Source organism: Panthera leo, chromosome A1 (genome assembly GCF_018350215.1).
Source record: "Panthera leo isolate Ple1 chromosome A1, P.leo_Ple1_pat1.1, whole genome shotgun sequence".
NCBI lineage: Eukaryota > Metazoa > Chordata > Mammalia > Carnivora > Felidae > Panthera > Panthera leo.
This window is the reverse complement of record NC_056679.1, coordinates 54,523,014-55,676,446: the sequence shown is the minus strand read 5'-3', so window position 1 is coordinate 55,676,446 and position 1,153,433 is coordinate 54,523,014. Positions and strand designations below refer to the sequence as shown.

Here is a 1,153,433-nt window from a genome sequence, read left to right as displayed (position 1 = left end):
CTCAAAAAGAAAAGGGATATCACCCAAAGAGATAAAATCATGAATGAAAATAGAATTATTACAACCAATCCCTCAGAGATACAAGCAATTACCAGGGAACACTATGAAAAATTATATGCCAACAAACTGGACAACCTGGAAGAAATGGACAAATTCCTATACACCCACACTCTTCCAAAACTCAGGCAGGAGGAAATAGAAAGCTTGAACAGACCCATAACCAGCGAAGAAATTGAATCAGTCATCAAAAATCTCCCAACAAATAAGAGTCCAGGACCAGATGGCTTCCCAGGGGAGTTCTACCAGACATTTAAAGCAGAGATAATCCCTAACCTTCTCAAGCTATTCCAAAAAATAGAAAGGGAAGGAAAACTTCCAGACTCATTCTATGAAGCCAGTATTACTTTGATTCCTAAACCAGACAGAGACCCAATAAAAAAAGAGAACTACAGGCCAATATCCCTGATGAATATGGATGCAAAAATTCACAATAAGATACTAGCAAATTGAATTCAACAGCATATAAAAAGAATTGTTCACCATGATCAAGTGGGATTCATAACTGGGATGCAGGGCTGGTTCAACATTCGCAAATCAAACAATGTGATATATCACATTAATAAAAGAAAAGATAAGAACCATAAGATCCTGTCAATCGATGCAGAAAAGGCCTTTGACAAAATTCAGCAACCTTTCTTAATAAAAACCCTTGAGAGAGTCGGGATAGAAGGAACATACTTAGAGATCATAAAAGCCATTTATGAAAAGCCCACAGCTAACATCATCCTCAACGGGGAAAAACTGAGAACTTTTTCCCTGAGATCAGGAACACGACAGGGATGTCCACTCTCACTGCTGTTGTTTAACATAGTGTTGGAAGTTCTAGCATCAGCAATCAGACAACAAAAGGAAATCAAAGGCATCAAAATTGGCAAAGATGAAGTCAAGCTTTCACTTTTTGCAGATGACATGATATTATACATGGAAAATCTGATAGACTCCACCAGAAGTCTGCTAGAACTGATACATGAATTCAGCAAAGTTGCAGGATACAAAATCAATGTACAGAAATCAGTTGTATTCTTATACACTAATAATGAAGCAACAGAAAGACAAATGAAGAAACTGATCCCATTCACAATTGCACCAAGAAGCAAAAAATACCTAGGAATAAATCTAACCAAAGATGTAAAAGATCTGTATGCTGAAAACTATAGAAAGCTTATGAAGGAAATTGAAGAAGATATAAAGAAATGGAGAAACATTCAGTGCTCATGGATTGGAAAAATAAATATTGTCAAAATGTCAATACTACCCAAAGCTATCTACACATTCAATGCAATCCCAATCAAAAATGCACCAGCATTCTTCTTGAAACTAGAACAAGCAATCCTAAAATTCATATGGAACCACAAAAGACCCCAAATAGCCAAAGTAATTTAGAAGAAGAAGACCAAAGCAGGAGGCATCACAATCCCAGACTTTAGCCTCTACTACAAAGCTGTCATCATCAAGACAGCATGGTATTGGCACAAAAACAGACACATAGACCAATGGAATAGAATAGAAACCCCAGAACCAGACCCACAAACGTATGGCCAACTAATCTTTGACAAAGCAGGAAAGAACATCCAATGAAAAAAAGACAGTCTCTTTAACAAATGGTGCTGGGAGGACTGGAGAGCAACATGCAGAAGATTGAAACTAGACTGCTTTCTCACACCATTCACAAAAATAAACTCAAAATGGATAAAGGACCTGAATGTGAGACAGGAAACCATCAAAACCCTAGAGAAGAAAGCAGGAGAAGACCTCTCTGACCGCAGCCGTAGCAATTTCTTATTTGACACATCCCCAAAGGCAAGGGAATTAAAAACAAAAATGAACTGTTGGGACCTCATGAAGATAAAAAGCTTCTGCACAGCAAAGGAAACAACTAACAAAACTAAAAGGCAACCAACGGAATAGGAAAAGATATTTGCAAATGACATATCGGACAAAGGGCTAGTATCCAAAATCTATAAAGAGCTCACCAAACTCCACACCCAAAAAATAAATAACCCAGTGAAGAAATGGGCAGAAAACATGAATAGACACTTCTCTAAAGAAGACATCCGGATGGCCAACAGGCGCATGAAAAGATGCTCAACGTCGCTCCTCATCAGGGAAATACAAATCAAAACCACACTCAGATATCACCTCATGCCACTCAGAGTGGCCAAAAGGAACAAATCAGGAGACTATAGATGCTGGAGAGGATGTGGAAAAATGGGAACCCTCTTGCACTGTTGGTGGGAATGCAAATTGGTGCAGCCACTCTGGAAAACAGTGTGGAGGTTCTTCAAAAATTAAAAATAGACCTACCCTATGACCCAGCAATAGCACTGCTAGGAATTTACCCAAGGGATACACGAGTACTGATGCATAGGGGCACTTGTACCCCAATGTTTATAGCAGCACTCTCAACAATAGCCAAATTATGGAAAGAGCCTAAATGTCCATCAACTGATGAATGGATAAAGAAATTGTGGTTTATATACACAATGGAGTACTACGTGGCAATGAGAAAGAATGAAATATGGCCTTTTGTAGCAACGTGGATGGAACTGGAGAGTGTGATGCTAAGTGAAATAAGCCATACAGAGAAAGACAGATACCATATGTTTTCACTCTTATGTGGATCCTGAGAAACTTAACAGAAACCCATGGGGGAGCGGAAGGGAAAAAAAAAAGAGTTTAGAGTGGGAGAGAGCCAAAGCGTAAGAGACTCTGAAAAAACTGAGAACAAACTGAGGGTTGACGGGGGGTGGGAGGGAGGGGAGGGTGGGTGATAGGTATTGAGGAGGGCACCTTTTGGGATGAGCACTGGGTGTTGTATGGAAACCAATTTGACAATAAACTTTATATATTGAAAAAATAAAATAAAAATAAAAACAATAAACCAAAGACTGTAACAAGAGATGAAGAAGGCATTATGTCATAATTAGGAGGCCTATCCATCAAGAAGATCTAATATTTGTAAAGTAAATGTTTATGCCTCCAACTTGAGAGCACCCAAATATATAAATCGATTAATAACAAGCATAAAGAAACTCATTGGTAATCATACAATAATAGTAGGGGACTTTAACACCCCACTTACAACAATAGACAGATAATCTAAGCAGAAAAGCAACAAGGAAACAGTGGTTTTGAATGACACACTGGACCAGATGGACTTCCTAAAGCAGAATACACATTCTTTTGATTGTACATGGACCATCCTCCAGAACAGATCACATACTGGGTCACAAATCAGTCCTCAACAGGTACAAAAAGATTAAGATCATGCCATGCATATTTTTAGACCACAACACCGTGAAACTTGAAGTCAACCACAATAAAATTTTTGGAAAGAATACAAATACATTGAGGTTAAAGAATATCCTACTAAAGAATAAATGGGTTAACCAGGAAATTAATAAAATTTTAAAAAGCACATGGAAGCAAATCAAAATGAAAACACAAAGGCCCAAAACCTTTGAGATGCAGCAGAGGCAGTCCTAAGAGGGAAGTATATTGCAATAGAGGCCCAGCTCAAAACGCAAGTAAAGTCTCAAATATGCAACCTAAGCTTACAATTAAAGGAGGTAGAAAAGGGGAAAGCTTTCATTTTTTTACCATTTAGTATGATTTTTTCTGTGAAGTTTTGGAAGACACCCTTTATCAAGATTCAGGAAGTTTTATTCTATTCTTAATTTTTTGAATGTTTTTAATCATGTAAATGTGTCTTGTCCAATGTTTTTACTATATCAATACAGATAACATGAGGGTTGTGTATTTTATTTTATTAAAATGGTTTATTAGAGTGATTGTTTTGCATATGTTGAAACAATTTACATACATGACACTCGGCCATGACATACAATTTTTTATTAACTTACTCATTTTAACTAGTATTTTGGTGAAGATTTCTGCATATATATTAATAAAGGATATTGGTCTATATTTGTTTCTCTTGTATCGTCTTTGGTTTTTGTAACACTAACATCACAGATGTATTCTTTTCTATTTTTTTAGATGCAATTGTAAAAGACTGCTGTTAATTCTTTAAATAATTGGTAAGAATTACTGAGTGAAACTATCTAGATCTTGTCTATTTTTTCTTTTTTTTTTTATCAAAAGTTTTGTAACTAATAGTTGTGACTAATAGTTGTTACAAGTCTTTTCAAATTTAATCTTAAGTCAGTTTCAGTAGTTTGCTTCTAGTAATTTGTCAATTTCTTTAGGTTAACTAATGTATTGGCAGTTGTATGTTTATAGTATTGTTAATTATACCCCCCCCCTTTTTTTCTGGAAGATGAGTTAATGTTCACTCTTTAATTTTTAGTTTTAGTATTTGAGTTTCTTCTGCTTTCATCTTGGTCAGTCTCATTAAAAATTTGTTAATAGTGTTGACAGTTTCAAAAAGCAACTGTTTATTTCATTGATACCTCTATTTTTTGTATATTCCCCAACTTTATTCACTTTCCTCTATGCTTCATTTTTTACTTCCTTCTGCTTCAGCTTAGTCTTTCTTTTTCTAGTTTCTTAAGATGAAAAGATAAGCTGTTGATTTGAGATCTTTCTTATTTTTTAAAATAGGAATTTAAAGCTATAAAGTTCCCTTTAAGCACTACTTTTACTATATCCCTAAAGCTTTATGTTGTTTTCATTTACATTCATCTTGAAGTATTTTCAAATTTCATATTTATTTCTTTTTGATCTTGATTATTTAGACTTTTAATGCTTGATTTTTACATATTTGTGGGTTTCCAAAATTTCCTTCTGTTATATCCATGCATGTCTCAGAGAATATACTTTTCTTTGCAATCCTTTACATATAGTAAAGCTTGTTTTATATGTTTTATGGCCTAACACATTAGTCTTTCCTACATAATTTTTCATGGGCACTTGAGAAGAATGTACATTCTGCTGTTGTTGGGTGGAATATACAGATATCTTGCATATATATGCATCTATTAAGTATATAGTGCTGTTCAGATATCTATTGCTGATCTTTAGTCTAGTTGTTATATTATTACTGGAAAAGGGGTCTCAAAATCTCCAACCATTAATGTTAGTTTGTTACTGTCTCCCTTCAATTCTATGTTTTTCCTTCATATATCTAGATAGATAGATAGATAGATAGATAGATAGATAGATAGATCTATCTATATATATATTCTCCACCCCCAGGCTGCTAATCCTAGCACACTGTTTCATATTTTGGGGGTTCTATTATTAGGTACACATATTTTAATAATTTTATATCATCTTGGTATATTGAGCTTATCTTTATACTGTCATAATAATATTAGTATTATAAAATGTTGCAAAGCTTCCACTAAGATCAGGAACAGGACAAGGATGTTGTTACCTCTCACCACTTCTATTCAATATAGTACTAGAAGTCCTAGCAACAGCTATTAGAAAACATAAAGAAATGGTGGTTCCTGGGTGTCTCAGTCGATTGAACAACTGACTCTTGACTTCAGTTCAGGTCATGGTGCCAGGGTCATGGGATTGGGCCCACATCAGGTTCTGTTCTGAGTGCTCAGGCTGCTTAAGATTCTCTCTCCCCCTCTCTCTCTCTGCCTCTTCCCTGCTTATGGTCTCTCTCTCTCTCAAAAAGAAAGAGAAAGAAAGAAAGAAAGAAAAAGAGAGAAAGAAAGAAAGAGAGAAAGAAAGAAAGAAAAAGACAAGAAAATGTAAAAAAAAGGCATTCAAACTGGTAAGGAAGAAGTAAAACTCCCACTATTTGCAGATGACATGATGCTATAAACAGAAAAATCTGCATCAAAAAACTACTAGAAATGATAAATAAACTCAGTAAAGTTGCAGGATATAAAATCAATGTGCAGAAATGTGTTGCTTTCCTATACACTGTGAACTAATAATGAAGCAACAGAAAGGGAAATTAAGAAAACAATTCCAGGGGCACCTGGGTGGCTTAGTTGGTAAAGCATCTGACTTCAGCTCAGGTCATGATTTCACAGTCCATGAATTCAAGCCCTGCGTCAGGCTCTGTGCTGACAGCTCAGAGCCTGAAGCCTGCTTCATATTCTGTGTCTCCCTCTCTCTCTGTCCCTTCCCTACTCGTGTTCTGTCTCTCTCTCTCTCTTAAAAATAAACATTAAAAAAAATTAAAAAATACTTCATTTACAATTGCACCAAACAATAAAATATGTAGGAATAAACTTAACCAAAGAGGTGAAAGATCTGTACTCTGAAAACTATAAGACACTGACAAAAGAAACTCAGGACAAAACAAAGAACTGGAAAGACATTCCATGCTCATGGGTTGGAAGAACAAATATTGTTAAAATGTCTATACTATCCAAGGCGATCTACAGATTTAATGCAATTTCTATTGAAATACTAAACAGCATTTTTTAACAGAATTAGAACAAGTAATACTAAAGACCTCAAATAGCCAAAGTAATCTTTGGGGGAAAAAAAACAGGTATCACAATTCCAGATTTCAAGTTACACTACAAAGTGACACTTATTAAAACAATATATTACTGTGTTACTGGCATAAAAATAGACACATGGAATGGTGAAAAAGAACAGAAGACCCTAGGGCCCCTGGATGGCTCAGTCGGTTAAGCATCTGACTTCAGCTCAGATCATGATCTCGCGGTTGATGAGTTCTAGCCCCACGTCAGGCTCTGTGCTGACAGCTCAGAGCTTGGAGCCTGCTTTGGATTCTGTGTGTGTGTCTCTCTCTCTGCCCATCCCCCGCTCATGCTCTGTCTTCCTCTGTCTCAATAAAATAAACAAAAAAAAAAAATTAAGAAAAAAAGAACAACAAAAAATCCGGAAATAAACCCATGATTATATGGTTAATAAAACTTCAACAAAGGAGGAATTAATGCACAATAAGAAAAAGATAGTCTCTTCAACAAAAGAGAAAATTGGGTAGCCACATGAAAAAGAATGAACTGGACTATTTTCTTTCACCATATAGAAAATAAAAACAAAATGGCTAAAGACCTAAATGTCTTTAAAAATCCTAGACGGGGGTACAGGCAGTAAATTCTCTGACACTGGACATAGCAAAATTTTTCTAGATATGTCTCCTGAGGCAACATAAATAAAAGTAAAAAATATTAGGTCTATAGGAAAAGTTTCTGCACAGCAAAGGCAACAATCAACCAAAACTAAAAGGCAACTTAGAGAATGGGAGAAGATATTTGCAAAGTCCATCTAGGATAAAAGATTAGAAGCCAAAGTATATAAAGAACTGATACTTGGGGTGCCTGGGTGGCTCCATTCGGTTGGGCATCCAACTTTGGCTCAGGTCATGATCTTACGGTTTGTGGGTTCACTCCCTACACTGGGCTCTGTGCTGACATCCCAGAGCCTGGAGCTTGCTTTGGATTCTGTGTCTCCTTCTCTCTCTGCCCCTCCCCCACTTACGCTCTGTCTCTGTCTCTTAAAAATGAATAAATGTTAAAAAGAATTAAAAAAAAAAGAACTGATACAACTCAACAGTCAAAAACAAATAATCCAATTAAAAAAATAGGCAGAAGACATGAACAGACCTTTCTACAAAGAAGACATCCAGATGGCCAACAGACACAGGAAAAGATGCTCAATATCACTCATCATCAGGAAAATTAAAATCAAAACTCTAATGAAATAATCACTTCACACTTGTCAGAGTGTCTAAAATCAACAACACAAGAAACTGTAAGCTTTGGTGAGGATGGGGAGAAAAAGGAACCTTCTTGCACTGTTGGTGAGAATCAAACTGATGCAACCACTGTGAAAAATAGTATAGAGAGTCCCCGAAAAATTAAAAAATAGAACTACCCTATGATTCAATAATCACACTATTCACTATTTACCTGAAAAGTAGAGAAACACTAATTCTAAGGGTTACATGCACCATTGTATTTATTGCAGCATTATTTATGATAGCCAAATTATGGAAGCAGCCCAAGTGTTCATTTTTTAAAAAGTTTTATTTATTTAAGTAATGTCCATATCCAACGTGGGGTTTGAATTCATGACCCCACAATCAATAGTTGCATGCTCCTCTGAGCCAGCCATGTGTCTCCCAAGTGTCTATTGATAGAGAAATGGATAAAGAAGAGGCGGTGTATATATATACAATGGAATATTATTCAGCCATAAGAAAGAATGAAATCTTAACATTGGTAGTAACAGGGATAGAACTGGAGAGTATAATGCTAAATGAAATGAGTCAGTCAGAGAAAGACAAATACCATATGATCACACTCATATGTGGAATTCAAGAATGAAACAAATTAGGAATGAAAAACAAAAAAGAGAGATAGATAGAGACAGAATGAGAGAGACAAACCAAGAAACAGACTCTTAACTAGAGAGAACAAAATGATGATTACCAGAGGGGAGGTGGGTGGAAGGATGGCTGAAATGGGTGATAGAGTTCAAAGAATGCACTTATTATGATGGAAAAATAATAAAATAAAGAAAAAGAGGGGAAAAGGAGCTGCAAAAATATTCAACCCCTTTCGGCTCAGAATATACTCCTGAGTTATACCCTGAAGATATCACTAAAAAAGACAAAAGTTAAGTGCATGAAAATACGCATTACATTTTAAAATATATAAAAGCTGAAAATTAATAATATATTACAGAATCTTTGAAATGGATCCTATGGCACCTCTTTGGAAAAACAGAATATTTATGAGAATACATAATATTAACTGGATAATTAAACAAAAAATAATCTGATGAATCTAGGTGAACAGTATACAAGTGATCTCTTTTATCATTGTTTCAAACTTCTGACTAAACCACAAATGTATAATAAGTGATTATTTATAAGCTACAAAACTATTATCATATCAAGTAATAAGAGTAATAATGATAGTAAAACAGATCATGTGTCATAATTTCAATGAGAGTATAAAAATAATTCACTTCTTAGTGAAGATTAAAAAACAGTAAAAAAGTGCTGCCATACTTTTGTTACTACTTACAGTTCTGAAAATACTGATTCTAACAATTTTTGCCCTTATTCTCATTGCTTTATGGAGATTTTTCTCAAGGTCCTTACTCCATCATTCCCACTGATTTAACCAAAATACACTCTACTTTTAAAGAGATTACATGAGACATATTTAACAATGAGTAGGAAATCTGTGTCATGAGAGTAAAAACACTACACACTATCTTTATTATAAAAAAATTTTGGAGGGGGAAGCTAGGAAGGCAGTGTAGTAGGAGGATGCTAGGCTTGTCTTGTCTTTTGAACACAACTAGATAACTATCAAATCATTCTGAATACCAAAGAAATCAACCTGAAGACTGACAGAACGAACTCCACAACTAGAGGGTCAGAAGAAACCACATTGAGGAAGAAGTCATAGCTTAGGGGGAAAGGAACTAGAAGCGCTGTGCAAGGGAGCAAGCCCTGGTTGCAGAGAGAGAGAGAGAGAGAGAGAGAGAGAGAGAGGCACACAGGGGAATGCATAAAGAGAACACTTCCCCAAAGCCATTGGCTGGCAAAATAAGAGGAGCTGATTTTTGTGGTTTATTTTGCAACCAGAGAGGCTTGAAGACTGGAGTTTTAAAGGTTAGCAGGCATGGCTGGGATAGAGCCCAGATGACACTGCACTCCTCCTGGAGAGAAGGCAGGCAATGGTCTGGAGGCAGACAGTGTGAAAGTAGTGATTTGGGGGGCACCTGGGACACACAGCAGGAAGGTTGTTCCCTCATGTCAGGTTTTTGGAGACCCCTCTCCAGGGAGAAAGGGGCTGGCTGGCACCATTTCCCTCCTCCACCTCTGAGAATAAACACAGAACCATCTTTGCTTTGACACTGGCACTGGCTGCCTACCCTGCTTATGCCATGTCCCACACTTTTGCACTCTGAAAGTACTGCCCTTCTGGGTCAAGTTTGCCTCAGTCCCAGCACAAAGGGCCCCATCCCCAGAAGGCTAGTAGAAACCCCTGCCCACAACACATCTCCCAAACGAGTTCTGCAGAGCTTCAGTTATAGTGGAAGTAGCATCAGGTCTCATTTAACAAGCCGACCAGAGAACACCTAGTTAAAACTCACCACACTCTGGCCAAGGACCAAACACTGCCCACTGCAACCAAGGAGAACCTCTGCAGATGACTGGCCCGGAGGATACAGCAGCCAAAACACAGCAGCATAGTGCACACAGCACACACCAGAAACACTCCATGAAGTGCCAGACCCTGGACATTATATGACCTCTACTTCATAAAGCCATTACTCTCAGGAGCAGGAAACATACAGGCTTTTCTAACACACAGAATATGACAGAGACTTAAACAAAATGCCAAGATGAATGAATTCATCCTAAGTGAAAGACCAAGATAAGGTCACGACCAAAGATCTAATTGAAATAGATATAAGTAACATGCTTGATAGAGAATTTAAAGCAATAATCATAAGGATACTTTCTGGGCTTGAGAAAAGAATAGAAGACTTTAGTGAGAAGTATACCCAAAGTTCTACCCAAAGGAATTTACAGATTCAATGCAATCCCTATCAAATTACCAACAGCATTTTTCACAGAACTAGAACAAAGAATCCTAAAATTTGTATGGAACTGCATAAGAACCCAAATAGCTAAAAGAATCTTGAAAAAGAAAAACACAACTGGAAGTCTCAAAAAATTCCTGCTTTCACGTTATGCTACAAAGCTATAGTACTCAAAACACTATGGTACTGGCACTAAAACAAAGAAAGATCAATGGGACAGAACAGAAAGCCCAGAAATAACCCAAAATTATGTAAATTAATCTTTTACAAAGGAAGCAAGAATATGCAATGGGAAAAAGACAGCCTCTTCAACAAGTGGTGTTGGAAAACTAGATACCTACATACAAAAAAAAATGTACCATTTTCTTTCACCACACACAAAAATAAACTCAAAATGGATTAAAGATTTAAATGTAAGACCTGAAACAATAAAAATCCTAGTAGAGAGTACAGATATCAGCTATAATTTCTGACATCAGCTGTAACATTTTCCCAGATCTCTCTCTTTTTTTTAAGTTTATTTATTTATTTTGGGAGAGACACAGAGAGAGTGCAAGCAGGGGAGGGCCAGAGAAAGAGAGGAACAGAGGGTCCAAAGTGGGCTCTGTGCTGATGGCAGAGAGCCTGATGCAGAGCTAGAACTCACAAACTATGAGATCACGATCTAAGCCAAAGTCAGATGCTTAATGACTGAGCCAACCAAGCACCCCTCTGGTTGTATCTCTGGAGGCAAGGGAAACAAAAGCAAAAATAAACTATTGAGACTTTATCAAAATAAAAAGCTTCCACACAGAACAACAACAACAACAACAATAACAAAAAAACTATAAGGCAACCTACAGAATTGGGGACGATATTTGCAAATGACATATCTGATGAAGGCTTAGTATCCAACATATATAAAGAACTTTTACAACTCAACACTCAAAAAACAAACATAATAATCCAATTAAAATGGGAAGAAGACATGAGCAAATATTTCTACAAAGAAGACATATAGATGACCAACAGACATATGAAGAGATGCTCAACATATCTCATCATCAGGGAAAGGCAAATTAAAACTACCCAATGATCCAGTGATCACACTACTGGGTATTTACCCAAAGAGTACAAAAACACTAATTTAAAAGAATATATGTACCTCTATGTTTATTGCAGCATTATTTACAATAGCCAAATTATGGAAGCAACCTAAGTGCTCACTGATAGAGGAATGGATAAAGAAGAGGTGGTATATATAAACGATGGAGTATTATTCAGCAAAAAAAAAAAGAATAAAACCTTGTCATTTGCAATGGCATGGATGGAGCTAGAGAGTATAATGCTAAGTGAAATAAGTCAGAGAAAGACAAATACCATATGATTTCACTCATATGTGGAATTTACAAAGCAAAACAAATACACAAAGCAAAAAAAAAAAAAAAAGAGAGCAAGAGAGAGAGACAGGCAAACCAAAAAACAGACTTTTAACTATAGAGAACAGATGGTTACTAGAGGGGAGGCAGGTGGGAGGACAGGTGAAATAAGTGAAGGGGATTAAGAGTAACACTTATCTTCATGAGCACTAAGTAAGAATTGTATAGAATTGCTGAGTCACTGGATTGTATACCTGAAACTAATGTAAGATTGTATGTTAACTCTACTGGAATAAAATTAAAATAAAAATGGTAAAAAATAAAAAAAATTAGAAAATTTAAAAAACTTGTACGTTTAAATACAATATAGTTCTATGAAGTAATGTGAGACATTGATTTCACAACAATTGGCAATTTATATTTATATAAATTTATTTAAATTTATATAGTATATTTATATTTATATAAAGTTATAAATATATATATTTTTTAGTTCCAATATTTAGGAACTGGTTACTCTTAAAATTATTAAGATTAAACATCAACTTAAACTTAATGTACAAATATAACGCACACCCCACTACTTAATAACTGTGCTGTTTCCTCATTTGGTAATGGGTATGAGAAAGGATTCTACTTTCTAGGATTGTCATGAGGATTAACAGAAATAACTTAGCATCAGAGTAATGCAAAAATTTTATCTATTAACATTATGTCAGTGAGAATCTTGGCGATACCAATCTCTAAATGTCCATATCTGTGCAATGCTTTACTTTTTATTGAAGGTTTATTTATTTATTTTGAGAGAGAGAGAGAGAGTGAGAATGAGGGGAAGAAGAGCACATAGGGAGAGAGGGAATCCCAAGCAGGCCCCTCACTCTAAGCACAGAGCCCAATGTGGGGCTTGAACTCATGAATCGTGAGATCATGACTCAAGCTGAGATCAAGTCGGATGTTTTAACCGATTGAGCCACTCAACGTGGCTTTTTTTTTTAATGTTTATTTATTTCTGAGAGAAAGAGGGAGACAGAGCATGAGTGGGGGAGGTGCAGAGAGAATGGGAGACAGAATCTGAAGCAGGCTCCAGGCTCTGGGCGGTCAGCACAGAGCCCAATGCGGGGCTCGAACTGATAGACCATGAGATCATGACCTGAGCTGATGCAGGTTGCTTAACCAACTGAGCCACCCAGGCGCCCCTCCAAAGTTTTACTTTTTATGCAATCTGTGGGAAGTCGTGTAGAAGCAAAGGATATACTTTTTCCATTTTTATTCCTAAAGTCTCAGCTTTTCCAGGAATCTACTGCACACATACTTTCAAACCTGCCAATACACACCTGGCTACAGATTAACCAGGCTATTTATCTCAATTCATCCTCAAGTCAAATTATTGTTCTAAATACATATTTGACTTTAGAGGAAGTCATACAAATCCCTGAGGAGCCACCTGATTTTTGAAAATACCCCATGCTCTCTCCTACTTTCAGCCTTTAAAATGCTATCTTACCATTTGTCTTCTAAAACTCACAGGATCTACCACCAAGCGCCTGCCCTGTTCTTTATTTGGGCCCCAAAGGTCACTGATACAGACTCAAAGGCAACAAGAAATGACAAAACACTCCATGATAATGATGTTAGTCTCCAGGCAAACAAAACATGTCTTCAAGAGAAATATTTTTCCTCTCCTATATTTATCAAAGAGCCTCTTATTCCTCTGATTCTTTCCTTGTAATTTTTTTAAATATCAGACTTAGTACACCAAATCTAAATTTTGCTAATGAAATATTACATGCAAAATTTGCAAATGTCAGGCAACTTTGAACAAGAAAATATACACAGAAAAGTTATTTTAGTCTCTTCCAAGTGAGACATTTAAAAAACATCTCTTTTCTGGGGTGTCTGGGTGGTGCAGTTAGTTTGAGCATCTGACTCTTGATTTGGGCTCAGGTCATGATCCCGGGGTTGTGAGACAGAGCCCTGCATTGGGATCCACACTGAGCATACAGCCTGTTTAAGATTCCCTCTCTTTCCTTCTCTCTGTCTCCCCCAGTGCGTTCCCACTCTTTCTAAAGCAAACAAACAAATAAACAATCAAACAAAACATTTTTCTTTATCATTGGAAATCTTTATACCAGAATATTTATTATATTCCACTAAAACTAGAGATAGTGGGTTGTGTTGAAAAAATATTCCACATTATTTTGCTAAATGAGGTAACTCAAAAACCATATTCATCATCTCTCAGATTCTAATGAATCCTAAGAACATAAAAAAATAGAAAACATGATATTTACTAATGCTAGACAATATTTCAGTTTACATTTATTAATTTTTAATATATTCACAGCAAAACTGTGAGGCAGGGACTACTATTCCATTTTACTGAAGAGAAAACTCTCTTACAAGGGATTAACTCCCTTTTGACACTCAGCTGCTAACACATGGCAGAAGCAATATTTGAACCTGTGCAGTTTGACTCCAAACTGCCTTGCTTCATTTTACACTCTTTTCACTGATTTGCATTTCCAGGTTTTCTCTGAACAAAGCTGAAACAATTTCTTTTTTTTTTTTTTTTTTTTTTTTTTTTTTTTTTTTTTTTAATTTTTTTTTTTATTTTATTTTTTAATATATGAAATTTACTGTCAAATTGGTTTCCATACAACACCCAGTGCTCATCCCAAAAGGTGCCCTCCTCAATACCCATCACCCACCCTGCCCTCCCTCCCACCCCCCATCAACCCTCAGTTTGTTCTCAGTTTTTAAGAGTCTCTAATGCTTTGGCTCTCTCCCACTCTAACCTCTTTTTTTTTTTTTTTTTTTTTTTTTCCTTCCCCTCCCCCATGGGTTTCTGTTATGTTTCTCAGGATCCACATAAGAGTGAAACCATATGGTATCTGTCTTTCTCTGTATGGCTTATTTCACTTAGCATCACACTCTCCAGTTCCATCCATGTTGCTACAAAAGGCCATATTTCATTTTTTCTCATTGCCACGTAGTATTCCATTGTGTATATAAACCACAATTTCTTTATCCATTCATCAGTTGATGGACATTTAGGCTCTTTCCATAATTTGGCTATTGTTGAGAGTGCCGCTATAAACATTGGGGTACAGGTGCCCCTATGCATCAGTACTCCTGTATCCCTTGGATAAATTCCTAGCAGTGCTATTGCTGGGTCATAGGGTAGGTCTATTTTTAATTTTCTGAGGAACCTCCACACTGCTTTCCAGAGCGGCTGCACCAATTTGCATTCCCACCAACAGTGCAAGAGGGTTCCTGTTTCTCCACATCCTCTCCAGCATCTATAGTCTCCTGATTTCTTCATTTTGGCCACTCTGACTGGCGTGAGGTGGTATCTGAGTGTGGTTTTGATTTGTATTTCCCTGATAAGGAGCGACGTTGAACATCTTTTCATGTGCCTGTTGGCCATCCGGATGTCTTCTTTAGAGAAGTGTCTATTCATGTTTTCTGCCCATTTCTTCACTGGGTTATTTGTTTTTCGGGTGTGGAGTTTGATGAGCTCTTTATAGATTTTGGATACTAGCCCTTTGTCCGATGTGTCATTTGCAAATATCTTTTCCCATTCCGTTGGTTGCCTTTTAGTTTTGTTGGTTGTTTCCTTTGCTGTGCAGAAGCTTTTTATCTTCATAAGGTCCCAGTAATTCACTTTTGCTTTTAATTCCCTTGCCTTTGGGGATGTGCCGAGTAAGAGATTGCTACGGCTGAGGTCAGAGAGGTCTTTTCCTGCTTTCTCCTCTAAGGTTTTGATGGTTTCCTGTCTCACATTCAGGTCCTTTATCCATTTTGAGTTTATTTTTGTGAATGGTGTGAGAAAGTGGTCTAGTTTCAACCTTCTGCATGTTGCTGTCCAGTTCTCCCAGCACCATTTGTTAAAGAGACTGTCTTTTTTCCATTGGATGTTCTTTCCTGCTTTGTCAAAGATGAGTTGGCCATACGTTTGTGGGTCTAGTTCTGGGGTTTCTATTCTATTCCATTGGTCTATGTGTCTGTTTTTATGCCAATACCATGCTGTCTTGATGATGACAGCTTTGTAGTAGAGGCTAAAGTCTGGGATTGTGATGCCTCCTGCTTTGGTCTTCTTCTTCAAAATGACTTTGGCTATTCGGGGCCTTTTGTGGTTCCATATGAATTTTAGGATTGCTTGTTCTAGTTTCGAGAAGAATGCTGGTGCAATTTTGATTGGGATTGCATTGAATGTGTAGATAGCTTTGGGTAGTATTGACATTTTGACAATATTTATTCTTCCAATCCATGAGCAGGGAATGTCTTTCCATTTCTTTATATCTTCTTCAATTACCTGCATAAGCTTTCTATAGTTTTCAGCATACAGATCTTTTACATCTTTGGTTAGATTTATTCCTAGGTATTTTATGCTTCTTGGTGCAATTGTGAATGGGATCAGTTTCTTCATTTGTCTTTCTGTTGCTTCATTGTTAGTGTATAAGAATGCAACTGATTTCTGCACATTGATTTTGTATCCTGCAACTTTGCTGAATTCATGTATCAGTTCTAGCAGACTTTTGGTGGAGTCTATCGGATTTTCCATGTATAATATCATGTCATCTGCAAAAAGTGAAAGCTTGACTTCATCTTTGCCAATTTTGATGCCTTTGATTTCCTTTTGTTGTCTGATTGCTGATGCTAGAACTTCCAGCACTATATTGAACAGCAGCGGTGACAGTGGGCATCCCTGTCGTGTTCCTGATCTCAGGGAAAAAGCTCTCAGTTTTTCCCCGTTGAGGATGATGTTAGCTGTGGGCTTTTCATAAATGGCCTTTATGATCTTTAAGTATGTTCCTTCTATCCCGACTTTCTCAAGGGTTTTTATTAAGAAAGGGTGCTGGATTTTGTCAAAGGCCTTTTCTGCATCGATTGACAGGATCATATGGTTCTTCTCTTTTTTTTTGTTAATGTGATGTATCACGTTGATCGATTTGCGAATGTTGAACCAGCCCTGCATCCCAGGAATGAATCCCACTTGATCATGGTGAATAATTCTTTTTATATGCTGTTGAATTCGATTTGCTAGTATCTTATTAAGAATTTTTGCATCCATATTCATCAGGGATATTGGCCTGTAGTTCTCTTTTTTTACTGGGTCTCTGTCTGGTTTAGGAATCAAAGTAATACTGGCTTCATAGAATGAGTCTGGAAGTTTTCCTTCCCTTTCTATTTCTTGGAATAGCTTGAGAAGGATAGGTATTATCTCTGCTTTAAATGTCTGGTAGAACTCCCCTGGGAAGCCATCTGGTCCTGGACTCTTATTTGTTGGGAGATTTTTGATAACCGATTCAATTTCTTCGCTGGTTATGGGTCTGTTCAAGCTTTCTATTTCCTCCTGATTGAGTTTTGGAAGCGTGTGGGTGTTTAGAAATTTGTCCATTTCTTCCAGGTTGTCCAATTTGCTGGCATATAATTTTTCATAGTATTCCCTGATAATTGTTTGTATCTCTGAGGGATTGGTTGTAATCATTCCATTTTCATTCATGATTTTATCTATTTGGGTCATCTCCCTTTTCTTTTTGAGAAGCCTGGCTAGAGGTTTGTCAATTTTGTTTATTTTTTCAAAAAACCAACTCTTGGTTTCGTTGATCTGCTCTACAGTTTTTTTAGATTCTATATTGTTTATTTCTGCTCTGATCTTTATGATTTCTCTTCTTCTGCTGGGTTTAGGCTGCCTTTGCTGTTCTGCTTCTATTTCCTTTAGGTGTGCTGTTAGATTTTGTATTTGGGATTTTTCTTGTTTCTTGAGATAGGCCTGGATTGCAATGTATTTTCCTCTCAGGACTGCCTTCGCTGCATCCCAAAGCGTTTGGATTGTTGTATTTTCATTTTCGTTTGTTTCCATATATGTTTTAATTTCTTCTCTAATTGCCTGGTTGACCCACTCATTCGTTAGTAGGGTGTTCTTTAACCTCCATGCTTTTGGAGGTTTTCCAGACTTTTTCCTGTGGTTGATTTCAAGCTTCATAGCATTGTGGTCTGAAAGTATGCATGGTATAATTTCAATTCTTGTAAACTTATGAAGGGCTGTTTTGTGACCCAGTATATGATCTATCTTGGAGAATGTTCCATGTGCACTCGAGAAGAAAGTATATTCTGTTGCTTTGGGGTGCAGAGTTCTAAATATATCTGTCAAGTCCATCTGATCCAATGTATCATTCAGGGCCCTTGTTTCTTTATTGACTGTGTGTCTAGATGATCTATCCATTTCTGTAAGTGGGGTGTTAAAGTCCCCTGCAATGACCACATTCTTATCGATAAGGTTGCTTATGTTTATGAGTAATTGTTTTATATATCTGGGGGCTCGGGTATTTGGCGCATAGACATTTATAATAGTTAGCTCTTCCTGGTGGATAGACCCTGTGATTATTATATAATGCCCTTCTTCATCTCTTGTTACAGCCTTTAATTTAAAGTCTAGTTTGTCTGATATAAGTATGGCTACTCCAGCTTTCTTTTGGCTTCCAGGAGCATGATAAATAGTTCTCCATCCCCTCACTCTCAATCTAAAGGTGTCCTCAGCTCTAAAATGAGTCTCTTGTAGACAGCAAATAGATGGGTCTTGTTTTTTTATCCATTCTGATACCCTATGTCTTTTAGTTGGCGCATTTAATCCATTTACATTCAGTGTTATTATAGAAAGATATGGGTTTAGAGTCATTGTGATGTCTGTATGTTTTATGCTTGTAGTGATGTCTCTGGTACTTTGTCTCACAGGATCCCCCTTAGGATCTCTTGTAGGGCTGGTTTCGTGGTGACAAATTCCTTCAGTTTTTGTTTGTTTGGGAAGACCTTTATCTCTCCTTCTATTCTAAATGACAGACTTGCTGGATAAAGGATTCTCGGCTGCATATTTTTTCTGTTTAGCACACTGTAGATATCGTGCCAAGCCTTTCTGGCCTGCCAAGTTTCAAAGGAGAGATCAGTCACGAGTCTTATAGGTCTCCCTTTATATGTGAGGGCACGTTTATCCCTTGCTGCTTTCAGAATTTTCTCTTTATCCTTGTATTTTGCCAGTTTCACTATGATATGTCGTGCAGAAGATCGATTCAAGTTACGTCTGAAGGGAGTTCTCTGTGCCTCTTGGATTTCAATGCCTTTTTCCTTCCCCAGTTCAGGGAAGTTCTCAGCTATAATTTGTTCAAGTACCCCTTCAGCACCCTTCCCTCTCTCTTCCTCCTCTGGGATACCAATTATGCGTATATTATTTTTTTTTAGTGTATCACTTAGTTCTCTAATTTTCCCCTCATACTCCTGGATTTTTTTATCTCTCTTTCTTTCAGCTTCCTCTTTCTCCATAACTTTATCTTCTAGTTCACCTATTCTCTCCTCTGCCTCTTCAAGCCGAGCCATCGTGGATTCCATTTTGTTTTGCAATTCGTTTAAAGCGTTTTTCAACTCCTCGTGACTGTTCCTTAGTCCCTCGATCTTTGTGGCAAGAGATTCTCTGCTGTCCTGTATACTGTTTTCAAGCCCAGCGATTAATTTTATGACTATTATTCTAAATTCACTTTCTGTTATATTATTTAAATCCTTTTTGATCAGTTCATTAGCTGTTGTTATTTCCTGGAGATTCTTCTGAGGGGAATTCTTCCGTTTGGTCATTTTGGAGAGTCCCTGGCGTGGTGAGGACCTGCAGTGCACTTCCCCTGTGCTGAGGTGTATAACTGGAGTTAGTGGGCGGGGCCACAGTCCGACCCGATGTCTGCCCCTAGCCCACTGCTGGGGCCACAGTCTGACTGGTGTGTGCCTTCTCTTCCCCTCTCCTAGGGGCGGGATTCACTGTGGGGTGGCGTGTCCCGTCTGGGCTACTTGCACACTGCCAGGCTTGTGTTGCTGGGGATCTGGCGTATTAGCTGGGGTGGGTGGGCAAGGTGCACGGGGGCTGGAGGGGCAGGCTTAGCTCGCTTCTCCTTAGGTGATCCACTTCAGGAGGAGCCCTGTGGCAGCGGGAGGGAGTCAGATCCGCTGCCGGAGGTTTGGCTCCGCAGAAGCACAGAGTTGGGTGTTTGCGCGGAGCGAGCAAGTTCCCTGGCAGGAACTGGTTCCCTTTGGGATTTTGGCTGGGGGATGGGCGGGGGAGATGGCGCTGGCGCCTTTGTTCCCCGCCAAGCTGAGCTCTGCCGTCTGGGGGCTCAGCAGCTCTCCCTCCCTTTGTCCTCCAGCCTTCCCGCTTTCCGAGCAGAGCTGTTAACTTATGACCTCCCAGACGCTAAGTCGCGCTTGCTGTCGGAACACAGTCTGTCCGGCCCCTCCGCTTTTGCCAGCCAGACTCGGGGGCTCCGCTTGGCCGGCGAGCCGCCCCTCCGCCCCGGCTCCCTCCCGCCAGTCCGTGGAGCGCGCACCGCCTCGCCGCCCTTCCTACCCTCTTCCGTGGGCCTCTAGTCTGCGCTTGACTCCGGAGACTCCCTTCTGCTAATCCTCTGGCGGTTTTCTGGGTTCTTTAGGCAGGTGTAGGTGGAATCTAAGTGATCGGCAGGACGCGCTGTGAGCCCCGCGTCCTCCTACGCCGCCATCTTCCGGAACCTCTCTGAAACAATTTCTAAAATATGGTATTGACAACTAAAAGCCAGAGAGAATAAAATCATACAACTTGAAATGTTTTTAAAAACATTAAAAACTTGATTTCATTAAATCTTACAAGATTAAAACAAATCAGTAAAATATGTGCTTACTTCCATTTTTATTTTTTCTTGATAGAATCCTAATGCATTTCCTAGTATTTTGAAATTCATAAAATGATTATTAGATTTTTATGCATATAATCTGAAGATAATTCCCTTTCTTCACATAACAAATTTCAAATTAATTTCTATAATCATATCCCAGGAGGGGCAGAGCCAGAGAGAGAGAGGGAAAGAGAAAGAGAAAGACAGAGAGGCAGAGCTTACCCAAAGTGGGGCTCACCTGAAGCAGGCCTTGAGCTCACCTAATGTGGGGCTTGAACACACGAACTGTGAGATCATAACCTGAGCCAAAGTCAGATGCTTAACAACTGAGCCGTCCAGGCACCCCTTCAGTACTTTCTAGATTAATGGGGAATTCTAAGGAACAATTAATTATACATGGTTGTGAAACAAAACTATAGCAAATACCAGATGATAAATTAGTATTTACTGTATTGCCATGTAGTAACAAGTATAAGTGCCCAATATTTCTCGTAAAGACACTCAGTATTAATCAATTAATGGGAGACATTTAAGTTGGAAGAATATATATGTGAGCCAGAACAGTTATTAAAAACTGCAGAGAATGTTGTGAGTGAACAGAATTTTTAAAGAATATGTGCATTAAAGGACTAAAAGCTACATTCAGACTATAGAAAAACAAGAATATAAGAAAGAGGTGACCCTAGGCTGAAGGATAACAATAAAGAGACAAGTCAGACTCAGTTGAAGTAATCCTTTTGGAAGTAGTAAAAGGTTAATGTAAAACAAGGAATTTTGAAATCCTGACAAAGAGTTAACATAGCAAACAACAAGAAGCTATTGCCAATGCAAGTCTTTTAAATCTTTTGACAACTTCATATTTGTATTAGTAGGTTCAAACCAAAGATCTGACACATAGTAAGTGAATAATTTTGGACAATATACCTAACCCACAGCATACTTCACACACACACACACACACACACACACACACACACACACACACACACACCTAAATCCATGGATGTTTTGAGAGCATTAACTGAGATAATAATACAAGTGTTTAGTGAACAAATAGTTATTATTAATATAGGTTTTATTTAAAGTTCCATGGAATTTTTATTTTTAAAAAGACATTTAAAATAATCTCGGGGCACCTGGGTGGCTCAGTCGATTAAGCGTTCAACTTCGGCTCAGGTCACAATCTCACAGTTTGTGAGTTCGAGCCCTGCATCGGGCTCTGTGCTGACAGCTCAGAGCCTGGAGCCTGCTTCGGATTCTGTGTCTCATTCTCTCTCTGCCCCTCCCCCACTTGTGCTCTGTCTCTCAAAAATAAATAAAAATGTAAAAAAATTTAATAAAAAATATAATAATCTCAAGATCTTTTATTATGTAGAACTCTCCCTTCTCTCCCCTTCTCCTTTTTCAATCTGTGACAAGACTCATCAGAAGAGGCTTGGCAATAACTATAAAAACCCTATAGCTGAAGAGTTTTATGGGGTTTATTTGGTAGGATTACATTGTTTCTGTTATACTAGTTATGTGAAAAAATAGTACTCAGAACAATTAAAAACAATCAAAACAAGCCAAAGAAGACTTCTTAAAAATATTATAATCTAACCACTCAAATAAAACACCATCAGCATGTCGTCCTATTCTTCTATTTCCTTGACATTTTTCCATCTCTACAACTCAAACATGTAGAGGGACATTAATAACTAACAAGCAGTAGAATGATTAGTGAGAGTAAAAGTGTACCAAGTGTCCATGTGTTGTTTGTATTTGTTTACTTTTTTATATGTGGATAAAAGTGACCAAACAATGCACTATATATGACACAGGAGCCTAGAAACAGAGGTGACATTAAATACATAATCCTGTTTAAATTTAGACAACTATCTGGGACAACTTTAGTTTTCTACAGGATGTTGATTTGGTGAGATTATTGGAATTTAATAGGTCGCTGATTTGAAAACCAATCTGCAGTTAACACTTAAGATTCCTGATTATCTGTGTGACAGTATGTTTGTGTGTATCACTTTATGGGCAAGTACATTTTTTCCTACAAAGAATGTAATAATTTAACTATTTATAAATGTTACTTTATATACATTTTGATGCCATATATTTGCAGTTAAATAATTTAAAATAACAAACTTTCCATTATTGGGCCTCTTATAAAGTATTCATCAATACATTAAGGTATCCACTATTTCAAGTAACCTGCGCAAGCAACATGGATGAACTGGAGGGTACCATGGTAAGTGAAATAAGTCAGTCAGAGAAAGACAGATATGATTTCACTCATATGTGGAATCTGAGAAACTTAACAGAAGACCATAGGGGAAGGGAAGGAAAAAGAAGTTACAAACAGAGCGGGAGGCAAACCATAAGAGACTATTAAATACAGGGAACAAACTGAGGGTTGATGGGGATGGAGGTTTCGGGGGTGGTGGGGGAAGTGAGTGATAGGCATTGAGGACAGTATTTGTTGGGATGAGCACTGGGTGTTGTATGTAAGTGATGAATCTCAGGAATCTACTCCTGAAGCCAAGACTACAGTGTATGTTAGCTAACTTGACAATAAATTTAAAAAATAAAACACATTAAAAAAATAATCTGCACAATAATAGTATGGGTGTCAAACAGCATTTGCTAATACTAGGTGACAAATAAAATGCTAAGGGAGACTTTCGTTTTTCGTAGCTAATATACAAAGTAAGGGTAGGAATAATATTAGTGTAAACCTCTGAGTCCAAAGTTCATTTGATTATATCACCTACATTGTTATAAAGAAATTTAACAAAAATGAAGTTAAGTATACATAGCATTTCACATAAGATTAGTATTTCACGTAATAGGAGTCATTAATCAAAAATATAACTTTATTGTATGGCTAGAATATATATTCTTCAGAAAGGTACTGGAAGTGCGGCGCCTGGGTGGCTCAGTCAGTTAAGCGGCCGACTTCAGCTCAGGTCATGATCTCGCGGTCCGTGAGTTCGAGCCCCGCGTCGGGCTCTGTGCTGACAGCTCAGAGCCTGGAGCCTTTTTCAGATTCTGTGTCTCCCTCTCTCTGACCCTCCCCCATTCATGCTCTGTCTCTCTCTGTCTCAAAAATAAATAAACATTAAAAAAATAATAATAATAATAAAAAAGAAAGGTACTGGAAGAGACATCTAAAAAAAGAAAAATATAATCTTACTTTTGGAAATTCTACCATTAATACTGATGAAGTGACTTAACAATACCAAAGCAATAAATACAATATAAATTCTGCTTATGATAACAGCAGGATGACAGATTAAAAACAACTGAAAAGAGAATTATGGAGGTGAGTGTCAGAAGAAAACATTCTGACTTAAGCAAGAAAAGACAAAAGTAAGAAATGTACAAAAGGGAGTGGAGGGTACAACGTGAAGATCTAATATGTGAGATATTAATGAAACAGTGCTAAGAAACTCCCACAATTGATTAAAGCATTCGGATGACACAGTAAAGAATTCTCAATAGGGGTGCCTGGGTGGCTGAGCTGGTTAAGCATTCATCTTCTGCTCAGGTCATGATCTTGCCATTAGTGAGTTCAAGCCCACATTGAACTTTGGATCCTCTGTCCCTCTCTCTCTGCCCCTCCCCTGCTCGTGCCCTCTCTCTCTCTCTGTCTCTCTAAAAAATAAATAAACTTTAAAAAAATAAATAAACGCACACACAAACATACACACACAATTGCTTAAAGCAGGAAACAAAGAAAAAACTTCATGAGAGAGACAGAGAGAGACAGGGAGACAGAGAGAACATGAGAGAAGACTTCCTGATGAAACAATGGATTCTAGAAGATAAGACAATAATGTCTGCAAAACCAATGAAAGAAAAAACAACTGCCAAACTAGAATTATTCACCAAATTAAAACATCATTCTGAGATAAAAATGAAGTAAAGATGTTTTGAGACAAATAAAAACCAATTAATAAGCCACAGTCGATTCTGCACTAAAAGAATGCAAACTAGTATCTTCAAACAAAATGAACATAATCCAAGATTTAAGCTCAGGGATGAATTACCAAAGGTAGAAAAATTTATGAAATAAAATATAATTCAATAAGGGAAATGTATAGGCTAATTTTACATAGATTAAAAAAATCTAAAAAAAATAAATAGAAGACAATTCATATACAGAAGAGTAGAGTATATATAAAATAATAATACTTATTTACTATTATAAATTTGTTTTAATACAGAGTTAATTTAATATTTGAAAATTAATGACAATAATTTTCACATTTGCATAATAAAAGAATATCATATAGTCATTTAAATAAATAAAGTAGACTATTTCATTCTATATACATTCTTGATAAACAGCTTTTATCTAGGAACATAACACAACTGATTAAACTGATTATGTTTTCAAAAGTATGGTGACATAATGAATAATGCTACAAATAATATACTTTTTTTTAATGTTTATTATTTTTGAGAGAGAGAGACGGAGCATGAGCAGGGTTAGGGCAGAAAGACAAGGAGACACAGAATCTGAAGCAGGCTCCAGGCTCTGCGCTGTCAGCACCCCACAAATAATATACCTTTAAGATTGGAATAGACACAGGTATTTCTATTGTCATCTATTCCACTACAATCCTACCAGAAGTCATACTCCACAAAATAAGCCAATAAAATAAAATCTATAAGAATTAAAAAGGAAAAACAAAGCTTTATTAAGAGATGATAACTGTGTTCACAGAAAATACAAGAGTATGGACTATATGTAAGAATAAATAACTGAATTTAATACACTTCCTGAAAGAATGTAATTTACACAATCAATTCTATATGCCTTTCTCAGGCATTAACAAATAACATTAAAGAAAAAGATATTCTCAATCCCTTGAATAAGTTTAACAAATGAAGGTCAATAGTTTTATAAGGAAAAATATGAAATGTTGCTGTTTATAATTGTAAAAAACCTCAATAAAGTAATACATGACATTCACTAATAAGTCAATATTTTAATGATGTTAATTCTCCACAAACTATGCACATTTTCTCTAGATATCAATTCACCTTTGAAATGATAACCATATCATTTTGTCAGTATCAATTTTTTCCCCCATTATAACTTGACATGGTGATCTTTAAAACTATATGAACATGCAAAGTTCTAAGAATATCTAAAATCAATCTTGGCGAAAAAGAACAAAAGGAGAAATACTGATAGATCAGATATGAAGTCTTATTATAGAACATCATTTAATTAAGAGATCATGGCATTTGTGTAAGACGAATAGACCAAACAAAGGAAATTGGGAATCCAAACAACAAAACCCACCAATACTGGCATGAGACATAGTATAAAGACATCCTCATACAGAGAAATGAAGAAAAGGGTGTTCTTTTTAAAATGTTTGTAAAATCAATTTGATATTCATATAAGGAAAGAAGACGAATGTAGCCTGTATATCACAGGATACACAAAAATCATCTCAGGAGAATTGCAGATCTAAATATTTGTGAAAGGTGAACAATAAAATTCTTAGAAAAAAATATATATGGGGGAGAGAGAAAGTTGATTTAATATTTGAAAATATATAGAAATATAGAAAATATATATATAAATTCCTAGAAAAAATATCTATAGATATATAGGTATACCTTCATAACCTTGGGTTTGAAAAGATTTACAGGCCAGGGAATAAAAACATAAACCGTAAAAGAAAAAAATAAATTGTATTACATTAAAATTAAGATACCATTAAGAGACTGAAAACCAAGTCGTAGTGTTAAAGATTATACTTGCCAAATATAAAACTGACAAAGAGCTTATTACAAAAATATAAAAAAAAGTCTACAAATCAATAAGGAAATGAAAAACACACAAGTATGAGCAAGAAATGTGAATAGGCTCTTCATAACACATATTTCAAAATTACTGAAAAGAGGGTACTCAATTTCATTATTAATCAACGAAATGCAAATTAAAAGCACAGTATGACACTGCTATGCATTCATCAGAATGACTCAAAAAGACTGATGCATGTGTTGACAAGGGTATGAAGCAACAAGAACCACAATACTTTTTAGGGGGAGTGTCAGAACAATCATTTTGAGAAATGGTCTAGTATTATCTATTAAGAGTGAAGATATCGGGGCGCCTGGGTGGCTCAGTCGGTTAAGCGTCTGACTACAGCTCAGGTCACGATCTCACGGTCCGTGAGTTCGAGCCCTGCGTAGGGCTCTGGGCTGATGGCTCAGAGCCTGGAGCCTGCTTCCGATTCTGTGTCTCCCTCTCTCTCTGCCCCTCCCCCGTTCATGCTCTGTCTCTCTCTGTCTCAAAAATAAATAAACGTTAAAAAAAATTAAAAAAAAAAGAGTGAAGATATCTATATAGTCTATCATATCAATGCTACTTATACCTGAATATCTTACAGAAATGGGTATGTGGACATGTGCACCAAGAGATAATATATGGCTATGTTCACAGAAGAGCATTTATTATTTCCTGAAAATGGAAACCATCCAAATTACCATTAACTCATAAAGAGTAAATAAAGTGTGGCATCCTCCTATTACTGAGCAATAATAATGATTAAAATACAGCTACCAAAAAGGAGAAAATAATTTGATGGACATACATTTCATCAAAACAAAAAAAAACCCAGAAAAATATAAATGATCAATTAAATTCAAGGTATAAAAAATGTAAAAATTATGGTAATAGGTGATGCATTTTAGGTGGAAAAATCTTAGAGAAGAGTAAGACATTTATTACTAAAATGAGTTAAACTTTTGGTTAATCTGTAGGGGAGGAGGAAGAAATGATCAATGTTTGAAGTGTTTATACTGTTCTATGTCTTAAATTGGGTTACAACAGTATTTGCATTGAAATAAATCACTGAGCACTGCCTTCATTTTTATGTTGCTGTTCACTGGATATGCAATAATGAAATAAGGCTAAAATAATTAAAGAATGAAATAAAAGAACCATTTCAGGGGCAGTTTCAGGGGAGTTTCAGGGGCATCTGAGTGGCTCAGTCAGTTAAGCATCCTACTCTTGATTTTGGCTTAGATCACGATCTCAAGGTTGGTGAGATTGAGCCCTGTGTTGGGTTCTGAGCTGACAGCATGGAACCTGATTGGGATTCTCTCTCTCCTCTTTCTTCCCCTCCCCCTGCTCGCGTGTGTGCTCCTTTTCTCTCAAAATAAATAAACATTAAAAAAAGACATGCATTTTATTTGTATTATGAGAAAAAGACAATATTGTCATTAAATTCATTTAATACATTTTTAGTTCTAATTTAAAAATGGGGTCTTCCATATATTTGTAACTTTTTAAAGGTTATTTATGTATTTCTGGAGAGACAGAGAGGATACGTCTGGGAGGGGCAGAGAGAGAGAAGGAGAGAGATCCCAAGCAGGCTCCATATTTTCAGTGCAGAGCCCCATGCGGGGCTTGAACTCATGAATGGGGAGATTATGACCCCAGCCAAAACCAAGAGAAATGAAACCAAGAGTCAGACACTTAACTGACTGAGCCACCCAGTCTCCCCATTTGTAACTTTAAAAAAAGCTATTCATTTATATATTTCTTTCCTGTCTCTGTGTAATAGATTTTAGTTTTCTTGACCTCACTGTATAAATAACACAGTTATAATGAATATAATCACTTGGATATAATCATGATTTTTTTTCTAACAGAGTGCTTCCTTCAGTCAAGAATTGGCATAAGAACTGAATTTAGAATCACTCTTAATGCTATCACAACATATTATACTACTAAGTGTTAATGTAGAAATGGGAAGATCAAATATCCTATTAGAAACATTATTATAGGGGAAAATTATTTAATTCAATAGCCATTATAATATGCTATAATCCTTTCCCCCATGACACAACTCACTCATATGCTAACATTCCTGAACACAATTTTGTCAATTACAGTAACATTAACATCTAAGTTTTCTTTTTTTTTCCCCATGCTGGAAAGGAAAATTTCTTTATTCACTCACCACATTTAACTCGGATTCTCGTATTCACAGAGCATTTTTACTGCTGGAAATCAATGTAAAATTATTATTATTATTATTATTATTATTATTATTATTATTGGAAACTGCTAAACTTTATAGGAAAATAGACCAATCAAAATTTGGCTCTGGATATAGAGCCCTTGTTTTTGCTACTCTGTGACTGGGAAGAGATCATAACCAAAGACTATACATATTTTGGGAGACCCAGAACCAAATACTTCACTTGAGGCTAATGGTCTTAAACTAAAACTAACTTGTGCAGCAACATCCACATTTCAAGTACTCCATGACCCCACTGGTAGTGTAGTATTGTAGAACATTTCCATTACTGCAGTTCTATGGGACAACACTGGTAAGAACTTCATGACCCATACATGAATTTGAGATAGAAGTGTTTTTTTGTTTTTTTTTTTCCATTTACTGGTGGTTTTGGCAGAAAAGAAACTGCTTGCCTAAGGAAAGCTATAGAGATAATTGAAATTAGTCCTGCACCTTACTCAATGAAAAGACCAGAAATACGCCTTCCATCCAGAAAAAAACTATTAATGTAAAAGCCTATAAAGGCTTGCAAATTCAGATATCATTGAGCAGAGTAAGGTAAGCCTGAGTCATCAGAAACACACAATGAGGGAGATCTAGCTGAAATGTAAGATTCTCATCTTCCTTCTTGTCGGATTTCCGATTAGCATTAGTATTCCAAATTCAGGTTTGGTATCAGTCAGTTGTGGCAGTCCAATTTGTTTTTCCTAAGATTTTAACCTAAATTTTCATATTAAAAAAATACCAAATGTGGTAATTTTAAATAGGGTACAACTTTAATTAAAATGAATTAACACAGGGGCGCCTGGATGGCTCAGTCGGTTGAGCGCCCGACTTTGGCTCAGGTCAGGATCTCGCGGTCCGTGAGTTCGAGCCCCGCGTCAGGCTCTGGGCTGATGGCTCAGAGCCTGGAGCCTGCTTCCGATTCTGTGTCTCCCTCTCTCTCTGCCCCTCCCCCGTTCATGCTCTGTCTCTCTCTGTCTCAAAAATAAATAAATGTTAAAAAAAAATAAAAATAAGAAATAAAAAAAATGAATTATCACAGATTTATGTTAACCTAGTAAGTGTAACCTATACAAACTTCCAATGAAATACAATTCTGAGATGCAAATAAATAAATAATGAGTCAAAATTTTATTTTTTTGTAGATAATATAATTGCCTACATAGAAAATATTAGTAATCTTCCAGGAAATTTTTGAAAAACAATCACAGCATTTTGCTACAGACTATTAAATCAATATCAGTATTAAAACAGAGAAAGAATCTAACAAAATTCCTCAAGATTTGTATGTTGTTGACTGTTTGCTTGTTGTTGACTTGTTTTTTTTTGAGAAACTAAGTTAGAAATCTTAATTTAAGAAAATACATAAAATAAAGAAGCAAAATAAAAGTACATAATTTATACTGATAATGGAAAATATCTAAGAAAATGTAGAAAACCTGTGTTACAACACTAAAAGATTACTCAAAGACATAAAAGAAGACCTAAATAAATTGTGGTGTGAATTGTGATGAACAAGAAAATCTGAATACTCTTCAAATTAATTTATATGTTGAATCCAATTGTCACCAAAACCCCAATAGGATTACTCACAAAAGTAGTCAAAAGTTCACAAGAAAATTCATAGTAAAAGAATAAAGAAAAGCAGGTATGAATAAGAACCAGAAGCAGAAATTCTATCTGGTTCTACAAGATGCCAAGATACATGACAAGTAAGTAATAATTAAGACAGAGAAATATTGTTGTAGGAATAATTCAACAAAATACAGAAATAGATTCCATAGATCATGAATATAGGTATGCATATATGGAAAGTTGGTATATAATATAGCTAGCATTTCATATTAATGGAGAAATGCAGAAAAAAAAGAGTAATGTTGGATCACAGAAGCAAATATGTTAAAAATGTAAAATTATTTTCTATTTCAAACCATTTGAAAAAGTAAATTCAAAACAAATCAACATCAAATAAAAAAGCTAGATATGAGAAGCAAAACATTATAATGTTAAAATACAGGAAAGCACTTTTTTTTTACCTCAAGGAAACCCCCCCAAAACAAATAAGCAAAACACTAAGAATTTATAGTCTAGATAGAAAACTGTGTGTAGTATGAAAACTGATACCAATATAGTAAAATTAAGACTTTATGAAGAACAAAACTCTCTGCATAAAATAATACCCAAACATACAGTAAAAGATGTCATTTCTAAGACATATAAAATTAAGTTTTAATATCTAAAAAATATGAAGAATTCCTACACATCTATATGAGAAAGACAGCCAATCTAATAGAAAAACAGGCATTGCCTTTGCAAAGACATTTCACAGAAGAAATAATCTGAAGTCCATTAAATTCATTTTTAAAGATACTTAAGATGATCACTATTCAAGTAAATGAAGTAAAAATCAACAATTTACCACTTTCACTATTCAGTTATAAAGAATCACCCTGGGATATAATAGTCTGGGATTAACTTGTTTGGAGTGTGACGTGACATATTTACTCTCATACACTCTTGGTGTCAGTTGTAATTGGCATGGCAATTTTAAAGAGCAATATTGGAGTAAATTCAACTATGATGCTTATTGAGCCGACCAGAGGTACAATAAAGCAAGGTTTAGGAAAACTACCCTGATATTCACATATGAAGTTGAGATATGATGGTTGGGACTCTATATAGGTAACTAACTAGGAGGACGTATTATCATTCTATTGGGATTTAATTGCTTGATTTACAGGGCTACACATGGAAATGGAAATGTACTGGATACTAGATTTCTTACAATAATGTAATAAGGTAATTTGGTGCCTGATTATGGTTTGCAAAGAAATAAATTAGAAGGGTTATATTCTTTCTTCACCAGTGGAAGACTATCAACTAGACAAGACTAACATTAAGAACGTTTTACCCTCTATGCTTGTTTTTCCAGAATGGTAACAGAGTCTTCATTTTTAAAAGAGGCTAAATTTTTTTGTTGCCCATCATGGGAAATGCAGTGCCAGAGGTATAATTAACATATGTTTCTACATGTGGTAATTTCAACATTTTAAACTCAAATGCGAAAACACAGTTACTCTTTTTGTTTCAGAAATTACTTAAGTCTGAATATGGATTTTAACAATTCACATTTATTTAAGGAAAATATATCATCCATACTATAAATTAAAGTATCAAAAATGTCAGCTTAAAAAACATTACCTTTTTTCAAATACATATAGTTTTTATTGTGTTAATTTATATGATTAGTAAAACATAGGCAATATTTCTAAAGATAAACTTCAATTCTATGGCTGTGATACCAATTGCATTATTTTCAATGTTTTAATCTCTTCTTTCTTTCTTTCTTTCTTTCTTTCTTTCTTTCTTTCTTTCTTTCTTTCTTTTCTGAATCTTACAATTTGGATATAAAATGCAAAAACGATATTATGAAAAAGCCCAAAAAGAATGTAGTACATAGCCAATTTTGTTTCAAGAAAAGAACCCAAAGACTGCACTTTTTAGGGAACTCTGCCAAGACGAACCTTTCTGAAGGTTTCTTTGTGAGACAGGACTTCAGGCAGAGAAAACTCTCATTTGTGTGCCAGCAGCTGATGATGTGAGATGTGCGAGGTTAACACCACACACTTTCTGTCCTGTGCGTTGTGATTTGCTGTTAACTAATGACTGCTCTCTGCCCAGCAGCTCTGCTGCCGCTTCTTTTAAATTCAATCCTATCAAAGTAAACTCAGTTTGCTGCCTTAGGAGGTTTCCTTTACTTATAACCAGGAAAGTCAAGTGAAATCTTTATGTTGTGTGTTCCTTTTTGTAGAGCTTGAGAAAGGTTGACATGGAGCTTTTATTAAGCAAGAAGATGTTATCTTTCCTTCTTTTTTTTTTTTTTTTTTTTTTTTTGCTCCTTTCCTTTTTTACTTCTTTCTTTCCTTCCTTCCTTCTTTCTCTTTTTTCCTTTTTTTTCCATTCCTCCTTTCCTCTTTCCCTCCTTTTTTCCTTCCTTCCTTCCTTCCTTCCAATTGTTTATTTCTTTCATTTCCCTCTTCTCTCTCTCTCTCTCTCTCTCCCTCTCTCTCTTTGCCAACATGGTCTTAGAATGAAGGGCCCCATCCTTTGAAAAGATTAGTTCAAGACATACAGGTTTTCAAAAGATCTCAAGCTAAGGATTCCTTTCATCAGAAGTAGAAGGAAAACTTCCCCTGTTCTTGGCATTCCTGCCCTTTCTGTAAGCCACTGATACTCCTGTACATTCATCTACAAGTGTAGCCTAGAACAGACCCAGTCTACAGTAGGGACTGTGAACTCATGAACTTAGACTAATAGTGATTCTATTCATCTAGCATATAACAATAGCAACAAAAACAGAAAAAGATAATATTTAGCAATTTAAACACTTTAAAGCCAGGTCAGAATACCAAGAATGTTTCCTATTGCATCTAGAATTAGAAAGTGCCAGTTAAATATGTTATATTTGGAATTACTTTAAAAGTACAATGATTCTAAGGGAACCTGGATGGCTCAGTCAGTTAAACGTCCAACACTTGGTTTCAGTTCAGGTCATGATCTCACGGTTCATGGGTTTGAGCTCCACATTGGGCTCTGTGCTGACAGTAAGGAGCCTGCTTGTGATTCTCTCTCTCTCTCTCTCTCTCTCTCTCTCTCTCTGCGCCTCCCCTGCTCATGAGCTTGCTCGCTCTCTCTCTCAAAATGAGTAAATAAACTTTAAAAAAGAGTAAAACGATCTGATAACTTTCAAGTATATAAAGTTGATTAAAAATATAATTCTGTAAGACAAAAATACAGATATATATAGGCATTCATTCATCAGAATACATTGGTTGTCACATACACTATTTTAGGAAGCTTAAACAAAATGAAATTACTGAGTGGATACATGGTAGTTCATAAGATTGAAGGAAAAGCAGACATGGGCATAAAATAGGATAACTCCTGTGATACCAGCTGGGAACTCATAGTTTGTCATTTTAAGCTGATAGCAGAAAATATACATACACAAAAAGAAAGCAAAAACTTGAGTACAAACTTCTTTCTGCCCATAAAATATTTTGTTGAAGATTCAATTCCCAGGAGAAATATGAGTCTAGCTTAACCTAAAATCCCTTGGCCATCACTGATTAAGATCTCTTTCAGAAACAGATTAAATGGATGTGAGAGTTATTTCCCTAATGGAAATGTGAGGAGCTGTAACATACAAAGGGTATTTTTTTCCCACAAGCAAGATAAGCAGGTACCTACTATGAGCAGCACCCCCCCACACACACACACTCTGTGCACTGCTTCCTACCACACAGGCACACTCATACTATACTTCTATACATAGAATTCTACAGTATGTCTACTAAACATATATTGTTATTGTAATACACAATCTAAGCATAACATAAATGGAGAATAATTATAACATTACAGATAACTATGATTTTAAAATTTACATAAAATATAGTATACATAAACTAAATTTAGTTATGTAAAAATGCTTGGGTAAAGGAATAGTCATAATAGGGGAGATTAGACATGAGTATTTGGGGGCATGCAGGAGAACAAATTATTTTAAAATTACATCTGCTTCCCTAAATACTTTCCATTCCGAAATTTAATGGGTTTGAAAATGTCCAAATAATCATTAGCTATAACACAAAATATTTGTATTTAGAAGAATGACATTCTATTCATGCTTTTTCCATTTAATAGCTGTATTCCTAATAGAAAATTATTTAAACTCTGTCTTCCAGACAGAAAAAGAATAAAGCCTATCTTACATTCTTTTCTTAAAGTAAAAATAAAAGAATCAATATATTAGTGATTTTGATGCTGACAATATGATTAAATGGTATATTCTGATAAAAATCCAAAGTAATGAACCAGGACTGGAAAGTGAATATTTAGTTCATTTTAAGTTGACATTAAGATAGTCAGAGGAGTAGGAGTGGAAGGTGTTTTAATTATATTGAAGAAAAAGTCTGATTATGAACCTTTTTGATAATCAAATGAAATCAGCATGCTTGCCACCTAGAAGAGTGCTCAAAAGTACATATATTTTAAGTCTCTATATAACGTATTTTATTGCTTTATGACTTTATTTTTTGACAGAATTTGACTGAAATTCATAATTTTAAGTATTATGCTCAAAAACACTTAACATTTTGAATATCTGGTAAGTCAGAGAGAGCTTGAATTGATTGAGCACTGGCCATATGCAAGATATATTTCTAGATATTGGAAAACGATAGTAACCAACACAGAAAAAATTGTTCTTTTGGATTTATCATTCCATTGGAGAGGGAAACAGGCAGGCATAATAAATAGTAAATATGAAAATTATGTAGTTTTAAAAAATAATATAAAAATTGGAACTAATAACGAGATAAGAAAATCTGTGGAAGATGATTGAAATTCTAAATAGATTGGTCTTGGTGGTGTAGGGCAACCCAGTTGGGTGGGGGCGCCCCACAGGCAGTGAAAGAATTCACCCAAGGTAGAACAAAGGAGATAGAGGTTTATTGAATACAGGGCAAGGGAGCAGCAGAAAAGACAGCAAAGGAAAGGCTGTGTGCCAGCAGGCAGTGGTGGGGGGCTGTAATTAAGGGGGGGAAGGTGAGGAGGTATGGGAATGTATGGAAATTTCCTGTTTTGTTACAGCACCCAGTTGTAAGAAGGGTTGTATGTAGCTGATTAGTCAGCTAGGGCTTATGAATATTTTGAGGTGGTCACCTAATGGGTCTGTTTGCATTCAGTGTGGTGGTCACCCTATCACCTTACTCAGCTTTCTATTGCTCAAGTGTTGCCTAAAGGCGGCCTCTACAAGTAGCACTTATTTAGGAAATGAAAAAAGTTGCAAGAATTAGCTCCGTTGATATCCAGATGAAGAATGTGTGTGGCAGAGGTAGCTGCAGTGCAAAGGTCCTGAGTTGAACACGGCTGTCCAAGGCTTACAGAAAGGGTAATAATGTCAAGAAGCAGAGAAATTTCTCTTTTATTCACTTCTGAATAAAAGGAAACCTTATCTCATAGAGATCTCCTGGACACTTTTATATTTATGTATTGAACTAACCTTTCGCAAGGGATGGGGCCCTCCATTTTACCTGGTGTGTTTGGTGACCAATAAGGAGAATAGCATGACTTAGAAAGCAGTTAAGAAATATGCAGAAGCAGTCAGCACGCTGGGGCAAGGAAGGGACAATTTTATTTTAGTGGGAAACACTGAACACTCAATAGAAAGTAACTTGCCCAAGATTATTCAGCTGGTAAATGGACTGAATTCTTAACTTTTTTTCATCTTATTCTAGGTATTTTGTTTGTCATTGGAGATTTACATGTAAACAGCACACTCATTTTAGTTTTCCTACTGTGTCAGAAATAGTACTTTGAAATCTAGAGACAAAAAATTAGATATGCATTAGTATTTTGGAGAAAAACACCTTTAAAAATGTTTAAGTAGAATTAAAAAGAAGAGAGAAGGATAAAATGAGGAAGGGATCAAAAGAATAAGCAAGCTTTAACATTCAAGAGTTAGAAAATGAATTTTATTGAGAGGATCCACAATCCTCTGTAGTGATAGATTTATATTTTATGTCAAGTATAAATGCATGCACAGGTAATGAACAAGGATAAATGTCACAGGGATTGAGCCATTTCTGTACTATGAATAGTCAGGCAGATAAATTTAAGTTCCCACTGAAAAGAACTAAAGAACTGCTGGATTAAAATTTTCTAAAAACAGCAGCAAAAACAATGACACTTTTGTATTAAAGAGCTGGCAAGCAACTGTAGATTAATCAGTATTTAAAAATCTAGATAATACAGAATATAAATGGAATCCTAAAGCTGATTTTGAACAAGGAGAATTTGTCAAGGTGACAGACAGCCCAGCCTCTGGCCACTGACAACAGAGGATTAAGCAGGAAATCCCCAACAGTAAAATCAGGACCAGCGGGTTAAATCTGCAGTTTAAGGGTAAACCGGAAGGAAACATCCCCCACTTCCACAGGTTCATTAAACTACAAGAGGAACTGCATTATTGAACACTACCCACAGGAGAAGCAAAAACAAAAATAAAGCCTGAGAAGTAGTGACCAGCTTGGCCTAACCCAGGCTTGTAGTCCAAGTTCAAAGTAACCAGGTAAATTTTAAAAAGCCTCAGTGAAGAATTAAGTTTAAAATTGTCATAATCTGTGGCTGAGAGGCTGAACAGGAGAGAAAGCAAATCACCTCTGGAAGCATGTACCAACAACATACTCCCAAATTATATCCTTATGCCACTGTTACATCAGCATCTCTGTGAGGGAATGAGGACTAGGGCCTCCCTATCTGTCATCTTGCTGATGCTACTCCAAGGGACTTGATTTTTATTGGTGAGTTATAACATTCATTAATTAGGCTGTATAACATTTTGTTCTATGAATATTCCCTAAGCAGGGCTCACTGTGCCTAAACTTTGTGTGAAAATAATAGGGTGTATGCTTTCCTTATGAGAGACTAGAATTTTGGTACATGCTAGGCAAAGAATGATGATATGATCAGTCTTCAATAAAAACCTTGAGCATTTTGTCTCTAATAAACTTCACTGCACAATATTTCTACTTTTGATAGAGGTTGTTTCAATTTTTCATATTAAGTAATATGTATTTTATATTCATTATTAGTTTATAAACTCAGAGAAGACATATGACAAGGCTAAGGGTTTTGATCTTCTAAATATTTTTAAGCAGGCTTCATGCCCAGCATGGAGCCCAACATGGGGCTTGGGCTCATGACCTTGAGATCCAGACCTAAGCTGAGATCAAGAGTCAGATGCTTAAATGACCTAACCACCTATGCACCACAAGGGTTTTGATTTCTAAGACCTTAATTAAGCCCACCAAAGAATTCTTCCTTAATAGTCTAAATTTGGGGGGGAAATATTATTTTAAAAAGTAGTCTTTGCTTAGCACTATCATCCTCATCCAAGAATCACAATAATTTCTATGGGTATGAAGGGGTTGTATAATAATAAGAGGTGGAAAGACTTTTACTACCACATAAATAGCAGTAAAGTTACCATGAGGATGTAATACATTTTTAATAACAAGAGCTACATTAGATCTGATTTTATTAAACTTGGCAACTATTTCTGGACTGTTTCCAAAGTGCATATGCACATTAATTTAAGAAATGATTTATTGCTAAATAATCTGTGTTTACTACCAAGTGTATTAATCCTTGTGGAGGAAAGAAAAGTGCTGATTCCTTCCTAGTGTCTACTCAAAAGCCATAGTAAGGGGAACAAGAAGTGGTTTGGGTAATATAAATAATAATATGATAGTCTTCCAGCTAGGTCCTATGTCAGGCTGTTTAGAATCTGCTTTACTCTTCTTCCCCAACTTTTCATAATTTTTTCCTCAGAGATGATTAAATATATTATAACAAGAAAGTAGGTTATTTGGATCAAGATCCCCTTAGAAATTTTTTTTGAAAGTTTGTATTTGATAATCAATTTTACCATAGCATTCTTAGTTCTTTAATTCTTATAATTACTCAAATCTGAGTTATACAATCAAAATAGAAAAAAGAATGGAGTACACATGTTTAAAGAAGAATGCTGACTGCTTCTTTGTATTAAATTGCTCCAATAAAGAATGAATTGGCAGTTTATAGTCATTTAATTAGGAAAAGAGTATTTTATTTTTATCTCTTATATCACAACTTACAAAATAGTGACTTTAATGGTTTTGCTCACTTAATTATGTCAACAATTAAGAGACTGTTAAACACAAAGCTGTCACTTGTCTTGTTGAGTTTGATTCATTTTACTGGCCTACTTATATTTCAACTGATTCCTTTATGTATTTGGATACAAGCAAGTATTTGCTATAATGAAACAAAATGATATGGATGCTGTTATTTTGATTGGGTAGACTGTAATTTAATTTAACAATAAGAGTAAAAAATAAAATGTAAAATATAATTTAAATATACCTAATTAATCCTATTTATATAATACTTCTGATGATTCAAGATTATTACAGTGAACTTAGTCTTTGTCTTCAGTTATCATTTTTATTCTTTTTCTGGCATCTGTGAACACAATGCCCTGGGGCATTTTCTTAATCTCTTTACACCACAATGTCATCACTATTAAAGGGAGGATTCATCATATAATACGAGCTACTGCTTAAAATTGTGTCCTAGATTAATGAGATTAAAACATATTAATGAGATAAAACCCACAGAATGCATATCATTGACAAATTAATTATACCATAAAAGTTAGCCTTAATTATAATATAAAATTTTTCCTCTTTTATCATTATTTGTCAGTCCCCTTGTATCCACACTGCCTTCCCATCAGTCACTAAATAATGGGTTTTCTCAAATCTTGGCTTTTTTTCCTTTTTTTCATTTTCATTGTATATCTTTCCCCTTGACAATCTTATCCACATATGTGTACATTTAATGTCTGTATATTTATGATGGATCTGAAAATAAACTTAAACTACATATCATTACTCCAAACTGCATAATATTTCCAAATGATTATGTAATATAATTATATGGATATTTCAATACCCATTCATCAAACTTTTAGATTTAAACATATAAATTCTTTTTAAATATACTCATTTTTTCTTAATCTCTGATGCACTTTTATATTTCAAAACTTTACCCTCTCCCATTAAAACTATTATCACTTTCTAGCTAAAATCTCCACATGCATTCAACCTCCAGATTCTACTTCACCTGCTCTTAGTATTAGAGCTGAAGTAACCTTAATAAAACACAAATGTAATCATACCAACCTTCTGCTTAAATCCGTGCAATCTGTTTTCACTGGGAGAGAGTTGTTGGAATATGAATTTAGTGGTATGGACATGGGTCTGATATATCTGTTAGGAACATTTGACAGTAATAAAAACAGTAATGATATTTGCCAGAGTTTTTGAGTATTTGCTATAAGGTAGGCACTGAACTAAGTATATGACAGGCATTAATTATCTCATTCAATACCCACAGAAGTCTCATTCAATAGCCACAAAATTTCAATAATGAAGAAACGAAAATGTTAAGCAAGTTGACCAAGTACTATAAACAGAAACCCTAAAGACTTCAAAGGAAAAACAAAAACAAAAGCAAAAACAAAACTCTTAGAACAAATAAGCAGATTCAATAAAGTTGCAGGATACAAAATCAACATGCAAAATTCAGTTGTGTTTCTATACACTAATAATTCTCTGAAAAATAAATTAGGAAAACAATCTCATTTACAGTGTCACAAAAAGAATCAAATAGGAAAAACTTAACTAAGGAGGTAAAGACTTGTACATGGAGAACTAAACAAAATTGATGAAAGAAATTAAAAACACAAACATATCATGCCATATATGACAGCATGGATGAATCTGGAGGCCATGATGCTAAGTGAAATAAGGTACTCACACACACACACACACACACACACACACACACACACACACACACACACAATACTGCATGATTCCACTTATATGAGGTATCTAAAATGGTCAGATCCATAGAATCCAAAAACGGGATAGTGGTTATAAGGGCTGGGGGCAGTGGGGGGGAATGAAAAGATACTATGAATGAGCATGGTGTCTCAGTTAAGCAAGTTGAATAGGCTCTAGATATATGCTGCACAATGGTGTACCCATAGTCATCAATAATTTTGATACACTGAAAAATTTAAGAGGATATATCTCACTTTAAACTTCCATGTAACAATAAAAAAACTATAAAAATTGGTAAAAGTCCCTTTGTTAAGTGACGCAGCATGGACACCGGACTAGTGTATTTTTATTTAATCCCTAGCTTTTTTTAAAAATTTTTTTAAATGTCTATTTATTTTTGAGACAGAGAGAGACAGAGCATGAATAGGGGAGGGTCAGAGAGAGGGAGACAGAGAATCTGAAGCAGGCCAGGCTCCGAGCTGTCAGCACAGAGCCTGACGCAGAGCTGGAACTCATGGACTGTGAGATCATGACCTGAGCCTAAGTCGGGCGCTTAACCGACTGAGCCACCCATGCACCTCTTAATCCCTAGCTTTTGAAAAATACTTACAGTAGGGTGATTTTTGCTTACAAAGGAGAATGGATTGGCTTTATTCATAAATAACTATATTCAAATACAATCAAATAGAGAATATACAGAAAATAGTTGCCATGATTTGGCCAAGGTGGGGGTGGGAAAACTAAACAACTGTTTAATGTGGTACCATGTATTAACAAGAAGCATGTATTTTCTCATTTCGTACACACAATGTACTGAATATAATACAACACACATATTTTTCTGGGATAAACACAAATTAGACACATTTCAGAAATTAAAGCTACAGTGTCAAGATAAGCTATATCTAGATGGCTTATGGTGGATAGAAACTGAATGCAGGATTTAGGGTCTGAAGTTATAATTCCAAACAAGAATGGGTGATAATTCTTTACTCTCTTTAATGGCTGGGAGCTGGAGGTAAGCATAAAAGTGTTAAGTATTCATCTGTGAATGAGTAGAAGATTTAAAAAGGAGGGGACATCATGTTGTCTCTCCTTCCACCCATAAACACACCCTCTTGACATAATACCATATCTCTGGTTAAACTTTTGTGTTTCCAGCTGAAGCCAAAGGGAAACAATCCTTAAAAAATTTTAACAACCAAGTGTCTAAAGGTTTTCTTTGAAAAGAGCTTCAGCCAAAAATGTGTTCATAGTAAAAAATTATAAACCACACTGCCAGCAGAAAGGTAATCAACATTCCAAAACTATAGGTCAACCTTAAATAATGACTATTACTAGCGCAGTAGAATGAGTATCTGTAACCTAGAGCCTAAGGTTAACAAGGTGAAGGAACAGTCACTAATAATTCCCATTTTCTGGTCTGGTTAATTGGGTGGATGATGATACATCCACCAAGGTGAAGAATGCAAAAGAAAATGTTGGGGGAAAACATGTGTTTAGTTTGGCACATTTGGATTTGGAGATGCCTGTGGCATACTGTCTTAGTCAACCTGGCTACCATAACAAAATATCACAGAGTAAAAATAAATAGAAATTTATTTTCTCACAGTTCTGGAGGTTGGGAAATTTAAGACCAAGGTGACAACCAATTTGATTCCTAAGAGAGTTCTCCTTCCGGGTTGCAGATAGTTGCCTTCTTGCTGTATTCTCACGTGGTCTTTCCCTGGTGTGTGTGGGTATAGAAAAACAGAAAGAGAGGGAGAAAGAGAGAGAATGCTCTGATGTCTTTTCTTATGTAAGCACTAATCCCTTCATGAAGGCCCCACAATAATGACATCATCTAATCCTAATTGCCTCTCAAGGGCCCCATCTCCAAATATGATCACATTAGGAGTTAGGACTTCAAAATATGAATTTTAGGGGGATACAAACATTCAGTTCATAACATGGCTATTCATTTTCCTAGCAGAGATAATATGTTCATTTGAGATGATTTTATGTCATTAATCAATAATTGTTGATTCCATTTATTAATATTTATTAATAAAAGATAATTTGGAGTCCACATAAACCCCAAAATTTATCTTGTATTAAATCATTCACTTAACAGGAATTTGAGTGCCTATTATGGGCCAGTCACTGTCAAAAGCACTTGGAATGCATGAGTGAATGAAATAAAGATCCCTGGCCTGAAGTGGCTTTCCTTATAAGAAGAGAAATGGTAAATAAATACAATAGACAAATAAATTAAAGGATATGTTAACAGGTGGTATAATATGGAAAATTTCTACTTGAGTGTGTAGTGATAATGGGGCAAAATGATTGTCTCTCTTTCTTATCTGTATCCTTTACTATCTTGAAGGTTATCTTGAAGGTCTGCTCCTCATAAAATATCTGTTTCCCTACACCTTGAATTTGACCTTGCCTTGAGACTTGCTTTAAGTAGTAAAATGGAGTGGTACTGAAGTGTGTCAGTTCTAAGCCTAGACCTCAAGCACTGCATACTTTCACTTTTAGAATCTTTCCTTCCACCATGTGAATCAAAATGGGCTATTCTGTGAAGGATGAGAGACCACATGTACCAGAACTCAGACATCCCAATTGGCACCTGAAAGTGTGCCTGAAGTGTGCACCATGGAAGAGAGTCCACCCAAGATCAGCAAAAGTCAACTTCCTTACTCACATCTGACCATAGGTGCCACAGAAGACCAGTAGAGACAATATGCACACACACACACATGGCATATATGGACATATACATATATGTATAGGTATATATGGTGAAAACTTGTGAAATAATCTACAAGTGTAGAAAGTTATTATTCAAATAATATGTACACATTAAAGCACCTTGCTAACAAAGATTCTGTTTTAGACCATTTTCCAAGCATGTAGCATCTCTTTTCATCTACTGTCTTTGAGGTCTATAGGTTTTTCATTCTCTTGTAGAATGATGCACTTTATTCCAAAAATCATTGTGTTCCTTTTGAATTTTATTAAGCACTGAAAATCAGGAGCAAAAGAGTGCAGCCACAGCAAATATGGATTGCATGCTTATTGGTTCTCTTCCATATGTTTTAACAGTATTAATTTAATTCATCCAATCTTCACAGTGATTCTATGGCACGTGTACAATTATTGCATCCATTTACATACAAGAGAAAAGAAGCACATAGAGGTTAACTATCCCTGGGCCACACAACTGGGTCAGAATTTGACCCAGGTAATTTGATTCCCAAATCCCACTGTTATTAGTATGCTAAAGTGCCTATCATAATCTAGCCCTGCTTTATATATGTGAGTCTTCTAATACTGTACCTATATATTTTATGCATAACTGGCTATAAGGAAACTTTTTCCCTAAAATTGTCATTCAGAAAAGAGAGAGGCTTTTTACATTTGTGTTCCTTCACAGTATTTTTTTGAGTGTTCTCTCAATGGTTTTACTTAAACATTAAAATGTTATTTTGCATATAACCACATAATGGCCACTATTGGATATTTCACAAACAAATCTATTAAAATCCACTTAGAAAACAATTCACTAAGTAGTTAATTAGTGAATATTGAAGATAATTATAAGAATAAAAAACCCACAATTACTTTAATTTTAAGTGAATAAATATCTGAAGCTTCAGCTCAAATCTCCATTAAGATATCACACATGTATTTAAAACTTCTATACTTTAGGGGTGCCTGGGTGGCTTAGTTGGTTAAGCATCAGACTCTTGATTTTGGCTCAGGTCATGATCTCAATGGTTGTGAGATCGAGCTCCATGTCAGGCTCTGCACTGTGTATGGAGTCTGCTTAAGATTCTCTCTCTCCCTCTCCCTCTCCCCCTCCCTCGTTTGCATGCTCTCTCTCTTTCAAAAATAAAAAAGTAAATAAAAAATACAACCCTCTATATTTCAAATAACAGCAAAAGTGAAGGTTAACTTCTCAGGATAGTTATACTATATAACAAAAAACCTCATTTATTACTATAATATAAAGACTGAAGAGAAACATAAAAAGTCTAGATGCATTTTTTAAATAAAAAAAAGAAAGTAGAAAATATATAATTGATTTAGTACATTTCATTAAAGCTTGCTGTTTAGTATTGCATTGACTAAATGATAATGTGCAAAATAAATTAATACACTTAATATTGTAAGTAAACATCTGACAATTGCATCTGTAGTACTGTAAGTAATCAGCCATAGGCAACATTTTGGTACACATAGTATTAATAGTCAGTATCTACTTTAATTATTTGGTATGCATGCACTACCCTTGGCTTTTTTTACTTTCTAACTTCTGTTTGCTTATTTTCTTTCTTGTTTGTTTCGATTTGGACCTTCTATCTAGAAAAACAAAAAAGGACAAAACCTTGCCTTAAAAGTGCCTTGTACAAATACATCTGAAATGGAAAAATAAATAAATAAATAATTTTTAAAATGATTTTTATTAATTTTGTGTTTCAAAAATGCATTTACACACCAGTAAATAAAGATGTACAAGATCATTTAAAGTTCATAATAGTATGCTGTTGAATATTTATGCTATATTAGGACAATCTACTATTATATAAAACTTTATTTTATGTACTTACTTGTATAAACGGTGCTATTATATTCATATTTTCAGGTGTATGTGTGTGTATATAGAGAGAGTTAATAGAAGAGTTAATAGAAGACACAAAGAAAGATGGTATATGCATTGGTGGATTTGTCTGGTTTTGGTAATAATGGGGCAACCGAATGAAGATATATAGTATACAGTTGGGAGTCTGGAGCCCATAAAACACATCTTTGAAGTGTACTTTACTAGGCTATTTTATGGATGAAAGTGTAAAGAAGTTAAGGCAATTGTCCAATTAAAAGGTGGTGAGTATCAGAGACAATATTTGGATCTCTAAATTATCTGACTTCAAAATCTATATAATCAACCAGTATCTATTTTTAAAAATCTTATTATGCTCATACTAAATTTTATGTAAGGAGTAATCTATTTCCAAAAATAGGTGAAGAAAAGAGCAATAAATTGGAGACAAAACAGACAATGTGAACAAGCGCAGAAGACATGAGTATAGAACTGCCATTACCTGGTTTTGTTTCCTAATGCCACATTACTGATAACAATGTCAATGAGAACCATTGTTAAATGTTTACCATGCAATCATGGATTTCACAATATTTATTATTATCATTATTATTATTTCCATTTTATCTATCCTAAGTTACACTAAAAATGTTTTCAGTTAATTTATAAATAAATCCCTACTGATAAAACCAAACAGAATTTCTCAATATTCATTTATTTTGACTGCATTATACAAAAAAATGCACTTCTAATTTTATTCATGTAAAAGGTAAATAATTGAATTATCTTATGTCCCCTTGTTTCTAATGCAAAATGATCATGTGAAATATAAAAACTTTTGAGGCATAAGTATTATAAAATGCATTTATTTTATGAATCTGTTACATTACATTGGCACCTGCAAATTTATTCTAAAATAAAGTTATTCTTTTTACTTTGACATCATGTTTTCACATTTTTTACCCCATTTATCTCTTTTTCTTTTAATTTCCCCATTAAATTTCACTTTGTTGAAAATTAGAGCACTTGGTACATGAATAACATTGCCAAATATGAAAGGCACAGTCTCAGCAGAATAAATTGGATTTACCTTGATACATAACAAGCACTCGCCAAATATTCAAACATTCTTAGGAGCTAAAAATTAGCATTTTCAAATATTGAATATAACTCTGACATTTGGAGCTTTCAAAGTGTGGAAATAGGTCAGATATTCTCAGAACAGCAATCCAAATCAGAGTAAGATTTCATATTTTAGAAATATGTCAATTAAATGATTTTGAGAGCCATGGTTTCTTGTTTCATCTCCGATGCATTTAATCCTTTAGCTTCCATTTTGTTGAATACTGTATTCCATCTTATTGGTGTAGACTTATGTTCAAGTTAGCTATGTATTTTATTATTTTAATAATTAAGTGAAGAATAATGGCCACTGAAGTTAGGTTAGGGTCATATGACATGCCTCAAAATTAAATAGCTAATTGAATTTACCAGATGGAAATATCATACATAGCTTCACATGTAGCTTCTCTAGCCATATATTTTTTGGTCAGTATCAACATGATTTGACTTCATACAATGGAGAAAAGAATATGTACTTCCTATAATAGTAAATATCTCAAGTAGGATATATAAACTTCAAATTAATTACAAAAATAATGCAGAACTATCCCTTTAATAATATCACATGTTACTCTAAGTGTTAAACTGAGGTCTTTACAAAATTAAAGTACAAAGGCATATTTAAATACTTATATCAAATTTAGCATGGGACTTTATTTAAAATATTTCATTTGAAGCATATTGTTTCTATTTCTTCTTTCCATATGCACATTGGATATATAGAGTATGCGAACATTGGTTTAATTAAGCAGATTATTTTGAGCAGCTGAGTCATAAACTGAGATATTTGGAAAGAAAAATGAGCAGTACACAGTTTGGTATGTCAGGCTATTTAAATCAACTTCAAAAATTTTTCCCTTTGAAATTTCTCCCAATTCTTGTCCAAAGCTATAAGGCAAATTGATACAACAAATGTTCAGGAAGACGCATCCCTCCTTATTCCTACCTAATAAATAAATTATATTCTCTATAAAGAACTTCCTTCCAAGCAAGGCAAACATAAGATGTTGAAAGAACCAAAAATTTGAGAAACTAGTGAGTGTCCTTAGACCATGAAAAATGAAAGGAAAACTGCAGCTGTAAAAATGTTTATGTATTACTCTGAAAAACTATGTTTAAGAGGAAAATTGAAGAATCCACAAGTTCTTTTGGCTGAACCAATGCTAAACATAATTTCAGAGGAAGAAGCATAGATAAAAGAAGACAGAAGTTGGACAATAATTTGACTTTTGTTAAATGATTCTTGTTCCGCCTATACGAAGTATCAATGGGCAAAAAAAAAGGAACTGCAAAATTGGCATATTATGTAAGAATTTAGTCTTCGTAAAAAATATATTAAAATATTTTTTTGCTTAATTTGAACTAGATTACTGATACAATTTTATTTGGATATGTCATATAGAGATTCACTCAATTGTTTCATATTGGTGATTTGCTTTTTAGTTTTAATTATTTATGGAGTAGTGTCTTTATTTAGAGAAACACAATTCAGGTAAATACTTTCTATTGGACACACATTTTATGGAACTCCATTTACCACAACACTTACCAGATTTGCCTGATTATTATCATTGGCACAAATGCTAAGATTTTACAAGATTAGATAAAAATCACTAAATGTTCATAATTATGTAATTATTTTATAAAATGTAATTTCCATTTTGTCTTTTTCACTACTGTAACTCATAAGTTGGCATGGTGTCTACCTAAAGTCTGTTTTAAATAAATGTAAGTCAGTAAGAGAAAGAGATATTATATGTTTTCACTCATATGTGGATCTTGAGAAACTTAACAGAAGACCATGGGGGAATGGAAGGGGGAAAAAATAGAGGGAGGGAAGCAAGCCATAAGATACTCTTAAATACTGAGAACAAACTGAGGGTTGATGGGGAGTGAGGGGGGACAGGAAAATGGGTGATGGGCATTGAGGAGGGCACTTGTTGGGATGAGCACTGGGTGTTGTATGTAAGTCAATTTGACAGTAAAGTATATTATAAATAAATAAATAAATAAATAAATAAATAAATAAATAAATAAATGTAAGTATAAGGCATATCACCTCCATTTGCAGTACAAAGCTAGATTCTATTAAATAGTACAATAGAAAATTAGATGTTCCTTAGTTACTGTTCTGCAAGGTAGTTTCTTCTGTGCCTTTTATTCATATTGCATTCTATGTAACTGAAAGCATGCACACTCACATGCACATATACTATCATGATAAATTTTACAGTCTTTTAATAGACCAAAAATGAACTAAATTGAAAATAAGTTGTATGATGTACATAAAGATATTAAAAGAGAAAAACAAAACAATTCATGTAAGTACTAAAAGCAAGTCCTTTTGATATGGGATTACTATAATTATAGGATCAAATAAAAAATATCTAAAATAAAAATAACATTATTTTCTGTTTTTAGAGAGAGGAAATAAAACAGATGACATAAAAATATGCTCTTTCCAGGAGAGGAAAAATAAAAAAACTAAATACAAAATGTATCTAAAAATGAGGATTCTTACAAGAAAACAACTAATATCTATATGCATTTGAGTAGAGAACTTTAAGATGGAATAAAATAAGGTAGATAGAAACAGAACTCTCATAAGAAAGCAAAAGTAGTCAGAGGATATAAGTGAAAATTTAAACTCCATTAAGTATAGCATAGCCCTAAAATGACTACATGTTTGATTTCAATGATGACAGTAAAGAGAAATGCTAATTTAACCATGTGAAAAGTAAGATAAGGTCAAACATATAAAGCCCTCATGAAGATTATAAAGAATAATAAATATAATTGTTTTAAAATGTCAAATATCTATAATTGTGACTTACTGAAATTTAGAGAAATTTTTAGAAAAATAATTCTCCAAAATAAATGTGTGAATAAAAAAATGTTTTGACAGGAATACTTCGAACTGTCACCTTTCTAAATACAGATTTATAGATCAATGTCTTAAAGGGTAATATGTTTATTTCATTTGAAAATGATCCTTAAACTAAAATAAGGTACAAAATACATTTATAATTAAAAAGTAGAATAAAATTAGAATATAAAAGGGAAATTAAGAAGTCACGTTGTCATAATAACATAGATTTGGTAATAACTTTGTGATGTTATACCTTTAGAAGTATTTGAAAGTCCTCTATGAAGAAACAAAAAGATTTTGTATATAACAATGGGGCATTATGTCATTTATGAAATAATATGGTTACCACATGATGTAGGGATGGTGGTGGGCCTTTCCCCCATCTTTAAATATGTCTGTTGAACAGAAGATTGAAAATAATGGAAAATGCACTCACCCTTAATCTCCACTTTAAGTTGGAAGAGGAATAAGTGTATATAATGTATGGGTCTCTTGATTCAAATAGATATGGGTATGAATCCTACTTTATCACCTCCTAGCTTTGGCAAATGATATAGTCTTTCTGGGTTCTTGGATATAATAAATGAGATAATGAGAGAAAAAGGGCTTGGAACAGGTCTTTTTACATCTAATTACTTACTATCTATTAGCCATTATTCAGAGAGTCCATTAAATATTGAGAGGCCTGGGGCACCTGGGTGGCTCACTCAGTTAAGCGCCCAGCTTTGGCTCAGGTCATGATCTCAAGGTTCATGAGTTTGAGCCCTGCACTGGGCTCTCTGCTGTCAGCATGGAGCCCACTTCAGATCCTCTGCTCCCTCTCTCTCTGCCACTCCCCTGGTGGTTCTCTCTCTCTCTCTCTCTCTCTCTCTCTCTCAAATAAACTTAAAAAACAACAACAGAAGTATAGAGAGGGCTAGCATTTACGAATTTTTGTACATCGTTTACAGGAAAATAATATGAAGTTTGGTACAAAATTTTATTTAGAAGGAGAATGAATGATAAGAAATTATATACAGTATTTTAAAAGTACACAATACTGTCAACACCACAAAATCAGGAAAATGGCATAATACTTCTAATATAAACTACCTCGTGTATCCTATATTGTATTTTTTCATTGTTTATTTATTTTTGAGAGACAGAGCATAAGCAGGGGAGGGGCAGAGAAAGAGGGGGACAAAAGATCCAAATTGGGCTCTGAGCTGACAGCAATGAGCCCGATGCAGGGCTCAAACTCACAAACCATGAGGTCATGATGTGAGCCAAAGTCAGACGGTCAACTGACTGAACCACCCAGGCGCCCCATCATATAATATATTTTTTCCTAAATTTGTTTCTTTATACTTTTGGATTGCCCGTTCATACATCAATGGTTTGCATATTATCATTACCTATACAGAGAATAAAAATATAATTTAATCATTTCCTTGACTAATCAAATTTAAATTTAATCTTTAATATTTTGGTATCAATATTTATTTTGGTATCAATATTTTAACTAGTTTCAATAATTATCTGCTTTTCATCCCCCATCTTATATTTACTCTATGTTACTTTATAGAAGTGCATATTTACAAAAAAATCTTTGTTATTAACTATGCTAATATATTTGAGGAATAATTTTAGCAAAAAAATTTACAGAGAACATGGTTAAATGAAGACATTTATTTTTGCACATTCTTGAAATTTTACTAAAATACGAATAAAGTGACTTAAAAAGGGTATAAATACACAAACTCAATGACAAAAGAGAAAAGAATAGCAAGAAAAGTTTGGATCCTAAAAAGCAATTGGATGGATGCTAAATGATTTAGCAGACCTGGAAAGTTTCATCCTAATCTGGCTATTGGCTAGAGTAAAAATCATTTTAAATTACACAACAAAAATTCCCAAAGGCGTAAGAATTGGTGACACCAAGGACCTTGGAACCAGAAGTGAATTTAAGGGCATGTAAAAGCTCAAACAAAGAAGACTGGTGGAAAATCTGTTTTAAAGATAATTACCTGAGTTGTAAAAACAATGCTAAATCATTAATAATGAACCCCTAATGATAAAGCAGTAAAATGGCCATAAAGTAAAAACAATAAAACATTTCTTAACATATTCACATTGGCATGTTCGCTATGGTTTCTGGCATATTTAACTCTTTCTAAAATTTCTTTAAAATTCAAACTTATCTTTCTAATCCATCACTTCTCAAACTACTTTGGTTTTGTTTCTGGTCCCTTTAAATTCTGAAACATCACTGACTTGGACTACGGAGTATTTCCACATCACTAAAATCAATGGACATTTCCATTGTTATTTTACTGCACTATCCTTGGAAAGCTCATAGGTACCCACAGATTTAAGAACCATCTTTGAGCAGATAAATTATGTATATTTATTGATAGGGGTTAATTATAAACTATTAATACCTTCAAATAATTTTTAGAATTATTGTTAATACATATTATTAAATATATCAAAAACTAACAAATATCTTCCTACAATCTGGTATTTTGTTTTATTTCTCAGTAAGTGGTTTTATTGTCTATTGTATTTTGTAAGTTATCAGTGAGTAACCCATATTACCACCACCTTATACCTAATTCTTCTTAGTTAATCCATCATGAAATCCATCAATTTTACCTCCAAAGTAGCTCTCACAGTCATTACTATCTCTCTCTACTGCTACTTACCATGATATTATTCAAAAATTAAAACTGTAATAACTAAACACTCTACCTAGAATATTTCTCTATTTTAAAACTCTAGTTACTTTTTCAGACTTGTAGTTTGGGAAAATAATGGTAGCTGCTTGATTGTGAAAATCTCCCACACTCTTCCTCAAAAAATCAAACAAAACAAAACAAAAAAGAATCTATCATCTATCTATCTATCTATCTATGAATGAATATAAGAGAAAAATCATACATGGCCCATGAATTTAGCATTCCTAGAAGACAGAAAATACTGCAACATTCAAATTACCCATGAATAAGGAAAATATATTCCAAAAGATCTCTGATTTTCAACTCACTATTCTGTTTACTCAGTAGAAAAATAGGAGGCTCGGGAGACTCTCAATAAGAGTAAAGAAGAGCTTAAAATGTACCTGGAGCAATCTAGAAAGGGAAAGTCCAGTATTCATGCCCAAATGCCATCCTGGTGATACACAACACAGGTTTCAGGGAAAGGACTTGAAAGTGAGTGGGACCAAAACTAGAAGCTACAGAAAAGCATTGCATATGAAGAAAAATAAATAATATAGAGAGAGGTTATTCTACTTGTAGATAAGGAAGTGAAGGGCTGCTAAATTTCTTATTAAAAATAAAAACAAAAAAGTTAGAAAAGTACTAAAGTAAAGAGGGATGAGTTGGTAGTAGACATAGTCTTCACAGATTTTAAGTCTATAAAGCTTCTAAAATTCAAATATTGGGCTGCAGATACATGAAGAAGACAAAAAACTAAAGACATATGATAAAAACCATAGAATTAGATCTATCTTAACACACACAAAAAAGTAAATGATAAGATGTTATCTCAAATCTCTGTGTCAAAGATGGCATTTTAAACAAAAGATTTTCAGACAACTGGATAGCCATTTAGAAAAAAAAAAGGTAAAATTTGATAAATTCCTCACCACCACGTACAGGAATGAAATTTCTAACATCAGAAATTTACTTATAAAAAAGTAAAATATAGAAGTACTAAAAAAAAATTAAGTAGTTTATCAGTATCATGGATATATAGAAATATACAATTATTATATGAAATCAAGTTCCAGATACAAAATAATAGTACTACTACTACTACTAATATAATAAAATGTGTCCACATAAAATGACAGAATAATCATAGCCTTTAGGGAGAGGGCATCATGACTAAACTTAAGAGATAAATTAAAGACTAAAAAAGTACTTGCAATATATATCACAGATAAAGGGCCAATATCAGTGGTATAATAGGAAACATTAAAAATTGAAGAAAAAGAGCAAAAATCCTGTAAGAAAATGGGCAGAGACACAGTTGCCAAAACAGAAATATCTTGTGAAATTTATATTTCCCAGAAGTATTAAAAATTGTTCAACTTTACTCAAAATAATTACACTATGACTTATTTTATATCAATAAAATAATTCCAAAAGAAGTTCAATATGAAAAGCCAAATATTTTGAAAATATAGATATTTAGCAAGCATACAGTAGATTTGAAAAACACTATCAAGTAGCAACGTGACACACAAAACATTCTACCAAATGACTGCAGAATACACATTTTTTTTTGTCAAGCCCAAATATAATTAATACTTCCACAATAGACACAACAAAACAAGTTCCAATGAACTTAAAAGGACTGTTATAATGAAAGTACTTTCTGAATACAATAAAATTAAATTTGGCATCAACAACAGAAGGAAATTTAGGAAATCTTCAATTATTTGGAAATGAAAAGCCAGACTTTTAAATAACATATTGGTCAAAGAAGAAATTATAATGGGAACTTGAAAATATTTAGAACAGAATGAAAACAAAACTGCACAGCACATCAAAATGTAGGGGATGGAACTATAACAGTACTGAGAGGAAAATATATAGCTCTAAAAATTAATATCAGAAAAAAAGAACTTCTACCCAATAACTTAAGTTTCTAACAATATACTAGAAAAAGAAAAGCACAAATAAATACATAACATGATGCTACGTGACACAAAATGTTTTGGTAAAAAACATAAGAAGAGTTTTATATTTGATGATAAAAAATTCACTGACATTATACACATAGTTTAAGCAGCCATGAAATAAAAGTGAATGAAAAACAAGAAATATAACTCCACTTTTTAATGTTTTATTTATAAAACTGAAAGTGGGAGAGGGGCAGAGAGGGACAGAGGATCTGAAGTAGAGTCTGCACTGACAGCAGAGAGCCTGATATGGGGCTTGAACTCACATACCATGAGATCAGGACCTGAGCCTAAATTGGATGTTCAGCCAACTAAGCCACCCAGATGTCCCAACCTCATTCTTTTTTTAAAGTACTTTTAGTTAACCTATTGGGATTGCATACTCCACACAAATAAAAAAAAAAAACTTTATATTATTTAAAAATTAAAAACAACTAGATGTCAAACATCTCAAAGTTCATTAATGTTTTTATTTTATCATTTGAATATTACTTATTAAGCAACTTCTGTGTGATAGGCCCTTTCCAAACATGGGGATATATTGATGAACCAAATATATCATGGAACTTCATAGGTTATGATATGGGGAAATGACTGAAGTCATGTCATTGAAAAAATCTGAATTGTATGAGAAAAAAAAGTCATGATATAATTTTGTAGTATCATTTACTTTAAGAAACTTGGTGTTCTCAAGTTTCTGTGTGCCCACCTCCTCATACCACAAAACTACACACAAACTTCACACTGTGGTAGACATGAGGATAATTTACATGATTTTGTATATTTTCTGCTTATTAAAAACTAATTTTATATGAATATATTTTTATTATCATCTCAAGAGTTCAATGTAATAGTATCACTAACAGAGGTTTGCAGTAATAAAATGTAAATATATGAAATTAGAAATTAGTTTTTCTGCAACATTCACACTGAATTACAATTTATAGCTGAACCATAGCATATAAATTTATGCATACAATGTCACTTTCTATTTGTGTGATGAAATATTTTATTTTCATGCATAAAATTGATAAACATGTAAAACAAAATTAGCCTCTGTACTGTCAGTTTTGAGAGGTTGGTTTTATGACTTTTATATTTTCTAGAAATATCAAATTATTCTCTCCCCCAACATAAGTGTGTCTATATTTCTGGAAATATATCAGCATATGCAAAATCAATGTATCTATAGATCTATTTGACAGTATATTTTGGAAAAAAAGGTTAGCAATATATGACTATATAAATTTCTATTATTAATCTTTATGTTATGGCATAATTGATTCAACGTTTTTTTTTTTAAATCAAAGTAAATGAAACAATTAAAAAGGAAAGAAAAAATCAGGTTATAAAAAGGAGAATATTATCTTACATGATCACATATTCCATTCTAACACTGAATAACATTATATTCAACGTCATATTGGTTAATTCAACTACATATAAACTTAAATAAATTTATAAAGAACTGAGGATTCGTGTTGACAAGAAATATTTTGATTATTCTTTTTTTTTTAATTGGGTCTTCCTGTAATATCAAACAGTAGAAGCAAATGTATGGGACTGCACAGAGATAATGGAGACAAGAAAAAGTTTTAGGCTGAGTAGCAAAATCCTTCCACTTCTTTCCCGAATTTATTTTAATATCCTTTAAGTTTTTCTTTCTTTCTTTTTTTTTTTAATTTAAATTCCAGGTATTGAACATACAGTGTAATATTAGTTTTAAGTGTATGATATAGTGATTGAACACTTCCATACCTCACCTGGTGCTCATCACAAGTGCACTCCTTAATTCCCATTACCCATTTAACGCATCCCCCTGCCGACCTCCCCTCTGATAACTATCAGTTTGTTCTGTATAGGTAAGAGTCTGTTTGCCTCTCTCTTCTTTTTCCCTTTTGCTTGTTTGTTTAGTTTCTTAAATTCCACATATGAGTGAAATCAGATGATGTTTGTCTTTCTCCAACTGACTTATTTTGCTTAGCAGTATAATACTCTCTGGCTCCATCCATGCCATTGGAAATGGCAAGATTTCACTCTTTTTCATGGCTACTGGTCAGAAATTTGAGGAGAGAGAATTTAAAATTTGAGAGGGGAGTTTAAAATTCCCTTGGGTAGAGATAACTAACAAAGAAAATGCAGAGAAGAAAAGTTCCTTACAGAGTTGGTAATGCAAGTATGTTTGCTTCCAAGATAAATTTCACAAGTTTTTGCACACATGGGTAACAGTAAGAGTAGGGGTTAGGGATAGGAATCATCAGTCATAACTTTCATAGAAATAAAGCAACAAAACAAAACAACAAAGAAATGGAACTTATAACTGGTTTACAACTTGTACAGCAACAGGAAGTGATTTTGACAACATAGGGAACTGGAGTGGGGTGGGGGGAGGAAGTCAGATGTTGATGGGAAATTCTGTGATTCCATTTGTTTTTTATTTGTCCTCTAAACTTGCAGCACCATCTCTTAATGAGGTGTAGGAAAGTGTTTCTTTAAAGTTTAGGGAGATCCTGGGGTTCTTGGGTGGCTCAGCTGGTTAAGTGGCCAACTCTTGCTATCAGCTCAACTCATGATCTCCTGGTTGTGACCTTGGGGTCGTGAAATCAAGCCCCGCATTGAGCCCTGAGCCCATGCTCGGCTCGGCGTGGAGCCTGCTTGGGATTCTCTCTCTCTGCCCTTCTCCTACTCGTTCTCTCCCCTCCCCTTGCTGTCTCTCAAATTAAATAAAGGGGCGCCTGGGTGGCTCAGTGAGTTAAGTGTCTGACTCTTGGTTTTGGCACAGATTGTGATCTTGCAGTTTCGTGGGTTCAGTCCCCACGTGGGGCTCTGCACTGACAGCATGGAGTCTGTTTGGGATTCTCTCTCTCCCTCTCTCTCTCTCTGCCCCTCCCCCACTGATGCAGTCTCTGTCTCTCTCAAAATAAACTGAAAAAACTTTTTTTAATTCTCTCTCTCACACACAAAATAAACATTAAAAAAAAGTTTAAGGAGCTCTCTCTAAATTAAAAAGGCAAGGAAAATATACTTATTGTTTCTAGATTTTAAAGTAATACATTTTTATAAAACAGAACCAACTATATATTTCATTGTTTTCAGCTATATTTCTCTTAGCTCCTATGTAAGATAGGGTTACCTTATAAGTGGACTAGTTTAGTGCAATGCTTATCCTCACCAAAGGCTAAAAGTTTGCTGTTGATGCTTCGCCAAGATAAGGATGAAATATGCAGCTTAAAGTTCAGAACTCATTTGGAGACGGCCAGGATTTGCTTCTCTACGTTGTTTAGGGATGCATTGTTTTATGATTTACACCTGTTAACCAGTTACACAAACTGGATTGGTTATATGACCAAAGGGATCCAAGACATAACTGTGAATTTTGCGTGGGCCCTCTTGAAACCACAATTCCTGCATGTGTCTGTGTCATCAAGATAAAAAAGATCTTGGACATCCATGTGGCTCAATCATTTAAGCATCTGACTCTTGATTTAGGCCCAGGGCATAATCTCATGGTCCTGAGATTGAGCCTCAATTTGGGCTCAGAGCAGAGCGTGGAGCCTGCTTGGGATTATCTCTCTCCACCTCTCTCTCTCTCTGTCCCTCCCTTGCTCATGCTTTCTCTCAAAATAAATAAACTTAAAAAAAAAAAAAAAAGGATGAAGCAGATCCTTTGCAGCTGAGAAAGGAGCCTAGGGGCCTGCATATAGAATCCTGAGACCCTCTTGGTAGCCTGATCTTACTTTCTACTGCTGAACAAAAAGCCTTACCACAGTACAAGCTAGAGGCTTCCGATTTTTTTCAATTATCTGATCCTGTGTAATTGGTGCAACTCCCAAAGTTTCCTTTTTCAGCATAGTGTTCCCTACCCTAGCCATTCAAAGCATGTTACAGACGTTGGTACATCTTTTGGGTTCCTAGACCCAATTGCAACATGGGAAAGGCTGTTTCCCACAACACTAAACAGTAATTCTTGGACATGGGCTAGATGTCCTACAATTCAACTCAATTCTAACACTTATCTTCCCCTGGAGCTAGCATGAAATTCTATAGGTAAAAGGCTCAGTACCATAAGACTGCCCCCACACTCACTTCAGACACCAGTTCAAAACAAAGGTGTAGGAAAAACCTGTGCTTCTGACCTATCCGAAGGACCCCTGCTTCTGGTTTCAGATGCCAGTTATTCAGTCCAGGTTGCTGCCTGTACTTCTCTCTGATTGGCTATTAATCAGAGCTTCCCATGAATCCCCTCCTTGCGTTTGATTAATTTGCTATAGTGGCTCACAGAACTCAAAGAAACATTTTACTTACCAAATTGTGGTTTATCATAAAAGGACACAGCTCAGGAACCGCAGATAGAAGTGATATATATGGGAAGGTATGAGGAAGAGGTGTAGAGCTTTCTTGTTCTCTTGGAGTGGACCACTCTCCCTAAATCTCTGCATGCTCCCTAAACTGGAAGCTCTCTAAACCCTTTTTAAGGAGGCTTCATTACATAAGAATGAATGATTAAATCATCCAGCCTCTTTCCCCACCATGGAGGTCAGAGGGGTGGAAGTGAATGTTCTAATACTTTAATTACAAAGTTGGCTCCACTGGCAACCAGCCCTCAGCCCTGGGTGGGGTCCCAAAATTACCTCATTAATATGACACCTATGTTTCTCTCACTTAGGAAATTATAGGGGGTTTGAGAGCTCTGTGCGAGAAATGGGAAGCCCAAATATATCTCTCTCATAATCACCATATCACAGCACACAGTTCTGTTTCTTGAACTTGATCAATTCTCTGATTGGAGTCTTTGAGGGTATAATGTACTATCTGGTACCACTCTGGTTTCTACTCATGGAACAACCAACTCAGGTTGAAAATCTGATGTAGGTATGCTATTGTCCAGATGTCTTTAAACTCAATGTCAGATGGAAGCTGTTACAATAAGGGCCAAGTTTGTTTTCACAAAAAATCCATAGTTAAACTATTACTGAAAAAAACATTAGCTTTGAGATGACAATATTTTGAGATAGACTGCAGTATTTCCATTTTTACAGGAGAGTTCATTTTGTTTTAGAGCTATTTGTTATTTTTAATAATTATTTTGTTGCTAAAGTGAAAAACTGTGGGCACATTTAAAAAATATGATTTATTATGCAGTTATATCTATGGGAATTCTCTTAAAATATGTTTGGTTACCTATTATATTTGTCAGTTTTTTAAATGAAAATATTATACTATGGTAATAAACATTACTTTAATGTCTAAAAAGAATCAATATTTCATATACCTTCCCTAAAATGTTCTTCTATATTTTTCTTAATGTTTTATTTATTTTTGAGAGAAGGAGAGAGAGACAGACAGACAGAGAGAGAGGAGGGGCAGAGAGAGAGGGAGACAGAATCTGAAGCAGGCTCCAGGCTCTGAGCTGTCAGCACAGGGCCCGATGCGGGGCCCAAACTCACGGACTGCGAGATCATGACCTGAGTTGAAGTCAGACGCTTAACTGACTGAGCAACTCAGAAGCTCCTAAAATGCTTTTCTAAAAATTATTTTAGATAATCCTGGTTTCTTTTTCAAGCCAAAAGTTTTAGCTTTCAAAATTAACTTGACTGCTTGTCATCCATGATGGCAGATTTGTTGAAGGAAATGTGGGGCCACTATTTTAGTGATAAGTTGAAGCTAGTTTAAATATAAATTATTTTTGGAACAAATTAAAGTGTAGTGGGACAGAATGTAATTTTTATCCCATCAATCATATCTGTCTCTACTGTTTAACATTTTTTGTTATACTGTAATGATTAAATTGACTGCAAATAAGGAACATTGCCTTTAAATATCAAATTTAGGTACAGCACTGTTGCAAATTTTACTATTTTCTATCATAAAAATAACTGACAAATGTAAGCATCTCAAATTATTTGTAAAACAAAGAGATATTGATTTTCACTTTTTATTTCAAAATTTCACTGGAATTCTGAAAGGGAATGGTTTAACACATTTAATTCAGCTTACATTAATATATACATATATAGCATATTTACATTGAAGAAGAAAATAGTTTGAAAATGAATTATTATACCCAATGTTTCTTGCTCTTTGCACAGAGGTAAAGGGGTCTATGGGAAGAATTTGATATAGGTTGGTTTTCTATATTTGAGATTTGTTTTGCCTTTATATTTTTAATTAAAATTGTTATTATTAATAATGTTGTTTTTAGGAGAAAAATTGATGAAGATTACTTACATTGCTGCTGCTTTACTGCTGTGAGAAGGAAAAGTTAAGCTCACTGGGGCAAAACCTCAGTGATAATGGCAGACGGAGAAAAAGCATCACCAACCTGTTGGCTTCAGAGAAAGCAAGTCTGCAAAAATAACTGCAGATAAACTGAGAAGTAACACATGAGGAATCATCTGATATCTACTGACTCTCATGGGTGTAGATTTTTTTTTTCAGTTTAACCTAGATTCATATGGAGTGTCCTGTTTTGTTCTGTAATGTGCTTAGGCAGCCAACTGGTCTCCATTTTTCTGCCCGTAAGTATAGATCTATACATTCCATAAACTCTACTGTGAAGCACAACATTCCAAAAACTCTGCAGCACTCCGGTGCCTATACAGAGGCCCACTGTAGAGCTGCCTGCTGGTAGAAATGACTCTTCATATTAAAAGAATAAAACCTCAAGAATGCTTCATGAACATAATCACTTTCCTTGCAGCAGACATTTGTGGAGAACAGCAAATTCATAATCTTTTCTCACCTACTTCACACAACCTCTGAAAGCAGTGTCCCAGGCTCAAACAACAGAGAATAATTTCAAGTAAACTGGAGTGGCCAAAAGAGAGATAAGCAGCTCAAACCAAAAATACAACACAAATGGACGTTATGCTTACATTATTCATTATGGTTAATGGGCCTTACAATGTCTGTGCAAACAGCTTCTACTATTTTCTTTAGTACAATACACTTAGCTCTCTGTATTCACCGTTGCTCTGCCCTTAGTTATTAGAAAATTCAGATTCGCTAATTGAAAGGTTTTGTGCATAGTGCAGCAGCTTTGCTTAAGAATATCTTTGATGAAGCAGTAAAAATTATTAATTTTATTAAATCTAACCCTTGAGAAAACATTTCGTAATCCTCAGTATGATGAAGTGTATAGTATGCAAAAAGCACTTCCGCTGCTTACTGCAGTATAATACTTATCTTAAGGTAAAGCATAAAATAACTTTTATCATAGAATACCACTTTATCCTTGCAAGAACCACTGAGAGTGAAACGATGATTATACAGATGTGAGTATATGCATACATTTTATTAGAAGTGAACTTGTAATGTCAATGAAAAAACATTTTTTGCCATTAACAAAATTTTAATTTTCAGTTGAAAATTAGAATTTTTAGAAACTTGTGTCTGCCACTGTGAGCTTGAGAGCTTCCCAGTACTTACTTCTCCTGATGAGATTAGTGATATTAACAAATGTGAATTTTTTTAAGTTTATTTATTTTGAGAGTGAGAGACTGGGGGAGAGGGAGAGAGAGACAGAGAGAGAGAGAGAGAGAGAGAGAGAGAGAGAGAGAGAACCCCAAGCAGGCTCCACACTGTCAGTGCGGAGTCCTGTGGGGCTCAAACTCATGAACCATGAGATCATAACCTGAGCCAAAATCAAGAGTCAGATGCTTAACTGACTGAGCCACCCAAGAGCCCCAACAAATGTGAATTTTTAATACCATGTTATAAAATGTATCAAAATTTAGAAGAACTGCAATATTAACCAATATTTCCAAAATAATCAAAACATAATTTTACAAAATCATGCCTGGATGAAAGATCCATGGAAGTACAAAATGAACTGATGAATTTTAATCTTAATAAAGTTTGAAAAGTTTGCTGGTATATTTTTAAGATGTCACTTGGCAAATATAATTTCAGAGACTACTACTTTTTGAGTGTTGGTAGAGTATCAATATTCATGATTATCTGAAAAGATCATTTAAATACTCTTTTATTTTTCAAATATTATCTGTGCAAAGCTAATTTTCCTCATATATTTGTAGCAAAACAGCATATTGCAATAAATTGACTGCAGAAACAGATATAAGAATCCAACCTCCTTATTACAGACATTAGAAATTCACAGAATTGTAAACAATGCCACTTTTTCACTGATGCTCTTGATTATTTTCATAAAATATTATATTTATGTTATCCTGTGAGTATGCTGATTATGGCTATTTTAAATACCTAAATAAATGCATTTAAAATTTCCCAGTTTTAATTTATGTTATGGCAAATGATATTATCAATATAAAAAACATGCTTTGGGACTTCCAATAATTTTTTAAAATATAAAGGTATTATGAGACCAAAGTTTTGAGAACAACTGTTGTAGTGTCCCTTTGTGAATGGAGCAGGCTGCATCCTCAGTATAAACTGCTCATTAAGGAAAATTGAACGATTTTTATATTTTTATGCAGTATGAACTGAATTCTTAGCTCTAGACATGTTCCTTTAAAATTACATACTAGTGGAGTGCCCGAGTGGCTCAGTCGGTTAAGTGTCGGACTTCATTTCAGCTCTGGTCATGATCTCACGGTTCCTGAGTTCAAGCCTCGTGTAGGGCTCTGTGCTGACAGCTCAGAACCTGCTTGGGATTCTATCTCTCCCTCTCTGCTCCTCCCCTGTTAGTACACACTCTATTTATCTCTCTTTCTCACTCTCTCTCAAAATAAATAAACTAATAAAATTTTACACCAGTGATTTCTTGTTGCTGCTATTGTTGCTAAGAGTAACTTTTATCATTGTTCAGGTTAATATTGTCTTTAGCTACATCTAAGGCAATGGCTTGTGGTCTGTGAAGATGGATCCACTATCTCCACAATCTGCGTACAAAAGTCGTCTGGAGTGGGCTCCTGGATGGCTCAGTCAGCTAAGCATCGGACCTTAGTTCAGGTCATGATCTCACAGTTCATGGGTTTGAACCCTACGTTGGGCTCTGTGCTGACAGCTCAGAGCCTGGAGCCTGCTTCAGATTCTGTGTCTCCCTCTCTCTCTGCCTCACTCCGCTCATGCTCTCTCTGTGTCTTTCAAAAATAAATAAACGTTAAAAAGTTAAAAATATTTTTTAAAAATTTAAAAAACAAAAGCTGTCTGGCTTTAGGATACAGAGACCAATTTTATACTGCATGAAGCAGAGATCAATTAAGATTCATTCTGTATTCTGTTTATTTACCATGGGAGAAGAATCCCCAGAGAATTAAATGAAACTGTTTCCATGTCCTAGCAAGGGAGCACTTGTTGAAGTATTAATTTCTCCCTCATGAACAGTTTAGCAATTTGTACAAACATTGATCCTTTCCTCCAAGTGGGAATTTGACAAGCTCCACATTCTTGTCCCTTCCTACTTTCACTTCAATTTAGGAAATCCTTTGAGGCTTTGTAATATCAGACTTCCAGGAGATCGTATTGTCCAGGGATTTGCTACACTGTATTAGCCAAGGCTTTTCTTTCAGTTAACTAAAGTTATTTTAAATAGCAGTATGAGCAAATCTAGAGTCAAAATTGATGTCAGTTACCTAGATTGTAAGACTAACTAACCAAAACAACAGTTTCTCTTGTCAGTAAAGTTTCATTTGAATATAAAAGTGAAGATCTTCCTCTAAAAGATTTTTTAAATAAAGTCTTTATTTTAGAGCATTTTTAGATTCACAGAAAAATTAAGAGGAAGATACAGAAATTTCCCATATATGCACTGTCCCAATACAAGCAGAACCTACCTGTCCCCCTGTCTACAGCCCCCATCAGGGTGGTGCATTTGTTATAACAGATAAACCTACACCAACAATCATTATCACCCAGAGTCCATAGTTTACATTAGGGTGTCCTCTTTGTGCTCTATGTGCTACATATCTGAAAAATTCATAATGACATGTATCCATTATTAGAGTATCATACAGAATATTTCATTGCCCTAAAATTTCCCTGTGCTCTGCTTTTTCATCCCACCCCACACTGATATTTTTATAGTCTCCACAGTTTTCCCTTTTGCAGAATAAGAATGCTCCATAGCTAGAATCATACGGAATGTAATCTTTTTCAGATTGGCTGTTTTCACTTAGTAATGTGCATTTAAGTTCCCTTCATGTCTTTTCAGGCTTGATAACTCATTTATTAAGCACTGGATAATATTCCATCGTCTGAATGTACCAAGGTTTATTTATGCATTCACCAAATAAAGGATATCTTGGTTGATCTCAAAGTTTCGGAAATTATGAATGAAGCTGTTATAAACATTTGTGTACAGGTTTTCATGTGGCCATGAGTCTTTACTCGTTTGGGTAAATACCAAGAAGTGTGATTGCTGGGTTCTATGTGTAAGTATGTTTAGGTGAGTAAGAACCCACAAACTGCCTTCCAAAGTCTCCACCATATGCATTTCTACCAGCATTGAATGAGAGTTCCTCTTGCTCCACATATTCACCAACATTTATTGTTGTTAGTGTCTGGATTTTGGCCATAGGTGTGTAGTAGTCTTTCACTGTTGTTTTAATTTTCATTTCTTTAATGACATAAGATGCCCATCATCTTTTCATGCTTATTTGCCATCTTTATATCTTTTCTCGTGAGGTGTCTGTTAAGGTCTTTGGACCATTTGTTAATAAAGTTATTATCTTATTTGAGTTTTAAAAATTCTTTGTCTACTTTGGATAATTTTTTGTTTTTGTTTTGTTTTGTTTTTTAAATCAATTGTGCCTTTTGCAAATATTTTCTGCCAGTGTGTGGCTTATCTTCTTTCCCTTACCGTTGTCTTCCACAGAGCAGGAGTTTTTAATTTTAAGGATGTCCAGATTATACATTTTTTTCTTTTTCATGAATCATACTTTTGGTGTTATATCTAAATATTTATGGTCACACCCGAGGTCATCTAGGTTTTATCCTATGTTACCTTCTAGGAGTCCCCCATGGTTTTTAAGATCAGCATAAGTCTAATGTTTTCTTGTATATATATGTCTACAGATTTCTCTCTTTGCAGGGGGTGGGGAGACTGAGAGGAGTAGCCTTTTAAAGCCCCTGGTTCCCCTGATGGAAAGGGTCTGTGTCAGTGTTTTATTGTTTTCCATGTTTCTTTGATGAATGTAAGGTCTGCTCATTGAAAGCTTTTTTCAATTCTTCTTCCCCCTTTGGTAGCTGAACCTCTGAAGGCCATAGAAAGTTATTTCCTGTATATACAGGAGCAATTCCAAAACTCTGAATAGCTAGGTACATGTCCTCTTACACACTCATTCTCTGACGTTATGGCATCAATAGCTTAGTGTTGTGGTATATGTGTGCCTATTTCCTTCAACGAACTGCATGACCACATAATGTGTATTTGTTTTTAATGTTTTATAAGTAAACTACCTTAATAATGCTGCATGCACTTACTTTGTAAATAAGTTTATCTTCATTTTTGAATTTGTGTATATGTATGTCTATTCTAACAATTAGCAACTTTTGTGGTTCTAATTTCATATTATTTCTTTTATTTTTGTTGATACAGAAGAGGAAAATAAGAGCTGAAGCTTCAAAATATTTTTAAACAACAAGGAAGTTACAACATTTGCCACACTCAAGTCTCAAATATTAAAATTTAAATTTTTTGACAATCAAGAAAGTCATTTTAAAGGATTTAAATATAATTTACCATAGTTCTCCATAATTTCTAATTTTTCAAGTTGAATAGTAAATAGGTGTGTATGGTATACTAGTAAGGAAAATGAAGAGAAAGAACCCATTTACATGAAAGAAGATGAAGTATTCTAAACCTAATTTATGCAGAGGATCTTCAAACTGAAACATCAAGTATGCAATTGTGTGTGTGCAGAGTTATGGTTCAGCTGGGATTTGATCTGCTTCATCCCAGAGAAGAGTCATAAAAGAGTCATGATTGGATCATCACAGTTCCATGATTTGATATGGATATTGGGCAAAAAACTATTTTTTTCTGAGACATATAATTTTAAATTCATAAAATCTATATAAGTGTTTTAAGGGATAATCCATAGAGAGCACTTATCCTTTCTAAGATCTCAAAAACAATAGCATCAATATGGAAAAGGAGAAATAATAAGTTTTGATAAAGTCCACTGAAATTATAGAAATTGACTTGTTGAAACCGGTAGGAAGTTCTGCCTCTTGGTCAAGTGACAAACAGAAACAGAAGAATTAACAAAATGTTTAATTTTCCTTCATTTTCCAGGGAATAGTCACTCCACAGCACAGAGTAGAGTGTAACAAACCGTAGAAGTTAACACAGGAATTAGGGCTTAAGTTTGTCATTATTTTTCAGCTGTGTTTTTTTGCTTTGGTTTAATTGAATGTTAAAAGAATGAAAGTCTTCTAAATTGTATTTAAGATGAAGGAAATAATTTTGCATGCAATCTTACTGGTTTAACTCTGGTACTTATCTCTGGGGTGTTAATGTATTTTTGTCATGGAATTATTCAGAACATGCTTTGAGAAAAGATAAATTGAGAGAATATAAGTAATAAAAAGTAGAGAATAAAAGGAAACACAAAGTGTTCATTTAAGAATAACATAAATGTATCATTTCAACCAATTCTTACAACAATCATTTATATGAAAATATTGAATTCTTCATTTACAGATGAAGAAACTGAAAAAGACAGCTAAGTTTACCGGCTAAAGACTGGTATGAACACATCTGTAGTCACACAAAGTTAGGTTTATTAATATGTTGTAGCCAAGGAGAATAAACAACATAAGAAGTATGGGACATCTCAAAAGCAGGAAATTAGAGAACAGACTTACTGCATTTTGAAAGCTATAGTCAGAGGATGATATTGGCAAGTATTGATCCAAAGTGCAAACTACATGAATTGCTAGAATAATCAGTAGCCTTATTTTAGAACACATAACTCTGTGCAGAGTTACTAATTTAAGCTTGTATATGGTCTTATCTTAGAGAATGTGGGTCCATACAAACTGACATTAAAGGCATTTTGGCTTAGTCTGATCAGTTTGGCTTGGCATAGGTTTTCCATTTTGTGAAAAACAGTGCAGTTCATTTTGTAAGTTGTGGCTTACATTAAATTCTCAGTCCTAGATTCCAACAAGACTACCCTTTTGTTCCTTTATCAAACTAAATTATTTTCCACATTAAAATTTTTTTTAAATGAAGTAGAGGCAAGTTATGTAACCTGAGTGAGATTAAACAGTAATGACAGATTGAGCCGGGTTTGAAGGCAGAAGTTCAGTGTCTATGCCAGGAACTACCATGCTCTATAATAAGTAGAAGCATGATATAAAATAAAGAGCTATGCTGAGAAGCAAAGGAAATATTTGCCTTAAATTAGCCAGGGTTAACTGGCATAAAGGAAAGAAATTATAATGCTCTTATTCAGAAGCCCACTTGCTTTTAGTCCTTTATCTTAGTGAATTTGCTGCATAATCTCTTTGAATTGACTTGCCAGAACTAGATTAATATTTATTGTGCTGAAATTACTTTCTCTTAAGCTTACCATGAGCTTTTATTGAGAGTTTTGACTATAAAAAACAATTGCAAAAAATAATTCAAATTATTGAATTGTAGGATAGAACACTGTATTTTAAACCAATTAAAAATAATTGGACAGCAATGGAGACAATAGTAAATGCACTTCAAATTGTGATAAATAACTTCAGTTAAGAAAGAGATGTAGTGGAACACCTTTGCTTTCTTGTACAGTATTCCTTTTTGAAATCTGTTTTAAACTATAGTAACCCTAAACATAAGGTAGCTTATACATACTGTAAGTATAATTTATACAGGCAAATTGCTGTCTTTTAAGAAGCTTCTAATGCTATCATCTGAGTTCTTCTAAATCAGCATTTTCATTATAACATTTATTTAAGCTCTTTATCACTTGCAAACACTATCTCAGAAACTCTGACAATCATATATAAACAACTATACCAACATCTATATATAAACATTATCTATCTATCTATCTATCTATCTATCTATCTATCTATCTATCTACCTATCTATCCTGTATCTTGCCATACCTAATGTTTTAATCCACTTACTTGGTTTTAATTTTGAAAACTAATTGGCAACTTTTACTTGAATAAAAAAGTATTTAGGTAATCATTGATATGAAGTTATTCAACACTATATTTTCCTGTGTTGAACATGGTATATTAATATATAACTTTCATTCCACATTCTCCTTGTGCAGGTTTATTTTCAAATTTTTCTACTACAACCCATTATGATAGTACATTTTACATAGCAATTCAAGACACACACAGACACATATAAAACCAAATTGTTAGGAAACTTCCTCTTACTTCACATAATAAGCTTTAATGTCTTCCATTGTATATACCATGCTATTCAGTTCTTTATATTTAATTTTGGGTATGTGCTGTGATCATTAATTTTTTAGATGCTACAGCTTAAAGAACCCACTTGTAGTATGCTTTATTCTATTTCTGAGACTAAAAAGTAAAAAGAAAAAAAATATATGTATGTATGTATGTACGTATGTATGTATGTATGTATACATACCCTTGCATACACATACATTCCATTGATTCCTTTGCAGTTATGGTTGCAGATATGATCTGCATTGTTCAACCATATTGGAAAGACAGAAGGAAGCATACATTAGGACATGGTGCTGCTTCTTTTTCTGCTTGCAACTAGAGCATGGGCATCCATTTTAATCATGCAGCACACAGCAGATAGGATGTATTTCTAAAGCCATGAGTAACAACAGTTCTTTTTTGTTTTTATTTTTGTTTTCGTTTTTGGTGGCAATTTTATTTTTAATGTTATAGAGGTAGTGGAGTTCTGAAGCTTCCTAATGGTGTAAAAGGTAATGGCTAATAGCATCAAAAATAACATAATACTTAGAATAAATTAATCAAAAAGAAAAAAACTTATCATTAGTAAACTAAAATTGTTGAAACAATTTTTAAACGTTATAAATAATGGAAAAGTCATTGCATATTCATGGATCAGAAGACGTAATATTTTTCAGTGGCAATACTCCCAAATTGATTTACACATTTAACACAGTCCCTATAAAATCCCATCTGGCTTTTTTGTAGAAATTGACAAGAGCCATAAGAATTTTCAAAAAGAAGAACAAAGTTGAAGTGCTCAAACTTCTTTATTTAAAACTTATTTTAGGGCACCTGGGTGGCTCAGTTGGTTAGGCCTCCGACTCTTGGTTTCGATTCAGGTCACAATCTCACAATTTGTGAGTCCAAGCCCCATGTCAGGCCCTGTGCTGACAGCTCAGAGCCTGGAACGTGCTTCTGATTCTGTGTCTCCCTCTCTCTTTTTCTCTGCTCCTCCCCCACTTGTGTGTATGCTCTCTGTCTCTCTCTCTCTCTCCCCCCGTCTCAAAAATAAATAAACATTTAAAAAAACTTACTACAAAACTACGGAATTCAAGAAAGAGTGATGCAGCCATGAAAATTAACTTATGGATCAGTGGAATAGAAGTCATGGTCAGGAAATGCACCTTACATTTATGATAAATTGACTGCCACAAAGAGTGCTACACAACTTAAAGGAAATGGAAATAGTCTTTTCAGCAAATGGCGCTATGGACAGCCACATGTAAATAGACAAACTTGGACTTCTGTGTCATATCAAATATAAAAATTAACTCAAAACAATGCCTAAAGGTAAGAGCTAAAACTACAAAACTCTTAGAAAAAATTAGATACTATACTTTGTGGCTTTGATGTAGGCAATTTATCTTGATAGAACTCAAAAGCATAAGCAACAAAAGGAAAAACTACACAAAACTATATTAATCAATTTTTTTTAATTTACTTGGAAGGACACTATCAAGACATTAAATAAAACTCACTGAGTGGAAGAAAATATCTGTACATCTTGTGTCTAATAGACTAACATTAAAAATGTACAAAAGACATTTACAATTTAAAACTAAGAAGAGCCATTTCAAAAAAAAGGCAAAAAATATGAATGGCCATTTTTTCAAAGACAATATACAAATGGCCAATAAACATGTCAAGATGCTCAACAACATTAGCAATCTGTGAAATGTAAATCAATCGCAAAAATGAGACTGGATAACTAATATAAAAACAAAACAAAACAAAAAAAACAGGTAACAACAAGTATTGGTGAGGATGTGGAGAAACCGGAACCTTCATACACCACTGGCGGGAATGGAAAAGTATGCAGCTGCTTTACAAAACATTTGGCCATTCCTCTAAAAAGGTAAACACAGTCATCATGTGACCCAGCAATCCAACTCTTGAGATATATATTAAGAGTATTAGTAATATATATCCATGTAAAAACTTGTACGCCAATATTCATAACAGCATTATTTATAATAGCCAAAAGGTAGAAACCACCCAAATGCCTATCCACTGATGAATGAATAAATAAAATGTTCTATCCAGTGGGATATTATTCAGAAATGAAGAGATATAATGTAAATGAGACAGTATAGGGAAGGCAAGAGGGACTTAACTCCTGAAAAACCACTGGTCTCAGGCAAGTGTTAAAAGTTTCCATATATTTAGAGATGAATCCCTCCTTCTGGGCAAGAGAACAAAGAAGATGTAACAGGCATCAAGGAGTAATGGTTGTTTGGGCAAAAACAAAATTAATAATTTAAAGAATATCAACCATGAAAAAAGGCATCCTATGACAGTCTTGTGTCTACTAAAAAGTAAGGACCATAAGATAATAACTGTGGACTCTCCCTGTCCCCTCACCCTTTGGGAAAAAGTGCCTTATTAAGTCTTGCACACTACCCCTTCTTGGAGCAACATTCCTTCTTGTCAGCTTCCTCATATGCAAGCTACACCTGATAAACTCTGCCTGTTTTCTTTTTCTTGAGTTCAGCATTCATTTTTTTTATTACATTGGGACTCAAGAATTTGGTTTTGGGGGTCCTGTAACATAACTATATGTGCTACAACATAGATGGACCTAATGATAATTATGCTCAATGAAAGAAATCAGACACAAAGACCACATACCATAGCATTTCTTTCATATAAAATGTTCAGAATATGCAAATCTGTAGGGACAGTAAGTACATCAATGGTTGCCTATGGCTAGGGTTTGAGGGGATGGGGACAAGGAATGGCTGCTAATGGTAATGTAGTGATGACTGTCAACTACATGTACATATTTGAAAACAGAATTATACTGTAAATGAGTTAATTATATAGTATTTAAATTATATATCTTTATAAAGATTTAAAAAGGAATTACTACCTCTGTAGCATAGTTCTAACAGTGTGTCCTGGGAATTTTCTTGAAAACTCACTCTATAATGTGTTTCTTTAAGTCTTCCCTTGATTCTGTCATATATACCTTTAAAAATTCTACTCTGGCTTGAAATTAATGCATTAAATGTAATTCTCTATAATTAGAAAATCGGACATATTTCATGGTTTTTAGACTACATATTTTAAAATTTTATTTAAAACATTATGGATGTAAACAACAGAATCAGAGAGTAAAACATTATATAGTCTCAGTGCATTGTAAAGTTCACTTAACTTATTTTTTGTCTCTATTATTTTTCACATTAACTTCTAGGTTGTCCCATTGATTTATATTAATCTCTCCCTGGAGAAGGTAGTAAAATGCATATCAAAACAAGGAATTACCATTACTACTATTATGATACATACTCATAAACTCTTTGACCTCTCATTATGATACAGTGCAATGATTAAATGATTATAATCAGAAAGTCTTTGGTATCTATAAGACTGGGATATAAGTTCTTATTTCATGGGGTTTCATTAAGAAAAATGATATAATTCACATAAAGTACTTAGAATCAGCATTTTATATATATTAGAAAATAAATCATCCTTTCTTTATATAGGAATATTTTTGGCTTTTGAATTTTATTATTAACAGTGGAACTGAACCCTCCAACTGAATAACCTTATGCTCATTTTCTTTGTGAAATCCACTATTTTTTTTAAAGACTTCAGGGTGGGTAGTAATATCCTGCGAATATAGCCATACAGTCAAAATTAAAACCATGTCCATTCTCATCCAATTAAATATCTATGAATATACTTGAAAACATTACATAAGAGAATTCCATGAAGTATTCCTATGAGCTAATAAACAACATTGCCTTGTTTATCTGTAATCTATTTCTATAAGCTGTAAATGACATTTAAGTGTTATTTTAATATTGCTGCAATCAATGTGTATTTAAGCAACTGTGTATTTAATCCTTTAAAGAAAAGGAAATATAAGTCATCAGCAATTTGTAATCTGGTGCAGGTACTCTGATTAATACTTTGAATAATATACTAAAAAATGTAAATTATAAATTAAAATGAAATCGTGTTGAAATTATCTAAGAGATAAACTATAATATGAATACTTTCCTGTTTTAAAAAAAGTTGGCTACTGTAGCTATTTATTTGTCGTAAGAGGTATTTGTTTTCTTTCAAATTTTATCTCATTTATTTTCATCTCTTTTAAATCTGTTTTTCAGTGCAGTTAGCATAGTTAAACACTATGGAACTAAAATCTGAGAACATTAACAATATAATCATAATAAACAATTTTAATTTATTTTCTAATAAATGGCTTTGTAAGGGATACTATCTCTTAAATCCAATGAATTTATTACACAGGTAAGCTTGTAGGCACTTATTTGCATATATATGTAATTATTCACTTATGTGGTCATTCATTAAAGCACTCTAATACTGATTTCTTACTATACATCATAAACTCATATATTTTTATGAGTATTAAAAATTACAAGAAAAAGTAGTATATATGCGAAAAAAGAGCAATTATCTGTTAAAATGCTAGTATAGAAATAATTCCAAATTAGGAACTAATAAATTCTACAAGGTGTCAAAAGATAAATTCTAAATGAAGCTTTTTCTTCTCATTTGATGCATTATGTTCATTTTTCATTTCATGTTATTTACTATTCCTTCTCTTTCTCCATGTAGATTCCTTTTCATCCCTATATTCCTCTACATAATGTTGGTATCTGTTAGAGCTCTACCTTTAATCCCGCCCAACCCTCCCATATAAATTCAGGGTTCCCATTTCCCAGTAACACAGAGTTTTCTTCAGACTTTTAGTCTTATATCTACCTGTGGTTGAGATATATTCATTGTGGGAGTTCAAACACAAAATGCCTAAATCTACACTAATTTTCTTTCTAAATGTTTGTATCAGTCAGCTTTTGCTGCATACTACACCACCTAAATCATAGCTAATTAAATTATCCTCACATATCTGTCTCAGCTAGGTGTGTCTATTTATAAGCTGAGTTTGTTCATGCACCTGGAGGTCATACGGGATTAATCTAGACTGGCTTGGGTAAATATACCTGATTTCCATGCCATGCAAGGACTGTACAGTGGGAGCAATCCAACCTGGATTCAGGCAATAACAAGGTGTAGTGTCCATAGAGAAATTAAGATCAGTAATAAAACTGACAAGAAGTTGCTCTGTTTTTTGTTTTTGTTTTTATTATCACCAGTAGCCTATAACTCTAAACAATGATAAAAATATTTTTCCCCCAAAACATTTTATTATCTTAAATTCTAAACAGCTGTGCTGTTTAGTTTTGTATATATTATATTTCAAATGAACACATTTTAATTATTTGCCTTAGTAAATACTGACTTTTACATAGAAGCTTATTCAGAGATTAAAACTATACAGTATGTGAAGGACAAAATGAACTCAGTTACATATGTTTCTTTTGAGAATAATTTCATAAGATTTGAAATTTTGTAAATTCACTGTGTGTATAGTCCATATTTTGAAACTCTTTGGTACTATTTTTGGCTATTGTTGGAAAAACCACACTCCATAAATATTTTCACATTTCTGCAAGATCTGAGCTCTCTGAGAAGTGTACTAACAACCTGGATTAATGGATGATTGAGTGGTAAAGATACCTTGGAAATTAGAGACAGTGAATTGCTCTGAACACATTTAAAGACCCATCCCCAGAACCACTTGCTTACATTCAGAGACAGTAAACATCTTTTCCTTTCCTTCTCAGAAAGAATTTATTTATTTATTTATTTATTCGTTTATTTTCACATTCTAAGGTAAACACACACACACTCTCTCTCTTTCTCTCTGCCCCCCACTGCCCTTTCCTTGACAGAAGCAGGAGCAGTTATGCTGTCCTATATAAGCACGAATTCTCATAATTTTGGTGTTCCTCTTCTGTGGTGCAAACCCAGTTGCTTATGCAGGTACATCATCCATTTGTTTTGCTATCATATGGAAAACTGGGGCATGGGGACGAGCATTACCAAGTGTCTTTGTGAGTAAATAGAATTCCTGGTATTTGATAAAGAGGCTTCATGATTCTGATAGTATATATAACAAAAATGTGGAGGGCTAATATTTTCACTATGCAATATCTCTGATCAAAGTTTATGATTTAACAATTAGAAATACTTTTGTTTCCCACTTCTTTTTTCTTCCCAAAGGTAAAGATAGATAGATAGATAGATAGATACATAGAGTGTATATATAGTATATATATTATATATATATATATATTATATATATATAGTATATATATTATATATATAGTATATATATATTATATATATGTTATACACTATATATACACTCACTATATATATATAGTGTTTATATATATAATATATATATTATAGTAGAGTGTGTATATACTGCGTGTGTATATGTGTGTATATATATATATATATATATATATATATATATATAATATATATATATGTATATAGTTTCAGTTTTAAGTTTTCTGTAAATTGTCCTTACAACTTTGAATATAACATTTGCCAAGATAACAATTTAGGCTACATATTTTCTAAATATAAAATATAATGATATTTTACCATCCTACTGAGTATTAGCTTTACGAAACTTTATTTTATATTTAAAACTTATTCATTTTATTATTTATTTTAGATTGTTTAGATTGTTTTTCATGTAAATATTTTTATTTAAAAAAATTTTTTAAATGTTTTTATTTATTTTTGAGACAGAGAGAGACAGACCATGAGCAGGGGAGGGGCAGAGAGAGAGGGAGACACAGAATCTGAAGCGGGCTCCAGACTCTGAGCCGTCAGCACAGAGCCTGACACGGGGCTCAAACTCATGGACTGTGAGATCATGACCTGAGCTGAAGTCAGACGCTTAACCAACTGAGCCACCCAGGCGCCCCTTTCATGTAATGTAAATTTAACATTTTTCTCAACACCTGTATTGCTATTTTTATGTTGACAAGACTTTAAAAGCACTGTTTTGTTTTTGTTGTCAGTTTATAGTTACTTCTAAATTTCAAAAATTAACATATGTCTAAAGGTCTATGTTCTGCCTGTAATGATGGAAGTATTCTGTAACCAGTGGGTAGTATGGTAATATAAGCATTTTTCAAGTTGAAGTATTTGAAAAAATCCCACAGAGCATAAGATTTTTTATTTAAAGACAAAGCATATGGTGCATACAGCAAGAGAAACAGAATGCAGGAAGCATCAGAGTTCTGAAAGCTATCTCATGTGCCAACTTCCCAGGCATTCATTTGTATATGTGCTGTACAGGGTTTCTATTTGTACATGGCATATCTGCCCTTCTTCTCTCCTCTTTCTCTCTCTCTCTCTCTCTCTCTCTCTCTCGAGTAAATAAGGAAGGGAGGGAAGAGAAAAAGGGAGGGAGGGAGAGAGAGAAAGAGAAAAATGAAATGAGAAGAAAAAGAGAAAAGAAAAGAAAAGAAAAGAAAAGAAAAGGAAAGAAAAGAAAAGAAAAGAAAAGAAAAGAAAAGAAAAGAAAAGAAAAGAAAAGAAAAAAGAAAAGAGAAAGATCACTGGATAGAATCACCATGGCCCATGAAGAATTTTGGCTTTCCTTGAGTTTGGAAGTTCCAAGGAGGGTTTTTATACTTCCCTGGTACTTAATCAGGCCAGGATGATAAATGGGTTAGACCAGTTGAGACTTTTAGTAACAAAACAAAACAAAACAAAACAAAACCTCAAAAACAAAAAACAAAAAAAAACCTGTCTGGAGGTTGCCAGAGGAGTTTCAGTCTTTTAACAGCACATAAAAATCCTACTGATCTTATCCTGGCCCAGAGTCAACAGATATCTAACCATCCCCAAAGACAAATATAGAGTTTTCCAGTCTACCTGTAAATAAACTCTATCTACTACATGTAACCACCAGACACATGTGGCTGTTGAACACCTGTCTTGTGGCTTATGGAAATGTGGAATTAAATATTGTTTACCTATATTTAGTTTTAATTTAATATAAAATTAATAGCCACACGTGGTTAATGGCTATAGTACTGGATAACACAGATGTAATTATTTATAATATAATGGCCATGTGAATATAAATCACAATAGATGCAAACTGAATGAGTAAGCCTATAGAACCCCAAATGTTTTACTGTCATTAAAACTTGAGTATAAAGGAGAATGTGCACATATCAATTCCTAATGGTCCCAGTTTGTTTTGTGTGTATGCCATATTCTGTCATATAAGTGTTCTTCTTATCTAAATATAATAAATTATATATATAGTTTTAATTTTGGAGATTCCAACTATAAAGCTTCATTTTTCATATTTGAAGTGGGTCATAAATTTAGTTACTCTTTTTTTGCAAAGATGTTCTTATTTGACAACATAATTTCTCTGAGCACAGATTCTAAGATAGAAATCTATTTATGGTCTTTCCAGATTTTTTTTTGTGGTTCACTTCAAGTTTCATAGTAGTGTGGTCTGAAAATATGCATGGTCTGATCTCAATCTTTCTGTACTTGTTGAGGGTTGATTTGTGACCCAATATGTAATTTGTTTTTGAGAATCTCCCATGTGCACATGAAAAGAATGTGTATTCTGCTACTTTAGGATGAAATGTTCTGTGTAAATTTTTAAGTACATCTGGTCCAGTGTGTTATCCAAAGTCATGGTTTCCTTGCTGATTTTCTGCTGAGATGATCTGTCCATTGTTGTAAGTGGGATGTTAATGTCCTCTATTATTACTGTATTATTATCAATGAGTTCATTTATGTTTGTTATTATTTTATATATTTGGGTAATCCATGTTGGGGGCATAAATATTTACAATTGTTAGGTCTTCTTGTTGGTATTCCCCTTTATAATGTTATAGTGCCCTTCTTCATCTCTCCTTACAGTTTTTGTTTTAAAATCTATCTTCTCTGATCTAAGTATTACTTAAGTATTACTATTCTAGCTTTCTTTTGATATCTATTTGCATGGTAAATCATTCTCCATCTCCTCATTTTCTTTTTTTTTTTCCAACGTTTATTTATTTTTGAGACAGAGAGAGACAGAGCATGAACAGGGGAGGGGTGGAGAGAGAGGGAGACACAGAATCTGAAACAGGCTGCAGGCTCTGAGCGGTCAGCACAGAGCCCGATGCGGGGCTCGAACTCACGGGCAGTGAGATCATGACCTGAGCCGAAGTCGGACGCTTAACCGACCAAGCCACCCAGGCGCCCCTCCATCTCCTCATTTTCAATCTACAGATGTCTTTACATCTAAACTGAGTCTCTTATAGGTAGCATATAGATGGGTCTTGTGTTTTATCCATTCTGAGACCCTATGTCTTTTGATTGGAACATTTAGTCCATTTACATTCTGAGTGATTATTAATAAAAATGTACTTAGTGTCATTTTATTACTTGTTTTGTCATTGTTTCTGGAGATTTTCTCTGTTCCTTTCTAGTCTCTGTCACTTTTGGGTCTTTTCACTCAAAGAGTCCCCATTAATATTTCTTGCAGGGTTGGTTTAGTGGTCACAAACTCCTTTAATTTTTGTTTGTAAAACTATCTCTCCTTCTATTCTGAATGATACTTATTTCAAACTTTTGTACATGTTGATATTTTGACCTCTTCCCATGAATCATGGATGCTTTTTAATAGTACATTTAGAATTGTAAATCCTTTCCAGAAGGTCTTCAGTTGACTTTGCCCAGATACATCACAAGAATCACTATATAATGCAGCCTAGAACCTTACAAAATTTATTTCTTAAATTATAAGATTTGAAAGTTGAAATTATGCCTTGAAACCTGACATGAAGAATGGATATTGTGTTAGCAGGCATGAAAAAACATGGATCTCCATGTACATACCCATCAGAACTCTTAGGTGACCAGGCACAATGTCAATGAACAGTAATATTTTGAAAGTAACCTTTTTTTCTGAGCAGGAAGTCTGAATGGTGGGCTTAAAAGAGTGAGTAAAACAATGTTGTGAATAGATATGTTGTCATCCAGGCTTTATTGTCCTATTTATACCACAAGCAGAGTAAATTTAGAATAATTCTTTAAAAAAAATTTTTTTTAATGTTTATTTATTTTTGAGAGACAGAGTGAGACAGAATGTGAGCGGGGGAGGAGCACAGAGAGAGAGGGAGACAGAATCCAAAGCAGGCTCTAGGATCTGAGCTGTCAGCATAGAGCCTGATGTAGGGCTCGGACCCACGAACCGTGAGATCACGACCTGAGCTAAAGTTGGATGTTCAACCGACTGAGCCACCCAGGCACCCCAGATTTAGCATAATTCTTAAGGGTCCCAGGATTTTCAGACTGATAAATAAATACTGGCTTCAAGTAAAGTTACCAACTGCATTAGCCCCTAACAAAAGAGTCTGTTTGTCCGTTGAAGCTTTGAAGCCAGGCACCAACTTCTCCTCTCAAGCTATGAAAGTCCTAAGATGGCTTCTAATTCCAGTAGGAGGCTGTTTTGTCTACACTGAAAATCCACTTAGTCACTTTCATTAATTATCTTAGCTAGATCTTCTGGATAACTTTCTGCAGTTTCTACATCAGCATTTGCTGCTTCAGCTTGCAATTTAGTTATGAACTTGGCTTCTTTTTCTTAAGCCTCATGAACAAACTTCTACTAGCTTTAAACTTTTCTTCTGTGGCTTCCTCACCTCCTTTTGCCTTCACAGAACCGAAAAGAGTTAGAACTTTGCTCTGATTAGGCTTTGGCTTCAGGGAATTGATCCTTCTGGTCTATTTTATCCAGACCACTAAAACTTTCTCCATATCAGCAATAAGTCTGTTTTGTTTTCTTATCATTCATGTGTCCAACAAAGCAGCACCTTAATTTTCTTCAAGAACTTTTCTTTGTACTCACAATCTTTTTGGTGCAAGAGAGCTAGCTTTTGGCCTGTCTTAGCTTTCAATATATCTTCCTCAGTATGTTTTAATTGCTTCTAGCTTTAGATTTAAAGTGAGAAATGTGCAACTATTCCTTTCACTTGAACATTTAGAGGCTGTCGTAAGGTTATTAATTGGCCTAATTCCAATATTGATGTGTTTTAGGGAACAGAGAATCCCAAGGAGAGGAAGAACGATGGAGGAACAGCCGGTCAGCAGAGCAGTCAGGACACATAGAACATTTATTGATTAAGTTTGCTGTCCTATATGGGTCTGGTTCATAGCACTGCAAAACAATTTTAATAGTAGCATCAAAGATTGCTGATCACAAATCACCATAAAAAATTTAATAATAATGAAATTGTTTGTAATATTGTGAGAATTATCAAAATGTGATACAGAGAAAAGAAGTCAGCAAATGCTTAGAAAAAAATGGTGCTAATAGACTTGCTCCATGTAGGTTTACCACAAACCTTCAATTTGTAAAAACAGAGTATCTGCAAAGCCCAATAAAGTGAAGTTCAATAAAATGAGGTAATCTTGTATAGAGGAAAGCGAATGACTTTTGCATACTAACCTTGTATCCTGTATTACACTAACCTTGCTTGCTATAACTGCTTAATAGTTTTTTTTAATTTTATTTATTATTATTATTATTATTATTATTATTGGTTGATTCTTTTGATTTCCTACACTGACATTGACATTCATGTCATCTGTGAACAAACACAGCTTTATGACTTCCTTCCAATCTGTCTGCCTTTTAGCCTTTTCTTTCCTGTTTATTTTTTGTTGTTGTTGTTGTTGTTGTTGTTTTGTTTTGCCTTATTGAATTAGCAGGAATTTCTAGGAGTACAGAAAAGGAGTAGTTGGCAGACACCCATGCCTTGTATCTGATCTTAGAAGGAAAGCTTATCAAGTTTCTTAGCATTAAGCATAATGTTAACTGTTGTTTTTTTGTAGGCAGTCTTAACCAAGTTGAGGGAGTTCTATATTTCTAGTTTACTGAGGGTTTTTATCATATGTGGGGCATGATTTTTTTCAAATTATTTTTCTGCATCTATTGATATGATCAATGGCTTTTTTTTTTAGTCTGTTGAAGTGACAGAGTATATAATTTGATTTTGTAATGCTGGACCAGCTTTGCATATTGGGTAAACCTTGATTGTGGTGTATAATTCTTTTTGTACTTTTTTGATTAAATTTGCTAACATTTTATTGAGGATTTTTACATTCATATCCATGATAGATTTGGTCTTCAGTTTTCTGAACAATCTTATATTTATTCTTAAACTGCATTTTTAAATAATAGTGGGCTCATAATTTTCAATTGTGAAAGCTTCACTTTCCAAATGTATCTCTTCTCAAATTACTAGGGATAAGAATCTTAGAAGTTATAATTATACAATAATTATGTATAACTAATTCTGTTTCTTTGTAGAAATCTCAATGACTAAATCATTTAGTTGCTATCAAAAAAGGTGCCATTGTTTCCAACTCACTTTAAAATACAGTATCTCATTCTTAAAAAACTGAATTTTAATACTACTTCTAGTACCAGTTGTTCTTAAACAGGGTTTTCTCCAAAGGTAGGCATTGAACAAGGACTTAAATACAAATAATTTTATGTGGAAGATGGCCTCCAGAAATATAAATGAAGGTCTGTGGATACTGAGGCAGGGAATGTAGTAAAGATAAAGGCAATAAATGTGTTAGTGAATTGACTATTTCTGGGGAAAACTGGAGCTCCATCCTGTTGGTGGTCCTCTGAGGAATCAAATTGAAAATATATAAGATCCATCCATGTTGCTACAAAGGGCCATATTTCATTCTTTCTCATTGCCACATAGTACTCCATTGTGTATATAAACCACAATTTCTTTATCCATTCATCAGTTGATGGACATTTAGGCTCTTTCCATAATTTGGCTATTGTTGAGAGTGCTGCTATAAACATTGGGGTACAAGTGCCCCTATGCATCAGGAGGGGAGGGTGGGTGATGGGTATTGAAGAGGGAATCTTTTGGGATGAGCACTGGGTATTGTATGGAAACCAATTTGACAATAAATTTCATATATTTAAAAATAAATAAATTAAATAAATAAATAAATAAATAAAATAAAGCACTTCTTTTGATTATTGTGCATAAAAAAAAGAAAATATATAAGAATTAACCCCATTAGATGCAGAAGCTGAATATCTAACCACCAATCTCCATCCATCACTGTTTCAGATTTGCTTCCCTCAGTATTTAATTCTTGGCACACTAAGCTGTCCTGCTTGTACTGAAAATGCCCATGCAGTTCTAGAAAAAGATCCTGGGAAAACAAGTAAAATATACAGGTATTTGTGATGAAAATCTATAGATATAAGTGGTATATCATCACTTTCAGTACTCAGAGGTGGGCCAAAGAACATGGGTTAGCATCAATACTGCCTGCTACTACATAACTAAATTTTTTTATAATTGTACTAAAAAATAACTTAAACTGGAAGCAAACAAAATAGTGGAATATTTTGTGTTCATACAATGGGACATTGTCCCATGAAATTTAAAAAATGAAATTTGAACAAATTATTGCCAATCACACTACATAAATGAACTCTAAAACATAATGATGAGTGAAAGAATCTAGATACTAGCAGCACAATTACACTTGTAAACAGATACTATATTAACATTTCACCCATAAATATAATAATAATTACCAATATTAATTATGGAATATTGAACAAATTTTACTGAGTCTATACTTCTCTTGTCATTTCATTACTCTTCAGAAGTATCCACAATTCATCTTGGACAATATTGAAGCACATTTATATAATTACATATTTATCTATTTGCCAAAGTATTCAAAGCCAAGAAAACTATTTCCCTACATAAAACCCCATGCCATCATTTGAAAACAGAGAGCAAAATCTAAATCTATGGCTAAAATAAATTGCTAAATTCTAAGAAAAATGCACACTATGATAAAATGTGGAAAATGCAGTGTGATGTAGCTGACATAAAAAATTAGTAAAAGAATAACCAGTACATAAAATTGCTTTTCTCTTAAGTGTCATAAATAAGTATATGTCTTGAACAGACAGTCTGCATTCTATATTGATTTAATGAAAACTTAGATGGTACACTAAATTATATGTACTAGTTTTTGAAATAATATAATACCACCAACTTATTAAGTGCTTTCTTTACAACAGACATTATATAAATTCTTAAATTTTTAAACATGTATGCTTATAAAATCTAAATATGTTTCTGTGAATATTATTATGTTCAAGGAATAGGGTCATTGGGAAACTCAACAGTCTTATCCAAGTTTACTCAGTTATATGGTGCATACTTCAGATTCAAAATCAGATTATTTCCAATCCAGTTATGCTATGGTCAAAGGAAGCAAGTTAATTATGACCTGATGTGAGAGTTTGTGAGTGCTGGATATGGGGCACTTTAGGCAAGTAGATTTCCAATTATAGGGATTGTTATTTTTAATAATGGGGATCCTGTTTCTTATCATTGAATATAAATAAAAATTAATTCTAAGGACTCTCAACACTAGTATTTTCCAATAACCATCCCCCAAATACACTTCATTACGACATGGTTTAGCAACTATATTTTCTCTTAAAGCAACAACAACAACAACAAAAAAGCCAGAAGTGGCTGGCATGATGATTTATACAAAACAGCACTCAAAAATAATGGAAAGTGTGTGCACATCTTTACTTTAGAGAACATCTCTCAATGCGGCTTTTTAAGTACATATAAAAGATGAATCTCAAAGTTTCGTCCGTTGTAGCCACCCACGGTGTATGAATTCTTCTATTGCTTTTTGGCTTATTCTAGTATCTCCTCTGGCCTAACCTTACAACAAGTATAGAGAATCTAATAGGGGTGTACATTATATTTGCAGAAGATAGCATTATAAATAATGGTACATATGGCACTCAAATAATAGCTTGAAAAATTAAATGTAATTCATAGAGAAAATAAATGTAAACATTAGGAAAGAGTAGCATGATGTATTGCATCTTACAAAAAATATACATCTTGTGCTAAGCAAAAAATGAATTTTATTTCCTCCTGAGGCACTTGCTTCTCAACTACTTTCAACATACACACATGCACGCACACACACACAGAACTTGCTTTTGCATGTAAATTGTTTTCCAGAATCAAATGAGTTTTTCGTAGGTCATCATTTACAAGCAACTAAGTATTGATGATAGGGTTCATAATTTTTGCATTCTGTAGCTGTGACTAAATGCAGCCCTGGATTTCAAAATTTTAATAATGCTTTTATCACTGTTATTTACATGGCTAAGTGCTTTTGAAGTTGTTTTGCATTTATCAGGTGTCAGAACACACTGCAAGAATAATGAGAAACAAGTTAGAAAAGTGCATTAAACACTGCTGACTACCATCATCATCTTATCAATGCTAAATAGCAAAAAGTATTGCTAACGATGTAAGTAATAAAAGTCAGAGAAAATTGTTTTAAAAGCTAAAATAATGAGTTTTAAAATGATAGCATAATGAAAAGAAATGGCAGTAATCAAGTAGCAGATAAACACAAATGAAAATAAAAATAAAAGTAACAATGTAGCAAAGACACATTTGGTTTATTCAACCAATTCAGAAATATAATGTTCCTTATTTATGTTTTGCAATATTTAAATCAATAGGTTTCATTAAAATATTATTTAACATAGTTAATAAATCCCGTTACTAGGGATGTGGCTTTTCTGATATTAAAGTTCTAAATTTATCTCAAAAATTTCTCCTCCATAAAATCAGGAATTCTGAACATTTTTAAAAAAATTTTTAAACATATTGATTTACATATGATAATTACTTCCTAATTATGACTGTGATTTTAATGCTAGTTATCACTACCTGAATAACTAGAGTGATTAACAGGGTCAACAGAAAACAAATGTAATGATTGTGATGGTTATTATGATGTGTCAACTTGGCTAGACCATGGTATCCAAGTATTGGATCAATCTTATTCTAGATGTTTTTGTGAAAGTATTTTTTAAAGGAAATCAGTATTTAAATCAGTAAACGTTGAGTACAGCAATTATCCTCCATATTGTAGGTATGTCATTCAAATCAGTTGAAAGCCTTAATAGAAAACACTGACCTCTCTGGAGGAAAAAAGAATTCTTTCAGCATACCATCTTTGGACTCAAACTGCACCTCTTCCGTGGGATGTCAGCCTACTGGCCTACCCACCAGATTTTGGACCTGTTAAGCTTCCACATTTGTATAAATCAATTCCTTAAATAAATGAATCTGTCTGTCTCTCTCTTCATTTACATGTATAATGCAAAAGGGGCTTTGGCACTGGACAGTGGATAGAGCCTAAAAGAATTCTGAGGTGAATTTTAGGAAAAACTTAGATTTCCTTAAAGAGATTCTTGGTAGAAATATGGACGTTCAAGGTGCTTCTGAAGGAAAGGTGATATATAATCTTGAAAACACAATTCCCAAAGTTCTGCATAGTCCATATCACCCTCACATTAATAAGCAGTCAATCTTTTTTTATGAAAAAATTCTTATTTTATCATGTGAACCCTTTCATTCTGGCCAATTCCTCATTATTAGTTGATTCTTCATTATTCCCTAGTCAAACAGTAATCTATTCCCAAACTCTACATGTAAAATGTTGTTTCTTCATGTATCCCCCCCTAAATTGGTGCCTGATACTCCCTCCTTTCTCTTTGTTAAAGAAGCAAAGAATATGCTTCCTGAAGGTGGCAGAATACGCCACTCCAAAATACGCCTCTTTGGCAGAAGGCTTATTTTGAGCTGATTATTTTGAAATGCTGCAGACATAGGAGAAGCTCTAAAAACAGAATAGAAGTTACCCTTGTGCAAGGGCAATTTACATTAAAAAGGGAACCTGTTCCTGGAAGAGAGCTAGTAACAGATAGCACTTTCTCACCTCAGCAGCTGATCTGTACTGCAGGGCAACTTTTGTTCCTCAAATGTTTCCTTTCCTCAGCTTCCTGTGAATTGCCTTCTCTCAGCTTGAATCCTCAGACCCCTATTCCTTTCCTTAGCTCAGGATGGTATATAATCCTCAGTTGTCTGGCAACTTTGAAGCTCCAGATCCTTTCCTTTTCTAAGTAAGCCTCAACTATCCTGCCACCTTTTAAGTCTAATATCTTTTTGGGATTCCTGTGCATATGAATGTATGTAATTAATTTTTTTCTCTGGTTTATCTGTCATTAATTACAAGGTCCAGTATCAGCCAGGAACTTAGAGGAATAGAAGGAAACTTATTTTTCTTACCCTACAATTAAATCATAATTCTTTCACAAATAACTTTCAATGTCCTCTTTGATAGACACTCCTCTGGATTTCTGCATTACTAAATTTACCATTGATACGTAATGTATAATATACCTTTGTGTTTGTGTGATACATTTTCATATACCTCTCTCCCTCCCTTCCTCCCCCACCTTGTATAAGGATTATAAATCCTTACGGGACAGAAAGCCCACCTATATTCTTGTTAACCTAGTGCCAATTCACCTATTGGAATTTATCTTTTATGTTCTCTCATTTCATAACACATTATTCTTAACTCCTCAGCATTCAATTAAGATCATAAGTAATTCTTGGGGCACCTGGGTGGCTCAGTCAGTTAAGCATCCGACTTCAGCTCACGTCATGATCTCATGACTCCTAAGTTCCAGCCCTATGTCGGGCTCTGTGCTGACAACTCAGAGCCTGGCGTCTGCTTCAGATTCTGTCTCAGTCTCTCTCTGCACCCACCACCCCCCATACAAATAAACATTAAAAGTTTCTTTAAAAGATCATAACAAATTATTTATATTTCAAATACTTATAAAGTTGATCTATAAACAACTTCACATACAATTCTTAAAAGTTCTATGCCACAAACAGAGGCATGAGGAGATCAAGGAGTCCTTCAGAGATGAAAACTCATCTGATCTGTCTCGAAGGATGAACAAACCGTTGAAGAAGAAAAGTGATTCAACCAAAGTGAAATCCAGGTATTGGTGAAAATGATTATATCATGCTCATACAGTTTGCCATACTTTAGCATGGATAGAACAGAGTAGACATGAGTTTCATGAGGGTGAGTATGCCAAGCAATGAAGAGAAAAAGTAGACAAATGTGATATTAACAGTCTTCTACATTTTGCTAATATGTTTAATCTTTATCCCTCAGAAAATGAAAAATATTTTTTAAAAAATATTTTAAAAAAAGGATTGATATTATATAATTGGCATAATGCCTTGATCTCAGTAGCTTTCAATACACAAAGAAGAAGTGAATTAGTTAATTTTCTGTTTGAATTTGAAATAAATTTATCTTTAAAAATGTGCATCTATTTTCAGAAAAGGAAACTTTATGAAAAGACCTTGAACAGTTTCTTTTGGACATACACAGCAATATTAGCCAAAGAGATTTGGTGAAGATGATTTGATAATGATTTAACATGAGTAGCTTGTTTTATTCTCACTTTTTTTTAATGTTTATTTATTTTTGAGAGAGAGAGAGACAGAGAATGAGAGGGGGAGGGGCAGAGAGAGAGAGAGGGAGACACAGAATCAGAAGCAGGCTCCAGGCTCTGAGCTGTCAGCACAGAGCCTCATGCGGGGCTCGAACTCACAAACTGTGAGATCATGACCTGAGCCGAAGTCAGACGCCTAACTGACTGAGCCACCCAGGTGCCCCTATTCTCACTATTGAAGGATTGTGTGATAACAAGGTCCCTCATTTATTGAAATGTTTTCCCTTCATAGGTATTTGATGTAACAAGTCCTAGTTGGAATATTAGAAAAGTTACAATGTTTCTCTCACAGTGTAATCTTTTATAAGTAAAGATATCTTTGTAGGCCTAGGATATTTAGTTAGTTATGCATATGTGTATGTATTAAGATTTCTTTTTTTTTTTTTTTTTTTTTATTTATTTTTGGGACAGAGAGAGACAGAGCATGAACGGGGGAGGGGCAGAGAGAGAGAGGGAGACACAGAATCGGAAACAGGCTCCAGGCTCCGAGCCATCAGCCCAGAGCCTGACGCGGGGCTCGAACTCACGGGCCGCGAGATCGTGACCTGGCTGAAGTCGGACGCTTAACCGACTGCGCCACCCAGGCGCCCCTGTATTAAGATTTCTAAATCAAGTTTGTAGCAGAAGCTCTAAAATGCCAACAACTTATTGTGAAGTACGATTATAATATCTGAGAACACTGTGATAAAAATTACTCTTCAGGGTGCCTGTGTGGCTAAGTCAGTTAAGCATCCAACTTTATAGCTCAGGTCATGGTCTCACAGTTTGTGAGTTTGAGCCCTGCATTGGGCTCTGTGCTGTCACATCAGAGCCTGGAGCCTGCTTTGGATTCTGTGCCTCTCTCTCTCTCCGCCCCCCCCCCCCCCCCCCTTGCTCATGCTCTCTGTCTCTCTCTCAAAAATAAATAAATAAAAATTAAAAAAATTACTCTTCAAGAAATTTTACTATAACCAGATTATATTGGTGTTGAAATAACATGCTAGACCTGTCTAGGGTGCCAAGACAAAAAACCAAAAGATATCTTTCATGTCCCTTGAACAGAAACACAGTATATCTAGTCAGCTAATCCTCAAATGCCAAATACGGACCTTCTTGTCCCAAACAAGGTTGACTGTGTGGCCCCAGCCAATCAGATATTTCCCATTTATATCTTCCTGTTCTTTCTTCTTTATCCTATAAGAGCTTCCTGCCTTCTTCTCCATTTTGCAGTCCTCTTTTTAAAGTATTAAGTAAAGTTTGTATCACTGAAATTGTCTCCTTTAATAATTTTTAAACACCTGGTTATATTTTGATTATTATATGGGTTGAGTTTTGTTCATTCAACCATCATTTTGAGCACTTCCTATTTCCAGGGCACTGTTCTGGGCTTTAGAGCATTGAATGAGCAATATGAGATCCTCAGAGTTAACGTCCAATCTTGAAAAGGTGTAATAAACAAAAATACAAATTAACAATATTTCAGATGTCTATATTTGAATTAAATATGGAAAAATAATGATACAATTTCATGGACAGGTAGAGGTTAAGGAGGCTTCTGAGAAAGAGCCAAAAATTTGAATTAAAGGACAAGCATTAGAGGACACTGAATTAGAGAGCAAGTATTTCAGACAGAGAGAAAAGCAATGTAAAGGCATGAGGCAAAATGATCTTGACATTGTCAAGAAGAAGTAAGAAAGTAGTGATGCATCTCTTATTTAAATCAAGTGTTGTTCAAGTATAATTGTAGTCCTTATGGTTTCTAAAGAGTCTTACAATAGCAATGGGACATGATACTGGATATTAGAGGGAAATCACATGTGTCTGCACTTGACAGACTTTAGATTGTGCATGTTGGAGTAGGAGAAGACAGGTTTTCTGTCTTGTTTCTGAGTCAAAGAAGTCAGAACTGAAACAAACAGCACAAGACCAAATTTGACCTCATCAAGATAGGAATCCTGCTAGAACATCTAAAAAAAGTACAAAATATATTTTATTTTATACATAATCCAGTTATTTTATTCATTTGTTCTTGTCTGCCCTCTGTATCTACATGACTGCTTTTCTATATGAGTGGAATTTCTTTTTTTCCCTTGCTTATATTATAAATTTATCTTATCCAATGAGAAATATGCAATTACCCTTCAGAGTTCACAATTTGGTAGTTTATGAATATATCAAAATTCTTTTTGGAATCTTTTAGACATACTCTGGTATATAAATGCATTTCCTAAAATTATTACACTGCGAACTGAGAAGAATACATGTATAGATTGATCTAAACAGAGAACCGTGAGACTAACTTCTCTGCTCCTGAAATTATAATTCAACTAATATAGCAGCCTAAAATGTAACTAGATTTTATTTTTTAAGTTTTGGTGAATCATGTAAGTTTTTTTAGCAAATTAAGAGTATATGGAAGAAAATTAATCTCTGTCATATAATGTACCATTTAAAATCATACAACAAATTATAAAATTACTATAGCAAATATATTTAGATACCTCTCTCTAAACTTCATGGCATGACATCTTAGCCTCACTTCCCAAATGTATTTTATGGACATCTAACCTACAGCTTCTCACCTTTTCCAACTGACTATGATAGATCAGTCAATTAGCTAGATAGGAACAGGGAACAGAAATGTCCAACCACTGAAAAAGATAGAAACCACAAACCATCTCTGGAGCTTAAGTAGCAGGGAAAACCCCATGGAACATGCATGTAATCTTCCTGATAAGTACTGCTCTAAAGCAACCTATAGTTTCACTATAATACATTTACACTGATGTTCTGACCTCCCTTTGTGGTGGATGATTGCCATGACAGTTCCCACAAAGGCTATATAGAGCCAAAAACTCCTCCTCCCAACTAGTCCGTTAGATGACTGGAGCCAAACTTAGTCAGAAAGCACCCTAGCAATGACCCATAACCCGTACAAATATAAAAAACAAGACAACCCTGACCCCAGGCACAGTTGCCACCTCTGGGCCTGCTTGCTCTTCCCCTTGAGAGTGTACTTTCACTTTGACCATCATTAAATGCTTGCTGGCTTGCTTAAGAATTTGGCTCTGAATTCTTTGTTGGCTGAACTCCAGAACTGGGGCCAGGCAAAAGGACCCATCACCAACTACCAGAAGCCCAGTATTTCTCACATCCTGCAAATGTTCAGTTCATGGTACAAGCAGCCCATTTATCAAGTGGCCAGCAACAAGAGAAACATTCAGTCCTCCTTCCACAAGCAGAAAAATGGAAGCACTGAACAACTCCTGAGTGTAATTTTATGTTACTAGAGAACATACTGAACAGAATTCTTGAAAGGAAGGTGTTAGCTATGTTGAGTCTTAAAAGGTAGACCAAAAGAAAGATGGGTTTTCTCTGATTATCTCACATGTTAACAAGAGTGAGAACTCTGTTCACTGCCCATGCAAATCACACTCCTAAACCAGACCAAGGAGAAAGTTTCAAAGGAAAATTGGAGTTCTATCAAACCCCCATCAGCCTGCCTTATTATTGTTATTGTTAGTACTTTCTATAGTTTATGACATGAAATTTTTTCAACCTCCACATTAAGATTTTAACTTTCATGGTGGAATGTATAGAAGAAGAGTGACCGCTTTAGGTCTTAGTGTCATAAAATTCTTGACCAACACCAGCAACAATAACAGGCAGCATGCTGGGACATATGGGATGATGGGCCTACGTGCAGGTATCTAATGTTCCCTAGATATCTTGTGGAGAAATATATTTTTTTCCAAGGGACAGCTACAGCACTCTGGGTTGTGCCATCAGTGGAGGAAACACACACAACATTCCAGATGATCATATCATCTCCATAAAAGACATTATAAAGTAAAGAAGTTATAACTTTTAGCACTTTTAATATAGACATGTCTCTTGAATTGATAAGTTTAAAATGGCCACGAATCAATACTTGGGAAAGTAAACGCAGATGGTTTTATTTACAAATACTCTTTTATCTCCAACTTCTTATCTTTTCAGTTCAAATTAATAGAAGTAAGAAAAGAAACTTATTTTATCGGCTGCCAAATAGTCATTGCTACTTAGTGTTTCGTTACCTAACAGAAGAAAATTTTTGTATCAAAGTTTTCTTAAAAATAAAGTAGTCCCATATATCCAAATATTTATGAATTAGAATGGGATAATTTCTGATAACATTCATTTATTTTGCTCCTTAAAGTTAAAATATTCAGTTAAATCTATTTTCCATAAAATGTAAAAGTATCCCTGATTTATAATTTCATTGATTTAGTGCAAAATTTGAAACTTCACAGACTGAACATCAGTTTTAAAAAGTTTATTTAATAAAACGGACAGCTAATATTCTATTATGAGAAAGTACTTTATCAGTAGGAATTTCAAATTCAAATAACTTCTCTCAGTTCATTAAAATACATTCTATATTTTGACAATAAATTGAGGTTTTCATAGTACAAGGCAAACATGGTCATTAATTCAGCTGGATTTTGCTAAGTAGTTTGCATTTCATAATCTCTCTTATAAATTGCAATAAATATGAAAACCCTTGACTGTCACGTACAAGTTTTGCTCTTGGTGAGTCAACAATGGATGGTTAACAGAAACAAAACTGCAGAGAAAAATTTATAATAGGAACAGTTTTCCCACATTTAGTATTCCACAGTTTTACCAATTTTGTAATATTAGGGGCAGTTTAAGTACCATGCACCTGCAAAGGCTCACCAACCCAAGCTTATTTGCCAAGTAGGATGCCATTTTCTAAATTAATCTCCTCAAGGAAGATGTCATTTTGTCTTTTTGTTTTTTCCCTATTTCTACATCCAGAAGTTGTTACTTTTGCTACTTCACCAAGAGGAATTCTATACATTAATATAACAATGCTTTATTACTATAACAAATTTTTAAGTCTATATACTATATATACAGTGTGTATAAATATATATATATATATATACATATATATACATATATCATAGTGAGATTCACATACTGTTTTCCTTTTCAGCATTTTCTTTTGAGTGTTGCATGAATATTGACATTCATTGCTCAATATACCACAGTGGCATTTTATGTGCTGGGGAGGCCTGAGAAATAATAGTGACAAAAAAAGCAAGACATCACCGTGGGGAATATAATTTGTATTAACATACTTCAAGCTTGATTTGTCCAGAGTCATATCAATATGTCAAGAATGTCACTCCAATTGCTTCTGGATCCTATTTAATGGCTCCTAAATTTAGATGAGGCATGGCCACAAAGGGAAGGAATTTTACAGTTACTTTCCATAATGCTGTTAACATATTAACAGCATTCCATTACTACTAAATGCCTTTAGAGCTTTGTTGAGCATTTATTTTTAAAAATACAATAGCACCAAGAACAATGAAAAACTTCAGAAATTTTACTGTTTAAGTGAAAAGACAATGTTGGCTATATAGCAAGCAAAGAATCTGAAAAACTAAGTTATTTTAGTGTATATGGTGTGTTTTTGATCCAAGCAGAAAGTTTCTTCTCCTGGTGCACAATAATAGCATTTTTCCTAAGGTCTTTATTATCAGCACTTGAACAACTATAAGGTCACAGAAAATATTACTTGATACAGCAAGTTCTGTTTAAAATTAACATAAGGTAACCATACTTAGAGATGATTCTTGTCTTCTGTCGAGGGAGTTCAAGGTTTCCTTCCTATTGCTTCCTAGATTCTTCACTATTGAGAAAGAACAGAGACCAAATAAAGACAATTCATCCAAATTTCTGGCAAGTGATTTAACTGGATTGGTATGTGACAAAGGTGTGTTGGGGCAACTGTTATCTTTTCTTTGAGGACTCATTTGTTTAATTTTTTTTGGTTGTTTTCTCTTTTCTAATGCTAATTTTAGAGGAAGGTTTACACTGTGGAATTGGAGAAAGAGTCCAAAAAAGTCACACAGCTAGCTTGTCTTATAAGAAATAGAGCAGAGGTGTTAAATCCTTGAGTGTCACCTATAGCAGTGCATATCTGTTAGGATTGAGTGCCCTGTGGAAGAATTTTGGGCTAAAGCTTTACATCCTCATCAACATGCCTCAGTACGCAAGTCTCTGTGTTCTGTACAACTTCTTTAGAAATATACCAGTTTGGGTTACAGCTTCTCAACAAATTCAGGATTCAATGTCTCTATAATGCAAAACAAAATGGCAAAAACTACACACACACACACACACACACTTTTAATGTTTATCCCAAAGCAGGATAAGGTCTTACACATAATTGTTGTGTGCCTGCTCTTTAATACCTTCAACACTCAGACTCCTTTTGACATAACCAACAGCATATAAAGGATTTCTGAATCTAGCTTGTAATATGCTCACTAAGCAGCAAGTGACACAACTGGCTGTGGTTTCCTTTCTGAACCATTCTTTTCTTGGAGTCCTTCATACCATATTCTTCTTGTTTACCCCTGCCCCCAACTTTCTGGTCCACAGCATAACTCATCAACTGCCACTGCTTTCGGTGCCTCTCCAATGTTTCCATTTAACAATGGACTCCAAGATCAGCCATCAAATTCCACCAGCCCTAAATAGAGAAGGCTCTCCTTCTCTCACACAGACAATATACAGGTCTGTCTCGCTGATTTTATCTTTTATGATAACCTAATCCAAGCTACCATCATGTCATACCTGGGAAACTGCAATAATTTCGTAACTAATCTTCCTCATCCATACTTTATTTAATCCAGTAAGTGTTAAAATTGAAGAAGGTAAATTCATTTTAAAGAACAAATTAGATGACGTTGATCCCCTATGTATTATTCTTAAATGAACAGAAAACATAGCAAACTGTGACCCCTGGAAAATACTGCATCCTTATTTGTCATCATTCCATGTCTTAGACACAGAGGACTTTTTAGATGTCTCTAATATTCCATGTTCCTTGATGCTTTAGTAACTCTGTCCACACTGTCAGTACCAGATTTCAGCCTCTTTTTCACCCATCCCTTTCATTCTTCCTTTATAGCTCAAGATTTATTTACTTGGTAAGGTTGTCTATGCATCTTTGAAACATTGTATTTCCTTGCTTGTATGACTATGTAAGATGTTGACATTCATACTTTTTGGAAGAATTTGGCCTATATGTGGTAAAGGAAATAAAACGTAAAGAACTCCATAACATAATGATAAAATATAACAAAAAGCTAAATTTAAAAGTGTGCAAGATGTCTGAACACACTCCTCACCAAATAAGATAAACAGTTGGCAAATAAGCATAAGAAAGGGTGCTCAGCTCATTTGTGACTAGGAAACTGTCAATTAAAGCATGAGAGACTCTTAAAAACTGAGAACAAACTGAGGGTTGATGGCGGGTGGGAGGGAGGGGAGAGTGGGTGATGGGTATTGAGGAGGGCAGCTTTTGGGATGTGCACTGGGGGTTGTATGGAAACCAATTTGACAATACATTTCATATACTGAAAAAAAAACACAAAAACAACATATTCATGAAATTAAAAATGAGATAATACTACAAAAGAAATAAAAAATAAATAAAACAGCTATGAGATGCAACTACACACATATTAGAATGGCTAAAATTTTAAAACAAACAAGATAAAACCTCTGAGACTCTAACTTCTGGAGACCACGTAGAGCAAGAGGAACTCTCAACAATTGCTAGTGGGAATATAAAAAGTTTGAAAACTTTGGAAGACAGTTTGAAAGTTTCTAACAAAGCTAAACATAGTCTTGCCATGTGATCTGACAATCACACTCCTAGTGGCCTAGCAGGCATCTTTCCCTACACTCCCAATTGTATGTTTTAATTTAATTGGTCTTTAAATATTTAAATTATTCCTCTAAATGATTCCAGATCCTATTTCCTGATATATTTTTCAAGTCTCCAATATATTCAATCAAACTTTTTTATTTTCCGATTTAATAAAACAGCATATTATTTTATGCACATGCACACCAAGAAATCACCATAAATATTAATAAACAGATTTTAACCATGTGTTGGAATAAAATTATTTTCTAGAGTGTTTCAGTCTTGGAATGTAATTAGCACCCATTATCAATGAACACTCAATGTGAATTAATATGCTTAATAAATTTTAAATGATCAGGAAGTTTTGTGAGGAGGAAAAGGAGGAGGAGGAGAGGTAAGAGAAGCAAAACCTGGTAGGGCTGAAAGGAGAAATAAATAAATCTGCAATTATAAATTGATTAACATGCATCTCTCAATAATTGCTAGCACAATTAATTATAACCAGTTGATTACATAACATAATCAACAAGAATATATCAGAACTCAACAAAAGTATCAACCAACAGGATCTAATTGACATGTATAGTATACTCCATCCAACACCAACAAAATATACACTTTTTTAAGCCTCCCCATAATATGCACCAAGATAGACGCCCTAAACCATAAAACAAACCTGAACAAATGTAAAGGAACCAAAAACATAAAATGTATTCTCCAAGCAACTGAATCATAGTAGGAATCAGTAACAGATGATATGATAATCTCCAAAGACTTGAAAACTAAATAGCACAATTATAAATAATCCATGGATCAGAATGAAAATAAGAACACAAGATACTAAAATCTGGGGAACACACTGCACAATTAAAGCAATGATGATATGGACATTTATAGCATTTAATACATACATTAGATCAAAGTTAAAAAACAAACAAACCTCAAATAAATTATTTAAGCTGCCAAATCAAGAAAGAGCAATATAAAAGCAATGTAAGCAAAAGAAAGAAAATGATAAATTGTTTAAGAGTTGTGGAGGTTGGGAATGCCATAAATCCTAAGGGAGAGACTGTACAAGAGAAGGCAGGCAGAGCCTCCAAACCACAATTTTGCGCTGATATATGTGAAAGGAGAGGTAGGAGGAAGGAGGATTGGACAGACAGAGTCTCAGGTTGAAAGGCAGTTATGAGAAAATCCCAGCCAGGACTATGGGAGGCCAGGAGAAAATAGCCTCTTAGAAGATTCCCACATCATAGTATATACTGAGTCATCGATGGGATCAGCCTAGGGAGATATGGCCAAAGCACAAACACTAAAGTAGATGCTGAGAGGAGAGATACTAGCTATTGTCAGCTAACTGCAGTCCTTCTCAGCAGATTCTCTCCTTAAGAGATAAAAGGTCAGTACATCTCCATGGTTCTTGGGTATGCGTGTGTATGCATTTGTGTGTGCGTGTGTGTGTGTGTGTGTGTGTGTGTGTGTGTGTGTTGTATATATATGTATACACACATGCACACTTGGGACTACTGTTATTTCTTGATTTAAAAGTAGGTTATATTTTATACATTTCTCTTTATTTTGATTCAGTTTCTTAAAAATACATCATGGGAAAATAAGTGTGCCCAAAATATACATAGTAGCAAATCACCAAATGCCTGATTGTTAAATTTCAGCAGAGGCTGAGGCATAAATCAGAAAACTGGTGAGAGAGATGACTAAATCTGAATTTCATAAAAAATATTAATTATGTTTATTTAAATTTTTTTTTATTTGGGGCATTATGTCACAGGAATATTAATTTCTTAGCACTGTTACTTCCTACACTGATGCAGAAGTCATCAGTACTTGGTAGATAAGTATCAGTTTATGGTGGATTGGAAAGATATTTTTGGATAATTTTGCTATAAGGGGATCCTGCAGCTGTGGTTGATAGTACTTTAAGTTAAAGACACATTTCATACAACTTCTGAATTAAAAATTATGTTGAAAAATTCCATATAATTTTGATCATGAAATTTCAAAAATGAAGCTTATTTTACTGTGTACATTAAAAAGATTTAAAATTTTTACCCTCCTGTGTATTTATGTTTCTAATGTTATATTTAAATATGTATAATTTTTCACTTGAGTGAAAATTTTCCTTTAATTTCAGTTGAAAGAGAGAGACAGAGAGACAGAGTGTGAGTGTGGGAAGGGTAGAGAGAGAGGGAGCACAAGAATCTGAAGCAGGCTCCAGGCTCTGAGCCCGATGCAGGGACTGAACCCGTGAACCACATGATCATGACCTGAGTCAGGATGCTTAACCGACTGAGCCACCCACGGGCCCTGAAAACTTCCCTTTAAACCTGAGAGTTAGAAATGTAGCAATATCAATATAATTGGATTTCAGGATAAAATAATTTCTTTTGTAGTCCTTGGTTTCCAAAATTAATGTTCAAGTTTGAAATTTGTTGACTATTCCATTTTCAAAACAATGAAAATACTTTTTGCCTTAAGTTGAAAATCTTCCATTTTCCCTAACTTCAGAGTTCATACCCACGATTCCTCAAGAACCAAAAACCAATATGATTTAGCACTATGGCCCTGTCATTATTGGGGCCATTTCTGCATGTGATATTAAATACTTTTAATATCACAACTGAATAGCTGCATACCAGTTACAGCATTCTATCCAGAGTAGAATGATGAGAGGGCCTTATAGCAAATGTAACTCAGGAATTATTGTATTTTCAAGGTAATGTGCTTGGTTAATTTTCTGCAGCTACCAGACAGCAGACTCTTGTTGAAAGCGACCACTGGTTGTTAGTAAGTCTCATTATATTGGTATTGTTAATCAAGGAACTCAGTATTAAAGTTTTTGTTGTTGTTGAAGACTTTTGAAATGCATACCGGTTGTTCTCTTACCTTGCTGGAACATCTTGTAAAATCATTATGTAGTCTGAAAATGTGTGTATCTTATGACCTAATTTTGGCTAAAGAAAATTAATTCCAAAAATCAATTTCTTTATTCTTAATACCAAGAATTCCACTACATTCCTTTGTAGTAAACTTACTTTCGAATGTAAATAATAGGGTAAATGAGTAACGATAATATGTTCAGATTCCCAAATCACATTTAACTTCAACTGTGCTCCTGGAATTGTTGTTTACTAACTTTGCATTCTATAAATATTTCTTTAGGTAGATTCACTACACTGTGTGAGAGACTGAAACTACATAGCAACAAATAGAGTCAAGTTTTAATAAATTATTTTGTCCACCGTGAGGTAAATATTTAAATGTTTGGATGTCTTAATATCTGACTTATTTATTTAGAAGTAGCATTTATCAATATAACTAATCATTATAATACAAAATATATTCTTGAAAAATAATTTTTCCATACAGTCTTTTATTCCCAATATTCATGGATTGGACATAAAACTCTTCTATAACTATTAAAAAATTAGCAGTTTACAGTAATCCTTTTGGGAAGCTTTTTGTGTAAGTTTTTAGATTAACTTTATAAAAAATACATTATGGACCACATTTTAAACAGTTCTTTCTTGGCTTTGGATTTTCTTTTATAATGTTTATTTGTTTTTGAGAGAGAGACAGAGAGTGAGCAATGGATGAGCAGAGAGGGAGGGAGACACAGAATCTGAAGCAGGCTCCAGGCTCTGAGCTGTCAGCACAGAGCCCAACACAGGGCTCAAACTCAAGAACTGTGAGGTCATGACCTAAGCCAAAGTTGGACACTTAACCAGTGAGCCACTCAGGCGCCCCATCTTTGGATTGTTTTTAGCTTCAAGTTTAGACTGTTACTTTTAGGGACAAAATTTCTTTTGGGCAGCTTAATTTTCCCAATATTTTCTTGTTTCTTTATACTCTAAATAATGATTTTAGGTTACAGGTGTCTTACAAGGGATGCTGTAACACATGATTTTAGTTTTTCTCCTTATGACATTTTAACATGACAAATTTGAAATTTTCATTTCAAATCATCCTCAGAGAACGTGCAGAATTCCAAAACATGTCTTCTTTAAGTATTCATGTGCTACATGTAGTCAAATAATTAATACCTAATGAGATTACGCAAATTTGATATAATAGTTTACACTAAATATACTAATATACAAATGTTTTTATAATTAAGAAATAAAATACAAGACAAAGATGCCAAATTATATGTTTTAATAGTCATTTCCAGATGATTTTCCAAAAAGCTTATTACTATTCTTATTTCTAGTAGGAGTCTATAAGAATACATTTTCCACTCCTCCATATTCATTAGCATTAGAGACTGCCTAAAAATTGGGTGGATGGACAGGAAGATACAAGAGAGAAAGAGAGATTTTTTTAACTGCAAATATCTTATGTAAAATGTGTTGTCTTTACTGCCACTACTGAGAACAACTTTTCATATATGTATTAATCATGTTTTTTACATTACTCATTTTTCTTTAGTTTGTCTTTTTCTTAATGATCATAGACTTTTCATGTTAAAGGCAGTGTATTACAGAGAATTTAATTAACACATGCACAAATGTATTCTGTAAATCTTTGTTTATAGTATAACTTTACAATACATTTTAATATTTATATAAATAACCTTAAAATAATATTCTATATATTTAGTGTTTTCTTGTAAATAAGTGTTTTATTAATGGCTAGCTTTTTTTTTTTAAATTTGAGAGTTTATTTGGGCAAATAAAATTTAAATTTCATTGAAATCAGGCAGTGCCAGACAGAGTGGTTACAATGCTCCACCGACAGGAGCGAAAGAAAGACTTTCATAGAGAAGAAGCAAGAGGAATGCAAAAAACAAACCAACGAACAAAAATTATTTGACCAACAGCTTAAGCGGTTGCTTTATTTGGGTTGCCTTAGTTGGCTGTTTGTGACTAGCTGTCCTTAAGTTCTGATTTCTTTTATTGGCTAGCTTTTAGATTGTTTTACATGATCAATTATAAAATGTATAATATTGGAAATTGCCTCTTCACTAAAAACTGAGAGTTTTTAATACTACTGAGGGCTGTTAAGCAATCATGCAAAATATATTTTTTTTTAAGGATATATTTTGAGGATATTTAATTTTCTCACTTTGTTTTGTATTTTGTATTAAAATACATCAATTAACTTTACTCTGTTTGGTTTTCTTAGAAAGACTTTATTGGGGCATATATGTGACTCAGCTATTCTTAATAATTACCAAGCAGCTCTACTAACTATATCAAGTACAGTGGAGAATTGTTCAACTTTTTTTATTTTCTTTAAAAAGGCTCTCTTCATTCAAATCAAGGAAATTATAAGTTAAAATGTGTGTGGTTTGGGAACAGGGTATCCACCTCTTATTGAGTGTTTTCTCTAAGTAATGAAAGTCATCTTGTCACATGGCATATTATAAACTCAAAGTGAATATCATGTTATTTACTTAATAATGAACTATAATATAAAGGATTTAAAAGATATTAATCAATGTAGGGGCACCCAGGTGGCTCAATGGGTTGAGCACCTGACTTTGGATCAGGTCATGATCCCGTGGCTTGTGAACTTGAGCCCCGCATTGGGCTCTGTGCTGACAGTTTGGAGCCTGAAGCCTGGAGCCTGCTGCGGATTCTGTGTCTCCCTCTCTCTCTCTGCCCCTCCCCTTCTCTCTCTCTCTCTCTCTCTCTCTCTCTCTCTCTCTGTCTCTCCTTCAAAAATAAATAAACATTAAAAATTGTTTAAAAGGTATTAATCATCTGTATGAGTCAATTTTACTTGTTCATTGAATTTCACTAAATGCATTTTTAGAATCAGTTTTTCTTAAACCTAGTAGTTTTTGGTGTGTAATCGTAAACTTTGTAAAACCTTTCAAGGTGACCACTGTTTTTCAAAAGCTCAGTTTTATTTTATTCATTATAGATATTAGATAGTGGATTCTACTGAGAAAAGGAAATATTTCTTTCATAAAAACTTGCTCAAAATCTGTATCAGTAAAGAGAGCAGAAGTAATGGCTTATCTTTTTAAAAATTTGACCACAGTTGCTTTTTACTGTATATTAACAGTGATAGAAAACATCTACTCTAATAAGAACCAAAAATAACGAGTTATTGATTGTTCCCATTATTTCAAGCTCCAGATTTGAGAATATTCACCATGAAGACCTCAACCAATCTGCCAATGAACTCCTAAATTACAGGTTCAAGGAAGTTAAATTTAAGGCCGAAATCCTAGCTCCTAGTAAAAGAGTTAAAAGCCACTGAATTGTGATGAGCTTCTTCATTCTGGCTGGTTTCTTCTATATTATTAAAAATGACTTGCTTTTTTATTTTGAACTTCATTTGTCCTACTGAAATAGAGTCTCAATTGATGTACTTTTATTACTTGACCTCCTTATGTAAATACCATTTTCATTTACTATATTTTCTAAAATATTCATTTTAGAATATGTAAAATCCCATCTTCTAACTCCAAATCCCAATTCTTTTGAGAATTTGGGGCAAGTTAATTCTCATTTAAACTTTAACTTAGTAGTATTTTGTGTAACTCATAGCTGAGGTAAGCTAAGTAATATATTATATTATAATAAAATAATATCTCTTCTAACTTCCATTAATATTAGTAAAATTGCTGTTACCCATAACAATACATAACATTTTTGACAAGAATACTTATTTTTAGTTATTTTATATGACCTTTATTTTATTTATTTATAAGCCACTCTTTTAAAATTCTCTTTAAAACCATAATTAAAAGTTTCAACATATTACCTATTTTATTTACACGTTTATTTTTAGACAACAAATTGGGCAAATAAATTATGATACAAGTCTTTATTTTAATATAACTTCATAAAAATAGAATTCACTACTCATGATTTGTGGCCAATAGCTTGCAAACTTTCCTCTGCTAGTTCAGAAACCAGGGATGGTACTTTTCCCATTAATAAAAGATCATGTGTTCCTCATGCATGTACATGCAAGCACAGATACTTATTTATGCATAGCAATTAATTATTGGAATAATTCTAACTACAATGAAAAATTTTGTTAGGAAAATGGTAACATAAAAAGTAAAGAATGTTTAAAGTATATCTAGCAATGCCATAAGCCAAAGAAGGACTGACTACAAGTAAGCACACTGATATTGCCAAAGTATTAACTATGTTTAAAAAAAAGGATTATTGAGATATGATAAACCTATATAAAAAGTTAATAAAATATGCCACCCATAAAAGGCTCATTCTTTCTAGGATAACAATTTTTTATAACTTTAAAATATAAACATTATCTTAAATAATGTATTTTAATAAAGGAATTTATCTGATTTTATTCTAGCAGTGTCTCCAGACTATGTATTACTGTGTATTTCTAATACTATTTCAGATCAATTTTGTGATGAGACTTTTAGCAATGCAGAGAATCTTCTCTGTCTTATTTGCCAAGTCATCTAACTTGAGTGAAGATGGAAGAATTAAAAATTTGCAGCATCGTTTTTATTTTTTTTCTTTGCATGTTAGATGTCCTGCTGGAGAGTCAGTCTGCTTTATTAGTTATTAACCTGTCCACTACAATGGTGGAATATTGGGTATTTATGAAGGTAGGCTACTGATTATTTCCACGGTCTTCAACAGAAAAATAAACTAGTTTGCACATGCTACAAGGCATCTACCTCTCAGCCTCACCCAAGGGCATCAGCCCTTGAATGGTCTCCAGAATGTCCTCATCTGTCAACTATAGCTGTCAAACAAGAACACCAATATGCGTCATGCTGAAAGCATAATGCATTCATAGATGTAAGTGACCAGGATATTGGAACAGAAAGCATAATGAGGAAAAAATTTATAGTCAACACCTTTTGCTTAGGGAACTGTAAATTTTATACGCTATGGGTGAAGATTTCATTCTCAATCTCCACTAAGAAAAAAAAAAAAGTAGACGAATTAAATTCCACAAGGTGAAAATAGTTCATGTCAGCAATCCTTCCACTACACTCAGCATTAGCATTAGTCAAGCTTTTATAAAGTATGGCTACTGGCAGCATATTTGTTCTTTCTATCTCAAATTTGTTCAAATTGAATGCATTGCTCATGCAGGATGACAAGATGACAGGCTTCTTAGATAAGAGGAAAGAGAAAAAAATCTAACAAATCTGTATTTTACTAAGAACTTTTGGCACCATCTCACATAGTATTCACATCAATATGCTTGATAAATTGTAGAATGTGTAGAGGAGGGTCACACCCAAAGAGTGGTGATCAATGACCCTGTCAACCTCAAGCAATATATTTAAAGGTATCAAAATAGTTGGACTGAGAAATGTTATTGATATATTTTGCCAGAAGTCTGATGGAAAAAAATAATATTAGCTTATTCATTAAATGAGCAGATTATATTAAGCCAAGTGAAGTGGCTACTACTTAAGAAATCAACAATAGAATTTTGATGATTGTAATTAACTGGATAAATTCTATTGTAACTTCATGGAAATATGATTTATTACTTAGTAAATAGTACAATCACACAATTGAACTCACCATGATAGAAACTGTTTAGTTTACTTCAAACAAATAGAATTCAATTAGTAGTTTACCCATGCATTTCCTCCTGGCTTTATTTCTAGTATATAATAGGCCTATCTAAACAGAATTTGGCCAGTAATCACTAATGTAAGCTCTACTTAATTCTCTATAAAATACCAATGAATATACATAAATATACATGAAATTAATGATTTTGCAACTGTGAGGCTTCCCAATGTCAAAATATTTGATGGATTTCTTTATCCTATAAATTTTCTATATTTTGGAATTGATAAATATTGACATAATTTTACTTGATTAACTAAAAAAAGAATAAATTTGTTTTGTATACATAATAGCTAAACAAATACTGTTTCTCTTTCACTGACTCCTGATGTAAGAAGTATCTGTATGATCTGAAATTTCTTTTTGTTATAAGCAGCTTCTAAAATAGCCCCCAGTGATTTCTATCTACTGATATTCACAACATCATTTAATCCTGTCCCCTTGAGTACTGACTGGATTTAGTGACTTGCTTCTAATGAATATAATATGGCAGGAGTAATGGGGTGTTACTACCAAGATTAGGTTATAAAAGGCTGCAGTTTTGTTTTGATTGTGCTCACTCTCTCCATCTCTCTTCAATTACTCACCCTGAGGGATACTGTGTTGTAAACTAGCACTTTGGAGAGAGTCACTTGGCAAAGGAACAAGGTGTGTCAATGACTATGTGAATGAGCTTGTTTATCTCTCAACAATCAAACTTTCAGATAAACCTGCAGTTGACAGCTTAATTTCTACTTCACAGTAGCTCTTGAATCAGAGACACCCAACTAAGTCACTTCTGTATCTTTGATCCAAAGAAACTGTGAGATAATATTTGTTGTTAAAAATCACTGTGCATAGGGGTGCCTGGGTGGTTCAGCTGGTTGAGCATACAACTTCGGCTCCTGTCATGATCTCGCAGTTTGTGAGTTTGAGCCCTGCAATGGGCTCTGTGCTGACAGCTCAGAGCCTGGAGCCTGCCTCCTATTCTGTCTCCTTCTCTCTCTGCCCCTCCCCACTTGTGCTCTCTCTCTCTGAACTCTCAAAAATAAATAAGTGTAAAAAAAAAGTTAAATCACTGGACATCAATATGTAACAATGCAGATAACAGATGCAAATTTTATTACCATGAAGCAGGTTGCTGCCCAAAATAAGGGAGTGGCTTTGGTAAAAGGCAGTGAGTGGGGGCTGAACTTTGAGAGGAATCAGTGGTAAAGCTGTACTTGCCTTAAACAGACTGTCAGTAGAACTGTAGACACTGGAACACTGCAGTTGAGAGCTTATGTGAAACTGAAGAAAATATTATATTAAATGGGATTATGGGAAATGCTTGTTACGTACTGGCATAAATTTTAGCAATGCTCCTACCTGCAAATATATAGAAATTAGAAAATCTGTGTCATGAACTAGATGATCAACCTAGAGAGGCACAGAGACAGAGGACGTATCACTAGCATCCAAATAAGAATTATATATTGCATTAAGGTAGAATACCAAGTAAGTAGAATTGAGATAGAACTCGAAGAAAGAAAATCTCAAAATAATAAATACTCAAAATTCAATGAAAATTAACATAAAATAAGCATATTGTAAAAGAAATGGCTTTTAAATTAGAAGATGTAAATCCTAAAATTAGATACCAAATATCAATATGATTTACGAAGAAATAAACATAATTTTTGCCTCAAAATTTACTAAAAAAAGAAGGCAACACTTTAATAAAGGGCTTTTGATATAAAAAACAGTTGGTCCCTAAATTTATATTGAATCAGGTTGTTAATCATGTTAAAAGCAACAAAAATACATGCTCAAATAGTCACTCTCAAACTTTAAATATAAAGATATATATAAATATAAATGCATATATATATATATATATATATACACAGACACACATATGAGACAACAATATATAATTATAATAAGTGTAGCTCTTGAGTAAAATAATTATTAATACAGTCAACTAATATGTGAAAAACATTCAAAAATAAAGATCAAAAAATAAGGATCTCTTCTTTTATCTCTTCTTTCTCTTCCTACTTTATAGAACCATAAAGTTCTTATGAGTTAATATAAAGAACAGAGTAAATTAAGCTTCCAAACATTTTGAGAAGACCATATAGAGATATGGATAGATACAGATAGATAGATAGAGAGGGATATATACAATTACTCTTTAAAGTGGTGTTAAAGATTATATAAGAGATCGTTTTTATAAGATTGAATTTATTACCAAGCAGTGTGATGAATTACCTAAAAGCTATATTTTTCATCTTATATATGTCAAAACAAATGGATTTAGTTATGATATTGATAATCACAAGTATATAAGAAATGTAAAATATAAGAATAAATCAATAATAACTAAAAATAAAGTATAATTTAAAAATCATTGCAAAAGGTATAGGAAACCACTCATCAATGCAAACTACAGTTCATAAGTTTTTCATAAAGCAAAGCAAAAAAAGCAGAAAGAAAAGACAGAAAGACAAGAAAAAGATAAAATAAATGACAGCTATAAACTTAAACATAAATTACTGGAACAAAATCATGATTACTTTTCAAAAAAGTAGTGTAATTTTCCAACTCTACCACTTTTTACTTGGGCAAAGTAATTTGGGCAAAGAAATTCAAATCTCGAGGTATGTGTACAAAGAATATAGGAAGATATGCAATTACAAAAAAATTCACTCAATAATTTTTTTATGCATGTAAGTTTACATGTATACGCATATATATAACATGTAAGTTCATGTGTACGCATGTAAATACATATACATGTGTGTCTATGTGTGTAAATTCACACACACACGTGTGATATAAATATAATGCACATATACACAGAAATATAAATATACATATATATTCACTAGTGTCTAATATATGTAATGACAGAGAATGATAAAAAATTGAATTTCTCACCTTCTTTTTCTTACTTCATTTTGCTTATTCCTTTATCTCTGAAACTATTTTCTTTAAGGTAACTAATGCCCTCTATTTTATAAAATTCAAGCGATATAATTAATCATTACTCTTTTGACATTTTCAGTAAAATGTATATTTGGTGGCTTCTCCCCCTTCCTAAAATAGTCTCTGTTCTCAACCTCTAGACCAGCAAAATATACTCTAATCTTCATTATCTTCTTACTGGATACCTTTTGCCTTTATCTCTTGGTTCTTAAATATTTGAAGATCCTGCCTCTTGTCTTTCTAAACTTTAATTAGGCAACATCCATTATTCCCATGGTATTAAATATCTTCTACATGTGGATGGATGATTCTCTAATTTATTTCCAACTCATGCCTCCACTCTAATCTTTGCCTTCAGTTATCCAACTGCAAGATAGATATTTCTGTAACTCAAAGTTACAATGTTCAAATCTAAACTATTGACTTTCCCCTTGACAAGTCACCATAGATTAGGTTATACTATTACAGGGGGAAACATCATTAATCTCAGTAGCTTAAAATGACAACCTCTGATTTCTTTCTCACAGTACTTGTACACTGAGGGCCAGTAGACAGTGCTGTAAATCACAGTTATTCTGGAATCTACATTCAGAGAGCAGCCACAATCTTAAACTTGACTAACAGCAAATCCAATGAAAAGAGAGGTCTAAGAGTGTTTCCCATTGGCAATTAAATACCTGGTCTAGAAGTATCACCTCTAATTGGCTTTAACCACCCACAAGATTAGAAAAATCAATTTTGGCACGCCTGGGAGGCTCAGTCGGTTGAGCATCCCACTTCAGCTCAGGTCATGACCTCATGGTTTTGTGGGTCTGAGCCCTGCATCAGGCTCTATGCTGACAGCTCAGAGCCTGAAGACTGCTTCAGATTCTGTGTTTCCCTCTCTCTCTGCCCCTCCTCTGCTCACACTCTGTCTCTCTTTCTCTCTAAAATAAATAAAAGTATTTTTAAAAAAAGAAAAATAGCATTATATATTCTGTTTGGAATCAATTTACCCAAAATATTTAGTTAAAAAAGCTAATTATATCTTATATCCCCAAACTAATTCTCCAGTGTTACTATCTTAGCAGATACTACCATTTTAGACACAGAAAACTGTGAGAACTCTTTATCATCCCATTCTCCTTCCCTGTCCATTGGCAATCTACCAGAAATTTTTTTTTAATTATGTTCCCAAAATATATCACAAATCTTTTCAATACACACTTACTACTCCAAGAATACTCTTTTCACTATTATTCCCTATACCACCACTAACATCTGTTAACCTATTGTAATTCTTATATAAACTTTTGAAGTCTATAATTGACGCATTCAAATACCTTTACATGCTGCATCTAGAGACATGTTTGAAAAACACAAACATGATCATCGTGACACTAAGTTGATAAAAGATTTTTGGGAACCTCTAATTGGTCTTTTTTGATAAAGTAATTAATTCTTCATTGAGTAAAAAGTCTAACTTCTGGTTTCAACCTGAAGAGATAGAAAGCTAGAAAGATGTTTCTCTGATTCTAAACACCAAAAAGAAAAAAAAATAATTGGTTAATTAATAAATCAGTGATTTGCTTCGACCCATTAGAAAAAATGATGTCACAGAAACTACTGCCCTCCCAGAATTTAGACATATGTACATGCAGGCAAAAATAGGGCCCAAGCATTCCCTCACTGAGAGATACCCAACCAAAAGCCCTGGAAGCCAGCAAAGGAGATTAAACTAGATTTTTTTTTTAATTTTTTGGTGTGAATTGCTTATAGGTGATTATGAGTGTTAGCTATTGTAAGAGTGTGAGGCTCTTGGGACCAGAGTCCTAGGACAGTTCTTATCATCTTGTAAACTTTCCCCCCCAGAAACAGGTTGTCAAAGGGGAGGCTCAGAAGGAATCCAGAGAAAGCCACTCCTATGATGATGTCTGGGAGAGCAGAAAAAAGGTCACATATGAATGTGGTCTATTTTCTCTATCTCTCATAAAAGAAAAGATTTAATATACAGGGGATATTCACCAAAGCCTGTATCTAGAGAAAAACGGTTGCGAGGAACAACTGAATTTCAGCCTAGACCACATACCTCAATCTCCTAAGTAACAAATACCCTTAATTCTTTGGGTAAATGAGGGAGGTATACAATACCTTAGCACAACACTGATGAATACACGCAGCAGCAAGGAGAAAAATCAGGCAAGGGATAAAGGAAGTCTACCAATGGAGTAGGAGAATTCTTTTGAAAGCAACAATGTTAAAACATGTTGCACTACATGTCTGTGAAAAGCTAAGGAGAAAATCAGAGAAGCTTCTCCTCTGCTACTCCATTTTAATGATACTAACAAGCCTTGTTTAAAAATAGCAGGGGACACAGTAGGAGGTATTCAAGGGATTGATTCTCATGAAGAAGAAACACAAAGGGAAGATACAGAGCCAAGTGGGAGATGAAAACAACGTTTTACTAAAGAAACTTAAATCCTCTGGTGCCCATGTTAACAATAAACTTCACCTCTGATAACCATATCAATGATAATATTTAAACACATACAATATCCTGAATAGATTAACAAAAATCCTAACACTAAAAGTCAAGAAAAATACCCATGAGGAAAACTCATGCTCTTCTCTTAGCAGTCCATATGTTGACCTCAATATTTCCTGTGTCATAAACATTCACAGATTTCTAAAAATAATAATAATAAAGTAAAATATGAGGCTTATCATATGGCAAAGCAAAATACAAAAAAAAAGTCTAAAGGCAGGAATTATTCATCAGAACCAGAATAAAAAATGACTCACATGTTGGAATTATCAGGGAAAAAAGTGAAGGTTTGCCTGGGTCACTGAAGTTGGTTAAGTGCCTGGCTACTGATTTTAATTCAGGTAATGATCTCATGGTCATGAGAGTAAGCTCCATGTCAGGCTCTACGCTCGGCATGGAGCCTGCTTAACATTCTCTCTCTCCCTTTTTCTCTGCCTCTCCCCCATTCATCTGCACATGTATGCTCCCTCTCTCAAAAATATTAATTAAAAAAAGAAACTAAAAATAACAATGGATAATATTTTAATGGATTTAATAGAAAACAAACATTAAATATAAGATCAGATGGATATCAGGTGAAAATGGATATTTTAAGAAAGAATCAAATGGAATGTTACAAATCAAAGTAACAAAAATGAAAAATGTGTTTTATGGGTCTATTAGTAGACTAGACACAATCAAGAAAAAAATCAGTGAACTTAGTGATACATGAGGAGAAATTACTCTTCCAAAACAGAAAACACACACACACACACACACACACACACACACACACACACACACACACACACTTAGGCATATCATACCCAAACTGCTAAAATCACAGATAAAAAGAAAAATCTCAAAGATAAAAATCCTACTTACGGAAAAACAAAGATTAGAATTACAGTCAACTTCTTGTCAGAAATCACATAAACAAGTATAGAGGAAAGTGGCATCTTCAAAGTGTTAAGAGGAAAAACTATGCCTACTTGGAATTCCATCGCCAGTGAAAATATTCTTCAAAAGCAAAGGAAAAATAAATACTTTCTTAGATGAACAAAATGCAGAAGTTAAATGCCAGGATACCTGCTCGGCAAATGTTAAAAAGTTCTGCAGACAACAGGATTATTTTAAAGGTCAGAAACTGGAATCTAAAGAAAGAAATGCGTAGAATTAGAACAAACAATCCTAAAATTTGTATGGAAACACAGAACACCAGAATAGCCAAGCCAACCTTGAAAAATAAAAGCAAAGCTGGAGGCATCACAATTCCAGACTTCAAGATATGTTACCAAGCTGTAGTGATCAAGTGATCAAAACAGTATGCTACTGGCACAAAAATAGACACATGGATTAACAGAACAGAGTAGAAAGTCCAGAAACGAACCTACAACTATATGGTCAATTAATCTTCGACAACGCAGGAAAGAATATTCAATGGAAAACAAAGAAAGTTTCTTCAACAAATGGTGTTGGGAAAACTGGCCAGCAACATGAAGAAGGATGAAATTGGGCCACTTTCTTATAGCATAAACAAAATAAATTCAAAGTGGTTGAAAGACCTAAATTTGATAAAGGAAACCATCAAAATCCTAGAGGAGATCACAGGCAACAATTTCTATGACATTGGCTGGAGCAACTTCTTACTACACGTTTCCAGAGGCAAGGGAAACAAAAGCAAACATAAATTATTGGGATTTCATCAAAATAAAAAGCTTCTGTCCAGCAAAGGAAACAACAAAACTAAAAGGCAACCTAAAAAATGGGAGAAGATATTTACAAATGACACGTCTGATAAGGGTTAGTATCTAAAATATATAAACTTATAAAACTAAATACCCCAAAAATGAATAATCCAAATAAAAGTGGTCAGAAGCTATGAACTGACATTTTTCCAAAGAAGACATCCAGATGGCCAACAGACACATGAAGAGATGCTCAGCATCACTTATCATCAGGGAAATACAAATCAAAACTACAATGAGATATCACCTCACAAGAGTCAGAAAGGCTAAAATCAATAATACAAGAAACAACAGGTGTTGGCAAGGATTAAAGACAGGGGAACACTCTTGCACTGTTGGTGGGAATACAAACTGGTGCAGCAACTGTGGAAAACAGCAAAAAGTTAGAATAGAACTACCCTACCAACAAGCAATTGCATTACTAGGAATTTACTCGAAGAATACAAAAATAATAATTCAAAGGGACACATGCACTCCAATTTATAGCAGCATTATCTTCAATAGCCAAACTATGGAAACAGCCAAAATATCCACTGACTGATGAATAAACAAACAAACACACACATACACATATATGCACACACAGACAATGGAATATTGTCAGCCATTTTCAACGACATGGATGGAGCTATGAGTATTATGCTAAGTGCAATAAGTCAGTCAGAGAAAGACAAATCCCATATGATTTCATTCAGATATGGAATTTAAGAAACAAAACAAACAAGCAAAGGGAAAAAGAAGAGAGAGAGAGAGGCAAACCAAGAAACGGACTCTTAACTACAGAGAACAAATTGATGATACCAGAGGGAACGTGGGTTGAGGAATGGGTTAAATAGGTGATGAGAATTAAGGAGTGAATTTGCTGTGATGAGCACCAGGTATTGTATGGCAATGTTGAATCATTATATTGTATACGTGAAACTGATATTACACATATGCTAACTGAAATTTAAAATAAAAGCTTAAAAGAAAGAATGAAATGAACAAAATAGAAATGGCATAAAAGAAGGGGATATTCTTCTTACTTTTCTTGTTCTAAAAGATAACTGGATATTTAAAACAATAATAGTACAAATGTACTGGGTGTTTATAGTGTATGTAAAAGCAAAAATGACATGGGATTATAGGGAAAAATAGGAATATACTATTATAAGGACCTTAAGTATGAAGTAGGAAGAAATCAATTTAAACTGATTATTTTTACTCAGTATTGTAAAAATTATTTAAAAGGCAATGATGATAAATAGACAAGAAAATGTAGAATCCTAAAAAAAATTCAATTAAAATGAGAAAAGGCAGAATAAGAAGAAAAATGTCACAAAAAACAAATGGAAAAGAAAACTAATAACAACGTGGCAGATCACAATCTAACCATACCTATAATTATTTTAAATGTAAGAAATCTAAATATACCATATAAAAGACAATAATTGTCCCAATGGATAAAAATGCAGGACCTTTCTTAAAGCAACCCATTTAAATAGCAGGACATAAGGTGAGTTACAACAAAGATATGAAAAGAGATATAGCATGCAAACTCTTAACTAAAAACTAGGATGACTATACCAATTTGAGACAAAACAGACCTCAAAACAAGGAAGATCATTAGCCTAAAGAGGGACATCACATTATAAGAAAGCAGCCAATTCTACAAAAAGACAAAGTAATCCCAAAGGAATACAAATTTAGCAACATAGCTTCAAAGCATAGGAGGCAAAAACTGATATCTGAGAGGAAACTTAAACAAATACACAATTATAGTTGGAAATTTTAATACTCTCTCTCAATTGATGTTGAGCACCTTTTCATGTGTCTATTAGCCATCAGGATGTCTTCTTTGGAAAAACGTTCATGTCTTCCGCCCATTTCTTTTAATTTTTTTAACGTTTATTCAGTTTTGAGAGAGAGAGGGAGAGAGAGAACAAGCGAGCATGAGTGGGGTGGGGGTGGGGGGGCAGAGAGAGAGACAGGAGACACAGAATCTGAAGAGACTCCAGGCTCTGAGCTGTCAGCACAAAGTCTGATGTGGGGCTCAAACCCACAAATGGTAAGATCATGACCTGAGTAGAAAGCGAACACTTAATCGACTGAGCCACTCAGGCACCCTGTCTTCTGCCAATTTCTTCACTGGATTATTTTTTGGGTACTGAATTTGCTAAGTGCTTTATACATTTTGGATATTAACCCTTTATCAGATATATCATTTGCAAATATCTTCTCTCATTCCATTGGTTGTCTTTTAGTTTTGTTTATTGTTTCCTTCCTGCACAGAAGCTTTTTATCTTGATAAAGTCCCAATAGCTCATGTTTGCTTTTGTTTCCCTTGCCTCAGGAGACATGTCTAGTAAGAATTTGCTCTGGCCGAGGTCAAAGAGGTTGCTGCCTGTGTTCTCTAGGATTTTGATGGTTTCCTATCTCACATTTAGGTTTTTCACCCATTTTGAATTTATTTCTGTGATTAGTATAAGAAAATGGTCCAATTTCATTCTTCTGCATGTTGCTGTCCAGTTTTCCCAACACCATTTGTTGAAGACTGTCTTTCACACTGCATGTTCTTTCCTGCGTTGTTGAAGATTTGATGTCCATATACCTGTGGGTCCATTTCTGGGTTTTCTACTCTGTTCCATTGATCTGTGGATCTGTTTTTGTGCCAGGACCATACTGCCTTGAAGACTACAGCTTTGTCATATAACTTGGAAGTCTGGAATTGTGATGCCTCCAGGTTTGCTTTTCTTTTTCAAGGCTGGTATGGCTATTCTGGTCTTTCGTGGTTCCATACAAATTTTAGGATCTTTTGTTGTATCTCTGTGAAGAACGCTGGTGTTATTTTGATGGGGGATGCATTAAATGCATAGATTGATTTGGGCAGTATAGACATTTGAAAAATATCTGTTCTTCCAACTGATGAGCATGGAATGTTTTTCCATTTCTTTGTGCCCTCTTCAATTTCTTTCATAAGTTACCTATAGATCTTTACCTCTTTGTTTAAGCTTATTCCTAGGTAACTTACAGTTTTTGCACAATTGTAAATGGGATTGACTCCTTGATTTCTATTTCTTCTTCTTCTTCATTATTGGTGTATAGAAATGCAACAGATTTCTGTACATTGATTTTAAATCCTGCAACCTTGCTGAATTTGTGTATCAGTTCTAGTAATTTTTGGAGTATGTATGTTTACATAACATATGTTTATGCCTGTATGTGTATGTTATATATGCATATGTATAATATATATGATTGACTGATTTCATAATCAATGAAAACAAGCTGGTTCTTGAAAAAGTTCAATAAAAATTAATAAATCTCTAAGGTAAACCAAGAAAAAAGAGATAAGGAAAAATATCAACATCAAAAATGGACATCACTACTGTCTTACAAAACTAAAAGTATAATAAATGAATATTACAAAGGTCTATGTCCATAACTGGTAGCTTAGAAGAAATTGACTCTTTGAAAGACACAAACTAAAAAAGCACACTCAAAGAGAAATAGATAACCTGAATATCTCTATGTGTAATAAACAAATGATATTTGTAGTTTAAAATATTCCAAGAAACTTTTGACCCTAATTAGTTTCACTAATACATTTTGCCAAATATTTAAGGAATAAATAGTAACGATTCTACCCAATTTTTTCTAAATATTGAGAGGAGAAAATACTTTCCAAAGTTTATGAAGCCACCTTTATGCTAATACCAAAACTAGAAAAAAATGATAAGCAAATAAATTACACATCCATATTTTTTGTAAATGTGGACATACAAATCCTTTCAAATCTATTTCAAAGAGAAATATATTATTTTATATTAAATTATCATAGGCATACAAAGCTAATTCAACATTTGGAAATCAGTGTAATTTACCACTTAACAGATTATAAAGAAAAAATATATGAGTAAATTAATATGTGAAGAAAAATAATTAGACAAAGTTCAATATCCTTTCATGATAAAAACTTCAACAAATTAGGGAATAAAATATAAATTTATTAATTCTAATAAATCTATGGGAAAAATCTACACTGTAATATCATACTTAAGAGTAAGAGATTAAATCTTTTCTCACTATGACTAGAAACATGGCAAATATTTCACCTCATATTATTTCTATTTGATGTCATACTGGAATTACTAGCAAATGCCATAAAGCAAAGAACAGAATAAAGACATGTACTTACATTGGAAAGAAAAAAAATAGAACAGTCTTAATTTGCAGAAACATGATTGTCAATGGAGAAAATTTCAGAGAATCAACAACAACAACAACAAAACCCAAAAACCTAGAATAATACGTGAGCTTACCTTGCCACAGTGTATAAATCTAAATTGCTTTCCCATATAAAAGTAATAAATAATTGGAATCTGAATATTAAATAATATATTTTACAATCCCTCACTGGAACATTTATTATATATAACTCTAATATATTCAGAACATCCATGTGGAAAACTATACAAAAGTTATAAAATAAAGGAGGATCTATACTAATGGGTACATATAGTCCTTCCAATGAATATCTTAGATGTTTTGTATTTTTAAAAATTACATACTTAATGCCAATTCAAGCTGATTCCTAAGTTGCTGCTGCTTCTGCTGCTGCTGCTTCTCATTCTCTTTCTGATAATCCTTTAATCTATCTTTTCTGTTTTAAGTCACCTTTGGTTCAAAGTCTGTGCTGATGTACAGCAGGTTGGAGACATTTTGGAGAAGCAGTGGGACTGCTTCAGAATTGAGACACCATGACCTCTCTGCATCTGTGTCTAGGCTTCTACTTTAAACAAAACCTGCCTTTCCTAGACATCTGTCCTAAAGAAGCCACCAAGGCTTATGGCATCTCAGCTACACATACGTAAGCTGAAATGGCAATGACAGGAAAGGAAATGTAAATCTGCCATGACAGTCGAGTCTTGAACAGTGGCTGATTTATAGAAGTGAAGGCATCTTTAGGATCCTTGCCTTACAAATATGACGTAGGTCTTACTTGGAACTCGAAATATTGCAAACACTTTCTTTCCAACTATACCATGTATAATATTTAGGATTGTACTTCTTTTGTGGAATTCATGATTTCACTTTTTCCCTCTCCAAATTATAGTGACTTACATTTAAGAAATAATCATAAAAGAACTGAATGTGTTTAAATAAAACCACCTCATCCTGGAAGGCATTCAAATAAGCCTCAATTTACTGGCCAGAGTAGTTATACATGATGGAAGCACCCTACACTTACTCTCTGTGGTCAAGGTGAAGTCTGTGTAATTACTACTTTTTAACACCATACTTGGATCATAGGCTTGTGGCAAATGGAAAAATTCATACAAAAACTTAAGGAGAAACCACCTAGCCTATTAAGGTAGGTCTTTATCGTTTATGGGATTTTTTTCATCTGGGATTCTAAGGAGCACAGCTAAGGTCAAAACTGGACTCCATCTGCTGTGTTTAGACTTACTGACAATTGACTTAATTAAATTGTGCATAACACAAATCAAAAGGTTTTGTTTTGTTTTTTTTTTTAATTAAAGCTCAGATCATGTTGGTCAGGTTAACTGGAATGGTTGATAAGTGGTATGGGCATATATATTAGATTAGATTGGATTAGATTAGATTAGATAGATGTAGATATAGATATATTCAATACAGTGAAGAACCAAGGATTAAGTATTATGAAGAGTCAGTCTTCCTTGGGTCTCTCCCATTTCTGCATACTTTCTAAGCAAAACTATTGGTGATGCTTTGTTCTATACTATCTTTTCTAAGATGTTTGCATAGCAAACAGTCTTGGACAACAGAGATAATATCTCTCTCCAGAGAAGGGAGTAGATTTGTTTTCTGTCCAGCATAATAACAAACTATCTGTGGCACACACTGGCAAAACTTTACTAGCAGTCCCTTCAAAGTCTGAGGTTTCCTTAGTTTAGGGTTTCTCTCATTGTGTGTGCAAGAGTCACCTAGCCTTCAATGTCCTTCCACTTGGGAATTTGTGTTCAGGGAACAAGTGTAAATAATGTTACTCTGGATATTGGTATTACTCTGAGTAATAAACAGTTCTTTTTTTCTAAATAACGAGTTTCATGTTTTTTACTAGCATCTGCTAAACCCGTGGTCCTGAAATTAGGATAAAATATGAGACCTTTGACAGGCTTTGACATATAGGTACATGCATTAGTCAAAGCACAGTACATTTAATTACATACAAATATTACAATGAACATCAAAACCTAAGTTTTAGCAAACTGCATCTATAATGAAAAATTTGTTAAAAATGTACTTATGAATGCAATTCACTTTTGAATGTATCAAAAAGTAAGTTATATTGATAGAAAGATGATAAAACAAATTTTGATAAATAGATGATTGATAAACACTAAAACAAGTGTTGTAACATGCTAATAATAGAATCTAGGTGGTTACAAAGTGGTGTTCACTGTAAAATTTCTTTCCATTTTGGAATATTTACTGTGATAAGGAATTTAAAATGTATTTATATTTATGTAAATAAGAATTTATCATAATTTTGGCCTTCTTTCTAAATGTTTCATAGAAACATAGCAGGGATTATGGATCACACAGCTATTAATGCTACATCTTGGTGATGGAGGGAGACTGGGGAACTACATTTGAGTTACACAAAATTTCCAATGTATGCCTTTATTGCCTTTGGGGAAATAATCAAAAGTGGGAAAGGAATCAGGAAAATAATTACATTAGCTTAGAGAAAAGACCACCTATACATGTTGACACAGTAATATTTCAGCTGAAAGAGTCAAGATAGTATTGAATAAATATCTTGATCATGACTATTCAGACTGTGAAAAAGAGTAAAAAAATTAAAAAATCCCTCAATGCTCCCAAAAACAATCTGCATACTTATTCCCTTGGAGGGAAAATTATTTTTATTGCATCAAATTTGTGAGTTGCTCATTTCTGAGTGGCAAATTAAAAAAAATTGTATTTTAGTCTCTATGAATATAATTTCATATGTCTTCCCTTCAGTGTTCTGATGGACCTGGCTGATATAACTTCCCTTCTCTTGCACTAATATCCAGCAGTGCCAGGTTGCCTCTCTGGCACTAAAAGAATCTTAGTCCATCATATACTAATAGCTGGACCAGTTTAAGATGTATAGAGCCACTGAATACCAACAACCACACTTGCTTTTAAATTTATAACTCTCTGAGGCTATTTTTTTATTGCTAATAGGATAGATCTTCTTATCTCCAGAGTTATTCATCCTATATGAGCAGTGCTTTCAAGGTGAATTGATTTCAGCCTGTGAAAACAAATACACTGCTCCACCGCATGCGTTATTAATGCTTCTGAGTGTGCTGCCTTAAGAACCTGGTTATAAATAAAATGACACATGTTAAGTGAAAGCACTTCTATGCCATTAAGTCGGCCCAATCAGAAGACACCACACGTACAAAGAATTTTAAGACTAAAACCTTACATTATTTTTATAAATGGTTAAGATTTAAATTTAATTATGTAAACTTACTAATTTATTTTCAAGTTAAAAACAATACATATAACAAGCAAAAATGATGCTATATACACAGTATTGAACAGTCTTGAAAAAAATTAGATAATAGATTCTAAAGCAATTAAAATCAGTAATGAAATAGCACAAGCTCAGTTATTTATCAGGTGGTATCTACATATATATGCATTAAAATTAATTAAACACAGTGTTTTAACATCACTTGAAATCAAATGTATTATTTTTGAGGAACAAAAATTGCATTTATCAATTTAGCATTTAGTAACAATATTCTAAGGATATATTTTGGAAAACAGGTACTTTGAATTAATTCTCATCAATTCGTAGGGGAACATAAATTGATGCTTTCAAAAATACCACCTACACAAATATTTCCCAAGTCATATTACTGACATAATATGCATGGCAAATGATTTATTCCCATTTAGGCATTTTTTTCTTATGGATAAATATCAAATACGAGTAATAAATAAGAGGAACTGAACTGGTCAAAGTAACATATGGGAGATATTACGAATACACCTAAGAAAATAAATTTGACAATTTACATAAGTAGACATTGTCTTATAAAAATATAACATGATAGCATAAGCACAAAAAAGACTATCTGTGTACCAATTTGAAACTCTACTGTTTCCTTTGTCTTCTCATTTAATGAGAGTACACTTACTTTTCATAACGACTTTTTTCTTTCTATTCTGAAAACTTTAGTCAATAACCAAAGCTTCTCAGCTCTATATTTTTCTAGCATCAAATGCCAGTTTTTCTTGTTCCCCAAATCCAAAAGACACATGCCAAGTAATGTGGACTTTTCTTAAAAATAATAAGTTCTTGACACACAGTTGTAATGCACTAGTCAAATCAGTGCTTTTTAAAGCACTCTGACAATTATCTCCAGAGAAACTCCCTAGTGACTTCTTCCAGCTCAATACTTCTATTCTCGTCATGTGGGTTTTAAGCTAAGGTTCAAGTGGCAGAACATGTACTATTCATATAATGTACATTTGTTCCTCTGCATTTCTCCTTATCTTGAAATTGGTTGGCCATACAACTAATTGTACCCAAAAAACTCAGTGCAAGTGGAGTGTATGATTTCCTGCAAATGCATTTCAGAACTTGTTCCAGAAACAATTAGGTAGCGTGTTCAATTGTCATAGTGATGGTAGAGAAATTATTTTCAATGTGATATAGCTACATAATTTTAGAGGCCCTATTAGCCAGAGTACTTAAGCAACTATATAAGCAAAAGGCTGTTTGAAATATGAAGCACATAAGAAATGAGTTAAAAATAAACCCTGCAGTAAATCATTTAGAGTTCACCCCCCAAATTCTCTACTAAATCCTAAATAATGCAGGAAGATATCACTGGTGAGTACTTTTATAGGAAATACTTAAAATATTGGTCAATAGATGATAGGGAAAAACTGAATACTGTTTAAAAAAATGAATACTTTAAGCTAGAAAGTAAGTTTTTAATTGTATACACTGGCAAAACTCTTGGTAAACCATAAACTGTAATAATTTTGGAAGCAGACCACACAGATACTAAGCAATCCTAGAAGAAAAAGTTTATAGTGGCTATTGGTTTGTATTGGTTGTAGTTTGTGGGGGATAAGCTTAGGAATACCCCGGGCCTACACCAATGGGTTAACAAGGTATAAAGAAATACAGAGTCATAAAATGCTCACACCCGAGTTTGGGTAACCAGATTGGCAATCCAAGAATAGGGAGGCACAAAGGTGCCAAGAATAGGGAGGTGCAAAGGCACCCCAAAATAGAGAGGGTGTGCTGAAACCCCAAACAGAGAGAGAGAGGCAAAGGCCTGAAATAGAATTGGCGCAAAGGTGCCCAATACATAGGAATAACAAGATTAGATATTCAGGGTGAAAGCACCACAAGTTTAATACTATAGCAGAAAGCTGCTTTCATAGGAGAATAGGGCCAGGTTAGGTAAAAATTGGTGAATTGGACTTTGGACCGCTGCACTGCAGGCAGAAGCAGCCCTGAGCTGAGATGGTTAACAAAAGAAAAGGTGTCTTGTTCACCCCAAGGGTATTCCTCCTATCTGTCTCACCCTCTAGGCTGGCAAAGATAAACAGGCAAGGCTCCTCCTGTCTGCCATTAACAACCATCTACCCATCTGCCTGGAGCCTGGATTTTGTTTTATATTGACCCAAACCCCAAACACTGTATATCTTCTAAATACCCTTTTCCCCCTCACATCCACAAGTTAATGTTCCTAGTTTCTTTGTCTCTTTGTACACACCCATCACGTTTGCAAGCCTTCTGATCGGAATAAGCTAAGCGCGGGGCAAGGACCCTTATTCGGGGCTCTTGTCTTTTTCCCCGGACATTAGCCATCTCTCCTTTTAATCCTGTGTTCGCTCTTTTGCTAGATAAAAGAGAATTTTAGACTTAGAGTCTACGACAGTAGTTAGCAAAGTGCTAAAAAAGAATGCAGTAAAAACAAAAATAAGCAGGTTTTTAAGCAAGTATGTGAAAGAAGAGTTAGAAAATTAGGTAAAACTTGGAGTAAAAGCTGATTCCTGATACAATCCAAATAGCAAGTATACAGGATAATGCACATCCAATTATCTCATTCTTTTATCAGATCTCTAACATATTTCTTTGCATCATCCAAAATTCCATACAAGAAACTCCAAACAAAACTCCATACAAGAAAAATAATTAATATTGATAAAGTGACTAAAGTCTTCCCTAGCAATAGAAAAAGCTAGTGAATCTATGCTATAGTTTCATGACCAATAAGGTAAGGTAAAATGGCAATGAACAGGAATAATGGATATTTTAATATTTATTAAATAATTTCACATTCTTGAGGCCATAAGATAGTATGCAGAAATGCATAAATCATATCATCCTGCATGAGATTACATATATATATGGTCTTATTTAGCAAGTGATAGGCATGGTTTCATTTCATAAGAATAGTATTTATTGATGTTTCACTTCTAGGCATTTTTTTCAAAAGTATTTATAATTTAAAGTAATGCATTTCACACTTAAATTGAAACTACAACAGATTGGAATTGTAGATTTCACCTTTAACTGATTTTATTTAAGTCAAATTCTAGACACTTTCTAGAAACATTATTAACAGACATTTTAAAGCAACTTATATTCTTTCTGATATTTGGCACATTAAAATGCTTAAAAAATGTAAATCTTAATGAGAAATCAAAATTAGTTGTCTTTATAAATGACACAGAATAACAACTTCATGCATTAGGAGTTGACTTGCATTTAACAAATGCAGTATTTGGTAATTTAATTAACTTATTAATTAACAGATTTAAACCAAGTCTTTAACATAAAATAACATTATATGGATGTCTGTTGCTACTATTATTATGAAAAAAATGCAAAATATTACTTGTCCTGCACAGTTATTTGAACAAAAGAAAGTGACTAAATAGCAATTCTTTTCAAGTAAACTAAAGTTGGGTGAAGAAAACAGCTGTTCCCTGAATTTTTATTGTTATATTGTACATCATTATGCTAACTGCTAATTTAGATTTTGTTTTAATATTTATTAAATTTTAATAAATGTAATGAACTTGACCTTTTAACCTAAAGAATGTCATACACTTGATAGTTTACTATCAATTTAATGTTGATAATTAATAAAATGAATTGTTAATAACATTGGTGACTTTAGGACAATATTTTATTTTCATTTGTCTTTTCATATTTAAACATTTTGAAATATTGTTTAAAATACCCACATTATGCAAATGGAAGGTTTAGGTTAAGTTTTCTATAAAATATAGAATGTAATATTTTAGCACATAATTTGAAATTTAAAAATTGGCATTTTAAAAACTGGCATCTCTACATTCAAATGGGTAGGTAGGTAGTTGAGAGAGATAAATAGATTAGATATGCTTTTTTTAGAGAAAATATTCTTCAGAATTTCTGAAAGAGCTTTCATGTTTATGGTGGTAATGCATTTTTTGCATTATCTACGTATGTAAGATATTTGTATATCTAAATATTTAAGAAAGTATTGTTAATAACATTTGAATATTGCCAAAATTAAAAATAAAATGCAAGGGGTGCCTGGGTGGCTCAGTTGGTTAAATATCCAACTCGTGGTTTCAGCTCAGGTCATGAGTTCTCACAGTTGGTGAGTTTGAGCCCCTCATGGGGCTCTGTGGTGACAGTGTGAATCCTGCTTGAGATTCTTTCTCTCTTTCCTTAACATAAAAAAAAAAAAAAAATGCAATTGTTCCTTCCTTATCACTTTTGTTCTACTCCACAAAGATATATTTTTTTAAGTTCCTAATGTAATCTTTTAGAAAATATTGCAAGTGTCTTCTACCTCCTATTTTGTATTTTGGTTGTAGCTTAGTAATTGAGACTATAGATTTTCTGTATCTTACACATAAATCTACCTGTGTTTTTTTTCAACACCATTTTATTTATGACACATACTATATTTATTCCACTCCTTCTTAAAAACTACTTTAGGATACTTTCAATTAATGTAAGGGCTATATTAAATTATTTGTGCATTTTTATTTTGAAAGTTATTATGAAGACTTTTTACCAAATAGGTATCCTAACAATGCGATATTTGTGTCCTTAATTTTACATTTCACTCAAGTCATATATACAAACATTTCACTTAATATATTTTTTAAATGTTTACTTATTTATTTTTGAGAGAGAGAGAGACAGAATCACAAGCAGGCTCCATACTGTTAGCAAAGAGCCCGATGCAGGGCTAGAAACCACAAACCGTGAGATCATGATCGTAGCTGAAACCAAGAGTCAGATGCTCAACCGACTAAGCCACCAGGTGCCCTGTAACATATTTTGATTATAGTCCTTTAAGTGTCAGTGATGTCGAAGCAACTTTCAATTATTTAATTGCCAAGTGTGTCTTTTGAATAACTACTTGCTTGTATATTGTACGTAATATTTTACTGGGTTGTCATTCTTTTCCTTGTCATATTTTTGTAATCGTATACTTATTTTCTCTTTTGACTTTGGATTTTGATTATGGTATATTAGATATATGATATTTTAATTTTGAGGTCAATTTTTAAAGCATTTTTCTCTCATGGTATCTGAATGTTATGTAATAATGAGAAATACATTCTGGTATTAAGAATATAATCATAAAAATTATCCATGCATTTATTTATTTATTTATTTATTTATTTATTTATTTATTTATTATTTTAGAGAGAGAATGTGTGCAATCAGGAGAGTAGGAGACGAAGAGAGAGAGAGAGAGAGAGAGAGAGAGAGAGAGAGAGAGAGAGAGAGAGAATCTTAAGCAGACTCCATGCTCAGCACAGAACCTGACACAGGGCTTGATCCCATGACCCTGGGATTATGACCTGAGCTTAAATCAAGAATTGGACAGTCAACTGACTGAGCCACCCAAGCACCCCTATCTATGCATTTTAAAGATGATATTAATGTCATAGGTAGATATCTAAATCTAGATTCATCAGGATTTTACTCTAATAAACGTTAGTTATGTTCCAGGTTTTTTTCTTTTATTTTTGCCTCCTGCCAAAGCCTAACTTTTAGCTTCCCAGTTACATATCCTATCTTTACTTTGGATATGTCACATATGTAATGTAGTAAAACAATTATATCACTCATTTATTTTTTTAATAAATTTACTCCTTTAGTGCTTTAAAAATACATGATCAAAAAATCTATACCTGATTTATTATATACCTGTGGGATAATACCCACATTATTTAATCTCATAGCTGCATTTGTTACATAACAACAATAAAATGTCCTGCTTCATGGAGAAATTATAGTAATGATATACTATTTTATAAAATTGTGTGTATACATACATATATGCTCAAAATTTCAAAAAGGCTTATATCAACTTTCTTCAAATAAGATGCATACACAAGAAGCACATAAAGACACATTCTCCACTTTCATGAGCACAGTTTAGGGATATATAGTGAAGTCAAGCAAGTAACTTTCAGTGACATTTCTTTATACCCACCCTAACATATGCTGCTACAGTGTCATTTGTTTCATGTTTGCACTTATCATAGCTATTTGTATCAGAACCAACCACAGACAAAAAAAAAAAAAAAAACTTTTTGAGAATTGATTGAAGAAGACTCTTGAAATTTAAAAAAAACAGGGAATAAAAGATAATGTCAAAAGATAGAACAATAGCATTTCTCTCTTGGTGGGTTATGGGTATATATTTCGATTTTTGTAAAGGACAAAGGAAGCATCCTGGATTCATCTGAAAGCTGTAGCAGAGCCTGGGACTTCCAAGAGGAGATGAAGACTTGAATCCTTAGGTGACATGAGTTAAAATTTGTCACCTAGTGAGCAGCAAGAAAAGGTAGAAATTCAAATTCCTGAAACTACCTCAGCTATCTATAATGAAGAAAAACACATCTTCATGTGGAGAGAAGCAAGAAGTCTTCACAATTTTTACATCCAGTCCTTGATAGAAACCCAAGTCCAGATTAAATGTGTTGAAAATTTTAACTCTATGAAAGCTTTTAAGAATGGTGTTATGTGCAAACTAACAAGGGATTTATCAGTGTCTAAGAAAAATTAAATATTAATATTATTATTAATGCCCTAGTTAACTGTTTGAGTATTCACTGTGTATTAAGCTTTGGAAATACACAAACTGCATTAGACACAGCATGTATAATGTACTTGAGAGAACAATGAAAATGACTTGACTGCATTGTGTACTCATCAACTAAATGAAAGTGGTGAGTGTATCTTTATATGATTTTTGGTCTTTATGCATCTTATTTAAAGAAAGGTACACATAAGTTTTTAAAAATTTTGAGCGTAGTTTACTTCCTTAGGCAGTCAGTACCTAGTCTGACACATATATACTGATACATTTACCTACCTGACTTTTAATTTTGTAATTTTCAGTGGAAAGGATTGTTTAAGTTTTATGAAGGCAACTCTAGAGCTCTATTCCACTGGCATGGCTTTATCTACTGTAATCTAAATATGACTTCTTTCCTAACATTAAAAAGAACAACTTTGATTTTCTTCAAGGTGTTTATTAATCTTATGTGTTTTAAGTTTTTAATTCCATTTGCATTTATAAACATGATATTACCTCCCATCTAAGTTCCTAAGGCAACATCTGAGAACCTCATGGGTCAAAATATAGTTAGGAGGAGATCGACCTGGGCATAGCAGAGGAAGGAGCTCCACTGACCCACTGCTAGTGATCTAGTGATACTGGTAAAAGGTTTTTGTTTTCTTTTTAAACTCTGGAAATGTCCTAAGCATGAACAGAAAGTGAAAAAACCTCTACACAAAAACATCTCCAAAAATCAACAAAGATGAGAGATTGTGGTATGTACTTGCCAAGCAAAGCCATTGTAATTACCAATGGTTGGGCCCAAAAGAGAACTCCCCAGTTGGTGACAGTTTTTATCAAGAACAAGTATTGAGTATGACAAATATTTTCTTTCTTTTATTTTATTACTTTTAGACATTCATTTTAGAGCAGTTTTAAATTCACAGAAAAAATGACAGGATGGTACAGAACTTTCTCATATATACTCTGTCTCCACACATGTGTAGCCTCCCCTGTATTCAACATCCCCCACCAGAAAGATACATTTATTGCATTGTAAAACCAACATTAACACACCATAATCACCCAAAGTTCATGGTTTACCTGAGAGTTCACCTTTGGTTGCACATTTTATGGGTATAAATAAACTTATAATGTCATGTATTCATCATTAGAGTATTCTCATAGCCCTAAAATCCTCAAGTCCCCTGACTATTCATCCAATCCTGGCCCCCACAATGGTTGGCAACCACTGTTTATTTTAGATTTCCATAGTTTGCCTTTTCTAAAATTCCATAGAGTTGGGATCATATAGTATTTGGCTTTTTTATATGGGCTTCTTTCACTTACAAATATGCTTATGTCTTTTCATAGCTTGATAGCTCATTTCTATTTAGTTCTCTAAGTCTGAAGTCAGACAGAGTCATTCTTTCAACTTCTCCTTCCATAAAAGTGAGTTATTCAGTTTCTTTTGCCCTTCCATATAAACATAAGAATTTATAAGAAACGGTAAAAAAAATTAGTTGGTTGATATCTATATAATAACCTATTGAAATTTTTATTGGGGTTGTGTGGAATCTATACATCAAGTTCAGAACAACTGACATCTTGACAATATTGAGTCTTCTTTTCCATGAACATTTATTTAGTTCTCTGATATCCTTAACCAGACTTGTGTAGCTTTTCTCATATAGGTCATATACATACTCTATTAGATTTAAACCTAAGTATTTAACTTTGGGGTGATGATATAAATGGTAATATGTTTTTAATTTAAAATTCCATTCATTCATTGCTAATACATAGAAAAGCAATTAACTTCTGTATATTAACCTTGAACCCTGAAATCATGCTATAATCACTTGTTAGTTACAAGAGAAGTCTTTTTTGGTGTTGATTTTTTTAAATTTTCTACATGATGATAGTGTGCTCTGCTGACAAAGTTTTATTTCTTCCTTTGTAATCTGTATAACTCGGTTTCTTTTCTTGTCTTATTGCACTAGCAAGGACTTATAATACAATGCAGGAACATAGTAATGAGAGGGTAAATCTTTCCCCCAACCCCCCCAGTCTTATCCAGAAAGAAGAGTTTTTCACCATTATATATAAAGTTAACTGTAGGGTTTTGTACATGTTCTTTTTGTGTTGAATTAGTTCCCCTCTATTCCTACTTTCCTGAGAGTTTCTAATCATGAATGGGTACTAGATTTTGACAAATGCTTTTTCAATCTATTTATATAATTATGGGAGTTTTCATGATGTGATATGTTATATTAATTGATTTTCAAATACTGAATGAGCTTTGCATATCTCAAATAGATGCCACTTGGTCATGGTACATAATTCTTTTTACACATTGTTGAATTTGGTAATATTTTATGAGAATTTTTGCATTTATATTCATGAGATACATTAGTCTTTATTTTCTTTTATTGTAGTGTCTTTGTTTTTGGTATCGAAGTAATGCTGACTTTGTTAGGAATATGAATTATGAGGTTTCTCCTCTACTTCAATCCTCCTGAAAGAAACTGTAGAGAGTTAGTATAATTTCTTTCTTAAATGTTTAGCAGCACTCACTAGTGAACCTATCTGGGCCTGGTGCATTCTGTTTTGAAAGGTTATTATTATTTTATTCAATATATTTAATGGATATAAGCCTATTCAGAGGATTCCTCCTCTTTTGGAGAATTTTTATAGTTTGTGTCTTTCAAGGTTTTGGTCCATTTCATGTAAGTTTTTAAATTTGTGAACATAAAGTTGTTCAAATTATTCCTTTACTATACTTCAAAGTCATGGAGATCCATAACAATGACTTCTTTCATATTGGTAATATGTGTCCCTCTATTTTTCATGATTAACCTAGCCAGGGGTTATTTTTATTGATATTTTTCAAATAAGCATTTTAGATTTGGATGATTTTCTTTACTGTTTCCTGTTTTCTATTCAATTCTGTGTTAAATTTTATTACTTCATTTTATTGCTTGTTTTAGACCTAGATTGTTCTTCTATCCCTTGCTTCTTGAGATCGTAGCTTGGTTTATTGATTTAGTCTTTCTTATTTTCCCAAATATTTATTTAATACTATAAATATTCCCCTAAATATGTTTTTACTGCATTCCACAATATTTGATTAGTGTATTTTCTTTTTGTTTAGTTTAAAATATTTTAATTCCTCTTGATACTCCTTCTTTGATCCATGTATTATTCTCAAAGGTTTTGTGTAATCCCCAAATACTTTGGAATTCTCCTAGAATCTATTATTGACTTCTAGTTTAAATATGTTGGGTGTGAGAACATATTTTGTATGATTTTTATCATGTTAAATTTGTGAAGGTGCATTTTTTGCTCCAGAACATGGTCATTCTTGGTGAATACTTCAATGAAACCTTAAGATAAATGTGGATTCTACTGTTGTTAGATGCTGTATTCTAGAATTATAAATTAGATCAGGTTGATTGATGGTGCTGTTTAGGTCAATTATATCCCAATGATTTCCTGGCTGATTGATGTATCTGTTATTGAAATAGGAGTAATAAAGTCTCCATATAGAATAGTATATTTTTGCATTAATTGTTGCAGAACTATCAGGTTGACCTTACGTATATTAATGGTTTGTTGCTGGGCATAAAATGAAATGACGACGGCTCGGATTGAAGAGGCAGAGGAGAGAATAGGCGAACTAGAAGACAAAGTTATGGAAAAAGAGGAAGCTGAGAGAAAGAGAGATAAAAAAATCCAGGAGTATGAGGGGAAAATTAGAGAACTAAGTGATACACTAAAAAGAAATAATATACACATAATTGGTATCCCAGAGGAGGAAGAGAGAGGGAAAGGTGCTGAAGGGGTACTTGAAGAAATTATAGCTGAGAACTTCCCTGAACTGGGGAATGAAAAACGCATTGAAATCCAAAAGGCACAGAGAACTCCCTTCAGACGTAACTTGAATCGATCTTCTGCATGACATATCATAGTGAAACTGGCAAAATACAAGGATAAAGAGAAAATTCTGAAAGCAGCTAGGGATAAACATGCTCTAACATATAAAGGGAGACCGATAAGACTAGTGATGGATCTCTCTACTGAAACTTGGCAGGCCAGAAAGGAATGGCAGGGAATCTTCAATGTGATGAACAGAAAAAATATGCAGCCGAGAATCCTCTATCCAGGAAACCTATCATTTAGAATGGGGGGGGGGGGGTAAAGGTCTTCCCAAACAAACAAAAACTGAAGGAATTCATCACCACTAAAACAGCCCTACAAGAGATCCTAAGGGGATCCTGTGAGACAAAGTACCAGAGACATCGCTACAAGCATGAAACCTATAGACATCACAATGACTCTAAATCCATATCTTTCTAGAACACTGAATGTAAATAGACTAAATGCGCCAGCCAAAAGACATAGGGTATCAGAATGGATAAAAAAAACAAGACCCATCTATTTGCTGTCTACAAGACACTCATGTTAGACCTGAGGACACTTTCAGACTGAAAGTGAAGGGAGGGAGAACTATTTATCATGTACTGGAAGTCAAAAGAAAGTGGGAGTAGCCATACGTATATCAGACAAACTAGACTTTCAATTAAAGGCTGTAACAAGAGATGAAGAAGGGCATTATATAATAATTACAGGGTCTATCCACCAAGAAGAACTAACAATTATAAATGTCTATGTGCCAAATATGGGAGCCACCAAATATATAAAACAATTACAAACATAAGCAACCTTATTGACAAGAATGTGGTAATTGTAGGGGATTTTAATACCCCACTTACAGAAATGGATAGATCATCTAGACACACGGTCAATAAAGAAACAAGGGCCCTGAATGATACATTGGATCAGATGGACTTGACAGATATATTTAGAACTCTGCATCCCAAAGCAACAGAAGACACTTTCTTCTCGAGTGCACATGCAACATTCTCCAAGATAGATCACACACTGGGTCACACAACAGCCCTTCATAAGTTTACAAGAATTGAGATCATACCATGCATACTTTCAGACCACAATGCTATGAAGCTTGAAATCAACCACAGGAAAAAGTCTGGAAAACCTCCAAAAGCATGGAGTCAACCTACTAAAGAATGAATGGGTCAACCAGGCAATTAGAGAAGAAATTAAAAAATATATGGAAACAAACGAAAATGAAAATACAACAACCAAACGCTTTGGGATGCAGCGAAGGCAGTCCTGAGGGAAAATACATTGCAATCCAGGCCTATCTTAAGAAACAAGAAAAATCCCAAATACAAAAATCTAACAGCACACCTAAAGGAAAGAGAGGCAGAGCAGCAAAGATACCCCAAACCCATCAGAATAAGAGAAGTAATAAAGATCAGAGCAGAAATAAACAATACAGAATCTAAAAAAACTGTCGAGCAGATCAATGAAACCAAGAGTTGGTTTTTTGAAAAAATAAACAAAATTGATAAACCTCTAGCCAGGCTTCTCAAAAAGAAAAGGGATATCACCCAAAGAGATAAAATCATGAATGAAAATGGAATTATTACAACCAATCCCTCAGAAATACAAGCAATTATCAGGGAATACTATGAAAAATTATATGACAACAAATTGGACAACCTGGAAGAAGTGGACAAATTCCTAAACACCCACACACTTTCAAAACTCAAACAGGAAGAAATAGAAAGGTTGAATAGACCCATAACCAGTGAAGAAAGTGATCAGTTATCAAAAATCTCCCAACAAATAAGAGTCCAGGACAGATGGCTTCCCAGAGGAGTTCTACCAGACTTTTAAAGCAGAGATAGTACCTATCCTTCTCAAGCTATTCCAAAAAAATAGAAAGGGAAGGAAAACTTCGAGATTCATTCTATGAAGCCAGTATTACTTTGATTCCTAAACCAGACAGAGACCCAGTACAAAAAGAGAACTACAGGCCAATATCCCTGATGAATATGGATGCAAAAATTCTCAATAAGATACTAGCAAATCGAATTCAACAGCTTAGAAAAAGAATTATTCATCATGATCAAGTGGGATTCATTCCTGGGATGCAGGGCTGGTTCAACATTCGCAAATCAATCAACGTGATACATCACATTAATACAAGAAAAGATAAGAACCATATGATCCTGTCATTCGATGCAGAAAAAGCATTTGAAAAATTCAGCATCCTTTCTTAATAAAAACCCTCGAGAAAGTCGGGATACAAGGAACATACTTAAACATCATAAAAGCCATTTATGAAAAGACCACAGCTAATATCATCCTCAATGGGGAAAAACTGAAGCTTTCCCCGAGATCAGGAACATGACAGGGATGTCTACTCTCACCACTGTTGTTTAACATAGTGTTGGAAGTGCTAGCATCAGCAATCAGACAGCAAAAGGAAATCAAAGGCATCAAAATTGACAAAGATGAAGTCAAGATTTCACTTTTTGCAGATGACATGATATTATGCATGTAAAATCCAACAGACTCCACCAAAAGTCTGCTAGAACTGATACGTGAATTCAGCAAAGTTGCAGGATACAAAATCAATGTACAGAAATCAGTTGCATTCTTATACACTAACAATGAAGCAACAGAAAGACAAATAAAGAAACTGATCCCATTCACAATTGCACCAAGAAGCATAAAATACCTAGGAATAAATCTAACCAAAGATGTAAAAGATCTGTATGCTGAAAACTACAGAAAGCTTATGAAGGAAATTGAAGAAGATAAAAAGAAATGGAAAAACATTCCGTGCTCATGGGTTGCAAGAATAAATATTGTTAAAATGTCAATACCACCCAAAGGTATCTACACATTCAATGCAATCCCAATCAAAATTGCACCAGTATTCTTCTCAAAGCTAGAACAAGCAGTCCTAAAATTTATATGGAACCACAAAAGGCCCCTGAATAGCCAAAGTAATTTTGAAGAAGACCAAAGCAAGAGGCATCACAATCCCAGACTTTAGCCTCTACTACAAAGCTGTAATCATCCAGACAGTATGGTATTGGCACAAAAACAGACACATAGACCAATGGAATAGAATAGAAACCCCAGAACTAGACCCACAAACGTATGGCCAACTCATCTTTGACAAAGCAGGAAAGAATATCCAATGGGAAAAAGACAGTCTCTTTAACAAATGGTGCTGGAAGGACTGGAGAGCAACATGCAGAAGATTGAAACTAGACCGCTTTCTCACACCATTCACAAAAATAAACTCAAAATGGATAAAGGACCTGAATGTGAGACAGGAAACCATCAAAACCCTAGAGAAGAAAGCAGGAGAAGACCTCTCTGACCTCAGCCGTAGCAGTTTCTTACTTGACACATCCCCAAAGGCAAGGGAATTAAAAGCAAAAATGAACTATTGGGACCTCATGAAGATAAAAAGCTTCTGCACAGCAAAGGAAACAACCAACAAAACTAAAAGGCAACCAACGGAAGGGGAAAAGATATTTGCAAATGACATATCGGACAAAGGGCTAGTATCCAAAATCTATAAAGAGCTCACCAAACTCCACACCCAAAAAACAAATAATCCAGTGAAGAAATGGGCAGAAAACATGAATAGACACTTCTCTAAAGAAGACATCCAGATGGCCAACAGGCACATGAAAAGATGCTCAACATCACTCCTCATCAGGGAAATACAAATCAAAACCACACTCAGATATCACCTCACGCCAGTCAGAGTGGCCAAAATGAAGAAATCAGGAGACTATAGATGCTGGCGAGGATGTGGAGAAACGGGAACCCTCTTGCACTGTTGGTGGGAAGGAAAACTGGTACAGCCCCTCTGGAAAACAGTGTAGAGGTTCCTCAAAAAATTAAAAATAGACCTACCCTATGACCCAGCAGTAGCACTGCTAGGATTTTACCCAAAGGATACAGGAGTACTGATGCATAGGGGCACTTGTACCCCGATGTTTATAGCAGCACTCTCAACAATAGCCAAATTGTGGAAAAAGCCTAAATGTCCATCAACTGATGAATGGATAAAGAAATTATGGTTTATATACACAATGGAGTACTATGTGGCAATGAGAAAGAATGAAATGTGGCCCTTTGTAGCAACGTGGATGGAACTGGAGAGTGTGATGCTAAGTGAAATAAGCCATACAGAGAAAGACAAATACCATATGGTTTCACTCTTATGTGGATCCTGAGAAACATAACAGAAACCCATGGGGGAGGGGAAGGAAAAAAAAAGAGGTTAGAGTGGGAGAGAGCCAAAGCATAAGAGACTCTTAAAAACTGAGAACAAACTGAGGGTTGATGGGGGTGGGAGGGAGGGGAGGGAGGGTAGGTGATGGGCATTGAGGAGGGCACCTTTTGGGATGAGCACTGGGTGTTGTATGGAAACCAATTTGACAATAAATTTCACATATTAAAAAAAATAAAAAATTTTAAAAAAATTTTAAAAAATGAAATTTTTGTAACACAATAAAGACCATTTATACCTACTCTGGCCACTTTTATTCTATATAGTAGTGGAAATCTTAGCCAGAGCAATTAGGAAAGAAAGAAATAAAAGTTATCCTAATTGTATAGGAAGAAGTGTAATCATGTCTATTTGCAGATGATATCATAATATATATGCATATAATCCTAAAGATTTAACAATAAAATACTACTAGAACTAATAGAATAATTCAGTACTGTTTCAGGATACAAAATCAATGTACAAAGATTCAATGACATTTCTATACACTAACAATTAATTATACAAAAAGGAAATTAGAAAGAGAATCCCATTTATAATAGCATTAAGAATAAAGTAGTTAGGGATAAACTTAACCAAAGTGGAAAGCTGAACACTGAAAATCATAAAACATTGATGAAGGAAATTAAAGACAACACAGGTAATGGAAAGATACCACATGTTCATGGAATGGAAGAATTAATATTGTTAAAATGGCCATTCTACTTAATCTACAGGTTCAATGAAATCCTTATCAAAATCTAAAAGACATTCTTTACCAAAATAGAAAAAAAATCTTAAAATTCATATGGAACAAAAGACCAGGGACAGCCAAAACAATCTTGACAAGAATAAAGCTGGAAGCATCACACTTCATGATTTCAAATATTATGAAGCTATAGTAATTAAAACAGTGTGGTACTAGCATAAGGATTGACACGTATACCAATAGAAAAGAATAGAGAGCCCAGAAATAAACCTATGCATATAAATTCCACCTATTTTTGACAAGGGTGTCAAGAATATGCAATAGGGAAAGGACAGTCGCTCCAAAAAATGGTGTAAGAAGGCAAGCTGGATATGCACATGCAAAAGAGTGAACCTGGACCCTTATCTTAAACTCTATACAAAAAAATCAACTAAAAATGGAGTAGATACTTAAATATAAGGTCTAAAACCATAAAACTACTGCAATAGAACATAAAAAAAAATTATTGACATTGCTTTGCCAATGATTTCTTGGATATGACACCAAAAACACAGGAAACAAAATTGTAAATATATAACTTGAACTATAGCAAACTAAAAAGCTTCTGCAAAGGAAACAATCAACAAAAAGATAAGACAACTAGAGAAAAAGAAAATATTTGCAAACTATCTGTTTGATAAAAGGTTAATATCCGAAATATATAAGAAACACATACAACTCACTTGCCAACAAAACAAATAACCCAATTTAAAGGTGGGAAGAGGACCTGAATAGACATTTCTCCAAAGAATGCATACATTGTACAATGTGTATATGAAAAGTTGCCCAACATCAGTAATGATCAGACAACTGAAAATCTTAAGGATAATGAGGTATCACTTCATGACTCTTAGGATGGCTATTATCAAAAAGAAAAAGAGATTTCAATTGTTTGTGAGGATATGAAGAAAAAGGAACCTTGGTGAACTCTGGATGGGAATGCAAATTGGTGGAGTCACTTGGAAAACAGTATGGAGGTTCCTCAAAAAATTAGAAATAGAACCAGCATATGATCCAGCAATCCCACTTTGGGTATTTATCCAAAGGAAATGAAATCAGAATCTTGAAAGCATATCCGGACTTCCATTTTTATTGCTGCAATCGTTAGCCATGATATGGTAAAAACTTAAATGTTTTTCACCAGAAAACTGGATAAAGAAAACGTGGTGAAATGTGGTGTCTGTCTGGAATATTATTCAGCTATAAAAATGGAGAAAATTTTGTCATTTGCTACAATGTAGATGAACCTAGAGGACATTATGCTGAGTGAAATAAGCCAAACATGCAAAGACAAACATTGCATGATCTCACTTTACGTGGAATCTAAAACAGTCTTAAAGAATCAGAAAGTAGATGCTATTTGCCAGGGACTGAGGGAAGAAAAAATGGTGAGATATTGGTCAAAGTGTACAAAGTTTGAGTTATACAAGATGCATAAGTTCCAGAGATCTAATGTACTGCATTGAAATTTGCCAAGAGGGTAGTTTGTGCGCATTCTCACCACAGAAGGAAGGAAGGAAGGAAGGAAGGAAGGAAGGAAGGAAGGGAGGAAGGAAAAGGAAAAAAGAGAGGAAGAGAGAGAGAAAGAAGAAAGAGAACAAAGGAGGGAGAAAAAAAGAAAGAAAATGTAATTATGTGAGGTGATGAATATGTTAATTAACTTGACTTTGGTGGTCATTACATAATGTATACATATTTGACAACATCAGGTTGGGGCGCCTGGGTTAAGCATCCGACTTCAGCTCAGGTCATGATCTCATGGCTCATGAGTTCGAGCCCCGTGTTGGCTCTGTGCTGACAGCTGGAGCTGGAGCCTACTTCAGATTCTCCCTCTCTCTCCGCCCCTCCCTGGCGCGCGCTCTCTCTCTCTCTCTCTCTCTCAAAAATAAACATTAAAGAAAATTTAAAACCAAAATGAAACAAACAGTTCGTACACTTTAAATATACACATTTTGGGGGGTCAATTTTAAGTAAAGCTGAAGAAAATGATGCTTCCTCATTTGAAATGAAATTACAAACTTACCCCACCTCTTACATCTAAATGTGAAAAAGGTATAGAAAATTATAAAGTATTTCTATGGTTGTAAAGTAGAAAAAGGTGTTTATAAAATAAGGTAACACATCTTTCCTATAAAAGAAAAGATTGTTAAATTGGATCCATTCAAATTAAAATGGCTTTACTTTTAAGAAAATGAGATTGTAAACCATCTTAACATTGTTTCACATAATGGCAAATTAATTCAAGATTTTCCTGAAGAAGAAGGCAAGCTCAAAATATTCAGGGATTAGCTAATACATCTGCTTATGCATTGTGACAATGGAAAAAAATAGCTGTGTAAAAATAACTGCAGCTTTTGGCATGTATTTATTCATTTATTTATTTATTGATCTACCTATTTATCCATTTATTTTTATAATTGTCTAAAGTAATTGATTTGATCTAGTGCCAGCAGTCTTGGTAATAACACCAGGTAGTTTTCAAATCTCTTGACTGTGGAATTTGTTCCTGTATACTAATCTCTGCATTTCTAAAACTATGGCATTCTTTCTTTTAAACATTTTTTAAGTTTATTTATTTATTTTAGAGAGACAGAGACAGCACAAGTGGCAGAGGACAGAGAAAGGGAGAGAGAAAGAGTCCCAAGCAAGCTCCACGCTGCTAGCACCAGAGCCCTATGTGGGGCTCAAACTCATGAAGCTGTGAGATCATGACCTGTGTTGAAACCAATAGTCGGATGCTTAATTGACGAAATCACCCAGGCACCCTAAAACTATGGCATTCTGAAGGAATTTTTATATAAAGCATTCTAGATAAGTAATGTTTACCCAATTCCATAAGCCAAATGAAATTTGTACTTAGATTTTAAGCTAAAGTATATTCCCATTCCCCAAAATTGATCATATTAATAGTGGTCTAACTTTTCCTTTTAGACTACTTCCAAACATTCCTTTAGATTTTCTAAAGAAAAATATACTACATTTTCAAAATCAAGAAAATCATGTTTTTATTCAACATATTTATATTTTCTTAGCATTTATAGTATACCATGCTATTGTTATTTTATGATTTTTCTGTGGTTTGGGACTCATTATGAAAATTCTTATGTACCTATATGGATACCAAACAATATTAAACATGTGGGTTACTATACAACATATACCCAAAGTGTTTCCTTGAATTTTTTCCCAAGCCTTTCCCTTTGATTCTCCTGTTGATCTGATCTTCCAGACCCTATTAATGTTTGAGCTTTTCCCACTCAGGAAAGTGCCCTATCTTTGTGAAGAGAAACTCCTGCTGAAATTTTATAGCTTATTCCAAATGCTGTGAAACCCCTGTAATCTCTGTTCATATATTTGACTCTTGCTGGACTCCTGAGTTTAGAATGGAGTACATGTGAATTGTGATTTTTAGTGTGTCAACCATACTTAAATAAAAAAATAAAATTTTGATTTTTAGTTTTCCTGACATCTATTGATGTTTTTACTTGTCCTCATATCTCTATGTCTTGTTAGGAAGAGAAAAGAAGAGACTTGGACCTAGGAAGCCATTATGCTCTAGAATTGATTTCACACCTGAACCCTGGAAAGGATCCATTCCTAGACAAGTCAAATGGTGTGAGAGAGGCTGCGAGCAGCTAAGCTGGTGCGCTGGTGATGACAAATAGAATAGAAGACGGTACTTAAAATAAGTTTTGCTAGCCTGCTACTCACCCTTGTGAGTTGAAGGAATGCTAGTGGTAAGTGGGAAGGAGGTAGCTGAACATAAGGGTCTATTACTGAGCTACTTCTTGCTCATCAAGTGTCTACACGGGCCTTACATTGCTCACTCCCTGTGAAAGTAGAACCCTGTAACTAAGGAGAAGGGATCATACATGAACATTTAAGAAAACAGTGACAGAGGTGAGCATTTAAGAGGAAATGGTAATTAAATAGCAGAGAACATTTTTTAAAGAAGTCTTTTACCTATGTACTCATAGCTCAATTCTTTTTTTTTTTAATTTTTTTTTAACGTTTATTTATTTTTGAGACAGAGAGAGACACAGCATGAACGGGGGAGGGGTAGAGAGAGAGGGAGACACAGAATCGGAAGCAAGCTCCAGGCTCTGAGCTGTCAGCACTGATCCCAACGCAGGGCTCAAACTCGCGGACCACAAGATCGTGACCTGAGCTGAAGTCGGACGCTTAACCGACTGAGCCACCCAGGCGCCCCAATTCTTAATTACTATAATACAGGTCTTCATAAATGGTGGGATATGGTCTCTGTATCAGTGGGATTTATCCCAAAAATGTAGGCATTATTTAATATTGGAAATCATATGTGTTATACAGTTGACCTTTGGACAACACAGGTTTCAACTGCATTTTCCATGTATTTATTTATTTTCAATAAATGTAGTACTGTACTATAAAGGTATTTTCTCTTCCTTATGATTTTTATTAGTACCAGTTTGTTTTCTTTAGCTTACCTAGTTGTAAGGATACAGTATAGAATACATATTATATGCAAAATATGTATTAATTGACTATGCTATCATTAAACCTCCCCATTGACAGTAGGCCATTAGTAGTTAAGTTCTGGAGGAGGAAGAAGTTATATGTGGATTTTTGACTGCACAGGGTTGGGTGTCCCTGTTGTTCAAGAGTCAACTGTACAAACAGAGCCAAAGAAAAGTGGCATATTCCTATTAATAAATCCTCAATAAAGCCTTTGGCCATATTCAAATCTATTTCAGAGGAAACTTGTCAATGAATTAAATTGAATGATTATTTAAAATTCTCCAAAGCAAAATCTCACTAAATTGGATAATATTTTTTCCACTCTGTTTAAAAAACAAAAACAAAACACCTGTAAGTTATGATTCCTATTATTAAACATTATATTGGAAGCATTAGCCAATGCAATGAGATAAAATCAGCTATTGGAGGTGTATGTATTAACAAAGCAAACAAGGAAGCAAAGCGATCTGTATTTGTAGATGACAAAATAGTATAAAGAATCACTTGAAGAGTAAATAAGAAGCAATATAATTTTATACATTTGGGGAAGGCTTGGGAAGTTGGGTACAGGAGACAGGACAACTAGAAAAGTCTTCTAAAGTATAGATAGCTTCTTATATGAATTTTAATGTAGATTATGTAATTTTTTTCCTATTATCATTTAAATATATTAAATAAAAAAGAAGTGATCATGCAAATTTCAAATAAACTGAAACAAATGACATTCACTGTGCATTAACTTGGTTCCATAACCATAATGAGGAAAGAGAATAATTTCAAGTGGCTTAATACACTAAATTTTGATTACGTCAAAAGTGGGAAACATCTGAAGATGTGGAGAGGTGCAGACCTCTGACACTGCAGATTGATCTTGTTGGTCATACCCTTCCAGAAGCTGTTCTAGGGCAACAGAGCTGTCACTTCCATGGAACCCTGGTGTGCTAGAGTTCTCCTTAACACAGCTTTCTGGAGCCATCGAGTCATTTCTGTATAGGTGGACTAAAACTTGAGCAACTCTCTCTTACAACCAGCTAGATAATTCTCAATTTTCTTACATATATGTATTTTTTCTTTTTTTCTTTCTGAATTGACATTTGAAATGCTCTATGCTCCATGGAGAAATTACTGAATCTAGATTTGGGGCAAAAAACACATCAAGTGAGTTTGGGATGTCTTATGCCAGGAAGCAAAACTAATGAGCAGCTGTCAGTATGATAAAAGGAGCAAGTTTAAGTATCTTCCAGTTTAATTAGTGGAAATGTTATGTTAAAAAATGATACATGAGGGTGAGGGTGGCTCAGTTGGTTGAGTGGCCAGCTCTTAGTTTCAGCTCAGGTCATGATCTCATGGTTTGTGAATTTGAGCCCCGCCTTGGGCTATGTGCTGAAAGTGTGAAGCCTGCTTGGAATTCTTTCTCTCCCTCTCTCCCACACATGACCCCCCCCACACACACACACACAATAAATAAACTTTTAAAAACGATATGTGTTTGAAATGCAATGAATATTAAAAAAGTCCATGAGTCTGCAATAATACTACAAAAGAAGGAAGAAAGTTGAAAATCTCATTTTCCAATATTGAAGTCGTTGTTACATCAACTTCTTATTCTGAACGTTGGGAAATAATAAGAATATAGTAGGTCTTTACCTTGCCTTTTGTTAGATGGCAATCAAATACCCACACATAAAGAATGAAAAGTATTTTTTTAAGAGGAATGATATCTATACACATAGAAAAAAAGCATAGGATTTAAGCATAGTTTCATCATAAAAACTTCTGAAAGGCAAAGCAGAATTAAAAACAAACAAGAAAATAAAAACCTATGTTGATATATTATTTATTAAGACTCTAAATACATTTTCCAATTTCCTTTCAGCTACCTCAAATTTGTAACACAGAAATGATTTGCTAAATATGTTCGCTGTTTATTTTTTAATCATTCATCTGTGGCTCTCAAACGGATTTAATCTGGGATAAGGATGTAAGCCAAAACAAGCAAAGCACCACTTGACTCACAGAGATAAACAAAAGGATCTGCAGTTATCAGAATATGCATGTAGTTTAATAAACTCACAGAGAATGAAAGTTTAAAATTTAATATCGCTGCATAAAGCTGAGCATAGTGTGAATATTTTCCAGCTTGCTACATTAAAACAGAAATAATATATATTAAGTAATACTCATTCCTATTTAACTGAAATTATGCTGACTAGAAAGCATACCTCATGTTAAAATAAATAACAGTGTTAATCCAATAGTTCATTTAACCCCCACCTATTTGAGATTTGAAACATTTTTTTCACATTTATTCATTTTTGACAGAGAGAGAGCACAAGCGGGGTAGGGGCAGAGAGAGAGGGAGACACAGAATCTGAAGCAGGCTCCAAGCTCCAAGCTATCAGCACAGAGCCCAGCGCGGGGCTCGAACTCACAAACCACGATTATCATGACCTGAGCCGAAGTCCGATACACAACCGACTGAGCCATCCAGGCGCCCCTGAGATTTGAAACATTTAAACAAAAACGTACAAATATCAAGGGAAGCCAAACTCGCATATCGTCCTACTTTGGAAAATATTCTTGGTAGTTTAGGAAGGCTAAAAGTAAGAGTTATCAGAAGTTATCAGAATAGAATGTACGCCATAAAAGATAATGGGGTTGTATGCCTTTTCCTAGATGAGAAACTATGGCTAACAAAGGTGGAAATTATTTTATCTTAAGAGCATATTAGGAATTACTAAATATGTTTGGCGATGTTTTTCCTTATTAGAAATACAGTCAACATGATCATATATTAAATATCTTATTACACTGAATAGGCTTTATGTGAACTTTTACATTACTATTAATTATATTTGCAAATCACAATAAAATATCCTTTCATTTGTATTAAATCCGTATGTAACGCCAATGCCATTATCTTTTTAGAAGTTACTACTGATTTTAAAAATCTCACTAAATGTTCAGAAGACAAAAAAGTTGATGAAATTTCCTATGAACATTTATGAGGGATTCCATGTCAATAATTAAGCAATGCCTGCAAGGCACTAGTCTGTCAATTAAAGATAACTGTAGAATCAGAGTAAAAGACGTAGATAAATAAAATAAACTTTGGAATACAGGCTCAAATATTTTTAAATGAAAATATAATTGAAAGATATTTTATCTTAAGCACCTTTATCTAGTTAAGATCATTATACACTGACATAAAATAAATTTAGTTAAAAGTTGTTTGCTCTTAAATAAAAATTAAGAAATAAAAAAGAAATAAACAAAACAGCTTTATTTACCAATCTGATACAAAAAATAACAAAGCTTCACATGAAATTTCACAATGAAACTAAGTTGCCAAAGGCATCTGGTGCAAAATTTCTCCCACAACTTTACCAGATGTCTAACAGTTGAAATACAATCATTTTAAGGCTTCAATACATCTGCCATTTCATGTTTCTGCAATTGAAGGCAGCAATACACAGCCCAAGTAAATGCATTTCATAGAAATTGTATAATGGCAAAGGGAAGCAACTATGTATACAACTTATGCCAAGTAAGTTTTTATTAAGGAAAAAGAGAGCGATTTGGTCTTAAAGTAAAATGACTGATTGACCTAGAATGAGAAAGAGTAATATATAGGACAAAATCTAAATAGATATGAAAAGCCATAGAACGTTTGTGAAATAGATTTTTCTTTCTTTTGGTCAAAACTAGTAGTTTTGGGATAAAAATCATATTAATTTATTTGTAATATTTAAAAAGTCTTTTTAAAAAGAAAGTTTAAAAGTAACAGCACACTGATATAAAACTATAACATGATTTTCTTTATGTTAAAATGGAAGGTTTTTTTCTTGGATTATTGGTCTGCTCTTAATACATGGTTGTAAATGGCTTTTCTTTTCCTTTTTGAGTCAACTTCCTAAAAGTCAAAGATGGTGTGTCTTATCAGAAACATTTTCTGTGCTTTATTTTGGCTTTATCACACTCTTGATTAAGAGAATCAAGTCTCACTTTTAAAAGAGCTAAGGTTTTTATAATATTTCCTCCTACATCTAGTTTTTAAAAATATTATCATTTTAGTTAGTCTAGTATTGTTTTTTAACCACCCATAATCCAATTTCGCCAAGTGTTCAAATCCACTGACAACTTTTGACATTTTGTCTTCCACAGGGAGGAATTGGCCTTACCCAAAGAAAAGAGTAAACTTTTTTTTTCTCTCTTTTTTTTAACTATTGTGTTTTATTAGTTTCAGATGTACAGTATAGTGATTCAACAATTCTATACATGAGTCAGTGCTCATCACAGTAAATGTACTTTTTAATGCCCATTACCTATTTCACCCATCTCCCACCATCAGTTTGTTCTAGTTAAGAGTCTGTTTTTGGTTTGCCTTTTATTTCCTTTGCTTGTTTGTTTTGTTTCCTAAATCCCACATGAGTGAAATCATATGGTATTTGTCTTTTTCTGACTGACTTACTTCGCTGAACATCACACTCTCTAGCTCTATCAATGTCCTTGAAAACGTCAAAATTTCATTTTATGGCCAAGTAACATCCCATTGTGTATGTATACCACTTCTTTATCTATTCATCTATCAATGGACATTTGGGCTGTTTCCATAATTTGGCTATTGTAAATAATGCTACAATAAACAAAGGGGGTTATGTATCCTTTTGAATTAGTGTTTTACACACACACATATAAACATTAATATAAATATAAATATAAAATATGCATACATATATATGTATGTATGGTTTTTGGTTTTTTTTTTTTTGTTTGTTTTTGTTTTTTTGGTAAATGCTCACTAGTGTGATTACTGCATCATAGGGTAGTTCTAATTTTAACTTTTTGAGGAACCTCCATACTGCTTTCCAGAGTGACTGCACCAGTTTGTGTTCCCACCAACAGTGTAAGAGGGTTGCCTTTTCTCTACATCCTCGCCAGAATCTGTCATTTCCTGTGTTGTTCATTTTAGCCATTCTGACAGGTCTGTGGTGATATTTCATTGTAATTTTGATTTTTATTTTTTCTAATGATGAGTGATTTTGAGCATCTCTTTCTGTGTCTGTTGGCCATCTAAATGTCTTCTTTGGAAAAAAAAGTCTATTCATGTCATCTGTCCATTTCTTACCTGCATTATTTGTTTTTGGGTGTTGAAGTTGATACATTCTTTATAGATTTTGGATACTAACCATTTATTAGATATGTCCTTTGCAAATATCTTCTCCCATTCAGTTGTTGCCTTTCAGTTTTGCTGATTGTTTCCTTTGCAGTGTAAAAGCAAAGGATTTTTTTTTCAATGTAGTCCCAATAATTTATTTTTGCTTTTATCGCTATTGCCTCAGGAGACATATCTAGAAAAATGTCGCTATGACCAATATCAGAGAAATTACTCACTGTGCTCTCTTCTAGGATTTTTATGGTTTCAGTTCTCACATTTATGTCTTTAATTCATTTCGAATTTATTTTTGTGTATGGTGAAAAAAAAAAAACTGGTGCAGAGTCATCCTTTTGCATGTTGCTGTCCAGTTTTCCCAACACCATTTGTTGAAAAGACTATCTTTTTCCCATTGGAATATTTTTTCCTGCTTTGTCAAAGATTAATTGACCATATAATCATGGGTTTATTTCTGGGTTTTCTATTCTGTTCTATTGCTCTATGTGTCTGTTTTTAGGCCAGTACCATACTCTTTTGATTAGTACAGCTTTGTAATATAACTTGAAGTCTGGAATTGTGATATCTCCAGTTTGGTTTTTCTTTTTCAAGGTTTCTTTGGCTATTCATGAAAAATGTTGCTGGTATTTTGATAGGGATTTCATTAAATGTGTAGATTGCTTTAGGGTAGTAGAGACATTTTCACAATATTTGTTTTTCCAACCCATGGAATGTCTTTGCATTTCTTTGCATTATCTTCAATTTCTTTCAATAATTTTTTACAGTTTTTAGAGCCCAGGTCTTCACCTGTTTGGTTGAATTTATTCTCAGATATTTTATTGAGAACAAACTTTCTTGTATCTTCACAATAGGAGGTATCTTTACAATTTGAAGCAAGGTTCCTATCTAAATTAGATTCTTACCCTCCCATAGAGATGGAGAGATTGTCTCTGCTTTCCTTGATTATTTAATTTGAAAGGACAGCTCCCTGCTCCTTGAGAAAGCCAGTGTGGATTCTCAGGAATCCTTAGAACAAGAAGCTAAGCAGTTGGGAAGAAACCTAAAATATTTGACTGTTTCAGCAGATCACAAAGGGTAACATTCATGCCCAGTGTTGCTGCTAGATGGGCCACTCAAGCAGTATGCCAAAAGTTCTGCATGTTCCATACTCTGCTTCCCAAAAAACCAGGATCATGGACAGTCTTAACCAAAACCACCAACATCACTGCCAGAGAATTATACAAACTGAAGCAAGAGGTTCTCTACAATCATTGGTCATGATTATTCCTTCTCAAAGAGGTACTTGTGCAGTGGATGAAAGCTTCTGCTGTACATATGTTTCACAAAATGTCTCTAATGTCTATGCCATCACCAAATATATTTAGACTACAACCTGGGAAATTCATCAGATTGCACTGTTACTCACTCAACCATTTAAAGGCATTTTGAGTACTATATCTTGGAAACGTCTGAACTGGCTCCCTCCAAACCACAATTCTTTGTTTTATTCCCTTAAACTTTAATAATTATTATCTTTTTATATTCCTAGACACACCTCTTATTAAATACTTGATCTCTAAGGTCTTCCAATAGCTGTCAGTTCAACAACATCCTCAATAAATAATATAACTAATCTTTCAGAGCCAACAACAATGTGAAGGGCAGCCCATAACTGAAAATTACTTGGATCAACCTTAATATTGAAATGTTAGCGATCTCTAATTGTTGATTTTGTCTGTCTTTAAACAACAGGGGGAACTGACAAATGTTTCAGTTACCCATTTCTCATTGTTTACTTTGTCTTCACCAAACTTTGACCAGGCTTCTACCCTTTCTATGTATCAACTTGCCCCCAAGCCTGAACAAGCACTTAAAAGTGGTATCATTATCAGCCCATTCTGAGAACAGGCTGACCGCAGTGAGACATTTTTTAAAATGTTTATTTATTTTTTCAGAGAGAGGGAGACAGACAGAGTGGGAAGGGGCATAGAGAGAGAGAAACAGGTGATTTGAAGTGGACTCTGAGCTGATAGCAGAGAGCCCAATGTGGGGCTTGAACTCACAAACTGCAAAATCATGACCTGAGCCGAAGTTGGACGCTTAACTGCCTGAGCCACCCAGATGCCCTCACAGTGAGACATTTTTATAGTCAGACTCCACTGATCATTTTCTCTTGCTTACTACCCAACTTGCGCTTAGGAGTCTCTGCTAAAACTTTTGCTTACCTATTCCCTATATTATAAAAGGAAAGTTGTTATCTATTTGCTGAGATTCCTGCAGATTGCTGAAATGGGAGCATTTTCCCCACTGCAATAATCTTTGCAATTAAAATTTCCTTTTAATTTAAGTTCTGATTTGCTCTTTAAAAAATTTTAATGACTTTATTGAGGTATAGCTGATTTATAAAAACTGCACATATTTAATGCATACAATTTGGTAAGTATGGACATATGCAGACACTCATGACAACATCATCACAATCAGGGTTATATAGATATACTCATCACTTCTAAAAGTTTCCTTGTATTTTTTTTGTTTTTGTTTTTGGTAGTAAGAACACAACATGAGATCTATCCTCTGAGTAAAATTTTAGGTGTACAATACAGTACTGTTAACTGTAAACACTATGTCCTACAGCATATCTCCAGAGCTTATTCATCTAGGATAACTGAAACTTCATACCCATTGAACAACATCTTCTCATTTCCTCCCTTCCGCCCCCATCCCCAAGTCTCTGACAAGTGTTGATGAAGAGAAATTGGAAGACTTGTACACAGTTGGCGGGAATATAAAATGGTACAGCTGCTGTGAAAAACATTCTGGAGGTTTCTCAAAAAGATTAAAAATAGAACTACCATATGATCCAGCAATCCCACTTCTGGGAATCCAAAATAACTGAAATCAGGATCTTGAAAAGATATCCACACCCTCATGTTAATTGTAGTATTATTCACAATTGCCAAAATATGGAAACAACACAAGTTTCCATCCATAGATAAATGGGTAAAGAAAAATGTGGTATAGGGGCACCTGGGTGGCTCAGTCTGTTAGGTGTCGGCTTAGGCTCTGGTCATGATCTCACAGTTCATGGGTTCAAGCCCCACATGGGGCTCTGTGCTGATAGCTCAGAGCCTGGAGCCTGCTTCAGATTCTGTGTCTCCCTCTCTCTCTGCTCCTCCCATGCTCAAGCTCTGTCTCTGTCTCTCAAGAATACATAAAAGTTAAAAAAAAGTTTTTAAAAACAAAAATGTCGTATATACATACAATGAAATATTTAGTATTAAAAAAAGCAGGAAATCTTGCCAAATGCAATAACATAGATGAACCTGAAGACCAGTATATAGTAGATGAAATAATCCTGTCTGGAAGCACAAAGACTACATGATTCCACTGATATGAGGTATCGAAAATAGTAAAACTCATAGAAGCAAAGAATAAAATAGTGGTTGCCAGTATGTTTTTATTTGACACAAGTTACAGACTGCTTTGGTTTTTCAGTATGGATAATTAATAAAGGATATAACCACTATAAGAAGGATTTGAAAAAAATATACCCTCTTATATTTATTTCATTGATACAGCCTTTATGTAAATAGGATCGACAAGCTGTTTAAGAAACAAAACTTATCTGGAAGGACTTTTAGTGACCATCAGACACAACTGTCTTTATCCAACAACTTAAAAATACTGTGCAGATGTAAATTTCTCTCATTTTTTTGTTCTACTTCCCCCATTAAAATCTAGATCTAATTTTACCTTAATGCTAAGTAAGGCACAGAGATGTGACTAAATTCCCACAAGCAATATCACTCAAAAGATAATTAAATAATGAGGAAATGAGACTAAGAAGTAGTTGCTTAGAGTTTTCTTTTTTAACTAGTGTCATTTCTCTTTGTAGGGTCCTAGGAATGACCAGTTAGCAGACTCTTCATGCTATCTAGTGTTCATTCTGAGTAGTGGTGACAAAGGCACATGTCTGGGAGACTCTTTGGTTTGGTCAGAGAGTATTCTGAGCTTTTAAGCCTGGAGCAATTTTTTCCTGGAATTTTTGTGAACTAACATCTTTTAATAAATTTTATTTTCTGTTACAACCAGGCAAAAGATCTTCTGTTAATTGCAACTAGAACTCTAATTACACAGGGTTATAGTTCTGTATCACATAGATGGAAAAAATAAGTGAGATGATCTTCAAAAATGTAGCTAAACAAACTTCATAAAGAAATAGTAGAATTTAATGGATGAGACACAATACAAGTTTAAATAGAGAAAATGGAAAAATTTAGGAAAGGGAAGACCAAAGACATAATTCTGTGCCGGGGGGGGGAACAAGATAGACATTGATCAACAAAATCAAACTAAGTACTCTGAGTTGAAAAATAAAGGAGTGGAAATTATTCCTTACTAAAAAGAGATGCATACAATACAAATGGGAGTGAACTGATAGGTTTAGTATAGTGCTTTTTCAGATTAGTCATTAAGATGGTGCTTTCTGATATCATTAAAATTTATTTTGCTTATAGTATTAATGGTGTTATGTGAATAAATAAGAATGTTTAGAATGGGTATGATCATTTTTCTTTTAAAAATAACCAGTTGGTTCAAAATTACATATGTAATATTACTCGAAGATAAAAAGAATGAAATCTTGCCATTTGTAGCAATGTGATGACACTAAAATGCACTATGCTAAGCAAAATCAGTCAGAGAAAGATAAATATCATATGATTTTACTCATATGCGGAATTTAAGAAACAAAACAGATGAACGTAGGGCAAGGGAAGGAAAACTAAGGTAAAAACAGAGAGGGAGGCAAACCATAAGAGACTCTTAAAAACAGAGAATAAAGTGAAGGTTGCTGGAGGGGTGTTGGGGGGTATGGACTAAATGGGTGACGGGCATTAAGGAGGGCACTTGGGATAAGCACTGGTTGCTATGTGTAAGTGATGAATCACTAAATTCTACTCCTGAATCATTATTACACTATATGTTAACTAAATTGGATTTAAATAAAAATTAAAAATGTAAAAAAATAAATTACATATGTATACATATATGAATGTAACCTCATTAATATGTGTTAGTTTTGTTATGTGGAATAAGGAAAGGACGTGTCCCTCTACAAAAGAGTAGTTTTAGTTTTTTTCATTTTTAAATAAATAGAAAAGTAGAAAAAGTATTCTAAGTTACTATGGATTAGCCTAATGGTATTTTATTTCCTTTCTTCTTTTACCCTTTCTTTCTTGACTTATTTTATGTACAAATACTCCCTTGGGCTATTTATGCTAATCTTAAGAGCACTAATTATTCAGAATTCTTATCTGACAAATGCATACTCACATACCATTTGTCTCTAGGCTTAGCAACATTTTAATGATGATAAACAGAAATACTTCCAAGAGTAATTGACTTGCTATTTTCTAATTATGTTTTATTCTGTTACTTTGCTGAAAAGATTTTTACTGATGCATGAAAAATATTCCAAAAGCAGGAGGCATATTTTTAATTATTTTATTGTATTCTGCCAGAAGTTTGGTTTTTGCTTTAAATCTAGACACTGGGATCATTTGGTGTTTGAGCATACACAGCCTTTGTTTCTTAGTAGTTGTAAAGTTGATCAACACATATTTTTAAAAAATATTTATAGAGAATGACTGTGATGGTGAAGTTTATCTAAGATGACTATTTTAAAACTCTATTATGTACACAGATGTTTTATGATGCTCATTTTTCATGACAAGTATAAAGAATCTAAGAAAACATCTAAGCAATGCAAAATAAATTTCAAGTGTTTGAAAGCATGCCCCTTTTTTTTTTAAAGATTATAACCAAAATAAATTGAAACATGAAATATTTAATGCTATTATGGTGTTTCGGGTGCTTCAATTAAAATATTTTTGCTTATTTGTTTTTTCAAGAGAATAAAATTAAACTTAGTTGGGGAAACTTTCCTTAGTGATATCCACTTTGAATCTGAAGCAAATTTAATATAAGTGAATAGATCATATGGATAATATATTTATTTACCTAAATTTTGACAACACAAGATAATTTCTCTCTTCATATGCATATTCCACTCTATGTAAAAACACTAGTAGTAAATCTTCTAATGACCCATAACATAAATATGCATTATATTATATTATATCATATGATATAAAAAATACCATTGATTCTATGTTAAGAATTTATAATGAATATCAACATATTAGAAATTATGGACATTATTAATACTGAATTTCTACTTTAATATTAAGCTTGGTCTTCCTTTTGTACATTCTTTCAACATACAAAAATGTGTACTCAGTATCAGTTGTGTTTCATGAAACGAGAATATTATAGAGAAAAAGACAAAGACTGCCTTCTGGTTTATTTTAACATGGTCAGAGACCGACGAACATGTAAACAAATAAATACAACCAAAAGAATTACTTCAGTTAGTGATAAATTTTATGATAAAAATGGAACAATGATGAAGTAGCTGTAAGTAATAAATATTATTGTCTCAGTTATCTGATAAATTATTTCTAAAGAGGTAGCATTTGAGTTGAGACTGAATGAAGATATATTCATAATTAGGAGAAGAAGGTCCCAAGTGGAAGAAATATCAGATGCAAATAACCTTAGAAAAAATACAGAGATCCTGGGGCAAAAGTAAACACAATAAGATGACTCAACATTGATTATTCTTCTTCTCCTTTAGACACTTCGTAACTGGGAAGCATAACACTCAGATGCCAAGTAGAAAATAAGATGCTAGAGCTTGTGGGAATCTCACTGACTATGGCAGACAGAATTTGGATTTCAAAGCTAACAAAGTAGCCATGACATGAAAGTATAAGATCCTAGAGGAAAAGGGAACTACCAAGAAGTTAGTCCAAAATTATATCCACAAGTCATCTTTAAGGCATTTTCCCTTTACTAAACCACAGATACGTGCATAGACCACGCAGCAGAAAGAAGCTTCTAGGAAATTTAAAGAAATATAGAGATTTTGGTAAGAAATGCAAGTAAATACCAATATGGAAGTTTCAGGTTCTATGAGAAACTCAGATTCTAGAAAATAATTCAGACCTACAGTTAAGATCTATAAATAATTATATTCTAAGTAAGGGTAAACAAGGAATAGATAAAACCTCAAGCCTATTCCAGATTCACAAAGAATTAACTTTAAAATAAGTATTGTTTGTTCAAGTGCTCTGTCTATATTTAAATCCTTTCTTTTTTTTTTTTTTTTTTATTTTTTTATTTTTTAATATATGAAATTTACTGTCAAATTGGTTTCCATACAACACCCAGTGCTCATCCCAAAAGGTGCCCTCCTCAATACCCATCACCCACCCTGTCCTCCCTCCCACCCTGCCCTCCCTCCCACCCCCCATCAACCCTCAGTTTGTTCTCAGTTTTTAACAGTCTCTAATGCTTTGGCTCTCTCCCACTCTAACCTCTTTTTTTTTTTTTTTTTTTTTTTTTTTCCTTCCCCTCCCCCATGGGTTTCTGTTATGTTTCTCAGGATCCACATAAGAGTGAAACCATATGGTATCTGTCTTTCTCTGTATGGCTTATTTCACTTAGCATCACACTCTCCAGTTCCATCCATGTTGCTACAAAAGGCCATATTTCATTTTTTCTCATTGCCACGTAGTATTCCATTGTGTATATAAACCACAGTTTCTTTATCCATTCATCAGTTGATGGACATTTAGGCTCTTTCCATAATTTGGCTATTGTTGAGAGTGCCGCTATAAACATTGGGGTACAGGTGCCCCTATGCATCAGTACTCCTGTATCCCTTGGATAAATTCCTAGCAGTGCTATTGCTGGGTCATAGGGTAGGTCTATTTTTAATTTTCTGAGGAACCTCCACACTGCTTTCCAGAGCGGCTGCACCAATTTGCATTCCCACCAACAGTGCAAGAGGGTTCCTGTTTCTCCACATCCTCTCCAGCATCTATAGTCTCCTGATTTCTTCATTTTGGCCACTCTGACTGGCGTGAGGTGGTATCTGAGTGTGGTTTTGTAAATCCTTTCTTAATAGGATAACATATTCATATCAGCCAGAATTTTTCCAAATGAAATATTTAATATCACTCAAAATTACCATTAATGTTCAGAAACAGGATGGAATGACAAAAAAAAAAAAAAAAAGAAAAAATACACAGACCATGAAACGAATCACAGTGGTCTCGTTACTAATGTGAGAGGGAAAAAAAGACTTTAATAACTTTTAATAATTTAGTCAATAGGAAGATAGATTTCTATCTTTATATTTAATTTGAGAATTGTATCCTATCTTTATATATAGTATTTTATTCTCAAATTTGAGAATACAGTTAAAAATTAACTAGAAATCCCAAAAATAAAAAAATACATTAACAGAAGTGTATTCTTTAAATAAGCAAAAATCCTGAAAGATAATAAAAAAAAATAGAATGATATTGACTATAGATATCAAAGTATTTTTGAAGTAGTTAAAAGTGTTGGTGTAAAACTATTATACACAAAAATAAATAGAAGAGAAAGATCAGAAACAAACACATGCAAATTATGTCTGCTTATCTTTGACAAAGGAGACACTGAAATATAATAGAGCATATTAAATTGGATATTCATGTGGGGGGAGAAATGAACCTAAAATCATCTCTCACACCATATTCTGAAAGCCCATTTGGAATATATCATGAACAAAAACAAAGAGTAAATCAATGAAGTTTCTAAAATACAATGAAGTTTCTAATATACAAGAGGAGACTCTTCAGGATGTTGGAATTTGACATAATTATTTTAAATTATAATTATTATATTATTTTATAATATAATATTTTATTAATTTTTAATTAATTTTTAATTAATTTTTTAAATTATTATTTTATAATATAATATTTTATTAATTGTTTTAAATAACTTTAGCAAAGAAGAATGCTTCGTCAGACTTCATTAAAATTAATATCTTCGTTCACAAAAAAACCCCACAAAACTGAATAAAACAAACAAACAAAACTAAAGAAAACACACTACTAAATGAGTGAAAATGCAAACCTGGAGTGACGTGAATAATTATGAAATGAAATGTTTGTATTAAAAAAATATAAGGTATTGTTACTATTGCAGTCAAAATGAAGATAGATAACCTAGATTTTAAAAAGGACACCACAATGAATAGACAATACACAGAAAAGAACCACATGGCAAATAAACAAATAAAAAACTACTCAAAAGAGAAATACACATTTTAATTACAATGGGATTTCTTGCTTCAGTTTGGAGATAAAGAGAATAGCAAAAATAGTGTTGCTCCTGCAGTTACAAAATGCTGGAAAAACTTGGATGACTTTTCTTTAACCCTAACCCATCAGAGAAATGGGATGATAGGGTCAAGTAAGTGTCCTGTAGAGCTGCAGATATAAAGAAGTTTGCACCCTCTCTGGAGATGTTTCCTTCATGACATCCACTAGGTGCTCACAGGGAGGACCAGAGAGGATCCCAAATAAGCTTCCTTCCTAGTGCGGACTGGGGTAAGGGAGCAATAGGCACTGCTGAAGTTCCACATAGACTCATATCTAACTCTACAATGGAATAAACACTTTAATCTTAAAAGGAAGAGGAAGAAAAAAAAAAGAAATAACAAAACAAAAAAAGACTGCTTAAGGTACTGGTAGAAATCCACTCCAAGTAGGGGGAGAAAAAGAATTTCTACCCTTGGAGAGGGGTAGGAATATATGTTAGCATTAGCATTACAGCAAGCTGGAAAGCAAGAACACTTGGAAAGTCACATAATATAACACCCAGGTTCCAAGTGCTAACACCAGCAGAAGCTTATTAGCATAACAAATAACACACCGTTTCCTTCCTCAGGTCCCACCACCATGTCAAATGGAATTAAAATAACAGTGCAGTATTGCTAAGAAAGTGGAAAGAGAGATTTTCTCAGTGAGCAGACACTGGAAAAAAACAAACTCTGACAAACTAGCCTACACATTGAATACTAGGTACGCCTAGAGGAATTTAATTCTGTGACACACTGAGGGTAAACCCGACAACAACAAACTTCAAAGCCAGCCCAAATTGTAACTAGATTAACCCAAATCCACCCCATGCCTGGCAGAAGGAAAGGAATGATGTTCAAACATTCAAAATACGTGGATCATTATGTATTCCCTATTAACATATCTAGCTTTCAAGAAAATATTATGAGATGCATGAAAAGATAATATGAAACCCAATCCAGAAGAGGGGGAAACAAAAGAACTAGATTTCAATAAGACATAGATTTGCAATGAACCGAAGTTGAAATAACTATGATTAATATGTTACAGACACTAATTGAAAAACAATGTGCAAGATCTGATAATTCAGTGATTCATCACCTACGTACAACACCCAAGTGCTCCTCATAACAAGTGCCCTCCTTAATACCCATCATCCATCTAGCCCATCCCCCACTTACCTCTCTCCATCAACCTTCAGTTTGTTCTCTATAGCAAAGTCTCTGGTGGGTTGTTTCCCTCTTTCCCTTTTGTTCCCCCTCCCATATGTTCACCTGTTTTGTTTCTTAAATTTCACGTATGAGTGAAATCATATGGTATTTGTCTTTATCTGACTGACTTATTTCACTTAGCATAGTACATTCTAGCTACATCCATGTTGTTGGAAATGGCAAGATTTCATTCTTTTTGATGGCTGAATAATAATCCATTATATAGATATATAGATATAGATTAGATATAGACATAGACATAGATATAGATATATAGATAGATATAGATATACAGATATAGATATTGGTATATCTATATCCACTCATCAGTAGGTGGACATTAGGGCTCTTTCCATAGTTTGGCTACTGTTGGTAATACTCCTATAAACATCCAAGTGCATGTGTCCTTTTGAAATAGTATTTTTGTATCCTTTGGGTAACTGTCTAGAAGTGCAATTGCTAGGTAGCAGGCTAGTTTTATTTTTAACGTCTTGAGGAACCTCCATTCGGTTTTCCAAAGTGGCTGCACCAGTTGGCATACCTACCAACAGTGTAAGAGGGTTCCCTTTTTTCTGCATCCTCACCAACACGTGTTGTCTCTTGTGTTGTTAATTTTAGCCCTTCTGGCAGGTATGAGGTGGTATTTCATTGTGGTTTTGATTTGTATTTCCCTGGTGATGACTGATTTAAGCATCTTTTCCTGTGTCTGTTAGCCATCTGGGCATCTTTGGAGAAGGGTCTATTTGTGTCTTCTGCCTGTTTCTTAACTGGATTATTTATTTTCTGGATGCTGAGTTTGCTAAGTCCTTTATAGATTTTGGATACTAACCCTTTATCAGATATGTCATTTGCAAATCTCTTCTCCCATTTCATAGGCTGCCTTTTAGTTTTAATTGTTTCCTTCCCTGTGAAGAATCTTTTTGCTTGGAAAAAGTCCCAATATTCATTTTTTGCCTTTGTTTCCCTTGCCTCTGGAGCTGTGCCTAGTTGCTCCAGCCAAGGTCAAAGAGTTTTCTGCCTGTGTTCTCCTCTAGGATTTTGATGGTTTCCTGTCCCACATTTAGGTCTTTGATCCATTTTTTAAAAATATTTATTTGCTTATTTTGGGGAGAGATAGGGAGAGGCAGAGAGAGAAGGAAAGACAGAATCCCAAGCAGGCTGTGTGCTGTCAGTGCCGAACCTGATGCGGAGCTCAAACTCAAAAACCGTGAGATCATGAGCTGAGCCAAAATCAAAAGTTAGACGCCTAACTGACCTAGCCACCCAGCTACCCCAAGGTTTTTCATCCACTTCAAATTTATTTTTGTGCATGGTATAAGAAAATGGTCCAGTTTCATCCTTTTGAATGCTTCTGTCCAGTTTTCCCAACAACATTGGATATTATTTCCTGCTTTGTTGAAGATCTGTTGACCATATAGTGTCAGAATAGTCAATTTCAATGATAATCAATTCAAGATAATATAGATTCAATAGAGAGATGCATATATACATAAAATTGGGAAACATTCTTTTTAAATTCTTATAAAATTAACAGTACTAAAAAGAAAAAGAAAAAGAACTTACACAGAGTTCAATGTTAAATGCATAACTACTAAATTATTACCATATTAACACTTCCTCAGAATGGAAATCTTTTCAAGAATAGCTTTCACAATATTAATAAAATTCACTATATTAACATGTAAAAGTAACAAATTATACTATGCCCTTCCATAGATGAAAAAAGGAATTGAATGGCTTTCAACACTGATTTTTGTCAAAACAATGATCTTATGATAAATTAGGAATGGATTATGGTCTCCTTACTATGGTTACATCAGTTTGTATTATTTGATTAGAGAAACCAGAATTTGCATCTAAGGAATTTAAATAAAAAATAAATATGCTGAAGGTAAACCATAGATGGTAAAAGTAGAGAGAGCAGAGAATAAGACTTGGAAGCAAAACAAGAACATTGGAGGAGTTAAGGCAATTTAGGACAACGCAGTCTGCAATAACAATTTACACTCCATTTCCTTTTCTTTCCATCACTCTAGTTGAGGTTCAGCACCTTATAAAAGATAGAGTGATTATCTTAGCTTCGGTCATGGGCATCTCATTTGAAGAGAGAAAAAGAGAAAAACTTGATTGTACTGTTAACAAGAATACACTCTGGTGAAAAAGTAGTTTCTCAAGTGGAAATTTGTATGGCCTTAGGAAGATTAAAAAAAAAACAAACATAACTTCAAATATCCTGTGATCCAGATTTTTTTTCCCTTTCAGTGTACACAAACACACACATATCTTTCTATCCAATTCTGATACATCTTTAAGTGATCCCTTCCACTTAAGTAAGTTCCCTCATAAAAAGTTCCAAAATATTAACCAACCCTAAAAAGATGCTGCAACACCAGTTCCAACATCAGGTAAGCCATCATCTAGTTTCATGTTTCAGATAACTGGATCTGATGTCCATTCCTTCTCTTCTTTACATTTTGCCCATAAATATACTTCACAATACTTGAAATAAGTTGTAATTTTTCAGCTATTTTATGCATAATGGCAGGGAATGGAAGAATAAAGGAAAAATAAGTTGAGATTTTAAAATATATATGGCAAAAAAGAATGGAATATAATTTAATATCTCAATATTGCTATTTCTGAAATAATCACAAGGGCATTACTGACATTTATGATTATCTTTCTCTCCCATCCATTCTGTGCATTCCTTGCTATAAATGAGTTGCCTCAAAAGTGTGACTCAAATCTTAGTCCCAAAGGAACAGAGAAGTGTTTTGTTTGTTGTGACACGTGGGCAGAACTCTAGCAAAGCTTTATCATTTTAAACCTTGTGAACGAATTCCAGAAGTCCTACAGAAAACCCTCAGGTTCCATATATACAGGGAACCAAGGGTTCCCTGTACACTTTTGTCCCACAGTGACCTTATTTTCCCTCTATAGTCAAGATCAATCACCCTAGTAACATAGTAAGTTATCGTTGACTTTGTTCATTTGCACAAGGATCCCCAGATAAACACTAATCATTCTAGTTTATAAACAAGTGGTGGTAGCTAAACCCTTCAATTCAGCAGAACCCAGAATCACAAGGAAGAAACATTCTCTCCCTTAAGTTGTAATTCAGTTTATTATAAGTAGTATCTTAAATTCCACCCCTTTATTTTTTTAAATTAGCTGCTCTAGGAGATTCATGGGCAATCCTGCTGAAAAATCCTATGGCTTATCAGCTCAATTGACTTATGATGTTTTTGAACATAAGAGAATACTGTATGTGAGGATTTATGCTTTCACACAACCACAAGATAATTTAAATAAGTTGTAAAAAGTGAATTAATGTGAGAGAAAGTATTAGTATTTACTTTGCTTACATTAACAAGTGGTTCTTTAATGTGTACATATTTGTGTGAGAAAATAGAAGAAAGCTATCTCTCATGCCTCAAATAAGAGAAAAATATACATAATTTTCTCTGTGATGGCTTTAGGTATAAAAGATGGAGATAGTTCTTTTTATATATATATTTCTATGAGACAACAGAGGAAGCCTCGACTTGATGCCTCAAATATAAAAGGAAAAATGTAACTTGATACTATCACCTTATTTTGATTATTTAAGATGGAGGCAGTTCAACTGTATGAGAAGTTAGGATGAGATAACCACCATTTATATCTTTTTCTTTCAAGACAAAGGTCTCAAAGAGAGATTACAGAGAGATTTTACTCTCCACAGTTTGTGGAGAGTAATGCTTCACCAAGAAAGGAAATAAAATCATAACAGCAACATATGTTTAAAACACAACTAATACTATCTTAATATTACTAAAGAGATGCCAAGTAAAAGAGACTTTTAACAAATTTTGTCTCCAATATTTTAACTCACTCCCTTAGTAGCTAATAGAAAGAATCCATTGTTTTAGGTCTTCATAAAGTGAAGGGAGCCTAACTGAATTTGAACAACAATGACAAAAATATTAGCTGTATATTATGCTATTGGAGACATTTTACATTCTCATTCATGGTACAGAAAACATGAAGTTGGACAGGAAAACACCCCAAGTTTGTAAGATACTATCTAATACTTTCATCATAAATTAACTTTCAATAATGCATCCAACTAACTTTAACACTAATTGTTTTTCATGTTGGTGTATATAGAAAGATGCAAAATTCTTACAAAGTAGCCCATTGCTTTCGTGTCCACTCTGTAAAGTAAGGTATTAAAAAGCAATAATGTATATCATTATGTAAGACTTAGTAAGTCTATGGGGGCTGGCATTGGAAGAACTATTACAAATAGCGGAAGAAAATGAAAACTTCCTATTTCAGTGAGGTCAGTAACTGCTTCCATCATTCTGGAATCAATCTGTCTCTAGTTAACCAGTGTGTTCATTTGAGAACTTATATCTTATTGGGTGAATCTGAGCAAGTTTGATTTATACAGTCTGCTGAACTTTAGTGAGGTCAAATCATCATTGACCCAATGTAAAGCCTCCATCCTAAAGCCAGGGCCATATTTTTTTATTTTTTTATTTTGAGAGAGAAGGAGAGAGAGAGAGTGCTTGAAAGCATGAGTGAGGGGAGAGAGAGAGGAAGGGGGAGAGGGAAAGACAGAGAGAGAGAAAGAATCCCAAGCAGGGACTTGGAATGATGCAGGGCTCTATCCCAGGAACCCGCTAAATCACGACCTGAGCCAAAATCAAGAGTCAGATGCTTAACTGAATGAGCCACACAGGCACCCCATATTTGTACAACAGCACATTAAAGAGAATTAGTAAACAGACTGACTGATCTCTACTGGGTTGTTGGCAATCCCTTGCAATTATGAAGTACCTGTTTTCCAGTGTGGATATTTTAATGAACATTCATAAGATATGAGGTCAGTAGTACACATATATTGTATCTCCTGCTGGGGTTGCCAGTTAAAATATAGAATGTCCATATTTGTGTCCCCTGAAAATATGTATGTTGACTCTCCAATGTGATGGTATTTCTTTATTTAAATTTTTAATGTTTATTCATTTTTGAAAGAGAGACAGAGTGTGAGAGGGGGAGGAGCAGAGAGAGAGAGAGGGAGACACAGAATCTAAAGCAGGCCCCAGGCTCTGAGCTGTCAGGACAGAGCCCAATGTGGGGCTCAAACCCATGGACCGGACCGTGAGATCATGACCTGAGCCAAAGTCTGACGCTTAAATGACTGAGCCACCCAGGCACTCCAATGTGTGATGGTATTTAGAAGTGGGGTTTTAGTGAGATTATTAAGTCATGGGCGTGGAGCCTTCAAGAACTAAATCAGTGCACTTATAAATGAGACCCCTGAGAACTCTCTTGCCCCTTATGCCACGTAAGGAAATAGCTAGGAGAATGCCATCTGTGAACCAGGAAATGCGACTTCAACTCATAATGAATCTGCAAAGTGCCTTGATCTTGCACTTGCCAGGTTTTGGAACTGTGAGAAATAAATGTTTGTTGTTTAAGCCACTCAGTCTATGGTATTTTGTTATAGTAGCCTGAACAGACTAAGACACCCAAGTACCCAAGAATTTCAGGTAAGCAGTAACATTTGATGGAACATATTTTACTAAAAAAGAATTTGTTGTATCTAGAATTTAAATTTAATTGTGTGTAAGCATTTGTATTTGTTAAATATAGCAACCCTACCTTGGACCCAACCACATGTCATCTAATGATGTCAACCATATATCTGATGTTGCTTATTCCATTCCCCCAAATATGTAGAAAATTTTGACCTGATATTTCATTTTGATGACTTACACATTTTAATATTTTCTGTTCATTTTTTCTGACATATTTTATTCACCAATTTACAGGCAATCTTTAAGTATAATTTATTTCCAGTGAGAGCTACGGAATAAAACACTGAGTATCTTCACTTAACCAAACATGGGTTTGACTTGTGACTTTGCCTACTTGATATGACTGATTATTCACCTACTGCCTTAGACAGGATGCCCACATGAAAGAGGTAGTACCTTCAAACTGAGTACTTGAGGAAAGTTTAATGATTGTAAGAGCACTTATTTCAAAGATATGGTAGAATGTGGAGAAATGGCAAGCGATAGTGTATTATCCTGGAACTAGTAACAAGTGAGGTGCTCCACTATTCTGGACTTAACTGAAAGAAACGTTTGTGGGGAGAGGGCCTTTTGACAGGAGAGAAACTGCCTGACCATTGCAATATTGCAGGTATTTAGCCAGGACAATAATTATCTGAACCCCATTTTTCTCCTTCCCCTCCTTTCTACACACTTGGAACTAGAGTATAAGAAACCTGAAGCAAAGGTCAGGTTCCTTGTGCTCACAGATAAGGCGAAGGATGGAGAAAGACAGTGAATATAGAGGAGTACCCTGAGGATATCCAAAACACTTCTGTGACCTTTTCATTATTATTATTATTATTATTATTATTATCATTTGCTATGTTTTTCTGTCATTTTCTTAGTTTATCCTTTTCCTGGATCTCTCTGCATTCAACAACTTTAGTTGGTTGTTCTACTTTTCTCCGCAGTAATTTATTCCAGTTTGCATTTTTATTTAAATAGTAGATTAATACTTAAAAATTTATTTTAAAAACATATTCAGCATTTTATTTTTTAACGCTCACTCATACTTCCTTTCCAGTAAACTAAGCAATGATAAAGAGCAGATAAATTAGCATTCACTAGTCCACCTCCAATGGTCTCAAATTATCTTGTTTACGTGAAACATCTGGCAATAGAATTCCTTTGAGGGAACATATTAAAAAAATAATAAGTAGTTTGATCTGATTGAAATTGAAGTGGTGAAGGCAAGGGTTACCAGAGATGAAATAATGAAATAAATAGCTGAAATACTTTGGGGGGTGGAGAGGGTGGCTAAAAATTGCTGGTGAAGCTTAGAATAGAGAACAATATGGAGAAAAATAAATGACAGTTTCATAACCGAAAGGAAGTTTATAGATATGTCAAATATTTAAATTTAACTTTTATTTAGACTGCTCTTCCACCTTGAGACCTAGCTCATTCACCAATGTTCTGAATGACATTAAGCAATATTAGTTCAATGATGATTCAACACAAGTAAAATGACCTCAACTGAAAAACGAATATAACTTCACAATTTCAAATATTTACAAATTTGGTATTTGTAACATAATCTCTGGATTTCAGGCAAACGTGCAGATATTATATCCATTTTAAAGAAAAATAAAGTTACTCTTGAAGATTGTCTTAGCTTGGTCTATTATAACAAAATGACATAGACTGAGTGGCTTAACACAAAAGTTTATTTTTCACACTTCTGGAAACTGGAAACCTAAGATTAGGGTGCTTGCATGGTAATGTTCTGGTCAGGGTTTTCTTCTTCACTTGCAAAAGGCTGGTTCTCTCTGTGTCCTCAGGTGGCAGACACGAGAGAGAGAGAGAGAGAGAGAGAGAGAGAGAGAGAGCGAGCCCACGCTCTGGTGTCTTCTCCTTTTCTTAGAAGAACACTAATCCCATTATGAGGACTCTACTCTTCATGATCTCATCTGAATTTAATTACCTCCCAAAGGCTCTACAACAAGAACCATCACATTAGGGTGATAACAATAAGACAGTAATAGACCCCAAATAGAGTCAGTTATGCTAAGCCCCAAACTAAGTCACCAAACCAAGGCCCGATTACAGTTTTTGCACACCCAGAAATAGAAGATTAAATCAATCAGGAGGAATTGCCTAATGAGCACTGCCTAACAGACCCCTACCATCCCCCAAAGGAAAGTGACTGTGCAATAGCCAACTGCCCACTTTATTTTCCTAGTGCAATTTTCTTACTTCTCCCTTCTGCCTATAAAAGTTTTTAATTTTATACAGCTCTTTTCTATCCACTAGATTGGATGCTGCCTGATTCAAATAAGTTTTTCTCAAATAAATTCTTAAAAGTTTTTAAATGCCTCAGTTTGTCTTTTAACAAAATTTGAGGACTTCAACATATGAATTGGGGATGAGACACAGAAATTCAGTCCATAATAGAGATGTTAAATCATCAATATTATTTAGTTGAGTTTTGCTTGCTAGGTTGAAGTAAGTATAGTTTTATATTCCTTAGAAACAGTTAACTATACTATACACTGATCTTTCATAAAGTGTTCATATTACCAGTTTTAATATCCTAGAAATTAAACCTGTCAAATGGAATTCACTATCAATATTTCTACCCATTCTCTATAGAATACCTTGTATCAATAATGAGGATTCTTTAATATTTCCAATTTCCAGCAGAGTTTTCTTTTCTCTTTCAGTGTATTTGTGAGTTTTTAGAAATTAGTAATTGAATGGATAAAATGGTTTATTAAATGGAATGTTTTATTGAACATAACCCATGTATCTCACTAGCAATTTATTGTGATATAATCTTATTTCCAATAAAAAAAATAGATGGCCAGAAATATAAATGATAGGTACATGATAGGTAGATAGAAGATAAACACAAGATATTAAGAGAATGTGATTAAAATTGTGCCCAAATATCTATTCATTCAACAATGAAGCATTAGGTTTTAAGCAGAATGCCATTTAGGATAGTAAAGTGAAATGTTCTGTTGGGTCATCTCCTTATATATCTAAATAAGTATATCAAGTTAAATTTAAGAAATTCTAAATTCATTAAGTGAAGAAAAAAAAAGGATACCTGTCATCATATGTTTTTGAATATATGGGAATGTCGAACTAAAATTAAACATAGAACATAGAACATAGAAATTAAAGTCACACATTATTTTCCCAAAAAATTCTCATAAAATCCAATGGAATAAGTAAAAATGTGGATAAGTTGCTATCATGGATTATGTGGGTAAGTTAATATTATGGATAACAGGTAGCATTACTTTTGTTTTCTAAAATGAGTATTATTGAAATCACATATAGTAAAACAAGTCACATCTTTTAAGAAGCCTCAAGTATGACTAAATGGAGTTTGAAATAAAAATTGTGGAGATTATATTAAGAGACGTGGGCTTTTAAAAATGTTTTTTCATGTTTAATTATTTTGAGAGACCGTGAGCACGTACATGCACACATGAGCGGAGGAGGGGCAGAGAGAGGGAGAGAAAGAATCCCAAGTAGGCTCTGTGCTGTTAGTGCAAGTCCAACATGGTGCTCCATCTCACAAACCACAAGATTATAACATCACCTGAAATCAAGAGTCAGAAACTTAAACAACTGAGCCACCCAAGTGCCTTTAAAGTTGTGGTTTAGAGAGGAACTCCAACATGCTATTCTATTGTAGCCTGAATGTAGCAATAAATGCAAGACCAATTCTGAATACATGTAGCTGATTTTGTATAAGATGTGGCATCTTCCGTTTTTCAGGTAACATAACTAAATTTTATTTTCATGACATTTTAGAATAAAAGCAGCCACTAAAATCCAGTTATTGGCGAACAGAAATAATAGGGACTGTTCTCTAAGGAAAAAAAATCACACACTAACAAGTAAAAATTTCCAAAGACTTCAGAGAGTTGAGAAGACAAGATTTGCTGGAGCGTCCTTTTATAATTGAAGAATCGCTATATTAAATAGAACCCACTACATACACTGAAGAATGAGTTCCTCGTAATGTTAAATTGGACCTGACAGGAGTACAAGTATCATTATACATGAATCGTTTTCTTTCAAAGAGGGATCTTAAGGGGGGGAAATCAATTTCTATGGTATTCTTGGGAATTTTAAAATTATTAACCTCAAAATAATGACCTATTCAGAAAAGTGAGAAAATACTGTTCATGTTCACATAGAATTAGCCTAATTTTACATCATAGATCACTGCAGTTTTTCTTAGATTTGATGGCTCTGAAGTATCGCCCGTTTTAAAAGGAACTGAATTATTTTACTCTCAATCCCAAGGCTTTCATTCTCTTAACACAACAGTTCTTAGCAATTCAGTCTTGAGATATTGCTCAGCTTTGATGGGGAGAAATTAGAAAAAGGGACAGAAAAAGCAAGTGGAAATTATTCCTTTAAATCAGTTATGTATTGGTTCTTAAACTGAAATTGCTAACATCCATTAATATATCGCTTTGTTAAATTGAAGAATAGTAAATTAACAAATTCATCAAAAACATCCATCAAGTTTTAGCCTAAAGAAATTTTTACAAAGCTGCAATAAGCTGGGAAGACAGTCTTTAAGCGAGATTCTCACATTACGCTTAACTAGACAATTTTAAATTGAGTTGTCAAAATAAACTATTTTTTTTCCTAACCAATAAAACCAGTCAATTCAGATTCAATTACTAAGGCTCTTTCACTGGAATTCATTCACTCTTCAAAAACATGTTATTTAAAGCCTTTAAATGTTACTTGATAGTGTTAAGTTGCTATAAACGTTTTGATTTTAAAATAGGATAAGGTCAGCAGAGTCCATTTCTACCTCAAAATCACAAAAGCATATTCATATCTAGGCATGCTGCATTTAATGAAGGTGTTAAACCTAATAGTAAAATGTGGGATAATTTTAGTCATAGCGGATAATTTTGATACATGGCTGGCAACAGTCAACAAATGATAATTTAACTTATTTAAAGAAATGCACCTTCTCATTTTCATAAAACAGTTCAAAGTTTAAACTTTATTCACGTTACTACGTATTGACAATAATGACTCCTATGACCTGAATGGTTTGTGGCCCTCTGCCCTACTAAGCAGAGCAATTAAACAACAAGGAGTAAAATAATATGCCAAACTCTCTTTGATACAGTTTTTTCCCTCAACTGTCCAGTAAATATTACTTTATAAACTAAAGACTAAACTGTTTAGGGATGGAATAATTTTAGAGAAATTGTCTGGATTTTTACAAAAGTTAACATTAGTTTCCTAATGAAATACAGACAGAAGTTAGTCTAACATCTATGCAACTTTAGATATTGCTGTGGTTATCACTCTTTTCTGCTTGAAATACCCTTTTCTCTATGAGTACATGTTAAGTAGAAATTAAGATTACAGCACAATCTGATGTTAAGAAAAAATAGTTATAAGCATTCCAAGAAACTATTTTCTCATGACCAATTACTTGAGATGCTAATGCAAAGATGAAATGGAAATACCACTCAAGATAAATTTCAAAATCATAAATGTCGTAAGACGTCAATAAGTATAATATATTGGAATACATGTTAATGAGGATATTCTGTTAGCTTTCCGGCCAATGAAAAAAAAAAGGACAGTAGAAAATAATGGTATTATGACTGCAATTCACAAAATGCATTTTCCCAGTATTGTAATTGGTATATTTTGGTCTGCCTCATAAGTGTGCTTCATTAACTCTGAAACAGCACACTATCCAAAAGTTGTTCCTAAGGCTCTGATTGTTGATGATTCCTTTCCAAAATTGTTATGACTCATTTGAAAGAGAGTGTTTTTGTTCATACTTAATATTAAGTTTTAAAAAACCCTGCAATATGTTAATAAAGGACTTTGATGAGTATGGCAATATGTCGGTGAATGTGACAATATCAACCTAAATTTTTCATTGGATACACACCTGAAAACTTGTTTGCTAAAAAAAGAAATAAAGTCCCTTGATTTAAAATAAAAAATAGAAAGTCTGAGACATTTAGACATCCCTGAATAATTACCATTGGTGTTGCCTCTGTTTATAGGAAGATACTGTGTTGGTCATGTTTTATTAAAAGAAAATGAAAGTTCTATATTTGTTAATTTATAGATAAGAAAATATTGTGCTATACTTTTAAGAGAAAGTGCATTTTTATTGCAGTGTAGATCACATATTAGAATGTAAAAATATCACTAAATTTACCATAAAATAAATAATGACTTTGAAGTATATCTTAAGATGCTATTTTTAAAAAATTACTAAACTACTGGGGCACCTGGGTGGCTCAGTCGGTTAAGAGGCTGACTTCAGCTCAGGTCATGATCTCACAGCTCGTGAGTTCCTGAGTTTGAGTTCCACGTGGGGCTCTGTGCTGACAGCTGGGTGCCTGGAGCCTGCTTTGGATTCCGTCTTCCTCTCTCCCTGCCCCTTCCCCACTTGTACATGCATGCACACACGCTCTCTCTCTTTCTTAAACATAAATAAATGGGCTTTGAAAAAAAATATACCAAGACAACTTCTTAGTTAAAAAAGATATGCCATGTGACCAAAAGATTCCACTACTACATATCTATCCAAGAAAAATGAAACATATGTCCACACAAAAATTTGTGTAATAATGTTTACAGCAGCATTACTCATAATAGGCCAAAGGGGAAACAATCTAAAGGCTCATCAACTGATGATGAACAAACTGTGGTACATCCATACAGTGGGATAGTATTTGGCAATAGGTAGGAATGAAGAACTGATACATGTGACACCATGCACGAACTTTGAAAATATTTTGCTCAGTAAAAGAAGCATGATGCACAAAAAGCATTTATTATTAAATGCCATTATATGAAATATCCAAAAGCCAATTCTATAGTAACATAAAATAATGTCTTTCTATTACTGGGGGCAGGAATGGATAGTGACTTTAAATTGCCACAAGTTTTCCTTTTAAGGTTATGGAAATGTTCTAAAATTACATTGTGGAGATGGTCTTATAACTCTGTAAATATACTGAAATTCATTGTGTTATAAATTTGAAAGAGGTTAATATTATAGAGTTTGCATGACATCACATAAAAGTATTAAAAATTTACTGAGATACTACCTTAGATCAGGCAATTCGCAGGTGTACAAGATATAAAGGCCAAAAAAATTAGCATTTATTCTGTGGGTTTACTGTTTAGTGTGTAGAGACAGACACAAAAGCAAAGCAATGTATTTAAATGCTAAAGTGACATCATAAGCATATTTATAATCAAATAGTTAATTTAAAAAGTGTGGTTGTTTCTGTATTTGGTGACAGATTTGTGATAATTGTGTACTGAAAGTGTCTATATTTGTAATTATAAGTATGTAATTTAATCTTACTATGTTTCTATGTATATAGGGAAGAAAATTAGAAGGTGAAATTTGAGTAATTGTGTTAGATTACCAAATGTATACTTCGCAAAGAAGTAGTACAATTTACTTGCTCAATTATAGTAGTGGGTGAAGACCAAGGTCAGTTCAGTCACAGGAGTAAAGTTTTTCAAATATAGCACATGAGTTCATCCAGATACATTAAAGTACGAACGCATAAACAACTGTCAGAGAATTTCTTATTAAGCACATGACAGAATTCCTTGGTTTAAAATGTGACTTAATTTGTGTTCAGCAGTAAATATTGACTCTGAAAACAAATTCAGCATACTAATTGCTTTGTGTTAGTACTTAGACTCTCCTAAACTCCAAGTGCAAATGTATGTAAATTAGGCAAATTATTCTTTCAAACTAATTGCCTAGTGATACTTGACTAAACCACAACATAATGTGTCTTGTGCTCATCTGTATCACAAAATATTTATATTATGTGAACATACTCTCCAAATCACTCATCAGTTAATCTATTTGTTCATTCATTCACTCATTTGTTCATTCATTCACTTAATCGCTTATTAATTCATTTAGTTGATGTAACTTATGTTTATTCTGAACATTTTCATTGCCATACGTTCAGAATATTTATCTTAAAAAGACTATCACAATTATTATACATTTTTTAATATGTATGTGTTTATGTATCTATAATTATATATGGGTTTATATATATAATACATATATATGGATTTGTATATATAATACTATATATATATTTATGTATTCATATATTTATATACAGAGAGAGACAGAGAGAGAGGGGCAAAGACAGAGCAAGCAGAAACATTTTTCACAGTGCATTCAAAATAGCTTTTTTATTTTTAAACATATTATATCATTAATTCCACTGCTCAAAAAGCGCCAATGGGTTCCTTCTGAAGTCAGAGTAAAATCCAAAGTACTAGTTATATGACATGGGTTATCTTGTACCACTCTACCCCTTGCTCATTCTCTTCATATTCACTGATCTACTTGATTCTTCTTAAAACAACACCTATGGTCACAGCCTTTGCACTTGTTGATCTGATATAAATGCTGTCAAAGATATCTACATGGCCCTTTACCAAATTTCCTGAGGATCCTTCATTAAACATGTTAATTAAAATAGATCTAACTTATCTCTCCTTACCTCTTAACATGTTCTGTTGTTTTTTCCTTTTATCTATCTCAAAATGTAATAGGAAAATATACCAGTCCACACGGGTAGCATGTATAGCATGGGTAGCAAAGCATTATTTTGCTGTATTATTACAAGAGAACCAGTTATCAGCTAATAATGGAATCGGTCTTTTAGACTTTGGCCTGGGTGACACTTGAGTCAAAGAAGCCAATGCAGGTGTCTTAGCGTCATATATGACACACGTTTCACATATAGTGAAATGTTGTAAGTATTCTGCAAGACATAATTTGTTGGTGTAACTGAACTATTTTATGGATTAACTATTTTCTTTGAATTTTTGTTGCTTCTGTTGTTAGACTTCTACCTTTGACAATCACCTTGACTTCCATGTTTTTGAAGTTGGTGGGTATGCATTGTATGAAAATTACCCTGCTCAATTTATTCAGACTGGTTAAAAATAAGAGGGATTACTCTGCTCATTTGCATATGCATGAGTGCTACGTTTTATTACAAAAGAATAAAAAGGAAATAGAAATTTAAAAGTTAGGGTACATATTATTAGTTGTCTAATAGCATATAGCATTTAAGGAGGATTTTTCTTTTATCCTAGGGCTCCTGGTTGGCCTGTGAATCAAAGACTGAGAACCCAGTCTGTAGAGCCTACTGACACAACTTTTATAGAGCAATCTGAATTTTGATTATATTGGTTTAATGTACTTGTATGGATTTATAGGTACAAAGTATTTGATTGATTAAACCATAGTCTTTCTTAAGCTGCTAGCAGATAATAAAGGGCTATTTGACTTTGAGTGGATATTTTCTATTAGACTTTCAATCTCTCTAAAAGGACCTCAAAGTTTCTCTAGTGGAATGAAGGCAATTGCTATATGGTCCTTAAAGCAAATTGGAGTGCTTTCTCCAATTTACTTATGCTTAAAACTGCTATAAAGATTCTCCTGGACTTTTAAACCTTGGTTTCTTATATATATGATAATTTATTTTGTTCAAGAATAAACTTCACATAAAGGCGCCTGAGTGGCTCAGGAGGTAGAGCACACAAATTTTGATCTCACTGTTATGAGTTCAAGCCCCATGTTGGACATGGAGCCTACTGACTTAAAATAAGAATAAACTTCTTCTAAAATATATAAAGTTACCTAGTATTATAGAATATATTATTTCAAGATTTCTGCTGGATTTATCTACTAAAGGTATATTCTTCAAATTTTAAAGATACTTTAAAAGCCTTATTGTTTGGGGCACTTGGGTGGCTCAGCTCGCTGGTTAAGTGTCCAGACTCTTGATTTTGGCTCAGATCATGGTCTCATAGTCATGAGATAGAGCCTTGAGTCAGGCTCCAGTGTGGTTCTTAAGGTTCTCTCTCACCCTATCTCTCTGCCTCTCATTCTCTCAAAAAAAAAAAAAAAAAAAAAAAAAAGCAAGCCTTATTGCCAAGAACACTAATACAATCCCTGCTCCTATAGGCTGGGGTAGATTAAAGGTGAAAGTAGAAAGTTTTTAATAGGTCTTCTTCACCGGTACGATTTTGGTGGCATTGTATATTTACAAAGAGTATAGTAATGACATTAGTGGTACATTGTAAAAAGCCATCAAGTCAATTTTATCAGGTAAATTTGGAAGGATATTATTCCCCCCCCAAAAAAATGCTATTTTCGCTTGCGCAGAAATGTGCTACTATTGTTTTATTCTAATATTCTTTCAAGGATGCCTTTCCATGCACACACAAAAACAGAGTTTGAGTGTGACTTGTGAATTTTTGATCACCTGGCTGAGGTTCTACTATATTTATTTTGTTGCTTAAACTATTTCTGGCTTTGGCCATTGCAGTTGCTTTCATTTGGCTTCTATGTCTCTTTGACATACACCCATCCTCGTAAATTTTCTTTGAGTATTGCTTTTCTTTGTGGCATAAGATGTGCCAGGCTTATCTTGTATGTTTCCTGCCCCAGTGCTAGAACCAGGCATTTCTCCAGGGATCCCTGATTTCCTTTATTAGGGAATGGTATTAGGCCATATTCTGAGTGTTAGTTGTGCTTGTTGCTCTTGGGATAGCATTGCTTCTTTGACTTTTTTCAGCTGACAGACAAAAAATATGTGTGTATACTATCCCATATATGTATATAACACGTAAGTATTTTTATACGTGGTCATCGGTAACTATATTAAGCTATACCTGACTTCAAAATGATGTCATCTACTCTAATCCATTACCATACAGATCACTTTGGCCTCCTTCCCTTGCTTATGTCTATTCCATCCCACTTTAACAGCGAGAATCCTATGGACTATTCGTTTATTTGTTTAATTTAAAAAATCACACACAATTGATGCAGAACTGTTAACTCATACCCCTGGTGAAGACAACTTTATCAACTAGACTCTAATTGTTATATATGATTCCTTATGCTTTTATTTTTATAGACCCCACTCATTTCCAAAATACCACATAAGTACCTTTTGCCTTGATTCTCTTCAGTGCCAATACTAAATAATGACAGCACTAAATGCAGTAAGAATGAGGAGAAAACAGATCACTTGTGCATCGCTGAGAATGTAAAATGTACTGCTACTCCAGAAAACAATTCGGAAGTTCCTTATAAAAATAAAGATAGTTACTTCATGACTCAATGATTGCACACTTAAGTATTTATCCCAGAGAATAAAAAAATACACAAAACCTGTCCATGGATGTCCATAGCAGTTTTATTTATAATAGGCAAAAACTGGTAACAACGTAGTCGTCTTTTAATGAAAGAATGGTTATACAACCTATGGTAAAAATCATATATACTATGAAATTCTCTTTAGCAAAAAATAGAAGAGACAGAAAGAGAGATACAAAGATGGAGATGGAGATGCGAGAGACAGAGGGAAAGAAAGAAAGAAAGAAAGAAAGAAAGAGAAAATGCAATGGACATTCAAAAACTTAAATGAATAACACGATTATTTTGTGTGGTTATAAAAACAATATAGGAGGGATCTTTGTAGTGATAGAAGTTTGCAGTATCTTTTTTTAAATTTTTAAAAATGCTTTACGTATTTTAGAGAGAGTGGGAGTCAGAAAGGGGCAGAGAGAGAGGGAGACACAGAATCCGAAGCAGGCTCCAGGCTCCAAGCTGTCAGCACAGAGCCAGATGTGGGGCTCGAACTCACAAACCGTGAGATCATGACCTGAACCGAAGTTGGACGCTTATTCGACTGAGCCACCCAGGCACACCTGCAGTATCTTGACTGTAGTGGTACATACCTGAATCTAGAAATGTGATAAAATTGCATAAAACAAGACAGACAGAGACACACACACACACACACACACACACACACACACACACACACACACAAGTATATGTTAAACTAAGGAAATCTAAATAAAGTGTGTGGATATATCAAAGTAAATATTCTGGTTATGATATGGTATTTAGTTTTGCAAGATGTTACCATTAGGGAAACAGGATAAAGGGTATATGAGAGCATCTTGTATTATAATTTATAACTACATGCAAATTTATACTTCTCTATAAAATTTAATTTAAAAATTCAATTTCAAAAACTGCAAGGATAAAAAACATTTCTCTAAGGACTAATATCATGGCAAAAGGTTTTGTGCCCTTGATAAAGATATTTTACAAAAATTTAAAGAGAGAGTCTCAAATGCACATTGAAAGTGAGGGCATGGAGACCCATCTGTCATGATAATGGACCTCAAAAAGAAGACAGAGTATCCATACTTATACCATAAAAACTAGATTTTAAACCAAAGACTGTAACAAGAAATGAAGAAGGGCATGATAACATAATAAAGGGGTCTATCCATCATGAAAATCTAATAATTGTAAATATTTATGGCCCTAACTTGAAGAACCGAAATATATAAATCAATTAATAATGAACATAAAGAAATTCATTGATAATAATATAATAATAGCAAGGGACTTTAACACCCCACTCACAGTAATAGAAAGATCATTTAAGCAGAAAATCAACAAGGAAACAATGACTATGAATGATACACTGGATCAGATGGACGTAACAAATATATACAGAACATTTCATCCTAAAGCAGCAGAATACACATTCTTTCAAATTATTTTTAATGTTTATTTATTTTTGAGAGAAAGAGAGAGAGCATGAGCAGGGGAGAGGTGGAAAGAGAGGGGGGAAGAGGAACCAAATCAGGTTCTGTGCTGACAGCAGTGAGCCCGATGTGCGGCTTGAACTCAAGAACTTGAGACCATGACCTGAGTCAAAGTCAGACACTTAAATGACTGAGCCACTTAAGCACTCCCACATTCTATCTGAGTGCAAATGGAACATTCTCCAGAAGACATCACACACTGGGTCATAATTCAGCCCTCAACCATTACAAAAATATTGAGATCATACCATGCATATCATACCACAACACTATGAAATGAAGTCAACCACAAGAAAAAATTTAGAAAGAATGCAAATACATGGAGCTTAAAGAACTTCATACTAAAAATGAATGATTAACCAGGAAATTGAAGAAGAAATGAAAAATACATGGGAACAAGTGATAATGAAAACATGATAGTCCAAAACCTTTGGAACGCATCAAAGCAGTCCTAAAGGGAAGTACAGATCTACATCAAGAAGCAAAAAAAAATCTCAAATACACAAACTAATAACATTACACCTATAGGAATTAGAAAACAAAATGAAACAAAAACAAAAAACAGCAAATAAAGCCAAAGCCAGCAGAAGAAGGGAAATACAGATTAGAGAAGAAATAAAAGATACAGAAACAAACAAACAAACAAACAAAAAAACCACAGTAGAACAGATCAAAGAAACTAAAAGCTGGTTCTCTGAAAGAATTAAGAAAATTTATAACCCCCAGCCAGACTTATCAAAAAGAAAAGAGAAATGACCCAAATAAATAAATCACGAATGAAAAAGAAGGGATCAGAACCAACACCACAGAAATACAAACAATTATAAGAGAATATTATAAAGCATTTTATGCCAACAAATTGGGCAATCTGGAAGAAATGGATAAATTCCTAGAAACATACAAACTACCAAAACTGAAACAAGAACAAATAGAAAATTTGAACAGACCCATAAACAGCAAAGAAATTAGATCAGTAATCAAAAACCTCCCAACAAAAGACCAAGGTCAGATAGCTTCCGAAAAAAATTCTACCAGGAAGTTAAAGAAGAGTTAATACCTATTTTTCTCAAACTGTTCCAAAACATAGAAGTGGAAGGATAACTTCCAAATTTATTCTACAAGGCCAGCATTGCCTTGACTCCAAAAACAGACAAAGACCCCAGTAAAAAAAAGAAATACAGGCCAATATCCCTGACGAACATACATGCAAAAATTCTCAACAAGATACTAGTAAATTGAATCCAACATTACATTAAAAGAATTATTCACCATGATCAACTAGGTTTTATTCCTGAGCTCCAGGGGTGGTTCAATGTTCACAAATCAATCAACATAATAAGCACATTAATAAAAGAAGTGATAACTATCATACAATCCTGTCAATGTATTTAAAAAAAAAAAGCATTTGACAAAATAGAGCATCAATTCTTGAGGAAAATCCTCAACATAGTAGGGCTAGAGGGAACATACTTGAACATCATAAAGGCCATATATGAAAGACAAATATCTTCTATTATCTTCAATGAGGAAAAACTGAAAGTTTTTCCTTTATGATCAGGAACAAGACAGGGATGTCCACTCACACACACATGTCCACTCACACTGTTATTTAACATAGTACTGGAAGTCCTAGCCTCAGCAATCAGACATCAAAAAGAAATAAAAGGCATCCAAATCATCAAGGAAGAAGTCAGACTTTCACTATTTGCAGATGACATGATTCAACTCTATGTAGAAAACCCAAAAGACGCAACCAAAAAGATTGCTAGAACTAATACATAAATTCAGCAAAGTTTCAAGATGCAAAATCAATTATAGAAATCTGTTGCATTTCCATAAACCAATAATGAAGCAGCAGAAAATAAAAACAAGGAATCGATCTCATTTACAACTGCACCCAAAACAATATGATACCTAGGAATAAATCTAACCAACAAGATAAATATCTGTACCTGAAAACTATAGAACACTTATGAAAGAAATTGAAGAGGACACAAAGAAATGGAAAAACATTCTGTGCTCATGGATGGAAGAACAAACATTGTTAAAATTTCTATGCTACCCCCAAAAAACTACACATTTAATGCAGTCCCTATCAAAACACCAAGAGCATTTTTCACAGAGCTAGACCAAACTATCCTAAAATTTGTATGGAACCACAAAAGACTTCCAATAGCCAAAGCAATCTTCAAAAGGAAAAGCAAATCTGAAGGCATCAGGATTCCAGACTTCAAATTATGGTACAGAGATACAGTCATCAGGAAAGTATGTTACTAGCACAAAAACAGACACATAGATCAATGGAACAGAATAGAAAACCCAGAAATTGACCCACATCTATTTGGTCAACTAATCTTAAAGATAGCAGGAATGAATAGCAATGGGAAAAAGTCTCTTCAACAAATGGTGTTGGGAAAACTGGACAGCAACATGCAGAAGAATGAAATTGGACCACTTTCTTACACCAACCACAAAAATAAATTCAAAATGGATGAAAGACTTGAATGTTAGACAGGAAACCACCAAAATCCTAGAGGGGAACAGAGGCACAATCCATTTCACTTGGAGCAACTTCTTTACTAGACTGTCTCCTGAGGCAAGGGGAACAAAAGCAAACATGAAGTATTGATAAAGTCCTTCTGTGCAGAGAAGGAAACAATAAACTAAAAGACAAGCAATGAGAGAAGATATGATATATCTGATAAAAGGTTGGTATCCAAAATCTATGAAGAACTCAAACTCAACACCCCAAAAATAAACGAGCCTGTTAAGAAATGAGCAGAAAACATGAATAGACCTTTTTCCAAAGAAGATATTCAGATGGTTAACAGACACATGAAAATATGCTCAACATCAATCATTGTTGTCAGGGAAATGCAAATCAAAACAATGAGATACCACTGCACACCCCTGTCAGAATGGCTTAGATTAACAACACAAGAGACACCAGGGCTAGCAATGATGCAGGGAAAGGGGAATCCTCTCCTCTTACACTGTTGGTGGGAATGCAAACTGGTACAGCAATTCTGCAGAATGGAGGTTCCTCAAAAAGTTAAAAATAGAACTACCCTACTATCTAGCAATTGCACTATGAGGTATCCACCCAAAGGATACAAAAATACTGATCTAAAAAGGCATATGGATCCCGATGTTTATAGCAGCATTATCAAAAATAGCCAAACTATGGAAAGAGCCCATATTATATATATAATATGTATATATAATACATATACAGTGGAATATTACTCACCCACCAAAAAGAATGATGTAGATGGAGCTAGAGTATGTTATGTTAAGTGAAATAATCCAGTCAGAGAAGGGAAAATACTATATGATTTCACTCATATGTGGAACTTAAGTAACAAAACGGATGAACATATGGGAAGTAAAAAAAAAAAGGAGGGAATCAAACCATAGGAGACTTAACTACAGAGAACAAAGTAAAGGCTAATGGAGGGAGTGGGTGGGGGATGGGCTAAATGAGTGATGGGTATTAGGGAGGGCACTTGTGATGAGCATAAGTTATATGTAAGTGATGTTATATGTAAGCTACATGTAGTGATGAATCACTAAATTCTACACGTGAAACCAATTTTACCATATATGTTAGCTAAAACGAGTTTAAATAAAAACTTGAGAAAGAAAAGAAATAGTCTACAAGTTAACCCCAAAATGGCTGAAGGATATGAACAGTTCACACATAAAAAAAAAAAAGGGTGAATATCGTAAACCTATGAAAATATTGTTAAGCCCATTCCTAATCAAATAAATAAAATATTCCAGGGCACACATTAAAATAATTACATTCAATGTACACAGAAAAAAATGAGAATTAAAATATAATAATAGAAATAAATATTATTACTATGAAGCAAATAGGAAAAGAAAAATAAAATAACAAAAATCATATTGGAAATTTAGAAAACAAACAGCAAGACAATAAATTTAAATATAAATCTATCAGAAGATATATTAAATGCAAATTTTCTAAACTCTTTCTAAAATGCATACATTTTCAGACTATAGTAATGAAAAACTAAACTACATTTACTGCTCTTTATAAACACACATAGAATTTATACAACACACCCACATACATTAGGATGCAGAAAGCCTGAAAATAAATATTCAAAAAAAGATTTTGTATGCAAACATTAAAAGGTGGCAAAGATGGCTATCTAAATATTAGATAAAATTTAAGGCCAAAAAATACGGGTGGTAACGAGATGTATTATTTTGATTCAAAATATTTCTTGTATAAGATGTAATAATCCTAAAGATTATATACCTAATAAGAGTATTTTTCAAAAAAAAAAAAAAAAAGGAAGGCTTGACAGAACAAATGCTTGGGAAAGAAAAATCCACAGTAAGTATTTTAACATACCTCTTTTAAAAACTGATAAAACACGCAAACAAAAGATCAATAAAAACATAGAAATTTACATAACATGGTTAAGTGCTGATGTATTTGAGATATGTGGAATACCATATCCAACATCTGCAAAATATATTCTTTTCAAATGCATGTTGAAATTAACATGTTCGAATATAAAACCTGTAGTAACCAATATCAAAACCTTGAAATCACCTCTGTGTATGTTTTCTTAATATGTACAATCGCACTAGAATGCAAATTAGAACGCTAACTGGAAAATCTCCAATGGTTTAGAAACTGAGCTACACAAATCTACATAACCTATGGGTCAAAGAAGAAATCAAATATGAGTGAGCAAATGTTTTCAATGTAATGGTTATGAAAATCAACATATTAAATATTGTGGGGTCTACATAGATAAAGCATGTCTAGGAGATTGTTTTTTAAAAGCAAAGAATGGGAACTGCTTCAAGCATTATTTATTCATTAACTAGATAAATAAACTGTGACATGTTCATGCAATGGGATACCACAGTATTGAAAATAAATGAAAAGTTTGTATACACAATTCTATGAATAAATATCACAGACATAATACTGAGGGTAACAGCCAGATGTATCACAACACTAACCTTATTATATTCGATTTATATTAAGTGCAAAATGGTAGAAGTCAGAACAGTGGCTGTCCTTAAAGCTGTACAGCTGGAAAGTAGCCTCAAGGAGCCTTCCAGGATGCTGGGACTGTATTATATCTTGACAAGGGTGGTGTTCACATGGTGAACATATGTGAAAATTCATACATATGTATATATATAAACTCTACAAGCTGTACACTTAAGATTTATGCATTTTACTACGTGTAAATTGAACTTCAATAAAAAATAATGCTAACTACTCTATCACACAATAGCTCATTCATCGACCTGAAAATTCAATGGTGATAACATCCTCTTTTTGTGAGACTACAAAATAGTATATCTCATATATTACTGCTGAGAGTGTAAATTGGCACAAACTTCCTGGAGGGGAATTGGCAGTATATATAAAATTACACAGGTATATACAACTTCTCCCAGCAACTTTATGTCTGGGGATTTATCTTATGGAATTTCTTATACAAGTGAAATGATACATGTACTAGTTTATTCATTTTAACCTTGTCTGAAACAGCAAAATATTCTCAGAACCCAAATATGTAGTAATAGAGAATTGATTAAATAAATTGTGGTATATCCACAAAAGTAGTAACATGCACTGCAAAAGAAAAGTATAAGGACACACTATAGAAGATACTGAATTTTCTCCAAGATAGACTGTTAAACAACTATGTGGGAAACAGTGTCAGGTGTCCTACCTCCTTTACTAAAAACAAGTGATGGGGATTACGGTGTTCACTTATTGTGATGACCACTGTGTGTTTTAAGTGTTGAATCACTAAATTATACACCTGAAATTAATATTACACTGCATGTTAACTAACAGGAATTTAAATAAAAACTTTTTTAAAATGTGTATTTATTTTTTAGAGAGAGAGAGACAGACAGACAGATAGACAGACAGACAGACAGACAATGAGCACGAGCAGGGAAAGGGCAGAGACGGAGGGAGACACAGAATCTGAAGCAGGCTCCAGGCTCCAAGCTGTCAGCACAGTACCGGACACAGGGCTCAACCCCACAAACTTTGAGATCATGACCTGAGACAAAGTCAGACGCTTAACAGACTAAGCCACCCAGGCGTCCCTAAATAAAAACTTTTTTTTAACTTTTTAATGTTTATTTTTGAGAGAGAGAGACCAAGTGTGAGATGAGAGAGTGGGGAGACACAGAATCTGAAGCAGGCTTCAGCTCTGAGCTGTCAGCACAGAGTCCAATGTGGGGCTCATACCCACAAACCGTGAGATCACGACCTGAGCTGAAGTTGGATGCTTAACTGACTGAGCCACCCGGACAACCCCCCTAAATAAAAAGTTTTAAAAAAGTAAAGATAAGGAGTTATTTCTATGCTTCCAGAAACATTAATACTGCAAGAATACAAAAAAAAAAAAAAAATGATTATCAGTGAAAGGGGGCATTTAAATTTATAGATTATTTTGTTAGTCATGTGAATATATTCTCCATTCAAAGGTATTTTAAATGAAAATAGAGGACACTGCCCAGGGCACAGATACCAGGTTTAAGTACATTGAACAGGTAAAAAGCCTGTCTATAGTATATGTCAGCAACTATGTGCCTCACGGAGACATCTCCACCTACCCTGAGTATAATAGTACATAATATTTCCCCTTTTGAATATCCAAACAGAGCTTCAGAATTCCTTTAATCATAAGAATAATAATTTATAATAAAGCAAATATGAAAATATTTGACATTACTGATGTATTAATAGAGAAGGGCTCTACAGACTGGGTGTAGCATGTACTAGTTTGCTATCTTGTCTATTCATGTTTTTAATGTTTACTTATTTATTTTGAGAGAAAGAGAGAGTGCCCACATGCACACACACGAGTTGGGGAGGGTAAGAGAGAGAGGGAGACACAGAGAATTCCAAGCAGGCGCCATGCTCAGTACAGAGTGTGCAATGTGGGTCTGGATCTCTAGACCGTGAGACCACGACCTGAGCCAAAATCAAAAGCAGGACACTTAAGCGACTGAATCACCCAGGCACTCCCAATTGTCTAGTATTCTTCTTCTTTTTTTTAAATATTTATTTATTTATTTTGAGAGAGGGAGGGAGGGACAGAGAAGGAGAGAATCCCAAGTAGGCTCTGTGCTATCAGCCCACAGCGAGGCGTGGGGCTTGAACTCAGGAACTGTAAGATCATGATCAGAGCTGAATCCAGAGTCAGATCTTTAACTGACGGAGCCACCCAGGCACCCTGTGTTCTTAATGTTAGATTTTATGTTACCGTCCTTCTCCTCCTCATTAATCAGGGCAGCTGCATGCATTCAGCAGGTTGTGTCCTGCCCTAATCGGTAGCAGGAGAAGAAAACAATCCATGTTTTGCTCTCCCAGCTTAGTACCTCTGATTTAGGGTTACAGAATGAGAGACAATGCCATTTCCTTCACAAAAAGTTGCTATCTAATAATCATGACTTACTTTCATAAGGCTGCTTCTGCATAATTTAGCATAGTGGAGATGCAGTATTTGAAGAGAGACACAGAATAACTAATGATTAAGAAATAAAATTAGTTCCATATTTGGTTTAAAATTACTTTTATCGAGGCATAGTTTATAAAAAGTATACAAACCTTGAGGGTACGTGAAAACAGCCACATTCTGTGTTAATACCACCCAAATCAAGACATTGAAAATTTTTATCACTCCGAAAGATCTTTCATGTCCTTTCCAGACCAAGCCCTGCTACATGAGTAAGCATATTCTGATTTTTATCAGACCACTTAATTTATCATCCCTTTTCTTGAGAGAAGGCTAATCTTCGAGGGTTCTATCTGTAATCATTGCAGAGAGGCAGTTAGTTATAATCAAAGAGTAAAAAGGCTTCTGGTTTCTGCATAAGCATAAGAAAAAGGAAAAGAAAAAACAAAACAAGCCCCCATCCTTACATGGAAAACAAACAAACAAACAAAAACACAACAGGCATCTAAGTATTGGCCTTTTTTAGTGAAACCTAAGAGAATGTGTTCACAGGACAGTCTTCCAAATATGGAAAGACAGACGCTGGCAGGCAGACACAGAAATTAAAAATTTGAGTCCCAGGACAGAACTGTCAGACTGGTAAGGTCATTAAACTAGAAATTATAAGAAATTGCTGGAGGCTAAGTATAGGCTGAAGTGAGAGTGGGAAGCTCCCGGGAGATGCACACATAAGGAGACTGCCACCCTTTTATAGAAGCAAGGCAAGGTACAGTTATGAAAACAGACCCTTACTGGGAATGTTCAAAGACTGAGCAACACAAGTCTGCTGGTTAGTATGTTCCTGCATATATGCTTACCAAACAACTCAGCTATCTTGCTGTTATTCATCAAAATGATTTTTAAAATTATGTACACACAAAAACCTAACTGCAAATGCATACAGCAGGTTTATTCTTAATCATCAAAACCTGGAAGCAACTAAGATATCCTTATATAGATGTCCTTGAGTGGATAATAAAACTATAACAATTAGAAATGGTGGGTGACAATGGAGCTGACTTACTGGTATCAATAGAATGTTTATGTCCACCCCAAATTCTTATATTGAAGCCCTGGTGTCCAGCGTGGAGATATTTGGAGCTGCGGCCCTTAGGAGGGAACTAGGTTTATCTGAGGTCAAGAGAGTTGAGAGCCATTAGAAGAAAAGATTAAAGAGCTTGTGCACATGCTCTCTCTTTCTCTGTCATGTGAGTATTCCATAAGGTCCCTTTCTGTCAACCAGGAAAGAGACTCTCACAGAAAAACCAGGCGCCCTGACATCCTGATCTTGGGCTACCAGCCTCTAGAATTGGTTGACATTTAAAATATGAGGAGTCTGAGAGGAGGAAAAAAATTCCATAAAAACAGCTAAAGTCATATTCCTAAATCTATGAATCTTCAGCAACTAGTCACAGACATGTTCCTTTTCTTGATGAAGTATGATATTGTTTCTGTAGGCAAACAAGTTTTTTATCTTCTAATATGGCTACAACATTTAAATTATCAACATGCTAAAACACAGTTTCTTAAGGAAGATCATTATATAAAGACAACAAAACAATTAGTACTTTACTATAGAATCTACTCTGAGTGCTCCTTTAGATCTTTCTGATGTTTGGAAACCTGTGTTTTTCCCTAGTATGGAAATCTTGTAATAGTCCCCCTCAAGCTTTTAAGCAATACATACTAAAGTGAATGGTAAATGTAATCATTTAAATTACCTAACTCAAAATTTTATTTTTATAAGGTTTAATATAGAAGTTGGAAAATTCAAGAAATAAGCTATATTCAAGAAAAGGGATATATAAGGAAATATAATATCCAAATTAAACAATTTTTGCAAAATATTCCTTTGCTTATTTTATTTTGTAGTATTCTAAAATAATTTCAACTCCTTTAATGGCCCCCTTGGAATTTGTTTTGAATAAAAATAATTCCTGTCAATTATTTCCCTAAATTTTTATGTTTTTCATACTTATGTGATGATTACAAAAACAGTAATAGGAAAATAGGGCAGAACAGCTATTTGCTGGGGAAAATACTGCAAAAAATCGAAAAACAATTTTAAGCTATAAATGGAGTTCTATTAAGAGAAGTCCAAAGAAAGGTAGATATGAAATGTTCACAGCCTATAAATTTTCAAAATTAATATGCCCTTATGATTCCTATTAACCCAGCAGTGTCACCATTCCCAATGGAATATGCAATAATATTTCCTACTCTGTGCACATAAAGATTTTGGAAAGTTTCATCTAATCTAATTCTACAGAAACTTCCAAAATATTATGACTGAAAAGTTTTGTGTTAAGGTAGTAAGTGTTCGTTATAAATGCAATTTTATTGCAATATCTTGTAGATTCATTTCTTTCCCTAAAAGAAGGGAATGGGTATAATTTCTATAGGTAACAATATCTAGAGACAAATAATATCTAGGGAAATTATTATTACTATTTTCTGTGCATTCGTAACATCTAACTAGATATATTCCCTTACATACATGTTAATACATGCACACACACAATGCAGGTTATGAGGGTTTTTTTAAGTGTATTTATGTATTTTGAAAGAGACAGCATGAGTGGGGGAGGAGTAGAGAGAGAGAGAAAAAAAATCCTAAGCAGGCTCCACGCTGTGCCAGATGCAGGGCTCAAACTTTCAAAACCAAGAGATCATGACCTGAGCCAGAACCAAGAGTAGGAAACTCACCTGACTGAGCCACCCAGGCACCCCATAACATGAATTCTTTTAAAACATACTTGCTAAGATTCTCTTACTAGCACTAGTAGAGAATTTCTTCCAGCACTGGAGAATACAACAATGAACAAGATGGCTAAAACCCCTCCCTCCTCCATTCAGTGAGCGGATAATATACAAAACAAATAAGTGACACATGCTAGTAAGAAAAATAAAGCAGGAAATGAACTTAAGGAATGAATTAAGGTCAGAAAGTGTTTAATTTTTTTTTCCCAGAGCTTTTCTAACAAAGAGGGGATGAATTTCATACCATGGTTTAGATTTAAAAAATATATATTAATGATTGGTTTTGTTTTGCCTTGTTTGGGTCACTTGCTTAAACTTTGGACCAATTTACACTTGTCATATGCCTAGGAAACAAAGGAAAACTGGGTATCAGTTTTCTCTACCTCAAGTGGACAGTATATGTTCTTTTAACTTTATAATTTCCTTTAGTAAAATGTATTCATTTTGTCATATATAATATTTTAGTTTTTTATTTAATTTTATTGCAAAATATTTTATTTATAATTTTTTTACATTTATTCTTGAGAGAGAGACAGAGCACAAACAGGGGAGGGGCAGAGAGAGAGGGAGACAGAGAATCCAAAACAGGTTCCAGGCTCTGAGCTATCAGCACAGAGCCCAATGCAGGGCTCGAACTCCAGAACTGTGAAATCATGACCTAAGCTGAAGTCGGATCCTTAACCAACTTGAGCCACCCAGGCACCTCAAATGAAAAATATTTTATAATGTCTTTTAATTTGCAGATTTAATATTTTTCCTTTTATACAGTTTTTTTTTTCTTAAATTTTCTAGTCCTCTTTCATTTTATCACATTTAATAATTGAAACACTGAAATTTAGAGACCAGCTTATGGCTTTTTTTTTTAGTACAGTGTTATTTTTTCCCTAATATTGATCATTTTTTAATTACAAAGTAACCTTTTGGTTATTAGAGAAACTGATTGAATTAGTGCTCTCAATTCATCAGCCCTCTCTGTATCCTTTGCCACCTGAGCTGTACTCTTCTTTCTGCTGGAATGTTTATGACTTGCCCCTTGCCCTTGATGTTTCCTTAATTTGTAATTATCTTCTTCTACTGTATTGGTTTCCTTCCCAGCGTTGCCATAACAAAGTACCACAAACTGGGTGACTTAACACAACAACAATTTATTGTCTCACAAGCTAAGAGTCTAGAAGTCCAAAATCACAGTATCAGCAGGTCCAGGCTCTCTCTGAAACTCTCGGGGAGCATACTTCGTTGTCTTTTCTACGATTCTAGTGGTTTGTGAGCAATTGTTGCGGTTCCTTGGTGTGCAGCTGCAGCACTTCAATCTCTGCCTCTATGGTCATGTGGCATTCTTGCCTTTGTGCCACAGTCTTGTTCTTCTAAGGACACTGGCCAGATTGGCTCAGGGCTTATCCTAATGACTTCACATTCATTTGATCGTGTCTACAAAGATTATTTCCAAATAAGATCACATTCAGAGGGTCAGAACTTCAGCCTAAGTTTTTGGGGACAAAATTCAACCTATAACACCCAAATATGGACATGACTTCCATTTTTGTATCCTTCATTCTCTACTCAAATTTTACTTCATCAGAGTGATTATTACTAATAAAGTAATAATCTCTTATAAAATAAACTTTTACATTCTGTACTTTCAGTCTTGTCTATTTTTTATTTTTCAGGTATTTATACTTAACTGACAAAAGATTTATTTCTCATTTTGCTTATAAACTATTTTGTGTCTGTCCCCATTAAGCAGTGAGTATCATGAGAGGAGATATATCACCAATTTTATTGATTGTTCTGTCCCCAGAAACTTGAACAGGGCCTGGAAAACAGTAGGTGTTCAAGAAATATTTATGAAATTAATGAATGAGTGAATTTAGTTACTAATTTATTCAAACGGCTCATTGTACAGGTGACTCTTGAACATGCAGGGGTTAGGGGCACTGACTTTCAAACAAACAAGAGTAAAAAGAGTATAACTTTTTACTCTCCAGAGTGCCTGGGTGGCTCGGTTGGTTAAGCGTCTGACTTCGGCTCAGGTCATGATCTCGTGGTCTGTGAGTTTGAGCCCCGCGTTGGGCTCTGTGCTGACAGCTCAGAGCCTGGAGCCTGTTTCAGATTCTGTGTCTCCCTCTCTCTCTGCCCCTCCCCTGTTCACGCTCTGTCTCTCTCTGTCTCAAAAATAAATAAACGTTAAAAAAAAAATTCCAGTAACTTTTTACTCTCCAGATCTTTACTACTAATAGTCTACAGTTAACTGGAAGGCTTACCAAAAACATAAAATTGATTAACACATATTTTATATTTTACATGTATTATGTAATATATTCTTACAATACAATAAGCTAAAAATATTAATAAGAAAAACCTAAAGAAGTGAAAATACATTACAGTATTGTACTGTAAAAAAAATCTGTATAAGTGGATCTGCACAGTTCAAACTTGTGATGCTCAAGGGTCAACTGTAGTTTCGTTCTTGTCTTCATAATAAAGGTATATGACTCAAGGCGTCAATACAGTAATAATAGTTTAAAAAAATGAAAAAAATGCACGATTTTAGTAATTTACTCTGTTGAATAATATTTAAACCATTTCCTTAGGTCTCTCTGACTAGGACAAAATTTTAGTTACTGGTTTTTTTTTTTTTCTCAAAGTTCTTTTGTAGATGAAATAACTTAGCATTCCAACTATTTGATACACTCATGGGATTGCTTTATATAATGCCAATTTTTTTTTATCCTTTCTTAACTTCAATTTGTTCTTTTGAATTTGTATTTGTATTTCTGACAGACTGGCTTCTTCTCTTTGGGCCACTGGGTACAATTCTATTTTAATCATGTTTCCTTTTTGCATAATACCCAGATTTGATGATGAAAAACAATTTCTTTGAAAAATATAGAGCAGATACTCTTGACTTAGCATGCAGCGTATTTTATTTGCTACTGCTAAATGGCTTTCTTTTTAAAATAAAATTAAAATGTTAGACTACAACATGTAGAAATCTGCTTTTGATGTTAATTAAAAATCAAGCAGGACATTTGCAGTGCATTTAAGTAATTTATAAGTTAGGCATAATTATAAATTGTGGACATTAAGGGAAATTATTTCTCAGTGAGTAGGATAATAGGTGAGTAAACATGTTAGATTCACGTGGTTTTTACATGTTATTTACAGCTTTTGTAAATATTGAACTCCTTGAAAATGAGTGGCTTTCTGCTATTATTTTTTGCTATATGCTGTTTCACAGTGTACAATGTAATACTAGTTCTTTCCAAAAGAAGGGATTAATCAAGTTTAATAGAGATGTTCCTTGTTCATCATTAAATTCATATGCACTCTAAAATATGTTCCTAAGTGAAAATGACTCTGTAATTTATTAGGAAATATATATATATTTGAATCCTTACTATGTGCAGGATTGACTTCATTAGTTGTTAATCACTATGTGCACAATAAGATTTCATGAACATTAAGAGGTATAAAAGTTTTCATATACACACACACATATAATATATATACATATTCCAAATCAATCAAGGTATTCTATTTTATTCTATCTGTCATTTTGAGACAACAGCAATGAAGTGTGCAGAATGGGATTAGTGTCTTCTTGCCAGAATGATGATAGCATATGGCATTAGTGCTTATAACTCATATTTTTGGGATCATCTAGAAGTCTGTGAAGCAGCTTTGCTGACCTTGGCTGGGTCAGTTTACACATAGGGATTCGGCCAGCTGTCTGCTGATTTACGATGGCCTCAGTTGGGCCTACTGAAGTAAATAATCGGTAGCCCACATATCTACACTGCTAGTGGGACTAACCTGGGCATGTATTTATGACAATAGCAGAAGTGCAAAAAAGGAGCAAATTCAATTGTACCTGTGTTTTCATAAGCCTTTATTTGTATCACATCTGCTAAAAACCCCTTGACCAAAGCAAGTCACAAGCTCACGGCAATGATTAGAGTAGGTGGAGACTTCAAAACCATATAGCAAGGGGGGCTGACGAAGAATTAGAGTCATTTTTGCAGCTTTCTGTAACACATTTGTCCCATGTAATTTAATTATGACCACTGTTGACAGATAGTACCAATAAGTTCATGGATTTCTGGTAAAACTGAATTTCCTAGATGAAATAAGCAAGAGTTGTTGTTGTTGTCTTTTTTTCTTTTGTTTGTTTTTCGTGTGGTTTTTGTTTTGTTTTGTGCTTTGTCTTTCCATCATGAAGGGCACAATTTGTAGATATGTCAAAATATCATTTAAACTAATTGGTATTTTGAAAGGATAATTATTAGGCCAGCTATAAGAACTTGTTATTTAATAAATTAACAAAGACAAATTCATAATAAAACATAACCAGCTTACTTGACAAATGTATCACCATATTACAAAATAACTTGCTTCCTTTGCAATCCTATGTATTGTATACAATTCTAACATTACTCTAAGAATGGATCTACAACCTTTAATTAGTTTGAAAAGTGGATTTATGGACCAACGAGAGTTAAGAAACTATACACTACATATGGTTTGAGTGCAGTCAGTTGCTCATTCTATCTTCATTCCCTTCTTGTAAAATTTAGAAGAGTATAATACACTGTGTTATCCAGAAACTTTTTATCTAACTAAAATAACTGAATCCTGATTCCATAAATGTTTCTCTCTCCTTCTCAGATCTCTTACCTTAATAATTAAATGTAAAATTTTAATATAGTAATTATACAACTAGGCATTTTAAATGTGTCAGTCACCATTGTTAATTCTTTCACTTATTAAACAAGCATTTCTCGAGCACCACTGCTATAGCTAAGCACTAAATTATAAGTTAGAGGTTAAATGATAACTAAGATGTAGAACCTGGTATCTAGAATTTAATAATTTAATAGTTGAAAATGAAAGAGGAATGCACAATTAAATATTGCTTTACATATGCTATCACAAAAATGACCTCAGAATGTTAGTCGGTATACTCTAACAATGATGCAAAGAGGCAAAGGTGTGGGGTCAATAAAATATGTCATGCTTCTATGACTTTGTACATGTTATGTCTTCTATGAAAACATTTCTACTTGTTGAAAGGATACTAATTATTAAAACTTAGTTCCATCCATGTTGCTACAAAAGGCCATGAGTCATACAGAGAAAGACAGATACCATATGTTTTCACTCTTATGTGGATCCTGAGAAACTTAACAGAATTCCATGGGGGAGGGGAAGAAAAAAAAAAGAGGTTAGAGAGGGAGAGAGCCAAAGCATAAGAGACTGTTAAAAACTAAGAACAAACTGAGGGTTGATGGGGGGTGGGAGGGAAGGGAGGGTGGGTGATGGGTATTGAGGAGGGCACCTTTTGGGATGAGCACTGGGTGTTGTATGGAAACCAATTTGACAATAAACTTCATGTTTAAAAAAAAGAATAAAAAGAGAAATAACTCAGGGAAGCAGATAAGTCACAAACCAAATAAATGAGAAAAAGCTATTAGTATTAAAAAAAACATAGTTCAAATGTCATATAGGTGATTCCTTTTCTCTTTGCAATCTCATAAGGTTTTGTTCATTATTCAATTTATCATATTTATTCACTAATGTTATCTCTAATGTTACCTAGACAATGAAAGAAGTTTGCGAGTTCAAGGACTTAGTTCTTCTTGTTTGTTTTCTTAATACTAATTCAGTATTTGATAATTCTTAATAGTAAGGAAGAGCCAAAGATTTTGAACCAAATTGAACAAATTCAAGTACTAGCCTCATAGTTTGCTAAATGTACAAGTTGGATAAGACTTTGTTTCTCTTTCTGCAGTAAAGACTTTGTAATAAAATCCATATTATACAGATATTCTAATGGCATATAAATTGTTTAGCATATTACCTATATAGAATAATGGTAATTAGCTATTATTGTCACATACTGTAAGAGCAGTAATACTGTCTTATGAATGTGTATGGAACATAATCTGTAAATGGCCAAAAAGAGATAAAAAAATGAAAATCTTGACTACAAATTCTGTATTTTACAGAATTAAGTAAGAAAATTATAATTTAAAATTATAGGTATCTAGAAAATTAATCTGTGTTAGAGTTTAATGATATTTCTGAAGGATATATTGCTAATATGCACTTGTTGAGTAATTGATACTGACACTAGAATCTTTACTTTTGTACTTAAATATAGAGATATATGAATCAAGTGACATAATAGAAGCACACAATGTAGATGATTATGTATTACTTGAAGATAATCAATCATTTTCCATACAGTTAAGTTGCCTTGAGGAATCAAAATGATAATCACATACATCTGTATCTTAGCATTTTCTTTTTTCTATTGTTAATCAATATCAGTTACCAGTTATAAATTATAATGCCCCAAATTATATTCTTACTATATTCGTGTTTAGCACATAGGGTGCATATTTAAAACTGGGCATGAATTATTTAAAATTTTTACTATTAATCATGATGTAGCAATGCATCAAGTTCTGTATTATTTCAATGTTTAATCTGTTTTATGTGCATGTATTTATTAAACAATATTAAAGTGAGATCATTTCATATCCTTAATATGAATATTTATCTTAGATACACACTGTTCAGAGTTTATATGAAGATGAAAAACAAGAAGCATCTGGGTTAAGTCAAAGCGTTAAACATGCATATGGAAACAATATTGTTATGTGATTTAAAATGTTATGACTTAACATCTTCACTGGTTTTATAAATCAACTAAATTATCTTATAGTTACTTTAGCATTTTCTGCCATTCAACATATTGTTGGTTTATTAAGACCTAAATTTGATTGAAGAGGGTTTAAATTTATACATATTACTTTAGAGAAATATAAAAAAAGAAAAAAACATTATTGTGAATTAACCCAAGCTAAATTTTTTAGTACGTTAAGATGTGACTAGTGTTCCTTAAATAGGCAAACTTGAATTGTCAGGAAACCTACGTTAGTGAAAACTTGACATTTTCACTAAGTCTGTGGATGCATCTCTCTCTTCTCTACTTTTAAAGCAAAATTGCCTGGGAAGTGAATTTAAGATAAGGCTTTATTTAAAAAGCAATACTATATATTTTTTATTATTTATGAATTATATAAGAAACATTTCTAATCTACACATCTTCAAATTTTTATGGTGGAAAACTTTCAAATAGAAATCACTTTTCTTGGGGTGCCTGTCTGGCTCAGTTGGTAAAGCACGTGACTCGTGATCTCAGGATTGTGAGTTAGAACTCCACATTGGGAGTAAATATTTCTTAAAAATAAAATCTTAAAAAAAAAAAAGAATTACTTTTCTTGTTTGTGAAATGTTCCCATTTGTTTCCAGAGTGCTGTCTTAAGAAAACAAGTCACAATCCAGTAAGTAGAAGTTTGTATTTTCCAAGATGGCTGCAAAAATATCTACTGTCATGTCTTTCTGGACACTTCCCTTTCCCTTTTGCAAACTGAGTTTAATTCCTCTCACCTTAGTCTTGGCAGCTATGACTATGCCAGAAGTGAGCTATGAGACCTCCCAAGTTTAGTTATGAAAGCAGATATAGCTTTGACCTTTCTTACTGGAAAGCTGCTTTACAAGACTGAGACTGGCAAACCTTGTTCTATAAAAGGTCAGATAGTAAATATTTTAGACTTTGCCACGGATGTGGTCTCTGCTGCAACTATTCAACTCTGCCCTTACAGCATGAAAGCTTCCACAGACAATACTGAAATGATTTGGTTTGGCTGTGTCCCACATAAACGTTATTTATAAAAACAGAAGACCATCCAGATTTGGTCAATGGTTACCAGAAGTAGTAAATAAAAATACAGAGTGTCTAGTGCACTTTGAATTTCAGATAAATAATAAATACTTTTTTCTTTAAAGTTTAATTTGGTCCCAAATAATGTCCAGGACATATTTATACAAAAAAAAGCTATTCATGTTCATTTGAAATTCAAATTTAACTGTATCCTGTATTATCATTTTATCAGGCAATCCTCTTTGTGCTGTAATTTGCGGACATTTGGTGTAAGTAATCTCACTCATGAAAAGTGGTTATGCTGTAAGAAAATACAAAACAAGGGCACCTGGGTGGCTTGGCTGGTTAAGCATCAGACTTCAATTCAGGTCATGACTTTGCAGTTTGTGAGTTTGAGCCCCTGCATCAGGCTCTGTGCTGAGAGCTCAGAGACTGCTTTGGATCCTCTGTCTCCTTTTCTCTCTGCCCTTCCCCTGCTCATGTTCACGCTCAAATTCTCTCTGTCTCTCTCAAAAATAAATTACACTAGATCCTGAGAAACTTAACAGAAACCCATGGGGGAGGGGAAGAAAAAAAAAAAAAAAGAGGTTAGAGAGGGAGAGAGCCAAAGCATAAGAGACTGTTAAAAACTGAGAACAAACTAAGGGTTGATGGGGGGTGGGAGGGAGGGGAGGGTGGGTGATGGGTATTGAGGAGGGCACCTTTTGGGATGAGCACTGGGTGTTGTATGGAAACCAGTTTGACAATAAATTTCATATATTAAAAAAAAAAAAAAAAAGAAATGGTTGAAGTAAATGGTATTGTGTACTTTGCAAAGATGGCCCAGTAAATGAATAAAAGCATTTTTATAAAAAAAATAAATAAATAAATTACACTAAAAAAATTCAAAACAGAAGAGAGGACAGAATCCATGGAGAAGAACTAAGACAACACAGAACGAGAAATGCCCAGCCTGCATGTATCTGTTTCACCCAAACCTCTGCCATTTCAGCTCCAAATACCATCTGAATTCATGAGCATTCATGGGCCAGAAATCTAGATGAATCCTTGCTCAAATCCTCATATGCAAAATCATGAGAAATAGTAAAATGAGATTTGTGGTTACAAGTTATTGATTATTATGTGAACTACTATGCAGTGTTATTAACTGGAATACCCTTTATGAACTTTTTTAAACAATATTTTCACCGTTTTCCATCTGCATCTGGAGTTCCAAAATGCATAAACATGAGAATTTTTGACAACTCCACCTGAAACCACACCCTAGAAAGTTTGATCATAACAGAGATATTTCTGTGTCACCTAAGTCATTATATTTTATTTTCTGGCCCATTGCCAATACAATAAAACAATAATAGTATTACATATAAACCTATGAATTCCACATATTTTGTTTCTCATAAAATTCAAATGCCAGTGACTCTTCCTTCTGAGAAAAGTTTGACATTAAATCATCACATAAAATGATCTCTACTCAAACATTAATAATGAGCTGAGGGGCGCCTGGGTGGCTCAGTCGGTTGAGTGGCAGACTCTTGATTTCAGCTCATTTCATGATCTCACATTTGTGAGACAGAGCCCCGCATCAGGCTCTGTGCTAACAGTGTGTAGCCCACTTGGGATTTTCTCTCTCTCTGTCTCTCTCTCTCTCTCTCCCTCTGCCCCTCCCCTACTCACACTCTCTCCTCTTTCTCTCAAATAAACATTTAAAAGATGTTGAGGGGCGCCTGGGTGGCTCAGTCTATTAAGCTTCCGACTTCAGCTCAGGTCATGATCTCACGGATTCGAACCCACATCAGGCTCTTTATGCTGACAGCTTGGAGCCTGGAGCCTGCTTCAGAGTCTGTCTCCCCTTCTCTTCCTGCCCCTCCCCCACTCACACACTGTCTCTCTCAAAAAATACACATTAAAATTTTAAAAAAATAATAAAATTAAAAAATTTTAAAAACGTTAAGCTGAAAATGATACTTTCCAATGGGATAAAGGCTTTGATGTCCATTTCAGCTGTTGACCATTAAAAATTTCTCTCAGAAACAGAAGTTTTCTATTATCAAAAAGAAAGGTAGTTTTCAAACTATATTGTGAAAAACTATCACTTGGAGGCTTATTAAAGATGCAGAAATTATTACTCCCAAATGCCACCATGGTTTGCAAATGAATCTGGACAGGAAGGTGTGCAGAATATAAATTTCTAATGTTGTCTTGCTGACCAAACTTTGGAAAACATGGAAGTAAAGCTAAAACACGGAGTTGTCTTAGTGTCATTTTTAAAAGTTTCTCCTTGGGGTGCACGGGTGGCTCAGTCAGTTAAGCATCCAACTCATGATTTCATCTCAGGTCATGCATAGCTCATAATTCGTGGGGTCAAGCCCCACATCAGGCTCTATGCTAACAGTGTGGAGCCTGCTTGGGGTTCTCTCTCACTCTCTGCCCCTCCCCTGCTCTCTCTCTTTCTCTCGCTCTCTCTCAAAATAAACAAACTTAAATTAAAAAAAATAAAAATGAAAAATAAAGGGCGCCTGGGTGGCTCAGTTGGTTAAGCATCCAACTTCAGTTCAGGTCATATCTCACAGTTTGTGAGTTCGAGCCCTGTGTCACGGGCCCTATGCTGACAGCTCAGAGCCTGGAGCCTGCTTCGGATTCTGTGTCTCCCTCTCTCTCTGCCCTCCCCTGCTTTCTGTCTCTCTCTCTCTCTCTCTTGAAAATAAATAAACATTAAAAAAATTAAAATAATAAAAATAAAAAATAAAAAGTTTCTCCTTTTTAAAAAATGTTTATTTATTTTGAGAGAGAGAGCACGAGTGAGAGAAGGGCAGAGAGGGAAGGATAGAGAGTCTTAAGCAGGTTCCAAACCCAGTGCAGAGCCTGACTTGGGGCTCAACCCCACGACCCATGAACTCATGACCTGAGATGAAATCAGGAGTTGGATGCTTATCAAAGAGAATGAAATCTTGCCATTTGCAATTACATGGATGGAACTGGAGGGTATTATGCTAAGTGAAATTACTCAAAAAAAGATGAAAATCATATGACTTCACTCATGTGAGGACTTTAAGAGACAAAACTGATGAACATAAGGGAAGGGAAACAAAAATCATATAAAAACAGGGAGGGGGAACAAAACAGAAGAGACTCATAAATATGGAGAACAAACTGAAGGTTACTGGAGGGGTTGTGGGATGGGGGATGGGCTAAATGGATAAGAGACATTAAGGAATCTACTCCTGAATTCATTGTTGCACTATATGCTAACTAATTTGGATGTAAATTTTGAAAAATAAAAAATAAAAAATAAAATTAAAAAAAAGAAAAGTAACACACACACACACACACACACACACACACACACACATGCACAAAGTGTGATGCTTAACTGACTGAGCTACCTAGGCGCCCCCTCCTTTTTGATTTATCTTTCAGGTTCCTAGAACTCTTAATTATTGGCTTGACTCCCTTTCTAGCTATACACATATACATTCAGAAAATTAAATAGAAATGCCATGAAAGTCCTTCATTATTTTTTGAGGATGCAGTGTCAGCAGCAAGATCTGCTTCTCTAAAGAAGACTATGATATCTGAAGAGTAGTTTCTGTTTCTTTTATCTTTATATGAAAGTGTTTTATGAGGTATAACTAGTGGAGAAAACCAAAAGTAATTACTTTTGGGACCTGATCTGCATTACTGATAACTCATTTCTATACTTTATTATGTAACTGCAAAATAAAGTTCCTGAAGGCTGGTAATGTCCGAATGCTGTTTATGTATATGTATTTCCATTAATACATGCAATTGGTTACATTGTAAGTCAGATAATTGATGGTTGGTGTCAATGTGAATATGTGAACAAATATCATTATATTATTCCAATAAAAATAAAACTAACAAGTCTGACTTCACACAGTTAATGAATATGCGTATATCACATGGTAAGGTTACCTTAACCCCATCACAAAACTACCAGGAATGATTAACACTGTATATATTTTTTTCACAATGGAGTTTGTAAATTGATATAGTACAACATTTGAGTTACTTATTTTCAGAACTAAACTAGTCTAGGCAGCATTTGTCAGTCTACATAATCAATACATTTGTCAAATAAAATTAATCATAAACAAATTTTATATCCCTTATAAATCAAATTCATTTGTACCCATGGCCATTACTCTGCTTAATAGATATTTGTCTGTTGTGTGAGTATCCTCATCATCTAGGTCAAGGTCCAGCTAGACCAAATTTTATTAATTTTTGATATGAAACCAATGTTACATTCCTGAAATAAACACTAATTGGTAATAATTTTTCTTTCATGTATTCAATCTGATAATAATCTATTAGAGATTTTTATATTTTTCATGATCTTTGGAATACTGGCTTAGATTAAGGCTTATGTTCCCATTCAACCATATCTAATTTTGTTACTAGTTGATAGCCTCTTATATTTTTTCCCAAGGTCCAGCTGCTATGCAATTCATATTAGGTGCTGGCCTTGGCACAATTTTCCCAGATCTTATACATTTGCCTGATCTGTAACCTGGAACTTTAACTTTGTTTTTTTCATTTTCTTCTACTTCTATTTTTTTCTCTAAAATACAAGAGGCATAAGCTCCTAGAAACCAATCATCTGCTGCATTATGTAGATTGTGATTGGCCTAGTGCTGCTTAATAGTTAATACCATAATTAACACCACCTTATAACTGTTTATAGTTCTTGTAATGTTCATACTATTTACTTTGGCCCTTTTTTTCTGATTCTATTTTTTTTCAAAACTTCTGATTTTATGACATTTCTTCCCCCCAAATTTCTTTTTATCTAACATTTTAGTGAGTTTTTTACAGGTTACTGAGGGATGATATCCAAGAAATTCTTTCATCTTTCTCTTCATTAAAAGTTAAGCATTTCTCACAGAGCCTGTATTTCTCCACTTATTCTTAAGTATTCCTGCACATCCAGCAGCAGAAATAATTAATATTCAAAGCCACATTTCTGCCAAGGTGGGGATCAGTTTATCATGATCTTCCTCTTAAGAATATCCTATCTCATTGCCAATTAAATGATTCTGAGAAAGAGTAAATCAAGATCAACCAAAAGCCTGAATTTGAGATCTGTGAGCAGGAAGCAAATCACTTAGCTGGCAAAACTTTCATTGTACTCTTTTCAACAAGGGATTCATCTGTCTCTCTGCTTTGCCTGATGTCCACCCCCAGCTGGTAGGATTACTAACATTTGTTTGTGGATATCTTCCCAAACAACTGGAATCACCTAGTGATCAACTTGTGTTGGTCTACAACCAGCTCAGCTCCAGAGAGACAAACAGAGTTGAGGCTCCTTATCAATTTGTTTGCACTGACTTATATGCTAAGGAAAACAGTAGTGAGAGCGTTGTGTTAACCTTACATTTTATTAGTCCACAGTTGAATTTGTAATATTTTGATTGGTTGTTGCCACTATTATATGATGTATTACATATGTTATTACAATTTGTTTGGTGAAACTTGCTTATGTTCTAAAAATGTTTATTAATACACACTAGAACCTCCTGGTACTTTCCATTCATATTTATTATGTCTTGTCTACAACTCTATTATACTTGTCTACAACTCTGAGGTGAACACTTTTGAGAGAAAATATTTTTTACCAGTAAAAGAACATTTCTGGTAGTCAAGCTAGTTTTAAATATAGCAAAACCATTAATATTCACACATTAAAATAAAAATGAGGCAATATTTGTGAACTTCGCATTGTAGATACAGATAAATACACAGATATAAATAAATACAAGATCATGCTGTTTATATAGTTCTCTAAATATCCAGAATATTAGATAATGAAATTGTGAAGTTAATGAACGAAAACATTCTTAATATTATCAATAATTAGACAAATGCAAATAAGGATGACTATAAGATATGCAACTAATTTTTAAAAATAAATCAGTAGACAATATAAACAATATAGTAATAAACATAACTTATTTATTGTTTGTGTTATTATAAGTTGCAGCTTCATCATAAAACAAAATTGTCATTTCCTTTAATGTTGAAAATTATAGGTTATAAAGCCTTGCACGTGTAAATGATGACAATTTGTAAATTGCTTATAACAATACTTAATGCTTTTGAAGTATGGCATATAAAGAGAAATGTGCACAATTCACAACCGTATACAGTTCAATAGATTACCACAACACAATCATATATTTGTAACTACAGCTGTCAAAGGTCAAGAAATAGAAAAAGTAAGAGCAACTCAGAAGACACCTCCTGCTCTCTTCTAATCACTACCCTTCTCTCCTCCATAAAGGCAACCATTATCCTGATTACTAATAGTCATTTCATTTTGCTTCCTTTTGAACTTTGAATAAATGGCATCAGTGCACAAGTACTTTTGTGTTTGCCTAATGTCTTTCATTAATTTTTTAATGTTTTTATTTAGTTTTGAGACAGAAAGATAGAATATGAGTGGGGGAGGGGCAGAGAGAGAGAGGGAAACACAGAATCTGAAGCAGGCTCACAGAATCTGAAACACAGAATCTGAGCTGTCACCACAGAGCCCAACATGGGGCTCGAACTCGTGAACCCCAAAATCATGATGCAAAGTCTGATGTTTAACCAACTAAGTCACCCAGGTGCCTCCCTAAAGTCTTTCATTATTATTTGTTAGATTCATCCCACTTTTTTGCATAACTCTAACATGTTTTATTTTTTTTAATTTTTAATTTTAAATAATTTTTATTGCTACATAGATCATTGTATGAGTATATCCATTTTATATATGTTTACACTGATATGTATTTTGGTTGTAGTAACTATTATGTAAAATGCCCCTATTACTTTTTGTGCATGTCTAACATGGCACATATATATATGCCCATATATTTAATATATCCTATTAAATATAAGACCAGGAAGGAGTTCCTGCTAATACATATTATGCTGATCTTTAGTTGACACTTCCAGAAGGGACATCTCCAGTCATATTCCATTAAAAGAATATGTAATTACAAATTACACTCTTGAAAACACTTGGTAATTGAAAAAACTGCATTTAGCCATTCTGGTGAGCACTAATGGTATCTCATTATAGGTTAGATATAAATTTGAATTGATTACTTGTAATTGGACATGTTTTTGTGTTTTTGTTAACGATTTGAATACTTCTAGTGACATGTCCAAGTATGTTGACCATTTTTTTTAATTTTATGCATATCTTTTTATAATTAATTGATAACATTTATGGGTTTTATATAGAACTATTTCAGGGGTATGTATCACAAAATTTTTCTCAGTACTTCAACCTTCTTAACTGTCCTAAATATTTGTTGGAAGAGATCTTAATTTTAATGAAATCTAATTCATTAAAGGTTTCCTTTTTGGAAAAGTGCTTTTGTATCCAATTTAAGAAATGTCTGGCTAACCTAGAATTGTCCTCTGCACTCTTGCAGCTATTTTAATTTGTTTTACACTTAGAATAATAGTTCTTTGCTTAAAGTAGCTAGTGATGTTATATTTCTTAATCCATATTGACATTGATATAAACCTAAAAGTAAAGAAATATTGATCAATGTAAACAACAGTAAAAAAGTGAAGAAAAACACAATATTTCTGAATTATTCTCACAATAGTATGTGAATCCATAATTATCTTAAGAAAATTTTTAATTTAAAAATATTGAAACTAGTATCAGAAAAATTTACTTCATAAAAAAAGGAGATATTGGGAGATATTTAACAGCATCACTTCTCATAATAGGAAAACCTTAAAAGCCATACAACATCCACTTTTAGAAAATGAATAAACTATAGTATAGTCAAGGAATGAAATAGTGTATGGCAGGAAAAATAAAACACTGTAGTAATATGCAATAGCACAGTTGGACTTTAAGAACAAAACGCTGGTTGAATAAAACAATTCTAACTAGATTATATATTGTTTCATATTCCATATCTCTAAAAATATATATAACCTAAATATGGCATAAGTATGCATAAATGTCTGATGGTTGTTAGAGAAACAACCAAGAGGAATGATAAACATTTAAACAAGATAGCGCTTACCATGGTGGGAGGGGAGGTGCATTTAGCAGCTTGGGAGAGGAATATTTATAGGTACCTATAAATACTGGCAGTATTCTAATTCTTATATTGGATAGTGGATTAATAAATGTTTATTATTTTGAAAATAAGTGCATGAATGATTTATGAGTAATAAATAAAACAAAAAGTTATATATGGATACATTTATACACTGTTAATAACACAGATTAAGATTAGTCAATATTTTTGTATTTTATATTCTACACTGAAATTAAATTGACTATGGATACTTTTAAGTAAATAATCATTTACAAAGATACATTTAGTAAATATAAAGTCTTCTGTCTGTTCTTTTATTCAGGTTTTAAACACTGGGAGTTCCTCCACTGATTTTGCATATTGATTTTTCTCAGGACTAAGTCCTAAAGCAGGGAAAAAAATATTGAACCACCAGTACAAGATTACTTTTCCATTAAGTTACTAAGATAGCCTCTCAGTTTGCAATCTTTTCTAAAGCTCTTAGACTTTAAATAACTTAATGAAAATTCACACATCTACATATAAATACCATTTTTAGGCTTTGCAATCACTCATGTATATTAGGCACACATATTTAAAAAGTGTACAAATTGAATTTATAGAGAGATGTATTTCTATGCTTACTTCAGTGAAAATTTTATTGAGAATTCTAAAATTTTTAGTTTTATTTTCTCTTTTAGAATTCTATAAAAATGCATATACATGTTGCTTCAGAAATTATATGCATTAAGAGTAATGTATTGAAGAGTGTAGGTTTTGTACTCCACTTATGATTATCTCTTCATTTTTCTTGTTTAAGTAGATATAATTATTTTCAGTGAACATTCAACTTATTTCAATAATTTCCAAATAACACAAATAGTAACAAAATTATTGGGCAACCTTGGTGGTTCAGTCGGTTAGGTGTCTGACTCTTGATTTTGGTTCAGGTCATAATCTCAGGGTTCCTGAGATGGAGGCCCACAATGGACTCTGTTTGGGATTCTCAATCTCTCCTTCTCTCTGCCCTTGCTCTGCTCATACCTTGTGGGCTCTCTCTCTCCTTCTCTCTCTCAAAATAAACATTGAAAAAATGAAAAATTTTGTTTTTACATGGTCTCTATTTAATCTAGAAACAAAAAAATATTCAAAATACAATTTAATAAACTGGTAAATGTTTTAAGCCTTGGGACTAATGCTGACCTGAAACTTACAATACTTTATCAGAGGGTGAGATAAATCCTCTATTTCAAATAAATCCTCTATTTCAAAGAGTTTACTAATAAAATGCAACGTTTCAGCCAAATCCTTATGCTTTGGTAAGAAAAATATGCTTAATTGGTATATATTTCTTTTATAGTATGAATTGTACATATAGATGAAAAATACATATAATATTATCAAATTATAAAACTGGATTTTCTCTAAAATAACAGACTTAACACTTTACAGTCAAGAGTGATTTATAATAAACATTTTTGTATCTTAGAATTTAAGACTTTTTTGTTACCAAAATATTGTGGGCTTTTAGCAGCTCTGAAAGGTATCACAAACCCTAAAACTGACTTGTAAAATGCATTAAAACCATATTTCTAATAAAGGGGCTTTCTAAGACCTCCAGGATAGAGGAATGTACTAATACAAGATGAAATGTAGAAATCACACATAAAGGAATAATGAATCATGAAAAAGGACATTTTAAAACAGGCAATATAAGCCAACATTTAAGGTAAGATAGTTGGTATATAAAACTGAAAAAAGATAGTGTACAAAATAGAAAAAAAGACTTTTACAAATCCATACAAAATCAATCTAAATCTCAATATGACAAAGAGCAAAAGATCTGTGAACAAGTAATTTACAGAGAGGAAAAAATTACCAGAAAATTACTAAAAACATACTTAACCTCACTATGGATTAAAGAGTAAAAATTAAAACTGCAATGAGATACACTTTCAAATTCACAAGAACAGTATAATTTAATAAAGGAAGAACAAGGCAGAAAGAAAAAATCTGTACTGTCAACTGGGCTATTAATTGATACACCCAATTAGGAGGGTAATTTGGTAACAGGCAGTGTGGGGAATAAGCTTAGAAATTCCCTGGGCTTACACCAATGGTTTAACAATGCATAAAGAATTACAGAGCCATAGGGTACTCTCACCCAAGCTTGGGTAAACAAGATAAGACTCCCAGAATAACGTAGGGAGGGGCAAAGGCCCCAGAATAGAAATGGGTGCAAAGGCCCACAATACAAAGGTATATGAGGTCAGCAAGATTAGGCATTCAGGGCAAAAACACCCCCCAATTTAGTACTATAGCAGAAAGCTGCTTTCACAAGAGGGAAGGACCAAATTAGGTAAACAGGTAAATATAGCTGTAGACTGCTACTCTGCAGGTGAAGCTGTCCAGAGTGGAGCTGATAAGCAAAAGAAAAAGGTGCCTTGTTAACCCTGAGGTTATCTGCTCTGTCTCATCCCCTAGGCTGGCTAAGATAAACAGAGGTGGTGCCTCATGTCTGCTGTAAACAACCTTCTGCCTGGCTGCCCAGTGCCAGGGTTTTGTTCTGTATTAACCCAAACCCTTAACAACCCTGAATATCTTCAAGATCTCATTTCCCTCACATCCATGAGTTAATGTTCACAGATTCCTTGTCTGTTTGTGCACGTCCATCACCATGTTTGTAAGCCTTCTGATCCTAATAAAAACAGGGCAAGGACCCTTATTGGGGGCTCTTGTCTTTTCCCAACATTAGCCATCTCTTGCATTTTAATCCTGCATCCCACTTTCTTGCTAGTCAAGAAAGAACTTTAGATTTAGAATATACAACAAGGGAGGAAGATCTTTGATTCCAAGAATTCCATTTCTGAACATATATCTCAGAAATATTCACATAGGTTTTGCACAAGGAAATGATGGATAAGAATGTTGACTACAGTATTGGTTTTAATACAAAATATTAAAAAAAGCATACATGTCCAGCAAAAGTACAATGAACATGCTTTGAGATATATAATTATAGTGATATAACACATAGAATTAAAATGAATAAAACTGGTGTTACACAGATGAACTCAAACAAATATGACAAACAACTGAGTCAAACCATAAAGTGAAGATAGTTATATACTTAGAGAAATAAAATACAATTCATATACTTTTAAATATACAAAAATATATATGTATACATGTATTTTTATACATATATACAAATATGCATACATATATACCCACGTATACACATATATAACTGTAACACAATATTGTTATATTTTAAATGCTGAACAATATTATTTTTATGACTTTAATCACACCCCCAGAGGTATAAATCAAAATACTAAAAATTTGATACGATGTTCTACCAAATTTTTGAGTACTTCATGTGAAATTTAGCAGAAGATATTTAGATGTAATAGATGTTTCATCTATTACATTTGGTTCAATAATTTTGAAAGCAAGGGAATGTTATGAAATGGTGTAATGATTATTTATTTTGCAGAAAGAAATATGTGGATCTAACACTAAATCTAAAAAAGATTTTTAAAAGGTAGTAAACATTCACATGTTTCCACACCTGAGTTTAATTTGAATACAGGCTAATGTTTTGTTATATTAGTCATTTAGCACAATACTGGAAAGTCATTAAAGAATCCTATTCATAGTTTTTGATTTCTACAATTGAGTTAAATCCTGTTAAGCAACTTAATATTTGCCACCTGCTAAATCATTTACAATGTCATATTAATCATCATCTATGTTAATGGTCTGTCTAAAATACATGCACTTGTTAGAACAGATGTTCTCTGGGTAAGTACATAGTTTTAACTAAAGCTCACCATTTAGATATGCACTAGAGTCTTTCTTAGTATCACATAGAAGTAACAGAATAATAACCTAAGGTTTCAAATCTAATTTAATATTTGTAATCTAGAAGGCTATTTGTAAGTTCCTACTATATATTATATGTATTCTATTCAAATGATTATAACTTGAAGTATAGAAACAAAATCTTATCATGAGCGCAAAAACTCATGAATATGTGAGCTTTATTTCCCTGCATCTTATTTTAATATCTGAGAAGCTGAAATCAATGCTTAGAAAAAAGCCTCATTCCCAATAATCAAAGAAGACATAGACATACAAGAAGCTTGCATACGTGTCAGTGTGTTGTTTAGAGTTAGGAAACAGTGAAATAAATTTTGGCTATTTTCCCAGTGTAGCATAGAGAAAATCTATTAATGCACATTTACTAAATGCTGAATATTTGCAATTTAAAATATTAAAATAGGTACTGTCATAATGACACTGATAATAAAAAGAGAAATAACATTTTTAAAAGTTGTTTTATGGTTCATCACAACCAACTGTAAATCACAAAGTTCAAAGATAGGGACTTGAAAGTATTCAAAAGCAGCACATGTCATTAATTATTTATCATAATGCTTATATGATAATGTCTGAGCCCTTTCCCAAGACACAACTTTTCACAAAGGTGTTTGTGATTTATATCTCCCTACTCCTCCATATCCCCATCCCTATAGATGTACAAGGCTAAATAAACTCAAAGGAATTATGTTTGACTAAGAAGGATTCTAAGGATCTTTTCTTATAGTAAAAGCTCTTAAAAAGAGAACTCTGATCAGGACCTTTCTTCAGAAATATCACCCAAGTCAATGCTCATGTCCATATCTCTTGTTGGTATTGCTATAAATAATGGAACCATGACTCGTTTCACTTACAGGGTGGGTGTTGCTACTATCATAATCTTAAGATGCCACCTGTAACACTACATGAATAATCAACTAACATTTCTTCTTTTCTGCCATACCTAGTTTTAAGAAATGAAAAATCTCATCTTGCATGTCCAAAAAATACTAACAACTTCAACTAGGAAGTTGGTAGAAGAATTTCTATTATCTCTGTAGGAATAGGATTTAGTCTAATTCCGAGTCAACTGGGAAGAGGATATATTAAAGAGTAGACATAAGAATCATGCTTCTACTTCCAAAATCAACTCAATACCAGTCACTGATTTATTCCTGAGAAACACACTATTTTCCCATTTTTTCTATTTAAAATAAATTTAAGATGAAATAAATATATTTAAAATAAATTTAAAATATATGTTTGGATTTTGAGGTAAAACACATTTTTTCAGCTAATATTGATCATAGAGGAATTAGTTTCTGAAAGAGCAATATTCCATTTTCCCCCCTTACCTTAGTTGCATAAAACCATCACACTGTCCATTTCTTCAGTGTATATTCTCATGGTAAGCGCTGAATGTTACACAAGCATAATTCTGGTAACCTAGAAAATAGTCATAAAATATGCTGTCGTTTATGTCCAAAATAAGAAAATATGCACTCTGGTTAGTCAAGATCATGTCTAAATAAGATCTTCTTATTTTACATTAAATCAAAAAATAATTCTCCAAAGAAGCAGTATAATATATATGAAAAAATCCATAAATTAAAAATGTGAACATTTACATTGCCTACTCAACAAACATTTCCACCATGATATCTAATAAGCATAACAAAATTAATATTTCCAAAGACTATTTCTTGTTTCTTACATATCATTTTCATACCTTTTGCTTCCTTATTTCCCATCTAATTAACAATAATAGTAATAATAATTGTTATTATTGTTATTAGTATTAGTATTATTATTATTATTTCAGTTACTCAGGTCAGAAACTTTGGTAGTAACATTTTGACTTTTTCCTGCCATACACCAATTCTAATCCCCTAATAAATTAGCTCTTCTTTATAATGTATCAAGAAGCAAATTATTTTCACCTCCCTCACCTATATTCTGACTTCATAATACTTTCCATATATTGTTCAACAATCTCATAAGTGATCACTTTGCACTTATACTTTTTCCATACTACAACCAGAGACATCCTGTATTTTTATTTTTTAATATTTATTTGTTTATTAAAGTTTATTTACTTATTTTGAGAGAGAGAGAGACAGTACAAGTTGGGGGAGAGGCAGAGAGAGGGAGAAAGAGAATCCCAAGCAAGCTCTATTCCACCAACTGTGATATCATGACCTGAGCTAAAATCAAGAGTCAGAGGTTTAATCAACTGAGCCACTGAGGGGCCCCCGAAACATCCTTTAAAACTGCAACTCAAAGCAGCTGCATAGAGACTCTGACTATACTCCTCATCTCAAGCAGTAGAACCTCAAAGAAATTACTATGGCCTATATTGTCACTTCTGATACAGTCCTTGGCTAAGGTTACAGTATCAACACTTCCCTCTCTCCATTTTGTTTACTATGTTCAATTTTATTGGCCTCCTCTTTATTCCTTGGACATGTCTAGCACACCCTTGCCTTAAGAACTAAAAAATTGCTGGGGCGCCTGGGTGGCTCAGTCGGTTGAGTGTCCGACTTCGGCTCGGGTCATGATCTCGCAGTCCGTGAGTTCGAGCCCCGCGTCGGGCTCTGGGCTGACAGCTCAGAGCCTGGAGCCTGTTTCAGATTCTGTGTCTCCCTCTCTCTGACCCTCGCCTGCTCGTGCTCTGTCTCTCTCTGTCTCAGGAATAAATAAACGTTAAAAAAAAATTTAAAAAAAAAAAAAAAAGATTCATAAAAAGAACTAAAAAATTGCTATTCACTCTGTGATGCTCTTTTTCCCAGATACTCACAAGTTCTCTTGTTACTTCCCGTGGATAGTGTTAAAAAGTTAGTTAAAAATTTATTTTTTTAAATTTTTTTAAGTTTTATTTATTTATTTTTGAGATACAGAGAGACAGAGAGAGTGAGTGGGGGAGGGGAAGAGAGAGAGGGAGAGAGATAGAATCCCAAGCAGGTTCTGAACTGTCAGCACGGAGCCCGATGCAGGGCTTGAACTCACACACCGTGAGATCATGACCTGAGCCAAAATCAAGAGTCAGACTCTTAACCGACTGAACCACCCAGGTGCCCCTAAATAGTTAAAAGTTTAAATAGTTCCAGTAACTGAGGTCCTTCCATGACTACCCTATATAAAATACACTGCCTTTTTCACATTTTTCATAATTATTTGTATCATTCTTTGTAAAACTTAACATTGGCTGATGTTGTTAAGTTTTATACAGTTATTTGTTTAAAGTCTTTCTCTCCTTTGAACATTGGTATATTTACTGATGGAGAGTAGGATTTTTTCTTTTTTTCATTGCTATATTTCCATCACCTAACACAGTCCCTGGCACATAATAGGTAGTAAATTATTAGTCGAATCTGGTTCTTAAATGAAAGCAATTGGTACTATACTTTATATGAGTTTAAATATGTTCATTATTATCAGCAAATACCTCAAGTATTTCTCAAGCAGTTGATATATTTTCTAGAGAGGCAATATTGAGTATTCAATCCATAAACATGGAAAATTTCTCCTTTTATTTAGTGCTCCTTTGATTTTGTTCATCAGAATTTTGTCATTTTTTTCTCAAATACAAGTTGTATACATTTTGTTAGATATATTAATTTTTGAGGTGCTAATGTAAATGGTGCTAAATGTAATTTTGAGATGCTAAAATGTAAATTATGTTTTTAATTTCTAATTCCACCTATTCATTGCTAATGTATAGAAGAGTGGTTGATTTTTTACATTAACCTTCTATCTTGGAAATTTAGTACAATCCCTTATTAGTTCCGGGGTGGTTTTTTGTGGGGTTTTTTTGTTTGTTTTGTTTTTTCCAAATCTTTCAGAATATCTTCATAGACAATTAGGTTATTTGTAAACAATGGCAGTTTTATTTCTTTCTTTCTAATCTGCATAACTTTTATTTCCTCTTGTTAAATAGAATTTCCAGTATGATTTTGGATTTTTTTATGTTTATTCATTTTTGAAAGACAGATAGAGACAGAGCACAAGCAGGGGTGGGGCGGAGAGAGAGGGGGACACAGAATCTGAAGCAGGCTCCAGGCTCTGAGCTGTCAGCACAGGCCCAATGCAGGGCTTGAACTCAGGAACAGTGAGATCATGACCTGAGCCAAAGTCGGAGGCTCAACCGACTGAGCCACCCAGGCGCCCTATCCAGTATGATTTTGAAATGAAGTTGTGGAAGCGAATATCCTTGTGTAATGCCTGATCTTAGAGGGAATGCTTCCATTTTCTCACCATTGAGTATGCTTTTATCTGTGTTTTTTTGAAGATATTAATTATCAAGTTGAAAAAGTTCCCATTTCCAGTTTACTGGGAGTTTTTATCATGAACTGAGTATTAGGTTTTGTCAAAACTTCAGATTTTTCTCTTTTAGTTTGTTAATATAATGGATTAAATTAATTGATTTTCTAATGTTGAACCAGTCTCATATACTTGGGGCTAAACCCCTCTTGGTAATAGTGTTCTTTTCATACATTGCTGGATTCAATTTTCTATAATTTTGGTGAAAAAATCCATCTATGTACATAGACATATTGGTCTATAGTTTTCTTATAAAATTGTTGTCAGGTTTTAGTATGCAGGTGATGCTGGCATCATATAATGAGTTAAAATGTATTCCCTTTGCTTTTTATAGTTTGAAAGAGATTGTTGAAAATTGCTATAATTTCTTCGTAAATATTTGGTAGATTATTTTCTGGGGATGCAAGGATAGTCCCCATACACAAATCAATATACGTGATACATCATATTAACAAAATAAACGATGAAAATCATATGATAATATTGATAGATGTAGAAAAAGCATTTGAGAAAATTCAACATTCTCTTATGATTAAAACTCTCAACAAATTGGGTACAGAATGAATGTACCTCAACATAATAAACACCTACATACGACAAGCCCACATCTAACATGGTGAACAGCTGAAAAAATTTCCTCGAAGATCAAAAACAAGACAAAGACCTTTATGTTTTGCTACTTTTATTAAATAAAATAATTTTTGCTACTTTTATTAAATAAACATGGTACTGGAAGTTTTAACCAGAGCAATTATGCAAGAGAAAGGAATAAAAGGCATGCCATGGGAAAGAAAAAGGTAAAATCATCTCTGTTTGGAGATGTTGTGATTTTTACAGACAGAAAATCTTAAAGATTCCATCAAAAGCCTGTTAGAACTTATAAATTCAGTAAAATTGCAGGATACACAACCAGTTGCATTTTTATACACTAACAATAAACTATCAGAAAGAGAAATTAAGAAAATAATCCCATTCACAATAGTACCAAAAAATAAAAAATAAAACACTAAGAAATAAATTTTACCAAAGAGGTGAAAGATCTGTGCACTGAAAAGTATAAAACATTGATAAAAGAAATTGAAAAAGACAAAAAATTTTAAAAAGTTATTCCATGCTCATGGATTTGAAAAATTTATATTGTTAAAATGTCCATACTACCCAAAGCAATCTATACATTCAATGTAATTCCTATAAAAATTCCAATGGCATTTTTCACAGAAAGCAAAATAATCCTAAAATATGTATGGAACCTCAAAAGACTCCAACTAGCCAAAACAACCTGGAGAAAAAAAAAACAAACCCAGAGACATCACACTTTCTTACTTTAAACTGTATCACAAAGCTTTAGTTCTAGCATAAAAGCAAACACATAGATTAATGCAACAGAACTCAGAGGCTACAAATAAACATATAGGTAAATAAGACTAATACAACAGAATTAAGAGACTAGAAATTTCTAGAGGCTAGAATTACAAATATGGTCAATTAATTTGCAAAAAATAAACCAAAAATATTCAATGATGAAAAAAAAAGTCTGTTCAATAATTGGTGCTGGGAAACTGGATATCAACATGCAAAAAGACTCCTGTTTTATACCATACACAAAAATCAACTCAAAATATTAAAGACTTGAACATAAGACCTGAGACTACAAAACTCCTAGAAGAAAACATAGTACCGTAATAAGCCTCTTGCTGTTGGTCTTGGCAATGATTTTTTGGTCTAGACAACAAAATCCAAAGCAACGTAAGCAAAAATAAACAAATGGGATTACATCAAACTGTAAAGCTTCTACAGAGCAAAGGAAATCATCAACAAGATGAAATGGCAATTTATGGAACAGCAGAACATATTTGCAAACCATGTATCATCTAATAAGGGATTAATATGGGCAAAAGCCTAAACATTTTTCCAACAAAGATATACAAATAACTAACAGGTACATTAAAAGGTGCTCAGCATCAGTAATCATCAGAGAAATGCAAATCAAAACCACAATGAGATACCACTTCACACATGTTAGAATGTCTATTGTCAAAGAGACAAGAGATAAGACATGTTGGCAAGGATATGGAGAAAAGAGAACACTTTCATCTGTTGGTGGGAATGTAAACTGTACCTCCACTTTGGAAAACAGTATGGAGGCTCCTCATAAATAGAACTATAATACAATCCAGAAATTAATTATATATATGGAGGAACCTCTATATATACTAATAGTATTACTTATTATATATATATATATAAAATTATATATATGTATAAAATTATATATATTTACATATAATACTACGCGGCCATTAGAAACAAGGAAATCTTGCCTTTGCAACATGGATGGGCCTTGAAGGCATTATGCTAAGTGAAACTAATCAGACAAAGAAAGACAAACACTGTATGACTTCACTTATTTGTGGAATCTAAATATGCCAAACTCACAGAAACAGAGTATAATGCTGTTTATGAGGGTCGAGAGTTGGGAGAAATGAGGAGGTGTTGGGCAAAAGAAACAGAACTTCAGTTTCAAGATGAATAAGTGAAAATTCTGAGGAAAAATTGTATAACTAATGACTATAGTTGACAATAGTGCATTGCTGAAGATCATGTTTTATTTGGAGGTAATATAATGTATAAATATAAGGTTGTTAGAAAAAATATTTGATTTAGATTTTTTTAATGTTTATTTATTTTTGAGAGAGAGAGACAGAGTGCGAGCGGGGAGGAACAGAGAAAGAGGGAGACACAGAATTTGAAGCGGGCTCCAGGCTCTGAGCTGTCAGCACAGAGTCTGACACACGCTCAAACTCACGAGGCATTAGATCATGACCTGAGCCATCCAGCTTCAGCCTCTAGATTTTTCTTTAATCATAAAATTAGATCAGTATATTCCCCAACAAAGGATTTAGTAAATGATAGGGAATCTACAGACTCTTATTTAAGCTCAGGTCATGATCTTACAGTTGAGCGTCACGTCAGGATTTGAGCTGACGGTGCAGAGTCGGCTAGGGATTTCTCTCTCTCTGCCCCTCCCCTCCTCATACATGTCCTCTTCCCCTCTTTCAAAAAAAAAAAAAGAAGAAAAAAAAGAGCATAAGAACAGAAGTAATCTTAGTAGTAATGGAGACAGAGTAAGCTGGTTTCCCATCTTAGACGAGCAGAAAAAGCAAGAATCAAATATATGATTCAAACATTAACTTTTACAAAACATTCTGTTTATCAGATCTGGGATATAATCTGGAAACTAGGTCTGAGACACTGAGTAAAAAGTATATATTGGAAATTGACCACAAGATCAAGATGAGATGAGTAACAAGGGTGATAACACAACATCCAAAACCATGCGACTAAGTACTTCATATTTTCTCTTCATAAATTATTTTTCCATAGAATAGCGATTCTCAAAATTCACTGTGCCTAAGAAGCATCTGTGATACTTCATAAAAATGCAAATTTCTGGGCATCCTCTATAGAAATTCTAATTCAGTAGTTCTGGAGTAGACTCCACGATTTATTCTAAAATAACATTAAAGGATTTTTTTCATACAGGTTGTTCCTGAAGCTTCCTTTGAGAAACATTTAGAAACTGGGGCATGCCTAAGCCTTAAATTATTTAGTCTCAGAGTTGGGCAGAAGAATGGAGCTTAAAAAGAAAGTGACAGAAACCAGGAGGAATTTGAAGAAAAGGAAACACTACCAACAAATCATCTTTAGTTCTCAGTATTGCTCAAAGACAAAAACACACATGTGACAACAGTTGGTCTCATAAAGTTAAACTTTTACATTTTTGTCACTGAACATTTGAAAGAGATTGCTATATATTAGTGTACTTCTATCTGAAAATACTCTTGAAAAACAAATAATTAATATTTCACTATTTAGAGAAAACTTGTAGCTGACACAATGTTCAGCTCTTCTATTTAGCTTATTACTATTAACTATTGTTATTATCTTCATTGAATAGAAGAAAGAGAAGTAGAGAAGTTTTAAGTCACTTTGCCAAGATTACATAGCTATTAAACATTAATACCTGAATGTCTACTAAATACTCTGTTTCCAAAGCACAAGCTTTTATACTACAAAAAAACAACAGAAAAAGAGAATGAATTAAACTTAAAAAGCTTCATGAACATTTTGTATTTAAAGAGGAAAAAAATGGATGAATGAACTAACACATGAAACGTACTTGTTGAAGGGTACCTGGGTGGCTCGATCGGTTAAGCGTCTGACCCTTGATTTCCACTCAGGTCATGATCTCATGGTTCATGAGATCTAGCCCTGCATCAGAATCTGTGTTGACAGTATGGAGCCTGCTTGGGATTTCCTTTCTCCCTCTTTCTCTGCCCCTGCTCCACTCATTCATTCTCTCTCTCTCTCTCTCTCTCTCTCAAAATAAATAAATAAACATTAAAAAAAGTACTCGTTGAGTATAAGTAAATGTTATGTTTTACTTTAAGGATAATGCTGTAATTATTTACTTTAAAAGTCAGTGAAAAGATAACAGAAAAATAATGGAACATATTAATTTAAAACTAAGAATGAAGTAAGAGTGTTAACAGTTGTTTATCAGTAACAATACAAAAAAAAAAAAGAGACACATAGTTCTAAACTACTTATTGACACTATACAGATTATTTTCCTCTTCTCTAAGCATCATTACCTAAAATTATACATACACCAAATTACATAGAAGAAAAACGTCAAAGGACAAAACAATTTTGTTATGAAAACATGTATCTTTTACAACTGTTTTATACAAAATCTACATGCAAAATGAGCTCTCTAGGTCAACCATATTTGTCAAGTATTTTTCCTGATATGAGAGGCAGGTGCTGCCAATTTTTCACTCAGTACAATAATCAAATATAATATAAAGGAAATTAACATAATCAATAGAAAAATATAAAATTGCTATATAATCACCAATCAGGCAGCATCCTCCGAGACTTAGTAATCACAACCAGATGCATAATTCACTGAGATAATTAGGAAACACAGTTTAAATATTGTAAAGACAGAGTTTTTATTCTAAGAATTCATGAGACTCAGAGGCTCAAACGAAATGAGAGAAATTTGCGACTGTCCATATTTGTACTAGTGGACAGAGTAGCCACAGGTGGTAAACCAGATGATTACACATAAACACTGTCTGACATTTTGAAAAAAAAGGGAAAATGCATCAATAATTAGAAGCACTGTAGGTGAGTAGCTCTATGCCAAACTAACAGTAGGGTTGGTTAGTACAAAGTTAATTGCTGCTAGTAGTATACAACATCATGCTAGACTGGGGATTGCACAGCAGCAAATTGAAGATTGGAAAAGATGCCAGTTTTGCAGTTCTTTCTTACTTTACTTCCTAAACATAACAAATATAAAACGAAGAAAAGTCATTCACTTGTGAATGACTGATAGAGAGCCAAGTATTGAAATTACTTAATTTTTACAACAAAAAGAAGCTAGGTAACAATCTAATTCTTTCTGCCCATTTTCAGATTGTGAAAAGTTCCAGTATTGTCTCTCACTATGGGTTAGAAAGTCTGGAAACGACACTTCTGAGATCTGATCTCAGTTTTCCTGACAGTCTCTAATTTCATGACAGTAAGTTCAATGTTCCTTTGTTTCCATGTAATGTTATTGTCATTGATGTTCTTATCTAAATTTTACCCTGGATTTATTCATCTAACAAATATGTTTGAGCTTGACTCCTGATATAGTTTAGCTCAAAATGTATCATATCTTTATTTACCTGAGTCACCATTAGGACTCAAGTGTGTCAGATTATCCATCACCATGCACTATGGGGTTACTTACTTTTTCGCTTCTCTGCACAAACTCTAATCAGAATCTATCTCTCAACCTGTTCCTGTTTACATAGATTTGCTCACATTTTCGTCCATTTGAAACTGAGGTTCATGTATTGGAACATCCACTCTTTATCCTTAACAACTTCTCTCAATGTTTTCTTCCTACTTTTGGCCTGAGGAAAATCTAGTTCTTTCTGACAATATTGTTTCTCTTAATGTGAGCCTTTTAATTTTCTGTTTTAAGTCATGTGCTCTACATAGGAGGTTAGTTGGCTTTCTCATTCCCCATTTCTGTATAAAATTAATCTCTTATGATTATAGCATGTTGAGGAGGGATTCACAGAAATAAAACTGGAAAATAAAGTTACTAATAAATATGTTACTCCAAAGGAATCTTACTTTTGACTTTAAAAATCTATATTTTCAAGATATTACTTCTGAGTGACAGATGTTGAAGAAACAGATATGGAAGGGTAGAAGAACATTTAAATAGGTGGTAGAGAAACAAGAAATAAACTTTTGTGTGATTTCTTGGAAGTCAGTTCGTATGTCTAATGAAATTGTATCTCTACAAAGAAGTTTAAAAATAGAATATTAGTAAATATGTTGGTTATTATGGTTTATGGTTATTATTATTATTATTATTATTCAGTCATCACACAAAAAAGGAAAAGCAAGAAATTGCTGATTTACAAATAGAAGAGAAGGAAAGTTGAGAAAAATGTCCAGGAATTTGGGAACTTACAGCATTGGAAGAGGTAACTACATCTTCATCACCAAAGGAAAAGATGAAACTGAAAAGCCATTTGAGCAATCACTTAGGATTATAACTCACTGTAGAAAAATGTAAATGAACATAACTCCTACTGTGAAATTATCTGAATTAAATAAGGTGTTCCTAAATAGGTGTCTGCAAAGTCAAAACTTTCAATTGAACAACATTGCTCAGGAAAAGGCAACTCCAGAGATGGTTGTCTCACCAAATCCTGATCATCTCCATGTACCCACAATTAAATTGAGAAAGTTATGGGATAAGAAAGCAAAAACAGAGATAAACAACAATAAAAAAACATATATATATGTGTGTGTATATAGGTACGTATATATATGTATACATATGCATATGTATACGTATATATATGTACATATATATACGTATACATATGCATATGTATGTATATATATGTACATATATATACGTATACATATATATACGTACATATATATACATAGTAGAGGGTGGGATCAAATTCCTCACTGTTCAAAGAGGAGGTTATAAAAACAAGCAAATGGAAACAGCTAGAATAAGACATGTCATGCTACATAAAATTTGGAAACCTCAGCATGAACTCATACTTAGCTCAAAGTACAGATATATGGATAGATAAGTTAGAATACACAAATCTATTTCCCAACTCTACCCACTAAAGAATCTAAAAACACTGACACCTCAAAAACAATAATACGCTGAATTCCAAGATTTGGGTTTCTAATGACATTCTTCAATAAAAGAAATATAGACTCCTTGGAAAAATGGCTGAATCTTGTGTTAAGGTAAGAGGTATAAAAGATGAGCTTGGAGCATCTCATAGTGCCAGAAAGTAAGGAACAGTAACAAAACAAACAAAGACAATACAACAACAATGGAGTTATAACAAAGAGACACAAGAACTGAAAGTGCCAAGCTATAACAATCACAGCAACAAAGAAAATTATATAATATTGAATTACAGCCCCAAATATAAGATATACGCTCTTTAGTCCATACTGACATGAATGAATAATTGAATAAATGAATAAATAAGGAACAGATGATAAATTTCCTGCATAGAAGAATTCCAAAACCTTTTTGAAGATACTACCCTTCCAGGAGGTGACACATAACTCTTATCTCTTAACTATCAAATGAGCAAAGTGACTTTCTTCTAAAAGAGTAATAGTTTTATAGTTGAGTAACCTGACAAACACTACCACAGTGAGGTAATAAAGGTCAATACAGCTGTGATAAGTAATGCTGATAGCATATCCTATACCCTTGATACGAATTGATGAGAATGGCACTTAACCTATGGGGTCTTCATCTACAAAATCCATAGCCACTACATAATCATGAGAAAAAAATTTCAGATCAGCCCAAACTTAAAGACATTCTACAAAATACATAACAGTATTCCTGAAAATGGTCAAGATTATCAAAAGTACGGGGAAGTCTGAGAAACTTCCACAGTCTAAAGAATCCTCAGGAGGGGCGCCTGGGTGGCGCAGTCGGTTGGGCGTCCGACTTCAGCCAGGTCACGATCTCGCGGTCCGTGAGTTCGAGCCCCGCGTCAGGCTCTGGGCTGGTGGCTCGGAGCCTGGAGCCTGTTTCCGATTCTGTGTCTCCCTCTCTCTCTGCCCCTCCCCCGTTCATGCTCTGTCTCTCTCTGTCCCAAAAATAAATAAAAAACGTTGAAAAAAAAATTAAAAAAAAAAAAAAAAAAGAATCCTCAGGAAAAATAACCATTAAATGCAATGTGGTACCCTGGATCATATTCTCAAACATCAAGTAAAAACTTAGATCCAAATAAAATTGGAACTGTAGATAACAATAACACATCGTTATTGGTTCACCATTTATGATAAATGTACCAGAGTAATAATAGGAAAATCTGACCATGTGTATATAGGAACTCTCTGTAATACTTCAACTTGTCTGTAAACCTAAAACTATTTTAAAATTAAAATTTTATTACATTTCAGGAGGAAGAAAGCAAAGCTGGAGGCATCACAATTCTGGATTTCAAGCTATATTATAAAGCTGTAGTCATCAAGATAGTGTGGTACTGGTGCAAAAACAGACAAGTAGAAAATAAAACAGAATATAAAACACAGAAATGGACTCACAACCACATGGCCAACTAATCCTCAACAAAGGACGAAAGAATTTTCAATGGAAAAAAGATAGTCTCTTCAACAAATGGTGTTGGAAGACTGGACAGCAACATGCAAAAGAATTAAACTGGACCACTTTCTTACACTATATACAAAAATAAATTCAAAATGGATGAAGGATCTAAATGTGAGAAAGGAAACCATCAAAATCCTAGAGGAGAACACAGGCAGCAACCTCTTTGACAACACCTGTCTCAACGTCTTACTAGATATATATGTCTCCTGAGGCAAGGGAAACAAAAACAAAAATAAACTGTTCTGACTTCGTCAAGATAAAAATCTTCTGCACAGTGAAGGAAACAATCAATAATTAACTAAAATATAACCAATGGAATGGGAGATGATATTTGCAAATGACATACCTGATGAAGGGTTAGTATTCAAAATCTATAAAGGTTTTATCAAACTCAACACCCAAAAACAAATAATCTAGTTAAGAAATGGGCAGAACCCATTAACAGTCATCTTTCCAAAGAAGACATGCAAATAGATAACAGACACAGGAAAAGATGCTCAACATCATTCATCACCAGGGAAATGCAAATCAAAACCAGAATGAAATATCACCTCACACCTATCAGAATGGCTAGAATTAACAGCTCAGGAAACAACAGATGTTGGTGAGTATGTGAGTACCCTGTTGGTGGGAATGCAAACTTATGAAGCCACTCTGAAAAACAGTATGGACATTCCTTAAACAGTTAAAATAGAACTACCTTAAAACTCAGCAATTGCACTACTAGGTATTTATCCAAAGGATACAAAAATGCTGATTCGGAGAGACACATGCACCTTGATGTTTATAGTAGCACTATAAAAAACAGCCATATTATGGAAAGAGCCCATATGTCCATTGACTGATGAATGAATAAAGAAGAACTGGTGTGTGTGTGTGTGTGTGTGTGTGTGTGTGTGTGTGTGTAATGGAGTATTACTCAGCCATCAAAAAGAATGAAATCTTGCCATTTGCAATGATATAGATGGAGCTTGAGTGTGTTGTGCTAAGTGAAATAAGTCAGAGAAAGACAAATACCATGTGATTTCACTCATATATGGAATTTAAAAATGAAACAGATGAAAACAGGAGTAAGGAAAGACACAGACAAACCCTAGGACAGACTGTTAACTATAGAGAACAAATTGACAGTTGCTGGAGGGGAGTGGTAGGGGATGGGTTAAATGGTTGATGGATATGAAGGAGGGCACTGGTGATGAGCAATGGGCATTATATTTAAGTGATGAATCACTAAATTCTACTCCTGTAAAAATGAAGACAGAAGTGTTTGCTAACATGTGTGGAAGCATAAGTTACCATATACTTAACTCTTTGAAACTACACTGTGCATAAACCTTCTTTCAACTAACGTCTTCTTTCATTAAGATAGAAGTATTGGTTAAACTTATGAGTAGAAGCCTATGGAAAGAGCCATATGCTTAACTCATTGCAAATATAGTGCCTATAAACCTTAAAAAAAAAGTTTTCAAGAAGGAAAACTATATAGTCTGAAAATAACAAAAATATTTTGTACCAGATTCCTATAAGTTGTTTATGGAATGGATTTGGCTGGCAACAATATTTTTCTCTCTCCTTAAAATTTTAACTTAAAATTATATCCTGCTGGGTAGACTTTAATAGGAACTCAAAAACACTAATTCAGATTTATAAAAGACACTATTCAGAAAAGACACTCTGTGAAGTGAGTCAATGAAGTAAAGTTATCAAATACACTGAATGGTTTTAAGGTCTCTTCCTTTTCTTCTCCAGAAAACATTTACAGTCCTGATTAGAAGTTAACAGAGAAGGTTAAATAACTGCCTTTACAATAACAGCTTTGAAAAAAATCATTTGTATAGTAAGGACAACTATCTTGATATTGTACATAAATAATACACTTCTCTTAATGTTATGTACATATTTATGATAAAGCTATTTGTTTTACTCTTGCTTTAAATTAGTCTACTTAAAAAAATGTTATTACACGTAAAAAAAAAAGCAAAACAAAAATAACCACTTAAATGGAAAAACATAGAACTTATAGAAATTCCAGTTTCCATTCTACAACAAATAGGTAAATAAACAGGATTTTTAAAACAGCTATTTTTTTTTACCAACCCAAACTAAATTGAGTAAAATTGAAAACAAAAAGAAGCAGGTTTGCTCTCTGTATTGTTATTCATCTCTTAAAACTCTACTAGTTTGCATTCAGCATGTGAAAACCCCACAGTAGTAAAGAGATCTCATATCAGTAACAAATCAATACATTTTAAATTATGCTGTAGTTGCCAAATTTAGAGGGCAATGAGATAGTCTGCATTTTTAAAATTATAGTTAGTCTGCAATAACTATAATACTTTGGGGGTGTCTTTGTTTCCAATGGAATGTTTTAATGATGAATAAATATTAATAGAAAATAAATCTAGAAAACAGAGATGTCAATATAACCTTCAACATAGGAGAAGCTTTTCCAACTCTTACTATTTATCTGAAATCTTCTAGGGGAAAGATTTTCAGGTAGATCAATAAAATATAGGCTATCATTATTTATAATGTCTCAATGCTACCACCTCTAAAATTATTCACAAAATTGTGAAAATAACTACTAGATACCTACTGTGCTCCCGGTTAGTGAGGAGGTTAAGGAGCTGTCCACTGAAGAAATGCAGAGAATAGAAAACATGAATCAACAGCTTTGTATGATGATTTTTAGAAAAGAGTGATCCATAATTAACTGTAGTAGGTATTATATAACGTATTCACACAACTTACCATATCTCCTGACCCTGGACAAACATTTTTGGGGTCATTTAAAACTCAGAAGACAGATGAAGGTAAAGACTATGTATTTTCTATTTATTTTAATTTGTATACATCTCATTAGCCACATACCATACCAAAACAAACAAACAAACCAACATCTGGCTATGCAGTGTTCAGAATAATGAGATTCCTGGAGAGAAGAATACCTTGTATATTTTTGCTGAGCCTACTAATTCAGGCCAGCCTCCAATAGCTGCTAGTTCAGCACTATTCCACTCTTTATAATAAGAAACATGTAAAGCAGCCTTCACTATACATCTTTTCCTTGGGCAAAAGAAAACAAATGGTTAGAATGTCCTTGAGAATTATACTCTTCCCTGTACATAGGATTGTTTCTTAGTCATGGGGTACTGATTTTGTAACAATAGCATTGACAATATTAACAATAAACAATATATATTGCATAATATGTCTCAGGCTCATTTAATGCTCACAACAACTTGATAAGGCACATGTGATTTTTATTTTTCTATTTACAAAGAGGAAACTGATGCATAGAGTTTAAAGTAACTTATCCACAGTCGCTCACTATAAAGTAGTTGGCCAAGGGGCACCTAGGTGGCTCAGTTGGTTAAGTGTCCAACTTCAGCTCGGGTCATGATCTCATGGTTTATGGGTTCAAGCCCTGTGTCAGGCTCTGTGCTACCATGTATCTCTCTGTCCCTCTCCCACTCATACTCTGTCTCTGTCTCTGTCTCTCAAAAATAAACAAACATTAAAAAAAAATTATAGAAAGTGGTTGGCAAAGTATTCAAATTCAGTTGGCCTGATTCAAGAATGCATGCTCTTAGCCCTCATAACATAATCTCTCCCCACATTAACAAAATCTTAAATACTTTATTTTGTTATTTATGGATAGTGTGGTTGTATTTCTGGCAAATAAAAGACTTCTAGTGCCTGTGGAGTTCAAACAAATTGAGCCAAACAATAAACCCAAGTGTTAATACTCTGAGATCAATTTAGTGTAAAATTTTTATCATCTTCAAGACTAATGCAGCACCAAGAAGACAGAACATCTGGAAAATGAAGCTGAGTGTAGGTCAGGCACAAGAGATTGAATTTTGCTAACTCTGAAAGAAATTCAGATGATTTCAAACCAGTATCATATGACTCAGTATGGACATATTTCAAAGCTCTGCCATACAATAGTGAAACACTATATCATGTAAATGGGACACACGAAAAATTTAACATAATGTAAACATCATCATATGTGTTTTGTGCCCTTTTCTGGTCCTCCACCTTGTACACACTAGTACTTCTTTCTTCAGTGACAAAGTACTTTGTGTATGCTCTATTTTTCCTATACTTTTTAAATATTTATATCAAGTACACAATATACAACAAAGGCTTGAAAGTGGAATTTTCGTTATCAACTATTCAGAGAGGAGAGAGGTTCAGCTGTCTTTCCGTTAAAATACAATTTTATTCCCTAGGTTTGCTGGAAATCACAAATGACTGGCCAGGCTGAAATATCTATACTTTATCTCTGGTAAGAAGCATATACTGGTCATGATTAAATGAAGACCTCTTAGTCTTCTCTCATCCCCATTTCATCTAGAGTGTATTAGCAGATGACCAAATTGTGAGCTATCTCCAACTCATAAACTGAGTTGAATTTAAGCTAGACAGCTTCAAGGCTCCCTTTAGTTTGATGAGCCTTTAGAAAAGTGTTTTCTGTTTGTTTTTGTTCTTAAGGATTCTAGTCCCCAAACCATGTTTCCTTAAAGCATTTACCTTAGAAAATTTGCAATTGTAAATTATTTCCCTGCCCCTTTATGATGTAAATCTCTCAACCACAGAAACACCTTTGTCAAGGACCTATAAGCTATCTGTTTTCAGTGCAATCACTGAGGAAAAAAGTGGATTAATCTTCCAGTCTCTATGCAAATTAGCAAACACATGTCTAATATTCTTTATCACTACAGCCCTTAAAAATTCTATTCCCTTTTGTTTCACTGGAGTTTAATTCAGTCTCTCTCCACTCTTGCAGTAGGCTTCGATAAAATCTTCCTTGCCTGTTCAACTTGTCTGGTGCAATTTTTCTTTGACAGATTTTGTTACCAACGCATAGTATTTGGATAATTGATTTATAGATAACTTAATCTGAACAGAAGTCCCATAAGATCACTCTACCTTTCTTGGCAAATAATGCTTTAAAATCTTTAATGAGTGTTGCCTAATTCTAAACCATTTAAAATCTATTTTTAAAGTTTATTTATTTATTTTGAGAAAGAGCACTGAGTAGAGAGGCAAGCAGACTCCGTACTCTCAGCACAGAGGCTGACACTGGGCTTGATTTCAGGAACCCACTCTCAGCACAGAGGCTGCTGACACTGGGCTTGATTTCAGGAACCCACTCTCAGCACAGAGGCTGACACTGGGCTTGATTTCAGGAACCGTGCGATAATGATTTGAGCCAAACTCAAGAGTCGGACACTTAACCAACTGAGCCACACAGGTGCCCCTAAAATCTATTTTTAATGACCATTTTGAACATGACTGTGTTTTTATTGTTGCTATTGTTTTTCTCTTTACATATTCACCACATAGCTATCATACATACACAAAAGGAGAATATAGAAAAGCTCTTAAAAGCTCATTATTATTTCTTTCCTTATATTAGTTGTCAGGGGTAAGATTGGGAGGTACAGACTACATTCCTTATATAGGAAGTTACACATTCAGCCCCAAGCAATACAAAACAAAACAAAAAAACAACTGTGTTGAATTCTTTTAACCAGTAGAATCTTTTGTTAGTTATGTTAAGTCCAGAGATAAGCCTTGTAAGACTACTGACTACTCAAAGATGTGATTAAACACGTCCTCCTCCTGTTTTCCTTCCCCACTGATCTGGCATATGTTTTTTTGTTCTCTTGGCCATGACAGACTGCTGCCAATTCAGTCATTATATCCCATTCAAAAGACAGAAGTGGAAGGGCCGCAGCATTAAATGTTGAAGGGTTGAAGAAGTCTTTCCTGTAAGTTTCTACTTTTAATGAACTTTCCTGGAAATTGATAGTGACTTCAGCTTACATCTTATTAGTGAGAATTAGGTCATGAGATAAGCCCCAACTAGAAGAAATTCTAAGTGAGTCTATGTATTCAAGATCTATGGTAGATGAAGTCAAGAGAGAAACAGACTATGAACAATTTTAGCATAGTCAATCCACAAAATCTGCTTTATGCTTTTATTTATATTTTATCAACATTTTGCAATATAATTTACATTAAAATTGCACCACTGTAAATATATATTTTGAGTCATTTTCACAAATTTATGTACTCTTGGAACCACTACCCAGTAAAGATAGAGAATATTTCCAACATCACAGAAGGTTTCCTCATGCTCCAATGCAGAAAATCCCTCCAATTTTTAACTCCTGTCTACAAAACTGATTTGACTTCTGTAATTATAGATTATTTTTTCTTGTTCTAGAAACTCAAATGCATAGAATCACAGAATACACACTCTTTTGTGTCTCACTATTTTACTATGATTATTTTGAGAGTCCTCCAGGAAGTTAGCTATATCAGTAGTTCATTACTTTTTATTGCTAAGCAGTACCCTTTTGAAATAAACATCACAATCTGTTTATTATTCACTCATAGAAGGATACATTTTCAGCACTGAGGAGGAATCATGGGTCATTTTCAGCATTGAGGAATCATGAGTAAATTTGCTATATTCATATACAAGTTTCTTTGGTAAATTCCTGGTAACTGAAATTTCTACATTATAAGTTAAGGGCATGTTTAATTTTATAAATAATTCCAGCCTGTTTCCACACTGGTTGCACCATTTATTCTCTCATACACAGTGCACATAAAGTACAATTGTTCCACACGATGTGGGAAACAAAGGCAGAAGAAAAAAATTAAATTTCCTTACAGTTTACAGTCCATTGACAAGTCCTTGATGCAACAAGAGTGATATTCCTCTAGGAACTCTGTTGCCTCAATGATGACACTTTGCTAAGGGCAAAAGGCAATCTTAGCTTAACATTATCCTGACCTCCAGGATCCTGGAAGTCTACTTTAACACATAAAAAAGTTCCTTTGGAAACTTCCTCTACCTCAATCCCCCAAATGTATGTTAGCAATCATCCTCCAAGCATATGTACTACTGACTTACATCTGAAGAGTCTCATGACTGAGTTTTTACTAAAAAAGTAATACATGCCCTTTTCCTAACAATAGCTGGCCTCCTCAGGATCCTGGAAACCTTGTTTCCAAAAAATGGTGGAGGCTTGTGCTATTCCTAACCCCTTCCCAACTTGAAAGTATATAATTAGCCACTCCTCAAAACCCCAGTGCAGCTCTTTCTGCTCAGAGGTCCTGTCCTCATGCTTTAATAAAGCCACCTTTCTTCACCAAAAAGGTTTCAAGAATTCTTTCTTGGCCATTGCCTCTGAACACCAACATTTTCTACGTCACACACCCTAGTCAGTTGTTGCTATTTCAAGCTTTGAAATTGCAGCCATTATTTTTTAAACTTTTTTTTTTTTAATGTTTATATATCTTAGACAGCGCTTGAGCAGGGGAGGGGCAGAGAGAGAGAGAGAGAGAGAGAGAGAGAGAGAGAGAGAGAGAGAGAATCCGAAGAGGCTCCTGGCTCCAGGCTCTGAGCTGGACACAGCACAGAGCCTGATGCGGGGCTCAAATCCATGAACCGTTAAGATCATGACCTGAGCCAAAGTCAGATGCTTAACTGAATGAACCACCAGGCACCCCAAATGTAGCCATTTTAGAACCTATGTGATGGTATCTCGTGATTTTAATGTTTGTTTCTCTAATGACTAATGTTATTGAACATCTTTTTCTGAAGAATATGTTCAAATCCTTTGCCCACTTTTTTTGGAGGGGGAGTGGGGGGGGGTAGGCTTGTTTATTTATTATTGAATTATACAACTTTCTTATATACTTTGGGTACAATTTATTTGCCACATATGTGTAGTGTAAATACTTTCAGTCTGTAGCTTTTAATTTTTAATACAGTATTATGAAGAATAGAAGTTTTAATTTTGGTAAGTCCAGTTTATCATTTTCCTCTTACATTTAATGTTCTTTTTAAACAGATTAAGAAATATTTGCCTACTTAAGTGTTGTAAAGATATTCTCCTAAACTTCCTTTTCAAAGATTTGGAATTTCTTTTACCTTTAGGCCTATGATTCATTTATAACTAATCTTCCTGTATGGTGGGAAGTAGGGGTTGAAATTCAATATTTTTTACTGTACATATATCTAAATTTTATTCAACACCTCTATTTATTTTTATTTTACTATACATTCTTTATTAAATTATGTTGGAGCATATATTTAAAATCAACTGAATATATTTGGGCCCATTTCTGGCTTCTCAATTCTATTCCATTTCTATATGTCTCTCTGTACCAGTAGATTATATTCTAATTATTTTAGCTTTAGAAATAATTTTAACATCATTTAGTCTAAGGCCTCACACTCTGCTATTTTTTATTGAAAAATAAAAAGTCTTGACTATTCAAGCTTGTTGATTTCTCCTTCCCCCCAAATCCAGCTGAGATTCTGAATGAGACAGTGTTGTATCTATACATCAATATCTAATAGGCTTCTAAATATTTTTTGATATGTATTTTGAAATATATATCATATATATATATGTATTTCTCCATTTATTTAAATATTTTTAAATTTTCTTCAGCAATATTAAAATATTTTTATTGAAAGGGGCTTAAACTGATTTTGCTAAATTTATTCTTGAGTATTTTAGTGTAATTGTGAATTCTAATTTTAATCTATGTTTCCAACTGTTTGTTTCCAGTTTATAGAAACATATTTTCTCTATACGAACGTTACATCTCTGACTTGACTGAATTTCATTGTTTTGCTAATAATTTATTCTTTACCATCTTTATGGCATTTATTTTATTACCTTGTTTTGCTGGCCAAATATACTGTATAATATGAACATAAGTGGTAAGAGCAGATCTTCTTTCTTTCTTTGAATCTTAGAAAACATTTAGACTTTCACTATTTTATATGACACTAGCTATAACATTTTTGTTGATACATTCTGTCAGATTATGTAAAAGACCTTCTAGGGGCTCCTGGATGGCTCAGTTGGTTAAGAGTCTGACTCTTGATTTTGGCCCAGGTCATGATCTTGTGGTTTGGTTCGTGAGATTGAGCCCCAAGTCACAGAGACTGTTGGGATCCTCTCTCCCTCTCTCTCTCTGCCCCTTCCCTGCAAGCACATACACAAGCATGTGCTTGCTCTAAATAAATAAATAAATAAATAAATAAATAAATAAATAAATGTATGTATTTTTTTAAGAGAAAAAGCCATCTGTTCCTAATTAATACAGAATTTTTATCACAAATGCTTATAGAATGCTTTCCCTTTTGATTGAGATGATCATATGATTCTTTCCTTCATCTTATCAATGTGAACTCTTTCGTATATCTTGTAAGTGTGAATTCTATTATTTCTTTAAAAGGCTAACACAAATTTTCATTCCTGAAAGAAACTCCACCTTTTCATGATGCATTATTCCTTTTGTAACATATTATTTGTTATGATAATATTTTGTGCAGAATTTTTGTGTCTGTATCTTTATTCTTCTGCTGTCATCATGCTCTGGCATGAATATTACACTAACCTTATGTTTTTATATATATTTTTTCTTACGTTGTTATCTTAAGTGTGTTCTGTCATCCTTTGCTTCTGGTCTACCTTGTGTTGAAATAGTTTAAAATTAGTGTCAATGCTTTATTTTTTAAATAAGAAGAAAATATTTTGCAGATTTTCAAAACTTTGATATTACATTAGTCATGTTTTGCTTGAGCAAAAAAAAATTAAAAATTGAGAAGCACTGTTTTTTTCCAAAAGAAGTCTAGAACACTGGTATGTATGTCGTTTTCCAAGATTTTAACATTACATTTATTTATTTACTTACTTAAGTTTTTATTTAAAGACACTAATTTTGGAAAGCTGCTTCAAGACAAGAATTTAGGAGCAGAGGATCTTTTACCTTTCTTTTTAAAGCTGGAGACAGTGTTATAAGATAAAGATGTTTCTAAAACTCAATTAAATCATATAATGCATAACCAAACTAAACATAAGAGATTCACAATGGGAGTCAGCATCATCTTTGCCAAGGACAAGACTTTCCTCAACTGACTAATCACTAGCAGGGACTGGTTATTTCCTCTTCCAAGGTACTTAAATTGGCATGGTTCAGTCATGACTGTAGGACACTAAGGAGCTATACTTCCCTTCCCTGATAACCTTAGGATATCCTTCAAAACTTTATAAATAATAATTTGTATTTTTTTCTTTTTGCCATAATTTGTCCATAACTCTGAATAGTTTTAGCTCATATGTTTTCGAGGCAATATTTCCAAGGGGTGTGTGTACGTGTGTGTGTGATGTGTTCCTTTTGTTCATTTCTTTTAACGTCAGTTTTAGTCCACCTGAGGCCAACAGAAGGCTCTGTATTTGAGCTGTGCTGGGGACACTGGCTAATTAGCCATCAGGAAGCCTTTTGGATGGTGAGCAGTCTAAGGACAGGAACAGTGAACCTGCATTCTTGTAGCTGCTCCATGTGAGTTCGTTAAGGCTCATGCTGTCAGAATCTGGCACTATGAGAGGTCATTCTGTCAGAAGTGATACCTAGAAGACTTGAGGGTCAGACACCAGGCTCCAGAAGTGACCTGGTTCAAGGTGCACCCTACCAGTTGATTAACTGTTCAGATTGCTATCAGGATTCTTGGATATCAGTTATGATGATCACTAGGGCCGGTTCCTGGGTCACTATGACAGAAAACTGTCAAAATCAGTGAAGATAAGAAAATAATTTCATTCTGTTGAAAAAGAAAAAAAGACCATAAAAATATGTCAGATTTTACCTTCAAATAATCCAGATTGGGGGTGAGTAGATAAACAACTCAAATAAGAATGATTTAAAATTTAAAGTTAATTAAATCTCTGCATTAAAAATAATCAGAAACTTTCATTCCCACTGGATGGAACATTTTATTTTCAAACTTGTTCCCAATGTTGTGAGGTTAAAATTAGCCACACAGCTAAAATATCTGACAAGCAAATGGCTAATCTTCTTAAATTGGTATTATAAATGTGTTAAAGAAAACTGGGAAAAATCCCAGAGAAAATTCTAAAATCTTCCAACAGTTAGCTGTATACTGAATAATGTTTAATTGTGTCTAGTTGTTTTTATATTATTTTAATTATTCAGATGTCTCTGTCATTGATAACTCCTAGAGATGTGACCTCTAATGAAAAGTACCTCTTAACAAATAAAATTAAATCAATAAAAAAGGTCCAATGCTATTGAAATAAATCTACTAATGGTGTTTCTGATATTCCTTCCAGTTAGACAACAGTCCCTAAGACCAATTTTGTTCATAAGCACACCCAGTGACATTCACAAACAAAAATCAATGTGGCCCATTTAGTAAAAACAGTAAGATGTGTTTCATAAAATTAAATAAAAAGACTAATGAATATACAGTGACATCAAGATCTAATTGATTTACTCATACAGAGTTCATTTAATATGCTATAATTATTCTAAATAGATATTAGGACTATCACATTGCATGGCTGTACAACAATAGCTCAATATGAGCAAACCTACAAAGACTTTAGGCAGTAATAGTATGCCACTTACTGGTACTTTGAGTCAGCTTTTAGAATTAATCCTAGCTCATATGTACAGTTTTAGAAGAAGTATTGTGTAGCAATACTATGTTTAAAAATACTAGAAACTACCATAACAATTTCAACATTAAAGATACTTAGTTGTAGGGGTGCCTGAATGGCTCAGTTGGCTAAGCGTCTGACTTTGGCTCAGGTCATGATCTCACAGTTTGTGAGTTCAAGCCCTGCATTGTGGGCCCTGTGCTGACAGCTCAGAGCCTGGAGCCTGCTTGGGATTCTGTGTTTCCCTCTCTCTAAAGATACTTAGTTGTCGCAAGGGCAAGATGGTAGGCTGCAAAAAAGTGAGCTGGGTCAAAATGCACATGCCACCAATTGTTCAGACTGTTATCAGGGCAGTTGGGTATTTATTTTCAATGACTCACAAAAGTTATATTCCTCCACCTATCAATTAATAAAGAGCATACATACTTAAGAAAACTAAGCTGATACAGGGTTTCACTAAACTGTTTAATCATAACAAGAAAGAGTTCATAAAATCAAAATTATATATATAAATTTGATAACTAACACTTTATAATTTCCTAAAATAAAAAGAAAAAATACAAGAATGTTCACTTGTTTTGTGAAATAAAAAATGCAAAACATGTTTCCTTGCTGTTACAATATTAAACGTGTCATAAATAGTTTTACACACATTTTCAAATAAGAAACTCAATTAAAATATACAACTATCTGAACTTAAGTGATAGAACTAGTAATAAAAATCTAACTTCAAATAAAGAGACCTAAAGTTACCATACAAAACATTCTAGCTGTCACTAAAAATCAAGTGCAACATACCTCAAAGACTTAGAAAATAATGTGTCTAAGATTTCCAAGCCAAGAAGTACCTCTGTTCCTATCTCAAACTTTTTTTTTTTTTTTTTTTTTTTTAATTTTTTTTCAACGTTTTTTATTTATTTTTGGGACAGAGAGAGACAGAGCATGAACGGGGGAGGGGCAGAGAGAGAGGGAGACACAGAATCGGAAACAGGCTCCAGGCTCCGAGCCATCAGCCCAGAGCCTGACGCGGGGCTCGAACTCACGGGCCGCGAGATCGTGACCTGGCTGAAGTCAGACGCTTAACCGACTGCGCCACCCAGGCGCCCCTATCTCAAACTTTTTGACTCCTCATTTGATCATTCCTAATTCTACCATTGCATATAATTGAAAAAAAAAAAAAACTCTAACATTTTCTCTCAGACTTTTATCATCAAAGCTGATATTATAACTTAAATTTACTCTATATTAAAACTATTAAAATATTACCACAGGTCCTGAAAATAATTATTCCATCCCCGTGTTCAAAAAACATCAATTGCCACTTTTCAAAATCTATTTGTTGTTACATACAAGTGTGTTATTAAATCTTTACACACTTGGAAATAACCCAGCTATTTCGCCATTATTTATTCTCTAATTTTCTTGTGGTCAGAATAGATACACTGTATGTTCTAAATTATTTTAAATTCATGGTAACTTCTTTGATTAGCATATGTTCTGTCTTGGTATGTCTCATGCATATATGATTGGGATGGGTATTCTGTTGCTGTTGAACAGCATGTTCTAAAAATGTCAATTCCACTAAGTTGATAATTTGTGCTTTGCTCGGTTTTGTTAATAAAATAAATTTTTGTTAATAGATTGATAATTTGCTCTGTACTCTTATTGACTTTTAATCTATTTTTAATAAAAACTGAAAATGAAGAGATCTTCTACCATCATTGAACATTTATCTACTGCTTCTTTCAATTATACCATATTTCGTTTGGTGTATATTGATACTGCAGTCTGGTGTATATACAATGAAAACTGTAATGTTCTTGATAAACTCACCATTTATTAGTATTCAGTGTCCCTCTTTATTCCTTATTCTTGGTTTGATTTCTACTTTATCTGATATTAATACAGTTACTAAGACTGTCTTTGTGTCAGTGCTATGTACGGGATAGTTTCCCATTCCTTAAATATTAACCTATCTATACTGTATATTTAAAGTGTGTTTCTGTAGACACTATATATTGGTTTAGGCTGCCTTTTCTATCCAGTTGGACAATCTCTGTTTTTTATTTGAACTATTTTATCATTCATATTAACTTTAACTTATGATGCATTTAAGTTGAGAACCCATCATCTTTGTATGTTCTCATATTTTCTCCATTCTCTGCTTTCTTTTGGATTATTACTTTTTTAGTAACTTAGTATTCCATTATGTATACAAAACTGACTTCTTAGGTGTCTTTCATTGTTTGATTTATTTTCCCTGTGGTTATACTAGATTTTACATATCTTTAACTTATCACAATGTACCTTCAAGCAATATTATAATGTATCTTTGCATAAAATCTAAAAAAAATTAAAAGTGTCTAAATATTTTACCTTTCATTCATTTTTTGTACTTTTTTTATTCCATATTAGTTGCAAAATCAATACTAATTTCACTAAAAGCACAGGCAATAAGAGCAAAACTAGGCAAATGGATTATGTCAAACTTAACTTCTGAGTATCAAAGGAAACAACAGAATGAAAAGGCAACCTACAGAATAGGAGAAGATCCTTGAAAATTACACATTTGATAATGGGCTGATATCTGAAGCACATAAGAAATTCTCACAAATCAGGACACCTGGGTGGCTCAGTTGGTTAAGCATCTGACATCAGCTCAGGTCATGATCTCAGGGTTTGTGGGTTCGAGCCCCATGTCAGGCTCTGTGCTGACAGTTCAGAGCCTGGAGCCTGCTTCAGACTGTGTGTGTCTCTCTCTTTAACCCTGCCCCACTCATGGTCTGTCTCTCTGTGTCTCTCAAAAAAGGAATAAACATTAAAAAATTTTTTTTAAACTCCTACAAATCAATAGCAATCATCATCATCATCAACAACAACATCAACTCAAAAACGGGCAGAGGACTTAAATAGAAATTTCTCCAAAGACATACAAATGGCCAACTGGTGTATGAAAAGATGCTCAACACCACAATCATGAGGGAAATGTAAATCAAAAACACACTGAGGTAACACTTCACATCTGTTAATATTATTTTAAGAAAATTAAAAAAAAACCCTAGTGTCAGCTACAGAAATTGGAATCCAAGTACACTATCAGTAGGAATGGAAAACAATGGAGCGACCAAGAAAACAGTGTGGAGTTTCCTCAAAAACAGAACTACCATACATAATCTAGCAATTTCACTTCTGGGTATATATACAAAGGGACTGAAATCATGAACTTGAAAAGATATTTGCACTCCCATGTTCATTGCAGCATTATTCACAAAATCTAAGATAGGGAAAACAATATAAACATCAATCCACAGATGAATGGATAAAGAGAAGGTGATATGCAGAAACAATGGATTATTATTCAGTCTTAAAAAATAAGGAAATCCTGCTGTATTCAACAACATGGATGAAACTTGAGACATACTAAGGGAAATAAGCCAGTCACAGAAAGACAAATAGTGTATAATTCCATTCATATGAGGGATCTAAAGTAGTCAAACAAACAGACACGAAAAGTGTTATGGTGGTTACCAGGACCTGGAGAGGATGGAGAAATCAGGAGTTATTATTCAGTGGTTATAGGATTTTGATATTACAAAGTAAGAAAAAAAGTTCTGGAGATCTATTATATAGCAATGTGAAGTGTTAACACTGCCAAATTAATACAGAAGACAATATTAAAATGGTAAATACATTTTTACCACAATGAAAAATAATAGAAAATGGGATATATATATATACATACACATATATATATATATATGTATGTATATATATATATATATATATATATATATAGTGGAATATTACTTGGTGATAAAAAAGAATGGAGTCTTGTCATTTGCAACAATATGGATGGAACTAGACTGTATTATTCTAAGCAAAAAAGTCAGTCAGAGAAAGGCAAATACTGTATGATTTCACTCATGTGTGAAATTTAGAAACAAAACAGATAAACAGGGGAAGGGAAAGAAAAATAAGATCAAAACCGAGAAGGAGGCAAACCATAAGAGATATGTAAGTTACATAAGAATATGTAAGTTATATGAATAGTGTAATACACTATATTTTAACCAACCTAGATTTAAGTAAAATTAAAAAAATAAGAATAATAGGGGAAATTCTATATTGCGGAATTTCTTTGTACCATCTCATGTTGTCTCTGAATTGAAATATACTCAAAATAAAAATTTTATTTAAGGTTAAAAAAATAAAAATAAAATCTAGATTTGAAGTATAAAAAAAGCAACTTTTCCTAACAAATGTGGAAAAGCATTTTTAAAATGACTTCTTGTGTGTGATCATCTAATCATTCTCTATGACCGTGTCAATAAAGACATCAATATATTTTTCTAGAAACTTTCTAGAGACCTCCACACCCAATGTGGGGGTCAAATTTTCAACCCCAAGGTCAAGAGTCACATGCTCCACTAACTGAGCTAGATAGGTGTCACAGAATTAATATATTTTTAAAGATTTAATTAGGTATCAGACATGAAACAACATTTAAAGAAGGCACAGGGAACCTATATTGCTCAGTATAGAAAAACACAATTTCTCTGCATGGTAAATTCATATGACAACAATAGAAGTGAACTGTGTAGAAGAAAAAGGAGAAAATAGCTGAGATGAAGGAGGTAAAGCTGAAGTGCCAAATAGGGGTCATGTGATGTATAGTTATGAATGATGTGTTAATTGTATGGACTATATCTTGTACATGTGGGGCATTTCTAGGGAATATTTGCAAAGGACATTATTTATAAACCCCTAAGTCTACTTCACCCTCCCCCATGGTGTGGCAATAAATAAGTCTGGGGTACTGGTCACTAGCTCCAGAAGGGGGTACTGCTGAGCCTTTAGCAATCATGATCATTCCATCTGCCTAGCTCTTTTGATGCAGAGATGGAAACACCTATGTAAATTTGTTTCAATAAAAGGAAGAAGAGGTTTATCACTGGCTTCAGGATGGGAAGCCTCTATAGATCATTAAAATAGAACACTTTGGATGAATCAGAAATCTTGAGACACCAGATGCTGCTATAGCATTGAAAACAACAAGGGGAAGGATCCAGCCTAAAAAGGTAGAACAAGCAGAGCTACCCTGATCAAACTGCATGAATTCCAACCCAGCCCTGCGCTTCCAGTTCTGGGGGCCAATGAAATCTCTTATTGATCAATCCAATAGGAATCACATTTCTATTCTTTGGAGCTCAAAGCATACTACATAATAAATGTTTTAACAAGGAAAAAAAATAAATAATTATTTTAATAGTCAATAATTTTTTAAATAAAATTTTAATTACAAAATGAAAGCATATTATTACATTAGAATTCTATGCTATGTAAAAGATTACCGTAACCAGAGTAGTTTAGGCGTATACTTTTATTATTTTACAGTTATGAAGATCAGAAGTATAGGCACAGCTTAACTGAGTTCTCTGCTTTAGGGTCTCACAAATATAGCAACATAGATGGCTTCCAAAACACAGTGCTGTGTAAAAGACACAAAAATGCTACATAAAGTATAATTACATTAATATGAATTTCAAGAATAGTCAAAATTAATTGGGAGTGCTAGAAATCAGAAAGCAACTATCTAGCATAAAGACTAAGGGGAAAGTGGAGGCACAAAGGAAATTTTCTAGGCAATGGGATTGTGGATTTTAAATTTTTATTTGTCAACAAAACTAAAAGGCAACCAACGGAATGGGAAAAGATATTTGCAAATGACATATCGGACAAAGGGCTAGTATCCAAAATCTATATAAAGCTCACCAAACTCCACACCCAAAAAACAAATAATCCAGTGAAGAAATGGGCAGAAATCATGAATAGACACTTCTCTAAAGAAGACATCCAGATGGCCAACAGGCACATGAAAAGATGCTCAACGTCACTCCTCATCAGGGAAATACAAATCAAAACCACACTCAGATATCACCTCACGCCAGTCAGAGTGGCCAAAAGGAACAAATCAGGAGACTATAGATGCTGGAGAGGATGTGGAGAAACAGGAACCTTCTTGCACTGTTGGTGGGAATGCAAACTGGTACAGCCACTCTGGAAAACAGTGTGGAGCTTCCTCAAAAAATTAAAAATAGACCTACCCTATGACCCAGCAGTAGCACTGCTAGGAATTTACCCAAGGGATACAGGAATACTGATGCATAGGGGCACTTGTACCCCAATGCTTATAGCAGCACTCTCAACAATAGCCAAATTGTGGAAAAAGCCTAAATGTCCATCAACTGATGAATGGATAAAGAAATTATGGTTTATATACACAATGGAGTACTACGTGGCAATGAGAAAGAATGAAATATGGCCCTTTGTAGCAATGTGGATGGAACTGGAGAGTGTGATGCTAAGTGAAATAAGCCATACAGAGAAAGACAGATACCATATGTTTTCACTCTTATGTGGATCCTGAGAAACTTAACAGAAACCCATGGGGGAGGGGAAGGAAAAAAAAAAGAGGTTAGAGTGGGAGAGAGCCAAAACATAAGAGACTGTTAAAAACTGAGAACAAACTGAGGGTTGATGGGGGGATGGGAGGGAGGGGAGGGAGGGGAGGTGATGGGCATTGAAGAGAGCATCTTTTGGGATGAGTACTGGGCGTTGTATAGAAACCAATTTGACAATAAATTTCATATATTAAAATAAAATAAAATAAAATAAAATAAAATAAAATAAAATAAAATAAAATAAAATAAAGTAAAGTAAAGTAAAGTAAGGTAAAGTAAAATAAAATAAAATAAAATAAAATAAAATAAAATAAAATAAAATAAAATAAAATAAAATAAAATAAAATAAAATAAAATAAATTTTTATTTGATATTTTGGTAATAATAACCATCTATTACATACAAATTTGTGTCAAAAATATTCAACAATTCAAATTCAACACATACACACACACACACACACACACACACGCACACACACACAGGAAATTTGAATAGCTTGCTATCTGTTAAAGATACCAAATTTGTTATTTTAAAGCTTTCCATAAGAGTGTATGAGTACTTTTTCCTTCTCCAGTATTTGATAGACTTTACCAATAAAGCCAATAGGGCCGGGGTTTTCTTGTGGGAAGTTTTTTAAATATCAAAATTGGTATCATTAACAGATAACAAGCTATTCAAAGTTTCCATCTGTGTGTGTGTATGTGTGTGTTGAATTTGAACTGTTGAATATTTTTGACACAAAGTTATATGTAATATTTTCTTATTAACCTTACTAGGGATTAATAAACATGACTAACCTTTCAAAGAACATATTTAGGGGTTTGCTGATTTTGCCTCACTGATTTCTGATTTAATTTTTACTGTTTCCCCTCCTTCCACTTACTTGGCGTTTAATTTACTTTTAATTGATTTCTTAAGGTAGAAGCTAAAATTGTTGATTCAATCATTTTTCAAGTATATAGTTATAATACTATAAATTTATCTCTAGTGATGTTTTAGGTTATAACATATGTTTACATAATATAATTTTATTATGATTCAGTTTCGATGTTTTTGTTTTAATTTCTCTTGTGATATCTTTTTTATCTCATGGTTTGTGTATAAATGGAATTCCAAAGTCCCAAGGTATTTGGGGTTTTCTAGGTACCTTCTTGCTATTAAATGTTAAAGTACACTTTATGCATGCTTTTATACCTTTGCAATTTATGTAGTTTTGCTGTGTGGACCAGCATATAGGATATCTTTGTGCATTATATCTTAAACTAGTAACTTAATAGTATTAAAGTCACAATTCAGGTATAATCCTTAATCTCTGCTAACATCTTAATAACATAATATTGCTTTCTAGTTATTACCATTTTAATAACTTCATTCAAATCTAAACATAGGATACCAATGAAATTTATTTATCACTATTATTTTATATTTGGCTTTTGTTCATGAAGTATTTTAATAATATTGGATTAAATAATTTGAAATTTAATAATTAAAATTCATACATTATAATTTCTTCTATTAAATTAAATTTGTATACCAAGAAGAATATACAATGACATAAATTGGATATTACTTTAATTGGGGTATTATTCTTGCAAGAAATATTGGGGTTTTTTTCCATGTCTAAGGTTAACAAGCAAATCTTAATAATTTTTATTCAATTAACTCCAAACAATTTTACAAATATAATACAATTTGTATGATTGACTTACACTTGTATCATTTTATCTATAGCCAAAATCAGTACATAAAAACCGTATTCTAGATATAACACTACTACGTCATAATCGTTTGTAAAAAATTATTTAAGAAATGAAACAGTGAGGTGCACCTGGGTGGCTCAGTCAGCTGAGCATCCAACTTCAGCTCAGGTCATGATCTCACGGTTCGTGGGATCAGCCCTGCATCATGCTCTGTCTGTGCTGACAGCTCAGAGCCTGGAGCCTGCTTTGGATTCTGTGTCTCCCTCTCTCTTTGCCCCTCCCCAGCTTGTACTCTGTCTCTGTCTCTCTCAAAAATAGCTAAGCATTAAAAAAACTTTTTAAAGAAATGAAAGAGTGAGACATTTGAAAAACTTGGGGGCTTTTTCCTGCACTCTCATCTAAAAGAAACATTAGGTGGTCACTACTGAATTTTATGAAATTCACAGTACTATTACAAATTTCTTTTAGAGAAAAGTAAAAAAAAAAACATATATATGACTTTGTCAAAAATAGCCATGCTTTTTGGCAATGTAGAAGGTGGTTACACAAATGAAATGTGTCTCCTTATTAGGAGAAATTTAGTTTATAATAGACAAATTACTGTAAGAAACTTCTTAAATAAGATTCTAATTATTAGATAAAGTAATTTGTACAATTTCAGTAATTTACAGAATGAGTGATATATTAAAACCCACATTTTGACTATTTTATACGTAAATGTGTATCACATCACCTCATTTTGGCTCCTGGAATATATTTGATATGGACAGACTTGACTTCTCCTCTGTAACTTCGGTACTACAGCTGACCTTTATGTATTAACTAGTCAACAGCTTAACCATTTTCTTTTGAAATATGCAACAATGCCTTTAGGAAATTGCCTGTACACTCTCTCTATTTTGCATTCATCACCAATAGTATGACACAATAGTTTATTCTATAAATTGGTCTAATACTGTAAATTTTTGATGCTGACTACTCCCCTGTGTCACCCCTTAATTCACATGTAGGTGGCATGTTCTCCCCATGAACAGGGTGGTGCCTGGTTTCCAGGTATGTACTTTCTCCATGTGTAACATAAGGAGAAACAGAATACTCATGGATCCGTTTCTTGCTGTTAAAAAAGAAGGGGGTTGATAAAATATTATATATATATATATATATATATATATATATATATATATATATATATATATATATATATGCCAGATTCTACTAATGCAGCCTCGGGTTAAATTTAGTGCTACCATTCATACAGAATGGCTCGGAATTTGTGGAAAATGTTAGTCCTGAAATAAAAACAACAAAAATGCATTATGAAACATGACTTATTTCTGTTTGTTGCTTTAACATGGATTTAATTCTTAAAGAAACTGTTAATATATTCTAACAAGTATCGTTATTGTCTTTGCAAAAGACAAATGCAGCCTCCCTTCCTTTGGCTCTTTTATTTTCACTCAAAATTAAGATTCTATCCTAAAAACAAGAACTGTTAGTTATTACTCATTGTTAGCTGAACAGTCCAGCAATTTCAGAATCATAGACTTCTAAGAAATAATTCTTTGGTATAATAATGAGTAGACATGAATGGAAAATAATTATCTTGTCCAAGTGGATATCATATTTTTGCATATCAACTCCTTTATAGGTTTGTCACAATTACAGTTTTTTGGCTTATAATCCAAAAACTAAAAATTGCTGAAATTGGCCTTGACAGGCCCAACTAATTGGCTCCCAAGGAGCCGTTATGTTCTACCTGGTGAACAGTCCGTGAAGTACACAGCCACTTGTCCAAACCACACATGCAGCTAATTATAAAGCAGCAGGAGATATCACATGGTAATAGGCCATACACTGTTATTAGTACATAATAATTCCATACCCAAATCATCAATTATACTGCTCTCACTGCCTTGAAGAAAACTGTATTGTGCAAGAATGATTACTTAGGGACACTCTCTGAGTAAAGACCATGCTATTGTTACTGTCTTAAGTGACTAATTCTTCTAATTTTTCCTAGGAGATTAAAAACTCTGTCTAGTCATCAAACAGAAACAAAATTAATTTAAATAAAATAAAAAAACTCTTTGCTCTCTGCAGTCAGAAAAAGAAATATGATTCAAATGATATTTGAAAAGTAGAGGGTTATCGCTTATTCTTTGCAATGTATCATATTCCAATGTTTCACTGGATCCTCCAATTTGTAACTAATCTTAGGAAAGATTAAAAATATCATGAATTATAAATTTATTTCAATAAATATTTATATACTTACAATACGACTAATACACACATATTGAAGGTGGCATTGCTCTCACCCTTTTAGGATGATCAATTACATTCACACAGAAGTGCTCTGCTGTAGCTTCATGAATCATTTGAAAGTAACAAAAAAAGAAAATGAAGCTCAAGTTATTCCAGACTTACTCTGAGAAATTTCTCTGCTTACTTAATTATCTTCTTTTGACAATTTGTTTTATAAGCAGGTTCATGCTTGTCTCAGACTTGTTTGATCTTGGTTTGGGGTCATTAACTCTGATCTGTTCTTGTCTTTTTTTTTTTTTTTCTGTTCTTGTCTTTAGACAAAAATATAAAAATTTCTTGTAACCAGGCACTCTTAAATTTTTTCTTTCTGAGTTTTCCCTAAAAAAGTGAAGTTTAATTTCTTTCATTTAATTATAATTCAAACCTCATATAATTCAGGACACAGTTTTCATCTTTGTCCACTAAAATGGAGTATAGCTCTTCAATTCCTTGCTAATTTATTGATAGTGGAACTTTCTTTAACTCAGCACCTAGAACCCAGTGGAAAATAAAAATTAAGACAAAGTGAGATTACAAAAGCCCATCTCACAGATTTTGCTTATAGTGAAACCAATGGTCTATGCTAAAAATGGGATGAATCAAAACTTCTGGTCATCTGTATCTGTTCAGAAAATTCAAAATGAATCCGATCTAAGCAAGCCAGTTATACACTAGTTTGCTTTATGAATCATTTTGCTGTACAAATGCGATTTCTGTTAAAAATATCTTACCTATTTATCATTATATAACTTAAACAATTCAGAATTTGCCAACATAAAATGAGTCCATGACATGAGATTTGAAGTTATACATCTCCTTGTTTGATAAAAAGGTCAAAAGGCTTTTAAAGAGATTAAAATTTTTAAAATTGTTTCTATGATTGTGTTTCGAATTCCTGAAACTCTCATATCCTAAACATAGTTTCTATGACTTTTTCATTATCATAAATATTCTTGTGGCAGCAAGACTATTCAACTTGAAGCCACCAATCATAGACCATAAGCCATAATTCATAATTATTCATTACATTAGTTTAAGTATTGAGAAAATTTCACCAGAGAATCAGGGAGATTTATGATTTATTGTTCAATCCCTATTCCCATCACTCATTCAAATGATAGTTGGAAGCTATCCAAATTCTTTAAATTTGATTCTCTACAACTGTACCTAAGGATGAGATGTGTTTTGGACCTGGAAATAATTGGTTCCTATATACTTAAACCAATAACAAGTTCCTAGTTCTTCATGCAAATCTCATTTTGATAGAGGACTTTTATATGAGCTGACTACACCTAACTGTTGTATCTTTAAAGCCCTTTAAGTACAACATCTTAATAGCAAAAAGTAAACTCATGGAAAAGGAGTAAATGTTTGCAAAACATATCTGATAAGGAGCTAATATGCAAAATATATTTTAAAAAATACTTCTCACTAAGCAGAAAGAAAAAATACATGATTATAAAATGGACAATGGACTTTAGCAGATATTTCTCCAAAGAAACATAAAAATGGCCAAAAGGTATATAAAAAGTTGTTGAACATTATTAATCATCAGGGAAATGCAAATCCTAACCACTAATGGCACAGATGCTATAGAAAACAGTATGAAGGCTCCTCAAAAATTAAAAATAGAACTATCATATGATCTAACAATCCAACTTCTGGATATATACCCAAAGAAACTGAAATCCAGGATCCCCAAGAGATATCTGCACTACCATGTTCATTGTAGCATTATTCACAATAGCGAAAATATGGAAAAAGATAAATGGGTAGAGAAAATGGGTTTATTCATGTAATACTTATATAATTGCCTTTAAAAAAAGAAGGAAATCCTGCCATTTGTGACCACATGGATGGACCTTGAGGACATTATGCTAAGTGACAGTAACCAGTCACAAAAAAGACATCTACATGATTCCACTTATATGAGGTAACAAATAATCCAACTCATAGAATCAGGGAATAAAAGGGTAGTTGCCAGGGGTTGGGGGAAGGTGAAAATGGTGAGTTGTTCAATGGATATAAATTTCAGTTATGCAAGATGAGAAAGTTCTAGAGATCTACTGCAAACACAGTGCTAATAGTTTATTGATGCTGCATTGTACACCTACAAAATTGTTAAGTTTATAGAACACATAAGCCTTCTTACAAAACAAAAACAACAAAAAGGAAAAGGGCACAAGGAAGCTTTTAACAGTGACAAATATATCTGTTACCCTGATTATGGTGATGGTTTCACTGGCACGTGCATATGTTTAAAGTCATCAAGTTGTATATATTAAATATGTGCAGGGTCTTTTTTATATAAATTGCACTTCAATAAAGCTGTTTAAAACAAGAAGAGTAAGTGACAAACATTGTTTAGCTAGTCAGCTACTGGAAATATATAAAAAAAATCCGAGAAGTCCTTTATTATGCCCTTTATAATTTATGTAGATATGTTTATTACTGCAAAGATCAAAAGCAGCATTAATACATACCTACAAATTTAAGAATTCATTTGCCTCAAAATACACCCCAAACTAAATCTGAATGAAACTTATTTACTATCCTGTTTAAATGACCTGCCTTGCTTTTGATTGATTTCATGTTCCCCTCCTACATATTTGGATTTTTATTTGCTCTAAGATTTATGGGATAAAATTGTCATCATGTCATCATTTCCTTAAGAATCTCAAATCTATGTATGGACCATAAATACTTGTTATAATTATAAATCAGTAATTACTTTATTAAATAATATTAATTTTTGAAGAGTATTTAAGGATTCCCAAATTATTAAATTTTTATATAATTACCTTAAAAATAGTAAGAGGAATGCTATTTTGTTATAAATAATGGGGATATGATTTTTTTCTGCTTCTTTCAGCTTCACTAAACCCAAGATCATACCTGAAGGCACAGGTACATATGTATGTAATTTTAACATAAATGAAAATTATGTATTTTTAACAAAAAACTTGTTTAAAAAAATGGAAAAAGATACTGATTATAGATTTCTCCAAAGATAACATACAAATGGCCAAGAAGTACATGAAAAATTGCTCAACATCACTAATAATCAGAGAATGAAAATGAAAATGAAAATCACAATGAGATAGCACTTCACAAATGTTCAAACAGCTATTATCAAACAAAAAACAATCAAGCAAAATAACAAGTGTTGATGAGTATGTTGTATAAAGGCAATTCTAAAAAAAAAAGGAACTCTTACACTATTGCTGCATTTATAAATTGGTACAACCATATGTAAAATAGTATGAAGGTTCCTCTAGAAATTAAAATTAGAACTACTGTGCGATCCAGAAATCCCACTTCTGAGTATTATCCAAAAAACTTGAAACCAGTATCTTGAAGGAGTATCTGTGATTTCATTTTTAATTCACTGTGCTAGTATCTGTGATTTAATTTTTAATTCATTGTGCTAAACATCCAGAGAGCATATTAATACAGACCACAGTTGTTCAAAATTCCCCTCTATATTGTATTTTCTTGGATAATTTCTGCCCCCATGATTTTGCCTAATTTACTATCTTAAATTTGTTCTTAGGTTAATAGTTGACCATGTGGATTTACTCTTTAATATCCTATAATCTCTCTTCTTTTCCAGATCTGTATGTTTTTGTTGTATTTTTTGGAATGTTTTTAAAATGTATCTTCCAAAATGGTTATTTTAAAAAGAACAACATTTTTGTGTTTATTTCTAGGAGCTATGCTTTGTATTTCTTATTTTTCTGCATATACCTTGTTATCCATTTCATAAATGAAATTTGCTCTATTACCTCTTGGAAAATGAAGAGATATGAACTTTTTTTCCGGATTTTTCACTTCGGTACTTCCAATGAATTACTTTTTGTGTGTGCTTTTGTAGGTTTGCCAGTTGTGGATTTCATTCTTTCACATTAGAAGATTTCCTCAAATTTTGGGTGATTTTGATTACCTATTTTATATTTAATAAAAGATTTGTTGGAAATGAGGCATATATGATACTTTGAAAGACTCAGTTTACTGAAAGGAAAACCAGTAGATTTTTGGGAATAACTTCTGACATTTAGCTCCTTTATCTATATGATTCAGTTTCTCTTACGTAGACTCTTTGCCAAAATCTCATCAGAAAATTCTGTTTGGCAATTCTAAGGATCTGGAAAAATGAAGGGAGTTTGAGAGTCCTTAACAATTAGTATGCCAGGTTCCATATTTCATTCCTTTGTGAATAATATTCCTAATCTAGAGTTTTTGGTTCAATGTCTATAATTGGAATTCCTGAAAATTCTAGGCTTCTAGAAGGAGGAGGTCGACAGGTAAGATGGGGGACATGGCATCAGATAGCCTTTTAAACATGCTTTTATCCAATTTCTCTATGTTCACATTTTTTGCTTAATCTTTCCTACCATTCTACAAGCGGCATCAATCACAAATTGTTTCTGTGATAATCCTGACGTATTTTCCCACTTTTCATTGTTTTCTGCAAGTTTGGGAACCTGCATTTTTCGGTTGCTGTTCTATTTTTGTTTGTTTTTTAAATAAGTAGGTGACTTTAAAAATGCTTCAACTACATACATTTTTCTTTGCAATGATAGGTTTTATCTAAAAGATTTTTTTTGTTTTTCTTTCCATTTCTGATTGATTTTTAGAGAAGATGCAGAAAATTATTTCATCATGTTCAAACCAAAAGTACCCCTAAATTATCTTCAAAGTCAAATCAGTAATTTTACCATGTAGATTAGTTAGGAACCAAAAATGCTTCACTGAACCAATTTTGAGACTAAAATAATTATTTCTTATTTCTTTTTCCTATTTAATATTGTACATAATCCTTAGAGGAAAAATTCCTTGATGAATTAAGAAATAATTAAAATATATATTGGCCAAGATTACAGAAACAACTTTTCTGTACTTTCAACTTGCTAAGAATTAAATTTGGTTCAAAATGTGAAATTTAAATTATCATAATAAAGCTATTGCAATAGAATTCCATAATACTATCCATTTTCAGTAACATAAGAAAATTATTATTTTCCACTGTTAGGTCTTGATTTGCAAGGGTTTTCCAAGAGTTTAAGAGCTAAAAATATGCAAATAATATCCTTTAAAAGCAGAAGAGCTGTACTTTTCCATTTAAGAGACAACATACATTTTTATAAGTTATAAAACAAGTTAACCCAAATCAGTTGAATTATGAAATTGTAAGAGAAGTAAACAGGAAATACAGAAAGTAATCCAAGTAGGTTTCTTCTTCTTCTCTTCCTCCTTTTCCTCCTGCTCCTCCTCTCTCCTTTTTCTTCTCATTATTTTGCTTTCATACATTTGACATTAGTATTTTCTGAAAGTTAACTTGTATTTAAGTAGAAATTATGCATCTAAAGTGTCATTAGGGAAATTAAAATCCTACCTATTAAGTAGGATTCTTAAATATTAATTAAAATATTATTTTTTCTGTGACTATAAAGATTAGAAATTACATATACAAAATAGCTCTTTTTATACCCTGGGCACTAATCTTAAAAAATAGGGACTTGGGGCGCCTGGGTGGCTCAGTCGGTTAAGCGGCCGACTTCGGCTCAGGTCATGATTTCGCGGTCGGTGAGTTCGAGCCCCGCGTCGGGCTCTGTGCTGACAGCTCAGAGCCTGGAGCCTGTTTCAGATTCTGTGTCTCCCTCTCTCTGACCCTCCCCCGTTCATGCTCTGTCTCTCTCCGTCTCAAAAATAAATAAACGTTAAAAAATTTTTTTAAAAAAATAGGGACTTATTAGTTATAATTAAAACAAACTCTCCTCCTGAGTCTTATGTTTTGAAATATCTATAGTTTGAAAGATTAAACGATTAGTCAAATAATAACTGATCAATTAAATTGACTGAGCTGCATTCCAAATCTAGCCATATCTTAACAGTAGAAATTTAGATACCCAGGAAACATTCAGTACCTAAACACTTCTTATTAACCAGATAACTGTAGAGACCACATTAAAAACTTTCTTAGGTAACTAAGTAGTTTTCATGTATATAATAAGCAACCAATGTTGTGTGTAAGTTTAATACATACAGTATTATAGATAATATATATGTGTACTAAATATATGCATATAATTTTATGCGTTTTATATTTCTGTTGGTATACACTGTATACTACTACTACTACTAATACTATTATAAAGCACTATCATTTATATTTCCCTTACTATGGACCAGGCAGTGTACTAAGCATTTTCTATTAGTGTATTTTAATATAGTTAGTACAGTCTCTCATTCTCAAATCAACCCTAAAAGGTATGTAGTATTTTATTATCACTCTTTTACGTATGAATCACAGCAAGTTTCAACAACTGCCCCTAAGTGACAAAGCCAGAACTCTTGTGCAGAGTAGTGCTCTTGGCCATTATATAATATTGTCTCTCATATACCTAGGATTGTTCCTGCTTAGGCAAACTAGGGAAAAAGCCAAAGTAGCTATTTGTTATAACCGTTTATGAATACACTTTTAGTTTGTTATAGCTGTCCATCTATGAATTGACTTTACCATTGCTTAAGTATATTTCCACACATAAGTTAGCAGCTCAGGCATCAAATATTTCTCCTTTTAAGAAAAATTTAATCTACTTCAGGTAAATTTTCCCCATGTTCAACAACCAAAGAAATATTTTATTTGCATTCTTCTACTGGTATTGCCTCTTCCCAAATACTTTGAGCCAAGAAAATACTCATTATTAAAACTCTATGAATTCTCCATATTCCAGAGCAACATCTTCAAACTGTGAATAACTATAAACGTACTCTAAGACTTTGCCGGGTGTCTGCAGTATGGATAATGTGATGGAATATATTTTAAGAATCTCATAGTTTTCCTAAAACTAAAATACCTGAAATGTACTTATGATGGAGGTATCATGTTGGATCTGTTGTTACAATTCCACTTTTACAGTCATTCTCCATTACTTTATGATAAAATTGTGCATCTGTTACTTATTCCAAATCTTATTCTCTTGCATTTCCCTTTGAATAGATAACATTAAAACAGCTTTGAAACTTCTAGCATCAAAATATCTTGTTAATATTTAAAATGTCAACAATTATATTTTTGTGACCATTTATGTTACAAAATTGTAGGTACCATAGGTTTCCACAGTATCTCAGGGGCAGGCAAGCAAAATACTGGAATACTTTTTCTATAGTTTCTAGCATCTCCATGAAGTAGAAAGCAAAGTGCGTAGTTGTGAGTAGTAAGGAAGTAAGAGATTCTGAACGTTTGAAAAGAAGTGAAATTGTTGTCTCAGAGAACGGGAGAATAAAATAATTCAGAAAATAAATAGGTAATGGGGATTAAGGAGCACGCTTGCTTTGATGAGTACTGAGTGTTACACGGAAGTGTTGAATCACTATATTGTACTCCTGAAACTACGGTTACACTGTTTGTTAACTAACTGGAATTTAAATTTTAAATTATAAATAAATAAATAAATAAATAAATAAATAAATAAATAAAACAAAAGGAAAAGAGAAGAAAAAGAAAAAATAAAAGGAAAAGAGAAGGGAAGAGAAGAAAAACGAAAGAAAGGAAAAAAAGAAGAAAAGAAATGAAAAAATTTCACCATCTCAACTGGTTCTAAGTGTCCACTTGAGGTTGTTCCAGGAAATTCATAAATAGAGAACTGGCTTTATGCAGAATTGGGGTTTCACTACTAAAATGAATGGAAATAGCACTACAAAAGCTTTAAGTTGAAAGAAAACATCATATGATGATTCTAATGATATTGAAATGTAATATAAAATATATATTAAAATGTGATGATTACTTCATTCTGATGGAAGTACTCTCTAAAATATTATGTAAAATTAAGATACTAGTTTTACTAGTAAGTTTTATTTATTATGGTTAATAATAAATTTCAAATGAAAACTACAAAATATAAAGTTCTTCCAATAAATTTATAAACTCTGCATCTGGTTATTTTTAAGAAAAACGGTAAGAAATAACAGACTTGTTCCTTCATGTAAGTTACTATATACTTTTGTTGTGGATATCTATACAATTATAAAGATAAAGTGAATTTCAGTACCGTCAACAGTAGAAGAGGTTGAGACAGAGGTTTTACGGGAGTCCTAATAGAAACTCAAAACTCAAGTTGGTTGGAGAGAGACACCTGAAAGACACAGAAGAATTTTTTTGAAAACACACAACAAACAAAAGACAATCAAATACAACCCACCTCAACCTCCCCCCAAAAAACTAGTGAAAATATTTGAGAGGATTGACTATATATAAAATTATATTGAGTACTTTTTAAACAAATGCTGATGACTAATGTTAAAATGAAACATAAAATATGAAAAAAATTAGGCAATTTTAACAGCCCATGTTGTATAATAAAGAAAATACAAATGAAGTACCACTCACTGAATGACAATACCAAAACAAGTGATTTTCTGTCCAAACACAATGTTGACATTTCATGAAAGGGAAGGGCTAAGAATATAAGAAAGCTATAACCCCCATCTTCTATGACAGGAAGCCAAATGATAATGTATAACATGGTAAATAAAATGCAACAGTGTATGGCAAGAGTTAAAATAATGAAAAGTACAGCCTCTAGACATTGGGATGATGTTTTGAGAAAAAGAAGCCAGCGAACATCTACTGAAATTTTATAAGCTCATTACACTATATGACTTAAAAATTGTGTACATTTATTACTCAGATATGAAAAAAAGAAAAAGTACAACTGAGAAAAAAGGCCCTTAAACTAAAAAACCAATAATTGTAGAACAGATAAGTGAAATAAACTTCGCATATAAAGGTAGTAAAAACACAAACTTAGGTGTATGTCTATCTATACATAGTGACAATACCCATGCCCACATAGAAAAGAGATTTTAATGGCACTTCCGATGTTTCATAGGTCACATGAAAAGGCTAACAATGAAGAATGGATTGGGTAATAGAAATTATAACATTTGTCTCCTTGAAGTCTTTAAAAATATAGATACAATGCATTCTTATCACAGGAGGTGTAAAAATAAGTGTTTTAACTTGCCATCATTTGAAAATTATTTTTATGAACATGATTTGCATCAAGTTTAAATTGTGATGAAAAGGAATAAATGTGTTCAACTTCCTCTCCCCCAAGCAATTGAGGAAGATTATGACTACTTTTTTGGAAGTGATTAAGAAAAGCAGAATGAGTCACAAACGCTAGATGTTAAACAGAGCTGAAATGGTAAATTATTTCAGAGCAGATGTTAAAGGAAATGAAGCCAACATTTGAGAAGAAAGAATGGGTATTAGAGAACTGAAGTAATCTTTTTAGTGACTTCTCCTATAGTCTACTTTTGACAGGCACAACCTGCCAAATCACTAGCTTCATGAAAAAAGTCACTTTACAAAGTGGTCCAGTTTCATTTTTCTGCATGTCAGCTGTCCAGTTTTCCCAACACCACTTGTTGAAGAGACTGTCTTTTTTTACTGGATATTCTTTCCTGCTTTGTTGAAGATTAGTTGACCACACAGTTGTTGGTTCCTGAAACTAACAGTACTTATTGACACCCACCCTCTGTAAAGTAGTTCCCAAATAGGACTGAAGTATAATAAATGATAATATCCCTATTTTGTATGTTAAAAAAAAATCAGAAATAGAAAGGCTTTATGAATTAGCCACAATTTTACAAATCACTTGAACAATTTTGCGGAACATTTCAACCTCAGCTCTGTTTTTCCTCAGGACCCAAACCTGCGCACAGCATTATGTTGCTTTATACACTAAAAATAATTCTGTTTTGTTTATTTGGGGGAAGAATACTGTCAAATAAAGAATGTGTACATAAAAATAAAATTTTATTAGTTCTGAATATTTGCTTAGAAGGAATGTAATGTCACCTAACTCACCTATTCAAACATTCATAGTAGTGAGTTAACAGGTATTTAAAAGAAAATTTATTACTTCTTCACTTATTGAAAAACAAAACAAAACAGACTGATGATTACCGACTGTGATAAGCAGAATAATGGTCCCCCAATATATACATGTCCTGCTTCTCAAAACATGTGAATGTGTAAAGTTACATGACACTGGAGAAACAAGGGTGCAGATAAAATTAAGATTGCTAATTAGTTGGCCCTGTGATGGGGAGATTATCCTGGATTATCCAGCTGGGCCTAACAGAATCACAAGGGTCCTTATAAGTGGAAGGGGATGGCAAAAGAAAAAGCACCTGAGAGATGGTACCATGATGAACACTCAGCTCAGTGCTGATGCAGATGAAGTTTGGGCCATGAACCAAGGAATGGGGCAGCTTCTTGAAGATGGAAAAGTCCAGGAAATGGACTCTTCTTTCAACCTCTAGAAGAAATTCAGTCCTGTTTGCTAACAGGCTATCAGTTTTAGCCTGTTGAACTATACAGTAGTTGATAGTTACTTTCAACCTCCAGAACTATACAGTAATACATTTGTGTTCTTTTATTTATTTTTAAAAAATTTTTCTTAACATTTATTTATTTTTGAGAGACAGAGAGAGACAGAGCATGAGCAGGGGACAGGGAGACAGAGAGAGAGGAAGACACAGAATCCAAAGCAGGCTCCAGGCTCTGAGCTGTTTAACACGGGGCTCAAACTCACGAACCGCGATATCATGATCTGAGCTGAAGTCAGATGCTCAACTGACTGAGCCGCCCAGGCGTCCCACATTTGTGTTCCTTTAAAAGCCACTAAATTTGTGGTAGTTTTCTTACAGCAGAGATAGGAAACAATTACATCTATTGTAGGACAAACAAAACTTTACTATTCTTAGATTTTTGCCTGATACTGTGACAAAAGGATTAATAAGAGGAAAACAGTTCATTAACAAGTGCAGTAGCCACCATGCAGGAGAAACCTAAACAAAAAGTAACTCAAAACAGGGAGTCAAACTCCAGCTTATATAACATCTTCAACAAAGAACAAGGCATTTATAGAGAAATGGCAGGACAAAAGAAAGTAGTTTTAGGCTTCCAAATGCAGCAAACTGTGGTAAGTATATGATAAGGAACAAATGGAGTAAACGTATGCTTGCAGATTCCTCTGGTGCCATCTCTGGGCTGATGAGAGTCTTGTCTCCAGTAGAGGGAAAATCTACACCCTTCCTTAGGCAGAAAAGGAGAAAGTAGACAGAGCTTCTCTTGTATTTGCTGCTTCTTATTTGCCTTCAGTTCAAAAGAATTTTTAATGTCAATAGTTTTAGGGTGACACATTCTGGTTTCCTTCACTACTATATGCTAGTATCTTTGCTAAGTGTTAGCAGTAGATGATGAAACAAGCCAGAAAAGCCTCCTTGTCCTGTAAGAGCCTAGCTTTTAGGTGTTGTTATAAGAAATTAAAAAAAAAAAAAAAAAGGTTACAAGCAAGCAAAATTAGATTGAAAGTAACTATCAAGGAAAGGAAAAGCAGGGTGTTGAGTCTGCAAAAAAAAGAAACAGTTACTTAAGTAGGTCTGCAGTTTGCAGTGGGCTAGAATCTTTCAGAAGACAACACAGACACTGATAACTATAAAGCTGGAGTCAACTATGCTCAGAATACTGTAAAACAGCATTTCCAAGACAGAACAGTGAGCTCACAAATTGTAAAGAGTAGAGGAGCCTGATGCTCAAAGAACAGAATTCTGGCATTTTGACAAGAAAGAGCTTACCAAGTAAAAGGGTGTAAGTGTTGATTTGGGAAAAGCAGTTGAAGGTAGATTCTCATAAGTCAGCATAGGTAGTTTAGAGTTTAAAGAGTAAAATAAAAACCATCAAATGATTTAAGAAAGGGAGTAATACTATCACATCACATATATTTTTTAATGCTTATTTATTTTTGAGAGAGAGAGAGAGAGAGAGCATAAATGAGGGAAAGGTAGAGAGGGAGAAAGAGAACCCTGAAGCAGGCTCTGTGCTGACAGCACAGAGACCTATGCAGGGCTTGATCTCACAAATCCTAAGATCATGACCTCAGCCAAAATCAAGAGTCAGATGCTTAATCAACTGAGCCACCCAGGGGCCCCCACATATATTTTTAAGATGACTTCCTGCAGATGGGTAATGCTGAATGGAACATGAATAAAAGGAAGAAAGTATGGTGACTTTGATTATTTTAATTGCAATAAAATGCAGAGAGTTAAATAAAAATAGGACAAGAATTGCTAATGTAATGGATGGGGGAGGTGAAAGAGGAAAAAAGTATGAGTTATTATTAGGTTTCTAATTAACTGGATAGATGCCAATGCAATTTGCTAGAAGGGGATAGATCTGCTAAGGAACAGTTTTGGGAGCAAAATATGGAGTTTAATTTTGATAGGTTAACCATGAGAGGATTAGGAAATATTAAGTTATTCAACAAATGTATTTATATATACATACCCATAAGTATATATCTGTAGAGACTCATACACACATGAATCAAACACATACATGAAATATATATATATATGTATATATATATATATATATATATATATATATATATGAAAATTAATGAGTAGGCCTGTGTTTTATTTGGATTTAAAAAGATAAATGTACAATGTCACTAATATTAATTATTAACATAATCTATTGAGTTTATTAGTAATAGATTCTTGAGGCTATAGTTAATGAGCTGTTATCATGTCAGTGACAAAAAATGGTAAAATCAGATACAACTCTAAGTGAACTCTAAGCTTACATTTATTATTATAAGATTATAAACCAACAGTTATTGGAACCAGTTAAAAGAAAGCAAAAAAATAACACTGGTGTTACTGGAACATTTTTGTTATTTTTAAATAGGTTATAAATATATATTTTAGCTATCAAGGCAGATAACATATTGGACTTAAGTAAAATTGTATGATAACTGGTCTGTAAATACTCATTAATATGCTTACCTTCTTTCCAAACAAACACTAATTGTTAAGTGCTTTGAATCCTCAAAAGCATTTGTGTCCTGTCAAGTTTTCTGCTATTGGCATGTGGCATATGGTGTTAATCAAATTTCATCAAGGATAAATTAAAGATATTTACGGTTTATGATTATAATTTTACAAGTGTGAAACATCTGCCAAAGCCAAGGAGAAGATCAGTGCAGGATTTGTGTGTAACACCACAGGAATGGATGAGATAACTCAGGAAGTGTAAAGTAAAAATGAAAGAAAGCAAGAAAGCAAGCAAGAAAGCAAGAAAGAAAGAAGGAAAGAAATTAGGAAGGGAAGAAATAAAGGAGGGAGGGAGGAAGAAAGGAAGAAAGAAAGAAAAGAGGACTCAGGACTAGACCCCGAGGATAGTCTTCACGGCAAAACATTGAGTAAACTACAAATGGCAAATGGAGTAGGAAGAAAACCTACAGAGTCCACTTCTGTATTAAATAAGCAGTTGAGAAAGATGAGGACAGAAGTCTATACCAAAATGTAAACAGTGGTCTCTAAAATATCATTCTCTGAGATGACACGTCTATGGAATTCCCCATAAGGAACAATGGGTAAAAATCGGATTGCTGATTAAATTCAGGGCCTAGACTTCCCCAGTTTTGTTCAGTAGGTGAGGACATTTTTTATCCTGTCTGCACAGTACAGGCACAATTAGCAGTTTGCCTACAATGAAGAGAGGATGTGGATACACCTGTGCAAATGAAAACTAGGCCTGATAATTGACTTTTGACATAATCACTAATATATCTAATTTCATTTCTGAATTATATAACCATCTTCTCTAGGAGGAAATAATTTGTACCTTGGGATAATTTCTTAACTGAGCAAAATGGAATAAAGATTTCAATAATTCTTTATTATGTGTAAGCTAAAATTTATACCCCTAATTTAGGATTCAGTATTCTTTACAGCCCCATCCTAGCTTTCACTGAAAACATCCTCCTATTATCCTTTACATGGATTTTGTAGCTACCAACTAATTACAAAACATGTGTATTCTTAATCAAATCTGACATCCTTATTCCACTTGCTAACTACCTAAACACCCGTCATTTTAATAAACCTTTTAAGTTGAAGTGTAACGTTCATACAGAAAAAACATACTAATGATAAATGAACTCAATGGATTATTTCAAAATGAAGATATCATTGTAAACACCATGTGGGTCAATAAAGAGAACATTGCCTGCATACCACAAAAGCCTCCTTATGTCCCTTTCCTATCACTATCTTTTGTCTCCTCCCTGATAGAAACAATATTAAATTATAATGAATTTTTACCAGTTTTCAGGTTTATATAAGTGGATTCATAGAATATGTTATTATTTTGTGAGTGCCTTCTTTAACCAATGTTAAGTTTCATCTATGTTATACCTGACTGGCAATGTTTTCATTTACTTTTTATTACTGCATAGTTTTTATCCAATGATTGTACTTCATTTTATCTATTCAAATTTGATGGGCAATTGCAATTAATACTTCTATTAATATCTGTATATATGATGAGACTGTCTGTATACATTTAAACTAAGATACAAACTTTCTAAATGACCTGACATCATTCACAGATTCAGGGGAAGGAATCCACTGCTAAAAACCATAAAATCAGCAGTGTGAATACAAGAAAGAGTGATTATCATCACAAAACAAAATGCATACACACACACACACACACACACACCTAATAACAATGAGGAGACTAGTAAGAAACAGTCATAAAGTAGACGGGACCCACATCTTGTGGGTCTTGTTGTCTAAGGTAACTGAGTTTGCATTTGAATGAGAGATGCTGAAAGATTTTTTAAATCTTTCTGAGGTATGATTAACATATAAAATGCTAGTTATAACATACGTTACGGTGCAAGCTAAGGATGCTGATGATGTGTTCTGTGTAGTTACAGTGAAGATGAAGAGTAAAATGGATCCATGAATGAGGTATTGTTGATAAATCAGTTGGCAGGGGGAACATCTGAAGAATAAAAGAGGCATCAGCCATTACTCTGAAGTTCTAAATTGAGCAACTAAGCACAAACAGCCACTATTTTCCAAAGACTAGAGAGAGGAGGTTCAGAATTGATGATGGACAAAGTAAGGGGGAAAAAAACAAAACTTTCGTGATTTCAATATAAGGAAAAATTTCAAATTACCCATCTAGGAGATAACTTGGTATTTCAATCAATAGAAGACAAAGGATATGGAAGAAAGCTATATATATTGCCCACATATTAAATATTAGTTCCTGTTACTGTGTAGGTTTAAAATTTTATAAAAACATAGTTTATTTTAAAACAGTTCTTAGGGAGCCTGGGTGGCCCAGTGGACTGATCATCCAATTTCAGCTCAGGTCATGATTTCATGATTCCTGAGCTCCAGCCCTGCATCGTACTCGCTGCTGTGAATATGGAGCCTGCTTCGGAATTTGTTCCCCTCTATCTCTGCCCCTCCACCACTCATTCTCTCTCTCCCTCTCTCTTTCTTTGTCTCTCTCAAAAATAAATTTTAAAAATATTTAAAATATTTCTGCAGTGTAGCTAATAAGAGGGCTAATAATATGGTGATGTAACAGAACTTAAGAAATTCTCCACGACATGTTTTTCTCATAAAATGTGATGAGTCAGGATCACATATAGGTTTTTGGAATTTGTATTATATTTTTCTTGTCTCTCCCAGTGTCTTCTCCCTAGGATATCATAGCACTCTTTCACAGTAATGTTCCAGTGTGATTACTCTGACAAAGAGATGACTGTATCGCAAATTAAGAGCCAAGGAAAAAAGAGTTTGGTGCCAAGACAATCATGGATATTGGTAACAAGGGTGAAGCACAATCTTTGCAGTAAACATAATATCTATTATGTTCTGTTTTTTATCAAATAAAGGTAGACTCACAAATCAAATAATCTGATCTTTTTTCCTTAGAAATGAATGAACTGTCAGAATGTAAAAGAGTAGATTTCTAGGACATTTTCCAGTTTCCATTAAAAAATGAGGTACTTGAAAAACCTTTATATATAGATTTTTAAATGGTCAGCAATAATGTGAAAATTTCCTTTACATAAATATACATCCACAGTTTAATAAAATGGTAACTTTGTGGCACTCCCCATATTAAGAAGTGAAATGACAGTGTCATAAACACTCTGAAATGCAATTAACACAAAATTACATTAAATTACTGTGTCTTTGTTTTTGCTTTTACGTCTTCACATAATATTTTTTATTGACTTAACATGTTTAGTTCAGTTTTTGTTCAGTTTTTTTAAACTTTCAGAGGCCCCTCCAATGACCTCTTTTTTTCTTAAGTTTTCATTACAATTCCAGTTAGTTGACATAGAGTATTTTTTTCAGGTGTACAATATAGTGATTCAACACTTCCATAAAATACCCGGTACTCATATTTTTCTTGAGTCAATCATCTTTTTCATCATTTACTCTACAATTCATACATTTGAATAAAGTAATATTATTGTCAAGTACTAGCAGTAATTATGAATACAATGACTTGTAAACCTCATCTTTGTTCTCTGAAATAGGTTTTTAATGTAATTTGCTCTCTCTAATTTGTGTATGTGCTTAAATATAATTAGTTAATTATGGTGATAACATAATAAAATCAATAAATTTGATATTATAGTATTTTTTTAAAAAAAATACTTTTACCCTGAATAAAAAACACATTTTACAAACTTGTTTTAAACTATAAGACCACTGAGAAGCATTTCCAATATAAATACTGTTAATGATTATGTTCTTTATGTTTAAAAAATAGTAAATAATCCTACTAATAGTGCAACTATATTTGTGTATGTGGTACATCTATAAATGTGCTTTTGTGTGTGTCATTGTGGGTGTAGCTTCAGAGTTTACAAATTACTCTCATATACTGATAGAATGAGATTTTGATCTGTTAACTAATGAGCTTTCATTCTCATTCATTCCTTGCTCTATGCTACTCCCTGCCTCTAGACCCTCTGGACCTTTTAGACTTTGTTTGTTTGTTTGTTTCTTTGTTTGTTTTCTTGGCTTAGGAAAGTAACTTGAGAATGAAACAAGCTCTTAACTTTAAAAATTTTTTAACATTTATTTATTTTTGAGAGATGGAGAGAGACAGAGCATGAGTCGGGGTGAGGGGGCAGAGAGAGACACACAGAATCCGAAGCAGGCACCAGGCTCTGACCTGTCAATATAGAGCCCGATGCAGACCACGAGATCATAACCTAAAGAAGCTCTTAACTTTTAATATTATATACAGTTATAATCAGAAAAGTTAAGAATCTGTACATGATAGATAGATAGATATACAGAGAGAGAGAGAGAGAGATTTCCTAAATCTGACACAGTTTTTGTCTCCCTCCTTCTCACTAAGAGCTTTTAAAATGAGAACTTTTCTTGTCTTAGTGAAACAAAGTAGTCAAGTAGGACATCAGAACACACTGAAGCTGGAATAGGTCTCAAGAGAACTGCTCTCTGCTTCTCTGACTTGAAGCTAAGCTTTCAAATGATAGTTTATAGGTAGAACAAATAAAAGGCCAGCTATTTTGGAAACCTGCTGAACAAGGTTATGGCAGCCTCATTTTCTGGTTAAGATTCAGGAAAGCAGGTAAACCTCACAGAGAAGAAACAATACCCAGGCTAAAATACAAATAGTAAGGGTTATGTAAGATAGTTATGTACAAAATATAAGCAGATGGAATGAAAGCAAAGTCCCTCTACAGCCCAGCAAGGAAAAAGCAGCAAGATGATCTTTCCTTTTAATTAAGAGAATATGGCACTGAAGCCAGGAAGAAAAGAAAGGACTTGTAATCAGAACAGAATGTTGTAGTGCATGCAGGAATAAAAGAAATGTGGAGACAAGGTGAGAAGGCAAACATCTAAGCTGATGCCAGCATGAAGGACCAGATATGAAAATGGGCGACTTGGTGGATACTAATCGGAAATACAACAGCCAAGGACAAGAGACTAGATGCTCTTTCCATATAGGTGCTTCTACCAAGACAAAGCCAAAAGAGACAAAAAAATAACAACAAAAAATATGTTGAACAGAACTGATTTATCCTAAATTGTGTAGGTTTTATTTTATTCTATAACCAGAGAGAAGTATAGTTTGTTATTATAATAAGGCCCATTCCCAAGAATCTGAGCTAGTTGTTACAAAAATGTGACCCTTTGATTTACATTAAGCATTTAATTGAAAAATGGAGAAGTTAAATGACTTTAAAAAGTTAAAAATCTATATACATTAACAAAGGTAATGTTTAAATCCAGGTGTTCACAAAGTGTGAGTATTAAGTGTCAATATTAATAAGAAACGCTGAAAGCCATTTTAGAAGGCCAACTCATATATACTATATATAGCATAGTATATATATAGTATATCAGATACAATATATCTGACCTCCTAAGAGTCAAACCTTACGTCATACCGTCTATTTGTGTATGCACTGGACCTACTGACTTGGTTCTAATGAATTAAAATATGACTCAAGCAATGAGATGTCATTTCTGAGATGAATTATAGAAGACTCAGACTTCCATCCTCCTAACATTCCTTCTCTAGCTCTTCTTACATAATTCCATGATAAAGAGGACTACATGGGAGTGAGGGACTGAGGATGACCTCTAGTTCACCAGTCAGTGAGAGACAAAGACTAACAGTCCAACAGCTATATGAGTGAGCTTAAAAGCAAATGCTTCTGCAGTCAAGCCCTTGGATAATACCACAGACTCAGAAAATACTTTGATTGCAGCCTATAGGAGACTGTGAAGCAGAGGACCCAAGTAAGCCAAGTAATTCCTAACCCACAAAAAACTGTGAAATAATACATTTTGTTTTAAGCTAAATAAATAAATAAATAGGCCAGGTTAGTTGGAGAAGCCAGACCAAAACCAGAAGGGTGGGGCAGAGACATGGTCACAGTTCAGGGGGTAGAGCAGAGGCATGTTCAAACCCAGAGGGTAGGACAGGGGCAGGGAAGAGGATGATGGGACAAGACCCAGGGGGCAGAGCAGGGCCTTAAAAAAATATTAAATCTAGATCTTCTTCTAACTATATATCTAGAGCAAGGTTCACTAGTGCAGTGAATTCTCCCAGTGATGGAGACATAATGACCCAGAATGATCAAGTACAACATGGAGAGAAACTATATAAGAGTTTGAGATTTTAACTGTGCAAAGAAGGACCAATTCCTGTGTTTGAATTTATTTATGCTAACAATAAATTATAACTAATAATTTTTATCCCTTCCCATTCATCTGAAGTTATCATTTACTATGCATTCTTAACTATGCTATATATTATAAAACTGAATTGCTTAATTTTATTTTGAGCATAGAAAATGAAATATCATATCAAGGGAAAAGTTTACCAGGTATGTGGAATTTATATCCATATTCTGATTTATGTACAATGACTAAGACAATTTAAAAATCAAGATATCTAGCTTCTCATGATTTTTTCTATGTAATTGAGCATCATTTTTTTCAATAACTACAAATTTAAGGAGGAAAAGCATTAAGATCCCACATTTTCCTGGTAATTATATGAACATCAGGGACTATGAGTTTATTAAAGCACAGAGAAAAGAGTTTCAGTGTCATGGGATGGTTTTAGTTATTTGTACTCCATGGAGAGATCTGGACTCTAAAAACCAAATATTAAACAATAAAAACAAAAAAATAAAATGTGCAAATTTCTGTATGGTAATTGAGTTTTAAATGCCTAAGTTACATGACTTTAATCAAGACGAGTGGGTTTTACCCAAAAGCTATTTCCAAACCAAGGAGAGAACCAAGTAAAGGCTCATCATTTCTCTATAGAGATAATTTATTGTTCTTTGGGCTACCAGCATGATACAACCATATCCAAGGGATTCTTGAATAGAATGTGAAGATTTCATGAATTTGAATGAGAAAAATTATACTATACTTTTATTACTCTTTATTACTCTCTCATTGAAATTTAACATTTCTTCCAATTACATATCTGTCATAAACTACATTAGTAAGAGCAATACCATGACATTTTTTAGAAATAGATGTCACAGATATTTATATACCATATTACATTTGTTGCATATATCTCTTAAAAATCATTTATGCTTGTCACTATTTTGAAATTACAGTATTTATTAACATGACACTGCATCATATTATTAAATGCATTAATATAGAAGCATATAAATTTCCATATTACAAAAATTTTAATAGCTACATGTTAACAGAATTGTTTCCCCCTTACAACCCATGTGTCTTTGTAGTTTTTAAACACTATTCTGAAAAGTAGCCCATAAGCCTTACCATATTGCAAAAAAAGGCCATTGCAAAAGAAAAGAAAAGTTAGAAAGGAGATATGAGGAAGAGGATGGGAACGGGTAAGGAGAAGACTGGAAGTGGGGAAGGAGAGAGGAGAGAAAGAAATGAGGATAGGGAAAGCAGTGACAATGGAGAAGAAGATGATATCACTGATTCTTGCGATTTTACTTCCCCTTACCTCACTTAGTACTGGCAGAAGGAATAGGGGTGGAAAATAGAACAGCTCTGAACTTTTTGCGTTTGTTATGAAAATCCCTCACTGCTGAACCTCACACAAAAGCTTTTCAAGGAGCCACTCTACAGAGAGAAGCTCACCATTTTTTTTTTTTTTTGAGAGAGAGAAAAAGAGAATGCATGAGTGGTAGAGGTGCAGAGAGAGGGAGAGAGAGAATTCCAAGCAGGCTCCACACTGTCACAATGCAGAGTCTAACCTGGGGCGCATTCTCACCACAAGATCATGACTGCAAGATCATGACCTGAGCTAAAGTCAAGAGTCTAATGCTCAACCTACTGAGCCACCCAGAAGGCCCAGAGAAGTTCACTTTATGTTTCTACAGTCTAAATGTGTTTCTCACATGAGTAATGGTAAGTGAAATTCTGAAATGTTTATTTCAGCTCTCAAATTCTTATGCCCAAGGAAGGAATCCTAATCTACTCATCAGTATTTATAGATATGTGTATGTACTCCCAGAATTGGGGGCTCTGTCTGCCCTGAAAACTGTTTTGATTTGTTCTTTCCTCTTTCTTCTCTCTTCCTTCATATTTCACTCCTTAGGTCCTCCTTCCCTCTTCCTATTTCCAGCCTGCGCACTGTCTCTCCCTGTCTCTCTCTCCCTCTCTCTCTCTCTCTCTCTCTTTCTCTCCCACACTCCCTCTCTCTCCTCCTCCCTCCTTCCCTTCCTTCCTTCCTTCCCTCCTTCTTTCTTTCCTTCCTTCCTTCCTCTAAATACTATAGTCAAATTACTCTCAAAATAACCTAGGCTAATATATTTATCTAGAGAAACAGTTTCACAAATTAATAGTTTTTAAGTTTTATGTGTCATAAACTTTATGCTTTATAATTTACTGAAAAATCTCTCTTTTATCTGACAAGGCTTGTTATAAATAGGTGTAGATATTAAAAACAAGGCCTCCGAATGTAGAGTTGTTTTCTTTTTTCTGAAAACTGTCTCTACAACAAATGCTATATGCATGCTACAAATACATTCACACACATAGTTAAAGTCTTCAAATGTTTATGTAGATTCTTTAAACATAATCTGAATATGGTGCTTGCAATAAAACCTAATGTTTTTGTTCTAACAAAGTACATCTTATGTAAATATAGAAGAAATTTTATTTATATCTCTTGGTAACTACCTACAGTCTGAAACATTTGCACCATAATTATTTTCATTGTACATGTGGTTCACTGACCTGCCACTATTAAATTCTCAAATCATGTGTTAGCAAGGCATCCCCAGTGTTTATGATAAAAAATACAATGAATAGAAACATTACCATAAAATGGCTGAGGAATTTATTACAGCCACGATCTTGAAAAAATCCAGTCTCCTAATTTTCAAACTCAGGCTTTTATAACATATGTTTAATACATAACATTTTCAGACTTCATAACTTTTATTAAAACTTTGTGAATTTTTCACCTCATTGTGAAGTTTGAAATATGTCCACATATTTTTCCACAGGTTAATAAGATGTATTTGATTTTTTCCTGATTTCCTGTATCATCATCTTGGAATAATTTCACCTCTCTTAAAATATTTAATACAGTCATTTTACTTCATTTTTTTTCCAAAAGGATACTTATTTGGTGAACATATTAAGTCTGAAATCATACACATTTGTATGAATGTGCATTCTGAGTGTGAATCAGCAAAACATGTGATGTCTATAAGTAGTATCCATTATATCCCTCCATTATCAAAATATGACACTCACCAACAGCTGAAGCTTCCTCGTGTATGTCTTTTTCTCTTGCTAGCAATTATTATTTGTTTCTATTCCTTCCTTCTCTCTCCCTGGTATTTAACATTTACCATATTTTTCTTATGTGGTCATTTTCTCTGGATTGTGAGTGAACATAATATTTTTTGTGACTCTTCTGTGCCAGAAAATAATTTCAAATATTGAACTTGATTACTCTGTGAATGCAGATTTTCTTGAATCATATTCAATGGATTTTATTTGGGTACTTATTAGGTCCTAGGTCCTATATTTGACACTTTTTTTATTAAAAATGTAATATTAACTTATCATCAAAAGCTTACACATAATGATGCATATGTTTAGAAGGGAAGCAAATACATACATTACAGAAATATCACAAGTACATTTATAGAGGAATGTACATGAGAGTCGACATGGAGATCTATCAAGCCTCACTGATACCCTCCCCAAAAATTCTTTAAAATGAGGAACAGAGGAGCACCTGGGTGACTCAGTTCGTTAAGCTTTCAACTCTTAATTTGAGCTCAGGTCGTGATCTCACAGTTCAAGCATGGTTCGAGCCCCATGCCAAGTCCTGCCCTAACAGCAAAGAGCCTGCTTGGGCTTTTCTCCTTCCCTCTCTTTCTGCCCCTCCCCTGCTCACACTTGTTCTCTCTTTCTCAAAATAAATAAACTTTAAAAAAATAAAATGAGAAACAGAAATTCATTACAAATAATGAAAAATATATGTTAACATTCAGGTGAACAGTATAATTTACAATTGTTGCAAAAAATTGAGTTTATCCTGCATTTAACAAAATATAGGTTATATTTATATACTTGTTTGTATATTTGATTCTGTATCAAAGTCTGAATCTAGTGATTATCTGTTTTATTTATTTCAACATTACAATGTAAAATCATGTTATTATTTTGAATTTCATGTTGGATCTTTATATGAAAACCATAAAGAGAACTGTTTTTTTCCAAAAATAATCAAGAGATGCTCAATTGTCTAAAGAACTTTTCAACCCATTTTTTCATGCATCTACCTGTTATTTTCTCCAACTTTTTCTCTTACTGTGATTTTTAGCACTTCTCTAGGACCATTTTCATATAATTGATAAAACTATTTTGGGGCTGCATTGGTAATTTTACTTTGCAATTGATTTACACTGTATATTTACTATAAATCCTACAATCAGTAAGTAATGGATTCACAAACTGATGCTATAAGTAAGGAACACAATCCATATTTGAAAAAAAAAATGTTGTTTCAGAGAGGTCTAATTTAACAAGTTGCCATTTAATATTTAATTATCATGACCTTTTTTTTTCAAGTTACTTGGTAACTCAAGTAAGGAATCCTTGTAAAATGAGGATTAGAGAGAATAGGAAAGTAGTAGGAGAGGCAAAAGGAGGCCAGAACATTCGAGACAGGTGAGGTGAAATAACAAAAAGCATGGATAGTAAAATGTGTTTATAAAGCAAATTATATAAATGCTGTTACATAATGGTTATGTATGTAGTAGTAGAAATATATGTATGAGGTAATATAGATAAAAGCAGAGGCAACTCTAACATACTAAAAAAGAATGTATTCTATCATAAAAGGAATGAAAAATCATTGAAAAGGTTCCAACCAGGAATGACTTGGCCAGATTGTGTTTAAGATAGAGACTTGTCTGGCAGGAAGATGAATTGACCTAATTGGGAAAAACTGGAGGAAAAAAGACAAGTTAGGAAGTTACAGCAATCATTAGGAGGAGTGGTGTATTAAGGTTCCATGACACAGAAAATTAACCATCACAGGCAGTCAGGACAAAGATAAAGGGATTAATCTACTATGTAACAAAGAAGCAAAACAAGCGAACGTATTGACTATATGTCAAAAGTTTTAAAAACGGAAGAGTTAAAGACAAATTTCTGACTGGGGAGAGTAAAAGATGATGAAGTCAGAGAAAGAAAAGTGAAGATGAACAGAAGAAACAGATTTGGGGTAGGCATTTGTAGAATATAAAATGCCTGTGGCAAATGCACAGGGTTATACAGCAGGAAAATGGGTCTATGAGTAGAAGCACATTTGTGAAAAGTGTGCTAAGAAATTGTATGTTTGTCAGTCCTTGTCTGATATGTATTATTGTAAATAAAGGAAAGGAAAGGGAATGCTAAAAGTGATTTTAAAAAAGTGGGTTGAAGTGGATATATATATACAAAACTTAATAAAAATAAAGTAAAATTAATACTTCAGAGAAAGATAATGGGATTGTTTTTATATAAGATATCCAGATAATCTGAAAAAAATGGTGATGATCCAAAATGCTTGCCTGCAGAGAGTGGCTAGGGAAGTGCAGGGCTGTATCTGGACAGGAGAAAGACCTCAGACTGATACTGAGAGGGATCAGATCTCTGACTGTGGGGCTTTCTTCAGACTGGAGCCGGCTCCCTGTTCTCGCACCCTGGGAGGAGGGGAGCCAGGCCTTGGCGCGGTTGCAGGTCAGGGGTTCAGTCTGCAGCTGGAGAAAGTGGTTCCCTCCCTGGAGGGCTGCGCAATAGCACAGACCTTGCCTGCATTCACCACACGCCACAGTGGCTAGGCCGAGGGCTGTCTGCAGGAGGATAAGCCACCGTTTCCCTGGAGTGCCATGGGAAAAGACAAAGCCTGCCTGCGATGGCCACCCAGGTGGCTCCCAGGGAGGGCAGCGGCTCAGTCCGCAGTAGGAGAAGGTGGTCCTCCCTGAAGTGAAGGTGCACAAAGCCAGCTGGGACCACATATCACAGCACTGAGAGGTGCTTCCCCAGTGCGAGAGCGCACAGAGAGGGACTTTGAATGCTAGCCAAGTGCTGGGTCAGGGGAGTTGGCAGAGCAAGAAGGACTGCCTCGTCTGTGCCAGGGGCACAGTGAGGACAACTCAGAGTCCACCAGGTCCGTCTTGGTGGAGAAGAGACTGGGGGATCACCATCCCCCCCACCCTTCCCTGACCATCACCACCAAGTCAGGGCCTCGGGGATCACTCCTGGATCCTCAGGGATCCACTCCAGTGGAGGTGGGTTCAGATTACATCAAACCACGCCCCTTTGCACTGGGTTAACTGCGTATCCACCAGAGTGGCACAGACCCTGTGGACAGGTACTCCCAACAAGCGATGCAGCATTGCCTGGATTAACTCTAGGTCAATTCTGGATATATAGATATATTCTCCCTCCCTGCCCCCATTTCTCCACCTTATCTCTTCTCTCCCCTCGGCTGGTTACTCTAGTTATTGGTCTCTCTAAACAGATATATTTAATCTATTGTCTTGATACATGTTCTACACCTCCTTTTTTTTACACTCCTCTCTCTCTCTCTCTCTCTCTGGAATAATAAAGCCATATAGATTCTCTCTGTCTGGGTATTTTATTTTCCTTTCGTTTTCCCCGCCTCCTTCTTTATTGTCCTTTCTCTCTCTCTGGATTAAGCCTTTTAGTGTCTCTGCCTAATCAATGTTTATTTTTTCTCTCCCCCCCCCCACCCCCGCATTTCTCTCTTTGTATGTGCTTTTCCATCAGCACTGCCTCCACCCTCTTCTTTACTTGTAGTCAGTGTTTTGGGGTTTTTTGTTTTTAGTCTTTAGTTTTTTGTTTTTCTTTATTTGTTTGTTGGTGTTATTTGTTTGTGTGTTTGTGTGTTTTTGTCTCCTGTTTGTCTGTTTTCCTTTACAGGACTACTCCAAAGAACAAATCAAAGCACATCTGGTGAGGGTCTAAAATATTACTACAAGTAGGGTAATAAAATAACCAAAGCCACAACAACAGGAAGCAAGTAACAATCCCTGAAAAAACACCTCTTGAAGGGCCAGGCCCTGGACACTATATGACCCTCCTTTAATATAGCAGTGCTCGCAGGTGAAGAGCACACAAGCTTTTAAAACACATAAGGGACAGAAAACTAGCCAAAATGACAAAACAGAAAAATTCTCCTCAAAAGAAATTCCAGAACTAACAGCAGCTAATGAATTCATCAAAACCGATTTAACCAATATAACAGAACAAGAATTAAGAGTAATAGTCATAAAATTAATCGCTGGGCTTGAAAAAAGCATAGAGGACAGCAGAGAACCTATTGCTATAGAGATCAAGGGACTGAAAAATAGTCATGATGAATTAAAAAATGCTATAAATGAGGTGCAAAATAAAATGGAGGTGGTCACTGCACGGATTAAAGGGGCAGAGGAGACAATAGGTGAATTAGAAGATAAAATTATGGAAAAAAGAGGAAGCTGAAAAAGATAAAAAAATTCCAGGACTACAAGGGGAGAATTAGAGAACTAAGTGATGCAATCAAATAGAACAATATCCATATCATAGGAATTCCAGAAGAAGAGCGAGAGAAAGGGGCTGAAGGTATATTTAAACAAATCATAGCTCAGAACTTCCCTGACCTGGGGAAGGAAACAGGCATTGAAATCCAAGAAGCACAGAGAACTGCCTTCAGACGTAACTTGAATTGATCTTCTGTATGACATATTATAGTGAAACTGGTAAAATACGAGGATAAAGAGAATTCTGAAAGCAGCTAGGGATAAATGGGCCCTAACATACAAAGGTAGACACATAAGGGTAGTAGCAGGCCTATCTACTGAAAGTTGGCATGCCAGAAAGGAATGATAGGAAATCTTCATTGTGATGAACAGGAAAAATATGCAGCCAAGAATCCTTTACCCAGCAAGTCTGTCATTCAGAATAGAAGGAGAGATAAAGGTTTTCCCAAAAAACAAAAACTGAAGGAATTCATCACCACTAAACCAGCCTACAAGAGATGCTAAGGGGGACTCTGTGAGTTAAATGTTGCAAGGACCACAAAGTACCAGAGACACCACTACAAGCATGAAACCTACAGATATCACACTGACTCTAAACCCGTATATTTCAATAATAACACTGAATGTAAATGGACTAAATGTTCCACCCAAAAGACATAGGGTATCAGAATGGATAAAAAAAAAAACAAGACCCATCTATTTGCTGTCTACAAGAGATTCATTTTAGACGTGAGGACACCTTCAGATTGAAAGTGAGGGGATGGAAAATCTATCATGCTACTGGAAGCCAAAAGAAAGCTGGAGTAGCCATACTTATATCACACAAACTAGACTTTCAATTAAAGGCTGTAACAAGAGATGAAGAAGGGCATTATATAATAATTACAGGGTCTATCCATCAGGAAGAGTTAACAATTATAAATGTCTATGCACTGAATACAGGAGCCCCCAAATATGTAAAACAATTAATCACAAACATAAGCAACCTTATTGATAAGAATGTGGTAATTGCAGGAGACTTCAATACTCCACTTACAACAATGGATAGAACACCTAGACAGAGAATAAATAAAGAAACAAGGGCCCTGAATTATATATTGGATCAGATGGACATGAAAGATATGTTTAGAACTCTGCATCCCAAAGCAACAGAATATACTTTCTTCTCGAGTGCACATGGAACATTCTCCAAGACAGATCATATACTGGGTCAAAAAACAGCCCTTCACAAGTATACAAGAATTGAAGTCATACCATGCATACTTTCAGATCACAATGCTATGAAACTTGAAATCAACCACAGAAAAAAGTCTGGAAAACCTCCAAAAGCGTGGAGGTTAAAGAACACCCTACTAAAGGATGAATGGGTCAAACAGACAATTAGAGAAGAAATTTAAAAATAAATGGAAACAAATGAAAATGAAAATACAACAATCCAAACGCTTTGGGATACAGCAAAGGCAACCTGAGAGGAAAATACATTGCAATACAGGCCTATCTCAAGAAACAAGAAAAATCTCAAATACAAAAATCTAACAGCACACCTAAAGAAACTAGAAGCAGAACAGCAAAGATACCCCAAACCCAGCAGAAGAAGAGAAATAATAAAGATCAGAGAAGAAATAAATAATATAGAATCTAAAAAAAAAAACTGTAGAACAGAACTATGAAACCAAGAGTTGGTTTTTTGAAAAAAGAAAAAAAAAAAAAAAAAAAAAAAAAAAAAAACAAAATTGATAACCTCTAGCCAGTCTTCTCAAAAAGAAAAGGGAGAAGACCCAAAGATAAAATCATGAATGAAAATGGAGTTATTACAACCACCTCTCAGAAATATAAGCAATTATCAGGGAATACTATGAAAAATTATATGCTAAAAAAGTGGACAACCTGGAAGAAATGGACAAATTCCTAAGCACTCACAGACTTCCAAACTCAAACAGAAAGAAATAGAAAATCTGAACAGACCCATAACCAGTGAAGAAATTGAATCAGTTATTAAAAATCTCCCAACAAATAACAGTCCTGGACCAGATGGCTCCCCTGGGGGGAATTCTACCAGATTTTTAAAGCAGAGATAATACCAATCCTTCTCAAGCTATTCCAAAAAATAGAAAGGAAAGGAAAACTTCCAGACTCATTCTACGAAGCCAGCATTACTTTGATTCCAAAACCAGAGACCCAGCAAAAAAAGAGAACTACAGGCCAATATCCCTGATGAATATGGATGCAAAAATCATCAACAAGATACTAGCAAATCGAATTCAACAGCATATAAAAAAATTATTCACCATGATCAAGTGGGATTCATTCCTTGGCTGCAGGGCTCGTTCAATATACAGAAATCAATCAACGTGATATATCACATTAACAAAAGAAAATATAAGAACCATATGATCCTCTCAATCAATGCAGAAAAAGCAATTGACAAAATTCAGCATCCTTTCTTAATAAAAACCCTCGAGAGAGTTGGGATAGAAGGAACATACTTAAACGTCATAAAAGCCATTTATGAAAAGCCCACAGCTAATATCATCCTCAATGGGGAAAACTGAGAGCTTTCCCGCTGAGATCAGGAACATGACAGGGATGTCCACTCTCACTGCTGTTGTTTAGCTTAGTGTTGGAAGATCTAGCATCAGCAATCAGACAACAAAAGGGAATCAAAGGCATCAAAATTGGCAAAGGCATCAAAATTGGCAAAGATGAAGTAAACTTTCACTTTTTGCAGATGACATGATACTATACATGGAAAACCTGATAGACTCCACCAAAAGTCTGCTAGAACTGATACATGAATTCAACAAAGTCGCAGGATACAAAATCAATGTACAGAAATCAGTTGCATTCTTAGACACTAATAATGAAGCAACAGAAAGACAAATAAAGAAACTTATCCCATTCACAACTGCACCAAGAATCATAAAATACCTAGGAAGAAACCTAACTAAAGATGTAAAAGATCTGTATGCTGAAAACTATAGAAAGCTGATGAAGGAAATTGAAGAAGATACAAAGAAATGGAAAAACATTATGTGCTCATGGATTGGAAGAATAAATATTGTCAAAATGTCAATACTACCCAAAGCTATCTACACATTCAATGCAATCCCAATCAAAATTGCACCAGCATCCTTCTCAAAGCTAGAACAAGCAATCCTAAAATTCATGTGGAACCACAAAAGGCCCCGAATAGCCAAAGTAATTTTGAAGAAGAAAACCAAAGCAGGAGGCATCACAATCCCAGACTTTAGCCTCTACTACAAAGCTATAATCATCAAGACAGCATGGTATTGGCACAAAACAGACACATAGACCAATGGAATTGAATAGAGACTCCAGAATTGGACCCACAAATGTATGGTCAACTAATCTTTGACAAAGCAGGAATTTTTTCCAATTGAAAAAAGGCAGTCTCTTTAACAAATGTTGCTGGGAAAACTGGACAGTACCATGTAGAAGAATGAAACTAGACCACCTTCTTAAACCATTCACAAAAATAAACTCAAAATGGATGAAGGACCTGAATGTGAGACAGGAAACCATCAAAACCCTAGAGGAAAAACCAGGAAAAAAACCTCTCTGACCTCAGCCACAGCAATTTCTTACTTGACACATCTCCAAAGGCAAGGAAATTAAAAGTAAAAATGAACTATTGGGACCTCATGAAGATAAAAAGCTTCTGCACTGCAAAGGAAACAATCAACAAAACTAAAAGGCAACTGATGGAATGGGAAAAGATATTTGCAAATGACATATCAGACAAAGGGCTAGTATCCAAAATCTATAGAGAACTCACCAAACTCCACACCCGAAAAACAAATAACCCAGTGAAGAAATGGGCAGAAAACATGAATAGACACTTCTCTAAAGAAGACATCCAGATGGCCAACAGGCATATGAAGAGATGAACAACGTCGCTCCTCATCAGGGAAATACAAATCAAAACCACACTCAGATATCACCACACACTGGTCAGAGTGGCTAAAATGAACAAATCAGGAGACTATAGATGTTGGAGAGGATGTGGAGAAACGGGAACCCTCTTGCACTGTTGGTGGGAATGCAAACTGGTGCAGCCACTCTGGAAAACAGTGTGGAGGTTCCTAAAAAAATTAAAAATAGATCTACCCTATGATCCAGCAATAGCACTGCTAGGAATTGACCCAAGGGATACAGGAGTGCTGATGCATAGGGGCACTTGTACCCCAATGTTTATAGCAGCACTTTCAACAATAGCCAAATTATGGAAAGAGCCTAAATGTCCATTAACTGATGAATGGATAAGGTAGTTGTGGTTTATATATACATTGGAATACTACTTGTAAATGAGAAAGAATGAAATCTGGCCTTTTGTAGCAATGTGGATAGAACTGGAGAGTGTTATGCTAAGTGAAATAAGTCAGGCAGAGAGTGACAGATACCATATGTTTTCACTCATATGTGGATCCTGAGAAACTTAACACAAGACCATGGGGGAGGAGAAGGGGGAGAAAAAGTTACAGAGAGGGAAGGAGGTAAACCATAAGAGACTCTTAAATATTGAGAATAAACTGAGGGTTGATGGGGGTCGGGGGGGAGGGGAAAGTGGGTGATGGGCATTGAGGAGGGCACCATTTGGGATGAGCACTGGGTGTTGTATGGAAACCAATTTGACAATAAGTTTCATATTTTAAAAAATTAAAAAAATAAATTAATTTAAACAAATGAAAAAAATAGGTTATACAGATCAGCACCAAAAAAACCCAAAAAACAAACAAAAAAAAACCCCAAAATACTTGCCTGCAAAAAAATGTCAATCTAAGCCCGTACTTCAGATTAGCTAACATTTGAAATACAAGTAGTAGTTGGAGCAATGACAATAAATAAATTTCTTAGGAAAATTATTTTCCTAAGGGTACAATTTTAAAGAGAAAAATAGAGATCAATAATGACTTTGCAAAGATATTATATAAGAGATGGAGGAAGACCTCAGATTGAAGTATGTTAAGAAGTAAGGACAGATTAAAAATAATAATGCCTTCTGGGGCACCTAGGTACTCAGAGGGTTAGGCATCCGACTCTCAGATTCGGCACAGATCATGACCTCACTCACGATTTTGTGGGTCTGAGCCCTTCATCGGGCTCTGAGCTTGGTGTAGAGCCTGCTTGGGATTTTTTCTCTTTCTCTCTCTGCCCCTCCCCTACTCCTGCTGTCTCTGTCTCTCTCAAAATAAATGAACTTAAAAAAATTTTTTTAAATGATGCATTCTGTTTCATGGTAAGCTATCATAGGGTGCAGAGATATGGGAAGGTTCTTTTGTTTTGGTGGGGTGGGGAAGGCCTGAGCATCTTTCTCAATTGGCTTCAGCAGTAAAATATCAATAGATCTAAGGTACTGAAAACAGTTTTAAATGGGATAGGTATGGAATGGACCAGAAAAACCAGTGAAGGAACTGAAAGAAGAGAGACCTCTGAGAAGGATGCATGTGCATGTATGTGTGTGTGAGTTTGTGTCTTTACAGAATTTACTTTCAATGCAAAAATATTGAAATGATGCAGTTTCTGCCCAACGACTAATTTTCTTGAAGGAAGTAGATGATGGTTACACAGGGAAGTGCTAATATCAGCAGAAGAGTGCAGATGTGCAAATATCACTGAAATATATGAAGGGACAAAATCATTGAAGAATAGTACCAATTGCCCTACACCAATTAGAAATCATTGATCTGGAGTCATCCAGCAGTACAGGAGTCTCTTAGAATTACTAACTATTGGACAAAGAGCTGAAGGGAAAACTGTAAAATTGATTAAGCCTTAGAATTTTTCAAGCATATTTCCCCCTTTTTGTTAAGCAAACATATATGATATATACCTAATTTCTGCATGTATCAGTTGTAAATGAATCCAGTAAATGCAATCTCTATACGGGATGTGCTGAATAGTAAATCAATTCTTGGCTTCATTTTTCTTAGACTCACTTTGCCTTCAGAGAAAGTGTAGGGACTAGGCACTGACACTAGTAGTAAAGACCAGAAAATAGAAGTAAATCCAAGATAATAGGTAAAACTGTATTTGCTATGCTCTCAGTGGGTAACTGTCTCTGAGAAAGGCTGCTTGAAATTTGCTTTCTAAAAACAGTGGAATTATATAGAGTTCAGGAATCATTGTTGAAAATTCCTGCTGTTTTTGTAGGAAACATGATAGAGACACAGACTTGTACAGAAACACTTTTCCAAAAATAGTGCTTTCTTCTGAGGACTTGGCCTTTAAGTGAATGTCATTTTCTGTACAGAAGAGTAAAAATGACCAGAACGTTTTCATATATGATTCCAAAAGTGCAAAGTGATGACATGATAATACAGAATCAATGTAAACACAAAGCTAAAAAAAACCCAGATCATTCAATTCATGCCCCCAATTTCTATTTCTCTCTCATTTTCTTTCCCAAACACACACACGCACACACACACACGCACACACACACACACACACACACACTCACACACACACAAGGTACAGTTGGAAAGAATAACCAATATTTAGATAATTTCTCTTCTATTTTAATCAGGGAAGCAGCTATGAATCCTTATCAATCAATAGGCCTTTGAAATTTTCCTTTCTATCACCATAGGAGTAGCTTTATCAGTAGTTCTCTAGGTGGTTTTATTTAAAATTACTGCTAGATGCTTCTAAAGAGAGAAAAACTATCTGATTCTATTGTGTTTGCACACTGCTGACACAAATGGTAACAATCACTGTAGCTATCCATGAGATTATGGTTAATACCATCTTGGGTTCATCAACCTAAGCCTGTGTGTTCCATTCTCTACTACAATATACATGCCTGTCTTTCCATTTTTTTTATGACACTGTCTTAAGTGCAAGCTTTCTATCATTTCTAGAACAGAACTCTAACGCCAATGTTCAGCTTCTAAAAATGAGTATGACTCTACTGGCTATTTTATTCAGTATCTGTCCTGGTTGTTTGGTGCCTGTACCATATTCGTTATCATGTATTTAATTTAAATTGCCTATTGCATGATCTGTACATTTAGATGTATTTAATAGCTCCTTTCCCTCCAACTAACTTTTCCAGAAGATACTTTGAAGATTCTATTTATGTTAAACAAGTGTTCCCCTGAATGTTACTCCTTGATTTTATTAAACTATCACTTGGTTTTTATTTCCCTTAACACCTGAAAGTATTAGTTTTTTGCATGCTACATATAACTCAGAGTACAGAAATGGCACTAGTATCATCCTTGCTTCCGAACATTATTTTCAAAATATTGCTTTTCCATCCAGTGTTAAAAATTCTGGTTCCACTGAGTAACATGTTATGTTTCTATGGTGTTCCCATGACCTTTATATAAGGATTACTGATTTACTTTCTGCTAAACCTATATCCTCCTTTGATAGCTCAAGCTCTGTATCACATCCTTCTACTATATTAAAACTCCTCTCATTAACATATGTTATTTAAGCATACATGAAAACAGACTTCCATCACAATTTTTCTCTTCCATTCTTCTTCAACAACCCATTTCCAGTTTTGAGGTTAAATTTTTCATCTCTCAAACAATCATCTAAATCACAAACTCAAAAACAAGCTATCTTCTAATTCTACCTCTTAACTTGCAGTATGCTTATTCAAGTACGTTCTCTCCTAATGTTTGTTTGCTTCATCAGGTTTTCCATCCTCTAACACACTCACCCCCAGCCCATCATCAATTTCATGTATTTGGATCTTTTTTTAAGAGCTCATGTCATTGATATACTCTGAATATGCTTGATTCTCTGACAAAATATTACACTTTTATCATCTAAGTTTATATCAACACTATTTAAAGGCAACCATCTGTCTTATCCATATGCAAGAAGTAAGGTGCTTCTAATGAAAACAAAATCACATAAATTGGAATAAAACTATGACTTAAATTGTTCATTATCAGTCTCAATTAGGCTCCAAACTTTCTGAAAATATTACTATGATCAGATCCAGGAATCCTACGGTAAAATTGTAGATGGCATCTCGCAAGAGTTTTGGTCAAAGCAAGGTCAGAGGTGCTCGTGAAAGACAACATTCACACTTTAGGAGAGTCAAGAGACTTCACACCCCTGCACTAAGGAGAAAATCCACAGATCTAAAAACGCTGAGGCTTCTTGTGTTGTAGTGAAGAACTTTCTGAGACCACTGTTCCTATTCATATTAGGTACTCATTTTATCACCTTAACTGGCACCATATGTTAAAGGTAGATAAAACCTCCCCTAAAATGTCCACAACCTAACCTCTGGAACCAGAAAAAATGTTGCCTCACACAGCAAAAATGTCTCTGTAGATGATATTAAGTTATGAACACAAAGATGGGGAAATTATTTTGGATTATTCAAAGAGTTAAATCTAGTCACATGGGTCATTATAATTGGAGGCCATTCTCTGGCTGAGTTCAGAGTCATAAACAGATGGGACTACTGAAAAATGGTCACAGAGAGACATTGTTACTGCCTTTGACAATGTAAGAAAGAGTGTAGGTACTCCCTAGAATCTGGAAAGACCCTGCACTTAGACCCTCCAAAAAGGAACCTAGGTCTGCCAACACTTTGATTTTAGCCCACTGAGACCCATGCCAGATTTCTACAGAAATGTAAACCAATAAACATACGGTTTTTTAAGCTACTAAATTTTTGGTAGTTTCATACAGCAGCATGGAAAACTACTAAATGTAAAAAATTTATTAAACCAAAAATACTGATTTTAGAACTGATTAGCAACATTACATTGGCTTAATCACTACTACATATCTCACTACATTACTGTGAAGACACAAATTAGGCAAGCCTCATGTGATACCCATGAGATATAGTGTCTACATAATTTCCATTTAAACTCACAATTTATGCAGCCAAACCTTGACTGTGATCCTGAAATGAGGACATGCTTTCATTGCTATGGTTTTTTGAAGTGTCTTAATATTTGGTAGAGAATTTTACCTGTTTATACATATTATGTTTATAACTGTCCTAGCTATTTGTGATTTTTTTCTTCCACATATTTAGGAACAGTTCATCAAGTTTCTTAATATATAACCAAATGATGGGCTCCTGGGTGGCTCAGTCAGTAAAGCGTCTGACTTCGGCTCAGGTCATGATCTCACAGTCCGTGGGTTTGAGCCCCGCGTCAGGCTCTGTGCTGACAGCTCAGAGCCTGGAGCCTGTTTCAGATTCTGTGTCTCCCTCTTTCTCTGACCCTCCCCTGTTCATGCTCTCTCTCTCTCTCTCTCTCTCTCTCTCTCTCTGTCTCAAAAATAAATGTTAAAAAAAAATTAAAAAATAAAAATAAAAAAATATATATAACCAAATGAAATGTTTATTAAAATTTAATTTGAAAATTAATTGTAAAAAACAATGCTTATAGGTTATCTCATTCATCTCATTCAATAGTATGTTTCCTTTATCTAAGGTTCTTTTTATCCATTACTTAAAAATGTTTTAGTGTTTTCCAAATGGAGATCATATGAATGTTTAGGTTCTAGATTCTTATGTTTTTATTGCGATAATAAATAGTATATTTATCTGTCAAAACTTATCAGAGAAGTATAACGAATATGAGTGATATAAGAGATTTGTCGCAGATATGAACTCTTACAAAATAGTGGGGGCTGACTGAAAAGTATATGCGTGGCTATTGCCTCTGTTTATAGCATTGGGTGTGAAGATTCTATAGGTCAGCCAAGACAGCAGCTGACAGCAGCTGAAGGAAGGTTGAATGTGAAAAAGGGAAGAAGAAAACAAACTGAAACCAATTAAGACAAGGTAGAAGCAAAAAGGATGAGGCAGAACTTACAAGGAAGAGGAAGAACATACTTGAAAGAAAGAACCCGCACATGTCTCTCAACAACACAGGAGAAATGCAAGAACCACTAGTATCCCTTGCTACAGAGCTGATGTTGCCCATGCACCTGATCTAAGACTTGTAGAGTCTACAGGAGGATATTCAGCAGTAGCTAATGGGAGAGAGTATTAGCGATAGACTGGAAGAGTAAGTCAAAGAAACCCTTGAGTTGAGGGATAAGAAAGCACAGCAGCATTTTAGTTTGAAAACTGTTTCCTCTCAAATCTGATGCCTTAGTCAGATACAGCCGAGAAGTAGCCTATTACCCTTTGTAAAAGACCAACTGGAGGCAAACATCTCCTGATTCCTCACAGATTTCAGACAACTGAATTTAGCATATATTTCAAATATATGAAACGTATAATTAGATCATTATACAATGTATATTTAACTATTGAAGGAAATTACTTTTAAAATATGAGTTATTTTTTAAAAAACACTATTACTTTTAAATATTAAGAATTAGAACATTAAACATAATCCATAGTAATGAAAAAATCAATTGAAACACAGTAAAGTAGCATGAATTTTGAGATGAAAAATATGGAGGCATTGAAGATAAACCTTTAATCTCTAGCCTTAAACTCTGCTCTTTAGTAGATATGTATAAGTTACTCTTCAGGGGAAAAAAAATATTTCAATTAATGAGAACTCTATCCAAGGAATGCCTTGGCTGGGCATTTGGAACTTGAAATACATGGACTTCCACGAAGGTCATTAAAACTTGAAATGTGAATGCTACTGATTGTGCCTGTGTGTATGTGTGCGTTTAACTTGAAGACTGTTTTCTTCAGCTTCTCAAAGATGAATGCCTAAAGCCATTTCAATAGCTAGCAAAAACTTCCTACAAGTTTTCTTATAAAATATTTTAGCTCATGGAATTTTAAGCTATATTTTAAAAATCAAGGTAAGTGTTTAGAATCATGACAATAAATCTTCTGTTTAAACCCATATTTTTTCAAGAATAGAACATAAAATGTACATATATAAAAACACATATTCACACTAATAAAAGAGCAGTCTGAGTTCGTCTTTAAAATGTATATCAGAGGGGCGCCTGGGTGGCGCAGTCGGTTAAGCGTCCGACTTCAGCCAGGTCACGATCTCTCGGTCTGTGAGTTCGAGCCCCGCGTCAGGCTCTGGGCTGATGGCTCGGAGCCTGGAGCCTGTTTCCGATTCTGTGTCTCCCTCTCTCTCTGCCCCTCCCCCGTTCATGCTCTGTCTCTCTCTGTCCCAAAACTAAAAAAAAAAAAAAATAAAAAACGTTGAAAAAATGTATATCAGATACTAGCAAGATATTATTTCAAACTCTAAGAAGATGAGGTAAGAGTGGCTTTTTTTTGTTTTTTGGGTTTTTTGGTTTTTTTTTGGTCTCCACTGAATGACCAAGATGCTCAGTGGGGTTTCTCCTCTCTGGTTGTGTGGGGACTCAGAACCCTCAGCAATGCACAGCTTCTCATTCAGTTCTTGTCTCTCTGCAGGAAGCAATCTCTCCGTAGCCATGTGTGAGACTATGATTTTACCTTTTTTTTAAAACAGCCCCTAACAGATTGAATTCTTTGATTATAGTCTTCACGTTTTTGTTTCTGATGCTTAGTGCAAGGGCATTTAAAAATCATCTGATTTAAGAGTCTCATTTTATACATGATATAAAACGTAACTTCTCTAAGGAGACAAATCAAATATCTTAGCCTAATGGAATACAATTTCAGAAAAAAAATGAAAAAAAAATCACAAGATACTCTTCAAAGGGGAAAATAAAGTACTACAATTTCCTCTGATAGAAACAGACACCTGGGATTTTTTATTTACTTTAATCAACATAAAATTCTCTGAAAATATCAGTTACTGGTATTTTAATCCTAATTATTCAATCCATAATAATAAATTCAATATAGTAAATTTATAAATAGATTCAAGTTGTCTTCAATATTCCATTGCTTGCAGTTAGTAAAATCTTCAAAGACCTTTTAAATTAAAATATGAAGTGTAAAACCTACCATTCAGTTACACATTTTAAATAGAACTACCAAACTGCATTTTCAGAGTCTCTACAACAGTTAATTATCTTAATCATTACGTTTTTATTCCAAATGCAGATATTATCCCTAAACAAAAAGATATCATTAATGTGTATATGATTTACATCATCTCTATATTATATTCTAAACCTTTTCAGGGTTAAAAAACTCTTAACCTTAATGATATAATTACAATATTCCAAGTAAATTAGAATTAACAAAAATGAAATGAGGTTAACAGCTCAGGTTACTAAGGTTATTTATTTGCCAGATAATTTTTATTCAGGGTGATAACTGTCATACATATTTACACATGCAGAGTATCCCATGTTTTATTGTGTCAGTTAAACTGGAACCACGACTATGGTCTTACTGTTCATGTCTATGTGTTCAAGTTCATATCACGTCTTAGTCTTGTGTTTGAGCTAGGGAGATAAACATGTCTAAATCTCTCCCTACACATACACACATACTAAAATAATATTTACCAACCTTTATTATCTGGACAAATTTTATATTTTCTAGTGTTAGAATTTAAAGTTTCCTATTTGGCCCTAGTAACAGTTTGGTACAATTACATTGGATTTTATATCCTTACACAATTCTGCAGCAACCTGTTTCTATTTTATGATTTGATTAAAATAATGTCTCCCACCCCTCACCTCCCCCCCCTTCTTTCTCATTTTCTATTATTATAGGCGACAATTCCTACTGGTATCAAAATTACATCTAAATAATTTCTGAATGTTTACCAAAGATCTGTCTGGATCTGAAGTTATATATCTGTGTCACTATAATAAAATATTTCAGAAAGCCACACCCTATATATGAATTTAGTTTATTTTGGTAAGATTTCTTGTCACCCTATTTTTAATTTCATTTATGCTAGTTTCAAGGAGAAAAGTGAATATAGCTAGTTGAATTGTGTCTATATAAATATATGTTCATATATTCCATTTTAAATAACTTCAAGGTCAAGAGTTAAATGAATGAAACTATGGAGATTAAAGAATACATTAAAAATTCTAACATAGGGTATTCTTTCCAAAAATTCCCAAGATATTAATTTATATTAGCACACCAAAAATATTGTATCAGAGAGATGCAATGACTAACAAGCCTTTATTTTCCTCCGTAGTCACAGAGGGAGGGAAGGTGGGTCATGTAAATAGAAATGAGAATTCCTGGTTTGTACTGATAGATGTAGAGGGGGCAAGATTTTCCCTCTATCCTTTTTAATTTTTCGTTGGGCCTGAGAATTAAATTGACATAAGAAAGATTAACAGGAAAACAACATACAAATTTAAGTTTTATGCGACACAAGAGTCCTCATAAGGAAAGGGAGACCCAAAGAAGTGGCAAAATCTAAATCCTTTTATACTAGGTTGAACAGAGACAGGCAGTTTTGAAAAGTAACTGAACTATGTGGGAAGTCTAAAGAAGAAAATAATTATTTTACCCAGGTCTATTTGTACAGAATTTTCTCTGGTCTCTGCTTCCCTGTCAAAGAATGTTTCTTTTCTCTTGGTACAGGGAGAGTATCTTTCACATGGAGTTTTTATCTCCTGTTTTCAGAAAGTAAAGGAAATTAGAATGACCTTGCATCTACTGATTCTCAAGTGCCTATTTCTCAAAAGAATCCTTATGCCAAACTGGCACATTTTGGGGTAGAATATTCTACCACTTTTCATAGGCTATTTGGAGAAAGTGGTTCCAAATTTGAACACCTGAATATACACACCTCTATCCACCCTGAAGCTTGAAACAGCACTTCTTAGGAAAGTATTAGTGTAGAAGACTCCATATATTTTTGCAGTTTTGCTACAAGTAGTGTGGAATAAAGGAAAAACAAGAAAGAAAAATATCTCCATTGTTTGTAACTATTTATTAGATTGGGTCCACCCAGGCAAACATGAAACAATATATGCCACACCCCAATTAGGTCAGGAAGTGGTTTATAAAGTGCAAACAAACAAACAAAAACAGAACAAAAAACAAAAACAAAACAAAACAAAAACATAACAAAAAACACAAGGGGCTGGTGGAACAAAACCTTTTCACGTGAAAATGAGGCAAGTGAATAAAAATTTCCCAAAACTGCCATGTACTACAAGATACAGGTTTACTTGAAAGGGTTGTTAAACATATTATCTTATAACTTTTAATAAAAAGTGTCTATATAATGCTAATTGTTTATAAGATTCTTATTAACGCAGAACATGATACTGCTATGTTATTAGAAATGTGACATTCACACTAGATGTGTCAGAATTCTCAAGTTTTATGTAGAAAATCAGGCACTTCAACTGAATCCTACAAACACTTTCTCCAAATTTATTAAATTTTCAAAAATGTGTGTGTGTTGTCATGCTTTTGAGATTTTCCTTTTTAAGATATGGCAAAACCCCACACAAATTCTTTTTCTATTTTGACATTTGTAACTACCTAACATGTATTTTTCTTTCTCAAATCACCAGCCAATTGCCTTAAGCAATGTTAACTTTGGCCAGTTTTCTAACTTTGTACATTGCATTTAATACCTTTAATTACCAGACTATTGCATATCTCTCCAGGCACAGCTTCTACCTCTCCTTTGAGGAGCAAACATCCCCCCCAGTGAACAATCAATAAATAATATTTGTACTTTCTAGCATATGCCCTAATCTTTCAAATCTGAAACATTAACTTTTCAGCTGTACAAAAACAGTAAGTTGCCTGTCTTTATTGTGTTCCTATGGTAAATGCTTTTACTTTGCAATATGGAACTGTCTCTCTGTTTATCTGTTACATAAACATCTGTGTCAATTTGGTGCAGACTTTGTCTTGCCACTTCTTGAACGTTTATTTATTTTGAAAGAGAGAGAGAGAGAAAGTGTGAGTGAGGGAGGGGCAAAGAGAGAAAAAGAGAGGGAGAATCCTGCACTGACAGCTTAGAGCAGAGTGTGGGGCTCCAGCTCACAAACCCAGATCATGATGTGATCTGAAATCAAGAGTAGGATGCTAAACTGACTAACCTACCTAGGCACTGCCTTACCCACATTTACTGACACTAAATGAGTACATTTTCTTAAAAAGTCCTAGTTCTCAGTCAATAGGTAATTAGTTGAAGGAATTAAAGGAGAGAGGAAGAATTTTTGAAAAGGGCACAGAAAAATGGTACATACATGACATTATATTTGTCAAAATCCCTAGGATGTATAACACAAACAGTGAACAGTAATGCAAACTATGTGTCATAGTATATAATAATGTATCAATGATTGACTTATCAAATGTAACCAATTTACTACACAAATAAAAGAAGTTAAAAATAGGAGAAATGAGAGGGGGCTAGGGGATTGAGGGGGAATACAAAAACTTGGTATTTTCTGCTCATTTTTCTGTAAACCTAAAACAGCTTTAAATATAAAGTCAATTAATTTTAAAAAAATGGAATGGATGGAGGAAAAAAAAAGAGGGAAGAGAAGGCAAAGGGAGAAAGAAGGGAGGGAAGAAGGTAGAGAGAAAGGGGAGGAAGGGAATAATGGAAGGAAGTAAGAAATAGGTAGGTATATTAACAAATTTAAGGATTATTATAATCCAGGAGTTATAAAGAAAATACGTGGTATACGATAAAATAGTTGGAAATGTTTGATTTTGAGAAGAGAGTACCTTGCATGCCATTAGATTTATATTTTTTGGCTAAGAGATTAAAACACAATGAATATAAATTTAAAACACTGATTTAACACAAAATAGGATTTTTAAGTAGAATTCCATTTAGGATGTTTTACTTTACTTTTAATACAAGCACTCAGAGACGTATGACTCTATGTCAGATTTGTTGCAAGCTTTGTTGGGTAGATGCTGACATGTGAGTCAAAATAAACTTTCCCTTTTAGATGTTTTCAGGCACCTTTATTTATATCTTCCTTTTGGGGGGAGGGGGGTTGTGGTAAATGATAGACATATAGTATTTATTTGTATATCTCACTAAATTATAAATTCCTTCAAATCAAGTGCCCCTATCTTACTCATCTTTGAGATACTTCTCAATGCCCTGTCCACATTTTATGTGCAAAAAAATGCAGTATTAGCAATTTTAAAATAACTATGAATTGGTTTAAGAGAACTTTAATTTATTTCAGTATTGAAATGTTTTCTCCTGCTTCCACTTTCCATGTTTCACCTAACATGAATGTAAGGAATTAGGTATGCTGGTTGATGTCACCATTTGTATTCATTTAGTTTTACTTTTCTCTTCACAGATATATGCTTTATATCTACAGTTTTTTATGGATATTATTATTTTAAAATTTCTCATATATACCTGTAGTTTGTATTTTAATCCTTCTCTTAATCCCTTTCCCAGCAACATTTCTCATGACTGCTCTTTCTACCTCTCCCAGGCTTTTAATTACAGCCATTTCAGAGTTTTCGTTTTCTTCATGTTTGTATGACTATTACTATCACTGAAAAAGAAGCAATCTTTGTATGTTTTCTGGGAATTAGTTCTTTCAGTAATGCTTCATTCTCTCCTATCCATGTCCCCTAATTTGTGTCAGAAGCTCTTTTCAGAGAGTCAGGGAATCAGGACATCGTCTTAAACCAACATTAGATTGCAATTCACTGAAATATTAAACCATTGGTAAGTAGTTTGACTCCAGGTACACAAGAATGACTTTATCACTCCTCTTTCCATTCTCTTTACGCAATGTCAGCAATCCCAGTGTTGCTCAGACCAACAGCCTATCTATTCTAGTTGATTTCCTTCCTTACTTGCAGAGAAGCATATTTTATCCCAGTAGTTCTCACCAATTTGCAAAGCCTTCCTCCTTGTCCTCATTATCAAAGTTACTATGGACTTTTGCTGATCTTCTGGTTGTGTCTTTGAATGGGAAAAATAAAAACATCAAAATTTTTAAATATCCAGTATTTTATTCATAATTATGTTAAAAAACATGAATCAAGATCATCTCCAAAGAGGCAATTATGGAAAAATTAAGTCCATTTCTGAAAAATGTGTTGCTATTATATATATAATATCAGGGCATCCTTGATTGATTAATGAGAGCAGGTGTGCCTCCAGGAGTGTCTGTGCATTCAACCACACCCAGCATGTGCAGGGCACTGATACAGCGGCACAGGCAGAAGTGGCTAGAGAAAAATAGAACTGGATGGGGAAACTCCTGTCTGCCAATGCTGATCAGATCACTAAAAATTTCCTGCAAGCCTGGGTGACTGTTTGAGCATACACACCCCTTTGCATATCTTAGGTCATTTTGGACCAGAAGAGGGTTGCATTGGGGAAAAAAAAAAGTGGCTTTAGCACTCAGGAGCCTTGAAACTGAGAGCAAATGACCACAATCACGAAATCCCTGAAAGTAGTTAAGATCATTAACTGTAAGCAATTAGCACCCAGTAATACAAACGGATAATTCATATAATATGAATATACCATATGAAATAATATGAATGAATATGAAATGAATGAATAGTATGAATACAAATAATATGAATGAATATGAAATATGAACACTTCATAATATGAAATATGAATATTTCATAATATGAGATATGAATATTTCATAATGTGAAATATGAATATTTCATAATATGAAATATACCAAAGTATATTTCAGAGAGGGTGAGAGAATATTGTGCCAATTCAAGCATCCAAACTTCTTCACATTTCCCTACTCTCTCCACCACAAAGTTATCTGAACCTCAACTTCATACTAGATTCTACCCTGACTAGAAACAGGAAGAGGTAATAAGTCTCTGAGGAAACACGTTTTTAGTTCAGGCACCCACGCAGACACTAAGTTACCAGGAAGCCCTACTGGATCACTGGATCAGCAAACATTTCTTAGACTAATTCTTCCTCCCACTACACAGATTTGGACTCATTAGGGAAAAGAAACCAGAAAAATATATAGTCACTCAGTAGTGCAAGTACTTTTTAAACTCATGTTGCAATAATATTTTGAAAGTTCTGTTTAATTTTGCACTAAAATATAGCATACCTAAAATAAAAGGCTTTAAACGCCCATGTTTTTTTTTGTTTTAAGCTTTCTATTAAATATCCATTAATCTAAACATTGATATTATAAAACCATACTTTAAGGAAACTTTAGTTTCATATTATATTTTATAATATATATCCACATGGGTTAAATATTTTTAAATGTGATTAAGGCTGAAAATGATTATATTATATGAATTTGTATTTTCATGTATTTTTTAAGATATATGCTTTTTGACATTTTAACATAATGCTAGGCAATTTTTTTGTTTTTTCATGGAATATTTTTTGTGTATGAATACATTTTCACTAATTAAATTGTCTAGATGGAGTATTTTTATTTAGTTTTGCTTTTTACATTCCTTCATTATGTAGCTTAATATCAATTTGAATTAAGCTATTCTCTGAAGTGCATATTATAAAAATACAGCAACATAAAATGTGATTGTTAACCCACTTATTTAAGTCTCTATGAGTTTGACATTTTTCTCGAATTTGTTCTTTTATAACCCAACACACCTGTATTAAACTTTATGCAATTAGTGATAACCTACTTTTTTTCTTTGCTCTAATTTCTTTCTCAGCTTTCCCAAAGCTTCATGTTTCCACTCAACTGGGGTCTGAGGCTGGAAAACTTCCATGATCCTTGGTAAGTTAATTTATTTCTATATGCCACCCATTTTTAGCTATAATGGGAAAACTAGTATCGCTCAACTAAAAAAGTTGGAACATGCTTATAACTAAGTTGCTCAACTCAAGGTCACCCAGCTCAGGTGACAGAATTTCCTTCCATCCTGGATATAAAAACTCAAGGTCTCTAGATCATTATAGACTATGCTTAATGCTTCCCAGATTAGTGACAAAGTATGTTTTATTACCCAGAATATTTAAGTATTTAGTATACTTTTATAGGGACATTCATCAAAGTAAAGCTTACGTGGTAGACAGAATAATGGTCTCTTTAAGATGTCCAAGTCCTTATCTCCAGAAATGGTAATTATATTATATGAGTATATTTCCTTATATGGAAAACAGAACTTTGTAGATGTGACTAAGAATCTTTAATGAGGAAACCACCCTGAATTATCCAGGTGGGCCTGAAGTAATCATTAGGGTAGTTATAAGAGGGAGGCAAGAGCATGAAAGTCAGAGAACAGGTGATTTACCAATGGAATCAGAAAGAAAGAGATTGAGAGATACTACACTGCTGGCTTTGAAGATGGAGGGTGAGAGCACAAGCTATGGAATAGAGCTGGCCTCTTGATGTTAGAAATGACACAAAATGTGATTCTCTGTTAGAGTCTCCAGAAGGAACAGGTCTGACCTCCAGAACTATAAGAGAACAAATCTGTGTGTGTTGTTTCAAACACTAAGTATGTGGTAATTTGTTACAGCTGCAACAGGAAATCTAAATGGTCACCTTAATATAAATTTATATAATCAGCCATAGGCACATTGGGATATTAAATTTGATCCCTTGAATAGCCCACAATGATACAATGACACAGATTTCTGTAAAAAAAAATGTATTTAACAATATATCTACAGGTTAGACTAAATGTTCAAATAAAATACTGTTAGTTTGATCCATCCTCCTTATAGATTTACAATTAAAGGAAGCCAAAATAAAACTTTCAAAACTACAAACGGCCATATTTCATTCTTTCTCATTGCCACGTAGTACTCCATTGTGTATATAAACCACAATTTCTTTATCCATTCATCAGTTGATGGACATTTAGGCTCTTTCCAGAATTTGGCTATTGTTGAGAGTGCTGCTATAAACATTGGGGTACAAGTGCCCCTATGCATCAGTACTCCTGTATCCCTTGGGTAAATTCCTAGCAGTGCTATTGCTGGGTCATAGGGTAGGTCTATTTTTAATTTTTTGAGGAACCTCCACACTGCTTTCCAGAGTGGCTGCACCAATTTGCATTCCCACCAACAGTGCAAGAGGGTTCCCGTTTCTCCACATCCTCTCCAGCATCTATAGTCTCCTGATTTCTTCATTTTGGCCACTCTGACTGGCGTGAAGTGATATCTGAGTGTGGTTTTGATTTGTATTTCCCTGATGAGGAGCGACGTTGAGCATCTTTTCATATGCCTGTTGGCCATCCGGATGTCTTCTTTAGAGAATGGAACTGGAGAGTGTTATGCTAAGTGAAATAAGCCATATAGAGAAAGACAGATACCATATGGTTTCACTCTTATGTGGATCCTGAGAAACTTAACAGAAACCCATGGGGGAGGGGAAGGAAAAAAAAAAAGAGGTTAGAGTGGAAGAGAGCCAAAGCATAAGAGACTCTTAAAAACTGAAAACAAACTGAGGGTTGATGGGGGTGGGAGGGAGGGGAGGGTGGGTGATGGATATTGAGGAGGGCACCTTTTGGGATGAGCATTGGGTGTTGTATGGAAACCAATTTGACAATAAACTTCATATATTGAAAAAAAAACTTTTGGGGCGCCTGGGTGGCTCAGTCCGTTAAGCGTCCGACTTCAACTCAGGTCACGATCTCGCGGTCTGTGAGTTCGAGCCCCGCGTCGGGCTCTGGGCTGACGGCTCAGAGCCTGGAGCTGCTTCGGATTCTGTGTCTCCCTCTCTCTCTGACCCTCCCCTGTTCATGCTCTGTCTCTCTCTGTCTCAAAAATAAATAAACGTTAAAACAAATTTAAAAAAAAAAAAGAAAAAACTTTCAAAACTAAAGCCACCATTTCTAGATTTTAGTGCAGAAGTTCCTGAATAAAGGTGAATGAGAGAAGGAGCAACACATTTATTGTCTTTGTTTTTTCTTGTCTTTGCACTCTGAAGGCTCATACTGGAAGGCATGAAATAACTAGGTCTGATAAAATGGCTTAAAATAAATTGTAATGAAAAAGAACTAATCTCCCACAGACTGATATAACCTGAGATGCAAATGATACTTCTTTTATTTATATGCAAATGAGATGTTCTATTTGAGTTTTAAGAATTTCTCAGATATCTAATTGGTATTTCTTATGCTACTGGTGATATCTGAATAAGAAAAGAGAAACATACTCTATTTTAATACTGATCAATATTTACACTTCTAACACAAAATATTCTTAGGATCAAAGCTTTACTGTTTAACAAGCTTTCTCAATTTTTTCTACAACAATTCAAAGTCCTGGCATTTTATAAACTTATTCACCTTAATCTTCCATTAAATAGTCTTTGTATTGTCATATGTTTTTCCCTCTCTACTATATTTCTCACCTTAATGCTGTTAAAATGAAACAACACATTGATAATGAAGTCACTTATGCTAAGCTCACCAAGACTTAAAAGCTAATTTACTTTCTAAAGGAAGATGTTATTTTGTGGAATTTTTTTTTTTAATGTTTATTTATTTTGAGAGAGTGAGAGAGAGAGCAGGGTAGGGGCAGAGAGAACAAGAATCCCAAGCAGGCTCCATACTGTCAGTGCAGAGCCCGATTCAGGGCTCAATTGCACAAACAGGAAGATCAGGACCTGAGCCAAATTCAAAATCCGGATGTTTAACTGACTGAGCCACCCAGGTACCCCACCAGTCCTGTTTTTAAAACCTGTTCTCTTTCTGTAGCCTTTTGAAGTTCTTTTGTATTGCTAGATAGGATGTTGTCTGATTCATGAATCATTCAATAAAACCAATTAGATCTTTAAAATTCACTTCGTTGAATTTTGGTTAACAAAGTCCTTAACATATGGTGAAACTGTGTATGTTGTACATTTTTTCTTAGATGTTTATTTTTAGACATTTTCTGAATAAAAACATATCTTTGGCATTCTATGCTCAAGCTGAACTTAAAAAATCATTAAAGTTCTAATAGGAAATAACAGTAGATACTATAAATATTCTTGAAACAAATGAATAGATTAACAAATACCATAAATATAATAAAAGAAAATCCAAAACTGTTAATGAGAAGCTATAGGTTTCTGGGAAAATAATTTGTTTGAAAATTAATAAATCTTTGGTTGGGGTTTGGATTCAGTATAAACTAATTGGTATACAAAAGAAACTAGGAGAATATCCCCATGGGAATGATGGAATCCATATTGTTGCATTTGAAAGTCATACCTTTCATCCATAAATAAATAAATAAATAAATAAATATTTGAAACAAGATTATCTCATCCACATCATCTTCAAAAATCCATACTCAAATAATTACCATTACTCATATTTGTGAAGTGTTGGAGTTTTTCTTTACAACTTTAAGATGCTGCTAATAAAAAAAATGTGCTTATTCCAGGTCCATCTTCATATTTGTGACACATACTTTTCCTTTGGCCCACTTTATATGTAAAAATACAATGATATGCCCATGCACTTGAAAATTTATGCAAAGTAACGAATTATATCACTTTTTCTATTAACATCATCTATGTTATTCTCTTCCTGAAATGATTTTCTCACAACTGTATGCCAGAACTCTGCTTTTTAATACTTATCATTTTCCCCCAAATTTCCAATTGTAGTATAAATCCCTTTTAAAAAGTCAAACAGAATTAATAGAATTAATTTTTTAATTATTTTTAATTAATTTTTGTTTTTCAGCACTCAGTTCCAAAAATAACTTTTAAAAATATAATTATAAAATAAAATAAAGTAATAAAATATATTATGAAATAAAATACAGGAAGATAAAACCACACAATTTAAATATATAGCTTAATCATGTATTGTAAGGCAGCTCTAAGTTAAGGAAAAGTACTTTCGCAGCCACTTCTGAAACCCTTCCATATGAGACATGCCAACCACAGGCCCCTTATTCTTCTGGTAACTATTATGTGGAGTTTCTAGTTCTCATTTCCTTGCATTTTTAATAACATTATTACACAAAAATGCTCCTCTTGACATTAGAATTTAGTCTTATTCATTTAAAAAATTAGTACTACTTTACGTCTTTTTTATTTTTTTTTAATTTACAGGTTTTCCTTTTAACTTTTCTATTTCCTTAAACTTTACCTTTGGAGAAACGGCCATTTTGTTTGACCTGTATAGTTTTCCAAACTCTGGGTTTTGATGACTGAATAATCTTGGTGTAGGTCCACATGTATCACTGCACTCTGGATTTCCTACAACTTGGCAGCTGTATGAAGAGACTAGGTTACACTCTAGTTCAATCCCTCTGGCAAAACTATAGATGGTGTTGGTAATTATATAAAGATACATGATGCCAGGCTGTCGCTTGTTTGGATTTTAGCAGCCATTGATGCTTAAATCCTATAAGCTATTATTAAATGGAGTTTGCAAAAATGGTGATATTCTACTTGTATCATTATTTTTCACTTAGTGTTTGAAATGCCCTTATCTTTCATTTGGCAATCCAAGGTTTGAGCAGACTGAGGGAAATCTGGAAAAAATGCTTGATTCTTTTGCTTTATTTACCACATAAATAGTTTTCTATCATTCTCTGAAAATGGCATGATGAATATTACTAGATTGATCATTTTTTCTAGAGCTTTTTCAAATTTTTCTGAAAGATTTTCAGATCTTTCAGGAAAGTTAACAAATATTTATATTAATATTATATATATGATATAGATAATAAAGTACACGTAGTTACATTTATAACATAGATGCTAGGAGCTAATAAAATATATATATGTGAAATACTGTATTAATACCATTGCTGAAACAATTGTTAAAATTTTAGATTTTTTTTTTTTTTTTTGCATCTGCTTTCCCTCTCTCCATTTGATGTAGTTGTACTATAGCTACACTGGCAAAATACAAAACAATTATATACTAGATTGTCTCCCTCTTAATATACTGTTTTGGTTCTACAGAAAACTAAATTTAATGATCATCATCAACTTATTTAGGTGTCTCTGATCATTTTGGTTTCTTAATTCATTCTCTAGTAAATTTTTCAGAAATGACACATGAGGAAATGTTGAGTTCTTGCACACTGATAACATTTTGTCTATGACCATTATATTTGAGGATCAGTTTTGCTGGATATAAAATACGTGGCTCACTCTTTTTTCCTTAAATACTTTAAAATTTTTATGCCAATTTTGGCATAAATTATTGTTGTAAAAATACTGATAATCATTCTCCTTATAAACAGGGTAGGGTTTTTTTGTTTGTTTGTTTTTGTTTTTTTTTTCTTTTTTCCAAATAACTAATTATGGTTTCTTTTTTAGAGTAAAGTAGTTTTACCAGATGTCCAATGTTGATCATTCTAGGTAAATATACTTTGTCACACAGCATGGACTTTCAAAATGTGATTCCAAGTCTGGTTTTTTGTTTTTATCTTAGCAATTTAGCGAACCTAAATCGTAGACTTGAGGTTTGTTTGTTTTACTCCATTTCACTTTTAGTTTTTCTCTTTAGAAACTCCTATTATTCTGTGTTTGATTTTATTTGCTTCTGATCAATATTAGTCATTTCCTATTCTTCATTTATTGTAGTGTTTATTTTTAATTCTCTTTTCATCTCCTATGTTTAAGGTATTATCTTTAGGGCATTGCTATTTTCTCTCTTATAGTACTTTTAGTCTGTTTTTTATTTCTAAAACATGGTTTTCTTTTATTTCTAACTATATATTTATTTCTACCACCTAATTTCTGTTTTTTTTTTTTTTCTTGCTATTTGTTGTTTGTTTGGTTTTTACTTTTAGCCTACTATGAAATAGTAGGTTTAATTTAATCTGTGTTGTGGATATGCCTTTCTGGAATAATTTCATTGTCTGTAAGAGTATTGTTAATCATCTTTACTTTCATTCTACAATATATTTGTATTGTAATAGACTTTGCTATTTTCAAAATTAAAAAATAATAGTAACTTTTTAAAATTTCTTTTACTCAGTGTTATGTGAAATCAGCTTTACTGAAATTTTAGTAGAAGCAAAACTCAGAAAGATTTTTTAAAGAATTTTTTTAAACTTTATTTTTGAGAGAGAGAGATAGAACAGGTGAGGGGCAGAGAGAAAAGGAGAGAGAGAATCCCAAGCAGGCTCTGCATTGTCAGCACAGAGCCTGATGCAGGGCTTGAACTCACCAACCGTGAGATTATGACTTGAACCGAAATCAAGAGTTGGACGCTTAACCAACTGAGCCACCCAGGCACCCTGAATTCAGAAAGATTTTTCAAAATTTTTATAGTATTCTCAATTTCAACTATGAATAATGATAGATTGATGTTTAAAGAATAAGTGAGAATATGAAATATTTTCAAAATTATGAAATATTAGGTAGGTAAATTTACGACCAGAATATACAGATTAAGAGCACAGAGACCTTATATCTTTTTTCACTGCTTTATATCCAACATCCAGAATATAATTTATTTTAATGGGCTTATTCACAGAAAAGTTTGTAAATCAAGGGGAAACAGTCTTTATTGATTACTAACCAATTATATGGTTAGTATAATGGTACCAACCGTTATAATGTCTTTTAATATCTAAATGGTAATTGACAAAATATATGAATAATTGAATAAATAATTGGCAATTAGAGTTATTTATAATAATGATGTGTAAGTTTTAGAAAAAATATGTTAAGTTTCATGCCCCTCTAATTTTAAGCAATAAATTAGATCATTATCAACCTAGATACCCCAAGCAGGGGTTGTGATTTAACTGTTTGCATAGCATTTGTAAGAACAGCATTATAACATCTGAAAAGTTATATAAAAAAGAAACTATGTCCACATTGTACTGAATTATTTGGAAAAAATGTTCACATATAAAATAATTTAAAATGTGTTGAAGAGATGAATTATATAATGCTCAATAAATTTTGCTTTTACTACCTGTCTCCTCTGTACTTAATATTACCTTATAAATCAAGTCTATCCACTTCAATGATAGACTATTCTTTAGTGTTTTCATGCATTTAGCAATGTGTCGAATTCTCCTCAGTTATATACCACAAAATAGAAATAAAAAACTTTAAATACAGCAGTTTAAACATGGGTTAAGTAACAGCTTGTAAGGGCAACAAAACATTTATGAAAGAGCAAAGAAAAAGAGAACTACAAGATGAAAAAGCCAGGAGAGGTTCCTTTAGCCAATATCACAGGGAATGTGGTTGTTGAAAAAGATAAATTAATGAAAAGTCCCTCTCTCTGTCACTCTGTCTCTCTTTCTCTACCCCTTTCTCTCCATTTTCCCCTTTGGCTAACCAGCTATATTTAGGTGTAACTGGCACATCCATAAAGTACAGTTAAGTAAAATTTGATAGGTTTTGACCTTGACATGTGTGAAATCATCAACACAATCCAGATAACAAACCTATTCCTCATGCTGAGAAGTGTGTTGCCACTTTGTAATCTCTCCTCCCTTCTCCTCCCTGTGGCCTGGGCATTGTGAGTTGCTGACAATAAATAAAATACAATAAAAGTAATGTAACTTTTAAAGATTTATCCTCAATAGTTACATTCCACAAACACAAGTTAGGTCATACTTATCTATGTAAGATATTCTATATTTACTACTGGTGATTTTTTTCTATGATCTCACATTTCATCTCTTCATTGGCTGATATCCCTCTTTGGTTACATAATGTTTCCCTGAGGTTAGAAGTGACATTTCTTGGAAATGCAAAATATAATGATATAGATGCTCTTAGCATATGATTAAAGGGCTATAATTTCAAGAACATATTTGAGGCCAATACTCAAGCTCATACTCAACACATGATTTTTAAAAAGATATTAAATGAATACAGAGAATGAAGAATTTCTCATGATAAACTTGAAGTGGAAAAAATTTCTCAGTCTAAATTTTGGTATTAGTATTACTTTAACCTCAATCAAGTTTGAGACACATACATATGTGGGTCATATACATATATAGAGAGAGTTAATATTAAGTAAAGAACAGTATATATTTTTTATTTATAAACTTTCTAAGCTACAATAAAGAAGTAAACTATGTATTATATATGAATTTGGCTGTTAGAAAAAAGAAAGTTATATTAAAGTTAGTGCCTGATTTAGACTGCATTTTCCTTATTGTTTTTCAATAACTCCCAGATTCCATTAAAGACAAGGGGAAGTTTCTTTCATGATACATAAATGTTGACATAAAAGTTTTGTTAGTACTCTCAACATTAGGGTTATGTTAATTATGTAAGCCTATACTATTTTCTTTCCATATCAGTCCCATTTATTTTAATTAACACGAAAAATATAGCAAAATTAATCAAATATTTGAAATATACTTGACGATTGACATTGTTGAAAATACAAGTAGTTCATTCCTATGTGCCTCAAAATGATGTTCCTAATGTTCTTCTTATGTTATCTTGGCAAAATACTTTTTTACTTGATAATCTGGGATTTTAATGAATAAGAATTTTGAGGTCAAATCTTATTGTAGAACTCAGTCTTTATTTAGCTTTGGCAGATAAAGCAAGCACAGAAATCACATTTCTTGTTTTAACTCCCAATATTTATTATAGAAAAAAACTATTTTTGTAGATAGAAAATGTGCAACATGGAGCATGTCATACATTTCCCTGTTACAAAAGTTGGAAAATGTAGGGTGGCCTATTCTGTCATTTTACATAAGTATTACTTCATTGAATTTAACAACAATAAGTACACTCTATATTTTAAGTAATTTGATAGACAGAAAAGACAGGGCTGGCTAATAGGTAATTAAATCACCAAACCTGGAGTAGTGATCAATAGAATAATCTAAATAAGAAGAAAATTTTATTTTGGTATTATCCTGGGCTTTTTCTTTAACTTAGTATAGTTCAATACTCTTAAAATAAATTCTTCTCTTAAAAATACAAAAGGTAGGGGCGCCTGGGTGGCGCAGTCGGTTAAGCGTCCGACTTCAGCCAGGTCACGATCTCGCGGTCCGTGAGTTCGAGCCCCGCGTCAGGCTCTGGGCTAATGGCTCGGAGCCTGGAGCCTGTTTCTGATTCTGTGTCTCCCTCTCTCTCTGACCCTCCCCCGTTCATGCTCTGTCTCTCTGTGTCCCAAAAATAAATAAAAAACATTGAAAAAAAAAATTAAAAAAAAAATACAAAAGGTATGCATATTAATACAAGTAATTAAGATGATGAATAAGTTAAAAGACTAAAATACAAAATATTTGATTACAGAACAAATATGAATTTAATGTGATATTTACTGTAGATCAGAAGTCCTGTCTTCAAAAAATAGTAAGTCATAATTATAACTACAACAATGTAAGAAGAATCAGAAGCAAAGTCTGGCACAAAAGGAAGAAAGTAAATGGAAAACTAAAGTTTGAGTCTTAAAGGGAGCTGGGCTATCATGGCTGACTCTGGGAAGAAGGGACTTGCGTGTTAATCTCTCTATGATTAAGCCTGCAACAGGCATGGCTAAAACTAATATTATGATCTCTGTAAGTAGATGACTTCGTGGTTCCTCATAAAGCATTTACCAATTGAATCACAAACTAAATTTTTAGTAAGTATGATGGGAAACTAAAATATCTGATTTGACATTTGTGTTCCAGATTTGCTCAATGTGATCATGACAGAGTAGATAAATCTGTTAACCCCCCAAGGATTAAATGGCCCCAAATCACTGGCAGTCAACCTTAAGGACCTCATGACATAGATCTGGGTTCCATATAAAGGGATAAAAACCTATAAATTTTATGGCAAGTGGAGTTTATAAATAGGAAATCCAAAATAAGTATGGGTATATTTCCAGCTGGATTCATTCATTTATCACTAATTCCTTCAAGTCTGTTACAGAAAAACTGAATTTACAAATGGCCATTATTAGTCCTAGGAGAGACCACTTCTAGAAACTGTAGTTGTATTTTTTAATACCTATAATCATAGAACCCCTGATTTTTTTTTTTTTTTGATTTTTTTTTTTTTTTGGGGACAGAGAGAGACAGAGCATGAACGGGGGAGGGTCAGAGAGAGAGGGAGACACAGAATCAGAAACAGGCTCCAGGCTCCGAGCCATCAGCCCAGAGCCTGACGCGGGGCTTGAACTCACTGACCGCGAGATCGTGACCTGGCTGAAGTCGGACGCTTAACCGACTACGCCACCCAGGCGCCCCCCCTTTTTTTTTTTTTTTTTTTTTTTTTTTTTTTTTTTTTTTTAAGAACCCCTGATTTTTAACCTTGCTGCAAAACCATCCGGAATAGCCTTAACATTTCTTAGTTTTCCTTAAAAAACTAGGCGATTTTTTACTAAGTTCTGGTTAATGGGATGTGAGTATAGTAGGCAAATAAAATGCAGGAATTTCAGATAAGCAACACATTCTTCCAATATTTGAATATAAGTATGTTAAAATAATGCATGAGATAAATTTACATTAAAAATTATGTATACAATTTCCATGCTGTTCCCATCAAAGAAATAAAACATCTTTCCTCTCTCTTCCTCTCTCTAATCCAGGTTCCTAGAACATGGTCAACATTGTTCCATTTTGTAAAATTGTAAAATGCAGATGAGGCCATCACACTAAAACCAAAACAGCAACAAGACAGAAGGTGGCAGAGTGCTAGATAACATTTTGAAACAGAGATCTCTTACAAACCTTAAAAGGGTTATTACAAGTTAAATCCAGATATTACATTGGAGAAAATAAATTCAACTCTGTTTAAGCCACAATCAAATTTTGTTCTCTACTATGTACTAAAATTATATCCTAGTTAATATATCACTGTACTAACAGGAGAAGTCATCCTGGTTGTCATTAATTAGTCTTAGATTATTTTCTTTCCCCCTTCTCTCTTTTTATCCTTCACGTGATAATTTGAGGTAAACTGTACTGTTTGTCACAATTGCTAATAGCCTAATTATGATTAATTACTTTCCTTCTATGTTCATTAATTGGCCTTAATAAATTAAAAGCAATTTAAACTGTCTTGCCCTGAAGACCCTTACCATAATTATGTAAGTACAAAAATGACTGAATATTTAGTAAAGATATTTCAAAAATGAGTAATGAAGTTTTTTAGTTAGCATACTTTTTAAAATAGCATTTATTTTATTAGAGAAGTTTTAGGCTCACAGCAAAATTGAAGGAAAAGTACAAAAATTTCTGATATACCCCATGCTCCCACACATATATATACTTTCTCCTATTTTCTGCATCCATCACTAGAATAGTACATTTGTGACAACTGAACCTAGATTGTCTCATAATTATCACCAAAACTCCTAGTTTAACACTTTCGTGTTGTACATTTCATGAGTTTGGGAAAATGTATAATATGTATCCATCATTATGGTATTTTCACCGACCCAAAAATCCTGTGGTCCACCTATTGATTTCTCCCTCCCCCCTGTTCCCTGACAACCACTAATCTTTTAACTGTCTCCATAGGTCTGCCTTTTCCAGAATGTCACACAGTAGTTGGAATCATATAAAATGCACCCATTTTATATTGGCTTCTTTTACCCAGTATTATGCATTCAAAGTTCCTCCATGTTATTATGTCTTTTTATGGCCTCATGTTTGTTTTTGTTTTCTAGCACAGAATAATATTCCATTATCTGGATATTCAACAGTTTATCTATTGGCCCAATGAGGCACATCTTCACTGCTTACAAGCTTGGCCAATTATGAATAGAGCTGAAATAAACACTCATCTGCAGGTTTTTGAATGGACATAAGTTTCAACTCCTTTGAGTAAATGCCAAGAAGTACAACTGCTGGATCATGTGATAAAAAAAATATGGGTGTTTTTGTAAAACATGTAAAAAAGCATGTAAAAAAAAATACATGCTATACATTATACATTTATACATTATAAAGCATATTTTTAATGCTTATAGGATTTATAGAATGTGCCTTCTTTCATTTGTGATATTAGTAATAAGTATCTTCTCTACCCTTTATTTTTTTTCTTCGTTAGCCTGGTTCAAGTGTTACTACTTTATTAATCTCTTCAAAGTGCCAACATTTAGTTTTGTCTTTTTCCCTATTTATTTCCTGATTTCTGCTTTAATTTTTATTATTAAAGTTCTCCTGTTTACTTTGTATTAAATGTTCTCTTTTTTCTAGTTTCCTATGGTGAGATGTTAGATGACTGATTTTAGATTTTCCTGTGTTTCCAATATATTCATCCAATGCTATAAATTTCCCTCTAAGGACTATTTCCTATGAAACTCACAAATTTTTTGTAAGTTGTGTTTTCACTTTCATTTAATTAAAACATACTTTAAAATTTGTCATATTTAGTGTTCTCTGAGCTTCCTTAATTTGTGGGTTGGTATATGACATTAATGTGCAGAAATTGTTTCAAATAAGTCTTTTGTCCCCATTTTTTTCCTTTCCTCTGGTATCTCATTATGCATTTGTTACACATTTTATAGTTGTCTTAAAGTTGCTAGATCTTCTGCTTCATTTTTTTTTTCAGTCTTTGTTTTCTGTGCTTTTTGCATTTGAAGATTCTAGTGATACATCCTATAGATCAGATTTTTTTTTCCTCAGCTGTATCCAGTCTACTGAAAGGCATTCTTCATTTCTATTGCAGTGTTTTTTTTTTATCTCTAAAGTCTCTTTTTGGTTCTTTCTTATAATTTCCATCTCTCTGCTTATGTTGCTTATCTGTTCTTTCATGCTGTCAACTTTCTCCATTAGAGCCCACAGCATTTCAATCATATTTGTTTAATGATTGCTGTTTTAAATATCCAGTTTGAAAATGTTAACATCTCTGCTATGTAAAATTCTAATGCTTGATCTGTCACTTCAAATTGTGGATTTTGTTTGTTTCTTGCCTTTTGGTAAACCTTGCATTTGTTCTTCTTTTTCTGTAGCACAACATGATGTTTGAGTTAGAGGAATTACTATATATGGACCTTTTGTGTTGTGGTGGTAATGTACCAGGAGGAGGAAAGTATTCTATAGCCCTACAGAATGATCTCACTCTTTTGGTAAGCCTATGCCTCAGGACTCAACTTCACAAATGTTTCTTAGTTTTTTCTTCCCTCTTAGGTAGGACAGGATGGCTACAGTGGACTGGAGGTGGGTATTTACCTTCCTTTAGATCAGTTAGGCTATGACAATAACCCAGAAAATTAGACTTTTGTTAATTAATTTCCCCTGAGGAACAGGTATTGTTAAGAACAGTGATTATTATGATCCTTTTTATTGACATTGTTATATGCCTAATATTCTAAAATTATATTTTTCAATCAACAATTTTTACTTATTATTTTGATAATGTGTTTCCATGATCAAATGAAAATTTTTGATTAAAAAACAAACTAACCCTTCCATTTAGGAGAGCCAGAAGTTTATAAAGTCTAATCATCTTTTTTTAAAATATGAGAGATGGATATTAACAGCCAGTAGACCTAGAAAACACCATTTGCTTGAAGAGATAAGAGAGATAATACTGGGAAGGGGGATGATAGAAGAGTAACATGGAGACCCACTCAGCTTGTCTCTTCCCTGAAATGAAGCTAGATCAGTACCAAACCATTATGCACACCTAGGAAAATGATCTGAGGATTAACACAACAACATGCATAACATGAGCCACAGAACTCAGCAGGTACACTGTACAGAGAGGTGAACTGGGGGAGAGAAAAGCTGCAGAGGGTAGGGAAATGTTTTTGTGAAGAGAGGACAGAAGAAGGGGGAGAGTGCAGTGCATCAGGATAGTGCAGGAAAAGCACTCCCCCAAAAGTATCTGGAGAAAAAAAGAAAGAGTGAAAACACCCACAAGGGACTGAACAAGAAATCTATTCTCTAAAACCATTGACAGGGACAAAGAAGAGGGTTTCAATACCACCAGGATTCTATAAATAGCAGAGTACAGAGTCAGAAATTCTGAACATCGTACCTGGTGGTGCTCAGGTGAGGAAAAAGGGCAAATCCCCAGAAGTAGGTAACAGTGTCTGAGGGATCCATGTGCCACATGGGGAGAAGCAGTTCCCCTGCTTGGAGAGCATTTGGTAGAGGCCATATGGCCTCTCCACAGGTAAAGGTCCCAGCAGATGCTGGAGAGCAGCCATGTTTGCTGGTACTGAGAAAAGATGCTACAGTATGGTGAATCTTGCTGCTGGCTGTGTGTCATAAATTGCCACAATCTCTGAACTTTTGCTGCTGCACAATCGTGTGAATGTTTTCTGGGGCAAGCCGGCACCTGGCCACTACTCAGCAAGACCCTCCCCCAGAGTCCGAACAGATCCAAGCCACAGGGATCTCTGAAGTGAGGGGTTTTGAAACACAGTCTCACCTGCAGGAAGGTGCTAGCTTGCAGGCTGACAGCTTGGACATGGACAAGGTAGAGGCAGGGAGTGAATGGAGGCCTGAGACAAAGGAGGGGTGCTTGATTGTGGGTCGATGAGAGCACAAAGTTCATGTGGCAGAGATTAGAGAGCTGGGTGAAGCCATTTCCACCTCTCCAACACACATGCATGCATGGGCACTGACGCCACAGTGATCCATCCCAGTAAGCTAAACAGCACCCCCCAGAAGAACGGAGCTGTTACACCAAGCCACGCCCAACTGTGCCTTCCAAGCACCTCCCCTAGAAGACCAGCACAAGTCTCTCCACCTTCTTAGTGCAAGGAATATAGAATTCTTCATAGTTTGAGTTCTAGGGGAAACTAGATGTAACTTCATTCAGGTTTCATTCTATTTTCTGGCTCATTTATTCACTTTTTGTTTGTTTTATTTTGTTTTTCCTTCTGTCTTTGTTTAAATTGTTTTTTTTTCTTTATTATTCTGGGAAACAGAAAGAAAAAATTATTATTTTTTTTTCATTTTTTAAAATCGTTTATGCTATTTAATTTTCTTTATTTCATTTTATTCTATTTTATTATATCATTTTTTTTTTACATTTTTTCTTACCTTTTTTTCTTTTTCTTATCCCTTTTTCTCTATTTTATCAAGTTTCTTTCAACAAGCAGACCAAAACACACCTAGGATCTACCTTCGTTTGTGTGACTTTTTATTTTGTTTTAAACTTTTTAACTTTTATTTTTTTATGTTAATTTTTTTTCTTCCTCCAGAATGACAAAACAAAGGAACTCACCCCAAAAGAATGAACAGGAAGAAATGGCAGCTGGGGCTTAAGTAAAACAGATATAAGCAAGCTATCTGAACTAGAATTTAGAACCACATTAATAAGAATACTAACTGGGGTTGAAAAAGTATAGAATCCCTTTCTGTGGAGGTAAAAGAAGTAAAATCTATTAAGGGCAAAATTAAAAAGGCTATAAATGAGATGCAATCTCAAATAGTTGCCACAACAGCCAGGATGGATGAAGCAGAGCAGCAAATCAGCAATACATGAGATGAAATTATGGAGAATAATAAAGCAGAAAAAGAAAAAAAGAGGAAAACAAAGGCAAACGAGCACAATACAAGACTTAGATGACTCAGTGACTTATTAAAAAATAATAACATCCAAATCATAGGAGTCCCAGAAGATGAAGAAAGAGAAAAAGGGGCAGAAGTTTTATGTGAGCAACTTAAAGTGGAAACCTTTCCTAATCTGGGGAAGGATACAGACATCAAAATCCAAGAAGCACAGAGAACTCCCATTAGATCCAACAAAATGTGACCATCAACAAGGCATATCATAGTCAAATTCACAGAATACACAGATAAGGAAAGAATTAGCAAAGGAGAAAGGGGGAAAAAATCCTTAATCTATAAGGAAAGACAGATCAGGTTCACAGCAGAACCACAGAAACTTGGCAAGCCAAAAAGGAGTGGCAGGATATATTCAATGTGCTGAATCAGAAAATTATGCAGCCAAGAATTCTTTATCTAGCAAGGTTGTCACTGAAAATTCAAGGAGAGATACAGAATTTTCCAAACAAAAACTAAAGGAGTTTGTGACCACTAAACCAATCCTGTAAGAAATTTTAAGGGGGGGGACTCTTTGAGTGGAGAAAAGATGAAACAAAACAAAAAAGAACAAAAGCAACAGAAACTAGAAAAGACAACAGAACATCACCAAAAACTCCAACTCTACAGGCAACACAATGGCACTAAATTCATATCTTTCAGGACTCGCTCTAAATGTCAATGGACTAAACACTCCAAAAGACACAGGATATCAGAATAGATAAGTAAACAAGAACCATCTATACGCTGCTTACAAGAGACCCATTTTAGACCTAAAGACACCTGCAGATTAAAATTAAGGGAATGTAGAACATGTATCATGCTAATGGTCACCAAAAGAAAGCTGGAGTAGCCATACTTATATCAGAAAAGCTACATTTTAAAATAAAGACTGTAACAAGAGATAAAGAAGGACATTATATCATAATTAAGGGGTCTATCCACCAAGAATATCTAACAATTGTAAACATTTGTTCCCCCAACAGAACACCCAAAGATACAAATCAATTAATCACAAACATAAAGAAACTCATTGATAATAATACCATAATAGTAGGGGACTTGAACACCCCAGTTATAGCAATGGACAGATCATCTAAATAGGAAATCAACAAGAAAACATAGGTTTGAATGACACACTGGCCTGGATGGATTTAACAGATATATTCAAAACAATTCATCCTAAAGCAGAAGAATACATTTTCTCTTTGAGTACACATGGAATGTTCTCCAAAAAAGATCACATACTAGGACACAAAACAGCCCTCAACAAGTACAAAAAGATGGAGATCAGACCTTGCATATTTTCTGAACACAATGCTATGAAATTCAAAATCAACCACAAGAAAAATTTTGGAAAGACCACAAATACTTGGAAATTAAAGAAAATCCTACTGAAGAAAGAATTGGTCAACCCAAAAATTAAAGAGGAAATTAAAAAGTACATGGAAGCTGATGAAAATGAAAACACAACAGCCCAAAACCTCTGGGATGCAGCAAAGACAGTTGAAAGAGGGAAGTATATAGCAATCCAGGCCTTCTTAAAGAAGGACGAAAGGTCTCAGATACACAACCTACCCTTACACCTAAAAGAGCTGAAAAAAGAACAGCAAATAAAGCCCCAAACCAGCAGAAGCCAGGAAATAATAAAGAGCAGAAATCAATTTATATGTGTGTGTGTGTGTATATATATATATATATATATATGTATGTATATGTATATATATAGAGAGAGAGAGAACATCAATAACAATCAATTGATAACATTGAATGAATTAACAAAATTCATAAACCTCTAGCCAGACTGATTAAAAAGAAAACAGAAAGGACTCATAGAAATAAAAATATGAATGAAAGAGGAGAGATCACAACCAATACTGCACAAATACAAACATTAATAAGAGAATACAATGAGCGGTTTTATTTTGGGATATTTATATAACCTATCATATTTTGAAAAAATAACTCAAGCAAATATTTAGCTGGGTCCTAATATAAACCTCTAGGAGTTTCTCCTTTCCAGCATCACTTACAATATGTTCTTATATTATAGCTGTTTTGCATGGGGCACCTGGGTGGATCAATCAGTTAAGTGTCCAACTTCTGCTCTGGTCATGATCTCACAGTTTGTGAGTTTGAGTACTGTATCAGGCTCTGTGCTGACAGCTCAGAGCCTGGAACCTACTTCAGATTCTGTGTCTCCGTCTCTCTCTCTGCCCCTACCCTGCTTGCACTATGTCTTTCTCTCTCTCTCAGAAATAAACATTAAAAATTTTTTAAAAATAAATGTTTTGCACATAGATTTTAATTCCAAAGGACTGATAACTGATGTGCTGGAAGAGACTTCTATAATAATTCCTCAATGAGTGGTAGTTAGAATACTAAAACAACACATTTAAACTGTTACTTAATCAACAATATTGCCCATTATTTTATGGGAAATGTGTTGTGATCATAAACTCATTTGAATACACAGCTGTCTGTAAATCAATGCCATACATAACTTTCAAAACTAACACATTTCAAAAGATTGCCTTTTAGCACATTTTCAAATTCATTGGTAATATGAAGTAATGATCACTGTACAAAAGTCAGCATAATGCGTTGGATGAATTAACACAACTGCAAGTCTCAGCAACTGCAAGTTAGTCATAAATAGGTATACAGGCAATCCAAGAAAAAACAGATTTTTAAAACGAATTTCAAGTCTATGAACCTTGCTGTGTGTGTGTGTGTGTGTGTGTGTGTGTGTGTAGATTCTTACTAAAGTAAATACACAAACCCATATGTATATGTAAATTTCTCAAAACCCCCGTAGTTTCTTTTGAGCTTTGCAAATATTTAATCTTCTTGATATACAAGGTACCTGGGCCTCTGGTTTCTCTGCTGTTACTCCAAGAAAAAGGGATTTCACAGCATGCACATCACTGAATAAGTCACCATATAAGCCAATTATCAGGGTCATCTAAAAAGTGCACTGCTTTCCTGCGGTTCAAAAAACTGTAAATCCAGCAGGAAGAATATGTATCCTATGTAAATTCTTTCCTTTTATAGAAAGAGTTAGTGGGCTAAATGGAAAAAGGAAGAAATATGCCTCACTGGATTGATGATGCAAGTTTCTCAATGTTATCCATGTTAAAATTAATTTAACCTTCTTTAAGTATCCTTATGTTATCTGAGTGTAGAAGTTAGAATGTTTTATACTGCTTGAATGAACTACTCTAAATTCTTCAGTAGTTCAGTCAAAACTTGCTCACCATTTGGTTAAAATACTTAGCATAATCTCACTGGTCATCAAAACATGCACACACACACACACAAAATGATATTCAAAATTTATCAAGTATGTAACTTAACATAACTTATATTAAGATACTATGCACTGAGCGCACAAAGTCCTTACTTTAAACATGGATTTGCTCAGAGATTTTATGATAATATATAAGCTAATCGGCCTATATGTCTTGATGCTCATTAAAGTTAGCTGATTATGCCAGATTTAGGGTTAAAACATTCTGTGAAATTTGACAAAACTATTATGATTGCTTATTTTATTTCATTTAAATATTCCTCCTCCCGGGGCATCTGGGTGGCTCAGTCGGTTAGGCAGCCGACTTCGGCTCAGGTCATGATCTCGTGGTCTGTGAGTTCGAGCCCCGCGTTGGGCTCTGTGCTGACAGCTCAGAGCCTGGAGCCTGTTTCGGATTCTGTGTCTCCCTCTCTCTGACCCTCCCCTGTTCATGCTCTGTCTCTCCTGTCTCAAAAATAAACAAAAACGTTAAAAAAAAAATTTTTTTAAAATATTCCTGCTCCCAACACTACCAAGTTATCACAGTATGCTTTCTTATATTTCAAATAGTCCTTAATGACTAGTACATGTATTCTTTTCTGACAGATATCTCAACATACACAGTTCCAACCATCCCAGCATTCTGTTTTAGTTAACCACTTTGTCCATCAACCAGTACATTGTTATTTGTCCATTTAGTGGTTTTCATAGCCTATTCAGGTCGTGATTGTCTCCTTTATCTATGTAATTTAAAGATTGGCATAGTAATAGTTCATGTAAAAAAATAGTCTTCTTTAGTTTCCTAAATTTTGTACAAAGATACAAATTAACTATGAAGATTTGAACTATTTAACTTTTCATCCAAAATATCTTTGGGAAGAAATTGGGAAGACAATGATCATTGTATGATTTTGTTTTGGATAAGGAAGAGCTTATCACTTTCACTTTTGAAATAATTTTTCTTTGTGACTCTTACCATAAATATCACAGTCATAAACATTGTTAAACACTTCCATTATCTCTATTGCCAGTATCTTAGATGAGGTGTCATCACCTTTCACTATAATAATAGCATTATGTCCTCAGAAGTGACTTATACAGTTCCCACCACTAGAAAACATTTCTTTTAATTTCTTCCTTAAATATTTTCCTTAATTACTATATTTTTAAAAGTAGGGGCCAAGTGTGCTTTGATTTAGATAGCAAAGTTCACACATATTGTGAATACTTACCTAGATAACCACAGATGGAATATTTATGTCTATGAGATATCAGTGTATAGTTTATGATCAATTCACACAATGCACTCAAAATTGTCTTAATGATATATGCCAAAAAAGTAAAGAACACTTGATATATAATTTACGTGACTGCATCAAACAATGTCTACATGTTACCATATATACTACTGTATGAACAAAGCATTGGCAGATATTTGAATAAGTTTATGAGAGTTGTGGATGATACCATGTTAGGATCTGCATGTAATTTTTTCCTATACATATTTGTGAGGTTTGTTCTAGGATATAATTAATTTAGAGTCTGAGTGTTCAGGTTCATTATGAATTCATGATTTTATAGGTGTGTCTAGAATAGTGATCTGTATGGGGCATTTTACTCCTGATATCTGAGGCAAGATTATCCTGAGTATTCTATACAATATCATAAATTATTCAATTTGTCTGGTGTAGCTGGTGGGAAAAGGCACTTTCTCAGCCTTGTATGAACACAGGGCATTGTTCTCTAATCTTTTTGGATTTTATTTTTAACTCGGCTTTGGGTAGTTTTCTCAAACACTTGTGCTGATTAGTATTCAGACTCTATTCAGATATGCAGAATTATCTCTCTGTAGTTATCCTCTCTCCAGTAATCTTGGTTGTAATTCTCAGCCCGGTTTTTCTTTCTGAACCTTCAGCTCTGTCTCTTCAACTCAAATCATGGAGTTCTCTGGACTCTTGCCTTGCTTTCCCTTTCCCTGCCTCAGCATGTGAATTCTCTCAAGGAAGTAGTGAAGAAAGTATTTTCTTTGTTTCCCATCTGTCAGAAAACATTACTCATTGTCATCTGGTGTCTTGAAAACCATTGCATATGTTCACATAGATAATGCAGATAAACAAAGAGATAGATGATATAGATGATAAAAATAATATAGACAGATACAGAGATAGAGAGAGACAGAGACAGGGATAGAGATAGAAATAGAGACAGATATTGGATGTTTCAGATAGGAAGGTAAATTTGGTCACTGATATTACATCTTGGACACAGGTGGCAGCCCCTCAGAATGTGTTTATTTTAAATGTGTCTATTATTCAAGTTTGAGAGACATTAATATGATTGATAAATATTGATATATAAAGCCAAATATTAGATTGTCATATATAATAAGCTCTTCTTTCACATAAGGATGAAGTCTTGATCTTTCAAGGAAGCCTGAGCTGCAATGGCCACAGAATTTGAATTTTTCTCATCACAAAATCAGTTGAGGACCTAATAAAAATGCAGATACCTATGCATTCCTCTCAACCAACTGAAGCGGAGACTCTGGTTTGGGCCATTTAAGTAAGTCTCGTAATTATTTTTATTTTTACACTCCTAAATTTTGAAAGCCCGTGTTCTAGATTACTCATATCTACCCTCTTCTTAGTAATCCTGTTTTTTTAATCATATAAACTGTTTTTAACTGTTGCAGATTATAGCACCATGAACTGTGAAGACCCATATGGATATAACATTTATTAAGGACGTAGTATGCATTAGGATGGTACAAGGTATAGTTCAGGCATTGTTTCAGTAGTTAACTATCATACATTATTTTTTAATGAGAAATCAAAGGTTATTTGCATATCTTTTGAACAGAATCTTACAAGTTCAGTTTTCAAACTCCATATTCTGACTTCAAAGGTAATGTTTCTCCTAAAGCCTCTTTACTATGTGACCTAACCATATTCTTTGCTTTTGTAGCAAGCCATTAGAAAATATACTTGCTTTGTTTCATCAACTTCTTTCCATTTCCCCCCTTGAACTGGCTCCATGTTCTGCTTATTTGTTTCTTTTTGTTTGTTTGCCATATTTTCCTGCGGTGATAGACTATCTCAATCCAGCCTCAGAGGGTGGCCATAGGATACAGATAAGAATTTTCAGTATAACATGGAAGCATCTATAACACCAGTAAAGTTCTATATATAAAATATCAACTACATCAATAAGCTATTTTTTAATTATCCATCTATATAATTATTTTTAAAAATGTTTAATGCTTATTGATTTTTGAGAGAGAGAGACAGAGTGCAAGCAGGGGAGAGGCAGAGAGAGAGGGAGACACAGAATCCAAAGCAGGCTCCAGGCTCTGAACTGTCAGCACAAAGCCCTACATAGGGCTCGAACTCGCAAGCTGTGAGATCATGACCTGAGCTGAAGTCGGACGTTTAACCAGCTGACCCACCCAGGCACCCCTATATTTATTTCTTAGAATTAAATATAAGAAATCAGACCCCATAAATAAAGTCATTATCTATTATTTAATGCTTCAGAAATATATTTCTGAGTCAATAATGTAACTTTTATTTCCAAGCAGCTTCTTTTAAAATCAATTAAAATGTAAATGGTTTAATATTTATTAAAAGATCAATGTATATCAAGAAACCCACTTACTTTGCTAGCATAAGTGACCAACCAAATAATAACATCAGTTTGTCAGTTATGCATTTAATTCATATTTATTTCAGATTGCAAAACTTATAATCATGAATAGTATTAAATTTTTTTTCAGAACAATAAAGATGTAAGTATGCATAATCATTCAGAGATAAAACTTATACTGAAGGTCTTAAAAAATAGTAAAAATGAACAGATCAGCTTTTTAAAAGTTAAAACAATTATAGTTGGAGAACACTTGAAAGCTATTTTCAAATCTAACATTTTTAACTTGCTGTGTAGGCATTGTTTGTTCAATTGTTGCTTTGTCTTTATAAATAGAATAGTTAATGTATTCAACAAATGTATGAGGGATTGCATTTTATGAAGAAAGAAAGTTTATCTTATCTGGCCAACATAAAATTTTCATAAACTCTTTGGGTATTTAGCCAACATGTAATTCTCATAAAAATATTTTAAACCTTTTTAGAGTAACTTATAAATGTACCTGTTCCTTGCATTTTATTTTATTTCATATTTTAACAATACTCTATTGCTATCTAATGGAAGCATAGCTAAAAGGTAATATATGTGTAGGGAAATACATAAGTGGCTATGGTTGTTTACAGGCATATGAGTGATTTATAGCTCTGTAATGTCATAAAGTTGTTGGCAAACAGGCAAAAACTGCAAAAATTACTAAGTCCTCCTCCTCCCCACAACTTTGTAACAAAGATATGTAGTTCATCGATGTGTATTTGGTGGGCACAAATGAGTAATGCTATGTTAAGTATTATAAAGGATAACAAAAAAGCTTAAGGCTTTTACTGTCATTCATCCCAATGTATCCTTAGGGACCCCTTTAAAATATCATATACATTATTACTTTACCTGATTTGCCTTTTATACCACCACAGCTCAGCAATAATATTTACTATATTGTATTACACCCATTTGTCTCTCTAAAGGCAGAATTTATACCTCTTTTTAGTCTTGTATCCCTAGCAACTAATGCACAACCTGATTTAAAGCATGTGCTTAATAAACATTTAAGATTATGATGGAGGGATTATCAGATTTTCAGTCTCAAAAAAATAGGATTTCATAGAGAAGATAAGTTTCAACTGTTTGAAGCAATTCAAAGCAGTACAGATAAAGTGCTCAATAAGTAGCATATAACATAAGGAAATGGGTAGAAAGAATGGCTTTACAACATTTATAGATATATTTTGTAAATTATGCAGAACTATGTAATTATGCAAAACTGAAGTTTTAGTAGTCTTCCTTCCAAGAGAATCAGATATTAAATCCATTAAAAGTTTAAAATGATTCACTAGAAAGATGAAAATAAGCCAATTAAAAAATGGCAAGCATGTGCTTCGGTTTTCACAGCTTAGCATAGCACTGTTCTATTTTCAATGCTACATTTATATTTCTTAATGTGGGATTGACTCCAATTGGCTAAAAATACTGCACCCTTTTTTAGTTCAATATTTGAGGTTCAAAAAAATTGTTCATTTTAAATATTGGGTTAAGTTGTGTCTGATTTTAAATTCTATCATTTGTACCACACACAGACATGAATGTGCTTCTTTAATAACACAGACTATAAATGGCAATGCTTTGTTTGTTTATCCTATTCTCATGATTATAATCTGGACTGAGTTTTTAAAGTAGGGTTGGTTTAATCCAGTTATCTATATATGAATACGTCCATATGTGTTCTTAAATTGGGAATTACCATGCCACCATGTTCAGAAATATAAACTGGGCCAGTATTTCTATGCATTAATTTAAACAGTACTATACAATAAGATTTTTGAACTTGTAATTCCTGCTCAACATATAAATAGCTCCAATACTAAGTTAGTATGAAAAATAATTGTCTTTCCTCTTAGACACTTTGGATTCATGTTCCCCTTGGGTTGAATATTAGTAGTATCAATCATTCTAAGGTGCTAATGTGTATTATTTCTAAGATTGATGGCCCTGTTAACTTTATTGTCTGTGCATACACAAAAGCCTGAAATTCTTTTTGGTGAACAGCCTTAAGTGGTTGATTTTAATCAAGATTTGTCTTTCTCCCAGTGAGTTCTGGGACTGCTTGCTTTATGAATTCATCTGGAAAATAGTTCACTCCCTTTTGAAAATGCAGGCTTATTTTTGTGCCAGTTATCTCTGCCACAATTAATGTTCCTCAAAAAATTAGCTTTACCTGCCTTTCCAATTGTTGAAAGTTTATCTAAGCTACTCATGCTACCTCAGCATCCATTTTATTTGCCTAAGCTGCCTATAGGGACCTTAAATCAACACCAGCTCCTCATGCACGGACATGTCCCGGAGAGCAGCCCACAGAGCCACAAGCCAATGTAAGTTGCTGATGTGACTTCCACAAAAGCCCTTGTGATCAACTGTCTTTCCTGCCTGCCACAGCCTTCCCCTTGTGCACTTCTTAAATAAGATCCCTGTGAAGCTCACCAAAACCCTGCTCCTTTGGTTTACATTGAGTAATCTGGCCCTACCCTGAGAACCCCAAAGCACTCTACAAATGGGCCCTAATAAATGCATGTGCCTCATGTCCTGTCACTCTGTCTGCCTACATCCTACCTTGACCTTGCTGGGTAGGCCCTCGAGTCAGGCCATGTAACTCCTCCAGTACTTAAAAGTAATAAACTTTTCTGTTTCAATTTTTCTTGTGGTCTTTTGTCGAACTTTGACTCACCATCGGGCACCTTATGCTTCACTTAACAAATGTTCATTTAATAAAATCATAACACCAATATGTAGAAGATATGACCTCACCCCTAAGGAAAAGGTGTAAAAAGTACCTTGAGAACAAATTTTTTGTTTAAATGTATATTATCTGAATATAAAAAATGACATTCTGAATCATGTTCTTAAATGCATTATGTTGGTTATGGAAAGATGCTATAATTGTGCTTGTAATACTATAGGTAATTTTATAATTATTGTATGAAAAATGTGTATACTTAGACATAAAAATGTTTATTATTAGTCCTGAAAACAAAATCTCTTTTTCTCATCAAAATATGTAGGAACAGTCATCTCAGCTCTGATTTTTCCTTACTGGGATATTGAGACAGTAAAGTAATATGTTTAGAGAAGTGTTTTAATATTTCTGCTGAAAAGTGAGCAGAGAAATAATGTGGTAGCTGTATAAGGATACGCCATCAAGATAGATGCTTGTGTCCTTTTCTTTTAATGTGATATATTAGGGTACACCTTTAAGCTTAAAAGGATTGATCCAGTAGAGGTAAAGGGAATAATCCGGTAAAATAAAAAAAACAATTTCACAAATAAAGGATGGAGGGAAAAGCAGCCCAAAACTCCCTGATTTGTGTATAGAGAGTGAGAATATTTCACCAATGAAAGGATTAGATACAGATACGTAAAAAGGAAAATCATATAATTAAGAATACAGGAGATATGGTATAGGTACAGAAGTAGATTGTATACATGGCATAGATTTGATAATATGAGTTTGTTCTCACATGATTACAACTATTGTTTTGGTGAAATAAGCACGAATTAATTGGTTGAAATTGAGAAAAGGCAGCAAATACTGTAGAATTTTTTAAAAAGTGTAATGTGATAAGTGAGAGTAAATTTACTAAAGAAAATTATTAATCGAGAATTAGATATTAGGTAAACTTACTTTGGAAAAAATTGCTTGTGCTTCTATCTTGTTTTCTCCATTCACTGTTATCTGAAACAAGTTACTTAATATTTCTATACCTGTATAGAAACCCTCTCTGTATATCTGTGATAATCATAACTTCATCATAATGCATTTGAGATTAAATCTGTTTATATATTATGCTTAAAACATATGTTTTATTAGCTTCGTTTATTATTAAGAATTTACATTCTGTAGTTACACTGTAAAAATTTTAAAACTCTGAATGTTCTTTGTTGTTGCCATTTTCCACAATTGCCTCAGCTTCCCTTTTGCAAAACTAATGTAGGTGGGGTTTTCCTATGAGATATAAGTGAAAAGATTCAGTAGCAAAATATATGAGTGTGTATTCCATAGAGCAATCTTGGTTTGTTTCATGGAATACAAGTTGGGTAAGAAGTCAGAGTGAATAATTTGGATATTCTGAGAAGATATATGAACGTTGACATATTTGTACTAGAATATGTAAACTTTAAAGATAGGATGCTGTAATATGAGAAAAGAAAATTTAAAATCAAAGTTCTGGAGGTGATGTAATTATTAGAAATAAAAATAATTTATAGAATTAAGAAAATATAATTAAATTTATGTATTAAACTAGTAGTGATAAAAAGGTCTTGCCTAATTGTCATGGAAGAGAGTGGTTAACCTAGGAAAGATGAAAGATCACTGGAAATTAAAAAAAATAAAGAAACTAAGCGATTAGACCCTAGCCTCATAGGTGTTAAATAGTGTTTTAGTCATTAGGACTATTAAGGAATCAAATGGTTATTATGGTGCTTACATACACAGAATTTCATTTCTCCCTCCTGTTAAGATTTGAGAGTCCATGAAAGCTGCTTTGTTCTATGAAGAAAAAGCAAAAAGAACAGACTGCATTTCAAAGTGGAAGCTTTAAGAATCAATGAACAATTGATTGCTATATCAACCTAATATTAAGCAAAACTATTCTCCTTCAATGTGGTCTCTCAAATGATTAAGATGAGAAAAGCCCTTTAACAATCCATTCTGGACATGTATAACAAATAAGAAATGTATCCAAATTATTTCAGACATGTACATCTGGGGCTGGTGTATCAGAAGCCATCTTGTCTGAAAAGTAGATTGTTAACATAGTTGCTGAAATAACCAAGAACAATGCCTACCTACACCAACAGTGGTGAGAAAGATGCTAAATCTTTAACAATTAGGTGCAAAGAATCTGGACATTAAAGGAGGAAATGAATGCAATGGTTCATTTAGAAAATCCACACGTTAATTCTGAGACACTTTTTCTCCCAGCTGCTGGTTGTTTTGGAAGTTAGGGACTCTCAGGTAAGTCCCTTTCTGGAAATTGCCTTCAGCCTAATAAAGTGCTTCTTCCATAAAGTCCAGCTAGGGGTCAGCCCTATCCAATAACTGATAATCCTATGGGTATACATGCCAGTCTCCTTGCCTTTAAAAGGATGATCTAGATGAGTCATTCCAGGTCCAGAGCTGTCAGAAGGATTTGTTGAAGCCTTTGCTGTAACTGCATTGCAGTTCAACTCTTCATTTTGCCCTGTTCTGCTTTTTACACTCCTATATATGTGTTGACTCTGAGGGCACTCTCCAATAAAATTCCTGTTTAAAAATTTCTATTCCAATATTGATTTCCTAGGAATCTGGTCTATTATAATTCTTTCCAATAGTAGCTCAAAAAAGCAGACCCTCAGTTGGAAATTTGTGGCTGGATCACCTATCAGCATATTGGAAATATGGATCCCATTAATTGTAGTAGGTAAATCAATTAAAATTCATAACACAGAACAATGCAATTATGGAAAAAGTTACAGATGGCAAATTGTTATGGAACATTAATGAAAGGTGGAATAAAATTATGGTAAGTGCACTATTATGAGAACAATGGAGTTAGATGTCCTATGCAGAATGCCATTGATGCATTGGAGAAAGACAACATAAAAAATGAAGGATGAAAATTAACCAATTAAAGACAAGTGTGAAAGTCAGGAAGATATTGTGACATATTATAGGGACAGTCATCTTTTGCTGGGCCACAGAAATATTAGAGTATAAGGCATAAGACTTATTCATAGAAGTAGCATATCTCCAAAGAAGGATAAATTCTCAATCACTTCAAGTCAGTTACACCAAGGTATTGGCTTAGTTTGTTTTAACCCTGGTTGGGATGCAGTGAGTCAATGAGACTTGGAATTGAGAAATCTAGGTTGATAATTTAAAAACTTTGAAACAAGATCATTCTAAATCAACTATTCTCACAGAAATGACACATTCTTCTCTAAAAAAGAAGCTATTAACTGTTCCCCACAACTGTCTGTACCTTACAAGCAAATACACACTCCCTACAGATTTACTCACATCTCCCCCTCTGACCAGTAATTTTGATTAGGTCACACTAAAGAATGTAGTACTGCTGGACCTAGTAAAGGAGGGAAAGGACTACACCCCGAGGAGACTGCAAGACATAGCTGGCATACACTCAGAAGCTGGGAGATCATGTCGTAGCACTTGATCCCGAGGGTGAGTCATACTGGATCATGTTAGACATGGAAGAATTTATTGATGTGGGTAAATTCTTCCATGAAATACTTATCAACACAAGCACATACACACCAAGAGACAGAGCTAACTCATAACTAGGAGCTTTATTAAAAAGTAGGCTGCACGAAATAAAGTACAAATATTAATACTGGAAAGTCAATTGGTGTGAGAAGGAAACGCATTGTTCAGATAGATGTGAAAGCTATATTATTAGAATGAGCATATTTGGTACTTGGCAGAATCCTCATACTGAATTCTTGGTCTGTGGGTTATTATAATGACAGATGCCAAGTAGAAGACTTTGGAATTATCCCTCATTCCAGCCTAGGGTGTACTTTAAAATAATTATAATATACTCCAATGGGAATGGAGAGTTATATCACCCTTAAAGATGGATGGTGCTTCCTATTACATCTCTGTTTAATTTGTAATTCCCACCCCCACAAAAACTAGGAATATCCTCTAACACCCAATTAACAGTCTATTTGCATCTTTAGATCAACATGGTGTCAGAAATATGGTAAGTGATCATTGAGCAGGGAAACGTGTTATTTCCCATCACTATCAGGAAGGAGTACCAGAAACATGTGGATTCATTTGGAATAAACAAGATTTACATATCTGCCCTAAGGAAATGTTAATTATTTTGCTTTCTAAAATAGCATAGTCCAAAGGGATCTTCCAAAATATCAAGTTGGTCCATTAAATGGACGACATAACATTAATCTGGATAAGTTAGAAGTATCAAATTTGATGGAAGGGACTAGTAAGACACATGGCTCCAGAAAATAGGACATAACCCCTATGAAGATTCAATAACCACTATAAAATCAGGAGGGGTCTTTAGGAGCACAGTGATTTGGGACATGTAACTTATCCCCTTCAAAGTACTGGAGCAATTATTATAATTTGAACTTGTCCCCCAAAAGAAGTAAGCACATTCTTGGGGCACCTGGGTGGCTCAGTCAGTTAAGTGTCCGACTTCGGCCTAGTTCATGATCTCACAGTTCAAGAGTTTGAGCCCTGCGTCAAGATCTGCACTGACAGCTGAGACCATGGAGCCTGCTTCAGATTCTGTGTCTTCTTTCCGTCTGCCCCTCTCCCGCTTGCTCACGTGCACGCTCTCTCTCTCAAAATTAAATAATAAACATTAAAAAATAAAAAAAATATAAAATAAATTTAATAAAATTGTGTGGTAGTGAGAACAGGACTTATTTTAAAAAAAAGAAGTAAGAACATTCTTCTGTAGACCTCTTTGAATTCTAGGACCATCATATTCAACATTTAGGAAAACTACTCTGATTAATTTACCAAGTGACATGAACAGAAGGCTCTTGGCACTGACTAGGTCCCAGAGGGGAGAAAAAAACTCTCTCCAACAGGACAAGATTATGTTAAAAGTATGCCCACAATTAGGCTCTCATGACCTAATAACCACCCAAAGTCCCCACCTCCTACTACCATCACCTCAAAGATGATTCAACATATGTATTTGGGGAGAACAAAAACACTCAGACCACAGAAGGCCATTATCTAGAATACTTAAAGAAATCCCACAGCTTAACATGTAAAATATTCAATCAGAATATGGGCAGACAATACATGCAGACATTCTGCATGAGAATATTTATGTTTGGCTAACAAGCATATAAAAATATGGCATGGTAACAGAACTTCATTATACTTGTTGTGGTTAGCACTGAGTAATGTAATGTCAAATCACTGTATTGTACACCTGAATGTATATAACATTGTGTATCAACTACACTTACACATCAATATTTAAAAAAAAAAATGCCAAAAACTGTTGAACATTAGCCAGTAGAGAAATGCAAAAAACATAATAATGAGAAATCACTACACACCTTATAGAATGGCTGAAATAAAAAGCAGTGATAATACAAATGCTGGAGAGAAAGCAGAGAAACTGGATCTGTTATTCATGGCTGATTGGAATGTAACACAGTTTGTCACTCTGAAAAACACTTAGGCAGTTCCTTTTAAAACAAAAAGGAGAGTTATCATAACACCCAGTAGTTACTCTCTTGAATATTTATCCCAGATAAATGAAAGCTTATTTTCTATTTTTTTTTAAGTTACAGATTTTTTTATGTTTATTTACTTATTTTGAAAGAGAGAGAGAGAGCATGCAAGCAGGGGAGGGGCAGAGAGAGACGGAGAGAGAGAATCCCAAGCAGGCTCCGAGCTGTCAGCACAGAGGCCAATGCAGGACTCAATCTCACCAGCTGAACGTGAGATCACAACTTGAGCTGAGGTCAAGGGTGGAGGCTTCACTGACTGAGCCACCCAGGTGCCCCTGAAGCTTACTTTTATGCAGAAACTTGTGACATGTGCGAAAAAAGCAGCCATCACCTGAAAAGTCTCAAGGAGAGCAGTATGGGCAGCCAAATGAATTAAGGAAGAGCACAACAGAGAAAGGAACTTAATAATATATGGTATTGGGGGTTCTGTTAAAGATGTGCAATAATATCGAATGGACAAAGAAAAGAGTACATGGGTTGCTTGTAATTGGGGTGTTCAAGATGTGACTCTGTGATCTCATTCAATCCTATGATTTTCAATGCCATCTAGGGACTAATGACTTTGAAATCTATATAACTAGCTACTGCAATCCTCTTTAATTCTAGCCTATTTAACCAAACATCAATGAGCAACATCTCCATTTGGCTGTTTAACAAGCATCATAAAATTAAAGTATCCAAGATTGAATGCATGATATTTCCAGTCCCAAACCTTTTTCTTTAGTTTCTTCCTTCTTAATCATAATGTTGCCATTAACCTTGACACTCAAACCTAAACACTGAAGTCATCCTTGATTTTTTCACCTCACAGCTCATAATCCATCGACTCATCCTGTCAGTTCTACTAAAAATCATTTCCCCACTTTAACAACATATCACCACCTTCAATACCAAACTCAATCCCAAGGTATCAGCATCCCTGACATAAACTAGTCTGTTTACCTTTTATCCCAATTCCCTGTTATCACTCATTTCCCTGGTGCCACTTTATTTTTCTTATAGTCTCTTCTCTAAAACAACTTGTGTGATGTTATTTTGTGCAGAACTTATCATGCTTTTGATCAAAATCCTCTAATGTCTTCATGCCACATTAGATTAACATCTTACAAAAACACACACACAGATACACATGCAGACATACCTTTACAAAGATCCACAAAGTCATTGCTAGAATCTTCTTTAGCTACCTCTTCAAAAGTATCTCTCCTACACAATATAAGCTATAGCCGCACAGCTTCTATTTCTTCCTTGAACACTCCAAACTTATTTCTACCCCAGAGCTTTTATACTTGCTTCCTTCTAGCATGAAATGCTTTCCTTACAGCGTTCACAAGATTAAGTTTTTGTTTAAATGTCACCTCCTCAGAGAAGATATAAGTGATTTCTATCAGAAACACCTGGCCTTCTGCACACATCCCTCACTATCAATTCTGATTTCCCTCACAGCACTGGCCATTACCTGAAGTATTATTTCTCCTTTTTATTTTATTCTGTTAGCACAAGAATTTTAAGATCCGTAAGTCAGGTCCATGTAACTCAAGCAATAAAAACAATGACTAGCACATAGTGAGTAATCAGTAACATATTTTCAAAGAATATTAACTGAGTAATAGAGCTTAACAAAAAAGGTAAACAAAATATTCAAATATATGTACATGATTGAAAAAGAAACACATAAAAAACTAAAATTTAAAACCTACAGACATGGAAATTAGAGACATCATGCCATAAATACTATATATCAATGTAAAGCAGATTTTTAAAAAGGCAATTTTTTTGCTGGGAAAATAAGTTACAGTGAATGCTTATCCTTATTTTAAACAATGTAATTCACATTTTTACTCCCTAACTCATGCCAAAGACTATGCCAAATTTAGTATAGATTAAGAAACAAGGTATGCTGCAATAATATCCTTATAATTTAGGATAAAATGGAAACATTTTGTGAAAGCCTTTTTATCTATATAGACAGTAAGTCCTTGGGGTGATATTACTTCAAAGGAGAAATAACTTCTAAGGAGCAGTCAACAATGGAGTCTCCCCTTGATTAAGTTACTATCATCTTAAGTCATTATCTAAAACCCATCCATTTTTCACACTTGGCCAAACTGGTAATTGGAAGGAGATAGAGTAGGAACAACCCACACAAATTTCACTTATTTTTTATGGTAGCACTGGTTACGGAGATTTGTTGAGAAATTCAGTATTACTTTTGAATACTTCAAGCCAATACAAGCATTGTATTTATTGTTAAATATGTGTGAGGCAAATTTAAAATCAAATTATTGAGAAATAATCTTAGAACATTTCAGAGATATCTGATATAAACTAAAGTGAAATTTGATCAAAATTCATTTCTCATGTAGTTCTGTATCTCCTTTAGTCTAAATGAGAGATACTACATATGAAATATCCAAAAATCATTAGTTTGATTGAACTCTCCAATAGTCCATAAAGTTTCCGCATTTCTCTTTAGGCTTACAAATAGTAGCAAGAACATATACTTGCATGGCCCTTTGAAGAATATTAAAGGAATAGTGAAAGAGTATTTATGTATTTTGAGGATATATACTTTTTGCACATGGAAAGGATCACCCACAAGTGTTTCATTTTAATGATCATTTTATACAATTCAAATATCTAATATGGAAAATGTTGACGATTTCAATGTAGCCTACATTTAATATAATTTCCTTAACTTAAACTTTTTAAAAAAATTTTTTTAATGTTTATTTATTTTTGAGACAGAGAGAGACAGAGCATGAATGGGGGAGGGGCAGAGAGAGAGGGAGACACAGAATCGGAAGCAGGCTCCAGGCTCTGAGCCATCACCCCAGAGCCTGACGCGGGGCTCGACCTCACGAACCATGAGATCGTGACCTGAGCTGAAGTCGGACGCTCAACCGACTGAGCCACCCAGGTGCCCCACTTAAACACTTTTTAATGATTTTTCTAAAGCCTTAATTTGCAAATTAAACATCAAAGATGTTTAAAATTATTACTATAGTTATACCAAACACAGTATTGCTTAATAATTCTACATTTATTTTTATATCCACCTGGGGTTATTGCTTTGCTCCTAGCATAATTGGTGTAATCCTATGAAATTTTTTTAAAAAAGCTAAAACATTACCATCTCATGGCTAGGAAACATTACATGATCATAGTTATCTTTTAACTAATTCTTGATAATGGCAGAGGTCTTGGTGACTTCTCTCAGGTTATAGAAGTCTTGATCACTGGATATGTTTCAGCATCAACTTAACAAATGAAGGTATCTGTATATCAGAAAGAATTTTTTAAGTCTACATCTGGTGATTTTATTTTGCTTTAGTTTTCAAGATTCAAGTAAGATACTAACAGGTTGCCTATAACTTTAATTTCTTGGAAATGCATCATTACTTATTTGTAGCCAGATAGCTCTTTTTTAGTTCACTTCCTAAAATCAGACTACTGAACCTCTGTTGCTGCTTAATGACTTTATGCACTTTGTTTCTTACCATAACTACTGGTAAGTAGTTGCTAGTGACCTCTACTTATTGTATTGCTATTGCTAGTGACCTCTGCCAACCTCACTGAGATTATGGATCTTATTTCAGAATCATTTCTTTTGGCCATAATTACCCATGTACTAAAAACAACTGGTAAACTTATATCAAAATTATTATGCAATTCTCATCCATTTATTCCCTATAACCATGCACTTTGGACCTTGTTAGGTAAAATTTGGAAAAGGTAGGTAGCACTTCTATTTCTTGATGTCTTTGTTTTTAGTTTTTTTAATGTTTATTCATATTTGAGAGAAAGAGAGAGAGAGCGAGCGCATGAGTGGGGGAGGGGCAGAGACAGAGGGAGATACAGAAACCAAAGCAGGCACCAGGCTCTGAGCTGTCAGCACAGAACCCAATGTGCTGCTTGAACTCGCGAACCATGAGTTGAACAGATGCTTAACAGTTGTCAGATGCTTAACCGACTGAGCCAGCCAGGTGCCCCATTTCTTGATGTGTTTGAATTAATGTCTCTACATGTAAAGTATTTCCTACTACTTTTGTGTTTCAGGTCAGGAGTCAACATTTGATTCACAGTTTTGTTAACCACACCATTAAACAATTAGAACTGCAGCTGGCTGTCCAAAGTTGCACAATGAATGTACTTTGAATATGGTTCGACAGTATATTACATTTGTCTAGTTTGAAAATCACCCAAAAAGTCAGACCTACACATTGCTCAAAAATATTAATGAATTTCTTATTTTCATCATTTTATTCCTAGAAAGGTATTTGCTAAATATTTAGTGACTAAGATAAGAAAAAAACAATGTTGGAACATAATGGAAATTTTAGTTTTCTCTTTCAAAAGATTCTTACTTTTCTCAAGGATGGAAAGTACAATAGGAAGCATTATCATAAGTTTAGAGGCCCATATATTTCAAGTCTGCCAAAACTTTCTAGATATTCCTTTTTTATGTTTATTTATTTATTTTAAGAGAGAGAAAGCATGAGACAGAGGCAGAGACAGAGGGAGAGAAAGAATCCCAAGAAGGCTCCATGCTGTCATCACAGAGCCTGAGGTGGGGCTCGATCTCATGAACCATGAGATCATGACATGAACCAAAATCAAGAGTCAGATGCTTAACCAACTGAGCCACCAGGTGCCCCCAAACTTTCCAAATATTCTTGTTTCAAATGTTGAGATTCCCCCTTTACTGGTGACCGTCTTAGCTTTCACATAGAAATTTGGAATTAATAGGGGCACCTGGGTGGCCCAGTTAGTTAAGCATCCTACTCTTTTGATTTCAGTTCAGGGCATGATCTCACAGTTCGTGAGTGCAAGTCCCACATCGGGCACAGCCTGCTTGGGATTCTCTGTTTCCCTCTCTCTGCCCCTCCCCTGCTTGCTCCCTATCTCTCTCTCTCAAAACAAATACACATATAAAAACATTTAAAAAAGAGAAATCTGGAAATAATGATAACCGAAATGGTGTGGCAATTATGTTAGAATTATCTTGTCAATTTGCTAAGGCTTATTTATTTTTTTAACAAATGACACATGCAGATTCAATTTTAAATATATGCCTCCAGTAAAGAGTTATAAAACGTAAGCCTGTTTATAAATACTAAATTGAGGCATACAAAGCTCAGAATTGCAACACACAAACAACTTTTAAATGAATAATTGGACCATAATTGAAATTGCTACACATAGGGTCAGGTTCAGAGTGTGATATAAGAAGTTGTCTGAAAGAAGGGTTTTAATCATTTGTTTGATAATGTAGAAATATTCTTTGACATTTTACTACTATTTCTATTCTTCTCATTAAGTTCTCATTTTTTGGCATGGTATACTATCTCACAACACTTATGGAAAGAGGGACACATTCATAGGCAGCTACTGCAGTGCCTGAAGCGTCGAATCAATAAAAATTTTTAAAAAGAAATAAAATAAGGCTATAAATTATTATAATAAAACTTTGAGCTTTGGGCTTTAACATTTGTTAAATCCATGGGGATATTAGTAATTAATATAGTATACGCTATGTAAATACATTATCCGTACATTATAGATTAACCTAAGCATGACTTAGTGTGGTAGTGGCTTGACATAGGACCCAGATGATCAAAGGCAAATGTAAATAAGTGTCCTGAAAGAAGAGCAGAAATAGATTCATAAATCAGGGCACTTTTACCTGATTGTATCCAGTGATTTTGTGAGAAGATATACTCTAATACAACAAAGCACTATTTTACTTATAATTTTGATTATATATAGTTTAATACATCATGAATATTTAAATAACTGTTGAGTAAATGGAATACTGATTTATTCCTCCACATAGATTTGTTTCTTATTACCTAAATTCATTTGTTAAAATAGCTTTTCCAGTGGTACTGAAGAAACGCACCTGAATACGCTGGACCTGAATGTCAGTAATTTTCCAAATATTGATGAAACATACCATCCACCTTCACATAAACATTTTCTCTACAAAATTTTATCAAGTAAAAATCATTTTGTAGTCAGAAACCATTTAAATGTGTTTTTCCTTTAACATATTTGAATCATGTAAAATTATTATTTGAATTGCAATAGCAACCTTTCAAAATATACAGGTTATAAATTCCATCTTGATACACATAATTACTTCTCCTGGGAATGTGAGCAATGATTGTTTCTATTGTGGGATATCTTAATATTTCAGTTTTAAGGAATGTGTGAATCAAGACCATCTTTAGTTCAGGGGACAGTGATTTTTAGGTATTAAATAATGATAAGATCTAAAACCAAAGTGAAATTCTTGAGACATAGTAGCATTTAGGGTAAACATTAATTGATTGGTAGGTTAATATATACATTTTGTTAGGAAAGTTCTCTTTATGGAAAGAAGGGGTTCTTCACTCCAGAATAGCAGGGAAGTTTGTTGTTCAAATGGGTAGAAAGTTGAAGCCTGGGAGAAGAGATCTAGCAATTACAGTGATGATTAATTAGGAAGCATATATTATTTAAAATTCAGAGATGTTAGACATTGTTTTAAAATTCTCTTGAGTAATACCGAAGTGAAGTTATATTTATACAACTGTTACTAGGTTCTTTACATATTTTATGAGTTTTAACAAGTGCTACTAAAACTTGTTTTGTCAAGAGCTACATCAATAATTTTTAATCAATGCATAACAACTTGACATTTTATAAAGCTCTCAGAATTCCTATCTATATGTGGATAAAATTTTTATTTAAATTCAAAATCCCTACTCTCTCCTTAGGTTGTTAAATACCAGACTTTCACTTTATACATGCATAGTTTTAATATAACTAAGTAAAAATGTGTGCATTATATAAATTCAAAATTATGACATTAAGAATATACTGTTAATTGCAATGTTATATATTTAATATTTAATAAAATTTTAAATTATTGATAGCCTTCATTATCTCTGTCCTCCCAGAAGGAAGTACAGATAGTTTCTGTTACAGTTATACATGCATATGTATATATGACAATAGTAACAATTAAACAGCTAACATGTGCTCATCAAAGAATTTTAATATAATTCATTTAATCCCATCATGTTGATAATAATCATTCCCATTTTATAGATGAGGCATCTGAGTTGCTGAGACATTATATAATATGTTCATAACAGGTTGAATTATGTCCGAAATTCAAGAAGATATGCCAAAGACCTAAACCCCAGTAGCTCAGAATCAGTGAACTTATTTGGAAATAGAATCATTGCAGATTTAATAAAGTGAAAATGAGGTCACACTGGAGTACAGGTTGCTTTTAATCCAATATGACTGATGTACGTATAAGGAGAGAGGAATTTAGATGCAGGCACAGTGACACAGGGAGAATGCCATGTGATGACAGAATGCCATGTGATGGCAGAAACCGAAGTGATACAGCTGCAAGCCAAGGAACGTCAAGGATGGACATTCATCATCAAAAGCTAGAAAGAGGCAAGGAAGCATTCTACCTAGACTATAAGAGAAAGCACAGAGTCATGGAGCATGGCCCTACTGACAACTTGACTTTAGACTTCTGCCCTCAAGAACAATGACAGATACATTTCTGTTGTTTTAAGTTATCCATTTTATGATCTATTATTACAACGGCCCTAGGAAATGAATGCAGTGTCAAAGTCATAGAGCTAGTAAATGCTAAGAACTGTGAAGGCCATAAAATTTTACCCTACTTAGAATGAGTTAATCTAAAACAATTTTATGGATGCTGGTCAAAGACAGTAGATTCCTAGGTCAGAAACAAAACACTTTCTCATAGCAGAGCAAACATTTGAAATTCAGCATTTTTTTTTCAGTTTCTCTTGTCTGAAATTTCAGTGAGGACAGCAAATATAGGTCAAGATATATGACTACACATTTATGGTTTCTATTACAAAATGATGGGAAGTAAGTATGGCAGCTTTTGTTCTGTAAAGTGACAATATCTCTAACCCTTTAAGATAGTTAACAAATGCACCCTTTGTTTTGAAGGGAGGTACTTTTTCTGTTTTCTAGGGCTAGTTGCTATACTAAAATCCATGAAAAAAAGTCTTGAAATGCAGTGTATGTCTCAATCATAGCCTGTGAAGAAATGCAATAGCCCTTAAGAATATTTCCTAAAAGCAAGCATCACAGCTGGGATTTTAACCTAGGATACCTGATTTTCAGGTAGGTGCTTTAATTAATACACATTCATATGTTTATAAGGATATACGGAAAAATACAAGCAGTAAGAAATCTGTCTTTATCATATGCACACACATATACCTATTATATATGTGTGTGATATATAAATTCATTATATAAAAATGTGTTTGGCATATAAGAACATTATATATACATACATATACATACACACACACACACACATATATACATGCATACAGATTTTTATGTGTATATATGTGTGTGTATGGGGGCACCTGGGTGGCTCAGTTGGTTAGGTGTCCAACTTCAGTTCAGGTCATGTCTCTCAGTCCATGAGTTCGAGCCCTGCATCAGGCTCTGTGCTGACAGCTCAGAGCCTGGAGCCTGCTTTAGATTCTGTGTCCCCCTTCTCTCTCTGCCCCTCCCCCACTCATGCTCTATCTCACTCTGTTCCTCAAAAATAAATAAATGTTAAGAAAAATTTTAAATATACACATGTGTTTATAACCTTCAACTTTGATAACTTAAAAATGAAAGAAAAATGATATTAATTTCCCTGTATCATCTGTGATAGATCTGGCGTATCTGTGTCAAGGCCTCTCCCTCTCCCTTCTCTCCTATTACACTCTGTGTATGTGTATCAGTATATATACACAGATCAAAAGTGACAATTTTTTAAAATAAATTAAATATAACAAAATACATGTGTGTACATTTGCTTCTCTCTGGCCAAAAATTTTGTACTTTTAAAAGTACAAAATCTCATGGAGAGACTAGCCATTGTTTTCCAAAGTGTTTGCACCATTCACATCCTACTAGCAACGTACAAGAGTTCCAGCTGCTCCACGTACCCACCAACATTTGGTATTGTCAGTCTTTTTAAGTTCACTCATTTCTAATGAAGTAGTTTCTCACAATAAATAATTACACACTTAAAAATAATTCTTACTTGATGATGTTATTTTCCTATACACAACCACTTTTCAGTACCCATCTCTCTAATTAGAACTTTTCATCATAGCTTAGATGAAAAAGACCTAGAGTATAAATTAAGAAAAAAGTAATTTTCCCATATCTGATGGATAGAAAATTTATGAATTCACCAACTTCTCATTGCAATGAAATCATTTTAAGTTTATATAACAGAGACATATACTTAAAAATTCAGTGGGAAAGAAACAAATTGTATTCAATGTTTATCAAGCTTCCATAGCTGTGACAAATTTCTTGGAAATGAAAGAAGAAATAAACAAAACTAGCTCCTACCAATCTGAACACATCATTACTAAGAATTTTTACATGTCCCTAATCCCATTATCAAACAAAGAATATAGGTTGGGAAATACACTTGAGGTGTATGTGAATGGCAAAAACTAAGACTTTCATTTGATAAACAAGTCAATGAATTCATGACAGTATTAAGACTTCAAAAAATGAAATGCCAAAAGTTAGTAAAAGAAAAATAACAAAAGATATGAATCAATGAATAATTAGAAACTTAATAAAATAAATGCAAAATGAACAATAACTTATTGTCATCCTGTAATTAGTATAGACCTTTTAAATGAAAATATTAATTGCTAATTTTAAAGCAGTATCAGGCTTATTCATGTTTTGCATAAAATCTATCAAAATACTGGACACATTTTTTTCAAGATTCTTAAAATATGTAAGTATTTTTTAAAAAGAACAATCATAAATAGTTTTAAGATGTACTTCTCTCACAGTGACAATTCCCTATTTGTCTAAAATATTCAAAGTAAATATAACATTTAGTTTTATAAAAACTGATTTGCCCATTAAAACAGTTTGAAATAAGGCAGAGTAAGGTATAATTTCTCTCTCTCTGCCTTTCTCTCTTTTCAGACCTACTATTGTTGTTTTTTCAAATGTTTATTTATTTATTTTGAGAGAGAGAAGAGAGGGTGCAAGCAGGAGGGCAGACAGAGGGAAAGAGAGAATCCCAAGCAGGCTCCCTGCTGTCAGCACAGAGCCCAATGCCAGGCTCGATCTCACAAACCATGAGATCATGACCTGAGCTGAAATGAAGAGTCAGAGGCTTAATCAACTGAGCCACTCAGGTACCCCTGTACCGTTTTTTAAAATAAGCATTTTAGTGTTGCATGAAAGATGTTTTTAAATCATCTTAAAATTATATAATTTGGGTCTGAGACTCTAAGCCAACTCACCTGAAGTTCTCAGTAGTTGTACTGAATGGAATGAAGTTGGAATACCAGACCTTTCTGACTGCAGACTCACACTCTCAGAAAGTGTGATAATCGCTATTATTAAAGATCATACTTTAATGATGAAACAGAGATACGTTAAAAATTAGCCATAAAATATAAGTCAGAGCAAAATCATGTATTTTGCAGAATTTATAGGAAGACATAGATCATTTTTGTGCAGTTATATAAACATAGAGATTGCCTCACATGGACCAGTTGGTCTTTTATAATCAACTCTTGAACATACTTGAAATTGACCAAGTGACTACAATATCTACTACCTAAGACTGATTTGGTTCCATGAAATTTAATCAGGTTTCTGTTCACTTCATAGGTCCCTAAACTCTGGATTGCCCTAGTGTAAATAAGCACTAAAGCGCAAAACAGCCCATCTTAAAAGTTCACTCTGTAAAGTGGCTGACCACGGAGCGATACATTTCCTATAGAAAAATCCTGTTTTTTCCATGTGTTCAGCAGCCCATCTACTTGTCCTACACCCCACAATGTTCCTGCTAGTCCTCCTTTCCTCTATTAAAGAAATCCTTTTCTGTTTGATCTAGAGATGCTTACAGACACTGAAGTCCAAATACTCTCCTTACTGCAATTTCGCGAATAAAAATTTTTCTTACGTAAATCTGAATTGTCTTGTTTAACAACTGTTTGGAATTTTCAGGAATATCAAGGTATGTTTCATGCAATATCCTGTTTCCTTTTAGACTTTACAGAGTTTACATAACTGAGATGAAGTTATTCTTATTTTATTTATTTTACCTTGCAAAAGCATCTGTGACTTTACTTAAGCTCCACAGCAGTGTAGTGAATAGAATAACATTAGTGCAAAACATATTACTTCAAAACAACTTGACATTTTCCAAAGTTCTCAACACTCAGCTTCATTTTAATTCAACATTCTTATACTTCTTTTAAGTGGATAATGCAATAAGTCATGTAACAGAAATTTTAAAGATGTAGGAGTGCATTTGTTTCATGCTAGTCATGTATATAACTCACACAATTTTATAATAAACAGCAATCTGAAACAAAACTTTCCCAAAATAAATATACAAAGGAAAGTGACACTTATTCACTGAATACAAATTTCTAAAGCATAAATAGAGATGCAAATGGATAGATAGGAATATGCAAGGAGCAGAAATAGTACAAATACCCACCAACAGATGGATCGGATGGATGGATAATCAAATTGTGTATATCAATACATTATTATTTAACAGTTAATAGGGTAATGCTGATTATGTAGTTAGTGTACAAGTTTTTGTTTGGACAGGAGTATTAAATTCTCTTGGTTATATAGTTGGTAAGGAATACCATGTCATATTGTAGATTTATGTTCAATATTGTAAGAAACTACCAACTGATTCTTTTTTTTTTTTTTAATGTTTTATTTATTTTTGAGACAGAGAGAGACAGATCATGAGCAGGGGAGGGTCAGAGAGAGAAAGGGAGACACAGAATCCGAAGCAGGCTTCAGGCTCTGAGCTGTCAGCACAGAGCCCAACGTGGGGCTTGCACTCACGAACTGTGAGATCATGACCTGAGCTGAAGTCAGACGCTTAACTGACTGAGCCACCAGGCGCCCCACTACCAACTGATTCTCAAAGTGGCTGTGCCATTTTAAAATCTCACTACCAATGTGTGATGGTTCCAATTTCTCCCTGACATAACTTACTTTTATTAAATTTTATTTTTGGCCTTCCTAGTGAGAATGACATGTTATGTGGGTTTTAATTTCCATTTTCTAATAACTAATGATGTCAAGCATTTTTTCCTGTGCTTATTGTGCATTTATATATTTCTTTGAAAAAATGTTCATTCAAGCCCTTGACCATTTTTAAAATTGGGGTTTTTTTCTTGTCTTCTAATTTTGAGTTCTGAGAATTCTTTATGCTGGATACCAGTTCTTTATCAGACACATGATATGTACATGACAAATATACTTGATATCATAAATATTATATCTGATATAATAGGTAACATATCTGGTAATATAAATATATCTGATATTGTATACATGAGAAATGACATGAATTTTCCCATTGTATAGATTATCTTTATTTTTTAAGTGTCATTTGAAACAAAAGTATTGTTAATTTTGATGATGTCAAATTTATTTTAATAATAATTATGCTTTTGTTGTTATACCAATTGCCTAATCCAAGGTCACAAAGATGGACTCCTACATTTTCTTTTTCTTTTTTAATTTTTTTTAACATTTTTTTTTATTTTTGAGAGACAGAGAGAGGCAGAGCATGAGCAGGGGAGGGGGAGAGAGAGAGAGATACAGAATCTGAAGTAGGCTCTAGGCTCTGAGCTGTTTGTTAGCACAGAGCCCGGCACGGGGCTTGAACTCATGAACTGCAAGACCATGACCTGAGCTGAAGCTGGACGTGCAACCGACTGAGCCACCCAGGCTCCCCCTTTTCTTTTTCTAATTTTTTTTAACATTTATTTATTTTTGAGAGACAGAGAAAGGCAGAGCATGAGCAGGGGAGGGGGAGAGAGAGAGAGAGATACAGAATCTGAAGCAGGCTCCAGGCTCCGGGCTGTTTGTTAGCACAGAGCCCATGGACTCCTACATTTTCTTCATAGAGTTATAATTTATAGTTTAATTCCTACATCTAAGTATATGATACAATTTTAATTAATTTTATATATGATATGAAGTTCAAATACATAAATCTTTAGAAAGATATCCAATTGTCCCAATTCTGTTTCTTAAAAAGACTGGATATAGACAGTCTTTTTCTTTCACTTTTGAATATTTTTGCCTCCCTGTTTTCTTAATAGAAATCAGTTAATTTCATTTATTATCACTTGTATATGATAAACCTCTCTGTTGTTGCCTTCAAGAATCTGGCTTTCAAGAGTTTGATTGAGTGATCTGTGTTCCTTTAAATGTATCATATCTGATTTGCTGAGCTCCTTGGATATTTAAATTAGGATTCTTAAGCAAATTTGGGAAGTTTTAAGCCATTATTTTTTTCAAATATTATGTCTGTCCCTTTATCTCTCTTCTTACTTTCAGGGAATCACAATATGTGCATTTTGCTGTTGATAGTGTCCCACAAATCTCAGAGGCTCCGTTAATTTTTATTCCTTTTCTTTCTCTTCCTCTGATTGGATAATTTTAATTGACCTATCTTAAGGATTAATTGTTTTCTGGTAGCACAAATCTGCTACTGAGCACCTCTAATACATTTTTTTTCATTTCCATTATTATACTCTTCAATTCCAAAATTATATTTGGTTATTTTTTATATTTTTAACATTTTTATTGATATCCTCTTTTTATGTGTTCTTATTCTTGTACATTTTAGAGGTCTTTAGAGACATGGATTTCTGTAGTTCTTTGAGTATTTTTTAATAAAACTACTTTAAAGTCTTTGTGTAATAACTCTAACGTGTGGACTCCTTCAGAAATAGCTCTTAATTTTTTTCTATATATGAGCCATTCTTTCCTTTTTCTTTGCATGTCTAGATATTTTTCTTTTGTTTTTATTTTTTTTATTTTGAATATTTCAGTACTTAATTTTTTAATGTAATTTATTGTCAAATTGGTTTCCATACACCTAGTACTCATCCCAACAAGTGCCCTCCTCCCAACCCATCACCCACTTTCCCCTCCCTCCCACCCCCCATCTACCCTTATTTTGTTCTCAGTCCTTAAGAATCTCATGATTTGTCTCCCTCCCTCTCTGTAACTTTTTTTTCCCTTTTTCCCCCCTTCCCCTCCCCCATGGTCTTCTGTTAAGTTTCTCAAGATCCACATATGAGTGAATACATATGGTATCTGTCTTTCTTTGCCTAGCTCTTTTGTTTCTTTTTAAACTGGACATTTTATTTCTCAAAACTGGTCATTTTATAATATAATGTTGCAAGCTTGTAATCAGATATTCCTCACCCAGGGTACAACATCATAGTTCCTATTTGTTGCAGTTTTTGCCACTGGTTCTGTTTGCTTGTTGACTTTTCGAAACTAAACCAATTCAATAAAGTTTGTATATTTATATTGTGTGACTGATAAAGTTTCTGCTTCAATACTTGTTATCTGGAAATCAGACAGAAATTTCCTTAATTCCTTGAACTAAGAAATAGCTCGGTCTTGACCACAATGTACAATCAGCGTATTTGGGGATGCCTACTATACCCTGGAAATTTACAACTTGGCAGGAGTCTTCACACCATTTGTGCAGAGTCTCATGATCAGCTGTAAATGAGACATAAGGGTTTTTTCAGATACTTTTTGAGCACATAGAGGACCATGCACACATGTATGTCCTTCTGAATTTGCAGCAGTATGTTGGAGTTTTCTGAAACATCCTGTAGGCATCGCATTCTCCTGATTTCTCTTTTAAGTTTTTTGGTCAGCCTCTTATTTTCCCCAATTGTTATCCTGCCTCAGACAGGTGCAATGTTAAGTAATTTCTGCGAATTGATTTCAACAAATGCTGCAGGGTAAAGACTGGTCACACTGAATGAGCTCTTCATTAGTTCAAACACAAATAGTTTGTGGGACAAAATTTTCAAATAGTGGCCAGACAGGTTAAACAGCGCAATTCTCTAGGATTAGATCTTTTTGTGGACTTTCAAACTCATTTTGCCACCTAGTGGCTACTAAGCTTCCAGTTTTCATGGCTACTGTATTTGTTTATAAGGCTACTGTGGAGCTGAGAGAGGAGTATGGGAATAATGCAAGTTAAAACATCACAAACTTCACTGTCCTGAGATTCAGCCATTGATGTTGAATAAATAACCCACATATTTGCAAGCCTTTTTGGTTATCAGAGTTGTGATATATCTACAAAAAATATTCCATTTTTTTTCAAGCCAGTAATAAATTTGTCTTTTCCCTGAAAATCATGGCTAATGCAGAAACATCTCAAAATTTCAGACTTGTAGTATAAACACAATATAAAATTAATAAATCTTTAAAAAAATTTTTAAGGATTTATTCATTTTTGAGAGACACACACAGAGTGCGAGTGGAGGAGGGGTAGAGAGACAAAGAGACACAGAACCTGAAGCAGGCTCCAGGCTCTGAGCTCTCAGCACAAGCCCAATGCAGGGCTCAAACTCACAAGCTGTGAGATCATGACCTAAGGCAAAGTCAGACGCTTAACCGACTGAGCCACCCAGGCACCCCAATAAATCCTTTTAAGTATAGTTAATAATCTGTTGCACAAACTGTTTGTAGAATTGCAATATTTCAAGATCCCAACTCTGAATGATTAAATTATTGCTCATTACATTTGATTACTTATTATAAATGGAAAACTATTTTCCAGATACTATTTATTTCTTTAATTTCTTTTATTGATAGATTGCAATTAACAATGATATTTTGTGCATAAACTACCCCTAAAGAATTGTGTAACTGTGTGATTAAACTGAAGGGAAAAAAATTGTGAAATACTCCCTTGAAAACTTTTAATTCCTTTGTGTTTTCTAAATTTAAAACATTTCATGAGTATCACACAGATACAAGTGCACATTGTTAGATGATGTATAAATATGTTTTTTATAGTATAAGTTAGTATATATACACATACAAATATAAATGCACATTGTTAGACAATATGTAAATATGTTGTTAATGTTATATATAGTATATGTAAGTTTATATTGTATATAAATATAATATGTATTATAAATAATTATTAAAAGATAGGAACCTAAGTTTTATTGGCAAGTTCTTGAGGAAGTTTGTATTATTTAACAAATTGTGTTAATCATTCCTTCATTATAAATATAACTAAATTGAAATTTTAATCACATAAATGAAAAATGATTCATTTATCAAAAAATATCAGAGTGCTTGAAACAAACATCCAAGAAATTTTACTTTTACATTTCTTGAAATTATGAAATATAAAGATTTTTCTATCTCAGACTTTTCCTCCTGAAGTATATTTTTTAGAAGTTGCTTTAGTGAGGATGGTGAAAAGATTTTTCAAGTTTGTATGAAAATGTCATTATTGGAGCTCCTGGGTGGCTGGGCTGGTTAAGCCAACTCTTGGATGCGGCTCAGGTAATGACTTCATGGTTTATGAGTATGAGCCCCATGTCGGGCACCATGCTGGCAGTGCGGAGCCTGCTTAGGATTCTCTCTCTCCCTCTCTCTGCCCTTCCCCCACCTGCATGTATACACATGCTCTTTCCCTCTCAAAATAAACTTAAAAAAAAAGTCATTATTAAAATCTCGTATTTGAAATATATGAATGTAAAAAATATCTAATAGTCACTGAATTAAAGAACATTTTAATAGTGAAATGAAAAACAGAATTGTCTATGGTAACTGGAAGGAAAGTGTTTAATTATATTTATTTTACATTGTACTGATCTGTAGGAATTAAGTATTTTAAATATCAAATCTCTATCTCATGCAATATCTCATATGTTGGCAAATATTTTCTCTCATTTTAGGACTCTTTTCACTTCTTCTCTAAATGCATACTGTGTTACAAAGAAGTTATCACTAATATAAACAAATTAATTTTTTATATATTATACATTTTGACCTTTATCAAAAAAATTTTCCTGCTACAATATCAACCCTCTTTGTCTCTTTCCTCAGATCTCCCAATTAAATTTATGGTTAAATTTCCATTTGGGTTTTTCAGTGATAAAGCTGATACTTGTAATACCCAAGAGTCTAAATAATTTGTCCACCTCTCAATTAATTCTGAACTTGAGTGAGGAGAAGGGTGTTTACTTATTTGATCTTGCATATCTCTACATTATTGTCTATTGCATTTTGACTTTGTTATTATCATTACTTTTTCTTGAAATTATACCATGTAATACATACTGTTATTATATCTACTCCTCAGTTAACAATATAAAACTATTACTTGATGGCAGTGCATTTCATGTTTCCCATGCCAGTGCATATTTAACTATTTCATTATTTTAAAAGTATGTATAAATCCCCTTCTGTGAAAGTTTCATAATTTATTGAATTTGCCTCTCCAAAACATGAGACAAAAATAATCAGGGCTGCTTATTCCAGATACATGTATCAATTCTAGTCAATGAGACACCTAGTCACTAAGATAGTTCCCAATTCTGTTGATCCTCAAATATGTTATGAAAAAAATTTTACTTTTGTACTGTCTGAAAAAGAAACCAACCCACCAATATCCCACAAATGAGATAGCTAGCATTAGCGCACAACATTTTTAAAATTCTCATCTTTACTAGAAGATGCTGACTGACAGTAAATGAAGTACACACATAAATATCACAAGAAAATATAATAGGTCAGCTTTCACAATTAACCCTTAACTTGTAGGTCACCACTGAATTATCTGAAATACATGTATCCAACATCTACCAAGAAATTTCTGAGAATTTGCATATGCAACACTAAACAGAAAATCCTTTGTTTCCTAGACATTTTGCAATTAGGCAAAGTGCTTTGATTTTCTCAGTTATTTTACACGGAAAAGAGATAATTATCACTCCTTACATGCTCTTATCTATTACACCCCTGCAATTTTCTTCTTTTTCTTTTTAGCTTGCTTACATTCCAAATATTTGTGATTTTATCATTTATTGTGAGCCTCCTACAATTTGTTGTATTCTTCTACACTTAGAACATATATCCATGCAGGCCAAAAACTTTTCTAAAATGACTTAGCTTCTCTAAACTAATGCAGAATTTAGAGCACTGTTTATGTGAATTGGTACTATCATAAATTCAGAACCACTGACCATTAATGGTCACTGAACAATGCCCTGAATCACTGCAACACTTTTCTATGACACTCATCTTTCTACAATAGTCTTTGAAATCAATTCCAGTCCTCAAAACTTGGCAACCCTAGTTTCTTTCTTATTCTCAATTGAAGAAATTGCCACCTATTACACAATCGAACAAAAATAGGAAGTCTGGATAGACCGACTCTCCTGTTTTATCCACCAAATGGCCATGCAGCTAGGTCCATCATGTTCTTTTTCACTTCTTTTATAGCAGAGAGTCATTCCATTTTCTATGTATTCTCATCTAATTCACTCACAATCTTATATATTGTTACCTTTGTTCTGTATTTCCAGGCATTCACTCTACTTGTTTTTTTTTCCTATCCAGCTTCTTTCAGTAGACATATGTACAAAAACTCTTCTCACCTTTCATCATAGTTTCCAAACATCTTTATATATTGGTTTTTTTTTTGCTTTCCTTCCATGCTATATCAAAAGAGCTGCTTATCTTACTATCTGTATTTCTACATCTACCACTCACACCTCACTGAACACATTTATGACTTCTGAGCATATCACATATTGAAACTACTTCTATTTCTTTGACTAATGTCATACAGTTCTAGATTCTATTTTTTAATCCTGATATTTTGGAGGAAAATTTTGACACTGCTGAGCACACTTGTCCTTGAAATAATCTTACTCCTAGCTTTCTAAAAACACCATTCCTTTATTCACTGGCTGATCCTCCACATTCTGTACTCTCCTCTTCCTGTACCAAATCCTTAAATAAGGGAGACAGTCAGGTTTGTATCTCAGGTGTTCTTATCATCATATTCCCTGGTTGATTTCATCCATTCTAACACTTTCAATTATATTGATGATTCCCATACATTATATCTGTGACCATTTGTCCTACATTTCAGAAAGATCCAGATGTCTACAAGATATATGCTTTTATGGCTCTTGGACATATCAAATCTACAATGCTAACTGAGCTCAGAATTAATCTTCATTACGCCCAAAAAACAAAACAAAATCTTCTCCTTTTCCACTGTTCCCTATATTGTAAATAACCTTTCAAGTTATTCAAGACAGATACCTGAAGTAAACAATTTACTGCCATCTATCTTTCTTTACTCATATTCAATGAATCATTACATCTGCAGATAATCTATTTTAATTATCTTCTCTATTGAGTTTGTGTGTGTGTGTGTGTGTGTGTGTGTGTGTGTGTGTGTGTGTTGGACATTTATGCTATCTACTCCCTACCTTGTTCCTGGACACTTTTGCTTCACCTTAGTCTTCTTTAATCACTTAGTATATTCTGTATATAGTCCCATTCAGGCACTTAGTATATCTGAAGTTCTTATATCCTGGGTCATTTCACCTGATAAACTCTTACCCATTCAGTAGAGTGCAGATCAAACATTATTTCTTAGGAAGCTCTACCAGATTAGATACCCACATCATAATCCCTAGAGTTCCAATATGCTTGCTTTTTTATAACATTCATTCAACTTGATTTTTTTTCTTTGGGCTGGTATATATCTGTCAAAGAATTTTCCATAAGCACAGACACTGTGTATGCATGGCTTATCTATTATATTATTCATGCAAAAAGGGCTCTCACACACAAAAAATTAATAAATCAGTTAATAGTTTTGCAATGAATACTTTCCAGGAGTTGGTTCCTACAAACAATGCTGCAATAAGCATCCTGTACATTCATCTTTCCACATATTTTGAAAAAGCATGTATTTATATTAAACTCAGAAAGTCTTAAATTGTATGTACATTTTCCCATATATCATGCATATTACAAATAAAATATTTCCACCAATCTATAACTTCTATTAAAAGCTGTAGGAGAGTGTCCTTCTAAGCCATGGCTAAATTTGGGCATTATTTTGTAAATCTGATGGGGTAAAATGAGCTTTCATCATTATCTTAGTTGGAATGTCTACTTGTTACTCAGAGGTTTTAAGATATTTTGCTAATTAGACACATATATTTCTTTCTAAATTATTTTTTCTGGACATTTTTCCCATCTTATTTTTGGAATTTTTTAACTCATGGGATTTATTATTATTTCAAAGATAACTATAACTGCTTATTTGAAAGTGGTGTTGTTGCTAAAAATGCCATGAGTCTCAATTAATTTGAAGAATCATTTCACAAATAATGGACACTGTACGAATAAAAAGTGAAATACATTTTAGCTATAATTATTTCTAAACTGTGCCTGGAAACACACTTAATAATAAATGCAACCATTATGGCTTACAAAGTAATAAATATTGTAAATTCCATTTGCAAATACTAATTATATTACCAAATAAATAAATGAGATTTTAATTGCATAATTATATGAATGGAAACGTATGACATGCTCCAAATCAATGTAAAAATGAACATTTTATTCATGTTAATAAAATTCCAAAGTACTGGATAACTACAGACTGTTTATGACTTCAAAAGGAAAACAAAATAAAAACCGAAATGAAGACAAAACAAGAGCTTGATTTGTTGTCTCATCCAAGAATATCCTAGAACTGAAATTATATGAAGATTGATTTACCCTTTATTTTTTATGTGTACAGACCTTTCAAGTCTGCATGGCTGTCTCCTTTATGATTAGGATTGAACATTAGCTCTCTTTACACAACATTGGGTAGATTAGGAAGTAAAATTGGAATTTCTGACAGCCATGACTTGGATATAACCTTCCTGTTCAATTTTCCCCATTTACTCTTGTTATATTTCTTATTTGATGTTAGAAAAGAAACATAAATTTGTAATTTTCTTTGTAGAATAGCCAGCATATTATGTTTTCTTACCACAATAGACTAACTTATCTTCACACTGAGACAAAAACCTGTAAAGATCTAACTAATAACTCTGACATTAAAGTATACTTTGTTTCTCTAACATTAGTTTCTGCTATGCAAGTCATATAAAGAAAATGTATTAATTAAATATTATGAGAGTGTAATTTAAAAGGTGATTTTATTATTGTAAATACATTCTAGGTCATTACAAATGATTAAGTATATATATCTGTGCCTGTAACTGTTGAATATACTATTATTTTTATATTTTTCCTTGTCAGTTTAAAATATTTTAGTATTTGTTACAATATAAATAAACTTGCATATGAGACAAACTTTAGAAGTAATAGTCAATGGAAACAGGCATTTAATGAATTACACAAGTGGTTTCAAGCACAATGAATGGAATACACCAGATTTAGTAACTAATATGCATTGAAATTTTTTATATTTGTATAGGTACTTATTTATAAACAGTGCTCAAAATGTATGAAAATAAATTCAAAACTTTGGGGTGAAAAAGATAAGAGAGTTTGACTTACTTGTTTCACTGTATAACACATTCTTATTTAGTTCTCTCTGTGTGTATACATGCATGCATATGTTTTATGCTAATACATACTGTATTTAGTTACCTTTTATTAGTGAAAGCAATTAGCATAAGATATAATATATAGTATGTACCAAATGTATGTTTGTTTAATGTCTGATGACAAATAATATGAAAATGTTATAGATGCTATCACAATCTGAGTACACATTCATAACGATCACAATGAATAGTAGATATCTGTTTGCTATCAAGTAATGTCTGACATATCCATATGCGATAATCTATATACATAAATAACCCTGTAATAATAGATTATTTAATGGCATTAATAAATGCTTATGATAAAAGTTTAAGTAAAATTTGATATAAAGCAGATATAACACACAAATAAAAATAAAATGGAAATATATAACACTGTATTAGCATAATGTTTGATTTGAATGTGCTCATTATTCTAGTGAATTTTAAAAGAAAAAATAAAAGTGGAAAATAAAAGAATAAGTCCAGTGACCATAGTGGATCCTACTTTACTTTGTGTAAGTTGAAATATAAATTAAAACTTTATAATATTAATAAACATTAATTTATCAACAAAAGCTTAAATATTATTTAGTGATGAAGCACTCTTGTGTACATTCTGACTTGTAGGTCAAAAGTTGGAATATTTGTCATGTATAAATCTTGGAGAAAATACAAATATTTATTTCCATTCTTCCATCCACGCATTAATCCATTATTTTTTTAAGTAGCTATCTAGACAACAAAATACAATAGAGATCTTATAAAAAAGAGAAACAGGTGCACATATTTTTAATGTATCATGCCTTTGTCTTTTTGCATATATTGTTTCTGTGTACAAATCTATTTGTCTATATGACTGTCAGTATGTCAGTCTTTCTCTATTATCTCTCCCACAGAGCCCTTCGAAGCCAGGCAGCAACATTTGCTATATATGGCAGTTTGATATTCAAAGTGAAGCATCCAGAGCCAAATTAAGCTGTATTTTTAATATCTTTGTATATTTGGCTACAGCAAGTGGTGAGGCAAATGCAAAATGATGTTTTAGAATAAAGATTATTGGGGCGCCTGGATGACTCAGTCAGTTAAGCGTCCAACTCTTGATTTTGGCTCAGGTCACGATCTCATGGTTTGTGAGTTCAAGCCCCACATTGGCCTCAGCACTGACAGTGCAGAGCTCTCTTGGGATTCTCTCTCACTCCATCTCTCTCTGGATTCTCTCTCACTCCATCTCTCTCTGGCCCTCCCATGCTCAGCCTTTCTCAAAATAAATAAAATCTTTTTAAAAAATTATTAAAAAAAAAAAACAAAAAAAAAAAAACAGGCGCACCTGGGTGGCTCAGTCAAGCATCCAACTTTAGCTCAGGTCATGATCTCACTAAAAGCTCGGATCCTGGAGCCTACTTCGGATTCTGTGTCTCCCTCCCTCTACCCCTCCCTCACTCGCACTCTATTTCTGTCTTTCTCTCTCAAAAATAAATAAACATTAAAAAAATATTTTTAAAAAATGCTGTCTGTTTTATAGCCATGTGTCTACTGTCTTGTCAAATTTATAGAATGAAGCGAGCATTCAATAAATCTTTGTTGAATTAATTCAATTCACTTAGATTTAATTTTAAAGACATTTATTACCTAATTACTATACAAGTCACTGATAAATCTAAATAGAAGACGGGGTTACTGCTTACAAGGATATGTAATTAATTGGTATATGGCATTACCAGTATCAGTGCTCATATCAGGGTGTTTCCCCACTTGATAGTTTACAGGGATCAAAAACTATTTCAGTTGTCATTTATCAACAAACAAAATACATACTTCAAAAATTTTAAGTTAAATCAGAATTGATAACCATCCAGTATAATCAGAATAAGTACATACAGAAATTAGTAGAGAATTTTAAATACGTTCATTATCATATCTTCAGTTGTTTTATCCTACAGCAAACTACTAACTGCTGTATGGGTTTTAATATTTTTTCATCTATGTGATATTTTACTAAATGTAAAATGTATAAGGAACACCAATTTTAAAATGTCAATATTAAAATAATAATTGTGCTATCCAACTAAACTTTTCTCTGGTTGAATAAATAACTCACAGTAAAATAAAAAACACATGGAACTTCTGACGAGGAAAAGCCAAGATGGCAGAATAGTAGGAGGACCCTAGGCTTGTCTGCTCCCTCAAACTCTGCTAGATAAATATCAAATAATTCTGAACATGCAGGAAATAAATCTGAGGACTGACAGAACAAAATGCACAATTAGAGGGAGAGAAGAGGCCACACTCTGGAAGGTAGCAGGTGCAGAGACATGATTTGGGGGAGAAGCACATAGCAAGTGCTGAAAAGGGGAAGGATTCCTGGTCACAAACAGAGGCGATAGAAAGTGAGAGAGAGAGAAACGCAAAGGCGATCACACAAAGAAAACACTTCCTCAAAGCCACTGACGGGAAAATAAGAGGGGGTGATTTTCATGAGTTTTTACAACCACCAGGGATCAAAGACTGGAGTTTTAAAGGTCTGAGGTATATATAGCCTGTGTGGAGCTAGGAGGGCACTGCAGTGCTTCTGTAGAGAAGGAGGGCAGATGGTATGGTCTGAGGATCACCTGGGAGGCACTGGGAGAGGTGATTCTCTCTTCTTGGAGTGCATAGGAGAAAGGTGGCATTGTCTCTCCAGGGGCAAATGAGGCAGCAGGCACCATTTCTCTCCCCCACCATTTAGCACAAACTAACTTCAGTAAACAGCACAGTGTCAGCAGTGGAGGAATAATATGCTTACACCCAGGCCCAGATCCACTGCACTCTGCAGGTGCTGCTTTTCCTGGGCAAGTGTGCCTGAGAACCAGTGCAGAGAACCGCTCCCTAAGAAGACCAGCACAAACTACCACCTACCCCCTGCCCCCTTGCACGCACCACATCGACTGACAGTAGAGTGTTGCAAAACTACAGCTCCAGTGGAAATAGCATAAGGTCACTTTTCACAAGCAGACTGGAGCATACCTAGTTAAAACTTGCCCCACTCTGGCCAAGGTCCAAACACTCCCCACTGCAGGCAAGGAGAAATTCTTCAGAAGACTGACAGGAGGAAAAGGGCAGCCAAAAATAGCAGCAGAGCTCACACAGCACAAACCAGAGATACTTGCTTAAGTTCCAGGCCATGAACAAAATATGACCTCTTTTTTATAAAGCCATTACTCTCAGGAGCAGGAAATGTAATAGGCTTTCCTAACATAGAGAAGAAGGCAGAGAATTAGACAAAATGCCAAGATGGAGGAATTCATCCCAAAAGAAAAAAACAAGAAAAGGTCACAGGAAGTGGTCTACTCAAACAGATTAAGTAATATTCTTGATCCACACTTTAAAGCAACAGTCATAAGGATAGTAGCTGGGCTTGATAAAAGCATAGAAGATACCAGTGAGTCCCTTACTGCAGAGATAAAAGATCTAAAAAATGGTCAGGCTGAAATTTAGAAAAATGCTATACCCAAGATGCAACACCTACTAGAGTAGTGACCACATGGATGGAAGAATCAGGGAAACAAATAAGTGACATAGAAGATAAAATTATGGAAAATAAATTGAAAAGAAATATATTGAAACATAAAGGTAGACTTAAGAAACTCAGCAACTCCATAAAGCATAGTAACATTCCTATTATAGGAGTTGCAGAAGAACAAGAAAGGGAAAAGGAGGCAAAAGGTTTATTTGGGGAAATTATAGCTGATAATTTCCATAATCTGGGGAAGGAAACAGACACAGAGATCTCCCATCAAAATCAACAAAAGCAGGCCAATGTTGAGACATACTGGAGTTAAATTTGTAAAATTTAGAGAAAAAGAAAAAAATCCTAAAAGCAGTAAGAGAAAAAGAAATCACTGACTGACAAATGAAAACAAGATTAGCAGTAGACCTCTCCACAGAAACTTGGCAAGCCAAAAGGAAGTGGCATGATATACTCAACAAGCTGAATGGGAAAAATATGAAGCCAAGAATACTGTATTCAGCAAGGCTGTCATGTAAAATAGGATAAAGAGTTTCCCAAACAAAAGTAAAGGAGTTTTTGATCACTAAAACACCCCTGCAAGAAATATTAAAGGGGACTCGAGTGGGTGAGAAAGACTAAAAGCAAAAAAAAAAAAAAAAAAAAAACAGACTAGAAAGGAACAGAGAAAATCTCTAGAAATGACCAAACAGGTAATACAATGGCACCAACTTCATATCCACCAATAATCACTCTGAAGATAAATAGACTAATTTCTCCAATCAAAAGACATAGGGTATCAAAATGGATAAAAAAACAAGATCCATCTATATGCTGTCTACAAAAGACTCATTTTAGACCTAAAGACACCTGCAGATTCAAAGTGAGGAGAGGAAGAACCATTTATCATGCAATGGATGTCAAAGGAAATCCAGAGTACCCATACTTACATCAGACAAAACAATTTTAAACCAGACTGTAACAAGAAATGAAGAAGGGCAGCATATCATAATTAAGGGATCCAACCAACAAGAATATCTAACAATGGTAAATATTTTTTTTAATTTTTTTTAACGTTTATTTATTTTTGAGACAGAGACAGAGCATGAACGGGGGAGGGGAAGAGAGAGAGGGAGACACAGAATAGGAAGCAGGCTCTAGGCTCTGAGCCATCAGCCCAGAGCCCGACACGGGGCTCGAACTCACAGACAGTGAGATCGTGACCTGAGCTGAAGTCGGAGGCTTAACCGACTGAGCCACCCAGGCGCCCCTAACAATGGTAAATATTTATGCCACCAATTTGGAAGCACCAAAATATATAAAATAATAACACACATTAATAAAGTCATTTAAAATAATACAATAATAGTAGGGGACTTTAACATCCCACTTATAGCAATGTACAGATCATCTCGGCAGAAAATCAACAAGGAAAATAAGGCTATGAATGACACACTGGATCAAATGAACTAAACAGATATATTCAGAACATTTCAGCTGAAAACAGAAGAATTCATATTACTTTCAAGTGCATTTGCGACATTCTCCAGAAGAGATCACATACTGGGTCACAAATCAGCCCTCAACAAGTACAAAAAGACTGAGATCATACAATGCATGTTTTCAGACCACAATACTATGAAAGTTGAAACCAACTATAAGAAAAAATTTGAAAATAAATACATGGAAGTTAAAGAACATCCAACTAAAGAATGAATGAGTCAACCAGGAAATTAAAGAAATAAAAACTAAATGGGAAAAAATGAAAATAAAAACATGATGATCCAAAACTTCTGGGATACAGCAAAAGCAGTCATTAACAAGGTAGAATATAGCAATACAGGCCTACCTGAAGAAGCAAGAAAAATCTCAAATACACAACCTGACCTAACACATAAAGGAGCTAGAAAAATAACAAATGAAGCCTAAAGCCAAAAGAAGGGAAATTAGATTAGGACATAAGCAAATGATATAGAAACAAAGAAAAAAAAAAGTAGAACAGAGCAGAGAAACAAGGAGCTGTTTCCTTTAAAAATTAATAAAATTCATAACCCCCAGCCAGAATTATCAAAAAGAAAAAAGAAATGACCCATATAAATAAAATCATGAATGAGAGAGGAAAGAGCACAATGAACACCACAGAAATACAATTACAAGAAAATACTATGAAAAATTATATGCCAACAAACTAGGCAATCTGAAAGAAAAGGACAAATTCCTAGAAACACACAAACTACCAAAACTAAAACAGGAAGAAACAGAAAACTTGGGCAGAATGATAACCAGCAAGGAAATTGAATCAAAAATCAAAAATCTCCCAAAAAACAAAAGTCCAGTGCCAGGCGGCATCCTAAGGGAATTCTACCAAACATTTAAAGAAGAGATAATAACTATTTTCTCTAACTATTCCAAAAAACAGAAATGGAAGGAAAACTTCCAAACCTACTTCTATGAGGCCAGCAATACCATGACTCCAAAAACAGATAAAGACACCACTAAAAAGAGAATACAGGCCACTATCCCTGATGAACATGGATGCAAAAGGTCTCAAGACAATACTAGCATAGCAAATAGAGTCCAAGAGCACATTAAAATAATAGCTCACCATGATCAACTTGGATTTATTCCTGGGCTACAAGCATGGTTCAATATTTGTAAATCAATCAATGTGATATACCACATTAATAAAAGAAAGGATAAGAACCATATGATTCTCCAACAGATGCAGAAAAAACACTTGACAAAGTACAACAGTCATTACTGATAAAAACCCTCAACAAAGTAGGGATGGAGGGAACATACTTAAACATCATTAAAGCCATATACAAAAGACAACAGCCAATATCAACCCTCAATAGGGAAAAACAGAGCATTTCTTCTATGGTCAGAAACAAGACAAGGACATCTACTCCTACCATTGTTATTTAACATACTGGAAGTCCTAGCCTCAGCAATCAGACAACAAAAAGAAGTAAAAGGCATCCAAATCACCATGGAAATAGTCAAACTTCCACTATTCACAGATGACATGATAGCCTATGTAGAAAACCCAAAATACTCTATCAGAAAGTTGCTAGAACTGATACATGAATTCAGTAAAGTCACAGGATACAAAATCAACATGCAAAAATCGGTGGCATTTCTACACACCAACAATGAATCAGCAGAAAGAGAAATCAAGGAATCAATCCCATTTACAATTGCACCCAAAATCATAAGATACTGAGGATTAAGCCTAACCAAAGAGATAAAAGATCTGTATTCTGAAAACTATAGAACACTTATGAAAGAAATTGAAGATGACACAAAGAAATGGAAAAATATCCCATGCTCATGGATTTGAAGAATATTGTTAAAATATCTACACTACTCAAAGGAATCTACACCTTTAATGCAACCCCTATCAAAATACCACCACAGCGATAGAACAAACAATCCTAAAATTTGTATGGAACCACAATGGAACCCAAATAGCCAAAGCCATCTTGAAAAAGACAAGTGAAGCCGGAGACATTACAATTTCAGACTTCATGTTATATTACAAAATGTCAGTCATCAAGACAGTATGGTATTGGCACAAAAACAGACACATAGATCAGTGGAACAGAACAGAAAACCCAGAAATGGACTCACAACTATATGGTCAACTAATCTTCAACAAAGCAGGAAAAGAATATCCAACGGAAAAAATACAGTCTCTTAAACAAATAGTTTTGGGAAAATGACAGCAACATGCAGAAGAATGAAACTGGACCACTTTCTTACACCATATATAAAAATAAATTCAAAATGGATCGAAGACCTAAATATGGGATAGGAAACCATCAAAATCCTAGAGAAGAACACAGGCACGAACCTCTTTGACACTGGCCATGGCAACTTCTTACTAGGTGTGAGTCTGGAGGCCAGAGAAACAAAAGCAAAAATGAACTATTGCAACTTCATCAAGATATAAAGCTTCTGCACAGCAAAGAAAACAATCAACAAAACGATAAAGTAAATTATGGAATATGAAAAGATATTTGCAAATGACATATCAAAGGGTTAGTATCCAAAATCTATAAAGAACTTAGCAAATCCAACATGCAAAAAACAAATAACCCAGTTAAGAAATGGGCAGAAGACATGAACAGACATTTTTCCAAAGAAGACATCCAGATGGCTAATACACACATGAGAAGATGCTCGGAGTGCCTGGGTGGCTTAGTCGATTAAGCATCCAACTTCAGTTCAGGTCATGGTTTCGCTGTCTGTGGATTCAAGCCCCTCATCAGGCTCTGTGCTGACAGCTCGGAGCCTGGAGCCTGCTTTGGAATCTGTGTCTCCCTCTCCCTCTGCCCCTCCCCTGCTCGTTCTCTCCCTCCCTACCTCCCTCTCTCTCTCTCTCTCTCTCTCAAAAAATAAACATAAAAAAAAAGATGTTCAACATCACTCATCAGCAGGGAAATACAAATCAAAACAACGAGATATCACTTCACACCTGTCAGAATGGATAAAATTAACAACAAAGGAAACAACAGATGTTGGCGAGGATCTGGACAAAGAACCCTCTTACACTGTTGGTAGGAATAAAACCACTGTGAAAAACAGTATGGAAGTTCCTCAAAATGTTAAAAATAGGACTCCCCTAGGCTCCAGTACCTGCACTACTAGGTATTTACCCAAAATAATACTGATTCAAAGGGACACATGCACCCTTATGTTTATAGCAGCATTATCAATGACAGGAAAATTATGGAAAGAACTCGAATGTCCATGGACTAATGAATGGATAAAGAAGAATTGGTATATATACACAACGGACTATTACTTGGCCATAATAAAGAATGAAATCTTGCCATTTGTAGTGATGTGGATGGAACTAGAATCTCTTATGCTAAGTCAAAGAAAGACAAATAACATATAATTTCACTCATGTGTGGAATTTAAAAAACAAACAGATGAGAATGGAGAAAAAAAGAGATAGGCAAACCATAAAACAGACTCTTAACTATAGACAAAAACCTGAGGTCTGGAGGGGAATTGTACAAGGGGATGGATTAAATGGGGGAGGGGTATTAAGGAGGGTACTTGCGATGAGCACTGGGTGTTGTATGTAAGTGATGAATCATAAAATTCTACTACTGAAAATAATATTATACTATATGTTAACTAATTGGAATTTAAATAACAACTTAAAATAGAAAAAAACAGAAAAACATAAGTTTTAAAAAATAAAATAAAACTTTTAAAATAAATAAGATTTTTTTAAGAGTAAAATTTTAAAAATCATAAGAACACAATAGTACATATTCTTGATGACTTAACATACACATAAATTTTACTTTATTTTGATATTTAGATTCAGTCCTTAAAACAAGTGAAATATTTTATTTTCACTTTTTTTGGGGCAAACTTTTCACTTGGTAAATTTACCAAGTAAATTATGTTTTTCACTACATTTTATACTTTCATAAACTTCATGCTTATATTTATGTATATGCTTTAAATATATGTTATAACGTTATTATATTGTAAAATGAACATATTATTAAAATGTACTATCTAAAATGTATTTGTTACATCAAATCACTAATAAAAACTGAGGAAAAAGTATTAAAAATTGTTAAGGAAATGTGATATATACTGGTGTGTGTTGCAAATACTGAGGGGTGTGTATTTGTGTGTCTACGTTTAATTAAGAAATGACAAAAATGTTTATGTTCACAGTACTGCTATGGTGATGGAAACAAATGAAATGTTATTGAGGCATTGTTGTTTCCACATCAAAACTTATATAAGATATCAGTACTGGTCATATTTATTAATGAAGATGATTAGCTTCATCCTTTATTTTATTTTATTTTATTTTATTTTATTTTTACTGAAGCATAATCAACATACAGTGTTTTATTAGTTTCAGGTGAACATCATCCTTTTAAATCTCCTTTGTTATCTGTTATATCCTCGACTAGATCAACATGTTAAAATGTGAACATGTATCTAGCTGCAAAACATTTTTTGTTATTACACAAATGTCCACAATGATTCAATACATGCTGAATCATATATTTAATCTTCTAATAGATAAAAGGAAATATCTTTACACAAATATCTCTATATATTTATTCTGTATGTATGACACTGCTTCAAGAAGTAGAGGTCAATTTAGCATACACAGTCCTGATTATCTGCTATTAGCATTTTCACTATGGCTTTATTTTTAACATTGCCATTTGTTGCCACTAGTAAAATATAACTGAGAGTAAAAACTTGAAACTTTGCAGGATTAAAGTGAAATTATTTTTTACTTGTATAAATTCTAATTTATATCATAGCTTCCCAACAGGTCACTATGCTTCTACCTTAGTTCTCCTACAGTGGGCTCATAATAAAGAAATCAGAGTGATCTTTTAAACACTTAAGTCAATTCATACTACTCACTGGGTTGAAACCCTACATATCTCTAATTATCGTCAGAGTAAAAACCAAATTTGTAAAAATGGCATCCATAGTTGTAAATAATATGACTTCCTATCACCTCTCTGACTTCCAAACACCAATGGTCCTCTAGTTTTCCATCACCACTCCCAGATCAGGACCCTTTCACTAACTGTTCACTGTGCCTGAAATAGTCTTTCACAAGCAAGACAGCCAAAAAACTAACTCCCTCATCTTTCTCATATTTTTGCATATAAGCCATTCTATCAAAGAGACTTATCTCAACTGCTTATTTAAATCTGTAGCCTGGCCCCAGAACTCTATTAGCTTTAACTTTCTATACTTTTTCATTCTTTTTTTTCCATAGTACTTACTTCCTCCATTTTAGAATTAATCAGGACCCTAAACACAAAAAACATGTCATATTATTGGATTATATTATTGGAGAGGGATTTCATGCAAGTACTATTTACAAAGGTATTTGAGATGAGTAGAACTATAAGGTATGGCACAGAACTACATTGTTGCAATCAATAATAGTTCCAGAAGTACAGGATAAGAGAATAGTTATAAAAAATGGAAAGAACAGAAAGAAGTAGTAGAAGTAGTGTTGATAGATGTAGTGACCATTGGTCAAGGGACACAGCCCACACTAAAGAGCTTGATCTGGAGGGAAGATCTGAAGGAATGAACACCCTTATCTATTTCCCATTTTTCCCTACTTTCTTCAGGAGCTGCCCACCGGTTGAACTGAATCAGAAGCTCACAAGGCTGAAGGGGACAGTGGAATCAGTTCATAAATGTCTGCCACCAAGTAACTAATACATGTAAAAATCAATGTATCGTGTCATTGTATTACACTGACTATTAGGTATCTATCTTCCCTTACCAGTATATAAGCAACACGATGGCTCAGATCACTGATATATTTCAAGCACTGAGATAAGCAGCACCAAGCCCATAATAATCACTCAGTAGTCGCTGAATGCTGAATAAATTAATATATATCTAAAAGCTATAATTATAGTAATAATGACATGAGAGTACCTCTACCACTTATTTATTTTTCCCGAGCAAGATATTTAATGGACATGCAATGTCTTCTTCTATAAAGAAAAAGATTAAATAAATACAATCTATTATCTATACTACAAATACATACTTACATGTAAATATATAAATACATTATATATATCATAATGTAAAGAAAGTACTTACCTTGAGACCTGTTACATAGTAACAATGATAATACATGACATACAGTGCAAGATTCTCTTTATGTATTCTCTATTCAATCCTCAAAACAATCCAAAGGGATGATGCTTAGTACTGCCATCACTTTCAGATTAAAATACATAGATAATGCTGTATTACTTGCATAAGGTCACATTTAAGCAATACAAACTATGTTACTTATGCAACATATATTACCCACTTTAAAATTTTCATCTGTATTTCTATCTTAAATTTTAATTCTTGTAAATATCCCAAAGGCTTTCACCACACAGCAACTAAAACCATGAATATGAGCTGGCAATTTTGTCATATTTAAATGGTAAGTGTAAACTTGGTATGTTAATTTTTTTTTAAATTTTTTTTTTTTTAATGTTTATTTATTTTTGAGACAGACAGAGACAGAGCATGAACGGGGGAGGGTCACAGAGAGAAGGAGACACAGAATCTGAAACAGGCTCCAGGCTCTGAGCTGTCAGCACAGAGCCTGACGCGGGGCTTGAACCCATGAACCGTGAGACCATGACCTGAGCCGAAGCCGGACGCTTAACCGACTGAGCCACCCAGGCGCCCCGGTATGTTAATTTTAATCTTGATTTTGTTTTTAAAGTCTAACTAGTTTGACATAATAAAACAAATGAAATGGGTTGACACTGCTCCACACGACATAGATGGAGAATTCTTGTGGCAGTTTCACAAGGTAAATACTCTCTGGTCTTAAGTATTATCCTACTTTCATGACTTCTTTTTCCTGATACACTCACCTCATTTTAGGCATAGCATCTAAAATGATGACAAGCATTAATATGTAACCCAGTGGGTCATAAAAGCTTTTCAGTATTCAAACAATCCTTATTTCCAAGCATGTTTACTTAGGACTCTATATAATCATTATCTGCTCATACTTCAGTATTAATTTCTTAAAAGCTGAAAGTAAGATAGAAGATTTAGCAATGAATATGACTCTTAAGAAAGGAGCATGCTTTTAAAGTGTAATTAAATAGTATCACTCAGGGGCACTTGGGTGGCTCAGTTGGTTAAGCATCCGACTTCAGCTCAGGTTATGATCTCACAGTCTGTGAGTTCGAGCCCTGAGTCAGGCTCTGTGCTGACAACTCGGAACCTGGAGCCTGCTTCAGATTCTGCGTCTCCCTCTCTCTGGCCCTCCCTGTTCTCTGTCTCAAAAATAAAGTAAACATTAAAAAATTATTTAAAAAAATAGTGACACTCAGGCAAAAATCATTTCCTTCAAAACTTGCCTAACCATATGCACATCACACAATCAGTAAGGGGAGGCAGTTAATAGTTATAAAAAGAGAAACCAGTGGATTCATTTATTTTAGAAATGCAAAATGTAGAAATGATCATTTTGCAGTCATATGCTAACCTAGAGTATTGCAATCAACATTTAGGAAAACTCATTGATTTACAAAATTGAACAGTGGACATCCTAAATGGGACAGCTGAGACTCCCAAATTACACTGTAACATAGTCTCTGAAGCATGAATGCAAGTTAAATATAAAAAGAATGTGCTGTGCTCACAAGCCATTTTTATTTGCAACAAGTAATTTTAATGACCTTGGTCTCACTGCTGTCTTTGATGTTCAACTATCCTACAAATAACTCTCTTGGGAAATAAGATATCTGAGCACTGGAAAAAATATCCCCTCCCTCAGCAACAACTGCTTGTGTGATTACTGATTTGAAACAGATTCCAGTTTAACACATTACCTAGGGCTATGTGGTTTACTTGTATCAGACACCTCTCCTCCAAAAAAAACCTATTTTTTTAAAAAAAATTTGGTCATGTGTTGAGCAATGTGTGTTTTAAAAAAATCCATATAAATCTAAGGTTGAATTTTGGTCACAAAATATTGACATATCAGAAGTAAAATATATTATTTTATAAATATATACTTTGTAAATAAATATTCAATAAGAATATAACATATTTGGCCGAGTTACTAGGAAATAAATTCCTTTCTGGTTTCCTTATCTTTAAACAAACAGATATTCCTTTAGTCATTTAGGAGCTTACCTTTTATTTTTTTTTTCCAATTTTTTATTTAAATTCCAATTAGTTAGCATATAGTTAATATTAGTTTCAGGAGTAGAGCAGCTTACATTTTAAAACTGGGAAGTGAATATAAAGTTTTATTAATTCTGGATGAATTAGTATTTTGCTACTCTAAGTGTAATCCATGAGCCAAGCAACATTGGTATCAAGTTGTAGCTTGTAGGAAATGCAGTCTTAAGTACTTCCCCAGAGCTAATGAATCACACTCTGCATTTTAGCAAAATTTTTAGGTAATTTATGAGGTCACTGACATTTTAGAAGCACTCCTTTAGTAGCCAAATTAGAATTGAAGATTACTGCTAATATTTTTTGTGATTGGTGAGGCTCAAGTGTCTTAAAAAACAAACACACAACCACTCCTCTACAAAGAACAAAAATGAAACAAAGCAAGCAAACAAAAGGCAATCTTGCAACTTTGGACCTGTATTCTTGGCTGGAACTGAACAATATCAGCTTCTTTTGACAGACTGACTGCTAAATTATCTTTCCTGCCTTGTTTTGTTACCTGCATTTGAGTTTGAGACCCCTGACTTATGGGAAAACAGTTAATTTTGTGATTCTACTTTACGCCAAAATTTTAGAATTCTCTTTAAGTCACAATGTGATTGATACAGCTCTGATTTTAGCCTGGCCAGATATATTTTGCATATCCTCCTAACTAGTTAGGGAGGAATCAGAGTCAGGGGTTTCTGACCACCGTCATGCAGAACCAAATTAGGCATCCTGTGAATGTTAGAAGCTCAGTTAGATATTTATGTTGGATTAGAGAACATGCAACCAATACCAATGAAAGCTTGAAGAATTCTCAAGTTTATTACACACAGCCTAGTATCTTCCTTGGCACCAGCATGCCAGGGTAGGGAATATAGAAAAAGTAACCTACAGTTGCAGCATAAGATAATAGATAAAACATATTTTTATTGATCCTGGGATATCATAATTGCACTAAACTCCTGAGTTGACTCTTGTAGGCTCCTTGTTGGCTCTTGTAGCAATTAATTGCTCAGTCACAGATCTGAATGTTTCCTCTGTTAGGCTTAGGTCTGGGATGTGCTAATGCCCTGAAACTCAAGTCTTGACTTCTAATTCTTCTTGAAATTCAAATTTAACTATTAAACTCTACATTTTCTCAATTAAAAAAAAACCACATTTGTACTGAAGGATGACTGAAATACAAAAACGCTGTTCATATTTAATATATACAACTTGACGAGTTTGGAGATAAGTATCTCAGGAATACTTTACCACAATCACCACAATCTATGCCACAAACATTTTCATCACTTCCAAAAGTTCCCTTCTGCACTCTTTATTATTATTATTGATAAAAAATACTTAAAATTAAATCTATCCACTTAGCAAAAATTTTAAGTATACAATATGATTAACTACAGGTACTATCCTGCACACTAGATCTCTAGGACTAATTCGCATTATATAATTTGTACACTTAAACTAATTCCCCTCTTCTCAGCCCCTGACAATCACTACTATACTCTGCTTCTATGAGTGACTACTTTATATGAACAAAATATGACATATACATATAATAGATTATGAGTCAGCCTTTAAAGAGAAGAAAAGATTTCCATTTATAGCAACATGGATGAATCTAGGAGATAGCTTATTGTGAAATAAGCCAGACATGGAAGGACAAATACTACATGATACTTTTCACGTAAGAAAGCTACGATACTTTTTCCATTTCTGATATAATGAACAACCAGTAAGTTGATTCTATCCCACTTAAGGACAATGCTCCTCCCACTCTTCCTTATATGCATAACTCTGATGAGTACATGTTTCATTATTCAGCATATGTTTCTTTATTGGTAATGATTTAACAAAATGTAAAGCTTTACACTTTAAATGTAGCTTAAAGAAACATTTAAAGAAAATCTAAATGCAAATAGCCAGTTATATTCCCATATTTTTTCACATTTAATCATTAATCATAAGTTGCCACCAAGATATGGACTGTTTTATTAAAATTGTGTTCTCTGAGTTGCCTTTTTTATTGCATATTTGTAGTGTGCACATTTTCAAGATAAGTTCACATAACCACTTAGTTAAAAATAAGTACACTGTAACAGTGTATACAATATTCTATTTCTCACTTCTTCTCCTCTGGTACCTAGTCATCTCAGCTTCCTCCTCAGAGTTACAAACTACGTAACTGATTATATATCCTTCTAGAGAAAGTACACACCCAACACACGCGCGCACACACACACACACACACACACACACCATTTTTAAACAGAGGTTGTATACCTTGCTCTGTGTGCATGTGCATGTGATTAACTCAGGAGTCTATTACTTTTAGTGATGAATATTAGTATATTGTTTTTGATGTACCTTAAGGGGCAATAAAATATAATAAAAGGAAGCAGGAAATCAGGAACCAGATTGTATGAGTTTTCTTGCCACTTTCACTATTTCTTTTTTTTATTTTTTTTTAACATTTATTTTATTTTTGAGACATAGAGAGACAGAGCATGAACGGGGGAGGGTCAAAGAGAGAGGGAGACACAGAATCCGAAACAGGCTCCAGGCTCTGAGCTGTCAGCACAGAGCCCGACACGGGGCTCGAACTCACTGACCGCGAGATCATGACCTGAGCCGAGGTCGGACGCTCAACCGACTGAGCCACCCAGGTTCACTATTTCTTAGCTTAGTTCTTGAGCAAGCTATTTAATCTCTAGGTGACTTGGTTTTCTACTCTGTAATTTTTTGGGATACTGCTAAGTTCAGTCAGAATAGTTGTTGTGAAAATAAGTGAAATAATATTAAGCTTAGGTCAACATAAGCATCTATAAATTGCTAAAAATATTTTTTATATTTAATTAGTTCCCATTCATGCACAAATACACACACACACACACACATATCCAGAAATTGTAAGTCTTACCCAGTACTGTATACATTTTCCTTATAAAGTTAACAGTTCTAAATACTGCTCAATTTTTTTTGTCAATTAATGGGCTAAATATATTCTAATATGCTTTGGTTATCTTCAGATTGAATATGCCCAATCCATTTTAATTATTTATGCTGTATTATCTGTCATAACAAAAAAAGGAATTTACTCTTTTAGCATGCATTTTAAATATGCTGTCACTGCTTATAATTATTTCTGATTTTATGGTATTTTCCCCATGAAATGTTTGTTTTTGAGTGTGTATGTGTTATACACATGTTTTCTTTTCTTCATTTCAATTACAGACTATGGGGCTTGGTTAAAAAAGACTTTTTTCTTCTATTTAAAAGTATTATTCATCTGGAATTTATTTTATGATAAAAAATTTTATGACTTTAATTTTTTACCAGTGGTTTTCTATAGGTCTCAAATACTAACTTAACAATCCATTTACTATTAATTGGCCAGAAATACACCTTTGTTATACACAAATATTTCATTTGTAGAGGCACATTATACAATACATACATCTATATGCTCATTTCTATTAATTGATCTAGCGAATAATATACTGATTTTAAGAATTTTAAATGCCATTTAGCATTTTAAATGATTGTGCTTTATAAATATTTTCACATATCTGGTAGGACTAATCCATTGCCTTCAATTGTTTATATGCATATTTGCCATTTTTGAAATGATTATTACCTTATAAAAATCACTGACCTTGTTCTTTCTAGATACAATTCTAAATAAAAGTGTTGCTTTTAAATGGATTCATACAAAGTCTGGAGGATAATATTGCTAAATTTATACTGTTTATATTCTAGCTTCCCACAAATCTTGTTTCACTACATATAGGATTCATGGGAACTGAATATTCTTTACATTAACTTGCAAGTAGAACACTTATTTCCAGTGTTATTCTAGGTGGAAGAAAGAACATACTTTGGAGTGGAACACAGCTTCATTAGAGTTGTCACCATGGATTTTTAACAACACTACTATGTGCAACATAATGTCTAGTATAAATATATGACATATAGGGTCACCTGGGTGGCTCAGTCAGTTAAGCATGAGACTCTTTATTTTGGCTCTGGTCATGATCTCACAGTTCATGAAATGGAGCATCACAAGGGGCTCTGCACTGACAGTGCAGGGCCTGCTTGGGATTCTCTCTCTCCCTCAATCTCTGCCTCTCGTCCACTTGCACTCTCTCTCAAAATAAACATTTTAAAAAAAGATATGACACATATTTATAATTCAAAAAGGAATGATATATCCATAAGAGATGCTCATCTACCAATTCTAGAGAAGTTAGAATGAAGAAAATTTACTTCTGACTAAGCCTTGAAGAGTATTAAGCCTGTTGGAGACAGAAGGGCTCATTTGCTTAGTAAAGAATCCTGAATCAGGCCACAGAAGCAGGATATTATATCAGTAATGCATGTACTCCAGTTTGATTATTAGACAGAGAAAATTATGGAAGGCAAGTCTATAAGGATAGGTTAAGGTCAGACTGTGAAGAGCTCTGTTCCCTGAGCTGAGGAGATATGGTTTAGTTATTTGTAATACTTGTATGCTCCCTCTCGTTCTTGAAAGTCAGGAAATGAATTGATGATATCTTCTTGTCATTAGAATTCAATGCACTCAACCAGCTACCAATCCCTTTCACAAACCACTTTGTTCAGAACTAAAAAAGACACAGGATGTACAACTTATGTGCTCTCAGAACTGCATGGCCTTTTGCTGTTTCTAAATTCAAGTTTGTTCATATTCACAACTTTCATTGTAACAAGTTAAATTCATTTGTATTTATTTTTATTGCCAAAATAGAACTGGTTCTAGACAAAGGGAGTCAGGCTACTTTACCACAAGGACTCTGAAATTACTATATTCCTACTCCTCATTTTAATTTGACTAGATAAAATTGCATTTACTCATTTAATAACATTGGTCACTTACTTTAAAATATTGTGTTCTACCTCTTGCACTGTTGGTGGGAATGCAAACTGGTGCAGTTGCTTTGGAAAACAGTGTGGAGGTTCCTCAAAAAATTAAAAATAGACCTACCCTATGACCCAGCAGTAGCACTGCTAGGAATTTACCCAAGGGATACACGAGTACTGATGCATAGGGGCACTTGTACACCAATGTTTATAGCCAAACTATGGACAAATAGCCAAATTATGGAAAGAGCCTAAATTTCCATCAACTGATGAATGGATACAGAAATTGTGGTTTATATACACAATGGAGTACTATGTGGCAATGAGAAAGAATGAAATATGGCCCTTCGTAGCAACGTGGATGGAACTGGAGAGTGTGATGTTAAGTGGAATAAGCCATACAGAGAAAGACAGATACCATATGTTTTCACTCTTAGGTGGATCCTGAGAAACTTAACAGAAACCCATGGGGGAGGGGAAGGCAAAAAAAAAAGAGGTTAGAGTGGGAGAGAGCCAAAGCATAACAGACTCCTAAAAACTGAGAACAAACTGAGGGTTGATGGGGGGTGGGAGGGAGGGGAGGGTAGGTGATGGGTATTGAAGAAGGCATTTTTTGGGATGAGCACTGGGTGTTGTATGGAAACGAATTTGACAATAAATTTCATTAAAAAAAAGAAAAATAAAAAAATAAATAAAAATAAAATAAAATATTGTGTTCTAAATGCTCAGGATTAGAATCAATAAATAGACAACCATTAGTATTAAGAAGAAACAACAGTTACAGTATGAGATAATTTATGCTATGATAGCATAGAAAACATGCATACTGTTCAAAGACCGGTCTCATTGGGTATCTTGTGTTTCTTCAAGTCATGTAAGCAAGGCACTAACCACTGTTCTTTTCCAGACTTTCTGTCTTTCAAGAATTTGTACAGTGAATACCCATGCGACTGAATAGACCGTTTCCTCTGGAGTGGAAGAATTATTTATTCTCCAGTATAATGAAGACAATGGCTCCCTCTGGGGCAAATGTCAGGCAGGTTTGTTTACAGGCCATCACAAAAGATTTGGAATCTTTAGTTTGAGGTTCCTCAACTATGATGCAAACCAACTGCATGCACAGTACTGACCTTGGCCATTCTGGACTCCTCATCACCACCCTCTAGCCCAAGGACTTGGGGTCCAATGGAACTGGTACAGTAATATTCTAAATTTATTCTAATTACTATACAATGAGTAATAAAGTCCTTTATCTCTGATCCAGTTGTCTTGTGTCTTCTGTTCTCACTTATGAGATTGCTGGCTAGTACGAAGCATAAAATCTCAGACTCTTTACAATTTGCAACGTACATAATATAATCCTGGTCTTTATTTAAAGTCAATATGTGAATATCATCCTAGCTTTAAGTTATTCCATATAGACAATCTGGGACTCTATTTAGGAAACGGAGTTTTGCTCATCTTCAAAGACTGATTGCAGAGAACAATGAGCTGTTACTAAGAACTGAATATCTTGTTGGTATATGTAAAATAAGTGATAAATTGTAGACAAAGTTTCAATTATGCAAGATAAATAAGTTATATAGAACTGTCGTGCAACATAGTGCCTATAGTTGATAATACTGTATCATCCATTTAGAAAGTAGTTAAGAGGGTAGAACTCATATTAAGTATTCTTACCACGATAAAAAGGCCTTTTAATGGCTAAATAAGAATACATTCCATAACCAGGTAATATTACAGTAAAATGTGTTCGGATTAAGGCAGTCACCTTGTTAATGAGGAAAAATCAGGTCATAGATTCCATTTGCAAGAGATTTTACCTTCAGAGAAATACTTTGCATGTGTTATTTTAAAAGAAAAGATAAAAAACAGTTTAGATAAGCGAGATCAAGTTAATTATCACTAAAGAAAGTCATCGTCTTTGGCTGAAAGTTAAGAGCAGCATTAGGCTGAAAAAAAGAAAAATCCCCAGATACAGAAGAAGGTGTTTTGAATGGAATTTATTCATGTAATTGTTTGTAATGTGCTTAATTAACAGAAAGCTTATGAAAATCTCATTAGTAATTCTTATTTCAAGGAACACAATGTTATAAATACATCTCATTATAAAAGCTCATAATTGTTATACGTATAGAATATAATGTACCCTGTAATGTACATGTCTACATGTGACATGTATCCTGTTACCATGAAGTTTTCCATGACTTACATGATATTTGGAAAGCATTAGAATATTTAATAGGTATATTTTTTCCCTCTTGGATACCATTTGATATTTAGAGCATATGTCATGAGACTGAATAAGCAAGGATATATACTAGAAGAGGTTTTTCTATAATTTGTAAATCCATTGTGTAAAGTAGGACTGTATAACACAGAGACTTAGTTACTGATAACGAAGCTAGAACTTGTACATCAAGTATTCACTCTTCATATATGAAGTTTAGTATTATAATTGATCAAACAGTAAGACTCAGCTAAACTGAGCTGCTAATTTGTTTCATGAAAACTAATACAATTATATTTGGGAAGAGATTGTGTTGATCTGATTTTAGGTTTGGGATTAAATTACAAGAAGAATAAAACATAGAAGAGACTACAAATTTTTGAGAATTTAACTATACCATTATATTTATGAAAACAAAATAGATAACCCAAAAGTGCATAAGAAGCTATCATCAGAAATACATGCTATATATCATTCCTTTTACCTCACAATATATTTTGTCTTTTTAAACATATGTACTTGGTATTGGAACAAGACAGTCCATTGTTCACATTTGGCCATTTCTCTGCCCATGGTTTTATACCCTAAACTGTAACAAAATGTATTTTGAATTTAATAACTCCATAAAAATCCAACAGAAAAAAAAGACTAATATCAACACACTGGTAATTTCAAAGAACATCTTGAGATCAAATGGAATTTAGTATAAGAAAAAATTTAAATAACTGGAGAAAATTTCTTTCCAATATATACTCAGAAAAAAGATGCTATTCAGGTAGGTAAAACAGCAGGAGTTCTAACTCAGTGCCAACAGACTAAAAACGCAGTTAGGGAACTTACTGTATTCATTACTGTAAATAATTGAAGAAAAATATTCATGGGAGCTGAAGTTTTGGTCAAATCTCTTTCTCCAGCTTGAATTGAGACATAGGCAGTCCAAATGTATATATTTAAAGCACATTAGTGAATGTTACCATAAGTGTGTTAGGCAGGTAAGGATTCCAAGTATTACTGATTCACACTGAAGAAAGGAAAGAGGACCCTCTTCCATATCGTATGTACATATGTAATCCTATATTTTTCTTCTATCATTTTACTGTACATTTGATCTGATTTCCTGTAGTCTGGGAAATTAAATTTTCTAATTAGTAATTGATATTTTTCCTGTTACCTACCATTAATATTATTTGATTACATTAGGTATGAGAGTAAAATAAAATCTGTATGGTCATTTCATTGTTTTGATTGAAATCCTTCAATGACTATTACAATTTGTTTAATAGGTTTGAAACAGGTAGCTTTATAGCTAGATTCAAAACATTTACAAATATAAAACCAGGCCCTAAGGAATTTTATGTTATGAAAACACTACAAACAATGAAAATTTATAATTTGTGGCTTGATTCAGAAAGATGAAATATTACACAAAAACATGCATGTATTCAAGGAAGGCACTTTCATTACATTCTTCTAGAGAAATGTGATTATTTTCATGGTATGTAAATCCTCTACACACTCCCCTCACATTATTCTTTCTCTTGAATCATAATTTCAGTTATGATATGGCTGCAATTCTTTTGAGAACTTCAGGAGTTGTACCTCTTTGACTAAGATGGAAAAAAAAAGAAACCAATGACACAGATATTTATTAATTCATCAAAATATCATTTTATGGTGAAATTTAACCTATCTTGTACATTATATTGTTACTATTTTTTATTATTTGGAAAACTAGAGCATTTAATAATAATCCAAGAAGATGAGTATTTAACTGATCTATGCCTTTATTTACTTACCCATTCCATTACTTATAAACTTTATATACCCTGAAGATTTATCTATCGACACACACACACACACACACCCCAGGGCTAAATTATATATAAATTATATATACCAGGGTTGTAATATATATTATGGCAATCTTATTTTAACAGATTATAACCCTCATCTTTCCTCAATGAAAGATACATTGAAGAAATCATGCATATATTTATTTTACTTCATAAAATAGATTTTCATATGCATTGTTGTGCTGAGATAAAAACTTTACTTAAAAGGTACAGACCTACCATACAGATAGCTGAAAATAATTACCAACTATAAATTACATGAGGAAGAATTGATTTGGGAAGCAGTTTACAAATCTATTCATCTGAAGAGTTACATATTCAACATGTATGTTATCATGCACTCTCTCTGCTTTGTACTCTAAAAGAAATAAATTGATCCTTTATAATCATTGCAAAATGAGCCTCGCATTCTCTGGTTATATTCTTTCTTGACTCTTATTTGCTGCTGTCAATAGAGATTCACAAGCTGTCTTATGCCTAATGTTTGTATGTTACATCTTTTTTCATCTTTTTACTTTCAACGGCTCTGTATCCTGATATATTTAAATCTTGTTTTTTTTTAATTCAATGTAAAAATCATCTAAAAATGTTGCCTTATATAATTGGAAAATTGCATCCATTATAATTTAATGTTTTCCATTTTTTCCTATTTTTAATGTTTTATTTCCTATCTTTCCCCTCTGCTCATGATTTCTTTTTGAAAATTTTTTAAATATTTATTTCTGAGAGAGAGTGTTAGAGAGAGCACATGCGTGCTTGGGAGAGGGAGGGGCAGAGTGCAATGTGGGGCTTGAACTCAGGGACTGCAGATCATGACCTGAGCTAAAGTCAGACACTTAAAGGACTGAGCCACTCAGGCACCTCCCCACTCTGTTTTTTGTTTGTTTATATTTGTTTATTTAGTTCATAATGGTTACTCTAAGGATTACAGCACAAATCCTTAAATTAGCACAATATGTACTGAATATTATGTCACATCACATGTAATGTGACAACCTTACATGACAGCTAATTCTATCCATTCCCAATATTCTTTGTGCTAATTTGTCATATACTTATTTTTATAATTATATATTCCCAAATACATATTTGCCATTTTCCTTAACAGTACACTGAATTTAAATAATGTATTGTTTTTAATTAACAGTAAATTGACATCAAAGAATATTTTTAAAAATAGTCTTTATTCATATAAACTGTTTACCACAAGGTCAAAAAAAGTCTACCTGATGGTGTGTAATGAAGTTAAATATATAATAAATTATTTAGAAATCCATTAAAAAAATTTTTTTTTAGTGTTTATTCTTGAGACAGAGACAGAGCGTGAACAGGGGAGGGGCAGAGAGAGAGGGAGATACAGAATCTGAAACAGGCTCCAGGCTCTGAGCTGTCAGCACAGAGCCTGACATGGGGCTCAAACTCACAAACCTGAGCTGATCATGACCTGAGCTGAAGTCAGACACTTAACCGACTGAGCCACCCAGGCGCCCCAGATATCCATTTTTTAATACAAGCAGTTCTCAAAGACCACTATTACCAATATATTCCCCATTTATTCACAAGAATTAACCTGCACTAAAATGTTACCTAGTTCCAGGTCACCTGAGTGGCTCAGTCGGTTAAGTGCGGGGCTCTTGATTTTGGCCCAGGTCACGATCTCCCAGTTCACGAGTTCTAGCCCCACATAGGGCTCCATAGTGATGGTGTGGAGCCTGCTTGGGATTCTCTTTCTCTCTCCCTCTCTCTCTCTGCCCCTCCCCCACTCTCTTTCTAAAAATAAATAAAATTTAAAAGAAAATTTTACCTAGTTCCTGCAAAGATAATTGCAAGCACTATGTCCAGAATTATTTCTTGCTAGGATTTGGGCTTTATCTAGCTTACCAATTGTGGCCAAAAATAGACTACCATGTACTTTCTGAAAAAAATATTTATTTTCCCATCACAATACCTTTGATCCACATTCCCTATTAATTAGCACCCCTCTTCTCTCTTCCCTGTATTTGTACATTTTCCCTTCTAAACTAATGTGTATCTACTATATGCCTAATGATTCCCATTACCCATTAGAGTAAATTTTCTCATTCAGGTGGGCTCCATTTTTATTACTTGAAGTAAAATTCAAGAAAATCTCTAAAGAGGTTGTGCTATCAAGATCCCTTCAGAAAATTCCTTAATAAATGGTTTGAAAAGGTTGAAGTAGGTTTCATTTCTCTGAGCTTTTATTTCAGAGACAGGAAATATTCTCTTATGACTCAGTTTTTTGTTCAGATTTATCTAAAGATATTCATTGATCATGATGGTCAATTTTGTTCTTTTAGTTGTTTATTTTCAAATTTTCCTAAATGCTGCATTTTGGCTTATACAGACCTCTGAACCTGATCTTATACAGTAGGAAATCATCAAATGTATTATTATCTATTAAAAGTACTTTTTATTAAAAAAAAATTTTAACGTTTATTCATTTTTGAGAGAGACAGAGCGTGAATGGGGGGAAGGCAGAGAGAGAGGGAGACAGAATCTGAAGCAGGATCCAGGCTCTGAGCTGTCAGCACAGAGCCCAATGTGGGGTTCGAACTAATGAACCGTGAGATCATGACCTGAGATGAAGTCAGATGCTTAACTAAATGAGCTACCCAGGTGCCCCAAAAGTATTTTATATATATATGTGCTTTGAATATATAAAGATAAATTAAATGTTTATTACCACTTGGTATTATATGCAGGATAGCTTAATAATTCAATTTTATAGAAATTTATCAATATAAAACATATATGATACAGAAAAACATCTGAGAAGACCTTTTTACTTGTGACAGGATTTTTATTGTTTGTGTGTGTGTGTGTGTGTGTGTGTGTGAGAGAGAGAGAGAGAGAGAGAGAAAGAGAGACAAGATTTTTTAAAAAGTTTAATCAGTATAAGAATAGGATTTACTGTTCAAATATGCTAACATTTAAACAATATAAAAAGACCTACTAAGTGTTCTAATTACTAATACACTTATAGATAATATAAATTTTAAGCATCAAGTGCCAGTGTTCATGAACAATTTGGTAGTATGGATATGAACAGGGTGGTGGCAGATAGAGATCAATTTACAGAACACAACTTAATAATTCTGAGCAAAGTGACTGAGCAAAAACTGACCTAAGAGAATGGAAGGATAGGCAAGGACCTCCGTTTATATGAACTGCCAAAACATCAAAACATACACTAAATATATATACAACCCAAGATGAACTTAGACGCTGAAGGTAGGAAGATTAAGAACATCCACTGGCTCAAGAAGTTTAGAGTCTAGGGGGAAAATGAACACAAGTAAAAGAATAATCACAATTCCTGAAGAGTGATGGCAGGCTTGGTTTTTGCCATCTCCTAAGCAAACAGTTAAAGGTCAGTTAAAGATTTGTCAATGATATAATTGGCATTATAAAATTGAGCCTTGGTCTTTGCCATCAGTGGCTCTTGTCCTGTGTTGTTTGAATCCTTTTCTCCTCAGTCAATTTCTGCAAGACCCCCTTCCTCTTTTTCAAGTCTTGGGCAAATTCCATGTCCTCAGGAATGCCTTTTCTTGCCTACATAAAATTACAGCTCATAAACTAACCTTCAGATTTCTCTCTCCTCATCTCCTACTTTACTTTTCTCCAATGCAACTATAACCATAAGCCTTAGTAGATATTTGGCTTATTTTTTTTATCATCTGTCTCCACTTGTTAGTTCCATAAATACAGGGACATTTCTTTTCATTTTTTTTTCTGCAACCCTTGGAAAAGTAGCTGTTACAGAATAGGTGCTCAATAAAATATTTACTGCTGTTTAATGAATATGCATGATTAGTAATTTAGAATAGTTAATTCTACAGTTTGAATTCTAAGATGTAATACATGGTCTTGACAGGATGATAAGTATTTTGATTGTCTTTACAGCCTGAAATTATCTGAATACTACCTCTTTTTCTTTCATTTTATCTTTTGTGAAATCATTGGACAGGATTTTAAAAAATAAGCATAAAAGACTTAATTTGTTGCTTTTAGTTTTCAGAATAGCCAATTTCTCTTATAGCACAGTCAGTCCCATTAATTTGGGGGAAATAAGTTCAGCCCTTTTAGAATGCTTTGTGGAAACTGACAGGGCCTGTCTTATAATTCAAAGTATTGTAAAGCCTGAAAAACACACCAACCATAAAAATTCAGTCACACTGAATATATACAAAGTTTAGAAGACATTAGAGAAAATATACAAATGTTCTCTAGTGACGAAATAAGCTCTTAGATAATCCAACAGTCACACAGAATAATGATCAATCTTACATAGACTCTTGCAACCTCAGGTAAATGGTCAGGCTCTCCCATCTCATTCTCTTTGATATAATAACTATTAAAGAAAAAATCTTTTCAAAAATGATTCACTGCCAGGAGCAGATCTAAGATCTATATCTCATTTTGCATTCAAAATTTCAGTATTCTTGTTAGGAATAAAAAAATTGGCTTCAGAACTGACAAAAACTTGACTCATTCCAGAAAGTAACGGTACTATTAAAGTCTTCTCCCAAACCCAAAGAGCACATTAATGTTAATGAGGTTTCATTAGGCCTACTGTAGAGCATCCCATCAAACTTGACTAGTGACTATCTTCCTGCAATTTAGAGAATCTCTTCAGGCGCCACATCTCAAGTGAGCTTGCTTTTTACCTTCTCTTTCTCACCTGCTTGCTTTTTTTTTTTTTTTTGCTGCCTTGATATTTTATGTGTGCTTTTCATCTATTGCATAACTGCTTAGTCCATTAATATCAGTGTTTGGATTAAACTATGTGTTTGATTACTGATCTCAGATTTGTTCCTGAAAACCTTCTTTGAGGTGTTTGATATAATTTTCCACGTTTATTGAGATATAATTGAAATATAAGTTTAAGGTGTACAATATGCTAATATACTACCATAACTCAAATGATGACTACCATAATATTAGCCAACACCTCTACCACCTCACATAATTTCCTATGTGTGTGGTACAAACATGTAAGATCTACTCTCTTAGCAACTAGCAAGAATATAAAGTCATCATTTGGGGCGCCTGGGTGGCTCAGTCAGTTGGGCGTCCGACTTCGGCTCAGGTCATGATCTCGCGGTCCGTGAGTTCAAGCCCCGCTTCAGGCTCTGTGCTGACAGCTCAGAGCCTGGAGCCTGTTTCAAATTCTGTGTCTCCCTCTCTCTCTGACTTTCCCCCGTTCATGCTCTGTCTCTCTCTGCCTCAAAAATGAATAAACATTAAAAAAAATTTTTTTTTAAAGTCATCATGATGTACATTAGATCTCAAGAACTTATTCACCTTATCACTGGAAGTGTGTACACGTACCAACACTTCCCCATGTCCTCTACTACCTAGCCCCTGGTAACTACCATACTATTCTCTGTTTGTATTAATTTGACATTTTTAAAAAAAATTTTAATTTTTATTTGTGAGAGACAGTGTGAGCAGGGGAGGAGTAGAGAGAGAGGGAGACACAGAATCCAAAGCAGGCCCCAGGCTCTAAGCTGTCAGCACACAGCCTGACGTGGGGCTCAAAGTCACAAACCACAAGATCATGACTGATTTGACATGGGACGCTCAACCAACTGAGCCACCCAGGCACCCTAATTTGACATTTTTTAGATTCCACTACCATGCAGTATTGTCTTTATCTGTTTAATCACTTAGCATAACACCCTAAAAGTCCATCCATCCATGTTGTCACAAATGACAAGATTTCCTTCTTTCTCATGGAAGAATAATATTTCCTGCACAGATACCAGATAATATGGATAATAATAGATAAATAAGATTCTTTCTCCATTCATCCACTGATGAACTCAGGTTGTTTCCTTACTGTAAAGAATGCTGCAATGAATGAGGAGGTACTGATAGATCATTAAGATCTTGTTCTTATTTCCTTTGAATATATAACCTAGAAGTGAGATTGCTGGATTGGATGGTTTCTATTTTTGACTTTTTTGAGAAACATGTGTACTATTTTCCACAGTGGCTGTACACATTACACTCCACCAACAGTGCACAAGGTTTGCTTTTCCACATCCTTGTCAATACTTTTGTATCTTGTGATTCTGATAGCTATTCTAAAATTTTTTTTAATGTTTATTTATTTTTGAGAGAGACAGAGACAGAATACAAGTGGGTTAGGGGCAGAGAGAGAGGGAGGCACAGAATCCAAAGCAGGCTCCAGGATCTGAGCTGTCAGCACAGAGCCCAACGCGGGACTTGAACTCACGAACCGTAAGATCATGACCTGAGCCGAAGTCAGAGGCTCAACCAACTGAGCCACCCAGGTGCCCTACTGATGATAGCTATTCTAACAGGTGTGAAGTGATATCTCATTTTGATTTTGACTTGTACTCTCCTAATGATTAGTGATGTCAAATATCTATCTGTTGGCCATCTGGATGTCTCCTTTGGAGAAATGTTTATTCAGCTTCTCTGACCATCTTTTAATCAGTTTATTACTAGAGTTGTATTAGTTCTTTATATATTTTGGATACTAATCAATAACCAGATATATGATTCACAAATATTTAATAATATTCCTAAAGTTACCTTTTCATTCTGTCAACTGTTTCTTTTGCTGTGCAAAAGCTTTTTAGCATGATGTACTGTTTCCTACCCCACTTTATCAACTTCAGCTTTGAGAAATAACGACCATGTTTATGTTTTCACTTGTCCAAAATGGAATTCCAAATATTAGCTATGCATTCATTTCATTTTCCCTGTATTCTCTAAAGTACATTAAAGGCCTTAATTTCCAGACACAGTATATTTACCATAATCTTGTAAATAAATAAATCAGATATTCTAAGTATATCATTTCCTATTTAACTGACTTTGAAAACTTATGTTCATTTCTTATTCTAATTATTATCTAATATTCAGATGCATTCCTTTTATCTGTTATAAACTTATATTTAGAGAATATTTTTAAAGTTTATTTATTTTGAGGCAGGGGAGGGGCAGAAGCAGAGGGAGAAATAGAGAATCCCAAGCAGACTCCACACTGTCAGTGCAAAGCCCAATGTGGGGCTTCAACTCATGAGCCATGAGATTATGACCTGAGCCAAAGTCAGATGCCCAACTGACTGAGCCACCCAAGCACCCCAGGTTTAGAGAAATGTTTTAAGAACATATATTTAGTTTCAACCTGTCAATAGGCCTTTGAGACAACATAATCTCCATTTCATGAAAAAAATAATATCCCAGCTTTTTTACATAAAATACCTAGCAATTAACAGTATGTAGGGGTCACAAGTCTCTTTCGCAACAGTAATGCCACCTTTTTTATTGTTTGTTCTGTAATTTCTCCAGGATTGATTTCAAGGATTTGATTTTTCCATGAAGTAATTAAAGCAAAGAAATTATGTTTCTCTTTTAATTTCCAAGCAACGTCCTGATTTTTCATTCAGGTTCTTAATATAGTACAATAATCTCACTTTCATATTTTCTCAGGATTTTTAACTCAATGATTTATTCAAGAGAAATTCTTTTAACTAATTTAAAGCGGTGTGATATATTCTTTTTTTTAATGTTTATTTATTTTTGAGAGAGAGGCTGAGTGTGAGCAGGGGGATAGGTGCTCAGAGAGAGAGGGAGACACAGAATCCAAATCAGGCTCCAGGCTCTGATCTGTCAGCAAGAGCCCAATGTGGGGCTCAAACCCACAGAAGGACCATTAGATCAATGACCTGAGCTGAAGCCAGATGCCTAACCAACTGAGCCACCCAGGCACCCACAGTGTGATATATTCTTAAATCTTCACATCACATTTTGCCTTTGATTGTCTCTTACTAATGATAGCTTTATCCTTTGAAAACTGAAGTTTTCTTTTTCTTTTCAGAGAAAAGAGAACAACAAAAAATTATTATAATCGATTCCCCCTATGCTACATACCAAATATTGATAATAATTCTTTTTGGGATTCGCTTGGATTTTTAATCTTCTTCTTAATCTGTGCAAGCCAATAAAGTAAACATCTCTTACTTTGTGACTCTTAGAAGATTACACAAAATAATTACTATGGTCTAAAATCACAAGATTTATTTGTTCAGTTATTCTTTGGCTGCATAACAAATTACCAAATCTTACCAGCTTATGGCACCTTTTTTTGTTGTTAAATCTCACAGTTGTATAAATTACAAGTCAAAACAAACTCAAATCGATTCTCTGAAGACAGTGAATCAAGTCCAAAATCAAGGACTTGGTCGGGTGAGGCTCTTATAGAGGTTCTGGGAATGTTCTTCAAAGCTCATTTGCTGACACAGTCACTGTCAGCTGTGTCAGACTAAGGTGGTTTGACTCAGGTGCCCATCTCTTTGCTGGCTGACAGGGCTCATTCTTTGCTCCTAAAGGCCACTTACATTCATTCTCATGTGCCATCTTCCAGCCAGTGGTCTGTCAGTTGTCTGTCAAATCTTCCTCATGCTACATGTCTCTGATTTCCTCTTCTGCCACTAGCCAGAGAAATGGATGCCCAGTTTTTGAAGTAACAGTTTATCAAGATGTAATTTCACACATCATACAAGTGACGTATTTAAGCTACAAAATTAAATGATTTTTAATATATGCAGAGCTATGCAACCATCACCATGATAGATTTCAGAATATTGTAACACTCCAACACTGATTGGTAAACTTCCTCACTGAATCTTTGGATACATTTCTTTGGCTAAAAGAATTTCCCCCCCAAAAAAAAGAAAATTAAGGGATTCTTTAATGTTAAAATTACATTTCCTCCTTCACGTATTTTATTACGTACAACTAAAAGAAACCAATTGGCACTTTTGACATTCCGACTTAAATTTCCTTTGCATCTTCTACCATCTTAATAGATACATCTTTATTTCTAGGTTATAGCTAACAACGGTTGCTAAGTTTTCCAATACTATATAGTATGGATCACCTTTTATCCAATTTCTCATATATTTATTCAGCATCCTTTAAGCCTTCATCAAGAGTGTCTGTGAGACCTTTCCACTTTTAATAGTCTTTTAGAAATACTTCTAGATTCAACTTACAGCAATGTCACAATTTTTTTCTTTTTGTGAGAGCAATATCCTGCCTTCAGATACCAAATTATGTTCTGGTTATGTTGTACTGTGTGGAGATCCCTACAGTCCCTAAACTGCTATGATTTAAAACATTTTATCTACTTGCAAATCTCCAGACTAGGTATGGCTTAGTAGGAAAGTCTCTGATCTCATCTACATGATGTCAACTAAAGCAGCTCCACTGTGGATCAACTCCCAAGTTGGTCTACTCATATGGGTGACAAGATAGTGCCTGCTCTTGGCCAGGGGCTACATGAGATATCTTCGTGAAATGCTTCTGCTCTCCCTTTAAGGCTCTCCACAGCTCTTTTTGTACTTCTCATAGCATGGAAACTCAGTTCCAAAAGTACTTATTAAAAACAGAGAGAAAGTAGAAGTCTCTTTTAAGACCTGGGACAGAAACCTGTCACAGCATCACTTTTGCCATATTTTATTGGTCAAAGTCATCACATTACCACCCAGATTTCAAGGTAGAAGGTCACAGATTCACATCTTGATGGGAAAAATGTGAACTAATTTGTAGTTGTCCTTAATCTAACAGAGGATATAATCACATAAAATTTTCCAAACAGCAAAATTTTAGTCTTAATATAGCTCATTTTTAACATTTTTATTTTAAGTATTAGTTTTTATATAAATAAAACTAAACTAGTATTATTTTTAGTGAAATAAGACTACAGAAGTAAAAATGTATTTATTTTTGGCACATGTTCTAAGTAGTTTATGTGATACTAAGTACTTAATAAGTACTTAATAAGACATTCTTAAACAATATCTCTTATTATCTAATTTTTCAGAGCAATATTTAGAAGACGGATACATGGTTGGACATTGAAAATGACTCTTGTTGACTACAGCAAAATATTTGTACATATTCTTACATAAAGGGACAAGATTGATTCCCTATGACTTAATTTGTTGTTCTCAGTGGAGATGTGGGGATATTGCTCTAAGAGGTAAATTTTTATGTTGTTTTTAATTTCAATTTATTAATATTTTATTTCATTTTGTGTGAGCATATTGTTTCCTCAGGTCAGATATTAACTATATGCCAATTTCTTGATAGTTAGAAACCAATAAAGATTTAATAGGAGGAGCCTGAGGGAAAGTATGCATTTAAATCAGGTGGTGGTGTTTTAATATTCTAATAACTTTCATCTATGTGACAATAAAATTAAATTTCAAAAGTTTTAATGAAAGGAACACATGATTTATTCTGCTGGATGTTCATGAATCCCTTAAGTGCTTTTGTCATAAAATAAACTGCCTAATGTTGCCTTTCTCATAGTGTATTTCTGAAACACTGATTCTAGAGAATGTTCATAACAGAACATGATATGACTTGGAGAATTAACAAAAAGTTATGTTTTTAAAATTACGGGTATTCTCAAAGCTGTAAATCTTATAATTTTCATTCTATATTGCCCAACAAATGTATGACATACATTTAAAATAAATCTATTGAGGAAGCATTGCTGAGAATTGCTGAATCTAGTTACACTCTTAGGAAAACAATACTTTCTATTTAAATTTGAAAGAAATTTATTTTTTGGGTGCTGAATTTGCTTCTTTATAGACTTTGGATACTAACCCTTTACTGATATGTCATTTGCAAATATCTTCCTCCATTCTCTTGGTTGTCTTTTAGTTTTGTTGACTGTTTCCTTTGCAGTGCCAAAGCTTTTTATCTTGATGAGATTCAAAAAGTTCAGTTTTGCTTTTATTTCCCTTGCCTTTGGAGACTTGTCAAGGAAGAAGTTGCTGCAGCTGACGTCAAAGAGGTTGCCTGTTTTCTCCTCTACAGTTTTGATGGTTTCCTATCTCACATTTAGGTCTTTCATCCATTTTAAAGTTTATTTTTATATATGGTATAATAAAGTGGTCCAGTTTCATTCTTCTGCATGTTGCTGTCCAGTTCTCCCAGCACCATTTGCTAAAGAGACTGTCTTTTAGCATGGGATATTATTCCATGGGATACTCTTTTCTGCTTTGTCGAAGATTAGTTGGCCATACATTTGTGGGTCCAATACTGGCTTCTCTTTTCTACTCCATTGGTCAGTGCATCTGCTTTTGTGTGTCAATACCAAATTGTCTTGGTGATTACAGCTTTGTAGTAAAACTCAACACCCAAAAATCAAACAATCCGGTGAAGAAATGGGAAGAAGATATGAATAGACACTTCCAAAGAAGACATCCAGATGGCTAACAGATACATGAGAAGATGCTCAACATCTCTCATCATCAGGGAAATACAAATCAAAACTACACTGAGATACCACCTCACACCAATCAGAATGGCTAAAATGAACAATTCAGGAAACAACAGATGTCAGTGTGGATGTGGAGAAAGGGGAACCCTCTTGCACTGTTGGTGAGAATGCAAATTGTTGCAGCTACTCTGGAAAACAGTGTGAAGGTTCCTCAAAAAATTAAATATAGAACTACCCTAGGACCCAGCAACAGCACTACTAGAAATTTATCCAAAGGATACAGGAGTGCAGATTCATAGGGGCACTTGTACCCCAATGTTTACAGCAGCACTTTCAACATAGCCAAATTATGGAAAGAGCCCAAATGTCCATCAGCTGATGAATGGATAAAGAAGATGTGGTTTATATATATAATGGAATATTACATGGCAATGAGAAAGAATGAAATCCTGCCATTTGCAACAACATGAATGGAATTGGAGCATATTATGCTAAGTGAAATAAGTTAGAGAAAGACAGATATCATATGCTTTAACTCATATGTGGAACTGAGGAACTTAACAGAAGACCATGGGGGAATGTAAGGGGAAAAAATAAGTTTCAAACAGAGAGGGAGGCAAATCCATAAGGGACTCTTAAATACAGAGAACAAACAGGGTTGATGGGCAGGGGGAGGTAGGGAAGTGGGGAAAATGGGTAATGGGCATTGAGGAGCGAACTTGCTGAGATAAGCACTGGGTGCTGTATGCAAGTGGTTGAATCATGAGAATTTACCCCCGAAACCAAGAGCACACTGTATACACTGTACGTTAGCTAACTTGACAATAACTTATATTAAAAAATAAATAAATAAATTTGAAAGAAATTTAATAAAGAGAGTTAAATTCTTATCTAATGGAGACAACTGGAGGAGCAGTTTCTTGGACCACTTCTAAGAATGATTTCCTGCATAATCAAAAAGTAAGAATTTACAGAACTAAGACTCATGCCGCACTCAAACTATAGTGCTGGGACCCTTGAATCAGTAAGAAAGGCTAAGAAGCTGGCATCACTAGTAGGATGTCTCTAAATGGTAAATAGAGACTAATTCTGAAGCCTCTTCTTCCATACTTGCTTTTTGTTGTTGCTGCCTGCAAAGCTGAAGACTTGTGCTGGTAGATAAAGTTTTGTTTCCTTTTTTGTGTCTAACTGAATGCATTCCAGGACAACAGCCATGAGTTTTTAGGTAATGTAAATTAATTTCCTAAACTCCTCTGTATGTAAAGAGGCAGAAAGAGATAGTGAAGGGTACAGCTTCAAAATCACTTAACTTACTTCACTGCAGCTAAGTTCTGTGGTCTTATATATGAATATTCTATTACTGTTGTAACTACTGGCAACTACCACTGCCACAGAAGTTTTTTGTATTAGTCTTCAAAGTTGATGTTCTGAAATGCAGAAAATCAAAAGTCTTTTTTTCATTATCCCTACTCCAAATTTCACTGGCCTTTTTAATTTAACTCACATTGCAGTCAAATTGGTAAACTGGTAATCAGCATCTGCTTCAAATTTCTTCTAGTGTACCTTCTTCTAAATCAGAGCCTCAATAGCTAACACAGTAGTCACACACCTCTTTTGTTTGTTTGTTTTTTGCTTGCAGAAGAGTGCTATGTACACTCTTCTGGACAAAAAAAGAAATTTCAAGCTGTGGTTTGGTCCCCTTTATGTTCCCTTCTGAATATTTAACTGGAAAAACATTTTTGCTTTAAATTATTCATACAGTGATTAAATAATTATTTCTTACTGCACTTAAGATCACTACAGTGCCAACCTTTGTGGTTTTGAAGATGAGGTCCTTAAGAAAAGCCAGAAAGGAATCTCCTACTGCTTCTCAATTTAAGTCTGTCCTTATCAGTTCACATAATTCTGAGGTAATCGGGTTTGCATCTTTAGAATAAGTTTAGGGGGTTGCTAAAAAACAAAGTGAACAATGAACAAGATCCTCCCCCTACATTTCCACTTAAATATTAGAAAATTACACCATTCAAGTAATATAGGAAATATGGCATACATAACTTGTACTAATGTAATAGTGTCTTTCATATTGTAGGTTCATTTCCATACCTCTTTATGAAATTTGAATTTTATTCACAAATTTCTTTTAAAAGCAATAAATTATTGTGCTTTCAAGGATACCAACATTATTTATTTATTTATTGTGGACATGGAAAGCTGATTATTTCACATAAAATTTAGCCACTTTCTGTAGATAGTATCTTATTAGTAAATATGCTTTTCAAAATAATAGATAAGATATAAAAAAATGTTTGGGATGCTGGGGTGGTTCAGTTGGCCAAGTTTCTAACTGATTCTTGATTTCAGTGCAGGTCATGATCTCACAGTTGTGAGTTCAAGCCCTGTGTCAGGCTCCATTCTTTCCCTCCCTCTCTCTGCTCCTCCCCTGCTTACATTCTCTCTCTCTCTCAAAATGAAAATAAATTAATTTAAAATGTTCAGAAATAAATGATAATTTTTTTAAATATGTGCAATGAGATAGACATGGATGTTTAATTTAGGGGCACGAAATCAAATGTCTCACTTCTACAGTGTTAGAAATAAATTATTTTATCAATATACGCAAATCAAATCTACCAGCACTGATATTCTGGAGAGATTGTAATATACCTCATAATGTAATTTTATTAGTAATTTTATGTTTTAGTGTTACTTTTTCAAATTTTAATTGTTTTCTAACTAATGTCTAAATCAAGTATATAAAAGGATTGTTTTAGTTAATCTTCATTGATTTTTCTTAAGTTTGATTAATTATTTTTTTTTGTATTTTAACAATTATTGGCACAGATGTAATAAGTTCATTTGTTCTAACTTTGGTGTGCAAATTCAACTATTGTTCTTCCTCATTATTATGTATCAATATCAGCAAATGATAAATAACTTCACCTCAAGATAAATTTAGATTTTTTCATAAAAAATGCTTTGTTCAACTATTAACTCCAAATATAGTATACATTTTGTGATTTATGATATGATGTGACTTAGTATATAATTTGTGATCTATAATATGTATGTTGCATATATGTTATAATAATAATATCTATAATAATTCATGAATCTAATATTCATGAATCTGGTTATGCATATTGACAGTTTTTTTAAAGAAACAAATTTATAAGAAAAAAAAATCTGTCACATTATAAGAGCTATCATATTTTTCTTACTCTCTAAACATATGCTGACAGCCTCAGAACCTGCTATAATGACTTTGATACTGACAGGCTGTTTGTACATATATGTGAAGTAAATGTATGGGCTACAATGTCGTAATGTTTAAAAAATGTTGACAGGAAAAAGTTGTGGGATTTACCATGGAACTTACACAATTGTAATGCACACTTTAGCTCACATTCGCTAAATATCAAATGTAGTACTGAGTCTTCCAGATGAACTAATAATATCCCCTAGTCAGGGGGGTTAATGATGGATGAAGAGAAAGCCAGTAAATATTCCATTTTAGGAGAGAAAAATATCATAAAGTACTGACTTGGGTAATAACACTTGGACAGGTGCTGCTCTTTTATATAATTTTCCAAAAGTGTTACTGAAAATGCTAGAGTAGAGAAGTGCAAATAAATAACTGGGACAGAAGAAATTTGAGTCTCTGTTTTCCCAATGAAATGAAGAAAATCAAAACAATCCTTGAAGCGTCCCAAATGTAGTTGGCTTAACAGTTGGTTGCTGTGAGAATCCTCATTCTTTTTCTTTTTTAATTAATCAATTTTTTAAAATTTACATCCAAGTTAGTTAGCATATAGTGCACTAATGATTTCAGGAGTAGAATCCAGTGATTCATCCCCTACATATAACACCCAGTGCTTATCCCAAAAAGTGTCCTCCTTAATGCCCCATGCCCATTTAGTCCATCCCTCCACCCCACAATCCCTCCAGCAACCCTCGGTATGTTCTCTATATCTGAGAGTCTTGTCCCCTTCCCTGTTTTTATATTATTTTTTGCTTCCCTTCCTTTATGTTCATCTGTTTTGTATCTTAAATTCCACATATGGGTGAAGTCATATGGTATTTGTCTTTCTGTAATTTTGCTTATCATAATACCCTCTAGTTCCATCCACATTGTTGCAAATGACAAGATTTCATTCATTTTAACTGCCAAGTAATACTCCGTGATAAATATATACGACACCTTCTTTATCCATTCATCTGTCGATGGAAATTTGGGCTCTTTCTAAATGGCTATGGTCTACATCACCACAATAAACATTGGGGGCATATGCCCCTTCAAAACAGCACACCTCTATCCTTTGGATAAATACCTAGGAGTGCAATGGCTGGGTTGTGGGGTAGTTCTATTTTTAATTTTTTGAGGAAACTCCATATTGTTTCATTGGATTTGATTTTGTTCATTGGTCTGTTTTTTTTTTCTTTAATTTCTTTTATTATTCTTAGATACAGAAAGAAAAAAATTATTTTTTATTTTTTTACATAAAGTTATTAATTTTTACTTATTTTTTATAAATTTATTTTTTATTCTATTTTACCTTCTTCAATTCATTTTATTCTATTTTATTGAGTACTTTTTTTAAATTTTTAAACGCTTTCTTATTTTTCTTTCTCTTTTCTTTCCCTTTTTTCTCTATTCGATCAAGCTTCTTTCAACAACCAAAACATACACAGGATCTAGCTTTATTTTATGGGTTTTTTTTAATCTTCTTAATTTTTTATTTTATTCTTTTTCTTCCTCAAAAATGACAAAATGAAGGAATTCACCCCAAAAGAAAGAACAGTAAGAAATGACAGCTAGGGACTTAACACAGATGTAAGCAAGATGTCTCAACTACAATTCAGAACCACAATAATAATACTAGCTGGGGTTGAAAAAAGCATAGAATCCTTTTCTGTGGAGATAAAAGAAGTAAAATCTAGTCATGACAAAATTAAAAACACTATAACTGAGATGCAATCTTGAATAAATGTCACGGTTCGCAGGATGAATGACGTAGAGCAGTGAATCAGTGATATACAAGACAATTATGGAGAGTAATAAAGCAGGAAAAAAGAGGGCAACTAAGCCTCAAGAGCACAATATAACAATTAGAGAACTCAGTGACTCACTAAAAAGGAATAACATCTGAATCATAGGAGTCCCAGAAGATGAAGAAAGAGAAAAAGGGACAGAAAGTTTATATGACAAAATCATAGCAGACAACCCCTAGGAGAGGGGAAGAGAAGGCACACACCAGTCTGACTGTGGCCCCAGCGGTGGGCTGGGGGCAGACATCAGGTCTGACTGCGGCCCCGCCCACCAACTCCAGTTATACACCACAGCACAGGGGAAGTGCCCTGCAGGTCCCCACCACTCCAGGGACTATCCAAAATGACCAAACGGAAGAATTCCCCTCAAAAGAATCTCCAGGAAATAACAACAGCTAATGAACTGATCAAAAAGGATTTAAATAATATAACAGAAAGTGAATTTAGAATAATAGTCCTAAAATTAATCGCTGGGCTTGAAAACAGTATAGAGGACAGCAGAGAATCTCTTGCTACAGAGATCAAGGGACTAAGGAACAGTCAGGAGGAGCTGAAAAATGCTTTAAACAAAATGCAAAATAAAATGGAAACAACAACGGCTCGGATTGAAGAGGCAGAGGAGAGAATAGGTGAACTAGAAGATAAAGTTATGGAAAAAAGGAAGCTGAGAAAAAGAGAGATAAAAAAATCCAGGAGTATGAGGGGAAAATTAGAGAACTAAGTGATACACTAAAAAGAAATAATATACGCATAATTAGTATCCCAGAGGAGGAAGAGACAGGGAAAGGTGCTGAAGGGGTACTTGAAGAAATCATAGCTGAGAACTTCCCTGAACTGGGGAAGGAAAAAGGCATTGAAATCCAAGAGGCACAGAGAACTCCCTTCAGACGTAACTTGAATCGATCTTCTGCACGACATATTATAGTGAAACTGGCAAAATACAAGGATAAAGAGAAAATTCTGAAAGCAGCAAGGGATAAACGTGCCCTAACATATAAAGGGAGACCTATAAGACTCGTGACTGATCTCTCTTTTGACACTTGGCAGGCCAGAAAGGATTGGCACGAGATCTTCAGTGTGCTGAACAGAAAAAATATGCAGCCAAGAATCCTTTATCCAGCAAGTCTGTCATTTAGAACAGAAGGAGAGATAAAAGTCTTCCCAAACAAACAAAAACTGAAGGAATTTGTCACCACTAAACCAGCCCTACAAGAGATCCTAAGGGGGATCCTGTGAGACAAAGCACCAGAGACATCACTACAAGCATAAAACATACAGACATCACAATGACTCTAAACCCGTATCTTTCTATAATAACATTGAATGTAAATGGATTAAATGCGCCAACCAAAAGACATAGGGTATCAGAATGGATAAAAGAACAAGACCCATCTATTTGCTGTCTACAAGAGACTCATTTTAGACCTGAGGACACCTTTAGATTGAGAGTGAGGGGATGGAGAACTATTTATCATGCTACTGGAAGCCAAAAGAAAGCTGGAGTAGCCATACTTATATCAGACAAACCAGACTTTAAATTAAAGGCTGTAACAAGAGATGAAGAAGGGCATTATATAATAATTAAAGGGTCTATCCATCAGGAAGAGCTAACAATTATAAATGTCTATGGACCAAATACCGGAGCCCCCAAATATATAAAACAATTACTCATAAACAAAAGCAACCTTATTGATAAGAATGTGGTAATTGCAGGGAACTTTAACACCCCACTTACAGAAATGGATAGATCATCTAGACACACGGTCAATAAAGAAACAAGGGCCCTGAATGATACATTGGATCAGATGGACTTGACAGATATATTTAGAACTCTGCATCCCAAAGCAACAGAATATACTTTCTTCTCGAGTGCACATGGAACATTCTCCAAGATAGATCATATACTGGGTCACAAAACAGCTCTTCATAAGTTTACAAGAATTGAAATTATACCATGCATACTTTCAGACCACAATGCTATGAAGCTTGAAATCAACCACAGGAAAAAGTCTGGAAAATCTCCAAAGCATGGAGGTTAAAGAACACCCTACTAACGAATGAGTGGGTCAACCAGGAACTTAGACAAGAAATTAAAAAATATATGGAAACAAATGAAAAGGAAAATACAACAATCCAAACACTTTGGGATGCAGCGAAGGCAGTCCTGAGAGGAAAATACATCACAATCCAGGCCTATCTCAAGAAACAAGAAAAATCCCAAATACAAAACCTAACAGCACACCTAAAGGAAATAGAAGCAGAACAGCAAAGGCAGCCCAAACCCAGCAGAGGAAGAGAAATAATAAAGATCAGAGCAGAAATAGACAATATAGAATCTAAAAAAACTGTCGAGCAGATCAACAGAACCAAGAGTTGGTTTTTTGAAAAAATAAACAAAATTGACAAACCTCTAGCCAGGCTTCTCAAAAAGAAAAGGGACATGACCCAAATAGATAAAATCATGAATGAAAATGGAATTATTACAACCTATCCCTCAGAGATACAAACAATTATCAGGGAATACTATGAAAAATTATATGCCAACAAATTGGACAACCTGGAAGAAATGGACAAATTCCTAAACACCCACACTCTTCCAAAACTCAATCAGGAGGAAATAGAAGCTTGAACAGACCCATAACCAGTGAAGAAATTGAATCAGTTATCAAAAATCTCCCAACAAATAAGAGTCCAGGACCAGATGGCTTCCCAGAGGAATTCTACCAGACATTTAAAACAGAGATACCTATCCTTCTCAACCTATTCCAAAAAATAGAAAGGGATGGAAACCTTCCAGACTCATTCTATGAAGCCAGCATTACTTTGATTCCTAAAACAGACAGAGACCCAGCAAAAAAAGAGAACTACAGGCCAATATCCCTGATGAATATGGATGCAAAAATCCTCAATAAGATACTAGCAAATTGAATTCAACAGCATATAAAAAGAATTATTCACCATGATCAAGTGGGATTCATCCCTGGGATGCAGGGCTGGTTAAACATTCACAAATCAATCAGTGTGATATATCACATTAATAAAAGAAAAGATAAGAACCATATGATCCTGTCAATCGATGCAGAAAAAGCATTTGACAAAATTCAGCATCCTTTCTTAATAAAAACCCTCGAGAAAGTCGGGACAGAAGGAACATACTTAAACATCATAAAAGCCATTTATGAAAAGCCCACAGCTAATATCATCCTCAATGGGGAAAAACCGAGAGCTTTCTCCCTGAGATCAGGAACATGACAGGGATATCCACTCTTACCACTGTTGTTTAACATAGTGTTGGAAGTGCTAGCATCAGCAATCAGACAACAAAAGGAAATCAAAGGCATCAAAATTGGCAATGATGAAGTCAAGCTTTCACTTTTTGCAGATGATGTCATATTATACATGGAAACCCGACAGACTCCACCAAAAGTCTGCAAGAACTGATACGTGAATTCAGCAAAGTCACAGGATACAAAATTAATGTACAGAAATCAGTTGCATTCTTATACACTAATAATGAAGCAACAGAAAGACAAAGAAACTGATCCCATTCACAATTGCACCAAGAAGCATAAAATACCTAGGAATAAACCTAACCAAAGATATAAAATCTGTATGCTGAAAACTATAGAAAACTTATGAAGGAAATTGAAGAAGATATAAAGAAATGGAAAAACATTCCGTGCTCATGGGTTGCAAGAATAAATATTGTTAAAATGTCAATACTACCCAAAGCTATCTACACATTCAATGCAATCCCAATCAAAATTGCACTAGCATCCTTCTCAAAGCTAGAACAAGCAATCCTAAAATTCGTGTGGAACCACAAAAGGCCCCGAATAGCCAAAGTAATTTTGAAGAAGAAGACCAAAGCAGGAGGCATCACAATCCCAGACTTTAGCCTCTACTACAAAGCTGTCATCATCAAGACATCATGGTATTGGCACAAAAACAGACACATAGACCAATGGAATAGAATAGAAACCCCAGAACTAGACCCACAAAAGTATGGCCAACTCATCTTTGACAAAGCAGGAAAGAATATCTAATAGAAAAAAGACAGTCTCTTTAACAAATGGTGCTGGGAAAACTGGACAGCAACATGCAGAAGGTTGAAACTAGACCACTTTCTCACACCATTCACAAAAATAAACTCAAAATGGATAAAGGACCTGAATGTGAGACAGGAAACCATCAAACCCTAGAGGAGAAAGCAGGGAAAAACCTCTCTGACCTCAGCCGCAGCAATTTCTTAAGTGACACATCTCCAAAGGCAAGGGAATTAAAAGCAAAAATGAACTATTGGGACCTCATGAAGATAAAAAGCTTCTGCACTGCAAAGGAAACAATCAACAAAACGAAAAGGAAACCAACAGAATGGGAAAAGATATTTGCAAATGACATATCGGACAAAGGGCTAGTATCCAAAATCTATAAAGAGCTCACCAAACTCCACACCCGAAAAACAAATAATCCAGTGAAGAAATGGGCAGAAAACATGAATAGACACTTCTCTAAAGAAGACATCCGGATGGCCAACAGGCACATGAAAAGATGCTCAACGTTGCTCCTCATTAGAGAAATACGAATCAAAACCACACTCAGATAGTCAGAGTGGCCAAAATGAACAAATCAGGAGACTATACATGCTGGAGAGGTAGTGGAGAAATGGGAACCCTCTTGTACTGTTGGTGGGAATGCAAAGTGGTGCAGCCACTCTGGAAAACAGTGTGGAGGTTCCTCAAAAAATTAAAAATAGACCTACCCTATGACCCAGCAATAGTACTGCTAGGAATTTACCCAAGGGATACAGGAGTGCTGATGCATAGGGGCACTTCTACCCCGATGTTTATAGCAGCACTCTCAACAATAGCCAAATCATGGAAAGAGCCTAAATGTCCATCAATTGACCAATGGATAAAGAAATTGTGGTTTATATACACAATGGAATACTACCTGGCAATGAGAAAGAATGAAATATGGCCCTTTGTAGCAACGTGGATGGAACTGGAGAGTGTTATGCTAAGTGAAATAAGTCATACAGAGAAGGAAAGATTCCATATGTTTTCACTCCTATATGGATCCTGAGAAACTTAACAGAAGACCATGGGGAGGGGAAGGAAAAAAAACGGTTAGAGAGGGAGGGAGCCAAAACATAGAAGACTCCTAAACACTGAGAACAAACTGAGGGTTGATGGGGAATGGGAGGGAGGGGTGGGTGGGTGCTGGGTATTGAGAAGGGCACCTGTTGGGATGAGCACTGGGTGTTGTATGGAAACCAATTTGACAATACATTTCATATTAAAAAAAGGAAAAAAATAGACATAGGATAACAGAATGGATAAGAAAACAAGATCCATCTCTATGTTGTTTACAAGAGACCCACTTTAGACTTAAAGACACCTTCAGACTGAGAGTAAGGGGATGGAGAACCATTTCTCATGCTAATGGTCAACAAAAGAAAGCCAGAGTAGCCATACTTACATCAGACAATCTAAATTAAAAAAAAAAAAAAAAACAAAAACTGTAACAAGAAATGAAGAAGGGAATTATATCATAATTAAGGGATCTATCCACCAAGAAGATATATCAATTATAAACATTTATGCCCCCAATGTGAAAACACCCAAATATATAAATCAATCACAAACATTAAAAAAAATTAAAAAAAAAAAACCCTCATTGATAAGAATACCATATAGTAGGGGGACTTCAACACCTCACTTACAACAATGGACAAATCATCTAAACAGAAAATCAACAAGGAAACAATGGCTTTGAATGACACACTGGATCGGATGGACTTAACAGATATATTCATCTGAGCCCCTGGGTAGCTCGGTTGGTCAAGCATCTGACTTTGGCTCAGGTCATTTCTCACAGCTCGTGAGTTCGAGCCCCACATCAGGCTCTGTGCTGAACAACTCAGAGCCTAGAGCCTGCTTCGGATTCTGTGTCTCCCTCTCTCTCTGCTCCTCCACTGCTCGCTCGCTCTCTAAATAAATAAATAAATAAGCCAACAAACATATATTCAGAACATTTCATTCTAAAGCAGTGGAATACACATTCTTTTTGAGTGCACATGGAACATTCTCCAGAATAGATCACATACTGGGACACAAAGCATCCCTCAACAAGTACAAAGATCAAGATCATACCTTGCATATTTTGAGACCATAGTGCTATGAAACTCAAAATCAACCACAAGAAAAAATTTCAAAAGACAATGAATACTTGGAGATTAAAGAACATCCTACTAACAAATGAAGGGGTAACCAACAAATTAAAGAGGAAATTAAAAAGTACATGGAAGCCAATGAAATTGATAACACAACAGCCCAAACCTCTGTGATGCAGCACAAGCAGTCATAAGAGGGAAGTATATATAGCAGTGCAGAGCTTTCTAAAGAAGGAAGAAAGGTCTCAGATACACAACCTAACCTTACACCTTAAGGAGCTGGAAAAAGTACAGCAAATAAACCCAAAACCAGCAGAAGACAGGAAATAATAAAGATTGGAGCAAAAATCAAAGCTATCAAAACCAAAACCAAAACCAAAACAAAAAACAAAACAAAACAGATCAATGAAACCAGGAGTTGGTTCTTTGAAATAATTAACAAAATTAATAAACCCCTAGCCAGTTTGATCAAAAAGAAAAAGGACCCACATAAATAAAATCAAGAATGAAAGACGAGAGATCACAACCAACACAGCAGAAATGCAAACAATAATAAGAATATTATGAGCAATAAATTGGGCAATCTGGAAGAAATGGACAGATTCCTAGAAACATATAAACTACCAAAATTGAAACTGGAAGAAATAGAAAATTTGAACAGACCCTTTACATAATCAGTAAAGAAATTAAATTAGTAATCAAAAACCTGCCCAAAAGACAAGAGTCCAGGGCTGGATGGCTTTTCAGGGGAATTCTACCAAACATTTAAGAAAAGTTAACATCTATTCTTTTGAAGCTGTTCCAAAAAATAGAAATGGAAGGAAAACTTCCAAACTCATTCTATAAGGCCAGCATTATCTTGATTCTAAAACCAGATGAGGATCCCCATTCTTTAAACTTACTTTCTCATCTAAGTTGATTTTTACCTACTGAATTTAAAGTCATAGACCTCAAAGAAAATGCTTGTTTGATATTTAATAAGCCCTCATTTGTTATTACCAATTCAGTATAAAATCACATGCTGCTTTTCTATTTTCATTCTGGAAAATATTTATATGATATATTAGGATTCACTTCACTTTGATACACATAGAGAATGGACTGATTACTTCAAAGAAGATGACTAGAAATTTGAAAAATTCTCAATGACCATAGAGAAAGATGAAGTCTATAATGCAGAATACTAAACTGGTACACACAAACATGATGTGTTTATCACTTTAACATTCATTATTTTAAGCCATATTATTCATGACTTCAAAGTGAGGAAATGAACTGTTTATAATGTGGCCACTTGTTGTTCTAGAAATCTGATTTCAATTAATTAACTTATATGTATATATTAATTTTATATATATACATATACATATATGTGGAGTTATTGAATCATATGGTAATTATGTTTTTAATATTTTGAGGAAACTCCATACCATTTTCCACAGTGGCTGCACCAATTTGCATTCCCACCAATAGTGCATCATTCCTGATGATGAGTCATGTTGAGCATTTTTCATGTGTCTGTTGGCCATCTGTTTATCTTCTTCAGAAAAATGTCTATTCGGGCCCTCTGACCATTTTTTTTAATTATGTTTATTTATTTATTGAGAAAGAGAGAGAGCACACAAGCCAGGGAGAGGCAGAGAGAGAGGGAGACAGAAATCCCAAGCAGGCTCTGTACTGCCAGCACAGAGCCAGATGTGGGGCTCAAAACCACAAACTGTGAGATCATGGCCAGAGCCTAAACCAAGAATTGGACACTTAACCTACTAAGCCACCCAGGCACCCCTCCTCTGACCATTTTTTTAATTGGATCGTTTGTTTTTTTGCTGTTGAATTGCTGAAGATTTTTATATTCTGGATATTAACCCCTTATCAGATATGTAACTTGCAAATATCTTCTTCCATTCAGTAAGCTGTCTTTTCATTTGCTTGACAGCTTCCTTCACCATGCAAAAGCTTTTTTACTTTGATATTATCTAAATAGTTTATTTTGCTTTTGTTTCTCTTGCCTTAGGAGACATATAGAAAAATTTGCTATGGCCAATATTAGAGAATTCACTGCTTGTGTTCTCTTCTAGGATTTTTCTGATTTCAGGTCTCACATTTAGGACTTTAATCCATTTTGAGTTTATTTTGGTGTATAGTGTAAGAAAGTTTCAATATTATACATGTAGCTGTCCAGTTTTCCCAGCACCATTTATTAAACAGACTGTCTTTCCTCCATTGTATATTCTTGCCTCCTTTGTCATTGATTAATTGATCATGTAACTGTGGGGTTTATTTCTGGAATCTCTATTCTGTTCCACTGATACAGGAGTCTCTTTACGTGCCCGTAACATACTATTTTAATTACTACAACTCTGCAGTATATCTTGAAATCTGACACTGTAATACCTCCAATTTTGTTATTCTATCTCAGGATTCCTTTGGCTATTTGGGATCTTCTGTGGTTCCGTGCAAATTTTAGCAATCTGATTCGATCTCTCTCCAACTTCCTTCCAAGTTGACTTTTAAAAAGATATCAATACAATAATCCACCCAAACTGCATTTCTACCCTGTTAAAACTCTGAAACACCCTTGTTTTTTGCCTTCACATTTCCTTCACATCCCATAATCTGAATTCTGTCTCTCTTTTTTAAACATTTACACCCTCCCAAACACACACACACACACACACACACACACACACACACACACACAATCTGCTAGACTGCAAGCTTCTCAAAGGAAAATAAAATTATGTTTATAATTATAAACTCAGCACTTAAATTAGTGAATGTCATATAATAAACATTATACTAGTATTTGTTGAGTATGTGACATACTTTTATAAAAAAAAGCATATGAAAAATACTTTTTGAAAAAGTTCTCATCAAAAATCTGAAATCACAATTTTCACTAACTATAAGCTATATTATAAATAGAAAATACTAAAAAATATAAAAGTTTCAATCTCCTTATCTTTTTCAGTAAGTATATTGTGATAACCCTTGGTTCTTTTACTAAAATCATTCTCTATCATCTGTACTATATTATCAGGTTGGGTTTTGGTGGGTTTTTTTTGTTTTTTTTTAGTCAGAGTATACCTACCCGAAGACCCCTAATTGGTCTAAGTGATTGGAAACTAATACTCCAAGATAGCATTTACTGGATCTAGACTTTCTGGCACCCACATAATCTTTGTGATCCTCACTGATCATACATCCAGTCTAATTTGGAATGGAATACATCCAGAGAGTGCCAGAATTTGAACATAAACTCACATAGTCTGTCCCACAACTGTCCTAACCTTAACCTTGCATAACTTTCTGTATGAAAAATGGATAAATGTCCAATCCTTCTATTCTCTTGCTAGCCATAGTTTTATATATTTTTTCTTTCAAAAGAAATCCACCTTGCTACATGACATTGATAAATATCTCCCCAATCCTAGAACATATGGGACCAGCCTTGCATGACACTGGAACAATGGGAACTCATATACATTGCCAGTGGGAATGTAAATGACAAAGCAATTTGTGGTGGATTTGTTCTGTATCTAGTAAAACTGAAACTGTGCATACACTTTGGGCAATATGGCCCCTAGCTCCGTACTCTAGAGAAATGGTGTCAGATTCACAACATGAAAATCCATTACAGTGTTGTCTGTAATGACAAAATATTAAAGACATTTAAAATATCCTTTAGATGTTGAATCAATAAGTATTCTGAGATATAATCATACAGGTGTGAAATAGATAATAGAGTTATTGATATAAACATTTATAAATTATACAAGCACACAGATGGGGAAAGCTGCAGAATAATATATACAGTATGCAGCATATGCCTTAAAATGGGTAGCATCTTAGATATAAGGAAATACAAAATATAAAAATAATATTTTTCTCTAAGTTAAACAGTCAAATTGACCATAATATGAAATTCTGTGTTCTTGATGAAGTCCCTCTGATGATTTCACTGTGCTCAGGAAACAAAGCCTTAAAAAAAAAAAAAAAACCACACTCACAGAGTTGGGTGGAAGTTGAACATGCAATCCAAACTTGGCTAATTTCAGTCACCAGGAAATTTCTACTACAGTTATAGGAGAAGCTACTAATCAAATGGGTTCAATAAGCTGGGAACACATAGTTCCTGAGCTACTAAGGCAACCATGCCTTTTACCTAATGGAAGCTTATGAGATATAGAGAGGAGTTAATTTGGTTTCAGCATTTTTGTTACTCAGCAAATATGAAACAATATTTGAGGTAAAATTTTATGCCCTCTTTCAGCACATTTATTCTCTTACAAACAGTTGAGAATAGTCAATTACTTAAAATTGTTAATGCTAGAATCAGAGCATTTGCATTAAAGATAGCAAAATTCATAATGAAATTAAACCAGTGTGGTATCGATAAAGAACAGAGATAAAAATTAAAAAAAACAGACTGTAGAACCCCCGTGGTATGCTGGAAAAACTGTTCAACAATCTACTGTCAAAATAATTTGGACACCCATCCAAAACATAAAAAAAATACCAGATGGTTAGTTAGTTAGTTCAAGAAAAATATTAGAGCATAAATAAGGAGGGGTAAACATAGTATTTGTTTTCTGAAATGGGAAGGAAGAACAAAAAGCAATTTCAAAATTTTCCATATCATCAATTCAATGAACACAAATTAAAATAGCTGGATGTCATGACTCCGTATGAGCTTAAATTTTCCTTATGCTAAATGTTGTAAAGTTTTTGATTAAATGAATATTCCAATGCATTCTTGAGAATAAGTTTAAAGTTTCCTGAGAAAAGCTTCTTAGGTATGTTCCATAACTTACAATTGTATATATAACTCAACTCAGTAATTCCACTTTCAGGAATTTTCAAGATAGTTACCATTAAAACATAGGTCTTAGCAGGTTTTTTTATTGTTTTAAATTATGTTAATAAGTGTTATTACAGTTACATTATGACATTATTTTTAATAAAAAATACTAAGTGTTCATCTATGGCAAATTGATAAATTATGACAGTGTAATGTGTGGATTACTATGCATTTATTTTCACTTAAAATATATGATAAAGTATGCTTAAGAATTATCATTTAGTGATAATTGCAAAGTCTAAAACATCACTGTATTGGAATTATTCCATTTTATATTGCTATATTGTGGGAAATATAGACAGTGATTGTTTCTGTGCAAAACCTCATTATTGCCATTAATTTTTATTTTCAGAGTATTTCCAATGGTGAACATGTATTCCCTTTACATGAGAATGAACACACATTCTAAAATAATAAAAAATAATTGCTTAAATGTCTGCAGTTAGGTGGATACACTTACCATGAGGATGACAAGCTATTCAGATTTCTCATTCTTAAATCACAGGTAAAAGTCCTGCAAAGGTTTCCTTTAAAATATTCTCAAAAAAGTACATGTAATTAACATGGAATGCCTACTAGAAAATGAAAAACAAAACTAGTCATATTTCTAGAACAACAGTATTTCTATGTTGTTTGTGAAAGTAACTGGAGAATCCAGTTGTTTTACTTTATACTATATCATTTATAACTGAAGCAAAATCATAAATGATATTTTAACAAAATAATTTCATGCTCTGTATTAAGTTACTATTTTTTGCTATAAAAAATTCTCACACATTTGGGATTTAAGCAACACAAATTTCTTGTAGAGTTTTGGAGGAAGAAGCCCAAACTGGGTTTCATTAGTCTATATTTAATTTATCCTCAGGCCTTTGCTCCTTCTGAAAGCTCTAAGAGATGTTTCTTTGCCTTTCCAACTTCTAAAAAGCTGTCTGAATTCCTTGACTTATTTCCCCCATATTTCTCTGACCTCCGCTTCTGTTGTCACTTCTCTATCTTTTGTACCTTTTATCATATTGCTTTCTCTTTCTGCTTCCAGTTTGACAAAACATTCTTTCACTCTGGTCCTACTGCTTTCCTTCTAAAAGAACCATTATGATTACGTTAGGCTCACACTAATAACACTAGGTAATTTCCCCATTTCAAAAAATCTTAACTTACTCCCATCTACAAGGCCTCCTTTAACTTTAAAGCAAAATATTCACAGGGTCCAGAATTAGGGTTGGACATGTTTTGGGGCTATATCTTAACCTATCACATACTCATTGAAGATTTATATTAATTTGGAGGATCAATTAAAATAGCTCTTTTGTGGGTAAGCTAATGGTCTGGCATTTATCATCAATTTTTTCTCTACACACAATATATGAGTCATTCCTGGTTAAATTCATGACAATTCCAGATGGTGAATAAACACATACAATGGCTTTAGTAGATAAATTGAGAGTAAATAGCTTTTATATATTTGAAGTCAATAATATCAATAAAATGGTGCACATAAGTTACCATCATGGGTCAGAAAAATCAATTACATATATCAACATTTATTTACATATCATTTTGAACATCATCTTAAAGATCTGCAAGATATAGCATTCTAAATATATAAGATATATACAATTAAACTTTTATGGTTAGTTAGAAAATATGTTTATATAATTTAGTATTCAAGCAAAAGTTCTTAGGGTTAAATGAAAAATTTGTACATAGAGCCAAGAAAAAAAAAATCTAAGCAATTAGTCAATCTCAGTGTTTACCCCAGTCTTCTCTGAATTCACAGAGATTTAGGTGATGTGCATAGCCTTCCTTTTGCAAATTTTGAAGTCCATAGTATGGTTAATTATTTTTAAAAGTGTTTCTATATTAGGGTAGGAAGATAATCATTCTGAATGCCCATAGCTGTCATAAATAGCCTTAATTTATTTAAATAGCCATTGTTTCCTTATGTGTACATGTGTCCTTTAACCCTGATCTAGTTAAGAGTCCAGTAATATTAACTTGGGTGACAGATGGGCAATTTCGGTCAATTCTCTTAGTAAGAAACTGTCTCTAGGAATCCAAGCTTTGGAAACAAAGTTAAGGGAGCAAAAAAACATTACATTCATATTTTGTATTAAAATGTATACATAAATACCTGTCATTTATGCTGAGAAGCAATATATGTATTTGATATTTTGTATATTTAAAATTATTTGTATAGTTTAAATTAATGAAATAATCCCACACTTTGATTGTAGGTGTTTTACTTGACATTGAATTCCTTTGATAGTTGCAAAATAGTTGTATTTTTTATTATGTCATCAGAAAAGTAAAAATTCTGGGGCACCAGGGTGGCTGAGTCAGTTAAGCATCTGACTTTGGCTCACGTCATGGTCTCAGGATTCATGAGTTTGAGCCCCACGTCGGGGTCTGTGCTGACAGCTTGGAGCCTGGAGCCTGCTTCAGATCCTGTGTCTCCCTCTCTCTCTGCCCCTCCTCTGCTTGTGCTCAGTCTCTCTCTCCAAAAAATAAACATTAAAAACATTTAAAAAATTAAAAATAAAATAAAATAAATAATGCTATCTCTAAAACTTAATGTAACTACTGGTTAGAATATAAAACAACTAACTAGTATTTTGATGAATTAAAATACTCATTTCTTTTTGTTAAAGTAAGTTATTTGCTTAAATATAACTGAACCTCAGATTAAATGTATTTGTTTAGCTATACCTTTTGCCTCCCATTTAATAGCAAGGAACAATATTCCCAGCAACTTATTCCTATAATACTCTCATAATAGAAAGTGTGAAGTTGAATTAGATTAGCAGTGATTATTGTTTTAAATAAATTCAAGTTACTTAATTTTGGGGAACTGTGAATACAGATTTATTAGAAAATATAAAAATATATAGTTATCAAAGAACCCATATACAGGAAATAAATTTCAGCAAGTTTATTCTTTATATGTATTTATACTTTTATTATCAAATATACACATTTGCTAAGCTGAATTTTCTTGAGATACTATAATGTATATTGTTTGAAAGAACAGAAAATCATGTAATGAGTTACACAATATAGGTATTGTATTTGTCTTTTTTTTTTTGTCAAAGATTGAGCCCTCAGATTGAGAACCTTTAGCAATAGTATAACTGTTTATTATAAAATATTTAGGTTTAAAAATGATAAAGGTCATTGTCACAATAATACAAAAGATTAAGCATATAAAAACAATTATTTCCAAGATAACTCTATTCTTATTATTTTTGTAAACATAATAAAAGAAATTTTAATTTTTTTCTTTACAATATTAAAACAATATTTATCAATCTTCCTGCAAGTATTTTTGTTTAATTTCATTACAAAGGATTGTACTGATTTTACTTATAAACAGTACAATATAATAGCACTGATTTCACTAACTCATGATACATAATGATGTCTATGGTATTCCAAGCGCTGTCCTCTGTGCTGAATATTCAGGTTTGAACATATCTTAAACAGTATTCCCTAGAGATATTATTCAAATAAGTGAGAGGGAATTAATAACACACGAGTGGATAAGAAAATGATGGAGGAGAATAAAATAGAACCATTTGAGAATATTTTACTAGGTGACCACTTTAGGATACATAAAATGCCACTGTTGAGTTCACAGGTGTCTGAATGATCAGAAAGAGGCTGAGAATACCTGGATTAGGAACGGATCTAAGGACAAAGAACACCTCACACAATGCATATAAAATAGGAATGATCTTTATGAAGCCAAGAAAACAGGAGAATGCCAGAGGCTAGAGCCTAGTGAGTCAAAAAGTAGTAACATATACAGCAAAGATGCAGGCTAATGGAAAAAAAAATTCCTTAAAGGTATAATTGGAAGTCATTAAACTATTTTCAGTAAGGAAGAGATGCTAACTACTATTAAAGTGCTAGAGAACAGAAAGGGAATTCAAGACAACCTCTAGATTTTTTACTTAAGCAATCATGTTGTATATTAGTGCTGTTTAATGGAATGAAAATCAATAAGTAAGAATCAATTGGGATAGGAAAAAAAACCTCACTTCTCATATCAGTTTCAGATGACATCCATGGGAGATATTAAGAAGGCATACCGGGGCGCCTGGGTGGCTCAGTCGGTTGGGCGTCTGACTTCGGCTCAGGTCACGATCTCACTGTCTGTGAGTTCGAGCCCCTCGTCGGGCTCTGGGCTGATGGCTCAGAGCCTGGAGCATGCTTCCGATTCTGTGTCTCCCTCTCTCTCTGCCCCTCCCCCGTTCATGCTCTGTCTCTCTCTGTCTCAAAAATAAATAAATGTTAAAAAAAAAAATTTAAAAAAAAAGAAGGCATACCTATATGAAAGTTTGATGTTTCAGCATACAAAACCCTCAAATCTTAGTAGCTAAGTCAAACATTTATTTCTTCATCACATTACATAAAGTTACAGGTTTCCTTGGTCTTTGCTGTGCTAGTTGGACTCAGTTGGCCTCAGCAGGGCTCTACGGGGCAACATGTGCCTTCTAATTATTTCTGGGTCCCCAGCTGAAGGAACATTCAGAATATGGGGAATGATTTTTTCCTGGCAAATAACAAGTATCTCAAAGGTAGGATGGACAGAGACAAACTACATAATTATACATAAAGTCTCTGCTCAAGAACAGCTTATATACTATGTTTGTTCATATTTCATTTTTCCTAGCAAGCCATGTAGCAAGTCCAAAGTCAATGAAATGAAGTATAATCTTACTACTCAAAATGATGGCAACTGAACAGAGAATACTTAATTGCTAAATGTGATAAAACTTAACATATTGAGAGACATTATATTTTCCCTTTATCACTGAGATACATAATCCGTACTTATTTATTGAATATAATAAAATCTAGCCATTTTAGGTGCACTTTTTTTCCCTAAATGGTAGTATATGGGACAAGTTGCTGACAAATTTTTTTTAATCAACTGCTATTTACCTTACTAATTCATAATTGCCATGTTCATGACCCTGACTTTCACTGGCTCAGAAACTGGACTATTAGAGAATCCCTGATATAATCAGGAGGTGCTATCTCACAGGAAAATCCACACACATTTCAATGGATAGATTTCCTGTTAAACTGTGCTTGAGAAGCATAAACACAGAACATGATGAATCTGTTGAATGATTTTTAAAGTCTTTAGCAACTAGTAGCCTGGAAAACACAGATCTGTATCTTATAATACATTTTTAGTGAATACTGTTCCCTCTGTGACCGTTCTACTGGAAACTAACCTTTCGAACTGACACATTCATGTGTCACATTCATATGTTCTATTCATATGTTTATATATCATATCAAACTTGGGCTCTGGGGCCATTATGATTCCTCAGAGTCACTATTTATCTCTGTTCTCAAACCCTACAAGTTCATCCAGTCTTCTTGAAATTTATGTCCGGTTTAATGTATGTTGTTGGGGGTGCCATGGTAAGTGATGCAGATGTGACTCAAAATTGTCTTGATATATATTAGGGTTTACAGTTTAACACTACCAATACACTCAAGCCCTAAGCACTCTTCTAGAGGAAAGGAATGCAACTTCACAAGAGTTTGCTATCAATCACTAAAATAAACTGGGTTTTAAAAACTTAAACCCAGTACTAATGCCATGCTTGAGAAATGTATTCCAATCCATTTTAGAATAATTATAGCATCTCTCTCTCCCCACAAATAAATGAGATAGACAGGTAGATAGATGAAACATAGGCAGATTGACTGAAGATGGACAGATGGACAGACAGAGGTGACTGGGTAGTTCAGTTGGTTAAGCATCCAACTCTTGATTTTAGCTCAGGTAATGATCTCATGGTTCTTGAGTTCAAGCCCTTTGTCAGGCTCTGAGCTGATGGTGTGGAACATGCTTGAGATTCTCCATCTCTCTCTGCCCCTCCCTGGCACACACTCACACTCTCTCTCTTAAAAGTAAATAAATATTTTTTTTAACGTTTATTTATTTTTGAGACAGAGAGAGACAGAGCATGAACGGGGGAGGGTCAGAGAGAGGGAGACACAGAATCTGAAACAGGCTCCAGGCTCTGAGCTGTTAGCACAGAGCCCGACGTGGGGCTCGAACTCACGGACTGTGAGATCATGACCTGAGCCGAAGTCGGCCGCTTAACCGACTGAGCCACCCAGGCTCCCCAATAAATTTTTTTTTGAAAAAAAAGGCAGATGAAAGAGGGAAGGGAAGGAAAGGGAGGAAGTATAAAGATGGGTAGACACATCTCCCTAGGAAATAAGTAATCTGTGCTAACTAGAAGGATGTCTTTTCTTCAACTTGAAGTTTTCAAAAATTTTTATATTGTCTCTATCACCTCTTCTTGGTTGAAAAAAGAAATAAAAAAGAAAGAAATACATTTTTTAAATTGGCAAATGAAAATAGAAACTGATTTTAAGATCCTGGCATTATGCACAAGTTCTCAGTATAATTTCCTATTATTTCCCTGTCATTTCCAATAGTTTAGTATTGCTGCTATAATAAATTAGCACAAAAGCAATGGCTTAAAATAACAGAAATGCATTATCATATTGTTCTGAACTTCAGAAATTCAAAATGAGTATCAGTGGACTCAAATCAAAATTATAGCACTGCTATTTTGCTCTAAAGGCTTGAAGGGAGAATCTGTTCCCTTGCCTTTTCTACCTTCTAGAAACCACATAAATTCCTTGGTTTGTGGTCATTCCCTCTTTCAAGGGTCATCCCCTCTTCAAGGCAATGACCAGTCAACTCACTCTCATGTGGCACCATTCTGACACTGGATATCCTGTTTTCCTGCCTTGTGATCACATGATGGAGCTTGGTAATCCAGGAAAATTCCTCTTATCAAGAATCTTAATTAATATGCAAAATCCTTTTGCCATGTAAAGTAATATATTTGCAGGTTCCATGAATCAGTATACAGACATCTTGGGCAGGGGCATTATTCTGCTGACTACATCTGTCTTTTAAACGAGTATCAGGAAACGAATATTCAAATTATTTCTCTTCAAATGTAGCTGAAAAACACAATTATAAATACAATACCAAAGGCACAATACAAAAAAGAAATACTTGATAAGTCGGGATTCATTAAAATTAAAAATTTCTGTTCTGTGAAAGATACTATCAAGAGAATGAAAACACAAGCCAGAGATGGAGAGGAAGTATCTGCAAAAGAACATACCTGATAAAGGACTATTATCCATAATATACAAAGAACTCAAAATTCGACAGAGAAAAAAAAAACAACACCTAACAACCTAGTTAAAAAATGCACCAGAAACTTTAAGAGATACCAAGCTAAAGAAGATACACAGATGGCAGATAAGCATGTGAAAAGATTTTTCACATCACATGTCATCAGGGAAATGTAAATTAAATAGTGAGAAAACTCTGCACACCTATCGTATTCATCCAAATTCAGAACCCTAACAACAAATGCTGGTGAGTATGTGAAGCAATGGGAACTCTTATTTATTGCTGGTAGCAATGAAAAATAGCACAGCCACTTTGGCAGATAAATTGGCAGTTTTCTACAAAGTTATACATACTCCTCCTATCAGTCAGAAATCTTTTTCCTTGGCTTTTATCCAAATGAGTTGGAAAGGTATGCACACAAAAACCTGCATGCAGATGTATAAAGAAGCTTTAGTCATAATTTCCAAAGCTTGGAAGCAATCTGTCTTTTTAGTAGGTTGATGGAAAAACTGTGATATATCCAGACAATGGAAAATATTCAACACTAAACAGAAATGAGCTATCAAACCAAGAAAAGACATGGAAGAACTTTAAACGAATATTACTAAGAGAAGCCAATCTGTAAAGGGTACATTCTGTATGATTCCAACTATATGGAATTCAAGAAAAGGCAAACTATGGAGACAGTAAAATAATAATAAATAAGTAAGTGGTTGCGAAGGGTTAGGGAGGGGAGAGGAATGGATTGTTGTAAAGCAGAATTTTTAGGACAGTGAAACAACTCTTATGTTACTATAATAGTGGATACATGTCATTTTACTTTTGCCCCAAACCATAGAACGTACAACACCAGAAATGAACCCTAGGGTAAACTATGGACCCTGGATGATAATGATGTGTCAATGTTGGTTTATCCTTGCTTTAAAAAAACATTATGATCAGTGACGTTTATAGGGGAAAGCTATGCATGTGTGTGGTCAGTGATATGCAGGTAATCTCTGTATCTTCCACTCAATTTCACTGGGAACCTAAAACTACTCTAAAAAATAAAGCATACTAAAAAGTACATTTTAAAAAACCAAGTAAATTCAATTTGACTTATTAGGATTGTATTCAGTCCAACTCCACAAATACCTTCAGTATTGTATTGTGCCAGATATTATTATAGGTATTAATAATTTCAAGTATTAACAGTAGGAATGACACAATTCTTTCCAGCACACTGTTTGCAAACAGTATTTTTAGCTTTCTGTTTAGTCCAAGATAGCTTCTAATTCTATTCATAATATTAAGCCAATTACACTGAAATTATATGTCATTTCCTTTCTTCTGACCATGTTATTAGTACTTCTATAATCAAGTTCTATTATTCTTTTCTTCAAAATCCAGATTAAATACTCCCTCCTCTGTGTTACTTTACCTGGTCATCCTAGCTATACTAAGTTGTTTCTCCTGTGATTTCACAGATCACTTGTCTTTTATATCTGCTATTATATGATATATATTTATTGATTTAAATAGTCTGTCTCCCACTGACTGAGGACTCCTGGAAGCGGAAAGCATATCATACTTATCTTTGTAATGCCTGTAACTTGCATACAGGCTAGCAATGATATGTGCTCAATAAACACTATTCATTAAGTGAATAATTAAAGACATGACTGAATCACAGATTAGTAATTAAGAAAAAAAGACATATATTGTAGGCTGATTTTAAAAAAACTGTTTTTAAATATAACCTTCACTCTTCTTCATTTTTCAGGCTTTTAATATTAAGGCCACTCACAGTGGGAATTTTACATTGATACTTTAGTCTCTCCAGGTGATCATACATGTAGTAGTTTTATAGAAGAGCAGTTGGTTCTATATTTCTGGGAGTCATTCTGAGAGTCTTCACCCAGGAGTTTTTGTGCAGAAAGTCTCGAACAGTCATTTTCATGTCAACTATTATACTCCGCAGTTTTTTTCAATAAGTGACTCTGGACTGATTCCTTTTGTTCTCTAAGTATCATCAATTTTAAAGGAATCCATTATAACTAGATGGCATTCATGTTATTTAAATATCTGCTGACAGTCAAAGACTTATTTCTATTCCATCATGCCATTTTTGTTCATTCAATCCTGGCTGAAATTTATCTGAGATTCCTCAGGAAAAGTAATTTAAAATTTTCATCTTAGTCTTTGCTCCTGAGTTAAGAAATAAAAGTAAAAAATGCAAATGATATAAATTAAATGTTAAGACTCCAGTTGTAATTTCAGAATAAGATTACAATATTAAAATTGCAACATTGAGCTTAATATATGTTCACATTTGGATATAAGTAAACAATGGAATTTTCTTGCTACCAGTAAAACCCTTTCTTGTACTCCATTCTGGCATCTTTGTTATCTCCTTATGTAGCTGGACCCTGATGTTAAGAATCATACAGCTGTCAAACAGGAAAGTGAGTTAGCTTCCTGTATCTTTTCATGACTTGACAGTAAAGTCTACTTTAAAAAAAATCAGAGACAGAAGTGTGAGAGAGAGACTTTTTTAGATGGTATGCATCATATTTAAACAGTCATCTCATTAAGACAACAAACTGAGGAAGAGCTGCTCTTGAGTACCAGGAAGAGTTCTTTTCACTGCAGGGCTTACATATATATATGCATATGTATACTCAAGCAATAAAGTTATTTGTTCTTAACATTCCCTCTAAAGGAAGAGAATTCTTATTTTAATTCAGCCAGGTTATTTACACAAATATTACTCACAAGTAATAACACATAAAATTATATAGGTGCCAGGGCACTTTTGTAGATCACCACCAAGTTCTCGTGCCAAACAATTTCTTGTATTATTAACAATTCATCACTCTTTGACTTTAAAGTCCAAAATGTTAAATTGCAGGACAAACCAACATATTACTCAAAAAGGGAGGGGTGTGTGGGTGTGGGTGTGTGTGTGGGTGTGTGTGTTTAATGTACTTAAATCCAGAACGTTCTTTGCTTTGGTTGGAAAATTGGACAATAAACTGTCTTACGGGGCCACCTTACCATATAACTTCAGGGAGCACACCTCTGAGGTCAAGTTAGCATAAACACAGGTTTTACCCCTTTCAGTTTGGCAATATTGCTCACATACTGCCCACATGAAAATTGAGGGAATCCTTCAGGAAAACACTGACTAAAATGACAGAGTTGGATACATGCCAACCCCAACTTTTAAATGAGTCCAAAGAATCCTGCAATCATCAGAATTTTTCTGTATATTGATTTTTCTAAATTCCAGAATCATAATGAGGTATGATTCTTAACCCTTTACTTAATGTTCAAATTTTAAAAATCAGAAAACATTAGGCCTGTGAATTACTGCCATAAGACACTGGCTTTGTTTAGATCTAACACATTTCTCAGTAGAGATGGGAGGATATTGAGATAGACATCCAGCCAGTGGGATCCTTAGATGATGCTTCTTTATAGAACTTAAATTTGGAAGAAATCCTAGAATGCTTTCACCTTGTACATAGTCCTATTATTTTTATTCCTTTCTGGAGTGCTCTTAGCTATTTTTACAAGCTTATATTTTCAGAAAATCTGCATTTAAAAATGTGTAAAAAATGGGGTGCATGGGTGGCTCAGTCGGTTAAGCGTCCAACTTCGGCTCAGGTCATGATCTCGCGGTCCGTGAGTTCGAGCCCCGAGTCGGGCTCTGTGCTGACAGCTCAGAGCCTGGAACCTGTTTCAGATTCTGTGTCTCCCTCTCTCTCTGACCCTCCCCCATTCATGCTCTGTCTCTCTCTGTCGCAAAAATAAATAAACGTTAAAAAATAAATAAATAAATAAATAAATAAATAAATAAATAAATATAAATAAATAAATAAATAAAAATAAATAAAAATGTGTAAAAGTAGGACTGGCTATCTTTACCCACTCTCTAAGTTATTATTTTGAGTGAGATCACATTTAATTCATAGAATGATTTACAAATAACTGACATTATGAAGTTATCCTATCTATTGACATCATATGACTTTCTACTAACTCAAATGTTTCTTTCCATAACTTAATAGTTTTTAAGGTTAATGTGCTTACTTATTATGTGTTCCCTTATTTTTCACATTTGTCTATAAACCACTTATTAGGTGTATTTCTTCATAACTTAGTATATTTTATTGCTATTGAAGCAGGATCTCTTTTTATTACTATAATTTGTATATAGGTATACTCTAAATTTTTATGATTACCTGACAAAAATGGCTTTTTATAAAAATAGATGTATTTTTCATTTCTCTTTAGTTTTCTAAGTATATAATTATGTCATTAAGAAATTATTCAAATTTTATCCTTAAATTTGTTTTCCAAAACCTTAAAACTGTTTTTCTATGCAGATCATTACATAAGATTTCTTGAAAATATGCTTTTCCCAACTATCAATTTCATTGTATTTATTATTTTTATTTCAGAGTTATTTTCCTTATTTTAGAAGTGTATATTTACAATTTAATGCTTCTGCATCACCAAATGCACATGAGAAAGTTTTCATTGTTTTTGATCCTCAGTATTTTTAGTTTGATTTGTATAAAACAACTACTTAAACACTTCCAGAAATTTTGGGGAAAGATGACCACTTCAACTTTCCCTGCACTCCTGCCCCATGTGTTCACCACCAATCAATCATAGTAACTTTATCTGATAATGGAGATTAAAACATGCATGTGCATCCTTCAGATATATTTCCTTCTCTTTGATAAATACTTAATTACTCTTCCCATAGGTCATAATAAAGATGAATTAAGAAAAGTCTCTTGCATTGGGAGTAATAGCAATTTCCCTTGCAGTAGGCTGGATATGAGTCATCAGTTCTGGAAAACAAAGGATTTCAAAATCTAAGCATGAGAAAATAGTTGAAAGTCTGATTTCAGCTGTATATCTAAGTTGTGGTTCCTATCATCAGATACCATCAAAACCAGAATTTGATTCTTACCTAATACCCACATTTATTTCTCACAGTATTGGAAGGCACGTAAGAAGGGCTTTGACAGGAGAGAGGAAGACGTGGCGTAGGAGGACGCTGGGCTCAATGCATCCTGCTGATTGCTTAAATTCCACCCACATCTGCCTAAATAACCCAGAAAACCATGGAAGACTAGCTGAACGGACTCTCTGGAGCCAAGCATAGACAAGAAAGTATGAAGGGCAGAGAGGCGGTGCATGCTACACAGACTGGCGGGAGGGAGCCAGGGCAGTGGAGGGGCAGCCCACCCAGCAAAGCAGAGCCCCCGAGTCTGGCTTGCAAAACCAGAGGGGTCTGACTGCTTGAGTTCCGACAGCCAGTGGGACTTAACATCTGGAACGTTAAAAGCCAACAGCTCTGCTCTCGGAGAGCAGGGAGGGTGAGAGGACACCAGGAGGGGGAGTTGTTGAGCCTACGAAGACAGAGCTCAGCTCGGCAGGGGAACAAAGGCACTGGCAAGTGCCATCTTCCTCTCCCATCCCCCAGCCAAAATTCCAAGGGAACCAGTTCCCCTCACTGAACTTGCTTGCACCATGCAAATGCCCAATGCTGTGCTTCTGTGGATCCATCCCTCCAACGGGTCTGCCTCCCTCCCACTGCTACAGAGCCCCTCACGCAGGGGACCACCAACGGCAAAGCGAGCTAAGCCTGCCCCTCCGCACCTTGCGGATCCACCCCGACTAATACACCAGATCCCATTGAAGCAGCACCACAAGCCTGTCAGTGTGCAAGTAGCCCAGACAGGGGCCACACCACTCCACAGTGAGTCCTGCCCCTGGGAGAGGGGAAGATAAGGTACACACCACTCTGACTGTGGCCCTAGCGGTGGGCTGGGGCAGACATCAGGTCTGACTGCGGCCCCGCCCACCAACACAAATTCCTCCAGACAGCACCGGGGAAGTGCCCTGTAGTTTGGGGTCACCCCAGGAACTACCCAAAATGACGAGACAGAAGAATTCTCCTCAAAAGAAACTCCAGGAAGTAGCAACAGCTAACAAATTCATCAAAAACAATTTAACCAATATAACAGAACAAGAATTTAGAATAACAGTCATAAAATTAATCACTGGATTTGAAAAAAAGCCTAGAGGACAGAAGAGAATCTATTGCTACAGAGATCAAGGGACTAATAAATAGTCATGAGGAGCTAAAAAAAATGCTATAAATGAGGTGCAAAATAAAATGGAGGCGGCCATAGCACGGATTGAAGAGGCAGAGGCAAGAGTAGGTGAATTATAAGATAAAATTATGGAAAAAGAGGAAGCTGAAAAAAAGACAGATAAAAAAATCCAGGAGTATGAGGGCAGACTTAGAGAACTAAGTAATGTAATCAAATGGTACAATATCCGTATCCTAGGAATTCCAGAAGAAGAGACAGATAAAGGGGCTGAAAGTGTATTTGAACAAATCATAGCTGAGAACTTCCTGATCTGGGGAATGAAAAAGGCATTGAAATCCAAGAGGCACAGAGAACTCCTTTCAGACCTAACTTGAATCAATCTTCTGCACAACATATCATAGGGAAACTGGCAAAATACAAGGATAAAGAGAAAATTCTGAAAGCAGTTAGGGATAAACAGGTTCTAACTTAACTAACAGGTTCTAACTTATGGGTCTATGGGTAGACCCATAAGACTAGTGGCAGACCTATCCACTATCCAGACTTTAGCCTCTACTACAAAGCTGTAATCATCAAGACAGCACAAAACATGGTATTGGCACAAAAACAGACACATAGACCAATGGAATAGAATAGAAACCCCAGAACTAGACCTACAAAAGTATGGCCAACTCATCTTTGACAAAGCAGGAAAGAATATCCAATTGGAAAAAGACAGTCTCTTTAACAAATGGTGCTGGGAGAAATGGACAGCAACATGCAGAAGGTTGAAACTAGACCACTTTCTCACACCATTCACAAAAATAAACTCAAAATGGATAAAGGACCTGAATGTGAGACAGGAAACCATCAAAACCCTAGAGGAGAAAGCAGGAGAAGACCTCTATGACCTCAGCCATAGCAGTTTCTTACTTGACACATCCCCAAAGGCAAGGGAATTAAAAGCAAAAATAACTATTGGGACCTCATGAAGATAAAAAGCTTCTGCACAGCAAAGGAAACAACCAACAAAACTAAAAGGCAACCAACGGAAGGGGAAAAGATATTTGCAAAGGGCGTATCAGACAAAGGGCTAGTATCCAAAATCTATAAAGAGCTCACCAAACCCCACACCTGAAAAACAAATAATCCAGTGAAGAAATGGGCAGAAAACATGAATAGACACTTCTCTAAAGAAGACATCCAGATGGCCAACAGGCACATGAAAAGATGCTCAACGTCGCTCCTTATCAGGGAAATACAAATCAAAGCCACACTCAGATACCACCTCACACCAGTCAGAGTGAACAAATCAGGAGACTAGAGATACTGGAGAGGATGTGGAGAAACGGGAAGCCTCTTGCACTGTTGGTGGGAATGCAAAGTGGTGCAGCCACTCTGGAAAACAGTGTGGGGGTTCCTCCAAAAATTAAAAATAGACCTACCCTATGACCCAGCAATAGCACTGCTAGGAATTTACCCAAGGGATACAGGAGTGCTGATGCATAGGAACACTTGTATCCCAAAGTTTATAGCAGCACTTTCAACAATAGCCAAATTATGGAAAGAGTCTAAATGTCCATCAACTGATGAATGGATGGAATACTACTTGGCAATGAGAAAGAATGAAACATGGCCTTTTGTAGCAACGTGGATGGAACTGGAGTGTGAGGCTAAGTGAAATAAGCCATACAGAGAAAGACAGATACCATATGTTTTCACTCTTATGTATATCCTGAGAAATTTATCAGAAGACCATGGGGGAACGGAAGGAAAAAAGAAAGAAAGAGAGGGAGAGAGCCAAACCATAAGTGACTCTTAAAACCTGAGAATAAACTGAGGGTTGATGGGGGGGTGGAGGGAGGGGAAAGTGGGTGATGGGCATTGAGGAGGGCACCTATGATGAGCACTGGCTGTTGTATGGAAACTAATTGGACAATAATTTAACATTAAAAAAAAAAGAAGTGCTCTGACAGCAATTTCATAGACAGCTATAACACAATGTGACTTGGCTAGAGCCTTTGGAGAAAATACAGACACAACTGTAATTAGTAGAACTTAAAGCTTCTGTTAGAACCAGGGTGGAAAGGTTTAGTTTCTATGTAAACAATGGACCATTGTGATTCTAACCTTTACTGATCAGTCATTGATATCTGAAAGTAGGTAGTAGATATCTATGGCTATTTCTAAGGAGCTCAGGATGCCTATCAATCTTTTTAAGACCCTCTACAGCTGATCTTGAGGCTCCTGAGCATGATTCTGAGAGGAACACTTTTGCTAGATTACCAGTAAAAGGAAGTGAATGAGCCCCAATGAAGGCCAGATTCAAAATGAATAGATGTTCAGGTTAGCAGAAGTTTAGGCTTTGATGAGTGAAAGTACTTTCTGCTACTTATTCTATGTTCACAATAAGGTCTCCAGACTGCTGGGGCTTCACACAACAGCTAACTTTCAAGTTGTTACGCAGAACTTTGATTTTAAATTAGAGTGGGGAGGGGGTGGGGTGCCCCGGGTGGCTCAGTCAGTTAAGCATTGGACGTTGGCTTAGGTCACGATCCTGTGGTTCCTGAGTTCAGAGTTCAAGCCCTGCGTGGGTCTGTCTGCTGTCAGCACACAGCCCACTTTGGATCCTCTGTCACCCTCTCTCTGTGTCTCTCCCCTGCACCAGTGTTCTCTCTCAGAAATTAAATAAATGAATAAAGTAAGTGAGTAAGTAAAGTACTGAGCATTTGTAGTACTTAGCCACTCTAGTATTCATTTTTTCTTATTTTATACCTATTAAAGCCAGAGGCAGAACTATACACTAACCTCTTGAATTCAAATGCATTTTCCAGAAGTTTCCAGATTCATTGCCTAACACATAGACTTACAGACCCTGTATTTTTTTTTTAACAATTAGCACTGGCCATGGCTTAGGTATTAACAAAACAAGATTGGAGGTTCCATTACAAATAACTTCCTTCTACTTAAAGATTATGGCTAATATGCAGTATATAAATACAAAGGATGTCAATATTAAAATGTAAACTTAAAAAAAAACTTTCAATTTTCCTGTCTGATCAATTGTATTATACTGTGATACTTAGTTAAGTATCTGCATATTTCATCTTCTTACATTTATATTTGATATAATTTAATTCCTTTAATATGTACTTGTTATTGTTTAATTAAAATAGAGATTATGCCTACAGACTAAAGACTTAAAGAGCCAATTTATTTCCTATTAATATTTATCTTGAAAAAAGGTGAAACACTTAGGTGACAGTAACCTAAGAATTAATTATAAAATTTCTAAAATTCAGTGCCATTATTAAGGAGCACTGTGATTTAAAAGACATGAAAAATTCTCCCAATTGACAATGAAGTGTTCTTATCATTTATCCCACTTTTAAGAGTTTTCATGCTGAATAGCATAGGAAAGAAATCTATATATTTAGTATAAACAGTGTGTCACCTGATCTTTCTGCTAGAAAATGTTAAACTATGTGATTGCTACATTGTGCATTTCAAAATGTTAGCTAACTGTTGTTCTGGAAGACAGAAAAGAACGAAAATTGAACATTTACAGTCCAGAAATCAAGACGAGTAAACACTTATTATACTAAAATAGTGTCCAACTATACCACTATTGAAATGGCTAATGTGGAAGAAAGAAAAGATAAAAATTCAGGGAAATATTTTTAAGTAAATATGGTTCAACTATGTAATAAATAGTACTTTCATGCTAAAGTACATATACTTTTAGGAGGGTAATGTAAGTGTCACTGTACAGATAGAAAGGGAATTTATATTTCTCCCTTGCTTGATTCAAGTGCACACTAAAAAATATCTAGTAGGACTTAGGATTTATACGTGCTTTCCTGTGTTATCTATGTGAGGCAAATTGTGGCATTTAGCCTAAAATAATGTTTACAATACGTACTGTCACATGATGAAACAGTAAGCACTGTCTTATCACAGGAGCTGTATTTTTTTTACATGTATTTGTGAATTTTTACATGGGTAGACAATATTTACTTATCAAGGCAATTGGGCTTTTTCGAACAGATTAACACAGCAGTAAACATGAAGGAAACCATGGGTTGTTTCACCTGTTTCAAAGATACACAGGGAATGTTTTAGCTATTGCTCCATCAACTGATATCTTTCCTGACAGTTGAGAAGAGAAGAATTACTCCTGGGTATTACTTTCTTGATTCATAGCAGGATAGTTAGAGGCTTCTGCAAGATTGGTAATATGGAGAAAGACAGGAGATGTGATAGATCCAGGATTTGATGAAAAAGATTCTTATGCCTTTGCATCAGCTGAGATGGAGACATAATAAATAATTGAAGGAGACCCTGACTAAGAAACAGTCAATGAGTTACCATCTTATCCTCAAATGTGATAAATCCATGCAAGTGAGAAATCCAAAATGCTTGCTATAAACTCATTTTGCAATCAGTATAAAGGTTTGGAACATTGCTTATATATATTTTGGTAGACTTTAACAATAGTATTATGTCATTGCTCTAATAGCCATATATGTGGTCAGAAGCCTTTTTATTACATTGAAAGCCAATAAAATATTAATGTAATCATTTGAATCAAACTAGATTATTTTTATCATTTTTAGAGTGCCCTCCTTAATTCTACAATCAACATTTCTCGCTTTAGCCATCCTGTTGGAGACACATTTATTCTTACCTCCAGGGATAAGTATTCATTGATATAGTATAAAGAAAAGTGATAGGTTTTCTTTTTTCTACATAGAGTAACTTTTAAGGAGGGAGAGACAGAGTTGAGTTGCTAAATTAGTTTCTGAGGGCTGTCATAACAAAGTATCACAAAGTGGATGGCTTAAAGCAACAAAAATGTCAGCTTCACAGTTCTAGAGTCTAGAAGTCTAAGATCAAAGTGTTATGAAGGCCAAATACGCTCTAAAAACCTCTAGGGGAATATCTTTCCTTGTCTCTCCTAGCTTCTGTTAGCCCCAGACATTCCTTGACTAGAGCAGTATAAATTCCACCTCTACCTCTGTCTTCACATGGCTGTCTTCCTTTTGTCTTTGTGCTCAAATTTTTCTTTTCTTAGAAGAACCAGTCATATTGGATTAAGGGCCCACCCTTCTCCAACATGACATCATAACTAATTATGTCTGCAACAACCCTATGCTCAAAAGCAGTCACATTCTGGTGAACTGGGGATTTAGGATTCAATATACTTTTAAAGGAATACAATTAAGCTAAAACAGATCTGTTGTGAAGAAAAGGAAGAGTGAAAATGAGAAGGAAATACATTTTTGCTAAAGACACTTTCCTGAATTCTAAATGAAAATTTGTGGACATTTTCTTTTTATACAGGTTTTAACAACATTAATTTTAAAAGGTCACATTATTACCATGTTTTTTACAAAAGCTGAAATATTTCTATGTAAAAAGTATCAATTTTAAGAGCTATTTAGTCATGCCAATATCAGACAGTGCACTGTTGTTGGAAAAATCTGTGAATATTCCCAATTCATAGGCATCATACTGAAATCTAAAGAGGCATCTCACATCTAGCTTCCTGTTTTAGGATTTACTTTTACTTTAATATCATAAATTATCTAAGCGTTTGTACCTTATATTAAATAAAATTATGTTTAGAGTGTAGCAGAAAGGGTTCTGTCCAACATTCCAGATGAAGCAGACCTGAGAGATCTACAGCAGTTATGAAAAGCAGAGACCAGATGAGGCAACGGAATGCAGTGGTTAGTTAATGTTTGTGCAACTAGATCCTTATCCCACTTTTTCAACTAAGAGCACTAGCAATCTCTGCTGGGAAGTGGAGTGGATGAATGATGAAAACCTGGACAATGGTACTCCATCCTACTTCCTTGGCAATACAGAGAAGTTCAAGCAGTGAACTGCTATGGCATGGCCAAATCTTAAAATGAGTACCCTCCTAATACTAGAATCAAAATTGTGAACATCAGTCATGCCAAAGCTTCAGTGTTAGTAGATGTGAAGCTGCTAATTTGGAAAGATATACATTTTGACTCTCACTTATAACTCAAAACATTTCTGAAACTCCTCTTTTAACTTTCTTTAGATCCTTTAATATCTTTAAGTCATAATCATAAATTTATATTTTCTTAAAGCCACTTAAGACCTCTGGAGTTAATCAAATATCATGAATGAGCTAATTTTGATGCTGAACTGAATGACCAAGCTAGACAATAGAAATGTGATAAAATGAAGCTTTTTTTATGACCTAAACCATTTTTACTTACAATTTCTCTAACTTATAAACAATGAAGCTTGGGATAATGCTACAAAAAGGGCACTGCATACCCTTTATGAATAAGCAGTTTCAAGACATCAGAATACATGTATTATAGAAATAACAATGTCCTTATATTCATGTGTCAAATAGAGATTCCATACATCACATTAAGTCAACTTATAAGCATAAATATAAATGCACACACAGACACAGGCAAAGCAGGTTTTGAAGGGAAGGGAATTGCTTCATCAACCCACATTGTTTTGCTCCTTCCTAATCATATATATTACTATAGATAAAGGAACAATTTCAATATTAAGAAATTGTATATTCTTAACACAGTAAAAACTAATTAGACCCACAAGTGCTTCAGGACATGGCCCAAGTTTAGAGCCTGAATATCATTAGATGTATTTCAGATATTGGTAATATAATAATGCATATTTTATTAACCTCCTTCATTTTCCCCCTTTTGTTCCATTCAAAGAAGTCTTATTTTATTCATGAATTTAAAAAATGCAATATCCATTTTTATTCTAAATATACTTTGAGGTATTTAGTCATGATGTTTAATGTTCATGGATCACCTTCATGTTTTTATAAGAGAAATAACTTCTAAAAGTTTCATCAAGGAATACAAAAATAATATATTTCTATATGTAAATGCCTTGAGAGTATGAACATATTCCCTAATCACCTAACTGATGGAGAAGGATAAAGTCAGTTAATTTTACTTCTTTGGCTATTTGAATATTTCATTTAATTGCTATAATATTTTATAGAAAATAGAAATTGAATAATATATAAAACTTTATCTTAAAGAATATTTCAACTGATTAAATTCCACACTATGTATGCAATTTTATCTATTGATATAAAATATGTATGAATATATATATGCCCACATACATATACATACACATTTATATATTTGCATATGTGTATGTATATGAATAAATAAAAAGGTCTAACCACCTTCTGATTTTACAGTGGTTTCACAAATTCTCTCCGCTTACATATTTTCTTCATTCTTTTTTATTTCATTTGCATCTTAATGCCATCAGCTTTATCTGTCTTATAAACTTTCTTTGAAGTTTATTTATCTATTTCTTTTGAAAGAAACAGCGCTAGTTGGGGAGCAGCAGAGAGAGGGAGAGAGAGAGTTTCAAGCAGGCTCTGCACCGTCAATGCAGAGCCCGATGAGGCAAACTCATGAACTGTGAGATCATGATTTGATCCAAAATCAAGTCAGATGCTTACCCGACTGAGCCACCCAGGTGCCCCTAAGATTTTCCTCAATGAATACCAGAAGGAGTAGATCATTTCAATGAAAGCTACCTCCATTCCTATTTATGGGTGACTTGAACTATAAATATACATTTGAGTATTATCTGGATATAAACATGGGAAAATAAAGTGTTATTTTCATAAGACAGTTTGCAAGCTGTTCTTCAGTGTTCAAATTCTGGGGAGAAAATGGTAGAAACATACCAGTAAATCTTGCCCTTGTTTGAGTCAAGTTTAACCACAAAGTGCAGATTCTTTGTAAGGTCAACCCCTCAAAAGCTAGGTAGTTATAAAACCTCTTTTATAAGAAGTTCATATAGTATGTTGAAATATTACTTTTATCTTATTTTCATGTTTGTATTTATTCCTATTTATAAGAAAATCAAATCACATTAAGATAAGGAATGGTTTATGACTGACTACTAAATTCAACATTAAACCTAAATTGTTGTGCATTAAAAATAACAGAAAACTGGGATAAAATGAAGCCCAAACTGAGTATTATACCTGTTATTCATGTTATGAGCAAAGGATTAATCTCAAGAGTATATATCAAACTGTACTAGATCAACAAAAGATTCAACACTTGAATAGAAAAATGGTCAGAGGACATGAACAGATAGTTAAGAGATAATAAAATTGAAATAGGTAATGAATATGAAAATGCTTAACCTTAAGAGGGAAAAAATTGGGAAGATGCAAATTAAAATCACAGTGAAGTATGAATGCACATCTATCAGATTGACAAAAATTACCAACAGTCTGCAAAGCAGGTTGCAGAAACACACAACTGCTTACATACTATTTTGAAATTGTTAAAAACATTTTAGAAAGCAAATGAGAAAAATCTAGTATACCTTACTTCTAGTTATGTTCTCTGGAAGAAAAAGAGACAGAGAGAGAATATTTATAGCAACATTCTTTATTAGAGAAAAAATCTGAACATAAATTTCCATCAGATGAAGGATAAATAATTTCAGCTATATTCATGCATATGGATTATATATAAGAAGAATACATCAATTGAGATGAATCTCAGGAAGAATGCTAAATGAACAAAACAAGAATGTAGGAAAAGAATATAGAAGCAAAATATAGAAGTAGGAAAAGAATATAGAGAAAATGATATATTCTCAAAAATATGTTAAATATTACTAAATATTCAAAATTGACTAGAAAGGCACATATGTTTACCAAAAATCAATGAGTTGCATATGAATGATAGACACCAAATTTTGAATCCTAAAATCTGTAATAAACCATAGAAGTTCCCAAATATCCCGAGCAATCCTGAGAAAGATCAAAGTTGGAGGTATCATACTTCCTAATTTCAAACTGTATTACAAAGCTATAGTAATCAAAATAGTAAGGTACTAGCATAAAATAAGATACAGAGACCAATGGAAAATAATCAAGAGTCCAGAAATATACCCCTAAATATATGGTCAACTAATATTTGAGAATACTCAATGGGGACAGAACACTTTATTTAATAGTGTTGGAAAACCAGCATAACTACATGCAAAAGAATTAAATTGAACCCCTAACTCACACCACTCACAAAATTAACTCAAAAAAGACTAAAGACTTACACAAAAGAGTTGAAACCCTAAAACTTCTGAAGAAAACATAGAGAAAAATCTTCTTGACATTAGTCTTGACAATTTTTTTTTTAGATATGACACTAAAAGCACAAGCAACAAAAGAAAAAAAATTAGTAACAGAGTACATCAAACTGAAAATATTCTGCTCAGCAAAAGAAAAAAATCAACAAAATGAATAGGCAACCACTGCAATGGGATAAAATATTTGCAAATCATCTGATAAGGAGCTAACATCCAAAACACATAAAGAACTCATGTAAATCAATAACAAAAAATCTTGATTAAAAATTTGAGCAGAGGAACTGAATAGACATTTTTTTTTTCAAAGAACACATACAAATGGCAAACAGGAACACGAAAAGGTGCTAAACCTCATGAATCATCAGTGCAATGCAAATCAAACCCACAATGAGATATCACCTCATACCTGTTAGAATAGCTGTCATTACAAAGACAACAGGTAACAAGTGTTGGCAAGGATGTGGAAAAAGAGTAGCAATTAGCTTCACCTTTAAGGGGCATCTGTAAATTCAGCTAAATGATAATTGAAATCTCTTGCTTTTAGTCTTTCACAGACACCAAAATAAAATTAGCTTTTACCGTTTGCATTATCCACTTACTGGCTTCCTTTCCATTATCAATTGCTCCCCTTACTTCCAATTGCCATTAGCTTTTGCCCAATACTAACCTTCCTTCCTAGGTAAGACCATCAATCAGTCTTAAGATTGACACATCAAGTCAACAGCAATATAAATCTGGCCAATCCTTCACCCTTTTCCCATTCACATGCAAATGGAGTAGCTAGAGCAGAGTTGGATAAGTATTAGCTTATAGAACTGTCTAATCCATTTAAAAGAAAAGAAGCAGGAATTGTTAATAGTACCTTAGGCAGGTAAGAAGTAATAAGCGATCCCATTATTCCCCCATGTATTCAGTGAGTAATATTTAGATATACTGTCATAGTATCATGTTTAGAAATTGATTCTTCCACCAGAACTCATAAATGCAACCCAGGTCCTGGCACTACATGAAGAGGCAGAGGAAACGGAAATAGAAACGGAAAGGCAAAGGCAAGAACCACATTTTCCCAAAGATAGCTCAACAGCACACATTAAATTCTAGTATATATTCATTCAATCCTTGTAATCTCTTACCACAGTTTAGTAAGCACATATTTCAACTGTCCATTCCAATTTTCAACCATTCTGTTTTTATGGATGATGAAATACATGAAAATTTCACTATAAGAAGATATTTGGTCCATTATTGCACTGTATCAGCAGTACCTTGATTAGATGACAATTATGAGGTCCAAAAAGAAATAACATTTTCAGCTCTAAATCTCTTATCATGTTAGACATGTTTGCTTCAGTTGATGAATATGCAAATCCACATCCAGAATCAGTAACTACCCTGGTTAAGACTCATTAGTATCTATCTGAACTATAAGTAATAGGTCAATTTAATCTGCTATGAGCTTGTCTGTGTCTGTCAATAGGCAGTGCATGTCTGCATTTAGTTTCTGTTCTTGTTCACAAGCAATGTAGGGCATGGCAAACAGTTGCACATACTGTTCAGCAATCTGGTTAAGTATTTTCTCCATCCTCAGGGCATTTTATTCATTGTGATAAAAATTACCTTGGGTCTCTTGAGGGTAGGACCTAAAAACCTGATTCCCTAGTTACTTCATCTTTGGTGGTATCCTATAGACACTATATACTATATATACATGTATATACTATAGTGTGTGTATATATGTATGTGTGTATACATATATAATACACTTGTATATATATAGTATATATAAATAAGTACACTATATACACATGTATAGATTTATACACGTATAAATCTATACATGTGTATATAGTGTACTTATTTGTATATACATGTATACATTTATATATACATGTATAAATCTATACATGTATATACTATATTTGTGTAGATGTGTGTATAGAGGGAGAAGCAGGTAGGAATAAGCATATATATACTACTACGGTGTATATACATTTATAGTACATATAAAGGAATATATATATGTATGTATTTCACAAGGCTAGGATAAACTGAGCAAATCTGTTGTTTGAGGAGTTGATGAAACATTAAAATACACAAAAATTGAGAAAATAAATGGAGTAGTTACTAAATTTTTGATGGATAAGTCTTAACCTGTTCACTGGAGTCAATCAGTCTCTGACTGGTTGATTTTTCTTTTCAATTTTTTTACATTTATTCATTTTTGAGAGACAGAGTGTGAATGGTGGAGGGGTGTAGAGAGAGGGAGACACAGAATCTGAAGGGGGGTCCAGGCTTTGAGCTGTCAGCACAGAGCCCAATGTGGGGCTCGAACTCATGGACTGAGAGATCATGACGTGAGCCAAAGTCCGACACTTTACCAACTGAGCCACCCAGGCACCCCCTGAATGGCTGATTTCAAAATGAGAACCTGACATTAGTTGGTTGGTTTCACAGATTTAGTAAATACTCTATTTATTTCCTCAATTTTTATACTATATTTTATGAAATATCTCAACAGTTGCAACACTTAACTTTCCAAAGTTTTTTAACCACTTTTATTTTTATTGTTTCTTTTAATTTGAAAGAATACTGACTTTTTTCTTACTATGCAACCCCACTTTGGGAAAGCTAAGACAGGAGGACCATGACAGATTATTTCACATTATCCTCTTCTCCCAACATTAGTCACATAGGAAGTCTTTACAGTTGGAACCCTTTTTATTACATCATCAATCATAACTTGGATTAAAGGGTCTGAAAGAAACTTAGTGTAATTATATGGACAATCCAAAGTTACTTGCATTTTTAATATTCAGCAACCTCGGAAGGAGGATTGCATATGAAAGTTATAGGTGGAAAACGACAATTCTCCTTTTCAGGATATGTTACACACTTTTGCCGTTACTCATACAGGCATATTGAGAGTTTATTTATCTATCCACATTTCTTCAAAGCTGCAGCTATCCAAGTGTCTTGAGTAATACCAAACATGCCTTTCTATCCACAGTGTCTAACGCAAAACAAGAGGTCATTAGTATCCCATGTGTAAAATTAATTTTAATAGCTCCTCTATAAGGAATCAACATATGATGTTTAAAGAGGCCCCTGATTCTCTCCCACTGAAACTGCAATTCTTTTTGGCAATTATCTGTAGGAAGGAGTTACTTTCACTCACAGCACATCTTCCCAACCACCTTTTGGCTTTATATTCTTCCCTTCTACCTGTTTGATTACCAGGTGTAACTCAGTACTTTGGCAGTCTCAAGTTAGTCTTTAATTCCTTTCAGTTTTGGCTTTCTCACTACCTAAATATTACTTTTTGACCCATTAAATTTCTACCCATCTTTGATCTTCAAGTCATTTATGTGATTTTTCTCATATAAGTGGTCACTGTGCTTGAGTGACCTCTCATCAGCAATGGCTTAGAAGTAACTTTGTCACCATAGTATTCCGCCACTGTAAAAATAAGTAAATAAATATCACTTAAACTATCATGTCGAGGTTTTGTTTAATTATCCCATTCATAAATACATGCATATAAGGCTTGAATTAAAAAAAAAAAAAAAAGGATAGAGCAGAAATATAGAACAAAGCACAAGCAGTCATAAACGGGTCCAAAAACTTTCAGGCACATCTCCCAGTTTGTATAACCTTATAAAACAAGCACATATCATCAATCTTTTCATCCATAAAAAATAAAGACAGATTATACTGGGTATCCCAGAGAGTTTTAAATTTTAAATACTTTCAACCACTAAGAACATTTTATAAACAGATGCATCCAGAAATACTAAAGTATATCAAGATGAGATCCTAAAAGAGATTCAAGTAATCCACAGGAAGAAAAGAAAAACAGATCAGAAAAGTGGAATGAACAAACAGAAACACACCTATATAAAATAGCATATTTAAGCTCTAATATAACAATATTACCTTAAGTGGAAGTAGCCATAACATACCAAAGGCAGAAAACGGCCAAATGGATTTCAAAACAAAACCCAAAACAAAAAACATTGCCCAACTACATGCTTTTTACAAGAAACTCACTTAAAATTCAACAACATAGGTAGATCGAAAGTAAAAGAAGAAAAATAAAAAGATACACCATGCAAACTTTAACTTAGAAAAAAATAAGGAAAACAGGAGTGGCTTCAATATTAAAACAGAATTCAGAGCAAAGAAAATCATTCCAGGCAAAAAGGGCATTATGTACTGAGATCAATTTACCAGTAATACATAAGAATCTTATAAGTCAACATACCAAGAAAATATACATGAAGAAAAAATGGATAGTATAAAAGGCAAAATAGATAACCCATTATTATAGGTGGGAACTTTAACATTATTGATAGAATGGGCAGAAGAAAAAATCATCATGGATATAGAGATCTGAACAACACAATCAACCAAAAGTATCTAATTGACATTTCATCCTAATCTGTAGATTTCATTTCTACCAAAGACCACATTCTTTTTATAGACACAGACATGCTTGTTCTAAAACTTATAAGTAGTCACCATCTCTAAATGGCTAAAACATTCTTGTCAAAGAAGAAAGTGAGGAAATTATTCAGTATTAAAGCAAGAGTTTGATAAGACAGAAGGACAGACACACTGAACATGGAACAGAATACAAACTTTAGAAACAGACCCACACAAAGAGGTCCCAACTTTTTTTTTTTTGACAAAGTTGCAAAAGTATTTCAATTGATAAATAATAGCTTTTTCAACAGTGTTAGAGAAACTGGCCATCCATAGGCTAGGTAGACAGATAAAAGGAAGAAAAAAAAAATTCACCTTTAAACCATTTAACTCATACAAAATTTAAATAAATATGGTCATATATTTAACTACAAAATACAAAAGTACAGTATCTTTAGAAAACCAAACAAAACACCATAGGTGAGAGTCTTCAAGGCTCTAGGCCTAGGAAAAGAGTTTTAGAACTTGATACCAAAGCATAATACATCAAAGAAAATATAAATTGGACCTTATCAAAATTTAAAAATTTTAGCCTGCAAAAGATCCCGCTAAGAGAATGAAACATGTTAAAGACTGGGATAATATATTTTCAAACAAAATACTGACAAATGACTAGTTTTTAGAGTATATTAAAAAGTTTCAACTCAAGAAAAATAATAAAAGTAGAAAAATTTAAGACACATAAATAGTCATTTCAAAATAGAGGATTCAGAGCTGGCAAGTAAGTACATGAAACAATGTTCAATATCATAACTACGACAGAAATACAAATTAACCAACTGAGCCACCCGGGTACCCCATACAGAAATACAAATTAAAACCAGAGTGACCAAAATAAAAATAGTAACAACATAAAATGTTGTTGAGGAAGCAGAGGCAATTAAGTCATGTTGCTGGGAAAGTAAAACAGCACAGTCACCCTGTAAAATGGTTTTGAGGCTCTTATAAAATTTCCTTATGTCCCAGCACACATATACTTAATATTATCAAACTTGAAATGCACCAAATATTGTTTGAGTACTGAGTGGTTAAACAAACTAGGACTTTATACAATGAAATACTAAGCAATAAAAAGGAATGAACTAGTGATAATACACAGGAACTTGTATTATGATCTGAGGAAATTATGATGAGTAAAGAAAGCCGTCAAAAAGTGACACACTGTATGATTCCATTTTTATAACATTCTTGAAATTTCAAAAGTATAGAAAGGAAGAACAAATTAGCATTGCCAGGGGTGAGCAACGAGATCAGGGAGGAGAACAAGAGAGAGGTAAATATAAAAGGTCAACAGTAGGAATCTGTGTGGTGACAGTAATTTATACTGACTGTAGTGGTGGATACATGACTACACATGTGTTTTTGAAATAGTACAGAACTCAATACACACACACACACACACACACACACACACACACACACAGAGTACAAGTAAAACTGGGAGATCTGAATAATCGATTGTATCAATGTCGATTGCCTGGTTGTGACATTACACTAGTGCCCCTTCTTTTGCCAGACTGAACTCCAACACCCTCCAGCCCAGGAGTTCCAATGAGCAGGGGGGCTGTCAAGAGTGATTTCTTTCTTCCAACCCACAAACCCAGGGAACATTTGGCAATGTGTGTAGGCAATCTGGTTGCCACAGTGGGGAAAGTGCTACGGGCATCTAGTGGATAGAGGATGGGTTATGGTGCTGAACACCCTGCATATCATAGAACTTTCCCTACAACAAAGAATTATCTGGCCCAAAATGTAAATAGTGCTGAGGTTTAGAAACACTGAAATAGCCTCAGGAGGCTGATATAAAGCATACTTGGCCTTTCAGCCACATATTATAAAACTGGATAAAGTCTAGAGGCTATAAACACTCTAAAACTTACCTTCATCTGCCTGGGTTCCATCATCTCTTAACTACTGGACAGGTGAGTAAATTTTTACTGTCTGATAAAGGGCCAGTATCCAAAAATCTATCAAAAACTTATCAAACTCAAAATCCAAAGAATAAATAATCCAGTTAAGAAATGGGAGAAGACATGAATAGATTTTTTTTCCAAAGAGGACGTCCAGGTGACTAACAGACACCTGAAAAGATGCTCAACATCATTCATCATCAGAGAAATACAAACCAAAACTATAGTGAGATATCATCTCATACCTGTTAGAACGGCTAAAATTAACAACATAGGAAACAACAGATGTTGGTGAGGATGTAAAGAAGGAGAAACCCTCTTACGCTGTTGGCGGGAATGCAAATTGGTGCAGCCACTCTGAAATTATACTATGGAGGTTCCTCACAAAGTTAAATATAGAACTACCCTAGGACCCAGCAATTGTACTACTAGGTAGTTACTCAAAGAATACAAAAATAATGATTCAAAAGGATACATGCACCCTGTTGTTTATGGCAGCATTATCAACAATGGCCAAATTATGGAAAGAGCCCAAATGTCCACAGACTAATGAACTGATAAAGAAGCTGTGGTATATACATACAATGGACTATTATTCAGCCATAAAAGAGAATGAAATCTTGCCATTTGCAATGATATGGCTAGAGTATATTATGCTAAGTGAAATAAGACAGTGAGAGAAAGACAAATACCAAATGATTCCACTCATATGTGGTATTTAAGAAACAAAGATGAACAGAGTGGGGAAAAAAAGAGAGAGAGGCAAACCATAAAACAGACTCTTAACTACAAAGGACATCCGAAGATTGCTAAAAGGGAGGTGGACAGGTGAATGGGTTAAAAGGTGATGGGTATTAAGGAGGGCACTTGCTTTGATGAGCACTGTAAGTATATATGTAGTGATGAATCACTAAATTCTACTCCTGAAACTAGCATTACACTATATGTTAACTAAGTAGAATTTTAATAGAAACTTGAAAAATAGATAAATAAAAGTTTACACTTTACAAAAAGAAACTAATGTAACATTGTCAACTATACTCAAAAATAATTAAATATAAAATAATATACATGGAAAATTTTGAGTATTTGCCACTTCTTTTCATAAACGTGCATATATACTAATAAAATAAAGTGAATGGATAAATGCACAGTAACATGCAAGCCTGCAACATTTAAGATAACTTTATATATTAAAATAAGAAACAGAATAATACAAAATACTTATGTATTAAGTAACAAAATGTATTTAACACTGAATTTTTTCTGGAAATACTTGTATATGATATATACAATACTTATACAATAAAATAAACACAAGGTTTACATTAATATAGTTTTTATTTTATGATTATTTTTTATTATTATTTTTAATATAGTAGTTTTTAGGGGTGCCTGGGTGGCTCAGTCAGTTAAGCATCCATTTTCAGCCCAAGTCATGATCTTGTGGTTCAAAAGTTCAAGCCACACCATTGGTCTCTGTGCTGACAGCTCAGAGCAGGAGCCTGCTTCAGATTCTGTCTCCATCTCTCTCTGCCCCTCCTCCATTCACACATTTTCTCTCTCTCTAATATAAACATTAAAAAAATTTTTAGTATAGTTTTTATTAAAAATTAATTTCTTGTAACTTTTAACAGAATTTTGAAATTCTAAATAAACTTAAGGTATTAAATTAATAACAGTTTTTCCCCATGCTATTGACCAGAATATCAACTATTTTATAACAAAGGCTTCAGCGTAATTTTATCTGAAGTATTTTGCTTTTGAAAATATGAAAACCACTACCTTGTAGTTATCAAAAATCACCTGATTTTTCATTAATAGTGAGATTTTGACTAAAAATAGTGTGATTGTGGAAGAATTTTCTGAACTACTTTAAAAAATTCTTTTATTTACCACTTATACAATCATAAATGCTACCAGTTAAATTTTAAAGTCAAAGATGATGTATTTAATATTGAAAATATTTTGTTTGATCATCAAACACAAAGTCCAAAGAAATGTCAGTGTTGACATATTAGACATGTTGTCATAGAAGTCCAACATTTTGTAATTCTGTCTAATTAATATTAAGGTAAAAGAAATGTTTTTAGCACTTTGGATGACTGATTTGTCTAGTTACTATTTTGAATCAATATACTATTGAAATGTAGTTCAAAAATGACCAATTTTAATAAATAATTTGCACTAAAGATGCCCTAGCTCTTAAAACTAGAAAATATAAAATAATTGATTCATTTAATACATATTTGTAAAATACCCTTTAGGAATATGAACAGGCCATGAGTGAGCCTGTAAAATCTATACTTCAAAGTAAAGTAAAATCTTTAATCCTTTTAGTACAATTAAGGACATCTTAAACTTTATGTGTGAGAAGAAATCTGATATGTGTTGCCCATGAAAGTTCTTGCTTTCTCCCATAAAAGTATAGATGATGGGCTTTAAGGTTGCATATTTTAAGTTCTTTCATTAACTTAAAAATTCAAATTTTAGCTCAAGCAGTTCAATACTATTTAATTAAATACCTTAAGTCTTTATGTTATACAAATAAAAATCCCTTATTTGTGTTGAGAACATTTTAGTGGAGGATATAGGCCCTACGCTTAAGAAGATAATTATCCAACACAGTAGATGATAAAGTAAATGGTATAAACTACCAGTGATAGAGAAATTTTGAGAATTTGGTAAGTTTAAGAATTGGATAACTAGAGCATGTTGAGGAAGGTTTTTCTGGAAGCAAGACCTTAACCAGTTCTTGACAGACAGGAGGAATTTTGGTGAGTGAAAAAACAAAACACAATTTAAAAAAAAAAAAGCAACGTTAATGAAAAATGTTCGAGAGAAATAAATATATGTAGCTTTGAACTGGGAAAATGAGAAAAGCTATTTGGTTAGAATTAAGGGATTCAGGGAAAACATAGTGTGATATATATTAGGAAATGTAAAATGTAGTACATTAATAGCCTATCACCTAAACCAATTTTTTACATTACGTATGCAGTAAAAACAGCTATTGTTCAGCAGATAAAAGAGAAATAACAAGAGGACTTCCTGCTATAATCACAGTACATAGTAATAAAAGCTTCAACTGATTCAGAAGTTAGTGAGAAAAACTTAATTAAAAAAAACGAAATTATAGGAGGCCACATTCCAATATACTACAAATTCCTTTTAGATGATTTATTCACCTACATCATAAATACTGAATAGCTATTTGACAGGTCAGTACACACACTGAGTATAATAGAAGAGGCATGGCTTCTGTACTTACGGAATCCAGAAGAACAGACAGATTGAAAGCAAGCAGATATGTGTTCAAATCATTTGCTCTGCCATGGTGAAAATTTCCTAATTGACCCCCAAAAGAGATCTGAGCCCTCTTTACATTATAATAGAACACTGAACATACTTTTGTTAATGCATTTGTCTCTATGGGTTTTTTAATTTATATTTGTGTCTGTCAAGCAAATGTGACCCCTTTATGTACAAAGATCTTACCATTGTGAATACAACACAACTTAATTCACTGTTTCATATTTTGAAATGAATTTGTGGATGTGGATATATGTACACACATTTGCACACATATATTGATAGACTCATTCTTTCACTTTTGTTATCTTTATTCTAATGAATAAGAAAGTGGAAGCCAAAGTAGTCAAGGATTAATTCTCAATTTTCCAGTAAAATTTCAAGCATTCATGGGCATATGATTGGGTCTTTAAGTATCCTATTCAAGATAGGACTGGCTATGGTATTCAGAGATTCTTCATAGTTCAATAAAAGCCATTCATTTACAAAATCGTACTATGCCTACAATTATTTTTTCTTTTATAACTAAACCTAAGAAACGAACAGAAGCACATTTGCAAAGACACCTTATAGTTCATGTTTTCAACACTGTGAGCATAAAGCAATATCAATCAACTTTCAGCTTCCATATTAATAAGATCTTTTTGTGGTCAGCATTCTTACACTTTGATTTTATTCATGGGCTGTCTCCATTTCCATTTTGTTTTTTAAATTCACGTCAATCAATTTTACCTAATGATTATTCTTCTTGCATAACCAAAAAAAAAATTGAGTAACTTGACATTATCTCTATTAACATCCCTTTCTATGAATTAACTAAATTTAACACCATTTTTAACTTTTTTCCCTTATCCTTTGTAGTATAAATTATCCTTAACTGTCAAACTGAAATGGTTCTTGACTCTTCCGCCTTTTTTCTTAAATGTTTTTGAGAGAGAGAGAAAGAGACAGAGAGAGAGAGACAGAGAGAGAGAGAGAGAGAGAGAGACAGAGAGAGAGACAGAGAGAGAGACAGAGAGAGAGAGACAGAGAGAGAGAGACAGAGAGAGACAGAGAGACAGAGAGAGAGAGAAAGAATCCCAAGCAGCTGACAGCACAGAACCCAACGTGAGCCTCTATTTCACAAACTGTGAAATCATGACCTAAGCTGAAATCAAGAGTCAGATGCTTACCCAACTGAGCTACCCAAGCACCCCCATGCCCTATATTTTTTATAATGAAACACCAGACTCTGTTTTTTTTTTTTAAACCAAAGGAAATGTAGCTGCAAAAATAATACCACTGAGTGCTTCAGAAGGTCCAGTTGAGTATTAGCAGCCTGGCTTGCTCTCACACTTTTTCTTTTCCAAGCTTCATGCTGTTCATGGCTCAGGGGAATCCACCATCACCATGAGGATACACAAGGAGCCACAGGCATTGAGAAGAAATTCTGAGGGACACTACCGTGTCTTCCTTCTTAGTGCTGGGACCTGTGAATGGAATCTCCTGGACCATACATAGGCTTGCTCTGGAATTCCATAGCCAACCTTCAGGGATTTCTAAATCTCTATAAAGTTCCCAGGATGAACTTCCCCATTCAAAGAATAGCCTTATCTCAATCTCTACTTGGAGGCACAACCCAGGGGTTTGCTTTTCATTGGAATCTAGAAAAAATCTGCACACCAGCTCAGAATGGCTTCAAGCAAGGTTCACAGTTCCCTGTACTTCATGAGTAGAATGCTATGTTGGCCCTTCCTTTTCTTAGCTTCTGGTGATTGCTGGCAATCCTTGACATTCCTTGGCTTATAGCTGCAGCCCTCTAATTTCTCACTTTTTTCATAGCAATCTTCTATCAGTGTGTATGTATGTCACTGTATGTGCAAATCCCTCTTTCCTTATAAGAACACCAGTCACTAGATTTAAAGCCTACACCACATTACCTTATTTTAAGTTGATGGTGTATGCAAAGGCCTTGAACTTTGTCACTGTCATATAAGGGTAAAATGTTTGTTTCCTCAATGTCTCTCCCCTGCCCACTTCTCTTTGACTCTTCACCTAATTTCACTGAGTCTGCTCCACACTCAACAGATTAAACATTTGTACCAAGCAATAAGCCTCATGATGACATTTCTATTTTCCCCCAAGACAGCTCCTTCCTGTTGGGGCAGGTACATTTAATCAACCAACAAGCATGCTGTCCACATGCTACAGTGTCATTCCACCCTCGACCCCCAATGATAGCTGTCGCCTACCGGTTTTTTAGCCCTCTCTCTCTCTGTCTCTTTCATTCTCGTTCTCTCTTGCTGTCTCTTGCACTCATACTATGCTTAGGGTTTTGGGTACCCTCCATTTGGTCCTCTGGGAATGCAGTACCTTCCTCTTCTAGGACATGTGAGCACAATACATCTTCACGTTATACATCTCTCTGTGCTGTTATTCTGTGTCTGCACCAGACTTGATCATCAGAAGGAAAAACAAAAGCTTTTCAAGTAACATAATTATATTCCTTACAAAACAGTCATCATCAGACAGTTGTTAGACCTCCTACAGATTATCTTCATAATCAAAGTAGAGAGTAAACCAGAACTTATTAGACACAAGTTATTGTTATGGACAAATTTGGAGCAACATACCTAAAGTGTAACTTTCAGAGATCTAACTTAATATTCAAAGCAGAGAGAACCTGGATTTGAGGATCAGAATTCTAGAAACACAAACACACACCTTGAATAAGATTCATAAAGTATCAAAAAGCAAAAATGAGAACAAACATACAAAAAAGCAAGCCAATCTAGAGGCCTGATAATGCTTACTACTAACAACAAATCTGACGAAAAGTTTCATGCCTTCCTTAAAGGTGTGCAGAACAGAAGTGTTTTAAAACGTCTTGTCATTTAATAAGAAATCATAACAATGTAGGTAATTTTAGCATGGCAGCAAAAGTAGTACAAAACAAAGGGGCCTAACTAGAGGAAACAAAGAACAAATAATTGACTTAAATGTCAATATTTTATGACATTACTAAATATACTCTGCTTAAAGTGAATTATGTAGGGGCCCACACTTTGTTTATATGAATATGCCAATGCTGTGAAAAATTCTCTTTCAGGAAAATAACAAATTCTCCACTATCAAATATTTGCCAGAATTCTATTGTTTTCTAGCAGCACTTAATAAAACATCAAGTCAGTCAACATTATTTTCATTCTTGAAACTGTAAAATAAAACTGTGCTCCTTGAAATACACTTAGCAAAAAAACTGTTTCAAAAGTATAATTTAAGAATCCATAAAGTTTTGTTTGCTAGAGCTGCCTTAACAAGGTACCATGGTTTAAACAACAGAAATTTATTGTTTCACAGTTCTGAAGTAGAAATCAGGGATTAAGCAGGTTGATTTCTTCTGAGAACCGTGAAGAACAATGTATTCTTTGCCTCACTCTTTTTCAGGTAACTGGCTGGCCATTTTTTTGGTCTTTCTTGGCTGATAGATGCATCACCCAAATCTCTGCCTAGAGATTCACACAGCATTCTCACTGTGTATGTTGTCTTCAAACTTCCCTTTTTTATAAGGTCCATCCTAATGACCTCATTTTAACTAGATTACATCTGCAAAGACTCTATCACCAAATAAGGTCTAATTCTGAGGTACAAAAGGGATTGGTTAGGATTTCAACATAGGAATTTGAGCAGGGCATTATTCAACCCAAAGCAAATACTCCTAACATTGTGCTAAATTTAATTTCCTCAAATTGGCTCTAGATCCTTCAGGAATCATCCTTCATATGACACTTTTCCTGCTATATTCTCACTAAGTATTTTATCAGTAACATTCCTTTGAAAATATTGCTTGTGGGGCACCTGGATAGCTTAATCGGTTGAGTGTCGGACTCTTGATCTCACGGTTGTGAACTCAAGCTCCACGTTGGGCTCTGTGCTGGGTGTTAAGCCTAATTAAAAAATAAAATAAAATAAATAAAAATATCATTGCTTGGATAATATATCAATCAGCATTCAACCACAGAGACAGAGCCAGTAGGAGATGTTATCAATAAATGTATAACTAGATTCCTATATACGTATGTTTGTATGTATCATTTATCTATCTTTTATGGTGAGTTGGCTTACGAAATGTGAGATGTGGATCATCAAGGTCTGCAAGGCAATTGGCTTTGTGTCTGATAATGGAGACAGGCATGTACTCAGAAAGAGATCATGAGCAAGCTGCAGCCCTAAGCATGAACTGTATGAGGATAGATTGAAACCTGTGTCTGTTCTATAACCTTGGTAAAAAGAGTGTTGCAGAATCCAGGGAACTTCCTAATGAATCTAAACCCACATACCCAATCCAGGAGTCAGGAAGCTGAAGAGGGACCCAGAGGAAGACAGAGTAACTATAAGCCATACTGAGGCTATGTCAAGAGTGACTGACTCACCACATATACTTTGTTTGGATATCAAGTGAACAATGAACACTTATGTATTAAATTTAATTTGTCAAACTTTCTATGTTCTAAGCCACCTGCATTTTCCTTAAAATCCTGCCCCCCCCCCACCCCCAACAGAAACCACTCTTCTGTTTACTATTTCCAGAGCTCTAGTTATCTTGGTCATTGTGTGATATATCAGAGGTCAGAGTGGTACTATGGGTTGCTTTATTACCAAGTCATCCAAAAACAAATTGGAGAGTTGATTTCCAGCTGCTGCTCTGAATCCTAAACCTCTGGACACCAGCTATATAGAATAAACTGTATCTTAGGAAATTAGTGTTACCTTTTTAATTTTGTTATTAGTATAATAAATTTCTTATAACTGAAATGTCATATAATTTTTGATAACTTGGGGTAATTTAATGTATTGTAAAGTATTTTACAGACATCCTTATTTTACCATGATCTGGATTTTGAAGCAATTTAAGCATTAAAATGAAAAGTTTAACTCCAAGAAAGGGTATCTGTGATCCCAGGTATGTTTCATACCAAGCAGGTAATCAGCAACAACGTTATGTGAGCCACAAAATGGATGCTCCTTTTCTACCTTCCAGATCCTTTGAGAATCTCCTTTGTGGCCACTCTCACCAGAAGAATTAAAAAAAAAAAGAGAGAGAGAGAGAGAGTTCTATGAACTATAATTCATCCTTGCTAAATTGACACAACAAAACCATTATACAAAATATTCTTTCCTATGCTAAGCTTTCCCTAGAGCTTAATTTTTAGTTTCTTAAAAATTTTTCTCTCAAAATAATACTAATACAAACTTACTGATGCATAAATATTTCTAAGGCTTCCTTAGAATTGATTACAAGAAGTGGAATTGGGGGTACCTGGGTGGCTCAGTCAGTTAAGTGTCCGACTTCAGCATAGGTCATAATCTCGCTGGTCCCAAGTTCGAGCCCCACTTCAGGTTCTGTGCTGACAGCTCAGAGCCTGGAGCCTGTTTAGATTCTGTGTCTCCTTCTCTCTCTGCCCCTCCCCCACTTGCACTCTGTTTCTATCTCTCAAAAATAAACATTAAAAACATTTTTTAATAAATGATAAAAGTGAAATTGTAGAATTAACTGATCAGCATATTTAAAACACTGCTTTGGGGAAAAGACCTCTCTGACCTCAGCCGTAGCAATTTCTTACTTGACACATCCCCAAAGGCAAGGGAATTAAAAGCAAAAATGAACTACTGGGACCTTATGAAGATAAAATGCTTCTGCACAGCAAAAGAAACAACCAACAAAACTAAAAGGCAACCGATGGAATGGGAAAAGATATTTGCAAATGACATATCGGACAAAGGGCTAGTATCCAAAATCTATAAAGAGCTCACCAAACTCCACACCCAAAAAACAAATAACCCAGTGAAGAAATGGGCAGAAAACATGAATAGACACTTCTCTAAAGAAGACATCCAGGGGTGGTGGGTTGGCTCAGTCAGTTAAAGCAGCCGACTTCAGCTCAGGTCATGGTCTTACAGTCCGTGGGTTCCAGCCCCGCGTCGGGCTCTGTGCTGACAGCTCAGAGCCTGGAGCCTGTTTCAGATTCTGTGTCTCCCTCTTTCTGACCCTCCCCCATTCATGCTCTGTCTCTCTCTTCTCAAAAATAAACATACATTAAAAAAAAAAAAAAGAAGACATCCAGAGGGCCAACAGGCACATGAAAAGATGTTCAACGTCGCTCCTCATCAGGGAAATACAAATCAAAACCACACTCAGATATCACCTCACGCCAGTCAGAGTGGCCAAAATGAACAAATCAGGAGATTATAGATGCTGGAGAGGATGTGGAGAAACAGGAACCCTCTTGCACTGTTGGTGGGAATGCAAATTGGTGCAGCCACTCTGGAAAACAGTGTGGAGGTTCCTCAAAAAATTAAAAATAGACCTACCCTATGACCCAGCAGTAGCACTGCTAGGAATTTACCCAAGGGATACAGGAGTACTGATGCATAGGGGCACTTGTGTCCCAATGTTTATAGCAGCACTCTCAACAATAGCCAAATTATGGAAAGAGCCTAAATGTCCATCAACTGATGAATGGATAAAGAAATTGTGGTTTATATATACAATGGAGTACTACATGGCAATAAGAAAGAATGAAATATGGCCCTTTGTAGCAACGTGGATGGAACTGGAGAGTGTTATGCTAAGTAAAATAAGCCATACAAAGAAAGACAGATACCATATGTTTTCACTCTTATGTGGATCCTGAGAAACTTAACAGAAACCCATGGGGGAGGGAAAGGGGAAAAAAAAAGAAAAAAAGGAGGTTAGAGTGGGAGAGAGCCAAAGCATAAGGGACTCTTAAAAACTGAGAACAAACTGAGGGTTGATGGGGGGTGGGAGGGAGGGGAAGGTGGGTGATGGGTATTGAGGAGGGCACCTTTTGGGATGAGCACTGGGTGTTGTATGGAAACCAATTTGACAATAAATTTCATATATTGAAAAAATAAAAAATAAAAAAATAAAAAATAAAACACTGCTTTGGGGCACCTCGGTGGCTCAGTCAGTTAAGCATCTGACTCTTGATTTCAGCTCAGGCCATGATATCAGGGTCATGAGATCAAGCCCTGCATCAGGCTCTGCACTGAGCATGAAGCCTGCTTAAAATTCTCTCTCTCCCTCTCCCCCTCCCCTACTCTCTTTCTAAAAAAAAAAAAACTGCTTTATATATGTTTTCAATATAAGAGCCTCCACTTTCACAAACAATGGAATTTAAAAATGTTTATATATGCATAGATGAAAATAATGTTTCAACTTAAATTTTATATGTATAAATGTTTAATAATAGTTCTTCAAGTATTTATCGGCAATTTTATAGGTTCTATGATTAAGATTTTATTGATTCAGAAGCTTATTGTTGTAACAAGTCTTAACAAATAATTTATATTTTTTCATGTTTATTTTATTTTTGAGAGAAAGAGACAGATAGTGAGTGGGTAACGGGCAGAAAGATAGTGAGAGACAGAATCCCAGGCAGGCTCTGTGCTATTAGTCCAGAGTCCAATGCAGGGCCCGAACACATGAACTGTTAGATCATGACCTAAGCCAAAAATAAGAATTGTACACTCAACCAACTAATCCACCCAGGCACCCCAATTTTAATTAACATTTTAGTATTTTAGCTAAACTGACAGAGGAAAAAGAGAAAAGATTCATTTTACCAAATTCAGGAATGAAATCTGGGGCATCATTATTCACTCCTCCGACACTGAAAGTATAATAAGGAAACAAAAACAACTTTATGTTGAACAACTTAGATGAAATGAAAAAATCCCCTAAAAACACACATTTTCAAATATTATTCAAAAAGAAATATATATTCTAAATATTCATCCAGGTATTAAAAAAATAAATTAGTAGTTTCAAATCTTCAGAAAGAAAAACTTCAGGAGTATATGGTTTCACTGGTAATTTCTACTAAGCATTTATAAGAATGAAATAACAATTCCTCACAATCTCTTCAAAGAAGATAAAAACTGCCAACTCAGTTTAATGAGTCCATCATTAACTCTATCCTGAAATAACACAAAGGTAACACAAGAAAATAAAACTAATATCCAACATAAATATGGATGCAAAAATCCTCAACAGTGTATCAACAATTTGAACCCTGCAATATATAATAATAATAATAATAATACATCACAATCATGTATAATCTATCTCACCAACGCAAAGTTGGTTCAATACTCAAAAATTAATGTATTTCATGACACAAAATGACTCATGTTAAAAAAATAAAGATAATTATATTAACAAATGGAGAAAATATATTTGATAAACACAATATTCTTTGATGTTAAAAATTTTATTAAGAAGTAAAAATAAACTTATTCAATAAAAAATAGCTACAAATAATCTATAGAAATTTATTCAATAAAAAACAAATGCAAATAATCTATATAACTAACATCATACCTAATGGTAATAAACAAAATAATTTTCCTCTATTGGCAAGGATGCTAACTCTCATCACCCTTATTTACTATCACACTGAAAGTTCTGGCATTTACAATAAGTCGAGAAGAAGAATTTAACAGTGCTTAGATTTTAAAGGAATAAATAAAAATCCTATTTACAGACAACAAGATTGTCAATATAGAAAATCCCAAGGCACCTATTAAACAACAACAAACTCTCTCAGCATTAGTAAATGAGTTGAACAATGTCACAAAGGCATAGGATCAATATAGAAAAAAATCTATCATACTTCTGTTCATTAGCAATGAACACTGAAAACTAAAGTATCATCATTTTACCTAGCTACCCCTCCAAAAGAAAGTTTTAAATCAAATCAAATATGTCTAAAATCTGTACGCTGAAATTTGCAAATTACTGATATAATATCTCAACAAATGGAAATAAATGTAAGGAAATATCATGTTAATGAATCTGAAAGACTCATTATAGTTAAGAGGTCAAATATTCTAAATTGATCGGTAGACAATGTAATCCCAATCTAAATCACAGTATGATTCTTTGTCGAAATAGATAAGTTGATCCCCAAAAGTTGTGTAAGTAAATGTAACTAGATTATCTAAAAGTAAGTGTGAAAGAACAGAGTTGGTGTATTCAAAGTGTTATGGGTTGAATACTGCTTCCTCTACCTCCAAAATATATATATACATATGTTGAAGTCCTAACCCCCTCAGTACCTCAGAATATGACCTTAATTGGAAATAGAAACTTTACAGAGGCAACCAAGTTAAAATGAGGTCATTAGGCTGGGCTCAAGCCAGCATGACTGGGTGTCCTTTATATACAGAGGAAATGTGGACACAGAGACAGAAAATACCTAAAGGGAAAATGATATGAAGACACCAGGAGAAAACTATCTACAAGCCAAGGAGAGAAACCTGTAATGGATCCTGTCCTCACAGCCTTTACTGCATTTAACCCTGTTTTGATTTCAGATATCTAGCCTCCAGAACTGTGAGACAATAAATTTCTGTTGTTCAAGCCCTACAGTTTGTGGTACATCATTAAGGCAGCCCTTAGCAAATTTACTGCACACATTACCTGATTTTAAGAGTTGTTATAAAGTTACATTACTCAAGCTAGTAAAATGTTAAAAAGATAAACAGGAAGACAAATCAAACAGAACAGAAAATACAGAAATAGGCCCACACAAACAAGGTTAACAGATTTTTGACAAAAATCCAGGGTAACCTAACGAAGAAAGGATGGTCTTTCAACAAATGGTGTTGGAACAACAGGACCTCCATATTTTAAAAGAAGATGAAGATTAATATGCAGATAATAATAATGAAAAGGAAGAAAAAGAAGAAAAGAGAAGGAGAAACAGCTTGACTTACGCTTTATACCATATAAAATAACTCAAAATGTGTCACAGAGGTAAATATAAAAACACTTCAGAGAACATTTGTGACCCTGCATAGGATAAAGTTTTCTTAGAATTAATATCAAAAACAGGGTGCATAAAAAGAAAAAAAACATGATAAATTTAATTTCATAAAAAATGAAAATATTTTTTCTGTGAAAGACAAAGTTAAGAGATTATATAGACAACCCAGGGACTGGGAAAAAAAAACTTACAAACCACATAGCAAATAATTTGTTTTCAGAATGTATAAAGAATTAAAAAAAAAATTCAACAGTAAGTAAAACAACCCTACAAAAATTTGCAAATGATGTAACTAGACACTCCACCAATGAAAAAATGTGTATTAAAAAAATGCACATGAAAAGATGCTGAACATAATTTGTCATTAGGGAAATAAAAATCAAAACCATGGTGACAGACCAGTAAACACCTATTAGAATAGCTACAATTAAAAATACTGAGAAAACCAACTGTAGGCTAGCCCATGAAGCAATGGGATCACACAGATACCGCTCCTGAGGGTACAACCACATTGGAAAACTGAAACATACACTTATGTTCCAACAATCATACTTCCAGATGATTATGCTACACAAATAAAAACTCAGATTCAAATAAAAGCTTGTATGCAAATGTGTATACTGTCAATAATCACACTTTCCCTGAAAACCACCCAGTTGGTAAATGGAGAAACTGTGATATAGTCACACGATGGAATATTAGTTAGCAATAAAGAGAAATGAACTAATGCTTTATGCAACAACACAGATCACAAATGAATTACGCTAAATAGAAGAACCCAGTCTCAAAAGACTGATTACTGCCTCATTCCATATCTGTGACATTCTGGAAAAGTAAAAAATAGGGTAACTACAAACAGACTAGTTGCCATGGATTAGGAGTGGAAAAAAGATTTGAATATAAAGGAACACCACAGAATTATTTGGAGTGTTGGAATTATTCTGTATCCTGTTTTTGTAGTGTTTATTGTATTTATGTGTACAAGCTCACAGGACTATATGTTGAAAAAGTATTTACTTTAAAAAATTGAAAATTTTAATTTTTTACTGATTAAAAAAATAATGGTGGAAGTCAAAAACATTTGAAATATTCAAAATCGCCCTTGTTTAAGAAATAACACTAAATAATTTTGATATTGTGTTCAATATTTCTTTGTGCAGCTTGTTAGCTAAACTGTGTTTAAAATTAAGAAACCTTGCAAACTTTGTGTGGTAACTATACATTTTTAATTTTTTTTCTTTCCCACATCACTGTATTTAACATTACCAAAAGAAATTGCCTGTTGCCTTTTTCTCAAGAATATAGGTTTGATATATAGTATACTTTTATTTTTTCCCTGCAAGGGGGATAGCCAATATTTTTAAAGGATTAAGGAATCACTTACTAAAGTTAAATATAAATTATCAGAATACAAGCTCAAATGGAACATTCATCCCTAATGTACCTATTGTGAGGTCAAATAATGTCACTTCCTTTCACAAGAACTACAGTCTAATAACAAACTCAGAATTAGATGAATTATATTTATGTCCTCAGAATATGATGCTCTGGCTAAACTATCAAATCATTTTAATATAGGGTTAAGCCCAGTAGAGCCATATTTGCACTGTTAAATCTAGAACATAGAAAAGTATAGTCATGTATTTATTTTTTGCTGTGATTTAGTTTGCATATCGAAGTAAATAATACCAGATTGTTGAACACAAAGAAAATGTATTATGTTGTTCATCTTTTAAATACTAATGAATGTCAACTTGTGTTCTAATGATCCCTCTACGGGAAGCCTATTGATCAAGACAAGGCTGGCTACAAGAATAAAGAATCCCAAGGCAATAATTCTATGCTACTCATAAAGCAAATTATAATCAAACAGATGATGGTTTGTTCCTTTTACAGAACACAAGTTTTAATGTACTGAAGTTCATACCAATGGATTTATTTTCTAAAAAGTTCTGTTTCCAGTTCTGTTTAATTTCGGGGGAAAGCACATAGTAAGAAATAAGTTTGGGATAAATGCCTATGTGATGACATACTGCTGGTTTAAGAGGTCAATTTTTGATGCTGTTTCAATATTTGTTACATTGCTCTAAAAAATGAATAGAGTTAGCTACTATACAAATGAAAAATTATAAAACTCCAGATTCAAAACGAGACTAGATGTTTTTACTTACTCATTAAAAAATACTGATAACCTACTATAACTTTCCCCGACCAAGGAAATTGACACAGATCAGAAAACAAAAGCAATATAAGCAGCTACCATCTTACATTCTAGCAGAAGTCAATAGACAATTAAAAATGAATAACTAAGGATATCATTTAAATGACAGGAAATAATAAGATCTAATGGAAGAAAAAAATACTACATGGTAAGTGGATTGAGAGGAATAAGGCTAATCTGTTTAGAAGAGAGACCATGATCTGGGGTGCCTGGGTGGCTCAGTTAGTTAACCGTCTGACTCTTGGTTTCGGCTCAGGTCATGATCTCATGGTTCTTGGGTTGGAGCTCCATGTCTGGCTCCGTGCTGAGGGTGCAGAGCTTGCTTGGGATTCTCTTTCTGCCCCTCTCCTGCTCTCTCTCTCAAAATAAATAAATGTACTTAAAAAATATTTTTAAAAAGAGAGGTCATGATCAACATCATTAGAAAGATATTGGAGCAAACGTGAAGAATGTGATACAACATTGTAGGGAATATCAACTTGGATTTTCTTTGAAAATCCTAATCTTAAACTAATTCGTAAACCACAAATTCCTTTGTAAATCTTCGGCCCTAAACAATAATTTGACACATAAAAGTAAAAAATAAAATAAAACAAACAGAAATTGAATCCTAGTAAATGAAAACAAAACTAATATTTTCCAGAAACATAGAATTAGAGCTGAAGTTCACTTTATAAAATTTAAGAGTCTAATTCGTATGAGTCGTTCCACATGTAAGAAAGTGTCATAGGCTATCAATCACACCGTAAATGGAGTTCCTTGCTACCAAAGCTATGTAGCATTCAAGGGAAGTCACACCCAGAAGTCCTGTGAGTTGGGACTATACTGACTAGGGTGTTGGTAAAAGTTAGGCAGAAGCAACTAGAATAAGATTTTTCCCAAACAACATCCTTTATTCATACATAAGGCAAAAGCAACTAGAATGATGCCATTTGACACAGCATTCTATTTCAGACTGCATAAGAATTTTATCAAAAAGAGAAACAATAGCAACAAATAACACCATTTCCTTCTTCATTTCTCAAAGCTCCCAGGTCACACAGTCATTCAGGTTTTCAGCTAATATATGAGGGGAGAATTTACAGCATTAAGGTAGAAATTGAAATTATGAAAGAATACATATGTTGTTTGGGGACAAATAGAAAGATAAATATAACCCAATAGAAGTTCTAAAACAAAATGAAGTATAAAAAACACTCAGGTATTAGATAAGAAGAAATTATTAAGGAAATTCATTTAAATTATTCCATGATCCAATATATAATTCAGGATATTCCTGGGATCTCTTTTATGCTTCTTCTCCACCTTCTTTTTTGAAGGTATCAACAATGCTTAAAGTATGTGTGTTACCAGAAAGTGCCTCTCTGTGAAATGTGTTTCCAGGTTTGTATGTCCTTCCTCTGCTTTTGGAAGCCATTGGGGAATGGTATGGGATAGATCCTCCCTGACACTGCCACACTCACTATCCCTTCTGCTTCCAAAGCATTAGCACCAGCAGGTAGGTTAAGCACACAGAAATTTCCTTCCTGAATTATTACCTGTAGGTAATCTAGGTGGGAAATTACAACATAAAGAAGGCAACTTCAGACTTCTCAGCTAATTTAAATTTATATTTAATTTCATGGTACAGGTACTTAAACTATATATATATACACATACGTATGTATATATGTGTATATACATGTATATATGTATATACACATATACGTATATATATATGTATATACACATGTGTATATATATGTATATATACGTATATGTGTATGTATGTATATATATATACACATACATATGTATGTGTGTATATATATACATACGTATATACATACGTATACATACATATATATATGTATACATACGTATATATACATACACACATTTATATATGTATGTGTATATATATACGTATGTATATATATATGTGTGTATATATATAGTTTAAGTACCTGTACCATGAAATTAATTAATAATAATATATTATAATACATTACAATTATATAATTATAATTTATTATATATTATATTATATATAATGTAATTATAATTATATATAATTATATAATATAAATATAAATTGTAATATAATTATATAATTATTAATGATAATTAATTGTATAATTATTGATTATAATTATCATTAATAAATAATATAAATGTATTATATAATTATAATAATTATATAAAGTATATAATATAATTATAATTATAATAATTATTATAATAATATTATTATATATATGTATGTATATAGTGAAGTCGTCTTTTGGGCAAAATCAGAAACCAGTAGAATTCTCTTAGATTATTTTATTACATATTTAATGTATGTGGTAGTGTGACCCTAAACCATTCAGTTCTTATAGCTTCAGTAACACCTAAAGCAATCCTGCTGAAAAGAAAAACACAATTCAAATACTGAAAAGAAACTGAGCATTTTCTCTTTCACATTTAGATTTTCATTTGAGTTAAATAGTAGGACTGCTGTTTTCTTTTCTTTTTGACATATATAATGAGAACATTACTCAAGATACATATAATTAAGTTGTTGTTCCAGGAGAGCACAGTTATAAAGCATATGAAATAAAAACATTTCTCTCATCAGGAAGGATGTGGAATTGCTCTTGGAAACATGAATTATTGTGCTAAGAAGATTCTGGCAATTTTATGATCAACCCATGCAAGTATGGACATCATAATAAGCCGCATTCATTTTATTTACTTTTTGTAAGTGCTGATGTGTGGGTGTATAAGTGTAAATGTTTATAATAATTTTTAAAATTTATAAGACATATCTGTGTAACCATTTTTGGATTAGGAAGTTTAAAGCTAGAAATTTAGAAGCCACTTGTAGACTCATAAAGCTCATAAAACATTATTTTTGTGATCACTCCTTCTGATTATTTTTATTACCTTAATTATATATATAATTACTGTACATATCCTATATTATTGTACATATGCTATATGTTATTATATGTAATCCATAGCTTTGTCAAGTGCCTTTAGTATCAATCATTAGAGTTAAGTGGAATCACCTCACTAGACTAATGGCAGTGATGGTAATGACATGACAGGCACTCTGCCTTCTCCTCAGGCACAAAATGTAATGAGGGATCAAAACCTCAATAATAAGGTACATATTTTAGTACAATATTTTTAAAACAACTGAATTTAATGCAAGAAAAGTTAATTATTTAAAAATACCAAAATTCTAAATAAAAACAGATCATACCCTTTAGTTGCACAACTTTTTCTCACTAGCTCCACCCTAATCTTGGCCCTAGGTGAGACACATTTTTCTTCCCCATTGACACTGAGATTGTCTATGTGATTTGTTTTGATAAGTAGGATGTTAGCATATGTGAAACAAAAGGAGTGTTTCAATGTGACTGTATAACTGGCTTGACCTCTTGCACTCTATGATCCTGGATAAAAAAAAACAGGAGAGCAGCTGGTCTATAGGAGAAATGGGTAAGTATGACCCATAGTTGGGATAAAGATCAGCCAAGCTGGGTCAAGATCAACTAAACCCTAGAAGAATGTGAACCAACCTTAAGACACTTGAATAAGAAGCACACAAAAATAAATTAGTTGTAAAGGCACATAAAAGTTGTACTTTCTTATTTAATAGCTGCAATATATATGTGCATTTGTATTACAATACATTAATGGAGATAAGATTTACACCATGAGAAGATAGTTTGAGAAAGGCTTAGAGGTAACACATTGGAAATTAACAACCATACAAAGAGAGAAAATCAAAATGAAAGAACAAGTCATCATAAGGTCTTGCAATTCTCAGCTGTCAAAAGCATTTAAATAAGCACAAAATGTCAAAACATTTGTTTCAATAAATGCTTTAACAGAATCACTTGAATATATACAGAAATACATGATCACAACTGTGCATCTTCACAATTTTTCAAAAAGCACATCTGTGTACCTGCCATCCAGGTCAAGACACAGAACATTACCAGCAGCTCAAAAGCTATTGTTCTTCTCAATCATTAATATTTCCCCCTTCACATAAAGTTCATGATACCACCTTCTATCATAATGAAGTAATTTTGATCATTTGTAAACTTTATATTAGAGGACCAATAAAGAGGTGCTTTTTTTAATCTAACATTCATCCACACTTTTGGTTTTAGCATTATCTGGTACAATTATTATTATTATTCTACATATTTATTGCTACATAAATATATTCATTAATTTTGCTACTGATGGACTTTCAAAATTCTTTTTTCCATTCTGGTGCTATTCTAAACATTGGCCTTAATTAATTCTAAACATTGTTGGACATGTCTTTGGTTCACATATGCATACATTTCTACCGGCTATCAACATAGGATAGGACTTGGTGATTCATGCAGTATTTGTTTATGCAATTTTGACGGATACAATTTTTTGTGGATTAAAATATGAGAAAATAAACACTAATGACAATATAACAAATGCTTCCAATTTAATATGTATCATCATTTTATTTTTTTAAGTTTATTTATTAATTTTGAGAGAGAGAGAATAAGCATGAGTTGGGGAGAGGCAGAGTGAGAGAAAGAGAGAAACCCAAACAGGCTCTACATTGTGAGTGTGGAGACCAATGCGGAGCTCAAACTAACAAACCATGAGATCAGGACCTGAGCCAAAGTAACACACTTAATCCACTGAGTCACCCAGGCACCTCTGTACCAACATTTTAATTGTCAATGTCCTCTAGCTCTATAATTTTAAATTGGGAATATTTTTATAAGGAAATAAGACAATTCTACATAAAATAGTATACAAATATGTCCAGGATAAGTTATAATAGAATATTAGTAAAATTAAATAAATTATAGTTATCAAAAGACTGATTAAATAATTCCAGCTGCATGTGGAAGAAAAATTGTCAAATGTTTATTGTGAATGCAAATGTTAAACATATTTAAGATAAAGGGAATTTTTAAAGAAAATATACTAAGTGGCCTACTTTTGATAAGGTGTATGTATCACATATTTTTTTGATATTCAGATATCTGGGGAGATACACATTTCCTCTTAAAGAATCTTGAAAAATGAAAGTGGGAGATTTAAAATAATTTGTTTTCATAATTCAATGTTCTGTGCTGCTTTATAATATGATATTTAATTATTATTGCATATAACACAACAATTTAAATAAATATAAACAATGTTTTTCATTGCTTTTTACAAGGTATTTTGGGGTGCCTGGGTGGCTCAGCCAGTTAAGTGTCTGACTTCAGCTCAGGTCATGATCTCACAGTTCATGAGGTCAAGCCCTGAATCTGGCTCTGTGCTGACAGCTCAGAGCCTGAAGCCTGCTTCAGATTCTGTGTGTCCTTCTCTTTCTGCCCCTCCCTCGTTCTCTATCTCTCTCTCTCTCTCTGAAAAACAAACATTTAAAAATATATATTTAAAAAAATTTTTTTAAGGTATTTTAAAAATCTTTAAAATATCCTCTTTTTTATTACATATATATTTCTTATCCAATAGAAGTTTGCTAACAGATAAAGGATTTGTTCCTTTTTTATCCACAACCCCTGTCACGTATAAGGAGACTGGGTGAGAGATGATATATTTTAGGTAAACAATTTTACTGGATTATCACTCATTTGAAATTAATGGATTGATTTAAGACTTTAGCATATTAAACCAGGCATCTGTCATATGCCTAATAAATATTTCTTTAGTGAAATATTTTGGGCTGATTACTTAATATCACAGGCCTTCAAATTTATGACTATAAAAAGAGAAATAATAATAACTGCCTTATAAAGTTATGGTAAGAATTAAAGATAATCTATATAAATTTCCTGCAGTACTGCTCATATGGAGTAGTTAGAAATTCACTGAATACTGGTTTACATTCAATAGCAATTATATTTTTCCTGTTTCAGTATAAATTACCCACTTATTCAAATAGAAATACAAATTAGAATAAGATTATTTGGTTTCCCAATACTAGATAACTAAATACTTTGGAAAAGACAACATATGGCATATATTTAACTTTTGAATTTTAGCTGATATACAGGAGCTGGAGGGTTCACCACTGCAACATGAGCAGAGGAAGCAGATTTATGAACTTGTTGAGATAGTGGTTACTTCATATGGGTCTACTTGAATTCTAGGTGATTTTAAAATAAAATCTCACTTTTACCTGAAAATCAATTGGAAAAATCTGAACAGAAGAATTAACAGAGAAAAACTAAGAAACTGAATTAAAGATGGTTCAATTTATTTCACTGACTGCCTCCATGCACGTTTAAAAAATGATGGTTTGGATATAGGTGAAACTATTCTAAAGAATAGACAAAAGAAGAAATTTACAACCTAAGAAAGGTTACAAACATATACAAATAATACAAACATATACAACTAATAAAGATGCTTAACAAAAATAAGTAAAACTACTGAAATAACTATATATATATATATATATATATATATATATATATATATATGTATGTATACACACACACACTTCATAGATAAAAGTATTTTTAAAAACTTACTAAATGAAGATAATACATGCTTGACTCTATAGATAGGATTACTGAGTGATGATTTTTTAAAAACCCATATTTGCCAGAAAACAACATCTGATAAAACTTAATATCATTAAGTAAAAGAGAAGTTATATCATAAGCTTGCTATGATCTAATAACAAAATATACACTAGCATAATACAAGGTATTGCTTTTATAAGTCATAGATGTATTCCACGCAATTATTTCCTTAACAGATACTTATTCACATTTTGATATACTTAAAGTGAATTATATTAAAATTTTTTTTTCTAAAACAAGGTCCTTAAGTTTTCTAGAAATCCCCTATTCAATTTGTTAGGTTTTTATCTCTTACCTATCTGACACATTTTTTTTTCCTCTCTTGCTGATTGAATTCACCCTTACCAACCCCTCTGTAGAAATTCATCAGGACCCTCTATGGACACTCATTTTTCTTTCTGCCAACTAATAAATCATATAGTAAAAAGATCATATTTTAAAGTTTCAACTCCTAAATCAACTTGAATTACCTACTCTTTAATTCAGATTATGTAAATCTGTCTTCAACTGCTTATATAACAGCTCCACATAGATACATCATTGTTATTTCAGACTCATTCTGCCTAAATTCTTATGTCTTAATTCTGATCCTTACTTTTATTGGAATTTTCACCCTTATTTTTGTTGGATAGTAGCATCTAGATTCTTCAAAAGACTTGCACAGGCAATAATTCTTAAGGGTTAACAATGTTTATGTAAAGTTAGAATAATGTTAGTACTTTATTGGGCAGATTTAATGTTATAAGGCTTTTAATATAATGTGTTTCATTTTAATAATATATTCTAACAGTCTATGAAAGTTGCAGTGAATATTTATGGTTAGTATTTCTAACAACTTGAAACTAACAATTATTAACTACTTGACTGTATCACTTTAGGCTTAGATGCCTCTAAAGTAATCATGCTTAACATACATAATTCTGCTCATGAAAAACAGCACTAAGATTTTAAGAGGCACATTTTACAATAGATCATAGGATATGACATCAGTTTTCTAACATTATGGTACAAAGGAGAAATTATTAAAATACTCAAATATGTTTACTTATATATATTTAGTTATATATCTTGAAAATTAAACACATATGTGTTATCAAAGTTACTTAAAGACACAAAGGTAAATAATTGTTATTGCAATTCTGAAAAAAGATGGTTAACAAGAAAATCATAATATTAACACACGGCACAACTCTCTAGAGAAAATTCTCTCTATATATAAATTAATAGTCAGTAGTTAATCTTGAAGAATTTCCTGATAAATCTCCACTCTTTTTGCCACAAATAAAACCTTTTTCTACTTGTCCTCTTATACTACAAAGCATCCATTTATATTGAGGGAAAAAATAACATGATGACTGGGACAATTCCTCACAAGTTATTTTTTTGCCCAGGCATTCTCTCTCCCTCTTAACTATACATACCCCTTACTTGATTCTCATTAGTACTAATGGCTCAAATTTTAACACAATCCCTTATCAACTTTCTGTGAACTCAAGTGTCTTCTCAAAACATTTATGCAACTCTGAATATCAGAATAATGCAAGGAGCAAAGAATTATGTTATTTTGAATTACAAAGCATATTATTGATCATCCAATTCACCTTTAGGGCCAGAAAAAAACCTAAGGGAGTAGGAGAGTGTCTGTGAAAAAAATAGATGGTATCTCAGAAACAACATCCCTTCTCATTCTCAAGGCCTAAAACTAAATACTCATGCCCTCTGCAGCCATCTTTTATTTTTCACTACTTCTGAAAGTATAGTTTTTCTCTCATTTTATCTCCCTTTCTTAGCTATTATTCTCTTCCACAATGAACAGTAAATGCAGTGTTTACCTAAGTTCAATAAATATTAAAATCTTTCAAAGCAATTAATGTTTTTGTTCATTTTCATAACTTATCTCTACAAACCCCTGTACCCCACGGATACCTACTTTAAACAAAATTATAAATTTTTATAGTATCAGAAAGCATTTTAAATGGAACTAGACCTGTGTGGGTTTATTCTAATTCTAAATTCAACTGAAAAAATATAATTGAATCCAGAGAGTTTAGACAATGTAGTAATGTCACTGAAGATGAAAGAAACTTTTAATATCAACTAGAAAATACAAAAAAAAAAAAAAAACAAACCACTAGAATTTGAGATACAGCCAGTTGTGGACTTTGAAACTGTTTTCTGCCTTAGAGACTTAATAAAGTAGGTTGAATTGCTTTGTTGATATTCATAGTCTTTAGTCCACGGACACTGAAAGTAATAAAGCATGAAACAAACAAAGCACTCTCCTAAGGAAGGATAAGTCTTTATGATGCTGAAAGCACTATATCTTTCTGTTACTTAAAAAGTATATGGTAGGGGCACCTGGGTGGCTCAGTCGGTTAAGCGTCCGACTTCAGCTCAGGTCATGATCTCACGGTCCGTGAGTTCGAGCCCCGCGTCGGGCTCTGGGCTGATGGCTCAGAGCCTGGAGCCTGCTTCCGATTCTGTGTCTCCCTCTCTCTCTGCCCTTCCTCCATTCATGCTCTGTCTCTCTCTGTCTCAAAAATAAATAAACGTTAAAAAAAATTAAAAAAAAAAAAAAGTATATGGTAGGGGCGCCTGGGTGGCTCAGTCGGTTAAGTGTCCGACTTCGGCTCAGGTCACGATCCTGCGGTCCATGAGTTCAGGCCCCGCGTCGGGCTCTGTGCTGACTGCTCAGAGCCTGGAGCCTGTTTCAGATTCTGTGTCTCCCTCTCTCTCTGATCCTCCCCCGTTCATGCTCTGTCCCTCTCTGTCTCAAAAATAAATAAACATTAAAAAAAAATTTTTAAAAAGTATATGGTAAAGTAATTTAGCATGCTGTTTGTGACAACAGCTAGAAAACCTGAGATGTCACAGATTGTTTCTACACCAAGTACTGCTCAAGACTTAATGGTGTTTCAAGGGGTGACATATCTAATTGTTTAATGACAATGAAATGACATAACACATTTTAGATCACCATAGTTTCATATATTTTACAATAAGAAAAATATCACCTTAAAGCTTCAAGCCAAAGGAAGTTTTAACATGAGGTTTATAAAATTTTAACCATGATTATTTGATATGAAATATAGAAATGTTTTCAGCTAGTGTATTTTAGCCTAATAGATTCCTGAAAACCTTTCACAAATATGATGGCAAGCTTTGAAATTTTTATCCCATATATACTTGGATCTATATTGACAAGTGTAACTACCTGATTGGAATTAAAGCTGAGTGTCCTGTGCCACCCAATGTAAATACAAGCAAAACAGAGACAGATTTATTATGTTTTAGATTAGAAAGTCTCAGTACCACAGAGCTAATATATATTTACTGAAAAATCTAAGAATTTTTCTGCCTGATCATGTGAGAAAGTGGTAGGTCTACTTAAGCAATTATACAAGCCTGCGACCCAACCAAGGGAATAATGAAATATACTGATATCATATAAAGCTGCAATTTAAACACTGTCCAGTTTACAAGGTTGATCTCCCTTAATCCTTTTGTACTAGCCTCTCCAAAGTCTAATATTTGAATATATGTTTCAAAAATGAAACAAACCAAAAGAACTGCAAATAAACTGAATTAAGACAGATTATTGACAATGTAATAGTATGATCTACTATTAGCTAAGAAGTACAATAAAATATTTTCAGATCGACTTGAATTCATTTACAGATAAACACCTGAGGATTCTGAATGTAATCAACACAGAGCAAAATGAAATCTTTTAACTGTCTTATAAGTGCAGAACAGAGCATAAATTAGAAATTCAAAGAAAGGCACAGGACCAGAGAGATACTTTACTAAAAAGGGGGATATGTCAGTAAAAGATCTAATGATACTGACTTGTGTAGCTCTGCTTAAAGGAATGACTTGTTCTCTATTCACTCATTTAAGCTTATGTCAGCCTAGCAGTTGGCAAGTTCCAGCTGTGCACAGGAATGCCTATCACATTTTAGGTGCCTCACTCATAGGAGCAGCCAGGCAAGCATCATAAAATATATGACAAAAAATCTCAATGTAAAAATACAGATTAAAAAAACAGGATAAGGTAACATAAAATATGTAAGAAAGTTAAATTCAAACAAAATAAGATAACAACCTCACTTATGACAGGATAAGTGAAGTCACACTAGCAAGGTAACTTATGCAAAAGTCTACAAAATAGATCAATACATCACTAAGTCACTTTTGAAATTTTTTCTATCATAATTTCATTCTCCCCAACACTGACAGCATAAAAATCATTATTTTGATATTTATGCTATCAGAGTGATGGCAGATTTTTTATAATCAAAGGGTTAGAAAATAATGCTAACTACAAATATCCTTGAAAGTAGAAAAAATAAGTATATGCCAAAGTAAAAATATACATATAAAAAGAGGGGTGGGTCGCCTGGGTGGATCAGTCAGTTAAGCATCTGACTTCAGCTCAGTTCATGAGTTCAAGCCCCGCACAGGGCTCTGTGCTGACAGCTCAGAGCCTGAAGCCTGCTTTGGATTCTGTGTCTCCCTCTTTATCTGTCCCTCCCCTCCCCCACATCTCCCTCCCTCCCTCTCCCTCTCTCTCAAAAATAAACATTAAAAAAATTAAAATAGTGTAGCGTGATGCTACAGGAATGGGTTTTGTTTCTTCACAATTTCAACTGTCTCTGACAGACCCAATTTTTAGAGAACAAAGAATTAACAGGATATACAAGATGGCCACATGACTGGTCCCATACCCGGTATATTTTGACATCAAACCAATCCCTACCTCCTTGAACAATTATTCCAATTGATATTTGGTACTGAAAATCATTCAACTTAGATTATTTTAATGCAAATCATTTTACAAACGCAGAGATAAAAATTATCTGTGTGAAAACGGATATATAGAAAAAATAGAAAAAATTTTTAAGTTCCAAAAACTTATGCTAATTATTTTTGCTCATTATTTAGAGTTTACAATTTGCAAATTTAAATTTAGCTAGGAGAAATTACCTGTCTACTTGCTACAGTTTACTTAAGTCACATACTACATCTAGTGAATGACACTACATATAACGTCTTCTTGCAGCAGAGAGTACATGTCAAATGTACTTATCAAAACCAACATCTTCTTTCTGGCTATAGAAGTAGATTAAATTTCCCATTCTCACCTGCAGTCAGGAGTGGCCATGTAGACGTGATGTGTGTCATCTTCAGAATCAACCCATAAATACCTCATATGTGATCTACCTCTCTTCCTTTTCCCTCTATTTTCTAATACCAGGAGTGCAAGTGGACTCAATTCTTAACAGATGATAGAATCACAGGCTAGAAGGAGAACAGATCCCTGAAGTACTGAGTGGAAGGCTATATGCAAAATAAACAAATTGAACTGTTGGATAATCAATGAAAACAAAAGAACATAATGGCAAACCTTCCATTTTCTTGTCCCTAAGATATCTGGAAACCTTATTACAACTTACACTGTATAACAGACAAGAGAGGTGCTACCCCAATAAAATCTGAAATATGTGACATGAGTTTGGCAGGTGGGAGACAAAAGGCAAAGAAACATACATAGCAAGGTGAGAAGCAGAAAGCCCTTTTATGTGCTGTAAAAACATTCCATAAAATGTTATCTGTGCTAAATTGGAAAAAATACAATGAGCTGAGTGAATCTGTTAGGGGTCAACTATTTGTAAAGGATCAGATGATAAATATCTTTGGCTTTGAATGTCATATGATCTCTGTCACAACCACCCAACTCTATTGTAATGAAAAGTATCAATGGAGTATTTGCAAAAGAATACGCAGGGATAGATTTGGCCCACTGGCACTAATTTAGTAACCCTCCTCCAGGACAAGTGTTTCCAATAAGTCAGAATGATCATAAATATTGAAAGGGACAAAGTAAAAGTCAAAATCCTCACGGAAGTATTGGAGCACAAAACAAATCAGCCAGGGTACAAAAATAAATGGTTTTTATGTCTATTATGTCAAGTAGTTTTATCATCACAATTGAGAGACTGAAGCATGGGGTAAATAATCAAAATATAACAGATTAAAAATTATGTCTAATAGAAAACTGGTAGGTTAACTGACACATGGAACTGACAAACAGGGAACAGATCACAAGATACCTGGTAATTTTTGAATTAATTGCATTGCCAGAGAAAAGACTAGACATAATAAAAGAAAAAAAAAACGAAACCAAATCATTTGTGTTTTTATTTTTTTTAATTCTTTTAATGTTTATTTATTTTTGAGACAGAGAGAGACAGAGCATGAATGGGGGAGGGTCAGAGAGAGAGGGAGACACAGAATCTGAAGCAGGCTCCAGGCTCTGAGCTGTCAGCACAGAGCCTGACGCGGGGCTCGAACTCACAGACCGTGAGATCATGACCTGAGCCAAAGTTGGACGCTTAACTGACTGAGCCACCCAGGCGCCCCTCATTTGTGTTTTTAAATAACATGCAGGTTCTCAAACACGTAACAGCCATAGGTACATATCTATAACACCCAACATAAATAAAGACATGAAGATTAATAGAAAAGAAGAACCCTCCCAAAGGGCAAAACCAGTATCTGAGAACAATCAGTAAAGGAACCCTTCCCAGGGAGCAAAAACAGGGACTAATCAAAGAATTTTTATCTACCACTCCAAGTTGAGATGGACCAATAGCTTTTATGTTGTTTCTCACTCTCATTTTCCAAACTGCGTTTTGTTTTGCTTAGTTTCCTCTTTGTGAATTTTGTCTCTATTGCTCTATTGTGCATGGGCTATGTATGAGAATGGAACTTTGTATTATAGATAACAGGTTTTCTTTCTTTAGATCACAGGTCACAAGACAAAATAAGTCTCATCCATATATCACAGTCTGCAAATCACCCAGATCCTGGACTTTGAGTTGGATGTGGTAAACACATAAGACTTTGGGTTGTTTCCCTTGGGGAAAGGTGAGTATATTTCCTGGTTGAAAGAAGTGAAATCTTTGTCGTCATGAGCAGACAGATGAGGAGATACACAACAGAGAGATTTATGAGCAATAAAAACAATTCCCTCTTCTTCCCAGGAAGAGGCACACTATTTTTCCAATCTTCCTGGCTACTAGGTATGGTCAGGTGACTGAGTTATAACCAAAGTGAAGTGAATGGAAACAATATGGTCACTTCTAGGACTAACCCATACAATAAAATCCTCCTGCAAATTCCTTCATGTTCTCTTTTCCTACCACATGATACAGACTCTGAGACCCTAAGGGGGGTAATGCTGCATAGATAGAAGAAACCTACATCCCTGTATCAATACAGGAAAGGCTACCCAGTGAATATCATTATCAAACTGTTAAGAATGGAATGGAAAAAATTTCTCTTGTAGTAAGTGATGAGATATTTTGAATTTTGTGTTATAACAGTTTATTCTAAGTAACATGCTTCACTTTCAGAAACTATAAGACACATTTTTAAAAGGTTTAAAATACAAGCTAATTGGAGATGGCTTTCTTTGATTACACATGTTTAATTTCCATTTTCATATTTCTGCAACTTAAATGTCTAACTTTTCATAGGTCATGGCATATTCCTTACAGTTTTTTGGGAATAGATTTTTTAAATTCTTTTTCATAATGTTCATTGCCAATCTCCCTTCTGTAGAATTGCTTAGGAAATTATTTTCTTTTCCTCTCATTGTTAGCTCATGTAGAACACAGGTGAGCACGAAGGAGACGTTACCTTCTCTAAGATGCACAGGCAACCCTGAGGCCATTTGCACGGAGGAAGGCCACACTTTCATTAAAAATAGTATGAGGGGCATCTGCTCTGCTAAGCACTGCTGATACCTTCTGAGAATATTAAATGATATGAAAAATTATGTTCACTAAAATCAGATACATACCTTTTAAAATTAAATGGTTGCTTTTAAAAATATAATCATGTCTTATGGTCACTTTTTTTTATTTATATAGAAATCTATATGGTTTGCATGTGCAATAAAAATCCAAATTCTAACATGGCCTGACTTCCTTTGTCTTCTATGTATGGGCCTCTTTATTTAGGGAAACAAATGCACTGAACTTTTTTGCCATTCCCCAAATATATTATGCCTTTCCATACCTTTGAAATTCCTTTTTTGAATGAGGAGGATACTGCTGAATTTTTTGGTAAAATATTATATATTTTTTTAAAGAACTAGTTCAAACTTCAACTTTTTAATTTTTTTCTTATCTATAATCTCCAAGAAGTCCTCATTTATGAATCTCTTAATCAATCATGTGCCTTTGATTTTAGTAATAAACAGTTTGTTTCTCAATAACTTTCATGTGAATTGCTTTGGGTAGCTCAAAATTCATAACTGAATCTATATAAACATAATAGCTCACCTTAAAAAAATTAGCGTCTCTAATCGTTTCTCGGCCTTTTGGGTAAGATCAAGGGGAGTAAAAACATTAGCATCTCCAATGTCTGAGATAATATGAACTCAATAAATACTTGACAAAAGGATAAATTTGTGGATAATAATATTAAGTAGTCTGGCTTATCTAATTTTTCTGGCTGAGTAATCTTCAAGAAGATAAAAAATCAAACAAGTTATTTTAAAGAAATAGCTATTTCCATTCAAAGAAATCAAGGATAAATAATGCAGATAACCTTTCCTTGATTGTTGGTTTCCTGATTTAAGTGGTTCTTTGTAATATTTTTTATCAGAGCATATATTCAGACTCAAAATTTCAACTTCATTGTATTAGAAGTATAACTGCTTTTCCCTGATCTTATTTTTAATCTCTTCATTAAAGATCCTTCCTAATAGCTATAATTCAATAAATGGCAGTTAATTTTGTTGTCCCAGACTTTAAAACTTCAATTAATTCACTATATACTGAATTTTTAAAATATAATATTAAGAACTGATCACATTTTAGATCTTCACATCACCAATATGTATCTTTAAATAACTGCTCTTACCAATAAACTTGTTTATTTAGTTGTTTTGTCAGAATAGAGCTTTCTTATGACAGCCTTCTCTTTATACTTAATACACTATTATGCTTATAGTTTTCATTATGTTTTAAGAGATAAGGAAGTGAATTACATAGGGAACACTGTATTACCAATGTTGGTCCCTAAATACAAATAATTAAATGCATGCTTTTTTTTTCAAGATTTAAATTGCCCATTATTATGAAAACAACTATTGTGGACAATTAGAGAATAATAACATATCAATTTATATTCTTAAATTGCCAAGTCCTGCCAGAGGAAGGAAACTATGTATCCTTGAACAGAGAAGTAGAGACAACATTCATTCATTCAATAGATATTTCTGAGTGCCTAATATGCACCAGATCTGTTCACTGTACAAGAGGAGTTAATTAATTAAAAGAGGAGTTAATAAGAATAAGCTCTCTGTTCATGTTGCATGGACTTTGTAGTTTAGGGAGTGAAGAAATCAACAAATGCACACAGATATGTACATGCACACACACACAAACACACATGCATACACAATGTTACAGTGTCTCATATGGTACTAAGGAGAATAAAGAAAGAAAGCTAGAAAGAAATTTATCATATACTCAGATAGGGCTAGGAAGTTACATGATTAATCTTTTAACACAATGACTTCGGTTATCTTTTTAAGCATAGTCTGTGCGGGACAAAGGGTGTAACTAGAAGAATAGTTAGGATACTACTGATATAATCCATATGACAGACAGTATGCAGTGAATTCATACAGGGTGGCAACTGTGGAGGTGGCAATGAATCATCATATTCCACATATAACTGTAAAACTAATGGAATTTGCTTTAAAAAAAGAGAATGAAAGACTGAGAAATAATACTCTACAAATCTGATTTAAGGAATGGGAAGAACAGAGTCACTATTAAAATGGCAGAAATTTAGAATGATTGAATATATAGAGGAAGTGCAAGATTTCAGTTTATACATGTTAAGTTTGAAATATTTTTAGATATCTACTGAGTAACTGAATGCAGTTATAGTAATATCAGACCAAATGTGTAGCTGAAGTAACATTGCTGGAGAAAATGGTGCATTTAGCTTAAAAGTAAAAGAATGTTCACAAGAAAACAGTATTCTAAATTTATGCATACCAAGTTTAGAGAATAGAATTCAGAGAATATTATCTTAGAAACTGAGATGATACATGTATCAAATTTGAAATTACTGGCGATGGCAAAAGTATGATATGGAAAGTAAGTTGCCAAGGAAGGAAGAAGAATACAAATCTTGGAGGAGAAGAGGGCAATCAATTGAGAGTGTTGGTATTGGAACAAGTGTCATGACTTCAAAATCCCCAGGAATTCTGACAAAAGCACAATCTGAGATCACCACAGTGAGCCACTGTCTTAGAGGAGTAAGGAACAGTTATCAAAAGGCTGCATATTACTGCAAAGAGGAAAAGTTTTGAGTTATATTTATAGATTTAAAATTTGGTGTTTTTTAGAGATGAATGAGGGAGATTAGTCCAAAAATGACAAGCAAGAACTAGGAGGAACCCAAACTACTTCCAGGCTAAGGAGGAGGTTTGTGGGAGTTGTTTAAGGGCCTTTGACCAGGGCCTAGCTTCAGCTTATTCAAGTCAGAAAATGAAACCTTTACACCACCTGTTAGAGATACTGCAGGCGATGGCTCTGACAATATGTGAGTTTCAGAGGGCCTAAAATAAGCATGCTAGAAGTTCAAGAGATGTCGGTGCTTAGATAAGAAGAAGGAATATACAGAGATACATAGTGACTAGTATAGAAGTACTGAGGGTTCACTGGTAAAGATTACTGGTATATGGTGGTAACTGGCAAAATAGGTATGAGAGTAAAATATAATCAAGCATATGCCAAAAACTGGCAAGGCTCTAAACATTAATGGTTATGTTTTATGTAGTTTACTTGCCATGAATTAATTGGGCTCTGAATCTTCACTTGACTGGATATTAATATGGAATCTAGGTATGGGGTAATTTTGCCTTGAACTTCGAAGTTCTGTTTAGTCACTGGTGGTGGTGGTAGTGATGAAAATGACATGGGTGTAGTATTTTACCAAATTTTCATGGCACTGCAAGTTGTTTACTTGGCATATTCATGCCTCTCAGATGGAAACACTCTCTAGAAGCCTGTCTTCTTAATGATGTGATTTTAAAAGTACTTAAAACTGGGTATAGGTTAACAATTCTGAAGCCACAATACATGTATACTAGAATTGAAAGATTAAGTAATGACAGATGGTGGGAGCCAGATTTTTCACTGTTGGAGCGGGATGTTACAGGTAAGCAAAGGAAGAAAGCTAGAAAGATCCATATGGTAATACAACAGACTTGGAGACATTAGTATAAACTCATGTTTGAGTTATAATATTCACAGTGAGGTGCATATACGGAGGTTACCAGGCACTCATATAATTCCTTGCATCCTCAACAGACAGGACCCAGAAGCAACAACACCCCTGTAGCAGTGAGCACATCCAGCATGTCTTGATTCCCAAAACCATTCTCCAGTAAAATAAACCAGGATTCCTTGGAGAAACGGTTGATTCTAGGACTGGAAGGAGAAATACACAGGATGAGCCTTAACCATCTTATTCTATCAGAAAGTCAGATACAGCTGAAAAAAAAAATCCCCATACTAATGAAGGTAGGTCAAAGTGACATAGGAATCAACTGGATGAGTCTCAATTTCCAAAGCTGGGACCATTTGAGCCACAGAATAAATAAACTAGCATTAGATCATAACCCAAATACAAAATATATATTCATGAGTGTAAGTTGAATCGTGTCCCGTAAAAGGTATGTTTAAGTCTTGAAAGCTGGTACCCGTAAGTACAACCTTATTTGAAAACAAGGTCTCACAGATGTAAGTAGTTAAAGACCTCAAGATGAAATCATCCTGGATTTAGGGTGGGTCCCATTACCAATGGCAGCTGTCCTTATAAGAAAAAGAAATATCATGGAGAGACATGAAAGAGATACAGAGAAGGTGATGTGAAGATGGAGGCAGAGACTGGAATGATAAAACTACAAGCCAAGAAGGACCAAGGAATGTCAAGAGCTACCAGAGGTGGAACAGACAAGGAAGGATTCTTCCCTGATGGCCTCAGAGCTACTGTGGGCCTGTCCACAGTTTTGTTTCAATCTTGTGGCCTTGGAAATGTGAGAAAATACACTTCTGTTCTTTTAAAATGCCAAGTCTGTGGAAATGTGTTATAGCAGTCCTAGGAAATGAATGCCATTGTTCCACACTGACATTAATAAATGACTGGATAAAAATACATGAGGGACTCTGGGCAATTATCTTGTGCAAAATGATTCCAAATAATTTATGTAGATATTCCTCCTTTGAAAAGTTAGAGCATAACTCCCCAGCTCCCCACCTGGGACAGTGTATCCAGATCCCCTGAAGTACTCTAAAAAAAAAAAAAAATAGATTGAGTTTCCACAATACCCAGTAAAATCCATGGCTTCAAAGTGGGGATAAATCTAAATGTCGGAGGCTCTGTGTTCTCCCTCTCTCTCTGCATTTTTATTCTGAATACCTTTCAACTCACTTATTTTCCAACTCATTACATATACTTTCTTCTTTATTAAGCCACACCTATCGCTGAAATTGGTATTTCCACTCCAGCTCCTCAATATAACTTGTACAGCCTTATGCATTTACCAACACAGCTCTCTAAACATCATTTATAGTTTGATTCCACAACATCAAATCAAGATATGCAAATCTTCAGTCTTGGGCACATTCACTTATTGGAATTATAAAACAGAAAATCAAGGTATGCAGCATGTTTTATTAAAAGCCAACTATCTGGGGCGCCTGGGTGGCGCAGTCGGTTAAGCGTCCGACTTCAGCCAGGTCACGATCTCGCGGTCCGTGAGTTCGAGCCCCGCGTCAGGCTCTGGGCTGATGGCTCGGAGCCTGGAGCCTGTTTCCGATTCTGTGTCTCCCTCTCTCTCTGCCCCTCCCCCGTTCATGCTCTGTCTCTCTCTGTCCCAAAAATAAATAAAAAACGTTGAAAAAAAAATTAAAAAAAAAAAAAAAAAGCCAACTATCTGGGACACCCGGGTGGCTCAGTCAGTTGGGTGTCCAACTTCGGCTCAGGTCGTGCTCTCACAGTCTGTGGTTCGAGCCCCACGTCGGGCTCTGTGCTGACAGTTCAGAGCCTGGAGCTTGCTTCTGATTCTGTGTCTCCCTCTCTCTGGCCCTCCCCCGCTCATGCTCTGTCTCACTCTCTCTCTCAAAAATAAATAAACATTTAAAAAAATTTTAAAAAATAACTAACAGGGCACCTGGGTGGCTCAGTCAGTTAAGCATCTGACTGTGGTTTCAGCTCAGGCAAGCCCCACATCGGGCTCTGTGCTGACAGCAAGGAGCCTCTTGGAATTCTCTCTCTCCACCTCACCCCTCTCACTCTGTCTCTCTCTCTCTTAAAAATAAATAAACATTAAAAAAAAAAAGCAACTATCAAATACCATCAACTGTTGATATAGAGGAGAGTGAGTGAAAGAGAGATCTACAATTACTGTTGCTTTCAAAGTGTCCCATTTTGGGGCAACATTTTCTTCATGTTGCCTGTGTTGTGCCAAGTGAACACATAAAATTAGAAGTACTTTTGAAACTACTACAAAGACTTATTTTGAGAAGCTTCCTTTACCACCTTTCAGTTCTAAAATATATAAAAGACAACAAGCTTGATATCCATGGATATATATACAGAGATATAATTTATAAAATATATACATACACTCTACACTACTCTTAATTGATATAAAAATACTGGGTATTAATCAGAATATATTAACTTGTGTTTTAGAGATTTGACTGATTCACCAAATTTTATATTAGGTTATCCTATGTCCTCATTCCTAAAAAAATTTTTTTACATTTATTTATTTTTGAGACACAGAGCACAAGTGGGGGAGGGACAGAAACAAGGAGACACAGAATCTGAAGCAGGTTCCAGGCTCTGAGCGGTCAGAACAGAGCCTGGCGCAGGGCTCAAACTCACAAACCGTGAGATCATGACCTGAGACGAAGTCAGACGCTTAATCGACTGAGCCACCCAGGAGCCCCAGCTATGTCCTCATTTCTAATTAATATCAGTTAATACTTCCTGGTCTATAATTGCCATTCTACCCATGGCCAAAAATACATTTTCTCACTTAATTTTTAAAAAGATTTCAAAGTTCTGGGGTGGCTCAGTTACTTGAGCATCTGACTTCAGCTCAGGTCATGATCTCCAGCCCTTCATCAGGCTCTGTGCTGACAGCTTAGAGCCTGGAGCCTGCTTTGGAGTGTGTGTGTTGCGGGTGGGGGGGGGGGGGGAAGGGCGTGTCTGCCCCTCCCCACTCACTCTCCCCCTCTCTTGCATGTGCATGCGCTCTCTCTCTCAAAAATAACTTAAGTGTGTGTGTGTGTGTGTGTGTGTGTGTGTGTATATATATTTCAGGAGCACCTGGGTGGCTCAGTTGGTTAAGCATCCAACTTTGCCTCAGGTCATGATCTCCTGGTTCACAAGTTTGAGCCCCACTTTGGATTCTGTGCTGACAGCTCAGAGCCTGGAACTTGCTTCAGATTCTGTTTCTCCTTGACTCTCTGCCCCTCCCCCACTAGTATTCTGTCTCTTCTCTCTCTCTCTCTCTCACACAAAAATAAGCTTAAAAAACATTTTAAAAATTAAAGAAAAAATTCCAAAGTTCTAAATTAGTAGTGTTATAATCCTTATTTGTCTTTCTCTCTCTTCATCTTGTTCACTTAAAGTTTATCACATTGGAAGCTACCAAAAGGTCTTTTCCCTATTTATTTTTATTAATAATAGCTTACTTCCTTCCTAGCCCAATTAGCCTAAGACCATCAGGAACAAACCTTTAGACTAAAAAAGTAAAGTGTATTGATCCAATTCAAAGAGGGAGATTTCAATCCAGAGGATCCAATGGCTACCTCACAAAAAAAAAAGGAAAAATATAAATGTTTTTTAGGGAAGAGTGAAGTTAAATAAAATTTAAATGAAGGAGACTTAAGGCAAAGCAGGCCTGTGTGTAAAGTCACCATTTGGCCTGGATTGCAAAGTGAACTCAAGATCTTTTTTCCTGAAAAACTACAAAGTTAAGGTAAATATGGAAAAGGCTATCCAGAAAATTTTTATCTGAAGCTTTTGCACCTAGGTTATAAATTGAAGTGCTTTTCTCCATGTCAAAGTGACTTATATCCTCCAGCTGAGAATGAAATTATACATTACTGATATCACTTCAAATAGCAAAATTCCTGATGGTCTGAGTTTAGAAAACAAATATTCTCAGTGAGGAAGAAAGCAGTCGTCACCCAAAGAAGGGGATTTTTTGATGACACTTCATAAATGCAGCACCTCCCTAGTTGAAATATGATTTCCTGTTAGCTTTTCACTTGGCTCTGTGTCTACGTTTTGGATCTGTTGAATTAGTGGGCATATATGCATTTCTTCATTGGAGGTAATCTTTAGTTTCTTACTTCTATATGATTAAATTTCACAATTTTACTCATGATGCTTCCTAACACAATTTGTTTTTAAGATAGCTTTCTTAAAATAATGTTGTATCTCCAATACTTTTTGAATTTTTATTAAGCCTACATGACATAGAATAAAAGTAAATACATGAACAATTATTGACAGGTGTAAATATTTTTTTTAAAAAGTCAGGAGATAAAATTTTAAATCATCTTATCAGAGTATCATGTGGAAATGTAAATAAAATAGAAATTAGTGACATAAATGACCAGATTAAGAGTCTTTATTTTTTTTTTTTTTGCTATTGTTACCGTTGTCAACTTAGATATTTTTAGGGTGATGAGGAAGGATAAATCAGATACATGAATAATACAAACCCTAACCCAGTCTACTTAAAAAAATACAATGTTAGTAAGGCTTAAAGAATCTTGACCAGCTATCTACACTAAAAAGTTTCATTCAATTTTCAAGTTTGTATTACCACTTCAACTCATTCTATTTAATAGAAATAGAATGAAATTCAATGATGGAAAGTACTAGGAAAGGTGAAAATGAATATGTAAAATCCAGAATATGTGTATAACTGGTATTGTGGTAGTGCTAATTATACATTAATCTTCTTAATCCATTTGCTTGAGAAGAAAATTGGAGATTTGAAGTAATTATTTCAAGTCCTCAAAGGAGAAACCGCTCATTCTGTCTCTATTAAGGACAAAGCTACATAGGAAACTTGTATTAATAATACAGCCTACCGAACCTCACATCATAAAATATTTGTTCATTTCTCTAATTAAGAACTTGACTTTACAAAGTTAATTTCTTTTTATAGCATTTCATTAGGACTCATCAAATAAGTAGTTATCTTGCACCATTTGGAGGAATAACAAAAGTTCAATTTCGAGATTAGACTCATGTTCCTGCTGTTCATCTTATGGAGAATATTTTCTGACATGTATTAATATTCAAAGTAACAGTTGTGCTTTAATATTTATTACTATAGCAATTTTACAACTTATGTACTTTTTTATATTTGTCATTGATAATTTTTAACCTTTTCTCTTTTCCCTATGATTACTGTATCAACATCTCAAAATAGAATTCTGAGCATAAATTTATAGCCATGAAGTGTTTGAGGTGTTTCTGAAAACTTGTTGAACACACAGAAAATAATATTTAATTGTGTCAGGGAGAATGCCATTGCACCAAACCATTAATTTTGGATGGACCCTTTCTTTTTTATTTTTTTTAACCTAGATACATCGGTGTCCTATTTGAAAATTATATAAGGCTCAGTCATGTTATGCTATTTGAACCCTAAGTTTATTCTATAGCCCTGTTCTATTTCTGTCAGTAGATTCAGCCAAACTATAAGGAAATAAAAGTCATTAAGAAAAAAAAGAAAATCAAAACATTAATAACCTAAAAATATCCATCTACCCTCTGTAGGCACTCATTCTAATTTTTTCTGCATTATTCTTTTTGTGTTATTAGGAAAAAATGAGGACATATATGCATATGTTCTTATTTTATTTTTCTTATGCAAACTGTACCCTACTATATATACACTTTTGCTCTTGCTATTTTCAATCAGCAATACATTCCAGATATAATTTAATGTTAGTTAACAGAGACTGTTGTCAATGTTTTTTATAATTACAATAGACTTTATTGTCTTTCTGAAGCATGGTTTATTCAATTAAGTATGCATGGAACACAGGTCACTTACACATTTCCTAACTATAAACAGTGGCTGAATGAATAATTACTACATATAAGTTAAAGGACTGTTGCATGTGTATTTGGAAAATAATCTCCTAGAAATCGGATTGCAGGTTCAAAGGTAAACATATGTATTTCCACTACATATTGGCAAATTTCCTTCATTAAGGGTTGTATAAACAATCCCAGAATTAACTCAGGAGAGTGTCTGTTTTCCCACAGCTTCTCCAAGATAAGCCTTTATTTTTCTAGTCAAGTTTTTCATTGTTTAGTAGGATTTTTTTAAATTTTTTAATGTTTATTTTTGAGAGAGAAAGAAAGAGAGACAGAGTGCAAGGAGGGGAGGGGCAGAGAGAAAGGGAGGCTCCAGGCCTGAGCTGTCAGCACAGAGCCCAACGACGTGGAGCTCAAACCCACAAACCCCAAGATCATGACCTGAAGCAAAGTTGGATGCTCAACCAACTGAGCCACCCAGGCACCCTAAAAGGATAGTTTTCATTACATTTCCATTATATTTCCTTATCCTTTTGTAAACTGCCTCTTCATGTATTTGCTTATTCATTTTGTATTTTGGGTTATTTCCCCTCAATTCTACTGTTATGTATATATTTGCTAATATTAAACCTAAATTAGCTCTGATTATCTTATCTATGTGACAGTGCAACTTTAATGTAGATGCTTTATGTTTTTAATCCCTTCCCCTCATATTCTTTTCAATTATGTACTATATATGGTTATTATTTTCAAAGAACTTCAGTATGAACTTTTGTATGTACACAATTTTGTTTGTAGTTTTACCAGAATTATATTAACCATACAAATTAACTTAGAACTGACATCTTTAGAATAGTTAATCCTTTATGCAAAAATTAGAGATGCCTTTCTATATGTTGGAAGTCTACTCTTTGGTCTTTCTTTTCCTATGTTTTTATATCTTCCTCATAAAGAACTTGTCCATCTATTTTAGGTTTATTTCTAAGGATTTTAGTTTCTCATTGGGTATTATAAATACAGTTTTTATTTCAACAAGTTTATCTTCTAGCTGGTTATTATATGGGTCTATGTGAACCTAATTTATATTAATTTTTTTGACCTTCTACCTTAGCTGTTTGTTTCTTGTGTTATACATATAATTGGTTCTCAAATTTAATGTTTTATATCATCTGAAAACAGAATTATATCTTTCTTATTCTAAAACTCTGATATTTCTTGTCTAATTGCACTAATACCTCCAGTAGTGTTCACTGTAGAAGTAATGGACATCCTTGTTTTGTACCTAGTCTTAGTAGAGGTATCACTTGTTTTTCAACTATAATCAAGATTCAGGCATTAGAAATATGTTTTATACTGTTAAGGAAAGATTTTTCAATTCTTATTCCCTGAATGTTACTATTAACAATGTGTATTTAATTATTTAGAGTCTTTTTTCTATAAAAAACAGTCTTTTTTCTATGGAAAACATGTAAGTTGTGTCTTTCTTAATGATTTTTTATTGTGGTAAAATACACATAACATAAAATGTACCATTTTAACTTTTTTAGTGTACAATTTGGTAGCGTTAAATACACTCACATTAATATGCAACTATCATCACCTTCCATCCCCAGAACTTTTTCATCTTCCCAAGCCAAAACTCTGTACCCAAACACTAACTTCTCATTCCCTCATTCTTCCAGTCCCTGGCACCCATCATTCTACTTTCTGCCTCAGTGAATTTGACTATTTCATATACTTTTAAGTATATAAGTAGAATCATACAATATTTGTCCTTTTGTGAAAGGCTAATTTTACTTAGAATAATGTTTTCAAGATTCATCCAAGTTGAAGCATGTCAGATTTTCCTTCCTTTTTCAAGGCTGAATAATATTTAATTGTATGTATATGTCACATTTTGTTTGACAGGAGACCATTAATGGACACTTGAGTTTCTTCCACAACTTCTATAAACATGGGTGTACAATTAGCTATTCAACTTCCTGTTTTTATTTCTTTAGGGTATGAACACAGAAGTATACTTACTGGATCATATGATAATTCTATGTTAGTTTTTTTCAGGAATCACCATACTTTTTCCACAGTGGCTGCACCACATTACGTTTCCACCAACTATGGCAAAGTTTCCAACTTCTCCAAATTCTTGCCAATACTTGTTTTCTGTTTTTCCCTTTTTTTTTGTTTTTTTGTGTTGTTTTCAATAGTAGCCATCCTAATAGGTGTGAGGTGTTATCTCACTGTGGTTTTGAAGTAGCCTTTCTTTACACTACTATTATGATATAATTATATAATATGAATTATAATATATATTATATATTATAGTAATAGAGGTACTAATATTAAAACATTGAACTGTTAAGAAAATCTTTAATCATGATAAAGTGAGATTTACTCTATGTAGTATAAGATTTTGTTTCACAATATTTTATTTATTAATTTTCGATTTTAAATATGTTTTAGCTGAAATTTGAATTCATCTGCTGTAGCTGATGTAAAGAAATGTTTCTTGCTGACAGGAAAAATTAGCAAAACAATAAGAAAATCTTTTCTCTCATCTGCTCCCATATGGTTTCTCCCTTATCTCCCTATTGATATAAACTCCAGGAAGCCACCTCACAATATCCTAGCCTCAGTGTCACAGAATAGGGAACAGAAGCTTGGGCTTGGGTCTGGAGGCCTTTTCTAAAAATATGTATTTACTGTGCTACATTGTTTAATATTAATTGCACTTGATCAAAAAGGATATTCCTAGTATCTGTATTTCACTGTATGTCCAAATGAATTGCTACTATTTCACAATTATATTGAAAAAGAGAAAATTTCTCTGCATGAAGCATTAACAATGTTACAAGTTTACTTCATAGAGCAAAAATAGAAATAGCCTGCCTTTTATCAACTGCAAATGTCCTATGTTCCTTTTCATGCTATTTCTTTTTCATTAAAGTAAATTTTGTTTGATTCTTTGTAAAAATCAGTTTTCTTCCAATCCCTTTACTGAAGGTCAAAATGTTCAGGCTTTATCTGAATTTCTTGCAAATTTTATGAATAGCAATTCAATTTTAGTCATTTTCAGTGGGCAAAGTAAAGAATACTAAGAAAAATTCTCAACTATTTAGAATTAAATTATACTCTAACCGCAATTTAACAGATTTTAGACTTCTGCCACTACTTAACCTGTATAAAAACAAGTCTTCACATTTTCTGTGGTATTTCTGATTTCTTTAGTTTTCTAAGAATTACATCTACATGTTCAAAGTTAAAAATGAAAAGATTTTCAATTTTTCTCTAGAAGTAAAAACACTCCCAAATGTTGTTTCTTTATTACTTATAATAGAGCCTAAAATAACAACAACAAAAAATAGACACAAAGAAATAGAAGGCATGTGAATCACACTTAGTATTTACATTTAAAATCACGCTTCATCCCTGCATTTAAGGAAAATATTCACGTTTAAATGACCCGATTTCTAAGTTTCTTATATGTCAATTATTCAAATAACTGCTTTAAAATATGTTCAATTACAATGGTCAATAAAAAATGATTAATTTAAATGAAGGATTACTTGATGAGTGTTTAATGAAAGCAGAATTTAAAGAGCTGTGTACAGGTTTAAACCATCACAGGGATTTGATGAAACACTCTGGAAGTGGCTTTAGTAAGAAGCCATTATACCCACAGCCCTGAAGGGAAAAGGAAAGACAATGGTGTTACCAGATTTTGTGGGTCCAAAGACAAGTGACCATGTGACATTAATCAAACACAGTAATTGCTAGAATAATGACAATGCAGGGAACAAGAATATATCTCTAATGTATTTCTCCATCTGTCTTCTAGCATCCTGTTGAGGTTTTCTGCAATGCTGAACCCAACGGAAAATCAGAGGGTAAGGAAATCTACCATGGTAAGGTAATGTGCAGCGACTAGATTCAAACCTAGGCATTTCATTCTGAGTGTTGTTAGTGTAAATGGCATTGGACTTCTAATTTCAAATTTTATGTTGATCATTGTTGGTATATAGGAAAGTGAGTGCCTTCACTTAGTCCCTTAAATCTATGCATCTACTGTGATTATATCATAAAGCCATCTTTATTGCTCAAAAATACATTGCCTATGCTGTGTAGTGCACCTTTAATTTCACTTTGCTAGAAATGCCATAAAGATCATTTTTGGCATACTGACTGCAGAAGTTTCTTCAATTCTCCATTCCTCATGTTCAACCCTTTGCAAGGTAAAATTACTTTCATACCATCACATGGTAGAGGTAATTTTCTTCTCTGAATTTAGGCTATCCTCATGTCCTGCTTTGCCCAAGAGAATGTGATGCAAACGCCATTGTGTCTGATTTGAGCCTAGACTTCAAGAGGCCTGGTGCATTTTCTCTAACTTTTCCTCATGAGGAACATAATCACTCCAGTAGAACCAGTAGAAAGCAGAATCACTTCACTCCTATGATGAAGGAAGATGTGAGATCACACAGAGGAGAGCCAAATTCTCCTGCCAAACTATCTTAGATCATCAGCCTGATCAGCCTGCCTATTCCCAATTAGAGCCACACTACATTCAGTATAGTGTTCAACAACCAATCTGCAACTCAGCACAAATATATGAGTAAGCCAAGCTAACCAGAATAACCATCCAGTTGATCCATACAATTGTGAGAAATAGTTTCATATTGTTTAAAGCTACTAAGTTTTGTGGTACATGGTGCACAACAAAGTTCACCAGCTTCTACTCTATAATGATTTTGGTTTTATGGAGGGAAATTAATAATCAAAAGATCTTAAGTACAAAAAAAATCACACATTTAAGAGATAGAGTATTTTTACTGCACAATACAACTCTTTCATTAAGGCACATTGCATAAATGTAGAAGGTTATGTATAAATGTATAACACTTATATATAACAATGAAGCATCATGGCTCAAACTGAAATAATTATTGTCTCAGTCATTACAGTGTAAACATTATCTTTGTTATAACTTTACTGCTAAAGAGTATTTTTACTGGTTACTTAATTCCAAACTGGCAATTATTTTAAACCAGCTCATTGAATATAGTATTCCATAGTCTTCTGGCTAGTATTTTTTATGACAAGTGAGTCTTCCTATACCTTTGAAAGTAAATGTTTCTTCTTTCTCAGTTTTTTAAAAGTTTTTCTCTTAGGGCACCTCGGTGGCTCAGTCAGTTAAACATCTGACTTCAGCTCAGGTCATGATTTCACAGCTCCTGAGTTCCAGCCCTCCATCATCAGGCTCTATGCTGACAGCTCAGAGCCTTGAGCCTGCTACGGATTCTGTGTCTCCCTCTCTCTGTACCCCTCCCCCGCTCACACTGTGTCTCGCTTTCTCTCAAAAACAAACATTAAAACATTTTTTAAGGTTTTTCTGTTTGCTTTCATATTGTTGTCTTATTTTGTATACATGAGCATTATTTTTAACTTAATGTTAATAAATAATGCTTTCCAGGTGTAAACTGTCTCCACCAAATGCTGGACTTGCATATCTATACTTCAATTTCTGAGTTTTGTCCCCTTAATATTGTACAACCTTGTATAATTATAAGATAATTTTAAGCAAACATTTTCTAGTTTTGGTTTGTTTGGTTTGGTTATTATAATTGCTCTCAGATTTGTTCCACATATCTTTACAATAATTAAATCAGTGGTTTCTATTACTAATTTTGTAATTTTAAGTATAAAATATTCACTATATTCATTTGTATACTCTAATGAAGTACATACAAGATATATAGAATTATAAAGCAAACTATGTACCATTCATCCAGCTTAAGAAATAGAATTTGGTTTTTGTTTTCCTTCCAACTGCATAACTAGTCCTCTCTTTCCTACTCTAAGATAACTAAGATAAACACTATTCTGAATGCTGTTCTTATTTCTTTTCCTTTTTTTTTTTTTTTAGTATTACAGCTCTGCTTCATACTGGTGTTTCCTTCAGACACATATTACTAAGTTGCACATGTCTTGGAACTTTGCATGAATAGCATCCTATTGTAGTAGAACTATGGCACATACAGGTGTCCAAACCATACTCCTTAAAGCCTTGAGAAAGGAACTTTGCAGATGTGATTAAAGTTACAATGGGCAAGTTAACACAGAATATCCTGGTAGGCCAAATTTAATTGTTAGTGCTTGGAAGCAGTCCTTTCCCTACAATGGTGAAAGATGTGATGAGATAAAGGTAAGAAAGCTGTTATACTCCTACCTACAAAAATGGAAAAAGGATTATGAGCCATGGAATGAGGCAATCTCCAGAAGCTGGAAAAAGCAACAAAATAGATTCTCCTTTGGTGCATTCAGAGATTCTTATAGCCCTGCAGATTCTTTGATTTTAACACAGTTAAGAATTTTAACTGTGCAGAAATTTCTAACCAAAAGAACTGTGAGATAACTTGTGTTGTTTTAATTCACTGAGCTTGTTGTAATTTGTTATGACAGCAAAAGACAAGTAATACACCTACTTTACATATTCTTTCACAGCTTGTTCTTTTCATTCAAGATTTTTTATAGGCACCCATGTTACAACACAACTACCATATTTCATTGTTTTTTATACTGATGTATTCTATTCTATTGCATGAATATACCACAATTTACTTATCAATTTTCTTATTAATGGTTACTTTAATATTTTCTTTTTTAAATGGCTATTATAATCAGCAAACCCATTCTGGGTATTTATCCAAAAACCCTAAAATCTGGATCTTGAAGATATATTTGCACACACATGTTTATTGCAGCACTGTTCACAATAGCCAAGATGTGGGAACAATCTAGATATCCACCAATGGATTAAAGGTAAAGAAAATGTGGCATACTGTGGAATATTAATCAACCTTAAAAAGGAAAAAAAATCCTGACATATGCAGCAACATGGATGAACATAGATAACATTATGCTAGTGAAATAAGCCAAATATTGCACTTACATGAGATATCCATATAATAGAGTCAAATTCATAGAAGCAGAGAATAGAATAGTAGTTACTAGGAGCTGGGGAGAGGCGGTAATGGGAAATTGCTATTCAATGATTATATAGTTTGGTTATGTGAGATGAATAAGTTCTAGAGATCTACCATACAATATCATACCTATAGTTAATGATAGTACATTTACACTTAAAATTTTGGTAAGAGAGGGGTGCCTGGGTGGCTCAGTTAAGCATCTGACTCTTGACTTTGGCTCAGATCATGATCTCATGTTTTGTGAGTTCAAGCCCCATGTCAGGCTCCACACTAACAGCGTGGAGTCTGCTTGGTATCTTCTCTCCCCCTCTCTCTCTGCCTCTCTTCTGCTTGCTCTCTTTGTCTCAAAATAAATAAGTAAACTTTTTAAAAATTTGGTAAGAGAATAGATCTTGTGTTAAAAGTTCTCACCAAAATAAAAGAAATTCAATTAAAGCAGTTGAAAATGTACATTATGTATTTCATGGTGCAGATAAGCAAGAATTCCAACCCTTCAAGGTATATATCAGTAAGTCATTTTGCCCAGCCATAGTATAAGCATTACAAAGGTTTACATATTAAATATGAAAGCAGAAATACACAGAATTAAAAGCAAACATAAAACAAAAACAAAGACAGAGGTTGCTCACTGTAAAGCTTTGCAAAGTAAGAACTGCTAAACATAATAAAGAGGATAAAATATTATTTAGAAATAAAAAATGGAAATTTCACTCATTAAAATCTTAAATACATATATAGGAAAATATTCACAAGCATGCTACATTTTTTCAAGAATGCAAGGTTAGTTAATGCTTGACAATTAGTGTAGTTAAGCACAATAACAGGAAAAAAATTATCATCTTAAGATATGCAGAAAAATATCATAAAATCAGTGATTCACAAACATTACTTTACAACTTTGGAATTAAAAGTAGAGGAAGAAGATTTAAAGTAACTGGCCTACAGTCTATTTTTTAATGAGGTGATAATGCTAGGAAAAAAGGAAAGTCAAGCAATTGGGTAAATAGCTTTGTCAACTAAACCTCCTTTGAGTAAGGAGATTAATGATATTCCCTATAAAGCAGAAATCATGTCTCTGGAACTCCCTTAGCTGTGTTGCTGGCCAAGGATTTTCTAGAGTAAACAGAACATCAGATCTATGAGGTATGGCTTCTCAAGATAGCCATATAGACAAGTCCCAGAGTTATAAAACAGTCACATAATTTAAATCTCCCAAAATAATCTTAAATAAATATTAAGAAAAAATGATAGAAGTTGATTGTTGTATTAGTTTCCTATGGCAGCTGTGGCAAATTGTCACAATCTTGGTGGCTTAACTATGACAGAAATTTATTCTCTCATAGCTCCTGAGGCTAAAATTCCAAAATCTGTATCACTGTGCTAAAATCAGTGTGTATCAGCAGGGCCACGGTCCATTCTGAGACTTTAAGTGGCTGCCGGCATTCCTTTGCCTATGGTCACATCATTCCAATCTGTATCTCTGTGGTCACACTGTCTCTTCCTATTCTTCTGATCTTATGGAATCTTCTACTGCCTCCCTTATAAGGATGCAAGTAATTGAAGTTAGTAAGTATCCAGATAATCCACAATAATTTCTTCATCTCAAAGTCCTTAATGTAATTATCTCTTCAGTACTCTTCCCCCATATAAAATGATATTCACAGGTTCCAAGGATCTAGGATCTAGGCATAAATATTGTTTGGAAGGCCACTATTCAGTCTACCATAGTGAGCTTATTTCATTATTACAAATCTTCTGATATAAAAAAGCCATCTCCAAAGACACTGGGTTATATCCATATGTACAAAACGAAACAACTATCTAACAGCATTCAGAAATATTCAGGTGGAGTTATCAAACATAAAAAAATAAATATATTAAAATTTCTAGATGATTTTACACACACACACACACACACACACACCCCAACCCCTCCGATAGGGAAAGCAAAAGCTTTTTTAACAGTCACCAAACCCAACAATCCTAAGAGAAAAGATTTACAAAGAAGATTTCCATCACAGTGAGAACTTCTGCTTATTAGAAGGAACCTTTGAGTTAGAAAACAAACCACAGAATGGAAAATTACATTTAAAATATATAACTAAGAACATCTATGGTTTTCATATCCAGTACATATAAAGCACAAATTAGTAAAAGAAAATCACCCAACTTGCTATATAAATGGTCAAAATATTTAAGCAGGCAATTAAAAAAAAGATATAAAAATAAGCAATAAACTCATTTATGGAAAGATGCTAAACCATATTGCTCATCATAGAAATGCCAAGTAAAACAATCACCACCACAGCTCTACATGGCTAAAACATAAAAGCCCAAGAATACCAAATGGCAACAAAGAAATGAAGCAATCAGAACTCTCACACACTACTTCTGAGAGTAGAAAATGTTAAAAGTCTTCCGAAAATGTTTTTGCCATATCTGCTAAAGCTCAACATACACATGCAATATGACAAGTACTTGTACCCTGGGATGTATACCTCACAGGGTTGCATGCACATAACATACCAAACTTATGCAACTGTCCCAAACTAAAACAAATCCAAATGCCTGCCATATGTGAAATAAAAAGACTGTGTTTATTAATTCTAAAGAATACTATGGAACAATGTAAACAAAGGAGATTCAACTATCAGGAAGAGCAAATAAAGGGATCTCACAAACAATAATGAATGAGAAAAAGTAACAAAATCATATATACTCTAAGGTCCATTTATATAAAATTACAAAACCAGGCAAAACTAGCAATGCATGTTAAAAAGAGAAAACAGCACTAGCACTTACCCTTGAAAAATACTTTAGAGAGTGACCAAATGGCACATGACAGGAGCTCTGAGCTTTAACGTACTGTCTATGAAAGTTGTGAGAGCAATTTGTATCCACATATGATGTATGCAATTTACCGCATGTATGTTATACTTAAATGTTAAAGAGGAATTTCATTTGATTTCATTTAACATTTCTGATAGTATTTTAGTAGGAGGAATTTGCAGCATATTTATTTTGGCATTCACCCATTTAATAACACAATAAAGACATTAAAGCAACACATTTTTATTAAAACCTAGAAGGTAAAATGCTTTACCTCTCTTTCATTCTGTCTGAAACACACACACAACACAATTTTTTGTTTATTCCCCTCTAGAAATGGATTTTTTTTTTTTTTACCATTTTTGCAAATTCTCTTCAAGATAAGGGTGAAAAGAAACACTTGAGGGAGTAATTACAGGAAAAAAAAATATCTCAATTTTGCAGCAAGGTAATTTATAATCTTAATTAACTTAACATTTTCATAATGTTTCTATTGATTTCAGCCTAGGCTCTCAAAAGCATAACACATAATAGTGGTCCTAATTTACTTGCATATTTACATTTAACAAAAATATAATATGCCTAACCTTATATCACTCGGTAAATAGTCATGTTTGATTTTTATTTCCATGCATTATACTCTTCCAGGTAAAAATTCATTAAATGGGATTGTTAGTTTCAATTATCCTGATGTGCGCCAAATTGAAGCTTGCTTTTCATTTACTTTTAAAACCACAAAACATGAAAGGGAAAATATATTCTTGAAGTAATATTCAGAATAATTGAGTGAACACAGAATATTACTTTATGCTTGTAAGGCACTACAAATAAATTTAAATTCATTTTTAACATAGCATAATGTAGTTCAATTACTGCAGTCAGGACTAAGATGGGGATAAAGGAAGCAGCAAACAATTTAAAGTGTTAAACTACACACACACACACAATCACAGAAGCCTTTACAAAGCACAATTCTCTCAGCGCCTAAGTCTCTGGAATGAAGTTAACCTATCCCAGAAAGGCACTTTTTCTCAGAAGCATAAGGAATGCTAGTTTGTATTTTCAAATTCTTTTACGGGCCAGAACTGTTCTGTATTCTTTCTTTCTTCCTCAATCAAATGTTTGAAATAAACAGGTACTGTCTTTCCTTCGTGGAAGGGCCACCAAGACACTGAAGTAAAAACTCTTAGTAGTGCCAAGTGTTTAAGCTGGAATTCCAGCCTCAGGATATTTAATCCTGAGCCCTTCCTGCTTTTTTTTTTTTTTTTAATCACAGGTTTTCTTTGGCGAGTTATTCATAAATGCCCAATTTGTCCACGTTTCTGTCTTTGTGTGAAATCTGTCTGAAAGAGATTAATGACGAAAGCCGCCTACCTCAAGATCCCGGAGAGGTCCTCAACCGCGCACAGCGTCCTCGAGAGAAAAGCCGGGAAACTGACGAAGGCCGTGCCTCAGACCATAAGGACCACCGAGGCAAGGGCAGCCCACAGGCCACAGGTAGGAGGGGGCCGCCTACGCAGCTCCCTTCCTTGCATCAGCCCCCAGCAGGTCTGTCTGTGCTTCTCTGCCTCCTGCCAGGGGCCTGCCTTCTCTCACAGACTCGAGGGTGAGACCCTCACTGGGTCTCACTCTCCACTGGCTCTGGGTGGCAAGAAAACTCCCGTGTGGAGCCCTCCAGGTTGCGGTCCTGGCCCTGCTCTCACTCAGCTTGTGGGGAAAGCTGGCGCCGGTTTAGCTCCACTCTGGACTTCGCTGAGGCCGCTCTCACCCGCGCGCTGTGGGGAAGCGCTTCCAGCCAGGCGACTGAGGGAGTTGTTGCAGGACGCCATCAGGAGCACGTGACTGCCGTTTGCCCCCCGAGCTAGATCCGGGCAATTTGAGGCTCCTCCCCGCCAGTTTCCCCAGTGAAAGCTGCTTTGAAGGGCTTAGCGTTCCTTGAGAGAGCAAAGTGTTGTTGAGACCATCTGGAGGATGCACGTGGCTGCTCCAGGTTAAGGCCACTGTGTAAACTGTTGAGATTCTGGCAGGTGGTCGGAAGATCTACTCACCCAAGCTTGTTACTGCCACGTACTAGTCTAGAATGATCTGCCCCTTGCCTGGGTCTCTCTCTGCCTGCCTTGTATGGAGGCCAGGTTGTGAACCCTGACAGAGTCTCCTCGTGCTGTCCCTCACCAGCAGGAAATGAGGTCAAGCAGATGGGGTAGGTGCTGCTGGGACCTCTATGACTGTCAATAAAGGTCAAAAAAAAAAAAAAAAGGTTCAAAACAAAGATAATTCACTCTATTTTTTTAACAGAAAAATTGGGAAAAACAAATTATCCTTTCACTTCAGAAGTTTGTAGAGACGCAATAAGGTACATAATAAGTTGTTAATTTTATGAGTCCTAAAGAAAAGGAAAAATAACCAGAACTTATTTCCGGTAAACGTGGTGAGTAAAGGTGGTCTCAGGACTCCTGTTTACTTCTAGGTTCTATTATTTATAAGATCTGTGACTTTGGGTGAGGTATTTAACTTCTCTGGGAAATGTACTTAATGATAGGGTTTTTAGGAATATAAATCTAATTAATATTTGCAACTTAAATTAGTGCCTGCAACAAGATAACTGCTATATATAGCAGCCATTATTATAATTAGTCTGTTTTCAAAATACATTATAAAGTGGGAGGAAAATAAAGCTTATTCTATTTAGAAGGGGAAAAAAACATGAAAAATGTCTGGGATTGGAGTCTTTTATCTATTTGTACTGCTCTATGACCTTGGCAAAGGCATTATTCTCTGAGGCCTAGTTTTTGAATCTATGAGAAAAGTGTAATTTCACAGGACCTTTAAGACGGTTATATTTAATAATACTATTTTTTAAAATGAAAGAATTAGAGGAGTGCCCAGGTGACTCGGTTGAGTCTCCAACTTCGGCTCAAGTCATGATCTTGTGGTTTGTGAGTTCCAGCCCCACATAGGGCTCATTGCTGTCAGCACAGAACCAGTTTCGGATCCTCTGTCCCCCTCTCTCTCTGCCCCTCCTCTGCTCACACTCTCTCAAAAAAAATAAACAACAAAAATGAAAAAAATAGAAATTCAATTTTGTCTCTAGTACCGATTTGCTACTTTTCCACAGGTAAAAGGAAGTTTTTAAAAAGTGGATAAAATCAATACTTAGCCATCCTATCCGAATGCTCTCACATGCTCAATTTTCAGTTTCTTTCCTAATTAAACCCTAATCTGACGGAGAGATTTAATATAAAAGAGGAGAGGTTGATGGGGGTGGGTGATGGGTATTGAGGAGGGCACCTTTTCAGATGAGCACTGGGTGTTGTATGGAAACCAATTTGACAATAAACTTCATATATTGAAAAAAAATAATATAAAAGAGGAGAAATAGAGCCCTCATTATTTTATAAAACTCGGAAAACTGTAAAAGTAGCAATCAGTACACTAATTATATAGGTCATAACAAAAAAAAAAGAGTGAATTGTAGCTACATTATAGATCAAATAATTAAAATTTGCTTATAGAAAAAAATATTTGTAGATTGTGCTAGTAGGAATAATATAAACTGCTATGGGTAAGGCAACTACAGTCAGCTCTCATGCTTGGCAGTAATTATCTTCTACAAAGGTGCCTTGACACTGAGTGAATACCAAACCATTTTTCCAGAAAGAAATGTAGGCTTAGATTCCTGTAAGCCTTTGGTCATAACTGTTTTACTACCTAATCAATGCATAACCGTATTTGTGGTTCTGCTCAAAAAAACTTATTTAATATATATTTTTATTCATTAACACTGAACTCACATCCAACAGTTCTGTAATTTGTTCCAGAGTATAACTTATCTTAGACATGTATTTTCTCTATAAGTTACACCACAACCTTCTTAAGAACACTGGACAGTACAGTACCTTAGTACTATCTTCAGGGACCATTTTAAACAGTGAAACAAGAAAGAAAGAAGGAAAGAAAGAAAGAAAGAGGAAGAAAGAAAGAAAGGGAAAAGAAAGAAAGAAAGAGAAGGAGAGAGAGGAAGAAAGAAAGAAAAAGAGGGAGGGAGGGAGGAAGGGAGGAAGAAAAAATATGGCATGAAATTGACTGCAAAAGGGACACTTGTGTACTCTATGAGAGCTGAAACAAGGAGGCAGAGGATCAATCACCTTGTTCCACTTCAGCTGGGAGCACAGCATCAGGTGACTCAGATTTTTCAATAATGGGTATGTCTGTGAATGGCTCAAAGTACACTAAGATCCTATTATGGGTTACAGAGAGATTGTAGCAAGTGGGCAGATTTGCAAATATGGCATCTGCTAATAGTGAGTTCAACTATATGTTATGTCATGCTCTGGTTCTAACTTCAAAGATGTTAAAAAGGGAAGATGCTATTTCATTCTTGCCTGTTTCTAGGTATTTTTTGCAGACCCATAAAAATAAAGCTAAGCCATAAACATATAAACATAACTATAGTACATAAACATAAAACTCAGTCAGAAGTACTCATTACCACTTTAAGCCATTCATGTCCAGGCCTTCAGACTTGTTATTTTGCCATTTTACTAGGATGACCATTGACTCTCCTCCAAGAATTTTATTTTGGTTCAAACCTCTGAATTTCAGGAACTTGAGCTGCCTTCTATGGAGTAATCCACCTAAGCTTTGATCATCAGAACTTCCACTGAAGCCACATGATGATTCTCAAAATGTACAGCCTCTACATAGAAATTCCATTCAATATTCAAAAGAGAGTTTATATGGTAGTCATGTAAGCATCCATGCCCTATGTTCCCCCAGTCACTTATGCCTTAAATTATTTCCTGCCCAATGCATTTGATCTTTCAGCTTTACCATCCGAATCTGGAAAATAAACTAGTTAGGCTATGGTACTTGACATCTTCTGCCCACTCCTCTGACCTTGATAATTCTTGTGTATTGTTATCATGAACAAACCAAATACATACTAAGAATTTCATGGGGCAATTTCAGTTATTAAAGTGATATTAACTTAAGCATAATTATTGATTGATATGGTTAAGTAAAAGACTCTAGTCATCAATATAATTTGGAAGTGATAATATAAATTTATGGTTACATTTCCTTAAAAAAAAACCTTAAGTCTTTTCATTTGAAAATAATCACCAAATCAATAAGAATGATATTCTAGGGGCACCTGAGTGGCTCAGTCAGTTAAGTGACTGACTTCGGCTCAGGTCATGATCTTGTGGTTCACGTGTTTGAGCCCCAAGTCGAGCTGACAGCTCGGAGCCTGGAGCCTGCTTCAGATCCTTTGTCTCCCTCTCTCTCTGCCCCTCCCCCACTCACACTCTGTCTCTGTCTCTATCAAAAATAAATAAACATTAAAAACAAAAAAAAGAATGATATTCTGTGAGTCAAGACTGTGGTTTCTAAACTAATATTTAAAAAAAGAGATTTGTTGGGGCACCTGGGTGGCTCAGTCAGTTGGGGATCAAAGCTCCTGGGTTTGAGCCCCATGTCAGGCTCTGTGCTAACAGCTCAGAGCCTGGAGCCTGCTTTGGATTCTGTCTCCTTCTCTCTCTGCCCCTCCTCACTTGTGCTCTGTCTCTCGAAAATAAATAAAAATGTAAAACAAATTAAAATATAAATAAGTATTAAAAACAAAGAAAATTGTATGACTCAATTTCAGTGTTTATTAATACAGTTTCATTGGAGCACAACCATGCCCGTTTGTTGACATTTCATTTTTTTGTTTTTAGGTGGAATTGGATAATTGCAATAGAGACTACATGGTCTGCAAAACCTAAAATGTTTATTATTTGGCACCCCACAAAATAGTTTCCTGATTCTTGGGAAAGTTTCATTTTCCTATTGTAGTTCAGTGTCAACTTTGACAAAAAAAGCGAGTACATATTATATGGTATATTGAACTCTTTAAGTGACTCGGGCTTATCTTTGCACTCAAAAAATACATTCAACTAATTGCTCTAACTTACTAATACACCTTGATATTCAAAGTATATTTTCTCCAATTATGTTGGACATAGCTATTTTAGGCTCTTGCTGTTTTGTATTTAATAAATTATAATATAAATGTGTTAATTTCACCACGTCTCCTGGATTTTGATTAGGATTGCATTGAAGTATAGATCAATGGGGGAGAATTTGTATATTTATGATAATGAGATTTGCAATGCATAAATATGAAATATCCTTTTATTATTAGTTTCCTTTTTAAATTTCTCTCAATAATGTTTAAAATTTTTGGTTTAGATATCTTGTGTATTTTATTTTATTAATCTATGTATTTGAGGTATTGTTTTTATTTCATGATAAGATACACACACACACACACATATATATATATATATGTATATATATTTGGGGAAGACTGGTGCTAGAGTAGTTTATGTAGAAATTTCTTTTAATTTCCTGTGTATACTATATCATTGCCTGCAAATATTGACCACTTTTATTTCCTGATTCCAACACTAATAGTTTTTTTTTTTTCCTTGCCTTTGTTGAAATAGCTTTCTGAGTTCAACATGGAGCCACTACTGCCTGGAATGCCATGTCAGCAAAGTGATACAGCATTCCATGTCCTTGTAAATGCTCCCCTTGACCAGAAATGTCATATATTCAGGGCACAAATCTTCAAAAGCCAAGCCAGCTCTGGGCCTTCTCACCCCAAACAAGATTTACTATGTGGCCCCAGCCAATCCGTTAGTTTCTGTTTTTCTCTTCCCTATGCTTTCTTCTTTATCCTATAATATCTTCCTGCCTTCCTCCCCATTTTGCAGTTATCCAATAGAAAACTATCTACTTCATGATGTGTTACATAAAGCTTATTTTTATGACCTAAATTGCTTTCTTTAATCATTTTTTAAGGTTTTGGTGACAAGGAATAGCATCTGAAGCTGAGTGCTAAAGGCTTGCAGGATGAGTTGCACAAGTCGTGCCCCCATGGAACCTTTGAATTCACTCTTCCTCTAGTGTTTCCCAAGGTCTTGGGTAAGTCACTGTCAGATTTGGGCTCCGCCCCCTTGCTTGCAGCTCTCAGATCCAAACTCCATTTGAAAAACATATGTATATGTAAAGGGCAGCAGCCATTGGGGTACTCACAATGCCTTGAGCTAAGTAAACAACATAAACAGCTGGGTGACTTGGGGAAATAGATTAAGACAACAGATTAGGACTGTTGTGACCATTAAAATAAAAATCTTAATAGGCACAAATTGGACTATTAAAATCCATTAGAGCATCTAATATAACGAATATAAAGAAATATTCAAGTGAAAGTTGTAATAGATCTGTTGCTAATGGGAATCTTGGAAGCCAAAGCTGCAAAATTGGTGGGCATGGGTCAAGCACTTAAAAGTCGTTAGAGTGCTCTCTACCTAACTCCAAGACACCCATGCTAGATAATTTGATCATGGGATGAGTTAGACTGACACCAGGTCATCTGCCAACCTTGAGAAAATTTCCATGCAATGAGGTACACTGTAAAACACCACAAAATTCCCAATCCAACAGCACATCCCCCGTAGGTGTTAATTTAGCTCCAAGGAGGTTTAGCTAAAGAAATGGGATCCTCAAGTTTCAAAGAACTGAGCATGCCCCCTGCTTATATTATGTTTAAGAACTGTAGTCCCAGAAGCTATAGACATCTACAAAAATGGTAAAATATTACTAAGACAACCTAGAATTACAGTGGACACTATAGGGAATATTTCAATTAGATAAAATTGTTCATTTAAGAAGTTCAGTTCAAAGCCAAGTCAAACAAACAGAATGGGATACCTTTTTTTAATTGGCATGCAGAAACTCCCAAAAGTCTCCAAGCTTCCAAAATAACTTCACTGAAAGATTCATAATATAAGACTAATGAAAAACTAAAGACACAAGAGGTATCTAAACCAAAGACTATAGTCTGATAAGACTGATATGACTCCTGATACTACTCCCCTTTATCCTTCTTTACCTGAGTACTCACAGTCTACTAATCCTCTATCTTAATTGCCTTTCTACTTCGATGATACCACAAGACCATAAACAAAAGTCTACCAAGTTAGTGGTCTTACAACTGCAATAGCTCCAAGGCCTTAAAGCTAAAGCAATACTTGGGCCTCCCCTGTTTCATGTTCCTAGGGGTCGATCATCAAAACACTAGCCCAGAAATCAGTGTCTCATTTGCAGTCCACTGGGATACTGGAAAAAATAGTGTCCTTGAAGGTTTTGTGAAAATTCTTCCACACCAGCTCAAATGTCCCCTATCTACACTCCAAGAAGGGCCTCCATTATGAATTAATAGAACCCTCAAGGTATTGCCCAGTAAATTTCTAGCTATTCCCTTAAACAGATAAAGGGAATGTAAAATTAATGGAAAATCCTGCCAAATTCTGGCAGATACCAAAGCTATTGTTCTACTTTAACCCCCACTCACTCTAGAACCTACAGATGGGATCCTGGAAGAAGCAAGTGAAGGGTAAGAATTTTTACCAGAGTTAGTTCTCTCAGATCTCTGCAATGCCTGGTCAAGAAAGAAAGATACATTTTATGATACCCATGCCTTTCCAAATACAGAATTTGGTTTTGTGGTGCTTATTGGTTACTGATCTTTACTCTCTTAAGGACAGCTATTGCCTTTTTGTTTTTACTCATTTTGTGTTCTGAGAATTTGACTTGGCTTCCTCACTGCCTGGGGCATGCAGGTTGTTGGCTTTTGTTTGTATATGCAGGCAGATCAACCATCGGGTTGAGGGCCCAAAATTATGGTCAGACAGAAATGTAGGTTGCACTTCATTTGTAGCTACATATTACTAGAAAGAAATGTGGGTAGTACTCCATTTATCCTACTGACTGTTGACAGCTCTCAGGGGGATTGCCTTAAGCATTTTTTGGTAGTGAGGTATTTCTGGGAGTGGCTCTAGATCTCAGTGGAACAGTATTATTCTCACCCTCTTAGGAGATGCCTCTTTAATCCATGGGGTCATTCAGTTCTTCCATGAATATTCATTTTTTGTAGTGGCTAAAACCTGACAAAGTATTTGAAAGTATTTAAGGTAGCTGTATGATCAAACATTGTCCAAATTGGAAGCTAATATTCAGATCCTGATAGGAATTTAAGACATTCTCCACTAACCTAAATGAAACTAAACACCCAAAGGAAGAGAAAACCATTTCAAAGATAAACAGCTCTAAATTTAGAACATAATGAATTTTGTAATTTCTGTCTTTATCAGCAAACCAATAGATAAGTTTCGTGTTCCTATAAATGCTCCTTTCGACCAGAAATGCAGGATACCCAGTCAGCCATTTCCCAAATTCTAAACCAACTCTGGACCTTCTTACCACAAGCAAGGTTGACTATGTGGCTGCAGCCAATCTGATATATATTTCTTTTCTCTTCCTTGTTTTTTATTTTTTGTCCCATAAAAACCTTCCTGCCTGCTGCCTCATTTTACTATTCTCCAAAAGGAGATTGTTCACTTCATTAAAGTTTCTTTTTCTTTCTTTCTCTTTCTTCCTTTCTTTCTTTCTTCTTTTTCTTTCTTTCTTTCTTTCTTTCTTTCTTTCTTTCTTTTTCTTTCCTTCATGACAATTCATTATTTTTGTTTGTTTGTTTGTTTGTTTGTTTTTAATTTACATCCAAGTTAGATTGCATATAGTGCAATAATAATTTCAGGAGTAGATTCCAGTGATTCATCCCCTATGTATAACACCCAGTGCTCATCCCAATGAGTGTCTTCCTTAATGCCCCTTACGCCTTTGGCCCATTTCCCCCACCCAGAGCCCCTCCAGCAACCCTCAGTTTGTTCTCTGTATTTAAGAGTCTCTTATGCTTTGTCCCCCTCCCTGTTTTTATATTATTTTTGCTTCCCTTCCCTTATATTCATCTGTTTTGTATCTTAAATTCCACATATGAGTGAAGGCATATGGTATTTGTCTTTCTCTGACTATTTTGTTTAGCATAATACCCTTTAGTTCCATCCACATTGTTGCAAATGGCAAGATTTCATTCTTTCTGATTGCAGAGTAATACTCCATTGTGTGTGTGTGTGTGTGTGTGTGTGTGTGTGTGTGTGTGTGTATAATGGAATCTTGGAAGTCAAAGATAAATTTCTATTTATCTGTCAATGGACATTTGGGGTCTCCATACTTTGGCCATTGTCAATTAGTGCTGTTATAAATACTGGGGTACATGTGCCCCTTCAAAACAGCACACCTGCATCCCTTAGATACATACCTAATAGTGCAATTGCTGGGTTGTAGGGTAATTCTATTTTTAATTTTTTGAGGAATCTCCATACCGTTTTCTAGAGTGGCTGCACCAGTTTGCATTCCCACCAACAGTGCAAAAGAGATTCTCTTATTCTGCATCCTTGCCAACATCTGTTGTTGCCTGAGTTGTTAATTTTAGCCATTCTGACTGGTGTGAGATGATATCCCATTGTGGTTTTAATTTGTATTTCCCTGATAATGAGTGATGTTGAGGATTTTTTCATGTGTCTGTTAGCCCTCTGGATGTCTTCTTTGAAAAAAGTGTCTATTCATGTCCCTTGTCCATTTCCTCACTGGATTTTTTTTTTTTGGTTGTTGAGTATGATAAGTTATTTATAGATTTTGGATACTAACCCTTTATCTGATATGTCATTTGCAAATATCTTCTCTCATTCTGTTGGTTGCCTTTCAGTTTTGCTGATTGTTTCCTTTGCTGTGCAGAAGCTTTTTATCTTGATGAGGTCCCAATAGTTCATTTTTGCTTTTGTTTCCCTTGCCTCCAGAGACGTGTTGAGTAAGAAGTTGCTGCGGCCAAGATCAAAAAGGTTTTTGCCTGCTTCTCCTCGAGGATTTTGATGGCTTCCTGTCTTACATTTAGGTCTTTCATCCTTTTAAGTTCATTTTTATGTATGGTGTAAGAAAGTGGTCCAGGTTCATTCTTCTATATGTTGCTGTCCAGTTTTCCCAGCACCACTTGCTGAAGAGACTGTCTTATTCCATGGGATATTCTTTCCTGCTTTGTCAAAGATGAGTTAGCCATACATTTTGTGGGGCCATTTCTGGGTTCTCTATTCTGTTCCATTGATCTGAGTGTCTGTTCTTGTGCCAGTACCATACTGTCTTGATGATTACAGCTTTGTAGTATAGCTTGAGGTCTGGGATTGTGATGCCTCCTGCTTTGGTTTTCTTTTTCAAGATTGCTTTGGCTATTTGGGGTCTTTTCTGGTTCCATACAAATTTTAGGATTATTTTTTCTAGCTCTGTGAAGAATGCTGGTGTTATTTTGATAGGGATTGCATTGAATATGTAGATTGCTTTGGGTAGTATCGACATTTTAACAATATTTGTTCTTCCTATCCAGGAGCATGAAATCTTTTTCCATTTTTTGTGTCTTCTTCAATTTCTTTCATAAGCTTTCTATAGTTTTCAGTGTATAGATTTTTCACCTCTTTGGTTAGATTTATTCCTAGGTATTTTATGGTTTTTTGTGCAACTGTAAATGGGATCAATTCCTTGATTTCTCTTTCTGTCCCTTCAATGTTGGTGTATAGGAGTGTAACCAATTCCTGTGTGTAGATTTATATCCTGTAACTTTGCTGAATTCATAAATCAATTCTAGCAGTTTTTTGGTAGAATATTTTGGTTTTTCCATATAGAGTATCATGCTTCTGCGAGAAGTGAAAGTTTGACCTCTTCCTGGATGATCTGGATGCCTTTTATTTATTGTGTTGTCTGATTGTAGAGGCTAAGACTTCCCATACTATGTTGAATAACAGTGGCAAGAGTGGACATCCCTGTCTTGTTCCTGACCTTAGGGGAAAGCTCTCAGTTTTTCCCTATTGATGATATTAGCGTTGGGTCATTCATATATGGCTTTTATGATCTCGAGATATGCTCCTTCTATTCCTACTTTCTTGAGGGATTTGATCAAGAAAGGATTCTGTATTTTGTCAAATGCTTTCTCTGCATCTATTGAGAGGATGATATGGTTCTTGTCCTTTCTTTTATTGATGTGATGAATCACATGAATTGTTTTCTGGATATTGAACCAGCCCTGCATCCCAGGTATAAATCCCACTTGGTCGTGGTGAATAATTTTTTTAATGTATTGTTGGAGCCAGTTGGCTAATATCTTGTTGAGGATTTTGGCATCCATGTTCATCAGGGAAATTGGTCTATAGTTCTCCTTTTTGGTGGGGTCTCTGTCTGGTTTTGGAATCAGGGTAATGCTGGCTTCATAGAAAGAGTTTGGAAGTTTTGCTTCCATTTCTATTTTTTGGAACAGTTTCAAGAGAATAGGTGTTAACTCTTCCTTAAATGTTTGGTAGAACTCCCCTGGAAAGCCATCTGGCCCTGGACTCTTGTTTTTTGGCAGATTTTTGATTACTAATTTGAGTTCCTTACTGGTTATGGGTCTGTTCAAATTTTCTATTTCTTCCTGTTTCAGTTTTGGAGTGTATATGTTTCCAGGAATTTGTCCATTTCTTCCATATTGCCCATTTTATTGGCATATAATTGTTCATAATATTCTCTTATTATTGTTTTTATTTCTGTTGTGTTGGTTGTGATTTCTCCTCTTTCATTCTTGATTTTACTTACTTGGGTCCTTTCCTTTTTCTTCATGATCAAACTGGCTAGTGGTTTATCAATTTTGTTAATTCTTTCAAAGAACCAGCTTCTGGTTTCATTGATCTGCTCTACTGTTTTTTGTTTTGTTTTTTTTTTTTTTGGTTTTGATAGCATTAATTTCTGCTCTAATCTTTATTATTTCCTGCCTTCTGGTGGTTTGGGGTTTTATTTGCTGTTCTTTTTCTAGCTCCTTAAGGCATAAGTTTAGGTTGTGTATCTGAGATCTTTCTTCCTTTTTTAGGAAGGCCTGGATTGCTATATACTTTCCTCTTATGACTGCCTTTGCTGTGTCCCATAGGTTTTGGGTTGTGGTATTATCATTTTCATTGACTTCCATATACTTTTTAATTTCTTCTTTAACTGCTTAGTTAGCCCATTCATTCTTTAGTAGGATGTTCCTCAGTCTCCAAGTATTTGTTACCTTTCCAAATTTTTTCTTGTGGTTGATTTCGAGTTTCATAGCATTGTGGTCTGAAAATATGCACGGTATGATCTCGATCTTTTTGTACTTACTTAGGGCTGACTTGTGTCCTAGTATATGGTCTATTCTGGAGAACGTTCCATGTGCACTGGAAAAGAATGTATATTCTGCTGCTTTAAGATGAAATGTTCTGAATATATCCATTAAGTCCATCCAGTCCAGTGTATCATTCAAAGCCATTGTTTCCTTGTTGATTTTTTGAGTAGATGATCTGTCCATTGCTGTGAATGGGGCGTTGAAATCTCCTACTATTATGGTATTACTATCGATGAATTTCTTTATGTTTGTGATTAATTGATTTATATACTTGGGTGCTGCCACATTTGGCACATAAATGTTTACAATTGTTAGGTCTTCTTGGTCTATAGACCCTTGATTATGATATAATGCCCTTCTACATCTCTTAATACAGTCTTTATTTTAAAGTCTAGTTTGTCTGATATAAGTATGGCTACTCTGGCTTTCTTTTGTTGACCATTAGCATGATAGACGGTTCTCTGTACCCTTACTTTCAATCTGAAGGTGTGCTCAGGTCTAAAGTGGGTCTCTTGTAAACAGCATATAGATGGATCTTGTTTCCTTATCCATTCTGTTACCCTGTGTCTTTTGATTAGAGCACTGAGTCCATTGATGTTTAGAGTGAGCACCGAAAGATATGAATGTATTGCCATTATTTTGCTTGTAGAGTTGGAGTTTCTGGTGGTGTTCTCTGGTCCTTTCTAATATTTGTTGCTTTTGATATTTATTTATATATGTAAATATATATATATATTTATCTTTTCTCCCCTCAGAGAGTCCCCTTTAAAATTTCTCACAGGACTGGTTTAGTGGTCACAAACTTCTTTAATTTTTGTTTGTCTGGGAAACTTTTTATCTCTCCTTCTATGTTGAATGACAGCCTTTCTGGATAAAGGATTCTTGGCTGCATATTTTTCTGAATCAGCACACTGAATATATCCTGCCACTCCTTTCTGGCCTGCCAGGTTTGTGGGGATAGGTCTGCTGCAAACCTGATTTGTCTTCCCTTGTCGGTTAGGGACTTTTTTTCCCTTGCTGCTTTCATGATTCTCTCCTTGCCTGAGTATTTTGTGAATTTGACTACAATATGCCTTGTTGATGGTCGTTTTTTGTTGAATCTAATGGGTGTCCTCCGTGCTTCCTGGATTTTGATGTCTGTGTCTTTCCCCAGGTTAGGAGAGTTTTCTGCTATGATTTGCTCACATAACCCTTCTACCCCTATTTCTCTGTCTTCCTCTTCTGGGGCCCCTATGATTCTGATGTTGTTCCTTTTTAATGAGTCACTGATTTCTCTAATTCTTAAATCGTGCTCTTTTGCCTTAATCTCCCTCTTTTTTTTCTGCTCATTATTCTCTATAAGTTTGTCTTCTATATCGCTGATTCTCTGTTCTGCCTCGTCCATCCTTGCTGCCACTGAATCCATCCATGATTGCAGCTCAGTTATATCGTTTTTAATTTCCTTCTGGCTATTTTTTACTTCTTTTATCTCTGCAGAAAGGGCTTCTAATCTTTTTTTGACTCCAGCTAGTATTCTTATTGTCGTGATTCTAAATTCTGGTTCAGACATCTTGCTTGTATCTGTGTTGGTTAAATCCCTGGCTGTCGTTTCTTCATGCTGTTTTTTTTAGGGTGAATTCTTTCATTCATCATTTTGAAGGGAGAAAAGGAATTAATTAGGTAGAAAAATTAAAATTAAAAAAAATTAAAATTAAAAAACATTAAAATTAAAAAATTAAAAACACACAAAAATCAAATAAATGATGCTAGATTGTAGGTGTAATTTGTCTGGGTATTGAAAGTGGTTTGACAGGTTAGATAAAAAAGGGGGGAGACAACCAAATTAAAAAACTGAAAAATTTAAAAAAAGGAAATCATTTGAGAATTTGAAAAATGAATACACTGAAGTAGACTAAAATGAGATGATAGGAGTAAAATAGAATTTGAAAAAATATACACAAAAGTAAATAAAGTAGAAAAAAATTAAATAAAATTAATAAAAATTAAAAATAAATATGAATCTTCTTTTTCTGTATTCAAGAAAAAGAAATAAATGAAAAAAAGAGATAAAAAAAGAAAAAGAAAAAAGGAAATCATTTGAAAATTTGAAAAAGTGAATACACTGTAGTAGACTAAAATAAAATGATGGAAGTTAATAGTTTGAAAAAATTTACATAAAAGCAAAAATATAGTAAAAAAATTAAAGAAAAATATTTTTAATAGAAATTGAAAGTAAAAATGAAGTTTTTCTCTTTCTGCATTCAAGAAAAAGAAAAGAAACAAAAAAGAGGAAAAAAGAAAAAGAGAAAAAAGGAAATCATTTGAAAATTTGAAAAGGTTAATACACTGAAGTAGACTAAAATAAAATGATGGAAGTAAAATAGAATTTGAAAAAATTTATACAAAAATAAAAATATAGTAATAAAAATTAAAGAAAATATTTTAATAAAAATTTAAAAAAGTTTTTTCTCTTTCTGTATTCAAGAAAACGAAAAGTGTAAAAGAGAAAAAAAAAGGAAGAAAGAAAATTGAATAGATGCACCTGCTAACAGATTGAAGTAGGACTGAAATTATTTTGTTTTTCCCTAGAAGTCAGTCTATGTAGCGCTTTTATAGTCCATAAACTAAGCCTGTGGTGAGACCTGTGTTCTTGAGTGAAGTTGGCCCAGTGGGCGGGGCTCAGTGTAGTAGCTCTGTTCTCCACTAGACGGCACTTCTAGTCTATTGGGGTAGATTGTTGCAGCGCTGGTAGGTAGGAATGCGCATGCGTGGGAGTGGTTAAAATAGTGCTCCCCAGCTATCCAGTCTGTTATCCTGAATCAGTAATGGCGCACCCATCCTCTGTCTTCAGCTTTCGTCCACTCCCCGCTTTTTCATTCTCCGTGACCAGACCCCAGGCAGTACCTCTCTCCCGAGTTTTGCCTCTGATGTGGCTGTTTTCCCCAGTCCCTTACTTCTGAAGGACTGTGGCTTTGACCCTTTCTGCCCCTCTGCAGGAGGGTCTCACTGAGCAATGGCCTAATGAGCAATGGCCGAATGTCAGCTGCACCAAGGAACGCTTGCTGGACCCTGATGCTGCCGGTGCCCTGAGACTGTGGCCAGGTGCCAGCCTGCCCCAGAAAAGTTTGTGAGATAGTTTAGCGGCAGCATTTCAGGGATTATGGAAAATCACAACACACATCTGGCACCAGGCTTCACCCTTAACGACCTTGCCCCAGCACCAGAGAATGTGGCCGTTTCTGGGACCAGGTGGCTTCAACAGTCTCTACCAAATGTCCTTCCAGAAGTGGAACCGCTTTTCCCCATGTGGCCCGAGAACCTCCTGCACCCCACTCTGTTTCTGGGGATTCGCCCTCCCGCCAGAGCACCGCCAGGTATCAAGCTGCAGAGTTGCAGCCTTTTCACTGTCCTAGTTTACAGTCTTTTTTTTTTTTAATTTTTTTTTTAATGTTTATTTATTTTTGAGACAGAGGGAGACAGAGGGTGAACAGGGGAGGGGCAGAGAGAGAGGGAGACACAGAATCCGAAACAGTCTCCAGGCTCTGAGCTGTCAGCACAGAGCCCGACGCGGGGCTCGAACTCACAGACCGTGAGATCATGACCTGAGCCAAAGTCGGATGCTTAACCGACTGAGCCACCCAGGCGCCCCCCTAGTTTATAGTCTTAATGTAATTTAAACCCTCTCCCTTTTTAGTTTAGTCCCTGCAGCTGTTTCCAATGTTCCACTTTCTCTCCAGCTGCTTTTGGGGAGGGGTGCTTTTCCTGTATTCCCTGCCCCCCCCCAGTCTCCATCCTCTCTCTGCTCACAAAAGCACCTCCCTTCCTGCACCTTCTCGCTCCCAAATTCACTTCTCTGCACTGCGTTCTTGCTGAATTCTGTGGTTCAGGGTGTGCAGATTGTTGTGTTAATCTTCCAGTCAGTTTTCTAGGTGTGTAGGATGGATTAGTGTTGGTCTGGCTGTATTTCATGGGCACAAGACACGCAAAAAACTTCCATGCTGTTCTGCCATCTTGGCTCCTCCCCCTAAGTCTTTTTGACATGTTATGTTCAATGTCTGATATAAAGTAATAATAAAAAAATTAAATTAAAAAATTAGAGATAAAAAGGAACAGGAAATCAGGCCTAGTCAAGGGGAAAAGATTGCAAAAGAGAAAACCTATTGTAACTCAGATGTTGAAATTAGCAGAAAATGTGTTAAACTAGTGATAATAAATAATTTTTTAAGTATAATTAAAATATGGTCATAAAGAAAGAATAGATTGAGAATCTCAGTAGAAAAGTAAAAACTTAGTAAATTAACATTTTTATAAATGAAAGTTACAGGGTGCCTGGGTGGCTCAGTCAGTGGAGCATCCAACTTCAGCTCAGAGAGTATGATATCACAGCTCAGAGCCTGGAGCCTGCTTTGGATTCTGTGCCTCTGTCTCTGTCTGCCCCCTCCCTCTTTGTCCTCTGTCTCTCTCTCAAAAATAAGTGAACATTAAAAACTTTTTAAAAAAATAAATTAATTAAAGTTACAGCATACGACGTGAAAAATTCACTAGATGGATTTAACAGCAGAATATATAAATAATAGAAGTTGAGGACAATACACTTAACAATAAATTACTGAGATAAAGACCAAGGAGAAAAATACTGACAAAAAAATTTTAAAAAGCCTCATTATTAGGTGGGCAATATCAACCTGTCTAACAGACATGTAATTTGAATACCATAGGGAGATATGATAGAAAAGACAAAAGAAAAAAAAATTTGAGGTAATAAAGATGCAAAATTTTCCAAAATCAATGAATACAAACTTAGTGATCCCAGAAGCTCAGTAAACCTCAAGCAAAATATACACAAAGAAAACAATACTTAAGCACAAAAGGGCAAATTTCTCAAAACTAAAAATAAAGAGTATGTCTTAAAATAGAGAAATAAAACAGATTATACAAAAGAAACGAAAATGTAATAACTGACCTTTCATCAAAAACAATGGAGACCAGAAGTCAATTGAAAAATATTTTTCAAACACTAAAATAAAAATAAATAAATATCAACACAGAATTCTGTATAACTGAAAGTATAACCCCAAAATTAAGGTGAAATAAAGACATGTAAATAACTAAGAACGTGTTGCCAGTTACCTGAACAGTCGTCTAGTTGTTACTGGTTGTCACCCATCTGACACTCTGTCTTAGACCTGCCCGTTATTACAAATAGTCTGAACATCTGTGCTGCTTAGAAAGTTTCATCTCCTTTCAGGTAATAGTTATTGAGATAACCACAAATACTGAGCATGAAAGGAAGAAAAAACTAAGCAGTATGGAAACTAGGCAGTTGTTAGAACTTTGGCTATGATTAACTTGGGAGTTGAGAGCATTAAAATGAGTAGTGCTTGCTATTAAAGAATAACAGTAACAGTGCTGTCTTAGACTTAACCTTTCCTAGTCTTTCATGCTGACTTTGATGCATTTGAAGGTAATAGTGAAAGGTCTCTAAGTTTTGGAGAGTGGGTTCTGGTTGCTATAATGTAACTTTAGTCCTCTTTTTTTAATTTTAATTTTTTAATATTTTTTTGTTTTTGAGACAGAGAGAAATATAGAGTACAAGCGGGGAGGGATGGAGAGAGAAACAGACACAGAATCTGAAGCAGGTTCCAAGCTCCAGGCTATCAGCAGAGAGCCAGATGCAGGGCTCAAACTCACAAACTGCAAGATTATGACCTAAACCATAGTTGGATGCTTAACCGACCGAGACTTGCAGGAGCCCCAGAAATTTATACCTATTGAAGTGATTTCCTTTATGTCAAGTTCCCATGGGAAATCTTGGAGGAGAAATTGCCTAGTTTGGGGGCTGTGGGATGAGTTTACAATGTTAATCAAGTTTACAATATTAATTCTTAACCATTAGAGAATGAGAAAGAACCAATCTAAATTTTTACAGTCAAACCCACTCCTTAAAAGCAACACTATCTGGGGGTGCCATGGGTGGCTCAGACAGTTAAGTGCCCAACTCTTGATTTTGGCTCAGGTCATGATCTCACTGTTCATGGGGTCAGGTCTGTGTTGGGTTCTGCTCTGACAGCCTGAGCCTGTTTGGAATTCTCTCTCTCTCTGCCCCTCCCCTGCTCTCTCTCTCACTGAAAATAAATAAACTTTAAAAAAAAAAAAAGCACTATCTCTTTTTTTGAAACAAGGTGAAAACTTAGGTTGTATAATCATGGTAATGGGATATTGGATACTCCATATTAAAGTATACTCTTTGGGGCACCTAGGTGGCTCAGTAGGTTAAGAGGCCGATTTCGGCTCAGGTCATGATCTCAGAGTCCCTGAGTTCGAGACCTGCAACAGGCTCTGTGCTGAGAGCTCAGAGCCTGGAGCCTGCTTCAGATTCTGTGTCCCCCTCTTTCTCTGACTCTCTCCCGATCATGCGCTCTCTCTCTCTCTCAAAAATAAACATTAACTTTTTTTAATAAAATAAAATGGAAATAAGGTATACTCCTGAAGAAGATTTTCTGTATGTGAGCCAGCCCCACATCATCAGAAGACTGATTTGTCCCAGCCAGAAAACAATGTGGTTAAAGCTGCTAAGTGAAGGAGTTGCCAAGCCTTAAATAGATTGACTTTTCTGCATGATATAGAGCATTGGATGGGCTGAAAATATTAAAAAATAGTCTGGTTGATCCATGGGTTTCTGCCACATAACAAAAAATGGAATGTATGACCAAAGCCTGTGTAATGGCATGCAACAATTCTCTCCCTTCCTTCCTCTGGATTCCTTGCTCCCTCTCTCTTTACATTTCCATCACTTTAGTCCTCATTATTCCCACTTCATGAGCATGCCTCTGGAGAATTAACTATCCTTCAATTGATGATAAATGCAGTAAATTAAATTTCCCTGCCCAATTCATGAACATGGAATTCAACCTTAGTCCCTCCAACTCTGTCTCTCAAATTTGACACATGGGGAATAATACAAGAATAAATTGCTATGTTATTTATCCTGAAAACTATTCCACGACATTTCCATTAATTTCCATTAATTAGATCACATCTTAGATTTCATGTTTTTGTTTCCATTCTGTCTGATACTTGAATATCCAGCTTTACTTTGAAATCTCTAGTCTTCCCTTGATCCTTTCTATGGCTTCTGAAATTTGCTACAGTTAGTGTCTATGCTTATAATCAGAGCTAACTGAAACAAAAATTTTATCAATTTTTTTTTCAAAACGAAACTTTCACTTAATGGCATAGAATACAAATGATGTACTATCATCAGGTTATCTGATTATTTACAGTTGAGCGTCTGATTTCGACTCAGGTGATGACCTCACAGTTCATGGGTTTGAGACCCACATCAGGCTCTGTGCTGCCCCTCCCCCACTGGTGGTCTGTGTTTCTCTCTCTCAAAAAAATGAATAAACATTAAAAAATTATTTATAGTTACTCATTCTATGTAATGTAATATATTCTGTTTTATTAAAATATCAATTTGGCAAATTTTGAATGAAATTCTATTCCTTACACTCATTTTTTTGGTCCTTTTCTACAAGTATATATTACATCATTAGGAAAGTTAAATGAAATAGATTCTTAATACAGGTTAATTCATTCAATATTTACACTTCAAGAAAAGTTTTAAAATTAATTCTTAAATAGTAGTGTGTTAAAATTATGTATCATCATTTTAGTGGTACAAAGGAGATATGTAGTATAGTTTTGGAATTAGAAAGCTCTGGGTTTGACTAATAACTAAACCATTCACCTACTGTATAACATTAGTCATTGAAATTAGAGTGTCAGATTTTTCAACTACTAAAATAGGTAATTATAAGATTTACCCTTGCAGGAGTACCATATGAATCTTGTGAAAATTTAATGAAATTATGTATTTAAAGCATTTACCTTAATGCCTAAGCAATTATGAGTGGATACTATATGTTGACTACTTTTATTATACAGACAGGGCATTCCCCTTTATATCTCCATGTCATATGGACATTGTGCTTGATATTGACTTTATTTACAATAAAATATCTATGGAAAATGCAAGTACCATGTAGGTGAAGCTACAAAATGAAACTTAATAGAAAATTACTGACCAGTTTAACTGCTTCATGATCACTTACTTTATATCTCTGAATATTTGGAATTAATTATAGATCTTCTTAGTGTTTCTCACTTTTTATTAACCCTATGTTACAGCCTGGAAATATGTGATATGGTTAAGTGAACTCTTGTTGCCAGCTTTTCCTCTTGCTCCAGGGAAAGTGTTACTATTAGGAGTAGTCATTAGTGACTTCAGGTATGGGTATGGTGAAATCTTGATTATGAAAACCCTGTGACCCCTAACATTAGTCACTTGATTGCCAGAAGAGATTCTATATTCATAAGTGATGACTCTTTCTAAAAACAAACAGACAACCAAAAATGTTAGTTTCTTTTAGAGCAGAAAGTTGGTTTTGTTCTTACTTTGATTTATTTTTGCTGTTTTTTTTTTAATATTTATATCCATAGGAAAAAAAGACAAGTTTCTCATTAATGCACTACACATTAATTCAAGCTGATTTAGAGGTTTACTGCCACATATCTTAAATTTAATCATAACAAAAGTGCTAACCTTTTCAAGGAATATAGTTTTTATTTTTAAATAAGTTGTGTTTTAGCACAAATATTTGCATTTCTTTGTTTTTAACTGATGACTCATATAACATAAATTTATGAAACTTAATTCATTTTGCTTACTTTTTAGCAATACTTCTCAAACACATAAAAAGTAAGATGTTTCAAAATAAATTTTGTATGTTTGAGATGTCAGCTTACTGTTTTATTTGATAGCATTTCTACTTAATATAATAGTGCCTTATTATCTTCATTCTACAAACAGCAAATGTAAGCAAAAGGATTAAGTAATTTTCTAAAGGCAAAAAAGGGGGTCAATGTCAGCAATCGGATTAGAGCTAAGTATGCTTTGATTCCCAGGACTGGCTTAAGATGATTAAAAATGGCTCTTTCAGCCTGACTTCAATAATTAGTTGCAAGTTAGGTCTTCCAACTGAAAACTTAAAACCTGGTGTTTTGCTTATTTTAAGAAATACTAAAATTCACTAAATATTTAGTAAACCAAATGGGAAATTTGAAAGATAAGTTAATATTTTATCTGTTTAGATGTTTTATGTCTATATTCTCCTTTACTCTTATTTCCATTTATTTATCAACAAAACTTTTCTCCATCATCAAAACATAGCTTGAATTATTTCACTTCACTCTTCTTCATGATACCATCTTCACCAAAGCATCACTTCACATGTATCACTTACATATCTGAACTTACCACCACGTTTTGACCCATTTAACAACTAGAATGACTTTTCAAAAATTGTATAAAGTCGTACCATTTCGGGCCTTGAAACACTCTAGTATTTCTCAGTGCAATTTCAACACTTTCACTTCAGGATTTTTGTACTTGTTCCCTCCTTAAACTGGGCTTCTTCAAAGCCAATGATTAATCCAAAGCCAACCTGAAAAATGCCATCTATTTAGAAACTTTCAACAACCATGCAATACCATTAGCATGCTCACTCACTTCCATCACATGTCTCTGCTTCATTTACCTTATAATGTTTATCACTATTTGAAATAACTTATATGTTTATTTCCTTGTTAATTCCTATTCCCTCCACTCATACTGTAGAACCAGAAAACAAACCACACCTTTCTTCTCCACCCCTGTATGTCTCCAGTATATAGATGAGTATCTGAGAGATGTAAATATCCAAATACATATTTTAGATTTAAGTAATTGATTAATCTGAGAAACACTAGGAAAATACATATGTTGTCTGGCAAATTATCTTCTACTATGAGTACTAATCTCACTTTCATTTATATTATACCACCTTTGATTGCCTCTTTTAAAAAATTTGATGTTCCATTAAAAACTAAGGAGAAAAAAAAATTGACAGCACAGGAAAAATAAATTGGCATATAGATCTAAGCTTATTTTTGAAACAAAGCATCAAATCTGATAATGAGGCATGTTTAAATAATGAGAAAATAACTTATCTTCTACAACAGTGCTATGGTAAACACATTTATAGTCTAAATGCTACATTTAAATTCAACACATAGAAAAGAAACTTTATTCTTTTTGATAGCTCAGTAATATTCCATTGTATATGTATATCACAACTCTTTTATCCATTCATCACTCATATGTGGAATTGAAGAAACAAAACATATGAACATGTGGGAAGCAGGGAGAAGATAAGAAAGGGAAACAAACCATAAGAGACTGAATAATAGAGAACAAACTGAGGGGTGATGGAGGGAGGTAAATGGGAGATGGGCTAGAAGGGTGATGGATATCAAGGAGGGCACTTGTTTGGATGAGCACTGGCTGTTGTACGTACGTGATGAATCACTGAATTCTACTCCTGAAACCAACATTGCACTGTACGTTAACTAGCTAAAATTTAAGTTAAAAAGAAAAGAAAAGAAACTTTTAAAAAGTGTAAAGAAAGCCAGACTTCATATGTATTTGGAAAGACTGAGTGATATGACATCAGAATTTTCTGATGTCAAGGCCACGGTCACAAAAGATGATTCAGTCACACCGTGGAAATCATTTATTTGTCTTTTGTAATTATGTGTAAGTGATAGGTATTAGATGCAAACTACATTAAAAATTATTTCCATGGTTAACCAAGATGACCTTTGAGTTTTTCTACCCCTGTCACTGTATTAGTCAACCTTGATTCTGGAACACGTAGTAAAAGGCAATTACCAACGAACTCATTCTGCCTTTGATCCAAGTATACAAAGGGGAGAATTGTTTAAATTATATAATATAGCATATGCTAACCTCAATGCACCATGGGAAATTGACCTCATTTGGCCTGAGGATTTCATCTTTATTTAATTTTACATTAAAAAAAAAACTTAAACAGATGTATTTATTTTTTGAGATACCACAAAGGAAGCCAATGGCAGGTAGAGCAAAAGAAATGCAAATAATATCAATGTATTCATGTTTTCAAATCATTTTTTTCAAAATTTGAGCATAGAAAATAGTGTACCAAATTTTACAGTACTATTCAATTTCTTTAAACCTCACCAAGCCTAATGCATGCTTATAATAGATGGTTCCTCCTGTATCTCAGCCCCTTCTAAATTCTCTCTTCTAGCAATTATTTTCCATAGAAAAATAAAACTCTCTTGAGTTTCAAGAGTTTCTAGATATGTTCTTTGAAAGAACATAGAATGTCTCTTTATGACTCTGCCTTCTAGAAGAAACCCATGAAAATTTGCTATGCATTAGTTCACATTTGAGCACTTCTTAATTCTTATTCTTGTCTTAATGCAAAAAAAAAAAATTGAAGTTATATATTAAGGGAAATGCAGATAAGTTGATAATTGTCACTAAGGATTTCTTCACTTAGAACACAGTCAGTGAATCCAGTGGTCATTCATTTAAACCTCCATATGAATTAAGGGGGGGGGGGGGTTGCTTTATATTTTTTAGTCAATTCCACCAAATCAACATTCATTGAGCACTTCACTGTGTGCATTAGAGTATCAAACAATAACAACAAAAAGATAAGATGTATCTTTTGCATTCATGGAACTCATCCAGAAGGAAAATATCATTTTCTAAAAAGTGATGTTATAAACAAATAATAATTGGAGTATTCAAATTCAAGTAATAGATTCAGGGGCGCCTGGGTGGCTCAGTTGGTTAAGCAGCCAACTTTGGCTCAGGTCATGATCTCGCGGTCCGTGAGTTTGAGCCCCGCGTCGGGCTCTGTGCTGACAGCTCAGAGCCTGGAACCTGTTTCAGATTCTGTGTCTCCCTCTCTCTGACCCTCCCCTGTTCATGCTCTGTCTCTCCCTGTCTCAAAAATAAATAAAAACTTTAAAAAAATCAATTTCAACTAATAGATTCAGAGGGGCTTTAGATAAGACAAAAATGAAGGACAACTCATATAAAAGAAGTGAAAATCTTTCCAAGTCAAGATAAAAGCTGATGGAAAATGCTTAGATGTACAGAACAACCAAGCATCCAAACACAGTTTAGCATATATAACACAACAATGGGAATAGTTGTAGCTCAGATAGTACAAACTAACCAAGTTTTGTAGACTGCAAAATAATATGCCTCATGGTTTATTTAGCAAATTAGCATTAATAGATTTAAATTATTATATAACTTGCAAAATGAATGTTATATACTCTTTAAAAACAGTTATTGTGTCGCAATTTTCTTCTTGTCTAATTGTAAACACCTTTCCATTCTTCTGTAGTTTCCATTATTATACAATTTATAGAGTAAACTTGTCAGATTCTATCAAAAGAAAAAATCTATTTTCTTTGGCGAGAGGCAGATTGTATTGCATTTATATACCAATTTCAGAAGAATTGACATCACCATAATATTAAATCTTCTAACTTCTGTACATGGCATATCCTTCCATTCATTTATTTGAGTCTGTATTAATTTCTCTTATCAATGCTTTCTAAATTTTAATATGAAAATCTTGATACCTTGCACATATTTTCTTAAGTTTTCCCTAATGTATTTTATATTTTTTTACACTGATATAAAATGAATTTTTGAGGGGCGCCTGGGTGGCTCAGTCGGTTGAGCATCCGACTTTGGCTCAGGTCATGATCTCACAGCTTGTGAGTTTGAGCCCCACGTTGGGCTCTGTGCTGACAGGTTAGAGCCTGGAGCCTGCTTCGGGTTCTGTGTCTCCCTCTCTCTTTGCCCTTAACCCACTTGCATTCTATCACTGTCTCTCTCAAAAATAAATAAAAATTTTAAAAAATTTATAAAATTAATTTTTGAGATAGTATTTCACTTTTCTTTAGTACACAAAAACACACTTGATTTTTGTATCCTTGTTAAAGTAGTTTTTCTGTATCCTTGTTAAAGTAGTTATTAATGCTAGGAGATTATTTTTATACCTTCCTTAGTATTTTCCACATAAGCAATAATATCATAAAATACAGACAGTTGCACAACTTTCTAAATTATGTGTAGGTTTTTATAGTCTTGTTATAATGGCTAGTACCTACATTACAGTATTGGATAAAATAAATGAAGATCAAAGTCCTTGTCTTGTGCCTTATGTTAGAAGGAACCTGATTTACTTTTCACCACATTGAGTATAATGCTAGAGGAGCCCACTGATAAACATGGATTTGCCTCAGCAGAAACATAAAAATAAGTAAATAATAAAGATATACAGAGTTCAAAATAATTCATATAAATATAGTATATAGCCCTAATTGTGTAATGTAACTGATACCATTAAAATGCTTATTTCAAATACCCACATTAAAGTACAGAAATATAAAACATATACAAAATGTTCCAATGTAACTATCTGCAAATGATGGTATCTGTGCTATTATTATTCACTTTTATTTTATAGTCTGTATCCCCATGTTTTACTACAAGAGTCAAGTAAAATTATATTATTTATATATAGTTACAAAATACATTTTTTAATGCTTATCTGAAAATATTTCCTCTATGCTGCCTGTTTTCCATTCTTCCCTGGGAAGATCCAAAGATGTTTTTCATATTTTCTAAAGTATCTACATTTGAAACATTTGATGGTATTCCTCCTCATTTGAGAGTACTTCTTGTTTCCAAACAAAATTGTTCATCTTTGGAGCAGAGATAGTTAAACTCCATCTCAGAGTTTGACAGGTGTCATGAGAGTCTATGAATCTCCTAAGAAAAAACTACAAAATCATGTGTTGCAGATGGATGCAAATTATCATTTTTTTAGTTGATGCCCATTGCTTCAATAAGATTCTTAAGGGTATTTTTATAGGTTTCTGTATATGTACGTTCATGCCCATATATGTAGGTACAGAAAGAAAACTCATTTTTTTAATGTAGCCTACTCTGTACTCAACATGCACTTATTAAATTAAATGCTTGTTTAAGACTCATTCCTCACCGTCTATGTGATTCTCATACTTACTTGTTTAGAAAATAATTTAAAGAAAAGAATCAGATAGCACATTTTCTACAAAAACTTCTTTGACTTCCTGAACTAGAACATTTTCATTTTCTTAATTAGAATTAAATGTCTTGGGGAACCTGGGTAGCTCAGTCAGTTAAGTGTTTGGCTCTCAATCTCTGCTAAGATTTATGATCTCAAAGTTACTGGAATTGAGCTCCACAGTTTGTGGAATTGAGCTCTGTGCTGACAGAGAGATTCTCTCTCTCCCTGTCTCTCAGCCCCGTTGCTGCTAGTGCTCTCCCTCTCTTTGTTCCCCTTCCCGGCTAGCACTCTCCCTCTCTCTCTTAAAATGAATAAATAAACTTAAAAAAATTAGAATTAAATGTCTTTTACTTATCTGTAGTCATCAGACAAAAAAATCAAATAAATAAAGATCTACACTACAAAAAGTAATAAAACTTCTTTCATCAATATTTTAATGTTTAATTATTTTGAGAGATAGAGACACAGAGAGAGAGAGAGAGAGAGAGAGAGAGAGAGAATGAGTAGGGGAGGGGCAGAGAAAGGGAGAAAGAATCCCAAGCAGGTTCCATGCTCTGCAAGGAGCCTGAAGTGGGGCTTGATCACATAACTGTGAAGTCATAATCTGTGCCAAAATCAAGAGTACATCACTTAACCAACTGAATTACCCAGGTGCCTCTCATCAACATCTTTAGAACAAAGTAAACATTCAATATTACAACAATGGAAACTGTTGCTTCAAGCTTTGATCATATCACATGATGGTGAAGCAAATCCTATCAAGAAATATAAACCTTATCTGATAAAATTATCGTAATCCCCCTTTTCTAGTAAAAATCAAAACTCATATTCTATATTTTAAAATCAGGAAGTTGAGGGAGTAAGAATATATTTATATCAATTAAATAAATACTGGAGTAAAGAATGTACGGTTAAGAAGAAATAGAAGTGAATTATATGCTCTTACTTCTAGATAAAACTCCAGAGAATATTTGTTTTATTGCTTTTAAAAATAGTTGCATTAGCATATTTTATTATATTTTTGATAAAGTCAGAATAGTACAATTTAATTTTCTTAATACAGGGGCGCCTGGGTGGCGCAGTTGGTTAAGCGTCCGACTTCAGCTCAGGTCACGATCTCGGGGTCCGTGATTTCGAGCCCCGCGTCGGGCTCTGGGCTGATGGCCTGGAGCCTGCTTCCGATTCTGTATCTCCCTCTCTCTCTGCCCCTCCCCCGTTCATGCTCTGTCTCTCTCTGTCTCAAAAATAAATAAAAACGTTAAAAAAAAAAAAAAGAATCTGTTTAATTTTCTTAATACAGATTTAAGCATAATCTCAAAGAAAGAAAAATATATTTGCTAATTAAAAAATTTCCATGGGGCACCTGGGTGGCTCAGTCAGTTTAGCGGCTGACTTTGGCTCAGTCATGATCTCACAGTTAGTGAGTTCAAGCCCCCCTTTAGGCTCTGTGCTGACAGCTCAGAGCCTGGAGCCTGTTTCAGATTCTGTGTCTCCCTCTGTCTCTGCTACTTTCCAACTTGCACTCTCTCTCTCTCTCTCTCTCTCTCTCTCTAAAAAATAAATAAACACTAAAAAAAATTAAAAAAAAGAATTTCCTTTTCCCTTTACCATCTGAAGAAAATAACTTATTAGTTGTGAAAATATAAAAGAATATCATAAGAGTTTAAAAATTTCATAAGACTACCTCAGTTCAAATTTGAAAGCGTATCTTAAATTATTTTGTTCACTTATATTCACAATTAAATAGAATTTTATGTAGGAGAAGCCATTGCTACTTTCTACATCATGCAAAAATATTCATTCTGTAAGGCTCAACATAATGGATTGACCTCTATGATGAACTTCCGAAGAGTATAAAACATCCAGAGAAATACCTTATCATGTCAAAACATAACTACTTTAGAAAAATTTTACAAATTCTCAGAATAGCATAAAAGCTTATACACATACATATTTGTCAGAGAATCCAGTGACAGAACAAATCAATTATGTTAACATTTCAGAATCATTTTATTTACTGAAGCATAGGGAACCAACATTGTCTTCCCATAATCTTACATTCATTTTGATCCACTCCACTGTAACATTGAAAAGTTGGCCTTGCACAGAGTTTTGATAGAGCCAAACTGTTTGCTTTACCAGATAAAGGAATGTGAAATTAACAATCTTGTCATCAAGCCACTGTGTTATAGATTTCCTTGACCTGAAATTACATGATAAATGCTTCCATGACTTTTAATTCTGACATGAGGACAAACTAGACAGACATTTCACTTTATGCGTGCAGAAACATTATTATGATTATACAGAAACTTCATTTATAGACACACAAAATAATAGGAAGATTTTACTTAAAATCATAGCTTTGTTTGTAGGAATATAAGAGAAACTTTCAGATGTCAGGAATAACCAGAAAGCACTGGACTAAAAAAAAATATATTTAAAACACATATTACTGATAATTTTATAGCATCTAGAAGGCATAAAGAAGAAGAAAAGCAAACACCAGTTTGTTTAAAAAATGGACAAATTAGTTAAGGACAGATTATTCAAGGGTAATAATCATGGGTGGCCAACACATTAAATAAAATACCTAACCTCATAAATAATCAAGAACATACAAATTTTAACAAAATGAGGTACCATTTTATGTTCACCAGACTTTAAAATATATAATTCTAGTTTAAATCTCTAATTGTGAGGGTTAGAAAAAAAAATGAGAACTCTCAACAGTATGATGATTTGCTTACAATTGGAAATGCTCGGTGAAATTGGAATTTTTCTTACTACTAATAAAATGAAACATACTATAAAATAGAAAATTTGTGATCATACATTTAAATTCCACAGAATTTTGAAGATTAATTTGCTCTAGCATCCACCTAAGCAAATCTAAAAAGTTAATTCTGGACAAAAGAAATGACAAGACACATAAAATATAATCAGAATGATATTCTTTATGTAAGAGTCAAAAGTAGGCAAAATTGTTTATAATTTAGGGTTATACATATGTCTGGTAACATAAGAAGTAAGTGAAAATATCTAAAATTTAGTAATATTAATGTGGAAGAGGGTACTGGTTATAATATAGGAAGGATAAAAAAAACAAAAACAAAAACAAAAACAAAAAAAACGATAAAACAACTCTTCCAGGGCTCCTGGGTGGCTCAGTTGGTTGAGCATCTGACTCTTGATTTTTGTCTCAGGTCATGATCCCAGGCTTATGGGATAGAGCCCCATGTAAGCTCCTCACTGTTCATGTAAGCTTGCTTAAGATTCTCTCTCTCTTCCTTCTTTCTCTCTGCCCTTCCCCTGCTGAGTGCTCTCTCTCTCTCTCTCAAATAAAAATTAAAAAAAAAAAAAAAAAAAAAGGAAACTTCCAAGTTGTTAATGTTCTGTATCGTGACTGGGACATACATTATTATACTTTAATTTTTTTTCCTTTTTCTTTTTTTATATTTTATTTTTCATCATAAATAATCTCCATCCCCTATTTCTCCCATCCTCCTGCCCACCTCCTCTCTGGTAACCATCAGTTTGTTCTCTATAGTTATGAGTCTTTTGGGACACCATGATGGCTCAGTCAGTTAAGCATCCGACTTCAGCTCAGGTCATGATCTCCACCGTTCATGTGTTTGAGCTCTGCATTGGATGCTGTGCTCACAGCTCAGAGCCTAAAGTCTCCTTTGGATTCTGTATGTCCCTCTCTCTCTGCTTGCACTCTTTGTCACTCTCTCAAAAATAAAAAATAAACATTAAAAAATTTTAAGAGTCTTTTTCTTCATTTGTGTATCTCTCTTTTTTTTTTTCTTTGCTTGAGTTTTTTTCAGAGTTGTCTATTATAATTAATGCTGTAATAACATAAGTGTTCATGTATCCCTTTGAATTAGTGTTTTTGTATTTTGGGGTAGATACCCAGTAGTGTGATTTGTGGATCATAGGGTAGTTCTAAATTTATTTTTTGAGGAACCTCCATGCTGTTTTCCACAATGGCAGCACCAATTTGTATTCTCAACAATAGAGCAAAAGTGTTCTTTTTTTCCTCCACATTCTTGCCAACACTTGTTTCTTTGTTTTTTATTTTAGCCTTTTGACAGGTGTGAGGTGATAGCTCACTGTAGTTTTGATTTGCACTTGCCTGATCATGAGTGATGTTGAGCATCTTTCTATGTGTCTGTTGACCATCTGTATGTCTTCTTTGGAAAAGTGTCTGTTCATGTGTTCTCATTTTTAATTGGATTACTATTATTATTATTTTCAGTGTTGAGTTAGTTGTATCAGTTCTTTATATATTTTGGTTACTAACCCATTATCGGGTATGTCATTTGCAAATACCTTCTCCCATACAGTAGGTTGCCTTCTAGTTTTGCTGATTGTTTCCTTTGCTGTGCAGAAACTTTTTATGTAGTCCCAATAGTTGATTTTTGTTTTTATTTCCCTGTCTCAGGAGAAATACCTAGAAAAATATTGCTACAGCCAGTGTCAGAGAAATTACTGCCTGTGTTCTCTTCAAGAATTTTTATGGTTTCAGGTCTCACATTTAGGTCTTTAATCCATTTAGAGTTTATTTTTACATATGGTGAAAGAAACTGGTCCAGTTTCATTCATTTGCCTGTGGTTATCCCATTCTCTCAGCACTATTTGTTGAAGATACTTCTGTTTCTCCCTTTGTATATTCATTCCAACTTTGTCAGAGATAATTAACCATATAAATAACCATAACCATATAATAAGCCATGGATTTATTTCTAGGTTTTCTGCTCTGGTCCATTGATCTACATATCTATTTTTATGCCAGTGCCATACCATTTTAAACTACTACCACTTTGGAATATAACTTGAAGTCTGGAATTGTGATACCTCCACTTTTGTTTTTTTTTTTTTTTCAGGATTGCTTTAGCTATTCGGGGCACCTGGGTGGCTCAGTCGGTTGAGCGTTCAACTTCAGCTCGGGTCATGACCTCACAGTTTGTGAGTTCGAGCCCTGTGTCAGGCTCTGTGCTGACAGCTCAGAGCCTGGAACCTGCTTCGGATTCTGTGTCTCCCTCTCTCTCTTCCCCTAACCCACTCTCATTCCGTCTCTGCCTCTCTTAAAATGTAAATAAACATTTAAAAAAAATTAAAAAAAAAAGGTTGCTTTGGCTATTCAAAGTCTTTTGTAGTTCTATACAAATTTTAGGATTGTTTGTTCTATCAACAAAATTCTGTGGATATTTTGATAGGGATGGCACTAAATGTGTAGATTGCTTTGAGTAATATAGACATTTTAACAATATTTGCTCATCCAATCCATGAGCATGGAACGTCTATTTCTTTGTGTTGTCTTGAATTTCTTTCATCATAGTTTTATAGTTTTCAGAGTATGAGTCTTTCACCTCTTTGGTTAAGTTTATTCCTAGATATTTTGTTGTTTTTGGTGTGATTGTAAATAGGATTGTTTTCTTAATTTCATTTTATGCTGTTTCATTACTAGTGTATAGGAATACAACAGATTTCTGTACATTGATTTTGCATCCTACGACTTTAATGAATTCATCAGTTCTAGTAATTTTTTGGTGGATTCTTTAGGGTTTCCTATATACAGTGTGATGCCATCTGCAAATAGTGAGAGTTTTACCCTTCCTTACCAGTTATTTGAATTTTAAAACGACATTTATAGCATCTATTCTTAAAAACAAAATTTTAATGTTTATTGTTGAGATAAAAAGAGAGAGAGAGAGCAGGGGAGGGCAGAGAGAGAGAGGGATACACAGAATTCAAAGAAAACTCCAGGCTCCAAACTGTCTGCACAGAGCCCAACACGGGGCTCAAACCCACAAACCATGAGATCATGACCTGAGCCTAAGTCAGACACTTAACAACTGAGTCACCCAGGTGCCCATATACTATCTATTCTTGTTTATTGTATTTATATATGTTATATATAAACAAATGGAGATTTTAAACCATTTATGTCTAAAATTATCTATGGTGTACCACTCTCTCAAATAATGACAGACCTGGCAATTTTCATATAAATATAAATTTTCATATGAATTTCATATACAAGAAATTAACATTTTGCAATATGCAACTAATGATTCTTGTTCAATAAGTTATCTCTTTAATGGGTCTCTTACATTTTTAACCTCTGGTGAATTATGGAGTGGTAAATTCCTCACTTTTGACCTAACCCAGAATCTTAAATCTATGTCCAATTTCAGAGATGGTGGTGTTAGTATGTAGAAGTTCATTTGCTACATATATCTGAAAACATTATTATTTTTACATCTTTGGTCACCAGAGATCTTTTTCCAAGATTTATTTAGCATGATACCATGGTGGAGAGTTGCCCAGGGATGAAGTTTCCTGGGAAGATATTACCAAGTTCACAGCTCACATTGTACTATTTATGTAGCTATTTTGTTTTATGCCCATTATATGGTTCTTTTAAAGTCTCTTTTGCTCCACTAGAATGTCAACTGTCAAAGATTTGGCTTTACTTTTTAATCTTCTTTGTATTCCTGGCTCATAAAAGTGGTTGGCAGATTAAATTTGTTTCTGAATGAGGACATGTATTGGATATATACTATTCAAATAATACAATCAGCTTGGAAGAAGTGCATCTATTGACAGTTGGATTCAAACTATATTATATTCCTCATATTATCTAATCTTACACATTACTGACCATTTCCATAAAGATAATATTATTTAACATGGTAAAAAATGTCTAAAGTAAGGTATGGTGTAATAAGAGAAATAAAGATTGCCTTCAATCTTTCTGGATAATAATAATGATTTTTTCTGAGAAAAAGTGAGCTTTTCAATCACCCAGAAAGTATATTTTATAGGATGTTCTGTTTATTTATCCCATTAGCTAAAAGTTTAAGTATATAACTATGAGCTTTTGTCTTATGAATTATCAACCAACCAAAGTAATATTGCCCTATGTTTAGGCTAAGACTTATTTTGCTCTTCATGGGAATATAAAGTAGGAATAATAACATTAATAGAACGATTTTAAAAGTAAAAATTTCAGAAGTACCTAAAGTCTATAAGTACTATAATAAGGTTTTAAGTATAATTAAATGGAAAAATTATCAATGTTGCAAAAATGTAATATCATGCAATTCCATAAATTATAGAAAGTTAAGTTGTCAGTGATAAGTTTGTTCATGCATCAGAAGTATAGTTCCTATAAGGGCTGTACCTCATGAAAGTCAGGGATTAAATTACAATTTTTTTAATTTTAAATTTTATTATAAAAACATAAAGGATGTCAATTATGTTTAATACATAATATACATAAATATGAGAATAAATGCATGTTTTAGTGATAAGAAACCAAACCAATATATACTTAATAAAATTTGCAATGTAACATATGCATAGTTAGTATATTTATGTAAAATTTCAGTCAAATAAATACAAATAATTAATACCAAGGTATATCAATAATAAAGATGAAAAGAAAAGAATATAACTCATCACTTTGCCCCTCAGTAAGATGTAGATTTGTTGTTCTGACTTTGGAATTTATATAATTTTGGTGAGTTAACTTCAATACTATTCCAAAGGAAATGATTCTTACCTATTAATTATTTTCTTATAACACCAGTTTGTGACCTGATTTAATTTGATGTTTAAATAAAAAAGTACTCTAGAAACTCTAAAGTGTTAAACTATTATCCTTTATATTTATTAAGTCATTTATTCAACCAATGTCATTATGAATATAATAAATACCAGTGGCAAGATTAAGAAATTGTAATGAATGATATTTTTCTTATATAATGGGAAAAAAAGAACCATTTGGTTTCATTGTAATTTTTATTCTATATCACAATGTTCACTACAAACACAAAATTGGATACAAATAGGCAATAGAACAAGCACAGCTTTATAACACAGTTTCATTAATGTGATGCAGAAAGAAATCACATTTTAATTGGTTAAATACCGGGGTGCGAAGTAGAATTAGAAAGTGTTAAAATTATTTTTCAATTGTTTTGGATGAGAAATTAAAGTTGTATAATAAAACCAGATATACAGTTACCTGTTTAAAAATTCATATATTAGACAAATGAGAACTGATAATAGGACTAATTAAAATATAATTAAGATTTATATAATTAAGATTAAGATTTCTCAATGGAGAAAAATACAAGGACTTTAAAATAATCAAAATGCCTGGAGCACCTGGTTGGCTCAGTCAGTTAAGCATCTGACTTTTTTTTTAATTTTTAAAAATTATATATTTTTAATTTACATCCAAATTAGTTAGCATATAGTGCAAAAATGATTTCAGGAGTAGATTCCTGAATGTCCCTTACCCATTTAGCCCATCCCGCCTCCCAAAACCCATTCAGTAACCCTCTGTTGGTTCTCCATATTTAAAAGTCTCTTATGTTTTGTCCCCCTCCCTGTTTTTGTATTATTTTTGCTTCCCTTCCCTTATGTTCATCTGTTTTGTATCTTAAACTCCTCATATGAGTGAACTTACCTTTCCAAATTTTTTCTTGTGGTTGATTTCAAGTTTCATAGCATTGTGGTCTGAAAATATGCACGGTATGATCTCGATCTTTTTGTACTTACTTAGGGCTGATTTGTGTCCCAGTATATGGTCTATTCTGGAGAACACTCCATGTGCACTGGAGAAGAATGTATATTCTGCTTTAGGGTGAAATGTTCTGAATATATCTGTTAAGTCCGTCCGGTCCAGTGTGTCATTCAAAGCCATTGTTTCCTTGTTGATTTTTTGATTAGATGATCTGTCCATTGCTGTGAGTGGGGCGTTGAATTCTCCTACTATTATGGTATTACTGTCAATGAGTTTCTTTATGTTTGTGATTAATTGATTTATATATTTGGGTACTGTCACATTTGGCGCATAAATGTTTACAATCGGTAGGTCTTCTTGGTGGATAGACCCCTTGATTATGATATAATGCCCTTCTGCATCTCTTGATACAGTCTATTTTAAAGTCTAGATTGTCTGATTCAAGTATGGTTACTCTGGCTTTCTTTTGTTGACCATTAGCGTGATAGATGGTTCTCCATCCCCTTATTATCAATCTGAAGGTGTCTTTAGGTCTAAAGTGGGTCTCTTGTAAACAGCATATAGGTGGATCTTGTTTTCTTATCCATTCTGTTACCCTATGTCTTTAGATTGGAACATTGAGTCCATTGACGTTTAGAGTGTGTACTGAAAGATACGAATTTATTGTCATTATGTTGCTTGTAGAGTTTGAATTTCTGGTGGTGGTCTTTGGTCCTTTCTAGTCTTTGTTGCTTTTGGTATTTATTTATATATATATATGTATATATTTATTTATATATAATATAAATATTATATAAATAAATTTATATATAAATAAATAAATCTATATATAAATAAATTTATTTATTTATATATTTATATATATTTATATATAATATATTTATTTATATATTTATATATTTATATATATTTATATATAATATATTTATTTATATATTTATATATTTATATTTATATGTTTGTATTTATATATTTATTTATTTATAAATATATATATTTATATATAGCAATATATATACATATTTCCATCTTTACTCCCCTCAGAAAGAGTCCTCCTTAAAATTTCTTGCAGGGCTCGTTTAGTGGTCACAAACTCCTTTAATTTTTGTTCATCTGGGAAACTTTTTATCTCTCCTTCTATGTTGAATGACAGCCTTTCTGGATAAAGGATTCTTGGTTTCATATTTTTCTGATTCAGCACACTGAATATATTCTGCCACTCCTTTCTGGCCTGCCAAGTGTGTGGGGATAGGTCTGCTGCAAACCTGATCTGTCTTCCCTTGTCGGTTAGGGACTTTTTTTCCCTTGCTGCTTTCATGATTCTCTCCTTGCCTGAGTATTTTGTGAATTTGACTATGATACACCTTGTTGATGGTTGGTTTTTGTTGAATCTAATGGGAGTCCTTTGTGCTTCCTGAATTTTGATGTCTGTGTCTTTCCCCAGGTTAGGAAAGTTTTCTGCTATGATTTGCTCACATAACCCTTCTACCCCTATTTCTTTCTCTTCCTCTTCTGGAACCCCCATGATTCTAATGTTGTTCCTTCTCAATGAGTCACTGATTTCTCTAATTCTTAAATTGTGCTCTTTTGCCTTAATCTCCCTCTTTTTTTCTGCTTCGTTATTCTCTATAAATTTGTCCTCTCTATGGCTGATTCTCTGTTCTGCATCATCCATCCTTGCCGCCGCTGCATCCATCCGTAATTGCAGCTCATTTATAGCATTTTTAATTTCATCCTGACTAGATTTAACTTCTTTTATCTCTGCAGAAAGGGCTTCTAATCTATTTTTGACTCCAGCTAGTATTCTTATTATGGTGATTCTAAATTCTGGTTCAGACATCTTGCTTGTATCTGTATTGGTTAAGTCCCTGGCTGTTGTTCCTCCCTGCTCTTTCTTTTGGGGTGAATTCCTTCATTTCATCATTTTGAAGGGAGAAAAGGAATTAATGAGATAAAAAAAAGTTTAAATTAAAAAAAAACTTTTAAAATATTAAAATTAAAAACAAACACACAAAAAAATCAAATAAATGATGCTAGATCCTAAGTGTGTTTTGGTCTGAGTGTTGAAAGGGGCTTGATAGATTAGAGAAAAAAGGGGAAAGAAAAGGGAAAAAAAGGAAATGGTTCAAAATTTTGAAAAAATGAATACACTGAAATAGACTAAACTGAAATGATGGAAGTAAAGTAGAATTTGACAATAATCACACAAAAGTAAAAAATAGACTAGAAAAAATTAAAGAAAAATATTTTTAATAAAAACTGAAAGTAAAAATGAATTTTTTCTCTTTCTGTATTCAAGGAAAAGAAAAGAAATGAAAAAGAAAAAAGAAAAAAGAAAAAGAAAATAAAGAAAGAAAATTGAATAGAAGGACTGGCAAACAGACTGAAATACATCTGAGATTACTTTATTTTCCCTAGACGTCAAACTATGAAGCACTTTATAGTCCATAAACCAAGCAAGCAGAGAGACTTGTGTTCCTGAAGAGCAAGGTTGGCGTAGTTGGGAAGAGCTTAGTGTAATGGCTCCATTCTCCACTAGAAGGCACTGCTTTAGCTTACTGGCATGGATTGTTGTGGTGCTTGTAGGTGCATATGCTCATGTGCGGAAGTGATGAAAATGGCATCACCCAGCTACCCAGTCTCTAGTATTGGAACTCTGTTCTCCCTGATAAGCAATCGTGCACCCATCCTCCATCTTCGGCTTCTGTCCACTCCCTGCTTTTATACTGTCTGTGACCAAGCCCCAGGAAGGATCTCCCTCCTGAGTTTTGTTTCAGATGTGGCTGATTTTACCAACCCCTTACTTCTGAAGGACTGCGGCTTTGCCCATTCTGCCCCTCTGCAGGAGGGTCTCACCAAGCAATGGCCAGCTGCCGGCCACACCCAGGAACGTTTGCGGGACCATGCTGCTGCCGTTGCCCAGAGACTGCGGCCAGGTGCCAGCCAGCCCCAGAAAAAGTTCACAAGATAGTGTAGCAGCAGCATTTCAGGGATTATGGAAAATCACAGCACACATCTAGCACCAGGCTTCACCCTTAGCAACCTTGTTCCAGCACGATCAAATATGGTTGTTCTCCCGGGTCCACTGGGGCCTTGCCTTTGGAGGACCCACACAGCCTCTACCAGGTGTCCTCCCAGCAGGGGAACCGCCTCTCCCCGTGTGGTCTGAAGAACCCTGGACTCCACTTTGCTCCTGGGAATCGCCCTTCGCACCAGAGCACCACCAGGTATCAAGCTGCAGAGTTTCAGACTCTGCGCTCCCCTTTTTTACAGTCTTAATGGAATTTAAACCCTCTCTTTTCCCCTTTCCCCTTTCTCCCTTTTTAGTTCAGTGCCTGTGGCTGTTGCCACTTTTACTTTCTCTCCAGCTGCTTTTGGGGCGGTTGCTTTTACCGTATTCTTCCCCTGCCCTGGTCTCTGTCCTCTCTCCACACGCAAAAGCAGCTCCCTGCCATCCACGGCTTCTGCCCAGGAGGTCACCTCTCTGTGCCGCCTACCTGCTGAATTCTGTGGTTCAGGTTGTGCAGATTGTTGTGTTGATCCTCAGATCAGTTTTCCTGGTGTGCAGGATGGTTTAGTGTTGGTCTGGCTGTATTCCATGGATGTGAGACACACAAAAAACTTCCATGCTTTTCAGCCGTCTTGGCTCCTCGTAAGCATCTGACTTTTTGACTTTGGCTCAGGTCATGGTCTCATGGTTATGAGTTTGATCCCTGTGTCATGCTCTGAGCTGACATTGCAGAGCTTGTTTGGGACTCTCTCTCTCTCTCTCTCTCTCTCTCTGCCCTTCCCCTGCTTGCTCACGTGCATGTGCTGTCTCTCTCCCTTGAAAAATAAATCAATAAATATTTTAAAAATTATTTAAAAATAATTAAATGTATTCAAGGAGACAATGACTTTTGAGTTAAGGAATGAAAATTGAATCATGTTTTTAAAATGGGACAAAAATTATGAGGAATGGGTTTGATTCTTCAAAGACCACATATGTCACTTGAAAATATATTCTTTCTTTTTATTCATTCACCACATACTTATTGTAAATTAAAATGAGCCATAACTAGTGATATATGCTGGAGACATGATAAAGAATAAAACAAACAAGTTCTCTGATGTCATAGAAGCATTTTCTAGTGAAGAGATTAAGTATTAAGCAAGAAAATGTAAGGAGCAGAGATTTTAGATGAGCTAGAAGGATATAAAACACAGATATTATGATGAAGAATGAAGTAGAAAGCAGCAGATAACACAAGTAATTCAATTGGTTAGGGAAAGCCTTTCTGAGGGGGAAGAAAATTAATTGAAATATGCTATGGGAAAAGATGCCAGCCAAGAATAATCTTAAGGGAAACATTTTCATCAGAGGGAATTACCAGTTCAAAATCTGAACAATTAAATGGTTGGTGGATGTGGATAGTGGGAGCAAGCTTTCTCACTGTTGGAATGGTAATTTACTAGTAAATGAAACTAGAATTATCCAAATGGCAATGAATTATAGTTGGAGACACTATATGTTCATATTTAGTTTAATGTGGATATATAGCTATATGTAGAAATATTTATACACCTGTGTATATCAACAAGTTAATTGATACACTTCTTTGCTATGTAATCTGGAAGAGTTTAAATCAAAACAAACAAACAAACACAACCCACACAAAAAAACACACCCCTTTCTCAGTGACATCCCTAGCATCCAAATCTTGATTTCTATTATCAGTATCCACTAAAAACAACCAAGTCTCCTTGGTAAAATTTTTAAAAAATTTAAAAATTAAAAAAAAAGAAAACAGAGGAAGAAAAATACAACAATCATCGTATATTAAAAGGACACAGGAACCAAGGACTTCCCAACACCAAAAGCTGGAAAATTTGAGCAGCAAAATGAATTATGATTATTAATAACTCAAAGTACAAAATAAATATCTGAGTCCATGCTGACATAAATAAATGATAGAATAAGAAATAAATGATAGAATAAGTAATAAATGAGGTGGGGGAGGAAACCAACTAAATCATTCTTGCAGAAAAATACCAAACTGTGTGGTAATCTTGAGGGTAGAATATCCTGCTAAAGAATATAGCATGGAGGGGCACCTGGCTGGCTTAGTCAGTTAAGTATCTGACTCTTGATTCTGGCTCAGGTCATGATCTCGTGGTTCATAAGTTCAAGCCCCAAGTGGGGTTCCATGCTGACAGCGAAGCCTACTTGGGATTCTCTCTCTCCCTCTCTCTCTGCTCCTTTCTCACTCATTCTTTCTCTCTCTCTCTCTCTCTCTCTCTCAAAATAAATAAACTTAAAAAAAGAATATAGCATGGAAATTTAAAAAATGCACATTTATAATGGAGAAAGTTGATGAATACTCTCTCAGACAAGTGATCAAGGTCACTATCAACCATAATAAATCATATTGATAGCATGTATTTGTGGTATGAAAACCATACTTAATCTCTTTGACCTTTCTCCTCTCAAAAACATGAAGGCACTCTGGTTGTGGAGAAAAAGTAGACAAATTCCAGTCAAGAGGTATCCTTTAGATTATTTGACCTCTACTCCCCCAGATTTTCAAGTTCATCCAAAATAAGGATTCTGAGAAATTATCACAGCAAAGTGGAGTGTGAGACACAACAACCAAATTTACAGTGGTATCCTGAATTAGAGAAAGACATTAAGTAAAATTAAATATTCTGAATAAATTCTAAGTGTAGCTAATTATAAATATCAGTTTTAATGTTGGTTCATTAATTGTAACAAATTTACCTTAAAAATGTAAACTGTTGGGGCACCTGGGTGGCGCAGTCGGTTAAGCGTCCGACTTCAGCCAGGTCACGATCTCGCGGTCCGTGAGTTTGAGCCCCGCGTCAGGCTCTGGGCTGATGGCTCGGAGCCTGGAGCCTGTTTCCGATTCTGTGTCTCCCTCTCTCTCTGCCCCTCCCCCGTTCATGCTCTGTCTCTCTCTGTCTCAAAGATAAATAGAAAACGTTGAAAAAAAAATTAAAAAAAAAAATGTAAAATGTTAATATTACAGGAAACGGTAAGTGTGTATATGAAAAAACATACAACCTTTTAAATTTTTCTGTAAATTTAAAATTGTTCTAAAACAGGGGCGCCTGTGTGGCTCAGTTGGTAAATCCCACTTTGGGTCAGGTCATGATCTCATGGTTTCTGAGTTCGAGCCCCGCATCGGGGTCTCTGTGATCAATGCAGAGCCTGCCTCAGATCCTCTGTCTCCCTCTCTCTCTGCCCCTCCCCATGCACTCTCTCAAAACTAAATAATAATAAAGAAAATAAATTAAAATTGTTCTGAAACATAAAGACTATACAGGGGCACCTGGGTGCCTCAGTCAGTTGAGCGTCCAGCTTGGGCTCAGGTCATGATCTCAGGGTTCGTGGGTTTGAGCCAGCATAGGGCTCTGTGCTGAAGGCTCAGAGCCTACAAAGCCTTCTGGTTCTGCATCTCCTTCTCTCTTTGCCCCTCTCCCACTTGCGCTCGTCTCTGTCTCTCTCAAAAATAAATAAGCATTTCAAAAACTAAAAAAAAAAAAAAAGATAAGATAAAACATACAGTCTATTTAAAACATTTCACAAGTTCTCCAACCTCCATTGCAGTTAGTGGCAAGTATGTGACACTGTTCTTGCCAAAGATGCAAGCTAAGGGTTTGCAGGGAAGACTTGTTCTTCTAATGTAAACATTACTCCTTCCTACATCTCTTCCATTTCCTTCCCTCCCTCCACCTGGAATAAGAATACAGTGCCTGGAACAGCAGTGGTTACACCACATGTAAGCATGAGGTGACATGCACAAAGACTGGCTAATATGCTGAACATGGCAAAGCAGAAAGAATAGAAAGGAAATGTATATTTTAAAATACCATAGAATCACTGTGCGTGGATTGTTACTTCCAGATATTCTTTTGCACTAAATTCTTAGATGCACCAAAGAAATGATAAGAATTGTTTGCCTTCACTAAAAATTTATATTTTAATGAAAGCTATATCTCAATATACATTGAAAGGTGTATATTTTCCTTTGGTTCATAAATACCATAACACTGATACTTCATGCGATAGTGCCATCTTTTTCATGAAAACACTTTAATATAGATTATATAATTAGTGTACCAACACAGAGTTTGGTAATGGATCGTGGTGTTTGCAAAACGCACATTTCATACACTAATGACTTCAATTATTAAAGCAGAGAGTCATCAGCAAATAAACAAGATTGGTCATGTAACTACAGACTCAAATACCTTAATATACAACTGGATTATGAAAACAAGCAGCTGTACCAACAAGATAGGCAATCAAATTGACAAACTGTGTCTCTGAATTAATGGAGTATGAGCCACTTGACAAATTTAAATAAGTACTGAAATGGTGAAACAAGTTGATTTGGATTATCATATTCATTCAGAGTAGACACAATTTAAATAAGATAATTATGCATCCACATCCCGCAAATACACAGTTTTGTAGGTAACAGAGCATAAAAATGGATCTAGGAAATATATAAAAATCAAAATATTTAAGTATAATTAAATTTAACAAATAAACAGTTGATATTTAGAAATAATACAAGTTAGACAACAAATTGGCTGATATTTCAAAATGTTAAAAGTACATAATTCTTAGTAAAGACAAATCTAGTTCACTACAACTTTATGATCAAGTCCATATGAATACCAATATACTATAAACAATTAGCAATAAGCAAAGATAATTAATAATCTATGATCTATTTGATTAGTTTTCTTGATCTGTTATAAAATGTACATGATAGGTCTTTTAACATAATGATCATGAAAGAAGCAAGGAGGACTTCATAGAAATAAAATATTTTATTTTCAATAGCTATATGACAAGTTTGTTATAGGTTAGCAAAGCAACATAAATAAATGGGATTGCCTTTATTTTTCATTATATCTAGTATTGCTCAAATGTATGGAGTATTATGAGTGTGTGTATGCTGTTTGCTAACAGAAAAATCATCTGTATTTGTTATCCTTAACCTAGGTAAGGATAAAAACAAATGTTAAGTATTTTTAGGCTTATAGAAAAAGGATTGAGAGTGAAACATGAAGAGAAATGCACAGTTCCTATCTTCACCCATAGCCAGTTACTTCAAGAGGCCCTGCCGTATCTTACCTGTTCTACACATAGCTCTCAAATCCATCTTCTGGTGTCCGTGCTTTTCCTTTCTCCAGTAAATACTCCAGTCTTACCAAAATCATTATCTACAACAAAAGATTATATAATTCTGAAAAATTTTGTTTCCCCACTGTGAAGTTATTCTTTTTCATTCTTTTCATATTTCATACTATTTGGAAGAAAGTCACTGTGCAAGCAGATATGAAGAGTGTAGTATTATGCCCCACCTCCTTGAGGAAGGAGACTCTACTTAATTATTTAAAATTTTTCATCACAGGTGATTTGCCCATGATTTGCCGCTCATTTAGTTATTTATTCCATCACTTATTTATGTCAATATAAACTTTTCAGATACTGACTTTATCTTAAGGATTAAAATCTAATACTAGTTTATTTTGTTTTTTTTTTTGTTTTTGTTTTTGTTTTTGTTTTTGTTTTTTTGGTTTGGCCATGAGCCAATCTCTCTATTACCTCGTGTTTCCCCTTAACATACCCTTATCTGTAGGGTGGCTTGTTTGTTTGTTTCTTAGGCAATTTTTAAATTTTTAGCAATGCAAGATAGTCCTGGCTCATCTTACATATTTCCTCTTCCAGTTTGATTATCGGCCATTTCTCTAAGGAGTCCTGATTCCTTTTATTGAATAATGATATTAGAAACCCAGATATGGGTTCTATGTTGGCTGATTGTTATTGGAGTGTCTTTTGTTCTAGGCTCTCTCAGTTGAAAAGCAACAAAATACGTGAGTATATACTAACCCATGGGTATACATATATTTATAAATATTTATAAATTCATGTGTCTATATTTTAAGGTAATATAAGTTCATTCTGATGTCCCCAACTCTAAAACATTACCACTTGGATAATTTTTCCCTTCCCCACCTACTTGTCTATAATCTCCCACTCCAGAGGTGACAAATCTTGCTCCCAACCTTCAAGCATCCATTTACTAAATTTTTCAGTTAAGTTTAATTCAGTTATGAATTATTAACCTATACACTCATAGACACAGATTTATAAACCAACATAATAGGTCTTACATGAAGTTACTTTCCCATTTCTAAAGTTACTTAGTTCAGCACCTTTCCCTGCTGTATAAAGTTATTTTATACACTTGAAAGTTAGATTTTATTGTCACAGTCTGAATTCTATCCTGAGTTCTCCAAATTCCTATTTTTTTAACTTGCATATATCATTTTGATTTTTTTGTGCTTTAGAGTTCTGTGGGTTTTAACAAATACATAGTGTCATTTATCTACTATTATAATATCATACAGAAGAGTTTTGTCATTCTAAGAAAATCTTTTTGCTTTATCTGTTATACACACATATAAAAACACTTAATTCCTTTAAGAAAAGGCAACTCACAAACTTATTCCTTTAGAGTGATAATGATATGTAGTTATTATGACAACAATGTGTTAAAAGAATTTTATTTTTGATTACTTTTATTTTACTGTTTTTTGTTTTATATTGACTATATATATATATATTCCTTTGATTTATAATGAAAATTGTTGTTATCATGTATAAGTTGAGTAAACACTAGTCTAGTTGCAGGAAACCTCTCTCTAAACTGGCTCCATTAATATCAGTGTGGTAATCTGATACAATTTCAGTACAATTTTGGAATAAGATATTAGTGATGCCTAAAGGACAAGAAGCAAATATCTTTATATGCAGTGTATTATATTGAGCTATCATCCCATAGTATTAATTTTATTAATTTAATGGCCATCCCAGTTAGCCAAATTTTGATTTCACTTATTCTGTTATCTATTTAATTGTTTTATGTTTTCTATTTATTTTATTTAGTTCGTTTTTTTTTTACTTTTTATTATTTCCTTTCCTACACTTAATTTGTGTTTAATTTATAGTTGTTATCCTATTTTACTAAAATGGAAGCTGAGGTCATTCATTTGAGTCATTTTATTTTTCTTAATGAAGACATTTACTTCTATATATTTCCCAATAATTACAGATACAACAGCACCTCAAACATTTACATATGTTGTGTTTTTATTTTTATTCAGCTCAAAGTATTTTCAGATTTATTGTATCTCTGACATATGGGCTATTTAAAAGTGTTTTATTTACTTTGCACAGTTACCTCATATATTTTTATTGTTATTAATTGAATAAAATTTTAAGATTGATACACCTTCTTGATAAATTGGCTTCTTTACCACTGAAAAAGTCTTTCCTCTTAAATCGTTTTCTGATATTCATATAGCCACTCCATCCTTCTTTTGATTATTGCTAGCTTGCATAACTTTCTCTAACTTATTTATGTATGTCTTTCCCTTAAAATCCATTTTTTTTAGGCATCATATAGTGGATCTTTTTTTTTTTCATCCAATTTGAAAATCTCTTCTTTCTAATTGGGTGTTTATACTATTTACATTTGATTGATGTAGTTAGGCTTACTACCATCATGGTATTGTTTAATTTTCTATTTTTCTATTTTTCTTTTGTTCCTCTTTCTCCTTTTACTGGCTTGTTTTGTTAACAGTATATTTTTATTTCATTTTGGAAGCTTTTTATTGCTACACTATTTGCTATGCTAGTGGTCACATTCAGGTGTAGGGTATACATCTTTGACTTATCACAATCTACTGTGACATTATACCATGTTAAACATGGTATAAAAACTTCACAATAGCCTACTTTCATTTTTTCCCTTACAGGTTTTTATATGATTATTTTATAGTCATCTTACACATTTTAATCCCCACATTTTAAAAATTATTTTTATTTAAACATCTTGTAAAGAGAATTAATAAAGAGGAAACATTTTATATAAGTATCCAAACAGTTGACAGTTCCACTGTTCTTTTTTCATCCATATAGACCCATAATTTCTTCTGCCCGAACGACTAATTTTTGTATTTCTTGTAATGCAGATCTGCTGAATTCTTTCAGCATTTGCATATCTTTAAAAAGTCTATTACTCTTTTTTCTAAACATATATTCTGTGGATATACTATTCTGGGTTTGCAGATTTTTTGTCTGTGCACTTTATGATGCTGTTCTAATGTCTTCTCTTATGAGTTATTTCTCACTAAAAATCTTGTATAAATTGTATCTTTGTTCCTCCACATGGAGCATGTCATTTTGTATGGGTTCTATTCAGATTTTGCCCTCATCATTGGTTTTCGGCAATTTGATTACATTGCTTTTCTGTAGTTTTCTTTATGTGTCTTGTGTTTGGGAGTTGTTGAGCTCTTAGAGCTGTTATTTACAGCTCTTCAAAATTGGAAAGTTTTTAATTTCATTTTTTCAAATATATTTCTGTCCCACTTCTTTTTTTTGGAGACTTTTATTACACACACTTTAGTTTCCTTTGATTTGTCCTACATCTCAATAATGTTTTTTTGTTTTGTCTTATTTTGTTTTTATATTCCTTCTTTGAATTTAATAATTTTTTAATGTTTATTTTTGAGAGAGAGACAGAGTGTGAGGGGGAAGGGCAGAGAGAGGAGGAGACACAGAATTTGAAGTAGGCTCCAGGTTCTGAGCTGTCAGCACAGAGCCCGACGGGGAGCTCAAACTCAGGGACCGTGAGATCATAACCTGAGCCAAAGTCAGTCGCTTAACCTACTGAGCCACCCAGGTGACTCGGATTTAATAATTTTAATACTTTTTTGCTACCTTTCCAAGTTCACTAATCTTTTCTTTCAAAATATCTGTTCCTAATGCCAACTGGTACACTTATCATTTCATTCACTTTGCTTCTCATCCTTTTTGAAACAACTTTCTAGGCACAAATAAAATACAGCTGCTTCTGCCTAGGGTTTCATGTCAGCAAACCAAAATTTAAGTAACTTTCATGTCCCTGTAAATGCCCCTGCTTTACCAAAAACACAGAATATTCAGCCGGCCAATCCCCCAATGCCAAGCCAACTCTGGGCCTTCTAAACCCAAACAAGGTTGACTGTGTGGCCTCAGCCAAACAGATGTTTTCTATTTGTCTCTTCTTTGTTCTTTATTCCTTATCCTATAAAACTTCTTGCTTTCTCTCCCATGTTTTAATTCTCCAAATGGAAACTGCCCACTTCATGAAGCGTTAAATAAAGTTTGTTGTATCACCTAAATTGTCTTCTTTAACCATTTTTTAACTTCTCTCAAAATTTAAATCCTGCTTTTATGTCATGGATGTTACCACTAACAAATAGTACATACTTATAAAAACTTCAATAGCCTTGCCTTCTAATTTTACCATGTCTGTTACCTTTACATCAGTTTTGATTGATTGACATCTCTCATTCTTGTGTTGTATATTCCTGCTTTTTTGTATCTCTTATGTCTTTCAATGAGGAGAAAGACATTGTGAATTTTATATTTTTAGGTGCTAAATTTTTTTTTTATTCACATAAATATCTGAGTTTTGTTCTGTTATGTGGATCAGTTACTTGTAAACCATAACTTATCTGCTTTTGAATCTTGATATTAATATTTGTTAGGGGGAACCAAAGCTGTGTTTACTATATTGTTAATGATTCCCCACTCTTGAGAAAAGATACTTTTGAGGACTCAATTAAATTACTCACATGTAATGAGGTTTTCTAGTATGGCTGATCGGAACATGAACCATTTACCATGTTGGTATGTGTCATGCACTGCTATTCTTAACTTTTTGAGTAGTGTTTCCCCAGTTTTGGGTAATTTTTTTCTCATATATGTGACATTTATTTTTCTGTTGAATACTGATGGAGGATCCTCTAAAATCTCTGGATTTCCCTTGCTATGCTTCTTTCTCCTGTCCTATGAACACTATCTACCTTTGTTTCTCTGAACTTTTAGCCCTTTCCCCAACTCAAGTTATCTATCAGTATTTCCTGAGATTTCTTCTCCATTCTATAGTCTGGCAACTTTCTCAAGGCAGTAAGCTGGGGCATTCATAGTGCTCAACATGTTTGCTTCCCATCTCTCATGGATCAGTATCATTTATTTCCTGGTACAATGTATAGAAATTCAATGTATATTTCATTTATTCTGCTCATTGTTTTTACTGCTACATATGGGAGAGTAATTATCTTTCCTGTTACTCCATCTTGGCCAGAAACAGAAGTTCCATGTTGCACTTTATTCACATTGCTAAGCCAGTGTTCATTCCACTCTGCTTAAAATTCATCATAATAGGAAAAAGGATATACTGATAATGCACCCAGGAGAGAATACATAGAGTGATAGCCCATGAAAATGGAGGAGTATACAGTAGTTGGGATAAATAAAATGCTAAAACAGGCTGGAAGGATGAAGGAGGCTTTAAGTGTAGCTGAGCAAACAAGTCAATGCTACTCTAAAATTCTACTTGGGTACTACAATCCCAAGCAGGTTATTTAACCTATATAAGTGTTAGTTTTCTCAAGTGTAAAATTGGGATGAAAATAATGTTCAGCTCATAGAGTTGTTTGGAAGAATTATATGAGTTAACATGCAAAATGCCTAGCATATTGCATTTGCTCAATACATTGAAGTTCCCATTTATCTGCCATAAAGATTATTGTAGCATGTGGGAAGAAATATCTTTTCAGCCATTTATGCTGAAGGGAGAACTTAAATTGAATATACTTTCACCCTTGAGTGTAAATTCTCAATGGAAAATTGCAAAAGTGTATTTAGGGAGTGGATGAAAATGAAGAAAAGAAAGCTGCATTTCAAGTTTTATCTTGTAGAAACAAGGGACCCCTGGCTCTTGGGATGCAAAGTTTTTTGAATGCATAAGGGATTTGGAATTCTGTAGTGGTGAATCAACAACTTATTTGGCTTCCTATTTCAGTTAGATAAATTCAAACCAGTGTTGGCATTTTCTCTCTTAGTGCTTTAGTGAAGGTAGAATCAGCCATTCATCTAAACTTTCTTTATACTTCTTATTCCCATTGTGTCACTTAGTTTATTAGCTCTTCACTTCTATAAACTACCAGCCTACCAATTACAGTAGATAACCAATTCCAGAATCCTATCACTGATAGGATGTCTTTATTCTCCTCCTGCAATCATTCCACGTAAAAAGTGCCATGTTCTTCAAGTTTTAACATGCATATTATGTAAGGTGTTCAGTTACCATATTGTAGGCTAAACAGAATAATTACCAAATTGAGATTGTCTAAATGAAGTAACATCAGAGTGCATAGGATTCTTCTAGCCTTCATAATTACCTAACAAAGCATTTGCTGTGGAGGCAGAAATGATTATACTATGAAGATAATTCCTACAGAAAAAAAAAGGAAACAACTAATCCCAGGGAATGACCTTGAGGAGTCTTTGAAGCTCAGCTAGTGAAATTATATATTGAGGTTGTTGATTTGAAGATGTTAGGTAAGATGGAGTGCAAGGTAGAGAGACCTCTCTGGGCCCTTCAAGGATTATTTAATGAAAACTTCCTTTCCATGAAGAGTGATTAATTGGACTTTACATGAGAAGTTTAGCAACTGTTGACACTATTAGAGGTCCAATCCACTGGGAGCCAACAGGAAGAAAAGAAAGTCTTATTCTGCTAGAGAAGGTAAAAAGAGTTTGATACAATTAGTATGACTATCAAGAGTAACACCCAAGAAAGTCAAACACAGACTTTAGATAATTTCAGAAAGAGAATTCTTAATGCATTATCTGGGAATGGTTTCACAACAAGATATCTTCTGGGACCATATTATGCTGGTCTTAACATTTCAAGGAAATCATATTGTAAGTTGACTATACTGACTGGTATATTAGAGAATGCTATTAAAGGCTGTCTGCCAATATATGTAATATAAAATAAGAAAGATAAAGTTTTTCACTACTAACAAGCCTTGCCCTACATGCGCTTCCTTCTTTCTTTTGTGGATAAGACCAATTTATTCCTGACCAGCTGAGTTTTGCTATTCCTGCTAGGGATTGGTCAAACTGCATCCCTTTCTTGGAGCAGTAAACTCTAATGGAAGACAAGAGTGAGTGACTGTGTTCACAGAATGCTCCTGGAAAATAGATAAGGATGTCTTCATGGCACATAGAATCTACTGAAAAGGAATAAGAATTGGGGCAATATTTTCTACTTTCAGAGTAAACATCCAACAAATTGTAAAATCACTCCAAATATAGCTAACATTACAGTTTCTCTTCTAGTGAGAGAGGCTAGTAGGCTTCATCCTGAAAGATAAAGAAAAAAAAATCTGTGGTCACCCAGTCATCATCATTGCAACCAAGGTGAACATCCTGAGCCATTTACTGGAGTGACTTTGGAGTTGAAAATGGAGATAAGTGCTCAGAGCTGAGATATGGAAATTCTTGGTCCTTTCAGATCAGATAAACTATTCCCACTGGGTCTTCACACTATTCCCACTGGGTAGGAGTACTTAAGAGCCTGGCCAACTCAGAAGATCTCTACTAATGTTCAGCGTATAAACATCAGAGGATAAGTAGACCAACTAGTACGTAAAAGTTCTTATTAGATAACCATCAGCCCATGTTTCCATTCCTTGGTAGCTGCAGCTGCGAAAAGAATCTGATTGCCTAATTATAATATCAGGGAATAACAGTACTTAGGGGAAAAAATATACATATGGTGGTTTAGGGCTTAAATTGTATGTCAGTGTTTGCCTGCTCCTGCAAGAAGCACAGCAACTTCATATCCTAACAAAATGCATATGGCAAAACAAAACAAAACAAAACAAAACAACAACAAAAAAAACATATCATAGGCCCCTGTTTAAAGGTAGAGGTTTTACCAAGGCTGTCTGAGAATTGCAAGCTTGTCCATGTCCACAAACTGCATGCTAATATCTTTCTAAAACATGTGTCCTTGCAGAGACTTACAGGTAGCTTCTGTTTGTGAGCATTGGTAGCTAAGGCATGTACCACATGAATCCCTCATTCAGCACTGAATGCCTTCATGCAGCTTATATTTTCCCAGTGAATTCAAATATAGATCCGGAGTGCAAAATGGAAATGGAAATACTAATCGGTATTATTTTTCTAGTTGCTTTCCTACAAGCTCATACCTATTGTGTTTGCTGCCATTGGATCTTCATATGGATAACCCCTTAACAATCCAATCCTAGAAAGTAGAAGGATCTAACTCTACATCTGCATCATTAACAATAGCACTTATATCCCAACTGAAGTATTTTTAGTAGATCTCAAAATGATATACTTTACGGCAAAAGGCCCTTGCTAGAGCTTATTGTATTACACAGAGCATACAATGGTGTGTGTGAGCTGCCAACAAGTTGCCATAGTCATGTTGAATTGCTGCCACACTCTTTTGAATTTGCCCATCTTACAAGTCAGCTATTCCAGAAAATCCAGAAAATAGTCAGCTATTACAGAAAATCATGCTTTCTTGTTAGGTAAAGCAATCTTATAGATAGCACTCCACTGGAATAGTGTTAACAAAACAAAACAAAACAAAACAAAACAAAAAACAAAACAATAAGTGAGACCGGTTGTGTAAGGAATGGGTGAGCTGCTGCTCAGTTTTTGTGAGCTGCTTATTTTTTCTTGTAAGTTAAACTTGGCCGTTGATTGGATGTGACATTTTCATTTCACAGTAACTCTTCTCATACTCACATTGTGTACTTTAGGCTCAAAAGCAACCAATCATAGTATGGGAGAGTCTTATCAGGGGAATATAGTCCTCCCTTCACTGAGGTAAAATGCTTTCTCTAAGGTCCTGTAACCAGAATACTTGCCACTCAAAGGGCAGCAGAAGATAGCCTTTGGTTACAAATTCCAGGACCAGAAATCACCAATAACTTCCATTAGCTATGAGATGGTCTTAGACACGTAACTCCATAGATATTGCAACACCATAACTGGAACAGAAGAGGGACCTGAAGGCAGAGATTGTTTTGCTAGTATTTGGACTCCAGTTTTCCAGACTACAAGATTACAAGTTGCAAGAATTCCATTAAACTTTGCCACTTAACTGGTTACCCATTTTTCTTTTCTTTTTCTTTTTCTTTTCTTTTCTTTCTTTCTTTCTTTCTTTTTTTTTTTTTTTTACAGGGCAAGCTATCCTCCAAGATAGGGAATATGCTGCCTCTGTGTCAATTCTACATTACAAATATGGCTTGAGAGAATATCATTGAAAAAATTCAGATTAAGTCCAGAAACATAGCTCTGGCAGACTCTTGTGAGGAAAAACAAAACAAAACAGATTTTAGGCTTTAATTCCCTGTAAGTCAAGCAAAGTAACAAAGGAGATGAAAATAGAGGTTGAGTGCCAAAGCACAATCTCCACAAGTATATTTTAATTACAATGCTTCTTATTCAACCTTAGTCTACAGGGAAAACAATACTGTGTTTTAAAAGATTTTGGCACCCTCCTTCATGTCATGGGAGAGTGGCTTAGGTGAGAGTCAGAGGTTGGTGAGTGGATAAACATGATGAATACACTCCATTATTTTGTTGTTGTTGTTGTTGTTGTCCTTCTGAGTTTTATTGTTATTGTTCTGTGTTTAAATTCTCAACATCATACTAAGGAATTTCTAGCATCTTAGCTTCATTTATTGTGAAACAGCTTTGAGATTTCTGCTTTTGGACCATCAAACGAGCAAACAAGAACCTCTCTTGGCTGCAAGAGCAAGCATATTAAACTGTAAACTCTAGCAAGTTTATCTCTATTGCTATATAAAATTATATTACAGGTTCCATGGCCTACCACTATCAAAACCTACTCTAAAACACTGTCTAGAACTTATAAAATCACGCAACATTTCATGTGAAATTCTGCTACAGAATATGAGATAATGAGTCTAATTTTACTGGGATATGAGTCTAACTACAGGAAATTTGGAGAAGGTATGAGACTGAAGTGTTTGAGATTCCAACTTAAGATGTGCCTTCCCTTGCAAAGTTTGCCACAGATCATTAAGTTGAGGCTAGAATTTTCTCCTTATGTGAGGGGGAAGGTGCTGCATCAGCTGGGGAGGGAGAATCAGAGAGACATGGAGCATGGGAATCATCTGATTTTCTAACTCTCCCACATGCTTTCATTTCAATTGTTATTTCAAGTATTTTACTAGAAAAGGCCTTAATTTTCATTTTTAAAGGCTGACAAGTCTAAGAATTCAAAGAGTATAATTTGACAATTTAGAAGTTTAACCTTTGAATTCTGGGTAACTCAGCCCTTTGGAAACTAGGATATAGCAGTCAGAAAAAGTTACAGGTTATGGGGGTGCCTTGGTGGCTCAGTTGGTTAAGCATCTGACTTAGGGTTCAGATCATGTTCTTACAGTTTGTGGGTTCGGGCCCCACATCAGGCTTTCTGCTCTCAGCCAGAGCCTGCTTCAGATCCTCTGTCTCCCTGTTTCTCTGCCCTTCCCCCTTTCACATTCTCTTTCTTAAATATATAAGTAAACATTTTTTTTTTAAGTTTCTGGTTATCAAACCATACTTTACTTTGAATCAAATGTTTGGAACTTTGAACTTGTTCTTTCTTTATTTAAACTCTCTAGTATAATCAGAAGATGCCAACACAAGCTAAATCATGATGTTCTCCATGTCCCTCACACTGTTCTTTGGCAAAACCTGTTCAGTCTCCTAAGATCTTATGTTTGATAGGCATGCACAAACAGGCATTAATTTTTTAAAAACTCTGTACTTGCATGCCAAAGCCTACCAGATTATCATTCTTTAATGCTAGCTGGATATTCAAATCCTTCAAACACACAAAAACATAAAAATGTCAAAATTTCATTTCATGAGGGTCTGTTACCTGCAGAAATCCACTTCTGGTCCCAGTCAGTCAAAGTTCAGAGTTAACAAAACCCATTTTAGCTTGTTTAATTTGGATCAACATTTATTACAAGATATAATTCGGCTAATAGACTGTTGAGAGGCAAAGAGTTTGGAGTCTGCACAGATAGTAATAACACCAGTGTTACAAGGTGCTAATATTACAGGGTTCTATCAGCCATGACCCAGGGATGCTGCCCAGAGCACACATACTATAGCTCATGTAACTGACTTTGGCCATTATGTACATAACTACTGCCACAGTCACTTTCAATAAACTAGGCCCTTTTCTAAAAGTAGGTTCTGAATAGCATCTGCTTCCTCAGGTTGTTTTAAGGCTAGATCACAACATGTGATTATACCCTTGTTGCCATAGAAGTTGCAGAAGTAAATATTACTATTTTATTTCAAAGCTTCAGGAGTGAAAATGTGGAAGACTTTTCCCCATTTGAAGGGCAACCTAAATATACAGAATAGCATACGTTATAAATATCTACTGCATAGCATAGTGAGATGCTAAGTTAAAAACAAACTTTAAATGTTTATTTTGTTGAATAGCTGTTCAATAGTCCAAAAAAAATGGCCATGCTTGAGTGGTCTTGGAAATAAAAATTAAAGACAATTATTGATGTCTGTAATAAATAAAGAGCTTCTGAAAATAAAGAATAAAATGGTCGACAACTCTATAGCTAGAGATAAGAAGAGTATTCATAGAAAAATGGAACTTCAAATTTATCTTTCATATAGGAAGAAAATGTTCAAATTGCTCAAAAATAAGATAAATGCAAATCAAGACAGTATTTTTCATCTAGCAGATTATCAAAACTACAAAAAATTTCTGACATGGTAAGGCTTCAGGAAAACAGACATGCATATGTTGGTGAAAACTGCAAAATAGTAACACCCTGATGAAAGAGTTGTAACCTTTGAACTAAAAACCATCCTAAAGATACACTTGTAAAATTATGAAGAGTCATATACACATGGCTATTATTTTCAGTGCTATTTATAACAGTATGATTCTATAAATAGCACAGTTGTCCATCATTAGGGTATGTGTTGAATATGTTACAGTAAATCTCACAATAGGGTGCTATACAGTTTTTAAAAAAGAAAAAGAAATTTCATGTACAAACATGGAATGACCACTGGGATTTAATATTAAATGGAAAAGAAGAGCAGTGAAGTTTTTGTTTAGCATGCTACTATTAAACAAGAAAATCTTCAATTTGACTTGCAAGGCATGGCAGCACAAAGTATAGATTAGGGAAGGAACTTCATTACTTCATTTTGGGATGGAAGGAATTATATATGGTCTTTTCTTCCTTGGGTTTATGGTTGACCAGAGCATAAGTGTGTAAAGTTTCATATGGTCAGTAAGTTTGTGCAATTTTCTTAGTCCAAATATGGGCAACTGGGAGTGAAAGAATTCTGATTCTAGGTAGGAGCAGGATATAGGACTAGAGAGAGTCAGGTTTTAGTTGAATGAGTGGAAAATTACTAGGAATGAAGAATTTTCCAGAGACCCAGACAATGAATCTATGTGTATGTGTGAATATATCCTAATAATAAATACAAATTTACAAACACCATATTCATACATCTACTTATATTTAAGAAAAAAGAGGGGCACCTGGGTGGCTCAGTTGGTTGAGCGTTTGACTTACGCTCAGGTCATGATCTCAGGGTTGGTGGGTTCAAGCCCTGCGTTGGGCTCTCTGCTGACAGCTCAGAGCCTGGAGCCTGCTTCAGATTCTGTGTCTCCGTCTCTCTCTCTGCTCCTCCCCTGCTTGTGCTTTGTCTCTCTCTAAAATAAATAAACATTAAAAAAAGAAAAAGAAAAAGAGAAAAGAACAAGGGAAGGAAAAACTATAAATTAGAAAAACAACTATAAAAGTAAATAGATAAATGAAATAATTAGATTGGAGGGGGTGGGAATAAAATAAAAGATTATTTCTGGAAACATACTTTTGTTATATCTGACTTTGTAACATGAATTATATTGTGCTATGTCAATAAAAGTTTAATTTTAAGAGAAATCATTAACATTAAACAAAATGAATAAACACAGATAATACTACATGTGCTTTTAAAACACTGTAAAACAATATTTTGTGCATTTCTAATATTATAAAATCTAAGTACTGAATAATTAAAACATTTCTCAGAAGACTGCTTTCTTTATAATAATATTGTTTGCATTAGTCCTTTATTTTTTATCCTGGGCTATTATCCAGGTATTGCAAGATAAAATATATTAGCAATTGTGCAGATGTCACTGAGAACAGAGATTTGTTTTTTTCATTCTGAAGTAGAACATACATATGGAAGATTTATGAAGTTATAGAAAAACTCTGTGGCTTTGGATTGAAATGGAACTATCAATGTTTCAGATACCTTATCCTAAAAATATATATTTTCTAGTTTTATCTATTGAAAACTGCTCAAAACCTTGCACAAATCTATAGCAGCAAACATACATAGCATACAAATTGAGGTTAATATTTACTATTTCTCACTATAAGTAGCCAACCCACCTTAGAAAAATTGCTGATTCTGAATACAGGGTGGAATTATCCATGGTGATTCCAAAATATAACTTGATATTAAAGAAAATAAAGTGGTTATCAAAGCCTGCTTATCTTTGATATTTGACTACTTGACTATATGTCAAAAAATCTCTCACAGTCAAAGAAACCTCTCACTGGACATCTAGGACAATCTGAGTACCAATAAGAATAATCACTGCTGTGGATTAAATATATATTAATGATGCTTATTTATTTTAAGTTTAATTATTTTGAGAGAGACAGAGACAGCATGAATAGGTGAGGGGCAGAGAGAGAGGGAGACAAGAGAATCCCAAGCAGGCTCTGTGCTGTCAGCAGAGTCCAGTGTGGAGCTGGAACCCACAAAACCATGAGATCATAACCTGAGCCGAAACCAAGAGTCACTTAATTGACTGAGCCACCCAGGCACCCCTATATTAACTATGTTTAAATCCAGTAGTTCTTAATACGTGTCAAAAGATTCTAATTGGTCTTCCTCATCTTTGGAGAATAAAACAATTTCATAAAATTCTACAAGATAAAAAATCAGTAATTGATCATGCTTTTTATTTGATCCTTTAACCAAGTAGTTAATGAATGGAAGTTTCTTTTGTAGGAATATCCTGGAGGATATGAGAAAATGAAGGATAGAATTAGAATATAAATATTTTGTAGCTTCTGAGGAGTTAATGGATCCAGGACATGTACCTCCTAGTGGAAGTATACAATATCACCCCTATCAAACAAAATTGACATCCGTTGTCATCCACAGAAAGGTAGCTCCGGAATTTTCCTATATAAGGGAATTATGAGCAGGTATCTGCTTAGAAGAGTGCCTTAGGGATGCTGGGAGACTTATGTTGAAACTGTTTGTTTAGCAAGCTTGCTATTTAAAAGAATTTGCTGAAGGGGCGCCTGGGTGGCTCAGTCGGTTGAGCGTCCGACTTCGGCTCAGGTCACGATCTCGCGGTTCGTGAGTTCGAGCCCCGCGTCGGGCTCTGGGCTGATGGCTCAGAGCCTGGAGCCTGCTTCCGATTCTGTGTCTCCCTCTCTCTCTGACCCTCCCCCATTCATGCTCTGTCTCTCTGTGTCCCAACAATAAATAAACGTTAAAAAAAAAAAAAAAAAATTTAAAAGAATTTGCTGAAGTGGTAACAAAGCTTACAGGATGGCTAAGACCTGTCTGTCAATCTCATTTACCATTGCTTGTACCAACTATTGTCTTTGTATTTATTTTATGATATGAATATCTAAAATAGAAGTGTATCCTTGCCTGGAAAAAGGAAATAGACACTGCTTTATTTTTCTCCACATTATTACTCGAATGAATGTGTTTCTCCCTTTATGAGACAAGATGCTGTGACTATGGTTTGGCTTACATACCTTGTAATGGTTATGAAATGTGAAACTAAATTACCTCATTATATGGCTTCTGGGTTGTAGAAGGAGAGAAGTGGCATTGACTAGAGCCAGATGTTCTGCCTTCATAACCAGGTTCCCCTTCTTACTAGCTCCATGACTATAGAAAATTTAATTAATCTTCCTCTTGTTCTTCAGTTACATTACTGCAAAAATGAAGATAATACCATTTCCCATTGTTGGCTTCCGGCAAGGACAAAATGAGTTGATAAGTAAAAATTTGGCACATAGGAAATGTTTGGTAAATGTTAGTCATTGCCATGATAGGTAAGTTGTTAGAAGATTCCCTAAGAAATCGAATGTTGTGAGCACATGAAATGGAGAAAATAAAGACAAATTTGAGAGCTCTCAGAGAAGTCCATAAGATTCAATGACCTGAGAAGGGTCTTGGAAAGGGTGGCATACAAAATTGTTGTCTCTCTGCTCTCTCCCAAAGTGGTTTATGCAAGCCAGTTTGTTTAGATCTTGCATCTTTATTTTTTTTTAAGTTTATTTATTTATTTTGAGACAGACAGAGGTGCAAGTGGGGAGGGACAGAGGGAGAGACAGAAAATCCCAAGCAGGCTCTGTGCTGCCAGTGCGGAGCCTGACGCAAGGCTCGAACTCACAAACCATGAGATCATGACCTCAGCGGAAACTAGAAGTCGGATTTTTAACCAACTGAGTCACCCAGGTGCACCTAGATCTTACGTCTTTAAATCAGGTATTTCTTTCCTTTTCCTTGTATTTTTCAAAACTGCTGGGGGTCTATCATAAAAAATTAAAATTGAGCAATTTTATCTTTTAAGAATAAACATTTAGGAAATGTAATTTTTATTTTTTATATTTTATTTTTTTTAATGTTTATTTATTTTTGAGAAAGAGAGAGAGACAGAGCACGAACAGGGGAGGGGCAGGCAGAGAAGGAGAATCCGAAGCAGGCTTCAGTGCAGAACCTCAGGCAGGTTGTAACTACCAACCGTGAGATCATGACCTGAGCAGAAGTCAGACGCTAAACTTACTGAGCCATGGGCACCCCAGGAAATTTAATTTTTAACACAGAAAAATAATCATTGGATATTGCAAAATATGGTGTCACATAGAACATAAAATTTTCCAGATTTCTTATGAAATGGAATATTTACATATATTTATATATTATTTATACACAACATGATAGAATTTTTCAAATTTATACCTAGTATGAAATTGTATTTTAATTGACATATGCCTCTATCTAAAAATCTGTCCATATCTCTGATCCATCTATATTTAGAAAGAAAATACTTTACAATATTCCCCAATCTAAATGGTAGCTTAGAATTATAGGAGACAGTTATAATTATTTCAATTAAAATATACAAGTCACTCTGCATTATAATAAATCCTACAGAGAGCAGTATATATCACTATAGGATATGTATGTGGTATTTTTATTATTTGAATACTAAATTACCTAATATTCATGCTTCAGATTTGCTGACTGTGACTGTAATTAATCTCCTAATGATTAACAAAGAAAGATACTTTTTGATATCAAATAAATGAGAATAATAGCTTCCATGAATTTTGTGAAAATCAATTTATTAAATGGGTCCTTAACATCTTGGAATACTTCCAGTAGTATAAGTGAATGAATTCCAGCAAGGAAGTACTTCCTGTGAAGACAAGATTTACACGGGAGAATGCTCTTGAAGAAATCTTATCTTTTTTACTGTGGGGTGATTATAAAGTTAAATATATAGCATAGCGTAAAATGGAATTGTGAAGAATGAGGTCAAAATAAGACTAAAAAAGGTGAAGGGCATATTTGATAATATATCATTTTCAAACATAGGATATTTAACTACCAGAAGTCACTTTAAAGAGAAATAGTTAATGATCCTTAAAATTCGCTTTTACATAGTGTTATATTGTTACACACTTTACTATAATACCTCTTTTTTCATATTAATATATGGCAGAATATAAAAATGTTATATGGTACTTTTCCACAGAGTACTAAAAGATGCATACAGACATCAGAACACAGAGTAATTCCTTAGGAACTACTGTTCATTATAATAATTACATGCATGTTTTTGCAGAAGTTACAGGAAAAGTAGTGGTGTTTTAGGAATTATTTATTAGTAACTAAGGTGGGCCATAGAGCAGTCCACAGCTCTCTGTGAGTGTGTCTTTGTCTAATTTTTCAGCCTCAACTCTCTTATGCCTGGCACACACATTTTGCATTGCCATTCTCAAATAATTCCAAGTTGCTATGCTTGTCATTTTTTATGTAACCTTGGACTTTGTTCATCCTTCTTCCTTTTTCCTGAATGCATTTCTCCATTCTTTCCTGCTCCCTGTATTAGAACTAGCAAATCAGTACTCCATTTTTCTGTGTCCACTCTAGACAACATTATATGTCATCCTCTCTCCACCTGGCAAGTATTGATTATTTCCACCTTTGGACTACCTCTGTGCAACAATGCAGATTTTACTTTGGCATTTGTAAAACATTATCAATCTGATATTTGGCAAATCTGTCTCCTCATTTGAAACATGATTATTTGTTGCCATGTTGCTAGTAGTGAGCCAAATGACTGATTGTTGAATTACATCCTTATTAATAGGTTATTTTTTTGAAGATTCACATGTCAAGATCCCTCAATTTGATCAGTCTTATAGAGATTAGGGATAATTTAAGATATACCAGTGTACTATGAAAATTATGGATTTCATCTATGTCAATCTAACTTTGAGGACATATGTAACAGATATTTTGAGATGTCATATCCTCCAGAGAACTATCCGATAAAACTTCCTGCAGTGATGGAAAAGGTGCCCTATAGTATGATAACCATTAGTTATATGTGGCAATTGAGGATTTGAAATTACCAGTATGAAAAAGTGGATATTTGGTTTATTTTTTAAATTAATTTATATTTAAATTTAAGTAGTCACATATAACTAGCTCCTCCCTACTTAGCATCACTCCTGAATCAGTGTGTATTTAAAATTCATGTATGTTCAATGACATATATATACTAACAATACATCTTTATATATTGACATTTAATTAAATAATTTTATAAATGGGTGTTTTCAGCAAAATTGCCATATACTGGGAATTCAAAGATAGTATGATACAGTCTCAGAACTACAGACATTTTTACTTTTCCAAGGAGAAGTTGTAATAACATTCACCTCAAACTTTATGGGCAAATTTGCATAATAAATATTTTTGTTTACTACTTTCTCTCACCCAAACACAGTATTTGCAGGGAAAGGAAAGAAGAGTGAGAAAAACAGAGTATTCTTCATGGAGCAGGAAGACAAATATGAAACATAGAGTAAAGAGAATAAAAGAGAATAAAAAGACTCAAAATGAATTTAATCGGAAATACAATAGATAGTAAACCTAAATGATGCTAGGATAATGAACATTTTAAAAAATAATCTTTTAGAGTTTTCTAAATTTAGTAAAAACACTTAATATTTCACATTACATATATATATTTTTTGACTTAACGGTTCATTCAGTGTTATCCAATATGCATGGTGAGCATCAGATTATGCCTGCCTTGTCCAGAATGCCTTTATATAGAATGAAGTGCTTAACCCATAGGAAACCCTCAGTAAATATTAGATGAAAACCTGAATTAATCACTGAATCCTGAGCAATATTGTAAAAAAATGAAATAAATCCACATCAAAGCATATTGGTGAAACTCAACAACATAAAAGACAGTAAGTGCTGAAAGCAACTTGGAAATTGCAGATCATTTACATGGCAGCAACAATGACATAATTCTCCTTAGCAGCAGGAGGTAAGAGTAGCAAAAGAAATATCTTTCAAGTGACAGAGTAAACTGATCACCAGCGTCTACATGCTGTTTTGTTGATGTAGGAAAGTCAGCATCCAACAATATTATTTTCATTTTCTTTTTTAAAGGCTACTTTATTTTTTTTTAATTTTGTGTGTTTTATTTATTTTTTCCCAATGTTTTAATACCTATGATATGAATGTGTGTATGTATGTATATGTGTGCTTATGTATGTTTTCATAAATTTGAATTTTTTTGCTTAAGAACACAGACCAAATTCAAAGACATGGGTTCTCATTGAAAAGAAAGAAGAACAAAGTGTGCTTAAAACTATCTTAATATTTCATTTCATTAAAAATATCATTAAAAATATCTTTAAAAAATTATGACAATAAAAAATCTATGAAATCTGGATGGAAGGATAAGGTTCTTAATATATCATTAATCTTTATATTTTTTCAATTTGTTTAGAATATTTTATAATTAAAAGTGAAATAAAAATATATGATGTAAAACCTAAATTTGTGTCATAAAGTCCTAAGGCATAAAATGAGTGTTGCATACACCAATGTATGAATTTATATGAATTTGAAACTTCTATTGCACATGAATACCATGAATCCCTGAAAATATATGAGTTATTCCTTAGTATTAACTGCACAATTCTTCATATACTTACTGTTACATCAACCTTCTTTAAATAAATGTTAATTTACACTATTTATAAACCAAACTTTAGAAATATCTGAAGTATTATTTCTAATAACTTTTATTAGAAACTGCATTTAAATTCATATGAGATATGAATATCTGCATTTCTTTTAGAAACAATAGCCATTAAATTGATATATTCACTTTCTCATTAATTTATATTTGAACACAGCATAGCAAGTATTTAATTATAATTTACTCCACGTTCATAAAATGTATACATGTTTATTCCTGATGGTTGTTTTTACCAATTTCACAAATTTCATTGTTTACTCTTTTCAAAGGAGATCTTGCTGATTTTCTTCTATGAAAGATTTTATTCCAGCACTGAGTCATATTAAAATATGAAAAAGTTGAAGTTGGCAAGAAACACATGAAATCAGCAAAGTTGTGAGAAATATAGTAGTATTGGGGGAGTTTGAGAAAATGCTGCTTATCCAGAATCACTACTGTGGCTGCCTAGAGGCTAGTTTAATTAGGCTACAATTCATATGGCAGAAAGTAGTTTTGTAATTACCTTCAAATGACCAAATGATATAGAACTCTAAGGAGAGTTGCATATTCCCAGTAATGAACCAATTTTCAATTGACTGGGTATTTTATCTAAGGCATTTATTGAGCAAACAATATTTAAATATATGTTACTTCAATTCTATATCCATATAAATAGTTGAATTTTAGGAGCTTATTTCAGAATGTATAGAAATAATTAAAATTTTTTTTTAATAAAACCCATCAATTTTTAGAAACGTGCTTTGCTTAAAGTAAAAGTACTGCATCTAAAATCTAGAAATACAACCATTAACTAAGTTTCAGATTGCACCATGAAAGTTCAATTAGTTAAGTATGGGAAGCATATTTAATTAAAATCCATATCTCTTAATGATGAATAAAGAAATATAAATACTTCCTTTTTTGATTGTTTATAGTTAATTCTTCTTTGATATCAAAGTGACCCCCAAATCGTATCTTTTTAAGAACACTTTTCCTCTTTATCTGAATCTTTGCCTTTTGCAAGGGATAGATGCATTAAATATGTGCATTAAAATATAGCCCCAGGGGCGCCTGGGTGGTTCAGTTTGCTTAGCATCCGACTTCCGATCAGGTCATGATCTGGCAGTTTGTGAGTTCAAGCTCCACATTGGGCTCTTTGCTGTCCTCCAGGAGCCCACATTGGATCCTCTGTCTCCATCTCTCTGCCCCTCCCCCGACTCTCCAAATTAAAAAAAAAAAATTAAAAATTAAAAATAACTTTAAATAAATAAATAAATAAAAATAAAACATAACCCCAAACCTGAGACATATCCTCTCTTCTACATAGAAATAAAGTCAACAAGTTTTTAGGCAGAAAATGTGGTATGGGGGTTCTTTTAATTAATCTAAAATGCTTCCTTTGCTAGAGGTAGTAGTATCAAGAGAAAAATTGATAATCTCTAAATACAGAAGATTTTTGAAACATTATGAGGAACTAAGGATATCTAAATCAGTATAATTTTTTATATTTTGAAAATGGAGGTATAAGAGAAAAAAACAACTTCATACAAATATCCATAAAAATTACAAAAATGTGCTTTGGGAATCGAAACATAAAATGAAAGAATAATAATTTGTCATATTTTCTATTAAATACTTATGTTAATAATCATTTATATACTTTAAGAATATTAATTCAATCCTCACAACCGAGTTAGCTGTTATTATGAACTTCATTAAAAAAAAACAAAACAGCTGAGATAAAGAAACTAAATGACTTGCCAAGGCACACATAGGTAGCATTATTGGAAAAAAAAAAATTGACCCTAAGCAAACTTAATTTGAAAATCCATTTTAAAATATTATGAAAGCAGCCATAATACAAGACTAGCAACATTAACTCAAGAAAAAAGTACAAGTATGAGAAAATTTCTTATCTATTTCTTTACCTGAATGGTTTTTTGCTATGAAAACATCATGTAGTTGTTATTGAAAGAAAATACACAAAATTCAGACAAGAAACGATGGTAACAAAATAAAACAAACCCAGAACTCTAAACGTTAAAACATAAAAAAATTAACAATTTAACAATTTAAAAAATAAAAGTTAAAACATCAAGTACAGACAATCAAAGGGTTGTTGCTGAAGCTGTTATGTCTCAGAAGGCAGGATATCCTACTGATATCCTACTAAAGGGCTCCATGAAGAAGGTCAGTTTAAACAGGTTTTCTTTCTATGACATTTGTTACAGTCCCCAGCTATATATATTCAATATAAAGAAAACAAAAAAACCCACAATTTTTATATGGAACTCACATGAACCTAGGGGTGAGAAGAACTGGAACAATTATTTCAATTAAAAAAATATTGGGAAAACCAGATTGAAGTAAAAGGATGACAGAAACTGGAATGAGGAAGGACAGCAAGGGGAAAAGAAGAAGAAGGACAAGGAGAGCATGAGCAGGAGAGGGAAAAGAAAGAGGAAAAGAACAAAAAGGAGTAGGAGGAGGACAAGGATGAGGAAGGGGAGAGGAGAAGGAAGAGGAAAGGAGAAAAGATAGAGGAAAAGCAGAAAGAGAAGAAGAATAAAAAAGAAGGGGAAGAAGAACATTGAGGAGGAGAAGAATGAGGAGGGAAAGAAAAGTACCATTTTATGCAGTAACTAAAGCAAGAAACCCTTCTTTTTTTTTTTTTTTTAAAGAAGTCACCAGCTTGCTTGTGTGTTCTTTGCACAAAGATAAAGGAAAAAATGACCAGCGGAATATCTTTCTCACATACTATTTTAAAGTAAGATTGCTTAAACGCACTGGGAGAGGCTGTTTCCTCTTCTTAGGACACATCTAAGAGAGGTGGCATTGCTTCTCCAGGGACAAAAGAGCTGATGGGTGCCATTTCCCTCTTCTACCCCTCAGCATGAGTGCAGAGACAAATGCTGAAGACAGCTAACCCAGACACTGGCAGTTGAATGTGCTTTGCTCCAAACCCCATGCTCTGGCATTCTGGTGCAACTGCCCTTCAGGGTCAAACCTTCAGTGCAATGAGAACCTCCTCTAGAAGACCAGCACAGGTCTTTGCCACTCCAGGTCCCCAAAGTTTGGAGTTTTAAAACTCAGCTGACCTGGCTAGGATAGAGCCCAAAGTGCACTGCACTGCACCAGGCAGGCAAGCAACCTGGACGCAGAAAGTATGAAAACAGGAATCTGAAAATAGCCTAGGATGCCCGAGGGGAAATTGTTTGCTCTTCTGGGAGAGCTTCCCTGACAGTAGCAAGCATGAACCCCCTCTCTAGGGACAAAGGAGATGGCTGGCGCCATTTCTCTCCCTCGCCCCTCAGTATAAACCACTTTAATAAACATCACAGTGCTAACACTGGCTGCCTACCTGCTTACACCTAAGTTCACTCCCCCTAGGCTCTGCTGGTACTGCTTTTCTCCAGAAAATGTGCCTAAGAATTATCACAGTGGGCCCCTCCTCCAGAAGACCAGCACAAAAACCCTGCACACACCATGTCTATTGCCCATAGAGTTCTGCAAAACTTCAGTTCTTGTGGAAATAGCATCAGGTCTCTTTTAACAAGTACCCCAGAGCATACCTAGTTAAAATTCACCAAAGTCCAAACATTCCCCACTACAGAAAAAAAGAACTTTGCAGATGACTGACCTGAGAGATAGAGTGACTAAAATACAGCAGCAGAGTGGGCACAACACACACCAGAGACACTTCCTGTAATGCCAGGCTCTGGCCATTATATAACCTCTTTTTCATAAAGCCACTACAGTCAGGAGAAGGAAACATAACAGGCCTTCCTAACACAGACAAGACAGAGATTTAGACAAAATGTCAAGACAGAGTAATTCATCCAAAAGAAAGAACATGAAAAGTTTATAGCCAGGGATTTAATTGAAACAGATATAAGTAATATGCCTGATTCATAATTTAAAGCAACAATCATAAAGATACTCACCGGGCCTAAGAAAATCATAGAAGACATCAGGGAAACCCTTACCACAGACATAAAAGAGCTACAAAAAAATCAGGCTGAAATGAAAAATGCAATAACTGAGGTTCATAACTGACGGCATATGATGACCTCAGGATGGAAGAAGCAGAGGAGCAAATAAGTAATATAGAATATAAAATTATGGAAAATAATGAAGCTGAACAAAAAAGAGAAAGAAAAATTTTGGATCACAAAAATAGACTTAGGGAACTCAATGATTCCATCAAGCATAGTAACAGTCGTATCATAGAAGTCTCAGGAGAAAAAGAGAGAGAAAAGGGAATAGAAGGTTTATTTGAGGAAATTATAGCTGAAAACTTACCTAATCTGAGGAAAGAAACAGACATCCAAATCTAGGAGGCACAGAGAACTCCCATCAAAATCAACAAAAGCAGGCCACCAACATGAAATATCGTAGTTAAATTTCCAAAATATAGAGATAAAGAAAAAAATCCTAAAAGCAGCAAGACAACAGCCGTCCCTAATTTATGAAGGAAAACCAACAAGATTAACAGTAGATGTCTCCACAGAAACTTGGCAGGCCAGAAGGAAGTCGCATGATACAATGTGCTGAATGGGAAAAATGTGCAGCCAAGAATACTCTATACAGCAAGGTTATAATTCAGAATAAAAGGAGATATAGAGTTTCCCAGACAAACAAAAACTAAAGGGGTTTGTGACAACTAAAACAGCCCTGCAAGAAATATTTAAAGGGGACTCTTTAAATGGGAAAGAAAGACCCAAAGCGACAAAGACTAGAAAGAAACAGAAAATCTCCAGAATCAATCACCAAACAATTAATAAAATAGCACTAAATCCATATCTATCAATAATTATTCTGACTGTAAATGAAATACATGCTTTAATCAAAAGACATAGGGCACTGGGGCACCTGGGTGGCTCAGCTGGTTAAGCGACTGACTTCAGCTCAGATCATGATCTCACAGTTCATGGGTTTGAGCCCCCTATTGGGCTCTGTGCTGACAGCTCAGAGCCTGGAGCCTACTTCCAATTCTGTGTGTCCCTATCTCTCTGACCCTCCCCCTAGTTGCAATCTGCCTTTCTCTCTCTCAAAAATAAATAAACAACAAAAACTGAGAAAAAAAAAACAACAACATAGGGTGTCAGAATGGATAAAATAAAGAAGACCCATCTATGTGTTGCCTATAGGGGACTCATTTTAGACCTAAAAAACCTGAAGCTTGAAAATGAAGGGATAGAGAAACATTTATCATTAACATTCAGAAGAAAGCTGGAGTAGCCATACTTGTATCAGAAAAACTAGATTTTAAACCAAAGACATCTCTGTATGTAACAGAGATGAAGAAGACTACTGTATCATAATAAAGAGGCCTATCCAACAAGAAGATCACAATTGTAAATATTTATTCCCCCAACTTGGAGGAAGGCAAATATATAAAAACAGTTAATAACAAATATAAGTAGGGTGCTTGGGAGGTTCAGTCACTTAAGCGTCTGACTCTTGGTTTAGGATCAGGTCATGACCTCACACTTTGCAGTTTTGAGCCCAGCATCCAGCTCTGAGCTGGCAGTGTGGAGCCTGCTTGGGATTCTCTCTCTCTCTCTTTCTCTCACTCCCTCTCTCTCTACCTTCCTGTACTTTTACGTCCCTGTCCCTCTCAAAATAAATAAATAAACAAACTTGAAAAAAGTTAATAATTACAACCATAAAAAAAACTCATTGATAATAATACAATAATAGTAAGGGACTTTAACATCCCATTTACAACAATGGACAGATCATCTCAGCAGAAAATCAACAAGGAAACAATGGTTTTGAATGACACACTGGATTTCTACCAAACATTTGAGGAAGATTTAATAACTATTCTTCTCAAACTATTCCACAAAACATAAATGCAAGGAAAACTTCCAAACTCATTATATGAGGCCAATATCACCCTGATTTCAAAACCAGACAAAGTCTGTACTAAAAATGAGGAATATAGGCCAATATCACTGATGAACATGCATGCAAAAAGTCTCAAGCAATACTAGCAAATTGAATCCAAGAGTTCATTAAAACTATCACTCACAATGATCAAGTGGGATTTGTTCTGGGGCTGCAAGCGTGGTTCAATATTTGCAAATCAATCAACGTGATACACACCACATTAATAGAAGAAAGGATAAGTACCACATGACCTCCAATAGATGCAGAAAAAGCATTTGACAAAGTACAGCAGCCATCCTTGATAAAAATCCTCAACAAAATAAGAATAAAGAAAACATACTTCAACATCATTCAGGCCATATAAAAAGACCCACAGCTAAAATCATCCTCAATGGGGAAAAACTGAGACCTTTTCTTCTATGGTTGGGAACAAGACAGGGATGTTCACTCTCACCATTATTATTTAACATAGTACTGGAAGTCCTAGCCTCAGCAATTAGACAACAAGAAGAAATAAAAGGCATCCAAATCATCAAGGAAGGAATCAAACTTTCACTAATTGCAAGCAACATGATACTCTATGTAGAAAACCCAAAACACTCTACCAAAAAATTGCTAGACCTCATATATGAATTCAATAAAGTTGCAGGATACAAAATCAACCTACAGAAATCTGTTGCATTCTGTAAACCAAGAATGAAGCAGAAGAAAGAGACACCAAGGAATTGATCCTATTTACAACTGCACCAAAAAACATAGGATAACTGAGAATAAACTGAGAATAAAACATAAGATAACTGAGGATAATAAAAGAATAAATCTTTTATCAAAGAGATAAAAGATCTATACTATAAAAACTATAAAACACTTAGAAGAAAATTTAAGATGACACAAAGAAATGGAAAAACATTCCATGCTCGTGAACTTGAAGAAGAAATATTGTTAAAATGTCGATACTATCCAAAGCAATCTACACATTTAGTACAATCACTATCAAAATACCACTAGCATTTTTCACAGAGATAGAACCCTACAAACAATCCTAAAATTCATATTGAACTTAAAAAGACCACAAACAGCTAAAGCAATCTTGAGAAATAGAAGGAAAGCTAGAGGCATCCCAATTCTGGACTTCAAATTATATTACAAAACTATAGTGATCAAGAGATTGTGGTACTGACACAAAAACCGACTCATAGACCAATGGAACAGAATAGAAAACCCAGAAATGGACCCACAACTATATGGCCAACTAACCTTCAACAAAGTACGAAAGAATATCCGATGGAAAAAAGATAGTGTCTTCAACCAATGGTGTTGGGAAAACTGGACAGCAAAATGCAAAAGAATGAAACTGGACCACTTTCTTACACCATAACCAAAAACAAATTAAAAATGGATAAAAGACCTAAATGCAAGATAGGAAACCATCAAAACCCTAGAGGAGAACACAGGAGGGAACCCCTTTGACATCTACCATAGCAACTTCTTACTAAATACAACTCCTGAGGCAAGGGAAACAAAAGCAAAAATAAACTATTGGTACCTCATCAAGATAGCCTCTGCACAGCAAAGGAAACAATCAACCAAATAAAACTAAAAGGCAACCTTGGAATGGAAGAAGATATTTGCAAATGACATATTTGATAAAGGGTTAGTATCCAAAATCTCTAAAGAACTTACCAAACACAACACCCAAAAAACAAATAACCCTGTTTAAAAATGGGCAGAAGACATGGATAGACACATTTCCAAAGAGAATGTACAGATGGCTAACAGACACATGAAAAGATGTTCAATATCACTCATCATCAGGGAAACAAAATCAAACACACGATGAGATACCACCTCATTCATACCTGTCAGAATGGCTAAAATTAACAACACGGGAAACAACAGATGTTGGTGAGGAGGCAGAGAAAGGGGAGTCCTCTTACACTATTGGTGGGAATGCATGCTAGGACAGCCATTCTGGAAAACAGTATGGAGGTTTCTCAAAAAGTTAAAAAAAGAACTACCCTATATATAGGGTGTATACACACACACACACACACGCACACGCACGCACGCACACACACACTGGAATATTATGCAGCCATAAAAAATAATGTAATCTTGCCATTCGCAACAACATGGATGGAGCTAGAGAGTATTATGCCAAACTAAATAATTCTGTCAAAGAAAGACAAATACCATATTATTTCACTCATATATGGAATTTAAGAAACAGATGTGAGTGCCTGGGTAGCTCAGTCAGTTGAGCATCCAACTCTTGATTTTAGCTCAGGTCATGATCATGGTTCATGAGTTTGGGCCCCAAATCAGGCTCTGTGCTGACAGTGCAGAGCCTGCTTGGGATTCTTTCTCTCTCTCTCTGTCCCTCCCCTGCTTGTGTGCTCTCTCTCTCTCTCTCTCTCAAAATAAATAAACTTTAAAAAAATAAATAATCACACGTTAAATAAAAAAAAGAAACAAAACAGATGAATGGGGGAAGGGGGAGAGAGAGAGAGAGAGAGGCAAACCATAAAACAGACTATTAACCATAGAGAACAAACTGAGGGTTGCTGGGGAGGGAGGAGATGGGTAGAGGGATGAGTTAAATGGGTGATGGGTATTAAGGAGTGCACTTGTGAGAAACACGGGGTGTTGTATGTAAGTGATGAATCACTAAATTTTACACCTGAAACTAAGATTACACTGTGTTAACTAACTGAAATTTAAATGAAAACTTGAAACTACAAAAAAATAAATTAATTAACTATTAATTCAAGATCTGAGGAAAGGTAATTAACAAGGTAAGGAAATGGGCCTAAGAAATTATAATTGATAATGTAAACTGTAACGGCTTTTTTTGAAGGCACAGAGTTAATGAACTGTTAGAAAATTTAATAAAGAAAATCAATATCAGGAAAAAGTCACATTTGCATATTAGAAGTGGGAAGCTGAATATAAAAACAGAATAACAATTTCAAAATTTATAAGATAAATACTTCCATGCTTTTCTAATAAATGTGGAAGTGTGGAGGAAATATACACTTTCTCATAAAGAGAATTATAACAACATTTTAAAAAAATGTCCCGTATGCTTTTAAAAAACTTAATAGTGCATATAATCCAAGACAAAATTTAAAGAGCCCTTCAAAGAAAAAGATACTGATAGATTAACCTAAATCTGATATTGGAATTTATTATTAGATTGTATACAAAAGGATTAGAAACAAATGTTCATGTAATTCCCTCCTGAAATCAATTGTAGTAGTCTCATTACCTTTTCCACTTCACTGGTTTCTGGTTATTTTATTTTTTATTTTTTTGTTTGTAGACTGTAGGTAGTGATGCTGTGTATATATGTGTGTAGTATCTAAAAGAATTTTCATAGACTCAACCAAAGTTACTCATACCCACGTACTTAACCATGAAGTTATCAGTGCTAGATTTACATTGTCTTAATTCTTTTTGAATAAAACCATGGGGAAATTATCTTCAAAGAGTAGAATGGACAATATAACTTTATTTAGATGTCAAAAAGTTACTCATAGGATGGGAATAAAATGTATTTCCTCTTAAGCCTTTTACCTTCACTAATTTTTCTGGTCTTATTTTATGTAATCAATCTCAAGGCCAACAATATTAAAAATAGAAGGTCAATGGGAATGGTATTGATTTCTGAGTTTAAAATATCAATATTAAAATAAGGTTAACCTTATAAAAATAGTTTTTCCTTAGCAATTATTGCATGAATGTTTCTGGTATTTTTCCTCTTAAGTTCATATCACTATATTATTAACATATCCAGACAAAAAACTCTCAGTGCATGGTTTTTGAGGATGAAAATTAGTCGATAATTATAAGTGCTTAAAGTAGGTAATATTTAAATAGTGTATCCCAAAAGAAACCATTAAAATATATCAAATATTTATTTTGGGAAGTTTGATATGATTATGATTGGAAAAACGTTATTTTTAAGAAGCTAAACTTGAAGATCTCTCTAAATAAATAAATTGAAATATGTGTTTCATGCATGGAAAGTGTTGAAATACTATATTGTACACCTAAAACTAATATAACACTGTATGTTAACTAACTAGAGTTAAAAGAAAAAAAATTTAAAAAAAACATGGAAGGTTTTATACATTAATGATTTTATATTATTGAAAATAATGTAATTACTGGAAATATGTTCAGTGTGGGGGAATATATATATGCTGTTATTATTTATTACCATGCATTTCTAAACTTCTTAGTTAACAGTGCATCTGAAGCCCTCATATTGTAGATTAAGATACAATTATAGGAATGCTAATCTTTGTGTCTAAGAAATTATTTCCTTATCTAGATCATAAAGAAAATGCATGATGATAAGTCAAGAAATTTAGAATGTGGATACTAATATATGACAAGCTGATTACAAGAATAGAGGTAAATTTGTGACAAGCTAAAAGTAGTTTCTCAGTATATATTTTTATGTGTTCCAAACTAATAATTCTTTAAGGAAATATTTACAAATATGAAACAAGTATTTTATCTTCTAGACCAAATTTACCAACTTACATTCCAGACTTTTTGAGGAAGAAAAATCACTGTACCTATCAAAGCCTAATCCACACAAAAGCTTGATCCTAATAACTTTTATATACTTAATGTAGCACTATGGAAACTTACAATTTTGCTCTCCATTGAGCATAGACTCACCATTTCCTAGCTCCCACATATTAATAGTGAAAAAAGGAAGGAAAAGTTAACAAAGAAGAGAAAGAAGAAGTCTTGCCAATGGAGTCCTGTCTAATATACATCAATTGCTCACATTAAAAATCTTGAAGTCATAACTTGATTCCTAACTCGATTTCTTCCCCAACTCGATTAATCTTACAACTGATCCTGTTTGATATGTTATTGAAATATATACCAATTTTATTAGGTATTTCCATTAATTCAGCCATCACCAATAGCCAACCACCATTTCTTTTAGGCTAGGCAATTGCAATAGTATCCTAACCTTTCTCCCAACTCCATATACTCTTTCTCTTATTCACTCTATAAAGAAACCACAGTGAACATTTCAGATATTTGAAATGATTCTTTTGTCTATTATAGAATTTTGCTTTTGCTATTCTTTCTGTGTTGTTCTTAATTTATAGTTGGATTTTTTTTCCTTAGTATCTTAATCTAGCTCAAATGTCCCATAATTTAAGAATTTTTTCTTTTTTTTTTTTTTTAAGGGACACCTGGCTTACTCAGTCAGTTGAGCACCTGGCTTTTGATTTCAGCTCAGGCCATGATACCAGGGTCTTGGGATCAAGCCCTGTGTCTGGCTCTTATGCTGAGCATGGAGCCGGCCTAAGATTCTCTTTCTCTCTCTGCCTCTCTCTCTCTCTCTCTCAGCCCCATTTCCCCACTTGTGCTCTCTCTCTCTTTAAATAAATAAATAAATAAATAAATAAATAAATAACAAATGTTTTCCTGGTTACCCTAAATTAAGCTTTCAACATCCTATATTAGAAAACATTATTTTAGGTTCTTCTGAGCACTTATCATTACAAGAAATTATTTTTATTTTTTCTTTCAAAATGTAAGCAAGTACTCTTCAGTCTTTTTGATGATATATATATATATATATATATATATATATATATATATATATATATCCTGTAATGAATATTTTTGAGTATCTGAATTAATGAATACATTGTTGAATGCACTTACTTTCCTAATAATGTACATAAATTATAAGCAAATAGGAGATACAGTATGCTATGCTGAAACACTTACGACTAACATTGTAAACTATTTTGATTTATTCTTGGTCAAACATACAATCAACAATCAAACAAAAAGTTATAGAACAGAAATTGGAAATTTTAAAATGCGTACTTCATACATGAATGCTTGAATTGCTCCAGACTAGATTATATCAATAAGAAAATTAACAGTTCAAAAGTAATTTAGATTTTTTATTTATTGCAGTAATATTGATAGACCAGTTAAATAAAGCATCAGCCTCCAACCATTGTATTTATTCATTTATACATTTATAGATCTATCCATTTAAAAATATTTACTGAGTGTTACAATGTTCTAAGTTTTATACTATAGAGAAGACCCAACTTGAACAGAAGGGAACAATATGACACATATAATGAAACTTAAGCAGGAATTATTTTTAAAATATGTTTATTTATTAATTTTGAGAGAGAGAGAAAGAGAGAGAGATAGAATGCATGTGAGCAGGGTAAGAGCGGAGAGGGGGTGAGAGAATCCCAGTCAGGCTCAGTGCTCTCAGCAGCACTGAGTGCTGCTGAGAGCACTGAGCCTGATGTGGAGCTCAATCCCATGAACCATGAGATCATGATCTGAGCCAAAATCAAGAATCAGGTGCTTAACTGAGTGAACCACCCAGGTGTCCCTGAGAATTCTAAGAAATGTATAATTCAATAATACTTTTCTTGCAGAAATAAATGCAATAAACATAAAAACTACTAAAAATAAGGTGTGGTGAGACAAAAGATTTAAGATTTAATCATCAATATTTTATGATAAATGTCAAGATCATCATCACTAGAAAACAGCAGGATGATGAGAACGACTCCAGTAGGAATGTTTACAGGGTCTACCTGATTAAAAAAAATGTTTCAAACCCAATCTCAATGTCAAAGATATAATCCAAATGTATTTTAGAGGCACTTGGAACAGAGTAAAGAGTATTAAACACACACACATGCGCACACACAAATAAAAGTTTATTTAAAAGAAAACTCAAACTCTTCCAAAACATGGATAAGAAATACATCGCAGGGGAGCCTGGGTGGCTCAGTGGGTTAAGCATCCACTCTTGGTTTCAGTTCAGGTCATGATCTCGTGGTTGTGAGTTCAGGCCCTGCAACGGGATCTGCACTGGCAGTGCAGAGCCTGTTTGGGATTTTCTCATTGCCTCTTTCTCTGCCCCTTCTCTGCTCGTGCTCTCTCTCTCTCTCTCAAAATAAATAAATAAACATTATTTTTTTTTAAATTATCTGTGAGAGGCACTATTTCCTGAAATAACATCAAAATTTGAAGATTGAAAATGCGTCATCACATTTGTGTCTTCTGTAGTTATCACTATACTTTCACTGGTAAATGTTAAATTTGTACATATTTAAGATACTTTTGTACAAATAAGCAATTCAGAATCAACTTTTTTTGTAAAATGAATATGCAGTACTTGTCTTGTCATCAAAATGTGTTTCATTTATTTGAGGCCATTGCTGCTGAAAGTGTTTATTGCAAAAGATAAGTGTTATGAATCATGGAATAGTACATATTTACTTAATAAAAAGAATGATTTATGTCAGAAACTAAGTTTTGCTACTCAAATCATGTTTTGCAGATCTGGAGGATATGCATCACTGGTAACTTTCTTTTTCTTCAAATTCCAGGTGATGCCCATGTTCTGATCCGTGGGCCACACTTAGTAGCAAGGTATGAAGGAATAAAACTAGTCTTTATATAGGACATTCTATTTGTTCTCTGTATGAAGTACTATAAGAATGTTCATCTCCTATTTTATTGCACTTATGGCAAAAATACTTAACTTCTGATCCCAGCTGGCAGCTTTACTTGGTTTCTCACATCTCAAGGCTCAGATAATGGCTGTGTCAAATCTGGTAGCTTTACCAAGTGGCCAGTAGAGACAATGGCATTGCTCATTTTTTTCATCACCCTATCACCCTGAAATCAAAAGTGGTGAAAAGATGAATTTTATGGCTTCCCTGACCCAGTTAATTTATTTTTTATCAGAGAACAACCTACATACACTATTTGAAAGGAGATGCTAGTTTTTTCACATCATGGAAAGGTATAAAAAAGAAGCCAGTTAGTGGTAATGTTCTTTCAGATTTAACTTCGTACCTATGTGGGAAATGTATTCACTGCTTCTATATCTCACAAACTACTCGATTAGACATTGTTAAAATCTAGAAGCACAAATTGGAGGTCTAACAAATTGTCTCATTTTAAAATTATGAATAATATGCTTTATAAAGTAATTACAGAGAAAAAAACCTAGGAAAAATGCTAGATCAAATGTGATACTGGGCACATATGAAAGCCAGGAAATATGCCAACACTAGGAATAGGTAATTTCAAAGAAATAATAACTAAGGAATTTCTACCATGTCCAAGAAGACCAGTATTACTAGATCCACACACAGAGGTACCATATTTGATAACACCAAATACAAAGTAGAATTCTCAACAACAACTAGAGAAAATAGAGATTATATGTCAACCTAGTATTATAAATTCACTTATGCTAATCTTTAAGAATATAGTAAAATAAATATTTTTGTATACAAACAAAAATGATAGATTTTATTTAGCAGGCCCTTACTTAGATATAGTAAATTTTTTACAAAGAAGAGGTTGAAACTGATAAATACTGCATTAGATTGATGATAGTAAACTTATGGAGATTTCACAAAATGACATCAAAGAAAACTAAATGATAAGTGTTATTTAAACAAATGGAGAATTTATAGAATTGGAAAAATATGCCCTTATTTTGTACTTTATTTGAAAAAATTACTCTGCAATCTGTGGATTGAAAGAAGTAAACAAAGTGTATTTCAATTTTTTGAAACAAGTATAAAATATAAATTATTGATAAGTACAATTTTATAAAAAGTAGCTAAAACAGAGAGTTAGGAAATTAAGAGAAGATGGTTTGGCATGTATTGAATAAATGATGTGTGTGTATTATTATTACTTCATATTGTATGTTTGGAATAATATGGAAGTCATCCTTTGCCTTTCCATGACACTGGCTGCATGAACACATAGGGTGATTTTAGTTGTCTTGTGAAGAAGAACAAGCCTTAAGATGATGATGCTATAAAATAAAGAGCATCATTAAATTGCTGAATCAAATATACTTTGGTGCTAAACTAGCTCTAGTAGAGCTTCTATAGTCTTGAACTATGAGTAACCACGTAGATCACAGCTCAACCACTGACTTGAGTTGGACATGGAGAATGAGCAAAATATGTATTTATTTTAAACCACTAATATTTGGGGCTATTTGATTCTGCAGCATGGTCTGGTATTGCCTGACTAATACAGACATTGTTTTCAGGAGTAGAGTGCCATCTCAACAAATCTAAAATGTGTGACATAAGCTTATCAGTTGGAAGTGGAGGAAACAATTTGCAGAGGCTGGAAAAATGTCACTTTTAAGCAGTAGCAGAATATTTGGTAACACCATATTTCTGAAAATCTTGTGAGGCTTATTGCATGCCCAATTACTTTGTAGCTCTAGGGGAAGAGTTCAAAAACAGAACATTAGTGTTTTTGATTGTTATTGACTGAATTTTATCAGGTATTACCAGAAAGAGATAAGTAAAGAATTTTGATTGCTGAAAGCAAAAAATGAAATGAAGTAAAAACATTCTGGAACTCTGGACCTTGATGTTATGAGGCTCAAACTGTAGGAGATAATTGATAAAGGTTTTAAGAGGCAAGACCCTATCAAAACTCAGCATTTTAGAAAAGATAAAAATAAGAGTGTAGCCTTCCCATTTATTTGAAAAATTCCTATAGGATTCAAGTGCCTGAGGGCAAAGATCAGATTAAGGATATGGGAGACAGTTAAACCTCAAAATTGAATTAGCTGATTTAGAGAAAAATCAGGCTATAACTTTCCTCCAGAAGCACAGATTTCTACTTCTAAGCCTAAAATTTAAAGACATTTTGGAGGTAGAAGTGAGGAATATGTGTGTGTGTGTGTGTGTGTGTGTGTGTGTGTGTGTAATGTAGATACACATATACAATTATATTTTCATATATATCGATATTATATATATATATCAGATATGAAAATTATATCTTAATAAGACTTGAAGGTATAAATATTTGCTAGCATCACTTAAATAACAATTTTACTGCCTTATGCTAAAGCAAGTACAAACCCAGAATAACAATAGTGAAATTTTAAAAATCTTGTTATTTGACACTTACCCCTTCCTCTAAATTCCTCTAATTGGACATGAGTTTAAAAAGTTGAATAGGGGCGCCTGGGTGGCTCAGTCGGCTGAGTGTTTCACTTCAGCTCAGGTCATGATCTTGAGATTTGTGAGTTCAAGCCCCGTGTCGGGCTCTGTGCTGACAGCTCAGAGTTTGGAGACTGCTTCGGATTCTGCATCTCCCTCTCTTTCTCTCTGCCCCTCCCTTGCTTCTCTGTCTGTCTGTCTCTCTCTCTCTCTAAACAATAAATAAATATTTAAAAACTTTACAAAATATAAAATGAAAAGTTTAATAAATCCATGATAGGCACATTCCCTCAAAGGAAGGCTAAGGGAAGCCAAGAAGAATAAGGATAAAGAAGCATATCCCTGAGGGCATGGACAGGACCATAGGAAGTAGTGCCACATGAAACAAATCCTATAGAGCAGAATCAGGGTCTAATTAATAAATACTCACAAACACTATTGTAGGGCCTGCTCACACTGCCTATTCAGCAGAATTTCAGAAATGCTACAGTCCTTTTCTACTGAGGGTCTTCTATTCCTCCCTTTCTGATTAAGAGTATTTAGTACAGATATTTAGACCACATTTCACCATTGAATATTGGGAGTTAGCAGATGAAAAGTAATTTATCCTTTAGTTTGTAGTTTGAAGAGCCACAGCCAAACCTCCCATTGAACTTACTGAACAGCACACATCAACATTCTAGAATTGTTCTGGGGATGGTTGACTGTGTATGATATGTTAAAAAGAAAAAAAAAGTACAAACATATGAATAAACAAGTAATATTCACCAAATAATCTAAGTCCTTTGGCATTTGAGTGCCAATGAAATATGACACAAAGCAGTTTATGCTATTCTAAAGTTTACTGTCCCCCTGACACAGTGTATTCTGAAGTCACCTATTGAGATGCTGGTATCATGATGAATCCATCTGTTTGAGCCTCTGGCTGACTTCATAGTATAAAGGACCTTCTCAACCATGGCCCATAGTTCATGCACTGGACACACAACTGGAGACAGAAATGAACACTTATTCCACTGAGGGTTTGGGGATGAGTTTTCCACAGCATAACTTGGATTATCTGGAATAATAAACACATGATTAGCTGGGGAAAAAATATTGGAAGAGAGATTAGTGATCTATACTCATGTTCTATTATGTCCTAAAGTCAATTCCCTTTTCTAAGACATGTAAGTGGATAATCATTGTATGGGTACTAGTACTGAAATCTGAAAAAAACTATGCAAATTTAGCAGTAATTGTGAACAAATTGGAATTTTGAACTAGATGCAAACTAAACATCAGGATGAAGTACAGATCTGACAAAGGATGGTTGGCATTTGTTAGCCTTAAACACCAGCAACTCTATCTAATTATATTTCACTGGAAATGGTGTAATATAAATTAATATAAAACACTCTAAAAATTTGAAAAATATTGAAACATAAGTCACCTGAAAGAACCTGTTACCCTGACACAAATAAAAATGTCTTTATATTTTCAGTTATTCTGTGTTCATATTTAAATTTTATAAATAAATTTTTCATGTTGTCATGTCAATTGAAAATTATTTATAAGTGTGATAGATTTGTCATATTCCACAAACCAGATATATAACAATTTATGTAAAAATATACTTTTTGGGGTAGCATGCAATTGTTCAGTAATACATATAATTTTGCTGAAAATCACTATGGAGGAAATAAATCTTCCACACGATTCATATTACCTCTTTAAATTAACTGAAAAATATCACTACTTTTTATAATGACTGTGATATATGAATAAACTGCTTTTGAAAGAATTCTAGCTATTCATGATATAACTATAAATCTTTATTAGATTTATCCTCTTTTGACAATATATTGACATACTTTTGATGATAATATTTTATCAGATACTAACAATCTAAATTGAATTCTATTTGTCACATCTCTGTCTCTTCCTGTCTCTGTCTTTTGTCTCTCTCTAGACACACACACACATTCATTGTCTTCTCTTTCTCCTTCCTTTCTTCCCTTCGTTCCTTCCTTTCTTTATCTTTTTTTATTTCTTTCACCTATGAATGCAAAAAGCCTTATATTCTTTATATTTATCTAAATAAACATGTCTGTTTCATGCTAAATACTACCAATCCTAAACCCGTTCTAATCCTGGTTAATATTATAGCAGTTTCTGAGAAGAAAAGTCAGGCATATAATTTGCTAACAGTACCTTTTTATATATCCTTGACTATAGCAAAACTCATTAGCATTTTTTTGTTTTATTTTGTTTTTTCTCTATGTGTCTTAGTTAAGGCTCCTTCCAAAATAAGGCTTGGGTTCAGATAATCTATTTACAAAAGCAATCACATATATCAGAAGTGGGGGACTGGACAGGGAAAAAAAAAGTCATTAAAGTCTGGGAATTCAAGAGTAAGCTACTGCTCTGTGATCAGGATGCAAGCTTCCAAATGAACCTCTCAGGAGCTATGTGAAAGCATTCCAGTGTCCACTTGATAATTTTGACTCTTGTCCTGCATTTGTTGAGAATTGACCCTAAGAATCTAAGCATGTTGTACATAATATTTATGCATATTTATAAAATAAATTTAAGATCTGTATATCTTTTTCGTCAATGTTTTTAAATTAACTCCTGGGGAAATTGAAAATAGTATATATGACTATGATATAAACTTTGTAAACAAGACAAATAATGTTTGTCTTTATTTTAAATTTTTTTTAATTTTATTTATTTTGAGAGAGACAGAGACAGTGTGAGTGTGTGTGTGTGTGTGGAGAGAGAAAGAGAGAGAGAGAGAGAGAGAGAGAGAGAGAGAGAGAGAGAGAGAGAGAATCCCAAACAGGCTCTGCACTGTCAGCACAGAGTCCAGTGTGGGGCTCTAACTCAGGAAACCCTGAGATCATGACCCCAGCTGAAACAAAGAATTGCATGCTTAACCGATTGAGACACCCAGGTGCTCCCAGATGAATAATGTTTTAAGTGGAAAAGATGCAGCCAATTAAAATTATACTTTATTTATTTTTAATTTTTTTAAGTTTATTTGTTTTGAGACAGAGAGGGACAGAGTGTGCTGCAGGGGAGGAGTAGAGAATCGGAGACACAGAATCCGAAACAGGCTCCAGGCTCTGAGCTGTCAGCACACAGCCTGATGGCGGGGCTCAAACTCACAAGGCACAAGATCATTACCTGAATTGAAGTCAGAGGCTCAACTGACTGAGCCACTCAGGCGCTCCTGAAATTATATTTTTTATTTATTTCTTAAATTTTTTTTTTAATGTTTATTTGTTTTTTTGAGAGACAGAGAGAACACAAGCAAGAGAGAGGCACAGAGAGAGAGGGAGACACAGAATCTGAAGCAGGCTCCAGGCTCTGAGCTGTCAGCACAGAGCCCAATGCAGGGCTTGAACCCACAAACTGTGAGATCATAACCTGAGCCAAAGTCGGACACTTACCCGACTGAGCCACCCAGGCGCCCCTGAAATTTTATTTTTAAAAATATTTCAAAAATATTCTACGTGAAGAAGTCAGAGAAATTAGTGCATCAATATTTCAGCAATGATTCATGGGTATTGTACTGTAAAATGTTACTTAACATGCTTATAAGAGATTTAGTACTGTTAATGACCACAGATTTTTGTTTTGAAAGAGAGCAGTCTTTTTTTATTCAGTTTAAACTAATTTCCTCACAATTTTCCCTTGACATATTTATTGCCTTGCCGTTTCATAGCTGGTGTAGCAAATCAAAATGGACTGGATCATATATTGAGTATAAGTCACTCTTGCCTCACATGACTATACAGAATTCTGTTTGTTTTAATATCAAAAGCAGAGACATATAATTATGATTCTTAATGTGAAATGATTTGAAATAGAAGAGTAATTAAGGAATTAAGTTTATTGATTTCTACCACCCATGAAATAATTCAAACACAATATGTATGTTCATTTCCAGGTATCCAAAATGAAGTCAGTACGGGTAAATAATTACTGGAGAGATTGGTAACAAAAGAAATGTTGACTACTTGAATGTGATTAAATATACTTAAAGAATAAATATGTGTACAATTTATTGCAAGCCATGTAATATGATGAAACCCAATTCTAAAACTATCAGACTAGATTTACAAATGATTAATGTGTACAGATCACAAATGATAATCACACATTGTTCATAGTAACACAGATGTTCTGCATATACCACTTTCTTTAATATGCCTATATGTTTTCTAAAACAGGGAATATTAGTAATCTGAATTATGAATGTTAATAATCCCAAATCAGGTAAATACTACGTTTGTAAAGTTGAAACTATAAGACCAAATTAGCTCTTGATATTTAAGTATGAGTCTTATACGGACACAAGACGGTGCAAATTTATCACTCTCCATCTATTTAGTTGTTAGAATTTTGTGCAGCGTATACAGTAGGAAAAGAACCTTGTATCAGAAGTATTTAATACATTCTGAATAACATGTTGACTTATCATTATGAATATTAAAACAAGAAAAATAATAGTTTTTCTTCATATAATGAACACATAGTTATTACCTGCACTTACAGATAAATCTGAATTCTTATTCAAATATTTCTTGGACAAGATGCTATCTTTAAACAAATGAACTTAAAGATGAGGTGCAATCAGAATATATTGTTGACATTAATTTAACAATGTAAGATACAGCATACCAATGAAGAGACAACCACACTTAGTCTAGTTATGGGCAAGTATAAGAAGTTGATGCCCACTATTACTAGTATGATTTAATTATTTCCTGGAAGTTTCACCAATTCACACTAGAAAAGATGAAAATTATCATTATCAGCAGTTGACGTAATAGTCTACATTTAAACCTTAGAGAAATCAATTTAAAAGCTATTATACCTAGAAATAAGATTCACTAAAGTGTCCACTTACAAATTAAAAATATAAAAATCAATATTTACATAGTTATTCATCCTTTAGATATCAGTTTAAATATCATCCTATAGATAAAATTTTAACTAAACTTTGACATCGCTTTCACATTTTCCACTTTTCCTTCAAAACATTATCACTATTGTAATATAATTATTTATATAAGGGTTTCATAAAATTATAAGTTTAGTATTTCAAAAAAATACTAAAATAATTTTTCAATGTGACCAAGTGTTTCTAAAGTTCACCTGAAAGAATAATTCAATGCAAATAGTTAAAAACATTTCTGTAAAAGAAAATGAGAAGTGAATGTTTGCAACACAATCAATTAAGTGTATTACTACTTTACTGAATAGTGTGATATTAGTGCAGGAACATAAAAAAAACTCACATAGCAAAAACAATGATATATGTGAATAAATAAATAAGGAAAGAATACTTCTTTGAATTTCAATGTCATAATTTTTAAAATATAACTTATTTTTCCTTAATAACATACATATTTTCCCCAAGTGCATAACTGAAATTCGTTTAAATAAGATGTCAAACTTAAAGTATGACATGGCTTTCTCACTTATTTGAAAATCCAAATTGATATTAATTTGTTCTGGTCAATTTCAACATGGTTTGTCAGCTCACCATTTTGTGGGTTCTGACCAGTTATCACTGAAATGCCAGCAATAGTGGTATGAGTTATCACTGGTGTATGGGCAGGAAGTGATTACTCAAAAGGAATGGCAGGTGAAAAGTCAGGGCGGAGAGCCAGTATTCTTTCCATGTTTCACACACATAGACACCCATACACCCACACACACACCATGACAATCCAGGTACTGACCAAGGTCAAAAGCACTATCACCACTCCTCTCACATATACACATATACATGTAAAAACATTTCTTCTCCCCAGAAACTCTTACCTTTTTTACACATTTTGATTTTTTCTCTGCAAGTTTCATAGTACATTGATCTTAAGAAAATAGCCAGTATTTTTGTGCACTCAGGACCTTGGCAAGAAAAAATATTTTTGACCATATCTGAAGTAGGTATCGGAAAATATACTACCTTCCTTGGGAATCACATAGTTTTTTTTTCAATTTGTTTTTCTCCAGTAGGGCCTCAAAGATGATTTTAAGTTGCAGTGACACAATTTTGTACAGGCTGGAAGCTGTCTTCAAGAGCCAAAACCTCTTAACAGACTTTGGGTGGTCTCCATCTTCACATGTCACTGAAAGGCCATGCCACCCACCTTTTTGTCTTATTTTCTAATATTCAGGTTTTATATAATTTTTTCTGATGTGCACTTGCACAATCCCTGTATGGTAAAAAATAAATATGGTGTGTTATAAAATGGCTTTCAAAGCCTCTGCCCAGAATTAACAAAAGCCAATTCTGACCGTATTTAATTGGAAAAAGCAAGTCCCATGGCCACAGCTAAAAACAAACATGGTAGAGATATTGCATTTCTATCTTGTGCCTGAAAATTAGAAGCAGTAATGATAACACCATACAGCATCAAACTAAATCGATAAAGACAAACTAAACTGATAAAGATGAAAAGAATTACATTGGTCTTGGCACTGGGCATACACAATGTAAGTCTAATTTTTTTTGTCGTATTCCATATTTCCTGAATTTTAGTCTATTTTATTAATTTTGTCAAGAAACCATCATTTTTGGCCTCAGTGCTCTATTATTTTAACTTTCTTACTCTCCCCACCCAGCTTTATTAAGGCATAATGGCCCAATAAAACGTGTATATATTTCAGGTGCATAATTTAATGATTTGATACACATGTACATTGTGAAGTTATTGCTACAATCAGGATAATTAGTATATCCATCATCTCCTATAGTTATGTGTGTGTGCGTGTGTGTGTGTGTGTGTGTGTGTATGTGTGTGTGTGCGTGATGAGAAACCTTAAGATGGAAACTCAGCAAATTTCAACAATATGGTATAGTTAACAATAGCCACATTGTTATATGTTAGATCTCCAGAACTTTTTCATCGTGCACAACTGAAATTTTATACTCTGGCCAATATCTCCCATTCCCCCTTCATCCAGTTGCTGACAACCACCTTTTTACTTTCTGCTTTTATGAGTTTGACTATTTTAGATTCCACATGTTCCAAGTGCGATCGTACAGATTTGTCTTTCTGTGTCTGGCTTATTTCATTTAGCATAATGATTTCCAGTTTCATCCATGTTGTTACAAATTGCAGGATTTCCTTTCAAAAGTAATTAATTTTTCAGATATAACTGATTTATAACATTGTATTAGTTTTATGTGTACAACTTAATGAGTGCAGATATTTCTTTGAAGTCCTGATTTAATATTTTTGGAATGTATGCCCAGAAATGAGATTGCTGAATAATAATGTAGTTCAATTTTTAATTTTTTGGGGGGGAACTGCCATAGTTTTCCATTATGGCTATACCAATTTACTTTCTCACCAATCATGTTAAAGCATTCCTTTTTTTCCACATCATTGCCAACACTTTTGTGTTTTTGATAATATTTTAATAGATGTGAAGTGATATCTCCTTGTGATTGCAATTTGCATTTCCTGATAGTAAGTAAAATTGAGTATTTTTTCAAGTCAACTGTTTCTTTGTTGATTTTCTGCCTTGATGATCTATTCATTATTAAAAGTGGTGTATTCTAATCCATTCATTGTATTGTTTTCAAACTCTTCCTTCAGATCTAACAACATTTGCTTTATGTATTTAGGTGATCTGATGTTGGGAGCATATGTACTTCTAATTGCTGTATCTTCCTGTTGAATTGATCTTTTTACCATTATATAACTGCCTTCTTCGTCTCCAGAGATAGCTTTAGAGTTCAGGTCTATTTTCCCTCATAGAATTAGAGTTATCCTGGTGATAGCTTTTCACAGACACAGAATTGCTAAGGGAATCTTCATGAGTATGGTCTATGCTTAGGGACCCTAAGAAGTGGGTGTTATTTGACATGGGTTGAAATATTGCCTATTATATAAAACTATAAAAATAGCTAGTATCCACCCTGTGACTCCTCATTTAACCATTGAATTTTGTAGTCAATGTATTTGAGGGGACTTAGTTTGACAGTCTCCTAATCTTTATCAGTTCTGATTCTCCTAGCTCTATGTAAGGGAATTGAGTATAATGTATTTTTAAAACTTACAATTAATAATTAGATCCATAAGTGGATAAACAGCTTTGCATTCACTATAAAGTTATAGATGATTTGAGAATAGCCAGAGAACTTGAGTTTCTAAATTTGAAGATAATTTCAGATTATCACTCTCATATCTCTTTGCCACCAAGTTGTTCTGGATTAATAGTACCAACATAAAACGTGTTTTCCAATGTGACTAATTATGTGGAACATGAAATTTTGGTCATATTTCATAATGATACAATTAAACATTTAGAGTCCAGATTTATAAAAGAGAGAATTTTAAAACAGCATTATTAGGGATAGCTACACTTACAAAGTAAAGGAGGGTTTAAAAGTATAACATAGAGGGGTGCCTGGGTGGCTCAGTTGGTTAAGCGTCCGAATTCAGCTCAGGTCATGATCTCGCGGTCTGTGAGTTCAAGCCCCGCATCAGGCTCGGTGCTGACAGCTCAGAGCCTGGAGCCTGTTTCAGATTCTGTGTCTCCCTCTCTCTCTGACCCTCCCCTGTTCATGATCTCTCTCTGTCTCAAAAATAAATAAAAGTTAAAAAAAAATTTAAAAAAAAAGTATAACGTAGATATAAATAGAAAAATATGCTTTTTTTCCTTACCATGGATCAAATTTTGTGTATTTTTTGTCCTAAATCTTATATATTAATAAATATTCTTATATTTCTGTTTTATCATGAAGGTTTTTAAATTATCATACCGCTTTGAATTTTCTCTCACAACCTCAATCAGCACCTGAATAAGTAAGCTCTTACCTTTAAAAAAAGCTTTCTGTTTCTACTGAGGCTATAAATTGAAGCCTTGCAAAATCATACTCTCTCCAATATTATATTTACAAGTTATGATAGAGTTAGATTAGTAGAAAGATACATACATACAGCCTTCTGAAAAACTGATAGCTAAAAATGCATGGATTTCTGATTTTTTTTAATTAAGAATATTTAGGACTTATGATTTTTGGCTTTTAGAATCTTATATTTATTTTCAACTTGGAGAACTTCTCTAAAATACTAGCAAAAATATTTCTTTACTATTACATATACAATTTATGAGAGATGAATTACTCTCATTTTCTCTTCTTAAATAATGCTGACTTTAAGATTTTACAGTTAATTCATAAATAATATATGCATCTTTCTATTGAACCAATTATTATAAAGTACAGATAATGTGTGCTGAATCAAATAAAGGTTAAGAATTTTTTATGTGGACCAAGAATGGATTTCAAACTCTTTCTCTACAACTCAAACAATCATCCAATGCATATTGTTGGGGAATTTGCTTAAGTCTGAAAAAACATATGCATTTATAACTTCTACTTTATTTCATGTATCTGTAACATATTTAAGCATGTGTTAAACTGCAAACTAAAAAAATATAGATTAGTCCAAGTATATTCTAAACCTAAATGCAATTGCAGTAATAATAAAAAGATTCCTAGAAATACATTTTACTATATATTGTTTTTATATTCTGTACATACCATTTATGATAAATAGAAAAAAATAATCAGAAAATTAGATCAGAAGTCAGGAAACTATGGTCTAGTGGCCAAAACCATCCCACTGCATATAAACTAAGAATTTTTTTTACATTTTAGGGGTGTCTGGGTGGCTAGGTTGGTTGAACATCCAACTTTGGCTCAGGTCATGATCTCAGGGTTCGTGGGTTTGAGCCCTGCATCAGGCTCTGTGCTGACAGCTCAGAGCCTAGAGCCTGCTTCAGATTCTGTGTCTCCCTCTCTCTCTGCCCCTCCTCTGTTCATGTTCTCTGTCTCTCTCAAATATAATAAATAACATTAAAAGAAATTTTTTACATTTTAAATGTTATTAAAAAGGGGGGGAAGCATAACTCATTACACCTTAAGTGTGAACTGTGTACACTGATTTTCCCTCTAAAAAGTACAATATGGAAATGGGGAAAAGAGTAACATCACAGTGGAGAAAGCTGAAAACACTAGCTTAGCAAGGTAATCAAGGTCAACATCAATAACCATAAATCATGTAGATATTGTGTACCCTTGAAGCGACATGATGATAATGGTACTTTTCCTCTGTGATTGTCCATTCCCAAACCCATATCACCAGTCTAATGAAAAAATATATTAGAATAATTCTACTACAAGAATATATTGCAAAATACCTTAAACCTTGCAAATTCATGAAAAACAAGAAAAGTCTGAGAAACTGTCACAGCCAAAGAAGAGCCTAATAAGATGCAGCAAGTACATGTGATGTGTTATTCTGGATGGGATCATGGAACAGGAAAAGTATATTAGGAAAGACTAAAATGATGTAAATCCTTATGGACTTCAATTTATAATGTGCCAGCACTGACCCCCTATTTATAACAAATGTACCATATTAACGTAAGATATTAATATTAGGGAAAATTTTGTGCAGAGGGTATGTAGAAATTCTGTATTATCTGCTCAGTATTTTCTATAAATCTAGGGACGCCTGGGTGGCTCAGTCGTTTAAGCATCTGATTCTTGGTTTTGGCTCCAGTCACGATCTCATGATTCTTGAGACTGAGCCCCATGTTGGGCTCTGTGCTCACAGCACCGATCCTGCCTGGGATTCTCTCTCTCCCTCTCTCTCTGACCCTTGCCAACTTCCACATGCATGCAATTTCTCACTCTCAAAATAAATGAACATTAAAAACAATTCTAAGAAATCTAAAGGTTGTAAATCTAAAACAATTCTAAGAAAATAAACTCTATTAGTAATAATAATGTAAAAAGAACATATGATAGAAAATGTTTGGCCCACAAAGTCTAAAATGTTTGTCATCTGGCCCTTTACAGAGAAAGTTTGCTGATATCTGATTTAGATTTTTTAAAATACCACATTTTTTCTATCAAGTTTGGTAAATTATGGTGCAGTAATAACCCCAAACTTCAATAATGTAGTGAAATTTAGGTAGAAAAAAAATCCAAGTTTTTCCCTTACATAATCTAATTTCAATCAAGCTCCCTTTTTTTTTTTTAATTGGTCTTACTATAGTGTATTGAAATTGCATTTTGGGTGTCTGTCTTGCCCACCAAGCAGTCAAAAATTAGGAAGAGGAGACTATGCCTGTTTATATCTCCATTACCAAGTGTACTGCTTGGAACACAGAATGGATGAAAAAGTATTTATTGAACAGAACTAAACTCTTTAAATATAACTTTAGGAAAACATAACTTCTCAGCAGCAGGATGTAAATATATTATCAAGAATTATCATGCTGAAATCTGGCTCACCCGTAGTGGAGAAGAGCCTTCAGAGAATGAAATAGAAACGAGTACCGTAGGGGAGAAATTAATAGGATCAGTTTTACGAGTTCAGGTTTTAGTGTGTAAACCTGGTTTCAAAACAGTTAAGAGATAACTTCTAGCTCTGTGACTTAAAGTTGTACTCTATTTATGCACCTTATTTTCTTCATATTGTAACATAAATAACAATATTTACTACATAAACATGTGATGAATAAATGAATCTAATGCATGTAATCTCCTCAAGCAGGTCTAAGGCACAGCAGAAATCAAACATGTTAATTTTACTACATTGGAAGGCTATGATAATCACTAGTATTTTAATAAAATCTCCAGGCTAAGCTAAATATTTTATATTTAATCATTTTTTTAAAGTTTATTCTTAGAGAAGGGGGAGGGGCAGAGAGAGAGGGAGACAGAGGATCCAGAGCGGGCTGTCCTCTGTCAGCACAGAGCCAGATAGAGGCTCAAACTCAGGAACTGTGAGATCACAACCTGAGCCAAAGTAGCAGGCTTAACCAACTGAGTCACCAGGTGCCCCTGTATTTAATCTTATAATGGTAGATAATATTTGTTGAAATAAGTTTAAAAGATACTTCAGCAGTGATAGTTTTATATGCAATCCTACATTTTTGCACATAACAATTTTGCACTATACTAATATGCTCAAGCAAATGTGAACTGTAAATATATTCTTCAAGACATGGAATAATATTATTCACATATCATTTGATTTGCTGACATTTATTTCCAAAGAGCAATTGAGTTTGTCTTTCTCATTCTTATTTTATTAAATAGCTATGGAACCGGAAAAAGAAAGCTTTCCAGTTGTTATTCACATCTTCCTCAAAAATTAATTTAGGAATCATGGTATGCCTGAGAAACTTTTTTCTTTAATGGATTTGCATATATATTTCATATAAAAGTATTTGACATGGCATCAAATCACAAATTGTTACAGATTTGCTTGTAGCAAGAGTGGTAAATACATTTCTTTTTGAAACAGTCACTCATGTTACCAAAAAATCTCTAATTTTAAATAATCTCTGTTTTTGTGTGTGTGTGTGTGTGTGTGTGTGTGTGTGTGTATTACTCTCTCAGGAAAGTAATGCAGCATAACATTTAATGTATTACTTTTTCCTTTAATAAACTAAAATTGTATCCTTTATACTAGAGACAGTTTTAAAAACTAGAAAAATTAAAATGATAATAAAAACAGAAATAAATATAATTCTATAATGTGTTATTTATATGAATACTATTTAAGTGGTATTAATAATGATTACATTTATGTTTGCTCAGTTATCTTATGGATATGTTAAATTAAAACATTTAAAAGTATTTTTAAATCATATTTAGAAAAGGGATATTTCTGAAGTGATTCATGTTAATATTTAGTAATTTATTTCTCTAGCACATCACTCTCTGCTACCTATGAGCATTTTATACTTTGAAGAAAAAAAGCTTTTTGTATGTATTATATAATTGGAGTACAAATAAATAAAATAAAACGGAGTACAAATAAAATAAATTCCACTTTACATACCAGTTCTAAAATACATCATATATCACTTTATTGAGATTTGTGTTTGGGCGTTTATTGAGAAGAAAATTATATTTTATCAAAGAGAGTGTATGAAACAGAAAAATGTTAAACATTTAGAAGATCTTTCAAATATACAACTAGGATCTGTAGTGCACATGCGTGTGTGTGTATTACTTTTATTTATTTAAAATAAAAATTAGATATAATTATCAAGAAATACTGACCTTTTAAATTAGTGAATAGGAAATTTTAGACTCAAAATATATATGTACATGATTGCATTAATTATTTATTTTTGTTGTCAATTACGCATTGTACTCTTCTTTCTAAATTTGATCAAGAAAATGAAACAATAATCTTTTTATCGTTAGTTACATGGTCAGATCTTGTAATCATATTTGGGCTATTTACCAAAAAGATAAATAAATAAAAGTAGGGGCGCCTGGGTGGCGCAGTCGGTTAAGCGTCCGACTTCAGCCAGGTCACGATCTCGCGGTCCGTGAGTTTGAGCCCCGCGTCAGGCTCTGGGCTGATGGCTCGGAGCCTGGAGCCTGTTTCCGATTCTGTGTCTCCCTCTCTCTCTGCCCCTCCCCCGTTCATGCTCTGTCTCTCTCTGTCCCAAAAATAAATAAAAAACGTTGAAAAAAAAATTAAAAAAATAAATAAATAAATAAATAAATAAATAAATAAATAAAAGTAAAGAAGGGAAATGGGTAAAAATACTTTATTGGAAAAAGACTTGAGACCTGGGATATAGAAGAATTTTTACCACCTTGCCATTAAACTTCTTGTTTTCCCTAAAATAATTAGCAAATTTGAAGTTATATGAAATGTCATTTGGCACTCAAATTCATTTTTACACTTCATTTTTATTAGTTATACAAGTTATGCACTTACTTATGGCAGACTACAAGTAGAAAATCCAGAATGCACAACCAACATTTCCCTTAGTGGTTAAATAAATCATTGTACATCTGGGCAATGGAATTCAGACTAAAAAGGAATGAGTTATCAAGTCATTTAAAGATATAGAGAAAACTTAAATTCATATTACTAAGTAAAAGAAGCCAATATGAAAAGGCTACATGCTGTATGATTCCAAACACATGACATTCTGGAAAAGGGAAAACTGTGAAGATGGGGAAAATCAGTGGTTGGGAGTGGGAGAGGGATGAATACAGAGAGCACAGAGAATTTATAGGGCAATGAAAATAGTAGAATGTCATAATGATCAATATATGCCATTATATATTTGTCCAAACCAATAGAATGTACAACACAGATGAACTATAAGGTAAACTCTGGACTTTGGATGATAATGATCAATCTGTGTAGGTTCATTAGTTGTGGCTACTCTGGTGGGGGCTTATGACAATGAGGAAGGCTATGCATGAGTAGGGAAAAGGAGCATATGGAAAATCTCTGTACTTTCCCTTCAAGTTTGTTGTGAATCTAAAACTACTCTAAAAAATAGTCATTAAAAAAATCCAGGAACCCTGGGTAATTTTGGACCATAGTGTAATGCCTAAATCTTAAACCAAAGTTAATTTTTATATTGAAAATCAATAGAAAGGACTGATAAAATGTGGTTAAAATAAAATGAGGGAATTAGATGAAAATAATCAAAACTAATACTTATTTCCAGAATTATAATTTTGATACCTTTCATGAGACCTTATTTAGCTTCTTCACAATTACAAGGGTATGGATTATGCTAATCATCACCTAAAACTAAATTTTTTAGAAAATATATTGTGAAGAACATTGCCTAAAAATGGCCAATTATTATTTAGAAAATACTTTAAGGAATAGCTGCAAAATACTATAATAATGTAAGTGTCTACTGATTTTCAATTTATGCACCATAAGATTTATGATTATTATCCTGATTAGTTTCAGTTTATATTTATACCTGTCAGCTCCACTTCCCAAGCTCTGATTTGCTCCTGAATTCACACAAATAAAATACCTCTTTATGCTTCTATAGTAACTCTTGTTAAGAAGAACCCAAGGACCGTCACTTTGGAAAATTCCAAATTCACTCTCTATATTTTCTCATTTTACAGAGTTTCTTAGCAGTTTTTGTCTAGGTTGAAAATTGTATATTTTTAATTATTTTACTCTTAATTCTGTATTGTGCCACTTTAATGGAATTTTTGAATTGTCTTCATTCCTATTATCCTCAATGAATATTCAAAAATCTAGTGTGCTAAGAACCTGATGCTTTCATACAATGGAAATTATTAATAGCTATTAGATATTTATTAGAGTGTTGTGTATCTATTGTATTTAATTATTATGTGACATCTATTAGCTTACTGATTCTTATTGAGTAAACTTTCAATATACTGGACATAGGAGATCCTTATAATAATGCAATGCTTTTTACAAAGTAGTAGTCAATATATTATTATTGGATTGAATGGATTCAGCTGCAAAATTGTATGGTTTAGCTTCTTACTACCATTTCATACTAGATTTTATCCACAGGGGTGTGGCTTATTTAGCACATAATTTTGCAAAATTTTTTTGTTTCTCTTTTGTTGTATAGAAGCCTTGATGTACTATGGGTAGACTTTTTAAAAAAATATATAACTACATCATATCCATATTACCCTATTTTCCAGGAAACACATTTGGAGAATTAAGCTAGGTGATATAGTAACTGCCACCAACTAAAATCTTTCATTTGCAAAAGCTATTTCATCATTGATCATAAACGTACCTAGGGGCACCTAGGTGGTTCAGTCAGTTGAGTGTCTGACTTCAGCTCAGGTCATGATCTCACCATCATGGGTGGGAGCCCCACATTGGGCTTTGTGCTGAAAATGCAGAGGCTTACTTGGGATTCTGTGTCTCCCTGTCTCTCTGCCCCTTCTCCATGCATGTCACATGTGCACTCTCTCTCTCTCAAAAATAAACAAACATTAAAAAAAAGAATATTTAAAAATATCTAAAATTAATGCAGAAATAGAAATTAATATCTGAATTATATTATTTTATATAAGGACAGTTATTTTACTGAGTTTTCTTTAGTCACCTATATACAAAATTAAATTATTCTGAAACTTTTAGTAATTTTCAACTCAGTGCCATATTCTATATATACAAGAAACTATTGTAAAATTATTGGGGGGGAAAACTAAGATGGAGTCATTCAATGTTAAATGTAAAACTATGTTTCTGTTCATATTTCATTTTACCTACTGTTGTAGATATTTCACTATTTTGATCTGTTCACATCAAATCACAGTGAAAAAAAATTCATTCCTCTACAGTAAATCTCATTAAGTAAAATGGGATAAATTTCATACAGGCACAGAATAATACAATTGGATGTGCATTGATGTTTTGGAGTTTCGAATGGAAATTTGTTTTAAGCAGGTTGCAATAATCCAATTTCATTTTGACAAGTTACTGCTAAATGTCACTCAGGATATTTTAAAATATTTTTTCAACTTCAGGAATAAAATTTTAAAGTTAAAAAAGGATAATATATATCGTTGATGTCAAAACCATTTGTTCTAAATTTGAGAAAACTATTTCACAGAGGGAATAAGTAATGTGCTTAGTCACATAGCTAATGGAGATGTGAAATTGAAAAATAATTATTTGATGTGACTGTATTTTAATGTGTATTGCTTTGCACCAAGGAAACCATATAAAGAGGAGTTTAGGAGTGGAGATGAGTCTTTTAAATAAAAGGTTAAAGGAACTTTTCCAGAAAGGAATCAAAACTTAGAGATTATTTCTTTATATTCTTCCTGAGTCTCTACTCCAAGTACTTTGTCATTAGATTCTTGTATATCTATCAATGTAAGATTAAAGGAAACCATGTTTTCCTGGTAATGACTGAATGAGTAATAGCTCTGGGTTTTCTTACTAATCATTGTAGATGGTTCTGAGCTCATTTCCTCATAGAAGGAGTTCCAGGGTTATTTGGTGGAGCTGAAGGGATATTACTGTAAATTCTCTTTAGAAAGTTTCAAGAGAATATCCTCAAGATCTTTTTAACTCCCTATAGGCTTAGATTATGTTTAAGAAGTAAAAGAACTTTTGAAAATAATACATGGGCAGCATTTCAGAATTGATATATGTTAAGGACGCTAAAAAGTACACTTTAAGAGCGGCTAACAAAGCCAGATTAAAAATCAATAAAATCCTCAGAAAATTCCTATATAGGTTAAAAAGCAAGTTCATAAAGTCATTCATAAGAATATGTTAAATGTTTTTTCTTAAGATCTATGCCATGTGAAAGAAAATAACGATGAGTAAATAAGATGAATTCTTAGCACTAGTAATCATCCATTCCAAATGAATTGGGTCTTTAGTATCTGATATTTTATATACTAGTTGCCCAGTAGTAAATAAGACACAGCCCTGCTCCAATTATTTCAAAATATGTGGAGAAATGTATATTTAAAAGTTTATGTATTAAGGAATCCAATGAAGTAAAGTAGGTGGGTTATAAAGATGAAGAATAATAGAGAGATAATTCTTTGGATGAGTTTTAAAGAAGCAGTATGAAGCAGTTTTCCTAGCATATAATGGGACAATAGAATGTCAGTGACAATGATGCAAAATGCACATTTGCACTTGACTGGTGGAAAGCATGGGGGATTCAGAACACTGTCAGAACACTGACATTTTAACCTGAGCCCCCTTGTGGAGAGAGAGTTATGTAGATCTTTGCCTTCTAAATGCTAGGGAGGCCTGATAAAAGGTATGCAGATTTTAGTATAGTGACTGAAAATAAGATTTTTTGATATGCCAAAAAGAAACCTGGATTGCAGAGATAATATAATTTTGTGAATAAAAAAGACTTTGATAAGTTAAAAATCAAACACGTGGTCCAGTTATTAAAATTTAAAACTCTTTAGACTTCCCTATGACTTCCTAAGCCCTTTTCTTGGGTTGTTTACAATTCAAAGGCGCTACCATTTTATAACATCCTGTCTTTCTGCCAACTTCATTGTCCAGTCAGTTCCTCCACTGATCACAGGCTATTTGTATCCAATTTGCTTTCATTGGTGAAATTGTTAAACAGATTGTTGCCAGATAGTCCTGTCAAGTAGTGTCATAGAAGCCAGTTGCTGTTATTATCCCAGATGTCCCTTTCTAGCGCCAAGTATTATGCTTTTTGTGTGTTTGTTTCTGCAATACAATCATCATTTTACAAAGCTTGCTAAAATATATAGATATATTTTTTACTCAAAGATATAAATTTGTCTTTTCTGTAAATGTCCCACATTGCTGTGTCTGCAATACAAATAAGCCATAATTCACATAATGAGCTCATAGAATAAATATTCTATCACTTACTGATCCCCTATTTCTTCCATCTTTTGTATTTATTTGGAACTCACTTCTGTAATTCAAGTGAACTGCTTGTATTAGAAAATTTTCACTTTTCATTTCGTTCTTTTCCAAAAAGGGAGGGATGATATTTCTTTACATTACATTGTTATGTCTTCAAGTTCAAAACAACAAACTGTCCATAAATAAGGAGGCATTTTTTTATAATGGTGTATATCAAAAGGGAATCATTGCCAAATGTGTCAGATCATACTATAAACAAAACTATGATATCAACCAATTATCTGTAGATGGTTTCTAAGAAAATCTTTAAGAATACAGCAAGAAAACATTTGGACCTTCAAAGAAAGCATTTTAAGCTGATTCCTGAAATTGACAATTAGAATTTTAATAAATTTTAAAAAATGTATTGTGCCTTATTCTAGAGAAAATATTTATAGAAGACTTTGGGTGACTGAGTTTTGAAAACATAATAATTTTAACTCTCCAATTAGCTTCATGGATAAAATTATACTGTAATACCCATTTACAAGGGAAACATTAATCAACTGTTATCTGAAGTGCGCAGATGTAGGGGATAAGCTTAGGAATTCCCTGAGCTTGCACAGATGGGTTAATAAGTTATAAAGAAATAGAAAGCCACAGGATGAATGCATCCAAGATTAAGTAAACAAGATTAGGTTAAACAGGGCAAAGGCCCCGAGTATAGGACAAAGGCATAGGAATAGGAAATCTCAAGATGAAACATCCAAGATTAGGTAAACAAGATTAAATGTTCAGGGTGGAAGCACCCCTCCCCCCAATTTAGTACAATAGCAGAAAGTTGCTTTCACAGGAAGGAAGGACCAAAATAGGTAAATAGGTAAGCAGGGCTATAGACAACAGAAGGGCAAAGTTGCCTAGAGCAGAAGTAATTAGCAAAAGAAAGGTGCCTTGTTGACCCTGAGGTAGCATGCTCTGTCTTTCTTGTCCCCTAGGCAAGTTTAGGTAAACAGAGGTGGTGCCTCATGCCTGCTGTAAACAACCATCTGCCCAGTACCAGGATTTTGTTTTGTATTGACCCAACACCTCATATCTTCAGAGCACTCTTTCCCCCAAGCCCATGAGTTAATGTTCATGGTTTCATTGTCTCTGTGCATGTCCATCACACTTACAAGCCTTCTGTTCCTAATAAAAATGGAGCAAGGACCCTTACTCTAGGGGCTGTTGTCTCCTCCTAGACATTAGCCTCTCCTACATTTCAATCCTGTGTCCGTTCTCTTGATGGACAAGAGAGAACCCCACACTCAGAGTCTACGACAGCCAGAATTTCTGAAATAATGCACAAACTTCCTCTGATACCCTCTAGTTCAAATCTGTGAAACTTTCATACAAGAAACAGAAGACTTTGATTGTAGAACTTTGGCATATTGTAATTCCTGAAAAACAAAGAAATGCTGAACAATCTGTCAAAGTACTAATGAAAATACTTCATTGTGTTACACGGTGGTTAAAATCATCTGGATATAGATGTTTTAGATTCAAGTCTTGGTTTGTTCAGTTTCTCATTTTTTGACCCATGAAAAGTCACTTAATATATCGAATCTGCAAATCTGATTTTAAAAAAAGAGAAGAACAGTAATAATATATCTATCTTATAGTACTTTTGTGAGTTTTAAGAGTTCATCCATGTAAAATTTCAAGAACAGTGCTTTGCTAATGGTAAGAACTCAAAAAAGTTAATGTTCAATTATAATGTATAAAACACAGACGAAATAAAATGCAGTGTAGGTTCCTTGATACTCAGTTTTTCTAGTTATGTTTATTTTGTTCCTTCATTCATATACTGATAAAATTATTCATTTATTTTTCAAGTCATTTTGAATTGTCATATCAATAAGCACAATAGCATGCACATAATAAGCAGTTTATGAAATTAAGTATGTATGAATAAATGTATCAATTAAGCAATTAGAAATGGACTCATGCTCACTAACTCACTGTTATTCAGGATATGTTTGCTGCTCTATACATCTTTTTGATCAGCTTAACTATGTATTTAACTATTAAAAAATAATAAAAGATTTCAATCTACAGCTATAAGAACATCAGAGAACTCCAAGTGAGATGATTAAATACATGTTATTGTTATTTATTGTTATTTATTGCTAATTTTAGTTATTATGAATAATAATGCCAGGCACAGTAAAGGAAATCACATCATAGCCAAAAAACCTGAAAATCCAATAAATGACATCCAGAGTTAAAGAAAAATGCTGGCAGAAAACAAATATAAACAATAAGCAGAAAATATGCAAATAGAAGCCATCCATCGCAATGACTTCTTTAAAGTACTGAAAGGGGAAGAAAAAAACTGTCTACCTAGAATCTTATCACAAGCAAAAACATATTTCAAAAAATAAGTTTAAAAACTTCATTGTCAGAAAAGCAAACCATGAAAGAGTATAATTTCAGTTATCAGTGACTCAAGAAAAGGTAAAGAAAATCCCTAAGACCTTCATTTGGACATGAGACACTTGCATCTACTAGACATGAGTAATGCTGAAGATAATATTAAAAGAGGTTAAGTATAAAATATTTTTTAATTTTAGTTGCTCTGCAAGATAAGGGACTGTCTAAAGTGAAAATAGTATACAAAATAAAATGATGGACTATGTTACAGGAGATGATAGGTATTTAAACTCTATATGAAGTGGTAGTATAACATAATCATTTATAAATAATTTGAAAGTTGAATGTGGTAAATAATAACATATATATATTAACCTAAAGATAGCCATTTAAAAAAGAAAAGGTTAAAACTAATTAGTAATGATGGAAATAATGTAGAATCTTTTAAAAAATACTTTAATAAGCCAGAAAAATGCAGAATAATAAGAACAAGGAACAGATGGAATAAAGAAGAACAAATAGCAATACAGGAGGTTTAAAGTGAGCCATATGAGGAGCACCTGGATGTCTCAGTCGGTTAAGTGTCTGACTTTGGCTCAGGTCATGATCTCATGGCTCGTGGGTTCAAGCCCTGCATCGGGTTCTGTCTTGACAGCTCAGAGCTGGAGCTTCCTTCAGATTCTGTGTCTCCCTCTTCCTCTGTACCTCACCTGGTCACACTCTGTCTCTCTCTCTCCTTCAAAAATAAATAAACATTAAGAAAAATGAGCCATATGAATAATTACAGTAAATGTAAATAATCTAAATACTCCAAGCAGAGCTTTTCAAATTAGATAAATAACAAGTACCACCTATGTGTTATCAAAGGAACTCCTAGGTTAAAAGATTGACATAGATTCAAAGAAATCATCAAGAAGATATAATAATTTAGAATATGTGTACATAAATTGTAAGTTCAAAAAGTAGCAAAAACCATTAACACTGAAAAGAAAAATATATTTGGGACCTCCATATTTCTCTTTCAGTAATTGATAAAACAAATAGACAAAAAATATTAAATAGTTTAACCTAATTGCCATTTATAGGACACTTCATCAAACAACAGCAGAATTTCAAGTGTCTTTGGAACATTTAATAATGTAGGCCATATTCTGGCAAAAGAGAAGTGTCGACAAACTTAAATTAAACTGTATATTCTCTGACAACATAACATTAAATAAAAACTGATAACAGAAGGGTATCTGAAAAATACCCAAATATAGTAAAACCTTGGTTTGCAAGTATAATTCATTCCAGAAACATACTTGTAATCCAAAGCACTTGTATATCAAAGCAAATTTCCCCATAAGAAATAATGGAAACTCAGATGATTTGTTCCACAACCCAAAATTATTCATATACAAATGATTACAATACTGTAATATAATACATAATAATAAAATACCAAATATTAAGAAAAATAAACAAATTAACATGCACTTACCTTTGAAAATCTTCGTGGCTGATGTGAGGGACACATAAGAGAGGAGGGTTATTATGTAGGATAACTTTCACTTTCATAACAGAAACATTGGTATCTATTGGCTCAATGGAATCTTTTTCTTTCCCTGCAATTTTAGTAAGGAACCTATCCAATGACAGCTGCTTTTGCCTCCTTTGAGGGTTTCACAGAAATGTGACATTGCATTGTGGTTAAACAGATTCATCACTCGCACTGCTTTGGCCTTATTAGCGTGTTTTCTACAAAATTTTGTGCTGTTTCCCACATTTTACACTTCTTCCTAATCTCATTTGAAGTGAGGGATTCCTCCACTTTTTTCTCCTCCTCTTCTGCAGAGGACATGCATATGTAGGCTTCTTATAAAATCTTGCAATCTTGGTCACTTACATACCTCATTCGTGCTTCTCAAGGATTTATTTCCTTCTTAACTGCCACTATAATCATCTTTTATCACCTTTCTTTTCAACCTTTTTCTGCATGGGGGCCATTGTATAAGTTCATATGGATGTTGACTACATTTACAGTACTAATAAACTCTTGTCATATGCTATATTTAATGTAACTGTCAATAAGGCAGCAAAAAGTCTCTATCTGCAGGTAGCCTGACCTAGAAAGAAGCAAAGGATTCCAAAGCTTACTCTTGTATGAAAAAGCAGAGGACTGTCCATAGGTGCTTTGAAGTGACAAAAATACACTAGTGCCAGTTGTGGGCACTTTTCAACATTCTGAAAAAATCACTGATTTCTGCCAAATACTGTGGCCTGAGACTGAGCATCCAAGCATGGGAGACGATCACCCACAATCTCGCAGTGAGAAAGACAGAGAGAGAGAGAGAGAGAGAGAAAGAGACAGAAAGGCTATGGGCTCAGTTGTGATCATGTGATGTTCAGCATCACATACTACTCATATTGAAAGATTGCTCATTTATCAAGTTAAAAATTATTAGAAATGTTTGCTTGTCTTGTGGCACACTCACAAAACAAGTTACTCCTAATCCAAGTTTTTACTGTATTTGGAAATTATGTGACATTTTTCCAAATAACCTATTGGACAAAGAAAAAATCAAGAGAGAAATCAGACAATAGTTTGAGCAGTAATGAAAAAAAAGAAATATTTTTTTCGGAATTCAGTTTACTAAGAGAAATTTGTATCATTAATTCCATTTACTAGAAAACAAGATAGGTTTCAAACCAAAAATCTGAGATCCCAATTAAAAATACTCGCAAATTAATAGCAAAATTAGCTGAATATCTGCTAAACGTAGTAAATAATAAAGATCATAAATTAGAAAGACCAATAGCTTATTCTCCATAAAGATCAAGAAAAAAATGATAAAAGACATTTTAAGAATGTAAGGGGGGGCAACTTGGTGGCTCAGTCTGTTAAGCATCTGACTTTGGCTCAGGTCATGATCTCGTGGTTCCTGAGTTCAAGCCCCACGTTGGGTGAGCGTGAGGCCCACTTCAGGTGAGCACGAGCCCCTCTTCCTGCACCACACTCTCTCTCCCTCTCTCTCTGCCTCTCACTCACTCGTACTCTCTCTTTCTCTCAAAAAAAAAAAAAAAAGAAAAAAGAAAAAAGAAAAAAGAAAAAGAAAAGAAAAGAAAATATAAGAGGGAAGGTACAGATCATTAATATCAGGAGTAAAATAGACGACATCATTATAGATCCTACATATATTAAAAAGAGATATGCCCATATAAATGATCATGTGGATGAAATGGTCAGGTGATTTGCAAGATACAAAGTACTTTATAAAGCTCACTCATGAAAGGAGATAAATTGAAATGTATCCATCTTTTAAATACATTGAATCCCTGGTTAAAAACCTCCTCCCAAAAGAAAACTCTAGTCCCAAAGATCTTATGAATGCTAGAAAATATTTAAAGATGACTTAATTTCAATTCTGAAAGAATACTTCCAAAAAATAGATAGGAGGGACCACTTAACACTTTTTATTATGAGGCCAGCATTACCCTGACCTCAAAATTTAACAAAGATATTAAAAGAAGTTAAAATTACAGACCAATATTTTTCACAAGAATAAACAAATAAATATCTTTAAAATATTAGCAAATAGGGGCTCCTGGGGGGCTCAGTCAGTTAAGCATCTGACTTCGGCTCAGGTCATGATCTCATGATTTTTGACTTCGAGCTCTGTGTTTTGGGCTCTGTGTTGACAACTCAGAGCCGGGAACCTACTTTGGATTCTGTGTCTCTGTCTCTGCCCTCCCCGCTCACACTTTGTCTCCCTCTCTCTCTCAAAAATAAACATTAAAAAATATATTTTTTAATATTAGCAAAAAATTTTCAGCAATAAGATAAAATATTTCCCTAATCTGATCAGGAAGAATTTATGCTAGGAATCAAAGTTTAGTTCAAAATTAGGAAAACGATTACTGTACTTCACAATATTAACAAAGAAAATAAGGGGTGCCTGGGTGGCTCAGTCTGAGGAGTATATGACTCTTGATCTTGGGATAGTGAGTTCGAGCCTCACATATGTGTAGAGATTACTTACATAAATTTAAAAAGAAAAAAGAAACAAAAATGCTTATCTCAGTAGATTTAAAAAAAAGCATCTGACAGAATTGAATGTACAGTTATGATAAAAACTCTAAGATCCAAGGAATAAAAGTGTACTCCTTGAACTGGGAAAGAACATGTATGAAGTGTGAAAAAGACGAAAAACAAAGAAAACTTATACTGACTGGAAAAGAAGTACAATTCTTTTTTTTTTTTAATAATTTAACTTTATTTTTTTATTTTTAAGATTTACATCCAAATTAGTATATACTGAAGCAATGATTTCAGGAGTAAATTCCTTAATGCCCCTTACCCATTTAGCCCATCCCCCCTCCCACAACCTCTCCAGCAACCCTCAGTTTGTTCTCCATAGTTATGAGTCTCTTTTGTCCCCCTCCCTGTTTTTATATTATTTTTGATTCCCTTCCCTTATGTTCATCTGTTTTGTCTCTTAAAGTCCTCATATGAGTGAAGTCATATGATTTTTGTCTTTCTCTGACTAATTTCACTTAGCATAATACCCTCCAATTCCATCCACGTAGTTGCAAATGGCAAGATTTCATTCTTTTTGATTGCCGACTAATACTCCATTGTATATATATACCACTTCTTCTTTATCCATTCATCCATCGATGGACATTTGGGCTCTTCCCATACTTTGGCTACTGTTGATAGTGCTGCTATAAACATGGGGGTGCATGTGTCCCTTCCAAACAGCACACCTGTATCCCTTGGATAAATGCCTAGTAGTGCAATTGCTGGGTCATAGGGTAGTTCTATTTTTAGTTCCCCCATACTGTTTCCAGAGTGGCTGCACCAGTTTGCATTCCCACCAACAATGCAAAAGAGATCCTCTTTCTCCGCATCCTCACCAACATGTGTTGTTGCCTGAGTTGTTAATGTTAGCCATTCTGACAGGTGTAAGGTGGTATCTCATTGTGGTTTTGATTTGTATTTCCCTGATGATGAGTGAAGTTGAGCATTTTTTCATGTGTCGGTTGGCCATTTGGATGTCTTCTTTGGAGAAGTGTCTACTCATGTCTTTTGCCCATTCTTCACTGGTTTATTTGTTTTTTCGGTGTTGAGTTTGATAAATTCTTTGTAGATTTTGGATACTAACCCTTTATCTGATATGTCATTTGCAAATATCTTCTCCCATTCTGTCAGCTGCCTTTTAGTTTTGCTGATTGTTTCCTTCGCTGTGCAGAAGATTTTTATTTTGATGAGGTCCCAGTAGCTCATTTTTGCTTTTGATTCCCTTGCCTCTGGAGACATGTTGAGTGAAAAATTGCTGCGGGCAAGATCAAAGAGGTTTTTGCCTGCTTTCTCCTCGAGGATTTTGATGGCTTCCTGTCTTACATTGAGGTATTTCATTCACTTTGAGTTTATTTTTGTGTATGGTGTAAGAAAGTGGTCCAGGTTCTTTCTTCTACGTGTCGCTGTTTTCCCAGCACCACTTGCTGAAGAGACTGTCTTTATTCCATGGGATATTCTTTCCTGCTTTGTTAAAGATGAGTTGGCCATACGTTTGTGGGTCCATTTCTGGGTTCTCTATTCTGTTCCATTGATCTGAGTGCCTGTTTTTGTGCCAGTACCATACTGTCTTGATGATTACAGCTTTGTAGTATAGCTTGAGGTCTGGGATTGTGATGCCTCCTGCTTTGGTTTTCTTTTTCAAGATTGCTTTGGCTATTTGGGGTCTTTTCTGGTTCCATACAAATTTTAGGATTATTTGTTCTAGCTCTGTGAAGTATGCTGGTGTTACTTTGATAGGGATTGCTTTGAATATGTAGATTGCTTTGGGTAGTATCGACATTTGAACAATATTTGTTCTTCCTATCCAGGAGCATGGAATCTTTTTCCATTTTTTTGTGTCTTCTTCAATTTCTTTCATAAGGTTTCTACAGTTTTCAGTGTACAGATTTTTCACCTCTATGGTTTGATTTATTCCTAGGTGTTTCATGGTTTCTGGTTCAACTGTAAATGGGATCAATTCCTCGATTTCTCTTTCTGTCCCTTCAATGTTGGTGTATAGGAAGGTAACCGATTCCTGTGTGTAGATTTATATCCTGTAACTTCTTGAATTCATGAATCAATTCTAGCAGTTTTTTGGTAGAATATTTTGGTTTTTCCATATAGAGTATCATGCTTCTGCAAAGAGTGAAAGTTTGACCTTCTCCTGGATGATCTGGATGCCTTTTATTTATTGTGTTGTCTGATTGTAGAGGCTAAGACTTCCCATACTATGTTGAATAACAGTGGCAAGAGTGGACATCCCTGTCTTGTTCCTGACCTTAGGGGAAAGCTCTCAGTTTTTCTCTATTGATGATATTAGCGTTGGGTCATTCATATATGGCTTTTATGATCTCGAGATATGCTCCTTCTATTCCTACTTTCTTGGGGGATTTGATCAAGAAAGGATTCTGTATTTTGTCAAATGCTTTCTCTGCATCTATTGAGAGGATGATATGGTTCTTGTCCTTTCTTTTATTGATGTGATGAATCACATGAATTGTTTTCTGGATATTGAACCAGCCCTGCATCCCAGGTATAAATCCCACTTGGTCGTGGTGAATAATTTTTTTAATGTATTGTTGGAGCCAGTTGGCTAATATCTTGTTGAGGATTTTGGCATCCATGTTCATCAGGGAAATTGGTCTATAGTTCTCCTTTTTGGTGGGGTCTCTGTCTGGTTTTGGAATCAGGGTAATGCTGGCTTCATAGAAAGAGTTTGGAAGTTTTGCTTCCATTTCTATTTTTTGGAACAGTTTCAAGAGAATAGGTGTTAACTCTTCCTTAAATGTTTGGTAGAACTCCCCTGGAAAGCCATCTGGCCCTGGACTCTTGTTTTTTGGCAGATTTTTGATTACTAAATCGAGTTCCTTACTGGTTATGGGTGTGTTCAAATTTTCTATTTCTTCCTGTTTCAGTTTTGGAGTGTATATGTTTCTAGGAATTTGTCCATTTCTTCCATATTGCCCATTTTATTGGCATATAATTGTTCATAATATTCTCTTATTATTGTTTTTATTTCTGTTGTGTTGGTTGTGATTTCTCCTCTTTCATTCTTGATTTTATTTATTTGGGTCTTTTCCTTTTTCTTCTTGATCAAACTGGCTAGTGGTTTATCAATTTTGTTAATTCTTTCAAAGAACCAGCTTCTGGTTTCATTGATCTGCTCTACTGTTTTTTGTTTTTTTTTTTTTTTTTTTGGTTTTGATAGCATTAATTTCTGCTCTAATCTTTATTATTTCCTGCCTTCTGGTGGTTTGGGGTTTTATTTGCTGTTTTTTTTCTAGCTCCTTAAGGCATAAGGTTAGGTTGTGTATCTGAGATCTTTCTTCCTTTTTTTGGAAGGCCTGGATTGCTATGTACTTTCCTCTTATGACTGCCTTTGCTGTGTCCCAGAGGTTTTGGGTTGTGGTATTATCATTTTCATTGACCTCCATATACTTTTTAATTTCTTCTTTAACTGCTTGGTTAGCCCATTCATTCTTTAGTAGGATGTTCCTCAGTCTCCAAGCATTTATTACCTTTCCAAATTTTTTCTTGTGGTTGATTTCGAGTTTCATAGCATTGTGGTCTGAAAATATGCACGGTATGATCTCGATCTTTTTGTACTTACTTAGGGCTGACTTGTGTCCCAGTATATGGTCTATTGTGGAGGACATTTCATGTGCACTGGAGAAGAATGTATATTCTGCTGCTTTAGGATGAAATGTTCTGAATATATCCATTAAGTCCATCCAGTCCAGTGTGTCATTCAAAGCCATTGTTTCCTTGTTGATTTTTTGAGTAGATGATCTGTCCATTGCTGTGAATGGGGCGTTCAAATCTCCTACTATTATGGTATTACTATCGATGGGTTTCTTTATGTTTGTGATTAATTGATTTATATATTTGGGTGCTTTCACATTTGGCACATAAATGCTTACAATTGTTAGGTCTTCTTGGTCTATAGACCCCTTGATTATGATATTATGCCCTTCTGCATCTCTTAATACAGTCTTTATTTTAAAGTCTAGTTTGTCTGATATAAGTATGGTTACTCTGGCTTTCTTTTGTTGACCATTAGCATGATAGATGCTTCTCCATCCCTTTATTTTCAATCTGTAGGTGTCTTTAGGTCTAAAGTGGGTTTCTTGTAAACAGCATATAGATGGGTCTTGTTTTCTTATCCATTCTGTTAGCCTATGTCTTTTGATTGGAGCATTGAATCCATAGACGCTTAGAGTACTGAAATATATGAATTTATTGCCATTATGATGCTTGTAGAGTTGGAGTTTCTAGTGGGTTCTCTGGTCCTTTCTAATCTTTTGTTGCATTTGGTATTTATTTATTTATATATGTATATATATTTTCATCTTTTCTCCCCTCAGAGAGTCCCCCTTAAAATTTCTTGCAGTGCTGGTTTAGTGGTCACAGACTCCTTTAATTTTTGTTTGGGAAACTTTTTATCTCTCCTACTATTTTGAATGACAGCCTTGCTGAATAAAGAAATCTTAGCTGCATATTTTTCTGAATCAGCACACTGATATCCTGCCACTCCTTTCTGGCCTGCCAAGTTTCTATGGATAGGTCTGCTGTAAACCTGATCTGTCTTCCCTGTTGGTTAGGGACTTTTTTTCCCTTGCTGCTTTCATGATTCTCTCCTTGCCTGAGTATTTTGTGAATTTGACTATGATATGCCTGGTTGATGGTCAGTTTTTGTGGAATCTAATGGGAGTCCTTTGTGCTTCCTGGATTTTGATGTCTGTGTCTTTCCCCAGGTTAGGAAAGTTTTCTGCTATGATTTGCTTGTATAACCCTTCTACCCCTATTTCTCTCTCTTTCTCCTCTGGGACCCCTATGATTCTGATGTTCCTTCTCAATGAGTCACTGATTTCTCTAATTTTTAAATCCTGCTCTGTTGCCTTAATCTCCCTCTTTTTTTCTGCTTCATTATTCTCTATAAATTTGTCCTCTCTATGGCTGATTCTCTGTTCTGCCTCATCCATCCTTGCCGCCGCTGCATCCACCGGTGATTGCAGCTCAGTTATAGCATTTTTAATTTCATTCTGGCTATTTTTTACTTCTTTTAACTCTGCAGAAAGGGACTGTAATCTATTTTCGACTCCAGCTAGTATTCTTATTATCGTGATTCTAAATTCTGGTTCAGACATCTTCCTTGTATCTGTGTTGGTTAAATCCCTGGCTGTCGTTTCTTCATGCTCTTTCTTTTGGGGTGAATTCCTTCATTTTGTCATTTTGAAGGGAGAAAAGGAATTAATGAGGTAGAAAAATTGAAATTATAAAAATTAAAATTAAAAAAATATTAAAATTAAAAATTAAAAACACACCCACACAAAAATCGAATAGATGATGCTAGATCCTAGGTGTCTTTTGGTCTGGGTGTAGAAAGTGGTTTGACAGATTAGAGAAACAAATAAACAAACCAAAAAAAAAAAAAAAAGGGGGGGGTGGGAGGGAGAGAAAAAAAAGGAAATCGCTTGAGAATTTGAAAAAATGTATACACTAAAGTAGACTATAATACACAAAAGTAGAGAATATAGTAGAAAAAAATTATAGAAAAATATTTTTACTAAAATTAAAAAGAAATATGAATTTTTTTATGTTCTGTATTTAAGGAAAAAGAAAAGAAATGAAAAAGAGAAAAAAAGAAAAAAGAAAAGACAAAAAAAAATCGTTTGAAAATTTGAAAAAGTGAATATCCTGTAGTAGACTGAAATAAAATGATGGGAGTATGATAGAATTTGAAAAAATTTACATAAAAGCAAAAAATATAGTAATAAAAATTAAATAAAAATATTTTAAAAACCAATTGAAAGTAAAAATGAAGTTTTTCTCTTTCTGCATTCAAGAAAAAGAAATCAAAAAGAGAAAAAATAAAAAGAAAGAAAAAAAGGAAATTGTTTTAAAATTTGAAAAGGTGAGTACACTGAAGTAGACTAAAATAAAAATGATGGAAGTAAAGTAGAATTTGAAGAAACACCAAAGTAAAAAATATAGTAATAAAAATTAAAGACAGATATTTTAAATAAAAATTGAAAGTAAAAATGAGATTTTTCTCTTTCTGTATTCAAGAAAAAGGAAAGAATTGTTAAAGAGAAAAAGGAAAAACAGAGAGAGAAAAAAAATGAATAGATTAACCTGCTAACAGATTGAAGGAGGACTGAAATTGCTTAGTTTTCCCCTAGAGGTCAGTCCATGTAGATCTTTATAGTCCATAAATTAAGACTGCGGTGAGGTTTGAGTTCTTGAAGAGTGAAGTTGGCCCAGTTGGGCAGGGCTCGGTGTAACAGCTCCACCATCCACTAGGTGGCGGTTCTAGCCTACTGGGGTGGATTGTTGCAGTGCTGGTCAGTGCGCATACACATGCGCGGGAGCGGTGAAAAATGTAGCCACCCAGCCACCCAGTCTGTTCTCCTGGATCAGCAATCGCACGCTGGTCCTCTGTCTTCAGCTCTCCTCTACTCCCCGCTTTTCCACTCTCCGTAACCAAGCCCCAGGCAGTACCTCTCTCCCAAGTTATGTCTTAGATGTGGCTGTTTTACGCGGCCCCTTACTTCCAAAGGACTGAGGCTTTGACCCGCTCTGCCCCTCTGCTGGAAGGTCTCACCGAGCAATGGCTGAATGAGCAATGGCCGAATGTTGGCTGCACCCAGAAACGCCCCCTGGACCCTGCTGTTGCCGGTGCCCTGAGACTACGGCCAGGTGCCAGCCTGCCCCCAAAAAAGATCGCAAGACAGTATAGCCTCAGCATTTCAGGGACCATGGAAAATCACAACACATCTGGCACCAGGCTTCACCCTCAACAACCTTGCCCCAGCACCAGCGAATGTGGCTGCCTTCCGGGGTCTACTGGGACCAGGTGGCTTCAACAGTCTCTACCAAATGTCCTTCCGGCAGTGGAAATGCTTTTCCCCGTGTGGCCTGAGAATGTCCTGGACCCCACTCTGCTCCTGGGGATTCGCCCTTCCCAGCAGAGCACCGCCAGGTATGGAGCTGGGGAGTTGCAGCCTTTGCACTCCCCTTGTTTACAGTCTTAATGGAATTTAAACCCTCTCCTTTCTCCTTTCTCCCTTTTTAGTTTAGTCCCTGAAGCTGTTTCCAATTTTCCACTTTCTCTCCAGATGCTTTGGCGGAGGGGTGCTTTTCCCGTATTCTCCCCATCTCCCTAGTCGCCATCCTCCCTTCACCCTCAAAAGTAGTTCCCTCCCTTTCATGGCTTCTTGCTCCCCAAGTTCAGCTCTCTGTGCCATGTACCTGCTGATTCTGTGGTTCAGGTTGTGCAGATTTTCTAGGTGTGTAGGATGGTTTTCTGGATGGTATTCAGTTTTCTAAGTGTGTAAGATGGTTTAGTGTTGGTCTGGCTGTATTTCATGGACGCGAGACACACAAAAAGCTTCCATGCTGTTCTGACATCTTGGCTCCTCCCCCCAAGAAGTACAATTCTTAATGTCGAAGTAGCATGATTTTGACATAAAAAATCCTCCAAATTTATAAAAAGCTACTATGACTAAACACTAAATTAAGTGGTATCAGATATGCAAAGCAATATACAAAAGTAAACTAATTTTATTTTAATAAAACAATAAGAATTGAAAATTTAAAATATAATATCATTTAAAAATTAAAAAAATAAAAATAAAATGAGGATTTGCCTAACAAAATCATTGAAAAATGTATATGCCATAAATTACAAAACATTGCTGAATAAAAATAAAGATAATTTAAATAGAAACACTGTTGATTGACTAGAAGTCTCAGTAATGTTAGGATGCATATATGTATATTGTCTCCAAATTGTTTTGTAGATTCAACAAAATCTATTAAATTTCCAAGCGTTTTATTCATCTTTCTTTTCTTTTTGTTTTCTTTTGGATGATTCTAGTAGATGCTGATTCTAAAGTATATATTCAAGGAGCGCTTCTAACTACTTCTGGTATGGTGCTGACTGATTCAAATTAATTTTTGTTTAAATAAACTCTTAGGGGTGCCTGGGTTGCTCAGACAGTTAAGCTTCCAACTTTTGATTTCAGCTCAGGTCATGATCTCAGGGTTTGTGGGATCAAGCCCCCTGCCAAGCTCCATGCTGAGAGCAGGGAACTTGCTGGAGATTCTCTCTCTCCCTCTCTTTCTTCCTCTCCTCCCTTTTCTCTCTCTCTCAAAATAAATAAAATATTAAACTTTAAAAAAATAAACTCTGAAAATGTTTAATATGCCTCTATCATTTAGCATTTGGTGTCAGAGGAGGAGCCAAAGGAGACCCCCAAAGCCCTCAGAAGCAGCCAGATGTAGGTATCTATTGAAACCCTTGAGATCACTGCTTTCTCACTACCTCTCAAGGTCATGGATAAGTTCCTCTCGACCCTGGATCTTCGCTCTGCAGCTTTTGAATATTGAGGCTTATGTGAGCATTTGTTTTTCAGTATTGGGTTGGGAAACTGGAGTCAAACTGGATCCAACTTTAAAACCAGGCCAAGTCTGGGGTTAGACTTAGTCTGACTTAGAAACCAGACTATGTCTGGGTCAGAATGTATCTCACTTAATCTGGATTGGGTCAAATGTGATACCTCAGGTGAATAAAATTTTGTTTTAAGGTTGAACAAGTAAGATAACCTTATCAAAGATAATCTTGAATTACAGTGGCCACAGTGGAGAAATTTTAACCTAGATAAACTTATCCATTTATGAGGTGTTCTGAACAAAAAGGGGCCTCAGCCAGGCATTCACTATAAAAGGAAGAAGAAAAAATTTTTTTTCCTCTTGTATAGTTTCTGGTGACCAGTATGTGACCCACTGGTGTACTTCACTGACTCTAGAGTCTGCAGACTGCATCTGAGGAAAATTGGCAGTAGAGAGCAAAGGGTTAGAATTCCTACCAAAGTCGACTCTCCCAGATCTCTATCTGTGGTGTTTGGTCAAGAGAGAAAGAAAGGTAGTTTCATTCTATTCCTTCTTTACCAAATTTAGATTGGCAGGAAAATCTCTCAGTATTGATCCCTACTCTCCAGTAAGCCTTGGAATCATATCCTGCCATTAAAAAGAACTCATTCAAGATCTTGGAACTACACACCAGCTAGCTATCTAAAATTAAAATTCACTATGGAGGTTACTCTCCAGAAGCAGACAGCATCTGGTAGTGGACAGTTCTCACAGGATCACAGATCAAGATCTTCATTTCTAATATGAAACTTTTATTCCTTTTGCCTGTTCCCTACTTGCTTTTCTCTCTATTTCTCTCTCTGTCTCTCTCTGTCTCTCTTTCTGTTAATGCGCAGGAAGACAGTGCTTCTTAACTCTGGCAATTATTGATGAATCTACTACTGAGACCATAACTGCGCAACAAAAGTCCCTAGATTTCTTTGCTAAGGTGGTCTTACATAATAGAATTGCTTTAGATTACTTATTGGCTGAAGAAAGACTCTGTGCCATAACAAATTCTTCATGTTAACCTGGATCAACACCTCTAAAATTTAAGCAAATATAAGAAATTGACCAAAAAAGTCACTTGACTAAAACAGACTGCTGTCCCTTCGGATACATTCTTTGATTTATTTGCTACCAACTGGTTTGGTTCATAAAGGCTTTGGCTAAGGAAAATACTTCAGTCCCTTAATGTTATCCTCCTAATAGTTATCATTGTAATCTCCTTGGGTGCTATGTTCTCTTAGAGGTCTTAAATTCATGGTCATAGCCACTAGCAGTGCATCTAATGGTCTTACTCTGCTAAGAAAAACAGAAACGGAAAAGAAGAGGAACGACAAAAACAATTCTTCCAGGGATCTAACAACATAAAGGATGAATTTCACAACGTGCTGAGAACAACTTTATATCTGATGGTGACTAAAGAGTAGTGTTAATACAAAATTTTTTATCAGTCTCTCATATATCAGAGGATAATCAAAATTAAAGAATCCTTAACTTAAACTAGGAGGCCATTAGATGTGTTGTGACTCTAATGCTGAAGCAGCCTAGGTAAACAAACCAAAACACTTGGAAACAGCCAATCACAAGCAGCCAACTAGGCTTTATGCTTTAGTCAATCAATAATTGCCTTACCTCACATTTTTGATATAAAAGTCTCTCCCTGAGGGCACCATCTGACTTTGGCTTAGCTCATGATCTCACAGTTCATGATTTCGAGCCCCCCTTCAGGCCCTGTGCTGACAGCTCAGAGCCTGGAGCCTGCTTTGGATTCTGTGTCTCCCTCTCTCTCTGTTCCTCCCCTGCTAGCACTCTGTCCATCTCTCTCTCTCTAAAATAAATAAAGATTAGAAAAAAAAATTTTTTTAAAGTCTCTCCCTGAGCTTTTTGTTGGTGGTGTGCACCTAAGCACTTCTGATTTGAAACACAGCTCAATTTGAATAGCTTTTTGTTCAAATAAACTCTTAAAATTAAAAATAAATAAAATAAAAATTATATTCAAACACAAAGATGTAGACATCAAAATCATTTTTAAATTTTTAAAATAATAGCAAATGTGGTGTACTCAGGCACCCTGTTTTAGTTAACTATGTAGTTACAATATCAAATAGTGTTATACTGGTTAATGCTTAGACATAGATCAGTGGAACAGAAGGATCAGAAATAGAGTTATACATAGTGGATCACTTGATTTTTATACAAAAGTTATAATATAATTCAGTTAAGATAGGATAATCTTTCAACAAATTATGATATACAAATTATACATTCAAGTGTAAAAAAAGTAAGTCTTAACACATGCCTTGCATTAAATACAAAAAATTAACTTGAACTGGATAATGCATTATAAATATAAAACCTAATACTATAAAACTTCTGGAAAAAATTAGGAAAACAATCTGATTCCTTGGGTTAAGGTTGTCTTATGAGGCATACATCAAAGAAAAAACATATATATGTGTTTGTATTTATAATGATAAATATATACATACACACAGACATATAATGATGAAGGTATATCAAAGGGACAGAGGAGGCAACTGAAAAAGTCCAATTTTTGAGCAAAATATAATTAAGAAATATTGGGTTATAAGCAGTAGTATAAAGTAAATATTTATGAGTTCATGCTGATATAATTAGGGAGAAGAGACAGATGTTACTGTGCGGAAGAATTCCAAATAATTTGTGTAGATACTCTGTCCCTCAGGGAGCATTCTTATTGTGCACCTAAGGGCTTCCTTCCAAAGAGTATAATATGGAAACAGAAAACAAGAGTAAGTTTATAGTACAGAAACCTGACAAACACTACCTTAACCAGGTGATCATCCTTCATATTAACAGTTAGAGGTCATGTTGATAATATATATTCTTGATATGATATGATTAAAATGACATTTCATCTCTGTGGTCTTTCTTCCCCAAACCCATAAAACTAGTCTAAACAGAAGAAAAATATCAAAGAAATCATTTTAGAGGGACGATCCACAAAATAGTTGAGTGAATAGGACTTCTCAAACTTTCAAGGCCATTAAAAGCAAGGAAAATCTCAGAATATGTCACAGCCACGCAGGGGCTAAGGAAACATGATAGATACATCAGAAATGTCAGAATATAAGCATTAGTTTTTGAAATTCCACCTGTTGACCAACTTTCAGCCTGTCCTCACACAGCAGTCTTCTCATTTTCTATTTTGGTGATTAGCTGTTTTAAACATAAAAATGAAGGCATATGTCACTGCAAAAATTGCAATGGACAAATTAAACAGGCAAGGAAAGCTTTATTCAACATTATTGCAATAATACAATAGAGGAAAAGGAGCAGAACTCAGTCTGAACTTAACTTTACTTATGGGGATAAAAGTTTTTTTTTTTTTCTTTTTCTATTTTAAGTCCCTGGGTAAATGGGATATCATAGGCCATCTCAGTTTACTCAGTTGACATTATTCCAAAGAAAAAATAAACTCTCATTTTTCCTGACAGAAGGTAATTTGTAGTCTGAACTTGGCTCCACTTGGGGGGATAAAAGTTTTGTTTTTTGTTCCTTTTTTTTTTTTTTTTTTTTTTTTTAAGTGCTAGGGTAAGGGGGATACCATAGGCCGTCTCAGTTTACTTAGTTGACTTTATCCAAAGAAAAAGTAAACTCTCTCATTTCTTCCTGACAGGAGGTAATTTTACATCTTGAGCAAGGTTAGACCCTTAACCTCCCAGGGAAGCTAAGAAAGTGGTGCTATCTTCCTTGATGATAGCATTTTAAAGAGCTGGTTCACATGACTTCGCAGAAGATAGTCATGGGTTGTAAGACTGGCAGGAGGTCTTAAAAATATTTACATCTTGGGGCACCTGGGTGGCTCAGTCAGTTAAACGTCCAACTTCGGCTCAGGCCATGATCTCACAGTTCATGAGTTCGAGCCCCTCATCGGGCTCTGTGCCTACAGCAGGGAGCCTGCTTGGGATTCTCTCTCTCCCTCTCTCTCTCCGCCCCTGACCCATTCATGTTCTTTCTCTCTCCCTTTCTCTCTCTCTCTCTCTCTCCAAAATAAATAAACATTTGAAAAAATAATAAAAATATTTACATCTCAAAGGGGCAGTTTACAATTATAACTTTTCTAAAGTAAATTCTCCAATAAAAGAGGTCAGGGGCTAAAGTCAGAGGAAGGCTGTCTAAAGTTTGTCAAACTGAAAAGAACACTAAAGATGTAATAGTCATATATATTTTCTCACTTTAAAAATAAAATGAGTACATTGCCAGAGCACTTCATATTTATCTAGATGTTTATGAATAACATGATTGAATCAAAATTTATCTCTTGATCCCACTGTTTAATAAAATTTATTTTTATACTAACATGAATATACAAAAAATATGACTATTTCTATATGTATCCATAAATGTATATCTATATGTGTGATTATGCACATTAAATATAAATATAAAAATAAATAAGTAAATAAATATGTATACATATATAACTTATATGTATAATATTTGTAAGTATATTAAAATAAAATGACCTTCTACTGCTATCTCCAACTCTAATCCATTAGCATTTGGACATTACAGCCTTCTCTCCTTACTAACCTGTCGCCTCCCATTTAGACAGTGAGAAACATGGCTCCCACTCTCTCCCTCCAGTTTACTTAATTGTTCAATTGCAGTGTGTATGTATAGTGTTACTATAATTGTTCACCCATACCCTTGTGGGGAAAAAATCTTTATTAACTAGAGTAGAGGGTTAATTTATAGTGCAATGTTATGTAGAATAGTTTTACCACTGTAAAATATCTCCTGTGCCTCAATCATTCAGTGTCCCCCTACTTCTCTTGTCTTACTTTGCTAGAACTGCCACGACAAAATACTACAGACTGGGTGGCTTTAAAAATGGCGATTTATTTTCTCATGGTTCCGGAGGTTTGAGGTCCAGGATGAAAGCACCAACACAGTTAGTTTTCTTTGAGGCCACTCTCCTTGGCTTTCAGATAGCTGTTCTCTTGCTACCTCTTTACATGGCCTGCTCTCCCAAGTGTTCACACTCCAGGTGTCTCTTTGTGTGTCCTAATCTCTTATTTTATAAGGGTACCAATCAAATTGGATTAGAGTCCACTCCAAAAGCTTCTTTTAACTTACCTTTGTAAAAAGGCCTTAAAATATGGTTTCATCCTGAGATACTATGAGTTTAGAACTTCAACATGAATTTTGAGAAACAGAGTTTCAGCCTAAACATCTTCTAAACCCATGGTAATCCATAACATTTTTATCTTTGCTCTAGTTTTGCCTTTTCTAGTATGTCCTGTAACTGGTATCATATATACATAGTGTAGCCTTTGCAAACTGTTTTCTTTCGCTTAGCACTGTGAATTTAAGATTCATGCTTGTCTTCTAATGGTTTAAAACTAATTTATTTGTATTGTTGAAGACTATTTAATTGTAAGAATGTACCTCAGTTTGTTAATGTATTCACCTATTCAAGGACATCTTGGTGGCTTCTGGTTTTTGATGAGTAGGAATGAAAATTCTATAGGTTTTTTTTTTTTGTTTGTTTGTTTCAGTTTGTTTGGTTTTGTTTTATATGCACATATTGTAAATCAGTTGGGTAAATACCTAGAAGTGTGATTGCTTGGTGTGATCTTCCTTTCCAATCTGTATACCTTAATGAAATTTGTCATGCTCCATGCACAAGAACAACTGCTTAATTTTATAGTCAGGGTATCTGTATAGAGTACATCTTGTTACAAACTTTGTAGGTGATGTGTTACTTTGTAACTAGTAAACAACACATGATTTTTCTCTTAACAGTGAGGAGAACCATCTGTACACCCTGATGCATTTTGTTAAACATTATCTTATGATTCAGAAATTATTTTAAAGTGAATTTGTAACATCTTTCTGTATTTTTTATGTTCAGAACACAATTTTTATTTATGTTTTATTTGATCAGAAAAGCAGTGCCCTTTAAAAACTAAAATTTAAATAAATGAAAAAGTTTAATATAGTTTCTGGAAGGACATTACCATGCTCCTGCATTCTAGATCCATTGTTTTCATTCCAGGACACTGCTCTTCTAGTACGGCTACCCTTTCCTACTCTACCTGGTTTGATACTCTAATTTCCGCATTTCATGAATTAACCTTTCATAATCAACTTCCACATTTTATTTGTAAAAATGTTTCTAATGTTTATTCATTTTTGAGAGAGAAAGAGCACAAGCAAGGGAGGGGCAGAGTGATAGGGAAATGGAGAATTCCGAAGCTGGCTCCATGCTGTCAGCACAAAGCCCCACTTGGGGCTGGACTCACAAACCATGAGATGTTGCCCTAAGGCAATGTTGGATGTTCATCCCACTGAGCCACCCAGACACCTCATAACTTCCACATTTTAATTAAGCGTCTCCTCAAGTGACATTCCTAAGGGGGCCCAACGATTGTCTAAAAATGTCTTTACTTAGATTTCACATGTTACTAATAGTGTGGTAGAACACAAGATTTTAAATTCAAAACAATATCTGAATTTTAAGGTATTACTTATTGCTGTTTTATGAGTAGCATTATGAGAAAAGAAGCATTATGAGAAGCTCAAGGCTAGTATCATGTTTGTTATTTTTTAGGTTATCTCTTTTTCTCCATTGAACATCTCTTTATGCTTGTTGATACAAAATTTCACTGATTGAACTGTTCAATCTGAGAAAGAAATCACATCAAAACAATAAAGCAGTGTTTATTTTTTTTATTTTAAGATTTCCAGGTAGATTTGGCTAACTTACCCAACCATATCTGTTGTATAAGTGGACCTTTGTTCCTTATAGCAAAAGATGTATATTCTATTTCTGTTAGCTCTTTTATAAATTCCCAAAGTCTGTGAGTAAAACTTTCCTACCTGTCAAATATTCACATCTAACACTAGCCTTAGAAACAAAAAAGTTAAACCCCAAGAATACCCCATCTTTAACTATCCACTGCTCCCATTAAATATAATTATCACTTAAAAACTGTATTCAAGAAAAAAATACTGTTCAATATTTTTCATTATTTTCTCATCTTTAGGACTTTTAGGACAAAGATATATTACTCCTGAATGATTAATGTGTTAAAGATTTTAAAGTATGTGTTATATTTTTTAATGTTCATTTATTTTTGAGAGAGAGAGAGAGCAAACTGGGGAGGGACAGAGAGATGGGGGGGGGACAGAGGATCTGAAGCAGGCTCTGTGCTGACAGCAGAGAGCCCAATGTAGGGCTCAAAATCACAAACCCTGAGATCATGACTTGAGCCGAAGTTGGATGCTTAACTGCTTAACTAACTGAGCCACCCAGGCACCCCAAAGTGTGTGTTACTTTATACATATATGCATAAAGTAAATATATATATATATATATATATATGTATATGTATATATATGTATGTATATGTGTATATGTATACGTATATATATATATACATGTATATGTATATATGTATATATACATATATATGTATATGTATATATATACGTATATATATATGTATATATATATATGTATATATACATATATATGTATATACATGTATACATATACACATATACATACATACATATATATATATATATACACACAATTTCTTTCTTTATTTTGAGAGAGCACAAGCAAGGGAGGGGCAGAGAGAGAGAGAAAGAATCCTAAGCAGGCTTCATGCTGTCAGCTTGGAGCCCAATGTGGGGTTCGAACTCACAAACCATGAGATCATAACCTGAGCCAAAACCAACAGTCAGACGCTCAACTGACTGAGCCACCCAGCACCCCTGTGTATTATGGTATTATTTTTAATAGCAGTGTCAGTCTGTATTATTCACATTATACCTAGAACCCTAACTTATGACTAGTATTGGCTTTGTGTTTTCGTGAAATTACTCTCATTATTTAATAAATTATTTGAAGGATGCAACCATTAGTTTTAATGTTTTTAGAGATTTTTATTTGTGAATAGATTTTTAATAAAGTTGATGATGAGAATGAGAGTTGTTAGTGAAATTGCACTTATTTATTATTATATTGCCAGAATCACATCTTTCATGACCTAACATATAGCCATTAATAATGTGAACAGCATGGCATATAACACATATAATTTAGAATGAGAAAGATACAAAGGAGTTTAAAAACCTAAATATGTTTTCAACACATTTTGTAATAATAATGATTAAATATTGGTAAGTGCATTAGTAGAAATTTCATTATATTTATTAAAGCACATTGGTTCTATCATTTAAATTATAGCTGGAAATCACTTTGAGGTAGTGTGTTTATTTTATCTCTTTATTTGACCATTTCCCTATCCAGTCCCCATCATCGCTCTTCATTTATCTAGCACTATTAATCTGTTTTTCATTGGTACAAGGAGGGTATGTGGGAGGGCAAGAAACAGAAATTGCCTCTATGACATCTTAATTAACATTTTCAGATTCTACTTGTGATAGAAGAGACAAGTAAGAAAGCAGAAATGATAAATTGGCTTTCAAAAATCTGGAAAGAAAAGACTAACTTAAAAGAGGTTTCTACTGAGGGGCCCCTGGTGGCTCAGTTGGTTAAATGTCCAACTTTAGCTCAGGTCATGATCTCAAGGTTCATAGTTTAAGCCCCACATTGGGCTTGCTGCTGTCAGCATGGAACCTGCCTTGGATCCTCTGTTCCCATCTCTCTCTGCTCCTCTCTTGCTTGCTTTCTCTCTCAAAAATAAATACACGTTAAAAATTTTTTTTAAAGAGGTTTCTACTAGAAGGTACCTTCATGTACTATTGATGGGAATGGAAATTAGTGAAGACGCTGTGGAAAACAGTATGGAGGTCCCTCGAAAAATTAAAAATATAAATGCCATATGATCCAGGTATTCACTACTGGGTATTTCCTCAAATAAAACAAAAACATGAATTCAAAAAGATACATGCAGAGGAGCCTGGGTGGCTCAGTGGTTAAGCATCTGACTTCAGCTCAGGTCATGATCTCATGGTTTGTGAGTTCTAGCTCTGCGTGGGGTTCTGTGCTGGCAGTGCAGAGCCTGCTTTGGATTCTCTCTCTCCCTCTCTCTCTGCCCCTCCCCTGCTCACACTTGCTGTCTTTCTCAAAAATAAATAAGTAAACTAAAAAAAAAAAAAAAAAAAAAAAAAAAAAAGACATATGCACCCCTATGTTTACTGAAGCATTATTTATAATAACCAAGATATGGAAGCAACCCAAGTGTCCACTGATAGATGAATGAATAAAGAAGATGTGATATATGCATATAATGAAATGTGTACACCATAGCAAAGATATATAGAGCTACAGAAAAGGACAAGATCTTGCCATTTGCAATAATGTTGATGAACCTAGGGGATATTATGCTAAGTGAAATAAGCCAGACTGAGAAAGACAATTACCATATGTTTTTACTTATATGTGCAATCTAAAAAAATGAATAAATCAATGTACAAATTTAAAGCAGAAACAGACTTATAAATGCAGAAAACAAACTGATGGCTGCCAGAAGACAGGGTTGGGGGAGACTGGGCAAAATGGGTTAAGGGGAGTAGGAGGCTTCCAGTTATAAACTGAATATGTCACAGACATAAAAGGTACAGTGCAGAGAATATAGGCAATGGTATTGTAACAGAGTTGTATGGTGACAGATGGTAGCTATACTTGTGGTGAGCATAGCATAATGTATAATATCTAATGGCAATTTGAAATATGATGTAACATTGTGTGTCAGTTACACATCAATCAAAAAAATTAAAGAAGAGGTTTCTACTGGTTAGGGAAAAAGAGTCATCTGGGACACAGAGCAGTGGGGACTATGTGTATTTTACAAGGCAGCACCCATCTGAGATGACAAGGCCCTAAGAGGAGAATGGTAAAATTATTCAACAAGGTAGGCTTAAGCCTTTCTAAGCTTGAGGAAAAAATCCAGTGTTTCAAGAATGTTCTTAAACCAGTGGAGATTTGCCAATCCTGAAGAGGACAGAAATAATTGAAGATACAGATGACTAAAGATAAAGGAACACTTTCCATCCTACCAACCCGTACCTACTTTTTAACTATACACTGTTTTCACAGAAGTTATGTCTTTGAATACTAATTGCAAAGCATGAGAGAACTGCATGTTTCAAGTTACTCATACCATTATTTTTATTGTATAATTTATTTTATAAAAGCTAACACTAGCAGCATCCTATGGCACAAATGCAAAATTCAAGTACTTCTGTTCACTTAAATTTAGTAAAAAGATCATATATAGTGTTTGGGCTCAGAAGACCACATCTCAAATCTTACCTCTGTTGCTATTAACATCAGTGCCTTATATAAATCCTTTATAATCTCAGAACCAGTTTCTCTACTCTTAAAAATTATAATAATTCCAAAGTCTCTCACTTGTGTTGAGAATAAAGTGACTTAGTGCATAATTTATCAACTTCATTAGGTTATCATAAGTAGTCATGAAGCTATATAATTGTAGAGAATTTCAATAATGAAAGACCTATTGGTATGAGAGAAAGTTTCCTTTAAAATCATTAGGGGAAAAAAAACCACTATATTCATAGACGTAAATGATTTATGAAGAAATACTTAATTACTAATAGAGTACATGCTTTTTAAATGAAAATATTTTCAGTATTTACTTAAATATGATTCCAAAATTATCAGAATTTTATGTTTTATTGATATAATGAATCATATATGTAAAGTGTGAAAGTTCAATAAAGTTTCAAAAAATCTCTCTACTTTCATGAAAAATATAAGAAGCTCAGCTAGTTGCATTATCAGAATCAGTGTAGTACTGGACACATTTTACACCCATTGTTAAATTCATTAAATCACAATGTTGTATATATTATAACCAAAAACCTCAAAATTTAAAAAAATCATAAAATCACAAGTGATGTTGTTAAGAAACTACATTTGGATCAAAATTTTTGGTGGATGACTATAACTTTAGGTTATTTCATAAAACAACATGTAAATATATTTGACATAATAACTTGATCAAATAAAATTTTATAACTAGTTGAGCTGTGATTTTAAAATAGTTATTGTGAGCTACATACCACACTGTATTATATTGTATAAGAAGTATATATGAAGAAAACAGTTTTCTTGAGTCATCAGTGCTATTTGTCTCTGAAACAGGAACTTTTTCCTCTTAATTCAGCACTCAGCAGTACTGTGAACATATTGATCTGTAATCAACTGCTGACACAGTTATTTGGCTTAAGCCATATATTTACTGAACTGCAAACACAGCATTATGACAGGCATATATAAAACAGTTTTCTAGTACACACAAAAACTCATTGCAAACACTTTATCTAAGTGACAATTTTATCTGCAGTTTTCTTTCTTCAATTTGTTCAGTAAAGGGTGTATATGTTAGTCACCATAAAAATAACATGTTGCTATAAATCATCTCCCAGAACAAAATTAATTTTATATTTCCTCATTTGTAATAAGGATATTAATAAATTTTAAAAGCCCATGAATAGCACATATTCAATATAGCTTGACTGTAGAGGATTAGCATTTTGAGTATTAATTTATCAGCAATATATAAAAATAGTGGGGCAATTTTTCATATATCAGGGATTTAAAAATTTAATTAATATTGTAAAAATTGTTATAGATAAAATACTTTATAGTGCATTTGATATATGAAGTCACCATTCTTCAATATTTTAGCATACCACTAGGCTAATATAATGAAAAATTATTAAATGTAAAATGTAACAGTTTTAAGGAATTATACACTCTGTACACAGTGTTTTACTTTGTATCATTGCTATTTTCTAAAGTTTATACCTAGAGCTGCAAAGCATATTTCTGTCTTGTGCCAAAACCATGCTTGGTGCTTAAGAGTTTAAAAAAGTAAAGAGAATATTTATATATATAGTACATGATGACTTTTATGATATATATAAATATATACTATATATATATTGGTGTAAAGAAGACAAATTTTCAAAGGTTCTTTGGCCTTTGGCTGGTGTGCACAGTAAGCCAAACAAGGACACTGGTTTTTGTGGCAGAGAAAAGGGTTTTATTTCAAGGCATCAAGCAAGGAAAAGGGAGAAGTTTTCTCAAATTCCTATCTCTGTTGGGTTGGGTTTATTTAAGGGTAGAGGGACAGGATGTGAAATATGCTGATAGGCTATCGAGATAAGGGGAGATGGCACTCTTTCTGGGCATGCACATTCAGGAATCATGCCACTTCATGGGAGGCATGTCCAAAAAATGGCAGAAGTAGCATGACAAAAGAGGAAAATCTCTGAGTGTATCCTCACCGAGGTTACTTTCCTTCACTCCTGGTCCCTTCTGCTCAACTGCAAGAATTCTTTCTTCCTGGTTTATTCATTTTTAATTGGTCTTATTGGTTCTGGGCCAACTTTGTGCAAAACAGGCCAATCTTTGTGCAAAAGGCCTATAAATCAATCAGGTGAACAGAGTTTTCTTAGGGCAGGATGATCAAGCATTTGTTGACTTAAATGTATTGGTTTCAGACATACTTGTATTTTCTTTTTCTTGATGCTCATGGAAGGCCTCCCAAAGGAAGAGCTGTAGGCTTTGGGTTTTACTTTGAATTCCATGTGTACAATGCAGAGAAGTACACGCCATTGTTGGGGAGGAAGATCTTCCTCTGCCTTATGGTCCTTTTAGAATCAAATTGCTGGGAGACAGATTAATAGGAGAAAATTAAGTTTAATCGGCCCACATATGGGGAATTCAGATAGACATTCCAATGACAATGAGGCAATAGGAAGTTTATTAGAGCTAAGGTGATAGGTAGGGGCCTGAGGATACAAAGGAAAGAAAGCCCATTAAGAAAGAAGGTGAAAGGAGATGCTTGGAAAAACAAGGTTGTCCCATGATGCAGGTAAGTTCCTGGATAAAAGGGAGGATGGGTTAATAGCTCTCTTCCTGTCATAGGCTCTCCTTTTCAATGTAAATTTAGGCAGATGATGGGTAGGCCTAAATCTTTTTCTGCATGTGTTGAGGTTTAATTACTTTTAACTCTAAATAATCTTTATATCAAAGTGGCCCATCTTGGGGCAGCCTGCCCTGGGCCCCTGCACCATAAAGCAGGAAATGAATATTTGAGATTACTGAAATAAATGACATAATATTTTTAGCATTTCCTGGTCCTGACCATATTTTCTGCTATCTATGTTTGCAACTCAAACAAGTGCATTATTATGAAATGGCCCATAGCTCAAAATTTTAAATGACATATCCAAGATAGTATTTTAAAGAGTGCTTCTTTCAGGAATGACAGTAAGTGCTGCTTAATTTTTGGAATGTGATACATGAGAAATATCAAAAGAAAATTATTCCAGAAGAAAACACTCACAATGCTAGATAATTACGTATTTAAAAAAAAAAAAAAAAAAAATTCTGACAGAAAAGAAAGTATTCCTGACCAGTTTGCAGAAAAATATGGGAACTTCTTGGAAACCAAAACCAAAATGAATTACAGGTTCAGAGATGTGAGTATGATGAAGGAGCATAAGGCAAGCTGAGGGAAAAGTACAGGCTAACAGCACCCCACCCCTAGGTGGGATATGCTTTCCTTGGACACTCCTGGCTGCCCAAGAACAAAGGAAAAAAAAAACAAAAACAAATGGTTGACCGATAGACATCACAGTCATGCAGGACAGGAGTCTCTTTCAGTTTATGGATAACTTAGTAAACTTCAAGAAAAAGGCAATCTTATCCATAGCCTAATCTCCAGAAACCTATAGACTCCATTTCCTGGAGCCCTAATATTGTTGCAGGATTTTTTACCACAATACCTGGGATTCATTGTCTTGCTGGTTTGAAGAATGAAGAGGTGGGCACAAAATGAGCAGCAGGCAAAAGTTTATTAGAGCATGAGTTTAGAAAATAAAAATAGTAGGAAAGCTCTCTTTACAGAGAGGGGACATTCGAAAGTGAATGCCCAAGGACTATAGACAAGGGTGCTTGTTTTATAAGGTTCTGATTGCCCCCCCCCCCCATCCTTTCCCCCTTGTTCCTTCTCAGGTTCTACCCTTATTGGATGGACAACTTTAGGTGCTGGGTTGTCCATTCCTGATTGGCTCGTTTCCATCGTATGAGGGTGATCTATGACCAAATCATTCCTTGTAGATCATAGGTTTTATGGCCTACTTATTTTTAATCAGGTCTTTGGTCAAATTCCCGAGGGAAACCTGAAGGGGAGTAGGTGGTGTCTGTTACATTCTTAAGAGGGACCTTACGCTTGAGGAGGTTTGCTGTAGTCAGACATTCCCAGCATTGTTCCAAAATATGTGTCTTTCCCCACCCAGGAGCCTCAGGTCCTATCCTTTCCCTCTCTGCCTATTTTATCCTATCTTTCCCTATTATAATATCACCCTCATCAAGATGTAAGTAGGGGTATAAGTGCTTGCTATGGTAGTGTGGGAAACAGAGGCAAATGAAAAATTAAATTCTGTTACTGCCTACAGCCCACTGACAGGTCTTTGAAACAGGTAAAGTGACCTTCTTCTAGGAGCTCAGCTGCCTCAATGATGACACTTTGCTAGGGGCGAAAGAGAATCTTGGCTTAACAACCTGACCCTCACGCCGCCCTCCCCCACCCCTGGATCCTGTGAGTCTCCTTAAACATGTAAAAATTCTTTTGCAAACCTCCCTTGTCTTTAACCCCCAAGAATATGTTGGCGATCATACTCCAAGCTTATGGCCCCTGATATATATCTGAAGGGTCTCATGACTGAGGTTTTACTAAACAGTAATAAATGACATTTTCCTAACAACAGCTAGACCCTCAAGGTCCTGGAAACATTGCTTCCAAAATTCCTTAGAGACTTACACTTGTCCCTAGCCCCCTCCCAACCTGAAGGTATATAACCAGCCACTCTTTACAACCTCAGTGCAGCTCTTTCTGCCTACAGGTCCTGTCCCCATGCTTTAATAAAATCATTTTTTATCATAAAAGACATCTTCAAGAATTCTTTCCTGATCATTGTTTCCAAACCACCATCTCCCCAAAACCCCATCAAGTGGACACTGAAACTGGAGTATTTACATATCTCTGCTGCCCTTGAAACTGCATTTTATGCCCAGCACAGGTGGTGTATGAGGTGTTGCAGGGGAATCACGTGAAGCCTAGCACTCAAGTAAATGACACATAATCCAACAATTCTAGGGGTGAACACATCCCATGGATAAATTAGGAAAACAAAACACTCCACAAAAGGACCATAATTACCTTGTTTCTAAGTGGAAGTAGTGAGGAGAGAAAATAAAAATTTCCCTACAAATTCATAATTACAAACTTATATTCACCTGAGTGAACCTAAAATTACTTTAGTGACCTAAGTTTCAAAATGAAGGTTCTAGTTTAAATGGATTCAATTTATAAATACCTTATGTAATTTGTGACAGTAAACACAAATAATTTTTTGAGATGCAATATATTTCCAGATATCTTTAAGCAGTACCAAGTGATGCATTACATAATGAAAAATAAATTTAAAAGTTAATTTAAAAGTCACCATGTCCAAAAATCAGAAGTAATATAAGTCATAGATATATAAGCATAGGGCAAGATCAGACTGCTAAGGAATAAAGATAATGGAACAATTTTGATACTGCATATAAAATACAAATGTGCAATATGTTCAAAAAATAAAAGTGCACATCAAAAATATGATGATGTAGCCTACAATTAAAAAGATAAGGCAGAACTTTAAGGGTCAAATAAATTTCTAAAAAGTAAAAATATGAGAAAGAATTTCAAATAAATTTTTAGAAATTAAAAATATAAGAAGATTACACAATAAATACATGGGTTTAGCTGGAGATTGACCAGAATTGGAAATTAAATTAATAAAACTGACATTACAACTGAAAGAATTAAACATGATGTTTATATAAAAAATTAATATAAAGAAGTTAAATATAATGATGCAAATTGTAAAAAAATAAAATAAAAAATGAAACCATTAAACAGAGAGAGAGAAGCCCAGAGGATTTTAAACATCTAATTGGATTCTGAGGAATTACATAGATACTTGGGAAGAGATGGTATTCAAAAATACGAGGGTGTGTATATTCCAGAATTGATAAAAATCACAAATCAAGAAGCCTAAATAATTTTAAGCAAGTTTAAACTAAAGAAAACCTATTTCTAAACCTGCTAATAGATATTTGAAAAATGATATAGTTAAATCAGCTTTAATTTAATTTAATTTAGGGGATGCAGTACTGCAAGTGTAGACAATTTAATGAAAATATATCTGAAAGGGGGATATTTAAAGGAAAGCTTCACACAATTATTGCCTGACCCTTATCAAAATGTATTATTGAAATGTATGGCATGTCTGAATGGAGAAGTCTTTCTTGAACCAGACAGCTGAGAAAGGGGAAATAATGCAAATCTATTCTTCATCCTTTTTAATATGGCATGCAGAATGGGAACCTTTAGAATTGCCTAAACCCATTCAAGTAGTTAATTTAAAACAACATAGGACACTACTGGGGGTAGGGAGGGAATGGCAATCAGGAAATTTCAGCTAATTAATTAGCCAGAACTAATTACAGGAAATGTCTGTTAAGTACACCACACTAAATGGAGCCTCTGGGAAAAGTCTGTTACTGACATTTACCATTTATTGCTGGAATTTGATGCAGTTTCAAGACATGTGCCATTTGAAAGGGATTTGTTGGCTTGTTATTGGCTTTTCATTGAAATGTCTTCTATTACAGAAGAATATACATATTGTAAGCTGAAATAACCCTCATGTCTTAGGTTATAACAAATTCTATTCCCACAGGAATGGAAATGCAAATTTCCCTCACTAGGTGGAAACAATGTATTCAAGAATACACAGCATTGGTGACCACTGGAGTATCAGGCAGTACATGAATTGGTGGTTGCTCTGCCTTTTGGCTGGGTCAACATAAGATCCCCTTCAGGAGTAACCTAATCTCATAGCCAAAGGGACCACTTACCATGAACAGTTACTAGAAGATGCCAAGCACCTTGGTTTACAGAAGGTAGATCAAATGTGGTTAATTGGTACTTGGTCGTAAAACCAATGCCTTGCAAATAGTTGACAGTTGCTTTTTGAATGGAAAGGGAAAAAAAAACCATAGATTCACACAACGGGTATAACAAAGATTGGTGTTTCTTGACGCATTAAGAATTGGATAACAACAATGTAATGTAGGTTTTTAGTGATTCTTGGGCAGTAGCTAGTAGGTTGATAAAATGTCAAGTGTTTTGTTATGATAAACTTTATGGAATTGGAAAGAGAAAATCAAATGTAAGCAAAAAATATCAAATAATCATGTTGATGGCCATTAAAATTTAGAAGGAGATAGAAACCAAGCAGATGCTTTATTTTCACTGTTTGGAAATTGTCCCATGGGGACATAAGATAAGTGATCCTACAAACATTTGATAAATGCATGTATCTTGTAATTTTTGTCAGAAGTTCACAATATAACTAACAATTGCTTTATTTACTAACAAGATCATTAGTGATTAAACGCATCTACAGATTGCCTAGTAAAAGATCTTGGTCAAACCACAGCTGTCAGGAAATTCATGTAGAAATCCATTTCAGTATAACAAGGCAGTATAAACAGTACATATGGCAATGCCCACAAGAGACTTAAGGTCCATTTTTAACTGAGTTTATTTATTTATTTTTAATGTTTATTTATTTTTGAGAGAGAGAGCGTGAGCAGGGAAGGGAGACACAGAATCTGAAGATTCTGAGAAAGAGGGAGACACAGAATCCAAAGCAGGCTCCAGGCTCTGAGCTGTCAGCACAGAGTCCGACACAGGGCTCGAAATCACAAACTGCGAGATCATGACCTGAGCCAACGTTGGACACTTACCCAACTGAGCCACCCAGGCACCCCTTAACTGAGTTTAATTTATTCCCCAATCCAAGACAATGTGGGTTATGAGCAAAGTTTCCTCTTGTCTGGAAAGCCAGAAGATACTAACGCAACTCAAACTAATGTATTTGCAATGATTTTAGTCCAATTCATGATTGGTAACTGCTATTTGGTGTGTATTTCTGTTGTGATTTAAGAGATTAATTTGATTGATTTAATCAAACATAATATTCATTGGTGATCAGATGAACTGGGAGATTGAATTTAAATCCCCACAGCCTATTCTTCTAACGGAAGCTATCAGCCAAACAAGCAAGTAAAGTCAGTTAACAATCATTTAATTGTATATTGAATCAACTTTTCATAAAGTTCAAATTTTTATGGTGGAAGGAAGTTTAAAAAAGCAGTCATCTTGGGGCAGAGTTGTGAAACCACTTGTGCTTATACATTTATTTGATAAACTTAAATGTATCTTGAAAGCAATATCTGCACCCCGTTGGAAGATAGTAATCTGTATGCATCCTGTTACCTATTTTGTTTTATAAGTAGTGTGCAGGGGCCAGGACAAGCTGCCTCAAGATGGGCCACTTTGCTATAAAGATTACTTTGAGTTAAAAGTAATTAAAGCCCAGCAGATACAGACAGGGCTCTCTGCCTACCTATCTACCTAAATTTACATTGGAAAGGAGAGCCTATAATAGAAAGAGAGCTATGATCAGAGAATCTCTTTTACTTAAGGAACATACCTGCATAATAGGGCAATCTTGTTTTTCCAAACATCTCCTTTCACTTTCTTGCTAATAAGCTTTCTCCCCTTTGTGTCCTCAGGCATCTACTCCTCTCCTTAGGTCATATAAACTTGCTGTTGCCTCATTGTCTTTGAAATCTTCTGTCTATGTGGATTCCCCATGGTACACTTACTAAATTTGATTTTCTCATATTAATCTGTCGCATGGAAATTTGATTCTAAGTCCAGCTATAAGGACCGTAAATCAGAGGAAGGTCTTCCTCCCCAACAAGTGTAAAGGATGCAGAAAAAACAGTAATAAACAATTTAGAAACAGAATCAGCAAGATGGACTCTGAAGGGCAGACTTAATTTACAAGTTGACTGGACAGTGTTTCTGCTCATCAAGGACTGCTACTGAGTCTTGGTCAAGATAAGGACCAATTGGTTTACTAATGGTACATTATGAGGTATATAAAATTCAAAACTCCCCTGGCAGTACCCAGGGCAAAGTTTGCTTACTGATAGAGTATAGATTATATTTAGTATAACTGATGAGTATGAACTATATTGTGAAATAAGACAGGCAAATAAAAGAGAAATAATTGATTAATAGGTACATAAAAATGCATAGCTGTGATTATTTCAGCTTTCTATATTGTCAAAAGTCCACAATGATACTTTGTATATTTTCCAATAATGATTTCACATCCAACCTGTCCACCTCATTTCACCAGTATACTGACATTCTTCACTGGTTTAGTATTCACTAGGACATGAGTAAATGTTTATGGTATATTTTCATTAATTTGTCTTGAAAATAATGTGTGAACCAGCTCCCTTGATCACAAACCTCTTTTGTTTTACTACGTCTTTACTTAACTGCTTCTGCTCAATTTGTTAATTTGTATTATTCACATACATCAATTATTGGTATGTAGGCCCATAATTCTCTTGTGTGGGGATATATTCTTTTATTTAATCAATTTGATCTCTTTTCCCTTTACACTGCATTCCTTACAATTATTTTCTTATAGATTTCCTATCTGACTTGTATTTTATGCATGCTCAAATGTCTATAGGTAGGAAGGCTTTGATTTATTTACATTTCTCATTCAGTTCTTGTTTCAGGGTGACTTCTATTCTTTTACATCATTCCAGGTTATGTTATTATATGATTTTAGATATTTAGTAATGTCATTCCTTTAATCAATATTTTACCAAATATTAAAATTTCTATTTTTCACATTTCCTATAAAAATTATTTTCTAAAAATACAGGTATATCTTAGACCGAGTAACTTGTAGAGTGAGTTCATGATAGGCATCATAATATGAAAAAAGCAGACTATAATAATTAAATATTTTATTTATATCTTATAGAATGAATGTTTTCTCTTTGATGTATTGTTCTTTGGTTTATAGAGTTGATCTAAACTTTATTTTTGAAGGATCTCTAATTGATAACAGATATAAGCCTGATATTAATCTAAATAGATCAAAGAAATAAAAATCTATCATTGGGGGATGGATTTGGGAAATTCAACATAGGCCATTTACTACCAACGGTTAAAGAGATGAATTTGGAAAAATATTGTCTTCTTTCCCTCCCTTCTTCCCTTCTTCCTTCTGTACTTCCATCCCTTCCTACTGTAAGGCTTAAATTGTAGTGTAGGGCTAACCTGTAGCCTTGAGAAATAACAGCTTTGTTTTGACACTGTAGGTTAAGAGATAACAGTCTTGTCCTATCAATCAAGGGAACAAAAGTTCAAGGAAAATCAACTGGATTAGTGTTTGATTGGATTGGGGCAAGGGCATGTCTGAACTGTTTCCACCCCCATCTGGAAACTATTTCTTTGTTCTATTCCCGGGTGATGATAAGACCATGTGGTCGGCTCTAAAAACTCTGTACCCGGCTGTTCTGTTCGAGGCTGCACTCTGATCGGTTGGCCTTGCCTCTCATTGCAATAAACTTTGTTGTGACTGTCACTGATGCCCATAGCATTCTGTTTCAGGAGTTGTGTGGATGCAACACTACTTCTTTCCTTTCTTCTTCCTTTTTTTAAAATTCAAGCTACATAAATTATTTGGGAATATAATCCGTATGTAAATACTGGAAATCTTTTTTTTCCTGTGCATCCTGTGTGCACAAGATCTCTGTATGAAAAAGTGTATATAGGCATATGGGCACCTACCTTGTTCCAAGTAGCCTGCATTTCTGGGATTATCTCCTAAATGTATGCAGTAAAAAGAGATATGGCCAAAAATTATATATCACTGAAAAAAATATTGAGGTGTAACTTCATATATCACTGAAAAAATATAGGAGGTAGAAGTACAGTATGTGCGTATGTCCTAGTGGTTATCATTACCTACTGGTGCATATCTCACTTGGGCATAGGTTTTTTCCTCAGAGATTCAATGAAAATTTTGGCTCTCATTTTTGTTTTGTTTTAAAAATAGATTTCAGGGACGCCTGGGTGGCTCAGTCGGTTAAGCGTCCGACTTCAGCTCAGGTCATGATCTCACGGTCCGTGAGTTCGAGCCCCGTGTCAGGCTCTGTGCTGACAGCTCAGAGCCTGGAGCCTGCTTCCAATTCTGTGTCTCCCTCTCTCTCTGACCCTCCCCCATTCACGCGCTCTCTGTCTCAAAAATAAATAAACTTTAAAAAAATAAATAAATAAAAAATAAAAATAGATTTCAATAATAAAAAAAAATAAACCCAAACCTAAAACAGCACCACTTATTCAATTCATAGTTTTAAGAGTGGATGATGGACTGGGATGAACTGAGCAATTCTGCATTATCTTGGCCAGGAGAAGCTGAACTTGGCTGAGCTCACTCCTGGGTCATCATGGGGTGAGGGATTGGCTTGTCTATGATGGTTCTGCTAAGATAGTTCATCTCTACTTATTGTGGTACCTCATCCTTTCAGAAGGTTATCTTTTTTGTTATTGTTTAGATGGTAGACTAGCCAGATTCTAAGAGGAGAGCAAAGGCACGGAAGGCCTCTTATAGCCCAAGCTCGTCTAAGTAAAATGTTGCTTCTACTGTGCTTTACTAGCCAAATAAACTCACAATGCCATCCCAGATTTCAGATATGAGGAATTAAACTTATCCTGTTAAGGCAAAAATTACATGAGAATGGTTGCATGTAAAAGAGGAATTTAGGGTTATTTTAAAAATAGGTCATATCATATCTTATTCTGTTTTTCCTAACCAATTATTTTCTCAGGCATGTCAAGTATACCAGACTGAATTTAAAAAGAATTAGTATTTCTATCAATGTTTAAATTTTGAAAAAAAAAATCGTTTCTTATGAAATTGAGTCTTTATACCAAAAAGTTATGTTAAAATTATTCATGTGTTCCTGATAACAATGTATCCTAATTATAAGGAAAGTAAATCAGTAATATTTTAATCTAAATCTGTTATAGTGGTCGACATAATTATGCAATTGTTTTTAATTTAATGTTTGTAGATGGTTTCTGAGTCTTAGTAAAACTCTTGAGAGAGATAAAAATTTTCGTGTGTGCGTATGCATTTTTAGAGAAGATGGGTCTATGGCCAAATTCTCTCTTGTTTTTAAATTTTTTTAATGTTTATTTATTTTTGAGAGAGAGAGAGAGAGAGCACAAACAAGGGAAGGGCAGAGAGAGAGAAGGAGACACAGAATCTGAAACAGGCTCCAGGCTCTGAGCTATCAGCACAGAGCCCGATGTGGGGCTTGAACTCATGAACTATGAGATCATGACCTGAGGTGAAGACAGATGCTTAACCAACTGGGCCACCCAGGAGCCCCAATAGTCAATCAAATTTTTAAGCATTTCCTACAAAGAGTACACAAGTATTGTAGGAAATATTTTTACTCCTTGAGAAAATATATTTTTATCTCAATATCAGTTGATTCATAATTTATATGTAGTTTTTAGCTTTTACCACAATTTTGGTTCCCTTACCTTTAATTGATCATTCCTTGTTTGTAGTTACTAATACCTTACTTACTGAATAATAAAAATTATGTATGTCTAAGAAAGGTATTATGATAGTAGCAGACTATATTATGACTAGTAGAATGTCTACTTTAAAAGGCATCATATTCTTGGCTTTCTGTCTGATGACAGATACAGGGTTTCTCCTAAACTAAAAGATTGATCAAGATTTGCATCGCATTAGAGCCTTTAAAATTGTAAAGAATCAAAACCTGATGACAGATGGCATACCTGCTGAGGAGTTCAAGGGCGCTGATGAGATGATACTGAGGTGACAGTAGAGTCTTTTTGCTCTACATATGTAATAGCTGATATGAAGAGATTTCAGAACTGCTTTTCGCATCATTATCTTTGTGATAAAAAGGTGAATATTCTGACTGCATCTGTGGTTATCTGCCACTTATCTTAGAAACCAAGAAAGGGAAAACAACGGAATGAATTTCATGTATAATCCCTAAATTTAGATTCTAACCATATTTAAAATGATAATTTAGCATAGTTTCAGACTCAAACCCATGTGAAAACTTTAATGAATAAAATCATGTGAATATAGAAAACAAGACATATATTATGAATAGTCTCATAGTGAATCATTTTTAAAGCAATAATGAAGAAGTTACACTCTATGTACTACCTGCCTTTTTAAATATTTTCAAAAAATGTACAGAATATAGGGAATATATGGAAACATATGAAGGAATCTTGGACAAAGTTGAATGCATTAAGTTTATTGCACTTAAATGTGTACTGAAATACACATATCCAGTATAATTTTATTTTTAAAAATACATGTAAGTTCCAGAGATATGTTAAAGCTGTCTCATACTACTGAATGTGAAAGACCATTGTTAAATATTTGGAAATTCTGTGAGCTATTTGATTTTGTGTTGGTTGTTTACAATTGGCTTTGGTAGGGGTATTTTATTTTTAGCATAAAAAATAGCAATGACACAAATCAAGATTTTGTTTTGTTTTGTTTTGTTTCCTCCAGAGAAGATTATTAAACATTTACCAACTTATTGCTGCTTCTAAATAAATCTTAGTAATATACCAAATGCCTTTGAAAATTTTCTTTCTCTATTATTCCTCTATTTCTTCTAATTTTTGAAGTGTTTTTAATTAAAAAATTTATAATCATATTAAAAAGCATACTTTTAACGAATATGAAGCAAATATAACAAATACACAAATTAAACTATACTTTTAATACTAGGTAAAAATATGTGGAAATATACTATAATAACTTTAAATCTTTTTAAATCATTTTTTTCCTAATGCTTCTATAACAGAAATGCTAGAGATCCAAATGACTAGTGACCAGCTTTAAGTAGAAAAGCAAATATTAGAAAAATTGATCATGTGCTTAAAATAAGAAAGGCACTGTTTATCATATTTAAAGTGGAGAAAAATAACATCACATATCTGAAACATATCACTGGTGAGAAGTATCTAATTTCTATAAATATTCATGTGCTCTGTAGTCTATAACAGATAACTTCATTATTGCTAGTCACACTGATGTAAAAAATGCTTTCAGGTATACTTTTACCATTTACTCTGCAAGCTCAAGACAGTGTCATGACACAGAAGTAAAGGGAGTAGATTTTTACAATAAAACTAAGGTTCTTAGTAGTACTTAATAGATAGCAAGGAAAACAAGATTTTTCATCACAACGAATGGATTCTCATATGATATTTTTTAATACATTTTTTAATTTACTTTTCTAATATTTTGTCTAAGATATTTGTCCATAGGTTTATGGTGTTGCTGACAGTGTGTGCCCTTTCCATGAAAAAAAAAAAAAATCTTTTATTCATATGTAGAAAAGTTTATGAATATTTGAGATAATCAGGTTATAGGTTGTATGAAGTTTTTGCTTATAAGACATTTTGTCCTTTCTTAATTGAAATTGTTGGATTCTCAATTATATTTCCTTATGGTTATGGAAGTTTTTGTTTGATTTATTTCTGAGACAGGCTTAATGAGTTTCTTGAATTTTTCTATTTTCATCTAAATTCTAATAGTGGTTGTTTCTTAATCACTATCTTTCAAATTGCATGCATATTTAGAAATATCTTTCCTTGAGGGGCGCCTGGGTGGCTTAGTCGGTTGAGCAACCGACTTCGGTTCAGATCATGATCTTGCAGTCTGTGAGTTCAAGCTCGGTGTCGGGCTCTGTGCTGATGGCTCAGAGCCTGGAGCCTGCCTCGGATTCTGTGTCTCCCTCTCTCTGCCCCTTCCCAGCTCATGCTCTCTCTCTCTCTGTCTCTCAAAAATGAATAAACGTTAAAAAACATTTTTTTTAAAAGAAGTATCTTTCCTTGATACCTCAGGTGCCTTACCATGTTGCTAAATGCAACTTAATAGAACATAAGGAATGTCAGTAATACATAAAAGGCAAAATAATAATTATAATTTAGAAAATATTTTAATAAGAATATGTGCTCTAAATATAGGACAGGAATTCAGAGATGAAAACATTTTACTATCTTGTTCAAGGAGAAATAGAGAAACCCTGCACCCTATCCCCCTAAAAGAAATCAGTAGTAATGTTCTGAACACCCGATGAATTTATTTGATAGATATTTGAGGAAGTACAATTTAATTTTCTAATGTGATATATATTTTTTTCCAGTATACTTTCATTTTGCGTGTCATCCAAACAATACCATCCCTAGTTCGTTTGCCTTTTGCTTTCATATAATTTATTTTCTGATGCTGTTTCTTTTGATTGAATATTTTTGTCTTCATATCTATATGATATGTGGTCACTCTTTTAATATCATCTCAGTTTACAAATCCTCCAGCCACCTATAGTCCTCTTAGTTCCCATCACACTCTGCTATACAAAACAGATTATTTATTTTACTCTTATATTCTCCTTACGTGAGTGATTCAGATTAAGTCATCACCAAAATGTAAATTTCAGTAGTAGGGATACAGTTTGTTGTTCTCTATAATGCTGCTTCATGGCCAACACACTTAAGGACCCTGAAAATTATAGTTAACAAATACATATTTTTATAACTAGATAAAATTTAACCCTTCAGTACTTTCTCATCTGTATTTATTTTATTATGTTTTTAATTTTTTAATGTTTATTTATTTTTGAAGGAGAGAGAGCGCATGAGCCTGGGAGGGGCAGAAAAAGACAGAGACACAGAATCAAAGCAGGCTCCAGGCTCTGAGCTGTCAGCACAGAGCCCAAAGCAGGGCTCGAACCCACCAACTGTGAGATCAAGACCTGAGCCTACCAGGTTAACCAGCTGGTTAACCAGCTGAGTCACTCTGGTGCCCCTCTGATCTCTATTTATTTTTAAACTCTTTTACATTCCTTGCCTCTGATCTTAAGGATTTTTTTAATAGAATTTTGAAAATCCATTTATATTTTCTCAAACTATTTCTGTTTCTCAAAATATTTTTCCATACTATTATAACATAATAACAATTTTGTTCTGTGCCAGTAACTTACCTACAACTATATTATCAAAGGTACATTAAAAAATAAAGCTAGTCATCAAAGAAAGATACTTTAAAATTTCAAGATATAGTATGTCTTTGACAATAATTATTTAAACAAAAATAAAAAAGATTTATAAGCAATATAAACCTCTGAGATATTGTAAAATTATTCTTATTTTTGTCATTTTTTTTCTTGAATGTGAAATATTTTTACTGCTGCTGGGCTTATCTGACCTTTAATGAACCCACAGTGCCTTAGGCAACCATTCATTCATTGTTCCATAAAGTAAGAGATGTTATAATAGTAAAAGACATTGATTCATACATCTTTATTGTGGAACTCCAAGATGTTTGTCTTTCTCAAAATAAGCCTTTTTCCTCTGCAATAAAATAATATTAGTCCTTGTCAGAAAAGAAAAATGTAGTCTTAAGAATTACTAAAAAAACATAACCCTATGGGAAAAACACAGGCTATGTGCTGATTTATTTTCTGTGTCTGATCTTATGATGTAATATTTTAAAAAGCACTTTCAGTTAATCAATAAATCACTTTAAAATACTCTAATAAATATATGATCCAATTAAAATCAGTGCACAATATGATGTGATCACTGAAACAACATAGAAAGAAAGTCAATGCAATTGAAATATTGGAAGCATTAACACGTTTATTGCTTGAGATAAATTATGGTCTCTAGGTGATTATTTTATGCTTTGTACTTTTTTTGACATAGAAATAATTATCAGAAAAACTTGCATCTACTGCTTACGGACAGGATAATATCACTTTTTTTTTTTTAAATCCACAGAATCTCCACATTTGTTCAGTGTGTTCTATTTGTTGGTTGACAGTAATAAATCCTGATATGTATGTCAAATTAACAGTCCTAGGTCATTACTGTATAACCACACTAGTTATCAATGAATAGATTATTTTGGTTGGGGGTGCTTATGAAGGTTGTCTCTATAATTACCCTTTGCAAGGACTATTGTCAATTAAAAAATTAGATAAGAATGTTTTCAAGTTTCCTATAAAATATTAACAAAATATTTGAATATATAGCTATATTTATAAACAAAATAGTATTTCATGGCCTCACAAATACACTAATGGGTATATACAATTCCATCCACCCCTAGCTACTGTCTGCAAGTTTGGAGTCATCTGTACTCTCAATGTTACAGCTCCTTCTGTTCTTCTCCCCTGAGTCCATTATAGCCAGTCTTTAGACTCTAAAGCACAAATGAATCATGTCATCAACAACTTCCATCTTTCTAAATGCAAGGGCTATCGCTAACCATCTTTATTTTTCTTTTCATTTGGAAAAAAAATATTCTTCATTTGACTTTAGAGCAACTCTTGCTCTCCATGCTAACTCCATCCATGGAGTGGCCATTCCATCTCAGTTCTTTGCTGGGTCTTCTTCCTCTTTAAAGTCTTTAAGTACTAGAGGAAGTCAATGCTTAATTCATTTACCTCTTCTCTGTCTACACTAGCTTCCTAAGTAAGATTATTTATATGCTTTAATATGGCTCTGATGTGTGCTCTTGAATCCAAAATTAGACTAAGAATTGCATTCTGGATGTCTAATAGATCTTAAACATAATATGTTTAAATTCATGCTCTCCCTACCAATCTGTTTCTTCCTGATTATTCTCTTTTCAGTATCTGCAAATGAACCTGTTACAGAAATTGAACATGTTACATGAATTTAATGATTGGCATTTAATAAAAATATTCTGGGTCTCTCTCTCCCTCTCTTTCTCTCTCTCTCTCTCACACACACAGACACACCCACCCACACACATACAGTTGAAAATGAAAAAGACAAAAAGAAAAGTGAATTGTTAGGAAAATAGTAATGGTAATTCTATTACAAATAATCATCTTGATGCAATAAAGTCAGGGAATTTATATCAGGAAAATCCTTACTTCAACTTTAAGTCTTTTAATAAAAATGATGATATGATGATAACTGGAAGTAAACAAAAATAACAGGTGTTGAATACCTAATATATGCCAGATATTCTTTTAAGCATACAACATGGATAAGTTTATATAATTCTGAAAGCAGCCAAATGAGGAAGGCAGACACAATGATACAGGAGAGTTAGACTAGGAGAGTCTACAGATACGCAGAGTATCTACAATTGCTCTACAAAATATAACATATAGTAAATCAAATATTTTGCCTCTGTGACATTATATTTGGGCCAAAGAAGAAGTGCAGAGTTCTTTCAGCGGAAGACCATCCCTTACCACAGTTTTAGTTAAGTTTTGGTCTGAGAAACTTATAGAAGCAGCAAATAGAATGGTGGGTGTCTGAGAATGAGTGGGGAATGGAGGAGATGAGGAATTGTTCAATGGATATAAAGTTACAATTATACAAAATAAATAAATCCTAAAGATCTGCTGTAAAACATAGTGCCTATAGTTAATAATGCAGTACTGTGCAGTTAAAAATCCAAGAGAGTTTGTGAGGAGATAAGTTAATGAACTTGATTGGAGTAATCATTTCACTATGTACATGAATATCAAATCATCAAGTTGTATACCTTAAATATGAATCATTTTTACTTTTAAAACTTTTTAAAATGTTTATTTTTGAGAGAGAGAAACAGAGAGCAAGCAGGGAAGGGGAAGAGAGAGGGAGACACAGAATCCAAAGCAGATTTCAGGCTCTGAGCTGTCAGCACAGAGCCCAACGTGGGACTTGAACTCACAGACCGCAAGATCATGACCTGAGCCGAAGTCAGATGCTAAACCAACTGAGTCACCCAGAAGCCCTATGAATGATTTTTATTTTTAAAATGTATATCTTTAAAAAATCTAAAGGGGCAGATCTCATGGTAAGTGTTCTTACCAGAAAACAAAACCAAAACAAAGTAAAACCCCCAAAAGGGCACAAGAAAACTTTTGGAGGTGATGTATATGTTTATTACCTTGAATGCAGTGATGGCATCATGTGTTTATACATCTGTCCAAACTCACCAAACTGCATAATTTAAATATTTGAAATTTGAGATATCAATTATAGTCTCAAAAAAGACTAAAAAAAAAAAATACCAGATAACATGATATGTTCTTTTAGAAGAAAATAACAACAGATTTTCAAGGATACTCTTCACTTACCATTATTGTTCCAAGTAAACTAATCATATTAATCATTCAATTAACTTCCCATATAAAAAATTGAAGAAATATAATTAATACAAGGTCTGAAAATCATGAAAATATTATAGTCTTTTGAAATCTTAGTAGTGAAGAGGTCACAATAAGTTATCAATCAGTCCAAAAGCACATATACAGCATATCTGTGGATTTGTATTTTACACAATGGCTTCTTCAAAAACTATGCCCAGGCCCTGCTATTACTCAGTTATCGAAATGGCAGCAGTTAGATAACATATCCTTAGAAATAAAGATTAGTATTTCAGGTCTATAGTACACTTAACTACTCTATACATGTTAATATATTAAACAGTTAGTACATGTTCAATTCTTTACGTAGATAGTCCTGTATTATGTTTAAAATACACGAGTCCGTGACTGATCTCTCCTTTGAAACTTGGCAGGCCAGAAAGGCTTGGCACGATATCTACAGTGTGCTAAACAGGAAAAATATGCAGCCGAGAATCCTTTATCCAGCAAGTCTGTCATTTAGAATAGAAGGAGAGATAAAGGTCTTCCCAAACAAACAAAAACTGAAGGAATTTGTCACCACTAAACCAGCCCTACAAGAGATCCTAAGGGGGATCCTGTGAGACAAAGTACCAGAGACATCACTACAAGCATAAAACATACAGACATCACAATGACTCTAAACCCGTATCTTTCTATAATAACACTGAATGTAAATGGATTAAATGCGCCAACTAAAAGACATAGGGTATCAGAATGGATAAAAAAACAAGACCCATCTATTTGCTGTCTACAAGAGACTCATTTTAGATCTGAGGACACCTTTAGATTGAGAGTGAGGGGATGGAGAACTATTTATCATGCTCCTGGAAGCCAAAAGAAAGCTGGAGTAGCCATACTTATATCAGACAAACTAGACTTTAAATTAAAGGCTGTAACAAGAGATGAAGAAGGGCATTATATAATAATCACAGGGTCTATCCACCAGGAAGAGCTAACTATTATAAATGTCTATGCGCCAAATACCCGAGCCCCCAGATATATAAAACAATTACTCATAAACATAAGCAACCTTATTGATAAGAATGTGGTCATTGCAGGGGACTTTAACACCCCACTTACAGAAATGGATAGATCATCTAGACACACAGTCAATAAAGAAACAAGGGCCCTGAATGATACATTGGATCAGATGGACTTGACAGATATATTTAGAACTCTGCATCCCAAAGCAACAGAATATACTTTCTTCTCGAGTGCACATGGAACATTCTCCAAGATAGATCATATACTGGGTCACAAAACAGCCCTTCATAAGTTTACAAGAATTGAAATTATACCATGCATACTTTCAGACCACAATGCTATGAAGCTTGAAATCAACCACAGGAAAAAGTCTGGAAAACCTCCAAAAGCATGGAGGTTAAAGAACACCCTACTAACGAATGAGTGGGTCAACCAGGCAATTAGAGAAGAAATTAAAACATATATGGAAACAAACGCAAATGAAAATACAACAATCCAAACGCTTTGGGATGCAGCGAAGGCAGTCCTGAGAGGAAAATACATTGCAATCCAGGCCTATCTCAAGAAACAAGAAAAATCCCAAATACAAAATCTAACAGCACACCTAAAGGAAATAGAAGCAGAACAGCAAAGGCAGCCTAAACCCAGCAGAAGAAGAGAAATAATAAAGATCAGGGCAGAAATAAACAATATAGAATCTAAAAAAACTGTAGAGCAGATCAACGAAACCAAGAGTTGGTTTTTTGAAAAAATAAACAAAATTGACAAACCTCTAGCCAGGCTTCTCAAAAAGAAAAGGGAGATGACCCAAATAGATAAAATCATGAATGAAAATGGAATGATTACAACCAATCCCTCAGAGATACAAACAATTATCAGGGAATACTATGAAAAATTATATGCCAGCAAATTGGACAACCTGGAAGAAATGGACAAATTTCTAAACACCCACACTCTTCCAAAACTCAATCAGGAGGAAATAGAAAGCTTGAACAGACCCATAACCAGCGAAGAAATTGAATCGGTTATCAAAAATCTCCCAACAAATAAGAGTCCAGGACCAGATGGCTTCCCAGGGGAGTTCTACCAGACATTTAAAGCAGAGATAATACCTATCCTTCTCAAGCTATTCCAAGAAATAGAAAGGGAAGGAAAACTTCCAGACTCATTCTATGAAGCCAGTATTACTTTGATTCCTAAACCAGACAGAGACCCAGTAAAAAAAGAGAACTACAGGCCAATATCCCTGATGAATATGGATGCAAAAATTCTTAATAAGATACTAGCAAATCGAATTCAACAGCATATAAAAAGAATTATTCACCATGATCAAGTGGGATTCATTCCTGGGATGCAGGGCTGGTTCAACATTCGCAAATCGATCAACGTGATACATCACATTAACAAAAAAAAAGAGAAGAACCATATGATCCTGTCAATCGATGCAGAAAAGGCCTTTGACAAAATCCAGCACCCTTTCTTAATAAAAACCCTTGAGAAAGTCGGGATAGAAGGAACATACTTAAAGATCATAAAGGCCATTTATGAAAAGCCCACAGCTAACATCATCCTCAACGGGGAAAAACTGAGAGCTTTTTCCCTGAGATCAGGAACACGACAGGGATGCCCACTGTCACCGCTGCTATTTAATATAGTGCTGGAAGTTCTAGCATCAGCAATCAGACAACAAAAGGAAATCAAAGGCATCAAAATTGGCAAAGATGAAGTCAAGCTTTCGCTTTTTGCAGATGACATGATATTATACATGGAAAATCCGATAGACTCCACCAAAAGTCTGCTAGAACTGATACATGAATTCAGCAAAGTTGCAGGATACAAAATCAATGTGCAGAAATCAGTTGCATTCTTATACACTAACAATGAAGCAACAGAAAGACAAATGAAGAAACTGATCCCATTCACAATTGCACCAAGAAGCATAAAATACCTAGGAATAAATCTAACCAAAGATGTAAAAGATCTGTATGCTGAAAACTATAGAAAGCTTATGCAGGTAATTGAAGAAGATATAAAGAAATGGAAAGACATTCCCTGCTCATGGATTGGAAGAATAAATATTGTCAAAATGTCAATACTACCCAAAGCTATCTACACATTCAATGCAATCCCAATCAAAATTGCACCAGCATTCTTCTCGAAACTAGAACAAGCAATCCTAAAATTCATATGGAACCACAAAAGGCCCCGAATAGCCAAAGTAATTTTGAAGAAGAAGACCAAAGCAGGAGGCATCACAATCCCAGACTTTAGCCTCTACTACAAAGCTGTCATCATCAAGACAGCATGGTATTGGCATAAAAACAGACACATAGACCAATGGAATAGAATAGAAACCCCAGAACTAGACCCACAAACGTATGGCCAACTCATCTTTGACAAAGCAGGAAAGATCATCCAATGGAAAAAAGACAGTCTCTTTAACAAATGGTGCTGGGAGAACTGGACAGCAACATGCAGAAGGTTGAAACTAGACCACTTTCTCACACCATTCACAAAAATAAACTCAAAATGGATAAAGGACCTGAATGTGAGACAGGAAACCATCAAAACCTTAGAGGAGAAGGCAGGAAAAGACCTCTCTGACCTCAGCCGTAGCAATCTCTTACTCGGCACATCCCCAAAGGCAAGGGAATTAAAAGCAAAAGTGAATTACTGGGACCTTATGAAGATAAAAAGCTTCTGCACAGCAAAGGAAACAACCAACAAAACTAAAAGGCAACCAACGGAATGGGAAAAGATATTTGCAAATGACACATCGGACAAAGGGCTAGTATCCAAAATCTATAAAGAGCTCATCAAACTCCACACCCGAAAAACAAATAACCCAGTGAAGAAATGGGCAGAAAACATGAATAGACACTTCTCTAAAGAAGACATCCGGATGGCCAACAGGCACATGAAAAGATGTTCAACGTCGCTCCTTATCAGGGAAATACAAATCAAAACCACACTCAGATACCACCTCACGCCAGTCAGAGTGGCCAAAATGAAGAAATCAGGAGACTATAGATGCTGGAGAGGATGTGGAGAAACAGGAACCCTCTTGCACTGTTGGTGGGAATGCAAATTGGTGCAGCCGCTCTGGAAAGCAGTGTGGAGGTTCCTCAGAAAATTAAAAATAGACCTACCCTATGACCCAGCAATAGCACTGCTAGGAATTTATCCAAGGGATACAGGAGTACTGATGCATAGGGGCACCTGTACCCCAATGTTTATAGCGGCACTCTCAACAATAGCCAAATTATGGAAAGAGCCTAAATGTCCATCAACTGATGAATGGATAAAGAAATTGTGGTTTATATACACAATGGAATACTACGTGGCAATGAGAAAAAATGAAATATGGCCTTTTGTAGCAACATGGATGGAACTGGAGAGTGTGATGCTAAGTGAAATAAGCCATACAGAGAAAGACAGATACCATATGGTTTCACTCTTATGTGGATCCTGAGAAACATAACAGAAACCCATGGGGGAGGGGAAGGAAAAAAAAAAAAAAAAAAGAGGTTAGAGTGGGAGAGAGCCAAAGCATAAGAGACTGTTAAAAACTGAGAACAAACTGAGGGTTGATGGGGGGTGGGAGGGAGGGCAGGGTGGGTGATGGGTATTGAGGAGGGCACCTTTTGGGATGAGCACTGGGTGTTGTATGGAAACCAATTTGACAGTAAATTTCATATATTAAAAAAAAAAATAAAATAAAAAAAAAAAAATAAAATAAAATAAAATACACGAGTCATGTAAGAACTCTGAGTCACTGATTCTGAGAGTGCATAAAATGGTATTTCTTACACAGCAATTTTCATTAGACTCTACAATAGACCCGCTATTATTCACTTAGGAATGTAGTCTTTTTACTCAGGAAAAAGACTACATATAATCCATAATCAATGGGAATGGACAGGTCACAGACATTAGGGAGAATACCAGAAAGAAAAATGGATCAAATCAGGGAAAGCTCCAGAGAAAAGCAAACAAATATATCAAGTCCCAACAACTTAGTAAGAACATATCCTGCACTTTTTAGAATATGTGTGTGGTTACTATCCCTGTAGAAAGGAATAGGTAATCATTATAAAGAACCTGCTCAAGGAAAATTGCCCATAGTCATTAAGAGATAGAAAAGGTCTGAAACAGGGGTTCCTGGGTGGCTCAGTCAGTTAAGTGTCTGACTCCTGATTTTGGCTCAGGTCATGACCTCATGATTTGTGAGTTCAAGCCCCACATCAGGCTTTGCACTGACAGTGTGAGGTCTGCTTAGGATTCTCTCTCTCTCTGTGTGTCTCTCTGCCCCTTCCCTGCTCATGCTCGCTCTCTCTCTCTCTCTCTCTCTCTGTCTCTCAAAATAAAAACAAAACAAAACAGAAAAGCTCTGACACAAATACAGGACAATATCTATGAAGACTTTGTAAAACTGGTGTGATATTTAGAAAAAAAGATGGCCAAACTTAGGGAAAGAGGAGCGAGGACAGACATATTTTCACTGCTGTTTAACTGAAAATGAATTATACAAATTAAATATAAACAAAGACTTGGAAATAGAAAACTAAATCCCAATCAATACAATTTCCAGAAATGTAAATGTAGATACTGACATGGTAAATTGTAAATTTTCTACTTGAGTAGCCATTTGGAAAAAAAAAAAAAGAAACAAACATTGGTTGTGATATTTTTATTAGGATCTAAATCAATCTCTGATATTGATGTTTTATAGATAGATAAAAATAGATATTTTTATCTCAATTTTAACTCAATTGAGTTGATTGTTGATTCCCTTTGTATTTTCCAATATTAATATTTCACATAACTATGATACAACTATCAAAACTATGAAACAACCAATATTATATTGATTTAACCAGTGCTTAAACTAATACTTTGTTTCTGGATCCTATATTAGGTCATGCATTGCATTTATTAATAAAGATTTTGGGGGCACCAGGGTGGCTCAGTTGGTTAAGTGTCTGACTCTTGATTTCAGCTCAGGTCATGATCTCACAGTTCATAAGTTCAGGCCTCCCATTAGGCAGCCTGCTTGGGATTCTCTGTCTCCCTCTCTCTGCTCCTCCCCTACTTTCTCTCTCTCTCCCTCTGAAAAATAAAGAAATATTTAAAACAAAAAAGATTTTTGTCCTCCAATGAGTGGTAGTTCTTTAATCTTTCTTATTTTTCATGACCTTGATACTTTTGAAGTGTATTCATCAGGTGCCTTGGCAAATGTTCCTCAATTTCAGTTTAGTCTTATGTTTACTATGATAGAGGCCATGGAATTCTTTGGAGATAAATACTTCATAGTCAATGTGCCTTTCTTAGCACATTATATGAGGGGACACATGATACTGATATGTTTCATCACACTAGTACTGACCTTGATATCATGTTTAAGATTGGTGTCTATCAGGTTTCCCTCTCTGCTATTCAACAAATATTTTGAAGGAGAAACGTTAAAGTTTTGACAATATATCATTTATAAAAATAATTTTAAAATTCATGTTTACCTTACCTGTGGAAATTATTTCTGTGCTGTTCTAATGGCTATTTGTATTTCCTTTATTCCTTCTACTTTTAATAATGGAAATTTTTCTGTAAGTAAACTTTGTCTTTTCTTCTCTATTTATTTATTTATTAAAACATTTATTTACAGTAATATGAACTTCTATATATGTATATATATTTTATATATATATAAATATATATATATATTTTTTCCTTTGGTTATAATCCAAACTGCCATTACTATCATTATTTATTTGTTATTTACATCTTTTCAGTTTGGGACATTGAGAATGCTTTAATACTGAAAAAAAATATATATATGCAAAATACTGAAATATGTATATATGATATTTTCTACATATTCATAATAATATCTGTAACTACAAACTAGAACCCCCAGCATTCATTACTATTCTACTCACATTAGTATGTGTGTAGTGGTATCTGATTTTGTTTCCAATTTGCATTTCCCTAATGACTATTGATGCTGCCCATTTTTATAAACTTGCGCACTATCCATATATATTTTTTGAATAAAGGGTCTGTATTTGTCCATTTAAAAAATTTTTTAATTACTTTATTGTTGTTCATCTGCAAGAAGCATTTATATGTTCTGGACACAAGTTCTTTATCAGATATGGTTTGGTAATTTGTTTCTTCTAATGTGTAGCTTGTCTTTGTATCTATTAAAAAATTTACAGAGCAAAATTTGTCATTATTGATACAGTTTTATATATTAATTACTTTCTTTTATGGCTCATGTTTTGGTGTTCTATCTAAAAACTCTTTGCCAAACCCAGAGCGAAATGAAATTCTGCTTATATATCCTTCTGAATATCTTATATCTATACTATTTACATTTATTTCTAAAATCCATTTGAATTAATTTTTATAAAACATGTAACCTATGATATGAAGTTTATTTTTCTGTATGGAAATTGAATTTTTCCAGAAGAATGAAAATTATAAAAATACTGTTGCTTTTCAATTAATTTCAAATTAATTTTCAATTAATTTGCCTCTGAACATTAGTCAAAAATCAGTCATTTATATTTGTGTTATATCTGTTTTGAAGTTCTATAATCTGTTTTATGGGTACTTTTGCCAATACCATGATGCCTTGATTACTGTGCCTTTATAGTGAGTCTTAAAATTGGGTAGTGGGAGTTCACCCATTTTGTTCTTCAATTTAAAATAGTTTCTTCCCTTTTCATATTAATTTTAGGATCAGATTGTCAATATCTACAAAAAAGCTTTCAGGGATTTTGTTTGGGATTGCAATGGATTCATGGATCAAAGTGGGGAACATTATCATCTTACCAATACTGATTTTTATAATTATTGCATGAAGGCTATTTTTCCCTTTATTTACATCTTTGATTTCTGTCACTCAGATTTTTTATTATTCAGCATGCAAATCTTGCCAATAAGCTTGATTTATTATGGTTTGTGTGTGTGTGTGTGTGTGTGTGTGTGTGTGTGTGTGTAATTGATTTTTTGTTGTTATTTTAGTTTGTTAGTATTTTCAATGAAGTTTGAATTCCCTAGGCACTTTTGGAGTGAGGTTTCCATCCACTAAGGATACCAACCAGACTGGTCTCAGGTTACTGTTAGGGGAAAGACATGCCATGACAAAAATTAGTCAAATGGATCTGGAAATTTCAAAATTGGGGTATAGAAGCTGCTGCTACTTTTGTTCTAATCTCACACAAGAGGCAGCTTAGAAAAGATAATCCTTTTTTGGGAATGGTTGCATTCAATCATCTAACTGCCTTACTAACTGTATAGATTAGATGGTAAGGAAGGTAAGATGAGAAAATGTATATATTTATTTTCTAAGCGGCTGTTCCAACACTCAACCATACCAGGTTTCTGTGGAGGGAAGGTAGGGGTCCATTAAATATCTTGACTATCATCCCATTGTTAAGTGGCTTTTGTGATAATGGAAACACTGTTATTACAGCAAGTATTCCAAAAACCGTAAATATGGCATGGAATGATTTCAAGAGCAACAATGGTGTGGTCAGAGCCAGATGAGGGTAACCTGAAAACATGTCAACAATAGCAAGTCACAACAGATAGCTCAAGTCTATACAGTCAGTCTGTCAGTAGAAGATGGGGAGGATACCTTATCTAATGTGGTCTCTCCTACTACAAGTTAAACAGGTCAGCATTTGGTAGATGAACGAATGTTTTTTTCTTTGTTTTTAGTTTATTTATTTTGAGAGAGAAAGAGAGAGAGAGAGCGAGCTCAAGTCAGGGAGGGGCAGAGAGAGAGGGAGAAGGAGAGAATCCCTAGCAAGCTCTGCACTGTCAGCACAGAGCCCGATATGGGTCTTGAACCTGCCAACCATGAGATCATGAACTGAGCCTAAGTCAGATGCTTAACCAACTGAGCCACTCAGGCACCCCTGGCAGGTGAACAAGTTTAACATGCAGTGACAACCTCCACATCACAAACAAATAGTGCTTTACTCTCTACTTAGTCTTTGATGGTGAATGTTCCATGATGATGGATCCAGACAGTGACGATCTAGTTGGTGCAGGCTAAATCAGCAGGTTTGATTTCATTATCATCTGGGAATGGGCCTTTGGGTTGGATATCTGAAACAGTGACCTTGAAATTTGATCCCTGGGAGGATACCTAAGAGGGGTATCTTTAATCTCACAGTCCTGTAGTTTTCCAAGTGTCAGAACAAATAACTCAGTTGTTGGTAGCAGCTTAAAAGTCTATACAAGTGTAAAAGTTTCATCAAGAAAGTATTGACTAGAGCTTTATCAGCCTTGAGTCTGTCTACCAAAATGACCACTTACATTCTGTGTTATGCAGAGCTAACGGTGACATTGAATAGCTGTAGCCCAATGGATACTATCATATTTATGTTTATCTGGAACATTAGTGAATCAGACCCAGGCATTTCCAGGAATTTCTATAGCTTGAAAACCATATTAAGCCAGTAGCTTTGCATTTGGAGCTATGAGAGATAAAGTTTCCCTTAAAGACTTACTTGCCACTTTTTCATTTAAAATAAAAGAAGAGAGCCATGTTGCTCTGTTCTTGGATCTACCATTTCCATTCACATGCTAAGGTTTTTAAGCCTCTCCTCCTACCTTGTTCGTTATAGAGTTTACCAATCCTACAATGAAAATATTAAGCCTAAAATTCTTAATGCCTCAGTGGACCACCTGTTTAGTTTTGAAAAGAGCCTGGGAATAACTAATAGATGCTTTTGCAAAGGGGTTGAACTGACGGCCAAGTTAGGGAGACCAGGAATCAAAAATCCCCAAAAGTACTAGAAATAGGCTGCATCTCTTTCCTGGGAGCTCAAATTAGAAAAAAAAAAAAAAAGTTGCAAAAACGTGTACTCTCTCTAATACCCAATGTATTGAATAATATTGTTTGCCTCCTTTATCTTTGGGAGTAAGGACTAAAGAAATGGTAGCTTTTTACTTAATTGCTCTTAAGAATTGAGAACTCAGAATTGTTGGAATGAGGATTCTGATTTGTCAAAGAACAGACCAACTAAATAGTGAAAACTCTGGGCCATGGGCATAGGCATTCATACTAAAACATGACCCCACACTGGTAGAAAATGGCAGGAAAGTTTGTGTCCCACTAGGACTTCTCTACCTACAGATCTTCCTCCCCTGGGATTTTTACCCCTGGTACTTTGGGGATAGAGATGGACAAGCACATAGCACACCATAATCTTACTATGTATTCAGATGTAGAAGCAGTAAAATCAGTTGCATTCAACTGGTTCATAGGGCTCTCCACCTATAAACGATGGTCTCTTATCTTCCCTATTGTGAACCTTGCACAAAACCCATCAGTCAAATCTGGATGCCCACAGATAAAGACTGGATGATGACTTTTATGCCAATGTCTAAGAGAGCCATAAAACTTTTGATGCCTCCCTGACCTTTGCACCACCCAGTGTCACCAACTTACTCAGACAAGTGCCATGATCTTCAGTCCTCATTAGGACAGAATGACCTCATCCCCACCCCTATGTTTTTCTGTAAAACAACTGTGGTTGAGGTAGATAGCTAGGGAGAAATCATAGGGCATAGAGAGATTCAGAAATTCTGCAACAGAGTAGAGCAAGGCACATATACTTTCTTCTTCTAGCAATGTGGCAGCTGTTCACAGTTCCCCCAAATAGTTTTTTCTTTAATTTGATGCAGTCAGTGTGATATATAAGCTTTGGGCACCCCCTCACTCAGCAGCTGTGGACGTACTGCTTTTTGGGTGGGCTTGCTGCCTCACTGACATATCACCTTGCTGCCCCATGGTAACATTTTTTTTTTCTTCCCACCCCCCAAGGGAGAATAAACAAAAATCAAAGCAATATTCAGGCAGCTTCTTTGCTTTGCTTTGCTTTGCCTTACTTTCTTCTGTTCTGCTCTGTTCTTTCCCTTTCTTTTCTTGTGGTAAGAACACTTAACACGAAACCTATTATATTAACAAATTTTAAGTGTATAAGACATTATTGACTATATAGGTACAATGCTGAACAGCAAATCTCTAGAACTTATTCATGTTGCTTAGCTGAAACTTTTTCTTGGTGACTGCTAATACCCCATTGCCTCCTCCCTTCAGTCCTTGGCAATTACCATTCCACTTCTGGATTCTAAGAATTTGATTACTTTGGATACCTCATGTAAGTGGAATCATGCAGTATTTTTCTATGACTGGCTTATTTCACCTAGTGATATGTAGCATCCACGTAGGCCTACGTGGAAGCAAGAGGAGTTTCATGCATGCTATCACATAATGGAGAATTTTCTTTCTTTTTTTTTAAAGGCTGACTAGTTTCCGTTGTAGGTATAGGACACATTTCTTTATTAGGAAATAATGTCTGTGGATAGACATTTAGGTTGTTTCCACATCTTGGCTATTCTGAATAGTGCTGCAGGGATCATAGGAGTGCTAATATCTCTGAGATTCTAATTTCATTTCTTTTGGATGAACCACATAACACTGTTGGTGAGAATACAAGATGCCTCAGCTGCTATGGAAATTCCTCAAAACACTAAAAACAGAACTGCCATGTGATCCAGCAATCCAACTTCTGAATATTCATCCAAAATAACTGGGCAGCTTGTTTCAATTGTCTCTATTTTCATTCAGCCCCTAAGCCTTCATTAACAGATAGGATGTAAACTCTTCAGTGGAAACCCTTTTTCCACTCACCACAGGAGTTAGCCATTTGATATAAAATCTCGGGTGATCTCCTTATTTGCCCCAGCCTTGCTAATGGAGAGCTATTGAACTTTGTTTTTCAGAAGCCATGTCTCTGTAAGTGGTCCGTCCTCATCACCAAAAACTGTCAGGAACTGTAATGGGTTCTAAATTTTACCCACTTTCAAGCTAACATTAGGCCATCCCAGCTTCATGGACACTAGAAGTCTGCTTAAGACTCACGTCAGAATCAAAGGACTTTATCCCTCATGGCACAGCAAGCAGTATGAGCTTCATGTTCATAGTATTTCCTCTTGCTATTGAATTCCTATGGGATTGATGCAGAAGTAGGCCTACGTGGATGCTACATAATAGCTGAGGATAAACTTCGGAAACTCCTATATTTTATAAGCAATTGCAAGCTAACTTGACCATTCTTTACCCCAAAAGGGTGACATTGTCTTTATTACACTAGACAACATCCAAATCAGATCTCTGCTTTAGCATCATTAGGAAGTTATCTCTAACCTCTGAGTCTATTTGCTATGCAGACTTGCTTGACAAGATAAGACTGTCAGTTCCTCTGCTTGCAAGATTTGAAGAAATATGAGAGACCAAAGGAGTATTGTCCTAAAACAAGAGATATCTCACACAAAGACACACTCTTTCCAAAGCAATCCATTAAGGGATTCCAGCAAACAAACAAAGAACCAGCTATTTTGGCCCACCACATGATATCTCTGACATGCCACATATGTTTTAGAACTCCTTGTGGGATTAGCCAAGGCTTTATTCAGCCTGCATCATGGTTCAATTTCTCCCTTTGCCAAACCATACTTTCTCCCTTATTCTTTTCAGATGGTGATCCCTAATATCTAATAAACAAATATGTCGTAATCCATGCTCAATATCTCCTAGAAATCTCATCCTGTGATATACAAATATTTCTGTTATTAGTGTCCTTCATTGTTGCTATAGGCCTTTGAGTCTACATGCTCTACTTTGTTCAGTCTGTTACAACTCTATCATCCACTTTATATTTTTCAGAATTCAACTGTATTACTTATTTTTCATCGTTTCCTCTTTAGGTAAATTGCTCTTGGCTTGCAATATATTTTTTCAGTACTTATTGGCTTTGTTTCTGTTGTTATTCTTTAGAAAAAAAGGCAATAGTATATGTAACTAACTGCCTGACATATTTAACTGGTTATTTCTGGCCTAATTTTAGTTTCAATGCATTTTTTGTTTTCAAAGTCTTAATTTTCTGTAGTATTTCACACCACACAGACTTTCTTAAAATAGGTCAGATGTAAAATGAGTATATATTGTTGCCAACAATAAATATCTTCCAAGGATATTTTCTTCTTATACTCTGTGGGGTCTCCTCCTTGTACATTATAAAATAATCAAATTCATTTTTTATTTGAGTTTCTTTTAATATTTTATTTTATTTTATATTATTTATTTTGTTCTGTGTTCCCTGTCTGTGTTAACAGATTCCTTGGGTCATTTTGATCATTAGGTAGAGCAAGTCTGCATTCAGGAGAATCCGGCCTTTCTGAACCTTCCTACTGCTACTGTGGCCTGAGGCTTTGTGCTTTAAGAGTTGCCCGAGATGCAACTGTAGCAAACACTAACCTGAGTCTATGCATCTGTGAAAATGCAACAAACTGAGCTTTAGAAATAAGGTTTTCATTCACATTCTCTCAATTTTTATGTTAAAAACTATTTATAAAATAACACTTAAGTAATCAAGCTGAAATGCATCACTTTAAATAAGAACTATAATGTGTTTACAGTTTTTAAAGAATTTACATATCCTTAATTCCAAACCGGAATAGATAGGTATTCTATATAGATATTTTATATCTATCTATCTATCTATCTATCTAACTATATGTCATTAAACATATATGAAAAATATACTGTAACATAATTACACAAAATATATTTACAAATATATGTTATGATGACATATAAAATTGACATGACACGAATAAAATGAAAACTATGAAAATTTATATAATTAAAATGCTTGCACAAATATTTTATTGATTCATTTGGTAGTTTCCTTGTGGTAATCCTTATGTTAATCTTTTTTTTTTTTAAGTATGTCCCAAGAATTCACTTCCTTTTAATGTTTAAACGATGTTAAATTTTCTACTGTGACTTTATTACTGCCAATGAAAACAAAATGGTAAATTAGCATGAGGAGCATCACTTTTTTATTGAAATAATTTACAATTAAAATTATATTTAGTTCTTGCTGGATAGAGTATTCCTGGATGCAGATGTTTCCCCTTCAGCACTTTGAATATATCATAGCACTCCCTTCTGGCCTGCAAAGTTTCTGGTGAAAAATCAGCTGATAGTCTTATGGAGATTCCTATGTATGTAACTATCTTCTTTTCCTCATAACCTTTAAAATTTAGTCTTTCTTTATCACTATTTTTTTTGGCATTTTAATTACTATGTGTCTTGGTGTGGACCTCCTTGGGTTGAATTTGTTGGGGGACGCCTGTGCTTCCGGAATCTGCATCTCTGTTTCCCTCCCCCAATTTGGGAAGTTTTCAGCTATTATTTCTTCAAATACATTCTCTGCCCCACCCCCCACCTTTATTTCTCTTCTCCTTCTGGGATCCCTATAATGTGAATGTTATTATGCTTGATAGAGTCACTGAGTTCTCTAAGTCTATTCTCATTTGTAGTATTTGTCAATCACCTGTTCAGCTAACTACTTTTTGCAACGGATAAAAAGTACGCTATCACGTTTCATCTCTCTATTCAGAGAGATCCATGCTATTTTTAGATAACAGTTAGAAAGCAAATAATCAGAAAGTTACCAATCAAAGAAAACCACGAAGAGCAAAGACACTATAACTTATCTGACTTGTATTAATTTGCTTCTAAGATTTAACATAAAAATATACCGTCATAAGTTATATATTAACTCAGAAACTTTATTATCTACAGTTGCAATTAATAATACATTAATTATATTCATTTCAAATACACACTGAATCTGTAATCTTTCCAAAATATAATATCACAAAAATTTTCACACCATTTAACTTACATGTACAATCATAGTAAATGCTTCAAAAGTCCATTTTACCTGTATCTTATAACTGAAGTCCTAAGTAAGTTACTCTGCCAGAGTATAGTGAAATTACCATGTTCTTCTTAGAACAATGATGGATTTTGAAAGTCAAGTAGTAAATTACAGTCTCAGAAAATTCCAAAGAGAGAATCTTGAACAAATATTCAATAACATTTAGGTTCAATAAAGAACAATGTGAGAGTCTAAAAAAAAGAATAAATGTCAAAATGATGGGTAAGCCCCCTAGACACCTACACAATTTCTATTTTTAACCATTTTAAAAGAGATAAAAGGTCACTAAGATTAGATTTCTTTTTCAGGAAGCTTTTTTCCCCCTGTATTAGCAGGATATTCCAGACTTCTTAAAAATACATTTCAGGATTTTGTTCTTTGTAATTCAAATTGTGATGTTCTCATAGAGAATAATTTTTTATTAATTAATTAGTGATCAAGAAGATTTTTTTTCCAGAAGGTATTTGATTATTGTATTTGTGTATGTCATTTGATTTTTATTTGGTCTTTATTATCTGCCTCTTAGGCCTTTTGTTGTGGTATATTTTAATATCCATTGCTATTAACATAATTGAAGGAGGATTTAAATAGAAACCAATAATAAACCATACCTTTTGGTAAATAACCTAGATTCTCATTTCAATCTCCTTTGTTCCTCTCATACAATACCATTTATTTAGTAAGAGAAAATTCTGCCAATATTAGAATTTCTCATCTAACATCCAAAACCTTGCAGCAACTCAGAGAAATAAAGGAGATAAAACCCTTAGAATTAAAAAAAAATCACTAATAGTAGCAGTCAATTCAACTGTCTCATCCCAGAGAGGTAGGAAACGTAAACCTGGAGATGAAGATGTATAGCAACTTCTAGCCCTTGTGAACAGAAGCTTTATTCAGGTTGGTCTCACACTGGACGAATATTTGCTCCCTTACATTTTCCTTAGTTCTGCTTCAAGAAAGAAAGAAAGAAAGAGAGAAAGAAAGAAAGAGAGAGAAAGAAAGAGAAAGAAAGAAAGAAAGAAAGAAAGAAAGAAAGAAGGAAAGAAAGAAAGAAAGAAGTAAATCTTATTCACAGATCAAGGATACACTTTTATTTATCTCTTTTACAGTGTGCATTAAAGAAATTTATACAACTTTTATAATGCTCCCAAGCCACAATTTTCTACACCCTTGTCTCTGGGCAGGGTCTTTCTTAATTGCTGGTATTTTCCACCTTCCCTTCTTTTCTGACCCCACTGCATTGCTTTTCTGGTCTCTTTCTTTGTGCTACCATTTTCCTTCCATGTACTTTCTTACTGTTAAAAAAAAAAAAAAAAACAGTGGAAGTTGCCTGAGAGAAAAAAAAAAAAATAGCAAAGGTACAGTTTAACCTTAAGAAGCATTATTTATATTGCTTAAGTAAATACACAAAGATAATAGGTATTGTTTTATCTGTTGTATGATAAGATTCTGCTTATTGGCCTGGGATTTCAAATCCCTGAAGGTAGGAATTATTTCATATATTAATCTCTGCATAATTTTTTCAGACACTATAGGTGGTATACACATAAACAGACTAATATAATAAACTAGTGAATATGGTAGCAGTTATTTTATCACCATTGTTATTATTAGAATTAATTTGATTGCATTTCCTATTCTGATATTAACATAATCATATTGAGACTGATGCAGTGAAAGCCAGGAAAATTAAACTTTCTCTGGCATTCTTGAGCAAGTCAATAAAACTGAGAGAAAAAAAGACAGCTTATGAGTAAAAGTGGTATATTATTTGAAATATGAACTTGAAGTCTTACAGTCAGCTAGATAAACAAAGAAAGAAAGGAGAATTTTTAATTTTATTTTTTTTATTACTGGTCTGAGGCAAAAGATGGGAAAAAATATAGGTGAGTAGAGGATTTTAAAAATAAGTACTTCTGCAAATTCTTTTTAAAAATGGAAGTTTCTGTAAGACAAAAAAGATTCTCAAATATTGCTATTATGATCTTGGAATATCAGTTTAAAAGTACTTCATAGGTTCCACATGCTCATTAATACAAATCATAATTATGAATTGAAAAATAGAATGTTTTTCCATAAAAAAAGATTGTTTTGATATAAAATAGAATAAACTCAATAGGCTTTAAGGAAAACACAAGAGGGAATATTCGGAAATAAATACTCTTGATGTTAAAGATTTTCTAATAGTAATTTTAAGTTACCTTACCATCAGAAATGCAAAAAGGGTAAAACCTTGGTTTGTAAGCATAATTTACTCCAGAAACATGCTTGTAATCCAAAGCACTTGTATATCAAAGTACATTTCCCCATAAGAAATAATGGAAACTCTGATGATCCATTCTATATATTCTAAATATTCATATAAAAAATGATTAACAATACTGTAATATAATATAAAATAATAAGAAAATACACAACATAGGGAAAAATAAACAAATTAACCTACACTTACCTTTGAAAACCTTCATGGCTGGTGTGAGGGAGACAAGAGAGAAGAAGGTTATTGAGAAGGACAACTTTCACTATCACTAACGGAATCACTGCTATCCATTGGCTCAATGGAATATTTTTCTTTTTGTGCAACTTTAACAAGAAACCTATCCAATAACACTTGCTTTTGCTTCCTTTGGAGGATTTTGCAGAAATGTGAAATGGCACTGACAATCACCCAGAATCCTGCAGGCAGAGAAAGAGAAAGAACCATTGGCTCATTTGTAATCATGTGATGTTTGGCGTCACTTACTCCTCATATTGCAAGACATGGCTCGTTTATCAAGTTAAAATTTAATAGAAATATTTGTTCATTTTGCAGAACACTTGCAGAACAAATTACTCACAAACCAAGGTTTTATTTTACTAAAATATAAAATATTACAGTATATGTTACATCTGGTATGTTTAACTATATTGAAATGCCAAAAAAAAAAAAAAGAAAAAAAGTATAGGGCTTCTATAAATAGTTTAATTTTAAACATGCTCTCGTTAAGGAAATATATGAAATTTTGTTTGTAAGCTTTTAAAAATCAATAATACAAACTTCAGTAGTAGAAACATATTACAATACAAGATAAAATAAGAAAAGATATTACATTAACAAATAATTTAAAAATCCAAATATTCAATTTGGTATTTTAAAAAAAGATTAAGTCAATATGATTGGTTGCATATATCCACAGTATTGTGAACACATTTACATGATTTTGCATTCATTTATCCAATACATATGAATAATAGTTCACATCGGAAACAAATTTCATGATTCTTTGTGAATATTTTAAATACTAAAAAATTTTAACATGTTAGTTTTAAGTATTTATACCAATAACAAGAAATTCAGGAAGCAAAACTGGCATAGCAAATAATAATTATATTAATATTATAAAAATAACTCCCTATTATATGCTATTTCTATAATAGTTGTAAAATTGTACTCATGTGAATATATTGCATGATGTTTTATCATCTAATTATTATTTTCCATCAAAGTGAACACTAGTTATTCATATTTTGCATTAAACCATTGTCTTAATTTCTCATAATTTATATTTTTACCCAATGGATCACTAAATATATAAATATGTAACTAAATATATGCAGAAAATGGAAGCAAAGTATTATTCATGAATATTCTGTGACTATTCTGATTATAAATAAGATTTAACATTTCCATCTAGTTAAATTCTATATAGAGTAGAAAAGTGAATATAGTATACCTAGCATATACAGAAAAATATGATGCATATTTGAATATTTAAAATAAACTACTGTTTTCAAACACATTAGAAACAACCTAGAAGAAAACATGGGACAATAAATTGGATAGCGGACCATTTAGCATCTGAGGTAAGCAGCATATATTCATAAGCAAGAGAGTCTAAGGGAAGAAACTTTAGTGGGAAAACTCTTTTTTGGTTACTGCCATCTAGAGGGCTCTAGAGGACATTTGTTGGTGGCTTTTGAGATATTCCAAATTTCATTTTCCTGAGTAATTCTCAATGACTACCTCAGCTTTATGATTTTGGTGTGATAATTTCTTGGTCAGTATCATCTTATTCTACACACTTACCTACCAGAGCACAGGATCAGATTTATTTATGGTTACATATCTCATTTCATATCAAGGAGGATAGATAGATAGCAGTCAATTTGGAATCCTTTGAGTTACTGAGAAAGTAAAAATTGCATTTTATTTTAAATAAGAGTAAGGATGCTCACAGTGCCAGTGGTTGCTGGCATAATCTAGCAAACTAGAAAGATCTTGCTAGCACTAGAGTATAAACCATGAAAGACATAGAAATTGATCTGAAACTTGAAGAATTAGTTATACTTAAGTAGATAATAATTGCATAAAATAAATTAATAAGCCAAAATGACTTTCTCAGAGTAATAGTATAACCAAGAAGTTACATTGATTACTTATAAAACTCACTCTGTTCCTTAATTAGTCAATATATTAAGCGACTAAAAAATAATGGAATGAAGGATAAGATTATAAAAGTAACAGTTATCTGTAAACAAAATATTCTTGACCAGTTATCATCTTCATGAAAAAAAAAAAGAATGGAGAGAGCCTATTATCTTGAGGTAAAAGCCACAAGAATTAGAAATAAGCAACAATTTGAAAATGTATTTGATTAATATACAATAAAATTAATGAGAGAAAAAATGATGAATAAAGAAAAGGAGAAACAAATTGGAAAATAAGCAATTAAAAGTTATATAAATTAAAACATAATGGATAACAAAGACTCAGTGGTTAGACAGAACACTGCTATAAAATGTAGATACACTTAGCACTACTGAAGTATATACTTAGAGATGGGAAATTTTGTTATGTATTTATCATAATTAAAAATAAAAAATTTAGGGGTGCCTGGGTGGTTCAGTCAATTAAGCGTCCAACCTTTGATTTCAGTTTAGGTCATGATCTCTCAGTTTTGAGATCGAGTCCCATGTTGGGCTCCATGCTGGGCTTGGAGTCTGCTTAAGAGTCTCTTTCCCTCCCTCTCCCTCTGCTCCTCCACACCTCAAAAAAAGAAAAAAGTAAAAAATGTAAAAATTTTAAAAAACAAAACAAAAATCCCATAATAGCTAAACTCGGTGAAGAAAACAACTAATTAAGTTAATGTTAGATCTTTTCATATGAGCCAAAAGAGGTTAAGATACATGTAGAAAAGACTAAAAATATCTAACACACATTTAATAGTAGTTAAAAAAATAATGAATTGATAGCATGAGAGAGAAATAACTTAAAGAAATAATGGGTATGGAATATAGATGAATCATTAGATTCATACCAAGCATACCAAGTCCCAGAACTGTATCTAGATTTAGCTAGACCACAAAAATATCTCTAACCAAAATTGCACATAATATTTTTAAAGTTGTGTTCTGAAGTATTCTGAACTCTAAATAAAATTTAAAAAAAATTTTAGTATAGAGAATGGAGACATGCGAAATGCTCCTGATCCTTTTTCTCTAGGCACTAATCATTTTAGCAGATGAATCACCTGGTTTTTTATATATACAATATTCCAGCACTTTATTTTATATTTAATTTTAAAGCTCCTTAAGAAAGGAGTGCATTGGTGGCTCAGTTGGTTAAGCATCCAAATCTTGATTTCAGCTCAGGTCATGATCTCATGGTTTTGTGAGTGCCAGCCCCTCATCAGGCTCTGTGCTGACAGTGCAAAGCCTATTGGGGTTTCTCTCTCTTTTCCCTCCCTCTCTGCCCCTTTCCTGCTCATGCTGTCTCTGTCTCTCTCTAAATAAATAAATAAACTTAAAAAAGTAATGAAAAAAGAAGATTCCTTAAGAAACATGTTACAACTATGTTCAAAAAGAGATATATCAAGAAGTTGTAAGTACTGATTGATGATGAACTGGCAAACTGCAGGTCGGTAACCACCATGAAATCAGCACAGATTATATGTTTGCTAAATAATAAAATTTAGCACTAAGTACTCACTGGCCTTTTTGAAACATCTGCTGAAACTCTCAGGACCATAAAGTCTCATCCACACTACCCAATTTTTTTTTTTATTTTTATTTTTTTTAGCTACCAGATTCTTTTTAATGTTTCTTTATTTTTTGAAAGAGAGAAACAGACCACAAGAGTGTGGGGGAGGGATAGAAAGAGAGGGAGCTACAGAATCCGAACCAGGATCTAGGCTCTGAGGTGTCAGCACAGAGCCCAACGCAGGGTTCTAACTCACCAACTGCGAGATCTTGACCTGAGCTGAAGTCGGAGGCTTACCTGACTGAGCCACCCAGTTGCCCCAGGTTTTTTTTTTTTTTTTTAAGTTTTCATTTATTTTGAGAGAGAAAGAGCATGAGCTCAAGCAGGGGAGGGGCAGAGGGAGAGGGAGAAAGAGAATCCCTAGCAGGCTCCACACTGTTAGTGCAGAGCCCAATGTGGGGGTTCGATATCATGAACAATGAAGTCATGGCCTGAGCCAAGATCAAGAGTCAGAGGCTTAACCCACTCAGCCACCTAGGTGCCACCACATTATTTGATTTTTTGATGAAGGGAAACACAAGGAAATCATTGAAGATGAGGGAAAAAAAAAAAAAGAAAGGAAAATACAGCTATAAACATCTTTTTTTTGGAGACTAATTTTGAATTGAGAATTGGCTTTATCAATGTTTTAAGGCTCTCTAATATTTCTGTATTATTTTTTAATTAAATTTTCATATGAGATGTTTGGTTATTGTATTATTGCTCTGTAACATATTACTTGGACACAGTGACTACAGACTTTTTTTTCTTCTTTTGGAAGGGATTGTGTGTGGGGAAATGGGAGCAAAGATATGTTTAGCACTAGACTACCAGCCTATGGTAGAGAAACTAAGTGCTCACCAAATATTTTAGTGCCCCTTTACATTTCCCAGCATCCTTTTGCTGTTAGTTTGAAACCAACTGAATTCATGTGGCTAACGGATGGGTGTCACTTCCGGGATGAGACAGATAAACCAGTATGTTGGGCCTCTATCTTCTTTCTCCTTGCAGTGCCTATGGTGGCCATGAGATGGTGAAACCACAATTCTGAAACACTCTGAAAGAGCAATTATTGCATAAAGATGGTTTGCAGAATCACCAAATCTAAACCTATTTTCTCCAATGAGAACTCTACTTTGGTTTTGTTATGCCACTGAGATCTTAGCATTTCTCTCTTCATTTTTTAAATTAAGTTGTTTATTTTAATTCCAGTATAGTTAATATATAGTGTTATATTAGTTTCAGGTATAGAATATAGTGATTCAGCAATTCTATATGTTACTCGGTGCTCATCATGGTAAGTGTACTTTTTAATCCCTATTGCATATTTCACCCAACTGCCCACCCACCTCCTCTTTAGTAACCATCAGTCTGTTCTCTATAGTTAAAAATCTGTTTCCTATTTGTCTCTCTCTCTTTTTTTCCCTTTTGCTCATTTGTTTTGTTTGTTTAATTCTGCATATGAGTGAAATCATATGGTATTTGTTTTCCTCTGACTGACTTCACTTAGCATTATAATATCCAGATCCATCCATGTTGTTGCAAATTGCATTTGTTTTTATAGCTGACTAGTATTCTGTTGTGTGTGTGTGTGTGTATAACTTCTTTATCCATTCATCTATTGATGGACACTTGAGCTGCTTCCATAATTTGGCTACTGTAATTAATGCTGCAAGAAACACAGGGGTGCACATAACCCTTTGAAATAGTGCTTTTGTATTGTTTGGATAAATACCCAGTAGTGCGATTACTGGATTGCAGTACAGTTCAATTTTTAGCTTTTTGGAGAACGTCTATACTGTATTCCATGGTGGCTGCACCAGTTTGCATTCCCAGCAACACTGCATGAATGTTCCTCTTTTTTTCACAACCTCTCGAATACTTGTAGTTTCTTGTGTTTTGGATTTTAGCCATTCTGACAAGTGTGAGAGAATATCTCATCGTGATTTTGATTTGCATTTCCCTAATGATGAATGATGTAGAACATCTTTTCATGTGTCTGTTGACCATGTGTATGTCTTCTTTGTAGAAATGTCTGTTCTTGTCTTCTGACCATTTTTAAATGGATTATTTGGGTTTTTTTTCTGGCTGAGCTTGATAAGTTCTTAATAGATTTTGGATACTAATCCTTTATTGGATATTTCATTTGCAAGTATCTTCTCCCATTCAGTAGGTTGTCTTTTAGGTCTTTTTATTTTTTATTTTTTTTAATTTCCGTTGCTATGAAGAAGCTTTTTATTTTGATGTAGTCCCAATAGTTTATTTTTGCTTCTGTTTCTCTTGCCTCAGTAGACATATCTAGAAAGGTGTTGCTATGGCATGCTGGTTTCATGTCTTATATTTAGTTCCTTATTCCATTTTGAGCTTATTTTTGTAGTTGGTATAAGAAAGTGATCAAGTTTCATTCTAGTGCATGTTCCTGTCCAGTTTTCCCAACACCATTTGTTGAAGAGAGCATTTGTCTCTTTAAAAAGTTAACATTAGGGGCACCTGGGTGGCTCAGTCGGTTAAGCAGCCAACTTCGGCTCAGGTCATGATCTCATGGCTCATGAGTTCGAGCCCTGCATCGGGCTCTGTGCTGACAGCTTGGAGCCTGGAGCCTGCTTCAGATTCTATGTCCCTCTCTCGCTCTGTCCCTCCCCTGCTCACGTTCTCTCTCTCTCTCTCTCTCTCTCTCTCTCAAGAATAAATAAACATTAAAAAAATGTTTAATAGGGGTGCCTGGGTGGCTCGGTCAGTTAAATGTCCGACTTCGGCTCAGGTCATGATCTCACGGTCCATGGGTTCAAGCCCCACGTCGGGCTCTGTGCTGACAGCCCGGAGCCTGGAGCCTGTTTCAGATTCTGTGTCTCCCTCTCTCTCTGCCCCTCCCCTGTTCATGCTCTGTCTCTGTCTCAAAAATAAATAAACGTTAAAAAAAATTAAAAAAAATGTTTAATAAAAGGTTAACATTAATTCTCCTGATTATTACAAACTTTTAAAGTATTGAATCTGAAAAATACCCCAAATTTGTTCACATGTATAAATAAATAAATAAATAAATAAGCATTTCATTGCAATTAGGGTTGCGAAAACCATCACCTTTACATAACCTATATATTCTTTCTATAATTTGACATGTATCAAAAAATTTTAACCCATTTGCAATTATGAATACCCTTAAACTCTAAATGTAACTATACTTGGAAAGAATAACAATCAATGAAAAACATAAATACTTTTTCTTTTAAATATTTTATTAATTTCCTATTTTATATACAAAAGCAAATAATTCATAAAATGTTTAATAAATTTCTTCTACTGGGCACCATAATGTGACCAACACTCTGGTCATGGCCAGAGCATTAGTCAACATCTCAGAGCTCCCCCATGCTCCATTCCTGTCACTGGTAACCCACCAAGGTAATGACCATCCTGATGTCTTCACAATGAAGATGGGTTTTACTTGTTTTTATGCTTTATATACATGTAATCATACAGTATGTACTCTTTGTGCTTGGCTTCTTTATCTCACAGTTATATTTGAGAAATGCATTCAGATTTTCCCTGATAACTGTACTTTGTTCAATTTCTAGATTTTACTTGCTTTGTAATAATTTTTTTAGATTTAGTCATATTCACTGGGCTGAAACTAAAGAATATATGCAATAGAGTGGAAATGGACAATCATTCGCTTTCATGACTATTCAAAATAATACTTTAGAATATTTTAACAGCAGCTAAAATAAAACTACAATCCCCCATTTGTAAGAATTTTCTCTTAAGATGCTCCTCTAACAATGTAGAAATAAACCCTATAAGGTAATTCACTACAGCACTTCTTTAATCACAAAAGATTGGAAACAACTAAATTATAATACCTAGTAGAATATTGATAAAAATAGGTTATATCCATGCAATGTTCATCTACACAACAGTAAAAAAAAAAAAGAGGAGGTTAGGAGGAGGAAATAAGAATGGTGTATGTGTATATATGTATATATGTATGTATGGATGGATGGATGGATGGATAGATAGATGTAGATACAGCAAAAAACCCCAAGAAGTTATTAATTGAAAAAAAAGCTTGTGCCTTCAGTCTAAGGATATAAAGAACTATAGCAAATATCTTAAACTTTGCTTAGTAGGATTATTTTTCACACTGATATTAGTTTAGTATTTCAAAAAATCTTTCTAGAATGATGGGGTAGTTTTCTCATTGTAGGAGAAGAATAATACGAATATGGAATATGAATAGCCTTGAAAGAGCTGTCATGCTATATTGAGGATGGGAATTCATTATAAATTTATTATTTTAATGCCACACATATGTAAACATATATGTATGTATAGAATATACGCATGTATGTGTATATATATATATGTGTGTGTGTGTATGTATATATATATATATACATATATATATATATATACTTCATAACTGTTAGCTGAAAGGGCTGAGAAGCAATGACTTCCAGTAGTGTTAATAGTGATAAGAATACCTAGATCCTGATTTTGTTTCCAAATACCATTCCTTAACACAAATAACCAAGATAACTTGGGGAGATAGCTAACAATTTTAGATCTAAGGCGGAGAGAGTCCCAACTGTAAATGCAACATCCTGTATTGCCAGAAAGTAAGGGAGCTCACAAAAAATTGTGGGGCATTAGTAAAATAATACATGAGCTAGATTGAAGGGAATCCACCTAACCAAATCTAGGACAAACTGAACATCAAAACAAATAGTGGCAGTTTCAGATTATGACCCACTGATTGAAAAAGATAATTAAATTATTATACATACAGATAATAAATAAATAAGAACAAATAAATAATAAATAATAAATGGATGATACAGACATACATGCCTAAAAGAGAAATAACATCGTCCATTACAACAGAATATCAACTAACTATTAAGGGATTAAAGGGGCGCCTGGGTGGCTCAGTCAGTTGAGCGTCTGACTTCTGCTCAGGTCTTGATCTCCCGGTCTGTGAGTTCGAGCCCCACATTGGGCTCTGTGCTGACAGCTCAGAGCCTGGAACCTGCTTTGGATTCTGTGTCTCCCTCTCTCTCTGCCCCTCCCCCACTCATGCTTTGTCTCTCTCTCTCTGGCAAAAATAAACATTAAAAAAAAAATTTTTAAAAGGGATTAAGAAAAATTGATGTTAAGAACAACCGTCTTCAAAATCATGGTAATAAAATTTCATTTACACATGTTATCTCTGGGTGTTAAAACTTGTGGGTTGAAGATTAATGAGGAGAAAAATATTTACATAGTTCTGAAGCACATGCCTATATTTAGAAAGGGAGTAAATGATTAAGAAAATATCAAAATTTAATGGTTGGGTAATCTGGTAAGGAGTATAAATTTGAGGCTAATTTTGCCAGTTTTCTTTAAGTTCGAAATGATCTCAGAATAAAAATTTTATACATCACTTTGTAAATTCCATTTCCTCCAATTTTACTTTGAATTTATTCTGCTTTAGAACCCAGTGTCTAAATACTGAAAAAAAGGTAAACACATTTCTATCAAAGACAAGTTAGTTGGACACAATCCACATGAAAACACTAATTCATAGATTTGATTTGGAATATGCAAGGACATGAGGTGAATTTTTCATTTCTACTTTCAGGATGATGTGGTAGGATGGTTCTCTAACAGGTGTGAGCTATATTCATGACTTGCTCCCTGAGAACAGCAGTGGTTTTCACACATTTGAATGATTAATATTTGCATTAAAACTACAGGTTCAATAACACACTCAGTTAATTTTGTTATCCACAGGATTTTAGATTTACTTTACATCATAGTTTCTTTGATTTATTTTCTATTAATGGCAATCTGTGTCTTCAAATTTAATAACATAGGTTAGGCTAGATAGGCTCCTCCTCTAGAATATGTACTTTATGAAGGATTTATTAAAAAGCATATCTAACTGTTTCAAATATATTTTCAAAATTCAGAATGTCATATAATTAATTATTTTACTCAAATTCTATAATTTTTTAGTGTGTTGTGTATTTAAAAAAATTATCTCATGCTCAGTAATGTTACTTTTTCATTTATCTTTACTCATCCACCACTTTTTCATATGCCAGCTGGATTCTATGCTACTTTCCCTTACCATTTTCAAAATCATTATCCTCCCCCATAATTAATTACTTAATAAAAATTTTAATATAGGATTTATGTACAATAAGATCAACAGAGTTATTTATATATAATAGACCAGACATTTGTGAATATAATATTTTCCCCTTTCCTTTTCAACTCTTCTGAGTGATCTAGATATAGACGACACATCCTTATATGTAATTTGTAGTGATGTCTTGAATTGAATTTTGTAAAGCATAAAGTTAGTAAGTGTATGTTAGATATTTAAATGATAGTTATTTTGCATTTTGGCTTTCTATTATTTTACAGTTATAATTACTGATACTTACATGCTTTTTTATTTAGTCCCCCGAAATGGCCTATGAATTATCACTTTTTTTATATAATAATAAGGAAACTAAGAAAAATAAATGTCACTTGTTCAAGACAGTAAGTGGCAGAGAGGAGTTTGGACTCAAGTTTTGCAGGTGATGGAGTATATTGCATTAATACCAGGACTCTGGGTACAAATTTCTTTAGGGACTTAGTACTACATCACTATCAAATAGACAAAACCCCTGCTATTATCTATACTCTGCTATATATCTTCCCCATATTGCTCTGGGCTGCCTTTTCTCCAATAAAATATTTTTATTTCTACTTCCTGGATGTGTTTACTATATACTATCCCCAAAATATAGGTTAAAATTTCATATGCACTCTCACTGAAAATTTGTTTTATATCTTATTTTGAAATTTGAGACTTTATTGAAAAAGACACTTCCAAACAATTCCTCTTATGACTTTGAGCAATACATTTTCCTCCGAAACCCTGCAAACTGTCACATGTTATCAATCAAGACTATGCTACTTATTTCATCAAAGACTAGATCTCATATTCATCGTCTTCCTTTATATCCTAATTTGGAAATCACTCTGGAAGATTTGAGGATAAAGTAGATGATTCATCTGTTTTTGACTTAAGGATCATCTTTAGAGTAGCCAATGTAGCTGGAATGATTTCAAACAAGTTAACTTCCCGATTCTTGGCTGGGTATTATGCAGTCAGGAAATGAACATCTTGAATATAGTTAGTTGTATAATGGATAGAGTAAAACATAAACTATTAGAGAAAAGTCCTTCTCTTATTGCTACATTTCTCAAACCTCACAGACTTAATTTTGGTTCATCTTCCCCTCAGTACTTTAACAACTTTCCATTTTGGAAAAGATTTATTAGCTAGAAGAATGATAAATCTTTAAGGATGTTCTAAAATATTATCCATTATAAACATCCTCTAATTGTTAGCTATTGCTGATTAACAGATAATTCTCTAACTTATTAATTGAAAACAATAACCATTTATTATATCTCTGAAATCTATCATCAGCCAAGCAAGTCTCCTGATCTTGATTAGGCTCATTTGTGAAAATTGAGTCAGTTGTTGAGTAGACTGGGGAACCTGGACTAGGGTGGCCTTGACTGCAATGACTAGTCTTTATTCCACATGGTCTTTCATACACCAGCAGATTAGCCCTGGCTTTTTGTCATGCCATTCCAAGGAAGGGTTTCAAGGAAGGAAGCAAAAACACAAAACCAATTTTCAAGTCTCTTCTTACCATCAAATTTGCTACTTGTACCAGACAAAGAACATCCCAAGACTGAGCTCATAACCAGTAAGGTAGGAGACCACAAAAACAATAGGGATACATGGATGTATGAAAAATTGAGGACGTTCTGGGAATGTCACTACATACCATCACTACACATCTGTCTTAAATTCTTACTGATAATAAATTAAGCTCTGATCACTGGACTTTGATGATGAGATCCTTTAGCTTGGCTACTATTATATATTTGAATTGACTTCATTGTATCTGTAGAAGTAGAATTCTGATATTCAAAATTATATGAGATCATGGAAATATTCTACTCTAAACATGTCATAAACTGCTCTGGTGTTTTCCACTAGATCACAAAGATCAAATAAACTGGTTTTTGGGGTAGCAGTTAGGAAGCAGGAAGATTCTGTAGTTGACTCTGGTCTAACATCAGTTGGCATCCCAGGTAAACAGGGGAGACACTTGAGAGCTCAGATTACCAAAACTTTTAAAAATTTCAATATAAACAAAGAATCCAGAAACCTTCCACGTTCATTCTATGAGGCCAGCTTTACCTAGATTCCAAAACCAGGCAAAGACCCCACTAAAAAGGAGAACTACAGACCAATTTCCCTGATGAACATGGATACAAAAATTCTCAAAAAGACACTAGCAAACTGAATCCAACAATACATTAAAAGAATTATTCACCACAACCAAGTAAGATTTATTCCTGAGGGGTACAGGGGTGATTCAGTTCTGCAAATCAACCAACATGATACATCACATTAATTAAAAAAAAGAATAAGAATCACATGATCTTCTCAAAAGATGCAAGAAAAAGATGGACAAAATAGAGCAGTCTTTCTTGATAAAAACCCTCAACAAAGTAGGGATAGAAGGAGTATATCTCAAGATCAGAAAGGCCATATATGAAAGACCCACAGTGAATATCCTCAATGGGGAAAAACTGAGACCTTTCCCCCTAAGGTCAGGAATACCACAGGGACATTCACTCTCGCCACTGTTGTTCAACATGGTGCTGGAAGTCCTAGTCTCAGCAATCAGACAATGAAAAGCAATAAAAAGTATGCAAATCAGCAAGGAAGAAGTCAAACTTTCACTCTTCACAGATGACATGATTCTCTATGTGGAAAACCCAAAAGACTCCAAAGAACTGCTAGAACTGATCCATGAATTCAACAAAGTCACAGGATATGAAATCAATGTACAGAAATCAGTTGCATTTCTATTCGCCGATAATGAAGCAGCAGAAAGGGAAATCAAGGAATTGACTCCATTTACAGTTGCACCAAAAACCATAAGATAACTAAGAATAAACCTAACCAAAGAGGTAAAAATATCTGTACACTGAGAACTGTAGAAAGCTTATGAAAGAAATCGGAGAAGACACAGAGAAATGGAAAAACATTCCATGCTCATGGATTGGAGAAAGAAAAAATGTCTATACAACCCAGCAATCTACACATTTAATGCAATTCCTATCAAAATAACACCAGCATTCTTCATTCTGGACTTCAAGCTGCATTACAAATCTGTAATCATCAAGACAGTATGGTACTGGCACAAAAACAGACACATAGATCAATGGAACAGAATAGATTACCTAGAAATGGACTCACAAATGTCTGGCCAACTAATCTTTGACAAAGCAGGAAAGAATATCCACTGGAATAAAGGTAGTCTCTTCAGCAAGTGGTGTTGGGAAAACTGGACAGTGACATGCAGATGAATGAACCTGAACCACTTTCTTACACCATACACAAGAATAAACTCAAAATGGATTAAAAATAAATGAGGGATACAAGAAAAAATTACTTTTCCTTCATAATACTTTGGAATGAAGAACAGGCTAAATTCTCTTGTGTAAATGATGAATTCATCCATGTAAAGAGTAAGATAACATTACATCCCAGCGTTCAGAAAAGCAAAGGGCAACCTTTCTCATTTGTGTATATATCAAGTGCTAAGTGGAAATGGTCTTTGAAAACAACTAATAATGGAAGTCATCAGTAGTTCTTGACTACTAGAGATATTCTTTTTTATTTCTTTTTTGGATCTCTAAGCATATTATGATGGTCAGCTACATATTTTGTTACTTGAGACTATTCCCAATAGGCATCATTACCCATGATTTCACCTAAAATATGGTGATCCGAAATAGCAGCTAAGGTAAAAATACAAATTATTGTCAGATAAATGAATAAAGGTGTACATAAGATACATCTAACTATTAAGAGTACGGAGAATAAAATTAGCCAGCATTGCTTAATTCTAAAATATTTTTGACAGCATTGGGTAATGATCCCAGAGTAAATTAGCAACTCTGATTTTACCTACATTAAACATCATGTAAAATCTTGGCTCTTAGCCCCTTAATCTTCTCATCTTAGGTCTTAAACTTCCAGAGTATGTTTGTGAACCCAAAGTATGATGATAGCCTAGACCTTATCACAAGAAGCAACCAATTTAATTATGAAATATTGAATTAAAACTCTCTGGTCCTTAAACAAAACTTTCTATTGTTTCAAATTGTAAACTAAGTTACTTATACTAAATCTATCACTTGACTTTATCAAGCCATTCCATGCAGTTCTACAACCTTCTGTGTTACATCCCAATATTCTTATCTCACCTTCCTTAACTTCCCCTCCCCTACTCTTTTGAGGTAGTGCAATATATCACCTACTCAACTCTTGGCAGGATTCTCAACAACTGACTGTACTACTGTGTCTGGTTTGCATACCTGACTGAACCCTTATGCTTGCTCATTTCAACCATTTCTTCTTACACCTAAACCCTGCTACTCTCCACACTGTGGAAGATCTTAAGCCTAGGGAGAGAAGTTCCTCTAAAGAAAACAACCTCAATTGAACACACAATGTATCCTAGCTAATCTTATTCTGCTAGATTATCTATGAGACATATCCATTATTTCAAAAGTTTTCCTTTTTAAGTGTAATGTGTCTATGTATAAGTTTCCTGGATCTTATATTCCGTATCTGTAGAATAGAGAGTTCTGATAATAGTAGTGACTTTAGTGTTAATTCTAAAGAGGTATTTGCAAGATTTTATACATAGCTGCATTTTGGGGGGAGATATGAGGGGTGCTGAATTTATATCCAGGATAAAATTTTGATAAATACATTGGAGGTGAAGATGAGACTCTGTGGAGTTAGGATGCCCTTATGTTATAAAAACATGGAGATACTTCTAATTAATAGGACAATAGGAAGTATGAAGAGCGAAGATAAAAGAGAGAAGATGGATCTGGAAGCAGGGGGGCAGTTAAGCATTACAAGGACAGTTGGGAGGTGACTTTGTGACTGGTTTGGTTAAGAAAACATTATAACAATAATACCTAATTTTGAACTTCAAGCGTTTTGTGTGTCTGTGAGGTACCCTAGACAGATTAAAAAAGATATAAAGCAAAGATGTGAGAATTCAGCATCAGAAAGTCTGCATGTCTAGACTTACAACGTAACAACATCATGACCTTGGGAACAAATTACTTAAACTCTATGAGTAAAAGGAGAAAATGAAATTGAATATGTATTAAGTAATTTCAAAGGCCATACAAACCTCAGTTATATAGATCTAATGATTGGACATAAACTAAAGTAGAGCTGGGGAGAGTAAAAAGAATCTATTCATTAAAGTTTAATTTATAGCTCTGTTAAGAACTACACACCTGCTGTTTGTTAGTTTACATAAAACTTATGCCTTTATGAAATAATCATAGGGAGAAAATAATAGTTATTTACCCATTATCTTTAAATTAAAAAAAAATTAATATTTATTTATTTTGAAAGAGAGAGAGAGAGCATGAGCAGAGAGTGGCAGAAAGAGAGGGAGACACAGAATCTGAAGTAGGCTCCAGGCTCTGAGCTGTCAGCACAGAACCTGAAGCAGGGCTCAAACCCACCAACTGTGAGATCATGACCTGAGCTGAAGTCAGACACTTAACCGACTGAGACACCCAGGCGCTCCCTGCCCATTATCTTTAAAGCCAAGAAAACTGAAATAAAAGAATAACTTGTAGCAAGTCAAAAATGTCGTTTGCTTACTATTGCTTTTAACACATAAAAATATTTTGAAAAAGAAAATAAAATCAGTAATAAGCATATAAAAAGGTTAGTAAGTAACAAATTCATGACCTTTCCTTTTATGCAAGTTTCTTATCTTATAGTTTTACTGCATGACAAACATAAATGCACACTAGTATTCTTATGAAATCAAAGTGACAGCTTAAATTATCTTTTACTTGATTTCTTGGCTCTTTTGCTTCAAGAGAAACTTATGCAATACAGCTTAAAAATCATTAAAAATTCATCTTTAATTCTTAATTTGCTTCGGTAGTGATCACTTTTAGAATTTTTAACAACAGAAAGAATGCCATGCAAATATAATCCTGATAATTTTAATGAAGAATTTGAACAAACTGTTTTTAAGAGACTAATTCAGGGTCACAGACTTTTGAGAGGAAAATGGTTATATAGTAAGCAACTGGCATACACAGGTAGTGAGCCCAAATGGCTTGTTTCTAGAAGTCACAACATTAACTACAATGTTATAATACAAGGAAATTCCTCACATCAGTCCTTTGGAACCTTTACCAGGCCTGTTCTCCTGCCAAAAATAATTGCCTTATATTTGAAACAAATAGTATTTTTTTATTCAATTTGTTTCTTTCTCTTACCTTCTCTCTGTCTCTCCTGCCTCCAAATAACCATTACTTACTAACTTATGTTTTATTAACTTTGGCTGTTGATTTATTTAGCTTGCTTGCTAAATACTGGCCAGTGAAACACCTATTATCTTGGTGGAGGTAGAGAGGTAAAATAGCTGAGTAGGCCTGCATTTTCTCCTTAATGTGGTTATTTAAAATATATTAAATGACATTCTTATTTATGTTCAACAGACATTGTGTGTACTTATACTTAAAATTATTAATCATTCTGAAGTGAGTCTATATGGTATTGTTTTAAGGGGTATGTGTATCATTATTTTTTATTCTTCTTTTGTTATGTACTCATGTATACTTTTAATAGCTACTTATTGTCATGAGAAAAATATCTCAAGATATGTTTCACCTTTTTGGATTACTCTCCTTTATTTCAACATGGGTTATTTATAATTGTCAAGATTTTTTGAAGGTTCTTTACTGTTAGAAGTTAAAGCAATTTGTAATTAATTTTTTTTTCTGTGGCATTTGTTATTTGATTTCCCAAGTTTTGATGGTCCTTCATCTTCACTTGCTTAATTCTTCAAAGCACTTGATGTCATGCCTTCTTTGGGTCATTTTTTCTGATAGTATCATTTCACCATTCTCAAAACTTGTCAAAAGCTGATCATCTTCTAGAAGACGTAAGCATTGCGTTTTTCTGTTTAAGTTACTGTAAGGTATTTATAAGCTTTAACTCAGCACTTTAAAAGTAATACATGGATTTGCTTTGGGAAGAATAAAAATGATGCTCTACTCCCACTGAGGTTAGCTTTAAAAAATATACTAAATGTATACTTCTTTCTCACATATATTGTTCATGTAATAACTCTTCTATTTCATGTCATCATTGTTGGACAATGCCAGTGAATTTTTTTATTTGCTTGTTTGCTTCTTGGTCAGTAAATGACAGTGTATAAACTTCACTAAGGCTTTGCATTATACTTATGCATCAAGGGTATGTGGAATAATTCAAATAGGCTTGAGAAATAGAAACTTTAAATGTTCAGCAAGATGAGATAATAAACAATGCCTGTTCCTGGAATAATCCAGTGGACAATGAAATAAACAGAAGCTATCATTTAAACCTTTTAGCTTTCATACAATTTAAGGAAATCTATTAAGTTGTTGTGCATTAATATTGCCATATATCCTGGTAGGCTATGCCATTCAACAGCTCAGTATTTTAAAATAAATGTATTACTTCCCACGGGGCCCCTGGGTGGCTCGGTTGGTTAAGCGTCCGACTTCGGCTCAGGTCATGATCTCAGGGTCTGTGAGTTTGAGCCCCGCGTTGGGCTCTGTGCTGACCGCTCAGAGCCTGGAGCCTGTTTCAGATTCTGTGTCTCCCTCTCTCTCTGCCCCTCCCCTGTTCATGCTCTGTCTCTCTCTGTCTCAAAGATAAAGAAACGTTTAAAAAAATTTTTAAAAATAAAATAAAATAAATGTACTACTTCCCATTAGTGAGAGGTTTCTAAGAGGAATTTTTTCAGGATTATATATGAATAAAGATAAAGAGATATAGAAATATCATTTAGTTCATTTCCAGTATTTGATTGGGGTAATTAAACTCAAGGGCTTAGTTCTCTATAAGTCACCAAAAAGATCACATTGCCTTTTTATTTTCATGTGTACAGCCCATGAATGCATGCTTACTGTAAAAATATTGAATTGGAAGGCTCTCACTACCATGAAAGATATTTTATTAACATATGCTATTTATAAATATGCATATCAAATTGTTAATATACTCACATCATTTGCTACACTGGATATGTGAGTAATTTTAATTTAATAATATTAGTGAAAGTAAGATTAATCTTAGTGTGCATGTTCCTGAATATCAGGGATGTTGACCCTTTTTATACTTAGTGATCACAGCTATGGCTTCCATGAATTGGCACATTATGCATTTTGGTCATTTTACTTTCTATTCATTTTTCATTCTGACTCACTTGCAGTAGCTCTGAAAAATCAAAGTTTTATTATAAGCCATTTGGCAGCCAAAACATGACAAGTGTGAATTGTCATTTCTAAGGCTACCTGCTACCTTTAAAATATATATTTTTTGTAAATATTCATGAATTTCAATGCAGAAATATAAATGTGTTTCATTAATATACAATATGGCAAATCTTGCTGGGAACTGTACATATAACTTTTAAATGTGTTTCTTCCCCAACAAAAAAATACTTGAATTCCAAAATATACATGGCTAACATGAGTTCAGATAAGAGAATTAAGCCCATTAAAAAATAAGAAAAAAATAGTAAGTTTATAAATTTTCCTGACATTTATATTCTCATTTTTGTTTCATTTTTGACTTAATACGGATATCAGTAAATTTTAGTAAAATATCTTCTAATACAAACTATTTTATTAGTTACTAAAATAAATCAAACTTCGTTTGGATTTTTAAAACCTTTAAATTGAAGCCTTTACATACAAATGCATGTATATAAGTATAGACATTTAATTTTTTGAATTATTTATTGAGGTTATATGTATAAAAGTATTGCTCATTAATTTTCACAAGCTAAGAATACATAACTTGTACCCAGTTCATTAAACAGAATATTGCCATAGTGCTAATACCCCAGAAGTCACCCTTTGCTCCCTTCTAAATAATAGTCACCTCACCAGTCCTGTCTTCTAACAATAAAGAGTAATTTTGGCAATGACTATACTTTCTACCCTCTTGCATCTGTGTTTACAAGATCTCATGTGTTTTGATTTGTGTTCTCACATGTGTAATTGGAGTTTGTTTATTTCCATTAATATGTAATATTTCACTACAGAACCCACTGTATGAACATACAATGAATTTTATTGGAAAAGTTTGGGAACAGCTATACAAGCTAAAGATGCACATATTCCATAACTGAAATTCCATACTAATATAAAACGAACAGATATGTACACATGTTCAACAAAATGTATGTTTTGAAACTGAATGTTGAAAAATGGCTGTTAGTATTTTTGAGTATCATATAAAAATTAATGATTAAGATCTGGTTGTGGTATCTCCTTTTCTAAAGCACTAAAGGTATGATTTTTTGTTAAATTAATGATTAAGATCTGGTTGTAGTATCTCCTTTTCTAAAGTACTAAAGGTTTGGTTATTTAGTTAAATAAACTAGGGAAAATTTTATTTTTTAATTCTCTTTTCCCTCTCTCTCTGTCTTTCTCTTGAACCAGACAAAATCCATTCTAATTGTGTGTTGCTAGAATGGTAAAGTTCATGTGTGAAAATATCTGGGACCAGTGCTTATAAAACTTTCTCAGTTGCCCGGAAACTGTCCTCTTTTATTTCTGCCTGTTTTGATGCTAATTTTTGGTATTTTTCTCCGAAAAATCATCAAATTCATCTGTATTTTTAAACAAAGGATTTTTTTCATAAAAAAATTTTCCTGGGTAGTTCAGAATTTTTTTTTTCCATTCTCACTTAGAAATTTGTCAGTTTTGGCCTTCTTTCTGATTTAGCAAACAGATGGACTATCTACTTTAGTTATAGTTTTTTTAACCTCATTCTTTCATTTTCAAAATAATTCTATATAATTTTATTTCCATATAATCTTTTATTTGGATGTGATATAAGCTTATTTCTGAATTTGACTATGATACACCTTGTTGATTGCTGGGTTTTGTTGAATCTAATGGGAGTTCTCTGTGCTTCCTGGATTTTGATGTCTGTGTCTTTCCCCAGGTTAGGAAAGCTTTCTGTTATGATTGCTCATGTAAACCTTCTATGCCTTTTTCTCTCTCTTCATCTCTTAGGACCCCTATGATTTGGATGTTATTCCTTTTTAATGAGTCACTGAGTTCTCTAATTGTTATATTGTTCTCTCTTGCCTTAGTTTCCCTCTTTTTTTTCCTGCTTCTTTTTCTCCATAAGTTTGTCCTCTGTATCACTGATTCACTGTTCTGCTTCATCCATCCTTGCTTCTGTGGCATCTATTAGAGATTGCAGCTCAGTTATAGCATTTTTAATTTCGTTCTGACTAGATTTTACTTCTTTTATCTCCACAGAAAGGGGTTCTATGGTCTTTTTCAATCCTGGCTAGTATTCTTATTATCTGATTCTAAATTCTGGTTCAGACATCTTGCTTGTATCTGTGTTGAGTAAGTCCCTCCCTGTCATTTCTTCCTGTTCTTTTTTGGTGAATTCCTTCATTTCATCATTTTGAAGGAAGAAAAAGAATTAATACAATAAAAAATAAATAAAAATTAAAAAGTTAAAAACAACCCAAAAAATCAAAGAAATGATGCTAAATCCTAGGTGTGTTTTGGTCTTGTTGTTGAAAAGCTTGATAGAATAGAGAAAAAAAGGAAAGGAAAGAACAGAAGAAAAAGAAAAAAAGGAAAATGTTTGAAAATTTAAAAAAATGATTACAATAAAATAGAATGAAATGAAATGATGAAACTAAAATAGAATTTTAAAAATTTGCAAAAAAGTAAAAAAATATATACTAGAAAAAAATTAAAGAAAAATCTTGTTTATAAAAACGGAAATAAAAATATTTTTTTCTCTTTCTGTATTCAAGAATAAGAAAAGAAAAAGAAAAAAAATTGAATAGATGGACCAGGAAACAGAATGAAACATGATTGAAATTACATCCAGTTTACCCTAGAAGACAGACTATGAAGCACTTTATAGTCCTTAAACTAGGCAGACAGAGAGACTTGTGGTGCTCCTGTAGAGCACTGTTGGCGCAGTTGGACTGGGCTTGGTGTAACGGCTACATTCTCCACTGGATGGTGCTGCTTAGTTTACTGGGGTGGATTTTTTGGCATGTGTATGTGTGTATGCACATGTGCAGGAGGGGTGAAAATGGCATCATCCAGCTACTCGGTCTCTCATATCAGAACTCTGTGCTCTGGTCCACCGGCAATCAAGTGCCCCTCCTTTGTCTCCAGCTTCCATCCACCTCCCGCTTCTATACTGTCTGCGACCAAGCCGTCAGCCATCAGGTGGCACCTCCCTCCTGTGTTTTATCTCATGGGGTTGTGTTTCCAAACCCCTCACTCCTTTATTTTCCCTAATTTATTTTAATGTTTATTCATTTTTGAGAGAGACAGAGTGAAAGTGGGGGATGGGCAGAGAAAGAAGGAGACACAGAATCCAAAGCAGGCTCCAGGTTCTGAGTTGTGAACATAGAACCTGATGCGGGGCTCGAACTCAGGAACTGCAAGATCATGACTTGAGCTGAAGTCAGATGCTTAACCTACTTAGCCACCCAGGTGCCCCTAAACCCCTCACTTCTGAGAGTCCTGTGGCTTAGTGTCTTGCCGAGCAATGGCCAGGTGCTGGTCCACCCTCAGAAACGTTCGGGAGACTGCGCTACTGTAGATGCCCAGAGACTGTGGCCAGGTGCCAGCTGCCCCAGAGAAAATTCGCGTGATTTTGTAGCAGCAGTGTTTCAGGGATTATGGTAAATCACAGCACACATCTGGCAACAGGCTTCACCCTTAAATCTTTGTTCCAACATCAGTGAATGTGGCTATTCTCTGGGGTCCACTGGGACCTTTACCTGTGGGGAGACCACATAGCCTTTACTGAATGTCCTCCCAGCAGGGGAACCGCCTCTCCTCATGTGGCCTGAGGACCCCCTCCAACCTTGCTGTCTGCTCCTGGGGATTCGCCCTTTCCACCAGAGCTCTGCCAGGTATTGAGCTGTGGAGTTCCAGACTCTGCATTCCCCTGTTAATAGAGTCCTAATGGTACTTAAACCCTGTCTTTTCTCCTTTTTCCCTTTCTTGTTCATTCCTTTATGGGTGTTTCCACTCTCTTTCTCCACAGCTGCTTTCTGGGGGAGTGCTTTTCCTGTATTCTCCCCCCTCTCTCCATCCTTTCTCTGCAAGCAAAAACAGCTCCTTACCCTCTGTGGCTTTTCTCTCCCCCAGTTCACCTGTCCACACCTTGTACCTGATGAGTTCTGTGATCCAAGTTGTGCAGATTGTTGTGTTAATCTTCAAATCAGTTGTCTATGTGTACAAGATGGTTTGGTGTTAATCTAGCTGCATTTCAGGGATGTGAGAGGCAAAAAAAAAAAAAAAAAAAAAAAGAAAAGAAAAGAAAAAAGAAAAAACCCTTTCATGCTTCTCTGCCATCTTCTGATAGAAGCTTATTTCTATCATTTTCTATATTTGGGAGTTTCATTATTTTTCTGATTATTTTTTCATGTTTTTCTTTTGTGCCACGACAAACTTAGAAGTATGATTCATTATAGAAGTTCCATTAAATTAAAAATTTTTTAATGTTTATTTTTGAGAGAAAGACAGAGTGTGAGCAGGTAAGGGGCAGAGAGAATCCAAAGCAGGCTCCACGCTCTAAGCTGTCAGCACAGAGCCTGATGCGAGGCTTGAACTCATGAACCATGAGATCATGACCTGAGCTGAAGTTGGACACTTAACTGACTGAGCCACCCAGGTGCTCCTAGAAGTTCCATTAAATTGACAGTCAGAATTTTAAACTGACATGACAGTAAGGAGTGAATTAGTACCAAAGTAAATGTCCCATGAAGAGAGGAAAAATATATATGCATGTGCATAGGTGTGTGTGTGTGTGTGTTTGTATGTAGACATATATTTTCACTGAATCATGATATAACGTACCATGACCCATGTGCAGGCAGACACTATAGACATTGATATCACTATGCCCATTTTACAGTGACATTGATGGTAGAGATGTTAGCTAATATTATTAAGTGTTAGAACAAGATTTATACCTATCTTGCAATGTGGCTATTTACTAGAATTCATAGTTTTCATTCTGAGTTTGATGAAGAGAATCAAATATTCTTAAGAAATGATTTATTTGCTCTTATGCATGATGTATGGATATAGAAAAAAATAAGAAATTGTTTCCAATACTCAAAGCCTTAACACATATTTGAACCAAAAAGATAAATATAAATGCAAATTAATACTTAAATAACAATTTGTAGTAATGATAGAAGATAAATACAGGAGCAGAGTATGGTCAAACTGGATTCAGACTGCAAAGTGGATCCAAATCCTAAGTCTTCTATTCATATTTTTTATTTGACAACTAATTTTAGTGCCTATTATTTCCCTGGCACTTTTTTTTGGCACTGAAAGTCAGAAATGAGTAGTAAAGAAATATCTCCTGCTCTTTAAATTTCTAGTGTGAAGAGAGATGGGTGGTGAATAAATAAATACATAGCAAATCAAATGACAATTGGTGCTATGAAGAAAGATAAAGCAGGATAAGTGTATAGAGATGGGAGGGATTCTATTTTATGTAAAATTAGGGAAAACATTGCTCTGGCAAGATGAAATTTGAGCAAAGACCTGAAGAAGGTTGGGGAATAAGGTAAGCATATATCTAATAGAAGAGTGTTTTAGGCAGCTCTATCATGGTACTTTGATACTGTGGGGCAGGTCAGCCTGCGGTCAAATTTTGATCTTTTCATTTCCTTACCTTGGCAGGGTTCATAAATTTAACTGCATCAGTTTCTTCAAATAGGCAGTATATCTTGTGGGTTTCTTTGAATATTAATGGATTAATAACTTAAAACCCTGTACTGGCACATACTAAGTACTCTGGAATTTAATTAGTTGCTATTATTTGTAGAGAAAACAGCAAGAGTGAACAAGCCTAAGACAGAAATGTACTATTCTAGGGCCCATAAGGAAACTATTGGCAGAAAATGGGCATAGGAACTGGGATGAATAGAGAAGAGACTAGGAATGAAGGTAGAGAAGTTGCATAGAAGCAGATCATTCAGGGTCTTGCAGACCAAGGTAAGGATTTGGATTTAACTTTGAATATTAAGGAAAACAACTCAGAAATTTAAAGTAGAAGTGTGATATGATCTCTTCAGCTTTATGCATATGTGAATAGGTTCACTGTGTCTTCAGTAACTGGAGTTCTATGTAGGTAGGTTCAACATGTCTAATATCTGTTACCAAAAAAATCCATAAACTTCAGTTTCTTTATCTCTAATAATGACTCATTAGTAGCTCTGTGGTACATTAGTAGCTCTGTGGTACAGTTGTTTAAATAATAAAATGATATAAGGCATGAAATGAGCCAGAATTCTATGTTACCAGGCTTCTTTTGCTGTGGCAACGTTCATGGATCACTGCGTTGGTTATTGGTTGCTGTGTCCACCACGTAACTTAGTGACTTAAAACAATAACACATTACTATCTGTACTCAAATGGGCAGTTCTGTTGTTTTTGCTTTGGGTCTTTTATGTAGTCGTAATCAGATGGTGACTGGGATGTCTAAGATGATTCTACATATTTGCCTGCCTCCAAGACAAAAGGGCTAGAGATTTAGGATCACCTGGGATGTTGAAATGGCTAGATCTCTTTCTGTGTAGTCTCAGGGCCTCTTCGTTTCCATTTGATTTCTCCACACACTCTATCCACAGGTGTCTAAAACAAAGAAAGACTTCTTACTAGTTAGCTCAAGGCTCCCCAAAGTGCAAACCTGCCTGCTGTGCCTTCTTAAGACGTAGTCCCATAGTTGGCACTGTGTTACCTCTGCTCTCTCTGTAGGTTAAAGTAAGTCTCAGAGCCAGATCAATTTCACTATGGCAAGAGACCATAAAAGAAGATGAATATCAGGTTTTGCAGTTCATTAGAGGCCATCTCATGACAAGAGCTGCCACAGTCATTAGGTACTCCGAGTTCTCTTCCTTCCTCAGGGCATATTTAGAACATCAGTGTTCACTAATCCTAGGATTATACAATACTGAGGAGGATGTTAAAATGCCCATGAGTATTTTATTTTATTTATCTTATTTTATTTCAACTTATTTTATGTTGGCATACACCTAGAGGACACATTCTTTGATGATTAGGTAAACTCAAAAAAAAAAAAAAAAAAAAAGAAGAAGAAGAAGAAGAAGAAGAAGAAGAAGAAGAAGAAAGAAAAAAGTAAAAGCTATGTCAAAAAGCTGTTTGGTAAATGTACACAAAATTATTACACAATGACCAGAAAAATGACAATAAAACCCAAATAACTTAAAAGTACAATTACTTGTATTTGTCTTCCCCATGCCACTCCCTCAAAATGCATGTACATTACTCACCTGTCAACATCAGCCCACACGTTAAAGACAATCTGCTTAAAATGATCTTTTACTACAACTAAAATAAAGTCATAATTAAGAAGACCAACATGGTTACTCTTTTTTAATGCTGTATATCGATTGCAGAAACTTTTAGAGTATGTCCTTTCTTATCTCTTAAAACTATTCACTTAATGCACAAAGGTATAATCTAATTTTAATTTTTCAAGATGCCAACTTTTATTTTCAAGCATAAAATGGTGCCCTGGTTTCCTGAAAGAACTTTTTTTTTACCTTTTATAAGATATCAAAATGGTCTTACAAGAAAGTGCATGAGCCCAGCTTGCCAAATTACTATATCAAATAATAATAATGAACTTTTTTATGGTCACCCACAGTGAGCTACCTGTGCTGAAGAACAGCTGCATAAATGTATTCGCTACCTGATGGGCTCAAATAAAAGAAAACTGGTATCTTCAATTCCTCATCAGAAGAACACTGCGGACTAATCTGATGAAGGAAGGAAGTCTATAGAGAAAAGCTGAATGGAAAGGTAAAGTACTCCATAGGATATACTGTTTCCTTTAAATGTCAGGAGAGGGACTAACACATTTCTTTTTCTTGTGGACCAATATGGGAGAATGGAAGCAAATGGTAACTGATCTAGACATTCTATTTTTACCGTAAAAATTAGAAGTTTTCTTGTTGACTGATTTCAGTAAAGCCATTTTTTTTCTGAATGCTAAAATACTGACACCTTGAATATAATATAACCTTGAAGGTTATTATATCAGTAATGTTAATAAAAACTCTCAATTTATTCATGGCATAACCTATGATGAAAAAATAGATAAAATGTTTGACAGAAGAGTAATGGTTATAAGCACTTATAGGACATAAGTAATTACAGTGATAACTTGAGATATTAATGATTTTAGAATTTTTACTTGGTATCATTATGGGGAAAAGTATGTTTATATTGTTAATATAAATAAAATAAAATGGAGACCAGTCTTGAAGATGCCCCAAACAGACAAAATCCTGGTAAGCCACATAAGCAAAACTTAATCTAGCTAATTTCATGAATGTAAGAGTAACATTTCTTTTAAATGCCTCTGATAATTATCAATGAAACTTAAGTCATTTCCTAAATGATATAAGATAATCACATTTGTTCCACCCCCTGCCTCTGGATACTTTCCATTGTAATAACCAATCATTATAAAGATTAAACAACTTTCTCATTTCTGCATTATAAGTCTTCCTATAAGGGCATACCTCTGAGCTTCATACAAACTTCAGGTTTGAAATCTTACTGTTTGTGAATTTATTCCCTGCCCAATATAATATTCATGTCAGGTAAAGGTTTCTGAATTTGCTTTGGAGTAGATACACAAATAGTGTATATTCAAGAGGCATATTCTTTTTGTGTTTGCCCATTGATTAGTTTAATGGTTAAATTATAGTCAAGGAAATTTTTAAATACTCATATAAACAAACTTAAAGAAAAAAATCTATGTAAGTGTATTTCACTGATATATATGGTTTATAAAAACAAAGTAAATTTGTCCTAAGCTATGAAGACATGTCAATTTTATTTTTTCTCATTGCTAAACACAAACACTCGACAAATCGCAGAGGTTACTTTTCTCATTCTTTTCAATACCCTTAAAAATATTGCTGAACCAGGAACCACATAACTCTGTCAAAGTAAGTTTATCCAATATATGTAGCCATATAGTAACTTATTGCTAGATGTAAAATAAGATCTCTATCATAGAAAGACAGTTAATTGTAGCAGTCTATTTATTCCCAGCACTATTTATTGAAGAGACAGCTTTACCCAATTTTATATTCTTGCTTCAGTGTCATCAATTAATTGAATATATAAAAATGAGTTTATTTCTGGGTTCTTTCTTCTATTCCATTGATGTATGTGTCTATTTTTGTGCCACTACCATACTGTTTTGATTATTATAGCTTTGTAGTATATCTTGAAGTCTGGGATTCTGATACCTCCAATTTTATTCTTCTTACTCATAATTATTTTGGCTATTCAGGGTCTTTTGTAGTTCCATACAAATTTTAGGATGATTTTTCTAGTTTTGTGGAAAATACTATTGGCATTTTGATAGACATTGAATTGAATCTGTAGACTTCTTTGGGTATATTAGATGCTTATGTATATCCTCTGATTCCTATTATTGTGCAATGGAGTAAAATGGAAATGAATAAACATTAGTGTTGCCCAATATAATAATAAATGCAAAAGAAGCATCAGTTGAAATAGGTGAGTTGAAGTAGAGGTAGCTTTTGGAGGCTCAACAACAGAGGAAGAGCTGAGAGCCCTTGATCCCTTCACTGAACTTGGCATCCAGATTCTTGAAAAGCCCCGGTCCTTACTGATATGATGTACTGTTCTCACTGTGCTCTGAGCCATATAAGTGCTGAAATGTTCAGTTGTCTTTTTGCAGGTACCCAAGTGCATTTAGGGCACCTGATACAGTGGGCATCCTGTTCGGAGATATTTTCAAGGAACATACAAAAGGCAGGATGTCTCTCTCTCTCTCTCTCTCTCTCTCTCTCTCTCTCTCTCTCTCTGTGTGTGTGTGTGTGTGTGTGTGTGTGTGTGTGTGTGTAAGTGGTAGCCAGAGCTGAGGATGGTCTCTGAACTTGGAAAGCAGCGCTTTTATTCAAACTTTCTCTTACCCTAAATGATAAGCTCCACTTCAGCTCTCAGCCTAATTGGCCAGAGAGGAGATCTGCATGAATTCACAGATGCAGTTATATCTAGTTAAACTCACAGTCTATGACACAATTCTTATATTTGGAGGTTTCTCTCTTTCACATACACACACAGAGAAGGTGCATAAGCCTTTAGAAGGTACATAAACTACCTGTGTCCCAGTTGGATGGAGTTATCATAAAGACCTCCACCATTTCATACCCAGATTTTTTTTTTTGTCATAAGAGCCCTCACTAGAAATAAGCTCCATGGGGTAAACACTTTTTAATCTCTTTTTTTCTTCATTGCTGTCACTCCAAAACTTAGAACAGTGCTTTATGCATGATAGTTTCTTAACAGTTATTAATTGTATGTATTGATGAAGAAATGTCTCAAAACTGAGCGTAAAATGACTGGTTATTGGAATGTAGAAGGAATGTCAAGGGAGAGAATTCCATGAGCTGGGAATCAAAGAATGTTTCAGAAAACAGTTATTAGAGCTTTGCTGGCCATTAATATTTATTTAAAATTAATGTTTATCATTTTATAATTACTTACATGTCTTTATTTCACTCTTAACTATTGAAACTCTCCTTGTGTATAAATTCCTCTAGCATCTTATATCTCATAAACACTCAGACTATTCAAGTATATCCTGGATTAGAGAATGTCATCATTTGCCTTACTCAAAGTACAAAGTGCTTGAAAATTGTATTTCACTTCTTCACCACCCCACTTCTCTATACAAACTACCCACTCATGCTTCCTGTAGTTGTATTATTGTTAAATATACCACATTAATCCAAGAGTCCCAGATCTTAAACTGAAAGCCTCTGAACTCTTAATTAAACCTGGTCTGGATTTACAAAAGGCCTCACTCTGACTGTTGATGGCATTGGTCTGTGGGTGGGGTGGATAGAGGGTGCATATTAGCTTGTCAAATCCTATGAAATTCTTATTGGTAGAATTTTGTGTGATATATTTCAGGGAAGGGTAATCTTCACAGAATATGCATTCAGCATTATCATATAGCCTATACATTTCACTTCCTAAAAGAAATGTTTGTATCAACAAACAAAAAAATAGGCCTATGAGGCCTAATTATCATGCTATACAAAAATGTGCAATTTAACAGTAAAGATTTTATAGTTCATACACATTCTAAATGCTGTTTTATTCATATACCCCATCGATTTCAACAATATAGAGAACATTAATCTACCCATTAGCCTCATTGTTGAGAGGGCCGTAGAATATATCGAAAATGGTTCATATCTTTGTGTGTTTTACTGGATAGCTTTTACTTTTATGCCATGTCCTTTCACTCAAGAAGGAAGGGAGAAAGAAAATTGAGTGTAAATCCAAAATATTGTGTATTTATAAACACACCTATTTATTTCTAGCCAATTTATCTATCATTGTAGAGGTAAATACTTAATGTTTTTTCTACATTCTCTTTAAGTTTTTTAAACTCTTTATTCAAAAGTTTCTTAAGCTCAAAGCCACAAAAGAAGTCAAAATTCATTATATATTCTTCAGATTATCACTAATAAGCCCATTTATTATGCATTAGGCTGTCAGTTTTAATCTGTATCTCTCTAGATGTGGAAAAATAAAAATCATTAGAAATGAGATATTATAAGTATAATTTCAGTTGATTTCCAGTTCTTTCCTTTTGAATAAATTGTGAAATGAGTGTGTTATAAATAATTTTATGTATCTGATAAATGATTAACTGGTATTAAAAATAAAGCAAGCATAATGTTTGTAAGTAAATAAAAAGTGAACACATTTGACATAAAGATCTACTTCTTTTAACTTCCTAAACGTGACTGGCATTTCAGTCAAAATTATGTTTAATGGGTAAACTAGGTCTTCTCTATATAGCCAACAATTTATATCTATGATAGTCCTGAAATAGTTTGCCAAGGGTAAAATAGAATGATGAAGGCATGACTTTATTGCCCTCATCTTTATTGTAGGTCAGAGAACTTTCTACCTCATTGAGGTTCAAAAAGTTTGAATTAACATCTTCCTCCATCCTTGGCCTACCTGTCAACTTCCCTGCCCCCACCACCCACTAAATTTGTCTTGGATCTTTAATGTGTCAGAAAAAAATCTAATGTATAGTCAATTCTTCATGAACACTGAACTCTTAGTGTTATTATTGCATCTGTTTACTTGGAGCAATTGCATATCCTCCATGGATATATGAACAAATGAAGAGTATACAAAGCATGATTTGAATTTAGTAAACATGCAAACAAAATAAGTTCATGCATTTTCAGAATCTGAACTCTCCAAAGTATCCGTCAAAGTGAATAATAGTAATATAAAAATATTTCGTGAAAATAGGTGGGAGAGATGAAAAGGTAAAATACCTATTTAGGTAGTAGTAAAAAAGTAACAATATTGTGAAGTTATTTTTAACTCAGTTAAGCACATAACTTTCCTTTTCAAATGTTGGTTCATACTTAGTGCTTATAATAGGATATATTTCAGTCATACTAGAATTCTACATTTGTACTTTTTATGGTAATTTCATGTTAACCCATGATCCTACTGATTACATTATTTTCCTTCAAATTATTAGACTAATTTGCTAAAGGAATTTCAAATGTGACTTTGGGTTAATTAATTAAATTATAATAAGAAGAAAGTTTAAAGACCCCTGTGAATAACCAACCATATTTTCAAATTAGAACCTTAATTAAAATGTTATGGTCTAGTAATTACAGACTCATTAGTTAAATCCCCCATAGTGTTTTATAATTATTTTGAAGTTATCATATTTATTTCTGTACTCCATACTTTCCCCTCATGTCCTCCATTTAATGTAGAAAAAAATTAGAACATTATACTTACATTGAATCATCACCATGCCCAACGTACAGGTCACATAGTCACTATTTTTTTTTTCTTTTATAAGCAACATCACTTTGAGCAACAGAATCACACTGAGTAATTTAAAAGTATCCACTAATTATTTGGATAAAGCCCTTCAAAACAATTAAAGAATAGCAAAATAGTTGCCACAGACAGGGAAGGATATCTAGACTAGGACTAACAAATCAGCACTTAATGTTTTACTGCCAGTTGATTTGCTCTCCTCTTCCTGTCTCTCTCTGACTCTGTCTAGTTAGTGATCTCTATCTCTCAATTTTTTTTTTTAATTTCAGTTATAGTAATGCTGGTGTTTGACACCAAATTAGTTCAGCAAGAGAAACAGTTTAATTATTCAATAAATTACTTGGACACTAGGTGAAGCTTCAAATTTACCACTTACTCTATATAGTCAGTGAACTATATCTTTTGAACTTGGTTTACTTTTAAACTTTTAAAACAAATGGACACTTAAACCACAATCAAGGAATTTGAATCGAGAAAAATATTAGATAAAAATATCACTTTTCAATCACTTCACAAATTATCTTGGATTTGGGAAGAAAAGACTAATCTTGAAATTTGTAGATTCTAAAAGTGAATTTGAATTCTTCAACTTACTATCCTATGGTCACTGCTAATGTCATTTAAACTCTGAGACATGATTCTTTGTCTTATAATGGAAAATGGTTAACCAGTTAGCCCCTAGTCCAACCAATAAGAGATGGAAAACACAAAAACTTCAGGTTTAGAGTGTGTATGTAAGTATGTGCACATGCACACTCATAAGGAAAGGAAGTTGATGTTTTGTTTTTGTTTGCTAATATTTTATTAAAAATGCTGCTGAAACATCCAGTTGGTTGTTGGAGTTCAATAAAATGGGAATCATTATAGATTTACACTTTGGAAGGGTATATACAGATGGTATTTAACCTCTGAGTGAATAATGCCTACACCAGGAGTTCTAAATCAGTGTTTTATGTATCTGTGTAACTTAAATGCAAAAAAAAAAAAAAAAAAAAAAAAAAAAAAAAGTACTTGAGCCACACTCCAAACCAATTAAATAAGAATTTCTGGAATAACACTCTGGAATTTACATATTATACTAGGCTTACAATGGTCCTTACTTATGTGACTCTGGTTGAGAACTGTTGACAGTGAGGACAAAATAAAAATAATACTAAAAGTGATAATAACAAAAAATGATAGTAATGATTAAAGGCTTAGAGTGGAACCTTAATAATATCTAAAATTTCAGTAGTGGAAAGAGTAATACAATACAATGAGGATAGCAAAAATATAAGTACAGAACTTTAGGAGGGGTGACGGGAGCAGAATCACCATAGGCCAAAAGGAAAGTGTTTTAAAAGATTGTGGAATAGTCAGTATTCTCAATTCTTGCAAATGCTTCAAGCAATATAAAGACTGAGAAATGTCCAATGGATTTGTCCACAGGAAGCTATTTATTCAGAAGATATTTAGAGGCATAGTGGCAACAGAAATCTGACTTAAATAGGTACTAGTGAACAAATGGTGTGACAAGGTAGATGTGTAGCATAAAGTTCTTTTAGAAATGGAAGTAAACTTTGTTAACACATAAAGAGTAAGAAAGACTTGAAGATCAAGTTGAGTCCCATGTCATTATGTTGTAGTAGAACTGGTCACAGAGATTTCAAGAAAAATGTGAATACAATAGCAGGCCTAAATAGAGACATACAGAAATGAGATTTTGATTTTACAAAGATGATTCTATCTGCTTTGTAGAAAATGATTCAAATGGGGCAAGAATTGAAGTAGAAAATCATTTAGAAGACTAATATAGTCTGAGTCAGAGGTTAAGTAGGGTGGGCTGAATACAGAGTAGCTGTATAAAAAGAGGAAAATAACACAAGCAATGTATATCTTGGATATAAAATCAATAGAGTTTATTTTTTTGATGTTGTAGAAATCTTCAGGTGTGTGATATACCTGAAAAGACCTCCATTTGTGTGTGTGTGTGTGTGTGTGTGTTTTATAAAATTTATTGTCAAATTGGTTTCCATACAACACCCAGTGCTCATCCAACAAGTGCCCTCCTCAATACCCATCACCCACTTTCCCCTCTCCCCCACCCCTCATCAACCCTCTGTTCTCAGTATTTAAGAGTCTCTTATGGTTTGCTTCATTCCCTCTGTGTAACTTTTTCCCCCCCTTCCCCTCCACCCTGGTCTTCTGTAAAGTTTCTCAGAATCCACACAGGAGTGAAAACATATGGTATCTGTCTTTCTCTGCCTGACTTATTTCACTTAGCATAATACTCTCCAGTTCCATCCACATTGCTACAAATGGCCAGATTTCATTCTTTCTCATTGCCAAGTAGTATTCCATTGTATATATAAACCACATCTTCTTTATCCATTCGTCAGTTGGTAGACATTTAGGTTCTTTCCATAATTTGGTTACTGTTGAAAGTGTTATAAACATTGGGGTACAAGTGCCCCTATGCATCAGCACTCCTGTATCCCTTGGGTAAATTCCTAGCAGTGCTATTGCTGGGTCATAGGGTAGATTTATTTTTAGTTTTTTGAGGAACCTCCACACTTTTCCAGAATGGCTGCACCAGTTTGCATTCCCACCAACAGTGCGAGAGGGTTCCCAGTTCTCCACATCCTCTCCAGATCTATAGCCTCTACTACAAAGCTGTAATCATCAAGACAGCACGGTATTGGCATAAAAACAGACACATAGGCCAATGGAATTGAATAGAGACTCCAGAATTGGACCCACAAAGTATGGCCAACTAATCTTTGACAAAGCAGGAAAGAATATCCAATGGAAAAAAGACAGTCTCTTTAACAAATGGTGCTGGGAGAACTGGACAGCAACATGCAGAAGAATGAAACTAGACCACTTTCTCACACCATTCACAAAAATAAACTCAAAATGGATACAGGACCTGAATGTGAGACAGGAAACCACCAAAACCCTAGAGGAGAAAGCAGGAAAAAACCTCTCTGACCTCAACTGCAGCAATTTCTTACTTGATACATCTCTAAAGGCAAGGGAGTTAAAAACAAAAATGAACTTTTGGGACCTCATCAAGATAAACAGCTTCTGCACTGCAAAGCAAACAATCAACAAAACTAAAAGGCAACCGACAGAATGGGAAAAGATATTTCCAAATGACATATCGGATAAAGGGCTAGTATCCAAAATCTATAAAGAACTTACCAAACTCCACACCCGAAAAACAAATAATCCAGTGATGAAATGGGCAGAAGACATGAATAGACACTTCTCTAAAGAAGACATCCAGATGGCCAACAGGTACATGCAAAGATGCTCAACGTCACTCCTCATCAGGGAAATACAAATCAAAACCACACTGAGATACCACCTCATGCCAGTCAGAGTGGCTAAAATGTGTTTTGTAACCAAATAAGTAGATAAGTAACCAAATAAGTAGATAGTGGCACCATTCACTGTGGTCAGGAGAAAATTCCAGGCAAGAAAATTATAGAAATATATAAACTAAGTCTTACATAAACTTACAGATGAAGCAATCAGTAGATATTTTAAAGAAACAGGAATTGACATTGCAAACATAATTGCATGCATTCTAGGTAATTCTCCGGTTTCCTGTAGGAAAAGAATAAAAACCCTACAGATACTCCACCGTGAAGTGTTGAATAAAAGTAAGAGTAAACTTTAAGAGTTCTGGGAATCACAACAATCACCCACATTTGGGAATATTGATGCTTTTGAATTCCTGAATTGTGCAGAAGTTTTTCTGGTTAGATAACAGCTAAACAAAGAATTCTGTTGAAGTGAAGAAATATCTTTGTTTGATTTGTTATGGTCAATTACAATTCTTGTATAGAGAATATAGTTGGTTCATATATTTTTTATCTACTCTGTCAATCTTGCCTTTTGTTGATATATTTAGGTCATTTACTTTAAAGGTAATTAGTGTGTTAGGGCTAAAGTCTATAATTTTTTTGTTTTCTGTTTGTTTTCTCTGTTTCTCATTATTCTCTTTTCTTGTCTTTCTGTTGAGTTACTTGAATATATTCTTAGAATCCCATCTTGATATATATATATGTATCTTGAGATATATAGATATATATATATAGATATATATAGATATATATAGATATATATAGATATATAGATATATATAGATATATAGCGGTTTTGAGTGTATCTTTTTGTATGTTTTTGTATGTGTCTTCCATTTTGAATTTGTGTTTGTGTATATGTGAAGTATGTAAATCTTACTTCAATTAGTTGCTTTTACCTTCCCTACTAGTAAATATCACAGTCTTAAGAATCATATAGTGTCATAATTTTTAATGCAATCACCTATGTGACTTATAAAGCTTATTAAAAGGAAAGTCTATTATATATAACCACATTTTTGTTCTTTCTGTTGTTTTTTCTTTCTTCAATGTTCCAAACTTTCTGCTTCTATCATTTCCTTTCTGTTCTAAGAATTTCCATTAGCCAGTCTTTAAAGGAAGTTCTATCAACAAAGTATTTTATTTTATTTTTACATTTTATTTATTTTGAGAGAGAGGGAGAGACAGAGAGTGAAGGAGGGACAGAGAGAGGGAGAAAGAGAGAGAATCCCAAGCAGGCTCTGCACTGTTAGTGAAGAGTTCCACGGGGGTGGGGGGGTGGGGGGGTGGTCTCGAACCCACGAACTGTGAGACCATGACCTGAGCTTAAACCAAGAGCTGGATGCTTAACCGACTGAGACAGCCAGGTGCCCCTCAACAGATTTTTAAAAAATATTTATTCAGTTTTGAGAGAGAGAGAGAAAGGGACAGAGACAGAGATCACAAGCTGGGGAGGGGAGGAGAGAGAGGGAGACATGGAATCCAAAGCAGGCTCCAGGATCCATGGTGTCAGCACATGTGGGGCTCCAACCCAGGAACCACGATATCATGACCTGAATTGGAGTCTCAGATGCTTAACCAACTGAGCCACCCTGGCGCCTCTCAAAAGAGTATTTTAGTATTTAGATCTAGTTGTCTAAAATATCTACTCTTAGTAGGTTATATAATGATTAGCTACAGCTTTTTTATTCGGAATACTAAATTAGTTGCTTCTACCACCACATTGGGAATAAAATTTCTCACTATTTTTGCTTTTCTCTATGTATTCTCCCATGTTTAAATATTCAGTGTTCCAGCACCAGGGTAGCTCAGTCAGTTAAGCATCAGACTCTTGAATTCTGTTCAGGTCATGATCTCACAGTTCATGAGATTGAGCCCTGAGGTGGGCGCTGCTCTTGGCAGCATGGAGCCAGCTTGGGACTCCCTTTCTCCCTCTCTCCCTCTCTGCCCCTCCTCTACTCTCTCTTTCCCTCTCCTCTCTAAAATAAATAAATAAACTTTAACTAAATATTCAGTGTCACAAACTGAATTTGTTTTTAATATTGGTTTGTAGACAAACACAAAAGACTAATTTTTCATGTTTTTAAATGTAAAAATTATGTGAAAAGTCATCTTTTTACTCAATATTGGTTCTTTTGTGTGCCAAAAATCAATTTCAAATTTTTTAAAGTGTCTTGAAATGAAAAGGGATTTTGCACTCAATATGGCTGCACGCAATTAGTTCTATCTTGTATTAGAGGTAATATAATTCATACTTACATATGAAAGATTTTTTAAAAATCAACTAAATTTATGTATGCCAAGAGGTAAAAGGTATACGCCAAGAGGTATAGTTACAGACACTGAGGTCCACTGTATTGACCTTCATGGATCCATAAGCATTGAATTGAAACAAAACATTTGAATATTGAATATTGAAAATTGAAAAAAAACGAGGCATTGACATTTTGTTAATAAATCAATTTACTTTTGATGAATAATTAATACAGCATCCCAGCCATGCTATAAATACAAATGACACCCCACTGAATAAGTACAATAAACAAGAAAGTCTGAATAACTGTTGTATGGCAAAATAATCAATATGTAGGAAAATGACTTTACATCACTGAATATAAATTAATAAGAGAAATACAGACACCAAATATGTAAAAATTGGAATCCAGAAAAGTAAGCATCTTAGAATTCTTATGGATAACTGAAAATCTTTGACAACTTGAATAGACTTTTTTCTCTTTTCTTTTTCTTTTCTTTCTTTTCTTTCCCTTTCCTTTTCTTTCTTTCTTTCTTTCTTTCTTTCTTTCTTTCTTTCTTTCTTTCTTTCTTTCTTTCTTTCTTTCTTTTTTTGTATTATGGGAAGGAGGCAGGGCCCTTCCCATGTGGAAGTGAAAACATAAAGCTGCAAAATCCAAAACCTAAATCCTTAGTTAAAAAATAAACTTCAGTAAAATTGAATCCACAAGGAGATAAGTTAAGAAATCACCTGTCTCAAACTGTGAGTAGTTGGAGAGTAGGGGAAAACAGTTTGCTACCCAAAGATAAAATTACCTCAGATCCAATAATCCTGGAGGCAAGGAGTTATTTTAAAACAGTCTCTGGTTGTTAGGAATCCTGGAACCTAGTAAAGCAAGCAAAATTCTCTCTAGAGGACTTCTTTCTTCCAAGATTTGCCACAGGTGAAGTTTGATCACACAGGATTATACAACCAAAAATGTCAGAATGCATGGTGAAGCAAGAGTCCACAATGGAGTGGGGGCAGAACAATAACCAGAGGAAGTAGTTATGGAATTATCAGATACAGAGTAAAATACACGCGCGCACACACACACACACACACACACACACACACACACACACACACACAAGCAACTAAGACACTCTTTCAAGTGTATGCCAAAATAAGTTACCTGGAAGAGTGTTTATGGGAGCAAATACATTGGAAATTGAAAATATGGGTCAGAGTGCAGTGCTTACTTCTTCTTGCTAATGACAACCATGTATTTTTCCTCAGCCATCCTTCTCATCCTTCCTGTTACACCCCCTCTTCTCCATCATTTCAGGAGAGGATTGGTGTAGGGAAACTTGGCAATTGTGCATATTGTGTCTGAAATTTTATTTCATAATGCCTGAAATACCATAAGAAAACCATTTGCTTTCTTATAGGCTGAGGTCTGAGCATTTAGTTCAGGAAAACAAAAGGTTCAGAGTAACAGAATCAAGATACTTGAATAAATAATAGTTATGATGAGTTTGGCTGTGCTCAGTCTTATCAGAGAGGGATCTTAATTTTATCATCACAACCTGCTTTTCAGAAAAAGAAGAATAAATAAAGCTGTGATCAAGGATGAGTAATTAGGAAAATTTTTTCATGTATAGCGTGACATGTCATCTCCAGGAGTAAATTTTAGAAATACTCTTTAGGAAAGTGATTTTAGATCTCACACAAAAAGGATTAAGATATCAAAAATATCTGAACATATGAAAGGGTTAACTGTCCTATGAATGAGACCTTTTTAATATTTACAGTTAGTAAACCATAAATATACAGTTGACATTTTCTTTCTCCTAAATGTTAGCGAGAAATTTTTAGTTTGCTCCCAAGGGGTTATTTTTTAGAAATCTAATTTTATGTATGTTTCCATTTTCAGTTTTAATGTATTTTGAACAGAGATAACTATCAGAGATTATTAAATTTCTTCTTGGGGAATTAATTTACCAGTATTTGTATTGTAATATAATATAATATGATATGATATGATATGATGTAATAAATACAGTATATTACTTTTCTGGTTTATATTGTAAATCCATGTGTACTTATATATACAGTGGATGTATATTTATGAATAGTTGTGTGTGTGCCATTGTATATTTGCTTGTGGTTGTAGTTTTGTATATTTGTGGTTGTATTTGTGTTTCTGCTTAATTTAATTCATGATATTCTTTTGTAATGAGAATATCTCAACTTTAAATTTGGCAACTTTGCTTTTAAACAATATTTAATAGTTTTTATTGCAGATTTGTTCTTCCCTGTGAAGGCTAGTTCTACTTTCTGAGAAGAAACTTTTCTTTTTAATCTTTTTGAAGGTATGAATCACATAATTTCTATGTTCCTGTCCTACTCTGAACAATAAATCCAGTTCAAAGAAAGTTATTTCTTCAATGCTTTAGGGTAGTCTTCTTATATATCTTTCAATAGGACTTTTTTTTTTTTTTGCTTTAGCTTCCTGCTTGTTATGTGTCTTCCTCTGCTGTGAAAAAGCATCACCAGACAGTTTTATTTTTTCCCCCTCTTTAATGGATTCTTTGTAACCCTCTCAATTCACTGGTGTTAGAAGAGTTTTATTCTGTTCCTCAAGAGTTTTCCTTTTAGCTATGCTGTTGTCACTAAAAAGTTTCATTGTCCAGGGTTTGTGACTGTTTTTTTCTTTGTTTCTTTGTTTCTTTCTTTGTTTCTTTTTTGTTTGTTTGTTTTCTTTCTCTCTCTTTTCTTTCTCTCCTCTTTCTTTCTTTCTTTCTTTCTTTCTTTCTTTCTTTCTTTCTTTCTTTCTTCTTGGCTAGGTTTTATCTAATAATAGGTAGAAATTAAATCAGAATTTTATTGTCTCATTTTCATCAGAGTTAGGAGAGAGAAATAATTAGAAATTGTTATGGCTATTATGATCTACAACTGACTCAAATATTATCCTAAAGAAGACACAAAGTTTAAGATTTTTATTGATAGAGGTTCAACTCTATACTCTATATAATCATAGCTTAAAATATTATTTTATATTTGGGAGGAATATAAAGGGAAGGAATACCTTCTTAAAGTCTGGTACAGAGTATCATGTATTGTCCCATTCTCAATGTATAAATGACCTGACATGTCACTGTTACCCACACCCTCAATTCTATTTCCTGAAAGGCTCTTTTTTCTTCCTGGAACATTATATAGACCATTAGCAGGATCTCTCTACTCACCTTTTGACTATTCTATGTCAACAATATCATCTTTTGCTTCTGTCTGTATTCCAGAAAACTGAGGAGTACAAAAATCAAGTCAGTGAAGCTATTACTATAGATGAGGGATTGAACTCAAGAAATGAAGTCCCTACAAAGAAAAAAAAAAAGAAAATCTTATCTACAAATATATTTAGGGAATCAAAAGAGATAACCAATTTAAGGAACAGTTACATCAAAGATTTTTAGAAATAATATAATTTTTAGAAAGAATCACTTAACTTATATAAGAAGAAAAACAAAGACGTGGAAGAGAAGAGAGTTATCTCTAATTTTGAGATACTAAGGTGTTTGGAATGTTTGTTATACATATAACTAAAATTGGATTTTTTGATGTTTATTTATTTTGAGAGAGAGAGAGAGAGAGAGAGAGCGAGCGAGCACACAGGTAGGGAAGGGCAGAGAGAGGGAGAGAAAGAATCCTAAGCAGGTTCCCTGCTGTCAGCATGGTGCTTGATGTGGGACTCAATCCCACAAACCGTGAGATCATGACCTGAGCTGAAATCAAGAATTGGATGCTTAACCAACTAAGCCACCCAGGCACCCCCAACTAAAAATGTTTAAAGGGAAGCTGAAAAAAGTCTAAACTGCTATTCAGTAGATATGACTGGATTAAAAACAATTTTCATTTATGTGTTTATTAAATAAAACTTCTCCTTATCTATTCTCTATAGCTTTCAATATGTCCTAAAGCAAAAGGATCATCCAAGAAAGAATTTGTAGCACAAGGAATCTAGCATGTGTCCTTGCATTTAGCAGTTAGTTAACATCTTAAAAATAGTAAATCCATACATGGGCACCTGGGTGGCTCAGTTGGTTGAGCGTCCAACTCTTGATTTTGGTTCAGGTCATGATACCAAGGTTGTGGGATCAAGCTATTTGAGCTCTGTGCTGAGCGTGGAGCCTGCTTAAGATACTCTCTCTCCCTCTCTCTCTCTCCACCCCCCAGGCTGCCCCTCTTCCCCTGCTTGCACCCTCTCTTTCTAAAACAAATAATAATAATAACAAGAACAATAATAAATCCATATAGAAGTACAAAATATTCTACTAAGAACTCTTCAAAAGCATCAAGGATAATTTAAGCTTCTATATCAGTGGCAATATCTGAAGATTTTTTTTATTGTCACTACAGGACATTTGCTCTGGGCATCTAGGGAATAGATGTCAAAAATGCTGCTAGACACTTTATAATGCATAGGGCAGTCCCCACACAAAGAATTATTAGTCCCAAATTTTACTAGTGCTTAAAGTTAAAAATTTTGATCTATACTGATTTAGAAAAGATATAGTGGAAGAAAAAGAAGGGGGAGGAGGAGAAAAAGAAGGCAGGGGAGTCGAAAAGGAAGACAAAAAGAGAGGAGGGAAGGAGAGGAGGAGAAAGGTGAAGACAAAGAAGAGAGACAGAGAAAGGGGAAGGGAAGGAAGAATAGAGAGATGAGGGGGAAGTGAGAAATATTGTTGATATATTAAGGAAGGCATCAAAGACATTTTCCATTTGATTTCCAGGTTTCTTTCTTAGCATCTGTATATTTGGAAAATATTTCAATCCAGTTATGATCTAATGGAGGTACTGTATGTGATTATGTTCAGATATTTGAAAATCAAGAACTTATTTTCCTGGACTATCAAAATCTTGACACATGAGTTAAATGCACCGTAAAACCAACTACAATTATATTATAATTACAGATTGGTGAGAAGAAAAAAAAAAAAGAAAAAAGCTTCCCAGTAATCATGAGTGTTCAATTTTGTACATAAATATTAGGAAAATGCCCAGATAGACACATTTAAGAACTTCTTAATTTCTTAATATTATTTCCCATGTAATTGATATGACTGATAATTATATTTAATAATTAAATAAAAGGAATTAATGAGTATACTTCATACATTAGTTTCATTCATAGCATTAATTATATGTATTATTGACAGTTTTTTGTACATGGAAAACTAAAGTAGTAGTTCTCTTATAATCTGAGAACAACTACATTTGGTTAATGTATTACTATGAATCAACAGAAATAAGAGAATTTTTCAGAGATAACAGGATTTCCATGGTGAAGCTATCGATTTCATATTAATTCTAGTAATTAGCAATGCAAACTGATCTAAATGGTTCAAATAAATGTAATCTCAGGATATTAGCTGGTTGTCATATTAATATGATGAGGAATAAATTAATCATTTTATTAGAAAAAACTGAATTTCATCAAGTTAACTAAAGTTACAAGTCCAAAATTGGGCTGTTTATTCTCTTAATTTTATAATACATATATTTTTATGAATTACATTTAAAGATAGTTAAGTAAATTCTATTTTTAGAAAAAAGTCTTTAAGGAGACTGGTTTCAAAGTGAAAATTATTATATATTTTCAGGCTTAGAATTTGTTCAGAAAATTAGAGTGAAGAAAGTCTTAACATATAATTACATTTTAAGATCGCCATAGTTATGAATTATGCATGTATTATCATCCTCAAAGTACATATTGAGATCACCCAATAATCTCTCCCTCAATTCATGTAATGTCATCTGTTTACAGATACAGTGAAATAACCTATAGAAACATAAATTTAGGGTGGCTCAGTTGGTTGAGCGTCGGACTTCAGCTCAGGTCATGATCTCACAGTTTGTGAGTTTGAGCCCTGAATCAGGCTTGCTGCTGTCAGTGCAGAGCCTGTCTTGGATCTTCTGTGCCCCCCTCTCTCTGCCCCTTCCCAGCTCACACTCTCTCTCAAAAACAAATAAATCTTAAAAAAACCCATAAATTTAAAGTTTTTTTGTTTAGAAAGATAGTTTTTCTTTCACTGATAATAGTTTTTCTACTAAATATACTTCTATTTAATATAAAAAAAACTTGATATGTAAAAATTGAGAATTTTTGCAACCCAGAGACAAATAACTGTTACATTTTTAAAGTATAAACTAAAAAATTGAAAGATGCTTCTATTTTTGTTTTTTGTTATAAAAATATAGTAATATACCACTGTTTTAAATCTTGAAAGAGAATTATTGGGGCCAATGGTCTCAATAAAACCATACATTTATTGGCCAACATTTGAAATCCAAGGAAGTCATGTATCAATGTATATATAGTAATTCTTAACTGTTTCTCTCTCTCTCTCTTTCCCTTAAAAAAATTAAGACACTGTGTAAACTTACTGTCTGCCTTTGATAATTAAGTCCAATTGTTAATTAGGGTCACTACTTTAAGATCTTAGAATGATTTGATATTTCTCCTTGTATGATTTATGCATCTTTTTAAATTTGATAAATTATGGTACTTTTTTATGAATATAATTTATTGTCAAATTGGCTTACTACAACACCCAGTGCTCATCCCAACAAGTGCCATCTTCAATGCCCATCACCCATTTTCCTCTCTCCCCAACACCCCCCATCCACCTTCAGTTTGTTCTCTGTATTTAAGTCTCTTGTGGTTTGCCTCCCTCCCTCTCTGTAACTATTTTTCTCCCCTTCCCTTCCCCCATTGTCTTCTGTTAAGTTTCTCAAGATCCACATATGAGTGAAAACATATATCTGTCCTTCTGACTGATTTATTTCACTCAGCATAATACCTTCCAGTTCCATCTACATTACTGCAAATGGCATGATTTCCTTCTTTCTCATTGCCAAGTAGTATTCCATTGTATATATAAACCACATCTTCTTTATCCATCCATCAGTTGATGGACATTTAGGCTTTTTCCATAATTTGTCTATTGTTGAAAGCACTGCTATAGTCATTGGGGTACATGTGCCCCTATGCATCAGCACTCCTGTAACCCTTCAGTAAATTCCTAGTAGCGCTATTGCTGGGTCATAGCGTAGTTCTATTTATTTTTTTGAGGAACCTCCACACTGTTTTCCAGAGCAGCTGCACCAGTTATGCATCTTAATTGCTGAAGAAAAGGAGCAATTCAGTCCATACCTTTGATATGATATGCCTAGGAAACAACATCTTTATTTTTTAACTGGTTAATATTGATTGCAAGGCAGTATGAAATCACAAGAAAAGAGAAAAGGAAAGTGAAGGACAACTATCATTAAGTTGGTAGGGAAGCACATTGAATCCTTTCATCTCTGATAGTTTTTTTGCTTTTTTTTTTTTTTTTCCTCTTTTTCCAGCAATTTGAATGGGTGATTGGGTATGTGATTGTGACATATCAGGGGCAAAAATGGGAGAGATTGTGCTGCACTGGGAAACAATTTCTTGTGGCCTATGAGGATTTCAAGCTACTTAGAATTTTAAATTGTATTTAAGTATTATATAATGTCTATCTTCAGTATAATCTTTAGATTCTCAAAGATAATACAAGCTTCCAATTTACTTCTAGACAGGGGTTTTTTTTTTTTTTTCATTAAGTTATTTGGCACAATCACTATGTGTGCTTATGCTTATTATAATTATGTGTGTGTGTGTGTGTGTGTGTGTGTGACTTATTTTGAGGTTAGCACATGAAAGAAATTTAAAATAATGATAACTATTTTACCTATTTAATACTAGTTTGTTTTTAATTTAGTAATTTTAGTAGTTTCATATAATAACAAAATTTATATCATATCAAAACTTTAGAAAGGTATGGACAACAATCTAATATTACAAAATTTTAAGTATATGAAAATAAATATTAATATCATTCACCAAATACAATTAGTTTATTAGTATATCATATATTGTAGCTAAATGTTTTTCTAGGTATTGAAAGTTGTTTGCTTTTCTGGAGATAAATAAATGTGTCAAGCCAGAAAATTATGACATATTTATATCCAACAGGAAGAATTCTGAATTTCATTAGTATTTTGAAGGTTTTGGAAATAATCTTGTGAAGAACTTTACTATGTAATTCAGTGTCACAATCTCACATTTTGGCAAAAAACTGCAATCAGAAACTCAATAAACAAATATTAAATCTCTGTTATTTTTTTAGATGGATTAAATATTTGCAACTAACCTTTGTTTTTACAATTCAGGTCTCTGTGGCATTAGAAAATTTGCCTGTGTTTGCATTTTCACTATATAACAAATGCTTGCCCAGCAAGGAAAAAAACATACTACCAAACACCCTTGCCTAATATGTCTTATACTGAACATGATGATAATCTTAACCCTTTCTCTGAGGAAAATGTAAACACTAACAGTTTATATATATATATATATATATATATATATATATATATATATATATATATAATTGAAACCTCAAGAAATTTTTCTATCTTATTTTTCTTTAGCCCTAACTATATATTTTAAAAAGAACGTATTTTCTCTCATTCTACTAAAATTTATATTTATTTCCTGAAACATTATTTTTATTCATGAATTGAAAAGTAGTTTTCAAATATGTAATCTTAACATTTGGACAAATTTCCTTTCATTTGTCCTGTTCTGAAATTTAGATTGGGATTAACATTAGATATTATTTTCTTTTCTGACTCTTAATTTTATGTAAATTATCATAGAAGTGAAGTTCTTTCATAATTAATGTTTGTCAGTAGTAGCGAGCTTGGACTGTTTTTTTCCTCTCAGGTTCACTCCTGCCAATAAGGAGGCTCTTCTTCCTAGAACCACACATATAGGGTAAGCTGATATCTCCAAATCCAAATCCAATTTCCGGCAGCCTATCACTCAGTCCTAATGAAATTCAGAATTCTTGTTGGATATAAATATGTCATAATTTTCTGGCTTGACAAATTTATTTATCTCCAGAAAAGCAAACAACTTTCAATACCTAGAAAGACATCCACCATAAGTTTCCACTTACTTTAACTGTTTTGCTGCATTTCTGATACTGAAATAGAGTACATGCAAATATTTATTGGAATATTAAGGAGACTTGAGGCACAGTGCCCCATGTATAGTGAAAACTACAAAAAGTGTATTTTTAAGTAGGTGCAATAATTACGAAGTAGATTTAAAATAATGTAATGCCCTGTTTTAGTGAGAAAAAAAATAGACTTAGATTCAATTAATTAAACTTCAAAAGTAGATAAATTGGGAATGAAAATCCCATCTTGCGGTGTCTTTTGAAGTTTAAGTAAAATAATTTGTCTTTAGTATCTAATGTATTAGCAATACTATGTTTCATTTTCCAACATAAGGCCATTGTCTCTTATTAGTCATTAGTTTGACTTGTCCTCTGTCCCCCCCCCCAATATGTATATCTAGATCTAGATATCTACAGCCAATATCTGTAGAGAAAAAAAGAGAGAGAGAGAGAGAGAAGAAAGTCAAATAAGTGGACAAAATATGTGTGTGCGTAATTAATCAATAAACACTTCTTGATAAAAATCAAGCCATAAGAAAAAATGTGATCCTTATCTAAGGTATGTACAATTCATTGGGGGCAGTGGGGGCATTTACAAATGGAATGATATTTCCAGGCATTAAATAATGAGTTTCAGGTCAGAGTCACATAATTTCTCAAGGTTTTTTTGAGGTCGATGTTATTCAGTGCACACTAGGGATTGATATGCACTTTATTCACAGAAACAGTGCCAAAGTAGTTTCTGATATTTGTCATCATTTAACATTTCCTTTTATTATGATGATAATTAATAGTCACTAACTTCAATTCCTGGAAGCATAAGAAATTAAGTTAGAAGGGTGCTTTGGGGTCAATTTGTCCACTACATTCATTTTCCAATAAGGAAAGTTAAATAACTTCCTTTATTTAATTTCAGAATAGCTGAGAATTAAGGTCAAAGACTTATAAAATTCCATAACTCCCACATCAATTGCTTTGCTTCTATTATTCTATAATTCTTGTTTTCCTCAACTTTATTCCTCATTACTTTTTCTTTCATTTCCTCCTCTCATACTTTTTTTCCCAACTCACTACAGTGCTGTTTTCTGAATCTAGAGTAGCCTGATGCTACAAATGTATTTCTCAAGATGCTGTATTCCTATTTTTCTCTACTAATGCCATATTAATAGTGATTCCATAGAGAGGCATTAAAAAAATTCTATATGTATTTATTCATATAGCATTTTAACAATTGTTTGATTAAATAGGAGTCCAATTTCCAATTAACAATTATATAAAATATAGAATAACAAGACATAAACTAATCTTGAGCAGAATGCTAGTGATCTCTTTTCAGTAACTCTAGATATTACAATCTTGGTTGTATTAGTCAACTGATATTTAAATTATTTTATATATCTCTATTTAAAAAAAACCAAATTCTTTATATTTAAAGTTAATAAAGGGCTTATTTAAAAATAAAATTAGTATAGTAAGATATAACATTGTAATAAATCTGATTTGAAAATACACATTGATGTTAACATACCATTAAAATATCTTTGAATATAAATATATTTCATAATATTAAGATTGTATAATAGTTTTATGGTTATAACTGCTGTTCGTCTTTGTTAATATGGATCAGGGAATCTTGGACAGAAGAATCTATTCTACCTATCAGGAATTTAGGTAAATTTGTATCACACCTTCCAGTTTGACTTATGAGAACATAGAGACAACCACAAGATTTCAATGAATTAGGGTGTCTTTTTCCATATGATCATGAGTGTCCCCTTAGCTGTGTGTAAGCAACCCATTTCAATTCCATCCTAACCACCTAATGGCCAAATTCAACCCTCGTACTGGTTTTTACAAAAGTCTACTAATTAATATAGTTAAAAAATATTATCAAGTGTCATTCTTACTGCATTACTGTTAAAGGATCATATCACATAAATTAGTCCATGGCTCTCTGACTTGTAAACCCCATAAGATTGTGCCTCCTTTCTGTTACCTTCTGTTAGCTCCCTAATGTCCATGCCTATGCTTGGGATTCTTTTATTATTAGCTTTTTCTAAGTTAGTTTATGAATTAGTTTTAGCAAAAGTGTTAAATATCACAATAAATAGAATTCTGGTACCAAGCACTAGGAGTATAATATTTTCACCATTACCTTATAGAAAAGTCTGGTATGAATCCTTTAAACAAATTGCAATGACTAGTCAGAGTTATTTTCTATCATGAGTGAAATCATATGATATTTGTTTCTCTGATTGACTTATTTCACTTAGCATACTACATTCTAGCTCTATCCACACCATTGCAAATAATAAGACCTCATTCTTTTAGATGACAGAATAATATTCCATTGTATGTATGTATACCACATCTTCTTTATCCATTTATCAATCGATGGATATTTGGACTCTCTCCACATTTTGGCTATTGTTGATAATGCTGCTATAAACATTGGGGTGCACATACCCCTTCGAATCTGTATTTTTGTATCCTTTGGGTAAATACCTATAGTGCAATTGCTGTATCATGGGGTAGTTCTATTTTCAGTTTTTTAAGGAACCTCCATATTATTCTCCACAGTGGCTATACCAGTTTGCATTCCCACCAACAGTGCAAGAGGGTTCCCCTTTCTCTGCATCCTCACCGCCACCTGCTATCTCTCCTCTTGTGTTTTAATTTTAGCCATTCTGACAGGCGTGACATGATGGTATCTCATTGTGGTTTTGATTTGTATTTCCCTGATGATGTTGAGCATGTTTTTATGTATCTGTTAGCCATATGGTTGTCTTCTTTTTTGAATGTTTATTTATTTATTTTGAGAGTTAGAGAGTGGGCCTGTGCACATGCACACTCTTGTGTGAGTGGGGGAGGGGCAGAGACAGAGGGAGAGAGAGAGAATCCCAAGCAGGCTCCATACTGGTACAGAGCCCATTTCTTAACTGGGCTATTTGCTTTTGGGGTGTAGAGTTTGGTAAATTCTTTATCAGATATGTCATTTGCAAACATCTCCCAATTGGTGGTCTGCCTTTTAGTTTTGCTGAGTGTTTCCTTTGCTGTGCAGAACTGTTTTATCTTGATGAAGTTCCAATAGTTCATGTTTGCTTTTGTTTCCCTTGCCTTCAGCAACATGTCTAGGAAGAAGTTGTTCTGGCTGAGGTCAAAGTGGTTGCTGTCTGTTTTCTCCTCTAGGATTTTTTCTAAATTTGTTTATTTATTTTAAGGGAGACAGAGAGAGAGTGGGAGGGGCAGAGAGAGAGAGAGAGAGAGAGAGAGAGAGAGAGAATCCCAAGCAGGTTCCGCACTGCCAGCGCCGAGCCCGACATGGGGCCAGAACTCACGAACCATGATATTGTGATTTAGGTCATAAATGAGAGTTAGATGCTTAACTGACTGAGCCACCCAAGCACCCCTCTCCACTAGGATTATGATGGTTTCCTGTTTCACATTTAAGTCTTTTATCCCAATATGAGTTGGGAAACACAAGAGGACACTATTGCTTCATTGTATTGGAAAACTACATTATGAATATCCTAGGCATTTTACCTTATTTATTTTCACATTCTTTAGGGTAAATGTCAAAAGCAGCAGAGACCTAAAGGATTTTATCAGTGAGGAACTGGTAGGATATGATGACATATTCAAGTTGGATCATTTGAGGATAGTTGTAAAAAAGAGACTATTGTAAAAGTGCCTTCAGGGGTGCCTGGGTGGCTCAGTCGGTTAAGCATCAGACTCTTCATTTCAGCTCAGGTCATGATCCAAAGATTGTGAGATTAAGCCCTGTGTCGGGCTCTGCAATGAAAGCTGGAACCTGCTGGGGATTCTCTCTCTCCCTCTGTCTCTGCCCCTCCCCCACTCTCTTTCTGTCTCAAAAATAAAAAAAAGAATAAATGTTTTTAAAAAAAGTGCCCTCAGGATATAGGGAAACTACCATATGAAATAGTGCAATAGGAATTGTGCTCCCTTGCCACTGCTAGGCCCACAGAGTGAGGGGGATTTGTGGCCTCCAGAACCTGAAGACTCAGGAAGTTCTGTGGAGAGGGCCATCTGACAGGTACTCTTCAGCACCTGTCAGTGGATGCAAACAGATGTGACATGGTGGAACCAGTTCCCCATAGCTTACCACCCTCCTACCATCTCTTGCAGGGGCTCTCTCTTAGCAGCAACCACTCAAAGCCCGAAGGCAAAAAATGCCTACTGAAACAGCCTAGGCAGGTTAGCCTCCCTGGGCCCTAGGCAGGTGAATAAGAATAAAGTGGGCCTAGCAAGGCAAACAAAAGATATCCAACGCAATGCCTAAATTGTGGTGGAAAGAGGCAGTGTAGCTTCTCTACCTGGGGGTAATTCCTTGTCTATCCAAAGCTTTCATTTTTGCTAATACCAGAAATAGCTTTCCCTGATTAAGGTCACAAAAATTCGTGTAATTTCTTCATACAAACTGCAATGACATGAAATATTTTATCTGTGCCTGAAAATAAAATAAAAACTTTCCCATCAATGTCATCTACTCCTTTTTTTAAATCAATTATCATCCAAATTGTGTGTTTTCTGATTCTTTGTCTATCTCACAGCCATTAAATCCCAATATATCCAAAATAAATTATCTCTCTAGGAACATCTGTGTCTTCCTTAGTACAACCTACTCACCATCACCCATGCATTAGCCACAAATATCCATAAACATAAACATTATTCCTAATCTCTCTCTCTCCCATGTACACTACTTTACCAATTGGCAAACTATTTACCTTGTAATTCTATTTCAAATATGTTAATCCTTTATATCACAAACAAAATCAATTTTGTAGCGTCCACCGTCTTCACTTCGCTGGAATACAGCAACAGCATCTAAACTCTTGCACTTTCTGTTGTTTTTTTATTTCTTCAAACCAATTTTAAGTTCTCCAGACAGAGCTGCATATCATGCTACATTCGTTTTTTGAATCATTCCATTTTTATCTTTTGAATTTAGAGGAGAGACAAGAATCTTCCTTAACTCTGTCATCCTTTCCTTCATAGTCTCTCATCTTTGTGTCTCTTATCCCAGTCTTCTCATACATTCTTCTTGTAGCAGATTTTTTAGCAGATGTTTTAATGTAGCATGTCCTTTCTTAGATCCTAGAGTTCTGACATGTTCCTTCTTTCTGGAGCCACTCCCCTGTTTGCTTCTTCTGCTTAACTCATACCCATTTCAAGTTTCCTTGAAGAGGTTTTCCTTGCAGTTTAGGTTGGGCTAGATCACCTGTCGACATACCCAGCACATGTAGGTATACCATCATAAAATAAAATATATTTTTATTCCTTTTTTTATTTTTATAGTTATTCTTTAACTAACTGTGAACTATATGAGATCAGAAATCATGACTGCCTGGGGCACCTGGGTGGTTCAGTTGGTTAAGCATATGACTTCAGCTTAGGTCACAATCCCATGGCTCATGAGTTTGAGCACCGAGTTGAGCTCTGTGCTGACAGTTCAGAGCCTGGAGCCTGCTTCATATTCTGTGTCTCCCTCTCTCTCTGCCCCTCTCCTGCTTGCACTCTGTCTCTTTCCCTCAAAAATAAATAAACATTATCAAGACAGCATGGTATTGGCATAAAAACAGACACATAGACCAATGGAATAGAATAGTAACCCCAGAACTAGACCCACAAACGTATGGCCAACTAATCTTTGACAAAGCAGGAAAGAACATCCAATGGAAAAAAGACAGTCTCTTTAACAAATGGTGCTGGGAGAACTGGACAGCAACATGCAGAAGGTTGAAACTAGACCACTTTCTCACACCATTCACAAAAATAAACTCAAAATGGATAAAGGACCTGAATGTGAGACAGGAAACCATCAAAACCTTAGAGGAGAAAGCAGGAAAAGACCTCTCTGACCTCAGCCATAGCAATCTCTTACTCGGCACATCCCCAAAGGCAAGGGAATTAAAAGCAAAAGTGAATTACTGGGACCTTATGAAGATAAAAAGCTTCTGCACAGCAAAGGAAACAACCAACAAAACGAAAAGGCAACCAACGGAATGGGAAAAGATATTTGCAAATGACATATCGGACAAATGGCTAGTATCCAAAATCTATAAAGAGCTCATCAAACTCCACACCCGAAAAACAAATAACCCAGTGAAGAAATGGGCAGAAAACATGAATAGACACTTCTCTAAAGAAGACATCCGGATGGCCAACAGGCACATGAAAAGATGCTCAACGTCGCTCCTTATCAGGAAAATACAAATCAAAACCACACTCAGATATCACCTCACGCCAGTCAGAGTGGCCAAAATGAAGAAATCAGGAGACTATAGATGCTGGAGAGGATGTGGAGAAACGGGAACCCTCTTGCACTGTTGGTGGGAATGCAAATTGGTGCAGCCACTCTGGAAAGCAGTGTGGAGGTTCCTCAGAAAATTAAAAATAGACCTACCCTATGACCCAGCAATAGCACTGCTAGGAATTTATCCAAGGGATACAGGAGTACTAATAGGGGCACTTGTACCCCAATGTTTATAGCAGCACTCTCAACAATAGCCAAATTATGGAAAGAGCCTAAATGTCCATCAACTGATGAATGGATAAAGAAATTGTGGTTTATATACACAATGGAATACTACGTGGCAATGAGAAAAAATGAAATATGGCCTTTTGTAGCAACGTGGATGGAACTGAAGAGTGTGATGCTAAGTGAAATAAGCCATACAGAGAAAGACAGATACCATATGGTTTCACTCTTATGTGGATCCTGAGAAATGTAACAGAAACCCATGGGGGAGGGGAAGGAAAAAAAAAAAAAGAGGTTAGAGTGGGAGAGAGCCAAAGCATAAGAGACTGTTAAAAACTGAGAACAAACTGAGGGTTGATGGGGGGTGGGAGGGAGGGCAGGGTGGGTGATGGGTATTGAGGAGGGCACCTTTTGGGATGAGCATTGGGTGTTGTATGGAAACCAATTTGACAGTAAATTTCATATATTAAAAAAAAAAACAAAAAACAAAAAACAAAAAAAAACCATTAAAAAAATTCCTAACTGCCTGTTTAACACCCAAAAGTCCTACTAGACAGGTTGAAATTTTGTTATATATTGTGTATTCAATGAAAATAACTGAGTATGTATATTTAAACACTTTATCATTGAAGTATTATAAAATAGTTTTAGAACTAGAGATTTCTTTTTAAGTAACAATGAATAACAGATTTCTTAATATAGTGTTTTAAACCTACCACATATTACTAAGTGATATGTACCTATCTTCATATATTTATATTAAGATCAAAGATCAGTTTTCTTGATATAAAAGAAATCCTGTCAGTTTCATTCTTAATTATTATGTATTTACATCACTAATAAAATGGTTTCTGTGTTTTTCATGTAATCAGCTTAAAGCACCATTAAAAAAAACCATCCTTTTCCTAAACAGTTAATGATCACAAAGGATATGGAGGTGTATGTGTGTGTGTGTTAGAATGAAGTGTTTTAGTAGATAAAATTTAGAGTTACAGAGCTCTCATAAACTAATAGTGCTTTTAAAACCAAATATGCCCATTAATTTATTCAATGAGTAATATATACTTTTAAGAGCTTATTATTATATCCAATATTGTTTCAGGTACTTTAGATCTCCTAGTCACTCCTCTATACCCTGTGAGATGGTTACTAAGGTTTCTTTTCCCTTTCTTTTTTTATTACATTTTCCCTTTTTTATTTCATTATTGAGAAAACTAGAGTTTGGAGATAAAATATTAACCTTCCCATGGTCATACGTATAATAAATGACATGTTTCAGGGATGGCAATAACTCTGTTGAATATCAAATCCTATGCTCTTAATTTATTTACATACTTTTTTGACACAAAGTAGAATTTTCAACATAAATTCTTTCAAGGGGAAGAAAAATTCTATATTCCTAGTAACAGCCAAGGTTTTAAAACTTAAAATATCAATCATTTTAGGCTAAGCATCATTGTAAAATTTGGCTAAATTGGGACATTATTTTAAGTTTTAATATTGATAAATATTTCTGTACAGTAATTTAGGCAAGAAGAATGGGGATCTTTAAACACTGTAAATTTATGAACATATTGAGCAACATAATCTTTGGACCCCTTATTGATAACTCAGAACAGCAAGAGAATTGTGATATAAACATCTAATATCCAATAAATATCTACTAAAGAGGAATTAACAATATCTGTTGAATGACATTTGATATGTATAACATCTCTACAGATAGTAAAACTTATTCTCTTCAAATGAAAGAAATGAGTTCTAGAACATTTAAACATTTAAACACATAATATTTCTCAGATTTGATCCTCAGAGTATGACTCCAAAATTTACTTCTTTTTCATTACACTGGGCATCTTCACACAAAGTTGGTAGAGATAATCATAAGAAAGCATTATTTTACAATCTAGCCTAAACAATATTAAATAACAAATACTATGAAAATAGCAGTTATGTTTGTCAATAATTAATTATGTGCCCTCTAATAATTTCCTTTTTAGTTCCAACATCCACATCTAAGAAATGAGGAATCTGGCTGTATTAGAAATTCTATTTTTGCTTGAATGCTGTAGTTTATAAGCCATCTAAATAATTAGTGATCAGTGACAATGGATATTTAGCTTATATATGGATGAAGACTAAATTCCAACTTCCAGTTTAAGAACAAACCTTCTATAAATGTTACTACTGCTTTCTATTCCTTGATTATCTTTCTTATTCTGATTTCATTATTTTCTACTTTGCTCTCCTGTGCTCTACCAACTTCTGACAGCTGTAATGTCACCATGTCATTATTTTTTGACCTCCAGTCAGAAATCATTTCCCTCAAAACCTGTTGTAAACTCTATATGGTAAGAACTTGACATTCTAATTTATCTAAATGTTGACATTAGTATGTGTTGATAGGGGTCCAAAAGTGCCTCTATTATAGCAATCAATCAGCAAGTAAATGATGTTGCCAAGAGATCCACCATTCAATAATCAATCCATCAAATGTTACTAGATATCTTCTACATCTTTCTTGGAATTAATTACAGTTATTTTACTTAGAGAAACTACCTATTAGTTTCATAACATGCATGGAATTTAAAAGACTTTAAAGTAGGGGCGCCTGGATGGCTCAGTCGGTTAAGCATCCAACTTCAGCTCAGGTCATGATCTCATGGTTTGTGAGTTTGAGCCCTGCATCAGGGTCTATGCTGACAGCTCGGAGCCTGAAGCCTGCTTTGGATTTTGTGTCTCCCTCTCTCTGTTCCTCCCCCACTCACACTCTGTCTCTTTCCCTCTCTCAAAAATAAATAAAGATTAAAAAAATTTAAAAAAAAGACTTTAAAGTAAATATATTCTTCACAGAGAATTGGTGAAATATATTTAATGATGGGAGGAAAATATTTTTACTTACCTTACAGACAACTAATTGTTAATTACATCATTATATATGCCTAATCATTATTATTTTTTTCAGAAGATGAATTAAATTTAGATTGCATGGCCCACACTTACTTTAAATGTATATATTCAAAGACTACTTAACTCTCACTATATAAATATAAACCTTTTAACTATTATTTACCGAAATAAAATCAAATAGTTGATTTTTGTTTAATATTTAATCATTTACAAGTTTGAATCAAAACTAACAGATTATATCTAAGCTTTGATTGCAGACATTGAAAGCAGATATTTTTTTTGTGTGTTCCTTACTATGAATGTGAACATGTTAGGTTATTATGAAATAGCTACGTGATGAAGAATGATAAAAATAAATGACTTAGTATTTTTTGTGAAACCTAGTGCTTTTCCTTTCTCCTCATTAATGATATATGATAACTTAAGAGAACCTTATTTTATAAACATACCTCAGTTTTGCCTTAAAAAAACCATAACTAAGTTTTTTGGAGCTTTGTTACTATGGAAATTTGCCTCTTTTGGAAATTCTAAGTCATTCCATATACAGCTATTTATCACATTTCATATGAAAATGGAAACAGAATTAATAGTATTTTGTAGTATCAGACACAAACAAGCTGAACACATTTTCACTCTATCATCCAGTATTGTATAGAGATGTGCATGCTACTTTCTGAAACCATCTATTATTTTTAAATGCTATCAATTTACATTTTAGAATAGCCAGAGGTATTTTCCATATTGTCTTAGATGCTGGTTTTTCTTTTTTCTAAACAGGAAATAAATATGGAAAATTGAATTAAGCTGACATATAAAAGTACAGATGAGGAGTAGATTGGACTCTCTTATTCTTTGAATCCATTTGTTTTTACTGTAGCAGATTTACCTCATTCAGAGAGATTGTTATTTATGTTTAGGTACTGAGGTATTAGGAGAAGACTCTTGTTTCGCTCATTAGGGTGTGTGTGTGTGTGTGTGTTTGTGTGTGTGTTTTAAGAAATGAAAAAACAGTTTTATATCAATCCTTGTTGCCATTAAAGAGGTTTAACATTAATCCATCAGAGTCAACAAAGTGTCTATCAGTCTCTATGAAAATATCTGGAATACGCTTTTAAGAAACACACACATATACACAATAAAGTCTGCCTTATCTGGACCTTAATTTCACTTAAGAGCAATGAGGAAACATGGAAACAGTTGATAAACACAAAGAGGACAAATCTTATATAATATGTAGAAGGTAATACATGGTGCAGTGAAAAATTAATCAAAAAGTGGGATGGGTAGTATTGGGAGACACTTTTAAAAGGATTGTTAGGAAAATCTCACTGTTTTCTAATATTAGCCTGATGGTGGTGAAGATGAATATAATAGAATTCATTAAGCAAACATCAATCCCAGAAAGAAAAAAAAAAAAAAAAAACCCAAGGCAGAAGCCCTGGAAATTTCAAGGAACAGAAAGATTACACAAGACTAGAACAGACTGAATAAGAAAAAGTGTGAGAAACTGAGAACAGATGGGGTCTTAGGGCTGTTACATAGGTTGTTATAGCATTTATTCTGAAGGTACTGAATTGGGAAGCAGAGCAAGCATCGTCTATAAAAATTTCAAATTATATACCATGAAAATAGGAACCAAGAATACTATTATGAAGATCAATAAGAAAGTCATTATATACCAGATGGCAGACAGTGAAGAACTGAATCATTGTGGTATTGGTAAAGGGGGGGAAGTGAGAAGGGATCAAAAAAGGGTGAAAGTCTGAGCCATAAGAGATGAGCAGATCATCTTGGCATCATGTGATGACGGCCATAAACAGATATCATGGGCATAATATGATTTGTGACACAAACTAATGATGGGCTTTAGAGGGAGTGGGGAATGAAACCAAGTGCTTGGAAAATAAAAATTGAAATTACTTCCTGCATTATTGTGAAGTCAGTTTACAGTGATTCGCACTTAAGTTGCCTAAAACACAACTTTGTTTATTGCAAATATCTTAGAACCAAATTTCATTCTGTTTTATTTTTACTGAAGAAAAGGGAGTAAAGCACTACTGTTGAAGAGATCAAGTTTTGATCTTCTTCAAAGTAGTTTATTGTTGAGGCTGAGTCCTAGAAAGAAGCTTAATAGACTCAAAAGCTAATTTTGAAGGTAAAGTTATTTTAGAAATTTAGTAGATTTGTTATTTCATCTCATTGTATTAACATCATTTCAAAATCATTTAAAAGTGGAAAAAGTAAATCGTTCATTGATTTCCACTGATTATAAATGATGCATTTACTCTTAATATAATTTATCAGCTTTCATTATGATTAATATTTCTAAAGCTATTTATTTTATGTGTAAGTACCAAATAAATCATTCACAAAGGTGTTCCTGTTAACTAAAAACCTAGAAACTAAATAAATTTGCATAATTTTTAATCTGTAGCAAAACAAATTGCTGAGAGTTGGGATATAAACTCAAATAAATTATATACTGTGTTAAATATTACAGTTAACTAATCACTCATGAAATGATCCATTGGTTACATTGTATACATTTGCAGTAAGATATCACCTGACATTAAACCCATGCATTACTAATTTCTCTCACTTGGAATTCGTAAAAGCATGATAAAGCTTAAGCATTTCTTATTTAAATATAAACTCTAAAATTAGTACAATAACAACTTTAGAAATGATAATTACTTTGAGTCAATTTTTTGCAATTTTAATTCATTAGTATATTAATTATTCTATCAATCATACGAGTTTTGATGGTTTGTCTATTTTGAGTTGCTTTTTCTAGGATTTTAGATCTGTCTTTGGCCATTTTTTAAAGGCTGTGTGATGTAAAATGTAAATATTACTGTCAAGAAATATTTGTTTTCATTTTTTCCATATGTCCTACACACTTAACTGAAATTCTTAGGGAATATAAAGGCTTTAAGTTAAATCACACAGAATTTTGATCTTAGGTAAATAGGAAACATGGTGTAATGTAAAGTCTGATGGTGATATTTATTACAAAACATCTCAATATTCAGTTCTCACAACATTTGCAAAACAAAAATGATATGTAAATTGGCATATTTGTGTGTGTGTGTGTGTGTGTGTGTGTGTGTATTTAATTTTATTTGTTCCTACAGGCACATAGAATCATTGTCTCAGGTAATCATCTTCTTTAGCAAAACACTCTTAGCTACGAACATCAATAGAAATGTTTTTGAATTAATGTGTATAAACTTTTTATATATTTTCATACCAAATGAACAATGGTGGACCCTTTCTTTACTTAGATACATGTATTCACTAACTGGGAGAACTGGAAGGATTTATGAAATAAATGAAATTAGAATACCTTTAATTAAGTGTGCTTACTAACCATTTACCAAGCTATATGTTCCCGAAGCTATATGATCAACTAGGCTAAACTGTAATCTTCATATTCTGCTTTGTTTCAGTTTATAATCCCTGGGCTACTTATATCTTATATCCAACACACCACATGAATGTAAAAGAATATGTGGCCACATTTACTTACCTTCTTTAACACTAAGAAATATCACCAGGTAGGGTCAATTGTTCACCAGCATGTAACCTGTCAAAGCAATGTGATATCTCACCTACCTTGTCCTATTAGTATCTTATTGTACTTAAATTTATCAAAAAAGAAACAGTTTCTGTTACACTTAGTGGAATTAATTTTCTGCATATAAACTAATTAATAGATTTGATCAATTTTTTTTATCACTATGAACATATTAAGTAAGTAGATTAAATCAAGGCATATACCAAAATTGAGAATATTATAAGATCTAACCACTTACTTTTTAACTGTAGAAAAGAATAATTTGGCAAAGAGAAAAAAATATTTGAGAAGAGTACAAAGTGTATATATTTATAACTCCCATCAAAATAAAATATTTTTTTAAGTATTTATTTATTTATTTTTAATTTTTTTTAATGTTTTTATTTTATTTTTGAAAGGGACAGAGTATGAGTGGGGGAGGAGCAGAGAGAGAGGGAGACACAGAATCCAAAGCAGGATCCAGGCTCTGAGCAGTCAGCACAGAGCCTGATATTGGACTTGAACCATGAACCACAGGATCATGACCTGAGCCAAGATCAGGATGCTTATTTGACTTTGCCTTGCCTTTGACTTTCAGGCACCCTTGAAATATTTAATTTAAAAAGCCAAAAAGTGTACTCAATCAAATATTTAATTTAAAAAGCCAAAAAGTGTACTCAATCATTGATAACATTTACATTTTCTTTGGAACAATATATATAAATTAATATGTATTCTCCATTTGATTTGACTTGTTTAAAATTTTTGAATATTTCATGGGATTTCTGATAACTATTTTTTTAAAATCTCCAGGTTTACATCATTTTATTCTTATGTTAGGGTGTATTGTAGAAAAATATTTTTAAATACTGTGTAATCAATTTGAATAACCTAGTAAGCTGACTACTCAGATGTTTAAATAAATCAATACATATATGTTGTGCTTACTGTGACTGATGGTCTAGAAATTTTGAATTTAATAAGCCCACTGGGTTAAATTCTGAGTTTGATAGATTCTAAAGAAGAGATAATATATTTAACTTATTTATTCTATCACATAATTCAGTCTCTACTTTCTCCCTAACATCACATGAAAAATAAAATTATGCATAAGAGACAAAAATAAATTTGACTATTAAGTTTTATTAACATATATTCCACTTAACTTTTTTCAAAAATTTTTCAACATGATAAGATCCTCCTACTCAGCAGTAATCAAGGAAAAGAAACAGTGAAAAAAAATATCACATTTGCTAATTTGCCTGAGAAAAATAACTAAATTAAAAACACCTATTGATAACTGGGATGAATTATCTCAGAAAAATGATAGAAGTAAAATAATATACTTTTCTCTGAAAAAACATGTTGGCAGTATATTCACTTCTAGAAATCTATCTTACCATAATAGGATAGGAAATTCTTAGCACAGTAGTGTTAGTAGGAGTAAAATCTAGGGACAGGGGTCCCTGCGTGGCTTAGAAGTTTAAGTTTATGACTCTTGTTTTCAGCTCAGGTTATGATCTCACTGTTTATGAGTTTGAGCTCCGCATCAGGCTCTGCACTGACAGTGTGGAGCGTACTTGGGATTGTCTCTCTCTCCCTCTCTCCCTACCCTTCCTTGTGCTCTTTCAAGAAAAAAAAATGGAATACATAAACTTAAAAATCTAGGGGCAAAATACTAGTAGAGTAGGTAAACAAGGTATTTTACATCCATACTGTGGATTGTTATGTAAATCTGCCAAAAAAAAAAAAAAAACGGCAGGGGTGATTTAAAGCTATTCCATTTCACTTATGGAAATTTTCAATAGGTATTGTTGAAAGAGAAAATCTTTACGAAGGAAGAAATTGTGTAATACCACACAGTACACATAAAAGTTAGGTTGAAATGGATAATAGACCTAAATGTAGGATTTAAAATGATAAAATTTCTGGAATGAAACAGAAATAAAAGAGAATATAAAATGTGCTCTTAAGTTAGGCAAAGATTTATTAGATGTAAAGCAAAGAATTATCCATTATAAATTGATACATTGGATCAAAATTGAAACTTTTCTCTTTGAAAGACAACATTATCAATGTTAAAAGATTATTCACAGATTTGGAGATTGTATTTGCAAATTATACATCTGATAAATTTATCTTGGAAAAAAAATCTTCAAGAAACCCAATTTTCAAAAAAATCAAAATTTTGAATAGACACTTTACCCATAATTACATACATATGACAAACATATAAGCAAACTAGAAGTTCAACATCATTAGTTTTATGAAAACGAAAACCTCAATTACATAACACCACACACCCACTAAAATGAGTATATTCGAAAAGAATGATAGTATTATGTGTTGGAGAGATATGGAGAAATTAGTGTCCTCCTACATCATGGTAAAAATGTAAAATGGTAAAACACTGTGGCAAAAAGCATGCAATTTGTTAAAAGACTAAGAATAAAACTTAGAAATTCAACTAGCAAGTATATACTTAAGAGAAAAAAAATCCTTACGTCCGTATGATGACTTATATATGTGTGTCCATAATTGCATTATTCGTGATATCTCAAGACTGGAAACATTGCAAATGTCCATCAAATGGTGAATAGATTTTTTTAAATGTTGTATACACACAGCAATTAATGTTCAAAACTAATAGGAAATAAATGAGTAGCATGTGCAATAAGATGGAATCCCCACAAGTTCTATATGAATACATTTATATTTTTAAATCCACAAAAGACAAGATTACAGAGACAGAAAGTAAGCAAGTGGTTTTGAGGGGGCCATATGAATGGGCAAGGAATTGACCGCATGTGGAAATTTTGTGTGGGGTTTAAGTATTCTTAGACTGGATTGTGATGATGATTTCCCAATTGTATAAATTTACTAAAATTTACTGAGCTATGTAACAATTTTTTTTTCAAAAAATGTTTTAGCATTTATTTATTTTTTGAGAGGCAGAGAGAGACAGTATGAGCAGGCAAAGGACAGAGACAGAGGGAGACACAGAATCCAATGCAGGCTCCAGGCTCTGAGCTGTCTGCACAGAGCCTGATGCGGGGCTTGAACTCACGAATGGTGAGATCATGACCTGAACCAAGGTCAGGCACTTAACCGACTGAGCCACCCAGGTGCCCCTGAGCTATGTAACATTTTTAATAGGTCAATTTTAGGGTATGTAACTTATGTCTCAATAAATCTGTTAAAAATTAAGGGTATAATATGATAAATGATATTATGTGCCTGACCTCTTGTAAGAGTCTTGAAAATCCTAAAAGCTTGCATGCCTGCCTGCCTTCCTTCCTCCCTCCTTCCTTCCTCCCTCCCTTTCTCCCTTCCTTCCTTCCTCCCCTCCCTCTTTCTTTCTTTCTTTCTTTCTTTCTTTCTTTCTTTCTTTCTTCTCTCTATGGTGGTGTTCTTGCTTTTAGTCCAGTCTGGTCAACTATGACTGTAACAGCTGGACTAAATCTCTGACAGCAGCTATCATATGAACTATTTTTCTACTCAGTCCTAATAAAATTAAACATAATAAAGAATATAAAGAATAATTTTAAACCTTTCCAAGATTCTCACCAATTCTTAATTTTGGTCCTTAAATGTCCACATTCAAACATTTTTTATTCCACTAGTATCACTTTACCAAACTCTAATGGATGATTGCTGTAAATGGACTTCTTTCTGTTTATGTGACTCTACACACATACACATATATGAAAGAAAGAGAGAGGGAGAGAATATTTTCCTCTCTCATGAAGATATATTTGAACTATCATTTGAACTATCAAACTATCATTGAAATCTATCATGCTGCTATTCCCTCAAATGAGGTAAATGCTTCATTGAAACATGTCATGATCAATATGTGATATGAGTCTGCAAATATACAAGAATAAGGTAACTTGCAGTCCTGAGTAAGCAATATATATATATATGGAAGTTCTTACATTGCAATATGAAAAAGGCATTTGCAAGTAAATACACATAGGATGTATGAGTGTTGGGGACTATTGGGTAATTGTGATGTTATGATTTGTGTAGAGGGTTAAGTCACTAATCATATCTAGTTGACTACTGTCATACAGAAATGTATGCCACATGTTCCAATTAATTTCATGGAAAGTAGGAAATGTAATGTTTCAGGAGTGCCTGGATGGCTCAGTCAGTTAAGTGTCAGGCTCTTGGTTTCGGCTTAGGTCATGATCTCATGGTTAGTGTGTTGGAGACCCAAGTCAGTCTCTGCACTGGGAGTGTGCAGCCTGCTTGGTATTCTCTCTGTCTCCCTCTCTCTCTGCACTTTCCCTACTCATTCTCTCTCTCTCTCTCTCTCTCTCTCTCAAAATAAATAAATAAGCATTTAAAAAAAGAAAATGTGATGTTTCAATTTCATTGTACAACTAAGAATTTCAATGTTTATTTTTAAATATTGGCTTAATTATTTTAAAATTGTGCAAGCAAAAACATTTCAAATCTTTTCAAACAAGTTTGCCCTTTAGTTAATTGCTTGCAACATCTGATAAATTCACACTTACAAGCCAGTATATCATGCCTGGATAGCACGTGCGTGTGCTATCTCTCTCTCTCTCTCTCTCTCTCACGCGTGCGCGCGCGCACACACACACACTCACACACACACCTGCATACATATGTAATTTCAATACCCTGTACGGATGAATGCTGTTCAAGGTTTGTTTTCAAGTCTCTGGATTTATTTCATTGGTAAACTTCTCACATTTTTGCATAGTAATTAACCTGTAATAGTTTCCAAGTACCACTTCATCACAAGCCCCAAAGAAACCACTTCAGATAACATAGTCTCAGCTATTTTTCTAAGAGTTTGAAACTTTTAAAAAATGTTTGTTATTAACCTCTTTTTCCTTTTTAGAAATCACTTTTAATTCCTAAAATGTACTTCTACACTGATTTAAAAGCAATTGCCAAGTAAAAACTGTACTTAAAGATATCTAGGCATTTATTATTGTATGAATCTTGTCTTTTAATTTTAACATCCATCCCTAACAACACATTTTCCTCAAATGTGTCTGAGCTAAACAATATATCCAAAATACATGTACGATATTTAGCAGTGTAATAAGAGACACTATGACACCTGCTTGAAATTCTTGTGTGTGTGCGTGTGTGTGTGTGTGTGTGTGTGTGTGTATTATATATTGCAAATCTTTGTAAAATGGATGACTTTGTTGACCATATTCATGGCTCACCTCCAACATGATAATTGCTTAGTAGAACAAATAGGTTTTGTATGACTTAGAAGTTATTTCCTACAACAAGTGAAACTGCAGTGGCTTAATCAAATAGGGCTTATTTTGATCATATAACAAGCAATCTATTGTAAGTTTTTAAATATGTACCATGATGCCATAAATCTCTTAGCTTATTCCTTTCTTTCTTCCCTCTATCCCTGTCTCCCTTTTTCCCTCCCTTCTTTCTGTCCTTCCTTCCTTCCTTCTTTCCTTTGTTTATCCTATTCTCATTGTAGCTCTTTAACTTCAGTTGCTTCACAGTAGAGACGTCTGATATATCTCTAAATTTATATCTGTTTTTTAGATAGTAAGAATAAATAATCAAGGAGTAAAGAGGTGAATACCCTGTCAGGAAAGCTAAACAACTAGAAATATTTAATGGATTTGTGCTGATTTGTTACTCACAAAACTGTGAGACCTGGCCATGCCTATCTTTAAAATTCTAGGAAGTTGTGTTTTTGGGTTTTATTTTAATTTGGACACATGACTCCCCCCCCCAACCCCCAGGTAACAACAATACCAGATCTCCATTAGTAAGATAGAAGAGCAGAATAGATGTTATATAGCAACTATGTGTCTCCCGTGTTCCAAATCCTAGATTGTGTCCCCAAATTCTAACTTGCATAAAAATTAGAACTCCTGATGTCTGGGTCTCTCTGTGGTGTTGAAAACAAATAAAATAAAAACAAAAGTCTTCACACTTGAGAATCCTTGAACAATGATTAGTTGTCTAGTGCATGGTGATAACTAGTAATCTTTTTAGATTCTTAAACATGTGCTCAATGTTTTCTACTTACCCCATCTGCTAAAACAATCCCCTTCTCCATTCAAATTTCTGCTATAACACTGTGATGATAACTTATTTTTCCCTGCATGTAATTCATTACACATCCCCAATGGCTCTGAGATTCTCTCTGCTATGTGTATTCTTTTGGGAAGTATTGCTGGATCTATTATCTTGACAATTTTCCCTTGTGGGGAAAAACATTGTGGGGCTATTATACATATAATTCTTCTCTTAATTAGGCACCCTCTATCATTTCAGTCCAGCTTCCATCTTAATACATTTGTAAGAATTTACTGATGGATTGTGGCTATTTTCAGTCTTCTTATCAATGACATTGTTAATGAGAACATGGAAGGAACCTCAGATGTTTGAAATAGGAATTTTCAGGATATTACATTAGTGCTCCCGTTGAAATAGTCTTTATTTGACGAGTTCTGTATGCAATCAACATTTATTGAGAATATTGGAACTTACGAAAAAAATATGTGTGTAGGGAAAGGGGTTGATATGGAGGGAATGGAGCTTGGTGTTTCCTGGTTAGAGAATTCATTTAACTTTCATACTTTGGATTTAGAACCCCGCTAGGAAGGATGATAGTAAATCTTCTGGGAATTATCTCCCAGGATAAAACGGTTCCTGCTTAGAGATTCATGTCATATAAAACATGTGAAGCTTCTTTAAATATGAAGTATGATCCTTGTCAACATATTTATAATTATAAATTTCATTGTTTAATCAAAAGGTTTTTGCTTTGGGTATTTATGAAATTTTTTAATATTAATATTTAAATTTATTTTAATTTCCCCTGTACTATCTTCATGAAATTGCTGGACTCAGTATTAGGAAAAGTATACTCATATTTCATTGGGCCTGATATAAAATATATATAATTTTACCATGCATTTTTATCTAAGTTTATTTATATCTCCATTGTGTGTTTTCAATTATTTATTTCTTTGCCTACATATCTCATCAATATTTATCTTGATTGTTTTATTTGATGGGATTGTACTTATTTTTCTGTATGCTATTTCACAACCTTTCTGGAGGGCATAAATACATACATACCTACATATATACATACATAATGAATGCAAATGTATTACTTTGTGTTCTTAAATATGTACTACTGCTTACTCATTGAGTTTTATGCAAATTAGAGTTCATACTTAATAAACACAATCCTGTGTAATATTATAATATGGTCAAGTAAAATAAAAATATTTAAAATATTTTACTAATATCAAATGATTTAAATTTAAAAAAATATATTTTATAAATACAAAAATAATTTATTTTTTCCTTGTGTTCTTTATACCAACATTCAGATAGTATAAATTGAGTTAAAACCAAAGACTATTTTATAAAGTCAATATAACTTTTAAGAAGATCCAGTGACTCTTTTTTATAAGATACGTAATAACACTAGGAATTTTTCATAATTTTAGACAGCTGGAATGAATTTCTTAATTTAAAGTTCAAGGTACCATTAAGTTAGATAAAGTTATCCTTTTCTAATAGATTAATTAATTTTTCATGGCATATTATAAAATTTATATTTTGTAAAATATCTTCATAAGTTACATGTTTTCTAAAATTCAATTATATAAAGCTTCTTATGGCTCATATGTCTCATATTCAAGACTAGCCAAAGACAAAATTAGATTTTGTGTGTATTAACCACATACTGTCAGGCTGCATCTGTATCGTTCATATCCCATAAGATTCGGGATCCTATAATACTATAGTGAATTGCCAGTTAAGATCCTCATCCCAGGATGCAAAACTATCATTGCCTTGTTTATAGTCTTAAACGAAAGCTAAAATTAGAATCCAATTAAAGTATTACATACACACATTTATCACAGAGATACAAGCCCTTAGCAGTGAGGGAAAGTAAAAGAGATGGAATATCAGTCAAGAAAAGATGTTAAGTATTGAGATAAGATGCATTTCAGCATTGGCTTATATTTGAGAGTGAACTATGAAAGCAAAGCAAATATTTGGTTGTCATGTGAGAGTTCTATAAAATGATCAAGTGAATAAAACATCTCTTGAACCTGTCCATGGAAGAAATAATGCAAGGTGAATATCTTTGCATAGTTCCCTCCCATTTTGTATTTCTTATTTTTTACTGTTCATTTCATGAGTCATTACCTCCACCATACTCATTAATTATATCTGGTCCTTAGGAGCTGCTTAGGACACTAAATGCCATTTGGTTTGGTTTGGATTCCTACTGATGCACACCCAAGACGATGATTTAATCACAAGTAGTTTATTTTGAAGGTGTGAGAACCACAGTGAAGTGTGAAGTTAAATAAAGAGAAGAAACTAGCTTATGACAGGCATGCTATCAAGTCAGCCATCACTAAGTGAGACTTCATGCTCAGTTCTTCTGAGATTTTCTGAGAAACAATGTAAAACTCAGATCACAGCTCATAGCTATTCCATAAGATGATGTACTTATTCACCAGTCTCAATCAGTGTTTTGTTGAAGTTTGCTTTGGAAAAGCTTCATATGCATGTGAACCATCCCCTAAAGGGCAGTGCCACCACAGTGCAGGGGTTCTTAGCTGAGTCTTCAAAAGTGTGATACAGTTTACTTCAGGACTCTTGTTTCTGTATGATTGGGTTTGCATGATCTCATCGTTACCTCTTTTTTCTGTGTAATGACACCATTGTTCAGAGATGATGTTGTGTAGGAAGCTGAACTAATCAATAGTGCATAGATGTTTAGATTTATACACTAAATCTAAGGCTTCTTCTGGGCCTGCTTGATCCCAGTCTTTAATGTACACTCTCCGTCTTTTGACACAGTGAATCAGATAATATCTAGTTTCTAATAGGCAGCTCAGGATGTATGATCATTTAATGTTCTAGTATCACCTCATCACACTTTACTAAGAATCTTCTGGCATACCAAATGTATTTATTAATAGAGGGTATTTCTCTACTGGAAAAGTAATGATAACGTTGCTCCCAAACCCTAAGAAAAATGTAGTAGGCAGCTGCCAAGATGTATATGAATTATTTTTTTTCTATTGATATTCTCACCATTGTCTAATGCTATATCACCTGAGTATAAATTGAATCTTGTGACCCACTATGATGAATGCACTGCATAAAAGTTTATGGAAAATATGTTCTGAGATTACATTACAAAGAGACTCTGGCATCCATCTTGTGTGCTCTTTCTCACTGTATCTCTCACTTGTTCAGAGTAGAAATGATCTACCATATTGAAAGCTGGCCTACCAAGAGATCCAAGTGGCTAAGAAGGTCTCTGGCTAACAGCTAGGAATTTCTGCCTTCAGTTCAACATTTCATAAGAAACTGAATTGAAGTCCAACATTTCATAAGAAACAAGGAATTGAAGCCCTCAGTCCAACATTTCATAAGAAACTGAATGCTAACAATAGCCATGAGAATAAACTTGGAAGTACCCTTTTACTGAGCCTTCAGATGATACTCTTTCCCTGGCTAGACCCTTGTGAGAGAGACTGAAACATATGTACCTAGTAATACCATGGCCAGATTCTTGGCCTACAAAAGCTATGAGATATATAAACATTTGTTGGTTAAAGCACATTTGAGGTAATCCGAGATAACTTTTTACACAGTAATAAATAACTAATACAAGTACTGAACTTCAACTCTTCTATTGGGGTTTACCATAAATATCACATGATATCTTGAAAACTACCACAGATACTTTTAGCGCAATCATATCTGTGGGATCATAAGTCTCAAAGAGCAAAGTGATCTGTACTGCAGTCTGGACCTTGTATAGAATCATTTCTTATTCTGGACTCCACTCAAAACTTTAACTTTCCAGATAACTCAATAATAGACAATATTACTACATCCAAGATTGGATGTGATACCTCTGAAAGGTAATGTGTTATGCATCTTTCTTAGTGGTGAGATATGCAAGATTCAGCAATGTGTCTTGTACCTAACAGACATACCATGCTATGCTGCTAAGAACTGGACTCCTAAAAACTACCAAATAGCAGGTTTGCTAATTCCCGTTGGTTTATTTTCCAACTTCTGTTCCACATGTTTCCTACTAAGGTGTTTTGCTTAATTACAATTTCTTAATCACCAGCTAATGTTACCTAATTAACATGAGGTCCAATTAAAACAATGCTATAATTTCATTTTAACATTATGAGATATACAGAATTATAATATGATTAAGGTCCTAAGGAACTACACTATGACACAGAGCTGGACTGCTGACAGTTCTAATTTAAGTAAATAAAAGTATACTGCGGTTTGTCACATAAGAGCCAAGTCATGTTGATCTTCCCTAATGGTGGGTATAGAAATGAAAATATTGGCCAAATAAACATTCATACATCAGGTGCTAGAGATTTTTTTTAATTGCTCCAGTAAATATATTACATCCTCCACAGCAGCTGAATTGGGGACTACAACCTAATTAGGTCCATGGTAGTATGAAGTCATATTCTATGATGCAGCTGGTTTACAGAGGGAAGACGAGTAAATTTAACAGGGATGTGATAGGACAACAAACTTGCAAACTTCACATCTACATTTGTGACAATTACTCCTACAATTCCTTCCATAATGCAGCACTGATTTTTATTTGCTATCATGGCATAATTAGTTAACATTTTTATGAGTTTCCACCAAATCTTCCTGCCAAAATTACCTTTATTCTCCAGATCAGGAGCAAATGTTAAGGTTCTCCCTGCTGGTAACTATATATGTACAATTATATATTAATGAATAAAGAAAATAAATACAGGCTCCCCTTAGACACCCTGTGAAACTGTCATTTGTGATATTCATTACTTCTCACTCTAATTTTGATCACAATAGTGTTTTCAGTCATGAGGCATTAGTACTAGCTCAGACTTCATACCTTAGATTATGAATCATATAGATTATGATTCCCTAAAAAAAGTCACAATATCGCCTTTTCTAAGTGTATATTTGCCTTGGGAAATGATTGCCAGTCTCTTTGAAAAGTATTAGATAAATATTTAATGCACAGTTTTAAGGGAATTGCAGCATCGTTTCTCAAGGTAATATTTATCCTTCAAGTACTGAGGTCCAGAACTGTGAATAAATTCTGATGTAAGAAGTGATGGTCTGAATTTTCGTTGTGATGGGTAATATCAAATTTCTGCTTCTCAGCTGTCAACTTTTCACAGTCACATAAATGGAGTAGCACCTTGTTTGGTTTTCATTTGTCATACCTCTTGGAAATCATGGTCTATTAGCAATCATTCCAGTCTTAATCCATTGAGGTTATCGGCCTTGCCTGTGACAGTTATATTTCTATCTAATTTTACAAATCATATATTAGAAGATAATGTGAAGATATATATGTATATGTGTGTGTATATATATGTGTGTGTGTATGTATATATACATCTGTATATCTGTCTCTATATGCATATGTATCAGATATCTATATGTATATGTCTCTATCAATCTATTATCTATCTATCTATCTATCTATCTATCTATCTATCTACAGAGAGAGAGGCAGAGACAGAGAGAGAGGAGAGAGAAAATGAAAGAAGGGATATCAGCTTTGTTCTAGGATATGGATTTGTAAGTGCTGTATAAGGTAGCCAGACAAAGCCTCATGAAAAAAAAAAAAAAGTGGCATCTCAGCAAAGGTTGAAGGGAAGGAAATTTAGAAATTTGTCAACCAGATAAATAGACACCTGAACTTAGAGGTTTCTCAAAAGAGGAACCAGTAAAGAAAAGTTCCCAGGGCAAGAATGTTTTTCACATTTCAAGACCAGCAGAACCAGTATGACCAGAGTGGAGTAAGCAATAGAAAGAGTAGTAAAAAGAGATGTCAGCTTTTGTAGCACCTTGTAAGCCACTTTAAAGAGCTAGGATTTTATTTTCAGAGAAATGTAAAGACATTGGAAGGTTTTAGTTAGCGAAGACAAGATCTCTCTCAGGTTTTAACAGGATCATTGCGTGTTGTGTGGCAAGAATATAATTCTTTGCATGTCCATTTAGTTAGTAGTCAATAACATCATTACTTGAACAATAGCCAAATTATTCACACATATCTCAGACATCAAGATTAATAAGTAAGTTCCCTTTATCATCCTTCTTGGCCATAATACATGATATATCGCTTCTGTACCATGGTATATTATTTTCCTATTCTCCTTAATGTAGTATCCTTGAAGATTAAACTTCTTATTGAGAGCATCTCTGTGAAAGACTATCACTTGTCAGTATTCAATTGTTGTATATATGAGTACATATCCTTAGCCCACAATTATTTTAATTCAGCCATTTGTGACACCTCTGGGACATCCATGCCAATTAATTTTTACTTTGAAATAAGGCATTTGTACTATGGAATAAGTGAGTTCGTATATACAAAACTCCTAAAAGAAAGTCTGATATGTGGTACCTGCTAAATGAAAGTTAGCTAATATTGTTTGTTTTTGTATTATAGTTTTTAAATTATAAGTATGCTGAAGTCATTCTTGCGATATAATTGGTCCTCCTCTAACATATCCATACAGATTATCATCTGTATTCTTTTCTGAATATTGGATCTTGAAGTCTTTGCTTTGGCTGGTTCTCAATATTTGCTACTTGTATTAATACATACTAGATTGGTTTTATATGAGAATAGACTTAGTAAGAACTCAGGAAGACATAATTGCTTTGCTAGTATCATCATTGCTTAGTCACATGCCATGGAACAAAATATATCTCCATTGGATCCTTCATTCTAATCTGAAAAATATAGTTTGTAATACTTCATTGACTGCTAGCACATATGTAAGAATGTATACCTTGTGTGAAGTTTTTTATAGGATATGACATGATATAAAAATGAAGGTTATTTATTCCATATTATAACATTTTTGAGAGAGGGAAGGATAAATTGTTTAAAATATAATAATTTTGCACAAACTTGGTGAATAAGTAAACAAGTTTTTTTCAAATGACATGTTGGTGGTCAAAAATTAATCTTTCTTTTCTTATATTTTAATTTTTTTTAATTTGAGAAAACATGTCTTCCTTTTATAAATCTTAAAGATGTTTTAAAATTAGATATAATTTTTAATATTTTGGTTCTTCTCTTCTTTTTAAATAATTCATTCCTTCTCTGAATTTTAAGCAATAGTAAAAAAGTTGAAAATATACTAAGTATTCAATGATAAAATGATTTGGAATAGCTCATATATCCAACAATAGGGAATGGATTGATAACATTATGATTAGTTATAAAACAATATCTAGAATGAAATGTTATTCTAAAAAAATAATAATATATCTGAATGAGAGACACAACTGTGTTTAATAGCAAGAGCATAGTGGGCCTCCCTTTAAATACTGGTCTTTTTCTCACTAATAAACTTCAAGCAAATTTTTAAGCGTACTGTACCATAGTTTCCATTTGTAAAATGGATAGAATAATGAATGCTAATATATCTAAGCCACTTAAAACTGTTCCTGCCCTAAGGATTTAGTAAGCACTATCTAAGAACTTACTGTCATATATAGCACTAAACACACACAAACATTTAGGCATAGGAAAGATACTGAAGCATATTTAAAAAAAAAGACTAATGGTGGTCTTGCCTAAATGAATAGGATGGAATACATTTATGCTATCCTGCTTATTCTTTTAAAGCATTTCTAATAACCAAATATTTTGTAACAAGAAAAATAATCAAAGTTTAAGGAATAAATCATTAATTATATACAAATTAAAATAATAAATTTTCAATAAATTATTGCTTTTTGTGGAAATATTTTTGTTCTTTTTTGTTTTAATCACAAAAATTATTTGAAAAATAGTATTTCTAATCATTACTCTTCTCATTACTGAATAAAACTATTTTACAACTTGGAATATATAAAATAATTTTTTATTGAATTTCTGAGAAAAACCCAGGAATGTTATGAGAAAGAAAAAATTATAGACACGCCCTTCTCTTAAAGGACAAAAATTCTTTGAATTAGCATTTTTGTATTCTTTGGGTGGTTCAATTGTATAGTAGCATAATTGTGATCATAGGCTAGTTCTATTTTTAACTTTCTGAGGAAAGTCTATACTGCTTTCCACAGTGGCTGCACCAGTTTGCATTCCCACCAACAGTGCAAGAGGGTTCCCTTTCTTATATACAAAACTCTTACACACAAAACATCCTCACCAACACCTGTTTTTTCTTGTATTATTGATTTTAGCCATTCTGAAAGATGTGAGGTGATATCTCACATGCCCCAATATTTACAGCAGCATTATGTACAATAGCCTAACTGTGGAAACAACCCAAGTGCCCACCAATTAGTGAATGGATAAAGAAGATGTGGTATACACACACACACACACACACACACACACACACACACACTTACTCAGCCATAAAAAAAAAAAAAAAAGAAATCTTGCCATTTGCAACGACGCAAATGAAGCTACAGAGTATAATACTAAGCAAAATAAGCCAGAGAGAGACAAATACCATATGATTTCATTCATATGTGGAATTTAAGAAACAAAACAAATGAGCATAAAAGGGAAAAAAAGAGAAAGAGAGGCAAACCAAGAAACAAACTCTTAACTATACAGATCAAACCCATGGTTATGAGAGGGGAGGTGGGTGGGGGATGGGTGAAATAGTTGATGGGGATTAAGGAGTGTATTTGTAGTGATGAGCACTGGGTGTTGTATGGATGTATATGGTGCTGTATGGATGTGTTTTTAAAAAGGAAAGTACAGGGATACCTGGATGGCTCAGTTGGTTAAACATCCAACTTTGGCTGAGGTCATGATCTCATGGTTTGAGGGTCTGAGCCTGCACCAGGCTGTTTGCTGACAGCTCAGAGCCTGGAACCTGCTTCAGATTCTGTGTCTCCCTCTCTCTGCCCCTCCCCCACTTATGCTCTTTCTCTCTCTCTCAAAAATAAATAAACAAAAAAGAAAGTACATTGTGTATAAAGCATCAGAACAATTCTGATATAGCCTAGACCATAATGGCTTAAAACAATTTCAAAAATAATTGTTCTTTAAATACATATCATTATAAGTGTGCCTTACTTATAATGGAAAAAGGATATATAACTCCAGAACCTTAAAGTATTCAGAGTAAGGAAAATAAATGGTTTGAGGTATATAAAAATATCATCCACAGTAATATTCAAAGCAAAAGAAATAGCTAAAATAATAATACAAAACAAAATCCAAATTGTGACAACACCCAGAGATAAGACAAGATTAAAAAAAGTCAGAAAGAAACATCTTGTCAAGTATCAGATTTTTGGTTCAGAGGCGCACTCACAAAAAATCATTCCAATGTATTAGAACACTTAAGAAGAAAAGTAATTGCCTGCAGGGCAGATAAAAGGGAGTTGCTTATCAAACACAAGACTTTAATTTATCTTAGGCAGGGTTGAACATTCTCTGTCAACATTCCTAAGCAAAACAGACATTGTCCTAGTTAGATCACAAATTAGAGATGGCCACATTTCTAGTCGTGGTAGTATTAGCAGTTGGATGATCTGAGTAGTTTTTCCAGATATAGAAGAATGAATCAGCATACATACAAGGGAAACCCCATTAGGCTATCAGTGGAGTTTTCAGCAGAAACTTTGCAGGCCAGGATGGAGTGGCATGCTATATTCAAAATGCTGAAAGGAAAATAAAAACAAAAACACAGTCAAGAACATTCTATGTAGCAAGGGTATGATTCAGAATAGAAGGAGAGATAAAGAATCTCCCAAACAAAAGTTAAAGGAGTTCATGACCACTAAATCAGCATTACAAGAAATTTTAAAGAGGATTCTTTGAGTGGAAGGGAAAGATGATAAATAAGAGTAAGAAAAGTAGAAAGCACAAAAGCAATAAATATAAGTTTATCTGCAAAAATCAGTTTAGAGGCTTGCAAAATTAAAGTATATAAAGCATGACAACATATATCTAAAACATGGTGGGGAAAGAAGCAAAGAATGGGTTCAAATTTCAGCGACCATTAACTTAACATAGACTGTTATATGCAGAAAATGTTATATACAAACCTAATGGTAACCAAAAATCAAAAAACAGTAATACATATGCAAAATATAAAGAAAAAAGAATACAACTATGTCACTAAAGAAAACCAGTTTATTGTGAGAGAAGAGAGCAAGGGAAGAAAGGAACAGAGAATATCTATAAAAACAAACTCAAAGCAAATAACAAATTGGCAATAAATACATATCTGTCAATAATTATTTTGAATGTAAATGCTAAATGCTCCATTCAAAAGACCTAAGGGGATGGAATGGATAAAAACGCCAGCCCCTCTGAGTGCCTAGGCGGCTCAGTCGGTTGAGCGTCCGACTTCGGCTCAGGTCATGATCTCGTGGTTTGTGAGTTTGAGCCCCGCATTGGGCTCTGTGCTGACAGCTCGGAGCCCAGAGCCTGCTTTGTATTCTGTGCCTCCTTCTCTCTCTAACTCTCCCCTGCTCATGCTCTGTCTCTCAATAAATAAATGTTAAAAAAAAACAAAAACACAAACCCCATATATATGCTGCCCACAAGTGACTCATTTCAAACCTAAAGACACGCATATTGAAAGTGAGGGGATGGAAAAACATTTATAATGTAAATGGATATGAAAAGACAGCTGGGATAGCAATACTTAGACAAAATAGACTTTCAAAGACTGACAGGAGACAAAGAAGGACACTATATAATCATTAAGGAGACAATATGACAAGAAGGTATGACAAATGTAAATAACCATCACCCAAAATGAAAGCACCCAAATATATAAAGCAGTTAAAAACAAACATATAGGAACTAATTGATAGTAATGCAATAATGGAAGGAGGATTTAACACCCCACTTACAATAATGGCTAGATAATCCAAACAGAAAATCAACAAGGAAACAGTGGCTTTGAATGACACAAAGGACCAGATGGATCTAACAGATATATTCAGAATATTCCATCCTAAAACAGCAAATTACACACTCTTTTCAAATGCACATGGAATATTCTCCAGAAAAGATTACATATTAGACCAAAAAACAAATCTCAACAAATTCAGAAAGATCACATTATACCATGTATCTTTTCTGACCACAGTGCAATGAAATTGTAAATCAACCAGAAGAAAAAATGTCTGGAAAGACAACAAATAAATTTAAGTTAAATAACAAGCTACTAAACAATGAATGGGTCAACAAAGAAATCAAAAAAGAAATTAAAAAAAATATATGGTGACAATGAAAATGAAAAGTAATGGTGCAGAATCTGGGTTTTAAGAGGGAAGTTTATGGCAATATAGGGCTTCCTCAAGAAGCAAGAAAATTCTCAAATAAACAACCTCATATATATCTAAAAGAACTAGAAAAAGAACAAAAGAAGCCTAAAGCTAGCAAAAGGAAGGAAACAATAAAACTTAGAGAAGAAATAAATGTTATAGCAACTAAAAAACAATAGAACAGATCAATGAAAGTTCTGGTGCTTTGGAAAGTTCATCAAATTGATTAACTTCTAGCAAGACTCATAAAAAGAGTGAGAGAAAGAGAAAGAGAAAAAGAGAGAGAGAGAGAGAGAGAATGCAAATAAAATCAGAAACAAAAGGGAAGAAATAACCACTGACACCACAGAAACATAAAATCTTGTAAGAGAATATTATAAAAAATTATATGCCAACAAACTAGAAGAAATATATAAATTCCCAGAAACATATAATCTATCAAAACTGAATCAGGAAGAAATAGAAAATTTGAATAGAACTATTACCAGCAGTGAAGTTGAAACAGTAATCAAAAAACTCCCAATAGGAGCACCTGGATGGCTCAGACAGTTGAGTGTCTGACTCTTGATTTCAGCTTAGGTCATGATCCCAGCATTGTGGGATTGAGCCCCATGTCAGGCTCCATGCTCAGTGTGCTTAAAATTCTCTCTCTCCCTTTGCCCCTTTCCTCTGCTCACTCTCCCTTTAAAAGAAAAGAAAAGAAAAGACAAACTACCAACAAATAAAAGTCCAGGACCAGATGGCTTCACAGGTGAATTCTACCAAACATTTAAAGAACTGACTTCTCAAACTTTTCCAAAAAGTAGAAGAGGAAGTAAAACTTCTAAATTCATTTTGAGGCCAGCATTACCTCAGCATTACCTCAGCATTACTTCAATGCTGGTTTTGGTTATCAAAACCAGATAAAGACACCACACAAAGAAGATAACTACAAGCTAATATCTCTGATGAACATGGATGCAAAAGTCCTGAACAAAGTATTATCAAGCTGAATCCAACAATACATGAAAAAATCATCCACCATGATCAAGTGAGATTTATTTCTGGGATACAAGAGTGATTCAATGTTTTCAAATCAATCAACATGATATGTCATGTTAATAGGAGAAAGTATAAAAATCATATGATGCAGAAAAAGCATTTGACAAAGAACAGCATCCATTCATGATAAAAACCCTCACAGATTCAGAGGGAACATACCTCAACATAATAAAAGCCTCATATGAAAAACCCACAGCTAACATCATCCTCAATGATGAAAAACTGAGAGCTTCTCTCCTAAAGTCAGAAACAAGATAAGGATGTCCACTCTCACTACTTTTTTTTTTTTTTTTTTTTTTTTTTTTTTTTTTTCAACATTTTTTATTTTATTTTTGGGACAGAGAGAGACAGAGCATGAACGGGGGAGGGGCAGAGAGAGAGGGAGACACAGAATCGGAAACAGGCTCCAGGCTCCGAGCCATCAGCCCAGAGCCTGACGCGGGGCTCGAACTCACGGACCGCGAGATCGTGACCTGGCTGAAGTCGGACGCTTAACCGACTGCGCCACCCAGGCGCCCCAACTCTCACTACTTTTATTCATCATAGTCCTGAAAGCCCTAGTCATAGCAATCAGATAAGAGAAAGGTATAAAAGGCATCCAAATTGATAAGGAAGAAGAAAAACTTTCACTACTTGCAGATGACATGATTCTACATATAAAAAACTCTAAAGACTCCACAAAAAAAAACAAGAACTGATAAATGAATTCAGTAAGGTCAAAGGGTACAAAATCAATGTACAGAAATCAACTGCATTTCTATGCCCTAATAATGAAGCAAAAAGAGAAATTAAGGAATCAATCCCATTTCCAATTGCACCAAAAATAATAAAATATCTAAGAGTAAAGTTAAAGAGGTGAAAGACTTGTACTCTGAAAACTATACAACACTGATGAGAGAAATTGAAGACAACAGAAACAATGGAAAGATATTCCATGCTCATGGATTGGAAGACCTGATATTGTTAAAATGTCCATACTACCCAAAGCAATCTACAGGTTTAATGCAATCTTTGCAAAATATCAATAGCATTTTTCATGGAACAAAAAATACAAAAATTGTTATGGAACCACAAAAGGCCCTGGATAGCCAAAGCAATCTTGAAAAAGAACAAACCTGGAGGTATGATAATCCCAGATTTCAAGATATACTACAAAGCCATAGTAATCAAAACAGTATGGTACTGGCACAAAATAGACACATAGCTCAACAGAACAGGATAGAAATCCCAGAAATAAACCCACAATTGACAAAGGAGGCAAGAATATGCAATTGGGAAAACACAGTCTCTTCAATAAATGGTGCTGGGAAATTGGACAGCTACGTGCCAAAGAATGAAACTGGGCAACTTTCTTACACTATACAGAAAAATAAATTCAAAATGGATTAAGGCCCTAAATGTGAATCCTGAAACTATGAAAATCCTAGAAGAGAGCACAGGAAGTAATTTCTCTGACATTGGCCATGACAACATTTTTTTTTTACATGTCTCATCAGTCAAGAAAAACAAAAGTGAAAAAACTATTGGTACTACATCAAAATAGAGAGCTTCTTCACAGCAAAGGAAAGAACCAACAAAACTAAAAGACAACCTACTGAATGGGAGAGGATATTTGTAAATGACTTATCTGATAAAGGGTTAGTGTCAAAAATATAACAAACTCCTACAACTCAACACCAAAATACAACAAATAGTACAATTAAAAATGAGCAGAAGACATAAATAGACATTTCTCCAAAGAAGACACAGATAGCCAACAGACACATGAAAAGACGCTCAACATCACTGATTAGCAGGGAAATACAAATTAAAACCGTAGTGAGATATGACCTCACCCCTTCTGAATGGTTAAAATTAGAAATGCAAGAAACAAAAAGTGTTGGCAAGGATATGGAGAAAAAAGAACCCTCATGAACTGTTGGTGTGAATACAAACTGGTGCAGCCACTGTAATACAGTATGGAGGTTCCTCAAAAAGTTAAAAATAGAACTACCCTATGATCCAGTCATCCCACTACTGAGTATTTACTGAAAAAATACAAAAACACTAATTCAAATAGATACATGCACCCTTATGTTTATGGCAGCATTATTTACAATAGCCAAGATATGGCAACAGCCAAAGGATCCATTGATTGATGAGTGGATAAAGAAAATGTAGTATTTATACATATACATATACATATATATATGTATACACACACACATATATATACACATATATGTGTATATATCTGCTATATGTGTATATATATGTGTGTGTGTGTATATATATATACATATATATATATTAGTGGATAAAGAAAATGTAGTATTTATACATATACATATACATATACATATGTATACACACACACATATATATACACATATATGTGTATATATCTGCTATATGTGTATATATATGTGTGTGTGTGTATATATATATTACATATATATATATATGTATACATATATATATATATATATATGTATAAATACTACATTTTCTTTATCCTCTCATCAATCAATGGATCCTTTGGCTGTTGCCATATCTTGGCTATTATAAATAATGCTGCCATACACATATATATATGTGTGTATATATATGTGTGTGTATATATATGTGTGTGTATATATATATGTATATATATATGTGTGTGTGTGTGTGTGTATATATATATATATATGTATGTATGTATAAATACTACATTTTCTTTATCCATTCATCAATCAATGGATCCTTTGGCTGTTGCCATATCTTGGCTATTGTAAATAATGCTGCCATAAACATAAGGGTGCATGTATCTATTTGAATTAGTGTTTTTGTATTTTGTGTATGTGTGTGTGTGTGTGTGTGTGTGTGTGTGTGTGTAATGTAGTATGTAGTATCTATGGTTGCACTATATTCCATATATATGTATACATAGAATGAAATCTTGCCAATTGCAATGACATGAATGGACTTGGGGGTATAATGTTAAGTGAAATATGTCAGTCAGAGAAAGAAAAATACCATATGATTTCATTCATATGTGAAATTTCAGAAACACAACAAACAAAAAATGGAAGAAAAGGAGAGAAGGAGACAAACCAAAAATAGACTCATAACTATAGAGCACAAACTGCAGGTTGCTGGAGGGGATATGGGAGGGTGGGGGATGGGTTAAATGGTGATAGGCATTAAGGAGGGCACTTGTGATGAGCACCAAGTGTTGTATGGAAGTGATCAATCAGTAAATTCTACACCTAAAATTAATATTACTCTGTATGTTAACTAATTGGAATTTTAAAAATATGAAACTGAAAAAAATTTAAGGAATTTTAATTAATTCACATCTATATTAAACATATATTTGATATAGTAATTCACTGTTTAGTATTATTTAGCTTAAGCTAGGACATTTAAAGTTAAGTGTAAAAATACAAAAAATAAACATGTAGTAATTCATTTTCATAGCATATCAGTAAATAAATGAGCATATTACTTGATTCTTAAAGAGAATGCCATTTTTAGTTTATTGTATACAAAATTAATTTCAAGTGGCTTACATGATTATATGTTTTAGGCTTATTCTTTAATATTTTAGAAATTTTCTTAAAACATTTTTTATAATGTGTAGAAATAATAGTAACATCTAGAGAAGAAACAAGGAAAAATTATTAAAAGGTCTTTTATGTCAAGAAACTTCTAGTTTACCTATATGTGTAGCTAGATAATGTATATTAGTCACAACAAAGCAGGGGAAAAGAATAATATATCCATGGTAAATTAACATTTATTAAATTCATAATTGACAATAACTATTATATTTGTGGTTAAATTGATAGATGTGTACTGACAAAGAGGCTGGAGTTACACGGGATATAAAAAGAATTTATTTGACTGTTTTACAGCTACAAGTTCATAGAAAGCAATCAGAATTTTTTCCTTTCCATCATTTTCTCTTTACATTCCAGGCTTTTGAAATTTGTAGGATTATAAAAATTAACTTGCACTGGATTGTTTACAATTAACCTACTCCAAAAGAACTGTCTATAAATTTTATGTCCTTTAAAAAGAAACAAATAGAATTTGTATACTTTGAATCATATCACTACATCTCTGTTTCAAGAAGAATGCTTCAGTCTTCAATTATTGTATTCATTTCTCTTTTCTAGTGCTTGATTATTCACTTGATTTTAAGGCCCAGTATTTTCTTGAAAAATCACAAAAGAATAAGACATTATCCACACTTCAAATGGCTCAGAGATAGTTACCTAATTACAGTAATAGTAGCAGGAGGAGTATGGAGAGAGAGAGCACAACTTTTGCAGCACATAATATATGGCAGGCATTTTGTTCAGATTTACAAATACTCTTTTATATACCCTTCATAAGTAAGTGATGTGTTACTTTTCTAAATGTAGAAATGTAGAAACTAAGAGAATAAAGGGTAAGCACCTTCCTCAAATTGTAGACCTAGTATTTGTGGCCCTAAATTTTGATAGCACACCCACTCAATGGCAAAAATAAGAAAAATGGGTAAGAAAGAGGCTGTGTTCACAGTATTTCATATATTCTACTTCTATTTTTCTTTTTTTTTCTTTATTTGATCTTATGTTGAATAATTCATAAATACTCGTTTAACCCATACATGATCTTTAACATCTTTTTTAAGGAGCTTTATAATTATTAGTCATAACCTTTAACTTGATAACTCTGATTAATATATCATTTATATTTTTAATCTGCATAAGTTTTATGTATACTGAGTCAACATATTGTGAGATATGCAGCTTACTTGTGCCTAATTAAATAGGGTATAGGAATAGATACAGAAACAAAAATCACAAAAAATACAAGTGGGTTTTTTAAATATATTTTTTTAATGTTTATTTATGTATTTAGAGAGAGTGCAAGTAGGTGAGGGGCAGAGAGAGAGAGAGGGGGAGAGAGAATCCCATGTAGGCTCCGCACTGTCATTGCAGAGCCTGATGTGGGGCTCAATCTCATGAACCAAGAGATCATAACCTGAGCCTAAATCAAGAGTTGGCCATTTAACTGACTGAGCCACCCAGGTGCCCCAAAATAAAAGTGGTTTTAAAGAATTACTACAATAAAAGCCACACGTTGAAAGTAATCGTATAAAATAATGGAAGCCCTAAGAAAATTTCAGCTTTTAAAATGTTCCTCTACCTGATTAAACTTACCATCAACTCTATTGTGAGACTTAACCAATGTTGACATAATAGGTTCAGATGAGACAATAGGCATCAGTTTTGAATTCATGAAGAAGGGTATTTAAATATGAACTTGACTCCAATATCTTTAACAATGCGAGTCTTTGGTAAGGGATTTTTTTTTTGGAAAACAACTAGGATTACAGGACTGGTGCTTTTATAATACTGCCCCAGGTCATTTTTCAGGGGTATTAATCTTGGGATGAAAGGCAGGAGAAGTTACAGGCTTCTTTTAAGTATGTGTTACCAACTGTATTTGGGAGGTAAGAATTTGAACTCCTTGACAGAGATATTTCAGACACCGGCCTCTTTTATATCTACTCTTTGTGGCACTTATATTTAGAGTCTTTTAAAGCAGTGTAAAAGTTTTGTTTTTATTTATTTCCTCTTTTCTAAAACTTCTTCAGTTGGAGTATTTATTTAGCCAATTCACTATACTGAACTGGCTGTAATATTTGCGTTTGTCCATCATCTTACCATTTCTCTTACCTGTTCGGTTTTCTTTTTCTTCTTCTCTTCTTATAAATGAATCCAGCATGTTTTTACTTATTAATCTCTCCTTTCATTTGCTTGTTCATTACATATTCATTTAATTCTGTTTATTTGTTCTAGAATCACAATGCTCATATAGGACTTGTGAAAATCTTTCCTAGAATTATGTTTCTTTTTTCCATAATGCAAAGTCCTTCCAATACATGGTAGGCAATTAATACCTATCATATTTTGCTGTATTATTGTCATGTAATTAAATTCTGTATAGGTGTTGTCTATAAATAAACATTGTTATTGATTTAAACAGTCAATATTTATTTAGAATTACACAATTGCACCTCATGGTGTTCTTTGTTCTTTCTTGAATTACTGTATTTCCATATGCGATCATTCTCTTTCTCTCTGAAAATAAAATAGGTTTGATTTTTATATTTGATGAAAATCTCCTGGGAATAATTTCTATTATTTTTAGTTTGTATAAAATCCAAACTTTTATTTTAAATAATCATTTTCTTGGCTATAGATTTCAAGCTGTTAAGTTTTCTGTTGTTGTTGTTTTTCTGAACTTTAAAGGTATAATTTTATTTTTCTCTCGGTTTCTGTCATTTCTGCTATTAATCTAAGTTATCAATGTTATTTTTGCTCTATTTTTTTATTCCTTCAATTTTATCAATGCTCTGGTGTAATTTTCTTCATATTTTTTTAAGGTTTCACTGAGCCTTGAAAATTAATGTTTTATTATTTTCATCATTTTCAAGATATTTTCACATATTTTTTGTAAAATTGCTATTAAGCCATTCTACGCCCTCACCCACTAGGATTCTAGTTATATGTACATTAAACCTTTGTTAACACTGTATATCAAATATCTATTTTTTTCCTGCATTTTGCTTCTTTTATATATTTCAGTTTTCATATATTCTAATGACTATCTTTAGTTTTTCTAATCCTTTCTTCTGTTATGACAAATCTGTTATTAAATCAATACATTAGTTTTTTAATGAACAATAAAATTGCATAAATTTAACGTGTACAACATGATGATTTAATATATATATACAAAATGAAGTGATTACTATAGTCAAGCTAATTAATGTCTTTCTCTCACATGGTTACTAATTTCTTGTGCGTGATGAAATCCACTCTCTTACTAAATTTTTTATATTCAACATAGTTTTATTAATTATAGTCTCCAATGCTTTATGTTAGATCTGTAGACTTATTAATCCTACATAATTGCAACTTTGTACCCTTTGATAAACATTTCCCCATTTTTCCTACCTCCTCACCTAGTAGGCACCATTCTTAATTTTACTTGTATTTTCTATTCTAAATTTTCTATGTGACTCTTTCATGTCCCTTTTCATTATCTTATAAGCTTCTCAATTCACTGTATTTCCTTGGACACGTTTCTCAACTTTTTAAGAGACTCTCTGATATATCCAATATTTAGATGGCCTTGGTTTTGTTTGTTGCTGTTTTTTCTTAGTTTTATTGTCTATGTCTTCTGTTTTCCATCATTCGGTCTTCTCTTTTGGCGTTCCTGGTGAGTTTTAATTGACTGCTGTATTTTGCGTATAAACAGCTATTAATTCTTAGGTTTTAGTAGATGATAGAATCTTGGAAAATCATCATGATGAGATTGAATGTAGTGTTTCATGATTTGTTAAAATTGACTTGTATTGGCCAATTTATTTCCAAAAAAAAAAAAAAAAAAATCTCTGATCTTCTGCAACCCTTCTATATTCTCATCTGAAAGAAAGTTTCTAGAATTACCAGAGATCCTGGAAATTGCCATCTCTAAATTCTAAATTTAGAGCTCTAAACTCTGCCTTTTCAGAATGTCAAAATTGCTGAAATCTGTGCTCAGGGTTTAGCCTCCAAGATGTTTTTGTTTGCTTCTTTTCTTTTTAATTTAATGTAATTTAATTTATATTAATTTAATTTGTTTATTTACTCATTTTTTATTTTTAGATTTTATTTAAATCCAAGTTACTTAACATATAATAATTTCAAGAGGTAGAATTTAGTGATTCATCACTTATACCCAGTGTTCATCTCAACAAGTGTCCTCCTTAATGCCCATCATCCATTTAAACCATCCCCACACCCAACACCTCTCCAGCAACCCTCAGTTTGTTCTCTGTATTTAAGAGTCTCTTACGGTTTTCCTCCTTCTATCCTTTTATCTTATTTTATACCTCTCTAACAAGTCAAGAAAGTCCTGAAAATGAAATTGCACTTGAAATTTTAGTCACACTTTTCTAGAGACCACTTCAAGTCCTAGTTGCTTTGGGAGCTCTGACCTCCAACTATTTTTTTCAACTCCCTATCAGATTGTTGCAGGTCTCAGTTACTACTTCCTCATTGATCCCTGTTCTCTGAACCACACATTGGCAAAAACCTTGATGAAAACGTGAAGTAGGATGTGGAAGTCATTGTGGTACTCCACTCTTCTTTCTGGGATTTTTAGACACTTAAGTCATAAATGGCTTGGTTTTTCTCTGAGACTCTCAGGTTTTTCATAATTTAATTCAGATTTTATAATTATTTGGGGTGGATTGCTCATTCAATACTGGCTTTTTTGTCATGGCTGAAAGCATAATTTTCTTGAACCCAAATTTTTGTCACGTGAACCTTTTGAGATTGCTGAGTGCTTTCCTTATTTTCTGAGAATCACAGGGCAATTTAGTCTGAGGGACAAATAACAATAATCCAATCAGAGACTAATTTGAGTCTGAGGTCATTATTTATGCGACCTGATTTCTTTCCAGTTGCCATTATTTCTAGTTATTAGCTCTGCATATTTCAACTGAAAGCCTACAGTGTAGCCTATGGATTCTTTATGTTGATATGACAAGAACTTCATTTTCATCACTGCTATAGAGTGCAACTGCAAAATGCTGTAATCAGTTCCACAGATTCTTTTTAAAAAATTTTTTAATGTTTTTTTTAAATATATTTTTGACAGAGAGAGAAAGAGAGGGAGAGAGAGACAGAGCATGAGCGGGGGGAGGGGCAGAGAGAGGGAGACACAGAATCCGAAGCCGGCTCCAGGCTCTGAGCTGTCAGCACAGAGCCCGTGGTGGAACTCAAACTCATGGACTGCGAGATCATGACCTGAGCCGAAGCCGGACGCTCAATCGACTGAGCCACCCAGGCGCCCCATCCGTTCCACAGATTCTTAACCACTACTTATTATTTGCTTTAAGATAAAAGGTGGCTCTAAATTTAATGCTTATCTCTTCATAATTTCATTCCCAAATCTGTCAAAGTTTGTTTGTATCTCTAAATAACTTCAAGGATAGATAGATAGATAGATAGATAGATACACAGATAGATACATAGATAGAAGGATGATAGATAGATAATATTTGACTTATGATGAGGTTATGTCCCAATAAACACAGTATAAGCTGAAAATATCATGAGTCAGAAATTCATTTAATCTATGAAACATTATAGCTTAGCCCAACCTAATTTAAATGTGCTCAGAACAATTACATTAACCTATAGCTGCGCAACATCATCTAACACAAAGCCTGTTTTATAATATAGTGTTGAAGATCTTGTGTAATTTATTGAACACTGTACTCAAAGTGAAAAACAGTTTGGCTGTATGCATACAGAATGGTTGTTAAGTATATGGGTTGTTTATGCTCATGTGACTGACTGGAAGCTGTGGTTTCCTGCTGCTGCCAGGTATCATGAGAGAATATTTACTACATATTGCTAGTCCAGGGAAAGACAAAATTCAATATTAAAAGTATGGTTTCTATTGAATGTGTGTCGGTTTTTTAGGATTGTAAGTTAAAAACTCATATGTCAGAGGTACCTGGGTGGTTCAGTCGAACTATCTGACTCTTGGTTTCAGCTCTGGTCATGATCTGACTCTTTGTTTGAGCCCCGTGTCAGGCTCCTTGCTGACAGTGCAGAGCTTGCTTGGGATTCTCTCTCTTTCTCTGTCTCCCTCCCCTGCTCATTCCACACCCCCCTCTCTCTTTCTCTCTCTCAAAATAAATAAATAAACTTAAAAATAAATCTTAAGTGAACTGTTGTAAATCAGGGACCATGTGGGGTGTGTGTGTGTGTGTGTGTGTGTGTGTGTGTGTGTTAATATGTGGTTAATATCTTGGTTTTTTTCAGAAGGAAGTTTGTCAAATAAAAGGTAATAATTCTCTATAGTGGAAAACAGAGCTCTCTCCAGCCCTTTTGAATAAACATTGCAACTACTATAGCTAATTTAAACTTCACAAATTTTCATTTTAAGTGTAATTTAATTTCAACTAAACAACAATGTTAATCTCTCAAGTTTACAAGATAAAATTATGTTGACACATATAGAACAAAATAAATATTGGAGACTTTTTATTTTATACTACGAACATTTCAGAAATTTTAGTTACAATTTGTCACCTACAATATCCTTGCAACAAATTGAGCACATGCTTTTTTCAGTTAGAGTTCATCTTATTTCCATGAAAACACATGAATAACAAATAATTCTAATTTAGCAAGTTATGAGCATATTATACAGTATCAAAATTCTGTAATATTATTACTTTGGCATTTTTTTCATTAAGTGAAAGATTTGTATTTCCCATGAAAAGTATGATTAGGAAACATCTAATATATTTTGCATCTCTGTCTCAAATGAAATAGAATTACAGTACTGTTAAGGAGCAACTGAATTATGTTTACTTTCATCCCAGATGTACTGTTGAAAATTATAAGAAGAAAATTTATGTGTGTATGTTTCAAAAGAAATACACTCCTCTCCTTACAGAATTGTCAAGCTCTTCCTAAAGAACTCTGTGGGGAAATTATCGTTCTTATTCATATCGCCTAGATTTTATCACAATTTTTGTTTACATCTGATAATATGCAACTAGTGGTATTTTGCATTAATGCAGAAGGTCAAGAATGTAGAATTCCAGGGCTGGACCATTGCCTTCACTTTCTTGAAGGCTTAAGATCTACCTTGTATGGGTAGATCAGTGTGACCTTACCATAATGAGACTGAAACACCTTCGACAATAGATCTGTGCTTGCATTCTGTACAATGATTTTTTAAAAGACCATTATCATTTATTAGCCACTTACAATGTTCAGGCTCTCTTTTAGGAACTTCAAATCTACTAGCATACTTTCTCCTCAAAATATCTTTAGAGTGTATTATTTTCCTTGTTAGAGTTTTAAGAAAATTGAGACACTGACATGTGAGGCTTGGGTCATACAGTTAGTAAGTGGTTAATCCATGATTCAAAATCAGACAGTCTGACTTGAGGCCATGCTCTTAACTACCACATTAAAATGTCTACTTAGGGGCGCCTAGGTGGCTCAGTTGGCTAAGTGTCCGACTCTTGGTTTCTGCTTAGGTCATGATCTCACGGTTTGTGAATTCGAGTCCTACATTTGACTCTGCGCTGATGGTGCGGAGCCTGCTTAAGCCTGCTTGGGATTCTCTCTTTCTCCCTCTTCTGTCTGCCCCTCCCCCACTTGCTCTCTCACTCTCTCTCAAAACAAATAGACTTTTTTTTAAAAAAGCCTATTTAGATTACTTACTGAATTGTCTAGTTAACCATTTAGAATATAAAGGCAATGTGTGAAATCACCTATTAGACTATTTTGCCAGATGATAAACATCTGTTTTATGGTATACTAATTTGGATCCCTCAATGACAAGTGACAGAAGTGTGCTCTATTAACATAAGAAAATGAGGAATTTATTGAAAGGATGTGTAATACCTCAAAGAATTTGAGGGTAATTTGAAGAGCATTATAGAAGAAATGGCAATAACCAAGGCATCAGTAGGGTCTAATTAACAAGCATTAGTGGAGAATTTCTTTAGAGTATGCAGAGGCATCTATTTTCTGTCTTTACGTTATTGCTCAGAATTCAGATTTCGGTGAGAACTAATATTACTGACATATGACTAATATAATTTGGGCCAAACAGAAGCAGTAAGGAAGGCAGTTAATTAACTATTGTTGTTCTAGGAAGATTGTGTCTATGAGAAAAATCTCATTTTCCAGTTTTTTTTTTTTTTTTTTTTTTTGTGATGCTGTTTCCAGAAAGGTGAAGAATGAATACTGGGAAGGTAAAAGTATCTAAGATTCATTTCATAAAATGAATGCTTCAACACAGGGTTTGAAGAACTATTTGGCTACAGTTGTATCCTACACATAATAGATTATCACCCACAGTTTTGACTTGTTGGGTCAACTAGAGTGTCATTTTTTTAATTGCATAATTATTTTTTTTAACATAACACACAATTTGGATTTGTCTTTCTAATATTTTTGTATCTCTTACAATCTCTGTTTTATTATCAGTTAGTAATTATAATAGTAAAAATTATAATTATAATTATATAGTATATAGCATTATATAGTATTATATAGTAAAAATATATAATAGTGAAAATGACAACCATTAAAAATGTTTTCATTTACCCTTTGTTTAACAATATTTTCTATTAGTCATATAACTCATGTTAGACTCTGTAGTCTGTAGGTAAATTCTAAAAAGGTACAGAAGAGATTATAATATATAAGTTAATTAAGAGCTTTTTTGTATTTTTAATAATTTATAATGATATGCAGTATCAGATTCGTGACTTGAAATTATAAAACAAAAACAAATTGACTTCCATGCAAGTAAAAAGTCAATTATTTACTAATTTAAAAATAACATCATTTCACCGTACTCAAGAATAATGAGATTATGGGAACTTGGAATTTATATAAACTCTGATGAATAGCAAATATTACTGCAATTTCAATATTATTTTATTCATTGTCATTATATAATTTATTATTCTAAACAGGAAATTTTTGAGTCTGAAAGCATTGCTCTTGGGTTACAGATCCTTTATTGGCCTTAAAAGAGAGTAAGAGTTTTTTTAAAGTTTACTTATTTATTTTGAGAGTGTGTGTGTGTGTGTGAGTGGAGGTGGGGGCAGTGCAGAAGGAGAGAGAGAGACAGAGAGAATCCTAACCAGGCTCTGGGCTGACAGCGCAGAGCCCCCAGGGGCTTGAACTCACAAACTGTGAGATCATGACCTGACCTGAAACCAAGAATCAGATGCTTAACCAACTGAGCCTCCCAGGAGCCCCTAGAGGGTAAGATTTTTATAAGTCACAAGAAGAGATTTGAGATAAAGAACTGTGAAAAGTGAAATATCCGAAATTATAGAGAACATTGGCATAGTCAGAGAACAGAGAGTATTAGCAAGGCTAAATATAGTGATAGTAATAGAATTAGTGTGGGAGAATAGAAAGAATCTAATATAAGAGGCTAGTATCTGCATCTGGCTGCCTTAGAGAGTTGTTCTATTTCATTATCCATTTAGCAACTGTCATGGTTAGTAATATTCTTCATTACCTTCTGTATGTATCAGTCCACTAAGTAAAATTTTATAACACTTTTGTCATAGGACAGCTATATGTTTTATTTAGACATCTCATACATATGATTTATAGGAATTTAATATCTGTGTTATCTATTAAAGTTATACAATATTCAGGAATCAGTGAAAGGCTAAATGGACTGAAATGTGTCCTAGGTGACAGGATTTTGAGACATCTTGGTGGAAAAGTTTTGGAGAGTGTCCATCCCTAAATGTTAGGTAAAGATACTATTTGCATGTATGTTCTTCCCAATATCTCTTCTCCTAACTTGCAATGGCAAGCCAATTGTCAAGTCAGTGTGAGGAAGGAATACACTGAAAAGTATATCATGAAACAAGATAGCATCGACCCAAACTCATTAAAAAAAAACCTTCTCTTTTGAATTGGGTCCCTGAGATTAATAAATATTCCTGGGAATCCAGCAGACAGAGGAAAAAGTGAAGGAGTAATAGGGGCTGCCCAGAGCAAAAGGAACATGAATTACAATAATAGTAATAGTTTAGCTTACACTTGAAAATTTAAATTTAGGATAAATTCTAGAGAATCCTGTTCCACATTCAAATAAGTTTTTAACATATCAGTAGACACGTGGGTATCTCTGGGAGTTTTGGTGGAATAATAACAGGATGAAATTTTACTTAAAGAATATTAATGTGGCAGCAGTGTAATAGGAAGATTGAACAGGGAAGCTGGGAGTTGAAGCCAGAATGAAGAATTAGAGTCACTCATAGATTGCATCATTTTAAATTGTTGTTTCTGAGGATGCAAATGTTCAAACATTGGCACTTTCATATGGATTTCTAGACATGATGTAATAGGGTACTAAAGTGATATTATTGAGAGAATAGAATAAAAGAGATAGATGTAAAAAAATCATTGTCAATTTTAAGGATCTTGCTTCACTAAAGTAACAGAGTATGAATCCAAATGCTTTTTGGAGCTTCCTAGGTATGAACCGAACATCTTACAGTTATTGTTCACTGAGTACTCAAGATAAGCCCGATACTGCTACAAGTATCTTATAGATGAGCTCATGGAATTATTACAACAACCTTAAGAGACAGGTACTATTATCATACTCATTCAATAAGTTAGGAAACAGAGGCACAGTGAATATTTCTAACTTGCCCAAGGTAGCCCAGGTAAGATGCAGGACCAGTATTTGAATCCCAGGTGAAACTATAGCTTTGATTAGCTAAAATACACTGGATTAAGTTCCAAAATCATCTAGTCCACATAGAGCATTGAATGCACGGTTTTGTTTTGTTTTGTTTTGTTTTGTTTTTGGCAAGTAAAAGAGTAAGAATTAAAAATAGAACCTAGATTAAATAAAACTAAAAAGTAGATGAAATCTCATTTTCATTCCTAGAAACTCTCAAATTTAACTTAAATCTCAGGATCCTAACACCCTTAATTTATCATTGGTACTTCCACTCAGTTCTCAGCAATTATTCTTCAAAACTACTAAATCTTATTAAAGTCTGTGCCATATTTTCTCTCATTTCAAGCTCTGCCTTCTGTGACCAAACACATAAATTAATTAAAGCTATATTTTTAATGTTCATAATGGTTTCCTTTATTTCTTTATGGAGAATATTTGCTTTGTAATTTGGCTTTGTTGGCCTTAACTTAAAGAAGTAATCTGTTTATAAACTTGAGAAAACATATCCACGTCAGTTACAAAATTGTCAAATCTTACAATAAAGATGACTGACATGTCCTTGTAAATTCTACACCCTAGTGTTTAACTTTCTCAAATTTTAAAACAAGTCTTTGTAAGTATATAGTTATAGCATTAGACAGATAACTGAAGAAAAAAAAAACAAAAATAGAGAACAACATAAACAGAAATTTTTCAGTTATTATAGAATTTAGCTTTTCTAATGTTCTATGAAACACATTCATAAATTAAGGCATAATTTATATGTGAAGCATATTTATAGCTAGGAAATTCATAAATATTTCTCAGCTTGAAAACAATTTTCATAAGTTAATTAATCTTTAATCAGATATAGAAACAATAGAGTCCTTAAGCATATCAAGAAAAAAAATTCTAGTTAAAAAAATACAATACTTCTTTTCCAGTGATTAAATTAATTGCTAAAAACTCCAGTTTACATGGATAATGTAAAAATTTTAGGTATATTCATACACACACACACACACACATACACACACACACACACACACACACAGAAAATGACCAGGTAAGGATCTCAACATTGTGTTACTCTGTCCTTTTTCTCTATGTAACATGTGTTCTTCTGCCTCTTAGTTTCTCTTTAGTTATGGTATTTTCTTCTGTTCATTAATTGTTTTACTGTTTATTTATTTATTTTGAGACAGAGAGCAAGTGGGAAAGGGGCAAAGAGAGAGGGAAAGAAAGAATCCCAAGCAGACTCTACGCTGTCAGCACAAAGCCCCAGGCAGGGCTCAATCTCATGAACAGCGAGATCATGATCTGAGCGAATATCAACAATGGAATGCTTAACCGACTGAGCCACCCACCTGCCCCTCTTCTGTTCATTTAATCATACATCTGTATACAGCTTCTTATGAGTTTCTTCATTTCTTAATTTAGCTTTGTTTTCTTCCAATATTCATTCCTCTATAACTTACTTCAAATTCTAGAAATTTGCCCCATAGTGTTTATATGTTTCATGTCCTTAGCTGAAGAAATAATATTTTGCAATCTCAATGTTTTGTGGGGTAGGGGACAGGAAATGAGCTTCTTTTTATTTACTTAGCTCCCAGCTATGATTTAACTAGATAAGCTGAGAATAAAGTCCCTATAACTTTATTAATATCTTTCTTTAAACTGTGGAATGTATAATGTAATCATATATCTATAGTTACAAAACTCAATATTTGTTTACTGCTTTAGAATTTGTAAGATTTTCACATATAATTTTCTTATAATTTTTCACAACAAAGAAATGTGGACCACTCCTCTCCACCCAATGTTCCCTCCATAATTTTTCTATTATTATTTTCAAATAAATTTTATCATCTAATATGTTGATTCTAATCTATTATATCCATTTCCTTTTTGATTTTGTTTATTTGGTCCCTCTCTACCCCTATCCCACTAATGAATTAAGATTTTTGAGAACAAGTATTTTGTTTTGTTTAGAGCTATGTCTGCAACATCCAGAACATTTAATGGAACATAGCTGGACATCAATAAATTATGGCTGAATAAATATAAAATGAAATTATCCCAAATTTGACTTCATAAGTGAAGAAAAATTAAGGATATAGATTTTTCCTAAATATATAGAGCTATTAGTACAAAGACAGTATTTGACTCATGTTTCCTGCTTCCAAATCCAAAGTCCTTCCAATAAATTTAATTGGAATAAACATCTATTGATTGTTTCCCATTTACATGATTGAACATGTGTTTTTCAAGAAGGTAAAAGGAATCTCTAGTTAACAAAAGTATTCAAAAGAAAAAGGGAAATTATTCTAGAATGTTATTTTCTGGGGTTATTATTTATTTGTTTATTTTACTTCTAGAGAAGATTCCACAATTACTGAGAAATTGAGAGTCATCTAAATAAAGCATCCCAAATTAAAATATATAGCATTAAAATATTGAAAAAGAGAAACCCCTGAGATTCTTTGAAATGACAAGTAGAACATAATTTCCAACAATGGGTTGTCAGTTCCCTATAAATGCAAAGCCTTTCTTTTTTATAAGTGCTAAGTTTCTACAGAAACTCTTATAAAATAAAACTCAAATAAGAAAAGTATCTGAGACAATGAGCTGTAGTTTTAGTAGGGAACTTAAAGTGAATTGGATGTAGTTTAACATTTTATAATCAATGAAAACAGAAAATCATGTACATAGTGCAATTTACTAAGTTGAAACAATGTGACGAAATTATATGTGAAATGAACATATTTTGAAAGAAATGACAAATGTCATTCAGACACTTTTCAGCATGTAACTGCAAAGGAAGTACCCAGCTCATAATTTGGGAAAAATCTCTATATAGTTTTTCAATAAGTAGATCCTTCACAACCTGCTGAGTTTAACATTACCATACTATTTTACTATAGATAGAAAAAAAAGCATTAAAAAAGAAAAGCTAATATTCAAGATTTTTGAATTTTTTACATACTAATTTTAATTATAATGTTTATAAATATTATCCTTTTGAGATATAGTTTAGAAATTACTTTTAAGTTTAGGTCATATATTGCTCATAAGAATAGGTGTTTTATATTATTATGAGTCTTATGAATGAATAGAAGTTTATTTTAGTCAAAATTCCAAATCTTGGGTAACAGAGAATATCAAAATATCATGATTAAATTTACTTTTTAAAGCCAGGTGTTCATGATTCTTTGAAATAATATTATGGTGTTTTCAAGTGAATTAATTATGGTTGCCTTAAAAGAGCAGTGTTTTATTTTGTTTCTTTTTTTAATAGTCATAGAAGAATTTTACTGTTCTCACGTTTAGCTAACTGGAAAATAAAATTAGTTGTCGACTAATCATTCAGTAGAAGATTTGAACCACCTCTTTTTCGTGTTGTTTTTCCTGTAGTTACAGAACTTGGAAAATGAAGAGTATTTCAGAAAATAAATTAATGGAATAATACTCCAATCCCTGGTGAACATTAGTATTGAAGCATATTTTGTCTGGTGCTAGGTGTAGGGATAGATGTAGGAAGGGTACTAAGAGGAAGATATAATATTTTTGGCATATTGTAATTACTTGCAAAGGGAAAAGCAAATATCGCATATGTAATTTTTTCTAACCTTAATGCCTGTTTTTTTGCTCAAATAAAACCTGCAAATAGCAGCTGTATGATTTTATAGAAATAAATTTGCTTTTGAATGCATCTTCAGGACAGCCACTTTTTTCTTCTATGTTACTTTTTTTTTATAAAGAAATAATAACAGCTAACATTTGTTGAATGGCTACTGTGTATCAGGCATTTTCCTAAGCTTGTCATGTATTTGAACTCCTTTAAACCACATGACAGCCATATTCAGTGGAAGCGATTTAGTCCCCCAGTTTTCTCATGGAGGTAGTAAATACCTTCTTTTGATCACACTGATAACATGGCAGAATGAAGTTAGGAATTAATATCAGAAATTTCAAAGCCAAAGGTTAAAAAACACTTACATCAAGATACCTTGAAGCATTAAGATGAATATTCTTACTAGCCATGGTTTTTTGTAACTGTTCTTTAATATTTTATATGAATATGAATTTATTTTAAAATGCGCATTTCTCTGAGAACCTTCAACATTTTTTAGTACTCTAGTTTGAAGCCAGCAATTATATCATGATAGAATATTTTGAAAAATTATTGTTATTTCTGGCACATTTGAAAATTATTTTCTATTTTATTCAGTTACTTTACTTCCCAAATAATGCCAGACTACATTGCCCTTGTAACAAATGTAAACACTGAAAATGAGATAACGCCCTTCTGCTTAGCTTGGTTCACTCATTTAAGTTATATACTACGAAGTGGCATTGCAGTATTATGGGATTTTATACAGATGAGAATAAATTGAACTCATATGTTACTGTGATAATTTTTGTTTACATTAGATATTATCATTTAAATCTTTTCCAAACTTTTGAATGTGATGCTAATTATGATTTGAAGAATATAACTGGCGTGGGCTTTTTTTTTTTTTTTTTTTGGATGTCTGATTTTATTTGTTACCCTTAGAAAATCTTTCCTCCCCCACTGAACTCAGACTCAGAGGTGGAAGCTCTCAGACAGGACAGCCTTTGTCTCTTGCCAGTCTGTTCCTAGTGTTTTTCTTTGGCCTCCTTCATTCTCTTGCCCAAAGGTTTAGCATATTCTGCAGCCTCTTCCTTATTTTTCTTAGTACATTGTTTCTTCAGAGCAACACACGGATGTTACATGGAGTAACAATACGCTGAATTTTGGGTGCTTCGTTGTAGGCTTCTTATCTTTATTTGGGGGCTTTCTTACAACATATTGGCAGACATCATCTTAGATTGAAAAGTTTGCAGATTCTTTTTTCTCCCCTTTTAACAACGACCAAATTGAGAACACTGAGATTGGCATCCACAATGCAACCCCAAGCAGATTTGTGCTTTCTTTGTCCAGGCCTCCTTGGTCAGTAGCAGGAATGCACCTTACTCAGCAGCAGGAGGACATGGCCATGGGTCTAGATACCCTGCTTCATGGAGAAGTCTTGTTTGTCATTGCCATCACTGATTCAGACCTCATAACCCTTCCATTCTTTATCCAGAGCATCAGCAGCAACTTCTGTGGCCATATACTTCCATAAAATGTATAAATTTTGAGTTCATCATCCACTTCAATAAGTTTCTGGAAGGCTGTAGCTGGGAAAGAAATGTTCAGCTTCATCCTATAACAGATTACCACCTCCAAGGTGCCACAAGATGAAGACATGCATGGGCTTCCTTCTGATATATTTTGGAAACAAGGTGTATTTGTAAAAGCCACCCATTCATATATTTTGTTCAACTTCTTTTGGAAGTTTTTTTTTTCCTTTTCCTTTTTCACTTTGTAGAAATATTTGATGCATTCTGCATAGAATTTTTATATATTCGTTGGACACATTTTCTTCTAGGCTTTTAGTTATATATATTTCATTTGTAAAATATCTTTTGAAGTATAGAAGTATTGATTATTTGACTTGTTAGTTTTCTTTAGTCGAATTGATCAATCTTTTTTTGTTTTAATGAGAGCAGGGATAAGGTCTCTCATGTTTACAAATTCCTAGTATTTATACTAGACTTCAGAACAAATTAAACTTGCAAAATGTATTTTATGAAAAAAATAATAAATTATCCTATAATATTATAGATTTACATTTTTCTTTTTTTAATGTTTATTTATTTATTTTGAGAGAGAGAGAACACAAACAAGGGAGGGGCAGAGAGAGGAGAGAGAGAATACCAAGCAGATTCAGTGCTGTCAGCACAGCGCCCGATGTGGAGCTCAATCCCATGAACCATGAGACCATGACCTGAGCCAGGATCAGAATCAGGGACTTAACCAACTGAGCCACCCAGGCACGGCTATAGTTTTACATTTTTCAAACTTTTTTGTTTTTAAGTTAATTTGATTTTATTTTTGATAACAGTGTGAAATAGGATCATTTCCCCCAAATAGGTCCTCTCATACAATTTTATGAATAAAAAATCATTTACCTACAGATTGATAACACTATTACACACAATTTCATTTGTCAAAGAAAAATTATACTGTATAATATAAGTTAAACAGGCAAGAGAGACTTAAAGAGGGAGACTTTATTTAGAAAAGAAGGCAAAGCAATAAAGGAGAGAAACTGAATCCAACCTCCACTGAAACAAAAGGCAGAGGTTTTTAAGCACTGAAGTGAGTTAGTGGAAAAGAACTGGAAGACATTAGGGGAGAAATTGGCCAATGTGTTTGCTAATTGGTGCTTACTGAAATAAGGCTCCTATCCACCCACAATGACTGAGAGACAGGGGCTCCATCTCTCTTGATGACCACATTTCATAGGGATACCTCCCAGGTCCTCAAGAAAGGCATTTCTGGGTTGTAAATTTTGAAAAAAAAAAAACACATCTCAAGGAGCAGAGAAAGAATTTAAAAATTTTCTGATGTAAATGTTCTGAGAAAAGGGAGATCAGGATCCTAGATTCAAGAAGAAACCTGTAGAAAGTATAGTCAAGCTGAGGAGAATGTTGCAGCTGTCTTGGTCACATTATAAATTAAATCTCTTTCTGGACTCTATTCTGTCACATTAATAAAAGTGTTTATTTCTGAATCACTTCTCATTAATTACTATTGCTGCTGATACTTTACCATCTAGACATCAAAAACTCCTTTTTGTTTCCTTCTTTTTATCAAACTCTTTTTTTTTTGACAATTTTCTTGTTGAAACAAGTTTAATTCCAGTTTGTAAAGTTCTTTGAAAGATTGTGTTGAGCACTGCATTGAGTATAAAAGACACTGATGCTCCCTTTATACAAATTCCATTCTTCTCTTATTCCATGTTAAAACCCACCATTTTTCCCAATACAATAATATACTCTGTTAAAGAGAAAAAAGCAAAACATTTGTCAGTGTCAGATAAATGCTGGCCAGTGATTAGTAAGTGAAATTCCACGGAAAGTATCTGGGATAATTTTGTTTTGTCAGTCTGGGTTCTACTGCTTCCTTATCATTACTTCATTTATTTTTTCCTTGCCAGGAAGGCAGGAGAGAAGTTGATGTTGGAATGAACATCAGCAGTCAGAGTAGAACCACCCAAAGATTCACACCACTACATCTACTTACATTTTGTTCCCAGCTGTTAACCTAAAAATTATTTATGCTCCACTCAAAACCAAACCCTTCCATATGTACCCTGGATTCTAACCTATTTCATCTGCATAAGGACATCAGTGAAAAAACAGTTTTTCATACACAGGTTTATGTGTATACACATACCTACATACAGAATCATATATATATATATATATATATATATATATATATATATATATATATATATATATTATAGGCATAGGTATAGGTATATTTTCCCCAACTATGGCTATAATTATTTGATTCCCCTTGAGCAAAACACACGTCAAAAAATATAAAATAATTATGTAATTTTATTAGCATCAATACTTTCCCCATTCCTGCCTAACTCAACACCAATCTTTCTAAATTCACCACATTATAAAGACTGTGTAACTTATCAAAATACCAATTAATCAATACCACTAAACCTGAAGTCAATTCTCTTAATTTTTTGCAGAATATCTCAAGAATACTTGATACAGTCCTTAAATCTATTCATTTCTTTTTCAGGTCATTTTATTCTTTTAGTTTTCCTTTTAATTCAGTAGATACTCCTTTAAAAAGATTTGTTTTGGTTTCTCCTCTTCTGTACAACCTTATATTCTTACACTGTTTCAGAGCTCCATTCTTTTTTTAAATTTTTTTTTTAAGATTTATTTTTGAGACACAGAGAGAGAGAGAGAGCAGGGAGGGTCAGAGAAAGAGGGAGACACAGAATCTGAAACAGGCTCCAGGCTCTGAGCTGTCAGCACAGAGCCTGATGCGGGGCTCGAACCCACGGACCCGAGATCATGACCTGAGCTGAAGTCGGAGGCTTAACCGACTGAGCCACCCAGGCGCCCCTCAGAGCTCCATTCTTAATCCTTCCTCCACCTGCATGTATTTCTTGTAGATAAGTTTCTGTACTAAGACTTTAAATGACATCTGTATAATCATGACCTCCACATTTTATCTCTACTATAGACAGTCCCAGACTTGTATATGTATCTCCTTACTTGAGTTTTGTCTAACGGAGTGTCAGAGTGAATTCCTGACCTACCCTGACACTACCCAGCATCCTATCCCAGTTGATGGCAACTCTGTCCTTCAGAGATTTATTGATTACACAATAATTTAGAGTCATTGAGATTTCTAACTTACATTTACAGAGCTACAACCAGCCCTCAAAAGGAATCTGTTTATCTTCAAAATATGCTTCTGCTGAGATTAATGCCAGAGAAAGATAGAAGGAAACTGGGATATTGATCTTTTCATGGAACAGCTTCACAAATCATTATAAGCTCTGTCCAGAATTTTTGAATGAATAAAATAAACTCTGATTTTGTTATGTTACTGTGAACGCATATATATCATAAGTCATCAAATTTAATCTTAAGTGAAATAGAGAATTGTTTTCTGTACAATATTTAGTGCATCCTTCCATGAACATCTTATATATCTCACTGTGTCCTTTAGTGATACATTCATACTTCTCTTTATTATATTCTAGTATAATTCCTATAAAATTATCCCTGGAAACTTCATAGGTGTTGCTGTAATTACTAATACATATACTCTTTCTTCTTTTATTTTTTGTTAGATTTTTAAAAAGTTGTTAATAGTATACTAGGAGTGTCCGAGTGGTTACGCATTAGCTTGGCCTTTCAGCATAATATTTAATAGAAGTCATGATAGTAATATTTATATCATTTAACTTAAAAAATATTAAGTCTGTTACAAATCATGATGTTTTCCATATTAAGACTTTATCAAATAAGGTCTCTTTTGCTAACTAGTTTTATGTTTTATTTTCTTTAATTAATTTGGTATATCTTAATTATATATTTTTTTTCTGTATTTTAAGATAGTCTTAATTTATCTACTTTAACTGATGATATGATAAATGTACATTCTTACCATTCTGTGAGTGTCTTTTGTTCTCAATTAGACCTTAACACAAAAGACTCAGGGAGAACTTGTATATACTTATGTTATCTTGGGTTGAAGTTCTTCTTTTTTACTCAACCATATTGTCTTGCAAGTCTAGTGTGTGAACACTCTGCTGTCTGCCTACTCATGTATTCTACCTTTCCCTTAAGAGTGGAACAGTGTAGGGTCACCTGGGTAGCTCGGTTGGTTAAGCATCCAACTCTTGATTTCAGTTGAGGTCAGGATCTCACAGTTGTGAGATTGAGCCCCACGTCAGGCTGAACTTGGAGGCAGCTTAAAATTTTCTCTCTCTGCTCCTCTCCCCTGCTCACTCTTTTTCTCTCTCTAAAAGAGAAAGAAGGAAAATGGGGAAAGGAAGGAAGGAAGGAAGGAAGGAAGGAAAGAAGGAAGGAAGCAGGGAAGGAAGGAATGGTGGAGGGTGACTTGGAGCTAGAACTTTATCCCATCCCAACTCACTAAGTGGAAACACTATTGTCTGTGAACACATCTCCGCATTGAAAACTGCTAAGAATTTAGAAAATTGTGAACAGATTAGGGATTTTGTCTGATTTCCTTGTTATAAAAATATCGATATGATTATAACCACATTTTGAAGATTGCTGATTCTATTTATTTTTGGGACAGAGAGAGACAGAGCATGAAAGGGGGAGGGGCAGAGAGAGAGGGAGACACAGAATCGGAAACAGGCTCCAGGCTCTGAGCCATCAGCCCAGAGCCCGACGCGGGGCTCGAACTCACGGACCGCGAGATCGTGACCTGGCTGAAGTCGGAGGCTTAACCGACTGCGCCACCCAGGCGCCCCGAAGATTGCTGATTCTAGACTGGTGTTAATGATAGACTAAATTGCAACTTTAGACTGTTCTTATTTTCTAAGCCACATTTATGGAATTAGCTTGCACCGTATTCCATTATCTGTCTCATCCTTACTATGTCATGCTGGATCCATCATTCCAACATGTTTCATGCCAGTTACCAAATATATCAGACCTCCTGTCTTACCTAAGTCTGAATATAAAAGTAACAGTGTGTGTTTGAATGTATGTTTGTCACATGACTAAAGAAGTATGTTTTGTTTTCACTACAAGATCCTAGTAGAATTTTAACAAATTGAAAATTTAAGATTTTGCTCTCAAGACTAATTTAATAAATTAGTCTTTAATATTTATATTGTGCATTATTTAAAAAGCCTTGCACTTTCCACTCTTTGGCTGTAATAAATATATAAATTTGATTTTACTTCAATGAGAAATTCAAGGATTTCCTAACATAACCATGCTAAATTGTTTTCTCATTGGTGCGTGGTACCTCTTATAAGGCTAGTGGTTGTAAACATTTAAAACGCATGGGCATTTCAAATGTGAATAGGTCACTTAGTAATTTGCAATTCTTCACTTTCAGTATCTTTTCCTTAAACTAACACTTCCTATATTGAACACTACTTTAATACAACATAGCATTCATTTGTCAGGCATCCCAACCACTCTGATGAAAGACAGAATGATAGGATATCTAAATTCCAATTAAATGCACTGCTGCACTCTAATCCTGCACTCAAGAAACTGGGAACAAGAGCCACATGCTGTGACCTAAATGATGCTTTGATTGATAATGCATGGCCTTTCCTCTAATTTTTAAACATGTAACTGAAATGGAAAGATACTGTAATCATAATCAATTTGTGCTTGAGAAATGAACCATATTTAGAAGGCAAATATTACTTAAGCAGATTTTTTCAGGGAGGGAGTTTGTGTATTCAGAATTTTTCATATTATATGAAGATAATGTAGCAATCAGTTTTTGCTTTAAGCTGTATGTTTAAAGTCTTTTGTAAAAGTTCTGTTTCCATCAATGAAAAATGAGGTAGCTGAATCCAGTTTGCTTCTTTGTTACTGGAGACTTCAAATGAATTACCACAGGAACAACAATGCTAAATCATTGATGCAAAGTGAGAATAATTAAATGAGACTTAGTGAGTGCGAAGTGATATGAAAAAGAAAGAAACTTTTAAAGAATATTTTATTTAATGACAGATTATTAATTTGAAATATAATTGAAATATTAAAATGCAATTAGTTTTGAACATCAATTTCTAATATTTATATTAAAAAGAAAAATAAAGAATAGAATACTTCCAATAGTTTTAGATAATAATTTGGCAAATTTCAGCACAATAACTTTGGAAAATTGTTTTGAGTTATTTTTAAAACTTTTTAAATAAATTATTTTGATTATCTCATTTGAAAACCACTAATGGACACAAATATTAAAATTTAGTCACATGTAATTTGAAATGATCTCCACAAAAAAACATACAGCTCATGTTTCATGGTAACAGATGAAATTGTTTCATTAACTCTTCTTGATGAATGCTAGCTCAGAATTAGACTGTGTGCTCTGCCTAATCAGTCAGCCCCCTACTTTCCCTCTCCATTGCCTCCTACTCTAACCTTCCTTGTAGTTATGAAAATATCCACACCCAGGAATAATGAATCTGAAAATAGGGAGTGTTTCTATATTACATTTAGCAATAGAAAATATTTCAATGAATTCTTCCTGAGTAATATATCCAAGTGAATTTTGTATGTGTGTGGTTTGTTTAATTTTTTTTTTTTTTTGCCTTATTCTATCAACAATTCCAAATAGCAATTCGTTGTTTGAAGAAAATGAAAAGTAGGCTGGAGGTTCCATTACATACATTGTAGTAAACCCAATATATTATAACGTATTATCAATGCAATACAGTTATAACAAGTTATCACTATCCAGTTGAATTCCACACATTTATTTACCAACAACATTTTGCTAGATGATCAGTTTCCAAATTGTTTTTCTTGGTGACTGGCTGAATTGACATGTTGTTAACACACTTGTTTCCTCACTCCCTTTTAACTATTTCATATATTGAGGGGAGTTTTTAAAAGTTTGACTAATTCTTTACAACAAGAAATTTGGAAATTGTTTTCATTCTATTGTACAATAGTTTTATAAAATTTTCATATTATATAAAGAGCTTATGGGAGCATTATGGATAGCAAAAAGTAAAGAAATGTTGACTACAACTGTCCAGATATTTAGTTCCAGCTGTGTAATAATTTTGGCCAAATCATCTTAATATTCTCAAAATTCTGTTGTTTTATGGGCTCTGCTTTTAAAGTTTTCATATTTACAGTGTGTGACTTTCAAAGTTTCATCCATGTTTTCCTTTTTTGAAGATACATTCAAATATTGTGATGGCTGAATACATGCAAATCATTGTTTCTCTTTGTAAAGAAAGAGTGTGTAGAATGTGTACTTGCAAATATTTCAATTGAGAATTAATATGCTAAATTATATTGGAATATAATCACACTGTGAATTAATGAAATAATAGAGAAATGTGAAAAATTACTTGCATTTTCCAAAATGGAATTCCCAAGACGTTTTTCAGAAATATTTTGGGTTAAAAATGAGAATTTGGCTCACCAAATGTGATTAGATAGAGATGTTTTCAAAATTTACAATAGTCAGTTTCATTGGAGTTATAAATCTTAAAAGTGACTGATATCAAATAAGTAGCTTTACCTCTTTAATTTAGCCATAGATTTTCAAGGAAATATTTTCATTTTTAGGTGTTTCTTTATTGATGGAATTTATATTTTGCCCATAATATAGGGAGCATGGCTTTCTTACATTATTCTAAATAAAATTTTTTGATGAATTAAAAATAATTTTTTTTTATCTTTTTTAAAAAATTTGTTTAAATATCAGTTAATTAGCATACAGTGTAATATAGAAATGTCTCTTATAGCATCCTGTATTGGTGGGAAATACATCATGCTTAGAAATCTTAATAATTTATTAATGTGAAAACTTTGTTGTGACAAAACCCTAGTTTTGACCCCAACTTTGACTTTATTTAATGTACATGTAACATCCTTAGGTCGCATAAACCTATTGAGCCTTTTTTTGTGAGATAAAAAATTTTGTTGTTTTTATTTCACTTGATTTTTGTAAGAATCAAATAATGCCAATACAAATGATTTGTTTTTCCTTACTCAAAACTAAAACTCAGCTTGATCAGTATAAATATGCTTAGTATGTTTGAGTATTTCAACTAGGAATTCAGACATGCACCCACACACACATACACATTTCTTTGAACTATGACTATTTTCAAACATTGTAGGTTTCATCCTAGTTACAAGCATCAAACAGAGAGATAATTGGAAACTAGCAGTTCCTGCTAAATATGATTCCCTTTGAAAAAGGGCAGTGACCTTTTTTTCTGTACTCATCGTGAAGATTCCCTGGTATTGGTCTGTGTGTATGGGGGTTAGGGGTAGGGAACGTAGGGAAGACTTTCTTAAATATGCTTAACACATACCATTTTATATTTGATCTCTAAATTCTTTTGCTCATGTGTTTATTTATATTTTTTTTATATTTACACCCAGTCTTCTATTAATGAATGTTTCTGGTTCGAGAATTGCTCATTCCAGAGAGAGCTTTCACTATGTGCTACACGATGTGAACCCAACACCACCATGGGAGAGGCCTGGGCATTGAACCTCCTCCTCCATCTCATAACCTCTCTCCACTTGAGTTAATTACCCCCAAGAATTCAGTCTTATTTTTCCTATACTCAAGTCTCTGCCAGGCTACCTCAAATATCAGAAACATTTTAATAGTTTCAAACTTAGCAGTAATCTAAAATTCTTCTCTTTTAGGAATTTGCTTTCATAGGAGGCACATCTATCAGTACCTTCCCTGCAACTTTGAGATGGAAACAACCAGATAGTGAAGGGGTGGGGCAGAATTTACAATGCAAAAAACACCCCTGCAGCATGTGTTTTTGAAGAGAATTTAAATAAATTGTCAGCTACCTATTTTTTTCTCCTTGGAATTATTTAGAACTTTTAAACAACAGAATTATGGAAGACTGTTGCCTGCTTTTTTTCCCCAAAAGGCATATAAATAAGTTAGAAAATAATCAGCAAGATTAAAAAATAGATGTATGGTGCATTAAAGAAAAATAAGAAAAGCCAGAGGTAGTGTTAATATGCAAATACAACAGTCATAAAACATTCTACACATTTGCTAAAATGAACCACAAATTTGGTTGTAAAATTCTTGACTGCCAAAGCCAAGATCTGTATAGAGATTTAGAATGTCCCTATGGGCTAACAACAAACAGTTCCTCAAGAGAAGCACAGCTCTCCTGGTACTAAGACAGAAATAAATGTCTCCTGTGGGTCCCATAATGGAAGGATCTTAGAAGTGGTAGAGATATTAGTGTGCAGCAAGTCTAAGAGCCTATTCAGTTCCCGGATTCATTCTGCTTCGGTCTTTCTAAAACATCATATCTCTATTTGAATGAGTTCATTGGCAGAAAGCTCAGCACTAATAAGGTATTTCATTATTTAGCAGACAATTTCTACTTTTTAAAAATGTATTTCTTTTGTTTAGCCTCCTTCTATGTATAATGCTTTAGTCATAATTTTAATTCTCTGGAGCAGAGTAGAACAAGAATACTCTATATTCTCTTTTTAAATAATTTAAGAATAGCTGCCACTGCTCCCTTATTCATGCATACATTCATTAAAAATATGGATTGTGTTTCTAAAATTTACTGGTGGATATAACTGTGAACACTGATAAACAAGGCTCTTACTTCCACTAGGTTTTACAAAAGAAAAATATATATATTTTACATACCTCTTCCTTGGGCTGAATATCATGAGTTTACCTTTTCAGAGGTACTCTTCATCCTTTGTTTCCATGCTCTGTGCCTTGGTAGCTGACTTGATTGGAATGTCTAAATGGATCCTTTGCCTTTGGGATTCTGGATGGTTGGGGTTCAGACAGTGGCAAACAATAGGAAGAGAGGACTGAAGTCAGTTATTCATTTCTTCAGTGAACTCCCTATGAGAACACCATCGACTGGTTTCATCCATCAACCAAAGGTCATAGCTTCTGCAAGGCAGCTTTATTTCCAGTGTTTCATTACCTATCCTTGACTAGGATGCCCCACTCTTCCCGCCTCAATGGTACTCAATTTCCCTTGTAGTTTTCCCATAGGTAATAGTTTGAATAGTTTTTTAAAAGATCTGTGTAACTCTCCTAAAATTATTAATTTATTTGTTTGTTTCACCCTAGGACTGCAATAAGGACAATTTATAATAACTGCAATAATGTCTAATATGTAGTAAAGGCATCTAGTAAGTTCTGAATAAAGAATTTAGGGGAAAAAAAGAAAAACCTGAAATTTAAGTGTACAGATTTCATCATATTCTAGGTCTCTCCCTGCTCCTTTTTCCCCTTCCCCTTCTCCTTTTCCTCCTTCTCCTCCTCCTCTTTTTCTTCCTCCCTTTCACTCTCTTTCTCTCCACACACACATAACCACATACATGTGTGTATTACATTGAGAATCTTTGTGATTTTTAGTTAGGATCCTGGTATTTGTGATTTATGTGAATTAATAAGCAATAAACTATGTGCTTCTTCATTCAACCAATTTCTTTTCTTATCAATATTAATGCATTATAGAGAAAACTTTAACAGCTCAAAATTAAATTAACAGAAACAATTCATATAGTCATAAATACAATCATCATTAAATCCTGGTATCAGTTTTTCTGGGGATAATTTAATTTGTCAAGGACATGCTTAAAATGTGATGTCTAAAGTTGTGTAATATATATCTACTCAAAATGCAGTAGTTGTTTCATTGTCTTTAGATGGGTGTAGTAATTAATTGTCTAAAATACTTATTTTGGTGCACCTGGGTGGCTCAGTCAGCTGAGTGTCCACCCTCAGCCCAGGTTATGATCACTTGGTTCAAGAGTTCAAGCCCGCATCAGGCTTTGCACTGATAGTGGGGAACCTACTTCAGATACTCTGTCTCTCTGTCTCTGTCTCTGTCTCTGTCTCTGTCTCTCTCCCTCTGCCCCCAAAGATAAATAAACATTGAAATTTTTTTAAATAAATAAAATAGGGGTGCCTGGGTGGCCCAGTTGGTTAAGCGTCCCACTTCATCTCAGGTCGTGATCTCATAGTTCATGGGTTCAGGCCCCACGTTGGGCTCTGTACTGACAGCTCAGACCCTGGAGCCTGCCTTAGATTCTCTCTCTTTCCCTCTGCTCCTCCCCTGCTTGTGCTCTCTCTTTCTCTCAAAAGTAAATAAATAAACATTAAAAATTAAGTAAATAAAATTAAAAAATAAAATAAAATGCTTATTTTGATTTATTTACATATGGATGGCAAAACATAAGAATAGGAAAAGTTACTGATGGAGCTAATTCAGTTTTTCTCCTCAAATGTTCACATTACATTTTAGTTACCCAATCTTAATAGGTAAGTGATTGTAACAAATATCCAGCGAGTCAATTTCTTGATATGAATCCTTTCATAATAGAATATCCATATTTGATGAAAACACACTTGATGTCTTTTGATGAATGAAATTATATTATAAAATACATCTAATGGAAATACTTCTATGCCCTATAAGAGTGAATACCTGATTTATCATGGTGCATACTATATGCATAATGCATACACGGAGTTTGGAACATACTAAGTGTTCAATAAATATTTTGTAACTTATTGATTAAAGAAGGATATGTTTGTTAAATAATTGCCATGTGTTATGGAGGTTATTAAAAACACAAACTGTTCCTTGAAATAAATGGAGATTTACTGGTGTACCATATTTTTACTTGCCACCTCATTTATTTGGAAACATACAACACATGGACAAAGGGATTAGTATTGTGTGTTCCTTTGAGTAAGTAGTTAAGAGTGCAAAACAAAAGAAAATTATACTCTCAAATTGATATTTTATTTGAAGAGAAAAATAAAAGAGAATATCAGTATTGTTTTCTTTAATGAAATCAGAGGTAAATTCAGAATTATGGATGTAAACTTATCAAAAACTTGGAAAGTTTTACCAAATTCAAAAACATTTAGTTGTGGTTATCCTCTATTTACCCAGAGAAAATTTTTTTTATCATCTAGTTCACAACAGAAGTGAATAACTGGACAACTAACAGCCCCCTCTGCAGTTTCCTAAGATGGTTGGTTTTATCACCAAATATGAAGGAGGGCATAGTCGTGTTCTTATAAAATAAAGCAGGCTACGTCTTTGAAGAATGGCAACTGGCATCATTGAGAGATGGAACCATAGTCTAGTGGTCTGCCAAATCTTGATGAAACATGTTCAAGGGCCACAACTTTTTGTACTTAATGTGATTTTTTTTTTTTCAAAATCTGGCCCACTTGTGTTCTTCCTTGTTTTTAATCCAGTTGGGTGTGGATTTTCTCTTATTTGTAATTGGAAACATTGTAATTTATATTTGTGATACTTTATTATAAATTTTAATTTACAAAAGTTAAAACATTTTTTAAACTATTATCTTCACATGATCACTTCTAAGTGAGGTGAATTCTACCCAAAATCATAGCTTCTAAAAAAGGGGAATGACTTGTGTTAAGGGTAAGTGGGGTCTGTATAACTCTATCAGCCAAACCCATGTTGATAATAAATCATATGTCTTAGTAAATACTGCTTTCTTAAATGTTAGGCATTTACTAGTAGTATGGCCGGAGTTTGACCATGGTCTTCAGTTTAGAAGCAGGCATAGATTTTGTCCCTTTGCATTTGGTACTTTAGGCATGTCCCTGTCACTCAGATAAATAGCTTCATATTTTGTTCAAATTTAACTTGTCTTGAAGTATAGGGACAAAGTAATATAATTTACTATTTCTCTTAAGAAATGTAAGCATGAGTTTTAGGTAGAGAATTTTTAATATGAGTTGCTTATGAGAGACTTGGCATGTCAGGATTCTCTTGAGTCTAATCTGCTAAAATTCTCACCTTCATGTCTCAACTGGCACCAACTTCACATTTCATGATGCTTTTCTTCATCTGGATGAGCCCAAGATGGCCTAGCTCCATATACCAGTTGAAAAAGTGTGTTAAGTACTAATAATACATGAGTGCTTGACTCTATTTAGTCGTTCTTGAAAACCGTTCATGCTCTAAAACCCATCCACATAAATCAATATGTAATATGTGTTCCAAGAACTGTGTGGAAGAAGGAGGAGTTATTTTGGGAGCAGGAGGGCCTAGTTTAAAAAATCTATTATGACAGTTCATAAGCTCAACCCTGTTACACAGGAAACTACTTCTGAAGTGGGTGAAAGTATAGTTTACAACTTTGGATAGAACTAAAAATTTAAGAATCTAAAGACAGCTACTTTATGAACACCTGTTTTATGACATAGATCTGGCTTTGGATGAGAGGTGCATGAATGTAGGGGAGATAAGTTCACTCGTGAAGAGTAGTTTATGTAGGTATTTGGAAAGAGTTGAGCTCCTGCTTCATTGTAGTGACCACTTCACTAAAAGATTAAAAGCCAGAGGGGATACTGACTCTCTTTTTATGAGGTAAGCCAGTGTTTTGAGAGCAATATCACCCTATAGTATCCTTGTCATAAAGCTAACTATATAATTTAACTTGCTGAAATATTAAATAAATTAAAAAGTCATAATAATAGCAGACACTTATTTCCAGTTTTAATATAGGATTTACCTATGGTTTTCTCTTTCACGTTTGGTCTTACTATGAGAGTGTAGAGCAAGTCTATATGACAGACACTCTCAAACTTCCTTCTTAAAGGCAATCTTATTACAGAGAGCTTTAATAAGCAAACAGCCTATTCATAGAAAAATATTTAATTTCCTTAACAAATATAACTTACTCTCCAGAATTAGAGCCCTAATTTTTTTTCTGGAGGTCACTAAATAAATTATGATTTTTCTTTGTTTCCTTTTTCCGTTTTTCCCTTTGGGACACCAGATTCTTATGGTAATATTTGAGAAGAAAAATTTGAGAACTTTTGTAGGAAATATATTCTTACAAATAGAAAAATAATAACGTATAATACAATTAGCTGATAGAGTCCTTAAGATTACTGAACAAACGGGGGCACCTGGGTGGCTCAGTTGGTTAAACATCTGACTTCAGCTCAGGTCATGATCTCACGGTTTGTGAGTTCGAGCCTCACATTGGGCTCTGTGTTGACAGTTCAGAGCCTGGAGCCTGCTTTGGATTCTGTGTGTCCCTCTCCCTCTGCTCCTCCCCCACTCACACTCTGTCTCTCTCTCTCTCTCTCTCTCTCTCTCTCTCAAGAATAAATAAAGATTAGAAACTTTAAATTAAAAAATAAAAAGAAGACTGAACAAACCTATTTCAAGTTGTGTTTTCAGGAATTATTCCAAGAGCCGTGTGACAGAGTTTTGTCACAAAGGTATTATCATCAGAAAGCCTCTAGATGATACTAATGACACCAAGTGCCACACTAAGAAGCTAAGATATATAAGGTGGCCAGTTCCTAGTTAAGAACTTAAGTGCTTTTTTCAGGTCTGACCATAGGCAATTACGAAGGATTCACCTGAGAGTCCTATGAAAAAGCTGCATGCTCCACACCAGGCCTTGTGCACAGCCCCAGCCCTGAGGCCTATCAAACTGCCAACCTTTTGTCTGCCCTCCCTCAACAGATAGAGAACCCACATGACTGCGCTGATCCACCTGACCCTCAACCCCTGACTACTCCTCAGGGGAAAATGGAAAAGAGGGTGTCATTGTTTTCTCCAGTTTTAGACTGTTGTTTATATCATCTCAGTAAGTGGTTAGCTCAACTGCCATTTTTAGTTTATGGATTCAGTTGGCTACTCTGACACCTGAGAGCTCAGCTTGCTCTCTCCCTGCAGAGCTGACCTCCTGACAATGTGGAAATCACCAGAAAAAGGAAGCTATTAGTGCAGAATGTGCGTTACTAGTTATGCTCTGTTATCAGCACATTGACTGGCCCAGATCTAGCCTCTCAGCACTCATGAAACAGATGTCTGCCCGTTGAGACATCCACTAATGCTGACACTGAAACTCCCAAAACATGAACACTGCCAGGGAGTTGAAAGAAAAGCAGTAGCAGACGCCTGGCTTCTACATAATGTTCACTTTCCAAGTCTTATGACTACATCTGATTGGCCAAGCCTCAGATGCCCCAGAATCCTAACTCCAAAATAGACTTGGAAATGTAGCTTTTACCTGTCTGGCTTTAAATTACAGAGAAACACTAGTAAGAGAATCGAATAGATATGACAAAAACTATACAACACAGTCCAAATGAGAACAGCATCCTCACAAAAATATTTTTTCACAATGAAATTTCAAAATACTATCACCTGACTAAAAAAAAATGACGAAATAGCACTCAGCATTTCAACCCTGAGTAATTATACCTCACATAATTCAGTCAAAATCCCTTCTACACATACAGTGTACTATATTTAAAAAGTAGAAAGTAAAAACCCACAGTACAACATACACTGCACAGCATACTAACACAATTAGGGGATAGCTCTTGCCATGACAGTCTTTCAACTTTTACTTCATTTTTAAGAATACTTTCATTCAAGTTAAAAATCCAAGTTGAAAAAAAAAAGTTATTACTTTTTTTTAATGTTTATTTCTTTATTTTTGAGAGAGAGAGAGAAAGAGAGAGAGAAAGGAGAGACAGAGAGAGAACAAGCCAGGGAGAGGCAGAGAGAGAGAGAGAGAAAGAGAATTCCAAGCAGGCTTCGTGCTGCCCGTGCAGAGCCTGATGCAGGGCTCAATCTCACAGACTGTGAGATCATGACCTGAGCCAAAATCAAGAGTGGGACTCTTAACCAACTGAGCCACGCAGGCACCCCAAAATTGTTGCTTTAAAAATGTTCTACTCTAATTTAGTCTATGTTCTTTTGGGTGAGAATTCAATCGTAGTTTGTATCATTTTCCTTCATGTGGTGTATTTTCCTTGCTGTGGTCACAATTGCTTTGAAAAAGTTTTCTTTATATTTCCTTTATAACTGTGATGTGTTCAAATGTGTGTTTTCTATAGATTTATCATACTTGAGGTTCACTACAATTCTTGGACCTGAGGACTGATTTTGCAAAAAGTTTCCAAAACACACATATGCCCCCACAAAACACATCAGCTAATACAATGTTTCTTTCCTTTCCTTCTAGAATTTTAATTACATGTAGGCTTAATATAATTCCACATAGAAGTTCTGCTTATTTTTATACAATTCTTTTTTCCGGCTCTGTGGGATTCTATTAATGTACCTATCTTCAGGTTGGCTAATGCATATGTACCTGTCTTCAAGGTCAAGGATCTTTTTATTGACAGAGAGTAGATAATAAATTTTTAATCTCAATTTATATATATATATATATATATATATATATATATATATATATATTTCAATTTAAGTTTTTCCATGTGGTTCTTTTGTAGAATTTACATATTTCCCTTGAAATTCTCCACTTTTCACTTGTTATATCTATCTTCAATTGAAGCATTTAAAAATATTTTTAACAATTATTAAAGTATTTTTATTTCTAATTCCAATATAAATATTGTTATTTGGTCCACTTCCATTGACGGTCTTTCTCTTTTTATCATGGGTCATATTTCCTATTTTTTTTAAATTGTATTTTTTTAATCTTGCATTTTTAAATGTTTTTATTTATTTTTGAGAGAGATAGAGAGACAGAGCATGAGTGGGGAGGGGCAGAGAGAGAGGGAGACACAGAATCTAAAGCAGGCTCTTGACTCTGAGCTGTAGGCACAGAGCCTGATGTGGGGCTCGAACCCAGGAACTGCAAGATCATGACCTGAGCCGAAGTCAGACACTTAACCCAACTGAGCCATCCAGGAGCCCCACAATCTTGCACATTTTTATGATGTGTAGGTAAAAATTCTGAATTCTGTTATTTTTGTTGAAAAGTGTTAACTTTTGGGGGGTCAGTTGCTAAATTTTTGGTACATCCCCTTGATACTGTGAGGTCTTTCTTTTGGGTGTTGTCCAACAGTATAACCATTTTGATTTTGCCTTTGGGCTTAGGATGTGTCATAGACTCTGGTCTGGAGTTCTCTCTTATCGAGCAAGAGAGCAGATGCAGGATTCAGAGAGGCTACTGTCCGGGAGGAGACAAGAGCCCCAAGTAAGGGTCCTTGCTGTTTTTATTAGGATCAGAAGGCTTACAAGCATGATGGATGTGTACAAAGAGACAATGAAATTGTAAACAATAACTCACAGGTATGAGGAAAAGGGGGTTTTTGAAGATAGCAGTTTTAGGGGTTTGGGTCAATACAAAACAAAATCCTGAAGCTGGTGGGAAAGTTGTTTACAGCAGACATAAGGTACCACCTCTGTTTACCTAAACTGGCCTAGGGGACAAGAAAGACAGAGCATGCTACCTCAGGGTCAAGAAGGTACCTTCTTTTGCTAGTTAGCTCCTCTCTGGGCATCTTCACCCTACTTCCATCTAAAGTCCTGTTTTCCTACTTTTGCCCTTCCTTCCCATGAAAGTAGCTTTCTGCTATTGTACTAAGTTGGGGAGTGTTTCCACCCTGAATGCCTAATCTTGTTTACCTCATTTTGGATGCTTCCATCCTGAGACTTCCTATTCCTATACCTTTGTCCTATACTGGGGACCTTTGCCCTGTTTACCTAATCTTGTTTACCAAATCTTTTTACCATACTTGGGTATGTTCATCCTGTGGCTTTCTAATTCTTTATACCTTGTTAACCCACCAGTGAAAGCTCAGGGAATTCCTAAGCTTATCCCCCACAAAGATGCACCTCTGAGCTCTGTGATGTGTTTCTCTTAAATTTGGATTATCTAGAGTTTCAATAGTAAGTCCAAAGTGTTCATCAAAACCCGCTAAATTGGCAGTAATTGATATCCAAACTCTCTTTCACAAGCTTTGGGCAGCTATTAAATTTATACATATCACTTTTAGGCTTCAAGTGTTGATTTCTGCTATATTTCTTAGAGTCTCACTTTGTGAATGCATGACTTAAAAATTAGCAAATCTTTTGAATTGAGTTTCACACATGTGCAGCTCTGAGTGGCTCCCTCTTTTCTAGAATCTCCCCTGTGATTCTCAGCAGTTCCAGCTCTGATTCCAACCTCTGAATCTTCAGTGTAATGAAGCTGCTGCTTTTCTCTTATATTCTTTGTCGTGGGCTCTGTTATTCGAGGAGTACACTGAAATAATATGCCAGTTAAACCTGGAGTCCCCCTTGTTTTCTCTCCTCATTTTAAATGATATAACCTCTCTAATTTTCTGCCTTTTTGTTTGCTTCCTTATGCCCTCAAACATTTGTTTAATTTTATTTAACCCAGAGTTTATAAGTGTTATCAAAAGGAGAGATAGTTTGGTGTAATCTTGTTTTTTTCTTCATTTCCAAAAAGAGAACAATTTTTTATTATTTTCTAATAACACTGGAAATATTTCATTGATGATATTTGTCAATGTTTCATCTACTATATATATTATGTAATATCTTATATTATCATGAAAAAAGATAAAGATGATAGAATATGGATATGGATGAATATATGAAAGTCCAGGGCATCCCTTTCAAGGATGAATCTTCAGATTTCTGTACTCTACACATGAATATAATTTTCTTTGACCATTAAGAGATATTAATTATGCTCTGATTTGTACAAACATAACTATTCATATTGCTCATCTAAAAATATATAGGCAAATGATTTTTGTTTACAATGATATGTTTTCTTTCCAAAAGGAAGCATTCTAGTATGAATAAAACGTTAACGTATCAAATATAACATGATAGATAAAAAATGAATTTAAATTTTTTTGGAGGCAGCAAAACAGAGAGGCAAATAGATTTGTAATCAGCCCTCGTTAGATGTTAAAACATTGGCTAATTATTATATCTCATTGACTTTTGTTTTTGTCTATAAAATGGAAATTTTCTTATGATTATTGTGAGTCGGCACTAAGTAATTAAGTGCTTTTCATATTGCCTCTCACAAAGTACATACTACATAATATATTTTTAACCCTTTCCCAATTAAGTCAGAATAATTTATAAGAATATAGAAAATCAGAGTTGCTTAGGGGGCTCAGTTGGTTAAGCATTTGACTCTTGGTTTTGTCTCAGGGCATGATCTCACGGTTCCTGAGTTTGAGCCCCACATTGGCCTCCACAATGACAGTGTGGAGCCTGCCTGGGATTCTCTCTCTCCCACTCTCTGCCCCTCCCCCACTCGCTCTGTCTCTCTCAAAATAAATAAATAAATATTAAAAAATTAAAAAAAATAATATACAAAATCATATTGCACGACTAAAAATGCATATGTTTATGTGTGTTTAGAAATAATCATTCTGTAATTCTTGCTAATTTTTTAAACCATATTGCCCATCAATTAACATGACATTGTTCAACCCTCAGTGATTCTTCAAATTATTACTTTGTGTTCAGAATAAGAAAGTTGTATGTGACTAATGCAGTAAACAAACTGATATCAGCCAGATTTTTAAAAATTGCTCACTTAAGAGCCTTTTGTTTATCATCATAGCATTCCTTATGGGAAGTACATTAGTCATGAAAATAATGGACAATTAAGAAATAAATGTGCTCTCTATTGCTTTAATTCATCACAAAGTTTTTGATCTATTTCACTATCTATAAATATTTAAATTTCTAGTGACCTCTTTCTTCCAATGATTTATTGTTTATACATCATAAATTGTCCTATTATCTATCATTATGATACAGATATGCATACGTTTCAAGAGTTAACTGAGAGTCAGCTTGTACTCATCAATAATCATCATATTAATCATTGTCAAAAAAGAACAATATTAAATTCAAGAGCAGTGTAATTTATTTGAAAGAGACTAGAAATATGAATTAACTAGCACTGCTTCTGCTTCTGATTTTTCTGCCAATTCAATAGAATAATATTAAATTTATCAAAATCTCTTTCTAAGATGTAAAGAAACTTATGCTTGGTGACATTAAGGGATTTGTTTAATTACCTAATGGAAGTTGTGGAACCAGGATTTAAATCCAAACCTCTCTGACTACAAAATATGTTTTTAAAGATATATTTTAAAAGGTATATAATAAAGCCAAAAAATAAAAATAACTTCCTTCAAATTCATGTATCCATCTAGCCTGCCCAACTTCCTGAGCAAAGGCTATTGAAAAGGTCTAACCCTCATTCTCTCTTGTTCTGCCTCCTACTTCATTTTCCAATTTACCACAAAATAGTTAAAATAGTTTGCAGTCACACACCTCCAGGATTACTGATCTCTTCAATTCTAATTGTTAATCCATATGTAACAAGTAAGATGTCTTAATCTGTTAAAACAACATCAGCAATCAACCAAACAAGCAAAAAAAAAAATTACTCACTGCAGTTTATGCTAACCATTTTATTGTTTTTTTTTTTTTTTTAATTTTTATTTTCTATTCCCTCTCCGCACTCCCCACCCCTACTTAACAAGGAATCTGGAGGCAGGTAGCTGCTATTATAAGTAAAATAGCACAATGATATCAGAGCTGGACCTTGTCAATATCTTGGCTTGTTCTTCCACATCAAATGCTGGCTTCAACAGTTTCAAATAGTATATCAATATTCAACTCCAGAAAGGATCACATGAAGTTTGTCTGTTGCCCCTTGATTCAAGTGTGCAAAACCTCTCTCAGGAAAGCTCTCCAAAGGAGTTTTCTCTTCTATCTCATTGGCCAAAACTGGGATGTATGGTCATTCATTGCTTCAGTGGAGAACAGGATTCTAATTTTTTCCTATATCTTCAGACTAAGATTCACTTAGCAAAGAAAAAGGTGGGAAGATGCTATTAGGTAGACAATTAACAGAATCTTCACAATACAATTATTTCTAGACTTTACCTTAGTAGCATTTGTTTGTTTACCTCATTGTCATTCTCTCGTTTTATGTTCTATGATCCCAGGTGCTCCTTCCTCCCACTTTTCTGGTTGTTCTTTAGAATTTGCATTGTATTCTTATTTCCTACTCAAATCTATTTCCCCCTCGGAAATTCAATCCTAGATTATCTTCTCACTCTTCATGTAGAATCATTGGAGTTCCAATGATTCCATTTGCATACGCTCAATTTCCAGTTCACTCTCTCCCATTCATTACTTCCCTAGACTCTGGAACAATAATCTGCTGACATGGGCCCCAAGCTAAAGAGGGCCCACTTCTCTCTCTGTCTCTCTCTTACACACACACACACACACACACACACACACACACACACACACACACCACTACACCACAAAGAATCAAGAGTAAAGAGAAGAATGTATTTCTTTACTTTGGTTGCTCTAAGTCATTGAAACAGATGTTGACTGCTTAAAAATGCTATGAAGAGAACAAGGGTACACCATTAGCAATATTGGAGAGAGATACTGCTTCAGAGTTCAGAGAGGATTTAACTGGCAGAAATGAAAAGATATTTCATTTACCTTTTCAAATCTTTGCACTTAGACTGCATGAACTCAGTGATTCTAGTATAATGAAGTGTTTTTTTCCAATAGTGCCAAGTGTCAATTTTCTTGCTTCTCTTTCTGTTCCGCATCTTGGTTCCAGCAGCACTCTGTTAACATGGCATTCACAACCATTGAACGTGATGGCTCAGAAAGATTTTAGAATATTAAATAATTAATCTCAGTATAGTTAGATAGCCAGATAGATAGATACAGCATACGTGAAGAATGATACCAATGCTTTTTTGATAATTGGATAATGTTGAATACTAGAATTATGAATTTAAATTAAATAAATATATAATATAATACATTCACATTTTTCAAATAAACAACTAAAATTTTAGTGGTATTTAGTGAACTTAAAATGATTGTCTTTGGCATTATCTTCATGGCTCTAAGAGAGAGGATAATGAGAAATGAGTTTTTCAGCAGCAACCAAATTTTGACTAAAGTCCAGAATCTTTTTTTTTTTCAATTGGCAGTACATAGTTTATATTTGTCACTGTGAGACACAGGATCAACAGATAGCTATTAGAGTTTTTATATCAATCAAAGATTACATAGAATATTTTCTGTACTTGTCTACATTTTGAATATTTTTGTGGCCACATTATATCTTAACCTGTAGTTATACCCAAAACACTCAGTGAGGATGATGATTAATTACTGTTGATGTAATAACATTTACTTTAAACAAGATGCTACTAAATTATTCAGAGAAATAATGGTGCCCTTCATATAAAATATATATATGTGTGTTTATACATATACATATATTTTCAGATATAGGTGGGTGGAACAAATAGGATAGGTGAAGGTGGTCAAAGGATATAAACTTCTAATTATAAGTAATTTGAGAACTAACGTACAGTATGGTGATTATAGTTAGCAGCACTGTCTTGTATATGGGAAAGTTGCTAAGAGAGTAAATCTTAAGTGGTCTCACCACACACACATAAATGCTAACTACGTGTTTTGCTGGATGTGTTAATCTTATTGTGCTCATCATTTTGTGGTATATACACATACATCATCACACTATACACCTTAAGCTTATACAATGCTGTATGTCAATTATGTCCCAATAAAGTAGGAAAAAATCATTTTGCCTTTGCAAGTTTGCCAGCTTTTGGTTACATAACCAAAGATTACAACCTATTCCTTCTATTTTTCCATTGTTAAGAGATGGTTGTCAAGGTAGGAAGATATATATTATTTATTTGTTGGTTTTATTTGTAAATTTTAGTTAGCATGTTATATTTAGACCTCTTTTTGGATTCTTGCCCCAGATAAAAGTACAGAGAAGCACATTTCCTAAAGAATGTCCCTCTTATAACACATGGAGAAGTGAGTTTATGTTCTTCCTTTCCAAACTTGCTTTTCCTCTTATGTATCTTACCTCAGTGAGTGGGACCATGCTTCACCTAGTTGATTGAGTCTGAAACCCTGGATTCATTTGAGTGATGCACTATATATCACGCTCTCTCGCTGATTCAGACATTGCTCCAACAGTTTTCCCTTCTCACTCTCCTACATCTTAATTTTTTTATTAGCCACTTTATCACTCTCACGGGTACAAAAGCATGGTGTTCTTTCTCATACTTTACTGGAAAGAAGCCTTTCTCTTGACTGCACTTCCTTATTTTAGGTATCACTCCATTACTTTGCTCCCTATTGCAATAAATCTTCTTGAAAGAGTCGTTTATCTTTCCTGACACAAATTCTTCTCCTCCCAACACCTCTTAACCTTATCAGCATTTACTTGTTCTTGATATTTGCTTTTTTTACTACTACTTTCAAATATACTATTGGCTTCTATACGTTATGCTGATTGTGTTTATCTTTATTTCTTTGATAAAATATAATTCCTATGCTGACAGGGATATTTTCTCTCTCTTGTTCACTGATGGTCACCATGGGTCTATAAAGTTGACCAGCATAAAGTAGGAGCTCAGTAGATATTTGTAGAATGAACTGATAAAGGAATTCCTGACTATTAACCTTCCCTCAGCATCCTCATGTACCCAATAGCCAATATACACTTCATACTTCTTGCTTCAGTCCACTATATTATCTTTGCAACTTTATGTCAATCTACTATTACTTCAAAATAAAAAGTTCATTTAAAAATACTTCTTCTTGGGCGCCTGGGTGGCTCAGTCGGTTAAGTGTCTGACTTCGGCTCAGCTCATGATCTCATGGTTCATGGTTTCAGGCCCGCATCAGGCTCTGTGCTGACAGCTCAGAGCCTGGAGCCTGCTTCAGATTCTGTGTGTGTGTCTTTCTCTGCCCCTTCCCCTGTTCACACTCTGCCTGTCTCTCTCTCTCTCAAAAATAAATAAGCATTAAAAAAATTAAAAAATATATTTCTTATTTACAGCTAAGCTTAAATACCCATTTTCCAAGATCCTTTTCCATTTCATAATCATAAGTAAAAATTATTTTTTCTGTCTTCTAGGACATCTTGCTTATATTCCTGATCTCTGTAAGTGCTAATTATTGTTGGTATTTTTTCATTTCCTCACTTTGGTATTCCCACCACATTTTACTATTTGGCAAATGAAGAAAAACTGGACCATACTTAATACTGAAGGTAGGACTTGATTTTTATATTACTGATAGAAATGGTATAAATATTCCCTTGTTGGTAATATATTAGCTTTGCTAAGTTAGTAAAATTTTCTCAGCCTGAGTAAACATTCATGAAACCAGCCTCGGGGCGCCTGGGTGGCTCAGTCGGTTAAGTGTCCGACTTCGGCTCAGGTCATGATCTCGCAGTCTGTGAGTTTGAGCCCCGCATCGGGCTCTGTGCTGACAGCTCAGAGCCTGGAGCCTGCTTCGGATTCTGTGTCTCCCTCTCTCTCTGACCCTCCCCCGTTCATGCTCTGTCTCTGTCTCAAAAATAAATAAACATTAAAAAAAAAATAAAAAAAAAAAAAAGAAACCAGCCTTGGTCATTTTTAAAAGTACAAAAGTCAAAAACATGAAAGGTTTTCAGATGTAAATTTTAATTTACTTTAAAAAATTTGGGGGGGTGCCTGGGTGGCTCAGACGGTTGAGCGTCTGACTTCAGCTCAGGTCATGATCTCACGGTCTGTGGGTTCAAGCCCTGCGTCAGGCTCTGTGCTGACAGCTCAGAGTCTGGAGCCTGCTTCCAATCCTGTGTCTCCCTCTCTCTGCCCCTCCCCCACTCTTACTTTGTCTCACTCTGTCTCTCAAAAATAAATAAATGTAAAAAAGATTTTAAAAAAATTCGGAGAGCAAGCTCACTTTGGAAAGCAGTAGGAATCAGACAAGAGTACCTTTTGGAGATAGTCAACATGGGATTTTCCTCAGTAGGTTTGAACCTCACTCCCCTGGTTGTTTTAACCAAGCTTGGGCTGTTTTAACTTATCAATATGTAGATAGATAGATAGGTGGATGGATAGATAGATAGATAGATAGATAGATAGATAGATAGAAAAACTAGTAACAATTAATATGTTATTAAAAATTATCATCAGTCGGGGTGCCTGGGTGGCGCAGTCGGTTAAGCGTCCGACTTCAGCCAGGTCACGATCTCGCGGTCCGTGAGTTCGAGCCCCGCATCAGGCTCTGGGCTGATGGCTCGGAGCCTGGAGCCTGTTTCCGATTCTGTGTCTCCCTCTCTCTCTGCCCCTCCCCCGTTCATGCTCTGTCTCTCTCTGTCCCAAAAATAAATAAAAAACGTTGAAAAAAAAATTAAAAAAAAAATTATCATCAGTCTAGAACACTTAAAATCTCAAATCTTCATGCCCAAATCAGAAAGTCCCCTACCCTCATCAAGGCAGACTTGTAACTTGGAAACTTGTACTTGGGAGAGGTACAAACTGATCTGGTATTTTCTGTGTCCTCACAAAAGTTGTTTTGAGATTAGTTGTTTCAGGGTTGAAAAAAGGGATGACAGAGAGGGAAGGCAGAGTTGTCTTATATTACAGACATTATGTCTGCCTTGGAGAGATTTCTCTGGTGTGCCCTGATTTGGTCTGGTAATATCAGCCCCTTAGCCAAACCAATTTAACGTTGTAAATTCCTCTCAAGTAGAGTCTGGCTTAGTAGTTTTTCAGTAATTCCACAGTTCTCTGCATAAAGGAAAAAGAGATGAGGTACTCTTTTATTCCACCTAACGAGGCAGAGTACGAGGGCAGGGTGGAAGTAGCATCAGTCTCTTCTCCAAGTAAACTGCACTAAATTTCCTTCCAAGCCTACTATCATAAATTCTTCTCTTGGGCTAATCATGGGTTTATGTTCCACCATGTTTTGTGTGAAACATATCAATCTGTCCAGAGGAATTTCCACCATTCCCGTGGAAGGGTTTGAATAGGCTGACAGAAATGGCTGTGAATATATACACAACATTCCCATTATGTCACAAATCCAAAACACCATCTCTCTCTCTCTCCAGTGGCCTTCTAGTATAGAAAGGAGGTGGAAGTGACATCACGCTCTATACAATAAGGCTGCCTGCCATACAAGTCAGAAGAAACTATTTTGTCTTGTTTAGGAGTGGCTTTCTTTAAAATTTGGGTTACTTAATCTATGTCATCAGTACTTGGACTTACCCAACAGTTCTAAGGAAATCTGAATGGCTTTTTAAATATTTTATTACACTTACATTTCCATGGGGCAAAACTTTGAACCAGAATCATATAACTAAATCTTAGGGGACATGGGTAACGAGGAGTAGGGAAGCAGAGAAGCATCAATAGGAAAAAGGAAATAAAAAGTATCTCTGGAAATTCTTTTCAGTCATACTTTTGTCATACTTGTATGACATGCTTAGGGAAATGAAAATGAACTAAATTATTCAAGAATGAATAGTGTAAAATATTACAGGATGATTAAACAGAAAATAATTTTTTAGAAAAAAATGTAATTTTGAAATTATAAACCACTTGAACAATGTTTACAGGATATTAAACAAAAATTAAAGAGAATTAAACTGAAAAATAGATATAAAAATTTACACAAAATTCAATATAAATTTTCAAGGAGAGCAAAAACTTGAAACAGACACGAAGGAGCATTGAAGATAGAATGAGATAGGTTATAGTATTTTTAAAAAATTTTTCAATGTTTATTTATTTTTAAGAGACAGAGAGTGTGAGCAGGGGAGGGGCAGAGAGAGAGGGAGACACAGAATCCAAAGCAGGCTCCAGTCTCTGAACTGTCAGCACAGAGCCTGACGCGGGGCTCGAAATCACGAACTATGAGATCATGACTGGAGCCAAAGTCAGACGCTTAACCTACTGAGCCACCCAGGTGCCCCTAGGTTATAGTATTTTTATTCAGATTTCTAGGAAATGGGAAGAGAAGATATAGAGAAACAGGGTATCTGTATAAATTAATATATAAAAGAACAAGTATAGATAAGCATTTACTGCTAAAGAGATACCAACCACCATCATTTAAATGTTTTCTGATAACAAAAAAATTGTTTCAAACAAACATAACTAACCAAAAGGAAACAGTAATAGTTAGTATCCATTATTGATTAGGCATAAACTCCTATAGACAACACCAAAACAAGAAGATGTTTTACACCACTCTATAATCCTGTTGTTACATAAAGAAAACAGAAGTACACTGAAGGATAAAAACACATGCTGAATTCTTCCGGTTTTCATATGGTGATGGAGCCCTATATAGAAGGATTAGTTATTGTTTTTCCAGGCAAGAGAAAAATTTTAAAATATAGAAAAATACATATATATCTATATCTAACATACATCTATTATACAATATATATATTTTGCAACTATAAATATCTAAAAGCATAAAGCTCTACAAAACCAAACAAATTATTCCAAAGTACTTAGATGGTTTGAAGTTTCAGAAACATTCACTGTCACTCTCTTTGAAATTATGACCATTTGCAGTAGTCACACAGTCTTTTCCTATTTTCTTTTCATAAATTACTAAAGTACTATTGTAAAACTGAACTTGACCCTAAAGGCAAATTGTCTCATTTGCTCTTTCCCTTTAACCAAGTTTACATCATGGAAATGGCTCTCAGTTGGGATTTTGTACTGAAGAGCAAATACATATATATGTATGACTAATTTGATGAAGAAGCAAAATTATCACAAAAGCTATTGTCGCTAGATTGGAGAAAATAAAGTGTAAAGCAGAATTTCTTCACATGTGTCTTTTAAAAATGCATTTTTAAAGTTATTGTTTAACCATTTTTGTTTTATTACATAGGAACATGGAACTAGAAAAATAAAGAGTGAGACCTGATTTGATTTTGCTATATTTGATGATAAAATAATCTTCCAAGTTATTAAAGATGTGAAAAAAAGGTACTTTCTTATGAAAAGATATATATTTACAAAAAAAGACATGGTGTTTGAAAAATTCTATCCAATTCCTAAGACTGTGCAGAGCAGAAGGATTTCCCATTAGTTACAAGTATCCTGAAGGGCATATTTCCCTTCCATTCTATGACCAAAATGTGTTTCTAAGTAATGAAAGACACTGTATCCTTAGAAAAAGTTAAACTCAACCTCCCAAACTAATTATCATCTTTCATGTGAACTTTTTTTTTTTTTTTTTCCTAACCCCAGCATCTCAATGACTTAGGTTAATGGGAACTTTTGAAATGAAAAAAAAAAAAAAAAAAAAAAGAAAGAGGGAAAAAAGTATTATCTCACAGCATTCAAGGTCATAATGCTGTACATAATACCAGGTGTTAGAAAGTCCAGACTATCAGTTTTTCCATTAGGAAAGTATTATGCTTCCCAATTTAGTTTTTTTTTTTTTTCTCCTTGTTTGGCACAGAGTTTACAGGTGTGAATTTATAACCTTTACTTTTTAAGAAAGATTTTTCCTCTTCTTTCTTCAAGGCATGGACAAGAAAAGCGTCACCTCTTAATGTAATTAACAGTGAAAATTTTAGTGAGTTTTGTTTTCACTTTCACTAACTTTCAAAAAAAGGTTTTCTGAAAGCCAATGAAACTCAAGGCAAATTTTGTTTTTTTAATTGTGTAATAAATAAAATAATAATAGTACTAAATGCCACAGAGTTCTTGTTATCTTTAGGCAACGAGGCATTTTTAAGTACAATTTTTTTTCTGTACACTGAAATTTTATTTCTATTATTTTCAAATAACCTGAAAAGCATAAGATTTTTAAGATGAACAATAAATTTTCTAACACATATTAATTACTATACACATTAATACAGTCCTCACTGTATTTTTAGCTGCTATATAACTTAGGTGATGGAGATATTTCTGTACCATATTAAGGATCATACTTTCTAAGTAAGTGCTGCAATTCATTAGAAAATCATTTTCACCAATTTCTGGGGCGCCTGGGTGGCTCAGTCGGTTAAACGTCCGACTTCAGCTCAGGTCAGGATCTCGAGGTCCCTGAGTTCGAGCCCGGCTTTGGGCTCTGGGCTGATGGCTCGGAGCCTACAGCCTGCTTCGGATTCTGTGTCTCCCTCTCTCTCTGCCCCTCCCCATTCATGCTCTGTCTCTCTCTGTCTCAAAAATAAATAAACGTTAAAAAAAATTAAAAAAAAAAAAGAAAATCATTTTCACCAATTTCATTAAAAGCATTTTAGATTTTATTTCTAAAATATGCATAATTTATGTAAAAGCAACAGTGATTATCCTTTTGTTTTTATTATTTGGCAATCATAGCAATTTTTATCTTTTTTCTTTTCTTTTCCTTTTCCACTCCCAGTCTATTCCTCATCATTTATCATGCCAATTCATAATAAATGAATCAACAAGGAACACCCTCCATCTATTTGCAGGCATATATGTGCATATATTTATTTGCATGCTCAGATTATTTTTACTGTAATGTAATTATTACACATGCATTTCCTTCCTCACTCAACAATAACTTCTGCGAATTCTCCTAATACATTTCAAATATTATTTTTGATTGGATAATGTTTATCAATCAGTATGTAAAATAATTTCATACATTTTTCCATTGATAGGTATTTACTTTGCTTGGAACTTGTTGCTACTATATATAATGTGGCAATAATCATACTTACATAGATTATTTTTTGTGTTCCTGTGATATAAGAAATAAATTTCCAGGTATGGGTGTTGGATTAGAGGGTATCTAAATTTATCCTAAAAATATTGCTGTTTTTATTTTATGATTCAGATGTACACATACTTAGATTTATACATAAACTGTTTTTATTAGCTTACAAATAAAAAATTCATTATTTATTTGCCATAGCTTGGAGATCAGAGTTGTTTTTGAAATACACCAGTTAATTCCATGATAACTTCAGTGTTAAATTAACACAACCACTTTCTAAACTGTATGTTTTTAATTTCCCTTAAAATTCCATATAATGTCTGTAAAAGACTTGCATATCACCTATATCAAATCAGCATTCTACTAGATCTTCAAAGAAAAAAAATTTCAATGACTCATTTTCAATAGTAATTATACCAAATGCTAAAATGGTTTAATTCAGTGAAACCCACATCTATCTTGCCATAATTAAATACAGCTGCCTTGGCTCACTTCAATAAGGATTCATTTTTTAAACTATAATGACCCTTCTTATACAGAATACAAGTTATTAGGTCACCTGCCAGCAGTCTTCTCTCGAGCTACCTAATTATCATTCCTTTAAGCTTTATTCATACCTTATATTTCCAAGATTTGGATCATTAATTTTTCTCCCGAATGCATACATTGCATATTTTTCTACATCCTTTTTGGCCTTCAGACTTTCTGCAAAAGTTAGAATCTAGCCAAGTATTTGATAAGTTATTTTTATGTTTCCGAATTTTCTAGTTCAAGTACTCAAAATTTCTCCATTAGCCTGGAGAAAATTAATCATTTTTAATAAGCATGTACCTTATTTCTGTGAATTATTGCTATACTCAATGGAATAAGTAGAAAACGTTTCTTCCAATAAACCAGTGCTATTAGGTCTGGAAATGTCTATGTAATTAAAGGAGGACACATTAAAAAGGTGTATCTTCACCTCTCAGCATTGTGGTGCCTCAGAGATAGCTCATGACTCTGTCCTTCTTCCATATACTCTCCTTAGATCTCCATATGTTTAATTGTTGTGGTTACCATGGTTATGTTCATGAGTTCTTTACAGTTATCATTGGATGGTATACAAATATGTATTCACTTCACTCATTTGACTCCACAAAAAACCTGGATGGAAAGAATTACCTATTACTGTAGAATACTTAAACACAGTAATCACTGGTAAATCTTCGATCGTGTGTCCAGTTATCCAAGTCTAATACATTGCAGTTAACAAAATTGTTGATATTCACTCAACAACTCTTTACCATGAGAACTACTTCTGACCTTCTAAATAAGTTTTTGTTTATCTATTTTATGGTTTAGATCTTACTTGATTCTTATTTTCTGCCTTTGCATGCCAACTGTTAATATTCCTTCTCTACTAATTCATACATGTATTATCTATTACTGAAAAAATTGAAATAATGCATTATTCTCTGAGATTAGTTTTACCCCTTTAAAATTCATCCACCTTTCACATTTCAGACAGATTTTGTAGCATTCAGAACATGACTTTTTCTTAGCCTCTATCATAAAAAGTTACAGTATTTTTTTATTGATGTTCTTTCTTTAAGGTACTTAAAACTGAAATCTTGTTTAATTTTCTTCTTAACCCCGACAGTTGCAGTATTAACTTAAATAGAATAAATCCTCAAAAAATGTTCATCAAAATGAAATGTTTTAAAATAGTTACTGAACCTTCTTCCCATATGGCAGGGGTACAATTTGAGCCTATCCAAGTAAGCTCCTACCATAGACTTCCATAACAATGTCAGCTCATATAAATCTTGGACAATTACAAAATTAAAAGTACTTGAAGTTACTAGAGAGTGAACAAAATCAGACAGATTCTAGAGTGGAGTCAATACTTGGAAGAAGAGTGAAGCATGAGGTGAGTGATCACATTTTTTGGATTTATACTGAGAGAAGGCTACAGTTGGAGGAATAAATGATGGTTAAAACTTTGATGCAGAACTCCACAGAGTTCCCAGCCTGAAAAACCAGAGGCAGACATTGGTGTAACCCAAGCTGTGGGAAGTTCGTAGGGAATATTCTCAGCTGTGGGAAGTTCGTAGGGAATATTCTCAGATGTCACTTCTGCTCCATTCTTTCCTCTGCTTCTGGAAAGCCAGTTACAAGTAAAGTACAGCTTCTAACTAAATGCCTTACCCTCTTTTCTGGGTTTTCCCACATTTTTTCCCTTTTCCTTTTCAGTTTGTGTGCTTTTCAGTGTCCTCCATTTTTTTCATTTTCTAGTGAGTTTTTCAGTTGTGTCCAACCTACTGTTAAATTCATTCTTTTACTTTCAACTTTAATTTTATATATATGTGTGTATGTGTATATACACATATCTCACTCCAAGAAGTCTCATAATATTCTCTTATAGATCTTCTTTTTCCCTGACAAAATTTTATATATCACCCTCTATTTTTCACAAATATATTAGTCACATTATACACCCTCTGTTTTCACAAATATATTAATCACATTATAATTTAAAATTTTTTTTAACATTTATTTATTTTTGAGAGACAGAGACAGAGCATGAGCAGGGGAGGGACAGAGAGAGAGGGAGACAGAATCTGAAGCAGGCTCCAGGCTCCCAGCCATCAGCACAGAGCCTGGATGTGGGCTCGAACTCACAAACCGCAAGATCTTGACCTTAGCCTAGGTCGGACGCTTAACCGACTGAACCATCCAGGCGCCCCTCACATTATAATTTTTAATCCATTTTGATAACTCAGGAATCTAGGCTTTTATGAATCAATTTCAAGTGTTACTGTTTTTCAATTGGTCTAGTTTATTGGTCTGCTCATTTTTTGAGAAATTATCTGAAATAGTGTATGAAAGTTGTAGAGTCTACAAACTCTAGAGTCTCCTCCAATAGGTCATATTTAATTATCAGAAAGAGAATGAAATTAGATTCAGTACACGATCCGAACAATAGTTTTCAGAGCTTTTTGGGTCTCTTTCTTGTGTGTTCTTAACTGTGTAAATTAGCCAATTAGAGACTTAATTGAAAGAAGGAAATGTTAATCTATACTCTTCCTTCTTCATAGTTCTGAAAGTCCAATTTTTATCTCCTTACAACCAAAATTTCTGATGGTTTCACTGAACTATTCAGCATTTTAACAGCAGCTGCTTTCTGTTTGTATAGCCTAGGCATCTGGAAACACATTAACAATTAAAGTGTTGCAAAATGTCAAACCCATTTCTCACTGGGAATTTAGCCCTTCAAGTCTGACTGCCTTGGCTGGCCTGAAATCCAATTCTCTTCTCTCCTGCCCTATTGCCTACTGAAATCTCATAGATTCCTTCGGTTTCTGCTGGGATATGTAGTCTTTCTCCCCAGGCTGCATATTAGCAAATGTCTTGATGGAAAAGCAGAGGAAAGTGCCAGATTCACCATAATGATGTTTTCATCTCCCTTGGATCCTGGTATCTCCAATCCCAGCTAACTATTTATCCACTCATATGGTGATGGACACTTAGGTTGTTTCCATACTTTGGTTATTATGTATAATGCTTTAGAGAGTTTAGATATCTCTTCCATACTGTGTTTTCATTTCCTTTGGATATGTAATTAGAGTGGATTGCTGTATCATATGACAGTTCTATTTTTAATTCTTTGAAGAACCTCCATAGAGTTTTCCATACTGGCTACACTTACATTCCACCAACAGTTCCCGTTTCTCCACAGCCTCACCAACACTTGTTATTTCTTGTCTTTTTGATACTAGTCATTCTGACTGGTGTCAGGTAATATCCTATTGTGTTTTTCATTTTTATTTCCCTGATGATTAGTGATCTTGAACATTTTTTCATGTGTCTATTAGCCATCTACATGTCTTCTTTGGAAAAGTGTCTATTCAAGTCTTCTGCCCATTTTTAAATAATTTATGTTGTTTGAGTTCTTCATACATTTTGGATATTAACCCCTTATTGTATATATTATTTGTAAATATCTTCTTCCATTAAGTAAGTTGCTTTAACTTTTATTGATAGTTTCCTTCAGTGTGCAAAAGCTTTTTAGTTTGATATAGTCCCAATTGTTTATTTTTGCTTTTGTTTCTCTTGCCTGATGAGTCAGATCCAGGAAATTATTGCAAAGGCCAATGTCTAAGAATTTAGTACCTAAGTTTTCTGTTGGAGTTTGAAAATTTCAGGTCTTACACTTAGGTCTTAAATCTGTTTTGAGTTTATTTTTGCGTATAGCAAAAGAAAGTGGTCCAGTTTCATTGTTTTGCATGAGGCTTTCCAGTTTTCCCAGACAATTTTTTGAAGACACTTTACTTCTTCGTTGCATATTTTTCCCTTTTGGGGGCGGGTAGATTAATTGACCATGTAAGCATGGGCTTATTTCTGGGCTCCCTATTTTGTTCCATTGATCTCTGTGTCTATTTTATGCAAGTACTATACTGTGATTATTAAAACTTTGTAGTATAGTTTGAAATCTGGGATTATTAAAGCTTAGCTTTGTTCTTCTTTGTCAAGATTGCTTTGGTATGCTCTTTCTATTTCTTGAAGTATAAACGGATTAAAAATGAATAGGCTATGAGAAAACAAGATAATCATGATTTTATTAAATCAAAATTCTGTCCATTTAATTTTATACAAACAGAGTAAAATCAAATTATCTCATGCTTCCGTGCACATGTTTTTCTATTAATATTTATATTTTGCTATGTTTTGTTTTTTGTAAATCCTACAGGGAGAGAATGTAGAGGGAGAGAACAGAAGATAGAGAACAAAATATTCTTTTTCTATTTACCAAAGACATTTAAGAGTTATATATATATGTATTATTTCATGTAAATGTTTGTAACACAATGTGTTAGTTACTATTAACGCTCCCTTTTTATAAAGAAGAAAATGAAGACAGAAAGGTTAAATGTCAGTTCTCCAACATGACACAGAAGTGGAAAAAATTAAACTTTAATCCACTTCATGACCCTCTACATTTTTAAAAAAATTTATTTATTTAGAGAGAGAGAGTGCAATCAAAGGAGGGGCAGAGAGAGAGAATCTCAACCATGTTCTGCAATGTCAGCACAGAGCCTGATGCAGGGCTTGAACCCACAAATCGTGAAATTGTGACCTGAGACGAAATTAAGAGTCAGATGCTTAACTGACTGAACCACCCAGGCACCCCAAACCTCTACATTTTTATATCATTAGCTGTAATGTCATAATAATGCACAAACCTATAACTGCATGCACATACATACAGAGGGTTGTGAAACAAGAAAGATATGCACTTAAGATATAACATATGCATAAAACCATTCTTGTTCAGTAAAAAATGTGAATTTTATCAAGGCACTATAAAAATTCTGCAATCACAGATATATTTTTTTATTGAAAATCTTTGCACCATGAAAGGTGAGAAAAATGCCTTCATGGATTTAGCAATACTGAAAAATCTGTAATCATGCTTTTCAAATATTTTTCTGTTAATTTGAATATCTCTTTTAAAAAAATTCGAATGCACATGCATGCTTTCTCTCAAAATAAATAAATATTTTTTTAAAAAATTATTCCTTACTCCTGAAAGATATTACATATTTAAACATATTTTTAAAATCCATCAATATTCTAATTATCTTTTACAGGAAGAAAAATAAATTACTTACATACTTACTACATAGTTTGGATATTTTGGGAAATAACAATTTTTAAATTTTCTAACATGAAACTTTACTGAAAATTTTAGAAATATCAATGTTTGTCTGTGTCCATACTGTTCTGAATTACCTATTATATGACAATGAGAGGAAAATATTTATAAAAGGATAATTCCATATTTCATCTTTAACATTGTCAGGAAATCAGCTGACCTGGGAGAGAGAGGTGAACTGCCAAGTTCAGAGTAGCCAATTAAAGAAAGAGTTAAAAAATAAAGAGTTAAGTCTTTAGTCAATTATTGAGATGGTATAACCAAGAGTCTAAAATCAGAAAAAGCACTGACCTTTCTTGTTCTATTTTGGGCCAGCATGGGTGTGGGGATGGGGAGGGTTATCTCACTATTGAGAAAGATCCAGTAAAAGGTTCTGGCAGGTTTTGGACCCAGCAGTGGGGGAAAGAGTGAGAAGGGAGAGCTAGGAATGGAAAAGTATTGGGTAGTTAGAGTGGGGAGAAGTGTCTTCAAGGTTTCCCCCCAACGTCTCTCCCCTCCACCTCCTGGCACACACACATAAGGAGGCTTTAGCAGAGACAGCTGAAGACCTGGGCCCAACACTCGGATAAAGAGATCTAGGAATGAAGGCGCCAGAGCTAGGAGTGCAGATACGCAGAAAGCATGGTGGCCAGAGAATACAGTACACTGGCTGTGTGTGGAGCCAGGTGTGGGGTGGGCAGCTTTCCTGGAAGGACTGTCAGGTTAAGGACTGTCCTTTATAACTGCATGTGGTCAGACCTGAAAAACAGGCCTTAAACAGGCAGTTTTTCACCAGGAGCCAGACTCCTCAAATATATACTGACACATTGTATTTTTTTATTCACTGCATTTTTTATTCAGTGCCAAATATTTTAGTTATTTCAAGTCATAGAGATATAGTCCATACAGTCTGAAGTTGAACTGAATTTGTATTTCATTGTTGCTGTCATTATTTTCAGTGTACCGCAGACTCTGGGTCTATTAACAATGGGCTAATTCTATTTTATGCTTGTTGTGGGGCCTAACACCCCAGAGGATTTTTCTGTTTTTCTATTCCACAGTCAGCACTCTGTAGGTCCTGTATACATGCATTGCAGCGTATTCCTCAGAAGTAAAGTGTTATTTATTGCTTTGTGGCTTGGTGCAAGACTCAAAGAAGAAGCAGGAGGTTCTCTGGTATACTGGCGTTGCCTTAGTCTCAAGCATGATCTATGTTCCTGGGACCCGTGGGTAGAGTTTTCTCAGTACACCTACGCCTTCCTTCCCCTTTCCTCCCATGGCAGTAAGTCTCTGCCTTGTAGCTCTGGGTGGTCTTGAGCAGGAGGATGTTGCTAACTCTCTCATCGTAGTAGCAGATCTCCACTTTGTATCAGTACAAGCTTCTAGACCTAGTGTATCTTCTGTCTCTCCTCCAGAAGTATATGGCTTTTACTGCTTCTCCTTCCCAGGTGGTATTATAACTATATCTGGAATTAATAGCGGAGGAGTTCCCCCACCCCTCCCCCTGCCTCCATAAAAGACTGCTGTTTTTTGTTTCTGGGTACTTTACCAAATGCTATCAATGTAGTCCTTAATTTGGTTTTAAGTTAATTTTTGTATATAGTACTTTCTTCTTTGTTTTCATTATCTCTATGCCATTAGTTTTACAAAGACTATGGTACATGAGTATGATGATACTAGACCTTCTTTTTCTATAACCCTGTTTTGGGGCATTTGGTAATATGTCCTTGAATGATTTCCCCATCAGAGCAAATGGACAGACATGCACACTATTCCACTGTGGCGCTTCACTGTAGTTCATAGCACAATGTACTATAAATCATTTAACTATTCTCATATTGACAGAGATATAGTTTTCCATTTTTTATGCTATTATAATATTGAAGGAAGCATTTTTGCACATACATCTTTGTACATGTGAGGCAATTTTACTACAGAATACATACTATCATAAGATATGTGGGTACAATATGATGAATGATTTCACTTAAAGGATTACAACAGAATCTTTTTATAGTGAATGTATAATTATTTTCAAGTATTTCCTTTCATAAGCTATATGGCATCTAAGGAAATCTACATTTATTCAAAAGAAGTTAACTTAGGTTGCTAATTTAAAAATGCTTAGATTTTTCATAGCTCTATAAGTTTACTGAAAGTGACATAAAAAATGAAAGAAATCACTCATCAGTAACTTCAATACAATTCCAAACAGAAGTGCTTTGCATGATTTTATAGTCCAGAATTAATAATAATTTAATATTAAAAAGTGAAATTCTTCTATATGCATTTTAAATTTAAAATTATATTAAAGTTTATAAATATAAGCAACTCAACATGACCTTTTTTATTTCAAAGATTGGATAATGTTTTATCATTTTCAGCAATGATTGCTTTTGCTTATTTATCTTGTGCTTTCCCATGCATAATAAATAAATGCATTTGGGCTAGAGGAGTCAATGTTAGCTAGTAAACCATTCTGTATTAGGGTTCTCCAGACAAATAGAGCCAATAGAATATATAGAAAGAACATATGTAGATATATATAAGAGGAAATTTACTGTAGAAGTTGGCTCACACAGTAATGGAAGCCCAGAAGTACCACAATTTTCTGTCTGCAAGCTAGAGAATCAGGAAAGACAGTGTATTTCTGTCCAGAGACCAAAGACCAGAGAATAAAGGGGCATATGTGTTGTGGTCTGAGTCTAACCACCCAAGGAGTCTGATCACCTGAAAAACAGGAGCCCTGATATTCAAGGACAGGAGAAAATGGATGTCTCAATTCAACAAGAGAGAACAAATTTACGCATCCTCACAGACACATCTAGAAATAATGTTGCACCTGCTATTTGGGTAACTCTTATCAAAACCAAGTTGACATATAAAATTAACCATTACACATTCTTTGTTATGAATGCCCAGAATAGAATTATCAAGAATAAGAATAAGAATGTAATTATCCATCCATAATTAAACTACATGACACTTAGACAATAAGTATAATTTTGGATCTCAGGAAAATTGGTAAAACTTGGCATAGCCTTGGCAAAATTGGTAAACCTTGACATTCTGACAGGTGTGAGATGATATTTCATACAGACTTCATTTTAAAAACAATTTTAGACTTACAGAAAAAATTGAGAAAATAGTTCCCACATACCTCATACCCAATTTGCCCTATAATTAATATCTTACATTAGTATACATTTGTTAAAATTCATGAACAAATGTTGATATACTGCTATTAAATAAACCCCATAAATGCTTAGATTTCCTTAGTTTTTACCTAATGTCCTTTTTCTGTTCTAGAATCTCATCCAGGATACCAAATTACATCTACATTTGTTTTCTTAAGCTCCTCTTGGATGTGATATTTTCACAGACCTAGCTTGTTTGTGAGTCATTGACAGTTTTAAAGGGATACTGCTCAGGTACTTTGTAGAATTTACAATTCTAGAATTTGCTTGATATTTTTCCCATGATAAGATTGGGTTTATAGATCACTAAGAGGAAGATCACAGATGGAAAGTGCCATTTTCATTGTATCTTTCAAGTGTACATATTAGCAACATAATGACAGTTGATTTGGCAATGAATCACCGGGCTGAGGTAGTATTTACCAGGTTTCTTTACTGTAAAGGTCTCGTCCTCCTTACCCACTTCTATATTGTACACTTTTGAAGTAAGTCACTTGCGCAGTCCACACGTGTGGAACAGATAATTATGCTCCCTGTCTTTGAGAGGGCAGGATCTGCATAAACTATTTGAAATTATTCTGCATGGGGGCTTTGTGTTTGCCTTCCCTCGTTTTAACTTACTGAATTAGCTATTTATATCTGTATGGACTTCATGTTTGTTTTATACTCTGGGTTCTAATTCAATAGTATTATTTTTGATGTTCACAAAAACGATTTTATTAACCTAGTAAAATGAAGACCCAGTCCTTTTGCAACCCCAACCCTATCAAAAGAATGGGGTCAGGAAGGGAGAAACCTGATACAGAAATGTCCCTTGTCCCTCAACGTAGAAGGCTGGAGGGAGGAAAATGTGCAGTGCAAACAGTTCACTAGAGGTAAGAGAAGGGAAATGTTAGGCTGGAGTGGTAGCTGAAAAGGAAGAGCAAGAAGGAGAGTGTGGGGCCTTGCTGAAGACCCTGGAAAGACAAGGGGTAGGGGGATGGGAGCCAAAGGAGATGGAAAAAGTAGGTCTCATGGATAGGAATCTGTTTCACTTGATCTTTGGTCAGTCAATTTAGCTGGGGCAGCACATGGTGCTAGATACAACAAACTACCATCACTGTTCCCAAGGCTAAAACCAGCAACCCCACAGTCCCTGTGAGAGGAATGAGGTAATAGGCCAAGGGAGAGCTATTTTCTGGAACCAGAAGCATCTTAAACACCTTTTGGTGGACCAAGAGTACACACCCATCCCGTAGCTCCTCTCTCCAATAATCACAAATGAATACACATATGCTGTGGGATTGCATCTTCTGAAGTCCATTGGAATTCACTTTGTGTACCACAGGTACACCATACCCAGCCTTCTGAGCATGTAGGACTTGGAAGCCAAAGTTGTAGTTAAATCTTCAAAACAGTGGAATAAAGACTAACTAGTTGCCTGGGGCTGGAGATATTGGGGCAATGGGGCTGCAAACATTGGCTTGGTGAACCTCCACAAGGAACCCTTGAAGTCATTCTTGACTCAAAGTAGCCCCTAAGAGCTTTCTCTTGATTCTTTACCATGGAAACTTTGTAGAATGTTGGGAGATAAAACCCATAAAATTGTGGAGGCTTTCTAAGACTGTGGCCTCAGGAATTTTCTCTTTCACACTAGTCTATATACTGCCTCCAACAATTTGCCAAAGTTATATTTAAGTGTCCTATCAGATCCAGTAGCTTCTGCTTTCATATGATGACTTTGGCTGTGATTCTCTGTGTCAGCCTCTCTCTTTCTCTCTCTCTCTCTCTCTCTTGATTTTCAGGTAGTGGTTTTCCCTCTGACTTCAGTTGTTTGATGAGTCTGTAAAAAGTCTTTGATTTTCACAGTATTCTTATTCTTGTTGTAAGGATAAGAGTGATGATTTACAAGATCTTTCATGTCAGAGTTGATACAGTAGTATCCCAAAGTCACTTTTCTCATTTCAGTTTGAGGCTCTAGTGTTTGTTCACAACTGTATATATATCATCAGTCTTCCTCGCAAACTTATAATAATACTCTGTTCCAGAATAAAATAGAACAATGCATATAAAATAGTATTATCTTCTGAATCTATATTTTCCGTAATGTTACAGTGATCTTATAAAACCAGAGACAATCAGCTACTAGACATGCACATAGCGAGAAATACAGTGACATCAAACTGAAGTCAGTTCTTGATACAAAAAAACAAAACAAAACAAAACAAAAAACCCTTAACATAGTAATGTGCTACAGTAAAATGAAAAAAGACCAACCTCAAAAAAAAAACTGGGTGCATTTCTTTGATATATTTTGAAATATATATATCTGATAAAGAAATATAAGATGAATTTAGAATTTCTGTCATTTTGTCAAACTCTCAAGATAACAAAATATGATGACAAATAATAAAGTAGTTAAAACGAACAGTGCCAATCTACATTTTCTACTTCAAGTAGTTTCATCTTTTTAATTTGATGGCTTATCATTGATTTAAAATTTTAAAAAACAAATTAAAATGCAAACAATAACAATGTTTCTATTAAATTCAGTACATATTTATGTTATCTTTTTATCATGTTTCCAACATTATTTGTCAAGCAAACAATTAAGCACATGATGTTTTCCTTTCCCTATACTCATAATTTAACACTTAATTGAAGAATGATCACAGTGAATTTTAAAGCAAAAAAAATCTCTGAATTGTCACAGGATTAATATATATAGTTGAATGTATATAGGAATACTAAGGGACAATAAGCTCAAAAGCTACCAGGATTTAATAAGCAGTATGTGAAAAATAGAAAATGGTGGAAAATTAGGTAAAATAAAGCATTCTTAAACCATCCAAAAAATGGCATCTGCAACTCAGCTTTAGGTAATTGCTAGCATAATTGCTTTTAAAGTGATGCCAAAAAATCTAGATTTTTGGTTTTAAATGCTGGATCAATATTTTAACACCATATGAGCAAAATCAATTATATCTACTGGCTGAATTTGGATCCAAGCAAAAATTGTTTAACTCCAGAGCACAAAGCGCTAGCAATTCATGATAAATAATAAGTTCTTAAGTTAAAAAAATATACATGTACATGAATGAAATATATAACTTTTTTTTTTTTTTAATTTTTTTTTTTTAATGTTTACTTATTTTTGAGACAGAGAGAGACAGAGCATGAACGGGGGAGGGGCAGAGAGAGAGGGAGACACAGAATCGGAAGCATGCTCCAGGCTCTGAGCCATCAGCCCAGAGCCCGACGCGGGGCTCGAACTCATGGACCCTGAGATCGTGACCTGAGCTGAAGTCGGACGCTCAACCGACCGAGCCACCCAGGCGCCCCAATATATAACTTTTTAAAAGACATGTTTTGGGGTCAGAAATAATTTGCAAGCCAAGAATCTGAAAAAGCTGTCACTCCCAACCATGGTAGACATTAAGGATGTTCTCTGATACCTCCTTTTCTTTGTGAGTATATTCTCCCAGACCTTTTTACAGAAAAGGAGCCATACGAGTAGCTCCTGTCAGTGAAACACCACTGGCAAATAGATATGTATATCATATGTAGTCTGAAAGCACGGAAGTTACAAAGTAAATCACCAGTCTCTGCCCCCTCCCATGCATAATTTAGAGGTAATATTCAGGTAATGGAGGAACAAGACTGAAATAGTGTGGTTTGAGCCCCTGGAGATTTGCCAAAATCTGTAGAAGACTTAGGATGAGCAAGAAATTAACATATGTCTGTAAAGCCACTGATATTTTAAACTTATGTATTATTACAGCATAAACTACCCCTGTCTGAAAAATACAGCAACAAAGAAAATTATGATATTTGAAAGACAACTACCTAAATTCACCCACTCAACATTCTCTAACACACTAGTATTAAGAATGAAAGTGTAGATATTCATTAATACAGATTTTTCAGGTATCAAAAAGATGAAAGAATTTTATGAAAACAAATTTGGATGACACACAAGTCTGAAGCAAGAAATGAAGACAAATTTTGAAAATAATTTTTTAAAAGTCTTAAGTCTAAAAGACTTAACTGGTGAAGTATTTTTGAAATTGAAGGTGTCACTGATTTTTTTTTTCAAAACTGATTGCCCATCACTCACGAACTCTTCCAGATAATAGAAATAGGACAAATATTTCTTAATTCTTATCATAAGCCATAATTAACTCAGAACAAAACTCAACAGGGCATTATAAGGAAGACAGATTTAAGACCAACATTTTTTTGGCATGTAGATGCAAAAATTCTTATGAGGAATTATTAAATCAAATCCACTGATATATTACAGAGGATAATGCATTATAACCCAGTAAAATTTAATCTAGAAAGGCAAAAAGTATTTAATATTTGAAAATCACTCAAATAAAATACTTCAATTGATTAATGGAGAAGGTGTAAACTAGGTATGATCGTGCATACATGCAGCATTGATAGATACAGAAAGAAATTACAACAGTAAACGCATTCACTTTAGATAAGTTTATATTAAACACAGCAGACTTGAAATAAAAGGGAACTTTCTTAAAAAGATAAAGAATTCTATAAGAAAATGTATCAGATCCAGTAGTGAAACACTTAACTTACGGTCCCTTCCTCAAGTCAGGAATAAGATTTGAATGTCACATGCCGGCACTCTTCTTCAACATTCCAGTGTAGCTGAGTCCATGTAATAGAGCATGTATAAATAAACACAAAACATGAGACTTGGGAAGAAAGAAATAAACTTGCTTATTTACATAGGACAGTATTGTGTGCCTTCACTGTTCAAAAGAATATACATATAACACAATATAAATTAATAAAGGAATATAGCAGTCACTCCATAAAATATTAATACACAAAAATTAATTTTGTGTTTTTATGCTGTGCAAAGACAAATGAAAATTAATTTTTTTTTTAATTTTTTTTAACGTTTATTTATTTTTGGGACAGAGAGAGACAGAGCATGAACTGGGGAGGGGTAGAGAGAGAGGGAGACACAGAATCGGAAGCAGGCTCCAGGCTCCGAGCCATCAGCCCAGAGCCTGACGCGGGGCTCGAACTCACGGACCGTGAGATCGTGACCTGAGCTGAAGTCGGACGCTTAACCGACTGAGCCACCCAGGCGCCCCCAAATGAAAATTAAATTTAAATTACCACTCACACCAGAAAGAAAAACATCAAATTTACTGTAATAAATCTAATTAAAAATAATGAAAGTCTTCTTCAACTGAAAATTATAAAATATTATTGAGAAAAATAAAACAAGAGCTAAATAAATGGAGCAATATTCTAGAATCATGAATTGGCAAACTCAATACTCTTAAAGTTGTCAATTTTCCCAAATAACTCTCAATATATCAGACTTTTTAAACGTACATTAAGAAATTAAAAGCTGATTCTAAAATTCATATATAAATGCAAAGTTTGGACTAAGAACAGATAAAGTAATCTTAAAGGGAAAACAGCCTGGCTAAAGAAGTAATAATACAAAATATTAAGGCCTGTTATAAGTTGAGATAATTAAGACAGAAAGGCTATGGTGAGAGAACAGAAAAAATGAATAGTGGCACAGAATAGAAAGCCCAGACTTGCACATAAAGGGTCAATTGTTTATGACAAAGAGAACACCTCACACAGTGGGGAAAGGATAGCCTTCAATAAATGATGCTGTCTCACCTGGAAAAAATATTTTATGACGCTTATATAGCTAGATGAATGGTTAATATAATCGTAAATGTTAAAACAAAAGCTTATTAAAAAATCATAGGTGAACAAAGATTGAAGAAGACATACAGTGCCTATGTGCGGAGGAAGGGGGGATGGGTGCGTTTGTGTGTGTGTTTATGTGTAACACTATGTTAAAATTATGAACTTCTAGTCATCAAAAAACAACATTAAGAGAATAAATAGACAACTATCAGAATGGAACATGTATATAAAATATAATCACGTGTAATAAAGTACTTGATTCAGAAATATTCACAAAATTTTTATGAAAATTAGTTGAAAAAGGCAAAAAATAGCAATAGAAATATAATATAAAACTTGACCAATTATATCACATAAGGGAATATATAAATAGCCAATAAAATACTCAACACCATTAGTCATCAAGGGTATGCAAGTAAAAATCAACAATATAACATCACACACCCACCAAAATGGCTAAAATGACAAAAATAAAAAATGCCAAGGTTTGAGCAAGTTATTCTCATACACCACTATTTGTAGAGAATTTAAATTAGTAAAATCATTTTTGAATTTTGTCAAGCAGAGTGCATGTTCTAAGACACAATGATTTTACTACTTAGTGTATACTCAAAAAGAATGTATAAATATGTTCATCAAAAGCCATGCACTAGAATGATCATGTCAGTACTACTCATAACAGCCTCCAGCTGAAAACAATCTAAATGTACAACAGATGGATGGATGGATATCATCACTATAAAATTCCAGCAAATGAAGTCAAAAACACATGAGAATATGCTAGTCAATTCTTTTTATCTGAATGCACAAATATAATTAACCTTTTTGAAGTCAGGATATTGGAAACTTTTAGGATATAAGTACTAACTGGAAGGAAGCAGCACAAGGACAGTTTCTGGGTTCTGAAGAAGTTTTGTTGCTTAATTTGGGTACTTTGGGTACTAGTTATACAGTGTTTGGAGGTGGTCATCTATAGGCCTCTTTTATTTGTATACATCTTGCAGAGTATTTGAAGATTACAAGGCCTTGATCTCCCCTCACTCAAGACCATTTTTTTAGGATTGTTTATGCAACTGGCATTTCTGAGAGGTCATATTATGCCTGTCTCCACACAAAGAATACTTTTGCTCAATACTTGCCAGAAAAAACAACAGCAGTTAAGCTCGTAGCACTGTTGTGATGCAACACACTGCTCAAGCAGACTATATCTCTGGCTTTCCAGGTTAATGTGAAACTATGCTGGTACTCAGGCTGTTACTTTTTCGGGAGTAATGAAGTTATTTGTCTCTGACCCAGAGGGCTTGGATCTTCTGTCAGCATCCATGTGACCACAGCAGGCTGTCTTAACTTGTGAGTAGGGTAAAGTCAATCCCCCACAGTTTTGGTGGAGAGGATGGGACACTTAATAGAGACATGGATTTCTGGGAAAATGTCAATTAAGGATTTGAGGAAATCCTTGAGAACCAGTGATAGATAATCTTGACAAAATGATATGATTATTTGGCCAAGACATAGTTCTCCAATTTGGTGCCTGTTTTAAGGAGGAAAAAATACCAGGGGATAGGCTCAAAAGCAGCTCTCCTATAGCATGAGCACTAACTGGTCTACCAACCATATTGAAAAAACTAGCAATGAGACCCTTTCGGAGCTGAAGGAAGGCTCTACAACCTGCAACTATATTTACAGAGATACACATTTACAAGCGACATGACCAGTACATTGACTAGTTCACCTGCAACATGCAAATATAAGGCATATAATGCTCAGTAAGAAGGAATGACAAGCAGGTAGTCTGCCTTTCTGGTCAGCCTCTCTTGTAGTTTCTCATGCCAACCTTAGATCCATGCTGCAATGAGAGTAAAACCTCTCAAAGTTGTCAACATGAGTCCTGACTGCTATCAGGGAGCTTTGGCTGGTTCAGAAGATTTTACTGAGAAAAGCAAACTACTATAGAAAACAAAATATTAAGCATTGACTAGTATTAGCCTCTTACTGTCTCATTTTTTTTTTCTAATGCTGATGAGAATGACCTCTGTGTGTGAATTTTTGTCTGTGTGTATAATATATTTGTGTCTCCCAATCCTGGTGCCTCTCTTTACCTCTGAACTCTTCTCTAAGGAAAAATAGGTATGCACTCTCCCTGTTTCCAATGGGGAGAGTGAAAGCCATGCATCACCACCATCAAGCATTCAGGGACTCCCAGGAAATGGATAAGGGACATAAATTTTTATGACCCTGGTGGCACCAAGTGCCCAAATTACTATCTTACCAGGTTTTTTAGGAGGAAAGGGCACCCAAATTCAACAGATGTAGCTCAGAAGGAACCCATAGTGAGGAAGGAAGGTTAAATTGTTGCTGTTTTGACCCCCTTAGCTAAGGGAATAAAACAGTTGATGTGCTACAGGCACATCCTATATATTCTCATCCTATATATTCAAAGGAGAATCTCCCATTCTCTCAGGGATGACTTACGTAGTGATAATGAGACATAAATTACACTACAACCTTCCTTCCTATCCTCTCCCAGCTAGCCTGGGAGAAATGATAATCACAGGAGGAAAAAGACAATACTTTAGAAAATTAATTGCATCCTAAATACTCAAAAAAACCATTTCCCAAAACAAAGGTGTCACCTTTCTGATGTAACCACCAAGTATACTGCTTTTGAAACAGCTGAATGCATCCCACAGGCAGGTCTGTGAATCTCCAGCCTGATATCCACATTTGGCAGTGGTCACTTCAGACTTAACAAATGACAGTGCAAGAAGGGCCCTACAAGTCTTGATTGGCAAATGGAAATTGTGTTTTCAAGAGAGCAGCTGACTTGGTCTTGGCAGCATCTCAGATTTGCATTAAAAAGTGAAAGCAACCCCTTTGGGGGGAATCCTTATCTTTCACTTCACTGCCTTAAGCAAAACTTCTGGCTCAATGAGGCTTTCCACTCACAGAGATTTCCTTAAATGCCTGGGCCTGGTTCACTGGTTGTTCATCTATGTTAAAATATGATGGTGTGCATTGTACTGCTGTGGAAAACCATCTGTGCACAATCAGCACCCGCTATGTATAACCAAGGGCCAATATGGTCTCTTTTCTGAGTTGGCAGAACTCAGAAAATTGTTCATAGCCAGGCCATTAGAAACCTTGATGAACTTTGGGACATTGTTATTATCTCCTAGGCAGTTGCCTATGGTCTAATTGTTTGGTCTGCCATTTGGGAGACTATAGACTGGCGTATTAAAGACATTTCTCTTTGAAGCCATGAACTGTAGGGAAAGAAACTTCCCTGCCACTAATAAGAAATTCTGGGTCGCAAATGTAGATGCCCATGGTAAAGATATGTTCTCTGATAGGACCATTTGGAATCAAGCCTCCCCCCATCTCCACCAAACTGATGAAATTCCTATTGGGAAAACCCCAGTAATCAAAATTACGTTTTCGTTTGGGGGCTACCATGTTTGCTACCAGAACTATACTTCTTGTGTAGAAGCCTGGCAAAAACTTTCCTGCTTCAAAGCCATAATAGATTACACACTATTGTGATCATAAGACACCTGCGCGTATTTAAGGAATTCCCATCAGTATTCTTCAACAACTCCACACATCTCTCCAATATGAGGTGACCCAATATGAGGTGACTCCATATTGGGGAAGCTCCTCAGAGTGATAACCGACTCATTACTTATGCACATTCTCTGGGAGTTTATTGCTATGATAGGGATCTTCCAATTAGAAAATGTAGTAAGAATTTTTTTCCCTGATGTTAGCTTACATCAGTGACACCACCTTGACCTTGGAAAGCATTCAGCTCAGCCTAATTCATTGCCCAGAGTGGTTATGAATGATAGAATTACCCTAGACTTCACCCTTGCAGGCCAAGGCAGAGTCAGTGCAATCAATAATAAATCCTGATGCATCTGAATTATTGCCTTGGGACAAATAGAAAGTAAAAACAAATATAAGGAGAAAGCCTCCTACTTTTCTAAGGTAGACACAATGACTTACTTGATATTTTCCCCTTCTGGTTGGGCATGGATCCCGGAGGGCTTGATTGAGGAAAATACTGTATGTTGTTGATATAGGCTGAACATTTGTGTCTTCCACAAATCCATACATGTTGAAATCCTGTCTTACATGTGATAGCATGACGAAGGGGGCCTCATAAATGAGATTAATAACCTTATGAAAGAGGTCTCAGAGATTCCCCATGCCTCTTGCCCCATATGAGGACACAAAGAGAAGATTGCAACCCAGAAGAGGGCCTTTACCTGACCATGCCGGCACCCTGCTCTTGGAATTCCAGCCTCCAGGACTGTGAGATACAAATTCTATTGTTTCTGAGCTACAGAGTCTATGGTATTTTGTTATAGCAGCCAGAATGGGCTAAGACAGTTGCCCAATCTTAGTTATTAGAATCTTACTGATAGGAATCCTAGTTAAATGAGACAGATTGAAAGGATTTGATTTCAGCCTCAGTTTGTCACCTAAGATTGGTCAGATGTGAAAATATTTTAGAGGTTAAGACAGTGCATGACCCAGGGCGAATTGTGGGAAGCCCATCATTAATTCATTGTGCTCATATAGATCTTTCTATATAGATTTTGGGATTATAAGGCCCTAAAAGCTATTTAACCTGGGCTATTTTTTAGGATTGTTCATAGAGCTCAGATTTTGGAAAGGTGTAATACTGTCTCTTTTTTCACAAAGGTCTGGCTTTCTTCCTGCTTGTCACAACATAAATGGGTCTCTTATGTTCAGAGTTCCTTTCCTGTGGTGCAGTAGACGTATACCAGCTTCAGTTGACTCTCTATATTGCCCTATGGGACTTAGGGTTTAGGGATCCAGAACAACCATGATGGTATGATTACCTTGTTTTTGATCCAGGAATTTGATATTTTCTGTCAGCATCCATGAAACTATGGCTGACTCACTTATTAGCTATTAAATAAGGCCAATCAATTCCATTGTACCAGGTGTTTTCATAAATCATCAATCTCTATATTACAGTATCTACACATTTCTATGTATTCATATATAATAAATAATTTTAAAGATTTAAACCTATATCAATTATTTAGATAGATGACCTAGGATAAGATGAGAGAAAATTAAATATATGATATAGATTACATTTATTATAGCTTACTTAAAAAAATTTTTTTAAGATTTTCATCCTCCCAGAAAGAAGAAAAGCATTGGCAGTTATGAGATTTTATGACAGATTCTATCTCAGAAGTTTATTTTCTATCTGAATTAAATTTTACATATAGAGATAATATTTTTTTCACAAAGTGAAGCTTTACGTTTTCACTGCTGCTTTATTAAATATATTAATTTGCCAGAAGAAAAAATATGATGAGAACAAAATAGCCTCAAATACCATTACATAGATAATACTTGTAGATAAAAACAGCAAACATACATAAACAAACACACATGTGTGCAGACTATTCACATCAGCTATTTTCACTTAATAACTTGGAGGTATTTTCATTTCAACAGATACATTCATTATAATGGCCAACAGGCAAATTATTGTATATATAATTAATAATGTGTTACCCACTGATGGGGATATACATTAGTTCTGGGATTTACTAATACACAATGAACAAAAACATATTAAAATTTTCAGGCCTAATACTTCAGCTAAAATACTTCCTTGATAATTGAATAAGAGGTTAAATTGAAATTAGGACTCCTAAATCTTGAGGGCCGAATATAATAATTCTTTAGTGCTCTAGAAACTGTTTGAAGATCCTTTCTTCAAAGAAGAATAAAATTATTTCACTCCTTTCAAAAACACTTATTACACCTAAATATTGCCTCTTATAACAATGACAGTTTGCTATCTGTTCACATTAAAATATATCCCTCATTTATATATTTTATTTATTGCCTTATTTATTCTATTTTCCTTTCTATTATTTATTTATTACTTTTAAGCTAAATCTTCTCAAGGTGCAAATTAAAAGTGAAAAAAATATTAAGATAGCAATGAAAAAAACAAAAATAAAATTAAGAAAACAGTTTTATCAAAAAGAATAAAATATTTAGGAATGAAATTAAGAAAAAATGCACAAAACATACTCTGAAAACTAAAAACACAACTGAAAGAAATTTTTTAAAAAGCAAAATAAATGGAAAGACATCCATGTTCACACATCTGAAGACTTAATGTTGTTAAGACAGCAATACTCTCCAAATTAATCCATAGATTCAGTGTGGTCCTATCAGAATCCTGGCTAGCTTTCTGGAAGAAATTAGCAAACTGATTCAGAAATTAATATTGAAACTTAAGGAACAAAAAACAGCCAAAACAATCTTGATATAGAAGAATAAAGTTGGAGAACTCACTCTTACTGATTTTAAAACTTACTACAAAGCAACTGTAAGCAAGACAATTTGGTGCTGGAGTACAATAGATAAATAAATAAACAGAAGAGAATTGAGAGTCCAGAAATAAACATATGTACCTACGTCATTTGATTCTCAGCAAGGGTGACAAGACATTTAATTAGGAAAGAACAGCCTTTTCACAAATGATACTGAGACAGCTGGGTATCTACATGCATAGGAATGAAGATAAACTCCTACCAAACTCCATACAAAGATTAATTAAAGAATACGTTAAACATATAAATGTTAAGAGCAGTAGCTATAAAATTCATATAATAAAACATAGGCCCAAGTCTTTGCAACCTTCAATTTAGCAGTTTTTTCTAGATATGACCCCAAAAACACAAACAACAAATGAAAAAAAAATAGATATTTTGGAGTTAATCCAAAATAAAATGTCTGTGTTTCAGGAGACACTATCAAGAAACTTAAAAGAAAGCTCACAGGATAGGAAAAAATATTTGCAAATCATGTATCTGATGGGAATTGTAGCTAGATTATCAAAGAACTCAAATTTCAATAATAAAAAGACAACACAAAACATGGGAAAGAATGGCTAAAATTCAAAACACTGACAACACCAAATGCTCACAAGGATATGGAGCAATAGGAGCTCTCATTCACCATTGATGAGAATGCACATTGAGACACCCACTTTGCAGGGCCTCTTGGCATTTTCTTAAAGTTAAACATAGTCTTACCATACAATCTGAAATGCACCCTTAGGTATGTTTCCAATGAGTTGAAAACATGTTTGCACAAAAATATATGAACAAATATTCATAATTTCAAAAATTAGAAACAGCCAAAATGCCCTTCAGTTGATTAACAGATAAATAAACTATAGTATGTCCATAAATTGGCATAAAATGACTTATCAAACCATGAATAGACATGGGGAAATACTAAATGTGTATTGGTAAGGGAAAGAAACCATTCTGAAAAGGCCACATACTGTATGATTCCAACTCTATGACACTTTGGAAAAGGCAAAACTATAGACAGTAAAATGATAGATGGTTGCCAGAGGTCCAAAGGGAGAGAGTAAGGGATAAAGAAGTGGAGCACAGAGCACTTTTAGGGCAGTGAAACTATTCTGTAATGCTGGATACATGAAATTATGCTTTTGCCAAACTGTGTGAAGTCTAAACTACTGACTTTTAGTTAATGACCAGGAATTTTGTTTCCTTAATTATAACAAATATACGACATTAATGTAAGATATTAATAGGGAAAATTATCTGCAGGGCTAGAGGATATGTATGTGAACTTTCTGTGCTTTTTGTTCCATTTTTCTGTAAACCTAAACTGCTCTAAAAATAGTCTATTAACTTTTTTTTTAATGGGCAAAAGATATAAATAGACTTTTCTCAGAAGATGTACAAATAGTCAATAAGCATTATAAAGATGCTTGGCATCATTAGTCAATGGAGAAATAGAAGTCAAAACTACAGTGAGATTCCACTAGGTGTCCATTAGGATGGGAGAATAAAAAAGTCAAAGATCAAGTGTTACAGAGGTATGGAGAAGTCAGTACACTTATCCACTGCTGGTGGATACGTAAAATACTGCAGCCACTTTGTAAACACTCTAGCAGTTTCTCCAACAGTCAAACACCAAAGGGCACCTGGGTGGCTCAGTCAGTTGAGTATTTGACTCTTGATTTTGGTTCAGGTCATAGTCCCAGGGTTGTGGGATTGAGCCCTGCGTTGGGCTCTCCACTGAGCACAGAGCCTGCTTGAGATTCTCTTTCTTTCCCTCTGCCCCTCTCCCCTGCTTTCTCTCTCAAATAAAAAATTTTCAAAAAATTTAAAAAATCCTGAGTTACCATATTTCCCAACAATTCCACTTCTAGATATAAACCCAAGGCTCATTTAACATATCTGCATATAAAAACTTGTATATGAATGTAGCAACATTATTCATAATAGTCAAAAGGTGAAAACAACCCAAATGTCAATCAACTGACAAACAAAATGTGGTATACCCATATAGTGGAATATCATGTAGTCATAAAAAAAGGAGTGAAGTGTTGATATATAACACCATACAGATTAACCTTAAAAACATCATTACGTGAAAGATGCCAGTCGTAAAAGACCATGTGTGTTGTGATTCCATTTACAGGAAACCCACAAAATGGAACTCTATAGAGACAAAAGCAGATTAGCAGTTGCCTAAGGGGTATTTAGAGGGAGATAACAAAAGTGGGAAAGGTATCTTTCTGGGCTGATAAAAATGTTCTAAATTTGGTTGTGATGATGGTTGCACAACTCTGTGAATATAATTAAAAAAAACTGCATTGTACACTTTAAATGAGTGAATTGTATAGTGTCTCAATTATAGCTCAGGAAAGCTGTTGCAAAAAATATCTCCATACAAGATAACAGAAGATTATATTAACAATGATTAATAGCATAGATTATAGAACATGATGGTGTATGTTCATAAACCAGCTCTGCTTACTAACTCTAATCTTCCAGTATCTTAATTTTATTTGGAAAATCATGGTAGTACCAATGATTTTCTCAAGGGATTTATTTGTGCGTGTCGGGGGGGCGGGGTGGGGAGACACACATGCATAAAATAATCCATTCAAAATACATAAGACAATGTCTATACATAGTTAGGTTGCATATATTTGCTTTAATGATGATACTAATCATTCAGCACAGGAGTTTCTGAGTTTTAGAAACTAAATAACTTTTATGGGGTCTCTTTTGAGAAGGTAGAAAGTGATATTAATAAATATCAAGCAAATTTTTATATTATTGTAAAAGAGGACAATGTATATTGAGCAAGAGTTTTGAAAAGCACTGGAGAAACTTGGAATTATTATTTTTTTAATTGTCTCAGTATCCTACCTTTGTTGTAAAGACATCCAAGTAAGGAAGGTATTTCTCCTGGTTTCTCTAATTATCATTGAAAATAATTTTAGTAATATAATGCCAGCTTGCACCAGTTTTAAATTCACCAGTAAACCTTCCCTTTTCATATATGTCTCCTTTAAATCTGTTCTCCTTTGTCAGGATATGTATGTAGCACACTTGTACAACCAATAAACAATTTCAAAGAGTGTAAAGGTTGATCATAAGAAACCTAATAAAAGAGAATGAAAAAAATCACAGCAAGTTGAGCTGCTCTGTCTGGACCCAGCAGGGTATCTCAGCAAGCCCCACCTTAATTCACCATGCTGTCACCAGAAAACGATGAAACCCCAACCCCTTACTATATTCTCTTCAGCCTTGGTATCTTTGAATGCATTTTATTGCTTAGAAAAAAAAAATATATCATGTCTGATATTATTGTCTTTGAATTGCCAAATTACTTATGATTAAACCATGAAAGCTATAGTCAGTCAAAAAGGTCAGGCACAAACCTCAAAAGAAGGAAAATTAGAAGTGAAGTGGAGATTTAATTCTTCAATTACTCTTTTATGCCTCTCTATTGCATTACATGTTGAATAAATGGCAAATCAATATTTGAAGGCCCCTTCTTATAAACAATGGAGACCTCATTTAAAATCATACTAGCTAACTCTTCCTGCTCACAAAATACTGATTCAATTTTTAAAATATATTTCAAAAAAAGCAAAACTAAGGTTTTTGTGTTTGTTATTTTTTTACAAATATTTAGTGAACTAGAAATTATCCTGTGAATTACAAGTATGAAAGTTAAAACACATTAACCAATTTAAAAATATTTTTATATCTCAATAAGCAATATATTTGGAGAGCTATGCAAATAAATAAAATAAAGATCATACGCATACCCCCCCAACTGTGATATGAAGCAATATGTGTCTGCTGTCTCTTCCTTTATTGCCTTACAGCTCCATGTGTCTCTCTAGCAAAGCTGCCTGCTGGGTGGTAAACAAAGTATTGCAGAGCAAGAAGATCTTCCTCAAGTAGTGGAGAGTTGTTGTTTGATAGAATTTTTTTATAATAGAAGCTGAGCCCTCCATATTTTAATAAAAAATAGCATTTGCTCTGTTATTACTAGTAGCATGTTAAACTGTTAATATGTCATTTTCTATTTAAATATTTTAATTTTATAGTGTGCATTAGTGCTGTGATGAGTTTGTGTTTTAAACAATCTGTGGATAAAAATTCATGATATATTAAAAACTATTTGCAACACACACATCGTCCATTGCTAAAGGCAACATTTTCAAGAGGTAGTGGTATATCAGGAAAACAGATAGCGAAAAATATGAACTGGTTTGAATCATTTACCATTTATTACCCAACTAAACATAATAGGATCTTTTCTTCCAGATCCAAAGTCTTGTCTCTAGATGTCATTTGTTTTTATTGTTCTTATTTGAGAAGGTAGAGACAGATAGTCACCTCAGACATTAAATCAGGAATTTCTGAATCCTTTTCTCTTGCCAACATTTCTGTACCCTCCTCTTAGAAAATCCACAAGGTACACATATAGATAGAAGGGGCTTTACTACTACTGAACTTTTATTTTGCTTCTTTCCCCTCTTTCTGTAACCCAATTTCAATGGACTATTCCAATGACAGAGAAAAACTTGAATAAGAAAATTCATTCCAGGGCTTAGGCATTGGATGGAGCAACTTCTGGGTGAAATCATCCTAGGCTCCTTTGATGCAAGCAGCATGAACAAATAAAAGAGAAAAAAATCTCAAAGAGACCACACGTCAAGTTTGAATAAAAAAGAGAAGCTGTGCCTATATTACAGTCTAATAAATATCCTTAATATTTGGTAGTTTTATTTGTCCATGTATTTGGAGATGAAATCAAAGGAAGTGAGTCACTGAGATCAACCTAGAGTTCCCCCTAGAGGTCAAGTAAGTATACTTTATCTCTTAAAAGCTATTAATAATTAGCTGGAGAATGTTAACTTGAATTATTATACCCTTCAAGAACAAAGAACTACAGAGTTTCAGACACCTCTATCCAGGCCTTTGTATTAATTTGACAAGAATGATATCAACACATTGGTCAATGAAGGCTCATATGATATCTCTTCTCTGTTATAACCAGAAGTTTCTTAAATGGAACATGACAAGACATTAATCTGATCTCAAGAGCTCATATTTCAGTAGAGAAGTCAGTTGATAAGTTTTTTTTTCTGATCTGAATTTTATACTGCTATATTGTCCAATAAAATTCAAATGAAAGTTATATAATACCACAACTTGGATCCAATGAAAGTAATGTAAACCCTCACCATCAAATCAATTATTTTTACAGAAAAAATAATATCCCCAGAAAATAGTTTTCCAAACAATTCCTTGGCTCCTCCTAAACTCTTTTACTATCCAGTAGCCTCAACAAATACAGGTTTTCATGTGTCCCCTTTAGATGGCTGAATCACAATTCCTCAATCCCATTGTTAAACAGTAAGCTACTGAGACTGCATCTAACTGCTGGCCTAGATTCTAAAGGAAAATATATGCAGACGACGTAAGCACAGACAATAAAAGTCATTACTTGTAAGGATGCTAGTAATGGTTGATGATTCCCAAGCCACTATATATTTCCCAGATTAGCTTAAATTGTGCAGAATCTTTTTCTTTATGTTAGTGGTAAGCCTAAGTGAGAGTTTTCTTTAACCTTTTCCTCCAAACTCACACTTTTACAGTTCTAATACACTCTCTCCCAAATAGATAAATACAAAAAAGAAAACTAGATAAAAGTTCTACATAAGTCTTAGCGCAAAGCTATTTTTGTTGTTATTGGCTTGTGGTGGTGATTGTTATCTTTCCCTCTGGCAAACAATTTCATTGTAAGGAAGGTTAGCTATGAAGGAACTGTGAGCTCTCTCATATAGTACTAACTTTGCAAGGAGATGTTGAGAGAGAGAGAGGGAGAGGGAGGGAGGGAGAGAGAGAGAGAGAGAAAGAGAGAGACAGAGAGACAGAGAGATTAGAAACCATATGCCAAGAAAAGGAAAATGCTTCCAGCATCAGAACCTAATAAATACCCATTTGTTGACTGATTTACATCAACCTTTCTCATCTGTGGTTAAGAGATGAACAGCGACTTGCATGGAGCTTGCTTGCAGTTAACTGGTCTTTCTCCAGTAGAGACCTAACAGTGTCGTTATCAAGTGAGCATTTGGTTGTGGATGTCTGAGGCCTTTGTAAAAGTTACTGAAAAATTATTTTTTTCCACTTCAAAAGTCTATTCATTAATTGTTAACGAATATTACTTCATACCCACTGGGTAATGAGATGGACAGTGCATCCCTCCCATGCCTGTTTAAAATTATGTTGCCCTAGAAATTTCTGAAATAAGCTTCAGTTAAACCGTAGCTGAAATTAATTCCAAATCTATAAATGCCCTTTAAAAGTACTATGTATCTGTGATTATCAGGCTAATTTCTTTAATTGAAGAAATATATAGAACTACAAGACAATTTATTCACTCTGCCTATTTATTCCTATGAGAAAATTAAAATTTTAAAATCTGTTTAAAATATATCTACCTTCAATTTTTTTTCTCATTCTGCTTGTTTTAAGCAAGATAATTACATTGGATTACATTATGGGGGCCCTCTTCAGCAGCTTGAAACATTTTCTAATATAATCAATTTTGGTGTAGCTACCTAGGGTTTTAACATTAAAAAAAAATGTTGCTTGATGGACTTTTTGCATTTATTTGTATTTTTCTTGTAGAGAAATTCTGACTTTCAAAGTTTTTCTTTTAAAATGGACACTTCATGGGGTGCCTGGGTGGCTCACTCGATTAAGTGTCCAACTTCAGCTCAGGTCATGATCTCACACTTCATGAGTTTGAGCCCCACGTCAGGCTCTGTGCTAACAGTTCAGAGCCTGGAGCCTACTTTGGTTTCTGTGTCTCCCTCTCTCTCACTCACACTCTGTCATTCTCTCTAAAAAAATAAACACAAGAAAAATTTTTTTAGTGGACACTTCATGATGTCACCCAGAGGCAATAATGCTAACATAGCAGAGCTAGATTCTTCTTTCACTTTCGGTAGAAGGGAGAACAGAGTCATCCATACCCAAATTTCTTTTTTTTCTAGAACATCACAAGATAACAAAACAAATAAACTAAACGCTGAAATTACTTGTATACAGTTCTTACTTATGCCTTATTTATTGTGATTTGAATCTTAGCAATATGACTTCTTTTATGAACGCATTAAAATAAATGACTCCTCTAATTAAAACAAAAATACGATTCCTATAGCCAATGTACAAAGCATGCTCTTAATTTCATTTATAGCCACACTAATGTTATTACTTACCTTGCTTTTTTGAGGATTTAATCTACAAAGCAGTGATCTTAATGCTTTTCTAATGCTCTCTTTCTATAGGTACACTAGCTCCATTAGGAGGCCATCTGAACACTGTATGTGTATATATGTATATTATATACGTATGTATATTGTATATGTATATGTACGTATATTGTATATGTATATGTATATATATGTATATTGTATATGTATATATGTATACGAATATATGTATATCTAGATTTACTTTTTTTCAAATGTATTTCAATCATCCTCTATTAACACAGCTAAGAATCAGTGTTAATCAACTCTCTAACATAACTGCATAGAACGTCTATATACTATGTACTTAGAGTTCTTAGAGACTCAAAATCTCTATCATACTTTATTTGAAAAGCACTTAAATCTCATTTTCTTTGTTTTGGGAAAAACACAGAAAATCACATGCAATTTGCTCCCTAATTAATGTTTTTTTCCAACTTCCTCTAGAACAAACTTCTTCCTCTCTTTATATTGCTTTTCCCAATATAGCTTGGCTTATCTCAAGACTCCTACACTTCATTGTGTCTTTCTTCAAGGCTTTCAGTGCACTTAGAATCACCTTCATAAAATTGCTTTGGTATGTGTTCCTTATATTTCTATTGAACTACCTCATCTGTGTACTTTACCTCTTTACTAACTTATAATCTCTTTGTGAAAAGAGAATTTGTTCTTCTTCTTATTCCCCAATATGTCCCCATGAAGGACATCAGAATGATGGAGTTACATGAGGGATTGCTTTTAATATTCCCTTAAAATTATGTATACCTTCACCCTAAGTTATGCTGCTGTAAAGTTATTCATTTCTCAAAACTTTAATATGCAACTTTCATTTAGATAATACTGTTGGGATTGATCTGGTCTCTCCTTATCAAAATTTTAAGTAAAAAAAAAGTTTAAAGCAATTATGGGTATTTTTCTAATAAGTGATAGAGTAGATGAGATTTTTAGGATAACTTATCACATGAATTCTAATTTATAAGTATTAAGAAATAATGAAATAGTATCTATAATTTTGCTAAATGAATCTATAGAAATTATGACATAATAATACATACTGTTCATTAATATTTATTAATGGTACTTAAGGGATTCTTTTAACATTTTGGAATTTTGTTTCAATAATCAAATATGTCAGCTTTTCAGCTTATATTTTAAAAAATAATCAAAGCAATTAAAATATAAAGAAAACATTAAATATAGACATTTCAGATATTTGAATACTTATTTAAGTTCACATTTTTCATAAGGATAAATTATAATCCCAAGTTTACAAGAATTATCTTTCTGTTAAACATCTCCTAGAACATACATAACAAACACTACTAGGTATCCTACAAAATATGTTGCAACCAATTGAATAATGTGGAATTTTATTTTAGTAGAAAATTCACAAAAGAGAGATTCCATTTTCAACTTTGGTGTGTTTTGTTCACAAAGACATCCATCATTATCAGTAATATATTTGCCTTAATTTTTAGCATCCTCCTTAATAAACCCATCTGGATGAGGAAGTACTAAGGAAGGCACCCCTTTGCCTGCGTTACTTGATAAATTGTCTCTAAAATGTCATTGATATGTTTTCCTGTACTACTTTAAAAATGTCGATTGTCTTCTGCCTGATGTGTGTTGAATTTCATTTCAAATTAAAATGAGTTGCTTTTTAATCAGGTCCTTGAATCTATCATAGTAAACTAATGCAGAACTGTTTTCCTTACTCATATTCTCATGTTCCTTCCTGCAATTAGATAATAAATATGACCTATTCTCATGCAGTACTTTCTTGTGCTTTTAATCAAACTATTAGTTGATAATTTATAAACTCTTTTTTAAAGAATTTTTTGTTTCTGATTTTTAGATGCTAGACAGGGAATCAAACGATAAATTTAAAGTTAAGATGGAGAGTTTAATATAACAAGTAAAAAATAGCTCGCAAAGTAAAGTTAGGAGGAAATCTCTAAGAATAAACCTCTCCTAATTAAGGGTAAAACTTCACAGTAACAAAATACGTTCTCCTATGATAGCAACAGTTGCTGTGTGCTTTAATCAAGGTGAAATTGGAAGGGGATTCAGAAATGTGGAAATGATTGAGGAGTTTTCTCTATCTTCTATACAGACCTTACTTTTCAATCCTTTGGCTTTTGAAGAAAGTGTCTCTTTTTTACCATCTGGCACTAAAAGCATTAACACAATAACAGGTATCTACATCTCTACCTTATTTTGTGCTATATTAGGAAGCTAAAAAACCTTGGCTACTTAAAGGCTGATCATGGAAAAAACAGATGTATGCTCTCTGTTTCACAAAACAGAAATAAAAAGTAAGTTGACAGATAACGGTTAGCCCAAATGACTCAAAACTAGTAGTAAGGTTTGGGGAAAAAATGCTATAGGCACCCCTTTAAAATTTGCAGATGTTGTAGAAAAGTCTAAAGTTCATACTTATTTATAGAGTGAATATTTGTTGTTGTTGTGGGGTGCCTGGGTGACTCAGTCAGTTAAGTGCCTGCTTTCAGCTCAGGTCATGATCTCGAAGTTCATGGGTTTGGTTTAGAGCTCAGAGCCTAGAGACTGCTTTGGATCCTGTGTCTCCCTCTTCTCTGCCCCTCCCCACTCATGCTCTCTCTGTTTCTTTGTCAAAAATGAATAAACATTAAAAAAATTAAAAATAGATTTTTTGTTGTTATCAAAGTTCTTGATTGCAAGACATAAAAGGTCACTATGGCTATCTTAAGGAGACAAAGAATTTATTAGAACACTCAAAATAAGTCAGAGAATCAGGCTAGTGAATTGGGCAGAAGCCACAGAAACAAGGTAGGATAAAGAAACAGGCAGCAGACACAACCTGGCCAACACAATACCACCCTAACTTCAGGACATCATTACTACCCGTTTGCACAAATGAAAACCTAAGACTTCCCTTTGACTTCACTTGCTCTGGGAAAATATTGCCTGGCCCTGTCTAGGTCACTTTTCTACCCTCTAGGTAAGACAGTAAAATTATTTACAAATTCCCTTGGCCTCTGTGGTGGGAAGTATAAAGCATGCACTGTGAAATAGCACAGATCAATGATGGAGTATTAGAGTAAAATGAAAATTAGAGTAAAATGTATACTTAGAAAATGTCTAGAAATTATTTTCTTACTGATGATTATATTTTAGGATGTTTACATAAAAGTTAAGTTTTTGAAAATTCCTTTGACTAATCACTCTTTTAAAATCACTCCTGGAGACAGACTATGGAGGTGAGTGTCATTTATCCCAAGTGAATATACTTGGGATAACAAAGTGGATTTAGAAAACACACTTGAAGGATGAATGTAGTCAGTATTTATCATAGTGACTACAACACAATCTATCCTCGTTTTGTTCTCACTTCCAGGCCAGCAAATGGTCTCTTCTCTGTGATTCTGAAAATCCATTCATCTCAGCTCATTTCCAGAAACCAGATTTTTATTTTATTTTTAAATTTTTTTAACGTTTTATTTATTTTTGAGACAGGGAGAGACAGAGCATGAACAGGGGAGGGTCAGAGAGAGGGAGACACAGAATCTGAAACAGGCTCCAGGCTCTGAGCTGTCAGCACAGAGCCCGACGCGGGGCTCGAACTCACGGACCGAGAGATCATGACCTGAGCCGAAGTCGGCCGCTTAACCGACCGAGCCACCCAGGCGCCCACCAGATTTTTAATTTAAATTTACCTTGTTAGAATGAATGAATGAATGAATGAACAAATAAATAAAAAGACTCTAAGAATAATGTGCTAGCTGATCTTAACTGTCTCTAGTGCTAGAGAATATTGAGCTTGGCTTCTTGACCAAATTTTCAGACTCTTTCAACTCAGGGCTTAATCTGCTGTGGTTGTCAAATAATTGTTTCTCAGACATCCACCTGGATAAACACTTACTGTCCAGAATCCATTTTATTTGATTACTGCAAAAGAACTGTATCATTTTGGAAGATTGAAATAAGACAGCAGAATTGAATTGATGCAAATTTTAATTTGAGTCACTCCCTTGCTTATTTTCCCTGTACTTTTAAAGCAAAATCTCTGATTTAGAAACTAACATTGAAGAATAGATTAAAATAAGCTCCTTATGTTAGCCGGATACTGCTCTTAGTACCGTCATTTATCTTTCCTGTGACCAAGGTCAAATCACTTAACCTTGCAGTACTCCAAGGTTGCTGTAATCTGTTTTCCTAACCAATCTCTTGAGCACACTGCTTAGTACTGGTAAAAGCTATTGAGCTAGAAATGCAGTAACATTATTGCAAAGAACATGGAAGGAAAATAAGAAGCCTTAACTCCACATGGATGTTTATGTTTATGAGAGAAGAAAGAAAAGAACTGAATAACTAAAATATGGCCTTTACAACTGCAAAGACATTTGTAAAATAAAATAGTAATGATCCCCACAATAAAATGTATACAACTCTTAGATGTAAAACTTGAGTAAATAGAAAATGATAAATGGTCAAACATTGCCAGTATATTCATCAGTGTTTCTGTAAAATGAAGTTTTATTATATAATTACTATGTAAGTGTCAATCATTAGGTGGTTAATTAACAAATAAGAATTCTAAAATATGTCAAAGTGTATTACTATATTGTTTTCCAAGTGATCTGAATAACTTTAAAATTCCATTTTATCTATTGGCTTTTATGTTACAGCTATTTGGGGTGTGTGTGTGTGTGTGTGTGTGTGTGTGTGTGTGTGTCTGTGCATGTGTGTGTAGTTGATCTAGAGATGACAAAAATTATCTTTAATTGTTCATAGACTACTTAGAGTTAATATTGTCCACAGTACATAAAATATATAAACCATGTAACTCTCTGGGTCCATTAACTAAGCCCCCTGCTATAATTCATGCTGTAGTTATCTTATGTAATATATCTACATACATGAGAAACCCCACAAGAAACTATTATACTTTTTATTTTAAATAATCCATTTTATTCTAAATAAATAAAATAAAATTGTTGTATTTTATATTTTTCCAGATACTTCTCATTTCTGATGAACTCAATTTCTTTCCACAGACCTAATACCTTGATAGAAATCTGTTAACCACTCTCAACTTTAGTTTATCTAGAAATGTATGTATTTCACTTTATGCTTAAAAAATGTTTTTGCTGGATATAGACTTATAGGTTGACAGCTTTTTCTCTCAGCACTTTAAGGAGTTCAGTTCAATATCTTCTTGCCTCCATAGTTTTAGATGAAAATGCATTGATGATATGAATTTGTGTTCTCCTCTATGATCTATGGTATTTTCTCTTTGCATTTTCAAGATTTTCTTTCTTTGTTTTCAATTAAAAATTGGTTTAATTTTTGTGCCAAGGCATAGTTGATATTTTATTCATACTGCTTTGGGTTTGCTGAACTTGTTGATTCTGAAAGTTTATATCCTTCATCAAATTTTGGATGTTTTGGTCATCATTTCTTTAGATATTTTTCCTCTCCCTTTATTACTCTCCTCTTGTCTGGGACTTGGAATACACGTATATATGCTTTACCAAAGATTAGCTTCATTTCAATCATTGTTTTCTCTTTCTCTTCTTCAGCTTAGATGATTTTAGTTCACTTATTTTCAATTTTACTGGATTTATTACGTTCACTGGATCACTACTCTGAATAAATTTATTTAAGTGAGTGTTTTTTTTATTATTATTCTATGTGTATTCTTTAAGTTTTGGTATTTGTTTTATCATTTACCTTTCTATCTTTTCTATCACTGGAAGTATGTTTCTCTTATGTTATTGACCATAGCAGTGGTATCTATCTTAAAATTCATATTTGCTAATTTTAACATCTGGTCATCTTGGGGTTATTCTCTGTTAATTATTTTTCTTTTGAGGAACTTTAATACTTTTCTTTCTTTTGCTAATTTTAACATCTGGTTATCTTGGCTATTCTCTGTTAATTATTTTTATTTTGAGAAACTATAATATTTTTCTTTCTTTTTGTTATATTGAATAATTTTTATTTTATCCTGGATATTGTAAATGTTATACTGTGAAACTCCAGTTCAGCATTACTCTTCTGAAAATTATTGATTCCATTATTAAGCAATCAACCCAGTTGAAATCAACTGCCAACCCGGTCTCTTGTGTGGCAGCTCAACCTTTATTCAGCTCCTATATGTTTAGCTACATTGATGAAAGTATGTATGATTCAGGGCATAGCCCAAAGATTTGGGCAGATTTTGCACACAGATTTTTGCATTCCCACTGACTTGGAAGATTTTCCACTAATGCTCCAATGACTGTGATTGCTCTGAATTTTGATTTTTAGTTCTTCATCAGAGGAAGATAGATTTCTCTCCGTCTGTCAGTCTCTATCTCTGTCTCTCTCCCCCCTCCCACCTATGTGCCCGTGTGTGTGTGTGTGTGTGTGTGTGTGTGTGTGTTTCAAAGTTTAAGCCATCCCTCATGTTGGTATCTTGGGCCTAACTTCAGGGTAAAATCTAAGAAAATAGAGATATCCAAACCTTGACAAATTTGTACCAAATGTTGTCACCAGAGTCTGCCCATTTCTGTTTACTTTTTAGCCTTCAGAACATCATTTATTTCTATTTTGTCCAGAGTTCATAGTTCCAATCTGGAGTAGGGTTGGGTTTGGCAGAATCTGATGAGCCTGTCTGTTTCAATTTTTCAATTAATCTGTATTAATGTTCACTGTTAAAACACACTTTGAAACCATTGACAGCATTTTGAATCATTTTTTTGAAACTTCATAATTTTGATTGGTGTAAGTGCTGTTTAATGTGTACTTTCTACTTTCTAAGTTACAAATGTTTCAATGTATTTATTTGCTGTCTAAATGTACTCTTCTGAACACCGTTAGCTTTCTTTACTATTGATTTCAGTTCACTAATAATATTCTATTTAAAAGTTTTTTTCAATAGCTCTTTAATGATTTTATTATAATTATTAAATTATAAGATGTATATATACATATGCATGTAAATACTTTTTTTTTAAGTTTATTTATTTTGAGGGGGAGAGGGGCAAAGAGTGAGGAGGAGAGACTCCCAAGCAGGCTCCAGGCTCAACATTGAGCCAAATGTGGGCTCAATCCCACGACCACGAGATCATGACCTGAGTTGAAATCAAGAGTCAGACACAACCGACTAAGCTGCCCAAACACCCCAATACTTTTTATTTGAGAGTCACTTGTTTGATTTAATTTATTTATACATAAATGCATAATTTGTATTTTAAATATTAGTCTTAAATACAGTTTATTACTTAAACCCAAAATGTCCTCTTTCATTATGTTTCCAAAAAATTTAAACTTTATTTTAAATTACTTACTCTTCTAGATAAAACTCACAATTAGTTTTTTTTCTGTTCTCAAAACAAATTCCGTCATAATAATGATTGAAAAATACTATATGTATAAAAATAACTTGAAAGAATAGGCAACCTTACTGCCCACTACTTCTGATTAGAACAATTTATATCTCCTCAGTTATTTTACTCTTGCTTGGTTTAAATCATTAAATTTTATAAGAAACCAAATACCATTTTTTCTTGTTTTGCATAAAGACAAGAATTGTGTTTTTCTTTAACTATAGTGAATAATATTTATTTTTAAATATTATTTTGAAAGCACTTATTGACATTTTGCAAGAAGTTTAATATATTTTATGTTAAAAGATTTTAATTTATTATTATAAAATGTTTGATACCCACTTTATATGTGGTACAGCAAATAATTATGAAATATTTTATTTCTATTCTCTTTCAGTTAACTATATTAACTAATAGTGGTATCCTATTCATATGCCTGTTTTTTTAAATAATAAATTGTGGGTAATAGAAATAACTGTTCAGGAGGGATATATGATCTGATCCTAGCCAGGCAGATAGTCTTAAGGGAATGTAAAGCTCTGATCAGTTGCTTGTGATGAGTCTTAAAGCAGAAAGGACATGAAGCATCACATATGGCATGGTTTTTGAAAAGCAGAATGACTTAGGCAGAAAAAAAACAATATATCTACATGGTTTTTATCACTATTGTTCTATCAATTGTTGATTTTTGGTGAATACTTCAATGAGAAGTTGGGGTTAAGAAAAATCTAATAGGGGTGCCTGTGTGGCTCAGTCAGTTGAGCGTCAGACTCTTAATCTCAGCTCAGGTCATGATCCCATTGAGCCCTGCATTGGGTTTTATGCTGAGTTTAGAGCCTGCTCACAATTCTCTCTCTCCTTCTGCCCCTCTCCCTGCTTGTGTGTTCTCTCTCTCTTTCTCTCTAAAATAAAAAATAATAATAAGTTTAAAAATCCAATATAAATGACTTCTTATTCATGTAATTTTACCTACTTCAATTTAATTAACAGTGAAAATTACAAACATATATTTGCATTGGAAATATCGGTAACATATAAAAGCTTACTCATATACAGAATAAGGAAATTCATGTGGGTTTTTTTTTTGACAAATATAAAAAATCAAGAGCCAAAATCTGATTCTGTCCCCAAGGCTTAGCCATGAAATGTGTTGTATCTTACCATGTTACCATCAACAGTGACATCCACCTCAAAAACTCAAAAGCATCATCTTTACTGAAGGAGTCTGAGCTCTCTATAATGGACACTAGTATCCTGTTGTGGCAAGTAGAATTGTAGCAATTTCCCCTAGACTTTTGTGTAATGTGTCCTAGAACAAATTGCAGACCTTGTGAACATAAGGGAGGCACCCCTACTAGGCCCCTGTGAACCATCTAGCATCAGAAATATCCTGCTCTTGGGGCGCCTGGGTGCCTCAGTCGGTTGGGTATCTGACTTCAGCTCAGGTCATGATCTCACGGTTTGTGGGTCAGGTCATGATCTCACAGTTTGTGGGTTTGAGCCCCGCGTCGGGCTCTGTGCTGACAGCTCAGAGCTTGGAGCCTGCTTCAGATTTTGTGTCTCCTCTCTCTGCCCCTCCCCCACTTGTGCTCTGTCTCTTTCTGTCTCTCAAAAATAAATAAATGTAAAAAAAAATTAAAAAACAATTTTAGAAATATCCTGCTCTTTTGCTCTGAAGCTCCAGGAGAGGTATGATCAGCTTCTGAATTGTTAGGACTAAACTCAAAAAATGTCATTGCCAGAATATATTTCATGGAAGTTGCACATAGTTTTTTTTTTTTTTTTTTTTTTTGCACATAGTTTTTAAACATTGAAAAGGAGAGCAGTGTTTGCTTTTTCTCCAGCTGTGCTAGTGAGTGATTCCTTCATTCTAATTTTCATAACCACATTTGCAGACACTTAAATTTCACTGCTGAAAAAATTCTCTCGAGTATTTTTAGGGCTTTTAAATCTAAGTATTGTTATGTCTTGAGCAAACAGTCTTCAGGTGGAATAATATTCACTTTTCAAATTGTTGGTCTTTTCTTCCCCTCTAGTCTTTCCTCCCCAGAATAAAGGAATTTTATCTGATTCCAGAATCTTCCCCAATGTTGAAGTGATGGTGTGCTTCCATAGAGAGTTGTGGGGTGAATGTGTCACCAGTGTTTGACCTTCCACCATTGCTGGCACAGTCTTTGAAGTTAAAAACCATTATTGAAAATCAGAAATTTTCCGGGCACCTGGGTGGCTCAGACGGTTAAGCATCCCACTTTGGCTCTGGTCATGATCTCATGGTTCATGGGTTTGAGCCCTGCATTGGGCTCTCTGCTGTCAGCACACAGCCTGCTTCAGATCCTCTGTCCCTGCCCCCTCTCTGCTCCTTCCCACTCATGTTCTCTCTCTCTCTCTCTCAAAAATAAATAAACATAAAAAAGTCAGAAATTGTCATCAGCCCTGTGACCAGTTATCAGCTTTGACTCTCCCCCGCCCTACAGTTTATGTGATGCTCTGAGATTCGTCACAATTTCCTTTTCCTAGTTGATGCAACATCTCACAACGTTCATGCCATCTGTAGGGTGGGAGTTAATACCTAGGCATTCCCCTCAATTTGCAATCAGTGGTCATATATCTGAAAAATTTACATATATGAATTTTGAACAATTTGCTTTATCTTAATTCTTTTTTACAGACTTAAAAATTATTTTCGTTTCTTCTAATATAAAAATATATGCACACTTATAAAAGAAAACAAAAGAATGAAGAAGGAAAGAAAGGTTTTCTGCATTCAGGCAAGGGCCAGGTGTGCCTATGGAGTTTACAACTTCTTCCTAAGAGTCAGTTTATGAAACATTGAGATGCTGCAGGAACAGTCCTCTTGAATCGCTTCCTACTGGGAGTGGGAGGGTGTGTGTGGGGGGGTGATGGTCATCCAAGTTTCATATTTCCGAAGTCCTCCAAAGTTGTCGGTTTTTGCTGTTATTATATTGCTCCAGGTTATCATCCCAGGGCTGAAAAGGCCTGTCCTGGTTGTCCACAAACTTCCTCCAGCTGGTTGTCCCCTAACTCCAGGCAGCTCATGACAGCAATTGGGATCCTAGATGTTTGCAGATGTCTCAGCGCCTGATGATACTTCCAGCGCAAGTGGAAGTACAGGCGGAAGGCGCCTGTGTGGCTCAGTTGGTTGAGTCCACTCCTGACCACTCAAAGATCTGAAGGCTGAGGTTCAATGGTCTTTGACAAATGCAGCCAGTTCCCAGGCACAGGTGGGGCAGGGGCTCTGTGATCTCTGGGATTGGTACAGTTGCAGTGTTTTGATCTTGTCAAAAAACAAATTTCTTCATGGTGCTTTTCCTTGTTTTGTAGGCAGTCTTTCGCAATTACGGGGCCTTCTCGGGGCTTCACTGATAACACAAGTAGATCTTCCTCCAGTTGTAGGGCAATTGTTACCCAGTGCAGGTTGCCAAACTGATGGCAGAATATTTCTTCTGTTAGTGGATTTATTGTGGTTCTGACCTTGGCAGTCCCTGTGTAGCTGCCTCGCATCAGCTGGCTAGTCCCAGTCCTGCACTCTGTCTGGGACACCAGGGATCCTTTCTTCTTACTGGTCTTGACATAGGAAAGCCCCATCTGAGAGGCTGCCTCCACGGACAGCCCTAATTCTTTTGTTTTTGACACTGATTAAGACCCCTCTTCCATATTTTATTTTTATTTTTATTCTCCCTTGAACACTTCTGTCAGATTGTAAAGAGGAAAGAGGGGTGGGAATTAAAGCTTGTTGTTTCTTATGTCGACATCTTGCTTAAAATCCTTCAAATTCATACATTTAATAATAAATGCCCAAATAGAAAATACATATCACCTTTAACTTTAGACTATTAAAGGTACACATTTGAGACTTAATTATTCTTTGAAATATGAGGCCTAAGATAATTTTCCTTCGAATACATAAAGCGAACCTTTTATTTGGAAGGGAATCACACTCAACTGAGTTGCTGAAATAAATATGACTCTTATGGTAATTAGGTTATACTTTTGTTGTTTGTATAAATACATAAATAGTATGATAATTACGTTGCTTGGCCTTCCTTATGAGTGTTTGAGTGAACCAAGTGCTAAGTGGTTTCCCTGACGTCCTTTATCCCAGGAGAGTAGGAACTAAGCTTTTGATGGAGGAGCTGATGAAGATGTCAGCTAGTTATTATATGAATTTACAAGGTGTGTAGGTAAAATTTTCAGTGCTTAATTGGAAGAGAAAAATAAGACTTGTAGTTCTCTGCTTCTTGACATGAGCTGCCCTATCCACTTCTGTATCTCAAGAGACTCTCTGGAAGGAGGGATCTCGTGGACCAGCCCCTCTAATCACTTCTGTGAGATCTTCCAGGAGATTTGGGCATAGGGCTGTGGGGGTGGTGGGGTGGTGAAGCTGTTAGGGGAGAAGGGGTAGGAGGAAGTAGCATCTTGGCTAGGAGTAGAGGTGGGTTGCTCATGCACTACCCTCTTTGAGGAAAATAGGAATATTGGGTGCCAGTATTAATTTCCAGTACTGGGATAAGCCAGCAGACTGGGAGATGGATGAGCCAACCAAGTCAACTGAGGACCATAGTACCTTCCTAGGTATCTGGACATCAGGCAGAACACAGCATATGTGCTAATCTCCTCCACAAAATCAAGGAGGCCTGGTTGGAATAAGGGAAGTAAACTTCTGCTCTGGGATGCTGTAGGGGGAGGGCCACAAAGAAAAAGTGATCCAGAGAATGGAAACTTCAAAAGTATGGAGATGGGAAAGTCCAGGAAATGAGCCATAGTCTTGAAGGTGCTGGAACAAACAGAGGGAGAGGATAAGAGGGAACCAGGGCCAGCTGACTGATGGTTGAAGCAAGAGTTTGGTCTTCTCAATCTCCAGGTGATGGGGAGTCATGGATGGGTTAAAAGCTGGAGAAGGAGGGATGGATGAGTTTAGACAAGGAGGGATGGATGAGTTTAGACAAGGATCTGAAGATTGTTTAGGAATGCCAGGCAAGTTCAGATGAAACATGGAGGCTAACAAAAGGCAGAGTGGTGGTCTGAAAGGGTAGCTCTGCTGTCAGTTTACAAGGTACTCTGGGCAAAGTGAGAATGCACAGGCCAGAGTGTCTAGTGAGCCAACCAGCTCAGTCCAGAGAGAGGAAGGGTGCAGGGGAACTCTAACACTCCCAGCTTAAGGATTTCAAATTTAACAGTCTTCTGGGTACACACCAAGGTTAACGTTTTCATGTTTTTCTATCAGTTTGTTTAATAAAATATGAATGTGGGTCTTCTATGTGACTCAGTTGGTTAAGAGTCCACTCTTGATTTTGGATCAGGTCTTGATCAAGCATGGTTCATGAGATCAGGCCCTTCGTAGGGCTCTGCACTGACAGTGTAGAGCCTACTTGGGATTCTCTCCCTCCCCCTCTCTCTCTGCCTCTCCCCCATGCACACACATGCTCTCTAGCTCTCTCTCAAAATAAATAAATAAATAAATAATTTTTTTAAACTAAAATAAAAAAATAAAATCAGAATGTATTGATTATCTAAAATATGCTATATTTTACATAATACCTTTAGTAATGATTGTGTGCTAATACTTGAATTTTCCTATACTTTACATTTATTTGATGTTTCAATGATCTTATTGCTATTTTAGCATATAGGCCTTTGCTCTGCTGTTCTCTCACATGCCCGGATTTTAATTTTTATAGTTTACTTAAATAATGCCAGTTCCCTAAAACTGGGTGTAATTTAAAATTAATTGGGTATATCAACTGTGAGTAATTACATAAAGCAAAACATGCTGCTAGCTCCTCCATCCACAAATCATTACATAAATAATAGACGCACATCATGATCAGTGACCAATCACATGACTTGTTTAAGAGTCTGCCAGAAATTGGTCACTGCACATCTGTTATTCAATTCACATAAAAATAATAAAGCATGTAGTTGTATTGCCACCTTATCACCCAGGGATAAATCCAAGTGATATTCTAAAAAAATGTATAATCGAAAGAGAGAATAGGCTGAGAATAATGGTGCAGCAAAGAAACAGAAATGATACCCCTGGGAATAAATCTGTGGGTGATTGGAAGATAAGTGGGGATTTGGGAGACTTGAGATATGGAGCCAGAGGAAATTAGTGAAGGTAAACTTTGCATAAATGAGGAAAAGTGGTTGTGATGAACACCACAGAGGAAGTAATACTAGAGAATAAATTTCATGTTAATGGAACTCTTGGAGGTGTTTTACAACATTGAAAGCACAAAAGATAAAACATGGAAAGCTGACCCAAACTTAGACGGAAGGATGGCAATTCAACATGGCATAAGAAGAAATGATTGTTTGTATCATAAAGACAATGTAATTGCACTTAATGTCCACCATGATAATAAAGCGGGATAATGTCTCCATTTTATGTTCCTTAATTTAATCACAAATGCTTATGAATTCATCACATTTGCCATGTAAGGTAACATTTATAGGTTCCAGGGACTAGGATGTGGCTATCTTTTGGAGGGGCCATTATTCAGCCTACCACAATACTAAATATACTTTTTTTCACACTAATCAAAGAATTGTTCTACTACTTTGCCTTGAAACAATGTGAATCGATATGGAAAAAAATTGTTTTGATACTCTGTGAAGGAGCAGATGAATTCTTTTGAAGAATTATAATTGATTATTCATTAATGTCTAGAGATAGCCTATGACTTTTTTTATTCTGGTTAGAACACCAACTAAAAAATCTTTATCAAAGCCCTATTATCTCTATAACCTCCATTGTCATTGAATGAAATGAATTGACTCAATCATCATTACAAAATACATTGCATCTAAAATATAAGTGAATATTGAAAGGCCAAGAGATTATTTTAAAATGTTAATAGTTACATTTTGAGGAGCATGAAACTAATATAGATGTATAGTATTAATTTTAGGTTCTTTGAAATAATATTAAATTTTCCTCCTCCTATAAGAAATGCAGCCACTTCTTCATTCTGTTTTTGTGACAGACTCAAATACCTTGCATGTTTCTTTCTTTCCTAGCACTTCTTTTGTTATTTTGAAATTGTCGTCTACAGTAACATGTCTCAGTTTTCTGATTTGGAAATCCATACACCTAACCAAAGAATTGTTTCATAAACACTGTTTATATTGACATTATTAGTTTTTGCTCATTTCTGAACCGATAATGCTTGTTGTCTAAGTTCTTTTGGCAGCAACAGAGAACAAACCCAGATGCCCCATGGTTCAGACCATCACATAACCCTACTCTTACCTCTCCATGCTTCTTCTGCAAGAGTGCCAATCTCTGTTTGCATCATTGTCCCCAGGTGTGAAGCCTCTCAGGCAACATTATTCTGAGAATAACTTTTAGTCCCTTAGAAGAGTGGTGCCCTGACTCTGCAAGTTGAAGGGAAAGTATCCAAAGATACAAATGCTCCATATACATACTTTCAATCCATCTTCACGAATTTTGTTCTAAATCTAATTATCACCTTTCTTGGTACTGGTGCTTCTAAATCTTGAGACTTTAAAAGACTCAAGGGAGAAGTCATTTCCCCCTAACATTATATCCCAGTGTAAGCATTTAGTTTATAGTTTACTTCTAGTAAGCAAGTGACCCTCCCCTCCATCCATATTTTTCTTCAAATTTTATTGAATTCTTTGGGAAAATGTGGATCTGTTATCTTATTCTCTTTGTCTTGATGAGCTTAGACCAGTTTAATTTCTTTACTCTTTATCATCAACCAACTGGTGCTTTCAGGGGACAAGATTCCCACCACTATATTTAACCAGAAATTTAACTACTTTTTTTCATGTTGCAAATATTTTATTTGATTTTTAAGTGTGTCTCCATGTCTTATTCAGGTGTTTGGGGGAAAAGTTATTACTCTCAACTCAGGAAAAGCCAAGAGGGATATAGAATAAAGGTCAGAGAAATTTCAAGGAATTCAAACACAAGTACAGCTGACCTTCAAATAAACTGTAAGTCGTCACATTAATTCAGTAGTGAGGAGAGGCATCAACTAGCCCAGGAGGATTCATGGACTTTGTGAATAACTCTTGAAGTTTTTCAGTTATGGGCAACAGCACATACTGTGTAAGGAAAATTATGTGTTTGTGTGGGTGTGTGTGTGCAGGGGTATGTGAGTTTACCTATTTTGATGAAGAGATAAGAGAGGGCTTTCAGGCCACCAGAGTTTAATCAGATTGTCTTTTTCATGTAATTGCTTTGAGGAATTGAAGGACTATACACTATCAACTTCTGTGATCATTTGACCTTGTGATGCCACCATCACTGTGTTTAATCTCATATTATTAAGGACAAGAATATGTTGTTTTTAACTGTATTTTCATTTAATGAATTCTCCCTGGTTTTAAAGCCATTTTATCACTAAAAATGTTTATTTGAAATGATTTTTAAGCCACATATTTAAACAATTCAGTGTTTTCTCACATAATTTTATAAATACTTTTAACATCATGTTAATAAGAATTTGCAGGGTCAACATATTCAACATAATTTTTAGGATACATTTTGAGCAATATTTCTTTTACCAATATCTGGCCCTTAATTTTATTTTTAATTATTATTTTATATTTTATTTTTTGCATTTATTTTAATTTTTTTCATTATGAATAAGTATAGAGGACAGAGTGTATCATTCTTTTTGAAACTTAAGCATCATTTACAGTTGTGTTTCAAGGTCTACTTCTCCAAATAATAAGTTTTATGGAAAAAATCATTAGCAAATAATTGTATAATCTATCCTTTCTTTTAATATTCCAAAGCATATTGCATGCTGTAGACTCTGGCAAGTCTTGCAAGAATCTTATTAGAATCTAATTGTTGAACTTATTAGAACATGATAAGAGTACTGCCTTAAATACTTATCTTTTTGTTCATGTTCATATTTTCCTTCCCTCATCCCCTTCCCTCTTCTTTTTAAAACAATCTTTTATAATCTTCAGTTTGGGGAATGCTCAACTATAGAAATTACTTCTTCTATTAATATGTTTTTATATTCCATTTTTCTAAAGAAACATTTTTTTGAATGTTTATTCAATTTTGAGAGACAGAGACATAGAGCATGAGTGGGAAGGGGCAGAAAGGGAAGGAGACACAGAATCCAAAACAGGCTCCAGGCTCTGAGCCATCAGCACAGAGCCCAACCTGGGGTTCAGGCCTATGAGCCATGAGCCATGAGATCGTGACCTGAGCCAAAATCGGATGCTTAACCACTGAGCCACCCAGGCGCCCCTTCATATTCCATTTTTTAAAAGCTCTTTACCAGATGATTTTTATTAACACTGAGATTTGTTATGGTATCACTGTACTAGACAAATGGACATGAGCTAATCCTAAGGTAACAACATGTTTTCTCTATTTTGTCATTGAGGTTATAAAGTGAATTGAAATGTGAGTCACTTATTCTGGAATGTCTTTTATGTGCTTAAATCATTATAATTATTAACAAATAAATTACTTTCCAAAACTAAAAAAAAAAAACAAAACAAAACTGTACAATATTGGCATTAAGAAGAAACTAGAGATGATATGTTTCACTCTCATTGTTCACATTCAGAACAACTCAATCATTATTGTTAATATGTACTATTTTTCTAAGTTTATTTATTCATTTTTGATAGAGAACAGGGGAGGAGCAGAGAGAGAAGGAGAGAGACAGAGGGACAGAGAGACAGAGAGAGAATCCCAAGCAGGCTCCATGCTGCCAGCACAGAGCCTGATGTGGGGCTTGAAACACAAACCATGAGATCATGATCTAAGCCAGATCAAGAGTCAGATGCTTAACTGACTAACTGGTCCACCCAGGAGTCCTGTTAATGTATAATTTAAAAAATATATACTTTTAATTTATTGATTCATTTAAATCCATCCAGAGATTAGTAAGTTGAATTATTCAAATTTTTAAAAATTACAAAGTGAATGTAATATTGACCTTTCTATTTCTAGGGTATTTAAAGATTAAACATTTGAACCACTGGCTTTAAGTACCAAATTGCCAAGATAAGATACATGTTTGTTTTAGAAGATAGTTCAAGAGTGTCATATAAACTATATTACAGTTGAAGGGTATGGCAGAAATCTATTTGCCTGTACATGGGACAAGAGTTTTATAGTGGAAACACCCCTTTTATAAATATTACTGAAACTTTAGAAGCAATCATTTTCAAAAACATTAACTAGCTAAATAAATCTATGTCATATGTAGTTTGTGAAATTCTATATAACAAGAGGTAAAATATCATTCTCTTCTAAAGAAAATCTTCTATGCAATTATAAATATTCCATAAAATAAATCTCTCCCCTTAGAAGTAAACTTATTACATTTTAGTTTCATATTTTATACTAAAAACAGCAATTTTATGCTGTTAAAAATAGACCCATTTATGTTTTGTTTTTCATCTTATATTTTGGGTGTTATGGTTTTTAATAGTCTTTTTTAGCAGCCAAAATTTAACTTTTATTTTTAAATAATATATAATTCAAATCCATATCTTTGGGTACAAAAATTGCAATAAAATAAATTTTAATATATGAGGATAAATTGACTTTAAAGGAAATAGAGAATCAAAAATAGTAAGATTATATTTTTATCTTATATATCACTAGGAATTTCACACTTACAGAAAAGAAAGCCACTTCTAAAATGTCATAGACATGTATTTACCTCCAGGCATCCAGTGTAACAAAATGAATCTATTTCCATTTGTTCTGTGACAGAAGGGAAATAGTCAACCAACTATGGAGAACATGTTTTGGAAGAATATGATGTGTGGGCTCTTTCACTTTGATAATGAATATGAGGTTTTACTCAACTTTATCTCAACTTTATATGGAAAATAATACCCAAAAATTGTATGTTGTGATTGGAATACTAAAGTAGGTTTTTTGTCATTAGATGTGTAATAGTCTAACAAGTTGTTTTATAGATGCACAAAAGCCTTAAATGTCATATCTTTTTTTAAGATTTATAAGCTATTAAATTACTACACTGTGAATTATTTACAATAGTAATTTGATTAAGATGGAGTATTGATAGAGCACATTAATATGAGGTTGATGTTTGACATAATTCATTTTAGCCTTAATTATTTTTTTCTACCTATTGCCATAATGCACATTTCTCATCTCCCCAAATGAATCAAGAATAATGAAGTCACTGCTTATGAAAACATTGTATATAAATAGCTTCAATTACTTGTGAAGAAATTTATTACAAGGGAACACAAAGTACCATTTGAAAATTTGCAGAATGTGAACAATTGAAATTGTCATTAAAAACTTGTTTGCATGTATTACACACAGATTTACTTAGAAAAAAACAATCTGTTATAATCTTTCTAAGGTATATAAAACATTAACGTTTTGTGATATCATATTATAGTTGATATATTTAATATGAACTCTTAAAAACATAATGCAATGCTATTTTAAATTTCAAGCTATGAATAATTTTACAATTATTTATTAATAGCTATATTGTGTGAGTCTATATGTGAGGGAGGGTAGGGAGGGACAGGAGAGCATAAGATTTGATTAAATTGCTTATCACTCTGCATGTTCTTATTTCATTTTAAGCTAAATCTGAAAACCCACTTAGGTTTCATGACTTGTGGTTTTTAAGTTCTATATGATCTTTATAAACTGGGAAGAAACTATTCCAACTATCTAACCTCTTCAATCTTTCTTCATTTTGGTTACTGACAAAGAATCCAAGACAAATGGGCAGTGTGGCAAGAAAGGGTATGATGCATTCTAAGACACATGCCCAGAATAATTAAATCATTATTAGTAGTTCTATGAATAAGAATAATTCTGAAAATGGTGCAAGTGAATATTACTGGTTTAAACAAAATACTTCATATCATTGGCAATAGGAAGTAAGAATTGGCAGTAGGAAGTAAGAATGGGTTCCTATGAGTGGGGGCTTCCCATGTAATGTCATTGTGAATAAGTGTCCTCCAGAAAAGCAAATGTTAGAGTAATGCTGAATGAACAGTGTTTGCTTTTAGGTATTGATTTTTCATAAGAAATAGAATGTATTAAATTACTAGCAGGAAAAATAGAATTAAAGGAAAATGCAAATAACAGCTGTTATAGATACAAAACCAATAAAGAAATAGATAGATGATAAATGATAGATAGATAGATAGATAGATAGATAAATGTACATTTGCATAAATCCAAAAGTAAACTTTAGCATAAGTATTTCCAAATTTGAAAGATAAACTAGATGACAGAATAAAGATAATGACCTAAATATAATTAACTCTATATATAAGCTTTGTACCATAAAACAATAAAAACAATTATTTTCAAGCAGTAAGAAAATTTATCCAAAAGCCACAAAATATTAAGCCATTATAAAAATACCTTTAAGTTTTAGAAACTTAAATATTAAATACCACATTCTCATAAAAAAGGACACCAAAAGCAGAAATACAAAATAAAATTTTGAATAAAATAGACCTAATTACTTGGAAATGAATAGATATAGATATGTTAGAATATATATTTATTATATATTCAGTAATAGATATGTTTCATCATCATTTTGGGATAAGATGAAATCAAAACTTCTTTGGTATCAATTTTGGGATTGAAACAATAAAATGAAGATTACACAATGCAATTATTAGGCTTTAAACTAGTAAGATAACATTTTAATTAATGACAGTTTTGCTTCAGCACATTTTGGAGGTACTGGTGCTGGGCTTAACTCTAACACAGTAAACAACCATAAAACTTGACCAAATATGTAAGGCAAATCTTTTTTTTAAGTGTAGGAAAACAGGTAGTGTATAACTCTGAAGCTTGATAGGAGGGAGACAAATCTGGAGGGCCTTACCTTCAGTCTGGATTTCAACATTAATGCACTCAAAACTATGGCCAAAAATGTAAGTCAAGCAGAAATAGAGGTAGTTTTTCTGAGCTGAGGGCACAACCATTGGAATTCAGTTTTCAAAAGCAGCTGAGATTTGCAGAATATATTACTGGAAAATAGTAGGCTATCCCAAAGTTTGGTCCCAGAAGTCTTCATGAGGATTTCCTTTATGTTTTTGACCAAGAGTTGGTCTGGCAGGTGAAGGATGAGAAGTTTGAAGTCTTGAAGAGTGTAACCACTGTGATATTGAAAGCAAAATGGCTATATCAGTAGTTACGCATTCCTTGAACATGTTGGGAGTTCTGTCTACCCTGAGTGGAAACACCATTGAGCACCTTAGGCATTCATTTGTGACTCCAGAAATCTTATGTTTTAGTAGTAAGTGTTATGCTATAAAGTCAGGAAATATCCTAACATTAAGAGAAAATTCTAAACAGACCCAATCTAATCAACTAGGGCTAAGCAAGAAGATAGTGTCTGCTTTTATCATGCTGAGCACACTAATCATCCTCTGTTCAGTTCAATACAGATTAAACCATCTCCATAGAAACCAGCAGGAAGATATTTTGAAAGGAAGACATAATGTAATCAACACAGTAAAAATGTGGATACTATCCAATGACCTGTATTTCAGTTGAGAGCACATTTTTTGGTCTTCTTAAAAAAAAAAAAAAAACTTAATCCGAAAAAAAATATTAATTTTAAAATTATTCAAGAAGGTAGGATATTTGAACTTATTTAATCCTTGAAACAGTTCAGTCTCATAAATTTGAATCTAACAATAGACTGCCACACTTAATATAATCGAAACAGTTGAATACATTTTGATTTCCACGTTTCTAATATGACAAGAAGTTATTTAGGTTTATTTATTTAATCAGTCATGCATTATTCTGAATTATAGATGAGTTCTAAATTATTAAAATAAAATAAGAAATCTAACCTTGTAAGCAGAATGTGGAAATTACTATGATCAAGGTCTTTTGGAGTGAAGAATATTAAAAACCTGGAGATACAATCAGGGATTACACATAAGCTACTGGATATTGGAAATTGAAGTAGTTAAAATTCTGCGGCTAGTCACAGACTAAAATTTGGATTCACTACTCTCCATCATTAAATGTTCGTATAGAAAAACTATCATACATGAAACCTCCACAGTATAAAAATGATTATAGAAACACTGAACCAGAAAATTAAAATAATTTGTTTATTTAAATTGATAATAAAAAATATGTAAGTCCAGTATTTTGAAAAGTGCAGTATTTTGGAATTAAATTGAAAGTGTTCCTAATGCGTTGGGTTTTTTTAATTCAAGTTTAGTTAACATACAGTGTTACATTAGTTTCAGATGTACAATATAGTCATTCAACAATTCTATACATTACTCAGTGCTCATCATGGTTAAGTGTACTTTTAATCCCCTTAATTTACTTTACCCATCTCTCCATCTGCCTCCCCTCCAGGAACCTCTGTATTTAAGAACCTTTAAGAGTTTTAAGACTTTATTCCTCATCTCTTTTTTCTATTTGTTTATTCCTTTGGTTTGTTTCTTAAATTCCAGGTAAGAGTGAAATAATATGGTATTTTTCTTTCTCTGATTAACTTATTTCACTTAGCACTGTACCATAATATTTAAGTTGTTTTTTGCTTATATATTTTAGAATATTCAATAATTCAAATGAGTGATTAATTCTCAATCTTCAGGAAAATAAAATCTAGCCTGAAATGATAAAACTTAAGGAAAATGCAAAAATTTATAATGAAAAAGGATTAAGTTATATTTTGTTTGTCAAATAGATTCCATTATTGGTATAAACATGAATTTGCAAGACAAATAGTAAATAATATGTTTGCAACACCACACACACACATATGCGTGTGCACACACACACATGCCCACAGGCAATATCCTTCCTTTCAATATTCCCTTTATCGCCTCAGAATTTACATATTGCTTATGTATCTTTCTTTGTTTTAATGAACCTGGATTCTTTAATAATTCCCTGACTTTTTCATCATAGAGTCATTTTTTATTTACCACACTTTTCATCTACCTCATATAAGGATAGTCTTCATTGATATGAGTTTTTAAATCCCAGAAATTACCCAGGTTCTTCACTGCTTCCTGATGGTGAAATTGATACCACTGGTATCAGGCAGAAAATTAGACATGTCCTTGATGGCTATTTCTGAGCATGGCAGAATATTCCAGTGTTTATTAAAATTTTATTAATAAATAGTATAGCTGTGTTCCAGTAAACATTTATGGACATTGAAATTTGAATTTCGATAAATGTTCACTTTGCACAAAAATAATTATTCTTCTTTGGACTTTTTCATCCATTTAAAAATTTAAAAGAAATATTTTTAGCTCAGGGATTGTACAAATAGGCAGCAAGGTAGGTATTGTAGTCTGTATGTTGTCAATCCCTGGTATAGACAGACTACCATCTTATCTTTGGAACATCAGGGAATGCTTTTGAATTTAAGAAATTCCTGCCTGGTAAGACTAACTAAGACATGCCTGGTGAGAGAGAATTACATTTTCTAGCACAGAATAGGGACTTAAAAATTAATTATTGACTAAAGGAACACTTAGTCCAGTGAAAGAGGTAGGAGAAATAGGAAATGATTGCTCTGGAATGCAGGATCTGCTATTTAAAAAATCTACAACAAAGATGAACCATGAAGTTTTGGAGAGATCAAACCACATTTAGTGAGGCTGACCTGAAGGCCATGAAATGTAGGACAGAAAGTATGTGTATTGAGAGACTCATTTCAAAGCTTTCACCTGAGGTATCTTCCTTTGCAAAAATGCGTAATAATATTCTTCTTTCAGCATTGTTTAGGTAGTTAAATGAGATAATTGATGCAGAACTGCTACATGGAAAGAAAACTTACTTTTTTCTTCCTTATATATTAGCTTCTTTACCAAGACTGTACTTACTTAAATATTTCATTTTGACTTTATTAAATTTAATTGTTTATCTTGACAATCAGTGTTTTCATATTAATGTGGTTAAACTCCAAAAGTACTCTTTATCAAATTGGCCAGTTTGATTTCATCATGAAGTTTATTTTATAATTTTTACAAATCTGTGAAAGTTGTTGATAATATTGTTATAGCTCAGATAAACTAAATTAAAACTGTGTTATTTTGTTTTGTTTTGTTTTGGCTGGTAAGGACAGGAAGAGATTAAATATTGTGTTGCTATTTATAATTTATTTATAATCTATTTCTAAATTAGTTTTATTTTTCTGTTAATTTACTCAATAAATATTTACTGAGGGCACAATCAAAAGCAGCAATTATCTCTATATTATAATTTCAAAAGACAGAAACTACTTTTCCCATAAAAAACAAATCCAAAGTATAATTAATCACCTTAACAAGAAAGGCACAATTCTCCACTGCCCTTCAAATAATCATGAATGGATTATTTATTCCATAGATGCTAAATAGATGGCCAATTGAGCACATATCACCTCCTCCCCTTTCCTGTTATGTGTATTTCGTGCTGAGCACACAGCTCAGTGAGCTCTCAGCTATTATTATAATGCTATTTTTGTCTTTAATGTTACATTTGACCTCTACATATGTGCTACTAAATAGGATGCTCTCATTAGGATGCTCTCCTCAATTTGTCACTTGGACAGTGAACTTAAATGAAAAATCTGTCCACTCTGTATAAGGAGAAATGCTTTAACAAAAGTTTCACTTTTTAAATGACATTTAATTCATTAGATCTCAGGCAATGTTGTTAATGGATTGAGTTAGAGGATACTGCCCTATGCATTTTGATTGTCATCAAAATTGTCTACCATTCCCTCTTGGCTCCATTCCATTGACATTTGTGGTCTTTGGAATGTCATGGAAGGAAGCTCCAGGTTACTCATTTATGAAATAGCAGCATAAAGATCTATAGACCTCACAGAAAGTCAACTTTAATAATTATTAAATTTTTGTAAAATGTTAGGTAATACAATTTTAGCCTTCAGATTAGTGTTCTATACCTCCCAGCAATACACAAATTATCTTTGTGACCTTAAATCATTACTAGAAACCAGTGACAGGGTTTATGAGTCAGAGAAACAGATTTTAAAACTTTTCTTTGGTCTATTTTCTCTTATATAGCAAGAAAAAGAATTATTAAATAAAAATCATTAGAAAGCAAATCAAAGGTAATAAAATTTTGAAACTTACCCAACATAATCAGCAACCCAACAAATATGGATTGCACACTAATTATAAAGTTCTATACTAGTTCAGGAAGAAAATATGATATTTTCTGTACTAAAACAAGTTATCTATAATTGTCAAATTATTTTTAGTGTTACAAATAACCAAGGTGAACAGATTGTTTCAAAGTTATCTGAAAAAAATGTGGCGATAATCTGTTGATAATCTGTTGTAGTTTGTATCTTTGTTGTGACTCTTGATAAAGCTTTTTAAAAAATAACATTTCTAACATCTTTTTCAATGGGGAGAAAATACTCTCAGGAGTAATGACTTCTATCATGCGGATTAGGAGACATTTATAAATGGCTTGGGTGTTCTAACTATTTTTCCTGGCACTACTCAAACCCCTCCAAATCTTCCACAGGGCTCCTAGCACTTTATGAACATCTTTTAAAACCTCTGTATCTGGGGGCTTCTGGGTGGCTCAGTCGGTTAAGCATTTGACTTCAGCTCAGGTCAAGATCTCACAGTTCATGGATTCGAGCACAGTTTGTAGGTTTGAGCACAGATTATGGGTTCAAGCCTCGCATTGGGCTCTATGGTGACAGCTCAGAACCTAAGCCTGTTTCAGATTCTGTGTCTCCCTCTCTCTGCCCCTTCCCCCCTCTTGCTCTGTCTCTCTTTGTCTCTCAAAAATAAACTTAAAATAAAAAGAACCTCTGTATCTGTGTCAAAAATAGAATACAAAAAATATTATATTAGCATAAAATGAACCCCCAACATTATCATCTGCTTACCTAGTCAGTCTTAAACTTTCACTTGTCCATCTTTTATATCTTAAATTTTGGTATCCACAAAACTATATTCACCTTTATCAAAGTTCTACACCATTCACTCTCTTTTTCTGTTCAAACCATTCATTCTAAGCTTATTTTCGATGCTTGGATGCACCAGTGAGTTTGTAACCTTTCTTATGTTTTTTTTTTTTTCTTTCTAAAATACTTTATTCCACTACCTTCCTTCAATGTCCGTATATTCTTAGCATGTTAGTACCTACCAGAGACAGTTAGTGCCCTAATAATTTAGGGGGAGCTCTTTGGAAGAAGTCTCATTTAAGCTGATGTGTGAAGAAGAAGCAGTAGTTAAGCGGATGAAAGAAGAGAAGGCAATGGACAGGAGGAGCACAGAGGGACAGACATGTAAAAGTCTTATGGTGAGAGATGTTACTTGAGCAAAACAGGGACAGAATTGACCAGGGTGCCATATTAAGGAGTTCTATTTAACTTTGAGGATAATGCAAAACCCATGTGAAGTTGTTAAGCAGAGCAATATGTGTAATCAGATGCATGTCTGTAAATGATCATCATTGATAATTGAAAAGAATTACTCAGAGGAAGAGGATGGCCCAAGGATGGAGAGACACCAATTTAAAAGGTCTGGTAGTAATTGAGGGTTGGAAGATAATGGCCTATACTACTTTGCAGGAGGAAGATAACAGTAAATATTTTGATGATAAAATCAATTACCCCTAATGATTAATTAAATGTGAGACATGGAAAACAGAAGTGAGAAAGAAAGACCGTGCTTGTGGGTTAGGCCAACGTTTAGACATTTGAATAAAAGAAGGGCTTTTATGTGGTGTAGGGACAAACTCAAGAAAATATATGCAGTAGGCTTTTTTTTTAATGTTAATTTTTTTTGAGAGGAGAGAGAGTGTCTACAAGTGGCAGAGTGTCATAGGTCTGTGTCTGGAGTTGTCTCTTGTCCAGCAAAAGAGAGGACACAGGATTCAGATGCGAGAGAGGCTAATGTCCGGGGAGACAAGAGCCCCGAGTAAGGGTCTTGCTCCATTTTAATTAAGATCAGAAGGCTTATAAGCATGATGGACGTGCACAAAGAGACAATGAAACTGTGAACATTAACTCATGGGTGTGAGGGAAAGGGGGTTTTGAAGATATGCAGTGTTAGGGATTTGGGTCAATACAAAACAAAATCCTGGCTCCTGGTGGAAGGTTGTGTGCAGCAGACATGAGGCACTACTTCAGTTTACCTAAACTTGCTTAGGGGACAAGAAAGACAGAGCTTGCTACCTCAGGGTCAACAAGGCACCTTTCTTTTGCTAACTAGCTCTGCTCTGGGCAACTTCACCCTGCTGTGGTCTATAGACCAGTTTACCTGTTTACCTATTTTGGTCCTTCCTGTGAATGGAGCTTTCTGCTATTGTACTAAATTGGGGGGCATTTCCACCCTGAATACCTAATCTTGTTTACCTAATTTTGGATATTTTCATCCTGAGATTTCCTATTTCTATACCTTTGTGCTATACTGAGGATCTTTGTCCTGTTTACCTAATTTGTTTACTTAATCTTGGATGCACATCCTGTGGCTTTCTATTTCTTTATGCCTTGTTAACCCATCAGTGCAAGCTTGGGGAATTCCTAAGCTTATTCTCCACAGCAGAGATAGAGGGAGAGACAGAATTCGAAGCAGGCTCCAGGCTCAGAGCTGTCAGCACAGAGCCCAACACAGGTCTCGAACCCACGAATTGTTAGATCATGACCTGAGCCAAAGTCAGACGCTTAACCAACTGAGCCACCCACGTGCCCCTACGCAATAAGCGTTTAATAAACTACAGTGTGATTCTGGTATTTATATCTAATTCTTCCTTAGCAGAAAGTCGGTGGAAAAACTTAACCAAAATATTAAGGAGAATGTTCTGATAAAACTTAGATGTTTTATCTAAGTTTTTATCTATCCATGTTCTGATAAAACTTAGATATTATTTTTTGCTAATACCAAGTATACTTTTTCTCTGGTTTCTTTATCATCCTGTCTACCAAACTTTGAATATAGAAGTTTAATAAATTATTTTCATATATTTAATATTTTCTTTATATTTCAGAGGTGAGGGAGGTGCTTTTCTCTGTAAAGTATTTTCTAAAATGGCTATCAAAGAAGTGATGAGCTGATATCTGCATAAATGTGCAGGGTTTTTTTTTTCTGTATAAGCATGTCTGAGTTCATATCTATATACTAAAGCAAACAAACACTATGAAGGTCAGGGAGGCTTATAGTCTTATGCACTAGAAATGTCCAAATGAAAACATTTCTGGTTAAAATTCATGAGGAATACAAATCACCTTTATAATTGCTAAATAAGAAAAGCACCCCCCCTTTTTAAAGTTTATTTATTTATTTTTGAGAGACAGAGAAAGAGAGCACGTGAGGGAGGGGCAGAGAGAGAAACAGAGAATCCCAAGCAGGCTCCGCAATAGCAGTTTGAACTCATGAACTGTGAGATCACAACCTGAGCTGAAACCAAGTTGGATGCTTAACTTACTGAGCCACCCCGGTGCCCTGAAAAGGCCCTTCTTTAACATACTTAATGCATAGTTTTATACAATGAGTGACTCAGTACACTTTATTACAGCTGAGCATCATTAAAGACTGATTTTTATAGTACTTTAAATTTGCTTTTTATTAAGGTAGAGCAGAACTGTCAAATAATAATAATAGCAATGACAGTAACAATGGAAGAAGAAACAAAGGACCTTATTTTTAGTAAGGAAGGATCATTTTACCCAAAGCTATATTTGTATCACTAATGCACATTTAAAAAGAATATTGTGGGGGGCACATGGGTGGCTCAGTTGGTTAAGCGTCCGACTTCGGCTTAGGTCATGATCTCATGGTTTGTGAGTTTGAACCCCGCTTCGGGCTCTGTGCTAATAGCTCAGAGCCTGGAGCCTGCTTTGGATTCTGTGTCTCGCTCTCTCTCTGCCCCTCCCCTGCTCATGCTCTGTCTCTCTCTCTCTCTCTGTCTCAAAAATAAATAAAACATTTTAAAAAATTTTAAAAAAAAGAATATTGTGGTACACATTGTGTTCTCTGACTCATTAGGGTAGGAGGGAATTTAGGAATCTTGGTAAAAGGCATTACAATTCAGAACATTTATAAACAATACTATAACTTACCTTTTCTAGTTTTCCTCTTAGCTATTTTATGAAGCAAATAATCAGGACATATTAATCCTCATATATCCATTATATTCTTTTTATTTTAAAAAACCCCTCTCATTCTTAACCAATGAGACATGCAATGCTCTTTCAGTCACAACTTCTAATGCAGTTACATTTTATAGGTTTGGCCATATTTTTAAATTTAATTTTTAATTTAGATATGGCCAAGGTTCTCACCTTTGCTCTGATCCCAGCTCATTCTCTCTTTAAATCAGCAGAGGCAGGACTGACAGGAAGGGAATTAAGATGAGAAAGCAATCACCCTTGTGCCTCTCTATAATTCATTTCCCCTTCTTCACCCTGTGGCAATCACAGCAGTGGGTGAACAGAGATGCAAACAGGGAGCATAGAGTCTCCCTGGATTTTGTGTTGAGTGTGTCAAATATTTGCAGAGGAGCGGAGCAATCTCTTAATAGCTACCATGATCCACATATAAGAAATAATAATTAACAACCACACTTTTAACTTCTACAAAGGTAACTCAAAATGTAATAAAACTGTGTTGAGAGATCATCTGTTTTTATCAAGAAATCCTCTCACTTTCAAAAATATCGTACAAAATGTATCATGCACAAATATTATAGTTAGAATATATTTATCACATGAAATGTTATATTAAAATAAATATTGATGGCCACACTGCCAACCTTGACAATTTGAACATAAGTAGTACTTTGGAAGTCCTCTAACCAGACATGCCTTTTTTTTTATTACCCATCTATTTGATTTCCTTTACAATTTAAACATTTGTCTGTTGCAGTAATATATATATATATATTTTATATATTTTGTATTTTATATATATGTATTTTATATATATGTATTTTATATATATGACATTTTCTTGGCTTGAACAATTCATATAAAACTATGTGCTCTATTCAGTGCATTTCGTTTATTTGGCTCAATATTACATATTTATGACCTATCCAAATTGATATATGTAGTCATGGTACATTTGTTTTCAGTGATGTCTTTTACAATTTTATAAGGATATACATGATTTATTTCTCCTTTGTTCTATTGATGGACAGTTCCTGGGAAAATATTCAAAATATTTAATAATAAGTGGTACATAAAAATTGAACAGTTAAAATAGAACTGTAACTACTCTGAACAATTTACAACTTAAAAGAAACAGCCATATAAGTGCATCCCAGCAAATTCCAACTTTTGGGATAGCTTCCTTTTTCTTCTTACTAAAATAATTTCAATATGAATATATCCAAACATTTACCTTGGTGCAAGTGCACTGACTTTTTTTGTTTTTTAAGAAACTCACCTATCAGTAAAATTGCCAAATTTTTGAATACGTGCATGTCTATTTTTATTAAATGATACCAACTTGTTCATGGTGTTGTGCCGATTTCATGTTATCAGCTGTGTATGCGAGTTCCCCATTAATCCACTAGCACTGGTTTTTGTATGCTGCTTAAGTTTTCTAGCCTGGTGGAGGTAAGATGGAAAAGAAAAAAAAAAACCTGCCACATCAAACCTGGTGAACTGTACATAACCCAGATATCAATAAAGCTGGATCTAATAATATAATAGGATTAGTGATGAGATAGGTTTTGTTCTTCATGGAGAAAAGGGGAGCACTTAAATACCTGAAAGGCTAGTGAAGCAAAATGTAACAGGAAGTACCAGTTGTTCCCCACATCCATTCACCCCTTATTTTTAGGTGCCAAATTTTGTATGCACACGTTAACGTCCAGCTAAAGATAATAATTCTTCGTCCTCTAACAGTTGAGTGAAGCCAAGTAATTAACTTTGGGCAATGAAATGTAAATGGTAATGATGTGGATTATTTCTGGATCATCACCTTACAGATAAAGCCACTTGTTCTTGATTCTACATTTTTCTTTCATACTCTCTGGGAAATGGTGATAATTAGAGCAAATTTGGGAGTTTGGTTTTGATGACAGAAGTACCACCATCATCCCCTCAAAGCTGAAAATCTTGTTCTAGTATTTTACCGAGTAAAAATAAACTTGTATTTAAGTCAATATATTTGATATTGTCATAGCAGCTTAGCCTGTAGCCTGCCTAATGCACTTGAAAAAATATTTTCTCTATACATTCCTGTATTTTCAAAATAAAATCTATAATGAGGAAGAAATCTCTGTATATTTCTAACTATCTACATAAAAACTAAAAACAAATAATTACAGCAGATGTGTATAGTACATAAATAAATCTCTTTAACAATACAAAGTAAACAGGAATCACTAACCATGTCACAAGTCATTTCTAGATATACACTCTAGCTAGAATATTAAAAAATATATAATGAATCAGGACTCATGAATATTTTTATTTATTTTTGGCTAGATTGCAGTAAAATATTTTAGGTTTATATTTCTACTTATATGACCTGACTTTTGTTCATTTTCTAACATTTTTCTTTACCCATAAATTACAGATGGAGTTTACATTGAGAATTCTTTTAAATCAAAAATACTGTAATTTGCGATACATAAAGATTTGGTTAAATGAGTTACTAAGTAGCTCATGGTGAAACAAAATTTATTTGACTATTACTACTTTGAAATAAGAAAGGAAATACCAGTGACTTTTCATTAAATTAGCATGACATTTTAGTGGCCATGGAAAACATAATTCCTTAAACTGTGTTATATTGCCAATGCAGTTACCAGTAATTTGAAAATATAAAGTTCTATTTTATAACACCCTTCTCACAAACATTCAAGGTCAGGAAGAAATAAATATAATTTAATAATATCTTAATATTAAATCAATCACCGAGTTTCAAGATTCCAGTCTAAAAGCTTTGTGGATATTTCTTCCTATAGACCTGCAAGTTCCTACTTGTAGGTAGGAAGAATGCATAGTTTTATTTTTTTTAATTTTAGGTGTGGAAGAAGCACTGGACTTCAGTCCTCAATTTATAGGGATACAAATGGAATTTTTTATAAATTATAAACACCTCATCTCCTGAAAGCTATACTTCCACATAATGGTGGGGTCAGAAGTAGGTCCAGAAGCCACGCATTTGAGTTTCAACTAAAGATAATATTCTTTCATTAAATCCTTATTTCTTATTTTTGCATATGCATATCCTTATCTACTTTTGCATATGTTCTTTACATTGTTTTTTTCAGTGAGAAAATTGTTTTTTTTATTAATTTCAATATCAGTGCTAACAATGTTGACTTGTAATGCGTGAAATTAAAGTTTTTTGTAATTATCATTAGCATGTGAGAAAGTTCCTAGATCTTGACGATTATATCAGTAAATGCATTGAAATGTTAGGTAAAATAGCTGACCCTGCTTTCTAGTACACAAACCTTCAAAGTACAAATTGAAATTTGGTTATGGTACATCTATGCATTTCAATAATGACACTTTGCCATGATTTTTCAATGCATTACTTAACTTTAATTTTTACATGCTGTGGTTAAAAATCATGGTAGAATAATTCATTAATTTTTCCCATTTAGATATTGCCACTGACACATTTTAAAGACAGTATTTAGCCGCTAGGCCTGGGAAAAACTCAAAGCAAGAGAAACTAAATTTCCTTTTCTCTTTGGACTAAAATTTGTATTCAGAAGGAAAATCCAACTTCTTTGAACATGCAGGTGAGGTCTAATGCAGGTTTTCTATTAACTATGGTCTCCTGGGTTTTGTATGCATTATATGTGAAGTGAACAAACTCACTGTTACGATTACCTCAGCCACCAAGGAATAAAGCTAGTGAACATGCTTTCCTTTTTTTTCTTACCTTTATAGGTATATCTCATTTCATTTTTTACTGGTTAGTGGTCTATGTGTCACTGATTGAAAAGCAATTCAAAATAAACCTAAAAGTGTAAGACTTCAAAAGAACCAGAATTAAATTCTTCTGGTGCTACAGAGAATTAACAGTAGAATTGGGGGAAAAAAGTGCTTTATTCACATTTAGAAGTATTTTAGAAGTATCATATAAATTTAGAAGTATCATATAAATAGTGTGTTTATGTAGATATTCAAATAACAACTTTTTTTCCCCTGGGGGCTCCTGGGTGGCTCAGTTGGTTAAGCTTTGAACTCAATTTCAGCTCAGGTCATGACCTCATGGTTCATGAGTTCGAGCCCCGAGGAGGGCTGTATGCTGATATTGTGGAGCCTGCTTGGGATTTGTTCTCTCCCTCTCTCTGCCCCTCCCCAGATCTCTCTCTCAAAATCAATAAATAAACTTTAAAAAAGAAACAAACAACTTTTACCCCCTGAAGATTATCAGGAAATGCAGTTTATTGCAAATGGAACCAGAGAAATATTCTTAATGTGAAAGAGACCCTAAAAATCTATGAAATAAATGGCTGAAAGGTATGTGCAAGATGTGGGGACGGGAGAAGGGGAAGACAGATATAAGGTTTATAGATGGAGTGATGAGAAGAATCTCTTACGACGCAAATGATGACTCCACCTCTTTATAAAGATAGGCTAATTACATGAACATAAATTTTTGGAAACACTATGCATAGCATCAATATACTTGAACATTATATAAAATTACTTGCATATCTATAAATGCAGTAATGAATGAATTTCAGGATTCTAGAAGAATGTTTTGATAAAGTAATAACATACATTTCTTTATGATTACCTTAAAAAATAATAATAAAAAATAAAAAGGAGATCATGCATCCTAAATCTAATTCAAGGTAATTATGCTCTGAGCATTTGGTAGGTTTTTTTTGTCATAGTGGTAATATTTTTATTCATATTAATTATAAAATCTATACTTGACTCAGAAATCAAAGCACTCGAGCATTTGGTAGGCCTCCCTCAATAACAGGAAAGATGTGGTCTTACAGACAATGACAAAAACCTTCCAAAGTGGAGTTTGCCTTTTGTATGATCATATTGATATAGTACATTAACTATTACTAAAAGTCAGCGTAGCTGCATGGTAAAATAGTGCTTTTTTAGTTAATCAACTTTATTTTAGTAAACAGTTGTAGATTGACAGCAAATAGAGCAGAAAATCCAGAGAGCTCCCACATACACTACTCCCTCTTCACCCACTCCCATAAAACCCCCACTATTGACATTTCACATCATAATGGTACATTTGTTATAATTGAATGAAGGTTGAAAAATGATTATCACCCAAAGACCGTAGTTTACATCAGGGTTCACTTTTGGTGCTATATATTCTATGTGCTTGAACAAATGTATAGTTACATATGCCCACCATTGTAGTATCATACAGAATATTTTCACCGCCCTAAACCTGTTCATCCCACCTTCTCCATAACCTCTGGCCACCACTGATCATTTTATTTTTTCCATAGTTTTGCCTTTCCCAGAATGTCATATTGGTGGCATTAAACAGGATATAGCCTTTTCAGATTGGCTTCTTTCTGTTAGTAATATGCATATAAGGTTTCTCCATGTCTTGATGGCTTGATAGCTCATTTATTTTTATCTTTGAATAATATTCCTCTGTCTAGATCCAACAAAATTTATTTATCCATTAACCTAGGACATCTTGGCGTTCCCAAGATTTGGCATACAAATAAAGCCTCCACTCTAAGTAAGATATTTTCTTCGCCTGGTTTCTTTCAAGACTTTTTCCTTATATTTTATGAAATGTTAATATGATGTAATTAGGTAGTGTTTATATGAAATGCGAATATAACTAGGTAGTGTTTTAGCGCCCATCTCCCTTCGTGTTCTCTGAGTTTCCCAGATCTATGGCTTGGTGTTTGACATTAATTGGGGACATTCTCAGTCATTACTGCTTCAGATACTGCTTCTTTTCTTTTCTTTCTTTCTTCTCCTTTTGGCATCCCCATTACACCCACTGTAGTACCACAGTTTGAGAGTGTTCTATTCTGTTGTTTATTTTTACAGTCTTTTCTCTTTGCTTTTCAGTTTTGGAAGTTTCTACTGTCATATCCTCAAGCTCACAGATTCCTTCCTCAGTTGTGTCCAGCCCATCAAAAGCATTTTTCTTTTCTGTTACTTTGTTTTATATCTCTAGCATTTATTTTTGTCTTGTTTTTCTTAGAATTTCTATTTATTTGCTCACAATGCCCATCTGTTCTTCCATGTTGTCCACTTTTACCATTAAAGCCCTTTATATTAATCAGAGGTTTTAAAAAACTCCTACATTCCTGCCATATCTGACTTCGCTTTTGTTGCTTGTTAAGTCTCTGTAAACTGTGTTTTTGCCTTTTAGTATCTTTAAAACTTTGTTACAAGGTGGGTATGAGGTACTGCATAAAAGGAACTGCAGTAAACAAGTCTTCGGTGATGTGTGGGCAGCGTGTGGGGAGATGGGCAGTGTCCTGTAATTAGTCTCTGACTTCTGGAAAGCCTTTGCCCCTACACTGTGTAAGTTGTGACTGTGTGCACCAGTCTTTCCAACTTTGAGGGGCAGTATCTTGCCCCCTGACTTCATTTCTCTGCCATATCCAAGACTAGTTATTGATTTTTCAGTTTGTTCAGCTTTTTACTTGTCGTTAGGATGAACTAGCAACTTCTAAGCTCCTTATATTCTGGACTGCAAACCTGGTTGTTGTTGTTGTTGTTGTTGTTGTTAAGTATGAAATTACATTACAACATCTTCCTTCTCTACCTACACCCTTAATACCAACCATGAATTCACACAGCAAAACATGACAGGGTTATTTTTATTTATATATTCTTTTCAGCCTTTTAAATAATCTCAGGATATTATATTTTTTATTGCTATATGACTGAAATCCATAGTAGTAAATAATTATTAGCTTTTATACTAAATTTTGAGACATGTTATGCAGTCAATTTATCAAGTTTTATTCAGAATGTAATTATCATCATTAAGTGAGAATATTTCTTCCACTCTGATACTTACAAATGATATATTTGGTGCTATTTCTGTCAGTCATCATATATTTTTAAAGAATTGTTTGGGGGTGCCTGGGTGGGTCAGTCGGTTAAGCGTCCAACTTCGGCTCAGGTCATGATCTCATGGCTTGTGAGTTCGAGCCCGCATTTGGCTCTGTGCTGACAGCTCGGAGCCTGGAGCCTGCTTCCGATTCTGTGCCTCCCTCAGTCTCTGCCCCTCCCCCGCTCGCACTCTGTCTCTTTCTCTCTCTCAAAAATAAATAAAATGTTAAAAAGAAGTTTAAAGAATTGTTTGGTTCCCATTGCATTCTTTTTGTTGTGATATGCCTAGTTATGTTTGCTTTTGTCTCTGTTAATTTGAAATACATGAGCTCATCTAAAAAATGCATTTGCAAATATATTTCAGTATGTATATACAGAGAACTTTTTTCCAGTTGAAAAATTATGGAGTAGCAGCCAGTGGTGGTAGGAGAAGTGTTTGGGTTATTTTGATCAATGTTTGAAAGGTCCCTGAAGAGGGATGAGAACAGCATGATGAAGCATCGACCCACTGGGTATTTGGAGGATCTTCTCCAGGCTGGGCTGTGGGCCAGTTATGAGAGTATTGTGCTAAGCCCTTTCAAAATGATTCTAAAATACAGGTCTGTCCTGCCACTTGGAGAGGCTGGCTCTGGTATGTCAAGCAAGGACACTGCCAGCATACCATCATTTTTTTTTAACCTTTAAATATCCTTGAATCACCAAAAATAGCCATGAACTTTAGCAGCTAAAATATGCTTAGCAGTATCCCTGGTGAAATGGTTCCTATCTCTCTCGTGTTTCCCCATCTGTTCATGCTCTAAAATTGGGGCATTTTAGGACAGAGAAATCTAAAAGGCTCTCTGCTACTCATTATTAAGTTTAGGGGTCAGTCTTTAATATCCTATTGATTTAAGTTTATACAAATTTATAGTACATTATATGTTTTCAGTACTGGTGCAGATTTTTTGTTTGTACATTTATTTGGTAAATTAAAAGTTTAACTCCATTCTAATAAAAATATTAATAAAGCTCCCATGGGTAAATGAATAGATAAACCTAGACGAGAAAATATTGAAAGAAATTTTACCACTTAAATATTTGGATATACCCTATAAAGCCCTGTAATGTTATTTACAAATATATTCCAATGACTAATTTTAGCCATTTTCATTGATCCTATAGCATAAATTTATTTCATAAATGCTGAATTTTTATTCACCTGTAAACTAAACTAATATCTATTGGCTTCAGCAAAAGCATTGCTATGATATAATTACTGTGACATCCAATATGTTAAAATGTCTTTTTTTTTTAACGTTATTTACTTATTTTGAGCGAGAGAGAACACACAAGTAGGGGAAGGGCAGAGAGAGAGGGAGAGAGAGGATCCCCAAGCAGGGTCCATGCTGACAGGATGGAGCCAGAGTCAGGGCTTGATCTCACCAACTGTGAGTTCACAACTTGAACCAAAATCAAGAATTGGAAACTTAACCGACTGAGCCACCCGGACGCCCCTAGGATGTCTTTTTGTAGCTCTTTTCCCATAAGTACAACTTAGATTATGTGAAAATTATTGGATCTAATCTTTACCAAGTAAGATTTTGTTTGGCAAGCCACAGGATGCTTCATCAAGAATGGTTTAAACAGGTAGGGGAAAATAATTCTTTAAATATCAAGATAAATGGAAGTAGGGAATCAGGTACACCATCATAAAGAATCCTAAATCTACTTATTTTCATGTTCTGTTTACCTTAACACTTAACTTTTATCTTCATGATTTAAAAGTGGCTGCTATGCCTCAGGGAATCTCACTTAAGTTCCAGGCAATTAGTAGAGTGAGGAAGCAGGGTGAAGAGTTTAATGTAGAAAGTCCATGATTTTACAGTCTACAAAACACCTTTCCGAATTTTTATCTCTATAGAATCAACAAGAAAAAGGTTGATAATCTACAAAATTATAATTTCATGATTTCTCCTGAAGTTGGCTATGTTTTAATATACTTATTAACAGTGCCTAGATTTTTATTAAATGAACAAACGTATGAATAATCTAATGGTAAAAGGATAAGAAGTTGTTAAAATGAGTAAAAGTTTTGGTGGCAGAATTGACCTGTACCTTGGTGGAAGAGTCTTATTATTTCAAAAATACTGTTCAGATTAACTGTGTATTCATGTTCAAAAGGTAGATTTGGAGTATGCACACAGTGAGTTTCTCACTTACATTTGGGGGTATTATAGCATGTGACTCCATCAAAATTTTTGAGGAATTAAGAGTGGTAGGCTCATCTTTGCTCTTGGATGTAATTGATATTTTCTAGATTGATAACTTGTGACAAAGTGAAATACAACCAGAGGTGAGAAAGTATCAGCTACTAACAAATAATCTGGACTTCCGTTTTTTTCTGACTTACTAATAGAACAGCTTTTGTATAAGTTGTTTTCACACTTGGAAGTTTAGTTTTCTCATTGAAATTAAAAATCAAGGATCATAAGAAATTTTTAAATTTATTCATTTACTTATTTATATATGTGGATAAAACAGATAAACATATGGGGGGAAAAAGAGAAGCAAACCAGGAAACAGATTCTTAACTATAAATAAGGGTTACTGGAAGGAAGGTGGGCAGGCAGATGAGTTAAAAATAGGTGATGGGTATAAGGAGGACACTTGTGGTGAGCATTGTGTGTTGTATGTGATGAACCACTAACTTCTACACCTGAATATTACAGTGTTTGTTAACTAACTGGAATTTAAATAAAGAATGAATGAATGAATGAATGAATAAATAAATAATATATCAGACAGATGTCAATGAAAAACCTAGAATATAGGCACTGAACAAATATTAGTTTTACAGTAACACAATTCCGTTTGACATCATTTATAGAAAAACAAAGAAATCAATTAATTTATTTTCAATTTCAATTAATATATTCACTGAAAAAATCTATATACCCGTACTTGGAATTTTGTGAGAGCCATACAAATGCATCTCATTTATTTTGCTAACTGAAATCTCAAACTGCCTACGTGTATATTCAGTAGTAAATTGTAAAATTTCAGTTAAATATTTGAAATATACAGAATGAACAATGTTGTAAGATAAAAGTAGCCTAAATGCAATTGCCTTATTGATATGATAAATTTACTAGAGTTCAAATAAACATCTGTTGCCTACACTCACAAATGTGTTCAACCATTCATGCTTCAAATGCCTATCATATTTTTAATTGAGCATTATCTATAATTCAATTATAGTTTGTCTTTTAGTCTGTATGAATGTGATACTGAGAGAAAGGTTTATTAATAACTATACTTTGGGGGAAAATAATTTAAATTTGATAAAAATTGTAATAATAAGGGCATTTAGTTTGATAATGGCTAGATAATCTCATCTAAATTCTTGTAGTCCACAAATTTCTAAGGGCATAAATTAAAGTAATATTTCTGATTTATATATCCACAACAACAAAGAGATATAAAATGGACCAAAAGCACATCAAATTTGTCAAGGAAGAAGAAGTAAAGTAAGAAGTTGGAACAGTGGTAACTGCTGGGTTAAGGGAGGAGAAAGCTGCTAACTAACAATATTCGTGGAGGAAGATATGGCCAAAAGAGGAGTTACTCTACTCAGTATGTTGAAAGGCTGAGATCACTGCAGTGTTAGGTGAGCTAACGCTAGATCACTGCAGTGTTAGGTGAGCTAAGGGCAGAAGTTAGATGCAGGACTGAAAAAACAGTCATTAATGTAAAACATTCCTAGAGAGAAAGTATATTGACTCGCAACCCCATTCTCCACACAAAATCTGTATAGAGAGGCATATAGGAATAAAAAATTAATTTTCTTACAGGGCCCTGAGCAATTTTTTTCAAAATGCTTATATTTAGTATCTTTCCCACGTGAAGCCTCACTTTTATGTGATGAATCAAAAGTAAAGCCTATCAGTTTAAAAGCCCCGTTTATAAGCACAGAACACTGAAATATCTATTCGTTGTTGTTATATCCCTTAAAATTAACTGAAAACCACAAATTATGCCATTATTTTTGGCTTACTGTAAACTATTGACATTTTATAATAAAAATGCCCCATCCCTTCTTTTAATATATTTAATGGAATATAAAAACCATAGTGATTTTATCACTCATTTAAAACAATACATGAATAAACTATTTTTAAGAAATTAATTATAAACCAATAACTATATTTACAACATCATAGATATTACAGTAAGGTAATATAAAAACTGATCTAAAGGAAAATCATATGCTTCTAGGAATGAAAGACGCTCAAAAGGGCCTGCATAAACATATGGGCATTTGTGCACAAATGTACAACTCTACTGGTGTTGAAAAGAATCAAGAATGTGCTACAACCATGAAAGAACATCTACGTAATAAAAATTAACATATGGAAAGAAGTATTAAAATAACATACATTCAAAAATAATAATCTTATTATTAATTAATGAACCTGATAGAGAACAAATGTGAATAGCAAAGACACACAAAATCCTAAGTAAAAAATAAGAAAAATATCCAAAACGAGTGGAGGAAAAGATAGGAGGAGAAAATGTTTATAGTCTTAGGGCACATTTCCACGTTGATAGAAGTTACCCGTACTACTAATTAGAAGACAGTAAGACCCAGACCTAGACAAACTGCAAAAGTTCAGAGCCTAAGGGTAAGAGAAAATTTTACACTTCTTTAAAGAGGACAAAAGAGTATTATATTATTACCAAACACATCTTGAGCAGCACAGGATAATATAATATGATATATTCATTTCAAATTTCTGAGGGAAAAAAATTCAATTTAATGTTAAATTCTATACCCAGACCAATGCTCAATCAAATCTGTTGCTAGATTGCTTATAGATATGTTAAAATTCAATAACTTAAGATATTATATGAGGATCACTTAAAATCTATATAATGTCTATTTAAATCTGTTATATATTTTACATTTATATTATATATAACAGATATAGTATTATGTAAAATGTGATATATATTCCATTATATATATATATATATTATATCAGGATCATCTATATATTATATATATACATATATATATATATATATATATATATATATATCTTACATATATATGTAAACAAACAGGAAAAATGCACAAGGGAAGGAACAGAAAATAAGAATACCTACAATCAAGAGAGTGGATTCAACTCAGAAGAATAAGAAAGAAAGTCCAAAATACATTGTTGTGCAATATCCAAGGAAAATTATCAGTAGAGGTTTAAGCAGATTTATACAAGACATCAAAAACATTACAACTGATGAAAAAATGATGGAATTTGATAATCTCTGATTTTTAAAAAAAAATTAATGAGAACATAAAAATTATTATTCATGGGATTTGAAATTTTACTTGTTTACATTGTCTTCTATATCCCTGGTTAACAAGAATTTAGTATTATTTTTTATTTTCAACATTAATCTTAATTTGACGTTTTCTATATGCATTTTTGAGATTTTGATTGATTTTGTAGGAGGTGTCATAAAAGTAAATGTGCAAAACAATAATTTGTGTTTGGAATCAGCAGAAATGATAAATATAGAAATCCTAATTTCCTCTCATAGTATAAATGAGACAAAAGTCAAAAATATTTATTTAAATCCTCTTAATAATTGTATAATTATTTCATAACTGCAAGGCCTTTTAAAATTTATTTCAGCTTGCAATAAAAAAGTAACTAAAGTTTAACAATTTATTTTTTTCTATTCATTTTTTTTTCCTGTGAAATTGAAATTATATTTAAAACCATCTATTAATATCACGTGTATGGGACAGTTCTGGCTCCTCTTGTATTTATAGTGCGAATCATGATGCTCACCTACAGGCACTCACATAAGTAATGGACATGTTTTTTTAAGTACATTAATTCTATTTACTCATAAAATATTAAAATATGAAATGAAAGATTTAAACTAACACTGCCTAGTTATTTTTATGTGCTCGGTATTACATATGGTTGTTTTTTAGGTAATGTTATGTAAACTTCAGAATAAATACTTTTTTTCACTTCTGGGTTAAATCTTAGACATCTAATAAAGAACAAAATGCAGCAATTTCCAGGCTTCGTGGCATTTACATTTTATACAAAAACTGGTAGGGTAACTCTCATTTGCTCCCATTTTACCCACTAGGAAACTGTATTTCACAATTGGTTTGGACACTTCTGTAACCAGATGTCAGCAGAGATATATCTCCTTTTGAGCTTCAAGTGAAATTTCCTGCAATCTTATGCCATGTTCAATAAGATAGAGGTAATCTGAGTTTTCAAATTCCCACCTGGCTATGAACTTCTGCTTCTGCTGCAAGAGTCAATGAACTGCTCACACCACCAGGCTTTGATTTCTGTACAGATTCCAGATTATAATGAGCTTAAATAACATTGATGTGGTTGTCAATCCTTTCCTTTAATTCCATAAAGAACAAACAAAACAGCAGTTATAATAATCACAAAATCCAAAGAAATGCAAATAATTAGAATTGAATATTTTAAAAAAATACAGTTAAATAATATTAAGGTATTTCTGACAATGTGAGTTCTTATCTCTTCTCGACTTTAGTCACTCTGCTTTCTCCAGCCTTCACATTCATGGACATGTTGAGTGCAGAGCATTTTAACTTGCTGTATCCTACCAAGTCATTTCCCCAACACCTCCACCTATATCTGAGGCAGTTACTTGCATAAGCAACTTTTTACCAAATCATAAGTTTCCAAGCAAACATGTACTTGCATAAAATCAAATATCTGGTCAGTGATGAAACCAATATTCACATGCCTCCAAAAGCATAGACTTGTCACGAAATTTGTGCCTTAAGTATATTATTAATAGCAATAAATAATGAAGTAGAGCATAATGGGATGATCTTTTTGAGCATAGTTATGAGGCAGGAACAGTGTAGCATATAAGCATTCTACCTATGATAATAGTTAAAATTCACTGCAATTACTATGGGCCAGGTACTGTGATAAGAGATGCATTCAGGGTTTCCTGACCTCCTTAAAACATCCATAACAAAACATTAAATAAATATTGTTATCTTCCAGGACCAAGAGCTACAGGATTGGCCCACTGTGACAGATGTACTAAGTTGTGGTGTCATCTCCACCACGTCTGTCTGATTGCAGGGTTTATTGTGTTAACTACTATTCTACACTACCGGCACCTCACGTAAAATGTACAACGGCATTGCAGATTTTGCAGAGGCAGATAACAGGGTGCTGAGACATCAAATAACTTTCCCAGGTGACAAAACTGGTAATGATGAAATTTCTAAACATAACCTTTTCGTGTAACTCTGAACCCTTGCTCATTCTACCGCTCCATGGTACTGTTTAGATCAATGCCATTTCAGCTTTTAGCAACCAGGGTTCGTCACATCTACAAGTCCTAATTAGATTTTGTCAGCCTCTTTTCTCTGGATGAGGCCATTGTAGTGTGAAGCCAAAAACCCCAGTGATCTGTAAATGACATTAACTTAGGCTTATAATGTAGCCCAAGCATGCTATTTAAAAATTTGTCTTTTTTCAACTTTAAAATGTGAACTATCAAATGATATTATGTTAAGTTTGAAAATAATGGTCTTTAATGGCATTATCTGATGGACAAAATTTTACAATAAAGAAAATCTTTTTTTGTTTTTAATTTAAGGAAATTTTCACACTTTAACTTAATATATCATTTCCTCTTTTTAGGGGTTCATTATTTTATAATATATTTGGCGTTTCAACAAGCTTATTTTCTGAAGACAGCATGTATAATGTGCTAGAGTTTAATGTCGTTAGTAATAGACCTCTGGTTTCAAGTTGATTTTTAGATTTTATTTTCTTACCATAAAATAGTAAAGTTTCTCATGTTAAATGTTACATTATTGATCATTTCACTGACATTGTATTGATTCAATGTGGATGCCAGACCCAGGGCTCTAACCAAAAAATTGACTTTGTTTTTCTTTTTTTAAGCATTATAATGTATACCTTAAAATTTATTTTTCATATGTAATTAAGCATTAATATGTTGAATGGGCTACCTTACGAAATGGATTATTTTAATAACCTTTTATAATTCTTTACAAACTTAATCCATTCTTGAAACTTCAAAATACGAAGATTATAGGGAATTTTCCCTACCAAAACATATTAACAAAGTATCATCTAAGTTCATAAATATGTTAAAGAACATAAGCCATTTTTATAGTTAGGGTATATAATATATATCATTATGCATTATCAGATGATCATATTTTTTTGAAATCCATACATACAAAAATACATTTCATTCAATATGACAGCCTTCATTCCAAAAGAACAAATGCTTCATTTACCTCCAAAAGGAAAACAATATCAAAATACTTTTAAAATTGCCAACACTCAATGTGTTCTAAATTATTTAATCATAGAAGCAGTTTAAAATAGGACCGTTATAAAGCTATAAATCTAAGATACTACTCTGTAATTAAACATCTGTTTTTGGTTTGTTTGTTTCTTTGTTTTTTTTTTTTTAAATTCCACATATAAGTGAAATTATATGGTATTTGTCTTTCTCTCATTTATTTCATTTAGCTTAATACCCTCAAATTTCATTTATATTGTCACAAATATATACATACATGTATATTTTTGAAATGACGTATGGAAAATTTATACTCAGGTAGAGACTGATATCCTAAAGCAATCACAAATGATCTTGGTGAAAAAAAACGTTTACATCTCCTACTATGATTGTGGATTTGTTTGTCTCCTTAAATTTACATACTATTAAAATTAACTAGTTTGATACTATGCTGTTAATTTACCAGTATATGCAATATCAACACATGATAATTATGTATATAATTTAAAATAAATGTGATATATATATCATATTTTCTTTATCTATTTATCTGTCAATGGACTCTTAAGTGTTCCCATGTTTTGGCTATTGTAAATAATGCTTCAATGAACATTGGGTATAGATACCTTTTTGAGATAGTGATTTGTTTTCTTTGGATATGTACCCAGTAGTGGAATTTCTGAATCACAAGGTGGTTCTATTTTTAAGTTTTTGGGGAATCTCCATAGAGATTTTCCTCTATTAAAAAAATAGATTTTTTCCTATTGAATTGTATGATTCTGAGTTCTTTTGTATTTTGTATATGAACCCTTTATCACATATGAGATTTGCAAGTATTTTCTTTAATTCTGTAGGTTGATTTTTTCGTTTTGTAGGTGGTTTTCTTTGCTGTGCAGAAGCTTTTAAGTTTGCTGTAGTACCCCTTGTTTATGTTTGCTTCTGTTTCCTTTGCTCATGGGTATCAAATCCAAAAAATAATTACCAAGACAAATGTCAAAGAGCTTACCATTAAATTTCTTTCTGGGAGTTTTATGGTTTCAAAACTTATGTTCAAATCTTTAGTTCAATTGGAGTTTATTTTTTATGTTACTTTTTTTGAAATGATGTGGGACAATTTGTATTCAGGCAGACACTAATATCCTAGAAGCAGTCCCAAAGATCTCGTGAAAAAAGTTTCAATCTCCTACTATGTTTGTGGATTTCTTTGTGTTTCTTTAAATTTGTTTAGTTTTATTAATTCAACTAGTTTGCAACTATATTGTTAATATAGTAGTATATGCAGTTTCAAGCTTATAATTTCCTGTTGAGTTGGTCTTATCATTGTAGGCTATCAGTATGTAGTGACTCAATTTATCCTTAATAATTCCTTTTCCTGTAATATTGTATACTAGTTTCTTTTTTGTTTTATGGTTTGTATAACTATTTCTCTTTATTACTTTCATTCTTCCTGTTTCTTTTTTATTTCAGTTTTGCCACTAAAGAAATACTAAAATACAATTAACCAATAATAGAATTGTTACGAATTTAAGCTGAAAATATCTACATTTGGAGGCAAGTTTTGTTTTTGTATTCAATATGATTGTCATTATATATTGGCTTTATCTGTATCTCTTTTTTTTTTGTTCTTTCTATTGATCAAGCTTTTACTTTCTTCCACCAAAAAAAAAAAAAAAAAAAATCTATGTACTTCCTACCTTTCTCAATGTGGGCTCTTCTCTCCCTCTAGTTGTGGAGTTTGTTCCATCAGTCCTCAGGTCAATTTCCTGAGTATTCAGAATAATTTGATAGTTATCTACTTGTGTTTGAGGGATGAGACAAGTCTAGGGCCATCCTACTACACCACCATGTTAGATATCTCTCTGACTTTTACTTTCTTAATTTCATTTTTTCTCCTTTCCTATCTTGCATTGAATTTATCAATTTTAATCCATGTTTTCTCTTTAAAATTGAAGACCATATATATTCTGTTTTTATCTTTGAGCAATTTTACTCATATGCCTTAAAATGTATAATTGCATTAACAGTGTTTGAAGAGCATCCATTTTCCATTCTCTCAAAATTACATAAGACACTCAAAAGGAAGCCTACAACCTACATTTTTACCAATTTTGTTGGTCTCAGTGGATTTATCTCCAAATAAATTTGTTTTACGATAATTTTGTTAGTAAAGATTTTTGATGGGTAATATTTTGGTCTCTGAAATTTTTTTCTTATCTTAACATATTATATTTCATTAGAGAAATGTAAATTGACTGTCCTTAGAAAATTGATAAATGGGGGGCACCTGGGTGGCTCAGTCGGTTAAGCCTCTGACTTCAGCTCAGGTCACGATCTCCCGGTTCGTGAGTTCGAGCCCTGCATCTGGCTCTGCGCTGACGGCTCAGAGCCCAGAGCCTGCATCCGATTCCGGGTCTCCCCCTCTCTCTCTGCCCCGCCCCTGTTTTCTCTCTCTCTCTCAAAACTAAACATTAAAAAAAAATTAAAAAAAAAAGAAAATTTATAAATGGGATATAAACTGGCATTAATTATAACAATAAAATCATAATGGTAACTTAGGACTAAAGTAATAATTATTATTTTAAATAGGATCCTATGGGTGGGGAGCATTAATATTCTGCTAAGAACTTGAGTAATTTGTGGTATTCCTTGAATAGTTTTTGTAGATTTATTCTAGACTTCTTTGTGTTCTGGCCTCTATTAATAATTGTGATAATTCTGCAGACACAATTCTAATTGTTTTCTTTCTGCACATAATCATTGGTTCTTTTTAAGACTTTCTCTTTATTTGGCGTGTTAGAGGGTCAACTATGTGCCTAAGATTAGTTTTTTATTTATTTTGTTCTCACCTCAACATTTTTCAGTTTTAGGATTTATCTTTCTTTATGTCTCATGAGTTTTAGGCAATGCCATCTCAACTAGAAAACCTTTAGATTACCTTTTTAAATTTTTCTTAATTGTCCATTCTGTTGCTTATAGACTGCACATGTGTATTATATCCTTTTTGTCTAAGAACCTCTCTGATATTTTCATTTCTTTGTATCATTGTGATGCTTTCCGAGAATTTTCCTCAGATGTTTCTGCCAGTCCATTCATTCTGTGTTGCACTATATCTAATCTGATTTTTAATTAATCTATTAACATTTTAATTACAATAAAATAGTTCATTTCTAGTATGGTCATTTGTCCTTTTTCAAATCAGTCTATGCTTGTTTCATAGTGCCCTGGGCTTCTAAATTTTTTTCTCATTCATTATTTCATCATTTTAATTCTTTAAAACACATTTATTTTATATTCTACTTTTGAGTTTTTATTCTATCTTAAATTCTAAGAATATTAACCATATTAGTTTGGTCCAAATAGATTTGGTGATAATAGATTATTCCCTTTGCTGATTTTACTTTTAGTTATAAGCTCAATTATAGGGGAAACTTTATTTTTCTTTGTATTCTGTGTTTTGGATATATTCCCAAAGAAAGATTTAAATATCTTTGGTTTCCCAAGAGTTCCCACTGTCTCATATATATATATCTATATATATATATATATATATATGTGTGTGTGTGTGTGTATGAATTATATAAGAAGTATATAAATATATAAGAATTATATATTTATATAATTCTTATAAATTATCATCTTGGACTCCTTAAATTATCCTATGATTAGCACAGCCTTGGATTTTGATTTTCCAAAGAGTTGGGTATTTTTTTTCCTACTTAAATGCCAAGACAGATATAAGCCTACAAACAACAAACCTGGTATGGCAGGAATATTTTATTAGTTTATTTTAATGCAGTAGTTCTCACCCAGAGAAAAATCTACCCCCCCTCACCCTACTCACACAGACATTTGTCAATATCTGGAGACATGTTTCACTGTCTCCAAAAATGAGGTGAGACTGTACTACAGGAAACTAGTAGATAGAGGTCAGCGGTACTGCTAAACATCCTATCATATAAAGGGTAGTCTCAACAACAAATAATTATCCAGCCTAAATGTCAACAGTGCCAAGGTCAAGAAATTCATACCATTAATTTATATTGCAATTAAAATCTAAATTTTGTTTTACTGAAGGGCAAGAAACAAAATATCCTTTTTATTCTTTTAGGTTTTTCTGTTTCTTCTTCAAACTTTGTTGCAGAAAATATACTGCTGTGTAAAGGGAAAATCATAATCCCCTTTCTTAAAAACTAATGAGATTTGTTTTTCCTCTTCTAGTAAGTTTCTTCTAAGTGTAATTGATTTTCTTTCTCACTAAAACATGTTTAGGAAAACATTCATTTTTCTAAAGTACATTGAGTAGAAATGACTCCTTTCATAAATTATGTTATAATTCAGTATTTTGCATAGTGCTAGCCTGAAAACCAATACATCTTCTAATTACCATGAATAAACTTGCTATTTTTAGAATATGCAGACATGTGAAAACCTTGAAAATCTAATCACCTCCACCATGTATAGGCAAATTTCTAATAGATTATGATTTTACTTTTCTTTTAGAAACATAGATTATTAAAATAATATCATTCAAAAGTTATCTAGTTCTGTATCTTGGCTCAGTGGTAATATACACAATGCATTAAATTCTTGGAAAAATAACATCCTGCTTGATTATTTTTATTCTTTACCAAACAGATTTGTAGTAGCTTTAATTCTTATTCAATGATTTATCTTTTTAAAAATTAATATAATGTTTATCATCTCTAAATGGCAACTGTCAATGGAAATAATCAAGTATCTTTTAGAATAAGGTCAACCCCTCTGAGTAACATTGCAATATATCACGATGATATAAGTTTCTCCATTATACGCAAATGTGGAGGACAAGATGACTTTGCAACCTCGATTGCCTGGGAACACTGCCAAAAATTGAATTTTGTGCTACATTAATGTAATGGAAAAAGACTCAGTCTTGAATTGCACTTATGTTCTCTTGGATTAAAAAAAAAAAAAAAAACTGGCTATAACCTTGACTAGTCATTACATAGAAAACCACATTTCTGAAGGTAAGGCAAATTAAAATGGTACACATACTATTTTAGGTATTATAACAAATATTGTGGCAGTAATATTAGTGATAAACAGGTATTATAATAAATTCATTATTAATACATAAACACATACACCAAATCTATATTAAGGTCTTACTATATGTTGTACACTCTTCTAGGTGCACATCTAAGAAAATCAAGAACCGATGAGGTCACTCCCTCATGGAATTTATTATTTATTTGGGACAGGCATACAAGAAACCATTAATTAAATTGATACAAAATTATCAAGTCATGGCAAATACTATGATGAAAATTGGATACTGCATTATGAGAGTAAGTTCTATATGAAGAATATTCAAAGGAGGTGATGTTATGGTTTGAACTGTGTCCTCCAAAAGAAGCACTAATGCCTGCACTCTGAATGTGACCTCTTTTGAAAAGAGGGTCTCTGTAGATGTAATCAAGTTAAGATGAGATCATTAGAGTGGGCTCTAACCCAATATAACTGATTTTATTATAAAAAGAAAAATTTAGACACAGAGGCACAAAGAAAATACCATATGGAGACAAAGGCAGAGACTGTAGTGCTGCATCTACAAAGTGAGAAATGCCATAGATCTCTGGCCATCCCCTGACGCTAAGAGCAAGGCATGGCATGAATTCTTTATCAGAGCCCTTGGAAGGAATAAATTCTGCCAATATCTTAATTTTGGACTTCTAGACTCTGGAACTGTGAGACAATGAATAGTTGCTATTTTAAGGTACCCTGTTTCTGGTACTTTGTTGTGGCAGTCCTGGGGAACTAATATACGGGTATCTATGTTGAGACCTAACTTATGGTGTGAGTCAACTGTATGAAGAATTAGGAAAGATAATTCTGAGCAGAAGGATTAGATATTGCAAAGACTTAAAGCACAAACAAGATGCTTATCCATAAGAAAAAAAAGATGATATCTATGGCTGTAGTGTGAAAATAATAAGGCAGAAATGGAGTTGTAGGAAGTGATATAGAATAGGAGGTGAACAACAAATCATGTTTTCCAGGTAAAGAGTTCATATTTTATTATAAGCAAATGAGAAAAGTTATTTGAAGATTTTAATAATAATTAGATATAATCAGAAAGGAAATTTGTATTTCAAAAAGAACATTCTAGAAAATAGAGAATGGATGAAAGAATGGAAAAGAGAGAAACAGGCAAAGCAGTGAGGCATCAGTGCAATAATACTGTGGTGTAAACCATAAATTTTGGTAATTTCTGTTTAGCTGGTAATTACTGTATATGGAGAAGAATAAAAGATTTGTGATATGTTGATAGGAATCACTGATGGAGAAGCATGGAATGAAAAATATAAAGAATCAAAGATAACTCCATGGTTTTTGGTTTGAGATCCTAGGTAGTTGATATCAATTCTTGATATCAGTGTCATAGACAATGAGTCTGGAGTTCTCTCTTGTCCAGCAAGAGAGCAGACAGAGAATTGAATACAAGAGAGGCTAATGTCTGGGAGGAGACAAGAGCCCAGAACAGGGAGGTTTGTTTCCATATTTATTGAGCTATCAAGATCTTACACACGGGTGGAACATGAAGAAGACAATCAGATAGTAATCATTAACTTGTGTGTGTAAGAAGCAATTTATTGTAATAAATTCATTATTAATAAAAGGGCAAGTGGTGTTTGTGATCAAAATATATTGGTGCCAAAAGGAAAGTATTCCCTGCAGGTGATATAGCAAGTTAGTCATGATCCCATTGTAGTATCTTACTAACTAACCTTGAGTTATTTCACCCTGTGGTGGCAGCTTTCAGCCCTAAGCTTTTTTAACCTATTTCCCCACAACTCAGGAAGGAACTATTTCAGGTGGCACAAGTTTAATTGTAACATTCAGGGAAAGATGTATTATTTACAAAAATTAAAATGTTAAATTGACAGGTTAGATATGTGAGTTTTGAATTCAAGGGACATGTTGAGTCTGAAGGTATGCATTTAGGAGTAATCAGCAAAAACTTTGTATTTAAAGCTGCAGACCTGGATATAGAATAGCATATTAGAGGGATATATATTCCTGTGAACTACTCCTAGGGACTGCAATATTTCAAAACTTGGTGGAATATGGAACACACAAAGGGTATTGATAAACAATAACCTTGAAATAGAAAAAAATCGCAGATTTGATGTAGAGAGGAGCAGAGAACCTGAATTAGGACTCAGGAAAAGGTTAGATACTAAGTTCTAGCATAAAAGAATGGGTAGAAGCTAGCTACTGAAATGAATTAAAGACAGTTCTAGGCAAAAAAAAAAATGAACATATCCAAATTTCTGAGGGTAAAGAAGCACACAATACATTAATAAATGAGGAAAAAACCAACAACTTCCTGTATGGTTTGGGGAAAGAGATGAAGAATAGGCTAAGGATGTATTTGACACCAGATCAGTTTAGCAAAACCCCTATTAAGCATGTCAGACTTCATCCTAATGGGCATGACAAGCCTTCACATTAGGCCTGGAAAATGTCTAAATCACATGAAAATATCATTTTATCTGTGGAGTTAAGCATGGATTTGAGAGCAATATCAGTAAGTGCTACTATGCCTCATTGATACTTCTTTAGTCATTAGCTGAATAATAGCAACCTCAAATGTGACCTACAATGTAGATTACCATATGGCTCAGTTACCTATAGCAATCTTGGTTTACTTTGTGTTTTGACATAATTGTTAGATGCATACACTTTCATATACTGGTAAGTGTTCAACAACTGCCAGGAAGGGGTGAGGTCTTGATTCATAGCATTAGCTGATTTTCATGGTGAAAATGCTATCACCGGTGTAGCATTTCGAACTAACAGCTTTTAACATCTGGCTGACAATTTTTTTTTCAATAATCAGCTCATCCAAGCCAGTAAAAGGCAGTTCCAATGTACCATTGGTTCTATTTTGTTTTTAATAATAGCTTATATATATTAGCTGTAGTCCTTCACATTCAAATGAGCATCAGTTTTGATTATAAATTATTTACCTTGCCTAAAATGGAAGGATGTTTTGGGAATAAATCAGTATAAATATGCCAAACTAATGTTAACTTGTATCATGGTTTGTAAATGGAATAAAATTATATTACACAAAGCAATAAAGTGTGATATAAAGAATTCAATGTTAATAATCCTCTTAGAATAAAAAAAATTAACTGGACCTATAATTTTAGTTGGTATATAGTACTTTATTAAATAATGACTTACATAGACTCCATAACAGTAATTGTTATTTTTGGAAGATATTTTCTACTTATATAAAAAAGTATTAAAGAACAATCTTTATGAACATCTCCTAATGTTTACTTTGGAATACTTTAAAACAGATCTGTAACCTTTGTATAAAGATTTTCGTTGACAAGTTGAATAGCTTCTATCAGTATATATTAATGAATTGCTTAGTAAACCTTGAAAAAATAGCAATGCCTCCCAAAAAGAAGTTTTAATTTGAGCTCAGTGACTCCTTTAATTAGCAGGCAACATATAAGAGATAAATAATTTAGAATTGTTTCTAAGAAAAATAATTCAAATTGTATGAAATAGGCTGCAACAACATCACCAAGTAATTGACCTAAATGAATAAGTTGGCTTCACCTAATACAATTTCTTATGTGTCAAATACCCCTTTGGTCTTATATATGTTTTCAAAAGATATTATTATGAATTTTCAACGTTAAAAATATAAAATATCCGTAGTACTGGCTAACCAGGTGCAATTCCTAAAATCTGTTTTAATCAAGATATCTGTCAAATAAAGATGCAAATTAGGAGTGATTTACAAAAACAATAATGGTTTTCAAAATTCTAAAGCAATTCATACTAAGATGTCATCGCAAATTCTGTTAAGGATGTTTATGTGAAAAACATCTTTCCTGAAAAATCAGAATAAAGCCTGTTGTGTGTGTAGCACCCATCATTTTCTGCAATTCATCCAGGATCTGAGTTATAAATGGTTCTTGCAAATGTCAGCCGAAATTCTCCATATTAAGGAGAGTGTTCAAGGGTATCCTATGGGGGAAGGAGAATTTAGTTTTAATGAGTCAATCTCTCTTTCTGTTTGGTGTACTTTAGCTTCTCTGTTCTGAGTCTTAATGGTTATTGCTGGAATGGTCTCACTTGGCACATTTCACTGAGATGGATTGCTATTTGCTCACAAGAAAAGTTTTGTAACGGACTAATTATGTAACTCATTGCAATATTTTTCTCATCTCAAAATACCAAAATCTGGATACAGATTTCTGTGTTTTTTGGTTGTTTGTTTTTTATAATTTGTATTGATTTATGTTAAGTAAATACAAGATGCAACAAAATTGTCACTAAGACAAATGCCCTTTTACACATCAAGAGAAAATATCCATGTACCATCGAACAGTCTATTAGAAGATATAAAAACAAAAGCAATAAACCCACCTCATTACTTCACTAATATTAACAAATCTGCCTTATTGTTAAAAATGTCTTCATTACAAAAAATATGTGTTGGCTATCTATAATGTATCATCTTAAGCCTTTTTAAAAATATATAGTAATATGACCGAATATAATCAAGGAGTTTATAATCCTGTGGAGGACAAGATTTTAAAAACGAATATTAAAAACCAGTTTGGAAATACTGTCTTCAATATAAAAAGTAGTTCAGAAGAGTTGCCCCCTATAGTGTAAGCGCTGACAGGTTGGTTTTTCTTTTTTTTTGTAATGCAAGTGCCTGACTTAAATATTGATTGCTGAAGCAACAACTTCAAAGATGGCTCTTGTATAAACTAGTTGTCAGCCACACAACTAGACTCCTTAGACAACTGACTATTTGGGGCACTTTTTTTTTTCCTTTCTGTTCTTTAAATTCTCACTCTTACATTGTAAATTCCTCAATTAAGATTCAGCCTGGGGGAACCCTATACCCCCATCTTGAGCCCAATAAAGTAGAACCCAGGCCCACATGTGCTCAATCTCTCTTTCTCAATTGCTCTTAATCTCTCTTCCTCTTCCTCTGTCTCCTTCTCCCTTTCTCCTTACTCCTCCTCCTCCTCCCTCTCTCCCTGTCCCTTCCTTTCCCCCTTCTCCATAACTTCACTGTGTGGACCTAAGACTTGTAAATAATAAACATTTTTTTCCCAAACTTTCAAAGTTATTTCTGAGGTCATCTTGCAACTGTAAGAACCACGAGGGCTGGCTCAGCCACAGCACTGGTTATCACCTCCCTAAAAGAGAGAGAAAAAAAAGTAGTTTATGTCTCTTTAAATATAGCGGTTACATTTTTTCAAACTATTGTAAAATGTATGCTTTGGGTAATGGAATTATTTGCATTATTTTTTTTTTTTTTAATTTTTTTTTTCAACGTTTTTTTTTTTTATTTATTTTTGGGACAGAGAGAGACAGAGCATGAACCGGGGAGGGGCAGAGAGAGAGGGAGACACAGAATCGGAAACAGGCTCCAGGCTCCGAGCCATCAGCCCAGAGCCTGACGCGGGGCTCGAACTCACGGACCGCGAGATCGTGACCTGGCTGAAGTCGGACGCTTAACCGACTGCGCCACCCAGGCGCCCCTATTTGCATTATTTTAATTTCCTGTTCCCTGTTGAGGAAACAGACAGACTGAAAATGTTTCATTGGGAAAATTTTGCTAGCAAAAGTAAGTCAAAGACATTTGCCTTCCCTCACCTGTCTCACACTCTCCATGCCACCTGCTTCCAAAACCACACTTCCACCCATTTTCTGGCTTCACTGAAACAGATCTGCAGTCCAAATCTAAATATAGTTGCTACTCCTTAAGAAGACTACACTTTCAAATAGTTCAAAGTTACTATTACCAAACAGATAGGTTCTTTCCCTACTCAGTACTGTTCACCAAATAGCCAAATAACAAAACATTTGTATTTGATGGAAGCAGGTAATTTATTCAATGGGCCAGAGAATAGAATAAGGGAATTCATGCTGTAAAGGCACCCCCTTCTCCATAGATGTGTTGGGGCATAGATGATATGACGGGACAAACACAAGATGGTTGATGTCAGCCAGATTCTGGGCAAGGGGCAGAAATTTCCAGGAACTTAGGCCGCATCCTTTTTTATTGCTTATTTGGTCAGGGGTTTCCTGTCATGGCACTCTTAGGAAGACCCTGGTCTCTGTCTCTATATATATTTGTCTCTCAAAATAAAGATTTTAGTATGTTAACATCGTATAATGAAGGAATAATGTGAACTTTGGCCTATTTTGTCCGCCATCTTGGGCCTATCTGGTTTGATCTGGTTTCTTGCGGTTTCTTGTGGTCTGGATTTTCTGGGCAGGAACACCTGTGGGGGAGATACTAGAACAAAAAACATCTTTTAGAAAAATTCTCTGGTGGGCTCTTTGGACTCAGTCTAGTAACAATACTCCATTGCTATGACTCAAAATTGCTAACCTCATAGCATGCATTAGTTCTCCTAAATAACTAATTGCTGGGCTACTCTCATACTATGCTTTTTGAGAATCAGGTATTACTTCTATTTACCTATCCATCTTTTATCTGCAGAGCTCTGAAATTTGCAGACAGCTTATTTGTTAACTGAAACAGTAAAATTGATCATACTAAATGCTCCTATTTACAGAGACAAATAAACAATTGATACTTTATCAAATTCTGTTTGAATTACATTTCAAATGACATGTTTTAACATTTTATTAAAATATTTTGTTATTAATATTTTATATAAAGATATATGATATGGGAATATTAAAATATAACTGGATTTTGTGGAAAATAAGAGCAATAAATTCAGGTGATCATTTCAATAAGTTTCTCCTCAATATTCTAAATAAGCTTGTTCTGTTGAAAATTTGATCCATGTAAATTTGTGTCTAGAGTGGTTTTTAAAACCCAACTATTGGGACGCCTGGGTGTCTCAGTTGGTTAAGCGTCTGACTCTTGATTTCGGCTCAGATCATGAACTCATGGTTAATGAGAGTGAGCCCCACATTGGGCTCTGCACTGACAGTGTGGAGCCTGCTAGGGATTCTCTCTCTTCCTCCCATTCTGCCCCTCCCCTGGTCTCTGTCTCTATATATATTTGTCTCTCAAAATAAATAAATAAACATTTATTTTTTTTAAAAACCCCATTATAAGGGTTTATGTTTCAAAGCATGTTTCATTGGTGAAGATTCCACACATATCACTATTGACTTTATTCATACTACAAAAATCTAATAACTAATCATAATGTCATATGAAAGGAGAAAGTATTCTAGCCAACAACAAAGACGGAGATAAAAGTAAGATAGATAAGTAGCTCCAACGTCATCAGACAGGTTTAAACTTGCCAGTTATTCAGGCAAATTGCTATGTGTGTTTGTGTAATGAATAAAACCTGGCATGTTCTTTCTTTTCAAGCTGAGGAAATATAAGTAAAGTATAAGAGTTTTAGTCCTTGGATTTTATGACATCTTTTCAAGTAGACAGGAGCATTTCTTAAATGTATTATTTGCCACTCATTAGCTGTGTCCAGCTGTGTTTGGAGTTGGCAAGTAAGTGAACTCCAGATTATTGAAATATTATACATTGCTTTTATCCACAAAAGACTAAAGCTACATTGGTTATTTTATTTTTCTCATTCCTAGACAGCTATTGTTAAACATGTGTGTTGTTCTTTGCTTCAAAGATTTGCATGTTCTCAAAGAAAAGACTTATTCTTAAGATCTATTTGATCAGTAGTTTAATTCATTCAGTGTTTAGTACAAGTCAGGGATGAGAAACAGAAAAACAGAGAGAGTGACTAAGAGAAAAATAAGAAGGAAAGGAGGGAGACAGGGAAGAGAATAGTAGTATTGGGCTGTAGTGGTTGAGAAATAGGTCAGGTCACCAATTCAGAAAGAATTAGCTTAGGAATTTTATCATGCAATCATTTAGCTTTTGACATTGGCCAAGTTACTTAATGCTCTGAAACTCTGATTTTCTTTTACAAAATTGGTATAATACATTTTCCTACTTCACAAATTTCTTGTGTGTGTGATAATCAAATGGATTAATCCATGTGAAGCGCTAACCACAGTCCCTGTCACAGAGCATGCAGTTGATAAATGTTAGCTATTATTATTACATATCATTGTGGAATACAGAACGGATGCAGTGATGATATGCTTTCAATGTGTAAAACCGTTACTGCTCCAAAGATGAAAAGAAACAAAAGTAAAGTACTTGTAGATGGAAGTTAATCTATAATTTCTAGTTTTTAGCAATATATGTGTGTGGGAGTTCCTATTATGTGCTAGGCACTCTGTTAGGCAGGTAGACATTGGGATACAAAGAGGAATTACAATTCAGTTTGGGGGAGAGAGAGAAAGCATTGAATATACTAAAGTACTGTGATCAAGATATGAAAAAGATATTATAGAAGCATTCTTTTATAAGAATGACTAGAGATAACACTGGCATTGGAGGCGATTTTTCTGAGAGGATCTCTGAAGACTGAAACAGTTGTTTGTACACACTTCTGTAGGAATATATGGAATATTAGAGCAGAGAGAAGTCAAAGGATTCCAAACAATGTGATCATATTTGCAAAGACCTTGATATGTGTCAGAACATAGCATTTTGACCACTGTAAGGAATTAACCACTAGGTTCATGGTAGAATTTTAAAAAATGTGAGAACCAGATAAATTATTTTACTTCTAATAAAACATTTCTGGTAAATCATCTGTATATTGCAGAGAAAGTTCTTTTCTATGACATAAAATGCCTGTATACACCCTGTAATTTTGGGCATTACATCACTTTAGAACACTCCATTTTACTGGTGTAGATCTAGATTTTCTGATGAATCTTAATGGAGTATATTATATAGTAAATAGTTTATTACTTTCCAAATGTCATGTCAGTAGGCCTTTATTATGAAATTATATTAAATTTTGTAAACTTCAACATAGCATTCTTTAAACAGGATGAAACTTAGTAAAGTGTGGCTTACTACTTAACCATGCATACTATTTGCAAGATTTTGATTGAAATCATGTCATATTAAACATATTTTTTTTTCCTGGATGACTTATCCTGGCTAGAGTTAGAATAGGGCTTATTGATGTAAATATAATTGATTGGACTCCAAATTGTAGATAGATCCAAGTAAAAAGTGCTGTCCTATTATCCACCTTCTACACAATGTACAGCTGCATCCGTACTAGTGATGATGTTGCTGTCTTCCATTTTCTCTCAAGTGCACACATTATTGAAAAAAAATTACTTTAAGATTTTATGGCATTTCTTATGGGTAACTGATCCTTTATAGGTAGCCTTTCTCCATTGTAGTAAACATGTGTTGATCAATATCCGTTACTATTAAAATGGTTACTCCATGACAAAATAAATACTGATTTCACAAAGAAAAATAACACAAAATGCAAAACAGAATCATTTTGTTGGAGTCTAATAGGGCCATATTTTCTTTTTTCCCAATTAGGAGATTTCTGCAACAAAATTTCTTCAGAAGCAACAAATTCTTCTATGGTTAATAAATATTTCTCAGCACGTGTGCAGGGAATTCTGAGACAATGACTAACATTAATAAAAAAATAATCAATTATTCATGATGGGAAGGAATAACTACTGGGCAACTTAAGTATTAAAAAGTCATTCTGATCTAAGGTAAATTTAATGGAATGAAAATCCAATACTTGGTTTATTTGACTGATGAAAATCAAAGGAAGTAGCCAATGCTACAAATTAGGGAGAATTTTCATACTGAAGGTGTGGCAAACCAACAAATACATTGTGTTCATGTACATTAGTTACCTATCAAATAACATCTGTGAAGTCTCTTTCCTAAGTAAATTTCGCATTTTTTCCCCAGACTGAAGCCACAAATGAACAGAAAGTTCACATTAACCTTAAGCACTGCTTTAAAATATAAATAGAGCCAGAAAGAAATCAGTGAAGCATGTTTCAACTTTCTTTTCCTATTGCAATTTTATGAACCTCTGGCTTCTCATTTATTTTTATCTTGTTGTCTTCTGTGTATCTATCCAAACCACTTCAAATATTTTTATTTTCCACTTAGGGTTAAAATATCAAGACATAGTGTTATATATGTTTGAAGCTTTAGTAAAAATATAAATTCAATAAATACTTATTTTGCATTTAAAATAACTTAGGTTTGCAAAATAAATAAATAAAAGAAGGAAATATATGAGATAAGCCCCACACCTACCCCATAGATAATTTCTACATAGAGATCAATTCTCAAACTTGTCTCAGGATGGTGAAGCCTAAGGAGAACACAGAGGTTCTACTGAAAGGAGAAGACAGACAGTGGAGTTCAAGGATACTGTTGGCAGGTGGCACTTACAGACAATGCATCAGAAGGAGGGAACTGTATGAGACTGGTGTTCCCCAAGGATCTTTGAGCAAGCACTGCTTTCCTCATTTTCAGGGTGAAACTTCGCAAGGCTAAACAGAAAGCAGCTGCTACAGAATGAAGCAGGCACATGGAGCTGCAGACTTTGACACTGTGATCCATGTAAGAGAGACTTCGATAATAACTCAACATTCTTTTGAGACAAGAGACTGGTCACATCTTAAAACCAACGACCACATCACATGGTAAGGACTTCTCTAAACCTGACCCCCAAAACAAAGACTAATTTGAAGCCTCAAAATGGTCAAGAAAAGCTGCCATAGATTAACTCCTTTTTAGAACAAAAGTAAACTTTTTAAAGAAAGACAACATAGTTCAAATCCAGGTATTAGAAATAACAAAGAACTTGGTGCTACAGTTCAGAGGTAGAGCATTTGATTATAGAAATAGTAAAGGGCTTGAAAAAACTATCATAAATGTATTTAAGGACTTAATAGTAGCAGATGGTACTAAAAAATAAAGATGAGGACTCATAGGGGAAAAATAAAAGTGATACAAAGAGCCAAATGAAGAAGTCTGTAAGTCAAATGTACAGGGAAATGAAATGAAAATTTTATTGGATGTGTTTATTAGGAGATTGGATACTGAAGAAAAAAAAACAGTGAACATGAACAATTTAGCAATAGAAACTATTCAAATGGAAACTCAAAGGGAAAAACAAGTCATAAAATGCTAGAATTTTCATGAGTTATAGAAAAATATCAGGGATTATGAGAAAGTTTCTAGTGCTATAGTAAGTATCAGGAATCTTTACAGAGACAATGGGGCTAAAAATTGAAGATGTAGTGGTTTTAAATTTAACAGATTCATTCAAAATGCAATGATGCATATTACAACCTTTAAAGCAAACACTAAAAGTATAATAATTATAATGAAAAAAATTTAAAAATGGTGGAAGCAAGTGATATCTTTAAAAAGCAGGTAAAATTTTTCCATATCCTTGAGAACCAAGAAGTGAGTTGTTGGGTCACATGGTAGTTCATTTTCAATTTTTTAAAAATGTTTATTTATTTCTGAGAGAGTAAGGATGTGCACATGTACACGGGGCGAGGGACAGAGAGAGAGGGAGAGAGAGAATCCAAGCTGGCTCCATGCTTTAATCCCAGAGCAAACACAGTGCTTGATCCCATGAACTGTGAGATAGTGACCTGAGCCAAAATCAAGAGTCAGATGCTTGACCCACTGACCCGCCCAGTGCCCCAATATGGTACTTCTATTTTTAATTTTTAAAGGAATATCCATCCTGCTTCTCATAGTGACTATGCCAGTTTTACATTCCTGGCAACAATATACAAGAGTTGTTTTTTTTCTCCACATCCTTGACAGTACTTGCTATCTTTTGTCTTTTTGATAATAGTTACCTAAGGTATGAGGTAATATATCATTGTGGTTTTGATTTATATTTTCCTGATGATTAGTGATGTTGAGCACTTTTTCATGTACCTGTTCCCTATTTGTATGTCTTCTTTGGAAAAAATGTCTATTCAAGGCCTTACCCATTTTTTATTGGGTTATTTGCTTTTTTGCTATTGAGTTATAGGAGTTTCTTATGTATTTTGGATATTAACCTCTTATCAGATTTATGGTTTGAAAATGTTTTCTCCCATTCCATTGATTGTCTTTTCATTCTGTTGATTATTTCCTTTGCTGTACAGAAGATTTTTGATTTGAGGTAGTCTTGCCTATATATTTTTGCTTTTCTTGCCCGTGCTTTTGATGCCATGTCCAAAAAATCATTGCCAATACTAAAATGAAGAAGTTTTCCCCTATGTTCCCTTCCAGGAATTTTATAGTTTCAGGTCTTTATTTAGGTTCTATATCATTTTTTACTTGATTTTTGTGTGTTAGGTAAGATAAAGGTCCCATTTCATTCTTTTGCAAGTAGGTATTCAGTTTCCCAACACAATTTGTTAAAGGCACTATCATTTCTGCATTGTATATTCTTGGCCCCCTTGTTGAAGATCAGTTGACTGTTTATGTGTGGCTTTATTTATGGGCTCTCTATTGTGTTCTATTGATCTAAATGTCTGCAGGTACCATAGTGTCATGATTACTATAGCTTTGGAATATATTTCGAAATCAGGAAGTATGATGCCTGCAGCTTTGTTCTTCTTTCTATAATAATGGTTCTATAATAATTTAAAATATTTTTTTCTATTTCTGTGAAAAAATGCCATTAGGATTTTGATAGGGATAGCACATGTTCCCCCATCTTAAAAAAAAAAAAAAGTTAAGCTGAAAAGTAAAAGATGGAAAAGAGAAAATGCAGTTTTAAAAAAACACCTAAAACAATCTGAAAATAAATATAAAAATGGTGTATGTAAACACAAACATATCACTAATTACATTTACAAATGAACTACATAATCCAGTAAAGGGAAGTAATTATCATACTTAAAGGAGATTTAAAAAAGAGTACAATTGTATGCCAACTACAAGAAACACAGCACACACACACACACACACACACTCACAGATAGGTTGAAAGTAAAAGAAAGGAAAATACACCATGAAATCTTAATCAAAGGAAGATTTTTGTGGCTCTTTTTAATTTAAGAAACAATAGGTTTCGCCACAAGGTAGAAATAGTAACATTTCATAATGATAAATGAGCCATTTGAACAGGAAGACATAAAAATCATAAACGCATATGTGCCCAATTAGAGAGCCTCAATATACATGAAGCAAAATCAGACAGTACTACAAAGAAAAAGAGCCAAACCCGCAATTGTATTTATCATTCATCTCTGGATTTTACCATTCATCCCTGGGAAATTGAAATAAAATACAAAACCTAAGAAGGATGCTATCTGAATGACACTATCCATCATTTTGACTTAATTTTCATGTTCAAAACACTATACCCAAAACTATTATTTATAAAGTTTGTAAATTGAACATGATGTTTCACCAAGATAATTCACAAACTGGACCATAAAACTAATCTCAATGAAATTGAAAATATTGAAATATTACAGAGCACTTTTTTTACCATGACAAAAATGATTAGGAATCAATACAAATATGTATAAGCTACAATGTTTATATTTACAATAAAGTTACAATAAATACGTGTGTATGTGTGTGTGTGTGTGTGTGTATCTTTTGTATTTGTATTTGTATATCTTTTTGTATATATAATTATTTGTATATCCTTTATGTATATATAAATTCCCTTTCCTTTGAAACTCCCTTCCAAAATGTTTCACTCTTGTATAAATATATATAGGAAGGATATATTCTTTATAATTAAAGCCGACATATGCCTGGTAGAAATAAGGAGCCTAATTTTGATATACAGTTCACCTGTGAACAACACAGGCATGAACTGCATGGGTCCACTTATGCACAGATGTTTTTTAACAAATACACTATGGTACTGTAAAGGTATTTTTCCTTCCTTATGATTTGAATAACAATTCATTTTCTCTAGCTTACATTATTGTAAAAATATAGTATATAACACATATTATGTACAAAATATGTGTTAACTAAGTGTCTGTGTTGTCAGAAAGGCTTCTGGTCAACAGTAGGCTATTACCAGTTAAGTTTTGGGAGAGTCAAAAGTTATACCCACATTTTAACTATGTGGAGGGTCAGCACCCCTAGCCCTCACATTGTTCAAGGGTTATCTGTAACAAAATATAGGTTTTAAACACATATTTAATTTTTTAAAATGCCGTCATATATGGACAGTTCCAGTGTTAATAAGCAGGCTTCAATGCTTCAGCCAGTGGTTTTCAGACAGAACTCTGGACCAGACACAGCACTTCACCTGGGGACCGATTAGAAATGCAAATACTTGGTACTGATCCTAGAAATACTGGATTAGAAACTCAGGGTTTAGACCTAGCACATGGTATCTTATCCAGCTCTCCAGATGACTGTGGTACACACATAAGTTTGAAAAATGTTGGTCTTAAGGCATCTCAGTTATGTCCTGTCAGAGTCACATGCTCAAAGTTGTCATGGGTGGTAAAAGGTGATTTTGCCACATTACCATTTCCTAAGCAATCTTTTAAAAAGCAGACAAATGAAAAGGCAAATTCAAATATATACACCTCTCCAAACTCATCAAGTTGTTTACATTAAATATGTACGGTTTTTTGATTGTCAGTCATACCTCAATAAAGTAGTCTCTTATTTTTATATATTTATTTTAAGCCAACAAACAAATAAAACAAAGACAGTTACTGTTGAAAATGTCTCACATTTCCAGTTTGGTAATCTTAAGTAACCGAAGTGCAATAGACATTAGCTTCTCAGAAAAATCCTCCAAAAATTTGAATTGTTCAGAAATCAAAAATACAATTTGAAAAACACTTCAAGTCTGCATCCCTATGGAGCTACTTGATCATTTGCTTAAAATTTAAAAACCAAATAATTCCACTAACATATTAATTTCTCAAACAGTGCCTTTGGTGGTGTTTGAACATTTTTGAACATTTGACTCAACTGAATAGTTAATTCAGTCTGGATCTTCAAACCAGTTTTATAGAAGCATCTTGGCATATGACACAGCAGCTATGAGAGGAAGAATGCCAGCATTTTCAAATGCCCTCATTAAAATCCTAAGCTTTTTGAATTATTCTTTTTTTCTTTTTGTTTCACAAATTTATGAAGTTTAATTCAAACTCTGAATTTCTGAAGTACAAACATCCATACTAATTAAAATTCAGTCACAATAGACAAGCTTAATTGGGACCAAAAAGCTCCTGAGAAAATTACAGTAGTTTATTTCAAGTCTGAGTGTTTCAAGGACTTCTTTGTTATGCCAAGATCCAGTTATGAAGATTTCTCTTGTCCTTTCACAATTTCCTCACAACAAATTTTACTTTCTACGTAGTTTCATAAATGAGTAACTGGAATACCACATCTAGTTCTCAAAGCTTAGTAACGATGAGCAAAATTGCTTTCGTTTATGTTGTGCTATGTAGATGGTACAATAGAAATAAAAGAAAGCCATGTGTTAATTATAATCATAGTGTAAGGATCATCTTACACATATAGGGATATTAGAGGCAAAGGTTTTTGACAGTTTTATCCTGTCAGCACAGTCGTTGTAGTACTTTTACAATATTCACTATAAACTAACTTGGCAATCATGCCTCTTTCATGTGTAAATTGGCAATCAGTTGAGACTAAAATCAAAATTATAGATTTTAAATTGTTTGTAAGTTTCTAATTTTACTACAAATTAGGAGCATGAAAATCTGAACCCTTTAAAATAATGATACTTATTTATATGTCAATTTTTTATGATGGCTAGGTCATAATAATAAATACCCCAACATGATAAATATCCCAAACATGGTAGACATTTATTTCTTAGTTGTGTAACAGTCCCGTGTGGTTTTCCTGATTAGTATGTAGCTCTCCTTTATGGTGTGAGTCAAAAGTCCAAGTCTTTTAAATCATTTGACTCTCTCATCCTCCAGGTCTAGCAGGAATCCAGCTAGAATAAAGAGAGACAGTCTGGGAAGGAAAATACTTACTAAGCTTTGTCTTGAAATAGAAACCATCATTTATTGTAACACTGTCTAGAAGGCAGTCATATGGGTCTATATAAATCAAGGGAGGTTGGGAAATGTAGAATAGGTGTATGCTGAAGAAGAAAAAAAATGAGGTTTTGGTAAACTAGTAGCAGCCTTTGCTGCATTCATTTATAATTTGATATTAATACCTTTCAATAGCTTAATTTATAGAGGCAAACTAAAATGGTACTATCATAGTTCAAATTTCACCCACAGCAAAAGTGTCTGAATGATTTAAGTGATGACAAAAGATAAAAAGTTAAAAGAAATTTTACAAAAACATACCGAAATCATAAACCTAAATCATAGGATTGTGTGTCTATGTTTCTGTATGTATTAACACATGATGTCCATGATACTTAGCTGTGGTGGATAAGGAAAAATATTGCTATGTATCTGTACTTGAATGTAATTTGGATATTGTCTTTAATAAGATATGGCTATCTGCTTCCACTGTTTCAATTATCAGTAAAATACAGACACAAAGTATATTCAAAAGAAGCATAAGTTTGAAACATTCCAAATAGGCAACCTTGGTTAAGCTGCTTACTAAATTTGTGGCTTACTAATTGTGTGACTTTGGGCAAGTTTTTAATCCCTTTCAGATCGAGTCTCAGTTTTAAAAGGGCAAACTTTCTGCTTTGAAGATTTTGAGGATTACATGAAATAATGCATGACAACTATCTGACTCACAGAAGGCAATCCATACATAGTAACTACTATTTTTATGCCTCTCAAATCTTCAGTCCTATCTCTCTCTTTTGAACTTGTGGTCTATTTTCCAACTTCTTACTAGATACTTCTATTCTTTTTAAGTTTATTTATTTATTTATTTGGAGAGAGAGAGAGAGAGAGAGAGAGAGAGAGAGAATGCAAATGGGGGAAGGGCAGAGAGAGAGAGGGAGAGAGAAATCTCAAGCAGGCTCTTACTGTCAGTGAAGAGCCCAACGCAGCACTCAATCTCACCAATCGAGAGATCATGACCTGAGTCAAAATCAAGAGTTTAACCTCTTAACCAACTGAGCCACCCAGGAGCCCCAAGATACTCCTATTTTTATTTTCCTACTTTATTTCCCCACAAGCTAAAAGCATTGCTGTCTACTAACTTTCATCCAGATCCAGGGGAACATATTTAGGATGCATCTCCACCTCTATCATATTGTCCCTAGTACAGCCTCCTTTTATCTCATGTGTAATATTGAGTAACAAAATAGTGTCTGTCCTTGCTCTATTGTTCCTACTTTTCTTTAAGAAAAACCCTATTTTCTTTTTTTAATTTTTTTACTGTTTATTTTTAAGAGAGAGAGAGAGAGAGCATGAGTGGGGGAGGGAAAGAGAGAGGGGGAGACACAGAATCTAGAGCAGACTCCAGTCTCTGAGCTGTCAGCACAGAGCCCGACACAGGGCTGGAACTCATGAACCATGAGATTATGACCTGAGCCCAAATCGGACACTCAACCAACTAAGCTACCCAGGCACCCCCCAAAAAAGCTATTTTCTAATCCTTCAAGGTCATCTTGCAGCTTAAGTGAATTCTCAAATCTTTACCATGATTTTTAAGACCCTTCATAAATGTACCCTATCAAAACCTTTTCAACTTTATTTCCTGTCATTCCTTTCGCCTGACCTATACATGTTATCTTTTTTTTCCTATCCATGTTATCTTAAACTCTAGCTACACATTTTCCTGAAAAAAAATTCTTCTCTTTTTTAAAAAAAAGTTTATTTATGTATTCTGAGAGAGACAGAGAGAGCAAGCACGATTGGGGGAGGGGCAGAGAAAGAGGGAGAGAGAAAATCCAAGCAGGCTCCACATTATCAGAGCAAAGCTCCATGTGGGGCTCAAACTCCTAAACCACATGAATTGAGCCGAGATCAAGAGTCAGACACTTAACTGACTGAGCCACCTGGGTGCCCCCAAACCATTCTTTGCTTTAGTCTGTGCATCCATCCATCCTGAAACATCTGCTTAGAATGCATTTCCTTAGTTTCTCTGTCTTCCTATGTTATGTAACTACTCTAAGGCTCCTTTAAGACTAAGTTTAATTTTAATTCAGCAGCTTAATTTTTTGGGACACCTCATGCATATATATTCCTTCTAGAAAAGGTCAGAATTAGCCCCCATACTTGAGAATAACTTTAAAAAAATATTTTTAACATTTATTTACTTTTGAGAGACAGAGCATGAACAGGGGAGAGGCAGAGAGAGAAGACACAGAATCCGAAGCAGGCTCCAGGCTCTGAGCTGTCAGCACAGGGCCCAACGCAGGGCTCGAGCCCACAAACTGTGAAATCATGAATAGACTGAACCACCCAGGCACCCTGAGAATAACTTTCAGGTAAAGGGCATGTTATCTCTTCCTTTTACTTCCAACTACTATTTTCAAATGCTTTCAATTCAGTCTCTCACAAGACAGATCACACATTAGACTAAGTGTAGGCATCTCTCTAATAAAGCCTTTGCTAAATGGGAGAAAGTCCCAGGTTGGAGCCCATATTTAGCATTATGAATCAACCAGATCTGGGACTTTGGTTATTATGCTATTAAACTTTTACTATTAAATAGACCAAAACACCCTATTAGCTTTTGAAATTTGCATTTCCCAGTGTGAACAATCTCTCTCTCTCTCTCTCTCTCTCTCTGTCTCTCTCTCTCTCTCTCCCTCTCTCGTGTGTGTGTGTGTGTGTGTGTGTGTGTGTGTCCTAGAGTTGCTGAAAGGTTTTTTCCTATTCTTTCATTGGTACCTTGTAATATCTCTGAGATGATGTCTTTTTTTTCAGTTGTTTTTCTTTTGTTCAGTTTGTTCTTATCTCATATCTTTTTTTTTTTACTTGTACATTACGGTCAGGAGTTGTTTTTTTTTTTAATTTTTTTTAACGTTTATTCATTTTTGAGAGATAGAGAGACAGAGCATGAGTGGGGAAGGGGCAGAGAGAGGGAGACACAGAATCCGAAGCAAGCTCCAGGCTCTGAGCTGTCAGCACAGAGCCCGACACAGGGCTTGAACTCACGAACTATGAGATCATAACCTGAGCCGAAGTCGGACGTTCAACCGACTGAGCCACCCAGGTGTCCCTACAGTCAGGAGTTTTTATATCAAATTAGGTGAGTTTCTTTCATATATCTAGTTTCATATTTAATTTTATTCATTAAAGGCAAAAAGGATGTGTCATTTACCTCTCTTTGACAGGTCCTCTCCATCCCTGTCCCCTGCCAGCAGGAAGTTCTATTTTTTCATAACTAAAATTATTGACTGGCACTTTTTTAATTCTTACAGTAGTTTTGCATGAATATAAATTGTTTTTTATTGTTCATAAAAAGTTTTGCAGGCTTTTTTATGCCAGCAGTAACATATTGGGTGGAGTGAGGTGAAGAGTTGGGATGGTGAATTTATTTTCTTTAAGAGCCTTCCATTTTGGAGTTGCAGTGAAGTTCAGCTCTTTGATAAATGGTACTTTTTTGGGTGTGTGTGTGTGTGTGTGTGTGTGTGCGCTGGTGGGTGGGGGGCTGGTCATTGTGCCTTCTGCTTGTGATTCAGTGATACTGTCTTGTTTTCAAAGGTTTATGAACTTGAACAGCATGATTACTTCTCCCTTTTCACCACCAAACCCCTCTCTTTTTCCTCCTTGTTTCTGGATGTGCTTCTGTATATTGTTTCCTCTGGAGTTGTGTACTTTTCACACCCTTTCTTTTTGATGCACCAGATCAGATCCATTCTCAGCGTCCTTACCTAGGGCAGGATACTGCCTCTGGGGGTAGTTTTATTTACATTTCACCACTCTTAGGGGTTCCTTTATACAACCTTCTCTTTTGTAGACTTCTTAAAATTTGCTGCTCTTCATAAATGGGCTCCACACTTGCGTCTGCTATTTTCAAGTATTGGTTTCCCCAGTTACATGTAAATTGAATTTTAGTGTTCTCTGTTTTTTGATTATCTTGTAGGATGTGTGAAGCAGTTTGATATAAAGTTGTCAACATTTTCTTACACATACATACAAGTCTTGAGCCAATGTATCTTTAAGTAGTTGAAAGTCATGAGAATTAAATATATGACCCTGACCAAATATTTTTAATTAATCGGTCCCGTAATAAAAGACACCTCAGTGAAGACTAGGAAGAAATACAAAGAGTAAAATCTATTCTGGGAGTAAAGATAAGAACTTAGATTGTTGTAAATAAATTCTTAGTGGTTATTCAGGGAGGTAAAGATTTCATATGAGGAAATTATAGTAAATCTGAGAGCAATGAAAAAAGAACAGAACGGCTCATTTTTAATGATACATTTATTCACTTAATACTACAAAGAAATCATTATTTTGTCCTTTTAAAGTATATTTTTTAAAAAATTACATACAAGATAACAAAGGTTGTCATTTACAGATTTTCAATTACTTTAAGCCATAAATTTAGTTACTTGGAGGTTAACAATTCTACCTTGAATTGTATTCTTGTCTCTTAAATTAAAAAGGTAACACATTTTATATTATATGCATCTAAGAAGTGCTATAATGATTCCTCTTATTTTTCTTTTCTCCTTCTATCCTTTTCTTCTTTCTCCCCCAAATCTTTAATTTTTGAATCATATTTGCATCTCTCCCACTGAAAACACAAAAACCAATTATTTTAGAAATGGGAAAAATGATTTTGCACTAATATGGGGTTGCTACTAAAGGCATTCTCATAATCTTTGTTTTTATACTTATCCTGTCTGAAAGGAAAAAAAGTGGATTTAGTAAACATAAAAACCTGGAAAATATAGCTTATTGAATGTGACTATTACCTAGATATACTGATTATGTGCTTAATTCACACTTCAAGGAGCATATTAAGGACCATGATTTTGGAAAGCTTGCTCTTTAGGAGTTCTATACTTAAAGATTCAGCAAGCTCCATAGAAACATAACATCTATCTTTCCATGCTACACTAAAACCAAGAAATTGAGAAAAAACAGAAATTGAAGGTCATCTTTTTATATTTCAAACAATAGTCTGAAATTCACTTTACCAAGTATCAGAAGTGCTTATATTTCACAACAATGTGCTTTGGACAATCATTGCAGGAGAGATGTACTTGTTCATATTTTCAATTGGCAGACTGTATTTAACAAACATTGATTGAGTGCAAATCACTGGACCAGGTGACAGAAGTGTATGTATGTGTTGGTGGGAGTGATGATAAGTATATAACTAATAGAGAAAAAGTAAAATGTCTTTTTCCATTTAGCAGGGGGGAAAAAGACAAATAACACAGAATGTGGTGTCATTGGTTGGGCAGTTTGCCAGTGTCTGGATAGATTGGATGATTTTTATATCAACATTCCATTAGTTTTATGGAAATTGTTGTTCTTAAGATGTTTTTCTAAGCAATGAGCATGATTAGACAATTAATTATAGTGGTGTAAAAACTTCAATTCTTCTAAAGAAATATTAATTAAATCTCTAATCCCAAGAAATTTTCTTCTGATCAAATTAGAAAACAAAACAAAACAAGACCAAAGAAAGCCATGCTATGTCTGAGCAGGAGTATGAAGAAACAATTTTTTACATATTTTAGTGATGCATAAGAAATTTGGGAAGCCTCAAAAAAATTTGTGATGTATTGTAAGGAAGAAAAATATTTTTATAATCTAAGTTATAATGCTCATCATTATATGGATATCTGCATCTGTCAAGAGACAATATCTTAATATATAGAAAAATCTATATGCATAAAATGCGACTTTTGATGTCCAAAAAATATTTCAGTAATTTAAGGTGTACTCAATGCTATATGATGCAGACATTTAAAAATGAATTTAAGTATCAGTCCTATAATAGGAAATATATAAATTGACATAGGAAAATATGGGAACTATACCAAATGCTACCATTGGCAAAGAAAGCTTTATGAGTCTTGTTTATAAAATTTCTGTACTTTCTATATTTCAAAATTGTGATCATATTACAGATGAGGTTGAAATTTCAATTTTTTTTTCAACTCTGGGAGCATAGCCTTGGGTATGATCAACATTGGCTCCCACCATTGCACCACGTACATTTCCATGTGAACAGTCACATTTCCTTGTGAATATGTTTTCATTGTGAACATCCGTGTGGGAATAGAGGTGCTGACCATCCCAGTCACCATTGCACGTTTTCCCTGTGAACCTCTCATGTGTGGTTCTTTTGCAGATTAGCCTGGTCATTCTGATAATTTTCTATTGCTTCTTTATTTCTATAAATGCTTTAAACATGGCAGTTATATAATCACAACATAATTTCATTGTCAAAATTTCTTGGGAGTATTGAAGATTCAGTTTCTAATTTTTTTTACTCGGGTGGCTTTTCTCTGCAGTTGTTTTACAACGGTTTTATGTTTGGGTCATTTTTTTGACTCATATAAATTTTTTTTTGACTCATATAAATTACTGAAGGACTTGAGCAAAGGATCTTTTTCTTCAAAAGTTTTGCTTTACTTCTGTAAGACACTACTTGCTATCAATCTAGAACGGCTTTTTGCATGAATAATTGGTGTGCTGCTACTAAATACTAGGGGAGTCTTATTTTCCTCTTCTTCCTTCCTTCCTCTATCCTGTCTTCCTTTACTCTCTACTTTTTTCCTTTCTTGTCTTTCTTTTTACTTTCTTTTATCATCAATATATTTAGTTGCTGTGTTTTTTGTTTTTGTTTTTGTTTTGCTTGCAGTTGATTTTCTTTGCCTAACCCATGTTCTCCATGAAATTCTAGCTTTAGCTGGAGGACATATTTCCAAGCGCATATGTTGTGCAGGTCTAGTGCCTTGCCTTCTGAATCCTGGCCAGCTTTTCACACACAAAGCTCTGTATTCTCCATATCACCATGCGCACTTAACATACCCTGGGCTTTAGTGCTAGCTTTTCACTGTGGAATCATCCATACTCCTTTTCACCTTGTGATTTATCAAAAATACCTGTGAATGCAAATTGATTTTACTTATGTTTATTATATTCCCCATCGAAACCTTTATTTCTACTGAAGGTTTTCAGACTTTCTAATCTGCTATTTTGTAGGAAGTGGGATCCAAAGTTTTCATTAATATATAACTTTTGTATTGCTTGACTTTCTCAAGGAAGTATATTTTTGTATTCTGAGAAAGTATTGTCTTCTATTTTTTTAGGTTTATTTATTAATTTTGAAAGAGAGAGAGAGAGAGAGAGAGAGGCAGAGAATCCCATGCAGGCTCTACACTGTCAGTGCAGAGCCTAAGGAGGGGCTCAGACTCACAAACCATGAGATCATGGCCAGAGCCGAAGTCAGATGCTTACTAACTGAGCCACCCAGGTGCTCTTGAAAAAATGTATCTTCTACGTACTAATCTATAGAATAAAATACACATTTTCTAATGTGACATACAGGTTTTTGTTGTTGTTTTCATTATAAATACTATATTTTTTAGAAGAGTTTAATATTTATAATTTACCTTATACCTCCTGCTTCCAAGGTTACTTAGGCTCTGGTACTACCCAACAGGTCAGACTCCGGTTAACTAGTTTCTCCTGAGGGCAGACCTTGTTAAACACCGAGAGCTCTTTTGTATTTCAAAATGGTTCCTTTTCTCCTCTACATACAGGAAGCAGGGCGTACTTTTCTATCTGGTTGAGCTCCTGGAGGTCAATCTCACAGTACTGTGGGAGTCTTCTTAAGACTGTGTCCCCCTGGAGTTTTCAACTCTGAGTTGTCCTCACTGTCCTCCTCTAGCAGGAGGACAGTTACAGCTCTGGTTTTCTCCTGTGCTGGTTCCTGCAGTGGTTTCCACTCCTGAGTCTGCTCTGGTAAGATGAAACCCCTGGATTCTCTTGTCTGTTTCTCCAATCTTGGGGGCAGCAGTTTGCCCTGTATCTTCCCATATGAAGCTTTTCAAGCAGTGGCCCATGACTGATTATCCTTTCTTATCTCCCTCACTTTAAATTCTCCCCATTCCCCTTTCATCCTGAATGTCAGCAATATTGGACTACAATTTATTTTAAAATGCCCTAAGTGCTTTCGGAACACAGCTTGAAAATGACCCCTTCATAATATCTTTTCTGAATTGCTAAGATGCTGAGGCAACATATTCTGAGTTCTATGGGGAAATTTTTATTTTTCATTAATTATTTTTGGAAGAGCACAGTAACTTATATTATTCATTATATTATGCGTTTACCTAGTCATTAAAATAGTGTCTTCCTATCTGTATTTATGTATAGCTATGTATCTTTATATCTTTGTATATTTGGGAAGTTAGATTTATAGAAAGACAACAGCACCAAGAAAGTCAGGATAGTTGTATGAGCAGCAACTGAAGATAATCTTGTTAGTGCAATTGAATATTATATTTAACTTGGAGATTTACTGGAGTCCTGCATAAGGCAGAAAATAATAAATAGAAAAATTCCTGTTAGCTTCTTATAGTTAATCCTATAAGTCTTTTTAGAGGAAAAAATTGGACTAATACTAGTATTAAGAGGAACGTATCATATGAATCCTTTTCTCAGGGTCATTGTATCTGACAATAGACTACATCCTTAACAGTGAAGCTAAAGCTATTTTTTTTTTTTTATTGAGGTAAAGTTGAGATGTATAAGTTTCAGGTGTACAACATGATTCAGTATTTTTAAATTATTATTTTTTTAATGTTTATTTATTTTTGAGAGAGAGAGAGAGAGCATGAGCAGGAGAGGGGCAGAGAGAGAGGGTGACACAGAATCTGAAGCAGGCTCTAGGTTCTGATCTGTCACCACAGAGACCAACATGGGGCTTGAACCCATGAACTGTAAGATTACCTGAGCCAAAGTCAGATGCTTACCTGACTGAGCCACCCAGGCACCCCCACATCATTCAATATTTGTATACCCTGAAAATCATCACCAATAAGTGTAGTTACCATCTAGCATCAAAGTTATAAAAACATTTTTCTTGTGGGAAGAAGAGCTTTTAAGATTTACTCTCTTAGCTAGTTTTAAATATGTAATATAATATTATTGACCATAGTCACCAGGCTGTACATTACATCCCCATGACTTATTTATTTTATAATCGAAAGTCTATACCTCTTGATCCCCTTGACTCATTTTGCAAAAGCACCCCAAACCCCTCACCCCAGCCCCAGCAACCACCACTCTGTTCTCTGCATCTTTGAATATGATTTTGGTTTTGTCTTATTAGTTTGTTTTGTTTTTTAGAGTCCACATATAAGTGAAATCATATGGTACTTGTCTTTCTCTGCCTGACATATTTCCTTAGCATAATATCCTCAAGGTCCATGTGTGTTCACAAATGGCAAGATTTCATTCTTTTTGCGGCTGAGTAGTATTCCACTGTATATATTTACCACATCTTCTTTATCCATTCATCTATCAGAGGACACTTAAGTTGTTTCCGTGTCTTGGATATTATAAATAATGTTGCAATGAGCATATGAGTGCATATATCTTTTCAAATTAGTGTTTTTGTTTTCTTTGGATAAATACTCAGAAGCAGAATTGCTAGATCATATGACAGTTCTCCTGTAAATGTTTTTCAGGAACCTCCATACTGTTTTCCACAGTGACTGCAACAATTTATATTCCACTAACACTGTATGAGCTTCCCATTTTCTCCACATCCTTGCCCATACTTGTTATTTCTTTTCTTTTTGATAATAGCCATTTTAACAGCTGTGAGGTGATATCTCATTGTGGTTTTGATTTGCATTTCCCTAATGATTAGTGATGTTGAGCATCTTTTCACTTGCCTGTTGGCCATCTGTATGTCTTCTTTGAAAAACTATCTTTCAGATCCTCTGCTCAATTTTCATTTGGATTGTTTGTATTTTGCTGGTGACTTATATGAGTTCTTTGTGTATTTGGGATATTAGCCCCTTATCAGATACATGATTGGGCTTCAGATAAGCTCCTTTCTGGAGGGTACCCGTGAGCAATAGTGAAACCAAGGGAGACAACAAAGATGACAGCCTTCATCTGTGTTCTCTGAGAACACCTCCATAGCCTCTAGATGCTCCAAAGAGTAAATAGGCCTTTTTTTTCTGGAAAGACTAGGGATATGTTTCAGTCTGCAAGCTATGCAGTGCCCTGGGGATAGTAGCCTGCCAAGAACAGTCTCTCTGTTTCAGTCCCTTAGGACCCAGAAATGCACCCCCAACCTGACCACCAGAGCCATGTGATCAATAAGTGTCCCCTGTTGTGGACTGCAAGCATCTGCCAAAGCAGTGGGAGAACACAGGGCCAGGATGCACCAGCTGACTTTAGTGAGGAAGCGAAGATATTTCTATTTTAAATGTGCAGCAATTAAAAAAAAAATCTATATCAGATCATGATAGGTTTGGATTTTTTAGAAGAGTTTTAAACTTTCTCTAGAAAACAGGTATGTCCTTGGTAATCAAATTTAAACTATAAAGAAAATAGCTTAAAACCTACAACAATGAATTTTTACCACAGTCCACTGACTACCAAATATAATCTTGAAAATGGAGCTTTTGGCGGGGACTCAAAAGCAGTTAGCTCAACATCATGTCCCCTGGCAAATGAGCCATGTATGGTTTCTAGTCCAAACAAGAAGATAGAAAAGCTGTCATTCTATTTTTTGAATTGAAGAAATTGATTGTATTTCACTTCAGATTGCCAACCATGTGATAGAGTTTGTCTATAGAAGTAGCTTACACGGGGGTCAAATTTCATTATATCAGTCAGTTTTGCATTGTACAGAAGGCTGAGATAAACAATTTATCCCCAGAGTTCTGTCCCATGACTCATGGGAAATATTTCTGAATAGATAAATTATATTATCAATTGTCAGCTGATATTATCAACTGACTTCTTAATCATCAAGATTATCATTATGATGACTCCTGATTTTCTACACAGTGGTGGATGTGCACACGTTTGTGAATAAATCCTATATCCCCTTTAAAAATAGACTGCACAATAATTGAATGTGTTAGACCAACACGTTATTTGTTAGTACCTCTGTAATTTTAAATAAATGTTGTCTTATATAAGAACATCAACTTGAGAAATATATCAAGGTATTTCATTGCTAAGAGGAGCTGTGTCTTGTAAGTGAGTGATATTATAGCTCTTAAATTAAGCTGGTTTCTTAAAGTAAGAAAACATTTGTGTAACCCCCAAGTTTCCTGCACTGTGTGAATTAAATTGTGTCCTGGATTTTTTGTAGGTTTTTAAATTTATTTTGAGAGAGAGAGAGAGAGAGAGAGCAAGAACAGGAACAGAGGAGGGGAAGAGAGAGAGGGAGAGAGAGAATCCCAACCAGGCTCGATGCTCAGTGCAGAGCCCGACATGGGGCTCTATCCCATGACTGTGAGGTCATGACCTGAGCCCAAATTAAGAGTCAGATGCTTAATCAACTGAGTCACATAGTCACCCCTGTGTCCTAGAAATTTTTATGTATTCCCTTATTTTCAGAATTTCATCTTATTTTTGGTTTTATTATGGTTGTGTTTTTCTTCTAATTTTTATTGACTAGGCATTCTTACTTGCTAGATTCAGACTGAAGATTTTTTTTCCTTCTGACTTGATCAAACTTCAAAATCTATAAATTATTCTAATTGCAGAAGACCTCAAATCAACTTTCAAAGAACCAAAAAACTAAATAAAACAGTTTTCACTAAACTTTTTTATTTTAACAAATGTGTGTTACTTGCCCTTTTTTCTCATGATAGAAATTGCAAGAATTGCAGTGTGTTTTTCCCCATGCCAAACAAAGTATTGTTAGTCATATGGTGGTGAAGCCATGATATAGATCCAAATCCACAACAACAAATAAATAGTAAATATTATTGCTTTATAATGCAACATGTAAGCTTTGAATATACAGAGTCTCCCTGGCATCTGATAGTAAGAGATAATAGATGTGCCAAGTATATAGCCTTCTGGAATGTAGGAATGGCTGATGAAGAGGGCAGTTGAATGAAGATAGAAACAAACCTTCTTCAGTGAATTATTTTTTCAAAAAATGTTAAGTGTTCTGTGTTTTTCTTTTTCTTTCAATCATTACCAGCACAAGTGAATTTTCATATGTTAACAGCACTTACATTCATTTTATGTACCCCAACTGGAACAGAGATGGGCCACTTAATCAGTGCTATCAGAGGCATACAAATGTCTTCATTTTTGGAGACTGTGTGTTTAAAACTGTCTCTAGTGCATAGCTGCTTCCTTTATTTCTATCAGTGTTCTTTTTACTAAGAAAATATGTTGAATTATTCAACATCTGAAAAATCAGAAGCAATTTGCTTCATGATTTGAGCTAACTATCAATTGAGCTTTTCTAAGTCAGTAAACCAATGAAAATAATTTCATCACTTGGGATAATTTAGAACCAGTAAAAAAAAAAAAAAAAAAAAAAAAAAGAACCAGTACAAATTATCAACAGCAACAGAACACCTAATTTCTAATATGACACTATTTTATAGTCAAAAGAAACCATGCGTTCTCTATCCTACAAATTCAAAGTTTCAGGGAAAGAAATAACTTGCAAGGATCCAATCAATATGGAAGGGTATATACAACATTTATTACTAAATTTTTAAAATGTGGTGACTCTCATCTGAGTATTATACTTAATTATAATACTTAACATTTTACATGGTAATTAAAAAATTAGTCATAATGTTTTTTTGCAAAAACCTATTGATATCAACTGTACAAAGAATTCCCAAATATAAGTTAACTCTAAAAACTTATGTTAGTCTTCATCCAAGAATTCATGAACATTTCATAAACTGCTGGAAGGAATTTCAATATGATCAAGATCAAAGTATTTGATAAAGCTTAAAAGTCCCTTGAGCTGACTGATACGTGCACTTTAATATATGAACTGATTCATTTGCAATGCTTTAATACAGTTTTTTAATAAATGAAATTAAAACGTATGTCAATTGTGAAGTGATGCTGATTGGCAACTCTTGTGCTTGATTAGATAGCTGTAGGGCATTCGAACTGAATCGCTAGATTTCAGTCTCCCTGCTTTGCAAGTCATTACATGCAGACTTGAATAATGTTGATCATAGTGCTATTCCTATATCATATTTAAAATAAATATTTTAAGAAAAAGTCCTTTCACTTCCTTTGAATTTTTTTTCAAAATTCTTATTAATTGCTGATTAATGTTTAATATACTCCTAAATCACATCTTGTACTGAAGGGAAAAAAACAAAATTATTTTTTCTGGCCCATATTAAAGTTTTATATGAAAGAAATATATTGTGTTTTTTGTATTTCCAAATGCCCTAGCCTTTAAATTCATTTGATTCAGATATTTTATTTACAAACATTTTTATTCTCAAATTGTTTACCAGTGCAATTTTTCACTTTTATTTATCTATTGTAAACATGCTTTGATAATTAGTGTTTTTATGAATACCTTACAAAATATTTTATTTAAAAGGCATGGCATAGCTCATGCCAATTAAACCTTTTAGAATTGGGTCATTCTGAGGTTATTCAATATTTCAAGTAACTCAAATGTAATAGCTTAATGAACCTCCTTATTATCTTCAAAGGCTTAAAAACCAATATAGCTTTAAAATATGTAATCTGCTCTGAGCAAGACTGCATGTAATTTTCCTTAAAATTACATTTTTTAATGGATTTAGGTAGCAGAATACATTGCTTAATGGCTGGCTTCAGTAGGGTATTCCAAAGAGTCTTAAAAATCTGGACATTTATTATAATTATTTATTTATGAATTGCTGAGTGTATTCTTTGGTTAACATTACATTAATTGAATCTATGTTTTGTAGTGGTTTTAGAGCTTAGTAATACTGCATTGTATGTCTCATTGATCTCCCTTATAAATATTAAAGCAAATGAACTCTTTCCAGTTTGTTAACATAAATAATGTATCTCTGCAGCCTGGAAACTTACTGGAAATTTCTTGCATTTTAAGTAAGGCATTTCTAAACTTGAATACTCAGAGAAAGACAGAGGCCCATTTTCTGATTCAATGTCTTAACCCAATAAATAACCACTAATGAACTTAGTAACTTTGAAAAATGAAAATAATGAGTTTTTTTACTTACATGTCTACTTTTATCACAACAATTTGAACTTAAATTTGCATATGCAATTTTAATATCAGTTTTAGAAAGGGCATAACAGAAATTCATTGACTTTAGACTACTCCCATTGCATATGTGGCTAATGAACATTCAGAAATTCTAATTTGGTGACTTTGAGGAAACACAGAAGTATTCATCAATATGCATAGCAGTCCATTAAATTAACCTTGTGAAGATACAGGATGCTAATGTGCTCAGTGGCAAAATGAGCAATCATTCTTTCAATCTGAATTATAAAAGCCAAAGGTCATACTATAAGGCAGGTTTTCCTTGATAAATTTCTGGTTGAAAGGTAGTGTGATGTATATAATCCCAATCATTCCTTAGATAAAATGTCCCAATGGTAAAGAACTTTGAATCCTAGTATTATATGACCTTTAGTAAACAATTTAAATGTTCCAGATTTGTCTTTTGGAAAATGGAACACATTTAATGTCTCCTTAGATCTTCTTAGGATTCTGAAGAATTCTAATTTTAGACACTGGAAGCTCATTCAAGATGAGGCAATTAGAAATAAAGTAAAATTAAAGAAAAAAACAACAATGAAGGAAGTAAAGCTGTTAAGAAAAGAAGAGAGATTAGTGAAATGAAACATTGGAAAAGGTAAATGACAAGGGAAGAAACACACTTTCCCCTTTGTGAAGAAGCAATCCAAAGCAAGCAGACCTGTATGAGGTGTTTGCTGGGACTCCATGGCCCAGAGGCAGCAGCACAAAGGACGAGGTCTGAAGCACACTGGTCACCACCGTCTCTGTCAGAAACATCACAAAATTGAACACTTGAAGTCAGGATAGAAAGCCAGAGGGAAAAAAATATGCTGGTTATGTATATATGTGACAAAGCCAAACAAATAACTATCCTTCTTAACCATTCAGAAAAAAAAAAAAACCCACATCCCAAAAAGGTAAAAGATAAAAATTGAATTTCACATTATACATAAATTGACCCTATATATTTATAGTATAGTTGATGTTATACTTTATGTAGAATGCTACCTCCATTTTATTTCACTAAACCAAACTGAAATAGCCACCACCCACACCATGACTTCATGAGGTTGAATTTTGAATGCTCTATTTCCTTGTAAAATCAGACTTTTTAATGATGTCTTCATCTCCAACTTTTATTCTAACAGATCCATTTACATTACTTCCTAAATGTGATTAGATTCTCTAGAATTTGGAAGAATTTAAGTTCATAATTACATATTAGATAAATTGAAGGATGTTGACTAAGCATCTTTTAAATTTTTTTTTAAGTTTATTATATTTATTTGGAGAGAACAGGGAGAGAGAGCAAGAGAGCAGGGGAGTGGCAGAGAGAGGGAGAGAGAGAATCCTGTCAGTGTGGAGCCCTACCCCCAGGTCTCGAACTCACTAACCCTGAAATCATGACCTGAGCTGAAACCAAGAGTCGACGCTTAACCAATGAGCCACCCAGGTGCCCTTAAATATCTTTGTAAAAAATAAAAACATGATGGAACTAAGTATGTGTAAGTTGCTTAGTTGAACCAGGTAAATGTCTCTTCCTCAGTAGTAAAATCACCTTTCATTAGAATGAGTTTATATTTGGATAATCCCCATAAGATCTTTCATGTTGATAGGGTAAAAATTCAGGGAAATATTACTACAATAAAAATGCAAGATATCACTTTTGAAAATTTCTGTAAGTCAGACACTAGTTTTTGTTTGTTTCTTTATTTTCCATACACATATAACCTGTTTTTTGTTTGTTTTGTTTTAAGACTGTCAATGTGACCTAGTCCAACAACAGACGTAGCTACTCTGGGAAAGTGTCTATAATTCGGGCATTTAACTGGGTAAGGTAACTTCAGTTAGGATTCCTTGAAAGTCAGATTTATGTATATGGTAGATAAATTGATGTTTATTGCTTAACTATCTTATACTGATTGATTTTTGATACATAATATCTCTAGGAAGATAATCCCAACAAACTGTAATCTTTAAGGTACTATAACTTTATTTATGCCAGTAGTAAAACTATTTACTTTATGGAGAAATATTATAATATCAGAAACAAACCATAATTATCAGACATGATGAACATGGTAGGATGATGTACAAAATTTTTAGAAAGAAGAAAGCATAGAATCTTTATACTTGAATTAGCACTTTCTTTCCAAAACCTTTTTGCCTTATGCCTACTTCTCAAATCTTCTTATATAGCTTCTGCTCCATGTTAATTTAGCTACCCTGTGCTCATTTGCATCTTTTACTTTTCAAGCACAGATTTAAATCTATATCTATATATCGCATATGAAAGTACTTAAGTCTAAGATGGGAAGAGGTTAAAACCTTGACTTTTACAAGTCAAGTGATCCAATTTTGACTCAGGAAGCAATGAAGACTCTTAAAATATTTGATTTTTTTAAAAAGACATCTTCAATAAATATTCAGTTGTAATCAGCCACCCTTCTAATTTGTTAAGTCAGAAAACCATTACAGTTTCCCCTTTAAAGTCATTCTTTTTTTTCACATATTTACCTAATTACCATTTACAAAGCACATAACATTCTTATAAGTCTGATTCACATTTGAAAGAGATGAAGTGGTTATAACTTCACAATAAAAATCAGTCCTGATAATTACAGTATTCAGCCTGGATACATGGGTATTCATGCATAGCTGGTGAATAATTGTGGACATTTCAAGAGTTTATAGAATTTACAAAGACTTACTAATGCAAAAAAAAAAATCAGGAAATACGAAGCCACGCTATTTGAATGATGTTATCTGCATAATCTTTCAAATTCATATCGTTTCTGAACAAGCATCACAACTTTGAGGATATATGTATGCTTTAGTTTATCTTCCTTCAGGCACAGACTGTACATCAAAGCAAGAAAAGAATTGATAATCATTCACATTCTGTTCAGTCAGTAAAGAGCTTTACCAAATGATACGTAGGAAAAAAAAGATTGAATTCTTATATAAAATGAGCAGTCATTAACAACAACAGTATTAAACAATTCATCAATATTTATGACTCTTCTCCGTATAGTTTGATTAATAGTCTTTAAGAAACCTCATTATTTAAATGATTTGTGAAGGGTGAGGTTATTTTAAAGTCAATAATTTTTTTCTCAAATGTATATAAACTCTCAGGCTGGAAGCTACATAGTTTGTGGCAAATATAAAAACATTGCTGGGAATGCTCAAGTCAATGAAACATTTATTAAGTTCTGGGTATATTTGAGTCATTGCTTTAGGCCAGGGTGGGGTTGGGAGGAAGTGGAAGCATGCAGAATCTGAAAGAAGGGGCAACATAGTCCCCACAAAGAGAAATGTGAAACACGTTTTTAAAAAAATAGGATATGCCAACAAAAAAGAAAATACTCTAAAGAAGCAAAGCAACATGTAAAATTTCTGAAGTTCAGATGTAACTGTAAAGTATTACAAGCACCTATTATTTTAGAGTACTACTGTTCTGAGAAACCTGTAAATTGTGTTGAAGGACAGGTAAATTATAGCCTATAACAAAGGACCGGGTACTACCATAGGAGAGATGAACCAAGATGTTAATTGTCTCTATTATGACTTTCTATAACTTTGCAATATGTATCAGGGATTTTGAAATGTCAAGTCAAAATTTAACTGCCTAAACAAATAATTTTAAGAAGACAGAATTGTGAAATATTGCAATGTAAAAGATGGTTCTATGTTAGTAAAACAAACTGCAAAACTATGCGTTATACAAATCTATTTTCTTCTTTGAGAAGTGTGGTACGTAAAATAGTGTCCAAATGCCTGTGATTTCACATTTCTGTTATTATAAAAATGCCTTGAAATACAACATCTGTAAATATTTACTTACCTGACAGAATGTAATATTTTAAGAAAGGTTTGCATACTATTTCATTTGAATCTCAGGTAGCTATAATTTTGTAAATTGTGGGGTTTATTATGGAGTCAACTTAGGCTACAATCGCTTTGCTCAAAATTATTTTACTATATGGTCCCATGTTAGTGTTGATGACAGGCTAAATTTCTGTGAGGGTGTGAAGGCAGGAGTGAAATAGGAGCCATGTTTTTATACTGTAAAAATTGAAGGAGGATGACAGTCTCCGTGATAGCTTGTACATGTCACCAACGTGTTTGGTCATCTTGTTGGCATTAGTCTAATGTGTTTGGTCATCAGCTGGAACTGCAGCTTCTCTAGTTCCCAACTGATTTACTCCTTCATCTTCTCTGATCTTGGGCCAGGATAAAGAATGGCAAATACTCACCAACTAGCCCCCAAATTGTGTAAGACCTAAACACTGTGATAAATCCTTCATACGATTTCATTCACAGTGGTTTTGTGGTTTCACAAGACCCTAATTTTAGGGTTTCACAGACCCTAACTTTAGAAAAATAAGTAAACTAAAAGATTTTACAGGAACAGAATCTTAATCATGGGTTCTTTGAATTGGGTCTGGGTTATCTGGATGTGGTTCTCTCCCTGATTATATTTAAAAACATGAATGACAGGGGCACCTGGGTGACTCAGTCGGTTACGCGCTGGACTTGGGCTCAGGTCATGATCTCGCAGTTTGTGAGTTCGAGCCCCGCATCAGTTTCTCTGCTGACAGCTCAGGGCCTGGAGCCTGCTTTGGATTCCATGCCTCCGTCTCTCTCTCTGCCCCTCTCTCGCTTGTGTTTTGTCTCTCTCTCTTTCTCTCTCTGTCTCAAAAATAAATAAACACTTAAAAAATTCTTTAAAAAGCTTAATGACTGTTTCCAGTGGTAAAACGTCCATTGGTAGTCTATGGCATGAAGTGTCAAAGCAGTTACTTAAATTATCACCTGTAGACACTTGTATTAAGTATCTATTGGACAGGCACCTGGGTGGCTCAGTTGGTTAAGCATGAGTTCAGCCCAGGTCATGATCTTGCAGTCCATGGGTTCAAGCCCTGCATTGGGTTCTGTGCTGACAGCTCAGAGCCTGGAGCCTGCTTCAGATTCTGCTCTCCCTGTCTCTGCCCCTCCCCCCGCTCTGTCTCTCACTCTCTCAAAAATAAATATTTTTAAAAAAATGTATCTATAGGAGACAAAACTTTGGAGGATCAGTAAGTTGCTGTCATGGAACAGTTTCATGAAAATAAGGAGTATAATGCGGTTTTTTTTTTGATATTTCTGGATTTTACTAGGTGTCATACATAAAATTCTAAGATAGTTTAAAAGATTCCTGTCCTTTAGTGTTCATGATTTGTATAATACCACCCCCTTGGATGGATGCAGAAGTTGTGAATATAATAGAATATCATTCTTATGATTAATTTACTAATCAGTTGGGCTTTAAATAATCAAAAGGAGTTTACACTATGTGGGCTTGGCCTAGTTGGCTGAGTTCTTTTTTATTTTATTTATTTATTTATTTATTTACTTACTTATTTATTTATTTATTTTTTGAATGAGAGGGTGGGGAGGGGTAGAGAGAGAGAGGAAATGAGAGGGAATCCCAAGCAGGCTCCACACTATGAGCATGGAATCCCATGTGGGACTTAAACTCACGAACCATAAGTTCATGACCTGAGCTGAAATCAAGGGTCAGACACTTAACTGAGTGAGCCACCCAGGCACCCCAAATTTGCTGAGTTCTTAAAACAAGGTGAAATAAACAATTTGTCTGCTGACTGAAGGAGCAAACTGCAATGCAGTGGAAAGAATCCCAGGGCAAAAAACTGCTAATAGTCTCTAGTAGCTAAGGATAGCCACTGGTGGACCACAGGAAAGAAAGCAGGGAGCTCAGTCCTACAACCAAAGAGAATTTGGCTTTGCCAGCAATCCAAATAAGCTTAGAAGAGGACCCTGAGTTACAGATAGGAAAGGAGGCCCAATGGAAAACTTATTTCAACCTGGTGAGATCCTGAGCAGAGAAACCAGTTAATCTTTGTCCAGATTCCTGATTGACAGAAACCTTGACATAACAAATCTGTGTTGCTTTAAGATACTACTTGTGTGGCTATTTGGGAGAGGGGGGGAATAATAGAAAATTAATAGGGGTGCCTGAATGGCTCAATCGGTTAAGCATCTGACTCTTGATTTTATCTCAGTTCATGATATCACAGTTTGTGAGTTCAAGCCCCATGTCGAGCTCTGTGCTGATGGCTCAGAGCCTGCTTCGGATCCTCTCTCTCCTTCTGTCTCTGCCCCTCCCCTGCTCATGCACCCTCTAAATAAATAAATAAATAAATAAATAAACAAACTTAAATTTTAAAAAATTACAAAGTAAAGAGATTTTGTTACCTAGAAGTGAGGTACTACTGTAACAAATACCTAAACATGTGAGACAGCCTTTGGAATCAGGCAGTGGGCAGAGGCCAGAAAAATTTTGGGGAGTATAATAAAGAAAAGTTAAATTTCCTTGAACAGACTGCTAGTAAAATACGGGCTTCCAGGATGCTGCCAGTGAGAGCTGAAAGGATGCAAGGAACATGTAATTGTAAACTGAAGGAGAAAGCATCCTTGTTAGACAGGGACAAAAAAGTCAATGTTTAGGGAGTAATGGGGCCTTGAAAATTGTAATGGGAATATGCTTTTATACTTAAGCCAGGGGCTTTGAATCCCTAAATTTTTGCTAAGCCTCCTTTACCAGTCGAAACACTATTTTCTCCCTATCTGAGGAGGTGGTCTACTTTTGCCTGAAAAAAACTTTTATAGCCTCCCTTGTGGTACTATTATTGTTTAAAGGACTTCTGATCTTACTCCAGGCCTAACTACCCACAAGTCATTACTTCTAGATCTATAACTGGACTTAAATTCCAACAAGGCCAGAGAATGATGTACAAAGTGTGACTCATGAGAAAGTCTGATATACAAAAGGATTACCAAGATTTTGCAAATGTATATAGACAGAAGCGTAGGGAACATGGGTTGAAATCTATTCTCAAAGTGTTAAATCAAATTTGAGAATATGTTAGATCAGGCTGAATTTAGACTTCCAAAATAGATATTACACATCCAATTCATCTCAATATCATATCAATGTTCAAGAAATTTGAGCATGCAATAGCTTGGCTAACTGGCTGGAGAGTACCATTAATATTTTTCTTGTTTTGGACCCAATTCTGCACTGTACTAAATGAAGGAGAAATACCAGAACTTCTTTAGTTTGCTGTAGATGAAGATATCCAAATGCTGGAGTAGACTGGAATGCTTGAATGGATTTATCATATAAAATTTGCTAAGTACGTCCCACAGAGCTTACAAAGGACAGTCCTTGCTAAATCTAGAAAGTACATTCATGAGTGGAACCCTTCTGTGCTTGAGTAGTTCTGTGACGGGCTATTCTTTGTAAACCAGAAATGATAGTGGGAACTATTGCCACAGAACTGAGTCCTCCAAGCTCAATGAGGATAATCAGGCCTTGATCAAGTTGTGACTCTTAATGGTCAAAAACAAGGAATGCATTTTTACCATAATGGGTGACAAAGTCAATCCAAAAACCCTAATAATCTGATGGGCAGAAATTTTTAGAATTGACTGCTTGAACATTGTATCTCTAAACTGAAACATATGGGTAGTCTACTAAATTCATATGAGTAACTAAGTCTAAGTTTGGTTAACAAAAGTATTTAAATCACCATAATAGATAACTGCAGTCTCTAAATGAATTCTAATATTGAAGTGACTTCATAGACCTATAGTCTCCTGATTGAAGTAGAGGCCAAGTCCTTCCATAAAGCCAAAAAATAAATACTTAAAATTTCTTCCTCCCTTCCTTCAAATAACCTGTGACCATTTACTGGTGTAACTGAGCATTGGCAAAGAGAAAATAATCAGACTTTTAAGAGATTTCTGGACTCTGTCTCTGAAGTGACCTTAATCCTGGACACCTGAAATGCCATTGTGTTCCGCCAGTCAGATTTGAGGCTTATGAAGGTTAAGTGAGCAATGGCATTTGGGCATGTTCCCATTTCACAGAGGGACTGCTGGATCTCTGAACACATCCTGATGTTATTTTCCATAATTTGGAACAGTCACACTTAGCAACTGGCAGAATTTCCACATTGATTCCCTGGGCTCTTGTAACAAGAAAGGTCAAATAGAGACCACTAGAACTGGTTATATCTACCAAAACGGTAATTCCAAATCAATCATAAGGATGTTGCCAAGGTTAGTGCCACTCTAGAAAACTTGAACATTACAGGGGTGATGATTCATGCTACATTCTCCTTCAAGTTGTCTATATGGATCATACACAATCCAGACGGATCTTGGAGAATAATGGCAGAGTATTATCATCTCAATCACTTATTGACTCCAATTGCAGCTGCTGTTACAGATGAAGTTTCATAGCTGGAATAAATTAACATATCCCTCAGCTAGCACTTGGTATGCAGCTATTGATCTGGAAAACGTTTTTTTTTTTCCTGTGTTTGTTGGTAAAAACCATCAGAAGTGCTTTTCTTTCAACTGAACATACCAGAAATACATCTTTTCTGCCCTACCTTATAGCTATGTAACTTCTAATCCTACAGTATAGTCTAACCTCGAGCAACCTTGCTCACCTCTCCATGCCACTGGACTGCTGTTATACTGATTTATTACATTGATGATATCAATGATATTGATGCTAACTGGACTTGGTTATTAGGGTGTCACAACTATTCTGTACATCTAGTTAAAACAAATATATCACAAAGCATGGAAAATAAATTCCCCTAAAATTCACAGGTCTGGAAAATGTTGAGAGATCACTTCCAAGTTGAATGACAACCTGCTTCCTCCAGCCTCTTCTCTCTCTTTCCCATTTACTATACCCTTTTTCCACAAGGATGATTTTAATCACATTATTATCTAGGTACTTATGTACTTATTCTATAAGAAAACTTATTCAACTTCTTGTTAATTACTCTTTCTTTACAAGTTAAACAAAAATTTCCCCTGTTATCCCTTTTTCTTCTTTCAGTGGAACAGAATTTAAAATACTTATAAGAACATCTGCTTTAAACAAGACTGTATTTCAGCATTTCCTCCTTATCCTCTTGGAATCTTTACAAAAGCATAAGAATGTATTTTTGAATTTTTGAAGAACTCAGAAATCTCATTTTTAGAGAATCTTGGAGATAAATATAATCCCAAACTCAAAAATACATATTGGGGCTGCCAAAAGCAGCTGAGGCTGAGCAGAAGTTATCTGGAGAGAAGTGAAGACAAGAAGCACAGCAAATGATGAGGACTCTCCTTGACACAGCTCAAAGAACTACAAGAAAAAAAATCTACAGTTCAAATGCTCATTCTGAAGCCAAAAGCAGTAACAGAGGTACTGGTTTGATGCAAAGAAACAAAGAACATATCGTTACACAAAGAATTGCAAAGATGGGCCATATTTTAGGGGACCAGCCTGTCTCTATAGCAACAAATAGTTTCCCAATCGTGAGCACACAGCTGCCTGGAATAAAGAAGTCATATTGCAAGGCCACATGAATAAGTGTTGACTAACAAGATATAAGCTGAACTGCCTGGAAATTTGAAAAGATGACTCAAAAGTTCCTCTTGTCCCCTTTCTCTCCTGCTTCCTCCTCTTTAAGATTCTGATGTAATGCCAAAGTGATTGAGTAGATAAGAAGAGCTTCATAAGAAATAAATAAGCTTTACTCCTGTTTAAACCAATATTATTTGGATTTTCTTTAGAATGGCAGCTAAACCTTATCAGAAAAATTATAAATATACACGGGTTCATATGACGGCATTTCCAAGAGAAAATAAAAAGTAACAATTCTGACCATTTATCACTTAACCTGGAAATTTTTTATATGAAAGAACCAGTAAAAGTGTATAGGTTAAGCATAGATATCATAAGCAGCAGCTAAGGCAGGTCCCAAACTGTGTTGGCTTTAGAAGACTGTCATTGTCTCATGAAGTTCCACCCTCTTTTGTTTTTGAATGTTTATTTATTTTGAGAGAGAGAGAGAGAGCGAGCGAGCACATGTGCACATGTGCTAGTGGGGGATGGGCAGAGAACGAGGGAGACAGAGAATCCCAGGCAGGCTCTGGGGATGTCAGCACGGACCCCAATGTGAGTCTTGATCTCACAGACTGTGAGATCGTGACATGAGTTGAAACCAAGAATCAGATGCTAAACCAACTGAGTCACCCTGGTGCCCCTAGTTCCACCCTCTTCTTAAAATTGCAACAAGACCTCTAGATTTCACAAAAAGAGAAACTCAAAATGTAGGATCATTATGAAGAAGTCACACAGACATCTATATTTTTCATCCAATGACTTAAAAAAATTCTTCATCTGTGTCAATTTTAGTTTCTGTAGAATTGGAAGGTTGTCCCTGGTAGTGACTGTGGGTCACCTCTCCATCAGTTCAATCATATTGATGTGATTTGAAGTGGGGGTTAGAACCAACAGTTAAGAATTCTTGAGCCATTTTTGGTGCAAAAGGTGTTTTTTGTTAAAATATGGGGGATAGGACCTGTGGGCAGAAAAGAACATTATGAGGAGCAACTGATCATATACTTTGAAGTTGGGAAGGGTAGAGACAAAGGAAGTTTCCAAAAGAATTTTCATATGTTAAAGATTTATGGGATCCTTGGAGGCCTAACTATTGTCAAGCTAAGGTTGTTTTTTTTTTTTCTTCAACAAGGCATTAACATTAAGATTGGGAGTTCTTGGAGGAATGTCATACTCTGCCTGTCTCAAGTATTTGTTAATAGCCTGCAAGTTATAAGGAAATTTAATTTTATCTACATTTTTTTTGCCTTTGCATTTTCTGCATCAATGTGATAATCTTGTTCTTCAAATAACTAGCAATGAAGAAATGGGCAATGAAATCCAGTATTTTTTGGCATTTTTACATTGTATCTGAGGATTATTAGCAACCAAAAATAAATATAGTAAATAATTAAAGTGAAGTTGGTTTATATAATAGAATGTTATGCATACATGCATAACTCAGAACAAATTATTGAGCAACAAAAAGTAAAATGCACTTGTGTAAAATATAAACAGACATATTCATGAAACAATATCATACAATTACAGATAAGCATACACATGCACATCTATTACACACATTAAAGTGAAAGCCTACAGTGGATAGTGTGCCTGAAGAAAACATTGGTAAAGATAGAGCTAAAGAAAAATGCTAACAGGAGAAAGGGACCTTGTTTAGGTTATTGGTTTCCATTTACTATAGGTATGGTTATTTTTTGGCTTTGAATTATAGAACTAGAAATGTGTGTTTGTGTGTGTGTGTGTGTGTGTGTGTGTGTGTGTGTGTGTGTGAGAGAGAGAGATATTTTGTTTTCCTTTGTTATTTTATAGAGACATCTGACCAATATCACTGCAGACTGAGAAACAGGGTCGTTTCTCTGATTATAATGTCAGATTTGATGAGGAGATAAGGCAAGTTGAGGGCAAAGTACAGGCTAACAGCACCTCCCCCCCCACCCCAGGTGGAATATGTGTGATATTCCTTGGACATTCCTGGCTACCCAAGAGCAAAGGAAAGGAGTTTAAGTGCTTGCCATGGTGGTGTGGGAAACAAAGGCAAAGGAAAAATTTAATTATCTTACTATCTACAGCTCATTGACAAGTCCTTGAAACAGGCAGAGTGACCTTCCTGTAGGAGCTCAGCTTCCTCCAATGATCACACTTTGCTAGGGGCAAAAGGCAATCTTGGCTTAACATTACCCTGAACCCCCAAGGATCCTTTCTGTGAGTCTCCTTAAACATATAAAAATTCCTTTGCAAACCTCCTTTTTTTCAACTCCCCTAACATATATGCTGATAATCATATTCCAAGCTTATGGCCCCCTGATATACATCTGAAGGGTCTCATGACTGAGGTTTTACTAAATGGTAATAAATGGTAATTTTCCTAACAGCAGCTAGCCCCTCAGAGCCCTGGAAATCTTGCTTCCAAAATTCCTTAGAGACTTACTTGGTAATTCCTTATACCCAACTTGAGGGTATATAATCAGTCACTCTGCACAACCCCAGTGTAGCTCTTTCAGCCCACAGGTCCTGTACCCAAGCTTTAACAAAATCACCTTTTTCTGCACCAAAGATGTCTTCAAGAATTCTTCCTTGGCTGTTGGCTCCAAACCCCACCGTCACCCCAAAACCGCATCAAGATTTATGTATCTATGCATGTTCAATGGCAGATGCCAGCCCTGTGTGTGTAAGTATATACATGTGAGAGCACACATGTGTATTTTGCATGAAAGAGAACACACTGAAGATTTTAAACAGTATCTACAGCATCTAAGCCCTAGTTTTAGAAGGCTGGCATGTATTCTAAATTCTTTACATTGCTAGAATAAATTTTCCTTTTCTATGATCCCAGATCTTTTTAAAACCTAGTTTTTGTCCAAGTTATATATGATATTTCAATTTCTGATCTTCAAATATGGATGCTGTTCCTCTCCTATGTATTATAACCACCTCAGACTATCATTATTATTATTATTATTATTATTATTATTATTATTACCACACATTTAATTATCTTTCTCAGGAAAACTGAGTTGACATTTCACTAATTTAACAAATGTTACACATAATTCTAGGAGTATCACGTTACTGGTAGGGCTCCCAATTTCTACATTTGAAATTGATGCTACAAATTGTAAATGAGTCTGAGAATTTACTTAAATTTCAGCCTGTCTTGACACCAAATGTTAAAAAGAGATTCTATGCATTGCATAGAAGGTTGGATAAAATTGCCACAGAAGAAATTGAGGCAGGTTCTCAGTTAAAACCCTAAATCAGCTGAACAGTTACATTGAACTCTTAGATGAACATTTCTTAGGAATTTAGAGAAGATGCATAACAAAAGCATCTGGAATACAGAAATGCTTGCTGCACATCAGTGCTGGTGTCACAACTAGTGCAACACAGCCGGCTGAGGCGCCAGCACGGAATGCACAATGAAGTCTGAGGCATCGAGCTGCAGGCAAAGCAGTTATGAGCGGAAGTAGGATCACTTCCATGTAACCAGGGACCACTTCCCTAACAACTTTAGCGATGGGTGATTTAGAAAATGCATAACAAAAGCATGAAGAAAGAACTGTAAGAAAAAAACCCATTAGCAATGAAATTGAGCAGCAAATTTGCATTCTTGTCCTGTACGCTGCAAGGCTACATAGTAACCTTATTGATGGTGTTTAAATTGTGCTTAAATTACAATTGCAAATAAATGAGTGATTTATTGGATTTGGGTTAAAAGTGTGTTGTAATCAGAGAAAGCAAGAAATGTCTTTCAATATTCTCTAATAAACCTGTTTGAAGAATACAAAAGCAGTAAGTTCACCCTCTTCCTTAAATGGTTTAAACAGTGGAAGAAGCAAGTCACGTGCTTACTGTAAAACACATGTTTGATTGGGTCTTTTATCATACTCTCAAATGTCATTTTCCTGAACCCTTTCCTTTTTGATCTTTGGCAAGGAAAGGATATATAATATTTTACTAAAAATATGAAACATATACTTCAGCAACAATTAAACACCGAGAAGGTATAAATATGCTTTAACTCTTCTACAGATTTACTTTTATAGATCAGGTAATGAGCTGATACGATCTCTAACACACCAATTTCTTTATCCCCAAAACATTTTAAATAATTTTATAGTGCAGGTACAGGGCATAGGATCAATCATGTGATGGGCTTATTGTTTTCATTTATGGTTTGTATAACTTGTTACAAGTACATTGTTGTATTTTCTTTATATTCTGATGTCTCAAAATGATGCATTAAAATTGCAGCTTGTTTTTGTTTTCCACTTTTAAAAAACATTTTCCTCTTATCTTCCATTCCAAAGGAAGAATCTGGCCTTTTGTACATCTTTGCCTAGGAAGGTTTTACAAGATAGGTAGGGGAAGCTACCTCAAACAAGTCTCATTTTTGTATGTATGTGAAAGCTCCGGCTTATTTATGAGACTTTGCTAAGTATTCCACTGGAGAAATGCCTTATATTTTGCAAGCCATTTCACTGTTAATAAATTAACTCAAAACAACTCATTATGCTCGTCAAGTTACATGTTATCACAAAACATGTTCCTGTTAAATATTTGCAAAATTTTTAGCAAATTTTACTGCATGGGTTGTTTTCAACATCTCTGAATATTTTTGAAGTTTTGGTTCAGTTTTAATTTTAATGTGTGTGTGTGTGTGTGTGTGTGTGTGTGTGTGTGTGTGTGTTTAGATCTCAGACCATTGATTCAGCCAATTAGCTTTGGTTTTGAATGCCAATGTGTATGCATTCATATTTCAGACACTGAACATCTCATTTCTTTTCAATATACACCAGCTATATATTTGATAAGGTCAAGTTCTATTTCTGGATTAGGATCAAAAGTGTGTTGAAATTAAGAAAATTTCATGATTTACAAATGTATTGGCATCCACCCTTTGTAAATGCTTGTAAGTCAAAACTCACAAGAAAACGCATTCCCGAATGTCATAAGCCCAAACCCTGCAAGAACCCAGGGTATCCTGTACTTTACTCATAGAGGAAGTGGTAGGACAGGACTATAGTAGGCAAAGAGAAAACAATTTAAACTGAAAATTAAACTGTAACCGTGAACTGCTAGTTATAATTCATGAGGGAGACTCAAATGCTGTGAAAGCCATAATGTTTTTTTTAATGTTTATTTATTTTTGAGCGAGAGAGGGCACATGCGGGAAAGGGGCAGAGAAACGGAGACAGAGAATCCCAAGAAGGCTCTGCACTGTCAGCACAGAGACTGACATAGGGCTCTAACTCATGAAACTGAGATCATGACCTGAGCCAAAACCAGGAGTCAGATGCTTCACCTACTGAGCTACCCAGGCATCCCTATAACGTTCTTATAGAACTTGTGAATTTTTCAAATCCTTAGAAAACATTGTATTTGCTAAATAGGTAAGTTTTTCAATTTAATGACCTGGCTACTTTGTAAATTGTCTTTCAGCCATTTGATTTTTATTACATATTTTCACCAGATTTTTGGCCATCTATCATGTTGGCCTTTTCCCCTGAGTAAATGGTTTATCTTAGGAAGGAATAAACCTTCTGATTGCCTAGGGAGGCTGGATACGGGGCCAATTTCCATTCTTTCAGGAAGAGCACAGAAGCTGCAAAGTCACCATTGACTTTCAAGGCAGCAGTCAGTAACCCAGGGGAGGAGAGAAATGCAGGACTTCTTAGAATTTTGGCAGATTAAAAACAAAAACAAAAACAAACAAAAAGAAAACCTAGGACTTCTATAAGAATCTGAAAAGGTAATATGACAAAATGCTAATAACTGAAATGATATTTCTCTGTCAAACCAGATTAATAGAGATTTGGAATTAGTTATACATTTTTTCAAGTTCTGTAGACCAAAGTACATTTATTCCACTTCTCTTCCTATGGTTGGAACTATATTTTACAACTGATTTTTACAGATGAGAATAAAATAAAATAGCAGCAATTCTAAGTGATAGCTCACCAATACTTTGTTAACTTGCCCTAGATAAAAGGAAAGGTTCAATAGAAAGAAATGTTGCATCTTATTACTTATAACTATAGCTTGGTTAGTTTGAGTTTAATTTTACAAGGACATTTCTAATTATTTGTTGGTGATTATCTCACCATGTATTATGAAAAGAGGTGAAATTTTTGATATTTATATGCTAAAAGTTTTTTAGTAGAACTGCATAAATAATGATCTACAGATTATAAAGGACACACTTTTAAAAACATTTTAATTCCGGGGCGCCTGGGTGGCTCAGCCGGTTAAGTGGCCGACTTCGGCTCAGGTCATGATCTCGCAGTCCGTGAGTTCGAGCCCCGTGGCGGGCTCTGTGCTGACAGCTCAGAGCCTGGAGCCTGTTTCAGATTCTGTGTCTCCCTCTCTCTGACCCTCCCCTGTTCATGCTCTGTCTCTCCCTGTCTCAAAAATAAATAAAACGTTAAAAAAATATTTTAATTCCTGGGGTTAGTAACCTTTAAGTGTAGAGACACAGTAAAGCACTGTAATGGATAAGTATCGGTGACGATGAGTAACTATGCTGAATACAGCAACGTTTGAGTGTAGATACTGGGAGTAGATAGGATTCAGATAGCAGGAGAGGAAAACAAGCTACAACAGGATTAAGGCCTGGTCATGAAGTACGACTGTAGCATTTATCATATACCAGTTCCTTCATATTGCACCGATGCCTTAAACCCTATATGAATATTTTGACATAAACAGGGTGTAAGTATTAGCAGATTCCCAGAGCAGTCATCTGGTCAAAAGGACTTACTAGTATTCTATTTATTTTAAAGTAATGTATCTATCCTAAGAGATACTGTTCAAGCTTTTGGGGTCAGAAATGCAAAAAAAAAAAAAAAAAAGGAGAGGCAGACAATCATTTCCATGTTTTTCTTCTGTCCACAACATGAAATTGCTGTGATTGACTGTTAATATGCTATATGGCCATATGCTATATGGCCATAATCATGATGAACAATTTTTTCGTGACCTTAAATTTCTGATACAGGATGTCAAATCCAACCTCTTTAACTTTTTGATGCCAGCCAATGATTGAGCCCTGTGAAAACAGGTCCCACATCTATTTTTCTTGATATTATATCCCATTTTCTCAGCTACTTTCTGATAAGCAGATCAAGAGGTACCCAATGAATATTAAAATTCATTCAGTCAAAAGATGTATACTTATTCCTACTACAGATGAAGATTCCTTACAAACTCACTAAGCAAAAGTTTTGACATGTTTTAGTATTTTTGCCTACATGATAAGTAAGCAATGGAATTTCAGGATTCTGTACTTCCATTAACACATGGTTCTCATAGGGTTTTTTTACTTACTAGATTTTTTTTGTTTTATATTACAGTGTCTTTACTAGATGACACTTCTATTTATATTGGAGTTATGGGTACTGTTTCTTCTGCTTGAAGATGTTTATTTATGACATTTGAAATCTGCCCCCTTGTATCCTTCTACTTTTTACCATCAAGATTCCAAGGGATAAGTCATTCCAACCCACTCTCTTTCTCCAGAATGGGCACCTTCTGAAGACTCACCTCTGTTTCCACACATAGTTATCCATTTCCTTTCAGTTGTATGGGAGGTAGTGCTATAATCCTAAAAGCTTCAGTCCTGTTCCATTATTCCCCTGTTTAGAAAGAGATATTGAGACGATTAGAAAAACGGGTACAAAATTTTGGGAAAGTAATATTAAGGTAATAATAAAAAGGAGGTATTAACAAAATATCACTAAAATTTGTTGTTAAGTGCCTTAAAGGACACAGCTAAAAAGAAATTTTCAAATGCGTTGGCATTCCTATTTTTGCTAGTCTCAGGTAACCACAGATAGCTATAAGGTAGCAGTATTTATTTCTAGCCTAAATGGATTTAGAAATGCCCCAAATACAAGTAGTTATCATTACAGATTTCATGCCCATCAGAGAAACTCCCCACCACTGGTAAGTTTGTGGTCTATCCAGGTTGCTGCTAAGAAGCTTAGTGAGTGTTACAAGTTAAGAGGAGAAACAAAACATAGTAAGTAGTACAGGAAATAGCTATTGTCATAATATATGTTTTCTAGCAATAAGAAATAAATACATAAATTCCAAAAGACTGGTAAGACTGTCCATGTAATATCATGTTTAGTTTGAAATCTTTAATTACCTGTTAAGTATAAAGAAACCAGAGATAGCTTAGAAAAGACGGTCAACAGTGAGGAGGAATAAATAAACAACTTATTAAAAGAAGGTAAATTCACTCCAAATATAAAATTTTATTAGTCGCTTTCCAAAGTAATAACTTAAAATCATGGCTTAGTTTCCAAATAAATTAAGATTGAAAATCTGAATGGTTGAGCAATATGGGATGAGGGATAATTAAGTAAATGAAATGAAAATAATTAATGACATACTGAGAGATAATGAGAAAAAGCCTAAAGATATTATAAAATTGTCTTCATTAGTTTTACTTTTTTTGTTTTAAAAATGCATGCATTTGTAAGACTATACCCATGAATATTGCATATAAAAATATTGATTAGGAGATAATTCCTCAGATATAAACAAAATAGCCGATTATTAGATATAATGCTATAAAGCAACTGCAATGAATTATAACATTGTAACTAGTTATTCTTCTCCAACTCTATAAGCTCCAAAAATACCAACACTCCTCCAAGTTACATTTTTTAAAACTTTTTTCATGGTTTATTATCTTTGAGAGAGAGAAAGAGAGAGCGTGAGTAGGGAAGGGGCATAGAGAGAGGGAGACACAGAATAGGAAGCCGGCTCCAGGCTCAGAGCTCTCAGCACAGAGCCTGATGCGGGGCTCGAACTCACAGACCACAAGATCATGACCTGAACTGTAGTCAGCTGCCCAACTGACCGAGCCACCCAGGTGCCCCTACATTTACAAAGCATGACAAACATAAACATAAAAGGTATGGAAGGGGAAACATATGGAAATGCATTTGATAGGCTTTTTGGAGATATGCACAAGCCCTTAATAGTAAGTTTTATCAATATAGAAAAACCTACATAAGACAATACTCAAATTATAAGCACAGATTAATGTATTTCAAGTAAGTTTTGATGCCTGCAAAATATTTCAGTTTTATTTAAAACAATATTAACTATAAAATGCTCTTCCATGACTATTTACTTTAAAAGCAGTGTCTTTATTGTGTAGATGAGGCAGTTGTATGTTTCTTATGTAGAGTTTATCAATTTTACCCATTTAAGAAAGCTAAAGAAAAGGGTTTTTTTTAATTTTATATTTAATATAATTCAAAATACCCAATTCATAAGAATAAAATAATACATTTTACATTTTACAATCTACAATGAGTTTATACACATTGAACTTACCTTTTAAAACACTGATGCAAATGTTATTTAGGCTTTGAAAGCCAAAGATAAAATAGGTCAAAATAACTTATCAAAACAACGTTTTGTTGAGACAGTTTTCCTAAATCAATGGTTATCAGCCAAAGCAATTTGCAGCCTCTATAGGATTCATTTAACAGGGTCAGGAGACATTTTTAGTTGTCAACAAACTGGGAGAGAGGAGCTGGGGAAGCTATTGGAATCTAGTGGGCAGGGGCCAGAGATGCTACTAACCATTCCTATAATGTATGAACAGACAGACCCTCACAATAGTTATCCAGACCAAAATGTCAACAGTCCTAGCAATGAGAAACCCTGCTTCTGAGCAGGTTTGAGACTACTAGATATTTAGAAAATAGGAAATCGACGTTTTTTTTCTCCCCAAGCAGTGTAAAATCCACGTATAATAGAATAATCCATACTTCCCTTAATAGACTTTGTCTTCTTTGCCTCATTAATCATCAGTCATATTCCAACACTTGTTGAAGACATAGCATTTAAAAATTAAGTAAAATTTAAAAGGTCTTACTAATACAACATAATTGAAACTGAATACAATTTCTAAAAATTTGCCATATTCCCATATACAAAATTACACAGACATACACATTAGGAAAAATACATCTAACATTTGCATAACTCCTTAAAATTCACTTTATTATTCCAAGTGGACTCATTATACCCCCGAATTCAATTGCCTCCAATACATTGGTTGTGTTTAACAGTAATCTCATTTCTTGAGCTTCAGAGGAGTTCAAGATCTGTTGGTCCCCTTTTCATAGACGCTGTTAGTAACCTGCCCAGCATAGAGTAAATATGCAGTCAATTCTATTGACTAGACCATAAATAATATGAGAATATGATAAGCCTGCCTAGTTCACCAATGTATTTAAATACTTTACATAATATTCATCACATATAGAATCTCAATCAATATTTATTGAATGAATGAATGAATGAATGAAATAGATAAGTTTTTAATTTATTTTTCAATTGTATAGAATATTTCTGCTTTTATTACAGAATCCAAAAGATTTAAAATCTTTATATTTTGTATATTTGGAAAGCAAATACCATTTTAGGGGTAGCACAGTTGAAGTAATTGACCAAAAATATTCATAAAACTTTGATTCTTGAGTCACACAATGTAAAAGCCTAGTAACAGGTTAATGATCTGTTGAATAGCCTGTGATAAATAGTGAAAGGTTGAAGGGAAACCCATTAACATGTCAAAACTGCTGAGATGGAGTCCTTGTTTTGAACATTTCTTTTTCTTTGGGAAAAAAAAATATTGACATCTCTCAATCTCCATTTGTGCTTTGTTCAGGAGAAAACTAGATTTTTAATTTTGCATCTGTTTGTTTATTAAATGGAACTATGTTCAAACTGCATTTAAAAGCTGCACCAAAGCTTAGAGTCTTCCAGAATCTGTTCACAAGGGTAAGGACAAATGTACATAAAAGACCTCTGGTTTTCACTGACATCACATCTTGTCATCTTAACCGTATTACTAGTAAGTAATATTGGATATTTAATTTTGCTTAGAACTGAAATATGGGGAATACATAAAAAATACATTTAATATTCAAGGAAATAAGAAATAATTCAATCAATAATAGAAACAAAAATACAAATTTAATTTTACCTTGAAATGTCATTTTCATGTTCCCTTAGCAATTCGAAGTTACAATGAGGACCTAACTGAAGACAGCATAGACAAGGAATTTATTCTTGTCTCATTCAGTTCCTTGACAGATAAGCTTGTATTTAGATATTAATTCATTGCTTTATAGTAAGCTGATAATAATAGGTGCTTTCCCTTTCATATTATGTTAGTGCAAAATGAATATTATAATTTATGTGAATGTCTTTTGAAAACCACAGATGTGAAATTCCCAATGTGTATTTTACCATTCTCTTTAAACATGTAAAGATTTTTTATGATACATGTACCATATGTTTGCTGAAATCTCCTTTAAAATATCTGGTTCTGTGATTCCACATTTTCCCACTAACAGTGATAAATTAGGACAGAAGAACTATGCTTCTGTGCATCTACTTTATAAATGCAGTATTTTTAATCACTTTTTCTAACAGTACAATATTTCAGACTATGTGAGAAGACTTTAAAATTATCTATAATTCCATTAAATATTGTAGTCGTATCCTTCCTGACTTATACATGTAATGGGATGAAAATTATTTTATCAGCTGGTGCATTTTGGAAACATAGTGTCTTTATTTAGAAGAATCATTTGATATGCAACTTGAAAGCACTGAGTTCAAGTTTGTGAAAGAAATAACCTAGACATAGAGAAATATCTTTGTGTAAGGAAAAAAATACCCAGAAACTTAAGGATTTTAGATAGCTAAGGAGCAAGGCATAAGTACAGTTAAATGTAAGTTGGATTAGAGGTTTACTACTGTAAATGTTTTTCATAATTATAAGCAATAAGGTTCTAAGTTTGAGTGTCCCAACCTTTCTTTCACAATCCATCCTTACCTATCCACAAGAAGATACAATATCTACAAACATCTAGAAAGGTAAAATGTCCCTACTCATAATTATAAATTATTTTACTTTGTTTTCTTTTGTTTCAAATTTATTTATTTATTTTGAGAGAGATAGAGCACGAGCACGGCATGTGCTGAGAGAGAGAGAGGTAGACAGACAATCCCAAGCAGGCTCTGCACTGTCAACACAGAGCCTGACATAGAGCTTGATCTCATGAATCATGAGATTAGGACCTTGAGCTGAGATCAATATTCAGAAGCTTCACCGACTGAACCACCTAGGCACCCATATAAAATATTTTATGTATTAAAATATATGTTGACCCAGTGTGAAATCCTCACCTTTATCAAGTTGCTAGGTTCATCAAGCAGCAGAATATAAAACTTAGAGAATATACTTAACCTGTTCCCTTCAGCTTTAAATTAATTTCTATCCCTAAATCCCTGTAAAACCAAACCAAACAAAACAAAACACAAAAGACTAGCAAACAGATTTTCTCAGAATTTCTTTTTGTTTGTTTTCTTATTTTATCTGATTTGTTGCAATGAAGGTAGAGTTGGCACTGGGGCTAATGGGGAAGAATTGTATTGGGGCTAATGGGGAAGAATTTGGTGACATATGATTAATTTTCACTTACCAAGTCAGGTGCTGAAAAACATTTTAAGGATTGAATTTACCTCCAGAATTATGAATGTCAGTGAAATGTGAGAAATTTTTTAGCTTTTCAATGCCATTCTTTAAAGGAATAAGTCCCTTACTAATCTGGAATGTCTGACATTTTTTTTTCAATGAATAATTAAATGTACTCATTGAAATGCAATTCAGATCCTCACTGCTCTGCTCAAGACTTTTGATGCTTCCTATTTTCATCCAAATATATTCCAGTGTCTTTATGTAGAACATAAGAACTTCTAGTATCTTGTAGTGTCCCTGACCTCATGTCCTACTTCTCTATCCCTCTCTCAATGGGCTGCACATAAACTAGTCAGAGTCCAGCCAGGATTTTTACTTGTTCCCCTTGTTTGGGACATGCCTATTCCAGATAATGCCATGGACACTATAAAGGAACAATTGAAAACTTTGACTATAAGTTTGACCATCAATATGCATTTCATTTATCAAATATATCTTAAAGTTTGGGAAGGTTTCATTAAAAATAACTAATTTAATTGCAGTTAGTCAGTGAAAGGTTTATTTTATTTTCTAGGAGAAAATAGATATTTTAAATATTTTACCATGAATCTGTTGATTTCTTAGGAAGGTGTGTTTCAATATATATTTCGAATAAATCCTCAGAAATATGGAGAGGCATCTAAAAAAATGTTTTAACAGTTCTCAAAAATTATTTTTACATTTCCTACAGCCAGAGAATGTACAATTTTTTTAAAGTTACCAAATAAAATGAAAAGCTAAAGGAATATTCTAAGGTAAATATCAACAGCAGTTACTGATTTTTTAGAAGAGATATATTTTGAATTTCCCCCACAAGACCACTTCTCTCGTTTGACTACTTCTCAGTCAATTCATACTTTCTATACTTTTAAAATGCATATTAGTTTTAGCTTACTATGCTAATATTAAAAAGATATAATATTTGTAATTACATGTTTTTTTATATCTCACTTATTAATTCCTTGAAAAATAGTGGGTAATTCAATTAGACATCCAGCAACACTTTGCAACAAATAAATTGAAAAATACATTTTTGGTCATTCAAGTGTATTGACCCATTCAAGTGTATTAGCAATATGAAAATAGTTGGATAAATTACTAGTATCTCTTTATTTTTGTGGGTTTACAAGGCTTTACACACTATTTATTCTTCACAGAAATCAACTGTGCTTGCAAATACTTTGTTAGTCTTAAATTTCTTTCCCATTAAATGCCAAAAACTGGATATGTTTATTGATATACTAAAGGAAAGAATGCACTATCTCAAGAATGATTTTTAGTAGCAAGAATCACATATTTCCTATTATATAGAAAAAAGATTGAGACAATATACAGATTTGAAAGTAGGTTATTTCTTATGTATAGTCTATAACGGGTTATGTATAGAGTATAACGGGTAGGCTAACTGAGAAAACATAAGTAATAAGCAACACTTTGTTCTGGAAAGAGTTTGTATATGAAATGTGCTACCAATTTGTCAATATTTTAAAAATAAATAATTTGACCAAATGTTTTATCCAACATAACAGTCTGAAAGTTGTGAAGTAGACAGATTATTTCTAATTTCTTTACAGGTGTTTTATAGATATCATTATGCTAGAAAACAATTGAGCAGTATAGATATGAATTTTCAGTATATGTATTTTGAGCCAAAGACGTTAACTGTGGGATTATTAAATCTTTCTAATTTGGAAATGTTTTTGCATTACAGAATCACTATAAGTCTTTCACTTGAATTCGGTTATAATCAGTAAGCCATAATGACTAGGAACTTCCAATTGGTTCAGGGGAAAAATAGCAGTCCATGGTAGCAAAGACACCTGTATCTCAATGTCAGATCTGCCATTTAATAGCAGAAAACTAGGCATGTTGATTAACCTCTAGGTGCTTTACTTTTCATTGTTAAGTAGGGCATGATAACTCCTGCCTCACAGGATTGTTATGGTTTATGTAAAAACATGTCACAAGGTACATGAATATTAAGATAAAGCTACATGTCTTTGTATTAATCATGTTAATCAGATAAAGAAATGGTACAAGTTCAAAAATAGTACCAAAAGCAGAAGAAAAAGTCATTTTATGACAAAATATTAAAGATAAATTCAAATAAATCACAGTTGTTATGCAGTATAGGTTTTACAAATCTTAAAAGATAATTGTCATAAATAGAAGGTATTGTCACACTAGGGCGTTCCGGCTAAATATAGAATTCTAGTCACAAGGGCTTCCAACCAGTCTCACTGCTTCTATCCTTGGCCTTCTATTGTTTATTCTTAACAAAACAATAATAATGTTCCTTTCAAGACAATTAGACATGTTCCTTGACTCCAAACCATCTAGTGGCTTCACAATTTACGCAAAATGAAAGATGTCATTTCATAAGCTACCTTGCACTGCTTCATGTCATTCTGGGCCACTTCTCCAATCTGATATTACACCTGTCTCTGTCTCACTCATTTCATTTCAGACACACAAATTACCCTGTGTTTATGAAACAATCAAGGGATAGTTCTGCCACAGAGCCTTTTACCATACTGTTCCCTCTGCCCCAAAAAGCTCTTCCCTGGCTATCCAGATAATTCATTCCCATACTTCAAGTCTCTGCTGACATGGACCTTTATCGGTTGACCTCCAGTTGTCATTTTTCTCTTTACTTCTCTTCATTTCACATATCGCTATCAAAATTCATTCATTCATTCATTCATTCATTCATTCATTCATGTTTATTGTCTCTTGCCTCACCCACACTAGAAAGTAACTGTGAAAGCAAATGCTAAATAATTTTTAATTCTCAGTAATTGTTACAAAGAGTGTCTCAGAATATATTTACTGTATGAATAAATATGCTTTAATTTTTTATTTAGGATTATCCATGTGCTTCTTTTTAACCCCTTCATGCTTGGAACAACTTATTACTATTTCCATATACAGTTTTATGTTATGTTCTTTTTAAACCTCTAAAGCAATAATAGCTATTAAATCTTTCAATTCTACTTTTAAATATTTTGTATTTTAAATACAGAAGTCTTACTTATTTCATAACTTAAATTATGGATCCAACATAAAGTTTATGAACAGTTCAGAAGGTCGTGTTTTACAACTGAGATCCATAAAGTTTTTCTTATATATACATATATACTCTGACAGAGAATAATTCTATCCTTCAGTTCTTAGAATATTTACAATCAAACAACTTTGCTTTAAATTGTGGTTAGTGCAGTTTCTCAATGAATCCATTATATAGTTTGAATATAAGTGTAATAAAAAATGCATACGTTTAATAAAAGTAGAGCAGTAAACCACCTCTATTTCAAGTAATCAACATTTCATTAATAAATATAACCCATGTACTAATATTTCTTATGCATTAAAAATAGTAATGATACGTTTCAGTAAACATCTAATAAAATCAACATAAATTATAAGAGTTTCTATAAGATTTATCATTCCTCCACTCTTTCTTCACACAGTTTACTTATACCAATGTTCTCCTGGGTGCCAGGACTCTGCTATGCACTGAAAGTAATGTGTGAAGGTGGCACATATACAATAAGGGTGAAAATGTTTTCTGCCCTTACCTTCAAAATAATAGCAGTCTCTTAGAGAAGACAGAAAGAGAAATAAGTAGTTTCAAAATTATGATAATTACCAAAACCGGGGGGAAATTTTTCAAAGTGCTAACAGGATTAAGCAACAGTCCCCCACCCCCCCAACCCCAAATCGGGGAAATACAACTAAAGGAAACATACACCTTCAGTGAGTATGGAAGGTATTCGCCATGCAGAAACTTAGATCTGAAGGTCATAGAAACAATACTGGGCAAAGAAAATGCTCAAAGGAAGTTAATAAAATATCCATACTTTAGTGATATTTAATATGAAGTTTAAATGTATTCAATATTCAAGAGTCAAAACAAATAAACAATTTAAATGCATTTTCCCCTCCCTTTTCCAGACTCTTATTTTCAAGGCTTTTAAACCCAAAGGATAAAAAAGGAAATAAAATGGCTGTACAATATTCACTTGCTTATTTTAGTTTGTATATAATTATTCTGATGCACACATATGTGAGGCTAATATTTGCCAAATTGGCAAACTTTCCTTTCTTCTTTATAATTTCATTGCTAAAAATTCACCAAATTTTTTATAAATGAAATAAACATTTCAGATTTATCCTCATAAGTGAAGAATATTTTTTCACTTGAAACAATTAGGATTTACTTCTATAGATCACATTGAGTCTGGCAGGAAAGCCATTGCTACAGCTGCACTCACTTCAGTGAATTACTTTTTAATTACCAACAATTCTTTTCATTTGGCTTGGATGACCAGACAAGCATCTGGGAATTTAAAAAAAAAAAAAAAAAAAAAAAAAAAGTCTCTCTAACATAAGATCTTTTCTTAGCTGTACAAATCCCATTTTTGTTTTTGTTATTTTTAACCAAAATAGGGCCATAATTTTTTCTTTCAATACTACTAAATAAATTTAGGCAGGATTCCATAGCAACACTCAGTACAGAAAAATCTAAATAAATAAGGTCAGGCAAAGCCTAGTAATTAAATCAGCAGGGCTGAGATCTCTCCCTAGTGGAATTTTAAATCTAAATGCCAATTGGCCCAACAGTCTTAGAAGAGTACTTTTGCATCTGAGTTATTTCTGTCATAGAGGGCTGGGTTACCTTTCAGGGTTGTAACATTTCCACTGGCTCCAGCTTCTTCCTGAAAGCTGAGGAATAACTTCCTTGGATCATCCATGAGGCTGGAAACATCGCTCCTTTTTTGCAACCAAGCTGGCCAACTGGAGCGAAGAAGAAATTCAAAACAGTGTTTTTCCATCTCAAAATTAAGAAAAAAGAAGGCCAATCCCACAGGGAGGTTTTAACATCTTCAGATATTCAGCTTGTAGAAGAGCCTCACACAGTGTCTGTTGGTTAGTTCCCAAATAACAGCCTGTTAAGGGAGCTTACACTTCTTGTCTGTTACAAGACGAGGGCCATTATGTTCAGCATCTGCCAGTGCTTCTCCCTTCTTTATGTATCTTCAGACTGTATTTTAAAACAGAAACTTTCTAAAAGAAACCACGTCTTTCTCTTCAATGTTTAAAAAAACTGTATTTGGCAAATCAGGTCCTAATTCAACATATAATATTTTCATCAGCTTAATAATTAAGAAGGCAAAATACCATTTAATGTTTCAAAACCAGATAAAGTTATTTACCATTCCATAATTAGTTATTGAATGTTGACATTAAAAATAACCTTAGCAGCATTTAATTCTCTGTACCGTTCACTCCTTCTAACACTCCTTTTTTTGGGTGCCTGGGTGGCTCAGTCAGTGAAGCTTCTGACTCTTGATTTTGGCTCAGGTCATGATCTCATAGTCATGAAATTGATCCCCCATCAGGCTGGGTGCTGGGTATGGAGCCTGCTTAAGATTCTCCCTCTCCCTCAGCCACCCCATCCCCCCTCTCTCTCAAACACACACACACACACACACACCAAAGAAACAAAAACATTCCTTTTTGCTTCTAAGAATTCATATCTATCTTAAGCAGCCTTTACAGACTGACTTCTCTCACTTAGTAATGTGCATTTACGTTTCTTCCATGTCTTTTCAGGGCATAATAGCTCATTTCTTTTTAATGCTGAATAATATCCCATTGTCTGGATGTTCCACAATTTATGTATCCATTCACCTACTAAAATATACCTTGGTTACTTCCAAGTTTTAACAATTACAGATAAAGCTGTTATAAACATCCATGTGCAGGGTTTTTTGTAGACATTTTTTTTAACCTCTTTGTATAAATACCAAGGACCATGATGTCTGGATCTTATGGTAAGAATATGTTTGATGTTGTGAGAAACTGCCAAATATCTTCCCGAGTGGGTGTGCCATTTTGCATTCCCACCACCTATACATGAGTGTTCCTACTTCTCTGCATCCCTCACCAGTATTTAGTGTTGTCAGTGTCCCCAATTTTGGCCAAAGGAATAGATGTGTAGTAGTAGCTCACTCTGATTTGAATTTGCATTTCTCTTATATAATGTGCAATATCTTTACATATGCATATTTGTCATAGGTACCTGTTCTTTGATGAGGAGTCTGTTAAGGTTTGGTCCATTTTTTAATGAAGTTGTTTGTTTTCTTCTTGTGTAGTTTTAAGAGTTCTTTACATATTTTGGATAATAGTCCTTTATCAGATACGTCTTTTACAAATATTTTCTCCCAGTCTGTGGCTAATGTTCTCACTCTCTTGATATTATCTTTCACAGAGCAGAAGTTTTTAAATTTGATGAAGTATAGCTTATCAATTATTTGTTTCATGGATCATATCTTTGATGCTGTGACTAAAAAGTCATAGATATACCCAAAGTTATCAAGATTTCTTCTCTATTATCTCTTATGATCTTCATAGTTTTGCATTTTACTTTTAGGTCTTTAATCCATTTTGAGTTAATTTTTGTAAAGGTGAAAGGTCTGTGTCCAGATTTATTTTTTTTATTTATAATATTATATATTTATTTATTTTATATATATATATGTTTATATATATCATATATAAATATGATATAAATATTATAATATTTATATCATATTTATATATGATATATATATATGATATATATATATATCATATATATATATATTGCATGTGAATGGTGAGTTCATCACCGTTTATCAAAATGACGATTTTTGCTTTGTTGTATTCCCATTACTCTTTTGTCAGTGATTAGTTGACTATATTTGTGTAGAACTATTTCTGGGCTCTTTATTATGTTCTAATGATCCATTTGACTATTTTTTCACCAATACCATACTCACTTGATTACTGTAGCTTTATAATAAGACTTGAAGTCGGGTAATGTCTGTTCTCAAATTTGTCCTTCTTCAATATTGTATGGGCTATTCTGGGTCTCTTGCCTTTCTGTATGATCAGTTTGTTGATATCCACAAAATAACTTGCTGGGATTTTGAGTAGGATTACATTAAATCCATAGATCAAGTTGGGAAGAATGGACATTTTGACAATATTGAGTTTTCCTATCCATGAACAGGCTATATTTCTCCATGTATTTAGTTCTTCCTTGAAGTCAGAGTTTGATAGTTGTCCACATATAAATCTTGTACATATTTTGTTAGATTTATATCTAAATATTTCATTTTTAGGTATTAATGTAAATAATATCACCTTTGTAATATCAAAGTCCACTTGTTCTTTGCTTATATATAGGAAAGCAATTAAGTTTTGTATATTAATCTTGTATTCTGCAAACTGGTTATTATCCCTTATCAGTTCCAAGAGTTTTGTTGTCTCTTCTTTTGGATTTTCTACATAGATAATCAGGTCATCTGTGAACAAAGACTGTTGTTATTTTTCCATTCTCAATCTGTATATCTTTTATTTCCTGTTTTTGTCATTTACATTAGCTAGAAGTTCCAGTAGGATGTTGAAAAAGAGTAATGAGAAGGAACTCCTTGCCTTGTTGGAAAGTTTTGAATTTCTCACCATTAAGTATGATGTTGGTTATAAGTTTTTTTAGGATATTCTTTATCAAATTGAACAAATTCTCCATTCCTACTTTACTGTTTTTTATTATGAATGTGTTTTAGATTTTGTCAAATGCTCTTTTTCTGCATGTATTGGTATGGTTATGTGATTTTCTTTTTTAGCTTATTGATATGATGGATTGAATTAAATGATTTCCAAATGTTGAACCAGCCTTATATATGTAGGATAAATCCCACTTGATTGTGGCATACAATTCTCTTTGTATATTGTTGGAGTGAATTAGCTAATATTTTGTCAAGTAAAATAAAAGTTTAAGAAGCATATGACTATCATTTTATTTCCCTCTATCAATTATTGCTGCCATTACAATATCTGTGTGCTTCGAATAACATCCTTACCTTCTATAACAAGTGCAAGGCCAAGTTCCAGAAAAGGATTTAAAAAATTATTCTGTTCCTACTATCTACAAAGAGACTGCTTGCATCTACATTGGTATAAGGGAACAATTAACAACGGGCTTAGAAATGTTTCTTCAAATGATAATGCCACTTAAGCCTTTATCATAATAATTTCTTTAGTGCAAATTTAGTACCAAAAAGTATTATGACAAAGCAAAGGAAATGATTCATGTCATTTACTGTAGTATGAGTATGTGAGATCCCATGTATTTACTGAGTGAGAAAAATACATATTCTATGCTTGACAATTAACAATATATTATTTTATTTTTAGAAACTTTGAGTTGCAGACTAAAAGCGCAATGTGCTAGCAGTTTTAAGAATGTTATACTGTGTGAAGGGTAATAGTCTATGACATACCTGTGGAATGTACTGCCAGTTTCATATCAATTATATGAAAAGTAAAACTGTTTACAAATCAAATGATCCCCTTTGAGTTCAAGCTCTCAAACTGTGAATACCAAGGGAGATTTCTTGGCATGCAGACTTCTTCCACTTGTTCTAAGATGAAACAGAAGTGTGAACCAAAAAAGATGTGATTTTTAGTGTTACACAGAAAGCATGTACTTAAAAACTTTGCATGATAAAAATATCAATATGCCCAATTAGGTGTTGAATACTTTAAATATTTCCCTTTAGCGGTCTGAGATTTTTGTCTGAATTTCTTTATCAAAAAAAAAAAAAAAAAGAAGAAAAATCAGTTGCTTAATTTACAAATTCATAATAGAGAAATATAACAGAAGAATTGGTCGATGATATAAGGAATCCAAGTTAAATAAAATGCTGTTGGGTTTAATCTTGTTTAGCTTTATTAAAATTAACCTGATTGATTGGAATCTTTGAATTTCTATGCAATGCATTTCAGTTAAGCCATAAAAGCAGGTTTAAGGAAGTAGCTCAATAGAGCCATAGTAGCTGAGTTTATTCACTTTTCTCATGTATATTATTTATAAGTAAGGATAACATAGGAAGTGGTAAAAATGAGGTATATGCCACTTTAAGTAATTAATGTAAGACCTGAAACATTCAGCACTGCGCACCTTTTCTTGACCTGTTCTTGTTCTCCCCTTAGATTTAATAAAGGAGTTACCTTGTTAGTAAAATTGATTGAAATGGAGGTGATACTTGATTCAGTTGGATTCAGAGTAGATTAATACTGAAAGTAATATTTTTCACTGGCAAAGGAAACTAATGATAAAACTTCTAGGTTTGGTGTCTTTCTTGATAGAAAGAAACACAACAAAAGAGGAACTGATCTAAACGGAAAAAAAGTATTTAGGAAAAAGTCATGGCAGTACACAAATCATGGTTTCTCAAAAGTTTCTAAAATAATTTCTAGGGGTGCCTGAGTGGTTCAATCGCTTAAGCATCCAACTTTGGTTCAGGTCATGTTCTCATGGTTCGTGGGTTTGAGCCCCGTGTCGGGCTCTGTGCTGACAACTCAGAGCCTAGAGCCTGCTTCATATTGTGTCTCCCTCTCTCTCTCTGTCCCTCCCCTACTCGCGTTCTGCCTCTTTCTCTCTCTCTCTCTCAGAATAAATAAACATTAAAAAACTTTTTTTAAGTCAATGTTTAAAAATAAAATAAAATAATTTCTAAAATGTTCCTTGGAGCCTGAGATTTAGTATATTTCTCTTATTTTTTAAGCTATGTTAAGAAGGATTTCTATTACTTGCAACCAAGAATACAAATACATTAAGTTTAAACAAGACCAAACAGACTTTAATTTTGAGATACATTTTTTACTATCAAAATAGCAAAAGTAAGTGACTCCCTTTAAAAATAAATTAAAAAATATTAATGCTCTTAATAAATAAAAACAAATCTTGAAACAAAAATAAGTGACTGCTTTTAAATATAGATTTAAAAAATATTAATTTATTTAAAATATAAATTTTAAAAATATTAATTATCTTAATATATAATAAAAATCTTCAGGAACCAAATTTACAAAGTAAAAGCACAATCAATACCAGACCATTATTAAGCCACAAAATTATTTTAAAAGTTAAGATAGCTTAATTTCATGAAAACAGGTTACTTTTTCCTTCAGTTTGGATGTCTTAAAGAAGCTATCCCCAAATATTTGTTTTAAAAACCTATGATTAACAGCATTTTACCACTGGGAATCATCCTTAGATAAACATTTTAATTATTAATTGCATGATTTGGGCAACATTTAGAAATAAATAGTTATTCTGGAAGCATTTGGAAATAAACTGTTCAGCCATGAAAGATTTTGTTTTTAAATGATGATAAAGTGAAAGAAGTACCCAGCTGTTAATTATTTCTTGTGATAGAGTACAAGTTTCAAAGACTTATAATTAACTTTCTTGTGCATTTTTAGGATACTTCAGAATGCTCTAATTGATATGATATTCAATTTGGGAACTGAGACATTACCCAACTAACTATCCTGGAATAAATTTGTTAACATACTAATGGGTTTTGTGGGGTTTCCCACAAGGCCAACAATCTTCCCTCATTTTTTTGGTGACATAGCCCCCACATTTACTTTAAGTTACTATTTATTTCCAACTCTCTTTCCATTTTTTTCAGGTATAATCAATTTTACCTGTGGCTCTAGGAACAGGAATATGACCCAGCATTGGCAACTCAGAATAACTGACCAGAAAATTGGTTACATAATGTAACTAGTGGCTATGAGACAAGATCTCTGGACTTTTCTTTGTCTATGCATATAGAGAGGCAGACTCTACTTTTCATGTGGACTTGTTTTCTGGAGGGCACCATCCATCAGGAACTGCCATGGTGTCACTGCATGCTGGCACTGCATGGTAATACCTTATCTGACCAAGATGCCAGCCATAAAGCCAACAGAGGGTCCTGGGACTCATTGGAGCACTTAGGTCCAGTTTCACTAAACACTGGACTTTGAGCAATGTAACTTCTAAGTTCCATTTTACTTAAAGACGTTTATATTGGGTTTTCCTTCCTATTGTATTTATTTTCATTTTTTACTATTTTAAAAAATGTATTTATTTTGAAAATTAGAGAGCAAGTAGGGGAGGGGCAGAGAGAGAGAGAGGGAGAGACTTCTAAGCAGTCTCCATGTTGCCAGTGTAGAGCCTGATGTGGGGCTCAATCCCACGAACCGGGAGATCATGACCGCAGCCTGAGACCAAGAGTCAGACACTTTAATTGACTGAGCTACCCAGGCGCCCCTCCTTTCAATTGTGTTTAAAAAGTAATTAACTGGAAAACTGAGACTCCAAAAACAATGTAGAATCTAAGTGACAAACTTCCAGGATCATGAGTTCAATTACCACTTGGGATATTGGTCTCTCTCACAACTACCTCTCCTTTTTTATTTTCTTTCCTTTTGTTAATTCCTATTTCCAAAGCAATATAGTATTAGCCCTCAAAACCATATGTATATACAATAGTCTACCTCCTTGATAGTGCTAGCTATATCACAAGAGGAAATATGACCAAAGCTGACCCAAATATATTCAGATTTAAGAAAAAACTATAATATTGGGAGATCTCAGAGTATCCTCTGTTGGCAATATAGCTTAAAAAACAGATGAGTAGGAAGTGAGGAACTGTGTGGAAATGTAGTCTTATAATAAATTTATCTCACCCTCTTTTAATATATGTCCACTGACTCCATTTGCTTCTTAATACCATATTGTCCTGCCAAGTGTATTACCCAACTTAAAGGCAATTTCCATTTCTTTTGAGGCTATGTTGGAGGCAGAAATCATAAAATGTGGAGGGTCTGTTTGTTATTCCACACATGATGACACATAGCTTCCAAGTTTATTTTCTCTGTTTTCCTGCCTTATTCTGTTCCATTGCTTTCTTATCTTAGACTCCCATTCCCTGCTGTGTTTATTCTATGATCTTCCAGCAGCACCAGAGGGAGCTGGAATAAAAATAAAATTTTTATAGTGTTGTAATTAGAGTAACAGGTAGAGAGATCAGTGAATACATGGCTCAGTGCTAAATTCTTGCAGATGTTTCTGACTGAATTCTTGCCAACTGAATTTGAAAGCAATGTATGTATGACTGTTTCAGAGAACCACAGACAATCAGCTCTCCCGTTCTGCACTTTTGGGTCCAAGTTACTTACAAGCAACATAGTAAAATAACTTACATCTCTCCAGTTTGTTGAGCTAGAGAACACATACTCAAGCAGGGTGACTTTTTCAAATCTCATTTTTGAAACTTTGTCAAAAGCATGATTATGTTATTATTATAAGCAAAATTACCCTTTAAAACATAATTATCTGAGTTTCAAACATCTGTTGATAATTAGTTCTCTTATTCATACAAACTTATTTTTAGTCCAGAATTGTCCCAGGCGTTGTGGATTGTGAGATTATTTAGGGACTTAGATAAAAGTATAGATATCCTTAGACTCATCCCAACATTAACACACAAGGATCTAGGGCAGATGTATAAGTCTTCTTAGCAATTCTTATACTTGAGTAGATTTGTGAAACAATGATTTGGTCTTAGTGTCCACTTTATCTTTTACAAGTAATCAGTAATCAAGAGTATCTGTGTCCTTTGATTAATCTGTTCCTCAGTTACTTCAAGCTCTCACTTCTGCCTGTGTCCTTTGTATATTGTTCCTAGAATTGTATTCCTTTCCCCTTATTTTTGTTTCCTGAATACAGAATGTGCAGTATTATTGTGAAATTACTTTTTGTTTGCATATGCTACATAGTACGGGAAAAAAATTGGCTTTGACACATATTTTGTCATTTACTTCAGTTTCTCAGCAACTCACATGCTTTTTTCTTTACATCAGCTTGTGTTCCTGTTTGTTATTGGAAGTCTATCTAGATCTAGCTTCTCAAAGAATCATCCAAAAGACTAGAGAACAAGGAAATTGTCAGGAAAAAGGAAAAGTAGGCAATGTGAAATGAATTTCACAAAAATGGACTTTTCTGGATGTTCTCACTTCATTGGCTCCCGACATCACCTCTAATCTCCACACCACTACTGTGATTGGCCACTGATTTTTAAGCTATGCTCACAATATTTACAGCTCCAGGTAAGAGCACTGAAGCAGGCTGTATGCTCACTTCCAGCTCTCCAGTAGCTGAAAAGAGAAAATGGGGAGCCCTTCTTTTTTCCATAGTGTAGGTAGAAAAGAATTCAGAATAGCCTAGTAGTAGACTAACTTAAAATAGGTAGTGTATTCATATCCTGAGTAACAAAAATAAGACAAATAACTATAATAGTGCAAAACTTAATTGCTCAAGATCCATATAAATCCTTCTTCCCATATATAAACTTCCAAACGAAAAAATTGCTCTCAAGAAGCATCTATCTCCTTTCAATGCAAAATTTATGCATATGTGACTATGTGACCCAAAGGGAAGCAAACTCAATATTATCACATAGAATGATAAGTGTCCAGATAACTCGGCATTGTCCATTTCTTTTCTAGTTCTGATTTGATGCTGTCTATATATTATCTCACACACAGATTAAGTTGTATAGCAATATGCTTGTGTTTAACCACAAGTGATATGATCTATATATAGTTTGGTGGAAGAAACTACTAAAAAAGTATGTAGATAGATTTAGATATCTCTGAAAAGAAAAGCAAATTAATTTTAAGAAAAGATAATTCCTCACTTCTGCAGCTCGTTACTGATTCATAGTTGGAATTCCTGATCATTCTTCATTAAATATACAACACCCCCTTTGAATCCAATCTGGAACTCAACCGGTTCTAAGACTTTTTTTTATAACATAAACATTTACCTCTGAAAGATCTGAGCCCATGGTGGTACCGCTTATGTACTGTTACAGTAATCTTTCATTGACATTCATCATTATATTTAAAAAAAATGGTGAAGTATTCCCATAATAAATTGGCTCCATCCCATCCAAACTTTCCCATGTGTCTAATCTGTGGAAATCACTGAAACCAATATCAAAATTCCCATTTTCTTCAAATGGCATCAGAAGCGTCAAAAAGTAGTTTGTTGTCACGTTATCTAATTCAATGGAGTCATAAATCCACTAGTGGAAGCCTGTCTTTGAAGTACTAAAATCTCTAAATTGCACAAGATGACAGTCATGAACATAATAAACAAGTATTTTTTGAATGGATACTATGGGAAGTGATACTATGTGATACTATGTGAATGAGTAACTATCAGAGGTGTTATGCCCTACTTGTATTTATTAACTTTCAGATCTGTGCAGAATACATTCTATACATTGCATGATGTTGTTTACAGCTGATCCCTGATTGGCAAAGCTAATGATTTCTGTAGACTCTAACCCAATTCCTTCCTTATGATGCTCTAAAAAGAACTCCTCGGTCGAAAGCAATGCTCTATAAAATACTACAGTGGTTTGTCATCATTTAGTCAGTGTATGGACTTGTTACTAACAAAGACATGAAGGCAGATAAAGTATTTTGAAAACCTGAATGAGTACCTCTTTGAGAATAAATTGCTACTTTCTCTAAGGTGAAAGGTGTGAATAAAATTGACCTGATTCAAGGCTTCTCTTATTTAGCATATTATACAATATTAGGCTCTTGAGGTTGCTTATTTCCACTAGCAATATTAATTATTCAGTGGCAGCCATAACTGAAATAACCTTAGTTATGGAAAGTCCATGCCACTGATTTTCTGTATAACCTCCTATTTGCAAAACTGTCTCTTTGTGAGGTCTTTGTGGAAGCACTGCAGTGGCAGGTGAAGGAGGCTCGCTTACATATTTAGCCTAAGTAAACTTGTCCAGCTGATAATTAAAATCTCCTCTGACATAGTGGGCTTTGAATAAGAATTTGTATGTGATGCAAATATTTTTCACACTCTGAGCCATTATACAAATTCTCTCTGCAAGAATCCTCATTGTTTCTAATTGTTCAACTTGCTTCTTTCATTTCCTTTATTATCCAACAATAACTACCCTTGCTATGAACTATGGGATATTCTTATCTCATGCCTTATCTATTTCCAAACAAAGTGGATGACAAGATGTACTACTCTAAGGAATAGCTCTTGAAAATATGCATCCGTGGGTCCCATTGCCTTCAGAAGCACTCCTGAATAAGCTATGCTGTCAACACAGCTCATTTCTGGCTATTTTATTGGTATGTAAGGTGGAGTCATCAATAAAATGTTACTTTACACTTCCTCTGTCAGATGACCAAGGAAAATTCCTTATGAGAAAGGTATGAGTTGAAGACAAGTTACCTGGTAGAAATAATCATGATGGGAAGGTTAATGACATAGTCTGATCATGTAACTTATTTGTGCGTATCAAGAAATTACATATATAGTTATCCCTTGAACAACATGGGATCAGGGGTACCAACGCCCCACACAGTCAAAAACACATGTATAACTTTTAACTCCTCAAAACTTTAACTACTGAAAGCTACTGTTGCTATTGGTTACTGTTGACTAACCAATAACATAAACGGCCAATTAACAAGTATTTTGTTTATATGTGTATTCTAAACTACATTCTTGCAATAAAGTAAGCTAGAGAAAATAAAATGTTATTAAGAAAATCATAAAGAAGAGGGGACACCTCGGTGATTCTGTCGGTTAAGCGTCCAACTTCCGGCTCAGGTCATGATCTCAGTCTGTGAGTTCGAGCCCCACGTCATGCTCTGTGCTAACACCTCAGAGCCTGGAGCCTGTTTCGGATTCTGTGTCTCCCTCTCTCTGCTCCTCCCCCACTCGTGTTCTGTCTCTCTTGCTCTCAAAAACAAATAAAACATAAAAAAGATTTTAAAGAAAATCATAAGGAAGAGAAAATATTTTTTCAGTATTGTACTGTAAAACAAATCTCTGTGTAAGTGGACTCAGGCAGTTCAAACCTGTGTTTTTTGAAGTTCAACTTTATATCTCAAGTTTTTGTATAGATGATAATTACCCAAAATTATGTCAGTTCAAAAAAATAATTCACAAAGAACATTAAGGGTCATATGACAATGTGATAAGCATTCTCGATTTCAGTTTGTGTACCTTTCATGGCCTTATTAACAACCTGAAAGCTATTTCTGAAAATGATCATGGATACATGCAAAAGATGGCATAGTCTTGCTTCTAAACGAAGAAGTCTCCACTGTGGTTTCCAATTGTGGTTTGTTATAGCCTCTGTCCATCACTCTGAAATGTCATAAATGCTTGAGTGGTACTCAGTTTGCTGGGTCAAAGAGCCAGTTGACAGATTCACTTTTTTTTCTTTTTAAGTTCATTTATTTATTTTGATAAAGACAAAGACAGCACGAGTGGGGAAAGGACAGAGAAAGAGGGAAAGAGAGAAAATCCCAAGTAGACTCCACATTGCCAAGTTGCAGAGCCCCACGTGGGGCTTGATGCAGGACTTGAACCCACGAACTGGGAGATCATGACCTGAGCCAAAACCAAGAGTCAGACACTCAACCAAATAATCCACCTAGGTGCCCCACAACAGATTCACTTTTAACTAGAGAAGTTTACCTTGCTATTGGTCTCAAGCTTGCCTGTCTTTCAGATCACAAAGTAAAAAGATTGAGTCAAACCTCTATGTCTCTTTTGTAGTGGTAGTGAGCAAAGGTGTGGCAATTTATTCTATGTTGTGGAAGAATCATATAACCTTCCCTGAAATGAAAGTCGTACATATTTTGTGGAGTACCTTTTCCACTCTTTGACAAATGTATTACCATGTCATTTAAATTATTTATTAATTTGAATGCTTCAGTCCTATCAGCATGATGCAATCAATATCGTGGGTCCATGTGTTGATGTCCTTTGGAAAGAGGAGACACTAGAGATCCCTGCAGACTAAGAAATGGCACCAAGTTTGAGAAATGACTGACCCCTGAGGAAAGATGTTGAAATAAATTGGTGTACCTACTAGGTTAAAGGGACTGATTATGATATTTCATGTTTATGATGATAAAGGGAACACTGCCATATCAACAATGCGACATGAGTTGATAGCAAATGGATTGATTTGCTCCAGAAAGATCTCTAGAACAGAAGCTACAATTATGGGTTAATGTACTATCATTGTCAAAGACTTCTTAGATTTTAGTATAGACTAAAGTTATTTATTTGGTTTATATAACAATTACCATCCTCACTAAAAGGCTCTAAATTCCTATGATTCAGACAAGGATATGTAATTGCTTTTGTCAAAGACTTCTTAGATTTTAGTATAGACTAAAGTTATTTATTTGGTTTATATAACAATTACCATCCTCACTAAAAGGCTCTAAATTCCTATGATTCAGACAAGGATATGTAATTGCTTTTGGTAAACTATTTTGGTAGTGAGAAGGAAGAAACTGCTCCAAGGACTTAACTTACTATAAAATCCTTTACCCCTCAGAAAAGAGATTCAATGTAATGATAAGGTCATCATAACAATTCCATAATGTTATCATTTACAGTTTTCACCTAAAGCTTGCTTGTATAATGAGATAGGTTCAAGACTTTAATAAGTCAAATGTGTATTCATTCCAAGTAAATTTCTTTTTATATAACTTGCCTTTTATAAGTCTTTATTGACAATTGACAACTTTGTTATTCTGGATGGATCCCTAGGGAATAGTGTTAACTCAGAAACATTCTTTTCTGATCTCTGAAATATATTAGTTTTCCTCTCTCTTAGTACTTGGTTTTCTTGGTAAAATACCATGATAATTTTGCAGAGTTTGAGAAGAGATTTGTAGTATGATCTTGCTGTTGTATTTTAAGGTCTTGCCTTAAATATATGCCACATTTATATCCATATGGTATTTATATTTTTATATATACAATATTTCATAATTAATGTAAAGCTGCATAAACCTACATTTCCTGCACATGCTAGGATGCAGACATGACTGAATATCACTCTAGGACAGTTAGGGCAGAACCAAAAGAAATGTAAGTGATTGACACACTGCTCTACTGGGAAATATTACATTTTTAGGGAAGAATAAGATGAGATAAATAAATTGGATTAAAAAAGGTTGAAGAATTTCTGCTTCTGGTAATGATGGGCTAGATGGTGTGAAATAACTCTTCACTGAAAACAACTACTTATTGAACCAAGAAAAAAAGGCATTAGAGAAGAACAAGGCAGTGAGAAATTGTGAAATCAGTCGGGGAGAGCAGAGAAGAATAAATGGATGAAATAGACATTTGGGACCTTTTCTCTTTTAGAAAAAGCACAATGATTTGGAAGCGGTAGCTGAGAGGCTAGGAAGCTGAGCAAAGCTTTCCACAGACTCGTGGACTTAAAAGGACAAGTGTGGAGTTGAAGTTCATCTGGAAAAAAATCCATAGAATTTGGAATGGGCCCTCAAACATCTACAACAAAGGAATAAACATGAACTGGAAAGAAACAAGACTTCACTAAAGCTAGAGTTACTTTCAGATACTCTCAATTTTGTAACACTGCCAGAAGCAAAGAAAATTCTCTGTGGATAAAATGTACATAATCCAGAGCTTCAAATTATCTTAATAAGGTACAATATAATATGGCAAGAACTTGATCAGAATTAATCAGGTATATGAGGAACAGAATGTGAATGAAAACCAAGAGAAACAACTGGCTGAAAGCATTGACCCATAAAGAGTATGGATAATGGAGGTACTAATCACAGACTTTAAGCAATGATTAGGATGCTTAAGAAACTAAAAGACAAAAACAAAAACAAAAAACAAAAAATGAGAACACAAGTGTAATTAGAGCCAAGAATTACAATAAGTGAAATTAAAAACTCAGTAGATGCATTGAATATCAGATTAGATACTGGTGAAAAGAGTGTTATTAAACTAGAAGGTGAGCCAAAAAATAACTTTCTGAAACAAAGATATATGTCAAAAATCGTGAAACGTATGAGATGATGCAAATTAACAAATTAGTGTGCCTCAACTTCACGGATGCTATCAGCAAACACGAGATTCTTCACTCCAAAATAATGAACTTTATTAGAGTGCAGGGCAGGCAGCATGAGCTTTATGTTCATATCCAATTTACTCCCCATTTTCCACAAATTCCATGGGGATGGTGCTGAAGTGGGCCCAGGTAGATGCTACACAGACACGGAATTTGTTTCATGGCTGAGGAACCCCTAGCTTAGAAAACCCCTACTCCTATAACAAAGCTGCAAGCAAACCTGTTGAACTTTTGCTCTAGAGAGAGACACTATTTTTATTAATAAAGAAATAAAGGAAACCATTGTTCTTTCTACCAGAGTGGAAGATGTTGTATCTTCTGATGTTGTTTGCTAGGCAAACCCCGTTGAAGATAGTGTGAAATAAAATCTTCCCCCCAAACATGTAGAAATACTATGGTGGATTGTCTACAACGATACATACCCCTCATGTCTGCATCATCATGTCTTCTGAAAATTATTTCCATGAATATTCCACTCCACTGTTCACTCAGATTAATCTGAAAGACATAGACTGACATTTAATATGGCTCCCATCAACAGGCTTATAAATAGCAGGATAAATTCTGGAAAGAAACAAGTCTTTGGAATCCAGTACTATTATAGTCATGCCACCCAGTACTATTTATAATAATAGTTCTGTTTATAATACTACTCAAACTGGAAACCCAGTGATCATCATAGCAGAAAAGATAGTAACTTATGAGGATTTACACATAAAATACTTGTGAAATTGATTGTACAAGTTGTAGCTATGTGCACCAATAGAAATGAACCTAAGAAAATAATTTTTACATTTACAAAGGTGGGTAAAAAAGAGTACACATATGTGACTCAATTTACATAATGTTCAAAGCAGACAAAATTAATACATGGAGTTAGAAGTTAACATAATTTGTGAAGAAACATCAGAGGGAATAGGGGTTTAGTGCAGTTTTTCTTAACTTACATACTGGTTACATAGAGTTGTTAAGTGCATGAGTATTTCATTGAGTTGTAGATCTAGGATTTGTGCACTTCAGTACAAGTCCCCCAAATAACAAAAAATGTGCTATATCAACCAAATATACTATATTAACCAAATAAAGAGAGAGAAGAAACAATTATAACAACTAAACAATACAGACAGTGTACCTTAACCAATACAGATGAGACAGTTGATAATACTCAATATTTATTTGTGATTAAAATACTTAGAAATTTTAGAGTAGAAATTCTGTATTCAAATAAAAAGTATTTACATAAAATATACAGTAAACATTACACTTAATCAGAAATGCTTAACTCACTTTTCTTGAGATCAGAAATGAGAAATGATCATTAATTTCCACTGCGTTCATTCAATATTGTATTGAAGGTCCTAGCCAATAGATAAGACAAAAATATTAAACAGAATAAGAACTGAAAATAAGGAAATACAGCTTTAATAATTTACAGATGACACATTTGTGTATATGCCATATCAAAAGAGTCTGCAAATAAATTATCACTTAATAAGTAAATTTAGCAATGTACTTGGATGTGAAATCAACATACGAAAATCAATATGTAAATGCAATATGAAAAATCAGTTGTATTTATATGAAATTAAATCAATTATACGGAGTAAAATATAACAGAATAAAATTAAAAGTCATTAAATATCTAAGAATTAATCGAAAATATATGTAAAGAATCTTTATTTCTTCTATATTGAAGAGGATGCCAGCAAATGAAGGCATATAATATATTTTCTTGAATTGGAGGACTTCAAATAATTAAAGGATACATTTTCCTAAATTGATCTATTTATGTATAAATTCATGTAAATCCAATCAAACCTTTGGAAGTTTTCCCTCACTTTTTTTTGATAAATTAACAAGTTGATTCTAAAATATATATGAAAATTCAAGTGACCAAGAACAGTAAAAAGATGTAAAGATGACCAAAAAGGGATATTCACTCTGCCAGATGAGTTGTTAAACACAACATTAGTAAAGTACAGTAAAACCTTGGATTGTGAGTAACTTGTTCTGTTAGTGTTCCACAAGATGAGCAAATATTTCTAATAAATTTTAACTTGATAAAAGAGCAATGTCTTGAAATACGAGTAGTATGTGACACCGAACATCAGTGAACAACCTGAGCCAATGGTTCTTCTCTCTCTCTCACTGAAGGATGGTGGGTGATCGTCTCCCATGCTGGGATGCTTGGCCTCAGGCCATGGTGTTTGGCAGAAATCAGTGATTTTTCAGAACTTTGGAAGGTGCCCACATATGGCACTAGTGCATATTTTGTCACTTCAAAGCACCTATGGGCAGTCCTTTGCTTTTCCGTATAAGAGTAAGGTTAGGAATTATTTGCTTTATTCTAGGTAGGGTTGCCTATAGATATAAGCCCTTTCCTGTCTGCCTTATTGCCAGTTACATTAAATATAGTATATGACAAGAGTTTATAATATTGTACTGTAGTCATCATCTGTGTGAGTGTATGCTATGGCCTCCATGCGGAAAAGATTCTAATGAGCCAACATATAGCAGTGATTCTGTTAGTGGTAGTGAAAATTGCCCTACACAATAACTCCTAACACTAACTCCTCTCTCTTGTCTCCCTCACAACAGCCACAAAAGTTTTCAAAGTTCAATGCAGGTTAATATGTTTCTTTTTCTTTATATTTTGTATTTTCTTTATTATTTTGTATTATATTACAGTATTGTAATCATGTTTATAGGAATATTTTTGGGTTGTGGAAAGAATCATCTGAGTTTCCATTATTTCTTATGGGGAAATTCACTTTGATGTACAAGTGCTTTGGATTACAAGCATATTGCTGGAACAAATTATGCTCGCAAACCAGGGTTTTACTGTGCTTTTTTTTATTCCCTAAAAGGTAAGCAAGAAAGTTCATGGATCGGGATAGTGAGTTAAAAAAATAGACTCATTTCATTTAACACAAAGGTAGTATTGCAGTGCTGAGGAAAGATTACTTTAAATGATGCTGGATCTACTAGATAGCTGTATATAAAATGATTAAAATTTAAAGCCTACCTCATTCCATTCACTTAAATTATTTCCTTTTTTGTTGTTATATCTAAATGTGAAAGAGAGGTAATAAAACTTTCATATCAGAGTATATATTCATAAACTTAGAGTAGGAAAAAAAATTTTTTAAGTTTATTTATTTATTTATTATTTTTTTTTTTTTTTAATTTTTTTTTCAACGTTTTTTATTTATTTTTGGGACAGAGAGAGACAGAGCATGAACAGGGGAGGGGCAGAGAGAGAGGGAGACAAAGAATCGGAAACAGGCTCCAGGCTCCGAGCCATCAGCCCAGAGCCTGATGCGGGGCTCGAACTCACAGACCGCGAGATCGTGACCTGGCTGAAGTCGGACGCTTAACCGACTGCGCCACCCAGGCACCCCAAGTTTATTTATTTTGAGAGGGAGACAGAGCAGGGGAGGGGAAGAGAGAGAGGGAAAGAGAGAGAATCCCAAGCAGACCCCACACTGTAAGTATGGAGCCAGATGCAGGGCTCTAATTCACAAACCATGAGATCATGACCTGAGCTGAAAACAAGAGTCAGATGCTTAACTGACTGAGCCACCCAGGCACCCCTACTAAGAAAAACTTAGAACTTAGAAAATTAGAAAAATTAAGAAAAATTAATGAAGCAGCAGAAAGAGAAATCCAGGAATCAATCCCATTTACAATTGTACCCAAAACAAGATACCTAGGAATAAATCTAACCAAAGAGGTAAAAGATATGTATTCTGAAAACTATAAAACATTTATGAAAGAAATTAAAGATGACACAAAGAAATGGAAAAACATTCCATGCTCATAGATTGGAAGAGCAAATATTGTCAAAAAATGTCTATACTACCCAAAAGCAATCTACACATTTAATGCAATCCCCATCAAAATAACACAAGCATTTTTCAAAGACCTAGAAAAAACAATCCTGAAATTTGTATGGAACCACAAAAGACCCTGAATAGCTAAAGCAATCTTGAAAAAGAAAAACTGGAAGCACCATAGTTCTGGACTTCATACCATATTACAAAGCTGTAGTCATCACGATAGTATGGTATGGGCACAAAAGCAGACACATAGATCAATGTAGAAGAATAGAAAACCCAGAAATAGACCCACAACTATATGGTCAACTAATCTTCATAAAGCAGGAAAGACTATCCAATGGAAAAAAAAACAGTCTCTTCAACAAATGGTGTTAGGAAAACTGGATAGCAACATGCAGAAGAATGAAACGGGACCACTTTCTTACACCATACACAAAAATAAATTCAAAATGAATGAATGGCCTAAATGTAAGACAGGAAACCATAATGGTCCTAGAGGAGAATGCAATCCAGTAACCCCTTTGACCTCATCCATAGCAACTTACTAGACACATCTCTGAAGGCAAGGGAAACAAAAGCAAAAATGAACTATTGGAACTTCATCAAGATAAAAAGCTTCCACACAGTGAAGGAAATAATCAACAAAACTAAAAGGCAGCTTATAGAATGGGAGATAATTATAAATGGCATATCTGATAAAGGGTTAGTAACCAAAGTCTATAAAGAGCTTATCAAAATCAACACCCAAAAAACAAATAATCGAGTGAAGAAATGGGCAGAAGATATGAATAGACATTTTTCCAAAGAAAACATCCATATTGGCCGACAGACACATGAAAAGGTGCTGAACATCACTCATCATCAGGGAAATACAAATCAAAACCACAGTGAAATTTCATCTCACACCTGTTAAGAATGGCTAAAATCAATACAGGAAACAACAGATGTCAATGAGGATGTGGAAAAAGGAGAACCCTCTTACCCTGTTGGTGGGCATGCAAACTGGTGCAGCTGCTGTGGAAAACAGTATGGAGGTTCTTCAGAAAGTTAAAAATAGAACTACCCTATGACCCAGCAATTGTACTACTAGATATTTACCCAAAGCATACATAAATATTGATTTGAAGGGGCACATGCACCCTGATATTTATAGTAGCATTATCAATAATAGTCAAATTATGGAAGGAGCCCAAATGTCGATTGATTGATGAATGGATAAAGAAGAGGTGATATATGTATACAATAGAATGTTACTCAGCCATCAAAAATAATGAAATCTTGACATTTGTAACAATGTAGGTGGAACTAGGGTGTATTTCGCTAAGTGAAATAAGTCAGTCAGAGAAAGACAAATACCATATTGTTTCATTCACATATGGAATTTAAGAAACAAAACAGATTAACATAGGGGAAAGGAAAAACAAAGAGAGAAGGCAAACCATAAGAGACTCTGGACTAGAGAGAACAAACAGGATTGATGAAGGGAGGTGAACAGGGGATGGGCTAAATGGGTGATGGGAATTAAGGAGGGCCCTTGTTGTGATGAGCATGAAAATGATGAATCACTAAATTCTACTCCTGAAACCAATATTACACTGTATGTTAACTAAGTAGAATTTAACTAAGAATTTGAAAAAAAAATGTGCAGAGGGAACACCCATTGGAGTATGTCAAAAATGCAATAGAGTGGACTGTGTCAGTCTAGTTTGGCATATACAGAGACAGTATAACTTTCTAGAAGGGTCTGCTGGTATTTTTCAGATACAAATCCTGGCAAACTCAAGTGAGCAAAATAGGCCTGGATTGATTGTATTTTCAGTATTGCTGACTTATAGTAATTTGTTACTTTATCAATAAAGCAGATGGAAATTTATATTTAAAAAAAGAGAAGTTGCGGGGCGCCAGGGTGGCGCAGTCGGTTAAGCGTCCGACTTCAGCCAGGTCACGATCTCGCGGTCCGTGAGTTCGAGCCCCGCGTCAGGCTCTGGGCTGATGGCTCGGAGCCTGGAGCCTGTTTCCGATTCTTTGTCTCCCTCTCTCTCTGCCCCTCCCCTGTTCATGCTCTGTCTCTCTCTGTCCTAAAATAAATAAAAAATGTTGAAATAAAAAAAAAAAAATAAAATAAAAAAAAAAAAAAAAAAGAGAAGTTGAGTGTAGGGTATACAGGAACTCTGTACTATCTTTGTAACTTTTCTGTGAGTCTAAAATGATTCCCAAATCAAAGTTTATTAAAAATATAGGGACACCTGGGTGGCTAAGCCTTGACCTCAGCTCAGGTCATGATCTCACGGGCATGAGATCAAGCCCCTGCTTCGGTTTCACTCTCTCTCCATCTCTCTCTGCCCATCCGCTGCTTGCATGTGTGCATGCATGTGCTTTCTCTCTCAAAATAAATAAACTAAAAAAAAATATATAAAACAAAAAACAAAACAGAAACATTAAGAAAAATATTGACAAATGGCTACATTAAAATTAACAACTTCATTTCATTAAAAGATAGAAACAAATTAAAAAGCAAGACAAAGAGGGGAGAAGCTATTTGCAACAAATATAACTGATGAGATGCTTTTATCGTGAATATAGCATGAATTCATTCAAATTAATGATAAAATGACAGAAAAACCACTATAAAATATTAATAAGGGCTTCAGATAAAGATCTAGAAACATGGAAGGTGATCATTTTTCAAGGACCTGCAAACTAAAAGAGACTGTATCACCAACCTCAGCAACACTGATACCAGCAGCTTCTACATAAAGTAGACCAAAGGCTTGGCTCTCCAAATAAATATATTTTCAGAGCAGTCATCAGTAGAACCAATGCTCCTGAAATAGGATTTGTCTGCAAAGCTCCTGTTTCCATTGACAGTAACCTAACAATTTACTCGAGACAGAGTAGTTAAAAAAAAAAAAAAAAAGTTGTCATGGAGTATTAAGGGAACTACAAAACACTTTGGAAAGGTCCAGAAAAGGTCCAGAACATTCCCAGAGCAACAAGGAAAAATGTGATTAGAACATGATTTTCCTATGAACAGGAGGTGGTGGCACTGATGGAACCCCGTGAATATCCTATCATAGTTATGATGACCCTCTATTATGTTAACTGTGGTATGGCAACAAAAGTGTCTTCACATACAAATAGATATCAATCAAATCATACCGACTATAATTCAGAGGAAATCAATAAGTGATAATCCATTATGAAAACTGTCGCTATTGCTTTTGTTTGTAAGTTTTGCTTTCATTTAGCCAACTTATTCTAATTTTGAAATGAGCCGTTGGGAAAATCGGCACTCCTCAGGATAAACCAAACTTATATTATGAGGCTTACTTATTTGCTTACTATGATTGTTTTCTGCAAAGACCTTTGGCTGTTTAATGAACTAAGTCATGATGACTGAATCCCCCAAAGTTTTTAATCACCTTATTTTGACTACCCTTCAGAAAAGTCTGTTAAATTTGGAAAAGCAGCTGTTTATTTAAAATAAACTAAATTAACATAGCTTTAGGAAGGCATAGCTTTAGGGAAAAAGGCATAGCTTTAGGAAAAGAAATATTTTTGCTTTCCAATAAGTGAAGCAAAAGTTATTTTCTAGGAGTATCCGGTTTCATGTTAATTTAAAGATGCTAATGTAGTCTATACTAAACATAAAGACCATTTCAAACATATGAGAATAAATATTTTAAGAAGTCAAAGGACAAGAATAATTTAAAAGTTAAAAATGTGGTTTGGAATACTTGGAATAAGGTGTAATTACAGAATCAAACATCTCAAATCAACTTATGCATTTGGAACGGGGGCAGAAAGAGATCATACAGACTAAAAAATCATGAAATTGAAGAAACTTCTCAAAATCATTTTGGAAATTGAACGTGGGACTAATTTTATGTAGAACCCAATGCCCAAAAACTGGATCCCTAAAAGAAGTGGGTCCAAGAGATAACTTGCAGTTTCCATCTTATGTTTTACCATAAGCCAGAGATAACCTAAAAATATCTCAGCCCAGATTTGTTGTGTAATGTGTATTATCCTGCCAATGAAACAGCACCCTTGTGCTGAATTTGAGTTTCTTCCTCAAAACTGTTAGGTCCTAATTTACCCCTCCTTTAGTCTATTTCCTATTCTTTCTTGTTAGATGACAATTTCTCCGTCATGGAATTTCTGATTTGTGGTTCATCAACTCCCCCAAGTGATGTTTCTACCCAGTTTCTAAGTCTTAGGGCTCCAAAAGCAACATGTGAATACTAAATAAGATAGGAAAGAAATCAAAACAACTACCAGAATTAAAAATACTTTGGAATCCAGTGGAGAGTGCTTTGCAAGTATAAAGAAGTCACATGTTCTGTCATTTCTAATAAAATACATACTTAAAACTTATGACACCATTGAAAACTTATTTCTGGAAACCAATTTTAAAGTTTTCATACATTTTAATCAATATGACTGAAAGAAATGTTGAAACAAAGTTTCTGCCAATCTGAATAAATTAAGGTTGAGGTAATTGAATAAATAATTAGTTAATATTGAAATGGATTTTCTGCCAATGTGAGTAAATCTACAAATCATCATAAAGAATTTCAGCCATCCCACATTAATCTCATAAACGTGTCCAATTGACTGATTTAACTGTTATTTTTGTTGCCATCATTTGTAGTATGTTTGATTTTAATAGAAAACAAATTAAATGGCTCATTGAAATATATATTTATCAGGTGAGAATGAGGTTGTATATTTCCCTCCAACTGAGAGAAATAAATGAATACCACCCAAATGAAAACAAAGGCTATTCATGCAGAACTTGCCATGACAGATAAGAAGCCATCCACCATCACATCCACCATCACATCACAGACACATGTCTGTGTTTGGCACAGACTCAAAGGCAGGCAGAAGTGTAGGACTGCTTTATAGTGGGGAAAAAAAGAAGGATTTCAGGTATGCCATGTCTGGTGGTTATTGGCATGGGGAAGCCAATATTATCGGTATATTGTTTCCCAGTATTATTGGCTTCCTAATATTATTCCCCATATTATTATTCCCTGTGTTATTCCAGGAGATGTCCTAGCTCGAAGTGAGGCATCCTATGTAATTGGTTAGGAGAGTGTTTGTCTTTCTGTGGTGAGCACTTCTTGGTTGGAAGTGGGAGTGAGAAGGGGAACAAAAATTAGGAAAGCTGGCAGTTAGGGATGAAGTTCTGAACCACCTGGGCCAACTGCCACAGTGCTACAGAGGTTGTGGTTTAGCTTCCTGGGCTGTAGAGTATGGGCCAGTTGTGTGGCTCAGAGTGCTGTTTTCATATATGAAGTGGCCATCAACCATTTGTATAGTTGGTCTCTCAGAAACAAGTCTAATTCAATGAATCTCAAATTTTCTTCCATTAGATGTTTTTGTTTAAAATTATTTTAATGTTTATTTATTTTTTTTGGGGGGGGAGTGTGCAGAACGTGAGTGGGGTAAGGGCAGAGAGAGGGAGACACAGAATCCAAAGCAGGCTCCAGGCCCCGAGCTGTCAGCACAGAGCCCGATATGGGGCTCAAACTCACAGACCGTGAAATCATGACCTGAGTCGAAGTTGGACGCTTAACCGACTGAGCCACCCAGGCACCCCATCTTTTATTAGGTATTTTAATCCTACCAATATATGTAGATAGATTTTCAAGATATTTAACCTACATTATTGGATAAATTTATGTAGAAAGAGACATTGAACTTTGAAATATATTGAAGAGTTCATAGAAAGTTGTAATTATTTTATACCTAAAATATAAAGGGAGGCATATGCCCTTTGCTACAAATATCAAGATGAAATGTTTTTGACAGCAGATGGATAAATCATCTTGGTAGATCTTTATGTAGAAACTGGTTTCCAGAGAAACAAGTGCCTGTGAAAGCAGCGTTTCCCCATTCTTATTATATATCGTACAAATAAGGCTTCAGGAATCCCCTTCAGTTCCTTCCTTGCCCAGTGGCAATTTTGGTGGCATTTTCCAAATTTAAACATACTCAGGCCCAATTACTCAGAAAACAGAGAAGGCTGTTTGGTCTTAAAATAAGTCTTCTAGGATAGAGTATTTAATCTGTGCATCTCCAGCTCAGATCTGGCCATTGAGAATCATGAATAAGATCCTCACAGAGGGTGGCAGATCCAGAGGGCACAGAATAATAGTCAATGAAGATTTGTGAAAGGGCTTACTCATATCATGAGTCAATGTCTTACCTACAGGGTGGAGGACTAGGGGCACAAAGTTCCACATAGGTGTGTTTGTACTTGCCCTTTAAGGAGGAGTCTCTTCTCCATTTTTAATTTGTTGAATTTTGGTAGTTGACTTTCTCAAATGGTTTTCCAGCATCTATTAAACTGATCATACATTTTTCTTCTTTATAAAAATCAGTTAGAAAGTGTTTCTTCCTCCTCAACTTTTGAAAATTGTGTGGGATTGGTATTCTGGGCTCTTATTTAAAGTAAAGCTTTTGAAAACGAATTCAGTCTTCCAATAGATATTGAACTAGAAAAATGTTTTATAGTGATCTTGGGTCAATTCTGAGAAGTTATATTTTTATGATATCTGTTCATTTAGTATAAACTGTTGAATTTATTGCCATAATTCTCTCTCTCTCTCCCTGTCTCTCTCTCTCTCTCTCTCACTACTTACTTAAGTATATGTATACAAACTTAAGTGATATGGAAAAAATAAGTGATATGGAATATCATAATTTTCCATATTAAAAAATATCATTTATTTTTAAGTGATATGGAAAAAAATAAGCAGAGAAATCAATAATATGATTTTGCCTATAAACAGGCAAATCGTAGGAAAGCTAACAAATCCAAAAGTTGGTTCTTTGAAGTTATCAACAATATATATAATATAATATATATAACAATATAATGTATATATTCCTCTCCATATATAATAAATATAAATAAACATATATAAATATATATTTGTGGGATTATTCTCTTTAAATACTTTAATGAGGACTAAATGAGTTAATTTCTTAAATGTCTAAACCCACAAAAATATATGATCTGCAGGTGTTAGCTACAACTATACAATACCTTTATGTTGTTTGTAGATGAAAGTTTATTCCAATTACATAAACCAGAAATGGCCTATGGAGAATAAAAACGTTCTTCTTGTAGTGGCAATGACGTATTTTTATTGAAGTATAATTAATATATGGTGCTATATTACTTTTAGCTGTATTACTTTTAGGTGTATAACACATTGACTCAACAATTCTATACATTACTCACCATGATAAGTGTAGTTACCATCTGTCACCATAGTATGTTATTACAATACTATCGGCTATATTCCCCATGCTGTACTTTTCATTTCTGTAATTTATTTATTTTATAACTGGAAGTTTTTACCTCTTAAGTATCTTCACTTATTTTGCACACCCACCTTTCCTCTGGTAACCACCATTATGTCCTCTGTATTTAAGAGTCTGTTTTTTGTTTGTTTGTTCGGTTTGCTTTCAGAAATCCCACATACAAATGATATCATATGGTATTTGTCTTTCTCTGTCTGACTTATTTCACTTAGCAACTGTGCATGAGGGTTTCCTTTTCTCCACATCCTCACCAACACCTGTTATTTCTTGTCTTTTTTATACTAGCCATTGTGACTGGTATGAGGTTTAATCACACTGTGGTTTTGATTTGCATTTCCCTGATAATTAGTGATGTTGAGCATCTTTTCAATGAGTTAATACTTTTAAAGTACTTGGAGAATAACTAAGAAGATGTCTATCAAATGAATAAATTAATAATTACATATGTACACACAACCAATGGCTTAAAAATAAAGGAGACATTTCTATAACAATAGGTACACGCTAATTTCTATTATACGTATTTCATGCTTTTCTGTATTGCTTGATGTGTTTAACATCAGTTAAAAATTTGCTTTTCTTAAGTGTAGAGACATATTTTTGGAATGCCTTAAATTTATTACTCTTTAATGTTTTGCACCAGTAACAACTAAAATGTGAGTTTGTCCACTTATGTTCTGACTACTGTATATGATTTTAGTCCAGTTTTGCTCCTTAACATTTACCATAATGATTTATTGTATGTGTTAAATGTTACTTCATTCAAATGGACTTATTTGTTGTTTTTAGTTATTATTTCTAATACCTGAATTTGCTTTTTCAAGTCATATACATAGAATCTAAAAAAAAAAAAAAACAAAAACACCTGCTCTGAGAATAGAGAATAAATAATTTCTTGTCCTAAAAGCTAAAATGTTCTGACCTAGTACTTGGATATCAAGGAAAAGGCCAATAAAACTATCAATCAAGGCAAATAAAATTATCAATCAATAATTTATTATTGAAGACCATATATATGGAATAATTACTTTTTATTTCTAAGCTTATCATTTAGTAGTGAATCATAATCATTAAAATGTTTTGGGAATGGTGACAGATGAAGGGTATAGAGATATTAGAAAATGTTTTACCAACATCCAAGATTATAGTAACAATGACACCAAGAACAAGATTCTTATAGAAGTTATGCATACCCCGAATGGTTTATTTTTCTAACATATATATTATAAATATTTATAAATATATATAATATTACATATATACTATATAATATTTATTTTTTTGTATCTCATTTGCAATCTTCAAAATTATTCAAACAGCAAATAACATGTAATGCAGATAACAATTGAAAATGAATTGTTTTTATTCTTCAAACAATCCCTGTGAGATAGATAAGCATCTATATTGTTAAGTTCTCCATGTTACTTATGAATATGAAATTGACTAAAGTTTATGCACTACTATGTAACAAACCTAACTGGGACTCACAATGGGATGATTTCAAATTTTTGCTATATTTTTCCTCTGTGATTCTCGAATGTTAGTGTTCATACGAATCCTTGTGGGATCCTTGAAAAATGGGGTCCTTGAAAAATATGATCCTTGGGGCACCTGGGCAGGTCAGTCGTTTGAGCGTCTGACTTTGGCTCAGATCATGATCTCAAAGTTGGTGAGTTCGAGCCCTGAATTGGACTCTGTGCTGACAGCTCAGAGCCTGGAGTCTGCTTCAGATTCTGTGTCCCCCTCTTTCTTTGCCTTTTCCCCGCTTGTGCGTGTGCGTGCATGTGCGCTTGCTCTCTCTTTCTCTCTCTCTGTCAAATATAAATTAAACATCTAAAAAATTTAAAAAAAAAGAAAATTAAGATCCAGATCTCAGATTCTACTCATGAGTATTCTGATGAGATTCATCCATCTGCCTCTTAAATAAGCACAGATAGTATTCATAATCAGATATTATTCATAATCAAATGTGTCTAGTGACCACATTTTGAGAAACACTGCTTTTCAATCTGTGCTCTTTGTACATATTTAACTTGCATAATTAACATTCAGTATACAATATTTCCTATTTTCCACCTTTGGAAAGAAATAAGTATAATTCCTTAGTTTTTGTTAGATGATAGTTGAGTGTCTGTAATACCCACAGGATTTTCTGAATGCCATACATTTGCTATCAAATATTCCTTAAAGGTTATTATGTGTGTTTTCTACATAAATAAATGGGTTATGCAGGTTCTTAAGCACCCCTTAATTAAACCTGCACCCTAAACTCCAATTATTTTCTCACATCGTATTTGGATTTGATTAACATCTATTCTAATCCTACAAAGTAATTTCCAGGCTCTGCTAAATTATTGTACTATAAATAAGAAATAATCATTTAAACTTCAACCTTTTCTTTTCAAAGATTATGACAATCAGGTTTGATGGTATTACCACAGAAATGTCAGCTCAATTATTTTTAGAATAATTAGCTTCATTATATACAGAAGGTACACAGATATAAAATTCAGTTTCTTGATTCTTAAGTAGCTTGAGTAGCAATCAAATCCAAATTGAAAGTGGCTCACACCTGCTACCTTCATCCTTTGTCACTCTCCTATGGAAAGATTTACTATCACAAGATCTAAGCGATTTATTAAGTATCACATAAAAACGATTTTCAAACAGCAACACATATATCCGGAAGTTGCTGAATTGAAATTACTTAACAATTTATATTTCTTACAATTGCAAAATACAGTTCTATATAGGGTTGCTTGTGTTGCTAGAGTATTGGAGGTACTAAGATGCTGTGTTAAATGATCAGGAAAAAGCCTGAGATAGGACTCTGGTGTTTTGACATAATCACTCTTCTTACATCAGTTCATCAGTTAATCACATTCATATAACACTTCAAAACTCTTCTGAGATGAATTAAAATATTCCTCTGGACCAAAGGCTTTTAACTGTGTCAGGCCCATATGATCGTCCAGGTACACAATTTTTTTTTAAAGCATGCAATTAACAGTATGAAACTTAGGGAAGAAAGAAGTAACGTTAGATTTAATTTTTAGAAGGGAGTGGGGACTAAGATAATCATATGCGCAATAAATCATGGGAAAAGAGTAACATCTGAGAGCTATGTGTGTCTACAGGTTATCCCAGAGGACATTTTGGGGCTTTTCAGGTCTATATATAAAGGTAATGCTTCATATCTGAATAAGCAATATAAAGATATTCAGTAGTTTTAAAGGGGTAAGCCTAGGTGTATCTCCCAAAAATATACCCATAAAAATTATTTTTTGTGATGAATCAATCCCTGATATACTTATATCAAAAAAAGGATTGAAAGGCATTTTCTTTCCTCTTATTATCTGAACTTGGCATATAATGTCAAATATGTTTTGTTACCCAAGAGAAGTTACTAGACATGAGATGCACTTCTTTTTTTTTTTAATTTTTTTAATGTTTATTTATTTTTGACAGAGAGAGAGAGACAGAGCATGAGCGGGGGAGGGTCAGAGAGAGAGGGAGACACAGAATCCCAAGCAGGCTCCAGGCTCTGAGCTGTCAGCACAGAGCCTGACACGGGGCTCGAACTCACAAGCTGTGAGATCATGACCTGAGCTGAAGTCGGACGCTCAGCCGACTGAGCCACCCAGGCACCCTTCTTTTGTAACTTAAAACAAGAAGTATTGTTACTATGAATATTGGAAAGATATTCTATTTTTATAAATAATTTAAAAATTGTAATTTGTTTTATTTACTATTCTAAAACTGATAAATACATATTATGTGTAAAAAAATATGTCTTGAAAACAGTTGAAAAATAAAAAGCATTACTCATATTAAGATCACTGTGTGATCTATGAACAGAACGATGAGGTTGCTAGCTTCAAGAGAAGGCTTTTCTCATCTTAGATTTGGCAAGGAAAAATTGTCTTGGTCAGTCTTCCCTCTTGATCAAAAGAAACCAAGTTTCCCATTGAACAACTTAGGAAAATGTATTTACTTAGTTTTTTTCAGATTTCTGTTGTTGAAGGACTATTTGAATCATCTGATGAACCTCAGTAATAGAAAATATTTCCTGGATGTTGCATTCAATCAGACATTTAATGAGGAATATTTCTATGAAAATAAAAAGAAGAAAAAAGATTAATGACTGGAGATGACTATAAGCCCAGTGTTTTGAGACTGGTGGTCAGCAGATCAAGATTTTTAGATGTTGGGCTCAAAGAATTGATAGGTGGTACAATGAATATGCCAGTGGCAATCTAGTAGATTTCCCAGTTTGCTATTGACGTTTTTGGTGATGGCATAGACATCATGGAGGCTTTAAGACAATACTAAGAGTAACACTTCACTTTCTTGTGGGACTCTTGTGAAATGTTAAGGAATATAGATAAAATGCTTTTAGACATATTAGGCACTATACCAAGTGTTTTTTTTTTCCAGGAATGATTCAATATTATCTTGTTTATATCATAGAAACTAAATAGTAAACAACATAATCACAGTACATATAAAACAATTCTATAATGTGATTTAAAAAGAATTTTTAGGGTTTATTCATTTTTGAGAGACAGAAAGAGAGACAGAGCACGGATAGGGGAGGGGGAAAGAGAGAGAGGGAGACACAGAATCTGAAGCAGGTTCCAGGCTCTGCGTTGACAGGCTGACAGCAGTGAGCCTGATGTGGAGCTCAAACCCATGAACCGTGGGATCATGACCTGAGCCAAAGTCAGATGCATACAGGACTAAGCCACCCAGGCGCCCCTACAATGTGCTTTAGAGGAATATTTTTGGTAGTCTGCCCTGTAGGTACATGACAGACCTAGCTAGCTTTTCTAAGGCAAACTCTCTATGCAGATTCCCAGCAATATCTGAATCCAGCCATCAACACGTGAGAAGTAAAGGCAGAAATAAGACCTCAGAGACTTCCCTCTGCCTGAGCATGTAGTACTACCAGATGTACTTTGATATGACTCAACCTGAAGTCAATGTGAAATACTCTGCACAGCAGCCTCTCTGCAGTATCCCTAATGTAAGTGTCAGAGCCCTTAGTCGGCCCTTTTTGGTAACCTCTATTGCTAAACCACTTCCTCTTCAATGGGTCAAAGCCCAGAGAGAGGAAAAACTCTTCCCATTTGATTGCCTTTGCCTCCTTCCCATAATCCTCTATGCTCCCCTAAATAGGGGAGTTATTCTTTCAGGCCCACTATTCCTTATAAATATCTTGGCCACAGCTTCATAAGACTGTCATAGATACAATAAATTTTTGTCTGTATTTCAAGAGAACATTATGAACTGAGGCTTCCTGTTTTGAGCTTTGATTCACTTAAATGGAAGAAAAAATAAATAGAAAAAATGATCTTCCTAAATACCTGGTTCTAAATGCTACTGTCTAGCTTTATAACACCACTTTACATACCAAAAAAGTGTTATTACCTTCAATTCACCTTTTATTTCCTTTGGTAGCCAATGCTAATTTCCATATAGTCATAAAATATCTTTAGCAAGATTTGTGGGTGCATTTTATGCTTAAAAAGGCAAATGATAAAATCATTTTAGTTATTTTCAGAATATTGTTCCCAATAAAACACATTTATAATAATAAGTTTATTTGACAAAAAGTAACAACAACATGAGTGATACTTGAAAGTTGGGAATTACTCTAGCTCCTTTTTTAAGTTGCAACATTCTTGTAAAGTCAGTGGCTTCCCATGGAAGCAATTACTTAAAAAGTTATTTGGTTTTGTTTCCCCACCCCCCTCCCTATATTTCAGCCTTTTTGATTCTCAAGCTCTGATATGGTTAAGTCTCAGCCAGTTCTTCAGCTGTTGTTTGTCTTTACTGCCATTCATTACCTTTTCCTTCATTGAGAGATAAACAACAATTTGATTTCACTCTTTTTCTGTTACATTTTTTTCAGTTGCCTGCTAACATAAATTACAATGAGGTCAATACTAGTTCCTCTTTCCATCTCCCTTCAAATTCCACCTCTTTTTAGAATGTATCCGTATACCACTTGTTTAATTTTGTGGAGAGAAACTTACTTCTTTTTCTATGCAATAATGTGTTGGAGAGGAAAAGGAATCTTCAAGTTGGAAATATTTTATATATTGTGAGAGAAAATAGATTAATATTACTGCCATCCTTGTATCAGATTTATAAAAATTAACAGTATAGTAAAATGCTACATCTGAAAAGGTGTATTTTATGGTATTCTTTGAGATAACTAGAAAAACTGAAATAATTTAATATTTAAAAGCTCATAATCTGTTTAGGTGAGTTTTCAATGTTGATATAGAATTGATTTCTCTCCTTTATTCTTTAATAAACATAGCTCTGAATATTTGAAAACTTATAATTTAAAATAATTAGGAAACCACTATTTACTTATTATTCATCAGTCTTACAATTAGCTGTTCCTATCTTAAATGCCACTGGAATAATTCACATGATTGCAGATGGCTTGGAGTGCCATGTTGCAGTAACATCATTTCCAGTACAGAATGATCCAATTCTGCATTACAAATTTAAAAGGACTATTCATTCAATTGAGCAAAATAGGCATGATCTTTTCAGTTTTATTTATGAAAAATAAGATGGTCATTACAAAATTTTAGAGTTAGAGCAATAAAACAATTTAAATGTGCTGTAATATTCTTCATATATTTAAGTTGATTGCTTCAGAGAGATTATTTTTGTCTTTTTCATAGAGCTTGATTGAGTCCATCTTTGTTTTTTTTTCCTGGTTACATAATGTATTATTCATGTTACCCTAACCATTTTGCTTTCACTTTAAAATCACTCCCCAAGTCTTTTAATTTGTTTAGTCTTCTTGGAGCTTTGCAGAGTTGGCTTAGGGTCTAAAAAGGAATCTAAAGCAATTCCCCTTCAGGGCTTTTGCATTGACTAAAAGAGAGCAATCAAACTTATCAGCTGGAAACAGTCTTTGGCTTCAAGTGAATAGACCAGTTCCTTTACTACATTCATAGAGTCTTACTGGGGCGGTCCAGCTCCCCTGCAAAGAAACCACTACCCCAGCACAACAAATGAGTCTTGAATTCCAACCGGAGTATTCATCTTAAACAGGACCTGGGGTTTGGATGCTAAGGGCCAAGCAATATGGAACTAAAGACATGACCAGTACTTTATAGATGATTTATGATAAACCCGTCCATTGAAAATAATTCTGTAGTTTAAAAGGCAGAATCATTCATTTGTAATACATTTTATCATAGTATATGGAAGGAACTCCACTGGGATTATAGTCATATTTTAATTCAATATATATTTTCTGTAATGGGATATTGGGATAACATAAGGACAGAGAATTGATTAAGTTCATTTCTCTATGAACTTAGTAGACTTAAAATTAATCATTCACAATATAATTGATAGAAAGAAAAATAATAAATGATGGCTTAAAGAAAGTGCATGAAGTCGCTGACAGCCTAGAGGGAAGGAAATAAAAATATGAGAGGGAGTATGGCCAGAAAGGAGGAAGGAAGGCATACTCCTTTATAGTTGTGCTTAACGGGATGCATATATGCAAAATAAAGAAGTCCCACTAATCCAAATATATAATACAAATCCTAAGAAAATTTTAAAAAGGGAAATGTATATATATATATCTTTTCCTTTGGGTACAGAAGGGACTTCTACTATAGGAACCAAGAAGTTAGCCTTGAACAAATATATTATATAGCTCATACAGACTTTGGAAATGCTGGTCACAGAGCATATTGTCATATTCAACATTGCTTCCAGGAGAGAGGCATGTGTGCAGATTTTCAACAAGAATATCACAAAGTAATATTTGGAACAAAAATGAGATCATCAAGTGGAATTACCTTTAATATATATGAGGCAAAGCTGTGGCTTTTACTAGCTTTCAATTCAAAATTAGACAAGTCAATTCATCTTTCTGATGTTCAGTTTTTTCATAGATAAATTGAGACAGCTGAACTGGGAGGAGAGATTTCCATGATTTCCAAATCCATCAATAATTATTGCTTTTTCAATAAATAATAGTGGCTTGTTTATCTGTACTTCAATGACAGCACATAGCATTATTTTAAGTAACACAGGTTGAAATATATAGAACTGATTGTTTAGACTTTGTATATCTCTTAAATATTAAAAATGTAAAAAAGCAATAGAGCTTTAAAGAGTTCCAAATTTGGAGTGTACTGTTAAATAACACATATTTAACGTATGCATAATTTCATTCTTCCATAATTTCATTTAATTAGTAATTTAGTTCTTGCATACAAAAATAGTGAAAACTTTCTTGGCCACATTTTGTCCTGTAAATCTGAAAACAAATCAGCACCATTTAGTATTAGCTCACTGGCCGCAGCCTTTTTGCTTTTATTGCTGTGATTTTGAACTCTGAAGTTATTTATTTATTTATTTATTTATTTATTGACATTTATTTATTTTTGAGAGAGAGAGAGAGACAGAGCACGAGTGAGGGTGGGGCAGACAGAGAGGTAGACACAGATTCCGAAGCAGGCTCCAGGCTCAGAGCTGTTAGCACAGAGACCAGTGAGGGGCTCAAACTCATGAACGGTGAGATCGTGACCTGAGCCAAAGTCGGACGTTCAACCAACTGAGCCACCCAGGCACCCGAAGTTATTGTTAAAAGTTTTAGACATTTGTGATCAGAAAACATTATTTTCAGATGTAAATTAGAAACTATCCATTGAGATTTCTCTATGAAGCAACAATGTAATTTTAACCTTTTTCCTAAAGGAATTTATTTTGAAGTGTCTGTGTTTCTTGTTTATCATTTTTTTTTTGGTTTCTTTTTCATTCCCATCCTCTGGGTTTCAAAGTTTCTTTTCAATATTTCCAATTAAGATTGAAGTTTGCTGCATTTTGTCTTTAATGCTCATATAAAAGATTTTTTGGAACAATGCCATTTTCCTAACCGACAAAGCTGTTGCTGTGAGTAGGCTTGCTCTTAGATAACTTTTTCTGTAGCACTGTTCGTGGTTAATTAGCATTTCTAAAGAAATAAATGAGTGTCTTGCTTTTCAAGTTTTTTGCAAAATGTTTGACATATTGTGAATGTTTGATTTTGCTGTATTGCTCTTAATATATGCTAATACATGCTTACAATGTGATAGATTAGCATAGTGATTAAGCAGGTACAAGAATCTCAGCGAAGTGATTAAATGCTTTTCTTCTTTAATAGTATGGTGACATAATAGCTTGTCTATTATTGATAACGATACTATAACAATAATCTAAAAATGAAAAAGCAATTGATTGGGTACCCTTCTTCTCCCCGGAAGCTAGAATTCTGGTAATCTTCTACATCTTTAATCTCCAGGAGGGTATCTAGATATACTGAAATAAATTTTTTTAGAAAATTTAAATGTGTTAGATTTAAGTTCAGTGAGCAACAGGATTTTTGTTTGTTCATTTCTCACACTGCCAATTCCTAGAAAAAAAATCATTTTCATCTTGACTATAAGAACTATATTTTTTCAGATATTTTCACATTTTCATAAAATAGATAAATGCTAATTTGAAAAAGAAGCACCCCACAAAAACATATTCAAATGATATTTGACAAAGAACAAAGGTAGTGGACCAAAGACAGTCTTTTGAACAAATTGTGCTGGGACAACTCGTCACTCACCAGCAAAATGAATGAATGTAGACACAGACCTGCCCTTAACAAAAACTAACTCAAAACAAACCCCAGACCTAACTATAAAATGCAAACCTATAAAACTAGAAGATAATGTAGGAGAAAACCTAGATGACCAGGATTGGAGATGCCTTTTTATATACAACACCATGAAAGAAATATTTGACAGGCTAAATTTGATGAAGATTAACCACGTCTGCTGTCAAAGACAATGTCAAGAGAATGAGAAGACAACACAGACTGGGAGAAAATATTTGCAAAAACATATGTAGTAAAAGGCTATTCCAAAATATGCAACACTTAAAACTCTACAATAAGAAAATGAACAACTCTATTTAAAAATGGGCAAAGATCTCTGTACAGACACCTCACTAAAGAAGATATACAGATGGCAAATAAACATGTGAAAATGTGCTCAACATCGCATGTCATTAAGGAACTGCCAATTAAAACAAGAATGAGATACCACGCACACCTTTTGGAATGGCCAAAATCCAAAACACTGACTACATGAAATTCATTGCAGGTAGAAATGTAAAATAGAATAGCTGCTTGAAAGACAGTTTGGCAGTTTCTTACAAAACCAAACACACTCTTACCATAAAATACAGCAGTCATACTCCCTGTATTTACCCAAATGAGTTGAATGATACCACATGAAAACCTGGGCAAAGGCTTCTCTTAGGAAACAGGCTTGAGCAATGGAAACCTGAGCAAAAGGCAAAAGGGTCCACAAGGAATACTAGTGCAAACAGCTTCATTAAGCGACCCACCTCAAAATAACCATAGGCCCTAACTGACCAATTATAACTAGGCACAGTTCCTAAGATTACCAAAAAAAGGGAAAATTCCATGTGTCCTCATACTCCCTCACTCTGCCCTATAACTGTGGCCCCTCACCATCTCCCCTTGGCAGATAGTCTCTCCTTTGCTGTCTTGCCCACTGCTCCCTTGCAGTGTATTCGATAACCTTCTATCTCTTTTGTTCTGACTTGGGTGTATTCTCTCACCACCTGCTCCCATCTGATTGGAGCGCCCACAACATGCACATGGATATTTATAGCATTTTTACTCCAAATTGCCAAAACTTGGACACAAGGGAGATGCCCTTCAGCAAATGAATGGGTAAACTGTGGTACATCCAGATAAAGGAATGTTATTCAGAGCTAAAAACAAATGGGCTATCAAGCTATGAAAACATAAGGATGAACTTTGAATGCATATTGCTATGTAAAAGAAGCCAACCTATATACTATATACAATATGCTATCTGACATTCTGGAAAAAGGAAAATGATGGAGACAGGAGAATGATCCAGGGGCTCCAGGGGCTAGTGGGAAGGAAGGAATGAATAGGTGGAGCATAAAGGACTTTAAGGCAGTGAAGCTAATTCTGTACAATGATGCGATACTAAAACGGCAGATGCATGTCATTATGCAAAGAATGTATAACATCAACACTGATCCCTAATGTAAACTATGGGTTTTGGATAATGAGGCATCAATGTAGATTCATTGATTTTAACAAATGTACCATTTGGATATTGATAGTGGAGGAGGTTACATGTGTGTGGTGGCAGATAGCATATGGGAAATCTCTACACTTTTCACTTCATCTTGCTGTGAACCTAAAACTGCACTATAAATATGATGTGGACTTAAGAAATATTTGCATAATCTGGAAAATCTATAGGAATGAGATCTTTATTAACAGGAAATATTTATTACTGAAATTGAATAGTGGGCTAACATCATGAATTAACATTCAACAACAAAAAATAATGCTTATTTTATTTTTTTTTCTTTCTTTCTTTCTTTCTTTCTTTCTTTCTTTCTTTCTTTCTTTTTGAATATATGAAATTTATTGTCAAATTGGTTTCCATACAACACCCAGTGCTCATCCCAAAAGGTGCCCTCCTCAATACCCATCACCCACCCTCCCCTCCCTCCCACCCCCCCATCAACCCTCAGTTTGTTCTCAGTTTTTAACAGTCTCTTATGCTTTGGCTCTCTCCCACTCTAACCTCTTTTTTTTTTTTTTTCCTTCCCCTCCCCCATGGGTTTCTGTTAAGTTTCTCAGGATCCACATAAGAGTGAAACCATATGGTATCTGTCTTTCTCTGTATGGCTTATTTCACTTAGCATCACACTCTCCAGTTCCATCCACGTTGCTACAAAAGGCCATATTTCATTCTTTCTCATTGCCACGTAGTATTCCATTGTGTATATAAACCACAATTTCTTTATCCATTCATCAGTTGATGGACATTTAGGCTCTTTCCATAATTTGGCTATTGTTGAGAGTGCTGGTATAAACAAAAATAATGCTCATTTTAATTCAGTGTTCAGAAATTAAATAATATAGCATTTGATTCTGTGTATTTGATTGTGTATACCAGCTATAAAATAGAAAAACTATTACCTTCTAATCATATACGTTGTTTTCTTTCCTTATATGAGTAAATAAAATTGATATTTTTTGCTTTACTATCACAGAAAAATGACTTACTAAAATCTCCTAAATATTAATAGTAAAGACACAAACAACCAAAAAAAATATAGGAAACATCTGCTAAATTAATACATCATCAAAAGGAGTCTTTCTAATCCAAACGCATATTCAACACTACTTGAATTTGATTTTTATTGTCCACTCTTCAAACATTTTATAACTATGTTGGGAATTAATCCTTAACTGAGGAAAATGTTACACAAAAGTATATGAAGAAAAAAAGTAAGTTTTTATTTTCCACCTTTTATTTCGAAATACACTGAAACTTACAAAAGAGGTATAGGTCTTGATCTCAGGGTTGCGAGTTCAAGCCCTGCATTGGATTCCACACTGAGCATGGAGCCTACTTAAAAAATAATAGTAATAAAAAGTATAAAAGTAGCATATAGTTTCCTCATGAACGCTTCACCTAGTTTACCCAATGTTAACATCTTATATAACAATGTTACAAATATCAGGGGCGCCTGGGTGGCTCAATCCGTTAAGCGGCCGACTTCGGCTCAGGTCATGATCTCACAGTCGGTGAGTTTGAGCCCCGTGTCGGGCTCTGTGCTGACAGCTCAGAGCCTGGAGCCTGCTTCAGATTCTGTGTCTCCCTCTCTCTCTGACCCTCCCTCATTCATGCTCTGTCTCTCCTCTGTCTCAAAAATAAATAAACATTAAAAAAAAACAACAATGTTATAAATATCAAACCAGGTAATTACCATTGCTATAATACTGTTAATTAAACTTCAGACCTTATCCAAATTTCACCAAGTTCCCAACTGGTACTTTTTTCTGAACTAGGTTCCAATCAAGAATCCTACATTAAATTTATTAGTCACATTTCCTTAGCCTCTGCTACTCTGTTACAGACATCTGTTAAAGACTATTCCTCAGTCTTTCCTATCTTTTTCTGCCTTCATATTTTTCACCAACCCTGGTCTGCTATTTTGGAGACTTTTCCTTAATTTAAGTTTGCCTAATACTTTCTAATGATTATATTGATGTTCGCTTTTGGTGGAAGAATGACACAGACATAGTGTCATGTTCTTCACAGTCTATCCAGTTGGGAGATGCATGACACCAATATGTCTTTTTACTGGTATTGGTAGTAACATTAATCACTTGTTACAGTTGTGTCTGTCAGATTTCTGAATTCTAATCCTATTATTTTTTCTCTTTGTAATTAATAACTCTCTTTTGTGGAGATACTTTATAATAACATCCTCATATCTCATTATACTTTGTCTTACTAATTTTAATATCTGTCAACGGTCCTTGCTTGCAGTGATTAACACTATATTGTTTAGCAAATGGTAAATTCCTACTTCCATTATTCTTTCTGTATTTTTTAGTTGGAATTCTATTTTAAGAAATTATGTATCTTTCATTCATTTATTTACATCAGTATAAACTCAAGGATATTTATTTAATTACATGGGTAAAAAATCTAATAAGTTCATTATTTATTTTACTCAAATTGTCCCAGTTTTGGCCACTGGGAACTTTTTCAAGTTGTTTCCTTTATCCATGTGACATGCCCCTATCACTTTGTGGACTTTGTTGCTGTCTAGCAATACAATGGAATGAAATAATAAATATATGTATATATACTAATGCACATTTACATATGCATCTACATTAATTTCTACATTAATTAATTAATACATTACCTGTTCCTACCTGTCTGTCTATCTATCTATCTATCTATCTATCTAGCAGTCCTGATATGGAAAAAACTAGCACTCAGCTTTCACCCAGGACATGCATTCAGAAAATCTATACTGAAGATATACCTGAACGATATGAACATATACATGCAAAAGGTTATTAAATGTATTGTATGTGATTGTAAAATATTGAAAACAGTCTAGGGGCACCTGGGTAGCTCAGTCGGTTAAGTGTCTGACTTCAGCTCAGGTCATGATATCACGGTCTGTGAGTTCGAGCCCCGCGTCGGGCTCTGTGCTGACAGCTCAGAGCCTGGAGCCGTTTCAAATTCTGTGTCTCCCTCTCTCTCTGACCCTCCCCCGTTCATGCTCTGTCTCTCTCTGTCTCAAAAATAAATAAACGTTAAAAAAAATTAAAAAAAAAGAAAGTCTAAATACCTATATTCAAGAGAAAGGTTGAATAAATTATGCAAAAAAAGGAATAAGAAAAATCTCTGAAAATATATGGGGTTTATTTCCAGAATATATTTTAAGTGGGAAAAAAAGGAAAAATACAAAAAGAATATTTATATTATGGCAATTTTCATGCAAGAAATGATATAAGAAAATATACATGTATCTGCTCATTTATAAAAAAGTATTTTTGTTTATTCTGGAATAAACATAATCTACTGGTAATTTAACTGTTGAAGTTACTAAAACAGTATATGAGCTAATAAAAAATGTAAATGAATAAATGAATTATTTACCAGAAGATCCAAATCTATATCAGTTATATGATTATTTATAAATATGAATCATGAACAGTATTTGTAATGTAAGCATGTGTGGTTGCAAATATCTACATATATATGTCAGTTTATATCACAAAACTGGATGTATAACAAAATTTTTAATAAATTAATCCAAATAATTCTTAAAGTTAGTAGTTAATGACAAAGATAATACAAGCTTCAGGTAGTATTTTATGCCATTTAAGGTAAAACTTAAAATATAAACCTTTAAACACTATTTTGTGAGGACTGGAGAACTTAACACTTTTGAGTTAAGGGAACATATAGAAAAATTAGTTTCTCTCTCAAACTATCACCCCACTCTCACCCCAATTTTTCTTACTAGTATTTAAATAATTCCAAAGACACAGACATACACACTAACATACAAATATACATATACATGCATATTTTACGTAGTGTGCATACACATATACACATATATACAAGTACAGGCATACAAATACATTAATATATTTTCATAAATACATGTTTACATATATAATTATAGTCTTGTGTGCATATATAAGTATGTATGTGCATTTGTACATTTAGTTGCACACATAAAATATATACTACACAAATGGACTGTGGCATGCTTTCTTAACAATGTAACTTGAAGGTCATTCTCCCTAAGTTTTTCATGTATTTACTACAGCATTTGGAAATAATACAATTATTAAATTATTAAGAATCAGTGCCTAAGAAGTTATCTCTTTTCTGAAATAGAGATCAATGTTGAATAATACATCTTCCCAACCTTTGTGATTTTTCAACCCAGCTTTTCTTTACCTACTCATTGATCATATTCCCAAGTATCCCCAGATGACTACACAGTAAATGTTTTCTCTTGTCCCTCAATAAGCATGTCTTTAAATTCTTCATTGATGATTTGTAAGGAGATTTTCAATCTTAATTAATATTTATTAATATATTTTTCTTTTGAAATGTTATGGATTCTAACACTTGTTTCACATAACTTATTTCTGCAATTATTTTTTGCAAATTCATACTTTCCTGCTTTTCCTTATTTTTAAATTCCCTGTTCATATCGTATTCACACCTGTCAAAAGGCAAGGGAGTGATTCTGCATTTATGAACTAATGCACCGGTTGAGTCAACACACTGGTATGACAAGAGAATCTAAGAGCCAGTGTTTGTGCTGTGTGACCAATCCCTACTAAATATCTGATACAGCTTTTGACACTCAACTAGAGGCAGGTTGATCAGATTTTGCCTCCTCTACCTTCGAATTTGGAACAGAGAGATAGAGATTTATTACTGTGATTGGGCCACATTGATCGAAGTGCTTCTCAATCTCTGTGCATAAGGCTAACTGAGGAACCTGTTAAAACGCAGATTCTGGTCTATAATACAGCACACAGTTTTGTCTCTCTTATAAGCACTCAGGTAGTGCAGATGTTGCTAGTGGCTGAGCTACATTTAGCACAGCAAGGATATTCATTAGAGAGAAGGTCAGCGAAATTCTGTGCTGATGCTCCTGAAGTTTCTAAGTTTCTTTTCTGCCTTTGAGTTATTTCTTCTAATTTCTTGGCATAGCCCACTGTCTTTTCGATAAATTCATTTTTCTTCATGTTAACCGGTTATTGTAATTACAACCAAAAAACCCCCCAAAACAATAACTAACAAATGAATGCTGTGGTTCACATTAGTGCAATAGGTGTTCACAAAGAGTTTCATTTAATTATCCTCTATTCATTAGGTCATAGATCAATAAATGAATTAACAGGGAGCTTGCAACTCCTGCTTCCCGGAAAGCATCTTCTCTGTTGTTGACAGGTACTATTAATACTTGAGAGTCTGTTAAATTAAAGTAAACCAACTTCTTTCTCTTTCTGTGTGATTCACTGTATGTAACCTCAATTTCTCTGATAATTGTGGTCTATTTACTTAATGGTGTTTCACAATGGTATCTGAGTTTTTGAGATTTAAGTGAGCATCAGATATCCAAGTACATTGTGAAAGGACATATTATATTTCTTAATGAAGGAGAATATACATAAAGGATAAGATCCTGATATGTGTATCAGAATCTTTCTTTCACTGTCTGAATTTAGGAGGGTATAATTTTGATATAATTTTTATCTCATTCATATATTTATCTTCTATTAAAGATACATAGTTTTTAGTTGTAGAATAATTTGTACCTAGTGGGAAGAAAAAGTTCTTGGTTATTGTAATAATAATAATAATAATAATAATAATAACTCATAGCATATATAACATAAATGTTCATATTTATATATTTTATTTGCTATATTTAAAATATAATGCCTACATCTGGGAAATTTGTATGACACACAGAAAACACCTTACTATAACTTACAGTGAAATATTACTTTTTAAAGTATTCTCACATTCTAATTTCTTGTATCATGTTCACCAAATATTAGAAAAGTCATCAACAAGTATATTAAATTTTTCATCTATGTTGGATAGATACCTTGCTGCTTTTGCTATTGGTATCCTGTCATCTTTTTGTCAAAATATTACCCTAACTTTCTTTATATACCACTTTCTACAACTGACTCTCTACATGTGCTTTTGATGGAATTGTCCCAATTGCTAGCAAATTGGTGGCCCATTCTTGATTGGCCTGATAGTCCTGAGAGTGGCCTAAAATGATTGGTTTAAGGTTGGGTTCTGATTCAATCGAGTCCATTGAGATCTGCACCTAAGGCTGCTCCTCTATTGAGAGAAGAGGAGAACTCTCAGTGTCACAAACACTCGAAGAGCTTTTGAAAATATGGATGTGTAAGTTCACTGCAGACTAACTAAGAACGAATATGAGGTGATGGATTTAGCTAAGGATTAAGATTTCCTTAAGTGAATCTAATGAACATTCCAGGTGCACTCACTGCTTTCTGGTACAGATTTACTCTCAGTATCTTGGAGAACATGAGTGTGAAGGCAACGGAGAGGATGACAGAGCAAAATGTAGAGAGAAATCAAGTCTTGATGACACAATTCAAATCCATATCTGAATTCAGAATTACTCCCAAAGATTTTTCCATTGCTTTGCAATCAATTCTTTTGTGGACTAAATCGGTTCAAGTTAGTTTTCTGTCACTTTCAGCAGAAATAGACCTAAAAATGTGGTAAATAAGGAATCTTTAAAGTACTGTTAACATTTTTCACATTTTATTTTATCACTGTTTTCTTAAAATCTGTTTTGTATCCATTTAAAATATTAATGCAGTTATTTTCAATAAGTAACACTATAAAATAAAAATTACAGGGTTAATATATATATGTATATATATACACATATATATATCTACACACACACACACACACACACACATATATATATATAATCTCAGCAATTATCCATGCAAGTGAAGGTGTGCTTAGTTCAAGAATTGCTACCTATACAAAGTGTAATTCTGCCCCTCCATCTGAGTTACACAAAACATTTTTGCTTATTTTGACTGTTTCTCAGATGAATAATAAAAATAAGTAATACAAAGGAAAAGATGTTAAAAATGCATTTTGCTCAGTTTCATGAATTAAATTAAGAGCTTTATAACAGTATTGCTTTCTCAATGAACTGGTAAGATAGTTATGATAGACTCATAGCAACCGTAAAGGGCCTTTTCATATGACAAGTAATTTTCATGTATCCTATACATTTCAACAAATGAAAGAGGACTACAAGTAGATGAACAAGATGATGAGACTTCATAATAAAATATATTAAAATCTGATTAAATAAGTATGATTAAAATAATACAATTCTAAAATTAACAATTGAATTCTATTTTTTCTCTCATATGAACACCATATCATTGTTTCATGGCCATGATGCTTGCCTGTGACAAAAACACCAGGTGATCTGAGAGAGATCTCTGTACCTTTATGAAAACAAAAACAAAAACAAAATTAAAAATGTGTCATGCAAAATTCTTCAGGCCCAATACATTATTCTAATTTGATCCAAAATCTGAGGTAAAATTTAAATTTTACTAACTTCTGTGTAATGCACAGGCTTCCATTTTTTAAATAAAAATTGCTCATTTTCAACTGATTCTCATATTTGTAACAGTGATTTTTATATATCTACAATACCTAACCATTATAGAACTGTCCATGGTTATCTATATAATAACTTTGCTACAAGAGATCAATGATATCTTGCTCTGTGTCAGGCATCCATTCCTGCATAATAGTTCCAATAGTGTAGTTTAGAACAAGAATATATTCTTTCTCGTGATTTCGTGGGACAGAAATTCACATAGTGCTGTGCTGGGCAGTTCTGTTCCACATGATGGCAGATAGCAGTTTTTCTCTCTACTGTATCAATTGATGACAGGAATGAACTGGGCTAGAAATATGTAAAATACACACCCACCTCTTGCAAAATCTATCCAAAACTAGCATTAGCACAAAGCCAGGATTACATCATGTATATCAGATCCCACTGAGAGGCCTTCCTCAGAGGCAGCTTCTCAGTTGTTTCTCAGTTAATGGATTCTTATTCCAGAACTAAAAAGATAAGTTACCTGAGGTTTTTCTAAATCTAAATATATGTGTACAAAAAAATAAAATCTTCTCCCCTTACCCTACAACCCGAAATATAATGATGAGGCGAGAACAGAAAAAAATAATCACAGAAACTCCAAACAGGTAGGACATAAAAGCACGTAACAGCCACTGTTCCAAGAAAGTTTTGAAATCTAATTGTGTATATTTTGTTAGAGAATCCTACTCCTTCCTGGAACAGGAAATGTTCTTCAATTAAGGCCTAGTTTCTCTCCCTGGGAGTATTTTCCACAGCTTTTAGCACTACCTTCTGAGAGCTTCTCTCTGCCTTTTGAGTTTACTCTTTCTTCTGTCTTGATGAAAAATAGCCTGCGTTTACAACTGAATAGGTTTCTTAGCTTCTTAGTTACACTGCCCTTAAAAAGAGAAAGCCCACATTTCTCTTTTCTTTTACAGTCTTGCCTCTTTTATTCCAGATTGTTGATTCTTTCACCAATACAGTTCTCTTAAAAACATTGTTGGTTTTAATAAGTAACAGTGTAATTGACTCCATGCCCCTAAAGACTCATTCTTAATTCCATCTGAGACAGACATCCTTCTACTGAAAGCAGGAAAGGCTGCTTTGGGACAATGCCCCTTAAGATTCTTAGAATTCATTTTGTTTAGCTGCAAGAGATCATAGAACACCAATCTTTCAAAGATTGTAATAAGAGACTTGCAGCCTAAACTTGTAGTTTTCTCTTCACCCTGAAGCCACATTTTACTAGAAATACTATGGACTGGTATTTATCTTAATGCTATTTCTCACTTTAAGAAAATTTTCTTGTTAGAAGAGTAGGGGATGACAAAAGATTTTATTTTCTAACTTAAAAATGTTGGATTTGAAATATTTCCCCCAAATTCTGCTGGAAAACTGAACAGCCCATCATTAGTTCATCACTTTCTCTCTCTCTCCTCTCTCTCTCTCTCTCTGTCTCTCTCTCTCTCTCTCTCTCTCTCAGTATATCATGGGGAGCATGCATAAACCAACTAGCACCTTGAAAATTATGCCTTAAAATATGTTTACTAGGCTCTCAAATCTATTGGGTATATTTTCTATCATGTATGTAACACAGTCAACAGCTTTGCCAGTGTTTCTACCAAAACATAACATGCCTGCTTTTTTTCAGTCTCCAGTATCAGTTTTCTCACTGAATTTCCTGTTTCTTGCTGTCTTTCTGAGAATCTTCTTGCTGTCTTTCTGGACTTTGCTTACTGTTCAATCCCAGAGCCAATACCACTTGGATTAGGATTTTGTTAGAGCAGCAACTATTTTTAAAGGGGAAAGGAAGTAGATTCACCTCCTGAGGTGATTGGTATGTATGTAGAGGTAGAGAAAACACTAATAAAGGCTGTCTTTGTAGCCTATCTACTACATGACCTATATCTACATGGGATCTCACTTGAATTTGGCAATACATCAAAAGGGGGGAGCACTGTGTGACTGCAAGCTGAAACCCATGTATTTGATAAGTCATGGGTGTTTGGAACGCAAGGATAACGTAAGATTCATTCTCTTATGATGTTGAATATTTTTAGTGTACTGAATTGTATATAATATAACATGGATACACAGTAAGTTACCATTTTCTCTGTATTCCTTCCTATTGTAGACTTTTAAAGGAAGTGGTACTTGGATAGATAAAGGTCATTATTCAGGCTGTGGAAAGAAATATCTTCCTTTTTAAATTCTATCAATTGTATTGTGATATCTATATCAGTCTCATTTACACTAATTAGCATGAATCCATATCTTGAAGTCCAGATAAATACTGATTGGAAAGCAATATACATAATAGTAAAGACAGATCTGATTTTAAATCCCACTTTCGCTATCTCCTATTGATGTTGCATTAATCAAGTTGCTCAATACTGTGGCAACACTTTATTTGTAAGTTTGCTTTCTTTAAAAATTAGACATAGTGTTTGACTCTTAGCTTAATAATTTAGCTATTGAATAAAATCAAATATTTACACTGGAAAAGGGGAACCCACACACTACTACAACTTATTGGACCATCTCTGAGAAGCAAACAGATCTTCCTTGATTAAAGTGTATTTTAACTCTCTATAATGTTCCCAATTCATAAAAATGCACAGAAGTGTTTGTATGGAAATTGGTTTAAATAGTGAAAAGGGAAATATATATTTGTAACATTTCTCCAATGAAATTTTCGAACATAGCTCACATTTAGGTGGGTATTTAAAATACGAATTTATTGGGGCGCCTGGGTGGCTCAGTCGGTTAAGCATCCGACTTCAGCTCAGGTCACAATCTCACGGTCCGTGAGTTCTAGCCCCGCGTGGGGCTCTGGGCTGATGGCTCAGAGCCTGGAGCCTGCTTCAGATTCTGTGTCTCCCTCTCTCTCTGCCCCTCCCCCGTTCATGCTCTGTCTCTCTCTGTCTCAAAAATAAAATAAACGTTAAAAAAAAATAAAAAAAATACGAATTTATTTAAGAATAACATATTAAAGGCCTAGCATGTATTCCTTCATGAATATATGTTGACACACATTAAACTAGAGTAAAATTTGAGCATATATTTTTTCCCCAATGCAGAGTTAAAATGATGAAACTAATACTATCATTTTTGTGCTCAAACAACCTATTAAAAAGGTCAAAACAGCGGCTATCTGTTGGAATTTTACCGCTTTGCAAACTTACCATGATTTTCAGTGTATTTATTTCTTAGTATGAAGTGACAGCATGGCAAAGCAAGTAATTTGAACACATTTTCTTGGTATAAGTTGCACATACTATTATTTGTGATCCCTCCAGTGATTTAAGGACTATTGTATGCCAATGATTTCTTCAATATTGGACTGAATGTCTTTCTTGACATTTCATGAGATTTTTTAAATGTATAATAATCATACTTAAAAAAAAACCTCATAGTATCTTAGGATTCTATGCCCTGTTAGAGACCTAAATAAATTATCAAAAATCATTCCTTTCCCTTTGGAATTTTTTTCTGTATTTTTTTCTGATTTATTATCTGGTTCAAATAGCAAAATTTTGGTACTGTAATGTATCTCTAGTAATGTAGTCAATGTATGTGCCCTAATAAGCTCTGAAAAAGCTGATATAAGGCATTCAAATATAAAGCATTCTGTAACAGGCGAAACTATGGAAATAGTAAAATGATCAGTGGTTGCTGGAGATTTGGAGGGAGTGATAGACGAAAAAGTGGAGCACAGGTGAATTTTAGGGCAGTGAAGCCATTCTGTAGGATACTGAAATGATGGATACATGTCACTATACACGTGTCAAAACCCATAGAATGTATATCACCAAGAGTGAACCCTAAGGTAAACTATGGACTGTGGGTGATAATGATGTGTCAATATTAGTTCATTGCCAGTAACAAACGTATCCTCTGATGGTATGGGAGGCTATGCTTGTAGGAGAGGAAGACTATATGAGAATTCTGTACTTTACACTCAATTTCTGTGTGAACCAAAAACTGTCCCCCAAAATAAAGTCTATCAAACAAATGAAATGCATAAACAGAGAGCTCTGGTAATAATAATATGAAGACTCGCTACTCTGGCTGAAAGATTAAAACCTAGATTTAGGTGTTCTTAAATGAGTGTAGTAAATGTTTTATATGCTTGGTAGTTTTCAATATGAACTTAAAGAGCAATTGAGGCAGAGATACTATTTTTTTTCAAGTTTATTTATTTATTTAGAGGGAGTGGAGAGAGCGAAGGGCAGAGAGAGAGAGAAATCCCAAGCAGCCTCTGTACTGCCAGTGCAGAGCCTGCCGCGGGACCCGAATTCATGAACTGTGAGAACATGACCCAAGTGGAAATGAAGAGTCTGAGGTTTTACCAAATGAGTCAAATAGGCACCCCAGGCAGAGACATTCTTGACTGATGACACTCATGTCAATTCCTAATAGGTCCCTTATTGGTAGACCTTGCACAGACAGAACAACTTGTATTCTGATTTCCAAGATGTAAAATCAGTGGATAAGCCACGGAATACTGGAAATCCTTGCAGGACATCTATCCTTTATACACAGTAAACATTTATCTCCTGATATACACTTTCTTTACTTGTTTATTTTTTTATTTGTTATTTATTTATTTTAGATATAGAGCAGGGGAGAGGGACAAAGGGAGGGAGAGAATCCTGAGCAGACTCCATGCTCAGTGAAGAGCCCGTCACAGGGCTCAATCCCAAGACCTGGGGATCATGACCTGAGCTAAAATCAAGAGCCTGCCGCTCAACTGACTGAGCCAGTCAGGCACCCCCACTTGTGTATTTTTTAAATGCAATCATCTTTGGAATCAGCACCAGCAGTTATATAGTTCTTTATATACCATTTCAAGAATTTCTAATTATAATTATTAAAATATTAACTTAATTAACTCTCATATTAATACATGATTATATTTATCACACATTAATACATGATAGATGTATCATGCATATTAGTATTTGACAAAGAAACCAAAGAGAAGTCATGTCATTTGTATTGTTGTTTGTAAAATCCTTTCCTCTCTGGATTTTACCTTTACATATTAAAAGTTACCATTATCATTTTCAAATATTAAACCATGTTATTATAATATGCATGATGATAGGAGTTCACCCCTGCTAGTTTTCCAGGGCCACAAAGGGATAGCTGAAGGGCTCCACCTCCTGGCACAAGACCAGAACCTAAGATTGAAATTTCACAAGTGTTTGTTACAATTGTGTCAGGAATAAAAGCTTAAATATTTTTGTGTCCTAAAACATTGACATTTCTCCTTCTTTTCTCTGACATATGCAAGTACACAAAGCATATTTCTTAGAGATTAATTATCGAAACCTAGGTTATCAAAGCAATATGTTTTCACATTTAAATTATCTTGGGTCGCTAAGCACTTTGACTCCAAAACCCAATGATTTAGTCACTAATGAGGATTGTTTTCTCTCTGAGGACTGCAAGCTTAAGTATGTCTTTATGTAGCTGATTTCCAAGCCCCCCACCCCCTACCTTAAGCTCATTAATTAGAAGCCTGCTTTCCCCTGTTGCAGCTTTTTAATGTGCTGCTTTAGAAGAGCTTTCTCTGCTTAGCATTAAAATGTCTCTGGATCCAAACCACTTTTACTTCTTCTTAAACAAAACATTTTTATAGCAAGTGCAGTAACACAGTAAGGAGAGAACTAAAAGAATAACTAAGTTTTGTGTTTCTGAATTCCATATTCAGCTTTCATTTTAAAAGTTTCTTTTAAAAAAGTGAAGAAAATATTTTTTGCAATTAAGGATTTTTCTAATTATTACCAAGATGACACGCTCTGGACAAGGTGTACCCTTATATTTCAAATGGCTGGCAGCTATAGAATTTTGGCATAGAATTTCCATAACTGTTCATTTGGTGAGCCAGCCATCTTTGCTGAGTGCTTCCCTTCTCCATAGATCATTATTTCTTTTACTTTATAAAGTGTATGTTGAGAATACATTTGGAGGACCTTAGGTACAATAGCCATATGCTTATGTTCAGAATCAGATACCACTGACAACGCGGATTCCTGTCACCTTTTACTTCACTCCCATTTCCTACTTTCAGTCTCTCTTCCTGTTTTAGGCAACTATATAAAACACGATTGATGTGTAGCCTTATACACTTACATATCTTTGTAAAATATGTAATACTGTTTTATGTGCACATATTTTAAATGTTTCTAAGCACAGTATTTTTCTCACAATATATCCATGTTACTATATGTATATTTATTTCATCATTCCATCCCCTGCATAAGCATCCTTCACATTGAATTTACATGTTCTTCAGTTTGGGGTATAGTTATCTTCAGCTCTCAACAATTAAAACACACACAAACACACACAAATCCTCTTTGATAATGTTCATAAACATGTTCCCTTACTGGATGCCAATGAAAATTTTTCTGTGGTCCGTATTCAAGAGTGGTTCGTTCATTCCCAGGTTTTGAGCATTGTGAATTTGAATAAGCTTTGCTGTCCTGAAAGACAGTAGTATTATATACAGATGAGTAGTGCGTTGGGTCCGTATCTAGAATGCTTATTATTATCCAGACTTTTATTCTTTGCTAAATTCATGGTTGTCTTAAAATACATATTTCTAATTACTGAGTACCTCTTTTATTGATGCAATGATTTAAGGTTCTTCCCTTTAAGTCACTAGCTTGTATCTTTCGTTTACTTTTCTAATGAGCTGTTAGTTTCAGGAAATTCCTTGTGTTTTCATTGTTTCAGTTTTTTGATGTTATTAGACATTTTGAACATTTTCTCCCATTGGTCATCTTTGTTATCTTTGCTTCGGGTTTTGCTCTTTTAATAGAATTCCTTTATTTTAATTAGACATTGTTGATTTTTCATGATACAGTGAAGTTTTCTTTATGAAGGGTTTCTTCTACATCATACTTCTATTAACTTTACAGTTTTCATATCTAATTTAGGTTTTTTAATTAATCGGAAATTCACCTTCATAAGCTGCTCTGTGTAGATCCAGAATTCTGGATGGAGAATACTAAACAGAGTAAATTTATCAAAGCACAAGTTAGAAGTAGAACCCTATAGAGGGTTCTGGGACTAGACCAGATAGCTAGCATTGACTATTTATATTCTAAAAGATATCATCACTTTATCAAAATCTTACCTGGGCTGCAGTAGTGTTTTGAGAAAAGTTGAGGTAACTGTTGTCCTTAGAATTGGAAACTGAGACATGTTCAAAATAATAATAATAATAATAATAATAATGGCACCTGGGTGGCTCAGTCGGTTAAGCATCTGACTTTGGGTCAAGTCATCATCTCACGGTTAGTGAGTTTGAGCCCCGCATCATGCTCTATGCTCATAGCTCAGACCCTGGAGCCTGTTTCAGATTCTGTGTCTCTCTCTCTCTGACTCTCCCCCGCTCACACTCTTTCTCTCTCTCAAAAATAAATAAACATTAAAAAATAAAAAATAACAGTAATAATATAACATGAATACCTAAAAATCATGTATCTTTTTTTTTTTTTTTTTGTAATTGGAAAAATGAAATGCCCTTGCTGGTTGCTCACATTGTGCAATTTCGTAAGTTATAAATGTCTTAGCTGTTAGTGTTAAAATTACAGACAATAACAATGCAAGACATTATGCTCTCCATGTATACCTTCTAACCACATCTACCTTGCAATAAGTAGATATTTGAGGTATCCATGTATAAGATGGAAATTCCCATCTTTACCTATCTAATATGGATTTGGGATGGAAGCATTTGATAAATATGAAGTGGAGAGCATATACTGATTTGAAAATTCCAAAAGGAGATTATAAAAGGTATGAGACAATGTAATATTATAGTTATATATGAGCATAAGTAACACACTTGTTAGACTGGTTTACACATGGCTACTCCAAGCATTTTGTAGAGCTCGAGGCTATTGGGGAAGCAAATGGCATTTGACTGCAGGTATTTGAGAGCTAGACTCTTAGCCTATAAGAAAACATTTACATGGGACCACTTAAAACAGCATGGAAAAATAATTTTATTTAGTTATTCATATATTTATTCATCCAATCAACATTTTTTTCAATGAAAACCATAAGATGCCAGAGATTTCTCTAGGTATTAGTGATACAGAATTTTATGAACACGTATAATTCTTTTTACAAACAATGTATCTTCTAGTATGGGAGAAATGGACAGTGATACATGAATAGTCATATATCATATGTTGATAAATACAATGAATTAACATAGAGAGTTGAGGAGTATTGGGTTGAGGAATGGAATGGATTCAACTGGGAGCTGATTCAAAAGCAAAGAACTGAAGACGGTGAGGATATTTGGGGAAAGAACATTCTAGGCAGAAGGAAAGGCACATAAAAGTACTCTGAAGTGGAGCATGCTCAGTGCATTAGAGGCACACCAAAGAGGCCGATGTGGGTGGAATAGAGAGAGCAAAGGAGAGAGCACAAGGAGATGAAGACAAAGACGTGAGGAAGGACAGATCTTAAAGGGTCTGTATATTACTGTAAGGATTTTGGCATTTCTCTGAACTCCAAAACCCAGATTTGGCCATTCTACTTCATTTATCTGGAGACAGGCCTGAACAGCTACTCCATAGCGCAAAAGGATTCAGAGGACTCTATATAAATTTGTGGTTCATTCTTTTCTCCTTGTGATAAAGTTCACACCCATCCTCCATATACTTTGTTGCCATTTGGAGAGAAGCCATAGAAAAGAAAAACGCTAAAATAAATAAATACATAAAATAAAAAATAAAGATAAATAAAAATTTGACTACTAGCTCTGAGTATTCAAATTGAGTCTCCAGTGTCTAACTAACCAGTGTAAGCTATTGGTTCTTACTGATTTAACAAACTCAGATCTTTCTCACTATCCAGCAGATGAAGAGAAGGTAACAACAGACTTTTCCTTTCTTTCCTTTCTTTTCCTGCCTCCCACCTTTTTTTAATAAAGCAATTCACATTCTTTGCAAAAGTGAATGAGAGTATATCTCTATGACCGTGGGAAATATTCACTGATAAAGCTTTTGGCTTCAGTTGAAAACATCATCCTAGTTGCTAAAATGCACAAATATTAAAAGGTCTACCTGTTAATTCTTGGTATTTAATACATGTTAGAATCATCCCCATTTTTGCCTTAGATTTGATTCAAAACTTTATAGGAATAATGGATGGGTATCAGAGTAAAACAGTCCAATAACTCAAAATTAGCAAATAAGATTTGGATCTTCTGAGACCCAAGACTTTCATACTAATCCAGCAGCCACATTTGCAATGTAGGGTTCTCAACTTGTTCATTTGATAGTTAATCCAAAAATGCTGGGCTCCCATGCAGACGTTTTCTCAGCTTTCAGAAAAAAAGGCCAGCAAATTAAGAATTCATATCTAGTCGTTATCTCTTTACCCTTCACTTACTGAATAGATTTTATCACTGCAACTCAGAAAAAGACCAACCATCAAAGTCAGAGGAAATAAGTTTCAACAAAAAAAACATCTGTAACTCTGATGCCTATTGCTGAAATAGATAGTAGTCAGAAAGGTAGTCCTGGACTGAGTAAGTCTAAGCACAGTGGCTCTACGGAAGAAGAGAAAGCAGAGAAAAAGATGTCTGCAGTACTCTAAGAGGGTAAGATTTCTTCTATCCCATCCATAAAGAAGCAAAAAGATGAAGGAAGGAGAGAGTGTACCCTCACTGGCTGAGTATTCTCACAAAGGGTGTGCTATTTGGAAGAAATTACACACTGGCAGGTCTCAGTAAGACAGGCTTCAAAGCAGTATACTTTACTCACACTGAGCCATCTATTACTAGTGAATACCACTACTACTCATACTGACCACAACCACTAGTGAACCTGACCAGCATATGTTAGGGCTGAAAACTCCCTTCCCTTGTGGAATTTATGTAGAAGATGGAATATTTGGGAACCTGTATAAAATAGTAAAAGATACATTATTTTCCTGCATGTGAACTCAAATACGAATTTATATTTAAGTTAATGAATTGTCAATCCCAAAGTATTTTCATTTTCATTCCTATTTATTCAGAAAAATTTTTCCAAGTTAAAAGGATGTATGGCATTATTAAGTATAAATTCACTGAGTTACAAAGAGGAAGTCTGATAAAACACATTTGTTTTCATTTTATGACCACAGTAAATTGTGTCATTGATCATGTGCCCCTCTTTGCATCTACTGCTAAACCTAACAAAGACAAATTCATGGCTTAATTGAAGTAAGAGTAAAGCAAAGCAAAATCACAGCATATTTTTCTGTACTAATTTCATTTTAAATTAGTTTTATTTTCCTTCTTTTCCTGATTTTGTGAAATCTTTGTCCCAATTTGCAAAATAATATTTAATAAAAGCCTCCAATTATGTTTATACTGCTGGAAAGATTACTAGGTGAAGAGACAGAGAAAGAGAGAGGTCGTTCAAGGCATATTGAATCAGCAACAACTCATGTTTAAGGTCAGGCTCAAGAAGGATCTTTAAAATTATTTTTGAAGATTTTGTTTCCTAAGGTAAAGATGCCTAAGAAGAGGTTTATTGAACACATTCACAAATTGTCTGCCAGAGTAACTGATTTAATTCAAACCCCATTTTAAAACTGATTGATGGTCCAAATGTAATCCCCTTTATCTGATTAATTAGCACAGTACTTAGTTTTTACACTAATTAAAAACAGTTTATGTTTAGAGCAAGAAAAGGATGAATGCAGATGAAAATATTTTTTCCTCAGAGTATGAGATTTTAATAGTAACAATATGCATAAGTTGGTGATTTCTTCAATATTATATTTACAGCTAAGCAAACATTTCTATTGTTTACTCTGTAATGTTTCCACTGACAGCCTTGTAAGATAGGCTGATTTTTCATATCTCTGTATCTTAATCCTTCCAATCTAATTTTGGAAATGGCAGTATTTGAGTTAATTTTTAAAAGGGTGCATAATACCAATTTTAGCCTTTCCTCTAAGACAAAACTTTTTCTAAGATATGAGGCAAGTTAATTATTTCTAATTCAAAACTTGCATTTTTTTCTGTCTTCTTAAAACCTTGAAAATATATTTTTTAAAAAATATCTTGACATTGGTCATTATCATGGAAAAAAATAGATTTCATCAACACGAATAAGTGAGTAGATTATAGTTGTAATCTAATGAACAAATGTAGGCTGATTTACAAAATAACCACTATATGGCTCTCTAGCATATTTTACAAATAAGTGCCTGGGTGACTATTTTTAAAGTTGCCTTTGTCTGATATTATGTAAAAATGCCTATAAGCCAAGAAGTTTGGACAATTCATATGAAGGAGCCAAGTCTTTCTTGGGGTCAGTACTGCCTAAGGCTACATATTCCTTTTTTATTCTGCTGCCAGTATATATTATATCACAGCAGAATTTACCCTTTCCCTTCCAGTTTAAAAAGATTTCTCTTTCTTTTTTTTCCTTTCTGTTCTATTCTCACATACCTGGGATCTTGCTCTTAATGAACTGATATTCAAGTTGGATGACTGTGACAATAGCTAGGGTTTACTGGGTGTGTACAATGTTCTAAGCATCGTTATAACATAGTCCTCACAACAACTTTATGAGAATGGTACAACTATTATCCACCTTTGTCAAGAAAGGAATGGAAATAGAGAGATTGAGTAACTTTCAAAAGATCGCAGAAATACGGTTCAAGTCAACAGGCAAAACACCCTATTTTATCATCTCTCTTTGATTTCTGATATATATATTATACATATAATATATTCTTTATAATATAACTTTATAATATTTATATAAATACATTTATGTAAAAATAAATAGATTTCTATAAATAGATAGGGATGAAACAATGGCATATGAAGTTACTGGTTTCAAATCAGACTAAAGTATTTATACAGGAGATGCACACCAAACACAGAAAATGATAAGACTCTACCTAAGGAAGTAAAAGTAAAATCAAATTCTTGAAAATTACTAAAACATTCATGGTATAAGAAGATTTCATCTCCTGTTTACATGCATGCCACCCACATCTTTCTCTTTCTGTGCTTTGTCTATCACATTACAATCCCTCTGTTTCTGCCTATACTCAGGTGTAGGCAAAGTGAATTTGCCTAACTTTGAAATCATTGGTATCAAGACTTTTCATTACTTGTGACTAAAGGAATGATGGAAACTAGGCAACTCTCCCTCTGACTGGGCCTGAGGCAATTCAAAATGTCTCCAAATGCAACAGTGATAGAAGCCAGAAAACATGCCTGTAGTTCTAGCAACAGATTAGCCTCCCAAGGACACTAGCCCTGACTTTTCATTGAATTTAAATGTGGCGATATCTTGCATGCTGCCCAGAACACTGTTAACCATTTAATAAACATTTGTTAAATAGATGAATTTAGTAACCTTACATTTACCTACCTGTTTTCTTATGATAACTTACCTAATTTAAGCCCCAAAGATATATTGCTAATGATGATTCACAGAAGGATAACTGGGACGGATGGTGACACCATTTATAGTACTCATGGATCTTGGCTCACACACTTGGGTGGGTACAACACACATTAAAAAAAAATCTATATTTTAATGATTAGAATATATATTTTAATGCCTTGCTCAATGTTTCATAGAAAACAGCCTAAAACAAATACCTGTGTGCTATTAATTATTTGAGGAATACAATTGCAGGGAAGTAGAAGTGGGGTAGTGGGGGTAAGAAGTGTGGCCACAAAGCAGAGAGACGGAACAGAAGAGAGGCATTAGAGAACTCATTGTTCTTCATAACAAACACAGCTCATTGACTGGCCTTCAATGATGTCTTCACAGAGACTTTATGAACTTCTGCCTTGTAGAATAATTCTTGGATGGGAGGAAGAAAAATAAATTTACTTTCTTGGTTCCCAATGCAATGTTTTCCTTCCATTAGACTTTAATGATAGTTAAGCCATGGCTTTCAAGTTGTGTCATTAGGCCATTTTCTTTGATGAAAAGTCTGGATTTTTTCTAATTCCTAAAGTGATGGGAAGAGCTAACAATGCTGGGGTCTACTTTATTAGTCTGGTGCTTGGCTTCAAATCTTGCACTTTTGTACACAGGGGCTCACAGAAGGCTCATGCAAATAAATGGTCACTTGTTAGCTGCTACATTAGTCCTGAAATAGTGGCTGTATGTCCATAACTTGGATTCTCATTGCTACAGCTGAAAACAGCAGACTTGGGAGTGGGAAGGGAAGTGAAACAGGCTGGGAAGGTGGCAGTGCTGAATCTAAAAGAGACACATATAATATGCCTAATACATGTATCTAAATGTTAGAGTTACTGTATTTGTTATGTATTATTGAGTAACAACTTACAAAACTGAGTGTTTGTGGAGGACATCAGGAAAAATGCAGAGAAAGTAGCTCCAGTGGCAGGTCCCTACACAGAAACAACAAAATATGGAGCTAAAAGTACCAGAGTTAACTTTGTCAGAACTCAGAAAAACAAAGATTCCAGCAACCAAGGGAATGTTTAATCTAGCAAAGGAAACTTAAAAATGGTAAGTAAGCTCTGTGGCATTTTTTTTAATTTTAATTTTTTTATGTTTATTCATTTTTGAAAGACAGAGAGAGAGAGAGAGAGAGAGCGAGCACAAGCAGGGGTAGGGCAGAGATAGAGGGGGACACAGAATCTGAAGCAGGCTCCAGGCTATGACTGTCAGCACAGACCCTGATGTGGGGCTCGAACTCATGAACCGTGTGATCATTACCTGAGCTGAAGTCGGATGCTCAACCTACTGAGCCACCCAGGCACCCCAGCCCTGTGGCATTTTTTATTTGTCCTGCTCTTCCTTCCTTCACAGCTTGATGGTGGTCTTGAAGCTGGAGCCTGGTCCCAGCAGAGCAGAACAAATCTCACCTACAAAGAATTTGTATTTGTATCTTCCAATCTGTCTGGGAGCTACTAAAGACTGACACAAGCCATTTATCTCTATTATAACTAACTTGGCACACACTTGGGGTGCAAACACAGTGAATCATTGCTGGAAAATCTTGTAAGACACACAACCCTCAGTTGCCAAAGGTAAAATACTATGTTTGAAGTATATAACAGCCTAAAGCCTTGAAGGAAAAACTGGGGAGAGAGTTTCTTAGGGAAATTAAGATATTAAAAACGTGTGTATTCTAGGGAATTTAGAGAGCCATGCCTTTGCCTAGAGCATGATGCAGACTCAGAGAAGACCCGAGAAGATCCTAGACTTTTACCCAGGCTGATGTCTAGGGATAGTAAAGCACAATGTGAAGTATAAGTCAGAGTTGTAAATGGCCTAGCTAAAGTGTTAAAGGAGTGCCCCAGTTACTGTCAGATCCTTTCTTTTTTTCTTTTTGTTTCATTATTGCCTCTTGTTCTCTCTTTCTCTCCTGGCATTCAAGGAAATCTTAGTCAAAATGTTAACTAAATGTAAAATAAGGAACAGAGACTTCAGAGGCCACACAAAAAATATAGACATTCCAAAAATAGTTTAGAGAAGTCACTTAACAAACAGCTACAGCCCAAAACAAGCAAGGGGGGAGAAAAACTGAAGAAGGAGAAAAATGTGAATTTTAGAACAACAGTAAACTATTTGCATGCCCAGTTATGAGCAAAATATTATGGAATATGCAAAGGCACAACAAAATAAGGCCCTTTCATAGAAGAAATCTGTAAAACTGCCCCTGAGGAGGCACAGACATTGTTACTAGTCAGAGACATTTAATCCACTCTTTTAAATATACTCAAAGAGCTGAAGGAAACCACGGGCAAAGAGCTAAAGGTAAACAGGAGATAATGTATGAAGAAATAGAGAATATCAATAAAGAGAAAAACTGTGAAAAGAAACGAAACAAAAATTACAGCAAAATAGTACAATTACTGAAGTGAAAAACTCCCTAAAGCAGTTAAACATTAGCAGATTGAAGCATGCAAAAAAGAATCAGTAAATTTGAAGAGAAGGCAGTTAGAATTATCCAGTCTGAGGAGTAGAAAGGAAAAAGAATGAAGAAAAGTTAAGATAGACTAGGGGACCGGTGGCACACCATCAAACGAACATCCCACCAGATGGATTACTAGGATCCTTCATGGAACATTCCCCAGAAAAGACCATTTTTAGGCAGCAAAATAAGTGCCAATACATTTTGCAACTTGAAATTATAAATAAGAATCTTCTATTGACCACAATGGAGTGAAGCTAAAAATCCATAAAATGAAAATTAATGAATGCGTGGAAAATTCATAAATATGTGGAAGTTAAACAACCAAGTCAAAGAGTGTGTCAAGAAATCACAAGGGAAAGTACAAAACACTTAAAGATAAATGAAAATAAAACCACAACATAAAACAAAACAAAAAACCAAAAATAATCAGAGGCAGCAAAAGCTGTTTAAACAAAATTTTATGGCAGTAAATGCCTATATTAAAAAATAGCAATATCTAAAATCAATAACCTAAACTTGTACATTACAGAATGAGAAAAAGAAAAAGAAAACTAAATCTAAAGCTATAAGAAGGAAGGAAATAATAAAGATTATAGTGGCAAAAACTGAAATAGATAATGACAAAACAATTGAGAGAATGAACAAAACCAAACTTTGTTTCTTTAAAATGATCAACAAAAATTGATAAACTTCCAAGTAAACTGACGCATTAAAAAAAGAGAAGATGTAGATGATTAAAATAGGAAAAAGAAATGAGGACATTACTTCCAAACTTACAGGATTAAAAGGATTCTAAGAGAACACTATTAAAAACTATACTGCAACAAATTAAATAACCTAGATAAAATTTAAAATTCCAAGAATCATACAACTTACCAAAATTAACTGAAAAAGAAATACAAATATGAATAAATCTACTGCAAGAGATTGAATTAGTAATAATAACTCCCAATAAAAAGAAGTCTGAGATCAGGGGCGCCTGGGTGGCTCAGTCGGTTGAGCATCCGACTTTGGCTCAGGTCATGATCTTCAGGTTTGTGGGTTTGAGCCCTGCATCTGGTTCTGTGCTGAAAGCTCAGAGCCTGGAACCTGCTTCGGATTCTATGTCTCCTCCTCTCTCTACCCCTCCCATGCTCACGCCTTGTGTCTATCTCTCAATAATAAACGTTAAGGGGGGGAGCGGAGGGGGAAACAACAAAGACCAGCAGTCAAGGATCAGATGGCTTCCAATGTTAAAGTAGAATTAATAAAAATCTCAAAGTCTTCCAACAAAAGAGAAGAGGAAGGAACACTGCTTAACTCATTCTGTAAAGCCAATATTATTACCTACATCAAACCAAGGCAATACATTACAAGAAAGAAAAGTACAGATTAATATCCCTTATAAATAGAGATGCAAAAATTCTTAACAAAATACCAGCAAACTGAGTCCAACAAAAGCACTTTAAAAGGACTATACACTTTGATGTAATGCGATTTATCTCAGTAATGCAAGGGTGGTTTAACATAAGAAAATCAATCATTGTAATATAGCGCTTAAGAGGATAAAGGGTAAAAAAACAAGCATGATCATCTCAATTGGCACAGAAAAACTTTGACGAAATCCACCGCCCTTCATGATAAAAATTAATAAAGAAAAAAAAACCACTCACAACAGAGAAATTGAATTTCCTTAACATGATAAAGGGCATTTATGAAAAACTCACAACTAACAATGTACTCAATAGAGAAAAAATAAAATCTTGTCCTTAAGATTAGTTAGAATACAAGGATGCCCACTTTCCCTGCTGTACTTAACATAATACTGGAAGTTCTTCTAATCAGAACAATCAGGCAACAAAAAGAAATCAAAGGCATCAGAATTAGGAAGAAATTCCCATATGGCTCAGCAATTCCACTCTGAGGTGTATACCCAAATAACTGGAAACAGGCGTTCAAATACAAAAGACAAAAACAAACAAACAAACAAACAAACAAACAAACAAAAAAAACAACGGGGGTGACTCCTGCAGGCCAGGGCTCAGGCTGTTTCAGAGGGTGGTGCGAGGTATTTCTAGGCAAGGTGGACAATGAACTTCTCCAGCCGGTAGGGTGCGCCCCGTAACTTCCGGTGTGAGTACGAGGAATAAATTCGGGTCCTGATGAAGCGGTAGGAGAGGCTGCTCTGGGAGGTGCAAACCTTGAGGGATTGCTCTGAGAACGGCGGAATCAGGCCCCAGGTGCTACAGAGCACCCACGCTTTGCAGAGAAAGCCATTTCCCAGGACTTCCGGGGTTCTACCGGCCGGCACCTGGGTGCTGCTGGTGCCACGCCTCCCAGACTTCTCTGTAAGTTTTCTGGCTCACACCACCCATCACGCAAACCCCAATGCTTTTGCGTACCTTGCCCCACCTCAGAGTCATAGTGTGGTGGAGCAATGCCTGAGAGGCTCCGGCCAGCTGTGGGGACGGCTCCAGCCTAAAAGCGGCTGGAAAGGGACCCCTGGAGGGACCCCTGGAGGTTAGACTGCGGGCATGAACTGCGCATGCCTGGGCTGCAAAGCCTTAGCGTTTCAGGACACCAAAGTTCCCTGGTGGCAAAACAGTTTCCTGCCTTAGCAACCCAAAGACACCAACTCATTTTTCTCGGGTGCAGCAGTTTCTTCTGGCAGATTCGAGGTGTCTAAAATTCATCTCGTGAGAATATAGCTGCCTGTTCGTGGAGCCTTTCACGTGAAGAGCATCCTCAGGACATTACTCTCTTAACTATGCAGCGCACCTTTACCGCACTATTCACAGTAGCAAAAAGGTAAAAACAGCCTAAATGTCCATCAGTGGATGAAAGGATAAACCAGTTGTGGTATATGGAAATAATTGGAATATTATTGATGTTCTACCTGGAAACGTCTAGCATATTCTTTCATAAATAGTCCTTCCTGACCTCAAGTCCTGAATCTCCTCTCCATGAAAATCTATTTGTTGCCATCTTCCCAAGATCTCGGTGGAGAAGAAAGAAGGATCCTCTCTGGGAGACAGCCAAGTCTACTTTCTCATCCTTTCCCTGGTAAGTTTTCTTTTCCTTCAAGCTATGGTATCCAATACTACTTTATTTGGTGGGTGAAAAGCTTTTGCTAATTCTTTTCTCCAAAATACTTCCTTTTCTTCGAAATATTTTGACATGAATCGTTTTGCGTTCCTTGGTTACAAGAACTTTTTCAATTAGAAAGTCAAGGTGAGACTTGTGTTTTTCATATGTTTTATGACATTGCATTATTTCTGTGATTTGTTCAACATGTTAAGACCTAGTTGTTGCTTGAGAAGCATAAAAAGGAGATTGTATTAGTTATGTATTACTATGTAACAAATTCCCACAAAATTTAGTTGGTTTATAATCCACACTTACTATTTCAAAATAACTTTGGATCAAGAATCCAGGCCCAGGTTAGGTGGTTTTTTTTGTTGTTTGTTTGTTTTTTGGTTTTTTTTGCTTCCATGCCTCTCATAAGATTATAATCAAGGAGTTGGCCAGCATTAGGGTGTCTGTGGAATGACTGGGAAATGATGTCCCTAAAGCTCACTTAAATGGTGGTTGATAGCATTTAGTCCAGTAAGAGCAGTTTGACCAAAACTCTAGTTCTTTTCTGGCTATTGCCACATGGTCCTCCCTCACCTTTGTTTTTTTTTGTTTTTTTGTTTGTTTTGCATCACAGCTAGTAAGAGGTAGTCACAATTTATGTAGCCTAATCCTATAATGACATTTCATCACTTTTGCCATATTCTATTTGTTAGAATCAATTCACTACTCTAGTCCACCCTCAAAGGGAGGGAATTTCACAAGGTTTGCACACCAGGGTGTGGATGTCATTGGGGGCCATCTTGGAGTTTGTCTGCCACAGTGACTAAAGAGGCTTCACTAAAAAATATATATATGTATATATTTTAACTAAAATACATATTTTAAAGGTGGGAGGATAGGGTAGGTAGAATAATGGCTCCCTGAAGATTTCCACATCTTAATTCCTGGAACCTGTGAACATATCACATGGTAAGGGAGAATTAAGACTGCAGATGGAATTACAGTGGCTAACTCAACTGAAATTCAGATAGGGAGATTATCATAGATTATCCAGATGGGGCAAATGTAATCCCAAAAGTCCTTAAAATATGGAAAACGGAAACAGAGGGGTCAGTGTCAGAGTGGTGCAGCATTAAAAAGACTCACTTAGCCCTTGCTGTGTTTGAAGGTGGAATGGGGCCACAAGCTTAGGAATGTGTACAACCTTTAGAAGCTGCAAAAGACCAGGGAAGGTTTTTTTCCTCCCCAACCTTGAGAAGGAATGCAGTCCTTCAAACAAACAAACCCCTTGATTTTAGTCCAATGAGATCCATTTCAGAATTCTGACTTCCAGAACTGTAAGATAAATTTGTGCAGTTTTAAGGCACCATTGGGTGGCAATTGGTTAAGACAGCAATGATAAATTAATACAGAGCTATTTTGCCATTTTACTAAAGAGGGAAAAGCAAATAAATGGATAATAAAGCAATATAGACAGGTATAGAGATTTATTATTAGGAAAGAATATATTTGTCTATGTGAATGTGTATGTGTGTGACTGATATGAGTGATTATTGGATAAGTTTAGACAGAAAATACTATAGTCAAAATAAAGTTTGTGTTTTTGAAAAAAAATCTTAAATCCTCCTATATACAAAGTATAAACCATAGGACCTAATATTACATCTTTAAGCTTAAGGATTAATATTTGATTTAGTTTTTTGTTTTGCTTTGTTTTTGAGAAATGTTAGAAATTATATTTGTTAGGTAATGCAAAATAATACCTTTGATAAAAGATTGGGTCTCATAACCTAATTTCAGTAGGTATGTATGTTATAAATCACTGCTTCAGTCACTCAGGGATACTTTTCACCTAAATGTAGTTATTGTGTTAATGACTTTTAGTACCAACTCAGAAATAAAACTACTTTTTAGTACATTTTTAATTTTCTAGATTTTGTAAAGTTTTATTTACTATTACTATTACCATCTCCATTTAGCTGCAGAGACTTGTAATTGTTACATTTAAATGTGATACAATGTCTTATACTTGTTTTAAGAAGAATGTCACCTGTTATTAATAGCAAGTAATAGCTGACAGCATATATTACACATTGGGGATTAGATTTGATTTACAAAGCTCAAGAACTGAAAAGAAAATGTGTGGATTTATAGCATCTGGGTATTTGGCTGTGTTTCTAAATTTATATGATACTCCAAGGGAACTTTTTTCCTTGTATAAAACACACATGAAATTTTTCAGAAAAGTTCTAGTACTCTCAGATTGTAAACAACACTCCCTCAAGGTATTGTAAAAGTAAATTATGAGCGGCCACAATTAAGAATAGAATGAAACAATTTTATTGAAATTAAATTTTTTGGAGAACATTTATATGATACTGCACAGAATGACAAAAGTTCTATCGTTTTTACATAATAATGATCTTTTTATGTTATGAATTGCAAAATTTTTAACTCATGAATGTGCAAAGTTTTCTAAAACCATAATTGTGTTGTCATTACTCATGCTTCCCTTCTGCTTTGAGTTCCATAGGATTTTTATATAGAGAATCACAAAATCTCAGACTCTGACAGAATCTTAATGATCATTGAGACCAATATACTAATTTTCCAATTATAAAACCAAATCTTAGGTATTATGAAAGTTACACAAATTTACACAGTACTATTAGAGTCGAATACATAACACAGCTCTTAACTCCTCTTCCATTTTGTATACCACGTTTTCAAAGCACTGACCTATCTTGGGCCATTGATGAGGATCTAGGCTCACTAATAGAGAATACTATCTGTAGAAAAAAAATTGCAAAGCAACTTTATTTTTAATGCAATCCCAGTACGGGGGGTGGGGGGGGGTGGGGGAGAAAAAAACCTCACCTAGTAAAGACTTAAAGAAACCTACTGAAAAGTCAGGTTGTGTCTGGGTTTGCATGGGATGATCTTGATTTGTTCCCATGATCCCAGGCTTAATATTAGGATCTCTTACTTTCTCAGTGAAGTAGGCTGCAAAGCCATTGGCTATGTGTTGGGGTAGAGTTGTGATGAATAAAGGAGAAAGGGTAACATAGTGTTTATATGTAATAAGAAAGTGAACTTCCTAAAGGCACAGAGTAAGAGCAGCAGGCAGTGTTAGTCATTTGAGGTATATTATCATTTATTTAAAAATTAAACCAGTCAGGGGCACCTGGGTGGCTCAGTCGGTTGAGTGACCAACTTTGGCTCAGGTCATGATCTCACGGATTGTGATTTTGAGCCCCACGTCAGGCTCTGTGCTGACAGCTCAGAGCCTAGAGCCTGCTTCAGATTCTGTGTCTCCCTCTCTCTCTGCCCCTCCCTCACTCATGCTCTGTCTCTGTCTCAGAAATAAATAAACATTAAAAAAAATTAAAAAATAATTAAACCAGTGAGACTGATTTTTTTTTTTTTAACGTTTATTTATTTTTGAGACAGAGACAGAGCATGAACGGGGGAGGGGCAGAGAGAGAGAGGGAGACACAGAATCGGAAGCAGGCTCCAGGCTCTGAGCCATCGGCCCAGAGCCTGACGCGGGGCTCGAACTCACGGACTATGAGATCGTGACCTGAGCTGAAGTCGGACGCTTAACCAACTGAGCCACCCAGGCGCCCCAAGACTGTGATTTTTTTTAAGAGGGTAGTTGACTTCACCTGTGATGGGGGTACACCAATTAAGAGTGGTGGTACTGAGTGGGACTAGTTTGCTGAGAATGTTTTTGCAATAGTCTGAGTATAATAAACCATGGAATCAAATCTGGGAAGAAGAAAAAAATGTCGAGGTCAGTACAATGGAAAATTTGGATGATTTTTTAGTAAGTGGGAGGGATAGGAGGTGGTGGCCCAAGTGAGTCATAAATAGTGAAGTTACCTGTGATGACAAAGGGGTGACTAAAGGAATTATATATGTGAATCATGAGTTTAAGTGTGGAGCACAAGATGTTACTGAAGGAGGTGTGGCTAAGGGAAGTTTCTGAGAGGAGTTTTGGAAGCACTAGTGAGGAACAGAGAAAACATCTGGTCCACCTCACCAAACCTCCTCTTTCTGGCCCTGATAATTGATAACAGCAAAATCCGCTTCCTTTTGATAGTGCTGCAGCCCAGTGGTCTCAGAAGCAGCTGTTAATAAAGGCCAGAAAGTAGAAAATTCAGAGAAGAGGTTAACGATAGAGCAGAGTTTGCTGCTAACAGATGTGGAGTTCCTGATGGCAGAGAGAAATGTAGGAGTTGATTAGCAGATTCTAAATCACGATTATGATGTAGAATAATTCTGCAATGATACAAAACTCAGCAAAACAGGATATTCCCCATGTAGAATTCAAAAGTTATAATGTCAAACATTAAACATCATGGAATTTATTCATAGGAAAGACTCGTTGGCTCTCAAAAGTATATCCAGTGTGATTTTAGTTTGTTTTCTAGCTAAAAGACAGATTAAAATCAGTAAATTGATGGGGGAGGGAGAAGCAGGAATATAAACATAGGCTAAATAAGCAATAAAATGAAATAGCTAGTAAACTAGAGATGGGGGGAAATAAATCAGGACTATGTGAGAGAGGGAAGGAAGGAAGAAGGGACAAAGGAAGGAAACAAAGTACTAAAAATAATCATGTTTATTGCAAATTGGTGTGCAGGTTAGAAGCCCTCTTTACACTTGTTCACAGTACCTAGGGATAGTATTATACTCTCGTAGCTTTATATTCTATCACTTTGTTTCTTCATAACCATCTTAGGACCTTCAAGGTACTATATTTAACAATTTTTTTTTTAATTAAAAGCAACCTTTATTCATTTCTGAGAGACAGAGAAAGAATGCAAGTGGGAGAGGGGCAGAGAGAGAGAGAGGGAGACTCAGAATCCAAAGCAGGCTCCAGTTTCTGAGCTGTCAGCACAGAGCCCAATGCGGGCTCGAACCCATGGACCATGAGATCATGCCCTGAGCTGGTCAGACGCTTAACCGACCGAGTCACCCAGGCACCCCTACACAAAGTTTTTAGTAGCTATCCAAATTGCCAGGATCCATCCTGCACAGGAGCAAGAAATTCCATTCAGTGATGGAAATGTTCTGTATCTTGACTAGGTTCCTATTATATGTATTAAACAATATACTTTAATCTGTGAATATTATGGCATGTGATTTATAAGTCAGTTCAGCTGATGAAAAGTACTTATGCCTGAACGCTAGCCCAAGAGCTTCTGATTTAATTGGCTCTGGGTACCACCTGGGCATCAGGTGGCCTGAAACCTCTCTAGGTGATTCTGATTTGAATGTGATTCTCTCCTTGGCAGACAGCTACCTTCTTGCTTTGTTCTCCTGAGGCCTTTTCTCTGTGTGTGTATACACTTGGTATCTCTTCCTCTTATAAAGACATGAGTCCTATTGGATTACAGCCTTAAATTTAATTACTTCTTGAAGGACCCTGTCTCCAAATACAGTCACATTAGGGATTAGGGCTTCATGCATGTGAATTTTTTGCAGGAAAATATTCAGTCCACAATATGTTCCTTCTGTATTGGTAAATAGAATAACCTATGAAATATTCTTTTTTAATTTTTTTTTTAATGTTTATTTTTGAGAGATTGAGAGAGCGCGCGCACACAAGTGGGGGAGGGGCAGAGAGAGAGGGAGACACAGAATCCGAAGCAGGCTCCAGTCTCTGAGCTGTCAGCACAGAGCCCGATGCGGGGCTCGAACTCACGGACCGTGAGATCATGACCTGACCCGAAGTCGGACGCTTAACCGACTGAGCCACCCAGGCACCCCCTGAAATATTCTTATTAATAAACTGAATCTGAATATAATCAAGAATTTATAGTTAATTTCAGATGTATGGAAAACACAGGTGTGTTAGCTCAGGCTGTTGTAACAAAATACCAATGACTGGATGGCTTGAAAAACAAACTGCTTTCTCACAATTCTGGAGGCTACTAGTCAGGCATGAGGATGCCAGCATACCTGGTTATGGTCAGGAAGGACCTTCATCTTGGTTTGCAAACAGCCACCTTTCTGTGTCCTCACTTGGCAGATAGCACTATGCTCTGTTTTTACAAGTCCAGTAATCCAAATGAGCTCCACCCTCATAAACTCATCTGAACTCAATTACCTCCCAAAGGTCCCACCTCCAAATACCATCAGATTAGGGGTTAGGGCTCCAGTGTATGAATTTTGAGGTCATAAATGTTCAGTCATAACTAAGAAGGACTAGATATAAACTATATGCAAAGAATCACACAGCTGATTCCAGAGGAAAGTACAAGCTTAATGTGAAAGAAGATTATTTAATGTGAAAGAAGAATTACACAGTACAAGTTAAATGCGAAGGGAGACTTTATTCAAGACTATTGCAATAGGGGGAGAGAGAGATGAAACTCAGCTCTGCTGAAATAAGAGAGTTTCCAGCCTTAAACTGAGCTAGTGAGAAGTACTGAAGAATGTAATCAGGGAAGTTGGTTAGTGTGATTAGGCCATAAGTGTTTTTAATTGGTGCTTAATTGGCTGCTTCCCTCCCACTGAGGCTAGGAGATAGGGGCATTATCTTCCCTGATAATTACATTTCAAAGGAATGGCTCTCAGGTTTTTAGAAAGGTATTATTGGGTTGTAGACCTGGCAAGAGACTGAGATTTATATCTCAAAGAGGTAGAGACAAAATTGGCAATAGCAGGTTTTCTAAAGTAAATTCTCTAAGGAAAGGGAGGTCAGAGGTATATACTCAGGAAGAAACCTGTTTAAAGTTTTGTCAAGCTGAGGGGAAGGTTAAGACCTTAGTCAAGCACAACTAACTCTTGATTCTTCAGGAGTCAATGACATAAAAAAAAAAAAGAAAAAAGAACTTCTGAGTTTAAAGGAGATTTAAGAAATATGACACTGAATTTAAAACTTTGACATTTTACTTTAAAGTTTATTTATTTTGAGAGCACAAGCAGGGGTGTAGGCAGAGAGAGAATCCCTCTCTGGGGGGAAAGAATCCCAAGCAAGCTCCTCGCTGCCAGCTCTGAGACTGATGTGGGGGTTGATCTCACAAACCATGAGGTCATGACCTGAGCTGAAATCAAGAGTAGGATGCACCCCTAAACTTGGACATTTTAATAGAGACTATGATGGGGGTATACCAATTATACTCCCATGAATATATCAACTTGAAAAAGACATTTTTGAGTCAATCCATGGTATTTTATCATGTCCTGGGTGTTATATGAAATCTGTGCGTGTATAAACTTTATGACTTTTAGAGATATATCCTGTAATATATACAGGGATGTAATCACAAGATGTCAATAATATGCTTTAATATACATCCAAATAAAAGAAGAGCCTCTCTTCTTCTCTCTTTCAGTTTCTTCCCTCCCTCCCTTCCATTCTTCTCCTTCTGAGGGTACCTGGGGATAACAATTCACATACCTAGATGAGCTCTTGACCTTAGTTTCTAAATACCTTGAGAAGTTATAGTTTCTAAGACCAAAGCAAGGAAAGAATAATTTAAACCTGGAATAACTTGTTTTGTGAGAAACTTAAGGAATTGCTCATAAAATAGTGGAGAGATTAAAAAATATATATGGGTATTTATTTTGAGAGAGAGACAGAGGGTGAGCACGGGAGAGGCAGAGAGAGAGGAAGACACAGAATCCCAAGCAGGCTCCAGGCCCCAAGCTATCAGCACACAGCCTGACATGGGCTCAGCCCCACAAACCCTGAGATCATGACTTGAGCCAAAGTCAGATGCTCAACTGATTGGCCCACCCAGGCTCCCCTGGAGACATTTTAAAAGATCACAGAAGTCAGCTTCTGGGAGCTTCAGTCTATCAAACTGAGGTCAATTTGAGTGTAAAAATACTATTAGTAATGTTTTTTTTTTTTTTACCTATTGAATAAAATAGAAATATAGGGATTTCTAGAATAGAAATACTGATATTAGTAAGATAAAATAATAAATTTATTATAAGTTTATTTATAATTATTATATAAATAATATATAATATGTATACTTATAAGATATATGAATGTAAATATATATTTATACTTAATAAAATAAAATAATAAATAGAGAAGAGTAAAATCTCTTCCTTGCTATAGAATACAAACTAGTAAATGTAAAATAACAGATTAAATTAGAAAATCACACTTGATGGGGTGCCTAGGTGGCTCAGTTGGTTAAGTGTCCAACTCTGGATGTCATCTCAGATCATGATCTCACAGTTTGTGAATTCGAGCATGGTGTCTACTTGGGATATTATCTCTCTCTTAAGGTAAATAAATACAATTTAAGAAAAAAGAAAATCACACTTGCAAACCACCATATAAATGACTAAATCATTCAAGAAATATCAATGGATGCTAAAACTGGCATTGGGTTAGGGTAGGATGAAAAATGAGATTTTACATGGTCTCAAAATATCCTGCCACAAAACACTTATTAATTATAGTGGCAGTGGGTTGGGGAAACAAGTCCCTTTACAACTGGAGAAACATGGCAGACACTATCATAAGTAAACCAAGTTAATAGCACCAGTAATGGGTGTCATGTGCTAATTTTTGTGATAATTTGGCCAACAGTGCATAACCTGAGCCTAATCAATGGTGGTACTCCATAAATACACATAGATATGTTACCAAATTATTGTTTTGTGCTAAAAATTTTGTGATCATGAAAGCCAAAAAAGAGCCAAGGAGATATTTCAGATTGTGGGAAACTAGAAAGACATATGAAGTGAGTGCACCTTGTGATTCTGGCTTGGATTCTTTTGCTACAAAACAAAAACAGTATTGGGACAATTGGAAAGTCTCTGGTTGATGGGTATATGGAAGTTACTTGTATTATTCTTGCAACTGTTTATTGAGCATGTTTGTGTATATGAATATATTTAAACAGTGTAATTGATATAGAAGTGTAAAGAATTTCAATGAGTTTTGAAAATGGTCATTCTGGAATGCTATATTTTCTATATCCTAGATTTGAAACTTTGATCATTTATGTCATGTAGAAAAAATTAAGAAAATAATACATTCTTAAAATATGTGATATAAATTTCAAGCACATGCAAAGGTAGAGAGAATTTAAAATTAACTCCTACATTTTTTTCTTCCATTTCCTTTAATTACAGACAAGAAGTCAAAAATGGCAAATTTATTCCATTTCTTTCAAAGCTACTAGTTCATTTATTTACATTTTGTAACACTTTCAGAATTACAGAAAATTGTAAGAATTAAAGAAAGAACATGTGGTTTATACTTGAAACACAAACAGCAGACTCTTGAGAACTAAGTTTCTCTGTAATGGTGTGTTACAGCAAGCCCTACTCTTATATTACTAGGTTGCTGTGTATGTTATATTGTGCTAAGTGGAATTTTCCAACCTGTGATAGTTTCTGCATAACTTTACATTAAGGATAACTTTGGCACATTGCTAGAGCTTCTTCAGCCGTAAAATCTGATACCTAGCCTTTTCTGAGTAACTCCTAGACATGGCCTATTATAAGTTCATTCAGCATGCCCCTGGAAATGGAATGGTAATTCTATATTACATTTTATGATGGTGTCTCATCTCACCTATTACCTCAAAAAGTCAGACTTGAACTGTTTAGAAAATTAAGAGTTGAAAGCAGATTCTATTATAGTAACAATTATCACATAGTACATATTAAGGTGAGTCCTGAATAATTTGATGTTGAACTGTTGTTCTTGCATTTGGTAAAGTGCTTTGAGTACTGCCTTATTTTGTTTTAAATAAACCACCTTTGTACATATATAACGAATCAGGTAAACTTTCAGAACCAGATATTTTTCCTGAACAAAGATGTAGGGTAGTTAGTGCCTGTAACAAATCCAAATTATACAGTCTAACGGTTTTTATTGTGTTTTTTCATTAAATGCAAACCTGTTGTTTGTTTTACTACACTATTTTTATAGTGAGTCTAATTTAGTACTACCCAGTGCAAGCCAGGAACCAACAAGCCTTTGAAGACTCCCATTCCCTCTGTATCTAATCAGTTAGATACTGAAGCCTGCCAATACTGTTATTTCAGTATCTCTGTAATATGATTACATCTTTACATCCCATAAAATATTCAATGGCTCTCCATAATTTAGAGAATAAACACTAAGTTTTTTTAAATGGTGGTAAAAGGCCCTTCAAGGTCTGCACCCACCACATTCTTCCAGTTGTAACCCTTGTAACAAACACTGGCTGATTTTTAGATGCTCTGGGTCTTTTGTGCTGGTGGCCCTGCTTCTTATACTAGGAATCAGGACTTGTCTCAACTCCCTTCCTTCCATGTTTACCCTTTATCCTGTGAAGTGCCTGTTCATCAACCAAAATATAGCTTAGGCCTCTCCTTCTTTGCTAGTCTTGCTTGGCTACCCATTAAATATGACTAGATTTCCTTTGTAAATCTGTCTCTATTTTTAAAAAAATGTTTTAAGTGAACGAGGGTCAGAGAGAGAGGGAAAGAGAATCCCAAGCAGGCTCCTTGCTGTCAGCACAGAGCCCTACCTGAGGCTTGATCTCACGAACCATGAGATCATGACCTGAGTCGAAATCAAGAGTCAGATAGCCACCCAGCCACCTGAGTTAAGCTCTAACAATTGTCTTGCAGTATTAGAATTATGTTTTTACATTCTTTCTGCCTAATTTAATGTCTAAGCTCTCTGAGGACAGATACTCCTTCCAATTTCTTTGTGTCTCTAGGAACAAAGAGGGTACTTTATGCAGTCTCTATACTGAAAAAAAAATAATGATTGCATTAATTTAGAAAATGGTTATCATAATAATGAAGGGGATAAAGAATAAAAGTATTTGAAGCCTATTAAAATAGAACTTGGAAAGAATGGAGGTTGAAAAAAACTCATTTGGTTCCATAGACACTTCTTAAGTGCAATTTTATTTAATTTTTAATTGAAGTAAACTTGGTATGGCATTATTTTCAGATATATAGCATAATTTGATATTTGCATTGAATACAAAGTGATCACAATAAGTCTTGTTACCATCTGTTACCATACAATTGACTCCTCTCACCTTTTCTCCTAGGCCACCCCCACCCTCTTCCCATCTGATAACCACCAATCTTTTCTCTGTAACTGTAATTTTTGTTTGCTTTGGTTTAGATTTCACATGTATGTGAAATCATATGGCAGTTGTTTTTCCCTGCCTGACTTATTTAGTATAATACCTTTAGGGTCCATCCATGTGATTGCAGATGACAAAATTTTCTTCTTTTTTATGGCTGAGTACTATTCCCTGGTATGTTTATGCCATGTCAATATTCCTCCATTTATGCGTGCAAATTATTTCCATATCTTGGCTAATGTAAATAATGCTGCAGTGAACGTGGGGGTGCATTACTTTTTTTAGTTTGTTTTCATTTTCTTTGAATAAATGCCCAGAAGTAGAATTGCTGGATCATATGGTAGTTCTGTTTTTAATTTATTTTGAGGAATCTCCATCATGTTTTCAATAGTGGCTGAGCCAGTTTATGTTCCCACCAACAGTATATGAGTGTTCCCTTTTCTCTACATCCTTTCCAACACATGTTATTTCTTGACTTTTGATAATAGCCATTCTGACAGATGTGAAATTATATCTCATTGTTTTGATTTGCATTTCCCTGATGATGAGTGATGTTGAGCATCTTTTCATGTGGCTGTTGGCCATCTGTATGTGTTCTTTGGAAAAAAATGTCAGATCCTGTGCCTGGTTTTTAATTGGATTGTTTGTTTTGTTTTTGAATTGTATGAGTTCTTTATATAGTTTGGATATTAGCCCCTTATTGGATATATGATATGATATTGGATAATGGCTATATGGATATTATATCTTCTCCCATTCAGAAGGTTGTCTTTTAATTTTGTTGATGCTTTCCTTAGCTGTGCAGAAACTTTTTAGTGTGATAGAGACCAATATGTTTATTTTTGTTTTCATTGTCATTGCCTTCAGAGTCAGATCCAAAAGAAATAATGCCAAGTGTGGCGCCACGGAGCTTGCTGTTTATGTTTTCTTCTCGTTTTCTGGTATCTGGTCTTATATTCAAATCTTTAATCCATTTTGAATTCATTTTTGTGTATGATGTAAAATAGTGGCTCAGTTTCATTCTCTTGTACATGACTGACTGGTTTTCCCAGCACCATTTATTGAAGAGACTGTCCTTTCCTCATTGTATAGACTTGTGTCTTTTGTTGTAAATTAATTGACCATATATATATATATAAATATAATTGACTATATATATATACACACACACACACACACACACACACACACACGCACACATATATGTATGTTTATTTCTGGGCTCTCCATTCTCTTCTGTTGATTTGTATGTTGTTTTTATGCCAGTCCATACTGTTTTGATTACTGTGGCATTGCAATGTAGCAAAATCAGGGAGCATAATATACCTCTAGCTTTGTTTTCTTTTTCAAGATTACTTTGGCTATTCTGGGTCTCTGTGGTTCCATACAAATTTTAGAATTTTTGGATTGTTCTCATTCTGAAAAATGCCATTGAAGTTTTTATAGGGATTGCATTAAATTTGTAGATTGCTTTGAGGAATATGGACATTTTAACTATTCTTCCAATTCATGAGCATGGAATATCTTCCCATATATTTGTTTCTTCTTCATTTTATTTCATCTTTGTCTAATAGTTTTCAGTGTAAAGGTCTTTCACATTTTTGGTTAAATTTATTCCTAGATATTCTTTTTGATGCAGTTATAACTGGGATTGTATTCTTAATTCTCTTTCTGGTAGTTTGTTATTAGTGTTTAGAAACACTATGAATTTCTGTATATTGATTTTGTGTCCTGAAACTTTACTGAATTCATTTATTGGTTCTAAGACTTTTTTGATGGAGTCTTTAGGGTTTTATACATATAGAATCATGTCATCTGCAAATAATTACTGCTTTACTTCTTTGTTTCCTATTTGGATTTTATTTATTTATTTGTTTGTTTGCCTAATTACTATGGCTAGGATTTCAATACTGTGTTGAACAAAAGTAGTAAGTGTGGGCATTTTTTTTTTTTTTTTTTTTTTTTTTTTTTTTTTTTTTAGTGTGGGCATTTTTGTGTTGTTTCTCAGCTTAGAAGAAAAGCTTTTCACTATTGAGCATGTTGTTTGCTATGGGTTTGTCATATTGGCCTTTATAATGTTGAGGTATGTTTCTCCTATACCCACTTTGTTGAAAGTTTTCTCATAAATGGCTGTTGAATTTTGTCAGATGCTTTTTTGCATCTATTAAGATAGGCATGGGACTTTTATTTTTTATTTTGTTAATGTGGCATATCAAGTTGACTGATTTTATGGATGTCAAACCATTCTTCCATCCCTAAAATAAATCTCTTTTGATCATGGTGTAGGATTCTTTTAATGTATTGTTGGATTTAGTTTGCTAATATTTTGTTGAGGATTTTTACATTTATATTCACTAGGGACATTGGCCTGTAATTTTTTTCTTGTGGTATCCTTGTTTGGTTTTGGTATCTGGGTAATGATGGCTTCATAAAATAAGCTTGGAAGTGTTCCCTCCTCTTTAATTTTTTTGGAAGAATTTGAGAAAGATAAAGTATTAATTTTTCTTTCAATGTTTGGTAGAATTCACCAGTGAAGTCGTTTGATGCTGGACTTTTGTTCATTGGGAGGTTGTTGATTTGGGGTAGTTTTAATTTCAATGCCCAGATCTTCAGATTTATTATTATTTTTTTTTAAGAATTAAAAAAAATTAGCACCAATGGAATTTGAATATTGAAAAATTTTGATCATAAGATGTTTCAGTTGACCCTCAGTTCTATGGGAATATAATAAAACCTGTGTTCTCTAGTATCATAGTATGATACAAAAGGATAGTTTTGAACAATTAAATATCCATTCAGACTTACCTCCTTTTGAATCATCTCTTACCATAATCTTTTTCCTGTTCAAAAATTACCAGTATCAGTAGTTAATAAATATTGAGGAATCACTCTGCTCTTAAGGATTACAATTATCTCAGTTCATTTAATCTTCAGACTGTCCATATGGAATAGATACTGTCTTTATTCCCATTTGAAGTATGAGGAAATCATGAAGTAGGGTATGAATTATACTTCCCAAGGTCACACAGTTGATAAGAAGTGCTATGCCATTTTAACTAGGCAGTCCAATTCCAGAGTTCTTACCTTCAAGCCCTGAAACTTTAAAATATTGCTGGGGTTCCTGGGTGGTTCATTCAGTGAAGCATCTGACTCTTAATTTTAGCTCAGGTCATGATCTCACAGTGGTGAGGTCGAGCCCTACCTACAATAGGCTCTGTGCTGAGCATGGACCCTGCTTAGTATTCTCTTTCTCCCTCTTCTTCTGCCCCTCTCTGCTTGCACATGCACACATGCAGGCTCTCAAGAAAAAAAAAATGTTGCCTATATATGCTTGTGTCTTAAGGAAACAATATATAAATCAACTTTTAACTTTTTAAAAAATTTATTTTATTTTTTAAATGTTTGTAATTTTTGGGAGAGACAGAGAAAGAGAGAACATGAGTGGGGGGAAGGGCAGAGAGAGAGGGAGACAGAGAATCCCAAGCAGGCTCCACGTTGTCAGTGAAGAGTCCAGTGCAGGGCTTGAACCCATGAACTGTGAGATTGTGACTTGAGCTGAAATCAAGAGTCAGATGCTTAACCAACTGAGCTACCCAGGCACCCCAAATCAACTCTTAACTTTATTACTTACTAATTACTTTAATACTTACTTTATTTTATGCTTATAATTTTATCAATAATAAAATCTCAATCTAAGTGTATAAGGAATGAATTGTTAGATTTTCTGATTCAACCCTTATTTTGGAAAGGGTTCCAAAATACTTGACTAAATGATGGACTCATGTACTGGAAGCAAGATTTGATTTACCTGCTAGTTATCAGAGGATGTCTGAAGTGCATCATGCTATTTTATGATATTTCACAATTTAACAAGCTTTTCTTGTAATAAATGGGTAAGCAAATAAAATGAGATAATGATAGATGATGTCAGTTACAGAATGTTTGGTCAACTCAGGTTTTGGGGATATGATTGAGATTATTTATAACATATAGCTTTTAAGTCAGATGTTATCACTTTAGGAATAGGAGACTGAAAGTTGTATACAATTTCCTCTCTCCAAGGTTTATCATTTGATGGATTTAATGTCTTTTCCTTTATATTGTCTTACTGTTGCCTTACACAGATCCCAGATTCAAAACAAACAGCTAAAGCAATGAAAAATACGTATTTCTTAATCAGGAGCTGAAAAATAGACTTTAGAGTACTATATTGACCAATATAGACTGCAGTAACTCCTAAATATCAATATTTTAGAAACACCAAAGTTTATTTCTTTTCCACAGTCTGTAGATGTCTATCTACTTCTTGTTAAATGTTTCCTGCCTGCAAGTACTACATATCACTGTCACTCATGTTTTATTCAGCAGAGTATGTTATACCTTATCAAGGTAACTGTAATGTTCCAGTGTGCTCAGAAATAGATTGGAGAGTGGAACTTAGGTGTTGGCAAACAGTGGTAGTATCTAGCATAAGTACCAAGATGGTAAGGAAAGCCATGTTGTAGGTTGTTCCTATTATCTCTCTTCTACAACTTTTGGTATTTCTGTAGTTTTGTTTTTTTAACATATTTTTGCTTTTGTTTTCTTTCTAAAATATGTATTGTTGCTAATAATATTTCTTTCTAAAATATGTTATTGCATCATCCTGTTGCAGATCTGTTTTTTTCTCTCCTATTTTTGGACTTCTCCGTACTTATTGAAGACCTACGAGAAGCCCAGGAGTGTCACATTTATTTGTAAAAGATAGAGGATTCTATTGTACTTAATATTTTTAAAGGATTGTTTGCAGCTCAAAATGAATTGAAATTTATTTCATTAAAATAGTTTAATATCAATTATTTTCTGTTAATTATGGCTTAGAAGGACAAGATGTTAGAGACTATATAATCAGCTAAACATGTCAAGCAATATAGAAAGGATGATATCATCAGGACTATACAAGGGCTCTGACAGTGGGAAGAAGCAAATATAAGATCAAAAGATGAGAGCAAGAGATTAAATTTCCTGCTGGACTCAAATTTTGAGATTAAGAAATAAGAAAAAGAAATCAGGACATGTCAAACTGTATCCAAAACATCTGAGTAATTATAAGGTAATACCTCGAACTATTATCATCTTCCTCTTAATAGTCTCTTTGGAACTTGAGACCTTGAGGCTTTTTTTCTTTGTAATACTTTCATATAAGCAAAAATCTGTAAGAATTAAAAAAAAAAACTTTTATATAAGATGCTTCACCATTATGTCAGATACAAGAACTGAAAAAATAACTTAAATTCTATAAAGGAAGTTGCACACTTCAGTTAAATCAAACTACTGCATTTCTGTTTATAATGAGGCCTGTTAAAATGCATTTTATGAAAAATGTATAATTGACTAACTTTTGTATGAGATATTGAGGTTACTTGCCTACCTAGAGCTGAGTCTTCACATAGTGCTGAATTGCTACAAACTAGAGGCAACAAAAAAATAAAATAAGCTTTAAGTTCTAAGAAGATAGATAAAAATATCCCTGTGAGGCTCTTAAACACACCATTTCAAATTTTTCTTGCATTATTCCCTGTACAATATGAATATGATCATAATAGCTACAGGCTTATAAATGTATCATTCAGGGGCAAGAATACAAACTTAAAAGAATGAAAAATACAGTAATTAAAGAAAACAGTATATTTAAATCCTTTTGCTGTTATAGTATTGCTTTGCTTAATTTCATTAAAACTCAAGCCATGCTCCTAGCTATAGGCCAAAGACAATATTATATTATATAAATAGGACAGTATGTCATTTAAATTAAATTGTATTGAAGAATTAAGACATACTTTGATCTGTTTACAAGAATAATTACTTTTTGAGCTGTAGTTGTAACAGGCCAGTAGGTACAAAAGAAAAGTACTTTGTAAATTAAAATGCATTATGTTTTAGTATATTATTAATAAGGAAGGTGATTACATGTGAATCCATACTTAAGCCTTAATATAAAATTTTATTTTAGAGTTCATGTCATAGATTTCAGTTATTAACAAGATTTCCTGGAACCATAACATTGGATATTTTGGGACATTTATCTCCCTACACAGAGCCACACATATCTTTTTTATTGAAGTCTCTGGAGTGTTAAAGTAAGAATATAGTGAAAACAATTTTTAAAAACTTTTCTTAGCATTTCAGTGATGGGGAAAAAATAAGAATATAGTGTATTTAGATAATACATGATTGATTGCCCATTAAAAGCAGTCACTGAATATTAAATACATATAACAACCTCTTTTTAAAAAAAATCTTTTAGTGTTTATTTTTGAGAGAGAGAGAGAGAGAGAGAGAGAGCAAGCAAGAGGGAGAGGAGCCAAGAGAGAGGGAGACACAGAATCCCAAGCAGGCTCCAGGCTCTGAGCTGTCCGCACCAAGCCCGCTGTGGGGCTCGAACCCACAAATTGAGAGGCCATGACCTCAGCCGAAGTCTGATGCTTAACAGACTGGGCCACCCAGGCGCCCCTACATGTAACAACTTCTATGGATGTTTTTTTTCCAAGATTTCTATTTTGGGTGTGGGTATCTGTCTTTAGCTGCATCTGCTGTTTTCAAAGTTTATGAACGTGTATACTGACAGTTTCTCGAAAAAATAATTCTTGTGATTTCAAATAATTATAAGTTGAAGTTCATGTCAGAAGATAAATTATCATATGGACTGCTCCTGTCAAATTTATTTCCTTTTTGCTTTAACCAGTATGCATCAAGAATCTCTTTTGATGCTTATCCAAAATAAATTTAAAATGTACAGTTTCTCTAAGAATTTTCATTAGCATCTTAATTTATATGTAAGTTTTATTAATAAAGAAAGGTGTGACTTTTTTAAAAGTTCATTCTTTAAGAGAGGGAGGGACAGAGTGTGGGGGGGGGAGGGGCAGAGAGAGAGGGAGAGAGAGAGAATTGTAAGCAGGCTCTATGCAGCCAAAGCAGAACCTGACATGAGGCTCAAAACCACAAACTGTGAGATCATGACCTAAGCCAAAATCAAGAGTCAGACGCTTAACCGACTGTGCCACCCAGACATCCCAAGCCATAACTTTTTAAAAGTTAGCAACTGTAGGGGCTCCTGGGTGATTCAGTTAAGTGTCCAACTTTGGCTCAGGTTATGATCTCCCATTTGGTGAGTTTGAGCCCTGAGTAGGGCTCTGTGCTGACAACGTGGAGCCTGGAGTCTGTTTTGAGTTCTGTGTCTCCCTCCCTTTTTGTCCCTCCCCTACTCATGCTCTGTCTCAAAAATAAATAAAAAACTTTTTTAAAAGTTAATAACTGTAATATTAATTTTGGCTTTAAAAAAACAAAGGAAAAACAAAACCCAATAAAGTCCTCCTACCAAAATTGACTTAATTTTGTATGTTGTAAAAACTTAATCTCTTTTGTAGTTGTTTTACTTCCATCTAGAGAGATCATTCAAGAGAAAATGGAATGGGAATGAAACCCAGCGATAAGTAATTTAAAGTATTGTTGTGGAAGAACATGCGTTCTGAGGCAAATACTACCTTTTCTACTAAGACTAGTTATACAAAGATATATAATCTAGGTAATTAAGTCTAAAATATATGTTTTCACCATAATATTAGGACCATTTATTTGTAGTTCCTTCTGCATGTTTATCTTCTCTGTTTTCGCTTGAAAATTCCATTTTCAAGCAAAGGAAGCAAAAGCTAAGATGACTGGTAGTCCAGGTCTTGGGGTTCAGTAACAAAGGCTATGGGATTCCATAGAATAATGCAGGAGAGCCCTTAGTTTCTACTCGGGATAACATGACAACCAAATAGGTGCAAAAAGATACTTCCTGTCAAGTAGTTAAATCTCCCAGAGAAAGATTTTAGCAGAAGATGTTCTCTTTGAAGAGGAAGTTATCCAGACGACTTGTCCCCTTTTCTAGGTAAGGCCAGTTTCTTTTATGCTTGCTTTAGTTGATTTAAGAATTTTCTACTTGCAGTTGTCTAGCTTGAAAATAATGCAATGAGAGGTTTTAGAGGACACATTACACTTGATTGAACACATTCCTCAAAATTACCTATTTATCCATATAACTAATTCCTCTTGTGATCTCCAACTTATTGGTACAAATTGCATTCTAAACTCAGAGTTACTAAGGCCAGAGACCATGTTTTAAGTATCACTGTATTTCTACTACTGAGAACAGTGGATCATACATCTCAGGATTTCAGGTATCGTGTTTTTTTTCCTAGTCACCTAGGGACTTTTCTTATATTCTAAGTTTTTTTTGGAGACTCCAGAGTGTCACTAGTGGAAGTATAGCTTCTTATATAGTGCTCACTAATTGAATTAGTATAGGAAATATCTTCTGACAGTTTAGAAAGATGAAAATTAGATCAGCATTTTCAAAACTGGTGTTGATTTGATACATGCTAATAGTTGCTAGACATTCATTTGATATTAGGTAACACTTGTCATTAAAAAAATTATTTGGTGAAATAAGTTTGTGAAACACTGTATTATTGTATACTTCTGAAAATTTGAAGTGTACATCAGTATAATAATAGTTCTAAGATATCCTACAGTAAAAACATCTATTGATTTTTAAAACATTTCCAGTCCTTACTCAAGTATGAAAAATACTTGTGAATCATCATTTCATGGAACAATTATGGGCAAATTTTTACTTAATATGAGGATACGTGACAACAATGGCTGATATCTATAGAAAACGTAAAATCAAAATTACACAATTTCTACATTTAACCCAGGGAAAGGTAAAGATTCCCATTATACATTTCTAGAGTTTACAAATATAACAAAATTTCTCTCCCCATAAAACTGAAGAAGAGTTGTAAAAATCTATGTACGTCTGGTAGGAGAAAAGAACCTAAAGAAAAATAAAAGTCAAGGTGCATTTAATACAGATCTTTGCCCCTACTGGGTATTTAAAAATACATACATTTCATTTGAATACTCTTTTCTAGAGATGGGTACAAGGTGTTGAAAAGGAGGTAAATTAACTAACTACCTTAGCATTTATAGGGGATGATAAAGAGAATATATAGAATTTTATCAGATATTTATGTTTTTTTTAATTAATTTTTTTAGCAACACTGAAGATGGAATGAAAAGTATAAACAAAGATTGAACACCAATAAAGAATAGGAATTTTTTGGCCTTTTTCAAAAGACTGGGGCAGAAAATTGAATTAATATTTGTGGTCGATATCTGAAGAGATTGTAAAGCTCAGATCATGTAAGGTCCACAACCCAAATGTATTTGTTCTTCTTTCTCAAGGCCATGGGAAGAAACTCAAAAGATTAGTAGAAGGACATACTTATATTGACATGTAGAAGGATCACGCTGAAAGCATCAATGACTGTAGTGGACAAAGGTAACCACTGAGACAAGAATTGTGGTTTGGGAGTCCATTGAAATAGTGACCCTAAAGTATACTTAGAGTGAGCAGTTTTGGGGCCTGAAGGACCGGGAGAAGTCCTAGATGTGGGTTAGTGACCATGGATAACAGTACTATTGGTGAAAATAGGGTTAGGATAGGATGTCGAACAGATTCAAGGTGATGGGAAATAGTGATATTCAGTAACGTCAGGTTCTTAGTATCTTACGAAGAAAGTAGGTATGACTTGCCATCAGATGCAGGTAAGTGTCTTGAAAACAAACTGAGAAATATAAGGTAGAGATATAACATTAAAAGTCAGTAATACATAGGCAGCGTATCAATGTGTAGATGAAAAGCTAACATAGACAGATAGTAGTAGTGAGAAGGAGACATCATAGAGAAAGAACCAGAGCAGTAAGATATCTAGAAAAGTGTTATAGAAGATGTGCTGTGAGGCTACCACAACAATTGGGGTCAAGTATGGTTAATTCAGAAAGGATTAGTTGAATCTGGCAATTGGGAACTCATTGTTCCTTTGCATAAAAAGTTCTAGTTTTGAAGTCAGGAAAATTTAAGCCTCAATAAATTTAGATCTTAACTTTCCAGATTAAGTACCGTTTATAGAAAATTTTCTTTGATGTGTTTTCTGTAGACTTAAGTGACTACATTTCTGGGAATACAAACTCTTCTGACAGGAGAGAAATTCAAAAGATACACTTTTCATTTAGCTTTTTGTTATATTGGTAAACAAAACGAACTATTATGCAAAATTAGAAATATGAATTTACAAGAAAATTACCATAGAAAATATCTTTAAGCCTTTATTTTACACATTAGGAAACTGATGGATAGTGATGTGGAGAAAATACTGACCTTAAGTTGTCTTAATTAGCCTTCTAATTTAATATATTTGGAAAAAGCTTATACTTGTGTATTAAAATGTGTATGAAATCCATACATTTTTAATTTTGCTTACTGGCATGCAGAGGTTTGCCTCAACTCTATAATAAAAATTGGATTTAGTAAGAAGATTTTGTTGACATTTACCCAGGTATCAAACAGGTAATTGAACTTATTTTTTTTTTCATGCTGTAATATCATGATGACACAGCCTCAGTTGCATAATAACTAATAAAAAAAATTAGAGCTTATACTTGTTTTTCTGAATTTTCATTTCTTCCAACTAAAGAAAAACAAAAGAAGGAAAAATCACTATTACTGATGTGTAATATATCTGGGCTTTATTTTTTATATTACTTTCTACATAGAGTGATTTTTCTTTAGTGGAAACAAGAAATAATAAAAAAAAAATAGTCTTTCCCTGGAGTAGCCAAAAAAGAGCAATTCACTAGTGACCACTGTAAATTGCTTTAGTACAATAAAGGATGTTGATTCATAGGCTCTGCAAAGACTGAGGACTTAAAGCAGTAAAATGCCAGAAGAGCAGGTGATATGATGTAAGGGGAACAAGTTCAGTAGTGAAATGGCATGAGAGAAAGCACCAATATGATCTGATGTGTAAAACTTTGGACCTGATGCAATATTTAAAAAGTAGCATGATTTAAAAAAATGCACTGTAGATACATAAAGCAGAACAGTTAAGCCAAAAACAAAGGGAGAGGAAGGATAAAAAATCAGCAAACCAAACATAGATGAGGATTACTGTTGTGGGAATTGAGAAGAAGCTGATAAGACTGATGGCAGAAGGATAATGAGAGGTGAAAAAGTTGAGATGCAGCAAAGAGAGAAAGCAATATGCTAACAGGACAGAGAGGGGAGAGCTCATTGCAATGTAATCCAAGAGTAGCAACTGTGTAATGACAGGAAGACAGTAAATCACACAAAAGTTGAAGGGGAAAACCATCAATAGGAGACACTAGATGGTAAAGAAGGAGAAAATGGGTTTAAGACCCATTGTCCTTCTAGCAGTAGAGGGCAAAGCGATACCACATATTTCTTGAGGGTTTGCTGCATTTATACAAGAAATTTGATATAGATTCAGGTACGGTGCACATTTAGGAAATAGGAGCATACCTACATGTGGAAGATTTTTGATGTGCTTATTACTAAACTCTACTAAGGAAGCCATGAGTTCCAAGGTAATATAACAGAGCATTTAAAATTTGTAAGCATGTAAAAATGATTAGGTACAATAGAGAATGCACACTTAATCAGTTAAATTTCCCCAAAGTAAAATAGTTTTCACAGAGCTACCAAATTAAATCTCAACCCAAGAGGTCAATTCAATTAGATTAGTCAGCCTCTGATTCATACTGCGGGTGAGAGGTTACAGAGGACGCTTTCAGACCTTCAATGATTCCTATGCAATTGATGGAGTTGACTTTCTCTTTGTGAAAATTCTCTTTTTATGGCTTGCATAGCACTGTTTGTTTTTTTTAATTCCTTTTACTCCTTCCCATTCCTTTAAATCTATACCTCCTCCCCCACCCACTGTGTGTGTGTGTGTGTGTGTGTGTGTGTGTGTGTGTGTGTGTGTTTCCAAAGCAGCAATCCACTCTATATCCTCTGCCCTTCAAGCTCATCTGCTCTCAGGAATGTAATATTTAATCTAAGAAAATTGCCCCATAATTTATACTACTAGCTGTGAAATTCCTCTAGATTTTCCCACTGACTGGTAGAAAATTTCACTTTTCTACTTATTGCCTCATTTACCATAGCATAGGTAATTTTGAACTTGTTTCCTTTAGTTTTTTTCCATTTATTTTCTGTTTTTTCACTGTTTTTTTCTTTCTGTTAATGATACTAAGATCATCTCAACTACTAGACTTGAAAACTTGGAAGACTTTTCCCTTCACCTTACCCCTCACAAATCATGGTTATTTTAAGCCTTCAATGCTCCCCAGTACTGTTCCAAGAAAATTCAATCTACCATTTTCCAGATACTATTGTAGCAGCTGGGATATGGCAGTGAAAGTACCATCCACATCCCTTACCTCATGGATATTCTAGTGATAAATAAAATGTAGCAGTTGAAGTATGAGTTTCTCTTGGATAAAATCTGAAAGTAAACACATTTCTTTTTTCAGGCTCAATAAAAAGCCCGTCCTTTATTTTTTTTATTTTTATTTTTTTTATTTTTTTATTTTTTTTAAAAAGCCCGTCCTTTAAAAATGTTATAGAAAATTCTAGTTAAAAGTAAGTTTTACCTGGAGTTCCAATTCATTGAGATTCTTGTAAGTATTAAAAGACACCATTTAAAACTATTCTGTCAATCAAATCGAATATGATTGAGCATTTGGGAATAAAGATTTTGTGTGATGCCCTGTTTGGCAGGGCTGGGGGTGATACAAGTTTGGAGGTCTATCTTAACTCTGTAAAAATCCCTAAAATGATATTTTTACAGTGTCCTTTTTAAATGGTTTTGGATGACACAATGCTTATAGTCAAGTATACTTGGAAAGTATCAATTATGATATTTTTTCGTCTTTCTCCTCTGAAAAATAGAAAAAAAAAATGACAGAAAAGAGGAACAACACTGGAAACTTCAACACTTAGAAAACCATTTTGAGTGTTGAATGAATCACATTTTATTTATTTTTTAATTTTGTTTTTTATTTTTTAAAATTTACATCCAAATTAGTTAGCATATAGTGAAACAATGATTTCAGGAGTAGATTCCTTAGTACCCTTTACCCATTTAGCCCATTCCCCCTCCCACAACCCCTCCAGCAGCCCTCAGTTTGTTCTCCATTTTTATGAGTCTCTTCTGTTTTGTCCCCCTCCCTGTTTTTATATTATTTTTGTTTCCCTTCCCTTATGTTCATCTGTTTTGTCTCTTAAAGTCCTCATATGAGTAGGGTCATATGATTTTTGTCTTTCTCTAATTTCACTTAGCCAATACCCTCCAGTTCCATCCACATAGTTGCAAATGGCATGATTTCATTCTTTTTGATTGCCGAATAATACTCCATTTTATATTATATTATATATTATATATTATATATATCATATATAATATATATATATATATATATATATATGTATATATATATACCACTTCTTCTTTATCCATTCATCCATCGATGGACATTTGGGCTCTTTCCATACTTTGGCTATTGTTGATAGTGCTGCTATAAACATGGGGGTGCATGTGTCCCTTCGAAACAGCACACCTGTATCCCCTGGATAAATGCCTAGTAGTGAAATTGCTGGGTCATAGGGTAGTTCTGTTTTTAGTTTTTTGAGGAATCTCCATACTGTTTTCCAGAGTGGCTGCACCAGCTTGCATTCCCACCAACAATCAAAAAAGATCTTCTTTCTCCGCATCCTCGCCAACATCTGTTGTTGCCTGAGTTGTTAATGTTAGCCATTCTGACATGTGTAAGGTGGTATCTCATTGTGGTTTTGATTTGTATTTCCTTGATGATGAGTGATGTTGAGCATTTTTTCAAATGCTCGGTTGGGCATCTGGATGTCTTCATTGGAGAAGTGTCTATTCATGTCTTTTGCTCATTTCTTCACTGGATTATTTGGTTTTTTTTGGTGTTGAGTTTAAGTCTTTTGTAGATTTTGGATACTAACCCTTTATCTGGTATGTCATTTGCAAATATCTTCTCCCATTCTGTCGGTTGCCTTTTAGTTTTGCTGATTGTTTCCTTCGCTGTGCAGAAGCTTTTTATTTTGATGAGGTCCCAATAGTTCATTTTTGTTTTTGTTTACCTTGTCTCTGGAGACCTGTTAAGAAGTTACTGTGGCTGAGATCAAAGAGGTTTTGCCTGCTTTCTCCTCGAGGATTTTGATGGCTTCCTCTCTTACGTTGAGGTCTTTCATCCACTTTGAGTTTATTTTTGTGTATGGTATAAGAAAGTGGTCCAGGTTCATTCTTCTGCATGCCGCTGTTCAGTTTTCCTAGTACCACTTGCTGAAGAGACTGTCTTTATTCCATTGGATATTTTTAACTGCTTTGTCAAAGATAGTTGGCTATACGTTTGTGGGTCCATTTCTGGGTTCTCTATTCTGTTCCATTGATCTGAGTGTCTGTTCTTGTGTCAGTACCACACTGTCTTAATGATCACAGCTTTGTAGTATAGCTTGAAGTCTGGGATTGTCATGCCTCCTGCTTTGGTTTTCTTTTTCCAGATTGCTTTGGCTATTCGGGGTCTTTTCTGGTTCCATACAAATTTTAGGAGTATTTGTTCTAGCTCTATGAAGAATTTTGGTGTTACTTTGATAGGGATTGCATTGAATATGTAGATTGCTTTGGGTAGTATCGACATTTTAACAATATTTGTTCTTCCTATCCAGGAGCATGGAATCTTTTTCCATTTTTTTGTGTCTTTTTCAGTTTCTTTCATAAGCTTTCTATAGTTTTCAGTATTTAGATTTTTCACCTCTTTGGTTAGATTTATTCCTAGGTATTTTATGTTTTTTTTGTGTAACCATAAATGGGATCAATTCCTTGATTTCTCTTTCTGTCACTTTATTGTTGGTGTATAGGAATGCAACTGATTTCTGTGCATTGATTTTATATCCTGCAACTTTGCTGAATTCATGAATCAATTCTAGCAGTTTTTTTGGTGGAATCTTTTGGGTTTTTCATGTAGAGTATCATGTCATCTGCGAATGAATCATGTTTTAGATAAAGCAATCTAGGCTTTCTATGTGGGTAGCATTTCTGAGCCTGTACATTTATCTTCCTAATTTCTACCTTTCCTCTTTTAAGCCTTTGTGTGAACATGTTTTGTGGACATTGAAATGGTATTGCCATAGTTTAGTATTGTCCTGCCCTTCTCATCTTTGTGTTACCTAAAACCTTTCATCTGAGCTGTCATTGTGGCCTCCTAATGTTTCCTTCCATTCTTTTTTTTTTTTTTTTTCAATGCAGCTTTGTATTATCTCTGGATTTGTCATATTACACAAATAAAATTTCTTCAATAATTACTTACAAGGCATAATAAATTAATAAATGAAAAACTAAGTGTCTGCCCAGATGTCATTAAAGCTTTTATATTAATAACAGGAGAATTTTGTAGAGATATTTTACAGTCAGGTATAAGTATTTACTAAAAAATAAAGATACTGCGAAGGGAGTTTTCATTAAATATACTGATAACTAGACTTCAGTTTTCTGTATTATTTTTGTCTAGTAAATTTAAAAAGACTGATGGTAATTACCTTTGCCTGTTTCTATGGTCCAATACAATTTAACCATTTCCTGTCTTTTCTATAGTAATTTCCTTTTGACTTGTCAGGTGAAAGCACAAGAGTGAATTCAAAGGTCAAGAAAGTTTACATGTTGTTATGATTCAATTCTGTCACCAGATATTAGCATCTCTGATTTAAAATATCTCTTCAGTTTTTCATGTGGCAGATTTATTTCCTTCCTTTGTTTTACTCTGTGTCCCTTTACATACACGTATTCTCTCACACACAAACAACCCCGTTCTAGAGAGGAACTACCTTTTATTTGTCTATCCAGATTGGTGCCTGTCAAAACATGCATGTTTTTTTTTGAATTAGATTCATGGGAATCCTATTACTTACCTCAAACCAAAACCTAGTGATAATACTAAGTACGGAATCATCATGCATTCTTTTAATAAAGTTTTTTTTTTTTTTCAACGTTTATTTATTTTTGAGACAGAGAGAGACAGAGCATGAACAGGGGAGGGGCAGAGAGAGAGGGAGACACAGAATCTGAAACAGGCTCCAGGCTCTGAGCTGTCAGCACAGAGCCCGACGCGGGGCTCGAACTCACGGACCGCGAGATCGTGACCTGAGCCGAAGTCGGCCGCTTAACCGACTGAGCCACCCAGGCGCCCCCATCATGCATTCTTTTACTGGAGAAGTCTGATACTTACAGATTCTGATTAAGGAAAAAATGTCTTTTTATCTTTGACTTTAGTACAAGTTTTGGTTTTGGGTTAACATACAGGATGCTTGGTCAGTGCAGGAGAAACAGGACTCATATGATGGAAGCCATTTCAGTTATTGATTATCTCCATTTCCTGTCTCATCAATTATACAGCTTAACTTTTCAGCTAGCCGTGGTGCTGTTAATGCATAAACTCCGTATTTATTTACAGCAATCCACGGTGTAAGAACATAAAATACTCTTGGCAATATTTTAAGTAATGATAGAAAATACTGAGGAAGTTATACAGATTCAGGACTTTACACCAGTACAGCATTATCCAAAAGGTTTGAATCAGAAAGTACTTAGGAGATGCCTACTGCTTTCTCCTTCCTGCAGTCCTCATCACTCCGTGTTGTCTTAAGCATGCTGTTTGCCACTTACCAGTTAACTCCCTGAATTCCCAAGTCCTATTCATTTGAGACCCCTTAAAAAACCACCACCACCACCACCATCAACAACAAAAACAACAAACCTCTTTTGCAAATCTGTTGCTCCCACCTGTGCTCAGAATATTAATCTTCCTCTTTTTATATTGAGACTGCTGTGCTTTCATCATTCCCCTTGTCCTAAAAGCTTACTCAAGCCTCACTCATTTAAAATAGCCATTCTTAAAACAAGGTAACATGAACTAAGAGCAAGGGGAAAGTCAGTAACCTAACTGATATTCGTGGTTAAGATCTAAGTCTTCAGAATGCTTAATGAATATCCAATATTCAGTATTTAAAGAAGAACAGACTGTTTCCGTTTAAAATAGTAAAAGAAATGAATTCTTAGCAATTCATGCTACAATTAAAGAAAAATACATTTAGGTATAAAACTTCACTTCTTTTATAAACAAAATTTTAGTAGTTGGAAAGGACATTTGTCAATTTCTTTAGTAGCAAAGAATCTGAGGCCCGTAATAAAAGAAGGAATTGCTTAATTCCATGATCTAGGGGGTGGCAGGTCTAGTTACATAAGGCATGTCGTTGTCTTCTCAATGGGTAGTAAATTTTTATTGAATACCTACATTTCAGGCAATAGTCAACACAGTAAAATGCTCACAACAAAGCCAGCCTCATGTCTCCCCCTCTGTTGAAACAGCTGGCCTGCCTAAAATACTGAAACAAGCTTTGGTTCAGTACTCACTTTGTACTTCCTCCTGTTCCCAGTCTTATTTTTTAAGTTGAAACTGCCTTTATTCCCTTCCTCTCATATTTTTTAATGACCAAAAAAAAAAATCATTTTAAATATGAATAAACTTAGATTAATGCAATAATAGTACCATAGCTGCATTTGCCTCATAAAAGTCAGAATTTTCTAAAAAGTATGTTCTTATTAAAACAAAAAAAAAATCATTCAGGCATAGTATACCTTATTATTTTTGTGAAAGCTGCATTTTGGTATGAATGCTCAATAAGTAATATTCACAGTTTTAATAGCTCGAGTGTGTAGGGGGTGTATTGAATTCAGTATAACTCACAAAGCCTCTTATTATAAATCTCCACAGGTTTGTTTTTTTTAAACCCAAACCTTTTCTGTAGAAAAGGCATCCTTCTTTGTTTATCTGTAGTGTTTTCCCACTTTCTACACATTTAAAGCTAAATACAAAGTGGAGATTCTAGCTTATTCTCTTAAGGTTACTAAAAGCTTATAACCAATAAACTTTTATTAATGTTATATTTTGCAATAAATCTATATATTTCCAATAAGATGAATTGATACTGTGATGGTATCCTTGAGAAGATTGAGAACAGTTTATCACTAAACCACCCATCTCCAGGATAAAATCTTAGTGTTCTCCCCTGTAGCATCCGTCTTCTCTGGTTAATTTAGTTGGCTTTGTAGTAAATGACTTGAAGGCTGACCTAATCTCTAAATATTGCTCTGTGAAATGTTCTGTATTTTGTGTCTTCTATTTACTTTTGTGGAGTCAATATTTCTCTACTCAACTGCAAACCTAGTTTTGTAGTCCCTTGTTACTTTCCTTAGCAGAGCAAGCACTATATTATTATTTTTTTAAACTGTAATAGTTGACTGCTGCCCTGCAGCCCCTAACCACCTCAATTCCCCTTGGTTTTTCAAACGAAAAGATTGGAAATGCACATAACTGAAACTTTCACAAATTCATTGAACCTGAAAAGCTAAGAAAACCTTGTTAAATGCTCGAGCAGCACACAAGAAAATGTCTAAAGCAGTTCAGGAATATAACATAGAATTAGTGAGCTCACTGCATGAAGAAAATGAAGCAGAATGGGAGAAAAGAAGGGATACCTAAAATAGAATGGAAAGTAGAAAATAAGAGTTATTTTCTATTTATAAATTAAAATATAGTTCTAACCATTAGCTTTAAAGTATTTGCATACACAGATATAAGTGAAATGCTTACTTAAAAAACATTCTTAACTATTGAATGTGTTAGACTAGGTTCTAGTTTTCCATAATCTTTATTACCGTGATTGTGGATGTGATAATTTATTTCCAGATAATTCATTTACTTTATATTATATTTTGAAAATTTCATGAATAAATAAGATTTTAGAAACTGATAAAGGAAGACAACTTAGTAATTTTTTTTCAGAAAAATATTTCAAACAGAACACTGGAAGATTAATTGTGAAGTGAATCCTGAATGACTCAAAAAATTGGTTGAAGGCCAAGGAAATACTTTATTTAGAGCTGCCTTTACAATATATGCAGGTCTTTTATTATAGGTGTCACATTTTATCTTATATGCTATTACTTTGTGTCTTAACTCCAAAAGCTATACTCTTCAGAGAAGGATTAATATTTGGTTTCTCTTTCTTGTTCTGTGGCACATAGCATCGTGCTTTATTGATATTACTATGATGAATGGAATGAGAAAAAAAAGGGGGAGATAGAAAAAAGGAGAAAGGAAGAAAATCATGCTGTTTAGATGCTGTGCTGTGAAAGGGAGGTTAGAAATGATACTTAAGTCAGGACAAGAATAATAGAAATGTTTGAGAAGGTCAGAGGGACAATTTAAGCAAATAGCCTATTTCTGGGATGACATATTTCCGGTGGCTCTTTAGATCTCTTTAAGAGGCACTGGAAACATACATTGTTACTGCGTGAACCTAATTTTCATGGAAGAATTTGATTGACTATACTACCCGTTTTGGAAGACTTAACTAAACTGAGCCAGAAGCAAATCTAGGTAGCAGTGCACATGTTAGTCACTGCATATCATGGCCAGTATATTCAAATTTTGAATAATAATTAGATTAAAATTGTTAGGTTTTCCTTCAGTCTCATTATGGAACACCATTAGTGACCGAACGTAAGTTATGCTGCACTTTTATAATGCAGACTTAACATTGAAATAATAAGCACAACACTGTTTTGACGATAAATAAACCAGGGTCATTTTTGTATTGTAAAAACTATTTATTACATGAAGAGAAGCAGCTTACAGTGGTTTCTTCTCACTTGGAAAATTAAGTGGATACACACACAAGTAAAGGAAGGGTTTTTATATAGAACCACTCAGTGTGAGGGTATGTGTGTATTAGTGTATATAAATATATTGCTGTTTCTACCATTGTATACAATAACAATCAGATATTCGTTATGGGGAGAAGGAATGAAATTTAAAAAGTGGTTAATTATAAATTAACACAATAACATAACTGCATTTACTTCATAAAAATTAGGACTTTAAAAAGACTTATGCTACATAAGTAATAGCCATCATTTTAATGATTTAAAGTGTGTGAGGAGTATATGTTGAGCTGGGTTATAACTACTCTCTCAGCCTTTTACTGTATACTTCCATATGTCAGTAATACAACATAGCACTAAGAAGGTATTCTCTAAAGGATTAAAAAAGGCAAAAGTGGTTTATTAATAAATGATCCACCTATACAGCATACCATGTTAAGTTCTTCATTACTAAAAGATGGCCAATGAAATCAAGCAGTTCTTACATGCCACAGGTTAATCGTAAAAGATTACATTGTAGGACATTCAAAACACTTTTATTTTATTAATAGACTTTATATTTTAGAGAAGTGTTTGGTGTACAGAAAACTTGTACAGAAAGTACAGTGGATTCTCATATATCTCTTACCTCACTGCATAGACTCTCCTATTTGAAAGTTTTGAATTACTGCGGTACATTTATTCTAAGTGATGAATTAACGCGAATGCATTATTAACTAAAGTCCATAGTTTACATTAGAGTTCACTCTTTGTGTTGTACAGTTTTATGGGTTTTGACAAATGCATAATGTCATGTATGCACCATTATAAGATGACAGAATAGTTTCACTACCCTAAATATCCTCCGTTGACTACACATTCATCTCTCTCCCCAACCACTACCTTCCTCAAAACCTCTGGCAACCAGTGATCTTTTTATGTCTCTGTAGTTTTACATTTTCCAGAATGTCATATAATTGGAATCCTACAGTATATATCCTTTTCAGTCTGGCTTTCAGGTGGTAATATGCATTTAAATTCCCTCCCATGTTGTTTTGTGGCTTGATCGCTTATTTCTTTTTGTCACTGAAAACTATGCCATTGTATAGTATCATAGTTTGCCTATCCATTCATCTATTCAAGGACATTTAGGCTTCTTCCACGTTTTGGCAATTATGAGTAAAGCTGCTAACAAACATTCACGTGCAGGCTTTTGTGTGGACACAGTTTCTTTCTAGGAAGAAATGGGTAAACCTGGAAACGATATTGCTGGAATACATGGTAAGCTTGTGTTTAGCTTGTTAAGAAACCTGCTGATTTCTCTTCTAAGTGGGTAACATTTCACATTGCCATCAACATTGTATGAGAGTTCCTGTTGTTCCACATCCTCACCAGCATTTGGTGTTGACAGTGTTTCGGATGTTGGCCATTAATAGGTATGTAATGATACCTCATTTTTGTTTTAATTTACAATACTAAAATGACATATGATGTTGAGCATCTTTTCATATACTAATTTACTGTTTGAATGTATTATTTGATGTAGTGTATATTCATATTTTTGCCCATTATTTACTTGGGCTGTTTGTTTTCTTATTGTTGAATTTTAAGTTTCCTTTATATATTTCAGATACCAGTCCTTTTATTAGCTTAGTGTTTTGCAAACATTTTCTTCAAGTTATCCTCTTATCTCTTCGTTTTCTGAATAGTGCCTTTTGCACTTTTAATTAAGTCCAATTTATGATTTTTTCTTTCATGGATCATGCTTTTGGTATTATACTTGCAGTCATTGCTAAACCCAAGGTCAGTTAGGTTCTCTTATTGTCTAGAAATTTCATAGATTTGTGTTTTTCATTTAGGCCTATATTCATTTTGAGTTTTGTGAAAAGTATAATGTCTCTGTCTAGATTCATCTTTTTGCATGTGAATGTCCAGTGTACCAGAGACATTTGTTGAAAAGTCTGTCTTTTCTTTTTTACTTTTTTCCTTTTTCAAAGAACATGTGACTATATTTGTATGGGTCTATTTCTGAGTTCTTTGTTCTGTTCCATTGATGTATTTGTTCTTTCTCTAATATAATACTGTACTTGCTACTGGAACTTCATTGGAAGTCTTGATATTGAGTAGCTTAAAAATCATATTAGTTAAAATCATAAACGTTGATATATGTTTTTTTTTTTTACAATATGGAAAATATAAAAGAAAAAGTCTTTCTTGGAACTTAGGCTACATGCTAGTTAAATTCAGAGGCTGAAGCATTATTGTTGCGCTTTTATAGTCTGTGACTTTTCTTTTTACTTTTGGGCAATTCATTTGCCTGTTAAAGTCTCCCAGTGACTTTGTGCTCTGATTATTTTAGTAGCTTTTATTTGGTCTCATTTTTATTTTTTTCTTTTTCTTTCTTTCTCTTTCCTTCTTTCTTTTTTTCTTTCTTTCTTTCTTTCTTAATGTTTATTTTTGAGAGAGAGAGAGAGCAGGGGAGTTGCAGAGAGAGGGGAACAGAGGATCTGAAGTGGGCTCTGTGCTGATGTGGACTTGAACTCATGAACCATGAGATCATGATCTGAACCGAAGTTGGGAGCCCAACAGACTGAGCCACCCAGGTGTCCCTCGTCTCATTAAAAAAATAATAATAACGTTTATTTATTTTTGAGAGAGAGACAGGGCGCAAGGTTGGGGGGTAGGAGCAGAGAGAGAGGGAGACACAGAATCCAAAGCAGGCTCCAGGCTCTGAGCTGACAGCCCAGAGCCTGATGCGGGGCTCGAATTTACAAGCTATGAGGTCATGATCTGAACCAAAGTCCGAAGCTTAACTGATTGAGCCATCCAGGCACCCCAGGAGTTCATTTTTAAAGTGTTATTTGTATAGCCTTATTTTATAAGAAGGAAACCCAATGGCTAGCTAGAACAAAACCAGCTGTAGCTGTATATATTTATATATAATTTTGAATTTACTCTTAAGAGAGACCAATGTGTGTTGCAGTTAGGGCATCATGGTAAAGTCGGTGTGCAAATCATACAAATCCACACCCACAGATGCATTTCCCCAAATCAGACAAAGTGGAATTAGGAAAGAAGAAAAACTGGAAAGTGGAGAGGAATCGATTGTCACTGTGTCAGGGTAATCTCAACCTTCCAATAGACATGAGAAGAAGGAAAGTGATCATGAACTGTCTTCTTGAACAAAATAACAAGAGTATATAATAAGACAATATAAAGTTTTAATGGATCACTTGGGGACCTATAATTGCAGTGACTGGTTATGTTTGAATTAGAGGAGTGGTTTCTAGTAGAGGATTCCATGTGAAAGGAAGGACAATTGAAGAAAGACCTAAACACAAACAAAAATCCCCTCCATGGATGTATTATCAGCAGTGGAAAAATCACAAGGTTTGACATGATGGGTCACTAATCCAACTATCCCTGTTCACTCTCATGGATTTCTACTCTCCCCCTTGCATGGTTTGATAACAAACTTATTTAAAAATCACACAACAGATTTGCTGGTTTCATCATTAGAACCCACATGATAAAATTGGAAAATATGTCAAAGAAGTACTTTGTTGAAAATTCATAACCAGTTTTCCTGCTATCATCTGTTAATGTCAGATCAAGTATCATATATGATACCTACCCTTTTATGAAGGGGTTTTTATTGTCCACAAGTTATATGTCAAAAGTTCCCATATTTGGAAAAAGTAGGCAGTTATCACTAAAAGCCATCTGTTAACATCCGACAGGACTTCATTTTCATTACACCAATTTGAAAATAACCTTGTCTTGAAGGAAAAGTGTCTGATAATTTTAGATATTGTATACGTTTCTTAAGAACAAAATGTTTATATGCATAGAAGTGCCAGTCTATGATCTGAACTTAAAGTAAAAAGAGTTTTACAAATATTCATCACTCCTCCAACACATAACAAGGTAAGGATATGAGGAAAGGTACAGCATGTGTTAAGTCCTAGAGTATAGTGTAGGGAGGTACCATATTATGTTAGGAGAAATAGGTCTGTCCCCTCATTCCCCTAGGAAGTATGTGACCTTGAGCAAGTCATTTAAATTTCACAATTTTAATTCCTTTCTCTGCAAAATAAAAAGTTTAGCATAGGTCATTTCAAAGTCTATTAGAGTCTTAAAATCTGCCCACAGTCAGAAGTACTTATGGCAAGAACACATATTTATAGATTTGTTTTATCCTGAAACAAAATAAGATAGCAATTTAAAAATTGTTTCTTTTCCAGGGACCATATTGTAAAGTGATCATTTTATAGATGGAATCAGTTAATGTTAATTCTACTCCAAAAAATTTTTCAGTATTATCTCTCCATTTACTGAATGGTGATATGTGATGCCCTGTGTTAATGGCATACATTTCATGGCATTCTTTCATGTGCAATAACTTCTACTAAGAGAAACAATATAATAATTATAAAATTATGAAAAAAGGAAAGGTCTTTCTTCTCTCTCTCTCTCTCTCTCTCTTTTTTTTCTACTACAGTGGATTTTATGGAACTTGACTTCACAAAAGCTAATCAGTCCCCCAGGGGATTAGAAGCATTCACTTGCCTATTAATTCTCCTAATATCTTTGTGCTCTGATTGTTTTAGTAGCTTTTATTTGGTCTCATTTTTAAATGTCTTATTTGTATAGCCTTATTTTATGAGAAAGAAAAGCAATAGCCAGATATAAAAAAAAATCTGTAATTAGTTTGATCTGTGATAGTTAAAAACTGCTAAATAACCGGAGAAAATTCAAATCCTTTTATAAATTAATCTACCAGGAGCATTACAGTTTCATAGTTTATATTATTTTTCTTCTATAATTTTAAAAATTAATCTTTGAAGATGCAAAAAATGTAACAAAATGATATAATTCACTCTATTTTGGCCCACCTTGCTCTTGCTCAAGAAAATATGTAAATATGTGATAATAACTTATTAATATTACATTAAATGAATTTGCTCTCAAAATTATATTTTATGATATTTTAGCAAGATTTTGAAATATGTTTAAGCAAACACTCTAAGCAAATACTGTTTCTTCTCTGTAAGTTTTTTATACTTGCTTATTCAAAATCCATGGGATTTTATTGGACTGTATGAATACTACTTTTGTTCTGTATTCACAGATTTGATCCTCACTGATAAACAACAGTATTATGTATACATGTTGCAAGCTTGCACTAAATGGTTGACTTTTCTGAGTGGCTCAAATGCCCCAGGTTTTAACTAAAGCCAGCATTGGAGATTATATTTATGTTTTTTAGGATTCATGGCATTAACCCATGTCCATGGATTCCAAAAATAATTTAATTCTGTCTTGTGACTACTCAGGCTGCTCAGGAAATTTCATTCATCATTTACAAAGGATACTTATGGTTCTGTTGATGTATTCAAACTCTTTATATATATTAAGGGGACTTATGTAAAACAGTAAGCAATATGTAAGTATATGCTAAATATGTAAGTATAGTTTTTAATTCTAAGGAAATGATAGTATAGAGGCCAAGGTCACATAAATGTGTATAACATGTACATTTTGGAAAGGATGCGTTTTTATTTTAGCATTTTATATTACCAAGAAAAAAATAAGAACTGTGTTCTCATCTGATACATGACGCAAAAGATGTGAGAATACAACGGAATCTAATAATTAGCTGGGCATAGAAAAGTCTATTGTAAGTAAGTCTGTTTTGTAGTTAAATGTATAATAATTCAGTTCTTAGATTAAGCCAGAAATTGATGACTGAGATCTATATATATGTATGTATATGTATGTATATGCATACATATATATGTATAGTTGACATACAATGTTACATTAGTTTCAGATGTACAAGGTAGTGATTTGACAACTTTATATGTTATGTTAAGCTCACCACTAGTGTAGCTACTACTGAGTGATATGTATTGAGTAGCAAAAGCAGAGAAAACTTTCCTCAGTTCTGTGTTTCTAGTAGCCCTTAACATGTTTTTCATGGAGAATTGTTGATGATTTGTGAGCTCACCTCAGAATCTTTGTACTTACTGATCTTCCTGGAATAGTCTTTCTCCAGACAACTGAATGACTCTATCCCTCACTTCACTCATTTGGGCTCTGGTCAAGTCACACCAGACAAGTTTCTTGATACTCTTTTTAAAATGATATTCTCTAACATATTACAATCTGTTGTCATCCTCCTGATTTATCTTTTTTTTTAAAATAAATCTTATTTTGAATTAATTTTAGGCCTACAGAAAAGTTGCAGACATAGTGCCATGAGTCCCTGTATGATCCTCACCTGGTTTTGGGTACCCTAAATGTTGTTACCTTGTATTACAGCAGTGCATGTGTCAAAGCTAAGAAACTCATGTTGCTACATTACTGTCCTTTTCGTCCTTCGGGAGCTAGTCTAGGGTACCACGTTGTATGGAGTTGTCAGGGGTCCTTCGTTTTCTGTGGTCTGTGAAATGATCTTCCTTTTTATTTATTTTTCATTAACTTAACAGTTTTGAGGATTACTTAGCCAAGTGTTTTGTCCTTCGGGTCGGGGTTGTTTGACGTTTTTCTCATGATTAGACTGGAGTTACAATTATTTTGACAAACTTTTAAATTTCTGAAAAGGCCATCATAGTATAAAATTGGTGTATATCTATATATCATGGTATTTCTTATTCGAGAAAGAAATTTCTTGCTATACTATTTCTCTTTCTCTCAATCTGCCTTTCTTTCTACCCCTTTCCCCTTGTATTCCTCTATCCCTCTTTCTTTCTTCATCTGTTATTGTTTCATTTTTTTCCTATATATTTTAATGGTTTATATGCCTATAATTTGCTTCTCAATTTCTGTAATTAATCCAACATAGTTTTAAAAAAATGTTTATTTTGAGAGAGAGAAAGAGCAAGAGCGAGCACATGAGCAGGGGAGGGGCAGAGAGAGAGAGAGGGAGACGCAGAATCAGAAGCAGTCTCCAGGCTCTAAGCTGTCAGTGCAGAGCCTGACGTGAGGCTTGAACCCATGAACCGAGAGACCAGGACCTGAACCGAAGTCAGACACTTAACCAACTGAGCCACCCAGGTGCCCCAATCCAACATGTTTTTTTGAGGATCTTAGTTGTAAGGCTGTCCACATCCTGCTGTGGCTATCACAGTGAACAAAATAGTATCTTGGACTATGTAAGAGTTAAATTCATGAAAGAGGACATAAATATTTATCGAAGAATCAGGTAAATAGAGCACACCAGATGGTGATAAGGATTATAGAAAAAAAATAAAAAAGGTAAACGGATAGGGAATGTTGCTGTGGGTGGAATGCTAATTTAAACAGGAATGCTAATTTAAACATTTAAAAATGCTAATTCATAAATTCATTGAAGCATTTATAAAATGATGTTTGGGGGAGAGAACAGAATGATTGAGGGAGTGTTGCATAGAAATGCATAAGGAAGTTCCAAGAAAAGGAAGAATACTTTCAGTTGCTCGTGAATGGATAACTGCTTTGTGAGTTTTAAGGCCATCAAAGAGGATAGTGTGGTTAGAGCAATAGGATGAGTGCTCACAGTGAGATCAGAGAGATAACTTAAGTGAAAAGCACGTGAGTTCTTGTTGGCTGGTTTGTGGACTTTGTGATTGAGATGGGATGCTATTAGAAGGTTTAGAGTTATTTTGTGACTTATTTTTTAATCACTACTTGGGAAATAGATGAGTGAGTGGACGGCAAGGGAGAAATCAGAGAGAGAACTAGGAGGTATTACAATAACCCAGCTGAGGAATAAGTGGATTGTACAAGTGAATTAGTAATAGAAATGATGAGAAGTGGTCAGATTCTGGATAAATTGTGAAGTTAGATCCAGTAAGATATACCGATGTTAGAGAAGAATCAAAGATGCTGTCAAAGCGTGGCTCTGAACTAATGCAACAGTTACCTTACCATTTCTTGAGAAGGGTAAGATTTCAAGGAAAAAAAAGAGAGGCTTTAGATGAGTGAAGATATTCATTGAGATTTTGGTTTGGTACAATTTCAATTTGTAATACTTACTAGACACTAACTGAAGATGTCATTTCGGCATTTGGTACAGAGTTCAGATAAGAGGTTCTTCCTGAAAGTGTAAACTTGGGATTCATCAGAATATAAATAAAATTTAAAGCACACATTCTCAGTAGGGATGTTATCTCCCTCAAGGAAGCGAAAATTGGTTCCTGGTTGGTGGACAATCTTTGATTTTGCAATGGACTATTGGCCTCCGTAGCTCAAACCTATCTGACAAATTCCTATTTTTAATATTTCTCTCATTAAGGAAAATGTAAATTTAATTTTTTCTCCTTTGCAAGATATTAATGAAAAAAAGTTTTAGAAACACTGGCTTAAATGTAAAAGGTTATATCTGATTATCTAAAATATGAGATCAGGGGCACCTGGGTGGCTCAGTTGGTTTAAGTGTCTGACTCGATTTTGGCTCAAGTCTTGATCTCATGGTTTGTGGGATCAAGCTCCTGTGCACTGGTGGCATGGAGCTTGGGATTCTCTCTTTCCCTCTCTCCGCCCCTCCTCTGCTCTCTCTCTCAAAAGAAATAAACTTAAAAACAATAAAGCATGAGATCAGATAAAGAATCAAAAACTCTGAAGAATGGTCCTTGGGGCCTTTTAAATTACAGAATTTGGAGAGATAGTAAATAGCCAGTAGAGAAATGGAGAAAGATTGGTCAGGGAGGTAGCAAAAGAACAGAGTACTGTTCTATATATCAGGTGAAAATTTTTTCAAGAAAGAAGAAATAATATTTTCTGTCAAGTGCTGTAGAAAATAAGTTGAAGAAAACATAGCCAATAATTCTTTGAGTGTTTTCTTAGAAAGGAAAAGGGAAAATGCACATTAAATGGAGAATTTAGTTTGTTTTGTAAATAATGAGATCTTATTATTTGTATGTTAACAGTAATAATGCAGCAGAGCTGGTAAACTGATGTACAGAGCAGGAGCCAGTATCTGGATCAATATGTTGGAGAAACTAAGACACTATTGATTCTAGTGAATTCAAAGTGTTGGCATTAGCTGTAGACACAATGATAATATCTTTAATTACAGGTGCAATGACTGTACAGTCTTAGAAGATGGTGAGTGATACATTGGTATGTGGCAGTGAGAGACCCAGGAACCCTCTTTCGCATTGCTTTTATGTTCTCAACAAAATCAAAAAGAAAGTCATTAAGTGAGAGTGGAGAGGACAGAAAGTGTGTTGGAGTTTTGAAGAGTGATGAAAAGGTATGAAATAAACTTCAAGGACAATAGCAAAATTAACTAGGAAAACACTGCATGATTCCAGTTTCGGTGGCCTATTTGAGACAAAAAAGCAGTAATCTAAAGTGAGCTGAATTAGCATAGTTTGATGTTTTCCTCTAGCCACATTAAGCCACATAAGCAGAGGCTGAGTGTATATGGAATTTTGTATTTTTTGTTTTTATTTTCAGAGAAATTAATTGAGGTTTATCCAGGAAAGTGAGTGTAATGATGGACAGTGGAATCTAGGTTGTATAAGGGAGGAATGAAAACACAAAGAGGACTGAAAAATATTGGGAAGATCAGTGGATGGCATGTACTAGAGGAGCTGAGAAATTATTGCGAGTCAGTTGTGGTGCTGATATGGAAAAACAGAATGTGATAGAAGTTAGGATATTTGAAATAGACATTTGATTTTTGGGTGATGAAAAGGCATTAGCTATTAGTAATGTCAAATTCTAGAACACTATCATGTTTATCAAGGGCTGAGGTAAGGTTGAAAGCAGATTCATAGTAGAGGGGTAGTTCAAGGTTCTGAGAACAATCGATATCGAAAGATTATATACTTGGTTATTAAAATACCAAGAACCATGACAAGAGTAGTGCTGTTAATATTTAAATCTTAAAGAGGGGAATTAGGAGTAGTAGTGGATAACATCATGATATGATAGCTTGAAGCTTAACACTGGGACTTTTAGGGAGTAGGGTTTATAATGGCCTTCAAACAGTAAGGTGATCTGGGGGCGCCTGGGTGGCTCAGTTGGTTAAGCGGCTGACTTCGGCTCAGGTCATGATCTCGCGTTTCGTGAGTTCGAGCCCCGCGTCGGGCTCTGTGCTGACCGCCTGGAGCCTGTTTCGGATTCTGTGTCTCCCTCTCTCTCTGACCCTCCCCGTTCATGCTCTGTCTCTCTCAGTCTCAAAAATAAATAAATGTTAAAAAAAAAATTAAAAAAAAACAAAAAAAAACCCAGTAAGGTGATCTGTTTCATTCTCTGCGAATTTCTTACATCTAACATAATTCCTGGAATTTACTAAGATCTCTCAGACATTTGCTAAATGAATGAATCATTGAGTGCACCTATAAAGGGAAGGGAATCAATAGTACTTCTTGAAAGTAATTGTCAGTTCTAAAATTTCAACATTTACAAATATGAGTATTATTCAGTGTGTGCTATACTTAGGGATGGGTTATAATGAAAATGATTCTTAACAATCTGTACCACATCTAGTTTTACCTTATTGTAGTCCAATTATTATTTTAATTAAGTCCTATGTCGTTATCTCTACTTCAGTAGCTACTGGGCTCAGCAGTAAGTCATTTTTAATGCTCTTTCTGTTTTTGAATTGCTCTAAAGCTACAATGGATAGATTTTGAAGTCTTTGAACACCAGGCTTGGAGGTAGGGTTCCTAAAATCTTTTACTGGTCTTAGATGCTTTATTATTCTAATTTTCACCAAATTAGAATCCTACTGATAGCCTTACCACATCTCTCCCCATTGAACACTCAGAATTAGAGTTTGCCTCAAAACAGTCTAAACAAATATTCCTATATTCTGCCCCATTTTAGTTTCAACTAATATAGATCTAAATGTTTTGAGTTCTTTTTATTTTTATAATCATATCTCTGCTTGCCAATCTCCAGATACAAGCTTAGCTTGTATCTCTAACCCCATTTAAAACCCCAATTTTATCTATATTCCAGTCTTCCTTACTTATTTCTGTGTCCTCTGACAGCTTAGACCCTGATCATGATAAATATCAAGATCGCTTTAGGAAATAGGTTTTTGTAGGACACAGAAAATGTGTGATGTATTTCAACAAATGACCAAATAAATTCGTAGTCTTTTAACACACCACATCCCATGTGCTTGTGTGTATAAATGGCACTGGGAAGTCAATCTTGGCTTCAGAATTAAAGTATTCCATGAAGAAAACCATATACGAACTCTGTTAGACACTGTATAGGTAGCAGAGGAAGATCTCTATGACACAGACATTCAACTGTACAAGAAGAAGAATATCTAGTTTAGTCATCTGGTTTGCTTGGCGAGAACATTGAAGCTTATGGTAACATGTACCAAAGGGAAAAGACTCACTCCCCAGCACTGATGATTTCTTCAATGTGGGAGAGATGTTCATTAGCCCTGAATTCCTGTTCCCTTTTTACACTCCCACTGCTCTCTCTCTTGGGTGAGTTAAAGATCAACTAGGCGTGATCATTTCACCCCCTTCTTCTCTTCTCACTCTCAGAGTCTGACTTTTCCCTAGAAGGATATTTTCTGCTCTGTTTGTCTATATAGAGGTTTTACACCGTCTTTAGTTGTTAAAGCCAAAAGTCTCATTTAGTGCATTTTTAAATAGCTTTCTGGAATATGTAATTTTTGGCTAGCTGGTTTCTTAAATCTGGTTCCACCTTTTCTTCTTTTATCTTTAGCATTATTTACTTACATAAATTTGGGTCTTGGGTTCTTTCTATTTTTCCTTAAATGTCCACATTCCTTAAAAAGCCATTATATTGTAGTGGTTGGGAATACAGTCTTAGCACTTATGAGCAGTCAGAAATTGAGCCAGTTACTTAATTTTTCGTAATTGCATTTCCATAGCTGTAAAATGAGCCTAATAAATGCAAAAGTACTATAGGACAGCTTTTTGGTCATCATTCTGTTTCAAAGAATTCATGGTTTCCTTAGTAGTCTCTAGAACATTGGCAAATGGACAGTCTCACAATCTAATATTTCGTTATCCTAACTCAAGGATGTAAATATGTTATTTACACTATTTTAGGGAATTAAACCAAATAACCTTATTTTTGTGATGGAGCATGTTTTCCACATAAGATTCTAACGGTGTGTCCAAAGGAGGAAATGAACCTTCTTTTCCACACTTTGTAGAGGATACCCTGGTATATTAAAAAACAAACAAATAAAATCCCACTACTGTTCAGGAGTATTTTTGGTATTGTATAAAAAGTGCAGTGTTCAAAAATAATTGCTTTGTTCATTTCTATGAGAAATATTCATATGTATATCACATTGGCAGTGTTCTCCAAATTTGTCCACTTATTTTGTCATATACGTTACATCTGAGAAACATTTGTCTAAGACAATATATTAAATTGTACTTACTAGCATGCTAAACTCTAGGAAATTATGTGACTCCATGGAATTAGAACGAGGAAATAGAGTTTTGACATGGTTCATAGTATGTCTTTATATAGCACCTGTTCATTCACTATTCTGTATGGAAAAAGTGGTTAAACACTGATTTTCCTTGGAGTGTATATCTCTCTGGAACCAAGAGGAAATAAAAAGATAACCTTTTGATTGATGTTGATATGAGAGAACTCCATGAGCATGTGGAAAACAGGTATTTTACATAAAAATTACTGACTTATTTGTTGTTTATTCTTAACTACTTTTGGTCCTTTTGGTTCATTAACTAGATTTAGGTATTTCTTATTTTGAATGTAGTAAAATACATTTCATTGTGTGTTTATTAATGAAATTAAATGGCAGTTTTGACAGGAATATTTTCTCTAGGGATAATTTTTAGAACTACATATAAAGCATGAATTTTCAGCTATTTAAATAATTGCTAATTATATTAGTATGGATACAATGTTTGTGGTTTAAAACACAATTTAGAGTTAAAATCCTTTCTAGCATTTGCTTTCTGAAAATAAAATTCTCAATATCTACCCAAAATAATTAGAGCTCTCTGATAATGAGGTCAAGCCATGTGCTGTAATCGATCAGCAGCCTGACAGTATTGGTATCTGTAAGAAATACATCAAACTAATGAGCAGCTAAGAGACATGAGAATAACTCTTGGTGCTTCAGATCTAGACTTTCAATGGCTGTCGGAAATACTTCAAAGACTAGGAGGATTAATTTTTTGAATACGTCCTTGAAATAAATGTCTTGACTGTTTTTTTTCTTTGCAGTTGAAAATCAAATGAAAGCATTTTTAATTGAAATATTTATTGTAAAAACAAATGATCGTGAATACATGAAAGTGAGTACCATTGTCCTGCCTTCTGTCAGTGACTTGCTAGATGAATATATGGGGTGGATCACAGGCCTGAAGAATTACCTAACCTTTCTTATTGGCACAATTTATATATAAATAAGATTAGCAGTACACAGCAACTTATAGTTTATAATTTTCAAACATGTATTGTTCAAATTTCTGTGTACAAGTTCTATTCAGGACTTGGGGTGATAGTTTGTACCAGAGAGGTCCTTGGCTTAATAATGGGAATTATTGCCATAATTCTTATTGAACATATATGGTAACTATACAGTAATAATAAAATAATTATAGCTAACAACTTTTTAGGAATTACTATGTTACAGGAAGTATTTTACATGCACTGAAGTTGAATAACCCTAGGCATAGCTTCTACTAGTATTTCCATTTTTCAGTGAGAAAACTGAGATACAGTACAATAAAGTAACTTGGAAAAACTCATTCAGTCAGTAAATAGTGAAAATCTGGTCTGTTCCTAAGTAGTCTAGCTCCATGTGGCACTTTACATAACTATATTGTGCGTCCTCTTAGTAGAAGTGCTTTAGGAGAAGCCTATTATCATTTGAGAAACCTAAAAGACAGTATCTCTTGCCATTCTGTTTTATTCAAGGCAAAATTATTCTCAGAGACTGAAATTGTCTTCATCAATAATTTATTTAACACAGGTTCATTTTGGGAATTATAATTTATGGTAGTAATATTTCACAAGCCAATAGTATACAGAATGATGTCTCTTAATAAGTCATAAAGAAATCACATACTCCAAACCAAGATGGATTAATTACACTATTGTTCCAGGCAGGGGGAGATGAAAGGAATAAAGTCCGATGTTTTAGAAAGCTTTTTAAATCAACAAAGAGTAGCCTTGGCCAGAGTGAACACCTGAGTAAGTCTTCACAAATTCTTGGTATTTAAAGTTTAAACATCCATTACATCATTGCCACTCTTCCATGTGTTTTTATTGGTAAGTCCCTAGCAGTGCTCATCAGCAGTTGAGCTACTGAGCGCTTATCAACAATAGACAACATCCTGACAGTTTCCTCAATGCAAACAAATTCAACCTTAGATCAAAACAACTTCGCTGAAATCGTAAACAAGTAGATTTGAAATCATAACAAACCAATACACAATACATTCTTAGAACCTACTTTTGTTATTTCCATTTTAAAAATCATGGACTATAGATATGCATTATTTCATAAAACTTTTTGCAATGATGCAAATGTCCTATAATCAGCGGTCTCCAATATGCTGGCTGTTGATTACTTAAAATGTAACTAGGACATGCAAGAAACTGAATTTAAACTAATTTTTAGTTTTAATATAAACTTAAACAGCCACGTGTTGCTAGTGGCTACTAAATTGGAGAGTGGTGGTATTGTACACCTGAAACTAATATAATACTGCATGGTCCAGACAGATTTATCCAACAGGCTACTCATCGCATAAACCATGTCTGAGCTAATTTGCCTTAAAATTCATGCTCCTAATCCTACTGATTTATTGGGGCTTGTTTCAGAGATCCCATCCTGATTGCAGCTCAGGTCTTTAATTAATTCTCTTATCTACAGTCCTGAGAATGATGGCACTAATGTATTGAAGAAGGTGTCAAAATTGGGGACAGTAATTATGGACTAAAGACAGAGATGGGTGGCTCAGTCAGTTAAGCGTCTGACTTCGGCTCAGGTCATGATTTCATGGTTTGTGAATCTGAGTCCCACCTTGTGCTTTGGGCTGACAGTGAGGAGCCTGCTTGGGATTCTCTGTCTCTCTGTCCCTCTCCCACTTGTGCACATGCTCGCTCGCTCGCTCTCTCAAAATAAATAAACTTTAAAAAAAAAAGATGGGTCAAGGAAAATGACAAGTTTAGATGAGCTCTCCTAACACAAGGATTGTTGAATGTAAGTGCCAGGTTTTTCTACCAGTGTAACTGCACAGATTCTTTCCTTCCATCTTTTCATTCATGCTTTTTCATCCACTTTCCTTTTCAGTGCTTGTGGATAGTTCTTCAAGTTAGGTTTTCTATAGAACAGATTCAATCTCATTAGCTTGAGCCTATTTTTCTTTAACTGGAGTTAACATATCTTTTTGAAATGTCTTTATGCAGTTGCTCTTAAGGAAAGGGAAAGTAATTGAAAAAAAAAGTGCTTCCTTTCATACAACCTTTTTTGTTTTTATTTTCACATAAAAAGAGCCAGCTTTGCTTCTATACACTAATTATTCCTTTTTAGGTCCATATGATCTGAAGAAATCTTATGTATTTCATGGGAAAACCAGCCTCAAGATATAGCAGAGGTTAAGGCAGAGGGCACTTGAGGATGATTGGAAAAATATATATAACACACTTGAAACTGATACCAGTGATAATAGTGAATAAGGGGAAAGAGGTAAGATAAGTACTAACATGACCTTAACAGCCTGCTCCATCATAGTATGGTCAGAAGCAAGCATTTACTTGGTGGAGAAGGGATCAGATTTCAAGGCAACAGACATTTTTTTTAAGTTTATTTATTTATTTTGGGAGAGAGAGAAAGAGAGGGAGGGCAGGTGGGCAAGCAGGGGAGGGACAGAGAGATGGATAGAGAGAATCCCAAGCAGGCTCTGCTCTGTCAGTACAGAGCCCAACTCGGGGCTCGAACCCATGAAGCCATGAGATCATGACCTAAGCCAAAACCAAAGAGTCAGACGCTTAAATGACTGAGCCATCCAAATGCCCCAAGGCAACGATATTTATGAAAAAAGAAGCAAATAGAATATGATACAATGAATTAGAGGTGTTTCAGTGATTAATCTGCCAACCTGTTTTTTTGTTTAATTTAGAGAGGGAGAGCATGCAAGTGGGAGTGAGGGCCAGAGAGAGAGGGGGAGAGAGAGAGAGAGAGAGAGAGAGAGACAGACAGAGAGAATCTCAAACAGGCTCCATGCCCAGCGCAGAGCCGGACATGGGGCTCAATCCACCAATGACCTGAGCTGAAATTAATAGTCAGACGCTCAACCAAGTGAGACATGCAGGTGCCCCAAATCTGTCATCTTGACATGGTCCCAACACAGTTTTTTTTTTTTAATTTTAGTATAGTTAACATACAGTGTTATATTAGTTTCAGGTATACAATACAGTGATTCCACAATTCCATACATCACCCAGGGCTCATCACCTATTTCCCCCATGTGTCCCCCACCTGCCCTCTGGTAACCATGAGTCTTTTCTCTATGATTAAGAGTCTGTTTCTTGGTATTTCTCTCTCTCTTTCTTTTCTCCTTATATTCATTTGTTTGGTTTATTTAATTCTACATATGAGTGAAATCATATGGTATTTGTCTTTATCTGACTGACTTATTTCACCTAGCACTGTACTCTCTAGCTCCATCCCTAAGAGCTTTTTAAACATATTGTAAATATTGAAATATAAATACTGAGCTAGGTGGAATAGTAAAGCTTTGACAGAACAATAGACAACATGAATAAATATGTTGTAGGGCTCAAAATTAGAAATGCATAAATCTACCAAATCTAAGAGGAAAAAGGATAAGGATTAGGCTGGAAATCTGGGTTTGTGATACTTCTCTCTCTCTACATCCTTTCAACTGCTTAAACTTAGAAATGTTTTCTGATGTCATCACCATACCAGATGCAACACTCTCACAGGACAAAGTGCACCTTAGACTCTTATGCATAAAGATCTCCCTAGTAATAAGACTTGGGTGCCTTGGGTGAAAATTCACAGAATTGGGCTTGAACTTGTATGTTCTCTCTGAATACAAGGGCATTTTCCTGCTGATAAATTGCACTACATTTGTGTAAACAAAGTACCTTTGAAGGTAGGAAGGATTCTGCTTATTGTTACAGTGCTATCTGAAAAAGAATTACTATGTGTGTTCTCATTTATGTTGCTTGCCTAAACTTAGTTTCAAAACTTTGCAAAACTTAAGAAACAAATATAAAATTAAAGACATGAGAATTAATAGCAGGAATTAAATGTACAATAACATATAAATATTAAGGAGAGAGAGAGGAAGCACCAGCATTTTGGGAGCCTAAAACTCCTTGTTTCTATATTTTTAATATTCTTTTTTCTTGATTTCCCAGGCTTTTTCCTCAGGCTTATTTTCTATTTTAGAAATAAAAATCAAATAAGAAACAGGAAATCCTTGCCAATTATTAAAATTATCAACCCCAAAACAGATTTTTCAATATAAATTGAACTGTTCAGTGATCAAGGTTCACACACTTGTGAAGATTATGTGTTTTGTGGACTTTTTATTATAAAAATGGAATAGAAACAAATTCTTGGAAACTCGATGATATGTGTAAATTTCCATAGCATTCCTTATGCTGTCCATATCTGTCCTTAAATAAGACATTAGTCTTATTTAAAGGAACAATGAAGTGGAATGATGAGATAATCAAATGGGTAAAAACAAAACTACTTTGCATAAAAATGAAATAGAATGATTGTTCTAGTATAGCAGAAGATTGTAAGAAATGGTCGCTGGTTATATTGAAAAAAGTTAATTTGTTGGAAATGTGCCATGACCTAAGTAGAGAAAAGATCTGATTATTGATAGAGGGCAAATACAATGTAAAAAGTAAATCTCGGGGGTGGGGAGGGAGCTTGAACTCTTTTTAAAATAAATGCATAACCAAATTTCATATAACGTATTGTAACTCATGAACTGATCTGTATTTTTGTTGTTCATGGATTTTGATGTGGTTGTGGTATATGATAACATTCTTTCAGTGTGATTATCATCTCCAGATATTTGATTTCATTCTTTTTACATCTTCACATATGTTCATGTTTTTGTCAACTTTTCTTGGATAGTCATTGTATAATTCTTATTATTTCTGGGCTTGTTTATGTTGATACTTTTTTTTTAAATTATGAATCTTTTTATTTATTACTTTGTTGCATGCCTAGTAATTTTTTATTGTTCACTAGACATTGACTCTTTATGTTGTTGATTCGTAAATTTAACTTCATTCCTGTAAATACGGTTGAAAATTTATCTGGGATGCCAATAAGTTATTCAAACTTTGATCTTTTTGAAGATTGCTTTTAAAAATTTTAGGGTATTTCAGAGCAACTTTAAATCTAGGGATAATTTGTTCCTACCATGAAGACAAAACTCTGGGGAATCTCAAAGTAAGACTTTCTGTGTTGGCTGGTCAGAGCACAAATGATTCTTGGCCATATATATCTCAGAGATTTTCTCCTAACTTGTTTTTAGATGTTCTTTTTCAGTCTTAGGTAGTTCTCCCATAATCATGTCTAAGTTAGTACTCAGTAAAATACTCAAGGGACCTTTTGAATATCTCTTTCATGTTCTTTTTTAGGTCTCTCTCTCCTTGTAGCTGTCTCCTCTAAAGTGTTTCCTATGCAAATCCTGGTTGCTTTGCCTACCCAAACTCTGAAATCTGTGTTCTCTACTCTGTGTGGCTCTGCACCGAAGCCTGGATACTCTTTGCAGGCAGAAAACTGGTACAATCTTAAAATTTACCTTAATTTTATTTAACAATACCTAACTCATATTGCTGTGTCTCCCCATTTCTGAAAACCATTGTTTCATCTATTTTTTTCTATTATTTTAGGCAAAAGATTAAATACAGTACCTATTCCTGCATCATATCTAAATGTGAAAGTCTTAGATTAATAATTTTACAAGTTTAACCTAAATATTGGTTCATTATAAGCAACCTGACCTCTGTAGATACCAATTACACATTTATTTTTTGTGATTAAAAAATGAAAGCAATGTAAGGGTTAATTTTTAGAGTATAAGATAGCAAATTATGATATTATACATATTACAACCCCTTATGTATTTGTGTATTCTCTATACATACCCAAATATAGAATTTTCACTGTACTTAGATGATCTCTTTAATGACCCTTCCGACGAATAATCCTTATATTTATGATTGTATTCCTTTCTCCTGGTATAGATCTTTACAATGATCTGCAACAAGTAAATACATGAGGGGCAATTAATAAGGTAATTATACCACAATATAAATAATAAATTAATAGCAAAAACCACACCCATAACAAAGTCCAAAGACAAATGATAAATGGTGAAAACATATCTCCAGTATATCTCACAAAAGGTAATATACCTAATTTATAAGAAGTTTCTTAAAGTTTGGAAAATGAAGACCAAAAAGCATATAGTAATAGGTAAAATATGAACATACTAGTCACAGAAAAGTAAATACAAAACATTCTTTAAAATATAAGACTTGGGGCACCTGGGTGGCTCAGTCGGTTAATAACGTGTCCGACTTTGGCTCAGGTCATGATCTCACAGTTCGTGAGTTCAAGCCCCACATCGGGCTCTGTGCTGACAGCTCAGAGCCTGTAGCCTGTTTTGGATTCTGCCACCACCCCCTCCCCCCCCGTCCCTCCTCCACTTGCACTGTCTCTCTTTCTGAAAAATGAATAAATGTTAAAAAAAAATTTTTTTTAAATATAAGATTTAATTTTACATGTAACAAGAGAAAGTGAAAAATAAAAGTATGATTTCTCATTTGTCGGAGTGGCAAAATATCTTGATGGACAATATATCTAAATGCATCACTGATAAAAATGCAAAATACATGGCTCCTATGGAGAGGAACTTGGTGACACTTAGGAAAATTACATATGCATCTATATCTTAGTACAGTACAGTTCCAATTCTAAATGCTTATTCTAAATTTTACAAAATGGCTTACAAAAAAAGTTGTTTGCTCTGGTGTTAGTTGTAATAGCAATGTTGGAAACCATCAAAATGTCTATCCATAAAGGACTGAGTGAAAGTAAATGAGAAGAAAAATTATACAGTCACAAAAGAGAGTAGTATGCTATTGGGAAACCATAAGTGTAAGATCTCTACACTGTGATATGGAGTGAAAAAAAGCAAAACACAAAACAGGATATATATATACACACACACACACACACACACACACACACACACACACACACACACATATATACATATATATTTTAGAATAAAAAGTGAACATGCACACGCCAACCCACCCTGTGGTTATTTTTGCAAAAAACGAATGAATATCAAGCAGAAACTACTAAAAATTATTATTTATATGGAGGGAATGGGGACAGAATGGAAAGAACACTGATGAAAAGAATTCCTGTGAATGTACCTATAATACAATTTTGATACTTGAATCATGTAAATATTTTATCTAATCAAAAAGCAAAATAAAACATATGGAAAATATTTTAACAAAAATGAATTGGAACAAATAAAGTAATTATATATAATTTTGATGATACAACCTCATAAAGGAAAAGAATCAGTCCAATTGTTTATATATTCTCAAAGTATATCTAAGGACAAAAATAAATGCAAAATCTCAAACTTAGTATTCTTTTGTATTATTACTTTTTAAATTTGTTTTGAGGGAGGGAGGGAGGGAGGGAGAGAGAGAAAGAAAGAGAGAGAGAGAGAGAGAGAGAGAGAGAGAGAGAGAGAACAGGGGGAGGGGTGGAGAGAGGGAGCGAGAGAATCCCAGGCAGGCTTTGTGCTGTTAGCACAGGGCTCAAACTGTTGAACCGTGAGATCATGACTTTAGCTGAAGTCAAGAGTCTGATCCTTAACTGACTGAAACACCCAGGTGCCCCTCTTTTGTATTATTTTTATCTTGTGCATACTTTATATATAATTTTAGTTAGTATAGGGTAAAGGAAATAATTATGTTAATATTGTGTGGGAAATTCCTTTTCAACACAAAGGGTAAAATAGTATGAATCTTATATTTGAACTGAATAAAGCAATGCAAGTTATTTTTATATTATTTTTATTTTTGAGTGCATGTTCTAACACCATCCACTGAAAAGATTTACAGACAGAGGTAATAGGCAATAGGCAACTCTATTAACTCTAGATTTTGTTCATTAAATGCCTTTCAACAATAGAAGCAGTGAGGATCCGCAGAGAAAAAGCCCTTTAAGATGCTGGGGAGGAAATGCATGGATAAGTTTGGGACATATTATTGAATATAAAGAATAGAAGCTACAAAAAGATTATGGAGTCCATTCAAAACGCTCTGGAGTCAGCTTGAAGTCAACTACATTAAGTTGGAATCATTTGTGATTTGAAAAGAATGATTACTAAAATATATTGAAAACATCAAGTATATAAAAATCCCAGAGTTGATAGAAATAGAGATCTATAATCAGAGAGAAATACAACAATGCTCATCAGAGAACACTGGAATTTGTGAGGACACAGCTCATTATGGTGAAAACTCAGTTAAGTGAGAAAAATTAAGATTTCTTTTTTCTGTACTTCCTGTATAGACTACATTTCAAGGTTATTAGACCCCTACTAGATCGGAGTAAATTTTAAAATATAGCATAATTTCAAACAACAAATGCAGAATGATAGAAATAAATAGAAGGTCACAGTTTTACATTTCCTAATAAGATAACTGATTTAGGTGATGTGTGATTTATATTACTTCTTGTTGTAAATGAGGAGGCACTAAGGTCAAGCAACTTATTCAAGTTTACAAAGTAGTGACAAGCAGTAGTTTACAATGAGGAGTCTCATTACATAAGAGTAAAGTAAGGTAGTAAAGAAAGCAAGAGAGAGTTAATTGTATTCCATCCCAGATGGCTTTAATATTTTTGAATCTAAAATTAAATTCCTTTTGCTCGTGAAAAGTTCTATGCTCAGCTAGGAGGCTGCTATGAAACATTAAACACTGTCAATTCTTACTGTGATACTGCATTAATACTGCATAACATCAATATTTTATATTAAGAATGTTAATTATCCCTGAGATTCCGGAATGCCTAACTGTGCTAAAGTACTAGTACACTAATTTTAATTTTAATTCATTTTCTTTTTTCTATTGGCTGTTCTCCCTGGATCTGATTCTTCTCCCTGCAGTGAGAAATGAGTTAAATCAGCTCTCACTGTCAACTGGAACAGCCTTGGAGCTGAGTTAATTCATCACCTACTGACAAAAGGTTAAAAATATTGAATATCAATATCCAGAATGTTTTCCAAATCACAGCAATTGTTTGGCAGTGCTGATGTCTGAGCCCTGGGAATAAAGTGCAAGGTTTTGGCATTCTCTGTGTCCATGAAGTTACTTTCTTATTGTGCTTTACACATGAATGTGATTTAAGTTTTCACTTTGACTTTTCTTTTAACATACTTCACCCTAAATGTGTACATTTTGAAACTGACACTAAAGAATAATGTAGACATCTATTTTTATAATAAAAACAAACTTTCACAACTGGTTTGGAGTATTATCAGCTGGATCTATACTACATAGACTCATGCTTATTCATGCTTATCTGATTACACATTCAGACTCTAGTCACCTACAAAGACAGAACAGTAGGATCATTATTTTTTGAATTAATTTAACTCATTTAACATGTGTAAAGAACTCTATTAGGTACACAGAGAACTAATGTATAAAATTCTGCCCCTGAACTCAAAGGATTAGTATATACAAACAGTATACACCCATGCCTGCATACACACACATGCACACACACACATACACACAAGCACACAAAATCATTATAGAGAAAATATATTAGAAAAATACAGTAATTTAGAAAATATGGTAACTTATTTTGAGCAGTGGCTATGCCTCATAGAAGTGACTTCATTGAGATTTGAAAATTTAGATAAAGTAATAAACTGGGTTTAAAAATAGTATAACTGTGGTCAGTGGAGAGGGTGGCCATCTCATGCATTTCCTGCATCCTTATACAGAGAATACAGTCTGAAGAAGTATGTGTAAGAAAGTGGGTAAAAATAATATAGTTCTGATTTGACTTTTTAAAATATAGTCTGCATGAATGGAGAGGCAGCGGGGTCCTTGATCGCCAAGTTGTTAATGATAACAACAGCAACAATAGTCAATAATTCTGCAGGTGAGAAACATACTAATTGAGGATGGTTTAAACCAGGAACAGTTCCAGTGACCGTTAAGAATAGGAATCTTCCATTCAGTGACAGCCAGAATATATATATATATATATATATATATATATAAGCAAGGAGATTTTATAAGTAAAGAGTGATTATAGTATTCTGCTGAGGAATAATGAGGATCTAGGGTTGTGGCATGGCAAATTGACAATAGGAAACAGAGGTTAATGTAGACTTAGAGATAAAATCTATGTGATTGAACTTGGGAGCTAGAGAGAGTAGAGTAAGATACAGTTCTGAAGTTTCAGGGTTCAGTGCCTGCCAGCATATAAATGATGCTGTGGTGTTACCTGGAATGTCAGAGAGAGAAAAACATATACGAGAATATATGGACAGTTACCCGTGTGCAGTTTTATAGATGGCGTGCGCATGCACACACATGCACACACCATTGTCATTTGTAAAGGAGTATGTCTGTATGGGCTCAGTATTGAATTAATAGTCTCCACAGAGTGTTTGAATGGTGGTTTATAAAGATCAGAAGATAACTGTGTAGAGGATTAGATTGGAGTCATCAACATAGAAACTAATAAAAGGATTACAGTTTATTTTTGCTTGTTCCAAACTGATGGTCTCATCTTAATCAAAATAGTGTGAATTTTAATATGTACTTTATGATTTTTTTCCTCAAGACATTATCAAAATTTGGACAGAAAATATTTTATTTATTAACTTTATTTTCTCTTGTATACAAACATCAACCATTTTTGCTTTATTATATGATTGAGAAAGCTCCTGTTGATTCTGTGACCAGAAGGTTTCTAATACCAGATGTTCTTGTAATATGAGAGCTTCTAGTGAGCTCCAGTTATCATCAGATCCTTAAGACAACCACAGAACTGAATTCAGTATTTTTAATTTATACAGTATCCTGCAAATTGTCTTTGGCATTGTACAGGATATAAGATGATATCTCTGTAGGGCTTTAAGCTGTGTGGGGCTTTAATCTCTATAAAGCCAAAATAAACACATGTATTCTAGTGAGGTCAAAGATTTAGGTGGTTTCAAAATTTTTGCTGTTGTAACACATTTTGTGGTCTAATGCTTCTTTGTACACACATGCCAGTGTTTCTAGGTCATATTCTGTGAGTATAATTCATAGGTTATGCATTATCAACTTTATTTTAAAATGTTCAATTGCTTCTAAAGTTGTAAGACAGGAAATGATGTATAGATGCTACTTATTATTCCATACTTGTCCAATCAACTCTTCTTTTAGGTGGTCAGAGAATGCAGAGTTAGTAGTGATTACTAGAGGTCTGTATAGGATATCAGATGTAGTTGTATAAATACTGCTGTTCAACAGTGCAAAAAATTAAAATGCGGGACTTCTGTTTGTTCATTTACCTTCTTTATCTCAAATCTGTGAGTTTATTTCAACAACTTTTTCTCTGACTTTTTTCTAATGAGGAAAGAGAAATTGTGACAAATGAAGAAAAGTAATGCAGAAAATCAAACATCTGATAGCAGTGTTACATTGTGGCAAAACAAATATCAGAGTTGTCAATATTTGAGAATTCAATAATGTTCTGCCCACGAGGGTGTGGGAATAAAGGAAAAGGTTGCTTCTGAGAATTAAACTGCAAACGCAACATCTAACTGATCATAACAAAGACACAAAATGATCTTACTCAGACTTCTAGGCTGGCGATATTTGACTATATCTTTAGTAAATGTGTATGGACTATAGCTAATGGATAAATAACAGTACTGTTACCACTGAAGCATGAGAGATCTAAATTCTTTTGTGTTGTATAGAAGCCCTGTCGAGGAAAGAAAGTCTCAGAACTTTGCTGTCCAAAGGAGTAGCAACTAACCCTACATGGCAATTACATGTAGGGTTTTAAGTTATTTAATATTAAACTTAAAAAATTCAGTTACATAATAAAAAAAAAATTCAGTTACACTATTTACATTCCAACAACTCTGTCACCAAAAGCAACTGGTGGTTACAATACGGGACAGTATAGACAGCATTTTCTCTTGTCACAGAGAATCCTGTTGGACAATGCTAGTTTAGAATATAGATTTCAAGTATTTAGGTATCATTATGGAAATGGTATACCAAGTTGTGGCTCACTAACTTGCATTATCCTAATTACATTTCTAGAATTATTCTCACTGTGGAGTAGTAAAAGATATCCTAGCATGATGCCATTACCTATTTGAGCTACTTGACTGCTTTTGCTTTAAACCATGTCACTGAACAATACTCACATTGTTTATTTTCCCAAGCTTAAGTTTTGTTTATCAGGATAGAATCAGCTGTCCAGGTGTACTTAATTAAGGGAGGCCTGATTAAAATATTTTGTACTGAAAATAAATAAATTGAATATCTGACTTAATTTGATGTTGCAAGTAACTTTACAGAGAAATGCTAATCATGCCCATACATGTATTCTGCCTCAATCGTCAGTTCTGTCGTGTCTTGTGTATTAATATAGTGTCTTTCTGGCTTCACGCATCAGCCTCATGTGCTTGGTTGTTGCTTAGTGCACCCAAGATACTATGCGAAATTTTAACATATATAGCATGCATTCATTAAAGATTTGATGGCTATAGCAAGTAGTAAGTGCTAGATTATAAGTATGCAATCATAAAATGTCAATCAGACATACATATGTACATACACAAATCCAGGAGTCCTGAGAGAGGCCCAGATCCGTAGCTCCAACTTAGTTTGTTTTCACAAATAACCACATTTTCAAAATTAGGAATACTAATTGAATTAGTTATTTAAATTATTGAACTACAAATATTACAGTGCAGCATGATGGTAAAAACAAACAAAAAAACCTCAAAAATATAAACTTCAGTGTCCAAGAAACAATTGTGTTCTTCCAATTGTTCATGAATGACTCATAACAACTTAACAAACCTCTCTGTACTTGTGCTTCGTTATTTGTAAAATGAAAATTATAATATTCTACCTCATAGATTTAACTTCAGAGTTATTTGAAGTAATGTTATTAAAGTACCTACAATATCACTGGGATCATAGTAAACATTCAATAAATAATGGTTGTTATTATTAGAGTATATTGAAACGTTTATCATAAGCCATCATTATTAAAATGTATTTTAGGAGACTCTAAACAGATGAATGTTGAAGTTCAGGAAAAACCCCCTTTTTTTAAGTTTATGTTTTGAGAGAAAGAGTGTGTGCATGTGCACCATGGCAGGGGGGCAGAGAGAGAGAGGGAGAGAGAGAATCCCAAGAAGACTCTGTGTTGGTAGCATGGAGCCTGATGCAGGACTCGATCCTATGAACCATGAAACCGTGACCTGAGCCGAAATCAAGAATAGGACGCTTAACTGACTGAACCACCCAGACGCCCCCAGAAAAAACTTTTAATAAATTAACAATAAAATAACAGGAGGAATTTGCTCCAGTCCTGGATTAATAATCAGAAAAAATTATTCTCGATGCCTGTCGGATTGTGTACTAGATGGAATACTTGGATGGTAAAGGTATTTTTAAAATCCCTAGTAAAACTCTATCAACGACATTTATTTCATATCATAATGAAGGAGTCATCTAACATTTATTTCATATCATAATGAAGGAGTCATATAAATTAAAATCTCTAAGCTTCCCCTAAAACAAATTGTAAGATTTTTTCCCAGAAGATAGTTAAGTCAGGTGAGGCAGACTTCATTCATTCATTTATCTGTCCATCTATTCATATAGTCAGTTTTGACCACATGAATTTTAATTTTATTTTTGTTAAACTCTTATGTGCGTGCTTTCCAGTTAAAAGATGTGTGTTGTGTCTTTTTTTTTTTTTTTTTTTTTTTGTATAAATTGTAAATTTGTCCACTAGGAGAAATTTTCCAAATCCTTATAACATTTCAAGATCCAACAAAACTTTAAGAATCAACATTAGCTAGAAGTGAAGGATTAAAACATTTTGTACTCTTAAAAACACTATCCAGTTCTTGTCTAGAAGACCGAAGCTAGATGACAGAATGTAGTTAAAAGGCAAGAGAAGTCACTGCATCCTGTCAACATGATGCTTGGCATGCAAGAAAGCACTTCAGTTCTTTATTACTGGGACTCAATATACTAATACAGGCTAGAGATCATCATTTAGTTGTAGTCATTGTTGTTTAATGAAACCACATGTGTGACTTAAAAAAAATAAAACACTTTATTGGAGGAATTACTGACATACAAAAACTGTACATAATGTACACAACTTGATGAGATTGGAGATAGGTATGCATCTGTTAAATCATCACCACAGTCACTGCCATAAATATATCCATCACCTCTAAAAGTTTCTCCTGTCTCTCTCTCTTTCTATTATCTCTCTCTCTCATCTATCTATCTAATATATAGTGATAAAAACACTTAACAGAAGATCTACTCTCTTAGAAAAACTTACACTATACAATGTTGTTAATTATAGTCTCTGTGGTACAGGAGATCTCTGGAATTTATTCATCTTGCATAACTGAAACTTTGTACCCTTCAAGCAACACTCCCCTGTTTTCCCCTACCCCCACACTTTGGTGACAACTATTCTACCTCTGCTTCTTTAAGTCTGACTATTTTAGGTTTCCAATTAAGTGAGATTATGTAGCACTTGTTCTTCTGTGTCTGGCTTATTTCACTTAGCATCATGTCCCCCAGATTCATCCATGTTGTCTTGTTACAGATGTCAGGATTTCCTTTTTTTTTTTTTTTTTACATGAATAATAATGCATTGTATGTAAATTATGCAGCCACTGTGGGAAGCAGTATGGAGATTCCTCAAAGAATTAAAAGTAAAACTACCTTATGAACCAGCAATCTGACTTGTGGGCATGTAGCCCAAAGAATTGAAATCAAGGTTTGTAAGAGATATCTGCACTCCTATGTTCATTTCAAAATTACTCACAATTATTTAATTTAGATGACAGACTTTATAAAATAGTATTGGAATAATGTTAATTTTTTTTACATTTTATTTATTTTTGGTAGACAGAGACAGACAGAGCACAAGTGGGGGAGGGGCAGAGAGAGAAGGAGACACTGAATCCCAAGCAGGCTCCAGGCTCTGAGCTGTCAGCACAGTCCGAAGTGGGGCTCGAACTCACAAAAACCACAAGATCATGACCTGAGCCGAAGTCGGACGCTTAACCGACTGAGCCACCCAGGCGGCCCCCCCAAAATTTTTAATGTTTATTCATTTTCGAGAGATGGAGAGAGACAGAGCATGAGTGGGGGAGGGGCAGAGAGAGGGAGACACAGGATCTGAAGCAGGCTCCAGGCTCTGAGCTGTCAGTACAGAGCCCAACAAGGGGCTTGAGATCATGACCTGAGGTGAAGGCTGATGCTCAACTGACTGAGCCACCCATGCGCCCCATGGAATAAAATTTTAAGCATGGGTATAGAGTAAATTATCAGCCTTTAGAGAAAAAAAGTAAACAAACTGTTATTCTGTCATCTTTAATACATTTTCTAAGGAATATCATTTATGTCTCTTTGTGTTAATTATAAAGCATTTATAGAAAAGAAGTAGAAATCCTGAATGACTTTTATAGATTCAAATACACTCCTCTGACCTAATTTTTATTAGTATAGTATATCTTCCAAGGTCATAGTTATTCTTATTCCTTGATTTTTTATTTTACAGTATGACAAGTAATAATGTGACTATGGTGAGTGTTAAACAGGAAGAATTGCAAATTAGACAAAAGGTCTCTTGGAAAATGTGCAGTACTTGGAAAGAAAGGTGTGTGTGTATGTATGCATGTGATTGATCAAATCTCAGTGGCACATACGGTGTTTTTGACACAGAGTAGATTATTTTTTAACATTTCCTTCTGTACATGAAAAAATTATTTTCAGTAGTAATTATGTAATGAAACAAATAATGTGTAAAACCAGAAAACATTCAGGCAGATAAAGTTTTCTCATGTTGATCATTGTATATGTATAATGAAGGCAGTAAAATCTAAAAATAAATAAGTAAAATCAGTAGTTCATTAAAAAAAGGTAAAAGGGAAAATGGTTATACTAATACCTCTTAATTACCCCAATGTATTTTTTGAAAAGAAAGGGACAAATCTTAGACCTATAATTGTAATGAATAGTAAGATTTCTGTTTTTGAGTATTAACATTTCCAAAGATGCCAATGATTTTTTTTAGAATTAGTCTTAACAAATTGACGTTCAAGTGACCAGATTTGTCAGTCTATGTTTATTCATAATTGATTGAAGAGTCATTTTTGTTCATTTTAAACACAAAAGCCTTTGGGAATTAAAATTAATAAAATCAAAGCAAGAGCTAACAGGAAGAGTCAATAATGAAAGAATAAATTTAGTAAAGATTCATAAAAATGTCATTTCTCAATACATTTCAAAAGTGGAAAACAAAGGTGTTTTTTTCCCTTTGATATCATTTTGAGTGGCTTCCATATATGTTCATGATTATATTAATTTTCTGTAACATATTACCACAAATTATATTATTTTAGTGTCTTATAACACAGATTTATTATGTTGCAGACCTGGAGATTATAGCCCCAAATGGGTCACAACTGAGCTGATACCAAGGTGTTGGCAAGGTTGTCTCTGTCTGGAGACTGGGAGAGACTCACTTTCTTGGCTTCTAAAGGCTACCCACATTCCCCTCCTAACTGTCCATTCCTTTACCTTCAAAGTCAATATTGATGCATCCCAGCAACCAATCACTCCTTCCTGTGATCTCTTCCTTTGAGATGCTCTCCTTTCACAGATACATGTGATTAGATTCAATCCACTCAAATAGTCTGGGATAATCTTCCCATCTTAACCCATTTTAAGGTCCTGAATCATATCTGTGAAGTCATTTTGCCACGTAAGGTACCATTTTCACAGACTTCAGAAACGGTGTGGACATCTTTAAGAGCCATCACGCTGTCCACCACAACAATTTAAAAAGTGGTAATAACAAGTAGCTACATTGAATGGCAGAATTGAAGTAACTCAAGCTCTGTTTCTTGGTCTTTTAAGTCAGTGTGGAATTCTTAATTAAAAAAAAATTTTTTTTAATGTTTATGTATTATTGAGAAAGAGACAGACACAGAGCATGAGCAGGGGAGGGGCTGAGAGATGGAGAGACACAGAATCTGAAGCAGGCTTCAGGCTCTCAGCTGTCAACACAGAGCCTGACGTGGGACTCGAACTCACTTCCAGACCATGACCTGAGCCGAAGTTGGACACTCAACTGACTGAGCCACCCAGGTGCCCCTGGAATTCTTAATTTTAAAGCTACCGTTTAAATGCAATAATATGTGAAGGGATATGTTAATTATGTATGGTAGTAACCAGTTAACAATGTAATACATTAATTAGCTTGATAGTAACAATCATTTCACTATATGGACATCTAAACATCATGTTGTACACTTTAATATATAAAGTTTTTATTAAAAATGAAGGAAAAGAAAAATAAATGCTATAATGTATATACATAGAAAACAGGCTGTTTTATCCTTGAAGTAGACTCAAATGATTTAAAGAGGCACAAGCTTATTCTCAAAAGAATTGCATATGACTGACTCTGCCTCTTTGGAGGATGATTATGTAACAGAAATTTTCTAAAAAATGTGCAGAATACCATGATATTTAAAGAAAAGTAATAAAATGTGTTAATTTGAATTTTACGTATTATATTATAAAAACAATAGTAGCAATAGCAGTTTTTCAGAATTTAAACCAATATATTTTTTAAATAAGCATTTTTTCACTAACATTGCTTAGAATTGTTGGAGGATGATGGTACTCAAAAGCAAACTTTGGGTCAGTTTTATTATTGCTTTTAAATTCTCAATACAAAATCCTATTTAATGCCTGCACCCTTATTGGAAGACCGCCCCCCCCCCCCCGCCCTGCCCACTTGGGTGTTCCAGTGTCTGACTTTCAGAGAACATTTGAATAAAAGCCCTAGAAAATGCACAGATGAAAAAGGAAGAAGCTTTATTAGCAATCCCAAATATATCCTGGCCAAAGAATAGAACAGATTTCTACACATCTAGGCCAAACTCAAGTGAAATTTTATTTTACAGGTAAGACACGCACTGCATAGCTCTGCACAGGTCACTCTGTACAGAGCAAGCAGCAATATTAAGGAATGCCAAAGACTCTTGTAAACTTTATGGGGAACAACTGCTTGGTTTAGCCAGAGGAACTAAAAGTAACTAGATTGTCATGGTATCTTTTGAAGTGCAAAGTTTTTAACATAGAATTTTTTTTTCCCCTGTGAAGGTTGCTGTGCTGGCTGGGTTTTGTTTAATGTTTCTTTGTTTAGTAATTTGCCCAGGCTAGATCTGTGAAATAGGTTTCTCCTGCAGTGTTGGGAAGCTAGTATTTCTCTTTGGTTTTTTATTTGTGTGTTTTGTGCATATTCTTTTTAAGCCTGTCCTCTCTGGGTTTATCCCTGTGTTTGTGTAACTTTGTGGTCAGCCGGTGATTGGACAGTGTTGTTCTCAAACACTTTGATCTAGTAAGGCACCCATTATCTGAGGAGTCTTGGGCTGGCAGGAAAGTGCATTCACGGTTTCCGTGGCTGCCCTGCCTTGCACTTTTCATGGAGCTCTTTTGGCCTCCTCAGTGAGCAAAATGCACAACTTCAGAGTTGGCCAGGAGTGTTGGGTTAATTTGAGCTCCCTCTGGTCTCCCCTATGTAGGTGCTACAACCTCAGCCAGGTATATATTTGCCCTATCCAGGACAGAAACCTCAAGTAGTTATGGTGGCCTTCTCCAGTCACCCACCTCTGAGATCATCACCTCCAGGGATAGTACTGCTGTATCAACCAGTGCTGGAAAATGCATGAGCTTCCTTAGACCCTGGCAGAGGGAAGCTAATCCTCAAGGACTGAGTGTTCCTCTCACCCCCCCCCCCCCCCCAGTACAGAGTCTCTTAATTAAGTTCATGCCTACTAATGGGGCATGGAGGGGGAGGGATAGATGAGAGCAAGCCTAGGGAAAAAAAAGCCACAGATTCCCTGTGTTCTTACCCAAGTTTGGCATTTTTCAATGCTTTTCAATTAAAAAAAATGCTTCTATGATTATTAACATGCCTATAAGCCATTTCCAGAGCACTGGGATATTTTTGTCAGTTTTCTACAGCTTTGTAATTGCTTTTTGTAGAAAAGATTTTATGATTAGCTACTTGACTATGGCCACTATAACCTTCTTCTAACTGAAATACATCAAGTATGCTTTTGCTGGTCTTAATGAGTACTCTGTCCTCAGTCTAGATGCTCATCTCATATAGGTACTTGGCTTACTCCTTCAATTGATTCAGTTTTCACCTTCAATATCATCCTACTGGGGAAGTCATCCCACCTATACAAATAGTATCTGCTCTGTATCACCTTCCTCTTATTTTGCTTTATCCCACTTACCATTTCTTATACTACACACTTATATGCACCGCTCCCCTGAAATGGTAACCAACTTTGTTTCACTTGTTGTTGTATTTCCAAAGCATGCAAAATAATATGTGGTATAAAAGAGGTGCTCAGTAGGTATTGAATGCATGTTGAGTTAATGATTGAGTGAACAGAGTAAATAAGTAAATGATAAAGTACAGCTTGACAGAAGAGTTTTTTCCTTTTTTGAGTTTGTACTGAAGACTACTAAAAGGAAGAAATTGTGGTCCAAAAGACTGAGTCACCATTGTGTTTTCCATTCCTAGGAGTGTTTCATCCCTTCAGAACAAGTCTCTGAAGAATCTTTTTTTTTTTCTATGACTTAAGATGGATTGAGGGAATTTCTGTGAGGAATTTCTATTGCTTGGATGTGGCAGAGGGCCCCAAAGTCAGAGCTACTTCACTGGACTAGCATTAAAAATGTCATTATCCAACAACTATACAGTGCACAGTTGCTCTGCTAGTTTAGCACTACAGGAGTTTTTTACAACCTCATCGTAAGACAAAGTTGATACCTGTTTCAACTGCTGAAAACCAAGTGATAGTGTTACGTATTAATAATTGTCTGAGGGTGTTATTGAATTAGGGAAGTATGAAGAAAATGAGAGTGACTAATGGCCAGGCAGGAAACAGAAGAAGGCCAAATAACTGAAAAATTGAATGAAACAAAAAGTGTAGGTGTCATATCATATATATCAGATGTCAGCGATTGGAAGCAAAGAGGAAGCAAAACTAGTAGGATGTTCTAAATCTTCAAAAAGTGGCACATATGAAATGTGCCTTCTCTTTTCTGTGTATTTAGCATAGTTTGAGGTGCATTCTTATCAGTACACTAAATTGAACATTGCGTATGGGACACCTGGTGGCTCAGTAGATTGAGCGTCTGACTTCGGTTCGGTCATGATCTTGCAATTTGTGAGCTTGAGCCCTGCATTGGGCTCTCTGCTGTCAGCACAGAGTCTGCTTTGGATTCTCTGTCTCCCTGTCTCTCTGCCTACCCCCTCAAAAATAAATAAACATTAAAAAAATAAATTGAATTTTGAGTAACAAAATGATCAATAGATAGCCTTTTGGGGTGGGGGGAGAGTAGGGATGAAATTGTTAATTTAAAATTTTCAGGAAAAATGAGTTAATATTAACAGTTGATAACAGTGTCAACACACATTTAGTTTCAAGTTAATTCTCTGGGGCGCCTGGGTGGCTCAGTCAGTTAAGCGTCCAACTCTTTATTAAGGTTCAAGTCACAATCTCATGGTTCCTGAGATCAAACCCTGAGTTGGGCTCTGTGCTGACAGCAGGGAGCCTGCTTGGGATTCTGTCTCCCTCTCTCTCTGCCACCTTCCTGTTTGCTTTCCCTCAAAGTAAATAAATAAGCATTAAAAAAATAATTATCGGATTAGAAAAAGTAGATTTTGTGTACTCTGAAACAGGATGTTTCTATAACTTGTCAGTGACTCAAATAGTGACTCATTTTATTTAAGTGACTCTATTGGGATTTTCAGTGCTACTTTGGGGACTTTTTTTGTCCCTGCAGAGTATTCCTGAATTTACTGAATCACCTTGAAGCCATAGAATCTCCAGATGACAGAAGAAAAGTATTTCAAACACATGTAACATATTTTAAAGAAGTTCCAGTACATCAAAGTTTGCAATTTGTTGCTGCCTTTGAAAGCAGTCATTTAGAGAAATACTTAGCAATTTCATTCAATTACTTTGGATATGATGTAGGCCATTTTAGGAAAAAAAAAAAAAAAAAAGTGGCCCAAAATATACTCTTATAAATGCATCCCAATGCAAAGAGAAAAATGTAATTGGTTATTTGCTGCATCCTAATAATATGGGAAATCCATTTATTTAGAATTATTAGTTTTATTGTATAATGTACATAAAAATCTACAAATAAGAAATTTTCAATGTACATGGGAATATTTTGCATATTTAATTTAAAAACTCTGTCAGTGTAGGCACTTGTTTACCTTACTAGTGGTTGTTTGCCATTGACGATTACATAGAGGGCCTACTTTCACACTGAGTAGAATATAAAGCAAGGATAGGAAGTGTCCCTTGCCAAGAAATTTATGGATCTTTAGAAAGGTAAGTTATTTATAGGGCACTATACCAGGTACTGCAACCTTACATATTTTACAGGCTAGTCACTCAAGCTACAATCCAGGTAAAAGATATAATTCTGTGGCTCCCTGTGCACTATTTTTGTGCATTTCATCTTAGCAATTTTATCACTTTAAACCTGCTAACCACAAAGCAAAACATTTGCTTGTATATTTTCTCTTTTCCTTTCATATGAAATAGCGCCATTTCAAGTTTATTGGGATCCAGGGATTAGGGACATTATGCTAAAGTCTCATTTAACCAATATAACATTTCAGAATTCTGTCCTCAATTCCCCTAAACATTTATCATAAAACAATACAGTCAAATCCTGTTTTTCATATGAGAGAGCATTCTGCCTATAAATGAATTTCCATTTTACTGAAACATTCTAATTAGTTTATCTGTGTGTGTGTGTGTGTGTGTGTGTGCGCGCGCGTACACACGCAGGTGCATGTGTATTGTGGGATTACTTTGATCTAGATTTTGAATTGATTTAAAAATCAATTTTGGTGTCAAACTAAAATGTAAAACATAACAATTAATATTATTCTTAATATAATAGGTTGGTAAGGACTTTGTGTTTCTTCCAACCAAGTTTCTCTTGATAATTTTTGCATTTATTAAATGAGGCTAAAACTAAGCAGGAATTAATTGCTGTCATCAGCAGGTTGTCAGGTTTATGCAAATGAAGAATAAGAATCCTAACAAGCCTATTTAAAAAGTTTTTTTTTTGTTGTTGTTTTTTAAATCCATCCTTCTTTCTGTAAGCAGGGAGATTTGGAGTCTGAAAAAATTCCCCTTCATCATTTGTTTTCTTTTTTTCTATGTAGAATCAGTCAGTCAGATGGGGCAATGTCAGTGAAATCATGAACCTGTGTTTTGTTTCTCCTAATATTTCCCAGAGGAAGAGCCTGTGATCCCGTGAAAACAAGTGGAGGCCATTCCCATTTATGTAGCCTGTTGCTGTGAAACTGACAGATCAAACAAACAAACAGACAAACTTCATCTGTTTCCTGCAGTTACATTTCTTCATATCCCTAGCCATCTGGAACTTCATCATCTGTTTGGGTGTTATTCACTCTGACACGGGGGCTCTTCTTCAAGCCACAGCACTGTTTTGCCCAACAGATTTGATACTGGCAATTCATACGTGAGAAAAGGAGCTTCCTACAACCACATTTTAACATTCTATTGATAATCAAACTCCGCCTTCCTAAACTGCCCCACATGATAATGTATGAACTTAAGAATTTTGGCTTGCTGTATAATTGACCACACACTGCTGCTGTATCCTGGGACAGTAGCTTATCTACTATTTCAAAATGAATATGGAAGGGGCACCCAGCTGGCTCAGTCAGAAGAGCATGTGACTCTTGATCTCAGGGTTGTTAGTTTTGAGCCCAACGTTGGGTGTAGAGATTACTAAATAAATAAATAAACCTTAAAAGAAATGATTATGGAAAACCTAGACTCTATGCAAGGCATCCACATGTATTTTAGGCTATAGTATTATGGAAGCCAATAGCAAAGTGACCTATGCTTTAACTAAAATGCCATAAAAAAATAGTATTAATGGGACTATCTTGGAGGTCATTGATTCCAATCAAATTATATATGATAAGTAAAATAAATTTACTCCATACCTCTTTTAAGATAGTTCTGGATTATATAACATAAATTTTAAAGTTTTATGTGCTGCTCTTTATCATTTTCAAACATTCTTTAAGTGTTCATTTGTGTGTTTGGTGGTATATGAGCCAGACCAAAAACAAATTTAGATAAAAAATGCCTTCCCAGCTTATAAAAATGCTCTGCATCGGTACCTAAAGAGTCTAGAAGAAGAGAAAAAAAAAACATAATGTGTGATAAACTATAAAACAGAGTAAGAAAATACGTACCATTTTCTAGTGGTCATTGAATGGACTGTCTTAAAAATTGTTCTTTCCATCTCATTAGACTTCAAGGACATCCATGTTGTCTTCATCAGGGCTAACAACTTTTGACTATTTATTCTAAGTAAGGGACAATATGAAGACCTTTGCATGCAACATTTCAATTAATCACCTAACAAACCAAATTAGGTACAAATGTTGTCACCATTTTACAGTTTAGGAAACTGGGGCTTAGAAAAATTATATAAATTGTGCAAAGTTCCACCGATGATATTCAAGCCAGCTTTTCTATGCTAGCAATGAGCAAATGGAGTTTGAAGTTAAAACCAGAGGCGCCTGGGTGGTTAAGTCGGTTAAGCGTCCGACTTTGGCTTAGGTCATGATCTCTCGGTTCCTGGGTTGGAGCACCACATCAAGTTCTGTGCTGACAGCTCAGAGCTTGGAGCCTGCTTTGGTTTGTGTGTGTCCCTTTCTTTCTCCCCTGCTTGTGCTCTGTCTCTCTCTCTCTCTCAAAAATAAATAAAACAAATATATAATAAATAAAAACATTATATATAATTATATATTTAATGTAATATTTGTTATATATAGTAATTATATATTTAATATGTTATATATTATATATAGTATGTTATATATTATAGTATATACAGTATAAGTATATACTATATTATATACTATTATATACTATGAATATGTTATATATAATATATATTTAAGTATAATATTATATATATGTATACTTGAAGTTAAAACTAAATACCATTTGTTTTTTGTTTTTTAAATTTTTTTTTAACATTTATTTATTTTTGAGACAGAGAGAGACAGAGCATGAACCGGGGAGGGTCAGAGAGAGAGGGAGACACAGAATCTGAAACAGGCTCCAGGCTCTGAGCAGTCAGCACAGAGCCCGATGCGGGGCTCGAACTCACGGACCGCGAGATCGTGACCTGAGCCGAAGTCGGACACTTAACCGACTGAGCCACCCAGGCGCCCTAAAACTAAATACCATTTGTATTAGCATCCCCCCAAAATGAAATATGTAGGTACAAATCTAGCAAAGTATGTACCAGGTCTATTTGAGGAAAACCACAAAACTCTGATGAATGAAATCAAAGAAGTAAATAAATGGAGAAATATAGTATGTTCATAGATAATAACACTCAATATTGTCTAGATGCCAGTTATTCCCAACTTGAACTATAGATTCAGTGTGGATCCCAGTCAAAATTCCTGCACCTTACTCTGTGGACAATGAACTTACTAAAGTTTATATGCAGAGACAAACAACTCAGAAAAGCCAACACAAGATGAATGAGAACAAAGCTGGAAGACTGATGCTACTCAACTTGAAGCCTTACTGTAAAGCTACCATCATTAAGACAGTGTAGTACTGGTGAAAGAATAAACAACTAGAACAATCGAACAGAATAGAGAGCGCAGAAATAGAGTCACATAGATATAGCCAACTAATATTTGACAAAGAAACAAAGGCAGTACAGTGGAGCAAAGATAGCCTTTTCAACAAATGGTGCTGGAACAACCAGACATGCACATGTGGAAAAGAAAAAAAAATCAAGACACAGATCTTATATGCTACACGAAAATTAACTCAAAATGGGTCACAGACCTAAATATAAAATGCAAAGTTATAAAACTCCTAAAAAATAATAAAAAATGATATTGGTTATGTCTGTGACTTTTTAGGTACAATACCAAAGATACAAAGAAATCATGGATGATCTGGACTTCATTATATTAAATTTTTTTCCTCTGCTAAAGGAGTGTCAAGAGAATTAGAATAGAAGCCACAGACTGGATATTTATTTGCTGATGACACATCTGATTTAAAAAAAGAAAAAAAAACTTTTAGCAAAAACATACAAAGAACTTTTAAAACTCAACAGTACAAAAACAACTTCATTAAAGTTTCATCAAAGACTTTGAAAGACCTCACCAAAGAAGATATGCATATGGCAAATAAGCATATGAAAAGATGTTCCATATCACATCCTCAGAGAAATGCAAGCTTAAACAACAGTGAGATATTACTACACACTTATTAGAATGGCCAAAATCTGGAACACTACCTACATCAAATGTTGACAAGGACATGAAGCAACAGAGACTCTCATCATTGCTGGTGGGAATGCAAAATAGTACAGCCTCCCCCTCTCCCCCCCCACCCCCACCCCCCCCCCCCCGCCGGAAGACAGTTTGACGTCTTTTTTACAAAACTAAACATAAATTTGTCATATAATCCAGCATCCATACTTCTTGGTATTTACCATAGAAAACTTATGTCAACACAAAACCCTGCCCACAGTTATTTATAGCAGCTTTATTCAAAACAGCCCAAACTTAAAAGCAACCGAGGTGTCCTTCAGTAGGTGAATGGATAAATTCAAAACTGTGGTCTAGTCAGACTATGGAATATTATTCAGCACTGAAAAGAAGTGAGATAGCAAACCATGAAAAGACATGGGGAAACTTTGAATGTATGTCATTGTATGAAAGCCAATCTGAGAGGCTGCATACTGTTTAATTCCAAGTGTATGACATTCTGGAAAAGGCAAAACTGTGGAGTCAGTAAAGAGATCAGTGGCCACCAGGGGTTGAGGTGAGGGGAGAGGATGAATAGGTGGACAGAGGATTTTTAGGGCAGTGAAAATACTCTGTTTGATGGATATGTGTCATTATACATTTGTCCAAACCCACAGAATGTGCAACACCAAAAGTGAACCATAATATAAGCTGTAGATTTTGGGTGTTTATGATGTGTGAATGTGGTTTCACTGATTGTAACAAATCTACCAGTCACTCTGGTGGGGGACGTTGATAATGGGAAATGCTATGCGTATGTAGGGGCAGGGAATACATGGGAAACCTCAATTTTGCTCAATTTGGCTCTAAAAAATAAAAAAAAAAAACTGCTCTAAAAAATGAAGTGAATAATACAGTAATAATAATAAAATAAAAATAAGAGAAAAATAATTTAAAAAAATTTAAAAATGCAGGACTCCTAAAAATGCAGCATTCCAGCTGATAGTTGTAAATAATAAAACATTTAATGCTAGTAAAATATATGATTTTAATTTGTTTTGTTTTTCTAATTATAATCTTAATAAAAATGGTTTCACATACCATAATACATGATAGGATATTAAAAAGTCATCTAATCGTCAGTGAAAATAAGCAAGGGGCCATAAGAAGTTCAAGGATCTATAAAAACTTAAAAAAAAACAACTCTAATGAAAATTTGATAGCAGGCATGGGTCCTTCTAATCTGTCAGCTGCTGAGAGCAGTAGGATTTTGAAGTCATTTGTCTTTGCTTCTCCTGTTTCTTTTTAGGATTGACAAAACAGAGAAGTGGTTAAGACTATGGGCTCTTGATCAGGCATATAGTAGAAATTTCTGCTCTGCTGTTTACAAACAACATGGCTTGGGGCAGGTTCCCTCTCTTAGGAGCTAACTATAGTTTAGTAATCTCTCATATGCTTATATACCTCTCTTGTTTGTTGTTGTGCAGCTCATTATTAGGTTATGGAAATAAAATAATTTAACACATTACCCTACTTAGTAGGCACTTCACAGATGTTAGCTGTTATTTTCGCAATCACCTCTGCATTAGGGCAAATGCTGTATTTATTGTACATATGTGTAAATATATAAATGCGTGTCAGTACATATTTATTGTGTACTTAACTATGCCAGCAGTGGAAGTAAACTGTTTAAAGCAGATATCCCCAATGTAACTGACAGATGTGATTGCATTTTATTTCTCTGCAACCTTGAGATGAGTAAAATATCTGAGCAAGGGACAGATGGAGAAAATATAGTGCTTTGCTCTGATAGGGAAGTGATAAATAGAGAGCTTCCCCACCCTGCCCTCTGCAAATATCCTGGTAGTAGAAAGACACTTGTTTGTTCAACAGTTTTGTTACAGTAGATTGTGATATTCTGATTTGAAATTAGAATCCAAACAGATCTAATTTATCCTAAAATTATATTAGGCTGACCTAGTTTAAAAGACTTGTGCTTTCAGCAGACATTTTGAGTAATTCCTAGACTAAATGCAGGTTTTAAATTTTTGTTTTTCAGCTAGGATTTTTGTTCCTTTTACAAGTAAACCTATAAAAAGAAATCCTCTGCACTTGTCATGGGAGTCGTTTTATCTTTTTCAAGGGCTTCCTGGTTCCTTTGAAAGGAAACTAAACTCGTATTTTTTCCTTCAATTGCAGTAAGTAAAAATTTAAAACTGGGTTCATATTCCGAAATGTTCACCTATGGTAGTACTTCCCACAGTTCAACATGTGACTTACTGTTACATAAATTATTCATTAAGATGAAACATTCTGACCTAGCAAGCTTTATTGCTGTTATGAGAGCTGCAGTTGAAAACCTGCTTTGAATACAAATCGTAATGACTATAAATCAATGTATCCTACTAAGGCGGAGGGTAAGTCTACATGGTAAAATTCCCTGTAACTAAAAGCACAAATTTGAGAGATCATCAAATGCAGTCTTTGACATAATTGCCTAACTGCAGTGTATTCATTCTGAATGCATGAATGTAGTGCTCTTCACAGCCAATTTGTTTTTTTCTTACAGTTCATGATCTCCTTGCTGCCCTCCAAGATTTTCTGTCATTTTATTCTTTTACTCTGCCTTCCAATATCTTACTTTTCTTTATATTTTCATTTTCAGCCTTCATTCACTCGTCATTTACATCCTCCTCCAAAAACAAAAACTCCTTGAGAAATATTTTCAGATTAACCTATAATATCGTCTTTTCATGATAAAATATTCAATAACACTTCAGCATTGACTCAACTGTGATATATCAGGCACATTTATGTGAAGGATGTGTTCTTATGTAGAGTGAGTGTGCTATCCTTTATTTTAAAGGTCAATTTCTTTGCGACAGAATATGTTAAAAGTATTTCTTTTTCAAGTCATCATCTCCACAAAGTTTTATCTGCATGATAATTTTCTAATTTATGTATTTTGCTGGACAGCAAACATTTTCTTATTTTCACTGTCCATTCTGCCAGTAAAAAAATATCACACAAGGGTTTGAAGGGAAACAGTGTGAAAAAAAAAAAAAAAACAAAAACTTACTATAGCCATGAAGATTTATAGAGGGCTTGGGGGTAAAATGTATAGACAGTGGACATGCTAGTTGAATGTATGCTTTCTTACTTGTTAGGGTTTTGGTCCTAAATATTTTATGTAGTTACCCCTAGTTATGTCTGTAATTTTATAACTATATATGAGTTTTATGTTATATATGTAGTTATATATAAAAGCATATGCAAATAATGATAAATGCTATGAAGGAACCAAAAGCAGTAATGTGATAGCCAGTAAAAATTCAGGAATAGGAGCAAAAATGAAAGGGTTAATTTTCAATTTTAAATTGAGCTGCTATAGAACTAAAGAGACAACTTTTTTTTAATGTTTATTTATTTTTGAGAGAGCGAGAGAGAGTGCGCAAGCAGGGGAGGGGGACAGAGGATCTGAAGCAGGCTCTGAGTTGACAACAGAGAGCCCAACACTGGGCTCGAAGTCACGAGCCGTGAGATCATGACCTGAGCCGAAGTTGGATGCTTAACCAACTGAGCTACCCAGGTGCCCCCAAAGAGGTAACTTTTAATTGAAGATCTAAAAGGATGATATCATCACCAATGCAAGGACTTTGAGGCAGGGTGGAGTGGTAAATGCAAAGTTCTAAGACAGGTGCTTGTGGACCAATGGAAGTAATATGGGGCAAGTATAGTTACATGAGACAGGGAGTGATATGAGGCCAAGGAGGTTGTATGTTAAGGTAAAGAATTTAACTTTTACCTTTAGTGTAATGCAAATTTGAGAATTTTTTGTTTTATTTCAATGTATTTTACAGCAGTTTTTTAAAATGTTTGTTTTTGAGAAAGAGAGAGAGACAGAGAGGGAAAGAGCATACAGTGGGGAAGGACAGAGAGGGAGGGAGACACAGAATCTGAAGCAGGCTCTAGGCTCTGAGCTGTCAGCACAGAGCCCAACATGGGGCTCAAGCTCATGAACCATGAGATCATGACCTGAGCTGAAGTTGGATGCTTAACCAACTGAGCCACCTAGGCGCCCCTACAGCATTTAATATTTTAGGGAATATAGTCAATGAATTATAATAGCGTTGTGTTGACAGATGGTAGCTATACTTGTGGTGAGCATAATGTAATGTATAAACTTGTCAAATTACTGTATTGTATCCCTGAAAATAATCTACCATTGTATATCAGCTATACTCATTTAAGAGATATAAACAGCGGAATAACCTTAACTAAGTTTGAAAGTATTACTCTTGCTGCTGTGTAATGAGTACTTGATGAGTAAAAATTGATGCAGGGGGGCCAGGCGGAAGGTTATTGCAGTTACTGAATTAAAGAATGAATGTGGCCTGGCTTAGATGGATGGTTGGGAAGACAGAAGTGGATGGGTACTAGATAGATTTTGGAGGAAGCAGCAAATAGACTTAGTGATGCATTACTTATGAGAAATGAGAGAAAGGGAGGAATTAAAAATGACTTCTGAATTTTTGCTTTAGGGCAGATAATAGGTTAATTTCCTAATAAAGGGAAGAGTGGGGAACAACAGTGTAGGTAGAACAATAAAAGGTTCTGTTTTGGGTTTACTAGGATTGAGGTAAGGATTAATAGGGTAAGAGATCTTTGATTTGTATTTGGAATTCCCAACACCGTTCTTCTTCAGATGTCTTTGCTTTTGCACATGTTCTATCAACCCCAATATGCCCTTTCCTCATTCCCCTCTTGGTGTACTCCAGGTGATACTGCAGTCTTAATTCAGATGTCATCTTCAGAAAGCTTCCCTGATCTCAGCCTTGGTGTCTGGTTGTGCTTCCCGTCCTTTCATCTATTTTCTTGCCTTTCTTTTCCCAGTTTGGCCAGTTTAAAAATGGCTGATCCCACTTTTTTAAAGTTTTTATTTAAATTCAAGATTGTTAACATACGGTGTAATATCAGTTTCAAGTGTACAATATAGTGAGTGATTCAATATTTCCATGCAACACCTGGTACTCATCATAGCAAGTGCACTCCTTAATCTCAGTCATTTAACACGCCCCCCCCCCCCCCCCCCCCCCGCTTCACTGGCAACCATAAGTTTGTTCTCTATAGTTAACAGTCTGTTTCTTGGTTTGCTTCCCTCTCTTTTTCCCTTTGTTTTTGTTCCTTAAATTCCACTTACGGTATTTGTCTTTCTCTAACTTATTTCACTTAGCATAATACTCTCTAGCTCCATCCATGTAATTGCAAATGGCAAGATTTTACTCTTTTGATGGCTGAGTAATATTGCATTTTACACACACACACACACACACACACACACACGTCATCTTTACCCATTCCTCAGTTGATGGACACTTAGGCTATTCCATAATTTGGCTATTGCAGATAATGCTGCCATAAACATTGGGGTGAATGTATCCCTTTGAACTCATATTTTTGTATTCTTTGGGTAAATACCTAGTAATGTGATTGCTGAATTGTAGCGTAGTTACATTTTTAAGTCTTTGAGAAACAGAGCTCCATACTGTTTTCCACAGTGGCTGCACCAGTTTGCATTCCCACCAACAGTGTAACAGGGTTCCCCTTTCTCCACATCCTTGCGGTAAATCCTTGGCAATGTACCAAGTGAACATTTCCTTTGAAAGAAAAGAAAAGATAGAAATGTCCCAGATAGACACTTGCAGTGAGTCCGTGATTACCACCACATCCTGCATGTACCACTATATATTTTTAATCTTTTTTCTCCCAGACATTAGCACATATATCCAATAAACCTTTGTTTTCATATTCTTAGAATACAAACCAATTAAGAATTATGGAGGGGGTATTCCAGTGAGTACTAGAGTCCACTCACTGAGTAAAACAGGTCAATCTACCAATAAAAATTATACAGGGATTCAACTCCTTTACACAAGCAAAACCATGAATTTCAGTGATACGTGCAGGATGTGATGGTAATCATGGACTCACTGACAAGCGTCTGTCTGGGACATTTCTATCTCCACACACATGTGGATTGGATGCGTATATTTCAGAATGGGTTCTTTTCTTTCAAAGGAAATGTTCACTCCATACATTACCAAGGCTTTACTGAGGGACTACTTAGAATAGAGGGATGGTATTTTAAGTGGAAAAAGGCAAGTGGTTTACTCCATCAGAATTATAATGACTGGAAGATCACATTCCATATTTAATCTGTAGAATTAGACCTTTGTTTTAAATGTATCCTGCCACTCAAAATGCAAGTAATTAGTTACAAAGAGATTTTTAAAAACTAAAATCCAAAGCAGTGGTTTACTCTTTGCTTGTGCTATCACATTAATTATGTTAGGTAAGGATGACTTTTTAATTGATTTAATTTAAATCATGGGAGAGGGAAACAGTCCCAACAGTTGAATACATCTGTCAATATAAAACAAGATTAAGCTGTGATGATTTCATCTTTGGAGCATTTCTGTGGTTAGAATGTGCAACCTAAAAATATACTTAATTCTAAATGTGAGTTTATTGTATCTTTTTTCTTTTTCTTTTAAGTTTTTAAAAAGTAGAATGATTGTCTTCTGGAGCTCCTAGGTTTTGTTTCTTTTTTCTCTCTTGCAGTTCTCTTAACTTGCGTTTATCCTTTCTGGTATCTGCCAAAAATCTAGAAATTGAAAGCAGGAATTTCCTTTTAATTTTTCCCCTTTAAAAATTACACGGCACTTTAATTTGCTATGTTTATAAGATAGTATGTCAGCTGCAGCTCAGCTTTCCTGAATCCTAATAGCTTGATGTAAGGCTTTAATAAAATCTGAGAAAAATGGTAAAAATATCATGTTTGCTAACCTTTAGAAACACTTTGTATAGTACTTTATATATGTGTATATATAATTATATCCTAATATATATCTTTGAGATGCAAATGACTCATCTAATACATATTTCTTAAATAAAAAATGTTATACAGCATTAATAAGATTATCATTTTTTGAAAACTATTCTATTTCCATTTATTTTCTAATCATGGAAAGTCTTCAAAAGATGAATTTATTACAATTTATCTTTGTCAGTCTTGGCAGCAGTATTTCCTTGCAGTCTTTAATTCTAAGATCAGGGGCGCCTGGGTGGCTCAGTTGGTTGAGCGTCCGACTTTGGCTCAGGTCATGATCTCACAGTTTGTGAGTTCGAGCCCCATGTTGGGCTCTGTGCTGACAGCTCAGAGCCTGGAGCCTGTTTCGGATTCTGTGTCTCCCTCTCTCTCTGCTCCTGCTCTCTCAAAAATAAATAAATGTTTAAATTTAAAAAAATATATATTTTCTTCATACATATACTTAATTATAATGTATCTACTGTGTAAGGGGTATGTATGTGTGTGTGTGTGTGTTTGTATATAATTAATACCTTAGAATTAAATATAATGAACTCTATTATTAAAACATTGAAAATGTGGCTTTTTGATTCAAGGATGATGATTCTGTTTATTAAAGCTAATTTGTATATTAATTACATTTTTAAATAATAAGATTAAACATAAACCTAAATTCACAATATAAAGACATATCAGATATAATTTACATTTTTTTGAATTTGTGGGGGGGTGCTATAGTATAGTTGTAAAAATATATAAAAGCATTATTATAACTTGTTTCCCCCAGTATTAAAACAAAATCCTGTTTATCTTATTCTTTTGCTCCTTTTTCTTTTCTTTTTGCCAAGCTCCTCAGACTAATTATCTTAATTTGTTTAGCATTTTCATTTTTTAAAGTTCTTCTACACACTTGTAATTTGAATTCCACACAAATACAATTAATAGCTTTCATAACCTTTTTAACACTTCTGTGTGATTCAACAGTTCCTCTTTTCTACTAGTTTTATATTCTCTTCTCCTGAATTCCATAACCACACTCAACTTATTCTCAATTTTTCATAGATTTGTCTTCTAACCACCTAAAATGTTAAAAATTTTCTACTACAATCTGCTGCAAAATATTTTTTTTAATTTTTTTTAACGTTTATTTATTTTTGAGACAGAGAGAGACACAGCATGAACGAGGGAGGGGTAGAGAGAGAGGGAAACACAGAATCAGAAGCAGGCTCCAGGCTCTGAGCCATCAGCCCAGAGCCCGACGCGGGGCTCGAACTCACGGACCGCGAGATCGTGACCTGAGCTGAAGTCGGATGCTTAACCGACTGAGCCACCCAGGCGCCCCTGCTGCAAAATATTTTTATAACTCTTACCATTTTATGTACTCTTTGAGATTTCATCCCAGCTCGAGACTTCTACTATACACTGATTAGTCCCAAGTTTATGTAACTCCACCAAGATATGTCTCTAGAATCCCGAATCCATTTTCTTTCTTTTTTTTTTTTTTGGCATTCCTGTGCACCTTCACTTGAATGTCCATAAAAGCATCTAAAAATCATTGTGTTGAATATCAAACTACCCCCAAGCCCTATATTTCAATTCTGATGTCTCCCTGTGTATCTTGAATAAAGGCAACCCATACAGTCAGGCTCCAGAGTCAGAAATACCTAAGCCATCTCAGTCCTTCCTTAGTTCCCATGACAGAATGAAACCTCATTCATCCCTGTGGTCTGCTTTGCTCTGATAATTCAGCTTTCATTATTAATCTTTACTCCTATAACTGTTCACAGCTCTTCTCTGCCTTAGGTTTGAAAACTTCCAAATCTACTAGCTTTCATTACTATTGCAGGGATCTTTCTAATTTGAAAATCTCATCATGTCACTTTAGCACTCAGACTATTTTAACTGGCTCTCTTTTGCTTTCAGAGAAAGCAAAGAAAAAAATTCAGATCTGAGTCATGGTTAACAAGGCCCTTTGTGATCTTGTGTCTGCATTCAATACAATCTGAGGCATGTTTTCTCTACTCTTCAATTAAAAAATGTATACTCTAACTACACTGCAGTGCTTGAATGCTATTCCCCACACACATTAACTTTCTCTGTTATGCCCTTTTACGTGTTTTGTTCATTTGGCAGAAAGCTTCCTCCACATACCCCTACCCCCTGCCTCTTTTCTTCCAGTACAAATTCTTTAAGAGTTTCTTTTTTCATCCTCACTTCTTTTATTTAGCAGTTGTCCTTGTATTCATTTATTCACGGTGCTGAATCTGAGCCCCTACTAGGTACCTGGAAGTATGTAGGATCCTGCAGTTTAGCAGTAAACCAGAAATATCACCCCTGGATATCACCCCTGCTCTTAGCCTTTCTCCAAATCTGTAATGAAACAAACATCTTTTTTGCTTCAATAACATTTATCTCACTCCCCTCCCCTCCCGTTATATGTTATAGCTCTTTTCACTTGCAAGCAATCCTTGATTTTTCATGGTCCCCATTATACTGTGAGCCCCTTGATGGCAGAGAGTTTTCTTATTGTTTTTAAATATCATAATTGTTTAAATTTTTTTTTAACATTTAGTTATTTTTGAGAGACAGAGACAGAGTGCAAGTGGGGGGTGGGCAGAGAGAGTGGGAGACACAGAGTGTGAACAGGGTAAAGTTAGAGAGAGAGAGAGAGAGAGACGCAGAATCTGAAGCGGGCTCCAGGCTCTGAGCTGTCAGCACAGAGCCCAACATGGGGCTTGAACTCACAAACCATGAGATCATGACCTGAACCAAAGTCCAAGGCTTAACCAACTGAGCTACCCAGGTGCCCTGAGAGTTTCCTTATTATTATTATTTTTTAAGTTGACACTGTTCTTATCACAATGGCTAATATAGATTAGGCATTTGCCAATATTTATGTGGTAACTGAATAGCAATTAGTAATTTCCAGTTGCCTTAATGTTATGCAAATCAGCTTCTATTTGATATTATTTAGATTTCTAAATAGATAATGGAAAACTATCTGAATAGTAAATGTGAAGGCAGGAAAATTCTAAAATTCTAACCTTCCTAGCTGGATATGTTTCCAGATTGCTCCATTTGAATGCTCTGCTCTGTAATATCTACTTCAAGTAATGATACTTCAGGAAGTCCATACATGATGCAGTAGTCACTGTTACTTTCTCTTCTGAACTCAGAGGAAGGTTTGCAGATACCAGCTCATTTAGCAATTAGCCTGTGCTGCCTTCTGATACTTGAAAGTATTGCTATCAATTAGTAATGGTGGCTATTTCTTCCTCAGCAATCCAGAAACAGACAGGCTGCCAATTCTTAAGATCTGCTCTTTTGGTTCTTTAAGGTATAGTTTATCTGCCCAATTAGAGGAAAGTTTAATTTATTTTTTCTTTTATGTAAACTTTTCTCTTATTGAAGAATTTGTTCACAGCCTGGAACTCCATGGAACCGGTGTCTCTTCTACCTCACTGTGGCTCCTAACACAGAGATGAGCATCCTATGAGCTGCCTGTGCTATCTAGCACACAGGGCATCTCGGAGTTTCTCTTTCAGCTTCAGTGTAGCTTTGTCTCTTTGAGGAGCCATCAGAACACTAATTATGTCTTCGGGGATATTTCTGGCACTTTGTCCACTAGAAAATTGCTCAACAAACCGCATGGAGAAAAAAGAATACCCTAAACATTAAACCCTAAAAAACATACCCTAGTGTTTAACTTCTAGCTTCTATTCATTTTTCTACTTGCATTGCATTTCTCTGCATCTTGTTGTTTTTGCCCAACTCTTTCTCTTCAGAGCTGCCTATTTATGTGCCATTCAGCTATAAGTCGGCATACAGATATACCCACATGCATGTGCTCATGCTTCACTTCTGAATTTTTATCAGAATTTCTTTCTTAAAAGTTTATTTTCCTTTCTAATTTTCAGAGTCTTGTGTTTGTTTTCAGTAATGCTAACTATAGTCATAATGTTGTACATTATATCCCAGTACGTACTTACTTGTCTTATAACCGGAAGTTTGTTCTGTTTGACCACCTTCATCTAATTTCCACCCCTAACCCCCTCATTCCTCCCCTCTGGTAACCACAGATCTTATTTCTTCCTCTTTATGAGTTGTTTTTGTTTTGTTGTAAGATTCCACGTATAACTAGAGCCATGCAGAATTCACCTATCTACCTTATTTCACTTAGCATAATGCCCTCAAGGTCTAATTATGTTGTCACAAATGGCAAGATTTCATTCTTCTCTATGGCTGAATAATATACCATTATATAAATATGCATATATGTATATGGGTATATAATCTTTGCTTCTGTATCCATTCATCCCTCAATGGGCATTTAAGTTGTTTCCATGTCTTGGCTGTTATAAATAATGCTGCTATGAGCATGAGGTGCAGATGTCTCTTCAACATAGTGTTTTCATTTTCTTTGGTTGTATTATCAGAAGTGGAATTACTGGATCATACGGTAGTTCTATGTTTAATTTTTTTGAGGATCCTCCATATGTTTTCCCTAGTGGCCATACCAATTTATAATACCACCAACAGTGGATAAGGGTTCCCTTTTCTCCACATCCCTACCTATTTGCTATCTCTCATCTTTTTGTTGATGGACATTCTAAAAGCTGTAAGGTGATACTCATTGTGGTTTTGATTTGCATTTCCCTAATGATTAGTGATGTCGAACATCTTTTCATATACTTCTTGGTCATTTGCATATCCTATTTGGAAAATGTCTGTTCAGGTTCTTTGCCCATTTTAATTGAATCATTTTCTTTCTGTGGAGTTGTATGATATTTTGGACATTAACCCCTTATCAAATATATGGTTTGCAAATAGTTTTCTCATTCCGTAGGTTGTCTTTTCATTAAAAAAATATTTTACAGACAGAATGGGAGAGCAGCAGAGAGAGAGAGAGAGAGAGAGAGAGAGAGAATGAATTTCAAGCAGGTTCTGCTCAGTTTCGAGCCCAACGTGGTATATCTTCCACAATCCTGGGATCATGACCAGAGCCAAAATCAAGAGTTGAATGCTCAACCGGCTGAGCCTGTCTTTTCATTTTGTTCTTGATTTTTTTGCTGCATGAAACCTTTATAGTTTGATGTAATCCTACTTGTTTATTTTTTATTTTGTTGTTTGTACTTTAGGTGCCATATACAAAAAGATCATTGCCAAGACCCATGTCAAGGGGTTTCTTTTCCTATGTTTTATTCTGGGAATTTTATATTTGCTGGTCTTTAACTCTCTAATCCATTTTGATGTAATTTTGTGTGAGTGGTATAACATAGGGTTCTGGTTTCATTCTTTTACACATGAATATCCAGTTTTCCCAGAACTCATTTACTGAGCAGTCTGTATTTTTTCCATTGAGTGTATTTTTTGTTCCCCTTTTCCGTATTAGTTGACTGTGTACACATGGGTTTGTTTCTAGGCATTCAGTTTTGTTCTATTTTGTCTTTTTTTTTTTAATTTATTTGTCTCTTTTACTTCTGGTAACTGACTTATAAATGGAAAAGTAATGAAAGACGAAAATTCTAGGTAATTTTGTTTTGGAATTTGTGTTTCAGGGTGCTGACTTACATCAAAATAATCAAAATTGAGCACCTCGCAAAAACTAATAGAATTATGAAGTACTTAAAGACCATATACTATACAAATGCACACAGTCTTTCCACTTTAAATAAAAAATATGAAAGGGAGGACAGGGGAAAAAACACAAGATGTGATGTGAACTATTACATTTGTGGCAGATTAAAACTGGCTGCAAATTCATTAATGCTTTTCCCACTGAGGGGTGGAATCTCTGTCCCTTCCCCTTGAAGGGGACTCTCATTATTAGAGTACAACGAAAATGACACAATGACCATTATCGGTCTAGTCTTTAAGGGAATTGGCATCTTCCGCTTCCTTCCTTTTGAACTCTGAGCCTTTATGTAAAGAGGGTAACTACCTTCTTGGAGAGAGCACTTGGAAAAGCTTTGAGACATCTTGAAGAGGAAAGGAGACTCAGCTGGTCTAAGTCTTGCAGATACTCCTGCCAAAAAAGCAGGTAGACAAGAGAAGCTTTCTTGAACAGTCCACAGCAGTTCAGTGAAAACTGAAAACAGGGGCGATATCCCCCTTGGCAATGTTGTATGGAGCAGAACTGTCCAGTCAAACCCTGCCCAAATTCCTCACCATGTGAAAATAGTAGCATGATTGTTGTTTTAAGCCACTATATTTTGAAGTAATCCATTATGAAGCAATAGGCAAAGGGAGTGATGTCCACATGATACTACATCAATATATATTGTATTTGTTGCATACTTTCACTCATTTTTATCTCAGTATGGAATTGTTTCCTTTAATGCTGTTCTGTAAGACTATAAAATGTGTCTTTCTCAAAACTATTTTGGGTATTAAATATTTTTCAGTAAATTTAAAAACTTCAGGCCCTTTCCTTTGGATGTGATTAATCTATTTATAGCAATTGTAAAACTAAAGTTTAGAGTGATAGTCCACTTTCAGATATATTATCTTTATGTTATGTAACATTTTGCTTTGAAAGCCCAATTAATCTCTTTTCCAAACAATTTTTTTGTATAACCCATCATCCTCCCAGTTTTTAGTATTTTGTATTCAAACTGAGTTTAGATATTTTCTTGAGTCTACATTGTTATGACACACTGGATAAAGAGGTAAAAAGAAAATGGTAGTGTGAGTAGCAGGTTGAATTCATTACATTAAACCAGTTAGCAGACAACGGGAAAAATGCTGTTCTGGTAGCTTATTTTTTTCAAAAGGGAACAGATGCATGACAAGTCTATAAAAAAGAAAAATAGAGTAACAAAGGAAAATGTGCCAAAGGCAAAAGTACATTAATCAAAATATAAAATATGTAAGTTCATGAAGCAGTTTTGTAAAATTATCTATCTTAGCCTTCACATGTTGCCAAAATATGTTTCTGTCTCAATTGCAGCAGAGCAAAAAGCGGATTAATATCCCCAATCTACCACTTCATTTAGTTACAAATGCAGAAAACAGAGATATTTGCAAATACTCATGAAGGCTGGCTCCTTCACTAGATTTTCATTTTTCTGAGCTCCATTCTATGTTTAATGATGAAAAGGGGGGGGGGGGGTTCTTCCTTATTTAAAGTGATAGGCACATTTTCCCCTCGAGGGGAAAAAAATTTGCCAAAGTCACTTGTGGGATTAAAAATAATTTAAAAAGGAAATAAAAACAGTCACCTGGGTGACTTAGTCGGTTAAGCATCCAACTTCAGCTCAGGTCACGATCTCATAGCTTGGGAGTTCAAGTGCCGCATCGGGCTCTGTGCTGACAGTTCAGAGCCTGGAGCCTGCTTTAGATTCTGTGTCTTCCTCTCTCTCTCTACCCATCTCCTGCTCATGCTCTGTCTCTCAAAAATAAGTAAACGTTACAAAATTTTTTTAAAAGAAAAAAAAGAGAAATGAATGCCTTTCCACATATTTAAAGAAGAGATGTTCTTTAAATGTTAGATATGCTTCATGCCAAAGGCACAAACAACATCTATAAGCACCAGTCATGTCAGCAATAGGTGCTAGATATTTATTTTCCCCGAGTGAAACATTTTCTGTTTTTTTATGATAATTGACAATTAATGTTTAGACACTTTTTTTGTCATTATTACTTGATTATAGCATGGCATAGCAGTTATTGTCAATCTTACAGTAAGTTTGTGTAGATTCCTTAGGATACAGTATCAAAGCCAGAATAAAATATCTATGTAATGCTTTTTTTTCAGACATGTCACTTTTCTAGCAGAAAGAGTTAAGTTATATTTTGCTGGCAGTCTCTGGTTTACTACAATTTTCCCCTTTATTAAATAAGTTAGAGTATTTTGATGCAATTTAATATTTTCTTGAAAAGTTTTGATCACCCAGAGAAATTACACAAACATTTCTTTGTACTTATACTCAAAACACTGTACTGTCAGAATTGATGAATCATCTACTTTGTAATTTTTTTGTCAACCTTTAATGTGTTGATTTCTATCAAAGGCCTCAGTGTTTTTAATTAGCAGTTATCATTTTTGAATAATAAAATCAACAATGCATTTGTATAATGTTTTACATTTTGTAGAGTACTTTAGGAAACATTAAACTCAGTATTTCCAGAGAGAAGTAGAAATGCTAAAATCATTAGTCTTTTTGATGTAAATAACTCAAGGTGCATTTCGAGTGCAAAGAGCAGGTATTGGGAAGAGACACAGAAAACTCTCAAGAAAGAACTTTTTCTGCATTTAGTAGTTCGCAGAGACCCGTAAGATTTCACTAGGGGAAGGTACCAGGCTGGACAAGAAAGATGTGCTGAATTGAACAAATCAGCATAAAAGAACAAAAGGATATTCATTCCTCGCTGTTCCAAATATTTATTTACTTCCAATATTATTTAAATGCCACAATATGGCTTGTAACCTTGGGGGTTTTTTGATTTTTTTAAAAGATTTTATTTTTAAATAATCTCTGTAACCAACCTGGGGCTTGAACTCATAATCCCAAGATCAAGAGTTGCTTGCTCTACCAACTGAACCCTCCAGGTGCCCCTATGAAGTTTGAGTAAGACCTTATCCCTGCCTTCAAGGAACTAATTGTTATGTTAACCAAATAAGACTAGATGTGATAAAGTTACACTACTAAGATGGAAGGCATTTAATATGAGTAAAGGAAGGAGTTTCTGAACCTGATTAGGGCATTTAAAAAAAAAAAAAAAAAAAAAAACTTCAGAGAGGAGAATTTTAAACTGTGTTCTGCAATTGGGGTAGGAGCTGAGCATGGTAATAAACTGAAGAACAACCGAAAATTGCATGAAATTCAAGTTGTAGCTGTGAGAACCTGAAGAATAAGAGGGGTCTAAAGGGTCTTGAACATGTGGACAGTGGACAGTATTGAGAAGAGAAAAACTAGAGAGAGAAGCACCATTTAAATGGCACCTATAATTTTGGTGTCGTGCTGCAGTTCCTTCAGCATTGAGGTTTATCTGATGCATAAATTCAACTCTGTCAGGCAGCTAAATCCCAGTAACAGGAAAGAAAGTATCCAGCTGCAGTTAGCTAATGATCCTAGCTAACGAAATCATTATAATAACTTTCCATGTCTAGATTACATGCTTACTAACAACCATCTTATTAAACATTCTCTTTACTTGTCAAGAAAGCGAATGTGCTCATTCCTTAATCATTCCCAGTCAGCTCTGCATGCAGAATGATCTGTTTAAAAAGAAGGCAGGTAGCGAACCTGCTTTGCTAAAACACCGCCATCACTCCTCCTGGACATCTAGAGTAAAAGCTAAAGTTCTTACTGTGGCCCACAAGCTCCCACACCATCTCTCTTCCATTGCACATTCTTCCTGGCCCCTTCCTTACCTTGTGCTGTTCCAGCTACAGTAGCCTCTAACATTCCTGTTTTAGGACAATTTCCCAGGCTGTTCCCTTCGCCCAAGAAACTCCTCCACTTTTACTTTAATCCTGGCCTGACTTTAGGTTTTGCTGTAATATTTCACCCCTTTGTGCTTTTGTAGTATCTGGCCCTAGCACTGCTCTAATTACTAAGAGGGCATTTAGAATGGATATTAGATTAAGTGTGCCTCCCACCATCCTTGGCTGTCCTGCTCATTGGTTTATTAGAAACAGAATGAGTGTGCCTGAGCCAAATTTGGTTACGTCCAAGTGAGCAAGGCTGAGCATTCGTTAGGGTCTTTAAATTACAAGAACAGAAATTATGTTCCTGGCATCATGTTCATGTGGCAATTAGAAAGTACTGTAGTAGAAAAAAGTATTGAGATATCCCGGTATTCTGAGATTGAGGTTGTGAACTAAAATTTAGATCACAACTGCAATAAGGCAGGAATCTTGGTAAGTGGAAATAAGGCCTAAGGTAAGTCTTTATGGAAAACCCGAGATCACAACAGAGCTGGGTCTCATGAACACTAGTGTGTGAGTCAGAAACTTACACATCTTTAGGAGCTCATTTTATCCACCATGCTCCATCATTCCATCCCACACCTAGAAAAGATTTCCATAAACACTAATTAGTATCTGATGGCTCTTCTCTCTCGGATTCTCCTACTGCTCCTACCAAGAACTAACTAGATTTCCTATACCTGGGTATTCTTTGGCTTGTGATTTTTCAGAGATTCTCCTATTGATAATTACTGCAGCCACATGGATTCTTTAGCCTGCTGTTTTCCTGTTTCAGCCTGTGTTTTCATAGTTAATTGAGACCTTTACCTCTAACATTTAAATTCTTCAAGAGAGAGATTCTCATTTTTTTTTTTTTTTGTTTTTGTTTTTGTTTTTTTTTTTTAATCCCTACATCCTGCTGGGAAAACATCCTGCCCCTGACCATTGAAAAGTCATTAACTGGCCTCATTTTAACCAGGTGTCTCCCATCAACAATTTAAGTTGAGGGATTGTTTTGGGTCAGGGCAATACAGAGGGATGTGCAGTACGTGTTCCAGGGCCAGTAGCATCAGCGTCACTTGGAAACTTGATGGAAATGGAAATCCTTAGGTCTTTCTTCAGACTTCCTGAACCAGAAACTCTGAGAGTAAGGTCCAGCAACCTCTGTTTAACGAGCCCTCACAGTCTGATATTTCAGAACAACTTATTTAGAAGGGAGCTAAGGATGTAACTGTACAGTGGTCTGTTTAATATAGAATGACTCTCAATTTCTGGAGGATATTATTAGTACCACTAACCAACATAGAAATTGCAAATAAGGGGATCAGATTTCAAAGTAAGGGAAAAAAAGTCAATGTGTCTCATTGATTTCAGGTTTCCTAAGAGGATCCCAGATAGGGGTTTACAAGAGCCAGTTTGGTTGATCTCCAACCTATCACCTGGTATGTGTGTGTATATGCATATCTATCTCCAAATATAGAATTTTACAACATCACTACATTAACAAATTATGGTTCAAATTAAACATGGCTAAATAAGCCATGGGTCAGCAGGCAGCTTAAAATGTTAATCTGGAGCCAGGTAAATGAAGAATGAAAGCAAAAGGAAAGGGATAGTTCAGGTATAATTAAGCTCCCAACTCAGCTGACTTGAGTTAATCAAAAAAGAAGATTCTGGCTTAATAAGTGAAAGCCCTTAAAAGAGGGCCTGCGCTGAAGGCAGAGGATCTGCTTGTAGTTTCAATGCCTGAAGCCGTCATACTGGAAAAGCCCACCTGAATAGGAAGTGTGATACTTCGACTCCAGAAACTGCTAGAGGCTTTCAGGATCTGAGTGTAGCCTCTGGTCGACATCTAGCAAAAATCTAGGGCGCCTAGTCATAGCTATAAGAAATAAGAGTCTGCCAAACACGTAAATAAGCTTGAATGAGGCTTCTTCCAGCCTGCAGATGAGAGTACAGTCCAGCTGACACCAGCAGAGGAACCAGGTAGCACCGTGCCCAGACCTGACCCATGGACAATGGGAGACAATACATGAGTGTTACTTTAACACACCTGTGCTTAGGTGGTAATTATGCAGCAATATAAAAATGTCTAAGCTTCTCAATTCGTTTATGCATGTATGTATATTTGTAAGTACAATCTATATGCATGTATTTGGAAAGGGGAAAAATAAATGTTGCTACTGTCTAGTTTTCTTTTTATTCTTCCTTCCTCCCTCCCTCCCTCCCTTCTTTCCTCCTTTTCACACCACAGGAACAGAGAAACCTTACAAAATAATGCTGGTGGTTTTTTAAAGTTTGTTAGGATACCAGTTGGATGAGGGAACCAATAAAAAACCCCACAGATTTGCAGGAAAACCTGTTTTCTTAAGTCTTCATAACACTTAGAAAACCCTTAGGCCAAACAAATACTTTCTGTTGCCACATGGAGACCCTTATGAAAGGTGAATACATAGCTATCAGGCTGGAATTCACACTTAACCAATTCTGTATTAGAGAAATATAAAATAATCTTACACCAAAGAAAAATGGGTGTGAAAGCAGACTGTGGAAAAAAGAATATAGATATTCATTCCATACTTTCTGATCCTTCTTTCATCCTAGAATCTAAAGGCATAAGAACAGAGAAAGTACCATTTAAGATACCATTTTTAAAATATTTATTTTATTCTTTAAGGTCCTTCTCAGTTCAAAATTGTCTTTGGAGAAGGAAAACTCTTTAAATATGCTTGCCTTAACTTTCTAATGAGGCAGTAAGTTGTCCTGCAATTATTTTTAAGAGTTTCACTACTAATTATGAAAGGAAACTGACAACCCAAGGGAAAAAAAAATACATGTGAAAAAGTATTAAAATTTCTAAAATCTTAAAAATACTTTTTTGTTCCTTGTCACTGAATTATAGTTTAGTTTATGTGGTCTTTTGAAGATTGGTATCCTAGTCTTCCTAACTCCTGGCCAAAACCATTTTATTCTTTTCCTCTAATGCTGATTTTTTTTTCTTTTTCTTTATCACCTGAATTATGTCACTCTGCCAGAATCCTACTATGTAGATTTATCTGTGCTTCACTTTTGGAGATGATTAAAATTGAACTCACATCATTTCTTTAACTCCTGAGCACGTAAATTAGGAAAATTGCTTGTCTTTAAATATTCTGTGATAAAGATCCTTTGTCTGGATTGGGGACCCAGAGTGGTATCAGTTTTGGTCCAGTTAAAATGTCCTGTAACTCACCTGTTAGTTGCCCTTAAAATTACATTTTCCTTCTAGAATTTACAAACAATCAGTCTTGCAGCTGCCCAGCTATTTCCATTATATATTCAGTAGCAACAAAACATTGAAGATGTCTAAAACGGAACTCCTCATTCCCAGGTATTTGTACCAGTAACTCAGTTGCCCAAGCCAGAAACCTGATGCTCATCCTGGAAGTCCTATAGATCCCCAACCCTTGAGTCTCCCTTATTTTCAGATTCAGTCCATCACTACCCTTGTCCATTTGTCTCTTGAATAGCTCACAATATTGCCCTCCTCTTTCGGTCCTCATTCCTTTTCTCACTGGGTTCAACTTGGGCAAAAGCCTGTCTGGCACTTTTCCTTAAGAGAATCCACAATAACACACAGGCAAAGGGTCAGAATCAAGTCCTAACAATATGCACAATCTTGTCAAGCCACTTTGACAATGTTAATGTTGAGTATTTTATCTTAGAGATATTATAGGAGTCTGAAGCCAGTACTATTTCAATGTGTACCTCATTAAATCAGTAATATATTAGTAATTCAGAATTTTAATTGCTAATAACAAAGGAATATGCAAGCTAATATTTATTGAGCAATTACTATATGCCGTTTGGATGCATTATGTTATTTAACTCTCCCAATAATCAGACCCCATCCTATTAAAAGGCAGGGGAGCTGTGGTTTAGACATGGACTTTGGAGTCATACATACTATCTGAGGTTGAGTTGTAGCTTTGCTAAAACTTGTGTGATCTTAGAAAAGTTTTTAACTCTTTGGTGTTTCAGCTTCCTTCTCTATAACATGGGGATGGTGATAATTATACCTACTTGAGTAGGTCTTTCTTGGGATGTAGTATACACTCAGTAAATATTAGATGTTTTTATTACCTAATTCTTGGAGACTCAGATTTTTAAGTAACATGCCCCCCTAGTCACACAGGTAGTAAAGTGGTATAAACTAGGTTCAGTGTAAGTATGTTTTACTCTAGCACACATAATTGTAGTTTCACTGCTTAACTGTCTCCTTACTGGAATAAAGGCTCGGAAGTACAATTATCAAACCGTTTTTCCTTTTGCAGTAAAATATACTTTTTCGTGTTGTTGACTTTTTGTCAGGTCTTTTTTTGTCATAAAATTCATGACATACTTGGGATTCTTAAGCATTACATTAACATTTTAGAACACTAAAATAAAATGTTGACTGGCATTTTCCTTTCTTGCTGCCACCTGGGAAATACATATAAAAATAGTGTTTTATTTAGCATCTATCCTGTCCATTAACCTGGTCCCCAAAAACCCAATCTTCTAAAAAATTATTTACAATTTATATACTTAGATATTCTCATTTTTATAAATAAATGTTAACCTCAGCATATTTAGAATATAATGTGTCCACTTCACTTTTGATTAAATATTGTGTACGTATGACTAAAAGATAAATTTGAGGGTTAATAGATTATTTATAATATTTAAATAAGCAAATGACATTTTGGATTTTCATATTTGTTGATCATTTTAATGTCTTTATCAGTTCCTTTGGTTTGAAGCCATAACGGAAAACAAGATTTATTTTGATTCCTATGATTTTGGTAATCATCATGTTGGTAAGAAATGTGTAATCTGTGTAATCTGTGCATCAGAAGTCCAGGATGATAAGGCTAATGACATTTGATGACGGTGTGAATATAATTTATTGGGGAAATCTAGAAGCACGGGGTCAGAGGAAGGCATGCAGTTTTCTTGTATTTTGATCATGTCACAGTGCTGTGCAATTAAATGAGGATGTAGGTGGTACTCTGGAGGGAGACCCTCCCCTACTGTGCCTTTTATATATTTATGGGGAAGTTGGTAGGGGACAAGCGAGTAGCTAAGCCATCCTGTCATAAAAAACTGTTCCTTCCTGCAGAGTGGCTGGTTTCCGAAATTAACATCAGTATACATTTTCTTTTTTATGTCCAGAAAAGTAACTTATGTATGTAGTTTAGGAAAAAATAAATGAAAGGTGTATTTAATGGATCAGTTTTCTTAGTTGAAAACATTAAAATTCACAACAGTTAAGGCAGACTTAACACTTAATCGAGACAGATCCAGAAAGCCATGCACCCAGGAAAATGACCCAGATATCCTGCAGGGAATAATCCACCAAAACTCTAGGGGAAAGAATCTTTGGAGGAGGGACACTCAGTGACTGAAGACACAAGTCAAAAAGTGGAACACCTAATATTTGTTTACATTGCGTTCATTGACAAGCACTTGATCTCACATGACTTCAAAAAGGGCCTTGAAGAGATTCAAGCAGGGAAGTGGTGTTGTTACTATGGGAAAAGAGGAAAGTAGATTTGACAGATATATACAGTTCTCCACTATAATTTTTTAACTTCTTTAAGTTGTTTTTCTTCTTGCTAATTAACTTTAAATTTTTAAATAGTACATTTATATTCTTATTTCTTGATTTATTTGGTTTAGATAATACAATGCTATAGTGTATTCCTATAGTAATAATAATAAAAATATTATTATAAGTATTTAACACCCTGTATGATCTGTATTTCCTCCAATACTGTCATATCATTATATTTAATTTCATAAATAGATGCTTACATCATTATGATTATGTATATGCTATAATGCAGAGCCAATAAATATTTTTTTTTCATTGAAGATCTGTTTTGAATGAATAAGTTCCCTACTTTTTTATTTCATCACTAGTATTATTTGCCATATATATACTTATCTACATGTAAGTATATCCCACGACATTATCCCTGTCCAGGTGCTTCTAACTGTTAATGATCGTATTTTTCCACTGTGTGAAGTCGACCATTTACCCAGATAGTTCCAGTGTGCTTGTTGGGATAAACACATACTTTTCTTAGTGCCCTTTAGAATTTTGTTTGGTTACTTTTTTCATGGGTTCCATTCTGAGGATTGAGTGCTGACTGAATATTGATTACCGATCATGATAACTGCATTCTCATTACCGGTGATTGTTTTCAATCCGTCTGTGTTAAGCACTTTTGTCTAATATGGAGAAGTGAAGATGGTGTTAGGAGAAAGTTCCCTAAGTAGCTGTGAAACAGCAGCTCACCCCTTTTTGGCTTTGGATAGTATCCTTTGAGGACAAGATACTTGGATCTGCTGTAACTCTTTGCTAACACGAAAACATCAAGACAACCTTAGAGAAGCTTTTCTGGATCTCTGAATTTGTGATCAGCTGAAGTAATATTCCTCAGACATTCTGGCTGCAGGCTCTTGTTATGAGACATGTAAAAGGAATAGCCTTATGTTATGCCTATTCCCCCCCCCACCCCCCCACCCCCGGGGAGTTTTAAGTTTAACAGTGTCTAAAAGAGAAGGGATTTTCTTGATCACATCAGCCTCTGTTTTCCATCATTCCTTGCCATTTTGGTGTTAACTGTATTTTACAGTTTTACTGCATTTTACATTGCTTTTTTGTTTTTGATACTTGTTTATCTGGGGAGCAGTAAGATTTACTGTTATTTACTTAAACATGTCTTACATCTTACTAAGTTTTTGTGAAATCATTCTTCATATTAATGTGCACTTCTCTGAAAGTATTTCTAGAGAGCATCTTCTCTGATATGCTGCTTGTGGTTGCCTGAGGGTGTGTGTGTTTTTTTCCTTGGAGTTTACTTGATATTTTAGCTGGCATTAAAATTATGTGTTCCTTCAACATCTTCACACTCTTACTCCATTATCTTAGTATATATTGGTTTGCTCCAGAAAAATGCAGTATCTATGTAGTTCTCATTTCTTTACAAGTGATTGGAGTGTTTTTTTCCCAATTTTTGAAAGAATGTATTTTCTTTGAGTTTATATTTGAAAGTCTGCATTTACTTTGATGTTCTTAAAATTACATTTAATTGGGATAGGGGATTTTATATGTGGGTGGTTTGTGTATGCTGTGTTTGTCACTCCATGAAACATTTTAAAATAAAGTATTTTATTTTTTTAAGTCTATTTTTTTGAGAGAGATAGTGAGTGGGGAAGGGGCAGAGAGAGAGAGAGAGAGAGGGAGAGAGACAGAATCCCAAGCAGGCTCCATGCTGACAGCACAGAGCCTGATGCGGGGCTTGATATCATGAACCCACGAACCGTGATATCATGACCTGAGCTGAAACCAAGAGTTAGATGCTTAACCAACTGAACCATCCAAGTGCCCCAAGTATTTTCTTTTCCTTTCTTTTCTTCTCTTCTCTTCTCTTCTTTTCTTTTCTTTTTTTCTTTTTTCTTTTCTTTCTTTCTTTCTTTTTTTCTTTCTTTCTTTCTTTCTTTCTTTCTTTCTTTCTTTCTTTCTTTCTTTCTTTCTTTCGAAAGAATTAGAGGCAGAGAGAGAGAGAGAGAGAGAGAATCCCAAGCAGGCTCTGTGCGGTCATAGCACAGCTTGACACGGGGCTCAATCTCATGAACTGTGAGATCATGACTGGTGCCAAAATCAAGAGTTGGACACTTAACCAACTGAGCCAGACAGGTACCCCAGTATTTCATTTTCAATAGAAAAATTCTCAATCATTAGTGTAAGTATAACCAGTATATTTACATTTTTCTCTTTTTATGAGTCTCTAAATTAAAAGAGAGATAGTTTAATGTCCAGTTTCTGGTCTGAAATGTTACGAGCTTAAAGTCCTCACTCCATCCATACAATGAAAAAGCTGAACAAAGTGAAAATAAACAGTTTTGATATGTCACAGAATGAAGGTCACAGGAAAACTGCCTAAAAATAGGAAAGGAAGGCAAGTAGGAAAACTTAAATTTTAATTGACATATTGCTAGAGGCTCAGTGTGGACAAGCTTGAGAAATAAAAATTCCCTGGAGGAGGGAAGTGGCTAGTCTTACAGGGCCCTCTGCATGTTCATGAATTTTACCTCTAGGAAACCTACCAGGTTTTAAGAGTAAACACTGAAGAAAAATCCCTTCACTTCTGGCAGGGGGAGGGAGAAAGTAGCCTTTTAAAATATATCTAGAGTAGGTTTCCTGGCTGGCTCAGCTGGAAAGCATGGGACTCTTGATCTTGGGGATGTGAGTTCAAGCCCCACATTGGGTATAGAGATTACTTAAATAAATAAAACTTAAAAAATATATACAGAGCATTCTGTTCTTTTTAAATGGACCATCCCCATGGAAAACTATTTTATCAGATCCTAACCCACTGGGGTTTTAGTAGCATAACTGATCTGGGGGTGGGACATATCTAATACTAGCTGCCTTTAGCTTTCTACATGTGGGAAGAGAAAATATCTATCTTTATGCCCCTCTTGCTTTTCTTACTACACTGAAGGAAGGAAAAACCAAACAAATTAAGAAACATTCATGAAGGTCACAGTCCAGGGTGTAGGCTCACCTAAAGTCTGCGAACTAATTATAGGACCATAGAAAATATTCTTTTCCTCCAGTCCTCACTACCACATCAGTAGGGCTTTTGTATAATTACAAGGGAATGCAATAGAAAGAACTACATGTCTCAAACGTTATTTAAAAAGAAATACCTAGGGAAAATTCAGAGACAAGAAGACAGCTAAATCCAGGACATCAGATGACAATTTAGTCTCTGACACCTACAATTAGAGCAAACCGTAAACACAGCCTAACAACTCCTAGCCAGATAATCCTAAAACCTCACACTAAAGGCCTGTTTATCCATTCTGTTGACTAGGTTTATGTCATGTACAGCTTTCAACAAAAACGAGAGGTCATCTGAAAAGACAAAAAACATAGTTTGAATACATAAAGCACCACAGAGCCAGACTCAGATATGGCACACATTTGGAAATTTAAAAACCTGCAATTGCTAAGGGCTATAATGGAACAAGTGAACAAGATGCAGGAACAGATTGGTAATGTAAGCAGTGATGGAAGCTCTAATAACCCAAACAGAATGCTAGAACTCCAAAAGTGCAGTAACAATGTTGAACTAGTCTTGTGTACTCAGAATAAATTCAACATAGTCATGGTGTATAAAGTTTCTGAAATTCTGATGACAATTTTTTGCATCTATGTTCATAAGAGTCATCAATGTATAATTTTCCTTTCTTGTAATGTGTCTTTTTTTGGTATAAAGTCAATGCTGACTTTATAGAATGAGGTAGGCTTTACTATTGTAAATTTGTGTTTACTATTATTTCTAAATGTATGAAATCTCCTCCATAGTTCTTGTTTTTGTCTCCTCTGCTGTCTTTTGTTTTAGACTCTTTGTTTAAGAAAGAACGCATCAATTCTTTCAGCAGTAAGCCCTGATTGATGTGGTAAGTTTGGCAGAGGAGGCAGGAAATGTAAAATTCTCTGACTAGGTTTCACTATTTGAATAAATCTGTGCCCCTGGGCTGTGACCTCCATGAGTACTTCTCAGCTACTCCCTGCTTTTATGTGAGAAAGGGAAACTAGTAAGGGCTGGAGTTAGATATTTCTCTACCATCAGGTGAGTTAAGCTCTGGTAAAATCCAAGTTGGTTAGCCTCCAGGAAAATAGTTTCCCTGTAGAGCAAGCCTTTGTTAAGGAGAACAGCATGCTATGGGTTTATTTTAAAATTTTTACTTTTCCCTTCCCCCTGCCAAAAGCAGGAGGAGATTTTTCTCCAACATTTAACTTGAGAACCTTGTGGGGCTGTTGGAGGAAAATCCACAAGGTTAGGGGGACCTCCCCAAGACTAGGCCCTGAGGAGTTTTTTATCTGTTAATCTCTGCCCTCATCAGTCAGTCAGTCACTCATTAATGATTCCTCTCAGTTGCTGGCTTCTGGGGCAGCATCTTCTGTTCCCAGGTACCTGTGAGTGTTTGTTTCCAGTTTTTGGTGTGGAGGTTTGACTTGACAGTTATCTGACAGATCTAAGGAGAGCTGTTGATTTTTAGTTTGTTCACCTTATGGTCGTGAGGACGGAAGTGATGATTTCCATGCTCTATTACATGCCATACTGGATACCACGTATCTATTATTGTTTTTAGGTATGGTTGAATTTTTAATGTCTAATTGTATTTCCATGTGGGTGCAGTTTTCCCCTGGGGTTCTTAACCATCTAGGGTAGTGAATTCTTTTCAGGAGAGATATTTAGACTCCACCATGAGTGACATCTAATGTGTTTAGATGGTGATGAAGAGGACCCCCTGAGAACAGCGAATGTGATATTAAAGTTTTGTTCTTGATGAGATATATTTGATTCATAACATTCTGTTTAAGAACTATTTATTTCAATTTTAATAATCTAGTCTTCTAGTTAAATAACTTGGTTATGGGAAAGAAGAAATGAACTAATTGATATTTCTTGTATAGTCAAACTTTCCTTTTCCTTACATGTTAGAACTGTCTTAATGCAATTTAGCCAAATTTGCTACCATTTTTTTTTCCTGTTTTGAAATAATTACTTAGAGGGCCATTGTCAAAGAGAAGGGCACACCTAACAATTTATTCTCCACCCATAATTGCCATCTCTTCAAATCATATTCCTTATGTAAGTTGGCTAACAATTTTCTGGTCTAGGTCTCTTGTTTGGAGTGTTTATATTTGCAAGTTGGATCTGTTAACTTCTTGGTTTTCTGACATCATGTGGATTAGGATTTGGAGAGGGAATTGGTAACGCATGACAATTTGCCACTCTTCAAGTCTTACAAGCGTCATCATGAGATTTTCCCCCCCTTACTGAGTTGGAAATATTTTCTAGGTTCCATCATATTTTATATTAATATCTAAGTCCTTATGTTTTGGAGCATTTCTTTCAGACATTTCCTGAGAAGTTGTGAATGAGAGAGGTGTTATCTAAATTATTAAAAATCTGTAAATGTATTTTTTCTGTCGTCAAGTTGATTTTTTTCTTAAATTCCACATAAGAATGAAATCATATGGTATTTGCCTTTCTTTGACGTATTTCGCTTAGCATAATACACTCTAGTTCCATCCGTGTTGTCGCAAATGGCAAGATTTCATTCTTTTTGATGTAATATTCCATTGTGTAATGAATCACATTATATAACACATTACATTACATTCATTGTGTAATGGATAATATTGTGTAATGAGTAATATTCCATTTGTGTGTGTGTGTGTGTGTGTTAAAACACATCTTTATCAATTCATCAGTCAATGGACATTTGGGCTCTTTCCTTAATTTGGCTATTGTTGATAATGCTGTTATGAACATCAGGGTGCATGTATCCCTTCACATCAATATTTTTGTGTCCTTTGGGTAAATATTTATGTCTTCTATTTGTTAATTTATGCCATTTTTTGTTGCTTTGCTTTATTTTCATGAAGACTTTTCTTAACTTTTCCTTAAATAATATCTATTAAATTATATTTATTATTTAACTCCAAAGACCTAGTGTTATCATTTTATTAATCTTGCCCTTATACAATGGTTTCAGTGTTTCCTTTCACAGTTTCTTAAAAAAAATTTTTTTAACATTTATTTATATTGAGAGACAGAGAGAAACAGAGCATGAGCATGAGAGGGGCAGAGAGAGGGGGAGACACAGAATCTGAAGCAGGCTCTGGGCTCTGAGCTGTCAGCACAGAGCCCGAAGCAGGGCTCGAACCCACCAACTGTGAGATCATTACCTGAGCTGAAGTTCATGCTTAACCAACTAGCCACCCAGGTGCCCTCTTTTCACAGTTTCTTAACTGGAACTCTTTAAAATATTTCTTCTAATCCTATATTAGTCCCGGAAATTTAGAAGATAATGATTACTAAAACAAATGATAATCTCTCTCATCTGGTTTCAAAGTCACAAGGGTCCTCATGAATTTCTTTATTATCCATTCTAGATCCCTTGCCCTCAGCTAGAACCTCTGCTGAAATAGGTGGCTTACTTGGTATGATGACCCAAATCCTTATCCCTAAGAGTCCCGTGAACCATACTTGATTCAGGCCCAGAGGTTATACTTGTCAGTTCACCATCAAAATTAGAATGCAGAGTTAAAGATATACTAAGTGGAACTCCTGGGTGCTGTGCATTTTCTCTAATCCCATTGTGTCACAGCAAGCCCACCTTATCCCAGTGATCAGAATTAATTCTTCCTGAAAGGTAGATGACTTTTCTTCTGACTGCTAGTATCTTGGCACAAGAAGATTGAAATGAATGGGCAGAGAATAGTCTTAATTTGAGGATTAATGGGATTCTTGCTATGGTACCGAGTAGAAAAATTTCTCCCCTAGGAACCAGAATCTCTAAACAAATAGATCCCAGAGTTGTAGGTTTTTGAAAATATAAATTTGCTGAGTGGATCCCTGAGCAATGTTGTCAGTACAAATCACAGGCTGAGTTTCACAGAAATTGACTCCGAAATTTGCATGCATGAAATTTAATGGGACATGCTCTTGGCATCAGTGACTGTGGAAAACTTAAGGAAATAGGATTCAGCTGAGGGAGAATTAGGTCTTGATACAGTCATAATAAAGGTTTCGGTTAATGCCGCTGGGACTTCAAAAGTTGTCTGAAATAAAGGGTGGATTCTAGTGGACTATGTCATGTGTTGTCCAGATTCAGCCTGCAGAGTTTAAGCTTTAGTTTCCCAGGTAATGGGGCTGTTAGAAGCCAGCAGTCTTGGCTAAACCCTTCTCCCCCTTGTCTCAGCTAAAGAAAATCATACCTCAAGAAAAGTCACCTCCCTCTTCCTGTGAAACATTAGTTAACGATTGGGTATGAAGATTTGAGATCCAGAATCCCTAGAGAATTAGCTCAGGCCTTCCTTGTAATTAAACTGCATTTCAGCTTTCCCCCCTGTTCAATTCTGCTTCCTTCTTACTCCTCAGGTTTTGTTCATGAGAGCATTCCCCAGCAAACCTCATGTCGATCTGCATGTCAGATTTAGTTTCCCAAGGAATGTCCTGTGCCACTAAGATTTCCTTCATACAACTCTCCCCACATTTTTTTTAATTGAAGTATATTTGACACACAATGTTATATTAGTTTCAGGTATACAGCATAGTGATTTGACAAACCTATATACTATGTATGCTGTGCTCACCACAAGCATAGCTACCATCTGTCACATTGAAAACTATTACAACACCATTGACTATATTCCCTGTACAGCACCCTTTATCTCTGTGATTGACTCATTCCATAACTGGAAGCCTGTATCTCCTACTCCCCTTCACCTATTTTGACCACCCCTCCGCAATCGCCTCTGACAACCATCAGTTTGTTCTCTGTCCACACTTTTATGTCCTGAAAAAATATTTTTCCAGAGAATAAATCTCAGATCTCTTCGCAGATGTCCTGGTTTCTAGCATTTTCTGCTTGGAGATAGATAAAGGTTATCACTTGCTCCTATAGATAGATTTTAAAACAATTTTACTCACATCTTACTCTGTATATGATGCTTTCAAATTCCTAGTATCTTTGTAGATAAAGAGAGCTAAATGGTTCTCTTTACTTGTTTCCTCTCTGAAGCTTGAAATCTTTCTTCTATTGTCTACTCAGATAAAACTGTAGTATAAATTCTAAATAAATTCATTTTAAAATGCTATAAGTAGAACATACCTCAAAATCATAAAGAACTTACACATCAGACCCACAGCTAATATCATTCTCAGTGGGGAAAAACTGAGAGCTTTCCCACTAAGGTCAGGAACACAACAGCGATGTCTACTCTCACCAATGGTGTTCAACATAGTACTGGAAGTCCTACCCTCAGCAACCAGACAACAAAAAGAAATAAAAGGCACACAGTTTGGCAAGGAAGAAGTCAAACTTTCACTCTTTGCAGATGACATGATACTCTACAGAGAAAACCTGAAAGACTCCACCAAAAAGATGCTAGAACTGATGGGGAAGTCAAGAAGGTCTCAGAATATAAAATCAATGTACAGAAATCGGTTGCATCTCTATACATCAATATTGAAGCAGCAAAAAGAGAAATCACGGAATTGATCCCATTTACAATTGCACCATAAGATACCTAGGAATAAACCTAACCAAAGATGTAAAAGATCTGTACACTGAAAACTATAGAAAGCTTATGAAAGAAATTGAAGAAGATACAAAGAAATGGAAAAACGTTCCATGCTCATGGATTGGAAGATCAAATATTGTTAAAATGTTGATTCTACCCAAAGCAATCTATACATTTAATGCAATCCCTGCCAGAATAACACCAGCTTCTTCATAGAGCTTGAACAAACAATTACATAATTTGTATGGAATCAGAAATAACCCCTAATAGCCAAAGTAATGTTGAAAAAGAAAACCAAAACTGGAGGCATGACAATTCTGGACTTCAGACTGTATTATAAAGCAGTAATCATCAAGACAGTATGGTACTGACACAAAAGAAGACACATAGATCAATGGAACAGAATAGAGAGCCCAGAAATGGACCCACAATTATATGGTCACCTAATCTTCCACAAAGCAGGAAAGAATATCCAGTGAGAAAAAGACGATTTCTTCAGCAAATAGTGTTGGGAAAACTGGACAGCAACATGCAGAAGAATGAAACTGGACCACTTTCTTACACCATACACAAACATAAATCCAAAATGGATGAAAGATCTGAATGTAAGACAAGAGACCATCAAAATCCTAGAGGAGAAGATAGGCGGCAACCTCTTTGACCTCAGCCACAGCAACTTCTTACTAGACATAGCTCCAGAGGTGAAGGAAATAAAAGCAAAAATGAACTATTGGGACCTCATCAAGATAAAAAGTTTCTGCACAGCAAAGGAAACAATCAACAAAACTAAAAGGTAACTGACAGAATGGGGGAAGATATTTGCAAATGACATACCAGATAAAGGGTTAGTATCCAAAATCTTTAAAGAACTTATCAAACTCAACACCCCCCCCAAAAACCAAATAATCCAGTGAAGAAATGGGAAGAAGACATGATAGACACTTTTCCAAAGATATCCAGATGGCTAACAGACACATGAAAAGATGCTCAAATCACTCATTGTCAGGGAAATGCAAATCAAAACCACAATGAGATACCACCTCACATCTGTCAGAATGGCTAAAATTAACTCAGGAAACAATAGGATACGGAGGATAGGATGGGATAGGCAAGGATACGGAGAAAGGAGAAGGGGGAACACTTGTGCACTGTTGGTGGGAATGCAAACTTGAAAACAGTATGGAGTTTTCTCAAAGAATTAAAAATAGAACTACCCTACTACCTAGCAATTGCTCTACTAGGTATTTATCCAAAGGATTCAAAAATGCTGATTTGAAGGGGCATATGCATCCCAATGTTTATAGAAGCACTATAAACAGTAGCCAAATTGTGGAAAAAGCCCAAATGTCCATTGACTGATGAGTGGATAAGGAAGATGTGGTGTATATAGACAGTGGGATATTATTTGGCAACCAAAAAGAATGAAATCTTACCATTTGCAATAACGTGGATAGAAGTAAAGTGCATTATGGGGCGCCTGGATGGCTCAGTGGGTTAAGCAGTCGACTTTAGCTCAGGTCATGATCTCACAGTCTGTGGGTGTGAGCCCCAAGTCAGGCTCTGTGCGAGCAGCTCAGAGCCTGGAGCCTGCTTCCAAATCTGTGTCTCCCTCTCTCTCTACTCCTCCCCTGCTTGCTCTCTGTCTCTCATTCAAATAATAAACATTGAAAAATTAAAAAAAAAGTTGAGTGCATTATGCTAAGCAAAATAAGGCAGAGAAAGCCAAATATTTGATTTCACCATATGTGGAATTTAAGAAACAAAACAGATTAACATAGGGGAAGGGAAGCAAAAATAAGATAAAAACAGAGAGGGAGGCAAACCATAAGAGAGTCTTAAATACAGAGAACAAGCTGAGGGTTAATGGAGGGGAGGTAGGTGGGGGCATGGGCTAAATGGGTGATGGGCATCAAGAAGGGCACTTGTTGGGATGAGCAGTGAGTGTTATATTGAAGTGATGAATCACTAAATTCTCCTGAAACCAAAAATACACTATATGTTAACTAATTTGAATTTAAGTTAAAAAATAAATAAAATAAACACGATATATTCTAAGCTAAAATAATTCTAATCAGTTTTACTATCCAGAAGATAATCCATGGAGTAATATAGGTGCATGGAAATAGATTTGAACATAGGATGTGGATATTTTTTGTTGTTGTTTTTTAAATGTTTATTAATTTATTTTTGAGAGAGAGAGAGAGAGAGAGAGAGATGCATGTGAGTGGGGGGAGGGGCAGAGAGAGAAACCCAAGTAGGCTCTGCACTGTCAGTACAGTGATCTCAAGAACCCTAAGATCATGACCTAAGCCAAAATCAAGAGACCAACACTTAACTGACTAAGCTACCCAGGTGTCCCTAGGATGTGGATTTTAACAAGGATTTTGGAAATAGAGAGTAAGGACTGGGTAAAAGCGGAGGACATCCAAAATTGCTTTATGGACAAGAGTTGTAGTAATTATTTAACTAAACATCAAACCAAGGATAGCATATAATAATTAAATCAAATTCTAAACAGTTGATGCCTTGGAGACTTTTCTATAATGTCAACTATCTTTATGGTTTAAAAAAAAGTTTCAAAATCTGCACTGACTTTTTAAATAGTTGAGATTGATTTTAAGACTGTGGCTCTGGAAACTTATGAGAATTTCTCCAATTTTTAAGTGTTTAATGAGGTAGTTTATCTCTAGCCATGGGAACTTAACTTCAATTCTACGAAGACATTTTCGTATATGAAGCTTAAAGACCACATTAGAGATAGTACTAAGTATTTTGGGTACTGTGGTCTTGAATTTTCATTAGAAGATATGTTTATATTTATATGAAAGAGTATTTCTTAATCTACGTTTACAATAATCCTAAAGTTTGAATTTGGTACTAATAGGTTTTCCAGCGCAGGTTTCTGATATCCAGAAAACATTTGCTCTTGAAGCCTCTATGTGTCTACTCACAGGGTCTTTTTAAGTATAATCTTCTCCAAAAAGTTGCTGTCTTAAAAGGAGTTGTGTTGTGTGGGGTGGGGGGAGGGGTTTGATAATTTTAAATAACATTTGAATGTGAGAGAATATGACAAATAGTCATAAATTCTGACTTTTTAGATTCATAATGACTCACATAAACAGATATGACACCACTTACCAAGCAGATAAAAGACTGAACCAATTGATTAGATTATTTGGGCTAAATGTTGACTAGTCATTTTGCAAACTATACCAGTTATCAAGAAAATAAAAAAAGGTAAACTTTTTATTAGAAACTGATATATTAGTTTTGAGTACACAATATGGAGGATATTGAGTATGCTTTCAGTAGATATAAAATATTTCATTTGAATCCCTTTATCATAAATTCAGCTTATTCAATATTTGAAGAGACTAAAAAGAATATCAACTATCATATTTCTCTAAAATATTTGAACTTTTAAAGTTGAGAAATACGCTTTTTTATTGAAGTAAAATTTCAAATATAAATGTTCCAAAGATTTAAAATTATAAAGTGAGAAAACTATGCTAAAGGTATTTCTTTCAAGTTTTCATTCTTTAGTCATACCCGAATGTCTTAAACCTTGAGAGTTTCTCCCCCTCACATTGATTTGAAAGTATTATTTCGTAACGATTTATCTCCAAAGTCCTCTTCACTTGAAGTCAAAGAAATTTTAGCCTACATTTTACAGCTTTATGAGAGTTTCTTTTCAAAAGTAAGGTTTTGTTTTTAAACTAAATCTCCTCTCAGCTTGATCCTTCTTCAATAGTAAAGTATTGCATTCTGACTCTTCATTCTGTCTTTAAGAAAATCAACTCTGCATAATTAACTTCCTATGAAATAACTAACAATTCTGAAGGTCCTTAGAAAACCTAGAAACTATTGTTAGTTTATTGTTCATTATAATTTATATAATACCAAAATTTATTTGCAAAAGCCTATTCTTTCATATATTTTATTTATTCACTTATGGTAACAATAGAGTGACAAACATAACGTTAAGAAATTAGATCCATCATGCATATCTTACAAAAGACAACTGTCTCTTCTCGCCCAGTATATCTGTGTGTATATGCTCAAATATTTAACTTGGAAATTCAGGAAATATAAAAAGCACATACATGAAAAGATCTCCCACACTTAAGTAATATCACCTTATTGGCAGAACAGCACCTTATCTCATCCATTTCATCAACAGGCCTGGAATAAAGAACCCCCATGGCAAGTTATTTGCCCAACTAATTAGGATACTTGAAAAAAAAGCCTTAAGAATTAGGGAAAAAATAGACAGGTGTTTTTCAGCGATAAGAAAATTAATTACAGATTAATCAGCTCCAGTACTGTCAAGAGGATAATAAATTTTCATTTCAGATGTTGTAGTCTGAAACAGAGTTGGGATATTTTCTCTTCCTTTATTTCTATCCTTTGAGGACAGGGCATGAAAAACTAGAATCATTCTCCACAGTAAAAATTATGAATCTAATTCCATGTAATTTAGAAAGAAAAAGTGGGGATATGAAGTCTAGAAGAGTAGGAGAAAGACACTGACACAAGAAATAGTTGGCTGGAAGAGAAGACTAGGAATAGAAATTCTCCACAAATGGAGTGCAGTTGATAAAGACTATGGGGTTATTTTGGCTGTGCAGAAGCTTTTTATTCAATGCCTTCCCACTTGTGTATTTTTGCTTTTGTTCCCAGTGTTTTTGGTATCTCATCCATTAAATCATTGCCAAGACCAATGCTGTAAAGCTTTCCCCCCTATGTGTTCTTCAGGATTTTTTTTCAAGGTCTTAAGTTTAAGTCTTTAATCCATTTCAAGTTTATTTTTGTATGTGTTGTAAGTTGTGGGTACAATTTCATCCTTTTTGCATTTCAAAATCCAGTGTTCTAATACCATTTCTCCAAGTGACCTTTCTTTCCCCGTTGTGTATTCTTGGCATCTTTATCAAAGATCAGTTTTCTCTGTATGTATAGGTTTATTTCTGGGCCTTCTGTTTATTGGTCTATGTATCTCTCTTTATATTAGTACAGTACTGTTTTTATTACTATAGCTTTGTAATATATTTTGAAATCAGAAAGTATAATGCCTTCATCTTTGTTCTTCTTTCTCAGGATACTTTGGCTCTTTTGAATCTTTTGTTGTTATATGTGACTTTTAAGATTTATTTTCTTCTATATCTGTTAAAAACAATAATTATTAGAATTTTGATGCGAATAGCCTGGAATATGTAGATTGATTTGGGTAGTAATGGACATTTTAACAATATTAAGTCTTCCAATCCATGAACATGAAATGTCTTTCCATTTATTTGTCTTTAATTTCTTCCATCAGTGTTTTCAGTGTACAAACTTTCACTTCCCTGGTTAGGTTTACTACTAAGTATTTTATTCTTTTTGATGCTATTGTAAATAGGATTTTTTTAAAATTTATTTTTTGAGATCATTTGTTGTTAAGGCATAGAAATGAAACTGATTTCAGTATGTTGATTTTTGAATCCTGCAACTTTACTGAATTTATTAGTTATAAAAGTTTTTTTTTTTTAAGAATCTTTAGGATCTTCAATAAATAAGATTATGTCATCTGCAAATACTGACAGTTTTACTTCTTTATTTCTGATTTGGATCCTTTTATTTCTTGCCTGATTGCTGTAGCTAGGACTTCCACTATTTTGTTGAATAGAATTGGTGGTAGTGGGTATCCTTGTCATGTTCCTGATACTAAAGGAAAAGCTTTCAGCTTTCACTATTGAGTAGGATCTCAGCTGTGGGCTTGTCGCAGATGGCCTTTATATGAGATACATCCCTCTGTACCTAATTTGTTGAGCATTTTTATTATGCATATGTTGAACTATCCTTGTATCCTAGGGGTAAGTCTCACTTGATCACAGTGTAGGTTCCTTTTAATGTGCTATTGAATGTGGTGTTCTAGAATTCTGTTGCGGATTTTTGCATCCATACTCATCAAGGATATTAGCCTGTATTTTTCTTGTGGTGTCCTTATCTGGCTTTGGTATTAGGGTAATGATGGCTGACTTTGTAAAATGAGTCTGGGAGTGTTCTTTTCTCAGTTTTTTGAAGAGTTTGAGAAAAATAGCAACAACAGTAAAACAAAACAAAAAATTCAATTTTAAGAATGCAAAAGACTCAAATAGGCATTTAATAAAGGCAGATATAAGAAATGGTGCTAATCATCAGATAAATGCAAGTGAAAACCAGAGTGATATACCATCTCACACCAATTGGAATGGCTACCAAAAAATTGATAACAAGTGCTGGTGAGGATGTGAAGAAATTTGAACCCTTGTACAGTGTTAGTGGGGATGTAAAATGTGCAGCCAGGATGGAAAATACTATAGAGTTTCCAAAAAATAAAAAATAAAACATTTAACTACCATATGATCTGGCAATCTCACTGTTGGGTATATATCCCAAATAATTTAAATCTGAATTTTGAAGAGATTCTGTTTATTGCAGCATTATTTACAGTAGCCAAGATACGAAAACAACCCAAATGTCCATCCACAGATGTATGGATAAAGAAGACATGGTATATACATACAACAAAATATTATTCAGCTTTTATTTTTTTTATTTTTATTTTTTATTACTCAGCTTTTAAAAAGAACTATCCTATCATTTAGGATATCATGGATGGATCTGGAAGACATTATGCTAAGTGAAATAAGTCACAGAAGTGAAATAAGCCATGGAAAGACATATTCTGCATGATTTTACTTTTTTGGAATATGTAAAATAAACTCATAGAAGTAGAGAACAGAATGGTGGTTGCCAAGGGCTGAGAGGAAGGAGTCATAGGAAGTTGGTTTTCAATGAGTATAAAGCTGCAGTTATGAAGATGAATAAGCTCCGGAGATTTGCTATACAACATAGAGTCTATACTTAACACTCTAATATCGTCCAGTTAAAAACTTGTTAGTGATGTTGATTGATGATTGTTAAGAATGTAGATTTCATTCAAAGTATTCTTAAGGTGTCACACACACACACGTGCGCAAATATTCTGCGCACACACAAAGAGAACACAAATATTTTGAAGGTGATGGATATCTTTGTTATCTTGTTGTGGTCATGGTATGATGTATTTATGCAATGTCCAAACTTAACAAAATGTATATGTTAAATAATTGTAACTTCTTGTATATTAAGTATACCTCAAAGTTTAAAACAAAGACTTAATGGGAAAGATAAAGAATCCATTTATACTATATCCTGGACTTTTACTGTATGATTATTATTTAAAACTAAGACACTCTATCTAGTAATGAGAGATCCTTTACAAACATGACACAGATTCAGAGTATAGCTAAGAAGTTATAAATTGAACACATAAATACTTAGCTCTTTCTCTAATTTGTACACTACAATGATATATTTATCAATTTTCTAATGGAATTTTAAAAGTGCTCCGAAAATCCAAACATCGTAATGACTTTAAAGTGCTATATTTAGACTTTCCTTTATGTTAAACATTTTGCAAGTCATTCTGAGGTCTAATGATTCAACTAATGGCTGAAAGTTAGATGTGGGGTTTCTACTGATTTGTCATTTGTGGGCTGTGCTGGCCTGACATCATTCTCTATAGCTAGCTTGTGCTTCTAGTGGATGACTTTTGCAATCTTTATCCTTGCTCTGATAGAGCAGGCATGTAAATCAAGTCTTTCTGTCTGTTTCCCTTTTACATTGTGCTTTTAATTCATTGTGATAGATTTTGTCTTTCAAGTCATGCCAGACCTACTAGGATTGATGTGCTTTTCATCTGTCACTCTCTTCACACTGTTTGATTAAATTGGTTCTACTGCTTTCAGGGAGACGGCTAAAAAGCCTAAGTGGCTATTTCTAACTCAGTCGTGTAATTCAACTTTTTTACTATCCAATTCTAGTCATTAGCTTGGGTTGGGATACAGAGGAGTTACTATAATCTGTAAATTTGTCCTCCAACACCCTTTGTAAACAAGAATTTTAAACAAAATATCTTAACTTATACTTGCAATAGTTTCATACATTTAATGAAAAATGCATTTTTGAGAATAGATTTTGAATTTCATTATGTAACTTTTGAATAATACCAGATACTATATTAAAAATGAAATAAATATAAATATGCTTCACCAAGAAGTTAAAAAGAAGTCATTATATCATGTTTCTTTTTCCCTGAGATGTAAATGAAAAGTATATTGACTTGATATAAAAATCATGATATTAGTGCCATGCTCTAGGTTAAGCTTTAAATAATATTGGGGGAGGCCTGGGTGGCTCAGTTGGTTGAACATCTTACTCTTGAATTCGGCGTGGGTCATGATCCCAGGGTTGTGGGATCGAGCCCCTTGTTGGGCTCTGTGCTTAGTATAGAGTCTGCTTGGGATTCTCTCTCTGTCTCTCTCTTTCTCTCTCTCCCTCCCTCTCTGCCTCTCTCCTCTCCTCTTGTGTACATGTGCACTCTTTCTCAAATAAAAAAGGGAAAAAAATATTCTAAGAGCCAGAATTTATGATTCTGGCATTTAGATTTAAGGCCAAATTCTGATTTTTTGTGCTTCACTTACTAATCAGTAAAATGAGAGAACTGAATTGAAAACACTTTAAGATTATTTTTAGCTCTTCAGATTCTGTATTCAGTTTGTGTGTGTGTGTGTGTGTGTGTGTGTGTGTGTGTGTGTGTGTGCGCATGCATGCACGCATGTTTCTACATATCTTCTCTGGATAGAAAATTCAATGGAGGTGAAATTTGGAGTCACTTTCATGAAATACTCTACTTCAGATTTACATTGCTGTTTCATTTTTAGATGTTTACATGTATTCGCATTTTTATTTTTATTTACTTATTTATTTATTTATTTTTTCAATATATGAAGTTTATTGTCAAATTGGTTTCCATACAACACCCAGTGCTCATCCCAAAAGGTGCCCTCCTCAATACCCATCACCCACCCTCCCCACCCTCCCACCCCCATCAACCCTCAGTTTGTTCTCAGTTTTTAAGAATCTCTTATGCTTTTGCTTTCTCCCACTCTAAACTTTTTTTTTCCTTCCCCTCCTCCATGGGTTTCTGTTGAGTTTCTCAGGATCCACATAAGAGTGAAAACATATGGTATCTGTCTTTCTCTGTATGGCTTATTTCACTTAGCATAACACTCTCCAGTTCCATCCATGTTGCTACAAAGGGCCATATTTCATTCTTTCTCATTGCCATGTATTCGCATTTTTAAACTCTAATCCTTATTCAGGTAAAACTTGACAAAATTGGGGTCAAGTCGTTGTTCCCACTCTTACTTATTATGAGATCTTTAAACATTTTCTGTCCATGTGCATATGTGTGCTCACTTGTGTGTATTTCTTTATATATTCCCACAATCTACATATCAAAATATGATGATTCTTAAGAATTGATGCACTAGTATAGTATGTGGAACATAGTAAATGTCCAGTTGATTGAAGTTACATTAAAAATCATGAAGTTTAGGGGTGCCTGGGTGGCTCAGTTGGTTGAGTGTCTGACTCTTGATTTCAGCTCAGGTCATGATCTCAAGGTTTGTGAGTTTGATCCCCATGTTGAGTTCTGTCAGCGCAGAGCCTGCTTGGGATTCTCTCTCTCCGTCTCTCTCTCGCTCTCTCTCTTGCTCTCTGCCTCTCTGCTCCTCCCCTGCTCATGCTTAGGTGCTGTCTCCCTAAATAAAAAAAAAAATCATGTAGTTTGATGATATGCCATCTATAAATGACTTTTAGTATTCCAATTTCTGTAGAAACTTAATGCTATACTTGTCTTGTCTTTATTTACAATACCTGGTTCATGTAGATTATTTTTTTCCTTAGTGATAAAACAATGTGCCACTAGTAATGACACTGGGAGGTTTCTAGGAAGATAAAATACTACATACCTCATTACTTTCAGGTTGAATTACTTGTAATATATGTAATATGTTTTATATTGGTCTCAAGTTTAATGAGAGGAACTTTCTGGGGATTACTTGGTATATTTAATATGAGATTCATTTTCTGTTGGGGATAGTTTCTGTTTTCTACTTTTAAAAAAACCTAAAGCTTAAGAGACATGCATTTTCATGTCTCTAATGACAACAGTAAAGGTGAAGTTGCTGGAATATTAGCATCCATCTGCATTTTCAGATTTTTTTTTTTTTTTTTTTTTTTTTTTTTGGTGCAGAGGACCCATGTATATATCGAGTGTATTGGGTAATTGATCAGAGTCACAGAGACCTGGCACTAATTATGTTCTTGTCTTAAGTCCTTAGGGCTTGCTTAGTCATGAGAAACTGGATTCTTAGAGGATTTGGAACAAATAAACCATCAGCCAGAATATGCATAGGAATATATCCAGTGGTGTGCTGGTGATGTTTAACCACTGGTTCTCTGGGAACAAATAGTGTTGTACATATGCACATAAATCTATTCTGAATTTACTGATCTAAAATATATACACTACCAATTTTATGAGTATTGTTACAAATAAGCAAATTGTTTATTACAAATTCCAAATAGCTGTCAATTCCCATAAAATGCTTTTATTGATCTTGCTTGACTTTAGTATCATTAGCCAAACCATGGTGGTAATTGATGAAATAGCATAGCTCCAATGTGTTTGTTGATATTTTCATTTCTATTAATAAAATGAAAGAAACAGTGAAAATGTATGTCAGAACTACACTTGTTCCACAATCACATAAATGGTCTATTTGCTGCATCTTACAATACTTTTTACACACTAAAAAAATGTCTTTAATTTTTGTGTTATTTGCCAAATAATAGCTATAGACATGACATACTTTTCAGTTTCATCTATGTTAATATTTCATCCATTACTATATTGAATCTGGCAACTGAAAAAATAAAACCCTGATTTATATCATTTTCTGGTTTCTGTGGTGTCAGTACTCCCATTTTGTTAGACTGTAAGCTACCAAGTTGACATCACTGAATGCTGCCTTGTGAAGAGATGTGCTGTAGCGCCCACTACGTAACTTTTCCATCAAACAGGAACAAGCAACATGAATAACCTCTAGCACATGCGAAATAGTAAAATATAAGTATTTGGTATGTTTATCTTTGTTTCTAAATTATGTAAATATAGCATTTAAAATTTTTAGTGATGACAGTGTTTCGCAAACTCCTCAAAAAATTCCTGAAGATCTAATAACTGTCTCTAATAGGCTGGCAAATGTTAGCTGGCATCAGCACACTATTAGCTACACCCAACCGTTTTAAGGTAACTATAAATGAACTCTCAAGTGATGTGTATGTGTGAGAAGAGGTCTGCAAGGCTCCTAAAGTCCAAACAAAGGACGAAATCAGCTTTAAACACAACCAGATCCTGAAAGCAGACATAGGTCTTAACAATACCAGGCAAGTAACTGTGTGAGTCCCTTAACTCTCCAACAACCCATATCTGCTGAGAAACCCCAGGCCAGAAGGAAGAAGAGCAGAAACTGTAGTGGAGCTCATAAAAGAGGAACCCATTGCGATATTTTCACCTAATACTCTCCTTACCACACCCGCTGTAGCTGGGCTAAAGGAAGGTAGTAATGTTAAACCAAGTTCAGCATTTTGATTATTAACAGGGGGCCAGAAATACAAATTCCTAACATTAGAAAGTATTTGCCCACTTCAACTGAAATTAGTAATTAATATTTTATAAGAGATCTGAGGAGTATTGGTCTTTTTAAACTTGAACTTTGAAAGGGTAGACTTACAACAGAAATCAGTAAGTATGTTGTGTTTGGATCCTACAACACATAAGTGTAATCGGTGTGTAGTTTTATATACTTTTTATTTCCCCATATGACTGATTTAATTCAGCAAATATATTTTCAAAATTGGATATTAAGTATATTTCACATTGAAAGTTTTTTTTCTGTGGTAATTAAATACAAAATAAAGACAGGAAAGTAACCTCATTTTTTTTGTGTTTCAAGTGAAACATAATGTATGAAATGTTTTGAAAATCTTTCTAAATTATGATGAATTGATTTAAAATAATAAATTTAAATGTCCATTATATTTATGACCATCAAGCAATAAGGCATAAAGTAGTGAAAGATCATATGGATGTGAATTTAAATATGAAGCAAGATGCATTTGTCACAAGGAAAATTAATCCTTATATTATTTAGTTATTATTTCTACTTAATCTGGATGCATACTATTTCTTCATAGTTTTCCTCTGAAAACTTTAGTTTAAAGCTCAATACTAACTGGATAGATGATCATTAAAAATCTTGATATGCCTCAGAAAATTTATTGAAAGGGAAATACAACAAAGTGAATAAATAGAAGAATAATCATTTAAAACCACCACCACCCAACTACCAGGAATGTATAATTTGCATATGTGGCTCATCAACTTAAGAAAAATACTTCTCTACTCTGACCATCTGGAATTTATAAAAAAAAGAGAACTATTCATTGGTCAGTGTTTGTTGTGAATTTCATCTACTATCTAAGATACTAGATATCTTTCCAACAATAGAACTTCAAGAACGATTTTTTCTGTATAAGGAATTCTCAAAAAAATCTCATAAACAGCTACCCATAATTAAAAGAGCATTTTAAATTGTATTTTATAATCTTAATAAATGATGATTGATTTGAGAAATGTTATTACTATTTTACCGGCAGCGTTCCTGGTTTTGTTTGAGGTATTCATCCTCATACCTCAAAGTATATTTTTGATTCACCTGGGTAAGATTATGGACATTTCTTAAATGTAAGAATGTTTGTATGGGAAAGTATATATTTTATGTGGAGAAGTGGGTGTGTATAGTCATATATGTATGTATAAAACAATATGAATTATAAAAATAAACATGAATTAAGATATAACTCTCATCCAAACGAATAGCTCTATGTATCAATGATTATGATTCAGATGCACTTTTACATCGTGTTAAAGTATTTTGTATTTCAAATGTAAATTCTCAATTATCACTATGCATTGAGAAGTTTTGTCAATGAAACAAAAAAAAAAAACATTTCAGTGCAAAAAATTGGTATTATAATTCAAGGGCATTGTAAACATTTGTTACATAATTTAGTATAGTGTAAAAAAACAGCAAGAAATAAAAATTATCAGTTACATAACCATTATTAAATTAGTTTATGTGTGCTTCCAAGACCTTGATATTCGCAGAAGACTAAGATTTATCACTTGAAATAAGGCATCTGCAATAAAAATTTAAATTGATCAAATTTAACATGTTTACCAGTTGAGATAAGTACATGATATAGTTGTTGCTTGCCATTTTCTGGGTGAGGCTTTTGAAATATTAATATAACAAATTATGAGTGAAATTTCATAAAGAAAGGGCATGGAAACAATCACAATTCCAATATTATGGTTTCCACAGTTTAGTAGTACTCTTTTTAAAATATTTATTAGGAACAAAACTCATCGTCAACTCTATTTAGAGATTAGATATTAAACGAAAAGCCTTGAGGCATTGGGCAATGCAGTGGCATAGGCCAGGTGGTCCTTGCATATATGATATTATTGATATAGACTAATGTAAGGATTAAATAAAATTTTGTATATATACAGTTATGTTCATAGTGTATACCATAGAGTCCCATGAATACAAGGTAATATAATGTTTTTGTTAAAATAATAAGTGTAGTGTAGTGTAGTGCTGGCACAAGAATGAACACATAGATCAATAGAACAGAATTGAGAGTCCAAAAAGAAACCCACATGTATATTATCAAGTGATTTTCTACAAGAGTGCCAGAACTGCTTAATGTGGATAGAATATGCTTTTCAACAAATGGTGATGGATCAAGTAGACAGCCACATGCAAAGAGTGAAGGTGGAACCTTACCTAACACCATATACAAAATTTCGCTCAGATTGATCAAAGACCTAAATGTAAGAGTTAAAAATTACACTCTTAGAAGAAGACATAGGAGTACATCTTTATGACCTTGAATTTGGTAAGGATTCTGAGCCATGACCCCCAAAGCATGAACAACTATGGGAAAAGTAGATAAAATGGACTTCATCAAAATTGAAACTTGTGTCACTCAAAGGACACAGTAAAGAAAGTATAAGGACAACCCATAGAATAGAAAAAAAAATTCAAGTACTGTATCCAACAAGAGACTTGTATCTTGAATGTATAAAGAACTTCTCCAACTCAACAACAAAGACAATCCATTTCAAAAAAAAATGGGCAGAGGATCTGAACAGAATTCTCCAAGGAAAGGATACAGATGGCTGATAAGTACATGAAAAGGTGCTCAACATTATTAATCATCAGGAAAATGCATACAAAAATACGATGAAATATAACGTTATACCCTATGATGGCTAGAAGTGAAATTGAATTGAAAAGTCAGATAACAAGTGTTAACAAGGATGTGGGAAAATCTGGAACTGTTATACACTCTTGACAGGAGTGGAAAATGGTGCAACCACTTTGGAAGAGTATGTACAGTGCTCAAATGATTAAACAGAGTTGTTATATACTCCCCAAAATTCCTATCCTAGTTATGTCCAAGAGAAATGAAAACATATGCATCACACACACACACACACACACACACACACACACACACAAACTTGCACAAGAATGTTTATAGCAGCATTACTGATAATTTCCAAATGGTGGAAACAATGCAAATATCCATCAATGGACAGATGGATAAACAAGTGTGTATATTCATAAAATGGAATATTATCCAACCCTGAAAAGGAATGAAGTATTGATACATGCTATAGGTTATATAAATCTCAAAATCATTGTGAAAGAGGCCATTCAAGTAAAGTCTATATATTATATGATTCTATTCCAATAAAAGTCCAGAAAAAGGAATCTATAGAGACTGAAAGTAGAATAATGATTTCTTGGAGCTGGAGATGAGGAAGACAGATAAGAGGCTGATGGCTTATTTGTACAGGGTGTTTTTGAGGTGATGAAAATACTCTAAATTTTACTGTGGTGATGGTTGCACATATCTGTGAGCATACTAAAAATCATTAAATTGTGTACTTTAAATGAGTGAATTGGGTGGTATGTGAATTATATCTCATTAGAGTATTTATTTATTTATTTAGAATGAGTGGAAGAGGAGCAGGGGGTGGGGGTAGAGAGAGAAAGAGAGAGGGAGAGGGAGAGAGAGAATGAATCTTCAGCAGGCTCCATGCCCATCACAGAGCCTGAAGCAGGACTCAGTCTCACAAACCCTGAGATCCTGACCTGAGTCGAAATCAGAGTTGGACACTTACCCAGCTGAGCCACCCAGGCACTCCTCACTAGGGTATTTAAACAAAGAATATAAAGAGATAGTGTGAATATAAAGGATTTAAACATTTTAACACCACATGGCACACTTTTAGTCCTTATGTCTTTTCGCATTGTATTGCAGATTGGTTTCTAGAAGTATAGTATTTTTAGGGTGCATTTGTAGAAACCTATATATCATTTAGTTCCCATTAACTCTTGTGATGTGTAATAGTACTCTCCCATCATATATTTTGGTTGAATAAACTGTGATGTGACTTTTTAAATCCAATATAAATGGCTTAAAATATGAAATGTTGAGAACTAAAGGCAGGATGGTGAGTTCATTAAAAGTATCAGTTTCAGATCAGCCTTCAGCCAATTGTTATCTCTTTGACCTTGAGCAAGCTTTTAAACATAGAGAGGGCATTAGTATCCACATACAGACAATACTTCAAACTCATGAGTTGGGTTGTAAACTAATGCGGGTTAAGCACTGAGGGTCTGTCAAATAGTAAACATTCAATAACTATTAGCTAGTAGTAAATTATTTGGCTAGAGAAAATCAAAGTTATTCTTTGGTCTCATATCTATACATAAATGTCTTACTTTCTTAAAAAGAAATTATAGAGTTGTGTTATTTTCCAGAATTTATCTTTCCACTGACTGCAAAGAAAGAAGAAAAACCTACAAGGTAACTCTGTGGCCTTGTCTTGTTTCTCAGAAATCAGTTACTAGTTTTGTCATTATTATTACCGTGGTAAAGGACCTATGAGGTCTACTCTTTTAACAATACTTAGGTATAAATCTAGCAAAATATGTGAAAGATCTGTATGACATAACTACAACAATTTGGTGAATGAAATCAAAGAACTAAATAAATGGAGAAATATTTCATGTTCATACATAGGAAGACTCAATATTGTCCAGATGTCATTTCTTCCCAACTTGATCTATAGATTCAATGCAATCCCAGAGTCCCTACAAATTATTTGGTAAATGTTGACAACATGATTCTAAAGCTTAAGTGGACAGATAAAAGACCCATAATAGACAGCATGAGTTTGAAGAATGACAGCTTTGGAGGACTAGCAGGACCTGACTTCAAGACACACTATAAAGAAATGAACTATCTATCAAGAAGAAATGAACTATTAAGCTACGAAAAGACATGGAGGGACTTAAATGCATATTACTAAGTGGAAGAAGTCAATCTGCAAAGTTTACCTACTGTATGATTACAAATATATAACATTCTGGAAAAGCCAAAACTATGGAGATAATAAAAAGTTGAGTGGTTCCAAGGAGTTGGGGATTGAGGGAGAGATGAGTAGGTGAAACACAGGCTTTCTTGAGAGCAGTGAAAATGTCATATGTAGTAGTGAAAACACCTTGTTATACATTTGTCTAAATGCATAGACTATACAACACCAAGAGTGAATTGCGATGTAAACTGTGGACTTTGGGTGATTATGAGCTTAGTGTAGGTTCATCAGTTGTAGCAGAAGCACCATTCTGTTGGAGAGAGAATATTGATAATGTGGGAGGCTTGCTAGTGTGGGAGCAGAGTGTGTATGAGAAATCCCTGTACCTTCCTGTCAATTTTGCTCTGATTCTAAAACTCTAAAAACAGAGTCTTGAAATTGACCCTCTCTAGAAGCTTGAAGCTTCTAGTTTGGGGAATTTAAAAGTTCACATTACTAAGTACAAGTCAAATTTAACGTGTCAACAAATAAAAGGAAATAAAAGGAGTAGTTTCAGTTAAGATCATATAATTTTGAGTTAGGTATTTCTGTAAAAGCTTCATGAAAAATGTAGCATTTGAGTAATGGGTAGTATTTTTATAAGTATGGAAGAGACGATATTTGGGCAACCCATTTGAGGAGAACAGTACATTTAGAGAAGAAGCACGTCATCCATGTTTTCAGAAATACGGGGCAACTTTGATATGCTGGGGTATGGAAGGCAGGGGTGTCATATTGTACTGGATTAGAGAAAAATAATGTGGCTTATAACAGCACTAGTATACAATTATACACTGTAAGAGTATTACAACAATAAATGTGTAAGACAGTAAAAGGAACACCTCAAAAGTGCATTGCATACCACTTTCTTTGTTCAACTCTCTGAACCCTAATGGTGTAAACAAAGTGCCCTGTAATGGGAAAATATGGCAACTCTTTTAATATGCTTAAATTTACTGAAGTTTCATTGCATGGGTATACTCCATATTGGAAGACACAAATTTGGTTATTTACAAGCAACTGGAAAATTCACCGAATGTGTGAAATATGTTTGGTTTGAATTGTACGGTGATGTCCTGGAGAACATGTGTCCCATTTTGAAGGAGATGTCTACAAATCAGGTTCAGTCCATTCTTTGCATGCAGTTTTTATACGTCTTCTACTTCACAGGAAAGTATGGATTTTAAAATATTCATATAAAACATTTCGATATTTACATTTATACAACTAATTACATTTTGAAATACTGTGTGCAAAAATCTTATCATTTTTAGATACATTCATCCCTTGTGCTGCTAATAGGTATCTTCAGTCTACATACAAATATGCTGGCCAACACTGCTTCAAATATGTAAGCTTAAATGATTACAAATCTTGCCTCTATTTATGATGATCTTATATCACCATGGAATTCTTTGATTCAATTGCATGCTTAAATATTTGTGCTTGTTGTGATGAGCCCTGGGTGTTGAATGTTGGTGATGAATCACTATGTTCTGCACTTGAAACTAATATTGCACTGCTTGTTAACTAATTGGAATTTAAATAAAAATATTAGTGTCTCAGTTTTGTGACACAACATAAACATGTATAGTTGCACATGTACACACGTGTGCACGTACATTCGTATGAGAATATAGGTATAAATCCTGTAAATGTTTTTTGCAGGCCTTTTTAAGATTCCATTTCAAAACCATCTTTATCACTTATTACTTCAAAATGCACTAACACAGGACGCCTGGGTGTCTCAGTTATCAAGCATCTAACTTTGGTTCAGGTCATGGTCTCACGGTTCATGAGTTCGAGTTTCACATCGGGTGAGTTCATGCCCTACTTCAAATGAGCATGAGCCCCACTTCGGGTGAACCCCACTTCTCTCTCTCCCTCTCCCATCTCCCTCCTTCTCCTTCCCCCTCCCTATCCTTCTCTCTTTCCCTCCCCCTCTCTCTCTCCCCACCCCCTCTCTCTCCCTTTCCCTCTGCCTCTGCCATCTCCCTCTCCCATCTCCCTTTCCCATCTCCCTCCTTCTCCCTCCCCATCCCTGTCCTTCTCTCTCTCTCTCTTTCTCTCAAAAAGAAAAGAAAAAACCAAATGCACTAACACATTCACAATTTGTGTTGGGTATAGAACACAGATTGATCTTGTCCTACAGTTATTTATTTCTTTATAGTGTAATTTCAGATCTTAAATTTTTAAAGAAATCTTGCTTTTTTTTACTTTCATCAGTTTTTCCTCTTCTATAGAAATATATGGATTTTACTCCTAAGAGCAATGAGTAATTGGAAACATTGTATAATGTATTAGTGAACCTTAATTCAAGTCACTTTTCAGAAGCATTGGACTCTTTCTTTGCTGTCACTGGCCCACTCTGTACCTGTGTGAAGGCGAGTGCACAGGTAATCTGAAGAGTCATGTTGATTATAATTGCTTGGAGGGCATGCACCTTTTAAAATTCTTGCCTTACCTTCTTACTAAGTACACTCTAGTCCAGACAAGCTTCACAGCACAAAGTCAGTTCCCCTAGGTCAAAGCATAGTCATATGACATACAAAATGTAATTATGCTCAGCAGGATAACAGATAATTGGGATATGGATAGAGATATTTTTTTATCACTTTGCTGCTGTTGATAGTCTTGTTATTATATTTGCTCCTGAGATGTGGTAGAAGTCACAATAACAGAGTCCCTTTATAGCAATTGGAATAGCTATCCACAAGGTGTTCCTGTGCTCCAACTGTATCAGGTGAACAAGAGAATATAGGAATAAAAAAGAATAGTAGAGTTCCCTCCCTCCCTCACAACTAAGGATGTACTTCACAGTGTATGTTCAGTCACTTTACAAAGATGTTTGTTTTTAAGCAAAATAGAACAAGTAATTTAAAATATACTGGTAGAGAACCTGGTTTCAGCTTCTGCCTATAAAGATCTTTTAAATTATCACTCCTGTCCTTACAGTAAGAAATGACTGGAAAAATGAAAATCAGTGACTTTTCTTGGGCCTGTTAGAGAATGGAGGTTTCAGGGCAAATCATCACTGCCAAATCTGAAAAGCCATGCAAGTCTAGAGAGTCACTGCTGATAGCTGCCTACCTGGAGAGAAATTTCTGGAGTTGTACATTGGTAGAAACACTTCAATTGTTGGAAGCGGAGTGTGGACAAGTGTGAGAGTAAGAAATGCTAGGGGTGGACAGAATTCACAGCTCTTCTCCCACTAGACTTTACATCTAGGAATACTCCACAGTTAGAATTCAAGAAGGATCTCCTTCTGGCCCTGACAAGAGTGGAAGAGTAACCGTTGTGAAACACAGCCAGTGACTCTTCTGTTAACAAATGCCTACTTCCTAGACCAAAGAACTTCTTCAGAAAACTTCACCCCACAAGAGCAAGAGAGATCCCTTCCCACTTGATCCCCCTCCAGCCTTTCTGTCTTACCTCATGGGGTTAAAACACAGCCAACAGGGCACTGTGATTCAAAAAAATAAAGAGAGAAAATTATAGCCAGAGTCTGAAATTCATTCAGAATATTATGGAATGTTTTCCTCTACATCTTGTTACCACACCAACGAAACTGCAGTATAGTAACAGTGGGTTACAGGTGACAGAAGGCACAATCACTTTAAGGAGCAGTGGAGAGAGAATCCCAAAGACAAGAGGAAAGACAAGTCCACTAGAGGTATTGGAAGCCTTTGGTACCCATATCTATAGCAAACATTAAAATAACTCAACTCCTATCTAACTTACCACAAATTCTCCCACTAACAGACCATATATCTCCATTTCTATTAGGTAATACTTATGTAGCAGCTACAAATAATGTAAAGCCCTGGCGTAAAGCAAAAATAAAATCTTTTTGAATAGTTACTGAACTATGTTATAATTATATTCAGCTGACTCTAATTCCTTACATCTCGGCCTTGTATCTGTTTCCTGAATATTCTGTGCTAACTTTTGGTGTATATTTACATGACACTGCAGTATAATTATCAGGAAATAATTGTAATTATCAGAGGAGAAACTGATGAGTTGTATAAAGGACATCCCCATTGTGATGAGATCTGGAGGCTAGTGGGAGGACTGATAATGATGAAGTAGTTTGAAGGATTAGGAAGGAGATGAAAAGGAATTATCAGGTTATTTAAGAGGGCATCATAGTACTGGGGCACCTGGGTGGCTCAGTCAGTTAAGTGTCTGACTTCAACTCAGCTCATGATCTCATGGTTCGTGAGTTTGAGCCCCTCATTGGGCTCTGTGCTGACAGCTCAGAGCCTGGAGTCTGTTTCAGATTCTGTGTCTCACTCACTCTGCCTTCCCCCTCTTGTACTCTCTCTCTCTCTATCAAAAGTAAATAAACATTAAAAAAAAATTTAAGAGGGCATCATAGTACTAATCAGGTTTAAAAGTCTCCTTTTAAAAGCAGGCATAGGGGAGCCTGGGTAGCTCAGTCAGTTAAGCATCCAACACTTTGTTTTGGCTCAGATCACCATCTCATGGTTGGTGGGACTGAACCTCCCAACAGGCTCTGTGGTGACAGCGGGGAGCCTACTTGGGGTTCTGTCTCCCCTCTGTCACTGCCCCTTCCCTGCTAGTGTGCGGTCTCTCTCTCTCTCTCTCTCTCTCTCTCTCTCTCTCTCTCATAATAAATAAACTTAAAAAAAAAGTGGCATAATGTTGTAATTTGTTCCTTTATATTATTGTAATGTGTGAGTGTTCAGTACATTTATTTGAATCGTTACTATAATGCATGTTTGCATCTTCTGGATTACTAGTTAAATGAATCACTTTACTTGTCTAAGAACCATGGACACAAAGAGCTAGATGATTGAAATTAAAAACAAAATCATTTTCTCTCTTTCAAGTTGATATAGAGAGATATGAACAGATATAGTTGCCAAACCACCATTATCATCAATTACCTGTTTTATTCCATTAGTTTTTTTTCTGGAAAAAGTAATTGGTGTTGAGCAAAGGAAATAATAATTTTATTAATTTAAAAATGCACTTTTTTTCCTTTATATCATTAAAACGATTTGTGTCTTTCCATGTGCTCTGCACTGTGTTAGGGTCTACTGAGATGCATTAGTCATGGTACCTTCCAGGAAGAAACTTTAACATCCTATTTTGAGTATACTGGTATGAAATAAAAATATCTTACATTTTAAATGCATCATATAATCTGCCTTCACTTGCAATATGATTTGCTGCTACATCTATTTTGTTTCACAGTATTACATCCAGTCTGAGTTACAAAATTTGCACATAAAGCTCAACAGATGGAGTTCTTAAATTTCATCCAGCAAACAATAATCTACCACAAGTGCTTAAGATTTCTATTCTAAAACACTTAACAGATTTAATTCCAGTTTAGTACATGTATTCCTAAGTGAAAGAGCCCTTTTGAATTTGATGCTTTCTTAATTGTTGAAATTAAGGATCTAATAGTTTGAAGATAGTCCCTTTAAAGTAAAAAAAAAACAAAATTGTTCCATGCTTTCCAAAATTTATAGGATACATATTTACTATTGCATAGAAAAATTAAAGGGAAAAAGCTATTACTTAAAAGCCTGATGCAAAATTTTAGAACAAATGGTTTAGTGCTATAAATCAGCAATTTTCCAAATGAAAAATAAAACAATTTTGCTTAACTTGGTAAAATTAATCATCTATGTGTTAAATGTTTATGTCTAAAACTAAAAAGTGTAATTTGCATTGCCATTCAGTGCCTCTGGATATTATAATTGTATTTGTATATCTACTTTGAATTTTATGAATGTATTTTCTGCCTAATAACATCATTGCACCAGTTGGTTTATTTTAATGTAACATAATTATTGCAGAGAAAAGAACTAATATTGCCAGCAGTCACTTTGAATCACTACAACTGTTGGTATATTAATGTATTTTTTCTTTATACATGTAATGTATTGGGAAAAGCTGGGTTTTTAATTCATTAATGTTCAATAAACCGTATGTAATATACACAGACCCTATTTTCTTATAATCAAGTTTCAGACTTCTAGGACAAATTATCCTTAGGTATTGAAAAAAAATCCATCTGTCTTTCAGTCTTTATTCAAAGAAGAAGAAAAAAAAACAATTTGACTCATTAGGGAAGAATAAAAAGTACTATGGAAATAGAAAGTACATATTATTTTAAAAGTATTTAATATTGGGATAAAAATATTGATATAAAATGATTTACTATAAATAATTCCATTCTTTTCTGTCTTAAAATTCAGACCAGGGCAAAAAATTCCTTTGAAGGTTGAGGATAAATTATTTAGATTATTCCTCTTTATTGGTGATTCCTTAATAGTTTCTAGTTATTTGCATAGGTAACATCTCTCTTCCTTCCCTTTTCCTTGCCAAATGCAGGTAGAGTGACAAAATGATGAAAATACCTAGGCACTAAACATATTTCTTTGCCAAGCTTGTTTGACAGTATTACCAAACTTTAACATTGGCCAATTTTAAGATAAATAGCCTATCTCTGTAGCTTAAAGGATGGGAGAAAGAGTTGGCAATATGAAATAAGTAAGAAAAAAGTTTGTATATAAGAGCAAAAAAAGGAATGAGTGCATATTTGTTTTCACTTGGTCCACTGTTTAATGCTAAGTTCTGTTCTTGTAATCAGTCCTAGAGAGGAGAAAAAAATAGCACTGTACTTTTATTGAAAAAAAAAAAAAGAAACCTGTATTTTTAGTTTAGAAGAAAAATTGTGTGTGTGTGTGTGTGTGTGTGTGTGTGTGTGTGTGTGTGTGTGTACACGTGTGTTCTTAAGCCACCCCGTTACCTTTTTTCCTGCTTCCTACTGTGTAATCGAGTGATATTTTAAAGGTCACAAGGAATCTCCAGTTGCTGGCTTGTTTGCTGATTCAAGCAGAAGAAAAAAATGCTAAGATTTATAATTCTGTGGTGACTAAAGGCATTTATTTTATTGACACCTTTCTAATAGGATAGTAGGAAAGACTATTGTTATTCGATCTGTTTGAAATGAACTCCTTTTATTTATTTAATACATAACTTCCAAATAATCAGCAAGCCATATGATATCTCAACAATTTTATGTTTTTGTTGACATAGAGAAATATAAACTATCATTAAGAGCTATTGTGAGATGCATAAAATATACCAGTGATAATTTTTTATGGCTATGGATACTTGTACTGATGGTACATAAATGAAAATCTATTGTAACTCTTCATTTTCTTTAATCTGAATATTTCCTTATTTACTTGTATTCCTATGCAGTGGTTCCATAATCAAGCTTCTACTTTATATTACAGATAATATTAAGTGCAGATCTTTTGTTCTCAAAAAATACTTGGGCATATACATGGTTAAAAGGTATAATTTCAAAGATTTTACAGAACCTTTGAAAATTACATATGGATCCTAGTCCTCCAGCTATAAATACAGGCTATTTTCATATTTCAAATACAGGCTATATATATATACATGTATGTGTGTGTTTGTATATGTTTATGTGTACATATACATCTATCTATCTATCTAATTTTCTATTAATGCTTACTCTTTTAAGTAGAGAAAAGCCTGTTAATTAATAATGAATAATGTATACCTACATTTTATCAGTCATCAATAATCAGCTAATTCATCTGACCCACCAGAAACTTCCTTTAAAGTTATATTTCAGGGGCGCCTGGGTGGCTCCGTTTGTTAAGCATCCAGTTCTTGATTTCAGCTCAGGCCATGATCTCATAGTTTGGTTCCTGAGATCCAGCTGAGTTGGGCTCTGTGATGACAGCAGGGAGCCTGCTTGGGAATCTCTCTCTCTCCCCCTCTCTCTGCCCCTCCCTTACTTGCTCAGGATTCTCTCCCTCTCTGCTCCTCCCCCACTTACATGCTAGCTCTCTCAAAATAAATAAATTGAAAAAATGAAGTTGTATTTTAATTCCCATTAATTTTCTCTATCAGGAAATGAGAATGTCCTCCTTTGGCAAATGGGAATATCCTCCTGTGACATGCAATTCACTTTTACCTTTGAACAAATTATCAGTAGAATTAGACTGATTTAGACATATTAGAAAGCAAAGCAAAGAGAAACTATATTTAATGTTGAATTTTACTTTGTGATGACTTAAAAACGAATGATACTGTCCTAATCAGGCTTATACGCGTCTTATGATGGAGTAAGTTCTACGTGCCCATTTTATCTCCTACATGTTTCTTTTTCCCTTACCTTTGCGTTCTTTGCATCTTATAGCAACTCCTTTTAGAATATGTCCTATTCTGTTTTAAGAAGGTACATATCTGAAGCAGTCACATATATCTATACTGTTACCAAAAAAAAAAAAGGGCAAGAAAAACAGGGCTTTTGAATTTTAAAAAATTATAATTCAGAATGTGTTGATGTGATTGCAAGATATCAACAGAAAATGCTCCTTCACATACATATGATTGAAAAGTAATGAAGGGAATATTTCAGTTGCCTGTGGTTTTGTGTTCACATCTGTAATCAAAATGTTGCTGTATAAAGCTCAAAATAACCACTTCCTAATTTTTGTTGATTATTTAATTTTTTAAGGTTGCCAAACTCCCAAGGACTGAATTCCACTGTGATTTATTCACTGTTAGAGTAGCTGAAATAGAAGAACAATGGGGTATTGAATGAGAAATAGTACAAAAATAAGGAGGTGAACAATAGTAAAAATACATGGCTGCCTTTCACATAATATTATTTGGATTAAAATCTACAAATAATAATGAAAAATTCTAGTTACTTTTGTGTAATACTTAACTCACAAATTTTGAAGTTTTATTATTCAATCTGACAGTTATTTATGTACATTAACTGAGCACTTGCTTCCTGGTAGGAAGTGATTCTACATAATTGATGTGGGAAACAAAGGCAGAAGGACATGGTAGATAAAATTTCCTCATGATGAGGTTTTGGGGTGATGGTGGAGTTCATGGGGTTCAGAGCTGAAGGCAAAGAAGAATTCTTGAAGATGTCTTTGGTGCAAAAAGGTGATTTTATTAAAGCATGGGGACAGGGCCCCTGGGCAGAAAGGTATGAAGGGGTTGTGAAGAGTGATTGGTTATATACCAAAGAATTGGGGGAGGGGCGCCTGGGTGACTCAGTCAGTTGAGTGTCCGACTTTGGCTCAGGTCATGATCTCACGGTTTGTGGGTTCAAGCCCTGCACCAGGCTCTCTGCTGACAGCTCAGAGCCTGGAGCCTGCTTCAGATTTTGTGTCTCTCTGTCTTTTACCCCTCCCCTGCTCACTCCGTGTCTGTCTCTCAGTAACAAATAAATGTTAAAAAAATTAAAAAAAAAAGAAATTGGGGGAGGCCTCCAAAGGGACTTTGCTATGCTAAAGAGGACTCCTAAAATACCTGAGGTCTTTCTATTGTCAAGCTAAGGTTGTTTTTCCTGTAGTAAGACATTAACAGTAGGGGTAGGGTATTCCTAAAGAAATGTTATACTCTGAATTTACCTCAGGTATTTGTTAATATGCTGCAGGTTATAAGGAAATTTAATTTTACCCTCTATTTCCTTCTTGTTTTTGGTCCCACATCGCTATGGAGGGGATGGTGATGTTGGGGCTCCAGGAAACTGAGTCTACAGGTTTTCTGGAGATTAGACTATTAAGATTGCCTTTTTCTTATAATTTACTAAGATATTTGTAAACTGATGGAGACTCCTGTCCTGTATGACTGTGATCTCTAGCAGTTAACCTTTTGTTTTCTTTCCTTTCCTTTGTTCTTGGGCAGCCAGGAGTGCCTGAGAAATAGCATCCATTGTGGGGCGTGGTGGTTGTGCTAGCTTGTGCTTGACTCTTACCTTGCCTTGTGGTCCCTCATCACTTATAACCTGCAGCCCATTGATAAAGTACTTGAGGCAGGCAGAGTATAATGTTTCTCCAGGAACTCCCTAATGTCTTAATGTTAATGCTTTGCCAGAGGGAAAAACAACCTTAGCTTGACAATAGCTAGGCCTCCAGTATCCTGTGAGTCTTTTAATATATGAAAATTTTTTTGGAAACTTCGTGTTGCCTTTACGTTTCCCATCTCCCAAGTATATAATCAGTTACTCCTCACAGTCCCAAGACAGCTCTGACCACTGGTCCTGTCCCTGTGCTTTAATAAAACCACCTTTCTGCACCAAAGACATCTCAAGAGTTCTTTCTTGGCCATGGGCTCTGGACCCCCACCATCACTCCAAACCAGCATCATAAATCACACTAAAACATAAGTACATTTTATTTCTAATATTGCTTTATATATATATACGTATATATATATACGTATATATATATACGTATATATATATACGTATATATATATACGTATATATATATATGTATACATATATATGTTGTAAACAATGAATAAATTTGAAATATGAAATTTTTATAACTTCTTTTAAAGTTTATTATTTATTTTGAGGGGGAGAGAGGGAGCAGGAGAGGGGCAGAGAGAGAGAGAGAATGTGCAGAGCCTGACTTGAGGCTCAAACTCAGAAACCATGAGATGATGACCTGAGCCGATGCTTAACAGACTGAGCCACCCAGGCACTCTGAAATTTTTATAACTCTATCTTAGCTCACTTGCACGTATTAATTTGTAAGAATATAATTCTTTTGAATTTTTTAATGTTTACAAATGTTTTTGGATGTTATCACTAAATACACATTCTCTGTCCCTCACTTTTTCAGATCAGATATCCCACAGTATTATTCACTGACATAATTTTTAAGGATTTGGAAGTCAAAAAAAGATGTCTGATATGATTTCAGTCTTCTTAAATTTGTTGAGGCTTGTTTTGTGGCCTAAGTAATGATCTATCTTGGACAGTGTTCCATGTGTACTTGAGAAGAATGTACATTCTATGGTTTGGGATGCATTGGTTTTATATCTGTTAAGTCCAATGTTTTAAGGCCAGTATTTTATTATTGATTTTCTTTCTAGATGATCTATTTATTGGTAAAAGTGAGGTATTAAAATCCTCACCATTATTGTATTGCCATCTATTTTTTTTCCTTTAGGTTTGTTAATACCTGCTTTATATATGTACATGCTGATATGCTGGGTGCATAAATATTTACAAATGTTATATCCTCTTGTTGGATTGAGAAATGTTTTCTAATTGCTCTAAATAATTTAATGGTTTGGCAATATATTCACATTAGGAAAGAAATATATATCACTTATCAAAATTATATTTTATAAGGTTTAATAATATAATAATGTAACATGTAAATAGTCTGTAGATGAAGGATTCAGTTCATGAGTATAACTGCGTCCGTTAAATTATAGTCCTCACATATGAAGGATGCTTAGGAACACTGGTGTGTTTATTGCTACTAAGTTTTATTTACTTTTCCTATGAGTATGAGGTTTGCTTACTTGGAGTGTTATTGACCAAGGTGTTTAGTGGTTATTATTGTGAGGACTATAGTCATTTTTCATTTGTTTTCTTCTTCTTTGCTTTTTGGTGATAAAGAATAATATTTGAAAGCTCAGTCACTTCCGTGACATAATTGAGTTTTATCACTTAATGCAATATCTTCTGAGAATATAAATTTTTCTGTTTTATTTATCACCATTATTCACTGTTTGGTCTGAACTTTAAAAATCTTCAGCTTTAAGTTTTCAAATAATGACAGGATGTGACGTGAACATGTCTATTTTCTTTAAAATTTTTAAAAAAATATTTATTTTAGAGAGAGAGAGAGAGAGAGCAAGCAAGCATGAGCAAGGTAGAGAGAGAGGGAGATGTGGAATCTGAAGCAGCCTGCGGGCTCCAAGCTGTCCGCATACAGCCTAACGTGGGGCTGGAACCCACGAATTGTAAGATCAAAGCCTGAGTCGAAGTCGGACGCATAATGGATTGAGCCACCCACCCAGGCACCCCTGATATGTCTGTTTTCTAAGCACGCATTCATAGAGATAGAGCCGTTGTTTGTTTTTTTGTTTTTTTGTTTTTTTTTTTTTGTTTTTTGCTTGTTTATATATGCCTGAACTGTAAGACTGTGCTCACAGCTACAGCTACATTTCTCAGGAGCCTGAGGAGCTTGAAGAAGTTGGAGGGACTCTGCTCTGGACCCTACTGTCAAGAAGTTACCTGGTGAGGTTTGTTTTGGTGTTGTTTTTGTACAGTGTCCTTCTGATCTCTGTCAGTACCTCTGTGTGTCAGGGGCTCCAAAGTGTGAAATATTGCCAGGTTATAAAGAAGCAGCTGATTCTGTTCTATTTACTGCCTTCCCTTTATATCTGAATTCCTTTTTGCAAAAGTTTGGTTCTGTGATGACTTATCCTATGAGAATAGATCCTTTCAGCTACATTTCATCAACCCCTTCCGCTTGATAGTCTCATCTTGAATTTCCCAAACACCTGGGAAATTTAGCATTCTGCTTTCAAAAACACTCTGAAAATGTAGCTATATACTTTTTCCTTCCTTTCCTTTCCTTTCCTTCCTTCCTTCCTTCCTTCCTTCCTTCCTTCCTTCCTTCTTTCTTTTCCACTTCCTTCAGTACTGATTTATAAGACTTTTTGTCCTTATTTCTGGGTCTTATTCCTTAACTCCTATTTTTTCTCATTTCTTTCTGGTATTTTTCTGTCTACCTTTGGTGGCAAAAGAAGAAAAGCTATTTCTTTCCATGAGTGAAGAATTATTAAAAACAAAAGAATATACATTTATATTTAGAAAACACAACCATGTTATCTATTTATGGTAGAATTACAAAATTGATGGTTTTCTTACTGATAGTATTTTTTATTTAATTATTAATTAATTAATTAATTAATTAATTAATTTTTAACGTTTATTTATTTTGGAAGAGAGAGAGAGACAGAGTGCAAGCAAGGGATGGGCAGAAAGAGAGGAAGACACAGAATCTGAAGCAGGCTCCAAGCTCTGAGCTGTCAGCACAGAACCCGACGTGGGGCCCACAAACTGTGAGATCATGACCTGAGCTGAAGTCAGACACCCAACCGACTGAGCCACCCTGACACCCCTTCTTACTGATTTTAAAAGATAGCTCTGGGGCGCCTGGGTGACTCAGTCGGTTAAGAGTCCGACCTTGGCTCAGGTCACCATCTCAGTGTTCGTGAGTTCTAGCCCCTTGTTGGGCCCTGTGCTGACAGCTTATAGCCTGGAGCCTGCTTCAGATTCTGTGTCTCTCTCTGTCTCTGCCTCTCCCCTGCTCTCACTCTGCCTCTCTGTCTCTCTCTCTCAAATAATAAACATTAAAAAAATAACTCTGGAAAAAAATAAATAAAAGGTAACTCTGTTCTAGGTCATGCCAAAACCCTTTTACATTCTGTTTCAAACAGAATTTACAATAAAAGAGAATCATTAAAAATATATGAATGTGGTAAGAGGAAACTTGGGACAAGGCCATTAGTGTCTGTTCACGTCCTTAGGAAAAAAGATGAAAGGTAACTCTCATGTCAAGATATATCATGTTTACTCTAAAACTATGAAGCTAGCTTTCATGCGAAATATGCCATTTAATTGATTTTAGGTACTCGTGAGAAACAAAATGATTCAAGGTAACTGCTGTATGATTTTTTATCCATAAGAATTCAATTGGAGTTTATCATCATACCTTTGTTAAAAGATTACTTCTACAAGATAAAGTCAAAATGATTGCTAATGAAAGATAGTCCTACTGTGCACAGAGATGACTAAATCAATACGGTGATCCAGGAATGAAAAGTTTATGGACATGTATATGTATGTTATTTTACTTACACATTAAAGGGCTTCTAAATTTAATTTTCTCATTCTATTTGAGAAATATTTTTTTAATTAATGTATTTGAAAGTTAATAATGTAAATTTATCAAGAGAGGTTAAGTTATATGAAACACTTTAAAGTATAACAAGAATTAAATGTGTTGTTTAAAATTGATTTTAAGGGGCGCCTGGGTGGCTCAGTCGGTTAAGCGTCGACTTCGGCTCAGGTCACGATCTCGTGGTATGTGAGTTCGAGCCCCCAGTCGGGCTCTGTGCTGACTGCTCAGAGCCTGGAGCCTGTTTCAGATTCTGTGTCTCCCTCTTTCTCTGACCCTCCCCCATTCATGCTCTGTCTCTCTCTGTCTCAAAGATAAATAAACGTTAAAATTGATTTTAAGGCACCTAAATAAAATTTAAATATCATGTGCTTAAGAAGTGTTAATTGCAACATTATTATTGACTATAGTAGTGTTGAAGAATTTAAAATAATAAAAATCATTCAAAAATATAAGCTTGATTTGAGGATCTTTCTCATTTCATTCACTAATGTCTTATGATGTCTTATCAGTCTTTAACCTGCTATTAACTGTAGACTTTTTATGTTTATAATTTACTGTATATATTATGAGATGCTGAAGTACTGTCACTATGATAGGTTCAATATGAGGTTCAAATGATTATAATAATTCAAATTAAAATAAGTCATTTTTAGCATTTAAAATTTTTTAAAGTTTATTTTGAGAGTGCAAGAGAGGGAGAGAGCATGTGTGTGTGAGCTGGGGAGGGTGAGAAAGAGAGAATCTCAAGAAGGTTCTACATTGTCAGCCCAGAGCCCCATGTTGGACTTGATTGCATGAACCGTGAGATCGTGACTTGAGCTGAAATCAAGAGCCAGACGCTTAACCAACTGAGCCATCCAGGTGGCCCAATTTTTAACATTTTAGAGTAGAATAAGTTCCCAGTATTAAGCATTAATAACACATTTTCAAAAAAAAAAGGAAAGAAGTTTAATAAGTAATAGAGGATAATTAACAGAAATTCCTTGTTTTCTCTGTCAAAGCAGGGGAAGGGTTGGGTTAGGTATTAATATATGCAAATATAATAGCTCTGAGCAAGAATCCTACTCACAGAAGAAACCTCATTTGCTCCTTTTTCAATGTACTTTTGCCTTAATATCTTTATGTTGGACTTTCAGTTAAGGTGTAATTTATCCTGTCTATAAAGGAAGTAAGAAATACTAAAATAAATGGTATTATGCGACACAGTTATTAAAATATCAGGTAACTGAGCCTAGGTGGCTCAGTCAGTTAAGCATCCTACTTTGATTTTGGCCCAGGTCATGATCTCGTGGTTTGGGAGATTGAGCCCTGCTTAGTAAGCACTGAGTGTGGAGCCTGCTGGATTCCCTCTCTCCCTTTCTCTCTGCCCCTCCCCTGCTCACATGCACACACTCTCTCTCTCAAAAACAAACAAACAAAAAACATTTAAAAAAATACCAGATAAGGTATTATGATTTATCTTTCTTTTTTCATAGTAACTAACATGAAGACTATACATCATATAAAATAGAGCACAAAATAACATTTCTGTATAAAATCAAGAAATTTAAAATATTAGGGCACATACTACTTGCTAATTTAGATTGGAACCAGTTTGTGAAGAGTACTGGCTGGTCTGTTAATTGAGATATTTACTATGGAGAGTAATTAATGTTCAGATTCTCTACGCAGTGGATTAACAAGAATAGATTTGATTTTTCTTCTCAAAAAGTAAAGAGGTTGGGTAGAACTGGAGAAGAAACTGCTGGACGAAGAGCAATTCCTAAGCCTGGCGTAATGAGATAGAGGGTCTGAATAAAAAAGACAAATGCAGAAAGGAAAACAAGGAGATTCTGGAGTTATTCCTGCTTAATCTTCCTCCTAAGTAGGGTAAAGATTTTGTTTACAGTATCTTTTGAAAGACTAGCATTGAATAATTCCCTAAATTTGGATATTTCTAGGTCTGCAGTAAAATATGTTTGACTTAAAACGACCTCATGGGTTTGTCACAATGGTATCTAACTATTAGTTTACACAGGGAAAAAATCCTTCTATAACAGGGAAAAGGAAAAAAAAAAGGAGAAGAAAATTGTCTTCTAATTTGGAATCAATGGAACTTCAGTTTGCATATGATTTTTTATAATAACCATACTGCTATTTTTTCACCTCCTTTTTAATGATTAAGAAAAAATAGAACTCTTTCAAGTTATAAGCAACTTTTAACAACTTTATTGAGGTATAATTGTTATACAAAAAATTTTGCATGTTTAAAATATACAGTTTGGTGAGTTTGGACATATGCCTATGATCCATCACCTCAATGGAAGTAATGGACATATCCAACACTTCCCAAAGATGCTTGGTAGCACCCCTCCCCTTTAATGGTAAGAAAACTCAACATGAGATTTACCATCTTAACAAATTTTGAAGTGTATAACATTTTGTTGTTAACTATAGACACTATGTTTTACAGCAGATCTCTAGAACTTACTCATTTTCCATAATTGAAACTCTTAACTTTATACCCATTGAACAATTCACCATCACCACAGTCAAGGTAATAAACATATCTATCCCCTCCAAAAGTTTCATCCTACCCTGCTTTTTGTTGGTAAGAACACTTAATATGAGACTTAAACTGTTGACAAATTTTGTAAATGCACAATACAGTATTATTCATTGTAGGCAAGTTTTTTACAGAATATCTTCAGAACTTACTCATCTTACATAACTGAAACTTTATGCTCATTGCACAACAACTCCCCACTTTACCCTTTCCCCAGACCTTGGCGATCACTATTCTATTCTCTGCTTCTAAAAGCTTGATTAAGTTGCCTCATGTAAGTGCAATCGTGTAGTATTTTAGCTGCTGTTACTAACTGATTTCATTTAACATAATGTACTCCAGGTTTCTTAATGTTGTTGCAAATGTTATGATTTATTTGTTCTTTACAAAGCTGAATACTATTACATTGTATGAATATACCACATTTTCTTTATCCATTCATCTGTCCGTGGACATATTTAGTGTACATATCCTGGCAGTTGTGAACAGTATGCAGTAAAGATGGGAATCAGGTATGTCTTTGAGTTCCTGCTTTAGGTTATTTTCAATATAGACCCAGAAATGGGATTTCTGGATCTACAGTAGTCTTATTTTTAGTTCTTTGATCTATTGATGGACATGCATGTTCGTTCCATGTCATGGCTGTGGTGAATAAAGCTGCAGTGAACATGGATGTGCAAACGTCTCTTCAAGATCCTCATTTCGATTCTTTGGGTTATAGACACAAAAGGTAGATTGCTGAATCATATAGTATTTTTATTTTTAATTGTTGGTGGAACCCCCATACTGTTTTCTATAGTTTCTGCACCATTTTACATTCCTACCAACAAGTACAAAGGTTTTAATTTCTCTACAACCTTGCCAACGCTTTTTTTTTCCTTCTTCACAGTAACCATCGTCAAAGACGTGAGGTACTATCTTCTAATTTTTATTTACATTTCCCTCATAACTAATGATGCTGAGCCACATTTCATATACCTATTTGCCATTTGTATGTCTTTTTTGAAAAAAATACTCAAATCTTTAGCCAATTTTAAAATCAGATTATTTTATTTTATTTATTTATATATGTTGCTCTTGAGTTGTAGGAGTTGTATATTTTGGATATTAACCCCTAATCAGACCTATGGTTTCCAGATATTTTCTCCCATTCCACAGGTTGCCTTTTTATTTTTGGGATGTTCCATCTGTCTTATTTGTCCCACTTATCCAATTTTTGCTATTGTTGCTTGTGCTTTTGGTGTCATATCCAAGAAATAATTGCCAAGACCAATGTCAAGAAACTTTTCTTCTACGTTTTGTTGTAGGAGTTTTACTATTTTGGGTCTTACAGTGAAGCCTTTAATGTATTCCATTTTGAGTTTATTTTATGTATAAGGTAGGGGTCCAGTTTTATCTTTTTGCATGTGAATATCCACTTTTTTCAACAACCATTTGTTGAAGAGACCACAACATCTTTTCCCAATTGTGTATTCTTGGCACTCTAAATGAAAATTGTACAGAGAAGATAAAAACAATTCATTCAAAATAATGTAAGAATGAAAAAAAAATTGGTAGAACACAGAGAAAACATATAATAAAATTATAGATTGAAATCACAACACATGAGTAATTTCACTGAACATAAATATAAAATACAATTACAATAGCTATATTCAATCTGAATTGAAAATTGTATTCAGGGATGCCTGGGTAGCTCAGTTGGTTAAGCATCTGACTTTGGCTAAGGTCATGATCTTGCAGTTCGTGAGTTCGAGGCCCCTGTCAGGCTCTGTGCTGGCAGTTGAGCCTGGAGCCTGCTTTGGATTCTGTGTCTCCCTCTCTCTGAACCTCCCCCACTCATGCTCTCTCTCTCTCTCTCTTTCTAAAAATAAACATTAAAAACTTTTTAAGAAAGTTGTATTCAGCTTATAGGAAACATACCTTAAATATAAATCTGTAGGAAGTAAAATAATTGAAAATATACACAGTACACATACTACCTAAAAGAAAGTTAATGTACCTATATCAATAACACATATGGTAGGTTTTAATATAAGAGAAATGACTGTAGAAAAAGAACATTTCCTGTTGATAAAAGGGCTGATCTATCTTAAAAAATGTAATGATTTAAGATTAGGATGCATATGTTAAGTAGGTTCAATTGAAAGAACTAAAAAGAATAGAAATCCTCAAACAATAAGTAAATTCAACATAACTCTCAAATAAGATAGAAAATAAGCAAAGGCAGTAACAAGAAAAGTATAAAATATTTAAGCAATTCTATTTACAAATTTTCCCAGTGGACTTATATATAGCATGGCACCTAGTGTGTGCATAATGTGTGTGTGTGTGTGTGTGTGTGTGTGTGTGTGTGTGTGTGTAGTAGTAGCACTTTAAACAAGTGTCTTTAAAAAAAAATAATAATGGGGCACCTGGGTGGCTCAGTCGGTTAAGCGGCCGACTTTGGCTCAGGTCATGATTTCGCGGTCTGTGAGTTCGAGCCCCGCGTCGGGCTCTGTGCTGACAGCTCAGAGCCTGGAGCCTGTTTCGGATTCTGTCTCCCTCTCTCTGACCCTCCCCCGTTCATGCTCTGTCTCTCTCTGTGTCAAAAATAAATAAACGTTAAAAAAAATTAAAAAAAGTAATAATAAAATCATAAAAGGTGTATTATCTCATTATAATAGAACTGGGCTATAAAAATAATAGATAATAATGAAAGTGTTCCTTTATATTTTAAGCAATACTCTAAATCAAGGGTAGAGAATGAATTCATAATTAAATTTCAAAAATATTTTAAACTGAGTATTAATAAAAATATATCAAAACTTACAGAATAAAACTACAATCAATCTAGTGTTAATTTTAAATTGTAAATACATACGTTAAAAATAAGACTTGAAAATCAGTGATCTGAGAATACTCTGCTTTCTTGGAAAGATAAGAAGAAATAATATAAAGATAATGCTATCCTTAATAAATGGAAAATGTACCATAGAATTAACATATCTGAAGATACTTTTTCTTTTCAATTTTTTTAATGTTTACTTATTTTTGAGCAGGAGAGTGAGAGAGACAAAGCACGAGTGGAGGAGGGGCAGAAACCAAGACACAGAATTGGAGGCTCTGGATTCTGGGCTGTCAGCACAGAGTACTGGCTGTGGGGTTCAAACTCAAGTCACTCACAAGCCATGAGATCGTGACCTGAGCCGAAGTCAAACTAACTGACTGAGCTACCAAGGCGCCCCTCTTTTTAAAAACCAGTAAGATTGAAACCACCTGGCAACAGAGAGCCAAAAAAGAGATAGTGCAATTACTAATATTAAGAATGAAAAGGAGAAATCACTTCAGTGATTTTATTGTCTTTAAACCAAAAAGAAACTATTATGAACAACCCTGGCTAAAAACAGTATAATATAAAATTTAGGTAACGTGGACATATTGCTAGAAAACCTAACAAAATTGACACAAAAATATAAAATCCTAATATTTCAAAATTTTATGAAGAGCTAGATTTTATACCTAAAACTCACACCAGTTGAACTACACATTCAAATGGTTTTTCCAATTAGTTCTTGCAAACATATACAAAAGAAGTAACATCATTGCTACATAACTTTTTGAGAAAACAGAGAAGACATGTTTCTTGCATTATTTAAGAAGACCACTATATTATTTTACCAAAAGTGTGTAACAAGAAAGTAAAATTGTATGTTAATCTGCCTTATATATAAAGATGCAAAATTCCTAATCAGTGTGTTAGCAAGTCAAATCCAGTGATATATAAAAGGAGGACATATTGCTAAAGGGCAAGCTTATTACATGAATGGATTTAATATTAAAAAAGTAAAAAATGCAGTTCACCCAATTAACAGAAGAATATTTGCAGAAAATACATTTATTCATATTTAGCTCTCATTTAGAAAAGAAAAAAAATGTTGTCAGTAAAGGAAAATTAGGAGGATGTCCTTAATCTTATAAAAAACTAGGTACTGAACTTCTATAATATTCATTCTTATTGGTAAAATCTTGAATGTTCTCCCTGAAAGAAGGAATGATATAAATATTTCTGTTCTCACAACTTCATTTTTATGTTTGCTAGGAGTCCTAATGAATGTAAAATGTTAGGAAAAGTAAATAAAAGTGGTAATAATAGGAAATGAAATAAAACTTTTTTTTTTTTTTGCAAGTGGCATGATTGGATTGTCCATATAGAAAAGGAAAAAAAAAGCAAAAATAATTAAAATCAATTAAATCATGATTGATTAATTGGTTTTCATTCAAATTTAAAATTCTTGTCAAACAATACCATTTAAAATAGATAAAACTCAAGTCATGGAGTGAAGGACCATATTTTCAATTCACAAATGTTATCAGAGTATGTATAGTTGCCTAAGATCAATGGGAAGAAAAGGCAACAATTTTGAAAAATGAACAAATGTGTGGAATAGGCACTATAAAATAGAGTAAATGAAAAAAAAATAAAATAGAGTAAATGACTAATAACTATGTGAAAAGATGTCCAATTTCACCCATGATAATGGAGAAACAAAACATCACTAGGATTTAATTATACACACACTTAAAAGAGGGTAAGCGATTGGAAATCTGACATTCTGTTCATGGAAGTATAAATTAGCACCATGTTGGGAAACTACACATAATTATTAAAGCTAAATAAACACATCCCTTTTGACTCAGAAATTTCATCCTGTTATATATTCAACAGAAAGGCCTACAAACGTGCAAACAAAAGATACATACAAAAAAGTAGATTTTTTAAAAGTAGACAAAACCAGCAAACAACTCAAATGTCCATCAAAAATAAATGAGGGTGAGGAGGGGTGGGTTAAGTAGGCAACGGGCAATAAGAAATGCACTTGTGATGAGCACTGGGTGATGTATGGAAGTGTTGAATTACTGTACTGCACACTTGACTGTATGTTAACTAACTGGAGTTTAAATAAAAATTTGAACACAAAGAATGAATAATTGAATTGAGATATATAATGTATTACTTTGCAGCAATGAAAATGATAAACTGCCATATGTAGTAACAGATGAATCTCTCAATGTTAAACAAAAGTAGGCAGACATAATAGTATTTAATTTAGTTACTCAAAGTTTACCCAATATATGTAGATCTAAAAATTAGAAGGATTACCTTTGGGGAATGTGTGACAGAGAAGGGCATGAGGAGAGTATCTGGGATGCAAGTTCTATTTATCAATCTGTGTGTTGGTTATCTGTACATGGATGGTAATTCTTTGTGAAAAGCCACTAAGCTTTAAATTTGTTATTGATACATTTTTTTTAAATGTATAAAGTCATGCAACAATGGCCACAAATGTGGTTTTACAATATTTCCATCACCTGGAAAAGATTCCACTTCTACTTATTCCCTAGGTAAATACTAATCTGTTTACAGAAATTTGCCTTTTCTGGAAATTTCATATAAAAAGAATCATGCAAGAAATAATCTTTTGTTTTCGACATTTTTTTTTTTTACTTACCATAATGTTTCTGCAAATCATCGGTTTTATAGAATGCATCAGTAGTTTGTTACTTTAAATTGTTGAACAGTATTCTATTGCATGGATATGCCACTTTTTATTTATCCATTCACTAGTTGGACGATTGTTCAGTTTTTTAGATGAATGGTGCTGCTGTGAACTGCATATTTGTGCCTTTTTGTAGACATATGCTTCCATTTCTTTTTAATAGATTCCTAGGAGTGAAATTGGTACATTGTATTTTAAGTTTATGTTTAACATTTTCAGAAACTGTCAAACTGGTTTTCAAAGTTGCTTTGTCATTTTGCATCTCTAAAAGTGTTGTATGACTTCAGTTTCTCCAGATCCTCATAAACACTTTTTATTATCTCTTTTTGATTATAGACATTCTAGTGGTTGTGTAGTAGCATCTTACTGAAGATTTTTATTTAGAAGTGGTATTGGTGTCATTGTTTTGTTATTCATGAATTTGCGTTGGAATGCTTCTACATCCCATGTAATATTAGTAGTTTTTCCCTTATGATCTGTGAATATCCTGAAATATATTTCCTAATATTAACATGTCTTACATTTCTAGGCTAAAGAATGATGTTAAAATGTCTGAGCATTGTAGGTTTTTGTTGATAAATATTTTATTTACTAATTTTCCATTACCATTATTTATAATATTGGCCTAATATAATGTGTAATTATTTTAAGCATGTTTTTAATGTTTGTTTATTTTTGAGAGAGACAGAGAGAGAGAGAGAGACAGAGAGAGAGAGACAGAACACAAGATCAGGTAAGGAGCAGAGAAAGGGAGACAGAGGATCCCAAGTGGGCTCTGTGCTGATGGCAGAGAGCCCAACGCAGGGCTAGAACTCATGAACCATGAGATCATGAACTGAGAAGTTGGAAGCTTAACTGACTGAGCCACTTATGCACCCCAATGTATAATTTAAAAAAAAATTTTTTTACATTTATTTATTTTTGAGAGGCAGAGAGAGCACAAGTGAGGAGGAGCAGAGAGAGAAGGAGACAGAATCCAAAGCAGGCTCCAGGTTCCGAGCTGTCAGCACAGAGCCCGAAGTGGGTCTCGAACTCACAAACCGTGAGATCATGACCTGAGCCGAAGTTGGACGTTTAACCAACTGAGCCATCCAGGCGCCCCTAATGTATAGTTATTTTTAATCAAGGTTATACTATTATCTGAATGGTAATAAGTTGATTTGCTTTTCTATTTGTTTTTGGAACAGTTTATTTAGATAGAGATTTTTAAAATTAGAATATTGTCTAATATATTTACATTTAAAAATATGTTTATATACATTGTTTTTAATAGTCTATTGTAATAATTATTATTAAATCTTGCTAATACTGCTCCCATTCTTATTCCTTATAGTACAGAGGTCTTAGGAAAGAAATGGTTTTCCTTATACTCTCTCATATTGCACGTTATTATTGTCCAGTATTTTAATTTCACTTGTTTTGTTATTCACCAAAATTGCTCATTATTTTTATCCTTGTTTATACCAGCAGTTGATGACAATTATCCTTTTGATTACCTGTTTGTTCAAATTTATTTCTTGAAACTTTGATCTTCAGTTTATTTTCCTTGTTTCTAAAGAATTTTTTAGACACTTGTTTGCTGAGAATTTACCATTTGCCAGTGGAAAGTTTTGTGTGTTTATTATTATTTGTTTATTGGTCTATAACTTTTTACCTTTAATTGTGAAATGTCATTCATTTGCTTATTTTCTTTGTGGTTATATGACTAATTGAGTTCCCTGGAGTATACTATATTGAGACCAAGATTTTAGTGTAAAAGACTATTAGGAAACAAAGAGGAAGAGAAAGGAATATGTTAGGGTCAGCTACAGTTTTAAAAAATTCCTCCATCAAACCCTTGGAGCTCTGAAGCTAGGATGGCCCTTTGGAATTGAGGCAAGGAAGCTGAGCTGTTCTTAAGCGTCAGTCTTTGGATGTCCCTTTGATGGTGGTTTCGGTTGAAGCAGCTCTCCTCAGTAGAGGGTGATTCCTGAGGAAGGCTGATAGCTGCAAGCTGTTTGCTGGCAGCACTTAGAGTGGGTTGTGTAAAAAATTATTCATTGTTTTTTAAAAATTATTATTGAAGTATCAGGGTGCCTGGGTAGCTCAGTCGGTTGAGCGTCCGACTTCGGCTGGGGTCATGATCTCTCAGTTCATGAGTTCAAGCCCTGCGTTGGGCTCTGTGCTGACAGCTCAGAGCCTGGAGCCTGCTTCGGATTCTGTGTCTCCCTCTCTCTCTGCCCCTTCCCCGCTCATACTCTGTCTCTCTCTCTGTCTCTCAAAAATGAATAAATGTTAAAAAATATTAGTGAAGTATAATTAATATAAAATTTTAGTTTTAGGTGTACAACATAATTATTCAACAATTCTATGCATTACTCAGTGCCCACCATGATAACTGTAGTCACTATCTGTCACCACACAAAGTTACTACAATATTATTGACTGTATTTCCAATACTACATTTTTATCTCCATGACTTACTTGTAAGTGGAAGATTGTATTCCTTAATCCTCTTTTTCTATTTTACCCATCCTCCTCCTACCTGTCTCCCTTCTGGCAACCACAAGTTTGTTCTCTGTATTTAAGACTCCATTTGTTTTGTTTGTTTTGTTTTTTAGATTTTATGTATAAGTGAAATCATATGATATTTATCTTCATCTGTCTGAGTTATTTCACTTAGCGTAATACCTTCTGGGTCCATCTATGATGATGTAAGAAACTATACCACATCTTCTTTATCCAGTCATCTAAAGATGGACACTGGGTTGTTTCCCGTTTCTTGGATTTTATAAACAATGCTGTAATAAACATAGAAGCACATATATCTTTTTGAGTTAGTGTTTTCATTTTCTTTAGTTAAATGCCTACTAGGGGAATTACTGGATCATATGGTATTTCTATCTTCAATTTTTTGAGAAACTTCTCTACTGTTTTACACATATAAGCTGATTAAAAAAATGGGCAGGGGACCTGAATAGACATTTTTCCAAAGAATACATGCAGATGGCCAACAGACACATGAAAAGATGTTCAATTTCACTAATCATCAGGGAAATACAAATCAAAACTATTATCAGATGTCACTCTATACCAGTCAGAATGGCTAGAATCAAAAGGCAAGAAATAATATGTGTTGGTAAGGATGTGGAGAAAATGGACCCCTTGTGCACTATTGGTTGGAATGTATATTTCCACAGTGTAACTACTGTGGAAAACAGTATGGAGGTTCCTTGGTGGGGCGGGCGGGGAGGGGGAACTTAAGACCTTTATTATTAACGTGAGATCTGGCTAAATTATCATAGTGCCCTGTGTAGGTTGTTAGTTACTTCCTTCAAAAAATTGAGAGTATTATTTTATTGTCTTCTCCGTATTTTTCTGGTGTGAACTATTAACCTGTCATGATTTAAAGTTAATTGTATTTTTTTTGTTTTCCAGTTCTTTTTTCCTTCCTTCGCTTCTTCTTTCCACTTTTTTTTTCCTATTTCTACTCGCTATTAGTTTTGTTTCCTGAATCAAAGGGAAAATAATTTTAGCTATCTTTTAAACAATCTTACACTTTACCTTTTATTCCAGCATTTGCTATCTTCTGCTAATAACTCTTTCAGATATATATTGGATTTACTAATTTTATCCTCAGGCATCTCCTTTGATACTTTCGTTATTTTTTCTCCATGTGCTATTTTTAAAATTAATTTATATATCTTCCAGTTAGCTAGTATTTTCTTTAGTAGAATTTAAATCCCCATTTTTATCCATACAATTAAATTTTTATTCCAATCTTTATATATTTATTATTTTCAGAAATTGTTTTTATATCAATCATCCTAGCATTTTTAATGGAGTCTTATTCCGTTTTAATGTTCACCCTTAAAATATTATTTGATTATGTATAGTTATATATTAGCACATCTTACCTAGGTTTCATGGGTCCTAAAACAATACATTATTCGTTCTGCTGATTCTCACTCAGGTTTACTTATTTCTTTATAAAATACAAAATTTGGTGAGGTCACGATCAGTATTGTGTTATATGTGGGAAATGCAATTTGCCTTGGATATAGGGTGATTTCCTCCAAGTAATTTTTGTTTCTTGTTTTTTATTAAACAGAAAATAATATTAATTTCCATGGCTTGTGTTTTCCTGAGCCACTCAGGAAGTTCAAACTGAAGTTCTTTTGAAGAATCTTTTTTTTAAATGTTTATTTATTTTTGAGAGAGAGAGAGAGAGAGAGAGAGAGAGAGAATATGAACTGGGGAGGAGCAGAGAGAGAGGGAGACACAGAATCCAAAGCAGGCTTCAGGCTCAGCACTGTCCACAGAGCCCAATGCAGGACTCGAACTCACTAACTGTGAGGTTGTGACCTGAGCCGAAGCCTGATGCTTAACCCACTGAGCCACCCAGGAATCCCAAAACTCAAGTTCCTTTGAAAATGGGTCTATGCTTATAAATTGCTCATGTAGAATCTTACACATCTAGAGCTTGAGCCAAGTCAGAGTAATATCCTTACTTCTTCCTCTGTCAGTGGGGCGACTTGTTTCAGGTCCACTCAGTCCTGGAGTTACAGCTCTTTATGTTCTAGTTTGATTTGTGAAATGGGGGTGGGAGGAGTGTCTGGGTCTCAATTCTCCACATGGAGACCTGTGGAAGATCTTGTTTCCCATCCTGCTGATCCAGTAAAATAAAACCTCCTTGGTTCTGAAGACAGATTCTCTCAGGACAGCTTAAGGCGGGCATTACCCTCTTGCCATTCTGATTTTCAGCTTCTCTTCAGTTTAACTTCTGACAATATTTTCATAAGTTCAGCTACATAGTTTAGTCAATTATTCTAGCTGTTTTGTTGCAGGAGGTTTTTTCAGATATCTACTTCATTATTTATAGATCCAGAAATAGAAGTCCAGATATTTTTATGTGACAATGCTTAATGCTCCTGAGGTTATGAGATGACAGACACTTTCTTTTTCAGCTAAAGGAATAATTTAATATTTTTTTCTGGAAAAACATTTAAAGAATCTTAAAATGTTTCATGAATTTTTCCAAAATTAACTTTTCAGAAACTGTATCCTGAGTAATTAATCATACAGTAATATACTTAACTCCTAAGAATCATACTTTTGCAGTTTTATTAAAGGAATGACCACATGCATACTATTTTAAGTCACTGAGTATATGAAGCATTTTTTTTTGTTATTTTGTGTTAGCTTTCTGGAATGGCTGTATTTTAAAATTGGTTGTTCCAGGGCAGAGATGCCACATTAAATCACTACAGATCGCTCTAACTACTGGTGTAGGAGGCCTAGATTTCCTGACTCTCTGGATATACTCATGGAAGCCCTGCTTGAAAGGGGTGTGTATAGGCATAGTGGGAACAGAGGTTTCGTATTCCTGGAAAGAAGCTTAGAGACATTGTGTGTACTAGAAGTCAAAGAGAAAAACTATTTGAATTGATACCAGGAGGAGAAAAGGAGAATGAAAAGCTTATTGGAATAATTTGTGTACTATCGAAGAGAAATTGTATTGGATGGAGTTAAACAGGCAACAATGAGTTTATTCAAGACTATTGCAGTACAATGAGATTGACTGATTTCAAGTGCTATTGAAACAAAAGGCAGGAAAATTTTTTAAGCACCAGGGTGGACCAATGGAAAATTAGCCTGAAGGTTAGTAGGTAAGATGAAGCTGTCTGTGTTTGCTAACTGTTGTTTTTGAAGTTAGGCTTCCACCTTCCACAGAGACTGAGAGGGGCACTACCTTTCTTGGTAATTATCACATTTCAAAGGGATGGCTCCTTTGTGCTTGAGAAAGACAGCTCTGGGTTGAAAAACTAGCAAGAGGCTGGGAGAAAACTTGCATTTCAAAGGGACATTGAAATACAATTGTACGTTTTCTAAAGTAAATGCTGTCTGAAAAGACAGGTTAAGCGGCTGGAATCAAGAAGAAATCTGTCTGTTGGTTACTGGAGGGGAGATGGATGGAGCAGGGTGTGGGGGGCGGTGAGTTAAATAGGTGACAGGTAATAAGGACAGCACTTGTGATGAGCACTGGGTGTTGTATATAAGTGATGAATCACTGAATTCTACACCAGAAACCAATATTATGCTGCTTGTTAGCTAACTGGAATTTAAATAAAAAGTTGGAGAAATAAAATAAACATATCTTTAAAAAAAGAGAAGAAATCTCTAAAGTTTGGTCAGGCTGAGTGGTACATTAGGCCAGGTTGGTCAGTTCTGAGTTTGCTAATGCCTTCTTGAATGATATGCACAGTAGAAGAGGAATAAAGCTATTCTTGGAATTCAAGCAGAGCTCTCATTGCCATGCTGAGTATTGCGTACGGCCCCTCAACTTCTTGTAAACACCAAGACCCCTGATAGTGTGCATTGTAGTCAGGGAAGCACATCCTAGCATGTGTCCATGGACCTCGTGAGACCACTCCTTCCCAGCAGTAGTAGGAAGCAACAGCAAGAAACAGCGAGGATGTAGTATTTGTACTTACTCACTACATAACAGCACACTAGGTAACCAGCAATTTTAAATTCTTGAAAGGGGCAATATAGGATTAGAGGAGAGAAATACTTGGTTCCTCATCTGTCAAGAAATGATAAAATCAGTTTACTTTGAGAGAAAAAAAGTGAGAAGTGATAATATTTGCCCCTGATTTCAGGACCCATAGTTTTGCAGTTTGTTTTCATATTTATTAGGCCAAATTATTGCAAAAAATTGTCAGTGTTTAAGTTCTGGATGTGTTTGGAGACAATTTAAGCTAACTTAATCTGATATATCTCAATCAGATATATTAATTATATATTATGTTAATATTAATTATATATAATATATAATATATTATTATATGTAATTTATATATTAATATATAACATATATTAATATATAATTCCCTTAATATTAAAAGGGAAATATTTTGTGTATTATATATGTCAAATTTATTGTCTACTTTGAAAGAAAAAAACTTACTTTCAATAGTAATTCACATTGGATGATATAAAAGCACTTTAGTGCCATAGGTTGATTAAGAAAGTGAGACTAATGTGACATCATGAGAAAAATATTGTTCTGTAATGGACTTAATGCATTCTCAGAAGGTTAATTTCTATATTATATCAGGACTCTCTAGGATGAAAGATTTCATAGAACTTTGCAAGTACAAGAGTAATTATACCTCAAAGTATAAGCCCTTGTGAAACTCAAAGGTCATTGTCCCAGATGTGCATTGATTCTATTTGTATTTTTTATTATCAATTACATATATTCATCACTCTATTTTTGGAGTAATAATAAAATAGCCATGCTGTTAACAGTAATGGATTATTATTCTAATTCAGTGTTACAATGAAACCAGTGATGAAAGTACAGTTTCAAAAGCAAAATTATCAACTTGAGAACAGATAAAATATAAAATATGCAAATTCTTTGTGTTCAATTTTTTGTCCTTCTACATGAATCAGACGTGAAGATAACCAGCAATATCAGTTAAATATATGAAGTTTTGAATTATTCTCAGAAGAGTTTTTGGAAGTAGGTAAACTGGATACATATTTTAAAAAATCATTCAAGTACAAGTCTCTCTTCCTGCCTGCTGCCCTCTCATATTCTCTCTGTCTCTGTCTCTCTCTGTCTCTGTCTTCTCTCTCTCTCTCTCTCTCTCTCACACACACACACACACACACACACTTCATCATTTGTTCACAAACTAAAAAATAATCCCGGAAGCCCTAAAAGGATTTGCCTCTAGCTACCTATCACTTACCATTTCCTACCCTATTTTTTTTTTTTTTTTTTTACTCTTCTTTCAATCTCATCGTCTTCATTGCCCTTTCAACTTGCCAAGTTTAGAGACTTTCTACTTGTGGTTTCCTAAATCTGTGGTGTTCTTCTCTCTGATATTTTATGATCTAGCTTTTCACATTATTCACGTCTCTCAGCCATAAGTTCACCACTTGAAGATGTCCTCTCCATTTGGTCTATCCAAAACAAGCTTCCTGCTATGATTTCCAGTTTATTTAATGTTCCTGTTTTATCAGTGTAAATGCTGTGAAGCACTCATAATTCTCTGGTATTTTATTTATTTATTTTAGTCTGTTGATTTTGTTTTTATCTTTCCTATTAGAATGTAAGCTCTGAGAGCAGGAACTGTGTTTTGTTTACTGCAATGTTCTAATTGCCAGAAGAGCATCTGGTGCTCTTGGGAGCCCCACGGATATTGTTGAATGTATAAATGAATTAGTAGTAAAGACATAGTATGATATGAAAAAAGAATTAACTTATGAATATATAAAACTGGATATATCTTCTGTAATTGGATTTATGTAAAGATATATCATAAAAAAAGAATTTTTATTCATTTTTTGTGAATAAATTGGGGCTTTTTCCATGATTTGCCTTTAAGCCCATAGCCAATTATCCATCATTCTCTTACATTGCTCTTTGCTTGGTGGCTTGTAAAACTTCTTTATATATGAAGGAAATGACTTTTCACTAGTCACATGTGTTTGAATACATGTGTCTCTTGCATTTTTACTTTGTATATGAATTTTTAATGGTTATGGCTTTGTTTTTATGACTACTGTATGTTTCTTATTTTTGAAGTGTTTATTTATTTTGAGAGGGAGAGAGAGAAAGAGAGAAAGAGTGGGGGAGGGGCAGACAGGAAGAGAGAGAATCCCAAGCAGACTCCGCACTATCAGTGCAAAGTCCCACACGGGGCTCCATCCCAGGAACCCGCAGATCATGACCTGAGCTGAAATCAAGAGTCAGATGCTTAATCAGCTGAGCCACTCAGGCACTCCTTATGACTAGGTTAGAAAGGCTCTACTGGGGCGCCTGGGTGGCTCAGTCGGTTAAATGTCTGACTCTGGCTCAAGTCATGATCTCATGGTTCATGGGTTCAAGCCCTGCATCTGGCTCTGTGCTGACAGCTCGTAGCCTGGAGCCTTCTTCAGATTCTGTGTCTCCCTCTCTCTCTGTTCCTCCCCTGCTTGTGCTCTGTCTCTTTGTTTCTCCAAATTGAATAAAATTAAAAAAAAAACAGCATTATCTTTTTTTAGCCATATTTTTTCTTGTAATTGGTTACTTCTGTTAATGCTTTGATCCATTTGGTTGTTTTTTTTAAAAGAAAGAATAAAGTAGGGATTTTAATTTTTCTGGTTTTCTAGATACTTTCTTTAAACAGTTTCCTTTAATTCTTTATATTTAGTTTTTTTGTTCCTGGATTCTGAACTCTTGAACTACATCTATTAATATTTGTCTATTATATTAGAAACGAGAATGGTAATTTTAAATAAAATTGGAGTTAAAAAAGTTAAAATGTGATTTTATAAGAATTCATTTTAAGATACAAAGAAAAAGGGATAAACTGTAAAATACTTTACTTACATTTTTTAACCCTATAAAATTAGCCTCGGAGTTTTGCAGCTAGAATGGGAGAAGGCATATTGTAATACCTTTACCAGCAGAATTTATTGCTGTGTTGTGTCTGTTTTAAACTGTTCAAATATGAAGTGAAAGTATTTACGTATTCCTATACAAAAAAATTTTATTTGGAATTCTATATGGGTTTCAAATGTATAACAAAAATGTCAAGTAATTGATTTCCTTATTTCCTAAATCTTTACCTTCCTCTCTTCCCTCCCTAGTCATTCACTGAAGACTGGTTAATAGATTTGAATTTGAACCAAAAGTATGAGAAATGCCATTGGAGGATGTGAGAGAATCCACTCAGCTCTATAACCTGGATTGCAAGTAAGATCCCTGAAAACAACTTCCCCAGTGCCTTATTTTACATGGCTTACCGAGAATATATTTGAGATAAAAGGAAACCCAAATCTCCAGAGATATTGGGGTAGAATCAAATGTAAAAATGTCCAGTTAAAGGAGCTGGTTATCATGGAAAAACACTGATATTCTGACAGGAATATAGAGGAAGATGGTAGAATATTTATTGGAAAAACTTGGCGGCTTTATACATTTCATACTGAAATGTATTCAACTCTTTGTGATGGAAACACAAATTTCCTTAGGTCTTCTCCATAATATATAAAAATATATAGTAAAAGGAGTGTACTTCATCAAATTCAACATATAATTTGTTTTTATTAAGATGTATTTGTGCATGATTTCAGTATGGAACAATGTCTTCTTGTGCCTTAGGGATGGATGTTGCCTAGAAAGCATCCTTATCTTTATTAATTTATTTAAACTATTAATAATATTAATAATTTCTTATGCTTAGCCATCTCTCCAGATCTATTTCCTTGCTGATGCCTAATTTCTCCCAAAGTCTTAGGAAGGATAATTATTTATTTTTTTCCTTTGACTTTATCTCCTCCCCCCTTCCTTTTCTGAGGTGAATCAACAATGCTTACATGAATTTTCTATTCCTAAGGTGTTCTTGAGATTATATCCAATCTATAGACTGCAACTTGCACATCACATCAGAAAGACAAGCCAAATTTGAAATATTAATCCATGTATAATACATTAATATGTGCGTTAATGGCTAAATTCACTTTAAAACTTTATAATAACTGGGGAATTATTAATAAATCATGAATGCTGATAGTATTTTGAGATGCAGAAAGGCAGATTAAAAAAAAGAACCAGTGACTATAATAAGAGAAAGTACACAAAAGAATATAAATGGTTTTATATCTTGGTTTCAGCAGTCATTTTTCAATAGTTTCACAAGGAACTATCATTTTTTTTAAATGTCAACAAGAAAAGTAAACGTCCACCTGCTTGCTTACTCAGTGCCACAAAACTCACCATTAATCTAATAAACAGCAGTTCCCTGGGCTGGAAAACTTATTTAAAATCTTTCTGAGGCAAATATCCTTTCATGATCATAAATCACTTTCTTTTGAACTCTATCTGAACTCAAATTAGCATAAAAATATTGAGATGAGCTCTATTTTATAACTCCTGTGCATGAAGTGCCTTATCTAGATATTTTCATCTTCATTTCATATATAAAATACTGGCACCTTAATAGCAGTTAACATAATTTTAAGCAAAAACAAAGCCATAAGAGTGCTTCTCTCACTTGGATTTTCGGTTGTGACCAGTTTGTAGTGTTTTTTTTTTTTCTTTTCTTTTTCCTATAGATACGGAAAAGGATTGCATTTTCTTAAATTCTTCAGATTTTTATTCTTAATATCATTTTATATTTTTGAATTTCTAAATAAAATAAAATTTGCAAAGTTAAGGTTTCTGATGCATTACTAGGTAACTGAGATAGAAACTGAAGTTAGGAAGATTTTTATTTCAACTTTATACAACACCAGGTTATGTAAAATAATACTACTGTAGAAGTGTTATTCAGTGGTTGTTTTTGAAATTACCTTAAAATAAAAGATAACTGGAATCACATACGTATACAAACATACAGACACACACAGACATCTCTATGTATGTAATGGCTGACCTAAAATGACCATAACAATTATAACAATACAAGAGATTTCCTTTAAAACATAATCCATTTCTCAGCATATATACGTATGTGTGTGTGTGTGTGTGTACGAATACATGTATGTAGACATATAAAAATAGGTCATAATTTTTAACAACAACTCCATTCTGTGTCATATCTAACTTTATACAGTGCTAGTTCTTTTGTGACTTTCCGTTGGATCAAACATATTCATGGATGTGGTACCAGAACTGGCTTCCTTGCAGAAATTTGTATTATATCATTTTTTCTCTGAAACTGGAGCAAACGGTAATGGCTGCCTTGATGCTTCATTCCTGAGATTCATCTATATTTTGTTGTTGTTGCTGCTGCATTATTAACTCTTAAAGAAACCTGACTCAGCTGCTCAACCTTCATCTGTTTAAATAGGCTTTCTGTTGTCAGTTTTCAAATCAAAATAAATCCAGCCTAGCTGTTGGTAAAATCGTCTATTTCTTTTCACTTTTGGCTGTCAGAATTACTCATTTTCCATGAAATTTTAACTGTATATATATATGTGTGTGTGTGTGTGTGTGTGTGTATGTATATACATATATATATATATATATATATATATATGTATATATATACACAAAAATCCTGTGTGTTTACCTCAGCGCAAAGGAGTTTATTTTTTCTAAAGTAGTGGGGACTAGAACTTAATAGAAATTTAATTAAGGGAAGCGACTGATGCTGGCAGAGCCTTTGTATTATATATGTTTGTAAGTTATAAGACTTATGGAATTTCCTTTGACATCTAATACCAATACTGGCTGTTTCATATTACAGATGATATTTATGTATATACATATAACATTTATATATATATGTATATACATATAATATTTATATATATACATATACATACACATACATATACACACACAGCTGCAACATACAACACATACAAATTTTATTTTTCAAAACATTTCTTTCTGAAAAACAGAATTTACTCGAGACATTATTCTGAAATTCATTTGCTTCACCTGAAAGTATATACTTGAAACTCATTCTAATTCTATTGATTAAAAAATAAATATATTAAATTTATCAAACACATGTATGTCTAAATACACACATTTTGTGTATAATATGTATATTTGTGAGTATATGCATATATGTGTATAAATGATTTTAGGTAAATGAGATTATACTACATAACTGTATACTAGATTTCTTAATGTTTATTTTTGAGAGAGAGAGAGAGCAAGTGGGGGAGGGCAGAGAGAGAGGGAGGCACAGAATCCAAAGCAGGCTCCAGGCTCTGAGCTGTCTGCACAGAGCCCGATGTAGGGCTCGAACGCACGAACCATGAGATCATGACTTGAGCCCAAGTTGGATGCTTAATTGACTGAGCCCCCCAAGCACCCCTATACTGGATTTCTTAGAGCAAATATTTTTCTATATTATTCTATTTTCCATTTCTTTCTTCTTTGTTGATTCCCACTTTATAGTTCCTGTTCATCTCACCCATATGGATGAGCCTCCCATAGGGATGTTGTTTACTCCTTCGGTGACATTTCTATGCACATATAACTCTTGATCCAGGGGAAAAGCTGAAATCTACATTTATCAAATGGGTTCTAGATGGGAAACTAACAATAAGAGGTTCTTGCGTGATATTTTAAAAATGGCCAGTATTTTTTGGCTGCAGGTATAGAAGATCATATAGAAAGTTGTAAAAGGTATAGCTGCTCACACCTGAGCTTTTGTGAAGCACCAACTTGGGGATTCAGGCTCATAAAATTAGTAGCAGCTTCTCTGATTACATAAGCCGCTTATTGCATTTATTGTTAGCACTTCATAAATAGAATCTAGAGTGTCTTATATTTTCACCATACACACAAACACACATAGGAAGTTCATCGTTGTTAGTTTCACAAAAATATTCCCAGCATTGATTAGATTATAGGTCTCTTGATCTTACTTTTCTCACTCAACCATTCTTCATCCTATAAGTCAACTGTTTGAGTTTTAATATAAGATCTACAGTGTATAATGTGTTTGTGCTATGATATAGTCACCCCTAATAGGCATTTATTTTCATTCTGTTTTTTAAACCATTATTCCAAAACACATATTAAGCATCATTGTAAGCATATAGTTGCGTCTTTGATTTCTATGAATATACCCTGATAATGGATTCATGGTGTGTAGGTGTATGTGTGGGGCTTATTGTATTTTAAAAGATGGTGCCAGATTGTTTTTGCAAACGTATTACAATTTAAGTGTCCACCAACAATAGGTAGGAGTGTCTACATTCCTTCATTCCCACACTCACTAAGTTATCTTTTTCAATTTTATTCCCAGTGTGATGGTTATGACTAATATCACCCTCATTTTATTTCTGTGACTCTTTGTGACTTTGAATATATTTTCATGAGTCAGTTAGCAATTTGAATTTGATGTTTAATGAATTTTCTATATATTTTCTTGTTTTTCCTTTTATAATTTTTTTTTTTGGTGAGTATTTCAGGGCTTCTGGTATAGCTTAGAAATAGTCATTTATCTGCCACTGGCATTCAATTTGTTAACTAAATTATTTGCTTATTGATTTTTGTTATCTTCTGTTATGGAAAACTGTATAGTCAAAAAAAAAATTTTTTTTGGGTGAGTAGTCCCTTTAACCATTTTAGTGTTTAATTTTATAATTATTTGTGGCTTATAAAAATGACTTTTGGAAAGTACAAATCTGAAATGAGCACTGAAATAATATTGCAACAAGGTATAGTCTGAAGACAAGATGGGAAAAATTCTATTCCTGGATTAACTTCATAGAAACCCACAGGTCTTAGCTATTCATATACAGAATTAGATGGTATACTGCTGCTTATTATCATGAAAATATAAGCATTGCTAGTGGAAAACACGTAATTCTCTTGGAAAAACATATATCAAAATAACTGAGTTCAAAGAGCGTTTGTGACAAGCTTCATGGACAAAGCCATGTTACAGGATAAACCATTCATTTCTGTTTGGGGATATTAGGGTAAGTTTTATGTCAGATTTTATTTAAAATGGCATTACATTATACATATAAAAGCAGGCTGAAGAACAAGAGTGCATAGGTAACTATGAGAAACTCAATTATTGTTGGTAATTATGAAAAAAAAACTTTAGATGGAAATTTCCTAATAGAACCTTTATTACACAGTTATGCAAATTACATTTCTCTTACCTCATATCCTCCCTAAAAAAAGTATTTCATACTTAACGCTATTTGTTTTTTCAGCTTTAAAATTGATAACAGTGACCTGAATTTCAGATAATTTGGAAAATATCTGCTTTTATACACAATTCTGAACATAATTCTATTCAAATATTAAATAATCTATGAATAGTATTATGTTGATGTAATTATAGTAGATTTTTATATTTGTTTTAAAATATGTTCTCTAGTCACCATTTTAAATATAGCATAATAATAAATTTTACTTATGTGTATCACTATTTGAGTTGGAAAACTATATAAAATTCCATATAGGTACATCAGGAAAAAATTTTATATATTTTTTCAAAATATAAACATGTAATCATTTTAAATAGAAAATACATTTTTTTTTTTTTTTAAATTTTTTTTTTCAACGTTTTTTATTTATTTTTTTGGGACAGAGAGAGACAGAGCATGAACGGGGGAGGGTCAGAGAGAGAGGGAGACACAGAATCGGAAACAGGCTCCAGGCTCCGAGCCATCAGCCCAGAGCCTGACGCGGGGCTCGAACTCATGGACCGCGAGATCGTCGCGGGGCTCGAACTCACGGACCGCGAGATCGTGACCTGGCTGAAGTCGGACGCTTAACCGACTGCGCCACCCAGGCGCCCCTAGAAAATACATTTTAAGTGTGATTGATTTTACTGAAGTCTCCCATTCATATACTTACAAAAAGATTTAAGTTTTTATTAACTTTTTAATGGTACTCATTTAATGTTTTCTTTTTTATAAATGTAATGTTTTTAATGTTTATTTTTGAGAGAGAGAGAGACAGAGCATGAGCAGAGGAGGGGCAGAGAGAGAGGGAGACACAGAATCTGAAGCAGGCTTCAGGCTCTGGTCTGTCAGCACAGAGTCTGACAAGGGGCTTGAACCCCCGAGATCACAACCTGAGCCGAAGTTGGACTCTTAACTGACTGAGCCACCCAGGTGCCCCAGATTTTCTAATAAGATTTAACATTGGCTTAAGATTTAGGCTAATATTTAGAAAAATGTTACTAATGAAAATTGTCCTCTAATTTCCCGTGTTTAGTTCTATATTTTTTAAGAGAAGAAGCAAAGCATTTTGATGATCTGTCACTGAAATTGAAAGTGAAAGGAAAGTTCTGCAAATTAGTTCTAACTTAAAAAGATTTCAACAACTGTATTAAATGATCCCAAAGAGTTCAAGCTAGAGTTCAAATTCTACGAATTTCATTAAGTTTGTGCATACTGAGTATGTGCACAGAATAATTAAAACACTACCTTTTGTTTTTCTAGAAAATAACAAAAGGATGAAATGTGCATGTAATTTGGGGGAGGCTGACTGGTCAATTTTGTTCTATTAATTGAATACCAAGTGGAAACAGAATCTTGACATAAAACTGAGGTCAATCTCTTTTCTGTTGATTATGAAAGGTTAAGAATTTATATAAGAAAATAGTTTTGTTCAATCCTGTGAGAAAAGGTATGAATTTCATATATTTCTAATAAAACATTTTACTTGACTATGTCACCTTGTGGATTTGCTGCTATTTTTTCATTTTAATATATAGAAAATTATTCATGTAACTTTTTACTTTTGTGTACTATTCCTAAATTTGATATAGTTACATTAATAATGGAATTAGCATTTTGAAATTGATATACTTCAAAAGATTTTATTAACCTACAAGTAGTGTAGGAAAGTTATGTGTTTAATATATACTGTAGCAAATGTTATTGTTTTCCTCAAATGATAACTCCCTTTAGTTGTAGCCATGTTTTTTACTTATGTATGGAAAAAAAGGACTGTAAAATTTTTACCAAGTATGAACAAAGTTCATACTTAAAATCAACTATTCTAGGCTACTTAAAGCAGCAAAAAAGAAAAAAAAAAAGATGTATTAAAGGATATTCTGTAGGGTGGAGAAACTTTGGAAGTACAGGGGATCAGGTTTATAGAATGCATAGCCAGAGACTGTGGTACAAATAGTTCATAAGTCCAGCTGCCTTCTTTTAGGATCATATAGAAACAGCTTTGTCAAGACTGGGTATGGGGTATCTCTCCCTCTGTAAACTGGTGTGTCTCTGACCCCCACTCTTCCTCAGCTGATACCACAAATGATACCTCTTTCTTCATGTCACTCCCTTTGAAACTGAAATCTCTCATGTAGGCTGAACACAGATCGCATGCCTGTGTCATAAGTGCATGGTATTCTGGGAAAGCAAATGCATAGGTTCTTTCTTGAGGTGAAATTTGCAAAGTGGAAAATATTGTGAACACATAAAGGATATTCAAATGGTGAAAGAATGAAAAGCATCCACTAGCAATGAAAAAGTAAAACCATACTCTTAATCAGGAAACCTAAAGTTATTTATTCTAATAATATATGTGAAGTAGCAGACTAGTTAGCCAGATCTTTTTTTTCCTGAGATATTACTTGAGATTTATGAAGTTCATGAAAAGAGATTACCTCATGGCGAATGGTTGACACAGTCATTCAAACATGGTAAAAAAAAATATCGAACTTCTTCCTACTATCAGTTTTGTGATTTACAAGTTATAGTAATAAAACAAACTCTGTTTTATACATAAAGACATTGCAGAGAGAAGAATTTAGCACAATGCCTTCCTTTAGGGATCCAATAAATCATGACTAGCTAAAGAAGCAAGAAAACTAAAGAAGCAAAATGCAGTATGTTTGTTATTAAGAGAATAAGTTTGTTATTAATTAGCAAGCTCAGAATATAGTTGATTGATTTTTTTTTCTACAAGATGCCAAATACCAGTAAGAGCTTTTTTCATCCCTCATCTGAAAAACCGCTCTTAGATAATGCAAAAAAACTTCAGTAGAATAGGAACGTGACTCCTTTAGTTGACCCATTGTAGCTTTACAATCATGGATCTCCTTTGTGTATAAGGAGTAGAAAATTATCCAATATGGCAGTGTGTATTCAAATAACCTCCTGGATTGTATGTACACACAATCTCAGTTTCTGTAGCGCAGAGCATTATCTAGATTTCATCTTATATATTAAGCGAGTGCTCCCTTCCCCCAAACCATTATTAGACCGAAGGGCAAATTGATGACAGTTTTGAGGAAAACAAAGGGCAAGAAAAACATAAGAGATAAGTTTGTGCCAGTGATATAAGGCAGTCAATAACACCTAAGTAGACAAAACATACAATTTTAGTTTAATAAAATAAAATGATACACAAAAATACTTTTTATAATATGAACAAGGTACTATGGAGTTATACTGAAAAATATAAAACATTGCTAATGTATATGTAAAAGGTAAAATTACAGATTTTGGAAGTATGATTTATAATGACAAGAAAGTGACACTTGAGTACAAATTGTCAGTTACAATGATGCGAAGTTAGAAAAATACTGGAGGAGTGCAGACATAAAACAGTTTAGTAGTAGACTTTCTTTGTAGTTCTGTCTCTAAAACGATTTGTTCTTTTCCTCTGATAAAATCCATTAAATACTTTAAGCATCAGTTTCTTACCCTATAAATTAAAGGGTTTAAGTGAGGTTATTTCTCATCTTGATTTTACATAAATTAATTCTTTCACATACTTATTAATTCAGTAACTTTTTCTTGAATTTTAAATCATAATAGAGCAAAACAAAGCAATATGCGGGTAGGCAAATATGGAAAGAACATAAATGCAAATTGTGGTAGGTTTTATGAAGTGGGTAAATGGGGTGCTGTGACATTTATTACTGAGGAGGGATTGGAGAAATTGAATTACTTTAGATATGAAGATTTTGGATTGCCTCTCAGAGAAAGTTATATCTGAGGTGAAATTTGAAGGAGGGGATGGAGATAGCAATGTTAACAAGGAAGACAGACTGTTTCAAGAATCGCTAGCTTAAGGGCAATTGTGCTGAGCTGGGAAAGAATCTACCCTGTTTGAACAGTGTGAAAAGGATGTCAGGCATATACTGATTAAGAAAGAAAATTTTGTGGGGCGCCTGGGTGGCTCAGTCGGTTAAGCATCCAACTTCAGCTCAGGTCATGATCTCATAGTTGGTGAGTTCCAGCCCCGGGTCCAGCTCTGTGCTGTCAGTTCAGAGCCTGGAGCCTGCTTCAGATTCTGTGCCTCCCTCTCTCTCTGCCCCTTCCCCACTCATGCTCTGTCTCTCTCTATCAAAAAATGAATAAACATTTAAAAAATTAAAAAAAAGAAAATTTTGTAACTCAGATACTCTGGTTTACACGTGTTGAATTTGAGGTGACTACATGGCACGCCCATATAAAATTAATTTTGTATTTGGATCTATGAGTTATCATCACATGAGTTATTTTGTGATGAAACTATACGTTTAGGAATTTCTAGAATCTAGATAGCATTTGTAATGATGGCATAAATGGGCTCCCCCAGGAAGCATGTGTTGGTAATGATGAAAAGAACAAAGAATTAACCCTGTATTAAACCACAGTTTAGAGATTGAGGAAGTACTTCCAGCATCGGATTGAATAGATAAAGAGCTTAGATACTATGACTTTGTCTTTACAGCAAGAAAGTTTGGAAAAACTAAAAAAATAGTACTTTCTTGGGCTCATCAACAAATTTAGGTTGCAGGGTAACCCCCCATCTCAAAATATGAGAGAGAAGTACATCCAGAGAGAAGCAGCAACTGCTTACTTGAGGAATTGCTGGAGACTGAGTGTGAATTAGAGTGCAGTGAGAAATTCCTAGGGGGCCACCACATATGTTTTTGGGCTTTCGCTCAAAGGACCCACCAGGTTCTCATAGTGAGGATCCAAGAAAGATCCCCTTATGGCAATCGGAGGGGAAGAGTAGCCATTGTAAAACATGCCTAGAAACTTCTCTGTAGGACGTCTACTCTATAGGAATAAAGGATTTTATCAGAGCACAGTTCTGAAAACTTATATCAGCAAGTATATAGGAATTCCTTGCCACTCAAGTCCCCTCCAGGCTTCCTATCTAACCTACAAGGATAGAGAAACCTTGTCAATAGGGACTGTGGATCAAAGGAAAGGGACTGGGAAAGCTGTAGACAGGATAGGTAGCGAGTATGAGGCAAGAGGAAATAAAAGCTCTATAAGAGGGGAGGAGAGGGGAGAGGATCAGAGACACTCCTTAAGGCCAGTTTCAAAGTATAGAACCACTGAAGTCTGGACAACTTTGGAGGATTGGAGGATTCTAATTGCAAAACTAGAGATCATTCCCCACTGTTCTCAACCCTCCTGCACACACTACACCACCTTGTCAAGGCAACTCCAGTGTAACAGTGTATGTCAGCTGAAAGAGCTGTAAGCCGTGAACTCCTACCAAACATCAACTTATAGAGAAGCACAACAACTTAAAAGACATTACAAAAGGCAAGAAAAAGCAGAGTATGAAGAAAAAGCAATCATCAGAACAATACTCAAATATGACGCTGATGGAATTATCATTTGGGGAATTTAAAATAAGTGTGATTGATGCATTACTATAGGTTCTAATGGAAAACATAGACAGCATTCAAGAACTGATTGTGTAAGCAGAGAGTTAGAAACTCTAAGAAATAAACAAAAGAAAATGTTAGATATTTTTAAAAAGTAACAGAAATGGAGAATACTTTTGATAGACTCAGTAGTTGACTTAACATGCCAAGAAAAATATCAGTTAAGTTGAATACAGGTCAATACAAAGTCAAAAACTACAACAGAAAGAGAATGAAGAATAAAAATAAAAAGAACAGAAGATAACTATGGGGCAGTATCAAAGGATGTAGGATATGCATAATTAGAATACAAAAAGGGTAAGAAAAAGGGAAAGAAGAAATATTCTAAGAAGTAGTATCAGAAAACTTTGCAAAATTAATACCAGACACCAAACTACATATCTAGGAAGTTCAGAGAGCCCCAAGAAAGATACATAAATCTATACTGCAGTTCTACAGGCCTTTACCAGGGTGACTGTGCATTGGGAAAAAGGAAATCATCAGACTTTAGGAGATTTTTGTACACAGGCTCTGAACAAACACTTTATTCCAGGAAACCCAAAATGCCTTCGTGGTCTACCCATGAGACTAGGGGCTTGTGGAGGTGACCAATGGACTTACAGCTCAGGTTTTTCTCACAGTTCGTACAGTAGACCCCCAAACTTATTCTGTGGTTATTTCCCCAGTTCTGGAGTAGAAATATGTGAGAAAAAATTATGATAGACTCTAGGCTAGAGAATTTTTGTATATTTCTTATGCTATAAAGGGACAACAAATACCAAAGTCACTGCTCACAGTCAAGAAATAACTCTTCAACCACTAAACTAGAAGATCATATCTCAGCCTAGATTTCTTGGCAGTTAGAATTTATAAAATTAAAGGTTTGCTAAAATGTTGAGGACTTGAACAGAAGTAGAATCTCTTCCTTTAACTTTCATTATGCTCCTTAGTAAAAGAAAGTATTCATTCAATTTTAAACCATAATCCCTTAGGGGTGCCTGGGTGGCTCAGTCGGTTGGGCGTCCGACTTCGGCTTAAGTCATGATCTCGCGGTCCGTGAGTTCGAGCCCCCCTTCGGGCTCTGTGCTGACAGCTCAGAGCCTGGAGCCTGTTTCGGATTCTGTGTCTCCCTCTCTCTCTGACCCTCCCCTGTTCATGCTCTGTCTCTCTCTGTCTCAAAAATAAATAAACGTTAAAAAAATTTTTTAAACCATAATCCCTTAAAGATTCCTTTATTAAATGATATTTGGATTTAGGGGCACCGGGGTGGCTCAGTTGGTTAAACATCTGACTCTTGATTTCCGCTCAGATCATGATCTCACAGTTCGTGAGATCCAGCCCGGCATCAGGCTCTTATGCTTGGGATTCTCTTTCTCTCCCTCTCTCTCTGTCCCTACCCTCCTCATGTGCTTGCTCTCTCTGTCTGTCTCTCTCTCTCTCTCAAAATAAATAAATAAACATTGAAAAATAAATAAACATGATATTTGGTTTTAATACATGTTCACAAATGAATCTCCAGGTTTAGTGCAGGCTGAGTATTGATCATCAGTAATAACATCAGGTTCCATGAGTGACTAGCAAACTATACTTAATATATTGCTGCTGGAAACTTTTTTTATGTGTTTATGTATGTATGTATGTATTTAGAGAGAGAGAGAGAGAGCATAAGCATGCATGTGAGCAGGAGAGGGGCAGAGAGAGAGAGAGAGAGAGAGAGAGAGAGAGACAGACAGACAGACAGACAATCCCAAGCAGGCTCCACACTCAGCACAGAGCCCAACACAGGGCGTAATCCCATGACCATGAGATAATGACCTGAGCTGAAATAAAGAGCCAGATGTTTACCTGACTGAGCCACCCAGGCATCCCACTGCTGGAAATATTTATGAGAAGATCAAGTAGAAGACAATAGTTACAGTGACCCCAAATAAAAGAACAAAGCATGATTAAGCATGTTTAATAACTAGAAGTAAACACTTAAATGGATTACAATCACCATAGTGTTTTAATAATTGACATTCATGCTATATTTCTGTCATTCACATGCATATGTATCTAAGGCTTATGCAGGCATTTCTATAGCTTAATGGGAAACAGTTGGATGAAAACTTAAGAAAGCCTCAACAGCCAATGTAGAAGTCTTATAATGAATATTTTATAAAGCTTGAATAGTCTCATAATTTTCTACAGTTCTAAAAATTAAAATTAACATTCCTACACAGGCTAAGTTGTAAAATAGCTTTTCAGTCAAATTTCTTGGAGATATTAACAGAGCAGAATCTTTTCTTCTTTGAAATACATCATTAAGATTTATTTAAAATGGAATATTCACTTTGGATTTAATTTGTTTCAAGAGACAGACAAGTAGCCTCATTAGTTTTTCATATATATTATCAATTTGAACTAAGCTGTTATCTTTCAAGGGTCATAATAGGAGAAGATATTTAAGTGGTGGTGGGTGGGAATGTTTCTTATAACAATTTTGCAGACTACTTTTCTCCTGTATGTTAGCCACTGTTATGACTTAGTTTTTTTTAATTCCTTTAATCCTTACAAAAGCTTTATGAAATAATTATCCATTTGTAGACTTGAACACCCAGCATGGTGGTGCAACTGGGATTCCATCTTTGGCTGTCTACTCCAGAGGATCTGTTGTTAACCATCCCTCAGTCAAACAATCTGCCCCCAGTTCTTGTTTCCTTATAAAAACATCTAATTGTATTAATCTAAAATCCACTTCAAAATTTAATGTTGAGTATTATCCAACAAATATAAGACTTATTTTCTAAGAATGAGGAGTGCGTATTTTTTCCTTCTGAATAGCTAAAATAATAAGTAAACTCTAAAATTTGCATTAGTTTTATTTTCAGCCAGCATGTTTTCTTACTATTTCATGTGATATATGTTTCATGCTTTTTTGGAATTTTGAAAATTTGAATTTCTCAATGTCATGGGAAGTCATATTCAGAAATTCCTCAATGTTAGTAAAAACTAAAGTTTAAAACATGTTCTTAGCCAAACTTTTGTAGAGAAACCTTGAAGTAAATGTCCAATTAGTACTTGAAAGGTCAAGACAACTTAGCTGATTTTTTTGCTGTCAGGTTAAACATGACAAAGAGAAAAGAAAATAATCTTTGAAATTAGCCTAAGTATACCATTCCAATTTACTTTATTTCTCTTAACAGACTAAAATCATATCCAGAAGATGTTACTAAATCTTATTTTAGAAACCTGCATTTTTACTTATCAAATAAAAGGTGATGTTTTAAAACATGAAAATATAACACAATTTTAAAACGTTAATAGATAAGTTGATTATTGATAGTGAGACATACCTAAGTAAAAACTAATAAGATTACCTTTAAAATATTATGAGATTCTTGAACTTATTCTTTTTTTTTTTAATTTATTTACTTTGAGAAAGAGAGAGAGAGCACGTGGGAGGGACAGAGAGACAGGGAGACAGGGAATCCCTAGCAGGCTGTCCATCAGCATGGAGCCTGATGCAGGGTTGAACTCACAAACCATGAGTTCATGACCTGAGCTGGAATCAAGAGTCAGATGCCTAACCTACTGAGCCACCCAGATGACCCTTAAATTTATTGTTAAAATCCATTTCCCTTGACAAGTTTCCAAAGGGTAATTGGGCACAGTCTGGGTGCCATGAAGTTTGGGGTGCACAGTAAAGTTATGCTAAGAATTCCTTGCTATCTTGTATTTTGCTTCCTATAGTCATAAGGTGAATCAACTAAAAATTTGGAAATCAGATTTTCCTATAAATCTCCCAACACTGTTGGACAGGCTCTATACCCTAAAAGTCAGAGGGCCAGGAAATATAAGACAGCTGACTCATACAATTTCTGACATTTAAGCCAAATCATCAATGCCACCAGAGAAGAAGAGTGACTTCTATCATATCCCAGGATTAGAGTCATCTTCTATGGAGCAAAATCTAGTAGGTAAAATAGGTGTGGAAATCTGGACAGTTTACTCATGGACTGACTACATATCGCCCTAAAAACTAAAATACCAAAGATGCCCTAAGACACAACTCTTCCCCAGAAATCCTTGAACAATGTAATCCCTACTATTTACAACCTACAATGTTTCCTTATACATTTCACCTTCTGACAACTGGACAAACTTCCAAACCTCTATCCTGTTTTCTGTCAAAATAGAGATAACTAGTCCATGTTTGCTGTCTCTCTGATAGCTATTTACTCTATTTGAATGAATGTTAATATTCCCATTGTATGGGGCGTCTGGGTGGCTCAGTCGGTTGAGCATCCGACATCAGCTCAGGTCATGATCTCACAGTTTGTGAGTTCGAGCCCTGCGTCGGGATCTGTGCTGACAGCTCAGAGCCTGGAGCCTGCTTCAGATTCTGTTTCTCCCTCTCTCTGCCCCTCCCCTGCTCATACTCTCTCTCTCTCTCTCTCTGTTTCTAAAAAATGAGTAAACGTTAAAAAAAAATTTAAAAAAAAATTCCCATTGTAATAATACTAATATTTTGAGGGACTCTTATAACCAAGATAAAGGGAAATAACACCTATGCATTCTAATTTTTATTAACCTTTCCCTTCTTCAGCTGTGTTCTGAACTGGTCTTACTCTTGTGTCTCATCTGTATTTTTATGCTTTATAGCATCTTTATGACCTATACAATTTTCCATTAGTTAACTGACGTAATATGTACTAAAACTTTATCTTATAATTAATGCTTCCAATAAATATATTTCTCTTATGATCAAAAGTATCCCAGTACTGCTAACTTATGTAGACATATTCTGTGGTTTCCATAAATATCACAACCTTAAAGCAACACAATCTTAATAAAAAACTTAGCACAGAGCACAACACATGGGCATAAAACACATTCATGGGACTCCTAGGCTCGTATCCTTGCTCCCACTCAATCGGGCAACTTCTATATAATACAATTAGAGTTTCCACCTATCAGTGCCAACTTATTTCTAGGAATCATAATCACTGAAAAGTACATTTTAAAAGATATTAAGGAATATGTGTCTCTCATAAACATTGTGATGTACTTACTTTCAAATGTATCTTCATTTGAAGTAGCTTATTTAATTGATCCCATAATTTTATCCATCTATTTTGTTATAATTTCTAAATATTGCTTGTTTTTCATCCTGTTATCTTTATAATTTCTCAAAAAGGGTGGTCTTTTCTACTCCAGACTCTGGTGAAAGTAGAGATTATCAGCCACTTTTCTCATGCACTAGCACATAAAGTTATAGACACAAAAGTTTTCCTTACTGTCTTAAGTATAAGACTTAACTGGGGTGCCTGGGTGGCTCAGTTGGTTAAGCATCCAACTCTTGGTTTCGGCTCAGGTCATGACGTTACGATTTGTGAAATTGAGCCTGGTGTGGGGCTTCATGCTGACAGCATGGAGCCTGCTCGGGATTCTCTCTCTCCCTCCCTCCCTCCTCCTCCTCCCCTGTTCACTCGGGCACGTGCTCTCTCCCTCCTTCCGCCTCTCTCTCTCTCTCTCTGTCTCCTGCTTGCTTGGGCACATGCTTTCTCTCTCTCTCTGTCTCTCTGTCTGTCTCTCTCTCTCTCAAAATAAATAAGTAAATTTTAAATAAGACCTAACTCAAATATTAAATACACAATATTTAAATAATTTCCCAGTTATTACTGATGGTTTATATTGACCTAGGTTTCATAGCCACACTACCAATTATCCTTTATACATACATATTTGTCTCAAGAGGTGATGGTTCTTCCAGTGCTTTGCATTGCTATAGAAGAGTCTAGAAGCTTAGTTCACTTTTACCACAGTCCTTGTAGACCAAATTTCCACTATTTGTACTGGAAATGAAATATTCCATGTGTGATTACTGGTATCTCTTTGTTCTGAGAGCCACAGAATATCTCAGAATGTGTTTGAAAATATTCTTCAAGTTGAATTCTCAAAACATCTTTAAATGTCTGTAGGATATATAATATTATCTTTGATTTTTTAAATATAAACATACAAAGCTGTAATATTACCCCCTTCTATCTACTACTTTATATATTAAATTTTTTGAGATATTAATTTTTGTTATAATTTAATTAAAATCCTTTTTATTTCTCTTTTAGAGGTATATTGCTTAATTTCCAAATATAAAGTGTTTCCTAGATATACTGCTGTTGTTTAATTTTGCTGAAGTCAAAGAATATAATTTAATTTTTAAATTAAAAAATATATGTACTGAAACCTGTTTACAACAGGAATATAGTCTAAGTGAATGTTCTATGTACAGTCAAAAATAATGTTTAGTGCTGATACTTGGTGAAGTGTCCTATAAATTTCAATTAAGTCAATTGATAGTATAGTTCAGGGGAATCAAATCTTAAAAAGCTCCCTGAGTGATTTTGTTTCACAGCCAATTTTGAAAACTAGTAAGGAAAGAAAAAAGAAGGCAAAGACAAAATAGTTTAAATTGAAAGGGATTTAAGAATATCACTCTGTTTGATATATAATGATAGATATGGAAATCTGAAGGTTTAAGAGAAGAGCAGGGAATAAATGTTATGTCAAACAGATTCAGCTGCTCACTTGGCTTAGTGGGGAGCATGAATACACCACTTATTCTGATTAAAAGTCATGTTCATCACACTCAGTGTTTCTTGGATGCCTGTTCCATATGAAAATATGAAATCTTACATTTGATCAAAATTTCTTGTCTCATAAATTTCTTATCTATTCATTTAGGCTATGGTATTGCAAAATCAGTAATGATTTTTGGGAATTGGCAATTGAGGGTGGATATGGCCCTTGGATAAATTTTAGCTGGCCTATTTAAAATGGCTTTTATATTATTTTCCTCAATTTCACCAATGTCTCATAAAATGTATAAATATGAATTGATAATTTTTTTCGGGTACCAGTATTTGTTATCTTCTTGAATATTAAAATAACTGATGATCTTTAATGCTCTTCATTTTACTGTTTACTTAGTTGCTTATTGTTACTTATTAATACGTGGCAACAATTAATAATTTGTCAAAAGTAAACACCTACTCCATCACTTATTTACCATGAATTAATTTGAGGGCAATTTACTTAGCTTTCTGAGCCTAATATTCTTCATCTGCAATATGAGGGTAATAATATACATCATATAGTATTGTTGTAAGGAGTAAATTATGTTAAGTATTTTGACTTGTATTTTATCTAGTTTAATCACAATTCAGTATTTTGTTATCACTGATGTAACACCTGACAACTAATTTTATTAGACTAGACTCATATGACATATTAACAAAGAAGGTTCTACATACATAGTTTCAAGATTGGAAGTTCTTAACTAATTTATTCATATCTCCTTTTTCTGTTCTTAGTTAAGAGTCTCATAAGAATTTGCTTGCCAATAACATCTAAACTCTCTTTAGATGATCTATTTCAACCAGTCAACATACATTCTGAAAGTTTGAGATTATGTTTAAACATGTGACATTCTTGCTTTAAAAGAGTGAACTGACAACATTTAGCTTGGTCTGGCTTTCAGTAGTTTTTACAAGCTAGTCCAACATTGTCTTGCCTTATCTTCTGTAATTCTTTGAATACACTTTGAATATGCACTTTCTCATACGTCATTTATTTACATTTCTCACATTGTTTTTTCCTCCCTTTTCTGCCTATGAAAACTATCATCTTGAAAACTACTAATATTCTGCTTTCCATTTCTCCCTCATTTAGAATTAATCATTCTTTTAGGTATCAATAGCATTCTGTTTATATTTCTAGGTATACATAATTTTATATATATATATATATATATATATATATATATATATATATATATATATAATAGATTTAAAATTAATAGTACCCAACCTCTTAGGACGACAACACACTTTATAACATTTGAGAGTATGTAATTCTGGTTAGGCAGAAATATAGTTATCTGAGAGATTGCTTGCTTCAGAATCCATGCAGAGCTAAAGAATCAAATGGGTAAATGACTCCAGTCCATGGGGCTAATATACCTAGGTAGATGTTCTCAGTGCACTTGAATGTTCATTTCCTAATATTTGGTGAAGTGTTCTATAAATTTCAATTAGGCTTTTGATAGTGTTGTCCATGGGACATTAGATATAAATATTTGTTAATGTTTCCTAAGTGATTGTGTTGCACAAGGAACCTTAAGAAGTAATAAATATGCTAGTTAGGCAACTTTGGGATTTGGGAAGGCAGAAAATTAATGCAACTAACACAAATTATCAGGCACACTTGGAGATATCTTCTGATCATGAGGCTAATTACTACCCTCTTTATTCCTAATCCGTTGATTTGTTTGTGGGGTGGTAGTGGTTATGTGGTGGTGTTTGGGGTAAAGAGTTGTCTACTATAAAAGGCAGTTGATCTGAGCAGGAAAGGTCCCTAAGAGATGCTCACCCCAAATGGTTGGGAAATATATTGAATATGTATCACATACAAATATATAATTATGAGTTGAGTAGGAAAATGGAAACTGCAAATTCTAAAATGGCTTTACTTTATAAAGACTAATACTTATTTAAAGTGAATCAGGACTTAACTAGGGATTTTCAAGACAAAATAAAGATCTTTAAAAATAAACAAAGAATGGAGGTGAAGTGACTATTTATAGAAGACTGTCAAATATGTGAGAAAAAAACTGAGTTTCTAAGTCAAAAAAAGCAGTCACATGGTTGAAAATGAGTGAATAGAAAGATGGCAAGGTTAAGGCCTTCCTAGACATTTTAAAGACTGAGTTCATTAAGATATTGCAAATCATGGGGTGCCTGGGTGGCTCAGTCAGTTAAGCATCTGACTCTTGGTTTTGGTTCAGGCCATGATCTCATGGTTTGTGAGTTCAAGCCCCACATCGGGCTCCACACTGAAACACAGAGCCTGCCTGGGATTCTCTCTCTCTCTCTTCCTCTGCCCCTCTTCCACCCTCTCTGTCTCTCAAAATAAATAAACTTAAAAAAAAAATAGGTTGCAAATTTTATTGCCTTAGCAGTAAAATGCCTCAAGATTTTACCAACAACTATCATGTGTAAGTCCATTTTAGGTTTAAAGAAGGTGTGACTTTGAGAAAAATACAACTTGGAAAACTGAAGTATCAAAAGGAGGACCAAAAATATGACTTGCTTGGTACTAATGAAGGCAAAGAGTGTTTAATTTTAGCTTTTGTATTATCTGTCTATGAAAGAAAAATATTATGTGTTTCTGTTATCATTATGCTTCCTTAAAGCTCACAGATATCCAGGACCCACCTTTAGGAATTCTGATTTGGAAAGATTGGGATTGGGCTTGAACATCCATATATTTAACAAGCTCTCTAGACTCTTTTCCTCCTCCTGTTTTTTCTTCTTCCTCATCCTTTGTAATTCATATTCCATAAAATTCACCCTTTTATACTTTATAATTCAGTGGTTTTAGTGTATTCATAAAGTTTTGCATATATCATCATAATATATTTCCAGAACATTTGTATTAGTAAAAAACAAAAAAAACAAAAAAAACAAAAAAACAAGACACACACACACACACACAGAATTTTCGGTATCCATTAGAAGTCAGTCCCCATTTCCTCCTCCCCCACTGCCTCTGCAGTCCTCTAATCTCTCTCTCTCTCTCTCTCTCTCTCTCTCTCTCTCTCTCTCTCTCTCTCTCTATCTCTGTGGCTTGTCTATTCTGACATTTCATAAGAATATAATCATATAATATGAAGCCTTTTATATCTGGATTGTTTCCCTTAGCCTAATGTTTTCAAAGTTCATTTATATTGTAACTTGCACCAATACATCATTTCCTTTTAATACTGAATAGTATTGTATTGTATGGACACTCCACATTGTGTTTATCCATTCCTCAATTAATGGATGTTTTTGGTGTTTTCACCTTTTGGCTGTTACAGAAAATGTTGCTAATTTTATTCCATTTTGATTGCAGGACACTCTTACGATGTCAGTTTTTTAAAATATATTGAGACTTCTTTTATGGGTTAGCATATGATATATCACGGGAAAAGTTCCATGTACACACAAGAAGAATTTGTGTTCTCTTTTTGGTTAGAGTGTTCTCTAGATGTCTGTTAGATCCAGTTGATTTATATATAGATACATGTAGTATTACAACATACATACACACAAACATTTATGTAAAGATTTGAGAAATGGAAAAGGAATTTCACTTATGTTAAATTCATGTAGTCTTCATATTACTAGGTCTAATAACACTTGAGAGGCACCTGGGTGGCTCAGTCAGTTAAGCATCGACTCTTGATTTCAGCTTGTCATGATCTCAAGGCATGTGAGTTTGAGCCCTGCATCAACCTCCACACTGACAGCATGGAATCTGCTTGGAATTCTCTGTCTCCGTCTCTGTCTGCCCCTCCTCCACTCATAATCTCTCTCTCTCTCTCTCTCTCTCTCTCTCTCTCTCTCTCTCTCTCTGTGTGTGTGTGTGTGTGTGTGTGTGTCTATCTCTCTCAAAATAAACTTTAAAATGATAATAATAACATTTGGTTCTGATCAAACCAATTACCAATTACCAATTATGGTCACTAAAGAAAAGAGGCAAGAGTGAGTATAATTACTTAATTATAATGTTAAGTGAAATGTTACATATAATGTTAAGGTATAATTTAAATGTGTTGCATTTCAACAACAAAAAACACAAAGGCAAAAGACATAGTTCAGGGCTAAGATTAAACTCCAAATTTTGTTACTTATGTGAAAGAAAAAAAATTAGAATAGTTTTAGATTAAGTTTTCCAATGATTTCATTTAGCCCACTTCCAATGTTTATGTACTTCTTATACAAAATAAGAATAAAGTTGGTAAATATGTAAAATTGAAAATTTAATTGTTTAGTACACAGATAAATATTGTGAATTAGTGTGTGTTTCACTGTAACAAAACCAAGAATAAAATAGATTTAGTTTATGCTTACAGATTCCCTTTAAGGTGTCATATAAATTTTTACATACATTCTCTCACTGCGTACCCTATGAGGTTTTTATCCTTGAGGATACTCCTTTAATAGTGAAATAAATACAGAATGCCTAAAATTGAGAAGAATCTAAAAACTGAAGAACCAAGAAACCCAATTGTGACAAATAATGTAGCCTCTATTTCTAGGGAAATATAATTTTTCTTTGTTTTGTATTCTGGCTTATATGTATTTACATAACAATTTTGAATTAGAAATAAGAGTCTGCACATACAAGAGATTGGATAAAGAATGAATAATTTTGTTGTTACAAATACAAGAGTTATGGGGACTACACAAAAATAATATTAAAATGTAAAATGTAACAATATGCATAATATCAATATATAATAATTCTTACTCTTACTTGGACAGTGTTGTTTACAACAGCCCTCGATAACCCAGATGGGAAAATACAATATTTATCATCCCGGGAGATTCATACAGTAAGCATAATAGTTGGAAAATAAGTTGACTAAATAATGTATATAATAAGTGACATTTCTTGAATTGAAACATAGGTCCATCTTAAGTATTCTACTTTAAAGCATCATGGTATACTCAAATCTAAATTGCAGGTTTACTATAATGTTCATATAAAGTCACCTCTTCAACTGAATCATGTGCAAATTGAATTTTTTAACAGGTATGTATGGGAAGTTTCAGAAGTCCTACTTAATGTTTTATATTAAAGTATTTGGAATCCTGCATTTAACTGAGCTGTTTGATATTAATTAAAAAAAAATACTTTTGTATAAGTCTTACAGATGACATCTTTTAGACTTTTGTCCTAAATGTTCCATTCAGGATATTACTATATAATCTTTTAGATATAGATTTCTGTTTTTTAGGTATTTCCTATACTTTGACATTATTCAACTTACTTAATGTTCTCTTATAATAGCATAAAAATAGCACTAAATACTAATACTCACACAACCAAAGCATAGCCAGATATTTTTACTTGCTACCATTTGTGAAGAATATTATTTGAATATTTTTGTCCATAATGGATATCATTTCCTTTGTGTACAAAAGGCAATGAAATGTGAGTGGTATAATGTCAAATTTGTCATAACAGACTGTTTCATGAATGAAGAGTTCATCCAAAATTAGCCATGTCACTTCACATGCATGAATAGCATAGACTGTTAAATAATGAATGTCCTCAGAAAAAAAGATCATATTCACTATTCAAATACATGTACTGAATGATTTTACTCCTTTGTTTATTGCTTAAATTATTGTAGTATAGAACATTATAGTAATTTAATTTAAATAAATAATACAACTTTATAAATTCATTTCTTCTAAAGCATGCTTTAAAAACGGGTTAAACATGTTTCTTCAATTCTCTGCTTGCTATGTGTACTAGAAGAGAAAATTGCAATTCTTAGAATTTGCCTTGAAAATTTGTGTAGTAATAAAATAGAATTGTGGAATAATAGAGCTTAAATATATGTTTAAGATCATCCATTCAGCTTTTCCAAATTTTGCTTTGTTGAGTTTCAGTTATCCTTCTCTTGTTTGTGGGTATGGGGGTATCTGCATAAGATATTTCTGATTTTCATCATTTTAGTAGTGGAATTGAAAAAGTATGCCTTGGATCCAAGGTGTTAGTTTGAGTTAAAACTCAAAAATATCCTTGACTTCCCTGAAAAAGATCTAAAATATGCCCAGGCACCAGGCAAAAGAAAACACATAGTGCTCGTAGGTGGAAATACATTCTTTTATTGGTGCTTCAGAATTTTAATTTTAAAATTAAATCAGAAAAAAATTACAGTTAAGATCATCAAAACAAATTAACCCATTCCTCTGCCCACTTCCCCTCCAGTAACCCTCAGTTTGTTCTCTATACTGAAGAGTCTGTTATTCTGGTTTGCCTCTCCTTCTCCCCCTCAGTGTTCATCTGTTTTGTTACTTAAATTGCACATATGAGTGAAATTATATGGTATTTGTCTCTCTGGCTGACTTATTTCACATAGCACTAATACTCTCTAGCTTCATCCATGTCATTGCAAATGGCAAGATTTCACTGTATTTCATGACTAAACACACACTCCACCTCTTTTTTATCCATTCATCAGTCGATGGACATTTGGGCTCTTTTCATAATTTGTCTATTGTTGATAATGCTGCCATAAACATTGAGGTGCATCCATACCTTCAAATCAGTGTTTTTTTCATCCTTTGGGTAAATACTTAGTAGTGCAATTGCTGGATCATAGGGAATTTCTATTTTTAACTTTCTGAGGAACCTCCATACTGTTTTCCAGAGTGGCTTCCCACCAGCAGTTTGCATTCCCACCGACAGTGTAAGAGGGTTCTTCTTCCTCTGCATCCTCTCCAATGGGTATTGTTTCCTGTGTTAGTAATTTTAGCCTCTCTGACTGGTGTGAGGTGTTATATCATTTTATTTTTATTTACCTGATGATGAGTGATGTTTAGCATCTTTTAATGTGTTGATAAGCCATCTGGATATCTTCTTTGGAAATATGTCTATTTATGTCTTCTACACATTTCCTAACCAAATTATTTTTTGTGTGTTGAATTTTAAAAGTTCCTTATTTATTTTGGATACAGACTCTTTTTCAGATGTATCATTTGCAAATATCCTCTCGCATTCCAAAGGTTGCCTATTAGTTTTGTTGATTGTTTCCCTCACTGTGCAGAAGATTTTTATCTTGATAAAGTTCCAATAGTTCATGTTTGCCTTTGTTTCCTTTGCCTCTTGAGACATATCCAGTAAAAAGTTGCTATGGCTTGTGTCAAAGAGGTTACTGTCTGTGTTCTTTTCTACAATTGTGATGGGTTCCCTTACATTTAGGTCTTTCATCCATTTTGAATCTACTTTTGTGTATGGTGTAAGAAAGTGGTCCAGGTTCATTCTTCTGCATGTCACTGTCCAGTGTTCCTAACACACTTGTTGAGGAGACTCTCTTTTTCCTACTGGATATTCTTTCCTGTTTTGTTGAAGATTAGTTGACCATGTAGTTGTGGATTCACTTCTGGGTTTTCTATTCTGTTCCTTGATCTATGTGTCTGTTTTTGTCCCAATACCGTACTATCTTGATCACTACAGCTTTGTAATATAGCTTGAAGTCTGGAATTGTGATGCCTCCAGCTTTTTCTTTTGCGATATTGCTTGGGCTATTCAGGGTCTTTTGTGGTTCCATATAAATTTTTTGATTGTTTGTTCTAGCTCTGTGAAAACTGCTGGTGGTATTTTGATAGGGATTGCATTAAATGTGTAGACTGCTTTTGGTAGAATAGACATTTTAGCAGTATTTGTTGTTCTAATCCATGAGCATGGAATGTTTTTCCATTTCTTTATGTCATCTTCAATTTTTTCATAAGTGTTCTATAGTTTTCAGAGTACAGATTTTTTTTTTACCTCTTTGATTATGTTTATTCCTAGGTATATTATGTTTTAGGTGATATTATAAATGGGATCTATTTCTTGATTCTCTTTCTGCTGCTTCATTATTAGTGTATAAAAATGCAACAGATTTCTGTATGTTGATTTTGTGTCCTGTAACTTTACTGAATTCCTGTATCAGTTCTAGCAATTTTTTGGTGGAATCTTTTGTTTGTTTCTTTGTTTTATATAGAGTATCATGTCATCTGCAAATAGTGATCCTTGCTGATTTGGATGCCTTTTATTTATTTTTGTTTTCTGGTTATTAAGGTTGGACTTCCAGTGCTATTTTAAATAAAAGTGGTGAGTGTGGACATCCCTGTCTTGTTCCTGACCATAGAGGAAAAGTTCTCGGTTTCCTCCATTGAGGATGATATTAGCTATGGATTTTTCAAATATGGCCTTTATTATGTTAAGGTATGTTCCCTCTAAACCTACTTTGTTTAGGGTTTTTATCATGAATGGATGTTGTACTTTGTCAATGGATTTTTCTGTATGTATTGAGAAGATCATATGGTTCTTATACTTTCTTTTATTAATGTGGTGTATCATGTCAATTGATTTGCAAATATTGAACCACCCTGGAGCCCAGGAATAAATCTCACTTAATCATGTTGAATAATTATTTTAATGTACTGTTGTACTCAATTTGGCAGTAGTTTGTCATGAAGTTTTGCATCCATGTTCATCAGCAATATTGGCCTGTAATTCTCTTTTTTAGTAGACATTTTGGTTATGGAATCAGGGTAGTGCTGGCCTCGTAGAATGAGTTTCTATTTTTTGGAATAGTTTCAGAAGAATAGGTATTAACTCCTCTTTCAGTGTTTGGTAGAATTCCCTTGTAAAGCCATCTGACCTTGGACTTTTGTTTGCTGGGACATTTTTGATTAGTGATCCAATTTTTTTGCTGGTTATATAAGTCTGTTCAAGTTTTTTCTCTAATTTTGAATATGGTGTCATGTAGGCAAATTTTTGTTTGATTAACTGTATCCTTAGGATAAGAAATAGTATACTACCTTTTTTTTTTTTTTTTTTTTTTTTTTTTTGGTGCAAAGTGTGATTTTATTAAAACATGGGGATAGGACCCATGGGCAGAAGAGCTCCCCTGGGACCATGAGGAGAGACTGGTTATATACTATGGAGTTGGGATAGGTAAAGTCCAGGGAAAGTTTCTAATGAGATTTTCATCTGCTAAAGAAGACTCACAGGATACTGGAGGCCTAGCTATTGTCAAGCTAAGGTTGTTTTTCCCTCTAGCAAATCATTAGCATTAAGACAGTAGGGAGTTCCTGGAGAAACCCTCAAGTATTTGTCAATGGGCTGCAGGTTATAAGGAACTTTAATTTTATCTGCCATTTCCTTCTGCCTTTGTTTCCCACATCATTCCCCCCTTAACAATTTTGACCATTAAATTTTTAAGGTTGCTGAGAGTGGGAGGTGCTTTCTTCTGTAACATCTTCCTGCTGAATAGGGGCATAGAGATGTCCCTACCTATAGTTCAACATTGGTCAGTTGGGATATTTATATATAGGAATTACCAAAGGCAGAGGCAGCCAATCCAAGGTAGACAACATATATGAATCTCCTTGAATGGAAAGTCTCATCTATCTTCTAGAAGGTATAGCAGTGAAGGAGTCTTGGCACTAGGCAGGGAGACACCAGAAAAGACAACAAAGTAAGGTTAATAGTATAAAAGAAGCTTAAGGCTTTTTTAATACACTACCATTTTCTGTAAAATAAAAATAAAAACCCTTTTGTTCCAGTGAGTTACCTTGGACCTTTTAATTGAAAATCAGTTAACTATAGAGTGTGGTCTATTTTTGGACTCCATTGATTAACACATCTCTCTTTATGACAATATTCTAGTGTCTTGATTACAGCAGTCCTATAGTAAGTCTTTAAGTCAGTTAACAAAAGGTCCTTAAGTTTTATCTTCTTCCTCAAAATTATTTTGTCGGTTTTAGGTCCTTTGTAATTCCATATAAATTGATGAATAAGTCGATTTCTTAAAAAGTACCTGCTGAAAATTTGATTAGCATTGCTTTAGTTTTGCATGTCACTTTGAGGAAAATTAATCCCTTACCAATATTTAATATTCTCATCCATGAATATGATAGAGCTTTCAATTTAGGTGTTCTTCAGTTTCTTTCAGTAATTGTTTTTTTTTTTTGCCTGTTTGTTAGTTTTGTTTTTAATTTTCACTGTGGAGGTCTTGTATGTGCTTTAAGTTTATTCCAAAGTGTTTCCTATGTTTTATGCTGTTGTGAATGGTATTCCAAATTCAAGTTTAAATTGTTTTTGTTAATATACAGAGATATGATATCTCTGCCAACTATCCTAAATTTATTATTTGCTCCAGTAGTGTTTTTGTGGAGTCCTTGGATAACTTACATAGATTGTCATGTTATCTAAGAAAAACATTCTTTCGCTTATTCTTTTCATTCTCTATGTAGCTTGTTTGTCCTACCACCTAGCAATAGCTGTGACCACTAAAACAATGTTGAAAAACAGTAGTTAAAAATGGACATCTTAGACTTATTTGTGATCTTAGAGGAAATCATTTAGTCTTTGACTGTTAAGTATGATGCAGGCTCTAAGATCTTCATAGATAATTTTTATCGAGATGTAGAAACTTTCTTTTATTCCTAGGGTTTTTTAAATAGTGTTTTTATTATGAATGAATAGTGGATTTTATCAAATGATTTTTCTATGATTATTGTATGATTTTATTTTTAATTTGTTTATATGATGTATTTTATTGATTGATTTTTAAATATTTGGTCAATCTTGCACCCAAGCATCACCTCATTTGTATAGAATCATGCCCCTGCTTCATTGTTCTTAAATTGATATTTTATATTTATTTTTTATTGTTTTTTCAATTTGTATACTTTATTCACTTTTTAAAGATGTTTTTGTTGCTACAGTTGATCTGATTCAAGGTAATCTGCTAAAACTGGAAGCAGTAGCCCCCCCAACTTGTAGTTCTTTCTTTTGTAGAGAGCGCTGTCTCCCTGTTCCCCAAGTAACTATTCCATTGATGTATTCAGGATGCCATATTTCCAGCCACCTAATTAGTCATAGGTTTATTTCTTTAAAAAATTTTTTTTAATGTTTATTTATTTTTGAGAGAGAGACAGAATGCGAGTGGGTTAGGGGCAGGAAGAGAGGGAGACACAGAATCCGAAGCAGGCTCGAGGCTCTGAGCTGTCAGCCTGCTGTCGGGACCTGTGTCCTGACGCAGGGCTTAAACTCACAAGCTGTGAGATCATGACCTGAGCCGATGTCGGATGCTCAACTGACTGAGCCACCCACGCGCCTCTGTAATGCCTGAAGTTCCAAAACCTCCCACAAAAGACCACCAGAGTCGTAAGTCAAAGCCAAGCGGCAAGGGTCGTTTATTGCAGGTTCGAACCTGGTCCTCTGCGCACTCGTCGCCGGTGACACAAGAGGCCACGAATAGGGTTGGTATAGCGTTTTTATAGACAGAGACAAATAGCACAGGGGAGGTTTTTTACTTGTGGCGGGAGGAAGAAAGGGGGAAGGGGGTAGGTGAGGAATGTGCTAAGCAAGCAGGTTTACAGAAGCGAGAAATGCCGGTTAGTTTGTATACAATCACTCATTCCATTACATATCAGACTACATTTAGGAAGTTTTACAGCCCATTCTACTACACAGCCGGTTCCAATCAGGAAAGGTCTCACAATGCTCGTAGCAAACAGCAAGCAAAACAAACTTCTCAGCAATTGTATTTCTTATCAAAGATCCATAATAAGCAGAAAAGAGAACCTAGCTTTAAACTAAGGCGGGGCTGTCATTTGGATTCAAAGCTGTTCCTTTCATTCTCCCCTTTTCCTTGTGCCTAAAGAGCCAATCTTGGATCTTCAGTTTTTTATTTGTAATGTCTCGAGCGGTTGGTACTGAGTTCGTAAGACCATTAATTGTACAGCATTGAACCTGTCTTGGATAAAATTAATAATTTTGTTTATGATGCAGGGGCCTAATGTGAGAGCGAGAAGTAGAATGGCCAGAGGCCCAAGTAAAGCGGAGAGCAGTGTAGTTAACCAAGGGGACGCGTTGAACCAGGATTCAAACCACCCTGCCTCCTGTTCTCTTTCTTTTTTTCGTTTGGCTAGTCCTTCTCGGATCTTGGCCATAGAATCCCTTACTATTCCTGTGTGGTCAGCATAGAAGCAACACTCTTCTCCTAGTGCTGCACAGAGACCACCCTGCTGTAGGAACAGCAGGTCTAATCCTCTCCTGTTTTGTAAAACTACCTCCGAGAGGGAGGTTAGGGATTTTTCAAGCAAAGTGATGGCAGTCTCAATTCTTTCTATATCTTTGTCAACCGCTTCTCTAAGTATACTAAAGCCCTTGTTTTGTATAGTTAAGGCCGAGATCCCTGTCCCTGTTCCGATGGCCCCGAGTCCGAATATGGTGGCTAGAGTTAGAGCCCCTGCAGTAATGAATGCTCTCTTAGTTACTTTTTTGGGTGCTATCCACATCTGGTCTACATACTCAGTTGTGTGGTTTTTTGGGATTTTTGGGAACACAATTACCATTATACAGAATTCTGACTGATTGAACATATCCTTATAGAGGCAAGGGGTTAATCCCGCATGAGAACAAAGCCACCATGAGTTATTTGGTGGAATAATCCAGTTTTCTGAAGTATTGAATATATTTCTGTTACTTATGCATAAGTGGCTATATTTTGTTGGCACTGTTCCTATACATGTCCCATTTCCCGTAAGCACTGGTAGTGTGAGGCCGGGTCTTTTCTGTCCCCAACTGCAAGCATCTGAGTTGTTTGCAGTGCTATAATTTCCTACTATTGCTACTGACTCATAAAATGGAGGTTTTGTGGAATAGCACAGCCAACAAGCTTCTGTTTCATTGGGTTTAGTATGGTTTAAGGCCTTATAAGTGGTATTCATCATTACCCATAAGGGGTCATCTTTGAATGGGATTTGAATTTTTTGGGGTTTTCTTGGGGTCCTGGTTACTGTGGTCACCTGAGTGGCCGAAGAGCTAGGACCCTTGCCCATGGTATTAGTAGGCTTACTTGTGGGCCCTGGAGTAGTAATAGTAGTAGGCTCACTTGTGGCCCTTACTACTGGATTCGGTCCTACTAGCACTGGTGGAATCTTGGGTTCTACCTTTAGTTTTATCTGAATAACAGTTGCATATTGGGGTGGTCCCTGATATAAATAGATTCCCCAAGTAAGCCCATTGGTCCATCTAGTTTCTTTTTTTCCATCTTCTAGAAATTTGATACGGACAAGGTTACAATTTTCTGAGTAATATCCTCGGCCGGAAAAACCTATGTCACAGGGCTTGACAAATGACATGTCGATGTAAAGAGGTGTTACCTTCCATTTTGATTTACCGTCATTGGCGGTGACACAACTCCAGGACTTACAGTAGTAGCTGAGAATTCCCCCACATATGGAGCGAGCTTTTTGTCCAAACCCAGGGCATGCATAAAACCCTGTTTCGCTTAAGAAATTTTTTGTTTCTTTTCCCCTCCCGTGGTCTAGTCCGACTGACTTAGCCATCTGTTCTAAATTAAAATAGAGATCCGGCCACCAGGTATTTAAGGGAACATCTGTCTTTGTGGTAGTATTATAGACTTCATGGGTTTCCCAATTAGAAACCTCCCAAGTTAAAGTATAGGGTATGTGGGGGTTGCCCGCAATACTTATCAGTCCGTAGGAGGTGAGCAGGAGCACGCTAGTGAGTGTTCCCCCGATCATTGTGGGTCCGGAGCTGCTGCAACAGTCTTGGTATGGGACACCCAGGCCTTTGGTCTCAGCTGGTTTTCGGGGTCAGGTTTTCGACGCAGAGTCAATTTTAAAGGATGGGTCTTACTCTGGTCAACCGTCCAGGCGGTGTTGGCTTCCGGCACGAAGTCTTCTCGAACTGCAAAGGGATCAGCTGGTCGGGCGTGGGTGTAATGGATCCAGGTAGCAATCCCGTCGACTTTGAGAGCAGTGGGTGTGGTTAGGATCACAATGTAGGGTCCCTTCCACCGTGGTTGGAGGGTCTCTTGCTTGTGTCTCCGCACGTATACCCAATCTCCGGGTCGGTAGTGATGCGGCTCAGGAGGGGGCCCGTTTTCATAAATGGCTCTCAATCTGGGCCAAACTTCCTGGTGGGTGTGCTGGAGTTCCCTCAGGGAAATAAGAAGTTTATGATCATCAAATTCAGTTAACACATTAGACTGTAGGTTGGGAATTATAGGGGGGGGCACTCCATACATGATTTCAAAGGGGGTTAATCTCAGTTTGTAAGGGGAGTTCCGCACCCTGAACAGAGCATAGGGGAGTAAGACTACCCAATTAGCGCCAGTCTCTATGGTCAATTTAGTTAAGGTCTCTTTTAGAGTTCTATTCATTCTTTCTACCTGTCCTGAGCTTTGGGGTCTATATGCACAATGTAGTTTCCAATCAGCCCCAATAAACTGTGCTATCCCTTGTATTACCTTTGAAATGAATGCTGGTCTGTTGTCTGATCCTATTAGGGTAGGGAATCCGTACCTGGGCATGATGTCTTCTAACATTTTCTTTGCTACTACCTGCGCAGTCTCATGCTTGGTGGGGAAGGCCTCTGTCCATCCTGAAAAGGTATCTATAAACACTAACAAATATTTATATCCATATTTTCCAGGCTTTACCTCGGTAAAGTCTACTTCCCAATAGGCTCCCGGCCTGGTTCTGCGGGTTCTGGAGCCAGGGTTTTTCCCGTGGTTGGTGGGCGTTAGTTAATTGACAAGCTTTACAGCTAGTAACTATCTGCTCAATTTTTGTCCTGGAATCTTTAATGGTGATCCTAGCATGTCTTATTAAGTCTTGCATTTTTCTTGTGCCCATATGAGTGGCTCGGTGCATCTTGGATAAGACTTTATTTCCCATTTCTTCTGGGAGGATTATGCTACAGTCTGCTGCTCTCCACCATCCGTTAAGGCACTGAGTTAAAGGTAATTTTTGGATCCAATTTAGGTCTTCTTTAGTGTAGGCGGGATTTTCTGGTAAACTAGCTGAACCGGGGTCTGGTAGGGTGGTCATTAAAGCACAGTCCACCTGTAAGGCCGCCTCTCGGGCCACCTGGTCAGCCAAATTATTTCCTCTGGCCACCGGTGTGACTGGTTTTTGGTGGCCTGGGCAATGTATGATGGCTAGTCATTTAGGCAGCCAGAGTGCCTTTAAAAGAGCCAATATTTCTTCTTTGTTTTTGATAGTTTTCCCCTCTGTGGTTAACAGTCCCCTCTCTCTGTATATAGCTCCATGTATGTGGGCCGTAGCAAAAGCATATCTGCTATCCGTATACACGTTTAGTTTCTTGTCTTTTCCCAAAGTCAGTGCCTTGGTTAAGGCCACAAGTTCAGCTCGTTGGGCAGAGGTGCCAGCTGGCAAAGGCTCTGCCCAAACAGTCTCAGTTTCAGTTGTGACTGCTGCTCCCGCGTACCTTTGACCCTGATGTACAAAGCTGCTGCCGTCAGTGAACCAGGTAACCTCGGCGTCTGGTAGCGGGTGATCTTGTAAATCTTCCCGAACTCCATGAACCTGTGCCAATATCTCAGCGCAGTCATGGAGGGGGGTATCCAAGTCCGGGTCTGGTAACAGGGAGGCAGGGTTTAGTGTTCGGGGGGGAGCATAAATGATTCTGAGGGGATTTAATAATAGTCCCTGGTAGTGAACCAGTCGGGCGTTACTTATCCATCGGTCAGGAGGTTGTTTGAGGACTCCCTCGATGGCATGAGGGGTTGTAACATGTAACTCTTGTCCCATAGTTAACTTATCAGCATCCTTTACCATTAGAGCTGTAGCGGCGATCATACGGAGGCAAGGGGGCCAGCCAGCTGCTACTGGGTCTAGTCTTTTTGAAAGATAGGCAATGGGCCTGGGCCACGGACCAAGGAGTTGCGTCAGCACTGCTTTGGCTACCCCCTTGTTTTCATCTACGAAGAGATGAAAGGGTTTGGAGACATCGGGGAGCCCTAAGGCTGGCGCTGACAATAGGGCGAGTTTGATTTGCTGGAAAGCCTGCTCAGTTTTCTCTGTCCACTCAAAGGGAGCCTGTTCTCGGGTGACCAGGTAAAGAGGCTTAGCTATCTTGGCGAACCGAGGTATCCACAAGCGGCAGAACCCGGCCGATCCCAGGAATTCTCTTACCTGCCTTCGCGTTGTGGGTCGGGGGATGCGGAGGACGGTTTCCTTCCGTGCATCAGTGAGCCATCGTTGGCCTTCTCTTAACAGATACCCCAAGTAGGTTACCTCGGATCTGCAAATTTGGGCTTTCTTTGCTGAGGCCCGGTACCCCAGGGCACCAAGTGTCCGGAGGAGATTTTTGGTGCCTTGCAAGCAAGCTTCGGCAGTCTCAGCGGCGATTAAAAGATCGTCAACGTACTGCAAGAGAGTCACTTTGGGGTTTTGATTCCGGTACTCACCCAGATCCTCGTGAAGTGCCTTATCGAACAAGGTGGGTGAGTTTTTAAATCCTTGGGGGAGCCGGGTCCAGGTCAGTTGCCCATTTATGCCTCTCTCAGGATCGGACCACTCGAAGGCGAAGAGCTCTTGACTTTTGGGGGCCAGAGGCAGGCTGAAAAAAGCATCTTTTAAATCAAGGACAGTATACCATTGTCTTTCTGGGCTGAGGGCACTTAGGAGGGTATAGGGGTTGGGTACTGTTGGGTGTATGTCCATGACTCGGCGGTTAACTTCTCTCAGATCTTGTACCGGACGATAGTCCGCACTGTTAGGTTTTCGTACAGGCAGCAGGGGGGTGTTCCAGGCTGAATGGCAGGGACGCAAGATGCCTAAGTCTAGGAGGCGACGGATATGTGGCGTGATGCCATTTCTGGCCTCCATTGACACCGGGTATTGTCGGACCCGAACTGGATCTGCCCCCGGTTTCAGCTCTATGAATAGAGCTGGGCGATGTTTAGCCAACCCCATACCCCCGGTTTCAGCCCATGCTCCTGGAAACTGTTGGAGCCAGGGCTCTATGTTTTGACTTTGTGAGGGTGGCCCCTGGTGGAGTCGATATTCATCTTCTAATCTTAGAGTAAGTGTGGTAATGGGCTGGTTGTGAGGGCCAGTCACTTGGGGGCCCCCTGGCGTAAAATGAATTTGGGCCTCCATTTTAGTGAGTAAGTCTCTTCCTAATAAGGGGCATGGGCTGTCGGGGATGACTAGGAAGGAATGGGTGACCTTTCCATTTCCTAGATCCACAGTCCTCTGGGTGGTCCAGGGATATTTTTTTATTCCGGTAGCCCCTTGGACCCAGGAAGATTTTTTAGAAATTTTTCCATGGGGCCTGATCAAGACCGAATGTTGTGCTCCTGTGTCAACTAGGAATTGAACTGGGTTCCCCTCCACTTGTAGCGTTACCCTAGGTTCGGGGAGGGGATCCGAACCCCGTCCCCCCTATTCTGCATCTTGAGTGAAGAGGGCGGGTGTGGTTTTTGGCTGCCACGGTTTTTGATCATGACGTGGCTTTTTCTTTCTAGGGCATTCTCGGGCCCAATGGCCTTTTTCTTTGCAATAGGCACATTGGTCCTTATCTAGGGGCTTTTGGACAACAGCGGCCAGGACTTTGGTCATTTTCTCGGTGGCTTTAAGTTGCCTGTCCTCTGGAGTCTCTCTGTTATTAAAGACACGCTGGGGAATGCGGACTAAGTCCTGAATCTGTTTTCCCTCCAGGTCCTCTAGTTTCTGGAGTTTCTTTTTAATATCAGTGGCTGCCTGATTTACAAAGGCCATTACAACAGCAGCTTGATTTTCGGGGGCCTCGGGGTTCATGGGGGTATACTGTCTGAAGGTTTCCATTAATCTTTCTAAATAAGCGGCAGGGCTCTCTGTCTTACCTTGTATTACTGAATACACTTTTGCCAAATTAGTGGGCTTGCATGCAGCAGCCCAGAGACCCACCATTAGAGTCTGGCGATAAATGCGCAGCCATCCCCTACCTTCTGCCGTGTTGTAGTCCCAGCCATCCTGTGGGGGTCGGGTCAAGGGAAAAGCTGCATTAATGAGATCAAGGTTAGCAGTGGGTTGGCCGTCATCTCCAGGAACCAGCTTTCTTGCTTCCAATTGAATTTTTTCTCGCTCCTCGGTGGTGAACAGGATTCGGAGGAGCTGCTGACACTCATCCCAGGTGGGTTGGTGGGTAAACATAACGCTGTCTAAGAGACTTATTAAATCTTTGGGGTTGTCAGAAAATCGGGCATTCTGGGTTTTCCAGTTATATAGGTCACTGGTAGAGAAGGGCCAGTATTGAAGTCGGGGGCTCCCCGTCTCATCGGGAGGCCCTATTTCCCGTAAGGGTAAAGCTACGGTGGAGTCAGGAAGGCGGAGTCCTGGCTCATGTGGGGCCCGCCTACGGGTACGTCCGGCCGGCCCTTGGATTTCGCCCCCACTAGGCATAGGCGCGGTTGAGCCTCCCTATTCTCTAGTTCTCCTATGGGCTGGGCTACGGGAGGCTCTGCCGGCGCAGCAGGGATAGGGGCAGCTTGCGGAATAAGAGGAGGAACCTGGTAAGGGGGAGGGTCAAAGGAAAGTAAATCTTGGTTGTCGGGGAGAACAGGGGGTGCAGTTGGAGTTGGCGGCTTGGGAGGGTTGACAGGTTTAGCCGCTAGGATTTGGCATGACTCTGCTATTAAGGAAGTGGCCATCCAAGGAGGTAGGTTTTCTACTAAATCTTGCCACACCAGAATATAGGGAATCTGATCCGAGTGACCTTCTTTCCCTGGTAGGAAAATTTTTGATTTTACTTTAAGGACCACAGGGAGGCAGAAGGTTCCCTCTGTAGGCCAATTGACCCCAAAGGTGGGCCATTCAGAGCGGCAATAGGTGATCAACTTCCTTTTGCGAATGTCTAGGCTTAAGTTGTGTCCTCTAGCTCTTACGTCCCTGAAGTTGGCGAGAAGGAGGGAGAGAGGGGTGCTCTGCGTTTGGCCCATGTTATGATTCTGAGGAAGAGGAGAAGAGAAGGGGGCGGCACGACGGGGCCCTGAAGCGGCTGAAATCAGCGGTGGAGTTTGCACAGGCGACCTCCGAGGGTGAGACCCCTGGCGGCCTGGCTGGGCCCCGGGCGGAGGGGCGGGAGGGAAAGCTGCAGGCAGCTGAGGAAGGAGGAAAGAGGAACAAAGGATGGAATAATTAATTCTGATCAGCCGAAAAAACACTTAATTCCAATAAAACATCCGACGCACGAAAGAAAAACAAGAGCCAACAAGAATCTCTGACAGTGGTTTCAACTTTCTGGGGCCATCTCGGCCAGCCCAACAGAAAGGGTTATGGCTAGGACGGCGGTTATTACAAGGGCCCAGGGGTGACAATACATTTAGACTGACATAGAAGCACTCGCGTACTCGCCCGTCCGCGTCCCTCGCGGGAACTTAGGTGCCTCTTAGCATGGGCGGGCAGGTATAAACCCCCTGCTTGGATCAAAATAAATTTTGACCGCCTTAAGCCGTATGAGGATCACCGTGGAAATCGGGTTAGAGCCCACTCGAATCCCGTAACTTATGCCGTGGGACTACACATAGGGTAAGTCAGGCGCGTGCCCCTGACTCCCAACAATCATTCCAGTCGATTTAACAGACAGACACACAGACACACATCACATCAAAATATGGGTAACAATTGGCATGCCTAGATGGTTTTTTTTTTCTTTTAGACGCCTAGAGATATTTCTTAGCACTCTGGAAGTTCATAGAGAAAATGAAAGTATTTAGATCGCAGGCGCGTTGGGCGTAAGCAGCCCACAGAAAAGAATCCTGATGGGCCAAAAAGGCCCCCCAATGGACCAGGAAGGTCCCCTGATGGACCAAGAAGGTCCCCAGATGGGCCAAGAAGGCCCCCAGATGTCAGTGGACGTCTCCAACTGACCCCGGCCGGGTGCCCTATCGCGCGTCCGCCAGGGTCACACCAGCTTCCAGACAGAACCGGTTCTCCAGAGAAGAAACACAGATCAGAGAGAAAAGGAACAACGTTAGAGCCGGCTTACTTACCGATCGGAATCAAATACGACCCGTTGACCAGAAGTCTGGTGGGCTCGGGGGAGATCTCGGTGGAACCTCCAAATGTAATGCCTGAAGTTCCAAAACCTCCCACAAAAGACCACCAGAGTCGTAAGTCAAAGCCAAGCGGCAAGGGTCGTTTATTGCAGGTTCGAACCTGGTCCTCTGCGCACTCGTCGCCGGTGACACAAGAGGCCACGAATAGGGTTGGTATAGAGTTTTTATAGACAGAGACAAATAGCACAGGGGAGGTTTTTTACTTGTGGCGGGAGGAAGAAAGGGGGAAGGGGGTAGGTGAGGAATGTGCTAAGCAAGCAGGTTTACAGAAGCGAGAAATGCCGGTTAGTTTGTATACAATCACTCATTCCATTACATATCAGACTACATTTAGGAAGTTTTACAGCCCATTCTACTACACAGCCGGTTCCAATCAGGAAAGGTCTCACAATGCTCGTAGCAAACAGCAAGCAAAACAAACTTCTCAGCAATTGTATTTCTTATCAAAGATCCATAATAAGCAGAAAAGAGAACCTAGCTTTAAACTAAGGCGGGGCTGTCATTTGGATTCAAAGCTGTTCCTTTCACCTCCTCATAGCTTTATTTCTGATTGACTCTTCATTCTTATTGCCAGAATGATTACATTATCAAAAACTCTGATTTCAATCTTATAGCTCCTTTAAATAGTTTTGGATTTCTAGGGAAATGTATTTATTTGTATTAGAGCCATTTAAAACTTTCTGCAGATTATTGAGATTTCAATAAATCTTAGGGTTGTGTACGTGCTATTATTAACCTCCGTTGTAGAATAACCTGTCAGAATACTGAATTCCTACTTGTAATTATAAATCAGCTTCAGGGGTTGCCACACATGAAACTAGATATCTAGAGCTATCCTCAAATTTCTTAAATTTATGTTCTAACAACCTATCTTGGACACTTGCTGTCCTTTGAATTTATTTAGTCTAACAATGGTGTCTTTTTAATGTTTATAGTACTTTACCTTATTGACAATCAATTTTATTCTTTTTTCTCAAAGTTTTCCATATTTCCTCACCATAATTCTGATAGTTTAAGGTACCTATCAACATTGTATCTATGTTTCCTATACTATAGTTACTGTGCAATTCTGTACTATACTATATAAGGCCTTGGTGAGAGACGCTTTTCACAACTATATGAATTATGTTTCATCAGTGTTCAGAAGGGGTTCTATGCTTCCAAGATCCCCCATTTAATTTTAGCTCATTTCTTAAAAATGTCTTTGTCATTTATAATTTTTTTGTTCTTTTTTTTTTTTTTATAATTTTTTATTCTTCGTCTCTGGTAATAGGTGGAGGTAAACACTTTGCCTGGGTTATAGGACCCACCTCAAGGAGGTGGAGAGGAGGCAAATTTATCCTTCTATAATGAAGTCAGTGACTCATTTTAGTCTTATTCAATTTTAATTTTTTAAATGTTTATTCATTTTTCAGGGGTGCCTGGGTGGCTCAGTCGCCCTGACTTTGGCTCGGTTCACGATATCGCAGTTTGTGAGCTCGAGCCCTGCGTCGGGTTCTGTGTTGACAGTTTGGAGCCTGGAGCTTGCTTTGGATTCTGTGTCTCCCTCTATCTCTACCCCTCTCCTGCTCACACTCTGTGTCTCTCAATAATAAATAAATGTTAAAATTTTTTTTTAATGTTTATTCATTTTTGAGAGACAGGGAGAGAAAGAGCACAAGTGGGGAGAATAAAAAAGAGAGGGAGACAGAGAATCTGAAGCAGGCTCCAAGCTCTGAGCTGTCAACACAGAGCCTGACACAGGGCTCAAACCCATCAGTGACATCATGACCTGAGCCAAAGTCAGACACTTAACTGACTGAGGCACCCAGTCATCCTAGTCTATTTCAATTTTAGAAAACAACTATTTAATGTTTTACTTATTTTTTTTAACATGAATAATTGTACTCCCTTAGTAAATATTCTAAGAACAGGAGGCACATCCTGTTTCCTTTTTTTTTTTTTTTTTTTTTGGCCCAGGTTATTTCTTGTTTTTAATTTTTTTTTAACATTTATTCATTTTTGAGAGTGAGAGAGACAGAACATGAGTAGGGGAGGGGCAGAGAGAGAGGGAGACACAGAATCCGAAGCAGCCTCCAGGCTCTGAGCTGTCAGCACAGAGCCCAATGCGGGGCTCCAACCCCTGGACCGCAAGATCATGACCTGAGCCGAAGTCGGACACTTAACTGGCTGAGTCACCCAGGCACCCCACCCAGGTTATTTCTTTTAGTCTTTAATTCTAGCCTGGGAAACCCTTAGTCTGTCTTCCTTCCTTCCTTCCTTCCTTCCTTCCTTCCTTCCTTCCTTCCTTCTTTCTTTCTTTCTTTCTTTCTTTCTTTCTTTCTTTCTTTCTTTCTTTCTTTCTTTCTTTCTTAGAAAGACTGTGCGAATTAGAGAAAAGGGCAGAGGGAGAAAGAGATAAAATCCCAAGCAGGCTCCATACTTTAGTGTGGAGTCTAACGCAGGGCTTGATCCCACAACCCAGGGATCATGACCTGAGCCGAAATCAAGAGTTAGACACTCGGGGCGCCTGGGTGGCTCAGTCGGTTAAGCGTCTGACTTCGGCTCAGGTCATGATCTCGCGGTCCGTGAGCTCGAGCCCCGCGTCGGGCTCTGTGCTGACAGCTCAGAGCCTGGAGCCTGTTTCAGATTCTGTGTCTCCCTCTCTCTGACCCTCCCCCATTCATGCTCTGCCTCTCTCTGTCTCAAAAATAAATAAACGTTAAAAAAAAAATTAAAAAAAAAAAAGAGTTAGACACTCAACTGACTGAGGCACCCAAGTGCCCCCACTTTTATGTTTTATTTTCCATTTTGAATTTTTGCTTTTTAGAGTTTTTCAGTTTTCTCAGGTACTAACTCCATCTAGTAGAATTGACATTGGCAGATCCTTGGCCTGTGGATCAGCACTCAGACTTAAAGAACCATCACCCTTTGAGCATCTTATCACATAGACTGTGTAAAATAATCATTTTTTTTTGTTTTTAAAATTGCAGTACATATTTGAAAAGAATATGGGATTAACCATATTTCATATGGTCATGCTTTCAATTATAATTTCTTACACTTTATGCAAACTAACAAAATGTCAGCAAATCAGCATTCCTGCCTCTCCCCCTTGTTAGACCAGCTTTTAGTTCTCTAATGTTGTTTTAACTTTGCTGCCAAAGAGTATCTTGGATCTTTTCAAAAGAAGTCCTTAGGTTCTCCCCCACCCAACCCTCCTCATCTTTTACAAAACAAAACAATTTAGGTTAGGGACATATTTACATGCTTCTGACTAACTCATCAAATTTCAGAATAAAGATATGTTCTCAGATTTAGATTTATTGTAATTCAGAGAAACATGACCATGACAGTTACTGCAAGAATTTTCAGTGTTCTTAGGCAATGTACTTTTTCAACAATTAAAGTGTTTTTTTTTCTTTTTTATTAATATTGGGCAAACCCCTGGGAGCTATACATCTTTCACATCACTTCCCACAATGAAGGCAAACCTTAGACAGAATTATGCTGTGGGCACAAATATTTATTAGCAACCAGACACTAAAAAACAGCTAAACAGATTCTTTCTACAGCTCAGGGTTAAGTCTCACTCTGCCGTTAGGGATGGAGCTAGCAAGCTTCAGGAGAGGTTAACCGGGAGGCAGATGCAAAGATACTTTGTCAGCAGGACCAGCCATATTTCTTGGCTCGTAGACAGGCAATAGATTTCCCCCTTAAAACAGAAGATCGGCAGAACAGGAGATATCAAAGCTATACTGAAATTATATTAGCCTGACCTAGTTGCTACACAGTCGTTCTAACCTCCTACGTATCTTGAGTAATACTCGTTGTGCCAGTGTGTGTATATATTTGGGGGTGGAGGGGTGTAGAAATTATATATACAAACATATTATTATATATTTAAAGCATGTTTATACTATTCAAAATGCTCTGTGGTAAATTTCAGTCACAGAAATTGGGAAATGTAATTTCCTGTGGAGTATTGATTTCTGATTAGAGAATTTCAAATGTTATCGACTCTCTCCTAGTGGGTAAATTAAAGATAATTTACATATACATATATATTATACATATATGCTGAAGTGTTCTAAAAGTAAAATGCCATATAGTCAGTTAAAAAAAAAGACAAATAGGGGCACCTGGGTTGAGTTGAGATTCTGACTTGATTTTGGCTCAGGTCATGATCTCAGAGTTTGAGAGTTTGAGCCCCACATTAGGCTCTGCACTGACAGTGTGAAGCCTGCTTAGAATTCTCTTTCCCTCTTTCTCTCTGCTCCTCTCCCACTTGTGCACTCTCTCTCTCTTTCAAACATTAAGAATTAAAAAAAAAGAGAGTTTCATTCACTCCTTTATTCAACAAACATGTTAGAGACTATTGTAAACACTAAGGATAGAGACAAAACAGTGAAAAACCTTGATTGCTAAAGAAGATACAGTACAATGAAGACAAAAACGGAGGAAAGACGTCTCTTTTTTAGTAGAGAAATCAAATTAGTCATGCTGAAAAGGGAACATTTTTAACTGTGACAAAAGGAATACAATCTACAAAGTCAACTAGTCTTCCAAAAGCCTTTTTGTTCAAACTTTAACTTTATAAATACATTGCTTCCTGTGCTTCTCCTTTCCTTAACATAGAATGTGCATCAAGGCAATGCCATTGGTAACTCACAATCCCATAATTGATGCCCACTAATATATTTTTAGTTTATGCTAAATCTAGGATGTTTATCAGTAACTTCTCTTTAACATCTATTCAGGAATTGTAACAAAGCTTAACCTGTAGTAGAAGGTTGTGGGTTTTTTTTTGTTGTTGTTGTTTTTTTTAATGCTATCTTGACCCAGGTTTGAGGCCCTGCTTAGAAGCTATTATGTTCTCTGTCTTGAGCAGCTAATTAAGACTGCACCCCCCTACCACTTTCAGGCTCTGGGTTTCTTAAGGTCAGGTACCAGACAGTAGAGATAGCCCATGTGCCCTGGAGCCTGAAATCATTCAAATCAGCCAACCCTCAGGGAGCCCAGCAAACCTAGCTAACTCCACCCCACTGTCCATAAATATGCTGCCCCCTGCAACTCCAGCTTGTTCGTACTCCGTCCAGGTTGCAGTCCTCTATGTGGCCCTATCTGGATGCCTTCTCACATTCAGAGCTGAAAATAACAGAGTTCTGCCTTTCATGTATCTAAGTGTCAGAATGTTGTGTTTCACCACCAGCAGAATTTTTAATCTTATGAAATAATTAACAATGTGAGTAATATGGTTGACTATTGCATAGCTTTGTGAGGAAACTGCTCTTTGCTTATTAATTGGTTCCTGCTAACTAGTGCAAAAGTGACTTGGGACTTTTTTGTTTCTGTTTCTGCCAGTGGTCACCAGTGTTCTCTTTACTGCATTTTCCTAGGTGTGGATACATTCAAAACAAACCGTGCTAATTGGGTGTACTTCGGGGGCTAGATTTTAGCCAAGACTGGGGGCACATCTCAGTGCATGGGAGTGATAGGCCACTATGTCACTTATTTGGGAGGGGCTTTCCTGTGTACTTTCTGTCACATTTTGTTTGCAGCAGGCCTGTTTCAGGAGCTGTCACTTGTTTGGCAGTGTTTATTATTTTGGGCAGAACTCTAGTTGGTCTGTGTGTTTTAGGCAGTACTTGTAGAGGAAGGTGTTGGTGGGGCTCCTCCCAGTGAAAGTTATTGCCTTCTGGTCTCCTTGCCCATGTTGCTCAGGTGCTATAGTGGCGTGGCTGTCTTGTTTGCCATTACATCCTTTGATGCAGTTACTAGTGATCTTCATGCTTCTTAGTCAGAGGTATTGTATGTTGCACCTTGGAGACTAGTAGCCCAATATTTAATCCAAAGAGGGCATGGGACAAAGATATCACCCCTGCACCCTCCTGCCAGAGTTACCCAGTTGTTTAAATAATGCAGGACCACCGAGTCAGTGTGCTTGGTCCTTAGTAAGTGTCCCACATATGAACATGCAGAGAGACTGGTACTTTGGACAAGGAGCTTAAGGATACACTCCCAAATAAATGCTGCTATAGCTCTCTAAGTGCAAATCCCAATCCCTGGAAAGTGGAGTAGGAAGCCTTGGAACAAAATGGCTGCCCAGGAGGCAATTCCAGCAACCTGGAGGCTTGCAGTGGTGACTGAGCTGACTTCTTTTCCCCTGTTGATAAGGGAGATGCTATGGAAGGAAGAAGGTAAATAAGAGATATAGCAGGACAGAGATTAATACCATGTGAGGTGCATGAGGGGTCCAAAATTCCTTCTGAGTAGATTGATGTAGATTAGACTACTTAACTTAATATTATGTTGTAGATTGGCCAAAGGTAGAAGCCAAGAGAGAGAGCATCAAATTGATAATTAAGTGGTGGGTAGATCACTAAAGTTTATGGCTACCAAATAAAAATGAGCAAATTTTCCCAAAGGTGATGATTTGGGACATCTTTGTTTATGTGCCTCTAGAGTTTACTGAGAGGAAATTTATTAAAAACCTAGTAAGAAGTTAAGGGAGTTTTGTTATCATTGAGACACTGAGACACAAAGCCTGTGAAAGCATTAAGATAATGCTCAAGCACAAAAAACAATCCCTGAAGACACAAAGTGAGCTTAGTAAAGATCTACTGTTTCCGGAATTGACATTCTATTCAATGTACATCTCTGATGTCACTTTGGATGATAATGACGAATGTTATCCCAATGAGAGTAGAAGTCTGTGACACAGAAGGCACCAGTGATGAGTCCATGTTCCTGTGTCTGTATTTTCTAGTTTCCTGTTTTCCAAATCAATGTCTGTTGTTACTTCCAGCAATCTCCACCACTTTACATGGTGGGTTTTTTTTTAACCATTGTGTTTTAATCCTGCCTCTAAACCATTGATCTGTGCAGTAAGTTGTACCCTCTTCAGTTGACTGCTACTCTTTTATGCACCCTTCTTTTGGCACCAATTCCTAATTTTCATCTGGAGATCCTTCCCTTTCCCCTTTTAAGTCTATCTGCCTTATATAGGTTTCTTCTTGCATGTAGATTTCCTGCAAGAGAAAATTGCAATGTAGGTATACATCAGGTGGCCATACAGTTCATTTGACCTTGACAGTTCTAATTCATGCCCATTATTTTGTTGGATTATTCTTACTGATTAGAATATAACCAATGCCATAGAAGGTGGTGAAGAAAATCCAGATCCTTGTGATCAGTTTTATTCTCTGATATTCAGGTGTTCCTGATTTTATGTCTATTCCTATTTCCTCAGATCCAGAAGCCAACACATTTTTCTTCTTTCCTGGACCATGGTTTTTTGTTCCTTGCCACAGGCATAGTCTTCATCAGTCCAAGTGAGATCCTTATAGTTCAGCTTCTATTTACTGAAATATGCAAAATAATCACAGGATATTTTATCCACTTCTGTTTCCTGCTTACATTCAGCTAGCTGCTGTTTCATTCCAGTGTTCTATTTGGCTCTTTGTAAATAAATCACATGTGTCATTTAAATAAAAAATTAAATTAAAAAATCAAATATGTTTATAGTTTCCTGCTTTTTAAACATTTGCTATACTCCCAAGAACATTTATATTTGTCTAAATTGCATACAACTGTTAAAGTACTTGATTTTTAAGGAATTTTGCCAGTGAATAAAAATTATTTTCACTGCGAAGTAACTATTTTCACCTAGACACCAATTATTAAGCAGCAGACATCTTCTGCATCAGTGGTTATTATGATGTAAACAAACTCACATAACTTGAATTATACATTTAGCTTATAGATTTTTAAAGATAAATATGGATGTTAACGCATTTATTATAATCTGGTTTTATCAGTGAAGTTGTGTCTATTATAAGTAAAGCTCAAAAGAATTACCAGTAAGTAATATCTAAATCAAAAGGATGAAAATCAACAGATTTTATAAATCTGTTCATTTAATTTATACATGATTGAATTGCATAAATGCATACAGAAAAAATCTAGCTTATATGTGAAAAGAAATACTTTTCTTATTGGATTTCAAGTTCAATTGTTGTCAAACAGTACTGTTTTTTTTGTTTTAATATTGCAAGGCTAGCATTTAAAAAGGTTATGCTACACAAGGGAAAATAATGCTATGATTCATGTACAAAGGTTATTGAAAACCAGATGTTTGTCTCCAGACATATTGGAATTTCTAAAGATTCATACAGAACTACAGGTATTCAGTGTACAATTTATATGGACATAAGTCAGAGAGACATAATCATTTTGTATTCTGTATAGAATTCTACTAGTTTATTTTAAGGTTCCTTTCATCTTCCAGTTTATCTTAAGACAGTAAGGTTTGAGTGGAATTCTCATTGTGGTTAATTTATATAATTTCCAGAATAAGCACACTGAAAATCCATACTGATAAGTTATTCTGGGATCTCCAGAATGAATTGGACTTGATTTTGTGGACTTGCATGTATGGTGTAAATTGTCATGCAGTTAATAATAAACAATAAATTTATTTTTCATATAGATTTAATGAATATATTGGTTTAAAACTAATGCAGCAATGGCTAATAATAGTAATTTCATGAGGAGTTCTGTTGGTAGAATAATTAAAAATATTGAAAATAAGATTGGAGTTTCTACATGTGAGTACTGAATAGATAGGTTTGAAGATATCAATTCCCAGAATTCAATATTGACAGTGAAAACTTGACCAAAGAGAAAGTACAGTATTAAGAAGACATGGAATATCACAATACCCTGAGTTAAAGACTCTTAATTGAAATACGGTGTTGGTGGGGGAAGGGTTAATCTCTGATGCATCCATTAAAACATGAAGCATCCTAGGCAAAGAGTCTTTGATAGGAGTAGATCTTAATAAATCTGTATCAACTAGTGCAGTGCCTGACTCTGCCAGGGGAACAATAAATATTTGTTTGCTATATGAATAAGCCCATATTTCCCTTTTGCATTCCACTTAAGATATATAAAAGTGCATATTTTACCAATAAACCCATCAAACTAGCATTGAGCTTGCTACAGGTCAGTTATTTAAGCTATTTACATTAATCTGTAGAACTAAATATTTGTGGTGTAAATGTGGAGTTATAGATTCATACATATATGTTTCTGTCCTCCAACATTGATTCATATTTTAAACTCTTTTGACTGTGACTTCTTATTAATAAAGAATTTCTTATTCATTTTGTGCTGGTTGAATTTAGTTTTCCATTCCTCAATTTGTAGTCTGCCTTGAGTTCTCCCAACAGAGATGCAATGTTTCCCTCACATAATAACACTGCTATTTTGTGGGATTCTTTTCAGAAAGCCCATTTCTCTCTTCCTGGGAAAAATTCACCAGTACTTGGGACACTAAGTTTTCTATCCACACAGCACAAGATGATCATTTTTATTGCTCTGAGGAGAGCTTTTAAAGGTTTGTCACCAAATTGTCTGTAGTTTCCTTTCCTACATAAATTCAACAGTGGTTTTTGCTATATATTTATAGCAACCTTCAAAAAAACTTCTGAAGTGATAGTTTTTGGCTGTTATAAAAATAACATAAAATGATTATTTTAGGTATATTCTTATTTTTTTAATATTTTTTTTCTAGTGAAGAACAACGTACCTGCTATAGGTCGACCTATAGCAATTCTGGAAATGCGTTAATAAACTGAGTTTCAGAAAGTGTCATAGAATGTATTTTAGTATTTAATCCTATGTAGAGAACCAGTTCTACTGGCAAACTAATTTTTTAAAAATGAACGTATTTCAAGTACAAAAGAATGTCACTAAAGAAACTTCACACAGTCTTATTAGAATACTCTAGGGGCACCTGGGTGGCTCAGTCGGTTGGGCGGCCGACTTCAGCTCAGGTCACGATCTCGCGGCTCGTGAGTTCGAGCCCCGCGTTGGGCTCTGGGCTGATGGCTCCGAGCCTGGAGCCTGCTTCCGATTCTGTGTCTCCCTCTCTCTTTGGCCCTCCCCCGTTCATGCTCTGTCTCTCTCTGTCTCAAAAATAAATAAACGTTAAAAAAAATTTAAAAAAAAGAATAATCCTTGTTCATATCAAATGTTATCTGTCAAGAAAGAATTTCATGGCCATATCTCTGTCACCGACATGAGAAACTGCCAATATATTAAAGATGGCCTTTTAATTTATGAGTTAGAGAAAAAACGCAAAGCAAATATCATTGTCCCTAGACAGAATATTCATTTATATATGGAATTGCATTAAACCTGACAGTTTATAGAAAAAAGTGATCTTCAATCTAAAACAGAAAAACACTTTATTTATGTAAGCTATAATAAGAAATAGATAAAATTAAGTATCTTATGTTTTCTTACTAACACTCTTTTTTCTCAAAAATAATGTTTAAAATTGGTGTATAAAAATTGGAAGTGTAAATTAAGATGGTATTCTAGTTTCCAAGTCTAAAGTGATTTCTCTAAAAATCTGAACACCTTAAAAACAAATAGTGTTATTAAGGAAAAATATGATTTTATATCATTTTATATTCTATGAAGTGTCATTTTTGTGATTAAAATTGTTTACTAAATTTTACCAAGTAATATCTTTGCAAAATTGCTAAAACAGCTTTCATCACCTCTGATTTAAGGCATGAATAATATTATATATTAATTTAAGCATACTGTAATTAAAAAGTAGAAGAAGTGGAAAAGTTGAGAGAATTAACAGTATCTCAGAATTTGCTCATATATCTTTTTCCAGTCACTTTGCCCAAAGATAACTTCTGTTGTGACTTCTAATATCATATGTGTTATTTTGTTTTGTATTTAAACTGTATAATACAGTTTATGCTCTTTTTTTTTCTTCAATATATGCTCCTTTATACCCAACTTCTTTTACTTATTATACTTGGGAGATCTTCCACAATTTTCCTTGTAATGATAGTTTGTTCTTTCTCATTGCCAACTAGTATTTCTATGTTTAAATACAACCTTTTCTACTGAAAATATTAATTTTTAGTTTTTGACTATTATGAGTAATATTGGTATATACACAAACTTGTGCACTAAAAGAAAAAAAAATAATGTTTATTTATTTTGAGAGAGAGACAGAGTGCAAGTGGGGGAGGGTTAGAGAGGGAGATGCAGAATCCCAAGCAGGCTCCAGGCTCTGAGCTGTCAGCACAGAGCCCAGCATGGGGCTCAAACTCATGAACCATGGGTTCATGACCTGAGCTGAAATGGGACGCTCAACTGACTGAGTCACCCAGGTGCCCCCACACTTGTGCATTTTAAGGGAATGTTATATTTGCCCATCTGATAACAATATACTTGAAAGGTCATGAGTGGGCTAATGGCTAATAATGTATTTGGCTCCAGTAGATGCAGCAAAAGTGTTCACAGTGGTTTACACCAGATTTAACTCCCACCAGCAGTAACTGAGAATTCTAACTGCGTATACTCACTAACTTTGGTATTGTCTGTCTTTTAGGCCTGTCCTCAGTTGTGAAGATATTCTACGTTTTCTTTTAAAAGATTTTCTGGGGTGCCTGGGTGACTCAGTCAGTTAAGGGTCCAACTTCAGCTCAGGTTATGATCTCATGGTTCATGAGTTCGAGCCCCGCGTCGGGCTCGGTGCTGACAGCTCAGAGCCTGGAACCTGCTTCTGATTCTGTGTCTCCCTCTCTCTCTGACCCTCCCCTGCTTGCACTCTGTCTCTCTCTCAAAACTAGATGAACATTAAGAAAAATTTTTAAAAAAGACTTTTTGCTTACTCTTCGTAGAACAGTTTTTGTCACATACTGAGCACTTTGTAAATGTTACTCTTATTTTTTGTGAAGATTTTAGTAAAAAAGAGATAATTAGTTCTAAGAAGATAGAATTCATATTTCTTGGGGATTTACCTTATAAAATAAATAAATAAATAAATAAATAAATAAATAAATAAATAAAGATATAAGCAGAGAATCAAATTTTTAATTTTCTTAATACAGGAGGTCTAGTTCAAAACTGCTTCTAATGTCTTTAAAAATTTTTTTAACTTGTTTATTATTTTTGAGAGAGAGAGAGAGACAGAGAGAGAGAGAGACAGCAAGCAGGGAAGGAGTAGAGAGAGAGGGAGACACAGAATTGAAAGCAGGCTCCAGGCTCTGAGCTCTCAGGACAGAGCCCAATGTGGGGCTTGAACTCACCGCGAGATTATGACCTGAGCTGTAGTCAGGCACCCAATCTACTGAGCCACCCAGATCCCCAAAACTGTTTCTAATTTCTGATTGAAAACATTTTCAAGAAATATATTTTATAGTATCCCAAACTGCTTTTGGATTTAGGAATTTTATGTTTTTTCTTTTAATATGCATTGCAAAGAAATTAAGAATATTTTCAAAATCCTTATACCTATTATATACTCTTTGTCATGATGACATTACTCATTCCATATTTATTTTGTAAGGCAATATTTACCTAAACATCACATTATTTACCCTGAAAAGCTAAAAGTAACATGAAACCATTTAATTCAAGAAATGAGAAATCCTGATATTAGGATTGAAAAGGAATCACTTATATTTGTAAGAACATTGAGAAAAAAATATACCAACATTAAATATCAAATACCTTAGAGTGAACATTAATGAGTACTTAAATCCAGTGCTCTGTATTTTCAATAATTGGTATGTGTTTTTCAGTTAATGCATGATACTTTAATAGAAAAAAAATTAAAAGGATAAAAATCTTACATAAGAAAAACTTCTTTGTGTTCCATGAATTTGAGAGACTTAAAAAAGAAAAAAAAAAAAAAAAGGCAGTTGTCTGGCTTACCAGAAATGCTTCTCAATATTGAGATTGAATTCCCTTGGAAAGTAGTTGCAATCAATTTTCATTTGATACATTCAGCTACTCAATGAGATTAGATGTTAGGATTTATAGTATAACTTGTTGTGCAAATTATAGCTCTTTTGCAAGGGTGAAGACATGGAGAGAGTATGCAGTATATTTCACAAACTTGGTGTTCTGCTTTAAGTGGATACATAAAGTCGTAGTGATCTGATCAGAAGGGAAGAAGAGCAACGTTTCAATTTGAAAGGAAGCTGTAATGATTTGAAATATTGTTCTTGTAGTTCACTTGGAGTCTGGTAAAGCTATAGAAGCGGAAATCTAAAAGGAGAAAGAAACACTTCAGGTGCAGGGAATTTCTCCATTGGAAACTGAAGCCTATTTCTGTTATATGACTGCAGGGACGCCATTTACAACATGTTTATGACAGTACTGGTATTGTGAAGTAGAACATCTTTGACATAAGTTAAGAAATGGTAACTGATAATGTTAAGTACATCTATATGTGTATGTGTTAAAAAGGGAAATTAAACAGTAATTTAAAATAAAAATATTGAGTATACAACTTAATTCAAGCATTTCTTTCTGTTAGTTTTCATTACTAAAGTTAGACTGGAAATTCTAAACCCAAACCACTTCTTATCTGTTATATTGTACATGATTAACAGTCATTCAATATAATCTCAATGTCAGAATAATAGGTCAAATATAAACTGTTGTTTCAGGCTCGGATTAGAAATAGAATCTGTCTCCATCTTGTAAACTCCTTCCTTTGTATGAGGATATATTATGTGATCAATATTATAAATCCATTTCCTAAAATAATTTGATTCTTTCTCTATTTAGCTGTTAATGTCAGAATTGATTAAATTGAGAGTACAAAACTATGGGTGTTTACTGAAAGCTCCAACTAAAGGTCAATGGGGAAATTAAGGCAAGACTTTTTAGTAATGTAAATACTGATATTTCACTATAATGAAAAAGCTGTGGTAGTCTCAGAATTTCTTACTGCATTTTGTAACATTTATTTAAGAGTATTCACTAAACTGATGAGGAGGTTAGCTTGACACAGAAAAAGGGAAAAAAACCACATTTTTTAAATAAAAAAATATACTTTATTCTCATGCCAACATTACAATAACATAATTTTTTAAGTCTATTTATTTATTTTGAGAGAGAGAGCAGGGGTGGGGAAGAGAGAGGGAGCAAGCAGGCTGCACTGCCAGCACAGAGCCCTATGCAGGCTTGGACCCATGAACAATGAGATCATGACCTGAGCTGAAACCAAGAGTTGGATGTTTAACCGACTGAGCCACCAGGCGTCCCTATAATAACATTATTATAATTTTTATTTATTATCATTATTGTCATCAGCAGCAGTGTTTCATTGCATGGTATTAACTGTTTCAAACTCTCCTAAGCATTCAGACTGCATTAACTAAAACCTTACAACAAAATTTTGAGATCAATACTGTTTTATTTCCCCAAATGTTTGAAAAGTAAGTAAAACTTAAAGTACTTTACTAAAAGTTCAACAAAGATCACAAGCTATGTATAAAAAGAGCACTAGATGAGAAATCAAGAATCCTTTATTATTTTTTTCTGCCTATTTCTAAAGTCAGATAGGAAGATATGCAATTAGGTATTCTATTTTCAGTTAAGTACAGGAAGATTGAGTTCATACTGTCCAGGCATTGTTTTCCACTGAATATTTTATTTAATAGTTCAACTCTGCACTGTTAGTATTTTACCTTTTTAATAGATAAGCAAACTGTGGTTTGAGACCTTTTTAATAGATAAGCAAACTGTGGTTTGAGAGGTTGAGTGTTTCCTCCAAAATATAGTGGATATAGGAAGGAATTAAATCTAGATCTATTTCAGACATGAAAGTTCAGGCTCATTCCATTATCCTAATTCTTATCCCTACAATTTTAGATCACAAAGTGATTATATGCTATGCCAATTTTAAAAAGTTTTCCAGCATTAACATTTCTTCACAGACACTCACTGAGTAACTTAAAAGGTTCTAATAAATGACTTGTGTTCCAAATAAACAAATCCAATGCAATTTGTGGTTTATTGCTCTACTTGACTTCTCATCAGCGGTTGATGCTGTAGGTCAGCCTCGTCCTAGAAATGCTCAGCTTTTCTACTTCCAGGAAAGCATGGTGCTGTTTGTTTTCTACTTCCTGGCCACTCTCAAGCTTCTTCATTAACTCTTTAAAGGGTGATGTTTCCCTAGGTTCAGTCTTTAGAAATGGTTAAATTTGCCAAGTAAATAGAGACATAGAACCTATTTTATTTTTATGAATAATTTTGAAATGTGTAGGAGTTACTATGTATGTTAATACTGTTATTAAGGATAAATATCATTCTGTTATTTTAAAACCTTTACAAGTGCCTGATTCATGTATGAAGCAGTTATGTCATCTTTTAGTGATGTAGACAGACATACTCTTTATATTGAAATATAAGGTTTAGGGGCGCCTGGGTGGCTCAGTCGGTTGGGCGGCCGACTTCAGCTCGGGTCATGATCTCGCGATCTGTGAGTTCGAGCCCCGCGTCGGGCTCTGTGCTGACAGCTCAGAGCCTGGAGCCTGTTTCGGATTCTGTGTCTCCCTCTCTCTGACCCTCCCCCGTTCATGCTCTGTCTCTCTCTGTCTCAAAAATAAATAAACGTTAAAAAAAAAAAATTTAAAAAAAAAAATAAAAAAGAAATATAAGGTTTAATTGGGGAATTGAGAAATATTCATTTGTGTGTCACTCTTTATAGAAATGTCATTTATGAGGGACTGTGATTCATAGGATTTTCGTGTTGGTAATGAAGTAGACCAGAGAGTCAATCTAGGGTCACATTCCTAGTATTGTGCATAGACTGAAAGTGATTTCAGGCTGTCAAAAATACTTAACCTGACAATATATTTCTTACTCAGAAGCTTAGGTGTTCTTTATCATTATAGAAATAATATAATATGTTTCAGAATCCTATGAATAGTTTGAGTTTTATGAATCTAATGGACAAAACACATTAAATTCCTGAATTGTATTGTGTATTTACAAAACTACTAGTAGAAGAGACTTAAGATTTTTTTCTTAAGTCAGGTAATTTTCTGTCAATAATAAACATAAAAGAGAATATAAGTATAATCAAGGGAGAGGCAATGTTAAATAACTGTTAAAAATTTGGGCCATGTAGATATAAATCTTGGGTTAGTGTTCTAGTCCACCATTTATTAGAGGTAGGTCTGACCATGTTACTTAATGTTTCTATATCCTATTTACTTATCTGTATATTTGAAGTAATATTTCTATTTTATAGATTTAGGATTTTTTTAAATAAATTTCAATTTCTTGGGACAGTGCCACATCTTGCATACTTTACAAATGTTATCTAAATTGTTACTAAAAAGTCAGAATTGAACATGAACACAATTCCAGACTGGAAGCCAAAAGATCTGTTCTTAAAATCTATATCATCAAAAAAAGTAGGCAAGTATTAGTGTTGGTGGTCAATAACATATAAATATTTGCATACCCTGTCTATATTAAAAGGCTGTTGTTTACATCAGTTTGATTTCTATATGCAAAGCTATACTATAAACTAGTGCTTGCTTTGGCAGCACAGATACTAAAGCTATACTATAAACTAAATCATTATATTAATGCTCTAATTTATGCTCAACCTTGTTTCTAGAGTGATTTAACTACAGTGATCCTAATTTAGAATTTCTGGTACAGAATTAAATTCATGTCCTCACACACTGGGAAATAAATTCTGGATGTTTTGTCTTCTAATGTGGCCTCTGTTTACCTGACCTGGATGGACCATCTCCCACGGTCTACCTTATATACTGCATTTAAATTATATAACATAGGATGTATAATTATGCAACATAAGATGCATAAATGTTTCAGGATTCTGAAACGTATTATTTCTATAATGCTAAAGAACAACTGAGTGTCTAAGCAAGAAATATATTGGCAGGTTAAGTATTTTTGACAGCCTCAAATCACTTTCAGTTTATACCCAAACATATATTCAAACACAGATAATGCTTTCTTCTGGAATACATATATTTACAAATGATCTTCCCTCTTCCAGTAGAAATACACTGCCTCCTCCCTATTCAGATGCACTATAAGAATGTAAGAGTGACATATGAAAGCATTCAACATCCAAATATGCTTTCATCAGTTATGTGTGCTCCATTGTCTGCTACTGACTGGAAATTTAGAGAAGTGTCAGAATAAACAGGTCAATATCAATCAGTAACAAGCTAAATGTTACATAATTAAAAAGTTGGGTTAACCAAAATAGAGTGAATGGGTCCAAACATTATGGCTAGGAAGATACCATAAAGAGTAAGGAGCTTAGTGTTGAGGTAAATAAACATGAGAAAATGGTTTGTTAAATACAGAGAACCCACTAGAGATTATAAACTGACCCATGAAACACCCTGCACAGTATTTAGTCTTCCCCAAGGGATAGACCCTCATAGATATAATGACGCAAGATAATAGAAAATGGTGGGGTTGCTATTGTTGGTGTCTTCTGACTGCCCCACCCCTCATACTTTATTGTTGTCATGGGCAATTTCATTTGGGACCTTCAGGTGGCCAGAATTGATTCATGGAAATGTCACATTAATTTGTTCTACCTTGAATATTTAAAAAATCTTATAGGGTCCTGTATAATAGGACAGGCCTATTTTTGTAAACAAAATGTAAGGGAGAAAATTGTAGCGCTGTATAAATCTTTAGTAAATGCTATTTGTTGCATGATCATGGATAATAAGACATCTCAATTTAACCTCACAGGTTTAAAATTAAGCACATTAATCTTTAAAAAATTTTTTTTAATGTTTATTTATTATTGAGAGACAGAGCATGAGCATGAGCATAGGACGGGGAGAGAGAGAGGGAGACACAGAATTCGAAGCAGGCTCCAGGCTCCGAGCTGTCAGCACAGAGCCCGACGCAGGGCTAGAACTCACAAACCCCGAGATCATGACCTGAGCTGGAGGTGGACACTCAACTGACTGAGCCAACTAGGCGCCCCTTAAGCACATTAATCTTAACAATGAATTAATATAAACATGATTGGAAATGCTATTTATTTGTACCTGTCTGGTATTTTCAAATATATAGGCATTTGAGAGACAAGTAAAAATCTTTGCATACACTGTGTGATAAATTAGTGATCTAAACAAAGGTGAGTTCCTCTTTTTTTTAAAAATTTTTTTAACGTTTGTTTATTTTTGAGACAGGGAGAGACAGCATGAACGGGGGAGGGTCAGAGAGAGTGGGAGACACAGAATCTGAAACAGGCTCCAGGCTCTGAGCTGTCAGCACAGAGCCCAACGCGGGGCTCGAACTCACAGACCGCGAGATCATGACCTGAGCCGAAGTCAGATGCTTAATTGACTGAGCCACCCAGGCTCCCCCCTTTTTTTTTTAATTTTTTTTTAACATTTAAAGGTGAGTTCCTCTTAATAAATGTTCATTTATTACTCTTAATAACTGACCATACTACGTTTATCTGCATCTCCCACTATAATAATCTGGTTAGGTTTCATAATCAATAACTGACTTGCTAATATTTGTAAGGAACTATTTCCAGGTATGTCATGTACTACCCCAAACTGTTAAGAACCAAGTCAGGAAAATCAGAGAAGGAAGTGATATTTCTGAATTGTTGATATGTTGATATATTTGGTCTTTCATGGTTTTTAATATGTAATTCCGACTAAGATGTGGGGATTAGAAGTGTAAAGATTGTGATAGAATGGAAGTGACACTTGAGGGAAATTTTGATTCTTAGTTTTTGAAGTGAAAAGGATATTTATATAGATTGAGATTTATGAGTGCCTTGGTATTCATGAGTTTCTATAGGGCATTGGCTGACATAGAGCAGTATAAAGGCTCATATGGTGAGCATAAACACTGATGAGTATGGGTGGGCGAAGGGGAAGGGAGTTTTGGGAGGGACCATAGGACAATATAACACTTGATGTCTTTTGGGACATAGGTATATGGACAATTCAGTGAACTTGAGAATCACAAGATAACTGGTTTTCCTCAATTGGAGGCTGACCACATTTGGTCTAGACCTCTTAGAGACTGTCTTTATGTATGGTAAGAGTCCCATGGAAGAGATATGAGATAGGGCTACAAAACAGGGTTTATTCTACATGTGTGGAATTAGGGGCTCTATGAAGTGTTACAGTAGTTCCTAGACCCTTATGAAGCCACATTATAGAAATCTTACATATTAATGGAACAAATAGAGAATGATCTTCATCATCATATGCAGAAGGATAGCATCAAGGGCATACATGAAAGATCTTAATTGAATCCATTTTATAATAAAACAATTTATTCAGATATCAGAAAAATTTAACATAAATTTAAAGTGTTTTTAATGACCTGACTACCAACTAAGAAAAGCAAAAATACACACACACACACACACACACACACACACACACACATATATGTATGTATTTTAAAAAGTTTATTTATTTATTTTGAGGGAGAGTGAGCGTGAGCAGGGGAGGGGCACAGAGAGGGGCTCCTTGCCATCAGTGCAGAGCCTGGGGCTCATTCTTACCAACCATGAGATCATGACCTCAGCTGAGACCAAGAGTCGGACTCTTAACCCACTGAGCCAGTCAGGTGCGTAGACATTTTTAATATATTAAAAATACATTTTAATTCTACATATTAATATTTAATATGTGTATTTCACACACACACATATATAAAAGAAGATCATATATATCAATATGTCAACAATTCAGAAAGTCACTTTATTATATATACATATAAACTTTAATTCCACACAGAACTTGCCAATTCAGGAGATGATATATGAGAAAATTCTGATGGCTTGTTCACATCATCCTGTTTTCAATCGCTTTATCTTTTTTTTCCCCCCTGCCAGCAAAGGGAATAGAATGGTGATTTAGAAATGGATGTATGGCAAAAAAACATTCCTTTCATTCAAGTGTTAAAAACAGTATGTTTCATTTCTCTTTGACTTTGAAGTGTAAGGGCTAATTGTTATATACTTCTTTAGTAGTAAATGTATTCACAGCTCACCTTACGATTTACAGTTGCAGAAATACAAATGAAACTCCCTAAGTCATTCTGCACTAAGGGAACAAAGTGACATTGTGAGCTACCAGATTGTATATTGCTGGGAATGTCCACATTGTTGAAATCTTGTTTAATTTACCTACACAGAAGCAATATATATATTTTTTATTTTGTAGCATCACTGTTGTCTTATTTTTGTGTACGTTGTTAGCACACATTGTTAGCACAATTGTTTACTACAGTTGATAACATTTCTCAAAAGAAAAATTAGAGTTTCTCTTCTTGATTTAGGAAATGTGTTTCTCTTTAGGTACCTAGCATTATAAAAAGAGACAAGCTATAATACATAACTAGAAACAACATGAAAAGAATGATGTTAGAATAAAAAATAACTTTCATTAATTTGAAAAGGTTGACCATGCTTTAAAACCAGTTAGGCACAGTAAGAGTTTTGTAGACTTTTTCTAATGCTTCCTTGTAAGTTTCTGAAATCTTCTCAGTGTGACAGAATATCATAATTTACATTCTGAACTTGAATCTGTTCTCGTTAGAGTAACTGTCGGTAAATGTCAAGGAAGACCATTGTTCACTTGATTGCTGAAATTTATGATTTTTATTTATATATCTAATTCTGATATTTTGAGTGATATGGCAATGACATTGCACCTATGTTTTCTTTATAAGACAGTTTATAATAATCTATTTTGACTCAAGTAATTAAAGACAAATATTCAGATTTTAACATTTAAAAACATATCAATGTTGTTTATCCTAATGCAAAAACAAAGTTTTCATGATTCTTAACATTATGTTAAGTAACATTGTGTTACTCTCTGTATAGTGTTTTTTTGTTTTGTTTTGTTTCATTTGTATCTCATTTCAGGAAGTTGTTGTTACATCTTTAGTTGATATTTTTATTTCACAATTTTTTTTACTTCTCTAATTTTTGCAGCATATATGTATATTTTGCATCCTAGATTAATCCTAAATGTCTCTAATACTTTCGGGGTTATAGAGCTTTGTATTTTTTTCTCAATTCAGTGATATTCTTGACATTTTCCCCTAATTGTTTCTTGTTTTTTGATAATCAAATTATTTGTTCCATGGCTCGATATTTCTGAAATTCAGTGATTATGTTTAAAACTCAAAAAAATTGATCTCAGATTTTTTCCAGTTACTGATTTCTACATTTCTTTTATAAATATGGTTTCCATATGTGTGTTTCTGGGAGTATTGAATAATTGATTATATAATTTTTCTGTGTCTTGTTTTTTTTTTTCTTTCCCAGTAAGTAAAGACTTGAGTTTCCTCTTCTTCTTTTGAATATATATATATATTTTTTTCTGTGATATGTGTCCCCTAAATTTAGGAGATGAAATCAGTTCTGAAATAGATTTCATGGACTCTCATCAATATGATTAGGCCTACATAAAGAATGAAGGGTAAAATTGAGGGGTATTTTAATTTTGAGCTGTCAGTTTTTGAGATTTTCTAGTCCATGGGAAATAGAATGGGAGGCACAGCCAGAGACAGTCCTGGCAGAAACAGTATTACAGCTGCCCAAAATGACTTACTGAAGAATCTACCCTCCTTATATGGCACACATGCCTCTATGAGAAACCAGCCTTTTCGTATGACTTTTGGGGCAAGTAGAAAACAGATATTTCATACTCTGGCAAACATACATTTCTTGTGGGGGAGGATGGCTATGAAGATTGATATTTGGCCCCATATTGAGTCAGAGTCACATCTTACAGACATATCCTTTCATTTCAAACTGGGGAAATATTATTATTATTATTATTATTATTATTATTATTAATTATTATTATTATTTTCTTGGGAATTCCTTTGACTTACATTCAAGACAGTGCAATCCTCTGCAAGCTATAAACTTCTGATTAGTCTGGACTCTTCTTAAACTGGTCATATATAAGCAAAACATCTTATAAAGTTACAATTAAATTTTTGATGTGGCTATCACTTCATATATGGTCTCAATGTTTGCATATGAATATATATATGTGTGTGTATACATATATGTACACAGAGACCTACATATATCACTTTTATTGTAATGAAAATTTAGGAATTTAGGAGAAAAATTGGACTTGAGTAACTTGGACTGTGAGTAACTTGTTCTGCAAGGATGATGAAACATTTCTAATAAGTTTTAACTTGATAAACAAGCGATGTCTTGCAATATGAATAGTATGTGATGTCCAGTGTCACATGATCACAACTGAACCAATAGTTCACTTTGATATACAAGTGCTTTGTTTTACAGGCATGTTTCCAGAGCAAATTATACTCCCAAACTAAGGTTTTACTGTAGATGTCATTGAACTACTTATTACATAAGCTCAAATAACGAAATTGAACTTCTTTTGTAAAAGTGAAGAATATAACTTTATTTATTTAAAAAATATCCATTTTTTAAAAATTTATTTTTAATGTTTACTTATTTTTGAGAGACATATACAGAATGTGAGTGGGGGAGGAGAGAGAGAGAGGGAGACACAGAAACTGAAGCAGGCTCCAGGCTCTGAGCTGTCAGCACAGAGCCTGACACAGGGCTGGAACCATGACATCATGACCTGAGATGAAGTCAGATGCTTAACCAACTGAGCCAGCCATGTACCCCAACAATATAACATTGTAATAAATAATGCATATCAAGTGTCATTTTGAAACAAAATATTTGAGAATATTGTCATTAAAAATTATTCAAGTTGGGGCACCTGGGTGGTTCAGTTGGTTGGGGAACTGACTTCAGCTCAGGTCATGATCTCATGGTCTGTGGGTTCAAGCCCACGTCAGGCTCTATACTGACAGCTCAGAGCCTGGAGCCTGCTTCAGATTCTGTGTCTCCCTCTCTTCTCTTCTCTCCCCACCGCTTTGTGTTGTATCAAAAATAAATAAACATAATTTTTTTTTTTAATCAAGTGAATGCTAAATCAAAAGTTCACATATTCTACAGGGTCATATCAGTTATAAACAAAGATTTAAAGAACTTCTCAAGTTCATCTATATTTGTGAGAGTAGAGCAAAGATACTTTTCCATTGAATAATTTGGGGTTATGTATGACTTCCCCCTCACTCTTAGCATATGCATTCATTTAACTAATTGATTTAACTGAAACTTTATAGACACATGGCAGTTGTGTGAACTTGTGATCACAAGTCAATGACTTCAAAATAATAAAATAAACACGTTTTTTTCTGATTTTCTTTAATTTTCATACTTGCAAGTAGAATTTTCATTCAGTTTAAGTACATATACAAAATGCTTTATTTTTTCCTTTTAGAACATATATTTTGTGAAACATCACTTTAAGTATTAGGTATATATTATGCACCACCAGTTACTGTTTCAAACTGGGATATTTACAGAAGGGCTAATGACACATAATAACACAAATCAGAAAAAATAGAAAGTAGAAACAAGTTTAAGAAATGAATTATTTTGACATTGTGGTAAATGTATATTGATTTTGTATTTATAGTTATAATTTATTTTATGTTTGAAGTTTTTTTTTTTTTTTTTATGTATTTTGAGAGACAGTGCAAGCAGGGGAGGGGCAGAGAGAGAGAGATGTAGAGAGACAGAATCCCAAGCATGCCCCACACTGTCAGTGCACAGCTGACGGGGCTCTAACTCATGAACCAGGGGATCACGACCTGAGCTGAAACCAGGAGTCACTTGGACATTTAAACGACTGAGCCACCCAGGTGCCCATAGTTGTAATTTATTAATCTGATACCTTAACTAACCAACAAAATTAAGACATTTGTCACAGTTATAGGAGCAGAAATAAGGAACGTTTCCAAGAAAAATTGCATTCAGTTTTGTGTACAGGACTATTTCAATAATGTACATGTTTTTCTTTTTAATTTTGCTATAGTGACATTCAAATTTGGCATTTATTTTAATGTGGATTTTCTAGAAAAATGAACAGACTTTTAAAACTGTAATGTACCCAACATACTATCTGTTATTCATTTATCACTGCAATCAGCTGATTTTTTTGGTTGCAATTTTTGTTTTGCTTCAATAGTAACACTTTTGTCTTCACAAGTATTATAAATTAGGTCTAGTACATCAAACTCACGAGCTCATGACTTTTAAAATTTAATGTAATGCTGAGTTAAACACACGTTAGATTTCAAAATACTTAGGAAATATTTATAATGGTAGTCCAGCAGAGTATACACTGTGGCAGTCAGAGAGTGACTGAAGATAAGGAAATATCTCAGCCATTATAACTGTTTTCAGTAGTATTCCTGGCACACAGAAGCAGCTCTAAACTATGTTGAAGAAATTAATGAAGAGTAAGCAAACACTTTCTCCTAGCTCATTTTATTTACTCCTGAACTAAGTACCCTGCTTTGTATATTCTTTAAATTTTTTTTTAACATTTTATTTATTTTTGAGAGAGAGCAAGAGAGAGAAAGAGCAAGAGAGCAAACAGGTGAGGGGCAGAGAGAGAGAGGGAGACACAGAGTCTGAAGCAGGTTCCAGGATCTGAGCTGTCAGCACAGAGCCTGACATGGGGCTCGAACTCACAAACTGTGAGATCATGACCTGAGCCTAAGTCAGACACTTAACTGACTGAGCCACCGAGGCGCCCTGTTGTTTTATATATTCTTTTTTTTTTTTTAACGTTTATTTATTTTTGAGATAGAGAGAGACAGAGCATGAACGGGGGAGGGTCAGAGAGAGGGAGACACAGAATCCGAAACAGGCTCCAGGCTCCGAGCTGTCAGCACAGAGCCCGACGCGGGGCTTGAACTCACAGACCGCGAGATCGTGACCTGAGCCGAAGTCGGCCGCTCAACTGACTGAGCCACCCAGGCGCCCCTGTTTTATATATTCTTAATCTCATTTTCTCTGAACTCATCTTCTCTGGAGACATAGGTTTAATATAATTGCATCTTTTGTTAAGGGTTAAATGTATAGATATGGAAAGAATTAGTACTCCAGCGAAGTTACCCTGAGATAAAGTTTTGTGCTCTTTTTTTTTTTTTTTTTAATGTTTATTTATTTCTGCGGGAGAGAGAGAGACAGAGACAGAGCATGAGCAGGGGAGGGGCAGAGAGAGAGAGAAGCAGGCTCCAGGCTCTGAGCTGTCAGCTGAAGTCAGACATTTAACTGACTGAGCCACCCAGAGCTCAGTCCCACACAATTTTTAAGTCCCATTGCATAATCAAGTTTATAAGCAGAAGGAAAGTTAGAAGTGTTTCTGCCACACCTTCTTCATGGACGGTCGTATGTGTAAAGGGAAGTGCTCGATGCCTCCTGTCTGGTGGTGGCATCATTGCTTCTGCAAACTAGGTATCCTCATTGCATTAGATGCTTTTCTGTTTTTAATATTTATCAAAACATTTTATCGGTAAATATCATCATTTAAACATCAGTGACTATAGTCGTTGACTAAATTCCCAAAGATGAAATATCTTATGTATCCCAATGATATACTTCTATTAAAAAGGATTTGTTCTTTAATTTGTTCACAGAGGTGAATATAAATGTAGTAAGATAATGCTACAGTGTAGAGGTTTTTGAAATGCTGTTCAGGAATTGAAGTTTTTATTTTGGCAAGTTCTTGCAAAGCTTTTGTATATGCCTGCTTTACATATTACACTAAAACAGGAATCTCATTATGGTTGAAACAAAAAAGCTTTTTTATCATCTAAGAATAGTTATGTTTTCAAGCATTCTGTAATTCTGTTTATCATTTAGATTCATTTTAAAGGCATACTATTTGCATTAGTAATGTCAAGAGTACATTTTATTGCTTTGGCATTCTAATGCATTAAAACAAAAATAATAATTCCTTTAGTAGATAAAAATACTAATGTTTTGTATGTACATTTTACTACAAAATAGCTATAAATGCAAAGATAATTAAGTATTACATAATTTTTAAGGATAAATGGTTTACACTAAAACACAACAAAGACAGTTTTGGTTAGTAGAAAAATTTTATTTTACACTAGAACACAAAAGTAAAACATGATATTCATCCAATTTAATATAGTGAGATGGTATGTCACATCTTTTAATGAACCTCATGATTGGTAGAAAGCTAAATCTTATTTTTTATGTCTATCCAAATTATCCTGTATTTTGCTACCAGAATGTATTGACCCCTATAAGATCCACTGCAATGGCAATATGAAATATGCATTCATCTTTTCATTAATTAATTCATTTGGGCTAGAGAAATTTATTCAATAATGTAAAGAACATACATAAGTGGTTATTTAGAAGGTTTATTTTTTTTTTTCACATAAAGAATTCAGATGAGATTGAATGCAAAGAAATCAATGGAGAGACTATTGCAACAGCGAAAAGAAGAAGGAAGGAGGGATACAGGCATATTAAAAAGAAATAATGTGATCAAGTAATCCAATTGGATATAGGGTATATGAGAAAACAAGGAGACATTTTGTTTATATTTTCAAATATATTTATATACAAATGCCAAATCATCACTTATTTGTAATATACTCTGTCCAATCTAGACTCCCCTCCTACACACACACACACACACACACACACACACACACACACGGCTTTCCTCAATTCCTAAACTTCTCATTCTCTTCTAATTTGTAATTTGAATGCGTAGAAAAGAAAACTCAGTTTATCAGATTTAAGGAGAAAAAGAAATTATTAAAAGGAAAGCCAAAGACTTGGACATCACTTCAGAGCTATGCTCACAATACACAATGAAAAGCCCTGGGAGGTCCCATTTGCCTAAACCATCTGACATAGGTACTGCAGTTTATAGTCTCTGAATTTTTTCACCACTGCTCTTAAAAACCAGAGCTGCCATTGCCAGATATCCAGACTCCTAGCTGTCTCCATGCCTTAATGATTGATGCAAATGATTACCTGACAAATGAGTTTCTGACTTCTGTTGTGGGACGTTGGACCAATGTGGCAACTACCTCTCTTTAATAATGTGTACTCAAAATTCTGCCGACAGCCAGAACGCATGGAAATGATCCAGTTCCACATTTAAGTAGTCATTCTTGATCAATCACAACTTAGCCAGACTTTTCCAAAATATTTTCTGTATACTTTAACCAGTTTGTGAAATACTCATACTGACAATCAAATAAAATCACTTTAAATAAATAGGTATATTGATAAAATACATGAAATAACCTGTACTTATTACTGTGACAGTCCCATGTACATTCTAAGTTAAATAATTCAGTATTTTGAATTTTGAAATTTCAAATTTTGAAATTGCCTCAACTTGTTCAACATAAACTATATATATTCATTTTCAACCATTGATAAGGTAAGTTTTTTCTGAAGAGTGTGTGTGTGTCTGTATTAAATAAATAGGGCTATTGAAGGTAGGGAAGTTAGTTTCTATTTCTTATACATTTTCTCATAGTACTTGCATAAGTTTCCTAGAGTTGCCATAACACATTACCACTAATTTAGTGTCCTAAATCAACAGAAATTTATTTTCCCATACTTCTTGAGGCCAGAATTCCAAAATCAGTGTCACCAAGGTCAGATTCACCATGCAACCTCCAGTGGAGAATCCTTCCTTTAGTTTTCAGCTTTAGGTGGCTATTTTCATTTCTTGGGTTCCATGGCTTATAGCCACATCACTCCAATCTCTGCCTCCTCATCACATCACCTTTTTCTCTGGGTGTTTCATTCCTCTTCTGTCTCTCATAGGAACATTTGTCATTATGTTTAGGCCTATTAAGTATACAGGATGATCTCATTTCAAGATCCTTAATTATATCTGCAAATACTCCTTTTCCAAATAAAGGTTTGCAGGATCACAGATGCTAGGGATTTAGACACGGACATATCTTTTTGGTGGCCACCATTTAGACCACTAGAGTTTATGGGATAATTCAAAATGTCATTGAATGACTAATTTTACTTTCATTACTTATTATTGATTCTAACAATGTCTCAGCAAACAAGACTGTGTATGTCCCAACCCTCAGAGGATGTACTGGTGAAACAAAAATGAGCAAGTTAAAATTCCTATGTTCAAGGAGCTCGTGATATGCTGATCTAAAATATGTGTGTGTGTGCATATGTGTGTATAGTATCTTTTTTAAAAAAGGTATTTGATAGAATTTCAAAAAGGTGCATCAGTGGATATAGGAAGTAGCAGCAATTTCATCGCTTAAGAAGTGGAGAGAGGATGTAGGAAGAAGTATGGGAGGAAATGATACCTGAGTTAAAATTGAAAGGTGGGTGGGAAAGTTTCTGCAATACAAACAGAAAAACAATTACTTAGCTAAAGTTCATTTGTGAATGTTTATAAACATTGTTGTCTATTTTTCCTATTATTTAATTCCAGTACATTTGAGTATAGTAGTAATTATACTGAATGTCATAAATAACTTATAGATTAATTGCTGTTTGCTACCAGTATATCCAATTTGGTTTTTCTGAGGCCAGTAGGTAAATGAATACAAAAATACATTGAACCATTTACAAAAGAGCCTTGGAATAATTGGCCCAATTGTATTTAAATGTCAATATTATTAATTTAAAATCTTACAATAGTATTAGAGAGGTAAGTATCTTAGATCACATGATACTGGCACTATCACTTAACAAATGTTTTTCATATTGGAAATTATTTTCCTAAACCCGCTAAGATAATCAATATAGGCCATAGTCTCATAAGTGTACATTGCCTAGTTCTCGGAGGAGAAAAATTTTGTATATCTCTGACATCTTTTGTTTAGATAACACTATATATTGCTTAACATTCAGAATTAAAATGCAAGTAGAAAAAAATATTTCTATAACAGTTACCTTATGGAAAGTCAATCTTTTATTAATTGCATATCACATAATATATAATATTTTTAGAATCAGAGTAATTCCATTGCTGAAAGAGTACCACAACCCAAGGAATATGTACAGCCTCTAGAATCTAGGAAAGGCAAGGAACAAATTCCTAGTAGGAAAGGAACATTTCTCTTCAGACACCTTGATTTTAGCCCCGTATGGCCTCTTTTGGACCTCAG

At 34.3% G+C, this 1,153,433-nt stretch overlaps 1 protein-coding gene, 1 long non-coding RNA gene and 2 pseudogenes across 2 annotated transcripts; all 4 read right to left on the bottom strand.

Moving 5' to 3' along the window:
- Positions 1-657,907: 657,907 nt before the first annotated feature.
- LOC122199320 lies at positions 657,908-669,496 on the bottom strand. Its single transcript, XR_006193463.1, has 3 exons — positions 668,894-669,496; positions 658,341-658,470; positions 657,908-657,945 (listed from the first exon to the last, which is right to left on the bottom strand). It is a non-coding gene; the product is annotated as an uncharacterized LOC122199320 (long non-coding RNA).
- Positions 669,497-714,271: 44,775 nt separating this feature from the next.
- LOC122229383 lies at positions 714,272-714,947 on the bottom strand (annotated as a pseudogene).
- Positions 714,948-753,959: 39,012 nt separating this feature from the next.
- LOC122229376 lies at positions 753,960-763,048 on the bottom strand (annotated as a pseudogene).
- Positions 763,049-1,120,773: 357,725 nt separating this feature from the next.
- LOC122229359 lies at positions 1,120,774-1,122,654 on the bottom strand (the record flags this gene model as incomplete). Its single annotated transcript, XM_042954386.1, has 2 exons — positions 1,121,954-1,122,654; positions 1,120,774-1,121,869 (listed from the first exon to the last, which is right to left on the bottom strand). Coding segments are annotated over exons 1-2 (1,797 nt in total), but the record flags the coding sequence as incomplete, so codon positions are not given.
- Between the last annotated feature and the right edge of the window lie 30,779 nt (positions 1,122,655-1,153,433).